A 1,153,433-nucleotide genomic window follows, 5' to 3' on the forward strand; every position below is an offset into this window, starting at 1 on the left:
CATATTTGCCAGAAAAGATTACATTTGAGATTGACAAAATTTAAGAAGGCGAGAAATGTAAATTACAAATCGTTCTTTTTCCTTTCAATGATTAATTGGTATTAAAGATTGGTTGTCATTTAATTTAAGCTTTATTTGAAATTTTTTATCAAATTTAACTGGTTTAAAAATTACAAGTTACCTAAAACGTTAACTGTTGATTGTATCTAGGTTGTGATGTCAACGTAATTAGTAAGGAACGGATTTTTATGTATTTAAAAATGCCAAATATTTAATTAAAATATGCATTTATTTTCGTCAATTATGTGGAAAATATGTGATTTTCTTAAAATATTTTCTGGAATATTTAAGAAAAATGGACATTTTTTTTATGAAAATGAAATTTTTTTTTGGGGGGGGGGCAAGTTATAATTATTTATACAAGAAAAGAACATTTTTACAATTTATAATAATTTATTAGGAACAAAATAATTTGTTTTTACAAGTTATGATTTATACAACAAGAAAAATTTTTACTATTTATAAAAAGATGTGTTAAATTTTCAATTTTGAAAACTTCACTCTTCGAAATTGTTTGCAACCACATGAAATTTCAAATGTTGGAACGTAAAGTGACGACGATCTGGGCGTAAGATGGACTTGTAACGACTAAAAGATCGTTCAACATCTACAGATGTTATAGGCGCCTTGCTGAAAGAAGTTAACTCGTTGGTTGTAAAGGGTACACGATGTTCTGAGGTGACTTCTGTTCCACTGATAATATCAGAAATCTGGCAGATGGTCTCCCACCCTTTGTTCTTGCTCAGTACTTCTACCAGTTTTTAAGTTTGTGGAAAGGGTTATCTGCTCTAACGAAAGCCCGACACAGATCTGTACTCAGAGTAGACTTACTTGATGACGGAGATGTAAGGAAGGGTTGATAGGACATCCTCTCTATCTTTCTATTTTTATTCTCTATGTGCGATCCGGTGGCAATATGTTGGGTGACTTGGGAACGTTGAGAGCAAGAAACGCGCTTGTCACAAGCTGTGCAGTACAAAATGTCTCCATCACTTCGAAAAAGTTCTGCTGGAAACTCGCGAAGATATTTAGCAACCAGTTGTTTGTTTGAGGCCGATGTTCGTGGCATTTCACCCAAAAAAGAATACACTAAGTGACCGAACGAAATGAATTGGACACTTCAACGAACGAGCTGAAAGAACAGACAACGTCAGACTTCAAAGAACCAGCAAGTGCCCGTCACTGTTTAGCAGCATTCTGTGTAAATTACAATAACCATTGTACCCACTGTGATTCACAGCCCTACAGTCTGTGGTTCACAGTTCCTGTCAACCACCTCCCAATTATGAAAATATGCCCAAAATGAAAAATATGTACATATTTTGATTAAACATGTAGAAATATTTATTTATTTTAATCAAATATGTATAAATATGCGATAACATCCAAATAAGTGGAAATATGTGAAATAAAAGTAGACTCAAACGGCTTAAAAAGTGTCAGTATGAACAGTTCTAGTTGAAAAACGTCTGTAAATTGCCTAGAAAAAAGTATGTAAATACATACGAATCCGTTCCCTAGTAATAAGTGATAGGCTTCAAAAAAGTCTCTTACATTACTGCTGTATCTGCATAATTGCTCCCCAGACAAGAACCAAAGTTGATAATGGCTGCCCAGTCTTTTGCTTGCAGTTTATACACATATATAAATAATTATATTAATATATTTGCCTAAATTTATTAATTTTAATTTAACTGCTTTAATTATTTTGAATATTTTATAAATACTAATCAATGAAATGATTTTCATGTATTATTATAAGTAATAATTAAGAATTAAGTAAGAATTTCGCAAGAGTTTCTTCATTGATTAGTTAAAACAAATTAAACTTCAAATGCAATTTCCATCATTGATATTGAACGGCTGGAAAATAGAACGTTTTCACAAAGTTCTCGTTATTACAAATATTTGCAATTTTAATCAACAAAGAGAAAAATATCACAATATGTAAGGCTATTGGAGCAAAACCCAATAATACTCGGCACCAAACACAGCATGGTATACGCAAAGGCTAGGAAATATCAGAAGTTAATCCTTAGGCGCTGGTGGTGTCTAGAAGGAACCATTATACAAGGGTGTATCACAAGGGACCACGTTAGAAGGTTAGGGCCGAGAAAGATTGAGAAGGGAAGGGAATATTGTAGCCAGGGTTATTTCATTAACACTGGCAAGCATAGAATCAGCCGTCTGATACCTCTGCCAACACCATTGTAAACCTAGGGTACTTTCCTTGCTTGCTAACCACGGAGATTATTAAATCCAGAGGTCTTAGTTCCAAGGTATTAACAAGGACAGACCATATTCCCAGTCTAGCTTTACATATTGTTTAGGGACAACGTATTCTTCATTTGTACTGGGGCAGTGTAATAAATACTTTATAGCCTTGTCCTTATTATTACAATTATGTCAAATAAAAATTTATCTTTACGGCAAAAAACAAAAATATTATTTTTACTAAATATTCAAAAAATTAAGATTGTCAAGATTTCTATCAGGGCCAAGATTTCAACTTTTTTCATTGTTTTTCGCACGTTTATTTGGTAATAAGGACAACCTTCTATCTTACATTCATCACTGCTCCAGTAAGTGGTGATCAGTTATTGAATTTACTCATTTTCGGCCAATCTGCAATTTCATTTTACTAGATCAAGACTACTAGACTACTAGATCTAGTAGTCTTGATTAACTTGACTAACAATGCTCTTCAAAAGTGGCAAATTTTCAGAAATTAAACATCCTATTAAATCGTAAATGTTGTAATAATATTTTTATTCTCTAACTTATCCTGAGGAGATGAACAAATTCATAAGCTCAAGAGGAGGCGTTAAATAGAAAATTTCTGGACGAGTAAATTTCCGACGCTCTGCATTTCTTTCCTGTGTAATAGGAGAGACCGAATTTCGGTCTGAAGAATGAAACTGATGATGATGACTCAAGATTGAAAAGTTTAAGAAAGAATTCTATGCTCATTAGATTTGGGGTGAAGGGTGGGAAGGGTTTTGATTTGTATTTTGACTCGTAGATTGATGCTGTCCAAGTGCATCGCCTAAAAAAGACTCTTCAGCTGCGAATAATAATAATAATAATAATAATAGCCATTTATTGTTTTGATTTACAAATTGACATTTTTCAATTTTTTTTTTTTTTTTACACAATTATAATACATAAACAAATCGGCTGTAAGCCGTGGCACCTTTAAAGGTTAGAGTGCTGTTAATACTCTAGTTAAATGTGTTAGATAAACAATAAAGTGAAAAAATAGAAATTATAAAGTTAAGTTCCTTTTTGCAGGATAAAATAATTTTTTCTTTCCTGTTATTATGTACATTTTTTAGCTTTGTTTTAATTGAACTGATTTTTACTCCTATTTACACTCAAATCATATTTATAATTCAATTTCATGGATATATTTAAATTTCTTATATATTGAATTTTTTCATAAATTTTACTTATTTCACTTATTATCTCTTTACACTCTTGTATTTTATCATCACCTATTTACTTTACACTGATTTGATTTAATAACTTGAGTTAGTCCTGGTATAGCCACACTGTCGAATACACGGTTTTCAATCTTTCCCATTCTCTTCTATCTCTAGCTACTCTCATCCAGGTAACTCCCCCACAAACTTTTCTAAACTCTTCTTCCCAGGTGCGGGATGGTCTTCCTCGTTTTCTTTTCATTTCTCTGGGATACCATTCTATAATTTTTTTGGACCACCTCTCATCTTTTGTTCTTACTATGTGCCCTGCCCAGTTCCATTTTCTTTCTGTCACTATTTTACCGACATCCACCAGAAGTGATTGTTCTGTTATCCACTGTTTCTTTTTTTTATCCTTTCTAGTAATTCCTAGCATTATTCTTGCCATCGATCTCACAGTCACTCTTAGTTTAGCTGCGAATACAAAAGCTTATTGTCATATCTTTAGAATTTATTGCTAAATAGAATAGGTGGGTAATATAGGCTACATAGGCTAAATATATTCAAAGTAGGTGGGTTTGGTCTGGTGGTTATGAGCGTAGCTTTGTTAGAGGAAGATCTCCAGTTTGAATCAAGCGTATGGCTACTTTTTATATTTTGAAAAAAATGTTTATAGTAAAGTATGAGATTCCGCCCCCCGTCCACGACAATTGGTAGTTGGACATTAAGCCCCACCCGAAAAAATAGGCGATTACATCACTTTTAGTGGTACACCGTTTCCTTAAAACCTCCTAACCCTCAGGACTGACCGTCTTAACCATGACAGGCCAACACCAAATCGTTACAGACAGAGGACAGTCTCCATTATTGTAATAATTTGGAAGTAAATAGTAAATAAATAAATACGATTTAAATTAACTAGCTAGATAAATAAAGAATTCAAGTAAAAAAAAATATCCTACCGCGATCTTTAATTCTATTCTATTAATGTATTTATCATTATTGTAAAACAATAAGTTTGCTGGTCCATATTTTAATTTGCAAATCATACAACAAATCAAAAATTACAATTTATTCTTGCTCGGATTTTATTTTTTTATTACTTCTGAGGAAAGAAAATTATCATATTGTACTTTACAAGATCAACAGCTGAGAAAATTTAGAAGTTTAGTAATGAAACAAATCTGTTCTAAAACCCTGAACTTAAAATAGTCATGCATGAAGCATGTACAACTTCACTAGTTTCGTTCTGTAAATGGAACATTAAACTTGCTGTATTTATTATTATAAACACTAGATACGCGAAAAGGAGGAAATTACATTTTAAGGATAAATTATTTAGTAGATAAGTTAAGGGATAGATAAGTGTAGTGAATAGAAGAAGCGAGCAGTTCAGGCCGTCTAATAGAGATATAAATCTACTGGCAATGTTTTCAAATGGAACTTTGAATGCTTTCTCCTTGAAGGCAGAAAAACAACATGGAGAGAATGTTTGAGACTTAAGAAGATAAAAAAAAAAAAGGAAAGAAGAAGTAAGTAAAGAATGGAAGGAGATACTCCGGATGGTGCCATCTTATCTGTATAGGAGACCAGGGTAAATAGTAAAGCATGTCCGTCCAGAGAGCATATTGGTGTGTTTAAGCAGTCGAGACACGTACTCTTTGTAGAAAGAAAGACCTAGTGCAGCAACAGCACTGGCTACAGCAAAGAAGAAAGAAGTAGAACAGTATAGAGGGAATACAGGAAAATGTTAGGTCGCTCCTTCACTCTCGCCCAAAAAAGAGAACAGAAGACGAGAGAAGAAAGTAAAGGGTGAGACAGAGTGATGGGAAATGAAGAGCGCACGGAGGAAGACAAAGAAAGAGCTATTTTGTTTCTTCATACGTTCGACTGGGGGTACTCGGGGTTGGGCGGGCTGTAGAGAACCCCCAGGGCTATTGACGTTCAACCTACTCTGCCATCCCCTGAACCAGAGTTTTAATAAAACTCTTGTCTGTTTGGGCCCCTGATAGATGACTGGGGGTGGAGAGCCCCGATATTAAACCCTCCCGGAGGTCACACGTACCCACACGCTCCACTAACGCCTGCTTCTACGTACGCACGCACTCGCCACGTACACAGTCCCCCAAACAGTCTCAACAGTATGCTTACTGTTCGCTTCTCTGGAACGTACACACATCACTCCCTTTCAACACCCCCAAGGTCGCAGATCGCTTGCCCACACTTCCATGTCAACCAGTCACAAACATTTTGCATACGGTCAAGGCTTGTATATAACCCAATATTAAACGTATGATCTGATCCATATCGAACATATCTCCAAACCCATGTCTTTGATAAAACGTTTTAAAATTAACAAAAAAATAATAATCAATAATTGTTATTGATACTGGAGTGTGGTGACAAACTTTTCTACAACCGTGGCAATAATTGCCAAATTATTAGTAGAAAATTTTGATGTTGATGTTGATGTTTTTGATGACAAAATATCAACAATAGACTCTTCAAATAAAGTTCCTTTAATATACTAAAACTGGGTATAAAATTTATGTTGCTAAAAAAATATTGAAGATATTGATACCATTTAAGCTAATTCCCCAAAATCATAAATCCCAACAAAATTCGTGGCTTTTGGCTAAAAAAATTGAGAATATCTCACGCCATTTTTTTTTCTACGTAATTTGGACTTTATTGTTGTTTAGAAAATGTTTTAGAATTATCATCAGAATTAAAAATGTGACATTAAATCTCATAAGTATCAACTATGCACTGAACTACGGGCGTTGCCTTTGAGTTTTTTTGAACGCAAAAACATCGAATTGTGATGTGATTCACATACCAATAGTTGTTTATATTTCGTTCCCATTTTGTAAAAATCATTACTGTCATTTAACTTAGCTCTGGATCTTTGATTTTAAGTACATGATGAATTTTTAAATCATTTTTACGAATTAAACAAATAAGTAATTCTGTGGTTAGCTGATCTTAAAATTTTAAATTTGAGAGTCCTAAAATGAATGCAAGCCAAAATGAAATTGATAATTCCACTTTTAAAAAACTTGGATTAAAACAACAAAAAATGTTATTTTCTTTCAATTTCACCTAGAATTTTACCATTTGTGAAGTCAGCAATCCTAAGATAATGGTTTAAGACTGTTAGTTATATGCGAACATTCAGAATATATTTGAGTATAAAATCCAACCGTTCTCTAGTTAGTCAAAGATGAAATATTACCCACAAAGCTCGGAATATTAATTAATAACTTGACGCCGTATGATCAAAAGTGCGTCTTTGTGATTATTGGAAACGTGAGTTGTACAGCTAACCAACACGCGTGAATAAGCGATTACAAAAGCCAGCCATTTGGAAAACTGACGTAATTTACAAGCATCAATGCTCGTCTCCCTTTAGTTGTTTGTATGCTCCTTTTGAACTAGGAGAATTCGCCCAGATAAATTTATATCAAATTATAATTATTTGTTGCTGAAATTACTAAGTAAAAATTAATACATATTTAATGGATTCACAGATATGAGCTTACATTGATTTATTCCTATAAAATCTAACCAGTGTAGTGCAATCATTATGAACAAGACTTCCAAAGCTGTCAAAAGTAAAATATGCTTCGAAAAGGTCTTGCCTGAGAAAAAATTTGGGATTTTAGTATTTTAGAATCTCAGCAGGAAGTAGAGAGGAGAATCAGGGAGGGGAAAAAAGTAATAGGACTATTGAACCCAGTGCTCTGGAGCGGAAATTTGCTACCCAGAACCAAGAGGCTAATCTTTACATCGATTTTCCAAAGTATCCTATTGTATGCCGCAGAAACATGGGTCTTGAACAGAAGACAGCGCGAGAGACTCCTAGCAGTGGAAATGGATTTTTGGAGGAGATCTGCAGGATGTTCGAGGCGCGACAGAGAGAGGAATGTTGATAACAGGGAAAGGATGGGAGTGGAGAGAAACGTCCTGGAAATTAGAGAGGCTAAGGCACTCACTTGGTATGGACATGTGAGGAGGATGGGTCCAGAGAGATTGCCTAAGGTGGTGATGGACAGCGAGGTGGATGGCCGGAGGAAGAGAGGAAGACCCAAAAGTGGGTGGAGGGGCCAGGTGAAGGAGATGATGGCAGGATATGGTCTAACGGATGAACAGGCAGAGGACCGTGTCACTTGGAAGAAAGCAGTTACTAGTGATGGCTGAAGGGAACCACGAGTTGTGGAGAACCCTAGAAGAAAAAAACAAATTTTAATCTTAAAAGAGAAGTTTCCATTCCTAGATATTTTAGAGTTAAAACCATTTATATTCCTATTTTTGCTACTTTCAAATCTATTAAAAAAAAAAAATGCACCTCTAGATTTACTCTTAGACTATGCCGACGATCTTTGATTATGGACTCCACAATCTATACCGTCCGAATGCTTTTTTATCCACAATTCGCGGTGAATGCTTTCCATTATTCATAAGTGGTAACATTAGAGATGATTCTTGTCACGTAAATTAGTAAAAATATTGTTTTTTATCTTAGCAAGAAGTGAGTATTCTAGAAGATTTAAAAATCAGAAAGCAACAATGAAAAATAGAACTTGGTTGGGAATCACATGAAGAACTCTGAATCTATAACCTACCAACTTTCTAGATCACTTTGTTTGTACTTTTAAAAATAAAAAGTAAAAGTTTCAGACACACTATCCAGCTAAGTCAATGGATAATAGTTTTGCAGCAATATTTCCCCATATTCATAATCCCTTGTTCATAATAATTCATAACACTCGCTTAATATAGGAGTTATGAAGGCTGTTTGAGTCAATCGAGTCACGTGTATACAAATCTAAATGATTGACAACTGATACACTGTGTCTCAAAGTATTAATAATAGCAGGGGGTCGCTTTAGTTTTGGCATGGGTATCAAACGTCGACACGTGTCCTCAGTTAGTGCCCGAGGACAGTATGCACGTGTAGTGAGAGCTTCGTATGTCTGCCACTTGCGGCTTACATCGGATATACAACCCGGCTGCTATATTATATGGTAATTCTAGTTTACACTGAATCTAGCTGCTCCAGGCTACTTGATCTGTTCAAACATTCACTTAGTCTAAATTTATTATTTAAATAAATTCTTACCAATGGAAATAACTCAATAACAATTCAACTGAATTAGATTAGTGTCTCAGATGGCCAACCGAAACGACTATACTGGAAGAAATCCACTTTTGTAACATTCTTATTCTCCTCGGCAATGTAATTATAGTTAAATTAATTTTAATACTTTTTGTATAACGCGCCGCCATCGAGGAAGAGCGAATTGATTTTAGCGATTCAATTCAATAGTACTAAAGGTCACTTTAGTGTCTACTTTTACTGTCGGGTCGTACGCTAAGTTTGGGTTTTAAGAAATCATAATTTCTTCCATACCCTTCCAAGATTTTTCAGTAGTTTGTAATTTCGATAAAGATCTTGAATAAAGTATAATAATAAATAGCAATCTTGCATGTCTCCTAAATTCTTTTCATTTAAAAAATACTAGTTTTAGAACGATTTAATAACCTCCATTAAAAAAGAAGAAATATTCAATCCAAACACAAAATTCATTTGACTGGAGCCTATAATTATTAACACTGCTTTAGAAGGCCAGCACAATAACATTTCATTAATTAAGTTCCAACCAAAATTAATTTACACAAGAAAAAAAATCAGGCTTAACATTTTTAACCTGAGTTTTCGTAAATGTTCCCCACCACAGGAAGTGGACTAGCCTTCAGGGATATTCAGGCCAGTTATTTGGTATCTAGCCAAACAGCACAAACAACGATCAGTACAGGCAAACTCAACTCTCATAGAGACCAGCAGGGGTAGTTTGATGTTTGCAACTATTTTGGTTCAGGTTACACACAGCGGGGAGACCCAAGATCATTACTATGTACACACTAATTGCATTTAGATCTTCACTAACTGTTGTCATCTAGCTAGGATTGAAGTGAAAAGCTCTTAAAGCTTCTTATAGACTATCTTTTCCTAAGAAGTTTTCTGAGCGGCAATAGCAACTTTCTTGGCAAATAGCAAGGGTCAAACTATGGAGAACCTTGTTTGCAGGCCCGCAGATTATGAGAGTCTTTAGATGCTGATGAGAGTAAAAGACTATCCATATAATACGGTTTGTCTAAGTCATCAAAAAGTCACCTTAGTCTTTTTTTCATCAGTAGACTACGAACACTTTTCAAGTTATTGAAAGCACTGTCTATAACGAGACAATGAGATGTAGAGACCTCTAAGTACAGAAAATCTAAGAGTAGCAGTGTTTGTATCCGGGACCTCAATAACAAGTGCACCGCAGAGCTAATCCATTCTTTTATCTTCGGAATTGTATGTAATTACAATATTCTGTAAAATAATAAAACAAAAAGTTTTACATTATTTCCCAGGTTGCATCTCACATAATGGACAATAAAGAACCACATACAATGTTTCATTACAGATGTACAGAAATAATGCATATTTACACTTAAAGATATTCATTATTTGACAAAAGTCCGTCTATCACGTTGGCTAATATATAATGTTTGTATTGAAATGTTGCTATTTGAATTTTATACTATTTTAAAAACTAAAAAGAAAATAGTTTAGTAATTCTAAAGAAATTGCAGTAACAACAAAATTAATTTGTGATTAAGTTCAATGGCAAGAAAATTCCTGAATGTCCTCACTTTAATGGAGTATGTAAAGGAGTTCCAATTTTTAAGAATGGCTAAACATTTGTGATAGATTGAACTTCTACATAAAAGTTTTCAATTAATATTTACATTAAACAGTGGGCAATAGTTGTTAAAATCGGAGTTAATATTGATGCTCAATGGCGAAAACTGCATTGGGATTATTGGTTTTGCGAGACACGCCTGGCAATATAGACACAATTTAATCATGGAATTTAATTTTGATTAAGCTTTCTTTGTATTATACTTTACAGGTTCTTTTTGCTTTAACTAAGTGTACTTAGTTTAGTAATTCATAGTAGTTCATATATTTAGTATATTATTGTTATTATTGTTATACAAAATGGTAATTTATTTTAAGAGAATCCTTCTTTTCTTTTTTCTGCTTATTATTACTATTTTATTTGTATTATTATTTATTTATTTATTTTTTTTTTTTTTCTCATCTTTTGTATTCTCTTTTAGCAGTTTTTGTTTTTAAATACTTAGTCAATTTATAAAGCAATTTGTAATTGTTATTTTATATATGTATATCAACCTCCGGCAGACGGTTTTCCATTGCCGTAGAATACTTTTCTTTTTCTTCATTTTTTTATGTTTGTGTTATAATTTCTTTTCAAATAAAGTATTATTATTATTATTATTAGTTGTTAAAATCAGGTCTCCATGTTTGATTATTGAAATACATCACTTCTTATTTAGAAAAAGAATCTCTGAAAGGAAACTATACGATACATCCATAATTAAGACGGATCTTCCAAATTTTATTTGAGCAATATTATGAGATAAAAGTTTATAACTTTCAGTAATCAAGTTACGAAGTTGGTGTTGCAGCTTTTTTTAGGTTTTATTTTTATGACTTTTTCTTTTGTAAGGACGTAAAGATCTCTTCTTTTTTTTTCTTTTTTTAACCGTGGAAGTCGTAAATCAAAAAACTTTAAAAGATTACGAAGAACAAACTCTGAGGTGAAAGGAAAAAAAAATTAATATAGTAAAAGTTTGCAACAGCATTAAATCAATTAGTTAAAAATTTCTAATGAATATGTGCCTTGTGTGGGGGTGTATGCGTGTGAATGTGTGTTCTGTGTGTTGGTAGAGGTGGTTAATAGTTCAGGGCTGAGCCTTTAGCGGCGGCCCATACTGTGCTAGTTCGGGTGGCTTTCCTGTTTACGCTCACCAGGGTGTCACTTCCGGCTAATATCCTACTAGGTTCTTAACCGGGGGGGTTACTGAATAGGGAACAATCTCCAAACAACTGAATGCTAAGGCTAATTCTGTCAAGCATTGTCTGTCGTCATAGGAGGTAAAGCAATCCCTTTCGTTGCTACGTAAAAGGGCTTAATCCTAAGTTTATGAAACGTGGCCCCAACATGACGTCGTTTCTTATACTTTGAATCTATTTGCAAATCATCTTTACTTTATTCTTTCCAGTAAATTAAATACGCCTTTTTTTTTTTTTGAAAAAGTGTTTACATTAACGTAGAAACAAACTTCGTCTTATATAATACGAAAATCAACATCTAAAAAACTGTATTAAACTTGTTCCTGGATGTTGCATCAAATTTTTTGTTCTTCAGGCTTTGAACAGAGAATTCAGGTATCGCTGTCTTTAATTCCTCAAGCCACCATGTTTTTTGTATTACTGACCGGTTAAAAGAACTGACCAAATTTTCAACATATCCGATTCATGGGACGCTGTGGCTTGTCGCTACTGGAGAGCTAACTCGTTTCCCGGATAATCTATCAGACGGGATTATACCTTGGCTGGAATCGTTCCGGAGAACTTTCTTCAGAATGTTTAGAGAAGAATGTAGCGAGGAGAGAGTTGAGTTAGCTCCCTAGGGCATTCCAAACTGTTGGGCTCACACTTCTTCTCCTAGAACTTACTTAAAAAAGTACCTGAATGGATTGATTCGTGGTAAGGAAGAGCGAAGGGTCTGCCCTGCAGTGAGGACGTAGTAGAATAATGAACGTGGAATGCAGAACAGCCTGTAATAATAATAATAATAATAATAATAATAATAATAATAATAATAATAATAAATAGTGCATTGTTTTAAAACGTTTAGTATTATTATTTTTAAGATATCACTGTCCCAACTCTCAGACAAAAATGCGGTAAGTTTCTTTTTGTAATAAAAAGAAACTATCAATGCTGAACAATATTTTTGTTCGCAGAAAGCTAAAAAAAATAAATAATTTTGTGTCAGTTTACTTCTTTGTAGGGATCAACTAACTGTTAATGCGAAAGAATTTCTCTACAGTAATGTGTTATTGCTTCCCCAAAATAATGATAACGACAAAAAGCTGACTAGATGCTACAGGTGTGCTTGCAGTGTTAAAAAACAGAGAACATCCCAGTAACAAATACAGTTAGTACTAATGCTGCGATTGTTTTCGGATATTGTCATCTTCCTTACTGAATAATGCAATCATGCAGAGGGGAAAACATAAAAGTTCGGCAAACTTCTCTATAAGAGAACGGATATTCACCATCTTAAGTGTGTATAGCTGGCAGGTCTCTTATCACATCAATTCTATTCAAGTTATTTCTTTTAAACTTAAGTTCTCTTTATTTAATGCAACTTTAGTTTATCCATTTTTGCTTAAAAATTAAGTACAGTTTTATCTTATATTAGCATAAAGTATTTCTGGATTTGTAGTCATCATACATTTCTTGCCGACTATCTTTTATTACATTTTACAGCTTCTTTGCTTTCATGGATCAAAACACAATACTTTCATTTTCTTGCTTTTTTTCTGAACCTTTTCGAAAGTAAAATGATTGTGTATTAAGGGATGAACTGTAGGCGAAGAGTGAATCATCGCCATCCATTAAAATCGCAAGATGGCAAGCCAAGAAATTTTGGAATCTGAATTTTACTAAATATCATTTTATTATTTTAAACATTGAATGACGATTATAAATTTAATTGATGTTGAATCGCACTATTTGTCCGCAATCTTAGGCAAAGTTTTTGTCGGAAAAATTTTGGGTAAATACAATTCGTTTGTAGTTTTACATCTATGAGTCACATTGACTAACAATTTAATTTTTACTCCCAAAAAGATTCTTTGGATTTACCTATTTTGAATCTTGTTACGAGTTGGCGTCCGTTTCAATCTCTCATCTCATCCTCGCGTCGCTTGTTTTTTTTTTTTTTGCTGCCCTCTTCACACAACCCTGTGCTCTTCAAATATAATTTTATCCAGTACACCTTCTTCATTTCTCTTGATTGAATTTCCTAGATTTATTTCCTTAATCCCCGATTTTACCTAACTCTAACTAACTGACCTAGACAAAATCTAGAAATAATCACGATCATACCATAGAAATTGTCTTCGTTTGGAAAAGCTGTTACATCGTAACAATCTTATTTATTTAGTTATTTATTTAACCAACGCTAATACTAAACTACGTCTTGCGGCTAAATACAGATGAGCTAGGATAACTTCTCTCTTCACCAACTAAGTGATATCCCTAAGTCCTTACTTGATAGAAAACTGCTCTTCTTTAAACTTTGTGAGCTTGGCGCAAGGAGTAAACAGCAGGCTCGAACAGATCTAATCAATCAATGCTGATATTTTCGCCTAAGTTCTTGTCCACATAATACGAGAAATTTTGCCAGTTCATCCAACCGTGACAAGACCACTCGATCTTTTTCTAAAAGAGAAGTTGCCACTATCTTAAAAAAAAGTACTCTTTTTGCATTCACTTTGGAATTCAGATTTTAGGATTTTTATTTAACATCTTTGAATTGTGGCACTTTATCGGAACCCAACTTAGGCTAAGCAGTATTTTATCTGATTCGCAAAGATTCCTCAGATACCTTGAGTCTTTTGCAAAGTCACTTTCGTTCGTTTCCATTTCTGTGTCCCTGATAACGATATCTGGCGAGTTTAGTTCCAGAATCACCTCTTGCAAATTTCGGTTATTCTACAATTTTATTTCCTAATTTCTATTTAGTTTTTATGAATGTAGTAATTTGTATACTTATAAAATAATTTATTTTACAGTTATTTCTTAACCTTTATTTGGTTTACCATATCTTTAACAAGACCAATCCTGAGTTCTATTAGTTCTGATTTATGGGTTTACATATTGGTTTTAAAAACTGATTCTGTTTATTTTAATATTTAAATCAATCAAGAATAACGATCAATTTGATGCTACCTTACTGAATCGAAGAAGTAAAAAGCCTTGATTGTTGCATTTAAAATTGAAGGAATATTCTTTTTCATCTCTGGCAACTCTGAAGCCTTTAAAGGTACTAGTTCTTCTTAATAATTTTACGTCATTTACATCATATTTGCGCGAATCTGTCATCTTCTTTACCAAGAAAGATTTCTTTAAGTAAAGAAAGTACTAAAGAAATGCTTATTATTTCAAGAAACTACCGATTCGACGTCGTGGAGCTGTACATTTTTTCCGTAATAATTTAAATCCCAGGCCAAGACCCGGGAATCGAATCCAGTACACTATACAACAATAAATCTTATTTTAACCAGGTCAAGTCTCTAACCGAGCGGTCATCCTAGCCGAAATTTCTTTTTTTGCAAAGGAGGCATGCTATTTAAATTAGGGCGCAAGTTGCTCAGATAAGTCTGAATTTGGTAACCTATTCCCTTTCAAATAAAGAATTTTAGTTATAAAATTAAAATCTGAGTGAAGCGGCCATTCATGCACATAAATACACAATACGCACTCATGTACATACAATGATAAGATTTATAGTGTGTGTGTGTTATCTAGAGACACATAGAAAACATTGACCGGTCACCGTACCACTTACAACACCGCTACAATAGACCCCTAGGGCGCAATTTTAAGCCCTTGCAAACGACTCGACGGCTCTTCTTGTTGACAGTGAATCCCGTGGCCGCTTTCCCACGGAGTACACCCGCTGGGTTTAGTTCCAACATTCACTTGCTATCCACCCATCAGCCTCTTGTTGATAACAGTAGTGAGGGTGTGTGGCCGCTGTTATCGGACCACTCGATACTGCAGTATGTGCAGTGGAAAACTTCAAAGCCAATCTCACTAAAGTTAGATACAGAGATTATTATCGTGGGAAATGCGACAGTTAATTTTACTTTAGGTGCAGTCAACATTACAGCAAATGGAGAAAATTTTAGAAGATGAATCTGAAAAAAATGAATCTTTTAGATATATTTTTTTAGCTTTATTAAAAAATAGAGAAATGAGTTAAATTAGATGCTACTTTTTTCTATTTTCGCCAAACTTAGATTGGAGTAAATTGATAAGTTTTGAAGTTTATTCTTTCTCTAGTTTTCAATACATTGGATGACATAAAGTAAAATAGAATAGAACTCACAATGAACTCAAAATCTAGCTTCAATTAATATTCTTACAAACATCTCAGTACTCTAAAGATAGAGTGTACCTTTTAAATTTTTATCGTTATAATGGTAGATCTATCTGTACAGTTAATAACCTAAATGGTTAACCAATTTTGTCTTTTTCAAATTTGGTTTTTGACAAGAAAATCCGACTGGAAGCAGCGGTGATACTTAATCAAAATATTGTGCTTTTTGATTTTTATGCCATGATTTTTCACCCATACATTTACGCTATGACATTCATTTCATTTTTTGAAACCCTTAAAATGTGCACTCCTAAGAAGGCGCCATTTTGAATAGAATAAGGATCGAAAGAACTCTTCTTAGAAACAAAAGATGTAGGTAGAGTTCAAAAGCATTATCAGAAGATTATGTTTTTTATGTGTATTAATTTTAGGCAGTAGGTTTCAGTGCACTAAAACCCCAAAAGCTCAAAGTAGTGCAAACTCTGCAATCCAGTACGCAGACTTTTTCTGAAACAATGGATTTGTTTGGAGCTGTATGCTTTTTAAATGGAATGTCTCTAAGACTTCCAAGCTGGCCACTTAAGCCAACCTTTACCTGCAAAAACAATATAAACTAGATTTAAAATCGTAATATTTTGATCGACATTATGAAACAAAGTTCAAGATCAAGGCGTTTCTATCAATTATGAACACTTTAGGGTGATTTAAAAATGAAAACCAAAATATTGTCTTCTAATAATTAGAGTATCATTTCTATTCTAGATAGCTCACCGATAAACTGAAAACTTTCCCACAAAAATTAAAAGAGCATCTAAAGTTAAATGGCACTTAGAAGAGATAAAGCTTTTCCAAATGACTCGCCACTAAGTAGATAGCAGCCATGTTTAAAAGCAGCAGTCAATGTCAAACGTGGGATGATATTAACTTGAATAGGTACAATAATCTTAAAACGTATTCGACACATACCCAACTGAATGAAACAGATCACAGCACACCTATAAACTTATGACAATACCTGCACAAGCTAGTTTATAACTATGCCAAAAGATTATGTAGACCGAGTCAAACGGTCTGATGACGTGGGAACCAGGTAGCGCACGTGTTAGGTCACGTGGCGAAAGCTGCTAAAGTTAATTACACGTAAAACGAACTACACCCCTCTATTTCAATGTTATGTTGCATCAAACTCTCTAGTCGCCGACCCTCAACTTCTACTTGTTGTGCTACCACGCTCCCTTTACAGCGGGGACCTTACATCAATATACTTCTAGCATCCTATCAACTGGTGATAATAACACTATTGACGATGATAAAAACTGATACACCCTTTACGATAAGAACTTCAAAAGAGGTTTCTGTTAAAACTACTAGCGCAGAAAATAAGCTTTATTTATTGTTTAAGAATAATTCTCTTCATGACTTTTTTTATCAGCTCTCTTATTAATCTTTATCAAATGATAAATAATAAAAAAGTTAATTGTTAATTATGTTTTATGGGTATCAAACAATAAAGTAACTGTAGTCAGCTTAGATATTTGGCAAGACTCTATATGAAAATAGAGTGAATAATCTGTCTAATGTTATGTTAAAATTTCGCTAGTTTCTATTCAGTGCCTCGAAAATAATTTTCTTTCAACTCACTATGCCATTCCTACCTCACTACACCTTTAGGAAGAAAAATGTTGCTTTAAAAAAAAATGGAAATTTGGGGATTCTTAGAGCAAACTACAACTTTAAGCATCCCTCAAACATATCAAACTTAATATACGGTTTCCATTACCTCCTCAATATTAAGAAATACTACCTGATTTCTAAATTTGAAGAATCTGAATATGGATTTCTGAGCTTTTTTTTTTTAAAAAAAAAAAAAAATTGCTGTAAAAGACTTTTTGTTTCCAATAAATCTAAAATACTTACTTTCAAAGCCATATACCTATCCTTTTAATTACGAAGAACGAAGTGTTCGAAGAAGTGTTACGGAAGAACTGAGGCGCGTGCTCCTCAAGAGATTTTTTTGTCTTCTATTCCAATCATAAATCTTAGGAAGAAATTAATAACTGTATCCCACTTATATTTTATATAGTGTTCATTTTTTGCTTAGTTTTTTTAAAAAAAACTGTTTCATTAGAATTATAACTGGTAAAAAGTAAGTTACGTGAATGTTCATTCCTACGTTCATTTCATGATATTTATTGCTTAAGATGTAAGACATAATAGAGGCAGAAACGTCGAAGAAATATACAATTTTCTTTAATGGGGAAAACTGATTTTCACTTTGCCTCTTGCCAACCATCTTAGTGTAACAAAAGTAACTTACATTTTAATAATTAACAAAAGTTAATAAAATATTTGATAGTTATCTACCTGTGTTTTCAATGATTCAATAACTGTAGTGAGTTTGAGCAATTTGAAAGAATACTCAACTTACTAAAATATCAACCTGAATTGAAAAAAGTAAATATCAGGTGAAACTCAATGACGTATTTTTATTAAGGTGCTCTCTAAAATCTACTGGAATATATTAAAAATCTACAAAATGATACACAAATTCATAATTAAAAATAATGTCAATTTTATTTTCATAAAATAGCAAGCTTCCTGAAGCAATTTAGTAGGAAAGAAGACGTTAACAATATAAAATTTTCGTGGTTTTTCCGTTACTTGTCCGTGTGTTTTTATGTTTTCCAAAATCTAAAACTTACAACTATTACAATCCTATTTTGTTTAACAAAAATGATTAACAATGGAATAAACAAAATGCTCCAACCAAGCATTTTTTTTATTTTTTATTTTTTTCAAATAGGGGTTGCCGGAACAGTTTACAAAATGTGAATCTCTTCCATTCGATGTCCATCAACTTTCAATAGCCTCAACAAGCTCCACTAGAACTGGCCACTTCAGCTACTCCACAATGATTAGCAAATCCACTCAGTTCCAGAAGAGCGTCCGTATGCAAACAATAGCCCCTATACACCCGGACTTCGCATTATCATAGGTTCTGAATGGGTAAAATTGGAAATTATAAGCTTATGATGGGACTAATCTTCTCTCTGCAAAGACATGACTTTATGCTAAAATTTTAATGCAATTGCTGACACACCTGTTGTAATATTTTTATGTAAAACAAGAAAATTAATTAAATAGTAATAAAGGATGAATAAATTTGCTTTATGACAGGAAAAGAATACACTATAGATAGAGGCAAGGTGACACTTTGAGATGGGGAATTGTATAAAGAAGACTGCCTACCGTAGCTTGATTTAATCAAACAAGCATCTGCAATCCTGCCGGGCTCAGTGTGCCCAACGGAATGGAGCTGGGATCTATATACCCCTGCCACTTGTATTGTGATGCCCCTCTGGTTTCGTTTGCATTTCATTTCATTCCCTCCGTCCACAATATCCACCTACCGACGCCTTCTCTTTCACATTCTGAGTATCCTCATTCTCTGGCGCCCCGATTCTTCTCTATTACTATCCCGCCCTTGTGCATATGTATGTCTGTGTGTATTTTGTTATATTAAAACGTATTGCTCTCCTTTTAACTTTCATATAATGGTAGGATCTTGTGAAGCACACTTTGAAGTGTACTAATTTATTTACAAAACATCATTCAACTCCATATCTCAGGCTTGCGCCAAATCTGAATACGATGAGAGTACACAAGATGTGGAAAAGCCAATGCCCCTTTTATTTATTAAATACTTATATTGTTTTCAATGAACATTACTTGTGTGTAAACTCAACTGGACATACTCTCTATTAGTCCCCTAAAAGCACGATATTAGTGTCAATTATCAACTTCATTCCTATCTTTTTTATTTTTGTGAGCCATTTTGCTGGAAATCAAAAGTGCCTGTACTGCTGTTAATTTAGACATATAGATTAAATTCTACAAAAATTGGCTTACACAAACGTAGCCTAGAAAGTCTATTAGAGAGTCAATTAGAGCTTCTCTTCAGTATTCCCCGTTAAGTAGACATACCAATCTTTTGATAGACTCTCAGGTGTGGAGTTCTCTATTAAAGAGCCGATACCTAAGTAAAACATACCTTTAACACTGATACTAATCACGTAGTTTCGTTTCATCATCTTCCAGACAGAACTTGCTTTGCCAGGTTCATGCATTGCATGTGTTTGTTAAATATAATTTGGACGTACAAGTAAGTCTTGAATGTCAAGTTTTCCTGCATATATGTGGATTCCTATCAAGAGGTGTACACTGAGATTCCCAATACTTGAACTGAAAAGTGTCCTGGGCGTTTTTTACAGCAACCCAGACTGGGAAGCTTAAGACAGAATAGATCTGAGAAGTGTCAAAAGGAGTAGTTTATTGCAGGAGTATTGTCAGAAGAATCTTTTCATTTTACTTGACGATCCATTGATATGGAGCCTCCAGTTGAGCCTTGTGTTTCTTTACAGCGCCCACCTTCTCCATTTCCACGATATTTTGTGGTCGTTAACATGTACTGACTAGAGGAATTCATTTCAGAACCGCCACAGTTTTTACTGCGCGCCTTTCATTTTTGAACCTGTTAGATGCCAATAAAACTTTGAATAATAACGTCGCTAACCTAATCTCGTCTGAAAATATAAGATGGTAAAAAGATGGAACTCAAGATTGTTCCCTCTAGGTAGTCCCACGAGAATCTGTCGTCTAGTACTGTAAGTTATTGATGATTCATACCCAGATCATCCTATTTTTAAAGAGGATCATCCCTCAATTCAGTATTCAGATGGGAATACCTTTCTGAGATTGTACAATAACTGCTACGTCAAAAAGTAATATCGCCGCCGTGTATCTCCAGTTGTCATAAGTTCTGTGTACCACTTAAATTGATATTCTATTAATAGTTTTGATCTGAATCTAAAGTAATGAAGAAAAATGGTATTTCTGGTGTCAGTAAAGTGATTTCAGAGATTTATATATTATGGTTTTGCTGTGAAATTGGGCCTTTATAATTCCCACAGTAAACAACAGATTATTCGTATGAAATTCTGTGCTCTTACACACTCTGTTTTATAGAGTACTATGCTATAGATTTCTTGAGTACTGATCCATTAGTTCAAAAGATATTGACAGTTGAAATTATTTTGGGTCATGGTTTTGCTGTGAAATGGGGACCTTATAACTCCCTCAGTATACAACAGATTAATCGATTGAAAATTTGTACTCTTACACACTTTGTTTTACTGTGTAGTATGCTATAGTTTTCTTGAGTACTGATCCATTAGTTCAAAAGATATTGACAGTTGAAAATTTTTTGGGTCATGGTTTTGCTGTGAAATTGGGCCCTCAGTATACAACAGATTAATCGATTGAAAATTTGTACTCTTACACACTTTGTTTTACTGTGTAGTATGCTATAGTTTTCTTGAGTACTGATCCATTAGTTCAAAAGATATTGACAGTTGAAAATTTTTTGGGTCATGGTTTTGCTGTGAAATTGGGCCCTTAACTCCCTCAGCATACAACAGATTAATCGATTGAAATTTTGTGCCCTTATACACTCTGTTTTACTGCGTAGTATGCTATAGTTTTCTTGAGTACTGATTCATTAGTTCAAAAGATATTGACAGTTGAAAATTTTTTGGGTCATGGTTTTGCTGTGAAATTGGGCCCTTATAACTCCCTCAGCATACAACAGATTAATCGATTGAAAATTTGTGCTATTACACTCTTTGTTTTACTGCGTAGTATGCCATAGTTTTCTTGGGTACTGATCCATTAGTTCAAAAGATATTGACAGTTGAAAATTTTTTGGGTCATGGTTTTGCTGTGAAATTGGGCCCTTATAACTCCCTCAGTTTACAACAGATTAATCGATTGAAAATTTGTGCTCTTACACACTTTGTTTTACTGCGTAGTATGCTATAGTTTTCTTGAGTACTGATCCATTAGTTCAAAAGATATTGACAGTTGAAAATTTTTTGGGTCATAGTTTTGCTGTGAAATTGGGCCCTTATAACTCCCTCAGTATACAACAGATTAATCGATTGAAAATTTGTGCTCTTACACACTTTGTTTTACTGCGTAGTATGCTATATTTTTCTTGAGTACTGATCCATTAGTTCAAAAGATATTGACAGTTGAAAATTTTTTGGGTCATGGTTTTGCTGTGAAATTGGGCCCTTATAACTCCCTCAGCATACAACAGATTAATCGATTGAAATTTTGTGCCCTTACACACTCTGTTTTACTGCGTAGTATGCTATAGTTTTCTTGAGTACTGATTCATTAGTTCAAAAGATATTGACAGTTGAAAATTTTTTGGGTCATGGTTTTGCTGTGAAATTGGGCCCTTATAACTCCCTCAGCATACAACAGATTAATCGATTGAAAATTTGTGCTCATACACACTTTGTTTTACTGTGTAATATGCTATAGTTTTCTTGAGTACTGATCCATTAGTTCAAAAGATATTGACAGTTGAAAATTTTTTGGGTCATGGTTTTGCTGTGAAATTGGGCCCTTATAACTCACTCAGTATACAACAGATTAATCGATTGAAAATTTGTGCTATTACACACTTTGTTTTACTGCGTAGTATGCTATAGTTTTCTTGAGTACTGATCCATTAGTTCAAAAGATATTGACAGTTGAAAATTTTTTGGGTCATGGTTTTGCTGTGAAATAGGGCCCTTATAACTCTCTCAGTATACAACAGATTAATCGATTGAAAATTTGTGCTCTTACACACTTTGTTTTACTGCGTAGAATGCTATAGTTTTCTTGAGTACTGATCCATTAGTTCAAAAGATATTAATAGTTGAAAATTTTTTGGGTCATGGTTTTGCTGTGAAATTGGGCCCTTATAACTCCCTCAGTGTACAGCCGATTAATCGATTGAAAATTTGTGCTCTTACACTCTCTGTTTTACTGCGTAGTATGCTATAGTTTTCTTGAGTACTGATCCAATAGTTCAAAAGATATTGACAGTTGAAAATTTTTTGGGTCATGGTTTTGCTGTGAAATTGGGCCCTTATAACTCCCTCAGTATACAACAGATTAATCGATTGAAGATTTGTGCTCGTACACACTTTGTTTTACTGCGTAGTATGCTATAGTTTTCTTGAGTACTGATCCATTAGTTCAAAAGATATTGACAGTTGAAAATTTTTTGGGTCATGGTTTTGCTGTGAAATGGGGCCCTTATAACTCTCTCAGTATACAACAGATTAATCGATTGAAAATTTGTGCTCTTACACACTTTGTTTTACTGCGTAGAATGCTATAGTTTTCTTGAGTACTGATCCATTAGTTCAAAAGATATTGACAGTTGAAAATTTTTTGGGTCATGGTTTTGCTGTGAAATTGGGCACTTATAACTCCCACAGTATACAACAGATTAATCGATTGAAAATTTGTGCTCCTACACACTTTGTTTTACTGCGTAGTATGCTATAGTTTTCTTGAGTACTGATCCATTAGTTCAAAAGATATTGACAGTTGAAAATTTTTTGGGTCATGGTTTTGCTGTGAAATTGGGCCCTTATAACTCCCTCAGTATACAACAGATTAATCGATTGAAAATTTGTGCTCTTACACACTTTGTTTTACTGTGTAATATGCTATAGTTTTCTCGAGTACTGATCCATTAGTTCAAAAGATATTGACAGTTGAAAATTTTTTGGGTCATGGTTTTGCTGTGAAATGGGGCCCTTATAACTCTCTCAGTATACAACAGATTAATCGATAGAAAATTTGTGCTCTTACACACTTTGTTTTACTGCGTAGAATGCTATAGTTTTCTTGAGTACTGATCCATTAGTTCAAAAGATATTGACAGTTGAAAATTTTTTGGGTCATGGTTTTGCTGTGAATTTGGGCCCTTATAACTCCGTCAGTATACAACAGATTAATCGATTGAAAATTTGTACTCTTACACACTTTGTTTTACTGTGTAGTATGCTATAGTTTTCTTGTATACAGATCCATTAGTTCAATAGATATTGACAGTTGAAATTTTTTTGGGTCATGGTTTTGCTATGAGATGGGGCACTTATAATTTCCACAGTAAATGACAGATTATTCATATGAAATTTTGTGCCCTTACACACACTGTTTTACTGAGTAGTATGCTATAGTTTTCTTGAGTACAGATCCATTTGTTCAGAAGATATTGACAGTTGAAATTTTTTTGGGTCATTATTTTGCTATGAAATGCGGCACTTATAACTCCCACAGTAAACAACAGTTTATTCTCATGAAATTTTGTGCTCTCACGCACTTTGTTTTACTGCGTAGTATGCTATAGTTTTCTTGAGTACTGATCCATTAGTTCAAAAGATAATGACAGTTGAAAATTTTTTGGGTCATGGTTTTGCTGTGAAATTGGGCCCTTATAACTCCCTCAGCATACAACAGATTAATCGATTGAAATTTTGTGCCCTTATACACTGTTTTACTGCGTAGTATGCTATAGTTTTCTTGAGTACTGATTCATTTGTTCAAAAGATATTGACAGTTGAAAATTTTTTGGGTCATGGTTTTGCTGTGAAATTGGGCCCTTATAACTCCCTCAGCATACAACAGAATAATCGATTGAAAATTTGTGCTCTTACACTCTTTGTTTTACTGCGTAGTATGCTATAGTTTTCTTGGGTACTGATCCATTAGTTCAAAAGATATTGACAGTTGAAAATTTTTTGGGTCATGGTTTTGCTGTGAAATTGGGCCCTTATAACTCCCACAGTATACAACAGATTAATCGATTGAAAATTTGTGCTCTTACACACTTTGTTTTACTGCGTAGTATGCTATAGTTTTCTTGAGTACTGATCCATTAGTTCAAAAGATATTGACAGTTGAAAATTTTTTGGGTCATGGTTTTGCTGTGAAATTGGGCCCTTATAACTCCCTCAGTATACAACAGATTAATCGATTGAAAATTTGTGCTCTTACACACCTTGTTTTACTGCGTAGTATGCTATAGTTTTCTTGAGTACTGATCCACTAGTTCAAAAGATATTGACAGTTGAAAATTTTTTGGGACATAGTTTTGCTGTGAAATTGGGCCCTTATAACTCCCTCAGTATACAACAGATTAATCGATTGAAAATTTGTGCTCTTACACACTTTGTTTTACTGCGTAGTATGCTATAGTTTTCTTGAGTAGTGATCCATTAGTTCAAAAGATATTGACTGTTGAAAATTTTTTGGGTCATGGTTTTGCTGTGAAATGGGGCCCTTATAACTCTCTCAGTATACAACAGATTAATCGATTGAAAATTTGTGCTCTTACACACTTTGTTTTACTGTGTAATATGCTATAGTTTTCTTGAGTACTGATCCATTAGTTCAAAAGTTATTGACAGTTGAAAATTTTTTGGGTCATGGTTTTGCTGTGAAATGGGGCCCTTATAACTCTCTCAGTATACAACAGATTAATCGATTGAAAATTTGTGCTCTTAAACACTTTGTTTTACTGCGTAGAATGCTATAGTTTTCTTGAATACTGATCCATTAGTTCAAAAGATATTGACAGTTGAAAATTTTTTGGGTCATGGTTTTGCTGTGAAATTGGGCCCTTATAACTCCCTCAGTATACAACAGATTAATCGATTGAAAATTTGTGCTCTTACACACTTTGTTTTACTGCGTAGTATGCTATAGTTTTCTTGAGTACTGATCCATTAGTTCAAAAGTTATTGACAGTTGAAAATTATTTGGGTCATGGTTTTGGTGTGAAATGGGGCCCTTATAACTCTCTCAGTATACAACAGATTAATCGATTGAAAATTTGTGCTCTTAAACACTTTGTTTTACTGCGTAGAATGCTATAGTTTTCTTGAATACTGATCCATTAGTTCAAAAGATATTGACAGTTGAAAATTTTTTGGGTCATGGTTTTGCTGTGAAATTGGGCCCTTATAACTCCCTCAGTATACAACAGATTAATCGATTGAAAATTTGTACTCTTACACACTTTGTTTTACTGCGTAGAATGCTATAGTTTTCTTGAGTACTGATCCATTAGTTCAAAAGATATTGACAGTTGAAAATTTTTTGGGTCATGGTTTTGCTGTGAAATGGGGCCCTTATAACTCTCTCAGTATACAACAGATTAATCGATTGAAAATTTGTGCTCTTACACACTTTGTTTTACTGCCTAGAATGCTATAGTTTTCTTGAGTACTGATCCATTAGTTCAAAAGATATTGACAGTTGAAAATTTTTTGGGTCCTGGTTTTGCTGTGAAATTGGGCCCTTATAACTCCCTCAGTATACAACAGATTAATCGATTGAAAATTTGTGCTCTTACACACCTTGTTTTACTTCGTAGTATGCTATAGTTTTCTTGAGTACTGATCCATTAGTTCAAAAGATATTGACAGTTGAAAATTTTTTGGGACATAGTTTTGCTGTGAAATTGGGCCCTTATAACTCCCTCAGTATACAACAGATTAATCGATTGAAAATTTGTGCTCTTACACACCTTGTTTTACTGCGTAGTATGCTATAGTTTTCTTGAGTACTGATCCACTAGTTCAAAAGATATTGACAGTTGAAAATTTTTTGGGACATAGTTTTGCTGTGAAATTGGGCCCTTATAACTCCCTCAGTATACAACAGATTAATCGATTGAAAATTTGTGCTCTTACACACCTTGTTTTACTGCGTAGTATGCTATAGTTTCCTTGAGTACTGATCCATTAGTTCAAAAGATATTGACAGTTGAAAATTTTTTGGGACATAGTTTTGCTGTGAAATTGGGCCCTTATAACTCCCTCAGTATACAACAGATTAATCGATTGAAAATTTGTGCTCTTACACACTTTGTTTTACTGCGTAGTATGCTATAGTTTTCTTGAGTAGTGATCCATTAGTTCAAAAGATATCGACTGTTGAAAATTTTTTGGGTCATGGTTTTGCTGTGAAATGGGGCCCTTATAACTCTCTCAGTATACAACAGATTAATCGATTGAAAATTTGTGCTCTTACACACTTTGTTTTACTGCGTAGAATGCTATAGTTTTCTTGAGTACTGATCCATTAGTTCAAAAGATATTGACAGTTGAAAATTTTTTGGGTCATGGTTTTGCTGTGAAATTGGGCCCTTATAACTCCCTCAGTATACAACAGATTAATCGATTGAAAATTTGTACTCTTACACACTTTGTTTTACTGCGTAGAATACTATAGTTTTCTTGAGTACTGATCCATTAGTTCAAAAGATATTGACAGTTGAAAATTTTTTGGGTCATGGTTTTGCTGTGAAATGGGGCCCTTATAACTCTGTCAGTATACAACAGATTAATCGATTGAAAATTTGTGCTCTTACACACTTTGTTTTACTGCCTAGAATGCTATAGTTTTCTTGAGTACTGATCCATTAGTTCAAAAGATATTGACAGTTGAAAATTTTTTGGGTCATGGTTTTGCTGTGAAATTGGGCCCTTATAACTCCCTCAGTATACAACAGATTAATCGATTGAAAATTTGTGCTCTTACACACCTTGTTTTACTGCGTAGTATGCTATAGTTTTCTTGAGTACTGATCCATTAGTTCAAAAGATATTGACAGTTGAAAATTTTTTGGGACATAGTTTTGCTGTGAAATTGGGCCCTTATAACTCCCTCAGTATACAACAGATTAATCGATTGAAAATTTGTGCTCTTACACACTTTGTTTTACTGCGTAGTATGCTATATTTTTCTTGAGTACTGATCCATTAGTTCAAAAGATATTGACAGTTAAAAATTTTTTGGGTCATGGTTTTGCTGTGAAATTGGGCCCTTATAACTCCCTCAGTATACAACAGATTAATCGATTGAAAATTTGTGCTCTTACACACTCTGTTTTACTGTGTAGTATGCTATAGTTTCCTTGAGTACAGATCCATTAGTTCAAATGATATTGACAGTTGAAATTTTTTTGGGTCATAGTTTTGCTGTGAAATTGGGCCCTTATAACTCCCTCAGTATACAACAGATTAATCGATTGAAAATTTGTACTCTTACACACTTTGTTTTACTGCGTAGAATGCTATAGTTTTCTTGAGTACTGATCCATTAGTTCAAAAGATATTGACAGTTGAAAATTTTTTGGGTCATGGTTTTGCTGTGAAATGGGGCCCTTATAACTCTCTCAGTATACAACAGATTAATCGATTGGAAATTTGTGCTCTTACACACTTTGTTTTACTGCCTAGAATGCTATAGTTTTCTTGAGTACTGATCCATTAGTTCAAAAGATATTGACAGTTGAAAATTTTTTGGGTCATGGTTTTGCTGTGAAATTGGGCCCTTATAACTCCCTCAGTATACAACAGATTAATCGATTGAAAATTTGTGCTCTTACACACCTTGTTTTACTGCGTAGTATGCTATAGTTTTCTTGAGTACTGATCCATTAGTTCAAAAGATATTGACAGTTGAAAATTTTTTGGGACATAGTTTTGCTGTGAAATTGGGCCCTTATAACTCCCTCAGTATACAACAGATTAATCGATTGAAAATTTGTGCTCTTACACACCTTGTTTTACTGCGTAGTATGCTATAGTTTTCTTGAGTACTGATCCACTAGTTCAAAAGATATTGACAGTTGAAAATTTTTTGGGACATAGTTTTGCTGTGAAATTGGGCCCTTATAACTCCCTCAGTATACAACAGATTAATCGATTGAAAATTTGTGCTCTTACACACCTTGTTTTACTGCGTAGTATGCTATAGTTTTCTTGAGTACTGATCCATTAGTTCAAAAGATATTGACAGTTGAAAATTTTTTGGGACATAGTTTTGCTGTGAAATTGGGCCCTTATAACTCCCTCAGTATACAACAGATTAATCGATTGAAAATTTGTGCTCTTACACACTTTGTTTTACTGCGTAGTATGCTATAGTTTTCTTGAGTAGTGATCCATTAGTTCAAAAGATATCGACTGTTGAAAATTTTTTGGGTCATGGTTTTGCTGTGAAATGGGGCCCTTATAACTCTCTCAGTATACAACAGATTAATCGATTGAAAATTTGTGCTCTTACACACTTTGTTTTACTGCGTAGAATGCTATAGTTTTCTTGAGTACTGATCCATTAGTTCAAAAGATATTGACAGTTGAAAATTTTTTGGGTCATGGTTTTGCTGTGAAATTGGGCCCTTATAACTCCCTCAGTATACAACAGATTAATCGATTGAAAATTTGTACTCTTACACACTTTGTTTTACTGCGTAGAATACTATAGTTTTCTTGAGTACTGATCCATTAGTTCAAAAGATATTGACAGTTGAAAATTTTTTGGGTCATGGTTTTGCTGTGAAATGGGGCCCTTATAACTCTCTCAGTATACAACAGATTAATCGATTGAAAATTTGTGCTCTTACACACTTTGTTTTACTGCCTAGAATGCTATAGTTTTCTTGAGTACTGATCCATTAGTTCAAAAGATATTGACAGTTGAAAATTTTTTGGGTCATGGTTTTGCTGTGAAATTGGGCCCTTATAACTCCCTCAGTATACAACAGATTAATCGATTGAAAATTTGTGCTCTTACACACCTTGTTTTACTGCGTAGTATGCTATAGTTTTCTTGAGTACTGATCCATTAGTTCAAAAGATATTGACAGTTGAAAATTTTTTGGGACATAGTTTTGCTGTGAAATTGGGCCCTTATAACTCCCTCAGTATACAACAGATTAATCGATTGAAAATTTGTGCTCTTACACACTTTGTTTTACTGCGTAGTATGCTATATTTTTCTTGAGTACTGATCCATTAGTTCAAAAGATATTGACAGTTAAAAATTTTTTGGGTCATGGTTTTGCTGTGAAATTGGGCCCTTATAACTCCCTCAGTATACAACAGATTAATCGATTGAAAATTTGTGCTCTTACACACTCTGTTTTACTGTGTAGTATGCTATAGTTTCCTTGAGTACAGATCCATTAGTTCAAATGATATTGACAGTTGAAATTTTTTTGGGTCATAGTTTTGCTGTGAAATTGGGCCCTTATAACTCCCTCAGTATACAACAGATTAATCGATTGAAAATTTGTACTCTTACACACTTTGTTTTACTGCGTAGAATGCTATAGTTTTCTTGAGTACTGATCCATTAGTTCAAAAGATATTGACAGTTGAAAATTTTTTGGGTCATGGTTTTGCTGTGAAATGGGGCCCTTATAACTCTCTCAGTATACAACAGATTAATCGATTGAAAATTTGTGCTCTTACACACTTTGTTTTACTGCCTAGAATGCTATAGTTTTCTTGAGTACTGATCCATTAGTTCAAAAGATATTGACAGTTGAAAATTTTTTGGGTCATGGTTTTGCTGTGAAATTGGGCCCTTATAACTCCCTCAGTATACAACAGATTAATCGATTGAAAATTTGTGCTCTTACACACCTTGTTTTACTGCGTAGTATGCTATAGTTTTCTTGAGTACTGATCCATTAGTTCAAAAGATATTGACAGTTGAAAATTTTTAGGGACATAGTTTTGCTGTGAAATTGGGCCCTTATAACTCCCTCAGTATACAACAGATTAATCGATTGAAAATTTGTGCTCTTACACACCTTGTTTTACTGCGTAGTATGCTATAGTTTTCTTGAGTACTGATCCACTAGTTCAAAAGATATTGACAGTTGAAAATTTTTTGGGACATAGTTTTGCTGTGAAATTGGGCCCTTATAACTCCCTCAGTATACAACAGATTAATCGATTGAAAATTTGTGCTCTTACACACCTTGTTTTACTGCGTAGTATGCTATAGTTTTCTTGAGTACTGATCCATTAGTTCAAAAGATATTGACAGTTGAAAATTTTTTGGGACATAGTTTTGCTGTGAAATTGGGCCCTTATAACTCCCTCAGTATACAACAGATTAATCGATTGAAAATTTGTGCTCTTACACACTTTGTTTTACTGCGTAGTATGCTATAGTTTTCTTGAGTAGTGATCCATTAGTTCAAAAGATATCGACTGTTGAAAATTTTTTGGGTCATGGTTTTGCTGTGAAATGGGGCCCTTATAACTCTCTCAGTATACAACAGATTAATCGATTGAAAATTTGTGCTCTTACACACTTTGTTTTACTGCGTAGAATGCTATAGTTTTCTTGAGTACTGATCCATTAGTTCAAAAGATATTGACAGTTGAAAATTTTTTGGGTCATGGTTTTGCTGTGAAATTGGGCCCTTATAACTCCCTCAGTATACAACAGATTAATCGATTGAAAATTTGTACTCTTACACACTTTGTTTTACTGCGTAGAATACTATAGTTTTCTTGAGTACTGATCCATTAGTTCAAAAGATATTGACAGTTGAAAATTTTTTGGGTCATGGTTTTGCTGTGAAATGGGGCCCTTATAACTCTCTCAGTATACAACAGAATAATCGATTGAAAATTTGTGCTCTTACACTCTTTGTTTTACTGCGTAGTATGCTATAGTTTTCTTGGGTACTGATCCATTAGTTCAAAAGATATTGACAGTTGAAAATTTTTTGGGTCATGGTTTTGCTGTGAAATTGGGCCCTTATAACTCCCACAGTATACAACAGATTAATCGATTGAAAATTTGTGCTCTTACACACTTTGTTTTACTGCGTAGTATGCTATAGTTTTCTTGAGTACTGATCCATTAGTTCAAAAGATATTGACAGTTGAAAATTTTTTGGGTCATGGTTTTGCTGTGAAATTGGGCCCTTATAACTCCCTCAGTATACAACAGATTAATCGATTGAAAATTTGTGCTCTTACACACCTTGTTTTACTGCGTAGTATGCTATAGTTTTCTTGAGTACTGATCCACTAGTTCAAAAGATATTGACAGTTGAAAATTTTTTGGGACATAGTTTTGCTGTGAAATTGGGCCCTTATAACTCCCTCAGTATACAACAGATTAATCGATTGAAAATTTGTGCTCTTACACACTTTGTTTTACTGCGTAGTATGCTATAGTTTTCTTGAGTAGTGATCCATTAGTTCAAAAGATATTGACTGTTGAAAATTTTTTGGGTCATGGTTTTGCTGTGAAATGGGGCCCTTATAACTCTCTCAGTATACAACAGATTAATCGATTGAAAATTTGTGCTCTTACACACTTTGTTTTACTGTGTAATATGCTATAGTTTTCTTGAGTACTGATCCATTAGTTCAAAAGTTATTGACAGTTGAAAATTTTTTGGGTCATGGTTTTGCTGTGAAATGGGGCCCTTATAACTCTCTCAGTATACAACAGATTAATCGATTGAAAATTTGTGCTCTTAAACACTTTGTTTTACTGCGTAGAATGCTATAGTTTTCTTGAATACTGATCCATTAGTTCAAAAGATATTGACAGTTGAAAATTTTTTGGGTCATGGTTTTGCTGTGAAATTGGGCCCTTATAACTCCCTCAGTATACAACAGATTAATCGATTGAAAATTTGTGCTCTTACACACTTTGTTTTACTGCGTAGTATGCTATAGTTTTCTTGAGTACTGATCCATTAGTTCAAAAGTTATTGACAGTTGAAAATTATTTGGGTCATGGTTTTGCTGTGAAATGGGGCCCTTATAACTCTCTCAGTATACAACAGATTAATCGATTGAAAATTTGTGCTCTTAAACACTTTGTTTTACTGCGTAGAATGCTATAGTTTTCTTGAATACTGATCCATTAGTTCAAAAGATATTGACAGTTGAAAATTTTTTGGGTCATGGTTTTGCTGTGAAATTGGGCCCTTATAACTCCCTCAGTATACAACAGATTAATCGATTGAAAATTTGTACTCTTACACACTTTGTTTTACTGCGTAGAATGCTATAGTTTTCTTGAGTACTGATCCATTAGTTCAAAAGATATTGACAGTTGAAAATTTTTTGGGTCATGGTTTTGCTGTGAAATGGGGCCCTTATAACTCTCTCAGTATACAACAGATTAATCGATTGAAAATTTGTGCTCTTACACACTTTGTTTTACTGCCTAGAATGCTATAGTTTTCTTGAGTACTGATCCATTAGTTCAAAAGATATTGACAGTTGAAAATTTTTTGGGTCCTGGTTTTGCTGTGAAATTGGGCCCTTATAACTCCCTCAGTATACAACAGATTAATCGATTGAAAATTTGTGCTCTTACACACCTTGTTTTACTGCGTAGTATGCTATAGTTTTCTTGAGTACTGATCCATTAGTTCAAAAGATATTGACAGTTGAAAATTTTTTGGGACATAGTTTTGCTGTGAAATTGGGCCCTTATAACTCCCTCAGTATACAACAGATTAATCGATTGAAAATTTGTGCTCTTACACACCTTGTTTTACTGCGTAGTATGCTATAGTTTTCTTGAGTACTGATCCACTAGTTCAAAAGATATTGACAGTTGAAAATTTTTTGGGACATAGTTTTGCTGTGAAATTGGGCCCTTATAACTCCCTCAGTATACAACAGATTAATCGATTGAAAATTTGTGCTCTTACACACCTTGTTTTACTGCGTAGTATGCTATAGTTTCCTTGAGTACTGATCCATTAGTTCAAAAGATATTGACAGTTGAAAATTTTTTGGGACATAGTTTTGCTGTGAAATTGGGCCCTTATAACTCCCTCAGTATACAACAGATTAATCGATTGAAAATTTGTGCTCTTACACACTTTGTTTTACTGCGTAGTATGCTATAGTTTTCTTGAGTAGTGATCCATTAGTTCAAAAGATATCGACTGTTGAAAATTTTTTGGGTCATGGTTTTGCTGTGAAATGGGGCCCTTATAACTCTCTCAGTATACAACAGATTAATCGATTGAAAATTTGTGCTCTTACACACTTTGTTTTACTGCGTAGAATGCTATAGTTTTCTTGAGTACTGATCCATTAGTTCAAAAGATATTGACAGTTGAAAATTTTTTGGGTCATGGTTTTGCTGTGAAATTGGGCCCTTATAACTCCCTCAGTATACAACAGATTAATCGATTGAAAATTTGTACTCTTACACACTTTGTTTTACTGCGTAGAATACTATAGTTTTCTTGAGTACTGATCCATTAGTTCAAAAGATATTGACAGTTGAAAATTTTTTGGGTCATGGTTTTGCTGTGAAATGGGGCCCTTATAACTCTCTCAGTATACAACAGATTAATCGATTGAAAATTTGTGCTCTTACACACTTTGTTTTACTGCCTAGAATGCTATAGTTTTCTTGAGTACTGATCCATTAGTTCAAAAGATATTGACAGTTGAAAATTTTTTGGGTCATGGTTTTGCTGTGAAATTGGGCCCTTATAACTCCCTCAGTATACAACAGATTAATCGATTGAAAATTTGTGCTCTTACACACCTTGTTTTACTGCGTAGTATGCTATAGTTTTCTTGAGTACTGATCCATTAGTTCAAAAGATATTGACAGTTGAAAATTTTTTGGGACATAGTTTTGCTGTGAAATTGGGCCCTTATAACTCCCTCAGTATACAACAGATTAATCGATTGAAAATTTGTGCTCTTACACACTTTGTTTTACTGCGTAGTATGCTATATTTTTCTTGAGTACTGATCCATTAGTTCAAAAGATATTGACAGTTAAAAATTTTTTGGGTCATGGTTTTGCTGTGAAATTGGGCCCTTATAACTCCCTCAGTATACAACAGATTAATCGATTGAAAATTTGTGCTCTTACACACTCTGTTTTACTGTGTAGTATGCTATAGTTTCCTTGAGTACAGATCCATTAGTTCAAATGATATTGACAGTTGAAATTTTTTTGGGTCATAGTTTTGCTGTGAAATTGGGCCCTTATAACTCCCTCAGTATACAACAGATTAATCGATTGAAAATTTGTACTCTTACACACTTTGTTTTACTGCGTAGAATGCTATAGTTTTCTTGAGTACTGATCCATTAGTTCAAAAGATATTGACAGTTGAAAATTTTTTGGGTCATGGTTTTGCTGTGAAATGGGGCCCTTATAACTCTCTCAGTATACAACAGATTAATCGATTGGAAATTTGTGCTCTTACACACTTTGTTTTACTGCCTAGAATGCTATAGTTTTCTTGAGTACTGATCCATTAGTTCAAAAGATATTGACAGTTGAAAATTTTTTGGGTCATGGTTTTGCTGTGAAATTGGGCCCTTATAACTCCCTCAGTATACAACAGATTAATCGATTGAAAATTTGTGCTCTTACACACCTTGTTTTACTGCGTAGTATGCTATAGTTTTCTTGAGTACTGATCCATTAGTTCAAAAGATATTGACAGTTGAAAATTTTTTGGGACATAGTTTTGCTGTGAAATTGGGCCCTTATAACTCCCTCAGTATACAACAGATTAATCGATTGAAAATTTGTGCTCTTACACACCTTGTTTTACTGCGTAGTATGCTATAGTTTTCTTGAGTACTGATCCACTAGTTCAAAAGATATTGACAGTTGAAAATTTTTTGGGACATAGTTTTGCTGTGAAATTGGGCCCTTATAACTCCCTCAGTATACAACAGATTAATCGATTGAAAATTTGTGCTCTTACACACCTTGTTTTACTGCGTAGTATGCTATAGTTTTCTTGAGTACTGATCCATTAGTTCAAAAGATATTGACAGTTGAAAATTTTTTGGGACATAGTTTTGCTGTGAAATTGGGCCCTTATAACTCCCTCAGTATACAACAGATTAATCGATTGAAAATTTGTGCTCTTACACACTTTGTTTTACTGCGTAGTATGCTATAGTTTTCTTGAGTAGTGATCCATTAGTTCAAAAGATATCGACTGTTGAAAATTTTTTGGGTCATGGTTTTGCTGTGAAATGGGGCCCTTATAACTCTCTCAGTATACAACAGATTAATCGATTGAAAATTTGTGCTCTTACACACTTTGTTTTACTGCGTAGAATGCTATAGTTTTCTTGAGTACTGATCCATTAGTTCAAAAGATATTGACAGTTGAAAATTTTTTGGGTCATGGTTTTGCTGTGAAATTGGGCCCTTATAACTCCCTCAGTATACAACAGATTAATCGATTGAAAATTTGTACTCTTACACACTTTGTTTTACTGCGTAGAATACTATAGTTTTCTTGAGTACTGATCCATTAGTTCAAAAGATATTGACAGTTGAAAATTTTTTGGGTCATGGTTTTGCTGTGAAATGGGGCCCTTATAACTCTCTCAGTATACAACAGATTAATCGATTGAAAATTTGTGCTCTTACACACTTTGTTTTACTGCCTAGAATGCTATAGTTTTCTTGAGTACTGATCCATTAGTTCAAAAGATATTGACAGTTGAAAATTTTTTGGGTCATGGTTTTGCTGTGAAATTGGGCCCTTATAACTCCCTCAGTATACAACAGATTAATCGATTGAAAATTTGTGCTCTTACACACCTTGTTTTACTGCGTAGTATGCTATAGTTTTCTTGAGTACTGATCCATTAGTTCAAAAGATATTGACAGTTGAAAATTTTTTGGGACATAGTTTTGCTGTGAAATTGGGCCCTTATAACTCCCTCAGTATACAACAGATTAATCGATTGAAAATTTGTGCTCTTACACACTTTGTTTTACTGCGTAGTATGCTATATTTTTCTTGAGTACTGATCCATTAGTTCAAAAGATATTGACAGTTAAAAATTTTTTGGGTCATGGTTTTGCTGTGAAATTGGGCCCTTATAACTCCCTCAGTATACAACAGATTAATCGATTGAAAATTTGTGCTCTTACACACTCTGTTTTACTGTGTAGTATGCTATAGTTTCCTTGAGTACAGATCCATTAGTTCAAATGATATTGACAGTTGAAATTTTTTTGGGTCATAGTTTTGCTGTGAAATTGGGCCCTTATAACTCCCTCAGTATACAACAGATTAATCGATTGAAAATTTGTGCTCTTACACACTTTGTTTTACTGCGTAGTATGCTATAGTTTTCTTGAGTAGTGATCCATTAGTTCAAAAGATATCGACTGTTGAAAATTTTTTGGGTCATGGTTTTGCTGTGAAATGGGGCCCTTATAACTCTCTCAGTATACAACAGATTAATCGATTGAAAATTTGTGCTCTTACACACTTTGTTTTACTGCGTAGAATGCTATAGTTTTCTTGAGTACTGATCCATTAGTTCAAAAGATATTGACAGTTGAAAATTTTTTGGGTCATGGTTTTGCTGTGAAATTGGGCCCTTATAACTCCCTCAGTATACAACAGATTAATCGATTGAAAATTTGTACTCTTACACACTTTGTTTTACTGCGTAGAATACTATAGTTTTCTTGAGTACTGATCCATTAGTTCAAAAGATATTGACAGTTGAAAATTTTTTGGGTCATGGTTTTGCTGTGAAATGGGGCCCTTATAACTCTCTCAGTATACAACAGATTAATCGATTGAAAATTTGTGCTCTTACACACTTTGTTTTACTGCCTAGAATGCTATAGTTTTCTTGAGTACTGATCCATTAGTTCAAAAGATATTGACAGTTGAAAATTTTTTGGGTCATGGTTTTGCTGTGAAATTGGGCCCTTATAACTCCCTCAGTATACAACAGATTAATCGATTGAAAATTTGTGCTCTTACACACCTTGTTTTACTGCGTAGTATGCTATAGTTTTCTTGAGTACTGATCCATTAGTTCAAAAGATATTGACAGTTGAAAATTTTTTGGGACATAGTTTTGCTGTGAAATTGGGCCCTTATAACTCCCTCAGTATACAACAGATTAATCGATTGAAAATTTGTGCTCTTACACACTTTGTTTTACTGCGTAGTATGCTATATTTTTCTTGAGTACTGATCCATTAGTTCAAAAGATATTGACAGTTAAAAATTTTTTGGGTCATGGTTTTGCTGTGAAATTGGGCCCTTATAACTCCCTCAGTATACAACAGATTAATCGATTGAAAATTTGTGCTCTTACACACTCTGTTTTACTGTGTAGTATGCTATAGTTTCCTTGAGTACAGATCCATTAGTTCAAATGATATTGACAGTTGAAATTTTTTTGGGTCATAGTTTTGCTGTGAAATTGGGCCCTTATAACTCCCTCAGTATACAACAGATTAATCGATTGAAAATTTGTACTCTTACACACTTTGTTTTACTGCGTAGAATGCTATAGTTTTCTTGAGTACTGATCCATTAGTTCAAAAGATATTGACAGTTGAAAATTTTTTGGGTCATGGTTTTGCTGTGAAATGGGGCCCTTATAACTCTCTCAGTATACAACAGATTAATCGATTGAAAATTTGTGCTCTTACACACTTTGTTTTACTGCCTAGAATGCTATAGTTTTCTTGAGTACTGATCCATTAGTTCAAAAGATATTGACAGTTGAAAATTTTTTGGGTCATGGTTTTGCTGTGAAATTGGGCCCTTATAACTCCCTCAGTATACAACAGATTAATCGATTGAAAATTTGTGCTCTTACACACCTTGTTTTACTGCGTAGTATGCTATAGTTTTCTTGAGTACTGATCCATTAGTTCAAAAGATATTGACAGTTGAAAATTTTTTGGGACATAGTTTTGCTGTGAAATTGGGCCCTTATAACTCCCTCAGTATACAACAGATTAATCGATTGAAAATTTGTGCTCTTACACACCTTGTTTTACTGCGTAGTATGCTATAGTTTTCTTGAGTACTGATCCACTAGTTCAAAAGATATTGACAGTTGAAAATTTTTTGGGACATAGTTTTGCTGTGAAATTGGGCCCTTATAACTCCCTCAGTATACAACAGATTAATCGATTGAAAATTTGTGCTCTTACACACCTTGTTTTACTGCGTAGTATGCTATAGTTTTCTTGAGTACTGATCCATTAGTTCAAAAGATATTGACAGTTGAAAATTTTTTGGGACATAGTTTTGCTGTGAAATTGGGCCCTTATAACTCCCTCAGTATACAACAGATTAATCGATTGAAAATTTGTGCTCTTACACACTTTGTTTTACTGCGTAGTATGCTATAGTTTTCTTGAGTAGTGATCCATTAGTTCAAAAGATATCGACTGTTGAAAATTTTTTGGGTCATGGTTTTGCTGTGAAATGGGGCCCTTATAACTCTCTCAGTATACAACAGATTAATCGATTGAAAATTTGTGCTCTTACACACTTTGTTTTACTGCGTAGAATGCTATAGTTTTCTTGAGTACTGATCCATTAGTTCAAAAGATATTGACAGTTGAAAATTTTTTGGGTCATGGTTTTGCTGTGAAATTGGGCCCTTATAACTCCCTCAGTATACAACAGATTAATCGATTGAAAATTTGTACTCTTACACACTTTGTTTTACTGCGTAGAATACTATAGTTTTCTTGAGTACTGATCCATTAGTTCAAAAGATATTGACAGTTGAAAATTTTTTGGGTCATGGTTTTGCTGTGAAATGGGGCCCTTATAACTCTCTCAGTATACAACAGATTAATCGATTGAAAATTTGTGCTCTTACACACTTTGTTTTACTGCCTAGAATGCTATAGTTTTCTTGAGTACTGATCCATTAGTTCAAAAGATATTGACAGTTGAAAATTTTTTGGGTCATGGTTTTGCTGTGAAATTGGGCCCTTATAACTCCCTCAGTATACAACAGATTAATCGATAGAAAATTTGTGCTCTTACACACCTTGTTTTACTGCGTAGTATGCTATAGTTTTCTTGAGTACTGATCCATTAGTTCAAAAGATATTGACAGTTGAAAATTTTTTGGGACATAGTTTTGCTGTGAAATTGGGCCCTTATAACTCCCTCAGTATACAACAGATTAATCGATTGAAAATTTGTGCTCTTACACACTTTGTTTTACTGCGTAGTATGCTATATTTTTCTTGAGTACTGATCCATTAGTTCAAAAGATATTGACAGTTAAAAATTTTTTGGGTCATGGTTTTGCTGTGAAATTGGGCCCTTATAACTCCCTCAGTATACAACAGATTAATCGATTGAAAATTTGTGCTCTTACACACTCTGTTTTACTGTGTAGTATGCTATAGTTTCCTTGAGTACAGATCCATTAGTTCAAATGATATTGACAGTTGAAATTTTTTTGGGTCATAGTTTTGCTGTGAATTGGGGCCCTTATAATTTCCACAGTAAATGACAGATTATTCATGTGAAATTTTGTGCCCTTACACACTCTGTTTTACTGAGTAGTTTACTATAGTTTTCTTGAGTACAGATTCATTAGTTCAAAAGATATTGACAGTTGAAAATTTTTTGGGTCATGGTTTTGCTGTGAAATCGGGCCCTTATAACTCCCTCAGTATACAACAGATTAATCGATTGAAAATTTGTGCTCTTACACACTTTGTTTTACTGTGTAGTATGCTATAGTTTTCTTGAGTACAGATTCATTAGTTGAGAAGATATTGAGAGTTGAATTTTTTTTTGGTCATGGTTTTGCTGTGAAATGGGGCCCTTATAACTCCCACAGTAAACAACAGTTTATTCCCATGAAATTTTGTGCTCACACACTTTGTTTTACTGCGTAGTATGCTATAGTTTTCTTGAGTACTGATCCATTAGTTCAAAAGATATTGACAGTTGAAAATTTTTTGGGTCATGGTTTTGCTGTGAAATTGGGCCCTTATAACTCCCTCAGTATACAACAGATTAATCGATTGAAAATTTGTGCTCTTACACACTTTGTTTTACTGCGTAGTATGCTATAGTTTTCTTGAGAACTGATCCATTAGTTCAAAAGATATTGACAGTTGAAATTATTTTGGGTCATGATTTTGCTGTGAAATGGGGCCCTTATCACTCCCTCAGTATACAACAAATTAATCGATTGAACATTTGTGCTCTTACACACTTTGTTTTACTGTGTAGTATGCTATAGTTTTCTTGAGTACAGATCCATTTGTTCAGAAGATATTGACAGTTGAAAATTTTTTGGGTCATGGTTTTGCTGTGAAATTGGGCCCTTATAACTCCCTCAGTATACAACAGATTAATCGATTGAAAATTTGTGCTCTTACACACTTTGTTTTACTGAGTAGTATGCTATAGTTTTCTTGAGTACTGATCCATTAGTTCAAAAGATATTGACAGTTGAAATTATTTTGGGTCATGGTTTTGCTGTGAAATGGGGCCCTTATAACTTTCTCAGTATACAACAGATTAATCGATTGAAAATTTGTGCTCTTACACACTTTGTTTTACTGCGTAGTATGCTATAGTTTTCTTGAGTACTGATCCATTAGTTCAAAAGATATTGACAGTTGAAAATTTTTTGGGTCATGGTTTTGCTGTGAAATTGGGCCCTTATAACTCCCTCAGTATACAACAGATTAATCGATTGAAAATTTGTGCTCTTACACACTTTGTTTTACTGAGTAGTATGCTATAGTTTTCTTGAGTACTGATCCATTAGTTCAAAAGATATTGACAGTTGAAATTATTTTGGGTCATGGTTTTGCTGTGAAATGGGGCCCTTATAACTCCCTCAGTATACAACAAATTAATCGATTGAAAATTTGTGCTCTTACACACTTTGTTTTACTGTGTAGTATGCTATAGTTATCTTGAGTACAGATCCTTTAGTTCAAAAGATATTGACAGTTGAAAATTTTTTGGGTCATGGTTATGCTGTGAAATTGGGCCCTTATAACTCCCTCAGTATACAACAGATTAATCGATTGAAAATTTGTGCTCTTACACACTCTGTTTTACTGAGTAGTATGCTATAGTTTTCTTGAGTACAGATCCATTTGTTCAGAAGATATTGACAGTTGAAAATTTTTTCGGTCATGGTTTTGCTGTGAAATGGGGCCCTTATAACTTTCTCAGTATACAACAGATTAATCGATTGAAAATTTGTGCTCTTACACACTTTGTTTTACTGCGTAGTATGCTATAGTTTTCTTGAGTACTGATCCATTAGTTCAAAAGATATTGACAGTTGAAAATTTTTTGGGTCATGGTTTTGCTGTGAAATTGGGCCCTTATAACTCCCTCAGTATACAACAGATTAATCGATTGAAAATTTGTGCTCTTACACACTTTGTTTTACTGTGTAGTATGCTATAGTTTTCTTGAATACAGATTTATTAGTTGAGAAGATATTGAGAGTTGAATTTTTTTTGGGTCATGGTTTTGCTGTGAAATGGGGCCCTTATAACTCCCACAGTAAACAACAGTTTATTTCCATGTAATTTTGTGCTCTTACACACTTTGTTTTACTGAGTTGTATGCTATAGTTTTCTTGCGTACAAATCCATTAGTTGAGAAGATACTGAGAGTTGAAATTTTTTTGGGTCATGGTTTTGCTGTGAAATTGGGCCCTTATAACTCCCTCAGTGAACATATTTTCATGCCAATAATGTTTTGTTAACTGCGGGAGGTAGTTGTATGTCACTTTTCGCTTTATACATACTTGGTTTGCCCGAATATGTTGGTGGAGGACTTATGGTTGGCCAGACTAAAGTAAATATCTTAATGTATGCTGATGATATCGTTCTACTGACAGAAGACGCTAAAGTTCTTCAAGTGATGATTCAGCGACTGGGTAAATATGCTGATTATTGGAATCTCCGTATTAATCTTGAAAAGACCAAGATTGTCATTTTTAGGAAATGTGGTCCGAGGAACTGTGCGGGTGAAAAGTGGTCATATAAATGAGAGCCAATTGAGGTTGTAAGAAGTTTACCCAATTATTTGGGTATTAACTTGAACTCGACATTAAATTTTAAACTGCATATAAAAGAGAAATTAATTGTGGGAAGACGCTGTGTTGGAAGTGTATGGTATAATTTTATTAAAAATAATCGGATCAGTTTACCCGCCAAGTATAAGATTTTCGATGCTGTAATTCGATCTGTCTGTTGTTATGGATGTCAAGTCTGGGGTTATGAACTATTCGAAGATGCGGAAAAACTGCAAAGATTTTTTATAAAAATATTATTTAATCTACCGAAAAACTGTCCAACATATTTCTTGCATTTGGAAACGGGAAGGGGTACTCTCTTCGGTTTTGCCTTGAAGCTGCATTTCTCATATGTTTTAAACGTTCTGCTTAATCATTCGAAGGATCGATTAACGTACCTAGTTGCAATGCAAGTAGTAAAGAATAAGGTTGCTTGGTTTCAAAGTTGGCTGCAGTTGGCAGAGAGGTTTAATATATTATTGGATAGCTACCCTAGCGATATATGGAAACAACAAACAAACAATTTATTGTCTGCAGTTATGCAAAACGAGAAAGAGGAATTTCTGTTTCTTGCCAAACATGCATAGTATCATGAACAGTTTAAATTTCTGCAGTTTAATATTTCTTACATGAGTGAAAAATTAAGCTTGGAATATAAAATATTGTTATTTAAAATACGGGGAGAAATGCTTAATCTAAATTATAAGCCTTGGCTTACTGGAACTAATTTTACATGCTCATTGTGTAATTTAAATAAAATTGAAAGTACATTCCATTTTATTGCCGAATGCCCAATTTTCAATGATTATAGATTCCGTTATTTCAATAAAAGTTCCTTATCCGAACAAGAGTTTGACTCCTTAATAAATGGGAGTAATTGGTTGAATTTAGCATTGTATACAAAATATGCATTAATGTATAGAAGCATGCTTGTGGCTGAATTCAATTACTAAGTTTAATTATAATACTAATAATAAAGAATCAAGTTGCGTAATATTTTAAGATAGCACTTTATTTTATTGTTATAGTAATATACTTATTTTTATTTATTTATCAGGTTTATAGGTTAATTTTGAATACATATAAAGTGTAGACTCTGACAGACGGTTTAAGACCATGTCATATAGATGTCTGAAATATAATTTTGTATAGTTGTATTTATTTTGTAATAAAGCATCATTCATTCATTCATTCATTCATTCATTCATTCATTCATAGTTGTAGGTCAAGGAACATCAATTAGTAAAGCTGCTAAAAAGCACCCAGTCGCTTGAGTTACCCTACTGTACAAAGTGAAAGGTAAATCTACAGTCAGCAGACGAATGGAGCCATGTACAGTACTCTGCGAAAGAGGATTTTTTTTAGTTTTTAGTTTTTAGTGGATCACGTCTTTTGCCAGAGCTGGGTTTCCCATCACTAAAAGCCTTCTACTGATGAGTGTGTGGCAACTTATTAAAAAACTAGATATACCGAACCCTTTCAATTTGTTAAAAATCTAAGTGGAACAGTGATTTAGGTATTTTGAATTTTTTAGGTCGTTTTAGGAATATACTTGTTGTCAATCACTGGCCCCACTCCATGTCAAACAATGGTACCGCCGAAAATTCGGTATGTCAATCACCGGGTCATTGAAATACTTTAAATAAAGTAATAATTTTTGGTTGACATAAAAATCGAATTTACTGAATACATAATATAATCTAAAGGAGCGGCACAATTGTACCAACCAACACCTGGAGCCAAAATAACGGAAGATATTCTAAACGAAACTCGATTTTTTTCTTAAGCTCTAAATTACCGGTCCCTTCACCCTATTTGTTTTGTGTGAGTGCTTTTTTTAAACTCATTTTTCGAAAAAAATAAGCATACGCTTAAAAAAACCCCTTTAGTCTGTTGTTTATTTTAAACTTCTCTGTCATAAACCTATTTATTTCAATGATTATTCTTAACAAAATTATTATTTAACAGTTCTGAGATCTGAGTATAACTATACCGATTTAAACCTTTAGATCTTTTAAAACGATCCCTCTTTTTTTTGTGATGGTGCGGATTTCAGCCTCGTCAAATTCGATGATAGGTGGGGGTAGAATGGTGCTGATGGGTATGGCTTACAGCTTCGTTGAAGTCGTTGATTACCCGGTCAGATTTGGAGGTGTTTGAATCTGGCACAATTTAGGTGCGCCAGAACCGCCATTTTCCCTATACTTATTGCTTTCAAAATGCTGCAAAATTGCAGTCTTCCGGTTACCTGGAATCAGCCTTCAAAAACTATTTGAAGTTCATCTGAGTTTCCAACTTACAAATCATTCGGTGACGAGTACCTGCCGCAAACGGGAAATTCCAAAGCGCTGAAACAAATTAACTTAACTTACTAGTAACAAAAAATAAACATCGTACAATAGTGCAAAGACAGCATTTAATGGCAGAATGAACTGAAACAAATATTTAGCCTTTAATATTAGAAGACAATTTGTCAAAAATGATTTGACGCTGGTCAGTCATATTGGCCTGGCATTGGCGGATAGAATCAATTGGCAAAATGACCTCCAATCTTTGATTGATAGAATGATCTGATGACGAATGAAATTTTAGTGCAATGTCCAGTGTGGGAAATATTTGGACATATTCAATATTTAAAGTATAGCGGCAATGTTGGAAGTGTGACCAACCATACAGTTTATGGTGAACACAGCAATATGTCCTTCTGTTTACTCTGGAAGAGTAGGTCTGCCAGTCGGTCCCTAGCTTGCCACCCGCCCACAAATACCCTGGACTCTTTGTCACAGTTATACCATCATTAAATACTTGTTATTCTTACTGTTTGGCGCCACGTCAGTGTCACCCTATTTCCCACATAAATTAGACTACTTGGCCGACACGCGACTGCCTAATACTATGTGGACAACTAGACGACCAACGACGATGTGCCGGTGTTTGTACAGCCACTCTCTGCAATATGCTCTTTTGACTGTTTCAAAATATTTGAACAACCTCGTCATGGATTATTTTCTGGTTTATTTGATACTTAACAAATCTTTCATATTAGTTGAATTATTAGTAAATTTGACCTGCAAAATTTTAGCAACTTGAATTTCAGCATGTATCACAATTATATGAAAAAAATTTCTAAGTGGAAGAATGAATACAAACATGATATTCCGCCAAAATATCGTTTCAGGTTATCTTTCGTTCCGACATCTCAATTAGAGCAATAAGGATCAATCTAGCTCAAAACTTCTAAAAAAAAAGAAGAGAATCTGGATAGATTCTAGATAGAATCTGGATAATCTGGATAGATAGAATAGTGGGCGTTGCGATTCATTGCAATTACTCTTCGAAGGGTTCAATGATTTTCTTTGAGCAATGGGAAACAAAGGGATTAGCTTGGTGGTTAGTACACTGGATTGCCACTGGGAGATCACGAGGTTTGAATCCAGCTAACGGCCCATACATTTTATTTTTCTTAGGAGCCTCACAATTGTCTAGTGACAGAGTTATTATCTATCCAGGTGCTGGCAAAGCATAGAAAAAGTCCATAAATTTAAAAATATAAAGTTCCCGGTCTTGGCCTTGGATTTTATTAAATTGTTAATAATTGGGAATTCTAGTATGCTAGCCTGCTCCGTCCAAGACACCGTCCACGAACCTAATATGGTAGTTGGACGTTCAAAGATTTATTCGGGGCGTTCAAAATTCTCCTCTAAAGCCGCATTAACACTGTGAAACCTTGAATTTAATATTCATTAATGAATACATTTTAAAGTTGAAGTAAAAAAAGTTATTGAAGAGAAGTGAAGCTTCACAGAACTTGACTTCAATCTTCTGCAATTTTCGAATAAACCATCACATTCTTTTTGGTGTGCAAATTACCACCTATTATTTTGACTCAATCTTCTTTCAATGAAAACAGTTATTTGATGGGTAAAGTGTGTAGTTTGATGTCGCGATTCTGTATGATTAAACAAAATTGTATTTTATCGTAGTACAAAGCCAGAATTATAAGAAATCATTTAAATTTTATAAAAAAAAATTGAGTAAATAATTCAAGAAGCTAGTTCACACTAAATTCGCTTCTGGTCACAAAGCTTTTTTTTTCTGGCGGTTGTGGTTTATATTATTCTTTGACTAAACATTTTTCCATATTACTTTCTCTACCATTTTGTCGTATATGTGCTGGGGAATACCAGACAAACATATGGATAAAAGTGTATGCTATTTGTACGAAGTACACAGAGCATAGTATTTGTCTGGAATAATATGGAGTTAGAATGTCAACAGAATCTAGAAGTGAGACTACTACAGACACGGTTTACGTACATCCCGTAGGTAAATTGTTGACAGATAAACATTACTACCGGTGACATATTGCATTCAGAGCTGTGAAACAAGCAGACATATTACAGAGCAGCATCACTCGCATAGCCTTTTCATCATCTCATCTACCCGTTGAATTTCTATCATTCTTAGAATTAATAATTGTAAAATATGCAATAATATCATGAAAAAAATAATGTTAAATAAAAAAGAATAAAGAATCACAGGGAAGGAATTAGTCGAGTGGTCAGCGAATACTGGATTCCAACGCCATCACGGGTTCGAATTAACACTTCTTAATATTGCTCAAAATCACTTAGTATTTTCGGACCTGATATTTACAAATACATATGTTTTACTACAGATAGGACTTAAAAATTCATCGTTGCAATAAATCTGATGAAGATATGTATAAAAACCAATCAAGAAATTTGGAGTTAGCTTGTTTGGAAGCACTGCTATTATTATATTATAATTTACTAAGGATGCATTTGTCAAGTTGGAGGTTGGACGTACTCATATAATTTCAAAAATTTTTAAACGAACAGTCTTTTTATGGCAGAAAATTTTAGCCATGCCTGAAAATAGATTGCCACGTATCTGTTATGCCGCTTTGCTTGACAACATTGATAGCCCTAGCATCCCTTTTAACTGGACCGGTGATTTGCGAAAGCAATTTGAGATTATTGGCTCCGATGTTGTCTGGGAAAAACAGTACATACCCGAGGGTAAACTGACCGACATCATGGCAAGAATCAACAATAATCTAATTAGTAAGGATGCTGAATCTCTGTTAAACGCTAGATTTAACACTTTCCTTAGGAATATTAGCAGTTTTGGTTTAGGTGAACATTACGTTCACTTTAAATGACACATTGATAATGATCAGAGTTGCCAGCCAATTAAGATTAATGTCTGAGAAGAAGCCTCAACTCTATATCCTTAGTAGGGTCTATAAATTTAATGCTGATTCCCCCTGCCCGTTATGCGGAAACGATAAAGATGATCTAATTCATTTCCTATTTATCTGCCCGATATTAGATGTTTTAAGATCCAAGTACCTGCATATGCATAACATTAACTTTTCTTCCTGTATTCAAACCTAAAATTGTGTTGGAGAATCTCTTATGTTTTGACTCAGTAAACAAAGTAAAATATATATACTTTTTTATAATTAATTCAATAAAAATTAGAAATTTGTTCTCATCAATTTAATAAGTTTTTATAATTATTATTATTAATATTATTATTATTAATATTTTTTTTAATATATGATTTAAGGAGGAAACGCGGGGCAGGTGGACGGCAGTCCTGCTCCCAGATATCAGAAGCTGGGTCGGTAGGGGTTTTGGGGAGGTGGATTACTACCTCACCCAGCTCCTCAGCGGGCACGGTTACTTCCGGGAGTTTCTCCGGAAGATAGGGAAGCGATCGGAGGGAAATTGCCCGCACTGTGCAGGTATGAGAGACGACGCCCGTCACACATTCTTTGAGTGCGAAAGATGGGGTCGTGCCAGAAGGGATTTGGAAGGAAGAGTTGGCGAATGGGTTCCCGAGCGCTTCCAAAGCATAATGCTCTCTGGCAGGGTTCAGTGGAATGCTGTGGCAATTTTCACAAGGGAAGTACTAACCCTCAAAAGGCGAGATCTAGATGGAGAGGAGGATAACCCCTAGTGGGTAAGGAACTGGAGCCTAGCCTGAAGTAGTGCTGCACAAGCGAATCCAGGCTAGGCCTGGCAGTAGGGGGGTGTTTTAGCCGGTAGGCCGCGAGGGAGTCCAGCACAATGTGCGTAAGATGCATTTCACCCCTCTTTAAAAAAAAAAAAAAAAAAAAAAAAAAAAAAAAATTTGTCCATCACCGGACAGTGTTCTCTCGTTACAGACAACACTGTCCATCACCGGACAGTGTTCTCTCGTTACAGACAACACTGTCCATCACCGGACAGTGAGCTGTAAGAAGCTCCTAGGAAGAGAAAATCTAAGGGTCAGCTGCTGGATTCGAACCCGGGACCTCCGCGTGGGAGTCCAGTATGCTAACCTCATAGCTAATCCCTTCCCTTTTATTGTTTATTATTATTATTATTATTATTATTATTATTTGAATTGTTTTATTAATTTTTTTTTTTTAGTTCAGTTTTGTTGCATTGCTTTGAAGATAAGGTAGTACTATGTTGTGATCAAATTGAAACAATGCAAGCCAAATTCTTTATATGCTACTTTTTGAACAATTAATGCACCTAATTACATCATTCACGAGAAACAGGCCAAATTAGAGTGAAATATAAATGTTTACTCATAATTCTAATTCTACAGTAGAGAATAACTGGTTGATTAAATTATAAAAATATTCCTAATAATGGAAATAGCTTTTAATGAATTCTTGCATAAGATCTATCCAGTAATTACTCTGTAAACTACATTTGGTGTCGTAATTAAAGTGACTTTTTATTGAAGCTTGCAATTGGTAAGTTTAGGATGACTTGGACTTGGAATACTTAAAATCAAGTTTCTTACATTATTTGGTTTTCACTCCATAGTGTACCAAATTGTGAACGTGCCGCGAATTCCATCTTTAGCAGCCCTCTCAATAGTTTAAGATACTTCTAGAAAGTAGGAAATATAGGGAAAAATTATTTTCCTCGCATAATCATGAAATATCGATCATCAAGATATGATTTTAGGATGAGAAAGAACAGTGAAGAGAGAAATGTCCTTAGCTTACAAGAAAATAACAGATGATCAAAAAAAGAGATTCAGAAAGGCTCTCGAGCAAAGTTATCTCCGATCAAGGAAAGTTGCAATGGTGTCTACATCTCTTTGAGCGTGTTAAATAGGAGGATGGTTGCTATGGAAGCCAAATGGACGATGATGACATTGAATTTTTTATGTTTAAAAAGAAGATATTTTAATAGTAAGAAGTTAAAAATGAAAATTTCGTTAAATTGAAGAGGATTTATCTTTTTCAAATCAAATATTTATTATTCCATAACGTTACTTCTCAAAATAGATTTATCATTTCCAGTAAATCGTTCTTACTTGGTTTCTTTTTGAAACGTTCAATATGACTTGCATTTTTAACTGTGGACAAATTATAGTCATAAGTATTGGCAATTTAATTTGTAAATCTTTCCATTTTACACACAGGCTGTAAGTGAAGGCTATAAGCGATGAAAAATACTAGGACGTGAGACGTTACTGCAAGTGAATGTAAAAGAGCGCGTCTGTCCAAGGTACCAACGGAGGCTCTAGGAATACCGAGTTTACTATATAAATGAGTGTGATTAGTCAAGCAAGTCTGAGATAGAGGCAAGCAAGCAGCAGTATGGGTGTACAAGAGAGGGTGGGGGGTGGATGTAGTAAAAAGAGGCTGAAACGAGAAAGGTCCATGTGCTCAGGAGAGGCTGGCAGGATACAGGCGGGAGTTATGTAAGGGATTAATGGGTCCTTAATGTTCAGGAATTCGTAGAAACGCCAACGACCCCTTTCTGCAAAAGTTGGCCGCCGCCTAATTTTACATTTAATTAAGTTGCCTCATTAATCAGCGGTCTAGTTCAGAAGCTTTCTAGATTCTTCTAACAGAAGGCTGACATAGTTTATATTGCATTAAAATGTGATGGATTAGAAATATTAAAAAAATAAATAAACCCATTGTTCATCTAGAGCAGGGATGGCGAACCTTTTTGAGACGGGTCAAATTTTGTTCATTTTTTTTAGTACCAGCTCTTGGGTCACTAATGCCCATTTGCACAAGAGTTAAGTTTAAAAATTTTAAACTGAATATTTTCAAAACTAAAATATCTTTAAAATTCAGTTGGCTTAACGGATAAAACAGGACGAAACAAGTGCTATGGAAGTCTCTTTTTAACAAACATAACTGAACAAAACCCTACAAAAGTGTGTTTTATCTGAAGAAAAATCTAAATATGGTTATTTGCTTTGGGTTGTCGATTTTTTTTAACAAACAAAATATGAGTAAAATTATACATTTTACTTGATATTTTGTAAACACTTTTGCTTTATTTCAAATACTACAAAAGCATTTGCGTTTTAGAACTGTAATGATCAAACTAAAGGTTATAGATAGCATTTAGATTGCTTTTGTGTCAATGCGTGATTGAAAAAAGTACAGGTAGAATATAAATTATCCACACAATTAGGAAATCGAAATTAACCAAACTAGCAATTGTGGGTCAGTGAAAAAGCTTGCGCGGATCAGTGTTGACCCGCGGGTCATAGGTTCGCCATTAAAATATAATTATTATAACATGGTGCAGTCGACAGTGTCTTACTTGTTTGGGGAACATGTCTGAGGGTACCAAAAATGCCTCGAATCCCAAAGCTACACTACTTGTCTAACTTTCTTACTATTTTGCTTGTACATACCTGCAAAGATCTAGCCTAGAGATATGCTTCTTAGTTTAAACCTCAGGAATTCAATTATTAAATTATTGCTAATTAAATAAATGCTAAAATTAATGGCTTAAGAAGCGAATTAAAATAAAAAAACCTATCATGGAATTATATTTTTTCAGATTCTGATTCCGAAGATATAAGTTTGTATAGAATATATTTGAATCAGCATTGCCTGAATGAAATGGAATTAAGAATCTACTCAATTGTCTTGACAAAACTCAGTACCAGTTACCGATAAATTGAATGATAATACAGATGTTTAACTGATAGTACTCTAGTAGCTCTAAGACGTATAGTCCACATTTGTGAAAGAATATTTCTTACACAAGTGCACTAATTATTTGCTTTAGAAAGCAAAAAGATCTTGGACGTAAATTGTGGATTGAACTGGACAAGAGCTTGGACAGACAATATGGCGAACGCTGACAATGTTTTCCAGCAACTCGTTTCATCTTCCCCCTAGATCTTTGAGTTCACATGGACACACACCAGTATAACAGTGAAATGTAGAAGCAAGAAAGCCACCACACTAGTCTGCTCCCAAACCCCCTTAACATGGCAGCCAGCCTTGTTCCAAACAACGTCTCATCCAAGGGGCTCCAGTTACCCGCCACTTGGGAACAGCCTCGGCAAGAATGCGAACTCTCCCCAGCCTCTCTGCGCCAGCCACTAACTCCTTACTCTCTTGGTTTGTACCACACTTCGTCTTCCCAATTCCTTACCAGCGTACCCATAACACTTTTCGGTATGGCCTGAAATACCACGTTCTTTAGTGCCCTATGCCCCCTTAACATACGCCCTCATATCCGTCCGGACGGTTATACTGCTCCCGCTACTTCACTAGACCAACAGTTTTCAGTCCCTCATCCTTTTCTTCCACACACTGTCTCTATTCTTGTGCATTTATTAAAATAATTTCCTAGTATCCATCAACTGTTTATTTGCATACTTAATGAAAACAAGGAAATGAATTTAATTTTGAAAACAAGTTCACAAGAGTTTTTAGTAATAAATTCTGAAATATTAAAAGTCCAAAATTTCTTTTATTTACTTCAATAACAGAAAATAGCCTCAGAAACTGATTTTAACCACTAGAAATGTACTCAATTCATAAAGTGAATATAAATAAATAAATAATCAATTACATTTTGTGAAAATTCTGGAAATTTTCCAAGTATTAGAGGAAAAACAGTTATTTACCAGCTTGGAACAGTTACAACAACAGTAATAAAATTCTATAAATGTGTGACCAAATTGTAGTAAATCCGGTATAGCATTTGTAAAGTGTAATGTTGCTGACCTTTGTGATTTTTTAAATTCCAAATTCTTGAGCTTTGTTTTAATTTCTAAAATAGAACAGTAGAATTTTAATGTTCTGCAAGAACAGATTACTAGTTTACAACGTTCCTTGGTATTGTTCGTCTCAATTTAATAGATTTTTAATATTTACAACTCAGAACAGAACTTCACAGACGCTTCCGACAACTGAAAAGACTACTCGACAACAGATCAAAACCCACTCTGGACAACAAAAGACTTATATATATGTAAGTATATTAAAGCCAGTCTGGGCTTATGGCATCGAATTGTGGGGTTCAACCAAACGCTCAAATCTGCAAAGGATCCAATCCTTGCAATCTAAAATTCTTCGCTCTATAGTAAACGCTCCTTTCTACGTCACCAATCAAACCATACACAAAGAATTGAACATTCCTTTCGTCCCACAAGTTGCAAAAACACGATACAGAAAATTCCATCTTAACATTCAATCTCCTCACAATCCACTTGTACGTCTATCTATCTTCTATAGCATTTCCAGACAACACTTCTAGACGTCTTAAAAGAGGAGTGGCCTCGCAATCTCCTTTCTGATGAAGAGAGTCAGTAGAAAGTAAAATGTTTTTGGAGTGTTACCGCTGGGTAACTTCTCCACTCTGATATGTGTATGTTATTTATTGTTATCATTGTTGCTTATAACGCAAAATGCGTTGATTGTAACTAAATAAATTATTGAAAAAAAAAAAAAAATTACAAAATATTACTTTTATTAGAATCTAATTTATTAATAAGTTTTTTTTTTTATATAAATAATATTAGTAGGTAAGTGCTAATGATTCCAAAATTTCAATTTTTCTAAATTGTCCATTCGTTATTCACAATAATTATTATTGATTCCTAAAAAGCTCAATTATTTCTATCTACTTTGTTGTTTTTCTCTTCTTTTCCATGGCAAATAAACTTTTTCCTATTACTGCTAAACATTACGCCACACTGAAAAGTTAAGGAACAAATAAATAGAGAAAGCCACGTGGCCTGATTGTGATGGTAATGAGCGAATGTAACAGCTGAGAGTTAACAGGTCTCAACTGACGTCACTCCCCTTGTTAGTACATGCCCTGACATGAGCCTGAAAGCGTAACTTACTTCTAATGGCAATAGGAGGGATGAGGAAGTTAGCGGAAAATTTGTGACCTCATACTCATGACATATTTAAATAACCGTTTCACCCTTCTGAAATGCATACAAATACAAACACACCAGCCCAAGAAAAAATAAATTTCAAAACTGAAAGTTTACACAAAGCAATGCTACACAATGTGTGCCCAGCTTGTAGTAATCCTAATATGTACCAGCACTTATCTTTTAAACTAAACTTAAAATATAAAAATGTTATTTGATATTTAATATGCTTTTACAAAAAACAAGTAACAATTGAATAGTTTGAGGAGATATTTAGGCTAGGAGCTATAAACATTAGAGAGTTGAGAACATTTTATACACCTGAATATATATTGTCGTAGATATTGTCGGGAAATAGAGACAAATCTTCGTTAGAGAGATTGAAAAGGCATAGAATGTTTAAGAAGTATATAGCAAAGGACTAGAAGTATATAGCAAACTGGAAGGGAGAACTACATGAGAAGGTCAGGGAAAAGATGGTTGGGAGAAAGAGAGAAGAGGTTAGAAAAGACAAAGGATGTGAAGAACGTAGGGTCCGCAATCGGATAACTTTTAGCGACGTATTTCTGAGCCTGAGCCTTATAAAGAGCAAAAGGCTACACCAAAGTCGACCTATGCTCTCGGCCTAACCATACCTGCAAGGCAGAAAGGAGATGGGGAATTCATTTATTCTAGTAGAATCGGCTCCAGTACTTAGGAAAGGAGAAGTCCTTCACAACAGCCGCCAAGTCTGGGTGCAAATGAGTGGAATCGCTCTATGATCGTTGTCCAACGAAGCTGCCTTCCCACATCATACAAAATTTAGATATCAGATATCCCAGACTGAAACCAATCTCCAAAGACTAATTCCTGCTATCTTATTATAACACTTCGACAGACTCTGTTATCAAGGCGGGATCTTCAGCTAAGAGATGGAAGCTTCATCCTGTCTGGCAGGCTTTAGTGAATGATTGTTTTCCAAACTTCTAGTTAGATTGACAACACATTTCCGTTTCTATTCCACTTCCTTGCAGAGTATACCCATTAAAACAAAATATCAGCAACATCAAGTCATGATTGCAACAAGTTTTAAATGAAAGTTAGAGTTAAATGGTTTGCTTACAAATGAAATATTTTAGAATCAACCCTTCTCTTTCAGATTGCTACAAAATTGGTTTTATATAACGTCTGTTGTGCGCCAATAATCTAGAAATTAATCTAGTAAAGATTTTCGGGCTAGACTTCGTCTCAAATTACCGAAATATTGTCCATCAATCGCACGTCAAAAGATATGATTGAAAAATGTTATGATTAATTATCAATTGAGGTAAAACTTACTTGGTCCACTTCACTTCCACCACTAAATTGCGATGTGCGACCGCTTAGAGAGCTACTTCCACTTTCTTGGTCGAAAATTGGTCATCTCCGTCCTAACAAGTCTGGCTTTTAGCTCTTTATAGAAGTCTTTAACTCCTTCTTCCTCGAGCCGATTAACTTTAGATCTGTCTTGACGTGAAATCCTAGAAATAGATTAGAAAAGGGACTGTACCTACGCCCCACGGCACCGCAGCCAAAAGAGGCTTATTGTGCCTTCCCCTTCGGATCTAGTAGACGAAACCTTCCCTACTAAAATGGTTGAGGACTTTCCCTACTTGTTCTTTTTGCACTACTATCTTTTTTGGTCTTAAGTGTCGTAGCGCAACCGCTCGATTGCAACGACGTTTTCTCCTCTCGCTGATACAATCTGCACAACGGTTCCGAGCTAATAAGCCCCACCTTGTACAGATGCGTGAAATCCTAACTTTTCTATGATCCGTCATTTAAAATCTGCTGTTTGCTTTTCCCCTACTAATAAGGACACTTTTCTAAATCAAGATTAGTCCAGATGATATCTTTTAGATTTTTTTTTCATTTCCGCATAGGTATAGCATTTCTATAAATTGGATGTTTCTCCTGAAATCACTTTTAAAATACAAGTCACTCTTGAATTTGTTAATACGATAGGGGAAAGTCTTATCCTCGTATGTATTTTAAATTTCTTCACATTTATTTAGTAACGAGCTCTTCCTGGGACATAGAAACTGGGCAACGATCAAAACAGCTGTTCCCAAAAGAAAGAAACTCATCTACAAGCCATGTTGTAAACTGACTGAACAAATATTTCTCTCCGCAAGGAAGGATCCGTTCTCCAAAAATTCTGAGTTAAAATTCTGGGTTATTTACTTTGAATTATTTGTTTTAATCGTGCTGAATTTATATTAAATTGCTGAAAAAAAGCATTACGTGCTCCTTCCCCGACTCACGTAATACGGCGCCCGCCGGAAAACTGTTTAAAAGTTGAAGTTCTAATTTTACTCTAAACTGGGATCAAGCAAAAGTCAATGTTTTGGAATTTTTGCAACTGTTATCTTTTCAAAATTTAAAACAATCATTCTTCTAATTGAATTTAAAATCTATAACTCCAAATATATTTGTAATTTTATCATATAAATCTCAGCACATAGCGCGCAGGTGCTCTGTTTGTGTTCACCCAAAACTCCGCAACGAATTCACTGTAAATTCACTTTTGTGGACAATGAATTGTCAGCGTTAAACGCCAAGTGGTATAAAAACCATGACGTCACACAATAAAATCCCTGTTTACGTCGTCTACTTGCGTGAAATTACTGTGACGCAAGCGAACGCACCTGCCATCTCTGCTTTGTATTCTTCCTTTGACAAGTAAAAACCATCTGCTATGTATATGACGTATTAGGGGGTTAAAATATTGCACTAGATTCGTCTGGCGGATGTATGGTCAAGTAGTAGCGGCCGGAACAACTTATACACTTAGCCTCTCCCCGCCAAAACTGAAGGGCATATTGTAACCCTTTTTATCTCTGATGAAGCTTATTTGCCGCGACATTAACTTCTCATTCTTTGTCTACTCTTTTGTGATGATTGGCCTGCTAGCGATTTTGCGGCTGTAACTCCATGTTTCTTTGTGCGATACGATGGGGTTGAGATTAATAAATCATGTTCATATAATAATTATGTTTTGAATATAATTTGAAGCAATGGTTGGTGTGGAAGAAGCTAGTTTTCATTCATGTGCTTTAAATGATTTTGTGGACAACAGTGTGGTTTAAACATATATGCAAAACACTAGTAATCGTCATTTGTTCAAAAACAGAGGCCTTAATTTTAGATTGAATATTAGAATAATAGAAAAATTAATTTTTTAATATTTATAAATTAACGAACAATTAATATAGAGATAAAATCATCATCGGATTATCGGATTTCGACGGAAACTGTAGTGAGAAAGCTATACTTTTATTTTATAGCAGACAGTTTGCAAAACTAAGTGCTTTGGAAACTGACACTTAAAAGCATTTTTACCCTAAATTAAGTACCAGCAATTTTCCTATTTTTTATTTTTTTTACTACTAAATCAAAGTTTTTGCAAGTTCTAGTGATGTCATTGCCAGAGTATTATTTTGTTTTCTAACCAGCTTTCTACCGCAACAATCGACGAATTGAGTGAAGGGTTAAAGAAGGGATGTGATAAATAAAGAATTTTAATGACCACAAAGATGTCAAATTTTCAAAATTGTGTTTTCGCTAGAAAAACATTGCTGAGAACGAAAAAGAAAATGTTTTTAACGCATTTTATGTATTTAGATATATTGCAAATGAATATATTACACAAATATAGTTGTTTATTGGCGTGTGTAAGTAAGTAAATGTATGCTTTAAATTTGCGTAATCTTAAATGGGATCGTAATCATCCTACGTGCTGCCATAGCACGATAACATCAAGGCTCATTGGTTAATAAAAGAGAGAAAAAAAACGAATATGTATTACTCCTTAACAAAAAAACTTACAGTTTAAAAAGTATAAACGTTGATTAAAAGACAAAAGGTACAAATATCAGCAAGTAACAGTAACCAACATTTCATTCATACTTTAGGTCGAATTTCGGCCATATAGAACATTCGAAAAAGCTGATATGTTTATTCAAATTCGTTTCTAATTTTTTCCCCCGTTTTTCTGAAGTGATGTCTCTTACCACTACTGGGTATTTCTAAGTACTTTACATTCGACTTTGTACAATGTTTTCATGAATCCTTCAGAAGATAATAAAAATATTGCAATTATTATTGATTAATATTAATTAATATTGAAAAAATTATTGCAAAATGTATTACTTTTATTTTATTTTTTTGTTTTGTTTTTTATATTAAGTATTTTATTTCTTAAAGAACGATTTTTAGTTATTCTTTATATGTTTAAGTTAAAAGTGTACTTTTATTTTATGTTTTTGTTTGTAAACACAATTCCATTGTAACGACTTATTGTCTAATACAATAAATAAATAAATAAATAAATAATAAACATAAATAAAATTTATTTCGAAAATTTTATAACAATTGCGATATATACAGATATTCACTTTTGTCCTTGAAGCCTTTCAAATTCTTCTAAATTACTTGGGTTCATTTTTTGACTGCGGCATAACTGTCAGATTGACTGACGTCTTGATCATAGCAAGATCCAAAGCGGCCCTAGGAGGAGCCTTTCAGGAGCTAGAGGTGGCAGATACGAAATGTGGACTAGAAATCCATGAGGAAAAAACAAATTATATGAAAACCTTGAGAAACCAGAGAGAAAGTAAAACCCAAATACAAATAAAGAATCACAATTTCCCCGTTTACACCAGCTTCAAGTACCTAGGTAACAGATAAAAATGATATATGTGCAGATATCAAGTCAAGAATAGCGGAAGGCAATAGATGCCTATTCGCGTTACAAAAGGTACTGTGCTTTAAACATTTATCTACAAAAGCTAAATAGTCTAAAAGACCGGCAGCCATGTACTCAAGCGAAACCTAAGTGCTGACGAAAGAAAGTGAAAAGATCCTTGGGATCTTTCGGAAACGAAAGTTTTTAAGAAATATTTTCGGCCCGAGATACAAAAACGGGGAATGGCTGAACCGAAACAATTCAGAATTAAAAGAACTATTCAGGGAGCCGGACATAGTTGTCCATTTAAAGAGAGGAGGAAGAATAAGATGGCTAGGGCAAATGGAAAGAATGCCCAGTTAAAGGCTGTCAAAGAATATGTTATATGGTAGGCCAGGAGGTGCAAAAAAGGCGAGAACGTCCACGGCTGAGATGGCTGAACGATGTCGAGAAGGACCTCCTTGAATTAGCTATCAGAAGATGGCACCTCAAGGCCCAGGATCGTGAGGAGTGGGGCAGACTTGTTGGGAAGCCATTAAGTAAGTAAGAACTGCCAAATTATTCACAACCGAATGGAGAGTTCTAATATGTACTTATCCTCGTATTCGACAAAAAACTATTTGTAATAATTTTGTTATAATTCAGCAAATTCTAAAATAACTAGAAATTAATTTTTTTTAAATTTATTTGTTTATTTAGACCAGCGCTAGATGCACTATTTTTAACAATGACAATAGCTGACAACACTACAAACTCACTAATTGAGGGGAGAAGTTACCCAGTGATAACACTCCCTAAGTCGTCTCTAGGATTAGCTACTCTCCTCAGAAGAGAGAAAATCGCGAGGCCACTGGCGTTTTAATCGTCTGGGAGGATGATCGGAGTGGCCATATGGGCACAAGTGACGCTGAACGTTCTGGGCGCCCTGTTGAGGTTACTACTCCAGAAATCATTGATAAAATTCATGATATGGTGATGGATGACAGAAGAGTGAAGGTGCGTGAGATTGCTAGTGCTGTGGGCATCTCGAATGAACGGGTACATAATATTTTGCATCAACATTTGGACATGACAAAGCTATCCGCAAGATGGGTGCCGCGATTGCTCACGCTTGACCAAAAACGAAATCGTGTGAAGTGTTGCAAGGACGGTTTGCAGCTGTTCCAGAAGAATCCGCAGGACTTTAAGCGTCGTTTCGTCACTGTGGTTGAAACATGGATACATCACTACACTCCTGAGACCAAAGAACAATCTAAACAATGTGTTACCAAGGGGGGAATCTGCGCCAAAAAAGGCGAAGACCGTTCCTTCGGCCGGAAAGATTATGGCGACAGTCTTTGGGATTCGCAAGGAATAATCCTCATCGACTATCTGGAAAAGGGTAAAACTATTACAGGTGCATATTATTCATCGTTATTGGACCGTTTGAAAACCGAGCTGCAAGAAAAACGCCCACGATTGGCCCACAAAAAAGTCCTTTTCCATCATGACAAACGCACCAGCTCACACCTCAGCAGTTGTGGTCGCAAAATTAATGGAAATAGGGTTCCAACTCGTTTCACATCCCCCCTATTCTCCAGACTTGGCTCCCTCGGACTACTATTTGTTCCCCAATATGAAGAAATGGCTGGCGGGAAAAAGATTTTATTCAAACGAGGAGATGATTGCAGAAACGAATGGCTATTGTTCAGACTTGGAGAAATCCTATTATTCGGAAGGGATCAACAAACTAGAGCAGCGTTGGACGAAGGGTATAAGCCTAAAAGGAGACTATGTTGAAAAATAAAAAAGGTTTACCCCAAAAAATTAAGTAGTTTTTATTTTTGCACGGACTTTTCAAACAACCCTCGTACTTCTCTACTTCTTTAACTCTTCCCCCAATTTAACTTCGTCAAACAATCAATTCAATATAAGTATTCTTGAACAAAAAATAAAATAAAAAACCTTTCGAAACATGCCTTTTCCCTTTAATATAGAAACCTGCCAATCCCAAAAACCTCAGACCACCACCAATACCTTAAATATTTATGAAAAAAAAAGAGTAGTAAAGAGAAAAGGAAAAAAAATAATGCGGGAGAAGCACGTGCGTTATCTTATTAAATTTTTCCAGCCCTGCAGCTCCAACTTATGTTTTAGATGGTTAAAATACTTTTGGATGGAATTTTTATAAGGTACAAACCAAAGAGGAATGATTTCTTTTATTGTTTCAAATTATATTGTTTTATTGATTAGCTTTATTCATTAGATTTTTGCTATATGTTAACTATATATATAGAGGGAGAGATCAGGAAGGTTGTTCAGCGCTGACTCTCTTGAGAGAGGCAGAGAGAGGGATGAAATTGTCAATACAGTTTTTACCAAGGAATGAGCTCTTCTGATGTTTTGCCCCGAATGGCTTCCTATTTTAATTCCTTCACAGATTGCAACAATTTTAGATCCCAACAACTTTTTTGACGTGAATACGTCTTTAAATTTGCTATCATATGGAGGCAATCCAAAAAACTTAATGATAACAAAATCGGGGGATACAGTTAGGCATTATAGTTTCCAATTATCATCTACATCCAAAATTAAATTAGACCACTGGATAGCTAAAGGATCAAAGAATTCATTACTATAAGCGAGGACTGTGACGCAGGGGGAAGCGCTGCCATTTTGAGATCATTTTGCTGCGTATCGAGATTTGACTCGGAGAAGCTACGATGGTCGTTTAAGTTTTAATCGTCAGCTGTCGTCACAATCTATCGATTGTATATAAAACATTAGCGTAAAATAGTGACAGTGAATATAATAAGGTGTTAGAATAAAAAAATATTATCAAAAATATATAAAGTCGGCCTATAAGCGTCGAAAAGCCAAAACTAAATACAGAGATCGTGTACAGTTGGAAAGGGCTTCTCAATAACGATCGAATGGTACTAATAAAACACCATATGACCGAGTTAAGCTGTGCCGGGAACGTAAGAATGCGGCCGAGCGGATCATCGACGGTGTCAGTACATCTGCAGCTGGGGCGGTTGAAATTTTGCAAGTGTATGATGAAATCGCTTCTACATCGACAACAGACTGTATAGGCATAGATTGTGTTCGATCGTCGATTATGAAGACACATTGGGCAGCAGCTATTTGTTACCGTGATTTCATCCTAAATACATAAATAAAAATATTTTATATAAAAAATATAGAAGAAGAAGAAGAAGAAGAAGAAAAAGTCTTTATTGATTGTGCCATATATACAAAAAAAATTTAAAAATATACAAACTGAGTATCTGTTAAAAGACAGCAACTTGGCCTTACGGCCGTCAGTGGAGTCTATATAATGAACTATATTATATACATTAACAAAACAATTTTACTCTAATTTGATGAATAAAAATATGAAAAAAACAATATAAAATAAGAATAATGAACCTTTTTCTTAACTAAACATTTAAAAAGCAATATTCACAAATCAATTAAACAAAAATCAAATAAAAGCGCCTATATAAAGAAAATTTAATACAATATATTTACTCTACGAATAAATGCCATCCTATAAAAATTTATTAGGGCATCCCAACTTCCACCGTTCAGATAGCCCGCAACATCGCTTCCGGAAAGAACAGGTGACCCAAACCACCTCCGGCGAATTTCATCATACACAGGACAAACCGCCAGAAAATGGAACAGATCCTCCCCCTCCTCCCGGTCACACACCGTGCACAGAGTATCCAAACTTTTAAAGCTTTTATAGTTGAGGCCAAGTAGGTCACCTCTAATTTTGAAGATTCACCTAATATTAAAAAGTGACTGTTCATTATTTATATAAAACTTATCATTTAGATCATACTGAAGCATTCGATACCAGGGAGATACACTAGAATTTCTTATTTTCATCCGAACCCCATTGTAGAATTCTTTTTTTAACGTTTCTTTAAGAATAACAAAATTACTTCTCCATAACTCACTATTATTACAATTTTTTATATTTAAAGTTACATTTATATTATAATTCTGGAGACAGTTTCTAATTTCTTTAAACCAATACATATGTTTAGTTATTACCTGAAGGGGCAAAATTTTTGGATACCTATTGTCTGGTAATTGTAGTGTTTTCAATATGTAATCAAGGTGCAATTTGAAAGTAAACAAAAAGATCGGTGGCAACTTGGTCTCAAAGTGAACAAATGCCGAGGATGTATACATGGGGACTCTAAATAGCTTTTTAATAAAGAAATAAAGGAGCTTTTCCACTTCCTCGAATCTCTTCCACCCCCAAACCTGAGCAGCATAACATATACTTGATCTGCAAACGGAGTTGAAGATTTTTATTTGTGCAGTATAGGGTCTTTATTTTCTATAAATTGGTACCAGATCACATTTAGACTCATTTTTGCTTTTGACAATTTCTTTTTTAAATGCTTTGACTTGTACTCCCTTACTACCTCAATACTCTCACAGCCGAGTGTCCATTTTTCCCTTTTCGCTGGTTTACCGCCATTCCTGGTTTATCATTACATCGACAACAGACTGTATAGGCATAGATTGTGTTCGATCGTCGATTATGAAGACACATTGGACAGCAGCTATTTGTTTCCTTGATTTCATCCAAAATACATAAATAAAAATATTTTATATAGAAAATATAACCCGTTACGTAAACGTATTCACGTACAACACACGGCCGTGTCCATGACACAGTCACAGTTTTTTTGTTTTTGTTTTTGGTTTGGTGAATGAGTCCAGTTGGTTGTATGTTCTAATCCATTAGGTACCCCAAGTTGTTGATAAATCCACTTTTTTTTTTGTTGCAAGGTTATAATTTTGAAGACATCGTTCGCATTTTGAAGAAGTATTTATCTACTTCATGTGAGCAAACGTTGCTTTAACAGTTTCTGTGAACCACACTGAAAGCCGGCGGTGACAGATTATGGTTAAACTGGACACAGTCATGTTACACATCTACGAAAATTTCTGGTGCTGTTACAAACGGATTCGCTTGTACACCTGCCATCGGAAAAGTAAATCTTAGGGAGTACGATGTACTAGAAGAAACTTAACTTTCGTTCCGAATTGTTAGAGCCAGACTTACGCAACCTGGTTAGAAACAGTACCTTCTTACTTATTAAATGCAAAAGCGATTTTGTAAAATTATAATCTTTTGTAAAGTGGTTTTGTCAAATAGTTCAAACTGATAGATTAAAATAGATCAGCTTTAAAATTGCATAAATCTTTCCTTTAAACTGATAAAAGTTTAAGCTCAAAGAAGCACCTACAAAAAAAAAAGAGACGAAAAGCAGTACAAACTTTTGAAGAAGAATAAAAATTCCACATACTTTTTTGTACCCCAACGCTTCATACGAATGCTGCAGAGATTTTATGAAATAACGACTTTTTTTGCATGTTTGTACAGGCACTAGATTTAAGTTTAGAAAGAATATTATTTAGGCTGATTTGTTTTTTTAAAAGTCAGAGAATAGTGTAGTGTCCTAAAACTGATAGTAATGGACAGTGTCCAACATCTAAAGGATAAAGGATATCTGCACAAAGGGATGATGTCCTTTTCTAACTGGTATTGAGAGATAGGGATGGTAGAAAATGAGGATGAAAGAAGAGGTCGTGTTGGTGAAACCACCCTTTGATCAATGGCAGGGAGGCTGTGTATACACCAGAGAAGTGGGGAGTCCAATAAGAGTACCGTAGGCGTGGCACTTCTACGGGACTACTTTGTATTCTCTAAGCATGCGCATACCAATAATCCACACCAAAGAGATGTCCTTTAAGGGCGGGCATGCTTCTACATTCTTTTTTATCTCTCTCTCTTTGGTGGGAGGTTGATTTTTCGACAACTAGTATGTCACATAGGGCGGTCACCCCCCTGATAACGGGTGACAGTCTGACACCGGAGGCCGGCATGTGAACTAGTGACAGTGGCACTCTCTGAAACATAAACATACTGAAACTTATACAAAATTTACATACACGTAGCATTCGTAAAACCAAATCGTACAAACACGCATACCAAACTTTTGGAGGTAATCTTCCCTCTTCGGTGTGCAATGTTAGAGTTTATACCGTGCAGTATGGTACAAAGTATGGAAGCTATCAGGCCGTGCAATGCCGGGTCTGGTAAGTCAAATATTTTAAATAGTTTATGTTTATTTCTTAAATTGCCAATGATTAAGAAAAAGACCCAATTACAAACATGCGTAGTGATGATGAATTGGCAAACAGAGCTTAATCACATGGCGTGTGTTACAAATTTAGCTGTTAACAGTGACAATACTCAATTCAAAACTTAGTATTTCTCCCTCGTTAAAATATGTAATACTTCACACGAAGTTATTTTAAAAAACTTAATTCCATGACTTTAAAATTATTTGAGTCTCTTAATTTATCGATGTCCTGAACTATCCTGCATTCTGTTAAGGAAGTAACCGAAGGTATTTGAACGTTTGTTTGATCCAAACTTGTGGAATCTAATTATTGATATCGTGTGAAATGCTAATGATGTTGTTTGGAACAATGTCAATGTTGATTTCAAACCGGTCCAGTATACTGCAACAATTTCTAATTTCTAATTATATAAATTAGAAGTTAAAGCTCCCTATACTATCCTTAGAATATAAAAGATAGACAATGATCATTACATAAATTTGCTATTGGTCAGACTGCGTCTTCATTCCTTTGCCCAAATACGTCAAATACCCCTTCCAAAGTATTCTTATCATTAATTAATATTATATATTTCAATTTAAGATACGTTAACATTTGAGGCCATTAGCGCCCGGTGCTTTTTTGTTATTGCGCTGACGGTCTAGGGACAGTGTTCTCTTTTTATAGACAAAACTGTCCATCACCGGCCGGTAAGAAGCTCCTAGGGAGAGAACATCTAAGCTGTTTTCGAACCTAGGATCTCCATTTGGGAATCCAGTGTGCTAATCACTGAGCTAATGATCATTATTGTTATTTACTTCTATTCTGTCTATTTATATTTCTGCGGAAACCAACTATTCTAGTTTTTTTGATGTTCTTTTCAAACTTTTCTTTTACAAATAGTTTATAGTTCTTTATCGAAGAAAAATTATTTGAATAAATAATATATTAGTAGGAAATCTTTCTGTTTTCTGTATCAAATACATTGTCTTTAAGAATTAGTACCTGCTTTCAATTGGTACGTATTTTGCCCACCACCTGTATGTAAAAGCAAATGTAAATGAAAGTGAAATTTAATTAAAAATTTGCATACGAAATAGAAGTTCTAACGCAGCCACTATAAGGTTCTACACTTTTCCATTTTAAATAACAATCAACAAACAGAGGAAAATGATTACTTCAGTGGTTAATAATTGGACATTCACGCGGAGATCCCAGGATCTAATCCAGTTGCCGGCCCTTAGGTTTTTCTCTTCTTCTTATTCTACAGCTTCTTCTTAGTTACTATCTGGTAATTGGCAGTGATGTCTGTAACGAGAGAAAACAGTACGGAAGGCAACAGTACATTGATAAAGGCTCTGGAAGATAGTTGTACTTCTATCAATCTGTTGTCATCTTGCTGTTTATCATCCATTTTGAAAAATATCTTCATTAAAATGATTATTTATTAGGTGGTTCATCTTTCAGTTGAATTCCTGTAATCTAAGAAACTTAACGTTGGTGTAGTATCAAGAAAATACATCTATTTGAGGAAAGTATTACTTTTCAAAAAGAAAATATTTTTCTCGTTGTTAAAAATAGAAAGTTTCCATACTAGTAATGAAAACCTCGTTTGTTTATTCCTCTGATACTGGATAAATTCACTATTCCCGACAAATGATTCTATAAGAGTGTTTGTTTATTATATAAGATTCAACAATTCGAGCTGAATAGAAAACGCAGAATCAAGTTTCCAGCAAATTTTAAAACAAAACTGTGAAACCTGACATGTTCAATGGCACTTCCAGTTATTGTGCACTAACAATGTATTAAATGAAGTATTAGGTTGATGTTTGTAGCTGACATACTCCTTACTAGGGTTGCACTGCCTAGAGACCTAACAGAATTCACATAACTAACCATCAAAATCAATTATATTCCTAATTAGTTCGTGAACCAACTTCTTCTAAAACGCTCATACTCACAATAGCCATTTCTGGGGCGCTTTTTGTTCTTCTTGAATGAACCTAGTGCAATTTAGATGTGGGGCTACCATGAATGCATATTAAGATGTCTAATTGGGTTATCTGGAATATTGGTTCTGATATAGTCGATTGGGGTATGTACCTACATTAAGGTGGATTTTACTGCAACGATTTTGAGAAGCTTATAAATAAAGAATTTTAGTCTGCAAGGTCTATGTCTGTAATTTAGACTGGAGTGAAGAATTTTAGACATTAATAAATTGATCATTTTAAGGGATGACCATTAACTGCACTACTCCAACCATAGGTACAGTCGAACTTTAGAATCATAATCTTTTGTTGTACAGGGAGAGTTTAGATCTTCTATTGACAAATTTTTTACGTTTCTATTGTGTTTCGTTCTCTTAATGTACGTATTTGACGATTCCAAATCAGTCTTTGTGTAAATCCCACGGAAGAACTTCGCTGACAACTGGTAAAGGAATTAAGTTGAAGAAGATTGCAGAAAGTTAAGCAGAAGATAAAATGTTAAGTTTCTGGATAAAGTAGAAGTACGAGGGTCGTTTGAAAAGTCCGTGCAAAGTCAGAGAGATAGCACCACTGGCGCGTATCGAGGTTATGTTTAGTTAGTAGCATCTCTTGGAAGAACACACACCAAGTTTCAGCCAGATCGGTCTATTTCTTTGTGTTTGGCATTCGTTTGAATCGAGGAAGTCGAGTGATTTTCAAAAAATGGACGAAAAAGAATTTCGTGTGTTGATTAAACACTACTTTATGAAAGGCAAAACGCCTAAGGAGACTAAAGAGAAGCTTGATAAACATTATGGTGACTCTGCACCTTCGATTAGAACAATTTATAAGTGGTTTCAAAATTTTCGGAGTGGCCATATGGGCACAAGTGACGCCGAACGTTCTAGACGCCCTGTTGAGGTTACTACTCCAGAAATCATTGATAAAATCCATGATATGGTGATGGATGACAGAAGAGTGAAGGTGCGTGAGATTGCTAGTGCAGTGGGCATCTCGAATGAACGGGTACATAATATTTTGCATCAACATTTGGACATGGCAAAGCTATCCGCAAGATGGGTGCCGCGATTGCTCACGCTTGACCAAAAACGAAATCGTGTGAAGTGTTGCAAGGACGGTTTGCAGCTGTTCCAGAAGAATCCGCAGGACTTTAAGCGTCGTTTCGTCACTGTGGATGAAATATGGATACATCACTACACTCCTGAGACCAAAGAACAATCTAAACAATGGGTTATCTGCACCAAAAAAGGCGAAGACCGTTCCTTCGGCCGGAAAGATTATGGCGACTGTCTTTTGGGATTCGCAAGGAATAATCCTCATCGACTATCTGGAAAAGGGTAAAACTATTACAGGTGCATATTATTCATCGTTATTGGACCGTTTGAAAACCGAGCTGCAAGAAAAACGCCCACGATTGGCCCACAAAAAAGTCCTTTTCCATCACTACAACGCACCAGCTCACACCTCAGCAGTTGTGGTCGCAAAATTAATGGAAATAGGGTTCCAACTCGTTTCGCATCCCCCCTATTCTCCAGACTTGGCTCCCTCGGACTACTGTTTGTTCCACAATATGAAAAAATGGCTGGCGGGAAAAAGATTTTATTCAAACGAGGAGGTGATTGCAGAAAGAATGGCTATTTTTCAGACTTGGACAAATCCTATTATTCGGAAGGGATCAACAAACTAGAGCAGCGTTGGACGAAGTGTAAAAGCATAAAAGGAGACTATGTTGAAAAATAAAGAAGGTTTACCCCAAAAAATTGAGTAGTTTTTATTTTTGCACGGACTTTTCAAACGACCCTCGTATCTCAGCAAAGATCAGAAGATTATGAAGTCAAGAAAAGTGGAAAGTCTGCAGCAAAACCATTTTTTTTAAACTTTATTTTTGCACTTAAGAAATCACTTATTTTCTATGACAATTTACTAAATAATTTCGAAAATTTACACACAGTGCTGCTCCATGGCTTAAAAAACAAAACAAAAAATAAGATCTCAAAGAACACTAAAAATTAACAAAAGCATCACTTTCTCCTTTCAGCAAAAGAAAAAGTAAAATCTACTTGTTCTCGTTAATTAACTTCAAAGTTTCCAAGATTTCTAAACAAAATAATTTGTTCAGTATCATTACTAATAACAGAATAAAACAATCAAAATTCCAGTCGAATATTTAGCTAGTTGGCATATTTAAGAAGACCACCAAATTGTTTGGAAATCCTAGACAATGACCTAAACAAATCTAGAATTATTTATTAATTCTTTTAAATAATCAAATAGCGAAATCATCAGAACAATGTTCGCAACTATACAGGCCTCAATACTATCCAGTGGTTATGTAATTGATTAAAATTTTGATAAGATTCCACAGTTAAACATATTCAGATGGAGCGTACCCCTCCCCCACAATACTGACCGCATTGCATTCTGATGCATTACATACAGTTTATCTGGATGCACCATTGAAATAATTAACAATTTTAAACCAACAAATTCAAATATCATGTGCAGTTATTCAAAGCATTTTATATCATTGAAACATCCAGTTGCAATCATTTCATCAGATTATTTGTAAACATAGATTTCTGTTATTAAATTAATGTTTAAGTGGGTAATTCACTCTTTTTTTGTGAACGGTAACATTGTTTCTATTCAAAAATAATATGTGGTAAAGAATTTTTCAACTGAAAATTATTAATTTTGCTAAAATGAATAAATAATTTTTAAAACAAATCAACACCATTACTGACGCTACAGCTGTCTAATGAACCTTTGCCTGTTTTACGCTCTTTCGCCGTCTTTTTTAAATAAATACATAAATATATTTAAAAAAATGAAATACCGTAAGCCGTGGTTGCATTGGCTGACTTTTCAATATCTTCGACCAGTAAAAGAAAAGTAAGCACAGAATGGCTTGGGTTTCCTATATTTCTTAAATTGTGTACTTAGCCTGCTGCAAAAGAGGACCAAAGAGACCTCCTGGATCTAGCTCTAGTCAAATCATTTCGCAGTAATAATCTCCAACTGTTAAAACCATCTGTCAGTTTAGCTCCACATATTCCATAAATAGAAAGAACAATAGAAAGCGATCAATGACAAAAGAAATAGGAAATGGTTCCTTATAAACATTAAGGAAATCATAGTTAATTCTTTTTTGGATCAATATGGATCGTAGGTAATAAATCAGAAATTAAGGATCACTGAAACTTAGCACTACTATCAGTAGGACACTACGTAAGTCCTAGTTAAATGTTTTGTGAATAAAACAACACAAACTTTACTATCTTAATACTAACGCAAAGACTAGACAACCATTTTTATTTTCATAGGCATCTGAGTCTCTGTTTTAGAAAAACAAATGAAGTCCCGAAACTGTTTATCCCGTTTATTTAGGCAAGTGTATTAGCTTTCTTTAATGGTTGTCCTGTATATACCCTTTTTAATCTTATTAGGATTCTAGCCTAACAAAATAGCGTTAGTTTAGCCCAAGAAACTTAAGACTTTATTTCCAAACTGCTGGCTGAATCCAGGATCAATCTCCAGCACCTGAAATGACGGAAGATATCTATTACTCATTTAATAAATATGAGTTTAGGATAAAGTCATAGCCTCTGGAAAATAAAGAAATTAGTTATTAAATTTCATAAGTTTTAGTCATTTGATGTTTCATAACCTGCGATCTTGAGCGAATATAACCTGGCATCAATAGATGTTTGATTTTAAATCTCTTTCGACTGACGTATCAATATGTTCCCCGCCATCTCTTTCAGGAGCTTTCATATCGTAGAGTTAAGTAAATTTCCAAAAACTTGAGGACAAAATATATATTTGGTGTGACTTTTTTGCTCTCTCCTTGCATACACACACATTAAAATACATTACATTCATTATGCTCAGGCAACCCAATACAATTTGATTATCATTACAATTTTTTTAATTTAAGGGCTTCATTTACGTTAAAATCTGAGGCTATTAACACCTGGAGCCATTTTACAGTGAACTACCAGTCTCCAACAGTTTTTCTCTTGTTCTATCATCGGAAGAGATATTGAAAGGGCCGACAGTTGGATTCGAAATAGGAATCTCCGCGTTGGATTCCATTGAGATAACCACTAAGATAATTCCTTCCCATTTGATTATTATAAATAATTTAACGAGCTCTAGGAAATCCTCAGTGATTGCGTTACTAAGCTTTTGCTAAGAGCGTTTTCTCTTAGTACGTATATTGCGCTCTTTTTCGAAAGTTTCGTCTGGGATTTATGGAATTCTACCGGGGTATTGCTGTATGTGCACATCACATAGTACTGAAGTTATATAATTAGGTGACTGCAATGGGTCCCCTTTCTCTGTCTATCCTCAATGTTGTTTGCTGATAATAAAGGTAGTGAATTTGGTTTAAGTTAATTCTAATCGTACTTAAACATTTTGTTAATTAATAACCTTTGCGCTGCAGTGTAACCTAAGTAGCCCACTATCTCGTCCTGAGTCAATGACGAAAGCAAACATCCATTCCAAAATGTTTGGTAATCTTACGATTTTTAAGACCTATAACCAACAAATTAAGAGTTGTAAATGTTCGTTGGTATTGAAAGAACGATTGTAAAGAAACGATAGATCTTCATACTTAACTTAAACAAAACATTCTCAATCTAAGCCAATCTTTTCAAAAAGGAGAAGTAGGCTTTATAAAGACGCAATATCCAACAGAACTTCTCTTGTAATTAATGTTTATATATGTAAATATGTTTATACATATTTAAAAACAAAAAATTCATGAGCATAACCATGAATACAAAACAGCATTTCTTTTGCTGTTCCAATCAATTGAATTATGCTAAGGCAGAACGATATGAATCTCACATTAAGAAAGAGTTCGTTTTAGGTCTAAAGTGAAGGAGCGCTTTTTGCCTTAGAGCGAGCAAACAAGACGTTCAGAGGAACAGAGTAGTGGTGAGATTAGATTGAAATTTGAATGGTGTTGCTAGTGCCTGGTGTATTTCCTTGGTTGCTAACTCCCTGACTACATGAGCCAGCCAGTGGCGCCGGCTGTGCAATATCTAGGCTGCCTCTTTATTTGCGGCCATGAGGGAGCCAAACCCCCTACAACCAAGGGGAGACTATCCTCTCTGTATCAATAAGCGTCTTCTTCTTCATGCCCCGTTCAATGTCGCATTTCCCAGATCCCCTGCAGCTTTTTCTCTTCATCTCGCATTGCTTTACTCCTGCACACTTATACTATGGATACGGACAAAGTGTTAAATCTGATACGGCCGTACAGTGCTTTTTGACTAGGTTATTGTGCTATTGGATGAAATGCCAGCACACGAGCTGTTATTAAAAAACGAAAGTGAAGGAAGAATATCAACATCCGACTCCAGGAGGAGGTACTTTATTATAAAGGCAAAAAGATAACTAGAGAGCACACGTCACTTATTATCGCCCTACGTTTCTATCAATGGAATCAGCATCTGTAAACGATCCTTGTAAAGAATGTTTTCTACATGAATAATTTCTGGTGTGTAAGGTATATAATTTCAGTGTTAGTAACAATATTTCGTTCTTCCTTCACGAAAAACATTTATTTTTTCGAATCGAATCATCATCAACAAAGAAAATATGTAAAAAAACAACTTAAGCTTACAAAAAACAATTAAGAGTTTGCTTAAAACAAACCTATTGTCATTTCTAGCTAATTTTTTTAATTATATTTTCATTTTTCTTTTGTAACATTTAACTGAATTAATTCACATAGTTTGAGTTCCAGGTTTCCCTACAATACATTTTATTTTTCACCAAATCTAGCTGCATATAATCTTAAAATTAATTGTTAACCCAGAAATCAAAGTTTTTTGCTGCTTCTTAGAATTTCTGGGGAGCCCTAAATGTACACATTTCCTAAACCTTTAATGTCAAAATTTATGCATGAAATCAAATTTTTTAAGCATTACACCCATTTTTAATCAATCTCAAATCCTAGGATTCCCTGTATTAAAAAAATAAATAAATAAACCAAATAATTAATTTAAAACGATGTGGCAAAGTTAATAAAACGGAAAATAATTACAATTTAATTAATACCTCTTAATATGCATATAATTAAGTTTAGGTTAATTAAATAAGATATGATATATATTTGCGGCATTTATAGAAAGTTTGGGGTTGGTATATACATATATGGGTCATTATGGTGGTCAAAATGAGGAAACATGAATAGGGTTTGGTAATTAGGGGATGTTGTTGTGGTGAATGATCTGCCAGTGTGTACAAGTGGCCCATAGTGTGTATGTACGCTCGAATATAACCACCAATACGAGTTAGAACACCGCAATAACCTGCTGTTCCACTCGGTAAACAGCATTTGTCATTCATTAGCAGAGTTAGTCACAACTGACCACACTCCTAAACATATCAGCTACACTAGATAAACTAAATCCAGTCCACCACCAAAATGTCATCAGTATCATTTCTTTTTTCAATTGTTGAGTGATAATATCTATGAAGCGAAAAAAAAAAATGAAAAGTACTATACTAGTACTTTTTAAAAGACTACTCTTGTGGTTCGGAGCACCTTTTATATACTGCACTCACCATTTGCGTATCTTATGCAAAGAGATGGGGCCACTTCTTTCCTCTTGAAGGTCACTTAGGGTGCAGTCTTAAGATAGCTTGATTGTTATCTGCGCATATTTGTCGATTAAGTTGTCCCCCCGGGAAGTGATAGCTGTGATCTGGAAAGAAAAAGAGAATCTTTCATTTATTTCTCCTACAGCAGTGACACATTAACAAATTCGACCTCGATGTTTTCTAAGCCTCAGAAACCATCTGCCCGCTATTTCCATGCCTTACTCTTTTGGAAATTCCGAAAAAAAAAAGAAAACATTATTACTTTTAAATACTGCACTTGCGTCTTTATTCGACCAATGTTTTCTTCGAATGCTTTATTTCTTTATGCTAATTTCTGTCGTACTAATAACAAAGTTATTCTGTTTAGTTCGATTTTCTTCTTGTTGATTAAACACAAATGCAGGAATGCTGAAAATATTAATTATTATTGAAAAACTATTTTCATGTGACTTTTCGTCATTCTACTCTATCAATCCTTTTATTTCTTCATTAACGTAGATGAAAAACTCGAATCCTTTTGAATCCACTCTAATATCTTCATTTAATTTACTTCTCAAAGGTTTTCCGTTTCTTTTGTTCACAGTAATTTCCAGCTTTTTAGCAAACGTCACCGAAAATGGCTGCAACTTTTTCAGCCTCTCCTTTCCTGCTGCACAGTTTATACTTGATTAACTAAACGGCGTTTTCGGGCCTTCTTAACATTAATACTTTTAAATACTGCACTTGTGTCTGCATTCGACCAATTTATTTCTTCCAATGCTTTATTTCCGTCAATGCCTTTTTGTGCTTTATTTCGTTGGTTGAATTTTCTTCTTCTTATGCTTCATATGTAACTTTCCATTTCATTATGGATTCCCCAAATTCCACATCAAAAACATTGACTGCAATTTGGTTGCTTTATTACCTGACCAAATTCTTATCTACCAATTATGGGTTTAATAAAATTAGGGTTTTTAACTTCTTTTTTTTCGTTTTTAATAAGTATCTATTGCATTTCTTTGCTGCCTTGTTTAATTAAAAGCCACTTTCTTGAATCCACTTATACTAAACAAAAGCAAAGTACTCTTAAATATAAAAGCTCATTAAAAAATGATTAAAAAACAATGAAAACAGAGGATCAAAGAAAAGATTGAAGGAACACAAATCACTCTTGAAAATCTTCTTCAGTCATTAATTTTCTATTACTGTTCAACGCTTTTTAAATGTTTTTAAGAATGAGAAAAAAACAAAATTGAAATTCAACTCCAATTTACTTTCTTAGTTCGTCAGCGTACTCTGATCATCAAATGAAGAGTTCTTGAATAAAAAAAAAATGGCTTTCAAAATATCATTGAACAAAAAGTAGTGATTGATAATTCAATGCTGGTATAATATCCAATCAGAGCAACAATGAACGATTCACATTAGTAACCTCACGAGGGAACACCCTTGATTTATCAAAACAACTATTTGACCAAAAATCAAAGAGCAAGGTTGTTGGAGAGAAAACATGAGAACTGAAGTCAATTGATTGATTTAATGATTGTCATTAAATTGCTATAAGAACAATGGCGACAAAAAGCTTTCCGACAATTAGAAATCTAACTAGATTCCCGAAGACAGATTCACGTAATAATAAACTGTAGATTCATTCAAGGGATCTGTTGTCGTATTTAAATACGTTAATACAGCAATATCTATTCTGTGTTTACTTAAAGCAATATTAAAAAGTATTAAAAATGAAATAAAAGGATAAATAATAATAATAATAAAATGTTGTAATAAAATTACAATATAGTAGACTAAGTTTGGCTACATGTGATGATAAAGAGAGGTAAGAGCTTTATTAGTGGGTCAATGGCCTGATTCTGAGCTTTAGATGATGTAGGGCGGTAATGAAGCTAGCTAATTGTACCTCTTCATCACTTTAACAGTGGCGGCGCCACCGTACAGTGAGCCTGACCTACGTTAACTACCTCTATTAATTGTTACATCTTTTCGTTAATGTCCTTTCCTTACATACTGGTTCTCCCACAGACTTTTCCAGTCTTGCAAAACCATTTAAATTTCTTTTCTTAACTCTTTTATTATTTTTTTTTTTTTTGGTGAAAACGAGTAATTTGATATTTTTCGGATTCTACGCCAATGAGTTCAAATTATAAAACATGCGGGTAACATTATTAACCCAAAACAGATGAACACAACATACATTGCGAATACTTTTTCATTAAATTGGAGCCGACTAGAAGATACAATCAGTTTTAGTGATAGCGATAGCCAACCTAGAGAATCGATTTTAGGCTCAAAGAAAAATGTGGCACCTGACTAACGCCTTGAAAATGATTCTCCATTAGAGAGAGCGGCAGTTCACATTTCACGGCAGTTCGTTCAAGTGGAATCGAACGATTGGTATAGTTAGCAATGAATGTTTGAATAGCATCTCAGCATGTGATTTTCGCTAATAACTTCTCGAATACAGTGACACTCAAGATTAAACTAGTTGAATTACTTATTTGGTTTAACGAACACACAGTTTGATGTATTAAATAAATTAAAAATAGTAAAGTAAACGCCTATTTTTTTTCAGGCGGGGCTTAACGCCCAACAAGCATTAAGGAGTCTGTGGACAGGTGTTACTTTACATTTAATTGAACAAAATAGCTAAACAGAGAATTCAAACAGGAGATCTCCCACTTATAAATCTTCGCTTCCTAACCGCTAGTGTTTTAAAATATTTGTACTCAAAATTTCAATTAACGTTTGAAAACTTAGAGATGGCTTTAGTTTTTTTTTTTTTTTTTTTTTTTGGCGCATCAACATCTGAGGTTATTAGCGCCCGGAGCTTTTTCCAGTGCACTGCCGGCCTCCGGACAGTGTTCTCTCGTTACAGACAACACTGTCCATCACCGGACAGTGAGCTGTAAGAAGCTCCTAGGAAGAGAAAATCTAAGGGTCAGCTGCTGGATTCGAACCCGGGACCTCCGCGTGGGAGTCCAGTATGCTAACCTCATAGCTAATCCCTTCCCTGGCTTTAGTTAGTATGCACAGTACAAAAAAAAAATACGCTTTTGAGTGCAGATGGCAAATTGTAGTTTTTACCATTATTGTGCTAGTCATTTAAAGTCAGCTGAGAGTGTGACTGTACTAAACAGTTTTTTTTTTTTTTAATTTCTGTAATTTCCTAGAGTGACGGTTCCTTGAATTTGGACAAGAAACATCATCTTAGATTGAAACTATTTTTCTCAGGTAAAATTTTAGCACGGTTCTCAGGAAGATGTGACACCACGCTCCTTTAAAGGGTATCCTCATTTATAAAAGTCAACTATCTTTTTAACATACATTGCAAACCAAAATTTACGTAAAATGCGGTAAGAAAAAATTGTTAGATTCTTCAAACTATATATATTTTCATTGCAGAGTTGATATTAAATTGATAAAGGTGCGTCCTCTTTCATAGCTAGCCAATTCAGGTATGATAAAAAGCAAAAGAAGTTAGACAAACTTTTTAGTATTATCATTTCCCACAATCCATCATTGCGGATTACGAACAAGGAAATTGTCGAAGTTTGCGGTAGTTTTAGATAGGAATCATTGTGAAAATGTCATTTTTAATTTTTAGTACTGTAATTCATTATTTCCGTTATCACAGCTTTTTTTTTTTTTCTAGCCATCTGTTAAGTTCGAAATGATAACAGTTCCACTTGACAGATATCCACTCTATGCACATGTATCTATATTGTAACTAGGAATGTTGCTGGATTAGGATGTTCTCAAAAGCCCCTAGCTGTTCACAAGTACTAGCCGTAGAATAATCGAAGTATCACACATGTGTTTCTAATATATCCGTAAGCTGCTTAATACAAATGGTGCAGTTACTTTATTCTTTATATCTTTATACAATCCATTTTGTTATCACCTTTTTTCTTATGTGACTATGGTTAAAAATTAAATTTTAGAAATTATTATTTATTTTATCTCAATTTGCTCACTATTTTTATCAAATCTTTTGACAAGCTATCACTAATCGTTTTACAATTACCTCAAAGAAGTAAGAGATAGTATTTATATTCTTTTATAAACTATTTGAAACTACATCGAACTTCATTCGATTAAAAAAAAAAATATATGCAATTTAGAGAAATGTTCTTCACAAAAGGCTTAAGGTGAATAAAAAAAAAATGTGCACTGAGTTTAAGTACCACAATGTGTAAAGAACAAATTAAACAAGGAAAGGCTTCCCAAAACATGCATCAAGTATGCTGAGGATTTAAATTTTTCAGCAGAAAATGGTTTTCAAATTTTAACAGTCCATAGTAAAATGTAATGAATGGAGCATTGAAAATAGCAGAATTAAATTTATGGGCATGAACCTATAGTAGAAGTTTAAAATCTGTTTTGTAGCTAAGAATTTTGTATTGATTTAACTCAATGTCTTGTAAAATTCTCAGACTACAATACCTTCTTTCCCCAAAAAAATAAATCATGTAGTTATCCAAGCAGCCCAAGGAATTATTAATTTTTAAATTTTTTGTCAACGTTATGATGATAGTACACAACCAACCATACGTACTCTGCCTTCCAAAAACTGTAAAGTAAAATTTGAATTTAAAACATTTTTGGCAGCCTGTACCAAAAATATCAGTTATCCAAAAAAGGTTTATTTTTCAGCCAAAACGTAGTGTACGCTATTTAGCTCATTACAGCAGCGGCTTGCAGAGCAGTGCTAAATATTGATAAATGCATATAAACACCCGAGTTTAGCGAACAACATCTAAAAATCAATCCTCTTTGATTATTTTTAGCAAACATATATAACAAAAATATTTAACAATTTTTTTATCTGTTTCCTTAGATGTATCCAGTGTTAAAAGCAAATGTGAAAAAACTTACGAGGTGTGCGAAGGTTGTGGACAAAAAATTCACGACAGATATCTGATGAGAGTGGCAGATGGTAGTTGGCATGAACATTGTTTATCTTGTACAATCTGTGGATCACTTTTGTCACATTCTTGTTACTGTAGAAATGGAAAACTGTATTGCAAACCAGATTACGATAGGTAAGAATATTTCAAAAATGGTTTGATATATTATTTAAACATGTTATATTTCTTACTAGCTAAAGGTAGCAAAATAATAGTAATAATAATACATTTTTGTAAGAACTCTTTAGCTTTTAGAATAGGATTAAGACGTTTTTTTTCTTCTAAATTTACAAACTCAGAACAGAATTAATTTAAAAAGGGTCCATTATTTTGTAATTTAGCCAAGTTTATGAAAAATTATTGATTTTGGAAAAAAACAATTAATTACTATTTTATTGATTAACTTTTTTTTTCTTTATCAGATTCTCCACAATTTCAATCATTTTATCTGCCTTACTCAGCCGTTATTTTATATTTTCATGTGTGCTTTTGTATTTATTTAATCAATGGCTTAACTCCTGTAAGGACTTGGACACCCTCATTACCCTCTCTCAATCACTGCAATATTTTGATGACTTTTGTGCTAGGCAAAAAACCAAGCATGAAATGATCATTTGGCAAAAAGGGTTGGCATCAGTATTAATCGATGTAGTAATTCAATTCTCATTAATTTGTAAAAAAAATAAAATAATTTCTAATTTAAACTTTATTTACTTTCAGTCAATGCAACCTAGATGGAACATAATAAATACTTGGAATATTTAATTTTATATAATATAAATAATTTCTTTAGATAAGTGTCTAGGAGCTACAGCTCATTTTCCTATAAATAATATTTTCGATAACGAGAAAATATTTCTGCACTCAGGCAGGTTTCGGGCACCTCAATTGCTGATGCGCCTCAATTCTTTTTTGAAAAAAGAGAGTAAACTAAACGTAGTATTTAGAAAAATATAAAAGGAATTTGTATTTTTCACTATTTAAACTTTTACATACAGTAAACATTCAGGAAAACTAAATGATTAAATAAATTTACTAATAATACAGGAAAATAAAGTTAACCTGCGTTGGAAAGTTATTATATAACTGCTTCTATTGAGTAGGAGTAAAAACTTAAGGAATCAAAACCTTAAAAAAAATATTAATTTATAGTGTTATCAAACCCAACAAATTAGTACTCACTTTTTGTGACAGCTGGCAAAATCGTATGAGAGCTAGTTTGCATGTTTAACCCAGCTTGAGTTAAAGTGGGCCCCAGCTTGCACTCCAACCCCAAATCCTACATAAGTACTTATTCAGTATGTTTATTTACAAGGAAAGTGACTACTATTAATCGTTTGTCTGACCTTCCATGAATTTGTTCTCATTTAATAGAACCAAAATTTCTCCAAGAATTTCTTTTTCATATTAAAAATTTTGATTTCTACTTTATTATTTGAAACCTATTCACAATACCAACAACGAAAAATAAAATATCGAAGATTTCTACAAGGTTAAAAAATTACTCTGTTAAATTTTAATTCTACGCTAGGATAATCACAGAAGTGTTTGTAAGGGAAAATTCAATTTTTTAATACATTTCTTTATTTTTAAACACAATACATTATTTTTTAAATAGGGTTTTCACCTTGGCAACAAAATTCTACTTTAAGGAAATCGATAAACAATTAAATACCGTACAAATGACCACCGATTCTCACGGGTGTCATTTGAATATCTCACAGAGAATGCACACATCATATTTATGGAAAATTTAATTAAATTCGTTCCATTCCTCATCTAAAATAATGGAGTTTCTAAATGTTAAATGAAAAAAAAGAACAACACATTTAACATGCACATTTAAGCTCATAAATATTTCATTCGGAATTTTATTCAAACGCTTGAAATGAATTATTAAAATGTTTGTATTCATTGTAGTGTAGGTGTAAGAGGGAAAGAAGGAGCTATGTATAAGATTATATTCACTCCCTTCTCATCATTATGGTCCAGTAGATTGATGTTATTCATCCTTCCAGACATTTTCCTTTTAATACAATTTTGTTGTATTTTTTTTACTTTTTAATCCGCTCACTCATAAGTAAGAAATAATTTTTATCTTTATCTTAAAAAGATTTCAAAAGAATACATTTTCACGATGTTTAGTTTGTTTAAAAACAACTTAAAAATTCTTTAAATAATTTCTAAACAGGGCTTATTTATGTTACTTGGTTCTATCAGCTGCTTGAGCTACCTCATAGAATCTTTGGACCTTGTGAGCTCCAGGCTTCTATGATGCGGTTTGATGTTGACGGGTATTAAATAAAAAATAATAGTAATAATTGCTTAACTTACGTATTAGAGCATTATGAATCTTTGAATAACCAGGATTTAAAGTATAAAAATAAAAATTAAAATGAAATAAAATACTTAAGACGCATGTTAATAAACGTGTTAGTTTTTAAACATTTACTAAAGGGTTTACAAAACACTTTTGGGCTTCCCTTACAGAAATTGAATTTTTGAGTTAGAGCTTTTAAAATCCATAAAATATATATTTATTTAATTCGATGGAACAATACATTAACTCTAGATATTAAAATATTTCAGACTGTTTGGAGTAAAATGCACACGTTGTGGTGATCGCCTACTGCCTCATGAAATGGTGATGAGAGCTCAAACTCATGTATTCCATCTTCCTTGTTTCACATGTGTAGTTTGCTGCCAACCACTACAGAAAGGTGAACAGTTTGTACTTAGAGGTGGTCAATTATTTTGTAGGCAAGATTTTGAAAAAGAGATGTACCTTTTACAACAGTCAACATCTCCGACAGGTAAAATGCAATATGTAAATCTATGATTACAAAGATGCGAAAATAGAGTTAATATATTATATTTTTCTTATAGAATCATATTTTAAGAATTTAACTAATTTCATTTCATGGTACATATCATCTCTTCGGAATGCATACCATTTTTATGTGTTAAAAATTTTATGGCTTAAAATTTGTACAGGTACGTCATCTTTAACTTTCTCAAAAAAAGAGAAAAAACTTACACTGAACTTCTGCAAAAAAATGGTTCTTTCTTTGAAAAAAATTGACTAAAATTCAATTTGTAAATTTTAAAATCAATCTTCACTGTTCACGTATCTGCTGCCAGAAGTGGATTCAGTGATTCAGTGACTTTTAACGTGAATACTTAGTTCACATGAATCTTACGTTATCAGATTCCGATTTGTTTTTTCTTTTGAAGAAATTTGAAAGAACTTTTACAATAAAGCCTTTCTTACTTTCAAAACAGTTCGTTATATAATATAGAACTGTAATTCATGTTCTGTAGTTAAACAAAATTTTTATCGCATAATAAAATTATATTTCAGAAATTTTATTCTATCCGTTAAGAAATGCACCTTAATATAAAGTGATTTACCTTTTAACCAATAATTTACCAATAGGGATTCCAATATCCCTTACTTTCTTCTAAGTAGTATATCTAAATTATGTTTTTATGCCCTAACTCTTAACGGATCATACCCTACACATAGGCATTTTTCTAGTATTTGAAATATTTAGAAGTGATTTTTATGAATATCAAATACTTTACATGCTTAAAACTATTAATTTGCTAAAACGTATGCATATACTTTTATTAGATGAAATGCTAATGGATGAAAATAGCAGGCCGAGAGATGGTAGAAGAGGACCTAAAAGGCCAAGAACTATTCTTACATCTGCACAAAGGCGCCAGTTTAAGGCATCTTTTGAAGTTAGTCCGAAACCTTGTAGAAAAGTAAGTAAACACAACTTATAGAAAGAAAACAAATAAATGATACAAGATAATAAAAAGAAAGCTCTCCAGAAATGGTCCTCTCAGTCTTGTTAGCCGAAAATGTGGGTCTAATGTTCAAAATTAAACATTTAATTAATCAATTAGATATAAATTAACCAACTAATTGATTAAATAATTATGAAATTAAGAAGAATTACATTTAATATTATTTAATACTAGCTGTACCTGGCCACGCAATACTGAAGCAAAGCAGCAGCAGATAGATTCGGCGATGACATTCCCGAATGATAAAGAACTTCGTTCGTAGTATCTAAGCACAAATTTCCTATAATTATCAACGCTTCGTTGTTGATTTCAGCTGTGAAATCCATGCGCATATTTGAATTTTCCTTGCGTATTCGAAGGAAAATATCTTCAGCCACTTGCGATTTATATTTCTCCTGTACCTCTGTTGGAGATGAAGGAGAGCAGGCGGTAATAATGCACGAATTTGACTTGGATGTGGATTTTTTCCCTTTTTTCTAAATCCCTAAATACAAAACCAACCGACCTAGTGTGTTTAATATAAGGTTGGCATTAAAGTACAATGTTAGAAACAGAAATTATGGAAATTCCAGCCTAACTATTGAAGATTTTCTATTTTTTTCTTTTTTAAGAATCTCTATAACCAAAACATGCCAACCTAAAGTTGTACTGAATTACACAGTTGACCTAACGTTATTATACGTACGGTTAAGAGCCCATTGAGCACTTTATCTCAAGAACGGTTGCAATGAAAAATTGCATAGAACCAAATCTGTAGAGAATTTTATGCTCAACAACTTTTTCAATAACTTTAGATGTCATTTAGAGCAAAGGAAACAAGATATTTACAAAACATAAAAAAAAGATTTTCGTGATCACTGATTTCCGGTGACGACGCGTAAACGAGATTCTGTGAGACTTTTGAGACAACTAATAAAATACTAAAACAAACATTTCTATAAGTTTATAGCTTATTATCTTCCATTCCGAAGTTAAATCCTTTGTTGATTGGGCTATATCAAATTAATGAATATTGCTACTTGTTTTTGCAAAACATTTTCCATAGCCCTTATTGAAAACTTAGCATCAAAACAAAACGATCATAACTCAATCATCTTTCTTTTCTTAATGTTGTCTTGGCGATGAATAAACGAGAACATAACCAAAATGCCCTTAAAGATGTATGACATCATTCACGGCGTCCAACCAATAAAGCAGATTTGAGGATGCTTGGAATTATTAACCATAAATATTTGTCAAACATCATAATAATTTACGTACCAATATTCGAAAGGCCTAGAGACATGAATTTAATAGTTTTTAAGCAGTTCATTTAGACTACTTGAAATATGAATTAAGTATAAATAAAACATAATTTTTTATTCCATTGATGAACTATTTAAATAAAGAAAAAACTTGTTTTGTGTTTAGGTAAGAGAAGCTTTAGCAAAAGAAACAGGTTTAAGTGTCAGAGTAGTACAAGTATGGTTTCAGAACCAGAGAGCAAAGATGAAAAAAATTCAACGTAAAGCAAAACAAGATTCTGATAAGTCATCTAGTGAAAAAGATGATAAAAGAGATAAATGTATAAAACAAGAACCACTTTCTAGTGAACATAGTAAGTATTTCAAAAAACTTATGTTTTGGATTCATAGTTTATGGATAAAAATATCAAAGCTCGGAGTTTGGCTGAAAAAATGAGTAATGCTATTGGTTTCTTAGGTCATTATCTGGGACTAAATACACTCAGCATGCGTGAATCATCGGGATCACCTTATCCTACATCCAGTAGTCAGCCTCTTAATCCTAACAACCCATATTCACCCGATGGTAAGTTTACATTCATTAAAGTTCACTTCAATACATTTTACGAAATACTGATTTAAGTGATCATAAGCATAAATATATACATATATTTTACACTAAAAATAACAAGACCGGAAAGGTAACTAGACTTTTTCCACTCAAAAAGTATTATATGATTGGTATATGTCGTAGAACTTATGTTTTTTAATGTTCTGTTAAATTGAATAAGAATAATAACATAAATATTGCAGAGATAAAATTCCCACTTTTTAAAATTTATGTCTTCTAGATTGAGATTAAAAAGCGGGAAAGGACCTATGCTCCACGGTCCCGCAGCCAAAAGAGGCTTATTGATTCCTTCCCTTTAGGATCTAGTGGAAGAAACCTCCTCTAGAAAGAGAATGAGAACTTCCCCAACTAGTTCTTTTTGCGCTACTATCTCCTTTGGTTTTAAAGAGCCAAAGGTTTCATAGCGCAACCACTTGATAGCAATGCAATTGAACAACAGGTTAGAGGCCGTCATTACCTCCTCCTTTTGACACAATCTGCACAACGGTTCCGAGTTAATAAGCCTCAACTTGTGCAGATGCTTCCTGAACCTAGTTTCTGGGAGACCTCAGCAAAAGCTTTTGTTTCTGGGGGATCAGCGTTTCCGCTCATATATTTTACTACCCTGTACGCATTCAGCCTCGACACGAGTTCCTATCTCTGCTTGGGTAGGAATCCGGGTGGGGGGGTCAGGAAAGGGGTAGACAGGATCAAAGGAGGGATAGAAGCAAGGATTAGCAGTAGGTGTGTAACCACCACTATGCACTATGTGTTCTGTGTAAATATATTGGGGTGTAACAGTATATGTTGCTCATGTTCATGTTGTTAGGCTGGGATACCCGCAGGGACGCCAATTACCTTGAAGAAGTGGCTAATCCACTTCCTCCTACGGGGTAGTACCCCGTAGTAACGTGTTTCATTCTGTCTAAATTCAGTTTTGCAACTTTTTTTTTGTACGTCCTTTCCGAAACAAGTTTTGGATTTTAGCAAGAAGAAAAAACGAATGTTTGTGTGCATCCCAGCCCAATTACAATAATATTGAAGCCACTATCATATACTATTCACATGGTCTGCTAGGTTAACACATTCAAGAGATGAACCTCAATAAGACGATAAAAGATCATTATTTAAAAACTCGGCCGACAATAATTGTATTTCTAAACATGAAGTACTTTGACTTTATTGCGACTCGCTCATAGTTATGCTGGCCTACATGTCCAATTTAGTAATTTAGTTGACCAGTTTCCATATGCAATCAATTTGTTTTTGATTTTGCATAAATCTAGAACTATACTACCGTCTTTTGAAAAAGCCTAATTCGTTTTCCACTCAAATCATGAAATCAGGCACTTTCTTTGTAAGAGCGAATTGTTTTTTATTTTATATAACATAAATTTGTATTATTGGATTTAAACGCAAATTTATTTACTAGGGATAAAAGCGGCGATTTCATTCTAGTTTTAATTTGCTCCTTATTACAAATTTAATTTGGATATTTGTATTTGTTTAAACAGATGCTTATCCTGCGCATTCAGGCGATAGTTTTTGCAGTTCGGACATATCATTGGACGACAGCACGAATCTTGATGAAGGTGGTTCAGATACGTTATCTCTAGAATTAGGACCTCCGCCTAGCCATGAATCTGTAATTCATAACAGTATGGCTCATATTAATCCAATAGATAAACTCTACCTTATGCAAAATTCTTATTTCAGCAGCGCAGAACAATGAATTAGCAAACATCGAGTACCTCCAGAATTATATGGTACTTTAATGATTAAAATATAAAAGAAGGTCGTTTATTTAAACGTAAAACAATTTCACCAAAATTGAAGTGTCTTCTTATTTTTTGGGGAACGAATATACCCTTGATTTTAAGGAGGATTAAGTGTTTTATAACACTCATACTTTCAACCTTCACTTTTAATTATTGACAGCTGCAGCTTTTGGATGCCTTTTTATTAACGTATTTGTTCAGATACCGATATACACTCACACCCAAAAAACAAAAAATTGTAAAATGAAATTAAGTAACAAAAGTTTAAAGAGCATTAATGAGCCCTATTCACAATGAATGCATATTTATTGTAACCAGAAAAAAAATCATCTTATAACTTATAATTTAATTCTTGCTCACAAAAAACAAAACAAAAAAATCAATTTTATCAGAGTACAATTTTGAAAAAATTATTTACATAAAAGTTTGTAAACCAAAAATAAATTTGATAACAAACATGAAAACTGAAAAAGCAGAACTACTGCTATAAGTGAAAAGAGTACTTATAGAAACTAAAAAAAAAAAGAAAAAAGAAGTTCATATTACTTTAAAAACCTTTCCTTTGATGATGTTTTCGTTCCAAAATCCATTTCATGCTACATATAGCACTAAAAGCTCACAATTGAGGTGTTTAAATAAAACCAACGGGTGAAAGAAGACTTCTTAATCAACATTTGCCCTATTCTTTTCTGAAATAGTTACAAAAATAATTTCTCATTGTTCCCTTTATCAATTCTACTAATCCTTAAGTGCAAGGAGAACGTAAATAAAAAATATTTGTTTTAAAGTTAATAAGGAAGTTTTTTTTCAAATTTAATGGTTAATCAGAGAGACAAAAATTCTTCTTCTCAATTCTCAAAATGCATCTTTCTTCTCAATTGGTAGAAATCACTAAGCACAAGGATCTTTGCTTAAGAAATCCCGAAATATCTTAATTTAATCGATTCCTACAAGATCAAATTTTCTGTTAAAGTATATTTACACATTCAAACAAATAAAATGAAAACAACGTTAATGAGTATATCCCCCAACATCTTTAGCTCAAGGTAGCTCGTAAATATGTACCTCGACATTAAATTCCATCACTACTCGGTAATAAAAACGAAACGGATCACAAGGTATTGTTATACCGAGTATAACAAAAACGTAATGCTTAATAGCAGCATTTAAAAACTTTTTTTAAAGATGTACATATTACTTAAATGATTCTATGTTGATACAAATGAAAAATTGTAAATAATTTATAATTATAATCTTTTATGAATGTTAAAGAATATGTGTAAATAATTAGATTGTTGTTACTTATAAAATGTAAATAATTCTTCTAGTCAGACAAGATAAGTGATATTATGTACAATGCTTGTATTAAACTATGTATATTTAAGATCGAGACAAAGAAATTAAAATAAATGCATAAAGTTTATTACAATTGTAAATAGGTGTTAGTTAATAATTTCCTTAAATATCTGTAACGAATAGAATAACTACATTCGTTATACGCAAGTAACAACCTGATTTCCAACAGATTGTTTTTTCGCTTTTATATTTTTAGATCGTATACTTGAAGTTCATGAAGCTTGGAGAAGCGTACCTAATTCAACATTTAGTGAATAGAGAAACGGAGATGTTAAAATACTTACCACTTAAGGCTATACAATATACAATTCACTGTGTGGAATATTGGAACGTGTGAAATAATTCCAGCTGAGGATGGCTGATAAAAGCCGAAACGTTATGAAACAATGAAAGAAATAACAAGAACAAAGTAAGGGTTATTAAATATCCAAACCAGATTAATTCAAAAACTCTGGTACATTTGTTTAAATGAGAATGTTTCATGTAATAATTACAGTTCTAGCTTGAGTTTTTGGTTTACTAATAAAAATCTCAATTAGAAAAAAAATTCGAACTTTCAGTTAATTACAATTTATTCAATAGTAACGTTTAAATTAGCATAAATTAAAAAAGAAATACATAAAAACTGAACAAATAAACACTTGTAAAAACGAAATAACTCTCCTTTAATTCACTTCTAAAGGCTTAAGACACTTTATAAAGTTAATTTTTAATTACTTTCACAAAATAATAAACAGTTTTTCATATAATCATGAAACCGAATCCTAAACTTGTTCGTTTAATTATCCACATTTTATTTCATATGCTATCGTGTTTGAACAGATGCTTCTTTTCTTGCGGCATCCTGAAGGAGCTGTGTATCAACTTCATCTGCAGGAAGCTGAACATATCTAACAACTGATCCTCTTATAAAGCAGTTCTTCACTGATAACTGAAACAAATATATTTTTCAATAACAATTAGTTAATTTATTTTAAAAACATTTAGATATTTCTTAAGATTTTTAAATCAAAGACATAATGTCATTTTCTACGGCAATAAAAGATTAGAGTATTGGATGGAATACTTCCAACAGCCAAAAGGAACCCATGCCCCTGGAGATGACAAGGGATTAAAAAGAAGATGATGATTTCTCGATGAAACTGATTACTTTACTGGGAGAAAAATTGGGAAAACCAGCTAGTTATATGTTATGCCAGCATGTTATACTAAAGAAGTACAAAAATGGGCGGGAATAAGAGGAGATAACCAAGTCCAAAACCTTTCATAGAATCAGAAGAATGTACTTTGTGAGTGGGCTTAATGTAGACTGTGCAGAAACAAAGCAGCAGCTCTTTCTTAAGTCTGCCTATTAAACTTTACTTCAGCACCTAAAAAGAAAGTAGACAGAATAGTTGATGATCAGCTGAATGAAGTACAAAATTCTGTATAGAAAGTAGACAGGACCACATAGACACAAAGAGAAATATTTCAAAAAAAAGCTATTACGAAAGTAAAAGAATATACGATACTATCAGAAAATAAGATATTATAATTGATCTGAAAGAAAATAAAGTAGCCATGAGATGTTTTTCAACTGCCAAAGGTTAAAACCCTCTTACAGAGAATGAAATAAGAACAGGTGGCTGTGTGCGCAGGTAATGTTCATCTTCTAGAAGTACTGATGGAGTTACAGCTTGATTCTCTTGCTTCCCATCTATGTTCTGGATGATTCAGCTTTACAATAAAAGCCAAGATGAAATCTTTTTACGGTATTTTGTGATTGCATTTTTCGAGTATTGTGAGGGGATCCTAGTGAGGTTTAAGTCCATAAAGAGTTTAATGAACATACCAGCAAAATAGCCGCAAGAAAACTGCAGTTAAAAGAGACAGGAGGTCAGAAGCCGCCGGAGAATAAAGGCTGGTATCTCTTTAGGCAAATTTAAATTCGTCACTTCTTTGCCCAAGGTTCTTACGTTAGATACTGTCAGTTGTGAGCAAGTAAGATGTGTACTTGTAACTAGTGTTACTAGTTGCTTGTTACTAATGGTTGGGTCATCTGCACATCTCTTAATTATAATTTTGTATTTTAAAGGAGTCTTTTTTTTAACAAGCTCCAAGAAAAACACAGTGTCGATTAGGCTATCTGATCAGAATGCAGTAACTTGATAAAGAACTAAGCAAAAACAAATGAAGCTTGTTCAAATGTGAACCCTAAAACAATTTATTTGAAATCTATGAGCCTGAAAATATGAAATCTTTAAAGATACTTAATGATAATCTGAATTTTGGACTTGGCTAGCTGCTGACGCTGATGTTTCTAATTTTAACAGGGGCTTTGCATACTTAAAACATCAACCGTCTACACTAACATAACAATAATGTTAAAGTGAAAATAAGGCAAAGAAACACATGATCAGAAATTTATCAGAAAGCAAAATCTGTAAGAATATTAAGCAAATTAAAATTCTGTGATTTTACTACTGATAAGTAGTAGTTTTTGATACCCAAAAGTATTCCTGAAAACGACATAAAATAAAAACAATCATCGAACGTTATTTAAGCATGGCAGCTTATTAAAATCAAGACAAATAAAATACACTTCACTGACATTATCTTAATACTTTATTTTATTTTTTCAGAAAGTTCAGATTATAACTTATGAGCTTTATCAACTTACCATGTGAGGATATTTTTCACTATCAGTCACACTAATATCGGTTAACTTTATATTAAGGTATTGATCTACTGAATGTAATATGCCATGAATGCTGAAAAAAAAAAAAATCACTTATTTATATGAATAATTACTTTAATAAATCATATTAAATAATGATAAAACACCTAAGGTCGTTTTTCAGTTCCACAACCACATCCTTTCCCACGAGGGACTTGAAAAAAGAGTAGAACAGCTAAAGAACAGAAAATTATAAGTTAATTGTGCTACAGAACATGAAAATGATAATTCACCATTATGTTTTGAGGCAGAACTAGCCACTTCACTCCGAAAATATACTATTCTGATTAAGGAAATAATTTGTTTATGGACAAAATATTCCATAGAAAGAACACTCTGGTTTGTAGTAAATATACAGACACATCTAAAATTTCTTTAAACAATAACAGCAGTACGTTTTAATAATTTCAAAGTCATTCAAAGATGAAAATTTACTGTTACCATTTTAAACAGGCGGGATATAATTTATGATCGTCAAAGCATAAAACAGAAATCTTCTTTAATTAAGCAAAATTGCTTAATTCACACAAAAAAGACATTAATCTTCCACAAATTGAGAACCCAAACAATGTAACGTACACAAAACGTAACCACGCATATACAAATATCGTTAAATCAGTGGGAACGTAATCAAAAATCCCAACTACAGTATCGATACTACTCTCTTTTATACATATCATCCTTAAATTAAGAAAACTTACGTAAATGTAATTACAAATTAAAATTAACAGTAATTGCCCCGTATAACGTCAGTTTTAACGTATAAGGCAACTTAGAACCTTGAGTTACCTTTAAAAGCTTCAAACTCAGCACGACTACTACTATTAAATGTACCTTTACGATTTCACAATTTAAGTTATTATAGTTTTATTTTACTAAAATTGATCATCAATAAATAATGCATTACTAAATCAGTGGTTTATCAGAAAATCAACTTATATTATTTCATAAATGAAATGAATGCAGTTATTTAATGAGGGCTAATCCTGTGCTATCTAGCAGGATTTGTTGGAACTACTAAAAAAGAGTAGTTTAATCTTTAACCGTTAGATAGCATAAGCATGCGTTTTCATTGCTCTTTTGGCCAGTTTTCAAATGATTTTTCTATTTTAATTTTTTTAAATTTAAGGCGCTTCCCAGATCTGAAGTAATTGGCGCCCAGAAGCTTTTTCTGTACACTGCCGGCCTCCGGTTGCAAAAAAAAATTAAAATCAGTTCAAAAAAAAATTTAGATGGTTGTTAACGTGTGGAGTTGATTTAAACCTTAAAAAATAGGGTGTTTTTGAGATTTGGGTATTCACTTACGATTACAAGATGTGGTAATAAATATTTAATATTGACATTTGAGTCTTTTCTGTACACGTCTTACCCTTGATATATTAAATATTCGCACTTTGGCAATCCATAATTCATAAATTGTCACTTTAACATATAACCTGATATAAGTGCACCATTCATTCTTAACATAAACTGCTGAGCTCAATTTATTAGCTTATCCTTACTGGCTCAGTGATTGCATATAATATTCAATTCACTATAAACAATAAATCTAACCAGTGACTTCAGAGATAAAGATACCAGAGCTGCAGCGCTGTGCTGAAGACTTGTGAGCTAGTGATGGGCTATTAGAGCGGACTCGTTCCACTGGAACGAGTCCGATGGTGGAACGAGTTGATTCAAATCCCTATTTTAAAAAAAAGTGATTCCGCCCCGCCCCAAAAAATTGAGGCAAATTAAAATGAAAATAATTAATACTGTAGTCGTTTACACTAAAATAAAACTCACTTAAGGCTACTATGTAGAAGTTCACTGACACATTCCAACTTGTAAGAGGAATCCACACCAAAATACAAAATCTGGCGAGCTTAAATACTGATGCTTGAAGAATAAAATAAGTTCCAAGGTTTTTTTAGAATATCGATTCTAAAATAATATTCATTTTATTATTTTGTTAATTTCTAAACAAAAGTAGGGGTCGATCTAAGACAGGGAGTCGAAGGAAAAATAATTTCGTACCCAATATAGCGAACCTTGCAAAGAAACACCAGGCACACCCATCTCGTTAATTAAAAAGCAATGCTGTAGTTACTTTACTTATTATTTAATATTTTATTTTACATATAGAAAATGCTGTGTGCTTAATCTTTAACTTAGCGGCTGGACGCTCTTTCTCTTATCTTCATTGGCGAAAGTTAAATCGTGTACATGTTATTACGACGATCAAAGTAATACTGAGCTAAAAAATAGTATTACCTAACTGGTTTACTTACTGCTGTATCCCTCCCACTCTATCACCTACTTCACAAACATTCGTCGATTGGAAATGGGTTGTAGTTTAATATTCGTTTCATTTGAAAACAAAAAACATTATAACGCTTTCTCAAGATGTTTTTAATTTTTAAAAATTTGTTTTTGTCCATTACTCTTATAATATACGAAGAATTTCGAATAAAATATAATATACAAACACAGAATGATCTAGAGTGCAGGTGGAGTCAGTCGGCGTTGTCATGGTGATGGAACCGTTTAACGACTCCGGCCCAACACCAGCAATTTCATTGGTTAAATCCACTGGAATTGGTGGAGTCAAATCCGGAGTGATTTAAATCCTTTTGAAACCGGACTCGTTCCATTTTTTCGTTCACTGAATCTAGCCAATAGAAAATGCTGGAGCTGGAACCGGAGTCGTTAAACGGTTCCATCACCATGACAACGCCGACTGACTCCACCTGCATTCTAGATCATTCTGTGTTTGTATATTATATTTTATTTAAAATTCTTCGTATTTTACAAGAGTAATGGACAAAAACAAATTTTTAAAACTTAAAAACATCTTGAGAAAGCGTTATAATGTTTTTTGTTTTCAAATGAAACAAATATTTAACTAAAACCTACTTCCAATCGACGAATGTTTGTGAAATAGGTGATAGAGTGGGAGGGATACAGCAGTAAGTAAAGCAGTTAGGTAATACTATTTTTTAGCTCAGTATTACTTTGATCGTCGTCATGACATGTACACGATTTAACTTTCGCCAATGAAGATAAGAGAAAGAGCGTCCAGCCGCTAAGTTAAAGATTTGGCACACAGCTTTTTCTTTTTGTAAAATAATAAGATATTTTAAAAGCTTGATATTAATTCATAGTAAATAAATATTTCTTTCTTTATGAGTAATTATCATTTTGTTTGAAGGGTTATAATTTTTTTTTATGGGAATAATTTCCTACCCATTTGCGTTTTTCTTCTTGAATCAAGTTAACTCCGGTGGTCAAGCTAGATAACGACAAAACTGCAGTTGCTTTAATTTTTATATTTGACTAGCCTATTTTTGTTAATATTTGGTTACGTTGTTAATTTTATATTTATCAGATCAATTGGGAATTAGGGAACTACTTAATGTGTGTTAAAGAAATATAGTTTTGTTATTAACTGGAAAAGCTAACTTTTAATTATTTATTTAATTACAATGCGTGACATTTGTACAAATGCATAGGGTAAGTACAGACTGGAATCAGTGAACGAGTTGTTGGAATCGATTCCAACCCTGGAACTGATTCAAATCCAACGACTCCAAACGCGGACTCGTTCTGCCCATCACTATTGTGAGCACGCGAGCAGTACAATTCACACATGTGAAATGCGTGTCGAATCGACCTGGTCGCACTTATTCACGTGCAATAACATACTAAACATCGATGTTTTGTAGGGAAAGAAAAAGGGTTGAATCTTTAATAAGAATAACTAAGTGTGGACAGGCGAGGTAAGCAGATGAGGTTTCGCAGGGTTGCCAGTTACCACACATGTAGTAGTCCTTTTATGGGACAGTAACCAAATTAAGAGTAATATTACAGCGCAAACTAAATTAATAAATTATTTTTGTAAAGTAACTCGAAGGGCAAATGGAAAAATAATTGTAGCTCTCGATTCCACTATTCGACATTCAATAGATGAAACCTCCGAGATAACCTACAGACAAGCGACGATAGTTGCAACCTTTCCCAATCAGATTGTCGTGCTCCACGGTTAATAATAAAACGAACTAAACATTTTCGTGTAGGGAGAGTTCGTAAAAATGATGCTTTTATAAGTATTTATGGTGTAAGTTTTGTTGACGTACTAAAAATGCTGTCCTCTTTCAGACTATTAAGAACTAGTTTTAATTTATCCAGTGCCACTTTCAAAAAGGTAAGTAACAAAAGAACCAGCTATTGTTAAAATATCTTCGAACACCTAATATAACATATAATTTATACACGAATTTTCTCTTATTTCTTATGTGCACAGGGTGTTCAAAAATGCCACTTACACATCTACGCAACACCGAATTGCATGCCTGGAAAGCGAGGATTGTTGCTGTTCAAAAAAGAAACACCTTTACAGTTAGGTATCATATCCTCCAAAAGATTTGCAAGTGATGACACCACTATCCCTGACCCGCCAATTCCACCGCCGCCCGAGATTTCAGATATTCAGGTTGTAATTCCTTTAACTGAAATTCATATTTATACAATATTTTTTGCTATTTTAAATTCATGCATTACATTTCAACTTTTTTTTATATTTCAAATTTAATCATGTGAAAACTATTGAGTAAAAATGTTTTCAGCAAGCCGGTTTTAGGCTTGTAGTACTGTTAATGTTATTCTTGTGTAGAATGTCATTCCTTGTTGATTTTATAAAAAAAGAAGAAAGTTTTTTTCTGTAAGGGCAGTATTGCAGTATTATTTTTATTTCATTTTATTGTTTACAGTAATTTCGACTCTCTGGGTAATTTCCTCACATTATCTATTTCTGATGAATGAGAATGAAATATTTTACAGTTGCTTCTCGAATTCTTTGGTTTAGGTGTATGGTTAAAGTTTACAGACCGCTAGATTCGCGAATTTGATAGAACGGGGGTTTAGGTTACTTTTAAAAAAAAGAACCAAGCCCAATGAGGGCAACCACTAGATTGAGCAAGTGGTCCGTGAACGATTCCGAAGTGTTCTCTGTTGATATTTTTGGCTTAATTTGATAAACAGTCTCTCAATCAAGTGTGTAATATAATTTTAAAGTACGAAATTGTGATGCAAATGAGAGAGTGCGAGACTTGTCCCTACAAATAGTATGTATCAAAAACCTTTGTTTCATAGAATTGGCAAAATTATTTCATATTTATTGATAAAAAAGACATGTTAGCTTTGGTGCCCTTAAACAGAATAAAGGAAAAGAAAATCAAGTAATGATTTTTTTTCAATGTAGGATCAATGTCTTATCAAATTAGGAATGAAAGATAACATGGAAGGTTGTAAGCCAAAGCCCCTTTTTGTAAGATGGGAGACCAAATTAAAAGTTTTTACCTTAGTAGGGTTCTTTTTTTTATACTACACAAATTAGAACTTGTTGTTATTGTGTACATGTAGATTGGAAGATTGGATTAATACATCTAAATCCATTGTGATCTCAGATATTCTTTCTCTCTTGTAAGTGTAAATTGTTAATTTTATTTTTCAAATTATGTAAACTTTGGTATCGCATCTTGTAAAATTGTTATTATATAGCCTCTTAAAAAGGAAAAGAATTAGATGCAAACACTCAAAATGAGTTGATCGCACCCAAACCAAATTGTCAAAACCACTTTTCCGGACTCAAGGGGTCTTCAAAATGGACATTTCTGATAAAAAAGCAAATTTGAGTAAATTAATTGGTTATTAATTAAAAAAAAAAAAATTGCTACAGTACATTTCGTACATTTATAGTATAACTATTGTATATTTAAGGAGCTAGTAAGAAAACATACTTAAAATAAGATGTTTATATTAAACTATTGGTAATAAAACAATTTTTGTTAGGTCTTGAAAGAATTAGGAATTTTAAGTGATGAGGTACTTACTTTCGTTTCTTTTGTGAAGTACATTTTTAATTATTTTTTGAGTACTTGCATACAATTATTTACAAAAGTACTTGTTCCCGAGTCTAACATTTTTGTTTATTAGGATGCTCTTAAATTGGAACCGAAAGTTTCTCTTCAATCAACAGAGGTTAGAGAGTCATAATTTATTTTCTGATAACTATACTTAAAAGTAAATTACAATTAAATATGCGTAATGTCATAAATTTCCCTGATGTTAACATTAAATAAATCATTAATTAGGTCTCACCGGATCAATTTCAATTGGCTGAGGTATATTTCAATATTATTATTATAATTTTATTTTATATTTCTAAATTTTGTTTTATTCATTTTTAAATATTGCAAACATTGTCTGATATGACCATAATTGAGCTAATTCTTAAGAGTTTGCTAAAAATATTACCTGTATTTTTCAGAGTTTGCCAGATGCTGCTGCCCAAGAGGTGAGAAACATATTATCTGCTGTTCTTTAATTCATTAATAGTGTGAATGTTTGATATGTCATTACGTTCTTGGCAAATTACGATTCAATTTTCCTCACGTTTCTAAACAAAAATGTGTGAAAATATTGACTTCTTTTAGTTTATGTTTGAACATTAACGATCTTCAAAAATCACATCATACGTATGTATGCAAGAGAGACTGTCATAAAAATTTAATTACAAAATCAAGATTTTCTACTTTTACTGTCTTAAAATTGTTTAAATATACACATTACAACTTAGATGATTCCAGACTCTCACAACTTCGAAATATTTAAACTATACCGAAATATTGACTCAAACATCTTATTCCTAGATTTAGTATTTAAAGGTGATTTTACTTTGCCAGTTTTAGGATTATTCATTTTGAATGACTTTTAAGTTTTGTTTAGGCTAACTTTTTCCGCTTATTTTTTAAAATAGAATCTGCCGGATCCTTCGATAACAATGGAGGTAATACCAAATTTTAGTATTCTTTTGGTCTTCTTTTAAACGATTAATAATTAGTTTATTTCCTACTTTATTTAGGTCTTTCCAGGAACTTCTGATACAGATGAGGTAAAATGGTTACAATGTTAATAACAAGTAAACCAAGTTTTTATCAATTCTTTTATCCTACATTGTACAATTTTTTTTTTGTCAGGTCTTGCAGAGTACTGCAGAGAGCTTTGAGGTGAATGAAAGAACTAGAATTAAACTTTCCAAAATAAATAATTGCAAAAAATTGAATAATTTTTGCAAAAATTAAACGCAACCTGCTTATTGATCTTTTTGTTTTCCCCTTGATAACCAACATTAAAATGGCTCTGATTGCCCGCAAAATCCTAATCCCAAAACCGTCCGGAAAGTACTAAAAGCCTCCATACAAATTAAAGATCAAGTTTCTGAAACTTCATTGTAGTCGTAGTCTTGCAATGGAATGGTGTACGTCCCTCAGTTAAGCAAAACCTACAATGTACTGTTGACCAAACACAGTAAACTTATATGTCTTCTTTTGCAATGTAATAGGTCTGCAGAGCTATTGATTTTGAAAATCCCTTGGCCAATCACACAAAGTTAAAAAAAAAGTTGTTACACTTTCGTGAGACAGCATTTTTGTTTCTCATTGTCCATAACCTCCCTGCCCTAGTGTTTTATAATTGGAGTTAATGACAATCCATCTTTCATAGAGTTTTTTAAGGATCTAATCTAGATGAGCCACAAACAACCAAAAATCTCTTTGGAGATTAGAAAAACTGCCTTATTTTATTTTATTATTTATAAGTATATCCAAATCTGGGTCGTGGGCCGTGTATGCATATACAAGCTTCAACCCAATCTTAGAGCTGTCAGTGTTACCAGTTGGAGTCTGATCAGTGAAGGTAGTTCGTGAACCAATTCAGATTTATCCTACGACTAGGAATTATTCCCGAAGATCATGCAGACCGTGAACTGGCCATAGGGTCCAATTATTAGGAAGTGCCCAACTTTCGTTTTATAAAAAAAAAACCTACTTCAAAACCCAAAATTGGCCTTACTGGAGGTGCCACTAATTTTAAAGAATCTCTTTTATAGTACTTTTTAAAAAAAAGAAAAAACAAACATTGAAAATTAAAGAAGAAGCAGTAATGCAATTAATTACAGTGATTTTTTTAATGATATTTCCTTGCAATTTTAGGTCCCACCAGAATCATCTTCTAATGTATATGAGGTAATTATCAGTTTTAGATTTTAAAAGTTAAAACACTTTCAAGTCTCTAATCTAACGCAATATTTTGCTCTCAATTTCTTTCTTTACGAAAAATAAATACTATTTACGTGTTAGATGTGCTTAGAACCCACTTACTTCAAAGATCTAGTGTGGTTCGTTGAGAATTGTGTTTATAACTATTTCAACGACGGTTAGTCTACATTGTATCGCGGACATGCATGTTGCTTTATTCAATAACATTTTTCACCCTGATTTTGAAAATAAATAGATCAGATGTTACCATTCTGGTAAATTTATTAAAGTAGTTTTGCGATAATTTTATTTCTTTTTTTTCACACACTCTCTCTTGACAGTGTTCTCTTAACACAGCCACACGTTAGATAGCTTCCACAGTTTTAAATATATCAACTATCGTTCAAAAAAAAAAAAGTCAAAAGGTTTTCTTAGGCTGTTGTTGAAAAAGGACCTTTCCCAGATAAAAGTATCCATCTCCTGGCTGTGAGCTGCAAGTAGGTAAAATCTTAGAGTAGAAATGGAACTAGGGTCTTCCGCGATCTGAGTCCAAGGCACTAACAAAGTCAACTTCTTCTCTTTTCCGTTATTATTCGTTCACTGATAATAAGTTTGTCTTCAAGTATCTGAAGAGTTTTTCGGTATTTTCCTAATTAATTTATTTATTTTTAATCATTTTAAGAATGTTCTCATAGCTCTGATTTGTGCTACATTCTTTTAATAGTAAAAATAGCTTCTTCTATTTTAGATAAAACCTCCATTTTTAATTTTTATTTTTTAATTAAGGCACATCAACATTTGAGTTGATTGGCGGAGTTTTTTTTCAGTACACTGTTGTCCTCTCGTTTAAAGCCAATTCTTCCATCGCCGAACAGATGTTCCTAGAAAAAAAAGAAGAAAATTTAAGGCACTCAATATTTGTTGTAAATCTCACAGTTAATGCTGCTTCACTCATTAACTAAACATAATTTTAATTAAGTAAAAATTCACGTAAAATTTAGAAGTGTAACTGTTATTTTTTTATAGGTCAAATCGGAATCACCTGAAATATCGGAGGTATTATAACTGTTTGATTTAATCAGTTTATGAATAGAGTAAATGTTTCTTTAAATAAATATTTAACTCAATAAAGTAATATTTTTTTTTTATGAGATTTATTTTTGTGACAGCTTGAGAAAGTCTTTTATTATTATTTTATATATTTATTTTTTGTTCTTACTGTACATTTTTTTGTTTACACTATGGTTTCCAGCTTAAAACTATTTTTCAAGGAGCATCTTTGAGGTTAAAGAGCTTCCACAGTTTTAAATATGTGAACTATCCTGCAATAAATACAGTCAAAAGATTTTCTCAGACTGTTGCTGAAATAGAATCTTTCCCAGATTATGCCAATTTATTTAAAAACCGTTGAATATAGTTTATTTATTTTACTTTAGGCCTTACCGGATCTTCCTGTTGTAGAAGAGGTTAGAAATTTGAATTAACAGTTTAAATATCTGTTTCTTAAATAATATTCATATCGTCATTTCATGTATTTTTATATCTTTTGTTTAGATGGCCTCGGATCTTCAAGAGGTACTGTTTTAACAACAATTGCTTTTAAGTTTTTAAATAATTTGAGAGTATTGATTTCTTTATAAATTTGTGGAATGAATGTTTTGTTTGTATTGATAGCATGTCACACTTTTAGGTTGCCTTATTCAAATCATATCACTTCTACTCGTATTATCTCAGTTCATGCGGACTCCACCCTTTAGACCTCAGAGTGATTACCATTGTATACCATTTTTTTTAAGGATATCTTTCAATTGGCTTACTATGCAGATAACGCTCTGCAGGAGAGTACTTTTAGTATCCGAACATTGATATCCTCCTCGTCTACTTCCTTCAGCTTCAAAATTGCTGAATCCCTAGCTTTTCCTATTCTATACAGTCGCTGACTTCTTCCAATAATCCATCCGAATTGTTAATTTTGTAGAGTTCGTTTCTTTATTCTGAAAATTAAGTTCTTATTCCTGCAGAGAACAACTCGACTGACACGACTGTTGAAATTATTTTGTTATTTACTTTTTGACTCGTATTTTGGGTGAGCATATTAGTATGAATGTGATAAGTTGGATTCGTGGGTAAATGTATGAAGAATAATTCAGCTTTGTGACACATGAATATTTAATTGGTATTATGGCGGTATGATAAAATATCAATGACTAATAATGATAATAATTTTCATCCAGATGACTAGCAATAAGTGATTAAAAAATTGTAATTGACCTTCTCTCTTCCTATCTTAAAAAGAATAAATACAATTTTCATTAAAAACAGTTTTTTAATTATTTACACTTTCAGCAGAAAGAAATATAAAAATTGTAACCATTATAACCACTTTTAGGACTGCAGAATATAATAGTCGTTAATAATTGACCTATAAAGTATGATAAATGAAATTTATAAAAAAATATTTTTTTTTTTCAGGTTTTAGGACATCCAACGTTAGAAAGCGTAGGCCTTGGAGGTTGGGGACCTATTGGACTAGTACAACAAAGTCTAGACTTTTTACATGTAACTTGTGATATACCTTGGTGGGGTTCTATTGTTGTTGGTTGGTATATTCGTATTTTAATTTAATTACATTATTCAATTCTTGACGAAGTTTTCTCTTTTATAAGGCAGACAGACCAAGAGTTCTTTACGACAGAACTGACCTGTGTTAAAAGAACTTGAGGTTAAAAAAAATAGAGCTTTTAATCTGCAATTTTTGAAAAATGTAGTTTATTAAATAAGTCATCCAATTTGTTTCATTTCTCTATTTTTTTTTTTGGCGTCTGTTGTAGGAACTATTGTTGTAAGAATTTTGATGTTTCCTTTAGTAATAATATCCCAAAGAAATGCAGCAAAAATGCATAACATTTTACCAGGTTTGCAAGTAATACAGGTGAAAATGTCAGATGCTAGGGAGCGTGGAGATAGGATAGAAGGTAAGGATATTTATTTTAGAACCAATTTAATCATTTTCATTGTATTCCTCTCATACATGTAATTATTTAGCTGCTAGGAATGCTCAAGAAATGATGTTATTTATGAAAGAAAAAGGAATAAATCCTTTAAAGAATATGCTGGTACCTTTAGCCCAAGTAAGCAATTATTTTAATTAAATTGGATGAAAAGATCAGATTGCCAGTTAAGTTGTTGAAATATTTTGTCCTTTTTTTAATTTAGGCTCCACTATTTATTTCTTTCTTTTTGGGCCTTCGTGGTATGGCTAATCTACCAGTGGAAAGTATGAAAGCAGGAGGATTTGCTTGGTTTGTAGACCTCACTGTGCCTGATCAGTTTTATCTTTTACCAATTATTACTAGTGCTACTCTTGCACTCACCATTGAGGTTCGTAAGTATAGGATAAATTTGTATCCTAATTTTCGTTATTAATATTATAATAATAAATATTAATATTAAAGTTATAGCTATTTGATCCTCCCTCAGCTTACTAACCTTGGCTATGAAATTACTAGGAAAATCCCAATTAGTCATCTCTTTTTTCTCAATAATTCTTGGATAATTCTAGTACTGTGCAACGAAGATATCTGCTTAATGACTTACCAGATGTTTGAACTGTGGTTATATTTGTGATGTAAGGGACTTGTTCTCATTCGATTGCAAGCTCCTGATAACACCTCGAAATATGTTTGCCCACATGTTCAGTCCATTCTCTCCAACTATTGCTGTATGGTATCTGGCTTTGTAGCATACATTTGACAGCAATGTTGCTCTCTTAAATAAAAGTTTTACTACATCTCAGATCGTAATGGTACATCGGCCAGCATTAAGGTCTATGAAATTTATTAAATTCATTATTAATGATAATAGCGATTTCATTGAGGTAAATCTCAAACAACCAACTTAAATATTCGTTTATTGCATGATGTTGCGTTGAACATAGTATTTCAAACAGTTTGTTTGAGGGACCAAGTCGAAGCCCAACTCTTATTTTCTACGTAACAACTGGACAAAATTATGAGTTGTTATTTATAAGCACGTTCAATTGAACATGAATCTGCTTCTCCTTACAATTTAAACTAATTAGCACCAACCGAAGGGCTCTTCTGTTAGATCTATTATTATTCTCTTAATGAGAATTATCACTCAACATTTTGCTGCAAAATTTGTCATCTTAAAATAGTTGTATAGGGCAAATCTAGAAGAGATCTAATTATTAACGTTCTTAGTAAGCTAGTTATTTCTCTCATCTAAGAAACAAGCAGACTTACCCATTAACGATATTACAATTATAGTTTTATTATTAATCCATTCTCCCTCAGCATACATTACTAAACGAAATTTGGGTGACCCAAATACGTTTGCAGTTTGGGGTCATGCATTTTCGCATAAGGCAACTGTTTTCGTGAGCTTGCTAATTGACTCCTACTCGCTTAAAAGAGCTTTTTGAATAATTCTTTCATTTTTACTTCTTCAATCTTCTGAATTTCATTTTTACAGATGTCCAATGAGACCTTTCTGCTCATTATTTGTATATTATCATAGTTTGAACGTTTTATTATGTTATACGTAGTTTGTGCCAAATATTTGTGTATAAAATTTCTAAAATTTTTAGTTGGGTACTGATACAGCTAGATTAAATTCTTCTAATATGGGATTAATGAAATATTTCCTGAGAGCAATGCCAATTATTATATTTCCTTTTACAGTTGGTTTTCCGTCTGTGAGTATCACTATTCCGTAATAATAAGCACAATAATTATTTGTTAATTATTTATTAATAACTTATTTATTCACTCCTTAGGGAATCCTTGTTTATTGGGCCTCTACTAATTTTATATCCCTTATACAAGTGTCTATATTAAAAATACCAGTGATTCGAGATTTCTTCAAAATAGACAAGCTTATTAATCACGATAAAACAAAGTTACCAATTAAGGATAAAGGATTTGTAAAATCAGTTTCAGATTGTAAGTTTATTTAATATTTTTTATTCATGTAAAGTAGCTTTTTAAAAAAATTTATTTATGATAATTGAATAAAATTCGCACCTTTTAAATCCTACTTTAAATAAAAAAGAATATAATTTAATACTAATTTCATGTAGAATATTTTATTTAGCTTGGACAAATATGAAGATAACACGAGAACTGGAAGAACGGCAAAGGATAGATGAAATAAACTTCATGAAAGCCGGCCGTGGTGCTGTTAAAAAAACCTTTAAATTTGATCCCACCCAAAAAGATGCTTCTGACCGCATGTCAACCACTTTACAGGCCAAAAAGAGATAAATAAATTTAAGAACTTACTTTTATTGTTATGTAAATAATAGATCAATTGTATAGTATTGTGACTGTTTCTTTTTTTTTACAAAATAAAAAAGTTTCTTTGGCCATTTCTGGTTAAACCTTAATAAAAAGTCCGCTGAAAATCCCGTTGGCAGTAAATGTTTTATTTATTGGCATATGCAAAAGCCTTTATTTTAATCCCTTACAAAAGTACAAACTTTCGCAGCAGCCGAATGTTAGTCTTGTATAACCTTTGAACTTAATCTCAAAGGATTAAAGAATAATGCATTTGATGGAGGTTTAATCTGTACAACGTTTGATACAGTTGGTACACATTTGTACTTAGTTTATCCGTAAGACGTGCAGTACAAACATTATAAGCTGTATGTGTTTGCTGAAAATACTTATAACCTATGAAAGCAACTTTTTCCTTCTTCTGAAAAATACATATGTGTAGGCTCAGTGTTGAAACCTAGTAGGAGGCAAGCTTCCCATTATTTGTAAGACCAAATTATAGCCGCACACAACAGTTGGAACATTCTCAGAAATCCAATATTTGAATTTGGAAATTCTCTCTTCCTTACTTCTGCACCGTATGGCCCAATTTATAAATCGTACTATGTACTGTATTACACAGTTGACCTAACGTTACTATACATAAGGCTAAGCGCCTCCAACTCTTCGCATTGATTGTATGCAAGATTGCATAAAACCTAATTTGTAGATAATTTTATGCTCTACAACTTTAGTAATTACTTTAAATGTTATTAAAAGCAAAGGAAACAAGATATTTACTGAAGACAATTTTCGTGACCTTTGGCTACTAATTTTCTGTGACGCGTACACCCCATTCATACAGATCATTTGAAAGTTGCATTTACGGAAATACATGCTTCTAAAGTGCTTACCTTTTACTGCGGTTTTTTCATTCGTCCACATATTATACAACAATGAAAAAATTCTATTTTTTATTAACTTTGCGTCGACTTTACGAAATAAAGGGCTAAGGGCCTATTTTAGAAAATAAATAAAGTTAGGGGACAGAGCAGTGAAATAAAGGGCTGTCCTCTTAAATAAAGGGCGTATGATCACCGTAATTACAGGTCATGTACTTACAGGTGGGTATGCAAAGTAAATATGGAGTTTGAGCTTCACTTACTCAAACATACACAATATTTTGAAATTTTTTTTTTGGACTTTTGGAGATCTCAGAGGGTTTTTTTTTTGCTCTGATTTCGTTAAGAACTTGATATGGAAAATTTGGCAGGATTAACTACTTTCTTTGCTGCAGTTATCGAAAGTAAATAAAATTAAACGGAGAAAGTTAAATTGTTGAGAATAAGGGAAAAATAATAAATTTATGCAAAACGTTTAATAATTAATTCATAGCTTTAAGGATGGCAAATAAGGAAATATTATAAAAACTATGACCAAGTAAGTAACATCTACACACAATGCATTTCAGGCCGATCCATGTCGACAGCGAGTTTATTTCTGTCTGCAACTGTACGTATAGGGAATATCGGCACACCCCCACGTTCTACGACTAGTGGGAGGCTACAAACATACAGTGAGAGTGTTGTAGCATAACTGGGCAGACAGATTAACGGAAAGAGGGGACCCGGGGTCTGGGGCCGACCCAAGTACGCGTATCAACAAAATTACAATAACAAAAAAACAAACTAAAATAAGAATTACACACTGATAGTATGCTAAGTTGCTAGGAAGTGTTTACAGAAGCGTAACAGTGAATGTTCTGGCTAAGATGCTGACAGGGAATGGGGAGCAAGTGCTGCAAATGCACTAGTGATAAGGCAGCTTCTGCACAGAGATCTGTCTCCACCTATTCGTATCCCAAGTAAGCAAATTTTTAAGGAGTTGATTAGAATTAGTGTAGCATCTATATTCATTTTACTGACAAGATATCCACACTTTTAATATTAGTAATTCGTTTTTACAATATTGACATAGAATAATATTTATTAGAGGTTAATATAAATCCATTTTATTGTATTAAAAATATTTTTGGAATATCTACATGTCTCGAAATGAGGCTATTTCCTTAGTTATTGGCCCAGATTGCCCAGTCGCTACTATCTAAATATAGTCTAGAGCTGTTGTAGATAGATTGTTGTTATTTTGTTTATCTAACTTCTAGCCTATTTTCTCCCTTTAAATAACATGCAAACGAAATTTTTCTTGCAATCTCAGATTCTGTTTATTTCATGCTACCGGTAACAGGTGGGACCGAGACACTTATCGTTATTCTTACTAGTCTGGTGGGAGCAAAAACGTGGGCAGACCTCAGGGGGCCTGTATATTTAGATCATGCGGCCATGGACTATTGGAATAGCGATCTATGTTCTGCGCCAAATTTTAATCATGTTTCAACGTCGAGTCCTATTTAAACAAATCCTAGTTTTCGTGAAGAGAAAATCTTAGTTATATTAGTTTTTACATACGTCAAAATTAATTACTAAAGGGGGTAAAAAACTTAATTTATAGGATAGATTCAGAACCATTTTGGCCAAAAACTCAGAATTTTATCTAGTTCTTGTTATTTCAGAAATCTTGATAAAGTTTTCATCATATCCCTATTTCACTCCACATCAGTTCTTGTTTTATCTCTGATGACTTACCTTTCACGAAATTCAAAATTATCCTTAATATTTTATCTATTATCTATTTTCTTAGAGCAATATTAAGTACTCCCCAGAAAAATCAGTTCTGAATGATGGTTCAGTCCTGATTTATATAAATAAAATGCAAAAATTAAAGTAGTTAACGGTAGTAAGTCAAAAAATTGATAAAAAGACGAACAGTTTTAAACTAAAATTTTAACTTATTAAATTTTTTATGAATTGGATCTTTTACTAAATGTAGCTTCCAATATTACAATAAGTAAAAGAGTCTTCTTTGCAGAAAACAAAATGTTTGAAAGAACTTCTATGTCACCTCCATCAGCACTCTCCTTACAAGAAAAATTCTCAAGAAAAGAAAACAAAAGGAAAATCCTTGATCAAAGAAAACTGTTTTTATCCAAAAAATAAAAATAAAATAAAAGATACTTCCAGTCAAATCGCATTCCCAACAAAACCTCATTTCTTTACAGTCAAAACATTGGCAGATTTTAGTACTATTTAAATTTGTGTTAAAACTTCTTAATAGAAATAAAAATTTTGAAAAAAGTCTAGAGAAATATTTCAGTTAAAAGAGATAAACTATAAAAAAAATAGTGTGATTCATTGTTCCAAATAAAATCTTTGCATCTGTTTTAGAAAAAGCAAAAAAAAGCCATAAATTCATAAAGATTATTCTCAAAGTAAGTTATTGTGACAATCAAATTGTTTGGTCCTGAATGCACCCAATTTACTGTACTTGAATATTACTGTCCAATTACACAGTTCTACCATATAAGTTACACAGTTCTAATATACGGTGATTCAATTTGTCCTAAAATGATATTTAGAGTTTGTCACTTACAATTACGGCCATACAAAAAAAGTGTTACCTTATTTTACACTCATACGGCAGATTGCAAATAAAGACCACATTTTACGGGATGATGTATAATCGTCAGTTCTGAAAATATGTACAGGAATAACAGATCTAAAAATGTAGAGAAACTTTGTTTCTTAAATTATTTACTTTTTTCATTTGTTCGACCTCAAAACTAATCCTTGTTTCGAAGCTTTAGTATTAGAAATAAAATTAAGAAATGAGTATTTCTTAGGCCGGTCTTATGAAGTCCAACTTTGGATCTGGGAAACTCAAGACCGTTCTTTTAACCATTATCTTGGTAGGGCGAGGATAGTTCTCCTAGGACCTCACAAAACTTTTGTACATTGTGCCCAACCACTCAAATAAAACTAAGCAAAGTGTGACGCATAAGTAATCCATTTAGGTAACGATCATATGTTGCTTTCCATAAATCAGTTCTTAGTCTAATCTAGATAGAAAACAAGAAGAATATCCCTGATCAATAAGAACTATTTTTATCACAAAAATAATAATCTAGTCTGAAACGTTTTTACATATTAACGTTTATAAACGTTACAGAAGACAATCTTACAATAGTTTTAAAATATTAATACTATTAGAATTAGAGTAGGATTAAATAGTTTGGTGTTTCTGTTTTTAACTTTACTCACAATTGGTTCATATAAGAAGTTTTTGCGAGAAAGTTCATTTTAAGTTCATAGCTGTGGAAGCTAAAAAGTTAATCTACAGTTTCTACATTGTATTCTTCCCTCTTATTATTAGAAAAGCAATTGGCAAGTTAAACATTTCTAGTTTAAAGGAAAATGCTCCATTTTAATCTTAAAAATATGGTCTTAGAGAGTTATTACGACCAATTTCCAGTCAATCAAACCTCTAGTTCTGTTAAAATTCATATGTTTAGTTCAGAACTGCATTATTTTGAAATAGAAACACACCACAATTATAATGCTAATTTGAATTTCTGATTTGAATGAATGAAAAAATGAATTTTCATTGGAAATTATGACATATCTGAATCACTATTTTGCTATGAATATTCAGAAAAAATAAAACCTAAATAAACTGTTCTTAACCCAGTACACCCTAGCGAAACCAGCTAAAAAGAAATTTCTCAAGAAGAAAGTTCGATCGATTTTAATGAAAATTATTTTTTAAGCTATTATTAATAAAGACTTATCTATCTATTTTTTAAGCTAAATGAGCTTTTTTTTTTTTCTTTTTTTATTGCTAAATTACCAATTTAACTGAGTTGAATAGAAGCTGGTTTCGGCGACGATTAGAGTGAACATTACAAATTTACTAATTGACAATTTTAGTTTGACGTTTCACAAACTATTCATTATAAACAGTCAATAATGTTTGTTAATTTAAGCAAAATAATATAACATTTGTAATATTGCAAAATTATGTTTGACAAACTTCGTTTTGACAGAAATATTTTATATTATAGAAGCTATTTTTATTTATACTTCGGTGATATTAAACTGATCAACATGTTACCACATGTATTTGAAATTGTTGAATTCTTCAGAGATCCGCATTAACTGTCTGGCTCAAATCCAAAAATCCACTCTACATTCTTTTGAATATAGAAATATGACTTCTAAGTAAGAACTACTCTGTCAATTTCTGACTTCTCAAAGATTACTCCTTATAAATCTGAATTCTGACCTAAAATTATTAACTTATCGCTGTTTATATCTACTATTTAATATCCTAAAAGCCAAGCAATATTAAGTATACAATAAACGACATTACCTAGACATTCTAACGTGCGCTAGCATATGAGAAACTTGGAATACCCATGCCACTACAAATACAAATACAAAGTGTATACAAATTGTTTATAATGATTGCATCAATAATATCTTACATTACACATAGCTTGTTATTATTTTTCAAATCGATTTTTTTTCAGATGATAAAAAAATTTGGTGTGAACATTCTTTTACTAAATAAATAACAATCGAAATATTCTCTATTGAATTTTACTGTTCAAATGTGGCTATTCTTAAGTATTTGTAATAAATAATCTTAAGGCCACACTTACTCTACAGGTGATTAAATGTGTAGTTTACACAACTCACTCCTTATGAAGCCATTGCTGAATTCAGAAATCTGTTTTCAAGTTATATCTATCACTCTCAAAATACCCTAACATACTTACTTCTGGAATAATTTTTTCAGATAAAGTGGTTCTTTATAGCAAGTTATTTATATAACTTTATAGCAAGTTTAAAACAAAATTTTGAAATCAGAGAAAAAAAAATCCAAAAAATGAACTTATCCTGTAGTCACTTTTTGATTGATTTTTTTTTAAAGTTAGGATTCCATCAGCTTAATATCATGTACGTGGTGAAATCATTCATTAGACTACATTAGAACATAGAAGAGTACTTAAATAGCATTTTCTTGAAAATTAATAAATATAAATTTTGCTGGGAATACTTTTTGCAAAAAGCAATAGATCTTATGAGTAATTTTGGTATACGAAGTTTTACGAAAATCGTTAGGGGTCATTTTCGAGAAAATTGCGAAAAATGAAATGTAGCGTTGGTATTCTCGCAATTACAGTCAACAGATTTTTCCCAATGCCTATTAGTATCGGAAGCTACAATAATGGCAAATCGGAACACCAAGTCTGAGTTTTCTTTCCAAACGACTTTTTGTTTTTATTTAAAGATCGTTCACATTATTCACCACACCTGTATAAAACAAACTAAAAAGTTATCTATTTTAGTCGATGGTCATTGCCAGCTACAAAGATTTTTCTCAATACTACTGCAGCGTTCGTTTTGCAGGTTCAGTAATTTTGGTTAGCTTTCGTTTGCTTAAAATATTTGGGGCAGGGACAGGCAGATAAAGTAAAGAAAATGCGAAGGCTTAAAAACTAGTTAACAGAAAAAAAGTCCAGAGTTCGTCATATCCTCAGTACTTTTCATGAAGTGCATTTCGTTTAAGTAAAGTGGACGGAGGCGGATAGTAACCTATTTAATTTAATTTTCTTATTTAACACATTAAATGAAATGCATGACCAGGAATGAAACCTTGTTGCACAATACTTCTTAGAGATGCTGCCTTGTTCCTTTAGTATAACTCAAATTCAAGTATTTGAAGTCACTATCTCCTGGTGGACGAAAAAAAAGTCCATCAAGATTAAATCCATCCTTCAGAGATGCTTTGGAAGGAAATCGTGATTAAACTGTAATCCAGCTATAGTTTTGATGTGTTTCCTAAGCAAAATACAAAGAAATAGATTTTGTATTAAAAGCTGTAAAGAGCAAAAGTACTTACTTTTTATCTCACTTAGCTGGTGGTAAAACTGTAGAAGAACAATTCGTATAATTTTCAGCTTCTTCGATTCCACCAGTACACCATTGACCTTTAATCTTTTCAATTAAATTTGAACGGATTTTTAAATTATAGATTCCTCTAGCATACGTTTTTATACATAAAAAATGAAATCCTTCTTAAAAAAAAAAGATTTATACTTTAAATATCCCATTAATATCGAATGCAATACAAATATAATGTTTAATAATATACTCACTATTTCAATTGAAAGTTATTGTAATAAATTAATTGATGAGAGACGGTTGAGTTGGGCAATGGCATAATTCTTCCACTCAGATTTATTTTTCTTCGTATAAGTACATTTGACTGATTACAGACGTTCGGTTCATAAACTAACTACCTGCTAAAGAGATTAGTTTACTTTCATTACTATTAATTAACAATAATCAATTCGTTGAGGAACAAAATTTGGACCAACACAATAGTGATAAGATGAAGCTTATTTAACTTGGGTGAGTGTCAGATCCCCTCTACTAGATGGATACCTTTAGGTTTAGTTAACTTTAGATCAGAACCGATGAATTATCTAAGTGTGATTCACCTCACTGTGTTCGTGTGTGTGGTTATGGAATGGATATGAATGTTTTTGTGTAAGTGAGTGTTATTTGTTAATCTACCTCATGATTCCGGCTTTCTTCATCATTTATGCTTGGTTTAAAACTATTTCCGATAACAGGTAAAACATTTCTTTATCTTAAAACAATGTTTCCAAAACAATAACTTTCTATTAATTATAACGTTTTATTGATTTTAATTAAAATATATATATAAAAAAAAAAACAGTAAAAGCAGATTTTATTAGGGAAAATACGGTTATTTTAAGCAACAATTAAAAATTGATAGATCTAGGTAAACTCGGTCAAAAGAATGTCTGTATGAAAAATAATAACATTTGCAGTTAATGATGTCAATATTAAATGAATTTTCGTCTTTAGATTTTCTCTTTATAGGAGCTTCTTACAGCTTACTGACCAAAAGAACGCTATTCGGAGGTAAAAAAAATTTCGGGTGCCAATGACCACATATGTTAAATAAGAAAAAAGGAATTTTCAAACTGGTTATTTTAGGTCTAAAAAATTTAATGATCAACCCTTCAAGATTTCTTCAGATATATTATTAGAAAATAATAATATTTTTTATTAAATAAGCCCTATTGCTTATTTGGTATGTAGAAATTTCTTCGGGAAATATGCTTTTAAAAAATACCAATAAGCGAATTATATATTTGTGTGCATTATTTAATAATATTTACTATGCATTATTATTGTTTTTTTATATTTTTTCAATAGTTTTTACATTTTTCAACAAATGTTATACTAAAAAATTATTATTTTTTTTAATTTAATGCGCGTCAACATCTGTTGTTGGCACCCGGAGCTTTTTCTAGTGCACTGCCGGCCTCTGGACAGTATCCTCTCGCTACAAACACAATGTTCATCACCGGACAGTTAGCTGTAAAAAGATCCTTGGGCGAGAAAATCTAAGGATCAGCGCCTGGTATCGAACTCGGGAACTCCACATAGGAATCCAATACGTTAAACACATGGGCTTAATCCACACCCTCTCTAAAATTAATTCTTATTAATATTGTGTAAATGATTATCAACTTGATTTTTATTCTTCAAGCACTTCGTTAAAAACACAAAATTTAAATGACTAATTTCATTTCTATTTTGAATAATGTTAGGTTTTTATAAAATAACAGCCTCATTATAATGTATAGTTTTAAAACCTTCCATCTACTTTTAAATCCAAAGAGTTACATTAAACCTTGCGATTACACTGTTAACAAATTCGCCACTATTGGTTTAAGTGATTTCTATTTAAACAATCATTTATCATAAATCTTGATTGTTTGAAATGAGAACAAAGAGTTGATATTTATAACTGTGTTTCTGAGAAATAATCAAATAAAAAAGATCCAATTGTCAGCACATCATTTTTTTTTAACTAACAGGATCCTTAAATTTATTGTTCTTTTAATGAATAGCTGCTTTTCTAATTGCAGGGAAATGATACGTTCTCAGTTACATCTTATTGTTTATTGTTAATTACTGTATGTACTTAGTACGTACCAGGTCCTTGGTACTGACTTTTAATTCATTCATGTCTAGGCACTTCTTGGCCGAGATTATCTTTATACTCTTTTTGGCAATGAGTACATTTAGGGTCTAATATTTATAAATAGAGATATTCAACCTTGAAACTGATATTGAGTAACAGAAAAACAATATCATGATTCTCCTTGAATATATTCACTTGTGTCTAGTAACTGAATCTAGAAAAAAGTAATGAAACCAAAAAAAAAAAGAATACAAGTTAGTTATTTCTTTATTTTTTCTTGAGTTTGGTTATTTTAAAAGAAAGTTAAATATTTTGCATAACAGAAATAAACTTTCAAATGAAATAATTAACGAAGTGGATTAAGGAGCTATTAAAATGAATATTTCTAAAAATCTTCTACAAGATTTTTTAAACATGAACTTTAAAGAAATGTTTTCTTTATAGAACTTATTGTAATTCTTAAATATTCATCCTGTGATGAAATTTTCATTCATAAATTACTATAACGAGACAATTCTTGCTGCAATTCTTCAACAACGATACATCTCAATGTCCAATCTTCTGATAGAATCCGATAAAGAAATTTGGCTATGAATGTGACTGAATGCTCCTTTCAAGTAGAGCCGCTGACTAATTCCATTTCTTGAATATGTATTTCAGTCAAACTTTTCCATTTTCCACAATGAAAATGACTATTCCCAGTAAAATGTTTCAAAAACATCCACATGTTCACAGAATAGAAATATAATCGTTTTTCAAAAATTTCAAAGTAATTCAAGACTATTTTTTTTTTAAAAAAAAAACACTTTTGGGCAATTAATTTTCGCGCTTGATAATATCGCTGATTAAACGCGTCGTCTACTTTTTACCTTTTCGGATTTTCATTAGAAGCTGATTATCCGTTTGATATAGAGAACTTGATTTAAATTATGTTTCTGTCATGGACTATCCTAGCTAACTCAGCAGAATTAAAAACATGAATACAACCTGATAGAAACATCAATTTCATAAATTTAAAATTCTGCTGTCTTTAAATTTACAGTTGTTCTGCTGCAACTCGTTAGAGCGATATTAAAGTTTCTATTCCAAGAGATTTACTAATAATCGTGGCTTTCTGTAACTAAGTAATTTTAAGTGTAAAAGTGGCAGCCTAATCGAACTGTATGCAGTGAAGTCTGTGAATCGTTGATTCGGGAGAAAAAGCACTCTGATGGCGTTCATCTATATTTAGTTTTTTAAAAATCTTCTCTAAAATTGGATGCCTGAATGGTAATAGAATTTTCTTTATGAAAGTGAATGATTGAAAAGAAGAGATTGTACTATATTAAAATGGTTGTAGATAAGATGGTTAAAAGTCTAAATTTACTAATGTACTTTCGACAAAAAATGAAAATTTAATGATATTGATTCGATAAAAACTAACAAATGTAAAGAGTAACATTACTGAACTGTGAAAGGTTACAGGAAATAGAAAATCAAAGGAGGTACTTTCACTGTTGGCAAAGTACATATCCAAAGTTCTAAAAATAACATTGTGCTTAATATAGATTTCCAAGAGGAAGAGAGGATTTCGGTATCAATTAACTCAGATCTGTTCTTCTAATTAAGTTGTATTGACTTATACTCCAATCGCGATTAAATATAGTCTCACTTAGTTTCAACAGTACTTTTTTCTTAGTTTCGCTAAATCCAGCGATACTAAGAGTGCACTATTGAACGATTAGTTTATTTTTGTAATCAATTTAAATTGATTAATTGAAAATTTTAAATGCTCATCTTTGACCACTTTATCCTGTGCTGCGCTTCGCGAGAGTCACTAGAACTATCTCTCATGCAAGAGTTCGGAATACAGAACCGACCAAACAGAATGTTGCCTGAATATCGTACAGAATTTTATCACAATATTGAAGCGCTTGGAAGAAAGAGTAGCAAACCTTAGATTGTAGGCAATAGTGCTTTAAGCAATCGTAGATTGGTAGCTTGAGGAGGGAAAATTGAATAGGCCCGACTCAGGAGAGACAAGTTAAAGCTTCCCAAGACTATAGATTTGTGAGATGTTTTTAGATGAATGAAAAATCTGTTAGAGCGTTAAGAAATGAAAAATAAAGGACAAATTTAATCATTACTACTAAAAACTCTTAACTAAGGCGTTTAACTTATTTTTACCTGCTCGTTTTATATAGTTAAAATATCTAGTTTAAAACAAGCATCGAAAGCAAGGACTTGAGACTTGCTCTTCTACAATGCTTAATTGCCATTTTTAAAAATTTATAATTTATATTCCACAAATCTATTAAATTTTAGGAATTGAATTCACCCCATTTTTTTAAATATTTAATTTTTAATGAAAATATAAGATTTTATCAATATGAACTACTTCATTTATCAAAAATAAATATCTCAAATATATTGAAACATGAACTAGTGAACCAGTATCTGGCTAAAGATGGGTTAAATTACGAAACTGAAAATAACTGTAGCAGGTAATTAAAGAAAGCAAGCGTGCTACAACAGATTAAATCAACATTACTATTAAGCATTCGAATAGTCATGGATTTAATGACTACCAATTATTCAAAATAAACATCTTTCTCAATTGGTTTGTTGATAGTTTACTGGTTTAGTTTGATTGAATCTTTCTCTTTCGAATTAGTTTAAATCTTGTGACTATTTTAATGGAAACTTTTCAGTGAAGTTATTTCATGGAATTCGTGTTTATTGTAATAGATATTTATAAAATCCAAGCATTCACAGAACTTATTTAAATTAATTTTAAAAAATAGTGCAAGAAGTTTTTTTGCAAGCCTACAAGAAAATATTTTATATACATACAATCAATTTTCAATTTAGTTGCAGAGTTATCAATTATTTGAACTTTTATTCGTGTAAAATGTTTATTTATTCATTTTTTAAGGTTTAATTTGTTTATTATTAGACTCTAAAATGCAAGTTTTCTTTGAGAAAGTATTTGTCTAAACATATATGATTTTACTTGGTTCAAGTCAAATAGTCATCTTCCCACTTTAAGTAAGCTCATTACTGGTTTGCTGCTTTATTTTTTCTTTGCGTGTGTATTGGTTTGTAGTGTTTGCAGTTTTTCTGTATTTTTGATTCTGTTTGTCTTACCAACAGTGTTCCCCTCGTTGAAATGCAATCTGCTATGGATGTGAAGTCGCAGTGAAAGAAAAAAAAACCGTGTACCGGTTTGTAGTCTGATCGCGGAGAAATTTCGGTAAGTTTTTATCATCCATTCGGTTGTGATTATCAAATATCCTGTTTGTTTTTTATTAAATGTGTACACGGCATTTACTGAACTGTGCATAATTGTTGTTTAGTATTTTTGTTGTTGTTGATCATTTCAATGATTTTTTTTTAAAATTCTCTTTTAAGCTATTTTTGTACTTTTACTATGGTGCCAAATGATCATCTTAACACATGTCATTTTCAACTTAAATACTGCAAGTAAATTTCAATAGAAATTTGCCAAGTTATTTTGTATTTTATTTGGTTTAAAATGATATTTCCAATTAGCTGATTGCAACTAGTTTCTTTCGCAAATGACATCCAGCTACATTGAGAAAATCACATCAAATCAATGTCTACTTTTTAATAACAAATAAATGTTGGTTTAAAAAATTATTGCTTGTATTTTTCTAAAAATTTAATGTTAGATATATTCATGAAACACTACCGTTTTCTTGTTAAAGAAATTTCAAGGCTTTAAAATCGTCTACATTGTTGGAAGGCTACGAATGTTAGATGTTATGTCAGCTTTTAGAAATTGTTGATTATTTCTGTATATGCTAATATTTGATATTCCTTTAAAATAATTGGTAATTTATATTGGTAACTTTGAAGACAGAGGTGCTCTCGTAAAAGTCAAGTTGAAATGGATAGGATCTTGAACAGCGTACTGCTTGGCATCAGTTGATTAAGTTTTTTGAGAAGCTGTCGAATAATAAAAGTGCCAGTACTTATTGCTTTAGAGGTTGCAGTTCTAAAGATTCCATTAGTAGTCAACTCAATGCTTAAAACATATTTCACAAAGTGGAATAGAGATGTGCAATAGAGCTACAAAAGTTGCACATCACCAGCCTACCAGGAAAACTAATCTAATATGCTTTTCTGGGGGGGGGGGAAACAAGAAGTGGTAGGATTTACTTGGAACATCCTGAGATAGAAGGTATCATTTGAACCAAAGGCTTTCTCAGGTTAATCCCTTTTCTCTTTGTCAGAAAGTATAATTCTTCACGAAATTGTTTCATGAACTTTCTAGAATTCCGACGTTACTGCCAATAACAATACAGAATGGACCCATTACTTCTAGACCCATACTCAACCTTTATCCATCTACTATTTGTTTCGGTCTTTGACCACTTTCTTGGGGGGGAAATTTAATAACTTCGCCAAACTGGAGTACAGGATTTTTTTTTTTTTTAAATTTCGAACCCGAAGTATTGTAACAGCGTTGAATTCTTTGTTTAGAATATTTTATTTTAGTTTTATCGCCCTCCTTTTTCTCTTTTCAATATTTTGTAACGGATTGAGACTGTAGTATAATTAATGAGTACATTGGTAGACATATTTCTTGTAATTTTATTACTTACATAATAATAAAAATTTCATCATTATAATAAAAACCATTTAAAGATGTGTTGTTTGAAACAGATTAGCATCCAATTTAGCCACAATAAGCAACCAACTCTAATCCAACAAAAAATATAAAGGTAAATCTTGTTATTATTCATAAAACGCCAAAATGTTTTGTTTTTTGTACTTCGTAGACATAATTTGCCTCTGCTATCTCACGTAAACTACGCACAATACTGGTGAATTTCAACGCCGTTCTCATTGTAGGCAGAAGTATTATATATCAACACGAGATTATATTTTATATGGTTTCCAATCACTCGCCTATTTTACGAAATTTTTCTTGCAATTGCCAAAAACATGTAGGTTCTTTTCACTTTAGTTATAAACAGGACGAATTACTTCATTTCATTGAAAAGATTGATTATTGATTGACTTCTCAAATTTGCATTAATTTAAATCTCAATTAACTACAAACTGTGGTGATTTGATTTGATTATTTTGTCATACGAACGGCGTGAAGAATAAATTTATTACTAATAACGGACACTTTGAGTGCAATCAACTAATTTACTATTTTTCGGAAGGTAAAGTTCTTTTAATAATCTCAGAAAGAAAATAATTCACCCAAATCTTCACTCATAGAAAAATGATAAGATTATCCGAGTGAAGAACATTGATTAACTAGTTGCTGGTCTATAATTCTATTATCTCTCTTCTGCTTATCACGGAAGTACTCTCTCACAGTATTATTTGTATAAATAATGATAACCATTCCAACTTTAACCAATTTACTTTTTTTTCAAGTTGCATAAGAACAGTCAAAGCGTTATCTTACTCCTTAACAAAAACTTACAGTTTAAAAAGTTAAGTATAAGGGTTGATTAAACGCCAAAAGGTACACAAATCAGCAAGTACCCAACATTTCATTAATACTTCATTGATATTATTTAAGTAATTTTACCGCATTAATTTTCATTAATATTTTTTAAGAATTTATTAGATGTCACATACCCTTATGCTGGCCATTTTCATCTACAAAATATTTGTTCAAGTAGCACACCATTTAACTTAGATTGACTGTAATATCTATTTATCTATAATAATCAAACTATTAATTACAGGTGAAAAAGAAAACGTTATAAAAATAAAAAAATATGAGGCTTAAAAATTCAAAAATTTTTTTAAAAAATGCTTACACCAACATACATCAATGATTTTGTTTATTTATTTTTATTTTTAAATAAAAATCGTCGGTTTAAGTTCATTCTTCGATTAAAGTAATTGTTATTTTATGTAGTAGTCAATCTGGCTTTATCGTAAATATAGTTGTCTTCAATTACATTCTCCATCTAGGTGTTCTTCCCACAATGTTGTGTATATGTAATATAAAGTAAATAAGATATGCATATTTTTAGGACAGCTAATTATTCCAGTATTTTACTATAAGTAAAATTAGGGGAACTAAATTAAATTACAATTGAGAAATGAATAAATAATTTTGAATAATCTACTTGTTATTAACTGTGTGTAATTGTGCTCACGAATATTTCGGTAAGACGAATTCAAGACTGAAATATTGTTTTAAATCCTCCGTGATTCAAATTTAAACAGTAGCCGACTCTAAATTTGTCTTTTTCTAATTTAACATGCATGTATATGTGACAACTTCAGAATAAAGGGCACATTAAAGAGAAATCAGAAGAATAATTTGGAATAGAGTTAAAATAAAGTACCTATTTATACGAAGATATAATATACATTTTATCACAATTATAACTATTATGAATGAACTGGCCAGCATAAGGGTATGTGACATCTAATAAATTCTTAAAAAATATTAATGAAAATTAATGCGGTAAAATTACTTAAATAATATCAATGAAGTATTAATGAAATGTTGGGTACTTGCTGATTTGTGTACCTTTTGGCGTTTAATCAACCCTTATACTTAACTTTTTAAACTGTAAGTTTTTGTTAAGGAGATTTTTGTACCTTTTGGATAGATTTTCCTTTTTGTCTATTAGCAAAGTTACGCCTGCTTTACAGATTTTTTTAAAATTTGGAATAAGCTATTCTATCATTATAACCTGATAAGGTGTTAAATCGGAACCGTAATTACCACTAGAGAGATCTTTTTAAAGAATGGTTATAGTTGCGGTCCCCAAACCATCCTCAATAACCATTTTTTGGAGAAAGCGTTTTGAATAAAATAGGAAGGTATTTGTACGTAAATAGCAAAATTAAACTGCGATTTCAGTACTTCCTTTTAAGAGGAGCAAGAAAAATAAACTGCGATTACAGTACTTCTCCCTAAAAGGCAAAGATTTTGAAGCGAACGACAATTCATTGATGTAAATCGGTTCACTCATTGATAATTTTAACGATTGCAGTACTTCCTCTTAGTAGGTGTAAGAGCATGATGGCACTTCACAGTCACGTAGCTTTAATCACTTCTTCGTGCTAAATTTTATCAAAATCGGACTAAGCTTTGTAGAAATATTGGTAATAATAGTTTTAGAAAGGGCCTTATTTGGGTGGGGCGAACTCCCCTCCTTATGAGGCATAGCGTCGAGACTTTTAAAGTACAAATCTGTACAAAATTTCGATTCGAATGACACTTCATTCATGAAAATCGGTTCACGTGTCGATAATTTGAAACGATTGCTATACTTCCCCTTAACAAGTGTAAGAGCAGATCGTCGCTTTATTGTTAGGTAGGGGAGCCCTAACCCTATCATCCTACCAAATTTTATCAAAATCGGGCCAAGATTTACAGAGTAATTAGTAATAATAATTTTGGAGGGGGCCTTACATAAAGGGGGCTAACTCCTCTCCCATTCGATGCACAGGGCCGAGACCCCCAAAAGGCACATCTACATAAAATTCCCAATCGAATGACACCTCATTCATGAAAATCGGTTCACGCGTTTAGGCGCTACGTTGTTTACAAAAAAGGTAACAACAAGAACAAGAACAACAAGAAGAAGAAGAAGAACAAGAACATTTTTTGAAAAAGCGGTTTTTGCTCATTTTCGGCAACTTTTTTCTCGAAACCTATTAGATCTGGGTGGTTGCAAAAAAATTACAGTTATGAAGGAGGGTTTGGAGTAAGATTTAAAGAAAATTTGGGAATTTTATCTTTTATAGAAAAAGAGAAAAAATTGTCAAAGTTGGGTGTTTTTCAACGTTACGCTTTTTCGTGCAGTTTTTGATGGTCAACCCTTATACAACTGTCCTACCGGACAGTTTTAATCTAAGTGCCACTGCTTTAAAAAAACTATTCGAGCAATTTCAAAGTGTCTAATTGTTTTGATAGAGATGAACTTCAAAAGTTTGGTCTTTGTTATTATTATTATTATCTGCATGCATCTTCAGTGTTACTGTTATTATTGCCAATTCAGTGCTCACAATTCTACGCCTGATTCTTTCAAGTCCTTTAATTGCACATTTCCTGATTTACTTTCAAATAATTTTGTAGATACTTCTGTTAAATGTTTACCTCAAAGTACTTAAATGAACGCTATTCGAGCTGTGATTTAAAAGGAATTAATTTCTTTTGCTACTTACGAACATTGATTTTTAAATTTTTGTTGTCACAAACAAAAGAATTGAACAAAATTTCTAATCAAAAGGAAAAGGCTATTATAATTTTGTATCAAGGAGAAGTCTATTTTCACAGTCAGTCACTAAGTTGGGCAAAGAAAATAAAAACATTGTTCTATAACAAAAAAGCAAAAAGAAAATGAAAACAAAGTTCAATACCTCTTCATTCATTAAATAATTCGTGATTGCGAACAGACTTGAATGAAATGATTTAGAAATAAAATTCGTATTTGTTAAAAAAAACAATAAATGTATAACCAAAGAGTGCTGAGTATGAAGGCCAAATTAATAATATATTTAGAACATTTAACGTAGCGACTATAGAAAAATATATATTTTCAAGTTCCCCAGCAGATGGAAAATGTATTCTCCCTCACCTAACTTTAGGGTTTGCCAAATTTTATTCCTACAACAAAGAAACATTCGTCTGGTCTAGTCAGTTATAAGACAAAAAAAAAAGTACACAAATAAATGTGGCCTAACTGCGTCATTTCTATTATTTACTTATGACGCAATTCATCGTTGACTGTAATGAAGTATATTTTAAACAAATGTTGCTCTGTCATTACTCACTCTAACAATAAGTTGTGCTATTTAAAGGGCTTAAAAAAAGTATGTTTACCACGGTAAGAATCGTCACATGAAATACTCAAAAAAACAACTCCTTCCTAGCACCTAGTACCTCAAAATTAAATCTTTCATGTCCGACCGCTATTCAGAGTTGTAACGGCATGGTGTTAAATTATCAGTCATGAATCTATCCTAGATGGTGCCCCGCAAAGTAGGATCCTGTATATATGAAGCAAATATCCCTACCCGATCTCAGTACCTAATTCAGCACTTACGCCGACGATTCATCTACTTAGTCCACACATCTTCTTTTTGCCTCCTTGATGACCGAATGGTGCTTGCGCTGGCGAATAAAATTGAATGGATCGAATTGATGCGCACAAATTACATTTCTACTGAGAAGATAAATATAGAAACCCGATTGTGCAGATAGACATCCGAGATGCATCCAGGTTCGTTGGATGATTCAACTAGTTGAATTGTCATATCTGGGATTCTATCTGGGTAGTAGACGAACTTAAAACCCACATAACCGTCTGAAAAGAAAAGAACTGAAAGAAGAGTCATCCAACTAACGACTTCTTTAACAAAACTTAATTCTTGGGGGTTCACCAAGCCGCTTAACTAGATAATAAAGTCCTCAAATGAATGCCTAAACAGGGATGGCTGTGTGAGCTCCAGGTGTGGTCAAACCAAATTTTAACCAAATGTAAACATATGTAAAAACACAATAATAATTGCCATCGCTCACAAATAAAGCTATGTTTGGAGAAGCCACCAAACTTTGTTTATTATATAGACATTTTAAACGTTACACTTATTTATTATCCTCCCTTAAATTTTGCAGTTCTTTTAGAAGACTGATCTTTTTTATTGGAGACCAACTCATTAATCTTGAGGGGTCATATTGCAAATTTTGGTCATAAGTGTTTTGTTTTATGCGAGAATTTCGACTAGGGACTAGGTCATGTTTAGGGCGGTGGACCTTATTTTATAGAAATAGTCTACAATACACATTAATTTTATAAAATAAATATGGGAAATATTTTTTATATCATCAAATTAATGTATATGGCGTTTTCCCAAAATGTTTTCCATTGCTCTGGTTGAAAGCTTGGCATTAAAACAAAAGATTATAACTAAAATTGGCAAAAAACTTTCTATCCTTAGATTTTGTCTAAACTCTATGAACAAGATGAGGACATTTTAAAAATATTAAGTACGTCCAGTTGCTTGATTAATATGGAGATTCCAGTACAAATATTTGTAAAAGTATTTTCATGTACTCTCTTCCACTATTGTGTAGCATTTTTGTACTTTGAAGGACTAAAGAGCATTTTATTTCTTATTGTTTAGCGTAGTAGCAACTTCATACTTAATAGGGTTGGGCCACTCTTCTATCTCCCTTCCAAAAGCGTTTACAAAATTACAAAATAAAAAGCATTTATTACACATACTAGAGGTTCGACAAAGTGACATAAAATTCAACAACAGTAACAAATTATCAATCCTTTAGTTAGATTATTTAAGCTGAAAGTCTGCAGTCTATTCAGTGATTTATTGAGTGGCGTCAGAACAATTATTTTTTTAAATGAATAATTTAAATCTTTTATCCGCATGAAATTTTCAATTCAAACAACACTGACAAAGATTTCATAAAATCGCTTAACTAGTTTAATCAATTCGTTTATTTAAAGGTTATTTCAATTTAAAAAAGAAATGCTCTAATGACTTTTAATAAAGCTCTTGCTCTTAATTTAGTTTATTGAAATAGAATATAATTCTAATTCGTCAGTAATTAACATTCTGAGTAACAAATCTTACAGAACTCCAACATAAGCACTTAGGGACAGAAATTTGTATCATACGTTTTATCCTAGGCTGTAAATAATTTCAATCGAGTGGAAAAAAAAATACAACGAACTAAAGATGAAATATCAGACGCAAATTGCTGACATACTCTCTTAATTGTAAGATGAGCTTCGAAGTTTTCAAACTGTACCCATATCTAACGTATGCAATGTCTGAATCAGTTCGAAATCTTAAAGTTAAATAGAAAATTAACTCTAAATGTCACATTTATTTACCTAAATGATCCGATTAAATAATAATTTTTTTAATGCCCATTTATTGATGCCCACATATATAATCCATCATTAAGATCGAGCAAAAAAAAACGTTTTGTTTGCTTCAACCAATTATATTACTCGTACCTCAGAGATGTTAAATCTTGAATGACCAATATTAATTTTAATTAATTTACAAATAATAAATGAAATATTGTTTAAATACGGCTTCTAAATTTAATTTTTGTATGACTTTTTGCTGAAAACGTTCAACTCTTGGATACATCAGGCAATCAAAGAAGCTGAATTCAGCTGTCAACCATGAGTTGTAAGTTTAATATTTATTTGATTGGTGATGATATTAGGAATTCATAGAAGAAACTCCTTTATGTTTTCTACATTTTTATAGACTGTTTTGGCCTAATAATTTTTTTTTTTTTAAAGCAAATTATCAAGCCTAGTCGGGTTTTGTAACTAATCGAATCCGTACCATCCTCACCAATCAAGGAAATTCATGTATAACATGGCTCGAGATACTCTTCCTCAGCGGAATAAAACGCTGTTGATGGCCTTATTAGACCGAAAAGTTTTATAAAATTAAGAAAGCAGAGGTGTTTTGTCAACAAACCATGAATCTCAGAAGTAGGAACTTATACATTCTAGATAGTTGTGTCCTAATAATTTTCACTTCGGAATTTTACAGCAGTTTTAGAAGATAATAAAAGTTTACATCTTTTTAAACACCTTAGGTTAATCTTTCTTTTTTTTTTTTAACTGGATTTCTACAATATAATTAGAAAAAACACCTCTTGCATCTTTTGTTGAGATAAAACGCTACCAGATCATTACAAAAATTAGACTGTAAATTAAATGTGAGGTATTTTTTGAAGTATAACAAAACTGTAGGTAAAAAGTGAGTCTACATATAAAAAGATTGAATGAGCTGTTTGCCAGAAGCAACTGTTCACTAATCTAATTATAAATCAAATCGTTATAACATTTAGCATGATCCCCCACCTGCTAGTTACCTAGGTTTGACGTATCTGATTTATAAAATAGTGTTTGTGTTCAGCACACTTCCTCAAAAAAAAAAGTGTATGAAGATTAATTTTATGTTCCATTATTTCAAAAAATAATACAAAGAATTACAAGTCAGTATTAGAACCAAGTAAATAAATTTTCTTTGGCATTTTAGATTTAAAATGCCACCAACTATGTGCAAACCTGTTTGTAAATTATAATTTGCAACTATTTTTTAAACAATGATTTTAGTAAAAATTTTCTTTAGGTTCTACAAATCCCTGTTATTTCTATGGCGATAATTCATCTACATGAATGGTTGCAACAATGTTTGATACATTTTATTGTCAGGCGAAAATCAGTGATCAACTTGAAGGAAAGAATCTTGGTATCATCGACTACTTTAATCTACTCCATGGTTTTCAATAATATAATAACTTCGCTTAGTGAACGTCTCCTCACCCGTATACCGCAAAACTTAATTGAACGTTCTCTTTCATTCGTGTGTATTTCTCAATCTTAGGGATAGTCTTCTGTAAAGACTTGCATTTCAGCTAAATGTGACATTTAGTTTTTTCACTCTCCGTTATCCTCAGTGAATTTAGGCTGACTTGAAAAGTCACTATTTGTCAACGCTTTCGTTCCATGACATTTTGGGCATCCAATACCATTCCCAAATACTTGAACTCCCCTATCACATTCAATTATGATCCTTACAAATAATCAAATCTTATATTTGCTCTTCTTCCTAGATATGCGCGGAGCCTTAGATTTTTCGCTAATGAATAGAATTTTATTATCACTTATTTCCATTTTCCAATATGTTCTACTCTTCTAATCATAGGATAGTTGTCTTTGGTGAAATTTCTTTCCCGTTCTTGACCAGAGAGTTTCACAAATTTCGTAACATTTGATCCATAACATTCTGCAGAAAGAAGGTACCAAACACGATCGTTCACCCTGAAAATCAAAACTGAATCTATAACATCTCTAATTAATTCAAGCCACAATTTGGATTCTTTAATGAATTGCGTTTATTGATTTGTAGTTTGTAGTTTTATTGGAAACACACTTTATAAGAAAAAATCTTATAATAGAACTAATATTTTAATAAGTTTTCTTCTGTTTTAGGTCTAGGTGGCGTGATAGAATGTTGGGCAATGGGAGGGATGGCAGAGAAGACATTGTGGTGAACAACCATCATGAATGTATTGGCAGAAATACTACCTCCCCTGTGGTTCCAACTGCAGGCAGCAGACCTCAACTTGCCAGGAGATTATCCGACTTGTCGGTTAAGGTCGGTACAAGAACACGTTTTCTTGTTGAAGTCATCTCAGCCACACCAGTCAATGTAAGTATATGTTGCAAGCAGTACACTTTGTACTTTCAAGGAAAATCAAGATCTGAAAAAGGCATATAAGTTTGTTTAATTAAAATACTCACAGATGTTTGGTTACATTACCTATAAATACTGGTAATATAATTGTACATATTTCCGCAAAGAAATATCTATAGGACAGGAGGTACAGAAATTCTAAATATGAAGGAAATGCAAATCTCCCAAACTTTATCACCTTATATCTCCTTACTAAATACGGCTAGAAAGCTGGAATTATGTGTAGTCAGATTGTAGAATGTCTAAAGAGGGTTTACCATTTGAGGTTGTTATCCATCTCGATGGGATTGTTGGAGTCATAAATGGTCCAGGCTGTTGCTTTTTTGCTGTAACTTCATGGGCCCGTCAATACGATTAAGGAAATTTGTCGTTTAAATCTGTTTAAAAATGTTGACTGAATATTCATTCTATTTTGTTTTTGTTTGATCTTAATTTTTATATATTTAAAAAAAATTTTTTTTAATACAAATCCCATTGATCCCATTGCAGGTGAAATGGGAAAAAGATGGAGTAGCAGTTGAAGAGGATGATCACGTTAGACTTGTTACTGAAGGACAGTTTCATTGCATTGACATATCACCTGTAACATTAGAAGACAGCGGAGTCTGGAGAGTTCGAGTAACTAATTCATTTGGCGCCACTACTTCGGCAGCACAACTCTCGCTCATAGGTGAACCTGTGGTTTACACTTATTTATTTATAAGACTAAACATCAAGATTTACTCATTTAAAATTTAAGATAAAACCGTTATTTAGGTAGACAGATAGTAATTTGAGTTAAATATTACAATATCCTTCAAATAATTGATAAATTGATTCCATTATTTCACTAATATTTAAGAATAAAAGAAAAATCCAAGCATGCATCGATGTGGCTCTCAATTCTCAAATTAGCTCTGTTGATCTTTAATACCCAAAAGGGGGGGGGCTAATTTTTAAAAAATAAAATACAACTTTGAGGCAAATTAAAAAAAAAACTCACTCAAAGAACAAAAGATTTTTCCACTGTTTTTAATTTAAAAACTTAATGAAAAAGTTTTATGTGTATGTTATTGCTGTGAACGCGGTCAAAAATGTATTTTGAACTATTTGAAGCCCAGCAAATATTCGTCAGACAAGTGATGTCCCAGGAGAGGCAAGCATTCATATAAGTTCGCAGGCATCATCACCAACTTATTCAGTAAAGCTGTTGATGGCGTTTATTTTCATTCTCTAGATAGGAGCAAAAGAGTGCACGAACCAGGTCTTCATTCTCTTCACATTGTGTGGAGTAAAGAGTTAGTTCCTCATCAACATCCACACCATGGTATCAGATGAAGCTGATCCTTGCACCCAATAACTTGCCTACTATTTTTAAATTAGCTTTGACAGTAAATTATTTATCTGCAAAGTACAAATCTAATCCTATTTTTAAAAGCCAGTAAATAATTTTCATCATTATTTTCCAAAATCACTCGTACCAATCGGACAGTAACAAATGAAAAACATTTTCGTAGATAATTTATTGAAAAAGAAATTCTTCACATATCTTATAAATATGTATTGGTATATTTTATTTATTTAATTATTCCGTTGAATAGAAATGTTAACTTTCAAAAATTCAAGAAGCAAATGCACATGAGGAATTTACGATTGATACCAAATGTTCTACGAAACAAGCTCAAAAAACATATTTTTTAAAACTAAAATTATTCCCATAGTAAATCAACCCTGCAATTTATGTCGTAGTTAAACATTTAAAATTACCTACTTTGTAAAAGATATCCGAGAAATTGGACGATCACCAAGAGGACAGGAAATAGTCTAAGTTTAGAGAACTATTGTTCTTACTGCATTCCTCCCCACAAAAGAAGTCACTGAACTTCAACTGGGCCATTTTCAGTAGAAATATTTCATCTACTTCCAAATAAAGTATTTTTTTAACTGCTGTTTATTTTGTTTTTATTTATTCCAAGAGATCCCAAATATAAATTATTTTAACTCTGTAAGTTGTAAAACTTTTTATGAGCATATTTAGAAATGTGTAGCCAAAAATGATTCATGAAGTTCTTAATATCGCGATGATATTTATTACTTTATGGTGAGCTCTGATCGTCATCCATATATTGCACAATCATTTTTGTATCGTACTTTGCAAATAGTACAATAAAGGTCCAAAACATTGGTATCGTTTGCCTTACCCCTGATACACCATTGTTAGAGCACTCTTCTTGAACGAAAATATGAATCTTAAAATATCTTAAATGTTTAGAAAACTTCCGAAACATATCTTACTACCTAGAAAACAATAAAGAAACAATAGCGAATAGTTTAGCACGTTCAATGAAAACAGTTCTCTTCATGAGATTAATTAAATGTTTAATAATATTAGCCTAATATTATTTTCTTAATCCCCAATAAAACATAAAATCGAACTTGCAGTTTGTCAAAATAGTGGAATTTTTACGTTGAGAAAGGTAAAATAAAAATCAATAAATTTAGAGATAGTTACTATGTAAACACTCGTATTTCAAATAAATACGGTGAACTGGTTTGTAGTATTCGGTAATTTAATATAACCTATAAGAAGATGATAATTTTTGTAAAAGAGTACTAATATTTATTACAGTGCCTAAAGCGTACAAGGAGCCTGAATTTGTTGAGCCTTTACGGGCCGTACTTACTGCACAGGGTACGGTCTCTTTAGAATGTAAAGTGGTCGGAGTGCCCACCCCGGGTCTACGATGGTTTAAAGGAGATTCAGAAATAAAAGCTGGAGATGTGTTAGCACTTTCGCATACCCAGACTGATCCCAGTTCTCTTGGTACATATACTTGCCTAGCTACCAACTGTATGGGCTCGGCCAAGTCTACATCTATTGTGCATATTGATGGAGCTCCTACAGAAGGACAAAGGTAAATAGAACCATAATTAAAAATACATATTATTTTAAATGTAAACTTTATTTCGTTTAAGAAGTAATTGCTGTCAGTCATGTTAGGATTTTTTTTTGGTAGTATAAATGCACTATTTTCTGCATTTGATCCCAAATATATATATATATATGTATGTATAACCATATATACATAAATATATATGTATATAAATGGTTTGATCTGTAATTACTGTCTCCATAAATTAATATTATTGAAAACTAATTGAAGTTAAACTTACTTTGTTTTAGTTTTCTCCCTTCTGGTCCGAAACCTGCATTTATTAGAGAACTTCGAAACGAGAGAGTCAAAATAGGAGCAACGATCACACTTGAATGCAAAGGTCTGTTAATAAACATTTCACAACTGCTTCTGCTTTGTCTCGGTATGACATAAATTAGGTTTATATAAAGCAATTTAATAAACAACAGAAACTCAATGATGCAGATGAATTGTTACTAATTTTTTAATAACGGGGTCTGAGTTTACATTTCAGCAGATTTTTCTTTGCATTTCTATTTATATCTCTGGCTCTACAAAAAGAAGTTATCAAAAATATATGATTAAATAATCGTTAAAAAATATAATGATTCTAGTGAATGTTCCTCCTTGGCCTGAACAAGTATCATGGTACAGCCCTAAAGGAGAAGCTGTAGAATCTGAAAGATTACATATCATGGAAGATGGAGCTGGCATTTACAGTTTAAGAATTAACTCTGTCTCAGCAGAAGATAACGGACAATGGAAGTGTGTTGCCAGTAGCAAGCAAGGGGTCAAGTCAATGACAACGTGTACTATTTCAGTAAATTGTAAGTAAAAATAATTTGTATATTCAAGAAAGTTGGTTAGCTGTTTTTGCAAAATGTTGCATTTTGCTGTCAACTTCTTTGCCAAAATTTATTTGTCAAGTATTTTATTTTATTTCACTCTCTCGATTGCCCAACAACCCCTGACAAATCATGACCATATTCAAGGAAGATCTTTCGAGACTTACACCTAAAAAACAAAACGTTTCGTGACTAAAATATTACAAAATTACACTGTAATGTTATCTAAATTTGAGGCTGTATTGTAGACGAGCGGACACAGGCGAGGACCGCAAAGCTATATTATGACACTGTATCGACTCCCGGTCTAGGCTTTGACTTAAGTAACATTTGTTTGAATCCACTTTATTCTTGAACATGTACGGTAGAAGGGCGTAAAGCCTGAACCTGAAAAATAGGCATTACTTGACAGAAATTTTTATTTACATAATTCAATGAAACCGATCTTATATATGTGTCATTAAAATGCATTTCACGACCTTTTTAAAATGACTTATAATTGTATTAATAATCTTCATTCATGCTATAGAGAGAGTATTGTGAGTAAAATGTATTTGCGTTATTATTATTATTACTATGATTACTAATTATTACTATTGTTATTATTATTATTACTATTATTTTCAGTCCCAAAGAACTATCGAAAACCCAAATTTCTAGAAAGTTTAAAGGCTATCTTAACAGAGGAAGGTTTAGTATCTTTTGAATGTAAAGTAGTTGGATATCCTACTCCACACCTCTCTTGGTTCAAAGATGGACAAGAACTCAAACCGGGAGACGTTTATCAGCTGACTGGAACAAATTCTCTTGGTAAAGATAATTTTTATGAAATGTGTTTTTTAATGAAATTAAAATGTAATGAAAGTGAATTGGTGTTTGAAATGAATAGCTCTTGTTCAAGTTATTAGTTTTTGACGGAGTCGTTCGAGGGAAGATTCTTAATCGTAGGGCTTGTCTTATCACCTCCCTATAAAGAGCATTTCTAGCTGGCTTAAGCCCAAATCTATTATTAAATCTATGAACAGCTTCTCAAGCTGATTGTAAGTAAGAGTGCTGCTGAACCGAATTCTTCAGAGATGTGATCATCTCCCATGAGGATAAGCTAAAGCTAAACTCTGTAAAGCGAGCAGACTGTCTTATTTTAGTATCCTAGCATCCCAGTTTTCTTTCTATCTTTTTTCCTTGATGCGAATGAACTTAACTGCCATATGAACGTGCCTACTCTGTCCGTCCTCTAAATTCTTTATTCTCATACCAAATCCAGCAAAGTTCTTGTTTCTCACGTCATAATCTTCAACACAGATCCTTCTTCACTCACAATATGATTCTGTTTCTTTTTCATAACATTCCTGGAATTTGCTCATTTGTCGTAAAAGCAGAAATACGATAATAACTTTTAGTATTGGTAAAAACTATTATGAATCTAGGCTCTTACTGCTGTATTGCGAGAAATTGTATGGGTGAAGCAGAGAGCAGCGCTGAGCTTACTCTAGAGGATATAAAAAGTCAACTATCTGAAGAAGAAAGGCTTCAGCTAACATCTGAACAATTACCTCCAAGATTTATACAAGGACTTAAAAGTATTGAGGCTAAGATAAGTGAGAATCACAAATTTACTGTCCAAGGTAATTAGAAATCGAAAATTGCCTTTTTATAATCTAATATTTTTTTTTTTTAAAGAAAGAAATGATTATTTGCTGTTTTATATTCCAGTGAGCGTTTTTCCGGAACCTACTGTACTTTGGTTTAGAGATGAAGAAATAATAGAAAATAATGACAGAATTAAGTTGGAAAAAGAAAAACTTGGGTTTTATCATCTAACTATAAATAAATTAGAATTTCCTGATCAAGTAATCTAAATTATATAACCATTTTTTTTTGCTAATATTTTTAGTCAAACATTTTTAGAAAAATCCATTATCTTATTTTTGAATTTATTAATTTTAAATTTAAAATTATTCATAATTTTGGTAATGTCTCATTGCTTAATAGTTTTCTTAATACAGGCTGAATGGAAGTGCGTAGCAACGAATGATTTTGGTCAAAGTATTACATCATGTTTTCTTAAGTTGAATATTCCTCGACATTATAAGAAACCTAAATTTTTAGAGGATCTTAAAGCTGTGCTATCTGAAGAAGGAGCAGTGAACCTTGAATGTAAGGTAAGAAATGACTTCATGTTACGTTGATAAATTTATTTTTAGAGACGGAAAATTAACTATACATTTCATTTAGCCATTCAAAACAGAGACAATAAAGTATTTAATAATTTTATGGTATTTCTTTTTAAGAAATCTAATTTTATTGTCGGCATTTTTATACTTTAAAGGATTTTTTTTTAAATCATTAGACTTTTAGTCATTTTGATAAGTATACATAGCTTCCAGGAAAATTTGATTATTCCATTTTTAAGATTGCATTTTAACTTTGATAGGTAATAGGTGTACCCCAGCCAAAACTGAAGTGGTACAAAGATGGCAAAGAATTGAAACCTGGTGATATCCATAGAATAATATCTGGCCAAGATGGAACTTGTTGCCTAGGAACATATACCTGTCTTGCACAAAATTGCATGGGTACTGTCTCCAGTTCTGCTTCATTGCTTGGGTTTGAAGGTAAAGTTGATATGAATTCAAAATAGTTATTTTTTTAAAAAAATACCATTTAAATTATTATTGAAAGTTACCTATTTTAAATTTACGTACATTGGATGGCATTATAATCTGATAAAATGAAATGTACTTTTTAATTTTGTAGATAAAGGACAAAAAGTACCTGATGGTACTGCAGATGTTGCTGGACGGGGCCAGGTACTTACTCATGATAGATCCTTATCAACAATTCATGAAGAAAGAACTTCTCAGTTACATGATACTGACAAATCAACCACGATTGATGATCGGGCGGAGGAAATTTCTTTCTCATTTGATGGCAAGGAAGTATCAGTATCTTTGTACGAAACTCCAGATCTTACTGAAGAGGAAGCTTTACAAATCGTTGAAATGTACGCAGATCAAATTTCCGAGCATGTTTCAGGTAATCTTTACTATTTTTCGACTAAACAATATTTATTTTATTTTTCATTTTGATAATAATGAAGATTAGTTTCTGTTGTAATTTAAATTCAAACTAAACTGTCTTACGAATTGTTGAATGTGTTTTAGAGCATAATGTGGTTGAACTACCTCCAATGAGATTTACAAAGGAAAGTTCAACGTCTGGTAAACTGATGATGGAAGCTGTAGTGATCGATGTGAGCCCAGAGTACTTCACTACGGCACCTATGTCACCACGAGTAATTGAAGATGACTTAAGAACTGACATGGATGTTGATGATGAATTTTCAATGTTGGAAGAAGCAGCTATTTCAAATCTGTCGCCTGACGAAGCGGCACCCGTAGAGATTCTAGATGAACTAATGGAAAGTGCACCTCCAATAAAGCCACCTCGTGCTAAACATAAATCTGTGCAAGATGAAGCAATTGAAGAAAATAATGAACCTCCAGTCAAACGAAGGGCGAAAAAGAAATCATCAGATTCTGAAAAAGAAGACGATTCATTGCAGGAATTTGAAAGAAGAAAAAATCTTAGTAAAATTCAAAGCGAACAGCAATTTCAAAGAAGAAGGACTGAATCAGAATTAGAGGATGATTCACTATATGAATTTGAAAATCGTAAAACTAAAGAAGAATTCAAAAGCTGTCACGAAGATTTGGGTAAATGTTCACCAGAAACTGGTGTTGCCCAAACTTCGGAAAATGAATCAATGTATTCAGCTGTGAAAACTCTAGCTGGAGCTTCAATAGATTCTAAAAAATCTTTAACGGAAGATGAAGGTACATTTGATACAGCTGAAGACAGTGCATTTGATAAAAGTGAAATGTCAGCGCTAGAATCATTAGCTCAATCATTACACGAAATACAGAAAAATTTAGCTGTTGTCGCTTCAGATTCTAGCGCTGAAATGCATTCAGCGCATGATCTACTTGAATCTATAGCTCAGCCTTTATCTGATGTACAAAAAAGCATTGAATTAGTAGAAGCAAAAATGACTGATATTCCAGCTGGTCACTGCACTTCTGAAGTTCTTCAAACTTTAGTGGAACCAATTACTGAATTACAAAAAAACTTTGCCTTATTGGAGAGGAGTTCATTACCTACAATCCTTGCATCAGTGACCGGCCCTCTTCAGGAACTTAATCGCGAAATGACTCTCATTCAACAAGCAGCTCAAGCTCGGACTGAAGAACACTACAACAAGTCAGTAGAAGAAGTGCAAGAAACATTAACAAAAATTATTGAAAGACAGCAGTCTGTGCCTAGTGATACAAAAATTCATGACAAGTTATCTCATGAGTTACATGCCCTTGAAGAAAAAGCTAATGATGAGTTAGAAACATATTATGACAAATTGTTATCATTGGCTACTGATTTCCGAAGAAGAGCTAATGTTGAAGACGATAAAGAAATCGTGGATATATTAAAATCGGTTGGAGATTTTGTAAAGCCATTAAAACATCTGGCAGCAATCACTTCAAAATGTATAGCTGTTATAGTTGAGGACAATCAACTTGGCATAGTCCCCAGTGCAAAAGTGGTAGAATTTCTTCTGAAACCGCTGGAAACTTTGAAAACTAGTCTTATTTTATTGGAAAACGTAAACATGCTTAGGAGTCATAAAGCCATTCGTGGTGCGGGAATCCCAGTATTATACAAGATATCGGTTCCAATGGATGAGTTAGAAACTACCATTAAATTAGTAGAAAATTTATCGGCTCATACTGCTGTTGAATTTTTGGTACCACCTTTGGAAAATTTAATGAAAATTGTTTCTGAATTAGATATAACTAGCGGTGGTGAAGGATTCCTTGAGAACTTACCAAAGCAAGGAGCTCCTGTTGTTAGAAAGTTAGACAATTCCCTTGCAGTAATCCTTCGCTGTATTGAAACAATAGAGAAAGGAGTGGCTGTTGGCGACACTGAAAGAGGGCTTATATCAAAACTACCTGCTATTACGAAGCCAATAGAAGATTTACAAAAAAATCTCCGCACAATCGAAAAGAATCTAAACGCTGAAGCTTTAACTTATGAAGATGTTTATAATATTGCTCAAGAACTAAGTAAACCTTTGCAGTCAATTAGGTCTGAATTTTCAATTTTACAACATGAAATCGAAGCTGATCAATTTGGAAACGAAGAAAATCCAGAACAAATAGCTCTCAAGTCGTTAATCCAACCATTGGAATCTGTTCAGAACTGTATCTCTTCTTTTCATGAGACTGTCATGTGTAAATCTCCAGAGGATCCAATGCATATCAGATTTGTGCTTTTTGCTTTAAAAGAACTCAACGAACCCTTCGGAACTTTATGTTCTAATATAATAAAGACTGAAGGAGCCATTCTTGGCCAAGGTGATCCTTTCAGAGGACTAAAAATCCTTTCTAGATGTGTTAGGGATCTAAGGGATGTCTCCTCTACTCTTAAAACGGACTTTACTCTAGTGGAAAGTATATCAACTATGCTGCAGAAACCTCTTACTCAAGTATTAACTAGCTTAGAAAATATATTGCAGACCGTTGACAAGAAAGGCAAAGAAACTGTGAATACAGATTTACTTAAACAAATGGAAGAACCATTTAAAGCGCTTCAAACAGTCCTACTAGAAATAGAAAGTGGATTAGATGAACCAGCTGCTAAAGAGGGCGCGAATTCTGAATTTCGTCAAGCAATTCGAGAACTAAGAAGGAGCATCCTAATAATGCAAGATCAAAGTTCTTTTGAATATGGTGACGAACCTTCTACAATTGAGTCTAACATTGAGACACTTCAATCATTGATTCAGCCGTTACAAGTATTAAAAGGGCGGTTTACAGAAATTCAAAGAACCTCAAACAAAGCTCTAATTAAAGCCGATAGGGCCTTAACTTCTTTAAGAGATTCTTCAAGAAGAGTTGCTGCCACTATATCAGAATATAAAATTCAGAAGCTTGGTTCTCAGGAGGTACTTAATATTCTAGAGTCATTAGGACATACCATCGATAAACTAGAAAATGCTGTTGACGACACCAATACATGGTTAGGAAAAGAAGGTAAAATAAACGATGTTCGGCTGAAAATGGAAAAGATCCTCAAGACAGCTAGTGAACAATTAGGTAACATGTGCTCACAAGCTGATGATCTAGCAGTTTCGTTGGAACCCGGAAAAAGAAAGTCTCTAGTTTTAATACAGGATGTTATCCATGATTTAAAGGCTGCAATAGAACAATCGATGCAATTGTTGATCGAAGGCGGTAAAAGTATGATTACAGAAAGAAATAAATCAACTTTAATAGCCATTGAGCAGTTATCAGCAGCGATGACCAGTTTTCATGGACAACTCAATGAACTAGATGAATTTACACTCGCTGGCAGTCTACCACGTGGCTTAGAAGCTCTTAAACAATATGTTGACACTCTTGCAAAGAATCTTAATAATATTGTTGCAACCCACACATTCGATAAAAATGATCAGATTATACTAGAATTAGTAACTAACGACGTCAAAAGTGTACAGAGGGTTGTAGATAATCTCGCACAAGAAGGTGCAACCGATTCTGCAAGAGTGAAATTTGTTCTAGCTAAAGTTGAGTCATTGGAGGAAGATCTGAAAGACATTGCCAGAGGTATGGATTCAGGAGATGTAATGAAGAAAGCTTGTCAAATAGCCCTTACTGTAATTAATATAGGAGAAGAATTGTTGGCTAATAAAAACGAAAATAAAATGGAGACTTTGCCAGTTCAAGAAGAGCCGGAAGTTTGTGTGATAGGTGAAATCTTAGAAAGTGTTGACTGTCTTGAATCATCTTTTGGGAAGCTAAAGAAAAGTGGGAGGTTAGCGGAAACGGTAAGTGAAACAGCATTGGCCGATGTTTCCTTAGAAATAACCATGTTATTAGGAATGGCAGAAGATTTGGCAACCGGAGCAACTGGCGAACTTCTTGACAAAGCGCATATGATATGCTCTCCAATTAAAGATATAGAAGAAAAAATTATCCATGCATTAGAAATAACTAATCCAGAAATTGAAGAAATAGCAGAAAAGCTGCAACAAATAAACAAATCATTAATTACAGCTATTAAATTAAGTGAAAAAACTGAACAAGAAAAAGAATTTGAAAAACTATTCAGTTATGATACTCTTATTTCTTCAGTTGACATTCCAATAATTAAAAGCATAGTATCCAGCATAGGATTCATGCAAACCCAACTTCCTACTTTTGCAGTAAATATGAATCCTAAAAAAGAAAAATTAATAAAATTTCTGGATAGTTTCGAAAACAGTTTGGTGAAATTCGGCGAATGTGTAACTACCAGACAAGACGAAGATGAATTAATGGATTACTTGTCTAATATGAGAATTGAATTAAGTAAAGTGCAAGAAGGAAATATGAAACCGATACAACAACTTTCACAAGTTGTCGAGTCTCTTAAAGATTGCGTTCATCCTGGAGGACTCTCTCAAATACTTCCAGAATTACAAGCAGTTCTTACTCCTTTACGCCAGCTTCACGAACAACTTTCTAGAGCAAATAAACTTCAGAATATTACAGAGCAAGAAGTTAAATACATAGAACAATTCAATGAAGCTAGCAATGATTTAGAAATCAGTTTGGTACAATTGGAAAAAGCAGCTGTTAGTTCAGGCAAATTAGAGACTGAATCTATGTCCCAAGTAATAGAAAGGTTGGTTAACTATGTGAGAGAGATAGAAGTTGAAATACCTGTCCAAGAAACAGAAAAAGATGAAAGTATTCTTCGTCCAATTTTGCAACCTATATTAAAAATGCAGCATACTGTGCATGAGTTGAAGGTAGCGTGTGACAGTCACGAAAAAGCAAAAACTGTGGATATCTTGCAAAGTATTGCAAAACCAATCAGAGATCTAAGAACGAATGTTGCTATTATTTATGATCAGATAATGATAAGTCACTCGCCTAGTCAGTTAGATGAATTAAAAGAGGCTGTAGCAATGGTGACAAATCAGGCATCAATGGGTTCTCACTTATTAAAGTATCCATTAGTTCAATTGCAAGCGAGATTAGACGAGCTTGATGCAGCCTCGGAACTTGATGAAGTTGTGAGCGAAATCACTGGTCCAGTTGAAGAACTAAAAAAAGCAATGGAAATCCTTGAATCAGAAGGAGAAAAATCTCCTTTAATGCAATTATGTCATCAGATAATTGATTTCATCAGTAAAACAGCAGATGATACTTTATCTGAAATGTCCAGCATTGACCATGCTTCGAAAGCGATGACGTTTGAAACGGATCCTTTATTAAATGCGGCTATTTTACGTCACAGTTTGCAAGAAGAGCAAAGTATTTCAGATCTTTCAGTATCATCTGATACTTTCACAAAGGCTCAGGAAATTGAACATTTCACAGAAGCGAGAGCAGTTACTGTCGATCAACTGACTGCATTTAATGAACTCAAATATTTTGATATTTCCTCGGTTTCAAACGATGTTGCTTCTATTAAAGATATCTCTAACTCAGGGACCTATAAAGCAACCGAATGTGTTCCTGTTATTCAATATCGACCTGATGAAAAAGAAGGGGTTATTCAATCAATCGTAGAGACATCTGGAATTGAAAATAAATTATCAGAAGATAATGCGCCAAAGGATGTTAAAGAAGTCAGAGCAAGAAGTTCAAAGCGAGGCGAAAAAAGTGCTGAGAAAGAACAAGCAGAAATAAGAGAAAAACTAACTATGACAGAAGAGATGTTACTTGGAGAAAATACTCTAGGGAAAGATGAAAGTGAAAGTCCGGATAATTTAAAAGAATCAAAAACAAAAGTTTTGGTACCAACAAAACAAAATGTTGAAGGAATAAACACAATTTTAGATGAAAAGCAGTTAAATCTACCTGAGGCGTTAACAGAAGCTCCAGAAACCATAATAAAGAAGGAGACAAAGATTGCAGAATCTTTAAGAATCTCTGAACCAAAAGATAATAGCCAAATAAAGAAATCTGAAACGTCGAATGAAGATTTAAGTAAAACCGGCCGGGAATTAGTAGGAGAAGCTAAAAGTTCAGAGTTGAAATCAGAAGAAACTGAAAAGAAAGTTATCAAGAAAAAAGATCTCACTAAAATTGGTCTGAGTGAAGACAAGGTAACTGGAAAAGATGCTTCGAAGGAGTTAACTAAACAAGAGAGGTCACAGGATCAAAAGGCGGAAATCTTCTTCGCTGACGAAAAAAGTAATATTTTAGGTACCAATGAAAAGTCAGATAGTAAAACAGACTCAAACTTGGATATAAAAGTACCATCATTATCACGAACTGAAGCACAAATTATTGATAACTTGGAGCAGTTTAATACAGCTATTGGAGAATTGGAAAAGGGTTTATTACAACTGGAAAAAGCTATAACAACTTCCAGTAAAATGGAAATTGGTTTTTTAGCCGAAGTTGATCGTATAGTACAATTTATTGATCCCAAAATTCAAAAAGCCACAGATGAGAGCAAATCCCTTCAACCTTTGTTTCAGTCTATCATTGAAATTCAAGGTTCCATCGCAGAAATAAAAGAAGCCTCTGAAAAAGGGCAAAGAGAGAAGGCTGCTAATGTTGTGCAAAATATGGCTAAATCCTTGGGAGAATATAAACTAAATTTCGCAAATATTTGCCACGAAGGTGTGTTAAATCAAAGCACTAGTGATCTAGAGGAACTTAAAGAGGCTGTAACATTAATAGCGTCTCAGACTCCTGAGAAATGTCAAACATTGAAACGTCCATTACTTCAGTTACAAGCAAAACTGGAGAATCTAGAAGAAGCTCCAGAATTTGAAGAAGTTGTATCAGAAATATCTGAAACTGTAACTGCTTTAAGGGAAGCTGTAGAAACTCTTGAAACAGAAGGTGAACAATCTATATTGCTCAAGTTATGTCACCAAGTAGTTGATATTATAACTAAATCTACTGACAATACATTATCCGAAATGTCAAGTGTTAGCCAATCTACAAAAGCTCTAGTAAAGGAATCAGAACTACTATTAAACGCAGCTAGTTTGAGCCATAATCTTCAGGAAGATCAGACATTTTCAGATATTTCAGAAGCATCAGAATCTGTTACATATGCTAAGGAAGTAGTTTATAACCGACCAACAGCCGTAGTCATTACAGAAGAACAAATAGCTCTAAATGAAGCTTCCAAATTGAACACTTCTACCTTAACTGCAGAAGTAGCACAAATAAAGGATGCTTCTCTGGGATTAAATTTAGCCGCGAGTTCAGAAATAACCGTAGTATCTCCAGACAATGAAGGTATTCCAATAAGAAAAGATAGAGATAAAGTACCTGAGCTCGCTATCGTGGAAAAAACAGATACAAAGCAAAGCGAAACCTCCCCCAGTGACAATGTTGCCATGCAAAAAGAATCTCTACTCAAAGAAGAAACTGTACAAGCAAAGGAGAGGGCAGCCAAGACAAGCAGGGAAGAAAATGCGGCTGAAGGGCAAAAAGCAGCAACCACACTTGTCAAGGATGCTAATAAAGCAACTACCGTAAAGAAAGAGGAAAGCGAACTAATAGAGGAGCGCGGCATCAATAGTGAAGAACAAATATTAAAAAAGCAAAAACAAATATCTACCGAAAGCGTGCAAGCAAAGAGCAAAGATTCAATTCTTACAGAAGAATCAAAACACGAACACGAAAAATCAGATAAGCCTACCATTCAAGGCAAATCAATCAGTAAAACAAACGAAGCAACTCCTCCAGATGTAGAAGATAAGAAAAAAGAAGACGTCCATAAAAAAGGAACTATACGAGAAGAACCCAAAAAAGTCGAATCAGATAAGAAAACAATTGACAATCAAACAGAAAATGGTTCTAAGTTGAAAGAGTTCAAAATAAGTGTTGAAGGGGAAATCAGAAATAAGCAAAAAGTAACATCTCCAGCCGATGATGTCACAAGGAAAGATTCTTTAGTTAAAGAAGAACTCAAAAAACAAGAGGATATAAAAGATAAGCCCAGTGGAGAAATAAAAACTGCCAAAAGTCAAAAAGAAATATCTCCTGCAAAGGATGCTGGCAAAAAAGATTCTCTCGTTGCAGAAGAACTCAAAGGTCAAGAAGTTATTCAGATAAAGCCAAGTGATGAAGAGAAAACTGCAAAAAAACAAAAAGAAATATCTCCAATCAAAGACGCCCCAAAGGAAGAATCTTTAACTAAAGTACAAAAGGATAGAGAGATTACGCCAATTATTGAAGAGAAAACTGCTAAGCGACAAATAGAAACATCTCCTGGCAAAGATACAAAAAAGAAAGAAGAATCCAATATAGAGGAGGATAAAAAGATGAACGCAAGAAGTGAAGAGAAAACTACCCAAAATCAAAAAGAAACACCTTCACTCATAGATGCTAAGAAAAAAGAGATTATTTGTAAAGAAGAATTCCAAGAACAGGAGAGTAACGAGGTTAAGCCAAGTGTTCAAAAACAAACTGCCAAAGGACGAAAAGGAACATCCCCTGAAAATGACACTGCTAAGAAGAAAGTTTCTCTTCACAAACAGAAGTCCAAAGAAGAGGGTGAAAAAGAAAGCAGGCCTCTTACTGATGAGAAAAACGCCAAGAAACCAAAGGAAACATCTCCTGCCAAAGATGATAAAAAGACAGATTCTCTTATTAAAGAAGAATCTAAAGAAAAAGATGAGAAAAAGTTGAAGTCAAAATTTGAGGTGAAAACTGATAAGAGATTAAAGGAAACATCTCCAGATAAAGACGTTCAGAAAAAAGATTCTATTGTTAAAGAATCCACTGGGATACTGGGTATAGAGCCAAAACTAAGAGAAGAAGGAAAAACCGCCAAAGAACAAAAAGAAACATCTCCTGCCAAAGATGCTAACAAGAAAGATTCTCTTGGCACAGAAGAAGATAAGAAAAAGTTGAAGTCAAAATTTGAGAAGAAAACTGATGAGATATTAAAGAAAACATCTCCAGACAAAGACGTGGTAAAAGAATCAACAGGACAAGCTAGTAAAGAGATTAAACCAAGCGAAGAAGAGAAAACCGCCAACAAAGAAAAGAAGACTTCTGTTGCTAAAGATGTTAAGATGAACGATTCGCTAGTTGAAGATTCCAAAGGACAAAAAGATAAAGAGCTAAAAACAAGCGATGTAGAGCAAATTACCAAAATTCAAAAGAAAACATCTGAACAATCTGGTAAAGAGATTAAACCAAGTGACGAAGCGAAAACTGCAGAGAGTAAACAAGAAACATCTCCAGACAAAGGTGATAAGATAAAAGATTCTCATGCTAAAGAATCCAAAGAACAAGATAGAGATATTAAACAAAGCGATGAAGGTAAAACCACCAAGAGCGAAAAGGAAACTTCTGCTGCTAAAGATGGTAAGAAAAACGATTCTCTAGTTGAAGATGCCAAAGAACAAAAAAGTAAAGAACTCAAAACAAACGATGAAGAGAAAGTCGCCAAAATGCAAAAGGAAAAATCTCAACAAGAGGGAAAAGAGATTAGGCTAAGCGATAAAGACAAATCTGTCGTTGAGCAAAAGAAAACACCTTCTGAGAAGGATGGTAAGAAGAAAGATTCTCATGCTAAAGAACCCCAAGAACAAGCTGGTAAAGATGTTAAAACAACAGATAAAGATAAAACTGCCAAGGGAGAAAATGAAAATTTTGCTACTAAAGACGTTAAGAAGAACGATTCTCTAGTTGAAGATTCCAAAGGACAAAAGGGTAAAGAAGTGAAACCAACAGATGAAGAGAAAATCTTCAAAATACAAAAGGAAACATCTCCAGCCAAAGATGCTAAGAAAGATTCTCAGGTTAAAGAGATTGTGCCAAGCAATGGAGACAAATTCGACGTTGGGCAAAAGAAAACTCTCTCTGACAAAGATATTAAGAAGAAAGAACCTCTTATTAAAGAATCCACAGGACAAGCTAGTAAAGAGATTAAACCAATCGACGACGCGAAAACCACCAAAGGTGAAAAAGAGACATCGCCAGGCAATGATGATAAGAAAAAAGATTTCCATGCTAAAGAATCCCAAAAACAAGAGGATAAAGAAATTAAGCCAAAAGATGGAGAGAAAACTGCAATGGGACAAAAGGAAACATCTCCAGCCAAAGATGCTAAGAAGAAAGATTCTCATGCTAAAGGATCCAAAGAGCAAGAAGGTAAGGATATTAAACCAAACTTAGAGAAAACCGGCAAGGCAGAAAAGGAAACTTCTGATGCAAAAGATGTTAAGAATAACGATTCTCTAGTAGAAGATTCGAAAGAACTAAAGAGTAAAGAGCCCAAACCAACTAATGAAGAAAAAATCTCCAAAAAACAAAAGGAAACATCTCCAGCCAAAGACGCGAAGAAGAAAGATTCTCATGCTAAAGGATCCAAAGAGCAAGAGGGTAAGGATATTAAACCAATCGTAGAGAAAACCGCCAAGGAAGAAAAGGAAACTTCTGATGCAAAAGTTGTTAAGAATAACGATTCTCTAGTTGAAGATTCGAAAGAACTAAAGAGTAAAGAGCCCAAACCAACTAATGAAGAAAAAATCTCCAAAAAACAAAAGGAAACATCTCTAGCCAAAGATGCTAAGAAGAAAGATTCTCTTAGTAACGAATCTAAAGGACATACGGAAAAAGAAATCAAGCCTAGCGTTGAAGAAAACATTTCCTCGACACAAGAGAAAACATCTCCTGCCAAAGTCGTCCAGAAAAATGATTCTCTCAGTAAAGATGAACTCAAAAGTGAAGGAGATAAAGAAGTATATCCAAGTGTAGCGCAGAAAAGTGCAAATAGTCAAAAAGTTACATCTCATGACGCTAAAAAGATAGACTCACAGATTAAACCAGAACTATGTCAAGAAAAAGATGAATTGATTAAGTCAAGTGTTAAAGATACCAAGAAAGAAGAACAGATTATTAAAGAGGTAACCAAGCGAGAAGAAGGAAAATCACCTGCTGTTGATGAAAAAACTGTAATGATTCAAAAAGAAATTTCTCCCTCTGTCAAAGGTCAAGCTCCAGACAAAGAGACATCTGAACGTTCAGTGGATAAAGCGGTAAAACGTTCTGTTAAAGAAATCACAGCCTTACGAAGAGAAGAAACTTCTCCTGTACATTTGATTGAACCAAAACTTGATGATGTCTTTGAAACTACTAAAATTTCCGATAAAAAAGAAGCAGCTGCTTTTAAGAGTAAGACAATTCATGACAAAAACTTATCTGATCAAGTAGAACGTGTTCAAGACGATATAAAACACGAAAATTTGGAAACAAATGGTGACATCAAAAGGAAGTTTGAAAAAGATGTTGGAAAGAATATTGGTAAAGATGCTGGTGTAGACGGCAAAACAAAATTGCTAAATTTAAGTAAGTTAGAGTTCTCAGAAAGAATGAAAAGTGTAAGAGATGAAAAGGATGTAAGAGTTGAAACTGAAAGTGAACGAAATAAGGAAGAAAAGGCTGATACAGAAATAAAGACTGAATATAAGGCTACTGTGAGTACGAAGACGACGACAGCAGAGGAAAGGATGCGAGCAATTACCGTAGTGGAGTTGCCAGATTATTTTCACACTGATTACACCAATCGTGTCTCGTCGTCTGCAGATCTCAGGCGCTATCAACATATACCGAACAGTAGTTCTCAAGATTTGACTATGCATACATGGGACCGCAGTAAAGAAATTAGCTGGAGACATTTAGAGTTTCCTATCGATGATTATGAACGCCCACAAGCCTATCATCGTCCACGAAGAAGTATAAGTCCCGGTCCAGAACTACATTCATTAACGCACCTACCCGGTTCATTACATTCTCTGCAAAATATTTACAAATCAAGAAGATCTGCCAGCCCACTTCAGTTATCTAAAAATGCATACAGTTCGTGTAGTTTGAGCAATTTAGTAAGCAGCAGTAAGCGTCATTTTGATGAGTTACATTCTGTAAGGTATAGACCACCGACACCCACTAGGTTGTTTTCTTCGATGACTAGGACGAAATCGGGCCGGATAGAACACGTAAGCACTAATTTAAAATAACTTATTTATAATAACTATAACAATAATTAGAAAGGAATTAGTTCAGTGGTAGTGAACGTACTCAGGTCTTGAAAGTTCACTCCTTCGGGTTGGAAGCTGTAGAAGCTATCTTAACGGCTATTGACTTAAAAGTGACGAGGTAAATGTTACGAAAAGATGTCACTCAAAATTATTCAAATAGAAAGATTTTTTGGTTCCTTCTTAAATAATAACTTATTTAATTTAACGATTATATTAACGAGCCCTCCGTAGGATTGTTGATATATAACTGAAGTGTGAGTTAACTCCAGGAAAATAGATGTTTGAAATTTTTCTCACAAATCATTTTCTCACATTTTCCTCTGATTTAAATATTAAAGAAAAATAAAATTGACTGGAATAACTCAACAAAAGGAATTAACTAGATTATTACACCCTTCAGTCACAGTTCCAATAAAAAATGAGAGAAAATTACTTCCAATTGAGAAATAAGTTAGAGCTGATCCGTCGTCAAATTGTTTTTATGAAATTGTATAATTACTTTTTAATATTTTTTAAAAATAAAAATGAAGTCGAAATTATTTATTTACTAATGAGAAGTGACAAAAGAATTTTGATATAAATTATTTATTTATTATTTAGGCAAATTCATGAAATGAGCGATGAAAGGAAGCTAAACAAGAGAACTTGTCACTTATCACTATCATTATGTATCTATTTGTCACCATTTCTATTACTATAATTAATTTATCACAATTTTGTATTTCCAGTGTGAAAGGAGAGCATACATTTGTAATGGTTTGGTTGATAAAACTGTGACTCATGGAGGCAAAATTAGATTAACATGCAATATTGGTGGAGATCCAGAGCCACGCATAGAATGGTTAAAAGATGGTTCCTCTATTTCTCTACACACTGATCCGGACAGGTATTTCAATTTTTAATGAGATACTTGGTTAAACTTAATAATTCTTAGTGAAAGGCAGTGGCTGTGTGTCCAAAATGACTTTGGTTTGTACATCATTGGCTTAAGCATGATGAGTTTTTTTTTTTTTACTTTATTATTAGAGTATGTATTATATTTATATAAGTAAATGTACTTTACTTAGTCCTCACCTCATCTACCGCAGAGGTTTGACAGAAAAAACGCCATCAGACTCTATCCAGAGAGAATATGGTTTTTCTTTTCTTGTTTCTTCTAATCAGTTTGATTTCGGAGATGTGGGGGATTGGCCCCACAATCTCCTAGTGTAATTGAGGGATTTCCTCCTTTAGGCCTCTATACTTGCTTGTACACTTTCGGAGTTTAATTTAACTCCCACTTCCTGAAACGGTCTGATGTTCTGACCCATTCAGGTAGGTACACTGTTGATCGTTTAGATTACGCAGGGGGCACCACGAGCAGGCGATCAACTTCACCCCCCATTTGTAAATATAATCACATTTATATTGCTTACTTTTCTACTACATTCATTACTAAGTGTCTTCTAAACAAGTTTATCTGGTAAATTCCCTAAAGAGAAAGAGTAATACATATGTTCTTGAACATACCTTTCAAAAACGTTTGTTTCTATACTCTATAATTATAATTATAGTTTTTGATCATCAGGAAATCATCATTTTTTTTTTTTATTTGCTAGATATACAACTGTTCTTGATTATGGAGTAGCAAGTCTTGAAATAATTGAAGCCATGAGCTCTGATGCAGGTCAATATACTTGTGTTGTTAAAAACCCAAATGGTCAGATTTCTGCTACAACTGCAACAGTCCGCATAGCTATGCCACAAAGTGACACTGAAGATGAAAATGAAGAAAAAACATGGGAAAATGTAGATGATGGTAATTCTGTTTATATAAAAAAAAAATATTAAAATATTTCGTTAAAAATAAATTATGTTACATTGTTGAAAAGAAAAAGATCCTTTAGATATGGACTACAGGGTAAAATAGAAAGTGAAAAAATTATACCATTTTTTAGTTAATCTTGATATTATTATTATTATTATTTATATTATGTTGTACTTGACATTTTTCAAACGTTTCAATCTTCTAAGATCAGACGTAACATCTGTGGATCTTTTTTTCAATCTACAGCAGTGGGATTAAATTTTATTGAAAAAGTTAAAAAGTTAAATTGTTTCTTTATAGAGAGTTGGTACGATGGCATCATTCATATATTTCTTTTTATGGATAATTAAGATTATGAAAGAAATTAATTACATTGACGATTGAAATCTATTAAAATTAATAAAAATAAGCGTTTTACAAGATTTAGTTCCCAATTCAATGCAAATATTTTAAAATGTTGCTTTTTTTCTTTTCTTTTTTTATGTAGATTTGGAAACAGATTCTTTACCGAAAGAAATATGCCTGTCAGTAAAAGGCCCTGACATTGGTATGCCAAGAGTGACTGGCTTAATTGCAGACCCTGTAGTTCCTTCCGGTGGTACTATAGCCTTACATGTTCAGGTATCAGGTATGTATGTTGTATCCATAATTTTTCTCACAGTTTATAGTATCAAATAAGAATGGAAAAAATTAAAAGTATAAACTGTTCTTCCTGCCATAAATTTTCAAGGATGTACTCAGCCGAATGTTACATGGTTGAGGGAAGGCACTCCAATACCAAGGGTTGCTCCTAGGGTACACTACTTAGAGGATAAAGGACTTTTCACTTTGCTACTTGAAGGCGCTACTCCTGCAGAATCTGGTGTTTACACCTGTAGAGTGTCAGGAGGCAGTGGACGGTGGAAAGGATTGGTAGACACAACTACTACAGTTCAGGTATTTTACAAAGTTATTTCATGCTCTATCTTGATTGATGCACATTAATTTTGTGTTGAAGAAGAATTTGAAAAATGCTAAAATTTAAGATAAGATTTGAAAGAGATAAAGAAAGGAAAAAGTGATAATCAGTTACAATTGCGTTTGAGATATGAATAGATAATTCTAGAAACAAAGACCTATTTAATAAAAAGGGCACAAGGCATTCCCCCCACAATTTTTTTTGCTATCAAAAGCTTTGAGATTAAAAAAAACTTCGTATTCACCAGGACGAGTATTTGGAAGATAGAAAAGGCAGGCAAGATGTTTGCTAGTTAGTTGGCTTGAATATTCAAAATGATTATCGCTTATCAGTAAGTGTTCAGTGTGTACTATAATCCATCTCTTGCACAACTGCCTTTCAGTATTCATATTTGATCAATCATGTAAAACCTATACCGCATTCATTGACAACTATCCTGGATTATTTCTAGTTATTTTTTTCGCATCTTATCTCTAGAACATTCATTTCTTATTCCATTTCCTTATACTTCCTTTTCTAACCTTGCGAAGCGATTGTCTGTCTCTTTTGAGAGCTTTAGAGTACTCAATTTGAAATCGCTGAAGTCAAGCTTAAAAAGTCAAATTTTTCTTTTAACTGCTTTATTTGTAGGTTGTTGAAAGAAGAGCTCACGAAAAGCCTGCGCTTTTCAAAGTAAAACCCCAATCCCGGATGATTCTTGATAGTGGCGAAGATATGACTCTAACATGTTATATTTCTGGCGAGCCACGCCCTAGAGGTTTGTTATTAATAATCTATTATATGTATAACTTAAAGATTTTAAGCGTAAATGTGTTTTTATTTCAAAATTGTAATAATTTTTTATTTCTACTTTAGTTTCACTGATGAAAGGTATAAAAGATATAACAAACAGCTGTAGAACTCTAAAAGAATCATTCGGTGAATATTTTAGACTAACTTTAAAGAGAATTACTAGAGATGATTGTGGTACCTTTTTCATTCAGGCTAGAAATGTTTATGGAACTGATAGAGCGTTCGTGACTCTGCAGGTGATGTTATAAATAATCATTTACTTTATTTGTCGTATAAAAGAATTATATACTTAATAACTAAAGAAATAAGTGCCTAAGTATCTATAATTTTAATCTTTACAGGTACAAGATAGATCACGATCAATGTCACCGCCGATAAGATGGTTTGATCGACGAGATCCTCATCCTTCCTTTAGAGAGATTCATTACAACGCTTACAGAAGTGCAAGTACTCTGGCAGGGAGCCATTCATCTCTGTTCTATGGATAACATTATTATTTTTTTAATTTTATTTTACTGCACATTTAATTTTTTTTTTCATTTAATTTCAAAAATTGTATCAAGTAATATAAATATTTATATATATCTAGTCAATTAAAGGTCCAAACATTGTCAATATTTCTGTTGATTTTTTACGTCATAATTTAATTTTTATCTTAGTAAAGTAATGCACTTTTTTCTTTGTCGGTTCCATAAAAAAAAAAAAATATTCTCCCCTTGTAAATATATTGCAGTTTTGTGTTTAATCAATTATTGAGGAATTAATTCCTATTTAAATTGTTTAAGATCATTTTTAATTGTTATAGTAAGTTTAAAAGTATTTTAGTTAATATTAGTCTCTGAAAGAGCAAGGACACAGAGTATGTTTTTTTTTTTTTTGCAGTGCAGAATATAGATTTTCAACGTGTGGATGTGATTGGTTGATAAAAGAACATTATTATTTTTATTTTATTATTATTATTAATCATACACAGAGACAAAATGCAAGTCAGAAATATTTTTTCGATTAAGGTGATGAATTTAAAGCTGCTCACTCAATTATCAATTGTATATTGTTCTGAAAAAAAAGTGATTATAATGTATAAGGTATTTTTTAAATAAATATATAAATATAATATATTTCTACTTTTTGATTACTTTACAAAGATCAAAAGTTAGAAGCAGTAATAGAACTTCATGAAACATAATAGTTCTTGTGTACGAAAACTTTCTTCTTGCCTCTTTTATCGCATTGACGTACATGATGCGCATGAAGAGAGGCATGAGTATAAGCTAAGTGATTTGTTCTTTGTCTATTCACGTAATACCTCAGAAGGCACTACGTTAGTTGGCCTTTCTATACGCTTCAAAAAAGCTCAGATTTCAGCTCAGAAGAGCAGTGATCGCGCTTAAAACATTAGAAACGTAGTGTATCCAATTACTTACACAGACATAATATTCTTCACGAAATCGTTGCTCAAGAACTTTCGATATCTGATTTCGAATAAACTAGCAAATATACCCAATTGGAGATTCCAATACTTGCGATACTTAGTCTCTCCTGATGCTTCTAGTCAACACTTGACACTTGCCCTACCGCATACAGCTGTTTGCCTCTAGAAGACGCTGGTGCTTCTGTAAGGAAAAAGACATCTCGTAAATGTTATAATATTCAATTCCAATATAATTTCAATGAGTGATGTTCCTGATAAGCTGTGGGAAGACAAGGAGAAATATCGTAGTTGTTAATGCAATTTAGCACAAGATTGGGAATTTTTGTTCTTATTTGATCGCACAAAAACTTAGAATGTATTATGGGCATTATTAATATATGTAAATTCTCATTCCCGAAAAGTAATTATAATCACTCGAAAAAATAATTACTTTCAGATCATAAACAAAATTATGGCATCAAATTTATCAAAGTTCCAGCTACATTCATATAACAACATCCTTACGCGCTCTTTCATTTTATTTTTTATTCGTTAATACTAGATTGAATGAATGAATAATTCTATTCATTGAAATAACAATGAAACTAACATTAAATTTGTTTTTAAACTATTAAAGTAAAATTGTCACACTGTTACATTAGGATAGATGCTAGATAAACATTTGCAAATCACAAAATACAAAATATAAAAATAAGTAAATAAAGAGCTTTCTTTAAACAAACTTAAAGCTATACTTTAAATATTCTATTATTTTATTAAAGAATGATTTTTCTCAGTAGCGGTGGTTCGTTGATGTTCCGCTAGACTGTGCGAACTACTCGGCTGGTTGCTAAGTTTATGATCCCAACCGAAGCTGGTGGGCGGTAGATCCTCTCTCAATCGACTGCACCAAAAGCTTGTCGTTGAGTCCCAGGTTGGGTATAATCTCCTAACGTACTCAACACTCACTTGATGTATTCTGTGATTTTGTATCACTTAGTATTAACTTCCCCATAACTAAAACTTCTACATGGCTAGAAAATAACAGATTGCTGTTCTCATGCAGCAGTGCTTTTCTTTTACCTAATTTACGTTACCTAGTTTCAGACACTTCCAAGAAAGACAGCCTATCTATCAGCTTATTAACTGTTCCGATAATTCACTTAATGCGTAATAATTTAATTCTTAATCTTAGAAACTATTTTTCAATTTTACCATTTCTTATATGTATTTTATGTTAACCAGAAAATTTCAAATTCTTTTATTTTCATTTAGGTTGTAATAATAGGTCACTTTTTTTTTTTTTTTTTTTTTTTTTTTTTTTTTTAATTTATTTTGTTATTTACAATCTGTATAATACACTATACAATAAGCAAATAGGGAGATTGAAGTATAGAGGCGTGAAAGGCAGGAGGAAAGAAACTGCCCAGCGGCAGCACTTTCTACAGGATATTAATTTTAAGCCTTCAGACTGCGAGGAAGTCGCGGGGCCACTGGCGATTCAGTCGGCGAGGAGGATTGTTAGGAATGTCAGAGGAGGCGAGAGACTGTACTAGAGGATTGGAGCAAGTGGAGAGAGCACTATGGAATTTTTGATATTTAGTCTTGGCTAATTGGTGTACGAAAGGTATGTTGAGGTCGTTGTGTAGAGTGAGGTTAGTTACGTAGAAAGGAGCGTCAGCTATCTGTCGAAGTAGTTTTGATTGAAATGTCTGTACAGTCCGTATGTTTGTAGGTTTGGCTGAACCCCACAGCTCCAGTCCGTAAGTCCACATTGGTTTGATGATAGTACTGTATATTAATCGTTTGAGTTCAATAGGTAATTTGGAGCGTCGTCCAAGAAGTCTGTAAAGTAGTTTCGCACGTTTTGTCATTGCTTGTCTTTTAAGTCTAGTGTGTGGGTTCCACGTGAGTCGCTTGTCTATGTAGAGCCCAAGGTAGCGCACCAGATCTGTATAAGGAAGAGGATTGCTGTTGAAGAGAACAGGTGGACAGGAGCCCCGCCGGAGAGTAAACGTGGCGTGCTGGCATTTCTGTGAGTTCATTTTAATCCGCCACTTCTTGGCCCAGAATTCTATTTTATGTAAGTGTGTCTGTAATTTGTATGAAGCTGATGTAGGATGTGTACTTGTGGCTAGTATGGCTGTATCGTCTGCATATGTACAGAGTAGTGTAGAGGGTTGTACAGGTATGTCTGATGTGTATACTGTGTAGAGAACGGGGCCAAGTATACTCCCCTGCGGCACTCCCGCCCTCACTGTGGAGAAAGAAGAGATTGCTGAGCCAGTACTAATTTGAAAGAACCTATCTGAAAGATAGGAGCGCAAAATGAGGTAGTATGTTTACGGAATATAAGAATATTTTTAAATTACATTTTTATAATGTCTTCGCTCTAAATTTATTCTGGAGACCCTACTGCATTCTAATTTTTACAAAATAAGTTTTCTATAACTTAATTCCGCTAAGTTATAACTTTATTTTTCTGCCACTTTAAATTCTTCGAATGTTTACCAGACAGGTTCATTTAATTCGCATTAATCATTAATAATTTGCTTAGAAAATGCTAAACGCAATTGATTCAAGCTAGATTGTGCTATACAGCTATAAAGATCTACAGTTTCCAGGATTAAATTAAAAATATTTGCCGACCATTTCTCAAGAGTGATTAGTTTTTGGTTTTATTAATAAAGTAAATAAAAAAGTGCATTTAACTTACTTTTAAATTGCCAATAAGTTAAATATTTACGTATCAAGAAAGAATGTTATTTTTTTTCACTTTACAACAAAAACTTTATTTTTTATTAAAATTATTTTTTTTTCGAAGCGTTTCCCTTTACCTTATTAGTTAGAGTTTTTGCGCTGTCATCTCATAGATTTTCTTTTGTGTGATAGTCTTTTTCCGTTTTAAACTGTAACTAACTATTACAATAATGCCTTATTCAACAACTTCCGCCAGTCTGATGTTAGTATTAATAATCAGCTGCAGATTCCTAGCTTTCTGGGCTTCCACTACATATCCCTCACTACACTTCCGTCAATTAACATTGTGCATCCGACCAGCCTTGTTCAAAACTTTCCCTCTATCAAAGTCTTTTTTTTTTTTACATTTCAGTATGGTTTCTTTTGGCCAAGTGCCTGTATAGCCCTGCCCAACGTGGCTGTCCCAGTTTAAACTTGGTAATGACTTCGGCTTCTTGTACAAATTGTAGATCTTTCAGAAGTATTAGGTATGAACTTGTTATGATTTTATGTTTTTGCGACCATTTTTTAAAAACCACTTTTTTGTTTTGACATTGCAATACTTTTCTTGCTTGGTGACAGAAAGTAAAAAGGAGATATGACGCTAACATAAGCAGATAGTCTTCTATAAAAGAACGTTTCTGATATATCTACATATTTAAGTGAAGATATTTTTTGTCTAAATGCGTTTAAGTAAAAATGAAATTCGTAATATTTAAATTTAAAATATCTCTTTGAAATAAATTATATTTTCAAGCTGAATTTATAAAGAAATGCTAACACAATTGGTTGAAAAAAAAACACCCCCAACTAATTCCCACCCTTTTCGAGAGCCAATAAACATATATATATAGGTGCGAGCATAAAGATCAAACGGATATTGTGAGTGTGAAGAGCATGCTAAATGTTGTGGGAAGGGATATAGACCTGGCAGTTTGTGAACAGAACGGTGAGCCAGCTATGGTGGCTGAAGGGAATTTAACGTTGCCTACTAACCCCAGGGAGTCATGGCAACATTACCATAAACCTGTTGCTCTATTCATTCAAAATATTAATACTGATCAAGGTAAATAATTGAATATTTTGTATTTGTAAACTATACTTTTTCCCTTTTAACTACTAAATTTTGCCATTTAGTTTAGCCGATTGAAAATACCCAATTTAAATTTAACTCACTTCATAGATGAATATATTTAAAGTAATTATATTTAAAGTAAGTTACTTACAAAACAGAATTCGTAATATCATCAACAGTTACATAATCAAAAAAGTGGTGGGGTTATCGGAGGCGGCTAAATACTTCAATAAAATCATGTACGTTTTGTAATATGTACTGACATAGGCTTGAAAGAATCAGAACTTGGAGTCTAATATCTAAAATATCCGCTTTTTCAAAATAAACTTGATGAGAGGATAAAACTATACAATTAGATAGCTTTATTTTGTGTGTGTTTATCGATTAGGAAGTGCGCTCTCTAAGTAAATTATCGGAATTTTGTTCTGCTAATACAATAATTATTAAATTTATTTAATTTTTCTTTTTTAACAGTTCAGTTTAGATCGTGACAGAATGAAATATTGATGTAGTTATTTTTTTAACTATTATTTTTCTGGATAATTTTAATAATCTAGTTTTAAATATTTATTTTTTAAATAATTTTATCACATATTCCATCTTTAAATTGTTTAAATTTAAGAATTGATCAAAAACTCTTGTTAAATAAAGTTCTTAAGAAGTAGTCATTGAATTTCTTTTAGTAACGATTCCGAAAATGTTTCTTAAAGTTTGAGGGTTAATTAACTGCTAATATAATAATCACTTTTATTTAAAATATCTTTTCGGTAGAACAGTTTTCTTTTTGGCGGAGTGGTGACGTAAATACCATCTAATCAGTCCTCGAATTTCGTGGTGGCGTTCACTGTGTTGCTGAGAAGATTAACTTCTTGTTAATAATTACCTGAAGTGTAATTAATCTACGTAGGCCAATAAAATCAATCGCTATGTTCAATAAAGTTGAGCCTTTATAGAAAATTGATCAATCAGAATTGTAATATTAAGTAAGAAAAAGTAGTGAATGTTTTAAACCATATGCATTACATTTTGAAGATAAATATTAATAAATTCGTTAAACTACATACTATATGTATTTATGTATTTTATAATCCTCATCTATTGCTTTACTTCTCTCAGAGAACGCAATAATTCGGAGTTTTCTTGTTCTTGAAAACTTCTTTGTGAAATTACTAATTTCTATTTCAGAAGTGACAGTTTTGTTTATCTTGTTTATCACCCTTTTAATAAAAATTATTTTACAAAAAAAAAAAGTAGATAAACAATATTTAGAAGCAATTATTGATTTTTACTTAAGACAATTTTGATTAAGATTTTATTAATGTAATTATAAACCCCATAAATTAAAACCAGGAAAGAAACAATAGATTAAATTCGTATTTTTATTATATATATTCTTACCCACTCGTTCTAAACATTATTTTTAGCTTTCATTTGTTTGTGAACTTGCAAGGTGAGCCAATTTAGAAAACCTGCAAATAGAATAATTTAGGCTCCCTTTTATTGACTATAGTTTGCCAAAAAAAAATTATAGAATCAAAAAGAATGTGGCGTAGAGCTGTTTAGTCACTTTGAAAAGCGTTTAGAAGTTCTTAATTTATTGGTTTTATTTTAATTCGCAGCCTGGTTACTGATAAAGTCAATATTTCTGCAATTGATTAATTGTGACAGCTTCCTTCGACCTCATAATAATTAATCATTGGAAAAATTCTTTAAATCTTCCTTTATTTAACGGCTACTTTCAGAGAAAGTCTATCAGAACCGATAATAAGGCTTGTAGTTAAATTATGCTTTAAGGCTCATTTACAAAATCGTTTCTCATACGTTTTAGCAAGATATTTTATAATCCTAATCTAAACCATAAACAAATGACAATTGTTTCGGTCCCCATATAATAGAATTGTTCTGGGCTTTCAAGGCTTACATCAGTCCTCTTTTTAATAAAGGTTTGTGACGAAAGAGAAACGTTTGAACTGAAGAGAAATGTTTGTGCTGTGAGATTATATTAACGATCTTCGGCAGGAAAGGTATGATTATGAGAGTAATTTAAATTGGTTAATTTACTTCAGCTTTGGTATTAGTACTTCTGTGGAAGGCAATTCAATATCTTCACCTATTATTGTCTATATTTTGCTCTTTCGGTAAAGCTTCATAGGTTTGGGTGTTTGTAAGCGAATACTTCACTTCTACCGATGAATCTTCAATCTCTTCTTTTTGATTGGATTCGTACTCGAAGTAATGATAGCAAGTGACTCGGAATAAATAAACTCATTCTTTTTTTACAATTTAAATTTTTTATGCTTAAATAGATTGAAATATTTCTTTGGTATTGTTATACCTAAGAATATATCAGATGACCAGACCACCAGACCATGTCAACGCAGTTTCCCCAATCAAGTATACGTCATAACGACAAGAGTGTTGAAACTCGTTTTTTGAATGTTTAATAACTTACTGTTTACCAGTGTCCCTTGAAAGTGGTTAGCTAAATGCTTGAAATCTGATGAAGATTAAAACTGAAGAAGGCCAAAAAAAGTACGAAGTTTCAAGTGAAGGGACGATGTCTTCCAACATTTGCTTTGATTGGCAAAATTATGCTATTCTTTAAGTATTCCACTGAATGAAAAAGTACTTATTTTTAATTTTGTAAGGAAGAAAAGTATTGAATTTTGAAAATACCTTGTCGGTTAATCGCCACGGTCTAATAAATGGATTAAATTTCGAATTTAAACAAGTCAAATGATTGAAAACACTTTTTTGAAGGACATAGGAAATCAAATTTCTTCTTCTTTGTCTTAGCTATTATTACTAACGGGTGTCTTAACTATTACGATGCACTAACTTCTTAGTTATTTTATCTCTAACCATATTTTTATGCATTCAAAATTAAGACGCGTCGGTATCTTGGCTTCCGTGGCGCCCATAGAGAAAGAAACATCTTTACAGATGAACTAATCGGACGTTTAGCCGTTGTTAAAACACCTGATGTAACATTTGTTTGGGCCAAGCCACACAATTTTATTTAAGAAAGATTTTTAGTTCGACATTTCCCCTTCTATAGGAACTGAGGAAGAAATTTTCCCTTTCCTTCCAATTCGTGAAAAAGGATACCAGAGGTTTTCGAAACAACGAGCCAATAACTTTCCTAAAGGAATTTGTGATTCCACTCTCCAGTCAACTGTTGCAATAAGTATTAAAATATCTATACTTTTGAAACTGCTCTTCGAATCCTGATCCCTTCATTCAAATAGCTCTAAGAGATTGAAACTATTTTGTGAAAAAAAAAAAATATAAATAAATAAATGCGTTGAGCTGTTCTAACTTCACACATACTCGCACATGCGCACTGAAAGAATTATTTTTCTAAGTTCTATTCTGCATTCTATTTGAAAGTGACGACGGCTCCCGTGAAATAGATCTAAATTAATAATAATTCGATTAATCCAGTTTCTCTATTGCGGCTGGACATAATTATACCTCATGCGGCTAAAAGGTATGTTCCTGTCTTAATTTATTTAATTTTAGACATTTAGCTGTCATACGTAACGGTCTGTTTGACAACATCTCAGTAGCAATAAATGGTGCATTATTTACTCACATTGTGGCATTACCTGTCAGGTAGCCTCGAACTCCTGGGCACAGATATAGTCTAACCTATCAGATAATAGCAGGATAATATCAGATAATGAAAATGTAAAGTAATGCCTATTTTTTCAGGCAGGCTTTACGTCCTACTACCAATTAAGTGTTGTGGACAGAGGCGACTTGCAAACATAATTTACTGTAAAATTATGATATTAAATTTTAAATAAAATTCTAAGCCTAAACCGGGAATCGAACCCAGTACCACAATACTTATTAGCTTTGCAAGTATCACCTCTAACCGCTCCGCTACTATTTATTTATTTATTAAAAAAAAAGAGGCACTTATAATTTTCTTCTATTTGTCATTTTAACGAATATATAAATTTCGTTTTCAATTATTAATCTAATCCTCTTAAAGAATTTAAACTTTCTTTATCTCAGCCACAATAAAGAATTAAGTAAAACATTTGTTTTATTTATTAATTTTTGTTTTTTTAGGCCAAAGTTCGTTGCAATGTTTCGTGACGACCTTGTCCTTAGGGATGACTAGTTATACAGAAATATTCCCGAGATATTTCTCAACATCTTAGACTCTTCTACTTATAGATACAGTCTATGTGAAATGTGTCATATCCCCGCAAACATATATGTAGTTGAGTGTGTGGGAGTCACAGTTACATAGAACTACCACCACAAGGCTGTTAGTAGCAATTCTAATTCTACAAAGACGGTTCTCCTGATTCATTTTAACACCTGCATTCCCCCCTCTGGCCATATTGTTTTATTGCAAGTAACAAAGAAGCTTCAATTTATTTTTGAAACTAAATAAATTGTTTACACAAATTTTTCTCTTTCTCTTTGAACTACTTTGTGATAAATATTTTGAGAATACTTCTCTTTTTTTACCCACAAAATTAATATTGATTATATGTATTTTTATTTTAAAAGGAAGTAGTACTTAAAAAAATCTTTAAGAATTTACAATGCCACTAATCAATTAACGAACTGCCAACTGATTTTACTTTATTTTTATCTTCACTTTTTGATGGAGCAGCATTAAAAGGATGCCAGCAGCAATAATTAAGGATTCAAAATTGGCGAGGAATCGGTCCAAATAAAAACAACAACTCGTCTTTTTGCCAACGTTTCGACAAATATATTGCCTTCTTCAGGACGTGGCTATGCGGGTTGGTTGAGTTAGAGCCAATTTTGAATCCTTAATTGAATAATTTACGGTCACGAAACCTATATATTCATAGCAGCAATAATATTAGGAAGCAGAGAAGCAGTGAGGGAGAGGTAAGAAAAAGAGCTATCAGAAAATGCAGTTACTATTCTGCGAAGAAATGCACCGTAGATTCTATTCCCATTTTCCCTGATACTGTTCCTTTCTGGGAAGTAGTATCTTATCTACCAGTAAAAATAGATTATTCACCCTAATTTGGGGTGTTTTCAAACAATATAATATTTTTTGATAGGAAGAAATATTTTAGAAATACATTCCCTATCTTGAAATTAAATTGAATATCTTCCTCACTATTGCACTGTCATAAATTTGCTTCGTCATAAAGATGATAAATGTTGAAGAACATACTCGTAAAAGTTCATATCCTCCGAAATGTGTAGGTAACTTTGCTGAGGGTACTTACGATGTTGCATTGGCGAAATTAAGGAACAAATCATCAACGTAAATTGTGATTATGTGTTTCAACAATTTATAGTTTACTTTCAATTGGAATAATACATTTTTATTTAACCCAATTAATGAAATGAAATAAACTTAATTCTTGACCGGCTAATTTAGACTACAAATGCAACTAGCATTCCGCTAGAAAACACACGCCAAAGACTAAACTTTTTGTCCAAATTCACTGTCACGCAGTTGAATGGGCTTAGAGGTTAAATGCAGGATCTGAACTTGCTCCTGAGGTGAATAATAAAAAGTTAGCCGGCCGGGTTAAACGGGACATAGAGTTAGATCGATTGGGCCTCCTCACTCTGATGCCTGGTGAGACCACTCATTCGGACTATCCCAGGAGATGAAACTATACACTCCGATTCTCTGAACAAGTTCTAGAAAGTGCGGAACAGCAAGATTTAGGGATAACTATTCTCTGATGCCAATACTCTACGTCTAACAACTTTTAGATGTTCTAAGGATGAATTCCAACTCCTACGAGATTTAGGAAACCATTCTCTGACGCCAATGCTCTCCAAAGATATCTCAACGAACTAAATTAAAAATTTAGCAGAGTGTACACGCCTCCATGTCGGTACCATGCGTCTTGGGAACCCTCAGAAAGATCCCCTCTATGTTTAAGCTTCTCAGATCTAATAAAACTCAGTTTACTTAGTCATTGGCTCGTAAAATTTTCATGATTTTAAGGAAAATTAAATAACCTGATCTAACTGAATGTGTTTTGACGAAAATTCGCCCATCTGGCGTTGAGAAGCAGAGCAAGTTACCATGACTGCGCAATGGTTTAACATAATTCCTTTTTTCTTTTTGATGTTTTAAACATTTTCGGACAAAAATATAAATGGAGATTGGCCAACCAGCATGTTGAATGTTTGGAAAACATTTTTGCGCGCTTGTTAACAATTATACAGCAATGTTTTTTATTTATTTTTGAAAAGAAACTGTTTTTAAACCTGGAGCGTTTATACTTTTTATAGAAAACAAACTACACCTGCCCTGAGCTGTAGTAATTTTATATTTAATTCTTATTTAACAAGAGTATCTTTTAGCCAAAGCTTTGACTCAAGTATTTCACTCTCTTTAAATGAACCAGAAGTTAATAAAAAACATTTTTACTAGAATGGAATGAAAAAAAATATAATTTTTATTACTGTTCATTATTTTTGGTGAGTCATGATATTTATTTTTTGTGCCGAGCTTTCGACCTGGGGACATGACTGAAATTTGCATATATTTTTTCATTCTATTATAATTTTCATGACATGCAGAGCTGTTTGCAATTTCCTTTACTGCAAAAAATTTATTGGACTTGATAAAGATGCTTTGCACTTTACAAATTAACAGTATTGAAGTGCCTACTAGAACTTTGAATGACGAAGTAATGAATGAATAAATTGACTTAAAAATAATTATAACAATGAAGAAAAATAAGTAATCCTATCTGATATAGGAATTTTGGCAATGTGCTCTAAATCACTCAGACAGATTTTTCTTTTTGGCAGAGTGTAAATCTAAAATATATATTCTTAAGCAATGAGTTGAACTAACGCGTTCAATTATCATGACACAAAACATCCAACAATATAAAAACTACAGAGTAAAGCTATTGTGCGACATTGCTATGTGTTTTAGAGAAAAATTAACAAGTGATATTTGGAACCTTAAAAATATAAAAATGACAACTTTCAATGACAACAAAGAGAATAGATTCTTCTGCCTTAAAGATAGTTGCAGAATACTTACATTGGTAAGTGACTGAAAATGATGCCTTAAAGAAGCAGTGAAAACTGTATAGTCAACTGAAGCCGACAAATACGATTTAGAAGCTCAGGAAAATTTGTATTGTATCTCAAGGAAAGACAATCTTAATTGCAGAGCTTTAAAGAATTGAAAACGGCCACTTTTATTGAAATATTTTAATCACTAACTTCCCTAAAGTCTCACTGAAACGAAGTATAGTGTTAAAACTTTCTGTGATTTGTCATTTTTAACTATTTATCTTCATTTCAACTATTTCTTTTACAGAGTGTCCAGGAATATGTGGAAAGCCTTGGGTGGCAGAAGCTGATAAACACAGTGTAACCCTTGAATGGTGCAAGCCAATTACGGAAGGAAGTGCACCAATAATAGCGTATAAAGTAGAAGTAGCACCACTTGAAAATCCAGAAAAATGGATAGAGGTATTTCAGTGTTTTTAAGTACAATACAAACATTTTTAAATTAATAATTTATGTACAAAAATATACTCAATCAAAGCTTTGCTCTTAATATGTGTTTGATTAAAAATTATAATTAAATTACTTAAACCTATTTCATTAGGTTGGTTTGAGTCCAAGATGTATGCTAGAAGTGCACAACCTTAAAGCTGGTAAGCATTTCGTTAGAGTCTCAGCGGGTAACAAGCATGGTTTTGGACCGGTTCGTCTGAGCGACTGTCTCACGGTGGACGAAGGAGAATCTGTATCTCAGTTTTTAAGCGATGTTCAAGTTATTTCACAAGGGGATCATCTATTATTAATGTGTCAGGTATGAGATTAAGATTGGTAGATAAATCCATGGTGAAAAAACTAATAAAGTTGCTGAAAATACGTTCGTTTCTTTAAGCGATTAAATGATTTTTATTTTCTATAGTAATTATTGGATATTAATTAAATGAGGTCACTAAAAACAAAATTTATATCCAAAGTATGTATCTGTAAAAGCAAAAAAGTGATATAATAAAAATTAATGCGTTCTCTTCAACGTACATTTACTTGCAAATAATCGCCAAGTTTATGTTATCACCTAGGTGCGCGCTCTTGGTAAAAATATTTTTAAATATTTCTTTACAACTACTGCCCCTTTCTCGCTGTTATTATGTGACTATAGTCACGTAATGTTTTAAATGAAACATAATATATCTAGCCTAGCTCTGAAAGTGTAAAAAACAACTTTACGGATCTTAAAATCGCAAAAAAAGAAGAAGTTATTTTTAATACTACTAACAACCAACTTTCCTCATATTCAGAACTTTGTCAATGAATTTGATTCTTACGTTATAACCCTTTATAACCTTTATAAGAAATCCTTAGACCAAGTGGTAGTCAACTTTTATCGCCCACTTTTGTACGGTTATTGATTTTCTTACTGCCTACCGGTTACATAGTCACACAAGTGCAGTGTTCCTAATTTTTAAGTGGAATTTTATTGAAAGTATATAGTCGAATTTATCCATCTATACTTTGCTTACGTCGCCTTGGTAATGGTCGTTTCTTAAAGACTTCTACCTACAATATAATCCTAGAGGAATTTTGTACGGTTACTAACGTGTTCGTCCAAATTTGGAAGTTGTACACTTTATCGTAGTCCTGATTCGTAATTCATTTAATCTTAAAAATTGCTCGTCTTCCGTTTTTTTACATCGTGGATGACCTTGCTTTCTTCCTCTTGTGAATGAATTTGTCTCTTTTGACAATCCGATAAATATTGAAATATTTGTACGTGACCATATAACATAGACTTCGTCCTACAGTTTAACAATAAAATCTGCCTCATTAAAATTCCTTCCAGGATTCATTTCTTTCAAAAATAAAGTATGCACAATTTATATAGTAAATTTATATACTTCTAGGGAGCTGAGAAATTCAGCGAAGAACTTTCTTATGCTGTGATCTAGTAAAGGCAGGCGCCACGGTAGCCGACGGCTAGAGGCGTGCCCTGAAAAGCATTGTGGTACTGAGTTCGATTTCAGGTCTAGGCCTTGGATTTTGTTTAATGTTTAATATGAGAACTTAACAGTAAATTATATCGCTAGTCGCCTCCGTCCTCGATATCTAATTTGGTGGTTGAACGTATAGCTCGCCTGAAAAAATAGGCATTATTTCAATTTTTATAGTTAAGGTTACGGAGCACCGCTAATGTCTAATGGCTATCACTACCAAATCACAGACAATACCTCTACTACCATAAATTCTAAAATTACCCACAACTGGGTGTTAGAGACCAGGATGAACTAGCTCTCCATTCTGGAAGAACAAAACGTCTCCACCTCCAAAGAACTATCGATACTAATCGTAACCATGGCTAGCTATTTTGTTTAGTGATTGTATGTTTGGAAGAGCGCAATCAGCTTTCGAAAGAGTTTCCTTTGTTATGAGTAACGAACGGCGTTAAAGCAGCTTTATGATAAAAGTGAAACTGCAGTTGCAGTTCAAGCAGACACACCCTGGAAGCGAAGGCAAGAACTAAGGCGTACTCACATTCCAGAAGCCTCCCAGTCGCAACGTAATATGCCTTCATGCAAGGCGGTCATTATTGGACAGCAGTTATCTGCTAAAAGTGGACAAATATGGGTTTCCATTAAATAAATATGTTTCCTACAACTTAAAATGAACATTTTAATTACAGGTATGTGGATGTCCTCGACCAATAGTGAAATGGATGTACGAAGAAGACGAAATTGTACCCGATGATCGCAGAAAGATTGAAGAATCTGGTGATGTTTACACTTTGCTAATTGAGAATGCTACAAAACTTGACAGTGGATTGTACACAGTGGAGGCCACAAACAGCGAAGGTAGAACAACCAGTTGTTGTTATGTCAGCGTCACTTTAGAACCATCGCTCAACGGAACTGATGAATCTATTTATAGGTTAATTAATTTTCTCTTAAAGTAAATTGGTAATCGTTAATTATAACTCCATGTTAGAATATATTTAGCACCTTTTACCCCTCCACTCTGTGCCTGTGTAATTAGATGAAAGAGGAGTTTCCAAGTACTTTCTGAAAAGACTCCCAAATCATCTTTTGTACAATCCAATGTACATGTTGTGCATCATATTGTTGGCAGGCATTATGTTTACTAGTCAATACCACCTTAACTAGTTTCTTTCAAATATTCAAATAAGTAAGTTTTATTGGCTTCACATCGAAATTTGATCTGTTTTGGTAACTATAATTAGTTCATTTCTTCTTTACTCAAGATAACACATTACTCATCACAATTACCCATTTTATACAGCTTCTATCTGAATTGATTGAGGTAAGTAGGGTAAGAATGGCTTTTTACATCTTATCTTCTTATTCTCCTAGAACTTCTCTTTGTTAATAAAGCCTTTATATTTATTTATTTTTTATCTAGTTGCCCGTTTTTTGAAGGAGAAGTCAAACATTTAAATCCTTATTCATTTATCCGGGTTACTAGCTTTTGACCTCCTGACTTCTATTTCTATGCATTTCTTATCTTATTTATTAGTTCTTCTGAGACGTCATGTGACACTTGTTTATGGCCCACAAATAACTTATTATTATTATTACTATTATTATTATTTAATGCAAACATTTTCATGAAAAGACATTTATTTTTTCTCATATATTAAAATAGTTTTCATTCCTAAAACTCCCAGCGGATTCATTAAAGTTTAATGATATAAATTTAATTTTTATCAGATTTTGGAATAATATAAATGATTAATAGATCAAAAAATCGTTTCTTATCTTAATGTATACGAGGGTCGTTTGAAAAGTCCGTGCAAAAATAAAAACTACTTAATTTTTTGGGGTAAACCTTTTTTATTTTTCAACATAGTTTCCTTTTAGGCTTATACACTTCGTCCAACGCTGCTCTAGTTTGTTGATCCCTTCCGAATAATAGGATTTGTCCAAGTCTGAAAAATAGCCATTCGTTTCTGCAATCACCTCCTCGTTTGAATAAAATCTTTTTCCCGCCAGCCATTTCTTCATATTGGGGAACAAATAGTAGTCCGAGGGAGCCAAGTCTGGAGAATAGGGGGGATGTGAAACGAGTTGGAACCCTATTTCCATTAATTTTGCGACTACAACTACTGAGGTGTGTGCTGGTGCGTTGTCGTGATGGAAAAGGACTTTTTTGTGGGCCAATCGTGGGCGTTTTTCTTGCAGCTCGGTTTTCAAACGGTCCAATAACGATGAATAATATGCACCTGTAATAGTTTTACCCTTTTCCAGATAGTCGATGAGGATTATTCCTTGCGAATCCCAAAAGACAGTCGCCATAATCTTTCCGGCCGAAGGAACGGTCTTCGCCTTTTTTGGCGCAGATTCCCCCTTGGTAACCCATTGTTTAGATTGTTCTTTGGTCTCAGGAGTGTAGTGATGTATCCATTTTTCATCCACAGTGACGAAACGATGCTTAAAGTCCTGCGGATTCTTTTGGAACAGCTGCAAACCGTCCTTGCAACACTTCACACGATTTCGTTTTTGGTCAAGCGTGAGCAATCGCGGCACCCATCTTGCGGATAGCTTTGTCATGTCCAAATGTTGATGCAAAATATTATGTACCCGTTCATTCGAGATGCCCACAGCACTAGCAATCTCACGCACCTTCACTCTTCTGTCATCCATCACCATATCATGGATTTTATCAATGATTTCTGGAGTAGTAACCTCAACAGGGCGTCCAGAACGTTCAGCGTCACTTGTGCCCATATGGCCACTCCGAAAATTTTGAAACCACTTATAAACTGTCCTAATCGAAGGTGCAGAGTCACCATAATGTTTATCATGCTTCTCTTTAGTCTCCTGAGGCGTTTTGCCTTTCATAAAGTAGTGTTTAATCAACACACGAAATTCTTTTTCGTCCATTTTTTGAAAATCACTCGACTTCCTCGATTTAAACGAATGCCAAACACAAAGAAATAGACCGATCTGGCTGAAACTTGGTGTGTGTTCTTCCAAGAGATGCTACTAACTAAACATAACCTCGATACGTGCCAGTGGTGCTCTCTGACTTTGCACGGACTTTTCAAACGACCCTCGTAGTACTAGGCGAGTAACTACCGGGTTTTTAGTTTAATACATCCAAAGAAATAAAACAAAAATAGTTTAAATTTAACTTGCAGTGGGTGATAAATATTTCTGAAATTCCTTATGATGCGTATGCTGGTGCCTGTTTTGGCTTAGCCTTAGTTATGTATTCCTTCATTACAGAATTGAGTTCGCTATTCCACTGAGGCCGCATCCTCACTGAAACCGGCTTTATTTTCATTCTCTTCTAGATGAGTTTCGGCGGTGTCTAATAAGTATCTATGTACATATTTTTCTTAAAGATCAATCTATTTCAGACCAATACCTACCTCCAATTCTCTCAGTGTTCAACGTTTCTCTTCGTTCTTTCAAAAGCATTAGACAAGCCTATAAGGAAGCAGTTTACACGCTTTACTTTCTCTGCTAACTTCTTGTGCTTACTAGAGTTGTCTCTTCTGCCTTGTTGTGTATCGCTCTTAGTGGACAATCAAGAATCTTTCTTGTTTTACATTTATAGTCGCCTCTTTAGACGATATGTTTGGGTTTTCAATAAAGGACTTAAAATTAATAACCTTAAAGACGAGCGGATAAAATTAGGCTCAGAGCCCTTTGGTCGCCCCATTATAATGATATGTTCTGTCGATTTTTTTTCAGCCTGCTTAAATTTTTCTTAATATTGGATATTTGACGATTTTCTAATTCTACTAATACAATAATTTAGTGTTGATCTTAAGTTTGACATTAATATTTATATGATACCATTAAATAAAATGCTATCTTGTCAGACGTCGTAAAGCTGTGGACCGCAAACCTCACTTTACCCTCGAATTGAGAGACAAAAGCGTAGATCCTTTTAGTCCTGCAATTATTGGATGCCACATATCTGCTCATCCTGCACCTACAGTAACATGGCTCAAAGATGGTGCTCTTTTGGAAGAAACAGGTAAAACTACGTATTACTTTTCCCTTCCCTTGTACTAAAAATAAGAAAATACAAGTTTATTATTTTGCTTAATGAAATAATTCATGCTTAAATAGAAACTTCGTTTTTTTCTCTAATTGGTCACTCACAATCGATATTTTGTTTTGTAGAAAATATTATTTTGAGAATGGATGGCGATCATCATGGCGTGGAAATTCTAAAAGTGAATCCATCTGATTGCGGCCTTTACACATGTACGGCCGAAAATAATATCGGCGTGAGCAATACTACTTGCTGCCTAAGCCTCAGCAAATCTGGCCAACATCTTTTAGAAGCACCTCGATTCTGTCCAGATCTGGATGAAGTAGTTGAAGCTGTAAAGGGTGATACTGTTAGAATTGCTGCTAGAGTTGTAGCTGGATATAGGCCAGCTATTTCGTGGTCAGTTACTATCAATTTTTTGTTTAAAATGAAATATTATTTTGTTTTTACACACAAATGCAAAAGGATTTTCATTGCATCATGCACTCGAGTATTTAGATGTTGGCTTTCTGCCGCAATTATGTTTTTTGAGGTGTTGGTTTAAGAAACGATCTTGAGAGAAATAAAATCAAAGAGGTTCTTTACAGTAATTTACAAAAAAAATAATACAAGATAAATGTATTATTCACATTTTCAGCGGTGTTTATACCTTTTGATTCTAATCAAAGTGGGCACGGAGGCGGACGCCTCTAAATAAAGTTATGTGTACTATTGTATGTGTAGTTCACTAACAATCTCTCTTTTTATCATACCATTAAATGAAATCTAAGGCTTAGACCGATTGAAAACAGGCCTAGGCTCTCCGATGTTCGCCTCAAACCTTTCCGTTTTTAGATCACTAAATGTTACATGTCACGTTAGATACCCAAACGTGTGTTAGATTTCACAATTTTGCCTCACTGATGTATTCCATAAATAAACACATTATGATGACCGCAAGTATAGGAAATGTGCATATCGTATCCTTCTTCAATTAATGTTTCACCCTTGGTTTAATATTTATGTTTGTTCAGGCTGCAGAAAAGTTAGTCGAGCATATTAATTCATTAATTTTCATACGCCACAAAGCAATCTACAGAAGTATTTACCATCGTTCTTACTAGCTTAAATTAAATAAAAACAATTCGCTTTATGGGTAAGAATACCTAACCATAAATAAACTAACCTTACAAAACATGTTTGAATTAGTAACTCCTTTCAAAATGGAAGCAACTATTATAGCATAAATTTGAACAATATTTTTATTTTATTTTATCCTTATAAAGAATAATTGCAACAATAGTAACACAGGAGAAGAAATATTATTTTATTAAGAAAGTTGTTAAATTCATTATTACAGGAGCAAAGATGGAATTGAGATAAAGCCAAGGAGAGAACGGGTTATTACCCAGAGTTCAGATGGTACTGTAGAACTGTGTTTAGCTAATATAAAGTTGGCAGATAGAGGTACATATACTTGTAAAGCAATAGGCTTGTCAGGAGAATCAACAGAATCTACATGTCAACTTGTTATAATTGAAGAACAAGTTAAACTAGTCAGCCCTTCTTACACCCCAATACCGTAAGTAGGTTTGTTTCATTTTTTTTTTCTTCTTCTTTTTTATAAACACACGCTTATTACATTTATTGCTGATTTGTTAACTTCCTTTTTGGGAGTAGACAAATTATTCTTGCGATAAGAACTTAATTGATCATCACTTGTATGCAGTAACCAATCTAAACATTTGCTGCGTGTCAGTATAAAAACGATTAATTACAAATTAGATAAGTAAAACTTTATTCATTATCGATTTAAACGTTGAGTAACCTATTTTTTTTATATATAAGTTACGTAAATATACGACAAAAAGGCCTCAGAAGGAATCACAATGAAGGTGCATTCTCTAAGCTAACACTAATTCTCAATTTTCTCAAAATTGTGGTGAATCCAGCCACTATTTGCAGGTTTCTTTCTCAATGGTAACTGATACTACTTGACAACAAAAGAAAATCTAATTGGCTGTTTTCCACAAATCATTAGACAATTAGGATTTAATTTTCCCCTAAAAACAAATATATTCCAATGAACAAACTTATTACAAATGAGGAATTTACTAATAAGAGGGGCAGTACATAAATGGGCAGTTGTGTTTAGTTTACATTTAGCTTAGTTTTAGAGTAGAATGCTAAATAGATAGCAGTTGGCCGGTTGGCCCAGAATGCACCATGATCCAGGATATCTGCTGTGGTGCTCTCAACTTGGAGCATCCCTTCAGCCCAAAGTGACTGATCTCACTTAAGAGTCTGCAATGAGACTTTGGTAAAAGGAAACACATTTTCATTTCAAAAGTGTTTAACTCTCAGCCAAACACTGACATGTTACGTTTGATGCCGTTTCTTATTCTTTTGTCAAAGCTATACGGGTCAACTGCTAGTTGGTTCAGTCTGCAGTGGCTAAGAACCGGGGGCGTCCAGAGCCTACGCACGACCGAATGGCCTAATGTTGTGATAAACTTAACTAGTGGACTCTAGGTTTTCATCCCCCCATTGCTTCTGCGCCATTTTACTATGCAAAATGTAAATGGCTCCAGGGCCTTAGACGATAGTATTTCCTCGCCTAAAAATTTTTTTTTTTAGGGTTTTCTAGGGATCTATGTTACAGTAAATTCGTACAACAATGTGTCATGTATTGTGAAACAAATTTAATTTTCTTAAACTGAAATTTTTAAAAAATTAAGACATATTTTGTTTTGTCGCTAGATACTCAGATAAACCATTATTCATCACCAAACCACAATGTACTGAAGCTCTGGAAGGCGATACAGTTAGATTTTGGTGCCAAGTAGTCGGAGATCCAAAACCGAAGGTTGTTTGGTACAGAAATAATCTCAAAGTAAGTGCCAGTCATATAATAAATGAATTTATAATATTGTACTATGTATGTTATCGTAATATTACGATATTGTATTCTTAATTGAGCTACAGCTGAAATGTAGCTTAGATTACAGTTGTTACTAAATCCTTCTTATATTTAATATAAGTTTTACAAGTTGATGGAAACGTCCAAATTTTTGGATATTTTGATTTTATTAAGCAGTTGGTTTATTTTTAGTATCACCAAACGTTTAAATACACATTTCAAAAATGTAATGCAGTAAATTTGATATTCTGGCTTTTCGCAACAAACAAACAGACTAAATTTAAGTATAAATTATTCATCAATATGCAATAATCGTGGTAATGAACTAATAAAATAAAGGGCACCCAGATAATAGAATTTCTTTTCAAAGAAATTACATAAATCTTTTGAGGAGACAAAAATAGTGAATAATTAATTCTAAAAAACTACATTTAACTGCGACTCTAGATTGTTTAAAAGCAAATATTATTTTTTAATTACATCTACAATCTAAACTTTCAAAGTCTTTTGTAAATTTGGACTTCTGTAAATTATTTGTGTCTTGATAAGTATACCTATCCCAAGTTTTTGCGCATTGGATTGAGTCCTAACTTTGAACTTTATTTTAAATTTTGAATATGAATTATGAAATTTAAATAGTGAACTCTTTGTTTTATGGTTGATCCGCAATGTAAATAACATTTTATTTTCAAAAAGAAGCATAGTTCCACAATAACTGTTCGCAAAATGTAGTACGAGGTCTTGCGGAATGTTAGCTGGACGATGAAGAGATATGTCTACCTCTCTCAGTTCTAAGACCAGTCTTCCAACAGCTAGTTTCACTGTAATCATGTTCTATGAATAAATTTATTTTCATTTCATTTTTTTTACGTGTCTTTATATTTTAATTCAAGAGTGGTATTCTCAGTAATTTAACTATACTTTTTTTGTCTTTAAAGTTTTATTGACAAGATAATAGTCTTGTAAGTGGACGTGTCCTCGCATTTTACTATCATTTAAGGATGAGTCAATTTGTCCTCGAATTATTAATATTCTGCAGCTCCTCCTCCATTTATGGAAAAATTGCGAATTTTTATTCTTCAACCTAACTTGGAAAATAACCTAATTTAGATTTTAAAATTGTCGTATTGCAATGTACTTGTGAAATATGATAGGAGAAATGATATCTGGTTCAATCGAAAGTCTTCACTTATTTGTTGAGAGTGTGACAAGACATGGGTATTTATTTGTTTGAATAAAATTGAATGCAACTGGAATGAATAACTTTCATGCTAAAATGAAAGATATTTATAAAATAAAATGTAGATTGTGTCGGGAAGATTTGAATATAATTAGATATTAATCTACGTTTAATTAGATCACTCAAGTTTCATTTCAAGCTAGAGCATCGTATGGCGGCTATGAACCTTTTTCTGCGTCCATCCAATCTGCCCATTGTAAACAGGGAAACAATAGCTTGACCTCACTGGAGTATAAAGCAAACATGACGTAGATAACAATGTTTAAATTCAACGCCAGTCTTTCCTATTCTGACCACGACAACAACTGATGATGTTTACTGATCTGTTCCAGTGAATTTCTACGTTTGTTCGTTCACACTCATTGATATTTATATATATTTTTTTATTGCATTTTTAAAACATGTAATTTTTTTCATTTTAAATTAAATTTTAGAAGATTTATGCAGTATTATTGATACATTTATTTGTCTATTCATTAAATTGTTTTCGACTGCCAAATTCTGAAGTGATCAAGATGTCTGCAGCTCACTGCCCGGCTCATAGACGGTGTTATCTGTTACGAAAGAACACTGTACATAACCTTAGAGTGCACTAAAAAAGACCCCGAACGCTAATAAGTTCAGATGTAGACAACCGTTAAATTAAAAACAAATAAAATAAATGAATAAAGAAAGTTTAAAATGTTGTTAGGACATTAATGTTGGATAATGATTTTATCCCAAACAGCGCACATTTCTTTTTATTGTATTCTTGTAACTACGCCAGCCTTTCATTAGTTTAGAAATTATTCTAAAAATACTAAACTGATTCTAAGAAGGGTTTCATTTTTTAGTTTTCCTTGTTTTACAATTGAAGTAATTACTTCATTAATAATTATTAAGGCTCTTTAACTTGACGCTGGTCATAATGTATCTAATTTGTATATCGGGCAACAGGTATTCCAAATGGAACTAATCTCTGGAGAAAACGAAATGTAACCATACTTTTATTGATAAAAACAACTAGATTTTCTTTAAATTTGCAATATTAATTGTATATTAAAAAAAAAAAATCTTTAATTTGAAACGTTCCTCCGGAATACTAAATATTAGTGACTAGGAACTAGGAATCTGTCATGTTAGATTTCGAGAATACTGGACTCTGACTGCTCGAGAAAAAAAAAATGTAAAAATATACATTTAAATGTGCAAGCAAATTTACTTCTCATAAGAGCGTCATTTACCCTCTTCAGTCATATATGAATTAGTTTGATTGACCAAGTCTACTAATTAGCCAAGAAATATTATTACGATTAAAAAAAAAAGTCTCAAATTAGGTTTTCTAGAAAAAAGGGCGGCCTTTGTGATCTTTTAAATAAAATTACTGTTGTTTTAAGGTCTTACAACCACCAGCTGAACCGTGCTCTACAATTGAGATTTTATCTCACATTGACGCTATTTCCCTAGATGGACTGCATCAACACACTTTTAGAAACTAACATGTAGAAAATAGCAAAAATGACCAATTCCAGATATTAAGAACAACTAGATTTAAAAAAAATATATATATTACAGCCAAAAGACCTTGAATGATTACGGTAAGAATGTAGGTTACTTGGGAAGTGTCTTATCACCCAACAGAGTATCAGTTGTACGACTGATTCATTTAATCGCTACTATTAAGCGATATTAGAAATATAGGTCTTTTATTATTTGGTTGAAAAGAGCATATTTTGTGGCATAATGACGATTTTCTTTTTGTTCTAATTCTGACTCTCAGTTTTCAGCGTAGATTCATGTCTTGTGATTAGTTTCTAAATAATATTAAACAGTCTAGACTAGGAGTGGCCAAACCAAATGATACTGATGGCCAATTTGGAAATTTATTATAAGCCATAGAATCACATATAAAATTATATGTATATCTATTAGATTAGATCCACTACAAGAACTTTTTGCAATGAAAATTGAAAAAACAATTAGGATATATACAATATATATTTTTGTTCAAGTTATAAGGCGCCAGGAACTTTTTCAGTGCACTGCGGGCCACCGGACAGTGTGAATTTCATTTTGGAAAAACCACTCGCAGGTGAACTTAAAGGGGTAGATGAGTACTATAATTGCTAATATTTTAGCAGAGTTTGAAACAAGAGGACTGGAGATATAGAAAATCGAAATATGGAGGAGGTGTTAAGCTTTTAAATTGTAACACCTTATATCTTCTAAATAATTAGAGATAGAATGCTGCTATTGTGCACAATTAAAGAGGTAGATGAATGTTATAATTGCCCATATTATACAAAGTTTACACCAATAAGACTGGATATATATCAAATCGAAATATGAAGGAAACATAATGCTGCAAACATTTATCACCTTATATTCTCCTACGTAAATAGAGACTGAATGCTGCAATTGAGTACAACTGAAGAGGTAGACGAGAAACTTAATAGTTCATATTTTCGCAGAGATTACACTAATAGAACAGAAGATGCAGCAATACGAAATATGAAGGAAATGTAAAGCTCCCAAACTTTATCGCCTTATATCTCCTTTATCAATTGTTCAAGAATGCTACAATAAACAACCGAGAAATATCTGGGAATCAAAAGATGAAGGAGTGTGTTAGCTCGGAGTAATTCTGGACGCCCGTCACATTAATATAAAACAGCAACAATCATGACCCAACTGAGATACGTATTAACATAAAAACACTAATAATAACGTAAAAACACTGATAGATCGTATTTTGACATATCCGTCAAATTTGGATAACCGCAGGTAAACGACTGACCGAACAACTAACTGTATTACAAAAAATAATTTGCCCAACGTCTCTTCGTTCAAAAACACAAAGATTAATGCAAACGCTAATTTAAAGCTCATAGTTGATTAAAGAATAAATTAAAAGAGCCAAATAATAAATTCCAAAATCCACATAGCAAAACCATAGTGAAGCGCTACATTTCGGTAAAGAAATAAATGAAATCTGATAAATACGAAAATAGATATAAGCATTAGAAATTTGTATGAATTTGAAAACCTCTAGAATTTAGCCTTCATTAGCTCGTTAACTATTATCTCGAGAACATTGCCATATGTGCAAATTATACACCTATCTATTCTCAACAATTCGGTAAAAAAAATCATAGAATTCTGATAAATGTGAAAAGAGATATAAACGCTTGAAATTTCACCGAATACGAAACGAAATTGGAAACGCCAAAAATTTAATCTTGAAAATCTCATAAACTATTATCACTAGAACATTGCAATTAAAATCACTTATTAAGCAATCATTTCGCTACATTTCGGTAAAGAATTTATTGTAAACTGATAAATACGAAAATAGATATAAGCATTAGAAATTTGTATGAATTTGAAAACCTTTAAAATTTAACCTTCAATAACATGTACACTATTATCTCTAGAACATTGCCATATGTGCAAATTATACACCTATCTATTCTCAACAATTCGATAAAAAAATCATAGAATTCTGATAAATGTGAAAAGAGATATAAACGCTTAAAATTTCACCGTATTCGAAACGAATTTGAAAACTTCTAAAATTTAAACTTGAATATCTCATAAACTATTATCACTAGAATATTGCAATTTTTATTACTTACACTGTTAACTTTACTCTACATTTTGGTAAAAAAATCATTTTTTTTTTTAATTTTAATATCAGTCATTATTGATTCTTTTTCGCGTATCACCAACCAACGTACCACAGGTTGAAACGCGCTGAGATCACATTCTTTTTTCATGCAAGAAGAATAAAAATATAATAAAAATTTAAAATTATATAATTGATAATAAAGCCATACCTCGTTTAAATAATATAAAAGTTCATCAGCATCTTAATAGATCAGTCCAACAGCACTTGACACTTTTTAATATCATTCACAACAATATTCGCACTAAAACTTTATATCACGCACTAAGTATAATAACTTAAACACAATTCATAAAACAGAAATTCACTTTAACACTCTAATATTCACTTAAAAAATCATGTTAATAATGAAGCCATAACTAACGAGTTAAAGATGGCCGCCGGTAACTGGCCAGGCAGATCAGCTGATAAATTTAGGTTTTCTATGCTGAGTGGCCAACATTTGTTTTTACTTATGAATGAAATAAAATCTCTAATTCGCTAATATCAGTTTTACTAATTAAATTTTAATTTTTGATGAGTCTGAATGAAAAAGAAGAAATAATAAAAGTTGTTCACTCTGCTTAGATAACCTCTATTTACCAGCTGATCTCCATCGCTAGTCACCATTTTTAACTCCTTACTTGTGTCTCTTAGTTAACGTGATTTTTTAAGTGTGTATTAGTGATTGTTATTGAGAAGTTGTATTTTATACTGTGTTCAAGTTATTCTTAATGCGTGATATACAGTTTTAGTGCAAATAGTGCGGTGAATTAGTGTAATAAGTTAAGTGCTATTGGGATGGTGATCTACTGAGATGCTGATGAACTTTTATACTCTTTAAACACTTTAAAGACGTCCAGTATATTAGTTTTTGTAATGTTTTCGTAATGTAACGTTTTCAGGTATTTTTTACTTTGTCTCACCCTTCCAATGTGGAGATATTACAATCGTGCAGATTTTCCGATATGCCGAAAATAATTAATTTCCGGTCCTTAAACATCTTGGAGATCCCAAAAGACACATCGAAATCTATTAAATCTACGTTGTTGCAAAAAAAAAAAAATAATAATAATCTTGTAAACTAGGATTAGCCCTATATTTTAAAGAAAATTTATGAATTTGATCTTTAATAGAAATAGAAAAAATTATAGTTTATTATGGTTCATTAAATTATCATAGCTTTATGATTTGTAATTTCTTTTTCGACAGTATTTTAATTCATTATTTCATTGTAATTCAATCAGTCCCATTTTGGGATAATAAGATTTGGGATAATAAACAAATTTTGTATAATTTGAATGAGTATCGCGGGCCACAAAAATTATTTGATGAAGGGCCACATGCGGCCGCGGGATGGCCACCCCTGGTCTAGTCTAAATACAAGCGTTGAAATATGGACAACTGCTCCTCAATGTGTCAACTTACCAATAATTAATCCTCACCAATTCTATAAATAAATTGTCTTTAAATAAAAGAGTGAAATAAATATAATTAATTTTTTTTTAAATCTTATTCTTGCTTTTGTCCAACTTGCATATTTTTAGATTTTATTTTATTATTATGTTTTTAAATTGGTTTAAAGAAGAGTTCTTTTTGTTATTTATGACCAATCACTGACAGACGGTTCAACCTTCTGGCTGTTTAGGTACTTGTGCAGCAACATGAAAATCCCTAGGTTAAAAGCTTGGCAAAAAAATAATTAAAAAAAAAAATGGTGACTGAAATTGAATTAATTTTTCTTCCTTTTGACTCAGTTATCAAGAACTATGAACTACATTCTACGTTATGCATATAGTTTTATCAGCGTTATACTTCTTCACCATGTGATGCTTATAGAAGATAGACTTGAGTAATGAGTGTCATTAATCAATGTGACCAGTTCTATCTGTTGGTGGGGTATTTCAAGGAAAAGAAGTTAGAAATAAAAGTCCATCATAAATAACAAGGAAGACCGTTGTAATTGAAAAAAAACTATGGATAGATGTACTTCGTTTATCGTACTATTGGAATGTGAATGAAAAGGAATTCTTTGGTAATAAACATTCCATCGGTTTATTATATAACCTTCAGATAGTAAATTGAACCTTTGTGTGATCAATTCTAACTGAAATATGGTGGCCATATCTACCAAGTAATGATAACTTAGTATGGAAAAATCAAAATAAAACCAGCCTTAAAGATCTTCATCTCTACATTCTCCTAGCGCAGTTTATTTAATTTCCTTTTCTTGAATCGTAGAATTTATGCAAAAATGTTAGTTTTCTTCAATATTATGTGTTCACTATAATGAAAGATTATGTTGCAATGATGTGAAGTCTGACTTGCTTCAGAAACATACTAGAATCAATATTCTATGAGAAAAATTTTATACCAAAGTAGTGTATAGGATAAGCTAGCACAAAACGTCAGGTACTATGTTCAGACAGAGCCTATATTAAATACAGAATTTTCTGCAATTTTTTAAATTTTATATTATGTTATTACCACTTCACCTACAGACTTACAACTGTTTAAAACTGCAGCCCTAATTTACAACTATATATTTACAAGAATAGTATGTCTCGGTGATAAAAAGTAAGTACCAATTAGCCGGGCCATGCTTTTCCACGTTGCCGGATAATGACGCCCATTTATTTTGATAATAGTTCTTTAAATATAGCTGCTAACATGGATGTTGTTTGTAATTAATATAAAAAGATTAGAGAGTAAATTATATTTATAAAATTTCAAAATATTTCTGTTTACAAACGAGTCAAGGATCGCAGTTAGCGTTAATAATTACCAGTTTAAAATTAACAGCATAACATTAATGTGTGTTGCGTTGCAAGAAATAAATTGTAAAATATCATCACTTTTAGAAATGAACATTCATCGCTATTAGATAATTAACAATTCTAATACAGTCGACTCTCGATAAATCGAAATCCAAGGGACTACAAGAAAAATTCGAATTATCGAGACTTTGAATCAAGAAGGGGAAAAAAATTAGAATTATTAAGAGTTTTTATTATGTATATATGTATGTACATACGTATATTGAAAATACGTATGAGCTTACCTAAGTTTTAGACATATATAGCCTCAAGTAAAAAAGTAAAAATAATGAAAACGACAAAAAAGAACCAAAAAATTACATATGTATTAACATTTCAATAAATAATAATATATGTGTGTACCTAATTAAAAAAATGAAGAGCAGTTTTTTGTTACAATGTGGCTTGACTTAGAATTGTAGAAAGCGTTGATGGTGGAATATTGAAAGTTTAGGCGATATCTTCTTTTTTTCGAACCACTTTTCACGGCCGCGATACTGTTTTCTTTGTCGGACACAGTAAGGGAGACGTACTTCCCATCGTGACAAACTAAGAAAGAGAATTGGAAAGTTAACCTGGGCTGAAAGAAGGGAAACATTACGCAGGAAATGAACAATAAGCGGAAAATGAGAAGTAAACATTACTAGGGAAAATTCGAATTATAAAGAGGGGAAGCAAGCGGCCTCGTTCGAATTATAGAGCCTTCTCTCCCCCTGTTGTTAAGAAAAGGATTTCGAGATATCGAGCGCATCTAAATACACTGATTTTTTTTCGATTTACCGAAGTTAGCAACTGTAGAGTTCGAATGATCGAAAAATTCGAATTATCGAGGTTCGACTGTACCAGCAACCCTTTTGCCACCCCTAACGGTCATCCCTTCTTAGACACCCTCACAGAGTGGCCACTCACACATATACCAAACATTCCAGTTTACCTACACTAGGAAAAATTCGAATTATAAAGGGTAGTCACAGAGTTTGCCTCACTGCAGACAATCATCTGGGAGTAGGAAATGTTCAATATAAATATATTTACATGAGTTTCGTTGTCCATTATCATCCATATTCAAACAAATTGAAATACAAAGCAAAAGAAGTTAAAAAATAAAGCTGCCAAGAAGGTAGCTGTAGCTGCAACCCCTTTAGCTGTAAGAATAAAATCATACGAGAATTACTGGTATTACAGAATGTTCCATAAAATATATTAGAATATTTCCATTAAAATCAACACTTATTATACATACATATGGTCGTACCCAATACGCATATATAAGTGTTTATGTTCAAATATAAACAAAAAAAAAGAACATTCTACAGATGATTGGCGCCACTAACTGTTCCATTCTTGTAGTACAAGATGGAGTGCCCCATAAGTGATAGGAGTGCGCATAAGCAGATCGTAAGTGCATGCACTTCCCAAGGTCATTAGTTTTGAGTTCCAAAATATCTGGTTATTATTATTATTATTTTTCCAACAGAATTGAACATTAAAATAGTTAAATCTTTCACCGCACAGTTAAGTCGTTTAAGTACATACTAAGTATGGTTGTCGCTGTTCAACGGGAAATCGACAAAAAACACAGTAAGCGCGGCCAAATTTATAATGAAATCCTTGCGTGGATACTTGTAAACTTGTCGCTTTTCTACAATCATTGAAGGGAGTTATAACAGTTATAAAAAATTACGATCGCTATTGATATTTTTTAAAGTTTATTTCGGCTCAGGAATAGAGAAATTTATCATAATTTAATATACATCTGTAGGCGAATAACTAAGTAAGAATAAAGTGTTTTTAAATTAAAAATTTAAAGATCTTAATTTAAAGATCTTGTGGATAAATTACTTATGATTGTAGCGAGTTAGTCGTATAATTTTTCTTTCTTTTACTTTATCTTAAAAACTCTTTTAAGTGGATTTTGGAATTAAAGTTTTTACTAACATATTCGTTATGAGTCAATGATGGCCGGAGCCAGTTTCCAATGCACTTCTGGTCTGCGGACAGTGTTTTTACAGATAACTTCGTCCATCAGCTATAAGAAGCTTCATACTTGCTTATCATCCCTCTTCTACTACTATTTTTCTACATATCAATGGGTGGAGCAATTTTTATTTAATGCAGTTAACATCCTTCGCACAAGTTACTCATGACAAATTAAAAGTCAACTTCAAGCTACAGTTTTTGTACGTTTTGGAGACCTAGAAGTTGAGTGGCAATTTTACTCCAAAATAAAGAAGGAAAAGAATGATAATTGTGAAGTAATAAAAGACATTGTCGGCTCCCATGTCATAAAGGGCACTGATTCTTTCTTCAAGGCGGCGAAAAAGGCCTCCCAGCCGCGTACCTCTAAGGTAGAAGGCCAGTTAAACGTTCTGGCTATTACATGTAAACGTAGAAAAGTTGTGTCTCACTTCAATTACATTCGTAATAAATTTTATGTTGCCTTCATTATTATTATTAATAAAGCATACGTTTTACAAGGCATGATAGTAAAAGTGCATTATTTTGATTAACGATTGTGCTGCAGTAGCTTGAGGCGGTTAGTACCTTGAACTAACAATGATTACTGATAAATAATAAAAAAATAGATAAAAACATAATTAACATTTATCTACTATGATTATTACCATACAGTTATTCATTGTTCGTTGAATTAAGATATTGGTGAACTATGTTTATATGCTTATTTAAATTTAGTAACTTGGAGTATGTTGGCATAGTTAACATTTAAAATATTGTTTTTACATATATGGAGGTACTTATTCATAGATTAGTCACAAGCAATAAATGTTCCAAATCAATTCTAAAAGGTTTTGTCTAGCTGAATGTATTGTTTCACTTAGAAAATTTTTGCCAAACTGGAAATCGTGAATATGTGATCCGCTACTTTGAATTTAATTTTTTTATTAAAAGATTTTTTTTTCTTAGCTCATTACCGATCAGGATTAGCCCTAGTAGATGGACTAACTTCCAGATTAAACATTTTGTTGGTGTATCATTCAAAGAAATCATAAGAAAAGATAGGTTATATTCATTTCAGTCATAATGTTTAATAATAATTACCTTCAGGGCCTTATTTATAATTGCAACTTGTTTTACATTAAAGGTTGCTATGTTTTCTGTCCTGATAGAACTTGACTGGGATTATGACTAAAATTGTGCAATATTCTTTCTCCTCTTTGAATTAATGAATAAATCTTCAAAATTTATGTACAATCCTTTCAATCCAATGAAATATTAAGCCGCCATGTCCTCCGTGTTCTTCTTACCCAAAAAAAAGCAGGACTTGTTCTTGATTACAACCTCTAGAAAAAAAAGAACATTTACTTATTGTAATCTGTGCGATGTAGGAGCTCTTACAAAAGCAAGTTTTAGTAAAGGGCTCCAATAATAACGCCAACTGAATTTAATAGAAATTAGAATTTTGTAGATTAACCAGCTTGAGAATGCAAAAAAGAAGTTTTGAAAGCACTATACAGTTTCAGTTTTATTTATTTTATTTTTTAAATATATTGATAATTGAAATAAAAATAAACTGCTCCACAATAAAAGTGGCGCACATTGAAAAAAGCGTTTATTTTTTGTTTTATCACATTTTGGGCAAAGATTATTAGTTTTAATTATTTTCATAAACTGTCAGGGAACAATTAATCGAATCAAGGTCCTAAGTTTCTTGTAAATAGAGAAGCAATTCCTCGTTTAATCCCCTTAGGTCTTTTTGTGTAAACAACAACATGAACTTTACCTCAACAGTAAATAAATTTATTGACCTCTACAGTTGCGTTTCGACTTTTTTCAAGCTGAAAGCATTGCAAACTCTGAATTACAGCAGAGCAAGTGGCCCTTATTATTGCATTAGTTGAGGATGGACGGAGTCAGCGGTACGCAGCTCGAACGTTAGGGTTGCCTGAGACCACCGTCCGTAGAGCCATCCATTGTTACCAGGAGACAGGCCTCTGCACTCGCAGACAAGGTTCGGGTCGACCAAGAGCCACAGAAGCACTTGATGACCGATTTTTATCAGAATTCACACTCTTAGAAATCGTACATCAACTGCTTCTGAAACAGCTCAAACACTGCTTACTGTTCGTGGAGTTTCACTCAGTGCCGAAACCGTATGAAGAAGGTTAGCTGAAATGAATTTACGCTCTAGGAAGCAAGCCACGGGACCATTGCTCACCGTAGACCATCGGAGAGCCCGTCTAGAGTTCGCTAGGGAACACCGCAACAGGTCTGAGAACGATTGGAGAAACGTTCTCACTTCAGACGAGTCCCGTTTTGCTCTCTATGCACCTGATTGGTTTACCCAGTTTACCGAAGGCCTGGGGAGCGCTACGCTCCGTGCAATATTTCTGGTAGACTACCATTCGGAGGTGGTTCAGTGCTGGTGATGGCTGGGATTTCTATGGAGGCTAAGACTTAGCTCCACGTGTTCAACAGGGCAATCTTGAATGCAGATTTGTATGTGAGGGAAATTTTGCAGCAATATGTGATACTCTATGCACCATTTATTGGGGAGAATTTTATTTTTATGCGAGATAATGCCCGACCACACACTGCCGCCTGTGTTGTTCAATATCTACAGGACACTAGCATTCGTGTTTTGAGGTGGCCAGCACGCAGCCCGGATTTAAATCCAATTGAACATCTTTGGGATGAGCTGGATAGGCGATTAAGATGGAGAAATAATCCTCCCAGGAGCTTAGAAGAGTTGCGAGGTGCTCTGGTGGAGATATGGGAGGAATTAACACAAGATTTCGTGAGAAATTTAATAAGTAGTATGCCGAGGAGGTTGGATGCAGTAATGCGAGCAATACACCTTACTAAAATTCTTTTTCTCTTTTTTAGTCGAAGAAATACATTTTTTTCCAAACTCATATTTTGCCGAGAAGTACTTTTTTGTTAAATTAAAGGTTTTCATTTCTTTTAGATCTTTTTTTTTTTTTTATTTTAGCCTTCCCGTAACTTTATACTTCTTATATTTGCTAACTAAAATAAAATGTAGAACAAAAAAGTTACAGAGAAAGAAAAATAACGCATTTTTAAAGTGCGCCACTTTTTTTGTGGAGCAGTGTATATTATATTATCATACTGGCAGAATAATGAAATAGTTACAATTTTATCTTCTGAAGACATTCTTGCCTGCTTTATGCCATTAAGATAACCGATTGAAAGACAGCTTTATGTAAAATTTTGATTTAAACTTTCGACCAAAGTTAATTTAGTATTTTTTTACCAATAGCTATCGTAAAAAAAATAATATATGAATAATTTGTGAAGTCTATGTGTCACTTTATTAACGATAACGCTAACAATAACAGTTGATTATGTGTGTTAAAAAAAAACCTGATTGTAAAAGCGAATTTATCTCTTTTTCTTCCTTTATTGTTATTGTTTCCTTATTTATTACCCTAAATTTTTTAGTATACAAAGGCGAATTGTAGCTATTTTAATTTTTCTTTTGATTTTTTTCTTTTTTTGCTCAGATTTGGTAGCGTAAGGGAGAAAACCAATGATGGTAGAGTATAGATCATTATGAAATCATGAATCATGAAATGTAGTTGTCAGTTTGAAACAGATTGTACCGAACCGTACAGTCTTTGACACTTCCAATATTTGCCAATGTTTGTTTAATGGAAGTATAATCATGTCAGAGTTAAAATTTAAATGTGTGTATTGTACTAAATTGGAATTTGTGGGTTTGCAAACAGGCTCCTACCTCTGCAGGGCTGAGGTGTGTGATGCTAGTTTCTAAAGCTGGGATTCTATCAGGGTGTATTTTCAATAAATAAAAAAAATTAAATTCTTGTTTTCAGCTCTATTTTATAAAAAGGTAATTTCAGCATATTTTCTGTAGTCCGAATCTATGCGGCATTTATTTTTATTTTTTGACATTTCACTTGTCATCATCTCTGGATGAAGAAAACTATTTGTGGGCAGAACTCATATCAGTTGAGGCATGTGTATTAAGGAAAGTAACTATCAATTTTGGTTTTAAAAAAATATACAAACACCAATCACATAACGCTACCATCTTAGGCCCCGATGCGTTCCTGCTTACCACATCTTAGCTCCTAACTCACCTCTGTATTCTAAATGAAACAATTATCAGTTGTTACTGGAGTTCCTTTGACTTTAAATTAGAATAAGTAGATAGAAGGATGATTTTATGTTAATTTAAATTAAAAAGGAATACTATTAGAGGAACAAACTGAAAAACTACCTGTCGTTATATTGTTTATACCCCTCACCATCTGGTCCCCTCTCTACGCCACTACTACCGTCGAGTTTCATTACTGATACTCCAATGGAACCAGATTGTTGAGTTCAGTCCTAGCCAGCACTTCGTACTGTGTGGGAGGCTGTGTTCACCCGATCTTCATCTGTACCACCACGAGACAACACACGTTTTCTGGTTAGTTTCTATCTTATTATTGTATCTTACGATTTATATTTAAAATTTATATATTGTAGAAACAAATTAAACTTTGTGTTTACAAAATTATTATATAATTTATTAAACCTTTTATGTCAAAACACCTTGTGCAGAACTTAAGTTATTTTTATTGGTAATTAAAAAATTAGATTTCATTGTATATTTATATGAATTATTCTATTGCAATTACAAATTGTTTTTAACTTTTTTTTAATTTTATTTATTTTTTATGTGGGGACTCAGTAGGTATTTCCAAACAGTTAAGCTATTAATATTATAATATTAACTATTATGACGTATGAGATGATTATTATACTACTACAAAAAAAAAAAATAATAATAATAATCGAATTGCTTCTTAGTTTTTTTAACTATCGTTTTTCTACTTCTAAATTTGCTATAATTTGTATTATTCATTACACTGGATGATCGAAGTCCCTAACAACTCCTGACTTCAATTTTTCAGGATGTTTTTAAGGAAAGTAAAAAATATGATTATATCTATTAAATACATGCACATTATTGAAGTGAACTGCTCTTTTATTGATCTAAATCTTTTTGGTTTTCAGATTTACTCTCTCGTTATTGGTTATTCTGATTCCCAGTGCATACAGAATATACTCGTATTGTTCAATAGATCTGATTCCATTCAGGATTTTTTTTTTTTGGTGAAGAGGCAGTTTCGAAGCAGTAGCACGTTAGGACAAAGTAAATATCAGTAAAGCTCAATCATTCGATCTGGTACGCTAGCATATGGGTTTCGTATCGGTTATTTAAAGTCATGAACGGAATCATGTTGATTAATTTTTTGTTACCGTTTATAGGACTTTTCGAAACTGATTTATTTAATTAATTAGATTTTATTTTGTATAAGTTTTTCAGGTCATTTATTTTATTGAAGTCTATTTTATTGAAGTCTATTTGAGAAACTGTAATGATCCTTTCAAAAATTAAATCGTTCGAATAATTGCAGCGAATTTTGTTAAAAATCACTGAGGCAAAACTTTAGAATTCTAGTCTGAGCTAGAGAAAGAGAGCTAGCTTGCTCTTGGAATCGTGCATAGCTGAACTCAGAATCAAATCCGACGTATTTCGAAAACTCTGATTTCTTTACTAAGAAGTTTGAAGAAGGATTTAGAAATCAACTTGACAAATTAAATTTTCTCTTAATAGATCTTTCAAAGTTTGAAGTTAGCAATCGAATTTATTTAAAATAATTGTTAAGAAAGTTAATAGAGAATCATATCAATGTTTTGGAGAAAAATCGGTAACAAACCACTCTCTGAAGTTGCGACTGTGGTTATTGGTGTCAATTTTTTATTGTTCAAGTGTGCATGATTTATTTTACTTTCCCAATTAAAAATGTACTTACCTGTGTGAAAATTTAATTTAGGAAATTGGTGCCATTGCTATATTTTCTTACCGGATTTGGAGAAAGTATCTGTAACGAATTACCCAGTGTTAAGTACACTGAACTACCATGCAGACATCCCGGTTTCGAGTCTATTCGAACCTAGTCTCTTTCTAGAAGCTTCTTAACTCATAGTCAGATGCGGTTAGTGCCCTGAAAAAGGCTCTGGACCCTTAAAAAGAAGGTCTCATATGTGCGCCTTAATTAGACAAAAATTTGAAGTTAGATTTGAATTTTTTTTTTAACATTTATAGCCATTGTTTGATTAATAATGATGCTGCTTTTATATTAAGTTTGGTTCTACATTTTTGAAATGCATAAGGCATTATTGAATGTAAAAATTTTCTTGATTGTTACAATACCAGGAAAGATAGATTGTAACATTATACTTTATAAATTAAATATGTATATATATATTGAGGAAAATAATGATCGCGGGCAATGCTTTTAGCAATATTACAAATAGTTAATCAACTAAAGTACTTTTAAGTTTGGCAGAAATTTTCATTTATTAAATACGAGCTTTTCTCGACGAACAAAAATTAAACTAATTTTAAAATAAAAAAGGTTAACATTTAATGGAAAGTTATATTAATGAATTTATTTGGTTTGAGTAGCGGGCATTATCTAATTATTAATTTATTTAATTGTATTTGTTAAATTTGAAAGCAATTCTGCTTCGAATTAATATTTGAAAGAATCTGCCCCATTACAGCATTTTGACAAAAGTCCACAGAATGTTTGATATGTATAAAATATGTTGCGTTACTGTCCGCGTTACTTGCGTCCAGAATCTTCTCTTCCTTTCTCTTTCCTTTGTAGATAATCATTTGGTAAACCTGCAGATTCTATTAGACCAAGGATGAGCAACACGCGGCCCGCCAAGCATTTCTAAAATTGAGTTTGATCTAATATCGATCAGCTTGTATCGAAAAAACAGTGCCAAATTTATCATTAAAAATTTCAAGTAAATTCGTTTTTCTGTTCTTGTTTGTTTTTATCTTGCATTAAAATTTGTATTTGAAACTTTTTTTAAAATTTTATATTTTTTTATTCTAATATTTATTATAAATAATGTTTCGTAAATTATTAATAAGAGTTAATCTATGTGCGGCCCGCCAAAAAAAATTAAAATTAAAATTGGCCCATTGATTAAAAAGGTTGCTCACCCCTGTATTAAACTAAGAAAATCTAAGGACATTAAAGGCATGTACTGGAAGCCAGAACTTGTGAGTCCAACATGAAAGAATTAATCCCATCGCCATTTATTTTGTTAAGAACATGATTTGAATTAATATTCATACGTAATTAGAACAGTACTTTCATCTCATTTATTACTAATATCATTTTGTTTCTTATAAGACTTTCAAATAGATAGCATAACAGTATATAAAGTCATCTTCTTATCTTAATCTATGCACAATCTATCTGGAAAGGTGTGTTCTTTGCTTCCTTTTATCTTCTCGACGAGCTCTTGTGAAAAATTAGCCCTTCACCTGTTGCTTGCTCTCAAATGTACAAGAAAATGTAATCATCTGATTATCCAGCTCCTTTTTCTTGAATTCCGCAACTCCCAGTCTTTATCCCTAACCAGCATCTTCACTAATTGTAACTATTAGCTGAAAGATTTCTTACATTTCATGTTCCCAGACCTGTAACTCTTTTTTTTTCTCAACTTAAGATTTAAAATTTGCACTAACCAATTCTTTCTCTTTCTTTTATATATTTAATTGTAGGACATTGTGAATTGGCCTGCTGTTGGAGGGAGTGAGCTTCGTAATCTTTGCTCCAGGAAGGTGTACCTTGAAAAAAAGGTCGGAAGAATAAATAGGATTGGTATAGAAATGGAAGTTGTGAGGTTATCAGAAATGAATTTATAAGGAACTAAGATTGAAGAACTGTGCCTTTAATTGCCTTTTAATCAGATGGTTAATACTGTGACTCTCTTCTGTCGTCGATATTAAAGAAGGAGTGATGTAAAATTACTTTTTAAAATTAATAATTACAATAAAAAAATTACACTTCGGATGTGACTTTTCTTTGGCAGTAGCTTGTTAGATATGATACTTGATTATGCTTGTTTTTTTTTATTTCTTTCTTATTGGATGAACATTGTACTTTGCAGAAAAAACTACTGGGATACGGCTTAATCCTTAATCGATGGACACAGATATAGTTGCGCCTCATTGAACAATTAAAAATTCAAGGAACTGTGTGTCAGTATTTTGTTCCATTGACTTCTTTTACTCTAAGAAATTTTATTATACATTTTGAGACTTTTTTTAAAAAGTATTTCTAAGCTATAAAAAAGAAAATGTTGAAAAGTTTATAAGAATACCGTTACTTGTTTTAATGGTTTATAAGCGTGAGTTGAGATAGTCTTTTCTATTGGAATGGAGATATCTTCTTCTTTTAAACAACCTACTGAAACCACATTAGATTTGTTCTACTTATATTCTATGTTTGTTTTCTTATTTATATTTGTTTTAAAAGTAAAACAGATATTTACTTATGAAAATAGTTCACATCAGTTAATTACTGTTTGTTTATCTACTTCAAAAGTTAGCCCTTTTGCAGAACTGCATTTATTTTGGAAGAGTGACGTATCAATACCTTTTTTAATTTTTTAGAACATTTCCTTTTTATTTATTTATATAAAGAAGCTTATACCTTGCAATATATTTTTTTAAAAGCTTTGCTTATTGATTAGAAGATTTTTAAAAACACAGTTTTTCTTTCAGCAATGAATTATTTATAAGTAGAAAAATTCCATTTCTTGTCAGTCCTATTTTCAGGCCTTCCAGTCTTGAATTTATTATAGTTATTCCAAAATTATTTCGTTATTTTAAATGCATTGAAAGCTGTTGGAAAAGTAGCCTAATAGCGAAGGAACCTTATTAACTTTTTACTCTCTCATTGCTAACCATTATTACCTCCATTCAAAAAAAAACCTGCCTGAGAAGCAGTCTGCTGTTCTGGGTGCAATATCATAGAATATTCTTGAGTTCCAAACCTCTTACATCTTCGACAATTATCTCTTCTCAACAAACTAAACGAATTTTTTTAAAAAAATGGGCAGCGTGACCTAGATATATGTTACACTATTTATCCCAATACTTCTTTACAGTTTTCGACATCAGGATTAATCGAATTTCCTCCTTTATGTAAATGTCTATTCACCCTGAAGTGTGCTGTCAGTTCATCCATCGAACTCGTTAATCACATCCTATTCAGTGAAAGAAAATCTACATCTCTGCCCCATGTCCTGTTACAAACTTTGTTGCCAAGGGACTTTATCAGAAAGTGAACTTATATCAACATCCACTCATTGCTTCTCCAGTACCCTTATTCTATAGTTTTTAATCTTCTCTGTTGCAAAAATTTCTTTTTTGAAACTGGTGGCGTGAGGTTATAAAAACTTGTAGAGGATCATATTTTAACCATATCACATCTGCTTTCTCTCGTTGCCTTTTATCGGGCATGTCTTATTTCCAGAAGGATCAAATTTCCTCTGTGCAAGGTCATTAAGTCTTCTACAATCACCTAGAGTGTGAAACTCCACTACTGTAAACGCTGAGACAGCTTATCTGAAAAAATACTCATCTTAATGTTATTTTCACCACCCAATAGGTTGTAGCTTAAATATAAAATAAAATATTTACCAAAAAGTCTACTATCATCCATATTAATTGCAATAATTTCTCAAATAAGAAGTGTTTCGCCTAGTGAAAGGATTCTTATTTACTAAAAATAAGAAGGCATGTTTTTATTTATATTTAGTTGCAAGCGATTTGTTTATTTTTGCAAAACAATAACCATTTCCTCTATGAGCTTGGACTTGCTAAGCGTAAAACCCCTTAATACATCGTTTTTACTCATGTTTATCAAACGAGAAGTGTTCTGATTGTATCTTTTATGTCATTTGAATGTCTTGGCTAGTTTGCCTCGTTTATTTAATAAAGTTACAATACTCCCACATGATAAAATAACCATGCATATGTTTAGAATTTCTGCGTTTCACATTCCATCATTATGATTTTAAAGTAGTCAATTCTTATTGTGAACGATGATCCTCCAAGGTTACTGTGATCAGATCATCTCCTGTCTCAGTTTCTAGATGTTCCTTAGCGGTGGCCTTATCTTTCTCTTTTACCTCCAGAGTCTGTGTTGCTCGAGATTTTCCTAACTGTCTTCGAGAGATTTATCCATAACCTTCCAAGCCTTTCTGAATCGCCCCATAATTTCTAAAGCATCCTCCAGTGCTAACAGTTCCTTCCTGATGTTAACACTGGTGTTTTTTATTGAATGGTGGCTGCAGTCATTTTCTTCATTACATTTTGACCCCTACTAATCTGTTGTTCCTTCTCTTTCTGTGATTTTTAAGTTTTACCTAACACCGGACTTCTTCTCCGCAATGCCGTAGTATGGGTTTCCTCACCTACAGGACATCTCTTGTACGCCGTATGTATTTCTACTTTAGGTTCTCCTTCTAAGAGACTTTTCGTAGCTTTTTATACCTACAGCAAGGTTGAGGATTAGAAATGAGATTGGAAAGAAATAGGGGTAAAGTTATTAGGAGGGAATCCGGGAAAAGGCAACGCACAGTTGCTCCTTTAGACGCCTTTTACGACAAGCGGAAGACAGTGTGGCCCAATTCTGCAACCTCGGAACCCCATAGGGGGTTTAGTTTTATGATTAGTACAATTCTAAATTCAGCCTCCGTGTGCTAGCATAGTGAATAACTCAACATGTTGGGACATCCATAATAAATTATTAATAGAGTTCCACAACTAGTCTTTACTGATCGTAGGATAGGATCAAATAATTCGCATCATCTACAGATTCTGACTTAAATGGGCACACTGGATTTATTGGTATGCTAATCGTAATCGGTTATGGGGCACTAAATTGTGTGAATCTTGGCCTTGTAATGATAATGTTGAATTTTTTTAAGTTTACAGAAACCATAATATTGTCTTTTAGTGACTGATGGTTTGAGTAATATTTATCTCTGTTGTTTCTTAATATGGAATAGAGAAAGGAACCATTTTCTTGAAGCCATTCTGTTCTGCACAGTGTCCGGATTGCCGTTGTTACTTTCAAGTTTTAACATATTCTTAACATTGATTTTATATTTGTTAAAAAAGGACTTAAGAAATATATTAGTTTTTATTGGTAACGCTACTCTGGTTTAACTCCTTTTAATTTCTTGTATACGCACTTTATTTATTTGTACATTGCTCTCTGAACTTGATCATTCAGATTCCCATTTATGATAGGTGAGTTATTATCGATTTACATACCAATAGTGTAGCCTCTGCCGTTAGCATAATGTTAAATTATTAGTTGTTATTAAAGCAGAATTAGGTCATTTTGTGAATAATACATTCAGAGATATTTGAGTTTGAAATTATAATATCCAAGAATGGCCTGGCTGTTTGGAAACAAATCTCTTAATGCAAATTAACTTCTTTACTAAATGGTTTAAAAAATGAAGGATAATAATTAAAAAAATCCTATTCAGTGAAAGAAAATCTACATCTCTGCCCCATGTCCTGTTACAAAATTTGTTGCCAAGGGACTTTATCAGAAAGTGTACTTATATCAACATCCACTCATTGCTTCTCCAGTACCCTTATTCTATAGTTTTTAATCTTCTCTGTTGCAAAAAGGAATATCTGTGGGATGGGAGAAGAAGCACTAATCATGACAAATCTGAAGATTACAGAAACAAAAAATACGCTTGACCAACAACAAAGCAATGCAATAAATTTACAGATTTTATAGCTAAGCAAGCAGGTAAACTATCCACCTAGCTATTTGCTGTAAGATAATATGTATGCTCACATTTCCTTGGCATTACCTAATTTATAATTACTAAAAAAATAAACTTAATCAATTAACTTTATTACGGCATTACACAGGCTTGACTATTTTTTCAGATAGCTGTTTAAGCTTTTTCTTATTCTTTTTTGTAAAAATAAAAATAAAATATTAATAACCTTTTTTTAAAGAATGCTCCATAGCCAGTCATATCTTCATATTAACTATAAATTTCAATTTATATTGAAAGGCGAATCAAATAGCCATATTAAATATTTTCTTTTCTATACTTAAATCCTTTGGTTTTTTAATTTATTTTTTTTGGTGATTTTATGTAGCTATTAACTTTATTTTTAATGGTTTTCTTATTATTAATGCCAATCTTTAATTGACTTAAACTTGATCATTTTTTCATCATAGTTTTAATCATTACTTCTTATTTTAATTTAACATCTGAAGTCGTTGGTGCCCAGAGCTTATTTCAGTGCACTGACAGCTACTGGACTGTGTGCTCTCGTTGGAGATAATACTGTCCATAGTGGACAGCTAGCTTGTAAGAAGCTGCTAAGAAGAGAAAATTTGAGGGCCAGCAGCTGGATTCGAACCCAGATTCTCCGCGTGGGAATCCAATACGCTAACCGCATAGCTAATTCTTTTCCTCATGTATTTTATTATAGCAACAATATATTTTAAGAAAAGGCACAGAATAATTTCTGGTAATTTTAGATTCAATGGAAATAACAGTAACACGATATTAGTGCTTGTTCATAGAAAGAGTTAGTACAGGTCCAGAGAAGGTGCAATGATGGGTTCGCCAGCCCAAATAATTGCACACTTCAGCTATCTCTTCAGCGCTGGGTATATACTGTAAGAGTTACACGTGTCAGATAACAGTTCGTGCCGTTTTGCGGTAAACACTGGGAGACTGTACCTCTGAAACAGTGGGCTAGCTCTGTCAGATTATTTTATTTGACAGTTTTAAAAGTACAGAGAATTAATATTTTCTATAAATAATAATTACAATCTGTTCTATCACTTTTATGTGTAATGACTACTATCATCCTCTAATGAGATATGAATTTCATTTTCATAATTTCAACAAACTCTTACAAACGCTATGTTTGATATTTATTAATTGATCTTTACATATTAACCAGAACATTATGTACCAACTTAAAACTTGACTAAACTTCCAGTGGAGGGAAAAATACATTTATGACCTAGTATCAGTTCTACGAGTATATTTATATATTTTTATGATGGTTGATCATTCTTTATCTTTTGACTTTAATGTTATCTTTTGACTTTTATATGGAACCTACCTTGAAATTAATGTATCGTTGATGATATAATAAAGAATTGTTTTAAATCATCATAAGAGATATCTGTACCTTCAAGGATGAAACTCTTATTAATTGATTCCAGATGGTCACATACAATAACAGTAGTCCACTAGATTTATATACAACAAAAGAAATAAACCATATTGCGTTTGTGTCTCAGTTGTTGCTATATTTAATATCCTCCAATGTTAACCTTCAAAATTATTAATTTTGTACTTGTATGTTTGATCAGCATCTGCTATTTCATTTCCTTTCTCTTAATGTCGGTTCTAGTATTTTCTTTAGTTTTAAAACAGTTAGTTAGGTAAAACAGCCAGTTTTCACTTGCTGAATTGTAGTTATTAATTGTTTCTTGAATAACTGTTCTATTCATATCTTTTCTGCATAATTATTCTTTATTATCTATTTTTAAAGTTCGTCTGTGGTGTCTGTTTCTAAAACTCAATTTCTGTTCATTTTTTTTTTTTTTAAAGTGACATTTCCCAAATGATTTTAATGTTAATGCATCTGGCTACTCAAACTAGGGAACTAATTTGTTTCTGTTACACATTAACAGTCTTCTTTTGAATATATCCCAAATCTTCTTGCCCTAACAGGAACTCGAGAGGTCCCCCGTACCATGAGTATTCTTGGGCACTCTGTATATCCTTCACTGCGGCACTGATTCCATTCAAGAGCACACTAATAATGCAGAAAAGTATCTTTAGACAGAATCTCCTCGAGGGACATTCTCCTATATCTTGCTCTTCTTGAAACTCTTTTGATTTGTTTCGTTAAAAAAGTAAATAAAAAATCTTCCAAATAGGGGCCTACATTGCTCTGTTCAAGTTATCGCCGTTTTGCCGTTTCATCCGAAGGTACTTTTATTTGATTAATCTCAACCAGAGTTTTTTCTTCTTTGATACGTGTTATTTATTTATTTTATTTTATTTTCCAAAAAAAGAAAACACTCATTCAAGTTGGTTAAGTTTTGTAGAATAGTAACTTTCTTACAGTAAATAAGGACTTAATTAAATGATAAGAAAAATATCCTCTTAAATAAACTGTCATCACTTGATAAAATGTATTTGTCTAATTTAAACAAACAAATTTATCACCTAGTAGAAGTAGGGGAAAAAAACCATCTGCCCTTATAAAGAATAGAATCTGAGACCAGTTAATAGATTTTCAATAATCAATAAATAGCATTTTAATACATATAATTTATAATATAATAGTAAACAAGCCATTTATAGCTATTGAATGATGTTTATTTCTTATTTATACTTAATTTTGTCACAGGTAATGGAACTTGAAAACTGTACATTTCTATACAAATTAGTATGTCAAGAGATTCATAAATTAGCACTAATTATTATCATGATAGTTAACGTAAACTTGTGTTTACTTTATTAACAATAGACACCCACTCAGTTAACCAAAAAAAAAATTAAGGGTTGCAAACAATTTAATTATCAATAACACCCACAAGATTAGCTAAACTAATTCCACTTTTTCGTCATCATTAATGGCCATGTTTTTTTTTTAACAACTGGTTTTATAAAGGATAGATAATTTTTCTTTAGAACAGACTGTCGATATCTTGAGTCTAATTATGCCTTAATTAATTACAGTCCATTGAAGAAGTTAGTTCAAATGGGAAGGACCGTATAAAGGTTAAAGAAATGTAAGGTGCTCTTTAATTGAGATTGATAAATTGTGATGTAAAATTAATCTGTGTCATTATAGAAGATAAAGTGTGATTTAAGTATGGTTCATAAACGTCTCGATAAACTAAAACATGTGCTCCATTCTACTTCAGTTTTCAAGATAAATGCCCAGATTAAAGAATGATTTTATTATTATCTAACGATATTATTAAAATAATAATATTATTATTATACCTATAATAAAAACACTAGCAATTAAATGGGTATAAGATAATCGAGAAGCCCGAATTCAAGTTAGTAATGAAAAAGCTATCAAGAAAAAACCTCTGGTAGATAACTAAAACACGATTTCTCTTATACTGCAATTCTGTCTATAATTTTACTTCCAACTTAGAATTTATACTGTAAGAGTGGTTAATTTCATTATTGAACATTTTCAACTAAAGAATAGAGATGGTATTGAAGGAAACGTTTTGTCGCAACTCCTCTAGAATTCCACTAATTTACCTACCATACCATGTATTTTCTTCAACTAGAACCAAGGTTGTTTGTAAATTATCTTATTATTTGTGAATAAATTACTTTGTATTCATATTACGTATTTAATGTCAGAAGTATTTAGCATGTAATGAGCACATTCCATCTTTTAAATTGATTAAACAAATTTTTTGTGTTTAATTTTTGTTTTTAGTAACATGAATGCAGTAGACATTATTTCTTGAATATATTACACTCTTGAAATTTACTAGTACATATTGCAAAACCTATAGGGACGTATGAAACAATCGAGGTCAATAATAATTGTGAACTTTAAATCTTAAAATGTCACGAAATGACCCGATATTAAAAGAAATATATCGCCATTATTTTTGGCGCCTCATTATTTCTTTATCAGTATTATTTCTGCATATTAAATTTAGTTTAAAAAAAAGATTGTCATCAAGAAAATAAACCTGAACATTCAAAGAAGGGTTTTTATTTAGAAACTCAAGTCCCACTCTCGTACTTATTCGTTTTGATTCTAATTCCTGCACCTGTTAATTCTTAAGCATTAAAGAGCACCTTACATTTCTGTAACCTTTATATGATCCTTCCCATTTGAACTAACTTCTTCAATGGAGTGTAGTTAAGGCATAATTAGACTCAAGATATCGACAATCAGTTCTAAATTAAGATTTAGATTTTAAATTAAAATTAATATTTTGATAATTTAAGCAATCAAAATTTACTTTCTGTCAAATCTTATTAAAGTATCGAATCCTCTGTTTCCATTATCACTCAGTCTCACTGGTTGTCGATTCCGTTATCCTTTGCTTAATAATGATGTAGAACAAATTAAAGCTCTAGCCCACAGTCAATTTTTACTTCACCTACCCCACTGCTAGAAAAGGTGCTCGATCAGGTTTTCTATTTTGAATTTTTAGTTTTTATCGCAAATATCCGTTTTGAGGTTCTGTATGTCCTAAAAAAGTTATTTTTAATATTTGTTCGTGTGTGTGTGTGTGAGCAGCGTAACAAAACTAAAAATCGTACAATGTTCAAATTGCAACCTCTAAAAAGTCATTTAGTGTAATGAACTGCCACACATTTATTGTGAAATATTTGAGCCGTTTATTTTGAAAGTGGCCTAACTCCATTTATCTTCAAATCGAGATATTTAAGGGTTTGCGTTTTAATGAATTTAAAACGTATAGGATACTAATGACTAATGAGTCATACTGCTTAAGTGTATCTAGGGTGTTAAATTTATAGTTCCTATTAAAATAGTGGCAATAATTAAGTGAATAATATGCGTTTTCTTATCAAGAATGGAGTTAGACCACTTTCAAAATTAACATCCAGATTCATTATAAAATTTGAAGGTGCCCAAGTCCATTCAACATAATTTAAGATGCTTCAAATTGAAAAAAACCGTACTTAATTTATTTTACATATCATTAAAACTATTTCTTCTTCACTATCTGAACTAAATGGTCTTGTTCTGTTCTTCCCCATGGGTGATATAATTTCTAAAATTTAATATTAAATTTTAAGTTTTATATTAATTAATCGTACTGGTTATTCAACTAACGCAATTGTCCAAAAACTGAGGTTAACTTGTTAAATACTAATTAATTAAAATTACTGCCTTCAGACATTATCAATAATATATTATTATCTTGATTTAAGTATAAATGGAGTTAGGCCACTTTCAAACTACACGGTTCATTTATAGAAATTAAATCTGTAAAAACATTTGAAATTGAAGTGCAACTTTATTGGAAAAAACTGAAGTCTTTAGCGACTTTTTGCTCAAAATTGTTTAAATAAAATATTGTCATGATATTGCGTTAATCATACAAATACACCAGACTCTTTAAATTTTATTAGATTCTTTTTTTTTCTCCTAAATTCTGTGAATATTCCTGTGATAATTTTGTTTGATAATCTATTTCTGTAGTACAAATCAATTCCTAAACTTTTTCGCTCAAACAATGAAAAATATCACTTTGTTCCATAAGTTATTGATTTAATTAAATTGTTAAAAGTTTTTAAAAAGTAGAAATTTGAAATTTACTTGACTCGTCTTGTTGTTTTTTTTTAATTTTTTCTGATTTTAAAGTATTTTTCAAGATGTTTAAGATTAATTTTATTTGTATTACTGTAAAGTAATATTATTATTTATACAAAATAAGTTTTAAATTTTACCTGTAAGGACTCATTTTATATTCATATTTAATGTTCAGGATTTCATTATGTGATTTATTAATTATTCCTTCTATTGACACCTACTGAGTGTCCATGAATGCAAATTTTCTAGTATAATTAATATTCTGAGATATTCACGTGTTAAAGCTGCTCAGTATTCTAATTTATAGCATTTTAGCCGGAAATCTAAATTCACCCTTTCCCCTGAACTATTTTACTTGGCAAATATCTCAAATAAACTTAATACACCTACATGCGTTTAATATATTGTAAGAAGTTAAAGGAAACTGGCTAAAGCTACTCTAGAAAACTGAAAAACCACCTAAGTGTTAGTGTAATTACAGTTGGATGTTTTTGAGCACTCTTTTTTTGGAAGGAGGAGATTTTAATATGTTCTGGCGAATAGAAAAATTTAACTTTCTGGTATATCTTGTTGGTTTTTGAGTAGTTTAGAAAATAAAACTATCATTCGCAACCCATTCGGATAGATTTGACCATTAAATAACTAAGAATGAAAATTTGTATTTATAATTAATAATAATTATGTGAAATAATTTTTATGTCTGTTGTGGGAAGTCGAACAGATGTGGGCTTACCTCAACTGCTTTGCATTAGACCAGATTCCCATTTTGTCATTACTAATTCTTATTTTTTAATAATTAAGTGCTTAGGTGCTTTTTGGTGTTCGGACAAAAATAGAGCACTGCCGATCTTTGGACGGTGAGTTATAAGACTTTTCAAGAAAATCAATTGCCCGAAGAACAGAACATTTCTCGTCTCAAATCCAGGACTACAGACCTGCCAATCCATCCTTTTTAATTATATTATTTATTTATTTTTTTGGCGCATCGTCAGCTAAGGACATTCGCGCTCCTAATGTCCAATATTATTCCCGCTCTACTTAGAAGTTCTAGCAATCTATGCGCACCTAACGCAGAACCTTGACTTCTTACATTATGGTTTCTAATTTGCTAATTATAATTTATTTCGGCCTCTTAATTTTCCACGGCCTCAGGCAAATTGCTGAAGCGTACTTATTTATATATTAAGTTATCGACAATTATGTTGCCATTGATAAATATAATAAAATTCATAACCAAATTTTAAAATTCAAAAATATAATCGCATTAACATGACGAGCTAAATTGTCGAATAAAAAGTAATGAATTATTAATTTAAAAAATCAAACCATACACATACTGCTGTATGAAAAGGTTATTCTGTATTGCCATAAGTATACTTGAATTTTCAAGCAGGAGGTAAAATTAGCCTCTAGCTGCAATGCCTTGAGGAAGGACCGGCTAACCGTCCCAGTAAATAAATAATTCAATTTACCGATATCTCATGTTACGCTGTTTGATTCGCCTGTTTTACTGTGTTGTAATTTGAACAGTGTGAGAAACTTGAAAATATAGTTAGGATAATTTCAATTAGTGTTAGTTTAAGAGTTATTTAAGATACCTTGTAACAAGATAAGGCAGTAAATTTAATAAAAAACAGACCCCCTGCTATTTCCTACCAAAATTATTCGAATAAATATTAATTATTTCAAGAAATGTATTTATGAATTATTCAAAATGTTATTTAAGTGAATAATTACAATAAAAAAAAAAATCTTTTGCATAGATAATAAAAGTATGTATGTTCTCTACATTCAGATTTAATTACAATATGATACCATCAGTAGAATTTCACCACATGAGTTATATAGGCTGGTAACATTTCGTATATGTTAATATTAAAGCGATGAAGTCCAAAAAATTTTTTAAAAAAATCGTTTTTTAAGGCGCGTCAATATCTGAGGTCATTTGCGCCCTGAGCTTTTTTCAGTGCACTCCGGACAGTGTTCCCTCGTTACAGACAGTTCTGTCCATCACCGGACAGAGAGCTGAATAAAGCTTACAAGGACGAGAAAATCTAAGGGCTAGCAGCTTGATTATATTATTTATTTTCAAATTTTATTTCTGTAATAATTTTCAACTATAAAATGGGTTTATACCTCCGAACTTGTAAGTGATTAAATAAGAAATAGTCATGAAATAGTCTTTAAGTAAAATTAAAAGTTCAAGTAGGATTCTCCGTCGATATTATGAGCGAACACAGTTCAAAGATTTTATAATTTAAGTTTTTTTAAAAAAATATTTTGTTCGTGCAAATGCCATGAATAATAATACACACGGAATAAAGATTATTTACTAGATTTTTTTTTCTTTTTTTAAAGTTTGGACAATTAGATTCTATCGTAATTCTTCTTCTGGTAAAGTGAGCAGTGAAAGGGCATGGTTAAAATGAAGGAGTTATTTTGCAGAATAGTATTCGACGTCTTGCAACAAATTTATTAGTGGGTATATATTGCGTTACATGGCCAGCCAACACTTGTTACCATCTGTCACTCGAGATAAGTGCGTAATTTGTAGCAAACACTGTAACATTGTTTACCAGATAAACAAGAAAACTTGTAGCATTGTTTTGTTGCAGTTAATACCTACGCATGCATTACTTGCTGCACAATAAACAAGTGCACAGGACGTACTGTCCGTTTGATTACACAACTTTACGTGCAAACAATTATACATAATCTGATTTATAGCTATTCGACCAAGGTTTTTTGCTATTTATCACCAACGTAGTGTTGTATCTCAATTATGTTTCCTGTAATCTAAGAACCAAACTGCCCAACTTTATTATTAACACCTATTTCAAACTTTTACTTGATTATTTATTTCCATTTTTGGTAAACCATTTATACATTAGTAGCGTTAGTTTTGCGTGTGAAATCTATCATTTTTTGTTCACATTTAGGTAATAAACCTCGTTTTTACTCTCTACTCTTGTCGCCTATTACCTAAGAGAAGGATTTGAACTTCTTTTATGAATTATGTTTAGGAGCTTACTTTCCTAAAACTCCTAGTGTGTAGTATACTATTTTTTAACTTGAACTCCTATTTTTGGACAGCAAACAAGACTCCTAACATGTTATCTCAAGTTTTACTAAAATATTTACTCATTTCTGTGTTTTCTTTATTGCGTTTGTTTTCTTAGGAAGTCTGTTTATTATGAAAATCAATCATTCAAATCAAACATTCGCACGACTTAATATTATTACGGTAAATATTACAAAGCAGTACGGGACCTATGCCCCACGGCACCGCAGCCAAAAGAGGCTTATTGGATCTAGTAAACGAAACCTCTCCTACTAAAGAGGATGAGGACTTTCCTTACTAGTTCTTTTTGCGCTACTATCTCCCTTGGTCTAAAAGTTCCAAAGGTTTCATAGCGCAACCATTCGATTGCAACGCAATCGAACAACAATTGGGAAGCCGTTTCTTTCTCTTCCTGACACAATCTGCACAACGGTTCCGAGCTAATAAGCCCCCCCCCCACCTTGCACAGATGCTTCCTGAACCTACCATGCCCTGTGAATAGGCTTGTGATCCAAGTAATCTGATTTCTACCCAAAAACACAGAGTCTCTTTAGCTCTTTGCTTACACATCCAAGGCATCATAGCCTTGCACATAGTCTTTGACCCCAGCACACATCACCCAGTTCTTTTAATGCTCTCTCCAGATCCAGTCCCACGAACTGTTTTGAATCACAGCACCCTTGGTGATCCCCAGGATTATTTCGGTTACTAAACTACTAATTTTATTTATTCTATTAACTTTAAATTAATATAAAATAGTTCAGTGAGTCCCTAATATTGCCATTGGGAGTTGTATTACACTCCAAGGTATTACAATTGTAATACAATTGTCCGATCAAATTTTTATAAGCTAAACTTTGCAAAGACTTACACAAATTAAAAATTAAGATAAAATTATAACGTATTTCGTTATTCAGCAAAGATATGAGATCAAAATTGAGTTAATATACCGGTTTTATCTCAGAAAAAAAAAAAGTTTTAGCACTGAGTATCTTAACAACTATCAATCAGGAAAGCGCAAATGGAATAGCAATTTTGCTTTTAATTGAAAATGCTTCTTGAGGAAATCCGCAAATGGATAGTCGAAATTTCTCATCTGCCTGCAAGAATAGTGAAAGTTTATCTGACAATTAAAGTATATACCCTATAATTTAAACCATTTTTACTGGAATCCTTGCAACAATATTCGAGTGTTAGGTAGAGTAATAATAATTATAGTTTGTAATTAAAGGTGCGTCAACATCTAAGTTATTATTTACACTCAGAGTATTTACATTTTTGGTTTACATTTGAAATTATTTGTGTCTTGAGATTTTTTTCAATTCACTGCTGACTTTCGGACCATCACCGGCAGTTATCTCATTTTTTTAAAAAATTTAAGAGTTGGGAATTGGATTCAAACTATTATTAAAAATTTAAGGTTAAAATTAAAAAAACATTTTCTGAAGCCTAATGAAATTCATTTGAATTTACTTATTTCAATCCTGTAATTAGATTTACATATATTGGAAATTACCGTTGAACAACATGTTTTATATTTTCTAAATCAGCGCAACTATATAACATATATATATAAACACAAATGTATAAATGTATTTTTTCATTGAATGAGTCAGAAACCAGTTTACCTGTATAGTAATTACCAATTTAGAGTTCTATCTCTCTAATATAAGAATTCAACTTCATTAGGAACACATTTTTATAAGTTGTAAAACATTTATGTTGTGTTTAGAGACATTTCTTATGGAGATTTCATTTTATTTTTATCGTTTTAATTTTTTTCACAATTTATATATTTGTAACAGCGAAATATTTAGTGTAAATAGTTAGTAGAGTTGTGACTGCTCTTCTCAATGAAGGCAGAAGTGATCACAAGTTTAGTCCTAATGCACTATTTACTGCATTTTGTAAGACATCTTAGTGTAAATATATAATATTATATTAGTCTATGCAAATGCATGTAATAAATCTTTTCCAGTAATATGTCTTGTAATGTGCATATATTTACCAATATTTAAGTGTCAATATATAAAAGTAATTTTATATATTGACAACAACGGTGATAGTTTGTGCCGTAAAAATGCTCAGAAATAAATTTCTACATCTTTCCATCAAATTAATTCTGATGAGTGATAATTTACAGCAGTTTTTTTCTTCTTCGGTCAGCACAAAAAAACATTTTAAAGCAATTATGTAAATTAAGTTATAATTCTGCTCACAGAAATATAATCCTAAACCAAACGACCAAAACATTATAATCAACTAATATTATGTTAAACACTTATCTTTCTATTTTAGAATATTTCTTATAAGTTGTGTTTATGTTGTCATATGACAGATCATTTACATTCTAAACGCACACTTACTTTTGTAATAAAAAAAGAAGAAAGAGTTCTGCAGTAATAGTGGTCTATTTTAATTCTTGCTTTAAATATTTATCATCGTTTGCTTGAAGAGTTTCTTATTTTTTTTTGTTTAAATTGATTTTGACTTTGGAGGGACTTAAAGAAAGATTTGTCTTTTAAGCGGTTTTACGGGTTTAAAGAGTGAAGGAGTCCGCAGCTCTATCTGACAACTGGTTCCATATAGGTTAATCTTGAAGAAGCAGCCACCAATTGCGTATTTATAATACTAATAAATAATTGAAAAACGTTGCAAATTAACCAAGTTAAGTGGCGATTAAAATTACATAAAAATTCACTGATAAAATCTCCTCTAAGATTGGAACTATATCATTATAAGACTGTTTTGAAACTCATCATATCTTTTTCTTTTACTTTCAAGCCCTCTATTTTTTTCTTCATTTTCTCCAAGAAAACTTGAATGTATCATTCTTCATTTCTTTTAATTTCATATAACATGATCTAACTGAAAATTCTTTGTTGAAATAAAAATAAATAAATAATTTTTAAAAGAAAATAGGTCCCTTGTGAGAGTTAAGTGTCGTGACAAATGTCTTAATTTTATGTCTAATAAATCACAGCCACAGCATTTTACCTCGATAAATGTGTCATTAATCATGTAGCTAAATATTTTATATACGTACACATAACCTTATCGACCTACCTATCATATCGTTGAATATTTTTAGATGAATGAATAAAGAAAAATATGACGCAAATACTGACTGATTTTCATTTATTTAAATTTCCAAAGTTCTAATTTACAAATTTTCATGGAAAACTGAACGATTAAATTATATTTAATTGTTATTACTTTAAAAGAAATTTTATCCACCCTTTCTTTCAGAAATATCCTTAATTGGTTTTTTGGAAAAAATGATTTAAGTTGAAGTTTTAGGCTTATGTATTTGAAATCACTATACAATGTTTAAATGAAATCATAGTCAGCAGTTCGTGTGAATTTCATAATTCAGTTCCACATTTGATTCTTATTAAAATATTATACAGTTGGTAAGACAGTACAATAAACAGTAATAGCATTTTAGAGGAAAGACTAACCACTGTCTTCTCTCAGAAGAGCTTTTAGCCGATTTTTTTTTTTTTAAATGTTAGGAATAAAAGTTGTCGATCTGCATGCATGCAACTAGTGCATCAAGTTCAAAGCGTATTGATGCAGCCGTTTTTGAGAAATTCCTAAAACAACTGTAACATTAAATCATTTTCTGAGTAGATTGATTTGGTCGAATTTATAACATCTTGTGTTGGCACCTAAAGCTAATTATCAAATTTGAAGTTTCTGCAATTTTTTATTTTTAGAGTAGCTGGTAAACACCCATACACATAGAGACCAATTTTGAAAATCCTCACTTTCAGATCCAGGCGTCCTCAAAATGGATATTTCTGATAAAATCGAAAACCTGGACAACTACTACTAGAGAAAGAGAATGTAAACTATACAAGAACTCATTGCTTCATTTTAAGTCGCTTACCCATTTCCAGAGCGTTTCGAGTACGCTATTTCATATCTAGTATACTCTTTTACCTCAGTTACATTGCCTTAAACGTAGGGAGGAATATATCTTCTTGCAAATGAAAATAAGGTATTGAGAATATATTGAATCGGGGATTTAAGAAGTACTTTGCAAAAACTGTGTATGCTGAGTATCTCGCATGACTCTACAGTTTCAATTAACAGATAATGTATTTCTTTGGATTGTAATACATGCAATTATCATGCAACTCAAACTGAAGGCTTATATATCAGTTTTACATTCCTGCTTAATAGATTTCTCTTAACGAGTAGTTAGGTTATCTGATGGTAAATGACTTTCTTGTCCCAAGTAATATAATGGTTGATCTGATAAGTTTCCATTATAACTAATCTTCAACTAAATAATTTTAATTAATCCTTCTCGACGAGAGAGTGAATTTACATGTGGCTATGTTAATTACGCATTTCACACTTACGATGTGCGAATGTCCGCAAGTAGTCGTATTAACTAAAACAGGATATTACCCTAAAGAAATTTAGAACTGAACTCGACCTTTAAATTACGCTTCAAGTCTTCAAAATAACATTACTGAACTTGAAGTCTAACTAGTTAAATTTTGAACAGTTTCTAACATGTTAAATCGATCTGGTTTCTTGTGTGAGCGGATAACATTTTGAATATAAGCTATTTAAGTAAATATTAGACAAGTTTTATTAGAGCAACTTGCTTGTTGAAACTTCTTAGCTAAATCTTTTTATAGACACCATTAGCAGTTTGAATAGTTTATTAGGTGATAAAATGTAAAAGCCAACTTGCACACCGTTAAAGAAAGCCCCGTGATTCTCAGCTACTGTAGCACTTTAAAGTGAGATAATTTGTTCCCAATATAATAATAAAACTATACAGATTTTTTTTTTCCTAATTATAACATAGTTAATTTCAAGAGTGAATTGTAACCACCTAATAAACTGGTTTTTAGCTCAGGCAACATCAAATATCCTAAAATTAAAAGTTAAAGTCATCTAAGTACAGGTATTTGTACCAAACACAATCCAGGCTTAGCTGAATTTCGCTGAATTTTGGTTTTCCAGCTGGCAGTTTTAGAAAGTATCCTTTAGTTTTAGAAAGTATGAGTGACACTCTTGTCACTCAGGACTTAACGCCAGTTTGTCTCATAATTTCGAAACCACCGCCAACATAACTTAACTAAGTTTGTTTCGTATTTTAAATAAAATTTTATTCATTTTATTAATCATCTAGAAAAACGCTGTTCTAAAAACGCTCGTCCATTCGCATATATACCCAACGACTGCCAATAAACATATCTTTTTTTGAGTTCAAGGAAGCTTAAAACATTTCTTACAGTGCAAACGCATTTACAGTTTGATATTGTCGTAATGATTAATTTATAATACAGGTTTTAGATGGTTTTAATAAGAATCAATATATCATGACTAAACCAACTTGATTAAGCTTAATCTTATTCTACCTTTTCAAGATAATTGGTCTTATAAATAGGCATCGAGTTAACGTTTGATCTGTTTTCTCCGTTCTAACGCTGAAGTTTGTGACTTATATTATAAATAATACTCTCAGAAATACCCATTTTTAATAAGGATCATACAATAATATAGAAGCATTAATAAATTCACCATTTGTTTGTTGGTAAAACTTAAACTTCGTTATTACAACAAATTATCTATTATATTTTCTAATCGAAAATAAAAACCAAACTTATCACGAAGATATATACTACCTCACGATTTTGTTACACATGTGCTAAGAGAAATTAGGACACATCCAAATTTAGAAGAAAAATATAATCTGCGACTTAGAATACACCGCGCAATATTATTTATCACTATTAGTTCTTATAGAAATCACTACAATCATATATTTACTAATAGAAACTCAGTTTTGAACTTTCAAAAATTTATTACCTCCTAACCTTTAATTAAATTATCACAAATTAAAAGTTTGTATACTATTCGTTCGCTTAGTATTCACACATTATTTTTTAGTGTTCTATTTGTCGAAAATCGTTACCTTAAAACATGGTAATTAACAAATCATACCCATTTTAGTCGAAAGATGTTTTTTAACGTACTGTACATCAGAAAATTGCAGAGCAACTTTAATTTATTCATTGATGCATTACATAAGAGTAAAGGATGAACACCTAATGCGAAATGAACACTAAAAAGCGAATAATTAAGCTCTCTTGAGTTTTTAATCGCTGATGAAGGACTAAATTTAGTGTCAATAATTGATTGCTATGAATACGCCATCGACGCTAGGTAATTGCATGAGCCCTGATAGATGGGATAACCGGGAAAACCCACTTCTGAAATAAACGCTCATCACAGATTTACCCCTAGAGATCCATTGTTCCACAAACAAAACGCCTTATGGAGCTTGTATTTCAGGGATTTGACTTTGCTGGCTCTACTTACAGCCAGGAAGATAACCACGTGGTGAAAATCAAACATGTATCCTGGAAACAGGAGAAAGTCGACATATTCTAATTGACGCCAATTGAACGATGGAGCAAAATAGTGCACTTTCACTACTTATATGACCAAAAAAAAACCTAATCTAGGATGAAAAGGACAGTTTTTTGTTGCTTTGGGTCGAAGTTACTGGCTTCAGCTTTCACAGATTTAATATTACATACTGAGACTTTCCACTATCTATGAAGGTCAATTACTTAATTCAGAACCCCTGAATTAACGCTAGCGCAGTATACTCGTATATTTTGATATAAATTCCGTAAGTACAACGTTTCAAAATCTCCTAGTTAACATAAAGCACTCCAATTTATTGATTAGATGTCCCACCATATTTAAATGGGCACAGTTGAATACCAGTAATTATCTTTTTACGACAGAAAACTCTTCGGTCAACTCAAATTTTCGATGGATTTACTCACGATAGAGTTGTAACCCACTTATTTTTTTTTAATTTTTGGGTGAAATGGATTTATGTCATCTTACATTTCATTTTTAACTAATGTCTCTGTGTTTGGAAACATTTACGGATTTCTTTTTAAGAATTTGTAAAGCAAATCTTAATCATTCATATTAATTTCTTTTAATTAGTGAAGGTTTTGTTTGAAGCTATTAATGTGGTATTAAAAAATTAATGTAAAAACAATTATTGATTAGTATCTTTTAGGTTCAGTTTTCGACATATGTTGACGTATCTTTGAAAGGTATTTATATTCCTCTTTCTTTGTATCATTATTGTTTAATACTGACGTGAATTTTATTAAATTAATATCCTTTCCAAAAGAGTCGGGTCCCCTGAATTAGTGATTAAAAAATGAGTTTTGAAATTTATTAGGTGGCCTTTATAAAGCTCAAATCGAACATACCTGAACTTTAAAATACATTCAGAAGTTTTCATAATGCAACTTTAAAGCTAATTTTACAAGCCTTAAGTTTCCATGCTCTTACAAACACTCAAAATGTTACTGAAATTAGTGTTTTGAACATTGAGGTATTTTCATTTCATGGCCCAAATGAATAAAAGAGTAACCACAAAACTCAGTACTTGCATTGTGGATTTTTTTTTTGTGTTAGGATTGCAAAATATAAATTTTTATTACAGGGTAAGTGTTTTGAATATGTTACGGAAGTGAATGTTTGAGACTAAACTCAATACTCATTGTGTATATATGTACAATGTTAAGCGTTCATTTTATCTAGGTTCAATTTCTTCCAGCTCTACTAGAATTAGAAGTTGAAACAGTGGAGTGACATAAGTCTTGAAAATTCTGTGCGGCGCCTATTCTTAATCCAGAGTTTTTACTGGCGTTTAATCATTATTTCTCAAAAGACAATCTTATATCGAAAATTTGACGGAAAAACGGGGACCTATGCAACTTTACGCATTCATTGTTACTGGTCACTAGTAAATTCTTTGTATTTTTTTACTGAATTAACAGAAAAATTACCAGTATAGCCACTGTTTTCTTAAAAGGACATAAAAAGAAGCTCCTTTAGGGCTTCTAGAACTTAATGAACTTAAGAATGATCAGGAAAGCCTTTGGCCATAATTTCGTACATCGTTTTCTTGTGTTCAAATAATGTATTCTTTAAACTTTTTCCCCGTATCTTTATTTATCTCTCTATGTCTTACTGAACGTACGTTAATTAAGTATAATGTCTTTTCAGAATACATTATATGTACCAACGTTGGGTAAAACTTGGTTTTACTTTTCTTCTACCATTTTATCTGGTTTAATTTCACTTAATAACTTTTTGTTAAAATATAATAGTTGTTGTTGCGATAAAATAACATAAATATTCAACCAGTGCCTCTGTTATATTTACTTTATCTGATTGAAATACAAGTGACATACTATGTAGACGTTATAATGTAGATACTATCTAATGTAGATCTATACACATTCTTAGATAATGTTTTCATTAACAGATCTAGCAAATGTATAATGAGTGGAATGGAATATGAATGCAATATCTAACATATGTATTACTGTGCAATAACTGTGCTCCCGTTATTTTTTTGTTCTACAATTGGGAAAATAATATTTACTTTCTATTTATTGTAGCTTTTTTTAAATCATATCGTAAATACATTTTTTTTTTTTAGCTCAACGACAAGGGGTGGATTTCACTGTGTGAAGGAGCTATCTATCCCAGCGCGTATCTCTTTAGTTTCACCCGTCACTTTTTTGACTAATCTCTTTCGAAATTTGAGTGCGCTTAGTTTTGTTTAAGTTTGATTTTTGTTATTGAAGAGAATGGCTGTTACATTTGAAGAATTGGTCGTATAGATTCGTGTGTTGTGTATATTGTAACAGGTTGTACCTAGGGAGGCGTGGCAATTATTGGAAACTCTCTTACTCGCAGAACAGGAAAAAAGAAAAGCACCACCTAATGAAGAAATATTAAACCTTCATTGGAAAAAGGAAGAGGTTGTCCTGTTCATTTAATAACCTTTATAACGACGCACAGAACGTTTCTTATTAACCTTTAGCTTTGAATGTAGTCCTAATGCAGTCTGCAGACAATCTAAAACGATTTATATTCCTAAGGAATAACAAACAGGTATTCAGATAATAAAGACTGAAACGGCTGTATCGGGTATAATAAGTTGAAAGCTAAAGGATCTATTATCGATATGTCTATGTAATAGTTAACAGAAGAAAACATTTATCAGCTGATGATATCGAAAGATTAAGATCACACATGGTGTTCTCCCCTTTCTTTAGATTACCAATTTATTCTTTTATGCTTATATCTTCTCATTCATTTCCCAGATGCTCGTAATGAACTAAATATTACTATTTACAAATACATAAAATAACATTTCAAATGGTTTTAATTAAATTAGAAACACTAAAACATTGCAAGTTACATTTTAAAATAAGCTCTTTAAGTGGTTAAAAAGTAATGCTAAATTTCATGTTGAACGTATCAGCGTTTGATAATGATACATGTTTCGATCTGAATGCCTTTAACGAATACAAAAATGAAATTAAAATCTTGCTACATTTATCACATTAATCTAAGTGAACTTTAAGATATTTCTTTTATAGAATAACTAATTCCTTATTTTATTTAGTAATAAAATCGTTTAAGGATTTTAAAGATACGTACTATAAAGATTACTTGTGTAATGGACGTATGGTATTAAACGTTACAAAAACTGGATATGGAGCAATCGTATCTGGTGTTAGTTTGTCTAACAAGGGAGCAAATGGTCTCATTAAAGTTCGATAACGGGACAGCCCAAGTAAGAAATGTTAAGGAACGAGTAAATCAAGGAACAATGTGGGCAATAATGAACTAGTTTAGTGTTTCGATCGAATGGCCCTTATATCTCTTCTCTCAAGAAGCAATTTCAGTCTAATGTCGGGCAAGGTGCATTAAAAGAAATGACTATTCTTTTAGGCAAGCTTAACGACCATCTATCAAGTTAGGTTATTTATAAGTACAATTTCTTTTATGATCAAAAACCAAAACGACAACTACATTACATTATTATTATAAACATTTTTAGGAATGCGCTGGAATCTAATTTGGGAACGTTTTTGGGTTTATGCAGGAATTCAGTTGAAAATTAGTAGGAGTGTTATAATCTCTTCTTTCCCTCCTTCAAAAAGAAAAAAAGTAAGTTCTCCTTGAGATTTGGGTTCTTTGAGAGCTCCTTTCACGTCAGAATGCATCATTTCGACGCTATAAAATGGAAAATGCACAATAGGAAAAGTTGTCAAATTGGATTCCCTGCTAGAATTGTTTCAACTGAGGATCCCTATTTTCTAAATATTTTCAGTAGGGGCTGTGATATTTATTAAACCTTACTTGCTCCCTGCTTTAAAAAGAAAGTTGTACGAGGCATTTAAACGTTCTTTCATGCACTGAAACCTTAACTCGTAGATCCCATTGGCAAATTAACATAAAAATTGGTTTTCTAAATGTTTCGCTAGCTTAAACTTCTTTTTTTTCTCTTTTTTTTCTAATTATTTATTTTGTAATTTACAATCTGCATAAATATATACAACAAGTAAATATGAGATGAATTGGAGCGGGAAGAGCAGGAGGAGAGAAGCTACCCAGTGGTAGCACTCTCTAGATGAGATAGGGGAATGTGAGGAGGAGAATATGAGTAGGAGAGAGTAGAGATTTAGTTCTTCAGACTGTAAGGAAGTCGCGGGGCCACTGGCGATTCAGTCGGCGAGGAGTATTCGGGATGTCAGAGGAGGCGAGAGACTGTTCAAGAGGATGTGAGTTAGTAGAGAGAGCAGTATGGAATTTTCGATATTTAGTCTTGGCGAGTTGGTCTATGAAGGGAATGTTGAGGTCGGTGTGAAGGGTGAGGTTAGTCACCGTAGAAAGGAGGGTCAGCTATCTGTCGGAGGAGTTTGGACTGAAATGTTTGTACTGTCCGTATGTTTGGCTGAACCCCACAGCTCTAGTCCGTAAGTCCACATAGGTTTGAGAATAGTACTGTATATTAATCGTTTGAGTTCAATGGTTAATTTGGAGCGTCGTCCAAGAAGTCTGTAAAGTAGTTTCGCACGTTTTGCCTGTCTCTTAAGTCTAGTGTGTGTGGGTGGGTTCCACGTGAGTCTTTTGTCTATGTAGAGCCCAAGGTAGCGCACCAGATCCGTATAAGGAAGAGGATTGCTGTTGTGCTTAAACTTCTAAAATGTAAATAAAAATAAACACTATTACTTCTATCTAAAGAAACAATCGCTCTTTAAAACTCACACACACAAAAGAATCCTTTAAATTAATGTAAAATATGTTATTAAGACATTATGTTTAAAGTCTTCTTTGAAGGTACGTCCTTAAGACTTCATTCATTTGCTAAATCTGTTACTTATTTGGACTGAAAAAAGTTTAAAAAGTGCTCTTCTCTTAAATCCTTTTAATGTTTTTAAATTGTAAATCTTACATTGATTTCTAAATTCTTATAATTAATAAATTATCCTAAAATATGTTTATACTCGTATGTTGTAATCGAAGACAATAATAGATATTTAAAAAAAAAAATTTTTAGATTAGCAAGTGTTTCACTGTTCAGAGCGACAAAAACCACTTCTCTTCGTTTATACAAAATATTAGAGAAAGAAATATATTAGAGAAATTAGTGTTATTTATGAGCTATAAAAGGAACATTTATGTCAGATTTTATGTACAAAAGTATAATGTATTGGTTTTTAACATCTATTTGTCTTTATTCCCAAAGAAGCCGTTCCAAACAATGTACTACGAAATCCTTGTAAAAAAAATATTTCGTACAGATTAACAGAAAATGGAAGTTACATTTGGAAAAGACGAATTAAGTTTTGCTTTTACTGTTGCACCTCAAACCTAGTCTCCGCATGCTTAATTTTCTAGCCGTAAGCTCCCTGATCTCACAGTTAACTATTTCCATCTAAATCAATTGAAAAATTATTTCAGTTAATTCTTTGTGTTGATTTACTACGTGCAGTTTTATTAATTTAAGCGCGTCAACATCTATAGGCAATAGGCGCCTGGAGCTTTACCCAGTAGCTGCTACAGATGCAGGCAGTAAATTCTGCTTAATTTGTAATTAAATCTATTAATTAATACACTGTCAGAGCTGAAATTCATTAAAGTGAATCTAGTTCAGGACTAATTTTATTTTTTCTAAATTAATAGTGCTGCACCAATCACATTAAAAATGGCACTTTCTCTAAAAGTATGTTTTTTTTGTGTGTTCTCAAACATCTTTACTAAGCATTTTTAGAAATGCCGTTTCAAATTTTTGACCCAAATATCTTCTTTAAAAACTCAGTTGGAATTTGAAAGAAGGAATGCGATTTATTCTCTGCTATATTTTTAATAATTAAAAAAAAAAAAATTAAATTGATCCGCTTAATTTAAGTTTATTTAAAGGTGACCTCTTTATGCTTTTTAAACCAAATATCTTTAATTTTTTTAATAAATAATATCAAGTTTTCAACATTCTTTCCTCAGATAGCAAATTAAATTTAAATTTCTTCATTAAATCTAGCTTTAATATTTCTCGTTGTTTATAGCGGTTATTATAACGGATCTTTTCACAAAAAGAAGAAACAACGTGGGTGGAAAACTTGCAAGTATTGGCCATCTTTATGTTTTTACTAAATTATGGTCACAAAGCAGACTTTGAAATAACATTGACAATGAAAGGAGTAGAACTAAAGAAAGGCAAAAATAAATTAGTGTTAGAGATATTCAGCTGTTGGTTATCTGTTTAAGATCCTTCTATTCATCTTGAAATTGTCTTCAGTCTTCTCTTAAGAAGTATCTTCTATAAAGCTGTCACACTCAACACCGAGATTTACGTCTATTCATTCTATAGATATTGTATAGTTCATATGCGCTTCTTACTTTGAATTCTAATTTTATATTCACTTTAAATGAAATAAAGAAAGTTAAACGTTCACATGGGATGGGATATTGAACAACCATAATTCGGCAAAAACTAATTCAGAAATTCACAATATATATATATTAATTTACAAAATACAAATGATGGCCAGTTCACTTTGAGCTTTAAACTGATAAAAATTTTGATATAAAAGAAACAAAATTCTTGGTAACGTTTAGGTTTCAACTTTGTAAAAGTCATCTATTTTTCTAGCCGTAATTGTTGTTTGATTAAAGGTAAGGGGGTAATTGACGGATTTTGTAGAAATAACTACATTCTTCCTAAGGATGGTATTAAAAGGTCCATTGAACTTATTTATATGATTTTTTTTTTTTTTAAATTGCTTGCAATTAAATAAAGTAACGTTTTATTACACTCTTTTTTTTTGCTACTAAAAAGGAGAATTTAAAAATTTAATTTCTTAAAATTGTCTGAAATAGTAACTATGAAATTCAGATTTCTGGTCTTTAAAGGAAAAATGTCCTTTTTTCCTAAACGTTTCTTTCGGAAATAGTTATGTGTATATAAAAGACTTTGAAGGAATTGTGATATTTTATTTAAATTTGAACTTTAGTTTGAGACCTTGCGGAATAGAAAATTATTATTTGCGATACATTTATATTCTATGTATTTGTTCTGTTCGGCACTGTTCAAAGGCAGAGGAGGCAAGATCGTTCAAAGATCGTTTTAGATCATGTTAGATGATGGCTGTACTGGCTCTCTTCTTGCATGGACAACTTGTCCGTAGTAATTGAATCAGACCAAAGACTCGTCTGACTTCTTTTTATTTTATTTTTTATTTTTATCTACTCTTCGTTTCGATCGGTTTGGTATATTTCTTCTTGATAATGTGAAACTAGTCATGATTAGCCTCAATAACTACCATAAACAGTAAGATGACATATTTCTAATCAGATTTTTCTTATTTTGTTCCTTAAACGAAACACTAACAGTCAAATCTTACTGTTTAAGAATTTCTAGACCTACTCTAGATAAATCTTTGCACCATTCAATGTTGGCATACGGCCTAGGTGAATTTTGCAAAACAGCATTCCTGAATTTTAGACGTCCTTCTGTATGAAATTTTTTCATTTGTTCTCGTAATTGTGATCGCCATCATGTCCATCTAGAGCCATCTAAACCAATTAATAATGAAAAAATGGAAAATAAAAAATATGAGAACGAAAAATTTAGGAAAAATATATAATTGACGTATAATGGTCAATCTTCAAGCATTGTCAAATTATTATAGATATGAGTGTAAAAATAAAATCAAAATAAGAATTTTTATATAGTATGTATAAGGTGGCTATTATTTAATGGATTAAATTAAAAAAATCCTTCTGGGTCACGCATGTACCTACATAGTGAACGTGTCGGAACGAAGTGGTGGAATGATTGATCGACCCAAATGACCCGGGACCCTGATGATGATGAGAACGAGGTCTCTAACACTGAATCAAAAGAGCCGCTACATTCAGTCGCGGACAAAACAGCACATTAAGCCTTCTCTCCTGTGTTCCTATACAATAACTTGGGTTAAAAACCTGTTCCTTCAATGTTCCATTAATAGAAACATGACTAACTTATCCACTAAAAATAAATAATGTATTGTTGATTTATTCTTACAAACATCCAATAATAAAAACCAACATATGGATTTTTCATTTTGGAATGGAACAATAATTCTTACAACGTATCTTACTTAAAGTTACGTTTTTTCTTTGATTTTATAATTCCATTTTAACTTTTGATATTAATCAGCAAAATCCGGCCAGATTAAAAAATCAAACAAGTAGCTTCAGAAGCCAATAGTTTTTCTAATAACCAATAGTTTTTGGCTGCTTCAGGTGTTTTTAAGGGCACTGTTTTTCTATTATTGGTCGACTTCACCGCTTGATTCACTTCAAGCGAATGAATACGTAAGTGACTCTAACCATCTGAAACCGTTTTATTTTTTTCGATTGCCGCCTCATTTTTTTGGTTTAAGTTTAATATACATTTGAGTTCTCTACAGCTGTGGTAATTCAGAATACTTTTTCTGTAATAATACTGAAATCAAGAGTTCATTTCTAATTTAAATTATCCCTCTTCTAATTATATTGCTAGTTTTCAGTTTTCTGATTGTTCCATAAGAAACTCTTGTTATTTTTGTTTATACTAACTGCCAAATTCGTTCTCTTGGTTCTTCTCGGGACTGAAAGTAACCAGATTTCCCAAGGATAAAATTTTTTGTTTAATTTTGTTATTTTGGATATCAATCTTTAAAAAATGCGGAATCCATCCTATTATCTATCATTTTCTGTGGACAAATTTTTATTTTTATATCCATTTGACTTTCCAAAAGGATTTGTTCATGCTTCTTCATAGAAGAAGCCTTCTTTTTTTTTATTTCTTTGAAGCATTTAGCTTTTAAAATTCATTCCAGAAGCATCCGCGCATGCCTAAAAACTCTTACATTTAATTTTGATCCTATTTCGGATGATCTGGAATAATGTTTCCTTTAAAAAAAACAAAATTATATGAAGTAGTAAAACTTCAGCTGAAAATAATGGATAATTATTAACTTCGTAAAATTAAAAACTAGCTACAAAAAGGCAATATATTTAAATGAAGGTGTTGGCAAACATTATTTAAGGGGTGTCAGAAGTTCGCGTGGTCGGGGCGATGAGGTGACCCTCCTGACCCTGCGATACGCGTGGTGGTCGACCCGAACAGACAACACCACTTTCCCCACCATTAAACGCTCCTTCTGGATACGCTCCTGTATTCACATGTTATACACATGCACACAGAACTTATCACATGGCTACTTTCTCCCCTTATACAGAAACAACTGCCCCCACTAACTCTAAACCACTCGTCATCCCCCACCTCAATTAAAAAAAAAGAAAAGATAAGTTTTATCTCCGAAGACCAATTACAAACAGCTGTTGTAATTTTTAATTTCTATTATAGAATAATTTTTGAACCAATTAAATAATCAATAGATTTTCAAATTTATTTATATCAGCTGCTACCTCGTAAATTAGAGTTTTACTGTTTATATCACATTTTTTGGTAATGTAATGTAATAATATACCATTTATGTGTCTAGTCTGAGGTCATCGAATAACCTTTTATCTACGGGATAATTGGGTGCGCAACAGTGATGTTGGTCAGAGAGTTTCAGTGATGTATGAAATTTATGTTCGAAACGATCTGGCTCTCTTACCTTACAACTTAAAATAAATATTGCTTAATAATCTTGGTTTTAATGGTACTCATTTTTTAATGAAATAGTTTCTTAATTCATTGTAAAGGTCATCAGAAAATGATTATGAAATACGTCAAACATAAGTTATGATCAAAAGAATAATTAGAATTAGAATATTCTCGTGAATTAATGATAAAATCCCATAAATATTTTCAATGGCTGAAATAAATTTAATATTATTCGAATAGAAAAATAATTTAACGGACTGCTTTATTTCTCTATGGCTCACTAACGCCTGAGCTGATTGGCTCACTAACGCCTGAGCTGATTGGCTCACTAACGCCTGAGCTGATTGGCTCACTAACACCTGAGCTGATTGGCTCACTAACGCCTGAGCTGATTGGCTCACTAATGCCTGAGCTGATTGGCTCACTTAACGCCTGAGCTGATTAGCTCACTAAAGCCTGAGCTGATTGGTGCCTGGAGTCTTTTCTAGTGCACTTTTAGCTCCAGTGTTTTATTCTCTTTACAGACCACCTTTACTAGGAAACATCAAATTTTAAGAAATCTTCGAAAGTATAACAATTTTTTTCATTGCACCCTTATTGATCTGCAAGCTAAGGGCACGCTACAAGAAATACTTATTCCATTGCATTTTGTTGTTTTCAAAGTAGTTACCCATATGTAATGTGATAGAATAAAGCAGTAGGCTAAATGATTCCCAACAGCGCTCCCCCAAAATTCGGTAAATGGAGGAAATTGGAAAATCCAGTAAAGTTAAAAAATATATTATTTTTTGAAATGAGGCCATTTTCCAGAGAAAACAAATTAATTATTTATTCCGAGAACACTCATGGTAACTAAAGCATAAATTGTTGTCTTCTTTTCTCCTCTGCAATTATCAATTATTTACTATTGGGCTATGCAATTTTTTAGCATGAAGTTTTCATTCTTCGCACATGTTACACTTTACAGAGGGCATATTACAAGGAAAAAACAATCTTTATTCTACAGTTTTTACTGTCTGAAGACCCAGAAACAGAGTTGCTACTTTGATACAGGTTAAGAAAAAGAGAAGAATCGTAGAAGTGAAGAACTGAAAGGCTTGATCGCCTCCCGAATCTTAAAGGAGACCTTTCATTGTGTAAAAACAGAAAAGTTCTGTTCAACAACTACGATTACCCTATTCAAAAATGCTTCAAAATTTCAATAAACCGAAGAACTTTTTACATTTCTTCTTTGATTATTATCAATTACTTCTTTATTATTTTTTTTACAACTGTTACTTCTTTTTTCTGTATACTTTCTTCTCTTTAAAATCTGTAAAATGTTTCATTGCTCTCTGGCCTGAAAGCTGGCTGGCTCGCCAATGCTTTCGAAAAATTATTTAATGTTCGTTCTACAAAGTATTACCCAGATTGTATGATTGGTGATATTATTTTATTCATTACATTTGTAGAATAAAGTGACAGGGAACTTTTCATATTGTTGCATAACATTTATGTGCAAGTAAAATGGCCACAAAATATTTTTTTACTATTTGCCTCTAATAATAATAATAATAATAATAATAATAATAATAATAATATTTTTTTTTTTTTTTTCCGGGGAGTAAAATCTAATGGATACCAGGTGGGCCAGTCCTGGTGATGTGGGACTCACACCCACTAAAAACCTCCCCGTCTCCTAGCTAAACCTTCCACGGAACCGTTTACCACATTACTTCGTGGAAGGCCTTCGCTATTTGCCCTTTCGGGCTTCCGCATCTTTAGGCCACATCTACTCTTTCCCCCTCTCAAGTGGCACGGGACACTTGCTGGTGAGGGTGTGTGCTCTCCACGAACTTCTTCTTCCTCAGGGCGTCCTCAACAAACACAGCCACTGCTGCGCATCCTCTCTCCTCGCGGAGCATTCTTTGAGTGACGTCCTCCTATTGTCACCTATTGCATCGGCCGCTCGTCTTCTTTCCACGCCCCACCGACTGCAGGCAAAAAAGACATGGTAGGCATCCTCCTCCACACATTCCTCGCAGTGGGTACATTGAGGGTCTTCTGCTTTTCCGATCCTATGGAGGTACTTTCGGAAGTACCCATGCCCCGTCAGGAACTGGGTGAGGTAATAGTTTACCTCCCCATGTTGCCTCTCGACCCACGGTTTGGAGAAGAGTGGAAGAGGTGAATGCTAGGGAAAAGTTGAAATGTGTAGAATGTGTCTGCAAAATATTAAAAGACAGTCACCAGGGAATACCAAACGCCGAGATGCCTCCGAAAGAGCCTGAAAAAGAAGACGCAGGATGGATTAAGATTGGAAGTAGAGGAAGAGTTGTGAGTGATAGGGAGGAGATCGAGGAAGATGGAAGAACACCATTGGCAATGCTGAGTGGAAATGCGGAGTCTTTACCCGTCTTCTCCATAGATAAAGCAAAACCCCCTTTACAGCGCTCCACGGATAAGCGGAAGCAAAAGGAAAAGGCGCACCGTAAAGAAAAGAAGAAGAAAGAGGAGCCCCTTAGCGCTGATGTGGCTGATTCTCCCACTGGAATCCTCCCGAATGGGCTAAACTATAGTGAGAAACTGCAGGGTAAAGAAGATCCTACAGGGACTAGAGGGGTAAAAGGGAATGTAAACAAGGGACGACGAATCCGGAAAAAGCGTGCTCGAACAGGAGCGGTACTGATCCCGGTTGCAGATGGAGAAAAATATGAGGATATTTTAAAGGAAATCCGCGGCAAGGTAAAAGAAACTACTGTTGACGTACGTAGTGTACGGAAAACAAAAAAAGGAGAGGTCCTTATTGAGCTGGACGAGGATGGGGCTAGCGATCAAGCCAAGGCCTTTACACAATCCATTCAGACCGCAGTAGGAGAAAATAAGATAGTGAAAATGATGGTGCCGCAATCCTCAGTGGAAATCCTAGACTTAGACTCATTTACCACAAGCGAGGAAGTTGTGGAAGCTGTAAAAGCATTAATCCCTACCTATAAAGGAGGAGTAGAGGCATTTTTAACGCCTGCCAATGACAGGCAAGTAAGGATGGCAATTGTCAAATTAGAAGTAGCTGCAGCAGTAAATCTGCTTGCCGTGCCGCGCTCTCGTATTAAAATAGGATGGGTAAACTGCCGCATGCGTCTACGTACGCCGGTTGTGCGATGCTTTAGGTGTCTAGGCTATGGTCACCGATCAGGTGAATGTAAAGGCCCCGATCGAAGTAAAGCCTGTTATATATGTGGAAAGGAGGGCCATTTGGCTGCTACTTGCCCAAAAGAAGAGGCGGTCTGCATACTTTGTAAAGACAAAGGCCAAACTGGCGAATCCATCAATAATAATAATAATGATAATAATAATAATAATAATAATAATAATAGTAATAATAATCTAGGAAAGTAAGGAAAACAACATTAGCAAATATTTTTCTCTTAATAAAACGATCATTTAAGCACCCTTAAAGCTATCCTAATCGTTCTATGCCTATAAAATGTTGCAAGGATGTTGCTCTACTTCATAGTTTAACTCGGAGCTTTATCTTCAGTCTAATTGCATTTAGTTGAATTTACATTTTGTCTTTACTTAAAATAAAACCGTACTAGGTGTAGGGTCTAATTTATTTTTGAGTAATGATTAGACACCAGATTACTAAAACTAACTGGTATAAATTCACAAATCAAAATTGTCAGATAGAACATTTTGTTTTGTAGAGTTAGTAGAACAATAAAATATATTGTGGTACGCTCTAAAGGATTGTCTAATTCCGTAGATCTTCCAGAACATTTCTAAATTATTTTCGCTACATCAATCTAATAAATTTATAGATGTCAACCATATTGTGGGAAAACGCAATTTTTAATTTCAATAGTATTTTTTTATTTATTTATCTATTAAAAGCTGAAGGATATTAGATTGTGTAAGACACATAGTTCTTTTTTATAAGACTAGTCGTGAATAAATTGGATGAAACAAATCGTCCAACAGTACTAAATACTCAACCAATCAAGAATCTGGTCAGATCGAATTCTTATATAAAATAAACTAGAATCTAAAGAAATCTAAAAAGCCTAATGATTAATGACAAATATTACTAGTCCGAGTAATAAGTCATCATTACCGTATAATCTTCAGAAATATATATCGTAATAAATGACTTGGCTGGTTTTTCTACGGTTTCCGCTGTGTTTTATTACCTAAAATTTATGTTTGCTTATCCGTATGGTTGCCTATTTCATTTTAATTTATTTCCTCTTTACGACTATGTTCAAATGTCCCTAACTGGTAGAGTGTCACGTATGTATATATTTTGTATTCATATTCCAAAAATAAAAATATAATCTTAAATGTCCGCTTTTAATCACATCCACTAATCTAACCATCATCACATCTTCAAACTGACCAGTCGCCAATTCAGAATTCTTGCCTGTGATAAAAGTCAACTGCTTTTTAGAAAATAAAATACCAAAGAACAATAGTGCCGACATCTGTCTGAGTTTCATTAGTTGATTTAATTAACATAATCCTATACAAAAACCAAAAAAAGAAAGGAACTTCAAAGTTCGAATTCAGTAATAAATTATCAAGTCACCTTTTAAAGAAGAAAAAAAAAATTACAAATAAGACTGTTTGATGTAGAACGTTCGTTCACTTTTATGCTAAAAATCTGTTTTTTCATTCTCAAAAATAAGTTTGCCTTCGGATATTAAATGGACCCAAAAAAATAAAATAAAAGAAGGTTAGCAAAGGTAAATGAAGAAAGAATTCCGGGTCACTTTCATGTCTGTAAATCAATTTTAAAATACATATAAATCCATTTTAAGGAAGGAATCATCTAAGTGGTTGGTGTACTCACTTCCGAATTCATGTGCAGTTGATTTCCCTAGATTTTCTGCTTCTAGAAGCCTCAGCGTCTTTCAGTCCGATGATTGGCAGTTTTCTGTTTAAAGAGATACGTCCGAAGTTAAAAAAAATAAATCATTTATTACTAGTTGTTTTATGATTTGTAACATAGATTGAGGAAGGGTTTATTGGTTTTAGCGTCCATTGTGGTAACTACTGATAAAGCTTCTGCCCTGATCTAGTAGATAATGTTAGGTAAAGCTCCTTTGGAGCTCCTAAGAAGGTTTTGGCTTTTGAGGTATGTGTAAGAGTTTATTTTAAAGGGCTTTCTCACTTCAAAACACTTGTTGCGCTGATTTCGAACCTCAGTAGGTCAGTAAAGTGTAATTGAGTTTATGTTGTTAATATTCTAGGGTTTCCTAAATCTAAATAGTGGTTTTCAGCGTTGTAGCTGTCGGATTATGGGCTGGGTTACTAGCTGAAAAACCAAGACCTCAGAAGATGTGGATAATCCAAGTGGGAACTACCTATGATTTAATGTAAACCCAGCATTTGTTATGCTGTAAAAAAGATTGTGGTGTAATGAGGATTTCTACATAATCATAACCTTTCTGAACTGAATTCCAGAGCATTCAGGTCTGAAAAACAAAAACATTACTCGTTAGTTCTCAAACTTTTTGAACAAACCTGGTAAGGCCTAATGATTCCTATAGCATCGTGACCTTCAGGAAATTAATTATCTCCCGTACAGAGTGTAAAAGATAACTAAGATTTTTCGTTCCAAGGAGCATCATTATACAATGATTATCAAGGTTCTCTATCCAAGGTGTCCAGTCTTAAAGACATATTCCTCTATATTTCTGCTTTCCTGGCATTTGTATATAAACTTCAAAATTTTCATTATGAAATATTTTGTATTAAAAGGAAGAAATTTAAATCATTTTAAACCTAGTTGTTGGTTGTGAATAATTACTAAAAAGAGGTTTTGGTTGTCAATAGATCTCAGACCAATGGCTACTATCGTTAAAAATAACTGTACCCTATTTTGAATTTTATTTCTTACTTAAAATCTAAATTTGTTATAGGCATTTCAAGAGTTCGAAAAAAATTAAGTTTTTACTTTTAATAGAAGTTGTTACACGTTTAAAATTGTATTCTAAACAAAAAAATATATATTATGTATATTAGGAACTACATCATAAATATACAACGAGCCCACCAATTTATGACAGCGTCACCTTTTTTGCATATTTTCTAATCTCAAGTGGTTATCTAAGTTAGTTTTGTTGTCTTTGGAGACATTCTGAGCTTTTATGAAACATGGACATACATTTCTTAGACCTGTTCTAACATGGCGTGTTTACTCTTTTCATATAGAATTTGTAGATACTACATTCATTTGTTTATGTTTTAGTTATTACTCAGAGAACACGTTTCAGTGTTGCAAAAACAGTATTATAGTGCCACGCAGTATATGATCACCAACATATAGAAGATAATTCAACAAACATAGAATACATAAATGAAATATGTTGGCCATATGTAAGGTCTGTGCTTTACTTACAAACACGCCTCAATACACAATATTGATCTTCAAAGTTTGACGTACGAATAGTCACCAGTTTACACTACAGCCATCGGGTAGATTTTAGTATTGTCGATCACTACTGACCTAACACTGTCTTATCTTGTCACTCTTCGTCTTCTATTTGTTTGTAGATCGTACAATAGGTACTAACATCTCGGTAATGGATTTGTAAATGCGATTATCCTTGTATATCTGCAAGGTTTGACAGGATAGTGTCCAATTATTTAAGTTGCTTTCTCCTCTGTAATATCCTGAGTTTCATGCAGCTGAGTATTCTGTACAATTTAGGGACCAAAATAATTTAGGGACTGAATAATTTACAGATCTGGAGATGCGTCACTTCCCTGTTGCGACAAGTAGACAGGGAGCTGAGTTATCAGAGGAAAAAGTAATATACGTCGGAGTTTTTTTTTAAAGTTGAATTGTCTGGGAGAATGATGTTTTAGACAACATTTCAGTCTCATTGCAGAAGAAGCGAATATTGCAACAGATTTCTTCTAAAAAAAAAAAGTTAAAACATTTTTAAAACTTCAGAGTCAATGAAAAAGTAGTAGAAAAAAAAAGTACAGCGAAAAGAAAATGATTTATTTCTAGAATTAAAATTTTAATACAAAATTTTGAGGCTTATTAAAACAAAAACAAAAAATATCTTTCGATAAATAATACATATATATGTTTAGAGAAGAGAATACTGTTATCTTTATGGGACGTGCGTTTAAAATGAAAATAACATTTTTACTAAACTGGAGCTGAAGGAATTCTTGCAATAAAAGAAATTGAGAAACATACGAAACAGAAATAAAAATGAAGTGATGGACGATCTAGGCTCTTATTTTTAAAGTGCCACCAAAAATCTACAATATTAATCATAAATATGATCAAATTTATATCAACTGACACTCAAATGATGTAGTCACTTTCATAAAGTAATACATCTTTTAATTAGATTATAGTATTTTATTTATCGCTAACCAACTGAAAATATAACATTATTTCGGCATTAAAAAACAGATATGACTATATTATTTTTAAAGCCTTTATTACTTGAGTTTGTAAATGTTCAACTTACTTTAGTTTGAAAAAGTTGCGCCATAGCAGCACTTGTCGCAAAAAAACTATTGTACATTAGAATGAAGAGCAAATATAATGGACAGTTCCTTGAAGTAAAAAAATGAATTTATAAAGAAGCGGGCATTAGTGAAGAAGTAGTAAGGTCAACATCAAATGGAGTCCTAATGACTGTCTTCACGTGAGCAATGCGTCATTAGAAAACCCAACAACACACTTCTTTTGTAAAGCTTAAAACATGAAGCATTCTATTCTGTAATACTTATAAGCAAGATTGGACTTTAATAGCAGAAGATGTGACAATCCCATTATGAAAGATTGTGATTTAGATTTGAAAAGATCTGCAATATCTTGTGTTCGTTAGAATGCTTTGTTTTGTATTCACTGTTGCTCATTTGTTATAATAGGAAATTTATGCAAGCCATTTATTTTATTTTAATACACTAGAGCTAACTTTAATTTTGCTCGTCAGAAATTTAGTAGAACTTTATTCGAATCAATGTTTGACTTTCTCCTACTTGCTTTATTATGAAAAAATATTCATATCACAATGAATTCCTACAATAAACTTAAAGTTTATTGTTTATGTCTAGACTTGAATGCATATTTACCGATAGAATAATGCGTTACTTATCTTAAGACAGTCCAGTTTATATGTATATATTTTTTCGTTAACTGTTTGAAGATAAAATTTGACAAATTTTGAGTTTAGATGTTACTAATATTATATAGTAGTTCAAGTTAGAATATGCAAGTTCCTTCAAAAATTTTAAAGTAAATTTTTTTAAGTTTTCTAAACTTAGCGTTAGATATTGGCGCTAGTATGAGCACAATATAATTCTGTAAATAATTTCTCTATCCAGTCGTTCTCGCCATGCGAGCGGTAATAGTTTTAATTCTAGTCTGGTAAGCATGAAATGTGTATATGTATATACCGCATTTTTAAATCCGAAGTTCCATACACAACAGAAATTTGGATCTATTAATTTTTACACCGCAAAGGTTATATTTTATGAGAGGAGAAACGTCTGCCGACAAGTTTGTGGGCAGTTACCTTCAATTAAAAGAACTAAGCTAAAATAAATTCCATCAATAACAGATTCGAAACAGTTGACAAAAAATGTAGGAGAAGAGTTTCAAACATATCTTCCAGATCTTGTGTAAATAAACCTGTATAAACATGTGTACGACCATCACGAGCTTTCTGCCATTAAGTAGGCATACCAGGATGAGAATAGCGTTGCATTCTACTTGAAGAATCTTTCCAGATGTTAGCTGGATTTTCAGTGACACATCTTAAAGGATATATAATTCTAGCATGGACAGGTTGTTTTATGGCCCTTCTAAAAGGGAGGGAGAATCGTGACTAAGTCTTGTCGTCTAATGTCTGTGAAGACTGTCAAAACAAAAACTAAATAGATCTAGGGATAATGAGCAAATCGTCTTTTCCAGAGCACGTTCCACCTTTTATTGAAAGTAATGCAATTTGTATTCATATAACTGAAGAAAACAAGCGTCAAAGTCATTATGAAAAACAAACATAAAGTTAACTGATTGATTTAAATTACAAGTATGACATTAATTTTGTTATTGCTGGTAAAATGTCAGTTGTAATGATAAATGCGAGTTCCGCAATAAATCCAGTTAATAATTTTTGTATTTATTCTTAATAAGTTCCTTATTATTTGTTCGTTTTATACAAATTACTGCAATGAGACACAAAGCTTTGTCAGATTTATAAAATTCCTATTGCTTGGATGAAAAAACATGCCATGAAATGATTATTTTTCTCTTCTCCATTATATATTTTTCTCACTTAAGAAAGTGTTTAATCTGATGTAGAAATATTGCAGACAAAGCTAAGAAATAAGAGTGATTTAAAAGTCTAAACCTTTGAAAGACAGAATGCTCTTAAGCTGACTTCGAAGTCAAAGGATGTAAATGGACCGTCATTAAGCTTTTAAACACTTTTAGTGTTGCCTGAGTGGCTCTTAATGAATATAGTTTAAAGCTGCATTCATTGGAGAACATCCCCACTTTTTTTTTTAGACAAAAACCTATCCCAATTATCTTCCTCTAAATCTAGAAATAACTTGTTAGCAGTACTTACCGCACGGTTGCCTTCTTTTGCTTTCTTCATCGGTGGATAAGAAGGGCTGAATGGTCGTAAAGTTACCTGCATACCAGATTATTTCCCAGTCTTGCCCATTGCCTGTAAAAATGAAAGTAGGATGAGTGTGTAGGAGTGACATTTAGGTCTGGGATATTGGATGCAGGTAATTGGGAGAGGAAAAATTAGTGAGCTAGGCCTAAAGATATATAAATTATTAGCCATACTAACCATTTAAGGTTCATCAAAGTACGAGGTCCCACCTCCTCAGACGCACGAATGGAACTGGTTACAGTTCGGGACCATAGAGCACTTCGATATAGTCCGGTGCCACGGAAGACTACGTTCCGGTACCAGCTACCGACTTGTATTCCCTTGACCACCTTCTTGACCCTAGATACCCGCCTGAGGTGGACGGTATTTCCTTGCCGATCCCCTGAAATAGAAATTTCCTTCAGGTGGAGCTCTCGGGTGAAGCCGAGGCCATGTGTTGGGATAAGAAGCCCGCCGATAGACGTCTCCCATTATTCCCAGGAGTCCTTGCCACGGCCTACGAGGAAGAGATATTTATACCGAATGCGTGTAACCGTCTGTGTGTGTGTGGTGAGGAACTCGAGTTTACCTGTGGGTTCGCTAAACCCAAGTAGCTGCCCACAAACAACTACCTCTGCAGGCCCTAGGTATAGTTTGTGAGTGTTCATTGGTGTCTGTGTAAGTGTTGAAGTGTTGTTAGACGGGGATACCCGCAGGGGCGCCAAGCTCTCTGAAGAAGTGGCTAGCCCACTTCCCCCTACGGGGAGCTTCTTCTTGTTAGTTCCAAATCTTTTTTGTTATTACCATATTTTTATTCAATATTTATTTTTATTTTGTTTTAAATGATTTTAAACATAGACGAATTTATTTAATGACACCATCAAAAGTCACAGCTGCCTGAAATATTATTGAAAGAAAACTCTTATCTGTAAATCCAGGTGTAATGTTTCGATTTAACTCAGGAGTATTAGCAAATGAACTGTGGAAGATTACATGACACATCTGGTGAGACTGACTAGAAACCAAGTGGGCATCAATAAAGAGAAGATTATCTGATTGTCCTGAAGTCCATTTGATTATAATTATTATTCATTCTAGAATTCCGTCGATTTTAGCGTTAAGTTTCACATATTTGTATTTAGATTTGGCATAAAATAAATAGAAATATGAAGTGGTAATCGTAAAAATATTATACATATTCTTAATCTCTTCTTTGCCGTACTTTGAACATAATAAGAAGAAATCTGCTTTTTTGGTTTTAGTTATTCTTAGCCCCCTTAACAATGAAAAATTACAAGAACTTATAATATCCCGATAAATGTAATGTAGGATTATATTTGAATCAAGTATCAACCCCTTCCAACTATAGATAATATTTTGTGCACATACTTTAAATTTTGATGTTGGATTAATTGCTACAATTAATTAGGTAAAAAAAAAAACTCATTGCTAAATCTGATGTAATTTTTTTAAACTTACATTACGAAATATTGAAAAGAAAGACTACGGCTGTACAAGTTGTTGCCTTAAGGCCCGACCTAGACTCACGTATGCGTTTGTGCGCAATACCTGATCTACTAGCCTAGCTATACACCCATACGTTTTGATTAGAATGAAAAAGGATAAAATAAAATTTAAAAAAATATAGCAATCTTTATTATAGTAATTGTCGATTTACTTTCAAAATTTATCTATAGTAGTTAGAAAAGTGATTTATTTTTGTAAATTGCTACATAACGATATTGAAACAAATAACATGTAATTTATATCATTTATGTCTGGCGCCCCTTCCTGATGTTATATTAGCATCCAAATAAAGCACTTTCTGGCTATAGTTATATCAAAATGGAATATTAAAATGGAAAATATTATTTTCAAATAGAAAGAAATAATAATAATAATAATAATGTTCGAATCCAGCTGCCAAACAGCTGGGAAAACAAAATATACATATTCTTTCTATAAACATCAATGACATGGTACATTACCGTCTGTCAGAGGCTCATTTGAAACAAAAATAATTAAATTAATGATAAATACATATTTAATGAAAAGAAAAGTGAGGAAAAAGAAAACTATATTTACATAAGAATACTAGTTTTAAGTGTTACTGTAGTATTTGGTAATAATAATTAAAGTATACAATATATAAATTAATAGTTAAATTCATTAACTAAATACCTCCTATAACGCATCGCACATTTTACAAAATTATTTAGAGCTCCCCAATTACTACCATTTAGTAAGCATAGGACTTCTTCTTTATTAAGCACGCGCTTATGAAAGTATCGGATCCTGAACTCTCTTATAATGGGGCATTCAGCCAAGAAATGAAAAGTAGATTCAATAGATTTGAGGTTGCACATTGAACACGAATAATTGCAAGTGATCCAGGGTTTATAATTTAGATTTAGGCCTTCCGTTCGCACTTTAAATATTATTTGTTTAGAAAAGTGATCAATATTCAGTTCCATGTAATTTAGGTCATAATTTAGGCATTTATATAGTTCATGAAAACTGGCATTTCTAGCAAGAAATGAGATAGAGATACTTGAATACAGCTGCCGGATCATTGTCCGAAAGGTTTGTCTTGGCGAGGAAATACTGTCCGGAGGATATAAAAAAAAATAATAATAAGAGATATTACAGAAGAAATAAAATAATAATTGCACAAATAAAAAATGCAGTGCTTTTTCCTACTATTGAAATAGATTTAAAGCTCAGACAATAAGCATTATCAAATTGTTTGAGTGCCCTTAAAATGCGTATTTTGTATCAATTTGTAATTTAAATCAAATGAAAAGCTTGAAATGAACTTTTTGTTTCAAATACAATGATACTTAAACGTAACAATTCGTTCTGATCTATTCAAATTCAGACCTCTCAGCTGATTTTATCTTATCAATAATGGTTATCATTTGCTGCTTCCAATTAGGACTATACGCTCGTTATAGTTCCACACCATGTAACTCAGACAAATCTTGAAACCAGAAACATTTCTTTCTAACAACCTCCTTCGCCAACAAGTGAGTTAATCTACTATCTGGATGTTCAGCAAAAATCTTAAGAATATATGAGTTATATCTAAATGGAATATTAAAATGGAAAATATTATTTTCAAATAGAAAGAATTACGTTTGTTTTGATTTTACCATTCGAATACACCATGGTTAAGGTGGTCACAATGCCACTTTTTGTCGGATGGTGCGTGCACTCCTGTAGTTGCCTACTTAAATTTGGATATCGGTCTGTCTCCCAACCCTGGGCCCAAGTTCTGTTGAATCAATTCAAAAATCAATGAACACGGTCGGATAAATATTCTCCACCTATCAAAGATTTATCTGTGACTACTGACTAGCAGGTTTAACTTACGTTTTTTATTAAGACGATCGCTTCTTAATTTAGTATAATTGGGTAAATAAGCCTGTTGTTTCAGTTGCAAAATTTATCTAAGCGCTACGTATAGTCAGCCCCTAAACTCTTGAAGGAATAACATCTATCTGATCGTCCCTGTAGTAAGTGAAATTAAATAATATACTGCTTTTATAGAGACAGAAATTGTGTAATATTGTTTTGCATGACAAGCGGATGTAGCTATGAATGCAATGGACATTTATTCATTAGTCAGAAAATTCATTAACCTAAATTTCATTTATTTACTACTGTAAATTAAGGCTACACTGAATTAATCGCAAAAATAAGAAAGGTGATAAATTAGCTGGCATAGAATTCAGACAAGTTTCTTAACATCAGCTTAAATTATTTTATCTATTGTTTGATGAAATGGATAAAGATCGTCTGAAGGAGTGATTTGTTATTGTTTTTGATCTCACATTGTATCCAGAGTTAGCTGTTAATGAGTACAATCAATGAATCAATGAGTACAAAGTAATCTTTTTAACTCACCATTGTCCTTTATATGTGTACAAAAATTATGAATAGATCAGAACGAATTGTTACGTTTAAGTATCATTGTATTTGAAACAAAAAGTTCATTTCAAGCTTTTCATTTGATTTAAATTACAAATTGATACAAAATACGCATTTTAAGGGCACTCAAACAATTTGATAATGCTTATTGTCTGAGCTTTAAATCTATTTCAATAGTAGGAAAAAGCACTGCATTTTTTATTTGTGCAATTATTATTTTATTTCTTCTGTAATATCTCTTATTATTATTTTTTTTTATATCCTCCGGACAGTATTTCCTCGCCAAGACAAACCTTTCGGACAATGATCCGGCAGCTGTATTCAAGCATCTCTATCTCTACTGAGCAAATCCCTTACCTAATTATTATGATTTCAATAGTTTTATACATCAATAGTTTAACCTTGAGCTAACCTAATTTTAATAATAATTGTATCTCATAAAAAAGTTCCAAATATAGTTATAAAAATTAAAATATTAAAAAAGAATAAAACCTAACAATCCAGGCGCCTAGTTGGTGGGTGGTAGAGATTCCTTGGAGCGTGCTATCAAGGACATCTTTTTAGTAAACATTGTCGGGATTGAGAAGGATACCCGCACAGCGTTGATATTTAAACCACTCCTACTTAATAATATTGTTCACAAACTCATATTGTGTAGTATGTACTTTGATATATATGTACATATTTCTAGCATACATTTACAAGAAAGTATGTAATTTGTTTACCTGCTATATTATTAAAATTGTGGAAAAAAAATTTCTTACATAATGTTAATTCTTGCACGTTAGATTTCATAATAATATGGGCTGTTAAAATTAAATTACATTGACATTTTTAAATTAATTTTATTAATATTAAGTAGCGCAAATATATAAAAGGAATTTCTTATTTCAACTGGAGAGCCAAAACTAGGGAATAATGTCTTTGGGTGTAGAGGAGACTGGAGGTATTCCAGATTGAAATGTCGGAAAGTTACACATAAATATGAATATATAGTTTTCGTGACCGCAAATTATTAAACAGTTTCTGTAACTCAACCAACCCGCATAGCTACGCCCTAAAGAGGACAATATATTTGTCGAAACGTTGGCAAAAAGACGAGTTGTTTTTATTTGACCGATTCCTCGCAAATCTTCCATCCTAAGATACACATAAATTTGTGCTACATCTCCTACTACCGCGCACTACCGTCTTCCAGACATTATTCTCTCCTTACAAATCTGTCTTTCACTAAAAAGTGAGCTGTAAGAGGCTCCTAGAAAGAGATAATGTTAGAGCAGGCAGGGCTGAAAACAATGGTTACGAACCATTGGTCACCATGTGGACTACTCAGAAAGAAAAATCTTATATTCGATAAGCTCCACTTAAAAGAAGAGATCATGGTCTACTATTCTATTTTCTCCCATTTTATAACAGGGATGAAACCCAATATTTCTAAGGTTATTCGAAAAAATTTGGTACCACAACGGGTGTGCATGGTACTCCAGCAATTAATTTGTTTGAATTAACTTAGATTAGAACGAAGTTGATTTTCATTTTGGTACTTAGCAAAATTTCTATTCAGGGTTATTCCCACATCAACGTTAAATGCCTTATATTAAAAAAACATGTGCGTTCCAGTTTTAATAATTAATAATAATTATTGCCGACAATTTTATTTTTAATATTTTCTGAAATTCATGATAGTATCACAGCCAGTTATTGATCTAATTTTAACAGATGTTTAACATGTGTTCCAAATAATTATAATTGCCGTTGGGATTATGATAAGTTTAAATTACCTCTCTATTACATTATAATTTTGATAATCTCTTTAATCAGCATTATTTTTGATCTCCGTTAAATGAATAAACCACGAGCTGTCGCTTTGCTGATTAATTATCTCCCTTCGACATAATTGACTGGTTTCATTGAAAAAAATAAAATGAGAACAAAATTTGTTGTGGGAAAGAATGGTGCTAAAAATATTGACAACATGTGAAGATGAAATTAGGAATTTATATTTCTATGCTAAGCAGAAATAAACTGAAAAAAAAAAACGATAGTACTTTATAAACTTCACTTCTTAGTAATCGCTAAAAAATCGTGAAGAGTTAATTGCTTAGAAAAGACGTTCCTTCAGCTTTTTCATGAAACAGTCGGCCGACTAATAACTCTGTAATTAATAATCGTTGGTGAAGGTATCATTAATGTAACTAACATTCAAGAAAATTTAGTTCTTAATTCCATTAAGAGCATTCGTGTTCATTTTAAGATTTTTTTTTTTTAAATAAAAAGGTTTCATGAGCATCTAAATAGCATAATTACAACTTTTTTAATAACAAATTTACTGAAGTCTTTGATAAATCATATTTTAAAGACATCAGAACATTTTTAGCAAATGTTATAATGATAAAATAACTGACAGATGATTTATTTATTAATAGTTAAACAGGTAAACTGATGATAGGTAATAATTTTTAAAAGTAACGACTGTTGTGAACCTCTCTCGTGCCTATCTCTTACCTTCAGTTCTCAAAATTCCAATCAAATTTCGCTGCAATTTTCTGGATGTTTTTTTTTGTCACAATCTTTTGCATCATTTGGTTCTTCTACTACCCTGTCGGGATGGCTACCTCTCCGGATTGCCCATCGAATTTCCCATGGGAGAAGCACAACCTCACTACTGTCACCCTTAATCATGATTAAGTTATTTTGGCGCAAGATAGCTGCTGATTCTCTTATTTGCCAGCAAACACCACAACAAATATAAATAAATAGATAAATGTCACTAGATAAGTAAAACATTATTGAAGTAGCGCTTTCTAGGCTGAAGTTCATTCTGCTGAAGCTTAAGAGAGGAAATTGAATTGTAATGAAATCTAAAATTCATTTTCTTGTACATCATGTGCTTTGTACATTTAAATGATGTCCCGCTGTTACTAACCATTATTAGATGCTAATTCAATTAAATTTTCTTTTTACTGTTACAGGTGGAATATTATCGTGAAAAGAGCCAGTTTGTATGCACATCTGAGGGGGCAGACCATTGGCTTGAGATAAAGAGGTGCTGCCTAGATTTCTCTGGCTGGTATATCGCGGAAGCTAGTAACCTCCATGGGTCGGCCAAGGTCGTCTTCTCATTACAGGTCTTCGCTCCCGGTAAGAGTCTTTCTCTCTTCCTAATCCCCTTTCATCTACTCACCATAACCCTCTTCCATTCTATAATTTCTTTTTAATAACCTTCTGTTAGTATTCATGCTATAAGAAATTTCGCTACAGCCTTAATGTCATTCCTCTTTTATTTTGGTACATATTTCAGTTACATAAAATTCCTATATTGTTAAATCACATCTTGAAACCAATTACTAATAAATGTAAATCATTAAGTAATTTTTAGCAAAGTAAGGTTTTTGTTTTAAGTTTCACGTTCCCCTAATTGTCCTACCTTTGCTTGTAAAGTCATCGTATTCTCAGGCCCTATGCTATTTTTTTTCTCATTATTATATTGTTTTTTTAAAATTTCGAGGTAAGTTTCAGTAACAGAACGATATGACGAACCCAAGTAGGGTCAGTCGAGGCCTCTTGGGATGCGTACCACGTGTTTGACCCAGCTACTGTTCTAAATCAATTTCATTGCTCAGTATCAAGCTTTTAACCAACTTGTTATTTTCTTAATTAATTTTAATTATCTTAATGCGATCTTAATTGAATATTTATTATCTTCGTCAGATAATTGGAATATTAGATTTTTATTTAATTAATTGCCTTCTTGTTTCTCGGTCCAGCAATTTTTCACTGGGCCTGGGATTCCTCAATCTGCTTCAGCCAGCTCTCGATTTAATACATCAGTCTTCTAGTTTTTTTTTACGTCTAAACAATCCTAGCACATCCACGTTTTCCTCATTTTCACATCGCTCAGTTTTTTATTAATTATAAATTTATTTCAAAGCAAAATACAATATACACAAATCCAAGTCATATTAATCTTGTTCCCAGTATGAGTATATGAGATACAGAAATATACAATTCTCGGACGAGGTTTAAATGTCATAAATTTGGAGGGATTCAAATTTAGTTCATTTTAAATCTCTTTCTTTTTAACGCGACAGCATAATGAAAAAACTAAAGTAAATGCTAAAATCAAGCATCAAAATGTTAGTGTACAAATTTTTACAAAATAAATCTGTTTTAGGTAGTTTGAAGATAAGCTCTGCCTGAAGGATCCCTATCCTTCTATATCCCTATATTTCTTCTTTTTTTTACGTTTATTCTTTCCTGGGCCGAATATATCCTGCAAGGAAGAGTCCATGTTTGTAGGATTTATAATGGTAGCTTTAAATTAAGAGCATTTTGGGAGTCAACAAAAAAGCCGACTGAAATAAATTGGTTTTATAAAATGAAACAGCCTATCTTTTTATAAAATATAATCTCTTGTTTTGTTTTCTATTTTCTACTTTTTATTAATTTAGCAATCATAAATAGATATCTATAATAGATAGAGTTTCTTTAGCTAGTCATTATGTGAACAACGCTCGATAATATAAAACTGCTATCAAGTAATAATCTATAGGGAACATTTCTAATAGCTTATATAAATCATAAAGAAATGCTATTAGATGCCTGAAGGTAGAACAGACGTTAAAAAAAAACGGCTTCTTCTCAGTTATACTGCATTCATATATGCCATGATGACCTTTGGAATAAGAAAAATCTCGAGCAAACGTAACGGAACTAAAAACATTCACTAAAAATGGATATATTCAAATAATAAATTCATATTTATTTCACAGATGTCGGAAATGCAATCGTAGTTTTCTGGTTTTGTATAAAGATTACCATTTCTCTTTTACTATTGCTGTGTGAAAAAACATTTTCATTCCTCTCAGATTTAATTTTCTGAACAGCCTTGAAAATGTTTTCTCCCTAAACAGAGCCAGTGGTTTCTTAAACATGCGGTTGTTTGTCGATCTGGTTTATGGCAACATGAATAAGTAACGGAGAATCGTAAAAATGCGTAAAATACAAACATTATTTTTTTTTTGTTTAGAGCTAGGTAAAATAAGATGACTTGTTTGGTTGATTTTAATAACTGTCTGTAGTAATTAATAGTTTCTAGTAAAACTTAGTTTAAATTAATGGTAAATAGCATGGCATAGTTCATCGTTTTTGGTGACTGATTCATTAATTCAAAAGGAAGGAAGAATATTGCCAATTTCATTCATAATTTTTTAAATATTTTTCACCAAACTTTCTACCTAAGAACTAGGTCATCTTTAGGGCTTATGCTAATAACAATTATAACAAATTTTTACATTGTTATATGTAAGGTTAGTGCGTCTCCTAAACAGTACCTAAAAATAGTCGGAACAGGAGGCTTATCATTTGATTTATTTTAATTTTCGATAGGCTTTTAATATATGAGTCCAGAGCACGCACACCATTTGGTGGTTATTACAATATTTGTAATTTAGCGAGCGTCGATAATATTTTTTTTTTAATTGAGATTAGATTCTAACGGAAAGTCACTTGCTCTCCAAGGAACTGTTTTGCTGTTAAATAATTTCAAATAAGAAATATTACTTGTGTTATAACTCGTTTCTTGAACGGTTTTCCTCATATTTCTAACACCAAAAGCTAGCCACTACTTCATTTTGTAGACTCTCTGTCGCGGTGCTACACCTGATGGACCTTCTATGTGCTCTGCCGCTTCTAGACAGTGTTATCGCTACAAAAAAAAAAAAAAAAAACAGTTCTATACTTGAAAGTACGAGTATACTGTAGAGGCTCCTAAAAAGAGAAATTCTAATGATCCATCGGCAACCCACAAACCATTCATTTCGCCCCAAAGTATTGTTTTGTATTTGCGTTTATTTTTTACGTAAGCCTATAATTTATTATAGCCATTATTCCATTAAAAGTTAAGAATCTACCTGAATTTAAACAAATTATTACTTGAACCAAAGACATATTTTAGTTATTCAGTAAACTTTTGTCACTTTCTTCAAATGATTTTTCGCCATCACCTAGCTACTGGAAAAATTTGATATTTTTGCTAGAATTGTCAAATATAAATAGCAAATAACGTAAAAGAATTTATTTGGTAGGAAAATGTCCGGTAGGGCAGCTGTAAAAGGATTCAAATATTGGGTTGATGGGGACATTCTTGTTTTATACTAGCTCTGTATTTGTATGTTTTAGCGGTATAGTAATGACGATACAGATGAACAGTTGTGTATAAAAATGTTGCTACTATTATCTATCAAAATAACCAGTTGTATGATTGTGGCTAAAAGTTAGTTTGAAATCAAACTTATTGGAACGTGATGTGTCCAAGTTTTTGCTGTTGTAAAAAAAAATATAAAAAAAAAAAATCTAATATTTAACCCGAGTGGATATAACACACACTTGATAAACAAGTAACTCTTGCACAACCTAATATTTTTACCTAAATATAAAATTCTGTTGGCCTTTCTAAGAGAGGACTAATTTTAGAATTAGATTAAATATAACTAACAAAATCAGTTGTTACTAGGATTTAAATATCCCATCTTCTGGCTGGCATGTTGGCTAGAATAAATTCTAGAAATTCTTTATTCATTTTATTGTGTCATTAGTTATATAGACTATTTATTTAAAAATATATGTTTTTATTAAAATTTCTAAATAAATGGTAACATTCAAACTGGAGCTAATTGCGTTCTAGTGCAATTACACACTTCTTATTTACATCTGCAAACAGCTTCAAAGCCTAAGATAAAGTTTTACAGTTTTACTAAAATGAATCCTCCTAGATAACAATAGCCACAAAATAGCCAACTACGATCTTTTATTTCCTACCAATACAAAAGAATTAAACAAGTCCTTCTCTAACTTTATTCACTAGCTGCAAGTTTTTCTATCCTTTTTCCTTGCACATTTTGTGCTTGTTCTCCACTCTGTAATAAAGGTTGAAATTTAAGTACATTGGTGCTTCAATTTTAGAAATAATTGGTACATATTTTACTAATAAAGTTTATCTTAATCTATCACTCCATATCAAAGCATAGAGAGCAACTGAACAGTCAGAAGTAATATTTCTTAATGTTTATGAACGGCTTCTTCATAAAAATGCTGGTCTTCTTATTCGATGCCTATATGACCAGTACTTCGAGCACTTTGAATTTATAGAGAAAAAATGAGAATTATTAAACATTATGAAAGGTCATATAATTCAATTCAAAGGCTCATAGAATATCACCTAAATAAGTATTCAAAACGATCGGCTTCTTTATTTAGAATAGTGGTTCTTAACCTTTTCATAGACGCGGAACACAATTATATGTATATATTTTTCTCGCTGAACACTAACATTAAATAATTTGAAATTCGGTATTTAGCAAGAACTTAAAATTAAATTCAAATTAAAAAAAAGAAACAATTATTTGTTTTCGTATCTTTCCTAAGTTTCTAAATTACAATACATTTAAAATACTTGGACCAGATTCGCGGAACACCGGTTAAGAACCACTGCTTTATATCTTCTAAAATTATAGATCTCTGCACAAAATAACTATAGTTTATAATTGAGAAAAACAAAGTGTAAAGGAGAACAAAATTCCATACGAATTTTGTGGTTTACAGTGGGAGATATAGAACAGCCATAATTTTACAGAATTTCATGACCCAAAAAATTTTCAACCCTTTATATCTTCTACCTTTTTAGATCTGTGCACAAAATAACTATAGTTTATAATTGAGAAAAACAAATTGTAAAAGAGAACAAAATTCCATATCAATACGTGGTTCACAGTGGGAGATATAGAACGGCCATACTTTTACAGAATTTCATGACCCAAAAAATTTTCAACCCTTTATATCATCTAGCTATTTAGATCTGTGCACAAAATAACTATAGTTTATAATTGAGAAAAACAAAGTGTAAAGGAGAACAAAATTCCATACGAATACGTGGTTCACAGTGGGAGATATAGAACGGCCATAATTTTACAGAATTTCATGACCCAAACAATATTCAACTCTTTATATCTCCTACCTTTTTAGATCTGTGCACAAAATAACTATAGTTCATAGTTGAGAAAAACAAAGTGTATAAGAGAACAAAATTCCATACGAATACGTGGTTCACAGTGGGAGATATAGAACGGCCATAATTTTACAGAATTTCATGACCCAAACAATTTTCAACTCTTTATATCTTCTACATTTATAGATCTGTGCACAAAATAACTATAGTTCATAATTGAGAAAAACAAAGTGTATAAGAGAACAAAATTCCATATCAATACGTGGTTCGCAGTGGGAGATATATAATGGCCATAATTTTACAGAATTTCATGACCCAAAAAATTTTCACCCTTTATATCTTCTACCTTTTTAGACCTGTGCACTAAATAACTATAGTTTATAATTGAGATAAACAAAGTGTATAAGAGAACAAAATTCCATACGAATACGTGGTTCACAGTGGGATATATACAACGGCCATAATTTTACAGAATTTCATGACCCAAAAAATTTTCAACTCTTTATATCTCCTACCTTTTTAGATCTGTGCACAAAATAACTATAGTTTATAATTGAGAAAAACAAAGTGTATAAGAGAACAAAATTCCATACCAATAAGTGGTTCACAATGGGAGATATAGAACAGCCATAATTTTACAGAATTTCATGACCCAAAAAATTTTTAACCCTTTATATCTTCTACCTTTTTAGATCTGTGCACAAAATAACTATAGTTCATAGTTGAGAAAAACAAAGTGTATAAGAGAACAAAATTCAATACCAATACGTGGTTCACAGTGGGAGATATAGAACAGCCATAATTTTACAGAATTTCATGACCCAAAAAATTTTAAACCCTTTATATCTTCTACCTTTTTAGATCTGTGCACAAAATAACTATAGTTCATAATTGAGAAAAACAAAGTGTATAAGAGAACAAAATTCCATATCAATACGTGGTTCGCAGTGGGAGATATATAATGGCCATAATTTTACAGAATTTCATGACCCAAAAAATTTTCACCCTTTATATCTTCTACCTTTTTAGACCTGTGCACAAAATAACTATAGTTTATAATTGAGATAAACAAAGTGTATAAGAGAACAAAATTCCATACGAATACGTGGTTCACAGTGGGATATATACAACGGCCATAATTTTACAGAATTTCATGACCCAAAAAATTTTCAACTCTTTATATCTCCTACCTTTTTAGATCTGTGCACAAAATAACTATAGTTTATAATTGAGAAAAACAAAGTGTATAAGAGAACAAAATTCCATACCAATAAGTGGTTCACAGTGGGAGATATAGAACAGCCATAATTTTACAGAATTTCATGACCCAAAAAATTTTTAACCCTTTATATCTTCTACCTTTTTAGATCTGTGCACAAAATAACTATAGTTCATAGTTGAGAAAAACAAAATGTATAAGAGAACAAAATTCAATACCAATACGTGGTTCGCAGTGGGAGATATATAATGGCCATGATTTTACAGAATTTCATGACCCAAAAAATTTTCACCCTTTATATCTTCTACCTTTTTAGACCTGTGCACAAAATAACTATAGTTTATAATTAAGATAAACAAAGTGTATAAGAGAACAAAATTCCATACGAATACGTGGTTCACAGTGGGATATATACAACGGCCATAATTTTACAGAATTTCATGACCCAAAAAATTTTCAACTCTTTATATCTCCTACCTTTTTAGATCTGTGCACAAAATAACTATAGTTTATAATTGAGAAAAACAAAGTGTATAAGAGAACAAAATTCCATACCAATAAGTGGTTCACAATGGGAGATATAGAACAGCCATAATTTTACAGAATTTCATGACCCAAAAAATTTTTAACCCTTTATATCTTCTACCTTTTTAGATCTGTGCACAAAATAACTATAGTTCATAGTTGAGAAAAACAAAGTGTATAAGAGAACAAAATTCAATACCAATACGTGGTTCACAGTGGGAGATATAGAACGGCTATAATTTTACAGAATTTCATGACCCAAAAAATTTTAAACCCTTTATGTCTTCTACCTTTTTAGATCTGTGCACAAAATAACTATAGTTCATAATTGAGAAAAACAAAGTGTATAAGAGAACAAAATTCCATATCAATACGTGGTTCGCAGTGGGAGATATATAATGGCCATAATTTTACAGAATTTCATGACCCAAAAAATTTTCACCCTTTATATCTTCTACCTTTTTAGACCTGTGCACAAAATAACTATAGTTTATAATTGAGATAAACAAAGTGTATAAGAGAACAAAATTCCATACGAATACGTGGTTCACAGTGGGATATATACAACGGCCATAATTTTACAGAATTTCATGACCCAAAAAATTTTCAACTCTTTATATCTCCTACCTTTTTAGATCTGTGCACAAAATAACTATAGTTTATAATTGAGAAAAACAAAGTGTATAAGAGAACAAAATTCCATACCAATAAGTGGTTCACAGTGGGAGATATAGAACAGCCATAATTTTACAGAATTTCATGACCCAAAAAATTTTTAACCCTTTATATCTTCTACCTTTTTAGATCTGTGCACAAAATAACTATAGTTCATAGTTGAGAAAAACAAAGTGTATAAGAGAACAAAATTCAATACCAATACGTGGTTCACAGTGGGAGATATAGAACGGCCATAATTTTACAGAATTTCATGACCCAAAAAATTTTCAACCCTTTATATCTTCTACCTTTTTAGATCTGTGCACAAAATAACTATAGTTCATAGTTGAGAAAAACAAAGTGTATAAGAGAACAAAATTCAATACCAATACGTGGTTCACAGTGGGAGATATAGAACGGCCATAATTTTACAGAATTTCATGACCCAAAAAATTTTCAACCCTTTATATCTTCTACCTTTTTAGATCTGTGCACAAAATAACTATAGTTCATAATTGAGAAAAACAAATTCCATACCAATAAGTGGTTCACAGTGGGAGATATAGAACGGCCATTATTTTACAGAATTTCATGACCCAAAAAATTTTTAACCCTTTATATCTTCTACCTTTTTAGATCTGTGCACAAAATAACTATAGTTCATAGTTGAGAAAAACAAAGTGTATAAGAGAACAAAATTCAATACCAATAAGTGGTTCACAGTGTGGGATATAGAACGGCCATAATTTTACAGAATTTCATGACCCAAAAAATTTTTAACCCTTTATATCTTCTACCTTTTTAGATCTGTGCACAAAATAACTATAGTTTATAATTGAGAAAAACAAAGTGTATAAGAGAAAAAAAATCCATATCAATACGTGGTTCGCAGTGGGAGATATAGAACGGCCATAATTTTACAGATTTTCATGACCCAAAAAATTTTCAACCCTTTATATCTTCTACCTTTTTAGACCTGAGCACAAAATAACTATAGTTTATAATTGAGAAGAACAAAGTGTATAAGAGAACAAAATTCCATACGAATACGTGGTTCACAGTGGGAGATATAGAACGGCTATAATTTTACAGAATTTCATGACCCAAGAAATATTCAACTCTTTATATCTCCTACCTTTTTAGATCTGTGCACAAAATAACTGTAGTTTATAATTGAGAAAAACAAAGTGTATAAGAGTACAAAATTCTATACCAATACGTGGTTCACAGTGGGAGATATAGAACTGCCATAATTTTACAGACTTTCATGACCCAAAAATTTTTTAACCCTTTATATCTTCTACCTTTTTAGATCTGTGCACAAAATAACTATAGTTCATAGTTGAGAAAAACAAAGTGTATAAGAGAACAAAATTCCATACCAATACGTGGTTTACAGTGGGAGATATAGAACGGCCATAATTTTACAGAATTTCATGACCCAAAAAATTTTCAACCCTTTATATCATCTAGCTATTTAGATCTGTGCACAAAATAACTATAGTTTATAATTGAGAAAAACAAAGTGTAAAGGAGAACAAAATTCCATACGAATACGTGGTTCACAGTGGGAGATATAGAACGGCCATAATTTTACAGAATTTCATGACCCAAACAATATTCAACTCTTTATATCTCCTACCTTTTTAGATCTGTGCACAAAATAACTATAGTTCATAGTTGAGAAAAACAAAGTGTATAAGAGAACAAAATTCCATACGAATACGTGGTTCACAGTGGAAGATATAGAACGGCCATAATTTTACAGAATTTCATGACCTAAACAATTTTCAACTCTTTATATCTTCTACATTTATAGATCTGTGCACAAAATAACTATAGTTCATAATTGAGAAAAACAAAGTGTATAAGAGAACAAAATTCCATATCAATACGTGGTTCGCAGTGGGAGATATATAATGGCCATAATTTTACAGAATTTCATGACCCAAAAAATTTTCACCCTTTATATCTTCTACCTTTTTAGACCTGTGCACTAAATAACTATAGTTTATAATTGAGATAAACAAAGTGTATAAGAGAACAAAATTCCATACGAATACGTGGTTCACAGTGGGATATATACAACGGCCATAATTTTACAGAATTTTATGACCCAAAAAATTTTCAACTCTTTATATCTCCTACCTTTTTAGATCTGTGCACAAAATAACTATAGTTTATAATTGAGAAAAACAAAGTGTATAAGAGAACAAAATTCCATACCAATAAGTGGTTCACAGTGGGAGATATAGAACAGCCATAATTTTACAGAATTTCATGACCCAAAAATTTTTTAACCCTTTATATCTTCTACCTTTTTAGATCTGTGCACAAAATAACTATAGTTCATAGTTGAGAAAAACAAAGTGTATAAGAGAACAAAATTCAATACCAATACGTGGTTCACAGTGGGAGATATAGAACGGCCATAATTTTACAGAATTTCATGACCCAAAAAATTTTAAACCCTTTATATCTTCTACCTTTTTAGATCTGTGCACAAAATAACTATAGTTCATAATTGAGATAAACAAAGTGTATAAGAGAACAAAATTCCATACGAATACGTGGTTCACAGTGGGATATATACAACGGCCATAATTTTACAGAATTTTATGACCCAAAAAATTTTCAACTCTTTATATCTCCTACCTTTTTAGATCTGTGCACAAAATAACTATAGTTTATAATTGAGAAAAACAAAGTGTATAAGAGAACAAAATTCCATACCAATAAGTGGTTCACAGTGGGAGATATAGAACAGCCATAATTTTACAGAATTTCATGACCCAAAAATTTTTTAACCCTTTATATCTTCTACCTTTTTAGATCTGTGCACAAAATAACTATAGTTCATAGTTGAGAAAAACAAAGTGTATAAGAGAACAAAATTCAATACCAATACGTGGTTCACAGTGGGAGATATAGAACGGCCATAATTTTACAGAATTTCATGACCCAAAAAATTTTAAACCCTTTATATCTTCTACCTTTTTAGATCTGTGCACAAAATAACTATAGTTCATAATTGAGAAAAACAAAGTGTATAAGAGAACAAAATTCCATATCAATACGTGGTTCGCAGTGGGAGATATATAATGGCCATGATTTTACAGAATTTCATGACCCAAAAATTTTTTAACCCTTTATATCTTCTACCTTTTTAGATCTGTGCACAAAATAACTATAGTTTATAATTGAGAAAAACAAAGTGTATAAGAGAAAAAAAATCCATATCAATACGTGGTTCGCAGTGGGAGATATAGAACGGCCATAATTTTACAGATTTTCATGACCCAAAAAATTTTCAACCTTTTATATCTTCTACCTTTTTAGACCTGAGCACAAAATAACTATAGTTTATAATTGAGAAGAACAAAGTGTATAAGAGAACAAAATTCCATACGAATACGTGGTTCACAGTGGGAGATATAGAACGGCTATAATTTTACAGAATTTCATGACCCAAGAAATATTCAACTCTTTATATCTCCTACCTTTTTAGATCTGTGCACAAAATAACTGTAGTTTATAATTGAGAAAAACAAAGTGTATAAGAGTACAAAATTCCATACCAATACGTGGTTCACAGTGGGAGATATAGAACTGCCATAATTTTACAGACTTTCATGACCCAAAAATTTTTTAACCCTTTATATCTTCTACCTTTTTAGATCTGTGCACAAAATAACTATAGTTCATAGTTGAGAAAAACAAAGTGTATAAGAGAACAAAATTCCATATCAATACGTGGTTTACAGTGGGAGATATAGAACGGCCATAATTTTACAGAATTTCATGACCCAAAAAATTTTCAACCTTTTATATCTTCTACCTTTTTAGACCTGTGCACAAAATAACTATAGTTTATAATTGAGAAAAACAAAGTGTATAAGAGAAAAAAATTCCATACGAATACGTGGTTCACAGTGGGAGATATAGAACGGCTATAATTTTACAGAATTTCATGACCAAAAAAATATTCAACTCTTTATATCTCCTACCTTTTTAGATCTGTGCACAAAATAACTATAGTTTATAATTGAGAAAAACAAAGTGTATAAGAGAACAAAATTCCATACCAATACGTGGTTCACAGTGGGAGATATAGAACTGCCATAATTTTACAGACTTTCATGACCCAAAAAATTTTTAACCCCTTATATCAGTGGTTCCTAACCTCTCCATAGACGCGGAACACAATTATATGTATATATTTTTCTCTCAGAACACTAACATTAAATAATTGAAATTCGGTATTTAGCAAGAACTTAAAATTAAATTCAAATTAAAAAAAAGAAACAATTTTTTTATGTTTTCGTATCTTTCCTAAGTTTTTAAATTTCAATATATTTAAAATTGAAATTTCGCGGAACACTTGAACCATATTCGCGGAACACCGGTTAGGAACCACTGATTGAGAATCTGAAGAATATATTACCACAGTTGCCTGTTCCGGAAGGATCCAAATTTGATTTTGTCGTCATTGCTCAGCCTTGAACATTTGAAGAAGCAAATTTCTTTTCCGCCGCTACTAGGGAATTTCAAATAAAGGAGGCATTCTCATGTACTAAAGTTTAGACCTGAAAAAGTAGAAAACCAATGGATTTCAATCGTTTAGAATTCTTGATATCCCTGCAACGTAAAATCCTAAATCTCCTACATTTAGTTGCATACCATACTTGATTAATATTCTCTTTGAATTGGGGTCTCTTGTCCATAATTACTCACTACTCTAACTCTATTTAGCAGTTATTTTTCAGATTGTAAGTGGCAAAATTGAATGGCTAACGAAGGTATTCGCAGCATTATTCTTAATTTCTTTTGGAATGTTTGAGGAATTTCATGCCATTCCTTGCACATAGAAGTGATGATTTCTTGAAATGTAGTGACTTCCTTTAAAGGTTTTGAATCCATGAGCCCGAAGGAAATCAGCATTAATCGGAACAAATTATGATAGAGCCAGATAAGAGCTGAATGCAGGGCGAGAGGTAACAGCTTAATTCCCGTACTTTAGCTGGATTTTGCTTTAAGTAATTGTGCTTTTCCCTCTTGGATGAAAACTTTTTATTAGGATCACTAAAACATTGGATAATCCGTTCGTGAATCCAAATATTGCTTTAAAATAATTGTGTATTCACTCACACTTTTCCTTTTTCATTTAAAATATATTGTTTGGCGAAATGTAATTAGTATTCGCTAATTATTTAGCTTGCCTAAATCCTAGATCATGCCCACGCACATGAATATTTAGATATTTCTAGTTAACAAATAGATTCCATCTCCATAAATGCTCATATTTTATAATTCTGGATAAGCCACAAGGTTACCAATCAAATAACTATTTTTCTGACCCCGCTTTTCAACTATGTACCGTTCTACAGCCATATTTACATAAATTGCATTGCTATATTTGTCCATAAACTTGCAACATTACTCACTTTTTCTTTTCAAAGATCTAAAGTTTTAATATTTTGTTTTAGTAATTTTAACTCCCTAAAAACGATCTTTGGTTTACAATTTTCGGACCGCTTTTGCGCTTAGCAACATTTTCGTTCTCTGTACTAATCGTGAAAGCACATTTCCTTCTGTTCACTCTTTTCTCTCGTCTTTTATATTTACCTATTTGTTCAAAAGCTTTGTAATAGTATTAGGAATAGTGTTATGAAACCTTTGGCGCTTTGAGGCCAAAGGAGATAATAGCGCAAAAAGAACTAGTAAGGAAAGTCCTCAACCTCCTTAGTAGCGGAGGTTTCGTCTACTACGTCCAAAAAGGGGAAGGCACAATATGCCTCTTTTGGCTGCGGTGCCGTGGGGCATAGGTCCCGTCCCGCTATTGTAATTGTACTATCTGTAGAGATTGTTAACTACTTACTACCTTAGATTGTATTAAAAGAGTTGAGATAAAAAAAAAAGACTCAATAAATTCATGCTGGTTTTCAAATTTAATATTCATTGAAATGGAGTGGACAAATTTAATTTTCAATCATAATGATAAACTTGACTAATTTATTTTACTATCATCCATTATTTTGTTACAGTTATGCAGGATTGGTAAATATTTTTAACAAAAACTAAATGAAATTCACAATTCTTGCATAATGACTTTTTTAATGATTTAGTTGAAGCTAGCATATGGTGTTTGTGGTTTGTAAATGTTAATCCATTGAAATTGCCAACTTAAATGCTTTCTAAAAGTTGCACAATGGGACATAAGTATTCCGTTAGTAAAATCAAAATGGAGTTCTGGCAAAAAGTTAAAAAAATAAATATAATATAATTTTCCCAGATTACACTCCTAGCTTTGTGCTTCTAACACAAAAATGACGATGGATCAGTTGTTTTGCCCCTTGATATTTAAAATAACTTTATGATTTCCATTCAATGGTTAATTTAAACTTCCCATGTCAGCGAACTTGTTTAAAAGGGCAGGTAAAATGTGATTTTCACGGTAATGTTAATGTTTTCAGATGAATGAATTGGAATGACAATAAGAATTTAATTTAAAGTATTTTTACGAACAGGCAGTTGTGTTATTTTCCCTATTATTATTATTATTATTTAATTATTTTTACCACATCGACAACTTTATCGTTAGCGCCTCTCAATATTCACCTCGACCAATTCTGATTATTATTATTTATTAACGATTACGGTGCGCGCAGAATTTAATGTTCTTTTACAAAGATCTATTTTCGGACAGTGAGTTGTACAGCGAGAAGAGGAAATTTTAAGGCTGGCTTTCGTTCTCGTCTGCAACCTAGTTGAGGTAGTTTAATGTTTAGCTAAGTCTGGAAAAATTGGCGATTACTACATTTACTTCTTACTATGTCCAACTTGAAAATGCAGTCGGTTGGAGCTTTTTGTTGTTAGAGTAATAGCTATTATTGCTAGATTAGTTGTCATTGTTAGTAAGCTGTTATTAGATTAATAGGTTTAAATACACTTTTGTTTTGTACCCCCCAACTATCTCCAATTTATTTTCTAGCTTTATTATTTGAATTATTCGAGTTGTAGTTCTGTGGGTATCAGGTGTAAGGAAGAATGGAATATAAAAAGTAAAGAGAGGCCGCAATTCAGGGTGCGTTATTAGCAATAGTATGGTAAGTTATACACATTGGCTGTTTTCTATATATCGTCACTATGTTTAGAAGCAATGACTCACTTAGCGTTGTGTTGCCCCAGCAGCGAGATGTTGGAACACATTACGAAGGACACTCCTTATTTATAACTTGTTAAGGAAATGTTTCAACCTTACAACCACACACTGAATGACACTTATCACTCCCAACTCTTTCAACACTACACACTAATTATCAATTTATTTCCTTTAATTAGAAATGTATTACTTGCTAATTTTTACAGACATTTTGTTGGCCATCTTATCCCTTAAGACTGTCACACTTTGTAGTTGAACAGAAATGTATAAAGATGAAAATTACTAACATATGAAGAAATGCATTAATGATTCTTGAATCGTATGGCTTAGTGTGTCGACGAGATTGTAACAAAACTGGTCTACTTTATACAATATACTTGCACAATCTTTTAATCCATATTTTTAATTTGAAATCGTACATTTAAAATTATTTACTGTTGAAAAAGAAAAATACCTCTACTTTAAAATCAAATTAATTTTTGGGATTAATGGACATCACTTGCGGGGGGGGAGAAGTTAGAGTAGCTCCCCTTAAGAGTCCTGGACAAATTTTATTAATGAAAACTGAAATGAAATAAATATGGAGAAATTATGAAAGAAATATTTGTATACACCAAATTTGAAATCTTCTATTGGAGTGATGGAACTTCTTTGCGAAAACTTGTCTAAGATATGGAGATTTTGGCTAGATCCATGATCTTAGACTCCCCTGGCACCTTACACCATCGTCTGAAAACTTGAGGATTTACTAAAGCTTTGTTTTTATTGTTGTTTCATCCTATAAAGGTGCTGCTCCTCACTATATACTTGTGTCGTTTTTATCCTTTTATTTATATAACTATTTATTTATTGTTTTTATGCTCAAGTTTGAACTGTACGATCATTTATTGTCTTTCTTTACGATATTTCGATCTACTTACCACATCGATGGAAGTTTTATGTCTTAATTCACATTACCCATTCATTTTATTGATACTTTTATTGTCATAATTGATAATTACACTATTTATCTAGCAAACTATTGTATTTTGGCAACATTGTCTTTATTTTTCTCTCTTTATTATTGTTTTTTATTGATTTAAGGAGTTTTGAGGTAATCTCTTCCCTTCATTTTGTTAACATTATGAAAACCCGACATTAATAATCATTTTGTAAAGTATTGTGTACATTATTATATCATCAATAATTTGATTAAATTAATAAATGGTATCATGGGAAACAGAACGTCGGCGGACGCGTTTGTGCGGCCTGTCATCAATAACTGTCCAAATTTTGGTGCTATACGTTTGTTAGATTATGCACCTTTAGGTTTAAAGGTTACATGAGCTATAATAGTGAGAAGATTGCTTTGCCGAGTAGACAAAACTTTACTACAATACAGTTTAACTTTTGAGGAAAAGATATGGAGAGAAATGGCAGTGGTTTTCTGTTATATAGCTTGGTTTATGAATTGAAAGCATGAGACAATATTTTGCGTTACTAAATGGATTTCTAGAAATAATATTTTGTTTGTGATGATAACATTCCAAAAGTGTTTCTTTATTTCAACTAATCTATAAATTTTTCCTCCTAGAACACTTTAATTAGAACAAAAGCGGAAGGATAAAACTATTTAAGGCAGAATGCAAAAAAAAAAAACCTTGAGGAACTTTTTAGAAATAACACGTGTATCCCACGTGGGGTAATACCAAACACCAACTATACCATTATTGTTAACGGCAAACACGAGTCCTTTACTTGCCTAGCCGATAATGGGATACACAAGCCTCTTCTTGTTTACATAAACTAAAATGGCTGTTTTATGTCACTTCCTTGCCTGTTTTGGTATTCTACACTTACCATACTAGACGTATCCAGTGCCATATGTTTTAACTTGTACGATTGTAATTCCAACTTCAAAGTGTTTCCAGCACCCTCTACGGACTTATCACTAAATAGTATCTGGATGACAATAGTCATTACACGTTTCTCTTTCCCTTAAACTGGTAAATATTAGGTGTAATTGCCATACATGTTCCGTCTATACAAGTAACTTCTGCTCTATTCAACTAGCATCGTTTAAAAAAAGCTATCCTAATATCATCTACAGACCATGAAGCTTTTGTACTGAAGAGCTACTATGTTGGCAAGCTTGCAATGAACAAGTTCCTTCCGCCTTTGTGGGTAAAAACAACTGTACACTTCCTCCTGTTTGGATTTCTATATCCTATTTGAGTGTTATGAGATTTGAGACTCCTTGACACTGAGAGGAGTGAGAATGATATCGCAAAAATCAATTGACTTGGTGCAAATGGTAGATTTACTTGCTGATGTAATTAAAGTCGTCATATGAACATCTTCGGTCCTGCGGTGCCTGATGTACAGGGACCTATTTCGAATCTATTCTAAGCTTCCTCCAACATTCAGTTAACAGCACCATTTTTAATTCTATTATAAATTAAAAAATGTGGATTCAGAAAGAAGTTACAGGCCTATATTCATGAAACAAATTATTCACATAAATTTATGTATAAAACAAAAGAAAAAAATACGTAATCATTGAAGAATGTAAAATTATCAGTTCATAATTATTTTAGTTTCAGTATGTGAATTTTGAAGCAATTAGGGACAATTAACTATCGTATGTCTGTAAAGCTTGTGAATTCACTCTAAACTTATGTTGGGGCAGGTTCATGAATCACCCTCGAAAATACCATTCAAGATCAAGTAAAAAATTCAAAATAGTAAAAAATGACCATTAAAATTGGCCATTGGAATGTTTCTGAATCGCATTGTTATTTTAAGTTGGATAAAAAATCAACATTAGTGTTGATTAAAATCAACATTGGGAAAAATCTCATTCTTCGTTATCAAGGGACTAAAAATACATATTTTTAGAGAAATCTTATTGCAATTTATTGCAACACTTCGAGAAGAAAAACACAAAGTTAAAAAAGATTTTTTACTTGTTTTATTTTGTTCACTAATGTTTTTTTAATATAACCCTATCAATGAATCTATTAAAGATAAATTATATCTTGCAATTTGCGATAACAGTTTTTTTAAAATAAGAACTTCAGAACAAGAAAATCAATTAAAAAGTTGTATATAATAAATAAATTAAAAAAAGATATATTTATTTAAAGGCTGTTAATAACAAATGAAAGGTTATAGAAAACGGTAGCCCAGGTATTTCTGGACTAAACCTGAAAGGAAGCAAAAAAGAAGGAGTTGGGCGGAAAAAAACCTCACAAGTTAAACGAGAGTAATGTGATCCAGTTTGCATATGTTGCCAATAGCGGTGAAGTTAAAGAAAGCATATATAATAATTTGCGATTCTTTTTTTATAAGAGATAATCCCTTCAATATTTAAATTAAACTTCCCATTTTTGGTGCCAAGTAAAAGAAAATGTTCCGCAAGTGCATTATTAAGTCGTCAAGGCATCCAGTAATCCTCTTATAACTGCTTACTGAATGCAGATTTGTTAAATAATGCTGGCAATAATAGATCATTTTTACAGCTAGTTGTGCAGAAAGATGTTTCATTTTAAATTCTACTTTGAAAGTTGTATTTAAAAATAGCGTCTCCTTGAACAGCACTTAATTTAATGTTTACATAGTTATGGAGTTGTTTCATTTTTTTTAGTTTTTGACGGCTTTTTAGTTTTTATAAAGATATATCCGCGTCTTCTTTGATAATTGTGGTACACCGCATTTCTGTGAAGAAAAATTACACTCGTGTCAGACTTTAAAATAGTAAAAAAAAAAAAAAAAAATAAGGAGTTTTTCAAAAGTATGTTTTTCTTGACCTTGGACGAGGTACTAAAAGGAAATTTTGACTTTTCAAGAACCAAATATTTATAGCTTTTCATGGTTTGTCTTCAATCTGTTAACTTTTGATACAGATAGTATGAGCTTTGTTTTCAAAAGTACATTCACAAAATTTTTGCATCCGTATTACAGTTAACTTGTTAAAAGTATGTATTTTATAAATAAGTAAAAGTATTTTTTTACGGCTTAAAAACTGGATTACACTAGAGTGTCAAAAAATTGTGCTACATACAGGTGCGACTTTATGACATTTAATTTTTTAACTTTTGACAGCATCATTTAACAATTTAACATATCCGTATTTAAAAAATAAGAGCTTATTAAAGCCAAAATCTTTTACAAATTTTACTTAAATTCGTTAAACAAGTTAAAAAAGTTTCACAAAGTAACCCTAGTTTAGGGTAGTAATTAAGAACGTAGTTCTGTAAGATACCAATAGAAGAAAGAAAATTTCTTCTGAAGATGCGGTACCAAGAGGTAAAAGGGTAGTGCCCTTCCCTTGATGACAAACATATTTAAAAGAATATCGCAAATAATTAAGAGACCTTATTTGCGAAAATAAGGCAATTTTATGAAATACGAAATACTTATGACATTATATTATAATGCATTTATTTTTGTGAATAAAAATTATTAGTACTGTTTGTTATCGTAAAAAGAAGTAATCCTAATGTAAACTCCATATTGACATATTCAAAACATTTTGTTTCAAAGGCTATCAACATAAAGTAGGCAGATAAATAATAAACAGAAGTGTAACAAGTATGTGATCATTATTTATTTACTAGCAGTTGAGACGGATGTTATGATAGAAGCAAACATCTGTGTATCCGTCTGAGAAATACTGCCCATAGATCTGATGACGTTGGGATGTGAAACGACATTGACAGATGTATAAAATTCCGTATGAGTTAAATAAACTCCCCTATATATTATACGGTGGACAACTTACTGACAAATATACATATCGTTGTAATCTTTTATTCCACTGGACTGTGTTTTATCTGCACCAGAGCCTTTTGTTTATGTAATTTGACCAATGAAATCGTCACCGTATACTACCTTCAATCGTGCCACTTAAAAAGTTGTTCAAATATATTGCAAAAAATACTGAAAAACATAGCATTTCTTTTTTATATTTTCATTTTATAGAACATTATATCGTCATAAAGTTTGTTTTACATACAAACTTAGTATTGATACTTAGCCCATTAAGAATGTAGTTTGGCCTTTGACTTCCCTTGCTAATCATTGACTATAAAAGAATTCTAGAAAAAAAAATCCGATTTCAATAATTGTTTTCCCCTTTTCAAATTCCAGATTAGATTCAGGATTCCACTAATCCCGTACACTATTTTAATAAAAACTTTCCAATTAAAGAAGTATGCAAACTGAAAAAAATATATTTTTTAAAAATTTACAAAGCCTTAAGGCATGTGAAAGTCTACTAAGGCCATCTTCGTTTTTTAAGCTACAGACATTTACAAGGGTCCAAAAAGAACCTTTTAATTCACAATTTATCCAATACTTGACTTTGTTCCTAACGGAACATTGCATTTCTAATTATTTACAGTGCAATATAACTGTCTGGTAGCACCGTTGTTTAAACGTTGATCGTCAAAAACTGCACGTAAAGACTTATTTAAATAAATAAACTTAAAACCGCATCTAAGATTTAAATAAAAAATAGTCCATTCGTACTTTGATAATACATTCATAGATGAGTAGTAATCTAAAAATATTGCTGGCAAAATGGCCAAAGAACTTTAAATAAAATCTATCTAGAAGGTACTAAATCTCCCTAAAAAATCTTACTGTTTTAAAAGGTTAAATATAACAGTTGATTAAACGACAAATGGTTAACAGAATTTTATTCATGTTTTCGTTTCAGCCAGGTAGAAACAAATGAAAAATGCTGGTGTATTATTTAAATTTCTTCCCCGATCATCTGAAACGATTACTTTCAGTTTAAACCAGTTCTACTGCAGAAATTAAACAGTATTTCACCTTAAACGGTAGGATTGTCCTGTGTAAATTAAATCTACTCTGACCAAATTTATATTACACTCAATCCAAAGTAGTTGTTGGTCAAAATAAAAGACAATCTTAATTACTTAAATAAAGTCACAGCTTGCAAATTAGCCTCGTTATATTTTTATCTTGCAAATTAACTATGTTTTATAAAACATGTAAGCGAATGTTTTTATATTATAAAAGAAGAGTTAATTTCATTTTAATCACCCAAAGCCATTTAAATAACTCAGCAGGAGGCTTCTGGAGTCTTCAACTGATAAAGTTATTTAAGTGATTAATTACATTGGCTAAATAACCATTTCCAGGAATAGAAGTTCACCTCTAACTTGTATGATCAGGTTCATGGACAGGAGGGACTTTGAGAAGAAATTAAAAGCATATTGCTTAAATTAAAGCATTGCCCATTTCAACTTAAAGTAACAAATATTTTTACTGGTATAAATGAAATAATTTAGCAAAAGGAGATTTCTTTAAAAAATATTTAAATAGATATTTGTGAGGAAGAGGGCATTATGTCATCACTAAATTTAGGATATGGCTGGTGTTCAATAAAACTTGATAATAGAACAGTGTAATTCGGTCAAAAAAATATGCATATTGATCAAAAACTTTGTCATGGTCTTGGAGATGGAATTTCCTAAAATAATGTGCATAGTCCATTCTACATCACATTTTTTTAATCATATAATTGAAAAACTTAGTTTTATTTTCATACATTTTCTGGAAAATGCAACCCCTGGCCCATCTAGGGTGCGCCTAGATCACATTCATTTCAATTCATATTAATAAAAAAAAAATATATTGTTTTAGGCGAAGGCCATGTTTTGAAGATTGCACCTGGTGAAGTTAGACAAGCGTATGTATTCAAAGAAAATTTAATAAATTAACTTTATCACTCAATAATCTGAAGCTTTCTTTCCTTAAATTTTGGTGTAATGGTTCTTTCTATATTTTATTAATAATGAGAAGCATTTACAATCTTGAAAACTTGAGAGTAGCCACATTTATATGTTTCTCATGCTCTTAGTAAAATATCAATCAAAACTTTATTTATATTAATTAAAAAATTTTAACTTATCGACAATTTTGTGTTTATTGTTTAAGTGAGGTGGATAGTTTACCGCTTGTAACCAGGCCATTGGTTGATTCAAGGTGTACAGTCGGTTTTCCAATAAATCTAGAGTGTCGCATTAAAGGAGAATCCTCTAGCATACTTTGGACTAAAGACGGCATTGTGAGTACTTTAAATATGTAAATTGTCTTCCCTTTACATTACTGGATTGTAATTAAATTTGCCAACCCCAGCAACTTACTCAAGTTAAAACAGTTAAAAAGTTCTTTCAAAATTTAAGTTGTTTAAAATGTGTAAAATACTGCAAAAATCAAGAAATTATTCCTAAAAATGGTTTCACGAAATGGATTTTATCAATACCTTTTATTCATTTTACTTTCATGTACTATCCTATATAATATAAACATATATAATTTATTTTCTTAATGACAATATCATTTATAATTTTAAAATACTAACACTAAAAATTTAACTCAGTATGGCAATCTTTAGCTTCTGAAGAAAGGAGAGAAATGGACGGAAGGCGAGAGCGTAGGAATTCGACTTGATGCAGCTTTATGGAGTGATCAAGGACTTTACAAATGCGAAGTAACTAATCAACTTGGTGTGGCATCTACATCCGCTTACCTTACTGTAGAAAGTAGGTAGCTGTATTTGGTATATGTATCTTAACAATGTCAGTAATGTTTAAACGATATAGATTAAAAAATTATTTGAAAGTAGCATTTTCTTTAAACTATTTAAAAAAAAAAAAATCTTACTTTTTTCTAGTTCTTCATGCATTGTTTGTTATATAATGTTTTGAAGTAGACTGTAAAATCTATTACAGATAAAGAAAAAGAAGAAGGGAAATCGTACAGTAATTCTGTATCGCCTTGTGTAACAAGTAAGCTAGCTTTATTTTTTATTGATGCTAGATACTAACAAAAAAAGTTTTTAAACAATCTATTAAAGCGTAAAATACAATTAAATTGACATTTTTTTTTATGGTGCAGGACACGGAATTGAAGCTGTGGGTAAATTAAAATCACGCCGCAGAACGCCAGCCAAACTGTTAACAGTACCACACGATAGAGTAGCATTGGTTGGCGAAACAGTTAGATTTACCTGCGCTGTACGTGGTTATCCAGATCCAACAACTGACTGGTATAAAGACGGTAAACCTATTATTGGTTCAAGATATAGAATACAAGAAAACGAAGATATTCGCTCACTAGTTATGGAAGGTGTTACCAGAGAAGATGCTGGCAAATATACGGTTGTAGTACAAAATGGTCATGGAGAAGTAAAAGCTTCTGCGCACCTCCAGATTGTCAGTAAGCAATTTATTTTTATTTTAGTATCAGATCCTGTCAATAGGATTGTTCGAAACGTATGATTTCAAATTACATCTTTTCATTGAAGAATAGATCACAGTAAATGTAATCTTCATAATTATCAAGTTAAATAAATTCCCCTATGGGTCTTTTCTCGAAAAATTAAATGTTTTTCTCCTGAATGGATCCTTGCCCTCTGTATTTACTCTATACCGAAAAATAGGTTTTTACTAACATAGTATCAGCTATATATATATATATATAAAATACAGAACTCTTTTATCAGTTACGTATAATGTAATAGGGACTTGCTCTCAATTAATAGGTTAAAACCAGGGGTCAATAACAGGCATAACTTGTCAGAAGACCAAAAAGGATTCCGTTCTTACAATTTAAAGGATTTATATGCACTCGCTATTTATGTTCTTTCATCTACCATCAAGATTTAGCTGAACACAATTAAAACAAAACTTTTAAATCAATAGTACCTAGAACTTAAATCAAAAATAAAAATATTTTAAAACAATCTCTTTAGTAATTGCAGTTTATTTATTTTTTTCTTTTAATTTATCTTTTTCACAATTAATTTTGTAGAATAAATATTGGTATTTCTCACAACAGACGGCCAATATTTTTTAAGTAGATATCTTTAGAAATTTTGATCACTGAAATTTACTGAAATTTGTTTCTTGATGTCTCCATAGGTCATGATTTTAAAAAGAAACCAGTAACTGTTAAAGACCATTATCAGTTTGGTAGAAAGTATAGACAACAACAACAACAACTACAAAAACAAAAATCTTATCAAACAAGCGAGCCATCAAGTCATATCTCAGGACAGCCAGTACAAGAATGTACAGCGACTGAAGGGACTACTTTTACTTTAACGTGTCATGTAGGGACTGGAGATAAAGTTCACAGTACTTCTACGTGGTACAAGTAAGTATTTCAGATGATTTGTTAACGACAAGTTTAAAATAAGATCACAGATGAAGGAAAAGGATTTTTAATTTTTAACAGTTTCTTAAATTACTGCAAATAAGTACAAACGGTGTCATTTTATCTGGTAGTGATTTTTACACCTTATTTTTGACCTTTTAAATTTCTTTAAATTATGTTTTCAAGTTGAAGTACAAGTTTTGGGGGCCCTAGATTTTAGCGCGATTGTGTATGTGTGTGGAGTGTGCTTATTTATGTTTAACCGTAAATCTCAAAACGATAAATCAAAGAAACACCATGATCCGTTTCGATTCCATTGCTCCTTTATACTACTGTTAAAATACTAACGTACTTCCAAATTTGATTACGTATGGTAATGGAATAGATGATGGCGCTTCTTATGTTGGATATTGACAGTTTAGTTAATATTATTAAAACAAATATAAAAGAAAATTGTAATCTTTGACATCATTTGAAGAAAATAATGAGTCACTCCAATTCTTGTTTTATTGGGTATCATATAGTCACCTCCGCGATTCTTATCACAAGTTTCTGGTAATGATTTTAGCTGATTAATTGTTAGTTATTTATTTAGGCGAGTGAACGTCTTACTATATAATATACGAACTATCGGAATGACTCCTCCAAAATAGTAATTTTGTAATAGAGTACATATCTAGAAATTCCAAATACTAGATAGAGTTTTTTCATTAATTCTTTCTTTAAAGAAATGGAGAATTACTTATTGATGGAGGACAATGGTCAATTTTGGAAACGCCTACAGAAAGTCAGCTTAAATTGGGCCCTCTACGGAGCGAAGATTCTGGATTATATTCTTGTCATCTGGCAGGTGGATGGGGTTTGAGTAGAGGTTTAGTAAAATTGACTGTTACACCATTAGTTACTACAGCAGTTTCAGAAATTAGTCCGCCGCTCTTTAGTCAAGGGCTGCCAAAGGAATTGACTGTCATGGAAGGGAATGAATGCACTATCACCGCAATCGTTACTGGTAATTAATTTAACTGCCTAAAAAGTAGGTTTTCCTCTTTGTTTTTATATTCTATCTAGTTTTATTTATTATGCTGTTAATTGTCAAATATATATATATATTATATGCTTAGGTGAAGGTCCTTTGAGAGCAGTGTGGAGCAGAGGAGAAGAGGAAATACCTGACTGCGACGATATGGCACACATTAGTGGCCCAGACGGTCAGTTTTCACTCAGAATATCAGACGTCTTCCTGCAAGATTCCGGCTTATATACTTGTACAGTCTATAATAAGCATGGCATGGCGCAGTCCCATACTAGGCTTGTAGTAGTTGGTAAGTTTACAATTCTAGAATTTCTAGGTTTGTTTGCTTTTTTGTGTTTTTGTTTTTCAAGAGAATGGTCAAAAATTCAAGAAGTATGCAACGGATATCATGTATCGTGCACTTAATGGCAATTTAAAGAGAGTATCCCACTGACAAAATTAATAATTTAAGCAGTTGTTAGAATAAAACATAATAATATAAAGAAATTGACTAATTCAGTGAAAATTGTTAATTTATAGAAGAATGTATGGAAAAAAGTAGCAGTGCTGAAGAAGAAGTTCCAGCGAAAATTCTATCAGGACCTCAAGATGCCACCGTTCTAATGGGAAACAAAGCTACATTAAGTGCCACTTTTGAAGGCAAACCACAGCCCACACTTCTTTGGTCAAAAGCAGTTAGTATTTAAAATTTTAAATAATGGATTTAAATAATATATTATTTTTAATACAATTTTAAATATCTTTACATCCACAGAGAAACGTTTTCATTGTTTTCTTAATTAAAAGTAACAAATTTACTTTTTATAAATTCTTGGTGGCATCAGCTACTATTCACAAAAAAGTCTTCAGTTATTTAATCATTATGCTCTGTTTGATTAGGGAATCGAACTCAGTGCCAATGATAGGTTGAATACACTGACTGATTATGAGCAAGGATTAACAACTTTAGTCATTGATCCTGTTTGCACTGATGATTCAGGGAAGTACGTTCTAACAGTCTATAATCATCTGGCTACCGATTATCACTTTGCCTCGCTTTCTGTTGAAGGTAAGATATTCATTTAAAAGGAATTATCTCAGTAAAATAAATGAGATAATTATTCTTGAATATTATCTAAAAATTATGCATGTTGCTAAAAACATTTATGAAGAAGTCATATAATTTACTTGTTTCTGTAGAAATTATAAACTTATTTAAACTCAATATTATAAAAATATACTCTTGTTTTAGTAAAATGTTCGATTTTCTTATATTTCTCTACTCTTTCACATGCAGCTATTATAACGATAACTGCAGTGAAGTGATCTCTAGCGGTGTGCCAAGTAATTATTAGAATCCTTTATAAGTTGGAAATAAGGACCCCTTGTTTTATACATTTGCAATATTATTTTCACTGAGGCAGGCATTACTGTGCTTCTCGGTATTCTTCTCGGTTAAACATCGTCTAACAAAAATAATTTGTAAATTACCGGCCATTTGGCAGTGGGGATTTATAATCTGATGTTGAGCAAGGAATCAACATCATTTTGGCAGCTACTTAAAAAAAAAGAAATACCCTTCTGTTAAAGCAAATGTAATAGTTCAATTATTTTATACATTTTGTTTGTCTTCTAGAGATGTGTTGAGATGTTATGTTTACTTCTAAATTGCCTGTAATTTTTTTTTAATAGAACAACTTGATGGTTCGTTCGTTAGGTGACATATTTACTTATCTCATGTTACTCAATCCTAAAAGTGAAATATACTACTCGCTATTTTTCAATTAAGACTAACTGAATGGTAATTAACGATTTCGAGCTTGAAATAAATTTCAAATATAGAATAGTTATAAGTGTAGAAGGAGAGGTGTGGCTTTTTCATTCCAAAATTTGTAATGTGTTGAAACAGATACAATTTTAGTTGATAAAATATTAATATAATGAATATGAAGCAATAACTATTGCCTCTTCACTTTATCTATGTTGTTGATCGATAACGATAAACGGCTTTGTTTAGAATACTCTGTGATGGCAGAGTAGTTAGTATTTGGTCAATTGTTTAGCACTTATTTTTGTGAGTGTGTTTTGTGAAACTCTCCATATTTTGGTTCTCCATCGTACTGGATTTAGCTGAGTAAAGTAATAAATTTATCATTATATTTTATGGATAAACACAATTTATAGATTAACACTTTAAAATCATAAATCATCTACTTAAAAACCAATCATGAGAGAAATTTACAGCTTAAGAAGAAAAAAAAAAAAAAAATGGGAGGAACTGAAGATACAAGAGAAGACATCTAAAGAAGTATGAAACATTCTAAATTTTTTTTTGTTTTTACATTCTAGAAAGTAGCTCAGGAAGATGCAAGATCGAAACATCACTATTTATAAATGTTATAAACTTGTATAATGTAAAAAATATTTGATTTTATAGTACAGTAAGTGGGCAAAGTAAGTCTATAGGTCAAAATGTGCCTACGTTTCCATCAGTTGAGAGCATTTTTACTTAAATTAAATTATTTTAACTTAATGGAACAATTTACTATATCAATTCACGGGTATTTGATTCTACTTCGGATATTTCTTTATTATGTAGGCATCCAAGTTGTATGCTATTAATATAAGAAACAATCTTACTGACTCTCACCCTGGCAAAACAATTGGAGTGACTCTCTACTCGTATGTATAGGAGACATAAAGCCCATTCCAGATGCTGAACGTCTTATTTGGATTTTCTTTCCTCAATCCAAATTTGCAAGTAATCGTAGCACTTTTTTTTTAATCAAAGAAGCAATTTAATGACGTAATTTCTTTTAAATTTAATAAAAACAATGGAATTGATTTAATTTTTGTCGGATTTATCAAATAAGTTGAAGATGATTCTATAAAAGAACTTCAATCAAGGTTTAAAGTGATGACGATATACTCTTGACTCAGTAAATTAGCATCTAAGGTTCCAATTAATTTTTGTTAAACAATGTAATAAAAAAATGAGGACAGTCAGTTCATTTTGTCTCGATCTATGCTCAGTCTGTATTGATTTTAAACAGCGTCCTCTAGAGTCTGTAAAAGTTTTACTTTAAATCCAAGAGAATGTAAGTAGCGGGGATAAATGTACGTATAGAAAATGAAGAGAGAGTTAACTTAAGCAGAAGTGGGAGTTGTACTTGGTAATTTCTTCAGAGTCGTGTGCCTGAACGCAGTTATTACTTCATGCCACATCAGACTGCTAAGTGTAAGTATAATCTGAACTATTACTGCTGTTAGTAATATTGCTATTTCACATCAGCAGCATCAGTTTCGACTTATACTATTTGCGTAATCTAATTATTGTCCTGCTTTTACCATTCTTGTCAGTATATTGTATTCTTCGTCACATAGTACTTGCCGTACATGAAATCACTATATTAATAATAAATACTTATAATTCATTAGCATATTAATTACTTATTTTTATATTCATTGCCTTTTTAAGAATTTTAGGTCGTACTTTGAACGTCATTAGTCATTAATATAGTTTTTGTTTTTTTTTCACTTTCTTTAATAGACAAGTTTTAATGAATATAAGTACTGTATTTATTGATTTTTTTTTTTTTATCAATTCAGTTTTTCAGTGCTAAAAGTGCCTATAAAAGATAATTGGGAAGAATTAAATCATCTAAAATTCTTGTTCTTTTTGGATAAAAATATTTTTAACGGATTTCTTGTTTAAACGAAACTGTCTTAAAACTTCCTAGCTGAACTCTGAAAACTTTTCTTAAAATTTATATTGCTACAAATTAAAAATACAAATTAAATTTTTGGGATTTAGATGTCAGTCAAAAACGTTTTAGTGAACATTAATCAACTGACGTAGGACTTACTCTGGTTTCTTTCAGTTTTTTGCACTTTTCACGAAAATAACTACAACGGTTTTCTAGGATTTGCTCAAAAATTAAACATTATTAATAACTAAAAGTTTGATTAGACAATAAATCCAAGAGAATTTAAATAGTATTTTATTTTATTATTGTAATAGGATGAAAAAAATAAATGCTAATTTCAGTCATAATATTTATTTATTGTGCCAAACTTGCGACCAAGGGACTAGGTCATCTTCAGGGCTTATTGACTATATGATATGAACTGGAGTTCACAAACAGATAAGACAGAGGATACACCAACTTAACAATAACCATGTAAAAATATCATACAGGCAATAAGCCCTGAAGATGGCCTAGTCCCTAGGTCAAAGCTCGGCACAATAAATAAATATTTTGACTGAAATTGACATTTATTTTTTTATCCCTATTGAAATAATGAATCAAGTCACCAAAAACTAATGAACAGTAATTTATTATTATATATTGCTTATTTTATTATTTTTTCTTTGAAGCAGTTCAAAGGTAGAGCCGTAACGTTAAGTTTTCAACGAAGGTGTCAATTTAACGCATTGTACGAAATAGTAAAAGCAAAATAATGACCTGTTTTATTGTGCGAAGCTTAATCTAAAACCCATATTCAAAAATAGTTGTGAATCCACATACTTAACTTATTTGGATGTGAAGTAAGTTGATGTGTTAATAGAATTATAAATGTGGAAAAATCTAACCGGACTGCAACGGTTAGTTTTTTGGGTTTAATTAAATTTCTCAAAAATTAAAATTCGATTACTAAATAATTATATCTTTTTAGTTCGTGGCAGGCAAACATATTTTTATTTTAATGTGTTCTCGGGAAAGTGGAACAGAAATATTTCAATAACTTATTTTTTGTACTTTTTTGCGAAAGTAACTATTACTTTCTATACATGTTTGAAAAGTGTTGTGTTTTGTTTTACATTTTTGTATTTATGAATATTATTGTTACATTCTGTTATGTGAATAGAATTTGAATAACATATTTCATTTTAGTTTTGCTTATCATTTTCTGTTTGAAGTTAATAAATTTAGATTGCGCAAAAATGAAGATAACGACTCATGCTATTAGAAAAATGGTTTAGTTTCTTGTAAAGTTTTAGATGTCTACGTTGTAATTATGGTTCCCGGTGTCCAGAAAATCTAGTGTAGTTCTCTTTATAAGCTTTAATGCTAGTCTAGGACTACTAAGAAAGCCCTAGAGAAAGTGCAGCGTTTGGCCTGCCTGTACATGACGAGTGCCAGAAAGACTATTCCACATCCGGAATGGAGTTGCTGCTTAATTTAACAACAATTTTTAGTTGTTGAAAAATAGGGAAAAGTAGTTGTTCTCAAAATAATTCATAGATGATCTTTTTCTGTGGTTACTAATAAACTATGAGCAGTCCACCTGCTAAGGACCTAACAGGTCGAACTAATTCTATTATTGACTATCCTCTCAACAGTTGTTTTCAGGATCACCTTTCAATTATCTTTCGCTTGACGGAAGTAATTCTATATTGCCAGATAATGTTAAAAGAACGCCATTAACCACTGCGACATTTACCTTAATACTTTACTTTCTCTAGCCATAGAAAGACATGCCGTCCAGAACCAATAAAGGTAGTAAATATCAATTCCTAACCATAAAAAATCTTCACCAAATATGAAAATTAAAATTAAAATTATGTCAAAGGAATGATGAATAAATAAGAACCAATCCAAAATAAATAAACAAAAAGTCCTGGGCCCTCAGACCCCGCATTTTCGGAGGATCTTCTGATCGTTTGCAGTACTGTTTCAGCTGTAAGTTTATTGAAAATAAAGTCGAAATGGTAATGTAGTTTCTAAATTGCTACTTTAAAAAATTACTAAGACCTACATGATTGCAAAACAATGATTCATAACATATTAAAATTTCTGTTTGTTCTCTAGAGATGATTATGCAAATAACTTCAAACAAAAGAAATAGAAATAGAATTTAATTAAAAGATGCTTCCTTTCATGCCATTTTTTAAACAATGAAACAATTGAAAGATTAATTTTATTGATATTTATAAATTTATATTTTATTAACTATTGCTCTATGTTACCGAATCTTCACCAACCAAATATTCTTTAGGCATAAACAAGATGCCAGTTTTTTGAACTTCCTACAAATTTTTCTTTCAATTATTTTGTACACACGTTCATAAAATTGTAAAACAGATTTATATTAACATCAAAGAAATTGTAGTAATGTCTTGAGCGGTTAAAACAAGTTTCGCATTATCGAGGCCAACCTTTTTTTTTAATAATTGGCGCTTGAGGATAAAATATCAGAAGGATTTTCAATTTGCGTGTTTAGTTTAAAACATATTATTATTAGGACTCTTGAATTTATTTTCTAGAACATGTTGTTTAAGAATAAGTGTAGATATTCTTAAACGAAAAAGGCTTAAGCATTTTAACAATTTCTTGCCTTGGACTGTTAGAAAAATAACTGCCAATTGTTTAGTTTCTTATTAAGTTTGGAGGTCTCCTGAACTTAATATATATAATAGTGTGCATGTGTGCTCTCTTTCCATCCCTCTCTCCTCCTCAATCTTTCTTTGAATTGATAATCTCAAAAACTAAAAATATAATCAGAGAAAGCTGAGATCCGCTTTACAACTGTTGTTGCTTCTGATACACAGATGTGGCGATAATCACAAAAATGGCCCCTACGATTTTATTTTAAATTCTTAAATGACAGGTAAACTTAAGGATCTACCACATTCATTTGAAACGTTTGTCCGGAAAAATGGAAAATGTTTATTTTGGTGGCTTTCACAATTTAATATATCGCGCCTAACTATGTAATATAAAAGAATAACACTAAATTGCTAAAATGTAGTTCTAGGTATATCGATTGACAGAAATGCGAATTTGCAACTTTTCTTTTTGGTTTTTTTGGAAATGGTTGCATCAATTTACTATCCACTATCACTATTACTTGAAACACGTTTTCAAAAAAAGTAATGTTAAGTAAGTTCCTTGGTTCTTAATAATTAGTGTCTTTGATTTCGATTGTTGTAGTAGGAGTTATCTCACTTTATTTATGATTTCGGTTAGGGAACAAATGCAATTACCTAATCTTCTTCATAGGCCAAATGAAAAATCAGTTCTATCAATTCTTTTACTGTAAAACGTTGATTTCTTTGAAAAGTCGATAAAAATTGGTCATGTTGATAAGTATATTATATTTCTTGCTACACTTAAAGAAGACAGACACCTGCATTGATACTCACTTGTTTTGAATAAGCTTAAATGATTTGTTGAAGGGCGAAAAAGTAAATGAAGCTTTCATGCTTTTTTTAAAAATATTCTTCTAATAATAATCATTCATCTCTCTTCCCTTAAACGGTCTATGACCAAGATGTTTGTCTTAGTCTCCTATTAATATCTATTTTAAAACGTTCTGCTGTCAAGTATGTTATTAATATTATTTTAAATGATGACTGTATGTTGAAAAATAATTTGATAGACTTTTATTATTATTTTTTTCTCTCTCTTTGTCAGTGAGCAGGAAGGAAAACAACGTCCTTGATATGCCAGCATACCTCAGAGTTGTAACGTTAGTTGAAATAAAACGTTTTAGTGGTCGAATACCTCTCAGTAGGAAATAGAACTTCATTACACAACACGTTTTAGAATTAACTGTGACTCATTCTGGACTTTCATGACGTCTGTAAATATCCAGTCTTACAAATTTTTGAATCTACACCTTAGAAATTCTTTGTCTAAGTTACCTCGTTTTCTTATTTTTTTTTTCGTCGTAATTTCCCGTATTACTCACGTTAAACACGTACAAAATATATAACTTCAAATAGTCTATATTTGTAAATTACAAATTTGATCAAGTTGTTTTCTCTTTTTACGAATTTTTCCCAGTATTTTAAGTTCTACATGTGACCAGTTTTATGGTGGATAATTATTGCCTCTGTTTTAATTATTGGGAAAATCTGTAACAAATCACACTTCAGAAAGATTTCACTGTAATTCTTAAATTATACATTTTTATTAGATAAATATTGTGAAAAATTGACGGACATCTCATGCCAATCGTAGAGTTCGTTGAAGGAAAGTGGATAATATGTTACAATGGAGAGGCGAATTGTTAAACATATTATATAAAGTTAAAAGAACGTTCAATGCGAAGGATTGTGTTGAAATATTATAAAAATCTTTGATACGAAGTTAAAGAAAACTCACAAATGTTTCACAAGTGTGAAATTCCAGCAGGCTAATTACCTTAATAGCAACAAACGTAAACAAAACCTTGGTATGGTAATAAGAAAATAATTTAAATATACTAAACTAGCCTTGTTCATCACCCGACCTCAACGCCATTGTACATCTACGGAGTTTAGACGGTTTCATTAGCAGCTCAGAATTCAACGCAAATGAGATGATTACACTAGAACAGAAAGAACACTTGTTAATAGCATTCTATAACGAAGAAAACAGTTTTTTCAGACAAAAGGTAGACATTGAACTTTGAAAATAAGACACAATATTGCATAAATACTGTTGAGCGTTCATAAGCGAGGGTAAGAAAGATTAGATGTATTGAGGTGCTATTAATATATTAAAATTTTCCTTCAGTCTTATACTTCGGACCTTGAAATTTCTTGTAGTCTCTCTCTATTTGATGTTTTACGTTAACATTGAAAACTTCTTCTTTTTTTTAAATCAAACATTATTTGTGTTGCTCAGTTACTCCATAAGGATATTAAGCACGATAAACTTCATTTGGTATAAAATAATAATTATAGTACAATAAGTTGTTATAAAACAAATTATTTTGTTGTTTAGGGGTTCCAGACCCACCTGCTGGTAGGCCTACAGCTGTATTGGTCCATCCGGGAGTTGTCAGAGTAGCATGGTCTAGTCCACACTATGATGGTGGGTCCAAGATAACTGGTTATAGCGTACAAATGTCGTTGGATGATGGACAAATCTGGACAAACGCTAAAGAAATGTTAGATACTTAGTAATTTTGTTTTTTTTTTATAATTTTCTACTGCACTAAAAAAAAATAAATAACTAAAAAGAAATTTCCATAGGTGTTACAGTCTCTCCTACACTCTGAGTAATATACCGCAAGGGCAAACATGTAAATTTAGAGTGTGTTCCCATAATGTGCATGGATCAAGTGAACCTAGTCTGGAGTCAACATCATTAGCGCTAAGAAAAAAAGGTATTGCTTTATGTAGATTATGTTATTTTAAATGACTACTTGTGTATTAAAAGTCAAATTTCGTATTTGTTTATGAATTTTAATTAAATTTATTTTTAAATTAAAAATCTTTTTATGTTCGCACATTAGTTGTCACTTTTAAGTGCCTTTAGAATTAGAAACACTTGTTCAGTTTTTGCACTTGGTATGTGCTGAGTATTACTGAAATAACTAAGATGCTATCATTATTGTAATTCATCAAAATCAACATATTAATATTTAATTCTTTAATTAGATGACGCTAGCAAAGCAATATGCTTTGAAGATGGTAGCTTGTTTGGTCTCAGGTATAGTACATTAGAAGAATTAGGCAAAGGTAGATATGGTACTGTACACCGAATAAAAGAACGCGGTTCTGGAAAGGATTATGCAGCAAAGACAGTACGTTGTATTAAGAAGGAAGACAGAGAAAAAGCTACCGAAGAGCTTCAGATCATGAACTCACTTAAACATTCTAAACTGCTTCAGATCGTTGCTGCTTATGAAAATGCCCGTGACGTTACATTAGTGGTTGAATAGTGAGTAGTTCTTGTAATTAATAACTGTTTTTAACTTGTTTTGTACGAGTAAATAAGTTTAAAATGAAGTGATAGAATTAGCTTGTAGAGTAGTTAACAATGTTTACCAATATTTTACAAGATTTGTTCACAAATTTTTGGCTTAAAGTATTGAACCATACTTCGGAAAATTGAATTATATTAAGGTAATTTCCCTTGTATAAATAAACTATTATTATCATTATTTTTTTTAAAGTATTAAAATTTAAGGACCCATGTAGGCAAGTTGAAACAATGTTTCAAATTCTTGACAGTAGGTAGCATCACCTACCGAACTTGTTGAAAGTTCCTTTTAAAATTTCCAGCATTATCTTACACTACTAAACTAAATTCACTATAATTACTTTTGGGACTATTATTATTTTCTATTCTAAAATAAGTTAATAAATAATCAGTTATAGGAAAATATCTCATTTGTTGACAGTTGATTAACAGACAAGAAAATTAACCTTTTTTTTTTAATTTTAAACTTTGTTAATCTCAGAAACCAATTTTTATTCTATTATTCTCTAACCATCTTCATCTTTTCTTAATAAAGCATCTCAGGTGGTGAATTGTTCGAGCGAGTTGTTGCCGATGATTTTACATTAACTGAGAGAGACTGCATTCTTTTTATGAGGCAAATCTGTGAAGGAGTTGAATATATGCACTCACAATCCGTTGTACATTTAGACCTAAAAGTTAGTTTTATTATTATTCAAATTTATTTGTTATTTTTAATAATTATCTGTCTAGAGTATTTTTTTTTTTTTTTCTAAGTATTGTCATTTTCAGATTTAGTTAGGAAACTTTAAAGACTTTGAGAATACACTTTTCTCTTTTATTATAATAATTAAATAATTATTCGAAGAAAAAATACCCTAAAAACATAATTATTACTCTGAAAATTTCTCACTAATTTTATGTTATTTCAGCCTGAAAACATCATGTGCATTAACAGAGACTCCCATGAGATTAAATTAATAGACTTTGGATTGGCTCAGAGATTGAAGCCAGATTCACAAATCAGGGTACTCTTTGGAACTCCAGAATTTATTGCACCTGAAATAATAAATTATGAACCAATTGGTACACAAACCGATATGTGGTCCGTAGGTGTTATCTGTTACGTACTGTAAGCATAGAACGCTTTCTTTGTAAAGTTCACAAGAAAATGTTGACATTATAAATAAACTGTACTAATGGTGAATTCTTTTTTAGTTTATCTGGACTCTCTCCTTTCATGGGTGATAATGATGCTGAAACTTTTGCAAATATAACTCGAGCAGATTTTGACTTTGATGATGAAGCTTTTGACTCGATTTCAAATGAAGCAAAAGGATTTATATCAGAACTTCTCGTCAAAAGAAAAGAGTTAATATTTTGTTATTATTTGTACAATTTTTCTTTTCTTTTCCTTAGTTTGGATTCTAATATGGTTTATTTTGTCAATATAGTATATTCAAACTCTTACAATTGCTTTTCCTAAGTCTAAGAAAGCACAAATAACTTGTCGGCTCTACCATCAAGTCACTGTAGCATATTAAAAGCTACTTTTATTTTATCTTTTCTATTAAATTTATTCTGGCGAAAATGCAGAAACAGCACCTCTGTCCTTATTTTTAACTGCATTCTCTTTGCTTTAAAAAATAAAATGCCAAAAGCAGATACGGTTTTGTGCCCCGCTTCCCAATTTTCGTTCCAGCTTTACTCTGAAATTCAAACTATTTTATTTGAAGAATTTCCTGTTTATCTTCAGCACTAGATTTTAGGGTTTTATCCACCTCTGCTGTTATCTCTGACTAAATATTCTTAATAAATAAGTATCGAATAGGACTATAAAAGATCTCTCTGTTTTATAAAAACATTTTCGTCTTACAGCCTAGTTCTAAACTGAAAGCTGCATTGTGTGTACCTTTGTCATTGGAAACCCAGGCATTTAGTATTGATTTTGACAAACTTTAACTCCTTCAGATGATGAAAATAATGTCTTCATTTACAGAAAAATATTAATATTGCTGAACTTTGATACTATGTACATGTCCAATATATTTCTGCTTTGAGTGTTTCATATTATTTATGTGAAAGGTTATTATATATAATATTATCTATTCACTATAGCAGTGAGCATGAAACTAAACTATACATGAGTTTATGCAGATGATAAAGGTGGTGATGATACATGTATTGTTATATTTAGTACATGTTTAGGTAGTTAAAGACAATATATGTATATATAAACTTTACTTCTCTATTCACATTTGACATTAATCCGATTAGGTTTCTCTTTTTCTTGAGTTTCATAGCATCTTCAACACACAAGCTGATGATGTATCTTATTTTTACCTCAGATATTTCAATGTTTCATCCCTAAAATCATAAGTTTGGAAGGTACTGAATTCCGTGCAATGAATTTTGAAACAGCATATCAATATTATTTCTAAACATGTTTCATACAACCCTTGGTGCTTCACCATTACCTACCGCTTAATTTGCGGTAATCCTTTTAGCTGCTAGTAGCTAACCCAAGAAACTTGAATTCTAAGAGTTATCAGTAGATAAATTCAATACAATGGCAAATGATGCAAATCGCTCCCTTAGCGTAATAGCGTAATGTAAGTTTATTTGGGTAACCCCAAAACCATTAGTTCTACAAAGGACATTTTAAATTTTCAATTAAATTTTAGTAATATTATTTTAATCACTTTTAGAAAGCGATTAACAGCTGCAGAGTGTCTGTCTCATAGATGGCTTTGTCAAGAGGATACTGAGATGAGTCAAGTAAAATTGTGCACAGATAAATTAAAGAAATTTATAATCAGGAGAAAGTGGCAGGTATATATCGTGTTGTTTGCTTTCAAAAGTTTTGCTTATTTAAAAATGAGTTTCTCCAATATTTGCTACTTTTAACATTTTGAAACCCAGTAATTATTATTGTTATTTTATGTCAAGACCCTTTTGTCAATGATAGGTAGTATGACAAACTTTCACTGTAATAGGCTTCAACTTAATTTAGTTATTCCCCCAAATTTAATGTTACAACATGGGCAACATATTTTGTTTGCATTTTTAGAGTTTGCCTGTTTCAAAAATAACCACTTCGCTCTTAAAAACATCTAGATTTATTTTATTAATTAGTTACGATGCTTAGTGAAATGAATTATTTTTTGTTAATCCAACTTCTTTAAGAGAAAACAATTATTTTAAAACTTTTTTAATAATTCTATTCTATTCAAAGTATTCTTTTGTAATTCATACCTTTTAACTATTTGGCAATTTAGAGAAGTTAAAAGATTAATTAATTAAATTGCTCAAAAGTAAAAAAATAAATTATAAGTTACTGGGTTTGATTTTGAGTGTGTGTTGTTTGTCTAACAATCGCAACGGCCCTAGAAAACGGGTAATGCAATCAGAGCACTTGGCAGAATGGCTAATTTATCAGCTGCCACAAGGAGAGGTTCACAAATACCTGGTGGAAACTTAGGAATGAGCGGAGGCCTGGGACATAATTCCGATTTAGCGAGTGGATCGCTAAAAAGAGGCAGACAGTGTTCAGAAAGAAGTGATTCAGGTTTTAGTGATTGTTCTACAACAGGATCACTGACTGCAACTAATACATCGAGCCTGCTGGCTGATAAAAAATACTCAATCACCGAAGAAATAGAGGACTCAATGAGGCAGCTTACCACTGGTAAAATTGCATATTTAAATATACATATTTATTTGCCTATATATTTGTTTTAATTATTTTTCTTATTTATTCAGTATTTATCACAAAAAACCCTGGGTAATTGAAAATATCATTTTCATTTTAGATAATTTGTAAATTTATAGAGATAATTTAATCGCATCAGTTTAAAAAATGATATTTTAAAAATATGCATGCCATATTTTTTAATTAATCTCGTTATTAAAAAAGAAAAATTAATAGTAATAAGGCCATAGATCTTTTTTTATAATATTAATTAATTGATTTATTTTTTCAGAAGAGAGGTTTCGTTGCGAAGGGATAAAGAAAAACCAAAAATTACATCCACGACAAATAAGCGGTAATAATCTTAAAGAAACAAGAAATGAAAATGTACAAAAGGCATTTGCGTTTTGGAATAGGTAGAATTAAAATTATTTACATAACTTCGACCTCATATTAAACCAAAGTGATTGTATTTTTATTATACAAATTTTAATATTTAACGATTTTATTATCTATATTAAATGTTGATTGAATGATCAAAAGTTCTTGAAAGAATTTTAAAGGTATTCAGCTAAACAAGTAAATGTGTAAGTTGGAGCATACAAAAATTATTTATTTATTATCTAAGAGTGAGTAATGTTTAATATATTTCTGTGTAAAGTACAACCAGTATATTATTTAAAAAATATAAATAAATAAATAAAACTATTTATTCCTTTATTAAATTGTGTTTTAATTTGATTTTCGTGTTGATTGATTGATTTTCCACAAACATAAGTTGCGCTACATCTATTTACTAACTAGTTCTACTTTTAACCGGTATTCAAATTTAAGTTGCAATTAAATTAACTCTTTTTTAACATGAAATAAGCACAATCAAAGCTGGATGGGTAAAACACCAAAGATAATAAGCTTAATGACCCAAAACTATTAACTTCATTATTCTTTGATCCACAGAAGAATAATAAAATGGCAAATACTGTACAAAAATGTTTATAAAAGAGTAGATATACTTTGGTGTTACGGAATTTCCAGATGGTAACTGTACCATTCAGCTTCTGTAGCTTCAATTTCTTCTATTTGCTGTTCACAACTGACTGTGATATTTTTTATAATAATGCAGTAAATAATATAGCAAGTATTATTTTTAGTAATGTTTTATTAGTAATGTATTGGCCAACTGGTGCCCGAGATGTGAAGCTCTCATTCCGCCAGCGGAATTATTTATTAGAAATTATTTCTAATCCAGAAATTAAAAATTGTTAAAATTTTAAAATTCTCCTTTATACTTAGGATTGAAATAGCGAGGATTTGGTCAGAATAAATAACAACTCTGCCAACGTAGTCAGCGGACTATCAAGTAGTATTTTTTATAGTATAACAGGAGGACATGTAGTAGTAGTCTAGAAGGGTTACTGATAGAATCCTTGTAGATAGAGATATATTCAGCACTGGAATGTGTATCAGATTAAGGCGAAATTTCCCATAAAGATTTCGGGAACATGTGTTTTATAAAGAATTTTAAAATTTGTAATTATTTTTATTTGATCTGGACGCGTAAATGTATTAACTATGTGGTCTGAAAGGTAAGAATTTCGTCAATTCTTAATTTTCTGATGGTAGGAGAATCGGATAAGAGCCTAAAAAATTGAAGTACTGCTGATTTTTCAGACGAGCATTAACATCCAGCTACCATTCCGTGACGTGTACGGAGGCGAATAGACAACATACCTATACTATAATTTCTCATATTAACACTGTTCAAGTAGTAGTTTATAAGACATTTCTATTTGAGCTCTTCTAGTTTGTATTAGGTAAAACGATTGTATAATGAAGACGTATTAGTTCTCCGTCTGGTACAATTAAGGAAGAAGCAAACACATTTATTTATTTGGTTTTATAATCATTCCCAAAACTCTTCATATAAAAACATCCAGTAAACTATTCTAGATAAAACTCCCACAACAATTCAGCAGGGACAAAAATAAAAAATAAGTAAAAAATCATAATGAGTTTTATATATTTGAATGAACACTTTAACCCCATTTATACTAGGAAATAGGATATACTATGCTTCCCAATTTCTCGCTTAAATTACCAGGAACACTACATTTATTTAATTTCATAAATGCTCCAACTTTGCATCAAACGTCTGGCACCATTCACTAATAGCACACCTGACCCGATGAGAATTCTCTCGTTGTAGCCTTCTCACAATGTACTAAGCAGAGAACTTTACAGCTCCTAAAATATCTAGGGTCAGCACTTCGAACCTCTACTAGTGAGTCCTGTGCACATCCATTAAGCTAATTCCATTCCTTGAAGAGGATCAAGTGGCGTAAGGGAAAGTAAAATCTTAAGCGAACCTCTTTTTAACCGAACTGATTGTGCCTGTACAATTCTTGAACTATCCGATCATCAGCCATGGAGAGCTGGATTTGTTTAAAAGGCCAGTCGAAAACAAGTGTAGAGGTAAGTGAAAGTAGAGCCTGTGCTCTAAAAAAAAAGGCATGTGCAAAAACTATTTAATAAATACAAATAAAGTTTTAATGATATATATTCAGGCAAAATATATTATTGCAACCATGAAATTTAGAGAATAACAACTTTTGAGCGAATAACGTTCTTAAGCAATGTCTCTTTACATATGTGAATTTATTCACACTAATTATCTACTAATTTCTGTGCAAGTGAATATCACAATTAATAACCTAAACATCGACGCTTAGGCCCTAACAATAAGGGTAAATAATCCAGGCATCTGGTCAATTTCCAATAACTGTATATCTTAATCAAAGATCTTGTAAACAAAAATAGAAATGATTAGATAAGAGAATTAAGAAACGGCCAAGAAAGAAGTGAAATATTCAGGAAAAAAAAAAACATTTTAACTGCAAATAATTTTAAAAGACCGAAAAAATAAATATTTTAAATTAAAAAAAAAAATTATTTCGCATAATAAGTTATTTTTAAAATAACTTTTTGAGTAAGTTTTTGCATAAACTCACTGTACGTGAGGTAAGGAAACTTTAATTACTACTTAAACAAAAAATACCCTTGAAAATATAATGAATTGTGGAAAATAATTGCGAAATATGGTAAATATATATAAAATTTTATGGAAGCCTGATGGACTCGAATACAACGCCGTCACGTTCTGAGACCAGAGTACTACTACTTCTTCTATGGCTTAACGGTCCTTAAAGTAATCAAGGCCACTACCGTTATCTTTTTCCATTCTTCCCTTACCAGGGCCTTCTCTCCATTTCCTGACATTTATGATCCTAAGGTCCTCCTCCAGCTGATTCTTTGTAAACTATGTTTACGATTTCCCGGTAGTTCTAATTTATCACAATTATTGTATAATGGACAGAACACAGCCGTAGGGCCGAGGGTACTGTTACCACAGTGTTAATCCTTCGGGTCCTTCAATTACTTGATATTAAATTTATTTTTGTTGATATAAATAATCGTACGAAAAAACGCAATTCCCTGTAAGGAAATTTTTATTTTTTGGGTACGGTAGCGTAGAGTGGTCTCAATATAATCAACGTTTCCTTACCTCAGCAGATTCTTCTTTGCATCCACTAAGCACATGGTTAAGTATGGTTCGCCAAGCAAGCATCAGCTTCTCTTTTATTACTCCACGACTGGTTCCTAGAAGTTTAAATGATATAATTCAAACGTCAGATTTTCTACTTCATTTTTAACTGTCATTTCTTCATCTTGACCACCACCATCCATCATCAAACAAAAGAAGATAAATCACAGTAAGCCGAATGAAGTATTTTTGCAGATGATTTGTATTCTTAAAATTGGTAACAATTGATAACATGATTTTTTTTTTTAAAAAAAATGATTTAATTAATGGATTCTTTAGCTGATATAATTAAAATGTACGTTTCAGAGTAAGTTACTTGTTAAAATAAACAAATCATTTTACCTTTCCCCATTTTATATTTGTGAATAGGTATTTCTTAACCTTCTCGCCTTTTTACACAACGTTTGAAAGTCAAAAGCTCAAGTAACAACTCGTTTAAGGCAACATATGAAATACAAGAGATCGTGAACAAAGTGCGAGACTTTAGTTGAAATATTTACAGACATTTTATAAACCAGTCCAGATCAAAGTTGCAATAGAGGCACAGTGAACAAGTTAAAATAAAACGATTGACCTAATAGCCCGTTATTGTGAACTAGTACAAGATCGTAAGGATAAAGACAAAAAGAATTATTCTATCTTTTTGCCATAACGTCTAAATATTTTGTTCTATTCATTATATTTATAAGCTTAGTTTTTACAACTTAACATTTTAATATTGTTTTGATTTATTGGAAGATTGGTTATAGAAAAATAAAGATTTTACAATTTGAGCCAATATTTCTGTTTATTAGAAAATACATCTATATACATTGTGATTATTGGTTTCATAGTTTACAACTTTTAAAGCCCTGAGTATAGAAATAGCAATCTATTCTTTATTTTTCTCGGATGCAATAACTAAAAATGAACAATGTTGTTTCATAAGTGGTCGCTAAATATATTTTTATATTTAATAAGAATAAATAATAAGTGAATAAGGACGATCAATTGTTTTTATTTTGCAAATCTCCAATAAATAAAACACATTTCCAATTGTGGTTAATTATTTAAGTCTATTTTCTGCCACTAGAGTGCGGAAGAATTGCTCCGACATTGAGTTACAAAACTATGATTATCTAACACATCTTGCATTGTTTTTTTTAAAAAAAAAAATCGCGAGTAATAGATATTAACGTTCACGTTCAAAGATTAGAATATTTTAAATTTGTGTTCTTACACTTCCCTTTTCTTGTTGACTTTTTTCCTCTACTTGTTTTTGTGATTTTAAACCTGATTTCTAGTTCTAGGATATCCAAAGACACACATGTATGGTTTTATTTTTAGTATTTTCTGTACATTTTGAAACATGAACTTAGGAAGATCAACTGCAATTGAACCTTTATTCAATATAAATAAATATTTGATAAGAAATTCTTTTGATGTGAAAAAGTGTGTGAAGGAAAAGTAAGAAATCTAGTTAAAGCCTCCGAAAGAAATAAACACAGCGAATGTCTGCTGACACTTTGAAGGATTCTTTTTCTTTCTTGACTAAAACATTGTATTGTTAGTTGTAATTTTACAATCAAATACATCGTTGATCTTCTTCAAATTCTAAAGAAGTTTCAGTTTAAATAAAAGGGGGTTATCATACATCTGCAAAAAGATACAAGAACCATTTGAGAATGTGCGATATGAATTGGTGCGAAACGTATAGGCCTTGAGCCTAGGAGAAGGATTGAAATCCTCAAAGAGATTAGGGATGCTTACAAGATTAAGAAATCAAGAAAGACAGCAAAGAGTTCTGCCTTATAAGACCCTTCTTAATAATATAAAGGAAGTCAAGCGAATTTAAAAAATAATAATTTAAAACAACTTCTTGTAACTGGTGTGCCTGACTTTCAACAACTTCCACTGCGTGAAGTGTTTGATGTAGTAATGTTGGCTGGCACATGATTAATCAATTAATAATAATATTTTTGTATACAGATAAAATAAGAAACAAAGTTTCTGATTGCCAAATGAGCGACAGAATTCACTCATTTTTCGTTTCCTATCTTGAGTGACGCAACATATTTAAACAGAGTACAGCATGTAACCAGTACATATGCAATAAATAGTACATATGTCGCTTGTTCAAATTATTTGAAGAAATATTTTTGCAGCATGAGTGAATGCATTATTTTCCACTAATAACTGTTATTACTGCAATCACTGAAATTAGGGATTGTGAAATTTAAATGAGGTATATACATATATATGTTTGAGGTGGAGTATGCATACCTATTTATAGCAAAAATCTAGGAGTAAGATAGAACAAAAAACAAAATATTGATCTTTACTATTCAGTTTGAGACTCATCGAATTACCTTTATTTTAGAAGACAGACTTAGTGAATAACTTTATTTAGAAATAATTCAAATAGAATTTCAACGAAAGATTTTAGTAAAGCCGAAACAGTTGATTATACTAACTTCCTACCATTGAACCTTCAAAAGAAACTACTGTTAATTCTGCAGAATAGTTCATCTAATGACAAATATATCGGATTCTTATCTTGAGGGGAATATATTAATTTAAAAAAGTAATACTTTAAGGCAGTTCAATTACATAATGATGAGGAAATAGTCCAGTTCAAGGAAGAACTTGTAAGAATTCCAAGAGTAATGTACTCGTTAAAAAAAAAAAAAAAAAATTCTGCAGCTGTTATTGATAATCAAGATAAACTAGAATCATCATTAATGAATGATCTTGATCGTAATAACAATCTAATAAATCAAATAATTCAAGTTTATTACTCTCGATATGAATTGAGTACAGATATACTCGTATATCAACAATCTAGTTTCACTTCTGAACTGGTTGCATTGTTTTATAAATGCTTCAATCTTTACGCGAAGATCTTTACGATGTGCTTGTAATAGAGTCAAATTTTGTGTTTTATCCGGAAATATAAAATAGAATCCTCGGAGATTTTAAGATCCTCTGGATAAGAAATTTAAAAAATTTTTAGTGAAAATATGTTTTTAAGTCGACAAAATATTTCAAAACGAAAAAAACGCATGAAATTTTAATTATGAATTGTAGTAATTTTTACTGCGGCTTAATTGTTTTTAATATGGATGTAATATCAACTCCTTTATAAGCACACTGACCCTTCTGAATATACAGTTTTCCTCAGCATTTTGTCCTCTCGAATATCATTGTCAGGTAGCTTTAAAGACTATTAGGAAGAGAAAATCTATATTTTACAACTTCTGCCCTTAAATCTAAGGCCTCCGGTTTGCGAGTCTATTGCTCTAAAAAGAAATCAAGCTCCTCCTTACCTTATTATTCTTATATTTACAATTAATAGACTTAAATGAACTTTTCCGATTGACTGAGAATTATGGAAATATGAGATTCTAAATGTTTTTTTAGTTTGTGAAGTTTTAATGGATATTTAATGACATAACCTAAGAGTGACACAATGTCATTTCGATTGAGTCACAGTGTGAGAGGATGGATGGAGAACTCCGCGAGACAATCAGGGCAATATACTGGTAGTGATATAATTGCCTTGAACAGAACGCAGTGTCTTATAGGCTCTCTCTACTATACAGTGGATAGTCTGACTACTTATGCAATAGTCACTGTAGGCAAACGGTTTCATCTCACACTAATTTTTATCAACCAATACAAAAGTTTAATTCGATTTAAATTACTACTAACAAATTCATATTTTTGAATATAATTAAATCCTACCCTTGCAACTTCTTTCAAAAGAACAACCATTAAAAGTAATTTATTATAGGTTAGTGATTTACAAAGTTATTATTAATGTTCTTTGACAAATGAATAAATTTTGAATTTTCATTACATTACGTATTAATTGTCCTCTTTAATGTGGAGGACTTCTAACGAAAGTATGTGAACTGGGGGAAGATTAATGTAGAATAATTATGTGAAAATTAATCTAAAAATTTAGAGAGAAAATTTTTCAGGGATTCTTTGGAAAGTATTTGTTAAGCTTCTCTTAAAATAATTATTATATCTGAGAACTTAAACGTTTAAAGAAAAGCGTTCGTTTTTAGAAGACCACAGAATAGATATTGCCGGTAAAAATTCCAAATCTAAAATGTGTACTGCACAAACACATTACCATGACTTACTAGAAATAAGAAAAATAGTAATTCATAAAATTCCTGAATTGAATCTGTAACGGAATGGGATTAAATATATTACCTTTTGTAGAATTATGGAATTAAAAAAATGATATCTAAAATATCTTTTAGAAAACTAAATTGTTGCTAAAATGTACAGAAGTAAAGAATGTGCTTATTTTTATGGCTGAAAGTGCAGATTAAACCCTTAGATATCTTCTTTTGTGATATTTTAAAGAAAGTGGAAACTCAAGGACAACAAGGCTCCTTCTTTTCAAGACAACCTCTTTCTTATCAAAATGAATTATAATTATGAATTCATCTTTCATACCCAAAGCTCACTGATTTGCTTAGGGCCAGAATCTAAGAATGTTCCATCATTCCGTTATATATTTCTATGTCCGATCAACAGTCACATTTCTCACATAATCTCACAGTGATAGCGTACATATATTAGGACAAAATGTGTCAGGTAAGGTAAAGATTCCAGCTTTCTTGGCCATTACTGAGCCACTAGTAATGTCCGGACTAGCTAATAATGTGACTGATAAAGGACAGAAAAAAAAGGCTTGGATGGTTTTTAATTTCCAAAAGATTCTTGGAAAGGAACTTAATCCTTTTTTTTAAGCTTCTCTCAAAGAAGCCTCTTTAGAACAATAAAAAACCTAGACACAAAAATCTGCTCCACTTTCAGCATATTGAGGAAAACTTATTTGGAATCCTCTTCAATCTAGGATCCGCGAAAGAGACGCCGCTTTTCTCCATTTACTGCTATTGTCCGTATACATTCAGGTATATGGGGAATTGGTACATAGCATCGTAGCATAGTGGAGCGGCTGCGTCCTTCAGGAACCTATGCTTACCTATATGCGCTTCAGACTTTAATAATACATTCTAAAACACAACTCTTACTTCCTGAGACGGCTAGATGTTCTAGCCCATTCAGGTGGCTTTCCCCTCCTCCTTTCGCAACTGGGCTTGGGACCGGCTATGGCGGAGTTACAAAAGAGAAACAAAGTGGTAGCACATAACCTACAGCCTAGCAAAATACGACTGGACTCTCCTGAATCAAGGCGTCCAGGATTTCAGAAAATACATTTGTGTTACCATTTGATGTTCACTTCGTAACCCTAGTTTCCACCAAATAAACTAACAACTTATTTTAATCTTCATTAACTATTACAAAAAAAAAAAGAAGATCATTTGTTACTAAAATAAAGTTAAGTAGACTTCTTTATTTTTTGTTTAGAAAAATTCAACAATAATTAGAGCAGTTTTAAATTAATTTATTGGGTAATAATAATGGACTAGCTTAAGATAATTATTACATAATATATAAAACAGTAATTAACCATTCAATCTGACAATAACTATATTGTTAAGAACATCTCTCACTTGTTAATCAAATTAAAACTGTCCGGTAGGACAGTTGTATAAGGGTTGACCATCAAAAACTGCACGAAAAAGCGTAACGTTGAAAAACACCCAACTTTGACAATTTTTTTCTCTTTTTCTATAAAAGATAAAATTCCCAAATTTTCTTTAAATCTTACTCCAAACCCTCCTTCATAACTGTAATTTTTTTGCAACCACCCAGATCTAATAGGTTTCGAGAAAAAAGTTGCCGAAAATGAGCAAAAACCGCTTTTTCAAAAAATGTTCTTGTTCTTGTTCTTGTTCTTGTTCTTGTTGTTACCTTTTTTGTAAACAACGTAGCGCCTAAACGCGTGAACCGATTTTCATGAATGAGGTGTCATTCGATTCGGAATTTTATGTAGATGTGCCTTTTGGGGGTCTCGACCCTGTACATCGTATGGGAGAGGAGTTAGCCCCCTTTATGTAAGGCCCCCTCCAAAATTATTATTACTAATTACTCTGTAAATCTTGGCCCGATTTTGATAAAATTTGGTAGGATGATAGGGTTAGGGCTCCCCTACGTAACATTAAAGCGGCGATCAGCTCTTACACTTGTTAAGGGGATGTATAGGAATCGTTTCAAATTATCGACACGTGAACCGATTTTCATGAATGAAATGTCATTCGAATCGAAATTTTGTACAGATTTGCACTTTAAAAGTCTCGACGCCGTGCCTCATAAGGAGGGGAGTTTGCCCCACCCAAATAAGGCCCTTTCTAAAACTATTATTACCAATATTTCTATAACGCTTAGTTTGATTTTGATAAAATTCAGCTCGAATAAGTGGTTAAAGCTCCTCTACATTGCTGATGCTCTTGCACCTACTAAGAGGAAGTACTGCAATCGTTTAAATTATCAATGAGTGAACAGATTTAAATCAATGAATTGTCGTTCGATTAAAAAATCTTTGCCTCTTTGCCTAGAAGTTCTGCAATCGCAGTTTATTTTTCTTACTCCTCTTAAAAGGAAGTAATGAAATCGCAGTTTAATTTTGCTATTCACGCACAAATACCTTCCTATGTTATTCAAAACGCTTTTTCAAGAAAAGTTGTTACTGAGGATGGTTTGGGGGACCTTAACGATAATCATTCTTTAAAAAGATCTCTCTAGTGGTAGTTACGGTTCCGACTTACCATCTTATCAGGTTATAATGATAGAATTGCTTATTCCAAATTTAAAAAAATCTGTAAAGCAGATATGTAACTTTGTAAAATAGACAAAAAGGAAAATCTATCCAAAAGGTACAAAAATCTCTTTAACAAAAACTTACAGTTTAAAATGTTAAGTATAAGGGTTGATTAAACGCCAAAAGGTACACAAATCAGCAAGCACCCAAAATTTCATTAATTCTTCATTAATATTTAAGTAATTTTACTGCATTAATATTCATTAATATTTTTTAGAATTTATTAGATGTCACAGACCCTTATGCTGGCCATTTTCGTCTACAAAATATTTGTTCAAGTAGCACTGTAGATTGACTGTAATATCTAGTTATTTATAATAATCAAACTGTTAATTACAGGTTAAAAAGGAAAACGTTATAAAAAATAAAAAAAAATTATGAGGCTAAAAAATTCAAAACTTTTTTTTATAAAAAAAAATGTAATATGTAAAATAAAGTAAATAAGATATGTATATTTTTAGGACAGCTAATTATTCCAGTATTTTACTATAAGTAAAATTAAATTAAAATAGAGAAATCAATAATTGTTGAATAATCTACTTGTTATAACTGTGTGTTATTTGTGCTCACGAATATTTCGGTAAGACGAATTCAAGACAGTAGCCTACTCTAACTTTGTCTTTTTCTACTTTAACATGCATGTACATATGTGTGATTTATCATAATTATAACAAAAAAATATTATAAATGAAGTGGCCAGCATAAGGGTCTGTGACATCTAATAAATTCTAAAAAATATTAATGAATATTAATGCAGTAAAATTACTTAAATATTAATGAAGAATTAATGAAATTTTGGGTGCTTGCTGATTTGTGTACCTTTTGGCGTTTAATCAACCCTTATACTTAACATTTTAAACTGTAAGTTTTTGTTAAAGAGTATTATTTAAACTGTATTGTTTTATAATTAACAATTGTAATCTAAGAAGTAGTATTAAGATTAGTTATGTTGATGACTGGTTGAATAGTTTGTATGGTAAGCGATTGCTACTGAAAATGACAAGGTATTTTAAGGTTGATGTTATCAATGGCAGAAAAAGAAAGTTCTGGTCCTTATTACAACACTACTGTTGTTAACTAATTGTATGGTGACACTCCATTAAAGTGACTAAATTAACAAATCCTTATTACTTTGTATACCTTTTTATACCTTCACATGACGCATTACTTTTTTATAATTTGTTATTATTAAAAAAAAAAATACATCCGGCATTTTTCTGCCACCTGTTTGAAACATTACTTACTATTTAATGTTGTTTATAATAATCTTTTCTACATTGATATTAGAGTACTATGACATTGTACTTTTATACTTTATCCTACTCCCTGTTTTTATTAAGACAAGATATTGTAATCGTGTTAATTTTTTATTTTGAGTTCGAGAAAGTATCGTCGGTTTGAGACTTGAAAAAAGTTTTTTTTTAAACGTCTATTTTTTCTCACTCGCAGTAGCCGAGCGGTTAGAGGCGAGGTCCTTAAAGCTAAAATGTATTGTGGTACTGAGTTCGTGTCCCGGATTAGGCCTTTGATTTTATTTAATGGTTAATATGATAAATTAACAAAATAAATGTAGTATGCTAGTCGTCTCCGACCACGACATCTAATTAGGTAGTTGGACGTAAAAAATGCCTCAAAAAATTCTTTAGATAATTAGATATTTCTCTGAAGTACCACTGAAAAAAGTTTTTTGTCGCCACAACAATGAGGGTTTCGGTCGACCGAAAGTACCACCTTTCATGAAGCGTTTTGCAGTGTTTTATTACGACTCACACAGAAAAGGCTTCAACGATTTGCTTTTAATCTATCGAACTACATTTACATATGGAGGTCAACAAATGTTATTTAAAACATTTAGAAAAATTTGAATTAGAGCGCTTCAAGGAATGGAGGTTTGAGTTTCTCTCTAAAGTGATATTGTTTATTCTGTAATTAAAACTGTCCGGTAGGACAGTTGTATAAGGGTTGATCATCAAAAACTGCACGAAAAAGCGTAACGTTGAAAAACACCCAACTTTGACAATTTTTTTCTCTTTTTCTACAAAAGATAAAATTCCCGAATTTTTTTTATAATAAAGGGCAAATCCTCCTTTATATCAGTAATTTTTTCCTAATTACATAGATTTGATAGATTTCTAGAAAAAAGTTGCCGAAAATGAGCAAAAACGGCATTTTCAAAAATTGGTCTTGTTCTTGTTGTTGTTGTTGTTGTTGTTCTTGTTGTTACCTTTTTTGTAAACAACGTAGCGCCTAAACGCGCGAACCGATTTTCATGAGTGAGGTGTCATTCGATTCGGACTTTTATGTAGATGTGCCTTTTGGGGGTCTCGATGCTATTCATCGAATGGGAGAGGAGTTAGCCCCCTTTATGTAAGGCCCCCTCCAAAATTATTATTACTAATTACTCTGTAAATCTTTGCCAGATTTTGATAAAATTTGGTAGGATGATAGGGTTATGGCTCCCCTACGTAACATTAAAGCGACGATCTGCTCTTACACTTATTAAGGGGAAGTATAACAATCGTTTCAAATTATCGACATGTGAACCGATTTTCATGAATGAAGTGTCATTCGAATCGAAATTTTGTACAGATTTGCACTTTAAAAGTCTCGACGCTATGCCTCATAAGGAGGGGAGTTTGCACCACCCAAGTAAGGCCCTTTCTAAAACTATTATTACCAATATTTCTATAACGCTTAGTCCGATTTTGATAAAATTTAGCAAGAAGAAGTGGTTAAAGCTCCTCTACGTGGCTGTGAAGTGCCATCATGCTCTTACACCTACTAAGAGGAAGTACTGCAATCGTTTAAATTATCAATGAGTGAACCGATTTACATCAATGAATTGTCATTCGATTCAAAATCTTTGCCTCTTTGCCTAGAAGTACTGCAATCGCAGTTTATTTTTCTTACTTCTCTTAAAAGGAAGTACTGAAAACGCAGTTTAATTTTGCTATTTACGTACAAATTCCTTCCTATGTTATTCAAAACGCTTTTTCAAAAAAAATTGTTATTGAGCATGGTTTGGGGGACCGCAACTATAATCATTCTTTAAAAAGATCTCTCCAGTGGTAGTTACGGTTCCTACTTAACACCTTATCAGGTTATAATGATAGAATTGCTTATTCCAAATTTAAAAAAATCTGTAAAGCAGATATGTAACTTTGCAAAATAGACAAAAAGGAAAATCTATCCAAAAGGTACAAAAATCTCCTTAACAAAAACTTACAGTTTAAAATGTTAAGTATAAGGGTTGATTAAACGCCAAAAGGTACACAAATCAGCAAGTACCCAACTTCATTAATTCATTAATGTTTACGTAATTTTACTGCATTAATTTTCATTAATATTTTTTTGAATTTATTAGATGTTTCACAGACCCTTATGCTGGCCATTTTAATCTACAAAATATTTGATCAAGTATTGGATTCTCACGTGGAGGTTCCGGGTGCGAATCCAGCTGCAGACCCTTAGATTTTCTCTTTCTAACAGCTTCTTACAGCTCACTGTCCGGGTGATGGACAGAATTGTCTGTAACGAGAGAACACTGTCCGGAGGCCGGCAGTGCACTGAAAAAAGCTCCGGGCGCCAATAACCTTAGATGTTGACGCGACTTAAATATTAAAAAAAAAGAAAAAGAAAATGAATGAACTGGCCAGCATAAGGGTCTGTGAAACATCTAATAAATTCAAAAAAATATTAATGAAAATTAATGCAGTAAAATTACGTAAACATTAATGAATTAATGAAGTTGGGTACTTGCTGATTTGTGTACCTTTTGGCGTTTAATCAACCCTTATACTTAACATTTTAAACTGTAAGTTTTTGTTAAGGAGATATTACTAAGAATCAAATTTGGGATTAAATTTTTAAATTTCATTGCGGAGAATTAGGCTTCAAAGGCTTAACTTCAAAAAGTAAGATAAAAAAAGTAAAAGCGCGTGTTGAGTATGTTAAAGAGTAATTTTGGGATTTGTAAAACCTCTTTTTTTGACGCTGCAATATTTTTCCCTAAAGATGATGCGACTGCACTACTGCACCAATGATTTGTCACAATATCGCGTTTTGTTTTTTTTTTTTTGTTATTTTTCCTTGAAAAAATTGTTCCAAATATTTGTCTTGTAACTTTGTAACTGTATTGTATTTGAAATAGTGACAGAAAAAGATTAAGATAAGATCAAAATGAACATAAACACTTGTCAACTTCATTTCTAAAAAAAAGTCATCTCCATTCACCCCTACCAAAGGAAAGCGGTGAAAATTGGTTAAGTAGAAAAATCCTGAGAGGTCAAGGGTGTGATCAGTAGATGTCTTATTCCTGGTAGAGTACCGCGAAGGGCATTTTGAGGAAAAGTTAATGTGCGATTACTTAAATGTTTAAGAAGTATTATAAAACAATATTTTATTTTTTTACAATTCTTAAATTAAATGTGTTTTTCTTCATTTCATTTTCACAATAGATACTTCTATCTAGGAGAGATTTCGAACATTCAATCACTCATAATCTTTTTATTTCATTCTGTATACTGTCTTCTCGAATAGATTTCCCTACTTCTTAAGAAAAAAAAATTGGTTAATTAATTAGATAATAGTATTTGCAACTTTTATTTCTTTTATATCTGTTCCAATTGCAGTTGCAATATGTTTTGTGAAAGGTTTGATCTTGGAATCTCCATAGAAATATCCTTCATTGCAGTTCATACACAGGAACTATGCTACAAAGAAACAGTTTCTTTTTTTTACCGATTGAAGTATTAGTTAGCCCAAAGATGTAAATCGCCAACATCTCTAAAACTAAAGGAAAAAACACACAAAAAAGGAAAGAAAGAAACAGAAACATACGAAAAAATTGAAATCTACTGCGTTATTAATGCTTGAATTATTTCACTTTTTCTTGCTCTAAGTAAGTACAGTAATCAGACCAAGTTTAAAATTAATTTAAAGTGGAAAAACAATTTTCAGGTGGAAAGGTGTGCGAACAATGTATCCAATAATAAAAATAAAAATATCACAGGCAACTTGTAAATAAGTTGAGAGCTGAAGTTAAAAAATAAATCAAAATGGCTCTCTGATTTTTTTTAAATAATTTTTTTAACTTTAACTTAAACCCTAGTATAGTGCCCCTCAATCACAGCTTAATAATTTAGGGCGTCAAGAACTGAATTCATTAGTACCGGAGCCTCTTCAGTGCATTGCCTTTTAAGTGACATTGTTTTTTCCTGACAGATAACACTGTCATGAAGCTTCTAGGACAGGGGTCGGCAACCTATTTCAAGTAGAGAGCCATTTTTCGTTAAATAATTTTTAATAAATCTTACCAAGAGCCGCAAGAAAAAATTCTGTAGATCGTTTGTATTCGCAAATTATTACTTTATGATATTCAATAACATTTAAATGTTTTATATATTTATTTTCACCTATTACAAAATAAATAAATAATAACTTAACGAATGAAAAGGCGGCAGTCTTACAATATATAATCATGTACTTTATTTTGATATTGCATAATTCTATTCAATTTCGAACCTATAACATTTAAAATTATTTTTGAAAAAATACCTTTAATAAATGGAATTTTCACTCGTTTCAATAAAATTGAAATATACAATGTATTTTGGGCAGGCTGAAGAGCCACACAATTCGGATAAAAGAGCCGCATGCGGCTCGCGAGCCACGGGTTGCCGACCCCTGTTCTAGGAGAAAGAAAATCTAAGGCAGTAGACACAAACTCAGGATCTTCTTATGGGAATTTAGTGATCTAGATTAGATTTTTAGATTTTGAAAGGCGGGACAGGACCCATGCCCCAAGGGAACCGCAGCCACAAGAGGCTTATTGTGCCTTCCACTTTAAGTCTAGTAGATGAAACACCCTCTTCTAAAAAGGTTGAGTACTTTCCCTGCCAGTTCCTTCTGCGCTACAATCTCCTTTGGCCTCAAAGTTCCAAAGATATCGTAGCGCAGTCTCTCGATCTCAATAGAATAGCAAGCGGGAGGCCGTTTCCTCCTCTTCCTGGCACAATCTGCAGAACGGTTCCGAGCTAATAAGCCCTAATTTGTACAGGTGCTTTCTGAACCTGCCGTGCCCTGTGAATAGGCCTGTAACCAGGGTAATCTGATTTCTGTCCAAGCCCAGAGTCTCTTTGGTTCTTTATTCTGTGCTCTAACTAATCAATTTTCTTATAATCCTATTTATTTTCACTCCAATCAATTGAATACAAATAATTTACAATTAGAATTGTAATAACTGCAGTGTAAGATAACTTCATGACAGTGGCTCTTTTATTTTCTTTTTTTAAAATAAATATTACTTTCTATTTGCTTCTTTAATGTGGCGATCAGTTCCTAAATGAGTTTGGATGGAAATTAATGGGGGACAATTTTTTTTTAAAGTTGATGGACAATCCAAAAGTTATAACTTATCACTAAATTATAAGCCTAGTATATTTTATTGGAATGGCCAATTTAGAAATATGGATCAGTCTTCTAGTCCTGTTTAGACGAAGTAAACCTTATTTCAAATTAACTGAATTCTCATTTAAATTTTAACATCTTTAAATCATTAAATAAAGTTCCTATTAAGAGATACATTCAGTTTATATTTGTAGCATTGTCCATTTCTTGTATTCTGGCATTTGCATAACAAATTATATATACATAAAAGTTTTACCAAATTCTCCAGAGATTAAGCTGTCAGCTATATATAATCTATCGGACAAATTAAATGGGAGAAATTAGTAAGGAGATTATTGAAAGTGATAGTTAGCACTAATTCTTAATTAATATAGTTTTTTGTCAATATTTCTTTCACCTGTGCGGTATGTTTGTAAATCTGGTTTTATTTTCATTTAATGATGGTTTCTGTTAATTTGATATTTAATAAATTTATTTGGTTTTTGAATAGATTCAAAAATTAAAAATTAAGTTTTTTAAATAATCTATTAAACGACGCTAATTAATTTAGGCAATTCAATGTATTTTTCTTTTGTATTATAACTTTTCTTTCCTCTCAGAATTTGGATTATGCAGATTTTCGATTTTCGCTAAAAAAATATCCGTTTCGCTGTTTTCTACGCACGAAAAAGTGTTTATCATAAAATGTTCCCTATTTTTATGTATCCAAATTCCTGTATTATAACTCAAAAATGAAAATTCAGGATCCTGGAGATTGACTAAAACACACAAAAGTAAAATGCAAACAACTGAGATGAGGAATCTGTAAAAGATAAAAGGGAATACCAGAAAAGAGACTGTATTCGTAACGCCACAATAACGAATAGTAAAAATGTAGACTGCAATTGCAAATCTCTGATATTTAATGAAATAATTCTATTAGTCACAAGAAGATTAAGTGTTGCATTTCACTTCACCATGGATTAGAATAATTTGTCGCCAAAGTATCTAACTTAATAAATGTAAGTAATATTTTGCTTTATAAATTATTAATCGTAAATAATATATATTTTTAAATATAAAGTGTAAATAATATTACATTACACGCATTAATTAGTGAAAGTTTGTATATATAATTTTACAATTATCCTTCATGCTACCCAATTTTATAATTGTAGTTTGGAGTTGGTATTATATAATTATGAAATTGGTATGGTAAAATTTAGTAATCTAAGAAGAAAAATGAACTTAATGGAGTCATTCATGTTTTATCATTCATTTTCAGATTTTAAGTAAAAACACTAGTACAGGTCGTTATTCTTCTAAAGCTAGAGCACAACTGATCCAAGACCAAAAAATAGCATAGCAATTACCGTTTTATTTACAATAATAATCTTGCAAGGCTGATCTGGTTAATGAATTGGACTCCTGTGCGCTAGAAGGAGATCCCGACTTATTATCTGTTCCTCGTCTTAGGAGCCTCTTACAATTCCTAAGTAACAAGAGATAGTTGTACGACACCGCTCGCAAAACTCTTCGTTGTCCAATGACATCAGATGTTGATGAGGGTGATGAGATGATTTTGTTAAGAAGAGCGTCTTTCTATCATTTTTTTATTACATAGCTTTTCACTTAAAATGATTTAAAACATTGAGGAATTGACTACTCACAATCATCCTACGCTCGTTATGATTTTGAAATGATTATTAAAAAGTACTTTGGAATGTAGAAGAATTATACGATTGTAAATTTTATAAAATATAAAATAATTTTTATAAAAATATATTTGAAAATCAGAAATGGTCTGCTCAGGTATCAAAAACGGGAACTGCCAGCTTTACTAAGCTAATTCAAAAATGTAAGAGAAAAGAAAACTTTTCTTTATATTTCTGTTTTTCTTTGTATTCACTTGTTTAGATAAAACGTAGAAAGTACCGATAAAAATTGAAGTTTAAGAAATAATTACATATTGATTATTGTAATAAAACTATAAATACTTGTACGTATTGTTCTATTTAGTATGTTGTAGATAGAGTGAAGTTGTAAAATAATATATAGTTGTAGAATGCAATCAATACTTACACAATCTGTAGCACAATATTTGCGTAGGACTGTTTAAATTAAAGTACCAGTTATCAACATCAGTGTTTCGATAAAATAGAATTTTAAAAAATAGCCTAAAAAGGTAATTAACCATTGTTCCACAAATCATGGTTTCAAAATTAATAAAACAGTCTCATCGAAGTGTTTATTACGTTGCTTAAAAATTCTAAAAATATAAAAGATAAGTGTGAATAGATCCGTGAGAAAAAAACTAAAAAGAAAAAACTGGTTCACTGTTTGTAATTACAGCTTCATTCATAGACGCTTCCATCAGACTCTCCGATATGTTTGTCTTCATATCGACCAAAAAGATTCCCATTAGTCTGCTCCCTACGCCAGTCTAAATAGCAATACATCTTTATGTAACTATGCGGAAATATTGGCGCACAACGTAACATTTTTTCAAGAATGTGTATACTATGTATGTATAAATTTTTTTCCATATTTTTTCTTTATGTCCAGTGTTTTGCAATATTTCATCTATATACTATGCAAATAAGATGTTTATTTAGTCCATCAATTATTTAATAATGACTTATATTCGTTTTAATGGAAATCTGATTGTATACAAGGTCTATCTTAGGAGCTATTGTAGGGGCATTCTTGAGAACTAAAGAGACCTTCAGTTCCCTAAAACAGAACCATTACGGTAGGGGTCATACCATAGGTTAGCGGAAGTCGGAGACCACATGAGTATATGTGTGCCATTTCGATGACGCAGAAAAGAAATCCCATTTATGACGTTTCACAAATTTCATTTAAGGTTACAGAGAAGGAATATAGAGCCTACTTAGTTTTCTGGTTGGTTGATTTACTTAACTTTTATACATTTATGAAGCCTCAATATTTCTGATTAAAATTGATTTTGATTTGTTCTTTATGACTTATTATTTCTATATCGTCTTTCATGACTTATATATTTATTATTATACTGTTTAATGTGTTCTATTAATGTACTTACGCACAATTTGTTCGGGGAATTATTATTGTTAACGACGTTCATTGTAGACTTTTTACTTTTTTGTTTTCTCTTTAAAATAAAGTCCCTGGCTCGACTGGAGCTGAAGCTGGACTGGAGATAGAAGAGCCAAAAAAAACAAGATTTTCCAGTTCGAAGAAAGTTACACCTTAACAACATATCTGGTGCTTGGTAACAAAGGGCTTGAACAAAGCGCGTTCTTCGGCACTTTAGGGTGTTGTTGGAACTCTGGTACAAATTAGTATGTGCACTATTTTGTAGAAGTATATGGCTCAGTATATTAATTGGAATCTTAAGTCACAAAAAAACTGAAACACTTTTAATCTATGCTCTGGTAAAGATGCATGATGGTCACACTGTTTTCGACCTTTGTATTAGGAGTGGCAGAGAAGGATAGAGAGCCCAAAATTACTTGGAAGGACTGGTCAAAGATGTGACTTGATGAAAGGAACTGCGAAAACAGGAGATTTCTATCCTAATACTTGCTTCATATCTAGGAAAATACCTGAAGATTATTTTTCCTCTTAAGAGAAAATGACCGTGACTTCTACGATGACATTGTCTGCTATGTAGTATTACTTCCTGAAGCATAAAATAATGACAGACCTTTCAAATAGGATAATTTAAGAGAAGTTTTCCAAGTATTTTTCTGAGTAGGACTTGGATTATTATCCGATTCATAATAATAAAAAAATATAAAAAGTACCTTTCTTAAAACAATAATTTTTATTCATCATTTTCCTCTTTTATTTATTTTTTGAGAAGTAGAGCAATAAACTTTGAGTTATAAAAAAATTTCAGGAAAATAATCGATAATTGTTAGGTTTGTCAATAATTTAATAATAGCCAATAAAGTGCACTAAACGCATAGGAATTTGAAAAGGGCGCAGCTGAATAGTTAGCTGTAAGGTAATACGAAACTGGAATAGCGACCGTTCTATTGCGAAGTCTGCATGCTCTAAAAAAATAAAAAGAATAGCGAACAAACCACATTAAAACTTTGATATTTTTTTAGACAACGTGCAAAAAAAAAAAATATATAGGTGTGCCTACGTAAATAATTATCTAATAAAACGTCAGAATTTATACATTCAACATTACAAGAAACATGCATTGCAATTTGTCTACTTTTTAGGGTAGTTTGTAGTCAAGGCTGTCCAGCGAAATATTATATTTTACGAGAATTCGTTCTTAAAAAGAAAGAATTAAGGAATTAATCCATTGATTATTGTAATCCAAATGCAAGCATCCAGAATTTTCAAACTGTTAAAAGAAAAAATATAAATAAATAGTTACTGCAATATTTTGTTCAACTTTCTCAATAGACGAATGACCGATTCTAGCCTAAAATCGTTTTTTGCTTCCATTAGATTTTTACTCTGATGCGGATGAAGAGATGTATGCTAAGCGCCAAACTTGGCAAAGCTGTTTTCAATTATTATTATTTCACTTGTCGTTCACATATTATTAAGTATTTTACATAAATATTACATTAATGTATAGGCGTAATTTAAAATCCATTCGCTTTATAATGCATTCTTTATTCGTAAAACAAATAATCTCTGTGCTACGACGTCTACTATTGTACTAAACTGGTTATCTACTGATGGACGAGCCCAATTAAGTAGCGATGGGGTTTTGATTCCACTTACTTTGTCCAGTTAAATAGTACTTAATAAGTACGTTTAAGTTTCTGCAGCCTTGTATGAAGGAACAACACCACATTAAGTGAGACAATGAACGCATTATTAATTATGCCGCAAAATAAGATTACACACAGGTGCGAAATCTAATCGCCGTGCAAAGATTTAATCTGTATATTTAGTCACTCTTCTAGAAGATGTGGCCTATAATTAGTGCTTTAATAAACAAAAACAAAATGTGCACATCGCAGAAGAAGAAAGTGAAATTTGAACGGAACGAAATAAGTTCTTTGAATGGTTTAAAATTCAAAATTAAATTATTGGTGAAGGAAATGGTGATAATTCCAAGCTTGGTGAAGATATCATATTATAAAGCTTTCCAGTCAGTTGCTTTTAGCAAGAAAATGAGAGTGGCAAAGATATACTTGGCAAAGTGCAAGCAAAATACGGAGTGGCTTGTATGATCCTGCTTGTAACAAATACGATGAGCGAAGCAGAAGGCGTAGGTCAACAGCAATTCGCTTATTACAGACAGAAGCCTTCTGCCTTTCCTCAAATACTTAAGTGCTCTAAAATGAGAAATTATCTTTGAAAACAAAAAACAACAAAAATCTCCACTAAATAGTGGAGCTTGTGTTGTAACATTTTCATTTATTTATGGTCTTATATGAAGCCTGAGCAATAGTTCTGAATGGATGATTTATTATTGAATGATTAGTAAAATATCTGATTAGTTCCCTTCATAAGGAGTTATCACTCACCCGAAGGCATGAACAACGTCACAGATTGATAATGTTTGGTAGCGATGACGACAGAGCACTTAACCTAAAACAATATTTGACCCAGTAAGTTCAATAATGTTTTTTTATTTTAATATACGATGAGTTTCGTTAAAGTTGAAAATAGTGAGTCAAAACTTTAAGGTCACGAAGGTTAAGGTTAAAAAAATAACCTTTTCACCTGCATATGTATATATATATTGCTTTCTTTCACCACGTAGATATTGCATCTTCGGGCAGTATAATTTATATTTCGGTTTTCTAAAGTTTAAATGGTTCAGCTAAGAGAAAAGTTTCCCTTAAAAATACTTTTTTAGTTAAATAAACTAAAATCTATTTAATTAGTTTATATTACAGAGAAATGTCGCAGCATAAAATAACTGGACAATCTTAGCACTATTTCCTCCAATTTTTTGCATTTTCTCAAATCCAAAATTTGCATCACCTTCTTGGTACCATTCTCCCTAAGATTTTAGCCAATTATTCTCACTCTACACCTTTATCCACAAAATATCCACACATTCACTATTCATTCAAATGCATTACTTCACAGTGATGGACCATTTGTAATATGGAAGAGCTCCTGTTGTGTCCGACGTTTACAAAAGTACTTTGTAACTAATCGGCCACAGTGCTGTTACAGTCTTTTACGTGATAGTTCTATACAACTCAAGGATAAGCTAGCACATTTCTTATTTCTAGAAAGTATTGGCGAATTGTTAGCACGTATACGCTTGAAGTCCTACGACGGAAGAAATACGAGGGTCGTTTGAAAAGACCGTGCAAAGTCAGAGAGATAGCACCACTGGCGCGTATCGAGGTTATGTTTAGTTAGTAGCATCTCTTGGAAGAACACACACCAAGTTTCAGCCAGATCGGTCTATTTCTTTGTGTTTGGCATTCGTTTGAATCGAGGAAGTCGAGTGATTTTCAAAAAAAGGACGAAAAAGAATTTCGTGTGTTGATTAAACACTACTTTATGAAAGGCAAAACGCCTGAGGAGACTAAAGAGAAGCTTGATAAACATTATGGTGACTCTGCACCTTCGATTAGAACAGTTTATAAGTGGTTTCAAAATTTTCGGAGTGGCCATATGGGCACAAGTGACGCTGAACGTTCTGGACGCCCTGTTGAGGTTACTACTCCAGAAATCAATGATAAAATCCATGATATGGTGATGGATGACAGAAGAGTGAAGGTGCGTGCGATTGCTAGTGCTGTGGGCATCTCGAATGAACGGGTACATAATATTTTGCATCAACATTTGGACATGACAAAGCTATCCGCAAGATGGGTGCCGCGATTGCTCACGCTTGACCAGAAACGAAATCGTGTGAAGTGTTGAAAGGATGGGTTGCAGCTGTTCCAGAAGAATCCGCAGGACTTTAAGCGTCGTTTCGTCACTGTGGATGAAACATGGATACATCACTACACTCCTGAGACCAAAGAACAATCTAAACAATGGGTTACCGAGGGGGAATCTGCGCCAAAAAAGGCGAAGACCTTTCCTTCGGCCGGAAAGATTATGGCGACTGTCTTTTGGGATTCGCAAGGAATAATCCTCATCGACTATCTGGAAAAGGGTAAAACTATTACAGGTGCATATTATTCATCGTTATTTGACCGTTTGAAAACCGAGCTGCAAGAAAAACGCCCACGATTGGCCCACAAAAAAGTCCTTTTCCATCACGACAACGCACCAGCTCACACCTCAGCAGTTGTGGTCAAAAAATTAATGGAAATAGGGTTCCAACTCGTTTCACATCCGCCCTATTCTCCAGACTTGGCTCCCTCGGACTACTATTTGTTCCCCAATATGAAGAAATGGCTGGCGGGAAAAAGATTTTATTCAAACGAGGAGGTGATTGCAGAAACGAATGGCTATTTTTCAGACTTGGACAAATCCTATTATTCGGAAGGGATCAACAAACTAGAGCAGCGTTGGACGAAGTGTATAAGCCTAAAAGGAGACTATGTTGAAAAATAAAAAAGGTTTACCCCAAAAAATTAAGTAGTTTTTATTTTTGCACGGACTTTTCAAACGACCACCCTCGTACAACTCAAGGATAATCTAGCACATTTCTTATTTCTAGAAAGTATTGGCGAATTGTTAGCGCGTATACGCTTGAAGTCCTACGACGGAAGATATATGAAGACTTCTTGATGCCTGGGCAAGATCGTGAATCTCGCGCGTACCACTGGTCAAATTCGTTTTATTAGTGTAACAATAATTATTATTATTTTAAATTAATCTTGAAAATCCGATATATGAATGAACAGAAATGTTTTTCTTTTAACACAATATCAAAATAACTCTGTACAAAAAAATATGTATATATTTATGATTGAACACACTTCCCATACCTTGACACTACACCTTAATGTGTACAAATGAAATACACAATTAATAACAATTTCAAATAAAACCTTGTCTAAGGAGGTTTCAGAGTGTTGTAATTTTACTTATTTTCTTGAGATCATCAACACACTTCACAATGGATTTTTTTTGTTGTTGTTGTTGTTATCTCTGTAATACTGTTTGCACATCAACTTTGATATAGAAGATGTTTGATGTGAAATTTCCATTTCTACTTAATTAAGTAGAGTCTTTGTTTACATTTATATACGCAACTGTTGATGTGCTTTTTTCACTTACTGGCTAATATGTTAAATATCCGTGAGCTGTATGAGCTGTAAGTCTTCTGTCAATATACTCATTGAAAAATAAATAAGTTCGAGTAACTTAATCGTTTCAGTTTTATGTTTTTTTTTCTGTTTCTAATTGGCTAACTAACTGAGAAATAATAAAAAATGAATAACTAGCCTAATGCTTGTCGACCTCTAATGATCTGATTGCGTTACTCGTCTCAATTACGAGATTACTTGTGATGATCTATATTTCTACTTTAGCGTTAAATTATTAATGATGAAAAATAATTTTATAATCTTGTGCAGGACTCGCTTCTAACTTTGATTAAAAACTACATTGTAAAATTTTTTAATTGTGACAACTCCGACAATAGATAAATTAAATAAAGATTGGCTAACACTAGGCAATCATTATTATTATTATTATTATTATTTTTAATGATTTAAGGCGCGTCAACATCTAAGGTTATTGGCGCCCGGAACTTTTTGCAGTGCACTGCCGGCCTCCGGGCAGTGTTCTCTCATTAAAAACAACACTGTCCATCACCGGACAGTGAGCTGTAAGAAGCTCCTAGGAAGAGAAAATCTAAGGGTCAGCAGCTGGATTCGAACGCGGGACCTCCGCGTGGGAGTCCAGTACGCTAACCGCATAGCTAATCCCTTCCCTTTGTATTATTATTATTTTATTCTTCCAAAAACGCAATATGCATTTCATTTCTAATATATTTATACTTGAAAGAACGTAAATGAATTTTAATCTTATATATTTGAATTTTAAACAGCAAAATAATGTACCAAAATTATAATGAAAACAATTTACAAAACAAAAAATAAGGTCTTTAGTTAGCATCCATTCCCACCCTAAACCTTCAAGTTGTTCTGCCAGCCTCGGAATAGTGTTCTCTTTCACAGCAATATTTTTTCAACGCCGCACTTTCACGAAAAGAAAAGAGCTAGAGTAAAAATGGAATTAGAAGAACTTTCTAACTTAAAAAGCATTAAGGCTAACCATTTCTTTTTTCAGAGATGCAGTTTTTTGCCATGATTTCTTGTTTGTCAGAATCCTGTTTTTGTTAGGATTTTTTTAAAAAAAAGTAAGCTCACGATTAACAGCGTGATTCAATTCTTCTACTGTTATACCAAACCTCTACGATGCCACTTCGTCAGCAAGCTTAGCGGACTTGTGCTAGCACTAATAGAACTAGTCTTAAACTAACAATCCTACAATATTTGTATTCCTACAACCTGTCCACAAAGAGGTAAAATGATTAAACGTTTAGTATACCCGCAGACAAAAACTCTAGTTCACCTCACTCACTAAGATTGGAGCTTTAAAAGCACAGATCTTGAAAATATCTCCAAATAATAAGAAGCCCCTCTTGCGAATAAGGTATTTCCTTCAGTAACAACCCCCTTCTTTAGAAGAACGTTTCTAAAGTCAGTATACAAAATATTTTTTTAAAAAATGTTCGACCTAAATATATCATAATAGCTTAAAATACGAGTATAACTTCTTAGCCATTAATTTATTTTATTATTTTATACCATCCTTGAAATCTAACTTATCTCAACTATCTTTTATTTATCTTTATTATTGTAGCTAAAGCCAATATTTATTTTGGAGTTTATTTATTTAAAAGATACAAATGTATATGAATTAAATAATATATATAATGTAATAAACGCCTACACAAAGCAAAGACAAATTATGAGTCTACCACAGCTGTAGTTCTAACCAGTTGTTGATGTAACAACGCCTCACTATCAACCAAAGAAGTGGTGGTTAATTCTATTACTTTATCATTTAAATAAATTATTGATAAATATACATTATGTAGTTGCGACTTACATTTGGAATGCTAAAAGTTATTAGACTTAAAACACCATAAACTGTTAATGACTTAATATTATAATGGAGATATGAATTCAGCCTAGTTGACGATATAAAGCAATCTAGTCGAGTAAAAGTAAACAGTTCGAGAAATGAATGGTTAAAAAAAGAGAAGCAAAAAAAAAAAACACAGTTTGGAACAAAGGGCGAACGGTGCAGCTGTGACTGAACAGTTTGGTTAGGTAACAATTGTTCTGTTCGAATCTCCACGAATCAAGATTTGGACTAGATGCATGTCAGATCAAACCTTTGTTGATCATTCATTGTTATTTCTTCTAGTTTTGTAGGTAAAAAAAAAAAAAAAAAAAACATTTCATTGTTGCGAAATAAACTTCATCTTATTCGTAATTGGTACCTTTATTGAATTAGTTTATTGAAATTTGAGGTGTTATTTATTGAGAAGATAACTTTTAAATTTCTGTTACCCCACGAAAGCAGAATTATTGTAGATTCTTCTTTTTGAGATTTCTAAAACGATTTCTTTAAAATGCGCTTAAAAGTCTATTCATTTGAAGTACTCAAAGCGCTTTTAACATCTTCAGTCTTTGACACCACGCTGCCAGCGTCCTTACAGTTACCTCTAGCAAACAACTTTCAATTTAAAATTGCCCAAAGCTCTGAGAAAGAGAAAATCTAAAGCCGAATCTGGCAAACTGCATTGGTAGGATTTCAGTGCACTATCAAATGAGATAAATTTTCGTAAGCTTAGCCATGACTTCTTTCTAAATGTACCATTTATGTAGAAGCACTTGACCAAAATTAGAATTTGATAAAAATGGGAAGGCTGAAAGTGCATATTTTAACTAAACATTTCAGTTTTCAGTTTTACCAAACAATTCAAACGTTTTATTTTAAGAGTTTAATAATTCAAACATTTACTCTATTAAATTTATTAAAGATCAGGAAAGGCCATTTTGGGCAGCGAACTCAAGGCTTTTGCCAGAAAGTTCGGAAGCTCCGGGAGGAAGTGTTAGAGCACTAACCACACAGATAATCCCTTTAAATAAAGGGATTAATGATTAAAACGATTGAATCTTGATTATATTAAAATTTATCAACAAAAAATAATCCAAGCGGTTAGCGACAAAAACCATAGATAAATTAAATAAATTATGTATCTAAGAAATGTGTGCGGCGAAGTGAAATAGATAAGTTTGTAATTAGTTGGCAAGGTACTTAATTATCACTTGATAAGTCTGCATGAACTCTAATTTATTACGCTTCATGCATAATGAAACGGAAGTCTTCCTTATAATTATACAAATAGTTTATTAATGCGATGTGTTTGTTAATTTCATTTTCTAAATAGTTGCATGTAAGTTTATTTAAAGGCAATGATTAACTTTGTGAATTACGTTTGTTAAATAAAAAAAAAAAGTTTAACAGAATTTGAGCTAATTAATAAATTGGTTTTACGAGATTTAATGATTTAAATAATTTAATCTTGATAAACCAAATAATCGGCTAAGTTGGTGGATCTAAAAGTACCAACTGACGCAAATATGAAGACGATAAAACAAAAACAAAGATTAAAATAGAGTGCAGCGAAACTAAAGCAATGTACAAATTAGAGACAGGACCACGATAGCTTTAATTTCCACCAATGACCGGGGCCGTACTGTACTGCAGAATACACCAAGCTTTTGGGCTTGAATAAAGCTTTCTGAAGTGGACCCAGAAAGTTCTTATTTTAAGCCCTATTCTAAAAAAAAAAAGTATCATCTTGGACGTCGATCTGGATAAATAATACATACAGGCAGGGAAGGGATTAGCTATGAGGTTAGCATACTGGACTCCCACGCGGAGGTCCCGGGTTCGAATCCAGCAGCTGACCCTTAGATTTTCTCTTCCTAGGAGCTTCTTACAGCTCACTGTCCGGTGATGGACAGTGTTGTCTGTAACGAGAGAACACTGTCCGGAGGCCGGCAGTGCACTGGAAAAAGCTCCGGGCGCTAATAACCTTAGATGTTGACGCGCCAAAAAAAAAAAAAAAAAAAATACATACAGGCTTTAGCTGCTAATTTTTCTTAGTATAATATTGCTAAAAATCAGATCAGAATTTCGCTTTCTAGGGATTATTCGGGGTTCTCACAACCAGGTGATGGTCATTAAGGAAAATACTTGAGTGTAAGAAGAACCTTTCTGGTAGGCGATAGTGCATTGAGAAACTGCAGACGCCAAAGTGCTCAAATGTCGACGCGCTTTATTTAATAGTGATATATCTCTAAAAGTATTCTCTTCTATCCCACCGTTAAAATCATTTCATTTGTGGAAAAGATGCCGCTTAAGTTTCATTATTCTAAAGATTAAGCTCTATAATTAATTTCAAATGTAACTATACCATTTTAATAGTTCTTTAAACAAATAATTTACTATGTATTTAAGTCGATTAATGTACTTCTGTGATGAAACAAAAGTTAGCAAGACCCAAAATGGAGGATAATTGTAAATGAAACTTGATTATGGTATTATGTGAAAATATTTTATGTATTCGTTCATACATAATAAATGTGTAAAATTGTTTAATGTGTTAGTATGTTTTGAGTGGAGTGTGAATATATCTTGGAAGGTTTTTGGTGGGGGCAAGATAGAACAGAGAAGAGATATATTATTATTCTTTTCTTTTTTAAAGAGATAGAGTGGGGGCCGCCAAAGCTACAAGAGAAAGTAAAGTTAAAACATTTAGTAGCGCAGTATTGAGTGAACAGCAAGTGGGTGAGTGTCGCACCAACATCATGGGTACGACAAATATACAAGTTCATGTCTTCATTTTAGCCGTTCTCGCCGCAGACAGCCTATTTCAGCAAGCCAGTGGTGCTACCACTACAAAAACACCGCCTAGCTCCAGGAATTCAAGGTAAGAAATATATTATAACTTTATTTAAAATTAGTCAACAAAAAGAGAAAAAGAAGTCACGTGAATTAGTAGGAACGATAATGTTATCATCCATATCTTTTCGTATCCAAAACAACATTTAAAGTATACCGCAGTAGTTCTAGCTCTGTCTGTGGTGACAAAGCGAAAACAATAACTATATTCAGCTTTTATTTTTTCAACTGTATTGCTTTCTAGGAACACGACAGCACTCCCGATACATCATTACCGACAGCTCTAATTGCATAACTTTCGTCTCTTTACTGTTCATTCACTTACGTAAATATAATTGCACGGGTAACAAAATCGATAAAGACAATGCTTTTTTTATAAGTTGGAGTAATTGTTACAATTATGATTATTTTGAGAGCGTTTATTGATCTTTTGTTTTTAATTACTACTAATAAAAATAAAAATTTTGCAAACGTTTGAAAGTTAAATATAATTATTAATTTTATTATTTAAATAAAAAAACATTTCTCAAGCCAAGCCGGGATATATTGGAACTTTTTCTTTGATATGAAAGATATTTAAATCAAGGATGTTCCAATAGGACCAGTCCACCTTGATGTTCTAAATGTCATGCGGTAGATCACTAAGAAAAAGGTGATTACCCTAACACCAGTGATACACCATACTTATCTCTACACCCATTTTAAAGCAACTTACTTATCCCACAAAAAAAAACATTCTAAACTTATGGTTGTTCCAGATTTAAACCGCCAAAGTTCATAGATGGATTCATTTCCGCATCACCAAAAATGTGCCTAATTAAACCCGGAAATAGCTTCTAAAAAATTTTAAATATTCATCTGTTACTTCTTCCGCGATTCTTTTGTGTGTTAAGCGTAGAGAGTTTTGGCTATAAGTTCCGGTTCAATTCCGACTTGGATTTAAAATATTCAATTACCGAAAATAACTTATTAGTCAAAATAAGTCATCTGTCCCAATAAAACTGTAAAAATTATGACTAGACAAGACAGTGAAGTAGTTAATTCTTTAGAATTACACCTCAAGCCACACTTATCTTCATTGTATCTTGGCTTCAAAACGAGTGTTAAACTCACCGTTCACAAATGGGAGACATGCCTCAAGGGACAATGCCAAATGTCTTGTAAAGCATTTTTATTTCTCCTTTCGGTTTTAAGGCTTTAATACTCAGCGTATAACTATGTCTGGCATACAAAATTTTTTAAATTGAATTCAGAATGTCCAGATGATAAGCTGGTAACATTTTTGAGAGAGAAGCTCATTGTTTTTGTTTTTAAATCACTTCTTGGTGTGGCTTCAACAACCGAGGCTATTGGTGCCCTTATCCTTTTTACACTACACTGCCGGCCTGCGGACGGTGTTCTACCGTAGAGCTCTTTATATTCTCGTTACTGATAACGCTGTCCATCAAAGGAATGTAAGTTGTAAGAGGCTCCAAAAGAAAATCTAAAGGCTTGCAGCTGAAATCGAACCCTGATTCACCAAATGGGAAGCTCAGCTAGTCCCTTCAATTCTTATTAATACTATCTATTGGTTTAAAGAATTTCTTAGTGGCATCTCACTCAATACATTAACTGTACTTTCGTTCTATAATTTTTCTTATTTCAAGGACGACAAGTTCTTTGTTTGTTCAAACAAGTTAATGGATATTTAGACACTATTAAAATGATTAGGCGTTCTCTTTTTGAATGATAAGAATTAATATTTAGAATAGATTTTAGAGATGCTTACGTGGGACTCGATATGAATGAATATAGAAGAAACCATTGGCACGCACGATTATCAATTATTTTTACCAAATAACTTGACAAAATAACTTTCTGTTTTTTTGGCAATTTAGTATGTACCCACGTTGGCATTTTCTTCTGAAATGTTAGCTTTGGAAAGAGCAAAAATTTTACTGTCCTTCGACTCTTAACGTACTTCCATGTTTCCTAGTGGGATCCTCTATCAGGTATTACACAATTTGTATAAAATATCTACAGAACGAATCTCGTAACTAGTTCACCTTCTAGTGACAATCTTTATTTCCTTTCCTTGCCGTTTGCAACCATTGCCTACCAACAATAATCAATTGTTTTGTACGCCAAAGAATTTCAAAACTATGTGGAAATTAAATACTATAATTTAACGGACTAACAAGGTTCTTTGTTTTCTGGTCTATTTGTTTGCACTAAAACATACATAAAGTTAGCTATTAGTACTTAGTTCTGCTATGTCCTTATTAAAGTTATTATTAATAGATTTACATAATCCATCAAGTGAAGTCAAAAAGGAAATGTAACTAGAATTCTAGTTGCAAAGTGTTTGTACAAATATATAGCGGAAGTTACTTTCTTTTCCAATTAAGAGTCTCGTCGGCGATCTATATCGGTTGGTTAAATAATATAAACAAAATAGAATATGATGTATTATTAAATAATAGTGATATATGAGCGAACGGTAATAATATTTATTAATCCCACTGGTTCTTCTTAAAATAAAAAGGGTGACCAGAGAGGATTGCATAAGGGTGCCTAAACAGAGGCAAACAGAGGTGGTTAAAAAATAAAGGGTCTTGATTGCTTATTTTGTTTTATTTTTATTTCATAAAGTGGCCAATCTTAAGAGGCGAGAGGAGTCACTTCCGGCGGAACGTGCAAGTTCTCTTGCTACCTTTTTATTTATTACACTTTCTTAGGACCACCCTCTTTACCTAATGTAGTCCGGTTTAGAAGTCGCCAGAATAGACACAGAACTAAGACTTAATGCCGACTTGTAAACTTATATTCTATACACACGGATTACGTCTCCAAATTGAATTCTTTTTATGTCACTGCTTGTTTACAAACACATATATTAATAGTGTGTGAATAAAATGATTGATTTTTATTTTTATAATCAATTTTTCTTGAGGTGATAAACACTTCATCAATATCTGATTTTAAAAACACTTTTTTTTGTTGGACATTATAGATAAATTCAAAGAACTATTGTAACATTTTACCATTAAAGGTGAATTTCTTTAAAACATCGCGGACATTATAAAGTCTTTCATTTCAGCCTCATTACAAAGAAATCCTAATAAAATCTAAAATTTGCAAACAATAAATTACGAAATTGAAAGAATGATACTTTTCAGCCATATTTTATATTAATTTTTAAAACTCATATTTCTTTTTGTAGCGAAAATGATCTCTTTTTCTCATTTTACCTCCAGCGCTTAAGAGATTTCCATGTTAGTAGGAACTCGCTTCTCTCTCTGATATCCATATTTTGTTATTTGCCTACAAATGAATAAATGCAATGCTAACAAAAGAATAAAACAATAAAGCAATCAGAGTCAAGAATCCGCTTTGGTTATCCAAATAGTGATGGGTATCCACCATCTGGTATTGAAATATTTATACATTTTTAAAAAAAAGCTACTGACATCCAAAAAACGTACTGAATTTTCCGACATCATTTACCCCCACCCGTTGCACGATTTCTTCTTTAGGGATTCTGATGCCCCAAATCCCATTCATACTACTAATCTCTTCCGACTACATTCTGTAAATTTAGACTATAAATTTCTAATAACTAATTTTCGTCAAACATTTAGTTTTTAAATAATTACAGATTCGATGTTAAGTTAATTAACTTTCTTCTTGCAAAAAAAAAAAAGAGAGAGAAGCCAAAGTCAACGAACTATTACAGGATTAGTTCAATGTTTAAAAAATTGCTACAAAAAATAAAATATTTAACAAAGGATCAGATATTTGATCGTCAACTAAGTAATTAATGTAACATGTAAGAGATTATTTATCTTGAATTTGTGCCCATGCGTACATTTTTCAGAAATCAATGTCAAAGGCAGTTAAAAAGTAAAGGAATTATCCGTAAAGTACTGTAAACATTAATTAATAATGAACGTAAATGTAAAAATATAATCTTAGTGTACATAGAAATTCATTCAGAAGTCAATACTACTATATTTATAGACTAGATCAAGAAAATCAAAATAATGACTAAAGAAATGAAATAAATATATAGATTATAAAGCATTGCAACACACAAACCACGTGTTGAAAGACCTCTGACCCAAACGATGACATTACAAATGGTCATGATGTGACTAGTCGGTCGGTAGACATGGTATGCATCCCAGCCCAGTAATCATGTCACAACAATCAAGTATGCACCGCTAGTACAACTCCAAATACTTTTTGTGTTTCTCTATTCTTTTTCTAATTGTCTATCATGATGATTAATATTCAAAGATTGCCTTTTGATTGTAATAATTATTTTTAAATATTTTTTAAGATGTTCTGTAGAGTATGTTAAAGGTTCTAAATAGTTTCAGCTTATTTATTTAGCTTAAATCAACAGTTCTTTGTTTACTGAAATTAAAACGGAGATCTGCTGTAACGATTTTCTATCCTCATTATTACTTATTAATAATACTACATCGTATTTTATTCTAGATCGTGTTAAACAACATAAGCGACATTACTATTTAGAATTTTTTACTAGTCTTCTACAATTATTCACTTATATTCGCCCAAGTAAATAACAGAGAAATCTATTTAAGGTGGATTTCTTAAATGCTGTTCAACTCAAAAGGTGAATACTTCTTTCCTACTACATTAATACGGAATTTTATAATTTATTCTTCTAATAGTGTAATAAGGAATGAGCACTATTAATTTTTCATTTTGTTATTTTGAAATTTCGGAGGAAAGAAAAGGAGAAGTCCCAAAAAACTACCGTTGAGGATGACTTTAAAGTTTGGGAAATTCAATTTGAGATGAAGTATCTTACACAAGCATCACTAAACTAAGCTTGAGTTGTTGGAGTTAATCTTGCTCTTAAACTCCTTCACTCACAGGTAGGCAAAGTTCATCGAATACATTTTTGCTTCTGTTAATCTCTAAAGAAAGAATAAAAAATATTAGAATTTAAGGAATGATTAATTTGCTGCACGTAAATCAAAGTCAGCGGCCACGATTTCAAAGTGGTTAGGTGAGTGGATGGTAACAGAACCTGATGCACTCGCTTTTTGGAGCAATTATGGAGGAGTTCTGACCTTGGCCTTTACATTTATGTAATGTATCTCCTTAACAAAAACTTACAGTTTAAAAAGTTAAGTATAAGGGTTGATTAAACGCCAAAAGGTACACAAATCAGCAGTACCCAACATTTCATTAATACTTCATTGATATAATTTAAGTAATTTTACTGCATTAACTTTTCCTTCACATTTTTTAGAATTTATTAGATGTCACTGACCCTTATGCTGGCCAGTTCATTCATAATATTATTTTGTTACAATTATGATAAAATGTATATTATATCTTCGTAATTAAATAGGTACTTTATTTTAACTCTATTCCAAATTATTCTTCTGATTTATCTTTAATATGCCCTTTGTTCTGAGTAGTCACATATACATGCATGTTAAAGTAGAAAAAGACTAAGTTAGAGTCGGCTACTGTTTAAATTTGAATCACGGAGGATTTAAAACAATATTTCAGTCTTGAATTCGTCTTACCGAAATATTCGTGAGTACAAATAACATACAGTTAATAACAAGTAGATTATTCAACAATATTTACTCATTTCTCAATTGTAATTTAATTTAGTCCCCCGAATTTTACTTATGGTAAAATACTGGAATAATTAGCTGTCCTAAAAATATGCATATCTTTATTTTATATTACATATATACAACAATGTGGGAAGAACACCTAGATTGAGAATGTAATTGAAGAAAACCATATTAAAGTAAATAAAGAGTAAATATTTTGTAGACGAAAATGGCCAGCATAAGGGTCAGTGACATCTAATAAATTCTAAAAAATGTGAAGGAAAAGTTAATGCAGTAAAATTACTTAAATTATATCAATGAAGTATTAATGAAATGTTGGGTACTGCTGATTTGTGTACCTTTTGGCGTTTAATCAACCCTTATACTTAACTTTTTAAACTGTAAGTTTTTGTTAAGGAGATTTTTGTACCTTTTGGATAGATTTTCATTTTTGTCTATTTTGCTAAGTTACATATCTGCTTTACTGTTTTTTTTAAATTTGGAATAAGCAATTCTATCATTATAACCTGATAAGGTGTTAAGTAGGAACCGTAACTACCACTGGAGAGATCTTTTTAAAGAATGATTATAGTTGCGGTCCCCAAACCATCCTCAATAACAATTTTTTTGAGAAAGCCTTTTTATATAAAATAGGAAGGTATTTGTACGTAAAAAGCAAATTTAAACTGCGATTTCAGACCTTCCTTTTAAGAGAAGTAAGAAAAATAAACGGGCGATTACAGTACTTCTCCATAAAAGGCAAAGAGGCAAAGATTTTTAATCGAACGACAATTCATTAATGTAAATAGGTTCACCCATTGATAATTTTAACGATTGCAGTACTTCCTCTTAGTAGGTGTAAGAGCATGATGGCACTTCACAGCCATATAGAGGAGCTTTAATCACTTCTTCGTGCTAAATTTTATCAAAATCGGACAAAGCGTTATAGAAATATTGGTAATAATAGTTTTAGAAACGGCCTTACTTGGGTGGGGCAAACTCCCCTCCATATGAGGCATAGCGACGAGACTTTTAAAGTGCAAATCTATACAAAATTTCGATTCGAATGACACTTCATTCATGAAAATCAGTTCACTTGTCGATAATTTGAAACGATTGCTATACTTCCCCTTAACTAGTGTAAGAGCAGATCGCCGCTTTAATGTTACGTAGGGGAGCCCTAACTCTATCATCCTACCAAATTTTATCAAAATCGGGCTAAGATTTACAGAGTAATTAGTAATAATAATTTTGAAGGGGGCCTTACATAAAGGAGGCTAACTCCTCTCCCATTCGGTGTACAGCGTCGAGACCCCCAAAAGGCACATCTACATAAAATTCCGAATCGAATGTCACCTCATTCATGAAAATCGGTTCTCGCGTTTAGGCGCTACGTAGTTTACAAAAAAGGTAACAACAACAACAACAACAACAACAACAAGAAGAAGAACAACAACAATTTCTGAAAATGCCGTTTTTGCTCATTTTCGGCAACTTTTTTCTCAAAATCTATTAGGTCTGGGGGGTTGCAAAAAAATTACAGTTATAAAGGAGGGTTTGCCCTATATTTTAAAGAAAATTTGGGAATTTTATCTTTTATAGAAAAAGAGAAAAAAATTGTCAAAGTTGGGTGTTTTTCAACGTTACGCTTTTTCGTGCAGTTTTTGATGATCAACCCTTATACAACTGTCCTACCGGACAGTTTTAATTCACACAATTAATAAAATTTGACTGCTAATAACCTCTGTTCATTTCATCTCAATTCCAGATAGAGGGTAAAGCCCGCTTGAAAAAGCAGGGGATAATCTTTTCACTTCTTTTTTTTTTTGAACTGATGAATAGCCGTTGAAAAACTTTTCTTGAATTGAACGATTGGATCTGAAGATGGTAAAGCGATTCGAAGCGATGAAAGACAGAAACTTAATCAGATGTTCATGTTTTCCTCTTCGCCTCACATTCCTCCTTTTACCTTTTATATTTTTCGTAGATTCTGTTTTTGAGTTGCTGGTCGCGCGAAGGGTCCGTTTCAATAGTTGAAGCCGTTGTCAAAATGGATTAATTGCGAAGTTACTAAGTTCGAAAAAGACATGGCTTTTTAAAATGGATATCCTTTGATATGGATCTTTATGTGTTTTTTATTCAAGGATGAGATTTGAAGCAATCAAAATGTTAAAGTTGTTAAATGTTAAACTACTTCATTTGCTTTGATGCCGTTTTAAAATCCTCTTATGCAATTCATTTTAGATTTTGAAACTCTCAAAAAGACTTTTTCTTTAACCGAATGTTCTAAATTTTTCTCACAAAGTTACAGGGTTTAATGTAGGACCAAGCACTTTAAACAATTCAAGTTTTATAGATATTACAGTTAGTTACCTGCAGTTTACAATTTCTTTGAATAATCGCTAACCTTTAGAAGTACATATATTACAAACTAATGTACATCCTTATTCTCGTATTAAAATGTTTCCATTGCTTTTAATATGTAACTACAGAGTAAGTGTTTTTTTTTATATCCAAATCATATCCCTAAAGATCATTTTTTATCAATGATCTGCGTAAAAAGCAACAATTATTAACGAAAAATCCCTGAACACTGGCAAACATGAAAAGAAACCAGCAACATTAACAAAATCCTTTAATATTACTTAATTCTCTCGTTTTATTAATACTAAAAATAAAATCAAAAAATCATTATCTGATTGTTAGCAGATAAAGTCTGCAGGAGAAACAGTTCTGCTGGCTAAGTATTCCAAGGCCCACCTGATTCCAGCTGTTAGAAGGCATTATCATATTAAATATCACCATATTAATATCTAAAATAATGGAAGTAATTTATATTTAAATTTGATTTGTTTATTTATTTTTGAAAATATATAAACCCTTTATTATATTAGAATTTCTTTTTTTTTAAAGTGAGGTCACAACATGTTTTGATTAACTTGATTTTATTAGAATATTTCACAAGCCGATGGTGAAGCAATGATACTCTCAAATAAATGCTAAAATAAAGTAAATAATTCAAAAGATCTTACAAATTCCTCATTTAGGTTGATAATTTTAGTCAATTGTACTTAATATATGAGTATCTCTGCAGGACAATTGTAAGTGTTACCAACATTATTACGTAAATGACGGAAAGAGAAATTCCTGTGAGTTCACTCCTAAATTAAATAAATCTTTTATTGAAACTTCCTTTTGTTACAGAAAAAAAAAAAAGAAGAAAAAAAATATTGTAATTTTGTGATACTTTCACATTGTCTACATTCATTATCCTTGACATAATATCATTTTAATTAGCGAATAATTAATTAAATAAATGGCTGTCAATTCATTTCCGCTCAATATTTTGTAATTATATTAAAATAAAATAAGTGTAACTCGCAGATTTTCTTATTTATTTCTACGATTAGTCAAATCAAAGTACCACCTTCTGAGCATTAAATTTAGAATTGATTAATGCACAATAATAATTCCTAATTAACTAATGATTCAGTAACCTCTCTTTTCTAAAATTCTATCTCAACGATGGTTAAGGAATGTATAATTAAAATTAATAAATGAAAATGAAAACAATTTATAATTGAAATAAATTTCCTGTAATCGAATTATAAGAATATTTTCACTGATGTAATGATTCTGGAATGAGGGCACATTCTTTGAAATCTTTGGTTATATATTTCAATCAAATAATTCTGTATGAATAATATTTACTTCCTCAATTATTTAAATAATACCCAATAGAAATGATACATCTATACTAATTGGTGTAAAGGGAGGCAGTAATTCCAGTTCTTATAAATTAGTTATCAAACTAAAACAGGAGTAAAATTAATAATATTTGTTCGCTTTTTTAAATAGATTTTTTTGGTATTAGGTTTTTAAATATTTTGGTTATGACAGTTTTAAATACGAAGGTCGTTTGAAAAGTCCGTGCAAAGTCAGTGAGATAGCACCACTGGCGCGTATCGAGGTTATGTTTAGTTAGTAGCGTCTCTTGGAAGAACACACACACCAAGTTTCAGCCAGATCGAAAAGGACAAAAAAGTCCCTTTTCCATCACGACAACGCACCAGCTCACACCTCAGCAGTTGTGGTCGCAAAATTAATGGAAATAGGGTTTCAACTCATTTCACATCCCCCCCTATTCTCCAGACTTGGCTCCCTCGGACTACTATTTGTTCCCCAATATGAAGAAATGGCTGGCGGGAAAAAGATTTTATTCAAACGAAGGAGGTGATTGCAGAAACGAATGGCTATTTTTCAGACTTGGACAAATCCTATTATTCGGAAGGGATCAACAAACTAGAGCAGCGTTGGACGAAGTGTATAAGCCTAAAAGGAGACTATGTTGAAAAATAAAAAAGGTTTACCCCAAAAAATTAAGTAGTTTTTATTTTTGCACGGACTTTTCAAACGACCCTCGTAGTAGAATTATTTTCCAAGGTTGACATAACTGTAACAAATAAAAATTTATGATTATTTGGAGATGGTCAATTTTCGTGCTGAATTAATTTCATTTTTTTAAACTTCCTTAATATCAAGGTTTTTGTATGTTTTGCTCAAATTATAGTAATCGGCTTACAAAAAAATCAATTTCAGGAAAAAAAAAAATGCCAATTTTTTTGTAAAGTTCCTACCATCGAGAACTAAGGAATTTAATTAGTGCTGAAGGATTATTATTACAGCCATCAAGTGTAAGATAGAAAAAAATTGCTTGCTTGAGTTTGGTAGGTGTAACAGTTGTCAATTTAAGACAACAGAAATTGAAAGAAAATATAATAACTACTTGAATCTGATAAGTAAATGAAGCACAATATTATCGCAAGAAATTCAAAAAAAATAAACCGTTTGAAGATTGTAGAATTAAATTAACGTAACGGTACATATAATAGGAATTAAAAGTAAAAATCAAATGATCAACGAGTTAAAGAACTTCAAACATATTATTATTATCTTTTTTTTAATGTAACAAAATAACGTAAAAGATTTGTAAATCCCAGCGAGGTTTTATGTTTACGCATTTCCAAAACAAGGATACTTACTTATAATTGTAAATAAAACTTAATAAAAACTTAAATTTTTACTTTTTTTCCATCCGTTTTTGGCCATAGACCGACAAAATAATTAGCTAGCCAGGCAACATAATTTTAATCATGAAAATATATTTTTTCAGAACGAAATAATACGAAATGTATCTATTAAAAAGGTATCTACTACAGTTATGAAATTATTGTACGATGGTTAAATGATTGTATAACAATCATTTAACAGGATTTAACAATTTTCAGGATTCACGATAAATTTACTTAAGAAATTTCCACAATATTATTGTAAAAATGAAATCAATTTTCATTTCATTATAATGAAACAAAATACCAATATTTTTGTTAAATGATCACGTGATTTAGAAAAGCTATTAATGATGTAGAATTTTCCAGGCATTGTTTTCGACCTTCATCATTGTAGTACTTCCTCAATTTCTCTTGTGGCTTCCGTCAATAGGTATCATTATATTTTTCGCGTTTGTTGCAATTACTTTTAGCGATAATGGCTAATAAAAATAAAAAAAGTGTCAAACTATTATAAAAGTGAAAATTAATTACTTTCTTTATTATTATGGTTTTAATGATTCCAAATTATAATTAAAAATACATTTTAATAACTTTAAATTGTTGATTGCTTTTTATTTTGGATCTTGCATTATATTTTGAAAGTTACGTTTGGTAAACTCCCTCTTGAATCCAGTATATAGTAGTATTAATATTATAATTTTAAAATGGACTTTCGTTTACCTTCCCGTACTATTCATTGTGAAAATTCCAGCCCTTTAAATAATCATCTCAATTTAAAAAAAATATATATTCATAATTTATTTCAAAATACAAATAGATTGTGCAAAACACCTGTTCTTTTTCTTATTTTCCTGTATCTGATTTCATTTTTTAAAAAAAGTTAAGGCTTCTATATGATTAAAAACTTTCAAGACAGCTTTGTGGTTGTTCAAAGCAGTTAAGATATCATTAGGTTTCTAATTTCAAAAATAATATTTTAGAATTTCTTTATTTTTAAAACACATGATTTGATTAATTTAATATGATAAAAAAAAATTTAGGTATGTTATTTATGATTTAAACCAAGATCATCAGTTTTCGTTTTTTAATAAATTAGAATATTTAACAGAAATTTAAAAAAAAAAATGATTTATAGATAAAAATTAACCTTAATTTCCTATAAAGAAAGACTTAAATATATGGATACTTCTAAATTAATAATTAAATTTCATTAAATTGGCCGTACCTCTTTCAGCAGCTCGCTTAAAACAAGTTTAGGTCTTAAAATATCGTTCCATTCGTCTCTTCCGTCTACACGAGATCTACAGCTGAAGTATTATTATAGTAAATAAGTGAATGTTGATGCAAAAATTATGTGGAATTAATATTTTTACAGAAGTAAACATGTATTTAAGGTTCTTCTGTTTGTAAATAAATAGTTTACATTTAGAAATGTTTTGAAGAAGAGAATTAAAGTACAGATTTTTATTGTTAACTTTGAAAGAATAAATAAACTCATTAGATTTATAATAATAAAAAAAAGTAGTTTTAAAGAAAGAAGATGACTTGCAAGGGTAAGAGAATTGAAAAGGCGGAAGCGATTCTCTTCAGTAAATATTCTTTTCAAAAAAAAAAAAAGAGACGGCAGGACAATACCGCTTTACTAATGTTCCAAGGACAGTCCGGGATTGTTTGCTCTTTTTTGTGACATTACGCTCGCTAGAAGAAGCCACGATTCTGCGGAGATCTAGTTGTTAGGCAATCTACTCGACACTTTTTCGAGTTAGGCCGCCACTAATAAAGCCTACCTAATTACCATTCAAGTTATACTGCATCTTGTTATCTGATTCAAACGCATTATCTCACTTTATTGCAACTTATAGCATTTGCTTCAGTAAATACTTCGTTGAATCCAAATGAATGGAATATAGTAGCGAAACTAGGGTCATTCTACAATTAAACAGACAAATGGTTGTACATTAAATCAATACAGTTTTTTGATTATTTTTCCACAAAATCCCCAACAACTTCTGTGCACTTGTCCCATCTTTTTACGAGTCTTCTTATAGCCTCAGCGAAGAATTCTTTATCTTGATTTCGAAGCCAGTTTTTTACTTTTACAATTCGTTGCCGTTGCAATTGATGTCAAGCAAAGATTATTTCAAACAAAAAATCGTAGTTTATAACCTAGGGCTTAAAGAGAATGAGGTAGAAGCACCCAATCCAGTTCGCCAATAGATTGCAGTTGTTTTGGCGAACGTTGTCTGGAAGAAGATGTACGCCTTTCCATTGCCATCCTAGACATTTCCTTCTCTGCAGGGTCTTAACATTGTTCCCAATCAATTTGTTCAAATGCAAATCTTCGTTCTCCATGAGTAAGTGAATCAATATAACATTGTAACGGCGAGGATGATACTGATACCGTAAATTAAGAGCATACTCGTTTAGAGCAAAATACTATTTAAATAGATCTTAAAGAATAAGTACCAACAAATTAAGCACTCAGAAAACTATGTCAAAGTATTGCGTGGGTCCGTCCCCAAATCTAGACAGGTTTCTAATGCTAAACATTATTCGGGTGTCAAAAGAGACTGGCTGCTGCCTCGCCTTTATGGAGCATTTTCTTAGAACTTATTGCTTATACTTCACTCAGAGTTTAAGTCATTTAATAAGTAACATTTGGAAAATTATATCTAATAATTTAGTTACCCATTCAAAACAAATGCTATTGTTTTGTACTATGTCATACTGGAGAACATTTAGAGGTGTGTTCTTTATGAAAATTATCAAAGTAATGATTATATCTCTTGATAATTATGACCACACTCATCAATTATCTTTCTGTTTTATCTTTTAGCTCACACATTTCTTTTGTGCTATTTTCGTTACTTCGTTTCCAAGGAGAAAAGTTATAATTTTAGTTTCATAAAATGGAAAAAAAAGGTAGTGAATTCGCCCATTATACTTATGTAGAAGTTAAAGGCAAGCCTAAAAGTCCTACTGAATTTCGAAACATTAAAGGTATAGATCTAAGAATTTGAAGCGAGAATGTGAAATTTAAATAGCTTTGTTTTTGTAAATCATCTAAAAGAGAGTGAATAAAATTACACAAGTGTAAATAAATAAAATGGTAAAAAAACGTCTACTAAAAATTATTAGAAAGGTTGCATCCTAGATCGGTATAGTTCGTTAAATTCAAATTAGATGCATCACTTCATAGCACGCAATATATCTTAAGGGGTAAGATTGCATCAGCAGGGGGATATTGCCGATTTTAATCTCTAGCTTCAGGGCTATTCAGTGTATCAAGTGGGTTACTTCTGATGGCGTGTTTTGCGTGCTACTATGTGCATTCAGAATTAGGTATATTTTAGATATTGATTAATTTTATCTACTATGTATCCGAATTTACATAACTAGTGGCTTTGTAGATATAAATGCTGTTTAAATAGTTACTTTATTCATTTCTAGCAGCAAATATCATCACTAGTGAGTAAGTTTATGAAGTTAAGGGAAAGGCAGAAAAAGAATTAAACGCAATCAAGACGTTCTGCTTTAAGAGATACATGACTACTATTTTTACATATTGGATTAGATGTTTTTAAATGTAGCAAGGTTTATTGACTTTTACCGTACAAATCAAAACATCGACTCGAAAACGCCTGGAAATAATAACTTAAAATGGAAGAAATACCTTATTCACGAACCTCTCTGAAATAGTTTTATTTGTCTCTAATCACAAATCCCTGTATTTTACTGACGATTCAGCCTCATTCACTCAGCATTCATACAAATAAATACGTTCAACCTAAACATTCATTCCTTTAAAAATCTTGAATCCTAGCTCGTATTTGTATGCACATCTATTTACATTGGATGGATTACGGAATATTTCTGCCATCCTCCACACTTCATTTCTTTCCACATAAATTTGCCATATTCAATTCAATAATTTCCTAAAACAAGGTAATAAAGGCAATAGATATAAAAGATATTGTCAATGACTTTTAAAGCTATTGTTTATGATTGAATCGTAATGCAATCACTTTTCCTTTCTACGATATAGCATGATTTTGTAAAAAAGAGATTTTTAATCGTAGAACGCGTTGTTTCCAATTAAATGTTAGTTATAAATAAGAAATATAAATACGGATTCACCGAAAGCAGTCGAAAATTAGCAGTCAATTTGCAGGGTAACGCTTTACTAGAATGTAAGAGTAATTGGGGAAAATAAAAACGGATTTTTAGTTGTGTTTGGTTATAATTTACATAATTTTACCCTAATATTCAAGTAGTTTTATTCAAAAGGTTCTATTATGGGTCCTAATGGCATATTACGAGGTGTGGCTATTAAATAACGAGACTGATGCTGCTACAGAAGAACTATGCATGCGCCAAATCCTAACGACCGACAGCTGTGCAGAGTAAAGCCTTCTCTTTCGATTGCAGCGTCTCACGTGTTTGCAAAAAAATCTGTCTGACTGGAACCGTCGTTTGTGTAAGAGGTGTTAGTTTCGTTTTGCCGAAAACATGATACTACACATGTAGTAGAGCAACGCATTGTCGTGAAATTTCACATGAAACTGGGTAAAACCGCTACTGAAACTTATCTTTTATTAAAAGAAGTTTATGGCGATGAATGTTAATCACGTGCGCGAGTTTTTGAGTAGTTCAAGCGTTTCCAAGATGGCCGAGAAGACGTCGGAGATGATGACCACCCGGGGTCGCCCTTCCACGTCCAAAACGGTTGAAAATATCGATTATAATTAAACAACATTACTAATAGTGAGGTGCTTGCTCAACTCCGTTCTCCATCAAGACAACGCGCCGGCTCACACTGCATTGTCTGTCAAGAGGTTTCTAGCCAAGTACCACATCCCAGTTTTCCGCCTTATTAGCCTGACCTGACCACATATGACTTTTGTCTGTTCCCTAAAGTCAAATCTGCATTAAAAGGAACACGATTTCAGTCTGTTGAAGCTGTGAAAGAAAAAGCGGCACGCGTCATGCAGGAGCTCACAGAAAAAGACTTCCAGCACTGTTTCGAACAATGGTATATTCGCATGGAGCGTTGTAGTGATTGGGGAGGGGTGTATATTGAAGGTGATAATAACTAAATATGTTTAAATTTAAAATAAAATGTTTTACAGCAATAGTCTCGTTATTTAATAGCCACACCTCGTATATCAATCACAGTTATCTGACTTAAGAAACAGAAATAAAAACTTACAGTTTTATCAATCTACAATAACCTATTTCTTGCGTGAACTTTTTTTTAAATTATTATTGAAGAAGTTGTTCAAATGAAACATTAGATCCCAAAATTTGCAATCTAGAAGTAACAAGCTGACTTCATAAAAGCCCTACATGACTTTCCAACTAACTGATATGTCATGGTAGTAAAGCGCTTCTGGTACGTATTTAACGTTTTTGTACTTAACCCACTAATGTACAATAAATCAGCACCTTTTTTTGTCTTTCTATTCCTGCGCATACGTTTGGGAATGGAGAGCCCCATTTTATTATTTGTGAAAGATAAACACAAAAAGAAAATAAAAAAATATATATACATATATATCGAAATATTACATAAATTGTATCGTAGAGTTGGCCCGCTCTAAATATAATTACGATTACCCGTACTTTCATATACCACTAACAAACTAACACCTTAAACTTAAATACAAATATACAAATATACAAATATACTTGTATAACATGGTTGTATAAACAACATAGAACGCGGCAGTTAAAATAACTGTTCCAACAATTCATAATTCTTTCACGCTTTGTAACTTGAAATTATTTCATTTCACTAAAAGTAAATGTGCCCAAAATTTGTGTGCTAAATCATTTAAAAAATTGTAGGTTTTGTTTTCTTATATTTTTGTACTTTGTTTCTCTTATATCTTGGAAAAGAAATCACTGAGATCGTGCAAAATTCATTAAAACTATCCAGTAGGTCAGTTGTATAAAGGTTTGAACGTCAAAGACTGCACGAAAAAGTGTAACTAAAGTTGTAATACGCCTAACTTTGATAATTTTTTCCTCTTTTCCCATAAAGAGTTGAAATTTCAAAATTTTCTTAAAATTAAAGAGTATATCCACGTTGAGGAGTGTAGTGTTTCATGCCAAGTTTTTTATTAACTTAAAATCGTTTGGAATAAGTTACATTTCTTATAACTCAATTGCATAAATAAAAAAACATAAGAAAATAATTATTTCCAACTTAATTACAATAGATTTTCTGTTAATTAGACCGAAAATATTGAGTATAATGTTCATAATAATACAGAAAATAAATAAATAAAAAAAAACGTGAAGATAATAATGTTCATTAAGCAGCGTTGCAAATTATTATTGCTTCACTTAAGATCACAGATGAACTGGATTTCTTTAAAGAACATATTTTAGTTCCTGTTGGGCAATGCGCATATTTATTTCACAATACTCTGGTAATTAAATTAATTTATTATTTATATGAGCTAGCGGAGTGTTTTTTAATTCAATTTAGAAAAATAAATTCAGCAGCCTTTAAGAGAATGTAAGTGATGAAATAGCATTTTTTAATTTTATATTATTTTTGTAGACACTAAGAAATTCAATTCAAAAGTTTAAATCTAAGTTAATTACAGAAATAAAAACAATTAAATAAATAGCATTACTGATTTAATAGAAAATTACAGTACGCATATTTGAATAAAACTCAAAACGTCACAAACTTTTTCTGCGCATTAAAGTGTTTTGCATCAAATACGAGGGTCGTTTGAAAAGTCCGTGCAAAGTCAGAAAGATAGCACCACTGGCGCGTATCGAGGTTATGTTTAGTTAGTAGCATCTCTTGGAAGAACACACACCAAGTTTCAGCCAGATCGGTCTATTTCTTTGTGTTTGGCATTCGTTTGAATCGAGGAAGTCGAGTGATTTTCAAAAAATGGACGAAAAAGAATTTCGTGTGTTGATTAAACACTACTTTATGAAAGGCAAAACGCCTCAGGAGACTAAAGAGAAGCTTGATAAACATTATGGTGACTCTGCACCTTCGATTAGAACAGTTTATAAGTGGTTTCAAAATTTTCGGAGTGGCCATATGGGCACAAGTGACGCTGAACGTTCTGGACGCCCTGTTGAGGTTATTACTCCAGAAATCATTGATAAAATCCATGATATGGTGATGGATGACAGAAGAGTGTAGGTGCGTGAGATTGCTAGTGCTATGGGCATCTCGAATGAACGGGCACATAATATTTTGCATCAACATTTGGACATGACAAAGCTATCCGCAAGATGGGTGCCGTGATTGCTCACGCTTGACCAAAAACGAAATCGTGTGAAGTGTTGCAAGGACGGTTTGCAGCTGTTCCAGAAGAATCCTCAGGACTTTAAGCGTCGTTTCGTCACTGTGGATGAAACATGGATACATCACTACACTCCTGAGACCAAAGAACAATCTAAACAATGGGTTACCAAGGGGGAATCTGCGCCAAAAAAGGCGAAGACCGTTCCTTCGGCGGGAAAGATTATGGCGACTGTCTTTTGGGATTCGCAAGGAATAATCCTCATCGACTATCTGGAAAAGGGTAAAACTATTACAGGTGCATATTATTCATCGTTATTGGACCGTTTGAAAACCGAGCTGCAAGAAAAACGCCCACGATTGGCCCACAAAAAAGTCTTTTTCCAACACGACAACGCACCAGCTCACACCTCAGCAGTTGTGGTCGCAAAATTAATGGAAATAGGGTTCCAACTCGTTTCACATTCCCCCTATTCACCAGACTTGGCTCCCTCGGACTACTATTTGTTCCCCAATATGAAGAAATGGCTGGCGGGAAAAAGATTTTATTCAAACGAGGAGCTGATTGCAGAAACGAATGGCTATTTTTCAGACTTGGACAAATCCTATTATTCGGAAGGGATCAACAAACTAGAGCAGCGTTGGACGAAGTGTATAAGCCTAAAAGGAGACTATGTTGAAAAATAAAAAAGGTTTACCCCAAAAAATTAAGTAGTTTTTATTTTTGCACGGACTTTTCAAACGACCCTCGTAAGTTAGAATTCTAGCTGACCAGATGCTGGCCAATACCTTTGAATCGAATGTAACTAATAATACTAAAGCAAAAAAATATCCCAGTTATTGAGAATTTTCATTTTTTTAATATTCTATCGATACACTAACGGAGCTACATTTTTTTTCTGTTGCTTTTCTTGATAACTTTATTCAGAGACATTTAATAAGTTACACAATTATTATTACTTTTGATTTATTTATTTCATTAAAGAATTCAAACGAGGTTATTGACGCCAAAATGGTCAACACTCGTCTTGGACCACATTGTCCACCATCGGACAGCGAACTAAAAAAAAAAAGCTCCTAAAAAGAGAACAAATGCGCGGGGCAGACTGTTTAGAAATTCAGTGCTCTAACTACTGAGCTGTACAATTATTATTTATTTATTTAAAAATATAAATGCTGAGAATTTATAATATGAGCAAAAAAGAGAAGTACTAAGAAAACAAAGGCAGTGCCATTCACTAAACAAAAATGCAAATAAATACCTATGTAAATCATGAAATGATTAAATACACATTTTGTGAATGTATATATAAGCAATTTAAATTCTACAATTATACCTAAATCTTTAATTTACTTTTTCACAAATAAAAAAGTATGATTCATTAATTTTATTAAATAATTCTATGTAACAAAATTTTCTAATTATATTTGTTATCTAATTATTTATTTTTTGCAGTTTCACATTTTTAAATAGACTACACTATTAATAGCACTATTTTCTTTACTATTAACTACATTGCTTTCAACTTTTTGATTTTTTCTTCCTACACTGAATTTGTTTTATTTTATAATTACTATGTGAGCTGTGCTTCAAAATTCTAAATGGTAAATTTGATTTCTAAAGCTCTGGAAACGCTACAATATAATGAATATAATCAACAATGAATTCCTCAATGTGTGTCTTAAGTTCTTCTAAGGTTTTAAAAAAAAAAAGTTAAGTAAATTAATCAATCAATATAGCAGTAAACAACTTTATGTTTGGGTAATTTAACTTGGAGAAGCCATAACTGTAGAAGCGATACATCAAACTTAAATAGAAATTTTCTAGCGCTCGGATAAAGATACAGGTTCTAAAGGCTTCAATAAGACGGCTGTATCAAGGGACAAAGGACCGTAGTTAAGACGTGGTATCCATTCAAAGTTATATCGATTCTTTAAATCTTTAAGTCGAACTCGTGCGAGGCGAATTGACATAACATCTGCCCCTCCTTCGATTAAATTAATCTCCCCCCCAGTAGCATTGTTGTTTCTCTTTAAGTTCTTGTATTTTAAGAAAAGTTTTAAAATCTCTCAAATTGAAATATTTAATTTAGCACATTAAATTGAATTAATAAAACTCAAAGGTAGACATAAAAAACACAGTGATCTATGGGGTATTATTTTTATTTAATTATTTCCTGCAATTAACTAAATTTGCTTTCCTATAATGCAAAATAAAGTGATCTACTCGTAGATGGCGAACAAAATGGCACTGATGCATTTTATATAGCATACTGAAGTGTTGATTTAGAAATTAGTTAAATATGCAACTCAATGTACAAATAAAAGAATCCTTTCCTACTTAGATAAGACAAACTATGGCCAACCGTGTTATTTCAGTTCTACTTTCTCCTATTAAATAAGAAAGTATTGAAATCAAATCAAATTTCCCATCAGCCATCCGTAACATCCAAAATCCACCTCTTCAACTCCTTGAACCTTGGTTCCGCCGATGGACAATCAAAAATACATAGTGTTCACATTAATACTCTCCTATCTCTTTACCTTAACAACAACCCCGTCAAAGTTGCGAATAATGTGAAATATCTCTGAATTAATTTGGACAAACAACTCACTTGGAACCCTATCACTCGGCTAAAAAGGAATGACTTTAGTTACAGATACAAAAAAATGTATAACGATTACTCGACAAAAGCTGTAAGCTAGCACTAACGAATAAAAGAAATGTACAATGCTTTACTTGCACCCCACAGATATATTGAAAACGAACTGAACAGATCGCAAAAAGAACTCATTACGCGAAACGTTAGATGTTTATCTGCAATTGAAATTCAATGAAAACAAATTATAACTGACAAATAAATAATACGAGGTCACTGTCTACGGAACTTGTTATTAATAAAGGATAATATATTTTTAATGATATATTTGCTGAAAGAAATAAAGCTTCACTCAGTTAACATAAGCAGTCAGCAAATATTCGGATAATTATGTGAACCTAATTAACAAATATCGGAATTTAAATAAGGAAATGTATTTAATGAAATCTTTTTAGAAGGTAGACATGCATAAAAAAAAAAGGACCAAGAATTAGTGGAAGAAAAGAAGTGGTCCAGAGAGGGAGGGATGCTATTGGAAAGTGAAATGTCAGGGCCAAGATGAGTCTGGATTGGGAAATCTCTTTAATACGCATACCGCTGGTTAAAAGTGCAAATAAGAGTCTTCAAAAATAAAATCAAAAAGAGCAAATCTTGAATTTTATAACTCAATTTTTGCTTTTTGATTTTTTTTTAATCAATAAATAACTACCAAAATTTGTTTTTATTAAGGAGAATATCTGTTGTTAAACTGAGAATATTTTATAAATGGCCGTTTGTGAAGAGTGGGTGAACCCACTGGGATTTCTCAGACTGTTAGTTTCTAGGTTCGCTTCATTGTAGAAGCATTAGAGGATAAGGACTTTGAGAGAAGACGTTTCACAAGCTCTCCTTATATTACAATTTTCTTGAAAAGAATTTCAAACAAAAGCAGTAGATGCTAGAAAGTGCAAGGAAAGAAAGCTAAAAAGAAATCGTTCTAAAGATTCACACTTCCAATTTAACGTTTTCCTTCAAACTCAGCGTGCTAGCGACGTAGTTAATACTCGTTAATATTACAAAGGTGAAATAACAAATTATTATGTGCAAAAGGCTGTACAAAGAAGTTCTTTTAACTTGTAGGGGGTCCTTACCCTTCTATAACTTAACATACCTCCAAAAAAACAAAAACAAAAATCGACAAAAATTATAACTTTTTCTGTGAGTGATTGAAGACAAATAGCTAGAGTAGTTTTCAAAAAAATCGAGGAAAATTGAAAAATCAATTGCATAAAATGTATTTCTGGTTGATCAATTTTTATAAAAACATTATTTTAAGGACCCATTTAGTTTAATTCTAAACTAAATCAAATTTGAATTATCTACGATTTTACATTTTTTTTTTGCTTTGCTTTGATGTTAAATTAAAACTCCCATAAGGAGGCTTGTTTTATTTATGCTGATTATAAACGGGCATACTAACCAATTTGTAAAAACTATTGGTTCGTGTCTTCATTACTTCCCTTTAGAAGGGGCAAGAGAAAGTATTAATAAAAATGTAGAGTATATAATTATATTAATTAGGCGCCACGTTAGCCGAGTCGTTAAAAACAAGGACCGTAAAGCTATGATGTGTTGTGGTACTGGGTTCAACTCTCCGATCTAGGCCTTGGATTTTATTTAATGATTAATTTGAGAAATTAACAGTAACGTATGTTTGCTAGTCGCCTTCGTCCTCAACACCTAATTTGGTTATTTGAAGTAAAGCCGGCCTTAAAAATTGGCAATACTTTAAATGAACAATTAACTGTTTATTTGTCTCAAATGAATACTGTCTATTATTTCAATGTTCAGTGTTCTTAACAATATTTAGACGATTTTCGTTTCAAATATTGTAGCAGACTTCATTAGATTGCTCATACACCAAAGTGTTTTTTGCCAGAAAGTGTTACCAATAAGCACTATTTCCTTACTTACTAATTTATTCCATTTTTATTTTAATCATTGTAAATTTTATTGTGAATTTTAAACGCAGAGTTGAGGTCTATTCATATGGTTTGACGCCTAGATTTGTGCTACTGAGGAAAAGTAGATTAAAAGATGGATAATAATGTCATTCTGATTTCACTATTGATTTAACACTGATTTAAGAGTTTAAGGTACTGAAGCTTAATTTAAAACTTTTAATTCTATAAACGCGATCAATTTGTTTTCGATTTGTTTTGAATTAATTTTGAAGTTATTGGACAATGATTTTTAAAAAATAAAATAAGAAGATCTTATTTCTTTTAAATATATTCCTATAATTTTATTTATTTATTTTTAATAATTTCTTTAGATATTATAGCATGCACTTTTCAGAACTTAGCTCATGGTGTTCGTGATTTATAAAACTCATTCATTATCACACAAATTCGGCCAGTTGGGAAGAAATCCCACAATTATTTTCATCGTTCCATTTTCTCAGTTTCAAAATATTTCGTCTTATGATTAATGATAGATATTAACCACATCATTTTTTGGAATATTTTGTATAATAAACAATATTTCGATTAAAATTATCAATAGGTAACTTAAAGGTTTTCTCACGTCATATTTATCGCTAAATTTTTTATTTATGTGAACTTACCAAACTCATTGGGTAAGGAGTTCACTTTAAATGATAATTGATATGCAGTTTATACTTTCTAGGTTTTTCTGGCAAACGTTAATTTAGATTGCACTACGTTTATAGACATGGATCTTGTTCAAAGATGAATTTTACTATTTACAACCAGCTCAGAAAATCCTCGTGTACTTTTGTTTACAAAAACCCTGCTATGTATTATATACGGAAAATAATCCGTAATCTGTATCGAAGGATTCTATATTACATCCAGCAGCTCTCAACATTTCTTTTCATTTTCTTGAGTGCAATTTATGCATTCTTAAAGATATCCGCTCAATTCATAAATCGACTTCATCGTAGTAAAACTTTTAGAAAAGTGTTTTGCAAAGCGGTGTGCATAGCTCAGCCATCTGTTAATTTTATAAAATAGTCGATCAATCAATTTTTAATAATACAAATCTGTGTAGCTCCTCGATCAGGGTAAAATTACGAACTATATTTATAAAACTGTTTTGACACTATGCAATAAAATTAACTACAAGAATTTGATTGAATTTTAATGATAATTAGGAAAATAAAATTCAGACGATACTTTCAGCAAGGAGCTCATCCAAAAATGCTATGTTGCCATTTAAGAAGGCAATTCGGCCTTGACCAGGCTTTTTATATTCATTGAAACTGGATTAAACGAGAAACCAAATATCAACAGCAGTAATTCCTTTAATGACCTTTTGCTTATTTGCCAACTCTCCATATCTTTTAAGGACTTACAGTAACAAACGCCTAGCCTACGCTAAGAACGCTTATAGTAACGAATCAGTATGAGTTCTTGATTCAAACCTCAGAAATTAAGTGTATTGAAGCCAAATTTTATTGTTCTAATAATTAACGATTTGCAAATGATAAACTGTTTTAACAAAAGAGAATCGCTTTAGAGTAAACTTAATTAACATTTTCAGTAAAAGCTAATTTTTAATTTACCAAATTTCTATCAACTTTAAATCACAGCCATGCGCCTTAAATAGTATGTCGGCGGAACCAAATTTAATACTGAAAAGGCACTTCTCAGGAAAGTCTAATCTAGCAGCTCTTCTAGTGAATTAATGATTTAGTGGAAAACTTTCCAAAAGCAATTAATAGGCTTAAGTAAAATTTGGTGAATTGAACGAAGAACACCGATTGGAACTTACAAACACTTTCACTCGCTATAAAAACTTTACTTTTAAAACTACAGTACATTTCTGCCCCAAGAGAAGCTGATACATGGAGTAGCACGAGGGAAAAATTCTTCCACTTCAGTGAAACTCCCAATCACTTAGTGTACAAATAAATTTTTAATACTCCGAACATGATTGCACTGCTATACAGTATCAGCAAGTCGCATTGGATTACTATAATTCTTTTGATTCTTGATGATAACCTGTAACAACCGACTTATCAGAAAAATGGATTGATATATGATAATTTCTTGCTGCAAATTTATGCTGGAGGATCATATCCCACTCGTTTATAAAGACACTAATAAAGCAAGATTCTTTTTTTTCCGATAAATCAGATTAGCACTTTTTCAAAAACAAAATTTATTAGAATTCCCACTTTAAAACTTTTCTAGAACAATCAAGTGGTTCATGAACGAAAATTTGACCCGCAGGATTAAGGAAAAAAAAAGGATGTTTTGACAAGGCACAATGCGGCTGCAATTCAGCACTGAGGAACCTCATCACTTATTAGCATTTAATTTGGAAGTTTAAAAACGTAGTGATTAATATTAAAAGTAGCCATATTGATCGTTGAAGATCTATTAGGCAAAACTTTGATAGGCAAATATTTGCTTTTGAGATATTTTGGTAACGGTAGACGCACTTGAAGTACAACTTTTAGGAATTTATTTTTATACTGATTTCACATCAAAAATGCATGCAACCCAGCCAATCAATCTCAAAATTTTTGAAAAGTTTGCCAAAAATAGTAAAAAAAAACAAGCACTTGGTTGTCTTTTTACATTCACCTACTCAATGAGATCATGACAGAACTTCGAATGTCTGCATTTGGAAAGCATTCATTAACTTTAAGCAAATTGTTAAGGTTTTTGTTAAGGTTAACTTAAATGTCCAATTAAATTAATTTGTAATTGTGTGGTAAGATTGTGCAGGTACAAACAAATTTAATTCATAACCACTCTGTGACTTTTTACATTTCATGCACCATCAGCAGATGTAACTAATCTCACCAAACGCAAAGAACAAACAATCATTTCTGTATGTGACGATTTCTTCTTTATGCTTCTGTTTACAATAGCTAACAAATTACATATATATTATGTAACATATTAATATAGCATGTATTTTCTTTCATTAATCTTACCACAATTCTTCTTACTATTATGTTTTTACCATTGATCAATCAAACACTCTTTTGATTATCCTTTATTAGTGGTGAAATCGTTTGTACCATCACATCTTACACATGTTAAATAAAAAAAAAACACCATATATTTCGCAAAAAAAGAATAATAAGAATTTCTCCATGGACCAATTTCAGTTGAATAAAGTGCAAATATTATGTGTGTGTGAACACGTTATTGAATTATTTATTGTGGTTTTTTATACATATATATATTCTTTGATCAATGTTTTATTTTGAACAGGATAGCGTTTGTTATTATTCAAGATAACTTTCAGCTTATTTTATGTTATTTGAATTATATCGTACCAATACATGTTTTCTATTGTATATTTTTTACCTTATATTTTTATTAAATAGGGCAGAAGATTTTTTTTTTTTGCAAGAGTATATGATACTACTTTCAGGCGCCATCATTCTTGTTAGTACAAAGAGGGAAAATCTTTACGCATTAATCCATTACGCCCAGCTGGCACCAGAATATCTTGACATTTTTTTTTTTCAAAAATGAGATGAGTGGTTAACTCTAAATCGCCATGAACTTTAAATTATTTTCATCTATGTAACTAAATTATAATACCTCTATTTAAAAGTTTTTAATTAATTGGGAGACTTTTGAGTTGGGATTGGCACCTGTGAACATTTAGGAGAGGATCTGAGATTGCAATAAATCAACTAGACCAGTGGTTCTCAAACTTACTCCGTCTATCGCCCAATTTAAGAATCAATTAGTTTCTGGCGCTCACTAAAATTTTTAACTTTACCACTTCTTAAAAATCACAATCGCAAAAAATTACTTTAATTTAATTATAACTGCCATATGAGTCTTAACTGTTTCTGAGTTCGAACTTACATTTTTAATGAGACTGTTCTAATGAGAGCAATAAAACGCAACTTTATAAATAATATTTAGAAAAACTTTGATTATAATTCTGTACCTCGGAGGGAAAAGGCACCATGTCACAAAAAGTAAATTTTACAGGGGAGCCAAATGAAGATATTTTTCCAAATTCATTTTTTGTTCCACTTTTCCGGTTATACTCTTTCCTGTACTTCTCACCATAATTATTACAGTTGGTATGGCCACTGAACCTCCCATATTTTAAAATATTTTACTTTGATCTCCATTGTGAAAAAAAATTATGCCCATGTAGTGCCTTTTACCCTTAAGCAATGAAGTATCATAGTGCTTTTTAAATATACATAAATCGCTTAATAGTAAACATAGGGCATAGTGCTTTACACCTGTAGAAAGAGCAACAAAAAATTTGTAAAATGATGCCAAAATCTGAAAATCGAAAAAAATGGACATGGTGCCTTTTCCTTCCGAGGTACAGAATTAAAACCAACATTTCCTTTTAAATTTTAAAACTAATCTAATGTAAAGGATGAATTTGATGATTTTAAAAAGTTTATTAATATCAGGCTCGAATTTACTCAAAAACAGAAGTAAATTCGGTAAAATTCAAACGATTTCTTTTTCTAATTAACAGCGTTGCCACTGCACTAAATCTACGTTCACGCACATAAGTCGAAGGAAATGCTATCAAAAATCGGTGAACAATGGACCATAATCCAGGGTACAATTGCGGGATTGGTTTTTGTAGCCAAAATTATCGAAAAAACGGAATAAAAAACAACGAAATAATCGATTTAGTGTAATTAGATAGGTTTTGGTTTTAGTTTAAAATATTAGAAAAACCCAAATCAGCCTTCGCCCCCCTAAACCGGTTGAACAACCCCCAATTTTCTCTGGGCCCTTTACCGTCCTACTATAGGCCTCCAGCCCCACAAGGGGCGTTATCGCCAACTTTGTTCTAAATGCTTTGGAATTAATACTGGTAGATGTACTTTACTATTGTATTGACTTGCTGCACTAGGAGTCGAAGTTCAGGAGGAAGTTAAGCCCCTCCTACAGTGGCAAGGACTAGGTTCGAAGGCCAAACAGACTTTAGATTTTTGCAAAATCTTGAATTATTAACCTAACTTAACATTTGCATATTATAAAAGTCACAAGTTAAAATTACTCATGCTAAAATTTATAATTTCTAATAGCGAAATAAACAGAACACCTAGCAACAAACTAATGTATTTTAGGTATAAATAATCGCCAAGTTCATAAAGAGCATAAGGCAATTTTCATCTGATTACAAAATAGTATAAATAAATTTTGAATACAAATATGCTTAGGTTGTGTTAAAGACATGTTACCGATGATAAGGTAAAGGTAACTCTACCGAAAGTAACATTCTGAAATGTAATAAAAGTGTGAATGTAATAAATAATATAAAGTCTAACAGGTTGGTTTCAAGGAAAACCAGAGTAAATCACCTTTTGCAAAGTGTGCTTAAAAGAAATCAGTCCACAATCTAATTGATCTTTCAAATTTTGCTAGAGAAATGAAATCTTTTTCTGTCACCTCAATAATGTCGTTGGTTTCCGCGAGAGCGAGGAAGTGACAAAAAAACATGTGTCAAATTTGACCTCAAAGATTTCTTCAATTGGAGAACTTGAATGAAGTTATTTTAAATACGCTTACACTAAAAATAGGTAAAAAATAAACTCCTTTATTCGTTTCACTAAACTGCATTTCGTTTCTTAATTTGGTTATTTCGTGGTAAATCACTATAAACAATGGATTATACACTTTATTAATAAATCGAACTTTTATTCTGCTATTAAATCAGACTTAAGAGGTCGGAAGAGGAGAAATTCAATGATGACCAAAGCCTAAATTGCAGACAAGAGAAAGAAACTTATAATCATGATCTCCTACTTTATTGGAGAGGATCTGTGACATGAAGATTTAAACATAAATAAGATGGATTGAGGCTCTAATACTCTTGAGTTCCTTTCCATTACTAGAACGAAACGGATTAAGATTAAAGAAAAAAGAAACAGACAGAATGAGTTTTATGTTCCTTTAATGATCAACAATTGAGGATCCGACAAAGATTCTGGCCATAATCTGCCTATCGAAAGTCTAACTTTACTGAAGGTTTTTTTGCGAATTTTCCAGAAACAGCTTTTTCGGTCTCCCTCTAAACTCCTAATCGGCAAAACAAATAGTATTCAGGCATAAAATTTGCACGAAATACAAAATATATTTTTTTGAAGATGCTACAGTTCTGTAACTTTAAAATCTCCATGAACTTAACAATGACTGTAAAGTCAAATTCTCCACTAACTTCAAGATCTATTGTGATGCTTGTAGATGTAAAAAGTTCACCGGGCACATGAGTATGTATGTAATGTTGAACTAAAGTTTACCTTGTCGCTTCGCTTCAACTAACCCAGTTACACTTACTCGTATCAACTACTTATCTAGTATTGAAACAGTATAAATAAGAAAAAGATGCGTTAAGTCCCTCACCAATTTTGTTCAAATTTTTCTCTGGCCTATCTGTGTCAAAAATATTTCGAGAATATTCATATTTTGATCTGAATGGGCCTCAGAACCATGAATCAAGTTGTTTACGTCAAAAGAAAATGGCTAAAAATTATTTCTTCCCAAAAAAAGCTGCTGCTCCAATCGCAATAAACTGATTTTAAAATGAAATTTTTCCGGCATGTTTAATGATGAAAAAATATGAGACATCTCATATCTAGTTTTCTAAAAGAAGTCCTTAGTAGGCTAGAAAGAAATATCGAACATTAGGTTAATGTCAAATTGGCTTTTCCACGTTTATAGACGAAGTTTTTAAAACAAACAGTTTTCTCCTCGGGATGGCATTATTTTTAGAGGTATTGCACTTAAAATGCATTTATATACATTTTAAAATATTTATTCAAATGAATGGCCAAGAACATAATGTCTTCTTATTGTCCTAGAATAATCAGTAAAAATTTAAACAAAATTAGAGGGAAGATTTACTACGCCCTTCCCTTAGAAATATGGTTCAAATTTTTGGGCTGAACATCAATGTTACTAACGAATGTTTAGTCTACTCCAGTAAAGCGAATATTTCTACCATTATTAGAATAATTGCATGCTCAAATTCGGAATAAAATACGCGAAAATCCAATAACAGAAAATGATTTTGTAAACGATTTTCTTTGCATTACAAATCAAAACAACTTATTTACATAAACTTAAAAAGCTAACCTAAACAAAGGTTAATTAACTTATTATGTAAAGTAATAATCGTTAAGATATAATATATTTTTTTGTGGTAATTAAGAGAAATTGTAGTTTACCTATTTATAAAGTGATTGTAGCAACCTTGTTCAATTTGTTACTGTAGGAAGGTAGTCGACTTTAAATCAGGGTTTTCTTCTATATCCATATTTAATTTTATTTTTATTTGGATCAAATTTCCGCCTTCTTACCTGAAAAATGATATTAGTAAATTTAAATAAACATTCTGTCCTTGCTTTCAATTAATTACAAATTTGCTAATAAAAATTATTGAGAAAATACTTAAAAAAAAAAAAAAAAAAAAAGAAGAAAATCAACAATCAAATAGTGGCAAGTCACTCTGTCTTCTTCCATTCGTTGGGCTTGATCGCTGTCCTACCCTAGAGTACGAAAAACTTCGTACGCCAAAACCACAACAAAATCTTGTCAAGAAATACATTTTACACAATGACAGGTTTTGTAAGTGTGTCTCAGCCATCTGTAGTGTTAATGAAGCTGTTTTTGAAAAAAAAAAAAAAAATATGTCTCACTCAAACTTGCTTTTTCAGTAAATAGACTTTCGCCTAACTGGACACCCAATCAGAGCTTTAATATAACACATTGTTTTGTCTTGATATTTTAGTGGGGTGCCCTATAGTTGAATTTACATGAGATACCCCCCAAAAATTAATTATTCTGTGAAAAATATTTAAATAAAAGGAATAAACCTTTTTTCTATTTAGTACAGTCAAGTTGACCAAGTTGGTAACAGATGGGACTGCAGGCGGAATATTTAATTTCTGATAAATGGTTCAAATGATTTTTAGTTCGTGTGATAAATATTCATTCAAAATGAATATTCAAGGCATCCTACAAAATAGTATTCCTCAAAACTAAGTTAATTTGAAACGAACTTTAAAATTAGATTATTTCTTCCGGCCATTAAATCATTATTTAAATAAAGCTACTCCTATTATTTATGATACTGGATATTAACCGTTCTAAAATAAATAGAGCACAAGGCTATTTAAATGTATGAGATTGGTTTGCAAACAAGTGCCCCAGCTAGTGGTGATTATATCTAGTTTATATTGTAAACGGATTATTGTGGGAATGGGAAAGGGTGCAAGGTGATCGGGTTATTGGCACCCCATCGTTCTCTTAATGATGATTAGTCTCAGCCGATGGCCGATAGCACCAACTAAATGATTGACAGCGTTCACTAAGAAATACAATAAATAAATAAAAAAAAAACTAGGCGTGACCGGATAAACAGGTCGACTTTGTATTGCCTTGATCTTTAAACTCAGAGGAGTAGTCCGCCGTTCGACCTACACTCATCAATGCAATCAATGCACTTACAATATGTAACAATTTCCTTTTCTGAACCCACTTAAATCCATCCCAAGTTATTTTTTTGTTCATGTAATACATATTTTTAATAAAATTACTTTTTTTTTACTCCTTAGACAACACTTAATTCTCAAAAGCGTGACTGATGTTAGTGATTTGTGAGATGTTATTGAACTTAACGCCTGCATTGTTTTTGCAACTAGTATAAATAATGAAACTTTATCGTATCATAAATATTTCTCAAAATGGAAACCTAAATTTTCCATAAATGGACACAAATAGATTTATTGATAGAATTCTGAATTGAAATCATGGCTACTACATGAATAAACCACACAAGGTATTAATGAAATATATTGAAATAAATGACTGGCATTGAGCTGTAATCCAAAATGGCCATCCTACTTACAATGGCCGTTTCTTCAAAGAAATTCTGCTACAGATTTTGTGGAAGAATATTGAATGTTTATTTCAAAAATTCACTGCCAACGAAGCTAATGTTTGGTAATGATGACAAGTAGTATTGCTTCTAGTCTTGCATTGTCAAATACGCTTTACAATATTCTTATTTATGATTTCTCATGGTTTTGATTTCTGTAACCCAGGGGTGAGCAACCTTTTTAATCAATGGGCCAATTTAAATTTTATTTTTTTTTGGCGGGCCGCACATAGATTAACTCTTATTAATAATTTACGAAACTTCGTACGAAACGCATCGCGTCCGTATTGCATGTTTGAACAAGCCATCGACAAGTGTGTATCTCGTCACAAAAAAATCGCGCAGACGCGGCGCGTTCGTATTGCATGTTTAAATACGTCGTCGACAAGTAACTCGCCATAAAAAAATATTTCGGTTCAGTATGTACTACCATTTTATTATAATTAATTTTATAACAATATATTGATGGGAGAAAGTCGATAAAATAAATTCAATTTTAGAAATGCTTGGCGGGCCGCGTGTTGCTCATCCCTGCTGTAACCTATTGCTTATTTTCCTTCGAGAAAACAGATTAGCAATTATGCAATTTAGAGAGGACAGCAGCTCGGAAATGAATACGACAAAAGTTTTCTAAACCATACCTGTAGACTGGTTAAACATTCAAGTTAGTTACTGGCATTCACTCTACCACAGATTTTTTAAATACAGCGATAATAGCAGTGTACGTAAGTGGAACAAATAACTAGGAAATAAATTGTTTACATCCTGTAAATTACTGGCCCAAAAAAGAAGAAGCTGAATTAGGAGTACGTCCTACATTCGGGTGAGTGCATGAAAGAGAAATGATCCATACTAACGATGGCAATATTCCCATTCCAAACCCCAAGGTTACTTTTTTTTTGTTTATTACAGAAAACAAAAACTATATACTCTATAACAGTGAGTACAAGAAAATTATCCATTCTAAGAGAATGTAATTTCATTCCTTCTATTTCAAGGTAACTTTTATGTGCTCTAAATATTTATTTCTAGATAATTGAGTTTACATTTTGTTCTATACTTATAAAGTAAAACTTATTTTATACTTTACTTTATTTAGCATATTATTGGTAATTCTTTTTTGCAGTCACTAGATTTCAAAATTTGTTTTGAAAGTAATAGATTTTTCTGAAAATATTAAAAACATTCTGTAAAAGTTCTTGAGTAGACAGTGGCAGTGCAATGCAGGACATTATTATGAACTTCAAATACTAGCCGTAGAATGAGGGAGTTATTTTCAAATTGTTAACTTGGCAAACGAACTTTGTTCAGCGATAAGAAATCATCTATTTTAATAGATTACTCTGGTTACAGCCCTATTCACGGGGCACTGCAGGTTCAGAAAGCATCTGCACAAATTAGGGCTTATTAGCTCGGAACCGCTGCGCAGATTGTGCCTCAGGAAGAGGAAGAAACGGCCTCTCACCTGTTATTCGATTGCGTTGCCATCGAGAGATTGCGCTACGATATCTTTGGTACCTTGAGACCAAAGGAGATTATAGAGCAGAAGGAACTGGTAGGGAAAGAAGCCCTCAACCTTCTTAGAAGGGGAGGTTTCATCTACTAGACTTAGAAGGAAGGCACAATAAGCCTCTTGTGGCTGCGGTGCCGTGGGGCATAGGTCCCGTCCCGTCTCGCCCTTTAAGATCTAAAAAAATCTATTTTAATTCAAAATTAATGTAATATTAATAAGATATAAAAGCTTTCAAAGCTTGCCCTCATGGCAAGTACTCGTTTGGATAACTAAACCCTAAAAAAGTAACTTGAAAGCAAACCTTAAGAAGGCAAAATCTTTTTTCTTCTCCTCGTTAAAGATTCGCGGCAAAACATGTCATTTAGTGATATTGCCTGCGACCCCCCAGTAGCCGTTTCTCAAATAAAAAGATGTATACTACGTTATTAAGCGTTTCTTAATGCTTTTTTGGAACTTCGAAGTAACTTCAGACTTTTCTGCCTGGAATAACTGGATAGGATAGTACGGGTAAAGAAAGTAAGCAATTAATGGGACGTAAAAGGAAAAAATAACAGATTATTGGTGAGAATAATTAAGACTGCCGTTTCTTTTTACTGAAACTGAAATACTCTTAGCTACAAGAAAATAGAGAATGGAACTCAAAACGGACGACATAATTTCTATTACTTTAATACTTAGTCCATAATTTTATTTAAGGGTAACAAACGATTCTACAAGTACATATACTTCTAGAAAGAAATGAAATAAAATAAAATGGAATAATTATAAATTTTTAAATAATACTTTTCCATTGTTCTCGTTGAACTATTTTCGACTAAATTATAGATTTGTTGATGGACAAAATATGAGAAAACATTGCCAGATGTTTCCACCTTTGTAACTATTGTTTTGCAAGTCGTTGTTTGTAAAAGAAGCTTAGTAGAAAGGTCTAAATTTCACACAAATTAAGAACCAATTTAAAGAGACAGCTGTTTCGAATTGATAATTTCTCACTTTATCCTTAATACTTATTTTTAACGTTAACAGAATCCCTGCAACACACTAAAACTGAGTACAATGTAATGATGTACTTTTTTATGAATTAGGTAAATCTTGTCTGTCCAAATCAATGTACATAGCTGGTTCTCCGATAATATTATACGACAAATTTAATACCATAAAATGCTGTCTTAACACTGCATTGCAAATCTGGAGTCAATTTATCTCCAAAAAAATATGAATGGCTCTGTTTCCCCACATGACATAACTATCCCAAAATGCTCTTAGATATGCTATCCGCACTCTCTCACCATTTGATTAGTCACAAGCTGAAGACCATGGAATTTTTACTTTCTTTTTGCAGATTAGTTTACTTGAATCATAAGAGTCATTTTGACTCCAGATTTGCATTACAGGTAAATATATCGGAATAATTTCGACTCCTGATTGGTAATATAAGTATATTTTCTGTTATTATCTGGACTCCAGATTATTGCCTAAATGCTTATTTGATAAATTTACATAATTTTCGTAGAAAGTATCAAGGCACATAAAAAAAGCCTCTTTCTAGAATTGAATTTCTGTCCGAATTGCAGCAAAAACTTGCAGCGATTTGGGTAATTTTCGAACCGTGTCAACAGCGCACAGTAATTGAAAAAATAGTGAATGTAACTAAAAGAAAAAATGAAAAAGTCCCTAATCAGAAGGCAGTCAATCAGGATTCTAGAAAATACTGAAATTACTGTGATCCTAAGTTGAAGTTAATTCCTTCTGCGTGAAATGTTAAAGCCGATTTGTGGAAAAAATTTGTTTTTTCGTTCTTAATTCCAATTCTTTCTCATCCTTTAATGCAAATTTTATTATTAAAATTGAAATCAAAACAAAAAAAAAGATAAAAATAAATTATGGAGTCAATATGACTCCACATTGGCAATAACTGACTAAGTTCGAGCATTGGCAATGCAGTGTTAAGGCCTGCAAGATACGTCAGTTCCCCAAAGACACATTTCAGAAAAACTATGATAATATAAATATAATAAAAATTTGTGATGTTATAAAAAATATAAAACTGCCGTAAGTTTATTGTTATGAATAGAAGCTAGATGCATTGAATTATATTTGCTTGAGGAGAAGTAGCCAAATTTAAAGAAACAGTCCATTCTATGGTACCATACATGCAAGTATATTATTATGCAACCTCCTGACTCAAATTGTTTAATTTGTTAAAACAGTATTATAATTATTAAACATACTATAGCGCTTGACTAACACTAAACATACATCATTTAAAACATACAAAGAAGTTTAAATAATTTATTATGTGGTCGTTTTTTGTTGTTGTTAGCGATTAATAAAACGAAACTTGGATTACGAAACTTTCAAGTTATATATATATAGAATATAGTTGGGTTTAACGACCTCTAAAAAGGATGCTCATAAATTTTTATTGCCTATTATTAGTGTGTCGCTTTCATCCACTATTTCTCCCGATTATAATCATAATCACAGCCATTAAAATGATGATGTTTCCTCTTAAGAGGCGAAAACTGTGATCAAATGGTTTTTATTTTATGTTTTTGTTAAATTTCCCACCAATGAATGAAAAACTTTGATAGTTTTCCAGCTATCATTAACTTAAGAAAGTGACACCTACGAGGGTCGTTTGAAAAGTCCGTGCAAAGTCAGAGAGATAGCACTACTGGCGCGTATCGAGGTTATGTTTAGTTAGTAGCATCTCTTGGAAGAACACACACCAAGTTTCAGCCAGATCGGTCTATTTCTTTGTGTTTGGCATTCGTTTGAATCGAGGAAGTCGAGTGATTTTCAAAAAAATTTCAAAGAATTTCGTGTGTTGATTAAACACTACTTTATGAAAGGCAAAACGCTTCAGGAGACTAAAGAGAAGCTTGATAAACATTATGGTGACTCTGCATCTTCGATAAGAACAGATTATAAGTGGTTTCAAAATTTTCGGAGTGGCCATATGGGCACAAGTGACGCTGAACGTTCTGGACGCCCTGTTGAGGTTACTACTCCAGAAATCATTGATAAAATCCATGATATGGTGATGGATGACAGAAGAGTGAAGGTGCGTGAGATTGCTAGTGCTGTGGGCATCTCGAATGAACGGGTACATAATATTTTGCATCAACATTTGGACATGACAAAGCTATCCGCAAGATGGGTGCCGCGATTGCTCACGCTTGACCAAAAACGAAATCGTGTGAAGTGTTGCAAGGACGGTTTGCAGCTGTTCCAGAAGAATCCGCAGGACTTTAAGCGTCGTTTCGTCACTGTGGATGAAACATGGATACATCACTACACTCCTGAGACCAAAGAACAATCTAAACAATGGGTTACCAAGGGGGAATCTGCGCCAAAAAAGGCGAAGACCGTTCCTTCGGCCGGAAAGATTATGGCGACTGTCTTTTGGGATTCGCAAGGAATAATCCTCATCGACTATCTGGAAAAGGGTAAAACTATTACAGGTGCATATTATTCGTCGTTATTGGACCGTTTGAAAACCGAGTTGCAAGACAAACGCCCACGATTGGCTCACAAAAAAGTCCTTTTCCATCACGACAACGCACCAGCTCACACCTCAGCAGTTGTGGTCGCAAAATTAATGGAAATAGGGTTCCAACTCGTTTCACATCCCCCCTATTCTCCAGACTTGGCTCCCTCGGACTACTATTTGTTCCCCAATATGAAGAAATGGCTGGCGGGAAAAAGATTATTATTCAAACGAGGAGGTGATTGCAGAAACGAATGGCTATTTTTCAGACTTGGACAAATCCTATTATTCGGATGGGATCAACAAACTAGAGCAGCGTTGGACGAAGTGTATAAGCCTAAAAGGAGACTATGTTGAAAAATAAAAAAGGTTTACCCCAAAAAATTAAGTAGTTTTTATTTTTGCACGGACTTTTCAAACGACCCTCCTATATGCTATGGTCATTAGGCCTCAAGCAGTGATATATTGGAAGTGAAAATTTCTTTCATTTCTATTGGATGTTTCAGTTAACACGAACATGCGTTAAAATTAAGGATTATTTCTTTTTAACTGAAAAATTTCAATGCTTTTAAATTTTAATATTTCTATTGGATGCATTATTATTATTTATTTGAATATTACTACTTGTAAATAATAATTATTAAGTTTCTTAGAACAATACTAAGTGAACTTCTTTTCAATACAAGAATGAGATTATCTTGTTAATTTATTATTAGTGACAATCAAATAAAATCGTTATTTTTTAATTCTTGTTTAACCGGAGACGTTAATTTCAGTGGCACAACATTCTGTAAGCGTAGCATTCTTCAAATAGTGTTCAATTTGCATTGTAGTGATGCTCGAAAACTAATTATACTCGTTCGTTACGCAAAAATATAGCAGAACGATCATGAATGGATCAACTGATATTCTGTGACCACCCTAGTTTGTATAGACAACTCATTTCTTTCTTATAGATCGTAAAAGGTGCATAAACATTAAAAGACATTTGCCCAACAGGCCTCAGGGCAAATGATGGCCACCAATAAGTGGCTGTGAGAGATCCCTAGAAATAGAAAATCTAAGGGTAGCAACTGCACGTAAACTCCGGACCCACCACGCCTTGAGTTCAGTGCACTATTAAATATGCAGAGTTTTATTACATCTCAAAGTTAGGCAATCTTTCTGTTTGCCATGAAATATTGAATTTCTTTTTAGCCTTCACTTGAAATTAGGGTCAAAGATAAGAGTGCAAGTCTGATAGACAGAAAACCAATAACTTTTATAATAACTTGATGGTTTTCTGAAGCATAAATAATATTTCAAATGGTGTTTTGACAAGATTTATAGATTAAATGTTGTTTTGGGTCGCGTTTACCTGGAGCCCCTAAGCTCTGTAAATTGTTAAACATTTTTTTGTTTGTAATAGCTTTATGTAAATTTACAATAGCCCCTGCAATAAGTAAATCAGATGACATGGACATGTGACAAAACAATCAATGTAACCATACGAAGTTCACATTTAGTTCAAGACTGTGCATACTTAAACATTAAGCAGCTTCTTCTGAGCAAATGTACGAATTAACGAATTTATAGTTTACATTTTACTGTTCGTTTAAGAGTTATTTACAGTTAACTATCAATAAAACTTTTTGTTTGACGTAAAATATATGACTACTAGTTAATAAAATATAATTCGGAAACATTCCTTATTTTCCATTACATGGACAATCCTTTCCTTACTTTCTTCATTTTTACTTCTGTCGAATTAGAGCACGAAATGGAATAAATTTAAAGACTCTTGAATATTCGTTGTTTTAATAAATTTCAACATTAAAGAAAAAAACGAGTAAAATATAAAAATAGAGATTACAATCAAAGTACGTCGTCAGTAAAAGTAGAGCAGATTGAATTAACCCAGAAACGTAAAAGTTTTCTTTAAATTAAATGTCTTCTATTGTAAGGTTAATTATTTCTTAACAGTAACATTTTAAATAATTAAATATTTTCTCGAAAATCTTTTACTTGAAACTATTTTACTAACTTTCTATGTGAAACAGCAGGGTGCGGCTTCGATAGTGTAAAGAATACTTTTTGTTGTGGATATCATTGGAATTTTTCTTGTTGCTGTTATTTAGATTATCCAAGCGTGAAAAGGAAAGGAATCTTCATCATTCCTAGAGAATACTTTTAGTGAAATTAATTCCTTTGAAAACCTTTTTGTTTTAGGTTAATATTAATACTAGAATTTCTTTATTTTAAATTAAATTACTCCGTTAATTAGGGGTGTCAAGCTCAACTAAACCACGGGCCACTTGGTGCAACGGGCAAGATTCACGCGGGCCACAACATATGTTATTTACAAAATATCTAACATTTTTAGATATTTCTCACCTAAATAATAATATATTTTGTGGAATTGCTACTTCGTATTTTAAAACCGAATCATTCTAGAACTCCACAGAAAGTGGCTAACATATCGCTTTTAAACGTTGCCGGAAGTAGTCGCCCGTTTTGTATATGCCCATTGGCCCTCCAGAAAAGGCCCTCGGCCACGTGTATACTCATCTTCAGTCGTTAAATGGTTAATAAGTAATTGGTCTATATGGTATTCACTTAGTTGTCATCGATAATAATTATTGACTAGTTGTCTGTTTATTTTTCTGATAGAGATCAGTGTGATACTGTAGAATGTCAAGAAAACATAAGTCTCCGAACTTGAAGAACTAACATCCAACTAATGTCAGTTTAATTTGAGTACTCTCAACGTTTCTTTTTAGAGAGATTAAGAGAGAAGGCAATTTAACGTAAAGTTTCATTTATTAAAACTGTTTTATTGAGACCTCTCTCTCAAGGAAAAGAAACACACCCTCTTCGTGTGATCCAATCTTAATTATAATTAGTTTACTTTGCAAATATTTCATATCACGTAACACAAGAGAATATACTATCAGAGATAAGATACTGTAAGCATTCCCTATTTGTTTCATTTTATTTGCTTATTTTGAATAATTTTAGGGAATTCATTATGAACACAAGCCTTCGGACAGTATTCTTTTTCTTGGTTCAAATACAGTCTATCACCGGAAACTGTAGAGGCTTTTAGAAATGTTATGATCTGTAAAGAACTAAGATATACTATTACATTTGATTTAGTATTTGACGTTAACTGTACTTCAACCAATTAAGTTGCTGATTTACTTTATTAAAACACTAACACACCTATCAAAAATGATTAAATCGTCATACTAAATTAGATAAGCAATCATATTAAATGATTATAATTTCTAGTATAGATCCTAGCTGCAATAAAACTTCATTACCTCATCAAATCATAATCCCTACCACATTAATAACATGTAAGCAGCATATTTGTGCACTTTCTTCCGCCGACTAAAACTATAGTTTACTGCAACCATTGTTCCATTGAATAGTTCTTTGGTATAAATAAATTGTAGTGCACCGTAATATACTTCTTTAGAAAAGCTGTAATTAATTTTTTTTTTTTTTAACCTTATTTTTGAAACTTACGGAGATGAGATCGTTCGTTGAATTATAAAATGAAAGCCAATAGTAACTTAGATCCTGCTCTCTAGATAAACTTAAAGTTAATAATTTTTGCTTTTCATTTGGAAAAGTCAGTAATTCGATATCAAACAATTGTTGATTTACTAACAAAGATCAAATTTTGAACGAATATGTTGCCTACTTATGCTGTTACCTTTTAGATTATTTTCCTAGGAGCCTTATGGCCCAATCTAGAGTGAAGTATTACCTCTTTCGTGCACCAATGGTGAAAAAAACAAACTAGAATGGATAAGATTTAAGTAATAAAAAGTGAAAGAAAAAAGAAGTGGTCTAATGGTGGTAAAGGGCATCCAAAAAATAAAAGAGTTCTGGTTTTGCCGTGGTAAAAATAAAAAATGAACCCAATGAAGTCAATGTCAAGATTGTCTTGGCAAAGCTTCACAAGAAATTGTGTATGGCCAATTGATTTCATAATTTGGACATAAAATGCATATAGAGTTCGGTTTACATCAAGGTCGGCCAGTTGTCCAGTACATTTGAGATTTTTTCGCACAATAAACGGCTAATGAACCGAATAAAACCGGAAAATCTCCATATACCTAAAAATCTTGATCCTCTAAAGTGGTACACCTCGATAAGATAGAAAATAAATCACTTTTTATTTGAACGATATCAAAGCGTTTCAACCCGGGCTGTTTCATGTCACCTGACTTTGTTCAAATACTTGTAGATATGGTGTTATTTGAATGGAATGGAAAATTGAAAGGAATGGGAGCTTCAATTGACAACAGATAACTATGGTCGATTTGTTTTGCCGATGATGAGGTCGTGCTCCCTACATTATAAAGAAGATGCAAAATAAATTAGCCCAGGAATGATTATGCTGTGTGGAATTTGGCCAGACATTTTGAAAAAACAGAGTACTTGGTGAAATAGAGAGATTAGCAGGTTGAAGAGGAGTGAATGGAGAATTCAAATATTTGAAATCGAATTTGGTGACTTGGAAGTGGACTGGAGAAGCATTAAAGGCTATGAGGATATTGCACCCAGTGCTACGAAGTGGGCACATAAAAACAGCAAGAATAATTTATTTTGTCATTGAAGAGCTCTGCCTTTATGCGTGAGATACTTAGGATTCAACGAAAACATTACAAAAGCCATTTAAAATGGAGGAATTTTGTGCGCAGGTCCATCGAAAAAAAAAACAAACTAGAATGGGCAATTTCTTAGCAATAAGAGGTGAAAGAGAAAGGAAATAGTCAAGATGCTTGTTAGCGGCATCCAAAAAAGCAAAGAAGTCTGGTTTTGCCACGTTAAAAAGTAGAGCCCAATGAAGAGGCTTTTGATTGAGAGAAAAGAGGCAATATGGAGCGACAACTCTAGGAGGAAATGACAGTTCGTGGTATGAGACGATGGTCGCAGTAGTTAGAAAGAGGTATTCACTTTAATGTCAACCCTCAGTAGGTGGGAAAAGCATTATAGCAAGAACTTCCAAAGAAGTAAATTTATAAAGACGATAAAAAAGAGCACCGTAATTTATATTTATTATTTCTTCTTTTTTTGGGAATCTTCAGCTGGTCTATATTTCAAAAAGTAATCAAAAAGAAATTAATATTTAGGAAATGGTTAATAAAAAGGAAAAAAAAAACTTAAGGCTATTTCGTTCAAATAAGTCAAACCTTATCAAAATCAGGCTAAGATTTACAGAGTTATTTAGTCATAATAATTTTGGAGAGGGCCTCACATACATGAGGCTAACTTCTCTATCATTAAATGTACAGCATAGAGACCCCCAAAAGACACATCTACATGAAATTCTGAATAGAATAACCTCATTCGTGAAAATCGGCCAACGCGTTCAGGCGCTACGTTGTTTACAAAAAAGTTACCAAGAAGAAGAACGAGAACATTTTCTGAAAAAGCCGTTTTTGCCCATTTTCAGCAACTTTTCTCTCGAAATCTATTAGATCTGGGTTGTTGTGAAAAAATTACAGATATAAAGGAGGATTTGCCGTATAATTAAAGAAAATTTGAGAATATTATCTTTTATAGAAAAAGAGAAAAAAATTGTCAAATTTTGGTGCTTTTCAACGTTACGCTTTTTCATGCAGTTTTTAATGACGATCAACCCTCATACAACTTATAAGCAATATAAATAATTATTCCGAAAGGAAGAAAGAATATCGCCAATTTCAGTCACTGTATATTTACTGTTTGTACAATTCTATTCTTTCTAAGACGTCTTTCCTTCCTGTACGTAACAGCGTCATTGCGTCTTCGATACTGTACGGTTTGTGACTGTGTTTGGTGAGGTGGTTTGTGGAAGTTTAGTCTGCTTTGTTGTATTTGTATTAGCGGATGTTCTCTTGTCAATCTCTGATTTTTTTCTGCCGCTTTAATCAATATAAATACTAACTTATATAGGGCAGACTACTTCTTAAAGACCGCTGATCCCATAAAAGGTTTGTTGGTTTCGGTTTGTTCACTTACTACTCTATTTCCTAAACGCGGTTTTGAGGTCCAGATATTGAACACCTAACGATCGACGCAAAAATGACAGTAACATTAATATCTCATGTTGAAGGACATACGCAAAGACACTTAGCGACTAACATTATCGTAAATGTACATAAAAAAACTGAAAGCACAGAACAAAATAGGTAATCAGGAACTACGCACAGCCAATAACCTAAGACAGTAACTAAAAAAGAATTATCTCATATTAATTTAAGCTGACAAAGATAACTTGTACGGTAATTTTAACACACTCTGTATTACAATATTAACGAAACGACTTCTAAACAAAAACGGACAAAGCCAATTTAAAAACGACCCGACTACACGAGTCCAATAGCAAATCAAAACAGCCGCCTTTATCGTATCTAAAAATGAAAAAAATGATAGTTTGTCCAGACTATGACAGTACCTATATTGACAGAGCGGGAGAGAAATCCAAGACAAATACAAACACCACTTACGCAAACCTCCTTATCAAATACAATTATCAATTGGACAGTATCAACAACACAATGACTCTGTTACATTCAGGAAAAAAGGAAGACTTATGGACAACTTAAAAATATACAAACAAAAAACCATTCACCAAAATAAAAAATCAAATTATCTACAACTCTAATACACTCTTTAAAGTCATTCCGACCTAACACAGATCTGCGGAAACCTTACAATTAAAAAGTATGATTGTAACAGGCATGTTCTGTACTATTAAAAATGTTCAATTTAAAATTTTATTTCTTTACGCATCATTTGTTAAATGATTAGGAACGCATATTTATCAATATTCAATTTAACACCAATTATTTCCCAACACAAATGAACTGGGTATGATTCAGTTTTTCCTACTTACGTTCTCACAGCTTCCATTTTATAATTCTAAAACATTACCTACGCAAAATACTTGCATATCCTTTAAATACCTACTAGGATTCTTTAATTTTATTTCAGCATATTTACAAAAAAGAAAAAAAGAAAAAAAAGACGTTCACATTGAAGGATTTGTACCAACTACTTCCGTCATGTTCAAGGACCGGAAATTATTTATTTCCGCCATAACGAAAATCTCCACGATTGTAGTACTTCCACATAGGAAGGGTTGGAGACGAAGCAACAAAATTTGAAAACGTTAGAGAATTGTAACCGACGTAAAGTGCTTCTGTCCACAATCACTTGTAACTCAAGCATTGGATATTTATGTGCTAATTTAAATAATTACAGTTGGACAAAATCTGCTACCAACTATTACAAAACTTGACTGACTCACACGAAATACCATCTCACCAATTTGGGTTCAGGACAAAGCATTTATCAATCTAGTTATCTAGTTAAGAGAGTAACTAAACATATCGTTGACGAAGTAGAAAACAGAAAGTACCCAGCACCTAAATATTTCTAGATTTAGTGGATATATTTGACAATTTTCACAGTCGGACCGCTTTACAAAATTAGGTAGACTTACGCTCTTAATTACATTATTCAATTCATGAGATACTTTTTAAAAGGCCTAACTTTCTGGGTAAGATTCTACAACATTTACAGAACTTGACGACAATTCTCGCGAGCCTGCCAAAGGTAGCAAAATTCAATCTTTTAACAATAACAACCATTGAACTTGAAAAAAACTGATATAATTTGGTAACTTGGTTAGTATGTAATTGACTTGATTGACCTAAGAAATCTCTTAGAATCAGAAAGGTAAATGAGTGTGCTAGCTAGACGTAATTCTGAAGTCGATACATCAAACAAAACTTTTACAATCATACCCCCAACTAAGCAAGTTATAACCACTTATTAACAAAAAAAAAAAAACGAACAATAACTTCCTAGACTACTAAAACCTACTCTGACATACCTCTGTCAAAATTGGACCACAGCTAGTAAACGACTGAAGAAAAACACTAAAGATATTACAAAAAATAATTCACTGAAAGTCACTTCGTTCACCCGAAACACAATGACTTGTTAATTCTTTTTCATCAAAAGCCTTAAGGCGATGCACTTGATAAGATTCGTGGGCAAGTAACTTATGACTTTAATACACAAAATATTAGGAAATCAATCTTATAGTTTAGGGAAACTATAAAAATCATTTAGAACTTATCGTTTAATAGTTATTTGCATGCAGAATAACAAAAATATAATTGAAATATTTTTTCAGGCGGGCTTAACGTCCTACTACCAATTAGGTGTCATTGACGGAGGCGACTAGCAAACATACTTTACTGTAAATTTCTTTTATTAACCATTAAATAAAATCCAAGGCCTAAGACCGAGAATCGAACCCAATACCACAATACATATTAGTTTTACAGGTCTCGCCTCTAACCGCTCGGCTAACGTGGCGCCTAATATAATTGAAATTTAAAATAAGTAATTGATAATAAAGTCTTACCTTGTTTAAAGAATATCCAAGTTCATCAGCATCCCAACAGATCACCAGTCCAATAGCACTTGACACAAGTTAAAATAATTCACAACATTATTTGAACTAAAACTTTATATCACGCACTAAATATAACTTTCACACTATTTAAAAAATATAATTTTACTTAAACACTCACTAATTATCACTTAAGAAATCGTGTTAATAAAAAGACATTACTAACCAGTTAAAGATGGCCGCCGTAAACTGGCCAGGCAGATCAGCGGGTAAATTGAGTTGACCAACACTCTCAGCTGGTATAGTGATCATCTTTTTTAAAATTATTTTCATTCCTAATCAACAACAACAATAATAATAATAATCACCAATAATTAGTGATTGTATAAATAGAGAAAAAGGGATTTTATTTCATTGATTTATTTTCAAATAGACTTGCAAATAAAAAAACAATTTTTAAAAAAATTTCTTTAATTTTCTTACAACTAAAAATTTTGTGATGGAAAATCACTAATTACATTTAATTTTGGCATATTGTGAATAGTTATAAAAAAAAAAGAGTTGGTCACCTTAATAACCTTAATACCTTATAACCTTAATTTACCTGCTGATCTGCCTAACCAGTTTCCGGCGGCCATCTTTAACTCGTTAGTAACGTCTCTTTATTAACAAGAAAACTTTTTAATCGGTGAATATTAGTGCGTTTTAAAGTGAAATTCTGTTTTACAAATTGTGATTAAGTTATACTCAGTGCTCGATATACAGTTTAAGTGCGAATAGTGTTGTGAATTATTTTAACTAGTGTCAAGTGCTGTTGGACTGGTGATCTATTGAGATGCTGATGAACTTCGATATTCTTTAAACAAGGTAAGATTTTATTATCAATTACTTATTTTCTATTTCAATTATATTTTTATTATTATGCTTGGTAATAACATTGACAAATAACTATAAACTATAAGTTTTATATTTTCATTTTGTTTCCCATAAATGTTTTCTAATCCTTATTGATGCTTTCATTGATTTTTTTTTTTAATGTACTATAAGATGATAAAATGAAAATTATCATCTATGTTTTCCCTAAGTGGATTTTTGAAAGTGATTTAAAAGCCTTTTCCATATTTTCTTTATTCTTCAGTTTTAATCGACTGTATGATCTAAATTATAAATTAATGTCTTTTTTTCTCAGATTGTTTTCTGTCTTTTTGATAAGTTCATTGTTCTTTTCTTTTTAATTGACTATAAGTTCAAAATTAGTAATCTTGGTATCCCCATTTATTTTTTTGGAAATGATTTCTGAACTCTCACAGAACTAGCTCCTAGTTAATTATCAAGTGATTCTTCAAATTTTGGATTTTTACTATATGTTAGTTGATTTCAAAATAGGTTCACTACAATGAAATAACTTTTAAAGAAAGCGTGACTTTGAGAATTTCCTGCTTTTTCTAAAAAAAATTGAAAACCAAAACAATCGATCTTTGCTGAGAAGTAGGTAGAGAAATGCTTCTTAAAAACATACTAGACTACTTGTGGAGATAGTAATCCCAGATTTGAGTCCTGCCTGCCTCTTCTAAGACTCATACAACCTCTACAATGTGTCGTTATTGATGACTGATATGAGAAAACACTGTCGGCAGTCTCAAATTTAAAATTTCAGCAACATTTTCTTTCTCACTGAAATTACATTGATAGCCTTTAGGCAATTATTGGACTGTTTTTAATTATACTCACCACACACACAGATCTAATTGTAAACCCCCTTAGTTCGTGTTTCGGAACGATCAACATAGAAAATTTGCTTCTTCTTGCAAAGTAAATATTTTACAATAAATCAAAGTAAAAATACTTTTTCAGAAAACTTCTTAAAAAATATTTCTTCTTGTCAAGGATTGTTTTATTAGAAAGGTTAATAAAAAAGATGAAGATACAGCTGTAAGAGATCAACTGTGTCTGGCTGGCTATTGTTCGCGTGAGCTGGTCATGGCTAATACATTATTATTACTAATTAGGACATCATGTCTGAGATGATTAATGATCAGCTTATTAATCTAAACATTTTGTATCTCCTGGCAGTCTTTCATTTACCGTCCATTCTCTCTTTTAACTCCATCTCTGTTGTATTTTATTTGTTTTAGTTTGTTACTGCATTTTCAGGGTGTAAATTAGCTAAATTAAATTTGAAACTGTATGTTTGCATATATTTTTTAAAAAGACTGACCTTGGAATTTAAATACCTCTTAGTTCTTTGAGCTAAGAACCTTGATTTTAGGGACAATCAATTGATAACAAAATTGCTTTTCGTCCGAATTTCAACCAACTCTGATATTTTGTTCACACTTAAAAATAGGGACTTGTTTTAGATGTGTAATTTAAACAGAACATTTTGGTTTTACATCAATTTTGTTTTTCAAATGTGATTTTTGTTAAAACAAAAACTGCAATTAAATTGGCGAATAAATCAACTAATTTTGCAAAAAAAATCTTTGAATATAGCAAAAGAAAAAAACTTTCTTTTGAATCAGTTCACTCGCCCCTGCGGTTACCCAAGTTAAAGCTTACCCAAACAGATTTACTAGTTAAAGTAGTTGTAGGTTCTTTGGAGAGGCCTCAATAAGCGTTAAAAGGACTCGGGGGAAAGACTTGTATAATTAGAGGGTACAGTTATTCCAAGAGTTTATTAAACTCATATGTATGGATAACTTTAAATGGGTTATATCTAAATTAATGACTGCGTTCAATCTAGAATTATACATTTAATAAATTAAATCAATGATAAATTTAACGAATAACAACTAATAAAATAATGGGCTAAATTAGAACATCAGAAATCCTTGTAAGAAGAGAGTTGCATTGCGAGGAAGAGACCAGCAATGTCTGCTTTTAAAGGTTTTTTCCACTCAGTTCCCTTCAAGTAGGGATGGTTGTAAATAACACTTGTATGACTTATTACCATGTGTCTTAACCTGGAGATCCCTAACACTTGAAAAAAAAAGAACTGTTTGGAGATTCTAGAACAGGGATGGCGAACCTTTTTGAGACGAGGGTCAAATTTTGTTCATTTTTTTTTTTAGTACTAGCTCTTGGGTCACTAATGCCCATTTGCACAAGAGTTAAGTTTAAAAATTTTAAACTGAATATTTTCAAAACTAAACATCTTTAAAATTCAGTTGGCTTAACTGGTAAAACGGGACGAAACAAGTGCTATGGAAGTCTCTTTTTAACAAACATAACTGAACAAAACCTTACAAAAGTGTGTTTTATCTGAAGAAAAATCTAAATATGGTTATTGGCTTTGGGTTGTCGATTTTTTTAACAAACAAAATATGAGTAAAATTATACATTTTATTTGATATTTTGTAAACACTTTTGCTTTATTTCAAATACTACAAAAGCATTTGTCGTCATTTGCGTTTTAGAACTGTAATGATCAAACTAAAGGTTATAGATAGCATTTAAATTTGCTTTTGTGTCAATGCGTGATTGAAAAAAAATACAGATAGAATATAAATTATCCACACAATTAGAAAATTTAAATCAACCCTCGTAAACAAACAAAAGGTTGCCTAGCAATTGTGGGTCAGTATCTGACCCGCGGGTCATAGGTTCGCCATCGCTGTTCTAGAAGAATTCAAAATAATATATTTCCTTCCTCGCCATTTCTTATCTTCTAGATTATATTTTCGGCTATTAAAAAATATTTCTAAGATTTTTTTGCTTTCTGGTACCAGTATTGCTACCATTTTAAATTATCGGTTATTCACAATTTGAGGTCCGAACAAATTTTTGTTTTTCTTCACACTGGTATCCCTTGAAAAGAATTTGTTTTCTGCATAATATTCTGGTGTAGATCTTGGTGGAAGATCTGTTGCAATGTTTTGGTGCTGAGTACATACAGATCTCCTGAAATAATTGGATACATTATGTCCAGAAATGGTTTCTTTAGACATCTCGGATAATGAAATTATTACTAGCTACTTATGTTGCTACTGAAGTTTTGTGGTTTTAAGCTTGAGAGGTATGCTAAATACCAGGGAGGTACCGCATTATGTTTTGAAAGCTTTTTCTAGTAACTATTTCAAATATCAATCTAAATAACTTAAATAAAAATTTGTTTCAACAAAATGTAAGCTCGTTTGACTTACCATTCATTTTTTTTAAAAAAAGTTGTAAGCACCTCTTCAGGACTGTTAAATTAGACTGCAGTCTTAAAAATGAGACACGAAGAGTTTTAATAAAGTCTATAAAACTCAAAGCATAAAATATTGATCTGACGCAATTTTATTACACTCTAACAATGAGTAAAACTTTTAAATGATCTTTAAATTTTTAACTACATTATTTTTTGGAATATTTTGTCTGAAATCTTTTATTTTCATTCTTAGAACTTATTTTCGTCTGTGTGAATGTATTTAAATAATGTTAAAACTCATCTTTCTTCTGACATTTTGCTTTACATTCCTGTTCTGATCAAGGACTAACAACTATTCCTTCCAACAAATCGTATCAAAAAAAAAAAAAAAAAAATGGTGATGTTCATGGTAATATATACAATATATAAAAATTAGTCTGGATTTTTTGAATTTTTACAGTTTTTAATTTAATCTTTGATTTGGCGGTATTCACCAAATTAGACTAACGAATTGATATCATTTCTAATAGTTTTTTAATAAGATGTTATGTATTTTTAATCCTATATGCTTCAATAGACTAATTGTGGGTTATGTATTTGTAAGATCCAGGTCCTGAGATTGGATTTATATTTGACTGAATCCTAGCTAATTTAAATCCTAAATATTAATAGTTTAGGCTCACTTAAAGATAATACAAGTTCATTTTTGTGTTAAGTATCTTTAGCTCCAAGTTGTCTCCATGCTTCCTTCACTCTTTGGAGCACTGCATGAAAGCAGAAGCTGAAATAGTATTAATTGAATATGTGTTACGGTAAATGCTATCTGCGAATGGATCTTAGAAATAGGGCGATTTGCATTTTTTCGGACAGTCAAGTGGCACTGAAGGCCCTCTCTTCCTTCAGAACTACCTCTTCCCTGGTCTGGGAATGTAAAAAGGCCCTATATCAACTGGCTCGGCACAACAAAGTCCGATTGGAATGGGTGCCGGGCCATTTGGGGATCAAGGGGAATGAAATAGCTGATGAGTTAGCCAGGAATGGAGCTAATACTCCTATCACTGGTCTGGAACCAGTCCTGGGGATCACTAGGGGTGCAGTTCGTGAGGCTCTCAGAGATTGGATCTGGAGAGAACATGAAAGGTACTGGCTGGGTGATGCTTCCTGGGGTCAAACACAGCAAAAGGGTTATGCCCTTGTTGTGCTAACAAAGAACTAAAGTGACTCTAGGTTTGGGCATGAATCATATCACTCTGATTACAGGCCTATTCACAGGGCACGGAAGGTTCAGGAAGTACCTGCACAAGATAGGGCTTATTAGCTCGGAACCTTTGTGCAGATTGTGCCAGGAGGAGGAGGAAACGGCCTCTCACCTGTTGTTCGATTGCGTTGCAATTGAGCGGCTGCGCTACGACATCTTTGGAACTTTGAGGCCAAAGGAGATAATAGCGCAGAAGGAACTAGTAGGGATAGCTCTCGACCTTTTTAGAAGGGGAGGTTTCACCTATTAGATTTAAGGGGAAGGCACAATAAGCCTCTTGTGGCTGCGGTGCCGTGGGGATAAAATGCGCCCCGTCATTTTAAATCTAAAAAAAAAAATCTACGGTAAATGCTTTTTACAAGGGTCATTGTAAAAAGCATTTTTTTCATACACATGGTACCACGAAACGTAAAATGTAAAAACGTAAGTGATGAAAACGTAAAATAGAAAATCTGCACGTTTCCCATCTTTTCTTTACTACAAGGAGTGAATAGAATGGTAATATTATATTCTTCATAAAATGTGTGCAGGAGTTATCAGATTTGAGAATGGAATTAAAGAATTTTAAATATTCTCAATTAATGCTAACACAAGGGCACTGTTATGAAAAGCACTATATATGCAAATCTAAATCTCATAAGCAAACCCCAGAGCGCCTACGCACGCATTTTGCCACCATTGAACCATCACCTAAAAGGATCTCAACTTCTGTAGAGATTAGAATACAGACTCATTCTCAGTCACGCAATACTGTATACTATTCAGTCTCCTGGAGTCTAGTAACCACTCAGTTTCATCAAAACAAAGTCTTGGGTTTTAGAAATCTGCTTAAAGCCATTGCAACCCCTAATTAACAACTTTGCTACCCTACGGTTATGTACCCAAACTCGAATTTGTTGCAATTTTCAGAGTTGCATTGTCATTAAACCTAATTTCGTATTTTATTGATGAATATTATTATAATCTATATCCAAAAACTCATTAAATATGAACGAAAAATGAAACAGCGAACTAAAACATTATTTTAATGATCTTTTTTATTAATTAAGAGCTAATAAGAAGTTTAAAGTTAGCAGCAAAACGTTTATAACACTAAAGAAATGATTACGTCAAAATTTATTCATCGCTTCTACTTCTAGAGAGGTGAAAACAATTTTAGATGTTACTTTGCCCACTCGCAAACACATTTGACATTAATTGACCAAAGCTATCTTGGATGCTAGATAGATGGACTTTCACACTAATTCATGACTTGCCATTAACTCATAGTATACTACCTATAATGTGCCTGCATTTATTAAACAGGTCAATTTAGTTACCAATTTAATAATTCTTCTATAGATCCACTATTTAGGAAGTTACAGCTCGTATGATATATTGCTTTTTATTAATAACTGTTTAATGACCGTAAGGCATTCTAAAGTGAATTTAGATATTTTATCATAACACTATCTTAACGCCTAGTTGTGATTACGTTAATGGAAGATTTTATCCGATTAAAGATGGATTATTATTCAACCAGAGGGCAAGTAACTTTTGTTTATTGAAAAGATATTTTATAATACTAACAATCTGTGACTTTGTTTGACTTCTGACTACCATAACTGTTCGTCCAACTGCTTAGTAGGTGTAAAGCAAAGTTTACTGAGTACAGTAAAAGCTCTTTTATCCGGCATTCCAACATCCCGAACGTTCTATTAACCGGCAAATTTTCAACTAGCTACGTACTCATAAAAAAAATGTGTTGAAATGGCTTTTGTTATACAGTAATTGTTATTACACGATTTGATTGTTTGGAAATACAGAAATGTAGACTATTTTAGTGATTGTTTTTGAATTGGCTTTGCTATTATTAAGTAGGCTATCGAATATTTGTTTGTTTACATCACCCGGCACGTAGAAGAAGTAGACACAAGTGAAATAAATCCAATAGAAGAGATGGTTAGCTGCATTAAAAATCTTCCAACTTCAAATCATTTAAGGGATGTTTCTCAAAACGATATTGAAGAGTGGGTACATGCGTGTGAAAACACAGACGTATCACACAATGTTACTGATGAAGATTTAATAAGGGCAATCACAGAAGAAAAAACAGCTGACAGTGAATCATCAGATGAAGAAATAGTTCAAGAAAAATTAAACGTTTCATGGAGTAGTGCTGCAGATGCTTTTACAACGCTGCTAACGTTTGTTGAAGGTGAGAAATGTTACTCGGCTCAGGAAGTTTTGCAACTGCATATGCTTCATTCAAAATTTGTTGAAAAACTATCATCGCGAATCAAACAGTCAGATATCCGCGATTATTTTAAAAATCATTAAAACATAACTCTTAATGTACTATTATATTTAATTAATTTATATTAATTTCTTGTAAACTCAATTTTAATGTAGTACTGTATCTAACAATATGGTAGGGCCTACTTTATTAGAACATAAAACCCATGTACAGTTCTGTATTTCACTGAGAAATGTTAAAGAATCATATTTTACATCTAATTTACGTGCGCCGAAATTAGCGTTCTATTATCCGGAGATTTTCGATATCCGGCAACATGTCGACCCCGAGGGTGCCGGATATTAGAGCTTTTACTGTATAAGCAAGGTTGAAATCTAAATAAACGCCGCAATACATAAATGAAACTAAACAAAACGAAAGAAGGGATTAACTGTGTGGTTAGAGCACCGGATTTGATAAAATACAAAACAAGAACTAGCCATTTAAAGTAAAAATCTTCTGGCACTTGAAGAGATCTAAAGTGATTAAATAGAACTTAGTAAATGCAAGCAATTAAAGTGAAATTGTACTATAACAATTCGATGGTTAAAAAAAATTTAAGTTAATGTCATTTAGTTGTTTCACAATGTAAAGCTCAAGTGATTTACAAAAAAGGAAAAGTTAAAAGTTATCAGTTAAAAATTTGGAAGTAAAAAAAAGAAGACAAATCACTTTCACTTGACTCCAAATAAAAACACACTAGTTTTAATAGCATTCATAAATTTTGACTAATAAAGAAATCAGTTTAAAGTTAACCAGGAATAATAGAACTGAAATAAACTTTTACTTTATTTTTTAAAGAAATTATTTACTAATATTGTTAAGCGTAAATAAACACCCAGATTGTAATACAATGAATGTAATTCACAATTTATTCTAGATTTTGTTTTTCTTTTGCATTGACTTACAAATATATATTTAACTTTTTTTCACTCTCTAATTACTGAATACAGGAACACAGAATATGTTGAGTACCAGCATTAATACAAAATTATAGCAACATAGTAAATATATATTAAATCAACTTGACATTTACGCTTTTCATAACCATAAACTTTTTGCCACCATTTCTCTGTGGAGTTGCCCATATTCATACATATATTTGAGACATATTTACGGTTCAAAAAAAAATTAATGCAACCAAACTACAAATAATTCATAAAAATTGAAAAACTAAAAAATGTTTTTCGTTCTAAATTTTTCTTTAGACATAAATTGTAACAAAATCAAATCTAGCGTGAGCATCCAAACAACTTTCTCTTATAGCAAGTCCTTGGATTCTCTTACACTTTCTCCTTCAAACTGGGAATTCTAATGTTTGTCACTAACAATGCACAGTTAGCAGAAAACTGAATAGTGCATGCAACATTAAAATACACCTTAATGCACTAAAGCGCATCGCTCGCATTGCTCTAAAATGAATTTTGCTTGAAAGTATTCAAAGTTCAAGATCTACGAACACGTATAATTAATACAAGAAGTTTAAACTATGTATGTAAATACAAATAGTTTTAATGAAAACCTAGTCAGAACCATTTTCAAGGCAATTTCAACAAAGTGAAAAGTCCAATTAGTAATTAATAGGTTTCTAATAGGTTGAGAAATTCAGTTCAAATCTACCTCGAATTTCGAAGCGAATGACACCTCATTCACGAATATCGGTTCACGCGTTTAGGCGCTACGTTGTTTACAAAAAAAAAGGTAACAACAAGAAGAACAAGAACAAGAACATTTTCTGAAAATGCCGTTTTTGCTCATTTTCAGCAACGTATTTCTTGAAATCTATTTAATCTACGTTCTAAAAAAAATTACAGTTATAAAGGAGGGTTTGCCCTATATTTTAAAGAAAATTTGGGAATTTTATCTTTTATAGAAAAAGAGGAAAAAAAAATGTCAAAGTTGGGTGTTTTTCAACGTTACGCTTTTTCGTGCAGTTTTTGATGATCAACCCTTATAATTACTACTGTCCTACCGGACAGTTTTAACAAGAAATTTGTAGGAGCATGTTCAATCCTCTAACTGTTAGAACCTTTTGAAGACCCTCGAAAAGGCCTTAGGGAAAGATAGAAGGGTAAGAAAGTGAGAAATACGGCACTATTCCTTGAAGAAGACAGGCTTATTTATGATTTAAGTTGCAAAATTAATTTACTAATACCCTGTGAGGACGATAGGGTAACCAGAACCTAATTAGAAATGACAAATTAATTAAACAAGTCGGTTAAGATTACAAACAATAGAAATAGTGGGCGCGCAGCCGGCAGAGTGGGACGCCATCGCCATGTTCTCCTTCATTGGGTCAGCAGGATATCCCCCTCCTCAAGAGATTATTTCTCATTATGGGGTTTATAAATCATTAGATTATGTTGTGGAATTCGGTTTGACTACTGGACTAGTTCTTGGATTTTATAATGTGAAATGTAGGTAACTTCAAGTATGTTAGCTATCCGCCTCCATCCCACTCCTTGGTTGATCGTTGTTCATAAAGCTCATCTGAACAATAATAAAATAATAAAGGGAGGGATTTAGCTAAGTGGTTGCGAACTGGATAAGCAGAAATCCCGGGTTCGAATCCAGCTGATGGCCCTTAGATTTTCTCTTCCTACTCTTCCTTCTCACAGCTCACTATCCCGGTGATGGGACAATGTTATCTATAACAAGAGAACACTGCCCGGAGGCCGGCAGAGCCCTGAAAAAAGTACGGGCGCCAATAACTTCAAATGAATCGACTTAAATTAATAAAAGTATAAAATAAAATAAAATAAATAAATAATTAAGTAGACAAGTGTACTGAGTCAGAATTATACACGAATTTATAGTCCTGATCAGAACTCTCCATTTCCTGTTTAAAGTGGTCTCCAATTTAGATAAACTATACCACGTTTATGAATAAAACGATTCTTTCGAATTTCGGGGCAACATCTCAGGGTCTGGTACAGCTATATAATGTGGGTTAGGTTAGGTCCACAGAACTGGATAATTCTGTATGCCGCATGCTTTTTTGTATGCATGTCCGGGACCAGTATCCAAGGTTGACTAATCAGTTTGGTTTCTGTTTCACCCTACAGACTCAGTCATCATGCGTCGAATCAGTTGAATGGTATTAGCAGTTGATTGATTTTGACAGAAACATAATCGTAGTCGACGGTGACAGCGTAAAATTAAATTTTATCTCTTTTTTTGTGAATTTTGTTTTTGAGCTCGGTGCTTACGTGTACACAAACAAACTGGCCTTTAGTTCAAAACCTCAGCATCATAGTAAATTGTATAGAATGTGGCTAACTGGCGATAATTCATATCTTCTTTAGATGTATAAATCAATCGTTTGCTACTATTGGTTGAAACGCCATTGAACAAAACTTTTATCAATATGTTCTCAGCGGATGGTTACATTTAACCGAGCATAATAGTTAACATTTTTCAAAACAAATATTTTATTTAATAATTTGAATATTATTTTTCAATGTTGAGATAACACATGATAAACTTAAGATTTCTTAAGATAACTTAAAAAGACTTCTTGAAAAGAGTAGACAGATTTCTTTTCCTATTTCAGATAAGCTATGATACAGTTAATTAAAATCAGTTTACATAATTCTAGCATTATTTATTGTGTATTTAAAGCTTCCTTACTTTAAAGTGAAACTAACTTAATCATTGACTAAACATGCAGATCTAATACTTTCAAATCTGTATATCTTCTTCTTTTTTTTCTAGCAGACAAATAGGTTGCAGTGTTATAATACAAGTTTTAGAGTTGGAATCTGTCAGTTGAACAGTTAACATCGTGTGCTAGTGCTCGTGATTATTTTCCTGTAAGAGTGTGTTTTATTGGGAATTGTGACTTGAATTTTTTGTATGTTGTGACTTTATCACTAAAACATAAATTGATAAGTTTTCAAGAAAATCTATCGAGTAGTTTTTCGGAAAATTGCGAGAGAATGTTATTAATTTTATTAAAATCTGTTAGCTAGTGCAGTATATTGTGAAGTGGTGGGGAGAGAGCCAGTTTATTTTGTTAGACGCTGTGTTCTGGTAAATAAAACTTATTTCATTGTCTATAATTTATCTGCTGTTTATGAAAGTAACAGTTTACAAACATTCTCTTCATATTTCTAATTTTTTGTCAAACTGAAATATATTATTTAATCAATTGAAATTTCATAGCCACCTCTTTTTAGTGGTTTTTTAAGAATTTTCTTACAAAATCTGTTCATGTGTAGAGGAAAATTTATTATTGACAGATTTTGAAATTTTGAAGTTAATTCTTCTCTCTTTTCATCTTTTTCTCTACATTTTACAAGTTATTTATTTTTCTTTCACTTTACAAGGTAATCTTCGTTATTTTAAATTCTAATCAGATGTCGCTTAACAAAATCACAAACGTTGATAGTGAGAATGTTGCTGTATTGCACTCAAACCCGAGTGGAAGCGGGGGGAGCGCTAATTCTTTTCAAGCACGTATCGAATATATGTTTGAATCTATATCAAAAGACGTATCTTCGTCAAAAAAAGAAAACGAAGCTATAAACAAACATATGAAAAAAATCGAAAACGACCTAACTACTGGATTTATTACTATTAAAAATGAAGTTACCAAACTAAGGAAAGAATGTAATAGTCTGAAGAAGAAAAATGCCCAGTTGACACAAAGATTGGAAAATGTGAATTCTTTGTTTGATGAAATACATTATTTTGTTAAATTCAATAAAATAAGAATTCTAAATGTACCCTATAAAGAAAATGAGAACCCTCTAAACTTAATTTCTGTGATCTCTAATAAGATAGGCTTCCATTTCGATTATTCAAAATTTGATGGCTGTTTCAGAATATTAAATAGAGTGAGTAATCGACATCCTGTAATAATTTTGAATTTCATTAAGAATTCTGATATGAGGGAATTTATAAATCTGGCTAAATCTAAAAGAGATTTACTCAAGTCGTCTATGTTCCAAGATATCTCAGAGGATAATCAGACATCTGTTTTGATTTTTGAGGAAATGGGTAAGCATTCTTATCGCCTATTTAAGAGAGGTAGAGATCTTAAGAAACTGGGGAAACTGAAGCATATTTGGTATAATAATGGCCGAGTGCTTGCTAGGAAAGAAGATGGTTCTAAAGTAGTGTTAATAAAGTCTTATACTGATTTTATGGTCTTTGATTCGGATAACCGGAGGGCTCGAGATACTTCAGAATCAAATGAGGAGGAAACCGATGTAGAGGTTGCTTATGATACTGATAAGTCAACTCTGAGTCAACAATCGATAGTGAAATTAGACCGTAAAAGGAAGTTTAAGCATGTCAAATCTCATAGAATTGAAACTTTTTTAAAGCCGAAAAAACCCGCCTCGGATGCAAAAAACGAATAAAGAACTTAGAAACCAATTTTATGCGAATAGGATTTTGGAATGTTTATGGATTTCGGACCTTGTTTTCTCTGGATTCTTCTGAAATTGAAACTCTTCTTCAACACAAGATCATTTGCCTCTCTGAGACATGGATTTATTTGAATAAACCTACCCTTCCTCATTTCTTAAAGGATTATGAAGTGTATATGGCACCTGCTACTAAGCATCATCTTAAAGGTCGTGCCAGTGGAGGATTAATTATATTGACACATAGCACTCTATGTCCCAAAATCAATGTTATCCTCTCTAAGGAGTATTCAATCTTCTTGAGGTTAACTTTTGAAGAAAAAGTTTTTATTTTGGGCTTAGTTTATTTGAAACCTGGTGTTCAGGGGGACCATTCTTTGGAAATGTTATATACAGATATATGCGATATTATAAGCTGCAACAGTCATCATAACTTGATTATCGGCGGGGACTTCAATTCCAGGGTCGGTGACCTGAATTCTTTTGAGGAGGATATTTTCCAATATTCGTCGTTTACTGGTGCGAGAAGTGTTAGTGATACAGTGAGAAATGTGAGAGGTGTTCAGTTAGTGCAAATGATGGAAGAGTGTGGTTTGTTCTTGTGTAACGGAAGATCTTTAAGTGATTCTCCTTCGAATTTTACCTTTGTTAGCCAGCAGGGTTGCAGTACTGTAGACCTTGTCTGGATCTGTACCGGCACACTGCAAGTCACTTTTGATTTTAAAGTTGAAAATGTATCAGACATATCTGATCATTTTCTCTGTAGTTTGCAACTTAAATTATCTGGGAATCACTTAATTAAAAGTTGTAATAGCGGAAATAGTAGGATTACAGTAGTGGATAGGGACCCTCTTAAATTAACGAATTTTTTTTCCTATATGCAAAGTAATAACAACATTTACTATGATAGTGGTGACACATGCGATATTTTTAATAATTTGTATGCTACAATATACAATGCTATGGTTGATTGCCAACTGTTATTTTCCATTAACACTAATACACGTAACAGAAGGAATCCGTGGTATACTGTCGAATGTGCTAATGTTAAAAAGGAGTTAAATAGTTTGGTTAAAATTTGTAAGAAGAACTCTTTTAAAAATGATATTAAACACTTATATATCGATTTGAAAAAGAAATATAGACATTTAATTATAAAATCTAAAGATATTTATTTTAAGAATATCAAGCTAGCCTTGAGAGATACGAGAAATCCCTCTGAATTTTGGAGGGTTGTGAGTCTATTTCGTGGAAGGAGAAATGATAAATGCCCGATCCCACTGGAGGAATGGGAGCAGTTTTATTTTTTAACTATGCCCCCAAAATTAGTTACTGACTTTTCTTTTTTTGGTTACTTTAATCCAGATCTGGATGGTGCTATCACGTTAGACGAGCTTCTTGTTAGTATTAGCCAAGCTAAAAATAAAAAAGCCACTGGTCTGGACTTAATCCCAAACGAATGCTTCAAAAATTTACCTCCTCCTTGGACGCACTACTTGTTAAACTTGTTTAATCGGATATGGGATGACGAACGTTTTCCGTCAGACTGGCACAAAATAAAGTTAAAGCTCTTGCACAAGAAGGGTGACCCGTTGGACAAGAGAAATTACAGAGGAATAGCTATCATTAACGCCATAACGAAAATCTTCACTGGTATCATACATAAAAGGTTAATGAGCTGGGTGGAAGACAGGCAGCTTATACCTGAAGAGCAGATGGGTTTTCGTTCGGGAGGGGGCTGTCGGGACGCCATTTTCGTTTTATCTGCCGCAATTAACATAAATCTTAGGCTGAAGAAAAGATATGTCTTCGGCATTTTTGTAGACTTTCAACGTGCCTTTGATTCGGTTTGTCACGAAAAGTTGTGGCATAAATTGTATTCCTTAGGCATTAGTTGCAAAATTATAAGAATAATAATGAATTTGTATGATGGCGCAACACTGACAATCTCTGCTGACGAACTCCTTTCTAAGGAAATCACTGTTTCGGAGGGGGTGTTGCAGGGGGAAATTCTCAGCCCCTTGTTATTTTCCCTTTATCTGAAGGATATTCTAGAGTTCTTCAAAAGTAATGGAGCACAGGGCGTAAGTATTGGACACAATCGTGACCTATTAATGATCCTTTACGCCGATGACATTGTCTTGCTGGCATCTTCTGAGCGGGAAGTCCAATCAAATTTAAACATTCTTGAAGATTACTGCCAAGTTAACTCTCTTACAGTGAATACTAAGAAAACTCATGTGGTACCCTTTTTTAGAGGGGGCAGAGTAAGGAAAACACGGAGTTTCTTGTTTAGCCAATCTAAAATACAAGTTGTAAATTCGGTCATTTATTTGGGTGTACCATTCTCCACTTCAGCAAAGTTTTATCAGGCTTCAAAGTATTTTCTCTCTAAATTTTATATAGCTCAATCATCTGTTCGAAATATTTTAAAATCAAGTAGGTCTGATTCCTGGAATAGTAAATGCCAGTTGTTTGATTCTTTGGTTGAGAGTGTTGCTTTGTATGGTAGCGAAGTTTGGGGTTGTCTGTACGGAGATATATTAGAGCGAGGACAATTAAAGTTCTTTAAGTATATTTTGAGAGTCCCCTCTAATGTCCCAAGTGCTTATATCAGACTAGAGTGTGGCCGGACTCATACTAAGTTTAGAATCTTTAAAAGAGCTATTGGTTGGTGGGTTGCTATTCTAAGCATGTCTGATGACCGACTCCCGAAGTTGTGTTTCTCAAGGCTATTAGAATTAGAATCTAATTTTACATTACCATTTAATTGGGTATCTGTTTTACGGACTCATTTAAATGTAATCGGTTATGAACAATTAATCACAATATCGAATGTAACAGATATATTAAAGTATAAAAATGACTTGATTGCCTCTTATAAAAATCACATGTTTAGTTGTGATGTTGATTTTGCTGTAAAATCTTCCTTCAACAACTTTTACAGGAAAATAAGCGCACTGGAGCCATCTGCAGAATCTTATTTAGAATTAATTGGCAGTATAGAAAAATTAAGAGTAGTCGCACAACTTAGATTGTCGAATAAAAAACGATTCTCTTTGAAAATAGGCTCAAAGAAAATTGATATTTTTCCTGAAAATGTATGTCAATTTTGTAATAATGGCAATAATGATTTAACTCACTTTCTTTTTAAGTGTTCGAGATTTTCAGATCCTAGAGATAGATACTTTTCAGAATTTGTGATCCATGAGAATATTGCTGATCTGTTAATTATTACTGATACTCATCGTATAAATAGCATTTTTTCATTTTGTAATAGTTGTATTAATTTAATAAGTTGATAAAAATTAATTAATTGCACTTCATTAACATATGTAACAGTAAGAGGGCCACAACAAGTACGGCAATCACTAGAATTCAGTTATTTATGTTTTCTTTTTAAGTTTTACTTTCTCTTATGCTGTATTATTCAGTCTTTGTCGCAAGAGAGGGAGATAAGAATGTACTCTATTTGAATTTATTGGTTCTCGTTTAATTAAGGATTATATATATAATTTTGGTCTCACAGTCAATCAGAGATATAAACCAACATGTATTAGTGTTGAATTTGTAGTGTTATTTCTATTTCATTTATTTATTTATCTTTTCTTGTAGTCGGTTTCTATATTTTCTTTTCTTTTTCATGCAGTTAAAATGTAATATTTTATAACGTATATATTGAATTATTCCAACTCCCTGCGACAAGTATTTGTATTACTTTATAAGCAGAAATAAATTTATATTTTTTTTATATAATACAAGTTTTATTTAGTTATATCCTGAAGTTTAAAGTTTAATAAATGAAATGCAATTAAGTAATCAAATGCAAAAATTACTTAGACACTGAGATATATGTTTTGGATACAGCTTTAGATTCGCATTTCAGTTGCACGGATTAAGTTATCTCATTACTCACTTTTCACTCCTTCAGAGAAACTAAAGTGGCCCCAGAATAGCTCGAGTGACTAACTAACTATAGTATTTCATGCTCCTTATCAATATATGTTACATATACAAGGGTCGTTTGAAAAGTCCGTGCAAAAATAAAAACTACTTAATTTTTTGGGGTAAACCTTTTTTATTTTTCAACATAGTCTCCTTTTAGGCTTATACACTTCGTCCAACGCTGCTCTAGTTTGTTGATCCCTTCCGAATAATAGGATTTGTCCAAGTCTGAAAAATAGCCATTCGTTTCTGCAATCACCTCCTCGTTTGAATAAAATCTTTTTCCCGCCAGCCATTTCTTCATATTGGGGAACAAATAGTAGTCCGAGGGAGCCAAGTCTGGAGAATAGGGGGGATGTGAAACGAGTTGGAACCCTATTTCCATTAATTTTGGAAAAGGACTTTTTTGTGGGCCAATCGTGGGCGTTTTTTTTGCAGCTCGGTTTTCAAACGGTCCAATAACGATGAATAATATGCACCTGTAATAGTTTTACCCTTTTCCAGATAGTCGATGAGGATTATTCCTTGCGAATCCCAAAAGACAGTCGCCATAATCTTTCCGGCCGAAGGAACGGTCTTCGCCTTTTTTGGCGCAGATTCCCCCTTGGTAACCCATTGTTTAGATTGTTCTTTGGTCTCAGGAGTGTAGTGATGTATCCATGTTTCATCCCCTGTGACGAAACGACGCTTAAAGTCCTGCGGATTCTTCTGGAACAGCTGCAAACCGTCCTTGCAACACTTCACACGATTTCGTTTTTGGTCAAGCGTGAGCAATCGCGGCACCCATCTTGCGGATAGCTTTGTCATGTCCAAATGTTGATGCAAAATATTATGTACCCGTACATTCGAGATGCCCACAGCACTAGCAATCTCACGCACCTTCACTCTTCTGTCATCCATCACCATATCATGGATTTTATCAATGATTTCTGGAGTAGTAACCTCAACAGGGCGTCCAGAACGTTCAGCGTCACTTTTGCCCATATGGCCACACCGAAAATTTTGAAACCACTTATAAACTGTTCTAATCGAAGGTGCAGAGTAACCATAATGTTTATGAAGCTTCTCTTTAGTCTCCTGAAGCGTTTTGCCTTTCATAAAGTAGTGTTTAATCAACACACGAAATTCTTTTTCGTCCATTTTTTGAAAATCACTCGACTTCCTCGATTCAAACGAATGCCAAACACAAAGAAATAGACCGATCTGGCTGAATCTTGGTGAGTGACCCAAGAGATGCTACTAACTAAACATAACCTCGATACGCGCCAGTGGTGCTATCTCTCTGACTTTGCACGGACTTTTCAAACGACCCGAGAAAGACTGAAATTGGTGATTGTCACTTGGTGAAATGTTAAGATTCACAAAGTTGCTTGGTGAAAGATCGAATATTTGGTTTAAATTGTTGCAATAAATAATATTATATAAATTCAGTCACATAATTAAGTTTACTATTGGTATTATTTTCTTTCTCAATTAGAACTGACAGTTCGTTTCAAGTTCAACAGTTTCTTTACATCTGCTGTTACTTAAGCATTCTCCTATTTTGACATATATCATGTTTTAATAATAAAGTATGATTTAAAAACGTAACAAAAATATTTTTATTCAACACTCACCATCAGTGCAAAGTGAATGTCGACTTTCGCTGGTGTAACTCAGAAAAAAGGAGATTTAGCAAATATTTCTGACACAAAGCGACTATGTGAATCTCAACATTCACCAATTTCGATCTTTTACGGTAACATTCATTCTCTAATCCAGACTGTCTCCTCTAGTCGGGTGGCCTAAAATCTAGTGTACTTATAAGTTACATAAGAAAAAAATGTGAGTTAAATATAATCTCCACAATATTTAAGAACAAAAGAATAACATAACTTTGAGAAAAACAGAATGTTTTAGATCAAATTAACAAAGTTATTGGCAATGTCAGAGAAAAAGATGGATTTCAACGAATTGTCCGTCACTTTAGCGCAATGTACCACTTTTAATTAATTTCTGCTCTTTCATCATTCTAGGTTTTGATTCTTCTAGTTTAAAGTTGCGTTTATTTCTCGTTGATTCATCATTGTAGATTCGTTTAGATCATCCTCTCGGCATACTTGGCTAATAATGAAACAGATTTGAAATCATCTTAGGAAACTGTATTATTATTATTTTTTCTCAATCATTAATAATTTAAATTTCTCGAATTGAATTTGAGAACAAGTGCTCTATTTTGATGTATAACAGACAATATGCGAGAAAAATGTACGTTCTGTACATAATTTAATCTTAACCTAATTGTCTGTTTATTAAGAAACCGTTTATTATATAAAATAATATTATTTATGTGAGTTTGTTTAAAACGAGTGAAGTATTAAGTACGAGCACATACTCTGAATATGATTGTATGAGAGGTTGGTGCAACCAAACATAAAATGTGAAGTATTTTAAAATGGCTGAATGTTGCAACTTCCACTTGTTAGTAAATTTTACAATTTCCGAAGATATTTTGATTAGAGAAAGGAACTTAAATACTATTCGTAATTCTTCCAATTAATAAGCTGACAAATGCATTGTTAGTTATCTTGTAGATTAATTACTTTTTTCTTTAAATTTTTTTATTTTATTTTCTTAAGAAGTTTTATCAATCCAGTATAAATAACTATAAATTTTGATAAATTATTTGTATTAGGCTTTTCATGTGCCTTAAAAGCAATGTGGTTTACAGCTATACTCTAGAAGGTAATATATTTGTGTAATGAATTCGATTCCAGGTCTTAGAGTTGGATTTTATTTATTGAGTTTATATAAGCCATTTCATTATTCTTATTCCGTCCTCGACTCTTGATCGGTAATTCAACGTAAAGCTAGCTTGAAAAGATAAAAGAAATAAATAAAGAAATAGGCATTACTTGTATTAAACTGTTCCGTGTCCATGTCGCGTTTACAGGAAATGTGATATTCGTGAGCACATATGTCTGAAATCGCTGATATTTCCTTTATGTCGGTTAGTAGTTGTACTTACATAACAAGTTTTCCACTTAAAGCGACTAGTGTGGTAATTACCCGAGGTTATACAGTTCTTTATTGTTATTGTTTTCGTTTTAACGGTATGTATGGCTTCAATAATTTTGGTCTGCAGATGATTTTGTAGCTTTGTTTGTTCATTTTAATAATGAGCGTTTTTCTCAGATTTGCTCATTAAGTTGGTCATTCATTTAACTTTTTTCTCTCCTAAATTTGAATGGGCCCAGATTATTGGGAAGCAACCTCATTCGCTACGTATATTCAGTATCATAATAAATCGATACCCACACGGTAGCCAAACGGTTAGAGGCGACACCTGCAAAGCTAAGATGTATTGTAGTACTGGGTTCGATTCCCAGTCTAGACCTTGGATTTTATTTAATATTTAATATGAGAACTTTTGTAGTAAAGTATGTTTGCCAGTCATCTCCGTCCGCGACACCTAATTGTGGTAGTTGGACACAAAGCCCGCCTGAAAAAAAAAATTAACGTGTGGCTGTGTCATGGACACGGCCGAGTGTTGTACGTAACGGGTTTATATTTTGTATATAAAATATTTTTATTTATATATTTAGGATGAAACAATGTGTCTTCATAATCGACGATCGAACACAATTTATGCCTGTACAGTCCGTTGTCGATGTAGAAGCGATTTCATCATCCACTTGCATAATTTCAACCGCCCCAGCTGCATATGTACTGACACCGTCGTTGATTCGCTCGGCCGCGGATTCATTCTTTGACGTTCCCGGCACAGCTTGGCTCGGTCATATGGTGTTTTATTATTACCATTCGATTGTTCTTGAGAAGCCCTATCCAACCGTATACGAACTCTGTATTTGGTTTTGGCTTTTCGACGCTTATAGGCCGACATTATATATTTTTGATATTATTTTTTAATTTTAACACCTTATTACAATCACTATCACTATTTTACACTAATTTTTTATATACAATCGATAGATTGTGACGACATCTGACGATTAAAACTTAAACGAATATCGTAGCTTCTCCGAGTCAAAAGTTATACTAATTGCAAATCTCGATACGCAGTAAAATGATCTCAAAATGGCGACGCTTCCCCCTCCACCACGCGCGATGCGTCACAGTTCTCGCTTATCGTAATGAATTCTTTGATCCTTTTGCTATCCAGTAGTGTAATTTAATTTTGGATGTAGACGATAGATTCGAAACTATGTATAATGCTAAATGTATCCCCCGATTGTGTTATCATTAGGTTTTTTGGATTGCCTCCATATGATAGCAAATTTAAAGACGTATTCACGTCAAAAAGGTTTTACTTTAATTTACATCGATACTTGACTTCATTAAGATATATTCAATTTTCGCCACTTTTTAAGATAATAATTTAAAAATTTTTCAAGGTCCATAATTTCAGAACCGGACAGTTTTAATATGTATATGTATTTATATATGCAGAAAATGTTATAGACTTGAATAAACTGCAATATGTTCACATTAAATTACAACAAACACACTAGAAAGACTGGAAATCGTAGACCATTTTGTAGAGCATATAGTATTTTCTAAAATCTATGTTCTGTCAAAACTGTCCGAGGAAAACCACCGTTTTAAATTAAATGTTTTTTCGATAAATTGTGTGCTTGCTTCTTTAATAGTCTTCTTATTTAAAGCAAATTTTCTAAATTGTGTATTCGAAGTTTTAGAAATTTATTTTTTATTCTAATTGTTTAATATTTTATATGTATTATTGTATCTACTAAACCTGTTGAGTCTATTGATTGCTTTTCTTTTTTGCTACAGCAAACTGGTTAATTTGATGGCAAATCTTTTAGAAATTCTTAATAACAAATTCAAACTCTCTCGTATAATTGTTTAATCCAAAGCCTTGGTTCATTAAGATACTTTCTTATCTTTCTATTAACCCATCAAAAAAAAAAAAAAAATCGTTTGATTAGAATTTATAACAATTTAGCCACCACAAATTTAAAGATTACTGATTCCATTTGTTTGTTTATAGAGTTTAGTTCCAAAAAAAAGACGTTTTGTCTAAAACAATAATCTTCAATCAAACTGATCAATGTTGCTTCGTTAATATCGACCGTTCTGCACTTAACTTGTACAGTCCTGAGAAAAAGTATAAACTCAAGATGACAAAATCTTCTCTAACTGTTTTTAAGCTTCTATTCTGAATGTATTTAACAAAATATAATACTTTGAAATATAGTTTGCATGATTTGTGACAATTTTATTGTTAATCAGAATACATTGCCTGGATTAGCTAGAAAATGTAACAAAATAGTAAAAACAGATGTGAAAAATTATAAACTCAAAAGGTTTTAAGTGAGAATACCTTTTAATAATTAGATCTTTCCCCACGTTTTTTAATTACCTCCAACAGCCTCCTGGATAAAGTTATTACTAACTTTATCAAAATGTCTTATGGGATGTTTTCCCAAGCTTTTGTGATCCTTTATTTGAGTTCTTTGACATTTTGGATCTCTGGCTTCTGAAAGTCATAGACCTCGCTTGCCATGAGCCCTCACAAATTTCCAATAGGGTTAAGGTCTAGACTAACAGCCGACCAATTAAAAATATTGGGCCCGAAATCCTCAAACCACTGTTTTGTGGTCCTTGCTTTGTGAATCGGTGCATTATCTTGATGGAAAATTATCTCTTCTTCTTCTAGTAATGTAATAAAAGGCAAAAGCAATTCTTCCAACAATTTTTGATAACTTACTGCATTCATTTTGCGAGTGATGAATGCAATTTTAAACTTGCCCTTTTCATTGAAAGCAGCCCAAACCATTACTCCACCACCCCAATGTGACCTTCGAGAGAATTTTTTTTTCCTTTCTTATGTCGAGCCAGTAATAGTTGAAACAGTCGTAGCCATCAAGATTAAACATTTTTTTGTCACTGAAAATCACCCTGGACCAAATTTCGCTTTCCTGGATGTGTTTTTCAGCAAAGAGCAAGCGCCGTTGTAAATGATGTTTTTTGAGCTGCAGTTTTCTTGTAATTTTACGATATTTTAAATACCTGGTTTAAGCTATCCACTTCCGTATTAAGCTGGCATCACACGCTAGGTTGAATCGCTTCACAATTTGAGCAGAAGAAGCAACAGTTTTTGAAATTTCTCTTAAAACGGCGCGTTTCACATAACTGGAAAATCTTGGAGGCCTTCCAGTTATTTTATTTTTTCCATAATTTTCTTGGCCTAACTTTAACAAGTTTTTAATCACACTTTGGGAGCGGTTTAGATCACTAGCGATTTGCCTTTGTGTCATGCCGACTCTTTTTAAGTCGATTATTCTTTGTTGCTCAGTTTCACATAATTGAATCCCGCCCGGCATATTTTAAATTAAGAAAATCAACACGAATACTTACTTTTTTATATAAAAAGATGAACTGATTTGATATTCTTTCAGAAACATAAAATTAAGTTAAAAATAACCTTGATCAAAACATAGAGTTTATATTTATTCACAGCTTCAGCGTGCATAAGATATGTTTTCATGATACGGTTTTCTTATTGTTAGATTATCAACTAGAATAATTACCTTTGAGTGCTTTCTGACATAGTATTAATATGAAATACTGTTTAAATAATAGTATTGTTGTACAGATTTAAAAATATTTCAATTTTATCTAGTGAGTTTATACTTTTTCACAGGACTGTACTTTAAGTTTTTCTAAATCATCTTTTTTATTCAAGAATTCTTGTCTTCATAGATTCTTCAGTAATCCATATAAAAAATAGCTTCTCTAAATGTAGCTTTTAACAAAAAGTAAAATCAAACACAACCTTATCATTAAAACAAGATTCCTCAATCCTTAATAGAAAGTGTTTACAATTAATTATACATTTACAGAGACGTTTATTTTTTAGAATCTCGGAAAAAAAATTACATTAATGTTAAACATTTATTTATTTTTACCTAAAAAAGCGGTAGAGACTAAGTTTCTATCTGTAATTTATATCAGTTTACTGGAATTAAATGCACGAATATCTATGAAATGATATATTTCATTAAGTTTCTTTTTTTTTTAATACGTTAAAAGTTGAATTTTGGTAAAGATTACCGTTTTAAACTTTATACTGGCATAAATATGTGATTTATTTAACCAATTCACCAAAAAAATAAAAAGGTTACTTATAATTTTATATCAAATGACTTCAATATTATTTATAACACACGATTATATTCAGTACCGTAATTGTGAAATTATAAAAACAAAATTATAGTTATTTGTAAATTCATTAGAAAAATTTATATAGATATTTTTTTGAGGAGAATGTTAAATGTAAGTTTATAATAAATATTACTTTGAATGTCATCTTTTTTTTGAAAGTAATTTGGCTACAGTTTTTTTTTTTTTTAAAGTTTGCAAATTTCACCAATAAGTCATCCTAAGTAACTGGTTTCTTCAAAGATTCAAATTGTTTACGTCAGAACAGCCATTTTAATGCTTTATTCTTCATAATAAAGAAAGTTTCACGATCTGGACGACCATTTTGCGACTGGTTAGCCAAAAAAAAAGGAGTGAATAACTTCAATTTATTCAATTTCAAGTCCAAAGTAGGTAGGGTAAAAAGTAGGGTGAGATGGCCACCATTTTATTTGGTGGGTGCCTGCAAATTTTTGGTAAGGGCTAGGGCTTACTTTATTATTATTTTTGGAAGCCTCATACGCTCACAAACATAAGATAAGGAGAAAATTTCAGAAAAAATGCTAAGGGAAACATTTTTTTATTTTTACAAAAAAAAAAAAATAGCAATTGACCATCTATCCCCACTGGGTTGGGTGAGTTGGCCAATGTAACTTGGGAGAGATGGCCACATATTGTAAATGAAATTGCACTAGTAAAACTTAAAAATAACAGAAAAAAATGAATGGTTACTTAATATTTACTTATTATTCTTCTTTTTAAATGCTCTTTTACTACAATTTTGGGCAAGCGTATGCAAAAGAAGAGTAATTTTCGTGGAACCACTTCCGGCATATTATGCATTCCAACCAATCTTTTTTTTCTGGTCTTGTTGTAGCTTTCCCCATATCCTGTACATTCAGTTTCATCGATTTCTAAAATGGCATCACTTTCCTCTTCAAATTCGATTCCTGTTTCGTCCTTTTCATCGGAACTTGGGGAAGGTGAGCGTTTTCTTTTTCGGACAATCCTTTCTTTCAGAATTGTCTCTTTGGGGATGGTATTTCTTGTTGGTTTGGATTTCTTTGCAACTCTGTTTTTCACAACAGCAATGTGCTCGAGAGAAGTTAATAAAGTGACAACAGACTTGGCTCGTTTTCTTGCAGAGACGACAGTTTGGGTGTGGGGGTTAATACGATCTCAAATTTTCTTCAGTATAATTTCCGCGGTTAGTGTTCTGTCTTTTATGCTGAGTTGGCATTTTTCTGCAGTGAATTGGAAACTGAGCCAAACTATAACAGAAAAAAAGGAAAAATAATTAGCCATCTATCCCTACTGTTGGTACGGCCATCTGTCCCGAATGCTAGAGAGAGATGGCCAACATGATAAACATAACTCAACGCGTACTTTTTGACAGTTTTAGAAGTTAGGATTCATTAATGTATACTGTACTTTCCTAATATGTAAAAAACAACACTAAAATTTCGACAAATACATTCGCTGCAGCACGCAGTATGTAACTATCATAAAATTTTTTGTTGAGACGATAATGTTTTTATTCTCTGAGTTAATTAATAACACTTTGACGCAGACCAAAATGAACTCACTGAAGTCAGACATGAAGGTTCATCACTGGAGAGGTCACGCAACGCCGTCGGACGACATTTCGGTTAAATTTCGGCTGTTGGCCATCCCTCCCGATTGGCCATCTCACCCGACTTTACCCTAATAGTTAACTTAAATTAATGGTTAAATCTCCCCAGAAGTGGATGGACCATGTGGATGGATAGAAGATTTTTTAGAAATAATCTGCTTTTCTGATACTGAGCTATTTTATTGGTTCCAAATCATATCACATGTTGAGATACTCAGCAGATAGTAACTAATTTGCATAATTCTTAAAACAATATTGGTGTTAGAAGTGTAACTGTAGTATCGTTCGCATTCAGTAGCTCTACAATTCATTGCTGTCCTGATAGACTCTATCAGCCTCCTGAATATCTCAACCAGAATCAGATCAGAATTACTGATCTCGTTTCTCTGAACGCCCAGAATGCACCTACCAACATTTGTCCAGTCAACGAAAATGCTGTTCAATTTTTCGGTAGATAGAACTCCTTTCCATTCGAGATTCTCCAGCTGCTCTAATCAAGATGACCTCCTCGTCTAACTCTTCTCAATAAAATAAATTCTGAAAGAGATTTGACCAATCAAGTCAAGTTGAAATTCATATTTTGGATTGATTCTGTTAAAAACTTTCATATCTTTACAACTACAATGTCTCGGGGCACCCCTTGTTTGTAAAACTTCACTGGTAAACCTTAATGTAATTTCGTTCAACTCCAGTACATTCTCAGGAATATACAGAAAATATATTTCATTTACTGTATCACGACTATCGACAATTTGCAGCGATATGTACGCGAGCAATTCTAACCTTAGGTAACTGTTCAAATAAGTGTTGTTGTTTGTTTTTATTTACAATATAAAAAGAGTTCTCGATCTTCTGATAGATCATTAATGTAAATAACAGACAATAAAGAACTAGAAAATTAATAGATGAAAACCTTTAGTACATATGATTGGCTGCGATATGCTGGAAGAGTGCAGTGTTGAAACAGCTGATACTCGACCTAGTCCCGTGAATGGCGATGCACCTTGTACTTTCACTTATAAAAAGGATTTAAAAAAGAAAAAAATCATCCGTTAGTTGCTTCTCTAGTCTGTTCATCATACATTCACTCTTCAATGTTTTAGACATTATTTGTTACTGAAGCGTTTATCAAATCATTCGCTCGTGTTGCAAATAGTAGCACCTTATACTTACCTTAGAGCGAACACTCATCAAATCTGTTATTGTAAAAAAGTAACTTACCTACTCAAGAGAATGAAGCTTACGGTGTAGCAATTACTTCAGAATAATAATAATTATAATGATATAAATAGAACGATATAATATATGGTATATTATATAGTACAAATTAATGCTGTAAGTAATCTACAGTATGAAAACAGTCGGTTGCATTAAACTGCAATATATAATATAAATTATGCCTCGAAAGGGGTCGAATGAAATTGCATTAAATTCTATTGATCACGAAGGACACTTTTTGATCCGAATTGGCTTTAAACGAGAGACCAAAAGATTGATGTACTTGGTACATAATTGTTCTTCAAGATATTTATTCAGCTCTTTGACAGGAGTTCTAGTAAATCCAGCGGGTCTGCTCCTTCGCATGTAAAACATATTTCTATACTTACTAAGTTCACAGTTGAATCCCCAGGCTCACAATGAAAATTCTAAGAAGATAAAATACTTCAATTATCAGCCAAGAGACCGACATTGTCCGTGTTCATGTTCCAGAAAAGAGGTTCTGTAATTACTTCAAACCTAGCTTCCAATTTACAAAAAACATACTTTTTTATTTTTTCTAAATGAAAACATTCCTTTAATTGAAATATTTTGCCAGGCCATTATTTAAGCAATTTACAGATAGATTCTCCAAAACGAGATAAATGACATGTTTATTTGGTATTTAGTTACAACAGAAGTTTCAAAAGATTAAAGGTTACATTTTTCAAAGTAATTTTAAAATAATTACCCCCTACAGTTCTTAAAATTATTTAAACATTATACTACAAAGTGTATAGAATTGTTATACTAACAAAGAGACTGTCCGGAATTTACAACAAACATAACTTCTTTTAATTGACTTTGACAACTCAACAAAGGTGGGACTTTATTGCCAGTTGTGGCAGTTTTAGCTATTTATTCTCAAAATTATTAGTATCATTAATATTTAAAAGAAACAATAAGAATTGCACGGAATCGATGTTCACACAGCGTAAAAAAAGGATTGGAGGCTTATTTTTTGCGAAGCGTGTACAAGACGTAGAAGCAGTCTGTTATTATAGCGATTATTGATGAATAGTAAAATTAGAATATTTCACCATTTAGTAGAATCCGGAAATAATAGAATATTTTTTTATTTTTTGAAAAAGAACAACTTCTAAATCTAAAGATTCTTTGGCAATAAATAGAAGTGGGGAATTTTCGTTACATGCTTCTTTGATTTTTAGAACTTTCATTCTCCGTTCATTCATCAATCTCCACACTCCAAAAAATATGATTACTTTCAGAAGCTGCCAGGGGATTTCGAAGATAAAAGCTATGAGATGTAGGAGTAGGCAATTGTTAAGTTCCTATCTTTCTTAGATCAAAAGAGAGGTTTCTCGAAGAAAAGCTTGGTATATTCTTTCTTTTTAGTTTGTAGGATCTTATTGTGGTACCGAAGAATGTTTAATATCGCTTTAACAGAAGTTAAGTTGTAAGAATACAATAAATTTATGTTCTAAAAAAAAAATCTTATTCGAGATTTGCCTGTTTTTAGATACGTGAACTGGAGCATTAGAACTCCAATTTAAAAAGCTATTCCCAATCATATATCAAAAAGGGTTTGATGCTTTCAACATGGAAGCCGCATATTTCTTTTTACTACGGCAGATCCCCAGTCTTTCTCTTCTTTTCATTCTGCTTAAGATGTTCCATATTTTTAAGATTTGTTTTGTATAATAATCCAGTTTTAATTCAAGAAAAGTACAATATTTTTTGCACTATTAAATAATAAAAATAGAGAGCTTTTTAAATCAATAATAATAATTTGAATATTTAGGCGTTAGATGCATGAATGTTTTTTATCTGTTCACCGCCAAGGCATACTGTATAGACTTGCAGTCACCATTGCATAATTACACAAACTCATGACTTGCGAAATAACCAAGTATTTTATAAATTCTATGTTAATAAGACTGTACATTTCACTTCCTTTCACTTAAAATCTTAATTACAATGCACTGATTATTTACCTGCGTTAGGTAATTTTATGATAATCATAAATAATTTATAACAAGTTACTTTCCATAACTTTAAATCTGTTTATGGAAAAAAATGGATATTTTAATTTTTACTGAATTACTTGGCGCCCCTGCCACGCTACTTTGCACTTCTCTTGGTTGATAGTGAATTCTTGTTGAAAGTAGGTGAATTTGTTTATCTGCACTCGTAGATCTCCTACATTATGTAGTTGCAACATAAAAGTTGTAGTTTTTCCTAGAGTTTATTTTCTTTTTTATGCCATTTGTTCAAATTACAACTTCCGTAGTAGGCACGAAAAATGAATAATAATAAGTATTATATAAAATTTTTAGAAATTTTACTGTTTGAAATATAATACTTTGATTTTAATAAAAAAAAAAAAAAAAAAAGAATAAAAACGTCTGAATAACACTTAATTTTACGACAATTATTTTAGTTTTTCCCAAACTTTTACATTGTTTGGATTATCTATTATTATGTAAGAACTATAATCTACCAAGTTATTTGTTAAACATTTAAAACTTTCCTAGATTACTTAGTTTACACGCAAAACAATTTTAATTGTACAACATTATCTTAAGCGAGAGTCAAAACAAATTTAATAGAATTAAATTTATGAAAATAAGATTTTAGTTTATATAACGTAAAATGTAATTAAAGCTAATGGCCAAATTATTATTTTCTTTTAGTTTGTAACGAATTTATAAGTTTTTATGCAAATTATGGTAGAGACCAACTTAAGTAAAATATTACTTTCGCCCAGTCATTTATTATTATTTTTTTAGAACGCAATGAATTAGTTTGCTACTTTATTTCCTACAATTCTCCGGTTCCCATTTCCTATAGAATATATTTATTTATTTTTTCTTAAATATGTATGCAACTTAATATATCAGTCTTAGATTTTAGATAGATAATGAAATGATACTGTCGGAAATTTCTATTCCTGTATCAAATCATTCTTCAATGTTTTTTAAGTTTCACTAGTTTTCAAATAATTTATAGCTGTTAGGAATTTAAAAACTTACTGTTGAAAATGGTTTCTCATTTGGGAGGTACTAAATTCGGCTACTGAGTGAAATTCTTTAACTGATTCATTGAAAAAGACGAAATATTTAGAGAATATAGAGAGTGGTTGTTAAATTTAGCGCAAAGGATAGTGGATAGAGATTTTTTAAATTCGATTTTGTATCCGCAAATGCTTGAAATAAATTCGCTGTAATTCTAAAAAAAAAAAATTGTCATAAGTGACCTCGGTTCAGGTCAGGTCACGTAGCTCTCTTTTTTTAGGATTTTTGGATTATGACAATGTTAGTTTTACCTACAGATGTTTACTACAGATAGTACAATGTTCAAAGCATTTTTAGGTTTTAATATACAGGGTGAACCAGTAAGTAATGTCCATAGGCCTACTGTATGTAGTACATCTAAAATGAAGTTCAATGACGTGTTGGCCAACTTCATATTTTCCACTGTTCTTGAGTGACGTCACTTTAATTTTTTTTTTCTAAAAACATTACTTTTTCGCAATGAAAATTTTATTACTCAGAAAGTTTTAGTCCGAATTCGATTCTGATAATACGGTTAGAAAGACAGATAAATTTTCTAAAAATTGACACCATTTCGAAGCTTAAGTCATTCTCTAAAAAGCCTCAATCTTCCTCCGAATGCTGGAAAAATAAAAGTAATCGAAATTTTTAAGAAAACTCATTAGGCCCTTATGCGATCATTATCAGACCTAGGTGCTGGCACTTTTTATAAAAGCCGTCGTTTAATGGGCTTTCAAACAGTATGTCATTTTCCAGACTTCCTTTTATCTTCGTATGAGAAATTACGTTTGTTTTGCTAGAAAATAAATACAAACTATATGAACTTTTGATTAAGTACTTGTTTAAAATATTTCCTTACATTTTCTCAAATATTTCAGAGAGATCAGAGAGAATATTTCAGATTAAAGTGCAATTTCTAACCTTTGACTTCTTTATTTTAAGACAATCTACTTAAAAATGGACTACTGGTCCATCTAAAAGAGTTTTCAATGAATTAAACAACTTGATAAACTAACACTGTTGAGTGCTCGTGAACATGTTTTCTTGCAAAACAAACGTAATTTCTCATACGAAGATAAAAGGAATAAAAGGAACCCCGCCTGAATAAATAGGCGATTACTTTACTTTAAGATAGTTAAAGACGCGGTAAAATTGGCGGCTAAGTGCCTCAAAACCGGACGAAGTAGTAATAGTAATTGTTGGAGGGTCCGATATGTTCACATAAACCTTTATATTAATGTCTTTAATGACGAAAACTACAACTGTAGTATTTATTTGTACTTCTATTGAAACAGAACTACATAGTTCGTAATTATAGTAATTGTTCTGAAGTGAGTAACCAGCTTTAGTATCTGAAGGCATTCGTCCAAAATAAACCAAATGAATTTTTTAAAAAAAGATATTTCAAAACTCATGCTAACGGAAACAGTATTCAAAATACATTCACTGTTACTAACAGCTAGATTAGGCTCAGTGTGGAAGCTAAGCGTCATCAAAAGTTGTTTTAGGATGCTGAATACCGTAATGGCTTCCTCTTAAACCACATCTTCAGCGGAAATCTTCAGTGCAAACAGCAGGTTTAATGTTATTAGTGGCTTCCTTTCATTAAACATACTTGCAATTCAGAAAATCAGTAATGTAGAGTGAGAATAACCAGAGTTTGCAAAAAGGTTAATATTAATTACACGTTGATTAACTGGGTAATATGTTATAGTTAATATACGATCGTAAGAACTGGTTCACACTTCTAAAAATATATCATATATATTACTTTAATTATTCGCATGATTATAAGAAAAATGAAAAAACACAACTAATTAAAATTATCGTAAGTCAGTTTTAAACGACTTTCAATTTTCAACTGTTTCAACACTGTTTACGTCGATGTAGACAACATATTCGCTTAAAGATAAAAAAGAACATAATATGCAATAACATATGTAAAAGAAACCTAATATTTCTGAAATGTCGTACAAGTTTCCGCTCTACAAGTGTAAATAGAACTCTTAAATCAAAATTTTATGTCGCCATATTTGTCATAGATAGTTATATAAGATAATAAAATAATGTATTTGTGCTTGTGTTTGTGTGGTTGATTTCAATATTTTTTAGAAATATAAATGTGACATAATATTAGAACTTGAAGCAACAGCATTTATAAACATTTAGAGCCACAATCATGACATATAACATATATATAAAAAAAAAGAAATACGCATAAAGTTACTACGTTCAATAGTTAGTATGAATGTATCACAATAGTTTTACCCAATCTAAAATAGGCGAATTGATACACTTCAGAGGAGGCTTCATACTAGTTACAGATTAGGAGCGTTATCTTTTGCCCTTCAAAGGCTCGATACACTTGGAACCCTAACACTGAGAACAAAAAGACTAGCAGCGATTAAACATATGAAACTTCTTTACAGACTAGAAGTAAAAGTAATCGCTTATTTTTCAGGCTGAGCTTAGCGTCCAACTATCAATTAGGTGTCGTGGCCGGAGGACGGAAGCTCATACTTTACGATATACAATTTTTTTTTAACAAATACGCGGGATTCGAACTGGAGATCTCCCACTCACAAAGCTAACGCTCTTGACCACTAGACCAACACTTACAGACTTCTTAAATCGAAGCTTTAAATTATTAAAATGGTATGCATTAAAATCTAATGAAATGATAGTAAACCTATTTGAGCTTAAGGATTTGGGTTGTATATTTAGTCGAACCTGCAAACGTACAGATATACAGACATTTCAATCAGTCTCGAATGATTGTTGTTGCTCCACTCTACAAGACAAACCTTACTCTTCACAGCATCCTGAACATCCTACAAAGTACAACAACTCACAAGTCTCATACGCTCTACTTGCTCCAATTCTGGTGACCAGACTCTTTCTTCAAAATCATTACTGACTGAATCTAACCATCTGAAGACCAATAACTGACGGACTGAGCTTCAATAATGATATGTTATAGTGAAGGCTACCTCTGGTAGTTTCCCTCCTCTTGCTTATACAGGGTGACCAAAGTTATATGCTCCACCCACTTTTTTTTTTAACAGCGGGAAATTTCGAAAAAATAAAAAACACGTATTTAATCATTTTTAGTCTAGTTTATTTTCAGTGATTGACCCATTTTTTTAAACCCCTGTATCTCGAGATACAGTATCCAACTTTTGTTTTTCAAATGGAACGTTATATTTTTTGTTGCATATTTTTATAGAATTTGACCTCCTAAAAACAACAACAAAAATTTTTTTGAAATCGGTTAGGTTTTTCAAAAGTTATGGTAATTTAAAACATGAAAAACAAATTTCAGTTTACTGTCAAAATTACGTTTTTTTTTTTAAAGAATCTGTTCAAACTGAGCACAACCAACGGATAGGCAAGCCAAAACTCTGGACTGCCACGCTTTCCTTGTAGCAGCACTTATGGTAGCGAAGTCAAGATCAAGGCAGGCTAGAGTAATTCGACGTTTCAGATCATCGATTGAAGCCACGGGATTAAGGATACTTTACACTTTATTTTTTAGGTATCCCCACAAAATATAGTCCACTTGGGTCAAGTCCGGAGATCGAGGTGGCCATTGGAGGGGGCAATGAGTCCTTACGCACTTTTAAGGAAATTTCTGCCCAGCTAACCTCGAACCACTCTCGCCGGGCAACCATCTTGTTGAAAATACATATCTATCCGACGTTGTAGATGAACATCTTCAAGCGGAACTGGCAAAATGTCTCTGAAAAAAAAGTTGGATACCTTTCACCAGTTAAGTTCTCTCTGAAGAAGTATGGGCCGATTAGTTGATTTCCTATAACTCCACCTAAACGTTTGTAGAAAAAGCAACCTGAACGTCGAATACTTCTAGCCTGCCTAGATCTTGACTTCGCCACCATAATTGCTGCTACAAGCAAAGCGTGGGTGTCCAGAGTTTTGGCTTGCCTATCCGTTGGTTGTGCCCAGTTTGAATAGATTCTTTAAAAAAAAATAACGTAATTTTGACAGTAAACTGAAATTTGTTTTTCATATTTTAAATACCCATAACTTTTGAAAAACCTAACCGATTTCAAAAAAATTCTCTTTCGTTGTTTTTAGGAGGTCAAATACTACAAAAATATGCAACAAAAAATATAACGTTCCATTTGAAAAACAAAAGTTGGATGCTGTATCTCGAGATACAAGGGTTTAAAAAAATGGGTCAATCACTGAAAATAAACTAGACTAAAAATGATTAAATACGTGTTTTTTATTTTTTCGAAATTTCCCGCCGTTAAAAAAAAATGGGTGGAGCATATCACTTTGGTCACCCTGTATACTTATTGCTTTTACTTACCTACACATAAATTTTAAATACCATATAATTATAAATAGAAAAAATAAAATAAAATAACAAAAGAAGAAATTAAAACTGTCCGGTGGGACAGTTGTATAAAGGGTTGATCGTCAAAAAAGTGCACGAAAAAGCGTAACGTTGAAAAACACCCAAATTTGACAATTTTTTTTTTCTTGTTTTCTATAAAAGATAAAATTGCCAAATTTTCTTTAAAATATAGGACAAAGTCTCCTTTATAAGAATAATTTTTTTTGCAACATCGTAGATCCTATAGATTATACTATATCGTATGTTATTTGAATATAAAGGCATTTGAAAGAAGTGTCTCCATTTAGCATTCTAGGATTGCAATGACTAATTGGTGAAATGCAGTTTCGCACGTCACTAAGTACCTAATATATCATTAATTTGTTACTAAATCTGAATTATAAACATGACTTTTCTGCATGTTATTTTTTTTTCAAATTTTAATCCGCTTGTTGTTTACACAAGTAGCTAGCCAGCCCTAATTGATTTGTTTTTCAGTTGGCTGGTAGTCCACTGCAAATTAAATAATCATAATAATTAATACAAAACAACTTTAATTGATAAATAATTATTTATAATATAATATCAACGTTTAATTATAATTACTTTATGTATTTTACCGGTGAGTTCATATAGAGCCTTTCAGGGAACATTCTCAGAATATTTTTTTCTCTCGTTCACGTTGAGCAAGCGAATTTAATAGTTTTATAATAAATAATAATTTTGCTACTTATGTAAACATGGGATGATAGCAAACTTGTAATCTAATTAACTAAGACCAATTTAGCTGGAGTCTGTGTGTGACGCGCTTTATTAAATTATTAGCAATTATGCTAATGAGTGCATTATTTTTTTACCATAAATGTTAAATTATTTAATTTTATTCATACTAAATAAGCGTATTACTTTCCATAAATATATATTTGTATTCATAAATATTTTATCTTTATTAGTTAATAATGGACATCAATAAAAAAAATTGTCATTTTTATATTTATCGCAGCATTTTTTTTTTTTTTAAAAGTTTGATTTGGATGTTTTTTATATTTAAATTAAAACATTATATCATAGAAGATATTCAATTTCTAATACAAATTTACGTCAAGAATAACAAATGAACAATTAAAGAATACGTAAGTTAAACTTACGAGTATATGTACTTGATGTTCGGGATCTGACCAACTATTTGTATTCGGTTTCCAAAAAGATTTCATTTTCTTTTAAATATGAGGGCAGTAGTTTGGCACATAACTAATACGTATATTTTATTTATTCAAATAATTGATTCGATGAATTTATAATTCATGTAAATGTATAACAATAATTCATTTTTTAATATCTGGACAGTAAAAAGAATTTAATACAAATTTGTTAGTAAAGATTTAGTGTTATGTTTGTTTCGATTTAGTTTAAAATTAAGAGAGAGGATTTGACAAGCTTCTTTCATTATTATTCGTAGTTTTGAGTTTACAATTTATATTTTTACTTTCAAGGTTTATTTATTTATCTCTTCTCTATAAAGTGAGCAATGAATTGAAAATACAATTCTTGATTATAGAAAATATCTACTAACGCATTCAAACAGTGATTCCCAATCTATTCTTTGTCGCGGCACACTTTTAACAATTTCAAAATTTGGCGGAATGCTAACAGTAAGATAAATTTAAAAGTATTTTACTTATCCATAATACACTGTGTAAAATAGTTTATTTTCAATGTAAAATAAAATAATATGTACTACAAAAACAACAGTACATCCTGTTGTTTATTCAACAAAACATCATACACTCCTGAGACCAAAGAACAATCTAAACAATGGGTTACCAAGGGGGAATCTGCGCCAAAAAAGGCGAAGACCGTTCCTTCGGCCGGAAAGATTATGGCGACTGTCTTTTGGGATTCGCTAGGAATAATCCTCATCGACTATCTGGAAAAGGGTAAAACTATTACAGGTGCATATTATTCATCGTTATTGGACCGTTATTGGAAAACCGAGCTGCAAGAAAAACGCCCACGATTGGCCCACAAAAAAGTCTTTTTCCATCACGACTACGCACCAGCTCACACCTCAGCAGTTGTGGTCGCAAAATTAATGGAAATAGGGTTCCAACTCGTTTCACATCCCCCCCTATTCTCCAGACTTGGCTCCCTCGGACTACTATTTGTTCCCCAATATGAAGAAATGGCTGGCGGGAAAAAGATTTTATTTAAACGAGGAGGTGATTGCAGAAACGAATGGCTATTTTTCAGACTTGGACAAATCCTATTATTCGGAAGGGATCAACAAACTAGAGCAGCGTTGGACGAAGTGTATAAGCCTAAAAGGAGACTATGTTGAAAAATAAAAAAGGTTTACCCCAAAAAATTAAGTAGTTTTTATTTTTGCACGGACTTTTCAAATGACCCTCGTATATGTTTATTAAGGGATTAATTACAAGTTAATAATAAGAATACTTTTAATGAGAAATTTGAGCTTGATGTTTTTTGATAATTTAGTTTATATTTGGTCCTATAAATGATAATGCTACTCTCATATCGTCTTCTACATTATATAATTTTTATTCTATGCTTGAGTTAAATCCGCCGAAATCGAAGCGTTTTTCTCGTCATTTGACTCTTCATTCTCTGTTTTTACAATTATGCATAATTGTCCGTGAGGGACTTAAAATTTGTAACTTTAAAAGCAGACCATTTATCAAAAATACTAAGTTAAATAGGATATTTTATCTCAAAATAATAAGGTCACCCTGACGTTGTAAATCTAAACCTTTATCTTATTGAAATCGTCGTTCTAAAAATATAGTAATCTGTCCAGAATTTAATAAAAATTTCACATTTTAGAAACTAATATTTTTCTCAAAAAAGTTTGTTAATGATGTATTTGAATTCAATTCAATTTTTTTTTACAATTTTTCTATCTCCTGGCTAACCCCATGAAATTTTTCGCGACCCCAACTTGAGTTGCGATCCATATATTGAATACCACTGCCTTGATGTAATAAATCTAGATATAAGAACAGCCTACTCACTTGCCAATTTGATAATCGTAGTACACCTTTGTTAATGAAATGATATTCGTCCAAGTTATATCTCTGAAAATCTACATGTTCTAATGAGCATATCATTTTTATTTACCAGACTGTATTCTCTACATTTACTAGCTCTAACTATGTGGTTGCCAGAGGTTTAATGGTGAGCCAAATCTCAAACCTTTACAAATTACAGGACTACCAGTCTAAAATATTTGCATCACACTACACTGCAAACCATACGCTACACCATTGCCTTTGCACAAATACCTTTTGTTACTAATGTCAAAGTATTATTACCTAAATTGCCACAGAACACAACAAGAAAACTGAAAATAGAGTTGCATAAAGATAAATTTAATTAATTTTTCCAAATTTTCCGTTATTATTTCGTCAGTAGTATTTGCCTTCCCCTCCTAGTCGCAAAAAATTGGCACATAGATCAAATTATTATTTATAAAATAAATCAATTATTTTAATTAAATGAATACACTATATAAACTTGCAAAGAAGTAAATACGATTGTTGCGTTATTCTTTAATATAGACAGCCCCATAGCATTTCTTGCACTTATTATTTTTGAGCTATACACTTCAGTGAGGCAATATTAAATGACAGACTACTTTACTAATAAACCAAACTAAATTGCCCTTTACTCAAACATTTTACATTTTTTTACATTATAATTAATCTTATTATTTTAATATTAACTAACCATAAGATTAGGGTGTTTAGAGCTTATAATTATTTTATATGTCTCACATAAAGGCGACAAAGAATGAGGGCATAAAAACAATGCAAAGCACCTAAATGGATTTTTTTAAAAAAATAATAGTAGTATTATTATGACATCCTCTGCTTTAGAAAAAAAAAAGATTTCTATCTGGGTGCTTTCCTGGATGTAGCACAAGCTTTTGACAGGGTGTGGCATCCAGGACTGTTGTACAAGCTGAAGCAGTTCCTTCCCAATCCTTATTACCAAATCCTTTAATCCTATTTGGCAGATCGCTACTTCAAGGTTAGATGTGGCATTGAATTCTCCTATTGCCAAGTGCATCCAAGCCGGCGTCCCGCAAGAAAGCATCCTTGGCCCAGTCCTATACCTAGTGTAAACTGCTGACATCCCCACGCACCCACATACCTAAATTACAACCTATGCAGATGATACTGCAATATTATCCTGAAATCCCAACTCTTCTGAAGCCTCCACATATGTCCAAGAACACCTTGACCTCATTTTCTCTTGGTGCAAAAAATGGAAAATGAGACTAAACGAAGACAAATGCCAACAGATAACATTCACCTTACGTAGACAAACTTGCCCCCCACTAATCATACACAACAGAGAAATACCGAGCTCCACACAAGTATGCTACCTAGGACTGTATTTAGACAGTCGACTTACATGGAACCCGCACACTAGACTGAAAAGACAAGAACTCAATAGACGATTCGGACAACTATGAAGGCTGCTAGGGCGGAGATCAGCCATGAAAGTACAGAGCAAACTGACTCTATACAAGACACTACTAAGACCCACCTGGACCTACGGAGCTGAGCTGTGGGGCTCTGCGAAACCTTCCAACATCCAAAGAATCCAATCCTTTCAATCTAACATATAGTCCTTCGGCATATCGTCAACGCTCCTTATTATGTATCCAATTTAACCCTCCATACAGACCTCAATATCCCTTTTGTCAATGACCAAATCCATTCTCGCTTCCTTAATTTCCATAATAGCCTAAACATACCTCCTAATCCCACAGCACAAGCCTTATCCACAACAACCCATCCTGACAGTCCTCCACGACGCTTGAAACGACGTTGGCCCCGCGACCTTTTACCTATTTCCTAAATTTCTTTCCAGCATTGGCTGGCCCCTCTCAGCATGCCTTCCCGATTGTGGCGCTGGATCCTCCAGGATTCAGCCTAAAATCTGTGCATAACTAAATGAAGATCACATTTACTTGATGTATATTTATATGTACAGACTGTAAATAATTATAAAAAAAAAATTATTATGACAACCACGTTGATTTATAACTTGACGGTAAGAAAAACTTTTTTTAAAGATTTGCGTCATTTCGATGTATTGTAATTATAAAAAAACAATTTTGCAATTATAGCCCAATCATTGCTACGTGTGTACAAATTAAAATGAAAGATTTGTGATATAAAATACATTTTTGCTATTTTCAACAAAATTACTTCACAAATTTTTTAAAGTTACCTGTAGGGATAGAAACTCATTATTTTTATTTGAAACATTTTTTATGAAAACCATGTTTAAAAAATAAAGAAAAGAGAAACGGACAAAAGATAACTGGCACTTAAGCAGAAAATCAACGCTTATTTTTTTGGAAATGTAGAACTAAATTAGTTTGAAATTTAATCTTAAAAAACATTTTACGTACTATAAAATAACGATCCCGACAATGAGTTGATTGTTGTCAGCACATTCCTGCCCAGCAAAATACACTTCCGTTTCAACAGGTAGAAATTGCTTCTGTTAAAAGGAAAAAAAAGAAAACAGAGTTAAACGGAAAAACCGCAAACACTTGTGCACTGTAACGATCTAACCGCCAAGAAAATAGAACAGTTTAGTTTTTTTTTTCTTTTTTGCAGGTTAAAAGTATTCGCTCTAAATTATTTATGTATTTATATTAAGGTGCGTGACCAACTCTGGTAATTTTGAATGCACTGTCGGCTCCGGACAGTGTTCTTTTGTGCAGACAGCGCTTCCAATTAGCGGACAGTGAGGTGTGCACTTCTAGGAAGAGAAAATAAACCACCAGATTGTCCAACCTTGAACTCAAGTTCTGCGCGTTTACCAATTGTTATTAACTACCAAATTTACTCGCTATAACATGTATTGGCTAATAATTTAACTCAAAAGCTCTAGTTCATTTACATAAATAGATATACGAGGTGTGGCTATTAAATAACGAGACTGATGCTGCTACTGAAGAACTATGCATGCGCCACATCCTAACGACCGACAGCTGAGCAGCGTAAAGCCTTCTCTTTCGATTGCAGCGTCTCACGTGTTTGTAGAGAAATCTGTCTGATCGGAACCGTCGTTTGCGTAAGAGGTGTTAGTTTCGTTTTGCCGAAAAAATGATACCACACATGTAGTAGAGCAACGAACTGTCGTGAAATTTCACATGAAACTTGGTGAAACCGCTACTGAAACTTATCTTTTGTTAAAAGAAGTTTATGGCGATGAATATTAATCACATGCGCGAGTTTTTGAGTGGTTCAAGCGTTTCCAGTATGGCCGAGAAGACGTCGGAGATGATGACCGCCCGGGTCGCCGCCCTTCCACGTCCAAAACGTATGAAAATATCGATTATAATTAATCAACATTACTATACCGTGAGGCGCTTGCTCAACTCCGTGAAAGTAAGGAAAAAAACGACCCGATTGGTGGAAGAACAAGTCATGGATTCTCCATCAAGACAACGCGCCGGCTCATCCTGCATTGTCTGTCAATACGTTTCTAGCCAAGTACAACATCCCAGTTTTAGGCCATCCGCCTTATTCGCCTGATCTGGACCCAAGTGACTTTTTTTCTGTTCCCGAAAGTCAAATCTGCATTAAGAGGGACACGATTTCAGTCCGTTGATGCTGTGAAAGAAAAAGCGGCACGCGTCATGCAGGAGCTCACAGAAAAAGATTTCCAGCACTGTTTCGAACAATGGTAAATTCGCATGGAGCGTCGTAGGGATAGGGGAGTGGTGTATATTAAAGGTGATAATAACTATGTTTAAATTTAAAATAAAATGTTTTACAGCAATAGTCTCGTTATTTAATAGCCACAACTCGTATTTAATATAAATTATTTCATTATTTCATGGTATTGGATTAACCTCCATCTTCAGAGATTGAATCATCATATTTGGGTTTAAGAAATTTACACTTGTCACCAAATTGTCCGTCTTCTGTGTCTTACTAAGTCAGTTGGTTTGATGACGACGTGGTAGCTTGCTTTGTATCTGTAGATAAATTTAATCCACACAAACTGTGATATAGTTGATTATTTTAAGCATTACGGATCGAAGTATGTTGCAACAGATATTTCTAGCCACTATACTTCACATGTAACGTGCCTACCCAGTTATCAAGAATAATTAAACATTACTATGAATAACAAACATTCAGATGACTTTAGTTCTTCTAAACTTAGAAGCAAATCACTTCCATAAAACCTAGGATTTTTTATTTTTCAGGAGCCTCAATAATATGGAAAAATAGCTTAACTTTGTTAAGAATTAAACATAAACACGTGTATGATGGAGCTCTTTTATAAGAGTAATAAGAATGTTTGTAATTCACTGAGTCGAAACTTGAAAATTACAGCATTCGTGCACGACTTTAATCTATTGTGACGTTACACTCAGATTAATGAGGAAATACATACGCTCATGTAAGATCAAAATTGTACAGTATATATTTAAAGACAAGTTATCAAATAAATGTAAATATTAATCAAACGTGTGCATAAAACTTATGTAAGTAGATCGCTGAATAGTATTCAAAAAGAAATAAATTTCCAGCCTTGCGAATCCCGATCAATGGCTAGTTTTATCTGCGCAAGTTAACTTACTTCTTCTTTTTCTTTTTTATTCTTGACAATTAGCTCAAAAGATTCAGTAAATTAGAACAAAACACCCTTGGGGTAAATGCTAATGAATCTAAAGTGACAAGGATGAGACCCTAAGGAAAGGTTGTTCAGGAAATACTTTCTAAAAATCATTAATTCGTGCACTCATAGATTTATAATAAATAGAAAACATCATGAAGGCGTGACATTCTATTCTTTCTTTAATATTTGTATCCTTGATCAGTTGCAAATCATTGCCAAAGGCCGTTTTTTTTACAACTGTCGATGTTTAACGAGCAATCGGGATAAACTTTAAACTGAAATGGGATATTTAGTTGAAACGAGAATGAAAATTATTGTAATTTCGTTTGGAATATTCTTCAATTAGTTACGAGATTATCGAGTACGTTTTCTTTCTTCGGCTTTTTGGCATTGGCTTTCACCATCCAACCAGCGTCAATTACTTTTATTTTTGTAAACTCATTAATGTAAATAGTAACTTCTAATTTCTAATACACCTCTTGCTTAAGTTTAAGTACCTAATATTTACAGTACCCATCCTAAACCGATTGAAAAGTTCCATATGCTGTTAATCAGTTCAAATCACTATTAGTAAATTTGTTCTCTACTGCATAACTTTAAAAATTGACACAAATTAGAACCTGGTAACAAAAGTAAAGATAAATTATTGTAAGCACATAAATAACTTTTCACGTTTTTCTATTTGTGCCATCATTTCTGGAATTACACAAAATTTTAGTCTTTTTCTTAAAAATAACTGTTGGCTTCCAAAATTCTATTTGCTATAGCGTCTATTTGATTCAACATTCTCAGTTGGAACCTAAAACATAAGTTTATTCGAGGAATTCTAAAATTAAATATTTTGTAATACTACCAGGTTGTAGTTTTGTTTTGTTTCTTTACATGTGGTCTTTGTTTAAACTTTGTACTATTCGTTAAATGTGTACTTAATTTTGTTCATTAAATGTTGGAAAAATCTAAAGAATCAACACCATGGTTTTTCAATTATTGTCGTTTGAAGCCATGTTTCATCTTCCTCCTTTCAGCTGACAATTATCTTGTTTCCTTTCCACTCGAACTAGAATGGCGCTTACCCAAAATACCCAGCATCCGAAACAACGCCTTTGAATGGTCAAAGACGGAGGGAGCTGAGGAGATATGGTGTAATGATCCTGACTTACTCTCTTTACCATCGTATCCGACGACCGGGGAGAAGTCAGCTTAACATTTCGCACCATTCTTTAGCTAATAGCAGGGGATTGCTTATGAAATCATTTTACCTAAGCACTAACTAAATAAATGCATTCATACCAGAAGATACATTCATACCAATAAATACATTTATACCAGCAAGTACATTCATACCAATAAATACATTCTTACTAATACATACACGCTTTCTACGCGTACATTCATTCTGGAGGAGTGTACTCGATATTCCACTCCTCGCTTGAATGTATCCTAACCTAACTTATCTAAATACAAATCGCTATACAAATCGCTATTCTTCAAAAGACAAATAGCCTTTCTAAATAAGGGGAACCCTCTTTTAATAATGCCCGCAAGTTACATGGTAGCCCTTTGACTTTTCCCTTTGATTGCCAGACACTCTTCTAGTATGTGGATCACCGTCAACCTTTCTCTACATAATGGGCATTTTAGTTTTCTTCCGTTCACTAGTAGATACCCGTGAGTGAAGCAACTTATTAAAAAAAGATTTGCTAATAATTTTCAACCACATGAGAGATTAATAAGTATAAACACTTTTTTCACTTTAACTTTCACACAATCCGGCACAAGAATCCTTAACACTTGTGCAATGTGTTTTGCCTGTTGCCAATTGTAAATACACAATTTTTTGTGTGTGAAAAATTTACTTGCTATTCTATAAAGGTCATTGTTGTATCAGTTTTGCACTCCCAGTGATAAGTTTAGATAAAAATATATTTCGTAAAAAATACAAAAATTTGTTTCTACTTATTTTTGGTATTTTCTCACATTTTTGTTTGTTTTGATTGTTGCTGATTTATTGTGCAATGTAGATGTCTGTCCTTACCGCACGCTATCTACTCTTTTTTTCTCCATCCTATTATCACTAAGAGAGAAAATTAATTGGTAAATTTTGTCACCAAATGGGAAAGTTTCAATATAAATTAGTAAATAAGCTTTTGAAATCTTTATTTACATGTAATTCTTACAGACATTTTGTTTTGCAATTCATACTAGCAACAGTACCGTAATTAGATGGTTGTATTTAACGATTGAAAATTAACATTTAATATGGTGCCGCGATAGCGCTTAGAAACCACAAAGCAGAGATAGTACAAGAAACAATACTAAAGGATTTGAGAGTGTAAAGTATGCTATAAGATACCAAGAAAAATTACAGGAGGTCCTAAGTCTACTCCTTTAGCGGCCATGCAATTGCAATCAGAAATATATTCCCTAAGAGTTCGGCGAGAAATTGAACTCTAAACATGAAGGAGAGATTAGCAAGATTGAGGATTGATTACTGGTAAAAAGATAGACCACCTGAAGTCGAAAAGCTAAAAACTCAGGTGAAATTTTCAACCCATATACATGCTATTCGCTAAAAGTATAATTTATCCCTTGGCAGGAGAGAGCCTCTGTACAATGAGTCGTACTGGAAAATAAGAAGAACACCTTTGGTTCGACTCCATCTCATGGAGCCCGTAAAAAAAACGGCGTCAACAGTGAGACCGAGTTGAGAACTCTAGCCCTTGAATTATGAAGGAGAATGTTATCCATCTCCTCCTTGTACCCACATTTATTCAGACGGTTCAGCAGAAGGTGCCACTAAAAGTGTGGGAACTGGAGTGTTTGGTACCAACTTCCAGTTCTCAGAACGTGTTGGAACGTGGGCATCAAATTTCGATGGGGAGATTCGGGCTAAGATTCCTGATAGGTCTGAGATACGTGGTTGAAAGGAAATTGGACCAAGTAGTCTTTCTTAGTGACTCCCAAGCAGCGTTAATAGCCGTAACGGAGAGCTCAGAGTGGAGTTTCCGCTAATGTAAGAGCGTGCCAGGAAATTATTGAAAAGATACTTATAGAAGGAAAGCACCTGGCTTTCCAGTGGATTCCGGCACATTGTGGATTACCAGGGAACGAGCAGGCCAATAACTTTGCGAAACAGGGAAGTCAATGTGATCAGCCCGACCACGCAATGTGTTACGCATCGGCTAAAAAAGTTATAGGTAACCACATAAATTACACGCGGAATTCAGGAGCATGGCCGCTGGAAAGCAGTGGGCAACACTGCTAGAAGACAGGATACCTGCCGGCCTCCTAAGAAAAGAGTCTGTCGTGCTCTTCCGAGGAATTACAGGGCACGACTATCTCCAAGCACACCTCCACAAGATAGGTATTAGGGACTCGCCGATTTGCCCATTGTGCAATGACGGCGTAATGATTTTTAACCATTTGAACGAGTGCCCGGCACTACATACAGGGCATGACCACTATGAAAGATATTGGGCTGCCAGACAGAAAATGGCTTAACGGCTTTGGAAAAAAAATAAGATATCTTTGTCCAAGAAACCTACTTAAAACGAGCCTGAGAAAGCAGATGTTTAAAAATCATTTTAACAAGACTGGCTAAAGAAAAACCGTCTGTAAGCGACTTTTGTCTCCCCTGAATGAAATGGAATAAATTAATTTTCAACTGGTTGTATGCGAGGATATATTCTTAATAATTTCTCTTGAAAACATAAGTTTGTCGTCGAGACAGAGAGGCATTCAATACAATTAAAATCCAGGCAAATAAAAGCGGATTTAAGAACCTGACAGCAAGATTGTAACTGAGTAACATCACTGAGAAAAGACAGAAGGGACTTAATAATAATGTAACGAACTAATAGGCTTTCAGGTACTAATCGACCACTAGAATCAATACCCTATGTAACCCTCTGGATATCTTACGTCCGTATTCATGTTTTACGAACCATTCTCTACTTCATTCACTGTCTCAAACACTCGGAAGTATCAGTTGAGTACATGTTCAAGAAATGCTTATTCATTCAATTTCAATGCAGTAAGCAAGAATGCAGTACGCAATCAATTGTCGTCATAACTTTTGCATGCATAGTCGAGTAGATCTCGGAAGTATAAAATATTCAACATGATTGATGTTTGATTAAGTAACTTCCTAAAGTTATAGATACATAATTAATCCCGCTGTCGTATTTTATTTTCTTTCTACTCTAGTGAAGAGCACAAGAAGCAAGTGAGGTCTCGGCTTGCACAGGCAGGAACTATTCTATGTACTCTAGTCTCACTTAAATCACAGTTCTCTTTTAAAATAGATTATTACGGTTAAAAGACTCCTTTCAGATCATACATGTTAAAAAAACTCCTGACAATGAATTCAATTCAGTAATAGAATAACATAAATATGGTCAAAACCTTATAAATTTCTATAAAAAAACAAAAACAATTAAATGAATAAATCTTCTATTTTTCGAGTTAAGTTTGTATAATTAAGAACTATAAACTATAAAGTTGTCAGAGTGAAGATGCTGTTTGGTATAATTGAAAGTATTTACATGGCTATTAGAAAACGATGCATCTAAAATGAAAGATAAATGTTCTTCTATAATTCTAGCTGTAGCCTTAGAAAAAAAAAAAGATGAATTTTTTTGAGATATCTTTTAAGATACTATCAGTAAAACAATAACTCTAAGAACTACCGCTAGAGTGTGTTATTAAATCCGACTTGGAATTATTAACCCAAGTTGTTTTATTAAATATTTCCTAATACCTAAGAATAATGCCAGCCAGCTGAAATTAATATTTAATATTCCTTCAGTAGGAACAAACTATATGTTATTATTATTACAATCAATTTCACATGGAATTGATTTTTACTTTCTCCCTAGGGTTTTGTGATAGAAGTACTGCCATATTTTCCAAATTCTTCTTCATTAAAGTACTAAGATCTCCAAAGCAACCAAACAGAGTGGTTTTGACATAGTGCGTTTTATTTTTTGTTTAGTGCATCTGTTAGATTAAAATTCTGTATTCCCTGCAGGATTTAAAAATGCAATCAATCAAGACTAAGAATTGCATTTGTTTTTTTTTTAATCAGTCATCAAATTATAAAAACGCGACTTCATTTTCTATTTATTCTCTTTCAGTTTTCAGCGATTCTTTTGAAAAGAACACCAATGATTTTATTAAAAACTTAAAATTACTACTGTGTTACAATGGCCTGTCATTTTTGTTAGAAATAACGTTTTAAGAAAATTGTTTTACTGGTTTTATTTTGAACTCCACTGCTGTAACTTTTCTGTAAAATGTCAATTCAAGAACACAGAATTGAAAAAGTAGGTATACCTCTACTTTCACTTCTTTTTTTTTATATACAATTACGTTCTATATAATACATTTTATAAACATTTTACTATGCGGGATCCAAAACATTTTCAGTCTTGGTTGCATAATTCTATTTACTTAGAGTAAAAAGTAAACTTTACCATTGAAATTTTGTATTTGTTGATTTATTTATTTATTTATTTTTAATTCAAGTAATATTTGGAGCTCACTAAATGCATTCATTTACAATTTAAATTTAAAAAATTATGGAAACATTAATTAATCAACTGGTGGTAATTACTTGAATTGATGATTTAAATAAACACCTCAGTTGAATAAAGTAGAAGTTATGTAAACCTTTTTTTTTTCATCTAAGATGTGGTTTTAAATTTTTCTGTTTGCCTTATTTGTGATAGCATTTTTAATACACATTATAAAAATATAATTATAAATTTGTCTTTAACTATTTAACTATTTATTGAGAGTAATTAAAGAGCGATGGATCAGCTCTGGGAAACGCATTGATTGGAAAACACAGGCTCGTAAGTTCATAAAGCCCTTAATTTTTTTCGACTTGGAAGTTTCCACGGCTAAGTTATGAGTGGTGTAGTAAGAAGAGAACACTATTCTGTGGAAGCCTTCAAGCGCCAGAGAACTCAGAAGACAAAAGTGGCTATCTAAAAGTAAAAAAACCAATTAATAAAAATTAGCTAAGTTGTCAATCAAACAAGCCTGAATTAAGGCTATTTTTATAGGAGTTTAACAAGACTACTTTTGTAAAAATGTCCTTAATTTCGTTGCTTCAAGGTTTTTTATGATTTCTGGATTTTCAAACTTAATTGCATCTATTCTTAGATTTAAATAAAGGAATATCTAAGTTAGGAAATGTTAGTGTGAATGTATGCGCGAAATAATTGCTAGGTATTACTTCGATTTGGCTCCTAGTTATGGACTTGATTAAATTCTGTATTTTCAAAATTTGTAACGCTTTATTACCTTACCTACGAAGGATTGCTTATAATTGTGAATGGGCCACATGGAGCTAATAGTAACAAACTCAAAACCACATCCACATCAAGCTCAGGATTATTTTTGGATGATTCCTTTAATAATGACATTACACGAATGCATAAACATTACTATTTGTACTCTAACTTAATAGTTCTAAAAAGTGATTTATCAGTTATCTTTTTCGTTTAACTATTGCAGTCAATAAACCTGGATGCAAAATAAAGGATATACCTCTATTTTTAGATAATTATGTTTCGGAAAAAAATTCATATATTTTTTTTTCCGGCCTACGATACAACTGGCACAACTTCCACGTCATTATGAATACGTATAATTTTTTAAAAACCCATTTGTCCTTCAGTAATTCAAGGTAGAATGTCATTTCATTCTGCTTCTTAAAATGCTAATGCTTAAAAATGATTTATTAATTTGGTAGAAATGTCAATAGTGTTTGTTCTTTATCAATTCTATGGTTTCCTGGAGGAACATATAATTTTCATTTTTTGCTGGATGAAATTGTGGCATTAATAGTTAAAACTAGGACATGTTAAATTTTTTTCTGGATAGTTTTGAAATTTGGTGAATTAACTTAGTTTTTTTTTCTTATTTTTTTTTTTTAATATAAGACGTTTGATACCTTCGCAGATTCAGAATTTGAATTATCTTGAAATTTTCAAATGTTTAAACGTTATTTAGTCCGTCAAATATTTTTTTATCAACTGCAACCTCTCTTAAATCTGTTAGTTAAAGAGTCTGACTTCGTTTACCACTAGGGAAGCTGGTTCGCATAGTTTTGTTCGAAAAATTGTCTTTAATAATTTGTTTTATGTTGTTAACAAAATATTGTTATAAAAAAATTATTTAACTATTAGATCTGAATTGATTCTGGTTTTTATTTTTCATCAATCTGGTTAATAGACCATTTGACCTCCTCAAATTACTAACAGCTATTGTATTCTCTCTAACTCTGAGTGTTTAACAACCACTTTTGGTTAACATTGAAAGCGGAAGTTACAATATTGACTTGATGAACTAATATCTGCAGATAATCAAAATCCAAAGCCAGCCAGAAAAATAAAAGAAACAAAAAACATATTGTCACATTTTCATTTATATTGTCTTAATTTAATCCGAGTTGTGACTATGACTGTAATTGAGAGTGGTTTCAGAGAAGATAAAGTTTGCTTCTTTATATGAGTAAATAAAACCCATGTAGTTGCACATTTAATCAAAAAGTGGCTAGATCAATTACTTTAAAAAAAAGATTTCACTAACTCTGCTATTTTTATTAGAATTACATGACTTCTATTTTAATTAATTTGAACGTTTCTTCTAAATAATTAAACTTCTTCCTTGTACTGATCTGTCGCGCTTCCTTGGGCTCTACATAGACAAAAGACTCACGTGGAACCCACACACTAGACTTAAAAGATAAGCAATGACGAAACGTGCGAAACTGCTTTACAGAGTACTGGGATGACGCTCCAAATTGCCCATTGAATTCAAACGATTACTATACAATACCATCCTCAAATCTATGGTGGACTAGAGCTGTGGGGTTCAGCCAAACCAACCAACCTACGGACGGTTTAAACTTTACAATCAAAACTCCTCCGACAGATAGCTGACGCTCCTTTCTACGGTGACTAACCTCACTCTTCACAACGACCTCAACATTTCCTTCATAGACCAACTCGCTAAGACTAAATATCAAAAGTTCCAAACTGCTCTCGCTACTTGCTCAAATCCTCTTGTACTGCCTCTCGCCTCCTCTGACATCCCTAACAATACTCCTCGACGACTGAATCGCCAGTGGCCCCGCGACTTTTTTACTGTCCAAGAACTAAACGTAATTATTCTCCTATCTCTCCTCTCTCCTACTCATATTCTCCTCTTCACAATCTCCTCTCTCCTGTAGAGAGTGCTATCGCTGGGTAACTTCTTTCCTCCTGCTCTTCCCTTACCAGTTCATCTTGTTTACCTATTTACTTATTGTATATATTTATACAGATTGTAAATCACAAAATAGGAAATAGGTAAAATAAATAGGTAGGAAATATGAATGTGAATCAGTTAAGTGAGCTATTTGATTTAAAGTTAAAAAATATGGCGACAAAACAAGATATTTCTATCCTCTCTGCCCAGTTGGAGCTTCTCCGTCATGAACATTCCACCCTGAAATTAGAAATAAAAAAGCAGCAAGACATAAATAGAAAATTAAGAAGCCAGATGGAATTTACTCAAAGGGAAGTGAAAAGAAAAAATTTAATTTTTAAAGGTATTACAATGAGCCCTGAAGAAGACTGTTTACAAAAGGTAAAAAACTTGTGCTTGAATCTATTAAACACTCCAGAAGATATTACAATATATCGAGCTCAGCCTATAGGCAATAAAAATGCCAGTAAGAAAATCATTCTAGCGGAATTTCCAAAAGAAGCGGAAAGGATAAACATTTTAAAAAACGCCAGAATACTGAGGGGAACGGGAATATCAGTGGAGAAAGATCTCACTGGGATGCAGAGAGATATAAAAAGGAAACTTTTATATCTGAGAAAATGCATAAAAGAAACAAACCCTAAATTGCAAGTATCAGTATGGAATCAAAATTTATTTATTAACAATTCCAGATTTCATTGGATAGAGGAAGAAGGGCTTATTTTTGGTAGAGAGTGTGGAATAAGTAAATTAAAAGAAATTACGAATTATGATTTTTCCACAGTTATTCAAAAGTTATTGAGTGAAGTATCAGCTGAGAAGTTAAATTTAAGAAAAGAAGAGATGGGAGAAGATAAACAGAAGAAAGAAGATCAAAGTTCTTTTAGAGAAACAACCTCAGTAAATGTCTGTAATAAACAAGTTGTATAATATAAAGACGTCTGTCAGGTTAACACAAGTAAGTGCATAACTAACAAATTTAAAATATGTTCATATAATGTTCATGGCTTGTTTAGTAAATTTAATGATGTTTCCTTTTTCGAGTTTTTAAAACAATATGAAATTATAGTGCTGTATGAAGCTTTCTTAGTTAGTGAGGAGTGTCATAGATTTGATAAATATTTTCATGGCTTTAAACTTAACTGGCTGGGTGCAAAAAGATTAAATAAATTTGGAAGACCTAGTGGAGGTACGTTATTAGCTTACAAATCTAATATTTATCCGAATTTAAATTGTAAATTTGTTAAAATTCTTGATTATGATGTTATCGAGATTATCGCTTATGACCAGAAATTTTATTTAATACCAGTATATCTTAATTTTTCACACTGGGATTCAGATTTTAACAAATTAAATAATGTAATGGAAACTATAAATTGTAATAGTGTGGTGATAGGGGACATGAATGCAAGAGTTGCTGACGGACAAAGCTTACCTGATTGTATTGCACAAGAAAAGTGTATTGTAGAAAGTTTTAGGCATTCAAAAGATTTATGTTTAAATAATAGGGGTAAATTATTTTTACAGTTTTGTGAAGATTCGGACATTGTTATATTAAATGGCCGTACCAAGGGGGACAGTAACGGAGAATTTACTTTTATTGCAGATAGAGGAAATTCAGTAATTGACTTTTGTTGCGTCAGTCCTAATTTGTTAAACCTGGTTTCTGATTTTGAGGTAATTCCAGAAATTTATTCTGACCACATGCCAATTGTGATTACCTTCGAGTATAAACAATTTTCAAACAATGTTAGCAAACCTCGCATGCTTTCAAAATTGCTATGGTCAGACCAAGACGAACAACATTTTAAACTAAAAATGAGTAAGAAAATAGCGCTGCTGGCAAAACAACATATTAAGCCGGAAGAAAAACTAGACGCTTTGTTAAACTGTATTGTAGATTGTTCCCATTACGGTAACCAAATATACAAGCCAAATATCGCTAAAATCGGTAAACAAATATGGTTTGATTACGAATGTAAAAAGTATCGCAAGCGTTCATTTAGATTTTTACAGATCTTTAGAAAACATAATAATACCTATGTGAGACAATTATACCTTGAAGCGAACAGTATTTTCAAACAGGTATGCCAAAATAAAAGGAAAAAATATATTGAAAGTTTAAAAGATAAATTTAAAAATGTGAGAGATTCGAAAGACTACTGGAAACTAATAAAGCAATTTAAAGTCAGTAATTATATTAATGAGTCGAATATATCTAAGATCCAATTTATGAACTATTTTCAGGAATTGTTAAACCCTTCAGTAACTAATGCCGTAATTCTCTATGCCGAACCGTTCTGGTCTAATTCAGATTTAGATAAACAGTTTACACTACTAGAATTGAAAGATGTTCTTAGAAAAGCGAAAAATAACAAAGCCCCAGGAATTGATTCAATACCATACGAATTTTTCAAAAACAGTTCTGATAATTTTCTCGAACAGTTAGTGAACACTTTTAATTATATCTATGAGACTTGTAAAATTCCACGTAGTTTTAACGAATCGATCATTTATCCGTTATATAAAAAAGGTGATTTAAACTCTGTTACAAATTATAGAGGGATCTCCTTTATTAATGTGGTTTCAAAACTATTTACAGGAATCTTATTAAAACGATTGTGGGATTGGGTGGATTTATATAATATTCTAAACGAATTTCAGGCGGGATTCCGTCCTGGATACTCTACAGTTGACAATATCTTCACCCTTCTTAACATTCTCAAAATTGTATTATCAAAAAAGCGGCGAAAAATTTACAGTTTTTTTATAGATTTCAAATCTGCTTTCGATTGTGTCAACCGGCATGCGCTATTTTTTAAGTTGGCTAATTTGGGACTGTCAGCGAAAGTAATAAATATTTTAAGGGGTTTTTACGATGAAACGAGGGCTACAGTGTGGCATAAAGAGGGGATGTCTGAATTCTTTCACACTAATATTGGCGTGAGGCAAGGTTGTCTTCTGAGCCCATTACTTTTTGGACTCTTTCTAAATGATTTGCACGATAGCATTGGAGAAGGCTTAGATGTGGCTGGGACAAACATTAGGTGTCTCATGTATGCTGATGATGTTGTTATGCTAGCATCAACCCCTATTAAATTACAAAGGATGATAAACAAACTGGGTGAATATTGTAGTTTGTGGGGATTAAATATAAACTTAGCAAAATCGAAAGTCGTAGTGTTCCGAAATGGTGGTAAACTTTCTAGATTTGAAAAGTGGTATTTAGAGGGGCGACAAATCGATATTGTAAATTCTTATAAATACCTTGGTATGACCATCTCCTCAAAAGTATCTCTTAGCGAGCATTTTCTAGAAAGAATTAGTCATGCAAAATTTGGGCTGAACACTACTTGGCATAACTTAATGATGAAAAAGGATATTCCCTACTCCACCAAGTTAGAAGTATTTCATTCTGTTTCTCGTTCAGTAGTCAGCTATGGGTCTCAAGTCTGGGGATTTGAGCCTTACGACTGTTTAGAAAAATTTAGAAGATACTTTATAAAAAAATTATTATCACTTCCCCGGTATACCCCAAATTATATAGTAGACTTTGAAACCGGAATTGAATCTATATATTCTTATACTTTGAAGCTTCACTTCAAGTATATACTAAAAGTTTTAGAAATGCCCTCCACTCGTCTACCCCACATTATGTGTAATGAGACTATTAAAAGGAATATATACTGGTATAAAAAATGGGGGGAGTTGGGTGCAGCACATTTACCTTTGTCAAATATCCCATCATTGCGGCAAAAATTACAAAGTTTGAGGCAAGATCTAATAAAAGCTCAAAAAGAAGAAGCCTTAAATAATTGTATACAATCAAGGTATGAATTGTACGGTAAGCTTTGTTCTGTCGGGGACGGCACTATATATTTGAATGATGATAGTGATTTATATTCAATGAGATGGATTTGTAAGGCTAGAACTGAATCCCTAAATCTGAATTTTAAACATTGGAAACGAGACAATACAGTTAGATGTTCCCTCTGTAACTCTAACGAAAAAGAGGATACATTTCACTTCATTGGGGTGTGTACCGTTCTATCTGAATGGAGGGTCAAATGGTTAAAAAAGAAAAAATTGACTAAGGAAGAGGTTTTTAATTTGTTAAAGGGTGGAAACTGGTCAAATCTCGTTATGTACTTAAGGCAAGCCAGTTATTACAGAAATGAATTAATAAATGAATTTAATTGGTAAAGGGCATAGGAGGATTATTTTATTTTATGATTTTATTTTATGAAGTTAAATTTTGAGCCATTTTTTATTTCGGGTGTTCTTTTGTTTTTGTCTTTTTTGTTTTTATCTTCTTAGAAAGGGTGTATGTTTATTTATTTTATTTTCACTTTTTACTGAAATATTGTTTGTTTATTTACAATTACCTTTTCGAGGGCGTAAAAAGTAGTTAATTTTTGTTATTAGAAAAATTAGAAAAAAATAAGGAAGAAGAGAAAAAGAAACTGTGAATTAATCATTATTATTTAAAATGCGTTACACATTTATCATTTAATTTAAGTTTATTAATTAATTGTTTATTGTATTTTATATGTTTATTTATTTAAAAACACTTTCTGTAAAATACAGACTTGACAGACGGATTTTATCCATTGTCTATGTGCATAGATGTGAATAGAAGTTTGATTTATTTTCTTTTTTTTTTATTTTTTGTATTATTTTTGTTTTAGTTTTTCTTTGGTTGTAATTTTGTATGCACAAAATAAATAAATAAATAAATAAAAAATAATAAATTAAAAAGAAATAATAATAATAATTAAACTTTAATTTGTCATAGCAATTAAATTGAATTAAACTAATCTTACAACTTAAATAAATGACATATTTTGTTTGCAACTAATTTGCAAATAAATAAATTTATCAATATTTTTCAATTTTTGAGTGTTCATTCCTCGATGTGCCAAAAATACATGAATCAATCTGAATTCCAAAACTGGTGCAGAGTTATTTTTTATGGATATTCTTTTATTAATCTAAGGTTATTGCATTGATCAAAATGATTTGCGCAATGAAGCTAATACAAGTACTTATTACCTTAAATGTCTTTCATTTCAGTTACTGTACTTAATATGGTAGTCTACATACATTAAATAAATGCACATATATATTGCAATGCTTAACAGATAATCTATTTCGTGGCATTTAGGTTTTTAATAGAAAAAAAAACTATGCTTATTTTGTACTTGAAACAAAAAACTAATATTTGCGTGAAATTTATGTAAAACATTTATTAGGTCATATTAAATAAAAATAAATGTTGCAATAAAATATCGATTAAATCTGTAATGTTTTATGTTGCAGGTAAGTGAAGTGAATTCGCTAAGATTTGTGAGGTCTATAGATGGTAAGTTTCAATATAATTATAACATAGCGATTATGTAGCTTTAAACAGACACACACAACAAATATATATGTATAAATATACCTCATGTATTAGATTTAGGAGTGAAGGGCGAATAAACGAGCCACACCTTATAAATGTCCTTGTAACCAGCTGTCCGGAGAGGCCGAGTTCGATACCCAGCAGTTCAATACGAGCGCAAGTCGGGTCGTTCCACCGGCTCAAAGTGACAGTGTTGAGCTTGCCAAGGCGGCTTACTTTTTCTAATGCAGTGAAACTGATGAATTGCATTAGCTGTTGCTGTGAGATAGAAAGAGAGATCAGTGCTCTGTTTGCAATTCAGTTTGGGGTGGTTTCTTGATTTGACGGTGGGAGCGCCTAAAGCCCGTTTCTTTACTACAACCTTCAAGCACAAAAACTGGGTCTACTTCATGCTCTGCACAGCTTGTTAACTCAGGAATGCCTGCCTTTTTTTATTTCGTTATAGAGTACCATTAATATTTCAACTTCTTTCTCTAAGTCTGGCTGACCTCAGCTTTTTACTGTTTTTAAAAGCAATTGAACTTGTTCTAAATAGTTTATAGTTTTGTTTCTAATTCTTTCTTACATTCCACTAATTTTTTTACAATACACAAAATAAGGCTGGCTCAACAATTATTTATTAAAACTTTAAAAAAGTAAACCCCCAAGTAGATTGAATTACTAGCACTGTTGTACTCAATTTGTTTGACTAAATTGAATTAAAAACTACCTACAATCCTTCCATCCCTACTGACACAAAAGAATTAAACATAACCTTCCCAAACTTTCTTCTCTAAAGGCAGGTTTTTCAATCATTTTTCTTTATCCTTGTCCAAGATCCTAAGTTTTCACTAAACAATAATGAAGGTTAAAATGTAAATATATTAATACTGCATTATTTTGTCATTAATTGTACATATTTAATAATAATGTTTTGCCTTAGCTATCTAAACAAAAGATGTATTATCATTACAAACTATGTACCAAAAGTCCCATTACGCCCCATCTAATTGTGCTATATGATATTTTGGGTTCCAGGTGATATTGGGTCGTGAAAAAATGTCTGACGAATCAAATTATACCCTGGAGGAACGAATCGTCATGATTACCTGGGCTCATGAACGACCTCACTTTAAGAAAACATTGAAAGAGATCCAAAATGATTTTTAACGTTAGATTTAATAGAGTAGCACCACCGAAACCAACAATTTTACGTTGGGAGAAGAAGCTATTTGAAACTGATTCCATTAAGGACAAACCGCGTTCTGGAAGACCATCAACCATTCCGAAGACCCCGAGACTCATGAGACTCATGTCAGTGAATCAGCACACTTATCTCGCCATGCTACGCGACTGGTTAGTATCGCAAAATTGGAACGGGCTTCGCGATCGAATCTGGTTTCAACAGGATGCTAGCTCATTTCGCAATAAGTGTGAGAGAATATCTAAACGAAGTGTTCAGAGATAGATGGATGGGAAGAGGATTGCCAGCGTTACCGGCACCTCTGAAATGGCCACCACGAGTCCCTGATCTGACATCTTGTGATATCGCATTATGGGGATACATCAAACCAAAAAGTCGCCCCAGAATAGTTATCAGACAACTTAAGACCTCAAAGATGCTGTTCGGAATGCATTTGCTTCCATCACTCCAGCAATGCTGCGGCGCATTTCACATCGCTCCTTGTGCAATGAAAATGACGGTGTGCACACTCAACGCCTGGAGTAAATGATGGTTTACTTGTTGTAATTTGTTTATGCTACTTAAAAGCTTCTCTCAACATACACATGCTGATAAAAGGACAGTTTGCACGGAAGTTTGAGGGCTGTAATGGGACTTTTGGTACGTACTGTAGAGGCACAAGTCTTATTTACAAAATTTTATTGGTTCACCCAAATTTCTTTCATTTTCCTGATCATTTAATGACATTTTGCCCAATAAAAAGTTAATTTGTTTTGGTGCCAGGGCTGCTGTGAGTTCCATTCAGTTTTTCTTTGAAATAGCAGTAGAACATAGTACAGCTCTAAGTGCTCTTCATGTTATTGCCCAAGTTCTTTAAAATAAGCTACCCCCCCCCAAAAAAAAGGTTCAATTTAAGTCCTTGCTTTTGCAATTATTTTTTTCTTTGACTCTCAAAAAATTTTAAGACTTCTCTTGCACATTCAATTACAATTTATAAAACAAGAGTGCTGCAATGCAATTCTAACAAGTAAAAGCACATTACTTTTGACCTTCAATAAAAATATAAATGTATTATCTACTCCATCAGGTTTTCAAAATAAGTAAACACATAATATAAAATAAATAACATAAATCTGGGCCAACGTACACTTGGTCAATATTCACCTGCAAATTATTAGCTAAAGATATTATTTATTTTATGATTTTTTGCCAACACCATTAGGAAAGCTATTGAGTTTTATTCGCTAATATTATGGAATTGTTTCAAGACAAATGACTTTATTAAATTACAGACAAGTATTATATTTTACTGATTTATTTTTTAAGAGACTGTTTTTTTTATTGAACTGAACTGAAATAACCTTGATAGGTTAATAAAATTGAAAACCTATGCCACGCCTTCCAGCTGATTCCAGCATACTGTATCTCCTTGTGCTAAATAATCCATCTTTAATTAACTATAGTTATCTATTGCGTAAAAAAAAAAATTAAAAAGCCGAAACAAAATATCTACATTTGCGTGGTTAAACTTGTTAATAAACTCCAAAAAAAATATCAAAATAAGCAAATAAAAAAAAGGGACTTGTGAAAGAGATTTTTAAATAAAAAAAACATTCGGATCAAGTCCTTGAGTTTGAAAAAGTGCCATCAAAATTCTCTGATTACCGTTCTATGCTCTAATTCTGCGCAAAGATCTATAGAATTTACTTTCAACCGTTATTATATTTAATTACCATATCTTGTTGGGCAGTTATAATACTAGCCTTGGATTTTTTTATTAACTTTTTTCTAGCATTTTTTTTTTAGTTAGTTTGTTAACTATGTTATTAATAATAATTAAAAATTGTTTTAAACCCGTTTCTTGCTTTGATTTAATATATTTCCAGATTATTTTTATAATTCCATACACACAAAATATATTTTAAACTAAATCAATCTCTTTACTTTCTTGTACTCTAATATTAAGAGGCTTTATAATCATGCAGATTTTCTATTTACTGAAACAATCCGTTTTGTGTAAGAAAATGTGGTTTTCCACCAACTTAAACTTAAAAAATAAAAATAAAAATAAATAAAATGAACAAAATCATTGATGTGTGTTGGTGTAAGCATTTTTTTAAAATGTTTTTGCAATTTTTAGCCTTATTTTTTTTTTTTTCATTGTATATATTTATTTATTTCCAACCTGTATACATATACATCCAGTAAATGAGATCATAATTTTGTTAGGCACAGATTGTAGGCTGAATCCTGGAGGATCCAGCGCCACAATCGGGAAGGCACGCTGAGAGTGGAACTCTATAGGGGTTGGAAGGAAGTTTAGGAAATAGGTAAAAGGTCACGGGGCCAACGTCGTTTCAGGCGTCGTGGAGGACTGTCGGGATGGATTTCAGGCTTGTGCGGTGGGATTAGGATGCATGGTTAGGCTATTATGGAAATTAAGGAAGCCAGGAATGGATTAGTTCAATGACAAAAAGGATATTGCGGTCTGTGTGGAGGGTTAAATTGGATACATAATAAGGAGCGTTGACCATATGCCGAAGGACTTTAGATTGAAAGGATTTGGATTCTTTGAATGTTGGAAGGTTTCGCAGAGCCCCACAGCTCAGCTCCGTAGGTCCAGATGGGTCTTAGTAGTGTCTTGTATAGAGTCAATTTGTTCTGTACGTTCATGGTTGATCTCCGCCCTAGCAGTCTTCGTAGTTGTCCGTATCGTCTATTGAGTTCTTGTCTTTTCAGTCTAGTGTGCGGGTTCCATGTAAGTCGACTGTCTAAATACAGTCCTAGGTAGCGTACTTGAGTGGAGGTCAATCTAAGTTAAATGGTGTGCTACTTGAATAAACATAAAAATAGCCAGCATGCTGTAAAATCAAGTTTAAGGTAAATTCCTTAACCAAAAGAACTTTTTTATTTAATAAATAGTCCATTCTCACAAAAATGGCTTCTGAAATATTTTGTGAAATACCGTACAGTAATGCCTAATTTTACAGGCGGACCTTACGTCCAGCTACCAAATTAGGTGTCGTGGACGGAGGCGGCAAGCAAACATACTTTACTGTAAATTTCTTAAATTAACCTTTAAATAAAATCCAAGGCCTAAAGACTGGGAATCGAACCCAGTTCCACAATGCATATTAGCTTTGCAGGTCTCGCCTCTTAACCGCTCGGCTACCGTAACGCCTTTTTGTGAAAATTCGAATTATTGATAACTAATTTTAAACTAATTATAGATTTCTTTAATTACTTTTGCTGTTATTATTTGTCTATGAAAAAATTTGTATTAAGATAGTTTTCAAGGAGGAGTTGTGATAGATTTGTCTTTAAGGTTACATTTCAATGTAATGTATGGTTAGAAAATGTGTAATAAAATTAAATGAGACTCAAATGTTTGTAGGAAATTTGTGAATTACGAGAATGAATCATTATAATAGAATGTTGTGTGGGAGTTTATATCAGATTTTTTGTTTATAGTCCTCTTGGAAACTTATGTAAATAAGTTTGGCCCATTTCTCCCTTAGTTGCAGTAGAGAACAAGCTTTAATCTTTTAGCTTCTGCGATGATTTTCATAAGTTCCCGAACAGCAGTTTCTAAACGGTTTAACATCTTTTTCTTTTGGAAGACTATTTTTAACTGAATTTAAACTTCTACTCCATGGAAATTGATGCCCCATTATCATTTTCTTGAGGGCCTCATTCAATGTATTTTACAATATCTACATCTTTTCCCAATCATTGTTTTCAAGTTTTTTTTTCACTAACCTGAAGACATAGATATCCAGTTAAGAAGTTGGTCTTATTAGGTAAAATTCATTTGAATTGATAAAATATTCTTTATTTTCTTATTTATAATTGTTTGCCTTTTCTCAAAATAGCATTGTACTAATGAGATCTGAGCCATCCCTTCCCTCCTCTGAGTTTTCTTAGTAATTTCTCTTTAACGGGGAAAATACCCAAAATACGAACAGTATGTCAAGTAGTGGCACAGTTCAGTTGCCTTTAAGTGTAATTAGTGAGTATGCTAGGTATGTTCCCCTTTTTTGGCTAGGCTGGAACCGAGGAATTAGAGTGCTTAATATTATATACTATCATATAAGATAGAAATAAATAAATACATTTTAATAATGGCAAAAAAAATATTCGCATATTAACAATATTAACCAAAATAAATATTAAAAAAAAACGGATAATTTCTATCTGGCTACTCAATTAGTTATGCTGATCTTTGAAACATCCTATAATTATTCAAATTATAATTATTAGAAAAAATGTTATTGACTATCTTTAACAATATATTATAAACATTCAATAATTTACATAATTACAGAATATGCACTCATTTTAATAACCCAGAATGTAGAAGTTGCATTAATTTCATTCCGACTCAATGCAATATGTTGGACTAGCATTAACTATATTGGTTTTTATTCTGAACATTAATTAAAAAAAAAGAGAGTGAGTAAAAAAAATTATTTTAATCAATAATGAGTAATAAAATATTATTGAAGTGCTTTATAAATAAATAATTAAAAAGGAATTAAATTGTAGTTTTATAAGGGGCAAACATAAATTGGAAGAGTTGAGTAAAGTCTTGCTTTACGTCTACCTACAGATCAGATGTCGTAGATGAAGGCAGATAGATAAACATACTTCACTTAGTATTACTTAATCAATTAATAACAATTACTTAGTATTCCGTTAAACAAAATGCAAGGCCAAGTGCATTTTCGTGCCACTTTACTGTGATGTCTGATTTTTCACCATTTTCGTGATTTTGTTTTAATACAAACAGTTGTAACATTAACGTGCACCTCAAACTAACATTAATATTATACTTTTTTATATAAATATATAATAATACAGTTATAAAAATAAATGGCAACAGGCTTCCACAGATGTGCAACATGCTGAGAGAAATAGCATCTTCCCAGCCGTTGTGATTGCGTAAGCAAGCATTACTTTATTTTTATAAACTTTACCTTTTTTTATTACGGATTATTTTTGTGTAATTTTAATTTCTTGAGCAGTTCAATGATCAATGATGCGACAAAGTTCTCAGAATTCTTCAACATAATGATTGTAACTAAATGTAGAGGCGTAAAAGAAAAGTAACCCCATAAATCAGATAATTAGGGCGTGTGAATGTAACATAATTATTTCTTTCGTAATAAATTGAAACAAAATTACTGTTCTTCATTATATCAGTAATGTACTTTAGTGTCCCTATTATACGAACTCTTTGTAGGTATTTAATTTCAGAGAGAAAAAAAAAACGAGCGATAAGATAGTATACAAGTCTATGGTGAGGAATCATTTTTATACAACATTTAACAAATCCAATTCTAAAAGCGCAACTGTAACAAAACCCACGCTCAGTTACGTCTTTTACCAAATCGTCGCTTGCTGGGCGTATATCCTCAGTAAGAATATTAAAAAATACGCTGGAGGACGCAATATTTTCAAATTTAAAAAATTGGTATTAAAAGTAGTCAATTAAATTTTGAATTAATAAGGAATTTAGGTGATTGAAAAGTAATTAATGTGAAAGGATGCTATTTTCAAGAAACATTCGGGCTTTGATTAATTTAATTGAAGCTTAAATCAATTCTAATTAAAAAGAATCAATTCTAATTACAAAAGGAATCAATTCTAATTAAAAAGAATCAATTCTAATTAAAAAGGAATCAATTCTAATTAAAAAGAGTGCATTCTAATTAAAAGTATCTGAAAATAATAGCATCAAAAACTAAAAAAAAATTAAATTTTTGATTAAATAAAAGTTTTGAAAATTGAAGTTATGAAAATTATAATTTATTATTAATAAATTAAATTAAATAGTTTATTAAGAAATTTTAAATGAGCAGAAAATAAAAATTAGTTTAGCCTGAGGGAACTTCTCACAAAGCCGTTCCATTTAAAGTCTAATAAAGATTTCCAAACTGATTGTTTGAATATCGAAATGGTCATCAAAATTGAATTATGGCTGAGGCCAGCGTACGCTCTCTTATTCTAAATATTCATTGATACCTCAGGGCTTAATTAGAGCAAGATGATATTACTTACTAGTACAAACGGTTCTTCTATATTCAGTAGAGAAATGCAAAATATATTTACGCTAAACTGTTTATTTATTTATTTGTAATACGACATATTTCTTTCATGTTGATAAATCTTTTTTCTTTTTTGCAAATAAATAAATATTTCGCCACTATTTATTTTATTTGATAATCTTTATTTACGTTTTGTTCTTCGTGTATTAAACAAGAAAAATAATATTGCTCAACGCTGTTTAAATAGATATTCTGCTCTCTTTTATTGTTTCTAGATTAACTATTTATCTTTTTTTATATAATTACTTGAATTAGCATATCGACTAAATCGGGACAAATATTTAATTAAAGTGTGTCCCGTGTCTGACTTTATAGCGGCTAGAGTCTTTTGAATTTTTTTTTTTTTTTTTTTTTTGTTACATGACGGTAATTGTCAGCTTGTTCGAATAATTAAAATAATTAAAAGGAAATAATAATAATTAAAGTATTAAATATAAGACATGGCAATCCATTAAAGATAAAATTAGGGGTAGTAAAATTGAAAACCAAAATTAGTTGTCTCACGCATGTTTAAACTACACAAACAGGAGGGGGGAAAAACTTAAACCTAGAAGGAGAAAATGATCATTAATTAAATAATCGAATTGAAGAACACCTAAACTGCCTAGGCAACGGTAGTAAATTAGCCCCAATGTAATCCAAACCATGAAGTGGTAATATTAGCTGAGTTCTGGCTAGCTTACCTCAACCAACTAGAAGGGAATACAAGAGGATGGAATCCTCTGTCAAGAAGTAGAGGACAGCCTCCTCTGAAAGGAGTAAAACAAGGAATTTCTTCCTACTAACTGAGGGTACGATTTAAAAAGAGCAGCTCGCTGTGGCGTTTAAATATATTAAAGTTGCTTGAGAGTCATATCCAGGAGCTGAAACCAGGGGTTGCAAAATTTGACAGAATAATGTAAAACTTTGTAAAACAACGAACCGATTTCAACGCATTTTCAAACATAATGATTCTAAATTCTTTTTTGCTAAGGATGTCGAGGTTGACGCTACCATCTTAAAAATATTAACTTCAGAAACATCTACTTCACAAGATTACCGTTCAGCTAAAGAAAATCAGAATTTTTTTGGGAAATGGAAATTCCGTCCTTTTAAGCCAAGGCACGAGATAAAAACTATATTTAATCGTCAAAGGACTAAGGCGCCACGATAGCCGAGCGGTTAGAGGCGAGACCTGTAAAGCTAATATGTATAGTGGTACTGGGTTCGATTCCCGGTCTTAGGCCTTGGATTTTATTTAATGGTTAATAAAAGAAATTTACAGTAAAGTATGTTTGCTAGTTGCCTCCGTCCACGTCACCTAATTGGTAGTTAGACTTAAAGCCCGCCTGAAAAAATAGGCTATTACTGTCGAAGGGACTATGTTATTAGAATAAAAATTAGACAGAAACCTATTGATATCGAATTCGACCAACGAAATTCTTTCACTCTAATAGAATAAGCGTGTTGTGCACAAATTATCGAAGTACTAATTTTGTAATGTAGTTACCTTGTTCTAAACTAAACTGTATGATTAGTCTAGCTTAAAATTTATACAGTTATCCCCTAATAAATCTGGATAAATACTAGTTTACCATATACGAGGTTAGTTAAGATACATGATGTACGATTTAGTTCCTAAAAAAAATAATGGCTATTTCACTATTGTTCTTTGATAATGAACGAAAAACATTCAATGCATAGAAAAATTTCTTAATTTCCATTACAAAACATTTATTTGTCAGTCTTAAAAAAACAAGAAACAAAATGTATATTTGAGCCTTTCACAAATATTTTACGCACGTATTATTATTAAACTTTTAGCTTTACAATCTTGACAGTTCAATTTTATTTTCTATAAAATATAAAAACGTAATTTACTATACGACCCAGTTTTCTGACACTCTGTATTCTGTTATTAATTTAATTACATCTGCATTTAAACTTTATATTACAAATTATATGTTTTATTCGAATGTGCCGAGCTGAATATTTTAAAATTTTATTATGGAAAATAATAACTGCAATAAATTTGGGCCGCGGACATTAGGCCGCATTTATTATATTAACTATTAATTGTACTAGAGAATACTTGAATATTTTAATTTAAATTACGCCCAATTAGGTACACATAGTTAATGAAATTCAAATTTCTTGCTAAATACTAATTTATATTTATATCCATACGTATAGATTTATTTCTTATAACATGTTACGTTTTACTTTCAGCTTAAACTATAATTAATAAATAAAGAAAACATACAGACATAGTTATATATTACACGATTGCGTAAGAGATGTCTGTTCAGATTTTCAGCTAGTACAACAGCTGTCGTGGAATAAAATTGTCTCTATCCATCGTATTACCTTTTCAAATATTTTTTCAAAATTACCTCTCTAGTTTACCAAAAAAACAACAGTATGGGCAACTTTACAAAGTTTTGTTGATGAATCACTTGATAATGTTGAAGAGTTTTATTGCTATTCTAATGCAATGCATTTTTTTTTTTTTTTTGTTTTCTGTTTCTAAACTGTAATTAGGTCTCATAAATGTGGTTTCGCTTGAATAACTAGAACAGCTTCAAACATATTGTGGATTAATTTTGTAACACTTCGCTGAGGTAATCTTGCAGAGGTTTAATTAATAGTACACTATTATTTGCACTATGTCGTGCGACACACCTTTTGCATGTATGAACTACAATTTCCATGTTATTTTTCTTTTATTTCTTTCTTCTTAATCTAAAGAAATGAATCCTTGTGGTTAGAATGTTGTCACACCCATCACTTTTAAATACAATATACTTATGTTTGCTTTAAACATTTTAGATATTGCAGGTGGACATAGACTTCAGAAATGTGAAATAATGGGCTCACATTGCCATTGAAGAAAATGCCAACTCGAAAAATTAAAACTACAAAAATCTAGCACCACTGAGAGCTTTGGTATAGCGGGACAGTTTTAGAGTATCTAGCATCTCGCATGACTTAAAAATGGTAAAATGTTGAAGAAACAGTTGCGGCAAGCAGTTCGCTCTCCTGTAGTATTGAAATTTAAGAGCCTAACAAGCAATAGCAAAGGTCATATTGCTGCTGAAATTGCCTGTGGCGAAGTACAGTTGTGAAAGTTGGGTACTTACAAAAGATTGTGGTAAAATTCTTAATACAAGAGAAAGGAACTAGTCCAGAGAATATTAGAGACTTGTCTGCAAAAATAGGCACTGGAGAAGAAACAAGTAGCTTTGATGGTTGAATAGCTTAGACACTTCGAAAGATTATCAGAAATCAAGGTTCCAAGTAAGGTTCTGATAAGTAAGCCTATAGAGAGCCAGCCAATGTTGAAATGAAGAAAGTCTTTTGTTAGCGCAACTCGAATTGATGTTTTTTCCTAATATCGATCTTCAAGAATTCAATACAAATCGAGCTATCAACTTCATCCACTAGATCTGTTCTAGTGAAATGGCGCTTTCCATAAAATTGTAAAGACATCGGAACCAATGCCCTTAAATGGCGACAAGAAAACCTTATAGGGGAGGTATGGGTTACGATATTATCTAATTTTTTTCACGTAATACCGGTTTTGACAGCAATTGGCATTTAACTAGAGAACAGAAGAAATGAATTAACTAGAAGTTATTGCTAAGAGCATCAGTTTTCATGTAAAATAACGTTTAGAAATTCATGAGCCAGAAAAAGTGATCTTACAGATTGGTTGTGTGTGTTTGTGGTCATCATAAATTGGGTATGACGTGTGATAGGCCTGTCACTTAAGTTTGAGAAAATGTTTATCAATAAAGTACACAAATAAAGTATCGTATGGGGCAAGAGTGATGGCCGAAGAAGTTTTTCGATTATGTCCCGAAGGAGAGACGAAGAAGAGGCCGTCCAAGAAAGAGATGGTTGCAGGGGGTACAGGAGGCAATGGCAGCAAGAGGCCTCAGAGGGTTCAGAGGGTGATTGGGAGGATAGAGAGTACTGTTGACAGATTTTGTTGGGGTTCAGCATATGACCCAAGATTGTTAAAAGCCGAAAAACAATATGGTGTTTTGGTAAAGCAATGAATTTCTCCAACGGTTTCATATTATTTCAATTAACGTATGTAATAGTGAAATTAATTGTCTTTTAGTATAAGTTCTTATTTTTCAATAACATTATTGTTATTTTATTATTAAAAGAGGAAGAGCTTTTTTTAATGCGAATCTTTCTAATGGTCAAAGTTAACAGTAAACCGTTGAAACCATGTTCTAAATAAATCAAGTGTAAAAGTGCAGTCTAATGTGATGGCTATTGATCTTCAACCTCTTGCAATAAGTAGTGTTAATAACTTAGATTAGAAATTTATCTGAGCTTTCTTCCAATTTAGTTTTGCACACATTTTGAGAAGACCCATAAAAGATACAGTTCCCTAAAAACTTTTTTGCGACCTTCTAAGTAAAAAAAAATACTACCGTTCAGTTTCATCATATTTACTGGTTCATTTAACAGAAAATAGTCAAGGATTACTTAACATAACAAAAGCTAACATTATGAGCGGAATTTAAAAATGAGTCGTATTCACTAAGTTGCTCATTTGGAACTTATTCTGCTGGTAGTGCTATAAAATTCCCATAACTCCATTTTAAAATGGACTCTAGGCTCCTAAACAGGGATACAGCGCGCTAGCAAGACATCAGGCGTTGCTTAGCAATTGAACAGCATCCTCTCACAAGTGAGGAATATTGAATATTCGTTTATAAGACTTCAAACATGTAGTTCTGGGCGGAGAGGCATGAAGGACTTTTCAGTACATAATTGGAAGAATTATGCTATTTATATAAAATATAAATCAAAATTAATTAAGGAAACCAGAGATTCTAAAACTCACGGCTAGCTTCGCCACTGTTTTAAAACAGCTACCACGTTTCGAATCATTACATTGACTGATGTACTACTCGAATAGGTAAAGTGATTCTGTTATTCAATTTTGTTAGTTATGGCAATGGATACAAGTTTGCAACATTTATATCTTTAAATAATGTTTTTTTTTTTTGTTATAATAAATGAGTCTAAATGACTATATAGGTTATACTTCGTGTCAGAACGACTTACTAGTTAAGTTAGTTATAGTCTAGTTAAATTCTATTGCGCAAAATAAAGGTAAATGAGAAACTGCTAGCGCGCATAACCAATTACAAAATGTGGAAACAATGTTGTCTAGAAACAGGACTAGAACTGTAATATTGAGTATTTAGTAGTGAAAAATACATAAAAGTGCTATACGTATTTATATGTATTTTTTTTGAAGGTGCTGGCGGTGAGCGTAGTGCAGCCACTGAAACAAGGTTATTGCACTGTGTCGACACCGCAGCTTGTAGTCCGTCTGAGGCGTGGCACCCCAATCACCGCGAAATGTCGAAACAGTATGTGCCTTTCTGTCTCAATTTACATCTGTAGTTATTCCGATCTTACAAACCCGCCCAATATGATTCTATAAACTAAAATATCCCTAATTTACAATCTGGAAATATTGTTTTAATTAATATTTTTTTTGTAAAAAATTGTCTAAAAAATTTACCTATTAGGCACTTCATGTAAAATTGATTCAGGTTTTTCGCACACATGTGCTACGCTAATCAGTACCAATTTACCAGATTTGATCTAAAATGAAATAAACGATTGCTAGAATCTTGCAGGCACTGTATGCATGTGTGTCCCAATCCAGGACATTCTAAAGAGAATGTTAATCGATCAATACTTAAATTGGCTGCAACATTCCTATCAGATTGATTTTGTAATCGATGAGAAATATCTAAAAAGTGCATAATTGGAAAAAAAAAGTCATTGAGCTAGAGTTCGTGCTGATCGTATCAAAGCATAGCAGATAGAATGAATGCTATAAATAATTACTTTAATAAATCTCCATATTAGAGCAGAATAATAATTAGGTCTTTCGCTAATGGAAGAATTAATACAAAAAATAATTTGGGTTATATTACTTTACCAGTATTCACTGAAACAAGAAATATTTCTGCACCATATTGTATAGATTTTTAGCTTCTGGTGCATTTTATCGCTGCAATTGATTCCTTAAAAAAGTTTTAAGCTATATTTAAAAGATATTCAGTCTTTTTGGATTTGAAATGTGAGACCTGGGACGAAGTAAATCTCAAGCAGTTTTAGAGGTGCTTTCTTTAAAACGTTTTGTAGAAGCGACTCCTTAAATAAACACTTAGATGGTCACTTAAATAATAACCGCGTTTTTGTGATTATTTAGTAAAAAGCTTTGCAATAAAATACAGGGTGGGGCAAAAGGTATGAACCGGTTTTAAAGGATGTAAAACAAAAACAATTCAACTTACAGAAATTATGTTTATATTGTTTAATTCAGTACAGAATCTAGTTTTTTACATCAAGTTTGAAAGATGATATCACTTAGGTGGCGGCCGTCAACCGCGATGCACTCTTGAAAGCGAATTCTGAAGTTTTCAACCGCTCTTCTGCACATTTTGATGGGTATTGCCGTAACTTCCTCTCTTGGGAAGCGCGCAGGCCACTCCACGTCACCCCTCAAAGAGACGAGGCACTGGGGGAACACTTGTCTCAATCTCGCCATTGAAATCCTAGCAGTATGGGATGTAGCCCCGTCCTGTTGGAACCAGATGTCTCCCAGATTAGTTGCTTCACTCAATTCTTCCAGCTCAGGTTAAAAAAACTCTTCCAACATTGTCACATAGCGCTTTGAGGGGTGACGTGGAGTGGCCTGCGCGCTAACCAAATTTGAGCATTTGTGTTTTTTTTTTCTTTAAAGGAAAAAAAAGGGGGTACATAAAGGAAAAAGTTTTTAAACATCATCCACATACCCAGGAAGAACTTAAGGACAGAATCAGAGAGGAAGTTACGGCAATACCCATCAAATGTGCAGAAGAGCGGTTGAAAACTTCAGAATTCGCCTTCAGGAGTGCATCGCGACTGACGGCCGCCACCTACGTGATATCATCTTTCAAACTTGATGTAAAAAACTAGATTCTGTACTGAATTAAACAATATATAAACATAATTTCTGTAAGTTAATTGTTTTTGTTTTACATCCCTTTAAAACCGCTTCATACTTTTGCCCCACCCTGTACTCTAAAAGAACACTTTAAAGAAAGAAAGTTATGAAAAAATTTATGTTTGATACAATAAGACGCTCTATTTTAAACAATTTTTCTATTTTTAAGGCATATCCCACCTCTGTTCATCACGTACATGGACCAAAGTGCAGTCGAATTACTCTAATTGTTTTGAAGAAATTTCTTATTTTAGAAAACATTTTCCGCAAATAAATGGAAGCAATGAGGGGTGGGAGTGATGAGGGTGGGGGGTTTGATTGTAAAGAGTGGCGGGAGCGGGAATTGCCGAGAGGGAAAACTCCAATATCTAAAACATTCACAAGAACGCCTTTAATAGCAATTAGAGAAAGTTATTTCCGGAATTGGTGACTAATAAAATAAATTGGCTTACTTTAAACCAACCCGAGGAATTCTTAGATGGCCGTACCCTGCACGACCAGAGTTATATCTCTTTAGATAAACAACCTAAATAGAATCTAAAACATAAATAGTTCATAGAATAAATTCAAATATCTTACCTTAAAGTTGTGGCGAGTTCGTTGTAAGCGTCCAAAACGGTAAAATACTGGTAAAAAGGTCTATTACTTAGCCTGTAATCACAAACGTAGGTGAAACGTGGGAGTGGCTAGGCAGGATAAGCGAACTCTGAATGTGAAGTAGAGGTAAAATACTCAAGAAGAATTTAAGGGCCGGTAAAGAAGAGAGAGAGATCGGTGGAATAGGTCTAGATCTTGTGACCATTATCAAGTAAGGATGTCTTAGGTGGTTAGGTTATGTAGAAAGGAGATAGAAGCGAATCGATCGCCTAGAAGGATGCCCAATGGTGCTCCCAGAGGTCGATATCATCGATGAAGGCTTCATTTGATTTGGTTCGTTGATATGGAAGCAGTCCCTGGAGAATGTAGTTGGTGTTCTAAGGCCGACTTCAAGAGGAATGGAGGAGGCTGATGGTGCAGCTCTAGATCCTGTTAGGACTGTGGCACCTGAATGAGTGAGAGAGAGGATGCCGGGTTGGTGTAAGCGGACAATAGAAGTTATGGACTAGTAACTGGGAGACTCCCAGGACGAGCCCCAATCTAGTTATAAAATTTATTGGGTTAATTTTAAAGACCAATGTCAGTATCAGTTTTATCTTGAAACTGGGTCTTGTTCAGGGCGTATACGGATTAATTAACCACTATACATTAGTTTTGATTACATAATTTAAACTTTTCTATTTATGATAATAGGTATAAAACTCTGTGAAACCCACAAAGGTTAACTGTAGATTGTTTCTTGGTTTGTGTAATCGAGTTAATAGTAAAGTAAGTGATTTCGCGTCCCTGTGCGCACGCCTTCTTTGGTAAGTTGGACATTAAGTCTCGCCAGAAAGAATAGGCCATTTACTCACTTATTGACTTTACTTAGAGATGTTTTCCTCAAACGTTAAGAGTGTGAGTGGAATTGTAGATTAAATGAATGTCATTTATATGTAATCAAAAATATATAAATGTACCTAATGTAGCTGAAAAATTAGGTATGAGATAAGTCTCGTACCAGTGATGACCCTCAAGAAGAAATATATATTTATTGACAGTAACCTAACCACCAAGGAAATTGCACGGCCATCATTGCTTCAGAAGTCAAATCGGTTAGTCAGGAAGAATTTAATGGGCTGATGTAGTAATGGATCACAATGTACTGTTGAAAGAGAAATAAACATTTCATAGGGAAGCAATTTAGTGAATTACTGTATGAATTATGAATATAGCGCTGTTTGAAACGTAACATGGATTGCTAGTTATTCGGCGAAAGAATTTAGTTCTATACAGTTCGTAGAAGGTAGAGATTGAAATACTTGGCTGATGACTTGATTTCAGTAAGTGCTGGACTTCAAACTTAGATGACCAACAGTTGATCTCTGCTCAAGTCTTTGTTGTATCCAACATTTTCAGCTAATTCCACGAAAGTAGTTTTTGTAAGGAAATGCAGTCTGATGTTAATCAGTTGGAAGGCTACTGTTCCTCTAAGATTAAAAGTTATGTTCTGGCATTTCTTGAACATTATTATATTAAACGCTTAAACTCAATTGATTAATTCTATACAATCCTAAAATTACGTTCATATTCTTGTCTTCAGTAAATTTACAAAGTTTGTTTTCTTAGAAGCGGATGCTTGATCGCTTAAGCTTCAACTTGGTATAAGTCGTAAATTGGCAATTCAGGAATAGAAAAAAAAAATCGCAAATCCATCCAACGAATTAACTATCTTTCAAGATGTCGATCAGAATAAGAAGTTCAGCAATTTTGTTTTTATTATTATATCGTAGCTTCCTCTGTTCATAGGTAGCTACATCTTCTTGAGAAGAAGTCAATGACAAAGGCGATTTACAAAGAACTGTATTTCTTTATTCTAAATTTGTTCAAAATAAGGTACCATATGCAGTGCTTATAACTATAAAAAAAAAACTTGCAAATGTGTAATGGTGGATAGGCAATAAGGGCTCTTAAAAATGTATTAATTTTTGGAACTTTTTTTAGCGTTACTCAAGGTTTTTTTTGGTGACGTCTCTATCCATTGAGAAAGATTCCGAAAGATAAATACCGTTTACAAACTTAACCATCTATAACCCCTTATCTTTTAAATTATAATATTTAGTTTTATTAGAGAACATTTGTGATTTTTACAGTGATCAGAGTAAAAGTATAAGGATTAACGTGTGAAGAAATGTTAGTGATTATGTAATAATAGTTTTCACTTTATTGGTTAGATCGGCGGTGACGTTCGCGACAGTGTACAGTGTGAAGCAATGCGAAGGTGAATTGTAGTAATTATTAATTAGACGGTATTGTATTTCCGGAACATGCCACGATGATGCTAAAATTTCGCTTCCGCAACCAACAATTAATATTGCACATCTGTCTCTTATCTATTTGCTAGCATCTGTGCGTTTATAGTTTGAAAGAATGAGAGGGAAAAGAGAAATAAAAATAAAAAGAGACCCAAAGTGGACAGAAGACCAAGTTTGCATCTTAACTAAACTCAGCATGCCATAGGCTATAAATACATCAGTGTCTGCCAGCACGGGAATGTACGTCTGTCTTTGTAACTGAAGCGATTAAATACACGTACGAGCCATTTCTACTACTGTACTGTGTACTTTTAACAGATCGCTTTCTCTTCAAATATGTCACCTCCAGGGCTATTAAGTGTGTTTGTCTTTAAGTGTACAATCGATGTTGTTGTAACCATTTTTGAGTTTTCCCGTTCTTTGGCGAAAAATTTTCTTTGTTGAAATTTACTACGTTCTGTTTCACTGTAGGCCATGAAACAAGTAAACTTCACCTCTCCCGTTCTTAAAAGATATCTCTTACTTCCGTTCAGACAAAGGAGGCGATAAGTAGCATGTTTACATAAGATTTACTATTGCAAACAGTCTTAATGCTCTACGCTTTTGAACTTTCGGTTTTAATAGCCACAATTCATTATTCTATATTATCTAAACATAGATTCAGAAATGTTAACGCATTCGATCTACTTCTAATCCTTTTATAAAATACTTTTTGTTGAAGAGCATTTACTTAAAATTCATTAATTACTTGCATAAAATTACAAACAACTCTAACAGAAGATAAGTTTTTTTTTAATTTATTTTTTATTTACAATCTGTATACAGTATGCAATAAGTAAATATGAAGACTATGATGAACTGGTGCGGGAGGAGAGCAGGTGGAGAGAAGCTACCCAGAGGTAGCACTCTCTATAGGAGAGAGGAGAATGTGAGGAGGAGAATACGAGAAGGAGAGAGGAGAATAATAATTTAGGTCTTCAGCCTACAAGGATGTCGCGGGGCCACTGGCGTTTCAGTCGGCGAGGAGTGTTAGGGATGTCAGAAGAAGTGAGAGACAGTACAAGAGGATTAGAGCTAGTCGAGAGGGTAGTGTGGAATTTTTGGTATTTAGTCTCACGTAGAAAGGAGCGTCAGCTATCTGTCGGAGAAGTTTTGACTGAAATGTCTGTACTGTCCGTATGTTTGTAGGTTTGGCAGAACCCTACAGCTCTAGTCCGTAAGTCCACATAGGTTTGTGGATAGTGTTGTATGTTAAACGTTTGAGTTCTAAGGGCAATTTGGAGCGTCGTCCAATAGTAGTCTGTAAAGAAGTTTCGCACGTTTTACGCAGGCAAGATCGCCATTGATTTTTTAATTTGACACAAGGAAGTGGTAAATATCGATTCATCAACGGAAATTTTGGATAGTTTAGGCAGTAACTGCGACCTAAAAAAAAAAAATAATTAATTGCAGCTCCCTTACGAGGCAGTATTTGTCATAAAATATGGTCATTTTGTCATTAGTAATTATAAGTATGATGCCTAAAGGATGAGCTTGAGGATTCGCTGAAGGCAGATTTTGTAGATCCATTCAGAGACGCAAGGAAGCCTGAAGAAGTTGATAATCCACTTTTCCTTTCTTCGTGAGACCAGGAGAAGAACGCAGTGCTCCTTCTTTCAAAAATAGATTAATAAAAAATAGCTCAGAAATAATATTATTTAATAATTCTAAAACGGTCATTTTTTTTAATCCGTTTTTATTTATATTTATTTATTTTCAAACCCGCTCTAAACAGAGACGTAAAAAAGAGTGCGTTTTAACCTTTATATATAATAAATATTTTAAAAAATAAAGTAAAATAAATAAATGACTTTCATAACCCCCTTTTTTAAAAAAAATAAATAAAAAAATTATTTAATGATATTCGACTTGCAAGATTTTCTTCCTTTCTAATTTATTGCCGGAAATGAATCATTCTGTTTGTGCTCGCTGATATAATTAATTATTAGCGTGCAATAAACGCCAAACATAAATAGAATGAACACAAATTGTGAAAACATTATTTTAAAATGGTTATAAAACTTATCAATGACAATTTTTTATACTTTAAAATATAATTAAAATTTTATTTTGTTAGTTTCGGGCCTACATTTGTATAAAGATCGAAGAATGATTTGTTATGTACATATATCTTAATAACAGTGGAGAACGCCCATCTATAAAAACCACACTTTAGCTTACTGAAATTTAGAAAGAAGGAGAATTTAGAAACTTCTATAATATATTAGTCTGAACGTAATAAAACTTATTTTGATTTTAATGAATAATGACTTATGTTTACTGACAGCTCTTAAATGAGTAATGGAGCATATTGTACGATATAGTCGAGAAGATTCGGCACTGCAAGTGGTCATTGCCATTCCATGCGATTGTTTATACTGCGGAAGTAAATGCTATTTTATTGAGGCTTAGTCTTTTTAGCTGGAGAGCTGGATTCATACGATTCCTAATTTGTTGTGATTCTAAAAGTGTTTAGATAGCGTCAAAGAATCCATGTATTTCTAGCCAAGCAGTTTCAAGAATACTGGGTATTAGCCACATCCTAGAGAGATGATGGTAAATAAGTATCTTCCCAATTTTTGGGTACAAGTTAGGTGAGATATCTGGGATTGAGAAGATGGACAGTATAGTTATAAATTAGTGGTCATAGTAGACTAGATTCTGGCATAACTACCCAATCTGCTCAAGTAAAACACTTCATTAAAGCTACTCTCTGGAAGAATGTCAAAAGAATTGGAATGAATTTGATGAGGAATTGGGAAATTTTACAAACTGTGTACTCCCACGTAGTGCATGGTGGAATAGAATTTTATTAACTCGGCTTCCTATCAGACCCATCTTGTTAACAATCATTCGTTATTGTTATTGTTCGTAACAAGTTATTATTAATCAGTATGTCCAACGTCATGTCCTGTGGGGGTCTTGCAGGTGGATCTCGGGTTCGGGCTGATCGAGACATCTAAGAATTTAAAAAAAAAAAGTCTGTATTCATCATGAAGTATTTTTCATTTTATTTTGGCTCATTATAGGAGCTGGCTTCTAACAATAGAAAAATAATAATACTATTAAAAATAGAAAGAAAAAAAACAACAAAAAAAAAGTATAAATAGCGCTAAACGCTTCCCATAAATTTGAAAACTTTTTTTTTGTTTAATTTATTTTGTAATTTACAATCTGTATAAATATATACAACAAGTAAATAGGAGGTAAATAAGATGAACTGATGCGGGAAGAGCAGGAGGAGAGAAGCTATCCAGCGGTAGCACTCTCTAGATGAGATAGGGGAATGTGCGAAGGAGAATATGAGTGGGAGAGAGGAGAGATTTAGTTCTTCAGCCTACAAGGAAGTCGCGGGGCCACTGGCGATTCAGTCGTCGAGGAATATTAGGGATGTCAGATGAAGCGAGAGACAGTCCAAGAGGATTTGAGTTAGTAGAGAGAGTAGTGTGGAATTTTTGATATTTAGTCTTATCTATGAAGGGAATGTTGAGGTCGGTGTGAAGGGTGAGGTTAGTCTCGTAGAAAAGAGAGTCAGCTATCTTTGTTTGTAGGTTTGGCTGAACCCCACAGCTCTAGTCTGTAAGTCCACATAGGTTTAAGAATAGTACTGTATATTAAACGTTTGAGTTCAATGGGCAATTTAGAGCGTCGTCCAAGTAATCTGTAAAGCAGTTTCGCACGTTTCGACATTGCTTGTCTTTTAAGTATAGTGTGTAATAAAATAACACTGTGCTGACTACAATATTTCCATTAATCCTAACTTAGTTCTCAGACTTGTAACAATAGTTTATAGTTCTAACAACGTAAAGAATAGCTATGCTGAACTTTAGCCCATAAATAACCTCCCACAAATGGTATAAGCCGTATAAGTAGCACTCGTACTAATAACCGAGTGAATATGCTTGCGTTGCTTTACTTAATGTTCATGCAGTCGGTTCTTTCAAATCCATCACTGATGGAAGTGGATAAAAGAATTTAAGAAGAAGAGAAAATAATCAGATCGTTACCATATCACACGCCATTTAATGATAATTTTAAAGCAATATTTAATAATTTAACCTATACGAGAAATGATCAAATGACTTTGGCAATTTCGAGTTATTATACTACAGCTAGATGTTAGTACGAGTATAAAAAAAAGAAGTAGCTGAATCAATTTGGGCAAAATGTCTTATTCCTCACGAATAGTTCGATGTTTAGAAAGTACTATTGTACCTTAACAACGAGCGAGTAGTTTTCCTTGCCACTGAATTGGTTTTTGCTTTTACCAGTGTTAGTAGTAAGCCATTGTTAGTGGTAAGCCAGTATTAATAGTAATTCTCTCTGTAGAAACATAGAAGAAATTGGATTTGGTACAGACTTTGGGAGAATGAGAAACGTTCACATGTAAAGTGAGCTTAAAAATCTTTGGTTTTTTGTCAATATTTTCCCCTTATGCTTATAGTTTGATTTTTTTTTTTTTTTTTGTGGATAGTTAGGTTATAGTTTAAACTGTATCTCGAGAAGAAAAAATGTACATATGTATGTAAATATATTTTTGAATAGCGCCTATTCTATTCAAATAAGAATGATCTATGTTTGAACATAGCTTTATATTTTTTTATAAAAAAGGCTATGTCCAAATTAAAAGCTGATTATAACCAAGTTACCTGTATAAAAAAGCCTTTCATTGCATTCCACAGCGGCATAATGTTCCACTCTAGATCACAAACATTCGTTCAGTTATGGAAGTTGTAGTGAGGTGACAAGTAATGTTACGTAGCTGGCAGTCAGATGCATTAAAAAAAAGAAAGAATAAAATTATAAACGTCTCCAACAAAATCTTACAGGTGATCTGGTCGCTCGATTAGATGTATAAAACACAGATGGCGATCATATCTATTTTGTAACAGTGCAGACCAACTGGGTCATACAACTGAAAAGGTCGCTTGCACTAATGTTCACATACTTTATTTAAATCTTATTAATAGCAACTTTTGTCTATTTTAAAAGTTAACTAGAATTAATAACGTAATTTTTCAAATATGAGTACTTTAAACATTTCTGTAGCAATTGCAAACCCTGTGCTTAGTCGCTTATATTTACTGTTCGGTTCCAGCTTAGTTCTTTTTTTTTTTTAATAAATATTTTGAAACATCTGTTGGTATCCGTGGGGCTATAAGGATAATTGTAGGCCTATTAACCGGCCACTGTAGGCTCAGGAAGCATATGCACAGCATGGGCCTGGTAGATAATAGCCTTTGTAGGTTCTGTCAGGAAGAGGAGGAAACGGCACTGCACGTGTTGTGTCAGTGTGAGGGGCTTGTCAGGCTAAGGATGTTACTTCTCGGGTAGGAAAAACCAAGGCCTGTGAGCTTTACCCAAGAGTCGCTCTCCAGAATTAAGAGCCTGATTAAACGGACGGGTCTGGAGGGCGAGCTCTAGAGAAGGGGAGCCACAATTGATCCAAAGGGGTCGCAGTGGCTTGGCCTTAAGGGCCGCCCTATTAGAATCTTATCTCATCTGTTGCTATGCACTGTAGAAAGAGGAAATTCAAGCTTCATAACCTCAAACACCAATACCTCCCTCACTCTCTTTTTATGATGTATCGCTTAAGGAAATACACAGATCAAAGGCTTTGAACCCACTACCTCAGCGTTGGAAGACGGTTTACTTTTTAGGATATTTAGAGCGTCAATCTGTTAATTAATGCCGTTACAAAGTGACCTGACTCGCACGCGAGGATCTCATTGGCAATTTTCTCATTGACGAGATGATTATGAAATATTCTTGAGAGAATAAATGTGCTCGTTTATGTTTTTATAACTTGTTATTAATTTTATAAAGATGGGAAATGACCGACTTACGTATGTTAAACAAGGTGAGGTTAGGCGATAGAATGAGTCCTAACTGTAAATCTCTAGGAGCCTCGGTTCAGGACTTCGTTCTACAGGATAAATCTGTTAAACTTCCAGTTAATTTCATGTTTACGTTTAACTTTCAACTTCAGAATTCAGGTATTATTATTTAAATTACCTGATTGAGTATCACAGAAATTCTGACAATGCCCAACATTATCTTTGATTTTTATTTTAAATTCTAGTAATTCCAATTTTTGTAGGAATGCATTTGATTTATCAAGGAACTGATGAGTCTTTTGATTTCAGCTTACACAAAATGTTTCAAAATATACTTGACATTTGGATGCTCTACCAATAGCAAGTTGGCCTTCGTAAAAATAATAGACCTTGGATTTAATACATTTTGAGAGGGGTAAATTCGTTTGAGATTTAAAATGATAAAAATTTAATTATACTTTGCTCTATAATTAGCTTAATCAAATCGATTTGGCACTCTTAATACTAATTAAATCAACAATTGTATTTTTGTTATCAATAGCTAGCAATAGTCTTATTGATAATTATAACGATGGCAATAATTTTTTTTTTAATCTTTTATTGGAATTTACCACTGCAACAGTTGTTGCAACAAGCAAATATGATTAAAAAAAAAAAAATCATGAGTGGAGAAGGCACCCAGTGGTGTCACTCCAGTAACGTGCTTTGCTTTCACGATAAGAGTAGGATCACTTCAATCTCCTTAGAGGATTACCTGATAATGTGGAGGAAGATAGGTGTTCTATGAGAGGGATAGGATGAGCTGCTGTAGAGGAATGAAATTTGAGAAAACAAGATCTGTAATGAAAGGGATTTTAAGGTCATTATGAATAGTGAGGTTAGATACGAGGGTCGTTTGAAAAGTCCGTGCAAAAATAAAAACTACTTAATTTTTTGGGGTAAACCTTTTTTATTTTTCAACATAGTCTCCTTTTAGGCTTATACACTTCGTCCAACGCTGCTCTAGTTTGTCGATCCCTTCCGAATAATAGGATTTGTCCAAGTCTGAAAAATAGCCATTCGTTTCTGCAATCACCTCCTCGTTTGAATAAAATCTTTTTCCCGCCAGCCATTTCTTCATATTGGGGAACAAATAGTAGTCCGAGGGAGCCAAGTCTGGAGAATAGGGAAGATGTGAAACGAGTTGGAACCCTATTTCCATTAATTTTGCGACCACAACTGCTGAGGTGTGAGCTGGTGCGTTGTCGTGATGGAAAAGGACTTTTTTGTGGGCCAATCGTGGGCGTTTTTCTTGCAGCTCGGTTTTCAAACGGTCCAATAACGATGAATAATATGCACCTGTAATAGTTTTACCCTTTTCCAGATAGTCGATGAGGATTATTCCTTGCGAATCCCAAAAGACAGTCGCCATAATCTTTCCGGCCGAAGGAACGGTCTTCGCCTTTTTTGGCGCAGATTCCCCCTTGGTAACCCATTGTTTAGATTGTTCTTTGGTCTCAGGAGTGTAGTGATGTATCCATGTTTCATCGACAGTGACGAAACGACGCTTAAAGTCCTGCGGATTCTTCTGGAACAGCTGAAAACCGTCCTTGCAACACTTCACACGATTTCGTTTTTGGTCAAGCGTGAGCAATCGCGGCACCTATCTTGCGGATAGCTTTGTCATGTCCAAATGTTGATGCAAAATATTATGTACCCGTTCATTCGAGATGCCCACAGCACTAGCAATCTCACGCACCTTCACTCTTCTGTCATCCATCACCATATCATGGATTTTATCAATGATTTCTGGAGTAGTAACCTCAACAGGGCGTCCAGAACGTTCAGCGTCACTTGTGCCCATATGGCCACTCCGAAAATTTTGAAACCACTTATAAACTGTTCTAATCGAAGGTGCAGAGTCACCATAATGTTTATCAAGCTTCTCTTTAGTCTCCTGAGGGGTTTTGCCTTTCAATAAAGTAGTGTTTAATCAACACACGAAATTCTTTTTCGTCCATTTTTTGAAAATCACTCGACTTCCTCGATTCAAACGAATGCCAAACAGAAAGAAATAGACCGATCTGGCTGAAACTTGGTGTGTGTTCTTCCAAGAGATGCTACAACTAAACATAACCTCGATACGCGCCAGTGGTGCTATCTCTCTGACTTTGCACGGACTTTTCAAACGACCCTCGTACATAGAACGGAGCGTTAAGAAGTTTTCGAAGTATTTTTGACTGTAATGTCTGGAGGTATAGTGAGTTGGAACGCTTAGTCGATCCCCATACTTCGATGCCGTATGACCAAATGACTAAATTTAAGGTTGCTTTATGCCCACAGCACTAGCAATCTCATGCACTTTCACTCTTCTGTCATCCATCACCATATCATGGATTTTATCAATGATTTCTGGAGTAGTAACCTCAACAGGGCGTCCAGAACGTTCAGCGTCACTTGTGCCCATATGGCCACTCCGAAAATTTTTAAACCACTTATAAACTGTTCTAATCGAAGGTGCAGAGTCACCATAATGTGATTATAATGTAATATTATAATGTTACAATATTTTGCGTGAAAACGAGTGAAATTCAAACTGCAGCAATTAATTAAAATAAACCCTGTTTTGATTTTTTTTTACAAACTTATTTAAAACCAGCGTGAACTATTTTGTAAACTTATGATACAATACATTTAGCCGCTCTTTAATTTAGTAATCTCTAGCTTAGATTATACGTACCAGTAGTATTTACGAATAGAAATGTATAATTTACAATTAACTTTGATACGCAATTACAGCTTTAAAAAAAATCACTTTTACCGCAAAAAGAAAAAAGTTATTTGCATCAACTGAAAATCAGTTTTATAACACTCATTTTATGAAACCATTTAAATAAATGGTAAAAATTAGAATCAATCAGTAATTATTACCAATACTAACGTTTGATTTCATTTTTATCTTTACGTTAGCAGGTTTGTTGGGATTAAGATTTTACTAATGTTTGGGAACAATAATATTTTTTTGGGGAAAGATTTTTTTAAATTGAGCTGATGTTTTTTTTATTTTTTTGTTTTGTGCGCATAAACTCAGCATAAAGTAATCTCCTTTCTTTCAGCATCTCTTCTTTTTGTCGTGAAAACGGTTTTTAAAAAAAATCACTTGCTACATTGTGGAATGTACTCCGAGATTTCGAAGCTTATTCTAAAGATTTGAAAATTCCTTTTTATTACTAAATTACTGCACATATCCAACATAACCCGCAAGGGGTCGCTGTTGCATGCAGTTTCCTGGGTGTTGCAATCCCACGGGTTCCTAGCACAATACTCCATGTACTTTCACTATACAATACACTTTGGCAACATTCACGTAAACAAGTACACCAAGGCACATACACTATACACCCAAGGGCTTACCTTCCCTTGGAGATAACTTCGGCCAAGGGAGTAAACCCTTTAAATTCAAAGCCCTCCATTGTTTCGGGGGTCGGACGTAGGGCGGCCGACAACCATACCATGCAAAATCTTAATATCTTATTTTCCAATTGAGGAAGCTAGGGCCTTTCATGGGCTATTAGGCTAAAAAGAAGAAGAAGAAGATTCCAATATATATTGACAGAAACAGTATATTATCTAATAAATAACAATGGATGTAACTTTATTTTGACTTTAATGATTTTGACCTTAAGTTGAATGATTTCTCATCAAATAGCGGCCGAAAGAATAGTACTTTGTGACCTGGCAGACATGAGTTTCAGTTGTAGTTCGTGAACTCTAGCGTGCTACTTTAAAAAAGTAAGAAGTATTTACGTCAAAAATGAAATAAAACGAAAATGAATAAAAATCAAATAGCAGAAGAATGAGTGTCAATTAAATTATGCATCAACTAAACATAAAAAGAATTCTAAAAACGTGTGAAAACTTTGGGAATTTCGTTCAACTTGTTTTTACAAAACATTTCAAACATGTTACAATCATTCTCACAGTGTCTCTGTTAGTCCCTGTCTCATAAATATGGATATCAAATTCAATCGAAATTCTGTATTTAAAAAACTGAAGAATTTTTCAGAGTCCCGCGAAAGCTAAGTAGCTATTTTTCTTAAGAATGCGGCATTCATGGTATATTCCCGGTTGGTCCCATATTGATACGTGATCAGAAACAAGATTGAGCGTATGCAAGTTTCTTTTATGGAATAATAACAATAATAATGTCATAATTTAAAAGTTTTACATAATTATAAACCTTCAAGTACAAGAATATAGAAACAGACATATTCATGGTCTTTAGACCTTCTGAAGAGTCGACAAACACCACTTTAATGGAATATTTTTTCATATAATATAATAATCCTAATCACATCTGCCAAAACAATAACTCTTCTTCCTTCCTTTGAAAGTGGAAGTAATGCAATCGTGCTGATTTTCTGGTTGGAAGCAAGGCTTAACTCAGAGCCTTTGTTACAAAGTTGCGAATTGGGAATTAGGTCATGTGTTACCTTTGGATGCGCATCCATTATCTTATTACAAACCTTAATGAGCGATCTGAGACTTTTGGCTCTTGAAACCAGAGAAAATGATAGCTAAATGAAGGGACCGTTGAGAAATACCCAAGGGTCGCATTAAAAGGTTCCCTTATTAGACCCTAGAACTAGAACCTACCCAGAAACCGAATCTATCTTTGCTATCGCCTATATTTAGCAAGCAGCCTGCAATTTAGCGTCAAATTCCTTTTAAATCACAACTTCTTAAAGAATAGCTCATTTAACGAATATATTTTACTAATAATATCCTTAACGGCACTTGAAACCAAATTAATCTGATCATAAAAAGAAATCAAAATAGTTTAGATGTAAACTAAATTTGTTTTTTCTATTATTTTCTCACGGTCCACGTATGATTATATAACAAAAGACCAGTCATCATTAAATGTACTGTTTTAATTCGTTAATAGTCGAGTAAATATTGTTTAGCACTTGTTAGCATCAGAGAGAAAGTACCATTAACATTATACTTCCATTACAAATAGTTAACAAATTACATTCAAAATTACTGTTCTATCATGGAGAATAAGAAAATTAGGCAGTATTTCTTTTTAAGCGTAAAATAAATTTATTTAATGAATCGATAGCTACTTACGCATTCAAGATAAAATGGAAAATTTAGAAATGACTTTGTATTTGGATGTACTTATTTATAAAATGATGCTAACAAATATTCAAATGAAAATAGAGAACCACAGTACTACCAAATTACAAACAATCTGGGAGAAAGTTGAATTAACGATTTCCGGTGAATTCCTTACATAACCAATTTGGATAGTTCATAAATAATAAGTAAGGAGGTTTCAAAAAGATAATAGTTTTATATACTTATACGGCTTTCTCTTACAACAGTAATTAATTACTGTTCTAATTAACTCATTAGCTTAAAAACTAAACGTAGAAGATCTATAACCTGGAAGGTAGTGGAGACGGAAGTTTCTGGCTAAGATTTATCATTGATCCATTTTGCTGCCATGCAACGCCCAATTCTTTCTTATCTCTCTTGAAATGGTGTACGGCAGATTACTTTAAACCCATCTCTGAGGCTCCCCACGTCTTGGCAAAAATTAATTTTCAAGAAAAAGGTTTTCAAAAAGCAATAAAAGGCTGGAGCTGTTCTTCAGGAAGTTCTCATATCTATAAATTTAATTTTCTATATCTAATATAAATTTTTATATTGTTCGAACAAGATACAGCTCCATGTTGTGTCAAGTAAAAGCATTGCGGACTTCCCAGATTTGTTACAAATCTATATACTATAAGATAGAAGTACCATCGTACTTCATTATTTTTGTATACTCCCTCGAATGTGATTCCAGCACTTTGTATAAACTTGGGCTGCTAACTTCTTATGTCACGCTCAAACACTTTTATTTAATAAATTGATTTAAGTGATGTTCAAAATAGTTTTCACTCAAAACATTTGTAATCATTTTTTTACAAACTATTCATTGGCAGAGTCGTCAAGTGGCAGGCAGTATAGAATCAAGCACATTCTGCCTAACATGACTTAATTTAAGTCAGGACCGGTGTAATATCTAATAAAGGATAATTGAAGGTTTAGCGATGAAGTTTGTCAATTAGGTTACAATTTGGCGCAAAGAGAAAATCGTGTTTGTTCACGCCAGATATTTCTTTATTAATAAAATAAAAGCAATAAATTAGTTAGAATTTCTTTTAAAAAGAATAACTGCATTAGTTATTATCAGTTATAGCGAACAATATGTAAAACTTAATAAATCACTAACAATAGGAGATATTTTATTTTCTCTTCAATCAAATGGACGATGATTCGCTGGAATATTCAGCCATTAATCTTTGTTAAAAATTCAACTTTCATAATAAATAATGTCTTTTGCATATTAACTTTCAGCTTCAGTCTGGCTTTTTAATTTAAATAAATAAAGGGAACCAAGATTGTTACTAAGTTCAATTATTTTTAATTCTTTTGCCAAGCTTATGAACTAGGAACTTGGTTCTCTTCAGGGTTTTGTACTAATTAACGATTGTAATTTGTTTAAGTTACTTACTAGACTACTTGACCGCAGATCCAAACTCGACTTGAATCACAAACTAACTATTTACAAGACCCTGTTAAGACCCATATGGGCATACGGAACAGAAGTGTGGGGCTGAACCAAACCCTCTTACTCCAAACGTCTGCAGACACTACAGTCTAAAATCCTACGGAAAATCCTGAATGCTCCATACTACATTTCTAACCTTAACATACACACTGACCTTCACATCCCCTTTGTCTCTGATAAAGTCTCGCTACCGCAACTTTCACAGCCTCCTAGCTCTCCATCCTAATCCTCTTGTGCAACAACTCTCCTCACCTCACCTTCCAGACAATCCTCCTCGTCGTTTGAAGTGGAAGTGGCCTAGGGACCTACTGATGTGGGTGTAATATCCACTGAGAAAGAGTTTCACCAGTGGGTGATTACTCTTATCACGACTTTCATGTGAATTTAACCTGTATGACCAAATTTACTTGATGCAACATTTGTTGCAGCTGTAAATATGGCTAAAAAGGTGAAAAAAAAATTTGTTTAACGCTATGTGAACCTTAAAAGTTGGTGGTTCTTCTGTTCTGACAGTTGTTTAGATATGCTAGATGCCCGAAAATTATGCCCGAAATTGATAATAATCTTTCTTCATTTAGATCTAAAGCTGGAATAAATAGGGCATTCCAATAAGATATGTTCCCCACTATTTAATATTAGATGTTTGCACAATTTCCAGATCTGTTCCTTATAAAAGTAATATACAGCACCATTTATTAATAATCAGACTACATTATTATTCGCTATTCTTAATTGGCTAGTAATTCTTAATTTATTAATATTAACAATTAATGTGAAATAATATTGAGGTTGTAATAATAAAGCAAAGTTACAAATATTTCTGTATATTGAAAAATAACCAGAGTTCGCAGCTCTATCAATATCTAATCTCAAGAGATTTTTCATTTTCTGTGTAAGTCAGCTGTTATTCTCAGCAACGAAATTAGCAAACACTGAATTCATCACCCTTAGTTCATTGGTTATATTTCTGACTCGTGATACCCAATTATAATCAAGATTATTGCTGGGGCATCGAACCAATTGGCACAATCGTACAAATCATTGTCTTGGGAGACTTTCAAGCGAGAGTTGGAGCAGTTTAATACCCTACCGAAAATTAGGGCGGACAAAAGATTTCTACCGGACTCGAGTCCATTAGGGGTAAATTTTAGCCATAAGAATAAATTTTTGTACAAAATTTCGTCCGGACTACCTCCAAGGATTCAAAGTACATCAAACCCCCAGACTTCAGAACCCAGGAAAGAAGTGTGGAAACAACCATGGGTTGATCAAAGATCAACTTTGATTCCCAAGAATCATTTTTTTTCCTTTAATAAGCTTTAATATACAAGATCCACTTGCGATCACTGAATGCCGTTAGTCCATTTAAATTTCACAGATGAGTTGACACCCTGTTTTAATTCAATGAGAACATCAGTATTTAATTTTTCTGCTTAAATTCGAATATTGTTGCTCTCGAAAAGAGATAGAGACGTAGAGAAACAAATCTGCAAAATATATTTACTATTATTTGTTAAAATTGTAAACAACACGACAGGATTTCAAAAATTAACTTATAAAAAAAAATGTAACACAGAATACGCTTATATCACAGAATATTGTGCTGTGTTAAGTATTACGTTAGAATGAACTGGCTCTATGTTGAATTGAATGAATACGAAGTTGAACGAAAGGAAAGAATGAAGAAAGTTACACATCCAGACGACAAACAGCACCTTCTCCACTCCTTTTAATCTCGTGCAAGTGTGTGAATAATACACTGCCGACTGTATTGTACCAACCTCATTTTTATTAAAGCATATTATAGCAAACACAAAGTAAGCAATGATAAACAACTTTGACACACTTGCCAAACATTTTACGGCTGTGTCCTTGACGGCGTCCAATTATCTCTTTAAGGCGAAACGTGATCAAACGTTTACTTTTTCTTTCATTATTAGTAGAAAAATAAAAGGAACAAATTTCCTATAAAAACTGTGCATTGTTCTTTCTTTAAAAAGCGCTTGGTAGATAGATCTCTTGGACACTAGTTATTAAATTAAAAGTAGTTCGCAGGGTTTTCTTGTTCTACATCAAAATATAATCGGAAGTAGAAGTTGTAATTAGTGTAAAACTTCTAAAGAATGTATCCCTTAAACTAATCTAGGGAATCCAATTTCATTTTAATTGAAATTACGTCAGCTAAAGCCATGGAATTTCTAGGGCCTTCATGCGTGACCACACTTCCTTTGAGCAGTACGTAACATACTTGTTGTACAACTGCATTGAATGCCTTAGCAAATAAATCATTCGTCTATTAAATATGTGATTAAAGGTGGTAATAATGGTGTATTCTTCTTTTTTTTTAAAAGTAGTTGATTGAATAAGCTTGACAACGCTTTAAAGCTTAAGAAATGTGCCAATGAAATGGATTTCTAGAGTTCTAGATTCTAGGAATTCGGACAAGAATTCCATCATTCTCATTGCTTCAGTTTACTCATCCATCTTTTGGTATAAAATTATTAACCAAGCGAAAGACAAATTTTCCTCTACAAAACCAGATGATTCAATCTCTGAAAATGTTACAAGCTAACCCGAAATCGGAAGGAAGTAGAGAAAACAGGCCTGATGTGTTTTTTGAAATTATCCTCATTTTTTAATAAAAGCCTTACATAAAGGGGGCTAACTCCTCTCACATTCGATGTACAGCGTCGTGACCCCCAAAAGGCACATCTACATAAAATTCCGAATCGAATGACAGCTCATTCATGAAAATCGGTTCACGCGTTTAGGCGCTACGCAGTTTACAAAAAAGGTAACAACAACAATTTCTGAAAATGCCGTTTGTGCCCATTTTCAGCAACGTATTTCTCGAAATCTATTTAATCTACGTTGTAAAAGAATTACAGTTATAAAGGAGGATTTGCCCTATATTATAAATAAAATTTGGGAATTCTATCTTTTATAGAAAAAGAAAAAAAAAAGAAGCAAAGTTGGGTGTTTTTCAACGTTACGCTTTTTCGTGCAGTTTTTGACGATCAACCCTTATACAACTGTCCTACCGGACTGTTTTAATAACGTACACAATAAATCTTTCAATTGAAACTTATGAAGTAAACCGAAATCAAGCTGTGTACTTAATAATGAAGCACAATTTACAAAGTATCATATTAGATATAAAGATATGGCAAAAAGAAAACGAAATTTGAAGGAAAATCTTAACAGACTTTGTAAACGCCTTTTCTCTGACTAATATTTATGGGTGAAATTATATTTATCCACAACACTACATTTTCATCGCAATAACTTTAAATATAATATATTTCAGAATAATATGATAAGGAATAGACCTACACGTGGGCATCATAATTCTAGAGAAAGTAGCTTCCTAGAAATTCGCTTTCTTCCATTGTACTTTTTAACTTATGTTCTTCATATGATCTACTATATAAATTGTTGGACGAATGTATATGACATTTATATTGTCGGTTACCTTTTAAAAATAGGGTTAAAAAAAAAAAATCCAAAAAATGCTAAGTATATTTTTACTATTTCTTGTAATATTTACAAATTAGTGGTCACAGAAACTTTAAAAACAGAACAGTAACATCTGAACTTAAAACGGAGAAGTCTTGAAACCTAAAAACAGATCAAATAAACCAATAAATCATGTTAAAAACAAAATAACAAAATTTGGCATTTTAATTGTAATAAAAATAAAGAAAATGGTGCCATATAATTACACTTAATGACTAGCTCTAACTGCATTTAAGCGTCTTATTCTCAATAAAGCACTAGTAAAGATTGTCGACAAAACTTCATCGTGTAATTACTTAAAGAATAACAAATGAACATATTGCAATTTAACGGTTGATAATTATTACGTAATGTTGCATCCTTAATATCGTAACATAATTATTCTTGACATACATTGTTTTTGTCTTCGGAAACACTCTCACATTATGCAGAAATAAGTTCCTAAAATCCAATTTCCGTGCTGAATTTTCTAAAAATATGTTTCTCCAGAGAAAGTACAATTTTTAAAATTTTTCAGTATTGCGGAAGATCCTCTAATGTAAGTAAGAGCTCCCTTCTTAGCAGTTCACTTACAATTTTAAAAGAATCCAAATTTATCTTCTTTTCCTTAACCGCTTGAGATGGAGTAGTCGATTTTTTTTTGGGGGGGGGGGGAAGGAAGTAATTTTTAAGCTAGTAATTTTCTTGAAGTAGATTTATTTTATTTACGGTGGTTCTTAGCCACTCTTAATGCTAAAACGTACAGTAAATTTCCAAAGGCTTTAAAAACAAAAACAAAAAAATAATCAAAAAGTACAAATAAAATCAAAAATTCAGTTAAATTTAAAACAAGATTTTTTTTTTATCCAGTGATGGCCGCCATTAGTCACCCAGTTGGTCACGGGGGCCAATGGCGCCTCAGCCGTCTTCGAGGATTGGAGGGTAGCGTAGTTGAAGACAAGTTTGTAGCTAAAGGGTTGGGATAAAGTGAGAGTTTTAGGTGAACATTTTTGTATCGAATTTTGGCAAGTTCGGAGATGAGTGGAATTTGGAGATCTGTATGTATATTGTGTGGTTGCTAACATAGAATGGAGCCTCTACTATGCGGCGGAGTATTTTGGATTGTAGGGTTTGCAGTCTATTGATGTTTGATTTTTTAGCTGTTCCATAAAGTTCCGAGTCCGTAAGTCCCATATTGGTGTGAGAAGAGCTGTTTAGAGTCGTCGTTTGTTTTGTAGTGAGAGTTTTGAGCGTTTGTCAAGTAGTCTGGCTAGAAGTTTGTATCAGTTTGTTTAGTTCGGTACGTTTAAGTCTCGTATGGGGGTTCCAGGTAAGTCTCTTGTCTAGTTACAAGTCTTGCCAAGGTACCGCACATGGACGGCTGGTGGGATAGGTGTATGATGTAAGAAGACAGGTGGTGGAGTTTGTCGTTTGAGTGTGAAGACTATATATTTAGACTTGGTTGGGTTAATTTTCATTCGACAGTTTTCTAACCAAGGTTCTGTTGAGTGAAGGTGGGACTGTAGTGAGCGTACTGCGAGGATAGGGTCAGAGTGTGTGGAGCGAATGGAATACCAAAAAAAAAAAATTGTCAATGAGATTTAAAATAATAATGACAATAATAACAATAATATAAAGATTATTTTATTTAAAAAAGTTAAATCTGTTGCAATTTAACTGACCATTGCAATCGAATTTTAATTCCGATTATGGTATATACATTTATGTGCCCAAAAATTATTTTCTGGAAGGTACATCCTTGCCCAAAGAATTTTATTTTGACCAATAATAGATTAAAATTTTATTAATCCTACTTAATTTTGCGTTATATATTATTTTATTTTCATACTTTTTAAACGTCTTGCCAATTTTGTGGGCCACAGTTTGTACTGGTAACAATACACTAAATTAAATTGAAAATTTATGACAATAATTTGTTACAATTCTTATTAAAGTTAATAGAATTATCTAGGGTGAAATTGGTTACAGATATTTTCACAAGAGAACTAATTTCTAAGTGTTACTCAATCTGTTTGTGAGGAAGAAAGACCGCAAATTACTTTTTACGAGACTTCTTTTGACGGACGAAATAACATCACTCTCGCCTAATTAACAATTCACAATAGGAGAAAACGAATTATTCTTAGAATTAGAATTATTACTGAAAAATGAAATGAAAATTGGCATTTTTGAAAGATTATTAAGCTTGATCAAGATATTAGTAAGAACCAAAAATGAAAAAAGAAACCAACAATTTGCTGTTATTGTGGCATACAATTAATTAATGATTCATTGCTAAATTTTGGTGATAATTTACTTTGGCAGCAATTAATTGACGATTGACTAATAAGCATACTTCGAGTGTCTGTCTTAATGATGTTTTTCTTCAAGTGAAGAGACTGCATCAAGCAAAAGGATTTCCTTAAATATACCATACAGGGTGACCAGAGTTATATGCTCCACCCACTTTTTTTTAAACGGCGGGAAATTTCGAAAAAATAAAAAAACACGTATTTAATCATTTTTAGTCTAGTTTATTTTCAGTGATTGACCCATTTTTTTTAAACCCCTGTATCTCGAGATACAGCATCCAACTTTGTTTTTTCAAATGGAACGTTATATTTTTTGTTGTATATTTTTATAGTATTTGAGCTCCTAAAAAAAACGAATACATTTTTTTTGAAATCGGTTGGGTTTTTCAAAAGTTATGGTAATTTAAAATATGAAAAACAAATTTTAGTTTGCTGTCAAAATTACGTTATTTTTTTAAAGAATCTGTTCAAACTGGGCACAATTAACGGATAGGCAAGCCAAAACTCTAGACTCCCACGCTTTGCTTGTAGTAGCACTTTCGGTGGTGAAGTCAAGATCTAGGCAGGCTAGAGTTATTCGACGTTCAGATTGTTTTTATACTACAAACGTTTGGTGTGGAGTTTTAGGAAATCAACTAATCGGCCCCATACTTCTACAGAAAGAACTTAACTGGTGCAAGGTATCCAACATTTTTTTTAAGAGACATTTTGCCAGTTCTGCTTGAAGATGTTCATCTAAAACGTCGGCTAGATATGTTTTTCAGCAAGATGGTTGGCCGGCACATAATGCGAGAGTTGTTCGAGGTTTCCTGGATAGAAATTTCAATGAAAAGTGATTAGGAACTCATTGTCCCATCCAATGGCCACCTCGATCTCTGCACTTAACCCCAAATGGACTAATTTTTTGTGGGGGTATCTAATAAATAAAGTGTACAGTAACCTTAATCCCGTGGCTTCAGTAGATGATCTGAAACGTCGAATAACTCTAGCCTGCCTAGATCTTGCCTTCGCCACCATAAGTGCTGCTACAAGCAAAGCGTGGGAGTCCAGAGTTTTGGCTTGTCTATCCGTTGATTGTGCCCAGTTTGAACAGATTCTTTAAAAAAAATAACGTAATTTTGACAGTAAACTGAAATTTGTTTTTCATATTTTAAATTACCATAACTTTTGAAAAACCCAACCGATTTCAAAAAAAAATTATTTGTTTTTTTTAGGAGCTCAAATACTATAAAAATATACAACAAAAAATATGACGTTCCATTTGAAAAACAAAAGTTGGATGCTGTATCTCGAGATACAGGGGTTTAAAAAAATGGGTCAGTTACTGAAAATAAACTAGACTAAAAATGATTAGATACGTGTTTTTTATTTTTTCGAAATTTCTCGCCGTTTAAAAAAAAAATGGTGGAGCATATAACTCTGGTCACCCTGTATACGTAGTTTAAACAGTTCTATATATTTAACAGTAATGATATTTACTAAAAATATCATTGGATTTTAATATTATTGAGTGGTTGATTGATTCTTTAATTGCTTTTAATTAAAAAAAAAGAAAAGTAAAGCATGTACCTGTCACTGCAAACAGTAATATAAAAAGCCTTGTGCTTATTAGAAGAATGCCTCATAATGGACCACAAAAAACAAATTGTTCTCTAGGATTTATCAGTACTTGCTCATGGAATGGATTGGTTTTTAACAATCACCCGTATTAAATGTCCGATTATTTTCAGTAAAATTCTGTTTTTTCTGCAACTCACATAACCACGACCTGAGGAAGACAATAAATTTGTCAAATCGATGGCATAAAGACGGAGGTTTTTGTTTTTATTTTTATTTTGACCAAATCCTCGCTGTTTTAATGCTAAATATTAATTTACGACATTACTCATCTTCTCTTATATAATCCATTTCCTGTTGCAAGTATCTGATTATTCCAAGGCTAGCTGCATGCCAATCTCTTTTAGGGCTTTTGTTTTGTATTCTGCCTCGATTGGGGAAGGTAACTCGGGTAGATAGCTGTGAAGGATTCAATCATAGCTCTTGCTACCATCATTAACATCTCGGGCGATGAAAATACAAATCCTAGTTAATCTCATCTCCTTCACGAATTTGATTTTATACGGAGAATGCGCCTTCCAAACAAAGTGAATATGTTGATAGTACTTATTGGATGCGCTCCATATTTTGGACACTTATTCTGACGGAGTGGAGAGCATTTTGTACATCCACACCTTAGTTCTGCTTGTTTACTAGCCATCTTCTTTGTTCTCGTAACAATAACATCGGGTTAGTACCTGCCTTAAAATTGCAGTTACACCTCGTAGATTAAAACTGTCCGGTAGGACAGTTGTATAAGGGTTGACCATCAAAAACTGCACGAAAAAGTGTAACGTTGAAAAACAGCCAACTTTGACAATTTTTTTCTATTTTTCTATAAAAGATAAAATTCCCAAATTTTCTTTATAATATAGGGCAAATCCTCCTTTATAACTGTAATTTTTTTGCAACCACCCAGATCTAATAGGTTTCGAGAAAAAAGTTGCCGAAAATGAGCAAAAACGGCTTTTTCAAAAAATGTTCTTGTTCTTGTTCTTCTTCTTCTTGTTGTTGTTGTTGTTGTTGTTGTTGTTCTTGTTACCTTTTTTGTAAACAACGTAGCGCCTAAACGCGTGAACCGATTTTCATGAATGAGGTGTCATTCGATTCGGAATTTTATGTAGATGTGCCTTTTGGGGGTCTCGGCCCTGTACATCGAATGGGAGAGGAGTTAGCCCCCTTTATGTAAGGCCCCCTCCAAAATTATTATTACTAATTACTCTGTAAATCTTGGCCCGATTTTGATAAAATTTGGTAGGATGATAGGGTTAGGGCTCCCCTACCTAACATTAAAGCGACGATCTGCTCTTACACTTGTTAAGAGGAAGTATAGCAATCATTTCAAATTATCGAGGCGTGAACCGATTTTCATGAATGAAGTGTCATTCGAATCGAAATTTTGTACAGATTTGTACTTTAAAAGTCTCGACGCTGTGCCTTATAAGGAGGGGAGTTTGCCCCACCCAAGTAAAGCCCTTTCTAAATCTATTATTACCAATATTTCTATAACGCTTAGTCCGATTTTGATAAAATTTAGCACGAAGCAGTAATTAAAGCTCCTCTACGTGGCTGTGATGTGCCATCATGCTCTTACACCTACTAAGAGGAAGTACTGCAATCGTTAAAATTATCAATGGGTGAACCTATTTACATTATGAATGAATTGTCGTTCGATTCAAAATCTTTGCCTTTTAGGGAGAAGTACTGTAATCGCAGTTTATTTTTCTTGCTCCTCTTAAAAGGAAGTACTGAAATCGCAGTTTAATTTTGCTATTTACGTACAAATACCTTCCTATTTTATTCAAAACGCTTTCTCAAAAAAATGGTTATTGAGGATGGTTTGGGGACCGCAACTATAATCATTCTTTAAAAAGATCTCTCCAGTGGTAGTTACGGTTCCGATTTAACACCTTATCAGGTTATAATGATAGAATAGCTTATTCCAAATTTTAAAAAATCTGTAAAGCAGACGTAACTTTGCAAATAGACAAAAAGGAAAATCTATCCAAAAGGTACAAAAATCTCCTTAACAAAAACTTACAGTTTTAAAAGTTAAGTATAAGGGTTGATTAAACGCCAAAAGGTACACAAATCAGCAGTTCCCAACATTTCATTAATACTTCATTGATATAATTTAAGTAATTTTACTGCATTAACTTTTCCTTCACATTTTTTAGAATTTATTAGATGTCACAGACCCTTATGCTGGCCAGTTCATTCATAATATTTTTTTATTATAATTATGATAAAATGAGTGATGAATTATTCTGAGTAGTCACATATACATGCATGTTAAAGTAGAAAAAAACAAAGTTAGAGTCGGCCACTTTTTAAATTTCAATCACGGAGGATTCAAAACAATATTTCAGTCTTAAATTCGTCTTACCGAAATATTCGTGAGCACAAATAACATACATTTAATAACAAGTAGATTATTCAACAATATTTACTCATTTCTCAATTGTAATTTAATTTAGTCCCCCTAATTTTACTTATGGTAAAATACTGGAATAATTAGCTGTCCTAAAAATATGCATATCTTTATTTTCTTTATTTTATATTACATATATATAACATTGTGGGAAGAACACCTAGATTGAGAATGTAATTGAAGAAAACTATATTATTTGCGATAAAGCCAGATTATTTATTACTTATTATTATAAACGTTTGACTACTACATAAAATAACAATTACTTTAATCGAAGAATGAACTTAAACCAATGATTTTTATTTAAAAATAAAAATAAATGCATAAAATCATTGATGTAAAAAAAGTTTATGAATTTTTTAGCCTCTTATTTTTTTTATATTTTTTATAACGTTTTCTTTTTCACCTGTGATTAATAGTTTGATTATTATAGATAAATAGATATTACAGTCAATCTAAGTTAAATGGTGTGCTACTTGAGTAAATATTTTGTAGACGAAAATGGCCAGCATAAGGGTCTGTGACATCTAATAAATTCTAAAAAATGTGAAGGAAAAGTTAATGCAGTAAAATTACTTAAATTATATCAATGAAGTATTAATGAAATGTTGGGAACTGCTGATTTGTGTACCTTTTGGCGTTTAATCAACCCTTATACTTAACTTTTAAAACTGTAAGTTTTTGTTAAGGATCTTGATTTAATATTAGAGGTTTGTATTATTATTATTTTTCTTCGTTCTCTATGTAGGTAACTTATAATTAAGAAATATTTAATTGAAAACATAAAATTATACTTCATTTTATTTTAGAAAAAAAATTATTATTTTTCCACATGAATATTAAAAAGTTTCTATCCAAATCTAAAAATCTTTTCACATCTACGAAATTCACATCATTATCAAAAGTCACAATTAGAAAAGTGAATATATTTGAAAAAATATGACGTAACAGATAAATATTACACTAACCAAAAGTTTTACCTAATTCCCTCGAACTTAATCTACGTAATGACTACTGCATAAAATTAATATAATCAATGAACACGCGATAAACCTTGTATTTAATTGTGTAGAAGTACTTTACAGAGTGTGTTGTGTTACACATGTTACATGAACTACAAAATTTATTAAATTTCACTTGTAAAATTTTCCAATAATAAACTAACTCACTGCACACCAGTGATCCTCTTAACATCGAAATTCTCACCAAAATGAATATTTTATTCACTAATTATTTATTCCAGTAGAATTTTATAGTAATATCTCAATTTAAACGATAAATTTCTCTGTTTTTACTTCAATTTTGCTTTCATTATTTACTTTCTCTGCTTCCATTTATCGTTCTAAGCGAATACACATTCCAGTAAGCTTTCTGAGAATTACTTATAACCAAAGTAGATGTCTTAAACGGCCACATTTAAGGCAAAAGCTGGTGCAAGTCTTGAAAACGGGTATTCCCAAGTTTCCAGATCCATAGATAAGTAATTAATAGTAGTGTGCATCTGCCCTTGTTCGCGTAATTAAATTTAGAAGTTGTAAGATAAACGCTGTCAAAAATTCCATATTATTAAGTTTAAAGATTAAATATAGGTTAGAAGGATGAAAAAGAGTATATAGTTTTTAGTATCAGGCAAACTAATCATGTAACCTCTGTAAAAGACCTATCTTTGTTTTAAAAATATTTAGTTCTTTTCGATTATTTTTTAAATTTTAGAAGGATTTTTTAGTTTTATTTAAAAGGAGTGATTATGAACCTTTGTACAAATACAATAACTTTCCAGTATTATTCAAATAATCGCTAGAGAAATGAGAATTATCAAACACTGCGATGAATCTGATCATGACAGGCGAAAAAACGGAATCTCCCGTTAGATACGATTTCTGTACAATCGATCTCATTCTACAGAATAAAAAACAAAAAAATCATACCTAAATCAAAATTCATGGCATTGAATAAGCGAGAAAACCGACATATCTTTTCTGACCACTGCATTTCGCCGGCTGTGTGCAAATTTCAAATAGCAGAAATGTAGTCAATTTTGCTACTGACAGCGGGGTAATATATGGATTTAAGTCCTATGATATCCTTAATTTCTCTGTAATGCCTGAAAAGAAATATAGATTTAGCTGCCTGCATTCCGCATAAACTTTTACGCTATATTAATAAAAATAGCCTTTATTAATTCCAAAATAAATAAATTAAACTAATTACATAAAATTTTCATTGTTATAAATTTAAATAGAAAATTTAATAACTAATAGAAATGAAGGTTTACACTTTGCTTAATTACATTGATATAAAAAAAGAACTAATCCACAAATAATAATAATAATTATAATTATAATAATAAAATAATTGAAATAAACATAAGTTAAAACTTGTATTTTGGAATTAGGCCCATTTCTGGGCAAAGGCCTCTCCTGATGATATAAAAATGTATCCACTTTTCCTAATAATAATATTTTCTTTATCTCTTCTTATTTCTGATGTACCAAGAATGTCTAGATCTGTTTTCAATAATGCATGCTCAAGCTCAACTAAACGATCCTCTGCAAGCAAAGTCCTAACATTAAATGTACCAATATTAATAGATGATTTAGCATATGATTTGTACTTATATTTTTGGGAGGATATGGTCTGACTCTCCCTCGGTGACCAGCCTTTCAGGGAGGTTGTTAATAAGTTTTGTTCGATTCATGTCCGGTATTGCCAATGTCGAGAAGCCGTGGGAGCCCAATTCCTTCTATTTCCTATTTAGTTTCTGTTTTCGTATTTTTAGTGGAGTAAACCGAACTTGAACTGCTTTCCGAATTCGTACGATCTCTGAAGAAAAATCCTAAATCCTTTGAACCTCTAGCCTCCTTGTCTTTCACTCTCTTTACTTTAATTTTTTCTGCACTCTGTTTTCCTCCCCTCTCTTTTTGAGGTGTATCACTTGAAGCTCGTCTTTTTTTCTTTCCGCTATACTCTCTTACTATTAGTTTATCATAAACAATAGCATAAACTGTTACGCTATATTATGTATACGTAATAAAAGTCGTAAGTTGTTATGTATTATAAAGATTTTCATTTTATTATTTACGATTCACCTTGGCATTAAGTGCATAAGTGAGAGCCTGATTTGTATTCTTAGCACGAATTCAGTACATTGGCTGCACGAACTGTCTAGTCTTTGACAATGTACTCTACCTTTTTTTTTATCCCGAGTGACGTATGTATGTATATTGTTTGTTACTCCCTCCACATTCTTTTATGTAATTTAGACGCGAGCAATTAATTGTCGGACCGATATATTCTCCATTGATTATGTAAAGGTAATTTTTTCAAAGATTTCAATTCATTGCAGTTTTTGAAACTAGTTTTCAAATTTTAGCATTTTGTTTTGTGATATTAGAGATCGCAACACATATAATTTGGTGATATATTTTCGTGGTGACTAGATAAAATAAAAATAGTGGGTTCTATCCGTGTTTTGTTCTATAATTAAGAAAAATACCAAGGGGACGTTAGTACTGACTATGTAGTTTTGTACATTAATCAATGCCAGGCATTAAAGTGTTGAAAGTATAATTACCTTTGTTCCTGACATTAGAAGTGGGAGACTGGATAGTAGCAGTAGGGCTGTAAACTCTTTGGAAAATTATAAGCAATGGGCAATTTTAAAATTATTATTTTTAACAATAATTTCCAATTAAAACAACCAACATTTACAGTATTTCGTGAAAACATCGATAAGTAAAAACAATGCGATTCCGTCAAAACCGTTTAGATTGCTGTACCAATTAATAGAAGAAGAAGAAGAACGTAAAGTAGTTTTCGGTTATTGCTTAAAGAAAAAAGAACAAGAAAAAGAAAAAAATAATTTTTTTAATCCTTGCTCCTTTTCAAAATGAGGCACAATTTGGATATTTTCTGTTAAAACGATATAGATAACACGATCGCAGTATAGTCTCCTGCTTAATTCCTTTACTTTAAAAAAAAGTGGGTTACTTATTTGTAAAAATCTGGCAATTTTGGAGTTTAGATTTCTAGTTGTATATCAAGTGGCTTAAAACTACTTGTTATCGAGTTTTTAAAGGGCCTAGGGAAGCATAATTTTGTAATATTTTTTTGTAATGAAATATTTATTAACGGTACAGACAAAAATAAAAATTACTTCTCACTTACAAACCAAATGCAATTTCTAAAGATTTAATATTTTTTTGATTAGGCACAATTTTTGCCACTCGGCACCTTTCGCAAAACAGGCTAAACCCTAACCACATTCACACTTTCATAGACTTCACTATAGTGAAGGTATACCTTATTCTGTTTTCCACTAATTGCACCTCTTACTACTGTGAGCACTTACTTCCTCGTAATACCGATAGATGGCAGAGGATGCGCCGCGAGAGTATTATTACTTCCACACAAAACACAGTATCTAATCCATTCTGCCAATGGAGAATATTGTTTTAATATTGAACCAAAAATTGTCAGCACTAATTTCAAATTAGTCATCACCTCATACAATGGGAAGAGGGAAAGTTTAATTAAGGAAAGGTGCACTTTAAAAGTAGAATATGAATGCCTAAGTTGCATATCGTTAGAGATTTTTAAGGAGATAGTTTGGTAACAAAAAAGAAAAAATGAAGTTTTATCCTTTCTTTACAATTTTCAATTCGGGTGAAAAAGAAAAAGCTTGTCAGTTTCTATTGCAAATTTATGTTAACCAAGATTGTAATGTTTCACTCAGTAATTTTAACCAAACACAAAATTTAAATAGTTATCATTAAAAATATTTGCTAACAAAGTATTTTCATGAAAAAAAAATACTAAGCGATCAGTTTCGGGCAAATTTACTTCTTTTAAAGATTTAAAAAAAAACAAAATTAAAAGAACAAAACCAAGCTGTATGGGTGGCCAGCATATTAGGACGATAAGCACAAGTTAACTGCTGACTTAAGATTACATAGATAAGCATTAAATGTTTAGTGTTAGGAGATGATTCTTTCTACTCCTTTTTTCATTTTTTTTTTTTAATGTTGGATACAAGTTGTCGAACAACCTTGTAAAAGACTATTTTAAAAGGTTAATTACACTTCTCTTACGCGTTGAGTTGTAAATAACTTTTTTAAATATATAATCCGCTGTTGCCCATTGCCTACAACTTTTAAAGCAAACATTTCGTATGTCATTTTAATTTTCTAAAATATAATTATAATTACAGAATGTGTTTTAAGATAGACTTTACAAGTTCTATAAGTTCTACAGTGCTTGAAATGTGATTAAAACTTTACACCATATGTACACTCAGTAAAAAAAGTCTAAGTTATTTCATGAACAAATATAAATATTAGGATTTTGTTTTTAAAAATAAAGGAAATGTATTTTTGCAAAGTTTATTATGAAGTTTATTTTCCATTTAATAATAAACAAGAAATAATTAATTTTAGTAAGTTAGTTACAAAATCTAGCAATGGCTTCAAAATTGAGAGCAAAAAAAAAGTCTCTGCACACAAAATTTTTCATCTGATATTGTCCACATTTATTTATTTCAATAACTGGTAGGGCCACCTTTGTTTCGAATTACTTCTCTCAAACGACTCTCTGCATTGAGCTGACTAACCTTTTCGTCAATTCGGGTGTTAGTTTCAGCCATTTTTCTTTTAAAAGGGATTTCAGCTCTTCTCTGTTTTTTTATCTTCACTTTTCTGATCTTACGACCCAATTCATCCCAAAGGTGCTCAATCGGTTTCAAGTCTGGAGACTGAGGAGGGATTCAGAGCAGACGGGGAGCATGATATAATAGCCATTCTTGAACTTTTTTAGCTTTATGCTTGTGGTCGTTGTCGTGTTGAAATAAAAAATGTGCGTTCTAAATTAAATTTCAGCGCGCTTTCCTTCAAATTTTTCTTTAAAAGATCCATATTGGTCCATTATTCCGTTAATCACATGTAGATTTCCCACACCACAAGCACTCATACAGCCCCACACTAACACCACCCACGTGTTTAGCAGTAGCGACTAAATTTTTTTAAATGTTAAATGGGATGTTCGTTATCCCATCATTAAAACTATTTTAAATACTGCGTAAAATTCTCTTATGGATGTGCAGAGACTTTTTTTTTTTACTGAGTGTATATACAGTAACTTTGACTTACTCTTACTTTTGGTAAGAGTTTTTAGGGGAAATACATGTTTTGCAGTTACCTGAATCTGTGAAAACGTTTTGAGTTACGGAAACTATTCAGCAAACTAGAAAAATGTAGGAAGCTTAAACTTTAGATTATATTTGGGTACTGTCAGCAAATAAACAAAATTTCTTGATCGAAAGTGTCTCTCTGCTGTTATTTATTTATTTTTTGTTCACTTTTTATTTTTGGATTCTCGGCTACGGCTCAAAGAGTTTTCTTTAAAACCTGTTCACTCAATGCCCACTTGTAGATATACAACTTTTATATGAGACATGTATCTTAAGGGCAAGCCTGTAGTATGGAGAAATTAGTTTACATTATAGGTCATTTTAGATGAGAAGGTTCAAATTTTCCTTTTAATTCTAGCACATCTTAAAACTTATTTACACAATCGGAGATTTCAAAAATATTTTTCTTTTTGACCAAAGTAAGATCTAGTTTTAAAAAATTAATAGTTTACACTAAACCAAAATAAATATTCTCCTGTAACATTTAGTATGTGTAACGAATTTTGAATTAACTTTAAAATATTCCAATTCTTATTTATGCTAATACAGGAGTAAAATATAAGTTGTAAAACATTTTGAAATAACATCTTCATATAAATATTGAATTAATAAAATATTAATCAATTTTTTTATTTACATTCAATCATTTTTGGTCAATTGATTAAAAAAAAAAAAAAAAATAGTGACGAAATTGTGCCAAGATTATTAGAGTATCTTAGAATCACTGAAAATTTTTGGTGAAAGTTGTTCTCCAAGATCACATAAATTATATACTGGATTTAGCAGCAATTCTTCTTTTTTTTTTTTGATTGACAATAAAATTCAAATCTCTATTTAATGGCAAATTTTTTACGTGTAAATTTTGTGTAACTAGTCCGTTAAAATTGACTTATTTCAGTAAAATATTCATTAGATGATTTTTGATGGTGGAATCGGTGCATCAAAGGTTGCAGATCTAAATTATTGTCATTTTGACTGGTCACCAATTCTGTAAGAAAGTTAATTCTTTAAGATCTGTAGGCAGCTACATCTAATTTAAATTCTCTTTTACTCAGCTCTCTCTAAAATGTATTTCCTTAACAGAGCCGTCTAGTATGTTATTCACCAGGAAAACCTTTGGAAAATGCTGATGCTGCTTTCTGTTGCGCAAAAATCTTACTTTATAAAATGAAGCTCATGCACCTTGAACTGGTAAAATAAAAAGTCTTCAATGTGCTTTACAAGGATTTCTTGTTCGGTTGTGTCCAATCTAATTAAAAATATACATTCTATTTATGGCTTGTGAAAAATTTCACATTGTACTGCTTGTGAAATTCGAAAAGCTGAAAATCTTGGAAATGATCTTTAGCCTGATGGTGGCGAAATTTTTCCAATACCTTCCACTTTCTGATCTAATTCCTTTCTTTGCTAAATGATGTAACAGACTTTAGAGAGAACCTGTAATTGGCCACCTAAGAAAAAGTCGAAAATCTGAAGCTTTTAAGAATGAATCCATAAGTGATAAACAAAGTTTTTGAACAGAATTAAAATGATGTGGAACTCGGGTAACTTACAGTAAAGGTTTAAAAATATCCCCTGTAAATGAGTTGGAGAAATTAGTTGCGAGCTGAACCTTTTAATCTGTAGTAATTGGTGAAGATAGAGTTTGCGCTTCTACTGCTATTTCGAACTTTACCGACATACCTAACGTTCTAAATCAATCCATTCTTGTTAAACCAAAAACCAATTATGCGTGCAATATTCTAAAATTACAAAGTAATAAAGAGAAATTACAATGCTGAAGGAAAGTAATGTTCACATCATTGTGATTAGCTAAGGTTTAGCAGAGGAGGAATCCAAAATTATCTAACTAATAAATAATTAATGTTTATTACATATACTAAAAACAGTGTAGATCAATCAATAACAATAAACAATAAATTTCAGCAACCGTATTCGTTGCATTAATTAGTAATTAACCGTATTAAATACCACCTTATTTATTTAAATAGATATTCTATTGAAACAAAATTAATAAATTTATGAAATTCTTCGTAATTAATTAAATGCAACAATGCAGGCGGTTTCTTTCAAAACCTTTTTTTATTATATATATTTAATAATTATTTAGAAATTTTAAAGAGGTTGATGAAAAATTACATCATCCAACTATAGTTTCTAAAATTGTTTTATTTATAATAAAAATTAGATACAGTAAATCAGCAGTCCTCATCCTTGTACAGATCTAGTGCGCTACCTTAGGCTCTACATAGACAAACGACTCATGTGGAACCCACACACTAGACTTAAAAGACAAGCAATGACAAAACGTGCGAATCTTCTTTACAGATTACTTGGACGACGCTCCAAATTGCCCTTAGAACTCAAACGTTTAACATACGTACAACACTATCCTCAAACCTATGTGGACCTACGGACTAGAGCTGTGGGGTTCAGCCAAAAACCTACAAACATACGGTCTCAAGAGAGTACAGACATTTCAATCAAAACTCCTCCGACAGATAGCTGACGCTCCTTTCTACGGTGACTAACCTCACTCTTCACAACGACCTCAACATTCCCTTCATAGACCAACTCGCTAAGACTAAATATCAAAAATTCCACACTACTCTGTCGACTAGCTCTAATCCTCTTGTACTGTCTCTCACTTCTTCTGACATCCCTAATACTCCTCGCCGACTGAATCGCCAGTGGCCCCGCGACTTCCTTGTAGGCTGAAGACCTAAATTGTTACTCTCCTATCTCCTACTCAAATTCTCCTCCCCACATGCTCCTCTCTCCTATAGAGAGTGCTACCAGTGGGTAGCTTCTTTCCTCCTGCTCTCCTCCCGCACCAGTTCATCTCATTCACCTCATATTTACTTATTGTATACAGTATACAGATTGTAAATAACAATATAAATAAAAAAAAAAATACAGTAAATAATTTTTGAAATTTTAGAATTGATAAGTTTCTTAGATTTGTTAATTGTGGTGAAAATTAATTATAATGCAAATATCCAATTTATTAGAACTCCTTTAACTTTTTCTTACTCCTAATGAGAAAAATTATGATTCTGGGAGACGTATTGCAATCGTGTAAATGTTTGTAGTAATTATGGCTGCCTGAAAACTCATCAATTTGTTTGTTCTCTTTGAAGCTGAATGGACACGAAGAAGAGTCAGTAAACCTCGCCCCCCAAAAAACGCAAGACTATGAAAGACGAGTTATCTATTTCAAGAATTACAATAATTTGGAACAGTTTTTAATCTGTTGTAATTTAGAAATAGATTGGTGTAATTTAATCAACCATTTACTTAAATCATTTACACCATTCCGTAATAAGTCAATTAAAGACATAAACCATCAATTCAGTCACGAAGGTATTAATGAGTCACGGACGTAGCTATAGATTTAAAAACAAATAACTTTTTTTTCTTCACAAATAATTGCTTTTTAATAATAAAATTTATTATTTTGCTTACAAATAAAAATTTTTGTCTATAATTTAGACGAGTATTAATCGTTTAAATTGCGTTGTACAATAAGGAAAAAATAAAATTAAAATAAATAAATATCGACTCTTTTTAGATATTTTTTAAACCATTAATACATTTTTTTAAATGCAAAATACATTAGGTGGAGAATGTAATAGCAGATGTATTGTACATTAGGCAATACATTTTAAATGCTAGAATAGTGTCCAAATTTACTGATAACTCTAGCATTTAAATCATTCAACCTGAATAGAATTCTCACAGATCATTTTTAACACTCCAGGCAATAGCCTAGATTTCATTCATTTCGCCCAATTTAAATCATTGTAGGCCAGTAAAATAACCTTACGAGTTATTTGTTTGAAAGCTGTATAATTTATAACTTTCAAAAGTAAGGCGAGAATTATACAAGGTTTTTAACTTACACTTTGGACTAGCCAAGAGAATATCTTTATAATTTTCTGTTAAAATATTCTATTTACGTATTTACAGTTTAACAATAATGACAAATTGTCTCGGTCAGAAATTATTTTAATTTCAGCGATTTGGGAAGAGGTAACTAGTGGTTAACGTATTAGATTTAGATACGGAGATCTCGGGTTCTAATCTAGCTGCAGGCCCTTAGTTTTTCTCATTCTAGGCGCTTCTTACAGTTGTAACAATGTAACAATATCCGGAGAATGGCGGAGCTCAGGAAAAATATCCGGGCGCCAAGGATCTCAGATGATGATGCGCCTTAAAGTAAAAAAAAATAAAATTAATTAAAAATTTACCAGCTTTGCCACAATTAAAGGACCTAGACTTCTTCTGATTTCTAACATTTACTGTTTATTTTAGATCCTGACATCTTGGAGCTTGTGACTTTCTAGATTATACACTTTTAATCGACCTTTCAAAAAAACTAACAACAAATTTTATATTTAGGACACATTTTCTAAAATAGCTTCAACGAGTTTCTGCAAAATTCTTAATTTTCTTCCCAAAAAAAAATCCTTCTTAAGGCCATTCTGTTCTGAGTGAGAGGCCGCGGATCTCTTTAAAGTGCTACGCAAATCCTCGATCTATTTTCGTAATACTAGATCTCGAACCCTCTGATTACTGTATTCCCTCACACCGTACTTCATTCTTTGACAAATCCTTCCTAATGCGCTCTACCACTTTCAGGAACTCCTTACCTTCATCTGTCTGCTACACCATTTCCATCTTTAAATACCTTTTGTTTTACCCAGTTCTCTCTGAAATAAAAATTAAATTAATTTATTTCCTTAATTTTAATTCTTATTTTTGTAAATACTGACTTATTTTTTATATATAAATATCTAAAATGTAGTCCAAACCAATAGGGCCTCCAACTGAACATGTATTTATTCTAAGGGGACAATAGTCCCAGGATAATAAATTTATTTTCATTCTTTCACTGTAGGTGTAAAGTGCGATTACTGATTATTACTTACAAGAAGATGAAACATGTAAAAATATTAATTTTGAAAACATCGCCGAATGGAAGTGACATTTTTACTGAATACATATTGCGGTTTTTTACTCGCGTAAGTTCAACTATCATTCGATAAGTAGCTGTAAGAGAAAGACGGAGCCTGAATTTCTCTCTCGCATGTAATATTATTAGATATAATGATGACGGTATGTACCTCTCGCCAGTTGAGGTGATGTAAACAGTTTTGTTTAAATAATTTACTGTTCTTTCAATAAGTCTGACAGATTTAAATATTTTTCTTATCCTCAGATTACCTTAAGTCCTAACAAAGACAAAATGTTATTCATTTATTTTGAGACTTTTTTACAAGGTACTATAATTCCGTTATGTTTTTTGCCTGTGCCTTCAACAGCGAATATCAAAAATTAAATTTTATCAAAATGCAGACAATCCAGGATACTCGATACTCTGATCGGAGGGATCAAATCAGAAAGTAGAACAAAATAATTTTAAAAGATGAAAACAAACAGGACATACATTTTGTTGCTCATATCAATTAACTTTCTAGTCTCCAGGTATCGAGTGAGTTAAAAGTTGTTTAAATTGTTAGACTGGAATCTGAAGAATGTCAAAACTCTAGAAGCTGAAGACAATATGTTTATAAAGTAAAGTAGTTGCGGACAGCGGTTGTTATCACAGGAAACCTGTAAAGAACAAAAAGCGATGCGAGCAGTTCGAAATGGTAGAACATGATTTATAATAAACAGGGCAAGAAGTAACAAATAGTTTATTTCTTTGTGATAACTTCTTAAACAAGATAGATAGATAGATTAAAAAATTTATTTCACATATAAAATATGGCAGTGGAATGCCAGTTAAGAACTATAACCTCCAGACAGAGTTTCTTACAACAGATGTGTTAAATTATATTCTATACTAAGGGGAAAACAATGAAAAACCCCTAGCTTATAAGAGAGATTTCAATTCAGGGAGTCCCTGACTCTCCTGTGCCTGTGCACCGTGTCCACAATATAGTCACCTATTCATCTACAGAGGTGGTTGTGACTGGATTCGCATTTGCTGAAAAAAACCAGTAGCGAGGTAATTGATGTAGTGTTCTACATAGTCCATGTTGGTGTTGGCGTGTAAGTCTATAATACACGTGTAGCGGGCGGAAGTTGTCACAAGCCTGAGGAATTTATTTTGGATTATTTGCAGCGAGGCGATATTGGATCGACACGTCAAACTCCAGGAGGGACAAGCATAAAGTAACGTAGGCCTAACCACTACCTTGTACAGCAGGAGTTTATTCTCTTAGGGACAGTTTAGAGTCCCTGCAGAACAGCGGGAATAACGCCCGAATGGCTGCCTTACCTTTATTGACTCTGTCCTTTATGTGGGGGGTAAAGGTCAGCCCACGATCCAGTAATACCCCAAGGTACTTGATAGTGGCAGCCCACGGCACGATCCGTCCCCCGAAGTGGACATGTCGATACAAGATCGGCCTGCTCTTAGTGAAAAGGATAGCCTCTGTTTTTAAGGAGTTAATTTTTATTTTTCACTTGGTGACATGGCCCTAGTAAGCCTGTTGACTATCGTGTCTAATCTCCAGGACGTAGCATAGACAGCGACGTCGTCAGCATACAAGGCCAGTCGAACATCCTTTGGTCGAGGCATTACTTCTTAAACAAGTTATATTGACATGTTATCGGGATCTACTTCTATCTAACTGAATTTTTTTGGGATGAAAGTGAAATCGTAATTATGTTTTTCACTTTATTAATAACATTATTTTAATGAATGCACAACATTAGGTGAATGTTTATAATCAAAAAGCTAGCCAGTCATTCATATAAATCACAGTGTTTTAGCTAACCAACACATAGTTTGAGATTACCTAAGGCTAGAAATAGTGTAAACACTGTAGTTAACAAAGTTATGCAACACTGTATACCCATCTGTATACAGGATATGGGTTAGTTCAATAAAGGAAGTGCAAATTAATGTTATCAGCAGGAACCTCATCTAGCTCTAAATAATGTTTAAAACACTAATCATATTTGTTACTAAACTGTTGTTGGCATGTTTTAATTTTGACAGAGACATCCTGCAATTATTTTTATTAAATAAATTATATTCGTATGTTTTACATCTTTTGCAATTGTTACCAGTTTACTCAAATTAAGAGGTAAATACGTGATGATTATTACAATTCGTAATAATCTCTTGCAAAAACTGCAAGAAATAAAAAATTTCATTGGATAAAAAAGCAATTATCAAGAAGTATGTATTTGAACACAAATTTGCAGTATAATAATTACTTTTGTTGCAACTTCATCTTATTTTGCACTAAAGCACACTAACTTTTTTTATTATTTTTTTTTTTAATTTTTAAGAATAATTTAGAGACACCTGTTTAGAGATTCGATCTTTAACTATTAGGTACACAAGATAAGGGTTATAAAAACGGAAAAAGTTACCATTTTGACTAGATAAAAAGATTTACAGATAAAAAGGGCACACAAAAAATGGCTATCTGAGGAATGAAAAATGAACACCTACATGATTTTTCTTATCACTATTTTCATAATGTTCGGAAAATTCCTCAGATACTACATTTATTCAATTAAATTCACTTCGCTCAACCAATTTTCATCAATTTAGTAATTAAGCTTAAATATTTATTCCTTAAATTAATAATTTTATTAAATACTTAATTATAAAGACGCAGACTTAATACTTTGACTGACCTTTCTTAAATTCTGATTTTTTACAGCGAGTTTTTGTCTGTGAATTTTTTTTCTTGGGTTCGTACATTCAGCTACTGACAAAGCCGGTGATGGAAGTGACGCGGTAAATTGAGAATTCCTGGATTTCAATTTCACTAGGTATTTCTTCCTGTTCATGCAATTACAAATTAAAATTGTAAATTTTACTTATTGATAGTCATTATTATGTAATTTTTCAAAACCTAGAAGTCATATTAAAAAAACAGACATTAAAATAAACACTAAAATTAACAGTTTCAATAGTTTTCTTTTCCTCAATAATACAAAAACACGGTGTGCAATATGAACTTGGAAAAGATAATGAACTTGGCAACACAATGCCAATAATTGGCAAATACATGTGTCAGATTGGTGTAAAGAATGGTTCCGTTAGATTTCGCGCCCGCTATGTTCATAGAATCTAGAATGAACTTTGTAAAGCGTGACAAACTTTATTAAACATTCTTTAAATTTAAATTTACTTTGTACAGTTGTTTCCTTATTAAACAATCAGCAACCAAATTGTTTGTTTTAAATGTATAGAACAGTTATCTCTTTTGTAATTTCCTTTTCGGGTTACAAGAAAAATTGCCCAATCTAATAATGTTCTACATCCGCTTTAACATTTTTCAAAACACTCCGATTGTCGTAAAAGTTTCTTTTGTTGTTTATTTTAAAAAAAGCCACTCGTAAACTAAACTAAACTGTCCAAACATAAATATAAACTTTATTTTATGCCTTTTGACAAGTTTTCAGTTTTGTGTCACCGTTATAGGCATACAAATTCTAATAATTCCTTTCCATCTTCTGTGTATGAAACAACCTTAGCTATAACTACTCGTCTTTAGATCTCCAGTCAACGACCTCATCAAAATCTTCTAAAGAATTCAATAGTTTTTATTAAATATAACATTCTTTGTCTGAGTTTCCTACTAACCCTATATAGATTAGATTTAATGCACAGCGAAATTTGGGCGGAAGCCCTAAAAAAAGGAAAATATAAGAAGTGGCTGGCGGCAGTCCAAAGAAAAGGGGCACTGAGAATTATCAGTGCTTATAGGACGGTTTCGAGGTCGGCGGCCCTGGTAATAGCAGGTGTTCCCCCCATTGACTTGGTGGCAATGGCCAGAAGAAGGACCTACCTGCTGAGAGAGTCTCTAGGTAGTACCGACTCCAAAAAGAGGGCGACTGCTCGGCTGGCACAACATTGGAGAGCCTGCTGGGCCAATGACCGCCATGGGCGATGGACGGCAAAATTAATTGTTGACCCGGTGATCTGGGCAGAAAGGAAACATGGGGAGGTGGATTATTACCTCACACAATTCCTTACTGACCACGGGTATTTCGCAGGATTCTTTAAAAAAATAGGGAAAAGGCCGTCTGGGGCGTGTATTTACGGGGACTCGGACTCGGATGACGCCCTGCACACCTATTTTGAGTGTACACGATGGGTACAAGAAAGAAGAAGCTTGCAGGAAGTCACCGGTCCGATAGCTCCGGACAGCATCGTCGGACGGATGCTGGAAGACGAGGAAGCCTGGGCAAAAGTATCTTCCATTGCTAAAAAAATATTAATAAGGAAATAGAAGGTCCTCGAAATTTTTTTGGGGTATTTCTTCATCCCCTCGTAAGGTGGAAGAGCAATAAAAAAAGGAAAGCCAAGTAACGAGGCGCCATCCCGAAGTAATGCTGTTTGACGGTTCCGGGATGGATATTTACGCCTGAAGGGGAGGGTTTTTTTTAGTGGGTTGAGCCCCACACACCCGACAGATCGTCGGAAGGTGCCTTTGGCATTTTTCCCCCTCGCAAAAAAAAAAATGCACTATTTCATCCAACTTTAGATTTATTAATGAATCTTCTTCTTAAACGGCGCTACAACTCATGAAAAGTCTTGGCCTCCTCAAGACGTGCCCGCAAGGCGTCTATTTCCTGCGCAGCCTCCCTCCAGTTACGGAATCCAAACATTGCCAAAGCATCTCTTGCCACACAGTCCTGCCATCGCGTTCTTGGTCTCCCTACCCTCCTGGGACCTAGTTCGCAACCATCCATAAATTTTTTTGGGGTATTTCTTCATCCCCCATTCTTGCCACGTGCAATGCCCATCGCAGTCTTCCGAGTTTTATAATTTTGGCGATATCCGGTTCCTTGAACAAAGCATATACCTCCCGGTTATTAATGAATAGTTTTTGAATTTTCTTCAAATTTTTAATTTCAGCGATGCTATTAATTTTCCTTTAAATTGTGTACGTGATGATACCGATCATAATCCTGAAATCACACATTCGAGAAATGCTAAAAGTTACTTTCTTCTGGGCTTCTAAAATGGGAGAAGTTTCAAATGAATATGGTTTAATTTTAATTAATTTTTGAGAAATTCTTTTCAAAATAATTCCACAAATAATTCAAAAAAGCCGGTTTTAAATTTCGCTAATTTGACACAATTATAATTCTTCAGTTTCCTGATTCCAGAAAAAGACAATGTTTTTAAAAAAAAACAAATTATTTTTTCTAATTTCACGAGGAAGGTAGTTGCGGAATATAGATTCAAATTTGATTATAAATTTGTATTTAGAATCTAAAACATTGCTGATTTGAGTGTACGAAAAATTCTTTGATTTTTTGGTTTTCTCCCAGCTCGTTATTTTCAACAGTTCAACGCTAACGAGTACCAAACTTATGAGTTTAAAAAGAGAGACTTAATGATATCAGTGGGCGTTTCTGTTTTTCTAGTAAGTTATTGGTCACTAAATTTATATTAATGTCGCATTTAATAACTTGTTTACTATAAGTACAACTACAATATTTTACAAAATATATTCTAGCAATATACTTCCAAACTTTTATTTAAGATACTCTTAGAACATTATTTTATACTTATTTGATAATATTTACTGTACACTGTTAACAGTGAAAGAGATAATAAGTAATTGTTTCAAAATTATAATATTATTTCTAAAACATCCAAAGCTTTTGCTTGATTCAATTTTATGGATTATACCAGAATGTGCCTTAGTGCGTAAAATGCATCTTTTAAAATGTTGCCTAATGGCATCATTAATATTCTAGTTAATCTTTAGTCTAACCACAAAAAAAGGGTAAAAATATTTCTTTTTGAAAAAGAAAACATAAGAATTTGTAACTTAAAACAAGCAGCAATTTATTTAAAGTGCATCCATGGTGTGCATTTTACACCTATAGCTCCTTTTTCCATGTTATGGTTCAACCTTGGACCCGGATTAATGGAAAATATCGGCAATTTAATTTGCCATTTCCTGCTTTTGTGATTCGGACCGGTTTCAGTCTTTCAGTTCCGGTAATTTTGTTAAAATGTCTGCTTTAATAGAATGGGATAAGTAGAATGGCCAACAACATTAAAAGATAAAAACGCTTAAGTCCAAATATGCTGACAACCATTTTTATAAACATCCTTAAAGACCATCTTAATAGTGGAATAAGCTTTGAGGATTATAAGTTGAAAGTTGTATTATAAGCAGATGATATTGTTTTTATGGCTGACAGCCCAGAAAGTTTATTATGAATGAACTAGATGAATATTCTCTGATCTGGTGCTTCAACTTGAACTTGAATAGATAAGAAATGATGAGTTTTAGGAAGAGAAAGAGTAGACACTGCAGCAGGGAAAGCTAAATTCCTACAAGAACTTCGGGAGTAAATTGAGTCCTTTATCTTTTAATCGGCAATGACTGGTTTGAACTGCGTCTGGTCTAGCTAGCCTCATTTTAGACATTCTTGTTACTCTTTACAGTCTTTAGCTGAATGGTGCGCAATATGGCAACTTCTCTTCTCTCTGAATCCGCAGGGCCTTAATTCTTCCATTAGTGTTGTTACACTTTCCTTTTAATTGACAAAATTAAAAAAAAAAAAAGATTTCAATAAAAATGAATTTCATTTTTCAGTGATTTTGTATTGGTATCCCTCTAAAGAACTTCGAAGGCTTGGTCTTCAAGCTCTTTAATGTTTCTCTGCACAGGAGATTCTAAAGCTAACGAATGGGCAGTGATTGGAACGAGAGCTTTTAGCAGCGCTCTAAAATTGCTTATGGCGCAAATAATTAACATATTTTACTGCTCATTCTAATATTGTTCACTGCTAGAATAATAAAAGAACAAAACTTCAGTAAAGACTTTATGTAATATTAACTGTTAATAAAATCTTATATAATTCACTTGACATTTAATACAAGCTAGACCAGATAGATATATACGTACAGGATAGGTCGATAAAGAGTTTGAGGAAAGCTTAAATATAAGTTAAGAAAAGAGTTAGGAGAAGATTTAGCATTTACCTTGACCCAATGTTTATTACACTTGCATAACTGCACTTGCACTTTAAAACATCTTCCTTTCACCCTAGATTCCCGTAATAAATTTACTTTTCACGTCATTTTTCAATATATAAACACCGTTATTTATTAAGAATCTACATATTTCTTCTGTCGTAATTTGTTTTATTTTTCTTTCCTACAAGTTCGTACTATCAAAGGTGATAATCTTATATTTAGATTTATGGAAATGTTGATTTATATAAGTTTTATCTTCTTTTAAAGTATTTTATTTTATTTTTATTTTTATCTTAATGCCGTAAAAATCAGAATTTAATTCAAATCAGAAACAACATTCTTTATACTAAATAACAGTCAATGTATTTTCGTCTTTTTCTTCCCCATTGATTTACTTGTCATGCGGCTATATAAAAGTCTTTTCAATACTTTCAAAGATGTGAAATATACAAGAAACCTCGTTGCAGGTCTGGAGATTGGAAAACTATATCTGGCAATAATTTAACCTACGATTTCGAAAGACCAAAATAGTTGCTGTGTTTTTGTCTTTTAAATGATAAAATAAGATGAGTACTTCAAAAAGTAAAAAAAAAAAGTTTCAATACTTAAATTTAAGACTTAGATAAGTTAGATTGATCTGGAAAACCAGACAACAAATTATAAAATCAATGGGAATGCTCTTGCAAAAAATTTTTTTTAAAAAAAATTAATTCCTGCTTACCGTTTTTTGTAAATGTTATAACTTTGCACTTAGTTATTAGAGTACAACTAATGGATTAGTCAGAGATCAACAACAACAATGAGTTTTATATACACAGTTAAAGAATTTAAACTATCAATCAACCAATTCGTCGCAACTGTTCCAATATTAAGAGATTAAGACGCCATTGTTGATGTTAATTTTCTATTTATCCGCTTTTCTATCAAGCTGGTTCAAAAACAAACGAAATAATTGTTATTTTGTTTTATTTTCAAATGAATTTTCATTAATGTAGGGAGTCAAGTTTACTGTAAATATAATTGAAGTGCATGCATCTTAATGTGTATGCACCCTAATCAGATAGAAAACATCTAGTAGATATATATATCAAGGCTAGATTACCAACTGTCTCTGTAACCTTGTGTACCTTCACCATAATCGCCGTGAGAAATTGTTCATTACGACATTAAGTAGTTAGCAGTTATGAAAGAAAGAAACTAATAAATGGGTTGTTACGACAATAAGCAGGCTGAGAGCGAACCACGCGGTGTGCGGATCGTATCTACACAGGATCAACAAAAGGTCCTCTCCTCTTTGCGTAGATTGCAATGAGGAGGAGGATTTCAAACATGTAATAATGATATGTCCACGTTATGTGGTAGAAAGGAAACGAATGTTTGACGATATATACAGGTATTTAGTAGATGCACCATTTCGCTACGAAGACATTATATTCTCCACCAACATTTATGTGCTTAAGTCGATAGCAGAGCTAGCAATGAAATATGAATGTATTTAAAAGCTATAGCCGAATTAGAATGAATGGAAGAAAATGCTTAAAGAAAGATTACGTGATTTTAATTTCGGTTAAGCTATAAGGATGGCAGGAGCACAGAGTGCTGCTCCATCCATTAGCAGTAGTTTATGTAAATAGCGGTATATAGTAGAGGGATGAATGTGTGAAGCGAATGTATTTGTAGGTAAGAATGGAGAGTGAGTGATATTCTAGTGATAAGCACCTAGACGATGCTGGGCTCTATGGCGGAAGCCAATGCCAACAAAAAAAAAGAAGAAGAAGAAAAAAGAAAGAATTATTAAGGATGGGAATGTGGTGAAGTTTAATGAGGAAATTTTATTTTACCTTTATCTATTAAGACATTAAACTTTCCTTAGGCCCTTTTACCTTCTCTGGTACAATAAAAATGCTGGTACATACTTCCACATACTTCCCATATACTGCTTAGAAGAGAAGGTATTTAGAGAGAGTTATAAAGTCTGTAAGAACTACATTGCCTCCCTTATAAGTCACTGTTTGATAACATTTTTTGTTAAATTAAATCAAAAAGATGGTAATACAGTATTTAAAATAAATATAACGTAACATACAGAAATACGTATTTCTATCTGATTACCATATTTCCTTACCTAATTAAAATTTTAAAATTTTTCACCCGCTACTAATTATAATTGTTACTTTTTTCCTGTGACTCTTATTATTAGCCACTTTAAATACATTTGGCTTGAGAATAATTTGAGTAGCTTAACACCATGATTTTAACTTTTACCCTTTGGATTAACGGAATAATTAGGAATAAAGTATTTGACCCGACATTGTATGAAAGCTTTTGGTTAATACAATATTTAGTATTTATTCTTTCAGCTTGCTCTTTCTGGTCGCTAACTTATCAACTGGAAAATCTCTTTCTGGCTTTTTTTAAATGAAGGAACTCAACTGATTAGTAATAATTATTACATTGACTGGCAAAAAGTTTGATGTAGGTTTACTTGATTATTGAGAAATTTTTTATTGATAAGTTACAGTAATTCGTTAAAATTAATAATAATCTTTGAATAATAATATTCATTACAAGTGTTTTTATTTGGATATCATTTTAAATGAAAAATGAAATAACTATTAAGAAACATTCAGACATTAGTTACTGAAGAACTTAGTAGCTACAACGCTCTAATTCTCTAGCAAAAAGAATATCTGTACCTCGGAGGGAAAAGGCACCATGTCACAAGAAGTAAATTTTACAGGGGAGCCAAATAAATATATTTTTCCAAATTCATTTTTTGTTCCACTTTTCCGGTTATACTCTTTCCTGTACTTCTTCACCGTAATTATTACATTAGGTATGACCACTTTAACTCCCATATTTTAAAATATTTTACTTTGATCTCCATTGTGAAAAAAAATTATGCCCATGTAGTGCCTTTTACCCTTGAGTAATGAAGTATCATAGTGCTTTTTTAAAATACATAAATCGCTTAATAGTAAACATAGGTCATAGTGCTTTACACCTGTAGAAAGAGCAACAAAATATTTGTAAAATGATGCCAAAATCTGAAAATCGAAAAAAATGGACATGGTGCCTTTTCCCTCCGAGGTACAGATATATATTTGACAATAATTAATATTTAAATAGCTCTCACTGCCGGTTTGAAGGCGAGCAGTAATGATCAGTCAACGCCATATTTATATACTTCAAATTTTTGTGATGAAATTAAAAGTCTTTTTTTATTTATAATGTTTTTTTCGCACTATATTGTCAGATTTGCTTTTGATTGATCCATCTTTTTTTTTATTCTGCCAAGTTTTCAGTTCAGAAAATCAGGTAGTTGGAGTTCTCGAAATCAATTTTATCCGACACTTTGGCCAGAGATTACATGAAATATCAACTAATTTAAACATTAAATTTTCAGTGATTTCCCATTATGAGTTATGTCCAACAATCACAGACGTTTAGACACATATGAAAAAAAGAGCATCTTTTAAAATCGTAGTGTAAATCAATGAATGTGGTGGAATTTCTTTAAAATTTCAGTTTTACTGGTTTGAAGTTATCCTTTTAAAGGATTGTTGCAAGGCCAGCGGCGATTCAGTATCCTAGCAGGATTATTTGGGATTGTGAGTGAAGACAGTCTAAACTTCGCATCTATATAACCAAAAGAGATTTTATAATTGTGTTATAAAGAAGTATTTTGTTTTCAAGTGAGAGATATGTGCATCTGTCAACTTTGACAGACTTTTATTCACCATCTCTGTTTATAGTATTAATATTAATATTAAGGTCAGAGTTTTGAGCAATAATACAAGTGTCGTCAGATTGGGAGTGGAGAATTGTTTCTGGTCGGGTAGAAATATCTGCATAGTAAAAGATAAATAGGCAAGTAGCGTAGACACTGAGGCATGCCTGCAAATGTGGGAAAGATTAAGTATTCTAAACTATCGACGTTACCATAAGTACACCAGATATGAACTTAAAGCAAAAACCTGATGTTCACCGCAACAAGAACTTACATAAGAAGTGAGCATCCAACAGATTGCTTTAAAATATATTTCACAAAAAAAAAAAAAAAATGAAAACATGACTCGTGGATCTTTGAAAAATTTGAGAAGTTCTAGTCGGAGCAATTAATTTGGTATGCTAATTATATTAACAAACGATTGATTAATTGCTATTCAATTTATATAAAATGATGGATTGACTTTTGTTGAGACTTAGTGAGAGCTACAATAGATCTTAGAAGATATGATGAATTTTGATTTGAAAGCATTCTATTATACAGTTCCAATAAAAATTAAATCTCTCTTGTCTTTACAGGCAAATTAAATAACTAATTAATAGAGAACGTTTCTTTTATCTAATTTTATAACACAATTAGTAGTTTTTACATGAGAAACTTTTAGTGGCAACACAACTAAAATTGTAAAGAATACTATGGGAACTAACTCTAAAATTAAGGAACTAATTTTTAAAAAGAATAATGTTATAAACTTAATTTCTAACATTATAATGTTTGGTGGTACTTTCTCTGAAGACAGATTAGAATAATGGCTTTACTCCATGTAGCAGGAAGATTTATTTGATTGCTTCTATTAGGTCTAGTACGAGAATCTATTTCACGAATAGCTTAATGTGAACTGGATCAATAAGATCGCTAAATGAGTTGTGTAAATCGTAAAAGATTAAGAGAATAATTTCTTACTTAGTAAGACAACATTTCCTGTTAATATGGTGGCATTCATGTTTACTTTGACAAGCGCCTAAATGTGTGTTATACAGGAACATAAGTTGATTTCTTGCTTTTAATATCAAATATCTATCTAGATGTACTGTTGCGAATTGATTTCAAAAGAGACGGCTAACAAAGCCGTAATGAGTTAATTTAAAGTATTACCATATTAATATTATAAAATTAACTTAAATTTACAAGAGCCTTTCTGGTAAAAGCCAGTTATCTGGCTCTGAAGTTATTCTTCAATGATTCTTAAATCTTCAAGTTAAAAATGAGCATAAAAACATTCAGTGTAAAGCAAATGAAAAGGTTATCCATTTTTAGGGTTTTACATTATGTACGGTACAATAATACTTAGTTTTTACATATTTATTATATATTTCTATTTTCTGCAATTGTAAAATAATCTGGATATGAAGTTTAACATTCAGTATCAAATGAGAACTGAATCAAGTGTTAAACGCGGCTCTCTCTATTCTGTAATTATACAACTCAAAAAGAAATATTATTATTAAACGTTGCCTTGGCATTATTAAACATTTTTGGGAGGTTATTGCACTTGTCAGATTTGGGCTTGACCTGCTGCCAGTAAATTGCAAGCATGCATGTAACTAATTGTATCACAGTAATGTCTATAAGCACACTTAGTAATTTAAAACTTGAATTCCCAGTTTAGAGTAGTTATCACCAAAATCAGTTCTTATGGAAAGTATGTAATTTGAAGACGGGAACTATTCATTCAGCTGGCAGTAATCTATAACGATATTTAGGTTACAATGTTAGTGAGTTAATAATGTTATCACTTTTAATTGGTTAGGAAATAATGCCTCGGCAAGCTCAATGATTTGGACGAACAAAGTCTTTACGAATCAATAAATAGGAGGATGCCAGCCGAGTTAAAGCTGTGAATTTTGTCAAATTTCGTGAAAAAGAAACCTAGCGGTTTCTTTACACTATTTTAATTAGTTCTTTGGTTTTTTTTAAGTGGTTCCAATTTCATAAAACTATAGAACTAAGTAGAACGCTTACTAGTTCTACGTTTATTTGAAATATTTTTCCAGAAAAAATGGTTTAAGGACCGGTATTAGAGCAGGAAGGGGATAGAATTCCCTCTTAAGTGCTGTTTCAGTGAAATGTACCCTCTCACCCCTTATACGTAGGGTTACCATATATTTTTTACGCCAAACCGGGACAGTCAGGTAAATATAAATAAATAGAATAATTTGTTAGATTTTTTCATTGTTAGTAAAGTAAAACTTACACTTTTATGAATATTTTGCTATTACAAATTATTAATATTATTGAGTGTCACAAAACTAAACGTATATCGTAAAAAATCACAAAAAATGTAGGTATTAAATATAAAAATATAATAAAATGCACTTACACATTAATAGTAGTAGTATATGTATATTATTCACTTGTACAAGAGTATTTCTCAGAAGATCGTACTTTTTTTAGAAAGTTTTCGTCATTTCTAATTAAATCATAAAATTTACTACATTTCAAATTTAGATTAGTTTTACAAAATAATAAGGCACCAACGTTACACTCAAGCAAATGATTTCTTTATATTTAACAAATATTAAATCTTTTTTTTTAACCTTTAAAAACCGGGACACATTTAACAACCTGCTGGGGACGCTGGGACAAGTGCTTAAAATCGGGACAGTCCCGGCCAAACCGGGACGTATGGTAACCCTACTTATACGTAATGATAAATTAAATGTATGGCTAAAATTTCATGTTTCAAAACAAGTTTTCTACTGAAAGAACGTTTTTTTTTACATTTTTCCGAAAGGGACAGTTGTGATTTAAGAGAGAACCACAATTATCTTACAATTTTTTTAAAAATAAAAATTCAAAAATCAGGACCTTTTTTTGCCGGTAAAGTAATAAAAACAGAATCGTACCTCTTTAGCCTTTTATTTATTTCTTTGTAACAGGACAACTTACAGTTTATCTGGCGATAATGGGTCAACCATAAGCGAACGACCTTCAAGAGAGCTTGTATACTGTTGAATAATGGTCAAAGTGTATTAACTGAATTACAAACTATCCATCTTGCTTACTAAATGAAAGATTTCTTTTCTTTTCTAGAACCATTTTTGTGCTTATTCAAGTTCACTTAGACAACGAGTTATTTCTAAATGGATTGAAGAATAAAAAATAAATAAAATCAATTCTCACAGTGTTATGTCTTAAGTCATTTACTTATTGGGATTTAGTGTCCTAGTTTAGTTCTAGCTAGTTTCATCTATTTTTTTCCCACGACTGAAAAAATTAACTGTCATACACACTTGGAATTGTGTGTTGTACACATTGTGGAATGAAAATAGCGTTATTATTTCTAAACTCACATTCAGATAAGATCTTCGGTATTAATAAGTAGAAAATATTTCCAATCTCAGTACATTTCACTCTAGATTGATTTGCTCAGATAGAAGAAACTGACAAAGCAGCGAACTTACCCGCAAACTCTTGTCTATCACGCATTGCTCGATTAGATGAGCCTTTTAACTAGCTGGCGGACAAAAAAAAAAAAGAAAAAAATATTTCATACATGTTAAGCAGTATTTCGTTGCTTACTTTTAGTGAAAGGTTTTCATAGCTCGTGCTAGTTAGGTGTGTGACGCAAGGCAACCTCAATAGGCTCTCTAATTCAGCTACTACTCTATAAATATACTGCCAAACGACTACAACATATTGCAGGCAGCCTCGGGTCGCCGCCATAATTAATGTAAACAATTTAATTATTATTTTAATATCTTACAGTTCACCGACATCTGTAAAAGTGTGTTAGGGGCCCGAACTGAGCAACAAAGGCATTTTAATTATATATAGACAATTTTAATTTTGACCAGTTTAAATTTGCCAGTTCGAACACCGTTCAGCGAGAGTATCCGGCTTTTTATTGCTTTAATCTTTGTCTTAAACTGATTCAAACTGATGGACGAGTCCAATTATGCTGTGATTAAGCAAGAATGCAAGCCACTTAACTGAGCAACAACTTCAATTTAGTTGTTATTTGTAAATAAGTCAGTCCAATTTCAAGGAAACAGTGTTTTCCCAAAATGAAGGAATACGATTAACGTCATTCATCACAAAAAGATTGTTTTAGACTTTGGCTAAGTTCATTTGAGTATTATATTTTTATAACAAATTTATTAGGACCAAATTATAAAAGAAGATAAAAAAAAATACCTTTACATTATTGTCTAGCAAGCCCATAAATATCTAGGACAGAGGCAATCAACTTCCAAAACTTTAGTTATCATTGCCCAATGCCATTGTTTGTAGAAGTAATAAGAAATAACAATCGTGACATTCACCCCATAAAATATAAAATACTTTGTATTAAGTTCTCAGTCCAAACATTTAACCTGTTTCAATGACATTTTCATTCGAAAAGATTTTGGAATTTAAACAAATTTAACAAAAAAAAAATCTAGTCGAAAACTATACTTTAAAATACTAAAATAATTGAAGAAAACAAAAACTGAAATTTTTAAAATTATTTTTCATAATCAATTTGTGATCTAAGAGTATCTGAATCAATAATTTAAGTTCTTCAAGAGAATTATTTGTCTTAAGCTAACTTTTGACACGCTCTTGCTTAAGTCCAGCAAAGAAAGAGGATTAATAGCATGTTAATGATTACGGAAGTCAAAATGATCTCTTCAATTTCCAGAGGAGGAATCGGGAGGATTACTTGGCTCAGAAGACGGTAGACGCAGTATTTTGGAACCAAGAGGTTAATGTAGTTAAACTGGGAGACTAGAGAAATTATTGCCAAGTTCAATCATATTTTTTATTTATTTTTGCCAAGCATTTATTCTAGGGATCTTCCATGATTATTCTAATATGAACCTCTTACTGTGGTTATAGTTACTGTGGTTTTGCCACCGATGTAACCACCGGTTTATAAATCATCTACCAAGTAAAACAAACATTATTGAACAATTTAAATAACGTAATCGAAAACAATGTGCTACTTTAAATTAAAAATTAAATTAGGATAAGCGCTGGAGATGACCAGCAAAGTGAAAGCTAGGCAGAATTAATACATTGGTATTTTCTTTACCTTTAAGATGAATCAACCAGGCACTACAAAAATATAAAAATTCTTGTACATAATAGATATATTCTTTATGAACACAATAAGCCAGATATGCTGAATGATATCGTTCTCGTCTTCAAATCTAAATAAAACCTTTCCTAAAAATTAAAACAAAAACTACTTTTTAAGTAATTAAATATAATTAAGTACGTTATAGCAAAAAAATTACGCAATCTTCGCTATTAATGTCAGTATAAATAGTTCATATGATTAATCTGTGATATTTATTCCGTTATTACTTCGGATTACCGAGTGGCCAGCTCGGATATTTAAAATTGTAATGATTATGAAAGATTGGATGATTTATTGAGCATGTTTATATTAAGCACAGAGAACAGTTTGCTTTGATACAAATGGTTGGATATTAGCAATGCGTCCGTTTCATTACTCACTATTAGACATTAAGTGAATTGTGTACAATGGCACACAAAGTGACAAGGCATCCAACCTACGAATCAACCTGGATAGTGAACTATGTAGAAGTAAAAAGATTCCTTGGATTGAAGGCAATTTAATTATAGACGGAGCGAAGCCACTTCTAAGAGAGAGCATTCTTTCTAATCCAGTATTTCATACGATCCAAAAAGTACGTTATCCTTGTTACGTTTCTAAGTGAGCATGCTTTTATTTCCTAATTAAACCATTCACCTTTCCCTACCTCCCTCAAAAATATATCCAGTTCTACTTTCCAAACCCGAAAATCCAACTCGCCTCTACAAACGGTGCTGTGAGTTTGATCTCCTGGAATGTTCCAGCAATAGTTGATGATACGTGTTTGATTTAGTGTCGCATTGATTATTCTAAGGGTGTTTAATAATTAGTAAAGGATTTTTATCCTTCTTATTTTGTTAATTAACAGCTGATTCCGTTACAATTTAACAGCTATTTGAAATCATAAATGAATGTGATATATTATGATTAATCAATTCTCACCTTTTCTTTAAGAAATTACATAAATGTTAACATAAAATAACACAAAAAGGAGAGGATTAGCCATGCGGATAGCAGAGGTCCCGGGTTAGAACCCAGCTGCTGACTCTTAGATTTTCTCTTTCTAGGAGAGGATTGTCTGTAACGGTAGAACACTGCCCGGATGCCGGCATTGCACTCATAAAAGCTCCGGGCGCCAATAACCTCAGATATTGAAGCGCCTTAAAGAAGACTTTTTCACATGTTAGTTTGATTTCAGTTGCAGGCATAATTAATGAATTTCTTCGGTAGATAAGTAGCAGAGGGTGACCTAGACAAAATACTCTTTAAAATGTTATTGTTTTATTTGGCCATGAACGAAACTCAGTACTGCCAGGACAGTTTAGTGCTTGGTGATTGATTCTGAATGCCCATTCTTAGTGTAGTACTTTATAAATGTTAACCACTAAAAGATAGATACAAATAATAAATAAGTACAAGTTGTCAGTGTATGTATGTAGGGTGAATTTGAGAGTATGGTAGAAAAGAAAAACGGCGCTCAAACATTGTGAAGTTGGTTATAAATACGTGGTGTAGAAGGCGTGGTAGCGGCCGTTCACTTTGCTCTTATTTCGCAATTCGCCTTCCTCTAGGCTGCCTTGTGCCATTCTCCAGCCGGCCGATATAGTCCGACCGACTGTCCAGACTGCACTGTTGTTAGTTACGCTTAAAAAAAAAAAAAAAAAAAAAAAAAAAAAAAAATTGCTAGCCAACTGGTGGCAACCTCTGACGTAACTGAGTGGGACAACATACAATTGCGCCCACATTATATTATGTCCATGTAGACGAGAGAGGGTCTCCAACGGAAGACTGGGGTAGGTTAAGAAAAAGGTGCAAAGGTCTTTCTTCGTGGATACTCGCATTTAAAACATGAGAATAATGTTGCATTTCAAGTTACAATGTCGTAACACTGCCTTAGACCGGCTGTTGCAAAATTTAGAATAAAATTAGTTATTTTAAATTTAATTATCTACTATTTTTTAAACTAGTTTTTACTTTTTAATATTTTGCTAAAAGTATTTTCGATTGTAATGTAACTTTCTTGTTTAAACTTCTCTCACTTTTTTACTAAGGACAATGGACGTTCAATATAACCTCTCCTGCCAAGCGAACAAACTATACCAAACTTTGTATCCTTCCTTTGCAACCTTACAGAGCAGGACACGAGTCATATTATGCAGAAATCGTCTCTTCAAAATACCAGAAACTCTAAAGATACTCAACGAGGAAATCGTTTTCCGTTAGCGTCCTGAAGAAAGTAAAGACCTCGGGGGGACAGGTTTACAGAAATTCAGCCAGTAGTTTCCTTCGTGGTTTCCTAACTTTTTCCTACCACTTATTGCTGCTTAATTCTTCATAAGCGTGAACGAAGCGTATTCCTCACTATTCTTTTAGTTGAGTCCATCAGAAAAGCGTACTCTGCCTGCACTATAATGGATAAACGGATAGGATCGAACTCCTCGTTAACCTCTCTCTCTGCAATGAATCACTGAAGAAACATCTTGACTTTGTATTACACCATTTTGTCGAAGATTTCCTCGCAATTCTTGACATCTTGGCATTACTGCAATTTTTTGGACACTTCAAAGAGATGATGCAGCTTGCAAATAGGTAGTTAAAAATTATTATTGAGATTTACTTTCCAAGCCACAGGATTCTCACTTCACTTCGCGAATTCAAAAAGATTTCCTACTACAATACTTTTCTTTATAAGATATAATAGTAAAACAATATCTTTAGTTTGTTTACTTTTATAGCAATAATGAATTCTCCGTTTTGTTTCAGGTAATGCATCTTTGAAGAAATCTGTTAAATTTCTAATTTGGTAAGAATTTTAAGTTGATATTATTTATAAAAGATAAATAGTCGATTACACTAGCTGTCATCAGTCTGTACAGGGAATACATTCTTGAACACATAAGTAATAAATTTGTAACTATTACAGTAAATTTTGTACAAAAAAAAACTAACAATCTGAACAAACGAATTTACAAACACTGTGTCTTGATATAATACTGTTACCCTAAATGTTAAACATTTTAATATGGCATAAAGGTCAAACAAAGAAGTAGTTAGTTATGTAATTATAGAAAGGTTTACTCATTCTATTTTACATATAAGTGAAGTGCACTTAGGTATATTTATGTAGCTAATATGTACACTAGTTACAAATAGAGAATGTATTAGTTTCACATTTGCCCTTAATAAATTAATATTTCTTTGTACTGGCCCAAACTCACCGTTTTTATTTTATTTTTTTAAAACCTGAGTTTGTACAACATAAACTGTTCCACAAAAAAAGTGGCGCACTTTGAAAAAAGCGTTTATTTTTTGTTTTATCACATTTTGGGGAAAGATTATTAGTTTTAATTATTTTCATAAACTGTCAGGGAACAATTAATCGAATGAAGGCCCAAAGTTTCTTGTAAATAGAGAAGCAATTCCTCGTTTAATCCCCTTCGGTCTTTTTGTGTAAACAACAACGTGAACTTTACCTCAACAGTAAATAAATTTATTGACCTCTACAGTTGCGTTTCGACTTTTTTCAAGCTGAAAGCATTGCAAATTCTCAGAAAATGGTGATTACTGCAGAGCAAGTGGTCCGTATTATTGCATTAGTTGAGGATGGACTGAGTCAGCGGTACGCAGCACGAACGTTAGGGTTGCCTGAGACCACCGTCCGTAGAGCCATCCATCGTTACCGGGAGACAGGCCTCTGCACTCGCAGACAAGGTTCGGGTCGACCAAGAGCCACAGAAGCACTTGATGACCGATTTATTAGAATTCACACTCTGAGAAATCGTACATCAACTCCTTCTGATGAAAAACTGCTCAAACACTGCTTACTGTTCGTCGAGTTTCATTCAGTGCCGAAACCGTACGAAGAAGGCTCGCTGAAATGAATTTACGCTCTAGGAAGCAAGCCACAGGACCATTGCTCACCGTAGACCATCGGAGAGCCCGTCTAGAGTTCGCTAGGGAACACCGCAACTGGTCTGAGAACGATTGGAGAAACGTTCTCTTTTCAGACGAGTCCCGTTTTGCTCTCTACGCACCTGATTGGAGGCGACGAGTTTACCGAAGGCCTGGGGAGCGCTACGCTCCGTGCAATATTTCTGGTAGACTACTATTCGGAGGTGGTTCAGTGATGGTGTGGGCTGGGATTTCTTTGGGGGCTTATACTGAGCTCCACGTGTTCAACAGGGCAATTTTGAATGCAGATTTGTATGTGAGGAAAATTTTGCAGCAATATGTGATATCCTATGCACCATTTATTGGGGAAAATTTTATTTTTATGCAAGATAATGCCCGACCACACACTGCCGGCTGTGTTGTTCAATATCTACAGGATACTAGCATTCGTGTTTTGAGGTGGCCAGCACGCAGCCCGAATTTAAATCCAATTGAACATCTTTGGGATGAGCTGGGTAGGCTTTTTAAGATGGAGAAATAATCCTCCCAGGAAAGCTCTAAGCAGAAGAGTTGCGAGGAGCTCTGGTGGAGATATGGAAGGAATTAACACAAGATTTCGTGAGAAATTTAATAAGGAGTATGCCGAGGAGATCGGATGCAATAATGCGAGCAATACACGTTACTAAAATTCTTTTTCTCCTTTTTTAATCGGAAGAAATACTTTTTTTTTCAAATTCATTTTTTGCCGAGAAGTACTTTTTTGTTAAATTAAAGGTTTTTATTTCTTTTAGATCATTTTTTATTTTATTTTAGCCCTCCCGTAACTTTATACTTCTTATATTTGCTAACTAAAATAAAATGTAGAACAAAAAAGTTACAGAGAAAAAAAAATAACGCATTTTTAAAGTGCGCCACTTTTTTTGTGGAGCAGTGTATGACTTTTGGAAAAAAAAATGAATACAAAATAAAGAAAATTAATAATATAATATATACGAGTATAAGCTTCCAATTTACTTGCATTGTTCAAAAATGAATTACTTCTGTCCAACAATAGACAACAATAAAAAGTAATTATTTTAAAAAAATAAATATTGCATAACCATTGAGCGGGAAAAAGTTATTATGGAGAATAGATTAAATAAAACTTCATAACAGACCTTTTTTTAACATTTTTATTTACTATGGACAGCTGGACAGGACCTTTTGTCAAATTGATAAACTCTCTTCACAGATATTTCTATTGTTTTTGGGTACCAGAAATTTGGTTATCATAAAAATAAATAAAATAGCTTAGTTTAATACATTTCACTTATAAGAAGTACGAAACTAAATACTATGTTTGCCTCTATGATCCATAAGGAAGTATATGTGAACTGCAACAATGGATACACATACAATGGAAATTGAACAGTTTGTTATGAAATAATGGATACAACAAAAGTAGGATAGTAACAAGTAAATACGTGCGTATAATGAGCAAGATTAAGAATTAAAAAGAAATCAATCAAGTTATTGTTAGAAGTAACTTAAGAAGATGTTAGGACTCCTTTGGAAAGATATGATATGATTTTGGAAAGTGAAATGAAAAATTCTGTATTCGGGTCATTAGACTGATTAATCGGAGGTTGAAAGTTCAAAAAAAATAGAACACCATTTACGAAATAGCATAAAATACCCAGAAAGGCGACCATATGTTTTGGCAGATTTAATGCGAGAACTGTTTTCGACATTTCCGATCGGTTAATTTTAATAGAATGGATATGAACTGGGCATTGTGAAAGTGCATCTGAATGTTTAAAATGCTGATCAAGTAAAGTAATGAAGTATACGAGACATATTTATCTCTGAATAAAAGTTGACTTAAATTATAAAAATATTATATATCTGGAAATCATAAACTTCGGAAAATAAACCAATAATTTCTTTTAAAGATGGATTGGTCGTCACAGCAGAGACTACTCTAAGCTACCAAAATTTTCTGTGATGATGCTGAAGAGTTATCACTAGAATCTCCAGGATTAATATTCGCAGAATCTCTTGTTCTAAAAGTGAAAGCATTGCAAATAAAATAAATAGTTTCAATAAACGTGAGAGTTGATTAGATAAAATGCAAACGGATGGTTATAATTAAGGAAACAGACAAGCAGGAATGGATTAAGGAAGTGCTTGCTGTCAGGCGTCAACTACTTCGCAAAAGAAAAAATGGTGATGAAATTTCAGTCATATTTAGATAATTATAAATGTGTCGTTACCAAATTAGGTGCTAAGATGGTGAAAATATGATGAAAACGGAAGTATTTTCTAGTGAACTTGTATGCGCAAGCCAACATTATTCATTTCTAAAAGATCAGGTGCTAGGAAGCATGTTGCAGAACTGCTTAGAAAGTTATATGAAGATTAATATAAGAGAAAATTAAAAAAATAAAATAATTAAAAAGGACAGAAAGATGTATAAATATATAAAAGTAGCAAATTATTGCTTCAGATAAAATAGTCTGTCTTTTAAACAGCTTATGTTGCAGTTTTAATTCAAATAAATTGACTACATTGCGACAAAACAGAAACTAGCGTACAACACATTGATTATTATCATCTTTTTATATCTATCTATCGTACAGATAATTTCAGCATTATCTTTTTATGTGACATAAGTAGAAATAAGTTATTTTACCTCACGCTGCTGATTATTTATACATTATGAACCATCTTCTTCGGTAATTCGCTTTTCAGTCTAAATGTACCACAGCCTGATATTAATGACATACTCAATGTCCTAAGTGACAACTTAGGTTCGGGCGAAGATATTATTTATAGACTATTTTTATTTAGCAATCTATTAAAAATTTAATGTAAAGAAGCCAGGAACACCATTCTCAGTTTACTTATATTAGACCCACTACTTTGTGTTGGAAAAATGAAAAAAACCAATCAATCACAATTCTAAATTCAACGTTTTATGGAACTAAAATAAAATATTAGTAGATAGTTTCCAAATTAATACTCTCATTACATATGAATGAAAAATAATTAACTAAAAGTACTTCTGCTTCTTCAAAAAGAAAATATATTTGATGTGCTGTAATCAATTTTTTACAACTACTGCTTATCTTTCTTACTGATTCGATTAATATTCAAGTGTTGGGACCGTCGAAGGCTCTTTACAAAACTCACTGCTTTCTTCTCTGTCGTTAGGGTTTCATCGTCACGGCTGATACCCCACTCAAGGGGGAATATGCATTGCACAGGTCGGATTAATTCTCCAACAGAAGCAAAAGTATCCAGATAAGAGCATCCTCTTTCAAAAGAGTGAATGAGTTCATCTACCTTGGTTCTCAAGTCAATTCCTCCAATGAAATCAAGCAAGAAATAAAAAGGAGAATCATGACTGCCAATAGATGCTATTTCGGCCTGGTAAAATTTTTTAAAAGCAGCCTAGTATCAAGAAAGTCGAAGTTCAGGCTGTACAAAACATTAATCCGCCCAGTTCTCACGTAAGCATCCCAAACATGGACCCTTCCAAAAGCAAGTGAGCGCAACCTTCGAAAGGAAAATTCTTAGAAGAATCCTTGGACCCGTGAGGGAGGAGGGCAGATGGAGAATAAGAAAGAACCAGGAGGTGTATGAGCTGTTTGGGGAAGCGGATGTTGGGCGGATAATAAAACATAGTCGGCTTAGCTGGGCGGGGCATGTAGCCCGAATGGGAGAGACAGACCCCATCCCAAGAATATTGAATGGAGAGATGGGCCAGAGCAGGTAGGTTGGTAGACCCAAATTAAGATGGCAAGATGGAGTTGCCAACGATGCAAGAAGCCTACTGGGGGTTTCTAATTGGAGAGCGGCAGCACAAATCCGTCACGAATATCATAAATTAATAGAGGAGGCCAGGACCCCTCCTAAGGGTTGTTGAGCCACGGAGATAGATAGATAGATAGTCTTAACGCTGGAATATTTCCATCTTTGTCTCCACATCTATTGCTGATGGCCTATCCAGTCTCCTGGGATCATCTTGTTCAGTTAATACTACCTCTCCGACTGAAATCGCCCAGGAAAGTTTCTTCGAATGAAGTTGAAACTGTCATAAATTCTCGCTACGAAACCGTTCCCTCAGTGATTTCATTTCAAAAACCAAAGCTTCAACGAGATCTACTTCTGGAAATAGTATTTTCAGTTTGTTTTCCTCCTTTCATAAAGACCTGAACTTCTTTTTCGAAGGAACCATTCCTCAAAACATCAACTTCTTAGCTACCGTTCTCATCTCCAACCTCATCTTTGAACCTAAATTTGCTCTCAAGTTTCATTATCAACCTGCCTGTTCAGAAGTCAAATACAAATTTTACATCATTTCTATCAGAATTTCAAAAAATATGGCGCCTGTAGCTTTACCTTGGCCATATGTGGTCTCTAGTCTTGCTGCAAGAATATCTGAAACATTAAGCACAGTTACCGTGTTTTGCATTTGATTACTTGCCGTACGATGAATGTGGCAGTCTATAAATATTTATTTGTTGACATTTAAATTAAATATAAAAGGAAAATGAGCGCAGCAGTCTCTCTTAATGCCTTCAAGGGAGTATTTTTATGAAGGAGAACTCAGAAACTGAGCTTTGATTTCGTTTGTTATTTTGTTTCTGACTGGTCTTACCTTAACTTTTCAAAGAACATTGAGTGTAGCGGGGTTTTAGAGGAGTTCCCCTTCCTCTAGCAGTACCATTTTGCCACATAAACATTCCTAAATATTGAAACTAATTATCTTTTAAAGAAAAATTAAAATAAACTTTAAAAAAATATAATATTTACGTAAACTGAGGTAAGGAGAAGGACAAAGTCAAGTGAATACAGCGGATTTTAATTTACTAAATTGGCGGTTTTCATTTATGGAGGCCGTTGGGAAGACAGAAATGGCTAACGGGTTTATTTATGAGCTTCCAACTAATTTATTAACCATCTTTTACCAAATATCCTATTCAATACGTGGATATAAAAAGTAATTTTTCGCATACTTTTTTTTTAACTGTATCACAATTCCCTATTTTATTTATTTATTTTTTTATAGTAAAACTTTCTCTAGACACCTACACATCGTCGGTAGTTCACCCACGGCAGTAAAACTAATTTACTTCGTTTAATGGAGGCTACACAAAATATTACACAACTTTAATGTAGAAAGAGACAGAGATATAGCCCAAGGCGGACCTTGGTGGCTCTAGGTGCACATACTTCTTTTTTTAGTAAACAAATTGACAAATTAGGTTCAACTAATCTCAGTATATAGCACAACTAATACATTACAACAGGCTGTGCGTGTAATAACTGTCATGACGATCTAAATAAATAAGACAGTGATGTTAACTGATTTGGTTTATGCTTTAATACAGCTTTTTAATAAATAAAAACACTCACACTAAATGAAACATCTTAGATCCTCGATATTATGTAATTTGCAAGTCGAGATTTAGTGAATAAATTATATTTCTGGTACGATCAAAATTGCATTAATTAAAAAGGTTCAACAGATCCTAAGATTTGCTGAGAAATATAAGGAAAATATTGTGTTGTACTCTTGATTTTATGCTGTTTAGATCCTATAAGTGTAATTGATTTGCTTATTACAATTCTAGAATGCGTGAAAACCATTAATTAAAAGAAGTTTAACTTTGTAAGTTGGGGTAAAAAGGCAATTCTGAATGAGTTTGATTTTGTTAGACAAACACTGAGAACTCGATTTTCAAGCTGTATTCACAAGACCAAACTAATAACAGATAACTGCTTGCTCACCCTTCATTATTACAAGCTTGGCGAGCCTACAGCTTCAAGAAGGCTGAAACCAAGACTAAATCCAAGATCTTTGAAGAGCTGAACTCTGTTTGGAGTATGTATTGCTATGTGTAAAAATCTCAGTGAGCGGCCCATATTTAATTTGTAAATATAATAATAATTGATAAAATATTCCGTCGATTAAAGTTTTGTGCAAGCTTATTGATTATATTAACTTGAAAGAAGATTTTTTTCATTTCTTCTTGGTTTAAAAACGAAGGTATAGACTAGTCTAATAATATTATTAATAATAATTATCTAAAAAAGAGATTTTGTGAATTATTATCTTCCATTCTTCCGAGTAATGTAATGTACTAATTGTAAATGCACCTGTTGAATGTTTTTATTGTAGATAGAAGACAAGTTATCATTATAGGAACAGGAAATATACTATCCCTTGTCAGGGTTGCTTTCAAGGATAAAAAAAAGCCTTCCATTCAGATTCAAACAAGGCATTACAAAGACATTACTTCTACCTATAACATTTTTCAAGTACTTTAGAAAAATAAACTTTAATTAAGTCGATTTAATTTCTAATTTCTTACTTAACATACAATCCTTGTTCGACATCGCATAACCCAGTTGGTCCTTTAAACGTTTAATCCCTACATGTTGTTAAAATTATAGCATAAACATTTCTCCTCCTTAATTTTTTAAATGTTTTTCATGTAACCTTAAATTGTGTCCATCAATTTTTGTGTATTACAAATTCTTTCAATCATTGCCTTTCAAGTTTTATCGTTCTACAAATCTGTATTTAAAAAAGAAATTTTCCATATTTGATACATGAATATACAAGAAAACCTAATGTATGTTTAAATATAGTTTCAGAAGTTCCTGTTGTCGGGCACTAATTGCATTCGAAACGTAGAAAAACTTTGTTTAAATATACAAATTTCTCAGGCTAACGTAGAGGAAATCGCTAGATTATTATTTTTGTTTGAATGAAGTGATTAAAAATAAAAATAATGGAAAAAAATAATAAATTCTAGAGATGAAGTCTATAAATAAACAAAAAATACCGCTATAAAGTGATAATTATTCAAACTATTACTTAATAGTGACCAAGGAAAGAATGAATTACATTCATAGAACACAAACATATTTATTAATCATTTAAATTCATGTAAGCAAATAAATTATTATTGGAAATATTTATCTATAGCGTTCAATGAATAGAGTTTATTACAAATTTGAATACCCATAACAAAAAATAAAATAAATAAATGAATGAATTAATAATATTTTATTTCCGCACGAGTTTAGTTTTTAGTTTTTCCTCAATCAACTTTTATAGTAGTATTTATAACACGGAAATTCGTGATGGTGAAATTATCTTGTAATTTTTTTTATTATTATTATCTAACCGTGAACATCCTTCCCATTGACTCACAACACATCTTGAACTTTATTTTCACTTTACCTGAATAAATATCATGAATATATGTGTATGTTCAAACATTTGGTTTTTCTTTTTTTACCGAATACAATTTTTATTCAAAATTACAATTTGTCGGTTTTTAAGATTTAGATGATCTTTATCCTAAATGTAAGTTAAAATTTCTCAAGGTTCATTGAAGGTAAAAAAGTCTTTGTTTTAAATAATCTACGTTTACTTTAATATAATCAAATAAAATATATAGTAAGAAGATAAAAATCACGGAACATTACCAATTCCTCCTCATCCAATAGTTCGGAACGTCTAATGAAATAGTTAAAATATCGAAAATTCTTGTTTATTTTCTATTAAAGTATTCAACTGTTTCCATAAATATAACCAATAAATGTGTTACTTACATTTTGTTTTAATTTACTCTAACACGAAATGCTAAGGAGTTTCTTTCTAAATCTTTTATTGGTTAATATTATAAAGGAGGATGTGTAGATGTGCCTGTACAAGTATCCAAAGATCAATCCTTACTTTTGTGAGGAAAAGTGTTCAGTCATATTTTTCAATACTTACTAAATAAGTTGTGTTTTGAGTATAAATTAATATATTGCAAGCAACTATCTCTGTGATTAAATAGCTTAATTGTGGAGCCTTGGTAAATTATGTGTGAGGTTGTTCAATAAAATATAAAAGTATTTGTTATTGAGTGTGATATTCAAAGTAGGATTCTGGGAATTTTAATAGTAAAATAAAAATCCAAATTCTAGCAGAAAAAAATTAGGTAAGTGATTAGTACTCCAGACTACCTCGGAGGCAGTCCCTGATTCGGGTCCTGCAAGCTGCCCTTAGTCACCCTTCCCTTCTTTGTAGTCATCACTAAGTTCACAGCCTGGTAGTGTTCTGTGAGAAATGAATGATTTACTCTCCGGAGATGGCAATGCATTGGTAGGCTCTTGGCTCTAATAACCTCAAATGTTGATGCACTTTAAATTAAAACAACTTTGATGAAAGTGTTTTCTGAATTTGAAAAAAAAAAAATGAAAAAAAGAAAACTAGAGCGGCTGTAATACACCTTATCTTTTAGAAAATAAAAAGCCCAAATTTAAGAAAAATTGACGGAATTACCTGAAGTCATGTGTAAAATAGTCTGATTTATGCTGACATTATCACAAAAGAAAACTTTAAGAAATTAGGGCAGTTTAAAAATTCTTTTCCTAGCTAAATTATTATATAATTCTATTATTTCAACAACTTCCAAAAATCCAATTAATTTCATTTACTTATTATTTCTTTATAAATAAAAAAGGCCATGTTCATTAATTTGGTTATCTTTCACTATAATTGGGCATAACTGCTAAATGGAAAAAATTAAATTTCAGTAAAAATGCCTAACAAAATAATACACTGTATTTTTTGGTAAAAAATAATTTCAAGAATTTTGAACGTCTATTTGTAAATTTTACCACAGTTATTTCAAAATATTTTAATTCTAGATTTATTTGGTTACTGTATTTATTGGCATGCTCAATACCAAATACAGGCATATCAACCTATATTACCTGTTTAATTCACTCACATTGAGGGGTCTCATTTTTTATTAATTATTTTTTTGTTTTGTATTTTTCGAAAGATTTCTTCTATTTTATTTATATCACCTTTTTTTTTCGCTATAGAGATACGAGGGAGTGCAGCCAAATATATATATTTATTGCAAAGCCAAAGATGGACAAAAATTTAAATCAGTTGCTTGATTTTGTTCGCAATTATATGGTTAAAACAGTTTGTACAAAGTATTAGCATAATATCCTTATAAAGTTATTTGCTACAGATTTATTATTGGTTAGTTTATTATCTTGTCAGAAACTAATTAGCTATCGTAAATAATCACAATATCAGAAAGATCAAGCATTTTTACTTAATTTGAGTGTTTTCTCTCATATAACTTCCAATAAATTAATTATATAAATATAATGTTCTTCTGTAAGGCCTCCTCTTACTTTAGTCAGTGAGCAAGTCTTAGTTTTTGACATTTAATTCTTGGCCTCACAACTTTAACATCTGTTTTTTTTTTTTTTTTAAGAGCCAATTGGTTTATTTCTTATTTGCCATTTCCAAATATCATGAAAAATATATACGATTACAATTCTTTTTACTTAGTAGAACCAAAATAAAGCAAAATTTGAAGATGTTTACTAAGTACAGCTCCTAACTCATGCCGATTAAGATTGCAACAATTTTGATAGATAATGTCCCTCGATAGATAATGGGTGTGCTTTATTATCACTTAATTATTATTAGTTTACTTGATTTTACGGAATGCGAAGTCTGGGCTTCAAAAAATCATTTCTTTTGTTTTTTATAGAATTCAATCGGTGAAAACACAAAAATTTATCATATCATATAAAATCTAGGCCTAGATCGGGTATCCAACCATTCCAGCATCAAAGCGGTACTTATTGCAGCCCTTTTTTATACTTAAATTTAAAGAATAAGAATGTAAAAGAGAAGTAAACTTAGGAAATCAAAAGAAAGAAATAAAGAAGTTTAGATAAAAATTCATAATTTATTGCAATTAATGTATATTAATTTAAAATAAGAAACATTATTGTACTTTGCTAGAAAGTAACATTTCTGAGTTCTGTACGGTTTTATAAGGTACATAATGGCAGATTTAAATTTAAATTTGAATAAGCTCTGGTAAAATAGTTATGAAAAATTGCCGAGGGGTCAAACCACATTTTTAGTATTTGAATTTCATGGTTATATTTATTAGTTTCCATATTTTTGGCTTTTTCGATTTTTTTGACTAAAGTTCCTTTTTTTAAAACAACTTATGTATTTTTTTTGACTTTACTAGTATCAGCCCTGAGATCCAGGCTAATCTCAAGTTAACCAATAAGTTAGCTAAGCAATTGTAAGCAAGTCAGAAGACATAGGAATATTTAGCAGAAATAGTAAATTTGAAAACTAAATATGAGAAATGTTATTTTATCGAGAAAAGAAATATTTAAAGACAGAACTAATGTATTAGAGATAGAAATAACAAAAAACGGACAAATTAAAACACTTGGCTGACAGCAGCTGCAAATAGTTGTCGCATAGGCAAAAAAAATGGTATAAAAGGGAGGACGTACGCAGCAAAAGGGCCAGATTTAAACCGGTCTGTAAGCTTCAGTTTTCTGTTAGTACAATTCACTTAATTTATCTCTTATTTCTCAATTCTTTTTAATTTTCTTTAATACCGTGGCAGTTGTATTGTATACTCTGGATAATCAAGCAGACAACTTGAGGCTCTCAGTTGTGTTGATAGTAAAACATCAGTCGTCATAAATTCAGTATTCTTCAGAATTTTTCAGTATTGATTTCTTGTATTATCTCAATTAAGAGAAAAAAGTTCTGTGTAGTTTGATTTACTAATGTGCACATAACTGAAAATGGTTGTAAATCCAATATAGGCGTAGAATTAAACAGCACTAGCATGACTATAAATTAACCCTAAAGATCAATGTTTACTTTCAGCGTTATCTATTCCAACCATCAGTCAAAGATCAAATTAAAATATCTCAGAGAAAGGAAAATGTGGGATTTTATTTAAATTCAATTTGATGAAGTTGACATCTTGCTTGTGGCCTACTTGAGAATTCAAAAAGATATCTCAAGTGTGCAGCTTGTGAATCTCAGAGTTGTCTTAACCCAAGTGGTCCCAAGAAAATTATTATTGTACTACGGAGTTAAGTTGTGACGCTTTCCAGCAAAACAAGAAATCAATATCTTGACTAAAGTACGGGTTCACTTTTTGGTCTTTAACTTCACAACTCTTGTGTTTGTTGATTTTAATGTACACAATTGTTTAAACAACATTGTTCTCATAGAAAAATCAAAACAAGACACAATTTGTTCATGTCCGTTTTTTATCTTTCCTACTTAACTTTCGTTAAACAATCGCATTTTTATATTATTTATCTATTGATAGTTGATGACCGTGACATGAACCAATTATTAGTAGCTGAGCACGAATTCGTGGCTGTATTGCAGCCATTAGTCTTAATTTGTTGCAGAAAGTTTGCTAATGTTGGACTAAAAAATATTCTAAAGTCCTTGCTAACAATAAATATGATGTAGGTAATGTTTGTACTTTTACAATTGCAAGCACGTTTTGAAATTGTTTTCCTTAATATCATTATTTCCTTTATACTTGAAAATTCTTGATTGTACTTAGCACATATATATTTTTTTTTAACGAAAAAATGTTGTTTTCTGCATTGGTATCTCGTATAGCAAGGGCGTTGCAGGTGAAGCTGTATTCTTTTGAAAGAAATCTTTTCATTTTTATTGATTTATTTTTAATTTTATTTATTTTCACAACTGCAGTACGTTTCCACAACAATGAAGCTGATACAACATGATACATGCAAATACATGGGTAGCATGAGGGGATAATTCACCCAATGGTGAAACTCTTAAAGAAGAACATTTGTTTAAATTTTTATTTTCTGCCTGCATAGAGTTTATGTTTCATATTTAAATTGTTGTCAAGTTTCTTTGTAGTTAAGTTATCAAATTATTGATTTTGATACTTACTTTGGATTTTGTAAGTATAAAGTCTAGTTTGTTGACTGAAGTATTCATAAGTTAAATTGACTTTAATGAAAGTTGTGTTTTCACACTCGAAGCTGAATCGTGGGATCTAGTGAGAATAAATAACTTCAACTTCAACTAAAAGCATCTTTGCGGTGTATCATTAGCTTATCCATGGTCCCTTCACACATTTTTGGTAAAAAAATTGAGTTAAAAGATTATCTTTTTAAGACTGCGTGTGTCATTTAAACTTTTATGTATATTTTTTATCTTTTGATCTACAACCATCGTCAAAACGCTGAGCGGCTTTTAATGCAAATAACGCCTTTAGAAATTGTGGATTTAGAATGCGAAGCAATTGACGTAATGTAGTAATCTATGGGTGCTAATGTTGAATCACAATTTAGGGTGTTTTTAGGGTATTTTACCACAACATTACTGACTGACTGATTGGGATTCTTTAGTAGAAAGGTCGAAAGAGAATATATTTATTTTATAAAATAATCAAACCTTAGGCAAAAATCGTTAGCCTGTAGCATAACCTTTAAAATTTAAATGGCTCAAAGAAAACTAAAATTTTGAAGGCTCATTAATTTAGCTCAAAGTGTTCAAAAATAAAAATAAAAAATTGTTTCATTCCTTCAATGAATACTTATTTTAATGTTAAGTATACTGGTAACAGAGAGTGAAAAAACGATTTCAGAATCCCTTTTTATTAATGAAAGGCCATACACCAAACGGTAATGTAGTGATGTGAGGATTCCCAATTCATTATTTACAAGATAATATTATTAGCAGCAGACATTTACAATAAATTACTGTACCAAATACAAATCTTTCATCGCATAACAAGCTTCCTGTCCAACAGTTAAATTGTACGTACGTAACTTCATAGAAAGGCAAGAATTTGTTTTTCGGATAATGCAATATGTAGTTCATTTGCAATTATTCACATTATCTCCAATAGAGATTATAGTAGAGTTATGTAATCGCTTTAAAAAATTTTAGAATTTTTTTTTGTAACGTTGAGTTTGTTATTTCAAACCACAAACTTTTCTTCTTACTATTTCTTTTTTTTTATATAATGAAATTGGCATGAAGAAACCGTTCTCTTCATGTCACGATATGTGCTGCTTTCTCTGCAATCATTCGCGGCTAGACAACAGTAACCATCTTCATGTGAAGAAACTTTAAATAAAAGCTGATAATCTTGTACCATTCATTTTATACTCGGCGTATAGCACAATTTCCTTATTTTTGTTTAAAAAAATACGAGGGTCGTTTGAAAAGTCCGTGCAAAAATAAAAACTACTTAATTTTTTGGGGTAAACCTTTTTTATTTTTCAACATAGTCTCCTTTTAGGCTTATACACTTCGTCCAACGCTGCTCTAGTTTGTTGATCCCTTCCGAATAATAGGATTTGTCCAAGTCTGAAAAATAGCCATTCGTTTCTGCAATCACCTCCTCGTTTGAATAAAATCTTTTTCCCGCCAGCCATTTCTTCATATTGGGGAACAAATAGTAGTCCGAGGGAGCCAAGTCTGGAGAATAGGGGGGATGTGAAACGAGTTGGAACCCTATTTCCATTAATTTTGCGACCACAACTGCTGAGGTGTGAGCTGGTGCGTTGTCGTGATGGAAAAGGACTTTTTTGTGGACCAATCGTGGGCGTCAACAGGGCGTCATTTGTGCTCGAAAATTTTGAAACCACTTATAAACTGTTCTAATCGAAGGTGCAGAGTCACCATAACGTTTATCAAGCTTCTCTTTAGTCTCCTGAGGCGTTTTGCCTTTCATAAAGTAGTGTTTAATCAACACACGAAATTCTTTTTCGTCCATTTTTTGAAAATCACTCGACTTCCTCGATTCAAACGAATGCCAAACACAAAGAAATAGACCGATCTGGCTGAAACTTGGTGTGTGTTCTTCCAAGAGATGCTACTAACTAAACATAACCTCGATACGCGCCAGTGGTGCTATCTGACTTTGCACGGACTTTTCAAACGACCCTCGTAAATAAACAAAAACAATGTTTTGATGATGGCAAAGTTGGCTTTCATTACCATATGATCGTTTATGCTCGTAAACTTCACTGCTTCTATTCTAATAAATATTTATTTTTATGCCGGATTGTGAATATTTCTTAAAACAATATCTAACTAAAGATAGATCACGCTACGGTACTTGAAAGAGTTATTGTTTTCTAAAGCTTCAATAACTCATGGAGTCATTTTGCTTGAGGCACTCTATTATCTAAGAGAAACTTCTATAAGAATTGCACATGCAGGTGTATTTCCCATAAATAAGCGACATTTTTGTAAGTTTATTCTCATCACAGAAGTATCAGTCAACCAAATTTTGGGCAGTGAAAAAATTTAAAGGCTTTTACTGCAAACATTTGTACATATCGAATGTAATAACTGCAAACTGGATATATATATCGAATTTCTATTAATTTATCGGCCTTTTAATCAATTATTACGAAAGGAACAAATAACATTGAAGAAGTATTTATGGTAATTTGATAAAAGCAGCACCAATTTATTTATCGATTATTTTTAATTAATACAGTTTAACTCCTTTCACTGATTTTTTGCTCTAACCAACATTAAGAAATGGTGCCTTAATCATTTAAAGCGGCCGAGCTAGTAATGTGAATTTATATTTCAATACTAAATATTTATTTGTTCATTTCCGGAGAGCGATAAATTAAAGTATAATAAATATTTTCGAACCATTACACCGCTGGAAATAAATCTTCTATTTCCAGTGTAAAATACATTCATCACCTGACTTCCAAATAAATATCTAAAAAAAATAAAATAAACGGTATATAAAATCTAAATAAAATAATATCAGACGGTTTTAAATTACTTCAACTAAAAGAATTATAATGAATTAATAAGTGATAAGCTTTATAAAGATAATCAAGTACAAAAAGTAGTTTTTACGAATTTGTATTAAGTTTTTATATCACTATCGTATCGTTTGAATTTTGATTTAGTAGAGTTCTTTAAACTTAACTCCATAGTCATTTCAAATTAATTGTGTACGGTTGATTCCTCCATTAATTCCCTGTTAACGAAATTGAATATGTTGCCAAAATTCTGATTTGGAGAAAATTAACTTTCTCGAAAATGAATACTCACGGTTTAACAGTACTACTTAAAAAAATTGTTCTGAAATTTGATATTTAGTGGAGGAGTTATTGAAATTTACTTTAATGTTTTATTACTCTTATTTTACCCCCGTTTGCAAATCAAATATGTTGTTAAAACCCCAGGTTTGTAGAAGATCCTAAAAGTAATTCTCTCTTACAGCTGTGAGATCTGGTGTAAGAGAAATTCGTGGGAGATTTATTGCGGCAGTTGACCGCCCTTAACAAAACGAAACATTGGTCTTGTAAATAGTATTATAGTAAGAAAGGTACAGATTTGCTGAATCACTAGATTGAAAATTGAATATTTAATTTTTCTAAAAATTGAGGATATTAGAAAAAAAAGAGTGAAAGTAATCACAATTTAAGGTTTATTTATTATTATCTTCATTTTCAATTTCTATACTTTATCTTTATTGTGTTTCTGAATAAAACGACAAGAATTGCCCATCTAAAAGCTTTATTTAAAGTGTAAAGTGTAAAGCCACCCAAATGTATTCTAACCATTAAATTTTTGTTTAATTTTTCTAAATATTTATCTATCTCTTGGATTGCTTTAAAAAGCAGAAAAGTTATTTAGACAAAAATTTGCATAAGATTCACCATTAAATATTCTTTGGTATTACTAAAGTTTTCTAGTAGATTGCTTTGCTAAACATGCTCAATAATGGTTTTGTAAAAGCTTTTATGGTACATAAATTTCACTCCATTAAAAAAAAACTCCTTATATAGGATAAACCTTTGAGGCAGAAACTGGAATATTTTGCATTAGATTGTTACCCCATTACTTAATCTGTTTGCATTAAATAAAGCAATAATTACGATAATTATTGTACAAAATTACAGACTAATAATACTTATACATTCGCTAACATGGTAGCAAAAAATATTATCTTTAATTACCTAAAAAGAAATAAAATTGTTTTGAATAAGAGAATAAAAAATAGTAAACATTTTTGTCTTGGATAAATATTTTTGGAACAGAATAAAATTTAATTTTTTTAAACATTTTACTATAAGAAAAGCAGATGGCAGTTTTTAAGATTTTTTTTTATTTTCGCCGCGATTGACAAATACTAGGTATTCTAAAAAAATGCACATTCAAGGATTCTTAAGTCTAAGGTTTTGATAAGTATGAACAAATAGGTAACTATTCTAGGTGCAATTCAAATTCTGAATGAAGCAATCTGGCGAAATCTATTTTTAATAGAATATTTTGAAAATTACATCCGCGCTTGCTGCACGATTACTAAAAATGGCAAAAATATTGATTCTATAACACACTCACTAACTGAGGAGAGAAGTAACCCAGCGGTAAACCGTTTTCAAAATCGTTTTTCGCCTGAAGTATCAAGTACCTTCCGTTATTTTTGGCTATTCCGTGGCTAGCAAAACCGCATTCTGGATCCTTACTGTTATCTAATAAAAGAGCCAGCGAATTTAACCTCAACGGTCGCTGCCATTGCGGTTGCCCCTTCTGCTTAGGGTTAAGGATGCTTCCTGGTAAGTGCGATGAAGTCCTGCACCATAAGTTCATGGATAAGTATATGGATGAGTTCATAATGTTCAAGGATAAGTTCATCCATAAGATGGATTGGCATGGATGATTCTCCAAGTAAACGTAGGTTCACTCTGTTCTCTGTAGCACATATTTCGTTTCATTTCTTAGAAATTTTAAAGAATATTCAGCTAAAATATAGAGCTATCCCATCATAATAGGATGGTAACTTGCCAATCAATTTTACTTCAATATAGCTTGAAAAGAGAATGGTGTTTAGGTAGATCGAGTAGGTATGTAGCACCTGGAATACACCAATACTTTGCGTAGCCGAAACACTTTGCATACCGAGCTTTAAAGACAGGGACAAATTACCATATACCCATCTAAATTGAATATTGCTGAATATGGCGCAAAATATTCACCTTTATTCTTAGTCGGATTAGATGCAACTTATACCGTAGAAGGAAAATATAGCTACTGATTTATTTGGTTTTGGCTATATCCGTCTACTAGAGTGCAAGTCTCTATTACAGTCTAAATGTGTCGTAACAAACATTTTAGTTGAAAATGAATAAACAAACATTAAATTTGCAATGAATTCTTTTTAACGAACTTCAAGGACTATAAAAGCACGTGTTATCCGAAAATCTTCTTGCACCAACCAATCAACAATGCCGTGATAAACATAGACAAAATGTCTATACATATAATATGTATGCAAATTACATAAACGCTGTTAACTTTAAAATGACTCACGGAAATCAACGTGAACTTAGCCTTCACCCGTTATCGAGAGCCATCACATTACTAACAAACTAAAAAACGACTTTCCGTCTCATTCTTTCTTTCCGGTACCTTGACCCTTCATTTCCGTAAATAAAAAACTTAGTAACATGTGTAATAAAGAAAAAATTTCAAAAGTATCATTTTAATTACCAACCCTCGAATAGAAGTCCACTTTATAATAACGAACCTAACAAATCATCTCTGTAGATTGATTAATATCCGAAAGAGAACAACATAAAGTATATCAAGCAAGCAATCACTATGATTGTTATGCCCGCTAGATTACTTGGTTCTACGAGACTCGTAGATTCATGTTCGTTAGAAAAGTAACTTGAAATTATTTGTTTTTGCGTAAATTTTGAATTGTGAAAATATGTTCACTATGTCATTTTCCATACGTTCATTTTAGGCTGCCCACTTTGGCAAAATAACCCATATCTTTTCTAGTTGCAAACATCATTAACATTATCCCCCCCCCAACAAAAAAGCTGCGATTCCAGGTCTTAAAAATTAGAGAACGCAACCTTTTTTTTTAAAAAAAAATTCTTAGTGCAGCACAAAAAAAAAAATCAACAGTTCCTTGATAAGTTAATTTGCCTGTTAATTGTTTCTGGAATAGTTTCGAGCTAGGTTTGTCTGTGGCATATTACACATGCAGAGCTCTAAATCTGCCCTCTTTCTCTTCTGTTATAGTAAGAGTGTCAGATTATTGTGAATTTCAGCCCATCACAATCTCTGCGATTTTCTTTCACAATTTTTTTTACTATTCCTGAAAAAGTTACAACACTATTTCAGTAATGTATTAAATACTGCTACTTACACTTTTAAATTTTAAATATTATTTTACAACCAAAAATAATACGTTAAACAGATTGTGCATTGTATTATGGAAGCGAACAAGGTCATTTTGCCTTCTGTAATACAGTTGAAATATGTGAACATAACTTAAGAAACGATTTGACTTATTGCTACTAATAAGTCTGCATTTAAAGAAAAAATCACTTCTGTTTAAAAAAGAAATTATTTGGTTCTGGTGATTCATCTTAATAATACACTGTTTAAAATGCTCCTAAATATGAGGCAACAAACAAGTGATTGAGCAGCATAAATGTAGTCAACACGCACACCATTATACGAAAGCAAAATTTCAAATCCTGCCACCCATATGTCGTTCATCCACTTATGCCATTTTGGGCCACATTCTCTTTCTCCACAGATTTTAATATTGTTCTTAGCTAACCTCCCAGAGGCATGAATCTGATTACAAGACATAAAAATCCCTCACAAAAATTATTATTTTTTTTTATGGTTACAAATCGTATAAAAATTAAAATAAAGTAAGGAGAAAAATATATTAATACAGTAAAAGCTCCTTATTCGCGCTTCCTTCATTCGCGTTTTCACTATTCGCGGATTAAAAAAATGCGACCCAATTCCTATATTCGCGGATATTCGCGGAAGTACACTATGATAATAAAAGGATTCCAATAGGTATCCAACCCAATATCCTTTGTAAATGCCGTCAAATGGACTAATAAAAAAAGTAAAATATATCTTATTACAACTTTGCCTAAAGTATGTTGTTAAATGATATCGCCGAGGACTTTGACATAAGCCGCCTTCGCCGCGATCGGTGTTTTTGAGAATGTAAACGCACAGAATGAAAGCAATTGTTCGTGATCCAGCAATAGAAAAAATGGAAGTGGCGTTGTCATTATGGATCGAAGACCTCATCCAAAAAAAAGGGTGCCCCTGAGTGGTCCAATGGTCCGGGAGAAGGCAAAGTATCTTTACGCTCATTTTAAAGAACCTGATGGTAGTTGTAGTGGCAAGTTCAAACTTTGACTGCAAACAAAAGCTTTTAAAAACTGCCAAGCAAGAGAAAATTACAAAATTCTTCAAACCATTGCCTAAGCCTTAAGATAATTAATCAAAATGTTCAAAAACTTCAATTAAATTGATTTTTTATATATATTTTTTTTTTATTTTGTCACCTAGGAACGTATCCCCTATAATCCCATATAAATTACCATTCCGTATTCACGGTTTCTGTATTCGCGGCATATTTATGGAACATATATCCCGCGAATAAAGTGCTTTTACTGTAATGGGATTCACAGTTAGTAGCAGATTATCTTTTACTGATTCACCACATTTCAGTAAAATGTCCTCATTTACCACTTTACAGGTACAAATTAATATCTCACTTTCTAGTAATATTGCTATTCGTAATAAATTTGAAACCTTTTATGAGAGAGATATTTCTAAAATTGTTTTAACATTTTCCATTATGTTACTAGTAGCATATGTGAACAGTTGTTAAGCATTAAAGTTATTTATTCACCCAGCAGAGATTGGCTAATAAACAACACCTTGATCTTAATAGCATAACAAATTAAGGGCTTACTGTAAAGAATATGTTTTTTAATTTTTTTCTTAATCATTCAGTTTCTTAGAGTGGGAACAATGTTGTTATGAACAAAGTAGATAAAGATCAATAATGAACTTTTTTTTTTAATGATAACATACATTTATTTTCTGTTTTCAAATTCAGAAGGAAACAATGCAAGTACATGCAAGTTTTTTTTTTTTTTAGAGTTCTATAGTATTAAGTTTCCTTGATGCACAGCTGGTATATAAACATTATCATCGCTTGATGTAAAACAAAGAGAAATGCTTTTCAGCCAGTGTGATTGAAGTGAAATTTACTCATCTTCTACTTTATGCACACAATTAAGTTCTATTACACATTTAGTATATATTAGTCTTGAGCTGAATGACGTCAGGCTAAGGAAATTTTTGGCCTGTCAAAAACGGCTGTGGTTGGCTTCAGCAGGTCCCGGATCCGGTTCAGGTGTTGTGTGGACATGCGAATTTAGCTTACCATCTTTCCAAATGCGACCTTACCCAGTCGCCATTTGCGCCGGCTGTGGTGAGGTCTAGTGAGACTGCGCGGCACTTTGTAGAGATGTGTCCCGTTTATCCTAAAACTAGATTCCTCGTTCATCGGGATAAAATGTTTCCCTCCCGGCGATTGTGACATCTGCTTTATGAAAACTTTCTAGATTTATTCAGTGCACTGGGCGATTGAGTTGCCATGTCCTGTTGCTACTTTAATAGTTTATTGTATTGACGTCTGGCAATTTTTAACCGGATTTGTTGGTTTTGAAACCTTGGTACCTCTTATGCCGTGATGGACAGGCGAGGAACAATGGGCATTTTGGGTTGCCTGCGTTCCTTCCTCCTTGTGGAGGGAGCGCCCTTTGTCCACAATCTAATCTAATCTAGTAAATGTTAGAGGACATTTTATTTGTAGAGATAAAATATATCCTCTATATGGAATATTATTGAAAAGCAAGCAATTAGTTAGGTGCATACAGAATATATGGTCCAGAGCTTGCTTTGAATTGATGTTATTTTTATTTTATTTTTTAATTTTAATTGATGTCAGGCATGCAGAGTAACTCAAAGTTGGTTTTATATTTTATTTCAAAACATTTTAAAAAAAGAAAGTAAACCAAACTTACTTCAGATTGTTACTTCCACCAACATTTCCTTTACAGTTTGAACATCACAATTTTATCAACATATTATGTTAAACACACAGATTCCAATAATAAGATGAAAGTGAAAAGAAAGTTAAAGAATAAATAATAAATAATTTTCAAATTTCTATGTATATATTTCTTTTATAATAAACATATAGAATATCAAAGAATCTTGTAACGTTTTGCCTTTTTTTTTTGTGTGTGTGGAACAACAGATGATTATGCCCAGCGTGTGTTTGTGGGTGAAAACGTAAAGAAATGCCTCTTTCAGCCTCTTCCTTAAACTGAGTTTTGCGTCTACAATTCAACCAGGCCAGACTTTCTATTAGTCAAATGTAAAACTCAAGCTCAAAGAAAAAATATAATTCTAAAAAAAATATATATTACTCTACTGAAAGTGGATTCATTTTATTAAGTTCATTGGTTCTTTTAAAGAAGAATTCAGTAGTACAATGAATAAATTCTGAGCAATTGAAATCACAAAATATTCATTAAAAAAAATGAAAATCAAAGAAAGGTAGCAACACTCAACTGTTTTTAATTTTTATTTTTTATTTTCTTTAATGAAAAGGCTTAACAAATTATAAAATTAATAAAATAATAAATAAACACTCAACTGCAGTTGGATATTTACAAGAAATATGGAAACAGTCACATTTTATTGGTAGTAATTTGATTTTCTTTTATTACTCTCCAGTGTGGAAAATATTAAATTCTTATTTTTCTTTTCCCATTTGATTCCCAGGGTTTATTAAACAATTTCTAATTGAAGCCCTTGCATAACTTCCTTTTATTTCTGAATGATAAATTTGTTTTTTCTTACTCTTAAATTGGAAATCAAATTTCAGAAGTCAGATTTTGGACAGTATCCCAACTATATTTTATGTGAATATATATCAAAATGTTTTTTCGTATTTACTTTAAATGTTTCAAGCCAAGCAGTTTTCATAAAAATTTACATTTAAAGAAAGGATGTTGGACATTACTCAAGTTTTAAAAGTCCTCTAATGTTGTAACTAACTTTGAAGCCCACATTTTGTTTTAAGTATTGAAGTAAGAAAAAGTTATGTGAGTTTCCCAACAGATTTTAATACGAACTGTGAGATTGGAACCAAATGAAACTTAAAATTTATTTTTGTTATTTAACTGAAGTTTTATTTAACCGATCTTAAATGTGATTTATATTCTGAGTTTACAGAAAATCATACGACCAATTTTTATTCATATCTCAAAGTAGTGATAAATCTATTGCATAGATGGTACAACCGGCTAAGGATTGTACAATCTTAGTACTTTTTCAATCCACTTAACTCTCCTTACTAATATATAAGTACCAAAACGAGTAAATCTGGAGAAAACTCAATATCGATTATTTCACACGATGCTTTCTTAAGAGAGAACTTTCTCTCTTATATGGGAAATAAGAAAAAATAAATAGTTTTTTTTTTTTAGTATTATTAAGACGCACCAAAGACTGTGAATACCATGCCCAAAGCCTTCTCATTGTTCTGTTAGTCTCTGGATAGTGTCCTCGCAAGTCTGCGAATAGTGATCCCGTTGCACGTTGCATTTCATATTTTTTTGTACTTAAACTTGGTTTTTCTAAAATTGTTTTGTAAAATTATTCTATAATAAAACGTCTAAAGCTATTTCTTCACATATTAACTCAAATGGAATCATTTTTGCAATCTAAGTAGCTTCATTAATTTTTGTACATAAATTTAAATTGAATCTTTTTCGGATTTAGATCATCACTTAGAAACTTATGACATCGTAAGTAAGTTTAATGTTTGGGCTATTTATATGCACATTCTTCTTTAAAAGATGAATCCGCTCTTTGAAATAACTTCAAGAATTAAATAAGATTTCTTTGCAAATAGTCTTCCACTCAAAAACATTTTCAATAGCATTTTGCTACTCATGTTCAAAATTTGTTGCGTTTAAAAACCCATATACCTTTTTTTATAACTACATTGTTTCATAAATTAATTTTTAAACAAATTTCCGAACTTTTTTGCTTTAAGATCTAATTTAAAACAGTTGGATATTTTGAATTACTGTGTCCTTATAACTAAATAATTCTTGTAATATATATTTAAAACAGCCGTAAATAGCTAAAGAAAAAGTCAGAAATAGATGCAGAAGAAGTAAATTTTTATTACATTTAACAAAATAACATTTAAAATACACAATATCTATTATCTAATCAAAACTTTAAAACCTGATTTCTATTAGTCTCAATTGTTGCAGAGTTTCTATCGTAAATGCCAGTTACTTTTTTTTTATAATCTCTCTTTAAAAAAAACAGTAACTGCTACAACAGTCATAATAAAATTGTTATATTTTATTTAGCAACAAAGGAAATAACATAATTTTATCAATTATTTTTAATAACTCGTTGGATGTATTTATATTCGCAATTATGCAAATATTCTTTGATATACCTTCTTTTGGATCAGATTTATACAAAATATACAGCTATGTATTTATCTATAATATGCATAAATAAAAAGTAAAAAAAAAAAAGCTCATGTGGAATGCAACAAAAGAATGGGTGGTCATCCAATCTTTCTATCTTCATCAGGTAGAGCTAATCTCTCTAACGTTCACCAAATTAAGGATCAAACCTTATATCTTCAGGTCAAACTTGTGAACTAGCATCTAGTTTGTGTGTGAATGAAAGAATAATTCAAATTATTAATTATTAACAACAATATACTAGATTTATGTAAGTATAATTTTTTAAACTTATAACAGTATAAGCAGACCTTCTTATAAACCCAATTAGAATAACAAGCCGTTTTCAAGGAAACCAATTTACGCCACTTGTAAAGTTATAAAGATAATTTTATGTATAAAAGAAACAAATATCGCAAATTTATTTGGAAAAAATAATTCACAAATCAAAACTCAGTAAACAATAATTCTTCAAGTAGAAATGCGTTCTGAAAACAAAGAAAGATCGTGATTCATAAACATAAATGTTTACAAATCATTTACACGATTTTATATTTCTTTTTATCAACGATGATAACATCAGTGTGATGTTTATGCTTTTGCATACTCCGATTCTGTAAGGATATAAGATGTTGAGCTTGCAATAAACTTATACTCAAGTAATTACTACTACAAGTAATGTATGTAGATTATTGTTGTACGTACGAGGTAATTCGATCTCTAAGAGAATCGGTCTCAACAAGATAGCCTTTTATCTCTGTATTAACCAGTTATTTATCGTTACGATTTTACTATAGGTAATGGATCTGTATTTCATTTTACTCTTAGAGATTTGTTTGTCTATTTCTCAGAAAGCAGAAGTTAAACTTATTCCGATTAGGTCCACAACCACAGTTAATACCAAAGTTTAGATCATAATACATTATTAATAGAAAATTATAATTGGATGATCGAATATTTCAAATTGCTGTGATTTTATGGAAAAATGTTTCCACCGATTTTCTAATTTTCCACCAATAAAAGCCTTTCATTTAGAATTTATTATCCAATTCTCACTTGTGTTAAAACCTTCTAAAACATTATCATGAAGAACACAATTCATGCGATAATTTTTTATTGGTTTGGTAAGCAGATCTGCAGAGATGCAAAAAGCCCTATTTCTCCTAAGGGGTACTATTAATTAAATAAGTTTATTTCTTTTTGTATTTGTTTTTTCTAAGGCATTTCAGAATCTTTTTTAATTTTGTTTACTATTTTGTATTGTCTCATTATCCGTAGTTTAACCGGTATTCTGCTAAAAGTTCCTCTATGTTTGAACACCGATCATTCTTCGATCTTCCACCTTTTTCTTTAGTAAGGTGATTGCGTTCGAAATATTTTTTTGGCCATCCTTTCAGGCATACGTATTCAATTGCATCCCCCTTCATTCCATTTCTTCATTATTTTACGATTCCTCACAATTCCTACCTTTCCAACCAGCAATAATCTATTTCACCAATAATACCATCTCGCCTTAGTGATTTTTCTGCTTCTATTCCTTTACTTCCCAAGTCTCGCCAGCTAGAGCAGAATACTCTCTACTATCGCCACGTAATCTAATTTCCTTCATTGTGAATGCATAAATGATAATTAATCCGTTAAAGTGCACTAAATAATTCCTAAATAATAGAAATTTGATAGTTCTAACAATAACATTTAAAGGACTGGAATTGGACATTTATTACAAAGGAAAATTGTAAGTTTACAGAAAAGAATTCCATTAAAATTGTGAGAATTGCATTAAAGAAAAGCTTATGTGTTCCGCACCAGTTTTTATTTTAAATTTTTAATTAAACTAATTGAACTTAACAGAGCAGAGAGTTTATCCTGGTCACACTCAAACATAAATAAAAGGTACAGATGCAGTATTCTACTGTTGAATAAATTCGCCCTATTTATTCAGCTTTTTAGCGAAAATTAACATATGCACAAGTACATAAGCATAAGTACAAGTGTGTTAATAAAGCTGGCCATTAGGAAACACAAATGAGAAACTGATAGATATGGATTATGATGAAGCAATTTAATAACATAAAGATATTTGTATTATATTATACATTTTTCACTTTGAATTTTGTACATATTAAGTAAAACGTTCACATTGTGAAATACATCTAGACTTGCATTGCAATGTATTTTAGTAACTCTATGGTATGAATAGTAAAATATATTGCAAAGCAATATAAATATTCTCGCTTTTATTAGGCTGATTTCTTCTTAGATTTTTTTTTTTAATTTTATAAACTATAATCAATAATTTGTGATGCTAAACTTGTTAATACTGCCTCATCTAGAAGTGTAATAAACTGCTAACTTTACCCCTCCGATGGTAATACATAGAGTAATTCAAATAAATTTACAAACCCACTAACTCTGTTACAAGGAATGTTAAATTAAAGAAAATCCGACTGAAAGAAGAATTGACAAGCCTTTTACATCTTCCGCCACATTCCTGTCATCAGTTTACTGCAATTGAATTGATATCAGAGAATTATCTACTACCTTGTTTCTGTTCAAACACTAGAAATTAAATTAGTTCTGTTAACCAACACACAACCTGAATGGAGTTGATAATAACATCTATGAAAAGATATCTTGACGATTTCATCTTTCATTGGGCAGCAAACTCACCATCAAGGTTCAATCTCTTCACTCCAAAACCAATGTTTCTAAATTAACTTTCGGCAAAGAACTTGCACAAATTCTTTTCAAAACAAAACAAAACAAATGCTTAAATGCACGCAATTTCAATTTAATTCTGCGCCGTTCGAGATAACTCTATCTGCCAATTTTCTCACCAACGGCTTCGCGATTTGCTTTCTTCAAAAATATAACGAACAAATAATTTTACAATAAATAACAAATTTAATAAGGGCTTAATTTAAAAAAAAAGATTTTATTCCTTCAAATTATTTTTTAAAGTACCAATCTTGGCGAGGAAATTAGAGGTACGGATCGACAGCAAAACCAGTGTGTTACTTGTTCGATTGCCAGTCGAATCATTGGTTGACTTTAATACTCTCATTTAAGAAAAATTTGTATCAATTGTGTGCTATCCGTCCTCCGTCCATGGCATCTCATCGTTACCCAGCTACCTTGTCACTATAATATTTCATTCTCTAGGAACACAAAACAAGTTTACCAATTGAAACTAAAAGTAATTATAATAATAAGATCGCAAATACTTCCTCTTGCATTTAATTGATATAAAAAAAAATGTCGTAGGACAAGAAAGAAGGAGAGACCCCAACGGTAGTCAGAAATGTTCAATGGAAGAGAATAATAATTATAGTATTCTTACCAGTGAGAAGTGAAATAAAAATAAAGCATTCGTTAATCGAATACCATTCTCGTGGTAACAACAGAAAAAAAGTCATGAACAAAAAATGAAATACATATTTTATTTGAGAGCCCTTGTTAAATTGAAATACTCGAAGCAAATTGACTTCTATAAGAGAAAGTGCCTCTTTCGTTATTTTGGTTAATTTATATATAAAAAAGACGTTAATTTATTATTAATAAATTAGAACTTGGAAACTAATAAAATTTAGTTTACTAGTTCACACACTTATATATTTATATAAATACATATAATGGAGATTTATTTCTTGATTCAAATAAATTATCTTTCCCATAATTTATAAATATGTACATAGAAATACGGGCTGTTTAAATACATAAACACGCTAACTGATGACGACAAAGCTGTAGGAAGGACGAGTAGATATAGTTGGAGAGGCACGAGGGTACCACCGAAGACAGATATACAGAGAGTGCAAACCGGTTTGCGGCCACCACCTTCTGCATTCATATTTTAAGGTCGTGTTCACAATTATTTGTTTACAAGAGACTAGATCACAAGATAGCAACAGGCTGTACAGAAAAGGCGACTCTGCACTGTTTACAGCATAAAGTTATGCTCCAATTCGATATTAACATTATAGCTGACTTTTTTAACGAAATGGCAACTGTTTATTTATTATGTCGTATTATTATTTTTTTTAAATATTAATGTTTCACTCGAACTATGTACTCGTCTATGGAGTTCCCAGGGTCAAGCCAGGCATGTGGTCATTAGATTTTTTTCCTTTTAGCGCCAATTAAACAAGTTTACCTAGTTTTTAATATCAAAGATACCTGAGTAGGTGAACTTGGAGATATTTTCAGTATAGTTGCCCTGACGAGATTGGGTTAGTAACTGCGGGGGGAATCATGATAGTGCGATTGCGAAAAATAAGGATAAGGAACCTCGAACCCATCTCAGGAATAGTGGCGCCCAAGAGACACAAACCAGGAAATTCCTCTGGTATAAACTGGTATGAAAAGTTAAATTTCCTTTATAGAAGAATTTTTGTTTTAATCTTGTTGATTTAAATTTTCTCATTTCCATAAAAATGACCTTTTTTATGTTTCTCTGTTGTGATAGTGACATAATTCTTTTAGTTTTTCGGCGCAGTTTCAATTTGTTTCATGTTGTATTTAAATTTTGTACAAACTAATACTTATTTCAAGTCCATTAAAAATGTTCACTCATTCAGTAATTTAAAAAACATTTGTTTGCTTCATACCACAATTAGTTTCGTAACTTCCATAGTATCAATTTTCGAACAACATTTGAGTCAATTAACTTTTTTCTAAAAAAAAAAAGTTTTAGATAACTGTAATTTACGAAAAGTAAATTTATTCAAAAAAAATAAAAAATAAAGTTAGTGTATATTTTTCAAAAAAGGAGATGATTAGTAACTTGTGTAAGCCATGAATTAAAAATGAAATGGACCTTATAATGTGAACGATATTTAAATTACAGTTTTATCCTAAAATATGGTTTGTTATAGATATAAAAATATTCAAAGTTGGACCATACAAATACATTGGTAGAAGGTGTTGGCTATTTTTGTAATCAAAGGTAGCTCATACGCAACCGCTCTGACAGGTTCGTTAGCGGTAAAATTTCGCCTACCGTAAATCACATATAAAGCAGTTAAAATATTAACAAAACGGTTGTGTTCACGATAAAATCTGTAACGCATGACACGTCAGATATGGTAGTTGATCCTTGTGTATCAGCTCCTTTCACTTTAAAAGAATAATATTTGTCAATTTATTTCTAAATTTAATGCCGCTGCTTCAGGTTGTTTCAAATAAAAATTTATCTTTAAGGATTAGTTCTAAACTTTAGGGTTAACAAACTTTTATTATTATTTTATCAATAAATTCTTCTTGAGGGAAGGGATAAGCTCAGTTAATTGCTCGGTGAGTCAGTAAGCAGGAGACCCCGGGTTTAACTTTGCTACTTTAGATTTTCTCCTCCTAGGAGTCTCTACAGCTCACAGTTTGGTGTTGAAGAATGCTGTCTCTAATGAGAAAATTTTGTCCAGAGACTGACAGGGCAATTAAAAAAAAAAAAGCTCTGGACGCCAATCACCTCAGATATTGACTACTAAGAGATGTTGGAGAAGCTAACCGCGTAGAACTAGGCTCCACCCTGCCATGCTGTGAAAGCAGAAGCCAGAAGATCGTTCGACCGAAGATTCGTAGGTCACTGAAAGAAAAAAGGAAAAATGATTAGCTTATGACCTCAGTAATCGATGCGCTGAAAAAGAAAAAACAATTATTTACAAAAATGAATAACTTAAAAAGTAATAAATTGAAGACTCTGTTGTACATTTTTTTAGAAAAATACTTAATCTCTTTATTGTTTTTTACTCTCACCTATTTGTTGATATTCTTCATCGTCAATAACTACTTAATAGCTTGTTCTACCATATCTTAAGATTTCTTCTAGAACTTCCTCACAAATTCTTGTACTCCTACGGTACCGCTTCCATATGTCAAACTGTGTTCCTCAAATGCTACTAGATCCGCCCTTCTTGAATTATTGATATACATACTATTTATTGATGAAAAATCGCAACAAAATTTATATGTAAACAATTATATTCAATTTTTGTTTCAGCTGCTTCCAATAATTTTACTTTTAGAAACAAGAAGTCCACTCTTATCAGAATTTTGTAAAAAGAAAAGAGATTCTTATGAAAATGTGAGAAAGTTTAAAAAAGAGTAACGATTCCCTTAATTTATTTTCATTAGATTTTCACTGAGACTTACTTCAAATGAACCATAACCTTTAGGAAAAGCTTTCTTCACTTTTTTAGTAGGGATTTATGTTCAACTAACGACATTGTCATGGTCATTGTGGAATTACAAACAGTCTAACAATTTTACTCTCTAGTTTCAGCTCAATGCCAGTAAATATCTGTAGTCATTGGACTGGAATTAGACGCGTTCTTCTTTTATTCCTAGCCAGCTTTCAGTTACACGTTTGGGACTTCTGTGAATTCATTAGTGAATGGTTGAGTTATGGTTGGCTGAACAAAATTTTGATAATTAAATAATTCTCTTTTTTTATCCTTCCCTCTCAAGAGGAAATATGAGGAAGTAAGAGTAAGATTATTTCTTAAAAACGGCTCTATCCCTCACTGACGAAATACGACTAAACAGAGCCGATTTTTCAGTTTATTTATTATTTAAAAGCGGCATAACGTTTTCTCTTTAAGTTTAAAGAGAAAGAAGTTTCTTATTCTCACACCGCACAGGTCTACCACTTCTACCACTTCTATTCCATTACACGTTTCTGAGAATATTTTTTAATATTCTCTTCTAATTTACTGTTATTAAAATTATTCTTAATTAAGTAATTATGAAGCTGACTAACATTTAGTAAAAATTCATAATTCGGAAAAAGCTTTAAATTGGAACTTTAAGAATTAGTGTCTTCTTTTATTTTTTGCAAGATAGAAAAGGACCTAATTTTTCTAATTCAAGAATTAGCGTTTTACAATAATAATTTTATAGTTGCTAGTATTATTATTATTTTAGATCAATGATTTTGGTATTATTATTGATGATGATTTAAATCTCTCTGTCCATTTTCCTATTTCTTGTTTTATTTACATTTTATCTTGGTTCATACGTTTGTCCTAGGAATCTCTTTAGTAGTTTTCTTATCAGAAACCAACGTGGTTAGATCGCAAAAAAACTCAGAAATAATTATTTTATCTAATACTAAGGTTATTGAAATAATTGAATACAAAAAAATAGTTGTCAAAATATAACTTTTTTTTACTTTATTTATTTTCACAACTGCGGAATATTCTGCAACAAGTGAAGCTGATACAACATGATACAAGTATAAACACTAGTAACGTGAGGGGAGAATTCACCCATTGGTGAAACTCCCAAAGTGGTACAGTTCACTACTGTACACAGGCAGTTACTTCATAGAGAAGATCGCATGGCCACCTGCGCTTCAACCGTCTTGGAGTATTTTCAGGCAATGCAGTAAGTTGGGATACTAGCGGATTAGGATGTGAGGTGATTGAAGTGTGGAATTTAATGTAACGGGATCTTACAGCTTCTGAAACATAAGGAACAAGGAAATCTTGGTGCAAGGTGCAGTTTGATATAAAGTAAAGAGCATTTGCGATTCGACGGAGTGTTTTCGATTGGAAACCTTTTTAAAAATAAAGATAATTGTATTTTTAAAAATGAAAATATCATTATGAAAAGAAAAACCACAAAAAATAAATATAAACAAACAATTGAAAGCAATGATTGTGCTGCAATATTATTTAAAAAAAAAAAAAGAAATTCACTGATGACGCCTCTGCAGAAACAAAACATATGAAACCAAATCAAACAAGGCAAGGGAAAATGAACAAAAGTTTTTAAATCCTTACAAGAAATAATTGTGTTTATTTGAAATTCATCAGTATCAAGTAGAACCCTGCACATGTGACACTTAAAAATGAATATGGGCAATATTTGTATAGAATTTATTTTTGTTACAAATTTTAAAAACCTGTTGCAAATTCTACATAATTTTCTAGAATCTAGAATGTTGAAATTTCTCAATTTATCACAACTTACAGCCGGTGTAAATTTAGATTAACATTCAATAAATTAACATTAACTACGTTGACCGAATGTACGATTAAAAAATTGTTTTAAAGTAACATTTAGCAGTTTTGAAAGTAAAACAAAGTGTGGGCGAGGGGTTACGGACAAGAAATTATGAAATTCTTGACTGCTATTTGTGTAAGTGAAACAACTTATTGCAATAATAAGAGGAAAAATTAGTCAAGAATTCTATAAAATATAATAACATAATTTACTGCTGTTCTTTAGCATTTTTCTTAATTGTATAATATTAATTCTAAAAAAATTACAATTACTTGATCTTTTATTCCCAAACAATTATAATGTAAATTCATTACGGTAACCAAATTTTAATTCAAAATATACCTACGAAATATAGTCACGAAATAAGATACACCAAATTTCTGAATGATCTTTGCTTTTGTTCCCCACTTTGTTTAGTTATATCATAGGCGGCTCCATTTTTAGCATTGTTATGTAATGATTTCAAAATTAATAGTGATAGGATAATTGTCTTTAAAAACATTATTTTATAACAAAAATTATTCACTTAAGTTTACTGCCATTACAACCGAAATAATTGTCTTACAGACAGTCTTACTTACAACTTTACCACATACAATAGACATATTTAAAAGTGTTTAACGGCTAAAGATTTATTGCTGGCTGAGAAAAAACGATCGAGAACAGAATTTATTTACTTTTTTATCTAATTTTGTATTAATAATACACATTTTCGGCCTTTTTCTTCTGCTTCTTTTTTGCACTCTGTCTCAAATCTGTTTTTAACATCCCGAATAGCCGAGGTACGGCCTCATCACTATCTCCTAGAAACCTGAAATTAGTGTTATGAATGAATTTGCAGTAAATAAAAATTAAAAAGTAAAGTAACTGCCTATTTTTTCAGGCGGGCTTTACGTCTAACTACCAATTAGGTGTTGTGGACGAACAATTACTGTAAATATGTTACTACTAATGTGTAAATTAATAATCAAAGTCAATCAGTAAGAGAAAAACCAACTGCTGAAAAGCACGTCTTCTGAGTCTTTTATTTTAAGAAATAAACCTCATGCAACCAAGTAAGCTATAACCTCAAGCAATTTGTTTTTAGTATTTTCTCTACATCATCACCTTTAAAGATTCAATACATTTAGATAGTAAATAAAAAATATTTGTTCTGAAACCCCAGTATCACCCAAATCCGGTAGCATAATAATAGTTTTTAAAACACTTTTCCTTAATGTCTAATTCAACTGCAATTTCAAATTATAAAATTTAATTTTTCTTTATTTTTTTAGTCAAAATTGGTGACAAAGAAAAACAAATTGTCATAGCAAAAGCAAATATTTTACCATCACTTTTTTTGGACCTTGATTGGTGATCTTTGATATTATCAGATAGAAAGAATAATAGAATTTTATTTTATTAATAATTAAAGTGGGAGATATTTCCATTTTTATTACCGCCAGTTTTTGCGCATGTGTATTTGAGATTATCTAACTTACATTTTATTTGGATTCACTGTTGTACTGCCCTTGGTACTGATGCATGATTATATCTCTTGGTGGACGGTAAATGCCAGGACCTCCTTTACGACTTATGACATTTAATATGAATTCATGCGTAAAGATTTTATAGGATGAACTGGTTTCAAGTGAACATTTTACAATTTAAAGAATAATAATGTTTTTTTATTAAACAATTTGCAAATCGTGACTTTCCTTCTCACTAAGCAGGCAAGGAAGGGTCACTCAGTACAATCTCGTGAAAAACTGTCACTGGGAAAACTTACTACTTCTATAGTTGGCTCATCTTTAATATTTTTCATCTTTCGTAATGTTGGTACGTAAATTGTCAAAATGAAGTAAATATGTTGCAAATAGGAAATAATTAATTTTTCTAAATTTGAATTGGATAAACATTAGTTATCTTTGTATTTATTAAAAAGATGGTGCTAAATAGAGTACTACCTTGATATCACAGATTCTAAAGGTTTAGATTAAGCAGGAAATTTCATTTTATATTGTTAATGGCATTTGAAATGCCCTTTCTTGCTTGTAATTCGGTCCGGAAAAGTAGCAACAACATCTTCTCCGCATGTCCTTCAAAAGTGATCTTTGCTCAAACCTTTAGCGAGGTTCTTGAAAAGGGCTACAGGGTACAAAGTTCTTTTCCACAATTTTTACAGCTATCAGGAGCTCTTGAGGCCATCAAGATCCATCTTAAACTGAACCATGGCGTACTAAATTAAACACCGAATAATGTTTAACTAAACAATGTCAAAGCAAGAAATAATGACGTTTCTGTTCAGTTAGCCAAACGTCTAGAGTTCTAGTATTTATTATGGATTTGCGTTTTTCAATAGTTTAATAAGAATCACAAAATACGACGGTTTTCATATCTTTTTAACTTAATATGCCACACACGTTCGACATTCACAGCAATTAGGAAAAGCATTTTGGAAAAACAGACCGATAAATATTTTATCAGATAAAATTAAAAAGTTACTGAAATTTTTTGCCGGTTCGTGATTAGTTTCTGGTAAATTATTGGAAAGTAAGTATACCAAATCTCCAAGAACATTTCATGGTGTGAGCGGACACAATCATATCATTCTAAATCACACTCAAACTATTCTTTTTGAATGTGGGGCTATACTCATTATCGAAAAACATCATGGTTGCAATAATTTCTCTTAGGAGTGAAATTTAAAAAAAAAATCAGTAAAAATGGAATTGAGATACTATTCAGGAAATATGGTTAAGTCAGAAAGATTAAACCGTAATATGATACGGTCATCTAAAATGCTAGAACATCTTTTTAGTAGCCAGCAAAAATTGTTAGAATGGATTTATGAAGATCACAAAGGATTAATCCTCTTCTAGAAACTGTATATAACTGGAAAGACAAGAGCAAAAGAATTTAGGTAATTTATTGTTAGCAGTTAATATTGTACTCCTACGAGTCCATTTCTTGGTCAAGCCATCACTTTAGAAAATAATAATTTATTCTCTTATTGAGAATAATTAATTTAATATAAAATTAAGTTCTTCCAAATAATAAGACTAGAAAAAATTAATAAACAGAAAACTTAAAAAGATTCACCTACCATTGTGAAAATGTAACTATGATGCAACCTGATGAAAATTTAAAAATGCCCCAAAATAAATAGATAAAAAAAAGAATGTGCACATCCTGCAGCAGAACAATAGACAAAAGGATATTGTAGGATACAGCGAATGCTTCTCCTAACAGCACCAGTGGACAAGATAAGATAGTAAAGAACAAAAAAAAAAATAAAAAAAAAGGAAGCATCTTTTTAACTTACCTTAGGAAGGTCATATTCTTAACTCATCATACATTTCATTCAAGATAAATGAAGATAATGTGCATCAAGTGAAATTAATGGGTTGTTTTGCACAGTAATTACTGATATCATTAACACAACATTAAAAACCATGCCATAAACTTAACATTGGTTCATTTCTAATCTTTTCTTATCAATAAAAAACTAACTTCCTAATTTCAGTTTAGATTTTTATTGTTCATTCTTCTCATTTACCTTTGCTTCCTATGAACAACTTTCCAATGATTATATCCAATAAATGCACTTATTTTTATTGATTATAGTTTATGAAGAAATGTTTATAAATACTTAGTGAAATTATATATATATGTGCACATTCAATTGTTATCTAAGATGTATTATATAATATATGACTTAAGGCGAATAGTTAAGTCAAGAATTTTTTTTATGAAAGGTTCCAAGGACTTTTAATGACCTTTCCCACTTTTATTTAATTATTCTTTCTCGAAAAGGATTTTGAACATTATTCACCTCTATTCTCTCTTGTTTGAGTATATTTTTGTGCTAAGAAACTGTCGCAAATAGAACCGTATGTGGGGAAGCACATGCTTGTTATCCATGAACGTATGATCTAACATTTTACTGTGCAAATCTCAATTATTTACTTCAAGAAGTTTTGATTACAGTTTTTTCACCCAACAAAATTATTTATAAACGGAATTTGGATTTACTGAAAACCAAAGAAGAATAATCTAGTTCGTTGTATCACTTACATAAATAATTTTGTAACACTTTCAAAGCTGTTTTACTGACGAAAAAAAAACAATTCCAAGAGCCATTTTACATAAAAATTTCTGGATTTTGTCGATATTTTCTTTTCTTTTTTGTTTTGGTCTTAACAAAACCAAAGAGGAAATGGTGTACTTTTATTTCTTAATGTATGTAGCATCTTTAAACAATATGTATAATAATTATGGGTAAAGATATGATGTGCATGATGAGCAGGTACCCAGTGGTAGCAGTCTCTACAGGACATCGATGATGTTCATCTTCATTCCTCAACCGATGGGGTGGATTATCAGGAATGGAATGAGAGGCAAGATACTGTAAAAAGGATTAGAAAAAATCTAGAGAGAAATGTAATAAAAGCAGAAAATATTATTTTCGCGAGATCTTTTTTTTAAATTTTTTCTCCAAATATTAATGAGTAATACGAGTAAATGGTAAATTTATTTTTATTTTTTGATGAGTTGATGTACGAATGAGTGTTGTGAAGTGTAAGGTTCATCTCGTAGAAAAGAGCACCAAACTATCTGTCGAATTAGTTTTGATTGGAATGTCTGTACAGTACGAGTGTTTGTAGGTGTAGATGTCCTGAAAGCTCTGGCACGTCAGTACATATAGTTTGGAGGATAGAAATATATATATCTAGCGTATGAGTTCTATGGGCAATTTAGAGCATCGCCCCAGTAAACTAAGAAGTTTTGCATGCTCAGTGATTGGTTGTCTTTCTTTTAAGCCGCGCGAGTGTGTTCTGAATTTAATTTATAAATCTAGTACGCTACTTTCATGCTTATCCTAAAATCTTAAACTATTCTGCATTTACTACAATGTTAAGCTGCATTTATCATCCCCCCTGCGTTGTCAATTGTTTACATATTGTGATTATGTACTTTTCAAGTTTAAGACATAACCATAAGTAGATATTCTAAGATATTTTAATAAAAAAAAACTAAATTAGAAGTTAGATTAGCGCCCTTGTGGCCATTCTCTGCACCGCACACTTGCGGTTGGTACAACATTACGCCCAGTTATCCTTGAAATACACAAACATACCGGAACATATCTGTACATAGATGTTAGACAATCCGCCTACATGTGTGTGAAATCATTATTATTTATTTGTTGAGAACATAAGCATAACAGATAATGAATAACATATCTCTGAATATTACTTGTTCAAAAACAGTGAGGGGTTGAATGCATTCACAGCACTGTCAACGTTTTAATGAGATAAAACATTAGCTGATTCAAGGATGAGTTGGGGAAAATGAAAACTCACAGAAGTGTGACGATATGTCTGATAAGATTCTTACATTAACCGCATTTTAAGTTGCACTTCATTCACTTTGTTCATTTGTATATATTTATATTGTCTGTGTGCATGTGTACATAATGTGCAATCTTACTTTCAAGGATTTCCCAAAAAACTGCTTGTGAAAATTTGTAAATATTTTTTTTAATTTTGTGCTTCCCCCCATCTTTTTTCTTATTTTTTATAATGGGGTACCTAAAATTTAAAGGTTTAAAGGCAATGTTAATGTCAGATAATAATAATAATAATTATTATTATTATTATTATCATTATTATTATTATTATTGGATCTAAGGGCACGTCCAAGTCACCGCACCCAAGAGAAACTTATTTTTGAACTTATCTTTAAGGTGGTCTATCCCTCAGGTAAATCCACCCTCTCTTTGTGTGATAAGATCTTCTCTGAGGCGGACTCATATCTCAACTTTACGATAGTAATCAAACAGAGGAAACCATTACGTCCTTCTGCTCCTGGCGAAGTCAAATTATAGATCTCCTGTGAGATACTATGGAGATGTTAAACCTACTTTGTTCTGTTAAGAGGCTGGAGCTAGAGCAATCTTGTTCCTACCTAATCTCATAGTTTCCTCAGTTCTGTTTTTGAACAAATGGAACATATCCCGTTTACCAATTTTGATTCATTGAATAATCTCCTAGGACTTAATTGAAAGACATTTCTTAAGTGTCGTTTGCACGGTTTGGTGATGTTAATATCAAAGACAAGTTCTGGACCGACAATGCAGTTGATGCTATATTCCAAACCTGATAATTAGTAACGTTGTAATCCAGTGATGCCTGAGTGTTCAGGCAAACATTCTTTAGACAACCTTTTCACGCCGGAAAAGCTTCCTCAGATACTCATTCCCAAATGAGAGATGAGATATTTTACAAGTTTCCAGAGTTTTAGAGTAGCCTGGTTACCAGAGAAAAAAATATAATTTCCTTATCTTTAAGAACCTCTTTTGACATTCTTCTCAGCAGAGGTTTGTACAGTATAGATTTCAGCCAGAAAGACTGGCCCGTTTGTGGAACGGAGGGATCCCTTTAATCTCAAAGTCACTTAAAAAGAGCGCTCAAAACAATAAACTGGGAACACTTTGTCCCTAGTCAACCTTATAGATAGACCTGGGTCGTTCTTGTTACTAATCTCCATAAGTTTGAAAATTTAGCTAATTAGTTTTCAAGCCCAGAAACAATCAACCTTGTGCGCTAGCTCTTGCCGCTGCTTATGTTAGCAGCCACAGAGGAGGTAGCCCCAGCAACAATTCTGCTGAAGAAGCACTATTAAAAGCTCCTCTAATCATCACACATTTACCATTATTCAGTTCAATAAATTAAATATGTTTATGAAAAGATACAAGGAAAATAAACTTGACATTATTCATAAATTAACATACTTCTTTTCTGAATAGAAATTAATTTTCGATGACCCGTGTAATACGTAATAAAGATTCTATAGAGGTTGGCCTTTTGATATGTACCTAACTAAAAATGAAGGATTATATCAAATATGCATAATATACACATACATTTAAATGTAGAGTGACGGTGTTAACCTTACACTTTTATTCCATGGATATTTTAATAAATAGTTTTAGTAAATAAATAAAATGTACATATATAGCGTGAACATTCTAATCGAAACTACTTCAACAGATAGTTGATGCTTCTTTCTACGTGACTAACCTTACTCTTCATAACGACCTCAGCATCCCCTTCGTACAACTTGCCAAGATGAAATATCACAAGTTTCAAACTGTTCTCTATAATTCTATAGAGTGCTATCGCTAGGTAGTTTCTCTCCACCAGCTCTTCACGCACTGTGTACATCATTACCTCCCAAGTTTACTTATTGCATATAATTGCAGATTAATTACAGTATTCATATTGTAAATTACTAAATAAATGAAAATATAAAAGCATAAAACCAGAATAGTGGGTTTAACACAAGTTATTACAAAGTTAAAATGCAACAGTTTCGCCAATGTCTAGACTAGACTATTGCGGAAAATTCTTGTCGCACGTCTTCCAGCTAAGAATTTTGTTAACTTGTTTTAAAATCATATTTGATATACCTGTTAATAGCCCACAAGAAGTGGGATCTTAAAAGAGTGGGTAACTTCAGTTCTCTTTTAGAACTCCGTCTGAGAAAATATTCGAATTAAAAGTTACGGATCTGCATTTATGCTCTGGAAGAAACAAAAATTCAATTAATATTACTGTTGCTGGTTTTGAAAAAAATGTATTAATTTGAGTTTTATGAACCTTATACTTCAGCAACAAGCCAACACAAAACCCCATGCAAAATAAAAATCTAACTTTTTTGGACTCACATCTCTTCGCCCTCAATAGGATTTCATTCTCGTACTTAGTACTTTACTTACATGACGGTCACGAAACCATGGCACTTTTGAACATGAGTCTATTTTACTGACTTCGTAAATCTTAGAAATAAAAGTGCATTAAATGAACAAAGATATGTAAAACATTCCGTAACATCTTATTCAACTTTAAACGAACCATCAAATTAAGCGGTCTTTTCTGTATAATTGCGTGGCAATTTTATCCTGATTTTTCTAACAGTTTTTGCATAAGTCTCTGTTTAAGATGATTTTTTTTTTTTAAGAGGGGGAAAATGCCAACAGGCACCGTCCGCCGAAGCGGGTGTGTGGGGCTTCACCCACTAAAAACCCCCTCTTTTTTCAGGTGAGTTTCCTCCACGGCACCACCATAAGGTATTTCTTCGGGGAGGCACCTCGTATTTTATTCGCCTCATTTTACAGACAGGTAGCTCCTATCTTTCAATCCTCTCCAGATCCTTCCTCTCCACCATTAAAATCCTTCTAATATTCAAGGCGATGACATGCCAATTTTCTTTGCGTCCCAGCATTGCCATCATCAGCGTTTCAGGGACAATAACTCCTGTAACGTCCATAATGTTTTTTCTTTCTACCTTCCACCGCACGCAGTCAAAGAGTGTGTGCTCAGCGTCGTCTCTGGGTGAGTTTCCGTATATACAAGCACCATCAAGGCGTTTTCCCATGCGGGCTAAGTATGCCATGAAACAACCATGCCCTGTAAGGATTTGGGTCATGTAAAAGTCGACCTGACCGAACTTCCTTGTGGCCAATAGTATTGGATCTGCTATCAATCTGGCCGTCCATCTTCCCCGGCTCTCGTTGGCCCATCGGGCAGTCCACTCCTGTTCTACATGGGCTTTGGCTAATTCTTTAGCAGTCCCTGCATCCACGCCTTCTTCCTTTCTCAGTAGATAAGCTTTCTTCCTTGCGGAGGCCATTAGATCTATTGGGGTCATACCTGCCAGAACTAAGGCAGCTGGCTCCGATACTGTCCGATATGCACTGATTACTCTAAGGGCGCCTTTTCTTTGCACTGCAGCTAACATCCTTCTATATTTATCTTTCCTGAGTGCATCTGCCCAGATCTCACCTCCATACAGTACCACAGCTTCTGTTACCGAGATCAGCATACGGCGCTTACATGGAACCGGGCCTCCGATATTCGACATCAGTCGACTTACATTAGCAGTTATCTTGGCTGCTTTAATCGCTGAGTGCTTCAAGTGCTCACCGAACTTTACTTTACCATCTACAATAATTCCCAGATACTTCACCTTTCTTTTGGCCCTAATTACATGATCTCTAAAAGGCATTGGTCTGCATATACTATTTCTTTTTTTTTGTAAGGTTTAAGATGATAAGGATTTGAATAATAACCTAATCTTTCTCTCAGAAAAATCATTATGGTTAACACAGGGAAAAATAATAGAAGTAATAACATATAGAATAGCAAACCAGTTTCATAAAAACATTCTTTAACGTTGCTTCTCTATGCCATTATATTTGCAGGATTAGATATAATCACGCAAAACAAGTGTGTAGATGATTGTGTTTGTGAATCAAGAGGATGACTGGACCACAATCATCATCTTAACAATAATTTAAAAATATTAAAACAAAAAAAAAAGTTAGTGCTAGGAATGAAATAAAACTAAGAGGACACATGTTACAATATAAACATAAGTAATAAATATTCCACCCTCAAGCTAAATGCAAAACAAAACAAATTTGTATAACAAGTTGTTTTTTGATATTCGTTATTTTATACATGTACAAAAGGTTTGTGTATCCTAAAGGAGGGTAAATAAAAAAACATCAGAATGGGCGGTAATTCTTTGTAATTGTGTAGAAGAGAAAGCCTTAAGGCTTGGCTGCAATAACTCATCCCAAAGTTGTAAAATTGGCAAATTGTTTTATTCAATCTGATATTTTAAATTTGTTTTTTCCAAAGTAAAAAAAAAAAACTTAACAGGCATAATAATCGTTAGGGGAAAAAAAATTGAACTGCTGAAGAACCTAACAATTACCACATTCTTTTAACCAATGCAGAATGCGAATTCGTAGATCTCAGAGCTATTCTGACAACGCAACACATTTATTTTCTTAATGAAATATCTACAATTATAATTGCTTTATTAGTTCGTGAGAATGTACATCAGTTTAGCAATTATGCAAAGCTACAAAAGAAAATAATATAAAATGCTAATGGAAAAAAGATTGCGAATATAACCTTTAGTGCGGTCAGCAACAGTACAAGATCATCATCCCTGCGAATACAAATCTCTTGAATACATCTTTTTAAAGTAAATTATAAGGAATATTTATAAATCTATTGATTGGCCTTTAGATTATCCACAAACTATCAAAATTACAATCTAATCAAAGTAATTATCAATAAACAAACATCATTTTTTAACAAACAAAAACTGACTAGGTAAGGTTCATTAAATCATAAAAACAAATAGAAGAAATAATTAATAGTTACAAGATTTACTTCTTCGGGTAGAGAAATTCACCAAAACTTCATATCTACCAATTGTTATTTAATTCCAATTTCATTTCGAAATGAAAAGATAGAAGAATTAAAGTATTACATCACAGCATTTATTTACAGCAGTCAAACAAACAAAGCTCTTAGGTTCCCCAAAACTCAAAAAAAAAGGGATGTTTCAAATAAAATTAACTACTTTTGGTGATAGAATTTTAAATTTTCTATGTTTGTTCCTAATAGAAAAGGAATAGTTTGCTATTGTTAGTAAGTTAAATTCAAATTTAATTTAACAATTTAAGAAATAAGAAAGGTGTTTCCCACATACAGGTACGTTTGTTGTGGCCTCGACAATAACCCTAGAGGACAGTGGTTCACGCAGTCTATTCGTGACTTCCAGTCTATATTATTGCCAACAGGTTAAACAAAAATATTCCTTATAAATATTACCAAAAAAAAAAGAACAGCCTGAAAATTCAAAACGAAGAAAACTTAACTGTGTGAGTTTTCTGTAAAAGCTGCGTTCTTTCGAAATCATGGAATATATTTTTTAAATACTGTAAGAAGTATGTTATGTGTCATTTATTTGAGGCGCATCAACAGCTGAGTTCATTGGCGACCGCTGTTTTTCTTCATTGTACTCCCAGCCTGCGGACAGTGTTCTCTCGTTACAGTCAACACAACACTCTCGTATCACCGGACATTGAGCTGTAAGGAGAGAAAATCTAAAAGGCCAGCAATTGGATACGAATTTGGTATCTACTCGTGAAAATTAAATGCGCTAATTCCTTTCCTTAAGGAGAATTATGACGTTAGACAAATAGCCAAGTTATTTCCCTATTTGTAAGTTATTGTAATGATTAGTGATGACCTAAACAGATCGTGAGTTGCAAAATAAAGGCACTTCCACTGAAATAATTATCTTGAAGTAAAAAATGAGCTTTCAGACTTTTCCAAGGTCCAAACTTCATTGTTATTCTGAATATGAACTTATTATTCTGTTATTCTGGATATGAAAGTTCTATAGTTAGAACACAATCTTAAAGTTTAGGTTTGACTGTTTCAGTTAAGAATTAAAAAAAAATGTAGGTCAGTGAGGAGAGTTTGTTTTAGGTGCATGCCTTAACTGTATTTAAAAAAACAAAGTATTTATTTTAGTCTGTACTAATAACTTTCACTTAAACATTGAAAACATTCTTTAAAAAACAAAGAATAAAAAATGATAAAAAAAACTTCTTTGACCACCTGTTTTCAAGTTTTACGCCCCAAATCCTTGCACTAACTCAGAGATAGGCATAACTTTGCATTTACAGCAAAATTTAACAAAAAACGTGAAAAAGGTTAAAGTTCCACGCAAGACAACAATATAATGTAACATTAAGAAGTCAAAAAAATGCTCCTTTAGCACAGACAAAATTAACACAATCTAAAGCATAAAATTTTTTCGCACTTATCCTTTAAACTTGCATAATTTTATAACTAAATAAAGACCTGCAGTTGTTGCGCCTCACCACATTTCAAGAAAAAAAAGTGGATATACTTTATAATTATAATGTTAATAATAATACAGGCGCTAATGACCAAGCTATGGATGCGCCAGTAATAATAATAATAATAATAATTAACACTTATGAATTATTAATGAATATGGAGACCACTACTATTAATTAGATCAAGTATTTTGCCAGAGAAGCCTTTATAATTATCTTCAAACAACCAGTTTTTACAAAATTTTAGTTGCCTTACAATTGAATAACAATAATAACTGATACAATTGAGAGAAGCGATATTTAAAAGCTCCTTATTGTGAGCCTAAAATGAATGTTTGTTACAAATTTACTAAACAAAATGGGAGGCCTACATCTTTAAAGTTCACTTGGAGTAGAGAAAATTGATTTTTAAAATCATGGTGCGAACACTCATAAGAATTTCACTTATTGCCACTTACATTTTTCACTTATTGAATCATAGACTTTTTACTATAAAGTATAAGTTCACCTGCTACTTGATAAAAGAAGGAAGCGTTACAAAACTCGTTCCCTCAGAATTCCTATAACTTTCATGTCCCCTGAGAAAGGGTTCCAAAACCATAGCAGGTTTATCTGAAACACGTTAAGTCTACGTTTAATTAAAAGTCTTTTCACTGCATAGAAACATTTCAGGAAACACGATAAAGCCACTTTGTACAATAGCAATTCCGCAGGGGTTGGACATTTCATTCTTTAAAAGGCTGTAGTGGCATTGAACTCAGATGTTAAGTGCCTTAAATTAAACTAAAACAAAAACATACATTTTACATCATAAAGTGGCCTGCAACAACTAAATGCCACGTGACTTTGCCTATCTGTTTTAAGAACCTGTTTGTTCTAACTTTTAAGATAATTGCCTAGGCTTGTGCTGAATGCGAGAGTTCATCACACCACAGCTTTTTAAAAAACTAAAGAAAGTAAAAACTGTGTATTCAACGATATTAATTTCCATATTGTTAGTAAATACTATCATTTTGTAGCTGGCTTAGAGTTGATCGGAACAGGTTTCAGTGAAATTAAGATATAAACACGAACTTTCCTTCATGGATTTCAAACTCCATAACGAGCTCTTCCTGTGACCCCAGACAAGTGGTCATACTTTCATCTTCATTTTTTCTGGTTTTCTACCCTTTGATCCTAATCGAATTCTTTTTCTTTACTGAAACTAATGAGTGGGTTTGGTTTTGAATTTCTTTCTTTTCGTGGGAATAGACGACAGGAAGCATCAAGAAGAATGTATAAAAATAAAGTTACTGCATTAATCCCTAAGGTTTCTTTAAAAATAATTGTTCAATATGAATCACAAATCACAATAAAAGGTTAAAACTCATCACGCGATTCTCATCTGTTGAATTTCTCTTGCTATTTTAAGGGAAGTGTTTCGATCAAAATTATAATTTTTAGGTTTGAGTTATTTTTAGAAACCGTTTCGGAGTACACTGTGACCAAAAAAGATGTGTTTTTGTTTTTAAAAAAAGACGTGAGGGCCTGTATTTGAGTTTTAGTAAAAAGTTTCAAATTAGAGCTACAATTCTTGCAACGCAGAACTTAAACTTTACAATAAATACTATTAAATAGGCAAATATTTTTAATCCATAAGATTAAATAAATTTCCAATTTGAAAATCAAATGCACAGAAACTTTTTATTCACAAACGGAAGAAATAATTGAACATAGCAGCTCTTCTTGGTGCCTTCGGCAAGAACCATCCAGTAAGATCATCTACACAGATGAGCATCCAAGTTGTGGTATGCTGATGATTTCTATAAAACAAAGCTACTGTCTTCTTATCGTCTTTTAATCTTGGATTTGAAATCCGTTAGTTTTAATTAAAAACAGTTGTAAAGTCTACCTGAAACATAGTCTTACATCCAGATCGGCTTAGTATTTTTATCTATCATCTGAGATTATCATTTATTAGTAACTGTAGAGTATTCAACTTCCACTGACATTGCTTCTTTCACACTAAACTGAGAAATCAACCTCTAATGATATGAATAACCAAAACAGGTCGGAATGTACGAAGACAAGCTTGTTGTAACGGATTTAATCAGATTTTATAATATACAGTTGATCTAACTAAATATTCAATATAATTAGTTACTGTAATAGCGAGCCATTATTGTTTCTCCCACTAAGGCCTAATAAAATAGGGCAAATTGGCAACGCGAAAAATTCAAAAATGAGTGTTTGAATGATATTTTAGTTCCTAAAACGTTATTGTTGTGAGCGCCATCAACATTTAGCAAATTAACGGCATTCTAGCTTTATGAAGGGCAATTTAACATCAGCCTTGACTGGCCTCTCTCTGAATATAGTTATGCCTTTATTACAAGTAAATATTAATAAATTAATTAGAAAATCTTCATTAATGGGTTAATGATTGATTTATTGGCTAGACATACAAGATATTCCATCTAGGAAACATAATATTTGCAGATTTATCTATTTCTTTTTATTTTTTTATTCCCACTTTCATATTAAAGGAAGTGTAGTATAGTTTACGTCCTTGATCGACCTTTCTTCAAGGTCGTACACCAGTTAGTTTTTTTTTTTTACACTGTGGCTACTTCCCCACACAAGTAATATGTGAATGTAAAATAGATTTTCAAGAGAAATATATACTCCGTACCGTTAAACTTTCTTGTTTACGTAATTAACAGGTCACTGTCTACATTTAATGAATAAAAAACCGAGTTCAAGACTATCAACCTTGATGTTTAGCGAATGGTTTCATTCATTAGGTAATTTTATGTTTAATTAACATAGTTAAAAGGCTGGATTACACTTTACTTTTTTATTGAATCACTTTTATTGGGACTGTAAAAGTGGCAAAGCCAATTGCCATCAAATTACATGTGGGCACACACTGACACTGAATCATTTCTTCTTAATGTATCATTTACTTGATGTTATTATGGTATTTATTACAAATATAAAAAGAAAAACAAACAAAAGTAATACCATAAAACATTCCACACAAAGGTTCTGTATAAATCCTATTCAATCAATCAATATCCTTATTTTTTAACAGATAATATAAGAAGAGCCGACTACCTCTTTGTGTTATTACATATTTTAACTGCAATTAAAATGCCCTTCGAAATTTGTTTGACCTATAATAATTTAGAAACAGTATGCATCTGATATTTCGTGTTTGTTATAATTCAAAAGAATATTTAGCCAACAACAGTTTACGCTCTGCTAATTATGAAATGAGGGCCTATAATAATCGTTTTGCGCATTTCTTTTAGCTGAAAAAAAAATTATGCCAGATAAAAAAAATCATAATAATTAGCTAGAGTTGGAGTAAATTAAATTCATTAACACATTAACATCATTAAAATAAAATATAGTAATTGTATCTTAAAGTTTTTTCATCTAGAAAGTTTAATAGTTTGTGCATTCTCTTCTGCAGTCAGATAACCTATTGTACAAATATATTTACATTTATAAATTAATAAAAAATTGCCCTTTATCGTTTTGATTTGATTAAACATTTTAACTATTCTAATCGTGTTCATTAACAAAAATTTTGCTTTCCTTCCAATAAATTATAACATAGAGCCTGCTTTTACTCAATAGCTCCAATTCAACCAGCTTATAAAGTTGCCTCCACATCTTTCTCTTTGGGTTAAACTCTCGGTTTTGCTTCCTTCTTACGACATTTTGAGCCCAGCATCACATTTTATTTCTATTTCTTTTCTGTGATGTTAAATAATTGTAGTTCCGATGCTGTTCTCTGGTCCCTTTTAAGAAGCACTCCTCGTTAATTCTACTGCAAGTAAAGGGAGAGGTTCAGCTTTCGTTTTAGAGACAGAGAGGACCTAAGTGCCGTGCGTCACGAATCTTTCGGATTAAATTTTTGGAAGCATAGTTTTTGTGTATCTGGGTTAATTAAATTGCTCCACAGGTTCGTTTGAACTACAGTTATCGGCAAGAGTATTTTTTACCACCAAAATTATCAAATTCTTAAGAATCTAGCTTATTCCTACAATATCATATTTATTACCTTTGAATGGCATTCTACATGGCTGGCTGGCGGATGTTATCACTTAATGGAAGTTGTAATAACAGGTACTGATGTCCTATAACGAAAAAGAAATCTATGAATACAGAAGTTTTGAAACTGCTACATTAATCAGCCTCCTCAATAAACAAACTAGTGAAGACTTCTCAAAGTAGTTTTTTGTTTTTGCTATTTTCTTTTTCTCATTAACATATTTTCATCATAATATTTGTATTGGCCTATGCGGTTAATCTTCGATCGTAATGTAAACTTGAGTTCAACAAACCCACATGTCTTTCTGATGTCCATAAAAACGTTAAGAATGAATAGATGAGACAAGGAACTACAATCGGTTAATCACCTACCGTAATGATTTTTTTAAATTTTAGTAAATATAATTTGAGAACAAATTTAAGCTAATAGACTTATGTTTGTTCTTATATATGTTAATCTAGAAAGATTGTAGATTATAGCCGCACGGTCAGGCATGCATACTGTTGGTCACGCACGTAATTGTCAAACTAAATAAGTTTTCCTCCACTACGAGAACAGTTCCCACAGGCTAGTCAATAAACTTCAGGCGGAAGGCTCAAAATTTCACTCCTCCACTCCACTTATAACACTTAAAATAGGCACCCATTTAAACAATCTTACACAGAGTATATCCAACAATAGATATATTACATTGTATATTAAAAGCAACGCTCTAAAAAGGTACAAGAAAGGTGTAATATTTATGAGTATAAGTTGTAATATTTTATTCAGAACGTAGCTATTGGGTGATAAATGAATGCCTCACATTAGGTAATGGGTTATGTTAAGAGGTTATTTGGGTCAATCTTTTCTGGCAAATATCTATTTTACAAACACTAGTGAATGACCACTGACTGGTATAGAATAAAAGCAGTGATTATGTCTGTTCATTGTGTTTTTTGTGACATATTTTTCGCATTTTTTCATGCATCGATAAATGATTATGATTTTTTTTTATATAATTTTTTTAAAGGTGGATTGTTGTACCACTAAAAGCTCCTAATATTTACACAGATATTGTTAGATTAGTACAATAAATACAGGGATTTATTTGAAATTAGGCTGGTTATAGATTAGAGAGAAAATTCCTGGCAATTTCAGTCATTAAATTGAGCAAAATATTCTCAAAAATCCATCACGCGGACTATGAAAAGTTCCAAATGCCTCTCCATTCACATTTAATCAGCTGCATATTTCTTTCTTTTACAAAATTACCCTTAATCGTAACGTATTACTGTCATGCTTGCCACAATTCTCAATACTGCTGATAATAATTGTATTCAAAAAATTTTTAGAAAGTTTTATCTAAAAATTTTGTCTTTAATTCCACCAGCAATAAGATTCGGTACATGTTGCTTTCAGTAAGATAGATTTCTAGTGATTGCACAATTACACGTCAAAGGTAATTGGACTTTCTCTATTAAAACAAAATTAAAATTAAATAAACATTCTACAAATAATATCAAATTAACTGAAATATAATTGCAAAAGCACGTCTCGACTTGTAATTTACTTATGCTGCTTTTTTATTTAAAAAAAATATAGGTAATATCAGTGAAAAATTGTAGGTTCAGAATTTTATTGACACGTAACGAATATAATTTAATTGAAATTGTATACTTTCTTTTGATATGTATCTTAAAGTCCAAATGGCATATTTAGATTTAAAATATAAAATAAGAAGCATCAGTATTTGTGATAATTCTCTTGAGAACACTCTACTTCCCATTGGACTGAGATGTAAAATCTAATTGGGGGCATGTCTTCCGTATCCGAGACCACGGCGTGAGTGATTAGTGAGAACGAACCATGGGGCTAATTTTTATGATAACTTTGATGATAACAGTAATGGAAACAGGATGTATTCTCGCCGAATCGGGTCCAGTTAAGAGTTTTGATAGTGAACTAAGGGTGAACTTCCTTAGGCGGTCAGTTTGTCAAAAGGAAGGAAAGTCAAGAAAAAGGAAGTCTTCGATTGTCAAAATTGCAAAAAGGGAGCTGATGAAGTAAAGTATCACTCCTTAGGCAATGTGGCCATTTTGCGTCTAGTAAGTTCAGGCTTTTTGGGAGTCATATATAAGCTGTCAAAGGAATTCTCAGGGGATTTGAGGCTCAAGGATATATGGCGACATTGCAGCCAGTCCGGAAGGCTATCTCTAGGAGACAACTCTTTAAAAAAATCTTCATTTATTTATTTTATTTTAAAAATTTGGTACAGCGTGATTTATACAAAAAATGTTCAGTTAGAAAATTAAAAACCTATGATTACTTTCCATTTTTTTTTTTTTTTTGGGGCTTCCGTTCAATCAATTGGCAATTAATAAAACGTCATTCGCAACTTATCCAAGGTGGTCCACAACATATAAACTAAGAGGTGTTTTGATTAAGACTGCAGCGATAATAAGCAGTTTTGACAGTGTGCCGACTGACAAGATAAACACAGCCTTCTATTTAGCAACATACATCTCGCCAATATTTAAAGAGGGAAAAAAAATGAATAAGATAATGTATGCGCTTCTCAAGTATTCCCTCCTGCCACTAATCATACGATATGTACAATATAGTCTGCATAGATACAACAAATTTGCTATCCAAATACTTGGGAGAATTTCTTTTTAATTAATTGATTTATTGCTTTAATTGAACAAGGTAAATCTGTGTTTTATAACTCAAATATAGCTCTGCTTTAAAGTTTGAGTGGATTACTAACTAGTTTTTTGATCTTCAAAAAGCTATTTCAAATTGAGAGATCCAACTTTTCTACAAAAAGCTGATCTTTGATTAGAAAACAGAAAAAAAAATTAACAATGTAAGCTATACAAAGCTAGCTTGAAAAAGAACAAAAATGCAGTGCTAGGTTTTAATTAAAAATCGAAATTATGCCAATGCCCCTCGCATTTAAAAAGAAAATACAACATAAGAAACTGCTGGAAAAAATGTGTACATGAGAGAAAAAAATCACTGGTCATAAGTGAAACAAGACAGTCATTATAGCTTCCGGATCTTTGGATAACCTGCTGAACTGCAGTCGTTAGTCACTCCTTTCAACAAGAATCCCCTTTTAAAAAAAAACATCTTTGTGCAAAAATTCATTTAAATGACAAGCAGACAACTGGCCCAGCTCAATTAACTTACCAGCCGCTCGAGCTCTTTAATAAATTAATGTTAAAAACTTTGTGAAATTGAGTTATTAAATTCTCATGTAACCCGGCTCGAAGCCCGTATTTCGCACTGTTTTTTGATCTCCGCAAAGGAGAGGCGGCAAAGTTTCGCAGCCACAAATATCAGAAAACCAGTGACCAAAACTGGTAAAGAATTTTTGTACAGCCTGCTTCCTAAAACAAAAAGCAAAAAATACTAGTTAGGCAAATAGTAATTAGAGTAACTATCGACAGACAGTAAAATGTGAATTCATTAGATACACCATATTCATAGATAAATGAATTTTGCTAGCAAATTTTCATTTGCTATTTTTTGTAAATTAAAAAACTCCATCTTGGTTCACAATAAACAAAATATTTTGTCCTATAAATAACCTTAAATTAAATAAATGATGAAGGTATTATTCATCATTAAATTTTATAAACAAACAGTTTCATGACCTAAGTTCCGTGACTTCTATATTAAAGATTCCTTATTCTTCGTTCATAAATTTGTTTCTTGTTTTTATTTAGAATTACTATTATGTTTCATGAATCACTATTCTCAATGAATCCCTGCAAAGCAACTTAGCATCTCAGGGTGAAATCGTGGTTAGCGCATCATGAATTTTCCAAGGTTGCGCAGACATGTAATTATTATTTGATAGTAGATAAACAGTAGTGGCTATGTGAGTCATTAAGAGCAAAATGTTAAGGCAAGCCAATAAGAAAAAAAAAACTTTATGAAACTTATTATTTTTTGATAACAGAATTTTTTGTAAGTAACTAAATAATCTTGAAATTTTTAATTTGTACTGACAAGATAATGTGGAAATCATTTCACTGTAATAAAATAATGCTATTGGAGAAAGCGTTAGTCTCACAGCTTTTTCGAGAGTTCTACTCGAACTACTACTCAACATTTACTAAAGAGCTCGAGCTGCTGGTAAGTTAATTGCGCTGTAACCATTTATGGACTGTCCTTATGTCCAGTGGACTCTCTGAGAACATGTTTTAAACCAAAGTGATAAGCCTAACCGTCGATTTTTCCAAGTACAATCTTTTGACCACTTCCTATGAAATCACAAAACTTAAAAAAAAGAAGTCATTTTCTACAGTCGCATTGCCAGTACAGTGAGCCGATAATCTTGGAAATTTTGGTAAAATATTTTACTGGTGGTAGTATTAATAATAATTATGTTTTATTTGTAAAGTAATATATACAACAGTAAAGAAATTCCACACATTTTACGGCATGATAGAATCGTCTGCCGGAGGGAGAACTAGTATAGAAACGCATTGTAGAAGTATATTTGAAATCATGCCCTCAAGGAACGCAGCATAGCATTGTTGATCACCGGTAAGTAAGTTGTGCGAAGCTCCTAGGAAGAGAATGTATAATGAATAAATGAATAAATAAACATTTATTTCGATAAATATATACATAAAATAAATAATGAAGTACAATGCACAATACATTTTAACCTTCATATGAGTGCTAATCTTAGTAAGGTTAGGAATGCAGGCGAAAAAGGAAAGGAAAAACCTGCAGCTAGTGTAGAGAGTTAGAGGAGTATCTGTTTTATTCTTTTGAGTCTGTATGTTATAGAAGGATCTGTAGGAGGCTATGTCGCGGCAGAGTTAGGATGACTAGGATGGAAAGGAGTTTGAGCAGATGATTTTGGATATATAGGAGTGTACGGGAATAATTGACGCAGTCTCGTGGAGTGAGTCAATGACTAGTGCTTCGTGGAGAGTCTGTTGCGAGTCTCTGAAATTTGTTTTGCGTTGTCCTGGAGTTTCTTGATGTTGCTAGTACAAGTCAGGCTCCAGGCGGAGCAGGCAACAGGAAGAGAAAAACTACGGGCCAGCAGCTAGATCCGAATCCACGTTGGAATCCAGTATACGCTAATCACTGAGCTAATCCACTCCATTTTACAGAATTACTGATACTGTTACCTCCCACCATTCCCCTCAAAATAGCTAAGAACTGAAAAATTGTTTTAATAAAACATTACCGGTAACGTGCTTCAATTTGGAATTTGACTTTCATATTTAGCTTCTGTTCGTATTAGACAGGTGATGACGCCGAACAATACACTGAAACAGTTGAACTTAAATGAATTTTCCAGGGGTCTAAAATGGCGATATAACAAGTTTAAACGAAACTGTTGGAACTAATGGCTACATACTTCTAGAACACTCAAACACATACCAATAAAAGAATTCTTGAAACTAATTTTTCTTGCCCAGAAAACCTTAAAACGTGAAAATTCAAAACCAAAAATCTATACAGTTGTAGTATTTCTTTACAAAGTTAAAAACAAAAATTGTTGCACATGCATCACATAAGTAAAACTGCTTAAAATCACTTTTAAAGATATTTTTATCACATGTAATTTCTAAGTAGGATAAATTGTTACTAATTTCCGCCATTTTTTTTCGTTCTCTGTTATAAAATTGTGTGCTGAGGTCAGACATAGTTCTTATATAATTGTTTTTGTTATTTTAGATGAAGATAGTAAAAGTTGAAGTAGGTGAAGTAATGCAATTTATATATATTACTTCAGAATTGTCGACCAGCCTCCGGCTTTGCGATGATCAGATTACCTTTTTTTAGAACTCTCTTAAATGTGGAACAAAATCAGTTGTATAATATTTAGGTCAAGTTTTTTTTAAAAAAACGTTCATTTTTGCTGTAATTATGAAATTAGCTTCCATCAATTAGCATTAGTGGCTAATTGTGATGATAGTGCTCGTTCTTAAGTAGTGAGACTGAAGACGATGTTAGTCATTTATTTGACCTAATTTTATCAAATCATGCTTATCATATTAATCAGTTTTTGGTTTTTTATTTAGGATTTAACGATTTTTATTCGATCTTTATTTTTTTTACCCATAAAGTTCTTAAGAGTAATTCATACATACATAAAATTATCTAGAAAAATTCAATCTAAAGAATTCTTTGGCAACATCTCGAAAAATTAAGAACCAAATTCGGCTTTAACCGAGTTATGAATGTTAGTGCAGAAGTCATCAATTTAAACACCGTAATTTTTGAGTATCCCATAATTTTGTTTTCCTCCTCGTTATACCCCATTCAAAGTTGAGTGACCTAATCTCACCACTGGGAAATGATCTTAGGTTATAAATTGGTGATTTAGTTTTTGGCTTTCTAATTTTTTTAACCTTTTTTTTTACAAAAAAAAAATTATTCCTTACCAAATTTTAAATTTCTCGATATCCCTTACCTAAAATTCTATTATGATAGTCACGGTACGACTGACCAAAGATTGTTACCTAAATGTAAGGCCTAGCTAGCTACATGCTCAACACTGATCGTTGTTTTAAGTTCAATCGCTAACAATATCAAGATTTTTTTTTAAATATTTCGCAACGTACGATATTGTTCCTACCTTAATGTCAAAAAATGGAAACTAGAAAAATGCAAGTTGTAATTTTTTTTTAAAAATTTAAATGTTTTGTCATTATTTTCAAAATTAAGCTATTGCTACAGATATTTCACCTCAATTATTTGCGTTTGATATCATTGTTTATTCATTCCTTTTTGATTTCTTTACGTTTTAATTTCTTTTACATCCCATAATTTGTCAATTTATTTTTCAAGCAAGTTAATCGTACGAGGGAATAATGGGTTTTTTAGTTCTGGATCTCATTGCCAGATCGGAGCAACAGACATTAATTTTAGAGCAATCTACAATAAATTTCTAAAACTCAAATAATCTTTTTTTAAAAAAAAAAAACTGAGACAATAACTAATTACGTAAATTGTATAAACTATTCGGAAAGTGCTTGAATATGAATAAAAAAAACATTAGTAATGAGGAGAATTATATCTCACAACAAATTATAAGATTCAACATGTGATAGTATAACTTTAATCTGAATAAAATTTGTAGAAGATAGATTTGTTAAAACATATCGATAAATGATATAATTAAGCATTTATCAGTACCATCTATAGAATTTAAAAAATAAAATCTCTAGCCAAGAATAATAATCAACACCAATGTTTTCTTATATTATTAAAATATTGCCTTAGGCAGACATGTTGTCTGACAAAGTGACTCTGCATGATCCACATGATATAAAAAAAAAGGTATGTTTGAAGTTAATTCTTTTTACTTGGTAGCCACTATTTTCCAATTCAAACTCATTTTAAAAAAAAGAAGATAAAACATTGTTTCAAAATTATAAATTTAGCTAGAGGCAAATCGTTGAGATAAGAGAATTATTTTAATATTTATTTTGTTAAGTTATTTAGTTTGTACATGTAAGTTTTTTTAGTGTTTTTAACAGGATTTATTTATTTTTATTCTTTTCTATTATTTGTTTATTTTCTACATTTACTGGACAACGTTGACTCGTTGAATCTATGTAGAATGTGGTTATTGAATCAACTATTGTTTTTAAACTGTTGGAGTGCTAGTAATAATCCATTCTAGAAAAAAGAACTTGCAATAGATTAAGATTAAGCAGAAATAGTAAGATTCATTACCGCGTGCAGAACGAAAAATTAGGAACTCCGTAGTTCGTAGATATGAATATAAATAAACTCTCCTTACCCCCCAAAAAAAGAATTGCGATAGTTTCTGGATACATTACTGAGCCATTACATCAAAATTCATATTCAAAGCTTCAGTTTAATCCATTCAATTAGGAATAACTCACTCGATTTGACAATGTATCCCGAGTGGATAGCGAAAATAAGGCAATTAATCTTTAATTTTAAAAAAGGTAATCCATCTTTGTCATGAAAGTTTGTCTCTCTGGCCAACATTCTCAATTAAATTTAAACTTTAAAAGAAAAAGGATTAAATTAAGTGAGCTGTGTGGCGTACATTTTGAAAATGTCTTTCGTGTGGTGACATTAACGGCTACAAAATTATGATCCCAACGTGTTTAAAGACTCGAAAGAAAAATTGAGAAAACTTATTTGGAAAACGTATCTATGTATATATGGAACTTATACAAGAAAAAAATGCGACCGAGATTCTGTCTTAATTTTTATATAATTTAAAGTAAAATGTACATTTACTTTATCTTAATTTTATTAGTTTAGATAGTTTTTTATATTAATTTGGACTGATTTAATTTTATTTTCTGTTGAAACTAATTAAGGAATGTATTTTTTTTTATGTTTATATCTTTTGTTAATTAAAGATAGTTTCTTCTTCTAAATGGAATCATTATCGAAAATATCTATTCCGGCCAGTTGTTGTTTTTAAATATACAACTTTGGCTATACATTTAATCCTTATTAAAATTTAATATGAGATTAATCCTTACATTAAAAGTGAAATGGTACGTAGGGCATTTCCCACCACACTTTTCGCCTTTATGCAATTTCCTGGCAAAATGTTGCAAAGTAAAAGTTATGGAACTAGTTATGTACCATCAGTAAATCATGCTTAAATAAAATTGTGGGGGACGTTTCCGAGATATGGCACAATAACAGGAAAATCGTTTTAGTAATTTGGTAGTTCTGATGGACCGATTTCGATCCAAATCATCATGGGATTCTCTGATTAAAGGAAGGAGTAGTAATGATTTCAGTTGATGATGCAACACTTAAACCTAATCTTCGCCTACTCTAGTGACTCTTTACTGTGAGTTAATGAATTGCTGCAGTTCTGTATCTTACGAAAACTATGGTAGGAGTGATCAATTAAATTCATAAATATTACCGCCATCTAATAAAAAAAAAAGTGACCGTGGGATAAAGTTCGTTGAACTGATTGCCATAGTAACAGTTAGCGTATCCACCCGCTCCTTTTAAGTTGGTCAATGGTTAACTGTGATGATGTAATCTTCCATATCTCGGACTACTTTCATTCAGCCACACTTTCATACGCTCCATGAGACCATATTACACACTTGCACACTTTCTTACTAGTATATGTATGTATGACATTATCTATGCGAACAATCATCAAGCGTCCTTTTAAAAAATTCATGAATTATTGTTGCATTTAAAAGAATCAACGAACATTTGATTTCTTTCAAAGTTGGTGAAAGTGATCTTGTCACTCTTAAAATGCGATCTCGTTTTATTTGTTCAGGTATTTGGATCAAATCGATCAACCGGAGATGCGCATTTCTTGTTTCTGCTTTTAATTTATTAAAGATTCTATCAATGTTCTCGAAAATAATTTATTTCATTTTTTGCTAGCTTTGAACACTGACTATTAGTACACACTGACAGTACTAGCAGGCGCCACGGTAGCCGAGCGATTAAGAGGCGAGAAGTGCAAAGCTAATTTGTATTATGGTACTGAGTTCGATTCCCGGTCTTAGGTCTTGGATTTTATTTAAATGTTAACAAAAGACATTTACAGTAAAGTATGTTTGCTAGTCGCCTCCCTCCACGACACCTAATTGGTAATTAGACGTAAAGCCCTTTACGCTACTTTTCTATACCAACTAGTGCACTTTAAAAGAAAGTCAATTTATTTTTAACAATTTTCTAGTAAAACACATATTTTGTTCCTCTGCAGTACATAAACAACCAGGACAGAAGACACACCAACTTTTGAATAACAATGTACTATAATAAATACTGTATTGTCAATAAGCCCAAAAGATGAACTTAGTCCCTAGGTCGAAAGCTGAGCAAAATAAAAAAAAATGACAAACTGGCATTATTCTTTCTTCCTTCTAGATTAATGAATGATTCACCGAAAACAATGAACAATGATACAGTTTTTTTTATCTTTTTGACTTAAAACTCATTAAAACTGTGAACGAGCCCAATTTTGTCATGATAGGGCCTTAGAGTCCATTTACTGGTCGCTGATTGGTCCAGTTCAAGGAATATTCCGAAAGTAGATACAAGATTCTGAAGCAGAGATTTTAGAAGGAATAATGAGACTAAGAAGAGAAATAATAATGATCAGTTCATTTTATTTACCATTCGACAGCAAAATAAAATTCTACACAGTCATGACAATAAAATATTGTAATTAGAATATGGATTTACCCTCACAATTAATGTGGTAAACAAAAGTTCGTGCAATCAGAATACATAGATACCAAAATAATAAAGTTCAGGCATACTTGAAGTTCAGAGTTGATTTAATGAGAGTTTTACTTACCAAACAGTTAACTGGACCGCGTGAAGAACAAAGGAAAACTAACCTTATTGCTAGGTACGCCTTTCTTAAACATCTCAGCTGGTGTCGTAAAACAGAAGGCCCCTTTTTGACGTCACTTTTCTACCTCTCTTACTTTAATCTACCCTAGATATCCTTTTCTTTACAAAATAATATTTTGTACATTCATTTTTCATATTCAAACATTCTGTTAATTATTTTATTTACTGATTAGTTCAGTAATTTAAGAGGGCCAAAGTGATAACAGTGTGCTGAGTTGAAATGAAATCGTTAGAGCCGTTTTTCGTGGAAATCTTAAAAAGTAAGAAAAAAACACCAACAAATTGGTAGGACCGGTTAAAGTTATCTCTAACTTTGTAGCGGAACCCATGGTCTTAATAAAGTATTAAGTTTAAACTAAATGAGATTTTTTGTTTTGAGGCAGTATTTTTAAACTCACACTCACGAACATAGGCCCTTTTCTACCAGAAAAAAACTATTTTGGACTCAATTTTTTCCGGTAAATTTCAATATCAACAATTTGATATTACGATCACAATGCTTAGGGGTAAGAGAAAGCAAAAATAAGTGGAAATCAACTTCGTTCGACTGGCTGCTTATTTCTTCAATGCAATCACAAATATATACAATTTTAAGAGATTTATGTATTAATTTATTATAAAGCAAGATCACCTATTTTTGGAAAAGAACTGGTTTTAGTTTGTAAATTACTTCTTCTATTTACAAATTTTTCGCTGACCTAGAAACCTGAGGAAGTGAACCGTAATGCTAGAAAGTCAGGCACGCTTTATGGGGTTAGGTAGAATCATTTGCACTGTTTAAAAGAAAGCAAAACACCAGAAGTACTCGAAAGACTTCAGTTGCTAAACCGTAGAGCATACTCATCTACAGACAATTTAACAATTATAACAAATTAACTTCAATTAAAAGCTTATTCATACTATACATGTACGTAAATATATAACTATATTTATGTTATCAGAAGGAACGGAACAGGTTGTTCCAATAAGTAAAATTAATAAACATTACGAAGTATCAAGTACTGCATCGTAGCAACCTTTTTTTTGTAAATATCAGGTAAATCAAATAATTCATATAGGTACATATAAAAAAAAGAAGCATATAGTTAAAGTATGAATAATGAAATTTTAGTTGATGAACAAAATATTATGTAAGTACCAAATGTTACAGCGATATAAATTACACCCGTAAGTGATTAAAAACAATTGGCAGTTGGATGTCGTGTATTTTGTGGTCACGATACAGCTAGAATTACTTTTATAAACAAAAAAAAAATTACAGAAACATTTCTCGTTTGTAACTTTATACAATGTTTACATAATTGTTTAACTATAATTTTTTATTTTATTGTTCTTCCATTTGTCTGTTTCAGAGAGCAGTATCTCTTCAATGTGTTTGAAGTAATAGTATCTACTTTAGAAACTAAACTGCAAAGGATAGAGAATCTAGACAGAGCAGTTGAACATTTAATGAGGCGTGTAGAGGCGCTTGATTCCAGAATAACCGATAATATTGATAAAACTGATTCAGTTATAAGTAAACTTAGATCATTAGATTCGAAACTAGTTAAACCACTAGGGCCGTTAGTGGATAATAAACTTGATATGAGACTAGTTTCGTTAGATCAAAAAGTCAGCGATATAGATAACAAGTTGAATAGTTTGAAAAATCAATTAGATTCAAATTTCCTCGCTTCTGATGATATTAACGCTGAGGCTAGCGAAAAGAAACCTGTTAGCCTTAGTACAGTTGATATATCTAAAATATTGAATGGTGAATTAGAAGCGTTGAGAGGAAGTACTACCAATTTAGACAGGAAGTTACAGTTCCACATCAATGTAGTATCGGAAAGTTTAGGTAAGATGTTGAATATGATGACCGATATACATGAGGCAGTGGTGGAACCCATTGTAGTACAAACAGCTATGCCACAGCCTTTCAGAAACAGAACCACAACACCTTCTACCACACTGATCAAAAATTCCAAATTAGATAAACTAGTTAGACAAATGCATCCTATGCTCAGTGTTTCAAACAAAATGGATGAAGTCTGGAATGTAGTAGTAGGAACTAAGAGCTCCGTAGATGATTTAGTGCCAAAATCAGATGAACTATTGACGCAAACTCAACGACAAGAAAGAGCAATTAGTGACATACATGCTGATCTACGGACAAACACAAACAAGATAATTGCCAATTTAGATATGGTAGAGAAGAGATTGAAAAAACAGGAAGAAGATGTGGTGAGTCTAGCCCAGAGGCCTGTGCCAGCTGAATTATTATTAGATCCGACAATTGATCGGCTAGTAGAGTACGATCAGAACAGATACAGCGTAGATCAGGAACCAGATGTGACAGAACAAGCGCCTCCTATCACGTTCACCACGCCTACGCCAGTGACCAGTACACAGGGCTCGACTTCCACTCAGACAACTCCGTCCAGTAGTCACCAGCCTTCCGCAACTCAGCCGCCTACCACAAGAGCTTCCAACAGAAACAGAGGTGTCATCTTCCCGAGTGTGAAGAACAAGCCATCTCCAGCAAATACTACATTCGTTACTGATCAAGTTATACCAGCCTTCAAGGATGTGAAGGTAATTTTATCTCTGTTATACTACCCTTTTTTTACACCTGATTTATAACTTGTATTCATTTTTAAATTCAGTGGAAATAGAATTGGAACTTGGCCCATATTTGGTGAGTATAATTGCCCCTTACAGAAGTTACTTCTACTGGGGTTAAGGAAAGTAACTGATTAATTTTGACCGCTCAAATGAACTGAAAATGAAATAAGTAAACAATTCTTCCGTTAAGTGTAATACCTTAAACTTAGCCAGTATATATACCGTGGTCCTTTTATGCAGTCAATTTTATCTAACTTTATTTCAGGATGTAATACAAATTTTGAAAATATTCTCCATAAACAAATCTTTTAGAAATTCTAATCGACATTACTAAAAATTAAACGACGCTTAAATTGCCCATTGATCTCAAACGTTTAATATACAGTACTATTCTCAAACCTAAGTGGACTTACGGACTAGAGCTGTGGGGCTCAGCCAAACCTACAAACGTACGGACGGTGCAAACATTTCAATCAAAACTCCTCCGACAGATAGCTGACGCTCCTTTCTACGTGACTAACCTCACCCTTCACAACGACCTCAACATTCCTTTCATAGACCAACACGCCAAGATTAAATATCAAAAATTTCCATACTGCTCTCTCTATTTGCTCTAATCCTCTTGTACAGTCTCTCGCCTCCTCTGACATCGTCAGTGGCCCCGCGACTTCCTTACAGTCTGAAGAACTAAATCTCTCCTCTCTCCTCCTCACATTCTCCTAACTCCTATAGAGAGTACTACCGCTGGGTAGCTTCTCTCCTCCTGCTCTTTCCGCACCAGTTCATCTTATTTACCTCCTGTTTACTTATTGTATATATTTATACAGATTGTAAGTTACAAAATAAAAATAAAAAAAAATTAAACGATTATATTATTAGTGGAGGTAGAGTTTTTCGTAACGTTGAGCTAAGAATTATGAACTTCATTTCATGGCTGCACAATTTAAACTTGAATCTAACTCAAACATTCTCCTGGAATGATATTACAATCCTCTTTCTACTTACTCTTACTTCTGTAAGAAGAAATGTATTTCGATCGTGTTGAATGTTTGAAATTGATATTGCATTGGAAGTGCATTTTTTATGGCTCAAAACTAAAATGCAGATTTGTTTTTAAAACAAATTTAGTCATAACAATGAATCACTCGTAAATTTTTCAATTTTTTCTTATGATGTAAACGAAATGAGAACTAACTCCTCTAGTTAAATGATAATTCAAAATCGAGTCTGACGACAACAAAAAAACAAAAAAGACCTGAAATTAAAAAATGCTATCAGGTTGTTTAAGTTATATTAACTACCGCAATGTAGGTTAGAAACGTGAGTCTAGAAAATTATACAGAATCTGTAAAATAACTTAGCATAATAGAAAAGAAAATTTTTATATTTTCAAAAGGGCGTTACATATTGAACAATTTTTTGACTTAAAAGTGAAATTAATTTGACAAATATCGATTAATTTAAGTAAACATACATTAACCTAATAATTGTAATTAGTTTTGGCTAAAAAGGAGATAAACTATACATTATTTGCTACAAAAAAAAATATGTAAGTTATGACATATCCGGTAACCGCAATAAATAACTTTGATCATTAAATAATGATTCTGCTTACCTAACTAATTACAGGTGATAGCTAATTAATCAGTCTCTAATATACTGTAATCAAATTAACGTCTGCTTGTATTTAATATTAATTACTGTAATTAATTTGCAACATATTACTAATTTCTATTTAACATTATCAAGTAAATCTATGCATTTTTTTGTCTATTTTTATTGTTTAGGAACATTTTTAGAACAGTTAAAGTTAAGTGGTATTCGTGTAAAATGCGACTATCTGGAAAACACTTTCTCACTCTACAGAGAGAAATAATTTATTCGCCGAAACTTACATTCGAATTTCTAAGACCAGTATTTTAATAAATCATTACTGGCAAACATACAAGAAAACTATTAAATTCACCTAAAAAAGAGAATTACGTAATAAGTTCATACTTTTTTTTTTCTACAACGTACAATTTCGACCTCTAAATTAAAACAAGTATATATATAAATAAATCTTTTATTGGAATTTACAACTGCAAAAATGCAACGTTGTTGCAACAAGCAAATATGGTACCTGATAGCAAAAATAAAAGAAAATCATGTATGGAGAAGGCACCCAGTGGTATCACTCCAGTAACATGCTTTGCTCTCACGATAAGAGTAGATCACGAGGCAATCTTCTCTTCAATCTCCTTAGAGGTACCTGGTAATCTGGAGGAAGATAGGTGAGAAGGTTAAGATGAGCTGCTGTAGAGAAATGAAATTTGAGAAAACGAGTGTTAGCAAGATCTGTAATGAAAGGGATTTTGAGGTCATTATAGATGACGTTAGATACATAGAACGGAACGGTTAAGAAGTTTTCGAAGTATTTTTGACTGTAATGTCTGGAGGCGTAGTGAGTTGGAACGCTTAGTCGATCCCCATACTTCGATGCCGTATGACCAAATAGGTCGCAGTAGATATAAGAGTCTTTTGTTATGTAGGTTAAGTTTTGAACGTTTGTTAAGTAGTCTGGCGAGAAGTTTGTTGCGTTGGTTAGTTTCTTGTCTTTTCAGTCTAGTATGGGGATTCCATGTTAACCGTTTGTCTAGGTACAGTCCAAGATAGCGTACTTTATCCACAGTTGGTATAGGAGTTTGGTTCAAGGTGATGGGAGGTAGGATTTTCCGACTAAGAGTAAATACTATAAATGTTGATTTCAACTACAGGATAGGTAGTTGATGTGTGTTAGTAGAGCTCGTGTAGCGATAATTAAATATATTTAATAAATCTTCTTTAAACTGGGGATTTGTAGTAAATATTTATTCAACATTACATAAAAGTCGAAAACAGTATAATAATCAGACAGCAAATTTGTCCAACTACCGATAGGGTGTCTCGAACAGAGGCTGATAGCAAGGTTATTTGAATATAAATTTCTCATGTGAATATGTAAACTAAAAGACAAGGCCAAGACCGGCAATCGAACCCAATACCACAGTACATCTTAGCCTTGCGGTTGGCTTTTCTAACCACACTGCAAAAATCCTGCAGCAGTTTCCTTTTTGTCAGAATTCTAATTCCCAGATAGTTTTTAAAACCAAGCTCTAATAATAACTGTATCTAACCTGTAATAACAGTGGAGTCTAAACGTAATAATAATGTCTACAATTTATTCTTTTTTTGTGTGTGTGTGCTATTATAACTTTTTCTTCGCTATTGTACTATCTGCTACTCGTATCTCACTAGCTCAAAACTTAGACACTCTGTGATTGCATGCTTCACTCCTATCAATAATGCCGCCGTATCTCCAGGCCCGTATTGTGCTGATACCTAAACTTTTATGCCGGCACTTCATTCTCTTATTCTTTCAGCCTTACTTCCGGCACAGAGTTAAATATCCTATAATGAACCCTGCAACTGCAAATGTGAGGCATAGTTTGCATTGAGTTTACGTCACTTTGTTTCTGAAAGCTTCAACTTTACCAAACTACATTCTTTACCACGGTGAAATCCCGGCTTTAAGTCTATCCTACCCTTAGGAGTTTTCTTGTATTCCCTGCCCAGTGCTGGATATTTCCTCTAACGAAAGAATTACCTCAGATTTTAAGTAAAATTTTATTCTTTTAATGAATTTTTTGGTAATCGTTTCACCGTTGGTCTTTTACTCAAAGAAACTATCCTTATAAATGTAAAGGTATCATTTGTATGAAACATTTTGCTGGAAAAAATGATTTTTTAGGGATTATGAGGAATTAATGTTGACCCAAACATAAATCCTGACCAGAACAAGTAGGTACTATTAGGTTCCTTTGATTAAACCAAGGTCCAAGGTCCATTTATTTTAAGAAAATTGACAGATTACAAAGCGATAGCGATAACAGAATCCAGGCGACATTTTTAGCCACTTTTTCTTTTTATTTTTTATAATTTCAGTCAAAGTTTGCTCACTTTTCCTTATATTACCAGTTCTTTATGTATATTTTATTTATGAACTGTATCGACCAAAAGTGAAAAGTTCTTATAAAGGTTAGATTGGATATTTATATGGAAGGAGCAAGACTCTCTTTAAAGCTTGAGTTGGATGTGGGTGTTGTAGAGTTGCTCCCAGATAGACCAGACGGACACAGTAAGACAACACGACAACTTCTCTGCTAGCTACGTATTTAGATAATCAATGTTTGGAATATATCTCAGCAGTAACAAACAAGTAATGATGGTTGCCATGGATAGCCGTCTAAGTCTTTAATACCTTCCCCAGCGCGGTTACATTACCTCTATAGCCATTGCTAGAGTTACATGAATAAATCTTGGCGATGGTGGACAGTCAGCAGCAGTAAACATACCATATTTGTTAACAGATAAAACATCTCACTGAACTTATTAACAATGTTACTTGACGACATTAATTATGAAAAGTAGTTCTCTTTAACGTTTTACATAATTTCCTGGAGAAATGTTCCGAAGAACCGTTTAGTTATAATAAGAAAAAAAAAGTGTAAAATTGCCGGTTGACACTTGTTTCTAAAATACAATAAATCAAGAGTCACAGACATGCTTTATAAAATCAAGATCATTTTTCTTTCTTTCCTTAGTATGCTTTTGAATTGGTGCAATGATGTATGAGAGGGGAATTTTAAGTAAATTAAGAGTCTATACCAGGAGAGTCAGTTTAATGCAGCATAACCGTGTGTTTCCGCGAGCAAAACTAATTAATATTGTAGACAATATGGCTCGGAAGAGTGACTTCCTAGTTAGTAAATTAAGTGGTGTTATAACTGTAATGCCCTTGCAAATAAAATTAAATACGGTAAAAGTATTATATTGTCGTGCAATTTATACTCGTGGGTCATTTTAACCGGTAAGAGCATCAATTAGGAACAAGGATTTGGAGAAGCGACAGTCGTTTTTGGTTAAGATAATCTGATTGTTTGAACTCGTGATTTTTTTTTACCCTTCTTACTGAAGGCGAGAAGAAATAATTAAAATGAAAATGGCCCAATGGAAAGACCAACAAATCTTAAATCATTAAAGCGTTAGGTAGTAACATATCCAAAGTAATATTTTTACAGTTGTAGAAATGAAATGCTGTTTTTGAGGTTATATTTGTAAAAGGATTGTTCTTTGTGAAACGCTGGCTTGCTTGTAAGTTTCAAAATTATTGTCCTTAGATCTCCAACTAGTTGCAGCAAGAGAAAAGCATAAAATTAAAAGTTTTGAAGAGATTGGATTAATTCTAGTCATCTGTGACGAGGTGACAAGGCTTTTTTTTTATTATTATTTAAAGCAACATATTAATGTTAACCATGTGAAATCATGTTCAAATTTTAAAGTAATTTGAGGTAGAAAATAGGATAACATTTAATTGGTAAAATCTGAGGATTTACTTGATAAAATAATGAGTTACTAGTTCGGTTTCGTATAAGCATCAATATGCTGATTAAAATTTGGAAAGCTCAATGAAATACTAAAATGAAATAGAGCTCAGTTATGCCCTCATTGGAGCAATTTCCTCCAAAGGTAAGGAAATGAGTGCCAAAAGTCTTTTTTCAATTTGGCTTTGAGACCCATCAGACTATTAAATAAGCTCCTCCTGCGCAAAGAATGTTTTTGTTCAATCTTAAGTTCAAGGTATTTACCAGGCTTGATAAGAGTTAAACATATTATGGAGAATTACATTTGATTAGCTTAAAGTAGAATACTAACTAGACTTCCCGTCAATATGAACTTTGCTTTTTGCACGCAATATGAAACAGTTTAACCAGGTGTTCTCTCAAAGTAAATTCCTACAAACATTATACCAACCTTGTTGCACCACTTATTTTAATAGGAGATTTATTTGTAATATTACTTATAATTGGGAATTTAAATATATACCATTATAATTAAAACTAAACAAACTAACACAAAAACCAATCAAATTCATTGAAATTTAGTATTAAAACTAAATAAATATACAAACCTATTAAAACCAGTTAAAATGTCAATAACTTTCTCTAAGCAGTTTGTAAAATTTTGTGTCGTTGTGTGTAAATGCGGAAAATTATAATGGTAAACTTGTCCTTTCTTGTGTTAACATCTTATACATGCATCAGGCCACCAGATATTTCTACGGTTGTAATAAATGAAAAATGGAAACCTGCACGCAATCCAACTAGCCGCAACTATTTTCAATTATTCTTACCATTTTAAAGTTTTGTTTTAAAGTTTTGACTTTAAATAAAGATTTATAAGAAATATATAAATATATTGTAACTTATTGCGACATAATGAGCAAATAGAGACTGTAGAAAGGTAGTAGTAACCAGTGTTATGTGGGATGCACAAAAAGATTTTTTTCATGCATTATCTTACAATTGGGGGGAAAAAAATTACTGGCGATGCTGCGAAAGTATTCTGGACTGAAAAATCGTGAGATGAGGCCTGAATTGCAAAATACGTTATTCATTATATAGTGCCAATTTCCTTCTATTCGAAAATAATGGGTAGTTGAAAATGATTTGAGTCAAATGAAGAGGTGGCAGCAGCCTTAAATGTGCATTTTGTATACCCACTACAATCGCTTTTCATTCACTTAAGTTTGTACTTTGTAAGATGCACTTTCTTCCATTATAATTTATTTTAACTTTAATGTCTTATCAGTTCACGGCGGTGATACCTAAATAAATTGTTATTAAATCAGTAGATTAGAAAGCTGGGAAAGCTTTAAGTGGATTAATGTTACAACTATATATTACTTGTAAGATTGTAGAAGCTCAGAGTGATTCTTTTTAAAACATGTTAAATATCTAGTAATAAAATAAATAATTTTATTTTCATAATTTTTACTTTATATGTGCTGCAGAGATTGGAAAGGGCAATTAATAAATAACTCTTTCATTACGTGGCGTTTAATAAAGGGAATTAATTATTTATTTATTTATTTAATGTTTTAAGAATGTATATTTCGATTAGACTGCAGAAGGATGAAGTTAAAAAGAAATAAAGTTAAGTCAGTATTCATCTCCAAGCGAGATGTCCTAAATTAGAAAAGAGAATAGCAGATTAACGAGAGAAATTATTTCTTTAGAAAATACGTAATATTGGAGTAGCTTAGGAACTAGAGGTTCTCTTTCTCGGTGGCTCTTGCAGGATACTGTTCGTGATGAACAGTGTGGAAATAAAACTGTGCACTATAAAAGGCTCCTGGCGCTTTGACCTCAGTTGCAAGCGCCTAATTAAAGAATCATAATAAACATATGGGAACAAAGAATTATAGAAGAGCCAAGTAGAAACCATTGCTGGTAAGACCGTCCAAATAATGTCATCTGTTCTTAAAAACTAAGGCGAATTTACCAAAAATCATATGAAAAAATTAGGTATAAAAAAAGCTAATCTTTGAGAGAAATAAGGACCATGATCAAAGATCGGGATACTGTCCAATGGCAGCTCTATTATCTACCAACAACTTACTTCCATCATGAAGCCCAAAAAAAAAAAAATATGTGAGCTGAAAGTAAATGAGTATTTTTTGTTTCTTTATCTTCTAACTAGGGTAGATATGGGCTGATAATATTAACACCTAATTAATAACAAAGAGTCTTTGATAATATCAACTTTCAACATTCAATAAGACAACAGTTCTCTGATCATAAAAACAGAGGAATAGTTCATTCTTCGAGTTCTTGTCTTATAACAAATGCCACACATGAAAAACAATTCTTTTCCTGAAAGCGAATAACTATTGACATCAGATGGATAATATGCGCTAAATGAAAGTCTCTATCTGCAATGGAATCTTTACTTTTTTTCTAGAAGTCGTTGACACGTGTTGACCATTCTCTTCTGTATAAATATTGTAGAAAATATTTTTTCCATGCTTAAAGATGCCAAGGACTTTAATTTAAACCAATTTCATGGAAATTTATAAATTTTACAAGCTTATTGAAAGATTTACAAAAGCATTGCGTAATATTTGTTCATGTATTAATTTGATTAACTAATGGGACATTCATTTTAAATTACCTTCTCACTGTTATTTTGCGCTTTTTTATTTATTTTTTTATTTTAGATGCATAAAAGAAGATAACGACAATACTTGTCATTTTTATGTAGCACTGCTCTAAACTCTAATATAATTTCTTAAATAAAACATGTAGTGTGAATTATGTTCAAAAATATTTGAAATAAATTCTTCCATTTCAACATTCATCAGGCGTTACAACCTACTTACCACTCCTCCTGGCCACCTCCAGCGATGACCCCTTATACCTACCTAATTACTGCTGGCTTCTCTTAGAAAAGACATTGCACATCCAGCTATGCCATCTGACCAACTGAGTTGCCCAACTTTGCAGACGTTCAGTCGCTCAGCAAACAGTTTTCTCGCGATATTTTCCGGGTTTACCACAACCTGCCGCTTCTAAGGAAGCTTTCATTATCTGCTATTTACTACACAATAATTCTTCAGTTCGGAATTAGCTCATATCTCCATCACAAATGCATCTTATATTGTGAAGTTTGCTCTTCAGACAAAGATGATTGAGCACCCCAGAATCTTGATTAAGATCAATAATAATAAGTATCAGACGGTTCTACATTCTATATAAATTGGTAGATTTGTCAAATCATTAACATGTATGGAAGATTTAGAAAGCAATTGGCTTCTGGTGTGTTTGTACTGGCCGAAATAATACCTTTTCTTCTCTGAATTTCATCCTGTAAGTTGTTATGAAAATTCCTCTGAATAGCAGATGAATATATTTTTTAATTAAAAGCCACCAACGTTTATATAAATAATTTAGTATACAACGTTTAAAACAAAACAAAAAATCATTCTTATCAGTTTAAAGAAAACAGACAAAATTATATCAGATATATTGCACTTCTGCTTGATTGAATTTGATTAAAACTTTAAGGTTAGATGCAATGGTGGTAGTTTTAGGAGTTGCAGAAAACTTTTTTCTCTCAATCTGCATTTCTGCATAGAAAACTTTAGTTATGCGAAGTGCAATGTCTACTTTATAGCAATGAGAGAAAACTACAATAATAAGACTATAATGGCTAGCAATAACTTACCTTGAAATCGTAAGCTGGATGACCTAAATCTTATTCAGAGACATTTTTATGTTGTTTTGAATTCCTAAATACATTTTAATATTTTACATATTTATATTTAGTCATTTATATGTAAATTGGTGAACTCATTAGGAGGTGCTGAATTGGAAAGCTATCAGCCTTAAAAGCGAATAAATTTGCCCCTAATAAAAACCATCCTTCGAATTACAAATATTTACTTAACAATCTACATTTTTACAAATTATTCCTACTTAGTAAGGAGTGAATAATTAGCTTGCTCTTCTTTACATTTACGTTGAATTATTACTACAATTAGAAGTTAATTTACTATTGCAGGTATCACAATGAGTTTCAGTTCTTATGACTAATACATGAATTATCAGATTTCTTCTAAGAAGCAACGCTAAATTTAGTTTAATTGGTTATGATGTTCATTGTTAATATTATATGGAATTTCCAAATTGCAAAATTTTCTCTACATTTTGTTTCAGATTAGAATGCATTCTCACTAATAAAACAGTAGGCGTTAACTTTTCTAAGGCAAGTAGTGCAAAGTTATATTAGCATTTATAAATAATTAATTAATAACTGTAGACGGTATTTAATACAGAATTTATTGTAATTATTTAGTTTGCTATACAAAAGAGTAGCCCACGCTATTGTATACTGAACACAAAGAAGGACACTACAGCCTCACTGCCCATATCTGGGCCAAGGAGTCCACTAAATTCTTTTTTTTTTAATATATGGATATTATAAAAATTATTTTCACGAAAAATCGTGACTAATTCTTTTATTTATTTTCTAACCGAAAGAGCACTCACTATTGATATAGTTATCAATGCAGGTAATATAAATTATTTCTTGGTTGTTAAAATGTAGAACAAAATACTTATTTTTTTTTGTAAAATATTGTTATAAGACATTCTAATACTTTTCGTATATTTTACTGTAAATAAAAATAGGGACGAAACATTCTAAGGTAAAAAGTGTACCAAAAACAGGTTCACACAGAATACTTTATTAGCTATTCTAGGTATCTTTAGTTGTCGTGCCTATGGCTCTGCTAATCTCCACAGAACGTTACGCTCATTTCAATCTTTATACATTACGGGACATTAGTAAGAGATAAAAAATCAAAGGGCAACGTTGACAGGTTCAATGTTGAAGATCTGCATAGTCTTTCTTTCCCCGTTATTATTAATTAATAATTGTAAACTATTTTAATTTAATTAAAAGTTTTTTAACTTTTATTTTTTCATAAATATTTTTTTTGTTTATTGGTACAAAATTGATTAGATTAGTTATTAATAGTCCAAATTTGATTTATTTTGTTTAGAAGTAATGTAAATGTAAACATATATCTGAAGTGAATGCTGTAATACTTAACAACGTGAATGGAGCCTTTTTGCGAGACTGTGATATTTTTACGAGATTAATTATATTGTAGGGTGTGGTCGTGATTCGGTCGAGTGAAGTTATTGCAAAATGTCTGTACTTTACTAACCAATATAGCACTTGCTATAAAAAAAAAGTGACTATTATTCATTTAACGATATATTTTTTTCTAAATGTGCCTTAAATATGTTTTTATTATTATTATATAAGTGGTCTGCTATTAAACTGGAACATTCAGATTTTACAGAACACACATGTGTTATATTTCCAGATATCTTAATATAGGACATAAGTAGATGACATGATGTCATTCAAAAGTTTCTCTGAATCTGAATACTACGGATTAAACACACCATGAGTGTGAATAATTTAAAAAAAAAAAATAGTTAATAGATTTGACAAGTTTTTGAGACTTATCTAAGAAGTAGTATTATCATTTTTTTAATCAGTAACAAACTTTATATACATATTTCTGTAACAAGGTCTCCTATTTTGTTGAACCACTTTGAAATAGGTTTTACTATTATTTCTAGTACCTAATCAATCTTTAAGAAAACAAAACAACATTCTATCTTTTTCAATAACAACCTAATATACAGTTGAAAGTGTACCCTATAAGGTGAGTTAGGATATCGTTATAAGTTTTTTCTTTGTTGAAGGATTGTCAGAAGTTCACAAACGTTTACTGGAAATTTAAAAACCTTGTTTGAGAATAGTAAAAACAACGAAAATTCAGCAATTTATTAATAACAGCCTTTTTTTAGTGCCATTGATTTTATTCCTGTCTGTTCATCATCCTAATGATAGCGAACCTCCGATATGAGTTATTACCCTAACATGAAGCACACTAATATAGAGAAGATCTTACCATTTTCCATATTTGCGGATCAAATCAACACATGAACTTATTAAAGAAGTTATTGACCTGAATATGTTATTTTTATAAAATAGAGCGAAAGTGAAAAAATAAATAAATTATGATAAAAGTGATTTGAGCGTAACTGACATTCTTTCACCAAGACCAAAAGTTGACTTTTTACTTTACTAGTCTAATCTTTCTTTTTTTACCAGCAAAGATGTTGAGTAACATTAGATGAGGCTGTCTTCTAAAAACAGACGTAAGGAAATTAGAGCAATAACAATTATGAGAATGCATTCTACTTACGAAATATTTGAGACAAAATCAAAACTGGCAACTGGATCTATTTTAATTAGACCAAATATAGAAATTAAACTCAAAAGGCATTGAATTACTTTAAATTCTTTTCTCCTCGGAACTTTTAGTTTTAACTGCTTGACATTTATTTTTATTTTTTTTAGATTACCACTTCCCTTTCATTTAAATTACATAATTTACAATTTATTTCGTAAAGTACGTTCTCTAATTTTTTTCCCCCCCTGGCTGAAAGGAATCTGAATCTTTGGACGAGTGTCTAGAAAATGAAAGAAAACTCAAGAAAGCTGAACTGTACAGTCGTACTTCCGTTGAATAGGACGATAATTATTTCATAAAACTTTTACGGCTATCATAATTATAACTTGGAATGGTAAAAGTGAAATATAAACTATCTCTCATTTTGAATAAACATTCTGTTAATTTAATATTATTTCTAAAATTTACCTTTCACTTGCCCAGTTGCCCAGGCAGGTATATTTAACTATAAATGTGGTGGGAATCTTACCCAGGGCGGAAACCTTTTTTTTTTTAAACGGAAATTCGGCAATACTTTCTCAAATTGTAATATTATAGAGAAATTTCAAGATTCATAAATTATTCAGTTGTTTAATTAATAAGGAAGTCCACACCCTTTTTCCTCTAGTTGGAAAGAGGGAATATTTATGTTGAAACATTGCACTCGAGTTGAAATAGCATTTTTTAAAATTGGGACTACGAGTTAGGTTTTCTTAGTTTGCAGGTGTTCTCTATTTTTATGAATATGTCAACAGACATTATATAACTAATGTGACAATAAGGTTTACTAGTGAAGCAATAATAAACCATAGATTTCCTGTCAACAAATAAATGTACATGACAATATCTCTTATCAAATACTGCACTATATAACACTTGTATTCAAAATGTAATAACCTTTTATTATTATACTTTGCTAATCGAATGAAATGGTTCTTGCTAAATGGGGTTATGATATCTTAAGAAACTATAGAGATGAAGAGATTAACTTCACCAAACAAATTTGGTTCTTCCAGATTCTGCAATAGACTCTCATTGCTGTTCCTAAAACTTTTTATTTAATTAAAGAACGCTGACTGGATTTTCAATTAGCTATCGGCTAATTTCTAGTTAGCGCTCAGCTTCAGCAGGAGTAAACTAGTGAAGGATCTCCCAGAACGCTCTTATTTTTAAACTTTCCCTTCCTTCCCTCATAGTAAGAACAATCTGCCCATATTTTCTAAATTTATAAATGGGCTAAACGTTTGTGAACAATGCCCAAATCGTTTGCTTCTTGGTTGATGTGATGAACCATTTGTTAGTATGCGTTTCAAATATACTCCTAAAAGCAATAATTGGTTAAATTTTTGGAGTGTTAACTCTCTGAAATTTCTCCAGTCGTTTACATCTACTATTCACTTTTATCATTGTTACTTGTAGAGCCTTCGCGATTATTTCAGCATTAATAATGGAGGAAAAATATTTAAGCAGCAGTTTTTAATGCTTAAATTAATTTTTTAACAAAATAAAAAAATCATGAGTACTTTAAAAATAATTACCATTACGCTTTATTTTCACAAAGAAATGGAGCAGAACTTTACTCCTTAACATTTATCTTTGTACACTTTTCTTATCTTAGAATATAGTTACTCTGGCCCCTATGTTTTATAAATTTATTATCTGAAATCCCCTATTACAATAATTTTAATTAATTTATTTATTTTTATGAATAACATAATGTTTTGTATTTTATAGGGCTACTCATGTATGGACTTACTAAATGGTGGAATGAGGCAATCAGGTGTTTATTATCTGCAAATTAGGGGCACAACTTACTGGTTCTTGAAAGTATTCTGTGAACAAGAAACTGCAGAAGGTGGTTGGACGGTTAGTAATTCCATCAAAAATACATTCGTTTTTTCATTAACTATAACCTAGGTAACTAATTTTGGCAAGAGCTGCGACAGCCTTGTAAAGAAATAAAGTACAAATCTTAAATCTTAAATAGCATTGACAAAAACAAACTTAATGAATGTTCTTATCGCCTTAGCAATCAATATTGATCTTCACAAAAACATCCAGCTCATAACTGGCATTTGAACCCGAATCTTACATCTCTTTAATTTACAAAGGAATAAAGTGTTATTATTTCATTTCACAAATAATAAAATAACAATACCCAAAGAGGGAAGGGATTAGCTATGAGGTTAGCATACTGGACTCCCACGCGGAGGTCCCGGGTTCGAATCCAGCTGCTGACCCTTAGATTATTTCTTCCTAGGAGCTTTTTACAGCTCACTGTCCGGTGATGGACAGTGTTGTTTGTAACGAGAGAACACTGTCCGGAGGCCGACAGTGCACTGAAAAAAGCTCCGGGCGCCAATAACCTTAGATGTTGACGCGCCTTAAATCACAAAAAAAAAAAAAAACAATACCCAAATTCAGATATTTATATTTCGCTCACATACTGCGCAGTTATGTATTAAATAATTTAACATTTAATTTGCAGAACATAAATTCAAACCAATATTATATAATTATTATTACAAGAAAACACAAGTCTGGTTAACAAGTAGATAATTATTTCAAATGAAACAAACTCATCATACTCTTTTAGTTTGTATTCTAAATAACTATCAAACTAATTATCAAAATTAGTTTTTATCCAAACTAGCCAGTCAAAATCTATTAAAGTTTTTATGAATTTTATTTTTTTAACAATTTACACTCAATTATCTTTCAATAATGTTAGTTCTAATTTTAGCAAATTGCCGGCTTACACAATTTTAACCAGTATTTATAAATATTACCTTTTGGTGTTTGTTTTTTTTTCTAATTAAAAACCCAAGATAACTGGCTTAAGTGCTATTTCACCAACGAATTCTTCTTAATATTATCACGTTTAGCACTGTATAATAATACCAAACGATTATCAATTTTTGGTTGATGAACTGTTATTACTAAAATTTTTACACTCGAACTTAAAATATCTTTTTTTTTTTTTTTTAATTTATTTATTTTCACAACTGCAGAATAATTCTGCATCAAGTGAAGCTGATACAACATGATACATAGAATACATACATGAATACATGAGGGGAGAATTCACCCATTGGTGAAACTCCCAAAGTGGTACACTTCACTATTGTACATTGGCTCTTACTTCATTTAGAAGATCGCGTGGCCACCTGCGCTTCAACCGCCTGGGAGGATTTCCTGGTAGAGTGGTAAGTTGAGCTACTAGAGGATTGGGATGTGAGGGGATTGATGTGTGGAATTTAAAGTATCGGGATCTTACAGCTTCAGAAACATAGGGAACAAGGAAATCTCGGTGCAAGGTATGATTGGAAACAAAGTAAGGAGCATTAGCGATTCTACGGAGAGTTTTTGACTTAAAATATCTTAAAACAATTTTTTTTGATTACGATGAATAATCTTGCTAAATTCTTTAGGTTACTCGATGGTGCATGTAACATGAATCTCTCCTAGAAGTTGATCAATTCTTAAATTATACTGCTTAGTAGTAATATAAATCACTTAATATCAATGCATAGACTGGTTTTATCAAGTAGAGAAATTAATGGTATAAGATGATAGAAATTTAAATAGTGCCAAATCTATGAGCTAAAAGATGTATACAGAATCATTTTGATGCCAGGGTTTTATATAAAACTAAGATTTCTATTATTTGTAAAAATCTGAGTCACCATTTCCTTAGAGACTTGGCTGAATCTAGTAAAGACTGAAATACTTGTAAGCTTTGCAATTTAGATGCGATCAAATGTATGACTTGAGTTGATTAGAACTGTAACGAGTTTCGTGAGGTCCTGCAGGAATGGAGAGAATGAAAGTGATTAACTTCCTGCGACCTTTCAGAGACTTACTGTTTACGTATTATGTGTATAAATAGGTCTTTTTTTTTATGTCTATACACGTCTACTTGGTTAAGACCAATAGCCAGTTTGAGTTTCACCAATCGACTGTAGCTAAGAACATGTCAACAGGAATTGAAAATGTCACGATTAACTTATTTCCAGGTTTGACTAGACTTACTTGAAACAACTTTGTTTCCTGTAGGTACATTTCAATTTCTAAAGGTCAGATCTATGAAGATTTGCCAGCGGATCGAAATGTAAATAAAAAAAACCTTTCTAATCAACAAACCTGAAGTGGTCAATCTTTTCTTCGTAAATTTCCTGATTAATACTCAACTGTGTTATTTGCAGAGATTCGCCAGTCTTCAAAAACACTTTCTATCAAACAGATTCTTACGATTCATTTATTTATAGTTCAGCTAAGATCCTGGATAGTAATTCCATCAAGGTCTTCTCTGTTCCTTGCTCGTATTCTCCCTTTTCTCCTAACATCTTCTTTTTGGCCTTCCCAGTTCACTTCTTCTTTAATACCTGTTTCAAAAACTTGGTTGCTAAGTTTTCAATTGGCCGAACCAGCCTAATCTTTTCCCTTGAAATTCTTCATATTATAGACCTTATTAATTGTCGTTAACCCCTATTATTGCTTCTATTTTCCAAGCTACATTCTTCTATCGTTTCAAAATATTCTTTTAAAAACTTTTCACTTTCAAAATCGTTAAAATGTGTTTTCTATTTAATTCAATCCCCAAGTTTCTTTTGCATAGTAACTACTTCACCAGGTTTATTGTTTTATTATTTAAGAGCTCAATCTTACAAAAGAAGGATTTCGCATTCATGTCCAAAATAAATAAAAATATTCATCCGCAGCCAATTATTTTTTTGGCTTCTCATTGCTACTTGAAAATGGTTCCTAAATATTTTAAATATTTGATGTTTTCAAATTTCTAACCGCTTACCTTCCTTATCTGCTGCGTCTAATAGATTTTGTGGTTTATTATGAAGGATTACAATATTCTTGCAGTAATCCTTCTGCAAATCCAAGGACGTAAGGGTCTTCATCAAGTTGTTAAACTTCTCCCAAGCTAAGGTAGACAATAGATCGCTCTATCTGACGCCTCAGCTTATACCAAAAATCTTTGAATTATCCTCTGATACTTTAGCACCGGACTTATACTGGGACACATCTTCACAAAAATTATTGCCACGTAGGAATGCTGGATTCATGCAACATCTCAAAAATCATGTTTCTACGTTAGGAGATCTCAAGCAAAATTAATAATCAAGTGATGTAAGCATATTTTGCATTCATATTCTTTCTCATGCAACAATCGCATTGCAAAGATGTAATAAAATCGTAGATGGCTTTTTACTGAATTCCAAGTTATAAACTCCTAATAACCCAAATATTTCGTTAGCCTTTCCAATTAACTCTTCCATGTTTCCGTCCGCAATGGACAACGTGGTTGTACCTCTGTAATTTTCTCGGCTTGTCCAGACCGTTTTTTCTAAGGTGCAGCCGTCTAATGCTTACCGACCTGTCGTGAATTCCTAAGCACACAATTTTTCACCGATAGCTTACCAACCAACTTTAGTATTTTCGCCAAACTGGCATCCTCAGTTTAAGCTTTATTATTTTGAAGATTCGTAATCATACCTTCTTCTCGCAAAATTAAATGAACTCATTATTTAAAGGAGCCACAAGATGTTACTAGTACTTTCCTCGTTATTGAAAACACAACTCTATTAAAAATAATTTATTTTGTATTCGGAAGAATCGGCGGTTTTATTTTATAATACATTATGTTTGAATTTATTCCAATGTATTAATATAAATACCCGTCTGCATTCAATTATTGTAAAAAAAAAAAAATAATAATAATAAAGAATGCAATTTCTTTATGAAAGTAAAGTGTTGCTAAAATACGTTGAATCTCGTCAGATATTGGAGAAAGTGAAAACAAATTTTGTGTTAACGTTAACATGTTTATCGTTACATATTATTGGATTTTTTTTCAGTAACACATTAGCTAATTACTGAAGTTATTGCATAATTTATTTATGTATATCGTAGCGTAGTGTTAGAATCAAGGCCGCCTGCTGTTTAGCAAATGAACTGTGTATACCCAGTCAAGTTTGCCAAGCCGGTTGTTTCATCTATATTATTATTACCCTTGTATATTACTGGTTTTTTATCAACTGACAACTTTTTATTCTCTTTATCTAATTAAAAACAGTTACAGGTTATTCTCCTAAAATCTTTAGCTAACAAGGTTAGGTTCATTTCAGTTTATAAAAAAATTGAACTATCATTTCTGTTTTGTATCTATAAATGTAAATGAATGTGTATGTTGGAGAGGTGAATGTCTGGTCAAACAAAATAAAATAATATATATATATATAGTGAAAAGAAGAATCGCATGCAGCTTTATCTTAATACCTTATCTGCAGCACAGGTATTAAATACTTGTTCTTTCCATGCGTTAGGTTGGACGTTGAATTCCTCTATCCAAGTATTTCCTCGATTAAAAAAAAAAATGGTCTGTAGTTGATCAATTTTTGCCTAATACATACTGATATTCTGCAAGAGATTTAGCCCACTTAAAACTGTAAAATCCTTTACGCAAGTCTTAAATATTCTTTAAACAATGTTTTGTAGGTTTTTAATTCATTAAAAAAAAAAGTAGACAAATCACTTTAACGCGAAACAATGTTCCTAGATCATTTGATTTTCGAGATCTAGCGAACTCTAACATAAATATTTATCTCAAAACACTAAGTAAATTTACAAATCTCAAGTATTTTAACAGTACCGACAAGAAAAACAGGTAAAGAAATCTATTACATTATTTTTGCTGAAAAAAGTATTATATGATAGAAGTTATTCTACGCCTAAATTTGAGAAAATGAAAGGATTTTAGATTATTACTGGAACTGGGCAGTTCTGTATTTAGATAGTTATCAATAAAAATGAGATCACTAATCAAGTATGTTTGCTATTAATAATAGCAGTTCTGTTTTTGCTGACAGTTATGACCTGGCAGATGGAAAGTATAAGCTGTAAACTGAATGAACTAGATTTCTGTAAAATTGTACAATATATATATATACTTTTTATTTTAACTGAACAGTATCTGGAACTTTACATTCTCTCTTCTATTACAGACTTACTCCAGGCTCTAGCTTACTTATTTTCTACAAACTTCAAATTTTATATCATTATTAATACAGCATTACACATCACATACAACCTTACATTACACCGAAGTTGGCCCTTAGAAACAAGCCAACCCTTTTGAAAACTGTTTCAAAAACAATTATAGACCTACATTTTCGAAATGATCTTAGAGAATGAAAAAAAAATCCACTCAGAAAAGCGATACTTTTAGTTCAGACTTTTTTGTTTCAAAGATTTCTTGTTCACCCAACAGAGACCGCCATATTTGAGCAGATTTAAATATTGTAATCGGTTCTTGAAAAAGATTTAACCGGCTTGTGCAGTTATTTACTCTTATGAAAGGATCTTTTGGCAGATCTAAAATTTATGACACACTCTGCACTTTTGAATCGTTAAAATAAAATTTTACCTTAAGTAGAAAAGTCAGTGGCAGAAAAGTGGTGCCAAATGTCAAGAAGAAATCAATGATATTATTGACATGTTCTTTTATTTTTAATTTTCACACAAAAAAATATTTTTTCTATTAAAAAAAATTAATACAATTATTTTGCACTCACATAAATGAGACCTTTATTTGGGCCATACTAGCTTTGGAATTTTGCGCCTTGGCTTTTATGATCATGTTCAAAACTTCAAATTCAGGAAGAGAAAGCAAAAAGGGGAGAGAGAAAAAAAGAAAGTTATTTAGTTATCGATGTTTTATCGAATTGTATTAAATTATTGAAAAACAAATATTTATTAATGTAACGGATAGAAAGAAATACTGTTGTCATTCACGATTGAAATATTGGTCTAGGTTTCAAAAAAAGAAGAAATGTAAAAGAATCTACTTCCGCTTCTAAGTCTTCGCTTGTCCATTTTCAGATCATATTTTTAATAGATTTCCTGATTACATAAAGTGAATGAGAATTGCAGAGTTATTCTATTTACAGAAGCCGACATGAACAAGTTAACATAGGTCCAGCATATTATATATTTGTCCACTACTGTAGCAACTGGTTAAGTTCTTTAAATATTATTGCTCTCTATTTAATCAATACTCTGTCTCCTTCATATTGGAATCCCGTGTTAATCTTCCATTTACGAATATTGTGTCGAAGCCCAAATAATCAACAAGTCAGAAATTGTTATTCAAAAATATCCAATTAATCTATAGAAAGCCGAACCTAAACCAATCATTACAGTAAAATATTGCTAATTATTTAATATTTGTGTAATAACTTTGCGTACAGATTGAAATTAACATCTTAAAAATTTCAAAATTTATAAAAAGTTTAAACATTAGATTGGGAGAGGTCAGTGTAAATTAAAAAATATAAAAATACACCAAATGGTTAATACATACTTTTAATTTCGGTGTTATGCCATAATCTGATTTCTGTAAATTAGTCAATAAAAGCCAGCACTTTACTGAACAAGTAACAGTTTCAGATAATTTAAAAAAAAAAAACAGCAATTAATTAAAGATATTATAAAATACCGTATTAAATATGTCTTTTAGGACTTAAATTCAATTTTTAAATTTTTAGGACTTATATTCGATCTAACTTTGCTCGGTATTTGTAATCTTTGCCAATAACCCACAGAGGTCATCCACAAAGATTTATGTTGTAAAAATACCCACCCATTTCTGGTAGCTTGACAGCCATATGTTGATTATTAGATTTTATCATTAGTTTTCTCATCTTAAAAAAAGAAAGATAAACGTATTTTCACTTAAAGAAAGGTTGCGTTGAAAAAGCTCGAATGTGTCTAAACGCTTAGCTTTAATAATAATAATTCGATGTCAGATAAATTATGTTTTAAAAGCTGCAAATCCCACTTATTTTAGTTTCCAATCACTACTAGGCAGACTAGTAGTTACTACAAAAGCTTAAAATAAAAAAAAATACATTTATAAACAGAAAATCTTTTTCAGCAATTGTGAAGTAATCTTTGTAAAAATGTATGTTTAATTTCGATTTTAAAATTGTAATATTTATTTTAAATTTTGTATTTTTAGGTAATACAAAGGAGAGACGATGTAGGTGAGCCGAGAGAAAATTTTAATAGAGACTGGAGTGATTATAAAAATGGTTTTGGTGATCCTGCTAAAGAATTCTGGCTAGGAAATGAAAATATCTACATGCTCACTAACAATGAAGAACATATGCTGAGAGTGGAATTAGAGGATTTTGAAGGAAACAAAAGGTTTTTTCTTTTTAATCACGAATAATTTGTTTTATTTCAGGACTATGATGTAATGAATCATAAAATCATTTAAATCGTTCTTAAAAATACTAAATTAGTACAATACTCTCTAACAAATAGAGTAGCGGCTCTTTATTGTATTTTCGTCATTTTTCTTCTTTTTTGAAAGTTTAAGAAGTTAGGTAGATTTATAATTGATGTTGAGTTTTCTTATTGCAAACTTTATTTTAGTAATAATCAAATAAAGTTAAGAAATATTACGTTATCTTTCGCGAAGGTCTGTGTTGTAAAAACAACTTGAAAACCTATAAATTGAAAAAACATTGTATAACAAAAAACATTACTTTTTTATACAATATAAAGCAACGAACATTAAATTTGTTTCTTTATGACTCTTGTGAAGCAGGATTCTGAATGTCCAGCGTATCCGGGAGATCCTCTTTCAGAAGATAAGGAACCATTTCGGATAAATCCTTCACTACATTTGTCTGTCCCAGGTTTTTATTATTTCTTTTGTTAGTTGTTCTTAAGAACAACTTGGAAATTAAAATGTCAGTTTTTTTTGTAAATGATTATTAAAAAAATCTGCCATAGCAAGTGTGTGCAAAATTTTACTTTTTAAATGAAAATTCAATTTGATTTATTGAACCCATCAATCGCTTTTTAACTCAACCCAATTTGTTTTTTTTAATGCAATATGGTTTTATCTTGCTTTTGGTTAAAAAGTAGTACTTAATTGGAAACTAAAAAAGTTAATTGGAAAACTTTCTAAAAATTAATTAAAATAAAGGATTCTTACAGAAACCAATCGTTTAATAAAAATTCATCCCTTTAGAGCAAACACGAAAGCTTATATAGACTCGATTATCTTTACTTATAAAATGTTTATGGAATGGTCTAGTTGAAAAGTAATCAGTAAATTTGGGTGAACAAAATATCCAAGGATCTTTATATGTATTCTCACACCTCCTACTCCAAAATCTTAAAACATCATCTCTGATACGAAGGTTTCATCAAAATCCATCAACGGAGACTATTACCTCTGAACAATTTTATCTGATCCTCTTTTGAAAATGGTTTCAATTATTTAATTAAAAATTTCCTGCTAACGTCTCATTTAAACTCTCCACTCATTTTCATTTTAAAAAACATACCAGGTAAGAAATTCGTTTTCGCGAGGAATATTAGGGAGAGCTTTACTGGAATCTTCCATTTTTCTACAATAATATATATACCTGTATATCACCATTAATTCCAGGTTTGAAGAACATTAACCAGAATTATTGCAGGCATTCCTGTTAGAGAGCACTTACGAATGTTACTCCTATTTAAAGATGTACATTAAAGTATCTAATTACTTTTTTATTATTGTTAAGATATGCTCAATATTCGCACTTCAAGATCTACTCCGAAGGTGAATATTATAAGCTGGAGATAGACGGATATGAAGGTAATGCCGGCGATTCCCTAAATGACCCTTGGTATGGAAGCAATAACAGTCCATTCTCTACTTACAACAGGTCAGCAAGTTTTTTTTTTAAATTGCATATTATATTTAATTTTAGTGAATATGTATACCAGGTGAAATTAGATAGATTAATTTTGTTGGATTATGTTTAGAGTGATTTAGTATGTATTGTGGATGGACGCATTTCTTTACAAATTGTATCACAGTTTATTAATTTTCCCAAGAATTTTATTAACAGGTAATAAAACAGAAGTTCTTCCATACATACATATTAAAAAATCGAATAAAGGCTTTGCAATATAATAAAAAGCATTTGAGCTTCTAGCGCTGCCGCTTTATAATTAAATTAAATTTATAATTAAAAATTATATATAATTAAACATTTATAATTAAATTAAAAACTATTGATATACTTATTGCGGCCTCTAATAAAAATGTTTATAAAACGCTAATAGAACACTTTAAGAAACATCGATTTAGATTTAGCAGGATCTTGCAAAGGATATGTTTTTTTTTTTTACTTACATGTTAATCCAATATTTTTCAACACTTTTTATTGATAAAATATTAATAGTATAATTTGTAAACAGAGATAACGACAGATCCAGTTTGAACTGTGCTTCAATGCTGAAAGGAGGTTGGTGGTGGAAATCGTGTGGACGAGGACTCAACGGGCTTTATCTAAACGATCCGCAAGACATTACAGCTAGACAAGGTTCTTTATTTAACAGAATATCCATATTTTTGCTATAACCAAATTTTTATTTCTATCTGAATACAAGCTCTTAATAAAATGTTACTTAGGTACTGCGATTGTTTATCGCCACATATTACAAAGTACAAAATTACTGGTATATAAGTGCTATAAGTTTAACCAATGATTCATACCTGGCCAATGTACTCTAACAACTGATAAACGTAAAAAATAAATTTATTGTAAATCAAAAGAATGTTTACTTTACAAATAAAAGGCATTTTTCGTTCCAGTAATAACAGGCCTAAAATGTGCTAAAAGTGTATTTTAGAATTACACCAGCTTGGTATAAGTTATTGGTTTAATTATACCACTCACATACATCAACGGCCTCAGATGGTATGGTGTCTTCAATAAAAAATAACAAAACAAAAAGCAAACCTAATATTACTATTTAGAATGAGATTATAAATGTGCACTAATGCATCTATCTTCTTTTTAGGCATCGTTTGGTTCAGGTGGAGAGGTTGGGATTACACATTGAAAAAGGCTTCTATGATGATCAAACCAAAATCTACAATAAATCAGACGTAAAGACAAATAACAAAAGTTGTTTTCCCTAAAGCTACGAAATCACTTTGCAGCTTTAACTTTTCACAATTCGGAACTTCCCCCCTTCCCCCAAAGATATGATTTAGACGAAATCATTGGACTGCATCAAAAATATAAAAGAAAGAAAATTAGCAATTGAACAATAACGCTCAAGCATCAAGTGTTAATTATTTCTTATAAATCGCACATAGTAATAAATCTTAAGCCATAATTAAATTTAGAAACTGTAAAATCGATTACACAGAAATAGTGTGTTTTCAAAATAAATTTAATTATGATCATGTACATAGATATATATTTTATATTTTTTATATTGATTAAAATATATTTTTTGAAAAATTAATCATTGTCACTTTAAATTTAAATTTTAAAATTAAAGTTGACTTCAAATATTTGATCAGCAGTAAAAATTTCATCGTTTAAAATTCATCCAAATTAAAAAGTAAGTTGCAAGAAAGGTATAAAATGATCTAATGCAATTTTAAAAGTTTAGGCTTTCTATCGAAAATTAGTGAAGTACAAAATACTTTGATGGATGTTCTTAATACACTGAACTAATTAATGCAAAAAAGAGATGTGCGACATGATCTAAATTTTAATACTTGCATAAATTAATTTTTTTTAAATATGCAAAATTTTAATCAACTTTATGCGAATCTTCGTTAAAGATTCTCATCTAGAAAAATTAAAGAATGCGAATAGAACCGCATAATTTTGAATCATTTCCTATTTTTATGTTAAATTAAGTAATATTTTTTAAGTATTATTAGCTGTAAGAAAGAAAAGGAAAATAAATTACAAATTAAATGTTTCTTATGGATTGCCATCTTGTTTCTAGTACTGAAATGTATAACCGAGATACTTAATAATACTCATGAATTAAAATTATCTATGACAATCTTAAAATCATTCTAAAAATGTTGAATAAATTTTTTTGGTAATAAAATTTCAAAAGGTTTCACGAATTGGAATTTGTCTTTTTTGCAGTTTTAAGTTTTAAAATAAAAATTCAGTTGTAGACTGTAATAACTTGGAATGAGTAACACTTTTAATTTATATATTTAACTAGACCTATAGTTTTCCATAATAAACTACAGTGTCATGTACCTTGAATTCTTCTGTGTAATGTACATTTTAATCGGTATTTGTAAATAGCCAGAAATTGTATAAAGAGTCTGTATTTCATTTTTTATTTTATTGTTTTTTTTTAATGCCTACTTTTCCCGCTTTACGATAACAGTAATCAACCTTTAAAATATGAAGTTTTTGAAGACTAACTCTGAACAATTGTCCTGTCGGACAGATTTAGTATACATTAACCGAGTGGCAGCCAAAGTTGGAAAAAAGTGTAAGTTGTAGAAAGCAGTGAACTTTATACAAAAGTTAATTTCTACAGGATAGTTTAAATATGTAAATGATACAATCTTAAAGAACTATAACATAATAATAAAATACCGATCTGCTTTTGTTCATCGTAGAATAATGATGCACGGCGAGCTTCCAGATCTAGGCGAAACTTCTACAAAAACCTCTGCTGTCGAAGGTATTTAAGAAGTATCACAGTTTAAAAGGTTTTAGGGAAGGTATCTCATTTTCCAGCTGGTAGGTTCCAAGATGTTTACATCTTCCTTGGATAATCACATTGCTGTTAGGAAATGTACTGGAGTTCCCTCCATCTTCCCACACAACCTGCAGGTGTCATAACGTCCCAGATCCATCTTTATCAGGCAACCACTGAATCGAAAATGAAAAGTGAGGAAACCCATCAGCTCATAAAAATTGGAATCAAAACAGGATCACCAGGAAGAGTAGGGCTTTCCATGTCACTAGATATTTTAAGAATGGCTTTTCCAAATCAAAGAAAAACAAACTTTCTTCAGGGAGGATTTAGGAAGAGAGAGGAGCCGGTGGTCAGATATAATCTTCCTGCTGACCTATGTAAACTCACCCCCAGATGTACAAAAATGGCACCAAAGTACTCTGGTTGAGTGTAATCGAATAAGGGTTCACACCCCTCTAACCCTTGTCATTTCAATTTTGCAGAGCGTTTCTCCACCACCGGCTATATTTTTAAAAATTACTAGAATTTTTTTCCGAAAATAGTCGTCAAAATCGATCATGAAAGCAAGTATAATTAAATGAATGTAGTATACATATTTTCAACTAACCGTTTATAACATTTACGACTGTATTGTCTGGATGAATTGCCCTTTCAAAAAACGTTCAATGCTTTTTCTTGAATCTTTCTTTTTAGTATGATTACTGAAATTCTCCCTAGATCACACATAGCTTTCACATACAGGAAACTATATCAGCCCACTTCTAACACCAGATGTCTCTACCTACCTGTAAATGAAAATAAATACATACTCAAAAATTTAACTGAAAAGGAATAATAATAGCATTTCTATTAGCGATGCAGACTTCCATGGGAGTCAGAAGATGTATTAAATTACAAAGATTACCTCCAGAACCCCATCTATCAAGAAATTGATAAATCTAGAGTACAAATAGGATAACATTTTGTATTTTAAAAAAAAGTAAAGAGAAATGTGATAAAATGAATCAAATTAGATTTTAGTATTTGGATATTTTGTAGGAATAAAAATAAGAAATAAGAATGTAACACTAGTCTACCTCAGGCGCTGATTATAGGAACATAATTTTTAATGACTATAAAAATGGTAAACGGATCTACTTTCAAATCCATTTCAAAAACAGAAGAGACGAGTATTGAACATAAACCACAAATAGATTTAAGTGACCTAAAAGAACTCGCATCCCTTCTTTGGGTTTTAATAGTTTGCCCTTTAAAAAAAGTTTCTTTAAAACATAAGTGTTCACAAAGGATGAAGGAGAATAAATTTATTAATAAATAAATTGTTATTAAATAATAAATTGATTGCTTGATTTACTAAAACCAAGATATGTATGACAGTTTACAGAAACTACATTTCTCAAAAAAATTGAATTAAATAATAAATTAAATTTATAGGCACAGCTTTCTGAAAAGTTTTGGAAATAAAGTATTTTTAGATGTTTGGGTACAATCTCAGTGTTAGTACGTTAAGTATATAAAGCAATCACATTATGTAGTTTTTCTTTAATTCTGACCTGTTTGAAATATATTTTTCTTTTGGCATTTAAAAATCGGCTACACCAGTTCTATGGAGCTGATGCTGGAGAAGGTTATGCCTGCGATAAGCCAAAGGATGATACTACTAAGGATGCTCTTCGCAAGAAGTCGTTTGTTACGGTTACGAAAATCTAACGCTTGTCCCGCCCAGTCATGATTTTTATAAGGGGACTTTCCCAAAATTAGCATTATGAAAGTGGGAATTAACAATTATTTTAGCTCTGGTTAGTGGTATAGGTGATTCGGGCTTGGGTTGGGCAGTTCATGTTCCCGCCAAGCGATCTGTTTGTTACTTATGTTCTAAATTAACATAGAACCCACTGCAAAAGCAATCCTCACTAGCATTAGCTATATCAGCTAATTTTCTGGTAGCATCTGCGACTGTCTACACCAGGGATGTCAAACTCAATTAAAATATGGGCCATTTGGTGCTAATGGTAAGATTCACGCGGGCCACATCACATTTACAAATTTGATTATAGCTATGATTCATAACAACACAACCCAGAATGCTTTAGAAATCTAAATGAACTAGAAGTCAATTCGGTGGTATTCCCTTGTATTTTACCTTCCATTTCCCAAATGATGGCTACCTTTTATATGTTTTAGCCCTGGCCACACCAGTTTGACACCCCCAATCTACACCATGTTTTCTCAACCTTGTGCCTGCGGAACTAATTATATGCGCCACACCAAAATCTTAAAATAATGAAAAAAAAGAACATTTAAAAAAAAAGTTACTTTAATTTTCAAATTATTGCTCCGAATAACACGTTAAAATGCATCATAAACTGATTACTTTTTCTAACATGTTACCATGATAATGATTTTTTCATTTATTTTGTTTTAAAATTCGATTACGTCCGCCTCTATGTTTTACAAACTCAAATGTGCCCTTGATCTCAAAAAGGTTGAGAAACCCTGGTCTACAGTCTACATCATTGCCAGTAAAAGCACCTGCGATTGCTGACTTTTAATCGAATAATTCTAATTTGTAAAATAGTAAGAACAGTATTTGTAACTAACTATACCAGTCCTTAAGGTGTAAAATATTTAGAATTCCTGACATCCACATTTTTCACAACAATGCCACAGGGAGTTACGAATTGAAAGTATTTTAAAATAGTGTATGATTAGTTCTTGTAAAAATTAAATTTTTAAAAATGCAGGAGGTGTGACAACGTTTGACAATTGATTAAACAATTGAAATTAAACTGAATAATGGGTTTACATATCTGTATAGAAACTCAACTTTACAGACAAGTAGCTGTTTCGTCAAGAAAATTCAAATAAGTAACAAAATAATTCTGTAAAATTAATGTCTAGTTCCTAACAAGTAACATATATTATTCAATCGTTGAACATTTTCTAAACGGATGGATTTTCACTATTCGTCAAGATGAGCTTCCTGAAAAATTAACCGTTTTTTTACTTAATTTTTTAGTGCTTCTTGGATTTCTAATATAAGAATAGTTTTTCCTATACTTGCTGCAAGAATGCACTTTGCAAAGCGTGATGGGTCCAGCATTTTGTTCATTTCTTTCTGTTTTAGTAATATTTAATTACAAAAAGATTATTAGTAAAAATATTATTGTTACTTAGAAAGAATTAGGATGTAAAACCAACAATGAATAAGAAAAGTAAGGAATTTAAAAAATATTTTTTTGTGAGGGGCTTCTACAAATCAAAAAATGCAGTGTATGAATCACATCATACATAGTTCATTTATTTTTCAATTCTTATTTAATTCTATTAAATTAGAATTAAAATGCAAGAAAGAAGAAGTATTTTTCTGAAATAATCAGATTTTATTATGCCAGACAATTGGTAATCATGAATATAAAATTATGCAATATTTGACTTGTTTACGTCTCGTTGAGACCGTTATGAGAACTTTAAATTTGTAGTTCTGTTATAGTTGTTTTTTTATTATTTGATAAAAAAAATTGCACATTGTTGTGTTTAATTAATCTAAGAAATTTTTGTGATTTCTTTGTTTTCGTTAAAATATATTTTAAGGAAGTTTATTTATTTTAAATTTGTTCATTATTTCCAGAAAAGGTTATTTTACATTTGGTCTGTAGGCATTTAATTTTTGTAATACAGTATTATTCATTCGGTATGTGGATTATTAAAAGTACAAGAAATATCGGACAGTTATAGAATGCTAATTGTTTATCTTCAGTGATTTCATAGGCTGTAGGCACACTGATTGCTTTCAGTCAATCCTTTGCAAGATTCAAGTCATTTCTTGCATTTTCTGGAAATGGAGAGGCATCATGAAGAGAATAAAGTATGTTTAGACTTCAATAATTCGGAGAGAGATGTGATTGAAGCTCAGAAGAAATGGATAGAAAATTCAAGAACGTTAACTAATATCAGCATTCTTGAAGCACAAAGACATTGGATAAATGAAACCATAACTGAAAAGGAATTTGCTGAAAGCCTTCTCGCTAAACATGATGAATCTATTGAACTAAACAATTACACACTTCTTTCATCACATTCCAAAGAACTTGATGATCTTTCAACTAAAGGTAGCTAAATTTCGTTTGGCATGTGCATGACTTTTACTTCTTTGTTGGTAATTGGGATGTGGATACTTTCTTCCAGCATTATGTCAAAAGACGTATTCACCTTCACCGGCAGAGGACAGACTTACACAATTTAATTTTGTTTATAATAAGTCTAGCTTTGCTGAATACTTACACTTTCCTAAGATTTGTAATGATTCAATCGTAAATGTAAAAACCAAGAAGATATCAGAAAAAAGTAAGCTTATCGCTGAATACATTACTGAATTAACAATATACATTAGTGTGATTAACTTTCTTATTTAATTAAACTCAAAAAATATTTTTTTGTGATCTTTAGCTATAAAACGTTTTGAAAAAATTTCCTTTTTTTGTTTAATTAATTTGGTTCATAGAATTTCATTTTCTTAACGCATGTATTTTGCAAAAATCTCTACGTTTGTTTATTCCTGTATCTTTTTTAAATGATTGACAAGATGTGAACATTAGTTTACATTTACAATTCTATGACTCGCAAGTAGTTAAAGTTCTTAAGGTTCTTAAGGGTTGTCGCGTTTGTTATAATTTAAGCAGATAATCTTTTTACTGTTTTTTGTTTGTTTTTTTTTTTTTTTTAATATGCTTATATTTAGGCATAAGTGTCGTCTCTTGTGAGCATTTTGATGTCTTGTCCAGTAACCATATACTGAAATAAATTTTACTATTATCCTTTGTTTAGAGCCGTGCCCTTCAGAGAAAGTCGCAGAAAAATATTTTGAGAAGATTGCACACATTGAGGTAAATTTGACGGGTTTGTTTTAGAAAAAATTTGTTATCAATTTTTGAATAACTAGAATAGCACCTATTTAAACAGTAATATCTTTAGGAATCGCAGGATTCTGACAATACTAGGATCTCCAGCCCTAAAATACAAGATAATCAAAAGGTAAATTTTTAAAAGTAGATTTTGAAGTTAAGAATAAGTGGTTTGATTTTTTTAAAAAAAGTTCTAATTATCAGTGTTGGTGTGCATGTGTGTGTATCATTCTGTATTTATTTATTGTTATATTTACACTACAGCGTTTTACCTGCAAATTGTACATTGGTATGAGATTTGATTTGAATAGCTTTACTTGGTCTGTCTCATGCAGAACTCTCAACCAGGTAATTCTCAGTCTGCGAACTGGGTTATCTAGTTGGTGGCTGGTATGCGTTTTAGACAGTAATTGAGTCTTCAATAAGCTGGTTATAGAAGCGTTCTACAACACTTAGTGTGAGCTTACTGAAATGTGGGGAATGTCGGCTATGAACAAAGAGTATAGAAGGTGACTTAGTGCGCTTTCATTAGATATTCCTGCGTACACTTGGTAGGAAGTTGGAGTCCTTTCTAAAATCTCGAAAAAACTTTATAATAAGGTAATATATGAGTAGTTGGAGCGTCTTTAATTTTTCTTGATGTCAAATTTTATCTGTGGCCTATTGAGCATCTAAAAAAGCTGTCGTACTGAAAGCTTCCTTTTGAAGCTAGAGACAATTTTGTCACTGTTTCTGTTAATTTTTGGATGTTTTCGCCTGAAGCCGTATTGATAGTTTTTTTAGTCGTAGAAGTTAAAGTTGTTCACAAATTTTCTGTGCAGAGTGTAGACTTTACCTGTAAGATGTAGACAAATTGTTTAAGAATTATTTTTATAACAGTAACTTTCGAGAACGTAGGGAAGTAAGTAAGTCGCATTTCAGAATTATTATGTTGGCCAAGAAGAGTACACCATTTTTATAAAGTTTTTTACTATTTGATAAGTGGTATTCTGATGATTTTTAGTAGAGAGATGTTTGATGTTCTGTTGTAATTCGATAGGCTACATATAATTTGTATGGATGGTAGGTTGAAGCAGTACACTTAGTAGCACAGTTATTTTCTAGTAATTGCAGAAGTATTTGCTAGAGACTAAAGAACTTAATGGAGGTATGATCCAAACGGTTTGGCCTGTGTCCCATTATTCAGCGAAAAGGCCAACATACTTGTCTTGGATTCAGCAGTCGTTGCAGTCCATTTCGAATTGCCTCATCAAGTTAGTACTGTTCCCGTTTCTAATTATTTTAATTTCTAATAATTTCTGTTTTGTTTTTGCAGAATGCGGATCATATTAAAAAATACAGTAAGAGTCCTGTATTTACTCAGCCTTCCAATAAATACACAGTAAATAAATCACTTAACGATAATGAAGAAGCAGCTAATGGTAAAACCAGAAGATTCAGATCATCATTTCTTACTGAAAATTCAATCAAAAATCATCCGAAACTCAGTGATCAAAAGGATTTGGTAATTCAAAGCGATTATGTGAAACATACAGGTAAAACTAATGAATATAAACATTAATTATTTGAATCGATTACTGGACAATTATGAAAAAGAAAAAAAACATGCCTTTTTTCTAAAATGTGTACATTTTTATACAGGTGATAGTGAAACTTCTAAAAACGGGTGTCCATATGATAAAGAAGAAATGAGGAAGTTCATTAAGCAAAGACAAAAAGAAAGATATGAAAAAATTTTTCAGGAAAATAGGCTTAAGGAAAATGAAAAGAAAGAAAAAATAAAGAAGTTAGAGCTTTTAAAGCAAACACAAAAAAAAATTATTGATAATAGCAAGATGCGATGCCCAATAAGAAGTATGGTGAGTATGATTGACGGAAATTACAAGGCCAGTTGGATTTTATAGTTTCTATAATGTGTGGATGAAATCTTCCTAGAAGTTTTAATTGAATTATTTTTTAATTAAAATTATTTTAAAGCTTCAATGCTTGTTGACTAAAGTTATGTCTGATTTACGAAGTAAGGCTTTCAAACTTTGACTTTTGATTTTTGTAACAGATACTTTAGGATTTATAATTAGAAAACTTATTATTGTTAACATATCAAATTAAAAATCTTTTTTTTTTAGGATAAACCTCAATGGATAGGCCCAATGGAAGGGGCTAGTTCAAAAACAAAAGTGAAAAGCATAGTCTGCAGCATTCCTAAATTAACTGATCCTCACTCAAAGCCACAAACCGGGGAAATAATTTTCAAACCTTCCGCTGTGAACGGTTCACACGACAAAATGCTAATTAGGCCAAATTCTGAAGGATTTAGGCTATCAGAGAAAAGTATAGCTCCAGAAAAATTTAGCAAAACTCGAGAAAAATCAAAATCTCCTGTAAAATCCCGACCTAGAACTTCTCATCACTGTATTGAAACTGCTTCTTTGTTTCGTAAAAAAACCGATTTCCAAAATTTAGAAAATGCTAACCAAAATTTTAGAACTTTTCATGATTCGTATAAGTCTAATTGTGAATTAAATGCCAAACTCTGTGATGCATGTAAAAATAATCCTTTACTTAACGATCAGTGTTGGTGTAAATGTGAAGGAACTCCAGCTGAAATAAGAGGTAAATTTTGGTTAATTTAAATCTGCTGTAAATTTACTTATAAAATTATGGTGCAAATACTGGTGGTAAATATAAATATGTACTGGTCGAACCATAACACTGGGTATTATATACAGTTATTCGGGCCTCAGACAAACTACTTTCTCTTAAACAATCTCATATTATAATTCTAGTTGATAGTTTCCTTCAAACCTGGTAAAAAATATTTTAGTTGGAATAGTATCTTAAGAATGACCAGGATGAGTCAGTCACCCTTATCACACCACATTTCTTTTTCTTCTATTAGAACTTGTAAGGACAGTTTTAAATTAAATATTAACAAAACAAAATTGATAGGAAAGACTTTCATAGGTATATGGTTTGTTTATATTTATAAATTACATCTTAATACTTAAAATTGTTTTTTGATTAAAAAAGCAAGTGATTACTTTTTATGGACTTTTTTCATTGATGTTTAGCATGTGTTGTAGTAGTTATAATTGTTTGCGGTGTGAAGCAATTTTTTGTCTGCTGTTTTTTGTTTTAATCTTTTGTCCTATTTTGGGGTGTCTCAGATTTAACTTACTTGATTAAGAGATTACCTGGAAAATAAAATTTCAAAAAATAAAAATATATATATATAATTCATGATGAAACTTACAGGGGTTATATAACAGTTATACGTTAATTTCCCACAAAATAACCATATGGTTCCGTACAATTTGTAAATCGTGGGAATTTTTAATTCTTGCGTCGTAAAGATCTTCCACGGCTTTTACTAGTTCTCCACTTCGATTTCCACCTCGTCATCTTTGGAAAAGAATAGCTAGGTTGAAATTTCTGGCTAGGGAGGTTTAAGCATCCCAACCAGGTATGCTCAATAAATCTTGTGTTGCTAGAAATGTGCGCAGCAAAGAAGACAGACACCCTTCAGCATCTCTCGGTGATTGCTTTGCATGGCTCTGAGAACTGGCTCCAAATAATTAGACACCATGGGCGGCTATCCACTACTCTCTTCTTCGTGAATTTCCGTTCTTCCAAAGTTGATCTACCTTACCCACTTTCCACATGATGTTTGACAGTACGCCTCAGAAAACAAACAGAACCGATTTCTCAGTGAGCTGGGCGTTCATGCCCTTTACATTAATGCTCTTCGCACTTGGTGGGAAACAAAATGAGGACGTTAATTTACAACCTCCAGTACTAGAGAGTTGGAAAAATAACTACGTCCGGCACTGCTACTTAGCTTCACGTGGCTTCTCACCGTTGGGACCAACTTCGAAAACTACGCCTTACCTAATTTCTAATATTTCGTCTCTTTTTCAGATAAGGATTTTTCAAAAGTTACAAGAAAACGAAGAAGTTCTAATGATGATCTCGCAATAAATGATAGCCAGTTGAGCTTAAAAATCAAGAAACTTCCACCAACATTAAATCCGATGTCTAAAGATGTGGTTAATCTATCGCCAAGATCTGTAGCTTCTCTACCTCTTCCGCTTGAACAAAGATCTAAGGTTTTATTTGTGTGGATACTTTTTAACATCAGACCTAGAAATAAATAGCTAATTTATATTTTTTTATTTTCAGAAATCATTCAACCAGTCTGAAGAATGTTTAGATTGTATTGAATCAGCAATATGGAGGAAAAGTTCTACATCTAGAAAGTCAGAGTATTCCATACCAGAAGTTACGTTTAAAAATATGGAAGTTACTGGCTGTGATTCAGATTTACCAGACTTAATGTTTGAAAACTTAGAAGAAAGTGAACTCAACAAGGATGGATTACGATTAGAATTTCCAGCTAGTTCTTCATCCTGTCAAACGGAAAGTGTTGACGCAGTGGAGTTTAACATTATTGATAAAAATTATCTGACAAAGGAAATTGATCAAATTGAAAACCGCTTTAGATTGGATAATGAGTCTGACCCTGCTAATCCTAATCCTTTAATAAATTATTTTGAATACATCGAAAATATATCAGAACCAGTATTCCCATCGGTTGCTACAAGTATAGATTATAACTCACATACTCCTGATCTATCGAAGGTTAATACAAGAAGATCAACTACTTCCAACCCAGAACGTGAAACATCAATTTCTGAAAGCTTATCTATTGATCCTCTTAGATTGTCTGCATCCATTGATAATATAAACTTAGTTACTACTTTAGTAAAGGGACCTCTTTCTAAATGTTCAAAATCCGAAGAAGGTAGTGCAAAGGAAAGTTTGTTACATTCCGAATCAGAAGATGAATTTTTTTCAAAGTGTGCCTCTCGTAATAGCAACATAACTCAATTAATCAAAAGTATTCCAGAAACAAATGAAAATGATGATTTAATTAGATTATCTGTTCTACAAGAGGAAGAACGAAGTTTAAAGCTCAAGGTTTCTCAAAATGATAGTTTGGAAAAAAACTTTTTAGCTAAATGCGAGTCATTTAACAATAATTTATCAAGCATTGATATTCTGCAGAAAGATAGAGATGATTCCGTTATGATTCCTGAGGAAATTAAGAAAAAACCAGAACTTGTTTTACGAGAAAAATTATCTCAAGAATTTAATGAAACAATTGTCGAACAAAATTTTCATAATCAATTTCTACCTGCCAAAAAAGAATCCCAAAGTAATCTACAAATTTCAAAAAATATTTCTTTAAGAGTAAATTCTTCAGAACATAAAGCGCAAATTACGAAAGATTCACTTTCGGAAAATTGTATCAGGCAAGATTTAGATGAACCTGAAACCATTAATCCTATCAGTGACATAAATCCAGAAAAATATTTTCAAGATAAAAATATGTCCCCTTCTTTAGGATCTTCTTCAGCTAAATCAGACCGGCAAAGAAATTTATGTTTACACAGAGGCTCGGCAGTTTTGTCAAATAAAAAACATTTTTTACCGTTTGAAAGTTCTAGTGTTAAACAAATGCATAAAAAAGGAAATAAACAAAAATTACATATTGATTCTAGTTTAAGTGACCAATCAAGTTCCTACTCTGAAATAGTACAAGTATCAAGGACTTTATCTCGTGGTAGTACGGTCATAAGTGAAGTATCTGAAGTTCATACTTTGTCCAGCCAATCAGTCAAGGTGATTATGGATATTCTAACGTATTTCTTATATTTGAGACCTAATATTTATAATTTTTTTGTTTTGTAGTACAATTCTTCATCTCTACAAAACAGAATAAAAAATGAAATACAACAGTTGAATAGGTTAGAAGAAAATATATCTTCAATCCTTGATACTACACGAATATCTCCCCAGAAAGAAAAGGACGTAAGTCAGGTAGATTTATATTTTCAAACAAACGAATGTAGAATATAATTTTCAACTAGCCTTTTTTTTAAAAACAGAATTAAGAAGTACCAATACTAAAAACGCTCTTCTTTCCTGTGAATATATTATTATCCCAAAAATCTCTTTATTATTAGTACCTCCTAGTAAATAATAAAGCTTTTTCCCAGCACTGACATTATTTAACAGATAACTAATGACAACATGACATAAGCTTTACTAGAGGAAGTCACATTTATCAATAAACTTGATGGTTTAACCTTTGAAGATGAATGGAAATTCAAAACCAGTTAAAATGAAAGTAAATTTTGATGTGATAGATGAAACCATTGATCAAAATTTTACCTGTATAGATTATCATACCCACAAAGTAACCAGTACTTCTTTCTTGTGTGAATTGATAATCTAAATTATGAACTTTATTTATTTACATATGTGACAGAGAAGCTACCTTTGCTTCTTTCATGATTCATTTGTTATATGATTTTATTGTTAAGTATTTTGTAATTAACCACTACACGCTTTCTGGCTTTCTGAATGGTTTTTGTTTTCTACTAACAAAAAAAAAATGCTTAAATGTTGTGACTAATTTTTGTTTTGATTATTTTTATTTTTTCTTTCAGAATGTAAGAAAAGGAGATCAAGCAAATTGTTCTTATGATGTGCAAAGTGTAAATAGCTATACTTCTTGCAGTATTGATCAGCAAACAAGTGAGCTGTTTCCTCCTCATTTTTAGAAAATACTAACTAAATAATTATTGTTCAGTTTTTGGTTTCATTAATTAATTATTTATTATTTGCAATAACTAATTTTAAAGTTATTGATACAGAAGATGGCCAGTTTTTAAGTAGGGCTTCATAATAAAATGAAACATTTCTAAATTCAATTTCCATTTTTTATTGTTTATTTATTTATTTTTGGTATTTAAGGCGCGTTAACATCTGCGGTATTCAGTGCAATGCCGGCCTCTGGACAGTGTTCTCTCATTACCGACAACACTGTCCATCACCGGGCAGTGAGCTGTAAGGAGCTGCTAGAAAAGAGAAAATCAAAGGGCCAGCAGCTGGATTCGAACCCTTGATCTCCGCGTCGAGCATTCGCTAACCACTCAGCCAATTTTTTTTCAATGAAATTAAATTCTGTTCTGTTTTTAGTTTTTAAAAATTTTTCAGAACCCCTTGCTCTTTTTTTTTATTTTAAGAAAATCAGACCAGAAGTGCCACATTATCGAATAGATTTTTCCGTACATCGAGGCTCTTATGATTTTATTTATCATATTTTATCAGATTTAAGCTGATTACAAATACATAAATTTGCAATTGTTGCTTCAAACATTTAACTCAAGAATTCGAGTAAGGCTACTTCTGAGAGAGGGAGTACGTAGAAAGCAAAAGTCATCAGAACTAAATATAATTGAAACGTTCGGACTTAGTTCATTATTCTATAATCTAACCTTAACTTCAAGAAGTATTTATTATCCCTAAAATTTAGAGCAATTGTCTCCAAAATTATTGAAACGATTGCTGAAAAAATTTAATACAAATTTAGTATTAAACATACGTAGTAAGTATATTTTGCTGCGCTTGTGTGGGCAACACCTCTGCACTAAACTCTCCTTACCTGCACAATAAACTGAATATCTGGAGAGTGCTGCAGTGCTTCTGGATTGTATGCAGTGCTTGTGTTTGTGTGGGAAATTCAGTTTACTTGCTTAGTAGTTCGCTTCTTTTTTTTTTTTTTTTATTTCTGTGTTCTTTGAGAAGTTTTGAACAATACTTTTTCAGGTGAAGTTAATATTACTGATATGGTTGAAAATAAAAGAGAATTTGGTGTTGGATTATTAGATATATCTGATATAAACGGCTTAAAGATTTCTACATTCTCGTTGGAAATGGTTGGTATTTGACATTTATTTCATTACGTTATGAAAAACCTATTTTAAATTAATTATTTAAATTATGATCCGTTTCTAGTTGAATGACTTGTTAAAAGATGAGGATTTAAAAGCTGAACATCATGCCGCAGTAATGAAAATGAGAGAAAAAGCACTTATTGATCGCGCTAAAGCAGAAATTGCTTACTTAGAAATGCAGAAAAGGTAATTATAGTTTTTTAATTCTTATACTGACTTTTGTTTGGAAAAGCAGTGTTAAATAATATCAGTTACTGGTCACTGGCTGGTAACAAGTATTGTTTGTGACAGAGACTTTTTAAGTAAAAGTGAAAAATCTGCATTTAACTCCAATCCAATAAATAATTTGTAAATTGAAAAATTCTTTTGCACCCCAGATTGGTTTGTTTAATCTTCGAGTTTACGAACGTTTAACATGGTTTAAGAATCCTCTTATGAAGCATAATCTTGAGATATTATATTGTTAGGTTTAAGTTCTTGTGATTCGGACTAGAACCTATTTCTAACGATTTTTATAAAATTCTCTTTTTATCTCCTCTAGTAATATCCATGTTCAAAAATTCGGGAATCGAACCCAGTAAGTAGCCCAACAAATTTTATCTGCTTTGCGGTTCCCTCTGTAAACTGTCATCGCTTACTGGAGCGAACAATAATCGATTGTTGCACTTATCTGACAATATACTCTATTTAAGAATGTGAAACTTGCATTGTGAAGGTTGGTTCTTGTTGCTAAACATAGGTCGAACTTCAACAAGCCTCTCAAAGAAATACCGAGTTCCATAAATTATTCCATGAAAGAAGGTTTTTCATACTCTTGTAATATCATTCCGTTAGCTATAACAGTTTAATTATTGCTAATTTCACTCATCAAATCAACCAATCAGTTCTACAGCATTTCGACTATTCAGCTAATACAGTTGAGTTATGATAGATTGAAAAAATAACTGCCAATTTCAGTCATCATATTTTGTATTTTTTTATTGGGCCGAGCGTTCGACCCAGGGACTAGGTATCTTCAGGGCTAATTGACAATGTAATATTTTACATCATTAAAGGTTGGTGTGTCTTCAGTCACGTCTGAACATGGAGGTTATAGAGTCCACCTTTAGTTTAAGAGCGATAAAAATAGCCTTTTTTTTTCTTCTTTTTTCTTTTTATTTAATTTATACGTAAATCTCTGGTCAGTGACTTAATATGTCTTAAGAATACTCTTACTAATTATAATTTTAAGATGATTTGTTATAGGGTTTATGGATTTTTAAGAATAAACATGAGTAACGTAATTTTTTTTTTTTTTAGAGAACTGAAAGAGCAAGGCAGGGACGAAGAAGTTCGTAATATAAAGAAAAGGCAACGTGGTGTAGTAGTAAGAGTTGATGAGGAAATACAAGAAATAGAAAGGTTTATTTTTATAAATAACTTTTTCATAAATGAATACCAAATTTGAAAGATCTTTATTTAATTTTATTTTAAAATTGGTTTCATTCGAATTTTGTTAAAGAATTAGAAAAGCTGAAAAAAATGCTTCAAAAGAGAGAAAATTACTCATTCAGCAGCAACAACAGTTGCTGAAACTGCAGTTGGGCGCTAAGTACAATACTCTTAAAAGAACCCCATCTAATAATAAGGTAATTTTGAAATTAACGCTATTCTTTTAATTCATATTATCATTTGTATTTGTCCATCAAAATGTATTAGTTCCTAACGTTAAACTGCACACCCTGTGATTTTTTATTTATTTTTTTTTCTTATTCCCGCATTGATATCACCTAGAATAACTTTTATGTCATGTCACAGGCAGCTATTTTCAGCCTTTTCTAGTCTACCATAAAAGGCATCTTTGTCTTCATCTGCCGCTACTTCAGTGGGTGCGTACACACTGAAAATACTCTTATTGAGGAATCTTTTTTGGATGGGCATAATATATTCTTGGGCCGAATGATTTATAACTAATAACTTGGAGTCTAGTCGCGTACTCACAATTATACCTTCACCCAAAATACGTTGCTTCTGACGACAGCTTTAATAGTAATTTACCTCTTTGTTTTCTAATATTCTAAATACTAGCCATCTCAGAACAGTGGTAATGAAAGGTTGAATATTTTGGTATTTGTTCTTCTAGAGCATTCACAGCTCCTGGTAAATAAAGGGAAATAACATTCCATATCGCAAATTTAAAATTTTTCGCCAAGCCGCTTGCTTTTAGACAATCCAGCAATTCTATTTTCTTTTTATTTGCTGGTTCAAAGCTTAACCTTCAACCAGTAGGGCCAGGGACCTTGAATTATGGACTGCTCTAGTCCTACATAAACTGTCTTCTCTTCGGGTTGAACTTTATCTGCCCACGGTTTTATTTCGGGGTTATCCTCTTCTAAATGGCGTACCTAGCTGTCGCGTGTAATCCACCCGTTGTCGGTCGTTCGGCGAAAGCAGTGCTGACTTCACTACCCGTTGGTAAAGATTAAGGATGTTTTCTGAGGTACGAAAAAATGTTATCATTATTTAATTGCAGTTGAATTTTTTATTTAATTTTATTGCAGATAACTTCCTTAACGATAATTTAGTACGGTAATATAAGTTCTCTTCTAAAGTTAAAACTAATGTGATCATTCAAATTCTCTTTTAAATTCTTTACTAATTTGTACGTTTGCTTCTAGAGGTGATTCTTGAATACAGTATATTTTATATCTGGCTGTATAAGAGAGCATTTTAATAAATTTTGTCCATAAACTCATCGTATTTTGAGTGCAAACATTTCCCTTGAAATAATGCCTGTCAACCCGGATCTTTATCTTTAAATGGTTCTAATCTATAGGAAACAATTTATTTTTGTGAGAATTTCGTGTAATATAAACATTGTTTATTAATTTTAAATATCGAAAATTGAAAATTTTAATCGTTTTATTTGTTTAATAATTTCAAGGTTCAAAGAAGTATTGTTCATAGATTACCAAGTAATACCTCAGAGGGTATAATAAATTATGAAAGAGGGACAAGTTTAACTCCTTATTTAGAAAGAAAAACTAGGTAAGCAAAATATCTTTATGTACAAAAAAAAAAATTATGTTAAAAATTAATTTGTATAGTAATATAATTGTTTGTAGGGAGTTGCAAGAAAAAGAAAATTCCTTAATGGCCAGAAAAAAAAATATAGAATCTATTGTGGCTTGGAAGCAACGACTAGATCAAGAAGAAAAAAAAGTTCAAGAAATGGAAAAATTACTTGCTTTACCACCATCTCTTTTACCCAAACCTAACAGTAAGTAATGTTCGTGATATTCTCTTGAAATTTTTATACGTAATTTATTAATTTGAAAATTTTGTAAATTTTCTAAGAATTAGTTTCTTTTTATCTTAGAAATATTTAATTAACTGCCAATCGAGTTGTTTAGTTATAGGTTTTCCTTTTATTACAATGAGCTTTATATTATAGACTTTTGTTAAGAATTGATTGTTTAAAAAAACAATAAAATAAGAATAATGTATGCAAGTTATAATAAGAATATAATAATATTCTTTACACAATACGGAATTTAATATACTCTAAAGCCCTATGTCAGTAGTAATCTATACTACTGACTTTTACAGTTGTGTTCGGATTTCGACATTTATTCTCGAAATAGCGTTGAACACGATTCATCTGTATGAAGCTGATTGGGAAAGCATCTATGAGGAAACTTTAAAAAATATCAGGAACTTCAAGTTCGATAATTAGTTTAACCAATTTACGGAAATAAGATGCGGTGGTTAATGGTAATGGCAGCAAGCACTTCAGTGAATGGTTTTTGATTAATTAACTCAACTTAATTGAAAAGGATCTTGACGATTTGACACTTTTATTTTGCAATATAACTCTTAAATAATAAAATGCAGAAGCATTGTAAGGACCCTGGTCTGCTACGTTGAAGGTTAAAGTGCGCTAGAAAAGTGTGAAGTCTTTATGTTTTTTTTTTTGTTTTTTTGTTTTTTTTTAAATCCGGATGATTTTTAATTTTGCTAACATATTTTAGAAGCAATTGATCGCGGCACGTCACCAATGCGATTTAACGTAGATACTGTAGTTCATCCGACATCTGAAGAAATTTCTAAATCTAGGATGCAGTCAACGCCCTCACAAATTGCTACAGCGAGGTAAGTGTAACAAATGTTTGCGGAGCTTATTTCCTCTTAAAAGACAAATATGATTTAAAATTGAATTTTTTAGTCATTCCGACTCTGAAACTCAAAATAAGGAATATAATTCTGATAGTTTTGAACAATCATCGGTTATATCTGATCAGTTATTAAGTAATGTGACCGTTAGAAGTATTCAGGTAATCTGTTTAAGATTATTTAGTTAATTATTTAAGTAATATAAAATTTTGATTTTTTTAATTTTTTTTTTTTTTTAGAATTCTATTTTAGATAATAAAAGGAGAAAATCAATGGCTGCTTTGAAGGTTCCGCTTTCTCCAAGAGTGACAATCCTCAAAAGACGACATTCAAGTGGATCAGATGACTCTATACTGTTTTCTCAAAATGGTATTTTTTTTAAGCTTTGAAAGAATCGCTTAATATTCTCCATATGAAGTGCATAAAATACAATTATTGCTTAAATTGTATGTTTTCAGAAACATTATCCGAACAAAGTGATATGGAGGTGAGAGTATCGGCATTACAACAACAGCTAAAAATGCGCAAAGCAGAACTTGAAAAATTAAGAAAAGAATTTAATAAAAGTCAAATAGAAAGACTGCGAGCTAAAGAACAATCTCTTATTAATCAAATACAGGTATGTGTATATATATTTTCTCTTAGAAATGGTAAACTTCTCTGCAGCGGTCATTATATTGCACACTAACAAAATATTCTAAAGGCAACATTGAAGTTTCGTTAATTACTGGGAGACTCCTGACTAATATTATTTGGTGCCGGTAGCCGAGCGGTTAGAGGCGAGATCTGTAAAGCTAATATGTATTGTAGTATAGGGTTCGATCCCCAGGTCTTAGGCCTTGGATTTTATTCAATGGTTAACACAATAAATTTACAGTAAAGTATGTTTGCTAACTGCCTCCGTCCACGACACCTAGTTGGTAGTTGGACGTAAAGCCCGCCTGAAAAAATAGGCTATTACTTTACTTTACTTTATTTGGTTGTAAGAACGTCTGCTAGTGAAGTGTATGTAATCACAAGCTGAATGAGCTGAAGGCAGATTATTTGATGAATAATTCTTTAATAATAAAAAATGACTAGGAAAGGCTATACTTGTTTCAGCAGTTAAACCTAATTGCTGTTGTATAAAAGAGTGTGGGGGAAAAATATTATAACAGTAATAATAGTAATGATTATTATAATTGTGCGATAACCTAAGGCATTAGTGCTCAGAGTAATTTTCCTCTGCTCTGGATAGTGTTCTCAACACTCTCACCGTCAACATTGAATTGAATGTTTATTTGATTCTTGATTATGTAAGGAAATAAATTGGGGGCAAACAAGCAAGCTCAACTTGATTATCTCTGCATAATAGTCGAGATAAACATTACTAATGTTTTCGTTTCAATAGTAACTTGTTTTCCGACCTTCTTGCAGTACTGACCTTTTTTAGAAGTTTCAAATGATACTGCAGCAGTATTTCAAAATCTGCCCGGTTTTTGAAGTTCAAACTGAAAAAAACAATGGTCAATCTCCGTATATTTGTTGTTGGGATTTAGAATATGTACTTTTTTTGTGATTTGTTTTCTAATTAGAAATATCCTTTAAGAGAAGTTTCACTATTACTAATTTTTGCTGTGGTACTTTGATTTCATTAATAGCTCTTTTTTTTAAGGCTTATGACACTTACATTGAACAAGTTAAACAAGAACTACAAAAAGAATGTGATAAAAGTGATATAAAAGTGATGAAACCTTTAATTAAACAACCAAAATTTTCCGAAAGAAAAAAAAGCGAGGATAAAGAAAAGATTCTAGAAATCCAAGAAAAAAAGAAAGAAACTTCAGATAGTTCGAACATCAGTCCCAGTTATAAAACTTCCTCGTTGGTCGAGCCAGTTTCTGAAATTATTGAACATGATTCTTCTGAAACAATTGATAGCATTAAAACACAGTTAGAATCCCGAGTTTTTGATTCGCCAGATATTTCTATTTCAAAAGAAATTGATCCAGAATCACATGCAAAATCTTCTGACGTGTTAGATAGAGATGTTATTTCTGGGGAAGAAGAATATTCTTCTGTCTCCAATGCAGTAACCGGTGAGATAGTCACAGAGGACATTGTAAAGGAATTGGTTACTGAGGATTCAGGTGCACCAAAAGAAATATTAGAATGTACAGAACCTAATGTTTCTGAACCCATTAAAAACTCACAAAAAAATAAATGTGAAGAAATATCGCCTGTTAATTCTGCAAATAGCTTTGTTTTTACTTCTGTGGGTTCTCAAATTAGTCAAAGTACTCCAGGAAAACTAATTTCTTCAGAAAATAAATCTTTAGCTGTGAATTCTGATATCTCAGACCCAACTATGTCAGAAGTATTATCTCAAGTAGTGACAGAGTATGTTGATGATGAAATTATCAAGAATAGTGCCGCTTCAAATTCTGTGGTAAGTGAAGAATACAGCTTTGAAACTGAAGATGATAAATCTAAGTCCCTTGAGGAATTGTCTACGCTTAATGAAAAAGATACCCAATTACTTAAGGAAGAAACTTCCCCGAAGGAAGAGTACCAGGATGATTCACTCAGAGGATCTGAAGAATCAGCAGGCAGTAAATCAAGAGTAACGTTCGCGTACACTGAGCCAATAGAAAACGTAGAAATTTCTTCTGAAAGGAGCGGGCATTCCTTAAATGTTACAGAAATGGTTAGTGAAATAAAGGAACAACTACAAACTATTTCCAACTTTTTGAACGAAGATCAACGATGTATAACTGCTTCTGTTGGTTCAATAGCAGAGGAAGTCCATAATTCCCAACAAACTATGGAAGTTATTTCAAACCAGTCGTTAGAATCTATGAGGAAATCTAATGAAGAGTTTTCATCAAAGGTGTCAAGCGTACATGAGGCTTCCCAGAAAGTCGTCGATAAAACTCCCAGTTCTTTGCATTCCATTTTAGAAGTAGTAGAACCAAAAAACAGTGTATCTGTCAGAACAACATCTATAGAAGAACAGCTGTCTGTGAAAACGAACGATGCGGTAGATGTTAGTAACCATTGTCGTCTGACTATAGCAGAAGATGTACATTCAGAAGATTTTGGCCCTCAATCGGAAAGTACTTCTGTCAGAAGTGAAATTAATACAAATAGCAAAAGTGTTGAAACTGACGATAGTTTAGATGACAATAAAGCAGGCTCCCTGGAGGAAAAAGAAAACACTTCTCAATCCAAATGTAGAGTTATTTTAGAAAAAGACATTATGGAAAAAGTTCCGGAAAATAAATTGTTTAATGAAGAAGACATTAATGATAGTGGAAAAAGTAACTTAAATGAAACCTCTGAGGTAGAAAAAGTGGAAGAATTAGGCGAAGAATTAGATGTTAATTTCGCTCCTCAAGAAGTACAAAATGAAATTAAAATATCTGCAAAGAATAATGTGTGTCAAACTTCTAACGTGGGAAATACTGAAATTATTGATCTTCTGCAAGATTCTTTTGAAATATCTGATGAGATATGGAAGAAAAATTTAGAAAATTTAAAAAATGAAGATACCCCTTTGCTCACTGCTTTACAAATGGAGAGACAAAAGAATCTGAACATTGATTATATTTGGAGAGATATCTGCGATAGTTGTGTCAATGAAGCAACAGATGCGTTTATAACGGCATTTGGAAAAAAGAAAGCTGCTTTATCAGTTATTGATGGTAATATTATTTATATTTTCTTTCAACTATTGTTCTTGAAGAGTTTTATATTTTCATCATTATTTATGTTTTTTTTAGATGTTCATAAGGAGTTCGAAGACTCACAAGATTCTGATATAGTAAGTTGATTTTCATAGAGATTGGAATTTATATAGTTACTCACTAGCATATATGTGGGTGTCACTGAAGTTTCGGAGACATCTGTTTGCATACTGTTACTTAGCATAACTAGAATTAGAATAGAACAACTAGAAGTTCACGTGCTTTCAACGCTAAAAGTGGAAGTATCGCTGTCTTATGAAACGCAGTTCTTACTGGAAATAAATAAAATAAGAATTCAGAGTTGATCAGTAAGTTGGTATACGTAGAAGCGCTCTCATAGAGTTCAGTTAAGAATGCTGGAATGTAGTGTAATTTTTTTTTAATTCTCTTTTTACTAAAAGTATTAAATTTGTATATGATTTTCGAAAACAATTATTAGGAAATGTGTTCGAGCCCCATAGAAAATGTGGTTTGTTGGATAAAGTGAGATTAAATGAAGCAAATGTAGTTGTTTCTTTATGTGTGCATAATTCTTTTCTGGTGTAATAGAAGAATATCGAAAAGATAGTTCTCTGTACCAATTAGTTGTATGAGACAGAAATATCTAGTCACACTTTAATGTTTTTATTTCTTTATCTGGATTACTCACAGCCTCAGATTTTCTTTCTACATATGTGCATTACATAAAATTAGTTTAAAAGATCTTACTATATCACTTGCTTTCTCTGCAATTTGTAACCTTCACTTTTCATCGTAGATGGATCGATGGTTCTTTTAATGTTAAAAAAAATGAGTATTTAATAAATTTGAATACAATTTTGAGACAAGTTAAGCAGCTTTAAAATAACTTTAGAAAACAAGAAAGCTAGATTTTTCGAACATTATAACGAGCTATCTTCAGTCTACTTATAAGATCTGTATCTTTTAAAAATAGATCTTATCCGTATAATCATTCACAGTGGTGCTTTCAAATATTCTGTACTTAAATATAAAATATGATGGATTATGATTGGATTTCATTGATACGATTTACACACTGATTCAGTCTCTTTTTAAAACCATTTCTATTTAGAAACTCATTATTGTCATTATAGTGTCATTTTTTGTATTATTACCCCAATATTAAAAATCAGTTAAATAGAACTTAACTATTTCTAATGTTTGCTCGGGTATTTGAAAAACCGACAGAGAGATGCCGTGATTTGTTTGAACTGTTACATATTTTATTGTATTCTAGGCTTATAGATTTTATTACTATAAATTGAAAATAATATATTGTTTGCGAACTTTTGGCGCAATAGTTTTACAAATTATTTTGCTCGTTAACACTAATAAAGTTTTACTTATTTTGCTCGTAAAATTTATTTTTGTCTGGCGGTTAATTGTACTCATTAACGTTTTTGTTAATTGCTATTAAATTTGGTGAAATGTTCCTTTAATGTCCAAAGTTTTCCAAAATAGGATCATTAAATGGTATTTATTTCTTTTAGCTCAATCTTTTGGGTCTTTTGATTTTTTAATTTGTTTTCTTTAAAGTTTTAGCAAGATAATTTTTTTTTTAAATTTTTAGAATCATGCTCACATTGTATTTGGTAATTAATCAATTAATGGGTAAGCATGTAAGTTAAGACTAAAGTGAATAAGATAAGACGTAGTAGACCGAGGGGGGATGCAAGAAGAAGGTAAGGAATCGAGTTGATGTTCCTAGTACATGACATGTAACTCATTACAAGTATATATTATATATATATATAGCTTAGTTTGAGTGTGCCATCAGACAGACTGTGATATGTGGGTGTGACAGATTTAGACGAGACTTTTAAGATTATATTGGTCTTTAGCCAAAAGCTCTGGGGGAAGCCACTACAAAAACACCCACCCATCCAAACACATATATATACACACACATACATAAGGAGTAGGCTGTACTATACACACTTCTATTTATTATCAGTCATTCACACTATCACAGACTTCAAGAATCATGTATGTGCCCTCCTTGCTTTATTTAGATACGTTTATAAACAACTTTGTGGCGCCTGTTGTTGATTTATCACTCGTATACTCCGCCAATTGATGCATAAACCAACGGAAAAGTATGTATAAGAAGTAATCATTATATACGTTTTCATTTTATATATTATTCTAATAAAGTAGGATAAGTAAAATGCTTGAGCAAATATTGTGTTATGTCGCATCATTATTACAGAATTATAATTCGATGAGTTACGGGCGAATTCACTTTTTAAAAAATATAATTGAAAATATGTTTTTAAATGAATAAAACGCATTTTTCCTTTTTACTTCTTTTTTTGCTAATTTACTTGTCTCGTTGAAATAATCGCATTCTTAACGTTAAAAATTGATTATTAATAGATTTTCTTTTTAAATTCAGATTTCCCCGCTTCAATTTTCCCATTAATAATGCTGGATTATAATAGAGATTATATTTTGTTTGGAGAATTTTGACTTGGATATTTAAGTTGGTAGTATCATGAAGAACGCATTTCATCACTTAAAAGAAATAGGGCTAGTTATAATGAAATTTTGTGTATGCTTATACCGTTTTTATAATTAAGTTTTAAAATTAAGCTGTTTTAAAAAAATAAATAAAAACATTAAAATTAAATTGTTAGGTGGGTGATAATGAAGGATTTTGGCTTGGTGAAGAACTCACATTGCAAACTGCAAGAGAAGCTGAACAGTTACGGTTGCAACAGCTTCAAATCGAACAGGAAGTTAGTATAGTTTAATTTAAAAACATTTAATCACTATTCTACAGCTCTGAGCTCTAAAAGGGTAAAGGGCCTTGGTACACCCACATATATTTGGCTGCAGATGCTCAGTTATCAAAATCAATATGAGTGTTTTACTCATAGAATTTTGTTCATATAACTTATATACCGTTAATACATCAGTTTTGTTTATATTGCAAAAGTAATAATTCGCGTTATTACATTTAGTTAGTTTATATGAGATAGAAGAATTTGTACTTCTGAGATGAGGTATTCAGTAAAGGGTACTTGTTGATTGAATTCAATCTATTTCTTGTGTTGTTACATAGTTTTAGTTTATTTCTGAAATATTATTTAAATTTGATTTGAAAGAAAGTTTGGTTTCTGTATTTTTTCTATGATTTTATTTTTGTTACAGAAATATTCTAATTTATTTAGTTTCTTGCATTACCAAACTGAATAATTTAATATTTATTGTTTATTTCTAAATTATGTTTTTATTTTATCTTAACATATAGCATGATAAACATGTATTTGATTTCCACCAACTTTAAGAGGAATTTATTTCTGTTATCTATTTCTTTCTTAAGGTTTTATGGTTTTTCCTCTTTTAATTACTAAGGCCTCATACCACGTATGTGTTAGAGAGATATGTAAGCTCAGATGGACATAATTAATTAAAATCAAGTCAATTTTTAGTTTAAAAAAAAATTAAATAATATTTTATTTCCGTTTCCCTCCTTAACAGCAATATACTTCTTTTTCTACATGGATAGTTTCCATTGAATTTCAGTGAATCTTCCTTGTAGTAGACTGAAATTTTTCTCACTTTTACAATTACATAATTTCATGTACAATTTCATGAATATCTTATTTGATGGCAGATTGAGGAACTGGAGCAAGCGCAAGAAGCGGTGCCTTATTATTACGTTCGAGAGATTCCCAACAAACCACCACCACCTTATACCCCGCCAGGACGAGTGGCACCAACTCCAGAAGAGATTTTAGCCAGAGTTGGCGAAGCAGCAACGATGTTATGGGAAGTAGAAAAGTGTGGAGGTGATGTTGCTAACTTTCCTCTGCCAGATAATTATTTGCCATCACAAAACGATCAACCACATCGCCTCTTCTTGTTTGAATTGGCGAAAGATCTTTATCTAAAGGCAAGGCCATCTTTGGTTAATTCAGTACCAGCATGGGTTATCGCACAACGTCCGATACGTCCACTGCCCAAAATCAGGTAATTTTCATTTTTGCTGAAATTAAAGTTCTTTCATTTTTTACAAATTCGGGTGGGTGTTTCCACATTCGAAATCAATGCGATTAGTATTTTTTGAACATTAAAAAAATTAACAGTAAAGTTCTCAAGAAGAATCTGTCCCTAAAGGCATATGTTGGAATGTATTTTTGCTAAATTTAAAGTTAAAAAATGTATTAATTTTAAGGTAAATTTTCAAAACTGAATTAAAAATTAAACAATATATAATTCCTTTAAAATCCTTTTAAGTAAAAATAAACTAGTTATACTATACAACATTCTGAATAAATGTTATTTAAAAAATATTTATATAATACAGTTAAACCTAATAAAAGTGTAGTTTCATTTTTCGGTTTTTATTAAGTGTACCAACAAGCTACCCTGTCTGCCTTACTTAGAATAGGTTTAAATGTTGGCTAGGAATTAAGTATTCTAAATATAATCATTGAATTCCACGTATATGTCTAGAAATTTCCATGCATATTAGTGTTGGTTCAATTTTGGAAATAGTGATAATCTTGCGGAATATCTACTTTTTTCTTTAATAACTTATTGAAAATGTCTTAATATTTTAGTGTTCGACTAGCATTTTAATTTCTTAACAGGTAATTGCTCCTGAGGAGTGTAATTTGGATTTTAGATTGATAAAAGCATGATTCGTTAGTTGTTGAAATTTATTCTTTGTGTTTTTGACGTGAGGAAGCGTTCTTGTTTAAATATTTTAACATAAATTGCCGTTATTTTTACCTAAATTTACGACTCTCAATTAGTGTGAAATCATGTTTACTAATTTTGATTTTTGTACAGATTGGTAGTGAATTTCTGGTTTTAATTTTTTATTCAAGTATTAATGTATTTACTGTTCGTCATTTACCATCTTCAAGTCGCGAAGGATGTACCTATTCCGAGCTATTTTTTCAAAAACATTTTTTAACTCCCAAATTTTATAGAATTTACCTCAGACATTTTCTAATTTAATTAGATGCACTGTTTCTTGTCACTTAAGTAACCATACTTTTATTGCCATTTAGTTGATATATATACCAGATATATAAATTATTTTCTTACTTGATTAAGTGAATTAATAGGCAATTTAGATTTTACTTTTTAGAAAATATCTTGAAATAATGAAATTATTATTTGGTTTAGGAGGATTGTTAAGTCAAAATAAAATGTTTATTGTGTATTTTACAGTACAAAAGAAGACCTTTTAAGATACATGGATCGTCAAACAAAATTAGTATTTGGTTATGAACCTAGAATAGTTAGAGAGAATATGATAATGAAATGGTCTCGTAAAAAAAGAGATCAGGTGGATGAAATTTTAATCAGAGAATGCCAAGATGAAGAACAAGAATGGGTTGATTTCACTTTAGAAGAAAATTCAGTTAAAAATCAGCTAGCTGATTCAATAATAGACAAAGTGTTAGAGGATGCCGTTAGTGGACTTTCGTTAGCATTTACAAAAAAATTCAAGGATGAGAATATTAGTTAGTATTTAATTCAAGTTTTTTATTCGCATTATTGTTGGGAATCAATCACATTTGTAAATATGTTCATATCAATTCAAAAAATAACTGAACATTAAATGAATGTTTATTTATTTAAAAAACAAAAAAAAAACTTGTTTATCATGCATATGCACATGTATATAGAATCAAGTTTGAATACATTGTGCCATCAAGAAATAATTACTTGTTATATGCACATTTTCGAAAATGATTCAAGCGGTTTAACTAAAAATGCATTTATTAATTTAAAAAGACTAAGGTAAATGTAACGTTTTAAGACATTTTGATTTGTTAGAATTATAACAATGATGTACCTGTAGAATATGAGATCTCGTTTTTAGTTTACTACGTTATTTACATAAAATGTGAGTCACTTTTTAATGTTCCTTAGATTGAGATTTTTCTTGTAACTTTTGTACATACGAATTGTTAAAAATGACTGTACTGTAATTCAGGAAAATAAATTGTTTACTACATTCTTCTTTATTCGTGAACTGTTGCTGATATAGTTTTTATTGATTTATTGTCAATATTATTGAAGAAAGTTGAAATTTACATTCACACTCATAAAAAAGTTTTATTTAGAAATATTTACTTTAGGCCCGTCCGCAAACTTTTAACTATTTAATTTTTTACTGTACATAAGATTATATTTTGTATTTGATTTTACTTTACATATTTGTTGGTTTATTGTCTTACAGAATTTCCTCTCTATTAATTATTAACTCTGTTAAAAGATCATATTATACATTTGATTTATTAATCACTTGAACTTTTATATAATTAAAGGTAATATCAGAATCTGATATTTTTTTCTTTATCAACCATTTAAATAAAATGAGCCCCATGATTTTTAAATTAAAAGTGTAAAACTAGATTTAAAGAGCTTTTCAAATGGTAAATTTGTGTTGTAGATTATTTTCATGTCATTTGATCGTTAATTTGACGAGTTAAGGAAATATAAATAAAGGGCGAATAAATGAGAACCGCTATTTTCAGGGATGTATTCTGCTCATTATACAAATACTTTTTTAGGGCGCAAGTGTTTCTCTAGTGATCACAGCATGGCTTTGTTAGTGGGAGTTCTCTAGATCGGATTCCGTGTATGGCTACTTTTTAATTGTTAGAAAAAAATGTTTATAGTGAAGTTGGAGAGCTTCCGCCCCAGTCCACAATACCTAATTGGTAGTTGAACGTTAAGCCTGCCTGAAAAAATACGTTTTACTTTTTATAAATACTTTTTAATGCCTGTAAAGCAGAGTTGCATCCTTAAAATTTTTGTGCCTTCAAAAAAAAAATTCTTTACTGAAGTCAAAGTGGTCTACCTAGAGACCTCAAATTTGGCCATTAGCCAAAACTTGCTGTGAAATGCTCTAGAGCTTTGGGAAGTAACACCTTGGTACTTGTTTTTTTGTTTTGTTATTTTTTAATGAACGGAATGAATTTTCTGGCCCATATGACATGATCTATTTAAAACAGTTTACCATTTTTGGAAATATTAAGAATTTTGGATTTATAGAATTTAGCTGCAGCTTGCCTGCACATACATATTTTTGTAAAAAATTTGGTTTCTTCGAAACTGGGTTAGCTGTAATTGAGGCTAACATCATCCACATATATTAATGAAAAAATCTTAGTATCGCCAACAAGATTTTCACCTTTCAAAACGGTTTGTAAATCAAAAAGAAAAGTATTTAATAGATTGGTGCTAAATATTCATTTTGATTACAGGTTTGTTGTTACGAACATATTATATAATCATGATGCACAATTTACGAATTATGTAATCATACATAATTCGTAAATATTAAGTACGAGTACAGTAGTCGAAGACTTTCGGAGACTAGTTAATAGGCAAGTAGTAAAGTAAGTAAAGTAAAGTAAAGAAATCGCCTATTTTTTCAGGCGGGGCTTAACGTCCAACTACCAATAAGGTGTCGTGGACGGAGGCGACTAGCAAACATACTTTACCGTAAATTCCTCATATTAACTCATTAAATAAAATCCAAGGCCAAGACTGGGAATCGAACCCAGTACCACAATACATATTAGCTTTGCAGGTCTCGCCTCTAACCGCTCGGCTACCGTGGCGCCTAATAGGCAAGAAGCTCTGCCTTTGGCTCAAAACACCAGCCAAAACTGTATCATGGACGATCAGATTTTTATGCCGTCCGTTCTTATATAATTTTTTTAATACTACTTTCGCAATTCGCAAACTTATAAATATTTATACATCTAATTAACTGATATCCAAATTCTTACTAGGTAGTACAGTAATTCTTGAATTCCTATCAGTTTGAGTCGGGCGACTTATAAAAAGCGTTGTTAATGAAATAATGTCTATTTAGACCCAGAAACCGAATTAGATTACCTGAGTTAAAATAAGTTAAAAGAAAAAGGTCCTCTACTCTTTGCGTACATTGCAATGAGGATGAGGATTTCAAACATATAATAATGATATGTCCACATTATGTAGTAGAAAGGAAACGAATGTTTGACGACTTATACAGGTATTTAGATGCACCGTTTCGCTACTAAGACATAATATTCTCCACCAACATCTACGTGCTTAAATCTGTAGCAGAGCTAGCAAAGAAATATGAATGTATTTAAAAGTTATAGCCGATTAGAATGAATGGAAGAAAATGATTAGAGAAGGATTTACGTGAATTTAATTTCGGTTAAGCTATAAGGATGGCAGGAATATAGAGTACTGATCCATCCATTAGTTGTAAGGTTTATGTAAAAAGTTGTATGTAGTAGAGAGATGAATGTGTGCAGCGAATGTATTTATAAGTAAGGAGGGAGAGTGAGTGATATTCTAGTGATAAGCACCTAGACGATGCTGGCTGCATGGCGAAAGCCAATGCCAAAAAAAAGTTATAAGAAGGCCTTGGTCATTTTTTTAATGTAATCACGTATTCCGCGAAATATTGGCACAAAGGAGTATTAAGAAAAATAAAGTAAACTATTTTTCAATAATCTGTTAATATCATTGTTTACTTTTCGTTCTTGAATTATAACAAATTTACATAATTTATGTACATTATAATTTCTTTTACTTAATTTAAAAATACTGAATATTTATTTTTTATTAATATTGTACAACATTTATAAGCAACATAACTAAATTAACAGCTAACCGACAAACTTCATTTTAAAGAAACTTTCCTTTTTCGCATTTGTTAAAACTATGCTTTTATTAATTTTATAAAAAATACTCTACCTTTCATTCTGTAATAATTTCCTATCAAATATTTACATTAATTATGAGATATACAGTTTCGAAAAACCACCAATTTTTTTCTACAAAATTTTAACAGACCAAAAGAGATTCAAACACACTTTAATATTTTAGGCCATCTAATAAAAATATATTAAGAATTATATTTTGTACATTTTTGATCCTCAGCTATTAAACCTAAAAAGGTTAATTTACAAAATTTGAACGTTCCACAAGATTACTCATTTATATTTTAAAAACATTTGAGGGAATGAATAAAATGATTATATACAATATCGACAAATTAATTTGTTTCAACTATTTCTATTAATGTTGGTCTTACGCTCCAATAATTTTTTTTACAGAATATCCTGGGATAGCGTAAAAGAATAAAATAAACATAAATATTATCGCCAACACAATGAAAAACTTCAATATCTTCCACTTATAATTATGCCAGACAATATAGCGAATAGATTTTAGTGGATTAAGAAACCACATGAAGGAGGCATCTGGACGACTGAAAAAAAAGAAAAAAAAAAAAGAAGAAATTAATTTAAATAAGCAGCATACAATTTTAAAACAAAAACACTAAGTTCTTTCTTAATTCTTCTTCTAAATTTAAATCTCTTCTCTTTATTTTTAAACCATCATGATTTCTTACTTCAAAACGCGTTATTAAGCAAAAAAATCTCATTTTCTCTAATCAACATCATCCTTTAGCAAACTTTAATAATCTGAAGAAGCAAAAGTTTTGAAGAATCACACTGCGTATATTTATACGAAAAAGTTAAAGTTCAAAAAAATTATAAACACAATCATTAGTTTAGGTAACATATGCGGTACGACAACTTTTCCTTAAGTTTTTGATTATAATTAAAAACTTTTTTCTGATCAAAATTCTTTACCCGCAAATATGACTTACAGAATGGCATTTTTTGCGATTTTTCAAAAAATCACATCCATTGAATTTAAACTTTTGACTTATTAACTGCGGTTTTGGTTCACATTTGTTTGAAATATTTTTCTACGAAATTATTTTAAATTTAAAGGGAGAAAAGTAAGTAATAGTTTACAAAATATATATATATCATTAATTTCATACTTGGGTTTATCTAGTGGATCAGGTTCATTCCTTCCCAGACCTGCTGGGTTTTTCTCTGCTTCTTCTTGGGTTAATAAATGAATTTCAGCTTCAACTTTTCCCTGTTTTCAAAACAAATTTTCATAGAATTTAATTTAAATGGTATTCATAAAAAAAAAATAAATATTCGTATGAAACATGATTGGTAGTTAGAGGAAAAGCTGCCTAAAATTACTTTACAGTAGTTGTTGAATTGTTGGTTCATTGCTACTGTACAAACTGGAATGATCCAAAAACTACTTCGCTATTTAAAAAAAAAATCGATTTGGTTTCTAAATAAATGGATATGGTTAGGGCTAGAACAAAAGGGATGCGTAGAAAATTACGTACAGTCAATTCCATTTCTTCGTTTTCTTTCTTGACGTAGAATGGCCACCAGCCTTTCACCCTTTTGGCCTTAAAAATGTTTACCACTGGAACGGTACCGTCAGTTTTGAGCATATCTAGGGTACATAACTTGGCAGACTTGGCCCCTCTTGGGAAAGTATTTAAGTCAAGAGTAATAGCACCTGAAAAAAAAAAGAATTTATGAAATTTTCTTTGCTAATAAGAATAATAGAAAACACAATAAAGACGTGTTTTAAATGTAATATTTTTGACGTGTCGAGGTTCGGCCGTAACAATCACATGTTTTTGGTGACGTTTCAATATACCTGCTGTCTTTTAAAAGATGTTTACAAATATTACACCCGAACTAATTTTCGAATTATAATTATATTTTTCAAATTATGAGTATTACGGAATCTTCGCGAAGCTCGTCTATTAAGTTTTGGCCTGTTTTCTGATACAATTTTCCCGCAACTAAGAAGCTTGCGAAACAATATTGCAGAAGGGAGATGATTATAAATTTTAATTTCTCCGAACCCTCTCTAGTTTCTTTAGTGTCTAATTTAAATCTACTTTCCTGAAATAATATACGCCTTCAACCAAGATTTGCGAGCCACTTTGGGCCCCAAAATTGTAACACTTGTTTTATTTTGGTGGTGGATATAGTTGGACGGCAAGAAGCGAAGACCACCAAGGAAAAGCCAGGCCCCTAATATTGGTTCTTTAAGGTGTACATAGTTTATATACGCTGCAGTTTGACAATACAGAAAAATACGAAACTGTTACAGACATTATTACATTCATTGACGAGTTTTATTAGTCGAAAGCTTACCGGAATAGTAAGCATACTGTAACACTCCCGCCAAATATAATATGCTCATTGACTAAGTTAGGAAATTAATTTTCCTTTTTACAATTTTAATCCTTAGGACAAACGTCCTATTTTATTAGTTTGATTTTAGCGGCTTTATAAAAAGAATCTAATTAATGGAATGGGCAAATATCCTCGTGATAGAACGTACAGTTTGACATACGTACTCAATATTCATTGGAATGCTACACACTAAGCGATCGTAGGTAAATTGTATTTTATAGAAACATAGAGCCAAAAACTTTTAAAAGTTAGAGCAGCGTGTTTTCTTCTCTTCTAAGCCATTAAACAAATACTTCACTTAACTATAAAAGAATATTGATTCATCTTAACAAATTATAAAAATATTTCAGAAATAAAATCTGCCGAGTAATAACACTTTTGTTCTGATATATACATAAAAAAAAAGTCACCAAGAAAATCGTCAGCAGAAAAGTGATCAGCATCCCAAACTTGTAATTCAAGTCGTGCAGGTATTTTACTCTCCGTCTCATCCCAGCTGAACAAAGACTCCTTGCGTGATATGACAATTTTTTGTTCTGCAACTAGGTACTGGAATGGAAAAACGAATCTCCAGTTAAAATTTCCTTCACCAGTAAGAGAACGGTAGTGAATATCAGTACACTGGCAATCTTCTGGTCCTTTCAACCAACTGAAACAATTTCATTGATTACTAAGTCTCAAATTATTATTATTATTATATTTATTTATTTATTTTTAATAGAAGAATGATATTTTAATTGGTATATAATTCTGCATTACCCTTTGACGTATATATCGGACATCTTTTCTCCAGTAAAGAAAGCATCATCTTCAAGAACAACTTCGTCCGTATTCCATATTATAACTCTCAATTCATACGCTTTTGGTTTCCTTGGTGAGATATCCAAAGGTGGACCAGGGGAAGGCATATCCATTGGGAACATGTCCACCCACATTTCTAGCTTACCCTTTAAATTTAGTTTTTTATTACTAGCATTTTAGGAAAATAATTTTTCTTGGTGAAAATGTTAATGAATAAACAATTAAAATAATTTAGATCAATAAATATTCTAATGAATACAAACAATTATCTGCTAATTGACAAATAATAATTTTTTTTAACATCACAGACCTGTTCAATACCAGGTTTGTCTGGATTGTATAAAGGTCTAGTTTCTACGTGCTCAGGAACTAGGTGGCATCCTATTCTGGGAACTTCATGCCAATTGTGAAGAACTCCCAAAGCAATTTCTTCTTCAGTACCTAGATAGTAACATTAGTATTTTGAAATTTGTTTTGTTGATTACATTCAGGCGTTGGAAAATTGTTAAATAACTAATTCAACTTTTCGACATGGATGATTCCATTTCAGTAGTTCCATCGTAGAGTCGCATATCAATGTGACTCTAAATTATACGTTCTCAGTGCTAACCCTTGTCTTCATAAAAATCTTCAATGAAAGTTAAATGTTTAATAAAGAAGCTTATAAAGAAAATCATCCTGTCCGAATAAAGTAATCACCTATTTTTTCAGATGGGGCCTAATTAGAATATAAAATTTATGGAAAAGCCTTTATTCTTTTGCAGAAAAATAAGCCAACTTGTTCTTTCCTTCGTATTTCCTTATAATATGCTTTATAAATAAATGATCATATACTTGAACACTTACTTGACGTAAACATTTCAGCATCTGTTTGTATACAAAACGTTTTTCCTCCAACTTTTACTCTATCGGCCAAATAAACTGGGGGATCTAATTTTCCTTCTTTGCATAATCTCGCAAGGATTTGCGTCGGCTTCATTGGATCTCTCCACTGGTTGTAACCACCCCTAAAATTAATATTCATTCTAATTATTGAGCTGACTTGTTTTACAATATTTACATTTCAAAATTAAGTTTAGTAGAAATTAAACGTATAAAAATTACACATCATATGTGGAAGTAATGCCACAAGTTGCTCTGTGCCTACTGTAGAACCTATTTTCCAAATCTATTTTCGTTTCGCCTATCAGATCATCTGCTCCCACTAAATCCCAATCCAGGACTTGTACAGTAAGCATTGAATCTTGTGGAAATGTTGCTTCAATTTCGAAACACCTTTTGTAAAAATAAAAAATAAAACGAAAGGAATGATTTTATAAATTCTTCGAAACCTAACAACCAATCAATATTTAAGAATAAATCTTACTTTCCAAAAACTGGATTTAACTGTTTCGAAATATAGTTTTCTTTATCAGCGATTCTTTTGTTTCCCAATTGTAGCACAACATAAGGATCAGCTTTTCCATTTAAATCCATGGGGTGTAAATCAGTAGCTTTTACAATGTACACTCTTACAAGTACATGAATAGGTTCATTCGAAGGTAAACCTTGGAAAAAGCCATACTGGGGATCAAATCCCATCACAGTATGGTCTAAAATGTCCTTAGGAAGCGGCCAGCGGTAAATTTTGATAGCTCCCTAAAATTATTACTTTAATTTTTTACAAACATTTTACAACAAAAACGATTTATCATAAGTTGCAATTTTTACTTTAAATATGCCGACTACTCGACTCTCATCTTCTGTTTCATCGCCAGTTTTTTTCCCCCGGTATAATTCAAAACTACTTAACCATTCATTGAATCCTTCAAATTCGGGCTGCGCTTCTAGTTCACTTGGATATATCTACGATCAAAACATTCCAAGCACATATATTACACAGGACTTCTGAAATTTTATTTATAAAGAAGCAAAAAAATAAAAGTACTTTGAGTTTGGAGGTATTTTGTTCCCTGAAGACTGCTGCTTTAGGGCTTAACTTGGCTGCAAGCCTAGAAGACATTTTTCCTTTTACCTTAGTTTCTGGAATATTCATATTTGTTTCCAAATATGCTGGCATTGCACCATTTGTTAACTGAGTTTGTTGATCTTTACGCGCATCTTTTCCTTCCTTAAATTGAAAAATGCATATATAAAATAATATATTAGCAAAGTCGTCCATATTTAAAACCTGAATTTATACTTGTATCATAGCTTCTACACTAGCAAAATATTTAGTCCACCAATCTCTATTTTCACCGTCCTCATCAATAAGCATCATACTTCTCTTTCTACGCTTATTTATTTCCGTCTTTTCATCTTTCTTGCAAACTGCGTGAGTTCCCTAGAAAACCACATTGCAATGTAAGAAATACATATAATAAATAAATAATAAAGTACAAAAATCTTATAAAGAGGTTTTCTACATAATTAATTAATATGGTTGTATCTTTCGGCAGTAAAGGTGCATTTTCTTTAGCATGAATTGAACCATTGGCAAGATGTTGAACCCTTCGTTTCCCAGGATTTTCACCATCTTCTAGTTCTAAAACAAATTAATTTATTGTATTATTTTTTTATTTATCTAAATGTATATTATTGGATGATAATTTATTTATTAATTTGGATTAATTTTAGAATGGTGTCAGTTCGGTCTCGCTCGATAATAGAAAGGAAATAAATGCTACATTATTTCAGAATATTTGGGTATGACTTGGAGTTAGAATAACAAATTTTACTTTTGTATATCTGAAAATTTTACTTAGTTTCTCGAAACAGAAAATTCATTTGATCTAATCAGATCTGCATTTCACTAATCTAAAATTCCTTTTTTTGCACACCACTTTAGCGGGCTAATGGATCTTATTAAAAGTAAGAGAAAGTAAACATATCCTCAGACATATTAATATTTTAAAGGAGTAATTACATAGAAATGCTTGTGATCAAGAGTATAAAAACTTTTTGGGTTTTTTCAAACATACATGAAAAGATTTCTAGCAATAATTAAACATTTTGTCAGTAATGTTCCTTACCGTCATTTATGTATTGTTGCTGGGCCATCTTCCTTTCTTCTGCCTCCCTTTGTTTTTTAGTTTGAGGTAAATATGTGTACTTTTGAACAGAATTAATCATATGAGTTCCCACCAAGGTAAATCTTCCAAAGCTTCTACAATCGACAGCTCTAATAGTAAGTGGTGGCTGATATAATTCTTGTTCTGGTAATTCCTGAAATAATAGGAAGCTATATTTTGTTTGCATTTCCAGTAATTATGATAAATGAAATAATTGTTACAGACCAGTTCTAAATATTTTACAGGAGTAGCAAAATTTGGATTCTTCTTAGCATTATGAATTACCGAAGAATATAAAATGTGCCCCGCACATTCTATATCTACTCTTGGTTTATCTACCGTGAGCAAATGCACTCTTTTTAAATCACGAAGGCCCCAGAATAGAACTTCTAATCTGTAAGGAAACCAAAACCAAGTTATTCTGATATTTGTATTAATAACATACAAGAACTTGTAAAAAATATTTGATTTTGGAAGTTTTATTTCTTCTGAAGCTCTTTTATTTCTTCTGACATAATTATGAACGCAGATTCATTTTATAGCACCATTTTATTTTAGTCTCGGAAATATTAGATTTTTTTTTAATGAGTATTTAAATTCATGTCAAATATTGAGCTCATTTAATTTATGCATTAGTGACATATAAAGATGAGCATAATATTTGTACCTATAAGTAGCTAAAGTAGGTCTAATATCTCTAGGTACTGGAAGAACAGGGCCAATATCATCTGACTGTTGTGTCCCTGGCACAGCATTTGGTTTTGGTAGTGGCAATTCTGGTAATGGTCCCTGGTCATCAAGCTGCAAAGAACAGAGAGAGGGTATATAATTTAACAGAGATAGAGAATGTTAGAGAAATGCTTCATGTAATCAAGTAATTATTTTACCTGGAGCATTTCAAAGGTTGCCAATAATTCTCCCGCTCTTTCTTGCCCACGATAAATTTCAAACCATTCGAGACTAGGGGGAAATTCTGGTTTGGAATATGGTTCTTCGGATAGTTTTATGTGTGGCTTTCCTATGGCTCGTCCAATAAATTCAGATTTTCCCTAATCGTACACTTAGTTACAATTTTGTGAAGTACAAGCCTTAACTACATATATTATTTAAAAAAACTATAACCCACCACTTTATCTTGATCGAAAATTTCAATTATTATTGTTGGAGGATCGTTTTTAATATCTTCTTTGGTCCCATAAACTAATATTTCATCAAATACCAGTAGTTCGTCCCAGGTTGGACTTAGAGTTTCGTCTATAACCTAGAAGTTTTTAATTTCATTTGACTTTTAAGATTTAGGATGTATTAAAAAAATATTTTGATATTACTAGATTTTTCGAAGTTATTCTTGACAACAAAAGTAGTAATAACTTTGTGATTACAAATAACATTAGTGATAAAACAAGCTTTCGGACTGGGATTTAGTCCACTTACATTTTAACACAAAGACTTGTTATCTTACTTGTAGAAACAAGTTTGTTTTATTTTGTGTAAAGTTTCTTAAACTTGATGGGCCAAAAGTTTGATTTTGTTTTATTATTTTAGGAAATGAAAATAAAAATAATAAAATGCTTTGGGATAATCTATTTTTTGAAAGTCAGTTCACCTGTGTTGTTTGGCAATATTCACCCACAATTACCCTTGCAAATGGATCTGATAGTCCAGATGCGTCAGATCCTATAAGAGATCTAGCTTGGTACATATAGGCTCTTAACTGGAAAGACTAAAATTAAAAAATTAAAATATAAATAATAATTCTAAGTTTAAAAATTATTCATAATGAACATAGTATTAGTTTTAGAGAACGCACATATTTTTCTAAATAATGGATCATTGAAGGTGGCATTGCATGAGGACGTTCAGCATTTTTGATTTCATTTGAAATCTGATATCCTTTAGTGAGTCCGTCAACAAAATTTTTTTTATGTTTTACCAATCCAAGCCATAAATAAATTTGAAGTTTGGCAGGAACAGCCCAACCACTCGCACCCACTCCTTTTTTTCCAGGAAGCTAAAAAAAGATTTTATTAACTTTTGTGAAATTCAAAGCTACAACTAATTATTATACAATATATATGTACCTTAAGAAATAAAGAATGCACTTTAGAACAATGATGACCTGATTCTTCTTCAACTATTGAATATATTATTTCCCTTGCAGGAATTCTTTGATATGCTGTCCTTTTACCATTGCTAACTAACCAAATAAATACGTCTGGTAAAGAATGTTGAGGCTACAAATTTTTTAAAAAAAATTTGATGTTAATTAACAAAAGAAACTTATTGTTTTTGAAATATTTACTAATTGTTTTTTATCTAAAATTACATCGTCTATAATGGCTTTTAGTTTTTGTAGATATGATTGAGCAGTCTTAAATCTCTCTTTAAAAGAACGTCTGGTAACAAGAGCTTTCAAATTTCTTGCCATACTTCCAATATTTTCCTGGAAAAAATTATTTCCCTTTAATAATTTGGAATATATATTTATAAATTCATTTCTATTATACATTGAAAAACAACAAAACTTGGTAATCAACGTTGACCACGTCATTATTGTAAAATAAAAGATTGATGCTGACAGATACTTCGCCAAGGGAAGTATTTTTGGACGAATAAAAGTTAATTTATTTCATGAATAACTTTTATTATTTAGTTATGTAGCTTTCTAGTAAATAATCGCAAAAATTACTGCGTGCAGGCACATATTTTACAGCAATTTTTCTTTATTAGTTGTTAATAACCAGAAAATTATTAACCTATTTTGAATTAATAAGGCATTAATCATTACTTAATTGGTCTTTGTGAATTTCTTCCTCTTCTTTATTTTAATTATCTCAAAATGAAACAAGCAATGAAGGTTAGAAAAGTAATAAAAATAAATAATATATTTTCACTCACAACAGTTGAAAGGCAATGTTTAATTCTATTTTTATCAAGCCTGGTAAATCCAAGAGGGCCAGATCCATTAGTTACAGTAACGTATCGGTGGCAAGATGTACACAAGTCCTCCAGCACAGATCTAAGTTTCGCTTCTGGTTGACCATCTCCAAGCCCGAGTGAATCTAAAGCGCCTGCTTCACTTAAGCCATCTTCCTAAAATATTGATAGCCACTGTTACATTATTAATTACACTAATTAAACTACAATATTAAACTATAATTATTAGCTTTATATGTTCTCAATAAATAAAATTAAGAGAGATAGATTATTTGATTAGTGAAGGCTTTAATTTATTAAATTAGCTAATTCCATTTATTATTACGAATGTATTACTAATCTTCGACACCGCACCACCGTCATATCACTATCATTCCTGAAAACTTAAGAAAAAGCTCACATTTTTTTTCCAATTTGAATTAGGTAGGTGCCAGAGAACAACAAGTTGTATTTTACTTCACCAACAGTAGCGTTCTTAAGACTGAAATTATAGATGCATTCATTTATTTATATCTTACCAATCTGTCGGCAATTTTGGCTATCATATTGCTATTATACATTCGTCTTCTTAAATCTGGCCATGGCGCTCTTAAATGCATGCATGGTTTATCATCCCAATACGGCAGATAATAATAAATTCTATCGTGAGTCATTGGCTTCGTCTTTGAAGTTGTACTTGACCAATTATGAACGTCTGTTTTAACTGTTTCTGCAAATGGAAGTACATTAAATTTAAAACTTAGCACATCTAAGAGTCAGTAAATAAAGAGGGATTAAATGTTTTAATTTAACAATAAACAAAAAAAAAGTAATGTTAATTAAAAGTGTGAAAAATATAAGGTTTTGTTCGTTACCAAGATTGTCTTCATTATCACTCTCTGGAGAATCTTGTGTAGTTTGATTGTGGCCATCTATTGTATTTCCAGCATTTCCGATGCTTAGTTCAAAAAACATTGCTTTCTCTCCTAGTTTTTTATCAATCATTGAAGCTTCGAGAATTGTGGCGAATAAAAAAAATTCCTCCACTTTGCCGTAGGCACCCTTAAAATAAACACACATATAGCCAGCGAATAACCTAAAATAGAAAAAAGATGAATAATCGCCTATTTGTTCAGGAGGGACTTGAACATCGAACCATCAACGTTGGTATCGTGATCGGGGGATCGGAAGCTTATACTTGACAATTTTTTTGCCAAATATGAAAAGTAGCTTCTACATAAGGAAACTTCACCAGATCCAACCCCTCCTAATGTTAACAAATTAATATATTTAACGATAGTATTAGTACAATAATTGTGTTATTATACTATTAATGAATAATGCAAAAATTCTCTCTCTCTCTATGTATGTATGAATGATTATACTGTAAATAATCATATTAAACTTGAACTACAATATTTTATATTTAAAATATTTATATTTACCTCATTTATAGGAGATATTGGTTCCACCGTAACTTGGGACGGAGTTATATCTATTGCGTCAGAAATTTCTGTTCTAATAGCAACTAACAATCTAGCGCGATATGAAACACCTTCTCCAAGACCTGTATTGAGTCCTGAATGTTGATCTATGAGTGAATAATCTCTAGTCGATCCATACATGTGAATAAACGTTGGCCCCAAAGTTGGTAAAAATCCTTAAATAAAATAAATTTCATGTTTTTTCTCGGTCTTTTTGATTTAACAAAAAAAATTTAGATGAGTTTTAGAAGGTAAAAAAATTGTTACCTTTTTCACCATCATTAGAAATTGTTTTTAAATCGAAGAAATGAGTAGCTATTACTGTATTAACAGGATCACTGTCCCGAATTTGTAATTTGATTCTTTGACATAGTGGAGGGAACATTTCTGTAAAAATTACTTGTTCATTCCAAACTGGGGCGTAGCTGTTTTTTTTAATTGATGTTTTCCCCTGGAAAAATATTAATAAATAAAAGAAACATATTTGAAATATAGTATCTATCTTTTAAGTTTATGCTCACAGACTACATTCGTATATTTGTTTCGTAGTTCTATTAACTGTTTAATTTCTCGATTTTTTTTTTTTTTTTTGCCCAGAAATAGGCTCCAATCCAAATGGAGTTTAGAAATGGTTCATTAACATGAACTTTATTTGAAAGTTGTTTCAAATAAAAGCGATAAATTAGAGCAAGTATTTGGTGTTGTAGGCCTATAAATACATAGTTGTTATTATTGCCTCTGTGCCCATATAGCTATACTAGCTGGGAGAGTGTTTCCTCCCTTATAACACAAACTCCTCAAAAGGAGTCTGGTTAAACCTCAATTCCCTGACAGGTACCCTACCCATAGTCTGAGATAATCGGGAAATACTCAAAATCAACTTACTATCAGCCCTTACTTGGTAACTAATCAATATTTTAGATGGCCCATTACCCATATGCTCATCCATAAGTACTTTATGCTGTGTACCCGACCATTCCTGGAAACCACAGTCACGCCAATGGAAGGTTAGGGTCCAATTAAGAGAAGAAAGACGCCTAATTTTGACAAACTATCTACCTCGTGTTCCCGAAAAACCCTCATAGCATCCAGAACCAGAAGAACATTTTTGCTAAAACATCCAGAAGAACTTTCTTTAGTCTCCTGGAACATTTCAGCACCAATTACAATGTGAAGAAAGCTCCAGAATTTAGAGCTTTTCTTTAAAAATTGAATTCTGTAGCCGCTTTCCGATAGATTCAGCAAAGTCAAACAATAAAATCGTTTTTAAGGTTTAAATGAATTTTATAAATGCTTCAAGTCGATTGCTCTTATAGAACTCAGAACTCGTGTCACTCAGAACACAACTGATGTCTTGTGATGGATTGTCGAAAAAATCAAGAACCCTTGTCCTTCCCTAAATTTCTTCGCCTTTGTAAATTTGATAATATTGATTTTAGCAACAAGAATAAGTATAAATCCACTTAAAATGATGAATGATTACATACTGTTAGCCCAGCAAATGAAACTTGAATGTATGGATCAACAAGATCTTTTGATTCGCCAGTCAATGCCTTCTTTACATTTGCTACGATTGATGAATTCATTTTTGGCAAACCATCAGCTCTATAAATTCTTACTATAAATCTGGCTCGCTGCCTTTCAATCGGCACTCCAGCTGGCAGTAACAAGTTACTGGAAATTGAAGTTGAATGGATGAATTTGTAGTACAAATTAATATACGAGTACATGATAAATATTAAGATTTAAGCAAACTAATAATTTTACACATACGCTTCAATATTATCATCGTCCTTTTCACTTTTCGATGGTACTCTTACTGTATCACCTTTGCCAATGACACTAATATCACATTTTAAATAACCTTTTGGCCCCCCTGCAATATCATCTGGGTCTGTCAGTAACGCCCATTTATGGAAAAATTGATGTTCTGCAATAGAAAGTTCAAATGTATCACCAGCAAAAAGTCCTTTTTAGAAAACACTAATATTTACTGTAATAAAATATTTGAGATTTCAAAACAATAAGAAAATACTTCTACACTAACAGTGAGGCATTGTGTAACTTATTTGGAACAAACTATTAGAGAACAAAATAAGCTCAGAAAGAAAATGAAATATTGTATAAAAATTTAATGTAGTGAGACCAAAAAATTAAACATCAATTAATTAATACATTTAACTAAAAGATGTAACAATATAGTGCCTAATAAAAAGCCATTACAAAATTAACATACAGCCAAAACTGATGTCATGCCACGAAAAAATCAATTATATAATTTATAAAAAACCTGAAACGGTTTAAACATTTAAAAAATAGATGAAATCTAAAATGTACGTATGTTAGGCAGTAGTTATTTTTTATTAGCGTCTATCTGAATTATTCATCGCTTATCTGAGAAGCCAGTAACTTTAATAGCTGCAGTTAAATTTAAAATCTTACAAAAAAAAAAAAAATTAATGCAGGAATTTTCCGCTAAATGATTTTCTAGGAAACGGTTCTACAATTAGAGTTTAACTACCTGGCTGTTGCCAAACAGTGGCGACATCAAGTTTGAAACTGCCCAACATTTTGTCAGTCCTCAAGATATTCCTGGATTGCATGACCTTTATCCAGTGAGAAAAAAGATAATACAAAAAAAAAATAATAATAATAAAGATAAGACACGCAAAGTAGGCAAATTTTAAATAAGATAAAAGAAAACACTTAAGTGCAAATTGGGTGAGAATATTAGAATTAATATCAGACACTGGCTCAAGACTTTAATTAATATGAAATAATTATAAGATAAAAATTTCGTTTCAAAATGAAAAGATTTATAAAAAGAAAAATTATAACGATTTTTAGCAGAGAATAACAAACGCCAGTGAAAAAGATTAAGCTGTTTCTTTATTTTGTTTGATTAAAGGATTCAAATCAGCATATAGATTTTTAACGCTGTCTTTTAAAGCTGCGTACAGATACATCTTAACGAACGGTGTATATTAGAAGCGTCATAATTTAATTTCTAACTCAGTACGGTAATTCCTGAACTTTCGAACGATGTTTATATTTTCTAAGCAAAAAATCAGACTAAAGTTTGAACTGCTATGGTAAATCGTCTTCCTAGTTTGAAAAGTTTTCGAGATAAACGTAGCGAAAAATAAATTTGTATGTCTACAGAATCGGTTTTAACCGAACATTCGGATTAAGCTCGATCTTCACTTACACACGAATTCCGAAATTCTTTGCTTGAAAAAGATACCCTCATTGAACAAATGTCTGATAATAATATCCCTTAATACACATGGCGAAAATGTCTACCATCAGCATCATAGACAGTGCGTAGATCAATCTTGAATGAACCAACCACAGTTCCTGCACGTAACAACTTCCTAGAGTGTAAAACCTACAACATATCAACATCCACCCGTTTCCAGCTCATTTAGCAATTCAAAATTTGGGATACTCGAAAATATACCTAATATAACAACAATATTGCTACATGCAAATACACCACTACTATATTTATTTAAAGAACACATAAAACAAAGTTATTCTTGTTAGAGTTTATTTTGCTGGAAGCGAAAGATCAAGCATGAGGTGAAATTCTAAGGTTAATACAGTAAATTAAACTAAATTATTAGGTCGCTCTGACTATAGAAACGAGCACCGAAATTATAAGTTGCTTAAAAAAACTTTATCTTTGTAGTGGCTACTTGATTTCATGTTTATTCAATTCTTTAGAAGCATGTTAATTATAGCTAACTAAAAGAAGTAACATAGCATCTTGCTTATAAGACGAAATCTTAAATATGTTTATTGCATATCTTAATTCTATTCTCAGTAAGGAGAATTGAAATTTAATCCTAAGATATCTGTCTAATTATTGTATATAATATAAATACACTTATATGTTGTATCAAAATAAACTTTGTACAAGTATAAAATATTTTGAAATATTTGAATTTCTCATACTCACAGATAAAGTGATAATTTTATCAAACAACATTACTGCAGGCATGTGAAAGTCAAACACGAAATACTGCAAAGGTACAAAGAAATAATTCAAAATTAGTATAAAATCGGCTAGAATATTATTAACTAATTATGATTTTTTATATGATATTTTTATAAAATTATTTTTCAGTTACATTTTCATTATTTATTATTAGAAAATTCAAAAATTTGAAAAAATCGCCTCGAATCCCAGTACTATTGAAACAAGCACAGCTAGCATTGCTTGGTCATGGAGATGTAGCAGTGGCATCAAAATTTAGAATTTAAACTTCATTAATTATTAGTGTACCAAAAATAATTACGTTAAATTTCAGATTAACAATAATCTAATAAATAATAATGTTCACTCGAAACAAATAAAAATATCAAATATAGGGTGATTTTTTTTTAAGGACTGTGAAGTTCAAAACAATTAATCCAGGTGCTTGGGAGAAGCTTCATATCAAGTCTGCAGAAGATTAAGGAATGAGTTGTCTTTTTAATTAATTTTACATATTTTACACTTCCGCCATAATCATGATGTAAGATCTCTGTAAGTTTAAGACTTAAAGAAATAGATTTTAATTGATTTTATTACACTTTTAAGAACTGTTTCAAGAAAGACAAAAATAAATAAAAGACAATTAAAACTACCTCATTGTAATAAGGACAATTTGTGCTCTCCTTCACACTGGTGTATTTACGAGAATCGCCTACTTGTACGCAGACCACTGGATCCATGTTGAGGCCAGCAAGTTGTCTAGCTTCTATTATTGTGATACACACTTGAAAGTCTTGAGATTTTAAAGCACTCTGCCAGGCATTTAATGCATTATTTGGTTTCACAACTCTAAAAAATAATATAACCAATTTTATTTTCATAAATGTATGTGTGTAAAATTATAAATTAATTCTACCAAAGCCTGATTATACGACATCTAAGTCCTTATAGAAATAAGTCCTAACGATAGGAAAATGCAAATTAGTACTTAACGACCACTTTATCTGTCTGACCAATTCTTGACCTTAGAGCCCGCCTCAAAATATAGTCAACACTCGACAATGACTAAACAAATCAACTTAAGAAATAAGTTTATTTTATAGCTCTACCATAATTATCTATTCTTCAAGTTACAGTAAAAGGAAAATTAAATGAATTTCTATATTAAAACAAAAATTTGTTATCAAATTTTAAATCAGCAATTTAACTAATCTGTTCTTTGCAATAAAATATCTTATTACCAGAAAAATAAAATAATATAAAAACATGAATATAAGTGTAATCGAAAAACCATTCCTTAACCAGTATAAGCTGAACCAGTTAATGTTAACGCAATTAATAAACAGTTCTTTCATCTCTTAAATACCGAAACCAGATCAACCAAAAAGTTTTAAAAGTAATTTTGAAGGAAAAAATATTAAAAACCAATCTGTATGATCCGTGCTGGACAAGACATTAAACTGCATCCTGAGAAGGCAGATTTCACAGCCGTGGTGAAGGCTATCTGTCTAGTAGAAGGAAAACCTCAAAATATAACCAACGGTAGGCCAGGCTAGGAGAGGAAAACTCTGATATCAAATGACCTGGTCTTCGCCAAAATGCTATTGCTTAAGCTTAGACCCTGTGTGGAAAGAGCATTTGTGAGTTATCAGGCAGGGTTCAAGAGAGGGAAGGCAACGTCGAATCAGTTATTCTCTCTAAGAGTTATGTTGGAAAGAACTTGCGAATATAATATCTGGACCCTATCGCACGATAGTGTGATCAGGAAGGAATTGTACAGGGTAATGCCGGATATGGGAATTCCCCCTGAGCAAGTGAATCTTACAAAGATGACAATGAGCTCTGTACGTTGTCACGTCCGCACCGACGGTGAATGTTCGTCACTACTATCCTTTCTTTACCCTCTTCCATACAAAAACAATATAACAATCGAGCACCTCTTTGTCGGAACAGATGGAGTGACTGAGGCTGCTGAATCATTAGAAGATAAAGATGACATTGAAGAACTTCTGTGCTGCTGTATTAACGGTTCGTACTGCTCAGCTGCGTCACTACTGCTCTGACCTCCCTGCTGGTGCTGTTGTTGAAATGATTTCATGTGTTTCTGTTTGTGCTTTCCCAGTCGCATCAGTGTACGAACACTTGATTTCAATGTCCCCACCTTGCTGTACAGAAAAGTATGGAATATCATTACGCAAAATTTAAGTAGATTAAATATTTTTAAAGTAAAGTCTGTACCTTTGTAAATTAATTTAAACATTTACTAGTCATACATATTACAAATTTATCTAAATAGTTTTACGACAATAAGGAGTGATGCTTCTAATGTGTTGATTATCAAAGAATATTTTACAACAAAATCGTGGAATCCTTATCATCTACTGAAAATATAAAGAATATTTAAATTGAAATATAATTCAAAAGATACTGCCCTCAATAAATTGAAACATTCTGACTTAGACGGCCCTGGCAAGTAACTACATTAAAGGAAACTTTAATAAATAAAATTACTTTACAAATAACATTCCGCTTTAGAAGTCATGATTCAAAAGGTTTATTTAGAGCTTTCCTACTAACAAACACCAAGTTCTTCATGCTTGGTGAAATATGAAGTTATAACAAACGACAAAATGTTTTATTCAGCTTTAAACATTAACAACAAACAAAACCGGCAATGACTACTAGTATTGCTTTTCAATTGTTATTCATTTTAGTGTGTACTTTGATGAAAAGCCAAAATGAACGTGACCACTCAGTGTAAGTCTTGCTTGTTTAGTCCTGTAGTAATCAGGACAATGCATTGCATCACACCTGCTAAATATGTGTGAACACTAGTAAACATCTCGATGTTCAACAATTTTGAAATAACCTGTATTTTCATGAATTTCATGAATTCGACCTCGTGGTCATTTATTCACCTTTCTTTTTCACACAATAAAAAAATAGGTACACAAATATGTTCTTTTATAATAATTAATTATAATTTTAGAAAAATCTATTCTAAAAGTGGAACAGAGTCTGAAGTAAAAAAAAATAACTAGCTGATGGCTTTACATAGCCACTATCATTAAAAGAAAATTAGCTTCACTAATTTTAATTGATGAGGATACCCAGGGTGGTTGCAGTTATTGCTTTCATCAATTTAGAGGGAAGTTGGCAGGACTCTAATGGGCAATTATGGACAAATATTTTATCCTATAGCGTAGCGCATGGTAATACTTTTTGAATTCCGTTTTTAAAATGGGAAAAGATAAAAATTCTTGAAGTTTTTTCTCTTAAATATTATTCCACTGTCTTTCTGCAATATATAGGTTGTTCCATTACTCGTTTAATCACAACTTAATAACGTATCATTGTGATAAATAATATGTAACAACGTAGGCTCACTAAATGATGTATATTACTGAAGACATTGAAAGGATGGCAACTGAAGTTTAAAAAAAGCTTATAACTATCACGTATTAAATGATCAATTAAAAGATGTTCGGTTGCTTTGTGTTTTCAAATGTTAGTTTTTGGTCTTAAAGTTTCTGCAATAAGCAGATCACTCTGAAGCAAAACAAACAAACAAAAAATGTACTCATACTCTACCTGGGGGATTGTTCTGGAGATGGTTCGTGACTGTTCCATGAGCCTCTTCTTGTAAGACTGCGCTCTAGGTTTGCAATATTCTGCTCTATGTCGACTAACATTTGCTGTTCCGCGTTTAAGGACCAATCTGAGCCATCCAATCCGGTGTAAGTCACATCAAAAGTAACTGTAGCCTGTAGCAGAAAAAGAAGAAGAAGAGTTTCATTTGATTGTATGTTACATTTTCTATTTAGAAAGTTACTCTTATATAATAAAAAATAGTTTAAATAAAATAATAAAACATTTATTAAATTAAAATGTACAAACCGGTAGCGGTCGATGATTCGAATCGAGCAATGAATCCGATATTGATAGTTTTCCTTCATGAATTAGTGTTTGTAGAATTAGACAGAAAGAGCCAATTAGCTTGTCACTGAGATATTTGTTGTGAAGATAAAGTTCAATTTGCAATTGTTCTTGGCTTTTTATTGGATGGCTAACTTGCCAGTCGAATCTCTGGAAATGTTTATTTAAATAAATTAATTGCTGGGTAAATACATAAATGTTTACTTATAATTATTTTTGAATTAAAAATTTAAATTATATTTTATATTCACAAATTTTGATTGAATCGGTTTTCTATTTATAAACCCGTTTCGTATTTAATCAAATTCTGATCGAAAACATTTACACCGGAATAGCTAATTCTTAAAAAGGTTTAGAATTTCCTAAAGTGCTGTTACCCTGAGAAGAAAAGATGAACAAGGTACCAATCTTTGTGTTTATAAAACTAAATTATTTTTAAGTGTCGCGACAAATTTAACGATAAAAACAAACGTGCATGATGTTCCGGAAATGTAAAACCTACAATTTTATCAGTAAAAACAAACAACTGGTTAATGAAATGTTCGTAATGCTGCAAATATTGAAATGCCAGTGTGAAATACAGATGTTGCTGTTATTTAGCGTGACAATTCCACTGATAATTTAACAACGGTTCCCTGTCAAGAGCCATTACAGTTTCCTGTCCTATTTGTTTGTAAAGTCACCTATCCCTTTTAAAAGCACCGGTATTTACACAAATGTAGTGAAGATCAAATAGTCTTTGTTTAAGCTACATTCTCCTGGATTCTCACATTAATGTACACATTTTTCTTAAAAGTTGAGTTTTTACTTTCTTCACAGGTTTTAGAAAATGTGCCAAATTTTCAAAATTTGCTATCATAATTAAAAATTTTAAAAATCTTCTTTAAGCGTTTTTATCAAAATTGAGATTTTCCCCGATCAATTCGTATCGATAGAAAAAAAAACAAACACAATTTGTGTCGATGTTACTTTTCCAGCTCTTTCTAACCATCGCATCCTCTTACACAGATCCCTTCAATGCCACTTTGCCGAGTAAGGGACCTCCCCTTTACCTTGTACCTGGCTGGCGTACTCCATTTCATGGCATACTTAGACATTCTAATTTGTGGCATTCATGTCACTTGGCCGAGCCATAACAATTTCTTCTTCTCTATTTTTTATCAGGCTATGCGCAGCTTCTACGCTATTCTTCTTATATTCACATTCCTCTTCTTCTTTCTGCGAAAAACTCAGACATACAAATAGCTTTTTAAAATTTTGTTTCCAATTTCCCCTTCAGCCAGCTTTTTAACCATAAAATTGAAATAGAGACTTGGTCGTCTGCGAATAAGAATTTAGAAGCTAGAATGTACTTGCCTTCCCCTAACCAACTCTGCATTTTCTATTCCCTTAGGCTTATACCTAGATAGATTATTAAACATGGTCGGCGACATTCAACCTCCTTATTTCAAATTCTTTAACAAACTTGAATCTCATTTATCCTACACTAATTCTCGTAATAATATTAACACATTATAATTCCTTTGACAATATTAAGTAAAATATTGTTCACTTATGTCCACTAAATGCATAAAACGCCACAAAATTTGTCTGGAAATATTATCGAAGTATAAATTCCATTTGGAACCCATCTTCAGTTACCTTTACCTTCAAATTCATCTCGGATAAACCGAAGTCCGGAAGAAATGGCTAGGCCACTTCTCATCTTCGGGAGTAGTGTAACTAAGACTTTCAGTATTAATCATGGTGATCATATATACTAATAATAATAATAATAATAATAATAATAATAATAAGGGGAGGGATTAGCTATGTGGTTAGCGTACTCGATTCCCACGCGGAGGTCCCGGGTTCGAATCCAGCTGCTAACCCTTAGATTTTCTCTTCCTAGGAGCTTCTTACAGCTCACTGTCCGGTGATGGACAGTGTTGTCTGTAACGAGAGAACACTGTCCGGAGGCCGGCAGTGCACTGAAAAAAGCACCAAGCGCTAATAACCACAGCTGTTGATGCGCTAAAAATAATAATAATAATAATAATAATAATAATAACAATAATAATTGGGAAGAGGGAAGGGATTAGCTATGAGGTTAGCATACTGGACTCCCACGCGGAGGTCCCGGGTTCGAATCCAGCTGCTAACCCTTAGATTTTCTCTTCCTAGGAGCTTCTTACAGCTCACTGTCCGGTGATGGACAGTGTTGTCTGTAACGAGAGAACACTGTCCGGAGGCCGGCAGTGCACTGAAAAAAGCACCAAGCGCTAATAACCACAGCTGTTGATGCGCTAAAAATAATAATAATAATAATAATAATAATAACAATAATAATAATAATAATTTGAAGAGGGAAGGGATTAGCTATGAGGTTAGCATACTGGACTCCCACGCGGAGGTCCCGGGTTCGAATCCAGCAGCTGACCCTTAGATTTTCTCTTCCTAGGAGCTTCTTACAGCTCACTGTCCGGTGATGGACAGTGTTGTCTGTAACGAGAGAACACTGTCCGGAGGCCGGCAGTGCACTGGAAAAAGCTCCGGGCGCTAATAACCTCAGATGTTGATGCGCCAAAAAAAAAAAAAAAAAATTGAAGCAAAAGAATAGGGTTTTGTTGTGACCCCTCTACAACTTTAATAAATTGCTGCAAAACATCACAATATTAACTTATAAATTAATAAACATTAACTTATTTTAAATTATAGAAGGAGTTTGCATACAAAGAAGCTATTACATTCGAAGGTAAATATAAGAAAATGAAAATCAAAAGTTAATGCAATTTTCAGGAAACAAAAGTTTAATAAAAGATAAATCTTCTAGTAGAATATAATAATTGTAGAGATTATTATAATAGAAAACTGCAAAGCTGTCTAAGTTTTACTTTTTCTGTTAATTTTGTACTTTAATAAAAGTCATGAAATTTACTTACTTCGTCCACGATAATAAGCTCTCCTTTCTCTTCAAGAATTCTACTCGTATGAGTCACTCCTGAAAGGAAAAAAGTATAATATATAAATATATATTTCATTTTCAGATTAGGAATAGTGTCGCTATAAATAAAAACATTATTAGTAAGAACTTGGTGCAAAGATGAATTTGTATTGCTTTTCGCATGGCTTTAGAAGCCAAAATAAGTAAAAAAAAAATCGTCAAAAGATTACTTATATTCCTGACAGAAAGTGCAGTTAATGTTCAAAATTTTAATATAGGTGTTTTACTGGAAATATCCATCCCGAAAAATTGGTGTTTAGAAAAGGCGTATGTGAACGAACATTAATTTAAAAAAGGATGTTGCTAAAAGGTCAATTTTTTTATTTTTTCTGTACTTGAGAAAAGGAAAATAAGAGAACAAAATTCTTTAACCATTTAATTTCTCCCTTTTTTTTTTTTTTTCTATTTATCCGAAAACGGACCTAACAATTTTCTTTAAGTTTAGTTTGCTCACTGAAGTATAGATCTACAAGTTTTATTTGAAGAAGAAAAATTTCTAGAAAACTCTATTAAAGATACTTCTGAAAAGATAGTTAGTCTTTTCTCAGGAAAAGTCATTTTAGAACGTTGTACAGTACTTGTTCTTACAAAATTACCGATCATTAAACAAACTGCTTGAAACGCCGAATTTGAAGAAAACTCTTTTACTAGGTAAGTCTTAATTTCCTGAAGGTTTTTTTTTTTTTTAATTTTTTCCGCAGTTTCCTTGAAAAGTACTCAATTGATTTCTTTAAACTACCCATAAAAAAAAAAACTTTTGATTGAATCATATTAATGTTATAAAAATAAAACTTACAAGAAAGCGTTAAGAAATATGAGTATGTAGCGTTGCCGCTAGAAAGCGCAAGCGTCTAGACTGGCAGTCAAAAATCAAAACCTAACTTTTACTCACGGTTAATATTGTAACATAAGAAATATAAAGTAATTAAGTTATTGCGCAAGCTCTCTTTTACTGAAGTATTCCCCTATAAGCTGGTTTACATTACTTCAATCTATCCAACATATGTATGTATGTTTTTGTTTTTGTAACAGCTGTTAAGTATTTTCTTGCGTAATAAAATTGCAGAATACATAAACTGTAGACTTTCATTAGGAAAACCCTTTCCATGGGTTGAAAACTCAAAATGGGATTTTCCTTGGTAAGTACCTAGTGCTACCTAGCAACCAACTACTACTACCCGCCACCTAATTGGAACAAGAGTTACAACCTTTTTTATGATAAATAATTGTAGGGCAATCCTAAGAGAGAGGGAAGTACGCTACCTCTTTAAGTATCTTTCTGTACTAAATAATGTGGTAATATTACGAAAGCGAATCGTTTGACTAGAAGTTTAAATCTCTTGAGTTTTTTTTGCTGCCCCTCGAATTGGTGGTTTAAGGGCGTGCCAGCCCTACTATTTGCGCTTTTGGATACTTGTCTTTTCCCTTTACAGCCCTATAAGGACCGTGGTCAGCGAATAAGGGATGGTAAAACATCGCATCTAAACACTGAGGAGTTAATGGAACATAATGAAACGATTTGATTTTGAACCGTCAATTCAGGTTTTTTATTCTCCTCTAACATCCTGTAACAAATAAAGTATCTAAATCTCCTTTAAACGACAAAGCATTGCAGTCTGTAAGAATGAATATGGAAGAATCTGTTGGTAATATCCTGTTTCAGGCCGAGCTTTTCAGGTACCCCTATGGAAAACCAGTCAGGGTCGCAGTTTGTTCATACAAAGGAAGCCACAGATCTCTTTAAGTTATAATTGCCCAGATAGATCTTCGCTTGACTCAGACCTGGGAGGCCTCTTAGAGTTTAGTTGGCTGACTTCCTTCACTTTGTTGATCTCTTTTTTGAAGAGTCTGTCGCTTATCCCATCAAAGAGTTCAGGCTATCACGTACTGGCACGTAAAAAAAGTTCTTTTCCATGCCAAAATGATTTGAGCATGCTAAGGTATTCGCAAACCATTTCAAACTGCTAAGATATTGACTAAGCGCTTTAATACAGGCAGCCTGATTTTCTACAGGGACTACTATCTCATGATTAGCGAAAAACTAAAATGGAATTCATGTTCCTACTGAAATTTCGCCTCTAAGATGTTTGATAATTTTCTCATAGTACTAATTCTTGGACCAAACAAGACCAAGAAGCCTCTCCCAATACCCCTCCTATACAGGGTGATTCATTTAAAACGCACTAATCGCAAATAACTTTTTAGGAAAGCGAAATTTCGAAAAAACCCGCGAAGTAAACTATATGTTTTTTTGGATCTAGTTTTCAAATTTTTCACCCCCGATGCTGTATCTTCATTTTTCGCGGAGGTACGGCTAAAAAACCGATTAGGGTTTCATAAGGACCACTGGTTTTGACAATGATTATGACAACTACATAAACAATTATGAAAAATGACATTATTTTTGTTCTTTGAGTCTCAAATAATATTTTTTGTAGTCAAAGAACCAACCAAAACGTGTATTTCTGGTGGGAAATTAATATCGAAAACCGTTCACGAATAGATAAATTTGTAACTTTGATCTTAAATATCTCAACAAATATTAGGGATATCGAAATGGGGTTAATGTCATTTTTTATGTAGTTTTCATAATCATTGTCAAAACCAGTGGTCCTTATGAAACCCTAATCGGGTTTTTAGCCGTAACTCCGCGAAAAATGAAGCTCCAGCATCGGGGGTGAAAAATTTGAAAACTAGACCCAAATAAACATATAGTTTACTTCACGGGTTTTTTCGAAATTCCGCTTTCCTAAAAAGTTATTTGCGATTGGTGCGTTTTAAATGGATCACCCTGTATACCTCAAAATCTAAAATTCGAAAACTTGTGCATGTAAGTACGTACCAAAGAACTTAATTGTATGATTAATCCTGTACTTAAGTTATCAACATCCTAGGAGGTTTATCTTAATTCAAAAATCGTTTTTAAGATTATTCAAAATTCCGTTTACATTTAAAGGAATTTCTTTTACATTTTTTTTTTTTTTAGCTTTAATAAAAGAACCTACATTGGTTCTGACAAAAAACTTGCGTACATTTCAGTTAATACAATAATGTAATAATGTTGAAATTAGTAATAATTTTAATTGGAAATTGTTCCAACATAAATATGATTGTCAGATTTTTATATCGTTGCACAGTTATTAAATAAAAAATGCAGTTATACATAAAAAATATATATTATGGGATTTTCAGACCTCAAATAACTTTTTAGAGTAAAAAAGAATTAGATGAAAGAGATAGCTAAGTTCTGCTTATGATCAAGTCGTATATAGATATGTGTCGGCAGATTAAGTTATAAATTACACGATTTTCTTTGTACACACAAGAGAGAGAATAAAAGCATTTCTTGTGTTAATCTCGAAGGGATGTTGAGCATGTTCCTTATTTCTGAAAAGTAGAATGTTAAATTTAAAATTGTAAGTAATGACTGGAAGATATTGATAAATGTAATGACTGAAATCAAATTAATTGCAAAATTAAATTAAATTCTATAGGTGAAAACACTTACGAACTTTATGCTTTTTGGGTAGGAGCAATTCTTTGTAATAAGCTCCAGTTAAAGAGTTATTTTTATTAGTCAGAAGACCAAAGCACTTCAATATTCTAAAGAATTTAGGTAAAGATTATAAACTAAAATAACAAATAATTAATTATGTCTCCATTCTCTAAAAACAAAATATTAAAGCAAATAAACTGTTTATTCTGAAATCTTAAACTCAGAAAAAACACCAACCATGCTAAAAATGAAGTTTTCATTAACAGTCTACCGACATAGTAGCAGATCAAAGTTTATCTGTCAGAAGCACACTCGCCTTTTCAGTCAGCATCAAACTGTAGTTCATAAGTCTGCCCACGCAAAACTGTTTCTGCTTTCTACCACTGATTTATGTTACTAAAAAAAAATGGCAGAAAAACACATCCGTCCCAACAAACAGCTATAAAATGGCAATCAAAATGGAATAACAAAGATTTCTAGCATTTTATATCCTCAGAACTCTGTAAATCATAAACGTTCATTTTTACTTTCCGTACTAGGTAAATAGTACTAGGAAAATAGTACTAGGTAAATAAAGTATTGTGATTGAGCAAATTTTCTATTTTAAGTTTTGGAAACATGTAATCGTTTTGAGAATTACAGTAGGACGTTGGAAAAAATTAAGCTTTACAGATTTTTTTTTTTCAGTTTTAAAGATTTTCAAGAAAACGACTCCACATTTTTTTTCCTTTTTTACATCGTACATATGGATATTCTTTTAACTTTTATTGAAACATTTTTCTTAAGAAAAGTAATTAAGAGCATTTCTGGGAGACAAGGTGGTTAGATGCACTCTGAAGTACCATTTTCAAGAAATGTACATCTATATCTTTTGGGTACTGTTTATAAGGGTTGAATATGTTGCTAAAATTCTGAGTTTAATGATAATTTCACAATTGGAAGTATCTCTTAACTCAAGTTTATTCAAGTTTTTGAGATTCTCTCGAAAATGGGCCGAAGATTTTCTGTGAATTTCGATTATTCATTACGGTTTTAATTCTTGAACAATTAGTACGAATTAAATATTAGTTAAATAGAATTCATGAGTGCCAGTATTTTTCATAACCAGATTTTTCAGTATTTAAAAATGCAATGAAAGACTCCCTAACTTAAGGTTGGCAAAAGTTTGGTTTATCCCAATATTAAGAAACAATTTTTAAAGCATTTTTCATTATGATAAAAAACAATTTATTACTGTCAGGCGCAAAGTTGAAACATGACAAGGGTAGGAAAATAATATTACAACAACAAGATTAGACTTCCTGGGTAACAAAGAATTTTTGTTCTTTTGAAGGAAAATAGAAAGTCTGTGATTACTAAAATGCGGTCTTTGTTTAAAATGAACACCATAGCATTAGTTTTAAAAAAAAGTATTCAATATTTAATTCTTTGGAACTGCAACTGATATAAACAAATTACATTTTGCTTCTTTTAAATTTGGTTAATTGGAATTTTTGCAAGAGAAGAGAATTCTGAAATTTTCTTTAATAGAGCTTCAAAGATTTTTTTCCGAATCTATCCGACTATCTATTTCACTTTATATTACTAAAATTATAGTACTAAAATATAGCTTCAGTTTTCTGCAGTTTCGCTGCACTTACGACCTGATAATCTAATTTTATTCGCAAGGCCACCTCAGGTTCTTATCATTTGTACTGAATTTTTACATTTCCTAATTAATACTAGTTTGTTTTTTATTAACGTATATTATATCGTAAACAACATTGCAATCAAATCGTCGTTCCAAATGATTCAGACTTTTAAAGGAAGACCCAGTAGGAAAAGGGAGCCGACAATTAGTAATCATTACTTCTGCTGCAAATCATCACTTCTTCCAATATGTTTTTCAGGATGGCAACACCCAATAAAGGGAACCAGGCTATCTAGCGATATCATTGGTGAATGTGGAGCCAATAATTAAGGATAGAACTTCCTGGTTCTAGCGCAGCGTACACTCACTAACAAATTTGAAAAATTCACAAACTTTCTCTTTTACACCGTAGAGAATTGAAAATTAACTGAATTTTTTTGAAATGATCCCATTGTAATACTTTCAGGAAGTGAAATGAAATCAGCAATTTAAACTATAAGATTCTGTTTAGTGTGCTGATTTAGATAGTCTACCCTTCCCAAAAAAGCTCCACAAGACATCATAACATTCCTTACAAAGAATAATTATTTTCCTAGATACTTCTTCAGAGTATTATAGAGCTTAGAGAGCCAAACATTTCAGATAGTTGTTTCTTCTCAAGAAGAAACGTTTTGTTTTAAGAATTACTTTGAACTTGACCAAAACACTCCGCTCATTCAGAAATGATAGTTTTCATGTGGTGGAATATCTAAAGCTTTTTAGGACAAAAAAAATCTCCACGAGATGGATGTACTAATTAAGCTTGTAGATGAAAGAAAATGGTAAAAAAATTATTATCTTGTCCAAGTTCCAAGAATCTCCAAAAATTGGTTTTATTTATGCAGGCGACCTCATGAAAGAAATTCTAACTTCCTTTTTTGCTGATGCCATGTACTTTTTAACATTTCTATCTTCACTTTTGTTTGTTATACGTTAAAACTTTTTCTTTTCTTTTTTTTTTAAGAGAACGAAAAAGTAAAATATTAAATATTTACTGTGTTTGTAACCGTATAATGTAAAAAGAGGAATGGTAAAATACTAGCATTCAACAAATGTACGTATCTTTAATTTAGAAGAGAGTCCTTTTTCCTTTTTTTCATGTTCCCTAGATTATATTATTTCTTGTTATATTATTACAGTACTTCATATGAACTTCCTCCCAAATAATAATTCTAATAAATAAATAAAATAATAATGACTCTACAAAAACGAATTTTTACATCAACTGGCCTTCTCTTAAAGATTTTTAAACCATTTATTCAGAACCTTTGGCAGAAAATTGTAAATTTCTTTTGATTGCACATTCATTTGCGTGTTTGTTCCAGTATTCTAAAAAAAAATATATATATATATAGCAATAAAATTGCATTCTTGAAAACCCTGGAATCCATTTGTTCTCAAGTGTAATTTCTTAATGAAATGGTAATTAGTAATTAGTTACATTTTTGTAACTAATTATGTATATTTTTACGTTTGCAAAAGTATACATACAATATCTGACTGAAAATTATTAAAGGTAACAAAATTATTTTTAATGTTAATGAATTTTGACATTCATTTTGATATATTATTTTATATATAATTATAAATCGGAAGCGTGAGTGAAGATACGTGAGTGAGCAACAAGCATCAAGTATAATACCAAATTAACAAGCGCTTATTGACACAGCTTTTACAAAAGAGCCGGTAAATCATGGTTCAAATATATTCTCTAATCTAACATAACTTAATAATCAGGTTAATTTGATCCAAATAGTAAAATATTAGAAAGAGAAGGAATTCTCCTTCTAAACACCTTTAAAACAAAGCATTTAATTTTTTTTTGTTGATCATTTAGTTTATTATTAACTACTTGCCATATAACTGTAATAAAGAACAACTGGCAAGATTAATCTTGTAGGTCTTGGCTGTTAGAAGAGAAAACGACGCTGCACGTATTAAATCAATGTGAAGGAATAGTTCAGCAGGATTTTCAAGTTCCTGGTGCTAAAGAAAGTCAAGGCATCATTTATGAATAGACCAGAACCTAATCTGAATAGAGAATCAGCACTGCAAAAGTTCAAAAATAGGAAGCAGCACTGGGGATTGATAGTTAAACTCACTAGCTAACAAAGCCAGACTATCTATCTTTATGCTGTTAGAATAAATTTATGGTAGATTTGATTCAATTTGGATCTCAAGCAGGAATTACATTTTTATTAGAAATATTGCTGACACTGTTACAAAAAAAAAAATCAATTAAATGTTATATTTTTAGAATTCAAAAAATATAAGCTTAGAAGTTAAATAAAATCAGTTTGGATGAACTTAAGTAAAACAAATTAATATTTTGTCAAATTTTTCAGCTTTACCTGAACGCCTGAATATTACTATCTACATTGCCTTAACTCATTAAATTTCTTATATAACACAAAATTTTCATAACTGAATAAAATGTCTAAAACAAAAACTTTTCAACGAGGTGTTTGAACAAGGCGAGCTAGTTACTGCGCCTTCCTTCTTATTATATTAAACATACATACAATTAAGGTAAATACATGTGTTTCCCCAAGCTTTGTGGAAGCAAAGTGGACAAAAACAACAGTGCAGTCTTTAAAAAACAATAAAGTATAGTGTGGCAAACACAGATGTATATTGTATAGACTCCAGGGAATGGAAAACTCCCTAGGGTTGCTATAAGATATGGGTTGGTTATTTTATGTTTATCTTAGACAATTTGTCCCTGTCAGCTTACTGGCTCCGACCCTCTTGAGAATAGAAACAGGAAATAACTAATTTAAACTATTTTATCGAAATTTTATTAGCAAAAAAAAGATTTAAAAATTTCCAACTTTTTTTTTAGAACATGCAGTATTTTTAGTCATCTGCCATTAGTTTATAAAGATGTTACCTACATACGCATTTGCTTATTTTCATAATATAACAGTTTGTTAATAACAAATAAAGCCTTTAGACGTTAATATATTACATCCGCAGCGGAATTTTGTACAGGACAAGTAGAAGATTTATCATTTTCCACATTTTCATAAACAATAATGTACATATAAGCTTACATATTTTATTCCATCTGGTTGCACTAATTTATTAGGTTGCGTTCCTTTCCTATGGGTGAGAACATTCTAATTCTAGTAAGTATAAAATTTGGTAGTTAATATCCATGTATAATGTTAGGTAATTATTGTTTTATGTTTTACATTAAATGTCAGATTTCTAAAGGGGGTCCAAATTAGTAGTCCAAATATATTATATTATGCTGAAAATATAAATTATATTATATTAGTTTAACCATATAGCCATTCCTTCCCTAATAATGTTTCTTTTGTTACCTTTTTTTTTTAATGGGTCATGGTAAAATACAAAAACAAAAAAGAACATTCAAACCGGTCAGAATTAAAGCACCAAAACATCCAAAGATCCTTTAACCATTTATTAAATTCAATGATATTATCCACTTACGCTCAATATTTTTAATATTATATTCTTCCAGTCATTTTGTAAACTCTCTCTTCAGTTTTAGACTCGTCATTCTTAATTCACTTTTCATTTCTACTCTTATATCTAAAGTAAGAGTTTAGTTGAACTTTCAATCATCTAAACTTACTCTTTGTTAAAAATTCATCAAGTAAACTCTAAAAAAAAGTTTGCAGCATTGCTATTATAGACTTAACAACTCTTTTTAAACATTTTTTCTGTTAAAAACTGTAAGGCAAACATTTATGGAGCGTCCTGCTCGCCTGGCGCATCCTCAATTCCTTGCTAATTCATTCATCTTTGCCAAATTCTAACTAATTTGGTGTTCCACCCTTAGTACTTTAGGCTACCATCCCTACCAAACTGATCGAACCCTTCGTCCAACTCTTATTTTAATTCTATTTAATTCCTTTTCCCATACACTTCTAAAGCACAAACTATAATAAAGTTTTTTTTTTTTTTTTTTTTTTTTTTTTTTTGCGTTTATTGTGCTACAATCAGCGCGTTAGCGCTATAAGTAACAATGATTCAATGGAGTAATAAATGATAAGTAACGAGTGGAGAAGTTACCCAGTGGTAACACTCCCTAATATTTGGATGGTTAGTCACTCTCTTCACTTGGGAGGAGATCACGAGGCCACTGTCTTTTAAGACGTCTTGTCGGGTTGTCAGGAAGAGTTCTAGAAGAAAGATTTTTAGCTAGAGGATTTATATGAGATTGCAGGTTGAAGTGGAGTTTTCTGTATCTTGTTTTAGCAACTTGTGTGACAAAAGGAATGTTAAGGTCAGTGTGTATAGTCAGGTTTGAAACATAAAAAGGAGCGTGAACAATAGTTCGAAGTATTTTAGATTGTAGAGATTGAATCCTTTGGAGATTGGAGCGTTTGGTTGAACCCCACAGCTCTATTCCATACGCCCAGATGGGTTTCAAAATAGAAGTATAATCAGTCTTTTGTTGTCCAGAGAGAGTTTTGATCTGTCGTCTAAGAGTCTTTTAAGTAGTCGATAGCGTCTGTTCAGTTCTGTTCTTTTAAGTCTAGTGTGGGGATAATAAAGTTAAATTAAAACAAATAAAAAAATCTTAAAAACCATTTTATTACATGCTGGGTAACTGTGACTCAACGATGAGTCAGGAGAACCGTTCTTTAAACTTTACCGAAATATAATTTGATATCTGTGCAAATATGTCAATGACTAAAAAATTAATGAAAATCTGGCACCATTTCATTGGAAATTTTTAATACTCAGGTGCGGATATATATAATCAAATATTTCCAATTAAACAAATTTTTTTCAAACTTGTTATAATAGCAATGTATCTCATTATCTTGACAATTTCATTTTAATTTCATAATATGTAGGAGAAGAGCAGTTCAATATTAGCTTAAGTTTAACCTATAGTCTAATGAAACACTTTTCTCATTATCTTTCTCACACTGTTTCTCACTCCATGAAAATTTGGTTCCCAAATTTTGATGCAGTCGAATGCAGTAATTCAATTTTTAAATGAGAAAGAAAGCTAAAAGCAATTAGCAAATTGAATTTGAAGTGGTTATCAAATTGAAACATACGATATAAGTACACCAAAGGACAAAATACAAAAAATACTGCGAGAATAAAGTTTTTTTTTTTTTCTTTCTTTATTTAATTTACAAAAAAGCCTGTAAAATAATTTCAAAATTGCTCAAGATATAAATGTAAAATTATTAATTTGTTATTTTTCGAAGAATTCATTAATGTAAAATATAATATAATAAATGTTTTGTTATTATATTTAATTTACAACAGCTTTTTGCGTATTTACAAAATATCATTCTTTCTAGAATGCAATACTTTTGTGAAGGAGTATTACTTTTTTAAAGGTGAAACTTTATAAATTGTTGTTTATGGTCACATCACTAGAATATTTTACTAAATAAATTTTTGTAACGGAAATTTTCATATTAAAGCTACAACACAAATTATTTCTAGTTTTGCATACAGTGTAGCCCTGTTTTCATTTAATTTATAATTAAATTTAAACTACAAATTATGCAGAGCTTTATTTTTTATAAAATCAAGTTAGACTGGAAGGTGAAGAAGTTTAGCACTATAATTAATTTCACTTTGCTAAATGAAAAATAGATAGAATAAAAAATAAAAGGAAAAAAAGCTGCTGTTTGTTCTTATTTTTACCTTTTCTTAATTAAGAGAAAACATTGTGATTCTGTCTAATTTTATAGTTTCATTTTCTTCTTCTTCAGCTTTTGATGAACAAGTGTTCATCCAATTCCCAAAGTTTTTTCATTTTATTATAATCATAATTTAAATAGTTGTTAGTAGATTCCTAACTAAATGAACAATAAAACTACTAAATTTGGGCACAATTTTTTTTTTTCAACAACTTCTTATTTATTTGTAATTGTTACAAATGACAAATTCATGTAAATATTTCTCATCAGATTTTGGAAGTAAATTAGATAGACTATCACATATAACTCTTTTATTAAGTTAATAGATTTTTTTTTAGTGAGATAATAGTTCTATATAATATTGTATATAGAACATGATATAATATATAGAACAAATTAATTAACTGATAATAAGAAGAATATGTTACTTTTCAGGAGTAAGCAACAATTTGGTTAGTTATAAAGTTGTGGCGGAACCTAGGGTTAGCTCCGTAGCTACACACGGAGGTAGTCCTAAGCAGTATTGCTCGTAGGATTTCTTTTCGTTGGATCCCCCTTTGGAGTGCACGGCAGGGTACATAGTGAGCTTCGTAAGTTATTGACCCTGCCCTAGATGGTGGTGCTCTTAATAACAATAATAAAGACACTGAGCAGAATTCACTCCTTGATATTGTTTATTGGTTCGTAGAAAACCTGGGATCCCAGGCCTGAGCTCTTTGTTCAGAACTGTTATTACTTTTCTAGCCTTAAGAACCATAGATTTCACTGGTAAGGTTTAGGGAGAATGGATAAACGTAGAACTAAGACTTGGAAAGGATGTAGGCCAATAATAACGGAAAAATTTAAAAAAGATAATATTGATAATAATTGATTATTAAACGTTTTTTAAGTAATGTTGAAATATTTCCAACGCAACATAAATCGTGTCACGCTAATGAAACGATTATCTACAACGGATGGTTATTGATAGAATCAGGGGACTATTTATCCAATCTAAACGGCACGACAATATGTATTACGTGCATTTACGTTCAGTTAATGTGATCCATATCTCTAAATTGAATGTCATTTTTTCTTAATTATTTTAAAATATTTATAATTCATATTATTATTTTTAATAATGGATAAATAATATAGTACTGGACAGTTTGTCTGATGAGAGAGGACTATGATTGCAGATTGTGACCTCAAAAAGAAAGCTTTTGACTGTAAACTATACGCAGACATAGCATTTGTGCAATATTTTAAGAGGTAGTTGTAAAAAAAATTTAAAGATTAGAGTAGTGAATATTGCTGTAAGTCTAAGTGATGTTTCATAACAGATTTTTTATTAAATTACACTAAAAGAAAGTCTTATATTATTCATCAAATTTTTAATCAGAATTCCTCAAATGAAAATGTTAAATTTGCCACTCCTAAAAACAAGCTTCTATATTGATGGTGAAAATTGAGATAAATGGTTAATTAAATAAATGTGGTTGTAAATTACCTGTTTTTATTAATTTTAGAGAAACATTTCTATTTATAAAAATAGATAATATGAATATACATTTATTTTACCTGTGCTTTGCAGTGGCCAAGGAAGTTTCTGTAAGTGATATGAAAATTGCATTGTAATAAGTGACCTAGAATCTCTGTAGGGCTGCTCTAAAAGAATATGAGTAAGGTGAGGCTGTAAAACTGCTTATATTAACTTGAACAGATACGCCTTTTTCCTCTATCCCTCTATGAAAATAACTATTATTTACGATAAGGTCGGCTGCTAAGATTCAACGTACAGTGATGTTAAACATAATAAAGAAGTAAACCGTAATATACACAGCAAGCCGTATAATAAATTGATTTCTTTGACATTTTTATTCAAAACCTTTTCGTGAAATAAACACTCAAGTTCTGAAGCCATAACAGACACATTCAATAATAAATGTGCTTCAATAATTCACACTTCCGCCAGCTACCATAAAGCATAAAACAAGAGTACTGCCTACATCTGGAGCAGAAAGTAAACAAAATCTGATGAGAACATCAGTTATTAAGACTCTTAGCAACAAACTTGAATTTGAACGTTCTAAAATACCCTACATTAATTTTATTCTAACTTCTTCTTGAGACTATGAAGTGCAAAGTTTTGCTTGCATATGTGGTTCACTATTACACTGTAGCTCAATCGACAATGAAATTGTATGGCGGCAGTTTTAAATCTAAGCCCCGGGACTGAAGCATTAATATCTTAAAGCTAATCCCAAGTAACTCTTATGAACTTACCAACATCTGTAGTTTGAGAAAGTTAGCAATATTATTTAAATTCAATTCTTGAATGAAGCCACTCTCATTAAAGGAATTATAAATTTCCTTTCTAGTTTCTTTTGATTGGCAGAACCTCAAAAAACTAGGTGCCATGTACTTGTAAACTTCTTTGATTCTCTACCTTTTCATCTTATTTCTGCCTCTCTCTTACCTTACATTCCAAATCGATTCCAAACATATGAACTGAATTTCTTCTTAATAATTTTTCGATTCACCATCCAGGTCACTTTTCTTTACAGCCTTATCATATTAAAACTTACATTGTTTTTTAGTATCTTGACCATGAGTGGTGGAAACTATTTTCAAATGTAAACAACATATTTATCAAAATATTATTTTTGCTTCCCCTTACTGAGTTTGTTTATTTCAATTCCACTGTAGACACCTGATGGATATCCTTTTAGAGTATGAATATTTAGGTAGAGAAAACCGATATTTTCGAAAATTCATTCTGCAATAATGTTTCTTTAGTTTTCAATATGTGTTCCATACATTTTTGATTGATCAATCATATCTTTCAAAACTATTTTAATATACTTGGTTGACTTAGAGTAAACTATAGAAATATTAAGTATTAAGAGATAAATTTCAATTGCACTTCAGAGCTCGTTTTCAATGTTTTGATCGCTATTTTGTCCGAAAAAGAGAACAGAGATACTTAAAATATTTTAAATTTAAATTTTAATATTTTAAATTTAAAAAAAAAAAATCTGCTTCTATTCTCATTATACATAATTTCTACAAGCACTGAGTGGAAACGCAGGGCATTGCCTTATTTAAAGTTCTGATATAACAGCGTTCATTAAATTTCTCACAGCGTTGTATTTTTAAAAATTATTATTAATGGAATTGCTTCCAGGCAAAGGAAAGTTGATTTCGTCCTCCTTAAAGCAGCAGGTTTTGTAAAATATGTTTGCCGATTATTAAAATGTCCATGGGTTCTGGAAATTTTATTTTAGTGTAGTGTATATGACAAACAACTTCCAACATTACATGTACGCAAGCGTGTCAGACTGAACGTCCCCAAGCCATGAATGGGAGAGGTTTGAATAAGATTAAGAAACTATGCCACGCACTAATGACTTAATGTCAGAGGTAAATATATCCATGATCGCGCCCAAGAATCCTTGTTGCACAAAAGCGTTTAAAAAGTTGATTCAAACCTATGAATTTAAATTTCTTGGGCCAGGCACAGGTATTTTGCAGAAGAGAGGTTTAGAAAAGTATTATTTACAAGCCAGCACAGATGCAACGTGTATAACAAATGTCGAAAAAAGTACATTTTGCATGGAGAATTCGTTTGGCAATATAGAAGGTCTTATGGCAGCTCTTTTTATGGCAAAGTTATCTATACCAGAAAAGTACTTGGAATGCAGAAATAATCCATGACACAAAAGGCAGAATCTAGGCAGCATTCATTAAGCTAGTGCTAACGGTTGAGGCAGTCCAATTATCTTTATCGACTCAACCAAGTGACCAAAATTATCTATAAAAAATCACCAACAAATACAAAAATATTGCGGTACTCAAGTTATATAGAGGCGGCTTAGAGGAGTATAGGCTGCCGGGAAGTTTCTATAGCACTTTCGGAAAGAGCAGTAGTTCTATTTACACCTACCAACATAATGGTTCTGGGATTGGACCTAAATATTTACATTCAACTGCAAAAAAAACAGTGATCTTGAATACATGCCACAGTCCGCATATACATAGGTGTTCAATAATAAAACGCTTGGCTGATAACCTATACATCATTATTGTGAACGAGGATAACTGAGATTGGAAAGTAAGCATACCGAACACAAAAAAGGAATACGCCAGAGAAAATTGTCTATCTTTGGTTATATTTAATTCAATAGACTTACATATATTGTGTATTATTCAAAGAACTACATGTTATATTGATGCTTAAAAACTAAACAATGAATACAGAGTAGGAAATATGAAATATTTATTTGAAAGTTCAAAAAATATTAAGTGAAATAACTTTAAAATCACAGAATAAAACTTTAGACAAAATGAATTTGGATCACAAGGAACATATTCATATAAGAAAGCATTAAAGTACTTCTATGTTAATAACATTTAACAAAAACTGATGTTTCTTTTTCATCGAATCCGCAAAAACTTTACAGGCAGATTTCCAATTATTGAATGGTTGAATCAATGAAATGCTTTCTGTGTTATAACTTTGTTGGATTTGGATATCCATCGACGATGGCAACCTAGTTACCATTTATTGCTTACCTAACTCTTGTACACATAACATGTGATCAAGTTGTAAACTGATTGGTTTAGTCCTATCTCTAACACAGAACTCAGCAATTTAATATTCTCTATAGCAATTTAGTTCATATTCTTCGCTGGTTATTGAAGCTAAATATATTTGAAAATTTATAGCAGTTATTTGAACTTTTATAGAATAATAATGAAAAACTTACAATGGTATTGTAATTACCATTATTTTAATTAAAATTCTACAAAAATAAAATATTAATTTAACTGCTTAATAATTGAACTTTTGAAATATTTATTTACTTTGCAGCAGTTTTAATTAAAGTCAAGCTCTCTAAAAGTAATAATATAATGGTGTACAAATAGGAGACTCCCAGATAATTGTTCACCTCGTTGAGGTCACTGTTTTTATACCAGGACAAAACAATAGAGTATCCAACAGGAGTCAACTGGTGCCGTTCGAGTATGTAACTGAAGAAAGGTACAAAACACAAATTTTAACACCAATCCTGGAAGTAAAGCCACCTGAATTCAGCGTCTTTCATGCAGCGTATCTATTCCCTTTCATCAGGGAGTTGCGAATTTGCACCGAAGAATAGCTTAAATCTCAGCCTGGAAATCGTTGCACCTCTCCAAGATGCACACCAAGGGATCCTCAGAATCCGCTCCAGACTCCCGTCAATTTTGGAACAATCAGTGTAACACCTAAAATACTTTTTGAGGAACACTCCAGGACGGATCAAAGTTAATTAATCCTTCCAAGAAAAGAGTGTAACTCCGTATGAATGGCCAAAAGTTCTCGAAATGAAAAAAATAAATTAAATTGAACTTCACTTTTTATTAATAATAGTTTTTATAGCTTTTACAATTATTACATTTTATAAAGTGATAGACTAGTTATCTTGTAATATTTTTTTATTCATTATAATTTATTTCTCACTAAAATCAATTTAAAGTGGTCTCTTAAAAGTTTTCTGATGTACAAGTACATCTCTTCTCTGCATTATTTAGTACTGCTTAATGGTTGTTAAATGTTAGTTTAGAACTGAATGAACTGTTAGTAAGTTATTAAAGGACTTTTCTCACTATATATCCTAGTAGAAACATTAACAATATCTTGAATTCAAACAATTATTATTTATATTTCTGTAACAGAGTATGTTTGTATATCAACATTTGCTAGTGCCTGTCGTGCTCTACTACAAAAAATTTTTTCCTTGCAGTGATTTATGTTACCTGCATAATATTTTCTTACTTTCTATATGATTACTAAAACAGACAGTGTTTTTGCGCTGTTTAGAACATATCAATTAAAAGGTCTCAACTATTCGGTGCTCTCGCAAAAGGTATAGTTGTTAGATAAGACCACATCCGACTAAATAAAGAGGTTTTAGTATAAAATAAAAAATTGCTAAAAGAAGTTTCCCTTACCCTTAACGAGCACAAACTACTTTTTGCTGTGCGATAAAAAAGCATTATAATAAGGAGCGAAGAATTGTCATTCAGAGCATGGTACAAATACTTTGACCTTTTCCTTATTTGGAAAAGTTGGGAATAGCAAATTATGTTGTGCAAGTTAAAGTAAACTGTGTGCCGTTGAATATCAAGTGGATATTAGCGCGTTTTCTTTTATGAGTTCAAAGGTGTGCAAATAATTGTGTACTAAAGTAGTGTTACTTTAGGCTTAGTGCACAGAAGATTAATTAATTACAGAAGAAGCCAGTCTAATTGCACATTAATCAAGTATATATATGTTGGCATTAGTTGAAGACTTTCTTCTGTATGTAAATTATTAAGCATGTTAAAGGGGAAATCTGCATAATTCATAGTTTTCAACCTAATTTAAGAATCGAAAACAAAAAGAATGAATGAACCTTATAAACTAAACTGGTTCTTGTAATTAATTAGATTCCTTTTACGTATTTAGAAATGTAAGTATACCTTGAATGTTAAGTCCCATACAAACACATTCCAGGCAGACTAAATTAAATTCCTTACTCTAAATTAAACAATCTCTGTGTATTTTATGACAAATAATACTTTTTCTTATATTAATTAATTAATTAATGGTGTGATACAAATTCAAAAACAGACTCTAAACATCTGCTACAAATCTTTGCTTAAGATATTTCATATCAGCTTGGAGCTAGCCTCAGTCAAACAAAACATCTATAAAAAACCTTCATTGTAAACAATCTTTATCAACAAATACATCACAATTAATGTAAAACGATATACAATAAATACACGCTATCACATGCAAATATAATAATAACCAGATAATTAATAATCACAACCTAATCTATAAAGTAATGCAAAGTAAAAATATTCAATAATTTCCAAATGAAACAAATTCTTGAGAGTTCCCTCAACATCCAAAAACTATTTAATAATTTATAATTAACATTTACCTCAAGCATCATGCCATTTGTCCTATCCACATCGAGTGTTCTCTAAGTTCATGCAGTGTGAAAGTGTTTTGTTATTTAGTTAGGCTTACAGCTCACACTTTAACGTATAAATTTTGCTTAGAAAACAAGTGTGAAACTTGTTACATTTATACTTTGAACCAAGAAAGTTAACTCATGAATTATTCGATCAACTCAAGAATTTTTTAGTCAAAAATGTGTTATAAAGAGTGACACTCCATTACTGGGAAAAACTATGAAAGATTGTTAAGATATTTTTTTTAGCCATTAAAAATTCTAGCTTAGCGAAGTCGAGATAGGTTGATACTTTACAACTTATAACAAGCCATGCGAGAAAATGTAAACTTTATGTACATCTGTTACGTAAGTTGAGGGTATCTATTACTCAATACGTACATACTTCCTTCCTATGAAATATGGGAGCTTCTAGTTCTCTACACCAGAACCATTCTCAATTTGTATGCACAAAAAAAAGTTTGCAACAGTATGCTCTTATTTAATGTAAAAAACTTGCATCATTTAATTTTTATTGTCATAGAACTACTTAAAAGGAGAGCTTTAATTCTGAAAGTGACCTTCTTAGAGGAAAAACTTGTTGCAGGGAGAAAGGCAATATAAACGTAAAGGAGCGATAATGCTTTCCAAAACTGTGAATTTGAAGTAGGTGGAGATACGGATCTCTAGAGAGAATAACCTCTGAAACATAATCAGAAGGAAGTTTTATCCATTCAGTACTCTATTGAGAGATAAGTATGGAAATGTCGGCGCTTAACGTCACCTAGTGTATTATGTGTAGTGGGTGCGTAGGCAACATTGTAACAAAAGATTAAAAGCAGAACGTTGATTTATTTTTAGACAATTCCATTTATTTAGGAAGTTTTATGCTTTGTCGGTTGAATGTGAATTCATTCCAGCAACGGATCAATAATTTTTAAAAGAAATCTTTAAATTGGGGCCGCCTTTTTTTCTAATCGGACCCCAAATTTAGTTAAATATCCTGAATTTTTTTGCTAACTGTCTTATTTTGTTTAAAAAAATTAAACCACTAAAAAATTACTTTCTTTTATTTTAAGCCAGTTTTAAAATTAGTTTAGAATTAAGACATGGACTTTCTGCACGATGGAGTTCCAATGTTTTTGTATTTCAGTTTGGTTGGAAAGCACATACAGCTTCATATTTACTTAATTTGATAATTTAAGCAGAAATATTGGGTGAAGTTATTTTATGAGAATAACATCAATTGCTCTACTTTTTTAATACAAGAAAATTTATAGGAAAATTGAATTTCCAAAGTAATTTCCTCAGAAATTTGAGGAAATCAATGCTACTAATCGGCAATTGAACTGTAAAATAGACATTTCTATACTGGCTTTTACATGTTCTTTCAGAGCAAAGTTGACAGTGTATAAACAAATATAACTTTTACTTTCCTTCACAATATTGTATCCAAATAACGTCTGTCTGCCACTGATATCTACATGAAGCTAACAATGTCCCCACACGAATTTATGATCATTTTACACTGGTCGTGTCTTATTGGTTGTTTGCAATGCCTTGTTTAATTCTCAAAGAACACCCTACACTCGTTTATCTTGTATTTGAAATAACTTGCCTTAAGCACGTTTACCGTAAAAGTGAATTTGGATGGCTGGAGTTAGTTATTCAAGTTAAAATTAGCGTAAAAAACTTGGAGTCACGTACAAAACATTTACCACAACTTATTTTCAAAACAACGTTCTATTTGCTAAACACTTAGTTATTAGCTTAAGATTCTGTTCCTTCACAATTCATTTTGTTTTTTGTAACATTCTCATAAGTTTGAGCAAAAGGTAATGGTAAATATTCACTTTAACAAAGTCTGTTCTCCGTTTTAACAAAAACACTTTTTTTCAGGTAATTCTTCTTACTGTTTATATTTCACAAGTTCTTATTCGGAAAAGGTTTCTAGGTATTACAAAAGACCTTATTACTATAGTTCGTGACTAAATAGAATTCGAAAATATCAGTAATGATTTTGGTTTAAGGCAATATCAGATCGGATATTTAGTACATTTTTTAAGAGTCCTTTTGTCGTTAAGTAATTCAGCTTCATTCCTGTTTTTCAGGCGGACTTTATGCCCAAATACCGATCAGGTGTCGAGGACGCAGCCCGGACATCCAACAAACTTTTTTAAAAATTTATTTTACATAAAATTCAAGACCAAGACCAAGAAACGAACCCATTACTACTAAATATATTAGAATGATAGTTTTGGTTTTGTACCATTGATAGTAGATTATCTTGGGGAATTTTGGCGTGCCAGCACACGCTAACTTGGTGTTAGCATTAGCCCAATTATTCAACATTAATGAAACCTCTGAAACGCTTGTATTGGAAACCGCATCTCAAAATTCCCTAATGATAATCTATTATCAACGGTCGAAAACCAAAGGTATTTGTAAATAACACTGTACAATAAGATTTTATACTGGCATTTTCAATATAAACGGTTCAGAGGTTTCATTAGGTTGAAAAATTGGGCTAATGCTAACACCACGCTAATACAGTCAGCTCTAAATACAAGAATATTCCTTCTAACATGTCGTTGCAACAGTAACTTTCCACGGCATGTAGAAGATTTAATTAAAGTTCCTTTGGAATAAGTACAGCCATTTGCGAATCATTACCTAAAATCAATCAAAGCTATAATAAAAGTATACTAAACTTAGAACTTAAAATGACTGTTGACAGCACCTCAAAATTCTCTAAGATAATATATATACATTAGTTTTGCAGGCCTCTAACCACTTGGCTACCTTGGGGCCTAAGATTTCTTTTGGGCTGATAAGACCAGAAAAATAACTATAGTACATACTAAACTAAATTTTGTCAAAAAGCTGTTTATTATAAAAGTGAATCGACTCCACTTGTGTGTGATGAAGTTTAAAGTAAATCATTGTAATACTTTTATAGAAATTTTCAAAAATTGGAAAAACTGATCAGCAGAAAATTCCTTTCGGTTGAGAGAGTTTAAAATTCCACGTGATAACGTTACAATTATCAAATTTGAATTTCAGTAAGATTAGAAAAAATTATCCAAAATTAAATAGCGAAAGCTCTCGAAATCTTCAGTTAGACAACGTCATCGCTATATTGAAGCTAAAAGAACTATCAAGAGCTGACTTCGTAATCGGCTAGCGAACATTAATAAATGAAAAGCGGTGGCAAAAAACAAGGAGTACCTAAAGAAAGTATCAGGACAACCGCTTTCGAATTTGCTGAGAAATCAAATCGTGGCATGTTTAATGCTGCTATCTGAATGTCACTTACCTTGTAGTTTATCAGTCATTCAGTTCTGTAATTGTTGCTAAAATGAGCACTAAGTAAGTAGTACATATAAACTTTTCAATTACTTGCTTCCTGGCTGTAAATATAAGAACAATTAACATTCTCACTTTTTTCGTAAAAACAAAAAACATCAAAAAAACTCTTTAGAAGAAACATGAACAACAAAACTTTGATATTTCATGTTTTCCATGCTCTTTTGAAGCTATCAAAATAACTATTCAGTATAAACTGGCCTGGAAGGGTTTTGCTTTTAAAAAAGCTGATAGAAATTTCTCCTCCCTAGGGATGTATTCATATGAAGTCTCAATATCACAATAAATCTATTGGTGAACAAGTTAAACCCGGGTAACTGTAACAACATAAATCTCGCATACTTATTCTATTGAAATGGTTCTTTTCTCTTTTTTATTTAACAAAATTGTGTTTGGCGAATCGAATATTTGACCAACTATATAAAAAAAAGAGCAGGCTAATTGGTCAGCCAATTAATTAGCAATTAAGTTTTAAGAAATGAATGAAATTTGTCTGAAATTATTTAAGTTTTGATTTTGCTGTTACCCAGCAAGGGGGAACTTGCCCTAAATTGGCTAGCTCAATCAAGCGATTAGGTTACTACTCTATCTTCAAAGTGTTTCTTTGTGATTGGTATTTTATTTTAGAAAAACTTTGTTATTGATTGAAAACCCTGGAATTGATGCAAACCATTACATTTTCTACTTTATTGTTATAACATAAAATTGTTCCTATTTTATTAATTCTATTTGTTTAAGCTTGAAATATACTTCAAATTGAGTTGAGTTGTACATATATTCATTATTGAATTGAATATCCAGATTAGAGAAACCGTTGTGTTATTATGCCTTCCAGTATTTACTTGGTAAACAATTGAAAACCTTGTAATAACTCTCGATATCGTCAGTCTCTTCCTCCAGCAGGCAGAGACCTGTAAGATTTCAACACCTCAACGTTCTTACTAAGCTAATCATACTTCCTGACTAGCAGAGTTTCTTGTTTCGATTTCCTGTCCTACTTCGAATTTATTATTTAATAAGGGCACTCGTGCAAACAAGAAAGTCTGTTTGCTTATCCACTTTGTCCACGGCACCTACTCCAAAGTTGGACACATCGGAAATAGTTGGTTATTTTAATTTATTGATATATTTCGTAGAATTAAAGAATGTTGACCTTTTTTTCTCTCAACTAAAATCACTAACATTAAAAATGATTTCATAACTAGACAAAATAGAAGACACACCTACCTATAAACAGTAACAATGTAAAAAAAAATATATATATATACGAGTATATTGTAATCGTAAACAGCATAAGCTCTGAAGATGACCTAGTTCCTAAGTCAAAGCTCGGAAAAAATAAAAAAAATAATGCCTGAAATTGGCATTATTCTTTTCTTACTTCTGATATACTCTTACGTTTGACAAAATTGAGCCTTGAAAAGGTAGGATGTATCACAGACAAGATATGGTTTTGCACGATAATAATAGACTAATTTTTTTCCAAATATATGTTTGTTAAGCTTATCCTTAGAGCCTACAGAGAAGCTAAGCCACTGTTCCTCGAATTGTGCAAAATACCTTGTAGAAGTTAATGGTGCCTCAAGCTTATTTATTTTGCTAATGGCAACAATTCTCCGTTTAACAAGTCTTACAATATAAGAAAAATATTAGTACACTTCAGTTTTTCAATTTCATCTGAATTTCCAAGCTTCTATTTCTTTGTTGTTGCAAGATTAATAAATAGGTAGACAAAAAAACAACAGTTCCTTAAATTAAAATTTGTCTTTCCAAATATGGTTCATTCAAATATTCACATTAACTTGGACAGAGTATTTTTGGATTTATTAAATAATTATCTATGTACAATGCTTGTGGTGGTGGTTTGGAAATAATGTTTTATTATTGAATTGAATTTTGAAATATGAGAAAAGAGATGCAAAATTATCCCTTTCAACATTAATTTTCAAACATATTATTGAAAAGTATTCAGCTTTGTTGATTTAAAATTTAGTTACACTTTTTCTTTTTTCTTTCAATGCTAATTTCATGTAATCCAGAAAGATTATGGTTTTACTGATGCTTTTGCATGTTTAAATATTGTATATGCATGCGTCTGGTATAATTACGATTCACGTTTATACTCGTACATGTAAAGTCAATTCCAATGTGTACTGATCATGCGATTTATAGAAAAAAAAAATTAATTTTAATGAATCCGTACTGATCTTTTTATTTCCATGTTTTTCTATTTCTATTATCCGCCTTTAAGGTCACACCTTGCCGTTGTAAAAAGCTAATAATCATCCTCTAAACTACTGGTGTTCGGGAACAAATACAAAATAATATTTATTCTAAGCAGATTCCATCTATTAGCAAAGTGCTGGTTTCCCAAGTTTTCCTAGTGTGAGTCCTCTCTCTTTTCTCCCTTTTAAGTATTGAATTTAAGAGGAAGAAACGGTGGTAGCAAAAATAATATCAGTTCTTATGATCTTATTTAAATTGTAACACTTCCCACTTACCTACGAATTACAAGATATCTCCCTAAAACAGGTAACCTTTTTTTCTTTATCTTTCCCTATTCTCTAGCCATATGTGTAACAACATACTACTTAGGTCAGCGATTAATATTCAGCGCCAGAAAAACATGGGCCAAAAAGTTTCTTGAGGTGGACACTAAGACCAACTTATTCGACAGGTATTGTACACCTGCCTACTTGGTATACAAACAAGCCCTATGCAGACCATCAAATACTATCTCTGTTTTCGTCCTTAACAGAGCTGTTTGTCCCAGCTGTAAAAACTTTCCTTTTTCGCAAATTGCCAGCCAGCTTCTATTAAACTAACTTAACATTTGACGAGCCCATGCGAACTGCTTTAAATGAGCATACTCCAAATAATGATTTCTATCGCCAATCTTCTATCCCTCTTTATTCCTTAGAGTACACATAATCCTTCTCTAAGGTTCTCTTATGCAAATAATCTTGGAAATTTATGCAAGCAACGTATACTTCTTGAAGATGTGAAGCTTCAGCTCTCAATGGCCCTTCAAAAGTTGTAACTCTGGCTCTTTTCTCTAACGACAGTATTCTATATTTAACTATCAACTCATATTACATCCTGCTTGCAAAAATAAATTAATTGCTGCTGAAATATTATTTTTCAGCCAACTTGTTGGACGAATCAAGAATATCATTTCTCAAATAATGGCCGTCCTATTTAATCTACCTTCCTTTATTTCATCGGAGTTTTTTAATATAAAATAAAATTTGAACTTAATGGATGGTGAAGTGGGCCCGTAGATAGGATTTTTATAAGTTAGCGGGAATCATTAATTTAAAAATGAATATTCAGCCAAAGTAAGGAGGCCAAGAAAGTGACTCGCTTTTCTATAAACTATCTTCTTTTTTCACTCAGAAATTATAATTCCAGCAAAAGTATTTCAGTAATTTATTTTAAAAGGCTAATTTAACGATATTTACTTTGTAATTGGATATGAGAACAAGTTTAAACTTGTTATCTTTCCTTGATGGTGGAAGCAAATAGCGAAATGAGCTAAAGTTTACTTAATAGATTACAAGAATTGATGGAAACACTGATGTAGAAAAAAAATGAGGTTACTGTTAGGTGATGTAAGAGTTAAATTTGTCAATTATAAAGTGAAAATAACTACTAAAAATGCTGAGCAGTTATTTCTATGTCCTTTTGGATTTATTAAAAATCCTATATCAATATTTAACTTGAAATACTTAGTTAACAATTCGTAAAAATAAGTTTAATGCTGACTAAATTGGAAAATGAAGAGAAATTTATATTTAAAACTTTGATTTAATTTACATATTTGAATTTTAAGGAATTCCTTTAAGTATAGATAAAAACTCGCCTAATGTGTACATTTCTATGCCTATTACTGGATTTTAAATGCCTCATAAATAAAATTGGAAGCACGACGTCACTTTCTGACCGACTAGAAAGAGAGAAATTCATCTAAAAGAAGAAGAATTGAAGGAGTTTATAACCAGGTGGCATTAAAAAATGCAAAATTTGTAAAAGAACTTTTATTTCAGTTACTCAAATATTTTTTGGTTGAAATTCTTATTTAGCTGACTTTCAACCACATTCACTCATTGTTTCAATAATTTATTGCTTACTTCAATTTTGCACAATACAAGTTAAATTCAAGATAATTATTTTTTAATTTCTTTCTTCAAAAGTGAATTTTATACTTGAATTTTGTTTTATTCATTAATTTATTTTTATAATTTAAGAAATAGGGAACTTAGCAGCACTTATATTGATTTACAGAGATAGATTCAATTTAGAGCAAACGACAAGATTTGAAAAAAAGTGCAACAAGATTTGCAGGAACGTTTATTGATATCATTGAATGTTGGATGCTGCATTCTTCTCCTGTAATTTTATTTTCATGATTAACGAGATATCTTATTTCTTGTGAGGTCCTTTTATCTTTTTTATCAGGTTGCTTTCTGGATAAGCCACTTTCTGTGAAAAAGGGAAGATTGAAACAGATCTCGAGATGAGCAGAGCAAATGCAGAGAAAAAAAAAGTAGTCTTTAGAAATGAAGACATTACTTAACCTAAGGGGTTGAAAATTGAGATGGATCAGCTACTAGTAAAGCCTCTAACCTGGACCAAGAAAGAAGACAGAAGATATGTGTAAAGTGTAAGAGATCGTAAACTAATGATTGCAATGTACTAAGGCAGGATAAAAAGGATCATTTTCTTTTCTCCGGTCAGTCTGCCATGGACTAAACCCATGCTCCGTAGAACAATCTGTGGAGATTTTTATCTGTGTCTATCAAGCCCAAAAGAAGGCAAAACTCCAGATTAGGTCAACATTCAGATCTACGGTCAGTTACAGGCAGAGCCTAATAAGATCCGCATGCTGGTCCTAGCCACTATCTCTCTAGCCCAAAAGCAAGGGATGTAGCTATATCCACTACTAGCAAGTTCGCCCCCAATGCAGATTTTTCAAGAACACTTTAGAGGGCTTTTCTTCTTATCGGGACCAAATTAGAAAGCAGGCATCTCAGACTAGAAATTCAGCTCTGTAGGTAGTCCTACCATCTCCTCGGACAGCTTTGCATTCAGGAAACCAAGAGAAACACGTGCACTAGTAGATAGTATCTACATTCTGCCCAACAATAGGTTAACTCATATCGAAGAATTTTGAAAAGCAAAAAATTAGCGCTAAAATGCATTGATGCAAAAAACTAATCATTAGCAAAAGAGAATTAAGTTGAAAAAGCGATATGAAACAATTTTTCTTTTTACTTTGTAAACCAACCAATAAAATGTCCAATTTTCTTTGTAGAATACTTTCCTATGAAAAAAGCATTAGAATTAAAAAAAAAAAGAGTTAAATTGTTTATCCTGATTGTGTTGCAACCAGAAAATGCTCATGACTTTTATGGTAATTTATTCGGGTTTAAAAAAGCAAATAGAAAACCTAAATAGAAGAAGGAAACTTAATTGAATTTTGATTCAGTGGGAGAGAAGCTGGCTTCGAAAATGTTTTATTAATAATATTGTGAAGACTAATTTTAATTTAATGAACTAGTTTTTTAATTCTATCACGGCCTACCCTGCAATAAAGCGTGCTTAAGAAAGAGGTAATAATTCTTTGAAAATAATCAGTTCGAGATAAATGTTAAATGGTTATAAAAGTCTCTCATACGAAACAAAACTGTAGATCTAAAGTGAAATTAATTAGAAGGAGAAGGAGCATAAATGATAAACGAATAAAATGCTTATCAACCATAATTTTTCACTTAGATAAGGAGGACTGATTGTTCTTTATGACGACTTACCTACTAACGTATCTACAGAAATAAACTTGAACAATTTCTTATCAATATGATTCTGTATTGCATCATATTTTTTTTCATCCTACTAATGAATCATACTTTTATTTACTACGTCTAAATTCTAGGGCACTAAGAAACCATTTAGAATGTTAAAAAGTCTTTCATTTGCGGTGGAGTGTTAAAGACTTCCTTCGTAGATAACACAAATTTATTACCTTTTTTTTAAAGAACGTAATCAATAAAAAAAACATCAGCTCATTTATTAATAGCAATATTTAAATTTAAACTATTCTTCTTTTATTACAAAATATACATCAACAATTCCCATACAAATTTGCTTCAATTACTGTGGAGATTGCTTTTCAGAACTTACGACCTTAAAATTTCATTTGAAGCCTATCAGTATCTCGAAAAATCCACCGTGAAAAAAAGTAAAAAAGAACCCATTTTGACTGAGTATCACCTGAGTAGTGTAACTTAAAATTCTTTTAATAAAACTCTGCTTCTGAACGATCAATAGTGTTTTTTTTCTACATAACCTTAAATTACTTTCTACATTGTATGAATGTATTTTTGTTTGTTTTAGACTCAAATGGCATTCAGGATGGTTGGGTTACTTATCACAAATCCAGAGCACCAATAAAATTAATTTTCCTGGGAAATCTTGGGTTATTTTGAGAAAAAACAGAATATTTAAAGTAAATTCATATTATTGTGATATCTCCAGGTAAAGAAGTTCAACTAAAACTTTATTACTTCAGCCAAAACTTCTGGTAGAATCATTAGAAATCTCAAAATTGAATTTGTAGATCCTGTGATTTTGTGGGTTAAGTTGTACTTAAAATTAATTCGGCTACTCTAAAAAGGAGAATCCTTGAGAGTAAAATGTACACAACATTTAGAAGTTGAGTGAAAGAGAAATAAGAAAGAGAGTGGTCTTCTAAAAAAAAAAATTCTAAATATTTTTCTTAAACTGCACTAAAAGCAAGCAAATCGTGATGATTTTATTTTCAAGGATTCTCTTCTTTTAGAGTCGCTGAATTTTTTTAAAGCAGTGCTTAATATATTTATATCTTTTTACTTTTTAAAGTTTCTTCTCTTTACCATTATTTAATTTCTGCTTTTTCACACTTCGCTAAGTCAGAAAATTTTATCTCATGAGAATTTTTTTAACTTTTAAAAATAAATACTCTCTGCTTTTTCAATATATTTTCGTTTGAATAATTAATTTTAACTGTGAGTAATCAAGTAAATATAATGTTGAATTTACCAATTTTACAAAATAAACTTTTATCCAGTCTAATAAAAACCTTTTCTCCCAGTCCCTAGAAAACTAATATTCTAATATTTGTCATGTGTCTTCGAATTCAGTGCTTCACAATGTATTTATTATAAGCTGTCCTCTCTCTTTGAAATTCCATTGCCTTCTTCCGAAATCATCTAATCCTTCCACTTTCATATCTAATCTGATGTGAACCGTTCTGCCAAGCTAGTTGTAAGCAATGCTTTCTTCTTTGCAGTTGTCAGTCTTCTCAAATAAGAAGGTAATAAAATTTCTCATAAAACTTACTTTTTATTTGTCTTTTCAAGAAAAATAGAAAAAGTCTTATTTTTTTATGGCTTTCACGGATGTTAATGCAAACTTGGGCAAAATGCAAGGAGCAATAGTTTAGTTTAGAACCCTTATACTTTAAAAATCCTTTAACTGTTAAGACCTAAACCGAACTCCATTGATTGATACCAATGTAAAATGATACCCTAAAATGAGCAATGTAAATGTATGAGGCTTTGAAAGTTAAAACAGACTTTTAATAGCACTTTATTCGTTTTGTCATCACCATTTTACATGTAGAATGAAAAAAACAACTTTTTTTACATAATGTCGGACTAAGTGCTGTATATTTATAGAAGAACTCGGAGTTTACTAGATCCTATCCATTTTAAAAATAAACAGAGGATTCGAGTTTTCTGCCCTTGTCGAAAAGAAGCAGCAGAAGGAAGAAAAAAAAAAATGTAACTCTAGTACATTCTTGTGTAAAGCTTCAGAAGGAGGACTGTATGTACAATGTTCTGGAGAACCCGTTTGCTTACTTAAAACATGTTTCCAATTCTCGTCAGCAACCCATTCTCTCAAATCATACTTGTTTCGTTAGAATACTTATCTCAACCATAATGTGGTCGTGATTTGTGCAGAAATATGTTATCATTTTATAAAGAGTATAAAATCTTACCGAACAAAAACACTTGTTCTTGAAAGTCCTAAATAAATAAAAAGTCATTTTAAAGAAAAAAATAAAATTCAAGACAAAATTTCTTTCAATACTTTACCATTGCTTTTATTGGAAAAATTGGAAAAGTTTTTCGCCAAAAATTATCTTATGGGTTATTTGGAGATGACCTAATGGCTACAGATTTCGCTTGTTCTGGAGGCAAATTAGCCATATTTTATTAAAAGCACCATTCTAATTAAATTTTAATTAATCTAATCTAAGTCCCGCTAGATTAAAACAAAAAAATAATTTGACAAACATAAAGGCAAGCTAAGTGCGTCTGAACTGTTTAATAACGTTGAAACTAACAGGTATATTTATGGTTAATCAGAACTTATTTTTTTAATGCTAGTAATATTTTATGCTGCTCATGTAATAAAAATTTTTAAAAATACAAATAATTGTTTTGAAAAATGCAGAAATAAATGACCGAATAAAAGTGTTAATCACAATGTGAACATTAATTTATAAAGGGAAGAAATATTAGTTGGAACTAAGAACATTATGATGCAAGGTTTAAACTGGGCTCGGTAAAGAGAGATTACACTTCACTGCCCTTATTGGGTTAAAATGAAAACAGTAAATCACTCAAAGTCTGCAGTAACATACTCTTGTGCTTAACCGAAATTCCCTTATCTTCGCTACCAATTCAGGACATTAATAACCCAATGGCATTAGAAAGTGAGAAAGAGATTAACATCCCAAATATTGACTATTTAAAATAGTATTTTGTTTGCTCCTTAAATTAAAACAATATTGGATTCTTTAAATATTGTTTTTTTTTTTTTATTATTATAACTTAAATTGTTTATTCTTAAATCCGCTCTTGATACTGAAAAAATATTATAAATAAGAAATTGAAGTTGTGTATTCTCTCATTTGTTTCATTTTTTGGTTTCCCTATACTAATTGAAAAAACTCGGATTAACATTACAGCACCTATACTGCAAGAAATTTCGTTAAGTTTACATGACTGGAGAAAAATCTCTGCTTTCTAAACATGAAAGATATGGGAAGCTTCAAAAATATCATCTTACTTCTAGAAAACAACTAAACAAATCAGAAACTTAAAACTGTTAATAAATGAGACATAAAAAAATATGTATTTTCTCTCTCTTTCTCCTTCTCCACCCACTTCTTTTTTACTCTCAAAAATTGAGCTCTCTTATTCAAAAATGAAATATAATTGGAATGACACAATCTGTAGAGGTTTACATAATATTTATCCAATAGAAAACAATCAGATATCACTGAGCAACGTGTCTGTTCTTCGTGGGAATCTGTTCATTTAGGGATCTGTTTTGGGACTACTTTTATTCTCCATTTACAATAACTTTCATTTCTTCCTCTATTAAGTATTGTAAATATAGCCTCTTTGAAAATGATTTACAGATTTTTGTGAGCTCAATTGGTGTATGGGCCAAACAAAATAAATGTTTATTATTTCTAAGACCAAAGCCAATATTGATGGAAGTGCATGTCAATATTATACATAGATAATAATTCCATTTTGTAAATTATTGTAGATCAGATTCCTATTCCATGTTTGGGTATCACAATCAGTAACACTTTATCATGGAATAATCATGTTATTGATATTTCTAACAATATTTGAAAAACGTTATGCAAATTAAAATATGATAAAAACATTCTGCCCATTACACTAAGAAAACAGTTATTCGCAACATTTGTATTTGCTCACCTTGATTACTCTTCGTTAGGGTATAATTTGATTGCAGAGCTCAATTTAAAATTGTGTGAAGGCATTTAATTTAATTCTTAAAATTATGTGATTTAATGTAAAACTACTTGAAGGGTACAAACAAAATATTACAAATAAAAAAAACCTCTCGAAGGATTTCGGTTTAAATCTAAAGAATGATATCTTATACCTAAATGTGAGATCCCTTGGGCAATGAACTTCCTTCGACCTGTGGCTAGCCAAACGGCTGCTTGTTTAACTTGTGGCACTAGTTCCTCCTGGATGGGTTACATCCTGGGACAACCTAATTTGTGCATATTTTATAATCTTATGAATATGAAACTAACCAACTGCTTATTTAGAATGTAAAATTACTTTGACAGAATACCTAATATAACACCAATTTAACCCATCTTTAGAGGTTTACAAATGCGGTTTTTAATATCTTTTAAATCCCTTTTGTTAAATCGCTGATCAATCAGATTTTGATTTTTATCTTTTTAAATACCTGTACAAACTAAAGAGAGAGAGTTTAGGTAACTCACCCGACACCCCTTTGCTCCAAATTCGTGTTTTGAAAAGATCAATAACAATATGCCTTTATTTATGTCTAATATCTATCTATTTCTGTTTATTTAGAGAAGCCTAAACAGCTCGCTCAGAGGTGCAAAGCACTGTCACTAAAGAGAGAACACAGTCCAGAGCAGTCATCTACCCTTAGGTCAAAGTTATTAGAAGTTGTATTAATCAGTGGTTCATTTTTATAATGTGAGAAATTGTGAAATATTTTTACTTCCTAAGGAATGATTTACAAGAGGTGTTCTTCATTCACTATGTATATTGTATTAACAATAAGTTAATAGTTTTTGGTACTCGTATCGTAAAAATTTACTTTCTTGAGCCTTTAATGTTACATTTCTCAATGTTCTTTCTCTTAAAGTAAGCTTCTTCACCTAATTAAAGTTTTTAACGTAAAAGCATTATTAAAATTATTGTTTTCAGCTAAGAACTTGTAGATAAATACAAGACGTAGTTAGTAATATGTAAATAGATCTAACATATATTTATTCAACAGAGAACACAAAGAAATATTTAGCGAGCCTGTACCTCTAGATACGTACATACGAGTACATAATTGGTATGTCTAGTTTGTGTAGTGCCTTAGACAGGAGGAAATTTTTTATCCACTCTGAGTAAACAGAAACGATAAATATTTAAGTGGAAAAGGATGTTAGATACAACTGTTCTTACTTATTTTTTAAATATTTTATAACCTCTTAAAGAACTGCATCAGCGTTTACAAACAAAATTGAAGAGGCAGTATGAAAGTTTAAACACGTTTCATTTAAAACTGCATTCAAGGCTACTTGAAAAAAAAATGAACAGAGAACTAGAGATTTTAAAAATTATTAGTTATTTTGACGGTAAGATCTACGTTTCAACAAACACCAACCTTCCTTAAGTCTAGATAACAAGCAACTGGGTTACTTTTTGAAAAATAAAGAAAAACTGCAGGGCTTTTGACTTTTCTTCTTATTCTAATTTTCATTAATCAATGTTTTCAAAAAACAAAAATTCCAAATTTTTCGAAATTACTCTTATCGGATGAATGTTTAAAACGAAAACCACGTTATAAAGTTGAATTTTTCATCAAATGTTACAAAGTCTTTCACAATTACAAATTTTTAGTTACCAATATCATTGTTTTATTTTTGTACATCATTTGCTAATTAGCTTACTTAAATGAATCTAATCCAATATCATTTCGGGTGGTGTCCAATCTGGACACTGTTAGATGGTACTTATGTTTCTCCTTAATATAGAATTAAATTCTTTCCTAGATTTATTATTTACTTCACATTTAGATTTTATTTATAGCAGCTTACTACTGTAGTCGTAACTGGCGATCACATTTTGCATAACTGAGGGTTACAAGCGTCTGATAAAGTATTGCTCATCGGCCCGCACTAAACACTCGTCTAATCCTCCCCAATCTAATTGATCGTAACAACTATGAATTAGCAATTTAAATTTATTTCACATCAAATGCGTTAAGAAAGCTTACCTGAGTTGTTGTCCCTTAGATCTGATCTTTCCGAAGGAACCAATTGCTTCCTTAGCACTGATAGGTTTCATATTTTTTCTTTTCCTTATTTTCACTTTTATTCAACTAGAAGAATGATGTTTCAAAAATAATCTGGTAATAAATCGTTGTCAAAATGAATATTCACTCTCGTGTAGAATTAGGTGAAACTTTTTTAAACTTTTTTTATGAGCAATGATTAATGATTTCTAGATAAAAAAAAAAAATGAACGAAAATACATCACTTTTTGTTATTTATACTGTTATAATTTTCGAAAAAGAATGATGATGTATGTAAATTCTTAAGAATAAAATGAAAATTGTATCAAATAAAATGTGAACAAGTTAGAAAGGCCTTTGCTTAGGTGAAAGAATACTCTCATGGGTATATCGGGCAACAAGGCAGCTTTATTGGATCATGCGCCTGGAATATCAAACTATTTATTGTAAGGATCTGGTTTGGCACTTGAAAAAAAGAGTCAACATGTTTGAATTTCTTGAACGCTCTGCTTTCATCTTAAGCATGACATACCCAGTAAACATGATAGCTTTTCATATTTATACAAGGAGAACTTGTATTAATATTCTGAGCAACGTTTTCTATGCCCTTAAAATTTCTCCTCTACGATCAAATCGAGATGTACCATAAATCTTTTACAGATATGGCAATTTTTCTTATGAGTTTTCTTTCTTTATGTGAGAAATTTACAAATAATTTACTCCTACAGGTTTCAGAAATATTTCAAATTTCTTGTTCATGTGAATTACCTGAGCCATTAAAATTATTTTCCTAAGTTTATTATCTACATTGATAACATAACTGTTTAATGATCACTTGATTTGACAAATTAAAGAAATAAATATAATATAATAAATCTTAATATCAAAGGCTGAGGAGAAACTTTTCTTTTAAGAGTGCAATAAATTTGAATTGAAGGTAGTTAAAATGAAAATTAATCTCTAAATATTAAACCAAATTATACTAAAGATTAACTACTTTTTATGCTATAAAAATCAGGTTTTAATTAATATAGAATCAAAGAGTGAAGGAAGAGAAAACAAAGTGAGTGTTGAAATAGATTATAATTGCTTAATTCACTTTTCATTTGAATACAGTTAAAAAGTTATACAGTTTCATTTAAACAAAACAATCTAACAATGTACAAAGCTGTTGATTTTTTTCACAAAATCAGGCCTTGTTATTAATTAATTCGTTTAATGATCAGATTAACTCAAGTATTGGCAGGAATGTTAACTCTTTCATTTTATTCTGGGAATGATATTAGTGTCAATTTATTTTTGATTTACGTTCACTTATAGAGTAGTTTAATTATTTGATCTTGTTTCTTTTATCTCATATAACATCATGAATTATGCATTTTAATTAATGAATACTTATCATTTTAAGGAGTTAATTTTCCAGCACTGAATAAAAAGATGGACAGGACTCTTCAGGAGAACCAGTAAAATTAGAGCAGGTATACCAGTTGGCTAGAGCTATGGAAAGAGTAACTGAGGAATTAAAACAGGAAGAAATATATAAGGTTGGACTGAAGAAGAAGAAAAGGTGTTTCAAGCGACAAAACAGTTACTTATGGGTAAGGAGTGCATTGTACCATATGACCCAAGAATGCCTATGACCCTTATGTGTGACGCGTCTGAATCAGGGTTGGGGGCGGTTTTGTTGCATAACTTCCCTGACGGAACCGAACGGCCGGTGGCATACGCCTCAAGGACATTAGCGGCGGCCGAAAAACATTATGCGTCCATTGACAGAGAAGCACTAGCATGTGTATTTGGAGTGAGAAAATTCCACCAATATCTCTATGGGAACAAATTCACTCTAGTTACGGATCATAAACCCTTAGAGAGATTGTTTGGTCCCAAAAGAGATCTTCCCAAAGTGACTAACAACAGACTAACCCGCTGGGCGGTTGTTCTCAATAATTACAACTTCGATGTAGAATACCGAAAAGGGTCAGATAATTCTGTAGCGGATGCATTATCAAGACTTCCACTGAAAACAGAAGATAATGATAATAATATCGATGTCGCAGATAGCTTTATTTCAATAAAAAAGTTGGAAGATTTGGAATTAACAAAAGAAGAATTACAAATTCAGACTAAGAGGGATCAAATCTTAAGCAAGGTGAGTACTTTCGTCATCACCAGCTGGCCGCCGAAACTCAAAGAGGTAGGAATAAAATACTATTTCGACAAAAAGAATGAAATAATTTTAGAAGGGGGCATACTTATGTGGAACGGGAGAATAATAGTTCCCCAGACACTCAGAGGGAAAACGCTAGCGATTCTCCATAAAGGGCACCCAGGTATGATAGCGATGAAGTCGATAGCGCGTTATTATGTTTGGTGGCCTGCGATGGAAAAAGATATAGAGCAGCATGTGGCCAAATGTCAAGGTTGCCAAGAGAACAGGTCAAATGTGCCTGAAGTACCACTTTACTCATGGAACATACCAGACTATCCATGGGAGAGGATTCACCTGGATTTCGCTGGGCCGTTCCAAGGTAACTACTGGATGGTGGGAGTGGATGCTTACTCCAAGTGGCCAGAAATAGCCATAATGAGAAAGATAACCACGGAAGCGACAATAAATAGACTCCGAGAATGGTTCTCCAGGTACGGGGTACCAAAAAAATTAGTGACTGATAATGGACCTCAATTTAGGTCCGGAGAGTTCAAGAATTTTTGTGATAGAAACGCGATAAAACACATCAGAACCACTCCATATCACCCAAAATCTAATGGATTAGTGGAGCGATTCATTAGAACCTTTAAACAACGATATCTGGCGGGGAAGGACGAAGGAGGCAGCCCTCAAGAAAAGGAAGCAAGGTTGTTGCTGAGCTATCGGAACACACCTCACAGAACTACTCATAAATCACCGGCTGAGTTATTTTTGAAAAGAAGACTCCCTACTGTGTTGGATAGGTTGAAGCCAGATCCTAAGGAAGAAATGGAAAAGGAGATCTGGAAACAAAAAAGATACCACGATCTAAGTATCCAAAAAAGGGAATTTATAAAGGGGCAAGAGGTTTGGATAAAGAATGAATTAGGGAAAGGATGGAAACCGGGTATGATTAACTGCAGGACTGGAGAGTTATCATATCTAGTCATGTCAGAAGGTGAACTTAAGAGAAAGCATGCGGACCAATTAAGGGCAAGGATAGGTGCTACTGCACCAGAAAAGGAAGAGGAGGAAGAGATGAGCTGAAGATGGAGAGGTAGATAGCTAAGTAAAGCGGGGAGAAATGTAGGAATTGAAATATAAAAATATATTGTCGTATTTGGTTTTAAAGGAAACATATGATTAAAAATTTCGAGGACCATATGTTTCCAGATTGTTGTATTATTCTAAAATATGAGTAATAAAAAGTTTCTAACAAATTCTTGATTACGTATTTACTATATGAAGCAAGAAGGATTTCATCCCACAAATATATATTTATATCAAAACAATAAAAATGAATTCATTTCTGTAAAATATAAGCTTATGCCTAAGAGCTGTTTGGTTTGTAAATTCCTAATATTTGGGTAAATATAGGATAAAATTTTGTTCTAGCTTTATAAAGCACATTTATGATTTTATTTATTTTTTTTTTATTTACTTTTTTATTTTTTTTTTAAATAACCGGAGGCTCGTTTTCCGCCTCTAATTTGATCTGATGGTTATTTAACAAAAGAAGCCACCTCGTTAAATTCCTTATTTTCTCTTTGATTTGAAGAAAATTAGTTCACTTTTTTTTCTTCTTTTTTTCAAAAATTTTGATGTAACATAATTTATGTATTCGTTTTAAAAATTGTAGATCACTTAATGAACGTTTTTGTTGACAATAACAAAATGTCCAACTTAATGGTTTGGTTATGAACTTTGCAATGGTTTAGTAAAGAAGACTGTAGAATTCTAAAAGATACAGACGCCTTAAGTAAAGGCGAAAACTATAATAAAACTATGAATTTGCGTAGATTTAAACTTTGCAATTTTTAACTTAATTTTTTAGTGCATCTAGCGTTCGTTGGTGTAACTTTCAAAATAAAGAGAAAAACTTTCAAATTGTTAAAATAAGTAAGGGTTTTCAGAACTAAACGTCGCGCCCCAGCGATATTGCTGTACAATGTGCCAACACGCAGGAAACCAACCAGCTTTTCGGAATTTCCAAGGGCAATATCGTTAATTTATACACAATATATATAAAAAAAAAAAGACCACATGAGTATTAAAAGCAATGGCACTATATGCAGTTGCAGTGTGTTCATCGAACATTTTTGTGTGCATTTATGTTTTCTTCCAGATTCTATAAAATGAAATAATTTAAAAGACAAAGGATTAAAGGTCTGTTTAATGTTTGAATATCTTGCGAATTAGGGCTACATTTTGGAATCAACGTCATCCACAGATACTTAACAACTAAGAACTATCCTTTACTGTGCCTTAGGAAAAGGCTTTCCACTGCTTGATCAAAGGGCCTTTTACAACACTTAGTCTTTGCAAACATTATTCATAGTTATATAATTAGTGCAAACATTTATTTTCATTAAACTTAGCCGCCCAAAGCATCTGTTGGGAGAAATTCACTGCTTATATTATAAGGAAAACAAACAATATTATTGTAGAGACGTATATTTTTGTGGCATTAATAATCAGCATTTGTACAAAAAGTGAATACACAGTCAAGTACTACCAGTACCATGATAATAGCAAGGTCTTCTTTCATGACAAGCTGGTGGAAAATGAGTCAGTACTTGTTTCATTGTAAACAGAACACTTCGTTCATTAGGATAATAGTATTTATGCCTGGGGTTGCCTAATTTATTGTAAAATTCGGGCACGACCTGTCCATCTGGATTTAAGAAGACCACCCTGGGAGTGTAGTTACCATCAATTCTCAAACTTTTTGGAACCAGATCTTCTTCTACACCCACCATAACAAAATAGGAACTCAGTTCTACAATTGGATCTGAATTACCAATTAATGGTCTGTAAATAATTGGCATTAATTAAAAAATGAAATCGTTAAATTAATTTTTGATGAAATGTTTATTATTAAGGACACCAAAAGTTATAATTAAAGATAAAATAAATAGAAAGCGAATTTGAATCAAAAGATCCATTATATTTTGGGTTTCATCAAATTAAACGATAATGATAAACGCCGAACTGTTGTTTCTTGATGTGAAGAAGAGGGAACATTTAGTTTAATGATTAGCAGTCGTGGAAACAAGAGAAGAGGACGTTAGACAGTAATAACTAATAAGTCTTAAAGTATTAGCCATCTTTAATCATTATTACTATGTAATTATTGTCATTTTTGTACACAATTTTTTTTTTATCATTGAACTCGTTTTCTTAAAGAGAAGAATCCACTTTGATTTTAAGTATAATCGTTAATGCTTAAGAGTACAATTGATTAAGATAGAAATAAGTACATTTTTAATTTTCAATTTTTATTATTAAGTGACCAAAAGTACTTGTAAAACGTAAAGAGAATCGTGGTCTCTTGAGTCTCGAGAACGTATTATCTCTGTTAATTATTATTACACCATTAATAATTATTTACTGAAATATTGGCATTCGCCTTGGATTATTTGAAGATAATGTAAATTATGCGCCATTATCATTCTACGAGGCCAACAGCGTTTCAATCGTCGTGGAGGACGATCTGGAATCGTTGTGGAGGTAAGATTTTGAATAAGAGGATTGGTACAGAATGGAAGAGAGTCAAAGAATTTTCTATATCCAAATCTAAATATAGAAAATTCTTTGACTCTCTTCCATTCTGTACCAATCCTCTTATTCAAAATCTTGCCTCCACAACGATTCCAGATCGTCCTCCACGACGATTGAAACGCTGTTGGCCTCGTGACCAGCTCCAGTAATGTAAGGAACTCCAGCGAGAGTGTTGCCGGAGGGCAGCTTCTCTCCTCAAGCTGATCCAGCCATAAAGTCTACTTTCATCATATTCACGGATTGCATTTTATTCTATTGTAGATTGTGAATAACAAATAAATTACAAAAAAAAAAAAAATCATTCTACAATCTGTCATTTTCCATTACATCAAGTCACCCCATTAGAGAATGAAGGAAATAGCTGTTTTGTGTCCCATTTATTTTATATATATATTTATATAAGGAATGAAATCAAATAGCGAGAGAAGATAAGGCAAGAAGTTCACATTTTTAGCTAGCGATCGAAGATCAAAGAACAACGCAAGCGCAAGGACTTTGACGAAAGTTTCTCTATTTCTTTTTTTTTTCTTGAGAAAGGATATGTTGTCCCCTGGGTGCAGTTGACGATCCCAGGTAAAGAACGACAAGGGAATTCTGAAATAGGCAGAGCTTAATATGTAGCTTGTTTTGTTTGAATTCTATTTTTTTTGTTCTAATCAATAACAGCAAATTGGTTAATTCTCTAATCAATTTACTGCTAAAGCAGCCTAGTTAAATTAAAACCTAAATTCAACTAAATTTTAAATTATAATTTTAATTGAAGTTTAATCTAATCACTATTTATTTTAATTTGACTGTGCTACGATCAGAGTGATGCTAATTCTGAAGAAGTCAAATTCGTCGTAAGAGTTTCAGATCTATTCATCAGAAAATAGATAGGATTGAGTCTAGTGATAGTGGAAGACAATTAGATCTTTGTCTGTTATTATTGACATCTCCGCAAACGAACCATGTTAGCCAGTTGTTTGTTGCAAAGGGCTACAAGGTCTTCCTGAACTGAATGTTTTTTAAGACCTTTTATGCTATAAAACAAAATAATTATCTTCTTTTTTGTAATCTCCGCAAAAAGTAATCATTTTTTATGTATTTATACAGCTCAACTCTAATGACTAATTCTGCTCAAATTGTAGATATTTAAAAACAAATCTATCTCCCCTAGGTCAGCGGATAGTTAAAAGATGTAATATTTAAAAATCGATCTTACTTCTCACCTAAAAACTTTACAGGCATCGCATAATTCATGGTGTACAATCACCATGATAGGCCTCTGCAACTCTTTAGCCATTGCAAGTCCTTCTTCCATGTCCAAAAACCTAATTCTAGTACCAAACCATTCTTCGTTATTATTCTTTGCTTGTACCCACTGGATTATTAGCGATTTACATCGCGACCACATTACGTCTCATTTACATAACCCTTACGTCATTCTTAAATGGTACTTGTTAATTTTTTTTTTGTTCATTTTTGTGATTAAAAAATGTGGTGGGTTTCTCAGGAAACACAATTTTTTATTTTTAACATTTTTTATTTATTTGTAACATATTTAATTACTAAAAAAAAATATGGCACATCGTTTTCATCACTTATTAAACTTAAACATAAACTAGCGATAAATAAATTACAAGCGTTAACTACAATGTTTAATGGAGTAACATAGCAGATATTCAAAGCAAAAAGAGAAAATTTGTATTCGTTTAGAATGATGTATACATCTATATTATACATTTTTTTAATGCGTTATGTATGTACTTTACCAACAGTTCAGCTTACAAGTTACTATTTCCTTCTGAAGTGGTTGAGGTAAATTCACACACCCATTCAGCAATGAAAGCACTCTCATGAATAGGAATTGAGAACGAAACGTCTGACCTGGTTAATGCAGTTTATCCCACCAGAGTGAATTCTTTCACCTCTCTTTTATATATTATCATAAGTTGTTGGTGCGAATGTATTTTGTTATAGACATATTTTTTCTTTTTTTTTATGCAAACGTGTATTATGTTTTTAAAATGGCAAACACGGCAGCTAGGGTCATTTCTTATTCTATCATATAATACGTATACATAGCTTGCTGTACGAGTAACTACATAAAGATGTAGAAGTTTCAATCCCTGTTCTTGAACGGAAAATATTTTTTGTAGGAGGCCTTTCTTCGATGTGAATAAATCTTTCAGCGTTGTGGCGGTATTACTATTTGGAAGCCGATAAATTATCTCGCTCTATGGTATTAATTGAGAGTTTTAGCTGGTATGTACGCTGTTGGCTTCGTGAACATCTCCGACAGTAATACAAGAAACTCCAGCGAGAGTGTTGCCAGTGGGCTGCTTCTCTTCTCCAGCTGATCCAGCTAAGAAGACTTCTTACATCAAATTTGTTTCAAATTCATTTAAACTTTAAATGGCAAATAAATGAAAAAATGTCAATACTTTGGTCATACAATTATTTTTTTTCATTTCCATTATTTTAACCCAAAACGTTTTTATGTGTTTAAGCTTATGAGTTACCACGTTTTAAAAAATAAATTTATCGGTGAAGCGTGAGTATAATGGCGATATTTTCATTCACCCATACAATCTTTGGGTGTAGCATCTACGCTCTCTTATTGCTCCGGAATCAGGAGCAAAAAGTATTTGGACTTCGTCGTACTACTAGTAATAGAGCAGATTAAATCTGCACAAAATACACATTTCTGGCAAATATTGACGCTGAATTATACCGTTTATCTTGAAACAGGGCTATTCGCTAATAGTCCAATTAAGTGCCAGTGTTATAAACTTCTGGAATGAACTATTAAACATCTCTTCTGGAAGCATTAGCTTAATTGTTTTAAGAGGCTTTGCATTTAGGATAAAGCGAATGGTAATTCTCCAGATTACAACTAGATAACAAGTCCGGTAAATTAGAAATAAGTTGGGTGACCCAATTACTATTCTTACTCCTGACGAACTGTTCCTTAATGGTAGGAAATCATAAATTAAGTTTTAATATTGAAAGTATCCGATTCTCTTACGTAAAAAAAAAGTAAAGTAAAAGTAATAGCCTATTTTTTTCAGGTGCAGCTTAACGTCCAACTACCAATTAGAACTACTTGTACTTTTTCCTGTTTCCAACTAGAGCTAAACCTGCAATTGTATAACCAGATGAGAATTGTGAACAAATTTTACCAGACTATTCTAACGTTGAGGGAAATATCGGAACTCTTTGATCTCGTCGATGTGTGCAGGCTATGTTGTCGAGCCAATACCCGCCTCTCTTAACCACCTATTCCTGGAATGTCTCACTTATTCTAGGTGCATACTACAATTCTAGGGTAGTTGTTTTTGTGATATAAATATTGTGAATATAAAAAGAATGTTAACATTCCACAGTGTTGAACGTTTAAACAATATTTATCGATACCTAAAACTGCTTTGCAAAATACCTCCTACGAAATTAACCCCCCCAAATGACTTGGAAAATATTTAATAATAATATAAGGAAGAAGAATTTAGTTTTAAGGCACTAAAAGTACGTTTGTCTGATCAAGTTTTTTAACTTTAACTGAATACATTAAATATTGCAGTTCGCTCCTTCTATACAACCCACATTCTCTTCAGCTGTACAATTTAGCTATTTATTTCTCATTGTTGGGATTTGAATTACCATACATTATCTCAACCTAATTCTCTTTCTTCACCTCGCTTGAAAATCTCATCATTTCAGTTCCAATAATAACATGTAGTATCTTTAATTTAAAGTTGTGTTTACAAAAATGTTATATTAGACAAGACAAACAACTCTAGGCAAGGAGAATTTTTATAAATAAAGTTCTACTGCAAATATAAGATTTTTATTGTAATTATTTTTAATATTCCGCTGGAATCTAAGTATAGTTTTTCTGTTTTACAAAAAAGTATATTAAGTTAGCAAAAAATTAAATAATTTATTATTGTGACTGAAAAGTGGTGTCTAATGGTGAATTTTAATTCACCTGACAAATGGAACCAGAGGAGAGTCATTTGAGCAACTGATACGATGATTAAGGCCAAAAAACTGACTTAACTTTTGTTAATGCCAACACGACTGGCTAGGTGTAGGGATTCGAAGTAAATAAATGAGAAATCTGGCTCGAAATTATAGACTTGAGAGAACAAAGATGGTTTTTCGTATGTTAGACTTTCGATCTAACCTCATCGGATTATTGGAGACGTAAGATAATCTTGGTACATAAGAAGCTTTTGCTTTCACTAATCACAGGCTCTTTCAATATGCTTTTTTTTCTTTCTTTTTTTTTGCTAATATAATGTCTCACAGCAATGTTTCTCTATATTTACTTAATGGGTAGAATTTGTTACAATTGTAAAGGAAAATAAATTTAAATCTATAATAAAGAATGTTTTGAAAACAAGAATGTTCATTATTACTCTTCGCACAATGCATACAAATTTTTGTGTCATAATTTTTTTTAAAAATTTATGAAAGCAATTTAACGAGGGCTGTACCTACAATACAAATTTAAAATTCATGTATTCCACAGAAAGTAAACCAGAATTACACAAAAAAAAACTCTATTTAAATTTCGACCAACTCTTCAACTCACGAATTAGAGAACTTTCTCTTATTTTGTGCATGTGGCTGTTTTATATGAAAAAAATTTATTATTTTGCAGAAATTTATTTAATTTAAGGCTAAATTTTTAATAGGAAAGAGGTTTATTGCACGAGATTTCAAGAACTGAAGAATTATTAATGAAACTATATAAACAAAAATCTAAAGTTCCGCTTTTAATTGAGAAAATTAATTTTTATAGTCTATTCATTTAATTTAGATTTAACCTACGTCGTTTTCAAACTTCTGATAGCATGCTATCAACTGGCCATTAAATCCGTTTTATCCTTATTTAAGTTCCAAAATTAATGTGCTCCTAATTTTTTATTTGAAATTTAGAAATTTAATTTTTCGCTATTGCATGATGATCGCAAAAGCCCAAAATGAAATTATACTAGCAGAGTACATTTCTTTCTTCACTGTAGCCGATATACTTGTATCGGTACACTGGCGGGACAAGTTCTTGTTTCTAAATTTACTATATTAACAAAGATATTTGTAACCAAAGAATATCTGAATGAAGTGAGGCTGCAAATAAGGTAAGAATTTCCTTAATGTAAGGTTCAGGCAGGTAAATGGTTAAACCTCATCTACCTTTCGTTCTTCAAGATTTCATTCTCAACAATGAGGACAACATAATTATTTCTGCTCCTTTCACAATTTTCTAATATTTACTTTAAAACTTTAATAACTTCACTACCGTAACTTCTATCTAAGTAGAGAAGAATTTAATATTGCATGCAGATCATCAACTTTGGAATATTTATGTCACAAAGCTGAACATTATACAAACAATGAACAGCTGAAAAGTTTCTCTTGTTCAAATATTTATAATTTCTGCGTTTTTTTAGTGAGATTTTATTACTGATGTTTTATGTATTTGTGAACTATCATATTATGGTTTATTATTGACTTATGAGTAATCAGTAATTAAAATGCAAACGTACTCGTAAGGATCAAGCCAAGCACTAGTTTTTCATGAAATGTAATAATAATCAATTAAGTATTACAATTTATGTCATTAAAAAATATAATTTAATTTTTCATGAATAATTTTCTAGTCTAAGAGTTTTTTTCTCCTGGACCTCATTTCATTTAGAATAAGAAATTTTGCTGTTGGAAAATGTTCACACCGCCCTTCAATTGATGCTCCACACTTGAAGTGAGGCTGACAAGATTTTAAAAGCTATTTTCACTAACTTCCATTTTATACAGTACTCAAAGAAGAAAGGCACAGACAGTAAAGTTCTTATCATTTTTTTATTGCCGTAGCTTTAAAACCCCATCAAAGAGCTACGCTTTATTTGGGTCAAAGACTAGCAACCCCCGTTAATTCTAAATTATTCAAGTTTTGGTAGTGTTTCATAAAGGAACGTTGTGATTATCCAATCAATTTTATATATATTATATCAATTAAATAATAATTAAAAATTAATGAATGCAAACTAATTACAAAAGCTGTCAATTTTAAAGAATGAAACTTTTTAAGTTTGATAATAGCATCTCCCAAACAGGCAACGTGGAGAACTTACAAATTTCTTGAATTTAAATGAAAATTTTGAAAAAAACCAAACAGTTTGAGAACGTGGACATGTTTTCGAGTAATTATTAAATTTATCCATTCATATAAATCAGTTGATGGTTATGACTAGGCAATATTTTTCATTTATAATAGTTTCTTGTTTTCATTTTATTTACACCCGACATTATTTATAACACCAAAGTTAAAGTGGATTACCATTGTTCGGAGATAAATTGAATACTTCATTCAATTGGAGAATGTGTAATAGGAATCGATCTGGAAACGAGACTTTGGGTTGATTTGCATATAAAGTTAGTTAAGATTGAAATGATGTTATGCTAACCAATCATTGTTGATGTCCAGCTATTAATAATGCAGAATGTTATAAATAATTGCGCATTTTATCAAAAACATAAATTAGTTTTATATTTTCTCTTAAACATGGTTCGCAATTATGCCTATTTTTCTTATTACGAATGGTTTAGAATTTTCATCGCCCTTTAGATATTGAATAATCAGGTAGATGTAGCGAAATTTGAGTTGCCATTGTCAAAGCTTCTGTCCGTGAAAACTTGTAGTTTAGAAAGACTGAACTCATGAAAGAAAAGATTTACTAGAGATTCGGCCAAAAGTTTTATCTGCTGCTATGAGCAAGAAAAAAATTTGTGGAAGGTAATTAAGTAAAATCTATCAGAAATCCTCATGAATAATTAACTGCATGAATCAGTTTGTGAATATCACATTATGCAGTTTCATTTTGGTAACTTTTGAATAGACTTATTTATTGCAAAACTTAATTTTCCAACTTTCTTCACTTTAAAAATTTTGATTCCCAGTACAAGAGTAGAAAGAACTCAAGTAACTTTAAACAGCATAATTTAAGTTGGAACATACTAAGTTTTTTTATTATGACCCTCATCACCTTCAGTATCAACATTTCTGTTGACTTTTCAATAAATAAAAGCAGGAAACCCCTCCAACAATTATGAAATATGACATACAGTATAAATTGGCCAGTAATAATTGTTTTTAAGGTGTAAGGAATGAGGCATCCCTGAACCTACTAATTCTTTGAAAATTATTGAAGTGACTGAACACTCGCAATTGTTGATAAAATAAAATGAAGCTACACCGCTGGAAATTGTAATAAAACGGCAAGCGTCGGTTACATACATTGTAAAAATATTCTAATATTCTAAATATCTAAATGTATTCGAGAGAATGTGTTTTTGAAAAGTGCAGTGACCCTTTAAATTTATTTATTTATTTAAGAATTAAATTGTTTATTGCATCGCCATACCTTAAGCATAAACTGTATTAATTCAACTAAAACTCTCAAATATCCATGTTTTTAGCAATCAAATTGAATAAATATTATTGAAAAGTAAAGATGTAAATTGTAAAAATTGTATAGATAAATCAGTTCGAGCTGTCATCAGTCAATCAAATTGATGTATGTACTTCCATTTTCTGAATGAAATCATAGACAACTGGCTGCCAGTTCGTCACGCTTTTCGATAGTACAAGTTTGGTTAGAATACTTGAATATGTCAATTCCAAATACCATAGCTTATAATTGCTAATATACAGCAATTACTAATAACTTGAAGGTTTTTTGTATAAATTGTTTAAATTTGTGTTAATTGTTTTTAATAAAGTTTTGTTATTTGAAGTTAAATTATTTAAAGGCAAATTTAAATCTATAGCACACCAACCAGTAAGCCAGTTCACATTTTTCTCGCCTTTTGCCCAGCTTAGTAATATTCACCATTGATCTGAGTGCTTAATTGAAGTGTGAGTGCTTAAGATGCTTAAGATGAAGTAAATTACAACAGCTTCTGAGCCTAACAATCATTGACAAGAATGATTTATCTTTCCTCAGGGCGAAACCAAGTTTTCCAGGCTTTACTAGCTCTCCTTTTATTTTCCTAAATAGGACGTTTTGAATTTCTTTTTTGTCCTCAGTTGACCCTTGCCATTTTTGCATTTTTCGAATTACTTTTCTTTTGAAAATTTGTTTGCTACAAAAATAGGCTGTATCCGAGCAGTAGCAAACTCTTGGTATAATCAGAGTTTTTTGCAATTTATATAAACACAATTTAAGGAAATATATATAGTATACAAAATTAATTATGATTTTATATTTTTTTTTTAACAAATAAAGTTACAATTGCTCAGTATTATTCATCCAATAAGATGCAATATTGCAATTTGATAGCCATATTGCCAAGCTTTTCATTCCTGAAGATCTAGTCTTGCAGTAAACTATTGTTTTTCTCTCTTTATAAGAGGTTTCTTGGGACGTCGATACAAATAAATAAATTAGTCTTGAATTCTTGGTGTCCAGCTGGCTTCAAGCCTCCAGTTTCACCCATAAGTCTTTGCCAGGCTCTTTCATTTGTTTTATATCCCAGACATTCCAAGCGTTATTATACACCAGTTTAATAATAGGGGACAAAAACACCATTTAGAGTCGTCATTGATGATTGCTCAGCTTTATTGCATCAGAACAATATCTCAGTTTTAGTTACAAGTTAGAAAATACATAATATTCAAATTAAATCTTAAGTACTTTTTTCATGGTTTTAAATTACAGTAAATTTCAAGAATTTTTGTAGAGAAACAAAAGAAGTATTTCACCTAATGTAAACTTAGTAAATATGTAAGACATGTTTTATATTCTTAAAACAGTACTTATTTTTACTTTTGCATGGTCAGTTCGTTTTAAAGTACATTTTTTTCAACATTGTTAAGAAAGATTAAGATACTTATGAAACAAGTAATTCTAATAAGTTTTTAGAAGTTGTTATTTAGCACTAATTCCATGCAAAGTCCATACGTATAATTCCATACTAAGTCCATACGTATAATTCCATACTAAGATTTTTCGTTACAAATATTGACTTACATCAAATGCAAGCAAACAAATTCTTGCAATCTCCAAATCTTAATGTAAAAGGAATTAGAATAAAACTGAGTAATGGTCGCGTGATTTGCAGATTTTAGGTTGTAAAACTTATGCTAACGTAGAATCTGAAGAGAGAGAGAGAGAGAGAACATATCCTAAAAAATATTAATCCTTTTCTTGGCAGAAATACATAGAAATGTCGAGCAAATATTCTATCGAAGTTTTCTTTTAACTTGCCTGAGTAATGAATGAATTTCGTTTTTAATTAAAGCCATAATCTCTGCGTTTACACAAGTAATATTTATACTAATTTTTCCAACAGAGTGTAACACTTAACTTGAACCATTCATGCGAAAAAATAACAATTCAGTAAAAACAAAATTCCAACGGAAATTGAAATGATTTCTCCGCTGGAAAGATATTAAGGTATTTAGTGAACCTTTCAAAATTATTGAAGATATTTTTGATGTGCGTCTTTCCATACTAGAGATCTCTTAAGATAGCCAAAGACTAGAATTCTTCATACTCCATACTTCTCAACCATATAAGAATACGAGAGAGCACAAATTACACACAGTTAATAACAAATAAATAATTGCTTTTTATAATAATTCATTTCTACATTTTAACTGAATATACTCCTTTTAATTGAGTACTTTTAAAGAACTTTTATAATTAAATAATTAGTAAAGTATTTTAAAAATGATTTGGCGTTATTTTTGAAGATTTTTAAAGATTATGTGATTAATAGTTTAATACCTCCTATTAAAATCAAGTTAAATGGGTGCTACTCTAGTGTTACTGAACAAATATTTTGTATTTGAAAATAGTCAGCATAATGTTCTGTAACATCTAATAAATTCTAAACAATATTTATGAAAATTTAATGCAGTAAAATTAACTTAAATGATATTATTGTTATGAAATTAGAATAAAACATAAGCTTTTTTGTACGTATCTAAATGGCTGAAATTGCGAGATGAAACGAAATGTTGAGTTCTTGCTCATTTGTGTACCTTTTGTCGTTTGGTAAATCCTTATACTTTACTGTAAGTTTTTGTTGTGAAGATTAAATAAATAGAGTTAAAAGTTATGAGTTATGAGTTATGAAATAAATATTTTAATTTCAATATTATGGAATTAAAAGAGCTTTACAAACATTTTGAATAAATAATAAAGCATACACAATGACTCGACTTTAGAAGGAACTCGATTAAAGTCACAAGATACAGACAGGCCGATAAGGTAATCTTTGTTAATCTTGGTCAGGCACATTACAACAAAAATATTTGAGATTATAGAATAGAATAAATTTCAGTTGGATTAGTTCCAGTTTCCACAAGTTCTCAGAGAAGATAAACGTTCTCAACTTCTGCAGCTTGATATAAATAAAGATTTTGCTATAGCAGTTAAATTAACTTCTTCTCCTACTTAAACTTTTGTTCTCTTAGTTAAAGTGACAACTAACAAATTTATCACACTTTCTGTGAAACTTACTTAGGACTGTTTTATAAAAAGTTAAAGGATGAATGGGTGCTGTACACCTGTAACATAGATAAGCATTCATTGATAAATTTAAAGTTATATATATGTTAGAAACTTCTGAATTTTGGTTTGTTTGTTAGAATGTTCTGTTTGCTCGCAGATGGTCACGTCTAGACCCGTAGTAAACAGTCTTATGGACACAGCCCCTGGACAATTTGAAATTAGTCTGTTTTGAAATTGCTACAATTCCTATTTTACAAGTAGAGAAACCTGGTAGACATCTAGTTCACTTCTTCTAATGCTAATGGGATTCTTTTGTATGAAATATCAGCCATACTCATTAGAAAATACTTTTTTGCTGCATTCCGAGCGAATTTATCGTGATTATTTATCGTTATATAATTTAATTGCATTAATGAAGCTTTTCAATGAATTAATTTTTTTTTTTAATTTATTTTGTAATTTACAATCTGTATACATTGTATACAATAAGTAAATAGGAGGTGAATGATATGAACTGGTGCGGGAGGAGAGAAACTACCCAGCGGTAGCACTCTCTATATAATTTAATAATTTAATTTTGAATTTGTCGTTGCTAAATAAAATTAGTTTTTGCTCTAGTAATTTGAAGAAACTTGCACATATTTTAACCGAATTTAATTGGAATGAAACTTGAGCTAAAGTATTCGAAATGGTAATGTAAGGAGAGTGATTTTTACAGAAAAATATTTATTGTAGATCCTAACCAAGGATATGTCCTACGGTAGACAGGTGGGCAGTGCTTATTCTAAAAAAAAAATATCTTTGATTTTGTAAAGCAATGCGGACCTAACTATATTTTTAACTGAACAAAATAAATTGGCAGCATATTACGTTTATTACGCACAAAATGCTAAATATTTAATTTTTTGTAGATTAGATTAGACATAATTTTCTCCTGACTTTATTCTCATTATGTAAGTACCTCAAAGCACTGGTGTATTGAAGTATAGCCTACCTAGTCAAAACGGCGTTTAGACTGTCACTATCTTTTCATCTTTGTGAAGATATAATCGTGTTACTAACGGAATTTATTTAGTAAAATTGTCTTCCATTCATATATTTATGTATTTGTATTTGTTATTATCTAATTTTTATCGAAGCAAGATTTCAGTTTCAGTTTCTATAAAAAAAATTACAGATATTATTGCTAGGATAAAGGACAGGCTAAGAGATGTTTACAAAACTAATTCTACCATATAATTACATTAACAAAGTTTAATACTCCACGCAGTCTATCTGATAAAACATTTGCCTAAACTTGCTTAACCCAGAAGAGGTGATGCGATCATATACACTTCATTCGGTGTTCCTGTTAACACTGAAAATCTGTAGAAAACATATTTTTGTAAAAATGTTGGCCATTAATTTTTATTTTGTTTTACTTTGGTTACTTATTTGACCTGAAATCATCGTAAATAATAGTGTTCTATTCTCGAAATATTTCTAGTCGTTTTCTTGAACATTTTAACGCATGGTCTATTGCTTAGTTACCGGAAAAAATATATCTTAATTTGAAGGAACAAGACTATGAAGTGGGGTTAAAAATTATAGAACTGCCAGAGAGCAGTGGCATGGTCTTGGACACAAAATAATTGTTCTGGCTGCAGCAGTGTTGAGGTTTCTTACTAACAAAACTACTGCCTTTCCGAAATAAAGCAATGGTAAGAAAAAGGTCGAAAATCCCCTTACTCAAACAGCAAGAGGTTGCCTACAAAACCACTGTATTGGTTATTTCTAAAACATCACACAAATACAAAAAAAACAAACAAGCTTTTTTTTTACATCCCAATAAATATTGGACAAACATGCGCATAGATTATCAGAAGGAATCGTAAACCTAAAATTGTGTGGAAAAAGAAGAGCCCGAGGATAAAAGCAAAGAAATAAAGACGTAGCGCAACAAAATGTGCCCTTGATAGTAAATGAAATCTATAAAGATCTCTAGAACAATATCTTTTATAGCCAGAGACTAAAAAAGGACTGAAAGCCCAAATATCTTCAAGTGGGTATAAAGAAAAGGGCTGTTTTCATAATACCATTATTTATAAAGAAAATTTATTATTTAAACCATATTCTGAAACATATTTTAATTCATTATTTGGTAAAACTGGATTTTAGTGGGGTTGAGAGGAGGTAAGGTTTATTTGTTTTCACCTTCACCTTTTCATTATTTTTGCTCTTTGCTTTTGTTTCTAAAGTAAGCCGTTAAAAATAAAGACAAAACTTCCTGTTTAAAAAATGCAACTTTAAATCATAAATCCCTGTACAATATAGTATTTTAAAATTTATTTTTAGGGAATCTTCTCTTCCAGAACTACCTTAAGGAATCTTTTGGGGGAGAAAATGATTCATGATTCCGTACTTAGATTATGCTGACGCTCAAATACAAAAATTTTTAACAAAACTTCGTTTTTTTTTATTCATTAGTTTTGAAAAGAGACATTTCTAGTAAAACCTCACTAAGGGGAAATCTGCAAAAATCATAACACTTCTCACACTATTAGCGATCATGCAGACTTTTTATTGTGTTTTTTTTTTTTTTTTTTTACAGTAAATACCTATTTGAGTTTCTCTGTACCAGAAAAATGGGTTGTAGTTTTATAAATGTAAAAAGGTCTATAATAAATTTAAAAAATCAATCTATAATATAAAAGTTGCTTTTGTGAAAGGTCTCTTCTAAGCACCAGATTTGTTTAAATGTTTACTTTAAAAAATTTATTGCGAAGATAAAGCATAGTGCGCTGTTATTTCTCTAACCCTTTCATTTTCTAGCTCTTGGATAGCATATAGAAGAACCTCATTCATCAGCTAAAAATTCTCTTTGAACTTCTTATCTTTTAGTTTTCTTTCATTTCCTGTTTAATTTAAAAAAAGAAAAAGAAAGAAAGAAAGAAACTTAAAGCAAATATATTTCGATGACTTCCTCTTTGCAAGAGAAGCAACAACGTACTTCTTGCAAACATAAATATTAGATTACATAAACATCACTGCTTCTACAACTGCATCAACATTATTCATTAACATTCATTAATCATAATAACCTTCGTTAGATATTTTATTGGAAAAGTTTATGTATTAAAAAAAAAAGAAGAGTTTTGTTAAATGGAGAAAAGTTTAATAAAACTTTTAAGTAGGAAATTAAAAGAATGACTTCTTAAGAGTTGGTTACTAACAGCAAAGGGAGATCTAACAAGTCAGAATTCTTGAAGACAACTGTGATCATTAGAAGGAGCAACTCTTCACAGAACTTTATTTCGGACTTTTATAGAGAAAAACTCTTTGAAGGTTGCTTTTAATGAGTGCAGGAGTGAGAGCTAGAGATTTTCTTTCGGTGGTTATACGTCATTAAATATTAACTTAGTTAACTCTTTAAAAATAAAGTTCTAAAGTAGAACTCGTGTGCCGTCATTATATTTTTCAACAAAAAATTATCTCCTAGATCACAAAAACTGAATGAGCTCACATCAAGCACCTTATCCAACCATCTTTAAAGTACAGAACAACTCTAAAATCAATATTTATCTTAATTTAAATAACTATAATAAATATACAAAATTTGGAAAGCTAACATTGCTGAGAATTTGGATTTAAGCCAACAATTTACCTTGAATACAATGATATATCTGTTTCAGTTTTCTGTTTCAGTTTGGGCAAAAATTCCATTAAAGTAATTTGTATTTAATTTTGTATTAGTGACTCAGCGTTTTGTATGGTAAAAAGACCAATGTCAAATAATAATAAAAAGTAAATAAATTAAAAAATGGGATAACATTATCATTTTGTTTGCAACAGGCCCAGTAATTTGGTCTCACACACTAGCTTCAAACCATTGATAGACTTATGGCACCCTAATCGTGTTATAAGCCTGCTAAACCACGCATCATTGCTCCCGAAACTAAGGGGCTATTATTATTTGCGAGTGCATTTAGCTAGTAACAAGTTTAACCTCAATGGAGCACAAAATAGCTGTATAATCCTTGCACTGGATTAGATACCAGAGAATTGTGGTTAAAATATTAGCTGATGTGTAAATCCTTAAATTTACACTCGCCTAGCTAAGTAATTAAAACCTTAATTTCAACAAACACTAACATATCTGATTAATTTAGCCCTATTCAACTATATCACTTTGTATACACTATCCTAACTTTTCTATGAACTCTTATTAAATTCAACTATCGTTTTATGATTAAGTAAAGCAATCACCTACTTTTCCGGGCAGATTTAACTCGAAATTAAGCGATCTTTTGAATAAAAAAATATTGACTTAAACGCGCAATTACAAGCGGGTCTTTACAGAGAATAATGATGTATAGCGCCAATCAAAGTCCTTGGTCAATTTGCGAACCATTAATTATAATAATAAACAATTTATTGCATTTAATGTTATAGATAAAATTTATTATATACTCAGTGATTTTAGAGAAAATATAATGTTTAGCAGTTCGGCTTTGATGTCTAACCTTTTGAAGGTTAAAGAGCATTTAGTACAACGGTTTAAATTAAAGAAAATTTAAACTGAAAATCATTTATGCAAAACAAAAACAAAACTAAATCAGTCTAATGCTGGCAATGAACACATTGTAGCAACACGCTTTAGTCACTCCCATTCAATCGCTTGAAACTCTCTGCCAATTAGATCCTTCGCTTCTTTCAAGAATTCTTCATCCCACCACTGTTATATTATATATTAACATTTATCATATTGATATATATCACAGTAGTGATTTTTTTACTATTTCTGATGTAATTTACAAACTTAAAAATGGGAGGTGAAAGGGCCTTATAAGTGGAATAGCCTAGGGCCTCTTTTCATCTAAATCCGGCCCTGCTCTAACACCATCCTTAAGTATTCAGTAATACAATAAGCGCGGTCTATGTTAATTATTGACTATTTACTAAAAATGTAGGTCCAAGTTGTTTTAAAGTGGAATTATTATTTACATATCTAAGCTTTCCCTTTTTCATTTAATATTTTTTATTTATTTAATATTTTAGGGATTTCCTTTGTGCCCAGGATTCCCTTTTCAATAAACTTTGTGAACAGTCTATTATAAAATTTCTATATAATTCCGCTCTTTTTCAAAACTTAATTGAACCTTTACAAAGAGAAAGAGTTTAAAAAACTTTTTTAATATAGAGAATAAACGAGTTAATAAAAGCAAAGAGATATTATACCAAAATTAAAACAAAAAGGCCCTTTTTGAAAGAAGAGAAATCTGGTGAACACCTCTTTCTTTAAACACAATTTATGTAATTAAATTTTATTCATACTTTTAATTTTATTCATAAAGAAATTATATAATGCAGCACTTCAATAGAAGCAACTAAAAATTGAAACCAAGCATTTGAGTTCATTAAATTAGAAGTTGAGGATAATTCACACGGAAACCTAGTCATAGCAAGAGAGCATGTACGAGTATAAATGCAGATTAACAAAAAAAAAAAATACCCAAGGGAAATTATTGATAATCTACTTCGTAGGAGGGCCTTATTAAAAATGTCCTATAGGACAGTTGTATAAGGGTTGACCGTCAAAAAGTGCACGAAATAGCGTAACGTTGAAAAACACCCAACTTTATCAATTCTTTTTTTTTTTTCAGAAACGCTATCATGAAAACTTACTCCAATAAAATAATTTATATGTTTTATTAGTTTTTTTCTTCTAATTCTATTATCTTTTAGTTCAGACTTCATAAATGTTTATTTCTTTAGTTTCATATAAGTTTTACAATCGTGAAGGAGCAAATTAAACCATTCCTCTTTCATTTTATAGAGCTATAATTGCTGCAGCACATTTGACACTCTCTCATAAAGAAAAAAACACGTTACTCGCAATAATAATAAGTTGGTTTAACCATTCAAGGGAAAATGTAATTATAGTTTGTGCACTAAAAACCATTCGCTTTCATTTTTTGTTAATGCTCGCATTCGGCATTAAACCTTAATTATAGAACTTTGACTTCTCATATTTAAAAACATCTTTCAATACTTCTTATTACTTAAATTACTGTGAAATGTTAAGAACAGAAACTAACAGTATAGAAACTATACATAGCTGTAATTATACATTAAATTCAATTTTATGTATTTATATTGTAGTTAGAATTGCATTATAAAAGAGAAATATACTAGTTTATATAAGAAAGTTTGAAGTAAACTATTCATAGTTGTTCTATGTTAAAAGTAGTAGAAAAATGTAAATAGATTTTACGAAATAAACTGATGATACGAAAGTCATCATCAGAAAAAAATTATTTCACGGGCAAATCTGCAAATGTAAATAAAAAAGGCAAACATTTTTCAAATTTAAAATTATAGCATGTATTGTAGTATGTGGCACAATTAAATGTTTCAGGATTTAAACTATTTTGCATAATTTTGTACGCATAATACTATAATTATCTTTGAATTACTATAGTGTTGAAAGAAAATTAATAATTTCAAAAGTTCTAATTTTAGATTGGATGGGAAATATGTGTGGAAATAATTCATGCGGCCACCAGTTGGTAAAAGAGCCGGAGAACATAAAGTGTTTTCTAATTAACTGTCCGACAATATTTTCGGCTCCATCCATCACTCTTAACACTTAGTCAGCAACTTGTACTGTCTGATCTATCAAACTAACAAATTAAATAATTTTGTTTAAAATAAAAAAGACGCTTTTGCAGCAATTTAATAAACAATTACTCAAATTACAAAGTACAATACTGAATAAAAAGATAATTGATAAATTACTTATCATCATCCCAACGCAGATTAATATGATCCAGATTTCTTGAAAGAATTTTTGTAATATTTCATGTCATGGTGTTCAATTTTAAGGCAAAAATAGTTATAATGTTATGAAAATTCCTATTTTATTGCAAACTACCATGAGGTCATTTCATTGATTTTGACTTGGTAAACATTTTAATACATGAGAAGAATGACAAGATTTTTTATTGCCATTCTTTGCTAGTTATTTAACGAGCAGTTAATTTTTATTATCCTTACTTAGGAAAAAAATGAACTATTGTTATATGAAAATAATACATGTACCAAAAGTAGTTTCTAATATTACAGTTAATAATTATGTTTTCGTTGAATAACATTTAGTACTGTGCAGTATGTAGTAACATCCTATTGAACCTGATTTACGAGACAAGGCTAGTAAAATGCTGCTAAGTTGTGTGGTAAATATGCATTAAGACTCATATATTCTAATAACAGTATTTCGATCCCCTATCCAATCAAATTTGCCTCCAATCTTACTTAAAAACAAAACAAAAGCGCACGGCGAGAAATCTTCATATTTTTGTGTTCTCAGTTTATCATTATTAAGGGTGCCGTTCTCCTCCTTTCCTCTATCTAGATTATACTGGAAGGTACATTTTTTTCTTTTCAATTCATTCCTTTTGCTGCGAATTTCTGATTTAGTAAATCATATCTTATTTTTTTATTTAAAGCGACAATACTCTCGCGCGAGGAATATGTCGGCCACCGAAAAAAAAGCCAAGATTTGCCACAATTACTAAAAAAGAAAAAAAAAAGGTAAAAACTTACTTTCCAAGAAATCTTCGCTGTGGCTCATTATTATTAGTATCCCGAAATTATATCCATCTTTGAGTTTTATAATATTTAGGGGCAGATCTGCCTAAATCCCTTTAAGACATTAATTTGAACATTTTCTTATCGTACAAACTTGTTAGCATGCAGTTTGTAAGGTAATACGAAGTAATTCTATGTATAAATCATTTTTAAAAATAACGTTTAGTTTTTTTTATAACATTTTGGAAATTAAACCATTGCTGTGAAGGGCTCACATTTTAAATGCAAGAACTAAAAGTATTTTGTAACTAAACTGTATTGAGTTTAGTGAATATAACTTATTGACTGATAACTAATTACATTATTCAAGGCGCAACGAAAGTCTAAACTAATTTGAACAACCAACTTATTTTAGAAGCTTTACAGAGGTGGCTTTAGTATATATTTATGCATGTAAAGATTAAAACTAAACTGTGCATAAGTTAAACCACACTTATCTACCTACACCATTAAATTATGTATACATAATGTATAATGGTGAATAGGTAAAGTTCAGTGCCTAAAAGTGATTATTATGCAAATTATTTATTAACATTTAATTTTTACATAAAAAGAAAATGACGGATGTTTAAACTTCTTTGTCAATCTCTATGGTTTTAATTTACATAATTTTTTTATCTAATCTTTCATTAAATAAAAGTATGAACTATTTGATTTATTAAGATACCTGAAGCTTTATAAACCTAACAAATCTATACATGAGTTGCCAGTAGGTATCTGAAATGACAATGTATTGATTTCTTTATTGTTTGTGAATTAGATAGTAAGTGAAAACATAGATTCGCAGTATATCAGATAAGATCGAATGTTAACTGAAAATAGAAAATGTTTGATAAAGAAATGGCTGATGAGGAATATGGAAAAAAGATTATAGACTAAAGGGACTTTGGTTGCAGGATGCTGAACAGTTAAATATTGTAAAAGCACTTGTGGAGGTCATTTCTTTATGAAAACGAGTTTTCAGAAGTCAAGGTGTAAGCAGTGCTCATCTACTTTCCGATCCTAACCCCAGTAATCTTTGGATACCATTAGATAAATAAAGACTTTGATAATTAAACATCGTTAAGAGACTCATTTATTAATCTTTTTTAAACTAAAACTCTTAAATTTTAAAAGGAAGAATTTATAAGTTAACTACTCGGTTGGAATGTGTACTGTAGATATTTTAAGCTATAATTACCAAAAATAAGTATGATTCTTTTTAATCGTAAATAGCGACAAACCTTTTTGGACCCCTTATAAAACAATAATTATTTCAGATATCTATGCTACATTAATTGTTATTGGTAAATGGTGTAATGAATTAGCTGCTACAATATCAGATTCTTGTCGACATGAGATATTTGTTGAAAAACTACTATCATTTTAGAAGAAAAATTTAAAATGAAATAGAAATGAATGTTTTGTGGCTAGCGGAACTTTAACCCATGGACACCCTCAACCCAAGTAATAACCAAATTCAGTTATTTCACGACCAGTTAAGTAAGATCTCTCCTCGTTTGTTCATTTTAACATGTTGTAATTTACTTGAAAATAAAGTGGGAAAAGTAATTGCTGTTAGAGCTCTGGTCCCGTTCCAACTGCGAGAATCCCCAAATTAGTACCAGTACTTTTCATAAAGGTCACCATATTTTTCTTCCATTTTACGACGTTTATTTAAACTTGAAAAAAACTTTTATTTATCAAAGATTTATTACCTTACTTTCAGAGGTTACCTTTAAATAAAGTATAATAAATACATTGCCAGTTTCAGTCATGGTAAACTTTATTATGCCGAGCTTTCGGCCTAGGGACTAGGTCATCTTCGGGGCTGTGGAACATATTTATATATGTTCCATGTTTGTTTACCATGACTGAAATTGGCAGTTATTTTTTCATCCTCTTGAAACTATGAATCATTCACCAAAAATAATGAACAGTAATTGTTTATTATATATATACGAGACTAGACCCGCAAAGTTAAGAAGAATTGTGGAGCTGGGTTCGATTGATTTTGTTTTAGATTTTCCATTTAATAAGATATTCTGTGCAATATTGTTAGTTTTATAAAAAAAAGTAAAGTAAAGTAATCGCCTATTTTTTTCAGGCGGGGCTTAACGTCCAACTACCAATTAGGTGTCGTGGACGGTGGCGACCAGTAAACATACTTTACTGTAAATTTCTTTTATTAACCATTCAATAAAATCCAAGGCCTAAGACCGGGAATCGAACCCAGTACCACAATACATAATAGCTTTACTGTTAGTTTTATATTTTGTCTAGTTTCTTAATTTTCTTGAACTTCAGTTTGTACGCCATAAAAAATAAATATTAATCGTTACAGATACCAGTAATAAGTGTTTCAAAACATACTTCTAATTTATTTCAAAACCAAGAAAAAAAACTGAAATCGGGGATTCCATCCCAAGACCACAATACATCTTAGTTGAGAACCATGCATTCTACTTATAGTGGCGTCTATAATTCAGAATTTACTATGTTCACAGATGTTCCATTTGGCAGGAAATTACATTTGATATTATTCACTACGAGTATGATTAAATCAAATGAAGTTAATTCACTAAATGGTGCATTCTGTAAATAGCAATACTGAAATTGTCATTTTCAGTTTAAATTTTAAAATATTCAAATTAGCCACTTCAAATAACAGTTTCTATTTTCATATTGAGCTTACTTAGCAACTTTATATTTACACAATTTCATCTACGCTATTTAATGTTATCATTTTTATATTGCTTATTTTCATTTTTGTTTATTCAAGGTATTCCGCTGTTGTTTTTTCTGTGATATTTTTTGACAATCTTAATTGATATGTTTAATCGTTCGGTTATTTTATATTTTATTCATTTTTATTTTCTTTTACTTCTATGAAAGAGAGGAATTGCAATTTGGTTTACTTTCTTTTTATGAAACATCCATTTTGAGTCACCGAATACGCGAAAAACTTGTGTCTACAAATTTGTTTGGAGTTCAATTCCAAAAATTACATTAAACTGAAATTCTTTATTTGGTTCAATTATTCCGCTAGAATTCTGCAAAAATATTTAAATCATAAATAGCCACCTGGAAATTCCACTTTCCTGAAAAGAGTTTTCAGTATTTTGGAATTTTTTCAAAAAGTGCTTCGAAGAATTGATAACGTTCTCAGAAGAAACTTTATTAAGGCAATTCTGGGCAAAAGATGTGCTCAATCACTCCACATCTCACCTTTCAGAATATCAGCATTTAGTATGCGGCCTCATTATTTGTTGAATATTAATGTCTACGTCGGCATGACGGAGTTAAATATTTGAGCACAGAAATACTACATGCACTCGTATTGCACATGTGCTTCGATAATTGTTCACATTTTATCATCGCACAGTTTTCGGGCCTACATGACACTTATAAAGTGCCAGAGGACTTTCTTTTTTTTTAAGTTACCTAGCCTATAAATAGATAACTAAACTCCTTGAAGAATAGCTAGCTTTCAGGGTTTAAACTTTCCGATTAATTATATTACGAATATACATAAGTATTAAATTATGTAAACAACGTCGGTATAAAATTATTTAAACTGGATATGGAAATTATTAAATCTAATTAACATTAGCTTTTGTGTTAAGGTTTATAATGAGATTCTGTATTGAATAAATTAAAGATTAGGGTGGTATTGATCGAATTCTTGGGATACATAGCTAATATTATTAGCTTTCATCACATCTTTATTCAGCAAATATTATCTTATATGGTTACAATATTACTAGAAGACGTGCTACATCTGAGTCATTTTGTAAATTACAAAAAAAAAAAGAAAAAAAGCCAATACGTAATTAAATCTATTTACAATCTCGGTTTTTAGTTAGCTTACACAAGTTAGCTTTATTATGAAGTTAAAAGAGAAAATCTAAATTTAAGAAAACTTGACCTACGAAGTACATAGCCGAGCATGTTGTGTTTGCAGGCAGTTTTCCCAGAGTAGCGTCAAAATTAGGTCAACCACGAGTGCTCCTGTTAATTTCAAAGTTCTGTATTTTTCATTCAGAATTACATTTTTTTAAGTTTTCATTAATTAATTTCAAGCATTATAGTGTTGTGTATAATACAACCTCTAGGCATAGATTATGGTTTCAAGTAATTAAATAAAATAAACGAATAATTTGCTGATTCGGTTTGGAAGTAAGTAAGATCAAATCAAAGAATATAGAAGATGAAAAAGAATATTTTCTATTTTCTTAATAAGAGATCATCGCAACTTTTCGACAATTCTTTTGTCAAAACAATTCTAATTGCATTTCATAAACATTTTGAAAGGTTTTGGTATGATTTTTATAAGAATGAAAATTTAAAATAGACGAATTTTGAGAGGTTATTTTTTTACTTTTAATAAAAAAAAAAAAAGAAATATGGGCAAGAGTCTAAAAAAGTTTAAAAGAATTAAATCCATAATAGTTAAAAAATAAGCCTAGAAAAAAAATATATTGCTAGTATTTTTTTGGTAAACAAAAATTATAGAGATTTGGCAAAGACGGTAGTCCGGTAAAAATGTTGAAATGTTACCTGGTGGCAAAAAGAGAGTAGGCGGAAAAAGACTCCTGATGATTTTTCTTTTTTTCCTTAGAAAAGTTAAGTGCCAGATTGAGCGGAAATTCGCTTCCTTCCAGGATATTGGGATTATTATGCATCCTTTCTTGTCGCCTCAAGGCATTCTTTTTTTTAGAAAACGAAAAATGGTGAAAGGAAATAAAATGAATATAAGCTGTAATTAGAAATATGATATGAAATCATTTATTTATTTATTTCCGTTTATTAATTAATGTGGTACATAAATTAAACATATAGATTTCTGCTCTTACCGTTTGTTTCGATCAGCTTAGCCTTTTTTGGCTCATTATGTGTCATTTAATGCCGTTAGCAAATAAATAAATAAATATTCACACGTTCAGTACTATTGACAAAACAATAATAATTATCAGGGAAGGGATTAGCTATGCGGTTAGCGTATTGGATTGCCACGCGGAGGTCCCGGGTTGGAATCTAGCTGTTGACCCAGAGATTTTCTCTTCCTAGGAGCTTCTTACAGCTCACTGTCCGGAGTTTTGTCTGTAACGAGAGTACACTGTCCGGAGGCCGGCAGTGCACTGAAAAAAGCTCCGGGCGCCAATAACCTTAGATGTTGACGCGCCTTAAACCATTAAAGAAAAAAAATTATAATAATAATTATCCTTAATACTTAACATGTTATTACGTACAAACTAACTTCTTTGAGAATCTCAAAGATATTTTTAAAGAGAAGAACAGAAAGTAGAACATAACTATATATAAGGATATAACAATGTATTATAAACAGAACGGGTTACTCTTTCTCAAAATTGAAAAACTCAAAAAACTTGACTCATCTTTTACTCACTCTTTCTTGCTTTGCAACAAACTAAGGCTGTTGCATTCTTTGAGTTATCGTTTATTCATTCAAACACCAAGTAAAACAAAAACAAAATGAGTCTCTTTGGAAGTAAAATTTCAAATTGTAATGGAAATTTAATTTGTGTGTGAGAGGACTAAATTTTATATTTTGATAAAATTATGCAGATGTACAATAGTATAAAGGAATGAATATTAATTGATTTTATTGAAGGAATTTCAATGTGAATACAATGTGAATTTCAAATGGGTTTCATTGTGAATAAATAATAGAAACTGTTTTTTTATTATGAATATTAGTAAGAAAAAATGAAAAGGGAGCTGCCTGATTTAATAATCAAATCGTTGGTATGATTTTCTGAAGTGATCCTCTTTGAAGTTTATTGATGTTATTTTGCTGAAGCCCTCTGGTAAAAAGAAATTATACAGAACATTTCCAAAAAGAAATAACATCAATTATTGTTGTATGAAATTTATAGCTCAGTGTATTCGCTCTTCAGAGAGTAACTGTAATCTTAATTTTTATAAACGTAAATTTATATTTTTGTTTAGTTCAAGTTGCATAATTAATTAATTTTTTACCATGGGATTGGGAAATTTTCAGAGTTCAGGCAAGCTGCACAACACAAAAAGAAACGCATTTTTTCAATCCCCTTCTTTTTTTTCATCTTCCCACGGTTAGTCTGAAAAATAACTGAGTTTATCCAGAACTAACAACGTCCAGTCGACAAGCCCTAAAAGACTTTCAGCCCATTCAAGTACATCTGACATGAAAAAAGCAGTTTTAATTAACTAAACACATGTGGAGGTTAATTTTGTTTAAACAATGTGGCTTTTGGGTGGAAAATGAAAAAGTACATAGTAAGATATAAATTTATTTTTTTATATTAAACAATGCCTAAGTATTTTTATGCCCGAATGGTCGTGAAAATTTTTTATAAAATAAAAGCAATTTCATTTGTTCAACGAAGACTAGGATTTCATAATGTGTATAAGAATCCTTTACATTACGCAGTTCCATCTGGGAGTAACAGTATGAACATTCAGCTTTTTTCTTTATGGACCTCCTTCATGCTATTATAAAGAAATTAGGGCTGCCTTGTAAAGCTACCTCATCTAAAGCTTTGAAAACTCTTCTTTTTTCTTTGTATGCATGAGGATATAAAGGTATATGCAGGTTTTTTTTGCTACATTACTTTTCCTTGTTTTAATTATTGTTTTTTTAAAAACAAAGGAAAAATGTTTTGTGTTTCCAACACATTCATACATTTGCAACTTCTGAGAAGAAAAGTGGCCACCAAGTTGACCATCGAGAAAAATGTTTCCCGTTGTGTCGCCAAGAAGGCATACAGAAAACCGAAATAAAGAACCATACGCTTTCTGCCAAATGAAAGAGAATCAGACGCTTAAAGCAGAGTGGAAACGAGTGCTAACCTGGAAAAATCAAAAGTTCTACAATTGGCGAACCTTCCTAAGGTGTATATATCTCATAGTTAAAGGATGCGATCACTATGAGATTATTGTAAATACATAAAATCGTTTTGTGTTAAACAGGGTACGTTATCGCTGAAGTGAAAATGGTACAGATGCTCTATTTTCCCAAATTTATAAGCTTCTGCGAGAATAAAGAAACAATCGCTACAAGAACTTGATTAACATTATTATGGGCTGCCGTTGACATGTCGAAGTAGCCAATGTTCTTGCAGAAATGAAGTACTTTACTAGGAGTGTTGATGTTGCGAAAGCTTGGATAAGTACTTTAATCAAAGAGACCGCAGATTAGATTTGGTGTAAAATTGATAAAACAATTATAAACCGTTTAGAGTATGACATAAATTAAATTGAATAGTTTGAATACAGGTTTACACAATAATAATTAGAGCTAGACAATGCAAGAGTTCGACAGGTCTGTAGAATGATTGATATAGTCGATCTTAGAATAATAACCTGTACAAGATTGAATGTTGAGATTTGTTTGTAGAAATTGCCTCCAGAATCGTTGACAGAAACGCCTTTATTTATTGGCAAAACTGTGTTGTGTGAATTAAAATAAGATTATAAATGTTTAAACTATACTTTATTTAATTCTTTTCAGTATTAGTTGAGTTGCGAGAATCTAGTGATTATTTCAGTGCACGTAATATAAAATGTACTTTTCAAAAGAAAAATATAAAGTATTCTAGCCTTGATACCAGTAAATCGAGGTTAAGTTTATATGACAACTAATTATTAACTAACTCTTCCCTTTGCAGGGGGAAGTAAAAAATATTTGCCGAAGTGATAATGAATTGTGCAGAACTAACTCTACCAAACTTTTACAAGGTTTCATGCAGTATAAAATGTTTTTGCACTCATTAGCGTCAGCATAATATACATAGATAAAAAAAGAAGTAAGTTCCCTATTTGTTGTAGATATGTGGTGTACGTGACAGTATTGACGAATTTATGAATGCTTTTAACTCTAGGAGTCCGTAATTTTTTTTTTTTTATTAGTGTATGAAAATGGAGAGAATAGATATTCATTTTGCGAATAAATAAGCAGAAATTTTGACCTGTGAATATGAATACGCAATTGCAGTCATCAGAGAAACGGATTCCAAACAGAAGAGGAACTCTACAGTGACGGAAAAAAAAAATCTTTAGATATCTCGAGATCTAAAGTCCTTGTAAATCTTGAATTATTGGTCATTAAGTAATACTCAAAATAAAATTCATTTGTAATCCTTATGAGTTCTAGATGGAACTCCCTGCAGCTCTACTTTGAGCTCCCTGAAGGAATAAAGCTTCTTACTACTGTAAGACCTTTAATTTTTCTTATACCTACTGAAATTAAATTGAATTCTGACTACAAAGAAAAAAAAAATAATAACAAAAATAAATAGAGAACAAAAATATAAAACCAAAGAATAAAATAACACAAACTAATAAATAAATTTCTGCTTTCGGAATTAGGCCCATTTCTGGACAAAGGCCTCTCCCAATTCTCTCCATATCTCTTTGTCTCTAGCCCTGGAACTCCAGTTAGATCCAACGAATTTCTGGATCTCGTCTCTCCCATCTTAAGAACTCCCTACCTCTATTCCTCTTCTTATCCAATTGACACCATTCAGTAACATTGTTTGTCCAGATGTTTCTAGCTCGAGATACGTGTCCTGCCCACCTCCACTTGAACTTTTTTGCCGTTTGCACTGCTTGTAGAAAGCCAGCTCTGCTCTGGATCTCTGTGTTCCTTACTTTATCTTTCCTTTTGATATTCAAAACACTTCTTTCCATAACTTTCTGTGCGCTTCTCAGCTGCTGTTCATTTCTTCTAGTAATAGACCAAGTCTACGACCCGTACAAAAGGCAGGGAATTATACAGGCATTAAACACCTTCCTCTTGGTTACTATATTCAAATTAGCAAAATGTGCTTCACTGACCAATACTTACTCCAACTGATAGAAATCCTCCTGTTAATTTCCTCTGTAGTTTTATTCCTAGAAGATATCAGTTGTCCCAAGTACACTGCATTTTCTACCCAATCTACTTTCTCTCCATTTATAGTAATACATTTTTCCGGCCCGTTCGATATCAACTTTGTTTTTTTGGCATTTATCTTCAAGCCCGCTTTACCTGTTTGATCAAGAAGTTGCTTTATCATAAGAGATAATTCGTCCACTGAGGAAGCGAAAAGACAAACATCATCTGCGAACCTCAGATGGTTCAACTTGCCTCCATTAATATTAATACCAACCTCTTCCCAGTTTAGACCTCTAAAAACTCTAGACTCTACAATATTGTAAATAATTAATGAAGCAATAACAGTTAGTAAATTCACAATATTTCGTTTTGTAGACTTAAAGCTTTGAGAAGCGAGCAAATAACGTCCGACAAGAATATACATTACTCAAGAAAAATCTATATCCTAGAAAAATCTATAAACTAGTATTTACAGCAGAACTTAATAAAGCTAATCTGATAGAACTGCTTGCACATCCCCCAAATTAATGGAACAAAAAACATGGCCTAAAAAGAAATACTTTAGGCTTTTTTTTCTGTTCCTAATAAAAAAAAAGAGCAAATAAAGACGAGATGTATCTTTGAAAGCTCGGAGATAAATAAATTATATTTTTAATAGCCTTGCATGTACATCAATGAATGCAAAGCCATCCTTTATAACTTTATTTTACATTTTACAAACCGAAAAAAATGAACTCACAAGTCAAACGACAAATTAGATTTGGTTTCAAAGGAATAAAATCTTTTAAGATACTATAGTGCAAAGGTCAGCGAGATATTTCTATTATATTACTCGCACTGTAGTCTTCAGGTCTACGAGTCCGGTGACAGACACAATTCCAGATATTGCGTGGGACCTGCAGCTGTCTTCACCAACTACTTTTCTTGAATTTTTAACTTATTTATTAAAGATTCAATTTTTCGTTCAATATTTTGAATAATTGAGAAATAGATGTTTTTAGGCACTTTACGTCGTTCTGAATGTCAGAGGTTGAAATTATTCATTTATATTTGAGATTGAGAAAAGTATATTAAAAAAAGTAACTGATTTCTTAAAGCTCAGAGCTAAGAAATGTATAATTTTTTCTGATTTGATTAATTTACAACTGTATAATGCAATACAATAAATAATAAAGTGAGCGCCCAGATAAAAATTCACATACAAGTGGCACTAATGAAGTATACACCAATGGTTAGCCTTCTAATATTAAAATAAATTAGATTTCACTAAATAATCTTGAGGCCACTCATACTCCAGGCAAAGCCTTGGGTTTTCAGGCAAAGTGGAAGCTGATAATGCAGATATCAGAAAATTGACATGAGATGGAGTGGAATATCATAGAAAGCCAGTTCGGAAATTAAATCGATATTAAGGTAATTGTGGAGGATAAGATTGGAGACATAATAAGGGTACCCTCAGTGATTCACCACAGGATTTTGGTTTGGCATGAATGGATGCGACGGGAATTGGAAGGCTTGGTTGAACCTAATTGTACAGCTTCTTAATTCCAGATAGGTCGTAAATTTCAATATTTTGTTTTGTAGTGATATTTTAGTTTTTTTCTTGTAAATATTGAAGCAGTTTGTGGCAGTTTGTTTTAGTGGGTTACTTATGAAACGAACGACAAAGTTTAATTCCAGATATCATTTGGATTGGTTGATGTAAATAGGGAGCAATTCTTCTTAAAGGGAAGAAATCAAGTTGCGTTTGGTTTCATTTACCGGAATTAATTTCGTAATACAAAAAGCGAATCACCTTAAGTGAGAAATCGTTTTAATAGATACAATGTCATTCTTGAAATTTCCTTTTCTTATTTATCATTGAGAAGAGAAATCAGACAAACCCTTGAATCCATCCCCTTAGACATACGACAATTATCTCTTTTTTTATTATTTTTTTTTGAAAAAATAGTTTTTCAAACGTTCTAAACGTTCATTGAGTTTAACAACTTTCCACCATCAAGAAGAGTGCCTGCATGCGATGGAGTTGGGAGAAGACTAGAGTTACCGATATGTGGTTTATTTGTGACATTACAACCCATGTATGGTGCTACTAATGATTGTGCAATGTTTAGGAGAGGCAGGAAATATCAAAAAAGATCAGACAAAGAAAGTGTACAAAAGGATGGAAACGATATTTCAATGTAATGTAATTTAGCAGGCAAAAACCAGCTTATTGGTTTATTATATTATATATCATTCTCCTATGTAAAGAAATGCTAAATTAAATCGAACCTGGTTGGGGCTCTCGGAACACATAATTCTTTTTTAAATAAGAGGTAGAACTAATAATTTATTTATTCTTCTCTCGTGTTTTCCGTGTTGAAGTAGTTTATGTATTATTGTAATATAATAACTCGTATTATTATTTTCTGAAGAAGTAAAAGTTTTACAAAAATTCCACCCACGAACATTTTTTTTATTAGTAATGTCTTCTTCCGTACGTGTCTCTTAAGGTGCGACCCAACTCAAGTCCCAGACATCTCTCGTTATATTCATTTCATTCTATATTTCAGAAGCAATTTTTTTTACTGATGAAATGTGGATATATTCTCTTTGCTAATTGAAGCGCTCAAATTCATTAACATATTATTTTTTTTTTTAAATGAGTAATTATTAAAAAGCTACAATGTTATATTTCCTTTGTTCAGTAGAATTAATATAGTAAATTAGTTTTGAATTTTAACTTGAATTATTAAAAACCATTTAATAATATTTATTCCATCGATTAATATAATTAATGTCAGACATTTTAATGTTTGAATTAATTCACCCAAATTTGTTGACATTTTACTGTCCAATAAAACGTTTTGATGGCTTGTTGACCAGACATCGTCTAATTTACACGTGTAACTGTGCTAGCGGTTTATCCAATAACTGTCCACTCCATTACACGGGCCGCACCATTTAATAGTGGTTTCCTATGTTGACCACACACTCGTGTCACAGATGTTGGCTAATTTCTCAAATCTAGAGGGGGGGAAACTTAAATTTTGAGAATCTAGAAGTGATTAATTCCTCAATATTTGTTGCTTATTATTTTTGCTTTCAAAAACCTATAAATGAGTAAGGTAAACCACTTTTCTTTGGTATACGTATGCAGAACCATTTTTCTTACCTTTGTTTTAAATAACGATTTCAGTTTTCTGTACGAAGTGGTTTTAAACTATGTTCAATCATCAAACCCCTTTTGAAGTTGAACCCCATTTTTGGAGTTGGTTATTTTTGCAGTTTTAGAATACTAACTAGAACAGCACAACCCACTGAATTCGTGGCACATCCTTAAGAGCTATACTGATCCTAAAGAGGTAGTTGTTTTGTGTCACTGAATGAATTTATCCTATTGACAGGCAGCCACTAAAACGTTACACCAATGGGTCAGGAGATACAACAATTAGAAAAATAAAGGAAATGTAAAGCTTCCAAACATTCATCACCTTATATCACCTTCATAAAAACAGTTAGAAAACTGGAATTTGCTCAATTTTAGAGGTAGAAGATGTACTACAATAGTACATATTTTCGGAGAGATTAAACCAATAGAACAGGAGATACAGCTATTAGAAAAATAAAGGAAATGTAAAGCAACCTAACTTTATCACCTTTTATCTCCTTCAAAAATTGATTTAGAAAGCTGGAATTATGTACAATTGTAGAGGTAAATTACTATATATGTACTATAAATGTACATAATTTCCGAAAGTATACAATAAAACTTAATGTTTGGTAATTTTCATTTTCGAAAAAAAAACGATTCGGAGATGAAAGTTGATCCAAATGCGCTCACAACTTTTCGTTCGAGATTTCTCAAATTAGAAAATTTTTCATTTGTAACATAAATGTATCTAATAAAAATTTATTTTTGATTCTGGTGTTTGGAAAATGTATTTTTTTTCATTATCACATTGTCAGTCATTCATGCCAGTCTCTCCATTCGGAGAGAATAATCCAATTTTGTAAAATTAGATTTAATCCCGCGGGTCCCATAAAATTATTCAGGGCGGGCCACATGCGACCCGCGGGGCTTGGATTGGCCACCTTTGCTCTACACGGTTGCACCAATTCCTCTACAATTCCAGTGACCACATTATGTGAAAGAACCCATTTGGATTTGCTTCTAATTTTAGTTTTCAAACTGTCCGGTAGGACAGTTGTATAACGTATACGCAATGGAAACAATTATTAAAAATATCCTTTACTCTGCATTAAATTGATCTTGTTGGAGAGATAATGGGCTTCGCATAACTCCTTCCAAGCAAGCGTTTGACAGTTTCGCTTCGTCTTGGTGTGCATTTTATTAATTTAATATTTCGATAAAGTTAAATTTCCCATTCAAAAAACGTTTGGATTTTGGGTGGAAGCTTTGTTATGGAAATATGAAAACAGTGAAATATAGTGAATAGACAATGATATATGATACTTAGTTTTGTATTTTTCTTAACTGATGTGGTTAATAAGAGTCTGTAAATTGATAGCAAAATAGTAACAGTAATAGTGATGGCAAAATAATGTCTCTGTTTGGCAACATTTGCCAATCCTGTCCCATGTTTATCAACTAATTCTGAACTGAATATAAACAATAAAAAAGGAATTCATTCATTTTATTAGATATTGTTCAATGTATCACTTATGATTTAGAAGTCCAGATTGTAGATACAGTTCACAAGTAATATTTCTTGAGTATGTTCCTAAATTTTCCATACGCAAGTTATCTAATTTCTAGTGGAATTATGTTATATATTTCAGTAGACATAAAGTTTGGACTGAAGTTTGACTTAGCCAACCAATAATAGGATAAGTTTACTTCAGTTTTGTTCCGTTTATAATGTTAGTGTTGCATTGATCTCATTTCCTTGTTTGTGTTCACTTTTTGTTTTAGAGCATGCTTATAATAAATATTGCTGCCAGAATTATTATGTTCAATTCCTGAAGGGTTAAGCTGCAGTTTTCTTTGGAGACAGTCATGATTAGCTGTACTCTTATAAATTTGTTTCTGCATCTAAAAATTATTTTTAAATCACTCCACAACTCTATAAGGCTTACTCCTACCATGCAATGAGCCATTGTATGCTGTTTGCAATTTCCTCTCTTAATTTTCTCATCAAGTAACCAACTTGGGACCATTACTGGCTAATTTAAGTCCATTATAGATTTGTAACCAGTGCTATTCCGAGGAATATTAGTACTTTCTCTTCTTCTCCTGTCTGTAGATGTTTGGTGCTGAACATATTATTCCTGGTTTTCTGAGATGCACAACTAATTGATTTTTAGACATTTGTCTTGAAGAAAAGCAATATTTTAATCTGACAGTTCGCAACCACATCAGCATTTTCATCTCTGGCTATGAGAAGTGCCATCCACATACAAGATACATTATCCCATGAAAGGATCATCCCAGACCATTAAGGTATAAAAGAAAGGAGAAGAATTCTGAGAACTCACTCACTATCACATACTAAGAACATTGTTTTCACGCTAAGGACATTCTCAAAAAAATATAGTTCCACTGCAAACATAGTTTTGAAAATTTTATTCCAGCAGTAGTTTCTTTTGTTAGCACTAAGCTAGGCAAAAAAAGGAAGAAAGAATCAGAAGCAGGGAGTAATTTTAAAAAGCAGAACGCCCCATACAGGCAGAAGATGGAGTTTTGTTTCGCCACACCTGTTGACTCGTTCGTTCTCTCCAGCGTTGCTGCTCCGGTCGATATCTCGTGACCTACGTACGCTCGCTGTATGCCCAACAACCCGATAGGCATGCTTTACATACGCACGCGCTTGCAACCTTCTGTACATTCAACAGTGGCGCCAATCAAACGCTCGCACAGTTGGTTTTACATTATTCCGCAACTTTTTCCCGCGGAGTCTTTTATTTCTCTCCTTCACTAAATTGACCTGATCATAGTTCATTATTGGAAATTAATATTTCAATCTGTTAAAATATGAAAAACGAAATTTCCAATAATTTTGAATGATTTGTTGAAAGAAAAAGCGATTTTTTTTTTAAGCTACAAAAGTCAATAAAAAAAAAGTAGGTTACACGCAACGCTACCGTAAATAGACACAAAGTATTGGGTATCTTTTTAATTTATATTATTCTGTTTGTTGCAGTTAGTATAAATACTTTTCTTCCTTCCTAATTCTGTAATTGAAATAGTTTTATACTCAAGAAATTACAAACAAAATCGGAACTTAAGGCATTTCTCCGCTTCAAAATGACACAAGGTCATAGGAGACCACCACTCTAACACATTTTTGACATCTCTTCCTTCAAATCCTTTCGAAATGTCCTATTTATATTTTAATTCTTTTATTCTGACAACAATTTTCAAATAAAGTCAGCAGTATTGATAATTTTGCTGCAGATTGATGAATACAACCGACTGGAAACCAAATTATTGGCAGTAAATTTGACAAAGGGTTCGCTCCAGAGTGTAATGAAAGTAAACATTAATCCCATTAGTAATGCAATTAAGTCGTGGGCGCAATTAATCTGTCTTCTTTGAATAGACCAACTGTTTGACATGTGAATTGTAACATTTGTAACAATTGTAATAAATAACAATAATTGTACCAATTGAATTTGGGAGCGTGGCGGTTCACAATAAAAGTGAAAAAAAAAAATACGATATTGGATTCTTTATCGAGTAGCCTACAAGAATCGTAACGATAAATAAATCTAACGCCTATAAAGACATAATCTTCAAACACGGAGCTAGTGCACAAAATATGCATGAATGTTATTTACAGCAGTAGAGAAATGAAATATCTCCATAAATCTCACCTTGCAGGAGATAATGAGATTAAATTCTTTAAATAATACAAACAGTATTCTTGGATGTTACTATGCAAAACATTGTGAGATTCATAAATGAGTAGAATGGTATTATTAAGCACAACATCTAAAAGTTGTTGATTTTAATTTAATTTCAATTTAGAAGAGGAACCTCTTAAATCTTTTGAGTATCTCCTTTTCTTAACATCACTAAGAATATTAAAAGAAATATGTGAGATAATTGTCAACTAGATACAGTAATGAAATAAATTATCGAAATTATTTGAGTATATATGTAATATGAATTACTTAACGCAGAAGCAATTTTTGTTTCCATTAAAATAAATATAACTTAAAACCCACATGGTTCAAAAGTTTTTTTTAATTCTAATAATTTAACATTAAATGAGTCATATCTTATTTTAATTTCCTTTAGGCAGCTAAACCAAGAAACTAGTCAGTTTTGTGGGATATGCGTGGAAATGTTAGCAATCATATATTACGTTTAAATAAAAAAAAAAATTATTTGATCGAATCTCAACTAGGTTTATTCAGTAGGAGTTTACTCAGTAGGTTTATTTTACTGGTCACTGGAGGTCCCAAAGCAACTTAGCTCACCAAAATTTAATATTGGGTCCAAAACATTCAGTAAGTCTTTTCTCAGAAAATAGCAAATCCGATATACGGTTATAAAAACTGTACTGGTTTAAATGCTTATTTTAGATAACTGAGAATATGTTCACCCTAATAAACAAGAATTGCGGATTACAATATATTTTAATCATGACAATTGCAAATATGGCAAGATCATTGCAATAAAAGAGCAAACAGATATGTAAAAGATATAATATAAGTAGAGACAGTTTTCTAACAAAAAAAAAAGAACTATCAGCATTTTTTACGATTTCTTTGTAGAGAGACATGCTATGATGCATTTATAAATTCATTAGAGGGAATAAAATAAAAATATTAGATTCATAAAGAAGGGAGAGACTTCATAGTTTCTATGTTAAGTTCTCATACACTATCACTGTAAAAAAAACAAACTATAAACAGTCACATTCAGTTACTATTGTACATATTATTCCCATAAAGAAATAACTCAGCTTGCAGCGCTAAATAGTGGAAGTGGCGGTGAAGAAAAGTGGAAGATAAAGCGATTATTTACTTTTAATAAATGAATGTTGGGATAAAATAAGGCCGTTTTTTGACCACCAATATATCAGCAATTGGAGGATATAGAAGCCAACAGTAGCTATGAGTGTGGGTGTATGATGGTTTTTTTCCCAGCTTTTAAATTGATTGATTGAATGATTAATGTGAAAATAAGAGCAAAAAGACAATATATAAATAAAAAGTAAAGGATAAAAAAAAGAAGTAATAAATCACCAAAATCAAATATACAGATTATTTGATTATTATTTTGCCTAATTAATTTTTTGTTCATTTCTTCATTCCTTCCATAATGACTTATTAAAATGAAGGTAGTTTATATTATATTATTGTAATCACAGAAAACATAGACGAGGAACAGATGAAATCAACTTCTACTATTTGGTGAGAACCAGAAGTTTTATTTTGATTAGTATTTTGTTTCCAGTGTGCAGAAGTGGACACTGGTTTCTTTTGCAGCGGTAAAAAAAAAAAATTTTGGAAGTGTTCGCATTAGATTTATTTTTTTTACAGTAACTCTATACCTTGAAACGACTTCCTTCCAGAAATAAAACATACTTCTGTGTACATGATTTTATGTAAAACAAATTGATATTATTTAGACATTTCGGCACATTGATTTTCTGCTACTTATGTAAGTTTTATTACAACCCTTCTAAAATGGAATTTCGGTTTACCATTCCCTATCTTCTCTATCATAATATACACATATAAATATATATTTTTATATGTGTGTGTGTAAATAAAAAGGAAAAATAAAAGCGAAGTCTGCGCTTAAAAACATGGGTCCCAGTTGGAAACTACTGGTATAAAATAGTGAAAGCATTTTTCATTGCTGTATTATTTATCGTTGTAAAGGTCCAACAATATCTTTTAAACTTGTTATTCCACATCTGCAAGTATCATTTGAATATTTCTTTGTTTTTTTTGTTTTTTTTTTGCCTTGAACTTTATTTTAACTTTACAGATTGATTTAACTCTGAGGTTAGTTCAATGGTTAAAGAATGAAATTGAAGTAAAAGAAACTTTTAGGGAGAACTGCCAACTTTAATTCAATTTCGAAGAACAGAATAAAGTTGCTATCAAAAAGAAACAAAAAAATCTTGAGAGTTAGTCTTGTCAAACTGATTTCAATTTCTTTGTTTCATTTATCTAGTAATCCTTCTACATAATTTCTTTTCCCTGGATTTTTTTTTAAATAATGTAATAGTTTTTGTTGTAATTTGGTTTCGATATTGTATCTAACAAAGTTCCAGCTTTTATATACCGTGAGCAGCTAGTAATTATCTTAGGAAAGAAAATTAAGCCTCAATTTAAAATAAAAGTTCTTATTTTTATTTGTAAAATGAAATCCTAATCTGGGTCTACGGAATAGAACTTTACAACCTCCAACAATTTTTTATTCTATCTCTTCAACCAGAAACCATCCTACTTTTGTTAATGCTCCACATTTAGACTCCAATTAACTAACAGCTACCTAAAAATCACATTATTAGCAACGTTGCTTCTTCTTCCAACAATAAACTCCACATAACTCTGACCACCCATAAAAATCTCTTAGACAGAAACCTCTCTTTTCGAATCCTTCCAGAAGCGTCAGTGAGCTCTTGATTTCCTTTCAATTAGAGACAATGGCTCCCATTGGTAGTTCCTCCAATATATAAAGTAATGTAATCGCCAATTTTTTCAGGCGGGGCTTAACGTCCAACTATCAATTAAGTGCCGTTGACGGGGAGGCGAAAGCTCACACTTTACTATAAACAATTTTTTCTGGCAAATAAAAATTAGTCACATGCGGCATTCGAACAGGGGATCTCTAACTTACAAAGCCCTGCTCTTGACCTCTAGACCAGCACCCAATATATAGCTCAAGCGCATTAGCATATTGTTAGTATAAAGTTAACATTGAAATATATAAGTATATATTTGTAACATAAGATAACCAACATCTTTTCCTAATTCATTCATTCCCAAAGAAGACAGGCACAATAGATTGTGTCTGTTTACTTAATCAAAAATGGTTTAAATTATTGCCAAAGCAAGTAAAATAACTCTATTTTGTTCTCTCTTTGTTATTACCTTGTCGTGGAAAGTGCATCCACAGTTTGTTACCTTCTCCCACATCTACAAAGACTGAGATATTGGGCTGCCAGACGTCGCATGGCCGAAGTAGCCATTGACCGTGAAGGCGTAGGGTAAAAAAAAAAAAAACAACAAACAAAGGCTGAGAAATAAATAGACCCACACAGAGTATGAAAAAGATTACTGAAATATTATGCTATTCCCTAGAGAATCAACGATTGATTTACAACATAATCCAATTTAGACTTATTGAGTTGAATTGTGTAGTTCGGTCAAGTGCTTCACTTTCCTGAAAATCTAATCTTCACAATCTCCGTGTCTTCTGCAAACAATAAACATTTTCTACTGTAGGTCATAAAATACTGAATAAGTTCTTAGTTTCCTTTATTACATAACTAAAGTCCAATGAAAGAAATTTCGCTAAGTATGTTATCTTCTCGTAAGTATCTTTTCGTGACACGGGGAAATAATTTTATAACGATCCTCCACAATGTATAAAATGGCAACTAGCTTCTATGTCTATATTCAAATGATATTATTGTCCCAAAATAATATGTGTATTATATCTGAATCTCAGTTTCTCTTTGAAAGTATTTCGTTTTCTTTCCATATCTTATTTATCTGGAAATGGTTAAATAAAATAACATGTTCTATAAAACAATATATTTCTTTCATATAAATTCATAAAAATCAATAAACCCTTTTTTCATCTGTTTTTTAGCTAGAACGTATACTCCAAAAACCCTGAAATATATCTCACATTCTCTGGCCTCTGAAGCCCTGTGGGAATAGAATCCTCTTCGAAATCTCCGCGTTTTTGCTGAGTGTAGTTACGCTTCTTTTTGCATTGATTTTACTGAGAGAAATCTTGTTAGATACTAGGTAGTGAAATTATTGAAGATAAAGGTGGGAAACGAGGGATTGCTATTAACATATTGTTATTATTATGCCTTTATTAGTACATAATTTAGTACAGAAAAAAAAAAAAAAAAAGAAAAAAAAAGTAATATAATATAACTTTAAACTACTTCTTGGTCGATTGACTGTCAGCGAATATAACTACAAATAAATGAATCACAAATTTATTCTTCTAAACTGAACTAAGGAGTTTATATTTGTTTGGAAAATTTTAATAAAATATTGTAATTGTTATAAAAATAACTTCTTTTTTTTCACAATCGCCTGCAATGGAAATGGTATAAAAATTCTTGGATATAGTTTTTTTGGTGTTGTGAAAAATTATTACACAATTTTGATTCTTCCATTTCTTTTATTTCTAAAAATAAACAATAATTTGTAAAATGTATTTTGAATATTCCAGTTTAAAAAAAAAAGCACATGTGGCGTGTCAACTTGCCCCTTAATCTAAAGCTTATCTGTTGCATGCAAATTCAAATAACAAAAAAAAAAAAAAGTTAAGCAGTAAATAATTAAAGTGTAAACCTAAGTAAGTTTAAGAACGGATAAGGTTTTAAAACCCATAGCATCTATTTTCGTAGCTAGTTTAATAAATTTACATAGTTTACACATTTGCACAAAACCTGCTTTGAATTTTATGAATTCAACCTAAGCAAACCAGCTTCATTACTATGTAGCCCTTATACCAGCCCTTATATTTTTGTGAGGTTGACTAAAAATAATTGCCAAAGAAAGTTTGATTATTATCTGCAAACTGAACACAAAGTACATGAATTTATTTAGCCAATTTAATTTATTAATCAAAATTAAGTTTAATCAATGTTTTGTTTTTTGATAAATTGTTAAATTAAATTTGCCCACTATCTAGTACACCAATTATTTTGGTTGAAACGGACTAGACTGGTGTGAAACAAGAGTTGTGTTCAACTTACCCTATTCTAGTTCTCAAGTTGTCCTTCAAATTTATAACTTAAGCCTGTTAGTTGTAAGTTAGCTACAACATTGGTTCACTCAAAAATGGAGTTTTTAAGGTAATTTGGAGTAATTAATGGCGTAAAGTAATAGGAGTAATTTCACAACTCCTACATTACATCAATTAGCACGAAAAGAATTTCAAAGAAACGCAATGTGACTTTATCTGACGAATAGTACACGAAAACATATCAAAAAATGGTTTAAGATTTACCAACTTCTATCGAGCGATTTAATTCTCACACAGAATATTATTGACACATTTAATTCAATTATTATACATAAAGACTCTTGCTTATTGATGAGAATGGACTTACTTATTTCTCATATTTATAAAACAAAGCTAAAGATTTCTAAAAAATGGCTTCCATTTTTCAAATTGTGATTTCAAAATTTCGTAATGTTGTGGCGCCCCACGTAGAAAATATTTTAAGTTTCCCGCGCTGGAAAGAAAAAGGTTATATCACTAATAAAAGTCTATTCCAACATTCTCGGTTTTTGCTCTAATTTGAGTTTTATGGTGTAGGATGTTCTGTTCACTTCTGCTAACTTTTGGCAACGATTATCTAGACAAAACGATGGTTACACCGTACACGGTTTACAAAGTGGACGGTACCAGCCGCGTTCATATACCGTGACTTCTTTTATAGTTTATCCTTAAGGAAGAGTTTATCTAACAGTTTTTTTTTTGTTGTTGAACAGGATCCACTTATCACCTCAAGTCTACATTGACCCAAAAGAAGGCCGTTTTTGTTGCGCCAATGCACAAAATACAACCTCCACTACTTGTTAATTTTGGCCGATCTTTCCACTATTAGCTCTTAAAGAGAAGAAAATTTGTTGCAAGATAGTTTTCCAACTACTCGATATTAAGCGAATATTTCATTTTGAAGCACGGTTTAAAAATTACATTCTTAACAACTAGCAAAACTTTACTTCCAACCTAATGCATGAGAGTTCCTGCTCTGAAAACGAATCATGCATTGCAATCGCTTAGAATGATCTTTGCATGTACTTAATGCACAAATGCTGCTTACCACCTAGTGGGGAAAAAACTGTATTTATTATCCCATCTGTTGCATGTAGCATACAATATTTCAAAGAAATAATTTGAATTGTAATTATACTTAACATATACCGATTGTGTTGGAATTTATACTGCTATATGAAAAATAATATGATGAAGATAAAGTTGATGAAGTGGTGAATTTTCGGAAAGAAGTTCAATTTTCCCAACAAGAACATTTAGAAATGTCAACTGTTTTCTTCCAAAATTAACTTAAATATTGTGTCTTTTAAAAACTTTATCTTGTAAATTAGTCCCAGAAGAAATTATCTAATAATTAAACACGGAATATTCGTATGGTGACTTACTATAAACTATTCCATCCTTTTACCACTTCAACACATCCCATAAATTTTTTTAATTTAAAAAGAAAACGAGCATTTTTTTGTCTCAGTTTATACGAATCACAAAAAAAAATATTATCATGTTATTAAAGTATTGCAAAGTGAAACGGGACAAGATTTCTTCAAGTTGTCCAGTTTTCTGTATTCAATAGAACAAGTGAACATTCTTGAAAACAACTGGGAAATTCCCAGCTTAAGACAGAACAAAAACAAGCCAGAATCATCGAAATAATTGAATTTTCTGTGCCTTACCAATTTCGTCTCACAGTTTCTTTAAGTTAAGACTAAGCATCCAGTTGTTATAATAACAAAAATGTTAACTTAGGACAAAAACGTTTTCTATTACGTTCATGTAAATAAAAGTTCAATTAAACACTAATATACTTTCTCTGTCATTAATCATTACTGAATCTTTAATAAAAATTGTAAAAATGTGAGATGTATGTGAAGAATGAGAGGGTAAGGGAATCTTTCAGGAAGAATCAGAATAAGTAGATGCCAGATCTGTCTGGTACCTGTACCGTTGTTGTTACAGATGTTTCTGATTAATCGAATACCAATCTGAATGTTATAGCAAGTTTTTTATCGTCATTTTCTTTGTTAGGAACTACATGCGGGATTAGGATCGTCGTTCATTTGCGTTTCATTGCAATTTTAGGAAGTTTTGCTTGAGCAGAAGCTATTAAAAGGCCTCATTGTTGCTTCAATTTATACTTAAATATTGCTTGCATTTCTCAGACACTAACTCGCCATCTAATAATTATTACATACCATTTCATTGATTTTTTTTATTATTATTATTCCACTCAATTTATTGTCATCCTTCTCATGAAATATATTTCAATACCATTTATTTTCAGTATTTGGTGCGGGCACTAAATTAACTTTAAAACTCCGGAGATATTATCTAATAAACTTCCTCAAGATATCAGTGACTTATTAGCTACATTACACAATCAGTATAAAGAAGAAGAAGAAAAAAGATTCGTAGTTGTTATCTCCTCTTAGAGTAATAATAGCCCTTGGGTTTGCCTTAATTGCCAGATTGTGACGGATCCATCAGACTTGTGCTCTGGAAAGTCTGTTTCATTTTTAACCTTAATTCTTCTCACAACGTGAAGTTTGAACACAACGCGAAACATAATGCAGCTGATCTACGACATTAATCCAATCTAACAAATAGGAAATAAAGCCTAACACTTTTACTTCAAATAAGTTTTTATAAGGGACCACAATTGATCAAGAGAAGCTTGCAACTTGCATAATTCGTTGTCTACACCACTCATTCAATTCAATGATCTGCATTTAATAAAGTTAAGACCCAGTGTAGCTATAGAATTCCAAATTTAAGAAAGAAAACATTTAACAAAGAGTGCAAGTTCGCAATTTTCAGTTCAAGATTTCCAATTTAATGTAAACTTAAAACAAAAAACATTTTATTTATTCATTGTAGGAATATAAAGGCAAAATAACATTATTACTTTTATTCATAGATTTTTTTAATGACTAAGAGCAATCATATCAAGTTATTAGCTCTTGTGCTAAGAACCTTTATAAACCTTTACTACTTCTATATTTAATGTTAAGAACAAGTAATAACTGAGCATGAATATCAAAATTACCAAATTTAATTAAATTAAAAGTTCTGTGTTCTTTCTGGAAAAAAAAAAAATAACAGATATATTTTTAAAATTGTTATTTAACCATAGATATTCCTCATATAAGTAGATCTGTCACTGACAGTTGCTCTCTGATCCCTCTATTTTTTTTTATGAATCTAGAATCATCATAACAGATTGAGAGCTAAGTGACCTTTTATATATGTAGGTTTATTCTAAATAAATAAACATTAAAACTCTTGACTTTTATTGACTTGATATTGTTTAAATGTTCGTAATAGATAAATATTTTGTTTATCAGCGCTAAAAATAAACAGTTGAGTCATAACAATTATTAGAAATGCTTAATAAATCAGTTTATTATATGGACAGTTTGTAAATAAACTATTTTCTAATAAACACTTCAAGTTATATTTGAAACATAAAAATATTAGGGGAGAAGTTTCAATAGTTAAAAACTGAAGGAAATCATAAATTTAAATAATTATTTAGAAGAATTAGCTTACCGAAAATGCCAAGCTACAGAAAAAAAAAAATCAACAACAAAAGCTGAGGCGGAAAAGAATAAATATAACTTTCTTCCTTTAACAAATAAACTTGAAGGCTGGCTTTTTCTTAAGTTACCCTCAAGTCAAAATCTCATCCAATGTTGCACGAGATAATGATCTCTCCTGGACCTGAAGTATACACCTCTTTGTTTGTATGAGTTCTGTACAAATAATTCTTAGTAGGGAATTTTGTTTCTCTCTTTAAATAGTTCAAGTATTTCTTTAGATGGAAAGAAATGTGCAGAAAAGTAACTTGAATCAAAAGCAACATATATTAATGTTTATAATGGTATACTTCTTTCATTTTTAATCTGAGAAAGTTGAATTTGCAATTTAGATATTTAAATGTCTAGATTAGGCTTGTTTTTCTTGAATTTAGTCACAAAATGGAAACAAGTCGTTAAAATACAGTAACTGTTCACTGACTTGTTCAATTTAAAAATTAAAAAAAAAAAAAGTCCCAAGAACTTATTTGACATCCCATAAAACAGTCAAGCATAATTGGCTGATGTTTCCCTTAAAATAACTAACGATTTTTTTTACAATACACAAGTAAAAATGTAATTAATTTGCTTTGTTAAAAGTTGTTTTAGCTCTTCATTTCTCTGGGAACGATCAGATCAATTAAGAACGTTGGTTCTACTTCTTCATTTCAAAGTTAAAAAAAAAAAATCACAATATCGTATTCGAAATCCGAAAATTTTTCTCCAAAAAGCAGTTGCAGTTATTCAACTAGCATTAAATCTATGTTTATTGAATTTGGCTGTATTTTTGACCAGTTAATGGTGGGCTTATTGTTACTTCTCAGACTTTATAATGAATAAAGAAGCTACAATTTAATTTGAAAGCTTTCACTAGATAGGATATATTTTTTAATCTTTCTCGAAGCATGAGATTTAATAACTACATATTTTGTGTTGGATCAGCTATAAATGTTAGATTACATTATAATTTCGATTTGATTCATACTATTAGTCTTGTTTTAAATTAAAACAAATTAAAAAATTATTCTTACTGTTTTCTAATCAACACGCCGTAATCTAGAAATGTTTCAATGAAATTTTAATTGCGAACGACCCGATATCAATTAAAAATACTTTTATGACTCAATAGTAAATTGATTTCGTTCAGATAAATGTAGATGTCAAATTTCTGAAAAATAAAATTTACTACTGAATTTGCAGTAGCAATTTGAATAGCTTCAAACCTGCTATAATTGCTCACTAGGCGTTTTAGTTATCAGAAACTCATATCGAAAGAGAGAATAATGTAACTATGTTTCTCAGAAATCCGTAGGAAATCCTTAACACTTTACAAAGTTCTTCTAAGATTTTTTAGGGGAGGTTAGGAGGTTTCAATGCATTGCAAACTTTTGTAGATCTATTATGATACCTTTACTGATGTCAGGTTCCTTGAATATAAGAATCGAGGACTATGCTCAAGTCTGGGAATCCCCAGAATTGACAGTGCCATCTCATATCATCGACCTACCATTTTCAGGTGTTCTCTAAATCGACAATGTCTTATATGATAATATAAAGCCGAATTCGCACAATCCACGGCAAGCCTTATATCTCTGCCGGTTACAATTTCTTAATCAGAACTTTGCTTGCCTCAGTTCTTGGAGATTGATCCAAGTATAGCTCTGAGACCTCCTCTCTCTAACCTGCAGGTTCAGACCCACAATAACTTTTTCTTTCCTTTTACACGAACTTGTTGCCACTCTGAGTAAAGCTTCTTGCCCATGCCATTAAGTTTGGATTTCAGAACCATTTTTAATGTCAATAATGATTTTGACAAATATCGTTGAAGGAAAGCACACAAACCTATTTAGTCATAATTTAAATTTGTTGATCATCGATATTCTTGAAAACACAAAAAATTAAATAAAAGTTAAACCGAAAGACAATGCCCACCAAAAATTTATTTTTAGTAATGGAATTATGATGAAAAATTTGTCTCTTTTATTATGTTCAACTCTTTTCCTCTTTTTTAATTCAACACCCTCTCCTCAGAATCATTAAAGTTTACACCATTGTTATAGAAAATAAAGAGAAGCAGTTAGCAAAGTAGAGAACTTTGTGGAAACATTTTAATAGGCCTTATGAATTTTTTGTGTTTTATTTATTTTATGATTTTTTTATTTATACCAGTTTCAGTAAAATTTAAACTCATTCAAACAATGTAAAAGTAACAATTTACACAAATATAAAATCGAAATATTGAACGCACTGCCAGATCTTGTTGTCTTCTTAAAATATTTTTTCTTTTTCGAAGAATATGAAAAAATAAATTGAGGAAAATCAATTCTAGGTAGGCATTCCTAACTAGTAACTCATACAGCATTTTTATGAAGAGCGGAGCTCGTGAAAACGCCTAATCTTTAGTCAATAGCAGTTTGCAGTTTCATCATGTTAGCGAGGCCATCACAGTCAGACTATTTTCAATATCACTTCAAGGGACCATTTGATCTTCTTCTGACCTTCCGTAACTATCAACACCACTTCGTCCAGCTTTAAATTCTCTTTCCATGTTTCACCATAAGTGCCAGATATTCATGGCGTAATTTCATTCTTTTACCTTAGTTATATTTAGTATTCAAACATTAACTTTATACAAACCTCACCTCACTATTACAAATTCCCTTGACTCTATTTTCAATCACTTTACATTATCCTTATTTTCTCAGTTAAAATTCAGAGAGTTTTAATCCAATCAATAATTATGTCACTGTTGTCTGATAAAAACTGACTTAAGAAAGGGTCTATGTTTAATCTAAACTGGTAATAGACAACTCTGGCCTCTTTTTTACCCTTTCTTCAAGGCTTTAGAAGATAGTAACGGATCGTAGTGATTATTCGTTGGTTTAACTATAGTGGGACCTAAGGGCAAAGTGGTACTTAAGCTTTATTGTTTTGCCATGTGCTGACATTGTCCTAGAAGTTTAACCTTCATTTACATTGGCTTTCTTAGCACCCTATAAAATTAAATAAGAATGAATATCAGTAGAGATGTAATTTTATTAAAACATTAAATTAAAGCAAAATAAATTTAAAATAAAACAAAATTTAAAAAAAAGTTGTATGTATTAGAAAGATTCAAATACATAAAACTTCTTTTTTTTTTTGTTGTAATTACAAAATGCAACAACCTTTAGTTTTTTAGCATCGACACCACAAAAACTAATTCAGCAAAAATCTTTTATGGCATCCAGTCATTTTCGGCATTTAGATCAAACATCTTTAGATTGAGCTTGGGAAGGAAGGTTTATGTTTAACTCTGTTTTTCCCTCTTGCTGAAGAGGTTGGTAGTTATTGAGAGATTTGGCTATTGAAGCTACGCACACCACGCAAGTTTTGGCATAAGTAATGTATAAATCACATCCCTACAGACATTTATACAATCTTCATTCTTATAAACCCGAATACAAATATATACATATAGCAGAATTACAAATGCTTATTTATGTATATTCCCCTTTTCTAAAATAGTACTAAACAAATTTCATCAGTCATCCTCATTTAAACCTAATATAAATTTTACAAATATGGATTGAACCTCATTTTAATAAAAATACCAGATTTAGGAGTCTGAAGTGAGCTTCTGAGTAAAGTCTAAAGGCATTAGTTTTCTTCCTGCTGAGTCGACCTTACAGTAATATACTGTTTTCTTGTTTTATGGATTAACCCTACCAATACGAAACTATATAAGTTTCTTTGTTATATCTAAATAGTCCTAATTTTCTAAAGAGTACTGGAAATTCCTCTTAAAAATATATTTAAAAAACTTGGTTTCTTTCATATAATACTTTGTTAGCCAATAGCCAGTACTTATTGCCTGAAAATGAATGACAAAGGCTTATTTAAAGAATTTACAGTTATATTTGTTAATATCTAATCTGTTTCTTAATTTATTTTAATGAAAGTGTCTGCTCCACTTTCAAGAATTGTGATTCTTCAAAATATTTTACCCCCAAATTACAAATTTTTTTAAAAATTCCTCTACTAGTCTCAAAATTAGCTCATTAACCATTAAAAATAAACTGGGGAACTATTGAATTCAAAGCGCTAAATTTTGTTTCACAAGATGAGTCAGTCATCTTGTCAGGGGAGGGTCATGTAAATATTCCAGAGCGCTATAGAAAGTGTCGATTAAAGAAAGACTAAGGATGCAACGGAAATAAGTAATTGGAAAATAAAATAATTTTTTGGTGCATTTGTAAAGGTGTGGATGCGTTTATCAAGTGCGCACAAAAGCAATAAATGCCAACTCAATCATCAGCACATCTGTAAATTAAGCGCCATAATGTAGGAGGGGCGCGAAAAAAAAAAACTGTTTATGTCTGCATCTAGTTTTCTTGAGGAGGGAGCTGAACTGTGATGTGATAAAGAGGGGATAAGAACTTGAAGTGCTCTGGTGCGGGCAACAAGTGCAGCATGGTGTCTGCGGCTAGCTAACCTCTGGAGAAATTGTGAGCATGTGCAAGAAATGTCGCTTCGGCAGTTATCTCCTATATGTTTCCATCCATTTCATTTTTTTTTTCTTAATTCTAAAAGAGCAGCTGTAAGTAATTTTCGCTTTTAACTTTAAACATAAGCATTAACTTAAAGCTTAACATTAAACTTTTTAAACATAAGCAAGTATGGTAAAGTTTTTGGTCCAGTTTCTTCATAATTCTTTTTGTTTCCAATTTCTAAAGAAGGTAAAAATATTTTCTTAGGAGAAGTCAATTAAATGTAGAACTGCTGGAGACTTTGTAAATTATTTGAGATTATGTTCTTGTTTTGAATCGTTCATATTTACAAGACTGATTTGTTCCGCTGCTTACCTAAAATGAAAAATTTTAATGCAAACAAAAAAATTTTTTAGTAGCTGTTTTAGTAAAAAGCGTACCTGTTTAGTGAAATTAAGTACTAGGGATAAATTATGAAATATGGGGTTATTTATGCGAGTAGTAAGAGTAACTGGGCGAGTGGGGGTCTCATTACCGGTAAGTCAGAAGAAGGAGCAGTTTTCATATTTTATTAATTTAATTTTTTATTCAGGTACGAAATACAAGCTTATCTAATCATAATTATTATTCTAATTTATATTTTTGTTGAAAGAATCGTTTTTAAGTGAATGTTTTTACAGCTAAGGCATTTGTGTTGAGAGAGAACGTTAAAAAAACTCAAAAGTTAATAGATTTTCCTTAATTTTGCAGCCTCATAAAATTGGTGATAATCGTTCTTATAAGAGAAAAATCTAAACACTCCTGCGTCTAATTTTTCCATCTTCTGATTGGCCTAGAATGAATTTTCAGGAAACCTCAAAATGATATTTTTAGTGGAAACTCGATATGATAAAACATGATAGCAATATTTTTCTTTCCATTATTTGCGAGAAGTGATTCTCCAGAGAAAACAGAAACATATTAGGTCCGTTATAATAAGGTAACAATTTTTAATAACAAAGTGAAATGATTTGTACCTTACGGGAGTTAGCCTATACCTTTGTATTCGTTCCTAATCTACAAATGACATTGTATTTTCCATGACATTTTTTTCTTCTTTTTTTTTCAAAAGTTACTCTTTTGCGAGTTTCATAATACACAAGGGATCTTCAACGTAGTCGGGTTATAAAATTTGATATTTGTTTCACACCATGGCGAGACTTCTTATCATGATTAGATAAGTTTGGTATTCAGGTATTGGTTTGGTGTTCTCCCTCGCCCTTTATTATACTTTCTGTTATGTTTTCAACTTTTTGATTGACTCCTTGTATATAAAAACTAAAACAAAAGAAGAAAGTTCTGTTTGCAAATTTTAACGAAAGTTTTGAAGCTTTTAGAACTCCAGCTTGTTCTGTTGACTTAAAATATCAGTTTCCCTAAAGTATCTATTTCCTTTTAGTCTAGATTAGCTTTTGTGCTGAGTGTAAATGTACGGTTAATACATATTAGAACTCTTATCCCTTTTACCCATTATTAAATTATTTAAAAGCCTAATTTCTTTTAATGGTAAATCTCATTTCAACTATCTAATATTATCATGATTAAATTGATTGGATTTGTACTCAATATAAAGTATCGGTTCACTATTTACGTACACACTATGGACTAAAAAATGCTTAATTCTGAGTGATACTCGGATAGGCGTAGATAAAACGTTCGAGGCTGACCAAATCCGATCTAATTAGTAATCTGACAGCCACGGTAATGGAGAAAAGAAAGCTTTACAGCATGATCCCAGATACTCCAATTGGATTTATCGCTCAGAAAAACTGATCTGGAATTTGAGCAGTTTATATTAATTTGCGTAATGGCTCAGGCCACCTTCAACCTCTGTAGATTTTTCTCAAGCTGTAAAGTTTCGGTTGTTTACTCACACATATTTCGACTACTTTTGGACGAAACTAGAAGTAAATAATTTGTAAAAGAAAATTTTCCCTTATTTAGAAGTTTAAAAACATTGGGATCTTTTTTCTAAAAATTATTACCATTGCACATTATTTACTGAAACAAAGCGGTGCATTACCTTATTGCACATTCGTCAAACTTTCATCATTAATCCATTGCAAGAAAGGTGATACAGATGTAATAAATTCTTTGGGTCAATTTAATTTTTATAATTATTTTTACCCAAGAGAACTGATTAGATCAACGTTACGATACTGGATACCAGCTTGGATATACCGGATTCGAATCCATCTTTTAGATTTTCTCTTACTAGGAGCTTCTAGCAGCTCACTGTGCGGTGATGCGACATGTTGTTTGTAACAAGAGAACACTGCCCGAAGGCACGGAAAAGAGCTTCAGACGTCGGTAGCCTCAGTTGTTGAGCCAAAAAATACTTTTTTTTCTAAAATAGTGGTAACAATTTCATTAAAGAAGCATTTATGCTTACTTTGAGAAAGTCCTCATTGAATTCATTTTTATCATTCCAAGTTTAAATATAGATAGTGAATGAAAATGCCACTTTATAGCCTCTTTTTTAGACTTTATAACCACTTTGAACATAAAATTTACATTTAAGAAGTATCGATATTTTTATCATAAGTAATAACCTTAAAAATAAACCATATTTCTTTATAGAATTGCGCAATAAATGCCGTCTCCAATTTCATTTATCATTCATTTCTGTAATTTTACGCCTTGTTATTCAAAAATTATAACAAAATTGAGCGTTATTTCATATATGTGTATTTGGAAAAAAATGGAGCAATTTAAAGTTAAAAGACCATTTTGTTAAAAAAAAATATTAAATTGCGTAAATATGTACAAATAGAAATTTTATAGCGAACTAATCAGTGGTATTGTATTCTAATCTAACTGTAAATTGTGCCAAACAAAAGATTACTTACAGTCTCATTTTTTAGTACCTCTGAGAAATCATAATTAAAAATTATAGAGTGAATAAACAAATATACATTTAAGGAAAATTGTCTTTTTGCAAACATAATAATAATTAGATGTTTATTAGTTTGATACAGCAAAAACTGTGATAATAATAAATGGTAGGAAAGGAATTTGCAATGGACTACCACTCGTGGATTCCGGATTTTTGCCCAGTCGCAGTTCTTAAATTTAGTCTTATAACCACATTCCCTAATTCACTTAGTTTTCTAGCCCTTCAGTGTTTCTTAATTTTCATTTCCTTGGTCAGGATCACTGTTTATTTAAATTTGATATTATTACTAACGTGTGCGCAATGTTGACCCTAATTCCTAGCAGAGTTTATTGAGCTGTATAGACGTTTTCCTTTTTAGTGAAAAATTAAAGAAAACTTTTTTTCCTTTTATTTAAAGAGCGTCAATTTCTTCTAAGATCATTGACGCCCGGAGCCTTAGACAGCGAAAATAAAATGAGATTAGCGTATCAGTTGTTGAATAGAAATTTTAGAGTTAGCCCATGGATAATACAGAAAACTAAAAAAATAAATTCTTTGCAAACTGTTTAGAAGAAGGAATCAGCTAAAATGAAAAGATTAACTGAATGTAGCAGATTAGAAGTGGATATGAACGAACCCATGGTGTTATTTTGTTATAACCTGATTGTCATTGTCCTTATTTTAAACGATCAAGAGACTCCGATTGCCTCGAAAAATAATTGACAATTAAATTCCAAGCTCTTTTATCTGCTTCCAGTTGCGCAATCGTTAAGTTACTCCAAGTATTTTGTTTGATGTAATGCTTTTCTCATTCAACTGGTTTTTTTTCCTCTTCCTCTCTTGTCCTCAGATTCGTTAATGCAAGCAGTAAGCTGATGTGACAGTATGGTTTAACAGCTATCCTTCTGATTGTATACTCTTCATTCTTTTAGAATTCCACCTTAGCAGAGAACAAAAATTAGCTTTTTTTATGTCAAATGTCACGAACTGAAATGGATTAAAAACTTGAAAGTGATATGGGAAACGGAAGAATAGTTTGGTGCATAAATACTCGATAAAACACATTTTTATCCTCCTGTTCTTACTTGATCAAGATGTGCAATAAGTAGTAGCGAGTAAACTTGCCTTAAAACTTAATTTTGAAATTAAGCGGTGGCCTGGAAAATCGGCACCAAAACTGTTATCCACATCACACTTGCTTATAAATAATAAAAATTATTCCAATGTGGTCTTTTTTTTTATATTCCAAAGATTTTCTATTTATTAATTCCTTTTACTTTCGTTTTAGTGTTTTTTATTAAAAACGAATTAAAAGATTATATTTCTCTTTATGTTTACTGTTGCTTTACTTTTACATGTAGCAACATAAGTTTCTTTTTGGAAGAAATTTGTGTGAAGTTTTAAGAGTCCGCTATTCATATCTGTAGTAGTATTATCTTAACGTCATGTTAGAAAAACAATGTGGCTGATATTTAAATAAATGTGCTGGTGTCCCCTACTATAGTTCACACTTAAAGTTCATAAAATGTGAACCCACAACCTAGTGGAATAAGAATAAAATATATTTCAAAGGAAGTGTAACAGTGCGAAAAATGTCACTGCCCATATTACACACTTCAGAGCAAATCAGATGTGGGTAGAAGTATTTTTATGGAAGATGTGTTTTCCTAAACTGTAACGATTTAGTTATACTCATTGTTAAGTAACTATCGGATCTAAAACTCTTAACAAAAACTTACAGTTTAATTTATTAGATGACACAGACCCCTATGCTGGCTGGCCATTTTCATCTACAAAATATTTGTTCAAGTAGCACTGTAGATTAATTGTAATATCTACTTATCTATAATAATCAAACTATTAATCACAAGTTAAAAATTAATATTAAAAAGGTAAAACGTACTTCAATGATTTTGTTTATTTATTTTTTAAATAAAAAGCGTCCGTTTAAATTCATTCAATAATAAGTTTTATGAATTACTCAAGCGATAATAATAGGTAATAATAATATATTTAAGAAATGATCGTTTTACAAAGTACAAAGTACTTTCTTCTACAATTCGGTTAAGAATTCATTAAAATCGGAACATTACGAAGAGCGATATAAAGGTTTGAAATTTAAGCTATTTGCAAAACCACCAAAATTTAAGCTTCTATATCTCGATAACTATTATCACTAAAACATTGCTATTAATACCAGTAAAAGAGCAAACTTTTCACTAAAATTTGCTAAAGAATTCATTAAAATCGGAACCATACTAGCAGAGATATAGAGGTTTTAAATTTGAATCATTTGCAAAAACTCCAAAATTTAACCTATATCTCAATCACTATTATCTCTAAATCATTGATATTTATACCAGTTGTAGAGCTTATTTTTCTCTAAAATTCCTTAAGGAATTCGTTAAAATCTGAACAATACGAAGAGAGATTAAGAGGTTTGAAATTTGAACTGTTTAGAAAACCACCAAAATTTGAACTTCCATATCTCGATAACTCTTATCAAGGAAACATTGCAAAAATGAATTGGATTCAATATTATTTATGTTTACGTCAGTAATAAGAAATTGTTGAAGGGTAAACATCACACACTTAAAACCTCATCAAAATCTGTGTGAAATAAAAAAAATCTAACCAAACAGTGTAAAAAAACAAAATATCTTAGACGACTTAAAGAAACCTTTAGAAACACTAGTAACATTACAGGGTCATTCCATGTCAAATCAACACGGGGTCTGAACCTCACCATCTCGGATTTTCTTGAAATTTGGCACATGTGTACTATTGGTATAGACTTGGAAAAATATGAAATTTTACTGTGATATGTCAACTGGTTTATGAGTTACAGGGCTGTAAAGTTGCCAAAAATGGGCTGAAAAACAGGGAACCCCGTGTTTTTGAATTACTGTAGAAGCTTTCCTAATTGAGCGACAGACTTGGGATTAGTGTCATTTTATAGCATATATAATGCCCTTTCCTGTGATGTGCGACACCATATGGGTTAGGATAAATAAAGTTTGTTAAATTTAAATTTAAAATTTAAATTTTAAATTTTTTAAAAAGTACATATTTTAAAATTTTAAAATTAATTCCATGAATAGCTAGTAGTGTTATGAATCACTGGGCAAAATATTAATTTGGGACGACAATGGCTTCATTGTTAAAAAAATTTAAGACTAAAGCTCCAATCCGATTAATTCAACTCTGTATTCATGTTAGTACAATAATGCTAATAATAATTCCACTAATAAGTCCAAAGTAAAACATACTGTTAAGTAATAGGATCTCTTTAATATTTTAAGCTTGAAAAGGCGTCATTTGTTTGTCATGCATCACTTTCTAGTAGGACATATTTAAGTTCTTCCAGTCAGAGTCACAGGATCAATTTTTATCAAAACATCCACTACTGAGACCCAAAGAATATCGGCATTTCTTGGATGCGAGATGATTTAGAGGGTCCAGCTGGATGAAGAAAAGTTACTTTTACTTCATCAAGTTCTTCATTTTTCTCTAAAACATATCCAAGCCAAGCCACCAGTTTCTTTATAGACTACACTGATATACAACCTGATATGGCGGCTAATTTTAGATTATCAGGGAATTTTGAAACTTCCATTTCGCAAGCTTCTGAGTTCATAGAAAAGTTTTTAACTAATATTTTGGATTTACTTCTGGGAATGAAAGCATGGTATTGCTGTGTTCCTTTAATAGCCAATGCTTGAGCAAACCGATTTTTTAAAAAACACTCAGATTCAACATAGTCTTCCTGGGTTGAATATGCAAAGTCTATGTTGGTGATGTTTTCTACTGCCCACTCAAAAAGTTGTAGTGAAGTTTGGATTTGATTTCCATAGGGTCGTTGCAAACTGGCACGAGCTGCCAGTCTCTTTACCGAACCCCCTACGCCATCACAAGGCCCTTTGCCGACTTAAACCAACTTAAAGAGGCTGATATCTCAGCCAAAGAAGACTGTTCTTGAACAAAGATATTAAATTGAATTATTTTTGTATAATTTGATTAACTGCATAATTTCATTGAAATAATATATTATAATTAATATGAATAATTGCTGTAATCATAATTATTAATTCTAAAAATGATTTCAAAATCAATATTTTAAATCTTAATAAATATTAATTATGATTCATTGATTCATTATTACTATTTTCAATTTATTTATTACTTTAATTTTATTAAAATATATTTTCCATGAAAAGGAGCTTTAGTCTTAAATTTTTTTAACAATGAAGCCATTGTCGTCCCAAATTAATATTTTGCCCAGTGATTCATAACACTACTAGCTATTTATAGAATTAATTTTAAAATATGTACTTTTTAAAAAATTTAAAATTTAAATTTTAAATTTAAATTTAACAAACTTTATTTATCCTAACCCATATGGTGTCGCACATCACAGGAAAGGGCATTATATATGCTATAAAATGACACTAATCCCAAGTCTGTCGCTCAATTAGGAAAGCTTCTACAGTAATTCAAAAACACAGGGTTCCCTGTTTTTCAGCCCATTTTTGGCAACTTTACAGCCCTGTAACTCATAAACCAGTTGACTTATCACAGTAAAATTTCATATTTTTCCAAGTCTATACCAACAGTACACATGTGCCAAATTTCAAGAAAATCCGAGATGGTGAGGTCAAAAATGGTCTTTTTTTGTGTTGATTTGACATGGAATGACCCTACAGCATTAATTTCTTTTAATCAGTTTTAGAACTAATCCTTCATGACTTATCAACAATCAAACAAACTCTACGCGAGTATAGTACCTCGTTGCTAAATCTTTGTTTTTGGAATTTTTCTCGAGTGCCCAGGATTTTCTTTTAACTTTTACTAATTGCGCTAATAACGAAAATAAACATAAAACATCTTTGAGTTACGATTCACTACTTTTTGGAAATAATGCTTTTAGCGCTTTTAAAAGAAAATTTAATAAATAATGAAATGTTCAGAGAAACTGGTGTAGACCTTTACCTTAGTCTATTATAAAATAGTTGATCTATGCAATTATTTGAGTACAGAGAAACCTCTGGCAAACTCTAAGCTAGCCCATTACCACGTCACGTACACATTTAAACTTTACATACGGCCCCATTCTCTGCATGAACACTTAAGAAAACCACATTACATTTTTTTAAGTCGCAATGGGCAATAGAGAAATGTTCTAGTATATAATAAAACAATAAGTTGATTCTTAAAAAATGTTGAATGCATTTTTTTCAAAAACGCAGGCATCGTTGCATTTAAAAGATCGTGATTTTTTGTTTTAATGTAGAAAGAGAAATTGATGAAAAAAAATCACCTATACAATCCCACTCATTACATGAATTGGGCAATGATCGTTGAAAATGGAAAAATATGGAAGTATGGACATCTCATTTAAATTTATCTCTTTTAAAATACTACAATTTTCTAACCTTGAATATATTTTACGTAAGCGTCTTTACTTAAAACAAAACAATGCAAAAAATAACAATGAAATAAACGTATAAAACCTAATTAATTTTGCTACGATGTATTTCTTGAGTGTATAGCCAGCAAAAATATGTACTAATAAATTAGCAATTGCTTATATTTGAGTTAAATATCATGTGTGATAATATCATGTAAGTTCAACTTAGCAACTGGTCTACTGAGAATAAGTTTCCATCTATCATTTCTCTAACTTTGACATTCAATTTACCACCTTCACACAGTTATCCCTGTTATTGCGAAACTTCTCTATAAGAGTGCCTGGGGCATTATCACATCTAATAAATTTGTTTTTACCAAATTTAAAATTTGGAATGTTCTTGCTACAATGGTAGGTTAATTACTTAGTGACTTTTGTTTGTCTCCTTCGGTTCTATATTTCTTAAAATGTATTCAAAAGAAAAAATGCTAGATTATTATCCAGTTTAGAAAATGAAAAAGGTTGGTCTCATTTGAGGTGATTATGTATTAGTTCAGAAATTTTTGCAGCTCTTGTGTTGCAATTTCTGGCTTGACTTTAAATTGTCCACTAAAAGCTTTTCTCCTTTGCATGACAGAAAACGTCATGGATAAGTGCTCTACAGTAAGTACTTCCTGCGCGGCCTTCATATTCAGTGTACTCGTCGTTCTTGCCTTCTTTGTTGCTGTTATGCAGCATCAAAGCATGATGTTATAAGAGTTTTAATTAGGACCCATTTCTAAATTACACTAAATAAAAAGCACGAGAGAAACATAGAAAACAGAAATCTTATTTTATTTATTTTTTTTTTAAATATTTTGCAAGAATTTCCATAAATGTTAAATTATTATTTTTTTCTTATTTGCCCAATTAAGTGCAATCTCATCCTTAAACAAGTGCCCAAAATATCCGTAAAACAATCTCTGCTTCCTCCAGCTACACTTTTTTTTTCAAAATAAGCATTAATCCAGAAAAGCATTACAAATTTAGCTTATTCAATGGTTAGGGCAAAATTGGTATTACATTTCCAAGAATTTGCGAATTAGTTAAGTAGTTAACTAGCAAAAACTGTTGGTTCTTTCTATTTAAATCCAAGAATCACAATAAAACTCTAAATACGTCGAACTATGCCTACTTAACACGATAGAGACAACTGTTTTCGCTTGGCTTTCAATGTCCGAAATATGTGATAAGCAGTGTGAGTTCTAGATGATTCTCTTAATCCCATTTCTGTTCAATTTTGTAGAACATAAAAAAAACATACAATTCTTGCACAACTAGGCTACTGTTATTGGTGGAGATTTGGTTGTTCTTCTTTGATCGAATAATTTAAGTACTATCACTGTAGAATATTTGTCACACGGCATTAAATGAACGATGAAGCTTACAACCCAAATTTCTGTCACTACTAGAATATGAAATGGAGTTTGACAGTGTGGGTACATTTGAAATCTGCCTTTTTAATCTTCATAAAAGTGGGTAGTTTATCTTTATAAAAGGATATTCTTGTCATTTAAAGTAAATTTATTAACGTAACAAGAAATATATGAATATATGGTTATTATGATTAGAGGTATAAATGTATGAGGGCTGTAATGATTCATTGCTTTACTTTTGTGTAATGGCATCAATAAAAGTACAATACACACATACTTAATATATGATTGTGTTATCTTAGATGAAAAATCGGCCATTGTTGTGAAAGCAGCATAAAGCTTATTTTTTACTTTCCCTTGATGTACAACTAATGTTTTTTTTTATCGATTTTTTAGACGGTATCCTCTTAAATTAGCATGCTTCGTTGTTATTATTATTATTTTTGTTAACAACGATCTTGGACGTTATATGTAAATCGGACTTTGATTGAATAACAAGTATAGAACATTGACTTCTAGTTTTTAAAGTGGAAATCAGAGCTTCTAAATAAATAATGTTAATCTAACTAGGAGATGAAAGAAAATGCGAAATTGTCCGCAACTTGAAAGTTAGCACAAACTATTCCAGCTATGGAAGTTCACTTAATTTATTTATTTTCAGAAAAATAGAATTATTAACCAATTGAAAATATCATAATAATAATTATAAAATATCATATCTGTCAGGTATATTTCTTCTGGCAGCAAACGGTTATGTCTATATGTCCTATACTGCTCAAAAATCAATAAATTTAAGCGCAAATATCCTTCTGTGATGAATGTTTAAAAATACAGCTTCGTCAGGCATTATTATTCGAAGCTGAAATCCAGAGTAATTCTTTCTGGTTGCAAGAACATATAGTAATTTAGCTGATCTCTCTTGTCTCTTGTTTCTCTGATCTGGGCGGAGAAATTAAAATCACCTGAATCTAAGTACCTGGGCATATTGGCGTAGCAGGAAACGAGATGACCGGAGCTGTTTAGCGTATCGGAGGAGCATAGGAGGTCTGTGGAGCCAAGAGCTATTCTAACTTAACTTGCCTGAGTTAGGCGTTCTTTCTGCAAGAGACCAAAGGCTTGCCTCAGTTTAAGTAAAGATTAGTTTTGCATGCTGACGGGTTTCCTTGCTGGGCACTGTCATCGACGCTGATTTCATCTGACCAAGATGAAGGTGGAACATTATAGTTCCTGCAGATTCTAGGGGTGGGTTGTGCTGAAGACTTCAATACACCTACTTCTTAGTGACACCGATGCCATTAAAAGAATATTTAAATGACTAGTGAGTTAATGAGAGGTTAAGAAGGATATACACGCCCTAGTAACCTTCTACATTCTAAGTAGAGTAAAATGTGTTGAATCTCACGCCTTAAGAAAATACTGTCGATTTCTTTCGTTACCTTTTTCACCTGTATATATTGTGTTTATACTACCTCACGGTTATAAATCTTAACCAAGATTTACTTAAGGGAAAAAAGGAAAAAGAAATATTCTACCAACTAAAACCAACGAAAAAGTTATCTTTCTCTGTCGATCAATAAAGAAATAAATCCCTTATATTTACTTGTTACGTGAAATCGCTTTCTTTGTATTTTTCTCAATTTTTTAACGTAAATAAAAATAGTGGTAAAGCTATATAAACTTTTGAGCTGATTTATTCCTTATTTTTCTTATGAATGCATGACCTTTATCTAAATAGAACAATAAAAAAAATAGAATAATTCTTTATTTAATAGTAAAAGTAGGAACTTGGTCTCCTCAATCGCAGCATTTTACTCAACCCTAACCAAAGTACTCAAGTTGGTGTTAAGAGTTGGTTTCCCATTTACTCGAGCCTAGACATAGTCTATCTCCACGTCGTCTATCCACCGCAAGCGAGAACATACCCTTCTTCTTATGCCTCTAAAAAGCCTTGCTTTGGCAATCCTCTCCATATTGCCCCAGCCATCTTATTCCAGCTGTTTTAATGAAGCTTGCCAATTCTGGCTCGCTGAATATATCTCATAAGCTTATTATCTTCGTAATTCTTTATTGTTTTCTGATTTTCCATTCACTATTGACTTCAATGGGACTTCATATTTTTCTTAAAATTTTCTTATCCCAAATATTCAGGAATGCTCGTTTTTCTTGGTTAATTATAATTTTCTTTTTATTAGGCAAAACATGTATCTGATTATCCTTAACCAATTTATTTAATGAAACCTAATCAATTCATTAAAATTGCAATAGCCGTATTTTGTTAGCATTTTTTTAAATTGGTTGTATAGTAGTTTTTTGTTGTGAAAACGAAATTTAAATATCTGATTAGATACTAGGTTATAAATTAATTTTCCTGAGTGGCTATTTAATTAATTACCTCTCCAACTTTTCTCGGTTAGTTAATTGCCCTCTTAATACTTCGATGGTCTTTTAACGTGGCAATTTCCATGACCGTCCACCTTCTACGCGTATAGTAATATGTTGTAGAAATTAATTTTCAAGTTAAGTTTCATTGAACAATAAAATAGTATGAAAAAGTACTTTCTGTAGTGTTTTATATTAAAATAATAGATTTTTTTTCCTCTAAACTAAAATTAAAAATGAACGAATGTATTAAAATTATTTATAACTTGGATGTAAAAAAAGATTAAATTCCGATTGCAACCCCCAAATTAAAACATTTGTAGTTTGGTAATGAGGCAAATGAATTTATTTACCTTAGAAAACAATAATTATTCCATTTTTATGATGGTCAAATCTGTTCACTTAGATATATATTGTAAAGTTTTTCCTATCTTTTTACTAAAAACTTTAACAATACAACTAGTGCCTGCCACTAGTTAATTTAAATTATATGTGGGTTTGATAAATAATAAAACTCGCTAAAGTTGTAAGTAATAACCTGATTTCTTAACACATTACCTTTACTAACATTAACATTTACTAGCAACTAACGCTATTCATTACAGTCACCATTTATAACAGTCACAACAGTTTACTGTTACTTACTCACTATGTAACGCCACAAAACTGTTCCACGACTGACCACTGGTCCGCACTGCCCCGAATTGCGCTAGACTCAACCGCACTAACAAAGCTCTCCTCACTAACTGACTAACCGCCCGACTAGCTAATTTTAAAGCACTCCGCAACACTGACTCTCTCAAAACTGTCACTTCCAAAGTGTCTCTCCAAACTAACTTTCCAAGACTAACTCAAAACTCACTCAAAAACTCTAATAACTAACTTCTCCAGCTGTGTCTGCCTCCTTTTAACTGCGACTGCCCCACTCCGTCTGTGTCACGCCCACCGGCTGGTCACTGGCTGAGGAAAACACATGCTGCCACCACCCCAACTGGGGCCGCCCTCCTCCAACCTTCTGTCACACTCAAACTCCGTCTGCCTTGCTCCCACCTGCCGCTCATTGGCTGGAAAACACATACTGCCACCACCCCCAACTGGGGCCGCCTCCTCCAATTGTCTCCTACTGTCCTCCTCCTACCTGTCAATCACTGGCTGGAAAACACATACTGCCACCACCCCAACTGGAGCCTTTCTCTTAGTTGGCTTTTACACAGCGGTGGTCCGTTACAGGCTACGGTCACTAAACTCCTACAACAATCTAGCCCTTTCTCCTCTGGCTCAGGTAGAGACCGGCCTTTTGTTTACACAGTGTCGGCTTGTTACCGACTTTGGTCGCTTAACCCCTAGAACAATCTAGGCCTTTCTTTTTCGGCTCAGGTAGAGACCGGCCTTTTGTTCACACAGTGGCGGCATGTTACCGACTTTGGTCGCTCAACCCCTAGAACCATCTAGGCCTTTCTTCTCTGCCCAGGTCAACTTCGTTACAATATTATAACCTATGATTGATGGTGATTATTTTAGATTATTTCAGTGTCTTTTCAATCATGAAAATAGTCACCCAGTCTGTCTCATGTAAAATAGTAGTTTAATCTTTAAGCAGTTTCAAAAATATTATTTTCTAGTTAAGAGGTTCATAATGAATTCAACAAAGCGGCGGTATCAAGCTGGCTTCAAGTAATTTCCTGTAGAGCCTTTTTTCTTCTGGCAAGCTAGAATTTACAACATAAATTTTTAAGTTGACTTATTATTTAAAAAATTCATTTTTAACGAGTCCTCTCTATTTTCCACTCTGTTATCTTAACTTTTCTAGATATCGTTGCCTGTGGAAATAAAAAGAGCACAATAGAGGAAAAGTTGGTGCGTGTACAATGTCATTTACTTCTCTCTCACATTCATTTGATGCTTTTAACATTAACTTATCAAGAGAAGTGTCAATAGAACTCCGTTTAACAAAGTTCAGTTAATATGGTTAATTCAGACTTCAGCCAAGCAATTTTAAAAATAAAACAACATATAAAAAATACACAAGACAAAATTGTGTTGTATTTATTGCTTACAAAAGGTCTTGGACTTATAGCAAGAGTTTGACAAAAATTATTTATTCGTAGCTTAGTCTGTACAAAAAAAAACAAGGCAAAAATAAATTTTTTAAACATAAAGTAACTAATAACTAAGTAAATCAAACGTACTAAAACAAAATTTATAAAAAAAAAGTTCTAAAGATAAAAGACTAGACAAGACACAATATTAACGAGAAATTAAAACACAAGGCAAAATATATCACAAATTATAAGCAACTTTAATAAAGATTTCGGAATCATTACTTTTAGAAATGTCGGTACTGTTTTTTGTTATTGTGTCGATTTTAGAATTTAAAATAAACAAATGAAAAAGTTTGTAACTAGCTAAATAAATGCAACACAAACTAAATTGTTAGGACAACCACATAATGTGTGGTCGGTCGGTCAGAACTAAATGAAGTTTTACTGAAAAATGGGACAGCTGAAGTTTATTTTATTTTATTTTTTTTAAGAATTGTTTTTTAGTTCACTGTTTATTATTCACCATTTATTTATTTAAAGTAAAAAGGCGAAGTTTATTTACCATTTAAAAAAAGTATATGTACATAAAGAGAAATTTTATACAATAATTTTCAAGCTAGCTTTTTATGTAATTTTGCATAAATTAAAAAGTAATGAAACGACCAGAAACTAATTTGAACAAAAGATTTATTGTATTATACAATGTAGAACTATAATAATTTGTTGTTAATATTTGGTTTATAATATACATTAGGTGATTGAAACGGTGAAGCGTGGTAATTTCATTGAGACGATGGAGACTTGTCCAACCTAACAACTTTCGCAGCTAAACATACTGAAGCCTATAACGGAGGTGCGAACCTTCCCTAAGACAATAGTTCCTCTGGTCATGGTAACTTTCTGGCTAACCCTCGTGGATGCATGCAGTGGTAGGTACAAAACTTGGACTTAATATGGCGTGCTATTTAGTACATTAGTGTGCTTGATAACTTCAGAGGATTTCAATAAATGTAAGGTAAAGAGAGAGAAAAATAATTAATTAATTAATTTACAGTTTAAGATTAAAGTTTATTGAGGGTTTATGTTTGTTTTATGAAAAAAATATTTTTTAGGAATTAATAATAAATTTAAATTGTTAAATTTAGTACTTAATTGTATTTTGAATTGACCAATCGTGCTATTTAAAAATACTTCCCAAATCTTCACTCGGGCTTCTTCATTGCAAACTGAAGTCAGCAAGTCAGGCTTCCACTTGCATCTTTTTGCAGCTACAATCTTGATATATTTTGGATAGACATGAAAGCCCAAACAAATTTCTTAATTTAAAAAAGCAGTTGGAGTACCGAAGAGGATGAATATTTAGTGTAATCATAACAACTAATATGCTCTTTAACAGAAATCGCATTCATTGTAGATTATTTTTAAAAGTTAACTAACATCTCCTTGGAAGAAAACATGGTTTAAAAACTTGTAATAATTTGTTCAACATAATGCATAGATTTAAATCAGATCTAAGAAAATTATAGTTTGATAAATTTAATTAAAAGACACGTAAATGATTTAAAACATAACGTTAAGTTGTCCAGCTGTGAAAGGATTAATGGACTGGTAGAGGTTGATGTTTTGCTGATTCAGCCGAATCTCACAAGAAACCATTATGGTGAGAAGAAATTGCCCAAAAAAGGAAGAAAGATAAAAAAAAAAAATTAAAAGAACAACTAGAATAAAACAATTTAATGAGGTTAGTCACTTATTGTAAAAGTGAATGGTTAAAAAAATTAATCCACTTCTAAACGGTTTTATGTCTTGAAGAACATTCCTAATTAAGTTACTAAATAAAGAAGAGAACAGACATTCTCCCAACATTTATTAAAGAGAGCTTATGGGAGATTATGCCAATAATATCAAGTTAAATTTATATCTAGTCCCATAAAGGCTACAAATAAACAATGGCAGATGGATAAAATGGTAAACTCAATCTAAGATTATAAATGTTAAAGTAAATTCAACAAGAGAGGATACAATAAATTAGGTATGTTTTTTATCTAACTGTAAATAAAAACAATACTTCAGATGCAACGATTGAACTTCTGAAAAAGCTTTTGTTGAGATTTGGTTAGGTCGCATTATCTGCGTTGTGTGCTCCTCTAGAGAATACCGTGCGGGTATTTTATAGATTGTAAAACCTTATCAAGTTCTCTGATATTTATCTAATGAGAAATTTCTTTCATCCTTTTCATTCTCGCAATTAGAGAGGAAAAAGTGAAAATTAATTCAAAAAGATCTGGTGTAAACACAACTGTTTCTTACTACATTTACCAACTTCTAACTCATTTTTCTTTTTTTTTTTGTTTCGAACTCCGAATATTGTCATATTTATTTCTTACCAACCTATACAATAATGTATTAGTTGTCCGAAATTTATGCAATATTACAGGAAAGTAATCTAGGTTGTGAGTTGATAACGTTTAATAAATTATTCTATGTATGGATGTCAACAATAGTTATTCATCTTTCAAAGAATAATGTTTGTTTAAAATCAAAGCTTTTTGCCACTTGCCAATAATTTAGTCTTTATAAAAATGCCAAAGCGTAATTTTTGTTTAATTTACTTTTTATAAGTTTGAACTCGAACGGAGCGGAGAGGGCTCTTGCAGTATTAGTGAGTCCACTATACAAATATGGTTCAAAAAATTTCTCGAGGTAGATTTCAACCTTGAGGAGAAAAAAGGTCGTGGAAGGATGTCTTTTTTGGCCGATGAACATTTGTGAACATTGGTTGAAGAAAATCTAAGAACTTACGAGTAAACTTTCAGTTGAAAAATCGACCGTTTCTGACGTAACTCGCATATATGCAATATCCATGCTGTGCTAGAACATTTTTATTCCAAGGATTCTAACATAATTGTTACGTTTCATAGCGTTAATTTCGCTCTAAAGGAAATTGAGCACTTTTTTGGTTGTTGATTGTTTTCTATATTTTAAAAAAAAAGGAAGGATAGATAACATACTTCGTTTTAATAATATTTTCTTCTTTACATCTTTTATTTTCTGTGTGTTTACTTTTATAGAATAAACAAAAATGTTTAGCCTACAGACACAATGATAAGAGTTGTGGTGTAAGTAGTGCATGAATGTTTCACAACTTAATATCTACATAAGTAAGAATAATAATAGTACGAGTATAATAATAATAGTCGTAAACATATGAATGGCACGTTCTTAGCTATAATCATGCAGCATTCAAAGAATAAGAACCGTAATTTATTATTTAATTTTATTTATCACATAATATTCTAAATTAAATAGAAAGATATCACTTATTTTATTCCGAGACTATTTTTAAAGAAGTTTTTGAAGATAAGGTCATGGGAATCAAAGTAAATGGAGTATTCGTCAATAACATCAGATATTCGGACGGCTCATTCATGATAGCCGATAGCGCTGAAGATTTGAAACAGATGATTGACCAACTGAACATCTTTAGTTACAAATATGGACCCAAGTTAAATTGTAACAAGACAAAGTTAATGATAGCATGCGGAATGAACCTTATACAAACAAACGCCCAAATCATAATAAATAATGCCACTCTAGAGCGCGCCTCATATTACAAGTATTTGGGTAGTTGGACGAAGAATGGTATGACGACAGCGAGATTAGATGTAGAATAGAAACAGCCCGCAATTTCTTCTTCAAATTCAAGAAATAATAAATAGTAAAGACATAAGTTTAAATCTAAGATTGCGATACGCTAAGTGCTGTGTATGATCCGTTCTACTTTACAGTGTGGAAACATGGACGCTAAAAGCATCTTCCATAAAAATGTTAGAAAACTTCAAAATGTGGATTTAACCGAAGGATGCTGAGAGTATCAAGAACAGACAGAGTAACAAACGAGGACAAATCGGAAAGAACAGAGAATGTTACTTAGCATAAAAAAAAAAAATGGAAACCGCTTTTTTTGGACACCTAATGAGAAATCCAAAATACCAACTGATAGTCGAGGGTAAGATTGAAGGAAGAACAGTAGAGGGAAGAAAGCAAATGTCTTGGCTAAGAAACTTAAGGGAATGGACAGGATTAAGAACCATCGGAGATCTGGTACATACAGCAGTAGACCGTGAAACATATGGAAATGTGATCGCCAACATCCAATAGTGTGGATAGGCAGATGAAGAAGAAGATTTTGGTAGTAAGAGAAGGTAATGTTAAACTTGCAGATTTTCAGATCAAAATCTGAAAAAAAAAATGAATAGTTTTTGTTTTTTTGAAAGGTTTTCTGACTTATGTAACATTTCATCATTAATAACTCCTGAAGAAATATTTTCCTCTACGTCCCTTTTTAGTACTGCCGAAGATTAAAATATCAGGAAATTATTCTCTTTTTATTTATTTCTTTATTTTTTCCCCCCACAGTAAAAATTTGTTTTCTTGGCGTTGTGTTGTTACCTGATCTATTTTTAAGTAATTGTAGTGTCTATCCTTAGATGTAAAAGAAAAAAAGACACCTGGAATTTGCTGCAAAAATAAAATATATATTTTAGTTCATTCTTCTGACAAAAGTTTGTACTATCTTCTTACTGAGAAAAGTAATTTATCCTCTTTTTTTTTGTAAGAAAAGTAATTGTTTAAACAATTGAGAGGTATTATGGAATGATTGTTAACATAATTAATCCTTATTAATATTCAAAATTAATTTATTGCTTTTAAAATACAATTTTACAGCAAGAGTTCAGTTAATTTAGATTTAATGAAAATTCACTCGATAAAAATGGCACTGAAAAAGAAATCGCAACCACCCTTTCGCTCAGAAGTGCCCTAAATAAAATTTTCCCTGGAGAATGTTCCAAATTAAAGTTTGAGAACAACTTATGCGTAATTTTTTAAAAATCGTAGGGGTCGTATTCGAGAAAGCATTAACATACTTAAAAATCTAAACTGTAAAGTTATCTTCCGTGTATCTAGATTCGTCCATAAATTTTGACCACTTTGTAAAAAAAAAAAATCTTGAGAGTGACAACTTACAGTAAATGAACTGAAATATTTATTATAAATAATAAAAAGTTTTTAGCACAAAAATGTAGAGTATAATACTTAACATGAAAAACGTGTAAACCAGTGCAATATTGCAGATGGTATTTTAAAAAGCTTTATGGAGTCCTTTGTCCGCCACCATAACAGTACGAGTTGTTCTTTTTTTAAATGTTTTACAAAGGATAAATTTAAACATAAAGCGCTTCATACACAATCAGATCTGTCGTTGACAAAGAGCATTCTCTTAAAATAAAATTAATAAAAAAAAAAATCACAAATTTAAAAATAAATTTGTTTTTATTCAACAATTATATCGCTCTTTTCTACCTAGTGTCAAATTTTAATTTCTAAATTTAGTTCTTAAAGTTTGTTTTATTTTTAATTATCTGTTTCAGAAATTGAAATGTCCAGAAATCTTTGAATAAAATTGTTTTTCCGTCTGAATGGATTACCTTAATTTGAAATACCAGTCTTTATGTGGATAAATGGGACATGAGAAGCTTATTGTAAATTGTTTTTTAATAACTTGATTGCAATTCCTAATGATGACTGGTAAGAGTAACATATATAATGGTTTTTAGTTAAAATTGTATTAAATTTTAAATTTAAGCATAATTGGTATCTTTGATAGAAGGCCTAAAGTTTTCAAAGAATGCGATTGTGTTGATCCCATAGTGGTGGATTCAGAGAGCCTATCTGTGATAGCTTCTTAACATGTTGGTTTCGAACGTCCAACCTCTCAAACACAGAAATACTATATAACATTGATAAAGATACTCTGAATCAATCTTGTGATAGAAATGCCTCAGCTCTTCCGAAGTCTTAACTGTTTTGAAGTGGAAGAAATGTGAGCCATCACTTATAGCAGATAGAAGCTCCTAATTGTTGGAGGCTTAATTAGTACTTGATTTTCCTCAGTAACGTATAATTCTTAACGTATAATAGGCTTTTCCAAACGAACATAACATATTTTCAGAACAAAATGGACCTATCTGCCTTCAGTACTTCAATGTCTTCTGTAACATATATTATTTTGAAATTTCCGAAACCTGCTATACAAGCAGTTATAAATGTAGGTCAGGTCTGCTAACTGCTATTATCTCGTTATGAATGAATGTTACATGAAATAAAAATGAAAGATACAGGTTTAAACTTCAGTTCAACCAACAAAAACCGCCATAGAATGTGGCAGAAAATACCTAAACCCAATTGATATGGTTTACCTTTATCTTCATGGCACGAGAAACATTGGTTTACTTCCTTATTCCTTTATCTTGCACGCTCACTTTATATTTTCAGACGAAGAACATGTCTTCATTTAATTTTTTGTAGTAATATTTTTAATCTTTATACTTTTCAACATGTATAATAGCAATTAATAATTAAACAAGCCATAAAATAGCTATTTATTTATTTGTAAATGCTATGAATTTAGGCATAAATCCTTTAGTCACTAATGGATCTTACCACTTTTGGACTTGGTCACTCAATTCGCACAGCAGACTTATCTAGCTGTACTTGCGAATGGTCCGATTTTTGCGCCACAATCCTCTACCTTATATTCAATTACAGTGCCTCAACAGAGCCTCTGAATCGCGTTTGCATCAACCACAAATGAAACTTGTATGGTCCCTCATTCTCCAGAACTTTAGCAAACTATTTTCAGGATTAATATAAATAAAAAAACCTCTAAAATATTTTCGAGTTCTACTTCAAAGTTGATTCATAAATCCTGTGTTTTTTTTTTACTACTTTTGCACATTTTTATTATTTTGTAAACTTTATCTAGAATAATCTAGATATCTTGGCATATCTAGCTCTGAGGTAAATTACGGTGTTTAGCTAGTTTCAAGTACATATTGTAAATAACTTTCTGAAGGTTTCTATTTCAAATTCATGATCATTTTTTGGTCCTTCTATAACTATATTATCTGTAGATTTATGTATTTGCCTATTGTTTTTTTTCTTTCCTCTATTCTCAAGTCAATGAACTGTTTTTACAGACTGAATTTATTTTGGATCTTTTCTACAGCTGTTATATCTGAGACATCTGAAGAATTAATTAAGGAAGGACGTATTTATACTATTTTACTCTTATTGACAGATACTTCTCCTTTTGGATTAAATCCGATTACTAGATGAACAAAACATAAATTATGGTTAACTATGATAATTAGAATTAATAATATTTCAATATTATCTTAAAGCAAGGGCACTTCTTTAGCTGACTGAAATGTGTTGAATACTGAATACTATCTGACTGGTTAACCCTATTCGTATTTGCAGAACTGTTGAAGAAGGTGGAAAAAAGTGTTTCTGTCAAAACTGTTAATCTCACTGGCCTGTCATATACAGTGACAAGAAAAAAAAAAAATTATGTTTGCTTTCGGCTTCTTGATATTTCTCATGGTCTTGTGATGTCATTACGCTGTCAATGTACCGGCTCCAAAATGTGAAAGAAAGTAAAGTGGCTTTTTCTTCCTAGTTTAATTTCATTTAAAGTAGATTCCAGACGAGAATGTTAATGTGAGATGTAAACATCAAACTCTTAAAACACACATAATTTATTCAATAATAAAGCTAGAAGGAATACCGAAATATTAATTTCTTTTTGGCCTTATTGTGGCAATGCAAATTAGCCATTAGTATGTTAATTTTTTCCTACATTTATATCATTAATGTCAATAATAGGTAGGTCCGTTTCAAAACTTCTAAATAAAATCATTTGATTTAATAATAATTGGTCAGTCTTCTTTACTTTGAACTACTCCATTATATAATTTGTCGCTTACTCTAAACTTGATAATAGAAACCTTTTAAATTTGAATTTTAGCCCATGCCTACTTGGTTTTAACCTGCCAATAAATAATTAATAGTAAGGTTTGTGAAGGACTAAAATGGTGGTTAGCGTTGCAAAAGTGGTTGTTTGAGTTGTTTAATGTGTAAATTGAGTTAGATAAACACGTCTAAACATGTACGCAGAATTTGCCCCAAGTCTGCTTCTCACAAAAGTGGGTGAAAATACAGGCTTTGATAAAGACAGTTAAGCCTACATTGGGGAGTTTGTTTTATTAGTCAGTTTATTGTGTTTCATTTCAGCTTGCTTCTGGCAAACAGGGAGTCGATTGTTCTCAGAATGTGAACTAAATTAGTTATTTGCTACATTCTTTAATACTCACGGTCAACAAGATTTTCGTATATTTGGTAGAAGTATGAAATTTATTTTACCTTATTTTATCTGAATATATTTAGTATAAATTTAGACCTGCATAATGAAAGCAGATTTCAGTGTATTTTTTGCCAAAATTTGACAGGGTGGAGTTCTACTGAAGCATTTTTCTTGAAAGTGTCTCCAATAATATACTTTAAGGTAATCAGACTAACTATACATTTTTTTAATGTTCTTCTTTTAAAGATTTTTTTTTGGATAAAAATAATTTTTATTAGTTCTGAGAATTAATATTTTATAGATTTTATATGATTGGGGCAAAGTGATCCGCCTTCCACCGTGATTTTCAATATATGCCAGAAAATGACCATTAGAGCCACAAAGAGGAACCAAGGGGCACCATATTTAACAGGATGACCCAACACTTGGCGTATTCAGATAATGTGCTAATAATTGCAGGACAAGGGCCGCATTAGGAGGAGCAGTTGAAGAATTCGAACAAGCAGCAAAAGGACCAGAACAGGAAATACATAAATCAAGAGAAGATGAAGGTTATGGCGAATCTCAAGGCTCCAGAATCAACGAGAAGAGCAAGTGCTAATTCTCAACTACAGCATTTCCTATGGGCGATAAGTTCAAATACTTGGCCCCGTACTGACAGCAGATAGTAGCATCACCGCTGGAATAAAAGGGAGAATAAATGCTGAAAACAATTGTTTGTACGCACTACAAAAAGCTATGTGGTTTAAGAATTTGATGAAAATTATAATTTATAAAACAGTAGTAAGACCAATAGTGATGTACAGTAGCGAGAAGGTGGGCAACGAAACAAGTAAGCGAAAATCTGCTCATATTATGGAAACGAAAATGTTGTGGAAGGTTACCGGTGAATGAAGGGTCTGAAAAAACGTAAAACTCAAGAGACTATACGGATAACCTGACATAGTTTCTAGTATTTAGAAAAGTAGATTGTGATGACTCGGCCATGTTAAGTGGATGCCTGGAGATCGTCCCGGAATAATATGATTGGATGACGTAGACAGCGATCTGCGGAAGGCAGGAGTCAGAAGATGGCGGCAAAAAGCTGAAGATAAGGATGAATGGCAGTCTGTTTTGAATGAGGTCCAGGTCCTAATATAGGACTGTAGCACCACAATAATAATAATCGAGCACTGCAAACCCATTATTATTTTCTTTACCAATATATAGACGGTAAGATGTGCCTAGACCCTCATAATCTCAAATAAATATTCTTGTTTTGCGATTAAGAAAAAAAAAACAACATATTGACACAAAATTCAACTGTTGGTGTATTTTCGTTCGACAGTCCATGTAACGACAATAATAACAAGCTCTTTTTTTCTCTAGATGATTCGGAAATCTCAACAAAACTTTACAAGGAATGAGAAGCTGTTGAGTTATGTCCTTAAATGAGAGTTCCACCTGACTGACTAAGAAGAGAGGTATGGGGAACTATGTACGAGTTTTTAAGATTATGTCCGCTACTGAGCATTTTTGTAATTTATATCAATAAGAAAGAAAAAAAAACATGTCTGTTTATCAAGATATTATTTGGTACACACAATGTATTCATATGTAGAATGAGTAAATATCTCAGTGTGATGCATTCATCAAATTTGAGCTATGAGCTACAACAGAAAAAGTAAACTTCTGTTCCCCATTTTTCAGAGGGAAGAGTTTTCTAGCCCGTTCCTTAGGAAAGCGCTAGAAAGCGAAACAACCGGCTATCTTATGGTTGATATGTTAGAATGTTGTTCGCCTACTACCTTGAGCAGGATCATGTTTATAAAGGTGGGATGGTAAGATAGCTCTAATGGGTAACTCTTTCCTTTCGGTTAACAACATTCTCTTATATTACATCCCAGGCTGTTACCCAACCTTCGGTAACTCGCTATACTGTTGCAGAGAGCGAGGCCCTTTTCCTTTAGACAGAATATCCTAGAAACAACAAAAGAGTATCTATAGTATTTTTTCTATTTACTTAAGCAAGAAATTGTAGCTTTCTATCACTTTTAAATACTTCCTAATTTATCTATTCAGTAATTGATTGTTTGGAATTGTAATTAATTATAGAATAATAAAGCTAAGCGAATGTTTCAGTTGTTATTGAAAATCAATAAATACCTATTTTTGGATAAATTAGTCTTCGCTTCAAAACACCGTACAACATGAAAGACTCTGTACTCTCCTTTGTTATACTAGGTCAGATACATGTTTTATAATATAAAATGAACCTGGAAATGCTACTTATTCTTGTATTTTTTTCTAATTAAGGTTCATGTATGAATTTGGGAGTTAGTTTTATTTTTACTCTTAATTATCACACGCTTTTTAACATTAGAACAAGTATACAAGGTAAATATTTCCAAAACTAGAACTTATTGAAAGTTTAATGTCCCTTTACTTCAATCAAGAATCGATCTGAAAAAGAAAAGAACTTTTTCAGAAACATATTATAATTACGCCTGCCTTAAAAAGGTTAGCTCCGTTTAATTTATACCTCTTGTCTAAATATAAAGTTTCTGTAACATAGTGGAAGTCATATTTTTTGCACACAAACGGATGAAACAATCTCTAATTATAAAGAAAATCCAAAACTGGCCAGAAACAGAAAAAAAAAACGTGTGTGCTGATAAAATAAACGACAAAATTTGACAACTTTTGCTTAAATTATTTTAAATAATCGCATTTTTTACTTTTGTTGAACACTTCAGGGATATATTTAATAATAGTAGCTATTTTTTTTATTTTATTAACTTCAGTTCCAGGAAAATGTTTTAATTGGATTCATTCCAAGGAATTGGTGTCACTTTTGTCAGAAACTGTTTTTATCTACTGAAAGTTTTGAAGCATTTTCCGCTTGAAGTCCTTAATGATGGTCTAAAATATTTTAGAAATTATGGTTTATTTTCTGCAAAGTTCCTTAATCAATGATTTCAAAAAAGTTCTTTGACTCATTCCCTACTCCTAGTATACATCTGCTGTTAAAAATGACCTAAGATGACAAAAAAAAAGTACCTTGAACAGATCATTTAAACTAACTTCGATTTTTTTCATTTCTGCTTTCAGGATAGAAATTCCACAGATCTATTTCTTTTATCAGGATTAAATTCAAGGAAGATCATACCGATGGCGACCTGCCGTGGCTGATAACCATCGCCCGATCGTCGCATTGATTGGTGGGTATGGCGTTGCATTGGACGCTATTTTTTTGTGAGTGATGTAAGTTGTTTGCGGATTGCTTACTTGCTTATTATTATATTTCTTTTTCCGATTTATTGAGGATTACAAACCCTAATTTTTTGATTATTTTTTAAATATATTTTAATTACCAATGTTTTGACAAATTTGTTGTCTTTTTCAAGGTCTAAAACCATAAAATTGGATTTTTAATAGCCTACTTTTAGGTCTTATGGGGAATCAACTTATTGCACCATAATTTTGTGCATGAAGCATGAATTGAGATTTTTTTACTTTCAGTTCCTCATTAACATTCTTCCTCTGAACTTAGAGGCTGCACCCCTTGAGCGGATATGAAGGATATGATACCAGCATGATGGATGACTGCCCCGCTCATAATGCCAGACAAGTAAAAAGATTCCTAAATTGAAAACTTTTGATGGGCGTGTTACATCGACTAAAGGTACAATTCGTGGTCTCCTCTTTCACCGGATTTGAGACCCCTGGACTATTTCTTTTTGGTACACCCGTAAAACAAGGTAAAATAATTACACTTCATAACTGTTTTTTAAATTTTCCTTCAATTAAAACCGTTTCTAAACATAGGTTTATGAAAATCAAGCCACTTGCATCTGTAGCTGAACTAAGCCAGAGAGAGAATAATAGATGCATGTAACTCAGTGAAGCCGAACCTACTTCTTCAGCCGTAAGGGACAATTGGCAGATAAGTGCTGGTCTTTGCATCTCTTAAAGGTGAATGCCAGTTCGAGCAACATCTCTAATATTTTTAATGAGCTGTAAGTTTAGTACAATTTAAAGGACGTTTTCTTATTGTTTAATAAAATAAAAACTTGAAATAATTTATCCCTTGCGATTTTCTTCTAAGAAACATGTTTCAAGTCGTAACTTATAAAACAGTGCTATCAGAAAAAAAAAAATCTCGTAAATTTTTGTTGTAAGAAAAATAAGAGAAATTTATTTCTGAAATATAAACTATACCTCCCCAATTAAAAAACAAAAATGAAATTGGTCCCTGAATCTCGTTTCTGGCAGAACAAACAAATTTTGCTTGTTGAATTTGAATTACTAACGTTGATTACTAAGATGACATTTTATCCTTAGTTATTTTCTAGCTGTCTTAGTTTCCAAGAAAGAGAAAGACACCATACACCTTGGGGCACCCTGTACATAATTGCATATTTTTTCATTTGGAGCTGGTCGTCCAACTACCAATTAAGACGTGATGAGGGGGGAGGGGCTTATAACACTTGCTATCCCAGCATTTTAACCCAGAAAGCTATCAAGGAAGTTTGGAGGCTCCCCACCATCGACATCTCCACACTCTCCAGATGATCTAAGAGTAGCTATCCAGATCAAAGGGAACTCAGTTCTCCAGGGTAATCCTAGGAACAGAGGTTGTCAGGCACATCCTTTTATCCGGATTGAGATTAATCTTTTCTACCTCACCCCGCATAATCTTCTCCAAATATTCTTAGATTAGGCCCAAATTAAAATTTGAAATTTAAAAGGAGATTTGTTCAAGTACCAGGGTGGTACCCGCCCAATGAACGTAATATTAAATTTTATTAGTTTTCAAAAGGTATGTATTTTTTTTAGTTATTAACAAATAATTTACCATAGTTGACTTTAAATCTTCTATGGAACGTTTACATGACTTTCTTTTACTTCATTATTGCAATTTGCAAATCGGACATTTAATTGAACTAGCATTCATCAAAAGATAGGAATGGTTGTAGTGGTCAATTCCAAACCATTTCTTCTTTCAAAAAATTTAAGACTAGCTAAGTACTTGTAGCCATAGTTCTGAAACAAATCCTCCCCTTTGAATAGATTCCCCCAAAACTCCCATATCATATTTTTTTAGGAAAAATGTTTTCTAATAAAATTGATAGATATCTCATAAAACCATGTATTACGATTTCCCACTAAAGAAAAAGTTGGAAGAAAGAAATCAATCTAATATCTAATAATTTAAACTAATCCCTTCCTTGTTTGGTAGTATTACAATACTTTCTCTTATTAGCGTCAGGAGAAAGTTTTAAGAACTGTTGCTTAAGATTTCTTTTGCATCTAATTATGAGATATGGTAAAATTGATAATTGCAAAAATGATTTTATAGTACAAATCCGGCTTTTATAACGGTTATCAGAAAGGAACAAAGATAATTGTAAATTTTAGCCATAATCCTTCTTCTTTTCGGATCAATGAATCAGACACTAAAGATGATGAACATTATAATAGAATAACGGTTGATAAATTTCCATTGCCTTCTATTGCACTTGCTTAGGCTCATTGTAAAAGTTTGAACTAATTTGACGATTAAAATTTGAAATGTGGTTATTAACATTTCGGTTGCTGCTAATTGAATTTGATATTAAGCTGCATATAATTTCTGTAATATTTTACACTTATTTTATTAATTATTAAAATGACACCTCAAAATTAGACAAAACACAAAATATGCCTTTCGAAATTTTAATATTAGATCCACAGTAGCGAGTAATGCGTGAAAAGAATTTTTAGCTTAGTGAAGCGCCGAAGCGAAACAACATTGTCCGGAGATCGGCAGTACATGAGAAAGCTCCGTTTGATGTGATATGTTTATGCGCTTTATATAAATATATACATATATATATATTATATAAAAATATATTTATACTCATATAAAATAGTGTTACAATAATGTTTAACACATTAATTAATCTAACTCCTCAGAGATATAATAAAATTTCAAAAATTCGCCAATTTTAGTTCAAAATTTTCATGGTTTTTAAAATTGATTGGAGAAATTGGTCGAATATAATAAAATATTAAAAGTATAATTACAGCTTTACTCATTTATAATAGACCCGGTTTAATTAATAAGTGTAATAATTTTAATGAAATATCTGCGGCCAATTAATTTATTATTATTATTATTATTATATTATTATTATTATTATTATTATATTATTATTATTATTATTTTATTATTATTATTTTATTATTATTATTATTATATTATTATTATTATATTATTATTATTATTATTATATTATTATTATTATATAAGGAATTGTATCGTATAATTCCTTATTGAATCATAATTTTATTAAAATTTAGTTCTATATTTTATTGATATCACTTACCTCTGAATGTGAGTTTAGCTAGCTTATCTCCCCGGTTTTTAGCGACGTGGAATTGTTTCAGTTTTACCGACAGAGACATGATGTTAGCTTGGTGCAGGCTGGATAATGACTAAATAAGGGTTGCCACTAGGGGCTACTCCTGCGCTACCAAAGCAACCCTACCACCCATTGAACTATACTATCATGTAGCTGTTGCTCTCATGTAAGAGTAAGTTAGTTTACCTCCCATAATAAAAGCATGATACATACTTTACCGTGGTAAGGGAGTGGTGTATTGTGTAATTATTTAAAAAAAAAAATTCGAAATATTCGTTCGCGAAAAATGCTAGGGCAAAAACAAAAATCTACAATATAAGTTGTTTAATCTACTGTCCAAAAAGTAAACAGTCACTTCTTAATGACCTATCTAAAAGTGCATATTCTATTCAAGTAAAAATGCACATTGTACTTGAGTTTTCAGCTAAAACTAGAATTTAGCGATGCGAATAGGTGGAAGAATGATTTCAAAAATATGTGTCTTTTTTCTGGAATGTTATATTCTTAGACGCGGATATCAAAATAAATGGCCAGAAATATTTTTATGTTCAAGGATAGGGCCAAAATAAGCAGTAAATGTGTATTAATCATTACAATTCCCAGAGCAATAAAATTTGAATGATGAAAGTTGCCGATCTAGCGAAGGAATATACTTGTGAGCTATTAGGGCTCTTGCCGCTAGAGGGGTTAAAATGGGCCCTTTCAATTTGCTGGACGGAGATTAATATCTTGAATGACAAGTGTCCTGACAAAATTAAGCTATTATAATATTTCTACTTCTACTAGGGTTCACAAATGAATTAAGATTCGTTATCTAAGAAGAGCCACGATGGAAGGGAACCATTTAAGTAATAAGCTTTAAAAGTAAGTGTTTTTGCCGTTAGGACAGAAATTACCGCAAAATATGTAATGAACGATAAGGGCAATTTCTAAGAGTCTATTTCCAAATGTAAGGCAGAAACCTTGTTCACAGCTTTATTATAATTATTTTTTGCAGGGTTAGTGCAAGGGCCAGGGCTGCAACTTCTGGCCTTACAGCCTCCTTCCTATACTCTACAATATTTTTTGCCAATATATATGTTGCGTCTTTTTCCTGTCTGAGCAGGTACCGAATGCATTCGCAAAGATAGATAGTTTGAAATCAAAAAATAGTGTGCTTTGATGTTGTTATTCGAGGTTGCGTATGCAAATTTGATGAATTCATATCGTCGCCTAAGAAGTGATACCTTGTAAATATCAACTTTACAGGAGAAGGAAAAAAACAGGATATAAAATTCATTTTAAGGCATACAGTAATTCTTCTTTCAATATTAACTATTAGTGTGACTGTCGTCTTGAAAGTGCATGATTGAAAAGAAATTTTTTTTCAACATTTATTTTTTTTTTCAACATTTATATATAAAAATGTAATTTTCGTTGAAATTTTAGTTACGAGGCATCACTTCTTAGGCGACGATATTCTAGTTCTTAAATATAATTTCAACACTGGTTATTTTCATTATCTCAAATCTGTAGCCTCGGTAGTCGATGCCAGAAACGAAAAAAACGTGTTATTACTTTGTGAAGGGCGAAGGACTGCCCTACCATTCTCTATGCACCCACCCTGCTGTCACAGAATCACAGTGTTATGTGAGTATGTTATGGTGAGCTTGGGGGTACGCTAAACCCAACTATCAACTATCTCTACACGCCCTATTTATAATAAATATTGGTATTGCAAGAATAAGCGGTGAATATCACGTTTGCCTGTGTTGGTAGGCTGCAACATTCCCATAGTCCTGGAGATCCCTTCAAAGGTGGCTAACAAACATAAATAAATTATCTCATGATTAAATCGCTTCCTAAAAGTTAATTTTCCAGTACTTTCAATTATGTTCTTCCTTCAACTTTGAGGCTTAACGTTTAAACAAAATATGTTACTGTGATGTAAAATGTAAAAATATGTAAAATGATTTTGTTATTTAATTCTTTATCGTCAGTCTTTAAATTATGTATGAAATGTGCCTTGCCGAAAAATTGAAAGAGTTTCCTCTAAATATTTTATTTATACTTTATTGCAAAAGATACTGCGAGTCGATCTACCATATTTTGATCACCCGCTTGTTTGCCATGTGTGTAAACCTTAGTCGTGGTTGAAGGAGTCCTGGGATTTAAAAAAATAAGTAATGTATATTTTTTTCGCGAGGGTGTTACGTCTAAATAATTAAGATTAGGTGTGGTGAACGAAGGTAACTGGCAAACGTACGTTACTATAAATTTCTCACATAAGCCATTAAATTAAATCCAAAGCCTAGATAGTAAATAGAGTCCTATACCACAGAATTTAGCTTTATGTAACATCTAGCTTTGCGGGCCCCGCCTCTAACAGCTTCGCTACCATGGCGCATAAGTCCTGGTGATTGCAGGGGCGGATTTTCTTTTAGGCTAGTTCCCTTACCAGAACTGTACTCAATACTCTTGACTATGCTAAACAGGAGGCCAGAACCTAATTTAGTTCTTGTCAATTGGCAAACAAAAAATTTGCATGGGTGAGTTCCTGGGTACTGTTGGCCTTAGCAATAATCAGGCTGTATTAGAAAGATGGATAAGATTTTTGAAAGGTATTTTGGATCCCAGAGAAGAAGTTAGGAAGTTAGACTGTACAGGATAGTCTTCCTGTAATCTTTGAGAAGAATAACGAAGTGGGAGATGAAGAAATACCACCACATAGAGAAAAGATCTTGGAAATAATACAAACCTCAAAAATATCAAGTCTCCCATTCCAGATAGGATGCTGGAAGAAGTGCTGAAATGAAGAGACACCTTGAGATATGTGCTGGCAAGCAAAAATTATTGTAGAATTGCTCTGTAAAAGTACTGTTCGCGGCAATTGATATAAGGCTGAAGACGTGGGGAGAATTTCAGAGTGGCTCCTGACAAAACAGGTTCACGACATAATGTGATATTATCACATTTTTCCTACCAGGCCAATGATGGAAAAGGCAAAGGAGTATCTTTTACGAGGCCTGTTCCTTTTACTGCTTTTAGCTCAGTTATTTTAAGTTCAAATTTGATGTTTCGCTTAGAAGGCACCGGCTCAAGTGACCGTCTACCTTTTATTAAGATAGGTCTACTGAAAGTACCTCTTTAATGAATTTGTTTTTTTAAACTTCTATAGGCTCTTCGGGGCAAGATGAGATTGATTGGTACTCCTCTTATGTGCCATTTGAGTGAAATGTAAGAACTTATTACCTATTAAATATTAATAAGGATTAAAAAGTAGCTAAAATTCCAAATTTAAAGCAAATCGGCTGGGGCACTTATACTTTTTTTTTTTACTTTCAATTTGTTGCATTTTTTTTTTTTTTTGAAAATGATCCCATTAAAAGTAAATTTGAATATGGTGTATAGGTCAACTGTTTTTTTAAGTAAAAATTTTGTTCCAAAAAAATAAAGTAAAATATGGTGAAAGTTTCTTTTTTATGCCTGTTCTTTATGAATTTATAAATATCATCAATGTGTGGTTTTCATATATTTCATGCCATTTAAATGAACTTAGTTTTTGACTTCTGCACTGTCAATGGAATCTTAATATATTCTTAGAGTACTTTGGAACTTTGTTTGGACTTACACAATCTGTGAGCAGGAATCACTAACTTCTTGGTCTTAAATAGACTTCTTGGGAATGGACTTTGCCAGACTTATTTATTCGGCTCGTTACATACCTTAAACCAGATTACACGTTGGTCACGTTCTATAAAGTATAATTTAATCTTACTGATTATGTTTGATACAAAGGTAACTTCATTTTAGAACAGTTCTAAGTTTCATGAAAATTTAATTACTTAAATTGCGGCGAGAGAAATTTGTTTTTGAGTGTTTACACTTAATAGCTCAAATACTACTAAAGTAAATAAAAACTGTAAAAAATAATTCAATATTTGTAGCAACCTGATAGGTCCTTTTTGCATCCTTTGTCTCCTAAAATGACACTTTCAAAATTAGTATTTGAAAAAACATCGGTTGATTTAATCTATTTCTTCATTTTACATCCCAACCTTTCATCATTCTGTACTCTAAAGTCCGACGCTGTTTAATCAGTGACCCATATTATCTTTCGAATTAGTCTTTAAAGTATGGTATTGGAGAACTTTATAAGCATGTGATAATAATGGTCTCTATTATTTCGCTCATCACTCCTCTAATTGATCAGCTAAATCATCTTTATTCCTTCCTTGTTTTCTCTACGACGAATCAGAGGCACTCAGACCTCACTATTTACTCGGCATTAGAGGTCTGAAAGAACATAGATTCCTGCATTTTTTTGTTTTTTTGTGCTTATGAAAATAGAAGGGTATCAGAAGAATTCAGGTTCCTTTTTTATTCCTTCTTACTTATCTACAGCGCACCGACATGCCAGATTTATTTTTTTACTCTAACAAAGCTTACACACTGCAAAGCTAATTCCCTGTACACATTCCAAACATCTGTTTAATGGGCTTAAAAGCTACTTGAGATAACTGGTAAATAAATTGTAACACCACACTTTTAATTAGTTAAAAATACATGAAAAGCCAAATAAAGAAAAATGTTGGGTTTCCAAATATTAATCCTTAATCGGATTGTGAAAATCAAACTTAAAGAAAAAGTGTTGGCTTCTAAATTTACTTCTTTAAAACATAATCAGTCGAAATTTATTACCTTAATAAAAAGAAAATAAAATCACTTTTAATGAGCTCCTTTTTTTAAAAAAAAATTGAAGTGAATAAATTCTTGTTTGATCATTAATATTGAAGAGTGGTACAAAATTAATTTTTCTGAAACTTTTCATTCATGATAAATTACACTCAATTACATAATTATAAAGACCAAATATTTCCATCACTCAAATATTACTAAATTTAAAGGTACATTGTAATGTGAACCAAAAAATCAAACTTTAAAATATATATATATATATATATATATATATATATATATATATATATATAAATTAAATATTTACACAGTTTCACTTTATGTTATTTTAATTTTTTTATTTTCAGTCAGTAAAACTTTTACAGAAAGGGTACTGTACAAATATTTCTACGTTGGATAAATATTTATGATTAAACGTATAAATGGTGACATTTTAATTTTAAAATGTATTTTTTTATACTTTTTACTCATCTAAAAATTCATTATTATGCGAGCCACTTTTACAGATTTTCCTTTTAAGAAAGAAAATCTGAATATGATTGGTAAATTTATTTACGTATATTAATTATTTTTATTCTACCTTGATTTCCAAAAAAGAAAAGTAATCTTACTTCGGATTTACTTGTTTTTAAATTTCAAAAACCAACAGATTTTATAAATTTTTGTCAGATTTGTTAGTTACCACGCTAACATTAACAGAAATTCTTAGATGCGTTGATTTATTTCAGCTTTTGTACTTTGTTTGGGCAAGTGAAGTGAACGGGTCCGAAAGTGTATATTGATAATCGTAAGCATTAAAAATGAAATTTTCTGCCCAAATGAGTTAGAAGCGCCCCACTTTCTGTTTTTATTTTTAGTATTTTATCGCCCTTTCTCAAATCTGCTTAAATTATTTTATTTAAAATAATTATAATAAAATTAATATTAAAAATTGTCCACATGCCATCCACCAAAATATGTCCCATTTATTTTTATCCAGAAAAACAAATAGATTCGATGAAGCTCAGACAGAATACTCCCTTTCTCACGTTATTTGAATAATAAACCTTGGTATTTTGATTTTTTTAAACTCCAATAAAGTAAATAAATAATGTAGGAGACAAATTAGGAATTCCTTTTTAAACGAAAAATTGTGCAAATTTTCGTTGTTACAAATAATACTATTCTAAGTTCTTAAATTATAATAGTAATTAATTCTTTCCATCCCCTCGCTGTCCGTTGTTAATTAACGTAAAATAACAAAAAATTGGATCCGCTTTTCAAGGAACTTCAATAACCAGAAAAATCTATTACTATTTCAATGTTTTTAAAGCATTTTCTACCTGCGTCACTTCCCGATTATCTGAGATTTTTTGTTTTCAGGTTAGACTATTCCCAATTAACCTTCTTATCGAATGATAAGGCCCCCAACTAGGATCACATGAAACCAACTGGTTATTCTGGAAAAAAATAAAATAAAAACTATAGATATACATTCTGCTTGAATAATAATAATAATAAAATTATTGGTTGTTTGTTTTCATAAAATTCCTAATGTAAGTTGTTACAATTTAAAAGAAAAAAGGTATTTTAAAAGGGAAAGTATTATATAAAATATACTAGAAATCCGATGTTAATTTAAGCTTTAAGCTGTTTTGAACAATTTTGTGTGAAAGCTGAATTCTTTAGCGGTTGTCCAAACGAAGTTCACACATCTCCGATCAATTAATTCTTAACTTGTTTAACATTAATAAGTATTTCTAAAATGATCAAAGAGCGGTCGCATAATACCAAATTAAATGATGCTAAAGATAGAACTCTATAAATTTTAAGCTTTCCAAGAGAAATGACCAACATATTAGGTTATTTCGTTTAATAATTTTATCTCTAACATTTACAATTTGTACAACGAATGGGCAGTGAAATCCGGTAAGAAACCATTTTCTATTTTACAAACATGTATGTGGGTATCTGATGCCCAATCATTGAGTATTATTACACCTTCAAACACATTTGTACATAATTTACAGATTAATTTATGGACAGAGATTATCCGAAAAAGAAAAGAAAAAAGTATTTACAAAAGAAATATTTGTACAATTATTTACAATTATGAGTAGTAAATGTATACAAATGACTATCAGAAAATATTGTAAATATTTATACAAAAATAATGTAGGTATACATTTACTAATTAATAATCTTGCTTAATAACAATGTGTTCACAATCCACATTTGAAAAATATTTCCATATAATTATGAAAAATCATCCATTTCATTGGATTTTTATAAGTTCATTAAATCGTAAGGAATGAAAGTTTTCAAAATTTAAACAAAATTTATAAATTTGTTGACCACGTTTTTTACAGTTCTGAATTGCGTATGATGACTTAATAAAATACTTCAAAGGATGCAGTAGTTTCATCTTTTTATCCCAAGATATTCAACTGGCTCCTGAAAAGAGGTAATTCCACATTTTTTAAGCTTTCTTTTCTGTCTTAACCTTTTATAACCATTGGTATACTGGTAATATCATAACAATTATTAATAATACTATTGTCTTAACAAGACTCTTACAGCCGATTAGGCCATAAATAAGTTTCCATTACATCAAATAAAAAAGGGCGATATTCGCTAAAAAAAGTTAATAATTCCACTCATATGAACCTCTATTTGATTATCCTTTCAGAAGTAAGGCTTCTTGGTAATTAATCTCACCTTCAATGCAAGAATTAGGACTAAATATATATTGCAATCATTAGGCAGACGGAATTTAAAGACCATATTTTAATTTAAGATAACCGCTGGCAGCAGCGCAACTATCAATGTTAGTAAGTCTTCAGCAGCTGGTATTTTGCTTAAGGACTTACAAAAATAATCAAAAATCCAAATTATCGTCTTCCGACACAAATCAGGCCAAATGGTTTAATCGTGTAGGTAATGTTAGACATTTTAAATATTTTTACAATATTGAATTTATTGATTTTGATAACTTCTATGAAAAGAAAATGCAATTGAAATAAAATAAAAAGTTATAAAATGCAATTTACGACTTGAGATAAGAACTGCTTTTTTGACCTCGTAAGACATTAATGATCGTTTAGCTTTGTCAGTTAAAAGATGTAATACTATAAAGATAAAATTATTATAATTTTTTAATTATGGACACTTTGCAAATTACACATTTACATATATTTATTAATACTACTACCTTGTCAATTTAATCAATTTTGAAAAGTAACGTTTTTGATCGAAGGTGAAATTAATAGCCTAGAAACTTTTTCCTCAATAAAAAACAATCTACTGTGAACACCTAAAGACTTCAGTAAAATTCTCAAGGTTTACTAAACACTTCGAATGTTTACTAAACGTTAGTTATTAGATTTAAGAAGTAGGCGCCACGGTAGCCGAATGGTTAGAGGCGAGACCTGCACAGCTATTATACAGGGTGTATACGGAGGAGTGGTCGAAACTTCGGGGGGTGATTCAGCAGCTCAAATGAAACAAAAAATATTCTATTCACTTTGGCCCGATTCTCAATAGTGTCGCAAGATATTTGCATTTTTAACTATTCCGTCGATATTCGCGTTTTTCGCCATAAAAACGGCCGTAACTTTTCTATCCTTTATCCTACAACAAATCTACTTATTCCAAACGAAAGAGCATTAAATTTCCTATAAATCAGTTTAACCCAGAACCTCAAATCCTTTCTAATAAACAATGAAATTTTTACTTTAATGTCAAAAAATTTCGTTTTCGATGATTTATGTTAAATTTTTCAACTGCATTTTTTCAATGATTAATGAATCAAGGAGTCATATAATTGCAGAAAAAGTTGCGCATTTATTGAGCTTCAAGACCACAAGGATTTTTTTGGTTTTTAATAAAACCCTACCCCGAACAGAGGGGTGTAAATGCAGAAAGTAAGTCCTTACAGTTTTTAAAATTAATGCTAACTATTCTTTTCGTAGAATACCAGAAGTGAGCAAACGAATGGTTGACAATTGAGAAACGCTCTACCACAGGCGCGGCCAAGTAACAGAAATCCGCAACTTCGTGTTAGGAAATTATTGCCACAACATGCTCTTCATCACACGCCGCTATTCAAAGTGAAAGGCACGCGCCTTGTACTTACTCTTACACCCATTGCCAGAGACAGTATTACAATCACGCCCATCTCGAGATTTTTATCGCAGAAAAAAAAGGACATGAGTAGAGAAAGAGGTTTTTGCTAACTGGTCTCTGTCCATCTGGAAGTATTCCCCGTAACTCAAATACGGAAAACCGCAAAAAGTTCGAATTCTACCAGTGGTTTACTTAAATGCCATCATGAGACCTGACAATAAGGTTTTCGGACCATTGGAAGAACCACTTAACTCGATTTTTTGGGGGAAGGAAGATTTTTACGCGATTGAGACTTCTGTAAAGACGATGTTTTCCACAAGCACTAAAATAATTTTCTCCAATCGTAATAAATCAAATTTACAATTATTTATAGTGTTTTTCAGAAATCCAAAAGAAAAAAAAAAAAACTATGCTTTTAGAAAAATGGTTGACGAGTAACTTTGAAGAAAAAAGTCCCTCAATTCCAAACTTAAATGTAGCTGTACTTACAATTGTTAATAACTGCTTCATTTCAGTTATTCTGGTTTTATTCTTTGTGCATAGCAAAGAGAAGAAAAATCAAACGAACAAAAAATTAAGAGTACGTAAAATTTAGAACAACTATTTTAGGTAAATATACTAAATACAGACCATAATTAAATTTCCTGAAAGTTTACAGTGTTTTTTTTTATCAATTATGATTATAATTTATAATATTTTATCTTTTATCTTACACTTTATGACGGATAAAATCTAAGTATTATCCAGCAGAGCAGACCTAATTACATTTTCAATGTAATCTATTATTAAAAATGTCCAGTAGGACAGTTGTATAAGTGTTAATATTATGTATGTACATATTTTATATAATTTTATTTATATTCCAGAATTTTGGCAAGTAACCTTATCTAGATGTGGAAAAGTTCGTAGTGGAGGAAGAAAAGATTAGAAGCGAAAGACAATACAGCGCGAAAGAAGATCTCGTCCTTACTCCTCCATCTATCGAAAAAAGAAATACAGTGTAATCCTAGAAGAAGACTGTCCGTACGTAATCGTATCAGTACAGTCTTAGGCTGCTACTGCTGCTTCTCTTCGCATTTTGGTCAACATAATATACAAGACGTACCTGGTTAAAAGACCACTGCTTTATTTGGAAAAAAATGTTCATATAAACAAATATCTAATTCTCATCCGTTTTCGAAAAAAAAAGGTCTTAATTCGCAATGAGCTAAAGCTATAACAAATTTAATGTTACATCGATAGACATTAAATTTTCCTTATGTATTGAGATTGTCATCAATAGTTGCAATAACAAAATTTAAGCCTAAATTTAAACTAATGAAATGTTTTTAAAGCCGAAATAATCTCTGTACAGGCCAAAGGTGTACTGAATAGGCCTCGGGTGCCTTTAAACCTAGAAGTTGACGAGCCATAAAAAATATAATAATAATAGCCATAAATTAGTCTGAATTCGATTCTGATGACATAGTTATAAAGCCAGATAAAGTTCCTAAAAATTGACACCATTTCGAAGCATAAATTATTCTCCAAGCAGCCTTGATCTTCCTCCGGAAACTGGGAAAATAAAAGTAATCGAAATTTTTAAGAAAACTAATTAGGCTCTTATGTGATCATTTCCAGACCTAGATGCTGGCACTTTTTATAAGGTTTCCTTGTCTAATCGGCTTTCAAACGGTTTATCATTTTCCAGGATTCCTTTTATTTTCGTATGAGTAATTACGTTTGTTTTGCAAGAAAACGTGTTCACGAGCATACAGCAGTGCTAGTGTATTGTGTTGTTTAATTCATTAAACTCTTTTGGATGGAGCTGTAGTCAATTTTTAAAGTAGATTGTCTTAAAATAAGGTAGTATAAGATTACAAATTGCACTTAACATTTACTTCTCGTCTCTCTGAAATATTTGACAAAATGTTAGAAAATATTTTAAACAAGAGCTATTTTTACAATCGAAGGTTAATTTGCTTAGTTTCAAGTAGGGTGCAATAGAAAATTTTGAATGACCAAGTCTAACAGATAAGGGAAGTTTATTTATAAGTTACTTAGTTGTATTGGTTAATTCCAGATTCCTATATAAGGATTATCTATCTAGTTATGGGTTCAAAGGTTGTTAAGGCTTATTCACATTCTTATCTTTTTCATCAGTTTATTTGTGTTCTTATAAAGTACATGATCATGCCCCGCTCGTATTGCCTCGGAATGAGGATGAAATTTTACAACTTTTTGATGACGACCCAACCCTGAGTAGCAGGAGGGGTGGACGTCAACTCCAAGTTTCACAATCTACAGATTTGCATGCTCTTCACCATGACCAGCGACACCCGTACCACTCTACACAGGTTCAACATTTATTACCCAATGATCTGGAGAGGAAACGTAATTTTTGTAGCTGGTATTTGGAGAGAGTGGAAGAAAATCCATATTTCTGTGAAAGGATAATCTGGACAGATGTGGCAAGTTTCACCCGCAGCGGCGGATTTAATTTACATAACAACCACTTCTGGGCCGCTCAAAATCCCTATCAAACTAGGATATCCCATTTTCAACATCAATTTAGGGTGAATGTCTGGTTAGGGGTTTATGGTAGCCAGCTTCTTACGCATGTTATACTTCCACACAGAATGAATGCGAACTTCTATTAAGGGATTTTGCAAAATAATGTTATCCCTATGCTAACAGACATCCAAGAAGAACTGCGAGAAAACCTCTGGTGGCAAATGGATGGGTGTCCTCCTCACAATGGTAGAATTGTGACGGACTGGATGAACCACCAGAAGGTGGATTGGTCAACATAGGCCTGTGCAATTTAACACCCTTAGATTTTTATGTTTGGGGTACCTTGAAAAGTGAGGTTTACAGTGTGCCAATAAACTCAAGGTAGCAATAAGAAGAAAGAATTTTGATGGTTTGCTCCAATATGCGGAGAGAAGCGCAGATGTACGTAGATCCACTAGATCAGAACTCGATGATGTCGATTATGTTGCAGCATGAAGGTGGCCATTTTGAGAATTTTTTATGAAGACTTGTTCGTTTTTGTAGTGAGTTCCTTGCTTTTTGCATTCTGCACACATGAAGACTTATTTTTGTGTTATTATGAAGTTTATTTTTACTTTATGTTTTTGTGAAATTGTATTTTGGAGTAAATAAATACAACTATACGAATTTTTGTTTAAAATATTTTCTAACATTTTGTCAAATATTTCAGAGAGGCGAGAAGTTAATGTTTAAAGTTCAATTTGTAATCTTAGACTACCTTATTTCAAGACAATCTACTTTAAAAATTGACTACAGCTCCATCCAAAAGAGTTTAATGAATTTAACAACAAAATACACTAGCACTGCTGTATGCTCGTGAACACGTTTTCTTGCAAAACAAAAGTAATTTCTCATACGAAGATAAAAGGAATCCTGGAAAATGATATACCGTTTGAAAGCCCATTAGACAAGAAATCTCTTATAAAAAAGTTCCAGCACCTAGATCTGAAAATGATCACATAAGGGCTTAAAAATTTCGATTACTTTTATTTTCCCAGTTTCCGGAGGTAGATCAAGGAGAATAATTTATGCTTCGAAATGGTGTCCATTTTTAGGAAATTTATCTGGCTTTCTAACCATGTCTAAACCCTTCTGAGTAATAACATTTTTATTACAAAAAAGTAATGTTTTTATAAAAAAAAAATTAAGTGACGTCACTCAAGAATGGTGGAAAATAGAAGTGGCCAATACGTCATTGAACTCCACTTTAGATGTACTACACATAGCAGGCCTATGTACATTACTTACTGGTTCACCCTGTATATATGTATTAACATACACGTATGTAGTAATCAATCTCACTATCTGTCCCATTGGAAGCAATATGGTTTGTTTGTACCAAGTTCTATATATACATATAAAAAAATAGAACTATTATTACAAAAAAAAATTTGGCAAAATCTCTCAATTGCATTGCATAAAAAATTTGGAATTGTTTTCATGAGAGCTTTTTATTTGCATTAGCTTTAGTTCTGCAGGTATTCAAATTATATTTTATTTAAAAAAAAAAAAAAAGAATTAATGATGAATTAGGATACAAAAAAAAATCTAGAAAAATAGTGATAATCGGTTCATGGTTTATATGCACATCGCGAAAGACATTTCCAACCATCTCCTTCATGTATGATCATTTTTTAACCTGATAGAACCGTTACATAATAAATTTACTTTATTTTATAATTAGTGAAAATCGGGATGATTGCTAATTTAATATCACACTCCACAGTGAAGCGGGACACATCAAACTCGCTTTATCTACAAAGCACGACAAAAAGTATTATTCATATTAAATTGTGATGCAAGTAAGCAAAAGACTCGAAATGGAAAAGAATTGTATTTTTAGTAATATTTCTTAATACTGTTAACAGTAGGGAAGTAAGTATTAAGGATTGATATATCTTCGAAATTTAGTATCCATGAAAGATTTCTTCTCCTGATAAGGAAAAATGTCTGATGTTTTGAGCGAGTTTCAGTATTGAGAGTAAGGGTATAGAATCTCCAGAACTGGTCGATGTTTTTTTTAAAAAAATAATAATAAAAAAAAATAACAAGTTTCCCACGAAATTCAGCTAGATTTAACAGAAACTTATAATTTAGTGTGCTATTATTAATTCATAAATATAAACCTCTCCTTTGAGTTGAAATAAACAAAATAAAAAAAAGAGTTCTAGTGATTCTGTGGTTCAGAAAAGAAAAAAAATTGTGTGCTTTTGTTCCCAATTTCTAAAATTATAGTTAAATAAACTACGATACCAATCTAAAAATGGAATTTTAAGACTATCTACAAATGGCCCTTGTCCTTCTCGATCATCTCTTAGAGAATAGTAGTGCATGTTAAAGGCACTAAGAACAGTTAATTCCCGCGTGTTGGGCGACAGAAAGAACCTTCTCTTTATGTTGTTCCACTTCATTCATTGTGGGCCAAACTTTACTCGAGTGGAAATTCTAAATGATTAGTCCGTTTAAGTGTTGCACTAGCGGTAGATGTTTTCTTTCATTTTGAAAGCAACGCATTAACTCTTCTTAACATTATATTTTGCGAGAAACAAAATAATTTTCTGATTTAAATAAGAAAATGTTTTAGGTGGGGGAAAAAATCAAGAATTTTATTAATTCTAAAGCGCTGACTCTGAAACAAATCTCGTGACATGCAAATGCTTCTTGATATAGTTTAAAACATTTGAAACACAAGTGTAAGTAAATGATTGAGCTACATAAACAGGTTCAATAAATTCAAAGACTATGAAGCCTGTTTGTTAAATTTCAAGTGCTTCTGTATGTTTGAATGCTTGAAATGTTTTTCAATGAAATATTAAAATCTTTACGTATCTCCAGCAATATGGATCCCAAACTGTGGTGTCCACCACCATTTCAGCTATGCTTAAACTATAGTACTATTCATGAATTATACTTTCAAAACAAAACAAAAATAGAGAAAAAACAAACAAAAACGAAACCATCTTTTTACCAAAGTAATTAGTTAACGTACTCTTTTTTGGCTTCACTTCACATTTACAATTTCCCGTTCGACTTCTTGTAAAAGGTCTGAGTTCTTCCATCCATTTGCCAGTCTCGGACAATTCATCCCAGATAGCTGAAAGGAAGATGAGAACAGTTTGTTATTACCTTTTTATTACATTATAGATTTCAAAATTATTCTTTGTTTTTCTACAGAATATTTCTTATGAATATTAGCTACACTTTTTGAATAATTACTTCAATTATCCATGAAAGTCTTGAAACAAATGGTAATGGAAAGAACATTAACATGTACCATTTGATTTAATATAAAAACGCAAACTAAGTTATCCATTCTCTAACTGAGACTGATAAAATAGAAGTTTATCAAAAAAGTATTATATTCTAATAAGAATTAAGATTTTTTATTGACAGCATAAAATAATCAAAAATAGCGCTGGGGTTGGAAATAATAAGAAAAAATAGTTGCATCCTGTCCTATCATATTGGTGGCAGTAAGGTAAGTTTTGAAGATCTATTGCAGCCCTAGAAAATTTGTTTCAGCAGAAATATATGGGCGGCAAAGAAATTTTTGATTTTTTTCAAAACGCAAAGAATGTTTAATAAAAGTATAATTAAAATTATTAATTATTATATATTGATATTTATATAATTTGATTAAATATTTATTTATCTTATATATTTGATACTAAATCATGGAATTGCAATACGTATTACAGAATTACACAATTTGCATATATCTTTTTTAAGTAAGAGGTTAACTGCAAAAATTCACTAAAACTGTAAACCATCACAGTCTCTTTTAAAAGATAAGAACGTATAACGAAGAAATCCTCTGCATTCAGTAGACTTCAGCAAGCGTAATAAAAGAAAGAATATAAGTTCACAAAAAAAGGTTTAGAATATCAAATACTTTATCAAGGAAGGAGGAGTTGCTGTTTAAACGATGAGTCTGAAATGCATTATTCAGAACTATATTTTTTACTTTCAAAACAAAACTAGAATTCAATTATGTGCCTAGTTTTGGTTTTATACGTCGCAGCACATAAGTTCTTTGTTACTGCAGGATTCGGGTTCAGATATTAATCACTTAGTTTGATTTAAAATAGGTGAATTCCACTGATATTTACATCTCACTAGTGTTTGAATAATGTGCTATGAAACGATTGATATAGCATAAATCGCGGAAAATTCTAAAGAAATTTGCACTTTTCTTCGAACGATTTTCTCAAAACAGAATTTAATACTATTAATCTTCGTGCAAAAAGTTTCTATTTTTTCAATAAATAAGAAAAAAATTACGACTACAATTCTTGGAAGTTGTCAAAACTGCTGAGTCCACCTTGCGCAACTTTAATTAATATTCTAAGTCACAAAATTCGATAGTACATAAAAAAAAGTATGACTAACTTTGGCAATATTCTTTTTCTTGCTTTTAGGATAATGAATCAGTTCAATACTACAAAATTCTAGAGGTAGAACTGGACTTTCCAAAGAAAAACCAACAGAAACATTCCGTGTCTTGAGTTGAAGTAATTTAAATTAGAAATATTAACTTTTAAAAACATTTCTTCAGTTCAACTACTTAAAAAAACAAAAAATCAAACTTTCACATTATTGATGAAAATTCAGCTTTATGTACCGCTTTAAATAATATTTCATGCAGTTATAAAGAATATGCGCTATTTATAAACATTCATATTCAGTGTCTTTTCAAGAAATTCGCCTTGTGTAACAGGCGGCAAACATCTTTAGAATAAGGTGGTTGCTTAGTTCTGTAACCACCTTCATATTTGGAAGTACGCAAAATATTACATCTACTTTATTGAAGGAATTATACAAAATATACAATATTTTGAAATATTTACAAGTGTATGTTTGCATCAAGAAAAACTGATTTCAGAGAACTGTAAGACAAAAGAATTCACTCAGCAAACAAAGGTTAACATAATAGACATGAAGTCAACAAAAATACAGATTATTACCTTTTCGGAAATACGATGATCAAAGACCTTCATGAATGTAAATTCAAATCCTCAAAAAACTATGTTATGTTCTAACATAAAAACAAATACACTAGTGCCATACAATGTTTACACTGAGGATTCATCACTAGTTGTTAGGCAATATTAAACTTACAATCGACAATAATTAACTGTAGAGATAAAATGTATCATTATTTCTAAGGTGCTAATGCCAGAAAGATTAATCAGCTTGATAAGGGCCTCATCAACAATTCCTTGCAACCTGCTCAGTCAGGCAACGAGACACACACCATTCTGGTACGATCTGACTGATCAAAAGAGCTGATTCAATTGTACTCTAAAAGTTTTTTTAGGACGTCCTACCAACTTCATTCCTAGCTCTTCCACTCGAAGAAACCTAAGTTCCTCAACCGAGCTCGTTATAGTCTAATTGCTACAAGACCAATTGAGCACAAAATACAGTTCTGTGTATGTGACGTTTCGAGCAAGCTGATCAGTCCTATTTAGGAAAATGACACCCCAGAACGAACGCATAGGTAAAATGTATAAATTATATTTAGACATTGTTACGTTTAAAATTTTTAAGTTTTTTTGGATAAAACCAAATATGAATTTTATAGTTTTGAATACAAACATCCCAAATTCACCACCACCAAAAAGCAAAACATATCAAAGATAACAACTTAGATGTACAAATTAATATTTTAATATATTAATTCTACAGTATTGGTTTAAATTAATGGAAAAACATGCTCCGCTTTTATGTATTCGGAGAAATCTCATAAGCTAAAAATAAGACAATACTAGAAAGCAAAATAGTAAAATATGCAATACGAATTGCAAAAGAAACCTACAATGTTTGCTGGGCGTTGGTGATAGCGATGAAGGTCCAGCGTACCTTCTCTTAGCACGACTTGCACAAGGTTTACATTCAGTAATGGTATCTTCCAATTGTCTTCCCTTAGAAACTCTTTTTGGTCTTCTACTATTTACAACTGGTAACAGAAGAAATGAAATTTGTAGGTAAAGTAAAAAAAAAAAAAATCAACAGTATTGAATGAATTCAATTTTCATTGTTTCAATTCATAAATCTTTCTTAATTAGTTTTGTACTATATTTGTATACTACAGGGCTTTAAGGTTCATTAAACATATAATTTCAATTGAAAAGAATTAAAATCCTGATATTAATGGTCTAATTTACTTTTAATTCCTTCCATTTATATTTAAACAAACCAATTGTTATTACCGAAAAATATTTATTTGTACAAATTTGTTTTTATTTTAAAAAATTATGTACATGGAATTTAAAAATCACTAATTACATTTTTTACATTCGTATAAAATATAACATTATTTTGTGTACACACAATAATGAACAAGTTTCTTTTAAAAGTACTCCTCCAGTAATTCTTTTTTACTTTTTTTTTTATAAAAAAGGAACAAAATTTATGGCAAACGCTAGCCATTACTTATTGTTTGAAAAACTAATTGCTTGCAACCACCTTACACAATCTTTAATTTGAATGTGCGAATATAAATAAGTTCCAACGTATGAATTGGATCATTAATTCAAGATTGCATTTATTGGACGTCTTTGCACTCACTTAAAAATGAAAGTATCGTAGAAAAAAAATAAAATTAATAAAATTAAAAAAAAAAAATGGAACAACGACCCACTTTAGGGCGTTGGTTTGGTATCCCTGTGTACCCGTAGACAGTAGAACAATAATTGTTACAAAGACATCCTCAGCACCCATTTGGCCTGCATAGATAGCAATTACTTGCTTGAACGATCCCAAGAATTTTCTTACTAACCAACTTGCATACTCATTCTGTCTCATTTAGTAACCCACCCAACTATATTGTGACAGATATAGTCACAACGAATTGGTTTTGTAATCATGGCCTTCAATATTCAATTCTCTACTGGGGTAGAAACATTAAATACTATTTACTGAAGAAGTTCCTCGCTTGATACTAGTTTCAAACTGAAAGAACATTTCCAAAAATATCAAAAAGAGTTTTATTTGAGGGGTTGAAATCCTACTAGGTAGTACGAGGACTACAACAAACATTGTTCAGAATAATTCTGTATTTTTAATAAAATGACTGTGTAAAGGGGTTTTAAAAGCAAATAACTGTGCTCTCCGAACACAGCTAAATATCTTTATTAATATGATATAATGAAAGGGTACTTTCTTGAAATTAATTTATTAATTTTATTAATATTATTTTTGCTTTACAGAAAAAAAACCTCCTAAAACCTAAAATACTGTATATAATTCAACTATATTGTGAAGCAATGTTTCAAAGTCAATCAGTCTTAAGGAATTTAATTGGTTTTTCGTAATTATTTCAACAAAATTATCACAGTTGAATGACTGTCAAATAAATTTAATAATCTATATTTAAGTAAAAAATAAAAATACAACCGTATTAAGAATAAAAAATAAGAATATTTATTGCACTTAAGAACAAAACGAATAATACATGTAAATGACTTTTGACATTTTTTAATATAACAGATTTTGTTTAAAAATATTGTAACACCGCGGTGCATCGGCTCTAATCTACTATAACCGAGAGGGCTCACAAGGTTGAGTTACTTATTTAGAAGGCAGTAAATGACACAAATACATGTCATTTAACTATATGTTAACTGAGTCTATATTCCTCATTGAAATAGAATAAATATTAAAACGGTAATAAGGTCTTCGTTTAGGACAAGACTGGTGTTTTACAGTCGCAAAAAAAAAAAATCCTGCAGTGACGAACTAATAAATTGTTTCCCGAAATAAAAAGTAAGATTACATTTCTAACTGAGATAATGAGAATCTGTAGAAAGCGACCGTAAACCTGGGGGTGCCCCTTAAATTTGCAACGTTGAAAACGCCAATCTTGCCTTTCATAGAGCCGATTATCAAAGTATATAATTTAATTAAATTATTAGTTTTAAATAATTTTTGTCTACAATTAAATTTATTAGCTAATTCTTTGGTTAAAAAAATGTGAATAAAATTCTCTGTATCTTTCCTATTCGAGCTGATTTATTACTTCCCATTCACCAACAGCATCACTTTCCTTTTTCTTTTTAAATGTTAATTTAATTTGACCACAAGATTTTGCAAGATGGGCTTCCAGTCCCCATTGTGACATAAATATATAGCCACAATAATTGCAAATTGTTCTTGGGCGTGAAGAAACTAGAATAATCAAATCATTTAATGTATATTACTATATTAACAAGAGACCTTCCTTTAATTAAATATTTAAATGAATTTTATATGTTCAATTTATAAATTAAAACATGCATTCCATTTTTTGTCAAAAGGAAACAATAAAAGAATTTTTTTTATCACTTTTTCGGAAATAATTATCGCAATTAAAATGGTCAATGATAGTGCAGATATAAATAAATCTTCAAATGGAAGCAGATATAAAGCAATCACTAATTTCGAGAACAAAAAGAAAAACAAAATAGAATTGGAAATTCAATATTACTTTCTGAAATTGTTTCTTGTATTTCACGTGTATTAAAAACTTTAAAGTCACCTTAAATTATTCAATTTTAATTCTAAAGTAACAATTGAATAATTTCTTATAAATAATCAATTCATGTAAATTCAAAGGTTAATCTAAAATTATTAGAGATGGGTTTTTTCCAGCAGCGTAACTAGAAACTAAAAAAATAAAATAAAAGTAATAAGGAACTAACTGGAAGAGGTATAGATGAAATGATCTAGTTTTCTTACCAGCACAAGTATGTGAATGATAAATTTGACGATGAGTAACTTTTATTATTATTATCTAAAATTAACCATTAAATGTTGGTCGGCAAAAAAGCATAAGCTTGTGAAAACTAAATTAAAAAGAAAGAAAAGTTTCATTCTACCAAATGATGGATAAACTTTAATTTAATTTTTTTTTTTTTTTTGTTTTTTTGCCAAAATTCAATTTGCATTCATAATTTTGAATTAGCTTAATTATTACTGATCAGAGATGCTTTCATTTACAGTAACTTGATAAACTAAACATAGATGGCGATGGACGAACAGAAACCGGGATGAATTATGAGATAAAAAGAATATGTGGTAGACATAATCACCCACATTATCCAATTTGAAACGGCTGTCTCTAATAAAAGGAAGTATCAGGTCAAATTTTCTAAACAGTTTTCACAAGAAATAAATTTATAAGAAATTATATTAGGCACGCTGAACGCGAAAAAAAAATGGTTTTTAGAAAATGAGTGATTAAATAAAATATCTCATTATTCCCACTGAATCCTAATTATGATACCCTTAATAACGCAGAGTTAAAAATCTCTAAACCAATTTTAGCTGCCCAGTTTATTGGTTGTTGGATGCAATCTAATAAATATAATTTTGTAAAGTTGAGGTTGAGTGGGCTTGGATACGTGGATTTGAAGGGGGGGGGGAGGGTAGTTGAATGAAACTTCAGGTAAGGGAGTTTGGCTTTGGCGGAAACGAAGGAAGTTTTTAAGTCAGTATGGATGGTGAGGTTTGAGATGTAAAAGGGAGCGTTGGCCATGGAACGTAGGATTTTGGATTGATCCATATTGACTTATTGGAGTGTTGTATAGTGTAGTTGTCGTTCGTTGAGTAAAATGAATTTAGAGCGTTTGTCTAATAGTTTCTTTATCATTCTGTATTTGTGATACAGCTCAGTTAGTTTCGAGTTCCATGTCAATCGTTTGTCAAGGTGGGTTCTTTTTGAGTTCAGTTGTGTGCCCTAAGAATTTTTCTTTTAGGACCCTCTTTCAGCTCACCAGGTGATGGACTGAGTTACCTAAAACGAGTGGCCACTATAAGGAGGCAGGCAATTCACTACTAAAGATTTTGCCCACCAATAATCTCAGATTTTGATGCGCTTTATTTAGAAACCATAATAACAGTAGTAATAATACTTCAGTAAGTAAAATAAATGTATCCATAGAGTTCAAAAATGCATAATCCTCATGGCCTATATTATACGAACTAGAAAACTTTCTAACATGATGGAATAAAATGTATTCAACTCAAAGTTATCTCCACTGTTGCTCATTAGGTTTCTTATCGGTCAGTAACAATGTGATAAGCAATAGGCAACGTTTTCTGCATATGTAATTATTAAACTGCTCTGTTACAAGATTGGAAGATTATTTACAAACATTAGTTTTGTTTTAATTAATTAATTATTTTTTCTAAATAACAGAAAAAAGTATTATTTCTAATCATTAATAATTGTAAATTATTTCTAAAATAATAAATTCAATATTATCCAAGTATTAGAGATTTTTCCTGTGATTCCAGCATCATTTTCTTACCAACGAATTGCAAAATTTAGTATTTTGACAATCAATACAAGATCTTCGTCCGCGACATTTTAATTTTTCATTAAGATAATCCACGCCCCCTACCACGCACCAAAAAGTCAGTTCATTTACCGATCAAACGAAGAAAAAGTTGCGCAAAAAATGAAGAAGGTCGCCTACATAAAATGTACAATGTTTTCTTCTGGCCCAAAAACCATTTAATCTAACATCAGCCAAACAAAATAATAGTAACGACAACTTACCTTGTTGTTTGTTAACTGATGGCGATGACCTTCTCCGAGAAGCTAATCTTCCACGTTCCTTGTCCATAGCTTTTTGTGATGTAGGTTCAAGTATTTCATCTGGTTCCTCAAGTAAAAGTCTTTTGAAAAGACCTAACAAAAATGAAATAAGAAATGTTCGATCAGCTATAATCTAACAATTTCCAGAATACATAGAAATTTTGGGTATCTTGGAGTTATATATAAAGTATTTTAAGTAAATAGAAATAAATAAAGTAAAGTAACAGCCAATTTTTTCTGGCGAGGATATCAAATTTTATGACATTCCGCAAATTGTTCCAAGAATATGAACAATTTATTAACTTTTTCCTTCTAAGTTTACAGAAAAATTTTAAAATGTTCCAATCATAAATGCAACAATTTCTGCGATCCTACATCATAAAGAAGATCATAAATATAAAGAACAGTTTAAGAAAAATGATGACTGCAGAAAGTTAGAGATAAATACCCAATGAGAACCAAAAGGATAACTAACTCCTGCAAGTAAGCCCCTGATTGAATTCGATTGCTTAAAATTAGATGCTACAACCAAATTTACGCGAACTATTTTCAAGTAAACAGCTCCAAATTTGAAAAAATATTCACCCAATCCTGGCAAATATTCTTTTCGGAATACTTCTTAATAGACTTTGTTTGTCCTTCTTCAGCTTTTACCAAGCTTCCGCGACATCCTAATACTTCGCCTTGGGTATCTTCTCTCAATCTACCCATAATTCTTAGTCCTAAATTCTGCTGTGATAAAAATTCTGCAAACGTCTTCTATAATAGGAAGCTGTCCTCATCAAACACAATGTCACCGAACAATTAAACAAACTAAGAATTCAACTATAAAATGTTCCTATAAGCCAAACCTGTCAACATTAGACAAAAAGACCTTTCAAAAAAGGACATCACTAGCCTATACTCCCTTTAGCATCAATTCTACTAATATTTTGTAGTAAAATTCACAAAAACATAAGATAATGTTTAAAAGAAAAAAATTTAAAGAGATAAATAAAGAAAAAAACAATGTACTACGCTTTCCACAGTGAAAGAGCAAAGTGCAACAAGAAAAAGTGACAACACTAAAGAAATTACAAAACATTCAAATATATTTGAATGTTTTGACAAATTAACAAAAACACAATCTCAGAAACAATATGATAATTTAACATACCCAAAAAAAGCTTCTTCCATACTTCATTGCTTGTATTAAACTACTTCAAAACAATTAAATTTTTTTTTATTGAAATTCAGTTACTGTACTATTAATTATGAAGAGATCAAAATTTAAGATAAAGTTGATTGTAAACAAATTAGATTTGAAAATGAACCATTTATAACAAAAATCAAAAGATCCTCTTCAAAAGTGTTGAAAAACCATCTTGCAATGTAAGTAACTTCAACTTCTTGATAAATTATAAATTTAAAAATAAAATTGTTTCTTTATGCAAAATTTAATTTTAAAGCTACATTTTAAAAGACGAATTAAAAAAAATAAATCCTGAATTTAATTAAACTTAGAATCCTTCTTCTTCTTTCATCGAGGAGTCTTCATTCTTCTTATTTCTTCTTTTTTGAATTATAAAAATTGAGCAAGAGCTAATAAATTTAAGTAGTCCTACATTTTTAAATACTTATGTTTTCTTCAATATGCAATGTAACTACTATAACTTACTTTATTTAAATCGGTATGTTGATCTTAAAACTATTAACATACTTCTTGTTTTTAAAAAAATAAAATGGAGGCACAAATAACTTAATTTTTAAATCAAAAGAAAACTAATTGAATATTTCCCGGCAAATAATGCAACTAGTTTTATTTTTTTTTTCATTATTCTACTTTAAATTATCACAGTTTTGAAAAAAACTATTGTTTAAAAATTTACTTGTTCTTGTTAAAATAAGCTCTCGAACACTTATTTAAAAAAAAAGAAAAAATACAAAAATAAAAATGTGCCCAGAATGCACTTTACATATTTCAGAGTGCATAACTCCTACGCCACGTCTGGCGTATACTAATGTTTTATGGATTTTGTGATTGCTTCTAATCTCATATTACACTTTTTGTGTGGTTCTAACAGTAAATGTATGTATGTATGAATGTATGTATGTATGTATGTATGTATGTATGTATGTATGTATGTATGTATGTATGTATGCATGCATGCATGCATGTATGTATGTATGTATGTATGTATGTATGTATGGCCTTCGAGTATTTGTTTTTTATGTTCTTATTAGTGAGAAATAGTGTAATATTTGTATGTATTGAGTGATGTTCCGATGATGAATAAATTAAATAAATTTAAAATATATCTAAAATCTTAAAATATAAAATGTTTTCACAGCGCTTTTATAAAAATATGTATATATATATATTCTCAAAGAAATTAATTTTTTCTTTTTTTAGAATGGCTACGTTCAGACTTGGTTTTATTGCGCGATCGTTTACTTGACTTCCCCTCCGTTTTTTGAGTTTGTGTATAATAATTATGAGAATTTCTTGCAAAATTTATCAAATCTTGTGCAGCATTTAAATCGTGTGGAGGCACTGATATGCACTCTTTAAGTTGAGCAGGAGTTTTAAATGAACGTTGGAATGGTGCAGACTGTACAATATTTGTTACACTATTGCTAGAAACTGCTGAAGTGTATGTGCTTGGAACAGCATTATTGTTCACCGTAAACGTCTGTTGTGTTTGTCCTTGCACAATTACACTATTATAACCATTAGTAACAGATGGTTGTACAGGTGATGAAGCTGGTGAGGAAATTGAACTCACCATTGAAGAAAACGAGAACTGCTGAGCTGTGCCCGTTGTAGTATAATCGACTGCAGCTACAGCTGTAGTTAAAGGTTTAGACGCAAAGGATGTTGTGGACGGTTGCATTCCAACCTTGCTTGTCTCCAATGCAACAGCGATGCTCATCATCGGTGTGCATGGATAAGAAGTCTCATTTGCCTCTTTCTTTAAAGGCGCTGTTGCTTGAATAGCTTTGCGTTTTTTTAAAGGTAAACTTGAATGTGGTTCCTTCCTTGAATCCTTACCTGCTTCAATATCTTCTGATCCTTGGAGCAACTCATCTTCTTGAGACCTCTTAAATGCACTAGCGCTATTAATTTTTGAATTCTTGTACGCCGTTAATTTCTTATAATTTGTCTGCAATGCTTCGTAGTTGGCGTTACATTGATCACAATCACATCTAGATGATGAATCCATTTTCGGAGGAGATGGAACGGGAATAGAGGGAGGTAGAACTTCTGTGATGTAAAGTGATCGGAACTGCTGTTGGGAAATAAATATAGAATGGTCACTCCTAAGAGTTCTATCGTGCAACGTACCTTTTTCCTTTGGTTTTGTTTCATTTTCAGTAACTGGAGTTGTTGAGTTATTAGAGACCACATTTTGGTCTGAATTTTTTTCTGCGTAACGACCTTGTTCTTTAAAAGATTCAATTAGTTCATCATCAATTTTGTCTTGATTGGTTTCTGGTTGTTCAGATGGTGTATGATGATCATCATTAGAAAGTGTTACATTTCCACCAGCTGCTGCTATGCTATTGTCAATTGTTGAACTGGATACATCCATCCCCTTGTTTCTAATTTCATCCTCGAGTGGCAACTGGCTCAATACATTATCACTATTGATGGGAAAAATTTCTCTATGTCTATTTTGTAAGGTTTTTCCCATATCCAGCATTTCATACATGTCACGATAATCTGAATCTGCGTTAGCTGCTTCAAGATTAAATTCAGGTAAATAACCATTGATGAAATCACATACAGCATTGTTGAAATAATTCTGAGAAGGTGCTGGACTCCATTCTGTAGGTGGATGTTGGTCATACAAGAATATATCATGAGGGTGAGAAGTAGGCGCTGGAGTTATACTGGCGATAGCAGTACCAGGTCTTTCCATTTTCACGGAAGACTCAGAATCGCTTCTTACTTCTACTTCCCTTGCCACTTCTATCATGTTAGGATCCTTTTCACGCCTTGTTTCAACAATACTGCTTCCATCAACTAAATCATCGTCACCCTTTCTCAAAATTCCAACAAAACATACGTCATCAGATGAATCTGCTTCAACTTTAATGTTCTCGATTGGGATGAGAGGTGAAGATTCGCAGTATTCTTTGGATCCATGATCTTCAGCAGTTTGAGTACAATTTTCACTAACCTCATTCGAACTAGTTACAACCGATGGTTTTGCTTCCTTTCCAGGAATTAAGGCTTCCTTAGATTCAACACTTTTGTTCTCTTCAACATGTTTGTTGATCATTTTTTTAGATTTCTTTGTACTCTTCTTTTTCACTTTGTCCACTGTAGTGACGGTCCCTTCAATTCCTGCTTCACCGGACTTTATCTTCTTTTTCAGTTTAACTTTAGCACTTTTTTTCGGTTTGGTAACGATTACAGAAGCCAATCTTAAATGATCTCTCAAGCCTGCTTCTAAAGACATGCTTGACCAGATATCATTCATCAATATGCTGCTACCACTAGTATCTTCCTGGAAAAAAAATAATAATAAATACAAATTCGAAAAATGAAACATACTTACTGCTAAAGTTAAATATATTCAAAACTAGATTTATTTAATCATAATGAAGTCCAAACATTTTTGTCTAATTCAAATTTGATGCCCTCTCTTTTTTTACCAAAATTAAGTAGAAGCTAATTTTTAATTTAAATATAAAATAGTGCACGATTCCGTATAGGCAGCTTACTTGATCATCGCTATTGGATGTGCGAGGAGAATCACCTCCATCTCCAAAAAATAAAGGCCTATCCAGATCTGCAGAAAGACTAGGACCAAGTACACATTGTTGCTTTGGATCTGCTACAACTTTTAGAAACGCCTGCAAAAAAAAAATTGCGTATTTTGTTTCTTTGAAGTTCCGGATAAAAAAAATAATAAATGAATATAAAAAAAAGTAATTTTCCTTTCAAGAAATTCGTATTTTGGTTATCCATTACTTAAAACTCAGAATTTTAGCAACTTATTAAAATATAATTAAAAAAAAATAAATAAATAAAATATAATTAAAGATTTATTAGATTAAGGAACATATAGTGCGCTGAATTGGCACTAGAGGAAAGCCTAAATGCCCATTCCCCATAATTGCCCTAAAATTAATTTTATTTAGCAATGTGATACATCTAAGACGCCTATTCAATGTGCATTACTATTAAAAAAAAAATCTTTCTAGGCATTTTCAACAAAATTTCAAAAAAGAAATAATAGATCCATTTTGAAATTTCAGAACTTAACATAATGTTTTTAGCAATTTTTCGTTTGTGAAAAATTTTGTTTATAAAACACATTAGCCGTAAAATAAATAAATTATTAAATAGAACAAGACACAATAGAAAATTTGACTAACCTTAGATTTCTCCTTAACACAGAATTTTGCTTGCATAAGAAACATCGTAATATCAGGCCTTGATTTTGGGATTTTTGGCAATACTCCACAAAGTAAACCCGATTTTAGTTTCTCTCTAAACTGTGATGGTGGGATGAGTTTTAATGCGGCCATTTTCATTACTCTCCGTCTTTCCTCAGCACCTTTCACTACTCTTTTCCACATTTTAAATACCAAAATATATCGAACATAAGTCATTTCGTATACAGTCCGTCCAGGACCTTCCTTTAATACACGCCTAGAACAAATTTGATTATCAGAATATTATGATATATTATTATGTTGTTTTTAGCAGCAAAATATTTTACTAACAGATTTGAAAAAATGTTAAGAACAGTGAAAGATTTTCAAATTAAGAATGAAAAGAAACATACTTAAAAATATAAGTACAAAGCTCGCAAAAATGTTTAGTCATATTCCTCGTTTTCAAAATTGCATCCAGTATGTGATCAATGGAATGATCTGTCACAAAAACCAAGAAAAAAAAATCAATTTTAAAATAATAAAAACATAAAAATAAATAACATTTCAAAAAAAAGTTGAATATGTTTACCTAAAAATAGATACAATGAAGAAGTTAGTTTACTGGCAATTTTCGGAAGACTTTCCTTTCCTCTTCTATAAAATATTTTCAATATGTTAGTTGATAATAAATAAGATATAATGAGTATATATAAGGATTTCAATGGTTTCAATTCATGCTCAAAAAGTTTATGCGGATGGACACAATTGAAAAAAAAAAACAACAACATGGAATTGCCAAATAAATTCGGAACAGAAATGTTTTATCAATAAAGGGAAGAAGTATTCAAAAAAGTCCGATGGACCAGACCATAATTGTTTAAAAATAATAATAATAATAATAATAATAATAAAATAAAACAAATATTGGTCATATAATGATCGTGCAACTCAGGATTTAAGGGTTTATTAACTATTATTACAGTACACTGCTGATGATCACGGAACATTTGTCTAAGAATAAAACGTTTCAATGCTGAAGATCACGGAACATTTGTCTAAGAATAAAAGAAAAGTCTTATATTTCTGCTTCATAAGCTATCAATCATTCATCGACGACCAACAAGTGGAAGAAGAAAAGTATGAATTTTATAATATTCTAGAAAGATCACTCTGCGTGAACATAAAATGATAAAGTATTAATGGAGGACTTCAATGGCAAATTTGAAATAGGCTAGCGAAAAAGAATGATTTGTAAGCTTGAGAGTTATCAAAGCTGACAGATTCTATGAAGTACCTTTTCTGATATTCATAAGGTCAAAATGTAAGAAATGGATATTAAAATTAAGATTGATTAGATTATGTATTTAATAGTTTGTCTGGCACTAACCTAATCTAAAAATGAGATATAATTACAACAATTAAACATGGAACACGGTACGGTAGGGATCAACTGTGGAGGGCAATATTAATTCCAACCAACTTAAACAAAAAACTTACCCAGACTTATATAACTACATAAGGACTAATAAAAGTAAAATATAATCAACTTTCATGCAACCACTGACAGTGATTTTAAAACAGACCGCCCGCTATTTAAAGACTGACAAATATACAATGGCTGATTTGAAAGACCAAGAAAGAAGAAAAACAAAAAAACATGGAACCATGGAACCATGGTAAAATTAAGAGAGTATGTCTAAAAATGATAACGGGTAGAGTGTGAACTTAATGGCTGACCTACAATGCTTTTTTGGGTACAGACTAGTTCTTATATAATCTCATTAGAAAGAGTGACCACAGAATTATCAGTCCTTGTTTTTACCTCACGTTAGCTTTTACTACAGATTAGCCTTCTCTAGTCAAAACTTTCATATACTTTATATTTTCCAATTTTATGAATTATTTTCAAGAATTTACTCAAATTATTCACTGCACGATCGTTTCCTTCTGTAAAAATTTCCTAGCAAGGAATATTCGGGAAATAGTGCCGGTAGAAACTTCTATTGTAGCCTGCGAATTCACATTGAGCTAAGTTTCCTAAGCAAGAAAGTATGAAAAAGTGAATGCTGCAATGTCCAAAGCATTGTTTAACGTTAGGCGCACAGTACGTCTGATTGAGTGTAGGAGCGGCGAGTTTGGTTGGAGTAAGGCCTGTGGTAGGCAGGTTTAGATGACAAGCAGAAAAGTGATGAAAAATAGCTCGAGCGTGCGAAAGGTAAATACTTCGTGAAATATATGGCCACATTAAGGGCGGGCAGATTAAGATAAAATAAAAAAGGAAGAAGAGAATTCAATTAAATTATTAATTTTAGGAAAATTCATTTAATGGGTTTACTTAAACAAAAAAGTTTTTCAGTAAATAAAAATAAAATTGGTTGAATCTTAAAAAAATTATAAAAATAACTTACCTTGAAGCTTTAATTTCCATGTCGATGTAATATGCCAAAAGATCAGACATTTTATCCAAATATGACGAATGTTCCAAAGGCTTGTAACAAAAATTATCAATTTTAAATAAAATGATAAAATTAAATTGAACATAATACTTAATTTTTCTGTTAATTTTGGAGCAAAGTAAGGGAAAGAATGGTAATTAATAGTGTAAAACCTTCAAAACAATAATAATATTTATTTGATGATTAAGTGAATTCATCACTTCGGTAATTTAAAGGGAAATGATCAAGTGCCTGTGCGGTTTTATTTTTGTTTAAATCTTCTAAATCTTCAACCGCAATTCCAAGAGTTTCCAAATAATGTATCCCCCTTTCAGTTTACGCATGTCAACTTTTAAAAAGATCTGATAATTAAAAAGTAGCTCAAGTGAATCTAGAAATTCGAGCTATTGTTAAAAAAAAAAAGCTTTAAAACACGTTCAAGAGAATTAACCACGTCCCAGTCAATTATAAAATTCCAGCAACGAGCAACAGTCCCAGTCTTCAGCGTAACACAGCACTTACACCTACAAGTCGAAAGCCCGGCTTGAAGTCTGCAAACCCTTATTCCTGAATTTTAGCGATTTTCTTTTAATCAAACAATTACTATTTTTATTTATATTTAAGGCGCGTTAACATCTGAAGTTATTTTAATTTCTCTTAATAGTAGTTTCTTTCATATCATGCAGTAAATAAATATTTATCAAGTGGATAATTCACAATTAAAAAATTGTTGGTAAAGTAGGGTTGTAGTTCCTCAATTTAAAGGTAGAAGTTACAAGGAATAAATTTATAAAATAAAAAGTTATTATTTCGCAAAATTAAATTTTAAAATGAATGAAACGAATTAGATTTATGAGGAAGCTGAAATTAAAATTAAATATTTAACAGTGTTTTACAATAATTTTTAAGATGAAACATTTTTGTAAAATTACCTTTTTTATGTCAGAATAGAGCATATGAAATAACACAAGTGTATCATTCATACATCTCTTCAGTTTTGCTGCTCTGTTAGGTTTCACGTAACACTCAACAATGGCTGAACCTATATGCCTAAAATATATAAAACACAGATAAAGCTATGATAACAGAAATGAGTAAAATATTATTAGCCAAAACGAAACCTAGACCGTTTGAGTTGTTAAGAGCAACTAATTAGATTTAGTGCACTTACAAGAATACAGGAATAGGACACCATTAACACTCACCTTTGAACCACCCCAAAGAAATTACAGAGGATTTTATGCAATCATAAACTAATTAAATTCCTGTGGAAAACTGTTATTTTGATTAAAGGAAACATCTCCTCGGTGAAAAAGGTTTTGTAGATGAATGAAAAACTAATTTAATGTGTAAACGTGCAAATACAAACACTATCCAGACAGAATAACGAGAAAGGTAGAAAATAAAACCTACTGAAAGCAGTAAAAGCGCTAATGAAATCGAGTTGACGAGGGTGAATTTTAGAAAAAATTCCAACTACTACAGTTATGATGCTCCCACCAAATTTTCTGGATGAATGGATAAATATTTTATTTAAAAGTCTCGCGCAAGGTAAATAATTTTCTCTTTAAAAAATGAAGCAGACTATTAAAGAAAAAACACTGATATTTTCCACCACTGCAAGCCCAACCATGCGTAAATAATGTTCTGTTTATAAACCTGGCTTTTAGCAATAACACAGCCAATTAGAGGCATGGGTAGTACAATGGACGTCCGCGTGGAGAATACAAGTTTGAACCCTGCCTGCCCTTGGACTTTGTTCCCTATCTTAAGCTCACTGACAGGGAGTCAGAAAGGTACTGAAAAAGACTCCGGGCGCCAATGACCTCACACTTAATTTCTTCAAAAATGTTTCCACAATTTTTTGCATGAAAAAACATCCTATTATCTGTTCCTCCACGCAGTGAAAAAAAAAACAAAATTATTTGCTAACGATGTGTATGTTGGGGCCATATTGCACATCAACACTTCCTCACAACAGAATCACTGACAAAATCACTGTCCCATGTTAAAATGTTTGGGAGAGAAAATAATTCAAGTGTTCCTGCAATCAATAAAATAAAGTGCAAAATAAAAATATACTTAAATTATTGTTTTCCTCTATAAGGAAATTGATGTCTTTATTTTGAAAACCACAATAAACTTCTATTCCCCCATCGAGAATACACATCGAAAAAAATACCATACTTACTGTAAATATACGGTCATTAAATTTTCTAAAGTAGTAATATTCGTCACACCAATTTCAGCGCGACATAGTTTGATAAACTGTGTAAGCCACGGAAATGACTTTGCAAGCTTCGGCTCTTCTTCATTTGTAGAAGATAAATCACCATTTACAAGAAATTCCGCATCAGTAAAGTCACTTGAAGTCTGTTCTTCATCTTTTTCTTCTGGAAAAACAATCACAAGAATTATCTTTGGTAGATTGGATTTTAATATATTTAAATTTTTAATGTTTGTTGGCACTGGCCTTCGCCATCTAGCAATATGAATTGTACTACAAAAGACTGATATATAAACCAAAGTAAACGGAACATGCGTATTAAATATTTATCAAGCCCAAGGTAACATGTTTTTCATTACTAAGAACAAATCTAAAGAGTTCAATACTTCCCGAATTACAGGATAAACATTGCCATAGATGAGAATATTTTGCCTTAGATAATTTTTGAAACATAATTTTATATCAATCGGGAGATAAAAATTAGAAACTGTTGTTGAGTTTAAACACTAACTCACACTAGAAAATGCTACCCTGAAGGACTCAAGGGTCAATAAAACGCCAAGTTTGAACTAAGTAGGAAATAAAAACAAAACTAAAATCAGCCGATTGATTCCTTTAAATCTGTAATGGACAGTAGGGTTAGCAAATGAAACCTGGTTGGATTCAAATTAATCTGAAGGCTTTTGTATAATTAAATACAAGATTTGTATTAATCTAAACTAATTAAGATATTTAAAAAAAATTATTTCTCTTTAATATACAAAGCTGCTCCCTTACAGGAATATTAATTTTCTCCCACTTATTCAATCTGAAATATCCTGACTTAAAATAAATACTTCTGCAATAAAGTATAGCTTGGAAACTTTGTCTCTCCAAAATGTATTGAATGACCCTCGAAACCCCATTAATATGTGGCGCAATTTACGTCGTCCAGAGCTTGATATCTGGTACAGAGAGAACTAGAGGGATTGAAAGTAATGAGATAGTGCAGTGTAAGCTGGGCGAAACATGTGCTTTGAATGAAGACAAGAGAAACCAGAGAAGGTTGAAAGAGAGACTTTACATGGAAGGAGGTGAATGGAGAAGCTAAAGCTAAAATGGTCGAAGGATTCAAGAAAAACCGCAGCCATCGGACAGAGCAGCAGCACATATCGAGAAATAAAAAAAAACTTTTGGAATAATCAAGCCCACTAGAAAATTCCGAGAAGAAACATTTCGAACACTCCAATCCGAAATAGTTTAAAAATTCAAAGTAAGTATTAGGGTGCTCAAAGAAGTCACTCAGTTAAATGAAACCATGTGTTCCTCCACTAAAGCGGCAAAAGTACAAGTAAAACCTGAGTATAAAGGGACAAAAATGCCTTCGTAGTGAGGGGCTAGACCAAAACAAAAACTAAAGATAGAATAAAGGCGAATTAATTGAGAATCACTGCAGAACCACCACGCTAATATGCAAAGATCAGAAGAAATACAGGGCTACTGTTTGAATATTTAAAATTTATCATTTTTTAACAAAAAAATATTTAAACAATTATTGATATTAAGTCATTTCGAAATGTAATTAAAAAATATAATGAAAAACAAAAAAGGATTTATTTGCATTATTTTTTTTTATAGAATCATTAAAAAAAACACATGAATTAAACAATGAAGAAATTCCTTCGATATCCATTAGATATTAAAAATTATGTTAAGTTATAGTGAAAAGTCCTTATCCCAGGTAACTTATATCTCCAAAGCAATGTTTCGACGTTGGAGGATCGTTGTTTTTTTATATGAGGAGGAAACCTCTGACGAGTTGAATCTCAAAACTCGTATGTAGTGAATTTCATCAATAGCATCCTAATTTCCTAAATTCTAACCTGTTTTCTCAGTATATCTCTTAGTGAGTTCAACGAAAGAAAAGATTACGAACACTCAATGATAAAATAGCATTAATAAGGAGGATAAACGAAAAGTCCCCTTTAGAGGCTGTTTGATTGGCGATTTTCAAGGATCTTGGAACATTTTAGCATAACTACTCACTAAATTATACCAGAACCATTTGTATATGTATATAATTTACATTAGAGCCTGCAAAGATAATTGTGGGTACCTTTTGGGTTTAGCGCATTAGAGGCGGATTCTTGGTCATTGACTCCCACCATCATTCACGTAAACTTAACGAAAATCTTTGAACACTAGCAGTTAAAAGATCCACTTTAGATCTTAAGAGCACTAGATTTGGCTCTATAACTATTTTCAATCAAAATATTAAAAACCAAAAAAGACAATAAATTGACAAAATGTTTGACTTTTTTGCACAATGGTTTAACCCAGTAAACAATGCTTCATTTAAGAATTGAAATAAATGCTTCCATTTAGCAAAGATTACAAAAATGACCTGAATATTTAATAAGAAATAAATGTTAAAATAGGAAATACCAAGAGAGATAAAAATCTCTCTTACTAGCAATTAGAAATGGAATAAAAATAAATTTTAATGATACTTCGAATAAAAAATTTGGAAAAGTTTTAGATACATAGATTTCATATAGTTTTTCTGGATGTTTAATTTACGTTTTCTTTCTACACCCCTGGCCGTTTTGAATTCACACTTTTTCTTTTAGCTAGCAAATTCCAGCATTATATAATATACATTTACATCAATCAAAGCTGCGAAACTAGAATCAAAAGTTGTTATAAAGGTCGGTATCTAAAATAAAAACCTAAAGTATATAGATATGAAAACAAAGCAAAGTGCCACATGAAGATTGTATCTCACAGATATTACATGAAAGAATAATAAGCATGAACAAAATAAACTTACTATTTACGAGTTCTTCTTTACTCGTAATAGTTTCGCCCAAATTTTGCGTTGGGCCTTGCTGAACTGGTTTAATATCCATTGTTCCAAGGCAAAAATGAGAAAGGAAAGAGAAATTCTACATTTCTAGCTAATAAATGAATTAGTAACTCGTAAAGTTGTTAAGTATGAAACCGAATCAACTGTAATTTACACCATACGCACTCACAGGTTCCGAGCAACTTTCATTGCCAAAGCTACCCACAATGTCCGAGTTATAGGACATAAATGCTTACTGCTTATTATAAGTCGCAACTCGTTACCCAGATATATCGATATAAGTTATTTACAGCGCTAGTGTAGCTCCCCAAAATATTTCCCGCCAATTCTGAAATCCAAACTCTAAACAAAAAACGTGACCATTATCAACTTCACAATCTACTTTTTAAAGTAAATTTAATTGAATCTAACAAATTTCAAGAATTTTACAAGCTATACTTGATGTCAAGAATATTGTATTTATTTTTATATAGTAGTAGCATAACAAAAGTAGTTACTTATGAAAAAATATTCTAGATAAAAAGCAACACAAATAATGTTGCAATGAAAAATAGTCACTTTTAGTTTCGTTAGTCTATTTTTTCTTTGTTTACATTTTACAGCCTTAAGATTAAATGAATTCAAATGTGCATAAGCAAGTTAACTTGGCGATGTGGACAAAATAATATTTTGACTTACATTTATTGTAAAGTTATAAGGAACTTGTTTTCCTTTTTAGCATTAATCGTCAGCCAACTTTTTCAAGACCTACCTATTTCAAAAACTTTTTCCATTCTCCAAAAGTATTTTCATTAAAACAAAACTTTTTAAAGCTGTTGAATGCAAAAGTATCTGCCTTCAGATATGAATAAGTTCAGTGTGCTAAAGAGCTGCGCTATTCGATTATAATACCGACCTTTTATTTTAAACGCAAAAGCTGCACTTTAAGCAACCATGCTGAAATGTTCCTAATTTTAGTTCATCAATATTTAATACACTATTAAATCTCCTTTTAAAATAATTTAAAAAATATTAAATTATAGTTATTATGCAAAATTCAATTCACTAGTATCAACTATCAAATATATATACATATAATTATTTTATAATTATCAATATTTTGATAATTATGTATAAATACATAAATAAATATATTTATAGATTTATAAATAATTAAAGATCTCTTTTTAGCAACTAGTAATTAGGCTATGTGCAAAGAAAATAACCATAGGCTAGAAATACTGTAATAGCATATATAAAGAATAATTACTATTATACAATTAGAAAGCCGTGATGCCGACGGCGCTCTAGTCGTCTGCAAATATCACTCGGAGATGAGTTTGAGGAAGTGATCAGGAGGCTGAGAAATTTATTATACGGGTTTTGGCGAGATCGTGAGCAAATGGGATGTTAGAAAGGAGGGCCGTCGCTAATACGGTAAATTTTTGATTGAAGGATTTGTCTTCTCTTGAGATTAGATCTATTACTTAGTACTGCACTTTCCTGTAAATGAAGGGGAATGAGACTATCGGCTTCCGACAGTGTCTCTCCACAAATGTGAACATCACTATAAGCGCCTCTAAGCCCTGTACGAGGCTTCTAGGAAGAGAAAATCTGAGGGATATCTGGAATCTTACCTTGTGAGAGAGTTCTGTAATAAAGCACGTGCTAATCCTTACCTCCTTTCTGTAGTTATATTAACTTGATTAGATAATTATACTTACTTTCTCATGGAAGTACAGCTTGTGAATAAGATGGATTCATTTTGGAAAAATCAAAAATGTAATACACAATTTTAAAATTCTAAAGTCGCCATTCAATGCTTTTGAAAACTTTTAATTCTTCTACCATTTTTCTTAATGTAAGAAGAGGAGTAATAAAATTGCATTCATATGTTTTTATTCTATTTTATTTTTTTTAAGAATAGGTACATGAACGTAACTAACAACAACCCAACAAACACCACCAAAATTTTAGATCTGTTACATAATGTAGTTCGATGAAATAAACTTGGATCTCTAGAATACGAATTGGTTTTGTTCTTCACGATTTGCTTAAAAATTAGTATGTAATAAATTTTAAAAAATGTGATGAATACCATCTTTTTTCTTTAAAATTCCTGTAAGCAAGAATGAATTGAATATTTTTTCTTAGATAAAATGACCTTTTTTTTTTAACTGGCTTTTGAAGGTAGAAAACGTTTCAGCAGTACTCCTTTCCAGTTGTCTAGATAACGTTAAACTGCAGATATATTAAGGGAGTTTACATAGTTAACAATACAAAGTGATTCATTGTTCGAATTTAAGAACGAGCTAAGCAAACTAGGCAATTTCTATGGAGCAGTGTGTAGAAATTGGACAAATAATACGAAAATAAGCAAATAGAAAACAGAAATGATTTTTTTCTTCTTTCATTCATCAATAACTGATTTACTGTTGATTGCGCTGATGAAAAGAAAAGGGTGAATGAACTTCGGAACTGATTATCTTATATAATTGTGCAAAGGAAAAATAATGAATATTGCCATTTACTTAAAAGAAACATTTATTTACATTGTATTTTTTTAAAAAAAAATCTATGTTTTTTTTAATTCTTCAGAGTTTTGCACACTTAATGCATGTAAATATACTTCTTTAAAAATATATAGTTTCGTATAAAACCATCTTAAAACTAACAACTAGCAGTTCTACTTATCCTGATGAAGCGACTTTTTCTTTTTCTTTTTCTGCTTTTCAATTGGCGCTTCCTCTTCGCAAAGATCTTCTTTAACAAAAAAGGATAAAACACATTAATTCAGAGTAAGAACAGTCCAAATTCACTATTCAGACCAAGAGATTGATCAACTTCTGGGCGGTAATGGAAATATTTATTTGCAATTTAGATTTTTTTTTTTATTTTGTTGTGAACCAATATGGGTGATATAATATGATTCATTTAAATGCTTAGGAATATATCAATAATAATTTATATATAATGAATTATATACAATAAAGTATTAGAAGATTCTGAATCACACACTGAGTTTAACTAATAAAATAAATCTGAATTGCAAAAAACATACTTCAGCTCTAAAAAGATCTGGCCCGAGAACAAAAAACAATCAGGAAAATTATGGACAATATTAAATTTGAATGTTTTTTTTTTCATGTGCATATTTCCTAAACTTGGCATACGTTGCTCTTAATTTTCTTTAGCATTGCTCAGTCCCTTCCCAAAGTCTATGAGGATTAATGCTTAAATAATTGTTCTCAAATGAACCGCAAATGATGCAAGAATAAAAATGCTAATCACAAAAATTTTGATATTCCTCTACCTGCCCTTGAGTCATAAAATGAGTGAAAATGTATAAAAACTTCAAATTTGATTGGAATTATGTTTAGCGCAGCTGCCAGTTAAGAAAAGAGACTACTTTGAAATAATATTAAATAAAAAGGTTTTGATAACGCTGCAACTTTTAATCGGATCAGGCAACATTATTTCATTGTAATTATCCACCCAAACGAGCTTATAAAAAAATAAATAAAGTAATGCCTATTAGTCAGGCTGATTTTACGTCCAACTTCCTAAATTAGGCTTCATGGTCGGAGGCTACTAGCAAACATACACCATTAAAATAAAATCCAAGGCCAAGACCGGGAATCGAACCCAGTACCACAATACATCTTAGCTTTGCGGGCCGGGCCTCGCGTCTAACCACTCGGCTATTGTGGCCCCTAACGATCTTATAATTAAACAGATTATAGAAAATGCAGGAGAGAAATCTGTAAATTTTTGTGCCAACCAATCGGCATTGTAAAATACTCATCAATACACCTCTTCCACCACCTAGAAATCAACTATGTAATGAATAATTTTATGTGAAAGTAAAGCAGTATTTAGAATACTGTTAGAAGAGAGAAGACTAATTGAGAGTAACAATAATGTAATGACAGTAAACTAACCGGCATCTGCTGTTTGGATAAGCGTTTCAGTGACATCCTCATTTTGGCGTTTTTTCTTTTTCTTTTTTAAGTTTTTTTCATTTTCTTCAGCAGCTAATTCGGTAAATTCCACTTCTTCCTTAATATCTTGAACTTCAATTTCTTGTTTTATCTTTTTCTTTTTTTTGGGTGGGGTTTCTACAAGCGAAGTAAAAAAAAATATATTATTTAAGTCGATTCTTCTCACAGAAGTATAATATAAAATAACTCTATAAAGAAAAATATGGCAGAAATAGATATTTTAATTAAAGCTCCATTTGAATTTTCCTAATAAAGTCCATAGGAATCAAGATCAACATCTTGCAATTATGACTCTAGGATTTCATGTTAATGTCAAATTATAATTCTTTATATATTTTACATTACCATCAACCCTATAATGTTAAAATCATAAAACAAGGTTTAAATAAGAATGGTTGAAAATTATAGGTTAGGTTCGCAGTGCTGGATAAGATCTTTGATTTTATTCGCTACGACAGGTAAAATCAAGGACATTAAGTAAGAATATTTGTCAATCTGAAGGTGGTTAAAATTATGAATTAAAGAGTTTCATTCCTGAATTATACCTGCTACACTTTCTACTGCAAGTTCTTCAATATCTGGTTTTACATCTTCATGTTTTCTCTTTTGATTTGGAACTGTCACATCATTTGCAGCTGAGTAATGCAGAACTTCTCTGAAAACGAAAACATTTTCTTGAATTAGATCCGGAAATAATTCTGGAAATAAAATAAGGAGAAAAACATCCAACCATCAAATACCGAAATTCTCTTTTTCTTAAGTAGTATTTTTTACTTCAACTCACTTTTTTACTTGATATTTTTCAAATTTGGCTTTTGCTTTGGCAGTTCCAGATATTTTTCGAAGATTTCCTTCCTCAAGCATTCGTAACCTAGTTTCCAACTTTGCTCGGTGCTCTACTCCAAGTTCTGGATTTGCATCAGCACTGTCACTAAGTGCATCAAATCTACACGCCAAAGCTGTTTTTGCTGCTAACGAGCGGGATATCTATTTAAAAAAATTAAATAAATAAACGGTTATTTTATTTGTATGAATAATTCAGAATCCTTTTAATATTTAACAAGCAAAACAAAGCAGTCTTTTCTGATAAAAGGCACACAGCAAAGTAAGGGAAAAGGTTTATTAATATTGATAGCAATGTTGCAACTCGTAGCTCACACATAGCAGAATGATATCCTCTGTGTCGCTTTAAAGAAACTAAGACTCGAAATAATATTTCCAACATCTTCGTTAAATATGAATTCAAATTAGCTAGGTTATTGAGAAAGGTATCCTTTAAGCTAATTATAGCAAAAGAGTTTTCATTCAGTCAAGTTTCTTGGTGCAGAAACTCATTATAAAGATAGGGGAATATGTTAGAACATTTAAACATTGGAATAACAAACATTCTAGTTAACTCTTTTAAAATTTTAGAAACAAAACATTCAACTTACTCTTCCTTTGTTTCTAACACTTGCAGAAGCTATGAGGCTGCTGCTATAAATAAGACCATACTTAGGTGTATCTTTATGAGTTTTAAGAGCCCTAAACAGAGCTTTTTCTGCACCTAGTATTTGTACAGTAGATGCAGGTTGTTTGGCCAAATTGAGCATAGAACCTTTAAAAAGTAAAAGACATGAAGTTGAAAATTGTATTCGTAAATGTTAGCTTGAACTAAAACTTTTAAGCACGAAATTCTAAAATATACTTACCAGCGTGGGATATAAGCCTGGCTCCTACCAATTCTCCTAATAAAATGGTAACATTTGGGGCAATTGCCATCATTCTAGATTTCAAATATTCATAAAGCTGCCCACGATAATTGCTTATTTCCAACACCTAGAATAAAAAATAGAAAGTTCTAAGTTTTTATCATTTCTTGTAATTTAAAACATTTAAGACACCAACTAAATAATATTTAAATAAGCTGGTATGCAAAGCTACAAGACTTTTTTTAACACTATTCTCAAGAAACTGACTCATAAATTTTCTTTTAACTCGGAATATTTGAATCCTATTACTATTAACTCAGAGAACCGAATTTTTCTGGAAGAATGTAATAATTTCAAGTTTAAAGAAAAATAATTAGAGCCATTTCCTATGAATATACAAACTTAATAACTCTTTCAGTATAGTTAGTGTTAGGAACTTCCTAATTTAAAATGTTTACTTGATCACAAAGTTTCTGAATATTCAAGATGTCGTCTTCAGAAATTTCGGTCCCCATCGATAACTCTGCAGCTTCCTTTACTTTTTCTTCTAGGTCCTCCGGTAAAATATCTGACAAATCAGTTGAAGTAGTATTTTCTCTTGTACCTTAAATATTTATAGGGAAGATAATCTTTAGTGAAAATGTAATTTACGAAATTTACAGTTGTAAATTAATTTATTTATGCTGTTCTGAAATGTATTTTACATAAAACTACTTTATAATTATCATTTACTAAATATTATATTACCTATTAACTTAATAACCTTAACAAACACGACATTATCAGTCAATAATTTGCCAAGTTCCGGAAAATGCCAACCGTACCATTCACGACACCTCATAATATAATTATTTAATTCTTTATCTAACTCATCAAGTAAACTGATGGCTTGTACAATCATAAGATCCACTTTATCCGGGCTAAATTTTAATTTGTACCTAGATAAGCTGGAAAATCAAATGAAACTAATTAAAATTAAATTATTCAAAAAAATTCAAGCCAGAATTCATTCTCCTCTAACAGATAGCATGTTTAAGAAAGTATTAATTAATACATAAGTGTTAAAACTAACAATACAAGTGCAGTAGTACGGGGGTTACAAAAATAATAACATAAGATCTGAAATTAGTAATTTTAAGGCATAAAAAAACATGTAGCATATATCAAAAAATAATTCGTAAAATAATATAAACAATATGGTAAATCATTTAAATTATTATTATTGTCATAAATTCGAGTGTAAAAATTCTGGGATCTATGTTTCGCCGCCCTGAAGATGGCCTGTCCCTGATCAAAAGCGCGGCAAAAAAGACTGAAATAGACAATAATTTCTCTTCCCTTGTGGTGATTTTTCGATAGCCATTCTTCATTGGCTGATTTTTTACATAGCTTAAAAAATGACCCACAATCAAAAAACATAATCATAACAGGAATTTAAAGACAGTGTTATGTTTGGAAACACCGTATTACAAGAGGTCTTTTCCAGTCATTCTGAATCAAAATCTCAGTTAATTTTAAGTGCGTTGTCGCTGGATTTCTTCAAGATTACGAAGGCCTCGTTCAAAATTTGCATAACTTATATTAACACGGCCAAACTAATAACAGGGATCATCCTGCATACATATATTTCATTTCTTCTCTCTAATATGTAATCGCTACCAGCAGAAAGATGATTCAGAAAGCGAGAATTTGGGTTAAGGAGACTATTATATACTAAGCTATAATGTCTAATTTAAAAAAAAAAAAAAACTTATTTGCACTACAGATTAATAAAATATTTTTAAAGGTTACCTGTGGGCTAAACCTAAAGCCATTGCTGCCATTTCTTTCTGTGGTAGACCTGAAAGCAAGCTTTCTGCTTGCGACCTGATGCATCTTAACAATTCCTGCACACTATTATTTGAAATACACGACACACTAAATTTGTCTTTAATTGCATTGCCCAATTTAGCATCTGCTATCAAAAGTTCATCTTGAGTTTCTTTAAAAACTTTCTTTAAGGCCTAGAAATAAATACGCAAAAATGAATATAAATATACTATTTGATAGTGTTTAAAATGCGATAAGATACTTTCTAGGAGAGCAAGGGACCTTATTAACCCATTAACTGCCACGATCCCCAATTGGGGATATTTTTTTATACATTTTTTTAAAAATTTGTAGAACTGTTTTTTGGCTGCAAATAACAAATTAATTTAGAGCAGTAATTAGTATACTGTAATGATGGTAAACATTTACATTTTCTTGCCTAGTTTTTGGTCAATAAGAAAACAAAGTGAAAATTTCCAGGTTAGTCGTTCATAGCAGCCATGTTAATTTTCAAGTTTGTTTTTTCTCAGTTATTTTTGTAATAATTAAACTAAGCGTTTTAGCACACTTAATTCAAAGGTTCTAGTTGTAGGAAACAATATTATCTTCCATAAATAATTTAGAGAATTAGAGAAAATGGATTTTGAACAGTGATCCCCAAATGGGGATCGTGGCATATAGGGTGAACAAATTTCCGAGTTATAGAATACTTTTAGTATTTATTTATAGAAATGGAAACCAAATAATTTTATACATTCAGTGAACTAGAAGAAGGAGTAAAGGGCCTTCACTTTTTAGAGCAGTTTGACTTTGAGTCTGATACTGATTCAACAATAGATATTGTTGAACAGCCTCCGGACTTACTAGATATTGTTTCTGATGTTGAAGAAATTGACGAAAATGAATTAGTTCATTGCCAACCAAAGGATGTCCTGGAGATATTAGAGCTTCATTCCAGTAATTTTTCTGTAGCGTCCTCTTTTATGAAACCAGACACTGTCAGTTATGTCCCACCAAATCAGATCAAGGATGTACAGATGGTGCGATATTACGGTCATCACTTTTTGAATCAGTTTATAAGAGGGAAACCAATACGATTTGGCTTCAAGCAAGGGGTCATTGCAACCGGTTACTGTTTTCGTGCTGAATAATACGAAGGCAAACAAAACGGTGCGTTTCAAGTTGAAAATTAGGGTGTTTCCGTCATATTGAAAAATATTTCAATCATTGATAATCATTCAAATCTATTTTCTATTAATTTTTTTTTAAATTTTCTATTACAAATAAGAAAACCCGTTAAATCCACAGAGCTAATAAATAGATGCTTCAATAAGACGTAACAACTTGTACTCAGTTTTGAACATCCAATCTGCCACGATCCCCAAATGGGACTTTTTTAAAAAACCTTTTATTTTTTTATATAATGCATTATTTTATAAATTTCACTTATTAATGACAATTTTGACTCAAACTAAACATGATAGAGCAAAAAAAATGCATTTAAAAAATTTGGCAGTTAATGGGTTAATTATGCTCTGAAGGTATACTTACTGTTTCCTAATGTTCATGATTCGTCGGAGCAAGACTTCACAACTAAGACTATGATAGAGCTAAGACTTAATTTTCTAGTTAATACAGTCGCTAAATCAGGCACTGTTTTTTATAATGTACGATCAAATTGACTTTGCAGTTCATTAACAAGAAAAGTAGAGGAATCCGTACAATTACACATACCTTCTTTAAAATTTTGTTAAGCTTTCCATCCACTGCTGCAGCCGTTGCAGCTAAAGCTTGTGTCGTATCGGAAAACTTTTCAAAATGTTTTAATTTAACACTGCAAAAAAATAATAATAATAATAATAATAATTGTGTTGGATAGCTCAAATAATAAATTTTGTTTTTCATTACCGAAAACCTTTGCAACCACTAGATGGACTGATTTTGGGAAAAGAGTACCAAAACCCACTAATGTCATAAAACTAGTACTTCTCATAAAAAGTCATATCTACTTTATTTAACTCTTGCTTCCATTTACGGAAGTTATAGCAAGAACTTTTATTGACATGAATTTGGAAAAAAATTAATGTGCCAAGTGAACAAATTTTCTGAAATTCAACCCAGGGTAATCTTGATTTATTCAAGTTAGTTTTTTAATTTTTTTTTTTTTTTAAAGAAAAATCAGACGGTGGCATTACACAATTTGTGAGTGCGGGAACATTTGAGTCTTCCATTTTTGAATATGTTGGACCACTTTAAACCTCAAAGAATTTAATACTTTTTAGCTAGGGAAGGAGAACTGCCCATAACTCACAAACAATTTTTTTTTTTAAATTCTTTTTAGATTGCTACTTTACCACGCACTAATTGGTTTGTCTTGAAAAAGCAGAAACTGTTTTTAAAAGCAAACAAGAGTTTTAAATATCACTTCATCTTTTATATCTTCTATTCAATTGTTTACTTTTTCCTATAAAGGGACGGTTAGTTGCTAGCTCCATAATTTTTATTTGACGATGATGAAGAGTTCTGGGTTCCTGCGGTAAAAGGAACGCCGCTACAACAAAAGGGTGTGATGAAAATCACAAAATGTTTAGTCTAGGTCTAGGTCTCGATAGAACGTATGAATATACTATTCTAGAATTCTATACCTATAATGCGTACATAAATAATCGTTTTATAATGCTTACATTTAATCTGAAAATTTATTCTTAAACATACTGATGTCAAAGTATTCAAAATAAAACACGAACATTGTTGATGATCTCTTCCAATTCAAAAATAAAGAATAAGGACAATACATAATATTCAAGTAAAATATAAAGTACTAATAACTTTATATCACTTAAAATCTAAAGAAAACTCAAAGTAGAAAGATTACACAAGTGCTTAGAATACTTTGTTTCATAAATTAAAATAGAATAACTCACATTTGATTGGCACCTTCTGGAGATTGAAAATCATTATAAAGGTTTTCAGTTTTCGACAACTTCTTCTCATCCAGCAACTGCAATTGGAATTACAAGTCAGAAATAAAATATTACATTGTAGAAAATTATAAAAATTGGTATTACTTCCTACTTAAAATAAGCAGAAATTAAACTAATCTTAAACGTTATCATATAACCAATAGTAATTACTTTTTGTTTTTATTCAACATGTGAAATAATGTTCTTGAAGAGTCGTTGTATATATTTTAAGAACAGGTGCCTACTCTCTTAAGTTTATATTAACGTGATTTTAAAAAGATGACTAGTTAAATCACAAGCCCCATGTTTGCTCTAGTGCTTGTGACGTTAAGCAATGAGGCGGCTTATCGACTAGATCGGGAGAGTTAAATATTTTGCGCCCTAGCAAAATATAGAGACAATGTGTTTCACTGAAACACTAAACAGACTTTTTCCGTTTTGAATTGCTACAACAAGATCTTGCCCGAAAGTAATGAGCTGGTAAATTTAATTTTGCATCGGATACATAAGACGAACGCCAAGAAACTTTCCAAGTTGAATATTCGTGAAGAGAATATTGACAATTCTTCATGAAATACCCCGAAATGGATAAATAAACTTATTCATAAAAAGAAAACCTTATTGTTTATATCGCATGTTTTATTTTGTATACACTAACACTGTTTTATGTTATCTAATAATTATGAAGATAAGCAAAAAGATATTTTTAAAAAAATGAGTAATTTCGGCAATACAAGGACAAGGAGAGAACTTCATTGCAATTGCAAAAACAATTTTGAGTAACTTGAATAAAAATAATAACAAGTATAATCAAAAGGAACTTCGTAATAAACATATATGTAGCCCACCTTAAAAAAAGCGTAGCCTGCCGCAGTCTCAAAAAGCACCAACATCTTAAGCTGATACTAATTAAAACGTAAACACGAAAACTTAGTCCACATAAGCGGCGTCTTCCATCTAATACCGTCTGTCCCACATCAAAATCCAAACCACGAGGTTTCGAGGTTACCATTTTAAAGTTAAAGTAATTCTCCAGTCTTCAGTGAATCTTTAAATTTGTCCATAAAAATTTATTTTAAAATTATTGATCAAGTGACGGGTAAATAAATATATATGTTTCCTAACTATGCTGAATTAATTGTTTTAAACATTTTCTCGTTTATTTATTTATCTTAATTTTTTTATGAAATCTATTTATTAGATTCTTCTGAATACTGTTTTTTTGGCACAAAAAACAAATATGTTTTACAGTTTACATATATTACTTTGGTAGACTTTTATAATATTAAAATTGAAAACGAAATATTCGTTCTCTAACCTTTATATGATTCGTTCAGCAACCGCCCATTACATGACAACAATCATGATCCATGCAATATTTTAATTCTTTACTTTCTTGAAACCTCATCCTAGACATACGGTATAATTGACACAATTGTCTCTTAAAAGAAAATTTTAGTACTTAATCACCTTTCTTACTTTATTTTCAGCTTTAGTTACATTTTAACATTGTAGTGATGGCCGGATCTGCTTTGCGTAGGTTAATGGCTGAATATAAACGTAAGTTCCTTCTATCTTTTGCAAAAAAAAAAAAAAAAAATACTAGTTAATACGATTTTAAGAATGACCATGATGTTTCAATAAAATAAAAATTCTATGAAAAGCAATTCTTATTAATCATCTTAACTGTTTTTAGTAATGAAAATTAAAGTTTGTGTTATAGTAATAACCAGGTATTATAATTTAATGTTGAAGTTTAAACATCATGTATGCTGATAAATAGCATTGAAATGAATAGGCGTTGGCAATAAGCAACCGATCTATTGAAAATTTATTAATAGATGTTGGTGTGCATTGTCAGGAGTTCACTCCAAAAAAAGTCCTGTCCTCCTACATGTGAAAGTTAACAAACCAGTTTGAAAATGTCGGCGTTTATTTGATGATTAGGAATAAATATTGTAGCCTAACAACTGCACCTTAAACAAACTTTGATCAGTAGTAATTTTATGGTTTCTATTGTGGAGAGAGCTAGCTATAGCGTATTCCCATTGTCACTTGAAAGTAGCGTAAGAAGAGTCTACAGAGTCAGATTCAAGACAAAAGTAGCTTCATATGAAAAAGATACCACCTTTTTCCAATTCATTAGCAAGTTAATGATTTTTCAGTTTTAGGCACCCATTAACGGTTGTGATTACTACTTCAAAACTCCAAAAATTAATACAAACCTTAATTTTATATAAAAGCAAGTAAATAAAATATGTTACAGAACTAACGATTAATCCTCCAGAAGGTATTATCGCAGGACCAGTTCATGAAGAAAATTTTTTTGAATGGGATGCGCTTATTACGTATGTGTCATGGTAATATGTTAGGTATTTAAAATTACCTTAAGAATAGAATTATTTTTTTATATACTTTGTTTTAGAGGTCCTGAAGGAACATGTTTTGAAGGCGGTGTTTTCCCTACGAAATTATTCTTTCCGCCAGATTATCCTTTAAGTCCACCGAAAATGCAATTTATGTGTGAAATGTTCCATCCAAATAGTGAGTTATGATCTCCTATGGCCATAAGTTATAAAAATACTAATAGGACAGTAAAAAATTGTAGTAGTAATGGTTTTTAAAATGCTTCTTCTAATATTAGGTACACAGTCATTTTATTCTAGATGAACTTTATAGTTTATGCCGATGGAAGAGTTTGCATTTCAATTCTTCATGCCCCCGGTGATGATCCAATGGGATATGAATCAAGTGCTGAGAGATGGAGCCCTGTTCAAAGTGTTGAGAAAATATTGCTTTCTGTTGTTAGTATGTTAGCAGGTACCTATGTACATATATTTTTTTTCTTTGTTAGTTCGTTCAATTTTTCAATTAATTTAAAAATCATTTGGGTATTAAATCGTTAAATATTGACTTTAAAACAATCGATCAGACGGTCAATCATTGTCGTAGCATTTTTTTTTTCTAAAGCGATTTAACTGTAATCCCTTGACTCTAAAAATGGTTCAAGAATTCCATACCATATCTCTATTCCTAGTTGAGAATCCCGGTAATGTAGCGTCTTGTATCATTTACGACGTTATGGAGCCAACTTATTTTCAGCCTGCCAATCTTTCTTTCTTTCCTGGTTAACCGAACAGCAGTCTTCTAGGAACGAGATTGGTTTGTCAATGTGGACTTCCGAATATTATCTCGCCCCAGTTCCTCGTTGTAACGTATGTACACCCATGGGCCCAGATATGTTTTTTTAGAATCCTTTTACAAAGATTAGTAGCTTTTACTCCGTCGTTTTGGTCATGTCAATACTTCAGCTCCATTCTTCAGAACAGAGCATATGAACCCTTTGTTCTAAAGTACCTTATGGTCCTGTGTAAATTTCGGCTTTTCATATACCTCAGTAGTCCATAATAGCATTTATTGGCGGCTATGAGCTTTTGTTTTACAACATTATCTGCCGTTAACTCTGATCCCAGGTATTTAAATACACTTCCAAAGTTGTATTCGTTGGTCCTAGGTAGTGAACTGTGTTCTCTCGCGTACGTTATAAAGTATTTGGTCTTGTTCTCATTAACTGCAAGCCCCATGTTTCTTACTGACCGGTTCAAGAAATCAAAAGTTTCTTTTAAAGCCTTTGAAGACTCACCAATAATGCAAATGTCATCGGAGTACGCTAGGATTAGCATGCTCTTATTGAATATTGTACCCTTGGTTTTAAATCTGGCATCTCTAACTATTCTTTCCAAAACGGTTAAAGGGATGGCATGAATAAGTTTATGCCTCGGTCGCATTTGAATTTGTTTGACAGATCTTACATCCTTACTCGACTATTGGTGCAGCCATGTCGGGCCTTATTAATTTGGTGGGAATTCATAGTCTCATCATTGTTTTTTTACAATTCTTCTAGAAATTCTGGTATTTATAAATATATTATTCTGATATAATATATATTATAATATAATGTATATAATATATGTATTATAATATATATTATATTTTATAACTTGATATAATTAAATATCAATAATTTATAATTGTTCTAAATAAAAATAGAACATTCAGAGCACCGTGTTAATAAGGGGAAAGAACATGCCAGCCACAAATCTGAAATCGTTAGTCCATGTTCCGCCAAGTCGTTTCCTTTTAGGCAATCCAGCAATTCTATTTTCATAGTGAGAGAATTGGAACAAGATTTGGTTGCGGGTTCAAGACCCAACCTCCAACCTGGATCTTGATTTTGGGCTGCCCTACATCAATAAACTGCCTTTATCACGGCTCTTGAGCTCTATCTAACCGCGGTTTTATTTCGGGGTTATCCTCTCCTAAATAGGATGCTTTCACCACTGTGGCGGTCCTTCGGTGAAAAGGGAGGGCATCTCGTATAGGTGACCGATTTCATCTCCCTCTTATGCGACTTAATTCTACTACTAAATTTTTTTTTTTTTGCGAAGAGATCGATTCATCAGGTTCATAAACAAAAATAGCTTTGCATGCTTAAATTGATTCTATCTTGTTATCGCTGTAAATAACGAATAATTCTGATTATAGCCATACTAACTGACTAACTTCCCACAGTACAACAGGCCCCAAACTATTAGCTACTTTAAATGCCACTTCTTCTATTGCTAAATACAGTTCAATAATATCTAATTTTGTCTTTCATTTATTTTTTTTAAAAATTGAATATGTGAATGCTTGTAGAGCCAAACGATGAAAGTGGAGCTAATGTTGATGCAGCCAAGATGTGGCGAGAAAACAGGGAAGAATTCAACAGAATAGCTGAAAGGATTGTGCGAAAGACTCTTGGAATCCCTGTTTAATTTAAGAAATTAAAGAGAATAAACTACTTCAGTTATTTTTTTAAGACTTTTCCATGGATAATTAAATTTTTACTACTGAATGCACTTTTATATTTTCTTCGATGTTTTCTTCATTTATTGAAAAATTTCTTATATCTTTTCCTTTTTAAAATCACATTAATACAACTAATATATTCAATACTGTGACTACGTATAAAATAATTTAAAAAAAAAAAAAAATTATGTTCCTACTTGTTTCCCAATTTTACTTAGTACAATTACTCTACTAAAAAAAATATTTAACTTATAAAAGCCATAGCATCCAGTTTTTTTCTCATTTTTAGAAACTGGTACAAAAACGTCGGAAGGGCAAGTATTTTTTATATTTTACAATTTTAAATAATTGTATGTAAAATAGAATTCGAAAATATATTTTGTCTAAGAAAATACATGGTTTTTGTTTTGTTTTTTCTTTGATATTAGTGTTTCAATCATTGTTCCTATCTTCAAATCTGGATGAAAATAAAGACATCTTTTCCTTGAACATTCTGCTAAAACGTAGCTAAGCCATGACCTAAAATTGATTCGATTTTCTTGCAGGAATATTTTATTTTATTTCATTTTCGCGATAAATGCATTTTTTAATTTATTCACTCAAAAATGTTTAGTTTATTTTCTTAAGATTCTAAGTTATATTTTTTAATCAACTTCTGACGATAGAAAGCTTAATTCAGCAATGATCTTTTATCCATGAAGTTGTTATTTATCTCTATGATGGTACGCAGTCTTTTGTGTTATAAAAATTTTAAATTCAAAACGGAACGTATGGTAAGCCTTTTCGAACAGATTTATCAATGTTAGAAGCTTAGTTTAAAAATAATCGTTATTTTTCTTCGATTAATGTGTTGGAGGAATCTACCAAAATCTATTTAAGATTCTTAACTATGTGCGTACTTTTCATTTCTCAAGGTATTTACTAAAGATGATTTTTGTATATATAATAAAGAAGGAGTTCTTGAGACTAAGGCTTTTCCGAAACAATTGAAATTAGGACTTCAGAAGAAGCCTGTAAAAATCAGAATTCAAGATAGGAAAAAATTCACAGAATTGTAAACAGTTCACAATGTTTGCTGCCTTATAGTGAATGTTAAAAGTGCAGAGCACTTACTGTTGAAACCACAGTCGTTCTTTATTTACTTCATGAATTGTGAAAGTTTATGATGTGGTTTTTTAGTTTACTTTTTAATGTATAGGCCACAAATAAATTAATTACAAGGTTCGATTATTTCATCACAACAGTTGTTTTGTCTCAAAAAATTTATCATTTCAGGGTTAACCATAAGTTGCAGTAATGAATTCTTTTTCAAAGAGATATCACATACTAAGTCTCATGTTAAAAAAAAAAGAAAAGAAAAAAACAAAGTTGTTTCATCCTTTTTATTACGAATTCACAATATTGAAACTGACATATCTAACATCATAACGAACACCTTACTTTAAGTTCACAAGATTATATTTCAATGCCAATGAAAATCGTTTATTTCCTGTTAGCAAAGAATATCCCTGATGTTTAATATCACAAGACCCGAAGAAGTGTATTTTTTGTGGCACTTCGTATTAAAAATAAATATTTACCAAGGCTCTACTAATCTGTTAAATTTATAAGCTCCTTCATCAAAACTAGAGCTAAATTTTAAGAAATATTTTTTTTAATATTATTACTTTTTAAAGCCCCAGTACAGGCCTCTTAACTTTTAATTACCAACAGGATTTATTGTTCATATAACCCAGTTTTCAATGCAAACTTGGTTATTTTTTAATTTTTAATGAATGACATTCAATATGTGACCACCTTAAAATAATAAAAATAACGTTGCATTCTTAAATATGAGGAGAGACCTTCTTTGCAAGTGCATGTGGATGAAAGTGCAAAGCAATGACTTCGGTGGAAATAAGTATTGTGTACTATTTTATTACTTCAGTCTTTCATAATTACTGTTACAATAAAAAAAAATTTAAAGTTATAATTTAGTTCATACTTCTTGCAAAATGAAATCAGTTCCATAACTACTACTGTTTCCATATAATCCACACATATTCAACCAAATAACCAGTATATGCACTTTTGTTTTTGTAACTTTAGACAATGTTTTAAAATGGATATTAAACATAGTATAAACTATTCTAAAAATGGTTGAGTGAATATTATTATTGCTCATTTTAAATAAATTTATGATTAAACAAATATGTAATATTATATATAAAGAGATTACACATGTAATACTATTATTTAGTACCATTCGTAAAATATGACAGGCCTCTGTAAAAAGAAAAAAGGTTAAGCATTTGCTTTAACTTATCAAATTATTTTAAACATCATAAACATGATATGTTAAATCAGTAAATGTGGATCCAAATAGCGTTATAAAATATAAAAGATTTTTACATGATTGTCAAAACATTGTCACGCTTACTAAATACATGTTTGGGTTCTATTTATTTGTTCTTCGTGTGATTTTTTTAATTCAGATATGGTTTTTAATTTCTGTCCATCGTCACTATCTACACCACTTTTTAAAGTAAATAAGTTTCAAATATATAGTGATCAACAGCAAATGATGATGGAAAGTTTTATAACTTTTTGTGTCAAGTTCTCAATAACAGATAACAAAGGGATTCGAATCGTTGAACAAATAAAAATATTCACACAAATTTGGAGCGTAAGCTGAAACTTGAATTTCTCAATGTAGCTTCTGCTGAAGATAACTTCAAAATATCAACAGCCAAACAACAAAAAAGTTACAACTAATTTAATTTTCTTTAAAAGAAAAAAAAAGAAATTAAAAAATAGCATAAATAAAACCGTAAATACAAAAACTTTATTCTAGGATCACAATTTTTTCAACTAAATTATTGGTGTTATTTACAAAGCAAATGTTTCGCAATCAGCACAATTTAAATATTACTTTTTTTTAATTTTTGTTTGTTTTTTTTTAAATGCAGTGAGAACTAACCAAAAGTTTAAACAAACAGAAAAATGTCAGAAAAAAAAAAAACAAACATGAAAATAAATTACTGAAATGCTATCAGTAAAATCAATAACTTTAAATAAACATATGGATTTCTATTTAAACTCAGATAATAATGGATATAATTAATAGTCAAGAAGCTTTGGTAATTCTGAGATATGTATGTATCAACACCTCAACTTCTCAATTTTCTCGCAAAATGTAAATAACAGAATACACTAGAGTGAGATGAGCTTACAAAGACAAATTACAATCGCTATGAGCGACAATTACAAATATTTTCTTTTGAACTTCTTTTCCAATGTTTATTTATTTGAAACTCATTTTAAATCAATAAATCTCCCTTTGTTTAATGAAGAAATATTAGAAACAATGTATTTGGTATGATATGGCTTACAACTTGTTTTAAACAAAAAATCTATACATAGTCATCTAGATATTTTCACGTAATAAACTACTAAGAATCAAAGTATTCAGTTTCATCGATTTAATCTTCTTTGACTTTACGGCCAGTAAAACGATAAAGGGCGCAGCCTCAACATTATAACAACCCCTACTTTCCAAATGTTTTAATTTGTGTTACAACCATTGCAAAACGAAATCTTACAATTTATATGGAACACAAGCAATCCCGGCATACATGACGTTATTTTTTCTTTCATAAGGTTTCAGTAACTTAGAGAGATGTTATTTTTGCGATAAAACAGCTCTAATATTTCTAACTCAAGCCAGAATCGCGATTAAGGCAAGCTTGGCACATTTTTTTTTTTTTTTTATCTCTTACCTTATCTCTTAAGGTATTAGAATCGGTCAAATTTTCTACACTAAATGTTCACCGGAAATACACGAGGTCCCATAATTCGAAAAAGTAGTTTTTAGAAAGTGACCTTTATATTCAATAAATGTATGTGAGCACTATTCACTTACAAACGAAAAACCAAAAGTAGCTTGAACTCAATATTTCGAAAATTTGGTTAGGTCAGCAGTGATGATAATATCGCTGATTTTATCTATAGTAACAAGCATGTTTTTTGTACTCTTAACTAAATTTTCGGACTTGTACTATCAACGGAGGTTAATTCAACAATATGGTGTAAAGAATTTGACTTCAACTAACTTTTATCTCACACTACACTTGCATTTTTTCAATTTCTTAGAATTGTTTACAACTTTTATTTATATTTCTTGGAAAAAAAGTAATAGTATAAGGTATAAAAGAAACTGAAGTTAATACAGTAATATCTCAAAACCCAAATTTTTAGGAAAATTATTCAGGGTTAAAAACAGTGTCTATCAAGAAGAAATAAATTAATTAACAATAAATGTGGCAAACTTGTAATGGCAACTAATATATGTACAAACTAAATATATCCAAGAAAAATTTACATACATACAAATTTAACCTAAGCATTAATTTTGATACTCAAAAACTTAAACATTATTCATGGATTTATTCTTTTCAAATAAGATTTACATAATTTTTGTTAGTTATGTTTTAAAATATACTTTGGTATAACCACAATTAACTAGGATTTAATCTAACAAAATTATTTTGAGAGACTAGTTTTTCGACATCACAATGTACTTTTTCATTGTATTATTAAGTTTTTATTTTGCAATTATTGACTAACGGTAAAACATTCTAATACATGTGAGATAAATGCTAGAAAAAAATTAATTTGCAGTGACATTTGTTCTTGTATTATTTCATTTTCGCTTATAAAACTGAAAAATAAATATAATTCTGTTAGAATATTACCACTGTGCTGCTAGAATTCATTTTTATCCTAAACACTTCCTTATTTTTATGATTATTATTATTTTATTTATTGAGTTTGAGATAAAATTAAATTACTATTTATATGAATTTAAGTGCAGAATAATATGTATTGCCTTTATTCGACATTCTACCTATAAATTTGTGCATTATTTCCGTAATTTGAATTCACGTTAGTGACTATGACTCGGAAACCACTATCTTATGTAGGATTTTACCATGGGGAGAATTGCAATACCTGTGATTAAGTGGATTTCAATTGGATTAGACCAATTTTTCAAGGTGTCTAAAATTTTATTGTGTGTAAATTTATATATTGTTTATTTATTGGAAGAAAGATATTTTTATCCTGTAAAACTAATAAATTATTAATTCACGAAATTAAAAGTTTAACCAAATTTAAAAAATCCATATTTTATTATCAAGACACTAAAAATTAAGTTGACTTTCAAAAATTGTTGAGATACAAAATTATACGGAAGGGGTAGAAAATCGACTGTGGAATTTCCTGAAAATATTCGGCCATGCAGATGAAATAGATAACTTAACAAATTAGCTTTCAGCTTAAATAAAAAATGAGGAACGATGAAGATTTGGGAGAGAAGTTTAAGACATATTTATCTTTCTCAATTTAATTATTTCTTTCTCATAATATATTTTTTAGTTTTAATTTTTATTTTTCAATGTCTCTTACTCATCTTAAAGGAAAGTTCTGCAGACATGGCAATTTATTGTGTAACAGACTTATACAGGAGATTTAGTGAATAGTGATTGTACATAAGTAAGCACTTTATTTTTGCACAAATGAGGCTAGCAACCGTTCAATCTCTTGAACAAGCAAAGAAAAGGAAATTTAAAATCTAAATGGAAAAAAGTAAAAGATATTCATCGTCAACTTACTAAGGTCATTTTAAGGCGATCAGGCAATCGGGCATTTTTATTGATACTACTTAGAACGTTACTTTTCTATATTTATTTCCTACCATTTTATCTACAATAATACCTACTCCCTAATAAGTTTAAGACATTTAACGACAGGAGAATGTCTTTGAATTATATTTTTTTAGAATTAGCGATCTACCTTGAACACACAATGGCTGCAGAACAGTCATATTATGATTAATAAATACAATCGTATTAAAACTAACAAACACTTTATTATAAAATTGTCAATAACTTCTGAATGATACGATAAAAAACTTACTTGCTAATAATAGGGATTGTAAAATAATTAATTTATTTATAATAAACTATTACTCTTTGTTTATTTGTGCTGAACTTCTACTTAATTTAATGGCTATTAATTTTCATTTAGATGTGCTGTCATACGCGTAAAGCAAGATTTTTTAAAAGTTTAAATAATCAAAATTTTAAAACTTCAGATTTAATAAAAAAAAAGTCAAATGGATGCTCATGTATGAATGTTATTTATTACACCGACATAATTAAGATCCAAGTTATTAATGTATTATTGCTCGAGAAATTCTTAATTGAATGCGTTTGATTGAATTGCAGAAATTTGAAGATCTGAATAAATAATTGTATTCCGTTGAATGCAAATTTAAGTATTATAAGATCATTTTCCAAAGTTATTTGGAAAACACGTGCAGGCTTGGAAACCCTACTTTTTTTAATTTAATTACAATCAGGCGTTTAACAATTACAAAGCATGATTTGAAATAAGAAACTTGGGTTTATTTCCACAATTAGAAACAAACTTTCGGTTTAATATTATTTCTAGGTGAGTAAATTCTTCAAAACACATCTCAATCTGTTCCTGTTACTCATTCATTCAATTGAAACTTAAAGCAAAATGTACTATTTTTAATCTAGACGGATGCAACAAAATGAAACACAGCTGAACGAAATCTGTTATTTAATTATGAAACATGAATCAGGAAGAAATAAAAAACGTAGAAATCCGACATTTTCAAAATTTTATCATTTTTGAAATTTTACCTTTTATGACAGAAATGGATCAGTTAAAGGCATGTAGAATGGCTTAAATACAATACATATTAAATTAAAATAGAAAATGAAATTAACTTAGGAACATTTAGATTTACTAATAATAAAGGCAACATTTAAGTTATTTTTTTTTTGGAACTTCACCAAAAGAAGTTGAGGAAAGAATGAGATCTAATGAAGTGATTAGAATAATGTGAATTCCTTGATTTTAAAAAATAGTAATAAATAAATAAATAAATAAAAATTAAAGTAAATATTTCACTTAATTTGGTGGAACGAATGAAATTAAGTGTAGAGATGGTGGAGACGATGGCTGTTCTTGATCAGAAAATTGTTCAGAATAGTATTGTGGTGCACTTAAATATTCAATTAATCTTTTCGGCAAAGGTAACGATGGTATTAAATCACGTCTTACTACTTTCACTATTGCAAACCTAAAATAAAAATAAAATCAAAATTAAGAGAGAGACATGAAAAATCTACAAGCACACAATTAAATATGAGAGGGTAACTTTCTTTTTTTTCTTAATATCTTCTGCTAGCCTTTTAAAAGTTTAAAATAATTAATTGTAGCTGAAATTAAATAAATTATTTCAATAGCGATACTAAGAAGAAGTGGATTAACTTGAACTTAATTAAGTTTTTTCATTAGAACAGATATGGTAAAGGTTAGTTAAATTAACATTTCATTTTTTAAGAAAAGGGCCTTAAGAGTAGATTACCCACATTATCAATGGATTCGGAAAATGAATCTGTGAAATCATCCAAAGTTAGATAGATGAATGGATCGCTTCAAAAGAACGAGACTTCTAACTTAGCGGAAACTTATTGCGTCCAAAAAATGAGTAAGTTGCAGCTTCCAATTGTCCCGTATTGAATTAGTGATATTGTAATAATAATATTGTAATATAATTCTCCTGACAGTCTTAAACCTAGGCTATACATTTTAATAACAATTTGGCAATATAAATAATACTGTACTTTAATAAACCTTGCCATCCTTGCGACGAAGTAGTGTGGAGCTTAACTCAACGATAGGAGAAGTTAGAATTGAGCAGACAAAGATTAAACTACTTTATGTAAGTGATATGATGGAAGGTCTAGGCAGATTTACGAGTACATTGAATGGGCAAGGTACCTAATTTAATTATATTAAATCACTGAATTATTTTATTAACTGTACTTAAAACTGTTTAAATTAAATAAAATTGGTAATTTTTATAGTTTCTTTTATAAATATTTGTTTAATCTATTTTCAATTTTTTATATTAATTTGTAATAGTTATTTTTTAAAATTTTGCCACCTTCAAATACTAACTATATGACAATATATTAATTTTTTTCTAAAGAACAAATGTTCTTTACGCACAAAAAAGAATAAATAAATTTTATACTTAAATAAAGTTTAAATATGAGAAGCCCTATTTGATCTCTAAGCAACCATCATCATCCTTAAGTTTGGAAATTTAAAGACTATCCCCACCCAAACATTGTTTAAGAAAACTTTTTTTTTTAAATACCTGCAAAGATGCTGTAAACTCTGAACATGCTTAAACCTTGATACTGGATGAAGAAGCTGAACTCTCATTGGGCCTAAAACTGGCCTTCTATGCAAAAAAAATAAATACCTGCCACTTCTTGAATGTTCAACAGCAGTTTCAATAAATTCTACTATAGTCTGACTTTTAAATTTTGTACAAGATCCAAAACTGAAGTTACCTGAAAAAAAAAATTATATATACATACATTTACACAGCTGTCCTGCAGGTTTTAATATATTATGTGTACTTATATTAGTAAATCATTTTGTGAATTTCAATAAATATATCTGATCGTTTTAATTGAAAAACAAGAATTACCCTGATCATGTTCTATTCTAACATGACGAACACAGCCATTTAACCTAAATGTTAACGAAAAAATATAATGATGATCACTAGAATCTCGGACGATAAATGAACCATCTGGTTCATTACTCAAAACTTTTTCGGCTGCTTCACCACTGATTGGACCCCAATACCATCCATACTGAAAGTTATGATATTTCGTTACTATATAGCTAATGCTTACTTACATACATATCTAACCTAAATAATTATATTTTAAAATAGGAAGTTTCTTTTTATCTTACATCTTTGACTTTTTGAATGCTGGCGGCAAAATCGATAGCATTATCATCTTGGTGCCGAGCAATCAGAGTAGGTATGGGTGATTTATCAGGCAGAGGAGGCAAAGCTCGTTCAGAAAATGGAGGAGGTACATCTAGTACTAGCAAACTGTCTTCGGTCTCTTTGTGAACCTGAACAGTGCCTGTTACAGCTGGCCCTGCTACGACGGTGGGCCTTCTCATTCGAAACATATTGCACAAAGTTTGTTTCAACATATGTGAAATACTATTCTTATTGGAATTTTGTTTATTATTGTTTGTTTTATCGTCTGCGTTCTTCTTTTTATGCTTTCTCTTGCTTTGATTTACAATTCCAGTCGCCCTCACTTCGGAACTACTACTCTGATGTGCGGCAGTGCCCGCATACAGGGTATGAAGAAACTGCCTTACTTCCTGCAAAGTCATATGTACCGGTTCTGAACTTTCAGGAGCTGAATGTCTTTTAGTACACCACTTGTCTTTTTGCTGACGCTCTAAAACTTGTACTTCTGTTACTCTTACGTCCATCTGGCGCCTTCTTTTTTTGCCATGCTGCCTGCAATATTTGTTAATTAGAAATTTTTCTTTTAACTTTTACATAAAATTTACTCATTCCTTACATTTTTAGTAATTAAAATATATAGATATCTTTGTGAGTGAAACTTTCCAATTTCGAAAATTTAAAAAGAAATAAAGCCAATAAAATTATTCAATATGTAAACAAACAAATTATATATTTTATAAAACAAATTCAACTTTTGTTTTTACTTTTTATTTCTAGCAAGAAAGCAACATGCAACTCTTAAAAGGAGAAATAAAGTCAAAGTAGTGTTTGAGTCATCATACAAGTAGAAAAAAATTAAAAAGTTCAATATATATATATATATTAACTTATACATTTACTTCTTTTTTTTAAGGCGCGTCAACGATTCAAGTTATAGGCGCCCGGAGCTTTTTCAAGAACACTACCGGCCTCCGGACAGTGAGCTGAATGAAGCTGCTAGGAAGAGAAAATCTAAGGGCCAGTAGCTGGATTCGAAACCATGATTTCTGCGTTGAAACTCAAGATAAGATCGCTAACCACCCAGCTAATTCCTTCCCTAAGTTCAAAATTAATATTTCTAGTAAAAGCTCCACAAGGTTTAAGTCACAATTTATCTTTTTTTTCGAATATAAATCTAACGATTTTATTGTCATATAATCATATAGAGCTGTAAACGTTTTTTGCGTTTTTTACCATTGATTTTGGTCCGGGGGGTACATTTCAGCGCAATTTCTTCTGAATAATATTAATCACAATTAAATAGAATTTGCTTGTTTAAACAAGTTTATTAGTTAATCGGGAATGCAACTTGAGGAATTTTACTTTTGTTTTTGTGTGAAAAAGCAACAAAAATGTTTTTATGAATGTAGTGTGGTGCTTGTGAATTCTCTGTTTAGTTTCTAATTTTCCAGTGGGAACTTTAATTTTATGGAATTGTGGAGCACCTAGACCGTTCTACGTTATAAATTACACAATGCTGGCATATTTCAATTTATTCGAAGTTTTAAGAAAACATTTTCGTTAGAACTTCCAATAAAACATTTTTGTTAGAACATCTGATAACTGCAGTAAAAGAAAATCGTTTAGGTAAGGCTTACCTGGCATGCCTGTTCCTCCTGTTATGATTACTACTACCGCAGTTTGTTACCGTGTCAATAGGCAGAGCGTATATATCGCTGTCTAAAGGCACGTTATATAAATCTTGTAATGCATCATGAGACATGGCCGACGTAATAAAAGATGAATCGTCGACTCTGTTGGCTGGAGGAAACGTTAATGAATTGTGAGATGATGAAGGACGTACCAACGATGAAATGGATATACCAGGTGATAACAACGGAGGAGTCCAAACTTTGCGCCTGGTACCCTTTCTCTTGCTAAACAAAATATTATTATTATAATAATTATTATTATTTATTTATCTCTTGCTTGAAATATTTAAAATTTAACGTAAGTGGAGGTTTTCACTTAAAAAATTAGGTTTTTTTTAAAATAAATTGAAGACTCACGAATCGTAAATAAGGAACTTAATGCAAAATAAGTTTTAGTCATTTAAAGGAATAAATAAGTACTAATTAGAAAATAGAATTAAAAGCTTTTATCTCTAAACTCATTAAAATAAAGCAGAAGGCCTTATAAATGTCTCTCTACTTACAGATAGATTTAATACCCTGGAAGAAATAAAAGAATAGGCCAGAAAATTAGTAGAGAAATATTATTTTAAGTTGATAGTGAGATAACATACCGATGGTTTAGAGAAATTAAAATATCTAATGAAAAAAAAAAGAGTTAGAGACTTACACAAACCCGGAACAAAAACAAACAGGGAATTTAAGCAGACACTTTAAGAAACTTTTAAACTCAAGCTTTTTGGTACATATGGATCTAGAAATACATTGATTACATATTTTACTGTTAGTACAATAGATATTCCGTTTAATCCCTGCCTAGCTCTTTAAAGAAGAGAGAGACAGAATTAGAAAATTTATTTATATGACTTACTTGTGTGACCTGTTTGATGAGAAAGCAGGCCTATCCTGAAACTCTGGTGGAGGAGCTATATCAGCAATCCAAGAAGTTTCTGGTGGAAGAAAATTAGTTTCGTCACAGACGGACTCTTCTATTTGGTCACAGTAAGATCTTTCATCTTCGCTCTCAACGTACTGAGGGCAAATTGTTTAAATGTTGATTACTAAATTATTTGAACCTGTTTGAATTTATGGAGTTTTGAGGGATGTTATTTGAGTAAATTCATCTTAAAAGTTTATGATGCCCGAATTTAATTTTTGCAGCACCACAATAAGACGATGCTATCAAGTATTTAGTCTAAATATTAGTTTATTTTGTTGGTTTAACTCTTTTATTTCACATTCAAAAAGGTATTCATTAAAATATGATGTTTAATACCGTGGAATTCTTACTATAATAGTTTTTGCTAAATGCTTGAACATGCCTGTACTTATTTTTTTTTTTTTTTTTTTTTTTTTTTTTTTTGGCGCATCAACAGCTGAGGTCATTAGCGCCCGGAGCTTTTTCCAGTGCACTGCCGGCCTCCGGACAGTGTTCTCTCGTTACAGACAACACTGTCCATCACCGGACAGTGAGCTGTAAGAAGCTCCTAGGAAGAGAAAATCTAAGGGTCAGCTGCTGGATTCGAACCCGGGACCTCCGCGTGGGAGTCCAGTATGCTAACCTCATAGCTAATCCCTTCCCTACTTATCATTATTGTTTTCGAATTTAGTGTAATGTCTGTTTTCAGGACTACGACTTACATAAACATTTCTAAATTGTCTAAATCTGTCTTGAGACTAAATATCTACTTTCTGTTAAGGCTGTAATGCGAAATAACTTCAGAGTTAAATATACTCAGTGAGTATTACTCACCTCTAATCCACTTGAAAGAGAAGTGCTTTTAATGAGAAATTGTCTATTCCCTGAATGCGATAAACCATTCCATGCTGAACAAGATGGGGGTGAATCCATCATGAAATTAAAACTGTAAAAAGGAACAATTAATACTTCAAGTCCCCCTTAAAACTATGATATCATTTCCATTATGACTAATCATTTGTCTAAATGAATTTCAATAAAAATCGTGTTAAATGAACTATTAGCAACCAATAAACCATTCTTAATTCATTGTGTTTATTATTTGCAACATGATCAAGGTAGTTGCAATAACAAATGAAAATTTTGAAAAAGAACTAGAAATTAACAAAACTGAATCTTTAACGTTAGAAAACCAAAATTCTTATTTGAAATCAATCACGATAAATAAATAACATAAATGTTTTTAAGAAAGAATAATGTGACAGAAAGTATTAAAAAATACCTTTAATGTAAGCCCTCTTCATGCTTATTTTTGCATCCTAAAAGATATTTTTTATTTAGTAAGAGGAATGAGAATACATATGAAATATTATTTAAACACACATAATAAAAATTAAAATAAAAGGTACGAACACTTATTTACAACTTCATTACTGCTTTAACAATACAAATTTAAACTCTTGATATTAATAAAATACGGATGGACAGGTTAGGCGATAGTAACAGTTGCCCTAATTCTATTCTATTGCATTGCTGCTGTAGTGGTCGTATTATGTATGGTCACTGCGCATATAAAGATACATTCAACATTGTGCCTATACTTGACTTGCAATTAGAATGAAAACGCTTTTCGGTTATTTAAATCATTTAAGAGTTCGCAGAGTATGAGCATTTTGACTGATTCTTTTTTTTAAAGTGATCATTGATGGATTGTTCAAGAAAGTGCTTTTTACTAATATAAATAATATTTAAATTAAAAATGCGTTCGATTATCGAATGAATACATGAGAATCTGAGTCATTATAATAATTAACATAGCGATTATATGATGCCTGGAAGTAGATTTGTTTTTAATTGAAATTTTGTAAGATTCAGTAGGTCGTATATATAGTAACTGTCCCTAATTTAATTAACTATCTTAGATAGAATTCAGTAAAATTCTCTTCTATTAAGTATTAGGAAAAATAATTTTTCCGAAGTTAAAAGTAGATTCATGTGCTATTGATATAAGAACGAATTAACATGCCTCGCAAAGGAAGAAAATCAGTGTCTCTCTGGAATGAATGTGAGAATTGTGCTTGTATAATTAATGCTAAGGATTTAGAATTACATGCCAGTTCATGCCCACCGAATGAAGATAAGTGGAACCATAGTTTCATAAAACAGCAAACACTCTACAGCAGTTGTGAAGATATAGATGAAAGAGGTAAGGTATCTATGAATATGCATTCGATCCAAAATTGATAGCACTCATCTCCCCTTATAAAAAAGGATTTAAGGCTCACTATAGTTTTCGTTGTTCACTTATTACAGGTGAAAGTATATTATGTTCATATTTCTAACTTTGCGAACTCAAGGTACTGAGCCCTTTTTTTTTGAGTACTAACGTACTCTATACCGTTCAATTCTGTAACGCCACAAAACCCAGTCAACTTTAGAATTAAGGAGATTTATTCTACGTGAGCCTATTATAGTCTTCCTTAGAACCTCATAATCTTGATGAATAAATCTACACTGAAGGGACTGCCTATTCTAGACTTTAGCCATACATTTATCTAAACTATCATTATCCGAGCAAAAATTAATATTAATATCATTTTTGAAGCACTTCCATTGTGGATGAGGGCGGATACGGTGGAAGATATGATTTTTTTATCCCAGTCAGTAATGCAAATTTGTGGTTTCATCATTGGATTTCCATTGGTTATATGGATTTCGGAGAAAAAAATTATAAAGCGTGCTTGGCCTTCAATTGAGGGATGTTTAACAAGTGCTATGTTATTAAAGGAAGGTGAGTAAATTATAATTTTTTCTCCAGTATAGGAAAAAACGTGCAATCTAATACATTATTGTTCGTTTGCAGCACTTGAATATGATTGGGATAACAAGGATGCTTCTGGTTTGATAAAAGTTTCGAAATTAGATATACTACCAAAGTTGGCCAGTGAGATATATTTTCGAATTACCAACATTGAAGAGGAACTTATAAATTTCGAAGAACTTTCTTTGATTCTGCGAAATCGATTGAAAGAAAAGATTTTATTTTTAGGAAATAAAATTCACATACGCTTTTATGGGAAGAAAATTGTGATACAAATAATGGATTGTAAACATTATAATGCTGATATTAGTAATGAAATGCTTAATTTGAGTCTTGATGAAATAACATTCAGTTCTGATGAAAATACTGAGTTTATATGTACCAATAAAAACAAATGGGAAAATATTATGTCTTATCCACAAAATTTGAGGTTTGGTGGTTATGGATCCCTAATTTCCGAGTTAAAACAAAACATGTCTTCAGTACTGAAAATACGATCTTCATTAGGTAACTCCATATTTACATTTACTTGGGCAGTTTATTTTTATTAAGAAAAAATAAAATGAAAAATAATTGGTTATTTGGCCATCGATAATATATATAAATATAAAGATTCAATGAATAAAAATAAAATATTTTACTAAATAAGAACATTGATAACCAGTCGGTTTGTCCTTACTCAGAAACTGGCGAAAATGATTTTGCAGTAAAAATGGGCTTTGAAGATTTTTTTGTTTTGTTCTTACTCAGAAAGTGATGAAATCACGTGGCAAGTTTTTTTTGAATATTGTATTTTTTATATATTTTTTAAATAAATAGTTCCATATTTAGTACAAAGTTTCCAACTATTTGAACTTATATCTTTATAATTAATTTTTGCCTTAGAAATTGAAACAAAACTCTTGTAAATTAATAAATGCTGGAATCAAAATCATGTTGGTTAGATTCACAGTGCTGGGAAACAATAAAACGAGTTAAGTGCACCATGAATAATGGTTAGGCATAGTGAGATCATTAATACTTTTAGATGCCTTAGTTTAACACAAAGACACCCTGATGACACTTGCAACCAAAATCAAACTATATGGAATATGAACAAAATTATCGCAGTCCATCTGGAAAAAATAAATGAATCAATATGAGGGATTTTCTTGACATTTTGTTGGGTAATTCACTTAATTAATTTTCAGATGATGTTCGTTGCACCGGAATACTCTTATATGGGATTCATGGAAGTGGTAAAACGTTGGCAATGCAATACTTAGTCAGTTTCTTCAATGCGCATGTTATGAATATTCAGGTATGTCAAATTTCTTGTAACAAGCAGTTACGTGTTTGTTGATATCTATTGTCTTCTTCTCGGATTGAATTGCGACTTTAGAGAAATTTTTAATTCACAAAATTGCCATTAATTGAGAAGCGCAAATGAAAACGCCGTATCTTCAGCATTATAACGAATAATTTTTATGAATATTTAAATATACAATGACTCACTCATAAATTCCACTTTACTTTTCACTTAAAAATTACACTTTATTTTTAGATTGTTTTTAAGAAAGTAATCAAGTTACCTGTGTTCGTCATTGTGGGATACGATATCCCTCCGTTTGGTCTTGATTGGGCTATTTTCCAATGTCTAGAGAAGCCTGACTAGACTGTGTCAGTTAAGCGAGAAAACATCCCATGTAAAAAAGATGTCAAAAGATTTCATCTAAACTTACAGCCATGAGTTTTCTTCAGCTTTTAAAAATATATTACAGAGGCAAAGTTTATTTTAAGTATCGCAATGACTGCACATTTTGTACAGTTTAACAGTATTTTATTTATGAATTACACTTTGTTATTCTAATATGTGCACTTTAACATGCCCTTAGTAATTTAAAGTTATTGAATAATTTTGAAATAAAAATTGTTCAAAACATTATGTAAATTTTTGAAGCTTTGACTTTGTGGTGCTCGAGAGTATAAATAGGTTGGCGACTCTTAATCTAATCCGTTCTTGATTCATTTTAAAAGTAAGGGTACTAAATTGTTTTGTTTTTTATATATTACGTATTACTTTTAGGGTATGGAGATGTTCAGTAAATATTATGGTGAAACTGAAGGAAAATTGCGATCTTCTTTTCAAAATGCTATAAAAAATGCCCCTAGCATTATATTATTAGATAATGTTGAAGTTTTATGTCCAAGGAAGGGATCTGATCAAGAAAGACGAATTATTTCCACTTTTCTTAGTCTTTTCGACAGTATCCAAAACAAAAATATTGTTGTTTTAGCCTCGAGTTCAAGACCAGATAATATAGAACCTTCTTTAAGGAGACCTGGAAGGTAAAAAGGTAGCTCATTTCCTTTTATTTCAAGTACAAAACACAAGACATAAATTATTTGATAGATATTCATTGTTTTTCTGTTTAAAAATTATAAAAATGTTCATTTAAGATGCTAATGTTATTTTTAGATTAGAGATTGAAATTGAGATACCTGTACCAAGTGTAGATGATAGGACATCAATTATGAAAGCGCTTCTACCAGATTCAAGCCTAAATGAGACTATTAGAAAAGTTGCGGAGATATCACATGGATTCGTGGCTGCTGACTTAACGGCTGTTGTAAGTAAAGCAAAGTCAAAAGCTGCTTTAGAAGGCCGAAATGTAATTTCTACAGAAGATCTTACTTGGGCACATTCGCAAGTAATGCCGTCAGCTATGAGAGAAGTCTGTGTGCAGGTGCCAAATGTAAGTTAGTTTTCAATATTTCACTTTTGAACATTTGATGAATATTTTTTATTTTATAATAATTAATAGATATAATTCCATTTGTTTTGAGATTAAAATTTAAACAACACTTTACTATTCCCTAGGTGAAATGGAGTGATATCGCTGGAGAAGATGGACTCAAATTGAAGTTACAACAGTGTGTTGAGTGGCCAATAAAATATCCAGAATGTTTTACAAGGTTAGGGATTAAATCGCCACGAGGTGTACTTTTATATGGACCTCCTGGTTGTTCGAAAACAATGATTGCGAAAGCTATTGCAACTGAAAGTCAACTGAATTTTCTCTCGATTAAAGTAAGTTGCAACAACGATAAGCAAAACTTTTATTAACTAAGTTTGTTTAGAGACTATTTATTTTTGAGGGAATATGTTTTGAGAGTAGTTATTTACCTAAAATGGGCCATTTTGGGTTAAGAAACAGTGTGGAGATTTCTGTCACTTTTAGAAGCATTCTGGTCCTTAATGACTTTCACTTAATGTTTATTATAATTCTTGAGTGACCATTTTTAAGGAAATAAATTGTTAATTTAGGGATCAGACATATTTTCAAAATGGGTTGGAGAATCTGAACGAGCGGTGAGAGATATTTTCAAACGCGCTCGTTCTGTGGCTCCTTGTGTTATTTTTATTGATGAAGTGGACGCACTTGGCGGAGAAAGAGAAACCATACAGAAAGTAGGAGGCAGCGCCGTCCAAGAACGAGTATTATCACAACTTCTTACAGAAATGGATGGAATAGTTCCATTAGAAAACGTGGTCATAATTGCTGCCACAAATAGACCAGATAGAATAGATAAAGTATGTATAGTCAGCGAAATACTAACCGAATAGAAACTCATTTCTGCTTTACTCAATATCCAATTTTTTTTCTAATAATAAATAAAATTGTTTTAGGCTTTGTTACGACCTGGGAGGTTAGATCGAATAATTTATGTTCCATTGCCTGATCACACTACCAGGAAGCAGTTATTTGAATTGCAGTTCAAAAAAATGCCTGTCGAAACATTAGTTAATTCTGAACAACTTGCAACGCAAACGAAAGGTTATTCTGGAGCTGAGGTATAGATACCAATAATATTTTTTTGTAATTAACAAGGGGGACATTTTTTTCCTTAGTCTAGCCAATACAGTTTCAAAAATAATAGACCGCAAAGTTAGTGACACTGTAATTTTGTAATACAAAATTGTACAATACACGCCTCCTAAAAAGTGTACAATTGAGTGGGTTATTTCTGATCGTTATTCTGAGAACTATCAATAGTCTTTAAGCCGACATCTTTTAAAAATGAGTACGGTAGTAAAAATAATAGCTCTTCTTTTTAATAATTATAAAGCGATTTTATCCTTGGAGGCCCGTAAGGAATGTCAGCTACTCAATTGCTAAGATATTTTAATAGTTTTGTAAATAGTTATTAATGTAATCATATGTGACTCACTCCACACTTACTCTACACTAACACACTAACTCCATAGTATATAACTATATACAAAGATAAAAATTGTTCAAAACAATAAATTTAATTAAAATTTAAACATTTCATTTTTTAAAATATTTATTCCTGTGCTTTTAAGAAGGCCTCGAACACCTATTACTGCCGTTTAGAAAAAGATCCGTTTCTCCGAGCTGAGCTTACGATGTCTTCATATTTATTATTTACGAATACATGTCGTCTAAGAATGCTTTTCTCCTAGTGAAAAACATTTCTAGCATAATTACTCTTTAATTGAAAAAACAGAACTTGAGATTTTTGTACAGATCTCTATGGGGAATTTGTAGTGCCAATACCTTTTGTTCATTAACGGAATCCAATTGCTCGCCTTGTGAAAATGAAACCTGAAGAGAGCACATGTTAGGTTTCGGATTTTCCCCTGCTTTGACAAATAAGTTGTTTTGGTTAACTTTGGAACGCTTATTCTCTAGTCAAAATCATGCTTAAAGCTATTCTTTCATGCTCTGATTATATTTTCCGGTTTTAACTTAAAGTATATTTGATTTTGTAAGTTGTACATTTTATAGGTCGTAGCGGTCTGTAATGAAGCTGCATTTAAAGCTTTGGAAGAATCTATTCATGCTGATATTGTAAGAATGGATCATTTTGAAAGTGCATTGCAAATAGTGGCACCAAGAACTCCTGAATCACTCTTGAAATTATATGAAGACTATATGAATAAGAAAGAAAGTTCTGCTTTGTTAACATAACAGTTACGTTGTTGTACCAATTTGTACTGTTCAGAACTGCCAATACTATACGTGTATATATGTAAATAAAAATTTTACCTTGGAAATGTTAATGTTCTTTGTATGCAATTGAATTTTAATTTTTTTTGCTATTAAGAATTATGTACTTTTTAATCATATTAGTTTGCGTAGAAATAAGATTATTTAAAAAAGACAGTTTTTCTGAAATTTTAATACACTTACCAGCGAAATAATGAATGCTTGAGAAAATATATAGCGAACGATTTCATAATCTGCAACAAATCCATAATTTCTGTTAATATCAAGGGACTGTGGGTCAATAATTTGATTAAATGTTGTTTATTTGAAAAAAAGAAAAAAAAAGTGCAGGTATGATTATAAATCATTGAGTTAAAATTGAATAGAATTGCCAAAGGAAGTAGAAATAATAAGTAATACGAAATAGAAGATCGTGTTTTTGGAATGAGAAAGTGCTCCATTGATTACTGCAAAGGAGGTGCAGAATCATTTGAACATAGTCCAGGAAAATTCTTTTTGTTTTCTTGGATTATACGAGTTTGTGTTCGTAAGTAGCAGTAGGGCTGCTGTTGAAAAGGCTTCAACGTCTCGAAACCTAAAACCGATTTAGGTAAAAACCATGCCTTGCCTATAAGATGACAGAAAACACCGACAAAACTGTTTGCCAGTTGTCTCTATCCACTATTAACCATTAGCTATATTTCCTTTACGACAATAAGGAGAAAGGGTAAAAATACTTAATCAACGTTTAATAAAAGATTCTGATATTCTTATGGTAGATTCAGCACAACTGCGTGTAAGGTTCGTTAATGACTTGCTCGTTTTTGTGAGATACTACGGAGGAGTTCCTCAGTACTAGACGTGCATAAGGTCCGCTTTGCAGTACGATGTTCAACTGTTCACCTTACTTCTAAGAGCTAATAACCAATTTAGATAAGGTGCCAAACAAAACTTAACGTCTACATTACTACTTAACCAACTTAATCAATACGTAATCAACACCCTTAATTTCGCATTATCCTGCCGCTCCTAGCCAGAAGTGAAATAGATACTTTGAAGGTGGCAGAAAGATGTTTACGACTTATATTGAAGCATGCTTGGAGCGAACATTGTTCTGCCTCTTCAATGCTGGTAATCCAAAAGCGTTTCTTTAGCACTGATGAATCCTTGAGAATCAAGTAAAATTTAGGTATAGAGTCCAGAGGACCAATCCGAATTTTTTCTAATATGCTAGAGAGAAAGACACCAAAGATGAAGTTTCCTTCTTTGCTGCTGAATGTATGCGCGTGCTAAGTAGGTAAAGGTGTGTTGGACAAATACCCTAAAAAGAAGTTACTGGCTCGAGTCACATAAAAGGATTGTCAGTATTTTGGAGTTTAAAGAAATTAAAAATAACTTTTTTTTACTAAACAACAAAATTTACTAACGTTTAAGTTCCTTGCGTTAACATAAGTTTCCTTTAAAGCGACTTTTCTAGTGGCTTGAACTCGAATGTTTTGAAATATTAAAATATGCAAAGATAAATTCAATTAATTAACTAAACCTTTTTTTACTTGTTTTTTAGACTTTTGGTCTAAATGTTATGGCATTAGTATTACAAAATTTTATAGATGTATAGTAGAACTTGATAAGCCATGTTGCAGTAGTTTAAAACAACACTTTTTAGATGGTTTTAAACTCTTGTGCTATATAAAATTATTTTATTATGTCATAATGTTGAAACTCAGAAAATAAGATCACCTGAACTGAACGTATTAAATCTGAATATTATATTTCAATTTTCATTAATATGTAGACTTCATGAAAGTTCTTATTTTTGATGTTCAAGTTTACAAAATGATAATTAAGAAAATGGAGTAATATTAAACAGGACAGATGTTTTCTGTTTGTTTAATTATTTTTGTTTAAATTACACCTAATTTCGAAGTTATTTTTAGTAATATCTTACTTAACATGATTTTTTTTTTTATAGCTGGTAATAAGTTAATATCATCCTAAAACTGCCGTAAAGCGAAAAGCGCAAAATACATATATACTTTTAGGTATAGTTATAGGGTTCCGATTGCACCTCAATATTTATTGCTTCTATGAGCTAAATAAAGAGGCTCTCCGGACGTCTTCAAATAGTCGGTAAAAAAGTGCACAGAGGTAATTTACTTAAAACCAATACAGAAGTTTGCTGTGGTTACAATTGTGAATTTTATCTATTACTAATCCAATTTTTAGATGGAAGGGTATGATTAAAATTTAAGCAAAGAGAAGTGATTATCCTGTTTGATTTTTTTTGTATATGTATCTAGCATTCAGTAAATTTTATTTATTTATTGGCTAACAATATTATAAGCCTAGATTTGATAATTTAACTTAAATTATTCGAAATATTGTACTATTCACATAAATGATAGTTTTAAAGGTTTGTATGTGGTGGGAGGTGGCACTCTAGTGGGGGCAGAAGCGTATTAGTGGGGGCAGCAGGCGTTGTTGGGAGTTGTCAGTAGTGATGGGCAGAACGAGTCCGCGTTTGGAGTCGTTGGATTTGAATCAGTTCCAGGGTTGGAATCGATTCCAACAACTCGTTCACTGATTCCAGTCTGTACTTACCCTATGCATTAGTACAAATGTCACGCATTGTAATTAAATAAATAATTAAAAGTTAGCTTTTCCAGTTAATAACAAAACTATATTTCTTTAACACACATTAAGTAGTTCCCTAATTCCCAATTGATCTGATAAATATAAAATTAACAACGTAACCAAATATTAACAAAAATAGGCTAGTCAAATATAAAAATTAAAGCAACTGCAGTTTTGTCGTTATCTAGCTTGACCACCGGAGTTAACTTGATTCAAGAAGAAAAACGCAAATGGGTAGGAAATTATTCCCATAAAAAAAAATTATAACCCTTCAAACAAAATGATAATTACTCATAAAGAAAGAAATATTTATTTACTATGAATTAATATCAAGCTTTTAAAATATCTTATTATTTTACAAAAAGAAAAAGCTGTGTGCCAAATCTTTAACTTAGCGGCTGGACGCTCTTTCTCTTATCTTCATTGGCGAAAGTTAAATCGTGTACATGTCATGACGACGATCAAAGTAATACTGAGCTAAAAAATAGTATTACCTAACTGCTTTACTTACTGCTGTATCCCTCCCACTCTATCACCTATTTCACAAACATTCGTCGATTGGAAGTAGGTTTTAGTTAAATATTTGTTTCATTTGAAAACAAAAAACATTATAACGCTTTCTCAAGATGTTTTTAAGTTTTAAAAATTTGTTTTTGTCCATTACTCTTGTAAAATACGAAGAATTTTAAATAAAATATAATATACAAACACAAATGATCTAGAATGCAGGTGGAGTCAGTCGGCGTTGTCATGGTGATGGAACCGTTTAACGACTCCGGTTCCAGCTCCAGCATTTTCTATTGGCTAGATTCAGTGAACGAAAAAATGGAACGAGTCCGGTTTCAAAAGGATTTAAATCACTCCGGATTTGACTCCACCAATTCCAGTGGATTTAACCAATGAAATTGCTGGTGTTGGGCCGGAGTCGTTAAACGGTTCCATCACCATGACAACGCCGACTGACTCCACCTGCACTCTAGATCATTCTGTGTTTGTATATTATATTTTATTCGAAATTCTTCGTATATTATAAGAGTAATGGACAAAAACAAATTTTTAAAAATTAAAAACATCTTGAGAAAGCGTTATAATGTTTTTTGTTTTCAAATGAAACGAATATTAAACTACAACCCATTTCCAATCGACGAATGTTTGTGAAGTAGGTGATAGAGTGGGAGGGATACAGCAGTAAGTAAACCAGTTAGGTAATACTATTTTTTAGCTCAGTATTACTTTGATCGTCGTAATAACATGTACACGATTTAACTTTCGCCAATGAAGATAAGAGAAAGAGCGTCCAGCCGCTAAGTTAAAGATTAAGCACACAGCATTTTCTATATGTAAAATAAAATATTAAATAATAAGTAAAGTAACTACAGCATTGCTTTTTAATTAATGAGATGGGTGTGCCTGGTGTTTCTTTGCAAGGTTCGCTATATTGGGTACGAAATTATTTTTCCTTCGACTCCCTGTCTTAGATCGACCCCTACTTTTGTTTAGAAATTAACAAAATAATAAAATGAATATTATTTTAGAATCGATATTCTAAAAAAACCTTGGAACTTATTTTATTCTTCAAGCATCAGTATTTAAGCTCGCCAGATTTTGTATTTTGGTGTGGATTCCTCTTACAAGTTGGAATGTGTCAGTGAACTTCTACATAGTAGCCTTAAGTGAGTTTTATTTTAGTGTAAACGACTACAGTATTAATTATTTTCATTTTAATTTGCCTCAATTTTTTGGGGCGGGGCGGAATCACTTTTTTTTAAAATAGGGATTTGAATCAACTCGTTCCACCATCGGACTCGTTCCAGTGGAACGAGTCCGCTCTAATAGCCCATCACTAGTTGTCAGTGCCGACACTGGGGTCCTTCACCAAACTTGGGTCATGGTTCGCTCGTAATTTGAGGACAGGTACGTTTGGAACCCTTCACTTGATGTTGTCGGCACGTAGATGTGACTGAACGCTATATGTTGAGCACGAAACCCCTCTTTCAGCTTCACATCTAACTATATCAACGTTCAATACAAAAATAAATAAATGAAATAAAATTTTCTTCATAAAAGTGCCTTCATGCTCACCTGCATTATAACTTTGAAATTAATAACTTTTGCCTACATAGTACCTTGAGAAAAACATGCTTTATGTTAGCATGGTTGTTATTTTTTGTGTGTAAATTTTCTTAAATGTAAGCGTCAGTGATTCTGTTAAATCATGTTGGAAAAAACTTTTCTAATCTTGCGATAAATACAGATTCATAAAATTTGGGTTTATGAGCTTTTATTTGATGTAGAATATAGCAAGGTTGTATTGGAAAGATTTTTACTCTGTGCAATTGAAATAAGGGGTGCAATGTCCATATGATTCGATTCCAGTGATTACTTGACGTGAAGCCGAGCTGGTTGAGTTGGCCGCTTTTTGCTAAAACTAGGGATTATCTGTTATTAGTCAATGTGCTTATCATTTGCTTGCAAACTTTTAAAATTAAACGGTGTGGAAGTAAGGTTTAATAAAAAGAAGAGAGGTAAGGAGGGGTAAATAGCAAAAATTGAAACAAAATAAATTATGACGAGCTTTAAAGGTTTCAAGAAAATTTCAATTTCAGCAGAAATATTTTTATGAAACAATTTGGCAGATTTTCATATGGAGATGATTTATTTTTTCAGTTAACTTTTACACTTATATCTAGTTAAAAAACGTGATTTTATTGTTGATTTATGTATAAAGCATAAACTTTGAGACAAAAAATTATATTCCCCAATTTTTTTTTTTTTTTTCAGTTTTGCGTACACATTTTATGTTCTATTTCAAAGGTGTTAATTTTTTATTTTTTCGCTTCTTTTATAAAACTAAAAATGTTGGGATATCTTTATTTGTGAACTAAATTTTATTCTGTTAAAAAAATAATAATAAAATAAATAAATAAAATACTTGAAAGTGATGACCTGAGCATAACTCTTAAGTTAATTTTATTAACTTAATAACCAATTAAAACCCTTTATCTAACACATTAAATAAAAATTAATTCATATATTCGAGTTTTGCCTAAATAAATACTGCTCCCCAATTAAGCCATTGGGCATTACAAAATTTCCGAACTCGGAATGATTGATACTACAAAATTATCTAGTATTGAGACTCACACGTCTTTCTCTTTTTCAAATTCTCAAAGTAATTGCTTAATGAATTTTCTTCAAACTCTGATTTTTTAAAATCGTTTATTACATTAAAAGAGCTACGCGTATCACCCATCCATCGTTCATTACATTAAAAGTGCTACGCGTATCACCATCCATCCATCTGCCCTAAAATGAACATACGTAAAAAAAACATTCGAATAAAAGTTAAGAATCTGTAATTCTGTAGCGATGTATAATGTTCAAACCGTTGGAACCTTTTCTGAGAAAATATCAACATGAGAAAATTCTAGCAGCTAAGTATTATTTCCTTTGATGAATTTTTGTCACTTTGCTTTATGCTAAAGAATTTAAATTGGATTTTTAGACCAATTCCTCCAATTTTTCTAAATGCTTTAACTACCCATTAAATCACAGATATGGGGCAAAATGAATTTTAATAGAAATTCACACGTTCCCTTATTTCACATGTATAAATTTGAAAGCTTTATTTTATTTAGTAACAGTTGACATTTCTTAAAATATTTTACGCATTTCGGAGTGACTTTTAATAAATCTGGTTGCCATCGTGAAAAAAGTTACTTGTTACCCATATGAAACTGTCTTTTTCTGAGAGCGTTTCTTTGGCCTAAATATGATTAAAAATGTAAATTCTGTTAGAATCAACACTTTAAAGTTGCAGTTAACGTCATTTGCACCTGAACTCCCCTTAAAAGTGTTGTTTTATCATTTAAGTAATGAATTTTGGAATTTTAAAGAAATGCATTACGAGAAAACATCCTAGATAACAGATAAAGTGAATCATATATACCTACTCACAAAAATTAGAATTCAGATAAAGGAAAATAATTTTAAGTATATAAAGCTTGAATGCAAATTCCTGCTATTTATTATATTTGAGATAATTTTGTTTATAAGTGCAAATATTTGATAATTAATTATTATTAATGAATATTAACAATATTCCGATCCCCTAAACACTCATTTATGAAAAAAAAAATTATTTAATCGTAATTACTTAGAAGTAAATAAAAGAATAAATTAATACTTTTATTCTAACGTTACTTAATTTCGAAAGTTTGGTGCGATTGAAAAGCAACTTCTCAAAAAATGTAATGTAATCAATAACCCTCTATTAAAAAAAATTTAGCTGAAGCAAGCTTTACAAAAGATGGGAAAACACCACACACAAAAAATATATAAGATAATTTCATGAATAAAGAAGCAATGCAGCCTACATAAAAGAGAAAAGTATAGTAGCCGTATCAGTGGAAGTCGCGAACAAAGTCTGTCATTCCTTTTTTCTCAGGTCATACTTTTTTATACTTTTTAAGGATATGTTTTTATAAACCAATTTTTTTTGTTTCTGGCAATTCTGAAATTACTGAGGTAGATTGAAACTTAGACTGAGAAAAATTAATTGAAATTGAACAACTTTTAGTACATCATTAAAAAAATCCAAGTCAAGTTGCATTTACACTACAAAATGCTAAATATTATTTAATCAGAATTCCTAATGGGAAGTTAACAGAATACATTATAGAAATTGCTCCATTGAGGTGAAAAAAAATATAAGTATTTTCAAACCAAAAACAAACACATTTGCATCCTTCTCATTTAGAAATTGCGACTATCTATTCTTTCCTTTTGTACCAAACAGTAGTGTGGTTATGCAGGAAGTTTGCCAGCGTTCTTTATGATTGGCAATGGTTCTGGCTTCCGCCAGTATCGATTTCTTTACTGGATGCTACTCTCTACATTGTTAAACCAGGTGAGCATTTTTCTCCTTCTCAGCTATTAGATTCATAACATAAAAAGTTGGAAATATTTTAAGCGAAAAAGATCAAATAATGGAAAGGCGAAGTTTAAAGGGTTACTTGAAGGGAAAATGATGTAGAGAATCACGAATCTACTGGAGTCGAGGGACTGGATCCACTAGTACTCAGCAATTTGAAGATAGGCACACAAGGAAAGAAGGAAAGAAAGATATTTTTGAGAAAATGAAGGTCGCAAAAGCTGCGGTAGACGATGGGTAGTTTCTGAGATGTTCAAATTTGTAGATACAGCAGGCGAGGATGTATTTATCACCTGATGTATATTTGTTGGAGACTGCTGGATACAGACAAAAAAATTGGGTAGCCGGAAGGGCTTCCAAACCCAAAGGGAAAGGTTCTGCTAAATGATCTTGTTAAAATCATTGTATTTTAAAAGTAGAACAGTTAAATCTGTTACTCTGCATAAAACACAAAAAAAAGTCTGAAAAACAATTACGTTTCTTGCATATTTACGTGATTAAAATGTATATTTAGTTTATTAAAAAGAGTGGAAACAAGTAAATATATTGCAAAGAAAACTATTGGAATGAGAGAGTAAAAAACTTCTTGAGATTACAAGTACAGCCTTTAAAAAAAATCATATTATAACGAAGAAAGAAATGCATCACACACAGAGAGTGTATCAAGCAGTACTTAGAAAGATGAAAGACGAAGTGAAAAGATACAGTTATGTATGTATTACATTTCAATAGTTCAGTTTCCAACTAATAAATCCTTGCCTTAATAATTAAGAAGTTCCTAAGATTAAAACTTTATTTTAAAAAGAAGAAGAAAAATGTTAGTTTCAAAGAAAAAAGGAATGTTTTTTTACTTTGCCACAAGACTGCTCTTGGTATAAGGCAAACACTAATTCCTAATTAATGCTTTCTGCCCTGTTTTCCTTTCTATTGCTTAACTAGATACTAATTTAAAACTCACACATTATAAACGTGAATGCATCACAATACTTTTTTCGAAAATGGCTTCAAAAATTTTCTTTTAACTTTCAGAACTAATTATTCAAGTTAGGGCTTCCAAAAATAGAACATAATTGCTTGGTTATTATTACCTTTCCTAGCATAACACTTCTACAATAATCGTGCTGTAAAGTCAAAGCAATGATGTTATTTAGAAATCAAAGCATGAGCAAGAACATATATTAATTTATTTGATCGCGCTAGTGTGAATATATTAATTATTTACAGAATGAGTTCATTCAAATCCAATGTGCTTAATCAACCGAATTGAGATTAGAACGTCTCGAAATAGACGATTAACTCTAAATGTTTATAAATATTTTAAAGCGATAACTATTTTGTGTTAAAGAAAAAACTTCTTTGAAGAACCTTTGATTAATTACTAACACTAATCAAATCATTTTGAAAACAGAGAGTTTATACTTGTCTTGACTCTTTATTCTCTTGGGTTTTCTATATATTTATGTTTCCGACAATTAATACATATATATTCGTATATTAAATATTCTAGATGTTTTGCCTGATTTTCAAGGGTTAGAGTGACTTGGAAGTTTTTGGAGCGTTTTCAGTGTTGGATTACTGGTCTTGGATTTTGAATTCCCTTAATGTGGATATGTGGGAAATTAACAATTTAAGTTTTGCTTAAATTTTAGTTCATGTCACTGATCGGGTAGTTGCAAGCGAAGCCAGACTGCAAAAATGTTACTTTCTCTTTTTTTTTTTTTGTTAATTATTATTATTAGAAACAAAACTTACTTACTGATAGAAATTCCCTACTTTCTAAGTCATAGTTTTACAAAAACAATATTTCCCATTTTCTTATTCAAACTATAGTGTTTCTGCTTATGCTCGTCTATAGTGCTGAAAATTTGGCGGTATGAACTAGAAAGCCTAAAAAATAACAACTACAGAATTACGGTTTCTCAGATATATCCTGTATAAAACTAGGAAAGATTTAGTGAGAAATGCGATAGTTAGTGAAAATCTTTAGATAGAATCAGCGCGGCAAATTTCAGAGACCTGGCAGTGGTATGGCAACGATTTTAAGGAGAATGGAAGGCGTTAGGACGTAACGTCAAACAATTCCTATGTCTGGCCAAATGGTAAGTGACAAGAGATAGTTTTCGCATCGCACACACAACAAGAATGAGCTATGCAAGAAGGGAATTTCTTGGGTTATGAGGAAGGGACTCAGGGCAGGGACAGTTGGGAGCTATTTCGCCATGCCTCAAACGAAGGGCAGTAAGTAAATAATTTATTTATTTTTTAAAATAATCTGGTTCGAAACAATAAAGCGGTTTTCATTCGCTTCAATTTTCTCAGTTCTGAGGACATTTGTTCTATAAACTTAAAAAATTTGTTTTGTTAACATCTAGCTGCCACATTTTATGCAGATTCACATTGCAATAAAAAGATACCTGCATTGCTCCTTATCGTGGGAATTTCCAAAAATAAATACTAATAATAACTACAGAACAAAAATAATAACATTTTCAGAAAATTTGCACTTTTCTAAGTCGAACTCTAGTGGATAGCCTAACGTACCGATTTTTCATGAACACTCAAATCCTCCTTCTCCGAAACAGGCACTTTAAATAAAATTTATACATCTGGTCCTCTAATAAATGTAGAAAGTTAAAATAAAGTCCTTGGAACAGTTGTAAAGAATATACATCCATCTCTTACTTCATTAGAATTAACGTTTAAGTGCTTAAATCATTTCTTCTGAAGGCACTGCTAGTGATCTTAAGGCCAAGTTTGTCCAGTAGGGGACATTTCAAAATAAAATAATGATTACGGTGTTCAAATACAATAATTCTATTGTCAATTGTCAGATAAATGAATATGCAACCACACCAATACAATGTATTGGTCATGTCATCAACCAATCAATCAACATTGAATAATACGAGAATAGAGATTTCATACCGCCCTAATTGAAAACTAATTATCTGGAATACTAATTAAAGCTCAATAACTAAGTATTTAAACTATTCTTGCACTAAAAATGTTTTTCTTACTGGATACTTCATTATTGTTCCTTGTTAAAGCCATTAATGTCTGCTAAAGATAGAAAGAAAAGAAAAAAATTAACGGTATTTAAGCATTTGGATGTTACAAAAATTAACCATTACAAAATTTAAAGCATAAAAACATAAAAATTAGTAGATAAAGTAAAATAAAATTAAAAACATAAAGGAAAATGCAAAAACTATAAATAGTGCAAGATACAAGAATTAATTTTCAAAAATAAAACTATGATAAATGGAAGCCTTGAATCTTCATAAACTTCATTAAGTTTATTCATATAAAACAAATGATCTCAATTTCAAACTTTGTATAATAAAATAAAAAATGTTTTTAAACTTTTTTACACTATTTATTGATGAAATTGCAAAAATTTGTTGATCATTTGGAATATGTTGCTGTAAATAATACTTCCTGTGTGATGAGCATAATGGACATCTTAATAAGAAATAATCCAGAGTCTCTTTGCAAATTAGAGATTGTGGATATTGTGTAGCACAGTCCAATTTAGTGTAGATACACCCACACCTCTTGGGCTCTAGAAACTCTGAATTGGCCAATTACTCATAATATTGAGTGCTTGTTTATATAATAAGTATGTCTTGCCTAATCCTAGGCTATTAATTTCCCTGTAACTGGAATGAAAAGCTCTTTCCAGTCTGTAGATAGGGTATTATTATTCTACTTTTCCAATAAATCAGCTATTCTTCTATAAATGAATCTACTGCCCACAGACCTACTTCTCCCACCATGCTAAGGGCTTCTCTCGGTTGAAGCGCCCGATCGTAATCAGTACTGTGTGTAACACTTAAAGATTGGTCCTTTAGCCTCTCAAAACGAACTGTTGGAAGCCTTGAATAAGGTATTTCAACGCTTTTTGCATCACCAAGTCTAAATTCTTTGAAAAACTATCCCACTTAAGTAAAGTGAACTAGTTTTCCAGTCTCAGCAGAATTGTCCGGGGAGGATTTTGGCTGCAGAATTTCTGGGAAGGCACTATTTAAACCTAAACAGTTAATAGTTAATAATAGTTAATAGTTTAATGGGTATAGTTAATTTTTTTTTTAAACTCCTAAAATTGATATTGGTTAAGAAAATTGAATTTCAAATGGGTCTAAAGTGATTTAAAACACTCACAAGACTATTTTTACTGCACACTTTTAGGTTTCATCCTTACTAATGAAACTATTTCGATTCAGTTGTAAATTAAATAGCTAACCTTTATAGAAAAATTTAAATTCACAGAAATCCCTTAAAGTTATTATTTCTTAAGGATTTGTCATAATAGCTAGCAAAGCAATGTCTAAATGTTATATTAGTGTTAAAGCCATCATTGTATTCAAAATGGCCTTGATAAAAACCGTAAGATTTCCCAATAACAAATCCATGGTAAATGTAGTCTCTGAGCTTAGGAAGTTCAAATGCGGCTTATAAGAAGCTAAAAAGAGGAAATCACGAACAACATTTTTTTAGCAACTACTTAGCAAAGTCTCACTTTCGGTTTACCAAAAACATCATGAATTGGAAACGCTCTCTCTTATACACTATCATTTTCTGAGTGTTTGTGGGTATGTAAGGGCGGAGGATTTGGGTATGGGTATTCAAACCAGAAGCTAGCAATTAATTTCCAGTTGACATTCTTTACTGCTAATTTTATATTACTTAGAAAAATTCAGCGAGAGACAAATTTAACCAATATTTTATATTTTAATGGAAATTTCCTGTTTGCAATGATAATAAATATAAAAGATGAGGTTCCATGATTTTTTTTTTTAGTTGCAAAACGCTAGCTAAGAACAGGAAATCAACAATCAACACCCTGGGAAATTTCTCAAATCTGATATGATTACAATTATTCAACTTATTAAAAGAAGAGAAAGTTAGATGGCATATATGCCACGCCCTACGTATTGACTTATAAACGCTGACGCCATTACTATTTATCGAAATTGGGATGCAACCCTGCAATACATCTTAGCTTTGCGGGACTTAATCTAACCAGATTAATTAATTTTGGAAGTCTATACATGATGTATCCATCCATAGCTTAGGGCTGCTATAAATGTTTTTACTCCGACCAGGATATATTTGATTTTAGTGGGAAAATAAAAGTAAAAAGCAATTTATTGTTTTTGGTGACTGATTCATTATTCCAATTGAAAGGAGAGAATAACGCCAATTTCAGTAATGATTTTTTATTTTGCCAAGCTTTCGACCTAGGGGACCATTTCATCCTCAGAGCTATGGAACATATTTTACAATGTAGTCATAATAATTGTATTATAATGAATTAAATTAATATTAAATTATTAAAACAACATTGTAAAATATGTTCCACAGCTCTAAAGATGACCTAGTCCTTTAAGTTGAAAGCTCGGCTAAATAAAAATAATGACTGAAATTGGCATTATTCTTATTAATTATTATTATTGTAAAAAAAACTATTAAACTTAATTCTATTAAATAAGGAAAATTTGACTTGAACTGTTACAAGAATTACAATATTATCGCAATTCAAAAATTATCTATAAATTTAGATTATGCTATAAAAAAAAAAGACAGTTGATATTGTTCAATATTGTACAACATTTTACGAGTACATATGTTAAATTTAATGGAACAATTTTGAGAATATCTAAAAAGTCTTTAAAAAAAATAAAGCTGTTCAATAAAATGACTTTTTTTTGTCATCATAGCACTGAAATGGCATTTTAGAGATACGTCCAACCACGTTCAGAAGAGTTCTTAATGCTTAATCGAATTCTTATGGGATTTTTTTTTTTTTTTTTGTCAAGTTATAGCTCTTATTGTGTCTTTCTTTGTGATAATCTTACTATCGATTCGTACACATTCAATCACATAAACTCACGCACAAAGTAGAGCAATTTATAAAAACTAATTTTCCGTGCTTAGGAGACACCAATACGAATATTTCCTCTTCTGAAATTTTAAAAAAATCAACAGATGTGCACGTTTCTGCCTACTTTCTTTTCCTGAATTTCTTTCATGGACTTTTAATATTTCAAGGATAGTTCTAGAAAGTTGGAAATCAAATTTATAGGTAAAAACCTTGGGTGTCATAATAGGAGAAAATCATGAAGAGTTCATACCAAGATTTGGTGCTAAGCGCCAGGAAAGCCTGGCTTTTTTTCTCCTGAAAAAAAAAATTATACCTAAATTCCCCCTAGTAATACTCTTTGACACCTATAAACCATTCTATTACAAATTTTATACTATTTGTAATAGATATTTCTTGGTTTCCTTTTTGAACGTTTAAATTGAATTGTTAGTCTATCTTAGTTACAATTCTCAAGGGGGCAATGTAATGGTCATGCAAGAACACTCTGCACGCAATGGGGCTCAGAGTTTGTCTGTTGATAATGTACTGATTTATATTTAAGAGGAAGCCAATTTACATTCTGCAGTATTTTATAGTTTATTTCAGTTGGTGAAATAGAACTCACTAACTTAAATTGGACTGGAAAACTCCAGTATTTAAAATTTTCTTTTGTTGGAAATTCCGTTACTGCATCATTGAGTACTATTCGAACGTTGAGTTGGTAAATCTCGTGTCTTTAAATGTATTTCAATTATTTAAGTAATATTGATCTTCCTAAGAAAGTGCTAAATTTATGAAATATCATTAAAATTAGAATGAAACAACGTTTTTCTTTGACTTAATACGGTATCTTTAACTTTTTCATAACTTTATTTTGATTCATTTTTTTTTTAAACAAGGGATTTTGGATGAGTTGAAATTATTATCTAAAATACTTCATTATTATCGTATTTAATTGCTTCTAGGTTTCGCGGGAAAGTGAAAAGTAGGTCTTGAGTATTGAAATGTTAAAAATAGGGCGCCTAAATGTAATCGAATCTCCATACTATTAGGTCTTCTAATATTGGAAAGAATAACTTTTTAAAAAAGCTGCATCACGTTTCCAAAACTTAAACACGAAGCGTTTTTCTATCCATAAATATCATTTAAGATGTGAAAGTGGAATCACATTGGAACTCTGACACTTTAAAAAGTTTTTATAAAATCCCAAATATATGTGCTGCATTTGTTTTTTTGTAGACAACAACTTTATGCTAATACATGAAAAGGTAAACCCACATTTAGCTCAACTCGTCGAAACAAAATTTATAGTTTCTATGTATCATGATTTAAAAAGACCAGTGCTACAGTTCACGCTACATCAACCATACGGTGGTAATAACTAGGAATTCCTCCAACTAGCAGTTCTACAAGAATGGTACGCTATTCTACAACATAAAAAGTCATATATTTACTTGATGTTTAGAAAATTTGAGATCATACACTAGGTCATAGCCTGTATTACACTTATTAGAGAAGAAAAAAAGAAGATTCTAATAAACATGAATAAACTTTAGCATTCTACAGCTTTTCATGGATTTGGAAAGTTTTGATTTAAAATCATTAATTTATTTGTACAAAAAAGAATATCTCACCTTGTTTGATTGAGTTTATGCTAAAGAACATTATTAATTATGGACTCCACTAACAGAATGTCTAGATTTTCCAGTTACACTCATTCAAAATAATCTATCTAAAATATCGACTTTGGTAAACAACTCTGAATCTAAGTAACCACTTTATATAAATAATAGAACAGTTTGCTCCATTTCTAAAAACTGAAAATATTGCATCACTTCTTACTAATCTATTGAACAAAATTATTGATTTTTTTCCGAACTGTCAGCCCTATTAGTGTACAATGAATATGATATAACTCATTTACAAATTCACTATGTCTTTCATGCTATTTCTATTAAAATAAATAATTAATAAAAAGATTAACGTTCTTGATGTGTAATGTTGTATAATGAAATAATTAATATAATAGTACAAACTATTAAAAGGTTAAAAAAAACATACAATACAAGAAAAACTATTAAGGAAACTTATTTTTAAATATACTTTTTTAAAAAATTTATAATAAATAAAGCAAAGTACGAATGCGTTAGAGCAATAAATTCCAGATTAGAGGTTCTCAAAGCCACCGATTTAAGTAAAGCTATGCCTATTTTTCAGGTTGGCCCAACGGCCAGTTACCATATTAGGCGAACATGATAATTGAAATAAGATGAATTTTTGATCAAAAGTTTTAAACGTTCCCAATATTTCTACTAACAATTGCAACAAAGAGTAAAAATATTATTACTTTCATCGTCAAGTTGATAACTCCTAGAATTACTTTGTCCCTGGATGATTAGAACAATGGAGATTAGCAATAATATTAGGAGAGAAAATCTATAAAAAAAAAAAAAATGTTAGTAAGGAGTATGAGAGTTTGAGAAATATGGTTGGTGGCGAGAAGTAGCAGTTGGAATGGGAGGTATATCCTTATTCCAGATGTAGGATATCCTCCGTTGAGTGATCGATCAGGGAAAAGGCTTGCATAAACATGACTGTAGGGAGTAGTGAGGAGGACAGGAAGACGTACAGAAAAGTGAGGACGAAGAACGTTCAACCCCTTCTTGTCGGCTAATGGCAGCAGTAGAATTAATTCGCGTTTGGCATGAGATTCCCATTTTCACTCTTCTCAGTAAAAATGCTATATTTATAGAGATCTCTAAATAGTGGTAATTTACAGACATCATATTACAATGTTGTAGATTTTCTTTTTTCACTTAAGAAATGATTGGCAATAAATACGATCATCAGATTAGTAGAAAACTGATAATATACTACTTTTAATACTCCAAATCAGTTTTTTTTTTTTAAAGTAATGAATTTTATTTATTTATTAAATAAGTTAATTTTAGCAAAGTAATCTCTTTCTAAAAGCTTTATGATTTTTTAATAATGTGGTAATGAAGATAATAGAGAGATGATTAATATTACTTAATGATATGGAAACAGACAGCTTTAATTTATGGATAACTGTCAGCTTAATTTCTCGTTTAATGTCTAGTAGTTCATAACTTCCATTTAACGCCTTCTTAGATTCGTAAGTGGGCACTAAACTTATAATGATAAATGGAACTTAAATATGACTTCAAAAGAGCTCATTTTTTTTGGAATAATGCGATAATTATGACTTCATTATTCTGAATGTTTGTTTAGGGTTTTGATTCTGGAGGGTGGACATTTCTTCGAAACCAAGCCCTATCGGTCAAAGATTTTGTTATGTTGTTTTTCTTTCACTTTGTCGCTTCATCCGCAACTGATTTGGGTTGATAAAAACTCAGATTTGTATAAAATGAGAAAAATAAGAATTTCTGGATCCACAGGACTGTACGTATAAATGTGTTTGTCTCTTCCATAAAGAAATTCTATCCAGCTCAGTAAGACTATTCCAGAAACTATTCGTAGATGTCCATGTTTGAGGGTTCGGTAGAATGTTTTCCATTTGTTGATTTATCTTCTAGTACAGTTTCTATGATTGTTTGCATTATGTTACACATAAGAAATATGACTCAATATGTGTAAAAACAAGAAACATTATTCCCTGTTAGAACAGACGGCGCTAGCTACGCCTTTTGAAGGACAAATTTTCTAAGTTTTTAGAAAATTTGTCCTTAAAGTATTTTATTGACTTCTTCAGCATCGAATATTCATAAATATAATATATTAATGTTTTTTGTAGTAAAAATAAATCTATCCGCAACATTCTTAATTACTTTAAAAACACAATCTGCAAATGAAGGCGTCATAATACTTAATTATTGAGACTAAAGGTTCCTGAAAATTCACATGTCACGTGTAAAGTTTGAAACGGAATGGCAAGCAGATATGAAATTCAATTTTGGATACAACTAGTTGACCTTAATCTTTTAAAAATAAAAAGTCTTTGTCAAAGCTTTAATAGAACTACTATTAATTCAGTACGATTTCGTAGAAATGGAAAAATAAATATACTTTGGGGTGAAATTTCATAATAAAAATAGAGAAATAGTTGGCTTTTGTATATAGAAAAGAAATGCTTTTATGTATTGTGTATTTAACAATGTGTAAACATATGAAAGTTTGATGTTTTCCTACTGTGTTTCACAGCTGTTGTCATTCCTGGTTTTAGCCGTTTTTTTGCTTTCTGTTCCTTTAAACAACATGACTATTATTATTTGAGAGTCTCATAAACCACAATGTTAATAGCCCTGTCTACTTCAAAACTGTTCTGACGCTAAAATAGTAAAAGATTAGAAGTTAAATATGTTAAAAATACCTATTACCTAAACATTTTTACTAAATTAACAAAAAGTAGAATTTATTTCATTCTTGTTTTTGCCTAAAAATAATCGTAGTCATCAGTTAACAGTTTTGGCATTTGAGGCCTTTTAATTTACAGGAGCATAACATTGAACGAGTCGGTTATATTTGCTAAAAAGTAAATGAGTTTTAATTGAAGGAAAAGCCCTCAAACAAACCGATCTCCTACACAAGTTTATGTCGTAATTTAATGATTGCTTAGGGGAACAGGAATTCTTATAATTTAAGCAGATTTTAAGCCGAAGGTGGCAAGGTTTGAGTTAAATTATTAGGGTCGCTTTTATTTAAACAACCTTCTGTCGTTATTTGTGGAACCGCTGGAAACTTGGACGGTAATAAATTCTTTTGGTTTCAAGATTAGTAGATGTAGATCCGTAGTGTAGCAAAGGGCGGTTCCTCCAAGGGGGCAATCCAAAGTGCCCATTGTTTTCCGCCCGCCCTCACCTCATAAAAGGCGCCGGGGTTTCAAAAGCAATAAAGATTACTGGATAACAGTAAACTAATAAAGTAGCGACAGGACACAATAGGGCATGGCGACTCAAGCGCCCAGTGTACTGAATAAACCTAGAGACAAGGAACCTAGTTTTAGAATAAACCGGACAATCCTCTACAAAGTGCCGCGCAGTCTCATTGGACGTCCCCAAAACCGCTGCTAGAGTTACCCGGCCATATACCAGGGAGAGTACCCGCGCTATCAGAAAGTGGAGAGCACGCCGGAAGGAAAACTGCTAGGAAACACTGGGGACCCGATCGGCACCAGGTGTTTCACCGACCGCGCGTGTCTCACCAGCCGCATCTGAGGAGAATTGATCAAGGGTTGGGGAAATAAACAGCAACCCCGAAAGGATTGACGGAGGGAGCGGAGGAAAGGGTGTAACAGGAGCGAGGACAGGAATATCTACCTAGTTTAATGATTTACCCAAATATCGAAACATTCAATCTAAGTTCGCCCAGTTCAACTCCGATAACTCCGACTCTATAGTGATGAGTTCAAGCTTTACATTAAACTAAGGAATTAACCAGAGAAATGTGTTTAAGACTAAACCTTTGACTACTCTAAATTAATCATTGTATTAAACATTTAGAAAAATATTTGTGGCTCTCAAAATCAACTTCTTAATATTTGTCTGTTAATTTAATTAAGTGTAATCACATATTAAGAGTCATAAGATTTTATTTTTGATAATCTCTAGTGATAATATGTTTTTCTTAAGCGGTTAATAATTACTCGGGATAAAATGTATTGTCTCAGAATAAATTATATTGTTTTAATTGTGAAAGATACGATTTAATTACTTTTTTTTAATTCCAAAGAATTTATTATTGCCTTTTACTGATATTGTATCTATTAAGTCAAGAGTCTAAATATCCTTTGAAGGTGAATAAGGTCGTACTGCCCATTGAGCTCTACATGGACAATTAGGTTGCCCTTTAGATGGCCCTACTAGCAGCCAGTTTTACGACACAATAGGGAACACTGGGAGTTGTTTGTTATATTGATTGTCAAGATTAGAAGACAAGGAATCGTTCGGGACCCTAATTGGAATCTTTGTGCCGTTGTTGATAAAAGGCTATTTTCTTTTTTTTGTTGATTTGTTAAAATCTTAATATAAATCGAATAAAAGAGAAAAATTATCACAGATTTATAAAACCTTACAAAATAATCATTAAAAATTCTAACAAAATGTTCTAAATAAGAGAAACAAGTAACAAGTCTCATTACAAAATTTGGTCCACAGGAAAATAATATTTTTTTCCCTAGTGGAACCCTAATTGAAGAGTTTTTAAATGTGCTATAAATATATTACTTTACTTTTGTTGTTTATGTGATACAGTTACTAGGGATTACACAACTTTTATATATACCCAGAATATGGGCATCTACTTTTTCTCAGTAACTAAGATGGCTAACGCACAAAAAATCCTGTTTTCTCACTTTTTCGTTAAGTCTCTTACCGATAGCTATACATTTTTTTAATTACCTTTGGACTCTAAATTTTTCAACCCATTAGATATTTATAAAGTTATTGATGAAGAATCTGAAAAAAAAAATTATAACACAATTCGATAGCTAAAGATCTTACATTATAATGGCCTCAAAACTCACCAGCTAAATTATTACTGAAACGGTATGTACCAATGCCACTTCTTTATCAATAAAATAATAACCTATTCTGTTTTATTACATAATTTTTTTTTTTAATATTTGCTGAACGTTAAATTAAATTGGAAAAATGTTTGACAGGCTACAAAAGTAAGTTTTGACCTAAATAAATGCTTATTTTTTCAACAGCAATTTAAATGTATTATTCGTGTTCAGAATTGGCATTTAATTGTAACCTAAAAAAATTAAAAGCTTCAAAGAGATTCCGCTCAAATGAGAAACCAAAAAACATTAGAAAAACCGATTCACTATAGTCCTAGAGTCATTGGTAATAAATCGTCAGTCCTTTTAATGGTTACCCCCAAAAAAACGACATTGTAGTTCTACTTGAAGAGGCAGGGTAACTAGTGAAGAGGCAGGCTTACAAAAGAGAATGTATCTCTTTTCCGTAAACGGAAAATATTTTCTGAGAGGGTTGATGTTATTGCCTGGCAAGAGATATGAAGATATTTTTCAAAGCATGAAGATGGATATTATCATGAGAGAGAGAGCAAGGGGATGATTTCTCTTATCCTTCTTATATGGAATAGATGGTGTGCCACGGTAAAATATCTGGAGAGACAGATATACGAGTTTCTCTCTAGAGAACTATGGTGCCTTTCGACAGCTTTCCTTAAAATCGGCCATCTACATTCTCACTGTTATTTTCTACCATTTTATTAATTTTAATATTTCGACTTGTAAATATGTTTATTAGTCAGCGGTAAGTCTAAATAATTTTTACTAGCTTATCGATTTTGCGTGACTAAGGAAAAATATTTAATAACCTCTTCAATTGATCTACTGAGCAAACTTTCAAGTACAAATTATTGCACCACTTGTTAAATCTGTTCTGCATTCCAGAGCACTTGATTTCACAAAGATACAAAAGTTTTAGGCAGACTCAACTTTTATAATCGTTTAATATACAAATCAAAAAATAAATTTGAGTGTGGCAGAACACTTTACGCAGCCGCTTTTGCTTCTGACGATGTGATTATCATCTAAAAGTTTATCTCTAACAATCTGACTCAGAAAATACTCTAAAGAATTTATAAGTATTCATGATCTCCTATTGTTTTCTCAATAAGTAAAGAATTCTTCAAAGTGCTTATCCCCGAACTTTTTTAAAGAGTTTTTTCCTTCTCTTGTGAAGAAGTTTTGTAATTTGTTTAGTATGAGATTTAAAGTTCTATTTGCGTAGTCGTATCTACCACTTAACGTTAACAGCACTAGTTTTGCAACGCCTGCCTTCTTAAAATTTAAACATTTTGAGGAAATCACTTTAAGGAAAAATAAAATTGCAGCATTGTTTGAAAGATTTCTGTTTAACCAACTCAAAAGAATCTCAAAATTTGGCATAGTTTGGTTTATAAATACACTAAAATGGGGGGGGGGATCTTACATTAGATGAAGGGCAACGTTAAGCTTTAATTAGAGCATCAGTGGCCACAAAATAAATACAGAGGACTCACACTAAATTTTGAAAACTCAAACTACTAGAGGATTATTCTTGGTAGTTCACAAATTGGTGGAATTTAACTTAAATTTTACAACTTTTACATACGTTTATTTCTTTATAGAGACAAAATCGAATATGCTGTAGCTAAAATAAAAAAAAAAAATCAATAGGATTGTATTCAAATAGAAATGCAAAAAATGCATATGTCATGTGTAAGGTGTGCCTTAAAGGAACCATTAGCATGAAATGCAAACTGCATTTTAATAGATGTATGTAGAAATTAATTAATTGTAAATTCACAAATAAAATATAATGAATGTAAATGACGGGTATTTTATTAAAATTAACCTGCGAATGATATTTAACTTGTTATTCCCAATACTGGTTTGGCCATATAAATGGTTTAGAGCTAAATGATTAGCTAGTATTGATTAACAACCTAACTTACTTGCTTGCATACACACTTACAAACATACACATATACTAATAAATAATCCAGTATGTTAACTCCTCCCTTCCACTGACAAATTTGTGTTATAAGTTCAATTTACTCTCTTAGCACTTCCTTTTTTTCTCTCTTTCACAAACCCAATAAGACAAAGTATTACATCGATAAGGCTATCGAATTCGAATTACCAATGGAAAATACAAATAAAGCCCTTTAGTTCTTAAACTGGAATCCATAATTTGGTCAGTGTGGTCCAACATAAATCAAAGAAGAAAAGTCACAGAAAGTGGACATTTTCTCCAGGTTTCACCTGATTGCTCAATTTTCTCAATATTCATCAACAGAAAATGCAACTTTAGTGAATGGCTGTTTATTTAGCAGAGCACATCTCCTACATAATTTTTTTTTATAATTGCTTCAACTTGTCCTCCCATATCCGAATTTAGTTTGATAAAAAAAAAAACACCAATTGCAAGATAAAATGTAACTGCGCTTGAACGGTCTTAACTAATAAGAGGTGAAGTCTGCCGTTCCTTCTTGGTGAATGCAACACTACAGCTTTTGGTCAAGCTTCATCCCATCTTTATTACCTTTATAATATTGCTTTATTTTAATTAAGGAATGCTCTGATGATTTGGAAAAGGAATTACCTTGAAGTTGGCAATGATTAATTAAATTTTATTGTAGTTCTGTCAAATAAATCTAAGCTAGAGATCTTAATAACATTGACTCGGTTCAACTGCCTTACAAGTTTCTTCCATAAAATACTATAAAACCATAAAATTTATCAAGTAGAGAATGTCACCGAGAGATGTCTTTTTCTGGGGGGAGCTTTAAGTCTTACAAATTTACCTTTTTTGAAAATAGAACAATGTGCTACGACATAAAACTTAAAACATTTCATTAAGTGAATCGTTCGGGTGAGCGTGAGTAGGATTACTCACGTGCGTTAACAAGAAAAAAAAAAAAAACTCTTCTGTGTGATGTCCAAATTGCAAAAAGATGCAGAATCTTAATCAATAGCATTTTTATCAAACAATGTGATAAACACAGTTTACTTAAAATATGTCTTTCAAGTCGACATAAGGGATATCACTTTAGCGAAGAACGTGTTTTTTAAAAAAACGTTACCAGGCGTGGTGCGTGGGGTATCGTGGGATGATAAGAGATGTGGCTAAGGAATGACTGAAACCTATAAAAGGATAGAGTGCTCACTTCTAATTCTCAGCTGTGGTAATAAACGTTAGAGAGAAAATATTTTAAAGTGCCGGCGAAAACTCAAAACTTAAAATCTGCTTGAAAACAATACCTTCTCTTATTTAGTAAAGTGAGAGAAGAAATCTTATTGATTTTGATATAAAGTTCTATTTGCGTAGTCGTATCCACCCTTTAACGTTAACAGAACTAGTTTTGCAACGCCTGCCTTCTTTTTTTTTTGCTCTTGACCTTCTCTTAAAAAAAAAAGTTCTCGATTTACGAAGCTATTTAGTAACAAATTTTCCTGTTTTTGTGAGGGAACTTTACTTGTTATTTCATCATTAAAAAATAAACGTTTGCTCATAAATTGAGACTTAAGAATTTTGTTACAATTTTTGATGATTTTGATACAATTCATAGGAGATACTCACCTAATAGTTTGGCTGTAAATTCAATCACAAAATAGCAAAAAATGTTAAGTTATGTACATCTGCAGAATTCAGTATTCTACCTATTTCAACTGCAGATAATAATTCTATCTTCAAAAGACAAAATTATCGAAAGATGGTGAAAATTCATATTGTTTTTCTACTTGGTTGGATTCATATTCTAAGAGAATATCAATTCCGGCAGCTGATAAACAAGCATCATTAATTAAAATACTTATTTTTAACCATTCCCTCATCGCCATCCTTCCTCTAATGACAGCACCCGTAACTGATAGAACATCTAAAAGTAGTAGAAGAAAAATAGATATTTGACTGGCAGATAATTTTATCTGACAATATAATATCACACAAAGCGCCAATCTTTCGTAGTAAAATATTACATTTGTGTTCATATTGTAGTCACATGGTAGATTTGGTTTCAGATTTCAGTCGACTTCAGTCTGTTATTACGAACAAGTCGGCGTTATTTTTCAGCTCCTGTAGTTTGTAGGTTCTCCAAAAATCTGCTATCCTGTCTTTAAAGTCTTTGGGTGTTTTTAAGTCTTGCTCCCTGTGGATTTAGCTAGATCTATAAACTATCAATTGGGATTTGTAATTATGTTAAGGCTGCAGTAGAGACCTTAATTCTTTAATCACTTTCCTATCGTTTCTCATTGTTAGCTATTTTCTTTAAAGTTATTATGCACATTATGAACAGAGCTGCCTGATTTCGATTTATTAGCTTTTAGGCAGGCCCTAAAAGCGTCGGACATGCCCTAAAATTGTAGATTTCACTGCATCATTGTGGAAAGCAATTAAATTAAAAGTAATTAAACTTAGGGAAATTCTAAAGTTCCGAAAATGGAAGATTTTCGTTTGGTTCCGAAACCATTGGAAGATTATTTGTTTTTTTTATTTTCTGATGCGTTTATTACTTAGGTGCAGAAATATAAGAGTACCGCCTACTTCAGTAAAATGTATGCTTACTTCTTGATTGTGATGGATGGATTGTAACTGGGAAATGTGCATGACATTTACTTTTTAATACAGATGACCTTTTTTCAGTTATGAATTTTCATTATTATAAAATTTTATTGGAGTGACATTATTACTCTTCCTCCTCTAACTATAAAGTATGATTAAATTATTTCGTTTCCTTAATTTCTTTTGAAAAGACCATTTCTATTTTTTTAATTAAACTTTTTAGTGATGGTTACTGAATAAGTTTCACGGACATAATTTTTTTTAGATAAAAGAAAAACATTATCACGTTCTTTGCTAAAATAAATAAACATTCCAGTTAAAGAAGTATTCAAACATAATCATAGATGCATCATTAACCATTGCACAAAAATAGTTTGAATAATTTATCATAGCTCGTGGTATTAGAATAAATATAATTTTCCTGTTGATTAAAAGTTTTCAGCTGCAGGCAAGTATAAAAACGTTATGTTAATGCATTTTGTACTCTTTTATTTTATAATGCTAATGATTTGACATAAATTAAAAGTGAAACGTATAACTTTAGTTACCTAATGGCTTTTTTTTAAGAGAATTCAAACACTGTTACATACAGCAAATCGATCAATGTAACTAACACTATACACATGTACCTCCTCATTTAAACAATAGTATTTCTTTATTGTACTTAAATTTTTGATCTTGATTGTAAATAATTAGACTTCTTGAACATATCAAGGAAAAAATAAATATTATTTAGTATTAAATGGTAAAAACACATATCTAAAGTACAAGATGAAAATGTACTAAGTTAAGAGAGACATGACACTAATTTCCCAGGAGAAATGAAAGAAGAGATATGAGTATGTACATCCAATGTCCAGCAGAATCCACCACGAGTGAGATATATATATTTAAAGATATATATATATGTATATATAAAATATTTTTAAAGCAAAACTTATAATGGGCCACGATCGTAAAAGAGTCAATAATACTATCCCACTGATTTCTGTTAGTATGGTGAATGTATACCGTTCTGATGACAATGAACTGTATGTTCTACATCACCTGTCTCTCGCACCTTTACAATAACTAAAACTTCTCTATTTATCTCGGCGACAATTCACTCTCTTATCATTCACCTATTTTGTTCTTTCTTTTTTAAAATTCGTTTTATTGAATAAGCTTCTTCTTCTTCTTCTCTCTTATTTATAACTATGTTCAGCCGAAAGCACAACTTAATTCTTGGCTGGAAGCTGTTAAGTTTGAACTTTGGGAGAGAATCGTATTATTTAAGTGAAAAGCCATACATTAACATTTAGTGACTAAAAAGTTATGCTTAGTGCAAATAATTTTCCTCTACAAATACAATAACTTTAGTTTTGTTAGAAAGTCTTACATTTTTAAGTCACTAAAAGTTTTAGAATTTCTTTTAGGAGTAATTTATTTTCCAAAAGTAGCCCATCTTCAGCCATCCATTCTAATCTTTCTCTCAACATTCAACGTTAAGTGAAGACAGAAAAAGTGAAGACTTTATGGGACTAGAAAGAAAACATTGTCTACCATCAATATTAAAAGAGTGGAAGAAGAAGTCATTTGCATTAGAACAGGAACTTCTATGTTGTCAACAATTTGATCATAACCACGAGATCGGACCAATGGTGCTCTACCAAGTGTATAGAGAACAATGGGCCTTTTGGATTGCCTGCATTCCTTCCCCTTTTTGGTGAACCGCCCTTCTAATACAAGTGTATAGTTTCTACTTACTTACACATTCGGAAATGTTATAGCCTAACATTTATTAGGATGACATTAAGATTAGAACCAAATAAGATTTGAAAAGTATAATATTAAAAAGTAATAAATTGCATTACAAATAATATTTAAATTATTAACCTGTAAGTAGAAATTCAATGTCTTATTTTATAGAACGCAGTATAGAAAGAATTTGACTGCTTATCTGAAGTAAATATAGTACAATTAGTACCTGAAAACCAGAATGTATTAAGATTTTTTACAATTATAAAGAGATTTTATACTAAGGCTAAGCGACTAGCGGTATACATCCTGGACTAAGTTTTGTCAAAAGATGGATGTACATTAAGTAAGCTACAAGACGGACTAAAAAAAGCATTTTTATGAAATTGAGCTGTGAACTTTTGAATTCAACGAAAAAAATATGTCTATAATAGGGCGGTTGATTCCATAGTGAAATTTAATAACTTTAGTTTTTGGCCATCTTCTTAGTATAAGTTAAGTAAGAAAAAGTAAATGAGCAATTAGTAAAGTATTTTAATGGAAAATTTGTTAACTTTGTTTACAATACCTTTACGATCCTTGGCAAAACAGAGACTTTCTAACAAAAGAGTTTAATAACTAATTATTTAATGTTCCTAAAATAAACAGTTGTACAAGTTCCTTTGACAAAAGTTAAATTTGTATTTTATTTATTGTATTCATAATCTCGTAGCAGCCAAAATTGTTTCGTATTAATTTCTATTTTTATTGGTTGGCAGAAGTCATCATTTAATTTGTAATGTGTTTTCTTTATAACTTTTCGTTGAAAACATTTAAGGAATTTTTCTATTTATTTTCGTGAATTTAAATAAAAAGAAAAATAAAATCTCACTATAGAAACTGATCCAAAGAAATTAAATTTTTCAAAGCATAACACTTAGTGGAAACGTGAAAAAGCTTCCACGGGTCTAAAACCAGAAGTTGTTTCTACATCTCATTTGCATCAAGCATTTGCTCGCGGCAGAAGACCAGATGTAACAACTCTATGATCAGCAAAGAATAAATTAATGAGAACCATCGATGGATGGCCTATGCAACTGCAAGAGAAATCATGTCCGAACAGACTACTTCTGCTCTCAGGAGTTCGTAACAATTATAACATTAAGGTGAGAGACTCAGCACATTACTCTTCATTCTCATCATAGTGAGGCACTTCCTAAATCTCAGTACGAGTGTATTAACTAGTGATTAAGAAAAAAGACTTCAATTGAACATCAAGATAAATCAGGAAATCCTGCTAAATGGACTTTGAAATGTCATGGAAAATTTTAAAATTTTTAAACCACTTCATTGTATAATTAGTTTTCTTCATTTTGATGAATGCATCTACATCGGTTGCTAATTATCACTGAAGTCATTGCGATTTCTTTTACATTATTTGAAGAAATTATTTATGATTTTTTTAACAACCTTCGTCTCTTGGATGAAACGTTTTTTTAGTTAAATAAAGTTCTGGTGAAGCTGTGATTGTCATCCATAATCTAAATTCCAACTCTGCACATATCTGGTGTATCCTCTCTGCAGCAAACAGCAACGCACTATGTAGCGCTACTAAACAGTAAAAATTCCAGCTTCTAAGAGAATATTGCGAGTAGAATTTAAATATTAGAGTAGTAAAAAGTCGAAGGAAGGTTTCATACAGAAGTGTGAATTTTTTTTTTTTTTTTTGAACAATTTTAGAAACAAGACTTAATTAAAACAGTTTAATTCTTCTTCCCGGACAAAAGTAGGGGGAGGAAATTTTGATGAAAGAGCAACAAGTAATGAAATTGTTTTGACCCTATTCATATTATTCGTATCTTTATATTATATATTCTATGATTGCTATATTATTAATCATAAAAAAAAAATGGGCAGAATATTTTTTCCCCAAAAATGGTATAATTAAGAGGATATAGATAGAAAACAAATTAATCCCAGGTGCAGGCGAACGAGTATTTCTGTTGTATGGAGAAAACGAGTGGGAGATGTAGTATCGACGCTGAAAGTAGTGACCATGGTTACCGACCACCCAGCCAGTCGTCCCAGCAGTGCACACTAGCAACAGTGCAAGCATTCCCTATGAACAGCGCCACCGCCCCTCTTTATATGGTACAATTAATTTCATCAAATAAAATAATTTTTTTTTTTTTTTTTTTTTTTTTTTTTTTTTTGGCGCATCAACAGCTGAGGTCATTAGCGCCCGGAGCTTTTTCCAGTGCACTGCCGGCCTCCGGACAGTGTTCTCTCGTTACAGACAACACTGTCCATCACCGGACAGTGAGCTGTAAGAAGCAAAAATAATTTGATCCAACATATAATTGAAATCGATTCGCTCCCACCGAAAATCTGGGTGTATGTTTGTATGAGCCGTACATGTTATTTGTTCAACACTATTTAAATTTATTCCAGAAATTAAAAAATAATTTTATTTCTATCACCCATTACGAACAAGATGCAAGATTACATCGTTCTCAATGTAAAAAAAAATACAATGCATAAAACCTTTTCATTTTTATAATCAAACTCAATCTTGTTTAGCACTTCTGGAGCTTCAGAACAATGTCTTGCATAGAAGTGAAGTTGCAACTGCAAATTTCTAAAAAATTAGAGTTACAAAAATTTTTCTTGAAATCACACTAAGGGGAAATGCGATTAGGAGTAATACAAGAGCAACAACATACATCTACCAGGATATCTGTATTTACCAAGAAACGCATTAGTTTGAAGAGTGATTCTACGTCATGATCTGAAATTCGCGAGGGAAGAGTTTACAATTAGATTTCAGGATATATTCAATTTTTTTTAACGAAAGACTGCAATTTTAAACTTACAACTAAATGTTTTATTTTTAATTTACTCTTAAGATCACTTCTTTAAGTAGACCTTCAATTTGTACCTTCTCAATCCTTCTGTAAACCAACCATGTATTATCGCCCAATTCCAAATGCTATCTTTGAAGGAAAAAACTCCATTCTTCCTACTTTCTCCTCTATATTCATAAATTATTTACCATGCAAAATTCAGGGATGGAACAGGAGAAATGGAAGTGCTGAATCTAAGAACAGAGAGCGCCCTGGACAATGTTTACTGATATTCTGAATAATTGCCTGAACTAGAGTTTTTCTTCTCTAGTACATTCATTTTAAAAGAGTGATTGTTAGTGTAGTTGCTTTTTTTTTACACCAGCTTTTCAAATTCGCTCGAATTTCTAGAATTTTAAATTACTCCGAAAGTTTCATAAGCTTAAACAAAAATATACTGAAAGTAAAAAATGGTATTAGTTTAATAAAATTTATTTTAGTACAAAATTAGGTTAGCGCTATAAAAAAAAAGAAGACTCGTTCCACCCTAGCATTATATTTCTCTAAGTTTAATTTTAGTAAAATATTTATTATCCTTTTACAATTAAAAGAAAAAATGTTTGTGCAAGCGGGAGGCCCTGACTAGGAATCTCCAGTATTCTCTGCAATTCCATTTCTTTTAACAAAGCACATGACAGGTGAGGTTTTAAAAGAAAGCTGGCAAGTAACCGGCGGCCTATTGTGATATAAGTTCAAGCGGCAGTGTCTATATCTTCTATTATCTATTTTACCTTTATGGAGAAAGAAGAGGGCGGCTTTAGGTATCTCTAGCATTGATAGTGTACGAGTATTTTGGTCGAAGTACTAAACTTTTCATCGTCACTTGATGACCACTCTGAATCTTTCTATCACTAGTATTAAATGTTTGAAACAAATATTGATTATTAAGATGAAAAAAACCATCTTCTCCTTCAAATTCATTTAAAACACCATTCTTTCAGCTGTTATATACTTTTTTATTCTACCAAATTTCTAAAAAACCCTCACAGTACCTAATGTATGTACAAGTACATAATAAATACAAAAAACCTCTAAGGAGTTTTAAAAATAGTCATCAGCATTTCATTAATGAATAAAGACTCAGGGGCGTCTGTGGTTAGAATAAAGGATTTCTTACTTCTTAAATGTAACATATATATATAACTTCATTAACGTCAACTTTTTTCAGGGTAATTTTATAAAAAAGAAAAGAAAACGATAGAAGTAAAAAGATGCTTAAGGAAGAAATAAAAGTCACCAGCAAACCACCATCTAGAGAAATAATTTATCAAATACATTTCTTTTACACAAGCTTTGGCTAATATATACAATAAGGTAATTTATTTTAATGTTTATCCTTTGTCTGCCGCGGCTATTAGCCCCAATAAGGTAATATAACCAAAAAAAAGGCCATTTTTAATTTTTCTAAATCCATCAGAAAAAAAAGTCATCCCCTTCAACTTCTTTTATATCAATTTCGAACATCAGCTGACTCTTCTGTCCACTGTAGCCTCGGTCTTCCGATCCTCTACCTATTCGAAGAAGTAACGACCTAAGAAAAATTCTCTTTGTCGGTGAACATCTATCTCGTCTTCGTCTAAGTAATTGCAAACTTATCTCCAATGCAGTCCTTTATATCTTCATCCAATCATTTTTGCAAAATTATATTAATTGTGCTATCTAAAAAAAAAAAAAGTTTTTATAAATTCACTTATTAAATGAGATGTCCGATTAAGCATGAAACATCACCTAACCAGTATTCTTAAATTATCGATTAAACGTTTAGTTTAGACATGCACATGTTTAGTGCAAATTGTTCTAGATTGTATTTTCATGTTATGTTCCTAAAATATCCAACATCTAAAAAAAAGTATGTTTTCACCAGACTTTTTTCGCGCTATAACTATTAAAAAAACTGGAATTTATAATAAACTTGTATTAATGCTCTAGGAATGCTTGAAATGGATTACAGAAAAGATAACAAAATTGTTTTAATTTGTAAAAATAAAATAAAAAAACCCTGAATTGGAATTGTCCCATTAAACCTCCTGAAGAGATGATCTTCTACAATTCACAAATAACTCTTCGGAAACGAAAGGGCTGTCAAAATCCATCAAACATACTTCTTCTTGCTCTTCAGCCCATCAATGGGTCTTAGCCTCCTCACATATCCCACTTATTACCCTAATTACAAATTGTTTGCTTCTATAAAAGAAGTTTCTATAAGAAAGAAGCTAAAAATATATTCGAAGAATTCATTACTTCTAAAAATATAGCTTCTATGTTTTAAAAACAAGTAATATGCTTTCCAATCAGTAAAATTTATAAATTTTCTTCCTTTTTTTATGTAAAAGTTTTCTCATGAAGGTAGCACCTCCAACGAAGGCCTTTTATATGTAAGTTAATGGCCCCCCAAAATATTCACCTTTTTAATTAATTAATTTCTAAGGGAGCACTTTCTTAATTCGAACTAGGGACCTAGTCATATTCTGTCTCAGAACTCTGTGACAATCCTATGCCTTAGCAAAACGAATATGGTAATACCCAATTATTATTATTCAAAAGTAGTATAGTATAAACTTGAATTTTTTTTTCTTTAAAAAAAAAGTATTAACAGTGATTTAAAGTTTGTTTGGTATTTTTATTTTTCAGATGGAAGTTGAGGTTTATGTAAACAACAGGTCGACTGAAGATGATATATCTCCGGTCACACTTTCATCAGATTGGAGTAGAGTTGCACGATTACTTTTGGTAGCAAGTCTTGCAGTAATTGGAAGCCTCGGTAATGTGTATATGATCAGTGCAGTAATGATCGAAGACCATCTCAAAAAAAGGGGTAAATAATTTAATTTGCTTTTCGATACTAACTTTAGGACGAAAATCCGTTTTGGGCTGTTTCTATAATAGATTTCTAACTAGGTACTACTTCTAATAATAAGAATAATAAAACACTTCTTGTAACAATTGCATTCGCTAATTAAAAATTTTATGTAGCAGAGAGAAACTTTTTAATTCATTAAGAGATTTTCAGTTATTTCCGTTCAAGAAGTTACAGAGTTCCATTTCTCGTTTTCTTGTATTGAATTATTTCAATCTACACGGGTAAAATTGGGCAAATAATAATGAAATGTAAAATGTCTTCTGCTTCATTTAGATTGCTCTGACAACATAAATGATTTTATACTTCTGTAAAGAATGTCTATGTAGTACAAATTTAATGCCTCTACCCTAGCTTTTAAGATTAATTTAATAGTTTTAAAAATTCTATTATCATGTTTAGAAATGATAGTTTAATTTGGGCTAAATTTTCTAATATGATTTTTCTTGCCCTCAGTTCTGCGGTTTATTTACATTTAGATTTTAATTTACATATAATTTTACTTAATTTAGTTTTCCGTGTTTCTACATACAAATTATTAAATTTTTCTAGGTGCAACAGAAATTTCGTACATAAGTCCTTCCTTAAATGAATACAAATTATTGGGTATAACTTGACAGGCGATAGTCAAGGCAATCTAGAATCATTTAATTTGAGAATTTTAATAATATAATTAAAATGCAAACTAAGGCGCTACGGTAGCCGAGCGGTTAGAGGCGAGACCTGCAAAGCTAATATGTATTGTACTAGGTTCGATTCCCAGTTTAGGCCATGGATTTTATGTTAATATGGAAACTTAGTAGTAATGTGTGTTCGCTAGACGCCTCCGTCCAGACACCAGATTTTTTTTAAGAAGAAAAAAATCCTTCGTAACTTTTTCACATTGTCTAATTGTACTTGTTTCCGTCGACTAGGCAGCTAGTATATGATATTGCGTGAGATATCATAAAATAATTCAGTGGTATGTTGGCATTAATCTCAGCCAAGTGCAATTCAGTACAATTTTAGAAGAGATTAATTTGACCTTTTAAGAGCAAATCGAACCATAGTGTGAAGGTGTCAGAACTAGCCCTAAGTTCTTTAAAAAAATTAATTACTTCTGTTGGATTACCATCCAAATTCTAGGACTCATTTAAAGTATGCTACCCCTTTTTTCTAAAAAAATAATATTTTTTACTTGTCCATATTTACCGCTAAAACCTCATTGTTGCAACAAATAACTAACTCATTTATCATTTGTGAAATTTTTGGATTGTTCACTGTATGAACTACAACTCCATATGCACCAGTAAACAATACTTACATTTTGTAAGAAAGTAGTTAAACTTGCCGTTTTGCGATTGAAACAGTATTAAAATTACATTTCAGAATAATTATTAATTAATCAGACATTTTAATATCCCACTTGTCTGATTAAAGACTATTTAAAAAATATTTCTTTGATATGCCTTTATTATTGACAGTCAATTAAGTACATTTCTGGCCTTATTATAATCACATTAAAGAAAATATAAATTTTTTGTTTTCAGGCAACATATTCGTTGTAAATGTAGCACTTGCTGACCTCATAATAACAGGAATCGTAATGCCGGCTTCAGCAGTAGTCATTCTAGCAGGCCTCGAAGCTCCCACGCAACTTTGTAATGTTCAGTGGTCCTTGGCAATACTATCATGGCTAACTACCGTCCTCAGTTTAGCAGCCACGGCAGCAGAAAATTATTCTAGGCTTTGCTTATCGCCTGATACTTATGCCCGATTAACAACCACGAGAATTACATGGATGGCAGTTTTGATTTGGATTGTAAGTGGATTAGCTGTAGCATTACAACAAGCCTACGATCTTGGCCCTGACTACTGTACACGTAAGAGTTCAGGTATTTTGTTTTATCAAGCAACTGTAGCAGCACTTTTCGTTATTTTACCAGCGATACTCACAACACTTTTTTATGCGAGAACAATCATGCAGGTAAGATTGGCAAGAGCTCACCCTAGTTTCAAACCTCCTGTGGCTTTTGGATGGGACTATTCATTAATGAAAACAAATATGTACAGTTTCTTCTTATTCTTCGTTTTTTGGCTTCCTTTTGGCGTCCTTCTTTTTATAGGTTCTGTTAAGACAATATCACCACGACTCTTTTACAACCTGGCATGGATAGCTTTGAGTAAATCGTGTGTCAACAATTTTCTCTATTGTCTGACTGACAGACATTTCCGCAGTGCGTACATAAATCTATTTCATTATTGTTGTTGTAAAACAACTGTCACATTTTCTCGGCGATCTCGAGGAGAACTTGCTAGACCAAGTGGTGACGTTAGAGTACATATCATTCCTGGCTATAATATGTACTCTTACACTAGTCCTCAAAGGAACCGAGAAAATTCTAAAGGGGCTTCCGGTAAAAGAGCTTCAGGGACCTCCAGGCAATGCAGACCGCAAAATAGAGATATATATGAGCTCTAATTTTGTAAATTATTTTTCTACAAAGAAATAGTTTTATATTTTTATTAGGATTATGTGAGTTATCTATAAATATTAATACGTGGAGCTTAATGTGGTAAATTATCGACACCATCAATTCAATCCTTTGTCTCACACAGTGGTATGTTAATATTAAATTACAAATGTGTTAATTAATAAATGTATATATTTTTTTAAAAAAGGGCCTAAAAAAAGAAAAAAAGACATTCATATAATTATAAATCTGTGCCATTTTATTTTAAATAAAATTAAATTTAATGTCTACGTCTTTAGAATTATAATAATAAATTTTATGATATAAATTAGTACTGAAATCAAGTTTCTCCTTTGTACACATATTCTGTTTTAGTAAAATACAACGTACTTGAATTTCGGCTCACGTTTGTTCTTTACAATTTAACTTAATCTGAAGAGGTACCAATACCACAACATTCAACGTGTAAAGTAGTTTTTTTCTACTGCGCTAGTTGATGACATTTGAACATGCAAGCCAATGATTATGATACATATTTGCAATTGACATTATTTAGCTTAACAATTTAAAAGACTCTGAATGTTACTTTTGAAAATACTCACATGAGTTTATCAAGATGAATACGTCCGTATATTTGATAAATATGGAAGAACTTCAAAGGAATAAACAAAAAAATACCTTTGGTAACACATTTAGTTGCTATTTACAACGGTATTTTGAATGAATAAAAAAAATCCTTTATTCAGACGTACTAAGAAATTTGACTAATTCAAATTCTTTGAGAACATCTCGTATTTGGAAAAACAAATGCAAAACAGTATTTGTCCTTTTCTCTAAAATATTACTCTAATTCTCAACATAATTGGCTAACTAAATCTTCTCATTCAATTAATGGGAAAAGAGACAAATATTTTAAGCAAATATAATAATAATTTTTTGCTAAACATTATTTACAATCATATAATTATGAGAGAAGACAAAAAATTAGATGCCTAATGAGTTTTACTAACAATAATTTATGTTTTACAATTTTAGTAGAAACTATATTTAGCGAAAAAACCGCTAAAAACAAAATTTATCCAGTAAAGTGGCACTTTTGCTAAACCGATTTTCTCCCATCTGGAGTTTTGCTTTCTATTTAATTCATAGAACTCAAAACGGATATATGTATATCCTGCAAAAACTCAAAATCAGAAATCTGCACAATCGCAAAACCTTCTCTTTCAAGTACAGTATCAGAAACATATAATAATGATAAAGTTGGATTTTTGGCATATTTTTGGTCTACAGAAAAACTCTAATAACTCGACTAATTACTATTAAAACTAATGGTTTAGGGGTGAAAAAGTTCATAAACACAAATGAGCCTATTATTTAAAAATGTTACATTTATTTCTTTTTTGAATAATAATTTTGAATGATTTATTTAAAAGTCAGAGGATTAAAGATTTCTGTAATAATAATTCGATTTACAATTACAAAAATATCCGGACAATCTAATCTTTTTAAATGTACACCGGTTTAAGCTTTTATATGTCATCCTTTCACCTTAATTACACTTTATAATTGTAAACGTTTACCTTTGAATTAAAAATCTTTTTGGTATAATAAGTCCTCCCACTTTTTTATACCACAATTTTCAAAGTTATCTTGTTTTTTCTCTTCTTGCAATTAAAATACATTCGGAAAAAAAAATTGCTTTCAACTTTTAAAAATAAGTGGAGTTGGAACTTGTGTGGAGATGCATTAAAGCTTTGGTGATGAGAATTTTGTTTCAATAGAAAGAAACATCTTTGGACAAAGTTTGAAGAAAAATTTAAAGCAAAATTCGGAAAAATTAAAATTTCCTGAGATCTCCAATTTTTCCGGACATAGCGTTATTAAATGAGGAATGTTCATCCTAATATTTTCAAATATCTTCAGAATTAGCTGGCACCAGATTTGAAACCAATTGAACGCATTCGACATTTTTTAACTGATTTTAATCTTTGACGAAAATTAGGCACGTATTAGTTATATTTTTCACCTATCAAACATTACAGTTCTTGGCTATATGTTTAGACATATTCGGCTGTAATTATTATTTTATTTAACAAGATCTCTAATACTCTTAATAAACAATAAATTGCTTAAATAAATAACTTTCTAGTGGGCTCCTTTTTGCGAGCACATTAAAAGTTATTTCTTCTGTATTATTTTAAAATAAATATTGTATAGTCAGTAATTTAGCAGTAAGTTTATATTTGTATATACTTCTTTCAAAAAAAACCTTTATGTAAGTAAGTGCCTAATGTACATTTATATAAATAATATGTTATATTTTTTGGCTGGAAGTCATTTAGTTAAAGAATTTTATTTCAATGTAATTATTTCTTTGCTATTGAAATCATTATATGCTTCAAATAACTTTTTTTACATATTCATAAATGATTTTGTTGTCTCAGGGATAGAAGGCATAATCTCAGGATGTCAATAACGTTGTACTCCTGTTTTCAAAAACGTTAAATTTACCGAAAAATTTACTAAAGTAAATGTTTTAGGGGAGAAAATTGCACAGGTGCTGTACTATTTGAATGGCTTCAACATTTAAAAATTGATACGAGAAATCTAGCCAGTAAATTTATTGGCTTAAATTGTGTACATAAGCTCATGAACTACCTCGATTTTCATGAGTCTAAATAGTGGTACTCATTGTAATAATACGTAGTACTAGAGGACAGTTTTTACTTTAAAAAAATTTTTTGTATCTCCAAGATATTTTTTGAGGTACTTAAGGTGCCCCATCTCTCCACACTTTCGGAAGAATCAACATAAAAATTATAACATTTTAGCCTTCTTCATTCCCGAATGCTAACTCAGAGCCTAAAGATTTGCTTTCCAGAAAATGTGATAGTAAAAGTAAGGGGCAAGTTGCGATTCGAGCAGCTCGCTCTAATAACTATAATGCTCTTATTTCAAAATTCCAGTTGATAATAACGCTCAACCAAACTTTAAAAAATGTAGATGTCATTAAGTGCAAATTAACCAAAAAAAAAATCTAAACTCTTAATTACCTTATTTTTTGGCGACAGGCAAGAATTTCCTCCTCTTAAACATTGAAATGGATATGTTTTTCGATTTCTTTTTTAATGAATTAAAACTAAGAAAACCTGGATTTTCAAGTTTTTTGATAACGAAGTATTTTTAGTCGGAGTCCTTGAGACTTTTATTTCTTTTTCTTTTTTATTGTTTTAGCTGAGGAATTGATCCCTGAAATTATACCGCTTTACCCTGGAAAACTCTCTATATATGCGCTAAGAGTGATCAGTAATTACATTTTTTTAGATAAAAATAAATATATCAGACATTATGATTTTAAAGAGGCTTTCTGTAAGGTGCAATCTGGAACTCTTCTTATACCTTAAAGATCCTTTTTTATTCTTGATCACAGTAGAATTAATTTTTTTTTTTTTGCCATCATTTCTGAAAATAGGATACTTCATCAAATTTATTATTTTTTGGGCAAAAAAGAGTCATCGGCGCCTGAAGCAATATTTTTATTATATATATATATATATATATATATAAAAATAACGTTTGCTAGTTTTTAGACTTTGTAAGTACTTTAGGAAAACAAAAATAATATTCTACTTGACTAACTTCTAAGAAACCATTATTTCTTTGATGGACACAAACAGTCAACAATGGTGCATTGTTTCTAGTTTAAAAAATATTATCTTCGAAATTAACCAGAATTGTATTCATTTTACAAATGCACCATCAAGTTTTCTGTTGGTAATATTCTTTGGTGCTGACTTCTAATTGTTAAGAAATGATGCAGATGTTTTTTCAGTAGGAAATACAATGGTATCAAAATTATTACTTTATAGTTTAGCAGAGAAATAGGCAGTAAAAATTTAGTTTTTTAATTTCGATTCGAAATTCATTTATTACTTATATATATATATTCATATAACAAGATCAATGTTGGGCGCAAATGATTTTAGACAATGCGCAAAAAAAAAACTTAAAATACATATATACATAGTTTTAGATAATAAGTTACATATGAGTGTTTAAAGTCAAATTGTAAAAATATTACGCTAATTAATTAATTGTAGACAATAAATTTACCAAACATGTATTAAAAGTATAATTATAGACAAAACATAACTAAAAGAAGTAATTAACCAGAGATTAACAAATAGACTAAATAAAAAAAAAAAAATTGCAGTTAACATAAGCGTTAGTCAAAACGCTAATGGAAACTGCTCATTTTAAGTAGTGGGCCCAGACAAACAAAACAAAAAACTATACTAGAAAAAACAAAAATTATTAGATAAAATACGATCAGACTAGAAATTTTTATATTATATTTTTATATGTCCACTTATTTCTTTTAAATGAATACTTTTCTGAATGTATGTATGTCTTAAAAATGGAAACTGAACAGCGTTAATTCATTTTCAGTAAACTGAATGAAAGATGGAATTCCAAGACAAATAAGTAAGATACTTTAAGTTACAAGATGGCTAAATATCAGTGGCCGGGACGCAATAAAAAAAAATCATCCTTTTTGTTCAGAATATCTAATTCGGGCCGCGAATCCGAAACAACTATTTTCAATGCTTTTTTTATTATTCTTCTTGCAAATTGGAAGCCTCATACCGGGGGTTCTAATGTAGAGGTTATGAGTAGTTCGGACTAGTTTGCGGAGTCCAACGTGTAGCTACTTTTTAATTTAACTATTAATAAAATGGTCAATAGCTAAGTATAATCTTCTGCGCCTCCCCCATGATATCTAATTTAGTAATCACCTTCTGAAAAATAGTCGATTACTCAACTTAATGTTAAGTCTTATATAAGGTTATATACAATCCTATCTTAATTTCTTTAATTATATATAACAACCCTATATAATGGGTTATAGGGTTATTATATTTTACACCTATGAAATAAGTTGGGCTTCGAACTCTCAGACGGTTTATCTTCAGTCTGAAAAAGTAGGGTAAACATAATATGTGCAATTATATAATATTCATTGTTACATTACAAATCAAATAAAAAAAGAATCATTTGAGACTATCCAGGCTTCTTCCTATTGGCAAGAAATCGACGTACCCTCAAATATATACATATATTTTATCAAGATCAATGGAGTTTTTTTAAATACCTTAACAAAATGAAATTAGTTTTTGTCATGTATGTACTTATGTATGTAATCATATGCCAATGAGTATTAAGTATTTAATATTAAATTGAAATAGACTATGTAATTCATTTCAATAGTAAATCTCAACTTAGCTGCAATTCAACGTTTCCTTGGATGCTTGCAGCATCAAATTATTACTGAACAGACAAGAATTGTAGGTATAGACTCAATTGCTAGCTGAATAAGTAAACAGCTATTTAGTAAAAATAACAATCCCTTGGAGTGAAGCTGTGGGGAGCGTATAGTTAGGAACCACACACATAACGATTTCCGAATCTCTTTGGAAAAATAGTAGAATGATTTTAGCGCATTAAGCCTCGTTATCAACGACAGTAAAGAAAATAACAGAAATACTAGCTGGCACTAAAAGGCAAAGTTTGTTTGCTTTTAACTATTTTCAGGGACTCCACATCTTGTTCTTTCCATTTGGACCTCAAGATCCGTGAAAATTAGTTAAGATCTTAAAACTTATGTTATGTTATTGCAGTCCAAGTGACAGGTTCCCAAAATTTGGATTGCACTGAATTGCCACATTTTCACATTTAATGTATTACGTTTTCAAATGCTACTCTAAATACAATTATCAAATTTATAAAAACTGATTTCATGAAAAATGTTAGAAGTGTCAACATAAAAATCAAAGTAAATAGGTAATTGTTATCTCACTTTTTTATCTAGTTTGTGTTAGCAGCTCCGCTATAATCTATTCTTTGTGCTTCTACATCTCTTCTTTCAAAGAACTATGAGTCTCGCTTCTATATCGTGCCCTATCCAGTCTGGAATTTCAAAGATATAATTGGCATATGAATTTAATAAAACAAAACAAAAAAGAAAAAGATAGGGACGAAATTAATTAAGATAAATATTTTCAGACTGCCTTTCTAATCTGTGATGTGATAAAATCCATTAAGATATGATTCTCGGGGACCACATGAGTGACCACCCTAAATGTACAATTGTTAAAAATAATAAAAAATGTACAATTACAGAAATATCTTTTAAATATTATTAATTTATGTGTATAATTTGAAACTAAAGGCTTTAAAAATGGGTGTTACTTGATGAAATGAACGTAATCCAAACCCTACAAATACCTTAAACGAACTTATTTAATTTCAAAGAAGTAAAAAAATTCCGCCCATATGTAACAACCTTTTTTGCTTCATTTAAATAATGTTATTGTTTAAAACTTACAATTTTCAATAAATAATTTACCTAATTTAATTTAATTGTAAATATACATCTGCATATAAAGTATAAACTGAAAGAAAGTATCATAGAGCATGTGTTTACTACGTCCAATTTAGATTTTATTATTAAGGACTACGTTAAGAAAATATCCCACATAAATTTTGATTGGTTGTTTCAATATTTTTTGGCAGAATCATAAGTATTAATCGTCTTATGCCTGAAGTATGTTTACAGTTATCTGCAAACATTACTTATTGCATATTTACACGTATTTTTTTAGATACAGTGTTAAAAAATAAATTAAATTTATAATTTTATAAGAGGCATTATATCTTAAGGGCATTCAATTAAAAAAAAAAAAAATCCTGGTTATGTGTAATTTTATGAAATATAAATTTTTAGAGGATTATTGTGTAATAGTTATTGCAACAAGGGGGGTATTTATAGAATATTAAATGTTTAATAAATGTTATTGCGGCGGCGTCCTAAGATAGTAAAACATGAAATTGTGGCGAATGGATGTGTTTAATGAAATATAATATTTGTATTCGATAGAACAAACTTTATTGATGTGGATAATTTCCTGCAAATGAGCTGGAAAATAAGTTATGTTCATCTTGAACACATCTTTTTGAATCCCTCTTAGATTACAAACATTTATGTGTACTTCAACAAATCCATATTTATTCTCGACGTTAATACGCATTTGAAATTTTATAACTCTCCCATTAGTGAGACTAAAAGTCTATTGCTTACTTAAACAAATAAACAATTCTTGATGATACAAAATAAAATAAATGTAAGTAAGATAGAAAGATAAAGACTGTTAGGAATAGATATAAGCACAGCCTAAATTCTTGGAAAAGGGTGCATATATACACATACTATACGTTTCTAGTTCATGAACAAGAAACTTATGTAAAATCATGTAATCAAATTAATGTCTGCTTTCATTTAAATAATATATGTGAATGTAAAACAGTTATGACTATGCTATTTATCCAACAAATAAATTTGTGAAATTCCGAAATCATTATTCATTCAAGTACCTAATGGATTCCTTTTCAAATTAAATAGAAGAATATTGCTATATTTCTCAGCTTCAGAAAGCATATTTATATTTAATTTTTTTTACAAATTTTGTTTCCTTCCATTTCTTATGAAAAAGCGTACATAGTACATACATACGTATGTCCAAGATTCTTAAGCTGTCAACTTATAAAACTCCAGAGTAAAGGACTCAGGACTTTTTTGTGCGCCGCAATCATATAAATGGCTATTCTATAAAATTAAACAGAGCAGACTTAAATTAATCAATTTTTCATTCATATTAAAGAATTTCACCGATGGGATATCAGAAAGGTCTTATCTCGCGGAAGAATTTCAATCTAATCTTTCTTCCAAACGAAATATAACAAATTAGGTAAATTATTTTAGTTAATGGCTCAGTTCCACAAATAACAAAAATCTGTGCTCTCAAAGTGTAATGAAAAGAACATACCAAAAGCAACAGAAATAGGGAAAAAAAACTCCAATACAATACAACTGAATGGCCTGCGACCGCTAACCTGATTATCGACGTATGTATATGTATTTGATCCAATCGAAAAGTCGTTTCTTAATTTTAAATAATAAAACTTAATCGTGAATTACTTTACTTAGAAAAGAAGAGGTATCCTTGTTGAATTTTTTGGACACAACAGGGACGAATCTGAAAGCTTTAGAGATCATCAAAATTTTGTTTTTTCCGTCCACCATTTTTACTTATTTCTCTTCTTGACCATCCTAAACCTTGATCCTAATTATTTCAAGATATCAACTTTTAATTAATTCAGATTTACTGTTATGAAAACCATTATTTCTAATAGCACCAATCATTTAAAGTGCTTTAAGGATTTAGGTCTTACTTTATTTATGCTAAAAAGCCTTAATGATTATTACTCAATCTGTGTTAGGCTTTGGCAGCGTTTTTGTAACCTACTCAACTTGGCTTTTAATTTTATAACCTTAACCTCACATTCATTCTTTAGTATTTGAGTATACGTTCGTTAAGTACGTCATTGCTTGAGGTATGGACCAATAATTTAAAGGTATAGACATCAGCAGTCGTTTCATATTAATAAACAAAAGGTCATTTGATTATAATTTTCATCAGTATGTCTGGAACCGACATGTCGGAACACACGTATTCTTATTTGTCATCGGTAGGATTTAGGGTGTTTTTAACCACACTTTCACATCCAATGGAATATGCAAAATTTTTAATTCAGGTATGTAATTTGTAGAAGACCAAAAATATTACCTAGATAATTTGTTTATTTTTAGTCTGAAAGTATCACAAATCTTAATTTAATTGTACGTAAGTTTTCAGATTGGACATGAACCGATGGCACCTTATCGAACAAGGTCACTACTAGGAAAACCTGTGCAAGCTTTACCTAATGTTTTCCGATATGGTAGTTTCTTTAGTTCCCAGTTAATATTACCTCTTAATATTTAGATCTGAAACTTACAACTTTTATTTTTTTAGTAAAATACATCAAAGAAATGGATGGCTTTGTTGGATGTTATCGAGGATATTTTCCAAAGATTACTGGCCAGATCTGTGGAGCAGTAGCAGCAGCAGCTGTAACAAAGAATTTCAATTCTGTGGAATCTTTTAATCCAATTGAAGATGAAATGTCTGATGAAGAAAAGTAAAGCAAAACCTATCAGTTGAATATTTGTTCTTTTGAATTATTACTTTTAATAATAATATTTTATTCGTAAAATAAATTTATAAAATGAGTGTGACTATAAGAAACTTTTGAAAACATTGTTGCAACATTCTTATTTTTGGAACTTGTAATTATATAATTTTATGTTTATTTCAGAATTTCATACTTAAAACGTTCCCTTACAAAAGATATTGTGGGGCGTACTGTTACAATAGTTGTGAGCCACCCGTTTGTTGTAATTTCAGGGAGAATGATGGCACAGTTTGTTGGTGGCGAGGACATTTATAAGTAAGTTCTAAATATGTTGATCTTCAGCTTTTCATTCTACTGTATTCAATTAATAAGATTTAAGAGAAAATTTTAACCGTAGAGTCTAATTTTGTACAACTTACTCTCATTAAGGTAATGAGAAAGTTTTTTTTTTGCTGGAAACAACCTTAACAGGTGATTCATGTTTTCAATGAGGAGTAAATTCAAGCCTAATGAGATGAGCGAATTCGAAAGCAGCAAATGATCTAGAAATAGATCCTTTTTGATAGATTGGTTATCAAGCCTCCTTTGGGAGAGATTATAGAAATATGATGGTTCAAAACAAATTGATTGAGATAGTAAGTCCAAACATGTGTCGAATGGAGCGTGAAGTACATAATTTTGTTAGTGAATATTATTTTGTTAGTGGGCATCACTATGAGAAGGCAGAATGTGAACTAAACGAAGTTCATTTTTGTGCTAGCCAAATTAATTTTTTATAGAAATGTGGGAAAAAGTTATGCATTTAGTTATAGTTATGTTCCAATGAGGAGACAAGAATCTGCTTTGTTAAAAAAAAAAATGCAAGTTAAATTCTAAAAAAATTCTTTCCTAGAGAGTTGAGCCCGAAAGGCTTTATAAGTTCGAAAAACATATTGTACAATTCCGATTCGGCTACAGTAAACTCTGCCAAAGAATGATGCCTTAGAATTGAAGAAGTAACATTTCCTAAAAGAATTGCATTTCTCCAAACTGTCCATTTCATTTAGCAGATAAAAGTTTTTGTTTTGTAAGAGCAGAAAAAACTAGGACTGCAAAAAATATTTATTATTAAAGTGTTGATGGGTATTAAATTACTTTTATTTAATGTTTTGACTACAAAAAAACGTTTTGTTTTACTTTGTTAACAGTGGGTTCTTTTCTTCAATCGTGGAGATTTACAAAGAACAAGGGCTCTCTGGGTTTTTCTCCGGCCTTTTTCCAAGATGGCTTGGAGAACTAACTACTCTTATTTTATCTAGTTTTATCGTATTTGCAATAAATAATTACGTAATTCACGATAGAGAGTTAAAAGCCTTTACCACTCCAACTATTAATGTAAGTATGAATTTAAATTTTTAGACTTAGGAATTTTGTGTCAACTGAATGTTGCAATTACAAAGATTTTTTTAAATTTGCGATTAACTTCCAATCAAAGATTTTTATAGAAAGTTGTACTATCTTGTATTAGTTTTAGTCCTTTAAGTCAGTCAATAAAAATAAATTTTCTTTTTTTTGCCACGTTTGCTAGGTATACGACGTATTAACTATCAGCACTGATTTTTTCCTAATTTGTTTGAAATTAAGGTTTGCATTTTTTTTGCACCTTTCAGTCGTAAATCTGCTTTTACCCATTATCATTAAAACGATTTTGATAAATGCCAAAAATGTTCATGTTTAAATCACTTTATTTATTTAGATAAGCAAATAAAGATATACAAATTTTTACTTCGTAGTATTCAACATCATCTAATTGACTATTTTCTCTATTGCATCCAACCAGTTCTTATTGCTTTGAAAATTTTATGACATTGTACAGTCATTTGATTGCAGTGCTGCGTGATTCTATGAGCCTTTTTAGTTAAGAGGGCCTGTATTTAACGGATTTGATATTATTTGGTAGTAGTAGTGTTACCAGATTTGATTGGCAATAAGACGTCCCCTGCCTGAGTCTCCTATAGTTTAGGTGCTTAAATGATTTTAACCAAAATAATGAGTTTTACTTTTCCAACTTTAGAGAACTATTTTAATGGTGTTTTTGTATGCAGTTTAGAATTTTGTACCAATTCTATCAAAGAAGTTTTGGAGATAAACTCTTATACACCCTTTAGAACAGTGGTGGGCAAACTTTTTTAATGGGGAGCCACAAAGTTTAAGAAATTCTAGAGGAGGGCCAGAATTATAGAAAAAATGCATTTTGTGTTAAAGCTTTTAATCATATTATAAAAACATTACAGCATTACATACTTGTGTAACTACGCGGCTAGTTTAGCTTCACCTATAGGTTATGCATCTATTATTCTACTAAGTAGAATCTACTTTATACTTCTCGACCGTCAAAACGTAATTATAGCGGGCCATATACTATCCATGTCGATGGACCCTCGGCGGGCCGGATTAAATACTTTCGCGGGCCGGAGTTGGCCCGCGGGCCGTACTTTGCCCATCACTGCTTTAGAAGGACAAAATCTTGTAAATTTAACAAAAATATATTATGATATTGTAGAATTTGGAGAATTCTTAGAACATTGTTTCATATTATTCTTCTCTTACGGTACCTTCTTTGATTTGGAAACTTTAGTTGCATTACTGGTCAATTAAAAGTACTGACATTACATGAATTTTATATAAAATAAAAAAATGAAGTAAAATTTGGCAGGTAAGAGATTTGCTTACCATTAACACTAACACGATTAAGTAAATTAACCTGTGGTAAGTGATAGCTGTCGATACGTACCATTTCTGATTAAAAATATTTATTATTTGGTTTACCTAAATGAAACATTAATAGCTGTTTTTTAATCTTATTTCTTGCAGTTTGTGGCCAATAGCCTTACTTATCCTTTTTGTGTTGTTTCATCCTGTATGGCTGTAAACAACTGTGGGTAAGTTATTTTATTTTATTAAACTAGACAATATTAAACATTTTTACTGATTTAATAAGTCTCTTGTGGCTGCGGTGCCGTGGGGCGTAGGTCCCGTCTCATCTACTATTCTAATTCTACACACAGCACTGACTAATTTAAAGAGTGGAGGCCTACATTAAACTGAAATAGATGTTTAGAAGAAAGCCTGTTCCCACCTCCCACGATAGTTGCCCTTTAAATGAATTTTGCTGAAGGATATTTGTTGATCATGTACACAAATAATATAAGAAGTTTAAAAAAATTCGTTGGAACCGTTTTTAAAGAATCCGGACAAAGTCAAATTCAAACATAAAGCCAACGATACTAATCAAATAATATGAGGACTAGCCTTTCAGAGTGGTCCTTCGCTTCATCTTCACCAAACTACCAGTCTTTATTATTAAGCTCATCTACCAAATTGTCGCTTTCGCTGCAAACCAGCACTATGGTGAAATGGTGAATTATATTTTGGTGGTTCTTACCAACTTGAATCTGCAGAACATCAGAAAAAATGCTCTTATTATTTTCAATATTTCATGAGTGATTTCCTAGCTAGTAGTAGTAAAGTAAAGTAATCGCCTATTTTTCCAGGCGGGGCTTAACGTCCAACTACCAATTAGGTGTCGTGGACGGAGGCGACTAGCAAACATACTTTACTATAACTTCTTTTATTAACCATTAGAAAAAATCCAAGGCCTAAGACCGGGAATCGAACCCAGTACCACAATACATATTAGCTTCGCAGGTCTCGCCTCTAACCGCTCGTCTGCCGCGGCGTCTTCCTAGCTAGTATTGGCCGACCTGGTGAAGTATTCACGACTTACCGGTAGTAGTGCTTAATGTATTGAACTTGAGACCGCTCAAGAGAAACAGTTATCAAATTCAAATACTGCTAAGAGTTTAGGAGCCTGCGACCGACAACCATGGCGTGATAATTAGTTACAGGAGTCGGACATTCAGTGTCACTTTAGAATTGCCGTATTGAAGAGGATTTTTTCACTTTAACCTTTCCGACTAAATAGAACTCAGTTCTAGCTCTGATTGCTAGTGAGTGCAAACAAAATATCTCAAAAACGAAAAACCGTCGGAAGAACTAATTGTTTAGCTCACTACTGAAACTTATGGACACGATTCATCATTTGAAGAATCATTTTCTTAAAAGTTAAAATTTATTGTTAATAAATTAATTAATAAGGAGTTTTTAGTGAACTACAAAATACAGTTTGCTTCTAAAGTTCCATTTCAGTTTAATTGTAAGTTCTTATTATCTGTGTACTTTATAGTGTTTAAGGAGCAGTAATGTAATTGCCATAATTCCAATTCTATTTACCGAATGCGGTTTTACAGAATATATTCTGTAATATTTCATAATTTTCAATTATTTTCTCTAAACTTGACACTTATTAAATGCATACTATCTTTTGTGTTTGGAATATTTGTTTTTTAATTATTTTTTATTTTTGTGGAAAATTTATGGGCGAATTTAAGTTTAATTAGAAAGAAGTCAAAGGTACTAAGATAACGTACGATACACTCACTCAAATCTTATTTATGTCAATTTAAATATTTAAAATTCTCTTTTCGTGAAAATGATTTTATAAATTTAATTGTAATTATAACGTCCACATTGCAACAAAATAAAATCGACTAGTTGTTTAAAAATTGTAGGTAAGTTTCTGGATTATGCTGCAATGAAGATATCCCATTATTGTTTAGTGCACAGAAAAGAATGTACATAGGCCGAGAACGGAGTAGTAGTATTGCCAATTTTTGCGCTTGCATATCGCATCTACTTCTCCTCTTGTTGTTTTTCTTGGCATTTAAAATACTTCTAATTTGGCTTTCCAAGTAAACATTTAAATATAATGTATAGACTTAAATTTAAATGTTTTTTGACATAAACTAAAGATATTTCTAATATAGTAATAATAAATAATTGATAATTTTCAAGTATGTAATAACTTGCTAAGCGTTTCTTGACAACCTATTTTATTTATTCTTCTGAGGCATTTTAATCATTTGATCTCATATTTTAGGTTAGCTGCTGGGTTACCACCGAACATGCCAATCTATAAGAACTGGGCACATTGTTGGGTTCACCTTTCTAGGCAAGGATTATTGAACAGAGGATCCAGTTTACTAATTAGATATTATCATGGACCTTCACGTTCATCAAATCTTAATACGGAAATTAATTTCTAGTCTTCTATTTTTTTTTTTTTTTTTTTTCTATTTAGTCAAGAGGCTTCTCCGAATAATGGCTTCTTAATAGATTTGTAAATCTTACAAGTTGAAACTAGGTTTTTAAAAAAACTTCTTGTTTACATTTGCGTAAAGCCAAGAAAAAACAAACAAACAAATTCTGTTTATTATTTTTCAAGCCAATTTGGGATTAACATTTTACGAAAAAAAGTGTTCATGTTAATGATGATTTTGTTTATGATAATAAAAAAAGTTGTATTATTCATGTAGGTGGTGCTCAATCTAATTGTATATATTGTGTAAGGAATACAGCAGATTGAAGATTTCTGGAATTATTGTGCACTTTTTATTAACAAAGTGATGGGCGAATGATATTACATAATGCATCATACCTCGCACTTTGTTCGCTACACAAAGGCCATCTGTATTATACATAGCAGTGTAAACAACTTATTATCTAGGACTCAGTTTTTAAGAATTGATAACAATATTTGTCAAAAAATTAGTAATCGAAAAAAGGGAAACTCCTTGTGCAAAATACATTTGAAGAATTTCTGCAGTGGAGTGTTCTAACCTATATATTTCTATAGAATTATGTGATTAAAAAAAAAAAAAAATAGAAAAATCAAAATTCGGATGAAGCAGCTTGTACAGAATAAGGCAACAAAATAAAGGAAGAGCAAAATATTCTTAGACATTTATTGTAATGCAGATATTATTGACTTGTCTAATCCTTTTTTAGACAGACAAGCAACATTAAGAAAGGGCTTCTACGGTTAGTCTTTCAAAATGTAACTAAATAAATGTGAGTTAGTTACTGTTTCCTTGTTGAAAATAATATAAAAATCTGACAATTCAGACATCACAAATACGGTAATGAGCGCTGATCTTATCTTTAAAGCGCGCTCACAGTCCTAGAATAGTGAGAAGGTGAGAGACTTTTGAATAGACGAATAGCAACGTTAATAATATCTGCAATATAGTACCACTTCTTTGATTTAATTTTGCCCACTTTCGAATTTTACGTTAAGTTTAACATTCAAAATCACATTAAAAATTTCTAACTGGTGTACTGGTAGTCATTGTAGGGTGCGACAGAAAGTTAAAATCTGGACATTTAGACTTTGATCGGTAACACTAAAATCCCAAAAAAGAGAGAAACAAAACATGGTCGGAGAAACTATAAGGTAAAGTATTCTTATTACTCTTACCTTATATTAGATTACATTTACTATTAGGATGGAGAATTTAATTTGTGCAGGAATATCAGTTGGCATTCCGTAGCTCCAAATGGCAAAGCGATGCGAGCTGGTCCAGCGTGATTGTCCTGTTGCAAAACTAAATAAGTAGAATTTTGATCTATATTGGAACTTAATTATAAGCAATGACTAGAACAGCTACGAAAGAAAGATAAGAATATGAAAGGAATAGCTACTTCCTTCTAAGTACTCATGTTTACTCCCCTCTTCCATGCCTAGCTATGAGGGTCTGAGCATTTAAGAATTAACTAGTATCCTGAGGAAAATGGTTGACTAGACTGAAGACATATAGATAGCGGTGGAAAGTGATGAATAACTTTCCTTAATCTCTGTCACTGAGAGGAAAAATGGTGGTATCCGAAGAAAAGTAGTTAGGGTTTTGGGTGACCCCGAACTAAATAATAATTACTAGTAAAATTAATACCAAGAGCTAGAAAGTAGTTTAATAATAATACAGTGATTGAAAAAGCATATAGTGGTGGGAATGTAAGCAAGTTCTCGTTAATTCACATTCTGTGAAGGAGGTTAGCAGGGCTAAGCTCTGAAGTGATATCCCAGGACTGAGAATGGTGCAGATCTGTCAGGGCAACTTTTTCGAACGAGATCCAGGGTACAGCTTGGATAGAAAAAAAATCGACCTCGTATTCAAATCGATTTCATCTTTTCTCATATATGATGTGTTTCCCAATGAGAATGCTTGACCCGATGTGCACCTCGATGAAGATTGGCTTGGAATGAGAATGTAAATGTATAGCGAATTTTGTGGGGAAATAGCCTTCGTTAATGAAGATATATATATATAGAGAGAGAGAGAGAGAGAGCGTAGATAGTTATCGGCGTTAGATGAGGATATACCCTCCCTAATTCAGATTTCTCAAACTTCTTAATTTACAGTGGTGCTATGGAGTGAGCCATCTGATTCCCGGAACCGTGGGGAGCTGAATTAAGTTTATTTGAAAAAGGGTAAGGTAAGTTACTTTCCCTTCATTATATTAATTCGAGAGTGAAACTTAGTATTCCTTCAAAGAAATTTGAGTAAATCATCGGCTGACCACAAAAATCACGCTCATAATACTTACGAACTCCTTTAGGCATTGCGCTGAGGCACCAAATTCTCCGTAGTACAAAGATAGCTCTTCCCTCAAGGTTGATATTGTTTAACAACAGAGGTACACTAATCAGCCTCTCTGGGTCAGTATACGCATAAGTACATTGGGCCTCAAGATGTTCTTGCGATCGAACGGCAGAAGATAAGACGTGATATTTCTTTTTACATTCGGAATAGGTTGCTCATCAGAAAAGGATCACAACCATCTTTACAATGAAACATATAAAGGTTTCACATAAGTACTATTAGCACCAGTTTAGTTATTAAACCTGTATAGCTTGGTAGCAGATTTCGCCTTTTAATGCAGACAGAATTATCCTTTACCTTGGAAGTTTATTTTATCAAGGTTTTAGACTAGCTTGCCATTTTTCTTTACAAATTGACAAACGTTGGCCACTAAGAAACACCCACAGCTTTTTCTACCCAAAACATCGCGGGGACCTAGAGTTCTATTACACTTTCAAAGATTCATGCTGTAGTATTTATTAAATTAAAAAAAAAATGCAGTACCTATTAGCAACTATAAATTTTGCGATTCGGATTAAACCCTATTAGATCTCAAACTTCCACAATTCTTGATGCGAAGTTAATGAAATAAGAAATCAGATGATTTTTGGGTCAGCCAGCTCCCTGAAACCAGATCTGGACTTATTGCATCTGAAATCTGAATTTTCTAATAAATCCTTGAAAAAACACATTTCATCGTTAATTTTTTGATTTTAAATTCATAGGACTTTTAATAAAAATGATAACTTGTGAATATATCAAATTTGTTTATTTTACTATTTACCTACATTTCAACTTTGGCAAGTAATTGTAACATCATAATTTAATACAAAAATTAAATATGGAAATAGTTTAAGAATGTTTATAATTTTTATTTAATATCTAAAGAATGATGAATTGGGAAACTAAAATTGAGAAATTAAAAATTAAGAGGGAACTTACCTAAATATAAGAACAAGATTTGTTGACAATGTTGGATGATTTTTTTTTGGAAAAAATGAACAGAATAAAAAAAGACAAGGGTGTTTGCTTTTTTATAAAATAAAAATTTATTACATGGGAACACGATCCCTATACAGAGGTAATTTTGTAGTAACAGTTTTGAGATAAATTCTGCATGAGCCTCCTCTTTTAAATAAATTTACTATCGTCTTACAATTTTTGCCATTACACACAAACAATTTTTTAACTCACACAAATGTTTAAAGTTGTTGGATAAATATACAAGATAAAAACACCTATGAAACTTCAGCACCGGTTCTATTTCAATTTGAGGAGGCTTAATAAAAATATGCTTAAAAGTTTTACAACAGCTGGATAGAGAACGTGATGGTACATATAGATAACAAAAAGACGTTACTTAAATTATTGCCTAAATTTACAAATAAACACATTATAAATGTAAATGCACTCTATCGACAAATTAAATAGACGGTGTTTTTGTTTTTTAAATATAAACATTTTATATAATTGTATCAATTTAGGTACAATAAAGTGTCAGCTTTTTATCGTTATATTATTTACACAGCCGACAAGAAAATCTGGCCCTATAAAGGATAACAGCTAATCTTTAATTTATTAAAGTCCGTTAATTTATAAGAGGCTCCTAGTGTCCAAAAGTAGTGGAATTTTTAATTTTATTTTCAGTTTGTTTCACTGTAAAAGCCTAAATTTACAAATTATAAGGTCTATACAGAATATATATTCAGTTACTTCTTGGCAATGCCATATTAACACAACCATGATCACCAGTCCCCCATCGACAAAACTAATTGCACTCCTTGGCCGGGATGTTCTTGTAGACTTCCGTCAATTTTGAAGACCAGTCTCATGCATGCAGTCGTACAGCTTATTTGCCATAAATATTATGCATAGTAAAAGATACATACATGATGGATACAGGTAGTGGAACCAAGAAAACTAGCCTTCATCGGCCATAAAAGAATTTTGAGATTTAAGCTCTTCAAGATTTTTAATCTGTTGACGCAAGAACAAGACCCTGAAACAAAAAATGAGATTAAAAATTTTATAAAATACAAAAAATGTTATTTTTATAATCGAATAAACATTTTAAATTTTATTTAATGCAGCTGAGACACCTTTTTAGCAGAAAATCTGATTTTTGCTGTGGATTACCTTAAAAAAACTGTTTTTAGGGAAAATAAATATTATAAATTGTAGAAATATAATATAATTTAACAAAACATCTAAGAGCCAACCAAAAGCAACTTAATTATTATTATTTTTATTTAAGGAGCGTCAAAATCTGAGGTCATCGGCACCCAGGGCACTTTCAGTGCACTACCGGCTTCCAGAAAGTGTTCTCTCAATATAAAGAACACTGCCCATCACCGGACTGTAAGAGAGGCTGTAAAAAGCTCGTAGGAAAAGAAAATTTAAGAAACGGCTGCTGGTTTCGAAACTAATAACCGCGTTGGAATCCAGTTTAAGCAGATTACACAGCTCTTATCCCCTCCCATATACATAATATCAATCAATAAATCAATCCCTTTCCTTATAATATTAATAATAATTATTTATTTTTTAAAATGAATTTAAAAAACTAGCTCTAATAACCCGTTTCATGCGTTTATCGCATTATGACATAAAATGTTCAAATGCAGTTTTAATTAGTTCCAAAAACAATTACTACATTAAAACAGTACTACAGCATCTAAGGAAGGAAAGATCAGCAACACATACTGTTTTTTATGCAATTTTTTGAATCACAGAACTATACCGCAAGTGATATGCGTTGCAAATGAACTAATGTTTATAAAAATTTCAGTGCAAACGAAAAAAAGGAATAAATATGAAGTTATAATTAGAGCAATCCTCAAAAAGAAAATTAGAGAAATTAATAACATTATAAAGATGTAAAACCATCTACCAAAGAGGTGTCACACTTTATTTTTCCAGTAATAGTAAAAAATTTAAGAAATGGATTTATATTACAATAATTAGGGCAAACAAAAATTAAATAAGAATTAGCAAACCTTTGTTCTTGAAGAGTAGCCTGTATCTCAGTAAGTCTTACAATAGATCGGGCGCATTTAAGTTCGGCGGAGACTCTAGTACACATGCTACCTAATCCGTGAGCTTCCTCACTAAGTTTTTGGGCCTTAAGATTAAAAAAAAAAAATGACTGATTTATAATTATTCTAAAACAATTGAATTATACATGCGTTTAAAAAACGAAGAAAACAGGGATTGAAACAAATGAAGAAAAATATAGCTTTTGTCACAATGGATTTGTAAAATCCAAGTTTATTTTACAAGTCAAAAAATGGCTCTTTCAGAAAACTACTCCCTTATGCGAAAGTATGAATTTTATTAAAATCTAATTTTATAAGTGCCTTATTATTTAACTGTATTTTCTCTAGTTACCAGAAGTAAATTTGTTTTCAATAATTACGAGTTTTAGAAAAACTAGAACTGATTAAGAGAAGTTTTCTGAAAAGGGAAACAATAATATAACTTTATCTTTTATGTTACTATATTTCTCTTAATTAACTGTATACAAAATCTGTATATTCTATTCCAGCCATAATGAATTCGAAATTAATATTTACTCTACCAACCGTAGTGATCTGATCAGGAAGAAACTTTCTGTTTTTTAATTAAGGTAATAACAAAAAAACATACCTGCTTTTCTTGCGCGTCTGCCTGCCAACCACGAACATGATTGACAAGATCGTCGCGATAGTGGTTAGCTAGCGATGGGGTGAGATTAGGAGCCTGGGCACGTACAGCTGCTGCCAGAGTACATCCTGCAGCTAAGCTCTGCAGAGAACTTAAACTGCTTGGTGGGCTCACCACTGAAATAAACAGTACTTTTGAACCACAAAATTTACAAATAAAAAAAATCAAACAAGTTTGAACCATCAAATTTGATATAATCTCTTTAACAAAAACTTAATTTAAAAAGTTTAGTATAAGGGTTGATTAAACGTCAAAAAGTACACAAATCCGCAAGTACCCATAATTTCATTAATACTTCATTAAACTCATTTAAGTAATTTTACTGCATTTAAGTTTTCATTAATATTGTTTAGAATTTATTAGATGTCACAGGCCCTAATGCTGGCTACTTTCATATACAAAAGATTTGTTTAAGTACTGTAATATTTATTAATCTATCACAATCAAACTATTAATCAAAGATGAAAAAGAAAGACGTTATAAAAATAGAATATATTTAGAGCACATATGTAAAATAAAGTAATTAGGAGGCCTAAGGTTTCAAAAACTTTAAAAAAAAAAAAATGCTTAAACCAATATACTTCAATTATTTTTTTATTTATTTTTTAAATCAAAATCGTCAGTTTAAGATCATTCTTCGATTAATGAAATCGTTACTTTATGTACTAGTCAAGCGTTAATAATAACAGATAATAATTAATTTGGGTTAATATTAAACAATACAGTTTTCCTTCAATCTTAATCTAGGTGTTCTTCCAAAATTTTTGCATATATGTATGTAATATAAAGTAGATAAAAATATTCATATTTTTAGGAAAGCCAACAAATTATTAAGGTATTTAACTACAATATTCAAAGGGACCTCAGAAAATTACAATAGAGAAATCAATAATTATTGTTGAATAATTTACCTGTTATTAACAGTGTGTTATTTGTACTCTCGAATTCTTCTGTTAGATGAAATGAAGATTCAAATTTTGTTTTAAATCCGTGATTCAAATTTAAACAGCAATCAACTTTTAATATTGTCTTTTTCTATTTTAATGTGCATGTGTATGCGATTTCCCAGAATAAAAAGGCATAATAGATATCAATCAGAATAATAATTTGGAATAGAGTTAAAATATAGCGCCTGTTTATTTATGAAGATGTAATGTATTAAAACTGTCCGGTAGGACAGTTGTATAAGGGTTGATCATCAAAAACTGCACGAAAAAGCGTAACGTTGAAAAACACCCAACTTTGACAATTTTTTTCTCTTTTTCCATAAAAGATAAAATTCCCAAATTTTCTTTAAAATATAGGGCAAATTCTCCTTTATAACTGTAATTTTTTTTGCAACAACCCAGATCTAATAGGTTTCGAGAAAAAAGTTGCAGAAAATGAGCAAAAACGGCTTTTTCAGAAATTGTTGTTGTTGTTACCTGTTTTGTAAACTGCGTAGCGCCTAAACGCGCGAACCGATTTTCATGAATGAGGTGTCATTCGATTCGGAATTTTATGTAGATGTGCCTTTTGGGGGTCTCGACGCTGTACATCGAACGGGAGAGGAGTTAGCCCCCTTTATGTAAGGCCCCCTTCAAAATTATTATTACTAATTACTCTGTAAATCTTGGCCTGATTTTGATAAAATTTGGTAGGATGATAGAGTTAGGGCACCCGTACGTAACTTTAAAGCGGCGATCAGCTCTTACACTTGTTAAGGGAAAGTATAGCGATCGTTTCAAATTATCGACACGTGAACCGATTTTCATGAATAAAGTGTCATTCGAATCGAAATTTTGTATAGATTTGCACTTTAAAAGCCTCGACGTTATGCCTCATAAGGAAGGGAGTTTGCCCCACCTAAGTAAGGCCCTTTCTAAAACTATTATTACCAATATTTCTATAACGCTTAGTCCGATTTTGATAAAATTCAGCTCGAATAAGTGGTTAAAGCTCCTCTACGTGGCTGTGAAGTGCCATCATGCTCTTACACCTACTAAGAGGAAGTACTGCAATCGTTAAAATTATCAATGAGTGAACCGATTTAAATCAATGAATTGTCGTTCGATTAAAAAATCTTTGCCTCTTTGCCTAGAAGTACTGCAATCGCAGTTTATTTTTCTTACTCCTCTTAAAAGGAAGTACTGAAATCGCAGTTTAATTTTGCTGTTTACGTACAAATACCTTCCTATGTTATTCCAAACGCTTTTTTTTAAAAAAATTGTTATTGAGGATGGTTTGGGGGACTGCAACTATAATCATTCTTTAAAAAGATCTCTCCAGGGTAGTTACGGTTCCGACTTAACACCTTATCAGGTTATAATAATAGAATTGCTTATTCCAAATTTTAAAATTAATCAACCCTTATACTTAACATTTTAAACTAAGTTTTTGTTAAGGAGTATTTTTATCAGTAGTACAAAAAAAAAAATTATTACCAATGAATTAGCCAGCATAAGGGTCTGTGACATCCAATAAATTCTAAACACTATCATTGAAAACTTAATGCAGTAATATTACTTAAATGATTTCAATGAAGTATTAATGAAATAATGGGTGCTTGCTGATTTGTGTACTTTTTGGCGTTTAATCAACCCATATACTTAAATTTTTAAACTGTAAGTTTTTGTTAGAGAGATTTTTGAATGTTTTGGATAGATTTCTTTTTGTCTATTCTGCAAAGTTACATATCCCCTTTATAGATTTTCTTAACATTTGAAATAAGCAATACCTTCATTATATCCTAATATGGTATTAAATTGGAACCGTAACTTCCTCTGGAGAGATCATTCAAAAGAATGATTACAGTTGCGGTCCCCACAGAATCCACAAAAACAATTTTCATCGGAAAATGTTTCGAATAAAAAAGGAAAGAATTGTAAGTGAATATCATAATAAAACTGCGATTTTAGTACTTCCTTTTAAGAGGAGTAAGAAAAATTAAACTGCGGTTACATACATGAGGCTAACGTCTCTCGAAACTGTGATGAGAGTCAAAACGACAACAGTCATATCTCTTATTTAAAATTTAACCATCTATAATACCTCATTACCTATTTAAAATTTAACCACCTATAATACCTCATTACCTATTATAACTAAAACATTGCAATCATAACAAGTTATAAAACACACTTTTCTCTACCAATCGGTAAAGAATTCATTGAAATCGGAAATACAAAGAGAGATATAGAGGTTTGAAATTTGAATAAGAAAACCTCCAAAATTTAACCTTCCATATCTCAATAACTATTATCACTAAAACATTGTTATTTATGTCAGTTATAGAGCTAACTTTTCTCTACAATTCAGAAAAGAATTCATTGAAATCTAAACAATATGAAGAGAGATTCAAAGGTTTGAAATTTGAAAACCACTAAAATTAAACCTTCCTTATCTCATTATCTATTAATACTAAAACATATCAATTTGTATCAGTTATAGAGCAAACGTTTCTCTACAATTTGTAAAGGATTCATTAAAATTGGAACAATACAAAGAGAGATATTAAGATTTGAAATTTGAACGAATAAGAAAACTTCCAAAATTTAACCTTCTATATCTCAATATTATCACTCAAAAAATGGCTGTTTATACCAGTTATAGAGGAAACTTTTCAATGCAATTTGGTAAAGAATTCAGTGAAATCTAAACAATATGAAGGGAAATACAAAGGTTTGAAATTTGAAGCGAATTTGAAAACCACCAAAATTATACCTTCTATATCTCATTATCTATTAATACTAAAACATATCAATTTGTATCAGTTATAGAGCAAACGTTTCTCTACAATCTGGTAAAGAATTCATTGAAATCTAAACAATATGAAGAGAGATATACAAAGAGGTTTGAAATCTGAACGAATAAGAAAACCTCCAAAATGAAGTGTCAATGTCCCTTACCTCTACATAAACCCTCTTTTTCATGAATCCTTAACATTTATGATGTGTAGCTTTAAGTTTAACTCCAAAAATTTTACGCTTAATTTTTTCACTTGATTTTATTTTTATTTATGTCCAAATAATTTTAAAAAATTGTGAAAAATTTGATGTATAATTTTTATGTTACTCAATCTGTATCTATAATCTGCCTCTCAGTGTAATTTCGTTAATGCAAATTTAATCGAAATTGAATATAAATCTCTTTAACATGTTCAGTGTTTGATGGAAGGGAAAAATAAATTTCATAATAACTTCTTTTATAAAATTCTGTACTTACACTTCCTAGCGTCAGTGCAGTCTTGGGTCTCTGAATGCGTAGGAGTAGGTGGCCCTGCATCCTGTGGTAAAGTACTAGTGTCAACGTGTATTGGGGTATGTGTTGACGGGGGGCCAGGAGCATTTGCTTGTGGTGCCACCTCTTGCGTGCCACCACTTCCAGGTACAACCACAACCACTGATCCTCCACCAGAACCGACCCCTCCAGGGCTACATTCTGATATTGGAGTGCTGTCACCAGAACAAATTTCCATGTCTGTCGCACACTGCGCACCATCTACTGTCGGCACAATAAACCATCTGTGAGTCAAAACAATCTATTCTTTAATTAAATCTAAAGAATAATGTACCATGCTTTGGAAACAAACAAATCAAAATTTAACACTTTTAAGCGTATAATTTTTTTTAAAAATTGATAACGACAGGAAAATATCAAAATGATTCATTTTGAAGTTATATATAATTATTGTTAGTAACGAAAGGCATTAAAAAAATTACTAACTGCAAATCCAACTAACCATTACTATTGGCAGTTTCCTGCTGCTTCCTTGGATCTGATGTAGTTTCATGGTGCACCTGTTGTAGGGACCAATAACTACCGCTACTCGGCGTTGTAGTAGTTGCTGCTTTTTCGGTTCTACTACTGGCTAGTACTACTGTACTACTAGGTTTCACAGAGCTACTGCCACTGCTACTTACGCTAGTAACTGATCGACTATTACTGGAATGTTTATCCAATACTGTAACTGCAATAATCAATTATTTAGGTTATCCCAAGTTACTGAACAAATTGGCCCTTAGTTTTCATTTTTTTTAGTCGACCTGCCAACTACTTAAAACTACAAGCACTGGACATATTAACTTATAGTTAAAAAAACAGATGTTAGCAAATGGCTTAAGTTAAAAGATCATTGGAATAGTAAATTATCTGAAAAAAACATTGCAATTAGAAAAGAAAAGACATAAAATACCTGTCCGGTTAGTTTGCTGGGCATAATTATGCCTTGAGGATAGTTGCGGCCGTGGGTCTACCCATTCTCTTGGTTTTTCCCATTGAGAAACTTCTGTCTTACAATTATAATAGTACTTCTTACCAGAAGAACTAATGTGTTCGGACCAGTCTCCCACCCTGACTACCCGTTCTCTTTCATCTCTTTTATCCTAAAACAGAAATATATAATTTTTTTTTTTTAGTTATAAACAGGTCTATATGCGTTTAAAATTAAAAAAAAAGGCGAACTCCCAAAAAATAATGATGTGTACCATTAATTAATTCGCAAAATAATATTGTTAACTAAAGCCCCTTAATTTCTGTGGTCACTGAGAGGCCCGAGCTCGATTTTTAATGTACTGCAGCCTTAGATCATCTTTTTCGTTTCAGGCAATACAGACAAAGTGAAGATGCTCTTTTCGGATCTAGAGCACTTTTGAAGGAGCTGATCAATTAATTAAATAGTATTAATTATTAAATGGGAATTAATTAGTAACTACCAACTTTCGGGAATGTTTTTTTTCTTCAAAGACTAACAAAGTCTTTTTTAAAAAATCTTGTAGTTTCACTTGGTTTCTTAAAACTTTAAAAATACGCTTTATGGGAAAAGCGAAAAGAGATTTTCTCTTCATAATTTAAGAAGCGACGGTTTACAAATCAATAAAAAACTTTTTCTTTATGTATCAAATTCTGAAAATTAGATTATAAGAATTTTTGAAATGTCATTTCACTTAAGTTAGCTATGGGGCACAAACATCGGCTTTTCTTTTTCTGTAGTAGCATTGGGCTAATTACAAAATGATGAGGGACCAAAAAAAGTTGGTTATGACCATATAACAGAAAGTTTCAGCTTCTTCTTCAAGAATACGAAGAAAATTCGTGCTTCTGATCTTAATGAAGTTTTTAGCCTACTTTTAGAACGACGTTGTTTTAAAAATATATCTTTGGTACTTACGAAACCGGAAGCTCATTTGGATAAGCAAGAACGATTTAGAAAACCCTGGACCTTTAAAAAGAAGTTCCCCTAACTAGACTTACAAGAAATCAGTACAATAAGGTAGTCAAGAACAAGGAACAAGGAGTCTAGAACATCAAGAAATTTTTTGCGTATTTTGGGTTCCGTTTGATTAAACTGTATTCGCTTAGTTATTCTGACAACTTTCTTTCAATATTCTTTCAATACGCCGTTTACAATAAAAGAATAAATTGTTACACAGACATTAGCAATTACTTGAAATTCTGTGGGGTTCTCAAACGGTTTCAGGAGAAAGAGTGGGAATCGGGGTATGCGGCCGCTAATCCGAGGTACAATATCTCAGATAATCTAGGAAAACTGGCTAGTGAAACAAAAGTAGTTGCAGTAAATTTTTGCTTCTTGAGTATAAAAGATAACAATTCCAGAGTTGTAATTTATTGTCATCCAGATGGCTCTACTTTTTTATGAAGTCCTTCGTTCTTAATTCAAGGAGAGTGAGACTTTCTAAGGGTGTACGGTCCCCGAACATCAAGGACAAAAGCATAATGGAGGAAAGTTTGGCGAAACTGGAAACACTCACCAAGCTCCTCTCTGAAAGGACGTCAACCATTTGGACGAAGAAAAAAAGGTCTCAGAAGCAAACCAGCAAAGCGCTAGAATAAGACAAATAGTAGCGATCGCTAGAAGAAAACATCAGATCAAAAGTGGAAAAATTCATTTTAGCAAACGTTTACTGGGTAGCATCTAAACAATATATTAAGTTTGGACTTCTTGCATTTTTTAATTTTTGAGTTAGTGATGATCACACACAATTTCCTAATAACCACTTTTTCCGACTCAGGGGACATCATAACGGTTATTTTCAGTGAAAATTCTATTTAGAAACTTTTGAGATAATCACAATACTTTTTTGCCTTCCTGCAGTAGGCAAAAGTGAAAATAAATGTTTCATAAAAACATAATTAAATCACGAAAATGCACTTTCCTGAACTTAATTAAATAAATAAAATAACAAACAAGACTAGGAAATGTTGGAGTCCCGTTGTTGAGAAATATAAACAAAAAATTTGAATGCACAACTAGAATGTTCTTGCAAACTTAAGGATGTGTGATCATGAATTTAAAATATATACACACAAGTTTTCATCAAATCCGTTCTATCCAACCGAGCGAGTATTTATTCTAATACTTATCCCGGATTTTCGGAATGAAGAAAGTGCTTTGAATTATAGAGAGGTAAGAGCGCTGGAGCAACTGGAGCTTAGTAAGTATCTTCCGGCATAGTTCTTATACAGCACTTCCCTCAAAAAAATTATTTTATTCATAACAAAAAATCCTGGGAAAATTTCAGAAAAAAAAACTTCATAAGTAACTGTAGAACACGGAATTTAACAAAATTTTTGGAGCCGTTTACGAGAAAATCGCGACAAATCGTAAAAGCAAATTCTGACTCCTGTTGACTGATTTCCGCCAAAACGTTTGTGCCGAGAGCGAGTAATTAACGAAACCATTACCAAGAATGGCCTTTTTGTTGTTTTCTTTTTGACGTATTCTCAAACACATACAGAAATAACACATAGAGCTGCAAAGATACTTCTTGGTATGTATTTCTAGTGAAAACCCAATTTCAAATTCAACAACCATTATTTACTTTCTCTTAGAGAAGTAGGAGAAAGAATAGGAATCGACACAAGAATTCTTAATAAAATATTTCTCTTTTTCGACCCTAGAAGAGAGTTAACCAAGCCCACCTCCTTAAATTTGCGCCCTACCACTGCACTAGTAATTCTATAACAAGCAGCCGAGATTGTTTGGTCCGAATTCTGAATCCTTTTGCGACAATACTTGCCGTTTTTACTACAGTTTCATTTGAATACTTGCAAGTATTAATACATACAGCTGCCTATTACACTTTCTAAAATTTAAGACGAACTGTTTTCTATTTATTTACTCGAATTATTAAAAAAAAATCTTCATAAGATGTTATTAAAAAAAACTGCTAGATATTGCAAATTAAAAATTGTTCATTTACAAATTCAATATAGTAATGACTTTTTTATCTTAATATTTAATTTTTTTAAAATAGCTACTACATTCAGAAAGATTAATTTTCAAAAATTATGTATGGAATACAAGGGAAACAAAAGTATTCTTACCTGACTAAAACGCAAATTTAAGCGTCTAAATTTAATATAATTCATTAAAAATAATTTAAGTCGAATTAGTGTCCGTTTTGATTTTTTGTTTTGTTAAAACAAAACTACCCAAAACCACATGATTTTAATTTTTTTTTTTTTTTTTTTTTTGCGAATCGACTGCGACTGTCACGAGCGCCATGAAATAGTTTTTAACATTTATAATTTGTATACAAAAAAATTGAACATTCGAAAAGTGATTAATTGAAATAGCTGCTTAGAAATATTTTTTCTACAAAAATCGGACAACAGTACAATCTAAGTGGCATTAGAATGAACCAGAATCATTCTCGGAATGCTCAAGTCAAGATGAAATATTTTTGTGATGAAATTAAAAACTTTCATCTTCTACAAAAATTAGTAACTACCCTTCGTAAGAATAATTATTTATCTACTGCAAAGATGAAGTACTAAAAATTAACAAATAACTTTGAAAATGTCACACAACTTATAAAGTAAAAGTAATCGGATATCAGGCTCAAACAATAAGTTTGAAATACTTAAGCTCTTAAGTACCGTATGCATAACTTCTCTTAGCAAAAACATCTCAAGTAACTTGCCAAAAACAAAAAAATAATTATATGTACATATGTATGCAAAATATACTAATGTATTATTTTCATTACTAACAAAGCAACTTGAGCAGGCTTATAGATCTATAATTGGATATTGGTACAATTATACTACTAACTTTATTTATTATTCAAAGGATAAAAACTCAGTTACATCAATGACTAGCTAACATTTATTAAACTATGTTTTATCATTCTATGTTTTAGAAATTTCGTATTACTTGTTGGTAAGAACAAATACCATTGGAGAACATTATTCAAGAAATAAACAAATAGCTTCTTGCTGTTTTAGAATAGATAAACTGTTTAAAAATAAAAAATAACCGAAGTTAAAGCTGCCGTGTACAACCTTGAAATGCTGATTAATAGTGAGGAAATTTGCTCTTCTTGTGGAGCAATCCCTTCATTGCCAAGTGTTCTAAACTTACAATTATCAACTTTTAATCTTTCTGAATAAGCAATTCTAAGCTAGTACTAAAAAAGATGAACTTGTAATACTGCATTTTAGTACTTAAAAACAAGGGACAAGTACCAACAAAAAGAAAATTGTTAAGTAATCACCTACAATCGTCGGGCACCACATCACAATCAGATCCTGAAATGTGAACCACATACTCCTAAAAAAAATTGCACTAAAAACTCGCATCAATCCCACACAGAATAAAAGATCCTTAAATAATTCAAAATGTGTCATTCCATTGTTATTACTGTTCCTTGACAAAAAACATTTAAATCAATTTCCCTCAAATAAAAGTAATTTCCAAATGGGAATAGATCTTTGCCCCTTTATTTCCTTATGGACAATGAAGGTACAGTCACCAATGAAAACCTAGAAGCGCTGTAAAAAATTATTAAGACCAAAAAACTATCTCGACTTCTTAAGTGAATGCATTTATTAGAAACAATATTTTGACTCTTCCTAGATACTTCTATAGAATTAAAAACATTACTTCCCCCAGAAATTAATAAACAATAATTTAAAAAACTTGAAAGCAAGAAACAAAAAATAATGAACTAGTAAACAAAAATTCTCGACCGACAAAATAATGAATACCAAAAACTAAGCTATTAAAACTGATCGATTAAAAGAATTTAAAGATTTCATGAATAAGGTAATTAAAAAAAGAAAACAGATTAAGAGAAAAGATTTTACCTCATTATATGTATTTACATCAATATCTTAAGAAACCAAAGTCTCAATGTTATTTTTTTCTTAGCAGAAATTAATAAGTTTCAGAAGAAGGACCCTTCTTCATGAAAATGGACTGTAAGAATATAAATACCTGACATGAAGAGTTTATTTTCCGTTGAGAAGAATCACGAGATGAATTTTGTGTTGTCAATTTCAAGTTATGTAAATCATTTTTCTATAAACAAGATTAAATAGTGTTACAGAGAGAAATACAACCCTTACCAGGGAAAAATGGTGGAACCGATAAGAAAAGGGTGTAATAACTTTATTATTTTGATTAAACAGCGACAATATGAAAGAGAAAACAAGAAAGCTTTACGTACTTCAGTGCTATTCCTGTCATGGTTTGTCCGATGCTCTGATTCTCGAGACTCTCGCAACCTTTTATCTTTAGGAGATCGGACACAGTCTAAACAAAGAAAATATTATATATTTTTGGTTAAGATAATTTTGAAGAAATCTGGAATAAAATTCCTACCTGAATATTTGTCTCTGGGTTTATAGTCTCTATTCTCCCTCTCCTTTTCTCGAGATTTTGACATGTACATTTTGCTATGATAGGCCCCGCTTCTATCTCGAGGACTTTCACATTCAGGGCTTTCTGATCTGTAGGAATTTCCATTTGGAGAATCACGTTCCCGCATTCTATCTCTCTCATAACTCCCTTTAGAACTATATTTTGAGTTCTGTAAACGAAAATTTAATAAAAATGAAGATAGTAAAAACAAAAAACAGTTTACAAACCGAAATGCAGAATTTACATTTTATAGGTTACTTTTTCTTTACCGTTGTCAAAAATCTACGAAGTGCTGTGATCTTAAATTTAAGTTTTTTTTTAATTAAAAAATAAAAAGAACTTAAATTGCAATGATACAAAATATAAATTCCTCATTTAATTACTATTAACTAAGGTTAAATGTAATGTTTGAAAAAAACTTCTTTTGTACAAGTAGCCGATAAGATCTTATTGAAATAAATTTCCCTGCTGAAAAAAATTAATATTGGAGACACTTTGGAAATATTACTCCAATAATATCAATTTAAATGCCCTAAAAATGGTCTCTACCGGTATTTAAGAAAAAACATCTTCAAGTAAACACCACAATAATCGTACAATTAACCTCAAAGTGCATTAATGCTCAACAATTTTCTCATTTAAATATGTGGTAAATACTAACGCACGTACAAACATAATGCCTGCATAATAAATTAATCAATCATAAGTTTTAAAAAAACAAAAATGATTTCGGGCAACTCAAATCAAAAAATATAACTTGACTGTAGAAGCCAATGTCCTATGAGGAAGAAACTCCACGAATATTCTTTACACAACCAATTCTTTCATCTTCAAATATTTACCTGATACGGATGGGCCTGGTGTTTATCGAAATACCTGAAATAAAAAATATAATTGAAATGATTAACGTCTTTTAAGCACAATGATTTTTCTGAATATGGCGATAAGAGGTTGATCACAAGTAAACCCCTTAATAATTAGAAAATACACCTACCCATCGCCGATCCGTTGAGGTTTCCTTGCATGCATTACCATCAATGCAAGTCTCTGTAAAATGTGAGTGGCTTTAATACAAGCCCTCCCGTCAAAGAATTATCATGGAAACAACATAAAAGTGTTATTTAATGACAAACTTTCTTCCCGGACGCCATGTCACATTCGGGACATGAACCGCAGGGCAACTCAGTCGAAACTTCGAAGTGAATAGTGGATGGAGGGTAATATTGAGTGGCAGAACTGTAAAGGCGCTAAAAACAAACAGGTGACTTAAATTATTATAAATAACTTATGGTGAACAAGCAGAAAGTTTTTTTCACATTTTATTTTCAAATCCACATTAACGTAACTTTATATTATTATAAATCTGTCATTAAAATTCAATAATAAAAGAAATTACATCGTAAGATAGTTTTAATTGACAGTGAAGAGAGCAGCACTCTCACTTAGATATTTACTGTTATGAAAATATATATATTTCAAAAATTGTTAAAATTTTAATTCCACAATATTTTTAAATACTATTTTTAATTAAAGTGTCTTCTTCTTAATTCTTTGTAGGATTTTAAATGACTTTTGTTTTTATTGCATTTACAGACATTGTTGTCATTCACCTTCTCTAGGAGAAGTGCAGATTGTCGTGTTATTCCTATTTCTGACTTTAGAATTTTAGCTTCGAATGTAATGTCAAATTTATTGTTAAGTTAGAATATTTGCAAAGATAACAACATAAAAAGTGAGTTTTTAAAGAGATATTTTGATTCTGGTTTTATAGTTGCTAATCGCTATTGCTTTAGTCAGAACGTGAAAAAAACTTATTTTGTCATCATTGAGTTTGTTTTATGAAATTAATTTGAAGTAATTTTTCTTAAAATGTTTTATGTAGTGGCATCACTTTTAAAAAGAAATAATTCAATTTTTTTCTGGAAGCGTTGATACCTCAGGTCATAACCTATTACGCTGCCTATGAATAAGGTAATTTTAAGTATATTTGCTCTGTCTTTCAGTTCTTTCTTATTTTTTGTTCTTTTCTAATACATAGTTTATTTTTCATTCAAAAGAAAATCTATTTTTACTATCTTACAGTATTTTCATTAAAATCTTTACGTGAAGTTTTTGTATATTCTCGAAATTGAGTTTAAAGGAATCCAAATTTATTTAAACAACCGTGAAAAATTACTTTGGAGATTTAAAAAATTATTTAATGAATAGCATAACCTGTTTTACCTGTGTTCTTTAAAAAAATTATCAATTTTAAATAATTCTAAAAATTTATTTCAGGATTCAATATGTTCTGGAAGTATAATCATCAGTCTTCGCCTCAAATTGATACTGTACTCGTCAAAGAGGTGGGTCAAATATATGGCTAGCTACTCTTCATTTAATTATGTTTGAGAATTAAAGCACATATGATCAATCTCAGGCTTAGTGGGAACTGTATTTTAATGGGGTGTTATTATTTTAGTCTCATTAAATTTGTCCTTAATCTATTCAAAAATTAAAAATATCAATAATTAATAATCATTTATAAAATGTTTGGTTTTGAAACAAGGGTACTACATTTCTTTTTTATAGTTTTAGAAGAAAACTATAAATATTTGCTTGAATTATTTTCAAAATGTTCCTGACTCTTAGCTCGAAAAAATCATTTTTATTTATTTTTTGTTTGGTTCCAGTTATTCATTGGAAAATTTAAATCTGTTTATTCTTTTTGTAGGAAACGCCTTTGCTAATTCAAAGTTAATATATGTTGTGTGCCTTCCGCAGAAAGATCTGCTATTCACAGTACACTTTTCAATTCCAAACTAGTGAATTATTTCGTAACTTGCCAGTAGATAGTGGAATAGTAGCTTCAACTTTTTTTTTCCGGACGTATCAATCGCTAAGATTATTATTTACAAGTGCCTCAAAAGTTAGTCATTTAAAGTTTCTCTAAGGTTTGAACGTGTAAGTTTTTTGATGCCTCAGAAGCTTAGAACACTTTCTGATTGAGCCTTATTAATTTTTCCGACCTTTTAGGATTTGTAATGTAAAAATTCAATGTTAAACACAGGCGTATTTCTTTTACATTAAACCTGTGTCCAACTCCTTAGGAAAGTTACCGTACATCTTTGTGCAGATTTCTAGTTTCACTTCCTTATTGGGCCCAACCGCTGTTGTCTCAGCGTCAAGTGGAGAATTTCAGTGGTGGATGTGGTTGCTAAAACCATAGTAGCCTATAAATATCCTACTGATTTCTTCAAACTCGATTACTAGCTATCTGTAGATATTTTATATATTTTTTTTTATAATTTTTAACTTAATCGTTTTATTTTTGGGAGTTTGTGTCGTCACGTTTCCTTCAGAAGTACAGTTGTTAAAATAATGCACCTGATTAAAATGAAATAAATCAGTAATTATTTCAATTTCATTAAATGTTTTTAATAACAATCTCTCAAACTACTAAAAGTCGTTCGAGTGGTTCATCTCAGATTTTTGTAAAGGTCTTTAAATATAACAGTTAGATCTTTTGGAAATCCAGTTAGATATACTTCTTTACCTACTTTGAGGGGGCTCTCTTTGGAAACACAAAACATTTGTGCATTTGTTACGATTGATACCTATCGTAAAAAATAAAATAAAAATTGTCAAGAAAAGTTGGAATCTCTTTTCTGATTTATTCATGTTTGTAATCAATATAATTTTGAGAAATTAATAAAAAAAAAAGTTCTTTATACGTGTTTTTAAATATAATTTTGTTCATTAAGGTGAAAAAACATTATTTCATGTAATGTAAAAAGATTATTTGTAATTTTACACATATGATAATTCTAATTCTATTAAAGAACATTTTTCTTAAATCTGTAGTAATCCAATCAGTCGGTCTGAATAATATATGTTCCGCTGAATTCTTCATCGCTTTGTTTGGTTCAATACAAAAGGAAAAAAATTATATATAAAAGAATGTATATTGGTTAAAAATGTGGTGGATTATGAAACATATTCTCGTGCCTACAAGTGAAAAGGAATTTAAGGTCATTTTAGCAAATTAACTTAATTCCCCATACGTTTATTTATTTCTTAAATAATGAAGTTATTTCATACCGAAACGTAAATGATAATTTAAAAAATAAAATTCACTTTCTGAACACACAGATGAACAAACTTCATCCAACTGATCGCTGATCGTCCATATCTTATTGAGCACCTTGCTGTTTCAATCCGCGGGGCAATTTTGGCCGTCTTTTAAGTGAATTTTCAAGAAAAGTATGTCCATGTTTAACTTCAGTTGCCCATTTCAGTAATGTTAAAAATCAGTGGGCAGCCTCCTTCCTTAATTAAATAACTTTAGAGAACGTTGGCAATAAACCGAACAAGAATATTTACTGGAACAAAATTCCATTGTCTATCTATTTTATTCATTTAAACAAAATGCATAAAACATGTCTACAAATAAAAAACTATTCCACAGATCAAGTTGATCACTGCCTTAGGCCCTTTTTTTAGCCCTGCAGTGCGTTTCATTGAACAGTAAACTCCAACTAAACTTCTCTATTAAATTTTGCTGTTCTTACAACGGAATGTGTTATTTTTTATTTCTTTCATTTGTGAAAAATAAGGACATTTGCTCAGATGAAAAGTGCCTATTCTTATGCAATATGAGAAGGTTTTTCAGGTAGATTATTGTAATCGGGTGTGTAAGGACGTGTAAGTAATTTATTAATTATTTTTAATACTAACTAATCCATTTTTAGTTAATGTTCAATAATTTAAACCTTACCTGGAATTGTTAAAACAGTTTTCTAAAATACATTAAGCCCTTACTTTATTTAATGTTTCAGGATTTAACTCTTAATGAAGTATTAGATCAAGAAAATTTATTACAAGAACTGAAATCTCAAAATAACAAATTGGTTGAATTGTAAGTCACTATTATGTTTTTTTTATTTATTTATACTACAATCATATAAAAAATTTACAAGATTTTAAACTTGAATTTGTATTTGGGAATGATGTCTACTTTCTTTCATTGCTGATACAGATAATTTGAAATGGCCATTACTATCAATTTGCAAAATTAAGTTTTTCCAGCTAACATATGATTAGACATAAGACGATGTTTTTAGCTATGGAATTGTATGTTTGTGATATAAAACTTCTGGCAAGAATTTTTTTGTCTCGATTTTCGAAACTATTGCGCTTTGTTTTAAATAAATTAAACAGAAATGATTTACTTATATTTAAATTAAAAAAGAAAATTGAATTTAAGGATTTCACGTGGATTATTTTAGGTTTTCTCTAAAGATTCATCATTCTGAAGTTTCACATTGATAGTGTACAGGAGATCTACTGTCTTTATGATTATGATAATTATTATTCGGCTTTTGTAGAGAAGTTAAGCCCTTCGCTATCCATCTTTGGACTCATATTGTTAACCCTTTGGATACACTGCTGCCCAAATACAAGCCCTTCCATCGTTAACCTGTTCTGATCGAGGATCTGAAAAGTAAACATCACATGACCCAAACAATCCGTCGTGTTATGAATGAGTGTTTTTTCTCCTCTATCTAACAAACTTCCCCCATCGAGCCCACGTTTACAAGGATTAATGTTTTAAAGTTATCTATTCCTCAAAATTAGACAAGCATGGGTTTGGAGGCGCGCCATCAGCGTTTAGGTGAATAAAGAAAGGTTTAGGTGACATTTGGTCAACCTATCTATTCCCACATTTTCTGAAACCTCCCGAACCAGAAGAACATCTTCATCAAGTCTGTGCAACATTTTTGCCCCAATGTCGAAATGTGGACACAAGAATTAATGCTGTCAGCGCTGCCTGACTATTCGAGTAATTCCAAATGGCTCTTGAACTCTGAAAAAAAGATTTTGGTTAAAAAAAATAAATAAAATAAAATATGATTCGCAAAGAAGACTTGTATTTATCATTTTTAGTTTCATGAAATTTCATTTTGAATTTAAAAGTTGGAAAACTCTTGCTTGAAATGTTTTGCTGTAATGAAATGGGTAAGAGTTCTATTTTCATTACAGTATAATAAGAAGTGATATATTAAATCAACTGGTGAGTTTGGTAACAGAAGAACCTAGTGAAGAACTAGAAGAACATGAGCGTTATAGGCTTCCTAACTTGGCTTGTGAAGTTCTGACAACAGATATACCTCGACTTAATGAACGGCTGACTGACAAAGAAATTTTAACAAAACTTTTCTCTTTCCTTGAAAATGAACCTCCATTAAATCCATTATTAGCTTCGTTTTTCAGCCGAACTTTAAGCATGCTTATATGTAGAAAAACTGATCAGGTAATTTATTTTAATATACATTACATTTATATTTCTTTTGTTGCATCTTGGTTATTCCATTTTTTGTTATAAAATTTACAGAATTGGTATTCCTATCAGTTCACTTGTCTTCAAGTCTTAGAATTTTTAAAATCACGTGAAAACAGTCTTTTACTTCTACTTCAGCATCTGGGCACATCTGCGATTATGGATTTGACGCTTAAGTTAATCACACAGGTTGAAGGAGATGAGATGCAAAATAATTTATTTACTGTAAGCGCCTTATCTTTTACTTTCATTTTTATGCACATATTTTAAAATGAATGTAATTTTTATTGATATAAGAATTTATGTTTTACAAGTAAACTGAATTACTAGCTGCTTAATTGAGTCGTAAAAACTACTTTAAAAAATATATATATATATATATTTTCTTACAGTGGCTAGAGAATGAGGCTTTCATCAGTAATATAGTAGCTTTATTTCATCCCAAGATTGACGCAGATCGTCATTATAACGCAAGTCAGCTGTTATGTGACACTATTAAGAAATCCAGAGAAATTATTGCTTCTCTTAAAGAACAGAATAATACTCCAACTACTTCTTCGGACACTATGCTTAATATAATACAGTCGTAAGTAAGGCGTAAAATTGCTAACCTAATCACATTTTCAAGGCTTAACATTGGTTGGAATGCATTTTAATGTACTGTACTGGTTATTTTTAAAATAAGAAACTTTAAATTTTAGGTTGCTATAAAAAAATATATATTGGGTTTTTTTGTCAGTAAATATTTTTTACAATTTGGTTTGGAAATTAATTCTGATCTCTCCTCTATTCGCTGATTCAACAACAATTTACTTCCTTTAATAAAACCGAGAATGAAAAAAATTGTTTTGTTTAAGAGAATCGTTATTAGAACTTTTTTAAAAATAAATTTTCGTCAATTTTTTTTTATTTTTTAAATAACTAATGGTCGAAAGTTAAACATAAATTATTGTATTGAAATCTAGTTAAATTGCTGATGATGCCTTGATTGCAGGCCTACTATGATTCGCAAACTACTTGGTTACATGTTAGATGAAGGAGAAGTGACGGAAAGCAGTATAACTGGAGGAATATCAGTTTTACTTACTCTTTTGGAACCTCTACCGACGTAAGTTTCTATTTTTTTTTTTTTTTTTTTTTTTTTGGCGCATCAACAGCTGAGGTCATTAGCGCCCGGAGCTTTTTCCAGTGCACTGCCGGCCTCCGGACAGTGTTCTCTCGTTACAGACAACACTGTCCATCACCGGACAGTGAGCTGTAAGAAGCTCCTAGGAAGAGAAAATCTAAGGGTCAGCTGCTGGATTCGAACCCGGGACCTCCGCGTGGGAGTCCAGTATGCTAACCTCATAGCTAATCCCTTCCCTCGTAAGTTTCTATTGTTAAGATTATTAAAATAATAAGTGATAGGCTGCATAATTTTATAGCTAAGGATGGAGCGTTCGATAACTAGCCTTATCTTAAACATTACAACGAGAATACCAGTGAAATATATTTTAAATAAAAGTATGTTCGCTCGCCACCTCAATTCAAATACCATTGGTATTTACACATAATGTCACCTTTCTCCCCCCCCCCCCTCCCAATATGTCATTTAGATTATATGTATTTTTATAGCTTGCGTCATTGTTTGTCACGTGTCCAGGATTCAAGCCCTTTATTCAAACGCGATCTTGGGCTCCTTAAAGTACTAAACGTCGATACCACACTGCCTAAACCTACACCTATGAAAGTTCTTTCGCGCTCAAGGCGGTAGAGGAAATATTCTCTTGTGAGTTTTAGAAGTTCCAAGGGAGCTATCTTTGAGAGGTTCTACAGGGAGTTAAAATAATCTGGTCCACAAGAATTTCAATAAAGATTACTTTGTTGTTCTATTGATATTGGCTAAACTTATAAAATCATCATCTCTAACAATAGGATGAAAAAATAACTGCCAGTTTCAGTCATGATATATATGACGAGCTTTCTACCTAGGGACTAGGTCAACTTCAAGGATTGTTGACAATGTAATATTTTACATCATTAAAGGTTGGTGTGTCTTCTGCCTTGTCTGCTCATGGACTGAAAAAAAAAAAATCATGACTGAAATTGGCAGTTATTTTTTCATCCTATTGAAACTATGAATCAGTAACCAAAAATAATGAACAGTAAACATCTCTAACGTCACTTGAGGGAAAATTCTTTTGGAATAGGAGGGCAGAGTAAATTTTCCTTAACAAAAAAAAAATTGCAAGAGTTATGATTAGTTAGCCGCACAAATTTTACTCCAACATTCATCGGGCTGGAGTGAATTGCATTTCATGGCTATTCTAATCCAATAAAATATTCAGCCAAGAGCATTTATTTATTTCAGTTGAAGCCGATTGAGCATTTGAAGTATAGTTCTTAGAATCTGTTGTAGAAATCGAGGATGCTGTTAATGAGAATTCTTTCAAACTCTCGAGCTACCAAAAGTTACTCCTCTACTTAAAAGTTGGCGCTCCGATTCACACTTTTGCGCAATGTAAACAAACCTTCATTATACTCCGTTTTCCTCTTATTCTAATGTAACTACTTTTAATTAAACATCTATAGTTTCCTACTGTGGTGTGCAACATCATAACCATTGATGAGGCACATGGGCAGAGTTTGAAATTGGCTGGTGGGCTTCTGAATAGTGATTGTTTCTCCCAAGAACAGCTGTATTTGACATTCTAAAGTTTATCCGATAGTCTGGTCACGCTCTAATCAGAAATGTTGTTTACAGGGAAGGGTAATAAGGCTTAGTTCGTAATCTTAGCGAAGTTTTTAAAAATCTATGCTATTTATTAGTAGGTATGAGTGATGCCGTAGCATCTTTAGGCAACAGACAATTAAGCAACATGATAGATATTTCTGATAGGTATTTTCCTAGTGTTTTGATACTTATTTTATGATTGTTTATTGTTAAGAAGAAATATAATTGGCTTTTGCATATACCTTATTGTTATTTTGAGGATTATTTCATTTATTTTAAACTTAAATTAAAAAAAATACTTGAATATTTTAGAGAGAATGGTAATCGTAGAGGACCATACAAAGATGATGCTGGCAGTGGAGAGCCTGTGGTATCTGAAAATCCTGCTTTACCATCCATAGTGTCATCTATAACGCAGTACTTACCTAAGTTACATAATTTGCTTATAAATCCTCCAAAGGTAATTATTTAGCTCTTTCAAAATTACTTTATTGTAATAAGTGTCATTGAACGTGTTTGTATTACTGAACTAATGGTTCGATTTTGATAAAATAGACAGACTTTTAATCAAACTGATTCGTCACAAACTACCTTTAATTACAGACGCTGACTGTAATTACACTGAATGAACATATTCCCTCGAAATGAAAAGTTTCTAACAGTTCATTTTTTTTCAGTTCTTTACACCAACAGCTTTTAATCAGAACTCTTCCTCTTTCTTCCACTATTCTTCCCTCTTTATATACTCGTCAGTATGTTCCGAACAGTTCAGATCCGTTTTGATCAGGCTGGATATTCCAGAAAAAATCTGCTGCTAGCACCCTCTAGTTGTTATTTGTAGGACTTGTAGGTGTCTCTCTCTCTCTTTTTTTCGTAGATGGCATTTTTGGGCGGTGGCCAGAGGTTCTTGAAGAACTTTCCTCTACTCTGCTCACGAAAGAGCTGAAGTTTAAAAGTAAAAATCGAGGGTACTCTCCCTCGAACTCGACTAGTTTCTTTTGGAAAGATACTTTATTCGCCCAAGAGTTGAACACAAAATTATTATTATAAAAGAAAAAAAAAAATAGTATAAAATTTTTTCGGGTACTAAAGTAATGGAAAATATTAAAGAAATAATTAAATGTTTTGCACGAGTGTGACGAATTCTTGTGAACTAAGTAATTTGATACTGACAAAGCATATTCCTTTAAAACTGATTAAGTTTATCAATCAACACTTTTAGGTTAAATAATTGTTGATCGTTATGAATACCATTACTACAAGGCGAGATGTTCACTTATATTTATTGAGGAATTATTTTATTAATTATCATTTTTTGTTAACTTCTTTAATAAACAAATGAAATTTGGAAAATCTAGATGGTCCAAATTATAACATAATTTCGGAACGGAATTGCAAAAACAAGTTACTAGTCTGTGATTTACTCGTACGGTATGAGAATATTTTTGATTGCTGGGATACCCCACTGAGTCTCTACAGTTAAAATAAGTAAGAACACTTACTTATTTTGAAATTTTCTTCACTTGCAGTAATGTAGTAAGCAGGCCAGATCGGCATAAATAGGTAATAGTAAAGTGAATGTGAAAATTGTTAAAACTTCAATAACATAGAAAGGAGGGACACAAAAAAATTGCAGATATGTTCTCTGCTCCGAGCGTGAGGAGTAATTGAAAACAACCGATCTTCGACTGTTTGTAATTTATGATCCTTTTTACAAAATTGAATGTTGAAATTTTTTAACAGATTTAACTAAATCTAACTAAATATTTTTATTGAGTATGAGTATGGCCTCAACAGTAACAGTGTTACATACCACATACTAACTGTGTCCTCCAAATGCGTTTCTGGTTTTTATTATATTTTTAGAACTCTTATAGTTTTAATGTTTTGTTTTATTGATTTTTAATGCATACTTTTTGTATAATTTATATAATTGAAATTGTTTGATATTAATTTTAAAAAAAAATTAAAGCTGAACTCTCCTAATAACAATTTGAATAAATATTATTAGTTTTTTATGGGAAGGGATTAGTCGAGTAGTTAGCGAATACTGAATTCCAACGCGGAGATCACGGGTTCGAATCCCGTTAGATTCGATTGTTTTTTATTTTTTTTTAGGAGCATCTTACAGCTCATAGCTGTCCGTTAATGGACAGTGTTGTCTGTAACGAGAAAGCACTATCCGGAGGCCGGAGGTGCACGGAAAAAACACTAGGCGCCAATAACCTCAGATGTTGACGCGCCTTAAATTAAATTTAAAAAAAATTGGTTTTAGATAAATTTGAATATTCAAACATAATGGAATTTCTACCTGTAACTTTATGTAATTAAGAAATTGCCAATATTATTCTGAAGAAGAAATTGCGCTTCAAACATTAAAACGCGTTTTCACATACCTTTATTTTTATGTAAAGGGAAGTGTTGTTTAACCGGTGCCCTCTACTCTTGTGCCATCTAGTAAAGAAAGTTTGGGTCTAGGAATAAATTGGGCCTGGATAGTGCTTCATGAAAGCAATACTTTCTTGAAAATGATGGTGAAAAGAATTCTGATATCAGTAAAAAAAAAAAAATGAAGCAATAAGATCCCAAAATTAACTTTGGGTAGAAGTCATATTGTTTTATTAAAGAAAGGGGCTTCCCAACAGCACTGACGCTAAACTAATTTTCGAAAAGGTCGTCTTAAGCACGTTCTTAAAAAAATGTTTGATGGCCTAAATATTGTTTTTAATTTTCAGAAAGGACCTGTTCACTTAGCTTGTGGTACAATAGAACCTCCCTTAGGAAATACTAGATTAACTGTTATAAAGTTAATATCTGCACTCATAGCAACGAATACTCAAGAAGTTAATGATATATTGGATCAGTTAAATACTGTACAGGTTCTATTGGTAAGTAACATTTTACGGTAGCTATATATTATACAGCATGCAAATATTGACCCCTTTTTTTCTTAATAAAATTTTTAATTTTTTTTAATTACCTTATTAAGAAATTAAAAAGGTTTAATATTTATTTATTTATTATTTTTGTTTTAACTAGAAATGCTGGAAATTAGGTTCCCATTATAAAAAAGTTGTTTTTACTAATTTTAGTATATGGGTATGGTCAGTATTATTCAAAAACAGAAAGTTCATGAGGTTTCGCTCGGTGCCACCTGATTATTGGACAGTAAGATTTTGGAAAAAGAAATCAGTAAAGCGAAAGTGCCAATTTTATTCATAGAATTTAGCAGTATTTGAAAATGGCTCCTACGATTCGCCTACTTATGAAAAGTAATCTCATTTTTCACATGTATTTTTATTTAAAAGATTTTGCAAGGAAATGTCCTTTGTCCTTTTCAGTGCAGTTTTGGGAGAGAGGTGGCACCGAGGTAGAATTAAATTTCCTTTGAAATCACATTTCATTGAAATTTTAAGTTAGTAAAATTTACATGAAGTTAAGTAATTCCAAACTAGAATCGAAACTAGAGTCATAGTTTTATTTAAGAATTTTTTCATACACATGCATTCTTATTTGAATCTGGCAGTATTATTAGAAATATTAAATTTTATGTTGCAGGATCTATTTTTTCATTACACGTGGAATAATTTCCTGCATTCACAAGTGGACAAATGCTTAGCTTTTGCTTTGAACACTCCTAATCTTGAAGCTACAGAAAAAAATCCGTTAATTTCAAATGTGAGTCAATCGCTCTTAAATAAATAAATAAATAAATAAAATACACCCTTAGATAATTAAGTGAAGTGACTTAAATGTTGAAATAGTAGTTTCATATAGCTTGTTATGATCGTCTCTTCAATATTTCTTTTATGAAGGTTCAAAGTACGTTAATATGGAAATTTTCCTTCCATTTTTTTTCTGTAAAAGGAAGTACATTATTGAATTTAATGATGTAAGTTTCCAAAGAAGATTCCTGACACACACAAAAAAAAAAGGTTTTAGAGAATTGCTCGTATTTTTGGACTCTTGTACGTTTCCTGGTGGAGAAAAATATATTCTTTGAAATTAATTGGAATAATTTGCTATCCGAGATTTATTCTGTTCCGGCCTTATGTTATTCTTTTTATTTTTTAAATAATTATTTCATAACTTACTGATGTGAGAGGGACAAGATCTCAAAAACGAAAATAGCTGAGATATGTGCATGACTTCCTTTTTAAGTTTATAGATGTCACTAAAAAGAGATTTTACAAAAAATATTGCAGTGTGAAATAGAAATCTACCACTTAACGAGTACATAATATTGGCGGTGTTATTTAGAATGTATTATTTTAGATGAGTTTCATACATTTTTGTATTACTACAAATGATGTTGGATGGAAGTCCTAAACTTGTCAGGAATACAATAATAACGTGTCGCAACGGATAAAATCAAAGATAATACAAATCTATTTGCTTCTTTTGAAAAAGGTTATCCGAAAAAATCACTTTTACCCTGGAAGAGCAAGTACTTCTCTCTAAAGTGCTCTTACAGCAAATTATAAGTTGCATTGTCTATCTAATATAATTTCATTGGCTTTAAAAATTCAAGATGCAAAATTTATTAATTAGAATTATTTGTTTACCCGAGATTTAGCCTCTCATGTTTTCCTGTATATTTATAAAGAATTATTCCATAAATTATTAATTCATCATAAAAGGATAATAAAAAAATTGCATATTTCACTTAATAGATTTAATGGCACAAAGGTTAAGAACAAATAGGAAAGCCAAATTATATTCTGTGGCAATAAGTTCTCCAGACATAAGAAGCTAACATCTTGACTTGATTAACTTCTTTTAATTTTAAAAGTGAACGATTCCTAAATTCTTAGCTTGATTTCTTTTTGTTTAGGCCCTAACAAACAAAGTTTCTAAACTTTAGGGCAATAACAATAATTAATCAAATTTAATTTATAGATTTTTATAAAGTGTCGCCTTCTTCAAAGAATACTAGAAGCTTGGGAAGACAATGAAACCGAGCAGTAAGTTTTTATATTTTATCTGCCGTTTATTTGAAGACAATTTAAAAAAGAATTGTTTTAAATTTATCAAGATATTTGTAAACAAATTTTTATAATTTATTTGAAAAAAAAACCAATCTTTTTTTAGGGTTAAAGAAGGGGGAAAAAGAAGAGGTTATATGGGTCATTTAACCAACATAGCAAATTCTGTTGTAAGACAAACCGATGGATGTTTGGGAGATTTTCTTACACAACATATAGACGAAGATACCTTGATATCATGGCAACATTATGTAGAAAGCACATTAAAACCTACAAATGAACTTCATAGCCGTGTTCTAGTGAGTGCATATTTCAGTAGTTCATCTCATTTTTGCATAAAGAATGTTATTATAACAAAGAAGTAAACAGGCTCTTATTATTATTATTATTATTATTATTTTTAAAGGGAGGCAAGCATCCAGCTCTTTCTGATAATAAAAATGATGATGATGACGCTAATTATAAAGAGGTTTCTTTTCCTGAAGATGCTACGTTACAAACAGTCAGTATTGTAGTAGAAAATTGTCTGTTAGTCCTATTCAGTAACTATTAATGATCTTGTTTTATTTAGGAATTTATTGTGACTAAAGCGAGTATTAAATAAATGATGTGCATGAAGGGCAGAAATATTAACTCCATACGACAGAATTATTGCAATCATAATGTATATCTTTCAAATTAAAGTTTCCGTAAATAACTGTATTTTATTTTTATATTATAGATATCAATTGATATTGTTTTTAAGTTTTGATCAGACATCGTGAATCGTAAGAAAGTAGTTAGTTTGATAAGGTTCATTGTGGATTGCTCGAACTGATTTTTAAAATATAATAAATTAAGAATGAGAATAGCGCCATAAAAAAAAAAGCAGGACCACGACATATTATAAATTTCAGTGGGCATAATATTCAGCTTTATAAATTTAAACTGGTGTATTTGCTATCCATTCTGATTGAAACAATTCTGGTTTATTTTCCTCACAAATTGACATTAATCTTTAATTAAAGGTATTTGGAAAAATTTACAATTTGTATACTAAATTTTTCACGGCATTAATTTTACGCTGTCGAGGACCCTTTTCTTTGTTTTCCCTTTTTAAGTCAGCTTAGGAATCCTCTTGGGTCCACTATCCCCCATATAGAATTTCTGAACCCGCTTTTCTTCTAGTAATTTTATTCAGAACTACCGTTTACACTGCCTTAATTTCTCGCAACTCCCTCCAAGAAAAAAAAATCTCAAAAAATAATGTTTCATGTTATCAGGAGTTTCTGATTATAGATATTTGCTTTAGTATTTTACCAAAGATTCATACATAAGTAAAGTAACGCCTTTATTTCTTCAAGCGGCTCGTACATCCAACTACCGATCTGATGTGGACGGAGCAGGATAGCTAACATGTTTAACCAATCCCCTTACATTATTTCATTAAATAAAAGCTAAAATAAAAACGGGGAATCTATCCAGGAACATAATACATCTTAGGTTTTAGGTTCGCGCCTCTAAGCGCTCGGCTACCGTAGCGCCTGTAAAAATCAGGTTTAGAGAAGTAACTAGCATTGGTGTAAGAGGTACACATCATCTTTGCAAACTTAAGCACTTCCTTAGTGATTTAGCTTACTTTCATTTAAGGATATTATCCTCAAACTTTGTTTGGTCATTCTACTCTTTGCCTCTTAATCAACAGTTAGTTAAGTTTTGTGTTTTTGACAACTTACAGCGGTACGTCAAATTTTTTAAGTATAGTAATATCTGCCGTATTCATTTATATGCATTTTATTTGCAAAGATCCATCCATAATGGTTGGTTAGGTTATATGTACATGTATATATTTGCTGAATTACCGAAAAGAATGAAAGATGTGTGAAAAATAACATTGAGATTTAATTACTTCAAATTTGAAATGGGATTTTAATTTGGTGATTCTTGTTTTAGAATTACCCGAATTTCCAAACCATCACAGATAATTTAATCGAATACTTCGATAGGGATGACCCCACAATGTAAGTACACAGCGAATATTGAATAGGAAAGCTAAAATATGAAACTAAAAATTACTTTTTTTTTATTACAGGTCACAAGAAGATGGAGAAAGCGGACGTAGAATAGATACTTTAATTGAGGCTTACTTTGAAAGAGATGATTCAACAGTGTGAGCATAACTTTAAATCATTATTAGAAAAATAGCCATTTACTATTGATTTTAAATTAAATTTACTATACAAAACACAAATGTTTGCGCAGATCGCAAGAAGAAAATGAAAGGAGAGCAGAAATATTCAAAAAAATGTGTTTCAGAAAAGATTTTACTGATATTAATTCAGAAGAAGAAGTTTGGGCAGAACTTCCATCAAGGTATTGTGAATTAATTAAGCTATAGGCTTTTCTTAAAAGTAGAAATAAGAAAATGTTTTAACATTTGTTTTGGATAGAGTGCGAAAATGTTATATTAAAAATGTACCTAATTTTGCTTGAAAAAAGTACTGTATACATAATAAAGCTGCACTTTCATAAGTAAAGAAAATAAATGGAAAAAAGAAATATATAAAAATAGTTTACTTAATGTTTCAGTCCACTAGGACATGATGATGCTTCCACAAGTTCTGACGAAGAGGAAAAAATAGTCATAGAAACAACAGCTACTGATTCGGATAGTAAGTGTCAATTTTTTACTTTATTTTTCCCTTTTTAGTATTATTGAATTTTTTCAAAATGATGGATTTTTTATTGAAAATACCCGTTTTTCGTTTCCCAAGTAGTTTTTAGAGAATGATGGTTAGAAGATCAAACTTTCGTTCGCATTTTGCCTTGGTATCTAGCGGTAAAAATCCCTCAACTGAAAATACCTAGAATTTTTTTTTTTTAATTTTCTCGAAAACCTGTTCTAACGATCTTCTTTAATCAAACAAGGTACATTCATTCTCCTAATAACATTCTAATATTATAGTATAATGAGATCTCTTTTATGCATCTCACACATCTCAGACGTGAAGTAATTGCCAGCAAGAATAGTTGAATCTTGTAATGCTTACGCAGAAAGTTATCCATTAGAAATTAGGGCTTCTTTTAGATTATAGTTTGTGCTTCTGTAAGTAGGGACTGTGAAGTAAGTTGTGATAGATTGCAAGTTCTGTAATTTCCTGCCATCATTGCAAAAAAAAAGTTCTGCGCAGAGTTATTGATTATAACTTCTTGTGAAAATAGTAAGAATACATTACCTGTTCCGAAATGCTGCTTTTTATCTACCATTACGTTGTTGATGAATTATTTTAGCATGGGGTTTTACATTAGACGCTGCAGTTGTCAATCAAGTTAATCCTTGGTTACAAGTTGATTCGGCCGATTCACCAGCAAACGATGGGTGGGCTGATTTTAGTAGCGCTGATATTGAACAACAGTTTCAAGCTGTCCAACTCTCTGTTCCTCAGCACGTTTGTGATCCTTCTACAGTACAAGGTAATCTTTTGCTTTGCAATAGCAAATAATTTTTTATTATTTTCTTATGATATTAATCTATGTACTATGTCCATTGTTTTAGATGTTAGTAGTTTTGAAAATGATAGTAATGGAACTAAAATAAGTAGAATAGAAGCTAAAGTGGAAGAAGTCGATAAAAAAAGTGATAATAATGCAAATTTAAACAGGCTAATTTCAGATGATCGTGAAGCTGACGAAGAACTTATAGATAATTTTAGGTACTGTTAAAATCTTGCGTGAAAACCTTTCTAGGAAATAAGCCTATTTTAGAATTCCTTTGTTTACTATTTCTGTCAACTTTCAGGTTTTTATCCAAAGGAATGCTGTCAGAAAATTGTGACATTCCTAAACAGATTGAGAAAAGAGAAATTCCCATATCAGGGAACAGGTTAGTTGTTTTTATTTAAAAAAGAAAAAAAAGCAAAGAAAAAAGAAATTTTAGATAATAAATGATGAAAATTTAATGGTTTTATTTTATTAAACTTAGCAGCGTATCTGAATCTGAAGAAAACAAAATGCACGAAACGCCAAGAGATCCCGTTTGATATTGGAAACATCTTTTATCTTCCTCAAGCGTTAACCGCATATCACCTTAACCCTGTGATCAATTCCTTTGCGTTTAAATATTGTATATTTGATTCGTAGGAAGTAGGATAAATAAATTCATGCCCGTGATAAAAATGTTTTGCATAGCTTTTCCCTTTTATTTTCAACTAATGTAATCAGTTTAATTAATTATTCGGAATTTGTGCAAATTATAAAATTTATAATTATGTAGTTATTTGTATAATATAAAAATTTATATTATTTTAAATTTCTTCCTGTAAATTGTCCTTTTTGAAAAGTCATTCAAATTATTCAGTTGGTACAAATTGAAGTTAAGCGACTTTATAAATCAATCCTTAAAGATTGAAATAAAACAATCTGTTCAGATAGTCAATCGTAGAATTATATTAATTTTTATAAAAGAACATAATCAATAAAATTTTACGGGAACTTACGGGATTCAAATTATCAACCTTCTGTGTTTGTTATAATCGCTTAAAACTAAAATTCATCAAAATCTTACACTTGAATCCTTCACTAAATGTTTAGTCTCAGCACTGTTTTATCACATATGTTTAGAGGAAATGATTGTCAGTTAAAAAACAGATTATGTACTTATAATATTGGTATTTTTCTGTGATAAAAGTTTCCAAGCAAATCTAAGAAATTGTTTTAGAAAGTGATTTGCAGTGCAGGAACTCATGAATATCTTCATAAAGCTTCTAGTTAAGTAAAGCAACTTGTAAATAAAATGTTTATTTAAATTATAAAAAAAAAATTCACATTATTTTTTTCAATAAGGAACAAATAAATGTCCCTCTGTTACATATAATTTAGAAAAAAAACTGACCTTCCTCTCTAAATGAGGGGTTGAACTAGTAAGAAGATTTGCTATCAAAGATTCATTTGCTGCTGGGAAAACGAATGGCTCCTTTCCAACTAATAACCTGAAATTATCATTCTTTCTTGAATTGTATGTTTTGTTTCCATCAATGTGATATCAGTTAGAGATTTAAGCGTATCGTTTTTATATGTACATAGGCCGGTAACTCACCAACACAGTCAGTACGTTTTTAAAAATAATTAATGAATCTTAATAACCTATGGAATGTTTATTTATTGAAAGAGAAATAAATGGGAAGAAAAAAAGACCAGAAATTGATAAATTAGTGAAAATATTTTCATGAATGTGATAATTCTGTAATTAAATTTTAATGAGTTTAGATGAATTATGCGCTTTAGATATGACATTTTAATGTCACGCTAACGCTTTGCAGTGCCAACCTGCTGATATTCTATAATTGAATATTTTATTGATTTATACTCCTTTTGGTATCCGATCTGCATATTTAGAATAATCCATCTCCATCCATTTTTTTTCTTTTCTTTTTTTTTCGAAGATACATTTATCACTTTCCAACCTAAATTCTGATGTTATGATTTTTGGACTAAAATTATTATTGTTAGCAACAGTTCTGTCACCTGCCTATAATCGCAGTTGTATTTAAAAAATATATAATTCATCTGTAACTCATTTTTATTTTATTACCTTTGATTCAGTATTTTATTTTAACATTATCTGCGTTAGAATCATGTTTACTTTCTCTTTACCTTGTAAGAGTAAGTATTGCGCTTTTTGATGCCTCCTGCGTGAGATTTTGTGATTTTTATATAGTGGTTCGTAGGTATTGTAACCATCTCCATAATAACCGTATTTGTGAATTGCTAGCTAACTCCAAACTAGAAAATCATAGGAAGTTCATATTTGATGTTGGCCTAAGTTCAACTTAGGATCCGACTACTAGCTTCTGAATAAAAGTAGCTACCTGAAAGTCACTTCCTTGCCCAGTTTTTATGTTTTTTAGAATTGACTGATAAGATTCTTCTAAGGTGCCATTGAAGTCTCATGTTCACTAAAAATGTTTCAAAGTGACGTAATTCGAAGGCAATCAGAGAAATTTTCGTGAAGAATTTTTAAAAAAAAGAAGTAAACTAGAATCCTCCTGTTATTGAAGTGCTATTTCTGGGTGAGAGATTATGACCAAAGGAAATCAGGAACCAGTTTTGATAGCTATTACATTAAGAAAATTTATTTTAAATGTGTTCTGGAAAAGAGCCTTAGGGTTTTCTTAGAATAATGAATGGAAATTCTAAATGCCGAATTAGAAGAATAAAATTTTTACTTATAAACTAAAGCATTTTGAGGTTTCAGAATAGATTTTTTAGTATTTTAATTTATTCATGTGAAAAGAGATAAAAATCTCGCAACTTTATAATGTATCACCGATTAAAACTTTTAAAAGCGGAACTTGAACCTACTAAGCCTAACTGTGATAAAGAAAAGGATAATTATTCATTATTGCACATTCACTACTTATTCAGTAAACATTTCATCAAATCATGTTATGAGAAATGGCACGTTAAAATGTCACTTTAATCTTAATTTTTTACTGTTCATTATTTTTGGTGACTTAATTTTTTAGATGAATAAATGTGTATTCCCCCTCAAATAAGTAGCATTTTTAAAATATACTACAATATAATTATAAAATACAACATCAAAGAAAAATGTACTTAGTAATCGTAATAATGAATAGGTACCTAACAGATATGAATATTTATTTTTTTCCTCATCCAAATGATGAATACGGAAAAAAGAATCAAAGAAAACCTGTTGTGAACACGTACACAACTTCCTTTTTTTTAAGCTATTATAATTCTAATTGTACCTTGCTAACACTAAATATTAGCATAATCATTTTTCTGAGTTTTGTTATTTATGTATTGGTTAAACCTCTCATAAATAAATCAGTATTAGTTACTCTATCTGCCACCTAATTGCACCGACCCCAAACACGCGAAAATAATTGCTTGGAAAAAAGGTTGATGTATATTAATCGTTCGAGATGTTCTTTGCATATCTTGCGCTCAAAACTTTTTGGCCTTCGGAAACATGTATTAGTGGTGAAAACTCAATTTTAATTATTTATTAAAATAACAATACTTACTTTAACAGAATTAAGATAAAATAAACATTTTAGACAAAATTAATCCTTAAGTTAGGTCCACTTTCATATTCCTTACGATTTTGATTAACGTTTTCATTATTAATCTTAACTAAGTAATTAAGCAAACATACCCAGAATCCTTAATTTCATAATTTTTTTCTAAAACTTCCATTGGTCCTAAAAATTTTCCTGTAATAACCTGTAACGTTAGGTTTTATTTTCAACGGTAAAGTTTAAATGTTGTTAATTTAAATAAAACTCAAGATATGCTTGCCGTTGCAGTAAGTTTTGAAAGAGCGATGCATAAAGTCTTATATTTTACGAAAGTTGAATGTAATTCATTTTCTTCCTGACTATTACTGATGTATGATACGTTCTGGTCTCCCTGGAAGAAGAAATTTAGAAATAAAAAAATAGTAATTAATTTTCTTACTAGATTAGTAATCTATATAGTTAATAAGTTAACTATTCGCAGAATTCATATAATTAAATATGCGATCAAACTTGCTAATAACTCAAAAGAAGTGCCGTTCTTTACAAGATTATTAGTTAATCTCCTTAACAAAAACTTACAGTTTAAAATGTTAAGTATAAGGGTTGATTAAACTCCAAAAGGTACACAAATCAGCGAGTACCCAACATTTCATTAATACTTCATTAATATTTAAGTAATTCTACTGCATTAATTTTCATTAATAAGTTATTTTTTAGAATTTATTAGATATCACAGACCCTTATGCTGGCCATTTTCGTCTACAAAATATATGTTCAAGTAGTACTGTAGATTGACTGTAATATCTAGTTATTTATAATAATCAAACTATTAATTACAGGTTAAAAAGAAAAACGTTATAAAAAATAAAATAAAAATATGAGGCTAAAAAATTCAAAACCTTGTTTAAAAAAATGCTTACACCAACTTACATCAATGATTTTGTTTATTTTATTTATTTATTTTTATTTCTTAAATAAAAATCGTCGGTTTAAGTTCATTCTTCGATTAAAGTAATTGTTATTGTATGAAGTAGTCAAACGTTTATAATAATAGGTAATAATTATCTGGCTTTATCGCAAATAATATAGTTTTCTTCAATTACATTCTCCATCTAGGTGTTCTTCCCACAATGTTGTATATATGTAATATAAAGTAAATAAGAAATGCATATATTTAGGACAGCTAATTATTCCAGTATTTTACTATAAGTAAAATTAGGGGGACTAAATTAAATTACAATAGAGAAATGAATAATTATTGTTTAATAATCTACTTGTTATTAACTGTGTGTTAATTGTTCTCACGAATATTTCGGTAAGACGAATTCAAGACAGTAGCCTACTCTAACTTTATCTTCACTTTATCACGCATGTACGTATATGTGATTTATCATAATTATAACAAAAAAATAATATAAATGAAGTGGCCAGCATAAGGGTCTGTGATATCTAATAAATTCTAAAAAATAACTTATTAATGAAAATTAATGCAGTAGAATTACTTAAATATTAATGAAGTATTAATGAAATGTTGGGTACTCGCTGATTTGTGTACCTTTTGGCGTTTAATCAACCTTTATACTTAACATTTTAAACTGTAAGTTTTTGTTAAGGAGATTTTTGTACCTTTTGGATAGATTTTCCTTTTTGTCTATTTTACAAAGTTACATATCTGCTTTACAGATTTTTTTAAAATTTGGAATAAGCAATTCTATCATTATAACCTGATAAGGTGTTAACTACCACTGGAGAGATCTTTTTAAAAAATGATTGTAGTTGCGGCTCCCAAACCATCCTCAATAACAATTTTTTTGAGAAAGCGTTTTGAATAACATAGGAAGGTATTTGTACGTAAATAGCAAAATTAAACTGCGATTTCAGTACTTTCTTTTAAGAGGAGTAAGAAAAATAAACTAGGATTGCAGTACTTCTCCCTAAAAGGCAAAGAGGCAAAGATTTTTTAATCGAACAATTCATTGATTTAAATCGGTTCACTCATTGATAATTTAAACGATTGCAGTACTTCCTCTTAGTAGGAGCAAGAGAATCAGCAACGTAGAGGAGCTTTAACCACTTATTCGAGCTGAATTTTATCAAAATCGGACTAAGCGTTATAGAAATATTGGTAATAATAGTTTTAGAAAGAGCCTTATTTGGGTGGGGCAAACTCCCCTCCTTATGAGGCACGGTGCCGAGACTTTTAAAGTGCAAATCTGTATAAAATTTCGATTCGAATGACACTTCATTCATAAAAATCGGTTCACGTGTCGATAATTTGAAACGATTGCTATACTTCCCCTTAACAAGTGTAAGAGCTGATCGCCGCTTTAATGTTACGTAGGGGAGCCCTAACCCTATCATCCTACCAAATTTTATCAAAATCGGGCCAAGATTTACAGAGTAATTAGTAATAATAATTTTGGAGGGGGCCTTACATAAAGGGGGCTAACTCCTCTCCCATTCGATGTACAGCGTCGGGACCCCCAAAAGGCACATCTACATAAAATATTGAATCGAATGACACCTCATTCATGAAAATCGGTTCACGCGTTTAGGCGCTACGTTGTTTACAAAAAAGGTAACAACAAGAACAAGAACATTTTTTGAAAAAGCCGTTTTTGCTCATTTTCGGCAACTTTTTTCTCGAAACCTATTAGATCTGGGTGGTTGCAAAAAAATTACAGTTACAAAGGAGGGTTTGGAGTAAGATTTAAAGAAAATTTGGGAATTTTATCTTTTATAGAAAAAGAGAAAAAAATTGTCAAAGTTGGGTGTTTTTCAACGTTACGCTTTTTCGTGCAGTTTTTGATGGTCAACCCTTATACAACTGTCCTACCGGACAGTTTTAATAGTATTTTTTTATGAATTAATTAACTTTATAGGAAGTAGATAAAAAAAAAATTGGTGGTAAGAAAAAACATCGGAAGAATTTCGACACGCTTCGAGATAAAAAATTTAAAGAAATTTCTCCCCTCTCAAACAGAACGTCAGATTAAATAAGTTAAAAATTTAACTTTAAAGTAGATTAGTAAGTTACAGAAATTAAATTGACTAGTGATGGTGCACCCAGTTACCTAGAAATCCTGATTTTGCCTATCTTGTTACCTTTGCTTAGTTAAGATTGAGCTGTAGAAAACAGCCAATAAAGCAATGTGGAGATGAAGGGCAAAGCCGAATATGGAATTAAGAAAGGTATGCATAGGCGAACTACATCAAAATAAAACATTGTCTAAAGCCTATCATTAGGAGACATCAGACCGCCAAAAATCCTGTTCGTTTCAACCCATATTATAGGCATCCGAATCCAGAAAAGTACAAGTGAAGGGATTGTGAGCCAAGCGTTTCACTATCGCCGCAACTTACTCAAGATAGTGTGACTTGGAAAGGGGTTGTATATTCCACTAGAACGAACTTGAAAGACATAGAAGGATTTTAAGCATCCGATTCATTAAAAATCGCCCTTCAGAGGAGATTCCGTTTTACAACCCTAGTCACAAGTAGTAGTAGTACCCATTCGCTTGGAAGCAGGTCTAGTACCACCAATAAGATCTACATCTATAAATTCTTGAAATTGATTTCCAGATAAAACCATCTGGTGAAGATGGTTACTCTGATGGTCCATTCCGGCCTGCAGGACGCTGTAGTTCTTCCATCAGAACCTGTATCAGATAAGATTCAGGGAATGCCGGTATTCATTTATTGATGTTAAAGTATCAAAAAAATTAAATATAGAATATTTAGAAATTCTAAATGTAGAATTTAATACGTATACATATTAGAGTGAGAAAGAGTAAGGCACCCTAAAGGGGTACCTGAAATATCCTCTGTTCACTACCTAGAACAATCTCGCTCCTTCTCTGACAACACAGTACAGCAAACTACTGACCCATTAGGTACATAGCTTGCATAACATTACTTTCTAGTTTACTTTATTTCTTTTGCAGATATCAAATGTAAGCGTGTCTCTTGAAGGTTATGAAGATTAAATGTTATACTCTGATAAAAAAAAAAAAAGACTCATATACTTATTGAATCTCTTTGCTAAGAAGAATTTGCTCCCCAATGTCGGTGAATGCAAATCATACTCTCTCTTTCTCGAGGTAGGAAAAATTCTTGAGTTTTGTGTTACGATTCATTAAACTTTAATTATCCATTATATTCAATGCCAACTGTATCCAGAATAGCTCAAGCCCTAGCCGGTCAGAGAAAGTCATTAACAGTTAAGGTCCCCATTGAACGCCTTCTAACTTTCTAGAGACAACCTCTCCCAAACAAAGCCACTATTAAAACCCGCTAGGAGTAGACAACACCATCTGATTCTTCAATCAGGCTACGATCTCTTGACATATGTAGCTGGCTATGATTCTCAAATCGGTTAGGAATTAGGCAGTCATTTAACAGAGGTATTATTAAACTAACCGTTAAGACGGTCGACTCTAAAAAGTGTAGAGACAAATTAATTTGGGTAGCAGGTGCTCACTAAACGTTTGTACATATAAAACTCTCTTCTTAAAATCTTCGTAAAATCTTATTCTCTCAAAGTTAAAAAAAAAACGTACCAAAATCCAGGCTAATGTAAGAGATACTGCGTCTACTACAATGTTGAGCCACACATATCTTATTAATCTTGGTGTTGTTCCACAGAAATAACCACTTATGCCTTTCTGAATTAGAATCTGAATAAATGGCATTACGAGAAAACCACTGCAATGATTGATATAAATTTGTCATTAAGAAACTAAGTCAAATAAAAATACTGAAATGTATTTGAAATCAGTAAATAAAAACTACATAATATTATTGAAAGCAATGTTTAATACATTTAAGGTTTTGTTGAAAAAATGTTAAAGTAAAATTAAAGAATACATTGAGAAATTTTTTAGTGCATTTCACTTTTCAAAATATGTGTATATCTGGTATAAACAATATTGTTCTTTTTCAATTAAAAATACATTTTTAAACACCTTTTTTTTTCAAATTTTTAATTAATTTACAAAATATGTCCCATTGAGAAAAGGGGTTATTAATCTTAGACGCCTCTTTTTCTGCAGTTGATGCATCCCTCGTTGAATGCAAATAAGGGATGTATCCCTGAACTTTTTGCATTAATAAACTGCTACACTCTATTTTCAGCTTTGATTATTAAATTTTCTCTTGCAACGAAATTGGTTAAAATGAGGGCTGCATGGGCGGGCGCCTTCAACCTTCTTTTTTTTTTCTCCATATACAAGGGCAATGGCGATGTTTTGTTGGTTGTATAATTCTCTGTGACAAATCCTGAACTTCCTTTTTTTACTGTTTATCCGAAAAAAAAGCGTCACGATTTGCTATGAATTAGTGGGCTGAAGTTTCTATCCAGAGTTCTGTAGCGACGGTTCAACGATAGTTTTTTATTTGAGAGACTTTAATTCTGTTTGAATACTTAAAAGTGGCTGTAGCATAAGTAGTTGTAATGGCTGTATTAGAGGATTAGTTGACAGATGTCGCAGATTGAAGGCATACGTTTTTTACGCAAGAGTGATCGCGCGGTGCTTAAGTTGAGTAGGCACTAGTTTTAATGATCTACCGCCAATACGAGTTTGGAGACACTCGGCTCCATTGATCAGGGAGTGTAAGTGCACAAAGGTTTTGGTGTAGTTTTAACCCAAAGTTTTAATAAGCACGCCTTAAGCGTCTGTAAGTTCCACATAAGTCGGCCAAGAGCATCAAATCTATGCGGGTATTCTCTAAGGAAATGAGAGATATTTAACGCCTGTTACTATCAAAACGTATAACTATATTTGTTTTCAATTTTTTTTACCTGTATAATGTTTCTTTACCAACGTATTGCCCAACTTGGAGTGCTGCTAGTACTTCGAACGGCTGGGATAAAACTACAGCAACCGTTTGTGAGCTGCATATTTTTAAGAGTCTAGTTATATATCTGAAATAAAGTTATATATTTCATTTTTAGCTCCTAAACGCGATCGAATGCGCTTACTAACACCCATTTTTTGTTAAAAAAATGAGGTTGCCTTTTCTTTATACGAAGTTTTTAGTTCTCTAACCTCTCGTAGAAGAAAGAATTATAATCGTGCAGATTTGTGATATTCATTCTATAAGTGTGATGAGTTGTCAAGTTTAAACTAAATTGTTGCAGCCATTTTCGAGAAAATCGCAAAAAAAAGGATGATTGATTTTTACCAAAAAATGCCATTTACTTTTAAAAACTTTACAGAAAGATTAGACAACTAAAGTGGAACTATTTTGGTGTTGGCTAATTTTTTTATTTAACCAATTTATCAAAACAATTAGCTTCAATAGCAAGTGATTTCTATTAATGTTAATTCGATTTATTCCCACCGATTGGTCTACATCAAGGCCAGTGTATTTATTGCTCATAATTTTAATCTTTATCGCTTACCTATTAATATTAAAATCTTTCAAATATCCTTGAAATAATTCATCGAAATATTTATGAAAAGAGAGTAAAGTGCTTTCATATATAAAATTACTTATTAAGGTACTGTATAAACCTCTTGTAAATCCATGTATCCCTTCATCTGCGAATACTTTCCATACTGAAAGATTATTAGGTAATTGAATGAAAAATTTTCAACTTTCATATACGAATTTCAGGTAGTTTTTTATTTTTGTGTACGTACCAATCTCTAATCTACTTGGAATTTCATAAATGGTTTTATCCAGTTCTTGGTGTTCTGTGAACAGTTCCTTTGGAATGTAGCCCAGCTATAAGGTCATACTCAAAGAAATGTTATGTTTGTCATTTTAAAAATGTATTAATTATTATGTTTAAAAGACTAGTTTTTTTTTTTATTCTGAACAAAATTTTTGCTCAAGAAGATTCTATTGCCATTATTTAAGTCGAGTGAGCGGCTAAAGTCATTGGAACTCGATATTTTCATCCTGATGTCCTTTCGCTAAAAACTACACTGTTCATCGCCGGTCAAAGAGCTGATAGGTTCCTAGCACAACTATCTAACGATAGAGGGCTTGGCTAAAGGCCTCTGATTTTTAAAAATTCTTTACGTTTTTATTAACCTACTTCAATTACTTCTCTCCGAAACCGTTATTTGGAAGTATACTTTTATTTTTCACGATCATTAAATCAACAAAGAAGATACGCAGTGACGTAATTTTTACATTTGTTTACAGGAATTACGAATCTATAGAATTTACAACATTCACGGACTGGAGGGTTTTGCTTAAATTTTTTATAGAGCCCAGCCCATTGAGAGATGAAAACGGAAGCGGAGTTGCTAAGATTTTAGGATTTGAGCAGCTCTCTTCCCCCGATTTTTTAATTAATTATTTTTTAAATGTCATTGCGTTAAAAAAAAAAACTTTATTTTGAAAATAGGATATTAATAATTACAATTAGCCTTATGAGGGAAGGGATTAGCTATGAGGTTAGCATACTGGACTCCCACGCGGAGGTCCCGGGTTCGAATCCAGCAGCTGACCCTTAGATTTTCTCTTCCTAGAAGCTTCTTACAGCTCACTGTCCGGTGATTGACAGTGTTGTCTGTAACGAGAGAACACTGTCCGGAGGCCGGCAGTGCACTGAAAAAAGCTCCGAGCGCTAATAACCTCAGCTGTTGATGCGCCAAAAAAAAAAAAAAAAAAATTAGCCTTATGAAAGTTTTTTAACGCGATGGTTAATAATAGCACAATATATGGTGGCAATTTCGTGTATACCTAATTTCTAATTTATAATAGCATTTTTGTGAAATGTTACCTACATAAGAATTTCAACATATTGGTATAAAAGCAAATCAATGAAAAGATATAAATTTCTTACCTTTACCAAATTCCCGCACATCTCAAATGGAAACCAAAGTATGTCTTTAATCCCAGAGATAGCATGTGTGTACAGATTAGCATATTTTGTGTTTTCGTTGTATAAATTAATTGAATCAACCATTTTATTATCACTTAAAATTTAGTTTATTGAAAAATGTTTATAAATATTTGTTTCTAAGGAAATAGCTCTAGTAATTACATTTTGTAATAGCTTTGTAAAACTCATGTTAAAGATATGTTAAAACACATTGGATTTTAGTGTTACATGCCTTTTTTTAGATAAAACCGGTTCAGAACTTTTACCAATGGCCTTTTTCTGCCAGATTGTTGCGTCTTTTCGAAACGGTAAACCAATTCTGCAATTATAATTATTGCAGGTTAATAATAAGAAAATAAAGAATTACAAGTTAAATTTTTATGTATAAATCTAAAACAAATTTCTTCTTATTGCAATTCGCATTTTTTCGATTTTTTTTCAGTTTTTTGCCTAATAAAGCATTGCTTTGAAAAGCAGGACCGCTGCTTCTGTCGAAATTTGCCCAGTTTCATTAATCCCAACAACTGTAACTTTCAAATATATGGAAATTGCAGTTCCTCGTTAATTTTTATTTTTGGCAAATAATCATATTTCTGTCACCTTTGTAATTCTTCTGCTCTTTGTTTTCCCCAACTTCCTATGTGCAGCGGTTTCCTTCCTGGCCAATCCCAAGCCGGCGGTATTTCATAATTGACTACTTTTTCTTCTTGATCTTCAGAAATTTTCTTCTCTCCTGGAAGAAAATATTTTATGTATATGGATTCAAACAAATTTTCAACTAGTTAATTTTAAACATCTGATTCTTTATTGTATGACAATATGGGATTTTTTCAAAATTAAAACTCATTGGTTGCAACGGCTGGCTTTCCTTGTGATTAGAGGGATCTCCACAAACTCCTTTAAAATATATTTTTAAAAAAGATTTCTGTAACAGGTGGTGTCCAATGCAGTCAGTCATCTTGCTAAGATTGGTAAAGGTTCGTTTTATTATTGCCAATCTTACCATCTGAACTGGGACAACTTCGCAACTATTCAATCACATCATCCAGTACTTTCTGTATCAGGGCTAACCTTTGAAGATGCTGTTTTATGGTATTAATGAGCCATCTTAATTTTTATTCGCCTTCGCAGATTCACACGTCATCAATAGGAAGAGATATTCTAAAAAATATATAATTTAAATAAATATCATTGTTGGATGGGGTAAAACGTTCACTTGGTTTGCTTTATGTAATACATTGGATTCATTGAATTTCATCAAATCTATATCATTCATTTATTTTCAGTCAATTGGTAAAACAGAGTGTGAAATTCATTTTTCTTTAATAATACTTTAATTTTATAGTTTTTCTGGATTTTTTGCCTGAAGAGCCTGAGAATAGCGAAGATGCTACATCCTAAATTTGAATTTACTGATAATCCTGGTTGTATTCTTAATATTATAAGTATTCAAACTATAAAAATTTAAAATAGCACTATTATTATAATTTTTATGCAATTAGTATAATATGAATTGTTTTTGTTTTTTCCAAATGGTTACGCTTTTCACAAGTTTACATTCATTTTAGTAAAAACATTTTGTTCAACACCCTTTGTGCACACAAAGTTAAAAATAGATATTAAAAACCGCAACAAATAAGCAATTAATATGTTCATTACATGCATTTATTAACATGTAATAATTAATTCTTTTTCAGGTTTCTAACGCTATTGAACTAAATATTTTGACAGACAATATCCATTGTAAAAATCTTTCTTATTACGTTTTAATTGATTAATATATTATTTTGAAGAGGATTTAGGACTTTTGCTGAATTACATATAGTATAAAAGTTAAGTTCAAACTGATAATATTTAATGTTCTAATACTGATATAAAACTAATAATCATTAAATCATTTATCTATTAAATTTTATTCTCTATCAGATCTTTTTTCATTAAAAAATGAAACATCTATTTCATTAAGAAATAACATCTATATATACTTAAGGCAATAAATTTCTCTTAAACATAACCAGCATACAAAAAAGGATTTAAAAGTTGAAAATTACTTATGGATTGCTTAGAAAGCATGGAACGATTTTTGAAGAAGATTTAAACTAGTATGGTAATCAAAAAATAACCCAATGGGGGAAAAACAATTTTATCTTATTTGTACTTTATTTGAATAATGTATGGCTATCTGAATGTTCATGACATTGAAGATTGAATTTAATTTAAAATGGTTTAAATTAGACGGAATAAGGTAAGAAATGGTTCAGCAGATGTTTTGAAAATGGTTTTATGCTTAATATCTTCGGAAAAAAATGAAATAATTTTAAACGCATGAATTTAAATTATGTATCTACTTGTACTTAATGTGTATTAAAATTGAACGACTAAAATACAATAGAAATATTTTAAAAATTATATATTAATGGGTAAAATGTCACCATTTTACTTTAAAAATGAAATACAATAACAAGGCCTCTTAAGGTTCGTTTTGACTCTTAAATTTAGCAACATGACATAGCACACATGTGCATTTTTCATGTTTTTTATTAGATGGATCTGATACCAATATACCTAGTTCTGAATCCAAGACACATTTGCAGCCTACGCATGAACATGTTGTCCTTTTCTCTCTGTTTCTCAGGCGACAACGGTTTTTAATCAAAGGAATTTCTATAGATTTTGGATTTTCCAACCCTAAAGATTCAGAATAACTCATCACTCGACGTTTTTCAACTTCCTTTTCTAAAGTTTTTTCATTTTGTATGTTTTCTACTTCAAAAATTTTCCTAGAATCTTCTACTCTTGGTTTCCATTCCTTGTTACAACTGTTTAAATGATTACTAATTTAATATATTAAATAATTTTTACGTACTTGGAAAGTAAAATAAATAGTACCTGCCAGTTTTTGATAGATCTTCAACAGGTTGTTTTGGAGTTTTATTTTTGTAAATTTCACCTGGTAAATAATTATTTGTGTTGTTCAATTCCATTTCCTCAAGCCATTTATGCTCTTCAATACTTTCGGGCAGGATGGATGTGTTAAAATCATTTATATTCCTTGGCGGAATTGCAACCTTATCTGCTTGCTGGGAGTTATACCAAAACGGGGCGCCTGGCCTCCAAGTTGAAGGAACTGGCCTTTAAATTTCAATTTAAAACAATACAATAGATTTTTTTTAAAATTATCTTAAGAATAACACAAGCAAATCTAAGCACACCTGAATTAACACACAACACTGCTAGGTGACTAAAAATGAAGTGGCCTTAGTTTCCTCATATCAAATAATAATAGTAAAATATCATATAATAATAATGGTAAGCATTTTTGATTTACAGAATTTGCTTTTTCAATAAAAATATGTTTTTAAGATTCGAAGATCGCGGGAAAGATAAATGAACACAAACAAAATACAGTACATCCTCGATTAACCGGGATCATGATGAGTCATCACAAGAACACCTGGATCAGTGCTGAAATAAAAGTTAATTTTCGGTGGCGACAGGAAAATTTTTTGTCTTCCGATGTAATATAATTGTAGGTGTGGCAGCAACTCTTTTATACCTGATTTTCTTGAAGAGTCATGAATGTATGTAAAAACCCAAAATGTGGTGCAATTAGTACTGAATTTCTTGGGATTTACCACGGTAAATATTACTAAATTTTTACACGGAATTAATACTGAATTTTTAAAAAAAGAAAGAAAAGAGAAAAAAAAATTGAAAAAATTAAATAATTTAAAATACAAAAACAAAAAAATAAGTATGTAAAAAATAAAAAGAAGGATTGCCGTCTAAGATAGGAGTTGATCTCTGGGACGAAACGGCTTTTTAATTTACATATTTTCACATAGGCATCTTACTGATGAGTCCACCAATGCACCCGTATAATACATACATACTTATATACATATGTACATTTATAGGTACAAATGTACTATGTAATACTGTGAATTCGGTTTAACCGGGATTTCAGTTTTCCGGGGGAGGTCAGCCCGGTTAATCGAGGTTGTACTGTAAGAAATTTATTGGAAGTTATTAAACTAATAACTCAAGATAATCAAGTGAAGTATCGCTTTATTATTACGATATTATTGCATCTGAATGCACTATTGACATTATTAGTTGGTTACGCAACAACTCCCAAAAATAAACATAATTGTTATTGAAGTGAAATAACATCTCATTTTTTAACTGACCGTTTATTTTTTTCAAATTCAGCACATTCCAGTTTAAGCAAGCTTCCTGGAGTACAAGGAACAGTTGTTTTTGACTTGTCTTCTTCCATATTTTTTCTTCTGTCTTCAGGTTTTTCTAAAGCTTCTTGTTTTGCTTTTAATATTTTGTGATACTCGTTTCTAATATAATCATAATCATAAACTCGAGATTTTGGAAATAATACATTCACTTTTTTAACACTACCTAAAGATTTATTTCTATTTTAAAATGTGATAATTATTCGAAAATACATTCTCATAGTAACAAAATATTTCATACTGTTTTTCATATTTGTCTCTTTTTTAAGCGCATTAAAGACATCATTGCCCACTTCTTTAATTGGCTGAGCAAAATATGCTTTGTTCTTCGCAGCTAAGAATTGCTTATAACGAGGAGAAGATGTAGATTGAGAGATATCCCTAAAGACGTATTTTCATTAGTTGTAATTCTTATAGGGAGTTTAAATATATGTTTAAAGGACCTTACCAATGAATCCCTGTCCTTACGTGATCAATGGTCCTTGGAGTTGAAATATAGTTAGGATGATCAATTTTTGCATAGCCGATTCCACTGTATTTAGATGTATGAGTACCATAAGAATCATCTTAAACGAAATAACATTATTTATTTTAAGAAATTAATGTGCACTTTTATATTCTTTTAATTTCTAAGGTTCTAAAGTAAAAAATAAGGTACAGAACAAAACTTACTCTTTTCTCGGTTATTTTTTTTGGAACAACTTTAAACACCTGTATCCTCAAAACATTCGGTAAATAGGAAAGACTTTCATATTAACCTTAGTATTTAATTTTTTAACATATTTAATTATAGTGAAATTTTATAAGTACTAAAGAAATCTCTAAAATGGTAATAATGGCGGAAATCTGGAAAAGCCTTCAAGAAATTCGCAGTACTGGTCAGGTAATTTTCTTCAAATTTAGAATATTAGAAACTTATTATCCTTCCTAATAATTAAGTAAATAATAGGACTGGGACTAAATATTAAAAAACATGGCTCTTAGGTGGGAAAGCTATCCATTTCCCGCCCAGACCCTACCTAAAAATAAATTTTTCTAGAAGTTTCAAACATATGTTAAAGATTTACTTCTGTAGTGATTTATACAATAAAGTTTCAAAACAATCGTTAGAGTTGTTTGAGGAAATCACTAAAACTGAGAAAATGATTAGGCACTCCCTGTTATTCCCTTTACTAGAACATTAAGGATACCAGGGTAACACCTTAACGAAATATATGTGATAACTTTTATCAGTAAAATCAATATAACTAATTAATGGTGCTTTTAGAAATCAAATTCTGGACCTGGTTTCGAGCCTGGTGATTCCACATTCTGGGTACTAGACATGGTCTTAGCGAGTTCTTTAACCCCTATTCTCTCAACTCCACCCCTCTTAAAATTAAGAAGAAAAAGCCTTCACATAATATAACATAGTTACATACTCGAGATAATACAATGATTTAATAAAAAGCTTAAAGCAAAAATGTGAATAAATTATAATAATTATGAAATATTTGTATAGAAAGACCCATCTTAGGCCGAAAAAATTGATACTTCTCTATCTTTACCTATTCAACATATGGCCCTTCAGGAAAAGCAAATGAGATGCCATTATTACTACTATCTTTACTTTGAAAAAGAAATTCGTAAAGGGCAAGAAAAACCTAATCCCAAAATAGGATGGAGAATAGAATAGGAATGAAGATTTGAGAGGTGATAAATACTAAACGTTCTTTGATCAAAAAGATCAGCACCACTGTGTATCTTGAAGCATAAGAAGTGCAGGATGGACAAATCCAATAAGAATGGATTGATTGTTTTCTTAATCGAGATGGAGGATGTAGATGGTTAACTTTGTGAGTGGATAGGATTGATAGTTTAATTTAATAAAGGTTACGGTCCGAATATAAGGTAAGCACAACATTTCTTTGGTAATTTGCTTCTTTTATGCAATCATTTAGCGATTAAAAAGAAGGGCCATGACCAGTTATAAGAATAAGGATTGGGAACGGTAAATTATTCACTGTGTGATGGTTAAGTAAGACCAAAAAATTTAAATTGATATTCACATACTATTGACATACCTGAAGGATGTATCCGTTTGGCTAATACAATACCAACGTTTGTTGGGGTCGGAGATTCTCCTGGAGTAAAAGCGTTACTAGAAATAAAATGTGGAACTACTTCTTTTAAATAGTAATTATCTTCTATACAATTAATACTTGTTTTTTTCATAATTAATTTATTCCTAATTTTTTTTTAAAAAAAATTGTAGTTTAATACATGAACGCTTTCGTCGATTTTTCGTTTACTTATTAAAGGATAAATGTAAACATATGATTGAATTAGGTGCCTAGTTGAGCAATATTTGTTCTTGCTTTTTAACTTACTATTAAAAAAAAAATATTCAAGAATGTAAATTAATCGTAGATGAGACAAAATTGCCAATTCCTTTTCCAATTTCTCTAAACTTGTGAACAGTGTGTCAAAAAATATTGCACGCAGGTTGAAAGCAAAAATTTTCTTTCTTCTGCATTTTTCTTTCCTAGGTAGGGTAACTTTTTCAAATTGTGAGGAATCAATTTATTTTTTATAAATGAAAATACCTGATTAGAGCTTTGTGGCTTAAGGAAACTGGTTTAAGTAGACCTTTACACAATGAATCTCCTACGGACTCATTTTGTAGAGTTTATAAGATAGAGAAGGAAACTCTCATTTATCCTATAAAGGATTGTAAAGGTGTGTGAGGCAGAACAGATGACCTGTTAGTGCTTATGCTAGTTCTCTTACGAACAGTTCGTTATGATCGAACATCTTTAAAATTAGATGACTCAAGTATAGGACTACATTCGACTTTGAGTTTTTTATTTCTTTGAGGCAACTTCTCAGCTCAGATTTTTACAAAAAATTTATGATATAAATATATATTTACATTTATTAATTTTTTTAGCTCATTTGTTGCCGCACTCGGCCATTTAATACTATTCATGAAGGGTTGCGCGCCTCTTAATTTATTAGTTATTTCCTTCTAATTATAAAATATATTTTAAAAACATACTGTATAAAAGATATTGTATAAATATAACTTCAATTTTGTTTTTCTTCCTAACACTTATTAAATCTATCCAGTACCAGAATTGTATAGGCTTGATCACCAAAAACTGCAAGACAAAACATTAAAATCCCACAACTTTAAAAGACTTTATATGTATATATAAAGGTTTCTGTAAAGGCATAAAGGCATACGTATTCTTAATATAAGAGAAATTAACGCGTCGCCAATAAAATTAGCTTAAAAGAGTTCCTTAGCCCATCAATTGTAAATTAATCAATAAAATAGATTTACTACTTGGTGTAAGTTATTGACACCAAGTTTTTATTTGGGCGATATTTACCATTTTTGTCATTCTTGGCCACGCGAGAGATTTCAAACTAAATTTCAGTGAAACACTCAATAATTGCATGTTGCAGACGTTAACGGTACTTTTTAGAAATTGTTCTTTAAATTTTTTTCGCCCATTTTGTGAAGAATGTAAGCCTAAACTGATTTTCGTAAATGCAATTTCTTTCGATTTGAAATTTTATGCAGAGGTGCAAATTGCCACGGCGCTTCATGTAATTTATGAGAAAAGGTAGTCCACATTTATAGGAACAGCACATCTAAAATTAATAATAATTCAATATAATAATATGTAATATTAATCTTAATCATTTTCTGATGAGATATGGAAGGATGAAGAGAGCCCCCGAACTTTAATAATGTTTTCACTTCTAAGTAAGAGAAACATTGCAATCGTGTCAAATTTTCTAAATTGAGTTTTTGCCGGAAGTATTTGTTTAAAGTCTCTTCACTCTAAAATACTGAAACTTGAAATGCAAATGAAAGATAAGCACTAGCAACTAGTAAAAGCGATCCAGTTAAAAGACTAGAAACACAACTAGAAGAATGTTGCTCGGCTTATCTAAACGCTTTATGGATTTATGAACAAAAAAAAAAACATGACTGGAGTTGTCAGAATGAAACTGCTTTCTTCAAAATGATACAGTTAATTCTTCTTCCGTATTTTATCTATTACATGGAAATACTGCCCATCTACTCCTCTCTTAGGAAGCATTGTTTGTTGGAAAGTAGGGACGCATTAAGAAGTATTTTTTTTGTTATTGAAATTGAGTCGTAACATATTTACTTCCACATTTAATAAACACTTTTCACAAGATTTAAAAATTATATTATCGCTATCTAGATCAATTATTTTTGTATGAAGAGAGATATTTTTGAGATACTTTCTTATCCAACAATCTTAACGTTTAAAACTAAGCGTATCTAGCTTATTGTAATTATTTTAAATGTTCCATTCAAGCTAACTTAAGATTTTCATTTTAATTCCAGTCATTTCTAGTTTCAGAATATATATTACGTACTTATGAAAAGGAGTATAAAGTTATTTGCGCTAGCATTTAAAAAAAAATGTATTTAGTAATCTACACGTTTTCTAATCCGTTTTTAAAATACATTTATCAGCTGCCCATAAGAAGAATGATCTTTCGAACTTACAAAGATTCTTGCGAAAGATAAAGCTATTTACATGAATTTCATATATCTTATAACTTCTAACGATGTACAGATTCATTAAAAACGACAATTTACATCATTAAAAAAAAAAAGAAGAAGCTTATTTAAACATTAATTTATATACATATTACATACTTAATGTCATACAGTGAGTTCAGAAATAAATTAATATTTTCTTATTACTGAAAAACAAATGTATTGTGAAAATTTAACTATTTTAACACGTTTTAATTCTGATCATTTTGCACTCCTCATTCCCTTTTTTTTATAAACTATTTAAGGCAATTTAAAAAGTGAAAACGAGTTTCCTCAGAAATACAAATATTAACAATAATAAATATAATACATCTGACCAACATCAGGATTCCATATAAACCTGTAGGTGCTTAAAGTAATGTTTTAGCACATCTTACGCCATTTCTCTCAATGTTTTTAATGGTTTTAAATTTAAACCATTTATCTATAAATCAATAATAATACCATAACTTTTTTTTGACGACAAAAACAAATAACTAATTTCGTGTTAAACAAAAGCCAAAAATGTCAGCGACCAAATTTTCTTCATTTCAGTAGTTTCCTCGTCTGTTATAATGATTTGTTTACAAAGTAGGCGAAGGATAAGCAGTTAAATTTTAAGAATGTCATGTTAATTTCTAAGTATACCCGATGAAGCTATCTTTATGCAAATTAAAATAGAAATTGTTAAACATTTTTATACATATAAAATGCTGCTGATGAACTTTCTTTTATTTATAATTTTAATCAAAGATGAAAATATAGTGGAATGTAATTTAAAAAAATTAAATTAGTTTTAATTAAATATATGTAGATATTCATAAAATATGTAAGTACAAACCGATTACGACTCTTTTTTCTTTTCAATTTAAAAAAAAACTTTTTTTTTATTATTCATTCAGTAATTTACAATCTGTATACATGTATACAATGAGTAAATAGGAGGTAAATATGAAGAACTGGTTCGGTGAAGAGCAGGAGGGGAGAAACTATCCAGCGGTAGCACTCTAGGGAATAATAATGTAAGGTTACACTGCAAGGAACTCGTGGGGCCACTCAGGATTCGAGGATGATTGTTGGGAATGTTAGAGGATGTGAGAGACAGTACAAGAGGATTAGAGCAAGTAGAGAGAGCAGTATGGAATTTTTGATATTTAGTCTTGGCGAGTTGGTGTACGAAGGGAACGTTAAGGTCGTTGTGAAGAGTGAGGTTAGACACGTAGAAAAAAGTGTCAGCTATCTGTCGGAGTAGTTTTGTTTGGAATGTCTGTACAGTCCACATGTTTGTAGGTTTGGCTAAAAAAATCCTAAACCAAATAATGTTTGACTTTTACTTAAGCTTTTTGCAGGGGCACAAAGTACTTTTGCTATCCAAGATAATTCATTTAATTCAAGCTAGAGCTCCCTTTTCAAGTTGTAATGTTCATTTACAAACACTGAAATAACAAAATCAGTGAAAGAGATATTATAACTGAATTAGTAAGCGATTTACAACTTATTTAACTGAATACAAACTTTAAAATTACTACATCGGCGCAAATGGTCAAGTTGTCAATGTGCCAAAAAAAAAAAAATCTACATTTGAAAAATATTTTAATAAGTTAAACACAGACAGCTTTAAAGTGTACTTTTTCTGAATATAATTTTCAAATCCTCTTTCTTATTAATGATAAATCTCCTAAACTTAAATTAATTACTCTGTTATTTACAAATATACAAAACATCAAATTACTTCTAGAAGAGCAACATTATTAAAAAATATATAGATAAATTTTTAAACCTGATTTATGTTACAAAACAATGTACTTTTTCCTTAATTTTCAGTTATTTACGATTCAGAAACAACCTTTATTTGTTTTCGTATGATCAGAGGAATAAATGCATAAATTGAGGATTTATATTTAGGAATCAAACAAACCAATTAGAAATTTATAAATACAGTACGAAAATACAATTCACACTCTTCTCCAAAGTTACGAAATTTCCTTTCAGTTCAAGGTTGTTTGGAAGATCAATGTTCAGATTCATTAATTATATTGTCTTATTGGTAAGGAAATCATCAAAAAATGTTATAATTTGCAAGCTATACTTATTACTGAGTAGATGTAAAGTTTTTGCATGGGGCGTTATTACATCGTTAAAAAAATACACGTATTAAAAAACATATATTCATATGTGCGCGAGAAAGAGAGATTACAATATGAACTTTATTTTAAAAAAAAAATCTAATACATTAAATTTGAAGTATGGAAATGAAAATGTAAAATCTTATTTACCTAATTTGTCCAATACATCCAAAAAAGTGGCAAATCGCAAGTTTTGAAGGAAATATTTTCCGAGAAATCATGTTTACAATATTCAATTTATTTCTAAGTTATTGCTTAGAGCTAAACTAATTAACAGATGAATTATTTTATATCAAGGACATTTGCTGAATGGTAATTTACAATAAAATAAAGATCTCTGGAATTGAGATCAATAAAATAAATTTGTTTCAATTAAATTCTACCACACCAAATCCAGTAATATCAAGTGTTTTCCAAAGTTGACCTAAATTCTAACTCGGTGAATGATGAATTTGATCGTACAATCTCTTTCTTGAAATTGCTAGTTTTATATTTAGTTTTTTAGTTTTATTCTTAAAATATTTTATTAAAAAACATATTCTTCACGTTTTTTTTCTTAAGAAAGCTTTTCACCTGAATGATCTGGCTACTTTACTATCACAAGTATCTCACATTTTCCCTTATTAAGAAAGTAATTTTTTATTGTTAATACTCTCAAAATTTTGATGCCTCTCGATATTTTTCTTCAGTTCTAGATTATGAAACTTTCCTATTCAATGGAGCAAAATAGCTAACAATCTTTGATTACATTTGAAGAAAAACTACTCAACAATAAGACTAACAAATTAACTAATTAAGAGATATTCTTAATCAGTGCTCAAACTTATCTGAAAAAATCAGGAGTACGCTAAGAAATAATGAGAAGTATAAATTTTCATTTTACCCAGCTTTAAAGATTACTTGTTAACTCCTTTATTAACCTACATTAAATGTCTCCACAAATACAATTAAACATTATTTTATAAATTTTTCAAAAAAAGAAGATGTAGAAAATATAAAAAAAAATTCATTTAATAGTTTTCAATGATTAGACCCCACTTCTTTAAAAATATTTGTAATTGATGAAAATATAATTGAATTATAAACCTCACAGAATACAACAGCGACAAGAAAACTTTTATAAAAACCGATCCTTATTATTCGATCCTTCCTACACAAATATTCAAACTATTTAGTCTCTTTGCCCAAAGAAAAATCTGTTTTATTTGTAAAGCGATCATCTACTTATTTTTCAGTCTACTTCTATTTTCGACTGAATACTTTTCCACATCAGTTTGTAGGAATTGTTCGTTCAAAAAATGTACAATTTAGAAGAAAAATGTCATTTTCATAGAATGTAAGAACTATTCGATTCTTTCTTATGCTTATTGTTTTTTGAATTTATATTAACAATTGTCTACCATTTTTATTAGAAACAAATTGTTTGTACAGGATGACAATTGACTCTTAAACAAAATTTTATAAATATTAACAACAGATTCTATTAACATTGAGTCTTAATTTAAAGATGTTGAAGAATTTATATTTCACAAAATTTGAAATATTACATAATACAATGCACATATAATGGACATTTTTACAGTCAAGTTTACATTTTTTCTTCCTAGAATTTTACGCTATGTGTTGCCTGTAGAATTAGTAAAAATTCTACAAAAAAATTGGCGGCACAGAATTTCTGAAAATGCAATAGATGTGCAAAAAAAAAAACGTTCTAGACGTATTTTTATTATTATTATTAAAATTTATTCTCGTCCAAAATGGTCCTGATCAAATTACTAATCAATTAAAACAAGGCAAAAAAAACATTCAAAAGCAAAAACAAAAATTTTAATGCTGAGTTTAAACTTGTCAGATTGGCAAAAATAATTATTTACAGAACAACTTTAATTCATGGTGGTGTGAACTAACTATCATAAACAAAGTTTAACCACAGATCATTTTATGTAGTCTCTTCCTTATATGTATCTTAAATTGCAAATATGAAATATTCTCAGTAATAAGCTTCATATCTGTTTCACAGCATTACAACATTTTGCACGTACACCTTAAAGTACTTAAAATGCAATAATTCCCAATGCACACATTTCATTCTCCAGAAATATACACTAATATCGGAATGGACTACAAAAAATGTTGGCAGGTTTTAAGAAAATTCAAATCATCATTTTTCAAATACAAAGTACTGAGAAGCAGTCTGATTATGTATATACCTATGTTCTTGTAAAAACAAACTAATTATTCTGCATTCCTTTTTTTTTTTGTTTTTATGTTTCTTTCAGTACTATATTTTGGAAACATTTTATTGAAAAATAAATTGTATAAACTCACAATTAAAATATATAAGTATAACTGGGGAAATTGTTTAAAAATATTGAGACATTTTTTTATAGAAATGAAATTAGGCCAATACTTTTGAAAATACGTATTTTGTTATTTTGTATTTATACAAGGACTGATCCACTGATGAAATCTGTCTTAAAAGTATCAAGTAATCTATCAAGTATCACAAATTTTGTTAATGTAAGATTCAGGACATGTAATTATATTAATCAATAGCCTATTAATGGTACTTTACATAACATATATAATATGAAAATTAATACTTAAGTGTATCACATTCATTCACTCTCAAATATACACTGTGTCAAATTATCTATGTTATTTTCTCAATGATTTTTAGTTTTTAATTATCTATATTAAGATTAAAACCACAGCTCTTTGTCTCAACAATATCTTCAAAAAATGCATAGAAAACAATTATTATTAACAATTAATAAATAAGTAAATAAGATCTTAAAGTCATATTCATTAGAATTTTATGCTTACGTCAAAACTGATGAAACCTTAACTGTTGAAAAAATTTATAATTTATTGCTGCAATATTAGATACAAATAATTACTTATTCTACACATCCTTCATATCACTAATAACAGCAAAGACTCTTGAGGATATGATGACCTAAAATATTAAAACAAACTTCCAGTGATCTCTCATATTTCTCGAATGATTACCTATTAGAAAGTAGTTATTTCACTTGAGATCGATTGGTTGAAATGGTGAAGCAAGCTCAACTAAAGGCGTATTTTCTTCTTGTGGTGTATGATCCATAACAAGAATTCTAATCTTATTGTCTGGAACAACATCCTCGTAAGGGACATATATACGAAGAACATCCGGTGAACGCGGTGTAGGCGTAGCTGGTCCAGAACCTTGATCAGTATCTAAACTGTGGGTGTCAGCAGCTTGAGAGCGTGGGGCAGAACTAAATACTGACAGATCTGCGGTAGAAGTTATGCTCGTCTCTGCCAATGATCTACGGGAACCCTCGCCCAATAAAGAGCTGCCGTCATCCATGCTTTGCTCTAATGAAAATTTGGAACCTGAAACAATTGTTTAGCACATATAAATCTGTCCTTTCCGGAATTTAAAATAATTCTGAATTTTTTTTCAGACCCTTACAGAAAACTAGAGAAACCATTCATATTTTAAATTCTGCAATTGCACACAAAAAAAAGTAGACAAGTACTCAAAAAAAGTAAAGTAATCCTTAAAAAAAATAAAAATAAAAACAATAATATAACGCGCTGCCTTAAAATTTTCTCTTCCTAGGTACTTTACAGCTCACTGTTCGGTAATGGACAGTGTTGGCCAGAGAACACTGTCCGGAGGCCGGCAGTGCGCTGAAAAGGCTCCTAGCGACAATGAACTTAAATTGTGACACACGCCTTAAAACAAAACAAAAAATATTAATAATATAAAAATATAAATTAGCTTCTTTTATTGCCCAAACAATTACACGTTAACCATCTACTACTCTACACAAAATAAAAGAATCAAATACAATCTTAATGAACAAATGCTTACGTAGCAAACTATATTAAAAAGTATGAATACACATGCTTTCCTGGATTGCTCAGCAAAGTTAATTACTTCCAAATTGGATAGATCTATGGGCAAAAAAGAAATTAAAATAAATTTTAATTGAAAATGCGTGGGTATAAATAGCACTCTATTTAAAAGTAATTCAATCTGTCTAAAGGATGTAATTGAAAAATTTATTTGCACTTTACCAATAATAATAATAATAATAAAAATACGCTTGGTAAATGACATTCTTCTTACGAAGTACCAAAATAAACGAAGAAACTAATAATTTCAATTATACACAATCAAAACCAGCTATAATTGTCAAAAAAAAAGGTAGATCGGATTTATTTTTATTAACGTTAAACAAGTTAAAAATGACTACTCCAAATGTCCCTTAAGAAAAATAACCTTAATTTATAACAGATACAATCTGAACTAAATACTCCGTCTACTCATCAATAAATACATTTTGAGAAAGAACTATCACTTCTAGTGATTTGTTGTTTAAGATGAAATATAAGCTAATGACGTTTTTTAAAGAACATAACTACTTTTATATTAGATCTAATTTTAAGTAAATTGTATTTTTTCAAATCTTTTATAATTTATATTCTCGAATTTAAATCTAGATTGCTTGGTTATATTTTTAGAATTTTACTTTCTGTTCCAGCAACCTTCTCTAAAAAATACAAAATTAAGGTTCTAGAAATCTTCCTTTTATAGCTATCAATAAAAAATGCAGATTTAATTTACTAAAATCCTCGGAACGTCCCTGTTCTTTGATTTTTCATTTCGTATTAATATCTTGAGTTATTTAAATATATTTAATAATTTTATGTTTTTTGTTTTATTGAAATCATCACATGGAGCATTTTGGATGTACTTGGTTTGTTTTCTATCAACTAAATTTTCTCTTTAGCGGATTGTAGACTGATCAATATGGTTGAAGTACAGCAAAATGAAGGCTATGTAGTCTTGCAAAAATCATTTATTTCTCTTTTTAAAGTTAGTTCTAGAAACGTTTCGAACCTCATTGGGTGGGTCCCTTGTTTATCGGTTTTAAAGTGATTTCAGCAAGTTTATTTCATTTCAAAACGGAATATTTGGTTATTAATACGCATTAAGAGTCCTTGCCTTTTAAGGATGATCACACATCATTAAAAAAAATCCTACGAGGATCCAAGGTAATTGTTATAAATTTTCCTAATTTATAAATTTGTATAAGCTTCTGTTTGAGTAATAATCCATTTTTCTAACACCTTGACCATGTGGCAAAACAGTATGAGTCAATGGCGATTGATAAAAAGCGTTAGGCAGGACTCTTAATGGGTTGATGAATTTAGGCACAAGGATGATTGCTTTAATTGCAATTTTTCAACCGATTAAGCACACATTCAGAAAAAACAGTAAGGTCCGAAACTTCTCTGAAACCAACTTAAAAATAGAAATGATTATTATTCAGAAAGTATTATTTAATAATAGATTCTTTCTACTCTAACTTCATCTTTTTTAACTTCTTAGATGACTTTTCCCTCAAATTTTTAACTTGTTGGCTCTAGCTAAGATTTAGTAGCAGAATTTCAATTTGGAGTTCCCTTCAGTACTGCCAAGCGTTCGGATTGTAGTTAAAAACCCCAGAGATATCGGGAGGAATAGATATTTTTAGCTTTTCAAAGAGTAATTCTACATATTTTTAAACACTTCTTCCATTTTTTTTTTCTAACTTCTAATATTATATTTAAGAAAACATCCAATTACTAACTCGTTACATTAAGCAGTTTTGCGAAAATATTGATGATTTTTTTTGCAGGACTAATTTTATAAAAGTTAAAGACTAATTTTATTTTATCAATTTTATAAACAAAATTTTTTACTGGGCCTACAAATCTGAAGATATCTGTTTTCAATTACGGATTTTTTTTTTTTTTTTTAAATAGAACTATTCAAATCAGATTTCACTTTAAATTTTTGGGATTTTGCCCAATTATTTACTGATGCTTTAAAAATGTTCTTACAAATAAAAATCAAAGAAACAAATATGTTTCAAGGATATGCTAAATAGCCTAAGCATGAATAATAAATATTAAATTTCGAGATGTAGTTTTAAATGGGGTCTTGATAGATTAAAAAAGTTTTTGAAAATATCAGCATTACGAAACTGAGAAGTCTGAACAATTGATTAAGAAAAGGCAACGGAATGAAGTTACCAAAAATGTTGAAAAAGGTACAATATTTTTAAAAGTTTTAACATAGAAAATTTAAAAAAAGAAATTCGAGACCAAAAGTAATTTTCAATTGATATTTCAGGGTTGTGCTGTTGCATTTAAATCCGTAAATTTTCTACATTGACTAAGAGCAAATAGCACTAATTGAAAGAAATAGATTTTTGTAAATGCTTGAGACTCGTTTAATTTAAAATATGTAAAAAGAGCTGTAATAAACGTGTAATTAATTGAAAAAATAAATATTAAGTAATGAAAACCCTCTTACCCGAAATTAGTTGGAATAAGAAAGATGATCATTCCTTGAAGAGTATTTCCTCTTATCTTTGGCTAGATCAAGTGCAGTTAAGCCGGATGTTCTAGAAATAGTATTACATTGCCTCTGATTTTTGCTACCCTTAGCATATAAATAGGATCTGGGATAGGAAAGGCGGAAACTTTGAGGATTCTGGTAGTTCTCACATTTCTCAGGATTTCGGGCTAGAATACCACAAATAAAATGTACAAGTTTTAACGTAAAAGCAAGCAAGGAAAAACAAACTTAAGCAAACTATGTAAAGATTCTTGTTAGCATTTCATTTTTTAAATTCAATTTACGAATAAATAAGTTACAAAAAAATTAAAGTATTAATACGAATTTTTCAGTGTTTTTAACATAGCAAAGTATAAAATTGTTACATTGTTTTTAGTTTAAATGTTACCATGCACTTAAACTCCTAGGTGCACCAAACAATAACACATCCGTATAAAACAAGAATTTAAAAAAGTAGGTCTCAAATCTACTATCTTTTACTTTTGAAAAATTTAAATATAAATACCGATTTTTTCACAAAAGCTGGGACAATAAAAGTTGTGACATTTATGAATTAAAGCAAACAAAAATAAATTATTTAGAAGTATTAGTAAGTGACTGCTTAATTTCACAATTACCCAAAAAACCTTCCTATTATATCTTTTTTTCGGAGCCAGCGTAAATATGAACTATCCTGTATCTAAAATTAATTATTAAAAAAAATAAAAAACAGAAAAACATTGTTTTATTATAATAATTATGCAATACTATTTTTAAATTACTTATGTGAAAGGTTTTGTGTTTATGATAATTATTTTTTCTAATGCTTCTCCGGAAGAAGATGCTCTTTCTATGGATCTTTTTCCATCATCAATTTCGATTTTTTGTTTGTTTTGTTTTTAAGCCTGGAACTTTAGATTTTAAAAAAGAATTTTTATTAAAAACTAGATTGGTGTTGCAAAGCATTATTTCTCTCATGAAAATAATGGATTTGTAAGCACATACTGGAAACATCACATGTTTTTAATTAAATTAATTTTTAACAAAACATTCATTCAATTTACAGTTTACCTGCATTCAAAAGTACTATCAATAAAGAAATTTATTCTTGAGATATCTAATCTTAGCTTCTAGAACTCATCTGGGATATAAGATTTATGTTCAAAAGTGAGGATATTAAGTTTAATTTGCCCTCCTCACATGTGCTTGGAATTACGTGGTCTTGTTCTATACAATATTAAACGAACTAAATACTGCTATTTTCAGTAAATCCTATTTGTCTTTCTCTTTGCTCCTAATTATGTTAATAATGAAAGACGAAAATAATTTGCGTAGTGGTAGCGCACTGGATCTCATATGGATGCACCGAATTGAGTCATTTAGATGAGATTAGACTTTTTTTTTCCAAGAAAAAGCTTGTTCGTACTTAGAGAACCTTACCCAGAGAAGAGCAGTGCTCAAAGAAGGCTTCTAATGCTAACGACTGCAGATAATAATCCAGGATTATAGGTTGTTTTAGGCAAAAATTTAACAATTTTCTTCTTAAAAAAAATAAATAAATAAATATGTTGGTTAATTTGATGTAACGTCCCCAATATTCTGCATATCTGCCCCGAATTTTCTTTATAGCTGATAAACGAGGTAAATCTAATTCGCGAGGAATACGTAAACAATTGCGAGGGCGTAAAGAAAGGGTTTAGCTGAATGGTTAGCGAATATTGGATTCCAACTCGGATATCACGGGTTCGAATCCAGCTGCAGGCTCTTACATTTTCTCTTCTTGGAGCTTCTTACTCCTTCAACGGACAGTGTTGTCTGTAACGAGAGAACATTGTCCGAAGACCGGCAGTACACTCTGGGTGCCATTTACCTTAGATGATGAAGCGCCTTAAATACAAGAAATATATATATATGTTTGTATAAAATTCCTTACAACATACATTATGTACTTTTGTCCAAAAAATTCACTTCGTTTTTTAAAGCAAAGGCTGAGGGCAAATCCAACAACAAATCAAAGGCTCAAGCGATAATTTTTATTTATAAAGAAGTTTAAGTGGGAACGAATGAAATCTAACCGCATCCTAAAATTCTAGACATAAAAAACTCCATCATGAGCTTTTACGGTGGGTCGGCAAGATTTCGAGGTAATCCGGCAAATATCTCAAACGTGGTCTTTAGAGTTGAATTCGGATCGTGATTCAGATATTCGTCTCTCCGAGGGCTCAAACGGCTTTTCTTGGAAGAGCATTCCTTTGTTATCACTAAGTTAACTAATTGTAGCTTTTTTTTATAAATCTCTCTTTAAGCAGTGTAGAAAGTAATTTGAGAACACGGTTGAAGTTTTTGCCTTTTTTCTCAAGCTGGTCAGCCTTATCCATTCTGGTGACTCCATTGTACCCTGAAATCCATTAGACACCATCTCTGTACCATGTCTTATCAGTATGTGCACAACGATGTCTGCAGTCAATTATGTAGAATATCACCGAATTTTTACTGATGGCTGCTTAAGAATTTGAAAAATAAATTAATTTTAAAATCTTCTCAGATATTCTTACGCAGTCAACCTGATCGCTGTAATCTCAACAATGAAATTTAAGGCGATCTTATTTACGGGTGCTGAAATCTGAACGAAAGAGAAAAATACCCTCAGCTCTATATTGCTATGAACTCATAGTTGGATAGTGTTTTGCGAGCTCCTCAGCCCTTAAATTGTGATTGTGGAGATCCTACTTTTGTAACCAATCCATAATTAACCTGCTATTAGCGAGCAGCAGCGGTTCAAAAGGTAATCCCATGATTCACGATTGAAAGAATACCATATCGCTTACTTTGACAAAAACTTATCTTTTTAATTTTGATAAAAGCTTGAAACGCCAGGTTTTTCACTACTAAAAGAAAAGGGCTTTCAACAATATTCGTTTTATAACCACAGAATTTCTTCTAGTAAGTAGAATAACTAACTAGGCGATTTTATAATTTGAATACAAAAAAAAACATTTTAATTAGTTTTTCTAGAATTCTTTTAAGGAGTAAAATTATTTATTGTTATTATTATTTTAATAATTATTTCCTGCCGGGACAAAATAACAGAAGTAGTAGATCGTCAATAAAATCTGTAGATATGCTTCTGATGAGTTAAACAGCAGAACTTAGTAAATCGGTGAAATTACTAATTTTTAAATTACTTAAATTAATTAACTGAAGAAAAATTTATTTTATTGTATTATTTAAATGAAAACTTAACAATTTCTTTAAGCATCCGACGTATAGTAATTTGAAATTTGTATCAATTTTCAAGAATGCTTAAGCTAAAGTTTCTTTTTAATAAATTTATTGTTCTATCTAGTGTCAATTCTAAACATTCAAGAAGTTGGTAAAATAAGTTCCAGTGGACCTAAATTAATCATTCACAAATAATTGTTTGCCGTATCAGTGAGGGACCCAGAACGACCTTTTCAACAGGGTGAAGCTACTAAGGTATTGGGGTTTCTAGGGGACGGAAAGTCCACTGTCAACATTATTGACAATATCCTTTCGTAATAGCATGAAATTTAGTATTGATGAAAGTGATGACAGTTTGATACATGCTAATGAAGTGAAACCTAAATTTTTTTTTTTTTGTGCTCCCAAAAGTTAAATTTCAATAACAGATAAATAAATTAATAATATATGAAAAGTAAAGATTTATGGGCTTTTCACTTAATTTTCATCAATGTATAAATAAAAAAATTCTTTTGTCTGTTGGGGATAAGAAACCCCAACCAATCCACGTCTGAGCTTTGTATATCGTACATATTATAAAATAATTTACTTTAGACCATACAATTTGTCCCGTTTAAATTTTCGGACCACAAATTAAATTACCCTTTCACAGACGATATTAACAATAATTTCATTGAATGGACAAACACATTGTAAAGGCATAACTGGATATAAAACATCAAAAAAAAAAAAAAAAATTATATATACATATACATTTTTATTATTATATCACGTTTGACCATCTTGAAGATTTACAAATTATGAAGAATAAAAAAAAACTTTTTTCTCCTTTCCGAAGCAAAAAGCACTCATGCTAATAAATAATTCACATAAAATTTAAACATGCAGTCAGAAAACTAAATAAAATAATCATTTATAGTGACTGTGTTATATATCATGCAAAAAATGCACGTGCCAACATAGAGACACTAAATTTCGGAATTGTGGTAGTTAATTTAAGTACTTTGAAGTGCAAAATAAAGTCTAAATTAGAATGCAACATGCAAATTTCAATCATTTTTTTTTTTTTGAAAAAAAAAACACAATAATGATACTGAAACAAATTCATACATGATTTTTAAAATAACAAAAGAGATATAAATAATAAAATTTTATAACTTTATAATTTTATAATTTTGTAACAAGGTAGGCCTTTTTTATTATTAGATGGTACGCTACAATATATTTTAACAGAAAAGTAAACATTAAATTAACTTACATGCAATTTATAATAATGTATATTTATATATACTATATATATAAATAAATATATATATATATCCTGGATTTTTAATTAACATGTTTGAATAAACTATATATTATTAACAACAATAAACAAATTATTTGATATCACCTTCACACAAATAAATTGGACATATTTTGTGGAAGTGTACTGATGTTTTCCTCATATTAAAACAAAATAGATATAAAAGGAATGTGCACATAAATTTACTTTACAGATCTTAGTAGGCGATTAAAAAAAAAAATTATTAAAACAGAAAATGTATGTTAGGTAACTAAAGAAATACAGGAATGTGAATTATGTGAGCTCTTATGAATTATAGTAAAAGAAATATTTAGTACTGCCAAAAAGTAAATATGAAAGCAATAAATGTTTACATAAAAAAATTGAAAAATTAATGTAATCAAATATAATGATAAAAGTAATACTCATAATATCACATAATTTATAACGACCACTTTAGGAAAAACTATTATTAACATTTTCATAGCTTTTAACCCAATACACTATACGAATCTTCGTCTCCACAACACGTGTGCTGGTCCCTACATATATACACTTCTGTTACTTAATGATATTAGTAAAAGAAATTTGTAATGTACATTTTGTGAAGATTTATCTATATGAAGAAATGTTAATAGAGTATTGGGGTTAGCTACATATATCGAGAAGTGAGTTATGACGTTTTAAACCAATACAGCCAACTAATTGCCTTAAATAAATCAAAACATTTTTTAAACCTAAACAATAAAATTTAAATTGATGTATATTTTTTCAAATGTGAGTTTATTTTGTTTCTTCCTTTCGGTATTATTCCTTTTTTAAATGATAATTATTATTAAAACATTCAAGAGTAATTTACAATTCTGTAAAGTTAATCCGAACTTATCTAAATAAGTCGACACTTTATTAATGGCTGAATTGTTTTTGTTTTTAATTCTTAAAAAAGTGCGAGATTAAAGCCTAGTGACAAGGTACTTACCAGGCAATGCTGATTCATCATGCGAATGCCTACTGACATGTCCATTAGGTTGTGCCAATTCTTGTGTAGGCGATTCAACCATTGCTGCAGCTGCAGCAGTTTCTCTCCGCAATACTACACTCTCACGAGCAGCTTTTTCTGCTGAACTGAATTCCATACTGCGGCGTCCAACCTAGAACCAATTATATTTCCCATAGATTAAGAATAAAAAACAAAAAATTTGTATACAAATATCTCGCTAGAGATTGAGGGGGAAAACATAGGCATCAGCGTGCGTTTTAATCATCCTATTACTTTTTAAAACCTAAATTTTGTGTTTGTTAACAAGTTTAGGAAAAGAAATTAGATATGTGTAAAGAGTAGCTAACTATAAAGCCAAATCCATTGTAACTTCAAACATCTACTGTAAGTGTTTCTTCGTTGAATTTAGTCCCCTAAAGTGAGATATTCAAAATGTTAAAAGATGTAAGAGAAAAGATGGAAATAAAAAAGTTTTTCGACAAGAGGAATGGATTAATAGCGCAATATTTGTGGCTCTCTAATAAAAAATAATTTCCAAATAGCAGGGTTCAAAAAAAAAAATCACTTCTCTTTTGTAACGAAAGATACTTTCCTAATTAAAATAAAACACAGTTCTTCTTACCACTATGGAAAGACAAGTACTTGATATTGGCGCTGACAATAGAACTGGTTGTTTTTGTTTCTGGTTTGTGGTTTAAAGTTTAGTTTTTAGTAGAATTAGAATACGGTTAAAATTAAAATAGTTACGGTCGAATTGCAGTGATTTATTACAAGGAATAGAAGAGAACAAAGCTTACAATCATCTCAAATCGCCTGAAGTTAAAATAAAAAAAATAAGACAATATGATAAAACGTTAAAAAATGCATTCTTTGAAGAAAAGGTTTAAGATGAGTTATATTACATTGTTGCCTGAATTCTAGTCTTTTCTTTAATAACTTTATAACTCTGTCAGTGATAATTCACTACGATTTTCACATTGAGATATTTCCAAGATTTCAATTTGGAAAAGTAAATGTTTATGAATGATTAAAACATTTATCGTTGACTTTAACATAGCAAAATACATGTTCATATTTTCATTGGTTTTCACATAGTAACTGATAATCTGCTTACATTTTATTTAAACTTTTATATTAGTTATTGTTGTAATTGATGGTAAATTTAAATGCATAATGTTGACGAGATGAAATGAAATTACCCACTTTTTTTGTGTGTAAAAAGCGATTTAAAATGGCAGGAAAGTAGCTCGTATAAAAGAGAACTGTGATGAATCGAAGGCGAAAGAGGACTTTGATTTAGACTTGGATAAAGAAACGTTAGATGAAGAGGATGAAAACGAATCAGTAGTTACTAAATCGCAGCATATTACGGTTAAAAAAAAAAAAAAAAAAAACTACATTTTTTTTATTCCAAGATACGGAAAATTAGATATATTTAAATATAATGTAATTGTAAGCTAGGTTTGGAATGGTGGTGAATCCTTGCATTCTTACATCCTTGGGAATAGTTGAAACAATGCGACGTTGGATGCTTGAAGTACGGATTCTAGTGTACTTATTTTAACGGAAAATAGATTTGGCTGGAATTTATGTCTATTGTAAGATTCGAATGTAATTAATATGAGGAATAAGCTCGATTGGGTACGAAATGGATTGGTTTGCTGCAAACGTAATGATATATTACTATTTAATGTTCTTCAAACTATGGTGGATAATGCGATAACAAGTAAGCCACGAGGCAGTAGAAGAAAGCAGTAGTGAAGAAAGCAGTAGAATACATACTATGCATTCAATGGTTCCTGGGATTGAATGAATAAAGTTAAGATTCATTTTGTAACTTTTAAAAAGGCATCACTTTTTTGACGGTAGCAAATAAAATTGAAGGGAGATAAATGCGAGACTTCTTTTCCATACACATAGATTTTTACAACTCGTTAGTTGTTACGCGGCGTTTACAAAAATATGTTCACGAAATTATCGATGGATTTATTAAGTACTTAAAAACTGAATGCTTGTTCCAGCGCCAGCAGTACGGAAACGATTGGTCACTTAAGAATTTATTTTTGTTGTTACAGTAGACCAACAAAGGTTCTTTTTGCCTTCATTTCGGCTAAATTCGTTGGGTTCATGAAAGAATAACATGTTTTGATATCGTCTGGAACATCGCATGCAAATGGGTAATTAAAGCGGATTAATCGTTCTTAACACCTATATTTACAAAAAAAAAATACAAAAGAAAGTTTAAAATGGGAACAAGTTTTAAGGTCAAACGGAATTTGTCATTTAAAGTAAAAGTCAATCGCGGCAAAGATTAATTCCTGCTCAAGAATCGATCAATTGGGATCACTACGTGATGTCTTTAGAACCCTGATAAAAGGAAGCCAACCCGTTACCAGATATTTAGAAAGTGGATTAGCGTAAGCGGTGTAGTGTTTCGTGCAATAACTAATATATCTAAAGGTACCTAAACCAATTAAATACGAGTAGGCGATAACATAATGATAAAAAACAATATACATCTATATTTACCTATATTTATAACGCACAGAAGCCTAATACAAATGAAGTCAAATTTTTTACTAAAAATGATGAATAGATTGGAAATCTCACAACAAAAAAGATCATAAGTAGGAGTGAGAATAAAATCACCAATAAACTGATATCTTTCATATTAACGTCAACAAAAAAAATTACACTTACATTTACCTTCTGTTCAAATGTTGGTTCCTTAAACATCCCAAATGCTCTGCTTGGAAGTTCATGAGGTGGGGGAGGACCGGCATAATCCAACTTACTTTTCTTCAATTCTTCTAAACAACGTGCAAGATTTTCCATTGCAACATCGTCATCAACCTCGAATTTTTTTTCTAAATGCACCTGAAAATAAAATGTTAAAAGCCGTTAAAAATTTCAGCATCATTATTTATACAATCGCATCGCTCTTTGGAATTTTTTTAAGTATTATTCAAGTTTTTGTTCCAAGCTGATATATAAATTTAAAATTTACTCAAAGCTTTCTGTTTATCTCTAAAATCATAAAGCATCGGCCATATACTAATTTCAAGACGATGTCACGCGCCCTAATATTTAATGATATTGATGCAAGAACTATTCTACAGAGAGTGAGGACTTTTTTTAAAAAAAATTGTATCTATTGTAAGAGGGTAGATTTTGCCACTTCGTTACTTGCCAGGTCAGATGCAAGTTTTGGCTTCTGATTTTAGGCAGGTATTTCCAGAGTTTTTTTAGTGTATATTCACACTAAGAGAAAGAAAAGAGGCAGGAAAACCAAACTCACACAATACATACACAGTCGGGGAGAAGAGAACTAGATAAAAGCAAAAACGAATGTTGAATAAAAAGGACTAAAAAATTGTGTGCAAATTTATGAGGATCTCTCGATAAATAAAGAACTTCATATCAAACGTCATAACTTAAGAACAAAGACAACTTGAAACAGGAATCTGTCATCGTTTAAAAACAACTGTTTTTTCAAATGATATTTTCTAAAAATTGTAAGTTCAATTTCGCTTTTTGAAGAGAAAGAACCAACTTTTAATTTACCTCCGAATGTTAAATAACTAATCTTGACTGTAACTAGTCTACAAAAGTTTGAATTACAACCCATATCTAGCTCGCAATTTAGGTTTTATTTTTGTTTAGATTCGTAATGAGATGGTTAGTTACAAGGCGTAAATTTTGCAACAATGAAAAAGTAAAAACAAATTAACAAACGATGCAAACTTCAAGACAAAGAAATTTTGTTTGACACCGTGAAATATCATGTAGAGAGATAAGAAAAGTGTACTAATTAATGAGGCGAAATTCCCAGATCTCACAACTTAGGCTTAAAAAAAAGGAAAAAAAGAAATCAACGAAAACGGTGAGTGTACTTTCAAGAGAGAAATTCTTCTGGTATGCAGAAGAAAATAACATAGAGAAATGGGAAAGGACATAAATTGAAAAAGAAATAAATAAATTGAAAAGAGATTCAATGGTTGGCCAACCATCTAATTTTTGACTGCCAATGGTGAATACTACAACGACTGCAGCCTTGTCTTAACAAACTTTCCTCAATGAGACCTTAGTTTTCGTCGAATTTATATTTAAATATCCCTCTCTCTTCTCATTCAGTCAAACTCTCAGCATTATTACTTTGCTAATTACTCTCATCTCGCTCAACTCAAGTTGTTCACTTTCCCTTCTCTCATTTATTATCTATCGCCTGCATATTTATCCTTTCACACTGCTTGTAAATATCTCGGAGGGTTGCCAGTGGACAACTGCTCCTCTCTTGTACTCACCTTTTCCCTTCGTCACATTTACTAGATGCGAATTTTGCAGTTGTAAATTTTTCAATAAATAATTTAAAAAACAAAAATTAAAAATTAGTTTTAAAAACCAGACTTGAAGGGTAAAGCAAAGTGAGAGAGAAACAGAAATAAGTTTACCAATATTCGAAAATTTCTGACAATCTGTAGAAAAAAAAAATTAAAAGAAAAAATGCAACATTTTTGTTAAAGTTAAATAGTAAAAGGTAAGGTAAAAATTTAAAAAATACCTGTAGAAATTGTAAAATATCATCCATTCCTAAGCTAATGAGTTTTCGCCTATGTAGTTTCAATAAATTATAAGCCATCGCGGTCAATATTCTTTCACCAAGAAGTAAATAAACATCCCAGACTCTTAAAGTCAACTTAAAAGGAATCTGAAAAGCATTATATATATTAATGCAAAATCAGCTTTTGATGTATCTTATGCAAACATGATTGAAAATTGAAAAAAAAAATTGAAATTCGAAGTAGTAACATTAAAACTATCCTTCAGGACAGTTGTATTACTTTTATATTTTCCTCGATTTCGTCATTGACTCTTTTATTTTTACTTTATTTTTCAGAAAAACTTTTATTTAATTCGTTAATCTATCACCATTTTATGTCATTCTAAATAGTGTTTGGTGAATGAACAGTGGTCAGAGTGGTGGGAACAGCCATGCTGCTTATACAGGAATCAGAACTTTTTATTTAGATTAAGAAGTCCAATTGTGGAGGTAGTCTCCTGCTACTATCTTATTAGCATTTCAGTATATTGCCCTAGTTAGGACATTACAGAGAAATGAATTCCTGTTGACGCTATTTCCCAAACCCCTATTAAGATCGTTTTAAACGCCGACGTACATTAAATGAACTCTAGTTCAGCCAATACGGTTATTGAATCAGATGCCTTAGAGGCATTTGTTCAACTAAGTAGACGAAAAAAGTGGCCACTTAATACAGCATCTACAGTAACAGAAAAAAAAAAAAATCCCAATTAAATCTGTATTAACACCTACTTCAGACTTGACCGCTTTCCTATGCCTTTCTTCCAAAACCCTCGAGTAAACCTAACTCGGAATACTTTTGAGGAAGTATCTCTACGGTTACAACGGCAAGGTAAACATGAGCAAAACAAGAAAAAAAACTGGGTTTATAAAGCAAAAAAACATGAAATATTTTATTTTTCAACAATGGGCTTTCTTCTTTCAGAGTGTACAAATACTGATTAGTTACTTCAATCAATATCAATTTGAATAGTGGTTTGGTATTGATTATTAAGCCTAAATCAAATTAATTTGAATGAGTAGAGACTGAAAGTATGAATATCCAAGGCCGTAAGTCGGCATTATTTTTATTAGCAGATTGTCTATTTGTACTATAATGCACTTCACTACCACCGTAAACTCCTAGTCCCATCACTTGCCAAAATTGTGTCATATAGTAATCTGAATGGGAACCAAATACCTTGACACATCTCTGTTATCTTAGTTTTGTATAGAGTCTCATTTCGTTTGCTGGGAAAAGATACAATTGTTGAAGCAAAAAATCATTTTAATTTTTTTTTCTTTGTTTATTTAAGGGCTTAGAATTTGGATCCGAAATGTTGTGTTAAGTTAATATGTTTAATAATGGACACAATAAGCGCCACGGTAGCCGAGCAGTTAGAGGCGAGACCTGTAAAGCTAATATGCATTGTGGTACTGGGTTCGATTCCCGGTCATAGGCCTTGGATTTTATTTAATGGTTAATAAAAGAAATCAGTAAAGTATGTTTGCTAGTCGCCTCCGTCCACGACACCTAATTGGTAGTTGGACGTTAAGCCCCGCCTGAAAAAAATAGGCGATTACTTTACTTTTAATGGACACACTTACTCTATCCAAGAAGCATTGAAAAAACCATTTCAAAGTATAAATTCCTGTATCCACTCCATTCTTATCTAAATGTTTCTTAAGCTTTGGTAAAAATTTCTGCATAATTTTATCATGATGTTCTTGATACCTCAAAAGTTTGGGGAAACCAGGAATAAAAAATCCTAAAAAAGAAAATAATTGATACGATGGTAAAACTGAATTTACTATATTAATATTTTATCTATAAATTATATTGATATTTACGTTAAGAAAGTACAAAATTAGATTAAATCAATATAAAAACAACCAATTCTTACCATGCATGTTGTACTTCTTATCTGATACTAGTTCAGATAAAGCCCAGAAAGCATCTTCTTCATCTAAATACATCAATAATAAAGCGGCTATTTGAGACATGCCTTGACAGTAGCCTATTTCTAAATTGTACATACTGTAAGCCCCTAACACATTAAACAATTCTTGCTGTTTCAGATTATATCTTTCTCTGAACATAATGTGATCTCTGTAGGTTCTATTAACGTCCAGATCTATCTGACGAATATCAGGTGACCATTTCCAAGCAAGTTCCCGCATTTCCTAAAATAAATTGTTGTTTGGATGATTATCATTGTTATTAATACTACTATTATTATTTTGGTTAATCATTACAATAAAAATAAACAGGCGGCCCAGGTTCGAATCCAAAAGCTGAAGATTTGTATCCTTCTAGGAGCCTTTACAGTGCTCAGTCCTATGAATAAACCTCCTCACATACAAAATTCTTGTTCAGTGAAACCTTATTAATTCTTTTAATCCTTATTAAGGGTGACGAGGTGTACCTTCGAAATTATTGGATCTATCATCAATTAATGAAAAATTCCACACAGATGTTTGTAAGATAGCAAATAATCCAAAAGTTTAGGTCCAAAAGATTAAGATTTTACAAGAAATGGAGCACTCTCAGAATGCTATAATCATCTAGTCGTAACCTGTGTAGTAAGAGGTTAAATGGCTGAAAATGTTACGGCGTTTAGGCGTGATAAAAAAAAAGTTTCGCGCAAATGGTGTGCAAGAAATGTGAATCTTCCGAATAGTTCTTCGGATACTTTCCACTATAATCTCATATCCTCTTTAGCGAATTTCTATGATCTTGGTGGATGAAATATTTATTTTATGATAAATAACTCTCGTTTTTCAACTTTTTGAAGGAAATTTATAAGCAAGTGTAAAGTATGAGAAAATTACAAGTAGAAGTCCAATTTTCTTCACGAAAATGAAGAGTTAATCTCTGATGAAAACTGGTCAGATTTTGATAAACAAGCTTGCTATGTCGGATAAAAATGAACGGTCCTTTAATAATAACTGAAACCAACTATGTTTAATAATGTTCTCTCTGCAGTACACTTATACTGAGTATTAAATTATTAAATTCTGTTAAATTAGCAGTTTGTCCACTCTTTATCCAAAGCTGCTGATTTACATCTATATACTGAAAAATGCCAGTCCTCTCCATAATATTTGCTTAGTCTTTTTTTTTCCTTAATCAGGCAGACAATTATGAAGTTTGTTTTTTCTTTTTGTTTAGATTATATTACGTATAGTTTTTACCTCTACAATATATTTTATGACGGCATTAAAAATTCAAAAAAGTCAACTTAGATTTAGTAAAATTTCAATTAGAATAAACATGAGAATATTGTGAAAAGGTCGTATGTGCGTTCACATTAGATTGTTTCCTTTTCCACTGAAAATAAGAAATGTTATTCAAAGTAGATATTAGTTTAGTGGTGCCTTAAATTAAAGATTTGAAACTGCTGGTCTGGCGTTTGTATGATCATTTCAATTACAAAGAAAATAAATATGTCATCACTGAAACTTTTTTGTGTGCAGAGATGTTTATATTTTCTTTTTGTTCATTTGCAATGTTATAAAGTTAAATGTCTATTTCAGAAAACGCCCCACCGCTAACTGTTTGGCAGGATGTAATTACGTAAACTAACGGATTAAATTCATGTATAAATCGTAATCAATTTCTCACCTGATATTTTCCTTGTTGTTGCTCTCTTATATTGGAAAGATTAAGCATGCGGCTCCAAGCTTGTCCACGAAGAGAATTTGGGATTCCTTTAAATACCCTTCGCCTCAATTTTTCGGTTCCAACCATAGTGTCCCATTGTCTCAACATCTTTACCCATTTTTTAACTCTTTCCATTTCCACCTTGACTTCCCCTGGACCAGCGCTCTCAGCAATTTTTTCATCACTAAAATGTTTATTATTGGGGTCGCTGAATTAAGCGACAACGAAAAGTTAATGATGATGACTTAATGATGGCAAAAAAAATAAAAATTAAAATTAAAAACAAAATAAAAAAAGCGTAATGTTATGATGATAGTAAAAAGTTGTCCTTATAAAAAAATAAATATGCGACAAAATTTAAGCATAAATCCGAACTAATAATTCTGCTGTATTGAACAATTCAGATACAAAATCAATTAAATAGTGCACTACAACTATACTTAATTAGCAATTCAATTAAAGGAATTTATCGATAATTAGTCCTTTTCTGAATAACAGTTACTTACTGAATGAATCCATAACGATCAAGGATATGATATATCTGAAGGGAAGGGTCTTCCCATGGATTAATCTGAGCTCCTGGTTTTCTCCCATGTTTGTATTTTGCAACGATAGCTGCACGTTCTTCAGCAGCACGCTGCACTAGTTCTTCTTCATTCATCACGCCATGTTAAAATAACTGAAACAATAAATATAATTTATAATTTGAAAGACGATAAAATATCTCACACTGCACGTTATTGAATAACATCTCTTTGAAGTTAATTGTACAGAATTTTTTTCCCAAAAAAAACGTTGCTAGAGGAACTAATTTGGATCCAATTATGTCACAATACATAAACTTTAACATAAATGTAGTTGTTCTAACCTACATCTTCAAACTTCACTGTACACACTGAAGAATCATGATTAAATGTTAAAACAGGTTCTACTACTAACTATAATTACTATATCATATTGTCAACTTTAATCACCGAGGGTATTAGCACTAGTTAGACACCGTGCTGTCACTGCAAAATACGGTTACAACCCTAGTACTATTATCACATATTTCACACTGATACCATAACTTGTCATTTTGCACCATTGTGGTTAAAGTACCTCACCCATTTATTAATCATACAAATAACATTAATTGCATTAACTGCAGTAGAACCTATGTTTTTATTTTCATGTTACAGGAAGTGTTTAAACATATGAATAACTAAATTTGTTAAAACAGTTCTGCTATGACCCAAAATTCCCGAAAATATAAAAATTAATTACTGTAAAATTTTTTACTAATTAATATAAAAGCCATTCCGTAAATTGAGTAGGCAGATTATTATACAATATTGCTAACAACTAAATATTAAATTCCAAAAAAGAAATATATCTAACAAAAAAAAATTTAAATAAAACCCTGTTGAACCCCTTTTCTTCATTTCTTTGAAGAATTTTCAACTACAATTTTTACCTTTTCACTGACAATTCTACTTCGGTATTGGACAACTTGTTTGTTTGCATTTACGTGTACTTACTTCTGAACATAACCTTACTGGAAAAATTGATTTCGTTATAGGCATTAGATGTAATTTTATTCTTTTTGAAGCCAAAAACAATATTGAACGAGAATGGCCCGATCAGTGGTGAGTTATTAGTTTATATTGTTAAAGGTATTTATTTTTTATTCACCAAATTTTTATAAAAGAATATTGTAGACATTTTACCTTTGTCGGTTTTTCTCCTTGCAGGGTATTGAGTTAATGTCCAGATATGTATCTCCTATAAATCCAGCAGTGTTTCCTCATCTCACTCTAATTCTACTAGGCATTGGAATATTTTTTACTGCATGGTTTTTTGTGTATGAAGTTACAAGTACAAAATTTACAAGAGACATATTTAAGGAATTGCTGGTTTCATTAGTTGCGTCAATTTTCACCGGTTTTGGAGTATTGTTCCTGTTACTCTGGGTTGGAATTTATGTATAAGGTAAAAATATAGCATAACTTTATTTTGTGTGTTAGATTATTATATCATGATATATCTCCCTTTTTACATAAAAGTATGGGATGATTCTGCTATGCGGCAAGTAGACAATTATTTCCTAACTTTTGAACTCCCTCAGTTTCCAACTAGCTAATGATGTCGCATATCTGTTAAAAATGAAAGTGGCTTTATTGTGTTGGTGGAAGATTTTGCAACGGCAATCAGATTGCAGAGATCATCAATGTTCATATGTTATACTTTGTGGAACATTTACACAAAGTCTACTGAAGTACCAAATTTAAAGATAAACTTTTCAGACATAAGTTGATGTTATTTAAAAACACTTGAAAGTATTAAAGAAGAGCATCTGAATCAAAACTTATTTTTACTATCACTGATATGAACCAGACCATTAAAAACTTTGGGATTTCACAAGTAGTGTGATCACATTTAGCTAAAAAAAGTAGTCGTTACTCAGAAATTCAGTAGCAGCAAGAATAGAACCTTTCCTCGCTAATTGCGGTTCCTTTTTCTGCTTAGCAGTTGAATAAACTTTTTTAACTTTGAAAATCCAAAAGTCACAGTTTTTTTTCTTTACCCTTCTTTTCATTCTGATTGCCTAAATGTGAAGAATGTACTTCTTGAGGATGCTGGCAATGTGAAAAATAGCATCTTCGGAGAAACCCACAAATCTGTTACTTTAATTGAAATACATACCTCCAAAAAAATAAATCGACAAAAGTAGAGGTATGTACTGCCTATGGATATTTTATTTTCTTCCTCGAATTTAGGATAGTTAGTATTTATTCACTCGACGTTATTCCAATCGCATTAGACTAAAGCATTTACTGCTCGTCGTCCATTCTCTGCAGAGGACGCTTGAATACCCACATCGAATCAATATAACAAACTAACATATGTATGCATTCATACGGAACCTTGTTCAGTACAAAGTGATGTGCCTTTTTCAATTTTCTGCTATCGCACTTAAAGAATCAGGTTTCTAAAGCATTTTTCGTCAGAATGTGAATAGCCGTAATATGACAAGAAAGATAATGCAAAATTCATTCTCGGAGAAAAATACTTCTTTCCTCTTAAAATAGTTTTTTTTTTTTTGCGAGTCATCTTGGGTTATTGGCGCTCAAAGCTTTTTTTAGTGCACGGACGGCCTCCGGAAGAGTTCTATCACCGTACAGTGAGCTGTAAGAAGCTCCTAGGAAGAAAAATTCTATGGGCCAGGAGCTAGATTCGAACCCGTGATCGCCGCGTTGGTATCCAGTATGCGCTAACTCAAACTCCTAGTGATTTTTTTAGTTGTAGTTGATGAGGAACATAAAAAAGTTTAAGGAAATTTAATGTATTACGTTTCTGCTTTTAATTGAAAAACAATCTGATGTCTAAAGGATGGAAACTTTTTGGAAAAATAAAAACGGAGACTATCAATAAAAAGTGAAGTCTTCACCCTCGAGTGCAGTCTAAGAAAAGAATTAAGTAATAACGAATAAATATTCTGAAAAAATACTATTTATGTAAAGGATGATGCTTTGAATAAATATATGAAATATAATTTGTATTTTTTATATTCAACATACGCCTCTAACACCGCCTTAGCGGTGTGAGGCACCCTTCTTCAATCCCTCTCTGCTCTCTACCAAAGCTCTCCTGACGTTCCACACAATTCCTCTTTTCTTATACGACTTCTTTACCAGCTCTTCCTATCTGCAGCGCGGCCTGCCTCTCTGTCTCTCCTTTTGTCATCATGTGCATTCTTTCGCCGTCCATCCATAGAACGTACCTGAAACAACGTAGTCTATTATTTTCTATTTCTTCTTCTGCTGCTTTTACATTCAAGCTGGTTCCTATTGTGGCGTTACAGATCCAGTCTCTTCTGGTCTTTCCATCTTCCTCAGTTACCTCAACTCAGTTGTCTGTATTTTACTTTTGTGCTTCTTAGTCCAGGACTCCGATGAGTAGGTGAGTATGGGGAGAAACATCGACCCATAGATCGACTCGTACTCTGTCACTTCTCTGTTACTGTCCTTACTGTTACTGGTCCTTCCTGACCGCGCTAAACATCCAACCTGTGGCACCCGTTTTTTTATGAATCTTCTCATCCATACGACATTCGCGCTTAGATGCGCCTCTAGGTATTTGAACCTCGTGGATCTGGTCCACCTTTCTTCTTCTGTTTTACCACCCTCAAAATTTTATGCGGCTTCTTTCCTATTCGTAAAACTCCGCCTTTTCTGATTACTGTATTGACTCTTCTATTGTTTATATTACTTCCTCTATTCTATTTTTCTCAATAGGTGGGCCACAAAATCGTTACGGTTTCTTAGTGCTTCCAAATCTTTAAAGTTTGCGAATATCATTGTGATAAATTATAAATTTTTAAAGCTTACTTATTATAACGGCTTTTTATAAGCCCTTAATTGATGCACAGATAGAAAATAGGGGAGGAATATCAATATTTACTTTTTTATTTTGAAATAGTGCTTTCCTAATTAAAGGTCGTACTCAAAATAGGCACGCGTAATCATAATATACAAAATGACTGTTAAAAAAAAAGAAGTGTAACAAGTTGATTTTCTCCAATTTTCAAGCTCATTCTAATATTTCAATTCATTTTTAGTAGAATCCTCACTCATGTCATTACAATATCGCCAAATCTAAATGCGTGACGTAAGATGAAAGATAATGTTCAGTGTAATAAAGTTAATACAAAAACTTGATCATCAATTATTAATACAATTAATTTTTATTGCAGGCTAATGAAGTTGTCAAGGATGAATGTACCGAGGAAATTTTCAGAAAATAAAATATATGCATGTGATTTTTATTATAGTTAAGTTTTGATACATACAGTATATTTCTTTAGAGGTCAAATATCACAAATATAATATACATATTATATAAATCTTTTTTTTAATACTTTCCTTACTTCTAAAATAGGCACGCTTAACCATAATAAACAGAATAAAAAAAAATGACTTTTATTTAAAAATAAAAATAAAAGTTCAATGAGAGAATTTTAAAAGTAAAATATGTATAACAAAAATACAGTGTGCTAACACGCTAAACCAGCTTTCTGTCTGCACTTTTGCATGAGAGCTCGTAACATGAATTGCTTCCTTGATAATGTTCGAACTTGTTTCAAAAATACATCAAGGTCTATGACTCCTCGACGCAATGCTTCACCCATGTAATAAATGGTATCTTCTATAGCGGCTTCTTCGGCATAAGCATTTAAAATTCTGCAATTTTATATGTATAGAAATTAAAAAATATTTTTTGTGTCATAGTTAATTTATTACAGTAAACATACATAGAAAATATATAGATTTAACAACGTGTCATTGAAAGAAATATGTCTTCTAGTGAACTAAAATGGTTTGGATCCATTTTGAGTTAAGGCGAAAAAATGACCAATCATATTCATATAGTTTTCTTCTAGGACTTCTAGTAAAAGACAAAAACGAAGACGACTGGGGGGGGGGGCAAGGAAGTAGGTACTAAGTTGAAGTCTTCTGGTCTGGTAAACAGCTTTTTTTTTTCTTTTTTTTTTAAATATGGGTGAGGAAAAATTTTTCTGTGTACGCATTTTTGTAAGAATAAATAATTGCTTGTTTAACATTTATCCCTTAAATTTCAAAGCTATAAGAGAGGGAGAAAGAATAAACTGCATTTGTTTAAACCAAGGACTAAACTCCAGAAGAAAAATAAGTTAAATATTATATTAAATTCAAAGTTGTTAACAACATAAGACAAATTATAAACATTTAAGCACTAACTGTTTATAAAGTGGCGTAGTAGTAGTAACTGCTTCATCTACATCTACCTCTCCCTGTTCTCCTAACTCATTTATTGCTTTCTCCAGTTCTGCGTCCCTCTCTTTCAACAAATCTATGTTTCTTTCGAGATCTGCCTAGAAAGATATGTATATTTTAATACATTTCTATCTTATATATATTTTTATATAAATGAAATGATTTTTCCGAAGATGAATTTACCTTTTCTTTATTTAATTTCTCGATAAGTTCCTGTAATTTAACTTTGCCTTGGTTCAGTTCTGTCGAAGTTTGTTCGAGTATATCTAATTCAGCTCTACTCTGGCCAAAGTATTCATTCAATTTTTGCATTAATTTATCCTGAACAGCAGTTAAAAGAGAAGCCTTAATATGTTCTTCAGTTATTGTGGATGAATTACTAGACGGCTAAAATTTAAAAAAATGTAAAATACCACTAAACGCCGAAGTGTTAAAAAAAAAAACAAAAAACAACATGCAAATTATTCATTATTGAACAAAAAAGTACATTACCGTCTGTGGTGTGGGTAATGTTGGAGGAAATGTAGGATAAGGTGCACTGTTTTCTGTAGGATATGGCAATGAAAAATTCATAGCATTGCTTCCCGCCAACCCTTGCGGCAAAGGCTGATGAGGTATCATTGAAGGGTAAGGTGGATAATTTCCTCCGACCCCTGGCATCGGCATAAACGCTGAAAAAATTATATTGAGTTTTATTTTCTATAACAACAAAAGAATTTAACTTACACTTTTTTTAATCAATTCTGCTGCCTTAAAGCGATTTTCTTATAAATCAAAATTTCTTACACCAATACGTAACTAATAAAATTCGAATTATGATGTTTGTCCTGTGTTTATGCAATACTTGAATAACTATTTGATAATACATACTTGAATGCTGTGGTTGAGTTGGATATGGTGGTTGAACATCTGTTGTACGAGGTTTTGAGAATACTGGAGGGTGCTCACCAAATGCACATATCATCACCATTATAAGACCACTCAAATCGGAGGATGCCTAACAAATTTAAAATATTCTTTTAATAGTGATTCAACATTAATTACTTTCATAAAATAGATCAAACTTACAGGATTCCAATCGTGTAGATAGGGAAGATAGATTTTACCGTTATGATCAACAAACATAGATACTTTTATTTGCATATCTGGTGTTGGCTTAACAAAACACATAGGCGCATTATTTGGATGAGTATCCATTAGCCAAATGCATACAGGTATGTTGTAAGGGTTACCTTAATATCAAAGGATATCAAGTAAATTAAAAATAACACTTTATCATAAATTCGAAGAATAACTACAGAAAATGGTAATTTTTTTTATAATTACCTTTGTAAGAAATAGGAATTGTCCCTTCCAAATTTACTAGATCTTTAAATCGTCCATCATTGAATACTGAAAGAAAGATTAGTATGATTTTTACTTAAATATTTTTATCAATCTAGCAAACTTTTCATTAGGGATTTTTTTTTCAGCATTTCTGCAGTACTTTACTTTCAAAAACAGTAGACTATACACTTCATTACAACTTTATAATTTCTACGAAAAGTCCAAATAATTTACAATAGTCCGTTATAAATAAAAAGAGTTCGTTGAGGTAATTGTGGGCCACAACTTTCTAGCTTTCTAAAACACATTAATCTAAATGACTCTAGAAACATAAAATTATATAATTCTTTAGGATATAGTATAATGTTATAGTATATCATATTTAAAGAATGAATTCTTTCCGTCAGCAAGACGAGATAAATATCACGATTTGTAGTACAAGTTTTAGATAAATTAGTTATAACTAGTGCTTATAAACAAGAACACGAATAAGAGCTATATTTTGGAAATCTGTATTAGCGTTTACCCTAGTTTATGTTAAAGTATAGTAGGAATGTGCTAGCATTATTAAACAGCTCTTGGTAGATAAATAATGTTCATGTTGAAAGGTATCCAAGCACTTAAGTACACTACTTTTTCAAATCTAAACTGATGAAAAAAGACAATAAATTGAAATTTTAGATAAGTCATTGTGAATTACAATTAATTTAAAGAATGTAACATTACATTAATCTTTTTACTGAAAAAAATGTGAATCTGAAACTTATGAATGTATGAAATAAATACAAAAAAAAGAAAAATAGGAGTAAATATTTACATTCTGAAAAACAAAAGACATTTAAAAATTACCAAATCTATCATATTTCCAGGATAGGTTCTTATAATTGTCCAACGCTTTGATTATATCTCTGCTAGCAAAATCAGGCCTGGCGTACTAAAAATAATGAAATATTTTTGTTAAAAACACTTTTTGTTTCGATAAGGTTCTAATCATAAAAAGTTACAATCAAATACATGAGTTTTCAAAAGAAGATCACAATTAAGCTCTACCGAAAAAGTTACCCTGAATGACACATTTATTATCAAATAAAGTAATGGAATTTTCATATTTAGCAAGTCTTTAATAAAAGCTTAATTTTTGTCAATTAATGTCACTTACCGTTTGTGTAAGAACAGATTCCAAACTTGGAATCATACTGAAACAAACTTCAAATTATTGTTAAATATCCTTATTTCAACTTAAATTCTTTCGTTCTATAAAAAATAATAACAATAATTAAATAAATGTAATATCTTCCATCCTGATCTTTCGATAAACGTCACTGATATACACTTCAGCAATTTCTCTCAAAACAGATGACTAACTAATCTACCACCTGATTACTAAACCTGGTAACCACTGTATTACAAGTATTTAATTGTGCAATCAGTGTACTCGCGCTAGGCATACTTATTTTTTATTTGTACCTTCTCTATTATGGAGTCTTCAATTAGAATACGAAAATTGACGGGAATTCAGGATACAATTAACCTAAAATACCTGAACTTTTCGAACTTAAAAAAAAAAATGTAATTGTATCCGATTCTACAAAATTGCCCTGGAAAACTTAGTAAGGAGGTGCCGCAACTGTAGAATTTCGGCTTAAGGAAAAGAAGTATAATATACATAGTTACACATAAAGATGTATAACTAATTCAATATCAATTTTATGAAGAAATATTTAATTTTTAGACCTTTAAGAAGAAATAAGTATCGTTACATTGTTACCCACCTGCCTATCATTAAACCTAGCTTCTCCACTACCCAGTCAAAAGTGAAGTTAATGAAACTACCTGCTTGCCTTCGAACCATTTTTTTCAAGGGCAGGTTTTCCACGAGTCTAGCGCATCTTCTAAAATTTATCGCAGTTCTAGTTTGGAATTCATCGGCATGTCCAGAATCAACTCCAATTCTCAAACATGACAAATCTATTGGTATACACCGAATGTCGATTCAAAGGCTTATCGATAAAAGCCATTCCATCGAGTAACTTCCGGGGTTTATCATCGTAAAGCTAAATGATAAATGTTTTCATTTTTATCAATTATGTTGCACTATAATCTGTTTTGCAGTTAGTTTAGTTTTACTATGTTGTTGAAAAGGTGTACTCATGGTCCTTACTGCAAGCAAATCTCTGTGAACAAAACATTAACTCTTAATTCCAACGCCTTAAATTCCAAATCTCCGGTTCTTAGCGCTTAACAGAATTATCATTCTTGAGTAAATCTAAACGGTCAATTTAGGATTGTCTATCCAGTATTTGCGTCCAAGCCTTCTATAGTAAAACGTGCGTCCTTACCTTTGAATGGATCTGAATATCATAAATTTCACCATGAACAATAATGATACGGATTTATTTTCTGATTCATAATCAAGCAACTTCTGTGACTTACAAAAAATGCGACGGCGATTTTATGAGTCACCCTCTGAAAGGATATACTTCATTATATAAACCATAATTTGTGCAACTCCTTTCCTTCAACTATACATTATTACTGACTACTAAAGACAAATCTTTCTGGACCGCTTCAAAAAGAATTCTTATCTACAAAACAGTAACCACCCCACTTCGACGTAGCGTTGGTGCATGGGCTTCTTCCGATGGTGATAAAGCTATCCTCTTTTCTTCTCATTTTTTAAATGTATTCTGATGTGCTTGACTCTCAATTCCAAAAATCTCTCTTACAAGATCTGGGCACATCTCTTCCTCTCTCCCTCAACTCAAACCATTTTTACCTTCTGAGGTTTAGTACGTCATAAATCATCTTTCACGTAAGAAAGCGCCTGGATTGGAACTCATTACGCCCATTCTTTGCAATCTTCCCAAAAAAAGCTGTGGTACTTCTGACATCCGTATACAAAGCGATTCTTCGAACAACCTAATTACCAGGCCTTGTGGAAGTACTTCATAATCCGTCCTATACCAAAACCTAATAAACCTCGTCAACATCCTTCGTCTTACCTTCCAATTATTTTTTTACCAGTCCTAGGAAAAAGTTTCGAAAAACTCCCTTCTTATTCGGGGGCTTTTTTTGATGTAAAACAGGCCTTCGATAGAGTACGACACTTAGGCCTCTTGTGGAAGCTTAAGAATATTTTACCAGCTACGGTTTATTTAATAATAAAACCTTACTTGTCCAACTGATACTTCCGAGTACAAATAAGATCTTCTTTCTCCCCTCTTAAAAGTTAGTTTTTGACTTAAGTAAACGCAAATTGTGATCAATGGAAACGATTTTGTTTTTTGTCTTTAAATTTATAATTTTTTGTTAACTAAAACGTATAGTCCGTTTTTAAGTCTGTAGGCAGTTTTTTTTTTTTTTTTTATAAAAAATGCTTCGGTAAAATGAATTTAAATTTTTTTGTTAAATTATTTATTACGGCTTCTCCACCAAAATAAAATATTTTGTATTCAAAACTCTACAGAGCTAACATTTTCGAGATATATAATGTATAAATACACTTAAATCAAATTCAATTATGCTATCAAAAATAGGTGTATACTATCTTAAGCAAAATAGCAAATTAAAAATTATATTTATATAATATTTTATATTACAACTTATCGGAGAATAAACTCAAAACGATAAAATTTAAGAATACTTAATATAAAACTGATGTCCTTTACAATGTTTAAAGTTAATTTCATTTCTCATTTTCTGTTCTTTTTAAAAAAAAAATAATAAAGGAAATCAATAGTGAAATTTTTAATCTTTTCGATTCACTGAATATTAGTTAGAGGTCCAATCTCACGTGATATTATGTTTAAATCAATTTGTGGTTTACGAAAAGCCTACGCTTTGAGATCTTAAGATATCAAGCTAAGTGGAGAAAAGGAAAAATAAATAAAAATATAAGTATTCATCCTTCTTGTCCAAAATCTTCAGTAAACTTTTGAAGTTTTTTCAAATCTTCGTCATTTACGGTTGGTTTTGAAGTTGCTATTGATCTTAACATATCGTTCTGCAATAGAAAAGAAGAAATTGATCAAAAAAATAACTAAATTTTGAAATTATGCGTACTTAAATCATTTCTGAAATGAAAAATTTTAGTATGTACAGTTTAAAATTCGAACAATTGAAGCTTGAATCTCTCGACATTTCGCATTTTGCAAAAGTTCAAATTTATGAACAGGGCTTAAGTACATTGCTTTGAAAATTGCATTTGCTTTTGCATAAAGACACTCAAGAAAAATTCTTCAATTAGAATAAGAAATGGCGACAGGAATTCAGGATACAACCGACAAGTAATACCTAAGCTTCACTATTTGTGGGGGGGGGGGGTGAAATTGTACCTGATTCTATAAAATTGCCCTAGAAAACTTAGTAATGAGGTGTCGCAACTGTAGAATTTCGTATAATATAATTTAATTATACATAAATTAGGTATAAAGACGTACAACTAATTCAATATCAATTTTAAGAAGAAATATTTAATTTTTAGATTTTTATGAAGAAATAAGTATTGTTACATTGTTACCCACCTGCCTATCATTAAACCTAGCTGCTCCACTACTACCCAGTCAAAAATGCAGTTAATGCAACTACCTGCTTGCCTTTGAAACATTAGTTTCCAGGGCAGGTTTTCCTCGAGTCTAGCGCATCTTCAAAAATTTATCGCAGTTCTAGTTTGGAATTCATTGGCATGTCCAGAATCAACTCCAATGCTCAAACATGACAAATCTATTGGTATTCACCGAATGTCAATTTAAAGGCGTATCGATTATAGAAGCCTTTGAGTAATTACCGGGGTCCTATCATCCTAAAGCTAAGTAGTAAATGATATCATTTATCAATTAAGTTGCACTAAAATGTATTACGCAGTCAGTTTATTTTTACTACAATATGTTGTTGAAACAATGTGCTTACGGTGGACGGGGACGGTATCACATACTATAAAATACTATTATTTGAAATCTCTAATTTTTGAATTATTTTTTCCATATCAGTTGAAGATCCCTTGTACCCTGAAGCAATGATTTTCCAACTTGCCATTTGGGTACAGACTCTCCTAATTGAACGTCTTCTATTCGACAAATTATAGAAGTGGTATACAAATGGGCATCATTCAGATTTGTTCCCGCTTAAATTGAGGGCTTTACGCTATGCATTTGCTAAATAAGTCGATGATTTTATCTGTACTCAACATGCTGAAATTTAGCAAGTGAAATAGTGCAAGAAGAAGTTCTCAATTGGTACACTAATCTTCGTATTGGAATATTTGATGTAATAATAAACTGCAGTTGCAGGCGCCATGGTAGCCGAGCGTTTAGAGGCGAGACCTGTAAAGCTAATATGTTTTGTGGTAGTGGGTTCGATCTCCGGTCTAAGCCTTGGATTTTATTTAATGTTTAATATGAGAACTTTGACGTAAACACTTATATTACACTCACTTACCTACACTCACATTTAACCATGTTTACCACTCACTAGACTTATACAGGACCACCTAGCACTCACATTCAACCTAGTTGGAGACTCTCTAGACCTATTTTTTAGAGATGGTGAAGGTTCCCTCTGTTCTTTGCGCGATATGCCGTTGTTAGAGAATACTTATAATTTTCTCGCTGAATATCCAGTACTTAAAGAGTTCAGCATTCGCTTTTTTGAAAAGCAGACTCACTCAAGATATCAGTTAATAACAATTATAAATGGTTATCTTAAATTATAAATTTTTACACATTAAATAATATACCATAGTAACTGGAGGTTCGTATAATTTATCCCCAGGGACATCCATCCACGACATTTCGATAGCTCCTGGACTGCCAGGAGAACACGGAGTTAATAAGTCATTAACAATTTCTTCAGGATTAGTTCTTGACGGGCCTCGTACTCTTTTGAAATGGGTGGCAGTTTGAACTTTTCTCACTGGTTGCATAAGTGCATCTCTCACGACTATACTTATATCAGCACCAGAATATCTGTTTATAATAATCGAAAAATTAAAAAGATTAGAATATTAATTAAATACTCATTAATGAATTGGACGTACCCATCAGTCCTAGCTGCTAATGTTTTTAAATCATCATCGTTAATTTCGTGGAATGTGTTGCCAAGATGTAATTTAAACATAACCAGCCGAGCATGTTCATCTGGTAGTGGTATGTATATACGTTTCTCGAAACGTCTTCTGATAGCCGAATCTAATACCCAAGGAATATTAGTAGCTCCTAAGACCAATATACCATCCATGTCATTGCCCACGCCTGTATAAACAATCGAAGAGAAGTTTAAAAAATATGGTAGGTAAACTAACACAAAAAAATTAAAATAGTAATAATGTTAGGCTTATATCAAAAATAAATAATTTACTATAAATTTCTAGAATTAAAAAAATAATTTTTCTCTTTCATTTCTAATTCTGCTGGTTCGCCGATATTTCGGATATTACCTATAGATTATATATTTAGTAATTCACTACTAACTTGCATTTATTACTGGATTAATTGTTTTAATTTGGCTCTTCTGACTAATTACTTGTTAACGAAGCTTAGTTGGCTGGATCAACTAGCTCCTTCAAGTTAATGGCACAACTGAATTGTATTTAAGGTGAAAAACAACGGAATTAACCATATTATTAATGATTCAACACGGCTAAATTATTATAATTATTATTTTTGTTTGTAAAAAAACGCAAGTATCTGTATTAAGGATTAGTAGTACACTGTTTATGTGTATCATTGAAATTTTAATTAAAAATTTTCTCCCTCAAACCTATCTAAACAAGGATGTACCTACAATCATCATCAAGTGACTCTGAAGACGGAATTAAGCTACGGTTCTAAGGTAGCGGTTTGGCGGAAATTCCATCAAAAGAATCCTGAACACTACTGAAATGGCAGATTGCATACTTCGAAAAGCATGATTTATGTTAATTAATGACTTCTTTATGTAAAATTATTTTCCTAAAAAAGTTACTAACCTTGCATTTGAACCAAGAATTCAGTTTTTATTCTTCTGGCAGATTCCGACTCATTATCAGATCTCGATGAACAGAGAGAGTCCACTTCATCAATAAATATAATGCTTGGTTTGTGAGAACGTGCTAGCTCAAATAAATTTTTAACTAATTTTTCTGATTCTCCGAGCCATTTAGACACAAGGTCTGATGAGGAAACAGAGAAAAATGTTGAATTGTTTGCTTCAGTTGCAACAGCTTTAGCTAAATATGACTTTCCTGTCCCTGGTGGCTAAAACACAAGCAATTATAAAGAATAATTTTAGCAATTATAAAATATGGTAGCAATATTATTTATAACTTTTTTAAAGTAGAAATTAAAGCAAATTCAGCTTAAGAATTGTTTATTTAAAAAAGGTAGGTTTAGGTTAAAAAAGTGTATCTATTTTAATGACGGTCAGCTTATAAAATTGTTTAGATGTTTTAAGAGCTCATAAATTAAATTTGATCTGCTGAGAAGTGTATTTTGAAATTTTTGAATTTTGTTATTCACGCATTTTCCCCTCCATTTCATTCTTTCAGTTACAACATATAGTTAAGTGGCGCTGTGAGTTTTTTTATTCACAGATCAACTTTATTTCCAGCTACCTACAAAACCTGCATCATTTTCCCATTACAAGTATGGAGAAACATCCAAAATCTTCAACAGTGTGTTGTTAAAAAACATGTTAAATAGAATTTAAATAGCAATAAGTATCTATTTAAGTAAGTTTGCATACATATGAGTATACAAAAAAAATAGTCTGGGGGCATGAATGTGATCTCGCACAAATCTTATTTGACTGAGTGGTTAAAATCAGGAACCACATTTCCTCGGATGAGATCCTCACCAACTTAGTAATTAGTTTAAGAATGATTTGGATGACTTTTTGTCACAACTAGGGATCTGCAATGAGGCTTTATTCATAATGACGTAAAATTCATTATTAACATGCCATACAGCACTAATCTAAACTTGAGGGACTTGTGGCTGGTTGGTCTGTCACGAGTGTGTCCATTAACGATACATACTAATTTTTAATAGCTAGATGTAATTTCAAATGTTTAATTCATTCGACCAAACATACTCCAAATAAAAGAATGCCTTTCCATGGTATACGTTTTCCGGTAAATAGATGTGGAAACTTGATAGGTAAAATAACTGCTTCCTTTAACGCTTCTTTAGCTCCTTCAAGCCCAGCAACATCTGACCATTTCACACAAGGTTTCTCAACAACTATTGCACCTTCAATTCTGGATTGTAATTTCTTTTTTTCTGGGTCATCAGAGTCACTATCGCTGTCACTTTTCTTTTCATCATACCTGAAAACATTATAATAATTACTTATGCAATAACAACAAAATTTAATTACATTAATCGTACATACTTGCTGTTATTTTCTCCATCTTTCACTGGTTTTTTTTTGCCCTTTTTCAAATATTCTTTCAATTTTTCGGCTCTGTCTAAATACTGTAAACACTTACTTCTTATGCTATCTTTCGCTCTTTCACTCTGTGCTTCATCTAGAATAAATTAATCAAGACATTACAAATTAATAATACTCATAAACTGAGATACATTCGCAAGATCTTACATTTTATTGCATGCAAGAAGTACTCCACTCCATGTTCATATAACCGAAGAGCTTCTTCATAATTTTTATTTCTATCTTCCTCAGTTGCTTTTGTTACAAGATCTATAGCTTTCTGAAGCAAGAAACATATAATTATGTTTATTTCTGCAACATTTCTAAATCGCATTTCAATTAATTATAAAATTGTACCTGTAGTGTTCCACCTGTACTCATGATGAAACACAAATGCTAAAGTAAAAGAAAAAAAATCTATGTTTAGTTTGAATAAATAACAGCATTTTACTATAGATTTAAAATTCTAGGAACTAATATTAAATTTTGAGAACGAGGAATAAGTGCTATTAAAACGCCTAATTTGTGTGTTTAAAAATTGAAAAATTATTTGCCATCTTTTTTGAAATAGTGACGAACTTAATCGAAACCAATAATTTTTTTGGTTAATATCACCTTCCAGTCAATGTTACGTGCAATCTATTAGATGTTAATGTAATTATATATTTAAGTATATATGTTTATAGGTAAGTGCGAATTTCAAAAACCAGGGCTGCCTGGCTCTAAGACCGCTTACTTACTTAATCTTTAAATACGTAAAAAGACAATTTCGCACCAATCATATGTAGGCTTTTTTGCAAAATTTAAGATTTTAGTTACAAAAATTATATTAAAATAAAACTACAATTCGCCTAAAAGCATGATTGTTGTACGTTATCTACTACACTTGACTGTACTACTTGCTAAAACTTATTTGTTTAAATACCCTACCTATTGATAACTAACAAGAACGATAATTAGCGCTATGAAATTTTACTAGAGGCACATATTTTTATAATACTTGTTCAATAATCAGATAATGAAAAGATGTCAAATAAACGCACAATTTTACCAAAAACTTAAGACCAGTTAATTTCACTATTAATCATAAGACAGATCAGCTGCTGAATGAAATAGTGATATTATGACTGCGCTAGTCCCAGCCTCTTGGATAATTATTGCATATGTAAGTTTGTATAACTAGTTAGAAAGCTTTGAGATTTATAATCAACAGAATTTATCATATATACATATATATAAGTATATATTAAGCATTTTCAAAAAGTTTAATAACCTTACTAATTAAAATACGTGAGTACTCAAACATCAGGCCAATCGTACAATTACGCATGCGTGTTCTTCAGTCACCCTATCCAATATTCCGGGGGATTTGTCAGTCAATTTTTCTGTGTTAACTGTTAAAGTTAATATCAGACGTTCACAAATAATACATAATGGCAAAACAAGAACAAGTATTAAACATAGATCCTCAACATGAGTTGAAGTTCCAAGGTAGGTCTTACTTATGGTATTATTAAAAGCCGCCTATCAATGATTCTTCAGTTTTGTGTTTGTGAAACTCATTGCATACAATTATATTTATGCATTCCATAGTTAGTATAATTTCTGTTCAAGTTTTAAAAACGTAAATAAAAATTTACTTCACATTAATTTCATTCTTTATGACTATATTGGTAGTAAAGTTTTGGTATTGGAGTACATACCTTATCTGCTACTACTTATACATAGAAATGTTAAGATAGAAACTTTTTTTTTTTAAGATTTCCTAACTGAAATTAGCAGCTTATTTATGTGGTTCTGAAATGTTTTATAATGTAAAAAAATTTTTAGGGCCTTTTAATTCAATGGTTTCATCTTATTTGAAACTGCACAATCCTACAGACAATGTTGTTTTATTTAAAATTAAAACAACTGCTCCAAAGAAATACTGCGTTCGACCAAACTCAGGTGTAATTGATCCGAAAGGGCAGATGATGGTCCAAGGTGAGTTTGAATTCTATAATCTCTTTAGTTAATGTTCCCATTTATAGGACAGAAATATTGCAAATATTACTTTCATTCGGATATATTTCCTGGTAGTCCAGAGATGTTCTTTATTTGTATATTATAGTTTTATATATAAGTAGCTAGAAAAAGGAATTCATTTAGGAAACATTAAGTTTCCTTGTTTTAAACATATTCATAATTTCTTTTTTATTTCATCATGAGAAATGATTAAAAGTGATTCCTTAATTAAAAATTAACAAGTGATAATACGAAAAATTCTGCATTTATTACTTTTTTTAATCAATATAATGTTTTTGATGTTAGATAAAAGAAATTTAAGAACTGAATTTCAAGAACAAAAAATACTGTTTCAGTACATAAAAGTAACAGCTTTTTTTTTACCAAGCTAAAGGTGTGTGCTTTTTTCTTTTTTTAAAAAAAAAATTGGATTAAAAACATAGCTTCTGAATTTGTGTTTAGAACCTTTATTGATTCCGATCAAAAAGCGAAATGTGTAATAGAGAAGTGTTGCTTTATGAAGTTGTTTATTACAGTTTTAATGCATGTGTTTATCTGTGCGTATTATAACCTGTACCACTCTGTATGATCAAGCTAATCACTGGTATTTCAATATTTGAAATTTAATTCATAACATCTATTAACAGATTGCTCTTTAATAAATTCTGAATAAGTTGTTTTAATTTGTATTTATTTATATTTTTCAATACACTGTACATTGCCACTGATTGTATATGAAATACTACATTCAGGGAATGGCTAGTCATTCGATTACCTTCTCTTTAAAGTAGAAAAAAACCTAAACAATACATTATTCTACTTAAAACTATCTTCAATTTACAATTGAATTTTCTTGCAATATATTTTTTTATAAAATTCGCAGTACATGAAAGAATGTTAGTAGCTCTTAATTTCAGCAGACTTAACTAATCTACAAGGTTTGGAACTTGAGAATAAATACTTCGGATGAAAAGTTAAGCCGGATACCTTTTTAAATTGTTCAAAACTTAGTAATGGTAAGGTAAAATAACCTAAATGCGCAAAAAAGGGAGCAAGCGACCCAAATGAATATTCTTTATTAAAGCGGAAAGATCATCCACGTGCCACCAAAAGGCCTACAATGGACCGAGGCGATTAACTTCATTTCACTGCTTCTGGTTCTGCTTTAAGCAGTGAAAGGTCGGAAAACATGGTACATCATTCTTATGATCCGCAGTGTTTAAAAGGTAGCCTCTCTCTGGTCTCCTTTTTTTTATTCTATCCTAATACTTCTACCACTCATTTATAATTATACCATTAAAGAACACAAGTATCCTATAATTCCAGATTAAACATCTTTAACTAAAAGGACCAGTTTGCCATGAAGATTTTGAGTGGTGCCCACTGCATACATAATAAATTGTAATAAACTATCTCTTTTTTAAACATTTTCTTTAACAAAAAATTGATTTGAAGGTTTTGTGAGACCTATAAAATAGTCACTTTTTTCCTTAGGGTGGACATGTGGACATAGAAGAGACCCCGCAGTTATAAATAAGCTTTAATTTGTTTAAAACCTGTATTAACAATCAACAATAAGTTTTCAAAGTAATAAACTAGTTTGAAAGGTCTGAAGTCACAAGCCTTAGCACCCGTCTATAGTAAAATATAACGAGTCATCATCTAATCAAGAATTGTTTAGGCTACCTAAAGTTTCTGCCTAGGATAAATATTTGTATAAGAGTTGCTATCTAGAATTGAGGTTTGAGAAGTTCTCTTGAAAATAACGAAACAAAACTACTTCAAAAACAGTATTTAGTTGCGACTTAACCTAATTTAGCGAATACTACTTTGTTGATAAAAGTAATGTGATCTAACAAAATTCAAAACCGTAATATTTGCTTTTAATATCTTTTTTTTTTTTCAGTTTGTTTACAACCTTTTGACTATGACCCTAATGAAAAGAACAAACATAAATTTATGGTGCAGACCATGATTGCCCCAGAAGGTGACTTCAATTCTGAAACCTTAGTGAGTGTAAATCTTAAATTAATTTAATCAAATACACCAATAGTTATTACATTTAAAAAATAAAATTTTAAATGCAGTGGAAAGAAGCAAAGCCTGAAAACTTAATGGATACAAAATTGAAGTGTGTGTTTGAATATCCTGCAGAAGCTGGAAGCGCTACAGCACAGACTTCGCCCGTTTCAACAAGAGATGATTCAACCATCGTTGGCGATTTGGTATTTTATTAAATAACAATTTTAATTAATTATTATACTTAGTAATTGTTGTTAACTGCATTTTACCTTTTCAGACGGCGAGTGCTGATGGCGAACTTCTCAAAGCTAATAAAGAAGTGAAAATTCTACGTGAGGAAGAAACAAGCTTACGCCAAGAAAATTTCAAACTTAAGGTTTGTAGAATTGCTAATGATTAAAGATATTTTTGTTAAATAATTCTCATTCTGTTTCTTGCTTCATCTTAACTGGTCTGTTATTGATTTGAAATTTTCGTTAGATTTTTTACTCTTGAGAAGTACTTTTATTAACAAAACTTATTTTGTAACTCTTTTTTTTACACTTTTTTAAAGAACATGTTGACTCGCTTAAATTAATTAAAACTATAAAATAAAAAATTGTTGGAAAGTAATTATTTGTACGGAACCTTTAATGCAACCAATAAAATTAATACTTAAAACGTAAACACTAAAGAATTTAGTTATCTGTTCATTATGATTTATTTCTGCCTAGGATAAATAATTTGAAAAAATATATATTTCTTTTATTATAAATTAAAAATATTTTTTTTTTTTTTTTCATTTAGTCGACTTAAGATATTGTAGATTTTTGAAATCCGTTTATTACGAAAATTAGCTTTGCCTTATTTGTGTGTTATGTATGATATGTTTGTGTTATATATTATTTTATCTATTAAGTACAGTATTGTGAACAGCAAAATACCACAATTTGATTCTCATTTACATGTCGCCGAACTGTTCGACAAGGTTAGACGAAATGTCCATTTACTTGTTGATATTTATTTTTGTACTTTTACACATTTTTAGAAAACGGTGCTAACGATGTTCTTTAAGCTTAACATTTATATATATCACTCGTCTGAAGTATGTACTTACCGAACTAAAATATATTTTATGGGAGTGGAGAAGAATTTTTCAAGACTTCTCTCTAAAAAATCGTTTCTGTTAATAGTTCAGTAGCCGTTTACATACATGTGGGCATGGAATTGAGATATAGCAATCTCATGAAATATCTATAACAGTATTAATTGTTTCAAAGGTTATAATTTATTTTTCTATTTAATATAAAAATTTAGATTTATTTAGTTGTATCAGAATGAGATCAATTGTTGAATCACCTGAACCGTTCATATAGATGTGACCTTACATCAATTCTTTTATCTAACATTTATAGCTTAATTCTTTTATTATTGCAATAGAAATTTATCAGAGTAAAGTGTGATTGCAAAAGTCATATATACCTTAAAAATGAAATCATTTTTTAGCTCTCAAAGTTTTGAGTCATAATAACTTTACCAATTTTATGGGTTTATTTTTTGTTTTGTTTTTATCAAAGTTTCTTTTAGGAATTGAATAAATAGAATGTGTCTATTTAAAGTTCTACCTTCAAAGTAAGTCTCTACCTTCAAACAAATTAATTATACATCCTTCTCTGCCTGAATACTACAAATAGGTTTATAATTATACGTGTATTTGTATTTGATCCTTGCATATTTGAACGTCGGTAAGCGTTCGTGAATTTAGCTTTCAACAACTATCATTTTGACTAAGAATTTACATATTGCATGTTTTGTGATGATAACTTAGATTTGTTGGTTTAGTAAATTTCTTTATTTATATCTTAATAAATAACTGCTTTAAACATAATAAAAGCTGAAGATATAGGTTTCGTGTCCGTAAATTATTCAATTAAGGATTCAAAATTGGCGAGGAATCGGTCAAATAAGAAACAACAACTCGTCTTTTTGCCAACGTTTGTGTAACTCAACCAACCCGCATAGCCACGCCCTGAAGGGGGCAATATATTTGTCGAAACGTTGGCAAAAAGACGGTTGTTGTTTTTTATTTGACCGATTCCTTGCCAATTTTGAATCCTTAATTGCATAATTAAAGCATTTGAATTAACAACAATAAATTATATACAATTAATTAAATGTAATTGAAGTATAAAGCTACAAGTCTTTCCTATTGTATTTACAACAATTTACTGTGTTCTAAGCTAATCGTTAGCCACTGCATTTCCTAAAGTTCCAACATGGGAATGGTTTACTGGTGATTTTTTTGTTGTTGATGTTACTACTAGAATTGCTGTAATTGATGGATAATTGCTAGAGGTGATCTCCTTTTTATAATTAGATCTTTTCTCTTTACTAATAATAATCATTACGAATTCTTGCTTCTTAATTTTACTTTACAGAAAAACTGTTCGAGTCAGACTAATACGCCGCTAGCTGTACCTTGCAGAGGCTTACGACTGTTTTATAGAAAATCCCAACCTTCTCAGTCCGTCTGTAGGTTATCTTTTTACTAACTTGAATCAGCCTTCAATTAACTTGTCTAAACATCTTGCAGCCGACGCTGACATGACTTTTTACCGCCTGGATGACTTTCATAGTTTTTTCTTCGGTAATCTATGCAGGTGAACTAGCCAACTCAATCTATCCTCTAACGAAATAAAGCAGCCACAAGTGTTCTATCTTAAATAGCTAATGAGCAATAAATAGGAAGTCTACAGTGCTGGATAATGTAGGTAGTTTTATCCGTCGTATCCCGCAAGTTTTTTATATTCTTGACCAGTTTCAGATTTTCAGAAAGTGTAGTTAGAGACGGAAACTTAGTTAAAGTCAAATTTTCTACTCCTAACATATAAGTCAACTTATGATAATGGATGAAAATCTGTACCGTCAGGATTAAAAACATACAACGCGGATATAATCAGCATAATCAAATGAAAAATTAGTTATAAGAATGTGTAAGTTTTACTCTTATAACAATCTAAAGCATGGTAAAATTCGGTTAGGTTCGCAGTGCTGGATAATATCATTGATTTTATTCGTTGGAGTACGCATGTTTATTGAATCCCTGACAGATTTCGAACCTTCTACCCATCTTCAGAATTAAATGAGTCATCCATTAGTTTAGCGTAGAGATTTCGTCTTCATCAACGTTACCGTCTTGCAACACCAGCCTTTTAATATTTTTGATGATCGATAAAGTCCGAAACCAGTCAAGGATGTAGTAACATGCATGCTATGACAACTAAAACAAGCTTCAACTGAATTCATAATTGTTGGAATAATTTATTATGGCCAGTTCCGATAAAAAATTCGATGAAGGTACGAGTTTCAGCGTCAATTTTTGAAGGTGTTCCTACTAACATGGAGACAATATCTTTTCCTTCAGTAATTACGAATAATGACTTGCCACGCGACTGTACCGCTTCGAATTAAAGCAGGAATATCCTTAATTTTCTTCTTCTAAACGCCTGCTTACCTCTATTCATTTATTTTGATTTCTTAGCATTTTATATTCACATGTATTTTTGCTTGTGCTCTTTTTCATCTTTATCACTCGTTTTTATTCTTATTCCAACCTTCCACGAGTAGACGATTGTAAAACCATTAGCAAAACTAGTATGTACATATTTCGTTATTGGTACATATTTACTGTGAATTTGTTATTTTCAGATGAAATAAAGTGTTAATATTTTTACTGTTCGTATTTTTAACAATCCATTTAACGAATGAAACTTCTGAGTAACAAATTTCAACTCGTGATTCAATCAACCTACACACTGTATGCGTACAATAAAATTTAATTTGATTGTATTCTACTTCGATTTTTTTTTTCTTCTACATACCGTCTTAAAAAAGTAATACTTTTTGATTTAAAACAATGAATTTGACTGTAAAACTCTTATTTATTAATTTTCATATTGCTACCTACCCACTTCAAAGTTCTTGCGGTCGTACTTCAGGGTTTTTTTGTACAATTGAGGGTGACTGATTGATTATAAGAACATTCGTAAGTTACAATATAAATCTTTTAAAACTATGGTCTTACTAGACACAATACATACTTTGATTAGGAAAAGAAAATATAAGGGCCAGCAGCTGGATTCGAAACCGGGAACTATTAATTTCACTTCTTTTGAAAAGTTATTCTTAACATTATTAAGTATTTACTTTTGTTTTGATGGTTATTATTTATTTTTAATGGATCCTTCTGTGGATGCGAATATTATTCGAAGTCCACTATATCACGATTTTTTACATTTTACAGGAAGAGATTCTTCAACTACAGAAGCAAGCAGAAGCGCTCAGGCAGACAAGCACTCGTTCACAGGTAAAAGTAGAACCAATCTACCAAGCGCATTTCATAATAATAGCCATCCTTACAGGACTTATTGGCATTATTCTGGGCAAGTTTTTGCTCTGAGCACGCAATGCTCAGAGACCACCCCTTCCCGCACTCTGTAAGTAGCACATTCCCCTGGCGCGACACTTCTTCAGCTTGCCCGCCTCCCAGTTGCAGTAACTTTATAATAATATACTAATTTCAACCAAATATAAATATATATATATATTTTTTTTTTATCAGTGAGATTATTGAAACATTTCATTATTATAATGTATTATTATTAATATTGTATGTGACTATGTGTTTGTTAAAAAAATGCATTTTATTTACATTTGTATTGATTATTGAAGTTGGTATTTTTTAAGTAAATGGATTGTTGCCTCTTTAAAATTTTATTTCGAGGTAATAGATAAACCCACATTCCTGTTTCTCTTATAACACATGATTGTATTTACCGTATCCATTTATCTAACTGCAAGAGAGCTGAGAAGGGCAAGTTGCAAGTTACATTATTTGTTTAAATAACAGAAAAATATAATTAATTGCAGTTACTTTATTTTCTAATAAGGCGCAAAAGGAAAAAGTTTTTTTTACTTCTCTCTTAATTTTGCGTTTAGAAGTAACCAAATTAGGCAAAATTTTTGCCGCATTGCATTTTATCTTCTTTTTTCTATGTAATGCACAGTTTTGATTTCATGACTATTTCTGTTCCTTTTTTCTTGGTGATTCTTTATAGTCAACAGATGTTTCTTCCAGAATGACAAAATGTAAAGGCTTTAATTTTTAATCAGCCATTTCAATGGTTTTTTTTATTTTAACGTCATAGTTTTAAATTATGATTGTGTTTTACAATGAAGTCAGCAAAAGAGAAAAAGTAACATAATTGCTTGCTCCTGTACGAAGGACAACACCTTACTAATTAAGAGTTAATTCTTTGCAAATAAGTTTCCTAATTGATGAAACCCACTTGTAATATAATAATAATAAATTGGAGAAATGAAGTATTGCAAGTGGAATAAAGTGGAACTTCGAATTATAATAATCGCCTGTATGTTTTGAAATATTTTATCCTAGCTTTTATCTTAAGTAGGCAGTAATATTTTAAACAAAACACCTATAAAATACTGTATTAAAAACAATTTCAGTAGCAAACTTGTGCCAAAATACTTACTTTACATTTGTGCGTGTTATTTGCATTTTCCTAAGTTTTTGAATTCATTTTAATTTTTTTATCAGCATTATTTTGGTCTATTTTAAATTGGCTTAGTGCCTTATGGAGAGAAAAAATTGGAGTAGATGAAAATACTTAAATTATTCTTTTTAATAAATTGCAGTTTTAAACAAGTATGCTACATATATGAAACACAAATTCAGTTACTAATAAGCGCATGTTATACGACTATTTATTGAGTGTCAATATTGTCTACACTCTAGTTACAAGCTATTTATTAAAATTCAGTACTGTAATGTGTATTTTGATTCTATAAGTACACTATTTTTGTTGATTTATTAAATTGAAAAAAGGTGGTTAGTTTGCTTTGCTAACCTGTATGTTAAGTTTGCTAAAGAATTCACCATTATTTATACAAAGTAGTTGTTTATTTTTGTAGATAGATTTAATTTCCATTAAGTCATTTTAAAATAATGAATTGTATTTGTTGTATAAAAAAAAAAAAGTAATAATAAAACAAACATAGGTTATTGCCGACTTTTTAGTATATTAAATACTCTGAAATTTAATTGAAATTTACCAGAAATATTGTTATTTTATTTTATGCTATCTTGTACACCCTCTCCAAATTGCAACTTAACATGTAGTGAGGAAGGGAATAAGAAGTGAAACAAGTATAAAGATGTAAAAATATTAACAATAAATTATAAAATGTATATTCACAAGTGATTAATTAATTATTCATGGATACAAATAAATTAGAAAGCAAACGTTTCAGTACTTGAATTAATAGCATCGTAAATAAAGGTATTGTTAATTGGTTTGTACTGTCCAGTCACTATTTTAATGGCCTCTTGCGCAACACAGCCACCTACAATTTAAATATGAATTATATAAAAGTTGATTCATTAATGTGAATATAAACAATCAGCTGCACAAACATACTGCTTTCTCTTAAAACATTCTATTTTTTCCAAGCTTGCAAACATGTAACTAGAAATTTTAATATTTACATGAAAATTGGAAGTGAGTTTTTAATTAGAAAAATATAAATGGATCTCCATTATCTGGTATCAAACAAAACAAATTGATTAAAAAAAATCAAAATAATAGTATTTTCGTTTCAGTTAATCCAATAGAAACTTCCAAAAAAAACTGTGCAGGCCAGCTATTCGGAAAAGTCACACTTAAGGTTAATAAGGCCACCTGGAATTTTATTAACGTTTTTAATATTGTTTAACCGTTAGTTAGGTAGTACGTTTATTGAAGTGGCGATAAACAGGGAGCTTAAAGCTGGTAATTCCTAATTAATACCCCAAAAAATATCTAGGGACAATAGCAATATGAAAGGCTAAAGCAAGTAGGATCAAGACAGAACATCTGATTGTTGATTTTGAACAACTAAGTTACAGATGAGATGATGTTTTAAGCAAATTGTTAAAATTTATTTTTCGTTTCTGAGATTAACAAAAAGGAAAAAAAAAGCGCTAATATTTATAACGGAGCACAAATTATACATTTCCAGTAAAAACTAGATTTATAAAAGCTGACCCGAAACAGATCTATCCTTCCCTAACCAGCATCAAGAGAAAGCAGTCATTACCTATAAATGCCGAAACTGAATGAAGTTCAGCACCACCATATCTGCAAATTTCATGAACATAATCATCCTTAGAAAGAGATCCACAACCCCATTCAGTGAGCAGTTTGGATACACATCCCTAAAATGAAACAAGTGAAATACCTTCAGTGAAAAAATTTAAAAATAAAAAAAATGTAAAGACGAAGTTATTAGTTTTCAACAACCTTAAGTTTAACAATGTCATGCTCATCTCCAAACTCCCCAGGATGATGATTGTATTCACCATAAAATCTATCTAATCCTCTTAACATCACATAATATACTATTAGACTATCTGGATTTTCAATTCCTTGCGCTGAAAAAGCAAAAAATTATTTTAAAAAAGTAATTAAAATATACATCTATATTATGGAGATTCATTAAAAAAATAGCTTTTCAGCAGCAAATGCACATTTTTCTTGTGTTTCTTAGTGATCGACAACTCCAATGACGACTTTTGGGGTTAAAAAAAGCTAAAGTAACAGCTTTATTTATTTATTAATTTTTTTTTTTAACTTTTTTTATGAATCCCACTATTTTCGATAAAAATTCAAAAGATGAATTTCACCTACAAATGAGGCTCGTATTGATTAACTTCGAGTCATATTCATCAGCTATTCTACTTCCTCTAATTAAAGCAATACTGGATGAATGTTTGCAAAATAATTTCGTATCTGCTTCGCTGATAGCATCTGACTGTTGACCAAGTTGATGGAGTAATTGTTGAACTCTCCTATGAACAATTTCTGCACAACGTCCGCTCTCTTGTACATATCTATAAAGGTTTACAAATTATTCATTTCTATAAATTTTAAAATTATCAATTTTTTTCTATTCAATTTCCTATAAAACAGATTTTTCTTTCAAAATAGTTCTCCAGAGGTAGGATACAGTTTCGTCGCCTACACAATATCAAGATGTATTGAAAGTATTACTTATTCTAAAGGAAGGAATTAGCTAAGTATTTAGCATGATGGATTCCCACCGAAGGTCCCGGGTTCGAAAACAGCTACCGACCATTACATTTTCTCTTCCTAGAAACATCTTATAGCTAACTGCCCAGAGGCGGCAATGGGCTGAAAAATACTATGGGCACCAATGACCTCTATCGACTAATTGTAAAGTTAGAGTAACTATAGAAATATTTTTTACATTAGAAAGCATTCAAAAATTAATAGGATTTATGAATCTGAGAATTAATCACTGTGATATTAAATGTATGAGTGCGTGGATATCTGAAGGCGAAGTTATAGAAACCCCCAAAAAAGTAAGAGAAATAAGATCAAAAAGAAGGGAAAATATTTAAAACAAAGTTAAATAAAACAAAAGGTGTTTTTTTAACTCATTAACATTACGAGTTTCAGCTTATATATTCAGCATGAAGGAGGCGTCACGGTAGTGGAGCGGTTAGAGACGAGGCCTGCAAAGCTAATATGTATTGTGGTACTAAGTTCGATTCCCGATCTAGGCCTTGGATTTTATTTAATGTTTAATATGAGGACTTGATAGTAAAGTATGTTCGCTAGTAGCCTCCGTCCACGACACCTACTTTTGGTAATTGGACGCAAAGCCCGCCTGAAATAAATAGGCATGACTTTACTTATTCAGCATTAAGGTGAGATACTTGATGATTTGTGCACCATTGGTCGTTTGATATCACTCTGATACTTTTTTACTGTACATTTAAAGATTACAGGTTCGTTATAGAAATCTTTACACAAGTACTGAAATGAAAATTCATTCAAAACTGAAACCTCAAATATTCTGGAATATCAACTTAAGATAATGAAACACTTTATTACAATTGCTGAAGAGCAATATAGTTGTTGGTGTCAGCAGTCATGTCAGGTAAGGTTCCTCTCAGTGGTAAACATCCATGGCCTTCATTTTCAATAAAATCTTTGACAGCTTTTGCCATAATCCAAAACGGTTTACTCTAGACGAAAAAAAAAAAATTGAAAAGTCGAAATTCATTTCATTACAAGAAAACATTTCATATTGCAAGAAAACAGTCAAAACTCAAACCGGACTACATTATAATCAAATACAAATTCAAATAAAATAAAAAATTGGTACAAAACCATAAAAAAAAAAATAAAGAAAGAAAGAAAATTGTAGTATAAATTGAAACATAAATTTTAATTTTGATTCATTACTAATTTCACTATACCATGATAAAAAATAATTTCATAAATGAAACTATTATTCAATGTTTATAACATAAATTTTCTAAGTTAAAATTTAACTGAATGGTACATTACCTTTGAAGTTAAATTAATACAACAGTCATCATTAAGTATATTTAAAACTTCCTTTGGAACTATTGATGGAGTCACAGCAAAATTAACTGCTTTTATTGCTTCTTCAAAATTTTCTTCATACTCTGGCACTCCTTCTTCGTTAAATTTAATTTCTATGGTGACAAACATTAGTAATTATAAAGTACTAATTACAAGACTAAGATAATAAATACTCGTTTTTCTTTCTAGCAATTCTCATAAAAATTTAGACCACAGATTCTGCTTTATTTAAAAAAAAAAAAAAATTGGATCTCTAATTTAGTTATTGTAGTAAAAAAGAAACTACGATGTGATGTTCAATGTTTAAAATAATTTGTAAAAAAAAAAATCAAAATACTTTATAATTACTTTTACTTTCTTTGTCTATTAGACAAAGGTATTAGACTAATAATCAATGATACAGTTGTAATTTTATTTTTCCTACAAAATGGGAAAGCTTTTATTACATTTATGCAGAATTGTGGACAAAACAGGTATTGATAGAACCGGTGGTGATACGTCATTGACGGAATAAGTTCAGACATCTTAAAATACAAAAATCTATACATTACGTTTTTTAATCAAATTTCTTAATTCATCCTTTTCTTTGTAGTTTTTAGGAAGTTCTCCATTATGAATTGTTTTCCATTCCATTAAACATTTTAGCAATGGGACAATATAAGGTACATGAGCATGATCTTTGAGATCCATTTCGTCAAGATTAATCCTAGCCACATACTGTTCAAGAGCCGTAAAAGGCCTATCCAGGCGTAAATCTGGATTCTGCGTATCTGGATGCGACTCTATAATTGTGTGCTCTTTTATTTGTAAGCGTATAAGCCCGATTAAACCAAAACTTCGGGCAACAATTAATGGAACTTCTAAGTTCCACAGCAATTCAGAAAGTGGTAACAACGCCCTAAAACAATGTTCATAAAAGTAGCATCGAAAATGAACTTACTTCCTTTGAAATGAAATAAATTGATTAACTATAGAAAGCTTTTATCGTCACACTCACCTCTCATTCAATGCTGTAGTAATCACCACTGAAAAACTGCTAAAAAAATTGGGATTATTTTTTAATAATTCTTCTATCGGTTCATCCACATAATCTCCTTTTACATCAGGATTTAATTCAACCAAAAGCTGAGTGGCAATCTGTGCTCTTGGTTTACTTAAAGAATCAATATCAAGAAAAAAACTGAAATAAAAAATATAAAAATCACTGTTTTGCTTAAAATAACTAACACTACAAATCATTAGGTCAGTTTTTTTTTATGTAAGTGGCAAATATGGCCGAATATAGTGACAATTAGTTTCGGAAGAAAATTAGTTTGATTGATGCATATTATCAAATTATTTATGGATGCAGCCGTACAGTACAGGCATAATGCTCAGAATACACTTTCAGCGTACCATACTACCTACCGGACAACTTTAATAGTGTTAATTTCTTCTACAGAAAAACTATTCTCAAAATATCTGGAAGTATTAGCAGTGTTCTAAAATTTAGCCACATAATCTGAAATTTAAATTATTAAGTAGAAGTGGCTTGTAAGAGCAGTGGAATCAAATTTGTTTCTTCAAAAACAAAATTTAGATTTAAAAATATTATGGTTTTTGAAACCTTAATTTTGTTGCAAATGGATGACTATTTAGTTTCTTTATTAGGTGGTCTGCCTACCTCCAAATGCAAAAATGTTTTAAAATCCTTCTTTTGCTTTGATTAAGTTGCATTTCCCAATTCACACTCCTATACATTATATATCTTCATTGCACTAAACCTCGCTGTTATAATAGTGAAATTTTGGTTAAGTAATCAGATGTCCTATGTCATATGCTCACCCAAATCATGTTGCGAAACAAGATTCTAAATTTCAGACCAAATTTCAACTTAAAATAGATCATACATCATTATTAAATTAGAAGTGAGTGTTTGGCGCCTTCACCCTCAATAATGTTACTTGCACCTTCCTCCCGCCTTTGACTGCTACTCCTATCCGATCCAGAAACACTATTGTTCTTCCTTCTACTTCGCGTTAGCTTGATTGTATCATTCACCGTGGGACTGGGTTCTAGAGCCAACATGTACACTACGAGTGAAGGTAGCAAAATGTCACTTATTGCAACATTAAGCACATGTGTCAAAAGAATTAAGTCCCCAAATGCTTCGCATAAACCGTTGCTACGATTAAATAATGTGTGATTATAAGTATTGGATTAATTAGAAATCTGCCAGTTTATCTTACACCATTGTACTTCATTGAAATACAATTAACTTGACAATGAAAACGAAAACCCTGAAAAGAAAAGGGCAACGATATTACCCAGCGGACCCAACCCACTTTCAACTTAATGCATCTCGACATCTTGTAAAATAAATTACCATCAAAACTACTTATTTTATAATAAAAAAAACCACTTTGAATAATTACTTTGCACCAATATCTTCTTCTGAAACTTTTTTACCATCAACTATTGTGAATCCTCCAATTCCTGGAAGGACAAGGGATTTCAAAATTTCTGTCCCTAACCCTGTAGCGTTTATAAGACATATGTGGCTTCCTTCCAATGCATTCTGTCCATGGTCTCCCCACAATCTATACAAAAGTAACTCATTAAACAATGTGTAATCATCGTTGCTTCAATTTGCCTAATTTAGTTTCACACACCTTAATTGTCGGTCGTATTTTTTTGATTTCTCTGATTGTTCAGGAGATTTTGGCGCCGGCGAAGCCATGCTGTCTTTACCTAACGTCTAATATCCATTTCACTTTCAGAACTGTAAGGTTATAGAACTGCCCTGAAACCCCCATTTCCATTCTTCTTGTACGATTGTGCTGCTATCACTCTAGCATATGTTCAAACACAATTTAAGTTTGTAATGTATATCATATAGGGCAGTTAGTCCAACGAATATTTCTAAGATCAAAGTTGTCGTTTTATTTAAACTTCAATTTACTGAGAAAGTAGCGGATCTGACTACTCAAATTCATATAAGGGCTTCATTGTAAAATCACCATTCGGACAACACAACACTCAAAAACGCTGAATTCTGTGTAAAATTTACATGCAGGAGACTTTTTGAAATTACATTGTAAACACTACCTCGCTTCTAAGTAGTAAAAGGTTTACACAAATTTATGTATATATATATATATGTTGAAAGGATTCGAAAAGTTAAATTATCTGGTCAAAATTTTATTTTAAAAAAAGTAAATGCATTAGAATTTCCTTAATGCAATATACACATTCAAATTTTCTTAAAGCTAGAATTTTATTCTTTCAAAAAGTTCTACAGTTAGACTGACTATTGAACGACACGACACGTCCCATTTTCCTTGAAATAGCTTCTAACAAAAGTTTTAAGCTCATGCAACTATAGATCAGGAGAGGCCAACCATTTTGAGGGGCTGTGCGCAAGTTCTAATTTAGTAGGTATTGAAAGCGCAAGGAAAAAGAACTTTGTCAAGTGTCAAAATATAGAACTCACAGCATGACCTGCCATGAAAATATAGTTCGGAATCCGATGTATGATTGTCCCCTGATAAGAATCCATTTATATTATTTTTTTCTTATTATTCTGACTGACAGCATGGCTGTGTTCCTTGACGGCTACAGGGTCGTTCGAATATTTTTTTTTTAGCATTCATCTCCTTATAACATATGAGACCCAGGGCACTGCAATATACTGATCCCAACCAACCCTATTTCCCCCAAGTCTACTTTACTGAACTTTCTTGGAAAACATTTCAAACAATCAAAAAGTTAAAAGTTATAGATCAGCAAAAGTTCAATTAAAAAAAAATTAAAGTAGAAAAAAAAAATTGTGGGAGCCTTTCTCTTGAAAAACAAGTTGCAAAAATTCCGAATTTGAAGAAAATGAAAGTTTTTTCCTCCAGATTTTATCGAAAACCACTTCCAGGTACATTCATTTGGTTTGCAACTACTCAGGGAAGAGGGTATTTTTGCAACTTTTTCCAGGACATTTTTTTAAAGGATAGTTTCAGAAGTAACCATCTTTCTGAATTGATATTTTTACTAAATTATTCTGTAATAGAAAGTAATTACTGAGAACTTGCCGAATTATTGAGAACTAGTAACCATGAGTAACCAAGCTAGTAATTTATTGACAACCCTTTTGGCCAGGAAAAACTCAATACAGAAGACGCGTCTTAAATAAAATAAAAAAAAAGGTAATCATTATATAAATTATGAACACAAATATATAATTTATCTTTATCCAATACTAAATGAAGTATTTAAAAAAAAGAAAAAAAAAGATAAAACTATTTGAATCTGGAAAAGTTTTGTATTCAAAAATCTTTTAAAAACGGTATCAACAACTTTTTTGTAATATCATTCTATAACTTCTGAATTCCGAATTCCTCCGGTAACTTTTTAGACGGCTTTAGATTAATCCCAAAACGTCTATACATCTCGTCCATGACCCTCATTTTTTTGTGACTAACAAGGGTAGGACCTTCTAAATTGTACTTTCGATGACCGAAGATTTGAGATGTTATGAGTGGAACTATTCTCTGACTTTCCTGAAACAGGATGGGCAAAACATTGTTAGAAAAGGTATTTACCCGCGCATGGAAATATACACATTCAATAAGAATATCTATATAGCATTCATTAAACTTGAGAGTGGCTAATTCTTTCCCAAAGTTTATTTTCTGGTTCTATGGTAATACCTAAGTAAATCAAATTTGAAATAACTACCATTTGTCTTTTAGTTATGCCGACTAAAATTCCATAGAAATATCCTATACGCTAGTTTGTAAACATCACATAACAAGAATGTAACTTCGTTTTACGGTTGGGGGGGGGGGAATCATAAGCCAAGGAATGTGAAAATAGAAGTTCTTTGAAACAAATGAGCCATATTTAACTATATATTTTACTTTTAAAGTTGATGACAGTTCGCCAAACCTCTGATGAGTGGTGTTCTTACTAAAATCAAGAACCCGTCAAAGTAATCGAAAAAGGAACTGATGGTTTTAACAAATTACTATGCATGTTTTAATTTTGAAAGTCATTTTATTAATTGAGGGGTACCGGAATAATAATAATAATATCAATCACTGTAACGGAAATAAAAAAATTAGGATAACTAATTCGGTGGCAGGGACTAGTTTTTAAATTTATTTTTCTACCTAAATTTGGGCTAATGTCAGAAGTTTCTTGTCATTTTGCTCTGGACAAGGACTACCCTTGAACCCCATTGCAAAGACCTGGCGCCCGTGACGGGCCGAAGACGCCCCTACTTTTATGACCAATGATATGCATTTAGGTTGTCACTCAGGGCCAGCAAGCGTCATTCAAATTTAACCCAAAGGTTCTGCTAAAGAAGGCAAACCGTAGCGGCACCCATTGATCTTGAACCGGAACAGTCCGAATTATTATTACGTTTTCATTAGGCCTTAAGCCTTTTTTGGTTACTTCGAACGTATCCACAAGGAGTGGAGCTTTGTCCACTGTGGTTGGTTTTCTACTTAGACTGTGGCTGGGTAAAGGAAAAGACTGCTTTTATCCGGACTGAAAACACTGGATCTTAAAGTAAGGTTTCTACTACTAGAACTACAAAGGTATTGATTGGCTCAGTGCCTGGGCGACTGGACCGCCGCTTATAATAATCTAATTTAAAACTGAATATATGTACAAATAAAGTACCTCTTTATGAATATTTGCTCTGACAACGTCCAAATTATGTCTATCGCAACGATGAGCTTTTTGATCAAAGTCCAGAGAAAAATTGAATCTAATATCGTATTCGCATTGAACATCTTGTTTAAATGGCCTATTGTACAAAGTTATGTCCGGTTCTGCAGCTATTTTCTATTTACACACAAAACACTTATAAGCTCTATTTTTTATTAAAGAACGTTAGAAAATTATAAAAATAAAAATGAAAACACAATAATCGTACGAATTCATATTAAGTCTGGTTGTATATTTATTTAGAGATCATTAGCAGTTAAAACTACCGAATCACGATAAGAATTTTATGAATTGTCATTTTTCACATTGTTAGTTTAGCGAAATTTAAATAAAAGGAATTTCAAGTTGTAAAAATGGAATGTCATGTACATATAACTTCAAGTTAAAAACTTTTAATCCTGTCTGTGATGATAATTTAGAAATACCAAAACTGGAATCCTTTTCATTTTTATAAAAAATTGAGGTTATTTTTCCTTTTTCAATGCATGAGACTAACTTTACAGTTAATGCTACCCTATATACACAAATTTCAATAATTTTTTAAAAGTTTCATCCTATATTAAATTCATTGGATTCCCCAACTGAATTATTTTATAGCCACAACTTATATAGTCAGTTGCAAATGCAACATTGATGTCTACTTTTCTGGAAGTTTTATAGAACTTTGCAAATATATAGCAGATCCCATTGTGAATCATATGCAATGTGAATCAGTGCCACTAACTAACTTAGTTCCATTAAAATTTGTTTGGCCATAATCACACAACGACTTCCCGTTGGAAAGTAAATGAAAATTCTTCCATTAAATTTATCTTTTCGCTATCTAGACAGTAACAAAAAATTCTCAATTTAGTACAACTAACGAACAGAATAACGAAAATCTGTAATTACTTCCAAATCAATTTCTTCAGCAACCAGTCTGTGCCAAACAGTTAGAAAAGCATTCTGCTTTTGAGCAGGAGTATGCCAATCTCCCCTAGCTTTAACCGTTCTAACAACAGAACTCATATTTATAAATTTAGTAAATGTAAAAAATATACGCTTCTAAAAGGGAAAAAACAAAAAACAAAAATTCATATATATTGTGTACACATGTTTGCTTTAAAATACATTCATTTAAAAAATATACATTTAATTTGATACATGCTGAAAAATAATAATCGTACTTTTTTTTTTTTTTACTTCCTCATTGATCTGATTACGTATCTGATTAATTGCAGTTTTTAAAATTTAGTTCTCTTCTCCTTTTCCTAACAATTCCGCTTGTTTAACATCCAACATTTGCTGTGCTTTCAAAATGTAACTATCTCCAATACATTTCACCTAGAAAATATTAATCTTTATTAGACGAGAAGTACTTAAATTTATAAAAAAACTTGCATATCCTGGCCATATTAGGGGATAGCTATCGCTGTAATTGTTATCACAATGCAAATGTTATGGTTCAAAAATTGCTTCTCTTGAATTCCCAATAAAAGATGAACACTGGTGGAGTTATCCTAAATTTCTCCAAATATGTGACAAGTGCAGTTTTGATATTATATTTAAAGCAAGTCCTTATAGACCCTCAGTGGCACTGAAAAAGCAATTCGAGCACAACACTAAGTATTATGAACATACTCTATAGCTGGGTTAAGACAGTAAGATTTGAAAATTCGCAGCTGGATGAGCAGTGTCAATTAATAAATAAGTTCAACTTTTGAACTTAAGAAACTCAATGAGAAGCAGAGAAGAATGTCTTTAAGGAAGACCATGTGGCAAGTATGATTATGTTGAGACATTTTAGCGATTGAGCTTTAAATTAACTAGAATGGATAGACAACGTGGCCTCTGGAGGAAAAAGAGGACCTAGATTGAACTGGATAAGAAATGCACAGGATATCCTGTTGCATATGAATGTGAGGCACAGACGAAGGAAGATTTGTGATTAATTCACCAGGATTTTTCCACTGAGGGGGCCTATATTGGTATGTGACCTCGCTGGCGCACTAAATAAGTTCAACTTTTGAACTTAAGAAACTCAATGAGAAGCAGAGAAGAATGTCTTTAAGGAAGACCATGTGGCAAGTATGATTATGTTGAGACATTTTAGCGATTGAGCTTTAAATTAACTAGAATGGATAGACAACGTGGCCTCTGGAGGAAAAAGAGGACCTAGATTGAACTGGATAAGAAATGCACAGGATATCCTGTTGCATATGAATGTGAGGCACAGACGAAGGAAGATTTGTGATTAATTCACCAGGATTTTTCCACTGAGGGGGCCTAGATTGGTATGTGACCTCGCTGGCGCACATTTTGTAGGTTTTTCTTTCCTAGGATACAATGGCACCACATCTTGTTTAAATTTTAAACGGCTTTCGTTATTTTAAAAAACACTTTAGTACATCACAATAATTTTATAATAATATTCTAAATATTTCTTTAGATACTTTTTGCTAGAGTCATTCGGAGAAGAATTTCTCCTGAATCACATACGTCGCCGTTGGTATGTGACTGGACGGTCGGAGAGGGGTATCCTCTCATTAGACTACTATTAGTAGTAACTTTTTAATTATACAATGTCTTTTAATTTATTTCAGTCAACACTAATTTAAAAACAAAGAATCTATCACTTGCCTTTTTACCAACTACCGACGTAAATTACGAACATGTACATTAAATCAGTAGGCACTGGGCTGGTCCTATTCTGCAACTTTACCAAGATTCTTTTGGACTGTAGGGCCCATTGAATAATAATCACAGCAAGACTTAATAGTGATTAGTGCAATGGACTCCGCGAAGATCTAGAATTAGAATAAAGCTATATGATTTTCACTTCTTAGGAGTTTCTTATTGCTCCACTGTCCGATGTTGGACAGTATTATCCGCAATGAGAGGGCTAGTAATGCACTGAAAAAGCTCTGGGGCGCCAGGTAAACTCAAATGTTGAAGCGTCTCAGTAATAAATAAAAAAAGAACATCTGTCTTCTGATATTAATAAAGAAGTTGTTCAATTATAGTTACTTACTTGTTCTGAAAGTTGGCGGCATGTATCTTCTGAAAGCTGACCGTCCAGTTCTTTTGATTTTATAGTTTTCAAAAATTTATTTTGAACTTCACGTACTCCATCTCTACATTTTATAAAATGGGCTTTTGCATTTTTTGACAAATTTTCTCTATGCTCCCTTGTAACTCTAAAATAACAGATTAAAAACACAAATGAAATCTTTGTAAGAATAAATTAAAAATGAAATCATGGATTGTTTTATATAACACAACTTCATTAAAAAAAAGTAAGAAGGATTTTTAATTATTTCTATGCCAGATTTTTAAAATTAGGCGATACAGAAAAAGCCTGGAGGATTTATATAATTACGCCCTTTCTGGAACAATTCTTATATAATAAATTACTTTCAAAATTGTCTCAAATTAATATGTACAGATTCTTGCAAATCTTTAAGTAAATAATTTTTTAGTCTACCCTCTGAAGATAAAAATAACCACTTGAAGAGTTATTAGAAACAAGATTTAAAATACCAAGTACTGATAAATGAGCAAAATGTGGTTTAGAATTGGTACTTCTACATAATACTTTTTATACAATATATAAAAATTTGTGAATAGTTAATTTATCAAAATATGAAAGAGTATGACCCAAAAGAGTTGTCCATTTGAATAATTTCTTTAATTTTTTTTTTTTTTTTGTTAATGACCATGCTTTGACAAAGTTCTAGTTTTTGGACGAACTTTAATTTAAGGTGTGCTGTGAGTATCAATCTTCGATTTATTTATTTATAAACTTATTAATCCTATCTAAACAAAGAAATAATCCATTTATGTTTTTCTTAATTTTGGTATGGCTTATAACGAAGCTAATACATAGAATAGCCAATAAGATACTAAATCGAGTAAGCCTACAGAGTACAGTGGTGGCTTTCAACACTCGCGGACCGGCAAAAATAAAGGAATTATGTTCTGAACCAACAAACTATGAAGACTGAAATAAAATTAAATAATATTTTTATTCATTTATTAATTTTATAATTTATTTTATGAATAGAAATACAAATTTATACGACATCGTTTAGTGCCCCGTCTGATGTAGCTTCTAAAAAGTGAAAAGACTATACCATCTGTTTTCAACTAACATCATATTTGATGAGCAAAGTCGTGTAAGGCTTACGAAATGAGATTACTCAGTCAGACTGAAGCGAAACCAAGCGGTTAAAATAAAAAAAGATAGTATAAGGTACAATTAGGAAATATTTAACTATTGGTAGGTAACGGATTGGATTTTGTCCATCATGTTTATTGCATCCCTGACCGATCTCAGACTTTCACCCATCATCAGAGATCGATTACTCAAATGTAAAGATTTTGACTTTACTTATGTTTCCGTCTTAGAGTCAAAATCTCTAACTCTGAGTAATCTACTTCTGATGCCTAATGAAAGTCCAAATCAGTTAGGGGTACTACGACGGATAAAATAAAAGATTATCCAGCACGGCGGACTTCATATTTTCAATTTTTACGCAAGATGGTGCAATTTTTATGGTTTTCGCCACTACTCAGAGGAAAAGGAAAAATCAGGATAACTGATCGAAATAAACTTGGAAGGCCACAGCCGAGAATTGGCTATCTGGTGTACAATAAGCGATACAATATTGATAATTGACACAATAGGGCATTCAAAGTTATCCCTCAAAAGAATGGCCAAGTTGGGTAAAGATATATCTAATAAAGATGTAAAGATAGGAGAGAGCAGCTTAACACTAAAAGACAAAATGTTTTAGAACAAAAAAGAGAGAATTACTACGCTTATAAAAAGTTACTTTAAAAGTGATAAGGAATCACTGTAAGAGGTTCAGGATTTTGAGCGAAATAAATAAATGGTTCAAGAAAATGAAATTGTGAAATTTTCTTTATACTCTAAGGCTCTAAGGTAAGGAAGGTTCAATGTCCACAAAACGAGAAATTATGCAGTCAGGGAAATGATAAGCTCAATGGTTAGCGCATACTGGATTCCCAAGCGGAGATTCGCTGCTACCCATAGGTTTTCTCTTGCTAGGAGTTCTATACAGCTCAATTGTCAGTGTTATCTGTAAGTGGAGCCCACTGCCCACAAAAAAAAACTCCAGAGGCCAATAACCTCAGAAGTTAACAAGCTTTAAATAAAAAATTAGAAGAATGTCTCAAATTATGAACTTAATAATACTTGGAAACAATATTTTCTATGAGTTAATTTAAAAAACGAGAATATCTTCTTCGTATGCGAAGTATGGATTAATTCTGAAAAATTATTCGTTAATTTTTATATTTTTCAAAATAGAATAAACCAAGCGCAATGAAACGTTAATATATATTAGATGTTCAATAAAGCAAAACAGTCCAAATCCATTAGGAAATGAATTAAAGAAATTATAGTGATAAGAAATCATAATAGGGTTTAATAGGTATGTGGTTAATGTAACTTTAAACTTGATAGTAATCTGTTGCAAACATCTATTTGCTCGAATTAGTATCACTTGGAAAATTCTTTACGAATTTCTCCATTATAATTGTAACTAGAAATTTTTCTTTTAAATAAGTAATCTCACTTAGGAACTGGGACGAACAACGTTGTCCCATCTTGTTGTGGGTTAAGATTCATTCCAGACTCTGTCAGTGCTTTCATGGTTGCAGGAAGAGCCTGTGGAAAGGCAGCCATATTAATGGCAATAACTTTTGGATTTTTTCTGACTATTTGACCTAATTCAATCAAGGGGTACTTCTTTCCATCCAAGATTACAGGAACATTTTCAATCGCACCTGTGTCAAAATAAAACAAGTTTCTAAAGTTACGTACTCCTGATAAGTTATCTTTAAACATTTTTGCCTATAACTATATTTTATTTTAATACTTTTACTTTACTTACAACTAGACTAGATCTGAATTAGGCTACCTATTGATGTTCTCACTGTCACAAATTTAAGAAAAATGTCGTTAAGTTTCAGAAGATTATTCTCCATGTTTGTTCTCAGTTTTTCAACATTTATGACTTGTCTTAAGGAACTTTCATTGATTTCCACTTTCTTCTTCACACTTTTTCCTGTAAGAATATATGTAGTGCAACCAATTAAAAATATTAAATAAAGGAACAAGGATAAAATTGCCTTCAGTTTACCTTTGTCTTCTTTTTTTTTGTCTTTTCCTTTAGCCATGTTTCTCGCATTCTGCAAGGCAATAGCATCGCCTCGAAATAATAGTGGTTTAGACACATTATACTGCTGAGATATGGGGTAACCAAACAATCTGCTGAGGCTACCTAATCTTCTCAATGATACGAACTTCAACATATTTGCTGCTTTATCGACACAGAAAAGAATAATTGGTTTTATGAGATGCATATAAGTATATAATTATTAACTTTAAAACAATTCTTAAATCATTAAACAGAAAAATGAACTTCAGTAAAACAACGCACTTTTCTTGAGCAAGCTGCGAGTTCAAAACCTAGCATATAATAACCAATAGGCCATGAATATTACCCTACCTATTACTTTGGTCATTGAAAACGTTTAAATATAATCTCTGAATCTCAATCTAGAAAATTAAACACTGATATAGTATGGTTGTTCAACTTCAATCATATCACTAGCGTTAGTAACCTCTCATTAAGTGCTATTATTCATTCGTTATTTGATTAGAAGAGGGGACCACAAATTTGTGCATCCATTAAAATTATTTCTAAAATGTTTCGTCATTATTTTCTCTTAGAGTAATAAAATAAATAAATATTTCAAACTTTACCCATTTGTACACAATCTCTTTATAGTGTAATCTGTTCGGCAATAACGCGTTCTTCTCTTAATAATGTCGCTAAATACTTTTATTCTGACTTCCCTCCTCATTTAGTCAGTTTCTCAATTTTTTTTGAAATAAACATCTATATAAAATAAAGTTTTCTCCTATGGACTTATTGCAAAGCCCAACATTTCGTTAGAGTGCTGGCCCCTTTGGAATTATTTTTGTAATTGCGCTCGGAGCGTTTCAAGTTGATTTAATAGGCTGTATCACGCAATAATTATTTAATCAATCGTCTTTCGGATCAAACATTGCCATAACCTTACATTTTAGCATTCCCCATCCTACTTTTAATATTATTCCCCACATTTCTTCTGAAAATTTCCTTAGATTCTGTTCACTCCTGCAGCTTCTTTTTTATGGTGTTCAGGTAAATTATCAGAGTACTTCTGCGCAGGCGGTTCTACATGATCATTAATTAGAATCAAATCTGAAATATGCTTTATTAATAGAAAGTGTGAAAAGATACAGTCGCATAAAATCATGCAGTATTCAGGAATGCCCTTCAGATTTGGTACATGATTCAAAGTTTGGGGTAGAAAAGATAGCTCTCGCAAGAATTTTTTTAGCGGAGGTTTTAAACAAGGAGACCTGATCGTATGAACAAGGAATCCGTTTTTTCAGATATTTACTAGGTGTACTAGAGCTGGCGTCCCACAGGTTGCATTTTCTGGGGTTTGGTCTGTGCAAATGATGGTGTAACAGACCTGTAGCAGTATTAAATTACCATTACCTTATGCGCAGTTGGAAGAAGGCTCTTCTTTAATTAGAGGAAACAAAACTAGCTTTAATAAAATTACATAAACGGTGATAAGAGTGAAGGCCACTTTTTTTTGCAAAGTCAGCTTACTTGTTTCGAAGGTAGTGTATCTTTAAAAATATTTAAGTGCTAACTTTGGGGGGGGGGGAAAGGGAGTCGGAAATGGTTGAAGGTTTCAGTAAAAAAGTTATTCAGTTAAGCGAAAAGCACATTATTAAGCCTTAAAGCAAAAGGGTGAGCATTGACCCGGGGAAAAATACCGAAAAGAATCTTAGGCAAAGGATTAAAAGATTGTTTCCATTAAAAAAAAGTTGGGCAGGATGCCCTTGTGCCTCCTCCACAGATTAGAAAAACAGCCACTGACGATCAATGTGAAGCATTTTGATAAGATGGACAAATGACCAGAATATAAGGGCACACCAGAAATAGGACGATAGAATAAAGTGTTAATTTAACAAGGAATCATGATTGTAACATTTTGCTGAAGGAGGCTAAAGACCATCAAAATTTGCTGAGTATATTTGTTGCCCAAGTCGACTTCTCTAACAGCTAAGTGAAGAAAGTCGAAGAGAAGAAAATCAAAGCCAGCCCAGAAAAAAGGGAATTTTTTTTATATTTGTATCATATATACATTGTATTTTGTAATATCTCGGATCTGAGATTGTAATCTTAAAATGTTGTTTCTAATGAGCTTTCTTTATTCTTATACTTATTTCAAAGTAGAGAAATAAAAGAAACTTATTTTTAGCAGATATTAATCTGTGATTTTCAATCAATAAAAAAAAAAAGGTCACTTTTTTCATAAATAATTTCTGTCAAAATTTGTTATGCTTTTTGATAATATAATTATCTTAATGTAATTGTGAAAATTAAACCTCGCAATAAAATTATATTTTTATTAAATCTACACATTACAAATAATTATTGCACTTTTTTTCATCCCCACCATAAGTAATTAGACTTTTTTTTATTACATCAAGATTTAAGGACTAAGGTTTTTAATAGTGGCAGGGTCCGAATGCTGCACAGTATCGCAGACTTTATCCACCGCTGTCCAAATGTTTTTTATGTTTGTCAACAGTAGCAGATTCGTACAAATTACCTGAGGTTGATTATTTATTTTTGGGTAGACACCCTCCCACCACTACTTTAAGCAAGTGTGTGATGGTAACAAGAAAAAGTAAAATTCTCTACACAAAAATGAAATCAACCTCTGATTATGGATGAGAATGTAACCAGTCAAAAGTATAAAAAAGCCGCTTCTCCGAAGGATAAAATCAACGGGTCTTAAGTTATTTAAATTAAAAATTACATTAGTAAAAAAGACAATAGAATTTTATTAAATTCGCTCAGTTTTTTGCTCTTTCCTAACACATTTCGGACAATACTGCTGTTTGGTCCAACAGTGTTTATGTAAAACGTAATCACACTTAGAGCATACATATATATTCGTATCGAACGGAAAAATGATATCTTTATCTTCACAAAATTCACAAATGAATCCCCTTCCTCTGCAAACCTAAAAAGTAATTTCATAAATATTTAGAAAAGAAATATTGGGACGTTTTATTTAACTCAAATCTCGCAATACTTTCTCCTACTGCTTTTCTAGAATTTTGCAAGTTACAATTTTTTGTTTTTTAACAGACGTAACTAAAATGGAATGAGTAATGCAGTTATTTTACTTAAAAATGTCAAATGCGTTTAAAATAACAAATTAACAAGTTTGAGTTTCTACTTATTCTTCTTTTGGATACTTTAAAACCAATATACGATCGCTGATAAACACTTTTTTCTACCTCAAACGAAAGAGATTTCTAGTTCCAAAACAACTCAGTTTTGAGAGTTGAACAAGATCGTACTTATCAACACAGCAGTAACAGAAAGCGAAAAGGTTTATTTTTTTTAAAAAAGTAAAAGTTATAAGGTGGTTCCAGCTTACGGTGCATTCTTTGGTAATGTGATCTCTGAGTACTGAATGTACCGATTCAATCTTAGATAATAACTGCCCATTATTAATATCTATAAGATCGTTTAAACTGAAAACTTCGGTACTGTGCACTAAATGTCTTCTCCATTCAAGTTCTCTCATAAGCAGACCACTTTCAAGTGCATAACGACAAGTTGCAATGTACTGCTTCATGTGCTCCAGTTCTTGCCTCAATTTCTACAAGTTTTTATCCAATTAGTCACAAGTTTAAAAAAGTTATTAACAGTTCAGTGTAATCAAATTTCACCTTTACAGCAGCAAGCTCCTCCACTAATGCATACAAATGATTACTCAGTACAATCATTGGCCTTGATTTTGAAATTCTGATTAATTGGTAAGCTGCTTGTGATACAGGCTGTTGCTCAAAGTCCCAATTGTGAGCTACTCTTGCGGGAATAACGGAAAGAGTATTCCAATGGCATGATGGACAATAAAATCTACCATTATAGTCGCATTTCCTTGCTTCGACCAATCGCGTACCTCCTTAAAGAAAAATTAACTTCTGTTTGTCTTTTCTATAATTTACTTATCATGTATTCGTAAAATTGTAAATCCATAACCTGATGAAAAAGGGTTACCAAAATTATAACCTCTTGAAAAGCCTGAAAACAACCTTGCATCTCAAATAAATCAAATTTACTATATTAAGATTTTCTCAAAAATAAAAACATGCATTAACCTGACGTGAAAGGGTTGCCAAAGTAGTAACCTTTAGAAAAGCCTGCAAAAAGATTTCATTATTGTGACAATTGTAAATATAGTCTATAAACATACTCATAAGAGTTTAAACACCTACTAAAAGTAATAGGGGTGCGACATTCGAAGCAACGATAATTCTGTTCATCAAGTCCAACTTCAGGGCAAATTCTAGATTCATATTGTGGATTTTCTGACAAGAAAAGATGTACGCATATTCGAAAAAGAGCACCGATGCATTTTGCATGGCACTTGTATTGGCAATCTGAAATTAAATTTCTTCAATTATTATCAGAACTTTTGAATAATTATGTTAAAATCAAACATACCAGTACACAGGTAGTACGACTGTACTACATTCCATATTGTACCGCAGCAAGTATCACAATATTTAGTGTTGGTAGAAGTTGGCTGATATTCTATTTTGAAATGATGCCCCATAATAACTTGGGATTCTTCAATATCTACAGGTGGCTTGATGGTTTCATTCTCCTTTGCCTGTTCTAAACGGTGCCTAAGTTCAATCAATCTTCTAACCAACCATTTCCTTTCTTCTGAACATTCTTCACTTTGCATTACCAGTTTCTCACATTTCGAAACCGCTAGCGTCAACTCTTCTACTGTAAAGGCTGATTGGCAACCCTTAAAAAATATAACAATATAGTAACAGAAATTACTAGTAACGTACATTAAATAAAAAAATTACTTCTTTGACGGTTATGTAGTTTTCTGCATTTATTGATATGGAAGACAGATTTGTTGCTGAGTCTGATAAGTCATCTCCTGAATTGCCTTCAGGAGAAGGAGATGGAGTAAATGTACACAAATCGTCGACGTTATCCATTAACGTTCACTTTGCCTTATCACTTGTTACATAAGTAACACACATTTTGAAAGAGCAATATTGTAATGTAAGTTTCCTTATTTCCACATAAGAGTGTTTATACTGGTAACGTATTGGGCCTGAAGCGGCTAGTTTTCAACTGAATAAAATTGAAAAAGAGAATTAAAGCGTACAAAGGAGTGGGAGGTCTGCTTTAACGGAATACCCACCCACACACATTTCCAATCAATCTTAAATTTCTCCATAGTTCAGGAAACAAAGAACTAGAATAAATCCTGTTTAAGAATATAATTTAAAGTATAAATATTACCAGGAAGATATAAGGACAATAATTCATACTTTCACTCTTAATAAAACTGATTCCCACACATCGAGTTTTTCGATATTTTAAGAGAATCTTCGAAGAGGTCGATTTTTTATTGTTTTGGTAGCAACTTTCAAAGACTCAAAACCGATTTAAAGGTACGGTTGTTCTATGCCTAAAATCATATTTCATGTCCTAGGTTGCCGACCAAACTTTTTTCTTTTAAATTATTGACAAGGTTGGTCCGCTAATAATATTCATTTATCTATTTCTTATGAAATAAATATATTGGTTGTATTTATCAGAATGATTCTTACTAAAAAAGTTCTTGTTACATAATGTAGGTTCATCATAAAATCTTTAAAACTCATGATTCGTTTTGTTGAGGGTGACTCAGTTTTTAGATATTGGTTTCGAAGTTTCACAATCTACTTTAAAATTTAGTAACAAAGCTATTATGTATTATATTATTAGTTAATACAATTTAAAGTGTGCCTGTGAAGTTGAAAAAACGAGGTCTATGAAATTTTCTTTCTTCACTTAAGGTTTAAATTAACGAGACTGTGAAAAGCTTCGTTATGTGATAGACAGAAATGGCATTCAATTTATATAAGCTAACATTTTACTCCTGAAATATCGATTTTGAAGAATAGTTAATTCGATATTCAATTTTAGAAAAAAAACATGTTTAGTTTTTTAAACAGATTGTTAAAAAACACTGATAAAAGTTCTTTCATCATTTTTATTGACCAGTTGATTTATTAATTCTAAAAATTGCGAGAGAAGAAAACAATGATCATGGTTTCATGTCTACAAGCCTTGCAATATTTCACAATAGTGTAAGAACATGCAATATCTTAAATAATGTATTATTCTTCATTTGAAATAATAACAATGAATGATAGAGAATTTTAATCTTTTCTTTTAATTTGAAAAAGAAAATGATTTTTTTGTCAATGCAATCATAAGGTTTCTAAATTTCAAGGGCAATGCACTGTGGGTACACTTTGAGAAAGGCGCATGCGCAGATCAGTTTACAGTTGGATTTCGGCAGAAAATGGCGTCAGCTAAGTTTCTGGAGGAAGCTCTTAGTACAGACGTGGATGAATCAGCCGTGAATGCTATAGTTGGTTCATTAGAGACGCAGTTAGTGACTTCTAGCCCAGCTGTACCAAGTCAGCAAGGCCATACAATTTCAGTGCAGCAAAATCACGTAAACTCAACTATTTCTAATGGGGCCAGGGGTTCTACAATGAAACATGGTGTGTCGAATGGTGGTGCAGAATCAATGAATATTCTACTGAACGCAGAACCAAGCAAATCCGCCACTTCAGAACACCATAATGCAGTTAATACAAGGGTGGTGGCATCTCTTCAAGCTGGTGCTCCAAGTGGACAGTATATAAATCAAGTTGGTAACAGTATAGGAATTGTGCAGTCTGTACCCGATGTAAATAAATCTCAAGATGGTGTCAAGTTAGTGTATCCTTCTAATAACCAATCTGGGATAAGTGTAAATAACAGGGTTTGTTATACCAATCAAAATGTAACCTTACCTAATGGAAATATTGGACTAACCTCAAATGCAGTGTTACAGACAAGCGCCCAAAGCTTTTCACAAGCTGGGTCATGTGTGAATAAAGTGAGTGGGCAAAGTGGCATGGAACAACCAAAGCCCACTGGAACTGCTTTAGTTATTAAGTCAGGAGTAAATTCTAGTCAAAGTGCTTCCCCGATAGCCACAATGACATTGACAGGGAATACTAATAGCATAGGTGTTGCTACGAGTACCGGAGTACCTGGTGTTGTTACATTAACGAAACCACTCACTCAAGCAGTAGGGACTCAACAAACTATTGTTGGTGGAACTCCACAAATAGTGCCTACAAATGTACAGATTTTGAACGTGAATGCTTTGAGGGCAGCTACTCCAGGTCAGGGTGGAGGAAAGACATTGCCACAAAGAGTTATGATAGGTACACCACAGATGGTCGGAGGGAGACCGGTACAGTCTGGGGTAGGTGTTATTTTTTTGTTTTTAATGTAGTTCGTTTAAAATTTACATCAATGTATTATAATTTTTTCGGAATTGGATCTAGTTCTTTTTTGTTACTATAAGTACTTTTTAATTTATTCTGTTTATTTGAATTCGTTGAATATATGTAATTGTTGTTTTCAGCAAATTACATTGCAAGCTTTTCAAGGGCTTGGTCCTGGTACTCAGGGACATCTTCTCTTAAAAACAGAAAATGGACAGTATCAACTTCTTCGAGTGGCTGCTCCTAGTGCTCAGCAAAGTCAAACCATTGCTGGAAACAACATCAACACATTCCGAGTTCAGACTATAGCAGTGAGTGAACCTTATGTTTGTTGTAGTGCCAAAGTATTTATCACCTTCAAAATTTTTTGCGCAGTTGTTTTATTAGTATCATTATAATATGAAAATTCAATTAATGAAGTAACTGCAATTAATCTAATTTAATCATGTTTATCCTTGTGGTCTGTAATCTGTCTTATCAGAGTGACATTAATTGTTTAAGCACAACTATTGGAAGCAAATTTTATTCTAGTTACGTACCTTTAACTTAATTTTTTTTATTGCAATCATTTTATTTAAGGATTGGAAGTTTATTTAGTTAAACTAGTTTATTTTTCGCCTGGTTGAAAATTAAACAAATTGTGGAACGTATCGCATAAACGCAAAGTATAAATTATGTTGAAAGATTTTATTTTATGACTTTTGAAACCAATAAAAGATTTTAAATAAATCATATTAATTTCGTAAATTGACATTTCGCTTTAATTAATAGAAACTAGTTTTAAGCGTTTCTGTTTTGTTTTATATACACCTGGGGTAAAAAGGCATCTTTAAAGCAATGTTCCTACATGTTGGAAATGTAACATTTCTAAATTCTAATTATTTTGCACATCTAAGAACTTTGCCGCGCTCTTTGCTTATCTCATTGATAACTCAGCGACAAGTTACATGATTACCAAATTAACGTTTAAAGGGTATTGTGGTGCAACTGTGTGTGCTAGGTTGTTCAAAAGACTTCGGAAGCATTGAGTAGTGTAAAAAGATTTTGTGAATTTAGTAGGTAAACATTTTTTAATTTAAAAGTTATACATTTCTCTCAAATGTTATTTGAAAAAGATTAAAGCGTTTTACTTATATTTAATTCTGACAATTCAAATATTAGGATGAATAACTTTTTTTTTCAGCAAGTTTTGTGTATGTTTGCGTAAAAAGTTACTGAACAAAGCTAGTATGCTGTTACAGGTTATAGTTTGTGGTATCCAATCGACATTAAAGAGCCGCCAAAGAGTGAGCCATAAAGTTTTTTTGTGAAAACTTTAGATCTTAATTAGTATATTTCCCTGAAAATAATATAAAATGAATGTTTTATTGAAAATATTAAATATTTTAGTTTTAGAGATTTGTATGATAAGCGGTGGTTGTGTATGTTTTCTGTAAGCTAGGAAATTTAAGTTGATCAATATCAATAAGTACGGTATTTTTTTTCTTCCAATGCGTTTTATTATTATTATTTTTTACAGGGCATAAGTAGAAAACTTTTGCAACAGCAAAATTTCTTCTTTATTTTGTCTGAATATTCAGTTATCAATAAAGACTGTTATTACTCTCACTTCTCACTTGAGAAATTTTCTGAATAAGGTGCATATGGAATTACAGATTTGTAAAGCAGGCAAAGAATTTTAATAAAATATTTAGAACATCTATTGTTTAACATATGTAATTTAGTTATGTGCGCTAAACTAAATCGGATTGTAATTATACATTTCACTTCTCTATTTGCTATAATGTACTTGCACTTTATTTTTATTTTTTTGCTACAAGAGCCTTCAAATTGTCGCTAGAACTTCCAAGATTTATTTTAGAATTAAAAGTTTGAATACTGGCTGAAACTTATCAGTTTACAGCTAGCCATAAAAATTAACAATTATGAAAGTTACTTTTCTTTCTTTTTATTTTTACAGGTAAAAATATTATGTTTTTCTTTTTAATAGTTGATTTGTTTCATTCGTGATTTTTCTTGAAAAGAATAGCTTTACACATTTTTATTTTGAAGCACATAACCTCATCCATTAAGAATAATTAGTGTTATTGAAATAATCAATTAACAAATGTTTGTAATATCTGGAACCCTGAATTTCAGACTGCTGCAACTACTCAAGGTAGCACTCAGGTGCACACTCAGGTTTCTCCAGCACAGGCTACCCAGGGTACTACTACGGCTGTCCAAGTAAGCGTAAGTAAAGTAAATTGTTTAGTGCACCGTTCTTTTAAAAAAAGGAAGGTTGGGCCCTTGCTATTCGTCATAGCATTGTCAATAGATAGCTCTGTGCGACATAGCAAAAAAGTTCAGTTACAAAGTTTGTTCGTTAAATTTTTTTTTTGTGTTTCTTTGTTTTTTAACTTATCCTAATATAAAATATTTTAAATTTTTAAAATTCATTATCATTCTACAAATTTGTGACACGTGATATAAATTAAAATTGCTGAAAAATTTATTCAAACTGTAAACTCACAAACCTAAATTTCTCTTTTATAGTGAATATATGCAAATGTCAAGAGCTATACAGTTAGATTAGTAATGAACTCCAAAAGTTCGAAACCTCTAATGGTAACAAAATGAAATGAAGGTTTTGAAATTTTGATAGAATTCTTGTAAAGAATTTCTTGTAACAGGAATACAGTCTAGTCTTCTAATTTAGAATAATTGAAATCATTGAATTTCTGCAATAGAACGGAGATTAAAGAAAACAATTTATTTATTTTTAATAGAACGCAGCAGTAGTTACACAAAGAGGTGCAGTCGATCAGACAAAAGAAAAATGCCGCAAATTCTTGGCAAATCTGCTGGAACTATCATCAAGAGAACCAAAAACTGTAGAAAGAAATGTACGCTCTCTTATCCAAGAATTAGTTGACATGAAGGTTGAACCTGAACAGTTCTGTGATCGATTGGAACGATTATTGAATGCATCTCCTCAGCCATGTTTAATAGGTTTTCTTAAGGTGAAGTTAAATATATCTTTATAAATTTAGTTGTAATTGGATCTAGTTAATGTAATAATAGTGGTAATTTTATTATTTAGGTACAACAATGATGAATTAATTGTACGATTCTGCGTCAACACAAAAAAATTATTTTTCACGAGTTTTTTGCAAGTGGTACGCAATCTTTCATAGAATATTTTTGGGCAGGTAACTTGTCGCCCTAGCATTGAGTAGGCAATGTGCGAACTTCATTAAGAGAATTTTTTTTGAATAGGTTTACACTCATTCGTGGTTCTCAATTAGTAAACAAGATTTTTAGAGTTTTAAGTTGGAAATTAGTGAAGAATTGATTTTGCGTGGGTTAGAATTTACATTGAGTAACGTGGTTAAAGTAAAAGCCAGTGAATTATTATTTCATTTTATTTTTGTATCGCTTTTATGTTTAGTGTTGGACACTATTTCATCAGTCTGTCTATTGGGTAGACTCGCTCTTTGCTATCTTGGTAACTCGCAATCTCCTCAGTCCCCTTCACCACTAGTTAGAAAAGAGTGTCTAAAAATTAAAGACTTTTACTTCATTCTCCAAGGGCTGCAAGAAAGGATAATCTTTACGACTTATTGTCCAAATAAGACATCACATTACAAACTATGTTGTCTTTTGTAATTTTTAGCCGTCCATGAGAGACATTTTCAAGAACTTTCATCAAAGACTACAATAAGACGTAGGATTACGTTTCCTTCTCTAGGAACTAAGTCAGTTGAAGTGATTGTTTTTGCCACCAAAGTGCTCATAACACTCTGTGTATTCCCAGTTACATCAATAATTCTAATTTTCTGATCAGTGAATGAGTTGGTAACATTAAGACATACCATTGCTGAATAATGAATTGCAAGTCATTGTGAGATACAAAATGACTTGTTTGTCAAGGACACTTATTGGATTAAAAAAGAAATGAGAAGTTTTCTGTTTTAACCGTGCACTTGTAGAATTCATGATTATTTTATGTTGGAAGAAAAACATTTATTCTTTTCAAAAGATTTAGTGTTTAGTTTATCTTTATAAAGGTACATGAGGCCGTTAAATGGCTTAAGTCGCTTATCGTGAGAGTCGTAATGGTGCTATTTATCGTGTGAGAAAAATTGAGGACTACAGTTACTTCGCCTGCTGGTATCGTAGGCTAGGTCCACTGGCAGTGGAAAGTGGAGGGTCTCACAAATTGTTTACACTAAAAACAATAATATATAATTTTTTAAAACTATTCTTTTTTTATTAATAAATAACTAAGTATGTAGCTTCACCTTCGGAAACTTAATTTAATTGTCTAATTTTTTTTTACAGAAAAGCTTACCATTGCTGAGACAATCAATGGTGAATAATGAGCTAGTAATAGAAGGCATAAGGCCTCCTTCGGCTTCTGTGGTCTTTCCAGCAGCAACTCCTCCTCAGACTACACAGGTATGCCTTATCTGCTTTTTGATGAAAATGTAAGATTGAACTCATAAACTTTTACTTATTTTTTTTATTCTTTCTACTTTTATCTAGATAAGAGGATCACTACAAATGGCTACTTCTCAAATGAGAGTGATAGCGCAGCCTCAGGTCAGACCTGGACAGCAGATACAGCGAATAATGACAACTGTAAGTGGTCCTGTATATTTATTGAGCTTGTAAAACGAACTGGTCAAACAAACGACTGATAGATTTGAATTGATACAACACCAGTTTATAGAAACAGATATCTTCACGATATCAGTTAATTATTTGTATCATAATCAGTGTTGTAACTGATTAAAATTTATAACACCAAGATTTGACTTTTTATCTAATTATGAAAGTTCTTGCTTTTTATTGTAAAGAAGGTAAAGATAAACAAAAAACAATGTTACATATTAGAAAGTCATTTATATACAGCAAGGTCTGAAATGGAAAGAAAAAAAAATTATCAACGGCTGTTTGAAAATAAATTAAAATTAAATTTTTACATATCTTTTCAAATTCAAGCCCTTAATCTGAAAAATGTTCTGGATTTTCTGTAAATGTTAAGTCAAATGAAATTAATTAAGTACAGCTTGTTGTAGACTAAAGCTACAAAAAATTAAAAACACTAGTGGTTGACAAACTTATGAAGATAAATAAAAATAAATTAAGACTTTTGGGAAATAGTTATATTAAATGATAGTTGTTATTTTTACTTCACCCAATTCTGTATTGATTTTTATCTTGTACAAATCTGTTAACTAGCCTATGAAATTTTTATTTGATTCTTAGTTCACTATTGCACAGTGGAACTACTTAATTCTGTTGTAAAAACAGTCTCAGAAGTTTCTGATAAAAGGCACTTATTGGTGTTGGCTCCGAAACGTTGAGCAAATTAATAAAGATTTTCAAATGTCTTTCTTTGGCCATTACCAAAAAAAGGAACCCCAAAGTATTTTTCACTTCGCTGATACGAACTGTCATTGAACATTTTTAATGTAATATTATTTACATAATATATTTTTAGCATTCTAAGTAAAGAAGCTATTTCTTATGGCTACAACGAAATCTAAAAAGGTCAATCTACGATTTTTTAAAATTAAGTTATTGAGCAGTAATAATGGACAATTTATATATACATAAAATTATAGGAACAGATATCTTTACGATATCAATTTGAATCATAATCAGTGTTGTAACTGATTTTATAACACCAAGATTTTATTAACGTAATAATTATCATTTAATTATGAATATAATTAATAAATAAAACGAATCAGTTGGTATAAAATATTTTGATTCAGACAAAGGGAGGCAAATTGCAGAAAGGAATTACAATTTTGAAATTTGACGATAGTCAAGTAGAATTATTGTAATTTTGTTATGGGTCAAAATTAAAAATTCTTCACTCGTAATTGCTGACAGATACGCTGGCAAGATTTGGGATAAATTGAACCACGTAATGGGTATGTTTGGTTTTTATTTAATGATTCCAAATAATTGGTTTTAAATAAGCGCTCGATTTTGGTTCCGTTGTCTTATTTAAGGTTTTAAATATTCATAATTCATAAATTTATTGAGAGGAAGTGAGCAGATATCTTTAAAGAATCGTCTTTTGTAGCCTATGAAGATTGCAACTGCACAGGTTGGAGGAGTAAATAAACCCACTACTTTAGCACCAATTAGAACCCCACAAGTTCGCCCCGCGACTACTCAGATCGTAAGAACTTCTGGAGGATCTACTATCACGCTAAGACCTGGACAAACTCTAGCGAAAACCCAATTCACGACGAGACCAGTGCTATCCACTACACATCAATTTCCACCTCCTACTGCGGCCAAGCCGTCCATTCTTGTGCGAACACCTCCTTCCAAAGAAAGGGAAAAGAAATCGTTTTCTTCCTCTGGCTACATGTAAGTATTTTTTTAATTTCACTAGCGAAAATAAACATTATGTGAAGGTTAGCTTCTTAGTTAGGAGTTCGCTATGCACTTATTGTTAATTCAATAAAACCATGTTAACTATTAAAATGCAAAATTTTTATTACTTTTTTCAGGGGTGATGATGACATAAACGATGTAGCTGCAATGGGTGGAGTGAATTTAGCAGAAGAAAGTCAAAGAATTCTTGGTTCTACAGAGTTTGTTGGGACACAAATACGCTCTTGCAAAGATGAAATTTTTCTCCATTCGGTACCGCTCGTGAATAAAATTGCACAAATAGGTAGATTATGATGTTCATGATTTTTCAGATTTTCTTAGTCCTCTTTCTTATCCTCAGAGTATATGGCTCACCACAAAGATATTCTTTAGTGAATTTATTGTATATAGAATATTCTACAAGTCCATAACAATATGGTCTATAACGTGCTTAACGTCCAACCATCAGATTAAGTTTTTTCAAGATACTCTATTATTGCTTGTTAGCTACTGCTTCTACAGTTATTTGGTGTAAGTTTAAAAGATTTATTAATATTTTTTTGGATTTCAAATAAAAGAGTTGGGGCATTTTTTAGCCAATAAATATGGGTTAGAAGAACCTGCTCTTGATGTAGCTGCGCTGGTTTCTCACGCTACTCAAGAAAGACTGAAAACCTTTGTAGAAAAACTAGCTGTAATTGCTGAACACAGGATAGATCTAAATAAGGTAACTAAAGCCGACAATTACCTTTTTTTCTATTATTTATAATTATTACTTAAGTTTAAAGAAAAAAAGCAAATATCTTTATATCCAGAAATAATTCATTCCTCATTTTCCGATTCTTTTTAATTATTTAATTTTGAAAAAAGGTTTTCATGATAAAGTGAAAAACCACATATCAATTTTTATTGAAATACAAATTATTAAGGAGCGTCGAATAGCTCATTAGCGCCAAGAACGTCCCTAATTAACAAATTCATTAATATTGCGAAATTCATTGCAATTATCAATTGCTAATTAATAAAGTATTTTTTAGGCAGACCCTAGGTACGAGATCACGCAAGATGTGAGATCACAATTGAAATGTTTAGAGGAAATCGATAAGGCAGAAAGAAAAAGGCATGAAGAACAAGAAAGAGAACTTCTGTTAAGAGCAGCAAAATCTAGATCAAAACCTGAAGATCCTGAACAAGCAAAGTTGAAAGCCAAAGCGAAAGAGGTGAGAAAGAGCATTACTTTTTCAATATAAAAATTCTCTTTAATAAAAGTATAATTAATAGGAGCATTTATTAATTTTGAATCTTGTGATTAGATGCAAAGAGCAGAAATGGAAGAATTAAGACAGCGAGAAGCCAATCTTACTGCACTTTTAGCAATTGGACCTAGAAAAAAGCCTAAATTGGATGAAAATTCGAATTCTTCAATTTCGGGAGTTGGACCGTCTTCATCAACGAGTACAAATGTATGTATAATTGTTTACTTAAAGAGAATGGGCTTAAGACTTCTAATAACAAGAATACTATTTTTCATTGTGATTCATTTTGTGATTATCTACTAAAAGTGTTAATAATTTGATTAAATTTACTGTTTATCTTGTCTTCTTGTTTTAAAAGCTACTTCAGAGTTTCTAATTAAGAGTTTTTTTTACTTCCATGTTAAAAATGCAAGTTATATACATCTTACTCAGTGGATCAAAAATACATCCTCGTAATCTTGTTTTCCAATAAGTTAGTTTCCTTAAAATTGTATACTAAGAGGCGTTAATACCCATTAGATAGTATTAAACAAATAAATAAATTTAAATAATATTGTGTAGCTTTAGGAATGTAACTGCTAGTTTTACTGAAAACGAAGTGGAACATTTTGTCTAGATTAGAATTTTAATCTTTTCTATTTAAAATTCGCAATCTCTCGTTGTAACCGCTACAATTTACACTTACATGCAACTCTTCCGAGTTAATAAATATTTTTTTTTTTTTTTTCTAAAACGTCAAATTCATTTTCAAATTAAGGGAAAAACCAAAATGTGAGTTTTAGAGAGAAATGTAGCCAAGTACAAAATAATTCAGAAATGGTTAATTGTGGATTAGGAAAATGTATTCCTTTTTCTGTTTCATATGGTTTGTAGCCAAAAAAAGAGTCCACCGGTTCATCTCTATTCTAAATATCACTATAATACATTTCATTACAATCTTTACTCGACTTTTAAGTAATTGTTTTTTACATACATGATCACTTAGATAATTTTACCATTTATCCTGAGATAAAAGATAGTTCATTCCTCTTGTTTTACCCTGAGTTGCATTGTACGATTACTACTCCCGTTGCTAAATCCTAGCAGGCAAAAATAACTTCAGCTAGAGTGAAATTATAATAATTTTCTCTACAATGGAACTGCTTATTCTTTCTTTTATTAATTTTAAATTATATTACTTTTATCGTTTTGATATATCGATAGATGTAAATTAAAGCTATAAATGTACGTGTATTACAGATGGTATTGCGGCCAAGAGTGAAGAGGGTATGTATGAGAGATCTACTAATGTTGATGGAGCAAGAAAGGGAGACGTGTAGAAGTCAACTGCTTTATAGGTCATACTTCAAGTGATGCCCTCTTCTTAGCTTCTTATTTTTCTCTCATCTTCACATGCTAAGTGATTCATTATTTCTTAAAATAGTTTCACTCCAATGTTCATGAAATGGAATGTCCTTCATTTCTGATTTTCTCCTAAGAAAGCAGTGTTTGATATTTTGACTGTCGCTCCACCACAGATTCTCCCTGGTTGGGAATGTATGTTTAAATATATAAATTAATAAGCTTTTTGTGGATGGGAGCTGGTAATTCACTAACGAAGCCGCCCAGGGTAATTTCTATTTTTTTTTTTTTAATCTCCGTTTTTTGTTGGTTCAATGGGGTATAAAGAATCAAGGATTTTCCAAATTCTTGGAATTATCAGTGGACCTCCATCAGACTCCATTATAATTTAATTTGTGATACACTTAGTATGTATTTAATGTTTAGATAAATAGGCGGTTCTTGAAAGGTTTTATGCGCAGCATTTCGAACTATATGAATAAATTGTATATATTTAAGTACATATATATATGTATATGATGTATGTATGTACGTATGTATGTATGTCTGAATAATATTACAAATATTTTAGGTATTTCTTACATTTTATACTTGACAACAAAAAATGTAATTTTTTTTTTTAAAGTAAATTTTATAATTATAAATTGCAAAAGTAAATTTCTACATAGCATTTCTACCACAGGTTTGCTATAAAGGCTATAAATTTAAAATTGACTGATTCTATGCTGAGGTTTTAATAATTAAAATTATATTGCAAAAAAATTAAAGTAACTAAAAGTAGTAGTAATTAGTAATGTCTAAGTAGAAATTTTGTTTTTAACATATTGTAAATAAATATGTATTAAAAAAAAAAAAAAATGTGTGGAAGAAAGGTATACTGGTTACCTATAATAATAATAATAATATAAATTTTTGTTGTTAATATGTTATTTAATTAAATTAGCACCTAAAAATTGTTAATTTGATTTTTTTTAATGAACATAGATAATTCTTTCTAAATTGGTTTATTTGTTCCTCATTTAAACGCTATTCTAAGTCCTTTTTTCCTTCCGTTAATTTTCTCTATAAAATATTAAGTTTTTAATTTGATAGCTCCATTTAATAATTATTAATCAGTAATATTATTTTCCAATTTCATTCTCAGAGTAAAAACCAGTTTTATTTTATTGGTTTTAATATTTAGGGCTACCTCGTTTGTTTTATTAGTACAGTTGAACACTACGGATGATAAAATTAGTGATTAGTTCGATTTTAATTTCACTTTATTTTTATTTTTTGGAAATTTTTAAATGTGATTTTTAAAATTTGTTGCAAGTTCAACTCAATGTGTATCTTTCTTTATTGCTAAATGTTTTTGGAATTACAAGTTTAGAAGAATCAAATATTTGAATTTATACAAGCAGCGATTCTATATTGATTTTATTCATACTTCGCGAATAACTTAATTAAATAAATGAAGGAAAAAAATAAACGATATTAACTTGTAGTTCTTAAAAATAGAGGGGGGATCGTTACTAATTCGGTTATGTTAATAAGTATGAGTTGTTACCTTTTGCAGTTAATGTTATTGTATGTTTTTATTATCTGTAATATAAATAAAAAGTTAGAACTTGCAGTTTTTAAAAATAGATCATTGTATAATTTTATAATATTGACATCAATATTAAAAATAAATAATTGTTGAAAATATTACAATGCTAAATAATGTAAGAGATGCCTTAAAATATTATTAATCATAAATAAAAACATTCTCGGTTTTTTCCTAATTTTGTGTGAATAGCAAAAGAAAAAAAATGCCAGTGATAGCTAAATACTTGTATTCGCTACATAGGTGTAAAAAAACAAAAACAAAAAAAACTAGGAATAAATGTAAATGTTGGCGTAAAACAGTTAACAGTTTAAATTGAGTAAACAGATATTTTTGAACTGATGTATCTATGTAAATAAATATATATGATTTACTTCAAAGAAGAAAAGTAATTGTTTCAAGTTTCGGCATCTCAAATTTGATGGCTGGCTTTGAGAATTTTACCTGCAATTATTAACTTATACAAAAAATAATAAGAGCTTGGAATTTTGAATAAATATTTGCCTCCCGGATTGTATTTTGGGAATAAACTCGCATATTTCCTTTAATAATTAATCTACGTATCAGGGTTTTTATTTGCATATCATGCCGTATCAAGGAAGAAAGACTTTTTCACCCAACCAGGTTTCAATTAAAAACAAAAAAAATCGTAATCAATTGTTTGTTAATTTAATATTAAAAAATAAAAAAAACCTTTAAACACAAAAAATCACTTAGCAATTATCCCTTTTCATTGTCTCCATCAGAAATTTTCTATTTACACTTAACGATTATTGTAAAGAACTATAAATAAACACTGCTTCCTCCCCCTGTCTTTACACAAGTGCAATTGGTTTTTTATAAAGTGGAATGTAGTGCAGGGACCATATTTTAATAAATAAATTGTAATTGTCATTAAAAGAAAAAGAAAAAAATTAGTAAATAACATGGAATATTATGGTGTATATAATGTATATTATTTTTAAGTGTTGTGATTATAAATTTGTAAATATCACATTTACCACTATGTAAATTGTAATAACTTCTTTGCGCTAATAGTAATTATATTATTTGCATAAAGTTGTGTTCATAATTGTTATAACAGTCATATATATAATATATATAAAATACATTTTGTTTTTGAATACAAACATTGTAGTTAATTTATTATTTACTGTTGAGGTCTATTGCCCGAATTCCTGGTAGTTGATATTCAGTTTAAGTGATTGGTATGCTAGAATATTACATGTTTTGGGGTGATACAAGTTTTGCTTTTTTTTTATTGGAAATAAAAATAAAAGTAATAATTAAAAATGAAATACTTAATCCAATTTACGAGAAGTTGTTTTAGCAGATCGTTGAAGGTTTAGTTATCTCATCGACGATCTGGTTAGAAAAGGGATACGTTCTCCAATACCATTTCTGTTTTTTCTGTATAAACTCCGCTTTTAAGATCAGAAGGATCATTTGTAATAGCTGATCGTATGCATTAACAACATCCTCAAATCGGCTAAGAAATTAGTTATAGTTTTACTGCTGATTGGAAAAGTGATTCTTTAATAGACATAATTCTTAAAAGATAAGTGCCCAACGGAATTTGTTGGCAAGAAGAAAACAATTCGGGAAAAACAGAGCGATCGAGTGTCGAAAAACCGTAGTGCACAAAACAGGCAGAGAGTCCGCAACTGCTATGATAGGGTCTATCCCCTAGGGATAGATACTCACTCGGCATTCGGCAATCGATCAATTAAGGAAAAAAGCAAAAAGTGTGTTACTCGTCTTATTCTATTTCCGAAACGGTTCGCTAAGGATGTGTCGAATTAGTGACAGGAATTGTGCCTCGCATGAGGAGGATGGGCAGGGCCACATGGAGTTTGTACTTTTATGACACTGTAGAGTATAACCTCCATATGGATTCAACTCTGCTCGCCTATCTTACCTGCGAATCACATCTTTTGCAACCACTGATTAGTTGCGCTCCCGCTCCAAACCGTTTAGCAGATGAAGAAAAAATAATTTTCAAGACCATCTAACAAACCAGATTACTAAGCATTTTAGATTGTTTCCAAAAGAAGAGTTCATTATAGTATGGTTTATAAAATTTGATGGGCCAGAAAAAGAAATTGGTGCTTTTAAAGCTAGAGCTGACAAGGATTTCATTTACGTTGTCGGATAGTGGACAGAAACCGTCTACTATCCAAGGACAAGCGAGCTATTTTCTATTTTTGCTTTTGAGTTGATAATGAAATTATCAGTTTTTCCGTACTATGTAATAAAGGTAGTATTGCGGTGGAGATTGTAAAGCTAATATGTATTGTAGTACTGGGTTCGAGAAAGCCTATACATACGTAGGCTACATACTACATCAGTGTAGGTATTCGAGGATTGTGACTATACCCAAACCTGGAAAAACGTATTATACTGATCCTAGACATCTTGGGCAGGATTCGCTTCTTTAGAACTAGCATACACATAAATATATATATTGCTAATAGATTGACTGAGACTGGAAAGGTGAGTGAATTTAACCAGTCAAAGAACGCTGGTTGTTCAATTTACTTCGGATTTTTTTTTTCTTTATTTCAGTTTTGAGTGTGAAGAAAATTATCGTATCATCAATTGTGAAGCTGGCAGTTTATCGCCTCATTTGTCTTGTTGAGGGTGAGCAACTCTGGAGGGAAATTCGATTGGGGTACTACCTATCATAAGGCTCAGTCTATAGAGCAGAACTCAATCATCTTAACACATTGAGCGAGTTAATGGAAGCTTTGAATCGGGTTGAGGAGCGATGCAGAAGTGTAACTATCAATCTAGTGTAAGAGCTCATTTATATTAGTTACCGTCGTAAATAAAAATATAATAATTTATTCCTATTAAGGGAAGGAGGTTAAGAGATGTGAGGAGATGAACTACTAGGAGATTAACCTTTATATTAAACTGAATTGGAATCCTACGTAGAAGGTTTTAGCGTAAAGACTAGAAAGATTTTTTTTGGCAATGTTCGACGTTAGTAGGGAGCTCATAGGGCTTTAGGCGATGCCATTTAATAGTCTTTACAGCAGGGCGCCCTTGTACAGAAAAACTTTTAGTTTTTCACGGCAGCTTACGGCTGTCATGAACCGACACAGGATCACCATTTAGTAAGCAATCATTGTCGATTCTAGCGAGGATTAACTCTCTGAACAAAACTAAGATTTTGGGTATATCAACTCCACAGAGTAGGTGATTATTACAGCTTAGCAAGTTTATAGACTGTTTCCACCTTTCAATCCGGTGGTTAATGCAGAATTTCCATAGAATCTGTTGATCAAGATAAACGTCCTCATCACTAGTTTTATTCATTCATTTCATTAGCTTTACCGAATCTAAGTTTAATCTCCTCCTTCGAGAAAAATAGCTATATTGCTTCTCTCTCGGCTAGTATATTCCTTGCATTACTTGTTTTAATTTAAAGGTGATATTAAGAGTAACTGGAGCCTGAATGGTTTTATGAGGTTTTTATAATGTATACTATAATCAGTAATGGGTTGGTTTTTTAATGGCCAGGAGAAAAGAAAGGATCAGATATATGTATTTAAAATTTACGAAAAAACCCACAAGCTGGAGCTGCTTGTTATTTTTATTTTATTTATTTTTATTTTTTGAGAACGTTTGTACATAATAAACTCATGAATTATAATTAATATTACATTTATTTATCGTTTTATCATGTTTAGTATTATCTATTAGAATAAAGATATTTGAAAACAATATTTTCTTAGTTCTCAGAGACTGTACCACTAATATGACCACTGTACAATTAAATACAGAATTTTGACTCAATTTTTGTACTTGGTTTTATGTAAGAGAAAGTGGAACTACAGTGATTCAATCCATGCTTGACAAATGAAACCATGATCAACAAAATTTAATCAGAAAGGGACAACTTTTTGGTTACTTGAAATATAGTAAAATCGATACAGCATTAGATAAATTAATTACAGGATTGGAGTGTTTGTCGATGACAGGAATTTTAACAGAATATGAACTTTGCTTCAAACTTAAGTTAGTGCAGAAGTTAACTTTGACCAAATGATAGGCAAAAGGAGAACCAAATAACTTTCTTCCTCTCCTAATATCTACATCAAATCTGCCAAAAGGTTTTAAATTCGTGTTAATGACAGACCAGATTACTTACCCTCTCCTGTCGAAAACAGTACTTCTATAGAAACATTCTCTTCTTTAAAAGATAATTTCCAAAATCTCTCCTTCATGCCGTCTTTTCTAAATTATTCAGTTTTAAGAACTTTGATTAAAAATTAATTAAATACAGTGGCTTGATGTTTTCTTAAACTTTGCTACATACCACAAACCATTTATATGTTCTTTTAATTATATATATTTTCCCTTGGTTTATAACATAATTTAATTTTTCATGGAATCAATATTTATTCTTTCACTAATTTGAGTTTTAATTTGGTATCTTGTCGAACATTGTGACATATTTTTGGCATTGGTTCACAAGTTTTTTGGGGCATGAACAGGAAATTTAAGATGATCAAACACTCCTGCTTCTAAGAATTGCCAGTTCTATTTCTAAAATGAATATTCAAGCACAGTGAAAGTTAAGTCAAACAAGAATTCTGTCCTGTAACAAATTATGCAGTAAGGTCATCTGCCAAAAAAATTACTGAAAATTTCAGAATAATTACAAATCGATGGACTGAAATTCTTCCATCTGTAATTTTGGTCATACATTTCATTTATAAATATTCATACATTAGAACAGTAGAATATATTTACTAAAACATCACTTCATTTCACCTGAAAGCTTAATTTCTCTCTCCTTTAAAAATTTCTTTTTATTAAAGTTATCTGTAAAAATGTTTTAAGAAAAAGTAATATCAAAAAGTATTCTTTGGTGCAAAAAGTTAGAAGTTAAAAATCATTGGAACCATTTTCAAATTTATTTTAAAAGGAACTTCTGACTGCCCGATCTACGTCAAATTTGGGGTATTATTTATACAATGAATTTCTCCAACCTTACAGGTAATGAAATTGTAAGACACTGAAAAGACACTTCAATGGAAAATTGAATCACCCCACCATTACCTATCTTAAAATTAATTTGCCTGGGAGATTGCTCCAAAAAAAAAGTATTGATCAGTACATTTACAATGAGAAGACGAAGTTTAAAGAAACTCGTAAGCAAAATTACAAAAAAAAAACTCAAATAAAGTGGCAATAAAATAAGTTTGGTAACCCGATTTTGACCAAAACATCGCGTCCTCTGGACGAAAATAATCGCAACTTCTATTAATACTTCCATTGCAAGGGGTAAAATATAATCTGTTTAGGCCTGCAGTGCTTGATGATATTGTCAATTTTATTTATCGTAGCATGTTTTTATAAACAGTTTGGTGTTGTAACTCAGTTTCCTTATTCTCTGCACCAAACTGAATAATCAATATCTGATGATAAATGAAACTCCGAAATCGGTCAGAAATAAAAAGACATACGTGCCACGACTGATAAAACCATCGTAAAGAGGTTATAAGAAGAAGTCGTTCTTGAAGAATAATAAGATATATTTGTATTTGAAAACAAGTTTAACAATTTCCTTAACTAATTGTAAGAAAACCTTCACTGTTACAATGACAAATCATTTGAAATAATACATCTCTTTAATGCAGCTAGCAGTTTTTTTTTATTCTATGTACTAGTACGATAAATCATTCAAATTTCTATTCTTGTCTTTCACCCAGGCACTGCTTCTTTAATGGTAAAAAAAATCTACTCTCTACTTGCCTAAAAGTTTATAATATTAGAAACTAGCCATTGAACAAAAAAAAAGTGTAAATTGACTTATCTCATTTAGAAACAATTTCCATTTTCAAAATGAACTTGATACTATCTTGAGAATTTGATATAAACGCGCTCTGAAGTAAATTGTACTCTGGACTCTTCGTGCATACACAACGGAGAACGTTAGAGAGAGGGAGATTAGCTAACTCAATAAGAGTTTACGCCGTGTTTCAATGATCAAACACTGCACAACTCGTTTACTTTACCATCAAAACAGATTATACCGTAATTGATAGCAAACTGCGTAGAAGCTTCAAAGTTCCCTAACTTCCTAAATAAGTTATTTATAAAACACAAAGTATCACGTATGTATTATAATATGTAATATATATATATATATATTTTTTTTTACATAGTTAAAATAGCAGTTTAAGAACCTTTTTCTTTATTTTTATTTTAATAGTTACTTATCTTTTTTTGGGAGCAAAGTTGAGGATGTAGTCTCAACCTCTCTTGAGAATGAACAGTATTGCCCGGGAGTTTTTCTCGATGTTGCTCAGGCCTGACACTAGGGATTCATTGCTAAACTCAAGAGCATCCTATCTACTACATATTTATAATTCTCCAATATTATCTGTCTGCACGCTTTTTTAGTGTCGTAGGTGGTAATACCTACTCTTCTATATCCTCAATTCGTGCAGAAGTGATCTTGGGCCTGTTCTTTGCAGAATAACCCTCTGATATGCCTACCAATCCTCATACTTATACGTGTGCCGATGACTCGGCAATCCTCACCCCTCACAAAGACCCGGTCTTTGCCTATCGCTAATTTCAATCCCATATAGAATTTCTTGAGCCTTGCCTAAAGAAATGGAGATTTGAAATAAGGAAGGGTAAGAATTATTCTTCCACCGATTTACCTAAACCACAACAGAATGTGTTAAGTACCTAGGATTCTTCATTGAAAAACGCCTATCCTGAAATTCGCCTTAAGGTCTGTTGGGACTGACTCGAGCGTTTGGTGTAGGGATTGGAGGGAAGTAAGTCTATCTTATAAAGCCGCTAATGTTCGCGCTATTTTTGAATGATTAGGTGATTACCTGGTCGATGGTGAAAGGGTATCTAATGAAAAAATCAACGTTAGCGCATGTTGACGGACAATTTCATTGTCATTCGGCAATAAATATTATGAGGCAATTGGACCAAAATTTGGTATACAGAGAAAACATCTCATATAAGCACGCATTTTCTCTCATTCACCACACAGTGAGAGAGGCAATTCTGTAAAACTCTCTTTTTCAAGTAAAGGGGAAACGAAACATTCATTACATGTGAAAACAAAAAATCGACACGTACAATCGTATAGATGCTGGTAGTCACTTTTGTATTTATTTTTTTTAAATAGAAGTGAACTGTTAATTCTGACTTTAAATACCACTCAAATAAATCCTTAAGGAGTATTGTTTCAAATTTCTTCTCAATTTTACCACTGCCTCTAAAGAAGTTTGTAACATGCTTGTCAGTGAAACTAATTTAACTTCAGCAATTAAACTTTTTTACTTGTCAGTTACTTTTGCAATCAAATTCTTTAAGACTTTGTAAATATCTGTTGTGGAAAAAGATAAAATTTAGAAACATAATGGTTTACTTATTTGATGGATTAAAATTAAAAGAAGCTAAAAATTTTTTCTTCCCTAACTTGTCAGCTTCATTAGAGTAATTTACTTGAATAATAATTAATTTTTTTTTAAAAAAAGAACATTTATTAGCGTGAAGTTTGAAGTTCTAGGCCATTCACTGAAGTGGCGTTTCTGTAAGTTTATTATTATTATTATTATGATACGTATAAGTAATTGTCAACTGATCTGTCGAATTGCTTTCTTTGCACAACTTTCAAAATAGAAAATTTCGGCGAATCTGTGAATTTAGTTGCAATAAATAAAGCGGAATATCATTTCTTTTGTTGAGAGTTAAGACAAAGCATTTAAGGCTAAGAAGAGGGCAACAAATCGGAATAGGTTCCTACCATCACCAGTCTGCGGTATCTGCCAATGAAGCCATTGAAAGATGGCTGATAAGAAAACTTATCCTTTACTGGAGGAGTATTGAGGGACTCCAATTTAAAAGGTTGATTCCCGCTCTTGACATTTTCTAAATGAGAAGAAAACTGAAAAAGCAAATTATTGTTTTGTTGCAGGGCACTTCCTTCTTAGGAGAAGCACACCCATCCAAGTTTAATGGGATAGCTACACTTTTTAGAGAGGCGCCACGTTTAGAGGTGAGACCTACAAAGCTGTTAGGTTTACCATTAGGTTCGATGGCGAAAAATTGTCCAGTTCTGAATCGTCTTCAGCGATGATCGCTCAAGTCCTCTACATCGGACCAAATAAAGGTAGCAGGTATTTCAGATTAAAATTTTTTCTTAAAATCAAACGTACGTACGATGGCTCTTTATTTGGGCCCACTGTGCTTCTTTAACTCCCTGGTTTACCAAATAACACTCCTAGCTGTCACATCCTTCCCCTCAAGTGACTCGACCATCGCAGCAGCCTTGCATAAAAGTGGACATACACGTACTTTACAAAATCCACTTTCGAATATGTAGGCAAGAAATGCTACTTGCATATGTATCAGCTTTCCTCATCCATTAGAAAGTCTTCCAGTTGAAGTAGTAATGCTGACCAAAAACTCTTATGATTTATGAGCAGATGCTCAGTTTCAAATTATTAACTCTTCTATTATTCTTGTATTGCCATACCCTCATTAAATTATATGTTGCTTTGCAATATTTGATTCAATACAAATGTTTATTTTATTTTAAACATAGGAACTATATTAAAATTATCGTATAGAGATGGTAAAAAGGGCGGAGTATAATCCTGAAATCACCAATCAGCTCTATCTGTGGGCGGTCTCAACGTTCTTCCCTGAGGCTTAATAAAAAACGGGTCTTGGCCTTCAGATGAGAGTCACTTGGCATGTGAAAGCAAGAGACATTGACATTAAAAAAATCATCATTTTAAACACAGATGTTATAGACCAAGCTTTGAATATTTAATATGTGTACATTTATAATTAAATACTTCACCTTACAAGTTACAGAATAGGAGAATTAAAGAAATCGTTAAAAGTTTTCTTTTAACAGTGATTATGCTAACAATGGATTTGAATAAGACAGTAACTCTGTAAGTTGTAAATGATATTGAAATGAAGGGAGAAATGGAAGTTTAGTAAAGGATGATTGGGCCACTCGTTTCTTCCTGATATCACTTTATTAAAGAGTAATTAGTTAGACGAGCATTGCAGGACATGCAAAGAGGGCAGCTTGCAAAATCCATCCGCTTTCGGACAAACGAAAAGTTCGCTGTAATCAACAAAAGAAGAATTAAAAACATCTTAATGTAACTAAAACACAAACTTCTCAAAAAATTCTAAAAAGTAAAAGTAGTGGAATCCTAGAGGAAAATCTGGATATGGAATACTGTAAATACTGTGATGAACATTAATTAAAAAAAAAAAAAATATTTAGTAGTTTACAGTTTTTTATTAAATACGTACAATAAATAAATATAAGTTAAGGTATAAATGAGGAGCTTAGAAGTGAAACAATCTAAAGGTAGCAGGATGATGATAAACGGTCGATGGTGATGATGATCTTCAGGCCTTAAGTCTGGTGATTCAGTCACCGTGGTGGATTGTCAGGAATGACTAGAGGTGAGAGACATATGAAAGGATTAGAGCGAGTCGAGAGAACAATATAGAACGAACATTGATTTAAATTGCTTCTTTGGCTATCAAAAATGGGAGGTAAAGAATTTAAACTTCTTTTTCTGCTCACGTTTTAAGTGTTCTTCAAAGTTTTTTTTTTTGCGTAATTAATAAATCAGATTTTTTTTATGGTAAGCGCATTTATTTTTTATTTATCTATATATTTCATCTCATCATTCCTTAATTTTTATTGCAAATTTATTTTACTTTCTGCTATTGTGAAGCCCAGAAAAAGACAAGTAACTCCAACGAATTGTTGGCAAAATAGAAATTTAATTTCTTTATAGAACGGTAAACCAATTAATCATAATATTCTGCGTTCAACAAATTTAAACAAAAGATTACATTATTAAACTTGCTTTCCGGTTAATAATGTATCCAAAAACTTTGTCCGAATTAACTATTCCGTAAATTATCTGTTTGAGGAGAACAATGTAATTTCAATTAACCCTGCATCATTCTCAATGTTTCTGAAGATTAAATAAAGATTTTGATTTTATGTCTCCCACCTACCCTCCAGAGTTAATTTTGACACACTTTTATAAAAAAAACATAGCTGACACCCATATTAGAATAATGTTAGGCGCCAGGGTAGCCGAGCGGTCAGAGGCGAGACCTGCGAAGCTAATATGTATTGTGGTACTAGATTCGATTCCCGGTCTTAGGCCTTGGATTTTATTTAATGGTTTATAAAAGAAATTTACAGTAAAGTAAGTTTGCTAGTCGCCTCCGTCCACGACATCTAATTGGTAGTTGGACGTTAAGCCCCGCCTGAAAAAATATGCGATTACTTTACTTTACTTATTAGAATAATGTTTGTGTAGGGTAAATAGATAAGTAAAAAGAAGATTTATTTATTTATTAGTTTTCTTGAAGTATGCAACCCTATTTCCAGACATTACATTGCTTTTGCTTTGAGCAAAAAACCAAAGTTTTTCTGTACATTTTTGGGAGCTGTTGGGCTGAATAGGAAGCTAAAAAGGGTCAGCATGCAACATATAAATCTATCTTCCTAGCTTCTGCTGACCAAAGCTAATAGTATACAACTGAATGGTCCCGCCGGTAACTGATCACGAGTCTTCATACGGTTCAAGTAGAGTGCTTCTGTTGAATACATCCAGCATTTAGACAGTGACTGAAAAGTGTTGGGCCTGTGAAACCTCCTTTTCCTATCTTTTCTTTGGCACTTAAGATATCGTGGTGTTTCAGGATAGTCTGGTGGTAAAACCCTGAACCTTGTTAAAAAAATATGACGTTCTTCTATTTCTACAAGGAGTCATCACAGTAAACCTCTTTTAGAAACATGCTTGGGTGTCCCGTCACATATTCTAATTTTAGCAAGAGAAAACTATTAAAGAACAAAGTACAGGAATACTCAATACCATCTGTTGAATGGAATTATCAAGTACATTTATTCATGTTAACAAAGTTTCAAAATAACTGCAATCATACATTTTTAATACAATCTCCGGGAGCTCTTCAATTAAAAAGCAAAATGATTTAAATTTTATCAAATTTTGAAGAAGAAACAAAATTATTGACGTAAATGAACGATTCACCAATGGGTAACTTCTTTTTTGTTTAAACACTTTATTTTTTCAAACATAATAATTTTTTTGATGTCTTATTATTGTGAAAATTACGATTTGTTTTTAATTATCAATTTTATTTTTTAGAGTACACTATTTAAGAAAGGAGAGTTGAAGATAACAGATCGATAGACAATCAGGGAATTGCAGTCACTTAGCCTGTTAGGTATTTATTAGTGATGATTTGTAGAGTTATAACAAGACTGCTGAATTGAAGTCATATATTGGAACCTTTCATTAATTAATATAATGCATTTTGATGGCGATGGTCTATAATGAAAATTTCTAGAGGCAATGGCTATTAATTATCAAGTAAATAATAGAATCCGTCAAAAAATTTGAACTTGAAATTTTTACAAAACAATTTGTTTAGATAATTATTAAAAAAATCTGTTTTATTTACAAGAAACAATGTTATTTAAACAAACAGTATTCTCAGCATTACTGGAGAGGTGACTGCGATAATGTTCCTTATTATTTGAGGGCGGTCAAAGAGTAGTTGAAATAGACATGCTAGTGGGAGATGCCCCAATTCGAAGCAACAGTAGGTTTAGTTTGGAGAGGCCCTAAATGCTTGGGAGATTTAGGGCTCAGGGTTATCTCAAGATATGTAGACCGTCAGGAAGGCGTTGCTTTAGTTTCTGCTTTGGGAAGATAAGAATAGGTAGTGTCACAGTGGGCTAATGCTTCACGCCCTTGGAGGTGCTACCATTAATAAAAATAATGTAATAGTTGCAAGAAAAGGAACGATTTCCCAAAAAATCTAGAGTAAAATTTAAGTAAGCATTTTTTTAAAATAATGATCCACTTCAGACTTTGCCACTACTCTTCAGATGCCACTAGTCTTCTGAAGTTGCGAATCAGTTTTTATTAAGAACAGTTGGTATCAATTTTTCTGGGGTCAATTAGTCCATGCGGCACAATTCTATTTCCATAATATGGAGATTGCGACTATAGATGTCTTTAAAGTTCACAGTTTTGCTGCAGTGCTGAGGTACTTGTAGTTAAATTGAACTTGACGGCTTCCTGCAAAACGGCATCAATGACAATGACGAACTGTTGTCTTTAATTCTAAGACCATGTCGCCCATAATAAAGTTTTGAAAAAAAAACGTTGAATAGTACTACACTCGTTAAGGAATGCTTTTCATTGCACATAGAGCACGCGAAGCTTCAACAGCTTTACAGTTTTATTTTCCATTATTGGGGCAAATTTATGATTTCTGAAATACTAGTGCAATTAAACCTATTGGTTAGAAGTAAAGTATAATATTAAGACGGTGTACAGATAAGCAGGAGATGCCATGGTTCGAGAACGGAGAATATAAAAAGTTAAGTAATGACCATTTTTTCAGGCTGTCTTTAATGTCCAACTACCTACCTTTTAGATGTCGTGGACGGTAGCGAATAGCAAACACACTTAACTTTAAATTTCTCAAATATACAATTAATTAAAATCCAAGGCCTAGACTGGGAATCGAACCCAACTCTACTACGCATATTAGCTTTGCGGACCTTGCCTCTAACCGTTCGGCTAACATGACGCCTAAAAAACAATATTAGTTTTCAACTAGCTATAATCGCAACTTCAGGTGACCTTCATTGGTAATTGGATATTGCCACTACGCCAGGAGACCGGCGCGTCATTCTTTTTAATGTGTTCCAAAAAAAATATTATTAGTAAATTTCATTATTTCATCCCCGTTCGCAACATTTAAGTTGTTAGTTGGATGTTAGGCTGCCTTAAAAGTTTACTTTAAAGCGATTGTTTAACATGGACGTAACAATATGTTATCTGCAGTGTATAAAGTTTGATGTAATAACTTATTTGGAAACTAAGTGACCGGGTTAAAGCAACGACTTAGATTTGAACACGGATTTGATTTTGTTCGTCTCTTTACATATCACCAGTTCAAAAATACAAAAATTCTGAAAAGTTACTATCAATTCTTGAAAATATTTTGAATCAGTTAAAAGCCCTCTTTATTGGCTGACTGTTAACTGACGGTACGCTATGATATGCAGGTAACATAACAATGTTATTCTAGAAGAATAAAATTTAAAAAAAAATTATAATATTAAAATAAGTAATATTTTGATTTACAATAAATGCGAACATTGTGTGTTCGTACAAAAGGGAACGAGTGAGATAGATTGTGGCTGAATAGAAGGTATCCTATTTCAGCGTTGAACAATGGTCGGGCTTGGTAATGAGTAGCCCAGGTACATCATTAGTTGACTAGGTAGAGCTGCCCGAAGGGAATCAGCCTGGAGGCAGCACATCCTTCTCCGCCTCCAATTCGACCGCCGCCACAACCAGTTGCCACCGCCGCTTTCTCTCTGCCATCGTCATCATGACTCTCTAGATTGAGTTGCCCTCTCAATGCTATAACTCACCCCTTTGGGCTATTCACCCGCACAGTCCAACTTGCCTTCTACGTATAACCAACACCTACCTACCTATTTACCCTTTTGCCTGCATAATTCCAACACCCTAAGGCTCCCTTACATACCACCTCCTTTCTATTTTCCATTCTCTCAATGTTTTTAAGCCAGTCAATATTCCAACCTTTTCAGCTTTGTCTTACATCACCTTCTCTACTACTGCAGTATTAAAAAAAATAAATACTAATAATAATAAAAATAATACACAATGAAAGTAGACTTTTTTAAAGCATATAAAAGTTAATTATTGCCAGTATAATATTCAGATTAGGTATTAAAATTTTTATTCTATTCTTTACTTTGTTAGGAAGAATTTTCAGTCGTGGGTTTGATGGGTTTCATCTAAAACTACATTCGTTGAGTCAATTGAATACAAAAAAGTAGTTTTTACAAATTTTGACTGTTCCTGAGGACAGTATGGTGTTCAGGTTTCCCAGTATATCTTCCAATAAACAGTTTTTCTTCAAAAATGGAATGTTTGTTACACAATTATTTACGATTAATATTTAACATGTATTAGTGTAAATGGAACTTTAGAAAAATGACAATCATTTCCTTCCCCCAAAAAAGCCCTAATAGAAGTTTTTTTTTAAAAAAAGAATTTTTATAACAAAAGCTGTAAGTATCAGTGTAAGTGTAAGTAACAGTGTGCTTTTGTGTGCTGTTGGTATAGCAAGTGTAAAATAAATCATGCTAGTAACTCTAAGAAAACTAGGAATCATGTTAACTGTAAAATTGCATTTCTGGTTGACCAATTTCCTTCAAAAATATAGAATTTTTGATTCATATTTAATCCATATTAATTTTTAAAAGGAAATAAGTCCATATATCACAGCGAACTGGCATTCTACCGGACTGACCCATCACCTCCTCCTCCAAAAGTGCCCTTAATCGAATTATTTCAGAAAAATGTTTCTTATAAAAGTTATAGAACTAATTATGAACTATAATTATACCAAGTTTTAAAAAAATCTGAGAAGCGTTTTTTTTTGCATTGAAAAATCTTATCAATAAAGTGATACATCCGGTGGTCATATTTTCACCAAAAAAACATTGTGGCTTCTTCTGGTGGCACCTGAATAAAATATCAAATTTGAAGTTTCTGCGATTCTCCGTTCCTGAGATATACAGGATAAACTCACTACAGAGAGGTAAAGTCAGCACAAACCATCAAAGACCAATGGGTTAGAACCTAGCAAATTAGCTGGAAAAAGAGATTTCCAGGAATTACTTGATCTCTAACCCATGGATGCTTGGCCGTGTTTTTTTTTAACATCAAATTTCCCTCTCTTTTCTCTCTAACAAGCCGAATGCGATTGGTTTTTTCAAAAATTTACTTCATTTTCAATTTAATTTTTAACATTTACTCAAACTATTTTTTTTAGTAATACGTACGTAGTTGGATTTTCTTGTTAACTAGTTTGTTTACCAAACAGTAGTTGATTTATATTACCCAATACATCCTAATGGGCCTATTTTAGAAAAATAGAATGTGCCCACTCACACCACACATTTCTCTTACCACTATGTATTTAGTTAAGTTTTCTTGTATTAAATAGTGGTTGTTTTATGTTAAATAATGTTTAATTAATACATTGGTAATTTTGTCTTTGTGGGTTGGCGGCATTGTGGCGTCAGTAATGCGGCTTGTAGCGTCTGTACAGCGTCATTGTTGTTGTTGTTGTTGTTGTTGTTGTTGTTGTTGTTGTTGTGTACTGGGAGTTAGCGTCAAGTGTATATAGTACCTTGTGTAATAAAGTACAATTAAAATAAAAAACTATAAAACATATAAGTGTTGTTTATTCGTAGCAGCTGCAGCAGAAACCTCGCAATTAAAAACATTAACAAGAAAACTTTTAACAGGTTATGGGCCCAGGCCGTTGTCCATCTTAAAAACTACTAAAGGAATATAAAGGTTAGTTGCACGTTGCTACATTAAAACCCATAAAAATGAATCTATTAAACGAAGTGATAGAAATAGACAAGTTAAAGAAACCCGAGGACTTCCAGTGTTGGAAATTTAAAATAATTTTAAGGGATTAGCTATGAGGTTAGCATACTGGACTCCCACGCGGAGGTCCCGGGTTCGAATCCAGCAGCTGACCCTTAGATTTTCTCTTCCTAGGAGCTTCTTACAGCTCACTGTCCGGTGATGGACAGTGTTGTCTGTAACGAGAGAACACTGTCCGGAGGCCGGCAGTGCACTGGAAAAAGCTCCGGGCGCTAATGACCTCAGCTGTTGATGCGCCAAAAAAAAAAAAAAAAAAAAAAAAAAAAAAAAAAACAATTTTATTGAAGGCCAATGGGTTATATGGCATTGTGTCTGGGGAGGAAGCGTCACCTCCACAAGACCATAAGGACTATAATTTGTTTGTTCAGAGGGACGCAAAAGCGCAAAAACTCATTATCCTCTCAATAGACAAAATACCACTGACACATGTTATGACTTGCAATAACTCTAAAGAAATGTTCAAAAAACTAAAAGAAGTGTATGAGCGTGATTCAACGCAACAAAAATTCGATTTAATGCAAGAATTTTTTAACTTCAAGTTTAATAATAGCGTTGATATATCAACTAATATTAGCATTTTAGAAAACCTGGTTTTTCGGTTAAAAGCCCTGAATAATGAAATAAACGACAGCATGGTTATGTCAAAAATTTTAACTAGTCTTGACAGTAAATATAGACATTTTTGGAGTGCCTGGGAGAGTACCCCCAACGAGGAAAAAACACTGTCAAATTTAATCACAAGACTAGCAAATGAGGAGAAACGTTTCTCATGCTCAGAGGATGTTGCAGTAGCATTCAAAAGCGAGATTAAAAATAAAACAAATCGTTCTTATTCAACACCGGTAAAATGTTTTAGTTGTACGAAACCAGGACATATATCCAAGTTTTGCCCCAATAAGAGGCAAAGTAAATTCTGTAAAATATGCAAAAAGAATAACCATGATGAGAAGAACTGCTATTTTAGAAAAAATAAACACCCTGAAAAACACGACATATCTTTTCTGGCTAATGAAACATCAAACTCCAAGTGGATATTGGATTCGGGATCTTCGAGTCACATGACGAATGATGAAATAGTGTTACAAGGAAAACGGAATTCCAGTGGCCTATACTCGGTAGATCTGGATATTAAGGAAAGAGTAGAAGCGAACTTTGCAGAGAATTTGAATCCCAGAACATGGCACAGACGTTTGGGACATGTAAGTCAAGAGTGTATTAATAAACTCAGTGGAATGGTGGATGGATTGAATTTAAAAAATGAAAGATCTCAGTTCGACTGCGAGACATGTATGCAAGCTAATTTAAATAAAATAATTTCTTTAGAAGATGAAGTAAAACAACTGTACGTAGAATTACGAGCGTCTAAAGTTAAATTGCTAAAAAAGATCGAAGAAGCATCTTTGATGACTAATAAGTACATGAAAGGAAAAGGTGAATTAAAAACGGATGTTAAACCATTAGAAAATCATATTTTAGAATTGAATGAAGAAAAAAAGAAATCTCGAATGTAAGCTTAAAAAAATTCAAAGTGAATTACAGTATAATCAAGTTAGTGAGGATAAAATCCAGACTGATATAATAACTGCACCAAATGGAAATTCGCCTGTTAAGGATAGAGAAATCACTGGGAAAAATAGAAAAGAGAGACGGAAGAAATTACTGCAATTACTTGCTGAGAAGGAAAAATCGGAGAGAAATGTAGAGAAAAAGGAGAAGAAATTAAGACTTGCTGATGAAACAGAAAACATGCCTTTAGAAACTTATGCCAAAGAGCTAGAACAGCTGAGTGAAACCAGTGACAGAGAAGTCAAAGAAGAAGAAGATACAGTAGGAGATGAAAAACATGCTACAACCTACCAAATGCTCAAAAATAAAGGATTATTACCTAAAAGAAAGAAAGAAGTGAGAAATCCGCGAGTAAGGTATAAAAATAAATAGAAGAAGAGCTTATATAGCTTACTCAGACGCTGACTATGCGGGAGACCCTGAGACTCGTCGCTCAACAACTGGATTCGTGATATACTATGGAGGCGGGCCGGTTAGCTGGTGCTCGCGAAAGCAAAATATAGTGGCATTATCAAGTGCGGAAAGTGAATATATTAGTAGTGCCGAATGTTGTAAAGAATTAATTTTTATAAAAGAACTCATAAATGAACTAACTGGTAAAAACTTGAACTGTACATTATTTATAGATAATAAAAGTGCTATTGATATAATAAAGAATGGTAACATAAATAAAAGATCAAAACACATAGATGTAAGATACCATTATATAAAAGAAAAATATGACAACTGTGAAATTAATGTAAAACATTGTAGTTCGAATGATCAAGTCGCAGACATTTTCACAAAACCTTTAGGTGGAGTAAAATTCAATAAATTTAAAGACTTAATTGTTTCATAAATAAATGCATACCTGATATAGATAAAGATAAAATTAGGGGGTGTGTTAAATAATGTTTAATTAATACATTGGTAATTTTGTCTTTGTGGGTTGGCGGCATTGTGGCGTCAGTAATGCGGCTTGTAGCGTCTGTACAGCGTCATTGTTGTTGTTGTTGTTGTTGTTGTTGTTGTTGTTGTTGTTGTTGTGTACTGGGAGTTAGCGTCAAGTGTATATAGTACCTTGTGTAATAAAGTACAATTAAAATAAAAAACTATAAAACATATAAGTGTTGTTTATTCGTAGCAGCTGCAGCAGAAACCTCGCAATTAAAAACATTAACAAGAAAACTTTTAACATTTTATATTACACCATGTTCATAATTTAACCCGACTCAATTCTTAAACCTTACCAGATGAGTTGCGCGGTTGCTTATAAAAATTATTTTTTAAATAATAATTTTTGTTAAGGGAAAAGAATTATTTATTTTAAATAAATGAACACTAAATGGTCAAAATTAACTTTAATATTTACACGAATTTAAAAAATAAAAGTTAAACTAATAATAATCACATTTCTTAAAAATATTTAAATTATTCATATTTATATTTTATGTATATAACACGCTAAGTGCAATCTATTTTGATTAAATTAACTTTAACAACACATCCAATATAGTAATGTTATTATTATAAACAAAAGCATACATAACCAATTTACACAAAGTTAGACATTACAACAAATAGTCCCTTTACAAGAAACTGGTTTTCTCTTTCCTTTAAAATTTTTTAGTATTTATTATTGGTTTGTTATTAGCAATTTCCAATAACAATCTAATGCCTAATTATGCTATGCGCACAAATTCTAAACGTCACTTTTTTTTTATTACTGTTTTTAATAATAAATATATTTATATATGTATAATGCTTACAAAAAAGTTTATTTACATATTGGTCGAAACGGTCACTGAATTCAGTCTTGGGCAGAATCAGATCAGTTGACCGGCTAATCTTTCTATTTTCTTTTTAGGAAAATCTTAATATATATCTACACTGGGCCAAAAAAGTCTGTGAACACTAACCTAAATATTATTACTTTTATTATTATCTTTGTAGAAACTTCTTTTATTTCCAAATGAAGTATACTATTCGATAGAGAGAAACCAGAGTTTTCATTTTATATTCAATCTTTTATTTTTGTTCAACAGGAATATCACAATTACATGTTTAACAAAACAACACCACACACGAATGCAAAAAAAGTCTGTGAACACTTTGCAGAAATAAATAATTCTTACACATTGTACGTGTATTATAAATTTTAAAAACTTGTAGGACCTCCTTTGTTCCTAATCACTTCCAACAAGCGAGCTTTCATCGATCCTACTAATTTTGTGGTCGTCAATGTTGGAATTTTATCCCATTCTTCTAAAATAGCGTTTTTTAGTTGTTCACGGTTTCTTATTTCTCTTTTATTTATTTGGCGGATGATTTCATCCCATAAATGTTCAATTGGGTTAAGGTCTGGTGATTGTGGAGGGGCGTTTAGGCGCCGGGGTGTATTATATAAAAGCCATTCCCGAGTTTTTAGTGCGGTATGTTTCGGGTCATTGTCTTGTTGGAAGACAAACGTTCCCTCCAACCCTAATTTTTTTGAACTTTCTCTTAAATTGCGTCTTAATATATCCACATACACATATTGGTCCATCATACCATTAATTAGATCTAACTTGCCCACTCCTTTAGCACTCATGCACCCCACACCAGAATGTTGCCTCCCCCATGCTTAAAAGTAGGCTTCATATTTTTCATTTTCATAGCTTCATTTCTTTTTCGCCACACTTTTTGTCGTCAATCAGACCCACATACATTGAATTTCGACTCATCTGAAAAGATTACGGTTTCCCAGAAACTAGAAGGCTTAGAAACATATTCTTTCGCGAAATCCAATCGGCGGTTACGATTTATTTTATTGATTAAGGGTTTTTTTCTTGGGACTCGACCGCAATAATCGTATTCATGTAATTTATTTCTAATTGTCTGTGGTGTTACGCTTACACCATAATCACTTGATAATTCTTGACTGATTTTTTGAGTGCTTGTCCTGGGTTCTTCTTGAAATGAATCGTTTATGAAAGGAATTAAGTTTTGGTGGCCGCCCACTGCGTGGCCTACTAATCACATTTTCGTAATTTTCGTACTTTTTAATAATATTATGCACCGTTGAAGAGTTTTTTTGAACTATCTTCCCTATTTCTCGAATACTTTTTCTTTCATTTCACAACGTCACAATAAGTTCTCGAATTGGTCTGGGAACTTCCATATTAGTGGTTAAATATGTACTAATTAGATTATTTATTCACAGAACTGACTGTAGTGGTTTCTACAATACAATAGAGAACTTTCAAACTTTATTCAATCGTTTTTCTGTTTGTTATCTTAATGTTTTTACATATTTATACAGCTGTTCACAGACTTTTTTTGCATTCGTTTGGGGTGTTGTTTTGTTAAACATTTAATTGTGATATTCCTGCTGAACAAAAATAAAAGATTGAATATAAAATGAAAAACTCTGGTTTCTCTCTATCGAATAGTATATTTCATTTGAAAATAAAAGAAGTTTCTAATAAGATAATAATAAAAGTAATAAAATTTAGGTTAGTGTTCACAGACTTTTTTGGCCCAGTGTATATATTTTATAAATATACCTTAAATTTTATAAAACTTTTTCATGTTATTGTTTCTAAATTTTTTTTTTTTTAATTATTTAGTTAAATGACAGATAATTCTTTTTTTTGTTGTTGTTGAAGGGTGCACAGCGACCAAAAGGTCATTAAGTCCAAAAGTTGTTGCCAAGGGCGTAAAGAGAAAGTGTCGAAAAACTGTGTTCACTTGGATAAGCGACATTGGGAACATTTAGGAGAATACTCCTGCTTTTTTTTTTTTTTAAATTTTTAATGAAATAAACATGAATATTTTCTTTCTTTCATAAAGTATTAATAATCGTAATCATTAGTAATCCTTCCTGGTGATTTATGTGATAATTAAAACATAAAATTTAATCTTTTCCACGCAAAAAATAAATAAAACGCGTCCAGTTGTACTAAAAAGGTTTACGGAACCACTCAAGGTATGATTAGTCAGACGAATTTTGGTCTCTTTTTTCATTTGTAGAGAACAAACTGATTCTTTGATAACAACTCTCTTACATCAAATCAGTTTTTATTTCTTTCTTATTAAGCAGAACAACCTGCTTAAACATTAAGCTAATTATAAAAACATGGTCCCTTTATATTGATCAGAATTCGGCAATAATAATTATAAAAATTAAGAGAGTTGTATTAGCTCAATTTTGATTGTTCATGTAACAATAATTGAATGTGTGAGTTCATTCATTTATTACAAACATTAATTTATTTGGAATAATCGCTTTTTTCAAAGAATTATTCTATTAAAACTTTTCCCAAGTTGTTTTTGAACCAAAACAAGTATTCAATTTTAAAAAAATCTCACATTATGTTTACTGCACTATCTTGAAATTATTTTTTTTATGTTTTTGCTCTTGAATAGCTATATTTATCAGGTGCATTTCAAAAGATGGGTCTCTATCTCTGTTACAAGGAAGGCGACTACGAGAGAGCAGGTGTACATAAATATTTTATTAAGATTGCACATCAATAAATTGAACTTTGGGGGGCCTGAATTATGGAATGAATTCTTTTTTAACAGTGCAGAACGTGATTACTAGAGACTCACTTAAACGAGTATAAACAAAAAACAGAGTCTTCCAATGTTTTTCAACCACATTTTGATCAGAAAAAGTGCACCTACTCTCTGAAGAACCAAAGTGGTTTCACTCTCGCGCGTTTCAAGCACCATATGACCGGGACAGAGACATTTTAAAACCGATGAATTTCCTTAAAATAAATAATTTAACATATAATATGTATTGTACATCTTTGAAATTCAGAAAACTTCAAATCTGCAAAATGTTTTTCCAGCTGAAATCTGACATTTAGAAAAGCAAAAAGTGTTTCAATTGTTGTTTAATTTTTTGTCACGAAATACAGAAACGTTCAATCCGGTTGATTAACCCGTTAAAATATAAAAAATCCAGATTCATGTTTACTTATAGGAAAGTTTCATTTTTATTTTTCGAAACAATTGTTTATTAATTTGGACTAAATGTGGACCAAAGTAGAAAATTATTTTATTAACATTCGCCCGATTAATTGAAATTTAACAAAAATAAAGCTCAATGAATTTAAAAAAAAAAAAATCTGAAATGATAAACATTTTAAAATTATATAAATTAACAAATAATATCAAAAATAGAAATAAAAGGACTCGCTTTTGATAAATTATACATATTTATAACATTAGTGATTAAATATTTGACTGATCTCTGTAATAATAATTTAACCAATCATAAAAATTAAGGTAACTCACTAACCAAGAGGCACGTAATTTAATCAAATTATTGAAAGGGTACGTAAAAGATTTTAATACATAAATATTTTGATTTCAAACTTTTCTTTTTTTGTAAAAATCGAAATGAAATGGAAATAAGAAACTTATAAACACTGTAAAACGTAACAATAATTATTTTAATTGCTGCAAAGTTAAGGGTGATGACAGCCGTGTTTTTGTGTGATCTGATATTTAATTTTCATTGGTTGTCATCGTCTGTCAAAGTTGTGCTCTTCTTACAAGAAGGTATTCAGAAAATTGTTGCCCTTCAACGCCTCCACCGTTACTTCCAGCCACTCTGAATCCAGCATTTAATAATCTGGTAATCGCTTGCACTGAATTTAATTTGCAATATCCATTTAATGGAAAACGTATCACTTGGCGAGCATCCGTTTGTGTCCAGGCGACCCCGCAGCGTGCATCCATAGCTGCTTGGCCTGTCTCAGGAAACACCTGCATAAAAAAAAAAAAAAAAAAAAAAATTGAAATATAGTCTGCAACACAAAATTTTAATTACCACTGTTAATATTGTAATAATATTAATACCTCATCAAGAAGGGCTCTTTCACCAGACAGCATTATCCTCTCACCAAGATCAGGGCTAACATGAATGGCAACGCATTCGTAACTTTCTTGGGCTCCACTAGATTTCTCCTGACTTGGACCATTCTTCATGCAACGACTCTTGGAACGTTCGTTCTTCATTTGTTCTAGTTGACGTACCATTGCTAAACAAAATAATTGCATTTCTTTTGTAAAAACTCTGACGTACAAAAAAATAAGTACAATAAGTACTCATCTTATCTAAAAATCAACGTCTTTATTCAAATACATCAGCTATGCACATTCAACTTATAGTTTACCGATGCCAACGAGTATTTTGAGTACAAGAGTAAGTCCTTTGGGAACTTCTTGATTGTTTCATCTTTTCTGAAACTCTTCCACAGTCCCTTAAAACACAAAAGTCAGACTTCTTTTTTTTTAAATTGATCTCTTACACCAACAGAAAATGTTTACTCGTAAACTAACTATGGCCTATACTATTTTTCCAAGACATGTGATTTTGTCACATGTTCACTATTCTTACGTATTTTTAACCTATATTTTCTATTTCACTTATCACAGTAAACGGATGGTGGCTGTTAACAGTTATAGTAAAGACATGTGCGCTAGGGAACTAATGTTTGAAAATGAATCGACAGTGACTTGTATATAGCCTCACAATAGTAAATGGTCGTCCTGAATCTTTCTTCTTAACGTTACTTAACTATAAAAATACTGCAACCATCTTCTTTTCGACTTCATATAGAGCACGAATAACTTCAGAAGCTGAAGGTTTATACTTTATTTTAATATTTCGTGGGATATATGTCTCTAAAAATGCTAAATATCAAGCGTGAAAGGAAGATGTAAAATACTATAGTTGAAGATATAAGTAAGAGTTCTTAAAAGTTTAAAAGTAATACAAGGGTGGAAGCATCAATCCTTTGAGAAAAGGTTTTGAAGCCACGAGCTTGGATTAAAAAAAAAGTTCAACTAATTCCGCTAATTTTGATATTAAATTCTCACAGTTTCATTTTAAATTCATCACGGAAGTGTGCGCGCCAAATCCATGGTCCAATTTCATCAAACAACTCTTAAATTGAACAGCCAACTTATAAGTAGATGTTTTATTTAAATATAATCCGAATTATGGGTTGACAATAGATGGTCAGCGAGTATTAAGTGTAGAAAGAGAAGAGAAGTGGGCCTCTTTGCAGAGCTCTAAGTACGAGTAAGAGGGGGCGAAGTCTCACTGCCACAGTCATGGCCCCACTACTCAATAGCGCCCTAACCAACTTAAACAGTCACTAATTATTTAATTTCAGTAGCCAGCCAACAGGTGCTGCGTAACTCGGTAACCGGCTCTCAATCATGCCATAAAAACACGATCTCGTCTCTCTTTATTCTAAAATCTTTTACCTGTCGAACGCAAAACATCGCCTTAATTCAGAGGACTTGTTTATAAATATATAATAACTGAATGACTCTAACAGCTGAATTTTAATTTCAAACAAATCATTGAGAAAATGAATAAACTGATTCATGAAATAGCACTTGAATTTAGTTATCCAGATTAATATTATTCTTTGATGGAGAGGGAAACAGTACGCTGCAACCTTCCTAAATCTATTCTGTGCTCACATCACTGATGCTAAATAAGATCCTACCGCATTCCTTCTCATAATCCTGAGAGGGTTCTTGGAAGATTATGTTTCTCCAATACCTGGTAATTTCCCAGACACCTAAATCTTCTTTGAATGATGGCAACACGATCAGTTAGGAGATATATAGATGTTTCAAGAATAGTCGACAAAACTCGATTCAGAGATCCATAATAATAATAATAATAATAAACTAACAGAGACGAGAAACTACCTAGTCGCAGTACCCTAAATTGTTTCTTGAGACCATGCAAAGAATAGTCAGAAACGAGGGAGCTTTCTTGTTTAAGAATTAACTCTTAAGATTAAGTTGTATGGAGTTCGTGGAAGTGGCAACGTTTTAAGTGGAAAATAAAGAACATTATGGGAAATATTGTGGAGTGTTGACGATGATGATTTAGTTTGGAATGGAGGCTTCAAAATGTTCAATGAAAATTGGTATACTTAACTGAACCTCGAAATTCTATTCCAATATGAGAGCTTAAAACTGAGTTACAAATTAATAAAATGATTATTAACAAGAATTGATCTGGTAGTCACGACAGTGCATAGATAAATTGTCGATTCAGCCTAGTATAGAAGATTTTCAACGTTGAAACGTTGGAGGCAAAAATAATTTTTTCACAATTGTGGTAAATAATTTTTGATTCTCCAGTTCCGCAGAAGAAGATTTGACTGAAGAGTGCTGATGTTTGTTACAGGATATTTGTGAATGGAGGAAACTGCTATCTCTTCTGTAAATGTTAGAATATTTTTTTGGGGGCATATGGTAGGTAAACTATGCAGAGTTCAAGATGATTCCCCCAGAGGCACACAAGCCTTTATTGAATTGAAAGAAGGTGAAGACAGAATCCGTAGCTGTCGGTGGTATCTATTGAAAAGTGGGATTTCATTTTGAAGTAACAGGTGTTAAGAAGTATTCTCTGGAACTTATGGAGTATATATGGTGTCAAATACAATTAAAATATCTAGAAAGACGGAGAATTACACCTGCTTCCATTCAAGGAAGAACGCAATGGTATCTCTGTGTCCAATGCCACTGTTGAACGCTTAGAGATGGTTGGTCAAAGAAGCTGGTGAGTTGGAATGACAGGAACAGTTTTATCTAGCAAATAAAACTAAAAATACTGAACGAAAAAATAATCTAAATTCCAAACTCTGTCGGCAAATAATTCCAATGAACAGGTGAAATATGGTTGAAACGTTAAAAAGAAGTACCATTAAATAAATTAATAAAAAATCTGAAGCGTATTTGGAATTAATATTACATTTAGTGTACTAACTTTTTTCTTTTTTTAATTCCAGTTCTTATTATAATTTGTGCACATTATACAATCATTGAGGCTGTTAAATACCATAACATAACAATAAATCACCGCTAAAAGAACCTAACCTTCCTTCAGGCATACACGATTATTTTATTTGCGACCGTTGCAAAAGATGTTGTAACTATACTAGGAATGTTAAATTTTGTATAAAAAGCTTTAGGCTATTTTATGATATAACACCAAATCTGTTTCAATTTTATACATACATATATATATATTAAGTGTATATATATATATACAGGGTGTCCCAAGCTATATGGATAACGACTTTTTCTCGGAAACTAAGATAGCTAGAAAAAAACTAAAAAATACGTGTTCCCTTAGTTTTTTTGTTAGGAATCCAAATTTACTTTGTAAATTTTTTTCGGTACTTCCAGAAGCGAGATACAGGCACCAACTTCATTTTTTCAAATGGGAAGGTGCGGTTTTTATTTCAGAAATAGATTCCTCTATTTTTTTAAAGAAAAATTTACTTGAACGGTTTTTTTCTGTGAACGATATTTTACAAGTTATGAATGAAAACATGATTCTTATAAGAAATGTCAAAATGATATTATAACGGTTTTTTGATTGAATAAGAAGAAAAGTACTATTTTATTATAAATTTTACTCCTCATTAATATTACAGATCATGCTCGAAATGGCCACCACCATTAGAGATGCATAGACATGCACTTTCCTGCCAATTGTCCCTTACTGCCAAAGAAATAGATTCGGCTTTAACCGACTTACAGGCATCCCGACTGGATTCTGATACATCTAGATTTAGAAATGCTTTTAGATTAGCAGAAATAAGGAAAGAAAGAAAAAAGTTATGAATAATCACCTTGTTTTTCAGGTATCCCCAAAGGAAATAGTCCATAGGTGTCAAGTCCGGTGAACGAGGTGGCCATTGAATTGCCCCCGTGTCGATGTAACACCATCAGGCATGTAAAGAGATATCTCGGTAGGCAATTTGATGGGCATGTTATATCGACACGGGGGGCGATTCAGTGGCCACCTCTCTCACTGGGCTTGACACCTACGGACTATTTCCTTTGGGGATACCTGAAAAACAAGGTGATTATTCATAACTTTTTTCTTTCTTTCCTTATTTCTGCTTATCTAAAAGCATTTCTAAATCTAGGTGTATCAGAATCAAGCCGGGATTGCATCTGTAGATGAACTAAAGCAGAGAATAATAGATACGTGTAAGTCGGTTAAAGCCGAATCTATTTCTTTGGCAGGAAAGTGCATGTCTATGCATCTCTAATGGTGGAGGCCATTTCGAGCATGATCTTTAATATTAATGAGGAGTAAAATTTATAATAAAATAGTACTTTTCTTCTTATTCTATCAAAAATACGTTATAATACCTATCATGTTGACATTTCTTATAAGAATCATGTTTTCATTCATAACTTCTAAAATATCGCTCACAGAAAAAAACCGTTCAAGAAAATTTTTCTTTAAAAAAATCAAGGGATCTATTTCTTAAATAAAAACCACACCTTTCCATTTGAAAAAATGAAGTTGGTGCCTGTATCTCGCTTCTGGCAGCACCGAAAAAAATTTACAAATTAAATTTGGATTTCTAACAAAAAACTAAGGGAACACGTATTTTTTAGTTTTTTTCTAGCTATCTTAGTTTCCGAGAAAAAGTCGTTATCCATATAGCTTGGGACACCCTGTATATATATTTTTTTTTTTGCTTTTGAAAGAAATAATTCAAAATTTGTATATTGTTTTCAAACTTATCAAATTTGAAGAACACAAGATTGATAAAAAAAAAATGGTCGAAAAGATTAATCCTAGGCGATGCAGCCCAAGAGTTGACAAAGTTCTAGTTACACAACGCTTAAGATACAAATTTGTAAACACCAAGAACTTTTTGAATTTGAATCGCATCAACTTTATTTATACTATTTTGTATCATTTAATTATAAAAACCCCACGCTAGACTTAAAAGAACAGAACTGAACAGACGCTATCGACTACTTAAAAGACTCTAAGACGACAGATCAAAACTTTCTCTGGACAACAAAAGACTAATTTATACTTCTATTTTAAAACCTATCTGAGCGTATGGAATAGAGCTGTGGGGTTCAACCAAACGCTCCAATCTTCAAAGGATTCAATCTCTACAATCTAAAATACTTCGAATTGTTGTACACGCTCCTTTTTATGTCTCCAACCTGACTATACACACTGACCCTAACATTCCTTTTGTCATACAAGTTGCTAAAACAAGATCCAGAAAACTCCACTTCAACCTGCAATAAATCCTCTTGCTAAAAATCTTTCTTATAGAACTCTTCCTGACAACCCGACAAGACGCCTTAAGAGACAGTGGCCTCGTGATCTCCTCTCAAGTGAAGAGAGCGACTAATAGCCTAATATTTTGGAGTGTTACCACTGGGTAACTTCTCCACTCGAATACCTCTGTAATTCATGGTTCTGTTAGCACTGTTACTTATAGCGCCAACGCGCTGATTGTAGCAAAAATAAACGCAAAAAAAAAAAAATATAAAAAAATCGCCAAAAGTATAATAACAAATAGTTAAAGGTATATAAGAAATTTTTTCATAAAAAGTAATACGTATCTGACCAAAATTTATGTTTGAAATAAATGTCAGAAAATGCTACAGGCGCTGAAGAATCGGAGTTAGTCTCGAACTGAGAATGTTATGGCCCTTACGGTGAGTTTGCAAACTGAGAATATTACTAAGAGCTATAGTGTGATTAACAACTGAATGTACTGTTCTTTCCTACCACTTCTTTTCTGGAAATAATTTGAATTTTAAATGTCGATCACCGCAAAAGACAACCCTAGAGCTTTGAGGAAGCTCTTTCTTTTTTTTTAACGAATCCAATGTACTTGTCATTTCAATGTCTTCCTTTCTCAATAAGAATAAAAACAGAAATTATAATTGTAAATAAATCAAATAGTTATATACATTAATTTTAATATTAACGACTACTGTAATTGGTCGCATGAAACTAGTTTTTAGATAGTATACCGAATGGCGCGGCTGTGTTCAATAAGGAAAAGGAGGAAGAGGAGAAGAAGAAATGATCTAAAAGGAAAGCCGGAGGCGGTGTAGCATGCTAGGTGTGGAATGGGAGAGTAGAGATGGCCGCGGGCTTATCTTCACTGTGCTTACTAATAAATGTAAAGACTTGTTATTTAAATTATTAAGGAGTGTCCCAAAATAACCTATTTACCAAATAACAAACATATTTTATTATATTTTACCCTAAATAAGCATTATGCACTAGTTAATAGAATAAACAATATGTAAATTTAATTAAGATATATTTTTTTTTTTTAAATTAAATCTAAGGTGCATCTGGGGTCATTGGCGCTCTGAGCCTTTTTTTATGTCCTGACGGCATTCGGGTAGTGTTTTTCCGTTAAAGAAAATACTGTCCAATACCAAACTTTAGGAGAAAGTCTAAATGGAAGGCAGTTGGTTTCGAACCACTTGGAAATCACTGAGTAATTCCTTCCCTAACTTAATTAATATATTAATGCGAAAACTGAAAACTAAAGTGTCCGACGTTCAATTTAATGAAGTATGTTTAAGATCTTGCTGGTGATAGTAAAAAGGAACAAGGAAATCTCGGTGCAAGGTACAGTTAGAGGACATAGTAACAGGAGCATTTGCGATTCGACAGCGTGTTTTTGACTGGAAGGATTGGATTTTTTTAGATATTGGAAGCTTTGGCTGAACCCCAAAGTTCCATTCTGTAAGTCCAGGCAGGTTTCAGTATAATAATGTAGTTAAGTCGTTTATTCTGTAATGAGAGTTTAGATCGCTTGACGAGAAGTTTGAATCGTCTGTTCAGTTCTTTCCGTTTGAGTGTAGTATGTGGATTCCAGGTTAGGCGTTTGTCCATGAAGAGTCCTAGGTACCTAACACAATCTGTTGTGGGAAGAGGAGTGAGGTTTAGGTAAACGGGTGGAAGAATAGTTCATCTTTAGAGAGAATGTAATGTAATTACATTTGCTTTCATTGATTTTAACTCTTCATTTCTTTAGTGTGTAAATAATAGAAATCATTTTTTCAATTAATTTGTTGAGCACTAATGTGAATCACTCTCGCGACAAGTGAGCACCACTTTCTTTATAAAATCATAAACATAAGAGAAACTCAAAGCCTAATATTATTTAAATTAATTGCTTCGCAGAAATCAATTTTATTTTCAACTCGCATCTTCTCAATAAAATGGCTACATACAATTTGGAATGAAATAATAATATGGCAAGCTTTTTATAAAGTTAACACGAGTAGGATAAGAGATTAACAAACGGTCAGGGAGGATATGCAGGCTAGCTAGGGCCATTAAAAACACAAGATAATACCGTGGAAAAGGGCTTAACATAATAGCGTTACGTTTGCCATTACCGCCCTCTACCAGCTGCACTCTCATTTTATGTGGCCACTTTAATCAGTTAATGGACTTGCGATTTTTTCCAGTACATGTTATCTTGCACTCACATAAATATTCTCCATTCTAATAACAATAAAATTTACAAAACATTGTTTATAAAAATGAATCGTTTGCAAAACCAATATAATTCTTTTAGCAGTTATTTTAGTGGTGACATTTGATTTGCAATTAAAACGAACAATTCTCTTTGCAGTAAATACTGAAAACATAATAGAAGTTTGTTCGATAGACTGGATTTTATCAGCTGATTGAAGTCAGCTTCACGGATTGTTTACCCAGATCGTACTTAGGAGTAGACATTCTGATATTCAAATCCACACGAGCGACCCAGAATTTCTTTTCAGGCACGTCCTAGTTGAATAGTAAATGTATTACTTTTTCATTTATAACTGATATTTCATTTTGGATTAAACTGAATCACAATCTTAATGATCTTTTTTTCTGTGGTTTACAAAATAATGTAGGCATCATAATCTCTTTCGTAAAACAAAATGAATATAATTTGGTAATTACTTTATGCTTATCACTTTAAGTTCTCGGACGCCTTCAAGACAGAAGCAGAGTAATCCAGGGTATCTAGGAAAACTGGCCAAATAGAGCTAATTGCAATACATTTGACTCGCCAATATTTTAAGAGATGCTGATCTGTTCTAGAGTCGTATTTTCTCAGACATCCAAGCGGTTCTAACGGCTATCCATGCTCAAGGCTGTTTTAGGCTACTTATTGGACATTGTGATATTGGTATACATTGTCATATTGGCTATCAGAACAAAAGCGTATTGATGAGACGGCTCGGAAGGGTTTCCATGTTACCCTCAAAATGCTACGATAGTGCAACAGACATGAAATTCAGTTAATGGTTGCTGAAAATTTCAGAACAAATTGCTGGAAAAGAAATTTATTATCTTGAATAAGTTTACACCATCAAGATGGCAGAGAGACCGAAAGAAGAAGAAAAGCACTAACTGTAGTAAGGGAAGGGATTAGCTATGCGTTTAGCGTACTGGACTCCCACGCGGAGGTCCCGGGTTCGAATCCAGCTGCTGACCCTTAGATTTTTTCTTCCTAGGAGCTTCTTATAGCTCACTGTCCGGTGATGCACAGAATTGTCTGTAACGAGAGAACACTGTCCGGAGGCCGGCAGTGCAGTGAAAAAAGCTCCGGGCGCCAATAACCTTAGATGTTGACGCGCCTTATATCAATTAAAAAAAAACAAAACTGTTTTGCTGTAATAATCAATCCTGATTGAGTATTCCCTGATAGTTTGAAGGGCGCTGGCATGGCTGAGGGTATTTGACATTTTTTGGGGGGAAAAGTTCCTCAAGAGTCTTTCTACAGACACTTCAAGTCTAATCAAACACTAGTGTAGTGCTCCAACTAGTAGTTTCTACAACGGAATCCTGATTCACGTTGGGATTGGCTGATTGGCCAACCGCCATTTAATCTAATCTAAACTTATATCCAATTTTTAGATTAAAGAATTAAGTTTAAAATGTAGACGTTCAGAGTTAAGCTATTTCATTTTGAGTTTGAGTCGCCTAAATAATTTCTATCGTTACGATACAACTCCTTGCCTTGTTTATAGCAGATGAAAACATTTCCTCATAATTTTTGAAGCAAGGATATCAACCCGTAAATCCTCTCTGACGGCATCTATGCATATCCAAATTACTTAATTCATCTCTGTGGAAACCATATTAGAAAAACAAACAGTTTATTAAAAAATTAACAAACATAAATGAAAACTTACGTTGTATTTCAAAATATTTGGCTTCTTCTAATAGAAGATCCAGATCAGTAAATGTATCTGGTATTAATAATCTAGAATTTCTCATGAAGTTTAATATATGTCTAAACATTCCACCATCTCGATCAATAAAATAATGTTGCTTCAGTGAATCCAGAACTATTGGAATACTCCCATTGAATAGTTTGGCCAATCTGGATTCTGGATATCTGTAAAAAAAACAAAAAGGAAATTTTCTTTTAAAATACAATAATTTCGTAGAATTTATTAAAAGTTTAAATTTTAATGGATTTTACGAATTATTTACAATTAAATTTGAAAATTTCATCTAAAATCAAGTGTATAAATTGTAAACAAATAACCAAGACAAAAAATTCCTAATATTGAAATAATGTTGCTCATTAAACAGAACTACGCAAATAGATAAATAGAAAAGTCTAGTGTGAACGAAAAGCAGTAAAATTTCAATTTTAGCAGCCATTGCCAACACGATAGAAAAGGGCTTTATTAGATTAAGCAATACAAATTCTGTATGAAATATCTATTTAAATGTATGTGATCACACATATATTATTTCATTTTATTTATGCCTAAGTTAAAAAGAAAATTAAGTAGATTAGTTTGATTTTTGGAAAAAAGGAGGACAAACGAAATCTGCTCAGATGTGGAGTTAGGAAAAGTAAGAGCTCCATGCTGGGATGTTATTATGGCGGATTGCATTTAAATGGAAACTGGTATCCCAAATATTATTGAATAAACATGTAGTTGACCCATTTTGTAGAAATGCCTGGTGAAATCAGAAGCAAAGAAACCAATCTGAGTCCGATAGATGTCGATGAAAGACAAGCGGATAGAACATCACTTAGTTTACATACACAATCGAACAGACTCATCGACCAGGTGTGAGCATCTCTGCCTGCAATTTGATATTATTCTCTACTTAGCACTTCCGAGTTTCTTGATATCTTCGCTCGGTATTTACTTTAGGCGCTGTGAGGTGCAATTGTGACAGAGAATACGAACTGAAGGTCTTTCAGGGGAGAGGGCGAATTAATAAATATAAGAAACAAATGGAAGTTGTTTCAGAAATGTTCGACGCAGAATGGCAAGTCTGAAACTAGAATGTAGTTAGTATAGAAAGTTGTGGATGCTGTAGGAAGAGGACCAGTATGAGGAGTGCGTGCCGGCGGCGTTTTCAATCACGCCCTAGTTACAGTGCCCCAGGGGCAGACCACTCCAGCAGAGAGGCTGGGCCCACTATATTCCCAGTTATATATTTGACGGTTATTTGAAGAGCCTCGGGTATTGTGTAATAAAACGTCTATACATGAGTCAGTTTGGTTTGGTTGGCTAAAGAGAAAGAGGAAGATTGGGCCTGAAGGCGGCAAGCGGCCCCAGGGGGCGGCCAAGTTGTTACCAGTGTAATCTAGAGCCGCTTACCCAGAGCGGCCATGACGAATACCTGCCTCTGGCGTTTTACCTCCAGGCCTGTACCAGCATTACATTACCTCTTGACAACTGTTGCAGTGGAGGCCTCATATTCTTATTTATTGCGCCCCCTGGCCCCTTCTCTAATTTATTTTTTAAAATATCTTCTGCAGTTGGACCGGGGATACTCGGCTATGCACCGCCAAAAGGGTGTCCTTTCACACCCCCATTGTTTCATTTATAACGGCCCGCGGGTAAAATAAAACTTAAAATATCTTAATAAATAACTAAAATTGTTGAATAATATTAAAATTACTATTCTATACATGTAAATAAATAATAACGACATTGAGTTGTAAGTTCGCAGATTAGTACATTTTTTTTTTTCTTAATCTATGATGACATGATGTGAGGAACCTTTAGTCGGTAATGGGGTTTTTATTTATTTACAGCAAAACAAGAAAATAATTGAGAGATATTGTTCACACAACTTTTCACAATCCTCAAAGTCCTCAATTAGACTTTTTCTCCAAAACTCTGTAATTGAAAAAAGTAAAGCGGTATGTTATAGTAAAATAAGTAAAGTAAAGTAATCGCCTATTTTTTCAGGCGGGGCTTTACGTCCAACTACCAATTAGGTTTCGTGGACGGAGGCGACTAGCAAACATACTTTACTGTAAATTTCTTTTATTAACCATTAAATAAAATCCAAGGCCTAAGACCGGGAATCGAACCCAGTACCATAATACATATTAGCTTCGCAGGTCTCGCCTCTAACCGCTCTGCTACCGTGGCGCCCCTTAAAGGGGTATATACACCCCATAAAGGGGAGTATAATCCTCGAGTTCTGCTCTAAAACGCATTTTCAAGGAAATTGCTCAAATAGAAGCTATAGATTTATGACAATTAAATCTCTGTCCTTAAAATTTAGAGAAAAACCTCAAAATTTATATAAAAAAAATCTCAAAGAAAAGTGAAGAAATTTTCTTTATAACGTACTCCCGTTTATCCGCTACATAATACTGAAATAGTACGTTAGAGATAAGCCTAATCCTCCCATTCCCTCTCCAGAAGTGCCCTTAATAGCGCTAAAATCAAATCCTAGTTCGCCAGTAGACTGACAGGACCGCTTTTGGCATTATATCCAGTTGTATGTAACTGAACATGAGTTATAACTTCCCATCCAAAAACCATACATTTCAATTTAAGTGTTATCATTTTAAATTTTACTTCTTCATGGCTCCTTGGAAATTTGTATTTATGGAGAAAACACCTAACAGAAAACCTGCCCGAATTCGTACAATGGATTAAAGAAAGTAAACATTTATTTAGTGAGCACAGAAGTGGCTCCAAATATTCGAAGTAGACGGAAATTTAGGTAATTACGAGTTATTAAACGAAGTGAATAACATAATAAAATTCGGAGGCTTTAATTTCCATAAATTTCTATAGAGAATTCTATAAATGACAATTATTTTCCATTTACAAATTAAATATGAGCCAGCTCACAAAGAGCCTTACACATATTCCAAAATGAGTTCATTTCTTTGAAGATCTTGATACATTGTTGGTTTCAGTCTTGTTGAGGGTCGCCAAGGTGATAATGAGATGTAGATGGCAGTTTGTGAAGGATGAAGGAAGAAGTTGTCCGTTAGTTTGGTCATGTGAGTGTGAATGGCTTGAATGTAGAGTTCTCTGTGTATTTGTGGGTTCCTATTAAACTATTGGGCGTTCTGTGCAATTCGTAGTACTTTATTTTGAAAAGTCTATAGTCTTTTTTGCCAGTGTTTTGCTAGATGTAAATCAAGACTGGGCAGGCGTTATGTTAAAAGAGGTCTAAGAAGGGTTCTATACAGCAGTACCGTGCCGGAGTATTTGAGTGGTGCATTTCTAACTTTCAGTGTTGATGAGAAAACTCCAGGTTAGTTATGTATCAAGGATTTGATCCTTTTGTTACCAGGGCATTTCCTGGTTGTTGAGTTTTTTTAAAAGGTGTAGGGCTTCTAAATGAGAATTAATTTATTACAAAAGAAAATTTTAAATTAATGTTTTAATAAAATATAACAAACATTACACGTTTAGAACAATATATGTATATTAGGAAAAGAAAATGTAGTATATACTTGTGTGTGCGTTAATTACTAGATCTAAAACATTTACTCAACCAAAATATAGCGTATTAGCGAATGGATAATGTAGCAAAGTTTGTTAAAACATCCAAAATTATGTATGTATAACTTTATAACAATATAACAAATGAAGATAATCACTCGAAAGCGATAACCGCACTCTATTATCTCTAGCAATATCTTTGATGTACAATTAGGTAAATAATATTAGCTATTACACTAACGTACACACATCATTTCTATGTTAGTATGTGAAGCGTACATTTACAGACACTTGGACAATATTACTGCAGAAGTTTAGAAGTGTTCTTTGAACTGTGGTTAACAGATATCCATTATTAAACGTTAATTTTGTATGTGCCCAGCTTTTTAATAATAATAATAATAATAATAATAATAATAATAATAATAATAATAATAATACCAGCACAGAACTTAGTGCATTGCAGCGTATGATGCGTACTTCGCTGACAGCGCAAAACAAGCACCACCCCAGGGCGGCGGTGGAGAGGGTTATCCTCCCACGTGCGGAAGGCGGCAGGGGTGTTGTGGATATAATCGCGCAGCACGAAGCCCAGGTAAACCGAATGCGGGAGTATTTCTTGGCACGGCGGGGATCAGGGCTGATAGTTGCAATGCTTGCTAGTGATACGGGTTTTACCCCTCTGAATTTGAGCGCTGAGCCTACGAGGGTGGAGGTGGGTAATGAGCCCCCACCTAGCGTGGGCGAGACCTGGCGGAGAAAGGCGTTACACGGACAATACCCGGCAGCATTAGATGGAGAACTGATTGACAAGGAGGCGTCCGTGGCCTGGTTGACGCGTGGGCTGCTGTTCCCGGAAACGGAAGGTGCCCTCATCGCGATACAGGACCAGGTTGTTCCCACCAGGTACTACAGGAACCGCATCATGAACGATAGCGGTATCGCCGACGTCAGGTGCAGACTATGCCGGGCTGCGCCGGAGACAGTTCACCACCTGCTAGCGGCGTGCCCCTTGCTGGCACAAAGAGACTATCTCCAAAGGCACAACAGTATGGCCAGGATCCTACACAGAGAGTTGGCGCAGAAACTCGGTTTGATTCAAGACGCCCCCCCATACTACAAGTATGACCCCCTGCCCGTGCTGGAAGACACGCGGTGTCTCTTGTACTGGGACAGAGAGGTACTGACGGACCATGCCGTCGCCAACACCCGGCCGGATGTGATCTGGCATAACAAAATAACAGGCAGGGTGTGGCTGATTGATGTATCTGTCCCGGATGACGCCAACATAGCCCGCGCGTATACCACGAAATTGGCTAAATACAGGCCACTGGCGGCAGAAATATCTGCTGTATGGAGAGGAGTCTCAGGGGTGGAGATAGTCCCGTTGATTATTTCAGCCACGGGACTTGTGCCGCGGTCGCTGGGGGAGGGCCTCTGCATGATGGGAATCAGGAGGACCATCATATACGAGATGCAGCAGGCTGTGGTTCTCCACACCTGCCGCATTGTAAGGGAAGTGCTAAGGGAAGACGCCAGAGACTAGCACGGACATATTTTCTTTTGTCTTTATCATAGGACAATTGTCCGGTTCCAGTTAGAACCGTAATACCACAGGTAATACCAAAGAAAACAGGTTCCTCCCTTGCCTGCGGGCCGCGAGGAATTTGAAAAAAAAAAGGAAAAAGAGGAGGAAATAATAATAATAATAATAAAAAGTTTCTAGCAGCGGAAACTGGCAGATAATCTCCGACTACTATCTCAAGAATTCTAAATCTTACATTTTCTTCCAAAATCGAAATTTTTTAAAATATATTTACAGGTACACTCTTTGTAAAACCGTACATCAAATTAAAATGGCACATTATCACCAACAATGGCACCTACATCCAATGTGCCTTTAAACTAATTTCCTTACAAAAGTATGAAAATAACAGTTACAGATTACCTGAGTGGGTACACACAAAGTTTAGAGTAAATCGAACTCCATTCGTTGGCCCGGAACCAGTTCTGGGAATCACCAAGGGTGCAGTTCGTGAGGCTCTCAGAGATCGGATCTGGAGAGAGAAAATGAAAAGAACTGGGTTGATGCTTCCTGGGGTCAAACACGGCAAGAGTGTCATGCCCTTGTTGGGCAAACAAAGAACTAAAGAGACTCTGGACTTGAGCAGAAATCAGATTACTCTGGTTACAGGCCTATTCACAGGGGTATGGTAGGTTCAGAAAGCTACTGCACAAGATTGGACTTATTAACTCATAACCGTTGTGCAAATTGTGCCAGGAAGAGGAAGAAACGGCCTCTCACCTGTTATTTGATTGTGTTGCAATCGAGCGGCTGCGCTACGATATCTTTGGTACCTTGAAACCAAAGGAGATTATAACGCAGAAGGAACTGGTAGGGCAAACCCTCAACCTTTTTAGAAGGGGAGGTTTCATCTTCTAAACTTAAAGTGGAAGGCACAATAAGCCTCTTGGGTCCCGTCCCGCCTTCCAAAATCTAAAAATCTACATCTAGAATAAATCGAAGAAACTATTGTAGAGGAAATATGAAAAATCTCTACATTAAAAAATACTTCTGGTTAAATATTTTTTTTTAGACTCGTAATTTTAGCAACTCATTCAATATCCGTTAATAATTCATAAGTGGTACTTAGTACCAAAATAACTCTACAGCAAAAATGGAAAAGGAGTACTCCAGACAAAAAACACACTAAAATGAAGATGTACTTTTGAAGAAAGAGAGAAAGGTCAGATGAGATTTTGTAAGGAATACTACAATTAGAACTACCGAGAAATTAGGGCCAGCAGAAAATATTATAAAAGAGAACCGGCTGAGATGCCATATCATAGCAGGAAGTAGATGATCCAAGGTAGCTTACAAGGATATGGTTTCGGTTTCTTCGGGACCTTAAAGGTTTCGAAGTTCAGTGAAAAACTCCAATTCGAAATTCACACAATTGAAATTCTTCCTCTAGAAAGTAGAATAACGGATCCAAGTTAAACCGATTATTTATTAAAAATTAAACTTCCTTCCAGAGGTAACATAAATAAACTAGAAATTGATGAAATTTCGTCTTAGAAGCGAACAATAGAGACCAGTTGTTAAATTCGTCTTAATTAGAAATTTATAATTTGAAGGAATGAAGAGAATTTGAAATAATGGACATTTAAGACAAGTAAACCGTCTCAATAGATTGTTTGGTCCTTTCTGTAAAGTACGGACATAACACGAAGCAAACAAGTTGGGGAGGCCTGTAGCCGTGGGGTTGTAATATTGCTACTCATTAACAATATCAGCAACGAGGAGAGAGAGATTGGAAATAATTGAAGGCAGCAAAGTTACAGGCATGTAGTGCGAACCCCAGAGAGAGAGTAGAGAGTCAGTTTGGCTACGCCACTGCTGCGTGTGTACTTTGTGCCGGCTGGGTCCAGTATTGTGTTTTGTTGGGAGTCCATTGCAAACATTATTACTGTACACTGGCCGCTGTAGTAGCCACTAGACTGCCCTGTTTACCCAGCCCCCCCAACTTCCCACCCCTGGATATTCATCTATATTTATTATATAACCAAAATGTACTAAAAATAATCCACACCACTTGCCAAGTATACTAACTAAAAAGGTAAAAACTCTCCAATAGTAAGATCGAAAGTAAATAGTCATACGCAAAATGTAGATGCTTCTCGAATATATTATAAAAATTTTCAGTCGATTTCCCCAAGGAGTGCCCTACTGCTTGTATACTAGTACACTATGATTGCTCTAAAATTACGTTCGCTATCCCACACTCAATTTCAAATTAACTTCAAGCAAGAATGGTTTGTTACAGCCGAAGAATAATGTCCTCCAAGAGCAGAAATATCCCACTTCACGTTCTAACGCTATTCTGCCTCCAATCCTACTTCACGGTCCTTTTACAACGGCAGTTTGAATACGCCAAGCAATTCACGACTAATCTATATTAGTTTGAATTTATGAAAATCACCATGAATAATCAAATTTTTTTGTAACTAATAAAAAAGCATACAAAAAAATCTATGTCTTTAGCCCATCTATTTTCAATCCGCTCATCCAATCAACTTTCCCAAAAAACTGAAGGGCTGCTATCTTCGCAACTTAACCTGTATCCTTAACTAGGCAGCATATCTCCTTATTTTCTCAATACCTGTATTGACTTCTTTTGTATTTGAATAGGATAGAATAGAAAATAAATTTATTATTCTGGGACAATTGTCCCCTAAGAATAAAAACAGATCTTAATAGTTTGGCCTGTGACTAAACAGAAAATATACGTAAGTATTTACAAAAAGTGAAAATAAAAATAACAACAGAAATTAAGGAAATAAATTAAAACAATTAGAATTTCGGAGGAAGCTGAATAGAAAGTAGATAACTGAATAGAAGGGATTTAAAGATAGATAGGGTAGGAGCATGGCGGACAGATGATGGTAAGGAGTTCCAGAGAGAGAGGTAGCACGTATAAGGAAAGATTTGTCAAAGGATGAGGTATGGTCTGAGGGAATATAGAGATCAGAGGAACGAGATTTAGTATTACGGGAATGGATCGAGGATTTGAACTTGAAGAATTTGAAAATTCCAATGGCATTTGTGACTGGATGACTTGAAAAAGGAAAGAAGCCAAAAAATACTGGCGGCGATAGACAGGAAAAAGCCACTTCAACTCATCGTAGCAGTGCGAAATGCGGGAGTCTCTGGAAATGCTGAAAATAAATCTTATAAAGCAGTTCATTAGGTGCTTGAGCTTAGCTTCAATATCACCAGAAAGACAGCCATACACCAAGCAACCACAGTCGAAATGGGGGAAAATAAGAGAGGAAATTAGGAGTTGCCAGGTCTTAATTGGGAAAAAGGTGACGGGAACTATTAAACTGCTTAAGGATATGGATGGAACGACGAGAGATTTGGGAAACATGGCTTTTTCCAGGATAGGTTTTGATCGAAAGTGATACCAAGGTTTTTCACAGAGGAACAATATTCTATTGGGATATTACCTAGGAAAAGATTTGGAAGAGGAGCCAATGATTTAAGGAGACAGTTGGAGCCAACAACACTAGCTTTGGTCTTTTCTCAATTATATTATGTTAAATATAATTAAAAGCAAGAAAGAAATAACAAAAAACAAACAAATTAGGTACCATATGATCTGATTTCTTAAAATTATATTCGGGGTAATAATTGGCTGAATGAACTCCAAAGGCAATGAGCTAAATTGTAACACAAAAACATTTTTGCACGAGAGAATTCTAACGATGAAATAAGAAGACCAATATTTTTTTTGGACACTGCAATGAGCTAAAGCAATATCTGATTGGTGAAATGATTGTGGATTGTATTGTCAAAACAAATTTTGATACTTGTAAAATTACTGGACATTAAAAAAATTGTACATAGATGGAGAAGATTTGATTTGCCTGATCGACAAGAAGTAGTTTCTAGTTACTTTACATATTTGATTAGGATTTGTGGTTAGCTAAAAACTTTCAAAACGAAGAAACTGAAGAATGTCTAAAATTATAAACCGCTCTAGCAGTTGATCTACTGACAAATAAATCTGCTACATCTTGCCATTAAAACTGCAGGTATTAGATGTGAATAAAAGATAATAAAAATATTCACAGTTATAAAATGTTTTTATTTTCCGTACTAATAATTGCACATGAACTTTTTTCTGTTACCATTATCAGCAGGATTCGAATTAAGGGGCCTTTTACAGTTCATGTTCAAAACAGTTTGTTCCTCTTCTGAATACAACAGATATGAGAAATGTTATTATTTCTAAAATAATTAATCTGGCATATATAAAATAATATGTAAACGAAAACAAATAAAAATAAATAATGGCTGCTAGATTATATCCTGTAAATAGTGAATATATTCGAACCTTGTTATCGTTATATTTGTTAAAAGGAATGTTTTTACAAAATTCCATTAACGCTATTTGTGCACCAATAAACCTTCCAAATTTAACAAATACAAACATGGTTGGAAATTAAATGTTAATAAAGTTTACATAATTACCTTTACCAGAGTGGTCAATGTGTAGTGAGAGTGTACTTATTTATATTAGGCATAAATTATATAAGGGACAATCCGAGGCGGCAGGGATAGAGGGTGAAGTTGGCCTGCTAAAATTAAATACCCTGCCAGGTAAATTGTAATTAGAATTTAGTTAGCTGAATAATTACACATCAAGCATTGTAAATTATAAACTTCCAACTTTTATATAGTAAGTTATTCTATAATAAATAAATTATTCATTAAGTTTTAATTAAACATGCAAATGCAGGCAATAAACTTGCCCTGAAAGTGTGATAATATTACGGCCACAAAAATAATTTAAATTTAGAATAAAATAAAGAAGAGAAGCGATGACTATTTTTTCAGACGGGCTTTACGTCCAACTACCGATTAGCTGTCGATGATGGAGTCGACTAGCAGACCTATTTCGACATAAATTCTTATCATTTATTATTAAATAAAATCCAAGACCTAGACCGGGGAAACTAACCTATTGGCACAATACATTTTAGCTTGACGGGCCTCAGTCTTCAGTGCGACATATCACTTCTTTAATTTAAAGAGAAAAAAAATTGTCAAAGTGGGGTGTTTTTCAGCGTTACGCTTTTTCGTGCAGTTTTTGACGATCAACCCTTATACAACTGTCCTACCGGACAGTTTTAATAAAACTGATTTCTTGTATTCATTAGTTTGGTCCATTCTTTAATATTTAATCACATATTTTTTTAATTCATTCTTAGTTTAAATATATACATGGATAATCCAAGGCTTACCTTAGTTCAATAAATTAGATTTTTTAACATTAAATATAACTTAAACGCCCGGATAACATTTATGTAATAATAAATGGGAACTGATAGCTGTAAATTTAATACAAATGATTTGGGTTTAATAGTGAACTCTGGCCTGTTAAAATCAAATATTACAATATTTTTAATATGACCCATCTTTTAGTGAAACTGTTAGAAAACTTGCAGACACCATTTCTTAGTAAAGAATTCTAAACTGCAGTTATGATGTTCTGAAGATACCAGAATGGGAATTATGATCGGTAAGATAACATGACATTTTCATATTCTTTCAAAAATTGTTGAATTTAATTAACTTTGTTAATTTCTATGGTTTATGTCGTGCGATAATCTGATGGAAGATATCAGCAGACTTGCTGCTAGTACTAACACATTTTCTTAAAATCAGATTTTTTTTTTCCGAAAATATGTATAGTATATTATAGTTTTAATAAATATGTTGGTGAAGCCCAGAGAGGCTCTGAACTACCTAAAGCGTATTTTCTCTGAGAACTGTTTGAATAGGTAATGCAATCCTATAGCCTTCTACAATACCTATAAATTTAGGCTAGTCTAGCCTTGGCCTTAACATTAACTAACAAATACAAAAACAGTAGCATTACAGTGAAATTAGAGGTAAGGTTTCACTTTTTCTAATATTTTTTTCTTCCTCCGCTTCAAAATAGGACGACCCAACATGTAAAATCTATCGTTGGCCACTTTTGAAAAACAAGAAGTCAAAAAACATTGGAAAAAGTGGAACTTTTCTCCTAATTTCACTGGAATGCAGCTGTTTCTGTATTTGATAGTTAAAGAAAAGGCCAATGTTGGTTTGTACATGTTGGGTTGATCTATTTTGAAAAGCAAGAAGCAAAAACCATTGGAAAAAGTGGAACTTCTCTCCTAATTTCACTGGAATGCAGCTGTTTCTGTATTTGATGGGTAAAGAAAAGACCAATGCTGGTTTGTACATGTTGGGTTGATCTATTTTGAAAAGCAAGAAGCAAAAACCATTGGAAAAAGTGGAACTTCTCTCCTAATTTCACTGGAATGCAGCTGTTTCTGTATTTGATGGGTAAAGAAAAGACCAATGCTAGTTTGTACATGTTGGGTTGATCTATTTTGAAAAGCAAGAAGCAAAAACCATTGGAAAAAGTGGAACTTCTCTCCTAATTTCACTGGAATGCAGCTGTTTCTGTATTTGATGGGTAAAGAAAAGACCAATGCTAGTTTGTACATGTTGGGTTGATCTATTTTGAAAAGCAAGAAGCAAAAACCATTGGAAAAAGTGGAACTTCTCTCCTAATTTCACTGGAATGCAGCTGTTTCTGTATTTGATGGGTAAAGAAAAGACCAATGCTAGTTTGTACATGTTGGGTTGATCTATTTTGAAAAGCAAGAAGCAAAAACCATTGGAAAAAGTGGAACTTCTCTCCTAATTTCACTGGAATGCAGCTGTTTCTGTATTTGATGGGTAAAGAAAAGACCAATGCTAGTTTGTACATGTTGGGTTGATCTATTTTGAAAAGCAAGAAGCAAAAACCATTGGAAAAAGTGGAACTTCTCTCCTAATTTCACTGGAATGCAGCTGTTTCTGTATTTGATAGTTAAAGAAAAGGCCAATGCTGGTTTGTACATGTTGGGTTGATCTATTTTGAAAAGCAAGAAGCAAAAACCATTGGAAAAAGTTGAACTTTTCTCCTAATTTCAATGGAATACAGATGTTTCTGTATTTGATGGGTAAAGAAAAGGCCAATGCTAGTTTGTACATGTGGGGTTGATCTATTTTGAAAAGCAGGAAGCAAAAACCATTGGAAAAAGTTGAACTTTTCTCCTAATTTCACTGGAATACAGCTGTTTATGTATTTAATAGGTAAAGAAAAGGCTAATGCTAGTTTGTACATGTTGGGTTGATCTATTTTGAAAAGCAGGAAGCAAAAACCATTGGAAAAAGTGGAACATTTCTTCTGATTTCACTGGAATTCTGTATTTGACAGATAATGATAAAGCCAATTTTTAATCACCTAGATAATAAAATGTATCCCAAGCCTTATTCAAAACAATGCAAACTTGTTCGATACAAAATGTACAATCTAGCAATGACCTCAATATTTACTATCAAATACAAAAAATTCATTTCAGAGAAATTAAAAATAAAATTTTACTTTTTTTAAATTGTACACTCTACCCTTATTCATTATTATTAACTATCAATTACAAAGAAATCGGACCCATTTTTGAGAAAAAAGCTTAAAAAATTCTATTAACTCAAATTTAAAACTTAACTCAAAATCTTATTTTGATTATTGGATCCCATACCAAGTTCTAACATCAGACTTGAATATGTTGTGATTTTTCAGTCATTTATGTCAACGAAAATCATACGTTCATTAAATAAACACAATAAGATTTCAGAGAATTACTTTTTTTTAAAAATCTAGAAAACTGCAAAAAGGCGAATTACAATAAAAATTAAAATCGATAATTTGCAATGTAAGGAATTTTTACTTTGTAAATTGTAACATAATGAAGTGAGGTTATGTATTTTATATATACAAATTAGAGTGACAATTAGTAGAGGAGGGTAGAATGTGTAGACACTAATACAGACACGGGTCTTAGCCAGATTATACTCTCACATTGTGGCCTGGCAGGTGGAGGGTGTGGAGGGAAGTGTGATAAGAGTGTCCACAGTTTTATCTAGAAACCACAGTTTAAAAACCACCAGCCCACAGCTCTATGTATTCACCCATGTGTGCCTGTACCCATGTGTTGCTGTGTTTGGAGTAATCTTACCTACAATCTTACCAGCCTCCAGGCTATATCCAAATGATAACGTCTAAAAAAAAAAACCACACATACATTCACAAAAAACACTCAAAACTCTTCCAATACCATGGGTATTTAAGATAAACCTCCTCGCTCAAGGCTAGTCTACTCTAAGAGAAAACTGAAGAGGAGAAAAAAGACATTTCCTCAGTTTATAACCAGTTACCTAAGCTTATAATGATTTTGGTCTTTTGTTTTGTTTAAGCATTAACTTTGTTGTTTTATTAACATGTATATTCAATTACAAGGTGTACAAAACTAGCGGCAAACAGTATACGAAAAACTCGAGAAAGAATAACGATTAATTTTAAAAATAAAGAAAAGAAAACGTGTACAAAATAATAATGCACTTTTTATAATTTTTTTTTTAATCTTTTATTGGAATTTACCAGTAACGTGCTTTGCTCTCACGATAAGAGAAGATCACGAGGCCATCTTCTCTTCAAACTCCTTAGAAGATTTCCTGGTAATGTGGAGGAAGATAGGTGTTCTGTGAGAGGGTTAGGATGATCTGCTGTAGAGGAATGAAATTTGAGAAAACGAGTGTTAGCAAGATCTGTAATGAAAGGGATTTTGAGGTCATTATGGATAGGGAGGTTAGATACATAGAACGGAGCGTTAAGAAATTTTCGAAGTATTTTTGACTGTAATGCCTGGAGGCGTAGTGATTTGGAACGCTTAGTCGATCCCCATACTTCGATGCCGTATGACCAAATAGGTCGCATTAACAGTAGATATAAGAGTCTTTTGTTATGTAGGTTAAGTTTCGAACGTTTATCAAGTGGTCTGGCGAGAAGTTTGTAGCGTTGGTTAGTTTCTTGTCTTTTCAGTCTAGTATGGGGATTCCATGTCAACCGTTTGTCTAGGTACAGTCCAAGGTAGCGTACTTTGTCCACAGTTGGTATAGGAGTTTGGTTCAAGCTGATAGGAGGTAGGATTTTCCGTCTGAGAGTAAATACTATAAACTTTGATTTCGTAACGCTAGTTTTGATTCTCCATTTGAAAAGCCAGTCCTGTAAGTGGCTGATGTGTGTTTGTAGAGTTCGTGTAGCGATAAGAGGATCGGAATGAGGAGATAAGATTGCAGTATCGTCAGCAAAGGTAGAAAGAATGGTATTTGGAGGTTGAGGTACTTTTTATAATTAAATAAAATATTCCCTATTTGCTCAAGAAACACTTTTTAAAGAAACAGATCGTAAAGGGTGCAGTGTAGTACTGTGCATATTCTGGTCATCCAAATGGTCGCCCTAGTTTTGCAAATAATCCCTAGTAAACTTAGTAAAGTTTATTTTGGCCGCCATTGTCTTATGGTGTCCAACCCTCCACTAACTGCGATTAAAAATTGACACTCTATTTGATGGCTGCTTTTGTGAGGTATTTTGTTAAGTCATAAATAAAAGTAGGCGCTCTATTAGCTCAAATTGTAGTTGAGCTTGACTTGAATGGGTAACGTGGAGGTAGTGGTGCAAACTGAAGATCTGTTCAGGCTGAGGACGATTACTTCTATACACCTTTAAAAGGCTACATAAATTTACTTAATATTTCAATTAACATTTTCCTGGCAATAATTACATTCCCGATGAAATTAATCGTGAACAATAATGTAAATGATAAAGAAAAGAAAGAATATAAAATGTTTCCCTTCTCAATGGAAGGCTATAAAAGAAGAAGAAAGGTAGACCTGGGAAGAGAGAGGCCAGGAGCGCAGCGTGGGAGGGTCGTGATGGCCCACGGCCCCCACTATCATTGATGACACATCATCAACATCATCCTGGGAAACAGTCACTGCTCACACTCTCTCCGACATATTTCTGTTTTTTTTTCCTCTTTTTTGGTTTTGTTTTTGTTTTCATTCGGCCTGAGGCATCGGTCGGCCCTCTCTTCAATGCACTGCTCAGAGTGAAGACTGGCTTTCGAAATGACCATTCAGTGACAATACCCACACTATAATATTGAATAAACATCATTCTTTTCTTCTTTTATCTTCTTAACTATTTCGTTTCAATAATTTCCTAAAAGTAGAAATACAAGTTCTTATTAACTAAAAAATAATGGATCTTAGAAATAGGGAGATATGTATTTTTTCGGACAGTCAAGCTGCACTGTAGGCCCTTACTTCCTTCAGAACTACCTCTTCCCTTGTTTTGGAATGAAAAAAGGCCCAAGAACAACTGGCTCGACACAATAAAGTTCGACTGGAATGGATGCCGGGCCATGTGGGGATTAAGGGGAATGAAGTAGCTGATCAACTGGCCAGGAATGGAGCTGGTGCTCCTGGGGATCACTAAGAGTGTAGTTCGTGTGGTTCTCAGAGATTGGATCTGGAGAGAACATGAAAAGAACTGGGAGACGCTTCCTGGGGTAATACACGGCAAGAGTATTCTGTGTAAACAAAGAACCGGAGGGACTCTAGGCTTGGGCAGATTACTCTGATTACAGGTCTATTCACAGGGCAAGGCAGGTTCAGAAAGCACCTATACAAGGTGCGGGACTTATTAGCTCGGAACCGTTGTGCAGATTGTGTCAGGAAGAGGAGGAAACGACCTCTAGAGCGGCTGCGCTGCGATATCTTTGGAACTTTCAGGCTAAAGGAGATTGTAGCGCAGAAGGAACTGGTAGGGAAAGTCCTCAACCTTTTTAGATGGGGAGGTTTCAAGTACTAGACTCAAAAGAAGAAGCCACAATAAGCCTCTTGTGGCTGCGGTGCCGTGGGGCATGGGTCCCGTCCTGTTTTCTAATCTAACTAAAAAATTAAGAAACTTCAACTCGGATAAACAAATCTATATTTTATTTTCTCTTAATTCATTTATTTCTAGAATATTTTAAATTTAAAATTTCGAAACAAATTTTAATCGTGTGATAGAAATTGGTTATTTTAGTTCATAGCAGCTAAGAAGGCTCAAATAAAACAGAAGCATGTGTAGAAGTCTAGATCACTATTAGATTCCATTGGTATTAATATCGTATTGTAACATAGGCCTCCACCATTTCAGGAATCTGATTGAGTTAGCCACCGATTAGAACACCGTTAAATAAACTTATGAGGCTTGAAACAGGGAGTATCTTTTCTGAACAGCCGAACTCTTAGCCAAACAAAACCCTTAACACTAACACAACATTTCCAGTTCCAATTCCGTTCAAACCCTATAGCCCATAATCTGGATTATTCTGCAAATCCGAATGCTGGCCTGCTTTTACGAATAATCTTTAGTGAACTTAGTAAGTTAATTTTGCCCGCCTTTGTCTTAGAGTGTCCAATTCACCATTACTGTGATTTGAAGTGGCATTTGCTTCGATGGCTTCTCTTGTGTGGCAATAAAAGTATTCAGGTTCTCAAGGCCTCCTCTATTGGCTCAAATCATAGTTGAGCTTAGACTTGAATGGTTAGTCTACCTATCCTAATAGATGATCCTAAAACAAAGAAATCAACGCCACAGATTCAATTTATCCACCACCAGACGTGAGCTCAGAGTCCTCTAGGAAGAGCAAATCTAAGAGCAATGCTGCTGGACTAGAAACAGGGACCTCCAGTAGAAATCCAGAATACTAACGAATGAGCCATATTACCTACCGTAGTCACAATAAGCTTTATTGACATCATGATCGTCATTCGAAATAATTATTTATTTACCTCAAATTTGATATGAGAAATAATAATAAATCTTATAAAAAAGAAAGTTCTTACACAATGAACTAGGACAAATTACAAATTTGATAGCCATATTTATGTTAAACAGTACTTCTTTTCAACAGCCATGAGTTGATTCATTACTAAGTGATTTTACTATGTCTACAGACCACAAAGTAATTTATAGGTTAAAAGTAAAATACGCATTCAGTTCTTTGAAAAATGCCGCAGGGCCTTAAAAATTGCAGTATTCTACTGCAGCTATTCAAAGTAATATATGAAACTGGCAATATAGGTACGTTACATTGTCATAGTTGCATACAATATTATGGATATTCGTTTTGCTTGGTTTGAAGATTATTTATTTAAATGCAAATAATATTTGTTTGGTACTGACCAATTCATAGCTCTCGTTTAATAGATCTAAATATAAATACAAACTTACAAATCCATTCAATTGAAAATGGACTGGAGTGAACTGTTGAAATTAAATTATCAACAAAATGAAAATTTTACGAGAAAGTAAAGATATTGTTTAGCAAGGTAAAAATCATTATGATTTTTCATTAAAAAAATAAAGTATAATATACATGTTCAGGACTCTAAGTCAGTTCACTAATAGCATTATTCTTTAAGAATAAAATTAATAAAAAAAGAATTAAACTAAGAGTAGGTCGTTCTTCCCGCACAAGAAGCTTTACAAAATAACGAATAAATTTTTTCTAAGAGTTATTAATAGAAAAAATAATTTATATTTTTTCCCTAAGTAACCGATAAGTGTAAAGTTAGTAATAATACGATCTATAGCTTTAAATGAAATGCATTTAGCAAAATACAACTACCTCCACAAAATAATGCAGCTGTAATTTTGTAAACTTTTGTAAATGCGTAATTTTAAGACAATAAATAAACGATTTGGATAAGTTCATTTTGCTATTACACCTGCTATGAATTATACATAATTTGCTATATGTATACACAATTCAAAGTGAAACTTACTTGGTAAGTGTTTCTAAAGAAGAAGTGTATATAGTTCCTCCAACATCAATATGAACAGGCGCGGTATACCTATTGGCAGCCGCTACGAACGGTATACCGGTAATTTTATGATTATAGTTTATCGAACCTGGACTATGCGACGTTGGTGTAGGTCCAGCAGGAGCTGGTGAATTTGTCGGCGACGTGCCAGGCGAACCACTGGAACAATTTAATAAATTTCAGCAAAGAAATTACAATCTAATTTACATAAATATCAAACAATTTTTTTAAATAATAGCCATATAGATATTAGAGGCTAACATAAATAAAAATATTATGAGTACCTCAATTTAATTTGAGCGGTGGTAAAAATTGCCCTCGGTTGAGTCAAGTCTTTTGGTTCTTTTGATTCAGGATCCATTCTGATTTCACATTTTCTCCTGAAAATCAAATACCAAATAATTTTATTTTCTAGAAATAATCTACATTTACTGATCTACATACTCGTATAACAACTGAAATTCTGGTTACAAACAAAACCTAGTGTAACACAATTGCTGATTCTTTAGGCGAATCAAAATCTGTACAAGTCTTTGGCTCATCCAAGTAATTCATACTAATGTTAAAGTAGTTTTAGCGAAAGATTCATATATTCTCTATTCTGATTATAAGTTAGAATGAATTAGAAAATCTCCAAATAACTTCTTGAAAGTAATGAAAACTTTTTGAATAAAATCGATTTAAAAAATTAATTAATAACTTCCATCTAAAACAATTTTTTCAAAGGATGATACGTTGTCAATTGTAATATTCTCGTAAAATAAGACATTATCCTGCGTTGCTATGTTTCAAGGATTCTTTAAGTTTTGTTTATTGGACTTGACATTAAGATTCTCAATTAAAATATCAATAAATCGCTTTAAGAAACTTGCTATGAGCGGGGAGAGCTTTGAACAGGTTCCGTAGCCATATCTTGATTGATAATGACTAAAGCTCGAAAGCCTAATCCGTGCAAAATAAACATGCTAGTGACAAACAATTAGATGAAAAAGAAAGAAATGCGTCTACATCTCGTTTTCGTAAAACAATAAAAAAGTGATTTTTTATTTTACTAACACTGCAAACATTAAGAAAATGAATAAAATAAATGATTAGTTGGAAAAACTGCTTGAATACAACAGCACATGTGTTCAAAGCGTACTGATGAGAGGAAAATTTGCCGTTTGTAAGTTCATATGCCTTGTGCGAGTTGCGCGCGTGTGTATGTGTGCGAGAGAGAGGGAGAAAGTAAACCTAATGTGCACACAGCGGCCTCAATTATTACACTGCAGTCTCTGAGGGAAATTAGGTTTCCCGGGCGCTCGTAGTCAACACAAGAAGGGTGGTTCTTGGGGGGGGGGGCGAAGAGAAGAGTGGTATACAGCGCCCAGTATATAGAGCTGAAATATTCACAGAGAGTAAATTGGAGAAAATACGGCACAAAGTAAGGGGCGTCGCAACAACCAGGCTAAATTAGCCAGGCCTCATTTCGTATTCGCAAAGTCCAGCGCTTAAATATTTCAGACTGTAGCGAGAGATCGTCACGGTTAGAAGAGAGTTCCATCCAGGCCGCCGCAGAGTAGGAGCTCTCGTTTGAAATGAATTGATAACATTAACCTCACCCTGGCTGGCTCTCTCTAAGGCCTTAACAAACTCCCCTACTTTTCTTCTCCTTCACAAACGTCCTCTACAATTCCCCTCTATAATCCTGTTTTTCCTACAGGCTTTTATACTGGACGTACGGGTTGCTATCCGCCTGAGCAAACACCGAGCAGGGCAAAAGGTCTACTTTTTATTATTATTTTTTACTCTTATTCTATTTTTTAATATGTGCTTACAAAAAGCCTTTTCTGGAACAGTAATATATTTATTAAAAGAGCATTTGTCATTTATTCAAGTGCATTCTGTCACAAATTTAATGAGCCTTATTACAAACAAGTTGGTCATAATTTTTAAAACAAAGTATTTAATTTGAACAAATATTTTCCTTATTTAATTGACAAATTGGTGATTCGTAAATAATGCTACAATGAAAAGTGATTGAATCCGCAGTGCTAAATTATTATCAGACTTTTATTCGTCATAGTAAGCAAGTGGGCTTTTTTTGTAATGGTTTTCTTATCGGTTTCGGGTTTTCATCCACCATTTAGTGTGTGTTTACTTAATTCATCTGCAGTTAAATAAATAAATTTTAAGTTGATATAGTGTAGAAGGATATTTCGGAACCTACGGGTGGGGGAATATACCTTTGAAGGAGTAAGGAATTTCAAATATTTGGGTTCAGTGTTAACCTCTAAAAACGATGTAACAGAAGATATTGCTGGACAAATGGCTGCTGGAAATAGTTACTTAAGGGCTCTTCAAACGGTGTTGAGAAGTAAAAATGTGTCAAGAGCAGCAAAAATAAGGCTTTTTAAGACAGTGCTGAGGCCGATCGTCACCTATGGCTCAGAAACGTGGGTTTTGACCCGAGCAGATGAGCAAAGGATACGCAGGTGGGAAAGGATAATATTAAGGAGAATATTTGGACCTGTGAGGACAGAGGAAGGCTTCAGAATCAGGACGAACCAAGAAGTGGCTGAACTGTTCATTAATCCAAAAGGAAAAGAACATTGGCAATAACAGTAATTATTTTTTATTTATTTTAGCTAAACTATTAGTACATAAGTAGTCAGGACAAAGACACACATACCTTACACATAACAATGCTAAAAAAATATTATAAATATTAATAGCAGAATCCCTAAAGATGACCTAGTCCCTAGGTTGAAAACTTGGCAAAAAATTATTACCAAAATCGGCAATATTCTTTCTTCTTTTTGGATAATCTTATAGTATACACAGCAATAATTGAACTAAGTTCGGCGGTATAATATTCAGTACAATATTCTGTAATTATGCAATTATTTTTCTATTCATATTAGTCTGCTCTTTATGTTTTTTTTTTGTATTAACAGTTTTCTTTTTATTTTAATTTTAGACGAGTCTTCTTCTGAGATTATTGAAGTCAGAGCCTTTTTCAGAGCGCTGCTAGCCACCGAACAATGCTCACAAGTTAAAGTTGGTTATTGTTTTTAAGATATTTTATCTTCTTATAAAAAACGATTCTCAGAATCAGCGCACCTTTAAACGTATAATAAAACTTGATTTAGTTATAAAAATATTTGACTTTGCAGTACATTCTCTTGTAAAAGAAAATCTAGAAGAAAATTAACGTTCCTTTGGGACATAATTTAATCAGAAATTCAACAGGTGAGTATCAATTCTTTTTTTTTATTCAATATTTAAATACATAATTCTTCTTTTTCTTATGTACAATGAATCTTTAAACTATTCTTTTCACATATCTGAATGGTAATGGGTATATAAGTATGTATGAAAATGTACATTGTTTCCGTAGTAACGTCGCATTAGTCAGAATTATGGTACATTAATATTAATAACTTCATTCAGTTCCGTTCTGCGTAGGAAGAGCCCATTTACATAGCATTAGTTTAAAAAGGAAAGGAATCTCCTGGCCAATTTCGTGTGTCATAATAAATAATGTAAATAAAATTATTTTGGACTAAAACTTTACTGAAGCTAAGTATGAACTAAAGAAACTTTTTTTAACATGTAGGGATAAAACTCTATTATATTCTCCAAAACAATAATAATTATTAAAAAAATGGCGTCAATATTTTCTTTAAACCAATAAATCCAAATCTAATTGAAAAATTTGTGTACGATCAAGGGCTGAATGCAGCGGAAATAGCCTGCAAGTTGAATTGCATAAGAATACCAGAAGGTGCATTTCCAAAATATCGAGTATTCTTTACAGAAAGCACACCCCGCACAGGGCCGAAGGATGTCCTGTTTAGTTTAGTGTCAGAGAAAACTACTTTTAGATTACTTAATATACACAGTAAACTGATAAGGCCTTCAAATGTAGAATATATAGGTACATAATCAGAGAGGCGAAAAAAATACAGGTTTTTAATTTGTAAAAAAAATATTTCTAAATGTACTGATTGGCGTGCTTCGAGTGTAAAGGGATAGTTCAGGTCAAGTCACAAGTCGTTAAGTCAGACCATCTGTCATGTATGTCGTGCAGGTGTCATTCCTATCACTGGTTAGAGGCTGAGATGAGGAAAGGCCTTAAGAAGATAGAAATAGTCTGGCTTCCGTGCGTCACTCCATTTCTGTAATTAATACAACTGACTTCTTATATTCATTAGTTTGGTCCTCTAACTGACCACTTGTTTAATAATATAATATCTAATCACTTGTTTATTTTAATTCATCCTTGGTTTAACCGTAATATAAAAGTGATCCTACACATAACTTAGTTGAGTAAAATAGCTTCCTGAAGTAACCACATATTATAATCCCAGAAATTGGGATTTAATAGCGAATATAGCTGCCTTCAAATCTCTAACTTAATTCTGATAGCAATACACTGTTTCTCCATGTAAATTTTGTTACACTCAGAACAATCTATTTTGATTTTTATTCATTTCTAGCGGTCAGGATGTATTTAGTGCTGAACTCAGTGTTCCATTAGACAACTTAGGTATTAGACAACTAGTACTGAAAGTCAAATAAATGCAGCATCTATTATCAATCATAGTATAACAATAAAAATGTGAAGGTATGTTCTTTGATTATATAGGTAGGTCATGGTACTTCAGAACGCAACCCTCAAGTGTCATATGTTACAATAGAACATTAGTGATTTACAAAGTAGAACCTCGAAAATCGGAACTAATTGGAACAAGAAGTTCGTCCCTTTTATTGAAATTTTTGGCAATCGAACTTCATAATTGGAGATCAATAAATACGATTAAGGTTTTAATGGTATATTTATTAAAATAATAAACCTTTACATAGGTACTGTAGAACTGTGCATGTATAAACCAAAAATACTAAAAAACAAAAGAGATTTTAGTTAAAAAAAGACGCTAGAACGAAATAAAACAACGCTCTGAATTAAATAATATGTAGGTATCCAAAACAATTGCCACGTGGTTCGAAGGTGGTTTACCAATTGAAGAACTTCTGCTAATATGGGCTTGCACCGCTTGGAAGTTCCAATTAGACGAGTTTTATTTAAATGCAATTTTGCTGTAATCGATTACACAGATGTAGAGATGACTATAAAGTGGAAATGATAAGATCTATTGTATGTATGAAAGAGGATCATTACGGTATTCAATATTATGGATTTACAAAATCAAAATGATATAATTAAAAGTGCGAAATAATTTGAAAATTGCGTATACAGAATTTCTTCACTAAAAGACCAGAGTTAGTTTCTTGTGTGCCGAATATAAATGAAGTGATGATGATAAATTGTTCTAAAACCTTTTCTGTAATGTTTTTTTTCCCCCTACAAACGTTGAAGAAGTTCATATTGTGTGTAACAAAAAAAAAAAAAAGAAAGATTTAGCTCAAGGCATGTTGAAAGTGGCTCTTAAATATTAGAACGGTTAAAAAGATGGCGGTGTTTGCCCAGTTTGGTCGCCGTAAGGCCACTCGGGAACAAATAATAATAATAAAAAAATAGCCGCAAGGTGAACACCACTATCTTGTGTCCAGTACACCAAGTATAAGTATTTCTCATTCTCTTTTTTATGGTTTAATTTTTTTTTTTAAAAATAATTCTTTAATTGTAAGAAGGCAACTTCTATTCTTACCTAACATTAAATTCTCTTGTTCATTTTATAGCATTGTTGACTAAAAGATACAATAACGTTGCGTCAATCGAACTGTATGTGTATTAACATCAGATCTTATAACTGTGGGTCAGGAAATATTGTATTGATCTTGTCGAAGATATACCCGAAGAAAGGGGAGGAAAAAATATTTATAATTTTAAACAGGGAGATAACTAACAGTGCACCTTTTGTTTTTCTAAATTTTGATACTGACAGACACACCTGGGTACTTAGTCAAAAAAAATCTTTAAAACCTGTTCTAGTTTAGCACTAAATTTTACTTTTTATTTTTCTTGAATATGTCCCCCTTAGCGATATAACTTGTCCAGGAGTTGCCTCAGGCTCAAGTTACTTCTTGGTAAAGATAATATGTAACAATATCGCTGTAGGCACTGAATTCAGCTGTACTGATCCACAACACTGTTTCACCTTTAGTTGAGACACATTGGTGCTCTTTATCTCCAAAAAAGAAAAAGTCAACAACTTTTAATATATTTTCACATGTGCAGTGTTTTGTGACAGCATGTTAGATGTAAGTATTTAATACAAGTTATTTTGTCAAAAAGTACATTAGCTGCAGGGTTTTATTACAATTATTTTTTACTTAAGGTGTTTGACATTTTGGGTCTCCTCAGTGTACGGCCCTCCTCTAAACAGTGATTTCTTTCATTACGAACTGCAACATCTATCACCGGATAATGAGATGTAGTTCTTTATAAGAAGATAAACTCAAAGCCTTCAGACGTACGGTACCTCAGAATCTCCGCGTAGATTAGATTCTACAAGATCAGATATCCAGATAGCCTATGCTAATGTAACCCAGTGGTGCTAATGTGGGACCCACTAATTAGAGCACCCTCTCTGTTCTTATCTATTTGACTAGACTAAGAGGTATGGTGAGATGCTTCTCGACAAAGTAAGACGTCGTGGATTTTTCTTCTCCAAAGAGCCAAACTAGGATCTCGGCGTAATTGCTAAGTGCATCTATACACTTAGCTAAATCCATCATAAACTGCAAAATTTCAATGAAAACTTTTTTTTTCCTGATAAATCAACATTATTAATGAAAAAACTTCTTTTCCCATAATTACATTAAAATTACAAATTGTTTTCTGAATTTCATTGGTTCTATTACTACTCTATAACGAAATAATTCAAAAGAAATTACCAATTTAATTAAAGTCATGTGTTCAGCATGTTTTGTGGAAACCTAAGATTCATTTCTTTGAACTAAGAGCAGCGATTTCACCATCTACTTAGTTCTGACAATGGGTGCCCAAGACATAGGGAAGTCACCCCGGATAAATTCTACATAACAAAATAAACCTTGCTAAGTTCTGCTGATAAGAAAGAATGCTCGGCTAAGAAATTAACAAAGTCACTACTAACTCTCTACCGTTTGTTTTGTTTAGTTCTATTTCGCAACCTGATGATGGAAGAAAATCTTTCGAAATGTAGGCTCTTGATTAAACAAAAGTTTTAATTTAATTTCCTTTTAAATGAACTTGCTTGTTTCCACTTCTTTCAAAATCAGCATTATTTCTAATGCTGCTGAAAACATATATTATATTTGCCATTTCAGCCACAATATGAGCTAAGTTGAATTATTCAGGAAAATGTTTCTCTAATAAAAGTGGTAGAATGATAAAAATCAACCAAAAGAAACTGTTAAATAATACACAAAAAATATTTCCAAATAGTACTTGGCTTGTAGAACTAGTAGCGGATCCAAACGGAAGATATTCCGGCCGTCAATGTCTTCTGAGGATAGCGGATCTACACACAATTTGGTTATTACGCGAGTGTCACGAGCAATGCATCTTCACGTCCTCCTAAGATTTGTGTTTGAAAGAGATGAAAAAAAAAAAAGGTGTTTGGTTCCCACGAAGGCACCCCGGGGCACCGTGACTGTCATGGTTTAGCAAGCATCACATTCACACACGTATAAAACCAACCTTAGAGAGCGCGTTAACATCCAAGTCCGAGCTTTTCGGCTCATCTACATATTAATATGATCTATGACTGTGTCTACAGAGTTTAGCTTTTTTATTTATTTTCTAAAATTAATATATTACTTGAACATAAATATCACTAGCAAGGATTGATGTCCACTGATAAACTTCACCCTCATATTTCTATTTCATTCATCGTCGACATCCCTTTTATGAAACAAGTCTGAAAAGACTTGCAACGTCTATTTAGTAGTTGAATTATAAAAGATAATCTAGGTTCCACACTGAATAGAATTGAATAATAAAACTTTATTATAAGTATGTACAACAAAAAATAAATACACGAAGTGTCAATGTACAGAACATTGTAACCTTCACAACAAGTAATAGTAAAAAATGCTTAAGATGTAAAGGAAAAAAGAATGCAGGGAGAAATTTGTTCTGGGTTTCTTAATGTTGCTTCTAGAAGTCAGGCTCCAGGCGGAGCAGACTATACGTAACATCTGCGGGTACCACACTGAAACGCAAAAAACTGAACGGAAATATAAAGAATTGTATAAGAACTTTGAAGACTAATGTATACAGGAACTCAAGATCTCCTTAGCCGAAGACTGGGAAACATCTCTTTAGAATTTTTATTTTCAACGCGTCGAAAACAGAATGCAAGTTATTAGAGCAAGAGAAGCAGTTACTGAATATGGTGACAAAATTTTTAATTTGATTAAATATTCTTTTGAGTGCACATTTTTTATTATTATCATTGCTAAGAAAAATTTTAATTGAGTTCGTCCTATCCGTAAATTGATAATAATAATTTTCGAAAGTGGTTCTTTTATAATTTTTTAATGTTCCAAAATTTTTCGCCTCTTAAAATGACCTCAAGACCTTGGAGATTAAAGCTGAAGAAAAATTTAATTACTCTAATTGAAAGAACATCTTTCAAAAGGGTTTCAAAAGTTAACCAAAATAAGGTGATGTTATTTTGATTATTTGAAATTTCTTTTTTTGAGTAATAAGCTGTTATTGTAATTCTTTCAAAATAATAGATCACTTAATGTACAACAAATTCATATGCTTCTTTTCTTCTATTTGGAAGAAATTGGTGCACCTTTATGTCGGGTAAAAACTTAAAGTCTCAGATGCGTTGTTTTTTTAAACTCATATTTATCTTCTGTTTTAAATGTTTTTCATCCATATTTGCAATAGAAAACAATATTATATTAATAATTCTAATGCTTAGATTTTCGCTTTATAAGTGCCTTTACAGCTCCGTGTCCATTGATGACAATTTTGTCGGAAAAAAGATCCGAACGTGCACAAAATTAAGCTCAGGGTGCTATGTTGACGCCCATTAAAATGAAAATAATAATTCTAATAGGTTGATTTCATTCATCTAATTCATCAATAAGCGTGCTATATTGTTTTCAAACTGGTTTAGGACTTTAGGTTTAGGTTCATCCATTATTAGAGGCTTGGATTCACTAGATTGGTTTAGAGAATTTGGTAGTTGGACATTAAGCTCGCCTAAGGACGAATTCGAATACAAAATAAGAATAGGGATTTTTCCAAGGTATTGATTGGTTGGAACGGTTAAATTTCTACCCCCAGGAATTATTGTTATATAATAAAGAAATATAATCTACGTACTTACAAACACCAAACTGTTTTTATAATATAAATGAGAGATTTACATTTAGAACAAGTATGTTTAAAAAAAAATACGCCAACTGAATTCTACGGAACATTTGCGACATTTAAAGATGCATTTTTAATAAAATAGAATTTAAAAAACCAACACTTTGGTGTTAGTAGCCGATGCAAATGCAGCTGGCAAAAAAAAATGACGAAAAAATTAGAAATGGACATTCAGCTGTATGAAACGATCTTTAGCTGGCCAAAAAGACATACAACTGCCAATAAATCGTGTTTCAGCTGGTTCGGTGGGCGGATGGGAGGAACAGAGCATTAGATGTGCACGTGGGCGAGGTTCCCACCAAGCAGACCAACAATATATCACCTCAAGTACCAGCATACTCCGGGCACAATGTAGACGGACAGACTCATATTACACGCGACTATTACGACCCTGACTGTACTGAAATGTCCAGACATTGACGTTCAGCCAAGCTTCAATGCATGCTGCATCTCCCTTAGGTCTGGTCTTATGGTCTCCACTTGGAAAATATGCCAATATAGTATTCTTTTCCCACGATATAAACTATGGCCGACCTTGGAACTTGCCAACTACTCATAAATAGATAATAATCATTAAACTGAAGAGTTCTATTTGGTATAAAACTAATATTTGTTTTTAAATTTCATTAAAAAAAAGTGCAACTTATTGTAAAAAGTTAAGTTCAGGTGCTTTAACACATTTCAGAAAAACTACGTTACCATCTAATATCGAAATATATTTTCTGAATTTTCTCTTTAATAAAATCAGCGAGTCCTCTAAAATGTTGTTTAATCACATTCTTTAAGAGCTTTCCCCCACATCGCTACCGTTTCTGGTTCTTCTAATACTTTGGCCCAAGAAGAAAAAACCCTATTACAGCTCTGAATATGATCAAGTCATTATAAACCATAAATGCAATACAATTATGTCTTGATAAGTGAAAGGACATGGCTATGAGCCAGAAGGATCTGGGCGAGAATCCATCTGAAGCGTTTACTGGTGCAGATCTTAGTGTTAGTAGCTAATTTTTCTAAGGTTTAGTATCGACTGACTCTGCAATAGCTTTACAAAGGAAACCCCTTATGAAATCCATGGATTATTTTTTCTATTATCTTGATCTAAAGATACCTTTTTTTTAAGCGCAGGGCTTTACCTGCTGCAATACCGTCAGTTTTAGTCCATATTATTTTGTCATCTTATACATTCTTTGTAGCCGTTACCCATTTCTTCATATCATTCGCCAACTCTCTTGGAAGACTTTCCATTATTCAACCTGCATATATGTTATAACTAAGTAGTCGACAAGTTGACGCATCACATAGGTCGGATATTCTTGGTCCTTCGAATGTCTACCTGGAAGTCAGCGTTTAGGAGCCAGTAAAATTCATTATCTTCATATATTAGTACATACCATGTCTCCACATTTCATTATGATATTACTTTAAAGCTTTCTTTGCAATGGTGGAAATTGTGCACAATCTTGTTTCAAATCTGAATCTATCTTTATCTCTTCTGAGAGATATCTAACCCCTGTCTCTGGAAGTACCTAGTGTGAAGGAATTCAGCGTTTAGAGGTTAAAAAATCCAGTAGTAACCTTTGTTTACGATAGGTTTACACATTTTGTACAATGAGAGGCAACTCTGGTAAATAGGAAAACAACCAAAGTGCGAAAAAAGAAATTAAAAAAAAAAAAATAATGAAGTAATTTTTCGACCAAATCAATCTTAGATGAAAATATTTCATTGAATGCAGAGTTATAAGTTTTTTTAAGGTGAAATTTGCTGAAGTGTCATTAATTATTTTAAAGTTAATTTTAATTTTGAATTGCTTTTCTTTGAAGACTTGGTATTCTACTAATCATTCTAAATGCACAGGTGTTACAGGTGGATTCGTGTCCTCAGAAGTGCGATTGGTTCAAACCATCTCCTAGTTCTTATACTATGTAATAACTGAAAGGCAACAAAAAACACAATGGATACTTTTCTACTAGATGTAACTGAAAATTTTCATTTATGCTAGCCCAAGAATTGTTTTTAGACATTGCCTAACTAATAAGTCCATATAAACAATTAAATTAATTTATTCATCAGTAAAATGGAGTGAATAACAAAATGCACCATAGAAAGGTGCAACTAAAACAAGAAGAAGAAATCAAAGCGATTGAATCAATTATTGTAAAGTGTAAGTTGTGTAGTAGTAGGTAGTGTTGAAGTGTTGGAATAGTTGTGTTAGATTTCGTTTTAGTATTGGTAGCGACTGGTGGTAGTGGTGGTGACAGGAAGAAGAGATACACTGATCGAGAGACAGAGATGCTGAGACACAGAGATGCTGTACGGGAGATAGAGCAGACAGTACTGGTTTGTGTATGTGTGAGTGTGTATAAGCGCAAGGCTACTTCAGTGGCATCGCCTCCAGCGCTGAATTCCAACTGCGGCCAACAAACATCCTAACTAGTTATACCGGTGGTTGCGGAGCCCTTGGACCAATGATTTGTGTACATGCTTTCAACGTATTTGTGCGTCTGAACGTATGCTCATATATTTATACATCTGTTTGTACGTTTGTGCACACTCATTTATGATAGCGATTATTGCGTATCAAAAAAGGAGGACGGAAAGACGATTCAGAAAAGATATGATCCTTAGCAGAGCGATTCCATGCAAGCAAAAATATGAGTCATCAGTTCCGTGTAAAGAGCCCCTTAATAAGTTATCGAATGATTATGAAATAGTTTTGTTATGAGATCAACACTACTTAATTCAGGAATTCGTTGTTAGAAAATTTAATAAACACAATTATTCTTTAATTTATTGTGCAGTTTCATTAATTTTTTAAAATAAAAAATCTTATAAGAAAAACCTGCTTTTAACTAATTATAAAATCGACTGCATTACAAGAAAAGCAGCAGCAAATAGATTCGGCGATGGCATTCCCGATTAATAGAGAACTTTGTTCGTGATTTCTAAGCACAAATCTTCAATCAGTATCAACGCTTCGTAGCAGATTTCAGTTGAGAAATGCATACTCTATACCATCATTGGAATTTTTCTCGCGTATTCGACGGAAAATAATTTCAGCCACTTGCGATTTATATTTTTCCTATAACTATGTTGGAGATGAAGGAGAGCAGGCGGTCAATATGATTGCAAACAATGCACGAATTTGATTTGGAGGCGGATTTTTCTAGAAAATATCGAAATTCCAGCAAAACTAATGAAGATTTTTTGTATTTTTCTCTGTTTTGTGAATCTCTACAAACAAAACCAACCGACCTAAAGTGTATAATATACGCTTGGCATAAAAATACAACGTTAGAAAGAGAAAATATTGAAATTCCAGCAAAACTAATGAAGATTTTGTATTTTTCTCTTTTTTCTTAACCACTACTTACAAGACTAGACTTTCCTGTTGTGTATACATTGTGTACTACAATGACCTAGTGCCTGTTTCTAACATTGTATTATTTTATTATAATACACGCTTGTCCGAATTCTCAATAGAAGACATTGGACCGAGCTTATTTAAGAAAGAAAGAATTTAAGATTGGGATGCACGGTGTACCGTCTGCCTATTGTAGTTTCTTTAAATATGCCAGGTTATCCGTAGACTCGCTCTCCTCGCTTGCGTCGTTCGAGTGATTTTCTACTCACAGTATTCGTAGGAACTTCCGAATACAGCAGTGTTTTCGTAAACTCTTCATTTTGACAAAGTGAAGAATGATTTACGAATGACATTGTTTGGTAGCGCCTCTTTAGTTCAGCTCTCACTTTAATGAAACCAATATGGTACTTTATACAATAGATTTATATAGATTTATCTCACACATCGTTCTGGAACTCCACTTTTACGATCACTTATTCCTAATAATCGCATATTGGATCCTACAGTTGTAACATTCAAATTTATCGACAGCATTAATATATTGCATTCTGGTAACAGTCTTTAGAATTGTACATGAATTAATGAAGCCATGATTCATGATTACTGACCAAGATGTTCTAAATCTTATTTAATCTCCTGAAGACGCGGACAAAATTACAAAAGAGTGAACATTATAAATGAATGGAAAGAAATGTCGCCCGTAAATCCTTTCTTGACTAATATGTTTAATATGGTACACGAAATGCATATATCTATATATGAACTATAGAACATGGTGAATGCCTTATTCATTAGTATAGTGATAGAGTATGCGTACACAATAGAGAAGTCTCTATCTTCCCATCGTGTAGGCTCTGGACACCCACCCATATCCTGCCACCCAGACACGACGTATTCCTCGACATGTCCCAACATCTAAACAACTTATTCTGACCGTATTTCCTCAATATATTATCATAATACCCTGTTAGAAGATTGTTATATACATCAAAGGTTTTCACAATGTTCTAAAAATGATTTGAGTATTTTAAAGATGTACGCCGTACTCTTTATCAACGTTAGCTCTTCAATTATTTGTTTTCTTAAAGTTTAAGCAACTTGGAGACGGCGATACACGAGCCTTCGTACCTGTGCCTTGCTAATGTCTAAACGTTAAACCAGGGGTCGCTACTAAGTGTTCTAACTCTTTTATACACTGGATCTATAGACTTCGAAACCGTTTTAACAGAGACACTATTAAGTTCACAACCCAAGGACTAAGAGACAATTAAATTTCTTTAAGTCTTCTCAAAATCAGATGAGAGATTAAGCACATAATTTCTAAAATATATTTTATTTAAAAACTACAGGTTAGAATACTTTTTATGACAAATAACGATATTTTGTTATTCCGAATTACGAGTGTAAACTAAATGTAAAATTAGTTTGGATTACTTATTTTAGAACTGATTACATTAGTCACGCACTAATATCGAATTATTGCAGTATAGAGAGAGAGATGAGGTAAAGTTTCCTGTTAATTTGGTTAAGACAGTGGTTCTCAACCTTTTCATAGGCGCAGAACACAATTATATGTATATATTTTTCTCGCGGAACACTAACATTAAATAATTTGAAATTCGGTATTTAGCAAGAACTTAAAGATAAATTCAAATTAAAAAGAAAGGAGCAATTCCTTGTTTTCCTATCTTTCCTAAGTTTCTAAATTTCAATACATTTAAAATTGAAATTTCGCGGAACACTTAGACCATATTCGCGGAACACCGGTTAAGAACCACTACTTTATATCTTCCACCTTTTTAGATCTGTGCACAAAATAACTATAGTTTATAATTGAGAAAAACAAAGTGTATAAGAGAACAAAATTCCATACCAATACGTGGTTCACAGTGGGAGATACAGAACGGCCATAATTTTACAGAATTTCATGACCCAAAAAATTTTCAACCCTTTATATCTTCTACATTTAAAGATCTGTGCATAAAATAACTATAGTTTACAATTGAGAAAAACAAAGTGTACAAGAGAACAAAATTTCATACGAATACGTGGTTAACAGTGGGAGATATAGAACGGCCACAATTTTACAGAATTTCATGACCCAAAAAATTTCCAACCATTTATATTTTCTACATTTATAGATCTGTGCACAAAATAACTATAGCTTATAATTGAGAAAAACAAAGTGTACAAGAGAACAAAATTTCATACGAATACGTGGTTCAAAGTAAGAGATTTAGAACGTCCATAATTTTACAGAATTTCATGACCCAAAAAATTTCCAACCATTTATATTTTCTACATTTATAGATCTGTGCACAAAATAACTATAGCTTATAATTGAGAAAAACAATGTGTACAAGAGAACAAAATTTCATACGAATACGTGGTTCAAAGTAAGAGATTTAGAACGTCCATAATTTAACAGAATTTCATGACCCAAAAAATTTCCAACCATTTATATTTTCTACATTTATAGATCTGTGCATAAAATAACTATAGCTTATAATTGAGAAAAACAAAGTGTACAAGAGAACAAAATTTCATACGAATACGTGGTTCAAAGTAAGAGATTTAGAACGTCCATAATTTTACAGAATTTCATGACCCAAAAAATTTCTAACCATTTATATTTTCTACATTTATAAATCTGTGCACAAAATAACTATAGCTTATAATTGAGAAAAACAAAGTGTACAAGAGAACAAAATTTCATACGAATACGTGGTTCACAGTGGGAGATATAGAACAACCATAATTTTACAGAATTTCATGACCCAAAAAATTTTCAACCCTTTATATCTTCTACATTTATAGATCTGTGCACAAAATAACTATAGCTTATAATTGAGAAAAACAAAGTGTACAAGAGAACAAAATTTCATACGAATACGTGGTTCAAAGTGGGAGATATAGAACGGCCATAATTTTACAGAATTTCATGACCCAAAAAATTTCCAACCATTTATATTTTCTACATTTATAGATCTGTGCACAAAATAACTATAGCTTATAATTGAGAAAAACAAAGTGTACAAGAAAACAAAATTTCATGCGAATACGTGGTTCGCAGTGGGTGATATAAAACGGCCATAATTTTACAGAATTTCATGACCCAAAAAATTTTCAACCCTTTATATCTTCTACATTTATAGATCTGTGCACAAAATAACAATAGCTTATAATTGAGAAAAACAAAGTGTACAAGAGAACAAAATTTCATACGAATACGTGGTTCACAGTGGGAGATATAGAACAACCATAATTTTACAGAATTTCATGACCCAAAAAATTTTCAACCCTTTATATCTTCTACATTTGTAGATCTGTGCACAAAATAACTATAGCTTATAATTGAGAAAAACAAAGTGTACAAGAGAACAAAATTTCATACGAATACGTGGTTCACAGTGGGAGATATAGAACGTCCATAATTTTACAGAATTTCATGACCCAAAAAATTTCCAACCATTTATATTTTCTACATTTATAGATCTGTGCACAAAATAACTATAGCTTATAATTGAGAAAAACAATGTGTACAAGAGAACAAAATTTCATACGAATACGTGGTTCAAAGTAAGAGATTTAGAACGTCCATAATTTAACAGAATTTCATGACCCAAAAAATTTCCAACCCTTTATATTTTCTACATTTATAGATCTGTGCATAAAATAACTATAGCTTATAATTGAGAAAAACAAAGTGTACAAGAGAACAAAATTTCATACGAATACGTGGTTCAAAGTAAGAGATTTAGAACGTCCATAATTTTACAGAATTTCATGACCCAAAAAATTTCTAACCATTTATATTTTCTACATTTATAAATCTGTGCACAAAATAACTATAGCTTATAATTGAGAAAAACAAAGTGTACAAGAGAACAAAATTTCATACGAATACGTGGTTCACAGTGGGAGATATAGAACAACCATAATTTTACAGAATTTCATGACCCAAAAAATTTTCAACCCTTTATATCTTCTACATTTATAGATCTGTGCACAAAATAACTATAGCTTATAATTGAGAAAAACAAAGTGTACAAGAGAACAAAATTTCATACGAATACGTGGTTCAAAGTGGGAGATATAGAACGGCCATAATTTTACAGAATTTCATGACCCAAAAAATTTCCAACCATTTATATTTTCTACATTTATAGATCTGTGCACAAAATAACTATAGCTTATAATTGAGAAAAACAAAGTGTACAAGAAAACAAAATTTCATGCGAATACGTGGTTCGCAGTGGGTGATATAAAACGGCCATAATTTTACAGAATTTCATGACCCAAAAAATTTTCAACCCTTTATATCTTCTACATTTATAGATCTGTGCACAAAATAACAATAGCTTATAATTGAGAAAAACAAAGTGTACAAGAGAACAAAATTTCATACGAATACGTGGTTCACAGTGGGAGATATAGAACAACCATAATTTTACAGAATTTCATGACCCAAAAAATTTTCAACCCTTTATATCTTCTACATTTGTAGATCTGTGCACAAAATAACTATAGCTTATAATTGAGAAAAACAAAGTGTACAAGAGAACAAAATTTCATACGAATACGTGGTTCACAGTGGGAGATATAGAACGGCCATAATTTTACAGAATTTCATGACCCAAAAAATTTTCAACCCTTTATATCTTCTACATTTATAGATCTGTGCACAAAATAACTGTAGCTTATAATTGAGAAAAACAAAGTGCGAAAGAGAACAAAATTTCATACGAATACGTGGTTCAAAGTGGGTGATGTAGAACGGCCATAATTTTACAGAATTTCATGACCCAGAAAATTTTCAACCCTTTATATCTTCTACATTTATAGATCTGTGCACAAAATAACTATAGCTTATAATTGAGAAAAACAAAGTGTAGAAGAGAACAAAATTTCATACGAATACGTGGTTCAGAGTGGGAGATATAGAACAACCATAATTTTACAGAATTTCATGACCCAAAAAATTTTCAACCCTTTATATCTTCTACATTTGTAGATCTGTGCACAAAATAACTATAGCTTATAATTGAGAAAACAAAGTGTACAAGAGAACAAAATTTCATACGAATACGTGGTTCACAGTGGGAGATATAGAACGGCCATAATTTTACAGAATTTCATGACCCAAAAAATTTTCAACCCTTTATATCTTCTACATTTGTAGATCTGTGCACAAAATAACTATAGCTTATAATTGAGAAAAACAAAGTGTACAAGAGAACAAAATTTCATACGAACACGTGGTTCAAAGTGGGAGATATAGAACGGCCACAATTTTACAGAATTTCATGACCCAAAAAATTTTCAACCCTTTATTTCTTCTACATTTATAGATCTGTGCACAAAATAACTATAGCTTATAATTGAAAAAAACAAAGTGCACAAGAGAACAAAATTTCATGCGAATACGTGGTTCGCAGTGGGTGATATAGAACGGCCATAATTTTACAGAATTTCATGACCCAAAAAATTTTCAACCCTTTATATCTTCTACATTTATAGATCTGTGCACAAAATAACTATAGCTTATAATTGAGAAAACAAAGTGTACAAGAGAACAAAATTTCATACGAATACGTGGTTCACAGTGGGAGATATAGAACGGCCATAATTTTACAGAATTTCATGACCCAAAAAATTTTCAACCCTTTATATCTTCTACATTTGTAGATCTGTGCACAAAATAACTATAGCTTATAATTGAGAAAAACAAAGTGTACAAGAGAACAAAATTTCATACGAACACGTGGTTCAAAGTGGGAGATATAGAACGGCCATAATTTTACAGAATTTCATGACCCAAAAAATTTTCAACCCTTTATTTCTTCTACATTTATAGATCTGTGCACAAAATAACTATAGCTTATAATTGAAAAAAACAAAGTGCACAAGAGAACAAAATTTCATGCGAATACGTGGTTCGCAGTGGGTGATATAGAACGGCCATAATTTTACAGAATTTCATGACCCAAAAAATTTTCAACCCTTTATATCTTCTACATTTATAGATCTGTGCACAAAATAACTATAGCTTATAATTGAGAAAAACAAAGTGTAGAAGAGAACAAAATTTCATGCGAATACGTGGTTCGCAGTGGGTGATATAGAACGGCCATAATTTTACAGAATTTCATGACCCAAAAAATTTTCAACCCTTTATATCTTCTACATTTATAGATCTGTGCACAAAATAACTATAGCTTATAATTGAGAAAAACAAAGTGTACAAGAGAACAAAATTTCATACGAACACGTGGTTCAAAGTGGGAGATATAGAACGGCCATAATTTTACAGAATTTCATGACCCAAAAAACTTTCAACCCTTTATATCTTCTACATTTATAGATCTGTGCACAAAATAACTATAGCTTATAATTGAAAAAAACAAAGTACACAAGAGTACAAAATTTCATGCGAATACGTGGTTCGCAGTGGGTGATATAGAACGGCCATAATTTTACAGAATTTCATGACCCAAAAAATTTTCAACCCTTTATATCTTCTACATTTATAGATCTGTGCACAAAATAACTATAGCTTATAATTGAGAAAAACAAAGTGTAGAAGAGAACAAAATTTCATGCGAATACGTGGTTCGCAGTGGGTGATATAGAACGGCCATAATTTTACAGAATTTCATGACCCAAAAAATTTTCAACCCTTTATATCTTCTACATTTATTGATCTGTGCACAAAATAACTATAGCTTATAATTGAGAAAAACAAAGTGTACAAGAGAACAAAATTTCATACGAATACGTGGTTCACAGTGGGAGATATAGAACGGCCATAATTTTACAGAATTTCATGACCCAAAAAATTATCATCCCTTTATATCTTCTACATTTATAGATCTGTGCACAAAATAACTGTAGCTTATAATTGAGAAAAACAAAGTGCGAAAGAGAACAAAATTTCATACGAATACGTGGTTCAAAGTGGGTGATGTAGAACGGCCATAATTTTACAGAATTTCATGACCAAAAAAATTTTCAACCCTTTATATCTTCTACATTTATAGATCTGTGCACAAAATAACTATAGCTTATAATTGAGAAAAACAAAGTGTACAAGAGAACAAAATTTCATACGAATACGTGGTTCACAGTGTGAGATATAGAACGGCCATATTTTTACAGAATTTCATGACCCAAAAAATTTTCAACCCTTTATATCTTCTACATTTGTAGATCTGTGCACAAAATAACTATAGCTTATAATTGAGAAAAACAAAGTGTACAAGAGAACAAAATTTCATACGAACACGTGGTTCAAAGTGGGAGATATAGAACGGCCATAATTTTACAGAATTTCATGACCGAAAAAATTTTCAACCCTTTATATCTTCTACATTTATAGATCTGTGCACAAAATAACTATAGCTTATAATTGAGAAAAGCAAAGTGCACAAGAGAACAAAATTTCATGCGAATACGTGGTTCGCAGTGGGTGATATAGAACGGCCATAATTTTACAGAATTTCATGACCCAAAAAATTTTCAACCCTTTATATCTTCTACATTTATAGATCTGTGCACAAAATAACTATAGCTTATAATTGAGAAAAACAATGTGTAGAAGAGAACAAAATTTCATACGAATACGTGGTTCACAGTGGGAGACATAGAACAACCATAATTTTACAGAATTTCATGACCCAAAAAATTTTCAACCCTTTATATCTTCTACATTTGTAGATCTGTGCACAAAATAACTATAGCTTATAATTGAGAAAAAGAAAGTGTACAAGAGAACAAAATTTCATACGAACACGTGGTTCACAATGGGAGATATAGAACGGCCATAATTTTACAGAATTTCATGACCCAAAAAATTTTCAACCCTTTATATCTTCTACATTTATAGATCTGTACACAAAATAACTGTAGCTTATAATTGAGAAAAACATAATGTACAAGAGAACAAAATTTCATACGAACACGTGGTTCACAGTGGGAGATATAGAACGGCCATAATTTTACAGAATTTCATGACCCAAAAAATTTTCAACTCTTTATATCTTCTACATTTGTAGATCTGTGCACAAAATAACTATAGCTTATAATTGAGAAAAACAAAGTGTACAGGAGAACAAAATTTCATACGAACACGTGGTTCACAGTGGGAGATATAGAACGGCCATAATTTTACAAAATTTCATGACCCAAAAAATTTTCAACCCTTTATATCTTCTACATTTATAGATCTGTGCACAAAATAACTATAGCTTATAATTAAGAAAAACAAAGTGCACAAGAGAACAAAAGTTCATACGAATACGTGGTTCAATGTGGGAGATATAGAACGGCCATAATTTTACAGAATTTCATGACCCAAAAAATTTTCAACCCTTTATATCTTCTTCATTTATAGATCTGTGCACAAAATAACTATAGTTTATAATTGAGAAAAACAAGGTGTACAGGAGAACAAAATTTCATACGAATACGTGGTTCACAGTGGGAGATATAGAACGGCCACAATTTTACAGAATTTCATGACCCAAAAAATTTTCAACTGTATATATCAGTGGTTCCTCTCCTTTTCAGAGACGTGGAACTCAATTATATGTATATATTTTTCTCGCGGAACACTAACATTAAATAATTTGAAATTCGGTATTTAGCAAGAACTTAAAATTAAAAAAAAAGGAACAATTTTTTGTTTTCGTATCTTTCCTATGTTTCTAAATTTCAATACATTTAAAATTGAAATTTCGCGGAACACTTGGACCATATTCGCGGAACACCAGTGTTCCGCGGAACACCGGTTAAGAACCACTGGGTTAAGAGAATATCAGTTGTAGGACATCCACGTTTAGTTCATCTTCAAGATATTACTCCGACGGCTACAAATGTTAAAATATGAAAACATATGCTTAAGTTGATTTCAGTATCATTTTATCCGATAAATTTGTTAAAGATAATAAAAAAGTATCATTTAGAATATTAAATACAATCATTCAATTTCATTTTGTTTTGTTTCTTTTCAAGTTTTGAAAATGAACTTTAGTTACTATTAACGTATCATTTATGTGAGTTAAATTGCTGCAACCTCATATTTGGATGGGTACTACATTTATCTTATTAAATCATTTTCGTACCTCCATTTTAGCTAAAAGGTCAGAGCCTTCAATTAGTCCGAGCTTTATCAACTTTACAACGTTAACTTTTTAGATTGGTACAAATTCCGGTTAGTCTTTCATGTGTACCTTCTTCTATAAGGTCATTGTTAACACACATTCGAGATAAAATTTTGAAAAAAAACTGCGCTAGATATATTGTAGTTTATGATTTTCTGCACAAAATTATCTGCAAAAGGCTAACAATGTCACCACTTCTTAAAGCATCCAGGCTACATTATTTAAGTGGATCGACAAAAGGCATCACTCTGTCTTGCGTGAACTTTTTAAAAAATGATCGAGATGGTTCTGGAGCGAGAGGGCTATGATTTGAAAATTAAAGTTGTTAGAGTTGAAAACTCAAAATGGCGTCACAGCTGGGTTATGGGGATGGCGTAACATAAGCGTAGGGAGTAGTTCATCTGTAGTCCAAATCAAAGACAGATTCAATTCTTAAATCATAAGACCAGCATTGATGTGCTAATGGAACGGCACCATCCTCCAACCAGCCAATCATCTTACGCAAATGTTCCTTGCAACAGTCGATACAATAAAGGCAGAGGTAGCTAAATTCTATAGCATTTACCATTTACCACGGCAAGAAAAAGTGTTGAAACTTGGACACCAAAATTGTATGAAAAAGATTCTGCTGATATGCTCTCCCAATCTTGCATCACCAGTAAGGTTTTATTGATTATGACCATAAACAAACACAACTTTTGAAGAATGAAGACGTCCTAGGAAGCCCTAATATCAATAATCTCTGAAAAAAGATGCTAAAGAGAGTTAAATGTGAGAACTATAATTATTTTTAAACAGCGATTTGCGGCGGAATCAGGGCTACTTCCTATAGATATAAAATATTAGAATTTTGCACTACTCTGTATTGTAATTTGAAGCGAAAGGTATCATTTGTTACACCTATGGAATGCTATTGAAGAGTTCTTGTTGAAAATAAAGTCTTTGAGCTATAGTAATTAAAGATTTGTCAGTATTTCTCAATTCAGCATTAGTTTGGAACGATTGCAGTAAAAAGATTCATATTTTGCTTTAACCAAAAGTAAACGTTTTACAATGAAAGATTTAAACTGAATCCTATTGAAACGAAATTGATGTAAAATAGATACACTAGCCTGTGGACACGTTCTCCAGTCACTCTTAAGTAAAGCGGAGGTGGTCTTGCCAAGGACATAGCCTCGGGCGGCCAAACACCAGACACGCAAGCACTGGTGACCAACTCGACATAACCTCTAGGACAAGTTACATCCATTTTCGAGAATTTAATATATCCTCCATAAATCTAGTGCTAATTACCTAGTTCTGTTAGCATTTTGGGAAGTAAATAACCTGTTAAATTTAACGTTAATAACGTTAATTTTAATCAACTCATAAGTAATCATTCGTTATTTGTTAAGTTGTTATCAAATATTAAAAAAACAAAATTGTTTTGAACAATCCAAGATATTCAAAAAGTTCTAGCTTACAAAGTTTTTTTAAAGTTTTAAACGTTTGAGTGCTATTTAGTTATTACCAACATTGCACTGTTTGGGTAGTTTACATTGAAACGTACCAGTACAGCGAAGCCATCTATTCCCAGTGAACTTATGTGCCTAAAAATAGATACCCTTGTCCTGTCTACAAGTTTTCCAGTCACCCTTAAATCAGACTTAATGTTCGCTCAGTTAGCACCTAAACGAAACATAAAATTTGGAGATTTTGCTACTTTTAGTGAAAACATTTACACGCATAACAAAAAGACTGATTTGAATGACCAAAATTTCAGACATAGAGTCCTTTAAATAAGATTTTTACAGTGAAATCTCAAAATTGACTCTCAACACGATTACTTCACCTGCTGTTGTTAATAGAGAAAGTATTTAAGAAATACTGAAAGAAAATAATTAATAAATGTGAAAGGAATAAAAACTTTTTTATTAAACTGTGGTTAAACAAATCGGACCTAACCAGAGGTTATATTAAATCTCTAAAACCAGAGTCCTAATTACTTTCATGACCCTTATTTTCACTTTGACAGTAACTAAAAAGGAGTTTTAGAAGTACAAACTACAAGAGAACTTAGTATGAATCTTTTACGCAAACTTCTAGTAATATTGTCAGTTTCAATATTTCTTAAAACTAGAAATATTTATTAAATATTTTACCAAGACGTGGCATAAATTTGGATGGACACAGGTTTCTAAAGAAGTGCATGATTGCTGAAGTGCGGATAGCTATTCTGAAAAGGCAGCATCACGAGTACTAGTGTCGTTTCTTCAAGGTAAAGCTAACACCTCCTAATGCCTAAACCCTAATATCTCAGTCTCCTAGAATATTCCCATCTTCGGTTAAAAAATTAACTAAGACCCCTGGTATTAATTACTATTAAATTGTCGTACTAGAGGCGCATTAATTTTCTTCAACATGTAGTAGGATTGTTAAGTCTGATGGTGGCACTTCAGATGAATTTATAACACCGCAGCTTTCAAAAAAATTAGAATTATTTAGAGAGAAAAAGATGACAAATAAAAGTGATGTCTTTATTAACATACACATTTATATTCGCAATTAATATTTGTTTAAAGAAATGCTTTAGAGTCATTTTCAAAAGAGCATGCAGAAAATCTATAGCACAGAACTCAGCTCTGATTAACAAAAAGATTTTTCTATTTGGGCACACAATCTTTGCAAGATTTAAGCGCACATTTTATTGTGAAACAATAGAAACCATTATGAATTTGATCAAAACCCTGAATGATTGGTTCCTGCCAAAGAGTTTTCAAGGAAGAAAGTAAATTGGCACAATTTATTTTAAGGTTCGAAAATAATAAATGTTTCAAGCCCTCAAAACTGTTAAAATGAAGTACAAACAAGTTGTTACCACAAGAGAACTGCCGCTCTGTAAAAATAAAAACGAGAAAATAATTTTTAAAAATTATAATATTAAAGTGGGATGCAAGTAAAAGAGTATGGACCATTGAGAGCTGCTGAGGTATCTAAAGCAGGAGATATGCGTGAAGGCTTAATGATAGCATGCATTCCTGGCGGACGAAGAAGACGGAGCTCCAACAGGTAATAATGACTAGTATGCGCGCGCACTTATAAATAATAAAATGTAAAGACTAGTAGCCGTTTTATCTAAACACCACCAGAACCACTCCTACATCTCTCAGAACATATTAATACTTCACCGTGCTACCCGGCGAATCTAGTCTATTTTTTTTTAATTCCGACATTTATATGGATAATTCCACGTCGATTTGTTTTCGCTAATCTTTCCTACCCGCATCCTCTCGTTTCCATATCAATTATTATTATAAAGAAGCCCAATAATAATTGATATTAGCAATAATATTAAAGTCAAATCTGAAGTATTGAAGTTTATATTGCAATTTTAACTAGTCTGACCAATGGAAACCTAATTATTGTCACTATGGGCAAACTTGAACTAGTAGAGTCTACACTAAGATAAGAGACAACTAAGCGAAGAACCGTTCAATCCTAAGAAATGGCCTAATAGACAGCCAGTTGACAAGTTTTTGTTCGTTTGTATATTTGTTCTAGTACAAATTATTTGGAAGTTTTCAAGCAAATTCTTAATGCATATTGCATTATGAAAACTTTTAACGAAGATGAAGTTAATTTATGCAAATAAAAGGGACTTGTTACCATCCAAATGTTTTTTTTTTTATCTTTTATTGTAACTTACCACTGCAACAGTTGTTGCAACAAGCAAATATAGTAAAAGAAAAAAAGAAATAACGGGAAATCATGATTGGAGAAGGCACCCAGTGGTGCCACTCCAGTAACGTGCTCAGCTACACTGCTCTCAGGATGAGAGAAGATCACGAGGCCATCTTCTCTTCAATCTCCTTAGAGGATTACCTGGTAATGTGGAGGAAGATAGGTGTTCTATGAGAGGGTTAGGATGAGCTGCTGTAGAGGAATGAAATTTGAAGAAACGAGTGTTAGCAAGATCTGTAATGAAAGGAATTTTGAGGTCATTATGGATAGTGAGGTTAGATACATAGAACGGAGCGTTAAGAAGTTTTCGAAGTATTTTTGACTGTAATGCCTGGAGTGAGTTGGAACGCTTAGTCGATCCCCATACTTCGATGCCATATGACCAAATAGGTCGCAGTAGGTGTAAGAGTCTTTTGTTATCTAGGTTAAGTTTCGATCGTTTGTCAAGTAGTCTGGCGAGAAGTTTGTAGCGCTGGTTAGTTTCTTGTTTTTTCAGTCTAGTATGGGGATTCCATGTCAACTGTTTGTCTAGGCGCAGTCCAAGGTAGCGTACTTTGTCCACAGTTGGTATAGGAGTTTGGTCCAAGATGACAGGAGGTAGGATTTTCCGTCTGAGAGTAAATACTATAAACTTAGACTTCGTAACGTTGGTTTTGATTCTCCATTTGAAAAGCCAGTCATGTAGGTGGTTGATGTGTGTTTGTAGAGTTCATGTAGCGATAAGAGGATCGGAATGTGGAGATAAGATAGCAGTATCGTCAGCAAAGGTGGAGAGGATAGTATTAGGATGTTGAGGTATGTCTGCTATATACAAGGAGTAAAGAATATGACCTAGGACACTGCCCTGAGAAACACCAGCTCGAGCTAGACGGATATCAGAGTCTGCTGCTCCACAGTTGACTCTGAAATATCGATCTTTTAAGTAAGATTTGAGGATGAGGTAGTAAGTATGAGGAAGAATCTCCCTCAGCTTAAACAGTAGTCTCTCGTGCCACACCCTGTCGAACGCCTGAGCGACGTCAAGGAAAATACTCGGGCAATACTGCTTTCGCTCGAGGGAGGTAGCAATAGTGTCTACAACTCGAAGCACCTGGTGAGAAGTTGAGTGATGTCTCCGAAATCCGAATTGATGATCCGGAATCATATTTTGTTCTGACACCAAAGGATAAAGTCTTTTAAGAAGTAGCTTTTCGAGGATTTTGGAAAGAAGTGGTAGTAAGCAGATTGGTCGGTAGGAAGTAATACTAGTGATGGGTTTCGTCGGTTTTGGTACCATTTTGATGATTGAGAATTTCCACAGAGTGGGAAAGTGCGTCGTTCTGAGGACAGAAAAGTACCCGCTGCCTCTGTTCTTTGTGGACTTAGAACCACAAAGCAACAACAATGAAATATTCAATCCTCGAGCAGTATTGAATACCACTATCCATGTCAAAGAACCTTACAAACAAAACAATATCGTGCAATGCAAACGCTGTCAAAAGTATGGCCATACCAGAGGTTACTGCCAACATGCTCCCCGATGTGTAAAATGTGCAGGAGCCCATCTCACAGCCGAATGTACCAAAAAAGCAGAAGACCCACCTAAATGCGTTCTGTGTCTTGGGCCGCATGTGGCGAGTTGGAAAGGATGCACTGTCCACAAAGAGCTGCAACAGAAGAGAAAGCCGGAACCAGTCTATAATCACCCGTCTGCACTGAGAAGGCAACAGGAATCGAACCACGCTCCTCAGCTTCATTCTTCATCTCCTCTGCAGCTTGGAAGAAAGGCCTCATTACCAAACACCAGTACCCTAAGCTATGCTGAAGTAGCAGCTGGACCATCTTCTCTTCAATCTCAAACCCAAGCTCCAGTCACAACCACTTCTCCAATCGACATTACATCAACACTCAACTCTTTCATCACTGCCTTGAAAAACCTGGTAACTCCACTAATTTCGCTTCTCACCTCGCTAATCAATAAACTACTTCCTTAAACTCCTATGGCTCACACTCAACATTCCTTAACTATTCTTCTTTGGAACGCTAATGGACTAACTTCACGACGACATGAACTGGACATTCTTCTCCATGAGAAAAGAATTAACATTGCATTGATTACTGAGACCCACTTTACAAGCAGATCCTATTTCATAAACGACTACATTATTCACAGAACTGACCATCCAGACAACACAGCTCACGGAGGGACCGCCATACTAATCAGAAGAACTATACAACACAACTACACGCCTAGCGACTCAACTAACTTCTTGCAATGAAAATGTAACTTAAAAATTAAAAGAAAAACTGACACCGTCCAAATAATGCAACTAATAAATTGTATGTATTGAAAAATTTTACAAAAATAAAAATGTTGCAATAAGAGGAAAGAAAAACCCATTTTTTTGAACTTTTTCCAAAATGCAGACTTATAGACCAGATAAGGAAACAATAAAGAAAAATAAATTTGTATTCAATGTACAAGAGGAATCGCTATGTATGGAAAATGCATAAAATAATCATAAACATTTCAATGTTAGCAATTTTAAAGTGTGGAGCATAAATATAAGGCCAGAAGGCACGCTCTAGTTCTGCTTACAAAGAGATATTGTGTTTTACAAGCAAGAAATCAGTAATTGCAATATTCTTACTGAAAACAATAACTCGTTTTACAACCTTCAGACCAAAAGTGCTTACACCATAAAAGTAGCCATCAGTTATTTTAAACGAAATATGCAAATATCAGTTTCGAAAAATAAAAAAAATTCTTTAAGTTGTCAGTTTGTTCTTTTATTTAAGAAAAAGTATTTTACGTAAAGGTAAACTAGAGTTCAGAGATTGGTGAAGACATTGCTTAAACATTGCATAAAAAAAAAAAAAATCCTTCAAATATTCGCAATCTGAATAAATATCGTTAAGAAGAGTGGATGAGCAGGAGAGTTTTACAAAAAAAATAAGGTGATTTGTTAGCATTATAGACATATCACTTTTGAAATGTCATCGTTCTGCTGAAAATGTCATGTCTTGCAGATTGTCAGTTAATTGCCTTCATCAGCCACGATTCTATGGTATTGCAGCATTGCAGAATAAAGTTTCTCTTTTTCGTTTTGTGAAACCATTTTTAAAACTTTCATATAAAATTATTTTAAATGTGTGTGAGTATTATGCACACTTGTTTTTATCGATTAACATAACCTTCTCTGGGGAAATTAATAAGAGTAAAATTGGAGATTTTTTTGTCAAGATGAATTGAAATTAAGTATTATTCATTTTAAGATCTAATCTATGAGCATGTTACGTTTATATTTAAATTATACGAACATATTCCATTGAGACAACCTTACTTAAACCGCTCAATCCTGAACTTGTAACCCCCTTTCTTGGGCTAGAAATATTCATCTGTCTATGAGTCTTGGATCATCATTTCCAATTTGGTCTCTGTTTATAACATTTGTGATAGATAAGAAAAGCTGACAATGCGAAAGTGATTAACCAAACTAAACCAACAGAAGATAGAGAGAATTTCTTTCTTATATTTTTGGGAGTAAACCATTCCACAAATTAAACTCACTTTAGTTACTCGAAGTGGCTTCTCCCTTCCAAAAAAAAAAAAATGTAAACAGATAAAGAAAAAACCGCAAGCTATCATTGAGAGAGTCCAGGCCAATAAGAATAGAGAAGGTGTGGCTTGAAATTACAAACTAGTCTCGCACAAACCTTCAAAATAAACCTGCCTTCCCCCCACTAAAAAACCATTTCATATTTGGTTCTTTTTTTTCCAAATTAAACTATAAATATTATAATAATTTAAAATTAATGTGTGCCAATTTAATAAGGAGTGAACATCAATCACTTAGTACGACAGGTATTCCGGTATCTCGTTTACAGTTAGTAAGTAGAATACCTTATTTTATTAAAAATGAATTACCCTAGCCATGTGATTTGGAGAAATGGTTTTAAAGAAAGACCTAAAAGATTGTGGTTAGTTATTATTTTGCTTGTGTTTGTCGGTAACCTTGTAGGCAAGATGTGAATGAATTTTAGTGGTATTTTAGAAAGCTAAAATTCAAGAAATGATCTTAATATATTTGTATACATATATGGGTAGCTTGGGAAAGACTAAATTTAAGATTTATTTTTTATTTTTAAACAAAATTCAAGTTTCTTGGGGAAGTGATGTCCACTGACTCTAATGCGGAAGTAAATACTGACAATGCCAGTGGAAAGCGAAACAGAAATCGGTTATCAAATGATTTGTGAATTAACTCTAAATATCTCGTTAACTACTCGACAGATTTTTACGAAATTTCTAACAATTATAGAAAAAAGTGGTCTCCATATACAGGTGAAATATAAACAAAATCCATCAAGTAGTTTTGGAGATATTTGAAGTTAAAGATTTCACTATTTCAAACGAAACGAAAATTTAACTCTAAATATCTCGTTTCCTACTCGACAGATTTTTACGAAATTTTATACAATTATAGAAAAACGTTGTCTCCATATAGAGGTGAAATATAAACAAAATCAATCGAGTAGTTTTGGAGATATTTGAAGTTAAAGATTTCGTTTCGTTTGAAACAATGAAATCTTTAACTTCAAATATCTTAAGAACTACTCGATTGATTTTGTTTATATTTCACCTGTATATATATTATAGACAATTTTTTTTCTATTATTGCGTAAAATTTCGTAAAAATCTGTCAATTAGTTAACAAGATATTTAGAGTTAAATTTTCGTTTCGTTTGAAACAGTGAAATCTTTAACTCCAAAACTACTCGACTGATTTATACGAAATTTTATACAATTATAGACAAAAGTTGTCTCCATATACAGGTGAAATATAAACAAAATCAATAGAATAGTTTTTAAGATATTTGATGTTAAAGATTCCACTGTTTCAAACGAAACGAAAATTTAACTCTACATATCTCGTTAACTACTCGACTGATTTATACGAAATTTTATACAATTATAGACAAAAGTTGTCTCCATATACAGGTGAAATATAAACAAAATCAATAGAATAGTTTTTAAGATATTTGATGTTAAAGATTCCACTGTTTCAAACGAAACGAAAATTTAACTCTAAATATCTCGTTAACTACTCGACTGATTTTTACGAAATTTTATGCAATTATAGACAAAAGTTGCCTCCATATACAGGTGAAATATAAACAAAATCCATCGAGTAGTTTTGGAGATATTTGAAGTTAAAGATTTCACTGTTTCAAACGAAACGAAAATTTAACTCTACATATCTCGTTAACTACTCGACTGATTTATACGAAATTTTATACAATTATAGACAAAAATTGTCTCCATATACAGGTGAAATATAAACAAAATCAATAGAATAGTTTTTAAGATATTTGATGTTAAAGATTCCACTGTTTCAAACGAAACGAAAATTTAACTCTAAATATCTCGTTAACTACTCGACTGATTTTTACGAAATTTTATGCAATTATAGACAAAAGTTGCCTCCATATACAGGTGAAATATAAACAAAATCCATCGAGTAGTTTTGGAGATATTTGAAGTTAAAGATTTCACTGTTTCAAACGAAACGAAAATTTAACTCTACATATCTCGTTAACTACTCGACAGATTTTTACGAAATGTTATGCAATTATAGACAAAAGTTGCCTCCATATACAGGTGAAATATAAACAAAATCCATCGAGTAGTTTTGGAGATATTTGAGATTAAAGAAAACTTAGCAATTAATCTGAACGAAAGCAATCATTTACATATCAGCTACAATATAACAATTTCCATCCTTGTAAAAGATACCCGGATTCAAATAAAAAATTGGAAAAAAGGAAACTATCTTTTTCTAGATTGAGAAAGTGTTCTAAAAAGAGAAAGTAAGGTTTTGAGATTGAAACATTACATTCAAGGAGTACCATTTGGCAGTTCTGGATGGCTGTATAAAGAATGTTTAAGAGAATTATGGATAGGATTCATTTCTGGTGAAAATAAATGGGTGTAAATGTTAGAATAAGAAGGACGAAGCCAGTATTCGGGATTTACTATAAGAACTACCAAAGTGCATTGAAGGGTAATATCTTTATTATTATTATTATTTTTTGTAATTAAGGCGCATTAATAAATGCTTTCATTTGCGCCCGTAACCTTTTCAGTACAATACTGGTCTCGAGATGTTTTTTCTTATTAAACCATAGAACGCAGTGTAACAGAATCCTATGATCTTAATGTAGAAGAAAAACGATATGTAGCTTGAGACTCAAGAGTTCTAAAACGAAACAGCATCATTGCAATGCAATTACCTTTCTTTCCTAAAGAAATTGGTTTACAAAGGGGCTCTTTAGCAAGACATGGCTTAGAATGATGAATTAGTGAGATGATTTGTTCTAAAAGTAGCCACTTAACTTGTAGCTCAGGTGAGTTTTAGACCACTATTTCAGGAGAGAATTGTTTCTTTTTCTAAAGTTACTATGATATCATTATAGTGAACTGACTTTAGCAGCGAATGTTTATTCAATTAAAATAAATTAGGGTAAGTTATTTTAATTACAAAGCTTTGTCACAAAGTCCTTGAATAGTCAAAGCTATTAAGTAGGCGATCTTTGTTAGTTAGGTTTGCGTGTCCAGGTTCTCTTTGCCACTAGGTACTTGCTTACCATCAAAATAGGCTTTATTTTTAACTTTGTATTTACATATACTATGTAATTAATATGTAACGCGATATAGATAGATGTATCAGATGTGGTTAAAGATGCATGTACTCGAGTATGGGGTGTCTCAATGGAGGAGTATGAAGTGCATGGGCAGGCCGAACAACCTCTAGGAGTGACCTTTGCCATCTTTTCCCACGAGAGAGCGACTAAGATAATATAAGTGAAAAGAGTGAAATAGTAAGAGACGCTGGGACACTGGAGGGTTGGCCCTCGGGGCACACGTGGGAACACAAATCTCTCATTAAACTTACAAACGGACCGGCCGCGTCGCCACAGTTCACACACTTACCATCACTCCAATATACCGTACATTAATAATATTCACTCAATTTTTTTTTTATCCAAAGAAAAATTTCTCAATAAAAAACATTTAAAAAATCTATTAAATATCCATCACATTATATGCAAATTATAAAATAATGTATTATATGTAAATGAATGTATTTTCAGTCCTCCTCATGTTAAAAACCAAAGCATATCACGTTTTAGATTAAATTTTATTTATTATTCGAAAACATCAAGAGAAATAGTGTGGGATACTGGAAAAATAATACACTTATTGTCCAAATATTAGAATGTTTTAGAGAAAACAAATATTTTACACAAAATATTGATTTTTCACAAAATGAAACCGTACATTACAGCCAGTCGTTTAACCATAACTTTTGATTTTTAATTGTCTCTACGATTATCTTCAACACTCTGACTCCGCTCTGTACATAGAAATGAAAAATCAAACAATATACGAGCATAACACAGACAAAGAAATCTTTGTACTGGATTATTTACGAGAACTCCTTCATCTTGAAAGTTTTATTTCATTTTAGGAGAAGAATAAAGGATTTTATTTTCAACAAATAATAATCTTAAAAGTGCGTTATGATCTTCTAATACTTGATGAGTAGCTAAACGACAAGTGCAACAGATTGCGTTAAAAGATAGTTCAATCTTTATTTAATAAGTTTTTATTTAACAACTTTCTAAATCATAAAGAATCTTCCTAATTAAATTGTAGCTCTCCTTAACTATCCATGATTTAAAATTAATTTTTAGATTATGCTACCCCACTTAAAAATATCGACGCTGGAGTTCCACAGGGCAGTATTCAGGGTCCTATTCTTTATTCAACTTACACTTCAAACATACCAACTGATCCTAACACTACACACTTCTCACGTATGCAGATGACACCGCCTTACTGTCCACTAATCATGATCCTGTACTTGCTCACAGAAATCTGCAGTCACATCTCTCCTCATTAGAACAGTGGTTCAAGAGATTGGCTATTAAACTTAATGAAACTAATGATGTCTCAAAACATCACCTTAACTTTTCGTCGCATTTCTCTTCCTCCAGTCTTCTATAACCTAACACCGCTATTAGTAGTGAACGTTGCCCGCTATCTTGGGCTTTATTCAATCTCTTCAATCTAAAATACATCGAACTATTGTAAACACTTCATTTTATGTCTCCAACCTGACTATACACACTGGCCTTTAACATTCCTTTTGTCACACTACTCGCTAAAACACGATACAAAAAACTTCATTTCAACCTGCTACCTCATATAAATCCTCTAGCTCAAAATCTTTCTTCTGTAGTAAATTTAAATGTATTGGAATGTTGGATATTTGGCAACCCTGTTGAGGGTGTAAGAGAAGGGCTGACCGTTAGGCGTAGCTGGAGGGTTGCAGGTAGTTGGAGACATTCCTTAGTGGAGTTGAGTTTAGTTTTGTCACTCTTTATGGAAGTTACGGTTTATGAACGTTATGCCTTATGAATTAAGAGAATAAACTATATTTAGGTTAATTTGTGTTTATTCAACCCTTATGAGTATTAAGTAAATTATTATTACGTTTTATGTGTTTTAGTTGTTTGTGTTCTCTCCCATATTGTAATTTTCATTTTTTTATTTATATTCTACACTTCTAGAACTCTTTCTGACAACCCGACAAAACGCCTAAAAAGACAGTGACCTCGTGATCTCCTCTCAAGTTAAGAGAGTGGACTAACAGTCTAATGTTTTGGAGTGTTACCACTGGATAACTTCTCCACTCGTTTGCTTCATTTGTTACTCTGTTATCATTGTTACTTATAGCGCCAACGCGCTGATTGTAGCACAAATAAACGCAAACAAAAAAGATTATGCCACCATTGAAGCTATTTTAAAATCAGAACATTGTTCATTTCAAAACATTATGTGCCAAATAAATTTAACACCGCTGAATGGGAAAGCAATAAGATGTATCGTACGCTTTATTATTTTCAGCTAAGTATTAAATTTTAATTTTGCGTTTGGAATAATTGCATTGGGTTTATAGGCCAATAAAAATGGCAGTGATTCCTGGGCACTGTACAATACAAAATATTAAATTCACACTTTGACAGATTAATAATAATGTTATTATCCAAATATTTAAAAGAAACACTTAAAAATTCACAGTTTCTCTTACTTATAGAATTTACAGAGTTTGACGCCTTTTTAAAGAGTGGTTGCGTTCGTTAAGAACTTTAGACAAAAGCTGGATCTGATCATTGTTATTGTGTTTTCAGCGGATGGATGACATTATGTTCCAACAACAGAAATCTATCAGTTGACCTTTGACTGACTTATCAACCCACATTTAGACTTTCTTTCTACGACTATCCCACTCCTCTTATTTCTTTTTGGAATATCTTATTTATAAATTTTTAGTCTTTTTATACTTATACTTATTTAAAACGGTCATTGGACCTAGTACGTAGATTGTGATGGAGGGAGACTTCCTACACTATCGACATTACATAGAGATACCGCTATTTGAATTTATAATGAGAGATATCTACCTAGAACGTCCGTTATATTACTTTCCTCCTGTCCTCCTGTGTCATCCCCTTCCAATATCTGCTACATCATATAAGGTACATCATACTCATCTAGCTTATATTGAGTTATGCATCATTCTAAAGCATACTCTTAACTTCCAAAGTAAATAATTACTTTCACTGTCGTCAATAAGTTAAACGTCTACATAATTTACTTATTCATGAACATGTAAACACCTTTTTTCCTTTTTTTAACACTTAAAAAAACCATAGGTAACAATTTTTACCGAACTTTGATTTTTTGTTTTCATTGGCTGTTTGCCGGTCAGCCACAACAAATTTTCTACATTCCTCTGACGTAAGATTTTCATCTGTCACCAAGTATTTTCTAAACTCTCTCTCACTGATTGTAGGGATTGAAATATAAAAATATATTGTCGTATTTAGTTTTAAAGGAAACATATGATTAAAAATTATCCCACTGGCGGGGAAGGACGAAGGAGGCAGCCCTCAAGAAAAGGTAAGGCCCTCAAGGTAGTTGCTAAGCTATCGGAACACACCTCACAGAACTACTCACAAATCACCGGCTGAGTTATTTTTGAAAAGAAGACTCCCTACTGTGTTGGATTGGTTAAAGCCAGATCCTAAGGAAGAAATGGAAAAGGAGATCTGGAAACAAAAAAGATACCACGATCTAAGTATTCAAAAGAGGGAATTTGTGGAGGGACAAGAGGTGTGGATAAAAAATGAATTAGGGAAAGGATGGAAACCGGGTATGATTAACTGTAGGACTGGAGAGTTATCATATCTAGTCATGTCAGAAGGTGAACTTAAGAGAAAGTATGCGGACCAATTATGGGCAAGGATAGGTGCACCAGAAAAGGAAGAGGAGGAAAAGATGAGCTGAAGATGGAGAGGTAGATAGCTGATTAAAGCGGGGAGAAATGTAGGGATTGATATATAAAAATATATTGTCGTATTAGTCATATGATTAAAAATTTCGAGGACCATATGTATGTTTCCAGATTGATGTATTATACTAATAAAATAATGAGTAATAAAAAGTTTCTAACAACAAATTCTTGGTTACGTATTTACTATACTGATAAATACAGACACGCCGATAAATTCATTCACACTGGTTATCTAAATCCTAATTTAACACACATTCCTGCTTTTGTTAGGATGGAGTACTTGATATTCATCGCTCCCTAATGTTCAAGTCTAAACTAAAAACTATTTATAAATATCAAAAAATAAACTATTTACAATATAATTCATAAACACTGATCGATTCACCAATTGATTATTCACCTGCTTCTCGAATTTCTAATCCAAGGTTTTCTGAGCAACTATCTCTTTCAGTGATTATACACGCTGAGCAGTTTGTACAAACCAATTTTTCCTTCACAAGGGACATTAAAATGGATTTTTCCAGCAAAATAAAAACGCTGCCGGAATTTTATACTTTTTTTCTAAAGAGGGGACTTTGAAAAAGTAAAATTTATTTGTAAAAAGATAATTTTTCTTTCGATGTTCTAGAATAGTGCACATCATAAAGTCTATTTTAAGGGCGACATTTTTGGGCAAAAGTTAAGAGTTAGAAGAATTTATTATTTAAATTTACAATATAAAACAATAATAAGGTAAAGTTTTTTCTTTCCCCTTAATTTCAGAAGTTGAATTCAAGTAATAACATCTTCGGCCTAACACCTTGGTAAGAAATACGCCCCATTAGGTGGGAATACGAGGCAACAGTTTGAACGAGATACAGGTGATTTAGAGGGAAAGTTATTTAGAGTCTAATGAATTTCCTTTGCAAACTTTAAGAAAAACTTTTCAACGTGAGCAAGTAAAATGAAATCTTGCTCCAGATATTTTTATCTTTTTTACATACTTCTTCCTTCTTGTTCTTTGTATTATCTTCTCTTTTAACATTGAGGTTAAAAAATATTTAGGAGAAATAGTTGCTAAAAATTTTTATTTAAATAATTATTTAGCAGCAATGCGCAAACAATATATAAAATGAATCTGTACCTCGGAGGGAAAAGGCACCATGTCACAAAAAGTAAATTTTACAGGGGAACCAAATGAAGATATTTTTCCAAATTCATTTTCTGGTCCACTTTTCCGGTTATACTCTTTCCTGTACTTCTCACCGTAATTATTACATTAGGTACGGCCACTTTAACTCCCATATTTTAAAATATTTTACTTTCATCTCCATTGTGAAAAAATTTATGCCCATGTAGTGCCTTTTACCCTTAAGCAATGAAGTATCATAGCGCTTTTTAAAAATACATAAATCGCTTAATAGTAAACATAGGACATAGTGCTTTACACCTGTAGAAAGAGCAACAAAAAATTTGTAAAATGATGCCAAAATCTGAAAATCGAAAAAATGGACATGGTGCCTTTTCCCTCCGAGGTACAGGCATATTTCACAGTTGTGATATGCGCCGATAAAAAAAAATGAATCAAACAAATAAATTCAGAGAAAATTAATGATGGAAAAGTTCACCTTTTTCACTATTTCTGCCCCCAGAAGGCTCCGCTCGTTAATTTAAATCAATAAAACAAATATGAGAATAAATTTAATGATGGTTTTGTTTTTTTTTCCCGACCGTTATTGATGGATGATTTTTTGGGAAATATCGAGGTGCGGTCATCGATAAATACAATACTTTTTTGCTTGATTGCTTTATACCAACGTTTCGGTAATTTTTACTACCTTCTTCAAGGTATTATAAAAAAAGTTTGTGAAGTTTAATGTAGAGCTAAATCATCATAACTGTTAATCATATCAACAGAAAAAAAAATTACCGAAACGTTGGTATAAAGCAAAAAAAGTTGTATTTATTGATGAGCGCACCTCGATATTCCCCATCGATATTCCCCAAAAATAATACATTTAATATTGATTAATTCTACCTCAACTTTCTTAAATTAGTTGAACTCATTAGAGAATATTCTAATATTGTTGGATTGGTGTTATTTTGATTTTTGTGGCATACATATTTTCTAAATGTTCTTGGACTGTTATACAAGAAATAACACTAGTTTCAACCTTGGATTTAGGTGCCTTTTCACTGTTTTCTGAAATAAATGATTATTTTTTGTCTAAACTACTTAGTACAAAGGGTATATTTATTAGTTAATGTTCTACTTTGATTATTACTATTACTACTGTCTATTACTTTGTAATGCAACATAGTTTCAAAATAAAATGATGCAAAATAATGTTTAATCAGCAATGGAAAGAAGTAGATCAGAATATACGGGGTACCAAAAATGTGGGCATGGAATTTGTTATGGAATAAATTTTAAATATAAAAGATAGCAAAAAATGATGATAATTTTTTGAGTAAATAACATAATAATAACGGTAAATTAAAGTTCCCGTTGGAGACTAAATGTAGTAGCTCTAAGAACATAGAAGAGAGATACTAGCGTGAAAGTTCGTGTGTGTGTGTGTAATGCAGCAGCTGGTTTGTTTCTTCTCCAGTCATAAATAATGCTGGTCATAATAATTAAGATCCGTTCGGTAGCCGCTACCTGCCATACTTTTTCTATCTCACCATAAATCGTATTGGGTCCAGGTAAAGAAGGATAGAAGATGTGTTATTAAATTTGTAAATAGTGGTCCAGTATGGAAGAGTAAACACCATCTATTGCATCCTTAGTTGCATACTGAATGCGCTGAATTTATAGCCGTGGAAATATCAATTCATCACCTTGACTATGCGTTCTGCAATGATGATAAGTGGATTAAAACGCGATGATTTTTAATAGAAATACATTTTTAAGAAGGCCTTCAAAAATACATAAAATATCTATGCTGCTATATTGTTATTAAGATGTCTAAAATATTAGCAAACATAATCACTATCAATAATAGAAATAAAGGTTGTTTTCGTATTTTATACGAACCATATCACAATGTGAGTTAGTTGTGTTAGACCACAATTGGATTCTCAGGTTTCAAATTCAGGCTCAAGAATATGGCCTCCGTTATCCCCAAAGTTGATAGGTATTTTCCAATATATAAATAAGCAAAAAGATATAGGAAGACATCACTATTCTCTTCAGTTAATAGAACTAATAATCAAAGAAGTTGCAATTAGTTTTTAGAATGTGGAATGTAAGATATTTTTTGCGTGGACCAATGGAAACTAAGCTGTCCACACTCTAGCTGAAGATGCGGTTCAGTAGGAAAGAAGTGGCAATTTCTGGTTAGTTTAAGAAATGTTGAATAATGCAGTGAAGAAATAAAGCAATTTAATAGTCAGTGAATGATTTCAGAAACGTAAATAGAAAATGTAAAATGCGAAAAGTAGTAAAGTCAAGGATAATAGAACAGACCCGAACACTTTCAAGATATTCTTATCTTCGCCAAGAAAGAGAACAGTTGTAGAGCGCTGCAGAGACAACAATAGGACACACGAGAAGAATTATGTTACATTGAAAAGATAAGTTCGATTTTACCACCTTTGCAACTGGATGTAAACAGAAGCCAACAAATAAATACTAGATCAACCCCAATAAATGGTTAATTTCTTAAAAAATCGAGCAGTAAACATCGTGGAGACAAACAAAAAACTGACGATTAAAAACTTGGATAATTTGTAATTTTTCAGTTTTATTTTAATAATGAACCTGTTTTAAATTATAAATGTCACCTTCTCACCACAATAAAGAGGTCAATCGGATTTAAATAGTTGGTTATCAGTGGTTGGTAATCCAGTTTTTAGAATTAACTAAAGGTTTTTTAGGATTTATAGAAACATATTTAGCTTGTATTTTTACAGGAATTCTTGTAAATTGCAGAAGGTTAAAGTTTAAGAATATAATTTCATTATGACAAGACCCAAGTTGAATTCCTGACTCATTCTTAATTCAAAAACCGGATCCATTACAAACCTAAAACTCAAAACTTCGTTTTCATTGGCATAAAAAGTACTAAACTTGAAATTGTGTTGTGATAAGTGGTTTTATCAACGGCTAATGGCAAAACGATGGGGCGATACCAAGATGTGGCCAGCCCAGCTTCAAAACGTGATAAATATCATGCGAAGGTTAATTGAAGTAGGTAATTAGGGTAAACATTGAAAGCGTAATATGCAACATGTTATTAATTAATTATTAGATATTATTTAGATTCTGTTTAACTCATTATTTGAATTTACTAATGTGTAAGTAGTTATATAACGAATAATTTAATGGAGTAAAATAATGCCTATTTTTTCAGACTACGAAATGTAGGTGTTGTGGACAGCCAATTGTACTTTACAATAAATTCCTTTTATTACCCAATATAGATTCAAGGCCTAGACTGGGAATCGAATCCAGTACCAGTACCACAATACCTAATAGCTTTGTGAACCTTGCCTCCAAACGATCGACTATCATGGCACCTAAATAATTCAATATACTAACTTAATAAAGTTGTTATGATTGAATCACAAGGATTCTACATTAAGAAAAAAATAATTTAAACGAGGTGAAAGAGCAAAAACAATCCATCGAGATGTCCAATTATATTAATTAAATAATCGCCAATAATAATATTAATTAGTAAATTATCATTTTTTACATGAAAATTTTAAATTACAAAAACTTAACTAGCGAATTTACAGTAACTATCAGTGCCTAAGATACCAACTTTATTAGCATATAAGAACCCGGATGGTTTGAAAATGATATTTTAAGAATGTAGCATTTACTGTTTCGATGAGAGGCGTATTGGTTTGGAGTTGTTTTCATCTGTTTTCACCATCAATGAAAACCTGATGAGTTCCCCAGCAATATTATAATTTACTTTCTCTTTCTCTCATCAGTAACAGGAGAATATGTTGGGTTATTTTTATCATACATTATGCAAATATCTGAAATTCTATTTATTCTGTACTAAGTAAATGGGACGTTTAAATACATCATTTAAGAAGAATCCTTGAGGTCTGAAGACCTAAAGATCATTATATCCCGTAGAGAGTGCTACTACTGGGTAGTTTCTCTCCTCCTGGTCTTCACGTACCAATTATTTTTGCACTTTCTGATTCACTTATTGTATATATGTATATACATATTGTAGATAACTTAATAAATTTAAAAAAAAGAAGAAGAAGGATTTTCTCCTTTTAAAATTTATAAAAATTCAAGCAGATTTAACAAAGCACACAATATTTCTGACTCAATCTTTGCTTAGATCTTAAGCTGCACATTATTCTCCGGGATAAAGTGTGATTCTTGTTACCAATTACACACTTACAGTAGGATTACTAAGGTTAAAATACCCTAGCAGATATCAACACCCCATTTGTCACTTGACCCAGATATCTTTCTTATTCAACATTACCATTTTTAAATGTGACCAAAATTACAATTCCTCGTCGGAACGCTTAAATAGTCTGCATGCAATCTCATTATATCTCCTACATTATTACTAAGACCTGATTTATTCTGAATTTTTTAAACTGAATGGCTAATCCTAAAGAAAGATGTGTTATCCAATAACTCCAAAGAATTTTGACCGTCTGTTTCAGTTGTACGGACAAAAAAAGATGGTCCTAGATCTTTGAATGCACAAATGTACTCGTGACCTTTTAACGAACCCAGCATTTGCATATTCTTCCACTAATGGAGATGATACTTCAATTATTATTTCATTTTGTTCTTGTGACTTGCTATTTTAAACTTAAGTTTAATAACACAACACTTTGTTTGTTAAATGTATAAAGTGCTATAAATAAGTAATCAGAACTCTAATTATGCGCATAGAAAATGTATACCATTTTTAAGAAAATTAATTACAAAATGTATATTATCTTAAAACAAATGGTGAAGTTAGCAAATAAACGAAAACTGAGCAAAGAAAGAGAAGAAACGTGCCTAAAAAAAAAAAAAAAAATTAAAATTAACCTCCTTTATAATAAAAGTTAAAAGAAAATGACAAACGCAAGAACATTAGAAAACGAAACAATGTGCGTTTAAAGAAATCGCTGCAGGTTATTTTGAAGGGAGGACGAGAAAGAAACATGACTGGATAAACAAGAGGAAAAAAAAAAGATTCTTTACCTGGTAAAGAGTGTAAAAGTGCGTGAAGGAGTGTGGAAAACAGATGTTTATAGGGAAAAGACAAATATGTATATATATATATAAATAAATATAAAACTCACAAAACATAAAGCTATAAATATAAAACGTAAAGGTCGGGTTCATGTTTTCTTCTCTTGGCTGGACCAAACAGAGCTGTCACTCAACCGTTGAATCTGGCGTTTGGAAATTGTCTGCGCGTTCGGTTTTATTACATGCATATCAACCGGCAAAGTTCTGTGTCACAATGACAAATATTCTCCATACTTGACAACTTGTCCTATTCACTCACCTAGAACAGAAAAATAAAAATTAAATAAAATTTTGTCCAAAAACACAAAGGTTTATTATTAGTGAAAAGAAGAAATTATTATTAAGTAAAAAAAAAAATAAAAAGTAAAGTAATCGCCTATTATTTCAAGCGGGGCTTAACGTCCAACTACCAATTAGGTGTCGTGGACGGAGGCGACTAGCAAACGTACTTTACTATTTCTCATTTAACCATTAAATAAAATCCAAGGTCTAAAGACCGGGAATCGAACCCAGTACCACAATGCATATTAGCTTTGCGGGTCTCGCCTCTTAACCCGCTCGGCTACCGTGGCGCCAAAAAGTTTTCAACTAGCAATAATCGCACCTCAGGTGACCTTACGATATTGCCACTGCGTTAGGTTATTATTAAAGAAAAGAAAAAATCTTAATTATCTCGACAACAATGTTTCTGCCTTACAAAATTAACAAACTATATGTTCGTTTAATAAATACATGATTATGTTGTCATCGAATGGTTAGCTATCCCAGTTTTTGGTCTGTTCCAGCTTCTACAGTTGGTAGGTCATCTGTAAATCTTTTGGTTATCCTTCTTAAAAGGATTTTTATTTTATTAGCGCATTATTCCTAACTCTCTGCCGATTTTCTCTTTTTGCGCAACGAACCATGGTGCACCATTCAATGGTGTTAAATTTATTTGGCACCATAATGTTTTGAAATGAACAATGTTGTGATTTTAAAATAGCTTCAATGGTGGCATAATCTTTTTTTTTTGTTGTGTTTATTTGCGCTGCAATCAGCGCAAACCCAGTGGTAACACTCCAAAACGTTAGACTGATAGTCCACTCTCTTCACTTGAGAGGAGATCACGAGGTCACTGTCTTTTTAGACGTCTTGTCCGGGTTGTCAGGAAGAATTCTAGAAGAAAGATTTTGAGCTAGAGGATTTATATGAGGTTGCAGGTCGAAATGAAGTTTTCTGTATCTCATTTTAGCGACTTGTGTGACAAAAGGAATGTTAAGGTCAGTGTTTATAGTCAAATTGGAGACATAAAATGGAGTGTTTACAATAGTTCGAAGTATTGCCTTTGGCAAGGCGATGAGCAGTTCTTTGTTTAGGAAGTTTTGTAGACTACTGATCCAGATTGGACAGGCGTGTAAGTCAGTAAAGTTCTAAGTAGTGAAGCTCAGACTAGTACAGAGCATTATGGATTCAGTGGGATCCGTCTGTTAATTAGAAGAAGAGCTGTCAAAGCATAAATTAGGTATGCCTGCTAAGAAAATTTCTACTAAGGAGGCAATAATTTCCTCTAACTGTCCCTTCAACCCCTACTTTCCAATCCTTTGGGAAGCCGGTAAACAACCTTCCTTCCAACTTGTCTTTAGCCTGCAACCACGCAAGGCACAATTTTTACAAAAAGAAATCAATTCCAGATCAAATAAAACACAGAAAAAAAGTAAAGGATTCCAAACCCTCAGTTACCGCTACCACAGATTCTGGTACAGTTATTACAGCATCATCTACGTAACAGCATCTCCTACTTCTCTGCATTCCACTTTTAACCCTTACAAACCTTTGATCCAGAATTGAACAATATTAACGTCAAAATATTTAGATATCAATTTTAAACATAGACTTATGAAATGAGAATCTCAATTGAAGTAATGTACCAGCCTATTGAACTTTTGGTTTAGAATGGTATTTTAAACTGGCATTGCCTTTGCACAATTACTTTTTTTATATAACTAAAACTAAATTTCTAAATTATACTTGTAAAACAGCAAAATCTATTTGTTAAAGATAATAGTAAATTGTATAGAGATTGTAAAGATGTTTATTATAAATAGTTATATTAATAATATCTTTTGCCTAGACATTTAACATAAATGTAAACATACTAGTTACAATGATATAAAGCCACAATGACAAGAATTACAAAGTCTTATTATATTGAATCTATTACTATACATATAATGAACAGTAATATATTCACTATTGGTTTAATTAACTCTGTATTTCTCTTTCTGCTAGGTAATATCATGACAAAACAACGCTTGGCTCATCTAGTAAAATACAAAGATTTAAATTGTATAAATGCTTTGCTAAAAGTTAAACTTAACAGAATTTATTTAATTCTTAAAAGTTAATCATTAACGACTGGCATTTTTCATTTCGCTAGCTTTAGAGAAATTTCTAGAATGTATAACTTTTTAGTTGAATTGGCACCCTTTAGGAGGAAATGAGCTAAGAACACCCTGATGGATTTTGGTATCACCGTGTGTAGGCGCGCGAGTACGCCTACACCCAAATGCCCAAGTGGGCGCTGTACGAAATAATAGTAAACAAATAAGAATAGAAAAATAAAAATAAAAGGAAGTAGAAGAAAAGGGGAAGGTACTTACCCTTTGCAAGGAGCGATGTGCGTGAGGTATGTTGATAAGCGGCCTGAGAAGCGATGAGAGGAAAGGAAGCTGGGGTGCGGAAGCGTGTATGTATGTTTAGGTAAGTGTGTGAGTGTGTTGAGCTCTGAGGAACGTATCGGAAGTGGGAATGAGGTAAGCGGAAGAATGAAGGGGAAAAGTGCAATAAATGCGATAGATGCGGTGGAATATGCGGGCTGCTAGATGTCAGCGGTAGTGAAGCGTAGCGGGTTGAGAGGCGTTAAGTTGCTAAAAGCGTGAGCAGAGAAGCGTCTTAAACAAGGACTAGCAGGGAACTGCACAGACTAGAAAGGTGACCACATGGTTCAAAGGAAGTAGTGGGGCAAAGGGTTTAGAATATAGAAAAACAAATAAAGGAAATAGAAGCGGAAACAACAAGTTAATATAGAAAGTTTGAGAGGATAAAAAAGGTGTAAAATAATAACATAATAATGAGCGATAAGAAATATGTAGAAAGAAGGAAATTAAGGCGGATGTGTACATTAGTACGCGCGCGGGCGCGAGACTGAGCCGCGGGAGTCGGAAGTTAGCCAAACTGGCCGAGGGTCCTCGGCCGCGACCGAACACGAGTAACCGAGACTATAAACACACGGAGCCCAACATGGAACCAATTGGATGTTACAGAAAAGAAAAGTTTTGAAACGTGGTAGCTCACTTGTAAGATAATATCAATACAATATTTATACGAATTTAAAATGTGAAACTGCGCTGACGTTGATGTCTTCCCCTCTAGAGTGACGCCAATCTGACTTCATGTTGCCTCTTACAGGATTGTATATCTCCAGTGTATACACTAGAGCTATAGCTCAAATTGTACAGCTTCCCTCCAATTGGTAATTTTGAAGTAGTGTACGCAGCTGATGATAGTTCAAAGATAGACTATTCATTCAGCGGAGACGGAGATTCACCTTGTTCCGAGTCTACAAGTTTTACTTGTATCTCTGGCTAGAGAGATAAGCCTATGCACTTACTATAAAAATGACGACTTACTTGTTACGTAGTAACCAGCTAACTATTCTTAATACGGCAAGAACTGACTGCTTGTCTCGTCGTGAAGTACAGAAGTAGCCATACAGAAATGTCAAGTTCATGGGGGCGGTAATTACCAGCAAAAGATGTGAGATAGTTGATGAATAGAACTTTTGTTTAGGCAAACACTAGCTCAACATCACACGAATTCGCTTAAACAAACCTGTGTACACTTTATAGACCCTAAGATATTTCGATAGATTTCGCGTCTACTTAGAAGTGCGCTGAGACACTAGAGAGCTGGGTTCCAAATGGTTCTCGAGGAAGATAAAAATATTTCAATATTACGAGATTTACCCTCTCGTACCCTTTGTTTTTCGCTAAGAAAACTCCTAAAATGAGAGCTCCGTGATAAATGGAGAAGCTCAAAGTTGCAGTCAGTCATTAAGAATCAGAATGGCTTGTTAAATTAATGTTATAAGAAAGTGCAGAATTTTGTTTAATAAAGATAAGTGTTAGTTAATTAAGTTTATTAATTACTAAACCAGTTACCACAATATAAAATGAAAATATAGGAAAAATATATATATGCTTATTTTAATTACTTAAAATAATAACCATCTAATGTTTACTATCTATTAAGCTATTGCAGTAAACTATACAATTTAATTGTTTATTTGTTAATAATAGAATGTGTAAAGGTTATATAATTTTTCAGAAGTAAAAAAAAGTAAGGTTAATTGCAATAACGATCTCTCTATTTTCTAGTAATGTGAAATGAATAGATAAGATCTACATGACTTTCTTACCACAATAAATAATAAATAAATCAAAATTTTCTTAAGTGACAAGAAATAATTGCTTGTTCCGTTGTGAAGGATAGAAGTAGATGTACACAGATGTATGTACAAATTCATTGGCCGAAAATGGTCAACAAATGATGACTGAGTCAAGGCGTCAAATAGTAGGAATCCAGATCTCTTTCTTCCTCAAAACAAAACCGGAGGCCGGGCAACCCACATAATTGGAAGAAGGTGGCGAGAAGTCAGGTAATTCTTTTAAACACTCGGTCTCGTTAAGTTAAAATTAACATAGGTAACACAGGTTGCAGTTATTTTTAAAGGTTATCTTAGTATTTTTACCAGTTTTCTAGGTGTTGCCAAAAAATAACTCTAGTTTTTAGGCATCCTGTTCTTTGCTTTCATAATACTTCCATCAAACTGGTATTCTTTCTTTAAGGTCATCATCTCAAAAATCCTAGCCTGTTTCGAGTTTTATTAGAGCGATTCACTAATTATTGTTGATAAGAAAAATTTGTGTTTTATAAGATCTCTATTACTGTTATCGTCAACTTTTATGATGTGTAACGATTCTTTGAACTCTGGACATCTTCGTTTGCTGGGGAATTTTCTATTATTATCGGTCATTTTTTTCCAAAGGGGCACCCTCGTGCGTCACCTCCTGCATTCTCCTGAGCCTCAAAATTAAGTATTATTAAAACGAGCGACCTCCCAATAGTCGTTCCCTTTTATGTTAAACGAATTACTTTTTACGTAGATAACGTCAATCATTTCTTTTTACCAGCTTTGCGGACTACAGCTTTTTAAGAGCATATTTGGTAAATAATATTACAAAAAATAATAAGCTAGAAACAAGTTTGCCAAATAAATAAACTTTAATGAGTGATATTAATTTTAAAAGCTAAATAAGAACTAAGATAGGAGTTAAATCATTAGTACCTCGTTATTCACACATTTCTCATGTTAACGAAACCGTTGAAAATTGTTGCTCACGACAGACTAGTATCAAGTAGTAAATAATAAAATATGCTTACTAAAATCCTATCTTGAATACTCGTTGCTAAATAAGTTAGCAGAGCTCTTGGGCTGCTGCTACCTACCAGTAGTAGTTCTTGTTTCCAAACATCACAAGTTTAGATCGTGAGTCCATCATTGGAGGTAATGAGTAACAATCCACTTAACTCTAATGAGGGTGATTATGGCTGGACTCAATCTCCACAACGCTTCAATCAGGTCTTCTTTACTCCAGAAAGGGTACCTCCTCCAGTGCTACACTTTTCATCCTATCTATTTTACTGTTTCAATTCTAAACGAGCATGCTTCTCTTCCAACTTTTCTTGGCATTGTTTTATGTCATCATAAATCATGTCACTTATTTATTATAAATTAATGCCAGTTAACAACGTTATTAGATGGTGGAATTGTACAATTAGTTGGTACCATTAATGCAGGATTCCCTTGAGGAGATCCTGATTTCGAGTTTAGTTGCCTGCCCTTATACTTTCTCTTCCAAGGAGCATATTACAACGAGAGAAAACATTCTGGAGATCGGCAGTGCACTGGAAAAAGGCTGCAAGCACTAGTTACCAAAGAAATTAATGCCTCTTAAATTAAAAACAAAAAAAAAGAAGAGTATAATTGTTACTTTAGGTAAAATCTGCAGGAATTAATAGCAGTCTTAAGACCAAAAAGATAAAGGAGTCTGGAGACAACGAGATATGAGAGCTTAATTTTGTAGCCTAAAACGCCGGATTTTTTATTGATGGGTTTGAATTGCAATTGTTTTAGAATGTATTGTGAATTGTAATAAGGAATTTAGAGGGAGATTTTTTACAGGGATTCAATTCGTAATTATTTAAAGTAATCCCAATGTGTTTCAGCCCGTGGGAGTTTTAACCCGAATTTTGAAGTTCAAGAAAGAGCCTTCGTTAGAGAGGAGTATTGCTTTCGCATTTTCTCATTTTTAAGAAAATATTGTAAAATGTTTAATTCTATTAATGCTGAGCTTTAAAAACTGACTTGACTTTAAAAATAAACTCTTGTTCCAGAACGACCAGATTAAAAATTATGAGTTAAGATTTTGTTCTAATAATGGCTCCTAATGTTATTAGTAGAAATTTTCCGACCAAGATATTTTAAAAGTGATTAATCTTAGACAATTAGGCATTTCATTAGATGTTTGTTCTAAATGAAACTAAAAACTATGCTGAACAAAAACTGCTTTATTGATTCCTCCAATTCTCAAATTTCAATTGAAAAGCTGAATGAAACTATTTTATACTTTAACTCTTTAACAAAAACTTACAGTTTAAAATGTTATACTTTAATACTTTTTTAGTTTTTAGGTTGATAAAGTGATCACTTAAAATTTAGTAAGGGAAATGAATACCTTCTGTTTAGAAGCCACTAAATGATTTAAGAAATAACGCAAAACTGTACAAATATTATTCTTTTGTGGAATTGCAAGTTATATCAAATTTAGAAAAAGGTTAAAGTAAAAAACAAAAATTACAATTCGCGGTAGTAGATAATTACCATTTATTAATGCCCTTTATTACCTTTTATCAAGATGGTTATTTAAATGGTAGAAGATAGGAAAGATATGAGGAGAAGAAGGTAAAATGTTTATGTAACAGATGGAAATAGAAGGCTAGTCAAAAGATTTAATGACAAACTAGTCCATCTAATCACCTGTTACTGCGGCAATCGACCAGCTTCATACATCCAAATAACATATCTACAGACTTAAAGACTGTTCAAGCTCTACTTAACTGAAGTGTCAATTGCTATTCACTGATTTATTGTTACGCTTAATGACATTCTATTGCTAATTTAATATGTTTTTTAATTCTAAAACAACTAGTACGTTAATTTTCTTGCAATTCTAATTATTGTATTATTTATTTGGAACTTATTATTTCAATTTAATAAAATATTCAATGAGTTATTAAGAACAAACGTAAAATAATGCCTAATTTACCAAGCAGGCTTTACGTACAACTACCAATAGGTATCATGGACGGAGGCGATTAGCAAACACTTCATTATTAAGGTCTTAAATTAAACATTAAATAAAATCCAAGGCCTAGATCGGAAATCGAACCCAGTACCATATTGAGTTTTTAAGAATATTTTCACCTAAATAAGAATTCACCACTACACGCTACGTATGTACTTGTTGGCGTAATATAGTGCTAATCATTATCATCTGGAGAATTTTGAAGAGAAAGAACTTGATAAATAGGTGATTAAGAAGAAGAAAGGGTCACTGAGAAATTGATGTACCCAGAATTTTTGCTAATGTCTGAGCAAATGTAATCTTGAGGTCTGAACCCAGAAGAAGTTGAAATGGGAATGGGCAGCAGGGTGTATGGCAAGAAGTGATTGGTAGATGATCATCCGCAGCTGTCGAATGGATCCTGTTAGCTAATAGAAATAGTCAATACAAGAGATGGATGGACGAGCTGACAGCTATAGAGGGTGTGTACTGGTGGAGGACAGCCGAAGACCGAGGTTTTTGAAAAGAAAAGTGGAGACAAATACTACTCTCACCGCCCGGGATAACTGATGACTGGACAGCAGAGGACGCCGTCAACAATGAGGGACCCATCTTCGCAAGGAACGCCTATACTGTGTACCTATAATGTGAAGTGTATTGAAATGAGATGTTAAAGATCAGATCTAGTGAATATTTATTTAGTTTTTAGGGACTATTAATTATTCTTTGATAATTTTGTTTATGTTCTTATGTTCTCATGGTTCATGAACTTATTGTACGCATAAATTCAGGGCTAATAAATTAAAATAAAAATAAATCTTAAGTTCAGCTAGTATTGCTGGAGAAGTAATGAGGCAGCAGCTATTAGGGTTATTCCATAATTGAATAATTTGGAGTCAAAACATCATGATTGAATTGAACGTTACAAGTTAGTAGCATATTCCTAATGGCTTTCTAGATACAATAAATCTATGGTATTAAGGTGCATTCCCGCAGGCATTTTTCAGTTGAATAAATACTAATACTTGGGAACAATTAAATTTAAGTTATCATATTAAACATTAAACAAAATTCAAGACCTAGACCAGAAATCGAACCCAGTCAGAGATCGTAGTGGTATGTTAAATACTTAATCATTAATAAAAAAAATTCATATAAAAAAAGGCATACAAAAAAGAAGATCTTGTAATTCATATTAACAAATTGTTAGTTTAAACAGCAGATACTTCGAGTTTTAGATTTTTAGTCGAAAAATACTGTTTAAACAATAATTCATGCATGGAAAACTTCATATACAGAAAAAAATTGTCCCGCAGCATTTGTTTACAATAGTAATGTTTAAGTGCTACACACAGCACCACCACCACAAGATTGTAAAAGCTTCAGATTGTAAACTGTTGGACCGCACACGTATCACCAGCACTTCAAACGGTAGGTACTAAAATTATTGCTTGAACCATGAACACACTGAATTTGGCATTCACACCCATAGTGCAGTAGTTGGAATCCTATTACTTAATCACTTCTAAAAACTAGGGTAACTCCGGATCACTCTAGTTATCCTGGATAGAATAAAAATCCAACACACATTTCTGTACATGCAATAGAAACAATTTCCACCTGTAGTGTCCTGAAGCTGAATTGAATCTTCTAACAAAAATGGACGATGAACGTACTACATTATCCAGTGAAAACGTTGTCTCAACTATTACAGTGTACACTTGCGAGTAATTGAAGCATAAATGATTCACTTCCTTCCCACAACCGCAATTACACTTGGGAAATAAGCTGGCTTTATGCTGTTGAATTGCGGTTATATGACGGACTAAACCGCTTATCCTTTTGAAGGGCTATAAAACTGTCCTTTTTGTCTCCAGCAATAAACATTTCTTTGATAGCAGAATAATATCTACCCATCTTCTTCAACCAATCTAACTAATGGCATTAAAAAAATACGTTAATTCGGTCAAGTGTGACTTTCAGCGAAGGATAATTACTTCTCTTTTAAGACGACAATCAAATTTAAGTACGATTGACCCCATTTTCCTCCTTTAGATTAAAACTTAACTAAAAAATATCTATGTACATATTTTCACTTTAAACAGATATTTACATAAAAGGAATAAAACTAGTTATTGAAATATTAATGAAACTAGTTATTGATTAAGCCATTTTTGTGCGAATTACAGTATTTGACAGATTAAAAGGTTCGGTTGGACCAAGTGTAAAAGGATTGATCACCAAAAACTACATTTAAAAAAGCGTATTTTTTGAAAAAATATCCAAATGTTACGATGTTTTCCTCTTTTTCTATAAGAAGATAAAATTCTCAAATTTTCTTTTTAAAAAAAAGGCAACATATCCTTTTATACTCTCTACATTTTCCTTGATACTTTCTTTAAGAAAAACAACGTAACCCCTAAACTCATAAACCTATTTATGCATTGATTGAAATGTCATCCGATTTCAAAATTTTTAGATAGGCGTGCCTTTTTGGGGCCTCTAGGCTGTACAAATTTTTGAGAGAAGTTCTCAGTCCTTACTGAATCCTTTTCTAATACAAAATAATCATATTGTAAATCTTAGTCCGATTTCTGTTGAAATTCGAGGTGATAGAGTTATTACTAAGAAGTAATATTGCGATTATATACAAAATTATCGATATAATATTGAAGTTAAAATAACGCAGAAACGTGTGAACCGATTTTCATAAATGAAATGTCTTCTTATTTGAAATTTTATATTGTTATATTTAGCCTTGGTTATAAAGCCAGTATGTTACAATGTTGTGTATTTTTGAAGCAGAATTTCCTGAAAGTTCGCTGCCAAATGGATATTTCAGTTTCCTGTGTGGATTTCCTCTGAGGGGATGTCTGTGTAGTTTAGTTTTTAGGCTGGCATTTACGCAGGGTCGCTAAGGCCCTTTTTCACTAAGATAATATAATTAATACATCGTACGCACGCTTGAAATCTATACCATTCGGATCCATGATAAATAAGAGGTCGCGCCGATTGTGATCACTTGAGGTATATGTTGTCCAAGTTTGGGTGGTACATTTGGTCAAGTGTACTGATGAAGAGAGGGAAAATAGATCAGTACTAAGACACAGAAATAAGAAGGAAACCGATTTGGCGCTACCTCTCTAAACCTGAGAGAGAACACGTTTAAGTATAATTCAGAAACTATTAGAATTCAGAATTAATTATTTTTAAACTGAAGCAGAGTTTTGTTTAACATTGCCTTTTCTCATCATCTGTTTACAATAGAGTGCAGAATAATGTAGAGAAGTTGGAGAAGAAGGGCGGTTGGAAATAGAACAAAGAGCCCGAATAGAGTGCGCCAACTGAACACAATACTGCCGCCGACCACCAAGGCAAATACACCTTGCGGTCTCCGCTCCTCATGAACCCACTGGTTCATTCCCTCTTGGTTCGGCGCTAAAAATGTCCCTTTTCACCAGGATAGAAAGCAAGCCGCCTTCCTTGCCATGGTTTGCTGCTGGAAATGATGAAGTGAGAGGAGGAGGGCCCGGTGAATTTTAGCCGTAGCCGCCGGTAAATCTACTGGGGAAAGTACTTCAACTACCCCTTGAGAACCCTTTTTAATAAATCAGAAAGGAGGTGGAAAGAGTGCTAGCTGGTGGCGGTGGGTTTATAATTAACTTCTCCAGTACAGTCTGTTTGATTTAGGGCGCGAGAGAGAGCCAGCATATAGAAATTAATATAAAACGGGTTGGTTGCAGAAGGAAAAGCGGCAGGCGCCAAGTACTACTGCAGACCCCGCTTTACCACCCCCATCTATATACATATATACACAGTGGGGCGGCTTTAATACAAAACTCCTTATTTGTCTTTGACTCTTGTTTTCCACCTCTGCAGCGCCCGCTCTAGGATGTATACGTATGTAGTTTTTACCTCCGGCCCACTTTCTCATTACTCTTCCTACCCCCACCTTGTCGAATACCAACCCTCCTGACAATCAAACTCTGTGCAAATACACTTTTATAAGTTCTAAATTACGGCGAAAACAGTTCACTCCCTCCACCTATACCCAATCTTGCCTCATTGCTGGCATGCCCTCTACAGCTTTTCAATTAACTTTTTTTAACCCCAAACTTTCGTTAACCAGCACGAATTAATTATAAATTATAAATATATTAAATTACTTCTTTGTCTGTATTATAAAGTGATATTGTTATAAGGTAAATTATTGCTTTAGAAAATGAGAAAGCCTGATATTTGAGTTGAAATGTTGAAAAGATACTAACTCTCCGTTATATTGCATATTTTACATAAACTAACACGCATTTAATGCATGATCCTCACCACCAGGGTGTGTTCAGTGCCTTTATAAAGTGGCTATACAGACCTCTAAAGCTTCTTCAGGAAATCTAACTGGCGTAGCGAGTTACTTTTTCTATATAACGCTAGAGCGTGCGGATTCTCCAGATGTTATACGCAGTACTCAGACTCATTTGATTAGATGCCTGCTGTTATTAATACTTTTCAAGTTCTAGCCAGTTGATTATCAAATGTTTAACTGAGTGAGTTAATGAGCTAAACTTTACCTGTGGGATCGCTAAACCCGAGTAAACTGGACATATAAACTACCTTAGCGGCTGTATTGTGTTAAATTTGAAAGTGTCACTTTAAGATTGGTTTGTTGGTAGGTTGAGTTACCCGCGGAGCCCTGAAGGAATCATATCCAGATAGCCAACAATAGGAAGAAAATAAATCTAATCGGAAGGATGATAATCCAAAAAAAATAAGTATAGAAAAATATATTGTAAATCCCATAATTGATAAATGGCACTTAAAATGACTATTATAAAGTCAAAGTTAAATTATCTTTTTCAATAAACAATGAAAATGAAAAAGAAACTCTAGTTAGTTAGTAAGATAAATCTAGTAAGCCTTGAAGTAGAACAGTTAAGTATTTCAGTAAATGTTCATTGTACAATTATCAACTATTGCGCCACAAATAACGCCATAATATTTGTATAGAGAGTTAAAAAAAAAGCGAAAAGTTAGGGAACTTTTCATTAATTCATTTCAGAACAAAGTGAAAATTGTAAAATAATAACGAATTCTCTCCACTTTAATTTATAGCAGAATGAAAATGTACTTAGCAGAAATATTGAATTATTATTATTTCGTGGAATATAAGCAATTAGAGGGTTTATTTAATATGTATAAAAACAACATAGCTTCAAAACCCTGAGGCGAGTAAAATTTTGTTCATATACCACTGCAGCTAGCTCATACATTCACCTGAAATATGCGTTTTCAATTTAAATTTTATGTTTTATAATCTTTAAATATAATATGAATTCAATTGTATATAGTATTGCATTTAAAAATAAAAAATAAAAAATGGCATTCATAATTTTAAAACAGTTTCATTATTATCTTTGAAAATTGTGAAGTGTATCAACACTATCGAGCGCCTCGTGTTGTCAGTTTTTTCTTATTGTTATATGGATTATTGGTGTTTCAAGCTTATTAGACGATAAGTAAATTTGAGGAATTGCTTTTAAAGGATAGAAACGAACTTGAGGAATCGGGATTCAGAAAGAGACCAAGGTGAACAAATCTTGGGCAACCGTTCTTTTCTTGCTGATAAAAGAATTATAATAATAAATGTCCAATGTAAACAATTACAAATCTTTGACTTTTGCACCAATATTTCCTTTTTAATAGTTTATGTGAATCAAAGCAGCAATGTAAATATAGTTGCTAAGAAGGTACTGTTCATCTTTTTTTTGTGACTGATTCAATTATCCAAAAAAAGAAACATTAGGGTAAAGTCGGGTGAGATGGCCAATCGGGAGAGATGGCCAACAGCCGAAATTTAACCGAAATGTCGTCCGACGGCGCTGCATGACCTCTCCAGTGATGATCCTTCATGTCTGACTACAGTAAGTTTATTTTGGTCTGCGTCAAAGCGTTATTAATTAACTCAGAGAATAAAAACATTATCGTCTCAACAAAAAATTTTATGATGGTTGCATATTGCGTGCTGCTGCGAATGTATGTGTCGAAATTTAGTGTGGTTTTCTACATATTAGGAAAATATACATTAATGAATCCTAACTTCTAAAACTGTCAAAAAGTACGCGTTGAGTTATGTTTATCATGTTGGCCATCTCTCTCTCTAGCATTCGGGACAGATGGCCATCAAACAGTAGGGATAGATGGCCAATTATTTTTACTTTTTTTCTGTTATAGTTTCGCTCAGTTTCCAATTCACTGCAGAAAAATGCCAACTCAGCATAAAAGACAGAACACTAACCGCGGAAATTATACTGAAGAAAATTTGAGATCGTATTAACCCCACACCCAAACTGTCGTCTCTGCAAGAAAACGAGCCAAGTCTGTTGTCCCTTTTATTAACTTCTCTCGAGCATATTGCTGTTGTGAAAAAACAGAGTTGCACAGAAATCCAAACCAACAAGAAATACCATCCCCAAAGAGACAATTCTGAAAGAAAGGATTGTCCGAAAAAGAAAAGCACATCTTCCCCAAGTTCCGATGAAGAGGACGAAACAGGAATCGAATTTGAAAAGGAAAGTGATGCCATTTTAGAAGTCGATGAAACCTATTGTCAATTTCAGTCACAATTTTTTTAATTTTTTGCCAAGCTTTCGATCTGGGGATTGGTCATCTTCAGGGCTTATGCTTGTTAACAATAACAATTTGTTTCACATTGTTAACATCAGAGGGTTTGTCTTCTGTCCTGGTTTGATATTCAGTGAGACTCTCAGCGTCTGACAATTATATTCACTGACTTATTTTCTTAATTTAAATCAAGTTTAGATTAAACTTTTTGCGTCCATTTTAGTGAAATTCTACACTTTCCCTATAATTATCTATTTTATTACTCGTTATCAATTTATTATTATCAGATACTATTATTTCTTTATAGGTATGAGAATTCCTTCCTGCAATTGGCATTAAATATAATTAAATAAACGTTTCAATTATTTATTTCAACTTCATCATCAATAATTTTGATATTACTTTTCTTAATCTACGACTTCAAGATTCTTTAAGACATAAGGCACTCAGGATTTAATACATTGTACTAAATATTTTTTAAAGCAAACCATTCAAATCTAAAAATAAACTACAAAACATGTTCACAAATACACTAATGTTACTAAAAGTACAATGAGAAGCCCACTTAAATAGTGATGTTGTTATCACTTATTGTTAATTAAAACTAGATAAACAATAGATAAGTAAGAAAGAAGAACCACAGGGACATTCTTGTAACACACAGCCTCCCCAACAGTAGAAGTAGAGAAACGATAAGTCGTTGTAAAGATTCGCTAATTACTTCTAATCAATAATTACTTTTTATAAGGAGTTAATAAGAGCTAATAGTGTACAACAACCCCCCACTGGCTGGCTGAATCCTTAATATGCTCAGCAAGACTTTCTTTATAAAGGAACAAAACAGAAATCCCGTCTAAATTCATCTCGTCTATTATATAATGTGGCATCATTTCTAAGAAAAGATTTTATCTTAAAAGCCACATACCCTCTCGTTACCTAATTACGAGTAGTTCAATCATTATCTTAATTTATTTCAATATATTATTGGGCTAGATATACTCAAATCCCTTACACATAGTCATCAGATTTGGGCAATGTGATTCTTTCTTTATTCAATAATCCAGATCTTAAAAACTATTGATTCCTAAACATTTAATTCATTTTACTTCTAACAGATGTTCCACACATTTTGATCTAATTTGTGTTCCAGCTGATGCGTAAACATTCAGCTTCACAAAACTTTGTAAAAATCGAGGATATCCAAAACTGGCACTCCACAATTTCTCTTGTTCTCTCAATCGACTAATTTAGCCCAACTAGAATCCAAGGCTAATATTTGCAGCAAAGACAATTTGCATTGAAAAAAATGTTAAAAATTAAACAAAAAATGTCTTTTGTTCGGTGTTCCTTCCCCTCAGAGTTTAATATGAATATTTTGCAGTTTAACTAACGTTAAATTTGTAATTTTTTCTTTCTCAATTTATATCTTAAGATATTGTTGCATCTTCCCCCGCACCAACTGGCATCTTCCCCACATGATGGGGGAAGATGCCAGTTTTGACAAATTTCATTCAAATGCATTTTTAATGGTTTTGCAATTAATCTAATATACTAATATATATATATGTAATTAAAGAATAAAAAACAACCTGGACGTTGATACATTTGGTGTTTTTTTTCGATAACCCAGTTTCCTACAAAACGGAAATCAGTGTTAAGTGTGGCATCTTCCCCCCACTTACCTTATATGTAGTTAGTTCGCTGACCTACAAAAGGCCAAAAGGGATGTGTACTGTTGGCAACAAGATAGGTGATTTGTTTAATACCTTGTTTTACTGTTCAATCTTTCCCATAAGATCATGTTTTACTAGAAACAGTTTTAAGTACCAGATTGGTCATTAACTATGAGAAGTGCATTCATTTTGAATCTGGAGAATTATTAATTTGTTGCAATTACTACCAATTATTTTGGTTTAGAATATCGCTTGTTTATGTTATTAAATAATTTAGAAATATTATAAGAATGTATTATCATTTCCGATTGTATAAATTTTTGTTCAGAATTTGTAAACAACTCTTTACTTTTAGGTAAGCACCTTATAAAACAAATAATAATTTGAATTTCTTTTTGAAATGCTTTCTTGAACAGTCTCTAGCCAGATTCAGTCATCTCAAGACGGCGCTAATGACCAAGTTGTCGTTGCGCCAGGAAAAAAAACGCATTTATTCTGACAAAACTCCAAGAAGTACTCAGCCAAAAGGTTCAAGGTACAGCTGGGTTTGAATAAAAATTCAGGCCAAGTGTAAACGATAGAAATGTATTAATTTTGAACAGAGGTTTAAAAGGTGTAAAATCATTTGTGTTAAATGAGATCACACAAATGCTGTACAACTTTTGTATCCTTTATACTAGTCGTTCATATTTCAAAGGATTTTACAAAGTGACAATAATAATTGTAATTGTCATGCCAATAGCGTGTAACTAATAAAATGACAAAGCGTTAAATGTGACAACAATGAATTTAGACAATAAATGTCACACTATTTTTATGATAAATACATTGAACTGTTTACGAATGCATTTTCTTCAGTCAAGACTTAATTCAGAGTTTCTTTTGTGACTTCTTTTTTTTTCACTTTCCAGCTCGCTAAAACTGCAAGAAGCATTTACTGTGTATGAACCATCTAGATTTATTAAAATAAGGCAAGACAAAGTGGGAAGCACTTCTTTGATTTCGGTTAAAGTCTTGGTTAGGTTTCACGTTAAAACGAAACTTTGCTTTGGATTTTTGTTTTCTGCTTTTATGTTGCAAAACCACGTAAACACACTAAAATACAGTCCAATGTTACCACAACTTTTTTATTTTTGCGCTCAGGGTATCCCAAAATGTAATCTCTGTTGAATCTTTGAATTTACAAATATCTGCAAGAAAAAACTTTCTTACTGCCATTGTGTGAAAATATAAATTATTTATAAAATATTTGTAGAGAATCTTTAAACAATTATCAAAACTGATTGAATTAGTAAAGAAGTAAGGAGGTAACGGACATGTACATCGATGAGATCAACTGTAGAGAAGCAGGACCCCCCCGAGATTAGCGCAAAGTATTCTGACGTTAATTACAGTAAATAGGTAAAGGATTAGCTCAGTGGTCAACGTACTGGGTTCGTGGGAATGCAGCTGTTGGCCCTTAGATTTTCTCTTAATCGAAACAGCGTACAGCTAACTATCCGGTATTGGACAGTATTGTCTGTAATGAGAGGAGATTTACCAGAGACCGTCAATGCACAGAGAAAAGTTCCAGGCTCTAATGATATCAGTTGAAGCGCCTTGAATTAAAAAACAGTAGAAATAGTGCCTTCAGATTGGAAGAGTGGCCAGTGAAAAGCAGTCTACAGTTAAATTGGATGCACATAGAAAGGAACTATAAGTAAAGATTCAATAACTGATTGAAAAGAACAGTTAAAGATGTAAAGAGAAGAGAAACAAATAGATGATGAAGTCGGCGCAGTAGCCTAGCTACACATAAATTCCTAAATCCACCAAGATGATGTACAGCTTCCAGAACTACCAATTAAAATCTTCTGATTGCTTCATTCCTTGCCACCAATTTGGTCTATGATTTGTAAAAGCCAAAATGGGAAGAATACTGCAAAAACCATTTGTTAAGCCAGAAGTAACTTTATTTTCATTCCACTTTGTTAAGACCGTCTAAGTATTCATAAACTTCAAAAAAAGGCATAGTATGAGCTTCATTATGTAGAGATATTTTGTGCAATAACTAGCAAAGAATTCAAACAAGAACCTTGAGAGATGCACGTGAAAGAAACTACAACTTTCTAGTTATCAAAAAAACGGCATTTTGATTACTTTGGCAATCCAATGACATCTACGTCAGGAATAAATGGTGGGTCTGTCTGCAGGCCATTTCCGGTAAAATCTTCATTTCTTCCTGCAGGTTGTGAACAGCTGCTCTAGAACTTTTGGAAAAGTAAAATTGCAAGCATCCTTTTCACATTCTAACAACTTAAATGATTTCCATTTATGAAAACGAATGAACTAGTTATAATTGGTTTATTGGATTTTTGGTCTGTAGAATAGCAATTTTAATGATCACGCGATTAGCATTTTAGAAGAATCTAAAATATATAATAAACTTACTTGATTAAATTTTTGAATTTGGAAACCTGCAGAAATATTTGTAGTTTACTCAGCAGAGAAAATAGCGCATTTCTTGAATAAATTCAGGTAGAAAGATATTGAACATAATCCAGAATTAAAGATAAAGGTAAGGAAGGTAAAAATGTGGTTGTATAAACAATTTATGTAAGTAAAATGTTAGAAGAAAGGGAAGAGCCTGGTGCTGGAAGTGAAGCTCAGCTGGGCGAAGGCAGCCGATAAGGAAATGAGACAACTTCCCTCCTGAGAGTATAGGCCGCCGCCGTTTGCTAGACTAAGCCTCGGGCGCACTAATATTCCACAACCTCCATTTTATAACCCAACCATCCTCTCTCACCTTTTCAGAGAACGCTCTGTTAAATTTTATGATTTTAATCCTTAGAGAGTCATAAGGTTAAAAGTTTTGTACATGGATAAACTGTAATTTAAATCGTAATATCCTGTTTAATGCGCTGCCAATTTCAAAGATTGATTACCATAGAATGCTGTTAGTTAATGACTTATTACATTGTTTGATTCACAATTGCAGTTTACAGCATTTGAGAGTGTAATCGTTCACAGTTATTCACAGAATTGTTCTAGTCTGTTTAGCGATGTCATAATAGTGCGAACAATACAGATGAATAATTCAAAAGCAAGAATATGTCTCTTAAACTCAATTTTCACTTAAGAACCAATCGATAATAAGAAAGCGGAGAAATCTTTAATCGGTAACATCAGCTTAACTTCTTCTTCTCTTTAAAGCAGATTACAGACACAACATGGACAAAAGCAATCTGAAAAAATTGCATTGATAGTACCAATAATAGCACTTTCAGAAAACTAAATGACTGATATAAAACTAAGGGTAAAGTATTGAAATCTTCCTTCAAATTTCTCAGATCTGCCTAAAACTTAATCTACTAGAAAAATAAAAATGCTTGGTTTGTAAAAGAAATCTATTCTGAAAATCACAATCTTGGATAGAAACGGACATTGTTTTGGAGTTACATTTAAAGAGATGCATTTCCATTAAGAACATCTTAAAAATCAATATTTCCAACTAAATAAAGTCCGCATTGAATTTGAGTTTTCTGAATTTTTTGTTTTCTATAGTATTTAAAATATTTCATAGAATATTAGAATAAAATTTTCTTAAAGTATTGCTTTGAATAAAGTACTTGCTTAAAACACTTTATATAAAATACAAAAAAGTAATGTTTTTTTGTTGGGCGTAATTCAACTTCTGATCTAGGCTGCGGATTTTATTTAATATGTTAATGTTAACACGAGTATTTATAGTAAAAAATATTACCTATCCGCTTTTGACCACGACAATTCAGCATCCATCTGAAGAAACAGGTATTACTTTACTTACAGTTTACCATCTTAAATGCTATTTGCTCTTATTTGAAAATTCCCACAAAGAATCCCTCTAAAAGCGTCCACCAGAGCAAATTACTCTTTGAGAAACATTAGAAGCCATGCTGAAATTAAGAAGCCATGTGCTGAAATTCTAACTTCATTCTCCGATTCCTTTTATAAATTTCTAAATGCCACATTTTAGCCAGACGAAGTGATTTCTATGCCGTGAGAGATCTAAAATTTCAATTGATAAGAGTGGTGAGATCAATGCTGTAACATAAGTTTCTGTTTACATCTGCTAGAGAACCATCAAGATTAGCCATTCTCACCACATTTATTTGAGACAAAACTAATCCTTTGGAGAAGATTCGTAATTTACCAACGTAATTTTGGAGTAGTAGAAAATTGTGATGATGTTCCACCAAGTTTATTTTCATTTTTGATTAATACATTAATTTTCAAAAAATTAGTTCCTCTTCAAGAATTGAGAGAAAATACAAAAGATAACTTTACCTAATGGAGTTAAATTGAACATATAAGAATCTAATTTAAATGGCCATGATTCTGTTGTGTGTGTTACTAGGTAATTTAGATGAAGTGTTGTTTGGCAGAAGAATTTATATTAGGCAGTGTCTTGGAGTAAAAGGAGGGGACTTCTCTGTCATGAATAATGTATTGTTCAATTGATGTTTTCAGCTATTAAATATAAGCAAACATGGCTTATAAAATTGTTGTCTGAACAATATAATCCCACCAGTGCTAGCTTTATATTTTTTCAAGAGACAAAGGGGGCTAAATCTACATAATTTTTATGATTATATTCAATTTTTGTTTTGTTCCCAAACTGTCACAATTATTATATCCAATTTTGTTTTGTTCACAGACTGTTACAATTATTGCGTTTCAATGATTACGAATTATCAATTCATCTTTGTAACTGTAACTGGAAAACTAAATTAACTCTTAACCTAAATCTAACTTAAACTTTTTACAGGTTAGTGCATTTAGTTTCAAGTGCGTGAACATGAGTAAAATGATAAAGATTGGAAGAGTTGATGATTAGAGATGATGAGAGCATATGGAGGTCATGCCCTCCAAGATTGGGTCGCTTCGGCAGCAAGATTGGTTCCCATCACGACATCCAACAACTAAAAGGTGAGAGGATGCATGTTGTCCCTCAAGGGGTCACAAAATGAGGATACAAAGTTGTATTTGTTGCTATTAACCATGGTTGGTGTTTAATATATTGAGATGCATCTTCTAATAGATAAAATCAATGAATATATTAGAATATAATGAATGCCAATTTTTATTTATTTTTTTAAAAGAGAAAACTAACTGTTTTTCAGCACAAAAAAAGGGGCGGGGGGAAAAAGAGGAAATGATCTTTAAACTCGTGTCCCTCTTTCTGATTAGAACAATAATAGTCTATTGGAAAATGCAGTCCAATTAAACAATAAAGGAATGTCAAGAGATCTCAGTAACGTTTGCTAACACAACTGTGACACAACTGGAAACACTGATAAGAGCAGATGCTTCCATACGTTCAAGACAAACAGTTCAGTATAACATTGTCAAACAGAGCGGAAAACATCCAGTAATACCTTGTTTGTACATCATGGCTCCCAGTGGACATGTTTATTTGTACAAATCATGAATAGCCATAGCTTCCTCAGTCATCTGGCCCTGCTTGGGTTTTCACAAGTTGTTATCGTGTACAATGGTAATTTTTAAAGACAAAGCTCAGTGCGTACCAATTCATTTAATAGTGAAACAAAATTCTCATCGCTTGTTCTGATCTATGTGAAAAAATGTGAATAAAAGGCACAAAGTATTAGTGGTTATTCATTAGGAAAAGTGATCAAATAGCGGACAGAGTCATTCTGAAAGAAGTAGCCAAATTCAATGAATTTTATCGAAACAGATAGCCCGCTCCTCAAGTCCAATTCGCCAAGTTTCCATTCTCAAATAGGATCAAAAGTACTGTTCTTTAAGTGAACAATTTTTATTATTTGTTTTCCTCATGAAACTCAATAAGTCTGGTATTAATCTCTGATCTGGTATTAAAACAAGATAATAGGTTAAGTGTTACTCGCAATGCGAAGTAAGGAATCCAATACTGACTTATAAGCGCATTTGAAGCAGTGCCTGTCTCAAATGAAGCATCAAAAATAGATTAAAGCCCCAAAATCGTAAGTTATTGGATACTTAAAATAAGTTGTCTATTTTTTTTTTTTTTTCAAATTTTTAACAATATCAACCTGATATTGAACCTGAATTTTGAGCACGATTTTCTCAAAATTCAGAATAATGCAAAGATTCTTTATAGTTAATGAATTCCGTACAGCTGTTCTTTTCTTGTAATTTAAATAAAATATAATTACTTTCTTCCCATTACCACCATTGTCGTACTATGGTTCGGATAAAATAGAATTTAGAAGGAACGATAGCTGGGCTATAATCTGGAGTCATGAAGTCTGTGGACTTGTTAATAACATTGTTAAGAAGAAGTTTTTTTCTGTTATTTAATGAGTGGAGACTTTTCGGCCAAAACAGCTTGGATCCTGTCCAACTATAACCGAATAGAGTTCAAATATAACAATTCTCGAACCAACACGAAATGGATACTAGAAAGGATTTAAAGATTTGTACCCTCTGAATTCTAAACAGGATTGTATTTGTAGATTAACATAAATTAAGTTAAACTATCTCTCTGGAAAGCTGTGACATCGCATTTACCTACTACATCAAAATAATTTGACTACAGTGAACATGTAGAGCAAGAAGCTAACTATTTCTTTAGTAAAAACAAAAAGTTTCAAAAAAAATTCTATAGCACTAACTGCAATAAGAGAAATATTAGATTTTTTTCATTATAGACGCGACGATAGGCCTCTAAAATACCAAATCATCTCTAAGTCACTCTATTTTTACGCGATTCTCTCAGCGAAGCTTTTTAACTTTAACTGAGAGAAAGAGATGTGTAAACAGTCTATTAGTGTTCGTGCGGAGTTCACTTAATAAAATTGGGACTGAAACTGCTCATTAATTAACTGGATGGCTGTGATTTGATTCTGATTGAATTGCGCGGCAACAGTTATTGCTGTTTGCAAAACTCGTATTTATATGTAACAAAGTATTTTGCCCGAGGTGAAAAATTCGTTTTCAAATCTACCCTTATTAATTTTCCTTTTTGGGGAAAAAAGTAATTAAATTTTATTAAAATTACAAGAAAAAAAAATTATATACATAAATATCAGTTTATATTCCTGTCTCAGCTAATATTTATTTGTAGAAATTTACTGAAAAATATACAATTTAATTTTACCTTCATGCTTTTCATTTTTAAATTTAATACCCTTGCTTTTGTTATTTGTTAATTTTGTTTTGTTTTATTAATTTTTGCATGAATTCGTGACAATTTTCATTTTAACTAAAGATTATTCCTATTTTATTTTAATTTTTGTTTAGAGTTGTTTAAATGTTATCGCATTTTGTTTTTTTTCTAAAGACATAAACTTGGATTAATATGCGCGGACAGAAATTTGACATTTATACCATGTGACGAAGACCATGTTTAGATGTTTGTCCAGACATAGTCCAGTCTACACAGATCAGCCATACATGGCCAGACCAGCTGGGTGAGGAAGGTGAATCGAACAGATAAACATCTTTTTTTCTTCTTAACTTATTACCATACATATATATATATATATATATTGTGTACAATGCCCACACTTAACATTTATATTATGCGAAAATCGTGGGAAAAACTCTTCTTGAACATTATTTTCATTTAAGGAATTATTTGATTTATTTCTCTCGTTATTTATTTTTTTATTTTTAGAAAAAATATTCTTTCGCATTTAGTGATAAAATAAATATTTCTTATATCTGATATTTAATTCGTTTAAATAAGACATTCTCTTGTTTTACAACTGTATATTCTTGGATCTTATAGTTATTTTAGTAAATGAATCTAATAATTTTAATTTGATTTATGAGTATTTCCATAAAATTTGTTCTATCAAAGTCACGAACGGGCACTTACCTTCCTGCATGAATGATTACTGGATCAGCTGGTAAATAATCGGGAATTGTGCGATGGAATTTTTAGTTAAATTCCTCTCTCCCACTCAAGTTTGTAGGTCCAGTGTCACTGGGGAGTGGTCTTCATGGGTCCTTAGAGATGAATAATAATAAAGGAGAAGATTAGCCCAGTGATAGTGTCGGAACCTGAAGATCCCTAGCTCGATACTAGCTGGAGGACTTAAAATCCTTAGAGTTAACTGCCCTTTATTGAGAACCGCCACAAGAAGCACCAGAAGGTTCTAATCTTTTTTACGAATTAAAGTTTATAATGAAGGAGCTATTATTTTTGGGGCCGTTACTTTTACAGCTTTTAAAATTGGTTCATTGACTTCTTTTCAGCCTGGTAGTGATATAAGCAAATAAACAGGACAACTTGCAAAGATTAGAGATCGACTTTTTTTTATTTCAAGTAGGTAAATGAATAAAACCATCTGATCACAACTTGACGGAAAACATTTTGGATTCTTTTGAAAGTTATACCAGCGCTAGATAAACTATTAGTAACAATGACTGTAATGTTCCTTCTGTCCTAAATGCTAGAAATCTTTCTCTTCATTACGATCTGTACAAAGAGAGAAGATCTTCCGATACTCAATAAATGTGATCTCCAAATTACAACATTAGCTGTCACTTTTAGTCCTGACGCTTTTGTTTATAGGGATACCTTTAAACTTATATTTCTCAGAGATTTACGAAAAATAAATTTACAATTTTGGGTAAAAAATCATTCACATAAATACTTGTGTGATTCTATACACAACACCTGTAAAGGTCCTTCTTGGTCAGCACATAAAATTTCTCGAAATAAAAAATATTGCTTCTAGAATGATTTTAAATCCGAATAGAAGATAATGAATTTTATTTTTGAAAGATTAGATAACAACATTCAATCTACCTTTAGTAGCATTTGAAATAATTAATTAAAAATAATGTTAAGTTAATAATTACAAAAGTTTGTGTTAGCTGGTAGTGTTCAAGAATTTTCCTCTTTTAATACCAAATTCTGCCTATATTTTCTTATCAAAGTCATTTTTAAATATTTAATGGCACTGCGGTTACACAAATAATTGGATTTTGACAATTTATTTAAAAATAGTGCTGAAAAATAAATCTTCCTTTTTAACAGAAGGCATTTTAACATTATTAATGATCTCAAATAGCAGACGAATCAATTTGCTTTTTAAATTTGAACATCACATTTTTTTAAAATTAATTTAGTACTGAAAAGAGTATGGGAGAGAATAGACCTTTAGGAAAAATATAATTTTATAAATTGGATGTTAGGGTACAATTGATGTCTGTCAATATTTGATCAACTGAGGCAATAAACTTCTACTTCAAAATTTAAATGAAGTATAAAATTAATAAATCCAAATTGAACATAAAAGAGAGAGATGTATCTGTCTAGCATTTATTCAGGAACAACAATAAAAAAAAAAAAGAACAACTACCTTGTTAAATTAAGTTCCCCTATGCATTTTATTTAAGTGCAGTAAATAAATAATTATTCAAAAATACTTTATGCCCCCAAAAATGTGTATTATTCGATACTAACCAATTCATTAAAATAATCACAAAATTGGCAAGTGAATTGCAACATTTGCTTTATTACAAAGCTACGTTACATTGAGGTAGCCTAAGCTTTATAAAGTACTTACCATCTGCCGCTTCTAGCCTTAGGGTATTGCGCCTTTGGCTGCTTTACCTTACTATTCAGCTTTCAAATAGTACCGCCTAAGGCATTAAGTTACCCCTAAAGACACATCTACAGAGATACGCCCTTCCTTCGGGCGCTTCATAACTTCATGGAAGAAAAAAACGGAAATTATTAAAAATGTTCCACTCACTATAAAAACTAAGAAATAGACAAGTAACAAATGTATCATTAATTATTAGGGTAAAGTGTCCAAATTTCGGCCCCCTTAAGTAAATTAAATTTTATTGTAAAATAAAAAATAATAATAACTTCGACAAGATTTCTATTGTTACCTTGGAGATTCAGTTATTGATTTTTGCAATAATATTGTTAAAAAAATTCATACAAGGAACGCAAAAAATATAATTAAAAAACAGTACACTTTTAGTTGTTTAAAAAAAGTGTTCTTAATTTTTAAAGTTTTGAAACACTACCAAATATACAACTTATTAAGACTAAAAATATAACACTTCAAAACTCGGCTAGACATGAACCGTACCCCGAGTTGACGTTTCCAAACGATTATTGCTGCCTCAATGTAACTACGTACGTTTCTTAAAATTACCATTAGTGTGCAATACTTGGCGATTGTTTTAAATATGGGGACGAAATTTGGCGCAGGGACGAAATTCGGGCCCTTTACCTTACTATCGCTGAATACTTCAACCTCATAAAACTATCAAAAATGTGTGGAATAAATTGAGTCAAAAAGGTTTTGGTAGTTTCAGTTATTGGCGGATTTTTATTTAAATTAATCTCTGAAATTGTTAGAAAAGCATATTTAACTGCCCTACTCTGGCCACCTGATCGGTGAATAACTAGAAAAATTAGCTCATATCAGTAAAATCGATTGTTAACAGCAAACAAATGACTCAGAAGAGAAACGAGGACTCAAGGGGACTGCTTCTAAGACTCCTACGTCTATAAACAAGAAGATTCAAAACATTAATACAAAAAAGGTAAAATAAAAAATAACTTTACGGATTTAAACGAGGTTTTAAACAATTTAAGAAAATATTAAGAACTTCTAAACCTACATAACTACAAGTAGCAGACGTTTGATTAGTTTGTAAAATTAATAAATTACAGCAGCCGACTTGCTCGTTTCTACTTAGAAGTTGTTGTTAGGAAGTACTTGTTATTCAATTTTATATAATTTAGTTTTCACCACCTTTTTTCCAATAAAACCAAAACAATACAATTCCTTTCAAACAAATAAAAGTGATAACATTAATTGTAATGTTATCAGGAATGCAAGCAATAGTTTTGTGGATCAATTTGTCTCAATTTATGGTAGAACGGACAATGGTCTCCAGTTTCAACTCAAATTGGGAAAGTCAACATAATTCTCTGCTACAGAAACAAGCAAATTTATGCTGACGCTTATTGGTTTGCTGTACTAACTTCTGTTCAGAGTCCGCAATATCAAGCAATTCGCATGGGGAGTAATTTTTGGCAGATCAGTTGATATATTAAAAAAAATATATATAGTATTAAAAGAAATCACGATCAGATCAGATTAGGAGGAACAATTAGGACTTAGGCCAGTGAAAGTCATTTTCACCACAAATTAATGGCCGGGTTTATACCTTACAAAATCCTAGATCAGAGTGACATCGTGAAAAGAACGATGTCCATAAAAAAAAAAAACAGTTTATAAAATCAAAAATTAAAACGATAAGAATGTCATTAAAGAATAAAGATCGTTGACAGAGAGAATGGAAAAGATTTGTGTTATTAATTACGAACCGAGTGTCTCTTTGTTTGGTAAGCAAATAGGTAGGTGACTGACTTACTCACTACTGACACAGATTGTAAGTAACATGTATGGTCACAAACTAATGTGTAGGTGTCTATAAATACTTTTCTTTTTATCTTGTAAGACCAGTTATGCTATAACCTTAATTTAGAGGCACAACCTGTTTAGTGTCGCCAGAATAAGGCAGCATTACATTGAAGAATTCAACAAAGAGCTCAGTTAACACTGAGCATCTAAATTACTTATTACTTATTCTGTAAGTTCTGTATTCATTATTAGACAGTCTTTCTTTAGTACTGCAGCCAACATTAAATTTATTTAAGTGCATTTATATATACAATAAAAAAAAGAAGAACAATATAACAAGAATTTCCAACCCCAAAACAGAACCAAAGAGGACGAAACGACCGACATCCCTGCCATTCAACAGGTGTGCTCTATCGAACAGCTAACTTACTGAATGTTTACCCCAGCACCCTACTAATAGTCTGCCCTCTTCTACACAACAAAACAACGTTAGGATAACAATGTTGTAAGACAAAGTGTAAAATTAATTTTAAATTCTAAATACGTAATCATGGAATACATGCTTATCTTAATACACTCCCTTCTTAATTCTGATTTCTTTTGTAATCAATCTGCTTCTAAGAAAAATCTGGTGCAATGTTCAAGATTTTTTCATTACAAACAACGCTGTCCAACTCTGTACAGTAGGCTATGGTAAGAGGAGGCTAAAGGTTAAAAAAAACAAAAGTTGCTCATGGAAATAGGTTAAAAATCTTCTTCTAGATTCCCTTGGGTACTTTTAAGTTTTTATCAAGAACGAAGTAATTGCAATTTCAATTTTTTAGGTTCCAATAGCCTATTTTCGGGGGCCTGCAGGTTAGGGCTGCGTCCCAACATCAAACATATACATATCGACATAATTTTCTGTAGGTATACCATTTCCTCAGCTACAATCAAAACTAATTGTTAAATGATAATATGTTGAAAAAAAAAAATATCACTGTAATAAGTTCAATTTAAATAAAAAATTGTACCAAGTGCATAAATTGCAATAAAGAATAAGATGTTTCTTTAGGCGGACAAATTATGTGTAAGGACTTCGGTAACCCTGATTATAATAAGTAGAGGTCGGTCACGCCTTTGCCTTTGACGTCACGCTGTTGCCTTAAGGCTAGGCACGTGAGAAGCCTGCGGCTTTTTACTTCAGGCAATTTCTATATCTCTCCTGTGTACGTACGTGGTTTGTATAAGTTCAAATATGGAATGAATTTTGCTTTAATATCTGGTTTAGGTATTTCATTACAGAAAGATCTTAATCGTTAAACAAAATAATGGAAAGATTTAGTGTCTGGTTCCAATAAAACTTTTAGCTAATCATAAAAAAATTATTTTTGTCAAGACAAAAAGTAAAAATTTGGTTATATGTATCTGCCGGAATTTTCAAAATCTTAATTTGTACTTTTTTAAAACAATGAAAACAAAACCAGCTGAATCATTGCAAGTAAATAATCAACTGCTTCTTGCTATTAAGCTACAATGAGCAGCTGAGATCTTTAGCCAGATCATCTAGGAAAGAATAAGAGTAGGAAAAGCAGGATATGATTCTTGGCAATCGTTCCCGCCTCAGAATCTTAGGATCTTATTTCAGTCTCGTTAATGTAACATTGGTGTCATTCATCTGAAGTGGCACTTAGTGGGAATGTCCCCTCCTAATGAAGAAGTGACCTAAATTAAGTTTCTCCTAAAACCTACAGCAACCATGTAAACAGGAGCCAAAACCTCTTGAAACTTATTAGCTTAATGCAAACCGTAAGAAAAGCGTGTAATGTAGGTCATTCTATTAAGAATATAATCTTTGGAATCCATCTTAATGGGTAAAAGTAAAAAAGATGCTGTGAGTACCACAGACTAGATTAAGATTTATTAAATTTGTTAGGTATTTAGGTTTCCTTCCGCATTTGAACGCACTTAATACCGGTTTCTAAAACTTAATATTTGTTTGAGAGTCTAGTAGAATTAGGAAGTATTACAATAATGTTTTAACTAGAAATGAAAATCTCTTCGTTTAGAGGTAAGATTTAGCTGGTAAACTAGGTAGACTGTTCTAATCAATGGGTAATCGACAATTTCAGTAATTACTTGTAATATTGTTGTATTTCTTCAGTGTGCTGTTAACATATGTGAGATAAGTGACTAGCCCTACTTTATCCTCAACCATTCTGGATCAATTCAATGTTTATCCTTAGACAATCCGTAAATCTAATAATAAGAGCGAATTAATCTGCGTAATGGCGAGTTAAAGGTTTGAATCGTATATACTTCTATACATCAATGACTTCCACAAAAAACTGCGGCGATTATGTTATAAAGGGACGTAGCAGTGTAGGCGTTTTGTCAGCAGGGATGACAATAATAACTTAAGTCCCCTAAAAATAGATCCTGGTACCAATAGATTCTCATTTTAGCAGAATCACCGTCATTTACACAGGTAAAGATTCGATCGTGAAGAAATGCTGGCTTTAAAAAAAAACAACTCTGGAATGTCACCTTTGTTAATCTAAGATCAATTCAACAAGAGACAATGAAAATAAATTTTCTATAATTAACTTTTTCTCTTAAACTTCTAAAAAGATAATATTGCAGTTATGCTGAGTTCTTTTATTTCAGTTTTCAGCAGAAAGCATAAGTTTTGGTGAACCTCATGATAAAAGTAGGTTCAACCAATTAGTCTGTCCGTGAGCATATCCAAGATATAGAAACGGAAAGGTTGCTAAATGTTCAAATTGATACTTATATTAAGTGCCATCATACAATGCGATAAAGTTTTGGTTAAAAGTAGGTAAACTAAAAGTACATCTTCACTCAAAGGCTTATTCATTTGTATGCTTTTCTTTACCTTTTTTATTATTACACAATTACATTATTACAGAAAAATAAAAAATTGTTTTAGACCCGATCAGTGGTTGGTGTAACATACCCTTTAAATTAGTCTTCACTGTGAGATGCAGTTTTACAAACCGTATAGTGGTAAGAATGACTCAAATGTCAGGATAAATGTATGAGATACGTAGAAAGAAAATGTTCAGCCAGTGTTTATCTCAGAATGTTCCAATCATTTTGTTTCATCTTTGTAATACAAACTCCCGTTTGTTATTGGGCCTATCATTTTTCCAGAAAGCTTGATTTTTTGTAGAGTCTTTGCTAGTGAAATGAAGTTTAGTTCTTCATTAAACTTTTTGTATGTTGCTCGGTTCTAATTCTTGTTTAAATTTATGAGTAGATATAATATGAGTTATAAAATGAGATAGTTATTATTATTCTGTAATTGTAGAATCAAAAGTAAAAAATCGTAAAATAGGTTTTACATTCACACCATCACTTTGGGCTACATCTTTATTAGTACAAATTTTTCTAAGAAGACTGCTGAACAATAAGGAATTGTTATGTACGAGTATAATGCTGAAACTGAGAAAATGTTCAAGTTTTAAGCAAATATGCTTAAACTTTGAAAAGAATAAATAAACTAGATTTTTTAGTTTACCATTTTAAGAACAGAGATCCCACGTTCTAATTAAATTTGGATTTGTTTTTCAAATCATTTTCCTCTTGTTCTTTAACATTTCCATTTGCCCTTCATGTACCAAGTTACATTTATTTATTTTCATTTCGTAATTTACAGGAAAAATAGATTATCGCAAAGTACAAACAATTTTTTTAAATATATACATAAATAAAAATATGTTAAAGCTAACGAATAAAGAGATTTAAAATATATAAATATTTTCGCAACGTACTTTAATGTTTTAAAATTAAAAATATTTAAGCGGTTTACAGAGGGAAAAAAAATTTAGACCAAATTTTAATCCCCTTTAGAATATTTGTTTTAAATTTAAATTAAAAATTGTTGCTTAAAAGTTGTTCAAAAAAATAATAATAAAATCAGTTATAATAATTGCAAAAATGGAATCAATTTTACATTGTAGTTTTCTTTGATTTCACTAAAAAAGTTGTAATGAATCAGAAGCAAACATTGTGAAATGAATCATTTTATTGATGGTGAAGCATAAATAAAATGGAGAATCCTTAAAGAAATCGTGACTCAAATGACCCGGATGGTTTTGTTAAAGAAACAAAAAAAGAAGAAACACCGAAGTTATGCTTGAGTGTGTGTATAATTCAGAATACAGAAGGTGGGATTGGTGTGGTGGTAAGGTTAAACAGCGATAATAGTCCAAACGAGCCCGGTAGCCAAAATAGTCAAGCCAGTAGCTATATAATTATTATATAATTATTATTATGATGTAAGGCATTGATAGAAGGGTTAATGTCTGGAGATCACCTAATGGACACAAACCAACACCACCAATCATTTTACCTTAAATGCACTGCACACCAATGCGCTGTCACTCTTTATAATTACACCAATTATTTTGAATTCTTTTTTTACTTCGCTTTTTTTTGGTTTGTAGTGTATTTTCTTATAAATAAGGATTACTGTTCATTCAATCACTATTCAGCAACTCTCATTGACGATCAATCCAACAAACTTAATATAATAGGATCTCTTTAGATTGTACCGCTTATTATGTTTGGTTTTTGAAAAAATAACGCTATACTGCGTGGGTTTGTAAGCCTATCTTCCAACCACTGACTTGAAGAATCAGATCATTTTGAAAGGGACATCCGCCATTCTTGTTTACTTGCTTGCTCCAACCCCAGGCAGAAGGAGACGATCCTAAACCAGACAAAACAGGCATTGATTCACATCACAAAGTCCCCATTAGAGTTTTACAACCTCCACACTAGACTTAAAAGAACAGAACTAAACAGACGCTATCGTCGACTACTTACTCGTAAAAGACTCTTAGTCGATAGATCAAAACTCTCTCTGGACAACAGAAGACTGATTTATACTTCTATTTTGAAACCCATCTGGGCGTATGGAATAGAGCTGTGGGGTTTCAACCAAACGCTCCAATCTCCAAAGGATTCAATCTCTTCAGTCCAAAATACTTCGAACTATTTGTAAACGCTCCATTTTATGTCTCCAACCTGGACTATACACACTGACCTTAACATTCATTTTGTCACTCATGTCGCTAAAACACAGTACAGAAAACTTAATTTTTTAACCTACAATCACATACCTGACAACCTGACAAGAAGTCTTAAGAGACAGTGGCCTCGTGATCTCCTCTCAAGTGAAGAGAGCGACTAATAGCCTAATGTTTTGGAGTGTTACCATTGGGTAACTTCTCCACTCGTTACCTTAGCATTTGTTACTCGGTTATCACTGTTACTTATAGCGCTAACTCGCTGCTTATAAATGAACGCAAAAAAAAAGAGATTTACATTTGACGAGCCAAGAATGTTACAGTCAATCTAGATTACTGTCGGAATAAAAAATCAGACAGGACAGAAGACACACCAACCTTAGATGTAACAATGTAAAAAGTACAATCATTAATAAGCAGAAGCCCTGAAGTTGACCCAAGTCCCTGGGTCGAAAGCTTGGCAAAAATTTATGACTAAAATTGGCAATAATCTTTCTTCCTTTTAAATCGACGATTCAGTCACCAAAACTAATAAGTAAATTATTACACTTTAAAGAGCTTTCCTATCCCCCCTCAATTAACTTAAGGCATCCATTAAATTTGGAGTAAGCCAGTACCAGTAGAGCACATACAAAATAAGATCAATATTTTAAACGAGGTAGTTTTTAACTTGCCCAAAGTTAGACAAAAATAAAACACATTTTCACTGGTGCAATAAGCCTTGAAAATAAGATTTCCATCATTTCGGCAAGAATCACTGAAACTGGTATAAAAGGGCAATACTTTTTTATTTATTGGCCACTTTCTTATCATTATAAATATAAAAGAATTTGTTTTATATTTAATAAACAGTAGCTAAGTTCATTAATCTTTACAAAAAATACCCATCTTAGCTAAAGAAAATGAATAAAGTGTAAGAACAGAGGCAGCCATCAAGGTGGACATGAAGAGTGTAACCGGTCTTCCAGGTGTAAGCACCGTTCAACACACAGACATTCCAAAACAAAATAAAAATAAAAGGAAAACACATTCCTCATCAGCTGAGTGCTTACCTCCTTCACTAATGAGTTTGGTCATCAAACTTCAATCACATAATTTCTAGACCACATGATTGAGTATCAGCTGTGCTCGAAAACTCAAGAGATCGTATTCATTTAAATAATATAAGACAATACTATCTCTTTTTAAAAATCTTATTTGATTATTACAATGGCAAAGTTTTGCCATAAGTAATACAGCTTTTATTAACAATAAATAATTAATGAAACTGCCCAGTGGTGACTTTAGTCCTAAATATTCATTCCAGCAAATCACGTGAGCATTGACATTTAAAAGATCTAAGAGGATCGTCTGGAATTACAACTATATAATAAAGCTATTTGGCGAAAAGAATGGAAATTACCACTAGAAACGTCAACCATTACAGTAAAAATGAAAAATAAACAGATAAACGTCTCTGAAAAGTTTGAGGTTATTTATATGGAAAAGCTCCCAAATCATGAGTAAAGAATCTACAAATAAAATAGAACGCCACATGCAAATAAAAAAGAACTATTACAAGTAATTTTGAAAAAGTAAATAAAGGATTTTTTTTTTAAAAAAAGTATTCATTATTTGCCTCACGAATAGTAATGCAATGTAATGGTAAATCGGGGTTGCGCTTGTGAAGATTACCAGAAATCATTTGAATGATGAGTAAACATTTCTCATAAGCCACATGTCAATTAAAGGTAGAAAAAATATATTGGGTCAAAAAGTGAGCCCAGTTGTAGAGGGATATAGCTGTGGGCGTCCTGTGATGTTGGTGTCTACTTCTGGTATAAAGAGCTTAACAGTAGTACGAGCAGACAGACATGTATACGGACAAAGAGGACGAGAAGCTGTTTACTTCTTCTCAGTCAGCACTGTTACCAGTTATAATGAGGGCAGCAGTACTTTTTAAAAACATATCTACATTACACAGAAGGAAGTTTAAGGTAGAGTCCCCAACTACAAGCGAGTGTTCTTTCTAGATGTTCTAATTGGAACGGTACCTGGCACCGACATACTTACATCTTCCTTTTACAACATCCACCAGCTGGCCTGTGTATTTATAACGGTTTTAAAAAAAGATGACATGTTCATCGGCCATATTAAACTGCTGCGAAATGTAATGGTTGAGCAAAAAAAAAAAAAAAAACAGGTTGTATTTCCAGTTGTGTTATCTTCATTTATCTCAAGATTCTATTTATTTACTAAAAACATTTACGAGATCTTCTAAAAAACCTAGTTAAAATTCTGAATACTCTCACCTGGTTACCTTTCTTTTTAAAAGAATGAGTTTTAGTAATTAGATGAGACAGTGAAAAAAAAAAAATCTGCTAAAATTCAAGAATAGGGACACCATCTTGGATAGAACACTGGTTCAGATAGATCTTAAGTTATATATATATATGGATACTCTAGCCGCAGAGTCTGTACCAAGCAAACTATTGTCTCAGGGCAGTTACAATCGACCACCAACCTACATCTTTACACACCTATAAAGAGAAGAGCATGCAAGTAAGTTCAAGAAACTTGCCGATTGCTATTTCAAAATCCACTGGATGATCGTTTAATCAATCAAATTCTATCTTGATGATAAGTGGATCACTAGGCCTAAAGTGATGACCAGTGATTTTGTCCGTCGTGTCTATTGTATACCTAACCGTTTCAGTTTTTCTTCTACCATCAGAGGGTAGTTTAATCATTTTGGTATAGAGATTTTGACTTCACTTAAGTTAACCGTCTCGCATTACACTTGTTTAACTAAGTGAGCGAGGTTACATGGTGTGTATATGTGTTACTTAAAATTTTAATGTACCAAAAAAACATTTTTGTAAAAATAGTGGTTTAAAATTAATGAAACCTAGTACTAGTTAAGGTTTCTGTACGTTTAGATCATGTGTAATGCTTTACAATTATTCAAATTCTTTTTCTTTTTTTAATCAACAAAAATATTTTTGTAATGATAATAATAATAAATACTTCATAAAAGGTTTCATTACTAGAGGCCTAAGTCTCAACAACCTGATGAACAATACCAGAAGTTGAATAAGAATCCGTAAACTGTCAGAACTCCAACACTTCTTGCATCCTCTGGATGTACATTAGGTAAATGTGCTTGAGTGATGAATTTCCATCTGTCAAAGCAATGGAAAGATTAATATTCATAACCATTTCCATTCTATTTATTTTACGTTCACATTGACCTTTTACTTGAGAATAAAAAATTATTATCAGCGTGCGGCCTACTTTTTTGTTTTTTTGTAAAGAATAGAACTATTGCTGTAGAGGTTTAGCATTGAATGCAGCTTTTATCATTATTGTTAAAATTTATATGAATTTCTCGTAAAAGTATTAAACTTTCTCTTTACTACGTTTTTTCTTCTCAAGATAATTGAAATTTTTAAAAATTAAACTCAGCTGTAAAAGTGAAAATCCAAAGAAACAATTTTAAAGCTGGCTGGATTTAAAAACGCTTCTACTCCGTAAGCTTCTTCTTCTTCTTCTTAATCCAATACTCTTGTACCGACCGCTAAAACGGGGTCAAGATCATGCCGTTTTTCCTACTGCCTTTATTACTGAGTTTTCTATCTTCATTTCCACTGATCTAAAATCTTTCTCTTGGAAACTCTGCTGAATAAAATGTTCCCAACTTCTTCTAGGCTTTTCTCTGTCACTGATATCAGTTACCCTTTCCTCGTATACCTTTCTCGCGATACTTCTTAGTACATGGCGAAACCAAATGTAAGTGGCTCTCAACTGTGAGCTTGACTTAGAAAATTCTTCTTGAATACCAATTTTTGTACCCTCTTGTTTTCCTCCTTATGGTATATTCTACATAGCCTGGACTCATCATCTTTTGTGCTTTGCCATGAGCGTACAGGATGCGTAGAAATCTGACAAGATCGGCAGCCAAATCTGTCTTTTTTTTTTTTAAAGAAAGTTTGTCCCAATGTGTTAAAAAGTTCACTACAGCTCTGTAGGCTTAAAACATACCAGCTTTAAGAAGATACTCCAGGCAACCTGGGGCCGACAAATAATGGATTACAAGAAATTTCTTCAGCTAAAATTCTTAAATTGTAGTTATTGAACGTAGTTATTGTTAGTAAGGCTAGAATATATCGTATTCCATACCATAATCAACTGAACAATAAAATCATAAGAGTCCAAGTGAACTATGAAGGAAATAACTTAGTGTTGTATGACGAGTTAAAATAGAAGTTTTACCATTACCTCTTTTTGTAAAGTTTACGATTAGGACAAAATAGATATTTCAGGGAAGGGGTTGGCTCACTTTTCTGGCTCATTCTTAGCCAAAATCCAAACACCCATAGATTCCCTCTTTCTGAAGATGTTTCTAGCTTATCTGTTTATTGAAGTCAGGCTTGTTCCAAAATTCAACATAATCACAATACTTCCTTCTTTAAGAGGTACGAGAACGAAAAACGTAACTGGGAAATAGCTCTCTTTGAAATGTAATTACAAGCCTTCAATTTTTCTAAATTTAACTTTTGCTTCATTAAAAAAGAATTGAATTAAAATCATTAAACTACAGAAAAAAAAATGTGTTTGTATGTTTAGCAAAAAATTAGATTCAACTACTGGCTCCTTAAATAATGATTTTTTTGAGCTTAAGCTCATCTACCGCAACTGAGTGAGATTAAACAATCGAAAAATAACCTGAAAATAGAGAATTTTTAACGATGAGTTGCTGGCAAATACATATTTATGTATAAGATAAAATTACTTTGTCGATCGCGCTACATTATAAATAAAAGTAAATATTAGCTCATATACTCGTATTTTAGTCATACATAATACATGCAACGTGGGAACTTAACAGATCTATTATACGAATTCCTTGTGGAATAAACTGAAGGCTAAAATTTAAATAAAAAGTCTAATTTATTGTGATTGGAGTCTTGTATTTGTTAAAATAAACATCAAATGGGTGAGTAAAATCTCGGCAAATTATGCTAATTAATTTTTGCGATATTTAAATAAAAACAATACTATAGATTCGTATGTTATGCATAGAAGAACAGTAAGATTATCTACAATCTACTATATTATATTGTTTATATTCAGTTAGAAGGTGCATAATACTTGATCCTTGGCCACAGAGTAAGTATCTGTAGATAATTTGTACAGTTTGACAAAAAACCTTAACTCAGGATCCAATAGTATGGTTGTTTTTGAAAATGGTTCAACAGAACATACTACTTTGTTGAACGAAAAACTAAACTATATTCATCGAAACTGGTTTGAATTTCCATAATAATTGTGATACGATACATAAATATTGTTAAAAATAAGGAAAAATATTCCAATTTCGTACTGTGAGGAAAATACATAGTTCACGAGTACTTTTAGTTTAATCGATCCGTTCTATTTTATTGAAAAGTTTTAACGCAAATCCAACCCTTAACACAAATTTGCTGAGTTGTCGTCTATAATTGCGTTAGCTTTGAAGTAAGATTGAATTTTACCTGAGCAGTTTCGCTTTTAACAATTTTTTTTAAAATACATGCGTAAACATTTGCCCCTTTGGCGCTAAAGGCCTTTTTTAATGCATTGCTGGCCTCTTGATAATGTTCTCTCGTTTCAGAAAACAAGTGATAGGTTCCAGAGAAAAGGGGCTGGCAGGCAACAAACACCGGATCTCCGCGCGGGCGGAAGCCGAGCGCCCTAACCACTCAGCTAATCTCTTCTCCAAAAGCACTAAAATTTTAGTCTTACCTTACTGCTTTTTAATGTCATAAAAATGTATCATATAAATGTAAATTATGGGTAAATTACATACGATATTGTCAAAGAATGCCGCAAGAACGAGTGTGTGTTATAATATAGGGTTAGAAATATGTAGAGCTACTGAGATTGAGGAGGAAGAAATTTCGTTATCCCCAGAGGCTAAACGAAGACAATAGTATGGTAAAACGATAACTTATTTTACATTAAGTTTTAATTGCTCTTTATGATAGATGAAGTGCGTGTGCCTTCAGGGAACTAACTCGTGATAACCAAGTTTCTGAAAATTGTAAATCTAAAAAAGTAATTTTCTCCTTTTTGTAAAAAAGAAAAGAAAAAGTTTTTCTTCTCTTTTAATTCCCATCTCGATATAGAATGAATAATGAGCAAAAATGTAATACACATCTTTTCTCTTATAATTCTGTTACTAAAATTTACTTTCGAATGAAAGTAACTAAATGTGTACGCTGCGTGTGAATCAAAGAATCAAACATTTTTAAATGGCCGCAATGCGGCCTGTGCAGAGTTGGTCATCCTTGTGCAGAGTAGATGCTTTTGTATCGTCCCACTTTTAAAGTATATATATAAAGTATTGTATAGTGTATGCCCCCTAAACAAGCACCTATAAATACAAGTATATTTAAATTGTACAGTAATTTGATGAAGCGTAAGTGAAAAAATAACTTTAGCAAATTGATGGTCTCAAACTTGAAGATATTTGTGTCAATATTAAATATAAAAATAGGTTAGAAAGTATGACACATCAAACTCACACTTGTAAGATATAATAAAAATAATAATAAATAAATAAAAGATGTATAATATATGAACGATTTTTAGTTAGATAAAAGTTTTTATCGAGATGGCGGTTGCCATGTAATCGAACAACTCTAGATAATTTAAAACACCAAGTCCCCGAGGGTTTGGCAAGAACGGGGTTGGTAAAGCGAACAGAGAGGGTGGTTTTCAGCACAGTCAAGTGAAAGGGCAAACGAGACAGAAATAGAGTGTTTGAGGAAAGGGAATGCTGCGGCGCACAAGAGAGAGGTAAAACTCTTGGGTACCCCCCGTGGGGCAGGGTGGGCCCTCACCGAGCCTGAGGCGCGGCAATTTACGTGCAGCTCGGTCCGGGCCTTAATTAACTGAAGCGGCCCTGAGGCAGGACGGTTGGAGGGGGACGTGCCCCGCGGCCAACACTGGAAATTGCCTGCCATTCCTCTAGGCTATCTTCTCTTAGATGAGAGAAAGAGAGGCTACAGTCCCTTCGCCTATCCCTGACGTTCACGTCGATATTTTACATCCAAGAGGCGGCGATGGCATTGGAGGCAGCAGGGTAGGGCAACACTGTCAACACTACTATTGCTCCCTGACCATATAGCGTTCTCTCTTCTTCAAGCCGTAGCTTTGTTTGGCCCAATTGTGTCAATTCTATAGGCTACCCTATGGCTACACCCTGCTGCTATCCATTCGGGTGAGAAGTTCGCACAAGACATACAACTTATCCTACCAATTTTGCTATTTTTATCAATAATTTTTTTTTTAGTGGACGAATTAAGCATTATGCTTCATCGTTGAATGCTGAAGATTTTCAAATGAGCATTGATTGGTTTGGATGATGGATAGCAAGTTAAAAGAGTTCCTGTACTGAATCCCTCGGGAGTACTAATTGTATCATACCTGAACATCGAAACAGAATTGATGATTGATTCGAGCCATAAGCCGATGAATATTGGCTAAAACAGCATATTTGCCGGATGGATAGATTTACCCGCTAATCATACCCCGATTTTTTGCAGAACCAGATGTCCCATCTTGGGACACTTACCTATGCAAATATGAGCAATTCATTGTAAAGCTTGTTCTGTATGAATCGTTAGTACTATTCATCTTCAATAATGCGCAGTTACGTCGGCTAGAATAAACTTAACGACTAAAGCTAGAGTTAACTTACATACATTCCTTCTTTAAAAAAGAAATATATTCTACTAATATAATTTGGCTTACATTATTTACACATAATCATGATATTTTTTTATTACTTTTAAATACAGTCAATATTCTATTTGTCCGAACCGTTATATTAAAACAAAGCGTTCGAAAGTGGCAGATTTTCAGTTTCGTTTTTAAATTAATCCATAAATAAATTAAAAGTTTAACAAAAACTGAAAGGTGGTACAAAGAAGGTGTGCAAGCTGTAAAGATCTGATAAGAATAACTTTCTACACTTAAATTACAAGTTAATATTTAAAAAAAGGTTAACTTGATTATACCAATCAATAGCCGAAGTTTGACATAGTTAATTTTAACATTGTGATGGTCTAGTTTTGATTAGAGAAACATTTGGGGAACCTTCTGACACAGATATCATTCTGTTTACAAATAAGAAAAATAGTTAATTAATTAGTTTTCTCACTGTTTTTCCCACTGACCTACGTAAAATAATTTAATCGCTTTTTTTTTAATTAACTTTTTTTTTTACAATTCATTAAACGAGGAATTTAAAGAGTAAGTTACAAGTCTTTGTTTAAAAACAAGCCCGCACCTCCATCTCTGAATTAAGAAATCTATAAAGCTGAAAGGTTTGTAATTTACTAACATAATATTGTAGTACATTAAAATAATCTATTATGACTATAATTGAGATTAAAAACCGAAAATAAAAGCTAAAATTCAGAGAGTAGGTACATTTTTGAGCTCAATTTAAGAAGTAGGATTATCGTTTTCTGATTTTCATTCACCTTTCGGCTCTTGGCTTCACCAGGAAGTCGGCCTTCACCGACTTCTTCTTCTGTTCATCTTACAGTAAGCTGGAAAGGAAAATTCAGATGACGCTCTCTCTGCATGTTACTGCATTTCTTTTAGTGCACTCTATATTTTGGCTTCTCAAATACTAAATAGCTGTTCCATTACGCATGCTTTTTCTGTTCAATGATCTGCCTTCTATTTCACAGGAACTAGGGATTCAGAGAATGGAAACATTCTATCCTTCACAGGTTAGTCTCCTAGAATGTTTCCTTATTTCTTCCTCTAAATGAGTGCGGCCAACGTTAACTAGAACATTTTTTTTTAGATTAAAAGTTAGAACGACCGCACATTTTTTTTTTTAAACACTGAAATTCTTGTGATGTCCCGTTGTTCAAGCGATAGCTGGCACTATAGCGACATGATTAAAAGCAAAATAATTCGAATAGGATAAACTATCCCCTTACCTGTCGTTCGTTTTGTGACTCATTCCGAAGACCCATCTCTATTAACCCTGAGTCATTCTTCTTCTGAGTGACGTTCTTCAATGATGGCCAACATAAAAACCCTGCTTAAAATCATCTGTCCCAAATAGTGATTATTCTTCATTAAAATTTCCTACCTTGCTTAGAATCTATAGAAAAATTTAAAATTTTAAGCAGATTCATCGGCCCACGAGAATTTTAGTAAGATAAAAAATTTGACTTTCTCACCGGATCCTATTTTACGTTAAATCTGAATTGTAGGAACAGAAGTATTAAGATAAACTGCTCGCTAACGAATGCATTTTACATATTTAGGTCGGCTATAAGTTTTTTTAAAAATGTTTTATGAATATTGTAAAGTTTGATTATTGATAGATAAATGTAATTGCATTTACGAAAATTTGTTGCGCGCTATCTTAACATTTGTTATGTAAAATAAAAATTACCAGTATGGTGGGTGGTAATATGGTGAAAGAGAGGCGAGTTGAAACCAGACTTGCCTGTATGTCACCGTTGTAATGAATATTAAGGTGGGCGAAGAGGGAGTGGCCGCACCCAAAACGAAGGATAGAGCTACAGGAAATGTCAGGCAAGAAGAAGTGAGACGGGTGTGCGTTGTATAGAGACGACAACATTAAGAGCCAGCGACGTGGCTTTGAGCGAGCTACACATATCCAACGACTCATTTGATCGCAGATACGTATGCAGCACAGCACGGCGCACTAATGGCAGTGGACGGGAATGTGGATAGCCTAGGGCTACTTTCTACCTTCCGGCCAATTCTACAAACAAACACAACACGTATACATTCATATCCTAACATACAATCGACAAAACAGCATGTAGATAAAAACCAGCGTTTACAATCAGCTACCAGTTATTTACACCATCTGTCTGTAAAGACCTCAACATTATTTACCCACTATTTGTCTATAATCTCTGAAAGATCAACCAAAACCTGTAATATGAGTACGGGTAGAGAGTAGATATTAATCCCCCCCCTGGGCGCACTGACTCTTTTGGCCATTAGCGCCTTCCAAAACCATTTCTTTTAAAATCCGAGGCCACTCTAACTAGAATGGCACCAGTGGTCTGCGAGGCGTCTGTATGCAATACCTTGTCTTTCTAGACAGAAGGAGAAGTAGTTATCCACTCATCTCCACTTATTGCATTGCTCCAGTCATTTTGAGGAAATGGGTGTTACTTTTTGCCATCCCTTACTTCAATAATACTTGTTTATATAATTCATGGGCAAAATAAAAGCATTTTTGCATTAGATATTCCAAAACCAAGCCATATTTTAAATATTACTTATCAAACTAATAATACTATTTTAATATTACTAGACTCGGAGGCTACTCCGATAAAACCAACAAATTAATAATTGCAGTAAGCAGTACTTTGAACATATTTTCCTGCACTTCCTAAGGAACTACATAATCCCAAGAAAAACTAACCTAATAGGGTTGAAATACATTTGTTTAAAAAATTCTTTCAATGCCGAGATAAAAAAAAAATTATACTAGACATTCATTCACAATAAAATTCTGGTTAAATATATTTGATAAATATGAAATAGAGAGTTGATTATCTTAAAAACTCTCTTCACTACAATTTATATTAAATGAAACAAAGAACCCGGAGTGGAACCATTCACGTAGAGAGGAAAACATGCTTGAAATTTGAAATTTTTAGGCCCTAAGAAGGATTAGAAAGAATAATCATTATTTAAGACAGATATTGAACTAAGCGCTTTCGCATCGGCCCCAAATCTGAGTTTTCCCAACGAAAAGTCCATTACAAATCTAAGTTGTCCAAAGAGTAACTCTAATCATTGGTGCAATTAAACGAATGAATTCTTATCTATTGAGACCATTAAAGCATTTTTAGCACAAAATTTATACATATTTTATTATTAACTATAGTTATTTGCTTCCTTAGTTTCAGCTAAAACTACTTGTAATAAAGTAAAACAACTAAATTTAACTATCTATATTTCCCATTAAATTAAGCAGCTATACAAATCAAAAATATTGACAGTCCCATCATAATTACTTATAGAAAAGGTAAAAAACTACAATTATTTACATCCTAAACTACTTATTACTGAAAGTCCTCTGTAACTAATGAGGAACAAATTTCACTCAGATAGAAAGAAGGAAAGGGATAAAAAACAAGGAATGGAAATTAAAGACACTGATAATTTCTAAATGAATAAATAACTATAAAAGGACGAAGAAGAAAATAGAAGAAAAATGAAGATCTGAATTATAAAAGGCCATCCAACGGATGGACTTATTTCCGGGCAAGCCCACTAAAAAGAAAAAAAAAAATTCATTCATAAAAAATAATGTACTATCTTCATGATGGCCGCAGCCGGTTCATTGTGTAGGCGTGTCCGTGAATACAAAATTAGGAGCAATTTGTTACAACCTTTTATGTAAAGTAATACACAATTAGACTAATTGTTATATAAAGCAAGAAATTCACTGTTGGTGTTATTACGCTGCCTGCTATTATAATAAAAGTAATAAAGTATTATATTCTGAAGTGAAGTTAAGAGTAGAATTTTTAAATTTCGGTAACATTTTCAAAAATTTAGTTTGAAGCTAGTCAACTGCCTGTTTTTCAAGAACTCAGAGATAGTTTCAGCGAGAACAGTTGCGGAGAACCAACCTGAACGAACGTTCGTTAGTCCTTGTACCTCTTAAGTTCTGTTACTGGAAGCGCTTCCATCACGTCTCGACTCTTGTAATTTGTGGCAGTTCCAAAAAAAATAAAACTTCTAATCCAGAACACTGGAATAAATCTTCGAGGAAAAAAAGGGGACTGAAATAAAAGGTGAAGGAAGAATTAACTTGAAGAAAATTTTCGTAACTTTATTCAAAAGAATTGCGAATAAAACTTAAACCGACTTAATTCTTCTTTTTTTTTAAAAAAAACCTTTTATTGGAATTTACAACTGCAACGGTTGTTGCAACAAGCAAATATGGTACCTGATAAAAAAATAAAAGAAAAGAACATCATGAGTGGAGAAGGCACCCAGTGGTGTCTCTCCAGTAACGTGCTTTGCTCTCACGATAAGAGTAGATCATGAGGCAATCTTCTCTTCAGTCTCCTTAGAGGATTACCTTGTAATGTGGAGGAAGATAGGTGTACTATGAGAGGGTTAGGATGAGCTGCGTTAGAGGAATGAAATTTGAGAAAACGAGTGTTAGCAAGATCTGTAATGAAAGGAATTTTGAGGTCATTATGGATAGTGAGGTTAGATACATACTCGTAGAACGGAGCGTTAAGAAGTTTTCGAAGTATTTTTGACTGTAATGTCTGGATGCGTAGTGAGGTTGGAACGCTTAGTTGATCCCCATACTTCGATGCCGTATGACCCGGCTTAACTCAAATAGTGTGTCAGTTATTTTCATGAATATGCACTTTTGAAATTTGAATTGAGAGTTTTACGCTAAAGATTCCCAAAATATCCCATAAAGGAATTTTTCCCAGATGTCATAAAAATAAAGAAAAATTTCAGGTTAGAATTAGGTTATGAAGTAATGTTGCAGAAAATATTCTCTTTTTTTTTTATTTTATAAGCATCGTCAGACTGTAATACCTATCAATAAGTTGGAAGAAGTATTCAGTCCACATCCTCTGAATAAGTCACAATCATACAAGGCCTACGACGAATATTAAAGAATATGAATACAACTTGTCTCCAACTATAAGTATAATAAGTAAATAAGTATTTGCTGTGTTCCAGACACTGTACTGGAGACAGCGTAACGGGTCAAATGAGCCTCGGTTCACATGAATACGAACGTGTGGACAGTTTCAAATACTTAGGGACGCTTGTTACGGCTAATAATAATAATAGCAAGGAAATACAAGCGAGAATTTCGGCAGGAGCTTCTGGTCCATATCAGAAAGTGTTGCGCTTTAGAACCCTATCAAGAGAAGCCAAATTGCATGTTTACAATAAGACGATTTTGAGACCTATTTGTGGTTTATAGGAAGCCAAACGTGGGCTCTTACTAAGGAGGATGAACGCTTTCTCTTAATGTCTGGGAGAGGAAAATTTTAAGAAGAATATATGGCCCCCATTCTGGAAGGGCGACAGATGGAGGTTAAGGACCTACAAGGACCTTTATGCTGATCAGGACCTAGTTGGCCTTATCAAGCAAGGATGAATTAGACGGTTAGGTCACTTGAAACGACTGGGGGAGGAAAGGATAGCCAAAAAACTATTTCTTGGACATCCAGGAGGGGCTAGAAGGAGAGGGAGACCCTGGGTGAGATGGCTCGACAATGTTGAGCAGGATCTAAGAGATTTGGATGTAAGAAGATGGAGACAAGCGGGCCCTAGAGAGAGTGATGAATGGCACAGCATTATTGAGGCGGCCAAGGTCCTTCATGGACTGTAGTGCCAAGCAAGAAGAAGAAGATGAGGGTTATTCATCAGGTTTTAAGTAGAACGTGTTCTATAATTCAATATTTATTTGAAAGAATCTCTAAAGCTTTTGGAAAATGTCTATCATGAAACCTATGACAATTGGGTGTAAGAGTTTTTGTGCATTTAAAACAGAGTTTGCTTCATGAACTTAATTTTTTGTTTTATGACTACACTGGTGCAAGAGGAGTAGGTAGCGTGATGCAATTTCTCATAAATGAAAAGTAAGACAACACTGTAAACTACAAATACAAAAGTTAAGATAGGTTAAATGCGTTTAGTGGGCAGCTAATTTGTAACAAACTACGTACTACAAGCCCTCATGTTTTACAAATGGTTTTACTGGTTGCTAAAAGTGGATAAAATGGATTCTCCTGTTAAATAAACTGTAATAATTTTCTACAAGACAGACTGGACAACATAAAAACGTCTTCTATAAATGATAAACAACATTAAAAAAATAAAACAGACACAGTAAGTACCCAAAAAAAGAGAAAAACAATCATTACTAATAGGTTTATGGTTGCGAACTAAGCTGGCTGACTGGAGCATTAATGTCAGATTTTATGTCAGTTTATCCTAATGAACCGTTGCGGAGAGAGAGAAAGAACAGTATTCTACTAGAAGATAAAACCGGAATGGAAACGACAAAATAGTCTCACAAGTTCCACATTTAGAGCATCATATTATCAAAGGATCCAATAAAATTCAAAACCTTTTAGTGGTAACCTTTTCAGTATTACTTTCATATTTTCTTTTTATGCATTCTCTAACAAATACAAACTGGCTCAACTTTTTATTCTTTAAAGCAAACTGCCTTATTTTATGCATTTTTTTTTGTTTTTGTTTTAACATCTTCAACAAATTTGTATTTCTATCCTGTGAAACACTTTTTATTTTTTCGTTCAAATTGATTTTATGGTATTTTATTTACACTTCTCTCTGAAGTTTCATTTCAATGTACGTATGTAATATCTTAAGCTCCTATTTGAAAACCTATAGAACCTATAAGTGATAAATTAAATTAAACCGGTGATATTGAAGCTAAGCTCAAGCGCCTAATGAACTGCTTTATAAGATTTATTTTCAGCATTTCCAGAGACTCCCGCATTTCGCGCTGCTACGATGAGTTGAAGTGGCTTTTTCTTGCCTATCGCCGCCAGTATTTTTTGGCTTCTTTCCTTTTTCAAGTCATCCAGTCTCAAAGGCCATCCTATATTTTTCAACTCTTTAAGTTTAAATCCTCTATCCATTCCCGTAATACTGGATCTCGCTCATCTGATCTCTATATTCAGCACTCATAAGTGCTACCTCTTTCTGGAACTTCTTGCTATCATCTGTCCGCCATGCTCCTACCCTTTCTATCTTTAAATCCCGTCTATTCAGTTATCTCCTTTCTATTCAGCTTCCTCCAGAATTTTAGTTGTTTTAATTTATTTCCTTAATTTCTATTGTTATTTTTATTTTTACTTTTTGTAAATACTTACGTATATTTTCTGTTTAATCACAGGCCAAACTATTAAGGCCTCTAATTGTATCTTTAATCTGTTTTTAATTGTCCCAGAATAATAAATTTATTTTCTATTCTATATTCTATTCTAATCTATAAGTGACAAACCAAACGGGAGTTCCATCAAATTTGACAAAATATTTGGCCGTAAGAAAAAGCTGATAGATTTTCTTTCTTTACTAGTTACTTCCAAAAAAAGAAAAGCTATTCTAGTTTTTAAAAAATCAGTAAGGAGAATAATTACAAAAACTGTAAAAGTAAAAAAAACAAAATAAAATAATAAACATGTAAGTGTTGAGTATTGGCGCACCAAGTCAGACAAGTAGGTAATTATTTGTTTAAGAAAAATAAAGAAGACATCGTATTTGGTCCGTGCGGCTAGCAAGCTGACGTCCCAACTCAAACAGCTAACGAACAGCTAAAACTAGCTAAACAGTAAACTACCGTTTTCTAAAATACATTACGTGACTGTCATTATGTAAATTTTTCTAAAGAGTAGGTTAACGTTTTTTTTAAAAGTCAAAACTCCCTGAGTTATAAATCGAATAGTTAGGCGAAAGAGAGCTGCTGATTGGCCTGCCCATGGCCTGATAATGTCATAAAAATGAGAGAGAAAATAAATTGATTTATATTGGCTGTCAGTTACTATGATATATTTATCTTGATAGATAAATTAGAAAAATTAAGTTTTATTCTAATTTAAATAATTGCATAAATAAAAAGAAATAAAAAGGTTGTTAATAATTAAAACATTTTAGAGAATACTTGTAGCCATAATGTAATTAGCTGAGACCTAATTAGTCTAATTAATTTCATACAAATGTATTATAATTCAGGTTTGATGGCTTTTCATCTTTCCTTCTTTCTTTGGCGGCCAGAAAGGTCTGTGAAATAAAACTTTCTCTACTTCGGAAATTCCTCAAATATTTTCATTTCTTGAAAGCTGTAGAAAAATTTGTTACATTTTGAGTTTGAAACTAACCAGCAAGACAGTTAATCGTCAAAAAAAACTGCACGAAAAAGCGTAAATTTTTTTGAACGGCATTACTTTTGGTACTCTGATACATAAATTATTGTTGATAATTAAACAATTTATAAGTTGTTTACCATACTGCAGCTTCTGTTTCTAATTTATCAAAATAGACTATGTTGTTATACCTTCGAAGAAGTAAACATATATTTCAAGAAATATTTGTCTTGGTCATGTAAAACATACATATCCCATTTACGGAGAATATCAGATCTTAAGAATATCCTGTAAATCCAAATTGCGGCTCGTTTGGATAGAATAACTAATTGCTTTATTCACGAACTGATTGTTTTTTTTTTTTTTCTAGTTCATTACTTATTATGCCCGCAAAGCTCATGTGTTTTATTTTACATAAAATGGAAGAAAACCAGAATAAAAATAAAAAGTTATTCCAAGGTGTGATTTCTCTTTTTTTTTGCTTCAACATTCGTCAGTATTTGAGGTAATTTTGGTTTTATGGTGGATAAATTAGTAACAATTTCAGACGTGAGTTACTGCTGTAAGTGGATTGTTAACAGTCGTCTTTGGATTAGTCATTTTATTGAAAAATACAATCTCCATATTTTGCCTTCCTTCAAGTCCATTGTGATTTACTTATTTACAGTTGTGCAGTCTCCTCAATGTTATCACGTAAGTTGACGTAGTAAATTGTAATAATTAATCTTAAAAACTAACTCAATCTCAATAGTAACGATTTAGGAAGGAGTAGGTTAGGCAGTGTGAATGTTTGTGTGTGAAAGAGGTGTAGGGGGGCCAATGCCGGGGCAGGGGTGGTAAACAGTTGTCTTCTTGTCTCGCAGGACGTCTTCCTGCACTTTCTCGGGAGCCACTGCTTTCTAGGACGGGTGGGTCTGTGCAGGGATTGGCACCCTGGCACGCGTATGAATGGGTTGCGTGAATGTAAATAGATTTGGGATAGTAAATGAGTGAGAGGAATATAGAGTACTCCACTCAATGTATATATATTTATCTGGATGAATGTATTTATTAGGATGTATGTATTTATTAGGATGATTGTATTTATTAGAATGAGTGTATATATGTATTTTGTGTAAATAGGTTATTTTAAAATTTAGGCTAGATCTCTATGGGGTGCGAGAAATATCGAGTACTCCACCCCAACATTAGTTAGTTAGGTTAACAGGAAATACGAGGTTAGGCCAACGACTAGGTTAGTTTCTATTAGATTGACTAGGTGTAGATTAGGCTGTGTAGTAAAGTGTCTATTCTACAGTATAGTGAAGGTGCAAAGGACCCTTGTTGTTGCGCACCTTACAAAAAAAAAAAAAATAACTCAATCTCGGAAACCTGAAAGAGTTGACATAAAAAAAGAAGATTGAAATCCACTGCATTATCCAACAATGAGGAGCGAATCCGTAAAATAAATATGTTTATTTCAGTAGCAATATCATTTTAGTTCGGCAATGGTTACAACTAACGCCACTGTTAATTATTTTACGAGATCAAAGTCCCAACTTTAAGATTTTATTATTTTTAGAAGAAATCGATAAAATTATAAAATTTGCATGAACATAATCGTTATTAATTACAAATTCCTGCTCAAAGAGGATTTTTTCTTTCTTCTCCCTTCCTTTTTTGCATTAATATTTAATGAGTTATTTTCATAATTATAAAAAACTTTCTGATATACATAAAATATATTTAAAAAACATATGCATATCAAAGACCCCTTAGGAATGTCACTGCCAGAGGCAATACACTTGAATACATTTCTTTAACCTCTAAATTCAATAGGGAAGCTAGAAAGTAAAATTCATCATTAAGAAATTCCTGTGACTCTAAGCAATTATTAAGATATCATTGTTTATGTTTATTAAATCCATAAATTAAAACCTTATGTCATTCAATGAACCACCAAAACCTAAAGACAACATATACTTAAACCTATTAAGCTAAAAAAAATGCATAAGGTTCTCTTAATAGCATGAGAACTTTTTTTTAAAAAGTGTTTATTTCCTGTCATCAAGGAAATAGCAGTAGCTAGTAAGAGTTTCTTAGAAACTATTAGACCAACAAGAGGAAGCGGGGTTAGCTACTTCTTTCTTCAGGTACTACTCTGGAACCATCTTGGCGGATATTCCAGCCTAACATTTGCACACATCTAACAACATTCAATAGAACAGCAGCGTTGATGAATACAATTGATAATTGGTGAATGCAATTATTTGAATCAGAAAATTCAAGCACCACTATCAAACCGACATTTACAAGTGACAAACTACTTTCACAGAACGAAGAAAGTGCATCTAAAGATGCTTCAAGGATATAAGATCTTATAGGTCGCTGACATTTTGGCATTATCGCCTAAAAAATTTAAAGTAAGCTGTAGAGATACTAAAGATTTTAAATTATTAATTCACAAGAAATACAAAGTTTCATGAGAATCCATGTTGATCGGGCGTCATTCGTCCACAAATAATTTTATGTTCGAAAAATCATTGAGGCAAAAAAAGAGTGAAAACCTAACACATCTCACCTAAATTTGATTGATTTTTCTTTAATTAATACAACTTAAATTCAAAATTATCCTCTTAACTTTCGTTTAAAATTGAAGTAAAAATACGAATTATTAAAGACGTTTTACATAATTTTGGCAGGAAAACGTGAATTTTTATTGGTCCAGCTTTTAATTATATCATAAACAATACACAAGACTAACAGTAACAGGCCCAATCATATTTTTTAAACCAAATTTATAAACAGTTTCTTCTTAGATTAGTTTTAAAAATTCTTCAAATATATGGTATAGATAACAAGTATAATAATATGGCCTGCCAATACAAATCGTAGTGTTGTATATGTATTTTAAGGTACAGTAGCTGTTCAATTAATCAATAGTAAATACCAAGAGACAAGAAACATGCTAAAGATGTTATGCTAATCAAGTATGCATAACAGAACTTGTTAATAGGTTTAAGCGTAACTTATACTCTACTAGTTATAAATACATTCGTTACAGGCACAAACTTCACTCTGAAATCTAGTAAGAACTATGTAATTTACGGTAGTTATTCTTTTATTTAGTTTTACGATTTTCAAACTAAAAAGAATGAACACCTAATGGCCAAATTGTCGATATCGCCAAAAAAATATTTAAAAAATAGGAAAATATAAAATAAAATTTTAAAATGCGAAGAGCAACCAAAGCGACAGAATAAACAGGAATATTTAAATTCTATTAAAGATTTTTTTCAACCACGTTCCAATTTCAAATTTATAAAGCTATTCCGGTTTCTCGTTTCTTTTCTTGAAATTCCAAATTGTTGACCAGAAATTAATTAATTCTCTACAAACAGACACCCGTCCTGCGTATCTATATCATATCTATAAGGAGCTTTACTTCTAAGACCAATCTTACCAAATACAAAATTAAGCAATGCGAATTCCTTCGGTTTGCGACAGAGAATATCGCAAAGATATAAGTGGGATTGCCACTCTCCTTCGCTCAGACAGACCACGTGAAGTTTACACAAAAATCGCGCTATGATAGAGTTGCGCAAAGGCAGATTTAGAAGAAAGAAAATCGCCATATCACGCTCGCGTTACCGTCAACTAACTTTGCTTCAAGCATTCGACTTTAGTCATCAGCTCTCCGTAATACTCTTAAATCGTTTTTACCATAAACTAATGTATCATGAGATCATGACACATGCTTGTAATCTTCCAGAAACATAGAGTATTTTATCCATCAACATATCTACACTCACTCCATATAAGGCTTTGTGGCCAACCCCTCTAAATTTCTAAATCTGCTACTCTTTCTAACATATTCTTATTTCCAAAATATTGTTTTAGATGCATCTAAGAAATATTTGGAGATAAATTAATCAATTCGTTGAAGACTTTTCTTTTTTTTAAAGTCCAAGAAATCTATACACTTTTCTTGTAAACGTAGGTGGTGTAAAAGCAAACACAACTTCCGTTTATAGATTCCAAAAAATCTTCCTGAAAATGTATCGTTTTTAATTTTCAGTATTTTTTTTCACTGGTTTATGATTTTTTGTTTGTAAAGTTTTGCCGATGGTAAAATAATCTTTATTCTTTTCATCCATATCATCCATCTTCCACATTGCTCTTTTTATTTATTTAATTTTAGATCAATAGCGAATTTAAATGATATTTTAGAGCCAGAAGTTCTTATTTATTCATATCAGGACATGCAAACAAACCGACAGAGAAGATAAAATTTCCCAACGCACACATATAAAAACTGTAAATCATAGTGTTCACATTTGTCCAGCAGATAGAAGGGGCTGCGGAATGTAGAAGAGAAAACCAAGCCGATAGCCTTAAGGTTTTCTCGAAATAAAAAATGAAATAAAAGTAACAAAATATATACTACCCCGGCCATGTAGGTAGTAGTACTAATACATGGTCTGTCTGGCAGGGCAATCAGGGCGAAGGGATCCAATTTAAAGATAAAATCTTTCCATGTGTACGTATGAGAGAAAGAGAGAGCTAGTGGAAAGATAAAGAAATAAAGAGCCGTGTCACCCGCCGCGGGCGGATCCAACCTCGGGCGTATTTAGAAAACTCGTTATTTTTCGAAATCATTAGGCGAAACTTGGCGAGCCCCTGGAGGCGTAGCCGCTAGCTCTATGACGACCTCCAAGTTCGCCCGACATAACCACACACTACAAGTACCAGGAACAAGTTCTCTCTATTTTTTTTCTTTCTTTTTAGCTCTCATTTTCTTCTCTTTCTCTTTAATTCACATTAATGAATTCTAAAATACACTAAAATCTACATTTATCATCGATCCTTTGCTTCAAATGAGTTTGAACAAGTGTTACATTAAGATTATCAGTTTCATATAAAGATTTTTAAAATGGCACAAACGCCCCTCATCAAAAACAAGGTAACTAAATTTCATATAAATTAATGTAATGAAATCCTATGTTCTAGATCTGTAATTTATACAGTTCCCAAATTATCATACTTTTATCTGCTCCTTCCTCCGAAGAAATCTTCCATTCATTTCGCTCGCTAAAACATTAACTTTTCGAAACATTTAGAATATACGTACATCCCCACTACTTACTATAGTTACCAAGCTTCGAAATTACAAATTTTCTTCAAACAACTAACATTTTTGCCATACTTAATTCTTTCCAATAATAAAGTAAAGTAAACGCCTATTTTTTTCAGGCTAGGCTTAACGTCGAACTACCAATTAGGTGTCGTGGACGTTTTAATAATATCTTACTACGAAGACTACCCGAATTAATCCTTTGGTATTGTCCTACAACGAATTTTTCTAAGACACTTCAACTCTTCTTATCAGTATAAAAGAGATAGGGCCGTAGATTATAAAAACGGCACTTAAGAGTGAAATCTACCCATTTTATTTCACAGAAGAATCAACAAACGAATTTTTAAAGAAATTGTACCAACAAAAGTTATGGATCTAAATCTATACAATTAATAACCAAGTTTAGAATAAATGGTAGAAATCATTTTCGAGAGAATACAGAACAATACTTTAATTGTGTAAGCGGCACTTTGGAAGTTTATTCCACATTTGATTCTCATTATTATTTTACAGATGACAAAATAGTATTATACAATACAAAACAAGGGTCCGTTAGAGAAAAGTCTAATCATCACCACTCTTCTAGAACTGTTCTTAATGTCACCTCGCACCAGAAGTAAAAAAAAGCAACAAGTATAAATTCAAATAAAATTAGAATTAGATAATTTCATTTTTGAATAAATGCTGTTAAAGGAACTCATGTTACTGTTTTACATCAGAAATTTAATAGCAGAAAGCGTCTACCGCAGTCCGTCAAATGACTTATAGTTACAACAGAGGTTCCCAATCGGTTTGCGGTTCCCTAAATAATCGGATTTTTTCCGCGGCGCCCTTAATACATAAGATTTTTTCTAAATTTTTGACTTTCTTGAAAAATTGGAAAACTTTCCTTTTCACAAGCGATTACCCATTTAACAGCGAAAAATTAAAAACAGATACTTACTATTTTCCCTAGGATAATATAAAATATCCAATTTCAACTGTTTCAGTAATATCCATATGGAGACGGACAACCACCATGTGGTTAGGTTAGTTGGAAAATAAATTAAACACGAATTTTAAATTCACAAACAATTTATTGAACGTCCATTAAAATTATTAATGGGATGGATGGGCTTGATGTTCACTACACAACTTCTCAAATCTCGGAATAGATATGGCTACCCTCATTTCTTGTTCAACGTTAATTTTCGAGCGATATTTACTTTTTATTACCGCGACCACCGAAAACCCAGCTTCGCACCAATAGGATGTTGCAAATGGAATTAATATTCGTAGAGCTTTACCACTAACCAGTGGATATTCTTGCACACTCGCTGTTTCAAAAGATGCGGATTGGAAAGAAAACAGTGAAAGACTCGAAAGTTGCTAAATTCATGGAATTATGTCAGCATACACGATTGTTGGCGCAAAAATTCGAGAATTGGAAATTCCAAGAAAATTGCCGAATTGTTTAATTGAATATTTCGCGGCGCCCTTATAACGGCACCGCGGCGCTCCGGGGAGCCGCGGTGCAAACTTTTGGAATCATTGAGTTACAACAAAACTAGAAAGCTGCCAATCACAATTCGAATGTAATTCCTCAAATGAGGAACTCGAAACAAAAAAACCATAACCTCAAGTTATCTCATTATTGGTTTTGATAGTTTTTTTTTTTTATCTCACAATGATCTAAATTTTAATTTAAAATTCTATTATTAAATTTGACTTAAATTTTTATTATCACAAATAGAATTACTACTACAAATAGAAAATTTATGAATTAATCTATTCGCTATAGAAAACTTTCTGCCTGTAAGTAATGAAGGACAAGAGCCCTACGAACTGTTTATACCAATGGAGCCTTTTAAAAGAATTATATAAATAAATGGTTAGAACACTTGCCACCATCCTAAACATTCCAAATGAAATTGAAGAGAAAAGAGACACCCTGCGGCACGCGAGGAACCCTCCACGCATGACCAATCTTCTTCTTAGATCTGAGTTTTTGTTAGTGGTCGGTCCTGGCTGTCTGATGGCCTGAAGGTAAGAACGCCGTTGCCGGGGCAAAGCTTCAAGCAGAAGTGTACTTTCTTCGTCCGTCGTGTACCACAGCCGACAGGGCGGCAAATCGCGGCATAACGCTGTTCACATCCCCACTGTGGTAATTCACAGAATAGAGTACCACCAGAAAAATGCCCCTTGGGGCTTGCAAGTTCTCCCCAACTTATATTATTACAACTCCAAAGCCAACAACTATTTCGTGTGAACACATATCTTTTTATATTAGATTTCACCCTTCATGTTTGTAAAACAACAGTGCATTCGAAGGCTGTTCAAAGAAATATAAAAGGGATCAACCACACACTTAGCGGTACCTGGATTATGTTAGGATTCCCTTTTATAATTTATGTTATAAATAATGCTCAATGAACTACTCTAAAGTACAAGGAAAAACCATAACAATAGTTCTTCTCTCCACCTACCCTCCAAGGAGGTACCCTTAAAGTCATAAGAACCCCATCGAGAATTGAAGTTCTTCTCAAAAAAATCATCAAATAAGTGAACAATTATTCAGCAGAACTCATACCTCGCTTGTCCAACGCTCGTCGATTCATCTATAATCAAGAATGGAACCATTCATTTATTCCTTCAATCTCATATTTTTCGACGCAAACTTTATTACACTCGCTGGTTACCCTCTCTAGCTGTTTCCGCCTTCAAGTTACCAGCAAGAGACAGCTTCTCTTCTTCGCGCCGTAACTTGTAATTTACAATAAATATAGTAGGCGTTAATTCGTATATAGGCGATGAGCTAATATTGTATCGCTTCTGTCCACTCACTACTGCTTGTACCCCGACTAATACAATAGTTCTTTCAGAACAAATTAATTTCAAAATCGGGCTATGAAACATATATACACAAATTTTACATTAACAATGGCGTTAATCTCTATTGCGCTGAGTAGAAAAATCAACGAATATGTGATAAAAAGGCTTCACGAAAGAAAGCAGCAAAAATTTATTACTTCCATTCTACGAATTATGTTTCATGCTACAAGGTAGATCCTGGGGCTTAAATACTTATTATATCACCTGAGTTACTCCTTTGAAATTAATTTATAATTGCATTAGCTAATTTCCCATTATTTTTACTAGAAGCAAATCAAACCAAAATCTACTTTTTTAGAAAAAATAATCTTTCCGCTTTAATGAAATACAAAAACTTCATCTAGAAGAGGCATCGAAAACATCTTGAGCCTGTGCCACTCTTAGAATTGTCATTTCCAAATAGTCTAGTTTTAATATTTAGTTATTTTTTCTTCAAATTATTTATTGCTTCTACAAGAGATAGAAATGTAGAGAAGCGTTCATCTGTCAATAATATTGCTGAAGTTGCTTCCTTATCACACATCACTGATCAATGTTATTTTGAGTACTTCCTTTAAAATTTAAAAAAGTAAGGGTAGCAAACAAAAAACAAACGAACTAATATGAAGCAGTAAAATCAAATAATCAAAAGGAAATTTCTAATTAAAGTGTTAAATTTGTAATATATTAGTAAAATGAGTTTAAATAAAATGGTATAACTGTTTCCGACAATTGAGGAAGTTTGCTAAAGAATAGTAAAGTTGTGCTTCCTTTTAAACATTATTTTAAAACTCAATTTAGAAAAAAAGAATCTCATGATTGCAAAACATCCTCGCGAGAAAGGAAACACAAAAAGTAATACTTAAAGGAATTATTAAAATATAGGGTTTTTATAAAACTTATCTTTAATTATATTAACATTACATTTCTTGAATTTATATTGCAAAAATTCAAGTTATAGAAAAATATTATCTTTCAACTTAATGAACCTCTAAAAAAAATCTTTTACATAAAAAAATAAATAACCTGATCATAAAGTGATTGAAAAATTTATTTAACTTTTGCCCAATAATAAAGTTACAAAATCAATAAATTTTAATTTATATTTTGCAATGAAATATGTAATTAAAATCTCCTCCACTTCCATCCAGTTTGATTTGGTATTAATTTTATTTGTGGTGTTGTAATTTTAGATCAACTGTACTACTTCAGAACCTCATATAATAAAGTAATACTGAGCTTTATTGAATATGTTGGTTAGGCACAGTAGGTTCTGTCAATAACGGATTGATATTAATATAGAATTGATATAATGTGCATCAATAAACATCAGACTAGAAATATAACGTTTTGATAGATATTAGACGAAAAATGATTTCTCATATTTATTTCAAATTACATTGCATCTTGCTAGAATTTGTAGTGAATGTTGTTTAGTGAATGTAAACAATTTTTCCATCAAATTCTGAATAATCCTACTTGCCTTGCTTGGAACAATTCAAAATGTCTATTTTATGATAATTATCTCTTTCTTTTTGAAATATAGACAACAGCTTTCCCAAAAAGCTTTTCAAATTTTTGTTCTTACTAAGTATTGTGATTAATTTTTACCGTAAACTAATAATAAATTAATAAACGTTTTACACTCACAAATATTTTTTAGTATTAGAGAATAGTTTTATGGATCCGCACACGTTTACCTTGTTGTTCTAAATATCTCAAAAACGAAAACAATAATGTAAAAGCTCAAAAAACCTGTGCAAATATCCCGTTCAGGAACTTGTCCTGTAACACTTTTATTCAAAATGTGTTTCAAAGTAATTCTGAGGTTGTTAAAATAAATGTTTCCGTTTATTGTCCGTATAATATGTTAGTATTGTTTTTTAAGGAGCATCTGAGGCATGATATTTCCTTCAAACTCGGAACCCATTCTAGTCTCCTCTGGAGAAGAATCCGTAATCGAACATCCTCAGGAAATGTTACTAATAAAATAGTAGATCTGGAGGTGGGCAATAAGTAAGCTAAGTTTCATATAAAGCGTTTGAAATGTTTATGAGTAAATCATTAAAAGTGAAAAATCCACTAAAGTTTCTAAGATACTGTTTGAGATGAATAGCACGTCATGAACACATAGATCATATTCTAAAATCACTTTTAGACTCGAGGAACTTTTAAAATGATATTTCTACAGCAAACGCAAGTTCTCAAATAATACTTGGCTTATTAAGATTAGGAGAAATTAATGAATATTTATAATTCTCTTCTAATTAAACAAAACAAACAAAAAATCCTAAACATTTATTTCTAGGAGTAGCAAGTAAAGTTAGCATAACTCTTAACTGCCACTACAACATTTATTATAAATTAATGGAAGCAGATATTGGTGACTTGGTTTTTTATTTTTTGTAATTTAGCCCCTTTTAGAAAACTCATAATGCTCTAAAAACTATAAAATACAAGTTATTCTCCATATTTACGCTACTAAGAAATTCCGAGTTAAAAAGTGACAATTAGTGATTATATGTGATATCAGATAGAAAAAGTTTTAGGACTATTTTTTTTCTTCAAAAATCAGATGTCTTAAAAGAATAAAAGACAAAATTGTCTCTACCGATCAGGAAACTTTCCAAGTACCACTTTTTGAAACCTCCTCCAAATCTTCAAAAGAATAAGTACCTAATGCTTTTCTAGAGCCTAGTAATAACTTAGTTTTATTATTTTTGATAATCACACTCTTTAGTATTCAAATTTGGCGTCAATTTTTATAATCTCAAGTTCTAATTTTGCTAAGTGAATAAAGTAAAATGTGAGGAAATTAAAGATTTTTACAAAAACTATAGAACTTTACATAAACTACAGAACTTTACATAAACTATAGAACTTAACACAAACTACAGTTCTTTAAATGAACAACACTTCCTACATCTCTGGCACGCTCATTATCTCGATTTGTTCTTCAGGAATGCTTCACTAGAAGTACACCACACCCGTAGTTCAAGTGAATACTCTGGTCAACCGATAGAACGTCCGTTTGGAGGAGATTTAGAATTCAGGGAAAACGGTAAGTGGACCCTTGTAGTCAGTATCACAGTCATATCTTTTGATAGGGACAATAACATTAAAGTGTTATCAAAAGCATTGATGATTTGTTGAAACCCGATTATTGATCCTAGTTTTACGAAATCATTTACTCATGATTCTGGTGAGAGCAGATTGATTACATGAATTTTTTTCTTCAGCGACTGCAGCTAAAAACTATTCTTTCTGATGTAATGAAACTGTTTTACTAGACAGTTGCATAAGAGTTGATCATAAAAACTGCACGGAAAAACGTAATTTTGAAAAACACTGAACTATGTTAAGTTAAAATCCTCAATTTTTGTTTTGAACGTTTTTATGTGGCTGAAATTATGAAGTAGAACGAATAAAAACATGGAAACTAGCTGATTTGTATGCCTTTAGGAGATTAATCTACCCTTACACCTAGATCCGGACAGAAAAACACCGCACTCCAAACTTATCCTATACCAGGCTTCCAATTTAATAGTCTTCACCTGATCTCTGTTACTACCCTCTGATCCTGAATCAATACTCATTATTCCCAAACAACGTGTCACAGTGAAATTATTCTTCGATTCACAACCACCGGTATTTCATGTAACATAAACTAGCTCACATGCTCTCAAACTAATTTCTCATTTCTGTTTGTTATTTCATTATTAGAGTTTATTTTTTAAATTTTGTTTTTTATAGTATTTTTTCCTTTATTTCATTAGATTTAGTTACACATATTTGCGCTTTATTCATATTATCTGCAGTATCTAATTGTTAGCCGCGTTATTTAACAATAGTAAATAAAATAATGAATACCAGAAAAAAAAATACCTAAGTATAATTGTGCCTTGAATGCTTTAAAAACCATCATCAAAGTAATTAAATTAGACGATAATAGTAATAGTAATTAAAATTAACTTTTTTTTAATAATTTTATTTCGAAATAGCCAATTTAGAAATAAATTGAAACTAACTGCTTTAAAATGTAATTCCTAATTTACTAACACAAACACTTACACTGAGTTAGATTAATTCCTAAATTCAATCAACTAAAATTCAAATATAAATTATAATAACTGTTCTAATAATTAGATTAAGTTAAAAAAAAAATTGAAAGCTTTTTGATAAAGTAAAAATTTAACTTTTTTTTCTATTTTCTTTCTAAATTGTTTTCTTACAAAATTTTCCCTCCCACAATTCGATAATTTTTCAGCAACATTATAAAAGGTAAAATGTACGAATGACTCAGTTTACTAAGAATAAGTGTTTAAACAAAATATTAACAGATTTAGAAAAAAGAATAAACATTTGCAGGCTGTCATGTTTGTTGGTAAACTTTAATATTCCGAATTAGGTAATACTTTTGTTAAAAAAAATTAAATTTTTCTGATGATAAAATTGTAAATTAATCTATTTAGCTGGATTTCTTTTTTAACGGCATTACTAAGTAAATTACTGTACGAGGGTCGTTTGAAAAGTCCGTGCAAAAATAAAAACTACTTAATTTTTTGGGGTAAACCTTTTTTATTTTTCAACATAGTCTTCTTTTAGGCTTATACACTTCGTCCAATGCTGCTCTAGTTTGTTGATCCCTTCCGAATAATAGGATTTGTCCAAGTCTGAAAAATAGCCATTCGTTTCTGCAATTACCTCCTCGTTTGAATAAAATCTTTTTCCCGCCAGCCATTTCTTCATATTGGGGAACAAATAGTAGTCCGAGGGAGCCAAGTCTGGAGAATAGGGGGGATGTGAAACGAGTTGGAACCCTATTTCCATTAATTTTGCGACCACAATTGCTGAGGTGTGAGCTGGTGCGTTGTCGTGATGGAAAAGGACTTTTTTGTGGGCCAATCGTGGGCGTTTTTCTTGCAGCTCGGTTTTCAAACGGTCCAATAACCATGAATATTGTGCACCTGTAATAGTTTTACCCTTTTCCAGATAGTCGATGAGTATTATTCCTTGCGAATCCCAAAAGACAGTCGCCATAATCTTTCCGGCCGAAGGAACGGTCATCGCCTTTTTTGGCGCAGATTCCCCCTTGGTAACCCATTGTTTAGATTAATCTTTGGTCTCAGGAGTGTAGTGATGTATCCATGTTTCATCCACAGTGACGAAACGACGCTTAAAGTCCTGCGGATTCTTCTGGAACAGCTGCAAACCGTCCTTGCAACACTTCACACGATTTCGTTTTTGGTCAAGCGTGAGCAATCGCGGCACCCATCTTGCGGATAGCTTTGTCATGTCCAAATTTTCATGCAAAATATTATGTACCCGTTCATTCGAGATGCCCACAGCACTAGCAATCTCACGCACCTTCACTCTTCTGTCATCCATCACCATATCATGGATTTTATCAATGATTTCTGGAGTAGTAACCTCAACAGGGCGTCCAGAACGTTCAGCGTCACTTGTGCCCATATGGCCACTCCGAAAATTTTGAAACCACTTATAAACTGTTCTAATCGAAGGTGCAGAGTCACCATAATGTTTATCAAGCTTCTCTTTAGTCTCCTGAGGCGTTTTGCCTTTCATAAAATAGTGTTTAATCAACACACGAAATTCTTTTTCGTCCATTTTTTGAAAATCACTCGACTTCCTCGATTCAAACGAATGCCAAACACAAAGAAATAGACCGATCTGGCTGAAACTTGGTGTGTGTTCTTCCAAGAGATGCTACTAACTAAACATAACCTCGATACGCGCCAGTGGTGCTATCTCTCTGACTTTGCACGGACTTTTCAAACAACCCTCGTATTTAGTAGTGTACAAATTTATGGAAGTGATCTAGTTAAATCTGAATTTTAGAAAATTTTAATTCAAATTAATTTTAGAAAATTAAACCTAATATTTTGTAAATTACAGGTATAAATCAAGAACCATAGGTAAAACTGCAGAAGAACTCTTTAAAATGAAATATTAATATAACTTTTTCTACCAAAATCTAAAAAGATGCTAAAGCATAAAATTCTGTAATCACTAGTGGTGAAAAAGTAAGGAAATATAAATTGAGCTCAAAGATACGGTGATATTCTGTCTGCGGAATCAGAGATAATATTCTTATTTTTAAGAAAAACAAAAGTTTGTTCTAACTTTAATTTTGATATAAAAACCGTAATAATATTTCATGAAAATTAAATTTAAAAAATAAATAATATTAATGACATTAAAAGATAAGTGTACCTTTTGTGCTGTGCAGACTCCAGATTGGCGATTGTGGGAGAGCGGCACTCGTGTGGCACGCTCGGTACCCTAATCAGGTCGTGTGGGAAAATCTTGACGGTTTAATATGAACACGTGTGAGCGCGACTTACGGCTTACCGAAGATTTAGCGTCTAGAATGGCACAGATCGCAGCACGCTCAACCAGTTGGATTTGACGGCTGGAGCCCGACTAGCTGAGCTGTTACCCACTCTCCGTGAACACCAACAGACACTCCTACCTCCCCGCCAATTCAGCGCCTGCTTCCCGCCCTATACTACGCGCCTGCCTTAAGGCAAATACGCTTTGCCAGAATCCCTTCCCCTGCAATAACCAGGAAAAAAAATATATATATCTGGACGGGTTTTTCTTTGCAAAGAATCATTCCTAATAAGGAAAAAAAAAAATTAAAAAGAGTTACCCTTGTGTTCAAAAACAAAGAAAAAGATTTTTTTCGCGTGCAGTAAAAGAAAAACAAAGCTCTCTGGATTCAGACAGCATTGCATTTACGGAAAAATAATAATTTTAAGCTTTTAAAGGCTCACACGACTTCATTTCTTATTATTATCAAGTTAACAATAAAGACTTTCAGCTTTTGGTAAAACAGGATCGCTTGAAGAAAGGTGAACCTCAAGAAACCACAAAAAGCAAGAGAAGAAAATTAGTCTTGAATTAGAGAAAATAATACAAGAAGATTGATTAGAATTTTTTTTTTCCAGATTTTTGCCCTTCTTCAGAATGCCAGTTGGGCTTATAACAATAACACAGGATATTTAGCTCAGTCAAAGTACACGCTACGGTTCTGTGATATTTGTACATCTATTGTAACTTACGTGATTATATCAAAAAATCTCTACCGCTTTGAGCTCTGCGAAACAAATTTTGCTTTGGAGTTCACTGTATTGTATCGTATTTATTGATTATAAAGACTCGGCCTTATAGCAAGAGTTGGACAAAACATAGCCTATAGTTAAGTCTTTAAAAAGACAAGACAGAAATAAACTAAGTTCTAAGCATAAAACAAAAATAAAAACTCTTTTCTACAAAATTGAAATATACTTATTGAAACTTTTACACGTCGCAAATCAACATGTCTCCGGCGGGGCTCCTGTCCACCTGTCCTCTTCAACAGCAATCCTCTTCCTTGTACTGATCTGGTGCGCTACCTTGGGCTCTTCATTGACAAGCGACTCACGTGGAACCCACACAGTAGACTTAAAAGACAAGCAATGACAAAACGTGCGAAACTGCTTTACAGACTATTTGAACGACGCTCTAAATTGCCCGTTGAACTCAAACGATTACTATACAGTACTATCCTCAAACCTATGTGGACTTACGGACTAGAGCTGTGGGGTTCAGCCAAACCAACAAACATACGGACTGTACAGACATTTTAATCAAAACTACTTCGACAGTTAGCTGACTCTCCTTTCTACGTGACTAACCTCACTCTTCACCACGACCTCAACATTCCCTTCCTAGACCAACTCGCCAAGACTAAATATCAAAAATTCCATACTACTCTCTCGACTAGCTCTAATCCTCTTGTACAGTCTCTCGCCTCCTCTGACATCCCTAATACTTCTCGCCGACTGAATCGCCAGTGGCCCCGCGACTTCCTTACAGTCTGAAGAACTAAATCTCTCCTCTCTCCCACTCATATTCTCCTCTTCACATTCCCCTATCTCAAATAGAGAGTGCTACCGCTGGGTAGCTTCTCTCCTCCTGCTCTTCCCGCTCCAGTTCATCTCATTCACCTCCTATTTACTTATTGTATATATTTATACAGATTGTAAATTACTAAATAAATTTAAAAAAAAAAAATTCAATCATTTATTACTAGCGAAAATTCCATTGTCTTTCGGGTGAGATTTGTAGCGATATAGTTTTGTCTGATGAGGCAAGAAATCAGAAAGTGCTGTAAATGATCAACTTCGTCAGATTTACTGAGTTCACAAGGTTTAAGTTCTGTGAGTTCATGCTTTATACCAGTTAGAAATAAGTGAGTAGTTTTTTCTTTTTACTTGCTAAACGAATACCGCGTTCTTAGTCTTAACTTCTTTATTTGTGAAGGAAAACTCAAAACGTGACTCAGGGATACCCCAGTGAGCTAATAGTTTTAAATTTTGCTTTCTATGTTCATTTTTGATTTAATTCTACTTGATTGAATTTATGAAATAGTAAATTTTGAAGAAACTATTAAAAAAAGAGAGTAGAAAACAAATTGCTTTTGGAGTATTAATATCTGTAATTTGAGTTTTTGTTTTTGTTTCACTTTTCTTGTAAATAACAGCAATTATATTGTAATAATAATTTGCATGTAAATCAGATTCATTTTTAAATAAATAACAGGAATACTGTCAATACGAACAAAAAAACATTTCAATAAATAAGCGGTAGAAGAGTACAAAAGATTTCCAGAAATGTTAAGAGAATAAGAAAGGAGAAACAACCTCAGCTCTTTTACATTAGATCTCCCCTTTCTGATAAGAAAAACTACTTGAATTTAGATTTCTTCTAAAAGAGTAAAATAAATAAATTAGATAATACTTTATTACAAGCACGAATCCACTCAGTAAGTAAATCTCTTCAACGAAGAAGTATCTTTCATATCTTGATAAAAATCTAAATGGTCCATCCACTCTAGGAATACATATTATGTTGTTCTTTGTTTCTTCTGGGTCACTTAATATTTTGTATTTCTTTTCATCATTTCTCTGAGTTAGCTAACTAAAATCTTCTCTAGAAAAACGTTATTGTTTTCTCAAGAAGGAATTCTCTAATGGTTTTAAGCCCTCGTTCCTTAAATACTTGAAATCCTAGATATTCAATCATACGTCTTTCAGAGTTCAGGACCCACACTTAAAATACATTTTTGAGAAAGGATTTATTTTTGAAAATGTAATAGACATTAAGATAGTAATAATAATAACAAGAATAAATTATAAATATTGTTTTCAAATAATAGTAATAAACTTTATGGAAATTAAATTACAATCTTTACAGGAGAAAAACCAAACAAAAGCGTATACGGCTTGGTAATCCATCATCCGGAAATGAGGTACTTTTTTTTATAATTAAGTAGAAATAAGACAAAAAATGACTCAGGAGAAATGAGAATAGAACTAAACAAAAATAATAATTAATGAGGAAGAAAGGACACAATTATTATATAAATGTGATGAAGAAAAAAATTGCCTCCATGAAGTTCAATCACAACCATCACAGGAAAAGTAAAAAGAATATTAAAAATAAAGTCACTAAAACAAAAATAAAATAAATATACATGTACATATTCATGAACTAATAAATTCTGGAATCAATTGGTATCTGTACAACCAGCCAGAGCGAGCATGATTAATAAAATTTAGACAGTTAGCATAATTCAAAAGTTTTCTTAAATTAGGCAAAGTTAAAGAACGAACACCAAGGTGTCGCACTCTAGATTCTACCAAGATAGGACAAATAGCCAAAAAATGAACAATGTCCTCTCTAGCCTTTAAATTACATAGTGAGCTCAACTCTACCGCTCTGTCAACCCAATGAGTGAAATTCAAATTCAATCTTGATGAGTCAAAGTAATTCTTTTAAATTTACTGCTGTAGATTGACTTTAAAAAAAAAAAAAAATAGACAAGCATTAACATTAAGCTCTCCATAAAAAAGATATCTATTAGAATCTTTAGCGCTTGTAACACACTTCCCAGTGAACTATCTTTATTTTATCTGAAACGACAGCAAACTGATTCTTCCACAATGACATGTTATTATTATTTAAATAGTATATTTAACTGCTATTTGAAATTGAATCGACGCAGCTTTTTTCAAGGAAACTTACTTCAGTGAAGTTACCCATCTAATTAACAGATTTTTTCTCTAATACAGAATTCCAACAATGCTCAGCAAGTACTTTCAAATGATATAATTAAATAAGGCTATGCATAATATAAAGGTGGGCCATGTGATGTATATCCTTTCACAAAAAAAAACGATTTTCCCTGGGTGCAAACAAACTAGAAAAGATCAGTGGCTTACTTTTAAAAGTGGAGTCACTGATAAAAAATATAAACAGGTGGTCCAGTTGAATTGTTGTTTTCTTCTGATGATTTAGTGAAACTTGGGATTCAAACTCAAACACAAAAATGGTTCCTACGAAAGGCCCAATTATAACTGTTTTGAACATAATTAAAGTTCATAAAAAAATAATAAAAAACTCATTTATATTGAAAATCAATTTTTTTTTTACATCTACTTAAGAAGTTGTTTTCTTCTTAATCTATATCTTTTTCTATAATTTATACCAGAAATGATTACTTTTCAGTTGGAACTTTCAGGAAATCATATTTCAGATTGCAATGTTTTTGTTCAGGACTGTCCATAGTGCAAGTATCTTCAGCCATTGTTCCAGTTCTTTTCTAAATCTTCTAAAGAAACTTCTTACTCAAGTAAGAAAGAAAACGTTCTAACTTATTCTGAATTTCTATTGATGATATTCTTCTTCGTCTATCGGCTACCGACAAAGTGAAGATAGAAACAATTAATGGAGCATGATCTTGAAATTATGTATTTAAATTTACATCTACAGGTTCAATAGCTTCTGCAAGGTTTCCTTGAAGTTCTTCTCTCTCAAAGAAAAAAAGTACCTGAAAAAAAAAAACGGGAGATATAGGAACCCCCAAACTTTTAGGCATCCCATCAAGATTTACCTGGATTAGATAAAAAGGTTTCGTTCATGAACGTCACGTAGAAGTGTTTGGACTTTAGGGAAATGTAATTTTGATATTTTCATGATTTCTAAAAAAAAAAAAAAAAACTACTGTAACATTTTTTCGCAACTTTTATTGAAATCTATTTTATGGTTAGTAGTTAGTAAACCTTCCTCTAGGTGCCACTGAAGTAAGCACTTTTGCTGTTTCTTCTGATCCTGACCTGGCAACAAATACAATAATCAAAGGCCACTAAATTGAAAAAGAATTTTATACTATTGAAGTTTATATGTTTACCATTCCATGATATTTGAGAAAATCAATATAAAATGTATCTATCAGTTTCTAAGATTCTAAAAACAAATATCAGACCAAAAATCATCTTTATTCTACATTCTCCAATTGTTAGAAAATAAAAGCTACTTTGTAAAAGAAGACTCAACGTGTTTTTGTTTTTTTTAGGTACAATGTTTAAGCAGATAATAGAAATTAGGTAGAAATGGGTATACAGTTTTGTACTGATTATAATGATATGAATGGGGAGCGGTAGTCGAAAGGCGTGCGTGTTAATACCGGAGCGAACCCGTAATTTACGGTAGACCTGAACTCACCGTTTAAATTAGTAATTGTTTGCCCGGTCAAGCTATGGTCCTCGTATATATACTATCGCCAGTAACTCGTTGTCTCTCTCTCTTACATCACTCACATACAAACCTGGCGTATTGCTGAGTTTGGACAGTCCACTGTAATTACGGTAGAGAGCGCAAACAGTCGGCCGCCTGGCCACTTGGTTGGACGCCCTGGCTAGCCTACAGCAACGCCTGAAGCGACTAACAAGGCCCACCAGCCTCCACGCTACACTACTTCATCAAACTACAAGCTAGTATGAAAGGAGGCCGTGTTACGCACTTACACACGTTCAAAGCGGTCCTGCCACCACTTCTACTGGTTGCCTTAGGCGGCGAAATTTCAGTAGCTTAATGTGTTCAGAAATCATCTAAAAAATACTAAACCGGTTAGTATTGTACGTTTGAATTCGTCACCTATGTTTACAACGTTACATCATTAGTTCACTGTATTAATTAAAATTACACCAAATAGGAAAAACAGATAAAACTATATATATATTTTTTTAATAAACAGTAAAATATAATTTAATCTAATCTGGGTAATGTTTAGCGGATATTACATCAAACCACAAATATACAACCTAAATATTTACCTTTGAACATATATTTCATCGAAAATTTAAATTAAAGGAAAATAAACACAAATGTAGAATCATCTGGTTTTATTCGCGACTTTATTAACAACGAAACCACCACCAACTTCAGTTGGTCTAAACAAGAAAAATTACTAGTGTACCGACTGGATCTGAAATAATTCTTTCTCGTAGAGGGATAAAAGACATTTAGAAAAACTAAATTTATGTATACCATCGTGTTCTGTTGAGATTTGCAACTTTTAGTAACCTTCTAGATGTAATATTATGAAATTGTTGGATATCATTTTGACAATAGGGATTCTTAAATAACCTAAACTGATGACCAGAAATCGATTAAAGTGGGCAATCTATTTGTACTGACTGGTGAGCCTGATGCAAAACACCTGCTTGATAATCTGGCGCGATAGAAGAGAAGGATTAATTTCTGTCATACCTCTACTAACACCCTTTTTCTTGACTACAATTTACGTAGTCCCTTGCGCAAATATCGTGGCTCTAGAAGCAACTCTAGACCATGACATGTACATGATGGCACTACATCCACACTGAAGACTCCTCACAAAGAAGAAGACATCTTTGTATTAAGCCACCCTTCTCTTATTGTTCAAGAGTCTAATTGATTGTAGATTATGTCCGGGACAGTCACGTCGAATGAATACACATCTATCACATGCCACCATATATTCTTCAGATTTCTGATGATCTTTTCATCGGATAAAGCGATCACAAAATAGCAAGTAGCTCACATCTTCAAGAAACGACTGAGGACACATTCATCTGTATCCTTAATTCGGCTTAGGTTCTGTACCTTAAGCTGGATTGAAGTTACACTGAACTGAACAGGGACTAAAGATGATGAAGCAAATAGTGGACCGTTTCTAGGACCGAGTGGCATTCAGCAGGTGAACTTGGGCAATTTATACTCTCAAATTTAAAAGAATCCATCTAAACGTTAAATAATGAAAAGAAAGAAACCTCATTAAAATGCTGTCTGCTGATAGAGCTATTTAATGAAGAGAGGCAGAAGAAAGGTATTCCTGATAAGTTAGACCAGAGTGTAATTTGTGGGAGGCAACATAACCAATAAATAGAATATTTTAAAATGGTAGAAGACTAATAACAAGCGAAGACAACACCAGTGTTAGAAACAATATTGCAGTACTTATATATAAATAATCGTTTGAGTGAATAAAGAGGCAAACAAAATTGGAAGAGGCCTACTACAAGTTTGGAGTAGCAGCTACTGAACTTAACTTATGACTGGTCAGAGAAGATTTATGTGTGCGTGAGGACGTCGCAAGCAGATGGGGCCTCCTGATAAATCCTTTAAGTTAGCTTAATTTATCAATAAGACGTTTTCTATTAGTCATGAACATTTTGTTACCTCTTAACCTCTTTTGATAAATTATACCCTCGTCTATTCTTTCTATAAGTGCTTCCAATTTAATTTATAATAGGAATAATTATCATTTATTTCATAAAAAGAAATAGTTTTATTTTTTTTAATTGATACTAGTTTTTGAATTTCTGGAGAGATATCCAAAATAATTTCATAATTATATCATAACAATGTAGAGTAAGGTAAGGCAGGCAATTATATTAAATTTAACAATATGAGGAAAATTCTAGTTCTGCTTTTTGATAAGTTCTTCAAGGTTTTTCAACAAAGGGACCAATGATTGTCATTAATCATCAATTTTAGTTTAGGTTTATTAGAATAGAGCTCTTATACTTTTGAACATACATGTTAACTAATATAATACGAAATATTTGTTTGAAAAGTAAGTAAAGTTATCCTTATGGAAAACGGTAAACTTAATACAAATTAAACGTTTTGATAGGACAAATCATTACGCGTTCATTCATAAAGCTTTCTGCGCACTGTAGTAGTTCATAATATTTGATTCTGCAGGTAGCTATCATTAGTTTCCAGTCTGAAGATACCTATTTATGGAAATATAGATAATAATAATTTTGATAAAAAAATTGAGAAGGTGCTCTCAGCAAATCTCCACGTTCTCTGAATTACTATTTTATTTAAAATGAAAACAAAAAATATTAATCGATCAAAGAGTTTGTTCACAATGATCAATGTAGTCAGAAGCAGGTAGAAGGAAGATGCCTTGTGAAGCTGGGAAGTAGTGTGTTTGTATAAAGGAAGAGGCACTGAGAGACAGAATTACTAAGATATGCTCCTCAGGCTATGTTGCCCGTGCAACTGTCTCTATAGCCCGTCCGTATGTATGCGATTTACCTTCAGGGTATTCGTAGCCTGAGGCTATACTATTGTCCCCAGTTATACCTTCCCCATGGGGCCCACTGCTCTAGGCTATTTGTGCAATCAGCCCCTCCAACATACCGTATACACATCCTCCACCTCTTATAGCTGTACTCTTACTTTATCTCTTTCGATCAAATCCACTATCTCTACAGATAGATGAAGCTGATAATTTTACTTTACAAAATGGTAAAGGATTTTTATTGAGATATAATGTTACAATAGTTTGTTACAGTCTAAATTTCATGTCAAAAAATATTCTTCGACATTCTTATCTCAATTTTTTATTCTCAAAGTTATTATCTCAATCTTTAGTAGCATTTTATATTGTACAGGTCATTGATCTGCATATACCTTTCTAAAATAAATTCTTTTGAAAAAAAAATCAATTATCAGTTTGGTTGACAGCGAAACTCCTACCCTAAAACAAACTAAAAAAACTAACAACACAAAAAATATGACTAAATAGGCAAGTAACTGAGAGGTTAGAGGTATGAACCGCCAAATTAACGACGTTGTGAGGTCTACTTTTGTTTTCCGATCATGGTGTTAGATTTTATTATAGAATATTTTAATTCTCTCCTGCTTATGTAATGTACAAAAAAGTATCTAAGATATGAACAAAAATATTCACTGGCCAGAAAAGCGCTGTAATTAGAAGTTAAAATAATTAAAGTAAATTCTATAAATCCTACCATTCCCTAGTCATCCGACTGTTATTAAATAAGCAGCCCTCCTGCTGCCTAAAAATTTGATTGATTTGATATGGGCTGAGCACGGAGATATACACTTCAAAGAGGCATTTTCACTGTTAGGTGGAAGTTTGATCAATTTTGTTGTAACATATTTCGATTGAAAAGTTTTAATTTGCCATCATTAGCACTTTTTTCTACATGTTTTATTTTATTTATTTTTTTAATAACTAAAATAAAACTATAAATAAAACAATATAAGTGAAAATTACAAAAGTAAAGACAAATTACATGATCACAATTCTATCAGCAATAGCTTAGGTAATATGATTTTAATGAAAATAACCTTTTATGATCAAATAAGGCCTTTACGAGTATATCACAGCGAAATTCGCTAGCGATGCTCCATTCCATCATTATTTGAGAAAGATAACATAAGAGTTGACTTTTTGGATAAACAATTTAAAAATACAAAAATATATTTGAAATAATAAAAAATAAGAAATATTTTACTTGTAAGTAAATTATAATGTATATATTTACACAAAATATTACTTACGAATGTCGAGATATCTGAATGATTTATCGAATAATATTCAACCATACGTCCACTTGCCACCTAAAGTTTCTCAGCCTAATCGAAGCCTTAAGGCTGGCGTCCTTTTCTAAATCAAAATGAAAAGCTAGACATCTGCCACTCAGGTCCACTGTCATTAATTATCTAAAAACAGAGGATTAGACTTTCGCTATCCGTTGCAGATGTTAGCTCAGGTTACCGTGACACTATTCGTTCTTGTAGATCCATTGGTAAGGTCTCGATGATCTGATCATGGAGCCCATACTCCACTGCAACCATTCTTTTTAATCAAAGTTCTCTTTAATCATTATTTTTAAGCAAAGCTTGCGGCTAAGAACTTCGAAGCACTGTCACTTGCTAGGCAATCTGCCAATAAAAATTAAAAATGCAATTCGGTAGTTCTCTGATAATTTATTAGAGAAATTTTTAACCAGTTGCCCAAAACAAAAAGGGATAGTCTAAAATAAAAGAGACTCTCCGCAAAATATGCAAAATCAGTTCATTAAGAAAATAATTCTAGTGAATATTACATGGTTTATGTTTGACTATAATTAATATTACAAAGTTTGTATCGTAGACAAAAGCCAAGCCGAAAAAAATTTAGTAAAATTTATTTATCTTCCGGACATCCATTTTAACATTTCCCGAATATCAAAGTTGCTCTTCGCCAGCAAAAGTTGTTCAATTTTTATTAATAAGAATAACTTGATGATTCCAATTTTTAGGATGTTTCCATTCTTAAAATTAAATCATTCTTTACATATTATCAACATTATAATGAAGAAAATCGAAAGTATATAGACTAAATGTCATTTGTTTTATGAGGAACAGAAGTTCAAATTGTTCTTACTAGATAGCAGCAGCAACAAGCCCAGTTGAGTCCGCTTTTTATCTTTTGTCTAAATAAAGCAGAAAATAATTCTTATTATCTTTTCGATAAAACGTAATTCGAAACTAAAATTATTTAAGAACTGCTATTAAAAAGTAATGATCCCAATATTTAACCCATAAGTATTTCGAGATTATTGTGAATTGATGTTTAAATAATTTGTTTGTAAAGTTATTAATTCGAATGCCATTTATACCATCATATTAATAATAAAATTAAAACTAATAATTAAATTAAACCCAGCTCGAGTAGTATTTGGAAAGTGAAAAGAACATTATTAGTGGGCGCTAATGGCCAAGGCAGTCGATGCGCGAAAAAAAAAAAAAAAATAAATAAATAAATTAAAATTGTACAAATGTAGACCTACATTAAAAAAAAAAAATCGGTCAAAGACTGAGAGAGGAGGATTGCTTGGCTTATCTTTAAAGTGTATTACTGTTTATTGCCATCTCCATAATTTAATAATTCTCAAAAGAGGGGCCAAATGTCGAAATTTGATGGAAATCAGCAAACTGAGATTGCCACTTTAGCAAATTGAATTCTCGGTCTTTTAAGATTGTTTTCTCAAACAGCTCCTTTGGCTTTACTTAAAGTGTATAAAATAATTACAAACACATAATCTATAACTTAACTGAAACATTTTTTCCCGGTACGTCTGATAGTAGTCATAGGTAGATACTTTTTAAGTGATGAGAATTAAATATGTCTAAACGTTCAGAGATAGACAAAAATTTGTGTTCGAACTTTGAGAATAAAAGTGAGAGAAAATCGAGAGTCAAAATTTTATGAGACGTTATTGTCAGCTTAATGAACTATGATCTTTCTAGATTTACAGTTTAAAATTGTACATGAAAATGTACAAAACAGACTAATAAAAAATTGGTTTTTGCGACTGTGAACTTCGTTAAAAATGAATGAGAACAATAAGTAAAAACTCATTTCTACTGATTACAAACATCTAATTTTATTTTGTTAAATATCCAACTATTTTATTGTAAAAGTTATGGCCGTAAGGCTGCCCTCGTAAAAAAAATAATAATAAAATAAGACATGTGGTATTGGTTTGGAAACTAAAAAAAAGCAAACTAGGTATTCAGTAAATTGGACGTTAGATTCTTTAGTAGAGATAAAAACCCATAAGAGAAATGCACTGGTAACAGCTTTAACTGGTGTAGTGGATAAGGTTTGGTTGGGAATTATGCAGGACAATAATTTAGTATTGTCTGTAGTGTGTGATATGGAGCTCTGTGATTAGTGAGGCATATGCAGGAGAGTGTTATTACATAGTGGTGTACTGTACGTAGCTGCGGGCTGTCGACAACCTTAGGGCATCATATGTGCTATACAGCACTCGTGTGTTTTAGTATGTATGTATATAATATACAACTCTTCCTCCAATCTCCGTACATGACCTGTTTTCCACATCTGGGCAAAACAATTTAATTAAATATAACATTATACATATATATTCAATTTTAAGAGGCACAGTATTGTTGAATGATTTCTATCTGTGGAAATTAATGTACGAATTGATATATTGTTAATGTAGATGCCACAAAAATGTGTGTTAATTCCTACATATCAAAATAATAATAATACATAATCATAGGAAATGGATTAACTATGTGGTTAGCGTATTGGATTACCATGTGGAGATCCCGGGTTCAAAGCCAGAAGCCTGGTTGTTCTCAAAGAAATAAAGTTTGAATTCTGCGATTTTCTGTTTTAGTTATGCTGGATCACTTAATGTCAGATAATAGGGTAGTGTAATTTCCTTCACTAGGCAGCGTGACCCCGTGTCTTATGACTTTACGCTGAATGGCTCTTTGCTGGTTAGAGTATCGTCAGTAAAGGATTTAGGCGTCACAATCAACTGCAAATTGGATTTTATGGAGCACACGAATAGGATCAGAAACAAATCTCTATAAATGCTTGTGTTTGTATTTCCAACATGGAAAATCCGTTTTGAGTTCTCCTGAGACCGAAAAAGTGGTTTTTACCAATAGGTCTGGAGGTATATATTTGCTAAAGCGCAAAACTTAAAAACGTAACTTCGCCGAATGTTGAAATTTAATATTTCGGACATTATTTAGTAAGCTTTGGGACTAAATCAACCCACTAAAAATATCACTTTACTCAATAGGATGTTTCTGTTTTTTTTTTTTTTTTAATTTTCTTGAAAACTGCTCTATTATTTTCTTTAAACTTCGAATGCTAATGGCACACATGTAGATATAACTTTTATTTGAAAGTTTTTGAAGGAAACTGCTTCTAAAGTGAGTTCTATAGAAGAGAGTTTATAGTTTTCCTTTAAATATTATTCAAGGACAATTCAAGGCCTTCGTTAATATTACAAATTATTAACTATGTAAGTAATATTTCAAATTTAATAAAGAAAATCAATTGAGCGAAAGTGCCACTTTACTGAATAATTTTGTTTTGGGGGGGGGGGAGGCAATAAATACTGAATATTTTATTCTGTAAATTGTGGCCATGAAAAGTCATGTGAGTATCTAACACTAGACAACTAATTTTCTTAATTATATTCATAAGACTCTTACATAATTTAACATAACTGTTTTACAGCTTTTTGAATAAATACTATCAATGGATGACGTTTTAGCAATTTTATGCTACATTTCACTGGTACTACCATTTATTTATTGTCGTCTTTTATATTGGAACTGCACTGTAACTGTTCTCTTATCTTTACTAGATAACAACTGCAAGAATCCTTCAATTATTAGGCTTTGCTGTTAAAACAATATGCCATCATTTTTTTTTTTCAGTTCTCTTACCTAATTCTATTATTTCAGTTATCTCAGTGATTTTTCTGGATTGCTATGAAATCGCCAAGAAAAAAAAAATCTTCAAATTTGATTAAACTAAACACTAAATGACATGGTAAGAGTATAATTGTGATAGAATAAGTGATAATAATAATAAACTAGAAGGGTAGGGATTAACTCCGTGATCAGAATAGATTCCCACAAGGATATCCGGGTTTGAATACCCTTAGATTTACTCTTCTTAAAAGTTTCTTTCAGCTGACTGCAAAGTGATGGGCATGTAGTCTGTTATGAGAGAACTGTCTAAGAGCATTTTTTGTTTTGTCTTGAGATTTTCCGAAAAATGGCTCCTTCAGTTTTCTTTTAACTACATAAATGCCATCTCAGAAGTTATTTTTCTGACACATATGTTACACAGACCTGAAGATGACTTATTTCCTAGGTCGAAAGATTGACCGTGATATATAAAAAAGAAGATGAAGTTAACTATAGTTATCTTCCTTAATGTTAAGTTTCCTAGAAAAAAAAAAACAAGTAATATTTTAAACAAGCCAAACATTTAAGTTTTTTAAGGGGTTCTTTAAAAAAAAGGAAATGATTATTTTCATTATTATTTTTTTTTTTCTGTTTTAGAATCAATTTAATAATTAAACCAATTTCGTCAAATTATACAAACGCAAGGATTTCTTTCTTATTTTCAGGAATTTCCTGGTATTTTAAATAAGTTTTGATTCCTATTCTTTTTGTTAAGAAAATGAAACTAAGAAATTATTAATTCTCATTGAGAATATGATTTTTTTTTTGTTTATCGATCGCTTAAAGATCTCTGTGAAATGTCTCTTGCGCTCTGTATTTTACTTGCTTGGTGACCTAAAATTCTATAAAAGAATAATATGAAATTTTATATAGTAAAATAAAAACAGAAGTTTCTTTAAAAGCTCCATCGTTACATCGTTTTTACAGAGTGTACAGGAGTGTATACAGGAGCTTGAACAAGATACTTCACTTTAGAGGCGTATTCTAAGGAGGTATGAGTTTGAATGACATTCAGGAAATTTACAATTAATTTTTCAGAAGGCTTCCATGTGTCGTTTTAACACGAAATGATCGAAAGAATATTTAAATCTATCCTTTACACCTTATTTCGTTTGATATAAGTTTTCATTAAGTCATCAACAGAAACTTTCTGAAGAGAGAAGAATGAAATCGGACTGTTTGAATGGAATTGCCGAATTGGCTATCTAAAATTCTGTCTTAACTATTGCGTTCAACAGACTTCTGTCTTTGCTTCAAAGATAAAAATAATTTATTAACAGAAACCGTTTTGTAACTGTTATTTATTTATTTTAATTATTAAATAAAATCTAAATGTTTAGATGCAACATATATGAATGTATGTTTATTATGTACTAATTGAATTTCGAAATATTAGTAAAGTAAAAGATAAGATAAAAAATTATAACAATGAATGGAACTCTTTTAATTGAAATACAGTTGAACAGTAAGTTAAATAAAATTATTCTATTTATAATTTTAAGAATGTCTATTTTCAAACTTGTGTTCAACTTTCCTGATTGGTGGACAAGGTCGTATGTTGCGTGGGGATAACAGGAAAGTAGGTTTTATTTGTAGTCAATTTCAATTCGACCAGTAAGCCAGCGGCTTATTGCGTGTTGTGATAGGAATAACTAGATTTTATTTAAAAATATATAAAATGCGAAGTTTATTATTATTTATTTTAAAGTGCACCAGATCCTGTTACATTATCAAATACAATAGCGAGTGAAGTGTACATAAAAAGTATTGAATTCTTTTAGTGATTTCAAGTATCTGTCAAGATTCTATTGATATCTATCATGCTGCTGAGAATTATTTCTAAACAAAAAAACCACAGTTTTCTCGCATGTTTAATGAATTGCCGCTCCTTATCCCAGACGGCCACCGCATTTGTTGACTTTTCGGATTTAAAAATTAGATCAGACCAAGACTTTTTGCCTAGAGAATCAACTGTTGTGATATGTGGTGGAGGAGTAATTGGAGCTTCAGTTGCTTATCATTTAGCTCAACTAGGATGGGGAGAAAAAACTATACTTCTCGAACAAGCCAGGTAACATCAACTATGTTAATCCTTTTTCAAGGTACTCTTCTATATTTTTGTTTTAACATAAAATCTTTGCTAATTTTGAAGGCTTGGTGGGGCGCCAACATGGAATACTTCGGGTCTTGTTGGGGTTTTCAAACCTACCTTAGCTCAAGTAAGACTCTGCCAAACTTCGATGGAACTCTTCAAAGAGTTGGAATCCCAAGGGCTTCATACGGGATGGAAACAGTGTGGTAGTCTATGCCTAGCCCGAACAAACGATAGAATGACCGTTTTCAGGAGAATGAAAGCATTATCAGTGTAAGGAATTTAAATTTCAATCAAAAGTTCTGATAGCAACAACTGTGTATAAAATAATACGAAACGTTTTTGTTGGTAAATGATTTTTAGGAATTAGATTCAATTAATGCTTGTGCCAACAGGTCATGGAATATTGAATGTAAATTGGTTACACCACTTGAAGCCAAACAATTATGCCCTCTTATTTCCATAGATGATATTAAAGGTGGTTTGTGGATACCTGGAGATGGCGTTGGAGATCCATACAAATTATGCCATTCACTTCTTAAATCCGCAATTGATAAAGGTTCAAATATTGTATTATTTTTTAAAACGATGTATCACTGTAATAATGTATAATTGCCCGTAAACATAAGATCTTTGTAATGAAAGTTTAAATCGTAAAAAAAAAAATATTTTAGCACTACTGATCACGATTGCATTGACGCGTCAATGATGTAGTTATGTAATAGGCTCTTATGTGCATATCAACCATTTTATCAAGGTCTGGGTTGACTTTTGATATAATTGCTTCTATCACGCATTTCATGTAAAGCGTTTTCTTATTAGACCTTCAGTTTTGTAAATAATTGCCAGAAGGTCACCTAAAACATTAGTGTTTTATTATTTAGTATTTGTATATATTTAATAGAATTACAAAAAATATTGGGTTACAACCGAGATATAAAAAAAATATATTTTTAAATCAATAACCTAAAACCATTTTTTTATATCTTATATGTTTTTGCTAGTAAAAAAAAGTAATATTTTAAAGAATTAGTAATGAGTTGTTATTATCTTGGAAAATGAGATGGTAAAAAATTAAATAAAAAAAAATGTTGAAGTCTTGCTCCTGTATTTGGAGCAGTGTGTCAATATATCATGCATATTTCGGGAATAGGCGACCTTGGCCTTCACTTTCTCCAAATTAAATTCGAGTTTTGACCAAATCTTTCCCTCCTAAGGAGTGTGAACGATATCTTCTTTTAATTCTCTTTTATAATAATTTAAAAATTCATAATGAATTTATAATTTATATGAAATTAAGAATTATAATAAATTAATAGTATAAGTTTTATTTTATTAATTATTTATTTACGTATCCAAAGGTGTTCAAGTGTATGAGATGTGCACTGTAGAAAGAGTTAGATCTTCTGGCGGGAAAGTAAAATCTGTTGAAACAACTCGTGGAAATATTGAATGCAAAGCGTTTGTTAACTGTGCTGGATTTTGGGCTCGACATCTCGGAATGAAAAGTGATCCACCTGTGAAAATTCCTTTACATCCAGTAGAACACTATTATCTGCAAACTAAGCCTATTCCTGGCATTGATCCAATGACTCCAGGTCTCTTAAAATTATTATACTAATTGTTACTTATTTTTACTTTTATTTGAAATTGAAATGACTTCAGTATTTGAGAATTATCTGTTTATGTGTTTTTCATTATTTATACTGTTTTGTAGTGCTGATTATAAATTATTTTTTTGTTACATGAAAGTGGTAAGGGATCAAGATGGACACATTTACTTTAGAGAATATGACGGTTGTATAGTAGCTGGAGGATTTGAACCGGTTGCTAAACCCGCTTATGAAGATGGAAACTTTCCACGCATATGTAGTTTAATTATATGCAAATAAAATGAAAATCACTTTTTTCATTAAGTCAATAGTTTTAGGAAAATATTTTCATTTTTAGGTACACAAGCTGAAAGACAATTGCCTGAAGATTGGGACCATTTTCATATACTCTTAGAACAGTTGTTAACCAGAGTCCCATCTTTGGGTGACTGCACGGCGAACAAGTTGACTAATGCGCCAGAAGCTTTTTCACCCGATTGCAAATGGCTTGTGGGTGAATCTCCTGAGGTTAAAGGATTTTTGATGTTTTGCTTTAAAGAAAACAATTCGTATTTTATATATACTTCTTCAAGAGTTTTTGTTTTTATCCAATTTTAACAAAATGTAAGAGTGTTCTGTTTTTAGATGGAAAATTATTATGTGGCAGCTGGTATGAAAACAGTTGGAATAGCAGCCGCGGGAGGTGTAGGTAAAGCTGTAGCTGAGCTTGTTGCGACTAAAACAACTTCTTACGATATGTATGAAATAGATATCAGTCGATTTCTCGGATTACATAATAACATTAAGTTCCTGAAAGAAAGGGTCAGTGAAGTACCGGGTGAGCATATATTAAGAGTTGAATATTGAATAAAGATTGGATAACTGAAAAAAATTCTAATGATTAGTAAGAAAGAAAACCATATTTTCTTCAGTAAAGACTAGAAAACCTTTTCTGTTTATAGGATTGCATTATGGATTAATGTATCCAATGAATGAATTTAAAACTGGCAGAAACCTTCGAATGTCTCCAATATATCCTAAACTAAGAGAAGCTGGCGCTGTATTTGGACAGGTAATGGGATATGAACGCCCTGCTTGGTTTGAACCAACAGGTAATTCTTCAGTCAATTGAGATAAAAATGTATTGAATAATACTACAAATGTTTCATTTGTTGTACAGAATTTAATACTTGCACAGATGTTTATGATGGAGGGACACCTTTTAGAATTGCTTGTACAAATACATTTGGTAAACCTCCATGGTTTCAATGCGTTGCCTCAGAATATGAAGCATGTAGAGAATCTGTTGGTCTGAGTGATTATTCTTCTTTTACAAAAGTAGAAATTTGGGTCAGTATTTTCAAAAATTTAGTTAATTTACAAATAGTTCAGAGCAAATACTTTTATCTATCAAAGTAAGCTTTACTTTTATTTGGGTTTTTCAACATCTAAAGTTTTTAGACGCCTTTTTTTTATTATATTCTACAGTTTATAATTTATGTTTACTTTGAAAAGTGCAACACAGTCCTTGTAAGAGTTTTCCCCCATTTTGATTTGTGTACGTTACATTTGTGTTTTTTAAAAATAAAATTTAAAACGAAATGCATGTTTTTTTTTTTTTTGCTGAGATTTGTGTTTTTTGATTTTTTTATAATTATGTTACGAGATGATAAATTTTATAAATGCATATAAATATATATATTTTTGTTTTATAACATAGTCTAAAAACGACGAAGTTGTAAAGGCTCTGCAATACTTGTGCAGTAATGATGTGGATGTTCCTGTTGGTAGCATTATTCACACGGGCATGCAGAATGAAGCAGGTGGTTACGAAAATGACTGCAGCTTAATAAGATTGGCACACAATCAGTGAGTAAATAATGTTCTTTTCAATATATCATCTTGCGAAAAACAAATATTTCTGATCTTAGTTTTATAAATGAAACATCGCTTGGCTTTCCTTGGACATTGCGCTTTAGATAGGCATTTTCCATTTTTTACTGTGATAATATTTAGAGAAAGAAGTAGGAAGTAGGTTTCAAAGAGACTTTTTGCTGGAAACAATTACACGGAAATCTTCAGATTGGATAGAAAAATGCGTTATTGTAAATATTTGCGAGATATTCACATTACCCTTCCGGAATGTGAAGGAAGGAACAGGGATCCATGTGAGAATAAGAACAAATCAAGCCTTCAACTTTTTTTTTCCACTCCATGAAAATTTGTTTATTTCAAAAACTGAATTATGAATTTCATAAGTCTCCCCATGCATTATTCCGGGTTCCCCAAAAGATCTCGATACATCTCTCTATCAAAAGATATGTTTTATTTATGAACTAAATAGCCGCCAACTTAATTACTGTTAACAGTCCTAAAATACGCCTAATGTATACCTAAAATATTGAGAATTGAAAAATAATGTTAGTGTGAGTCTGAGCTGTACTCGAGGTAGCCGTGATGTGACTGAGGAGAGATTTCCAATTCCTTTTATTTAGAGTAACTGTTTTGAAGGAACAAATTAAGAGCACGGATAATTAAAAGAAATGCATCACTATCGCAATGTCTGTATCTGGCCAATATAGACTAGCGATTTCTGACGTAGGAGTTGACAAATTCCTTTATGACTGTTGCACATTATGATATTGCTTCCTAGTTTCCAAATGACAGTGTGAATCAGCTACTTATTCAGGGGAAAAAAACTGGTTACTTCAGTCTAACAAAACGAGTAGTGCTTACACTGAAACCCTAAACACCTATCTACAAGACTCCAAGCTGGTTATAGTTACTTTGTCTGTTAGTTTTAAAGGCACAAATTAAATTAGAAGAGCAGTTTCTACTTGTAGCGTTATAGAAACTTGTTCCACCCTTTTTTAACTTTTTTGAAATTATAACTGTTACTAAAAAGAAGTACCAAATTATATTGATGTTCACAACACGTATTTCGCTATAAAGAATTAAATACTATCATAGATCCAAATTATATTAATTATTTCTCAAATAATTGGGATAGTTAAAACTCTTCGAATGACAATTTTTTAAACAATAATTTAATTTTTGATTTCTAACATAAAGAGCTGCATAGTTGACATATTTTGAACCACTTCTATTTTTATTTATTTATTTTTTTAATTGATTTAGTTAATTTTGAATTTTGAATTAAATTATTTGACTGCAGTTATATGATGATAGCACCGACTATTCAACAAACAAGATGTAAAGTTTGGATTCAAAAACATTTGCCAAAAGATGGTTCGGTATCACTAGCGGATGTGACTTCAATGTACACTGCCATTTGTTTAATGGGCCCTTTGACAAGATCCTTGCTTTCAGAGCTTACCGAACAAGATCTTAGCCCAAAACATTTTCCTTTTTTTACATATAAGGTTAGTGATAAAAGTTTTATAAACATTTTAATGGAAAAGTATTTGGAGGATTTTAATTCGCTTTATTGCAGGAATTAGATGTAGGTTTTGCAAATGGAATTAGGGCAATGAACTTAACACATACTGGAGAACTTGGGTATGTCCTTTATATTCCAAATGAGGTAAGAGTAATCTTTTTAACAATTTTGTATCTCTTATTATTTTTTTGTTTGCATTGTTTTGATATTAATTTCTAATATTGTTTACAGTTAGCTTTACATGTTTATAATAAGATAACTGAAGCTGGAGAGAAATACGGATTAAAACATTTTGGATACTATGCAATGAGGGCATTGAGGGTAGAAAAATTTTATGCATTTTGGGGACAAGATTTAGACACTACAACAACACCTTTGGAGTGTGGCAGGACATGGAGAGTAAAATTTGATGTAAGTACAAGTATTTTTTATTGAAATATTTATGGAAAAATATTTTTTACTCGCCTACCTTATTTAATCTTCGAAATATAGGTTTCATTTTGTTGAAGCTTAAGTTCCATTGAACCCGATGATTATTAAGGGCGTTCGATGGTTCATTTGCGGCCATGCGTTGATATCTAAAGAAATACTCTTTTTCGATTTAAAAAAGGGAAATATATTTTGCAGCAAAAACGGAGTGTTGAGTGGAATGTAAACGCTCGACTTGTAAGAATAAGTTAAAAATTACTGATGCCCGCTAGGACCAACATGTTCACAGTAACTCTTATTTTTCAAATGGTTCTCTTTGGAGGTCTATTGATATTATTTGTTCTAATTGTCGGAAATGAGTTTTCACGTCCAGAATTACAATTCTTTTGATGAAACGAACATTTTTTGGGTTTCAAGAAGCGTTTTACAGTCTAAAAATCTAAATAAAATTTTAAATTTTTCATATATCAAATATTTATAGTTAATTTTTAATTCTAATCCATAAGTAAACTTCTTAGTGGTAAACATTTTTGCCTTATTTAACTCGGAAAATTTTCTGTAGAAAGGTGAATTTATTGGTCGGGATGCACTACTAAGACAACGTGAAGAAGGTGTGAAAAGGATGTATATACAGTTGTTATTGAATGACCACAACGAAGATACAGAACTTTGGTCTTGGGGAGGTGAACCAATTTACAGAGACGGGAGGTATGTCGGTGCTACAACAACCACCGCTTATGGCTTTACTTTTAAGCAACAGGTATTAATTTTTTAAAGTAATTTATTAGTAAATTTAACCTTTGGCCCATACTCAACAGATATTGCTGAAAACGCTAAAAGCTAAGCTTTTTTCTTAATTGCTTCGTCAAAATTGTGTTATTAGAGTTAATAGTGAGTAGGTTTGTTCGGTATGTGTACATATCTTGTGGGAGGGGGGAGGGAAAAACAACAAAAAACAAAAGCAAGAACAAAAAACATTAAAATTGCTGTTACAAGTGATCAGAAATTCGATTCGTTGAGTATTATACAAGTGGTTGGAAATCAAAGCCATCTACATTTCAACAATCAATCATTCATTTGAAATAAAAATGTATCGATGATTTATTCACGGTTCTATTTCTATTTGAGGTTATAACGTCATCTGTCTAAAAAGTCTTCTTGGCGTCGAATTAATAATCCATCTGATTTCATCTGTGAATCAATATTCTATTATTCATTCAACAAGATCAATCAGGATTTGTTCTGTCAGATGATGACAAACGATGTTTTAGCCATCTCCCGATAATGAATCTACCATTGGTCTTCTGTTGGTTTCATTTTGGTAAATTCATTATGGTAATCATTAGAGCACCGGCTTCAAGTTTCGTTTGACGACTCGAGCTGTTGGCGGTAGAGTATTAGAGCACTAATCGCTGATCTCAATCAAGTTGAGTTGATCTCAATCAATGTAGAAAATGGAACCGCAACTTCTAGAACTTCTTCAATGTTCTTTTCTGTCCTTGCATGCAAGCCCGCAGTATGGTGACTTTCCCATCTTTTAAATTGAATATTTATAAGGATTCTTCCTCTTGTTTTTCTGTAGAAAAGACTTGGGACACTGAATTCAATTGTGGCAACACTTCTGAAGATCTTGTATGTAAAGGTTGGCCCAAAAATGCAACCACTAACGAATACACTGAGGAAGTGTACATTGTGTTGTATAATATTATGTTGTATTTTATGGTATTGCACATTGTGTTGTTCATAGTATTGAACGATCGGCAATCAAAGCTGTATAAAATGGAACAAACAGTACGCACGTCAGAAGTAATAGTGTAATGCATTTTGCATTAAGAATTAGGTCTGAGAAAGCAGTATGAAGTTTTGGAAAAAAAAGAAGCAAATATCCGTTCTAAAAAAAGTCCAACTGGTGTTGTACACTGATGCATATGAGTGGTGTTAATAAATAGATAATGAGATGAAGGTCCACATTAAATGAAAAGTAATCACACTGGCAGCTTCGAATACAAAAACTTGCTTTTGCAAGGCAATCAGCTTGGGGCATTGATTCTATCCGACACCATAATAGATTGCCAGTGAAAGGTTGCAAGTGACTTAGCAGGTTTTTTCCACCATTTTCCCGATCCATTTTTGGGACTCAAATATGAAGAGAACAACTCCTCGCAGACAAAACAGCGAGATACTGGTTTTAAAAAAATGTCGACTCTGTAATGTTCGATTCCTATGTAGTAGAAAACTGTTAATAGGCGTCAATTATGTATAAAAACTATTTTCGTATGCCTTATTGCTAGAAAACCTAGTTCAACCTAAGTAACACGTATTGTCATCTTAAAACCATTCTGTTTTTTCATATTTTTAATTTAATAGTTATCATCTTTCTTAACAGGTATGCCTTGGATTCATACAAAAATTTGACGATACTGGAAAGGCTCAAAGGGTCACTAATGACTACGTACTCTCAGGGAATTATGAAGTAGACATTGGTGGTGTCTTATATTCTGCCAAAGTGAATTTACATTCACCAAATCTACCAACGAAATTTCCAGACAAAGAAAGAGAAGCATACCACGCTACTAGAGATAAAATGGTTACCGAACCAATTCTAAGAATAGTCAACTAACAACAATGAGTGTTAATTGTTATCTTCCGAAGTTTATATATAAGAAAACGAAAAAATCAAAATAATTCCGCCCTATATAAATATAAAGTAAAAACAATATTTAAAAAAAAATTTTTTTTTGTTAATTAGTGAAAATTATTTTGAGAATTGTAAAAGACCTTGAAAAAAAAAAAATTAATTAGTAAAAAGACGAAGCAATCATAAATGGAATTGATTTGATAGTTTTTTCATAAAATGTTTCTTTAGGCTGTATTAATTATTAATTGGTAGTTAATTCGTATTGATAAAAACCCGCAAACCAAGGATGGGTTAATATCAGTTCATTGTTCTGTACCTGAAATTTATTATTCCCTGACTGTGAACTTAATACTTCCTACTTCGAGTAAAAAATTGTGCGAAATTTTTAGAATGAATATGATTTTCAGTATATTTTTTAAAAAAGTCTATGAATTATTTATTTATTTTTGATTACATTTTTTTTTGGCCCTTGACAACTGTAGTCATTAGCGCCTCTTTATATGAATTATTTATTGTATATTATTTTATTTTTATTTATGTGGCACACTTACACAGTTTGATAATGTTTGTGTGACTGATTTATTCGAGAGTGTAAAATGAAGTGTAATTAATTTTTAGTATTGTATTCGAAATTATTTCAATGTATTTATCAAAATCTATATATTTTTAGTAGTTGATTGTGATAAATTAGGCTTTTTGACATTTTTAGGAATTTAGTATTTGATTTGTAAATTAAATTTATTTCAATGATATGAAGTTCAAGCCAAAAGTGAAGTAGTGTCAAGAGTTTTTTAGGGAAAGACTGGAAAGACTGCTTGTTGGAGATTAACCTAGTACATTGCAAAAAGACAATAGTAAAAATATATCAATTTAGTAGACGTATTCAAATCTAACTTGCAATTTTGATTGCATGAAATCAAAATAGTTGGAAACTGTTACTAAAGAACTAAGCTCAAATCAAAAAAGATGTATAGTGAGTGTTTGTGCAAACCATTGTTGGAACTCGCTGGCTGGTTGTGTATATTGGATTCAAATCTTCCTTAGCACTTTTTTTTCAACTCTTGGACCTTGCTTTGGATCTTGCGAATGTTTAATTATTAAATCGCTTTATCTTAATTTAATGTTAAAAGCAATGATTTCTTGTTTAAAGTCGTCGTCTAAACTTATAAGAAGGTTAACACTATAATCAATGCTAACGGCATATTTTATTTAGAACTATCAAATTATAGATCTGATGAAAAATACGTGTTTCCCTTCTCAATGGATACAAATATGTTTACTTATAGCGCCATTGCGCTAATTGCAACACAAATAAACGAGTAAGAGAGAAAGTTCTACTAGAATTACTTTACAAGTTCTACTACTACTAAAATTTTACGAGAATTTTATTGCTGTTCATTAACATTTGGCTACTAAATTGGTATATTTTTATACTAAATCGACGAGATGCGTAGAGCTCATAGTTTGCTAGATCAAGTTAGTAAAAAAGGTTGTCTAAATAAAAATTATTTATCATTATTTAAGTCTATTAAACAAGATGGAGCTTGGTTCAATAAGTCCCTCAGTTTTTATGAGTTTTAACATAGCTTTTAGTTTTTTTAAAAATGTTAAATAAGATAATCTTTCATGGGTGGGTATTAATTATGTTTAATTGAATGATAATGTAGAATCATTTGATAAACTGATTCAAGGTGTAAAAAAGAAGATATCAAAATTTTATTGTTATCAATGTTTTTAATTTTGTCGGTTTTACATAAATATTTTTAATTCCCGATTTCTGATCTTCACGATAATAAATAAAGTTGATATAACATGATTTTTCTGAATTTACAATTTCTCACAAATAAAGACGCCACAAAATGAAATGGAATAATTGTATTTGTGAATAATATTCTACTTGCAAATTTACAATTATTATTATTATTATTCCCCAAGAATTACATTTAACTAGAATAATTGCTAAATTGCGACTTTAAACTTTTCAAATTATATTACTTTTGATTAAAATATTTTTGGATATCTATATCTGTACCTCGGAAGGAAAAGGCACCATGTCCATTTTTTCCAATTTTCAGATTTTGGCATCATTTTACAAATTTTTTGTTGCTCTTTCTACAGGTGTAAAGCACTATGACCTATGTTTACTATTAAGCGATTTATGTATTTTTAAAAAGCGCTATGATACTTCATTGCTTAAGGGTAAAAGGCACTACATGGACATAAATTTTTTTCACAATGGAGATCTAAATAAAATATTTTAAAATATGGGAGGTTAAGTGGCCATACCAACTGTAATAATTACGGTGAGAAGTACAGGAAAGAGTATAACCGGAAAAGTGGAACAAAAAATGAATTTGGAAAAATATCTTTATTTGGCTCCCCTGTAAAATTTACTTTTTGTGACATGGTGCCTTTTCCTTCCGAGGTACAGATATACGTCATTAATATATTGGTGTATATTAAGAGCTAAACAAACATTGACTGCCTCTGCAATATCCTG

General features: G+C 31.9%; 32 protein-coding genes, 13 long non-coding RNA genes and 1 pseudogene across 140 annotated transcripts in view; 19 read left to right on the forward strand and 27 right to left on the reverse strand.

The window, feature by feature from the left end:
* The first annotated feature begins 63,532 nt into the window (after window positions 1-63,532).
* On the forward strand, window positions 63,533-86,212 carry LOC141449763 (LIM homeobox transcription factor 1-beta-like). The gene is made up of 7 exons (XM_074119499.1): window positions 63,533-64,066; window positions 77,537-77,741; window positions 80,196-80,419; window positions 81,241-81,377; window positions 82,833-83,019; window positions 83,124-83,231; window positions 84,770-86,212. The coding sequence occupies exons 1-7, from the start codon at window positions 63,997-63,999 to the stop codon at window positions 84,985-84,987; spliced, it is 1,149 nt and encodes a 382-aa protein (XP_073975600.1). The 5' UTR covers window positions 63,533-63,996; the 3' UTR covers window positions 84,988-86,212.
* On the reverse strand, window positions 68,161-79,185 carry LOC141449765 (uncharacterized). Its single transcript, XR_012455683.1, has 4 exons — window positions 78,789-79,185; window positions 77,575-77,699; window positions 72,670-72,809; window positions 68,161-69,627 (listed from the first exon to the last, which is right to left on the reverse strand). It is a non-coding gene; the product is annotated as an uncharacterized lncRNA (long non-coding RNA).
* Window positions 86,213-86,943: 731 nt separating the features above from the next.
* Window positions 86,944-89,733, reverse strand: LOC141449764 (U6 snRNA-associated Sm-like protein LSm2). The gene is made up of 4 exons (XM_074119501.1): window positions 89,547-89,733; window positions 89,213-89,280; window positions 89,049-89,139; window positions 86,944-87,320 (listed from the first exon to the last, which is right to left on the reverse strand). The coding sequence occupies exons 1-4, from the start codon at window positions 89,547-89,549 to the stop codon at window positions 87,195-87,197; spliced, it is 288 nt and encodes a 95-aa protein (XP_073975602.1). The 5' UTR covers window positions 89,550-89,733; the 3' UTR covers window positions 86,944-87,194.
* Window positions 89,734-92,962: 3,229 nt separating this feature from the next.
* OXA1L (OXA1L mitochondrial inner membrane protein) lies at window positions 92,963-102,569 on the forward strand. 29 transcript variants are annotated; one of them, XM_074119544.1, is made up of 20 exons: window positions 92,963-93,288; window positions 93,388-93,576; window positions 94,935-94,967; window positions 95,079-95,123; window positions 95,237-95,266; window positions 95,413-95,439; window positions 95,902-95,931; window positions 96,007-96,036; window positions 96,122-96,151; window positions 97,136-97,168; window positions 98,207-98,236; window positions 98,617-98,646; window positions 98,735-98,755; window positions 99,653-99,779; window positions 100,012-100,155; window positions 100,226-100,311; window positions 100,397-100,561; window positions 101,790-101,897; window positions 101,979-102,144; window positions 102,282-102,443. In XM_074119544.1, coding segments are annotated over exons 1-20 (1,389 nt in total). In that variant the 5' UTR covers window positions 92,963-93,225; the 3' UTR covers window positions 102,284-102,443. The 29 variants fall into 29 exon arrangements, with proteins under 29 accessions (XP_073975645.1, XP_073975623.1, XP_073975626.1 ...); XM_074119522.1 differs by having other exon boundaries at window positions 92,985-93,288; window positions 102,296-102,569; XM_074119525.1 differs by lacking the exon at window positions 95,237-95,266 and having other exon boundaries at window positions 92,986-93,288; window positions 102,296-102,569.
* LOC141449779 (uncharacterized) lies at window positions 94,883-103,985 on the reverse strand. Its single transcript, XR_012455689.1, has 2 exons — window positions 103,371-103,985; window positions 94,883-98,061 (listed from the first exon to the last, which is right to left on the reverse strand). It is a non-coding gene; the product is annotated as an uncharacterized lncRNA (long non-coding RNA).
* Window positions 103,986-104,181: 196 nt separating this feature from the next.
* LOC141449766 (uncharacterized) lies at window positions 104,182-148,107 on the forward strand. 2 transcript variants are annotated; one of them, XM_074119502.1, is made up of 20 exons: window positions 104,182-104,320; window positions 124,365-124,584; window positions 125,119-125,299; window positions 127,238-127,523; window positions 127,793-127,884; window positions 128,138-128,350; window positions 128,996-129,178; window positions 129,796-129,993; window positions 130,082-130,218; window positions 130,375-130,530; window positions 130,803-130,983; window positions 131,126-131,404; window positions 131,533-143,390; window positions 144,161-144,318; window positions 145,031-145,230; window positions 145,727-145,867; window positions 145,970-146,175; window positions 146,828-146,954; window positions 147,053-147,225; window positions 147,331-148,107. In XM_074119502.1, the coding sequence occupies exons 1-20, from the start codon at window positions 104,241-104,243 to the stop codon at window positions 147,475-147,477; spliced, it is 15,216 nt and encodes a 5,071-aa protein (XP_073975603.1). In that variant the 5' UTR covers window positions 104,182-104,240; the 3' UTR covers window positions 147,478-148,107. The 2 variants fall into 2 exon arrangements, with proteins under 2 accessions (XP_073975603.1, XP_073975604.1); XM_074119503.1 differs by lacking the exon at window positions 104,182-104,320 and adding an exon at window positions 114,514-114,613.
* On the reverse strand, window positions 121,542-144,802 carry LOC141449778 (uncharacterized). 3 transcript variants are annotated; one of them, XR_012455686.1, is made up of 6 exons: window positions 144,507-144,802; window positions 127,783-128,074; window positions 127,293-127,507; window positions 124,887-125,006; window positions 124,461-124,636; window positions 121,542-124,193 (listed from the first exon to the last, which is right to left on the reverse strand). It is a non-coding gene; the product is annotated as an uncharacterized lncRNA (long non-coding RNA). The 3 variants fall into 3 exon arrangements; XR_012455687.1 differs by lacking the exon at window positions 124,887-125,006 and having other exon boundaries at window positions 121,544-124,193; XR_012455688.1 differs by lacking the exons at window positions 124,887-125,006; window positions 127,293-127,507 and having other exon boundaries at window positions 121,545-124,193.
* On the reverse strand, window positions 147,748-343,607 carry LOC141449780 (uncharacterized). Its single transcript, XR_012455690.1, has 3 exons — window positions 343,200-343,607; window positions 223,682-223,783; window positions 147,748-148,602 (listed from the first exon to the last, which is right to left on the reverse strand). It is a non-coding gene; the product is annotated as an uncharacterized lncRNA (long non-coding RNA).
* LOC141449770 (myosin light chain kinase, smooth muscle-like) lies at window positions 152,020-269,504 on the forward strand. Of its 3 annotated transcripts, none has more exons than XM_074119510.1 (28): window positions 152,020-152,205; window positions 159,521-159,675; window positions 159,815-160,021; window positions 161,882-162,126; window positions 165,044-165,201; window positions 165,351-165,621; window positions 166,562-166,783; window positions 167,962-168,094; window positions 230,617-230,785; window positions 251,867-251,912; window positions 252,161-252,290; window positions 252,621-252,768; window positions 252,958-253,014; window positions 253,124-253,444; window positions 254,149-254,383; window positions 255,112-255,392; window positions 255,505-255,705; window positions 255,936-256,090; window positions 256,296-256,464; window positions 264,110-264,275; window positions 264,361-264,494; window positions 264,769-265,051; window positions 265,629-265,770; window positions 266,005-266,204; window positions 266,291-266,443; window positions 267,781-267,904; window positions 268,463-268,760; window positions 269,056-269,504. In XM_074119510.1, the coding sequence occupies exons 1-28, from the start codon at window positions 152,037-152,039 to the stop codon at window positions 269,181-269,183; spliced, it is 5,100 nt and encodes a 1,699-aa protein (XP_073975611.1). In that variant the 5' UTR covers window positions 152,020-152,036; the 3' UTR covers window positions 269,184-269,504. The 3 variants fall into 3 exon arrangements, with proteins under 3 accessions (XP_073975611.1, XP_073975614.1, XP_073975612.1); XM_074119511.1 differs by lacking the exon at window positions 152,020-152,205 and adding an exon at window positions 155,554-155,704; XM_074119513.1 differs by lacking the exon at window positions 268,463-268,760.
* Window positions 263,409-311,968, reverse strand: LOC141449781 (uncharacterized). Its single transcript, XR_012455691.1, has 4 exons — window positions 311,694-311,968; window positions 310,231-310,312; window positions 272,326-272,420; window positions 263,409-263,711 (listed from the first exon to the last, which is right to left on the reverse strand). It is a non-coding gene; the product is annotated as an uncharacterized lncRNA (long non-coding RNA).
* Window positions 298,195-554,107, forward strand: LOC141449772 (uncharacterized). 2 transcript variants are annotated; one of them, XM_074119520.1, is made up of 7 exons: window positions 298,195-298,376; window positions 527,997-529,218; window positions 542,657-542,788; window positions 549,954-550,141; window positions 551,518-551,661; window positions 552,200-552,324; window positions 552,806-554,107. In XM_074119520.1, the coding sequence occupies exons 1-7, from the start codon at window positions 298,255-298,257 to the stop codon at window positions 552,895-552,897; spliced, it is 2,025 nt and encodes a 674-aa protein (XP_073975621.1). In that variant the 5' UTR covers window positions 298,195-298,254; the 3' UTR covers window positions 552,898-554,107. The 2 variants fall into 2 exon arrangements, with proteins under 2 accessions (XP_073975621.1, XP_073975622.1); XM_074119521.1 differs by lacking the exon at window positions 298,195-298,376 and adding an exon at window positions 394,506-394,716.
* Window positions 309,570-310,072, reverse strand: LOC141449777 (uncharacterized). The gene is made up of 2 exons (XR_012455685.1): window positions 309,837-310,072; window positions 309,570-309,758 (listed from the first exon to the last, which is right to left on the reverse strand). It is a non-coding gene; the product is annotated as an uncharacterized lncRNA (long non-coding RNA).
* Window positions 554,108-557,904: 3,797 nt separating the features above from the next.
* Window positions 557,905-581,364, forward strand: LOC141449767 (uncharacterized). Of its 3 annotated transcripts, none has more exons than XM_074119504.1 (26): window positions 557,905-558,588; window positions 558,665-558,823; window positions 559,304-559,362; window positions 559,451-559,510; window positions 560,696-560,915; window positions 561,022-561,239; window positions 561,507-561,993; window positions 563,299-563,486; window positions 563,560-565,062; window positions 565,132-565,260; window positions 565,893-565,980; window positions 567,055-567,164; window positions 567,244-567,368; window positions 568,482-568,583; window positions 568,684-568,810; window positions 570,106-570,209; window positions 570,287-570,441; window positions 571,193-571,313; window positions 571,387-571,495; window positions 571,574-571,703; window positions 571,793-571,953; window positions 572,989-575,017; window positions 575,096-575,136; window positions 577,696-577,797; window positions 578,679-579,034; window positions 580,247-581,364. In XM_074119504.1, exons 1-26 carry the CDS (start codon window positions 558,318-558,320, stop codon window positions 580,545-580,547), a joined length of 7,455 nt encoding a protein of 2,484 aa, XP_073975605.1. In that variant the 5' UTR covers window positions 557,905-558,317; the 3' UTR covers window positions 580,548-581,364. The 3 variants fall into 3 exon arrangements, with proteins under 3 accessions (XP_073975605.1, XP_073975606.1, XP_073975607.1); XM_074119505.1 differs by having other exon boundaries at window positions 565,132-565,251; XM_074119506.1 differs by lacking the exon at window positions 558,665-558,823.
* Window positions 580,648-719,871, reverse strand: LOC141449768 (otoferlin-like). Of its 3 annotated transcripts, none has more exons than XM_074119507.1 (37): window positions 719,722-719,871; window positions 605,219-605,277; window positions 602,259-602,447; window positions 601,953-602,125; window positions 600,299-600,526; window positions 599,015-599,210; window positions 598,344-598,406; window positions 596,904-596,988; window positions 596,156-596,312; window positions 595,870-596,056; window positions 594,650-594,833; window positions 594,344-594,558; window positions 593,774-593,960; window positions 593,438-593,628; window positions 592,881-593,075; window positions 592,309-592,425; window positions 592,064-592,216; window positions 591,793-591,993; window positions 591,589-591,705; window positions 591,109-591,243; window positions 590,870-591,031; window positions 590,650-590,783; window positions 590,208-590,376; window positions 589,944-590,136; window positions 589,338-589,456; window positions 589,115-589,255; window positions 588,860-589,042; window positions 588,643-588,777; window positions 588,299-588,570; window positions 588,037-588,207; window positions 587,779-587,939; window positions 587,243-587,373; window positions 586,891-587,078; window positions 586,542-586,780; window positions 585,261-585,439; window positions 584,892-584,992; window positions 580,648-584,306 (listed from the first exon to the last, which is right to left on the reverse strand). In XM_074119507.1, exons 1-37 carry the CDS (start codon window positions 719,798-719,800, stop codon window positions 584,126-584,128), a joined length of 5,970 nt encoding a protein of 1,989 aa, XP_073975608.1. In that variant the 5' UTR covers window positions 719,801-719,871; the 3' UTR covers window positions 580,648-584,125. The 3 variants fall into 3 exon arrangements, with proteins under 3 accessions (XP_073975608.1, XP_073975609.1, XP_073975610.1); XM_074119508.1 differs by lacking the exon at window positions 596,904-596,988 and adding an exon at window positions 597,686-597,770; XM_074119509.1 differs by lacking the exons at window positions 599,015-599,210; window positions 600,299-600,526; window positions 601,953-602,125; ... (1 more) ...; window positions 605,219-605,277; window positions 719,722-719,871 and adding an exon at window positions 597,686-597,770 and having other exon boundaries at window positions 598,344-598,387.
* LOC141448632 (uncharacterized) lies at window positions 608,111-609,213 on the reverse strand. 2 transcript variants are annotated; one of them, XR_012455184.1, is made up of 3 exons: window positions 609,014-609,213; window positions 608,789-608,910; window positions 608,111-608,667 (listed from the first exon to the last, which is right to left on the reverse strand). It is a non-coding gene; the product is annotated as an uncharacterized lncRNA (long non-coding RNA). The 2 variants fall into 2 exon arrangements; XR_012455185.1 differs by having other exon boundaries at window positions 608,789-608,883; window positions 609,014-609,209.
* On the reverse strand, window positions 642,907-645,521 carry LOC141449761 (thioredoxin domain-containing protein 12-like). The gene is made up of 2 exons (XM_074119498.1): window positions 645,241-645,521; window positions 642,907-643,279 (listed from the first exon to the last, which is right to left on the reverse strand). The coding sequence occupies exons 1-2, from the start codon at window positions 645,423-645,425 to the stop codon at window positions 642,973-642,975; spliced, it is 492 nt and encodes a 163-aa protein (XP_073975599.1). The 5' UTR covers window positions 645,426-645,521; the 3' UTR covers window positions 642,907-642,972.
* On the forward strand, window positions 668,366-670,332 carry LOC141449762 (uncharacterized). Its single transcript, XR_012455682.1, has 3 exons — window positions 668,366-668,424; window positions 669,816-669,953; window positions 670,057-670,332. It is a non-coding gene; the product is annotated as an uncharacterized lncRNA (long non-coding RNA).
* Window positions 719,872-724,264: 4,393 nt separating the features above from the next.
* On the reverse strand, window positions 724,265-754,807 carry LOC141449771 (uncharacterized). Of its 7 annotated transcripts, none has more exons than XR_012455684.1 (13): window positions 754,494-754,806; window positions 751,649-751,850; window positions 750,390-750,507; window positions 749,431-749,510; window positions 747,612-747,676; window positions 747,433-747,520; window positions 747,020-747,296; window positions 746,363-746,494; window positions 744,418-746,145; window positions 741,614-741,745; window positions 736,889-737,029; window positions 734,060-734,164; window positions 724,265-726,867 (listed from the first exon to the last, which is right to left on the reverse strand). XR_012455684.1 is itself a non-coding variant. In XM_074119517.1 (13 exons), exons 1-13 carry the CDS (start codon window positions 754,570-754,572, stop codon window positions 726,857-726,859), a joined length of 2,619 nt encoding a protein of 872 aa, XP_073975618.1. In that variant the 5' UTR covers window positions 754,573-754,804; the 3' UTR covers window positions 724,265-726,856. The 7 variants fall into 7 exon arrangements, 6 of the variants coding, with proteins under 6 accessions (XP_073975618.1, XP_073975619.1, XP_073975620.1 ...); XM_074119517.1 differs by having other exon boundaries at window positions 734,039-734,164; window positions 744,978-746,145; window positions 754,494-754,804; XM_074119518.1 differs by having other exon boundaries at window positions 744,978-746,145; window positions 754,494-754,803.
* A 2,227-nt stretch (window positions 754,808-757,034) lies between these two features.
* nop5 (nop5 ribonucleoprotein) lies at window positions 757,035-765,995 on the reverse strand. Of its 2 annotated transcripts, none has more exons than XM_074119563.1 (12): window positions 765,821-765,995; window positions 764,934-765,010; window positions 763,744-763,843; window positions 761,992-762,203; window positions 760,948-761,147; window positions 760,659-760,804; window positions 760,201-760,327; window positions 759,943-760,106; window positions 759,294-759,496; window positions 759,055-759,164; window positions 758,450-758,626; window positions 757,035-757,268 (listed from the first exon to the last, which is right to left on the reverse strand). In XM_074119563.1, exons 1-12 carry the CDS (start codon window positions 765,863-765,865, stop codon window positions 757,195-757,197), a joined length of 1,635 nt encoding a protein of 544 aa, XP_073975664.1. In that variant the 5' UTR covers window positions 765,866-765,995; the 3' UTR covers window positions 757,035-757,194. The 2 variants fall into 2 exon arrangements, with proteins under 2 accessions (XP_073975664.1, XP_073975663.1); XM_074119562.1 differs by having other exon boundaries at window positions 757,035-757,271; window positions 765,821-765,994.
* A 305-nt stretch (window positions 765,996-766,300) lies between these two features.
* On the forward strand, window positions 766,301-770,245 carry Ubc7 (ubiquitin conjugating enzyme 7). Its single transcript, XM_074119564.1, has 6 exons — window positions 766,301-766,392; window positions 766,463-766,532; window positions 767,239-767,320; window positions 767,398-767,516; window positions 767,652-767,792; window positions 769,671-770,245. Exons 2-6 carry the CDS (start codon window positions 766,490-766,492, stop codon window positions 769,787-769,789), a joined length of 504 nt encoding a protein of 167 aa, XP_073975665.1. The 5' UTR covers window positions 766,301-766,392; window positions 766,463-766,489; the 3' UTR covers window positions 769,790-770,245.
* Window positions 770,246-771,191: 946 nt separating this feature from the next.
* LOC141449783 (uncharacterized) lies at window positions 771,192-782,833 on the reverse strand. 2 transcript variants are annotated; one of them, XM_074119560.1, is made up of 10 exons: window positions 782,695-782,833; window positions 782,564-782,600; window positions 782,116-782,227; window positions 781,234-781,394; window positions 780,330-780,608; window positions 778,674-779,244; window positions 778,402-778,570; window positions 778,063-778,261; window positions 776,805-776,976; window positions 771,192-774,522 (listed from the first exon to the last, which is right to left on the reverse strand). In XM_074119560.1, the coding sequence occupies exons 3-9, from the start codon at window positions 782,215-782,217 to the stop codon at window positions 776,805-776,807; spliced, it is 1,653 nt and encodes a 550-aa protein (XP_073975661.1). In that variant the 5' UTR covers window positions 782,218-782,227; window positions 782,564-782,600; window positions 782,695-782,833; the 3' UTR covers window positions 771,192-774,522. The 2 variants fall into 2 exon arrangements, with proteins under 2 accessions (XP_073975661.1, XP_073975660.1); XM_074119559.1 differs by having other exon boundaries at window positions 771,192-776,976.
* Window positions 782,834-783,303: 470 nt separating this feature from the next.
* Window positions 783,304-789,181, forward strand: LOC141449782 (ATPase family gene 2 protein homolog A). Of its 2 annotated transcripts, XM_074119557.1 has the most exons (10): window positions 783,304-783,487; window positions 783,887-784,072; window positions 784,145-784,609; window positions 785,293-785,402; window positions 786,168-786,430; window positions 786,561-786,837; window positions 786,963-787,172; window positions 787,410-787,676; window positions 787,773-787,937; window positions 788,896-789,181. In XM_074119557.1, the coding sequence occupies exons 1-10, from the start codon at window positions 783,304-783,306 to the stop codon at window positions 789,076-789,078; spliced, it is 2,310 nt and encodes a 769-aa protein (XP_073975658.1). In that variant the 3' UTR covers window positions 789,079-789,181. The 2 variants fall into 2 exon arrangements, with proteins under 2 accessions (XP_073975658.1, XP_073975659.1); XM_074119558.1 differs by lacking the exon at window positions 787,410-787,676.
* On the reverse strand, window positions 788,664-790,964 carry LOC141449786 (uncharacterized). 4 transcript variants are annotated; one of them, XR_012455694.1, is made up of 3 exons: window positions 790,837-790,964; window positions 789,301-789,350; window positions 788,664-788,747 (listed from the first exon to the last, which is right to left on the reverse strand). It is a non-coding gene; the product is annotated as an uncharacterized lncRNA (long non-coding RNA). The 4 variants fall into 4 exon arrangements; XR_012455692.1 differs by having other exon boundaries at window positions 788,664-788,750; XR_012455695.1 differs by lacking the exon at window positions 790,837-790,964 and adding an exon at window positions 790,524-790,829.
* A 2,611-nt stretch (window positions 790,965-793,575) lies between these two features.
* On the forward strand, window positions 793,576-827,524 carry LOC141449802 (melatonin receptor type 1B-B-like). 2 transcript variants are annotated; one of them, XM_074119607.1, is made up of 4 exons: window positions 793,576-793,644; window positions 819,371-819,516; window positions 820,834-821,017; window positions 822,589-827,524. In XM_074119607.1, exons 3-4 carry the CDS (start codon window positions 820,834-820,836, stop codon window positions 823,518-823,520), a joined length of 1,116 nt encoding a protein of 371 aa, XP_073975708.1. In that variant the 5' UTR covers window positions 793,576-793,644; window positions 819,371-819,516; the 3' UTR covers window positions 823,521-827,524. The 2 variants fall into 2 exon arrangements, with proteins under 2 accessions (XP_073975708.1, XP_073975709.1); XM_074119608.1 differs by lacking the exon at window positions 793,576-793,644 and adding an exon at window positions 816,194-817,450.
* Window positions 827,525-828,348: 824 nt separating this feature from the next.
* Window positions 828,349-831,688, reverse strand: LOC141449810 (uncharacterized). 2 transcript variants are annotated; one of them, XR_012455707.1, is made up of 3 exons: window positions 831,553-831,688; window positions 829,370-829,479; window positions 828,349-828,486 (listed from the first exon to the last, which is right to left on the reverse strand). It is a non-coding gene; the product is annotated as an uncharacterized lncRNA (long non-coding RNA). The 2 variants fall into 2 exon arrangements; XR_012455708.1 differs by having other exon boundaries at window positions 831,548-831,685.
* Window positions 831,689-831,897: 209 nt separating this feature from the next.
* LOC141449804 (mitochondrial carrier homolog 2-like) lies at window positions 831,898-838,060 on the forward strand. Of its 2 annotated transcripts, none has more exons than XM_074119614.1 (7): window positions 831,898-832,164; window positions 832,259-832,350; window positions 832,425-832,590; window positions 832,768-832,899; window positions 833,772-833,958; window positions 835,438-835,505; window positions 837,563-838,060. In XM_074119614.1, the coding sequence occupies exons 2-7, from the start codon at window positions 832,281-832,283 to the stop codon at window positions 837,726-837,728; spliced, it is 789 nt and encodes a 262-aa protein (XP_073975715.1). In that variant the 5' UTR covers window positions 831,898-832,164; window positions 832,259-832,280; the 3' UTR covers window positions 837,729-838,060. The 2 variants fall into 2 exon arrangements, with proteins under 2 accessions (XP_073975715.1, XP_073975713.1); XM_074119612.1 differs by having other exon boundaries at window positions 831,900-832,164; window positions 832,266-832,350.
* A 3,066-nt stretch (window positions 838,061-841,126) lies between these two features.
* wcy (WW domain-containing adapter protein with coiled-coil wacky) lies at window positions 841,127-856,795 on the reverse strand. 8 transcript variants are annotated; one of them, XM_074119590.1, is made up of 12 exons: window positions 856,672-856,793; window positions 855,443-855,695; window positions 855,291-855,324; window positions 854,410-854,617; window positions 854,255-854,340; window positions 854,023-854,106; window positions 848,977-849,166; window positions 848,524-848,751; window positions 848,007-848,282; window positions 843,747-843,919; window positions 843,098-843,222; window positions 841,127-842,100 (listed from the first exon to the last, which is right to left on the reverse strand). In XM_074119590.1, the coding sequence occupies exons 2-12, from the start codon at window positions 855,481-855,483 to the stop codon at window positions 842,022-842,024; spliced, it is 1,524 nt and encodes a 507-aa protein (XP_073975691.1). In that variant the 5' UTR covers window positions 855,484-855,695; window positions 856,672-856,793; the 3' UTR covers window positions 841,127-842,021. The 8 variants fall into 8 exon arrangements, with proteins under 8 accessions (XP_073975691.1, XP_073975690.1, XP_073975693.1 ...); XM_074119589.1 differs by having other exon boundaries at window positions 848,007-848,285; window positions 856,672-856,791; XM_074119592.1 differs by lacking the exon at window positions 854,023-854,106 and having other exon boundaries at window positions 856,672-856,795.
* fmt (phosphatase 6 regulatory subunit 1-like protein fmt) lies at window positions 856,022-884,398 on the forward strand. Of its 7 annotated transcripts, none has more exons than XM_074119571.1 (22): window positions 856,022-856,180; window positions 856,331-856,419; window positions 856,726-856,793; window positions 859,266-859,345; window positions 860,470-860,740; window positions 860,822-860,992; window positions 861,160-861,353; window positions 861,762-861,875; window positions 863,793-863,940; window positions 866,216-866,368; window positions 867,039-867,158; window positions 868,380-868,444; window positions 868,572-868,764; window positions 868,872-868,967; window positions 870,398-870,465; window positions 870,537-870,614; window positions 870,707-870,817; window positions 871,034-871,116; window positions 871,736-871,918; window positions 872,001-872,157; window positions 872,244-872,327; window positions 884,262-884,398. In XM_074119571.1, exons 3-22 carry the CDS (start codon window positions 856,734-856,736, stop codon window positions 884,335-884,337), a joined length of 2,505 nt encoding a protein of 834 aa, XP_073975672.1. In that variant the 5' UTR covers window positions 856,022-856,180; window positions 856,331-856,419; window positions 856,726-856,733; the 3' UTR covers window positions 884,338-884,398. The 7 variants fall into 7 exon arrangements, with proteins under 7 accessions (XP_073975672.1, XP_073975676.1, XP_073975675.1 ...); XM_074119575.1 differs by having other exon boundaries at window positions 871,754-871,918; XM_074119574.1 differs by lacking the exon at window positions 884,262-884,398 and adding an exon at window positions 872,427-875,309.
* Window positions 872,945-883,423, reverse strand: LOC141449803 (mitochondrial carrier homolog 1-like). Of its 3 annotated transcripts, none has more exons than XM_074119609.1 (8): window positions 883,289-883,423; window positions 882,132-882,216; window positions 881,891-882,047; window positions 881,288-881,410; window positions 880,047-880,191; window positions 875,768-875,878; window positions 875,625-875,692; window positions 872,945-873,432 (listed from the first exon to the last, which is right to left on the reverse strand). In XM_074119609.1, the coding sequence occupies exons 1-8, from the start codon at window positions 883,409-883,411 to the stop codon at window positions 873,279-873,281; spliced, it is 966 nt and encodes a 321-aa protein (XP_073975710.1). In that variant the 5' UTR covers window positions 883,412-883,423; the 3' UTR covers window positions 872,945-873,278. The 3 variants fall into 3 exon arrangements, with proteins under 3 accessions (XP_073975710.1, XP_073975711.1, XP_073975712.1); XM_074119611.1 differs by having other exon boundaries at window positions 873,313-873,432; window positions 875,625-875,682; XM_074119610.1 differs by lacking the exon at window positions 881,288-881,410.
* Window positions 883,411-889,876, reverse strand: LOC141449798 (uncharacterized). 4 transcript variants are annotated; one of them, XM_074119598.1, is made up of 8 exons: window positions 889,638-889,875; window positions 888,023-888,140; window positions 887,816-887,955; window positions 887,518-887,740; window positions 886,217-886,459; window positions 885,893-886,146; window positions 883,928-884,060; window positions 883,411-883,646 (listed from the first exon to the last, which is right to left on the reverse strand). In XM_074119598.1, exons 1-8 carry the CDS (start codon window positions 889,786-889,788, stop codon window positions 883,529-883,531), a joined length of 1,380 nt encoding a protein of 459 aa, XP_073975699.1. In that variant the 5' UTR covers window positions 889,789-889,875; the 3' UTR covers window positions 883,411-883,528. The 4 variants fall into 4 exon arrangements, 3 of the variants coding, with proteins under 3 accessions (XP_073975699.1, XP_073975701.1, XP_073975700.1); XR_012455700.1 differs by lacking the exon at window positions 883,411-883,646 and adding an exon at window positions 884,331-884,488 and having other exon boundaries at window positions 883,944-884,060; window positions 889,638-889,876; XM_074119600.1 differs by lacking the exon at window positions 883,411-883,646 and adding an exon at window positions 884,399-884,488 and having other exon boundaries at window positions 883,944-884,060; window positions 889,638-889,876.
* LOC141449812 (uncharacterized) lies at window positions 889,092-892,224 on the forward strand. The gene is made up of 2 exons (XR_012455712.1): window positions 889,092-889,464; window positions 891,954-892,224. It is a non-coding gene; the product is annotated as an uncharacterized lncRNA (long non-coding RNA).
* Window positions 892,225-893,717: 1,493 nt separating this feature from the next.
* Window positions 893,718-915,940, reverse strand: RN-tre (Related to the N terminus of tre oncogene). 11 transcript variants are annotated; one of them, XR_012455697.1, is made up of 11 exons: window positions 915,268-915,577; window positions 914,906-915,078; window positions 914,361-914,607; window positions 912,640-912,919; window positions 912,344-912,504; window positions 910,718-910,864; window positions 908,857-909,033; window positions 906,136-906,307; window positions 900,626-900,837; window positions 898,133-898,215; window positions 897,592-897,648 (listed from the first exon to the last, which is right to left on the reverse strand). XR_012455697.1 is itself a non-coding variant. In XM_074119584.1 (10 exons), exons 2-9 carry the CDS (start codon window positions 915,058-915,060, stop codon window positions 900,632-900,634), a joined length of 1,545 nt encoding a protein of 514 aa, XP_073975685.1. In that variant the 5' UTR covers window positions 915,061-915,078; window positions 915,268-915,577; the 3' UTR covers window positions 897,509-897,648; window positions 900,626-900,631. The 11 variants fall into 11 exon arrangements, 8 of the variants coding, with proteins under 8 accessions (XP_073975681.1, XP_073975684.1, XP_073975680.1 ...); XR_012455698.1 differs by lacking the exon at window positions 898,133-898,215 and having other exon boundaries at window positions 897,443-897,648; window positions 900,626-900,716; window positions 915,268-915,575; XM_074119584.1 differs by lacking the exon at window positions 898,133-898,215 and having other exon boundaries at window positions 897,509-897,648.
* kud (oligosaccharyltransferase subunit 5 kud) lies at window positions 915,888-919,284 on the forward strand. The gene is made up of 3 exons (XM_074119620.1): window positions 915,888-916,027; window positions 916,133-916,370; window positions 919,135-919,284. The coding sequence occupies exons 1-2, from the start codon at window positions 916,013-916,015 to the stop codon at window positions 916,367-916,369; spliced, it is 252 nt and encodes an 83-aa protein (XP_073975721.1). The 5' UTR covers window positions 915,888-916,012; the 3' UTR covers window position 916,370; window positions 919,135-919,284.
* On the reverse strand, window positions 919,183-922,994 carry TSG101 (tumor susceptibility gene 101). The gene is made up of 9 exons (XM_074119606.1): window positions 922,680-922,994; window positions 922,370-922,454; window positions 921,521-921,586; window positions 921,263-921,426; window positions 921,065-921,191; window positions 920,687-920,865; window positions 920,378-920,581; window positions 920,159-920,292; window positions 919,183-919,621 (listed from the first exon to the last, which is right to left on the reverse strand). Exons 1-9 carry the CDS (start codon window positions 922,713-922,715, stop codon window positions 919,435-919,437), a joined length of 1,182 nt encoding a protein of 393 aa, XP_073975707.1. The 5' UTR covers window positions 922,716-922,994; the 3' UTR covers window positions 919,183-919,434.
* A 1,913-nt stretch (window positions 922,995-924,907) lies between these two features.
* Window positions 924,908-931,086, reverse strand: Vps4 (vacuolar protein sorting 4). Of its 2 annotated transcripts, none has more exons than XM_074119605.1 (9): window positions 930,970-931,086; window positions 930,284-930,322; window positions 930,095-930,206; window positions 929,888-930,023; window positions 929,588-929,822; window positions 928,485-928,752; window positions 927,555-927,768; window positions 927,255-927,483; window positions 924,908-925,523 (listed from the first exon to the last, which is right to left on the reverse strand). In XM_074119605.1, exons 2-9 carry the CDS (start codon window positions 930,305-930,307, stop codon window positions 925,422-925,424), a joined length of 1,320 nt encoding a protein of 439 aa, XP_073975706.1. In that variant the 5' UTR covers window positions 930,308-930,322; window positions 930,970-931,086; the 3' UTR covers window positions 924,908-925,421. The 2 variants fall into 2 exon arrangements, with proteins under 2 accessions (XP_073975706.1, XP_073975704.1); XM_074119603.1 differs by having other exon boundaries at window positions 930,857-931,036.
* A 101-nt stretch (window positions 931,087-931,187) lies between these two features.
* On the forward strand, window positions 931,188-940,199 carry Vap33 (VAMP-associated protein 33kDa). The gene is made up of 6 exons (XM_074119617.1): window positions 931,188-931,417; window positions 931,757-931,909; window positions 933,837-933,940; window positions 934,018-934,155; window positions 934,230-934,328; window positions 938,235-940,199. Exons 1-6 carry the CDS (start codon window positions 931,360-931,362, stop codon window positions 938,388-938,390), a joined length of 708 nt encoding a protein of 235 aa, XP_073975718.1. The 5' UTR covers window positions 931,188-931,359; the 3' UTR covers window positions 938,391-940,199.
* APP-BP1 (Nedd8-activating enzyme E1 regulatory subunit APP-BP1) lies at window positions 940,177-946,216 on the reverse strand. 2 transcript variants are annotated; one of them, XM_074119587.1, is made up of 10 exons: window positions 946,056-946,216; window positions 945,819-945,983; window positions 944,402-944,584; window positions 943,956-944,302; window positions 943,366-943,517; window positions 942,907-943,040; window positions 941,677-941,879; window positions 941,290-941,420; window positions 941,087-941,204; window positions 940,177-940,354 (listed from the first exon to the last, which is right to left on the reverse strand). In XM_074119587.1, exons 1-10 carry the CDS (start codon window positions 946,121-946,123, stop codon window positions 940,242-940,244), a joined length of 1,614 nt encoding a protein of 537 aa, XP_073975688.1. In that variant the 5' UTR covers window positions 946,124-946,216; the 3' UTR covers window positions 940,177-940,241. The 2 variants fall into 2 exon arrangements, with proteins under 2 accessions (XP_073975688.1, XP_073975689.1); XM_074119588.1 differs by lacking the exons at window positions 945,819-945,983; window positions 946,056-946,216 and adding an exon at window positions 945,068-945,207.
* Window positions 946,217-946,240: 24 nt separating this feature from the next.
* LOC141449808 (uncharacterized) lies at window positions 946,241-950,135 on the reverse strand. The gene is made up of 3 exons (XM_074119618.1): window positions 950,002-950,135; window positions 949,063-949,227; window positions 946,241-947,933 (listed from the first exon to the last, which is right to left on the reverse strand). Exons 1-3 carry the CDS (start codon window positions 950,116-950,118, stop codon window positions 947,748-947,750), a joined length of 468 nt encoding a protein of 155 aa, XP_073975719.1. The 5' UTR covers window positions 950,119-950,135; the 3' UTR covers window positions 946,241-947,747.
* A 27-nt stretch (window positions 950,136-950,162) lies between these two features.
* Window positions 950,163-956,029, reverse strand: mRRF1 (mitochondrial ribosome recycling factor 1). 7 transcript variants are annotated; one of them, XR_012455704.1, is made up of 7 exons: window positions 955,883-956,029; window positions 955,257-955,433; window positions 955,035-955,181; window positions 954,690-954,900; window positions 952,121-952,286; window positions 951,730-951,896; window positions 950,163-950,433 (listed from the first exon to the last, which is right to left on the reverse strand). XR_012455704.1 is itself a non-coding variant. In XM_074119616.1 (6 exons), the coding sequence occupies exons 1-6, from the start codon at window positions 955,639-955,641 to the stop codon at window positions 950,341-950,343; spliced, it is 813 nt and encodes a 270-aa protein (XP_073975717.1). In that variant the 5' UTR covers window positions 955,642-955,778; the 3' UTR covers window positions 950,163-950,340. The 7 variants fall into 7 exon arrangements, 1 of the variants encoding a protein (XP_073975717.1); XR_012455703.1 differs by having other exon boundaries at window positions 955,257-955,436; window positions 955,883-955,988; XR_012455702.1 differs by lacking the exon at window positions 955,883-956,029 and adding an exon at window positions 955,626-955,782.
* Window positions 956,030-957,578: 1,549 nt separating this feature from the next.
* Window positions 957,579-960,560, reverse strand: DEF8 (differentially expressed in FDCP 8 homolog). 2 transcript variants are annotated; one of them, XM_074119601.1, is made up of 8 exons: window positions 960,089-960,558; window positions 959,712-960,024; window positions 959,483-959,647; window positions 959,366-959,407; window positions 959,247-959,288; window positions 958,934-959,169; window positions 958,639-958,863; window positions 957,579-958,215 (listed from the first exon to the last, which is right to left on the reverse strand). In XM_074119601.1, exons 1-8 carry the CDS (start codon window positions 960,224-960,226, stop codon window positions 958,036-958,038), a joined length of 1,341 nt encoding a protein of 446 aa, XP_073975702.1. In that variant the 5' UTR covers window positions 960,227-960,558; the 3' UTR covers window positions 957,579-958,035. The 2 variants fall into 2 exon arrangements, with proteins under 2 accessions (XP_073975702.1, XP_073975703.1); XM_074119602.1 differs by lacking the exon at window positions 959,247-959,288 and having other exon boundaries at window positions 960,089-960,560.
* A 761-nt stretch (window positions 960,561-961,321) lies between these two features.
* On the forward strand, window positions 961,322-974,216 carry LOC141449790 (transcription initiation factor TFIID subunit 4-like). 2 transcript variants are annotated; one of them, XM_074119566.1, is made up of 13 exons: window positions 961,322-961,369; window positions 961,516-962,547; window positions 962,710-962,880; window positions 964,709-964,801; window positions 965,338-965,571; window positions 966,893-967,009; window positions 967,097-967,192; window positions 968,652-968,944; window positions 969,088-969,254; window positions 969,547-969,677; window positions 969,988-970,170; window positions 970,264-970,413; window positions 971,446-974,216. In XM_074119566.1, exons 1-13 carry the CDS (start codon window positions 961,337-961,339, stop codon window positions 971,557-971,559), a joined length of 2,814 nt encoding a protein of 937 aa, XP_073975667.1. In that variant the 5' UTR covers window positions 961,322-961,336; the 3' UTR covers window positions 971,560-974,216. The 2 variants fall into 2 exon arrangements, with proteins under 2 accessions (XP_073975667.1, XP_073975669.1); XM_074119568.1 differs by having other exon boundaries at window positions 964,709-964,795.
* A 4,762-nt stretch (window positions 974,217-978,978) lies between these two features.
* On the forward strand, window positions 978,979-1,026,654 carry LOC141449811 (uncharacterized). 3 transcript variants are annotated; one of them, XR_012455710.1, is made up of 3 exons: window positions 978,979-979,263; window positions 981,096-981,290; window positions 1,012,644-1,012,781. It is a non-coding gene; the product is annotated as an uncharacterized lncRNA (long non-coding RNA). The 3 variants fall into 3 exon arrangements; XR_012455711.1 differs by lacking the exon at window positions 1,012,644-1,012,781 and adding an exon at window positions 981,726-983,843; XR_012455709.1 differs by lacking the exon at window positions 1,012,644-1,012,781 and adding an exon at window positions 1,026,096-1,026,654 and having other exon boundaries at window positions 978,982-979,263.
* On the reverse strand, window positions 994,027-1,127,781 carry twz (BTB/POZ domain-containing protein twz). Its single transcript, XM_074119615.1, has 6 exons — window positions 1,127,571-1,127,781; window positions 1,023,421-1,023,516; window positions 1,023,098-1,023,295; window positions 1,005,280-1,005,485; window positions 996,109-996,290; window positions 994,027-996,015 (listed from the first exon to the last, which is right to left on the reverse strand). Exons 2-6 carry the CDS (start codon window positions 1,023,495-1,023,497, stop codon window positions 995,782-995,784), a joined length of 897 nt encoding a protein of 298 aa, XP_073975716.1. The 5' UTR covers window positions 1,023,498-1,023,516; window positions 1,127,571-1,127,781; the 3' UTR covers window positions 994,027-995,781.
* Window positions 1,065,890-1,065,956, reverse strand: LOC141450583 (U4 spliceosomal RNA; annotated as a pseudogene).
* On the forward strand, window positions 1,088,263-1,099,125 carry LOC141449789 (uncharacterized). The gene is made up of 3 exons (XR_012455696.1): window positions 1,088,263-1,088,493; window positions 1,091,492-1,091,590; window positions 1,098,757-1,099,125. It is a non-coding gene; the product is annotated as an uncharacterized lncRNA (long non-coding RNA).
* A 14,471-nt stretch (window positions 1,127,782-1,142,252) lies between the features above and the next one.
* LOC141449791 (pyruvate dehydrogenase phosphatase regulatory subunit, mitochondrial) overlaps window positions 1,142,253-1,153,433 on the forward strand; it is a 12,281-nt gene continuing 1,100 nt past the window's right edge. Inside the window, exons 1-15 of one of the 2 annotated variants that reach the window (XM_074119570.1) lie at window positions 1,142,253-1,142,853; window positions 1,142,935-1,143,147; window positions 1,143,270-1,143,433; window positions 1,144,236-1,144,472; window positions 1,144,627-1,144,743; window positions 1,144,825-1,144,994; window positions 1,145,112-1,145,304; window positions 1,145,429-1,145,578; window positions 1,145,665-1,145,816; window positions 1,146,187-1,146,335; window positions 1,147,642-1,147,849; window positions 1,147,921-1,148,010; window positions 1,148,098-1,148,277; window positions 1,148,858-1,149,055; window positions 1,150,682-1,153,433. The exon at window positions 1,150,682-1,153,433 is cut by the window's right edge and continues 1,100 nt beyond it. In XM_074119570.1, coding sequence (XP_073975671.1) covers window positions 1,142,603-1,142,853; window positions 1,142,935-1,143,147; window positions 1,143,270-1,143,433; window positions 1,144,236-1,144,472; window positions 1,144,627-1,144,743; window positions 1,144,825-1,144,994; window positions 1,145,112-1,145,304; window positions 1,145,429-1,145,578; window positions 1,145,665-1,145,816; window positions 1,146,187-1,146,335; window positions 1,147,642-1,147,849; window positions 1,147,921-1,148,010; window positions 1,148,098-1,148,277; window positions 1,148,858-1,149,055; window positions 1,150,682-1,150,915 — 2,706 coding nt within the window. In that variant the 5' untranslated portion in view covers window positions 1,142,253-1,142,602 and the 3' untranslated portion in view covers window positions 1,150,916-1,153,433. Of the gene's footprint in view, window positions 1,142,854-1,142,934; window positions 1,143,148-1,143,269; window positions 1,143,434-1,144,235; window positions 1,144,473-1,144,626; window positions 1,144,744-1,144,824; window positions 1,144,995-1,145,111; window positions 1,145,305-1,145,428; window positions 1,145,579-1,145,646; window positions 1,145,817-1,146,186; window positions 1,146,336-1,147,641; window positions 1,147,850-1,147,920; window positions 1,148,011-1,148,097; window positions 1,148,278-1,148,857; window positions 1,149,056-1,150,681 lie in introns of both variants that reach the window. The other variant, XM_074119569.1, reaches the window with a different exon arrangement.

The sequence above is a fragment of the Rhodnius prolixus genome, unplaced genomic scaffold (genome assembly GCF_049639745.1).
Source record: "Rhodnius prolixus isolate KJV_2025 unplaced genomic scaffold, Rpr scaffold_2, whole genome shotgun sequence".
In the NCBI taxonomy this organism is placed as follows: domain Eukaryota; kingdom Metazoa; phylum Arthropoda; class Insecta; order Hemiptera; family Reduviidae; genus Rhodnius; species Rhodnius prolixus.

Coding starts and splice junctions, on each gene's coding strand:
- LOC141449763 (XM_074119499.1), top strand. CDS start 63,997: ATGTTAGAGTTTATACCGTGCAGTATGGTACAAAGTATGGAAGCTATC. Junction 81,378..82,832: donor GTCCGAAACCTTGTAGAAAA/GTAAGTAAACAC, acceptor TTTTGTGTTTAG/GTAAGAGAAGCTTTAGCAAA. Junction 83,020..83,123: donor ACCACTTTCTAGTGAACATA/GTAAGTATTTCA, acceptor TTGGTTTCTTAG/GTCATTATCTGGGACTAAAT.
- LOC141449764 (XM_074119501.1), bottom strand. Junction 89,140..89,212: donor GAACTGAAAAACGACCTTAG/GTGTTTTATCAT, acceptor TTTTTTTTTCAG/CATTCATGGCATATTACATT. Junction 87,321..89,048: donor GTGAAAAATATCCTCACATG/GTAAGTTGATAA, acceptor TATTTGTTTCAG/TTATCAGTGAAGAACTGCTT.
- OXA1L (XM_074119522.1), top strand. CDS start 93,226: ATGCTGTCCTCTTTCAGACTATTAAGAACTAGTTTTAATTTATCCAGT. Junction 94,968..95,078: donor TAGGAATTTTAAGTGATGAG/GTACTTACTTTC, acceptor TTTGTTTATTAG/GATGCTCTTAAATTGGAACC. Junction 96,152..97,135: donor GTACTGCAGAGAGCTTTGAG/GTGAATGAAAGA, acceptor TTGCAATTTTAG/GTCCCACCAGAATCATCTTC.
- LOC141449766 (XM_074119502.1), top strand. CDS start 104,241: ATGGGGAGCAAGTGCTGCAAATGCACTAGTGATAAGGCAGCTTCTGCA. Junction 124,585..125,118: donor TCTCAGCCACACCAGTCAAT/GTAAGTATATGT, acceptor ATCCCATTGCAG/GTGAAATGGGAAAAAGATGG. Junction 129,179..129,795: donor GACTGGAACAAATTCTCTTG/GTAAAGATAATT, acceptor TTATGAATCTAG/GCTCTTACTGCTGTATTGCG.
- LOC141449770 (XM_074119510.1), top strand. CDS start 152,037: ATGCTAAATGTTGTGGGAAGGGATATAGACCTGGCAGTTTGTGAACAG. Junction 165,202..165,350: donor TGCTCTTTTGGAAGAAACAG/GTAAAACTACGT, acceptor TTTGTTTTGTAG/AAAATATTATTTTGAGAATG. Junction 255,706..255,935: donor TACTAGGCTTGTAGTAGTTG/GTAAGTTTACAA, acceptor GTTAATTTATAG/AAGAATGTATGGAAAAAAGT.
- LOC141449772 (XM_074119520.1), top strand. CDS start 298,255: ATGGGTACGACAAATATACAAGTTCATGTCTTCATTTTAGCCGTTCTC. Junction 298,377..527,996: donor CCTAGCTCCAGGAATTCAAG/GTAAGAAATATA, acceptor TGTCTGTTTCAG/AGAGCAGTATCTCTTCAATG. Junction 551,662..552,199: donor CCATTCTCTACTTACAACAG/GTCAGCAAGTTT, acceptor ATTTGTAAACAG/AGATAACGACAGATCCAGTT.
- LOC141449767 (XM_074119504.1), top strand. CDS start 558,318: ATGGAGAGGCATCATGAAGAGAATAAAGTATGTTTAGACTTCAATAAT. Junction 577,798..578,678: donor AGCTTCAAATCGAACAGGAA/GTTAGTATAGTT, acceptor ATTTGATGGCAG/ATTGAGGAACTGGAGCAAGC. Junction 579,035..580,246: donor CGTCCACTGCCCAAAATCAG/GTAATTTTCATT, acceptor TGTATTTTACAG/TACAAAAGAAGACCTTTTAA.
- LOC141449761 (XM_074119498.1), bottom strand. CDS start 645,425: ATGTGGTCGCGATGTAAATCGCTAATAATCCAGTGGGTACAAGCAAAG. Junction 643,280..645,240: donor GATGCCTGTAAAGTTTTTAG/GTGAGAAGTAAG, acceptor AATTATTTACAG/ACCATTAATTGGTAATTCAG.
- LOC141449768 (XM_074119507.1), bottom strand. CDS start 719,800: ATGTCTCTGTCGGTAAAACTGAAACAATTCCACGTCGCTAAAAACCGG. Junction 593,076..593,437: donor CCAAAATTGCCGACAGATTG/GTAAGATATAAA, acceptor TCAATATTTTAG/GAAGATGGCTTAAGTGAAGC. Junction 591,244..591,588: donor AATATTGCCAAACAACACAG/GTGAACTGACTT, acceptor AAAAACTTCTAG/GTTATAGACGAAACTCTAAG.
- LOC141449771 (XM_074119514.1), bottom strand. CDS start 754,572: ATGGATATTAAACCAGTTCAGCAAGGCCCAACGCAAAATTTGGGCGAA. Junction 750,508..751,648: donor TTAATGACCGTATATTTACA/GTAAGTATGGTA, acceptor TATATATTTTAG/GCATATAGGTTCAGCCATTG. Junction 747,521..747,611: donor TTCATTGTATCTATTTTTAG/GTAAACATATTC, acceptor TTTTTGTGACAG/ATCATTCCATTGATCACATA.
- nop5 (XM_074119562.1), bottom strand. CDS start 765,865: ATGTTGGTGCTTTTTGAGACTGCGGCAGGCTACGCTTTTTTTAAG. Junction 762,204..763,743: donor TTAACAAAATTTTAAAGAAG/GTATGTGTAATT, acceptor ATTTATTTCTAG/GCCTTAAAGAAAGTTTTTAA. Junction 760,107..760,200: donor CAGGCTTATATCCCACGCTG/GTAAGTATATTT, acceptor TACTTTTTAAAG/GTTCTATGCTCAATTTGGCC.
- Ubc7 (XM_074119564.1), top strand. CDS start 766,490: ATGGCCGGATCTGCTTTGCGTAGGTTAATGGCTGAATATAAAC. Junction 767,321..767,397: donor GAATGGGATGCGCTTATTAC/GTATGTGTCATG, acceptor ACTTTGTTTTAG/AGGTCCTGAAGGAACATGTT. Junction 767,793..769,670: donor TGTTGTTAGTATGTTAGCAG/GTACCTATGTAC, acceptor GAATGCTTGTAG/AGCCAAACGATGAAAGTGGA.
- LOC141449783 (XM_074119560.1), bottom strand. CDS start 782,217: ATGATGGATTCACCCCCATCTTGTTCAGCATGGAATGGTTTATCGCAT. Junction 781,395..782,115: donor CTCTTTCAAGTGGATTAGAG/GTGAGTAATACT, acceptor ATTTGCCCTCAG/TACGTTGAGAGCGAAGATGA. Junction 778,571..778,673: donor GCATTCAAAAAGTCAAAGAT/GTAAGATAAAAA, acceptor CATAACTTTCAG/TATGGATGGTATTGGGGTCC.
- LOC141449782 (XM_074119557.1), top strand. CDS start 783,304: ATGCCTCGCAAAGGAAGAAAATCAGTGTCTCTCTGGAATGAATGTGAG. Junction 783,488..783,886: donor TGAAGATATAGATGAAAGAG/GTAAGGTATCTA, acceptor TCATTTTTGAAG/CACTTCCATTGTGGATGAGG. Junction 786,431..786,560: donor TCTTTAAGGAGACCTGGAAG/GTAAAAAGGTAG, acceptor TGTTATTTTTAG/ATTAGAGATTGAAATTGAGA.
- LOC141449802 (XM_074119607.1), top strand. CDS start 820,834: ATGGAAGTTGAGGTTTATGTAAACAACAGGTCGACTGAAGATGATATA. Junction 821,018..822,588: donor AGACCATCTCAAAAAAAGGG/GTAAATAATTTA, acceptor TTTTGTTTTCAG/GCAACATATTCGTTGTAAAT.
- LOC141449804 (XM_074119612.1), top strand. CDS start 832,051: ATGTCTGGAACCGACATGTCGGAACACACGTATTCTTATTTGTCATCG. Junction 832,165..832,265: donor ATGCAAAATTTTTAATTCAG/GTATGTAATTTG, acceptor GTAAGTTTTCAG/ATTGGACATGAACCGATGGC. Junction 832,900..833,771: donor GGTGGCGAGGACATTTATAA/GTAAGTTCTAAA, acceptor CTTTGTTAACAG/TGGGTTCTTTTCTTCAATCG.
- wcy (XM_074119589.1), bottom strand. CDS start 855,483: ATGGTAATGCATGCAAGGAAACCTCAACGGATCGGCGATGG. Junction 849,167..854,022: donor AAATAAACTCTTCATGTCAG/GTATTTATATTC, acceptor TTTCTGTTTTAG/GATAAAAGAGATGAAAGAGA. Junction 848,286..848,523: donor GGAAACTGCCAATAGTAATG/GTTAGTTGGATT, acceptor TTGTGCCGACAG/TAGATGGTGCGCAGTGTGCG.
- fmt (XM_074119571.1), top strand. CDS start 856,734: ATGTTCTGGAAGTATAATCATCAGTCTTCGCCTCAAATTGATACTGTA. Junction 867,159..868,379: donor AAAATCCGTTAATTTCAAAT/GTGAGTCAATCG, acceptor TTTAATTTATAG/ATTTTTATAAAGTGTCGCCT. Junction 872,328..884,261: donor ATTCCCATATCAGGGAACAG/GTTAGTTGTTTT, acceptor TTTCTGTAACAG/GTGGTGTCCAATGCAGTCAG.
- LOC141449803 (XM_074119609.1), bottom strand. CDS start 883,411: ATGGTTGATTCAATTAATTTATACAACGAAAACACAAAATATGCTAAT. Junction 882,217..883,288: donor TGTGCGGGAATTTGGTAAAG/GTAAGAAATTTA, acceptor ATGACCTTATAG/CTGGGCTACATTCCAAAGGA. Junction 880,192..881,287: donor GGTAAAGAAACATTATACAG/GTAAAAAAAATT, acceptor CAATCATTGCAG/TGGTTTTCTCGTAATGCCAT.
- LOC141449798 (XM_074119598.1), bottom strand. CDS start 889,788: ATGAAAAAAACAAGTATTAATTGTATAGAAGATAATTACTATTTAAAA. Junction 888,141..889,637: donor CAAACGGATACATCCTTCAG/GTATGTCAATAG, acceptor ATTTCGTTTAAG/ATGATTCTTATGGTACTCAT. Junction 883,647..883,927: donor AGAGCAGAAGAATTACAAAG/GTGACAGAAATA, acceptor TTATAATTGCAG/AATTGGTTTACCGTTTCGAA.
- RN-tre (XM_074119580.1), bottom strand. CDS start 915,060: ATGAATGAAGAAGAACTAGTGCAGCGTGCTGCTGAAGAACGTGCAGCT. Junction 912,505..912,639: donor TAAGAAGTACAACATGCATG/GTAAGAATTGGT, acceptor TTTCTTTTTTAG/GATTTTTTATTCCTGGTTTC. Junction 910,865..912,343: donor TTCAATGCTTCTTGGATAGA/GTAAGTGTGTCC, acceptor AATGCTTTTCAG/ATTCCTTTTAAGTTGACTTT.
- TSG101 (XM_074119606.1), bottom strand. CDS start 922,715: ATGATTCCAAGTTTGGAATCTGTTCTTACACAAACG. Junction 922,455..922,679: donor AATCTGTTCTTACACAAACG/GTAAGTGACATT, acceptor CATTATTTTTAG/TACGCCAGGCCTGATTTTGC. Junction 921,427..921,520: donor AATTCCTATTTCTTACAAAG/GTAATTATAAAA, acceptor TTTGATATTAAG/GTAACCCTTACAACATACCT.
- Vps4 (XM_074119605.1), bottom strand. CDS start 930,307: ATGAGTACAGGTGGAACACTACAG. Junction 930,207..930,283: donor GTACAGGTGGAACACTACAG/GTACAATTTTAT, acceptor TTCTTGCTTCAG/AAAGCTATAGATCTTGTAAC. Junction 928,753..929,587: donor AAGGCATTCTTTTATTTGGA/GTATGTTTGGTC, acceptor CTTGTGTTTTAG/CCACCAGGGACAGGAAAGTC.
- Vap33 (XM_074119617.1), top strand. CDS start 931,360: ATGGCAAAACAAGAACAAGTATTAAACATAGATCCTCAACATGAGTTG. Junction 931,418..931,756: donor ACATGAGTTGAAGTTCCAAG/GTAGGTCTTACT, acceptor AAAAATTTTTAG/GGCCTTTTAATTCAATGGTT. Junction 934,156..934,229: donor CAACCATCGTTGGCGATTTG/GTATTTTATTAA, acceptor TTACCTTTTCAG/ACGGCGAGTGCTGATGGCGA.
- APP-BP1 (XM_074119587.1), bottom strand. CDS start 946,123: ATGGCTTCGCCGGCGCCAAAATCTCCTGAACAATCAGAGAAATCAAAA. Junction 945,984..946,055: donor AAATACGACCGACAATTAAG/GTGTGTGAAACT, acceptor ACTTTTGTATAG/ATTGTGGGGAGACCATGGAC. Junction 940,355..941,086: donor TTCAGTTTCGGCATTTATAG/GTAATGACTGCT, acceptor TTTAAATTGTAG/GTGGCTGTGTTGCGCAAGAG.
- LOC141449808 (XM_074119618.1), bottom strand. CDS start 950,118: ATGAGTTCTGTTGTTAGAACGGTTAAAGCTAGGGGAGATTGGCATACT. Junction 949,228..950,001: donor CTGAAGAAATTGATTTGGAA/GTAATTACAGAT, acceptor GTGTGTAAATAG/AAAATAGCTGCAGAACCGGA. Junction 947,934..949,062: donor GAGCAAATATTCATAAAGAG/GTACTTTATTTG, acceptor ATCCTGTTTCAG/GAAAGTCAGAGAATAGTTCC.
- mRRF1 (XM_074119616.1), bottom strand. Junction 955,182..955,256: donor CAAAAAAAAAGAAGACAAAG/GTAAACTGAAGG, acceptor ATATTCTTACAG/GAAAAAGTGTGAAGAAGAAA. Junction 952,287..954,689: donor TTGTTCGTCCCAGTTCCTAA/GTGAGATTACTT, acceptor CTGTTATTTTAG/AGTTACAAGGGAGCATAGAG.
- DEF8 (XM_074119601.1), bottom strand. CDS start 960,226: ATGGATAACGTCGACGATTTGTGTACATTTACTCCATCTCCTTCTCCT. Junction 959,408..959,482: donor TCGCACCCCTATTACTTTTA/GTAGGTGTTTAA, acceptor ATCTTTTTGCAG/GCTTTTCTAAAGGTTACTAC. Junction 959,289..959,365: donor TGGCAACCCTTTCACGTCAG/GTTAATGCATGT, acceptor GGTTGTTTTCAG/GCTTTTCAAGAGGTTATAAT.
- LOC141449790 (XM_074119566.1), top strand. CDS start 961,337: ATGTCTACAAGCCTTGCAATATTTCACAATAGT. Junction 968,945..969,087: donor TTTTCTTCCTCTGGCTACAT/GTAAGTATTTTT, acceptor TACTTTTTTCAG/GGGTGATGATGACATAAACG. Junction 970,171..970,263: donor TGAAAGCCAAAGCGAAAGAG/GTGAGAAAGAGC, acceptor TCTTGTGATTAG/ATGCAAAGAGCAGAAATGGA.
- twz (XM_074119615.1), bottom strand. CDS start 1,023,497: ATGGATCCTGAATCAAAAGAACCAAAAGACTTGACTCAACCGAGGGCA. Junction 1,023,296..1,023,420: donor ACCGCTCAAATTAAATTGAG/GTACTCATAATA, acceptor AAATTGTTCCAG/TGGTTCGCCTGGCACGTCGC. Junction 996,016..996,108: donor AAAGAGCCCTTCTTGATGAG/GTATTAATATTA, acceptor TTTTTTATGCAG/GTGTTTCCTGAGACAGGCCA.